This window comes from Ambystoma mexicanum, chromosome 11 (genome assembly GCF_040938575.1).
Source record: "Ambystoma mexicanum isolate Mex_15411 chromosome 11, UKY_AmexF1_1, whole genome shotgun sequence".
Taxonomy (NCBI): Eukaryota; Metazoa; Chordata; class Amphibia; order Caudata; family Ambystomatidae; genus Ambystoma; species Ambystoma mexicanum.
In genome coordinates, this window is record NC_090934.1 from 1,283,339,384 (window position 1) to 1,284,290,579 (window position 951,196).

At 47.6% G+C, this 951,196-nt stretch overlaps 3 protein-coding genes across 6 annotated transcripts in view; 1 reads left to right on the forward strand and 2 right to left on the reverse strand.

Moving 5' to 3' along the window:
* Positions 1-11,911, reverse strand: part of LRRC49 (leucine rich repeat containing 49) — a 1,414,487-nt gene extending 1,402,576 nt beyond the window's left edge. The window contains exon 1 of the mRNA XM_069624757.1: positions 11,740-11,911. Within this exon, the coding sequence (XP_069480858.1) occupies positions 11,740-11,787 (48 nt within the window). The 5' untranslated portion in view covers positions 11,788-11,911. The remainder of the gene's footprint in view (positions 1-11,739) is intronic.
* A 226,926-nt stretch (positions 11,912-238,837) lies between these two features.
* LARP6 (La ribonucleoprotein 6, translational regulator) lies at positions 238,838-315,829 on the forward strand. Its single transcript, XM_069624758.1, has 3 exons — positions 238,838-240,021; positions 297,642-297,852; positions 314,282-315,829. Exons 1-3 carry the CDS (start codon positions 238,856-238,858, stop codon positions 315,338-315,340), a joined length of 2,436 nt encoding a protein of 811 aa, XP_069480859.1. The 5' UTR covers positions 238,838-238,855; the 3' UTR covers positions 315,341-315,829.
* Positions 315,830-382,011: 66,182 nt separating this feature from the next.
* MAPDA (N6-Methyl-AMP deaminase) lies at positions 382,012-868,795 on the reverse strand. Of its 4 annotated transcripts, XM_069624759.1 has the most exons (10): positions 868,571-868,795; positions 790,273-790,403; positions 665,168-665,228; positions 604,633-604,720; positions 596,153-596,234; positions 481,735-481,861; positions 403,589-403,669; positions 402,900-403,038; positions 396,459-396,559; positions 382,012-382,438 (listed from the first exon to the last, which is right to left on the reverse strand). In XM_069624759.1, the coding sequence occupies exons 1-10, from the start codon at positions 868,613-868,615 to the stop codon at positions 382,232-382,234; spliced, it is 1,062 nt and encodes a 353-aa protein (XP_069480860.1). In that variant the 5' UTR covers positions 868,616-868,795; the 3' UTR covers positions 382,012-382,231. The 4 variants fall into 4 exon arrangements, with proteins under 4 accessions (XP_069480860.1, XP_069480861.1, XP_069480862.1 ...); XM_069624760.1 differs by lacking the exon at positions 790,273-790,403; XM_069624762.1 differs by lacking the exon at positions 396,459-396,559 and having other exon boundaries at positions 382,299-382,438.
* Positions 868,796-951,196: the final 82,401 nt, after the last annotated feature.

Consider the following 951,196-nt stretch of genomic DNA (forward strand, 5'->3'; position numbering starts at 1 on the left):
TTTTCTAATGGCAAAACACCATTGGCAAATGTTTTGTGAATTGGGCCCTTTCACTTGAACAGGCCCATAATCTGCCGGCAGCGCGATGCCGCCAGCCAGGATGCAGTCCTGGCCATACACGAACAGAGTGTCAAAGTAGAACAAAAACAAATGGTGGGGGTGGGGCTGTGTGAGCTGAGCTGTGTGCTAGTACTTTTTCCAAACTAAATTGCTCTACTCTGGCTCCTGCCTGGGGTCAGCCAGGTTGGTGGGGGCTGCCGACTGTCTGAGTGTCAGTAATAATGCATAGCCTACCCGAGCCTTGCTAAGTTCCTAATCATTGGCTGATCCTGAGTAAAGTGAAGGAGGAAAAAAGTGTACCGTCTCCTTCATTTCCACTTTCAATCACAAGATGAACGTCTAGGCAGGTAAGCAGATTTACTCCTTACTGTTTCCAACTTTCCATGCATGTTTTAAAGGGTTGGACCCTGTGAGCCCCACAAGTTAGCTTTGTAACTATGTTGAAATTGCACGTTAAGCCATCTTCTATTTCTAAAAGCGTGAATTCTATTTTTGTTATTTCCGCAAGCACTGAGCGAGGAGCGAGCATATTCTCAAGAGATTGGGTTAGATATTGCCAATACAAGCGGAATTGCCTCTAACCTCCGTGCACACTTGCCCATCACGGCGCATGCTTGCCAATGTGGGCAATGTGACATTCCGCGTCAGTGGGTTTACCTTTCGTGCATTGTGCACAGTTAAATGATTAAAAGGGATGACCTTTTAGGACCTTGTCCCTAAGAGAAACAACAACCGTCACAATAGTGATATGAGGTAACTCAGCATCGGCCAAATTAATACCATTGTCCATGGTGTAGAATGCGCTGCATGTGTGTGCTAGATATTCCAAAAGGTACTTCTTGTTGCTTTCTTCTCCATTGGATAGACTTATATTCTCTGAGTTCACAGCGCAAAGCTTGCAGAACGCCGGGGGATTGATTTGATTAGGCTGTTTGCCCAAGCACTTTTTATGCACAGTTCACTTCCCATTATTATCCCAACTGCTCTAATAGTTGAAACTACAAGCTAAGCTCCCAATGACGACTATTGGCTATTGATATGCAGCAGCAAACAGGTGGTTCTCTCGGCCAGATAGCTCAGTGGGTTAAAGTGCCTGCTGCAGAGAGGTCTGTCTTCTTCAGTCTGGTTTGAATACTTGTAGGACAGAGATCGCCTTTCATCATTATTATCCTGAAGAGTTAGTTCCATGGGGTTGTTGGAATTAATAAGCCCCTGATTTGGGTTGATGTCTCTGCTTTGAAATGTGCAATATTTCACTGCTGCCCTGATAATGCTGTACATCGCTACTAGATTGAAGTCCGAGCACTCTCTGCTGTCCTGTGTTGTCGTCATTCTTTCTTTTGTGGGTTTGGTTTCACCGTGTACCTTACCTGCGTGTAGCAGCCATTGTGCATTGCTTCAGATGTGCATGGGTGCTTTCCGTGCCTTAATTTCTCCTGTGTGCATGGTCCCTTTTTGGCCGGCTCTCACCCAAGAGCTGGCCTAACTACAGCCCTCTGCCAGTGAGACTGTTTGGACCGGTACAACTTGCTGGGATGTGGTCAATTAATGCTGCAGGCAGAATCTGCCTCTGGTCACCACCATCCTGGCCTTGGCTGTGAGCGAGTAGATATCACCAACACAGCTCCTCCAGGCTACATGTGTCAGACCTAAGACTCGTGTCTGCACATGTGTCACAGTACCTGTGTGAATTTAATGTCCATCGAATTGTGTGAGTGCGCTTCTTAATGGGTGGGTCTGCGAGTGTGCACGAACATGGAGGCAAGGATCTGGGGAAAAACAAGGCCCCATGTTAAGTCAGTAGTCTTTGCACCTCGGCATGACGCTTCCCTACTCTGATCCTGCAGTGTGATAATAATGGCCAACCGGCATCGGTGCTGCTTGCGGCAGGTGGCAGAGGCTTAAGATGAAAACGTAGTTGGGATTTGTGATGTGCCCTCATGTACTTCGATGAGGTGGCAGCGAAAGGCCCGTTTACTGCTCAATAGGAAAGAGCAGCCGAGCTCCTGGCTAAGGAGGGGGTTGAGGTTGCGGGGACTGAGAGCATCAGTTTGGAGGTGGGCTGGTGGTCCCGCATCTGAAGCCTCCTCCTGCTAAAGCTTATGCTCCACTGGGAAGGCTTCTTCGAGGCATCTCATTGCTCGCTCTCTCTCTCTGCTTTGTCTGAAGGACAAAAATGTCACTGTGTTAGATTGGACTGAGGTGGCCCTCGGCCACTGCAACATATCACCATTGTGACAGTTGTTGTTGCCCTTAGAGGTGAGTGCTGTATTTGTTTGCTGAAAGAGTGGGTCCCTGAGGTTTTGCAAGATTTCAAGAGCTGTTAAAACTGTAATTACAGGTGTGTGGTCCTTAGCCGCAATCGTGCATTCAACAAATTGCACATTAGTGAGTGATGAGGTTTATGGTAAAAACATATTCACAAGCTTGATGTTGCTGACACAAAAGCATCTATTGCTGCTTTGTAATCTATTTTTCCAAAAATGTCACTCTCATTGGAAAGTGTAATCTGCATGTTAACATATCCTGGCAAAAGTGATGCTAACTTAGACATGGGATTTCAACACTAGACGTGTCACGGGGGTGTTTGGACATATAATCGCCATACCTACAGTAGCAACAAAGAAAACATGTTTATTATACTCAAGCCAAAACTGTTGTCTTTGTTAGCACTTGTTTTCTAGCTTTGCACATTTATTTATGTATTTATTTATTTTGCATACAATCTTTTCTTCAGGCCACATAGAAAACCAAACAAAGGAAATAATGGCCTTAAGGATATTCCCCATAACCTTTAAACATTCAATTTTCTAACTCCTTGCCCCTTTGCTAAAACTTAAAGTGCAGCAAATTTACTGGGTAACAATATTGTTTTTCCCTGCATACTTACTTCCTTTTGCCATTTACTTCAGTCTTCCACCTCTGCCTACACAACCTCCTATTTCTACAGGAAATCTCTGGCCTTTTGATTAATCCAGAAAACAAAAAAAGCCCTTGTACTTTACCATCCGCCCCAACCCTTCATTTAGGTACGACAGTGCTGTGGAGCAATTATCACACTGCAGAGAGAGGATCATTTGGGAGATGAGCGCATTCCTAAACAAGCATTTGTAATGCCAACAGTTTTGGCTTTTGTGCAAGTATGCGAAAGGTCCTGTTGTAGTGGTATTAACTGGCCGTTGATGGTAGCAGCTGCAAAACGGTGCGACATGGGCATATAATAGCAGTGCCTGGCAAATGCCCTAACACATTATCATTTACCAGAGCCACATGCGGCCCCTACTGTGCATGTTTACATGTTTAGTTACTATGTGCGGCCTCGTTAAATCTCCTGCATGTGTACATGCATGTGAACAGCCACCTGTGGCTAATTTTGTGAGCACTAATTGTAGCACTCTCTCTCTTGCAGCATTTCATATATGATATGATAGGTTATTTATAACATGCTTAATGCCCAGACGTTTCTAAGCGCGGCCGCAGACCCGGGGATCGAACCTCTGTTGCTCCATGTCGTCTTGTTTCCAAGGCGAGCACGTTGCCGCTGAGCTATCCTCCCTAGACTGAAAAGCTACTACGACACATCCTGGCACAACTAAATGGCAGGAGACAACAAGTAATACTCTGGGTGACAATTAACCTAGGATAAGTGCTGCACTACCTCATGTGTGTTTATTATGCTGTTGTGCCTTTGTATACTGCGATAGTGATATTGTATGTGTGTGTGTGTAGAGTCAGAAGCAGGGACGTATGTTTGTATGAGTGCTGTGTAACAGCTCGCTAGAAGCGTGCGCAGCGCTCAAAACATTACCCTAACATCCCCACCCTATCCATAACCTCTCCCTAAACATCATTCTGGTTTCCCTACGTCCCCACTTCCTATCCAACCATCGTCACCCTAACCTTCCTTCCCTGCTGGGGTTGCAGAGCCCGGTATAAACATTGACTTGCAGGTCCCAAAATTTCAATGGAGGTGGTTGGTTCATGCCATTCCTGTACATCGGAGCTGTGGACCCTGTCACAGATCTGTATGTAAAGTTATGTTATTTTATGACTTGTGCTTCAATGTAATATTTGAGCATAAATACAACTGGATTCATACTTTCTGGTGTTATCATTTGGCTGTACTGCTTACTAAGTGCAACTCTATTTTCATTACTGGTGGCAACGAGTAGACATGCTTTGAGACTGGTTCTGCAAAATAAGTATTTAGCTATGTGATGATGTTTTTTAAAAGAAAAAGAACAAAAAGGAATGTTATCACTTTCTCGAGCATTTACACAAAACATAATATGCAACAAACACATTAGCCCTCCATAAGTAGCAATTTCTGTAAATTCGTGAATTGACGTGATTCACCGATGATGGTTTGAGGGACACTTTTTTTGAGGCGAGGGGTGGGCTACTTTTGTTTGGGTGTCTGGGCTATTTCTTGTCCCAGTCCGACCCTGTGTCCAAGCCTGCATTTCTTGGACCACCAACAACACGACTGAATTTTTCAAAATCTGCAAGGAACTTGCCAATCCTACTGCAGTCTCCTCTTCCCGCCTAGGCCCTCTGCACTGCACTGGCCTCCCACTTCACCAAAACTCGGGACATCCTGTCCTCTCTCTCTCTCGCCTCTTCTCTACTCTACTCTACTCTACTCTACTCTACTCCCCCAACCCCTCCTGCCTCCCTTGGCCCCCCTCTTACCCTCCCCCAAACTTTCCTCCTTCTCCCCCATTGTACCGGTTATGGTCTCTAGAGTGGTCTGCTCTATGAAAGTCTCCTCCAAACAGGTGCTCCTCTGCTCTTCCAGAACTATTAAGGACAGCATCTCCTTGCTTGCCCCTGCCTTAGCTGAATTCTATAACAATTTATTTGCTACTGGTTCTTTCCCACAAACCCTCAAGCCTGCTACATCCAACATGTGCACCCTCTCCTAAAAAGGCAGTCTGCTGACCCTTCCTGCCCGGCTAACTATCACCCCTTTCTTGGAGAACTCCTGGAGAAATTAGCCATCCCTCAACTGACCCTCCACACCAAATCGGTTGATTGTCTCCATGACCACCAGTCTGGCTTGAGAGCAGCCATGGAAACTGTTCTCGTGAACACCTGTGAAGACCTGCTCTACAATCTTGATTCCAACTCTGCCTCTGCTCCGATTCTCCCCAATCTTTCTTCTGCCTTTGACACAGTCAAGCATGCCCATCCTCATACATTTTCTCTGCAATACCCTTGGCATCACAGCCTGGGCTTTAGCCTGGCTGACCTCCTTCCTTTCAAACCGACCTTCCCAAGTGCAAAAGGGCCCTTTCCTCTCGTCCACCTCACGCCCTACTTGCAGCGTTACACAGGGATCTATGCTATCACCGTTGCTTTTCAACATTAACCTTGCCCCCCTTGCCCACTTGATTTCCACCTTCTCTCCTCACTTCCAGTGCTATGCTGATGACACACAGCTCTCCTTTAGGCTTCCCTCCTCGACCTCCTCTTCTTCCTCTCTCATGCCTAACTGCTATTCAGGCATGATGATCTGCTAATGATCTCTGCCTTAATGTCAGTAAGACTGAGATCCTTCAAATTGGGATGCCTGCTCCCCGTTTCCCCCCAACTCTGTGGCCACCCTCCTTGGGCCCCCTCCAGTCACCCATTTGTGAGGCAAAAAACCTTAGGGTCATTTTTGGCTCCTCTCTCTCCTTTTCCCCCTCACATCACATCACATCACAGGCCTGGCCAGGAAGTCCAACTTTCTGCTCCCACTCCACAAATGCGTTCTCCCTTTCCTCACCTTACCCAGGAAGCTCAATGACTCCAGAGCCCTGGTCCTCTCTAGGTTGGACTACTGTAATAGCCTCTTCCTCAATCTGCCCCTTTTCTCCCTTCACCCTCTTCAACGTACCCAGAATAGGGCCGCAAGACTTATCCTTGGCCTCAAACCCAGGGACCACATCTCTCCAGCTCTACAATCTCTCCACTGGCTCCCAGTGACTGCAAGGATCAAATTCAAGACCCTACGCATCATCCACAAGGTTTTCTGGGGACTGGGAGCCTGCTACATCCAACTGTCTCTCCCAAAATACCTCCCTGCTAGAGTCCTTCGGTCCTCTAGCTCCAGCTATCTGCAGATCAGACGTTTATCCAAGCAAAGAGTGGGGGTAGATCTCTATCTTTGGGAGCCTCCCTCTAGAACGGCCTTCTTGCCCCTCTCTGAATTTTGCCGGAACTCCGTAATTTCTGGAAACGTCTCAAAACTTTCCTTTTCACCTCCTCCATCCCTCTCCCCCCTCCCTAGCTAAACTGTTCCCCCTGCCGCGGCGACTGGTGTCTGGACCATTATGACCATTATGGCAGAGCTTTCCATATCCAAGGCGCTAAAGCCTGGAATGCGTTACCAGCTGCTCTGCGCAAGACCGGGGATCTTTTTATGTTTCGGAAACAATTGAAGACTCATCTCTTTTATTAGCACACTACCTTCTCACTGGTAGCCTGCCGTCTCTGTCTCTCGGCGCCTGGATGCCTATGGGCTTTGGCGCATTATAAGAAAAATAACATAACATAACATGTGCCTTACTGGGGCCAGGCCCTCTGCATCCAGTCTACCCCTTGCCAGCACTACCCTTCCCTGACTAGCATGAATCTGGTCCACCCCTTCCTCGCACCATTTTACCCTGACCCCTAGATCCCCCAGGCCCTGGCCCTTGGCCTCCTGGGCCCTACTCAGTTCTTGCACAGCCCTTGGTTCCCTACATTCCTGCACTTCTCCCTCGCCCTTCCCTCACCCCTGCCCTTCCACCCTGACCTTTCCCCTCCCACTTGCACTTAGTGTTGCTGCACTTGCAAGATTTGAATGTCACAAGGCCTAGTAGGACAGTTCCTTACTGTTATTTCTCCTCTGTCCCCACCCGCATTGTCTTGTGGCACCTGGAAACACTTGTGTATAGGCGCCATAGAAAATGGCCAATAAATGAATAAAATAAATAAAAAGAAACAGGTGTCAGAAGCAGTACTGGAATAGTAGTGGTTTATAACCAAGGTGATACAGAGAAAAGGTTGCTTATAATTAACATCTGCTTCAACCCGGTGCGCCTGAATGTGGATGAAGTGGTTGACGAAATTGAAAACATGAGTGAAGGTACTAACTAGCCTACTATATTAGGTGGCTATTTCAACTCCTCGTTTACGACTATGGTTGCTACATTTGAGTAATTGAATACAGACACAGTCCACATGGGAACATCGGGAAGAATAGGGTGTGCAAGGAGAAGGACGGTGAGGTATGGGCAAATTCCTGACCAGGTGGGGGTTTTGTCAGACAAATACAGTTTTGAAGCCAGGTGTACACCCAGAGCCCACCTAGTTTGTATTCTCGTCTTCCTCTGCGATTGATTACATCTACATGGCAAATGTGGAAATCTTGGACATAACAAATTTCGAGACAGTCAGTACCCGAAACAGCGATCATGTAATGCTGGTAGTTTCCTTGCTCATGTATCCTAGTACAGATTAAAGGCTCCAGTCTGAATGCAAGAATCTAATTTTAAATGTTTCTAAGAATAGAGTATCTCAATTTAGTAAAAACTCAAAGAAAGTAAATGATCATCTATCGAAGTGATGGGACTCAATTAGTGAAGAGGAAAACATTTCACACTGTTCTCCCTCTGAATTTCCCAACATATTACTAATGTTGAAAAGTTAAAATGAGTTGCTTTTAAAATTGGGAAAATAAGGTTTTTGTAGAAGATAGGGGTAAACAGTTTGCCAAAGTTATTAGGAAAAGAAAAAGTGAGGGCAATCGGAACGATGTTTAAATCTAACCAACTAGACTGGAGGGAAATAAAAGCTGCCAAACATCATATTTTGCAGAAATGTAAGAACTTGTTGAAACCTAAGATACAGAAATACATAGGTGAGAATTAGGAACTATTACGAAGATCATCAATAAGGATGTCTGAGCAATATGATGGAGGCTAAATCAGAAAAGCAGGGCACAGTTAATACATCAGCCTTTGTGTGTTGTAGAAGGCCTATAGGTGGACTATTTTACGAGAAATTTTAAGGATCACGTTAGTCATTTGACAGAAAATTATTTGGTTACTAGTACTACACTGACCAAATGGACATTTCTGTTTGATAGGCTGGCCCTTATGAACATCATAGGGAAACTGAAAAATTCACGAGCCTGTGGGACGGACGGTATCACCAATGTTTTGTTAAAGGATAACATTGAGCTCTGTGCAGAGATTTTATTACAACTATTTACGCAAGTAGCTGTCTCACATGTCCTACGTCGTGGGATATGGGGAGCGGTTAGGGCGGGTATCCACCAAAATGCAGCGATTTACAAATCAACTGCATTGCCTATGATGACAACCTCTTCCTTCAAGATTTTACTCCGGCAGGTCTACAGTGAACTCTGAACGGGGTAGAAGCCTACTTAAGTGAGAACAGATGGGGTATAAACCTGTCAAATTCCTACCAGTGGTGGTGAGCGTTAAAAGTAAAAGAAAGAGGTATGTGCGGGACATAAACAAGATCAAAGTTAATGAAGTGGTCTCAGTAAAATATTTGGGACTGGTGATCTCCTGGCAAAAGGTGTTATTAAATCATAAAAACCAGCTAGAGGAGACGATTAGATCATGTGTAATGTGAGAAACCTGAAGGTGTCTCAAGCGCTAGTCCCCGGAGATCTATCGTCCAGGTGGCCAAGACACAGCCATCGCTATTGGATCCAGTTCCTGGGAGTGGGCCAGTAAGGGAGGATCACCTGGATGAGGGGTCTTCAGGGATTGGAAGTGGGACACCGAAGGTTGAGACGCGGTACCCCCATCCTTGTAACACCTTTTCCCCATCCTACCCTGTGGAATATTTAGAAACTCTGCCCCCGCCCCTTTTCCAACACAAACACTTTCCTACACCGTAACACACAAACACCAGAGCCGTTAACCTGACATGTCCCAACAAGAGTCAGGCAATTGAAAATAATCACACACACCCGACGGCCCTTTAACTTTCCCACAGGGATAAAAGGTGGAGCACAAGAGCACACCATGAGCAAGGCCAAATGCACGATTAAACAGCGACACAAACCGGCTGTTCAAATGGAGTGGAAAGGCAGCGAGACTGGGAGGGACGACGGCAGGGTGGGGGGGGGGAATTACCATTGCCCCCTTCACTTCAGACACGCAAAGCCTCCGAAAAGGGATTTGCAAGATCGGGAAGAACAGCTGACATGTGTAGTAACAAATGTCAACAGTGCACGGGGGCCTCCCACATTGATAACACAGGCAAGAAGGCACACTGGCTACCGTGGTAGTGTCCTTGACTCAAGAAGCACGCCAAGCCAGAAGACCCGATCCAATCAGTGAGTCGGAGGAAGCTGATAGCGAACTGAATCGTATTGAGCCCAAGGTTGCAAGCAGCAACATTAGATGAACGCAAGAACTTGAGAATAAAGAACTTGTGTGTACTTCAACTTTTAGGGGAAGCCCAGAGAAGGGCCAGCTGCATAGTGGTCAGGCACCGCTGGAGTGTTCATTCGAAGGACTCTCGCTGGCCCTTTCCGCGTTGAAACTACAAGTACCAGAAGGCCATGGGAAAGTGCGGCATGAGGTGGCGGAGTGGTCCTACAAGGGTCACGTCAAATCCCTTGTACACTTGAAAGTCTCTGACCCACTGCCAAGAGAAAGCTAAAGGAGAGTGAATGCTGCATAAAGTGAACCGTGTATATGGCAAACGGGAACCCGGTTTGAGGGATGCCTGTGAGTTGGGGTGAAGAGTAGTACATCGGGAGCACTGTGTAGACAAGAGTGAACCCGGACGAGGATTGTCTGCAGTAGGAAGTTGCAAGCTGCATTTGAGAGGCCATAATGAACCAGATAGAGAAAGGCCCAAGTTGCAAGAAGGATCCGAGCTCAGCGGAGGGAGATCCAAAGGGCAAAGAGCCATCGCTCAAGAGCAAGACCACCAAAGGAACTTTTGTATGTTTGTTTGTTGTTTTTGAACCAGCAGACATTCTTAGGCAAGAAACTTTTCAGAAAAGAGACTTTACCCCTGAAGGTTCTGGTATCACTGAATGGAGGTGTGAACCTTGTGTTGGAGAGGCCCAGGAATGTGCAGTGCTCAGAAGTCCTGCCTTGTCCCATGCTTGAAATGTGGGGAAGGGAGACCCAGCCATAGTATCCTGACTTATCATTTTGTCAACATGTCTTTATATTCTGGTGAACAGTATACCACACTCTTTTTGTAACCTAGTGGTAAGGATTGGCAATAGTTTTTTTAGTATAGGCCCTTTTTATTTGACAAGACGCCACTAGGACTGCCTTATTATTATTATTTGATGGTTGTAGCTTACTCCCATCTTAGATTTAGATTAAGCGTTTATCTCACCCATTATAAAGTTCAATAAACACCCTTAAACTGTGCTCACGTGTGTCTGTCTTTACTGTTGCCACCGTGAGTTCCCTACAGTAACCTTAATGAAGGTAATAAAAAGTAGACTATGCGCCTTCTCCTTAGACCCCCTGATAGAGTTTGTTTTGCTTGATGTTTTCCACATGGTGCTGTATGGCATAGAGCAAGAAAGATCATGACGAATATGCACAACGCTCTTAATTGGGTAGTACTGTTGGTTTGTAGTTGATATATGTTAACATTTTTTTCTTTTTAGGAATTAATTGGTTATTTGAATATTGTCAAGCGAGGTTTTAAGTCTGTACTACAAAACAGAATCGTTTTGCACAATCGGGGTATGGACTATACAACGGTAAAGGAAGACGCGGCCGTATTGTGCAAATGTGTCTGCTTAGCACACATTGGTCAGTTTCCTCTGTTGTTATTCCTCTCGTTTATTGTTGCTTTGTGGTGTCTTCCTTGTGTTTTTTTATGTGTAAAGTACTTATATGCTAAACATTCTGTTCAATTAAAAACAAAATGTATCCTGTGCACGGAAAGGTTTGAAATTAACAAGTAACCTAAATACATAAACTCATTGACTTTCTCAAGTTTATTGCTATCTAAATACGCGACCAATTCTGATTTGTTGTGGACTATTGTAAAAGTCAAACATTTTGTTTCCCAGAGATTTGAAGAGCATTGGTGGAAGCGTACTGCTTCCTGGCATTCCAACTGCTCGTAGACTGAAAGGAGTGCAGTCAACTAAGACATATCATCCAGGAACATTTCTTAAAGACCCTTAACATATAGCCACGCGACATGTGGTGGGAGTATCTCAGCATTTGCTAAGAGTATGTTGGCATTTGTTAGGAACACCTTGCATGTAATGCTTGTATTGGAGCAGTACATAGTTGTCAATATACAAAGGTCAAACTATTAGCTTTGGCAATGCGTGTTTTCAGCATGTATGGTAGCTAGACCCACACATCCTCAATCACCGCCTTTTCTGTTTGTATTGCGCACGGCTTATAAATTATTTCCCTCGAACAGTTTTGGTACTGCAGGCAGTCATCATAAACGCTATGACATTAGTCAAACTGCAATACATGTTTTGTGTGTACAATATGGGCCTATACTGTGGACAGAACCGCCGTAAAGATGAGTAAACTGCAGCGTGAATGGATGTAAATTGATACAGAGACACACGTGCGTTCCCGGAATTTCCAATAAATATCAGTGAGTTGTGGCCTTGACCACGCCCCTATTCTCTAAGCAGTAGGAGGAGACAAAGGCCTGTGTACTCACCGCGGGGCTGCCTGCTGCCAATCGACCCCGATACCTGCTAGGCAGCATGTCCAACTCTGCGAGGCGGTTGGTGTCACAGTCCGGGCGTGGTGAGGGGGCAACCAGTCCTCGGGAGGCTGCTGTAACCCACTTCCACCGTGGCAAAGGAGCAGAGCTAGAATCTCAACTGAAGCACCGCCCCTTCACAGTCGCTTCTTTCGTTGCTCCTGGTAACAGCAGAGCAGCCGGAAGTTATTGAAGGACTTCCCGTGCCGTCCCTGCCTTTCGTGTTTCTGTAGGGTTGATACTGGTTCCCATCCGAGAAACCGACCATCGGTTGTTAGGGCCATTTGTCAGATGGGAAATAGCTGCTTCAGTGTGAGTGGGCTAGTTCCCAGTAGAGAAATGGACATGTTTTGCGCCCTAGTGGCCAAGTCCTGGATAATAATGGGAACTAGCCCACTCACATAGGGAAGGCTAGTTCCCATTAGAGAAAGTGCCCTTTTGCTCCCCTAGTGGCCAGGTCCTGAAGGCTAGTTCCCAATAGAGAAATTGCCCTTTTTGCCCCTAGTGGCCAAGCCCTGCATAATAATGGGAACTAGCCTACTCACACTGAGAAGGCTAGTTCCTATTAGAGAAATTGCCCTTTTTTGCCCCTAGTGGCCTAGTCCTGCATAATAATGAGAACTAGCCTACTCACAATGGGAAGGCTAGTTCCCATTAGAGAAATGGCCTTTTTCGCCCAAAGTGGCCAAGTTCTGCATAATAATGGGAACTAGCCCACCCACACTGAGAAGGCTAGTTCCCATTAGAGAAATGGCCTTTTTTGCCCAAAGTGGCCAAGTTCTGCATAATAATGGGAACTAGCCCACCCACACTGAGAAGGCTATTTCCCATTAGAGAAACGGCCCTCCGACCTGGAGAGGCAGAAAGGTCCTCTCGTCCAATGGGAACTAGTCCACTTGCACCGAAGCAGCTATTTCCCATTAGAGAAATGGCCCTCTGACCTGCAGAGGCAGAAAGGTCCTCTCGTCCAATGGGAACTAGCCCACTCACACTGAAGCAGCTATTTCCCAGTAGAGAAATGCCCTCCGACCTGGAGAAGCAGAAAGGCCCTCTTGTCTAATGGGAACTAGCCCACTCGCACTGAAGCAGCTATTTCCCATTAGAGAAATGTCCGTCCGACCTGCAGAGGCAGAAAAGCCCACTCGTCTAATGGGAACTAGCCCACTCACACTGAAGCAGCTATTTCCCATTAGAGAAACGGCCTCCGACCTGCAGAGACAGAAAGGTCCTCTCGTCTAATGGGAACTAGCCCACTCACACTGAAGCAGCTATTTCCCATTAGAGAAACGGCCCTCCGACCTCGAGAGGCCGAAAGGTCCTATTGTCTAATGGGAACTAGCCCACTCACACTGAAGCAGCTATTTCCCATTAGAGAAACGGCCCTCCGACCTGGAGAGGCAGAAGGTCCTCTCGTCTAATGGGACCTATCCCACTCACACTGAAGCAGCTATTTCCCATTAGAGAAACGGCTCTCCGACCTGCAGAGGCAGAAAGGTCCTCTCGTCTAATGGGAACTATCCCACTCACACTGAAGCAGCTATTTCCCATTAGAGAAACGGCCCTCCGACTTGCAGAGGCATAAAGGTCTTCTCGTCTCATGGGAACTAGCCCACTCACACTGAAGCAGCTCTTTCCCATTAGAGAAACAGCCCTCCGACATGCAGAGGCAGAAAGGTCCTCTCATCTAATGGGAACTATCCCACTCACACTGAAGCAGCTATTTCCCATTAGAGAAATGGCTCTTTTTGCTCCCCTAGTGGCCAAATCCTGCATAATAATGGGAACTAGCTGATGCCCTAGACACCCTGATCCGCTTGGTCTCTGAGTTACACGCAGACATAACAGCTGCAAACGAAGCCACGCACTGTTGCATTGATGTCCTACAGGCCTCGACACAACCCGCCAGAGCAGAGGCAGCCACTCCTCCGGTGGCCTCAGGATCTGGGCTTCCGTTACCTCAACAGGACTCTGTTCCTGTACTCATGTCAGCCCAATTCCCTCTGGCAGCCACAGAGAGGTTCCATGGGGACCCCATACAGTTCAGAACCTTCATCAATCAGTGTCGAATCCATGTTTTATGTCGTCCTGCCACTTACCCCGATTCCACCACCAAGGCAGCATTTGTCTTGTCATACCTAGGCGGGATGACCCCGGCTTGGGCAAATACTCTGCTAGAAAGTAACAGTTTCATGTTATACGATTGTGACGCCGTCATTACCGTCCTGGGCCGTGTGTTTAATACCTGCTATAAAACCCGGGTTACCAACCTAGAACTACTTGGTCTACACCAGGGGGACACTCTGTTACTCACCTACCTGGCTAAATTCAATCAGTTGGTGGCTGACACAGGATGGCCGGAGGATAAAAAGGCAGCTGTTTTTTATAAAGGTCTCTCCTTAAAAGACATTCTGGCCACCGTCCCGGTGGTGCCTATGGCGTTCCCGGAACTCCTGGATCTGGTACTCCAAATTGACGCCTGAAGGGCCGAGGTGACCCTTGACCCCGGTTCATTCGTCCTCTGAACCCTCGGGTAGCGGTGACTCCGAACCTATGCAGATTGGTGCAGTGCGTGGTCCCCTGTACCCCGTCAAAAGGGAAAAGCGAAGGAAGAATGACCTATGTTTTTACTGTTTTTACTGTAGTTCCCCGGGAACATTTCATACGATCATGTCCTAAAAGACCAATGAAAAAAGCGGGAAATGCCAAAACCTGACATTAGACGGGGTCACAATTTGGTGACCCTTTTCGTTCCCAACAGGGAGTCCCTGGACCACCTTGGCTATTATCGACTCTGGCGCCATGGGCAACTACATTGATATACAATATGCTCTTGAGACTGAGGTTCCAACTGTTCCTAAATCCAGGCCTGAGGTTGTCAATGTAGTGCATGGGACTACGTTGATTTCCGGGTTGGTGATTGAACGTACCTCAGACCCCAACATGACCACTGAGTGTGGGCACACAGAAATCATAGCATTCGATATGATTGCTGCCCTGCAGTTTAAAGTGATTCTTGGTCTCCCATGGCTTTCACTACACAACTCGGGCATAGATTGGCAAAGGCACGACGTCTGCTTCCTTTTGGATTTTTGTGTGTCTCACTGTTTTGATGCTGACAACCGTAAATCGGTTGGTCCATGTCGGCCGCTTCTTGATGCTGCTCTAGTTGTTGGCTCAGTCACCACCACAGCCGTACCTGTAGAATACGAGGCCTTCAAGGACGTGTTTGACAAGGGTAACGCGGATCAGTTGCCTCCATATAGACCATACGACTGCCCTATCAACTTGATCCCTGGAGCATGCGTGCCCAACGGACGTGTATATTTCCTCACTTAAAAGGAGAAAGTTGTTCTGAAAGATTATATTGAGAAGGCACTACTCACACGGTTTATTCGCCCATCTCAGTCTCCTGCAAGCCTTGCCTTTGTTCTTTGTTCCGAAAAAGGAGGGGGGCCTGAGACCCTGCATCGATTACAGGACCTTTAATGCTGCAACCATTTGAAAGCAGTACCCTCTACCCCTGATATCCATCTTATTGGATCAACTGGGTACCTTGGTCTTGTTTACTAAGCTGGATTTGCGTGGGGCCTACAACCTGGTGAGAATCAGTGAGGGCAACAAGTGGAAAATGGCATTTAAAACTCGGTATGGTTTGTTAGATTACTGTGTCATGCCGTTGGGGCTCTGCAATGCCCCGGCCACATATCAGAATTTCATGAATGACCTGTTCCGGGATATGTTGAACCAATATGTAGTGGTGTATTTGGATGATATATTGATCTACTCATCCTCTTACCAACAACATGTAGAGCACGTGACCTCTGTCCACCAGCGTCTGCAGGAGAATCATCTGTTTGCAAAGGCAGAAAAGTGTGTTTTTCATGCGACTGAGGTGGAATTCTTTGGTTATGACTTGACCAATGAACGAGTCAGAATGAATCAATTCAAAGTCAGAGCGGTCCTTGATTGGCTTAGTCCTGCTACCGTGAAAGAGTTATTGTCTTTTCTGGGTTTTGCCAATTTTTATAGGTGCTTCGTTCGGTCCTTTTCTGAGGTGGTGGCTCCCCTGACTGCCCTTACCAGCAGAAAACTGTTGTTCGTATGGTCCACCGAGGCGCAACACGCCTTTGACGCTCTCAAGGCCACACTCACCACGACACCCAGACTGCAACATCCTAACCCGGCCTTGCCTTTTCACGTATAGGCAGGCACGTCTGGCATCGCCATAGGTGCTATTCTGTCCCTACAATCTGCTGATACCGGAGTCCTCCATCCAGTCACCTATTTCTCGCGGAAACTCACTCTATATGAAAGGAATTACACCATTACGAAACGTGAGTTACTGGTGGTACGTGACACCTTCAAGGAATGGAGACACCACCTGTAAGGAGCATCCCATCCTGTCCAGGTGTACACGGACTATCAGATCCTCCTAGCTATGAAATCCGTCAGGTGTTCAACGACTCGGCATGCCCGATGGCATGAATTCTTCTCAGCATTCGATTTCACGATTTCATATCGCCCTGGACACCTACATTCTAAAGCGGATGTGCTCTCCTGCATGCACGGGATACCCCCTCCTGCCAAATCTGAGGGTACCCTTCTTCTGCCTCATCAGGCCATGTATGGGTGTACCCCACAGCCATCCTCAGAGCTACCCTCCAGGAATGGGTTTCGGGACGACCAGCAGAGATCTCCGATTTCAACCTGGATGTGGTTAACTCCCTGCCTTATGTTCAGGGTCTGATTTTCATGCCTGATTCTGTATACCATCATACAGCACTGCAATGGTGTCACGATTTGTTGTTCTCGGCACACCCTGGTAGGAGGAAGACTCTGGATCTCTTACGCAGGTGGTGCTGGTGGCCTTCTATGCAGCGGGATGTGACAGAGTACGTCTGCTCTTGTGCCACATGTGCCCAATGTAAGGCCAATCCGGCCAAACCTATGGGTCTTCTTCGACCACTGCCTGTACTCCATTGTCCCTGGACGATATTTTCAATGGACTTTATTGTGGAATTGCCTTTGGTACAGGAATACAACACTATTTGTGTCGTGGTTGACTTTTTCACCAGGATGGCCCTCTTCATTCCCTTTCGTGGTCTTGCCATGGCCCCAGTTCTTGCTGACCTATTTTTGAAGCACATCTTCCACTTTTTTGGCCTCCCATCTATCATTGTCTCTGATAGGGGTACGCAATTCACTTCCCACTTCTGGAAGGCACTTACGGCTTCTCTTGGTATCGACAACCGCTAGTCCAGTGCATACCACCCACAGACAGCCAGTCAGATGGAGAGGCTGAACGACTCCCTCGAGCAGTACTCCCACTGTCTCACACTCCAGCACCAGGAATCATGGTTATTGGTTTTAGTGGCAGCTGAATTTTCATACAACAACTCGATCCACACCATGACCGGTTCCTCAACTTTCTATAGGCTCTATGGCCAACATCCACGGGCACTGCCTCTGGACCCAGCATTTCCCCAGCACAATCCTGCTGCTCTCAACTGCGTCAGGGAACTGACGGATGTCCACAGGAATGATGAACATCGCCGGCGTAGGCACAGGTGAGTGCCAAATCCTTTGCGGACCTCCGTTGCTCACTGGCTCCGGATTACCTCCGATACCGGGTTGCAGATCGCTATTGCCTCGCTTCCTGAGCCCTTATGAGATCATCAAGCTAATTAATCCCCTGGTCATGAAATTGGCACTGCCTCCATCCTGGAAGGTGCATCCTCTCATTTCTCTCCTGAAACCATTTCACCCTGGTACTCGCCTTCCTGCTCGCCCTTCTCCCGTGTCTGTTCAGGCTTCCGATGAATATGAGGTGCATGCCATTCTGGATACTAGAGTCCATAGGGAAGTTCAGTATTTTCTGAACGATTGGAAGGGCTATGGTCCGGAGGACCGGACGTGGGAGCCTGCCGGTAACATCCATGCACCCGCCTTTTTGCTCGTAACCCTGCTTCTCGGGGGGTTGACGGATCTTTGGGGGAGTATACTGTCAGGAATCGGCTTACCCGGATTTATGGGGGTGCGCCTCTGCTTGTGGGGCTGTCACCCGGGCCATAAATCCACCCAAGCCCTTGGTATCCCGTTCCCGATCATTCAGGTTGTCGATACGAGATTTGCTGCGGAAAAGAACAGCATTCCTTGCATGCTTGCAGTTGCCGTGTCAACAGTGCAAGCCCTTTCTTGTACATCACCATGCCAGAAGGAAGCACACGTATCCCATTACATGACATGCAGACACGTGACACAAAGGAAATAAAGACCGCCCTCCGTGACAACCCGGCGCTTCTTATTGAAGTTGTTCTGGACTTCTGTGTTCTTGCCTGACTCTGTGTTTACCTGTGTTCATGATCCCTGCTATGTTCCTTTCTGGACTTGCTTTTGCCTGACCCTTCTGCTTAGTTCACCGTCGGACAAATGCCGCCCCTGCCTGTTTAACCGACTTCCTTGTTAGACGTTTCAGTCCTTGCTGCCCGCTCATTGCCAAACCCAGCCTAACAGACCCCTCTGCCCTACGATTTGGATTTCTCTTAGCATTTGCCAGCCTTGTTTGGTTAATGGCAAATACATTACCCTCATTGGAAAACTATGGTGTTACGCTCACCTGGTATCCACGGGGGTGCCACACGATACTGGATGGAGGTCTAAGCGCTATCCCGGACCCCTCTCTGCTTGGTTATGTGCCAGACCTTGGGTAGCACCAATAACAGGAGAATGGAGGGTTAAGATGCTGGTTCTATGAGAGGTGGACTCCCACCTCCCTCTGGTCCAAATCCTCTCCCTTGGGGTATTGCTCACCTTAGGTTTTTGTGCGTTGCACTCTCCGTCCTGCGTCTCTGTGCAGGGGCACGTGGTTGGTGCGGGCATTCCGTGGACCTAGTTGCTTCACTGGTCCGTGTGCCCTTATGTTGGGTCCAGACCGGCTGTGACTCTGACTCTGCTTGCTGTCTTCCTGGTGAGCTATAATGTCTTTTCTGTCTTTATTCAGTCTCTTTCTTTCCCTCCATTTTCTCTGTCTTCTCGGCGTCTTGCTCCACTATGCTGTTCCCTAACAATGTATCTTTTTGTTTTCACAGGGATGGTTGCGATCTCGGAGTTGCCGTGCCAATGGCGAAGACCACGGTGAGTTATTGATGCGCGGAGCGCTGCGCTGTTTATTGGTGTTAATTGCTAACCTGTGTTCTCTTCCCTTCTTTGTACAGGTTGCGGTGATGTTCCGGAGTGGTGACCGACTCAGATAAGTGCTTTGTAAATGCTGACCTTGTTCCTTCTCCCTTGCAGGTTGCGGTGACACCCAGAGATAGGCGAGGTAAGAGAAGCGCAGGGTGCTGCCAGGACTGTCTGCTTGACCAGGTAAAAATTGTTATTAATACTGTCCTTGTTTCTTTACCTTTGCAGGTTGCGGCGAACTTGGGAGATGCGCGAGGTAAGCGAAGCGCAGGATGGATTCAACACCGGTTACTTCACAGGTGAGTGTTCCTGTTCGCTAATGCTGTTCTTGTTCTTCCAGTTATTGGAATCCGGATCTAGGGCTTCAGGATCAGGCCGCTGGAGAACCAGATGAGCAGGAGCTGGACACGGTGAGCGTTATGCTGCAGGAGTGCAGAATAATGCAAAGCATTTTCTGCTGTTTTGGTGTGGTTTAAATAGCCCAGGTAAAGTAGTTCCAGGCCAAGTAGTTCCAGGCCCAGCCACACCCAAAACACTAGACCGCATGGCTTGGTGTAACGCTCGCCTGTTCTTTTCCACGGGGACGTCTCCAGACACACACCTGAGGGCTCTTCGGTACCCCTCGTCCGTCTAGGAACCCTGGATAAGCAGATTCAGCTCTAGAAGACAGGAAGGGCAGCTTAGATGATTTCCTACTAGCTCGCCCACCTCCCACGTTCCCGTGCAGGTTCCCTAAGGGTGACTCTCACCTTATTGATGTTAACGGTGCGCTCTCCATCCTGCCGCTCTGGGTAGGGGCGAGTCGATTTTGGGCCCGTTCCGCCGAGTTGCTTCACTGGTGAGGGCCAGAGTTCAGACCGGCTGCAACTCCTTCTTCAGGTAAGTCTTAGTGTCTTTATTGATGAGGGTAAGTCTTTATAGGTGAAAAATAGTCTTTGGTACATGAGCTAACTCTTGTCCTCTTTGCTGATGGTGGAGGTTGCGAAGAAAGCCGAAGACTGGTTCAAGTAGGTAAACTGAGTCGTGATGCGGCGCTGAAAGTGCCCTTGCAAATGACTAACTTGCCAACTTTTGTCTTGCAGACCTCGACGAACTGGAGTTGGAGGACCCTACCGAAGGAATGAAGAAATCGGGGGCAGCGCAAGTTGGGCGGCTTCGAAGAACAGATGAAGCAGCTAACGGGAGAGAGTTGAGATGATACCTGCTTTCTTCGGGTGGCTAAGAAGCCACAGGATGCTGCGAAGTGGTAAGTATGGCGATGGTCTTGCCTTGGTTACCCTGAGGTCGAAGGATGCTGCTGAATTGGTAAGTATGGCGATGGTCTTGCCTTGGGTACTTCCGAAGCCGAAGGGTGCTGCTGAGCTGGTAAGTAGGCGATGGTCTTGCCTTGGGTACTTCCGAAGCCTAAGGATGCTTCTGAGCTGGTAATTAAGCTGATGGTCTTGCCTTGGGTACTTCTGAAGCCTAAGGATGCTGCTGAGCTGGTAAGCGGGGCGTTGGACAGGCCCAGGAAGGCTCCGAAGACGATGGATGAAGCTGAGCAGGTAAGGATGCAGAGCAGGATGAGTGTCACGTTGCAAAGGCAGAATAACGCAAAGCGCGTGCTCTTGGTCGGGTGTGGTTTAAATAGCTAGGTAGTATCCCAGGTGCCTTTGGGGCGGGCTCCACCCTGGAAGCTAGACTGCAGCATACAGTTCTCCAGTATTCCGCATGGGGGCGGCCATGCTTATCCATTGGCCATAGGAAGCCTGTCCCAGTGAGCGTCTCCTATCGAGGCAGCGCCACGACTGGCTCCAGGGCATCCGAGGAGGCCCCAATATGGTTTGTAACGGCCCGTGTCCCCTTGAGGGAGATAAGGTCGTGACACTTGTTTCTAAAGAACTTAGCTGTGTAATAGGCCTCCATGTTCGATTAAGGTCCAAGACTGGTGTTGCTTTATTCCTGATAATGAGCCTGGCGCCAATGGCACCAGGACTGACTCTATGTATGTTTTTGGTGGAGTTTTAAGGCCCTTGGGGCCAGTGTGAAGGGCTTTAGCCCCACTGCTGCCAGGGGGCTGTTATACCTGAGGGGGTCAGGGGCATGGATCGTGACAGCACTCCCCGCTAAGGCCCTTTCAAGGTATTTCCTCTATCTGGCCCTGGTTCTGTCGGATGGTTCCGAGGAAATCGTCTTACCAGGCGTGGCGCATGGACATGCTCGCTAGGCTCCCATGTCCTGTCCTGAGGGCCGTATCCCTTCCAGTCCACTAAGTAATATAACTTGGACCTGGTGAGTTTAGAATCTAGGATGTACTTGACTTCAAATTCGGGTTCTCCTTTAACCAGTACCGGATTTGGTGGTGTTTTGACCCGAGTTCCAGGCTGAACAGGTTTTAAAAGTGACACGTGGAATACGGGATGGATCTGCATATTTGGTGGTAAAGCTATTTTTACTGCCACGGGATTTATAATAGCCTTGATGATATAGGGCCCTAGAAATCTGGGATGAAATGTTCGAGTTACTCTTATGGGCACGTGCTGAGTTGCCAACCAGATTTCATCTCTGTCTTGGTAGTCTGGAGGCTTTTCTTCGGTGTTGATCAGAGAATCTTTTCTGTCTTTCTTTGGCTTGGATCAAGTGTTCTGCTGCCTTTTTGAAGGCTTAAGTGATGGTTGTATGTAAAGTCTTCACCGCTGGCATTTCCAAGGCCATGGAGGTATCCAATTTGGAAGTAAGTGGGTGCCTTCCATAAATGGTATAGAATGGACTCTGTCCAGTACTGGTGTGTAGCGAGTTGTTGTAGGCATATTTGGCTATCCACAGCACATCCTTCCAGCTTTCTTTCACTTGATGTAACATGCACCGTAGGTATTGCTCTAGTGTCTGATTCGTCTGCTCTGTTTGGCCATCAGTTTGGGGATGATGACTAGTGGACAGACGAATATCGATTTGGGCAATTGCACAACTCTTCCTCCAGAAGTTAGACACAAACTGACTCCCTCGGTCAGAAATCAGGACGGAGGAGAAACCATGTAATCATTCGATTTGCTCTAAAAACACCTTTGCCAGACTGGATGCGTTTGGTAGACCCTTAAGTGGAATGAAATGGGCAATGTTAGAGAATAGGTCAACAACCACTAGGATAGTGTTGAACCCTTGACAGGGAGGTATTTCTGTGATGTAATCGAGGGAAAGTGTGTGCTACGGTGCAGGTGGAATTTCCAGGGGTTGAAGAAGGCTCTCAGGTCTTTGTTTCTGGGATTTATTCTGTGCACAAATGCCACATGACAGGATAAACTGTGTAATGTCCTTTCACCAGGTCGGCCACCAATAATTTCCTGGCTGACTTGTTTTTCGAGTCTGTTTTCACATTGTTTGGGCTCCCTTCTGTCCTTATCTCCGACCGGGGGTCGCAATTCACGTTTCGTTTTTGGAGAGCTTTGACTAAGCTGCTTGGCATCGATACCAGGTACTCCTCGGCCTATCACCCCGAGACTGATGGGCAGACTGAAAGAACGAACCAATCTATGGAGCAGTATCTCCGGTGTCTTATCTTGCAGCAGCAGTCCTCCTGGTTGAGTGTTGAGTGTTTTACGGCTTGCCGAGTTCGCCTACAAAAACGCGGCTCACTCTGCTACGGGTCTCTCTCCTTTCTATGCCCTCTATGGCCAACACCCCAAGGTCTTGCCCGTCCCTGACGCTTCAGTCTCTTTGAATCCTGCAGCCACGGCTTGTTTTAGGAATCTGTCTGCTGTTCATGCTCGTACTCTGGTCCACCTTACTGAAGCAAAGGCCTCCATGAAGTCCCGTGCTGATGGCAAGCGCTTGGCTGCTCCTCCCCTTGCGGTGGGTTCCCGGGTGTGGTTGTCTTCCCATCACCTTCGCCTGGTTGGTTGTTGGAAACTTCTGCCGTATGTGATCTCCCAGGTTGTGAATACAGTGGCTTTTCGTCTGGTTCTCCCGAGCTCTTAGCGAATCCATCCTGTTTTTCATGTCTCCCTTCTCAAGCCTTGCCCTGATTCCTCCCGTTTCCGTGCCCCTGTGGCCCCGGTTTCCCTGGCCTCCCCTGATGTCTTTGAAGTGTCAGCTATTCTGGGTTCCCGTTGGTTCAGGGGTGGGCTCCAGTATTTGGTGGACTGGACGGGCTATGGCCTGGAGGACCGCTCTTGGGTTTCCGCCCTGGACGTTAACGCTCCTCGGTTGGTGGCCCAGTTCCATCGGGATCACCCGTCCTGCCCACGGGGTCGTGGGCCGTTGGGGGCGCTATGTTAGACACTCCTCTGCACACCAGAACACTGCTAACACCTCCACAACATCTTCCCCGGATTCTCACACTACTCCCTCCAAGTTTCGAGACTCACGTGATGTGGTTGCCCCAAAGGACCGAAAGCTCCGTACCGGTTACTGTGTACGTGCCCGGTTGCAGCCCTTCCTGCATTGGCAGTTGCCATGGAGAGCATACAGCAGAAGGGGCAGCGGAACGCTTCCGCATCGATCAATCATCCGCTCACGTGATTCAGAGCGGCGTTTCCCACGTGACGATGGAAGGCGTCACATGACTCGGAAGCGCACAGCACATAACCCTTGATGCACGGAGCACTCACCGCTTCTCAGCTGTCTTTCGACTCTGTTTGGCACTAAGTTTGGACTTGCTCTATTGGTTTAGCTTGACATTTGATCACTCACCTGGACTCCCTCGGATTATCCTTTTGTACCTTTGCTTGGAACTGTTTACTCATTGATGAACCTCGGCCCGTCCCTCACCTGCCTTCGGATCATCCCTTGGAACTTTGTTGGACTTCTACGCCATTTCCCTTTGGGTCCTCAGATTCAGGTGGGCTGTCCTGTGTCCACGTGTGATTCCGGTCCCTGTTGTTCTGGGGACTGCCTCTCATTTGAGTCTCGAACCTCCCTCACTAGGTTTCCCGGGTTTTCCAACCACCAGATAGGTAAGCTTATTCAGATCCTGTGATTCTTGTATTCTATTGTAGTTGCCTGGTACTTAACCCCGTTCTTTCTTCAGCGGCATCAGTGTTCCAGAGGTTCCGTGGATCTGGGAAGCAACATCTCCCACCTGTGGCTCTAAGGGTCGCACAGCGGGGTTCTTTTGGTTCCCCTGTGCGGCACTTGGGGACTTAGGTCTCACCGGTCTACATGACACTCAAGTCAGAACAACAGCCCCATTGCCACGCTGGAGGCATCTGTTTCCACTACATATGGGAGATCTGGGCGAGGGTGTCGTAGCACCAGGGCTGCGGTAAATATTTCCTTGAGTTCCTGGAAGGCCTTTTCTGCCTCTTCTGTCCATTGGAACACTTTGTTGTTTTTTCGTAATAAAGAAGTGATCGGGTGTGTAAGTAATTTCAACCCGGCACTTCACCTAAGTCAATGCCTAGCGTGTGATGCACAGCTGAAACCCTTCATTATTTATTTGTGTCTATAAGTTCTTTTATTTCTGAACAATGTACCACCTATATCACGCCCCTCTCTTTTAATCCCCCGCCCCCGGTCACACTGATCCAGGAATCAGGCTGGTTTGCAAAGTTAAAAATATTTATTTATGTATAGCACAATATATATATATATATATATATATATATCACTATTTTAATGGGTATACAATGATCACCAATGGGGTGACGTCACACTAAACAATCTCTTTAATCACAAGGAGCAATGATGGGAAAAATAATGCAGCACAGAAATAATCCTTTTGTGTGTGTTCAATCAAATGGCAATGTGATTACTATTTCCCCCTGCACACCCCTCAATCGCCCCAATATGCAGTATGAAGAAAGAGAAGGAGAGAGAACAGGTTTCAAGAATGCAGAACTCAAGCAAATCTATCAATCCCAATTTCCCCCCAGCAAACACCACAGAAAAACAGAATTGATTGGCAAACTTGTCAAAATGGTTTTAAAGTTGGCTTGAATGAAATGATGAAAACACTGAAAATGGTCTAAATCACTAAAATTGTTGAAATTCTAATGGGAGCCGCTTTGTATGGTATCAGACAAACACTAGCAATGATTTAAGAGTGATAAGCAAGTTGAAAACTTAATTTGGAGGTCGGCTGCAATGAAAAGCTATTTCACACGTTATAGATTTTGGCCAAACGAAAAATTTGCGGCAAACTTTTCTGAAATGCGGATTGTTTTTTTTTTAGAAAGCTTAGGATGTTGACTTCAAGTAGACACTTGAATTCAGTTTCTAGCCTAAAGTATGAAGAAGTTATGAACATTTTCGTGGAGGTCTTTTTTTCAGAAAGAGGAAAAATGTAAAACAAGAATGCGCGTTTTAAAATACAAACAAGGTTTCTTTACACTAGGAATGGACTGGGAAGATACAAACTACATGACAGCACAGCCACCAGATCAGGACGTCGCCGATCAGGTTTTTGCCCGCCGAGACGCTTGCCTTTCTTCAGATGCAATATATCAGTGCAAAGATGATTTTAACAATATTATTACAGAAGAACTAAAGGATAAGAGAGAGAGTTCAGGTAAGACAAAAAGGATTTCTAGCAATACATTTCTGGATATGAGATAGATTTGATTTGGATAGGGATGACTATGGACAGTACATAAGCTAGTGACAATCCTACACTATGGATACTCACTACCAATGTTTTGAATGGAACTGTCTGGAATTCTGGTAAAAGATTTCGGGGACAGATTGCTGGGCACACCGGACTGGACCGGTCAGTGATCAGCAAGGCCCTCTGGACACCACACGACTGGACTGGACCAGATCTGCAATGGCTCTCTGGTCTGCACAGCACAGCACGGCACAAGACGGGGTTTAATCTGCCCTTCTGGTTATAAAAATGATTCTTTGGCAGGCAACCAGTTACAGCACAATTTGGCTGCTTCTTTTTGGTTTCCCCTTAAGTTGAGGGATGGGTCTGGAAGTTAGGCCCAGCTGAAAGTGGTTCAGCTATGCTCTGGAAATGGGCCTTTCTGCTTGCAAAGTTTTGGGAGTCTGGAACAAGGAGTAGTGATGGATCTCTTTCAAAGTGCTTCGCTGAAATCGGGATGGTGGGTGGATCAGTGTCTTTTTTTAGGTCCTCAGCTGTCTCTATTTATGTGTTTCATAAAGGGGTGGGTAAGCTGAATTATCCTAGGCGCACCCCCTAGGTAGTCCATTGGCTAAAGTCTGCTCTCTCCCTTGATTGGAGGGGAAAACAAAGTGTCATCATGATGATGCGGTTTATGAGGCAGGGAATACCTCCCCTTTGCCTTTTGCACGGAAAATCTATTTTTGATATAATACATCTTTACATGTGTACACTCGTTATACCAATAACATACATAGATCACATATTTTGTGGGGCAAATAGTCTTCCAAGCCCCGTAGCTGTGAGGTCTTGGGTCTGGATTTGACAATTTTTTGCACTTTTTATCCGGGACACAACATCTGATTTGTCCACAATTTTGTACATATGTGTGCATGATATCTGGGCATAATCATATGAAGTCTCGTGCTTCTGACATCAATACAATTGCTACAAAACCAGAATTATCACTATGCCTTCTCAGAACATTGCACAGAGTTCTAGGTCCTTTTAAAATGTGAACAAAAAATTCACATTAACATACTGTAATTTTACAATTTTTACAAATTTGCACAGTCCTTTGTCAGTCTTTTTAAAAAATATGCTTTCTGTCCATTGAGAATCAACAAAAATGTCTATCCCTGCCTCCAAAGGTTTCTTGTAGCTCAAGAGCAATCCCCGCCTTCTTCCTCTGGCAGAGGCCACTGTTGACACTTACAATATGCATATTTTTTCAGCCAAGGAAGGTTCATTGTCTCCTCCATGAGCGGCAGCCCAAATCTCCTCCCCTCTTAATCAACACCTGAATGTGAGTTCCTGACTTTTGGTGAGAAGCAGGAGAGAAGCCTTTTTTTGGGGAAAGCTGGGGAAAACTGGTTTGATGACTCTGAGTTTCAGCTAAATTCACTGTCAAATTATAACATTTTCTTAATTTAAAATAAAACTTGCAATTTTTAATCAAGCAGCTAGAACTCTGATTCCAGTCTCCAAATCATGGAGATTAAATAGTTACAACCTATGTTCCTCTTAATGACAGGACACTTAGATTTAAGACATTAAATCTTAATGGTGCAACTTTGCAGTTTAAATGCAGGCTTTTCAAACAGTCACAGGCGGCCGCTGGAACTGCGCCCATATTTTGACAGATTTCCACAGTGCAAGCACACTTTTTACTGTAGATATTTTGATGATAGATTCCACTTTTCCTGACATTGTAGGTTCATATTGATTCCTTAAATGAAGTGGCGGGTAACACCCAGGACCGATATTGGATGTTTTGTGGTGTTTTGATCCGGTATTCTGTATTTTCAGCAACCAAGAAAAAGGGATTTAAGAGCAATTTCTGGGTTTCTTGCAATAAAGCACTGCCTTTCATGCAGTTTCCATTTTTACTCGGTGGGCAGCCCAGTGACAGATTTCAGCAGTGTGGTCTCCGTTCCACCCCTGACATATGCAATGTAGATTTGGCAGCCAACCTTTCCGGTTTCAAAGTACAATTTTCATAGGTTTTGGCGCGCCCAGAGGTTTTGCGGCCATTTTGATGATTCTGGTACCACCAGCAACAGGGATGTTGCAGGGCAGAGCCTAGTGGGTTAAAACATCCCACAAAGCCTCCCGTCGGGATTTGCCTTTTGAACGCCCGTCAAGGGGAAGTTACGAGATTGGGATGTTCAGTTTGTTCTTTCTGGTCCAAATGGCAAAATTCATCTGCTTCTCCTATCAGTGGTGGATCGACAGGTTCTCCTCGCCGGTTCCGGATGAGAGTATGGAGCAATACCCCGGGCCCCTTGGGTTTTTCCTTCCGGTCCCCGAGTGGTCCTCCTTGATGCTCAGGATCCATGGTTTCAAATTCTAGGATGACAAAACAGAGCATAGTTGTAGACATTTCCCTACCACTATTCATGTAGTGGGGCAGACACATACATTTGACATCTACTGACAATCTTTTTTTTGTTTGCAATTACTCATTTTCAACAGGTGGAATAGTTTTATCGTTGGAATTCTAGGGGTCTGGAAGGTCCCCCTCTGGGATTCCAGATTAATCCTCTAGTTGCTGCAGAGTGTGCCTAGGATAGCAACACTTCAGTTGGTTGATGTGGACCCACTTATCTTCCCCCTCTGCCAAACTGCCTTTGGGGATACAGATTTTGTAGGCGACTGGTGAGATTTTGTCTACAATTTCAAAAGGACCACTCCAGCTAGGAAGAAATGTATGCTGTTTGGCCTGATTCCTTTGGAAATTGTATAAGTAGACCCGGTCTCCTACTTGGTATTCTTTTCTAGTAGTCTTCAAGTCATAGTGGGTCTTCATACTGTCTGCAGATCTTTCTAGATTTCGCTGAGCATAGGCAAAAGCATGTTGAAGGTGTTTTCTCAGATTCTCAACATACTCATGAGTTGTGGAGGCATTTATCAATGTCTGCCCTTGGGTTCTGTAAAGCAGATGCAGGGGAAGCACCATCCTTCGTCCAGTCATCAGCTCAAACGGTGACATGTTTGTTGTAGATGAAGGGGTAGATCGGATGGCCATCAGGACAAGAGGTAATTGAATGTCCCAACTTGGCCCAGAATCTGCCACAAACTTTTTTAATATGCTCAAATTTGTCTTGTTGTATCTCTCCACTGCACCACTAGATGCTAGCTGGTAGGCAATGTGTAGTTTCCTTTCGAACCCAAGCATCTCCAACATCTTTGTCATCACTTTTCTAGTGAAGTGGCTACCTCGGTCTGACTCGATCCTTTAGGGTACTCCAAAACGTGAGAAGATGTCGTTGAGCATCAGGGCAGCTGCTGTTTCTGCCTTGCAATTTGGGGGCGGGAAACATTCCACCCATTTAGTGAACAAGCATGTCACGGGCAACATGTACTTGTTCCCCCTAGAGGAGCGAATCACGGGCCCGATAAAATTGACTTGTACATCTGACCAAGGAAGTGTCATCCCCCTCTTTTGGAGAGGTGCACGGTGTGTGCGGGATGTTGGCTGAAATTGTGCACACACAAGACACCCCTTCAAGTATTGGTCGAGGTCCTGCCCCATGTGTGGCCAGTATGCCACCTCTCTTAAGATTTCAAGTGTTGTATGAAACCCCTATGACCAGCTGTGGCCCCATCATGGGTGTGACTTAGCATCAGGCTTCGGAATGAGGTGGGGACCACTCACTGATCATGGCCAGCTAGGGATCTCCTTACCAACAAACCTTCTTGGATTCGGAACATTTTTAGACATTTCATCAACACTCTGAGGTCCTCTTTCCCAATGTAATCGGTATCCGTCAGGGGAAAGTTCTCAGGGTCCTCAATGTGCTGATAAAATTTACAAATTATTGGATCCCCTTTTTGAGCCATAATCAAATCAGCATCTTGGGACTCCTTACTCCATTGTGCAGTTGAGAGTTCATCGTGAGCATTTGTCTGGGACCTAGTGATAGCAGTGACCTGGATTTCCCCCAACAGGGACCCGATCTCGAGTAGATCCCCTTGGATGGCTCTGGTTTTGGCCAGCTGATCAGCTAGGTCATTTCCAGTTTTGTCTGGTCCCTCTACTTTAGAATGACCCTTGATCTTTTTCCAATACATGGTCATCCCACTCGAGGTGACCAGATCATCAATGTTTTGAATTAATTCCCCATGTTTCAATGGCTTGGTATTAGCACATAGCATGCCTCTGGTTTTCCAGTTAACAAGGTGGAGTTGGTGTTGGACAGCAGTGAGGATGGCTTGATGCACAGCCATCAACTCTGCCACTTTACTACTTCGGGGACCTATTTTGTACCCAGCAGAGGGTTCTGGGGCATCATTCACCATGCATTCCCTACACCGGCCACACATTCTTTATCCCCGTTGTTGTCAACATGGTAGGAGCATCCATCCACATAGACAGTGGGCATTCCCTCACACTTGTCTTCTTCAAAGACTTTGTGTGGGGAATTAAGGTATGCCTCCATGTTGTCCTTGATTTTAAGACTTTCGTCCTCGAGACAATTTTCTCTGGCACAATCATGCAAGTCAGCCAGACCTTGCGCGAGGGGAGTCTTCTTGTTTTGGCCATAACTAACCCCCACAGGAAAGACTTGCATTGACAGAATCCAGGAAGTAATTTGGGAATTACTCACATTTCCGGGCCGGATTCTGTCACTTTGGAGATATTGCAGAGGCTGGTGTGGAGTCTCCACTATGATGTGTTCCCCCTGGATAAACGGGCGGTAATTCTTCAATACCCACACCGTTGCCAGGAGTGCCTTCTCACAATCGTTGAATTTTTCCTCCACAGAGGATAAAGTTTTACTCGCATAGGAGATTACTTTATTGCCCTTGTCATGCTTTTGGTATAATACTGCAGTCAAGCATGTATTTGAGAACCCTGTCTCCAAGAAGAACTCCTTGTTTTTGACAGGGTAAGCTAGGCAAGGCGCTTGTGAGAGGCTTCTCTTGAGTTGTCTTACTGCCTCAGCTTGTTCTGGACCCCACTCCTACTTGACCCCTCCCTTCAAAAGATGGATCGGGGTCTTGTGATCTCTGCGTAGTCCTCAATGAACTTTCTGCTGTAATTAGTTAGTCCAAGGAGGTTCCTTAGTTCCCGCAGAGTAATGGGGTCTTTTAATTTCTGGAGTGCTTCCACTTTCTTTTCCTGGGGACAGAGACCCTGAGGAGTAATCTGAAGCCCCAAGAAATTGACATGGGTTCTGCAGCACTGTGCCTTTTGAAAGGAGAGTTTTGCTCCGGCAGCCCTCAACTATGTCAGAACATGAAGGATCTCCGCTATTTGTTCCTCCACAGTTGAGCTTTTGACTAGAACATCATCTACCTAGGCCAGGTTACCCCTTTCACCAAGGTCGGGCATGGCCTTATGTAGAAAAAATTTAAATTCATTGCCGGAGTTGATGTATCCGAAGTGAGTCCGGGTCCATGTGTACTGCTGCCCCCGAAGGTAAAGGCCAGCTTGTATTAGTCCTCCCTACTGACAGGTACAGTCCAGTACCCATTGATCAAGTCTATTGCAGTGAATACCTGTGACCCCTGGATCTGGGCCAGCCCTTGGTCAATGTAGGGAAGAGGCCATCGGGAAGTATGGACCCGATTGTTGAGCTCCCTAAGGTCGGCGTAGAGTATCCACTGGCCGGTTGGCTTCAAAATCCCCAGCACCAGATGCTGTGGACTGGACGAATTATCCCATGGGACTCAAGGTTCTTAATTATTTCAGTAAGGGACTCCATTAATGTGAGAGGCAAGCGGTATTGCTTCACAAACACTGGAGTCATGCCAGGGTCCGTGGGAATTGTTGTTGTGTGCATGTCGGTGTGACCACAGTCATATGAGCCCACCACAAAGAGATCTTGAAAATCTAAGAAAACTTGTTTAAATTTTTGCCTTTGCTCCAGAGTCTCACAGGCATCAGCTAGGTTGACTCTCTCTTCAACCATCTGCCTGAAGCCTGGAAAGACTACCGGCTTTGCTATTTCAGTGGCCTCCTCCAGCTGGGTGGAGAAGTCCCTGGTTAAAGTGCTGATTTGGACTGGTGGCTTCAGGTGGGGAAGGCAGACCTCGAGGACTTGGAATATTACCTCATCCCTCCTGAAGTCACAGGTCACATCTTCCTTGCCATAAGGGCAGGAAGTGTACACCAGGAAATTCCCCCCATGCCGGGTGAAGATCCTGTATGGTGTTGTGTCATCATCGCTAGCACTATCAAGACAGTCCTTGGGGATGGCTCCTAATAGTTAATTTCCTAAATCTATGGAAAAATGTCGGTCATCAACCGCCATTCCAACAATGGTGCCTGCGGCTAGAGTGATACTCTTTAAGTCACTGTTATCCACCTCTATTGGAATGGTGTTCTTTTCTATATTGACTAGTGGTGTCGGGTTTACCCCCAACCCTTGCTGTTGGAAATAAGCATTAAGATGAACATAGGCGTTGGGGTTTTTCAGTTTCTGTCCTCTTTTAACTTTTACTTCCAGGGAGAATTGTCGGGTCCTTTCTGGGATGGTGACTTCCTCTCCAATATGAATTTCAACTGCATAAGGCAGCAGTTGAGCTGACCTAAATGCTTTCTCTGGGTCATCAAAGCCCATGGGATTACCCGCTAATCGGGACCAAGCTTTGAAGTTTATTAGGTCTAAACTAATGGCAAAGCGATTGAGAATGTCACTGCCTAAGTAAAATGCAGCAGGGACATCTCGCACAACCCAACAATTATGGTCTACGCTCTTGTTGCCTATGGAAATTGTGAGCATACACCTGCTAGGCAGGAGATGTTTGGAATTGGGTGTTTCCAGGTCCATTTCCCATTTGTCTATCAGTTTAAATGTGGGAATGGCTGGATCTTTTGGGAGTTTGCAGAACATTGCTTCACTGATGAAGCTCTTACCGTTGTTCACACACACTCGGGCGAGAACAGAGTCCTTCCCTTCATTTAACGCAATAGGGATGAACAACTGCTCTCCAATTTTCTGAATATCAGCCAGGCTTTGAGCTGATTCTTCATCTTTCTGAACTATAGGAGCGGGATTTTCTGATTGGGAATTTGTAAAGAATTTCAGAGTGTTTCCTTCGAGTGTGGAATGCCACCTTAGACTGGAAATCAGGTTGATTTTCAGAAATAGAGAGGACTCCCCATCACCAGTTTGTTGTCCTACTGCTATTACTGTCACGTCAGTGATTTGACTATTCTGGAAGTGAAATTCTATTTGGTCAGGTTTTTGTTCAACCATGTGGCATGTGCCGTTTAAACTAACATGGTTGACACTCTGTTTCATTTTTATTGGTCGGCTCGTCTGGGTCCAGAGGACCTTGTTTACACAATCAATGAGGGGTGACAACCTCCGCAGGATGTCATTCCCTAGTAAACAAGATGTGCCCTCTGGAGTCACAACTATGGCCGGGTGCTTCACCTTGTGTCACCCAATTTTAATGTCCAAATCCACAGTCCCCTCGACGGAAATTTCCTTCCCGTCGAAGTTCTGAAGTTGTCCAGGAAGAGGGGTGAGAGGAATTTGGTTTCCTCCCCCCTTCCCGAATTCAGTTGATCAAAGGCCCTTTTTGACAGAAGGGTAGCTTGGGATCCAGTGTCCACCAGTGCCAAAATTGTACACTGCCCCTGTATTTGTACCGGGGTATAGAATCTTCTCTCCTTTTCCTCGAGGGGGCACAGATAATGTACATTTTTGGACAACTGGTGGGTTAGTTATTTGGTTTTGGACACTGACAGGAAGGTGATTTGGGCAGAATTCTGTTTGGAGTCTTGGGAATATGAAAGAAAAAGGTGACAACTAGATATGGGGGAAACTTTGGGTTCCCCTGGTTCTGATTCTGCCCCCCCCCACTTTTTGGAGGCAGTCGCCAGGGTGGGTTTGAACCAGGAGATTTTCATGCTGATGATTCTGGGGTTGGATTATGGGTGGTGCTAACTCAGTTCTCACATCTACCCAGTCTGGATTTGGATCCTTTGGGACCCATTTTTCTTTGGGAGGAGTTCCCCCATCTCTGAAGGAGAAGATCCTTTCCCAGGATCCTCTGAGGATCCCTCTCCTTCAAACTGGAAGACTTGTACCTCCTCCACAAAATGGGTCTTTTTGGGCTCTTTATTTCTCCTACCCCCTCTCTGCTCCTTGGGTGGCAGACTTTCGGGGGCAGGAGGTTTTGGTTCCGGTTCCTGGGTTTCCAGGGGCTTTTTACAAGTGGGGAAGGAAGCTTCCTCCAAGGCTTTACATGCCCCTTCCCCTTGTGCCTCCTCCCTGGGAACTGGTGGGTTGTCAGGGTTCTTCCCCCGTCATTGCTCTGGAGCATCCGGTCCTGGATTTGAGGCATTCTGCGCCGCCATGCTCATCTGAGGGTTCTGTTGAGCCCTCAGCATGCGACCCAGATCCTGTGCCATGTTTTGGGCCTGGCGCTCTAGTTGGGACACCCGCTCTGGCTGGTACAGGGTCCTCATGTCTCCCCTGGGCTGATGCAGAGAAGGGTCGCTATCCCTTCTCACAAAGTACCCTGCGTTAGGGAAGTTTGGGTGCCCCTCCGCCCTTGGCCTCCCCTCTCCCGGATTGGGTTGTCTGGGCTCAGGAAAGTGGGGAAAGAAGGATGGATTGTTTTGGGGATTGAGGTTTTGCGGGTACCTTGGAAGGAAATTCTGTCCAGTATTTGGGGGATTACTGCCCTCCTGGGGGAAGTGAGGAGGGAAGTTCCCTGGGTTAGCTGCTGTCTGGTTGGATCCCCCCGCCTTGGGCTGGAGGAGTCCACACATAACCCAGGATGGGTCTATTGCCCTTGCAGCGTGGGCTGATGTAGTCAGGGGAGTTAGGGGTCCCATTGGTGGGACTACCTCCATGGCTCCCCGTTTGTGATTGGCCAGAGGACCTTCTGGGTTTGGGGTTGTTTTGATTCTGTGCAGGCAGGTTTTTAGGCCCCCCATCTCTAAATCTAAAATGGGGGCAACCTTCACCTCCCCCACTTTAGCAGCAGCAGGGGTGTTGGTTGTCTTGGGGCTTTTTGGATTATTTTTGTTTTCCACTGGCTTTTGCACTTCATAAATGCGTGTGGCTTGTTCAATGACCCAGTCTAGTGATCTTTTCTCGTGAAAGTCTCTCACTAGCTGGATCATGATGTACTTGGGGAGAGCATGGAAGAAAGTATTTACAAACTCTTTGCTGTCAGTGCGCACCCTTCTAGTGGTCTGCGCAAAGGCACGTTTTAATTCTTGAACAAATTCTTGTGGTGCCTGATCTTCCCCACATTGCAAGTCATAGGCTGCCTTGCGAGCCTCCTGAGGATTCCTGTGCACAGAAAAATGTTTCAAGATCGCTGCCCTATAGGTGGACCATATCGAATGATTCTGATCCTTCAGCCCTGCAAAGAAGCTGGAGTACTCAGGAGAGAAGGTCCACTTTACATATTGAATACAGCTTTGGCTGTCCTTCAAATGGAAAGTCTCAATTATTTGTTCAAAGAGCTCAAGGTGCTCCCAAACCGAATATTTTGCATTCTTATGATAGGGCGTGATGACGCTCCTAATGGCCTTTATTTGTTTTAGGGGATCCTTGAGCAAGGCCCTCTTGACCTTGTTGGCTTTCTTGGTTCGGGTGACCCAGGTCCACTCATCCTCTGACTCAGAGGCACTGCTACCAGAGGTGCCTGTATGGTCTTCTAGGCTCTCCCGGATTCTGCGAGCTTGGGAATAGCTGGCAGAATGTGGGGGCCTAGTTTCTTGAGTCCTGTGGTGCTCAGAGGAGTCTTATGATTCCTCCTTGCTCTCAGGAATTGCTGAGTACCCCTCCCCCCACTGTCCTAGCTGGGCAGAGGTTTTCAGGATGCCCTTAGTGGGCCTACTCTCATGGAGATCCCCACTAAATTTTACCATCTGGTCTCTGGGTAAAGGGTATTCTTGAGGATCCATTCTTCTGACCCTCCCCTCATTGGAGTCTCCCTGATCAGAGAATATGGCCGCCCATCCATTCCTGGGAGGTGCTGATCTATGAGCCCCACATTCCTCATTGGATTGAAGTCTGCCATCCCCGTGGACCTGGGCTCATGTGCGCCAGTGGACATGGGGGTGGCAGAGGCCATGGGGTTGAAGAGATGAAAGCCTCTGGTACTAGGGTTCCTGAGGTTATGCTCAGGTGTTTCCCTTTCCCAGCGGACCTCATCTCTCTCAGCCCCTGCTCCCTGTTGCCATGCAAGAACCTGACCTTTTCGTTCCTCTATCAAGGCCTTGCTAGTCTCTATCAATTGTTCTTGCATAGACACCTGTCTGTGGAGCCTGTAATTTTCTCACAGAGAGCCTCATTGTCTTTCTGTGCTTCCTGTGCCATTTTAGAGTACTGGGCCAATTTCTGCTGCAGGAGGCTTACCTCCTGAGCCATGTCCTTACTGGCCTGGTCACTCTTTGCTAGAGCATCTTCCATCTTCCTGGAGTGCTCTAACAGTTTTGTCTAATCTTTTTGGAGCTCACCCAGTCCCTGTAGGGCCAGGTGATTGTCTTCTATTTTGGTTTTTAGATAACTGACCGCCTGGCCTAAGGTGTCCCTTTCCTGAATAAGAGTACCCCTCTGTGCAGCCAGGTCATCTCTTTGTTTTTGGAGTGAACCAGCTTTCTGGCGCTCTTCATCAAATTCCGCCAGGGTGTCCAGGTCTTTGAGAATTAATTTATTATTCTCTTTTTTTTCTTGGTCTAGGCAGTTTTGCAGGGTGACTACCTGCTCTGTGCATGCTCTATTAAAATGTATTTGCTGTTCCAGCTTTTGCTGGCTCTGCAGTAGAGAGTCCAAACTTTCTTGGCACTCCTTCTGCAGGGCCAGTACTTTGGTATCCTGCTCTACATTCTCCTGCTGCAGGATATCCATAACTTATTTTATTTTTATCAGGTACTGCCTGGTTTGATTCATGGCTCTTTTGTAGCCTTTGCTCTGCGGAGTCCAGATCAGGGTGGGCTTTTTAATGATTGTAGTTGCTTGTTTGCCAGATCTAGGTTCTCGGGATATATTGGTCCTATATTGCTCCAATGTGGAAATAGAGATATGCCGCTATTTTGTCAATCTTACTTTGCTCTTCTTTTACCTTAGGGGCCATATACAGTTCACTCAGTGTCATATGTAATGGACCCTGATCTCGCCATATATTTAATCCTGTTGCAGTGGCCTATTCTTTGATTTCCTACAACCACACATTCTGATCCTACTCTGTCCATTCACCCCTGACAAATAGTTTAGCAGTAGGTGTTCTTTTGCCATATAGATTTCTACCAAGGGTGCCATTCCGGAAATATTTATTTCCTTTCTGACTTACAGGAGTTAAACCCCCCTTCCCCCCCGGTCACACTGAACCAGGAATCAGGCTGGTTTGCAAAGTTAAAAATATTTATTTATGTATTGCATATGTATATATATATATATATATATATATATATATATATATATATATATATATATATATATATTATATATCACTATTTTAATGTGTATACAATTCTTTAATCACAAGGAGCAATGATGGAAAAATAATGCAGCACAGAAATAATCCTTTTGTGCGTGTTCAATCAAATGGAAATGTGATTACTATTTCCCCCTGCACACCCCTCAATCCCCCCAATATGCAGTATGAAGAAAGAGAAGGAGAGAGAACATGTTTCAGGAATGCAGAACTCAAGCAAATATATCAATCCCAATTTCCCCCCAGCAAACACCAGAGAAAAACAGAATTGATTGGCAAACTTGTCAAAATGGTTTTTAAAGTTGGCTTGAATGAAATGGTGAAAACACTGAAAATGGTCTAACTCACTAAAACTGTTGAAATTCTAATGGGAGCCGCTTTGTATGGTATCAGACAAACACTAGCAATGATTTAAGAGTGATAAGCAAGTTTAAAACTTAATTTGGAGGTCGGGTGACCTTTCTGGTCAAAGATTTCGGGGGACAGACTGCTGGGCACACCGGACGGGTCAGTGATAAGCAAGGCCCTCTGGACACCGCACGACTGGACTGGACCGGATCTGCAATGGCTCCCTGGTCTGCACAGCACGGCACGAGACAGGGTTTAATCTTCCCTTCTGGTTATGAAAATTATTCTTTGGCAGGCTAACAGTTACAGCACAGTCTGGCTGCCTCTTTTTGGTTTCCCCTTAAGTTGAGGGATGGGTTCTGGAAGTTAGGCCCAGCTGAAAGTGGTTCAGCTATGTTTTGGAAATGGGCCTTTGTGCTTGCAAAGTTTTGGGAGTCTGGAACAAGGAGTATGGATGGATCTCCTTCAAAGTGCTTCGCTGAAATCGGGATGGTGGGTGGATCAGTGTCTTTTCTAGGTCCTTAGCTGTCTCTATGTGTTTCATAAAGGGGTGGGTAAGCTGAATTATCCTAGGAGCACCCCCTAGGTAGTCCATTGGCTAAAGTCTGCTCTCTCCCTTGATTGGAGGGGAAAACAGAGTGTCATCATGATGATGCGGTTTATGAGGCAGGGAATACCTCCCCTTTGCCTTTTGCACATAAAATCTATTTTTGATATAATACATCTTTACATATGTACAATCTTTATGCCAATAACATACATAGATCACATATTTTGTGGAGCAAATATTCTTCCAAGCCCCGTAGCTGTGAGGCCTTGGGTCTGGATTTGAACATTTTTATGCACTTTTTATCCGGGACACAACTTCTGGTTTGTCCACAATTTTGTACATATATGCGCGTGATATTTGGGCATAATCATATGAAGTTCCGTGCTTCTAACATGAATACAATGCTACAAAACCAGAATTTTTACAACATCGCACAGAGTTCTGGGTCCTTTTAAAATGTGCACAAAAAATTCACATTAACCATACTGTAATTTTACAATTATTACAAATTCGCACAGTCCTTTGTCAGTCTTTTTAGAAATATGCTTTCTATCCATTGCGAATCAACAAAAATGTCTATCCCTGCCTCCAAAGGTTTCTTGTAGCTCAAGAACAAACCCGCCTTCTTCCTCTGGCAGAGGCCACTGTTGACACTTACAATCTGCATATTCTTTCAGCCAAGGAAGGTTCATTGTTTCCTCCAGGAGCAGCAGTCCAAATCTCCTCCCCTCTTAATCAACACCTGAATATGAGTTCCTGAACTTTGGTGAGAAGCAGGAGAGATGCCTTTTGTTGGGGAAAGCTGGGGAAAACTGGTTTGATAACTCTGAGTTTCAGCTAAATTCACTGTCAAATTATAACATTTTCCTAATTTAAAATAAAAGTTGTAATTTTTAATCAAGCAGCTAGAACTCTGATTCCAGTCTCTAAATCATGGAGAGTAAATAGTTACCTATGTCCCTCTTAATGACATGTCACTTAGATTTAAGACATTAAATCTTAATGGTGCAACTTTGCAGTTTAAATGCAGGCTTTTGAAACAGTCACATGCAGACGCTGGTATTGCGCCCATATTTTAACAGATTTCCACAGGCAGGCACACTTTTTACTGTGGATATTTTGATGATAGATTCCACTTTTCCTGACATTGTGGGTTAATATTGATTCCTTAAATGAAGTGGCGGGTAACACCCATCAAAGATATTGGATGTTTTGTGGTGTTTTGATCCGGTATTCTGTATTTCAGCAACCAAGAAAAAGGGATTTAAGAGCAATTTCTGGGTTTCTTGCAATAAAGCACTACCTTTCATGCAGTTTCCATTTTTTACTTGGTGGGCAGCCCAGTGACAGGTTTCAGCAGTATGATCTCCGTTCCACCCCTGACACAGGCAATGTAGATTTGGCAGCCATCCTTTCCGGTTTCAAAGCGCAATTTTCATAGGTTTTGGCGCGCCCAGAGGTTTTGCAGCCATTTTGCTGATTCTGGTGCCACCAGCACACAGGGATGTTGCAGGGCAGAGACTAGTGGGTTAAAACATCCCACAGGTGCACAATCTGGGAGAAACCCAGGATGAATCGGTGATAAAAGTTCGCAAAGCCGAGCATACTTTGGACACCTTTGACTGAAGACGATGATGGCCAGCTAAGGATGGCATCTACTTTGTGCATATCCATCCTGACGCCTCTGGGAGTGAGGACAAAATCAAGGAACTCGACTTCGGTGACATGGAAGGAGCATTTTTCAAGTTTGGTGTATAACTGGTGCTGTCAGAGTTTTGCAAGGACGGAGCGAACGTGCCTGACATGGAACTGTTTAGAAGAGGAGTACACCAAGATGTTGTCGATGTAAACTAGGGCACATACGTCGATCAATTCCCATAGTAAATCGTTCATGAAGTACTGGAACGTGGCAGGAGCATTGCAAATCCCAAAGGCCATCACCTGATATTCGTACAGCCTATACTTAGTACGAAAGGCGGTCTTCCATTTGTCTCCTTTCTTTACATGCACGAGATGGTATGCCCCCCTGAGGTCCAATTTGGTGTAAATTTGGGCACCGTTGACATGGTCCAGCAGTTCTTGGATAAGGGGTAGAGGATAATGGTTTCAACTGTTACCTGGTTTAGTGCGCGGTAGTCAATGCACGTTCTCAAGTCCCCCTCCTTCTTGGGTACGAAGAATAGGGGGGAGGATGCCGGGGATTGGGACGGGCGGATAAAACCGTTTGCCAGGTATTGGTCCAGATATGATTTCAAGTGGAAATTTTCAGGGTCGGTGAGTGCATAAATTCGACTACACAGGATTTGGGCACCAGATACGAGGTCGATCTGACAGTCATATGGCCTGTGAGGGGGTAAGGTATTAGCCTGTTCTTTTTGGAAAACGTCTTGGAAATCGTGGTATTCGCTTGGTAGTGTACTTGTTAAACCTAGTACCAATGCCTCTTTATCTTGGACAGGTGTCTCTGGGTCAGACAATGGCATTTCCACTTGGTAGCACGCATGAGCACACTCATTGGAGAAGGCTAACTTTTTGGCTCGCCAGTTGATGTTAGGATTGCGAGCCACCAACCACGGCATCCCTAGAATCACCCGGAACTGAGGGGCCTGGATAAGGTTAAAAACAATGGCTTCCCGATGTCTGTCTTGGCACAGAAGTGTCAATTCTCCTGTGCGTTGAGTTACAGGACCAGAAGCTATCTCCGTGCCGTCGATAGTGGTGACCTTCTCAGTGTTCATTTTCTGACAGAGGGGAAGCCACATCCTTGTTGCCAGGCCTTGGTCTATGTAGTTACCAACGGCTCTGCTGTCTATGTATGCCTCCACAGCATGCATCCGAGACGGTTGTTGGTGACTGATCAAAATCACAGGCAGGGCAAGGTGTGATGTCTGTGGCTCTTTACCTTCGCTCGACAAACTGACCTCTACGCTTGCCAGGCCTGGAAGTTTTCCGACTCTTGTTCTCCTCCTTCTTTCTCTATAGCTCCAACTGTTCTCCTAGGGGGTTTCATGGGACATTCTCTGAGGAAGTGACCTGATTTCCCGCAATACAGGCATAATTGCTGTTGTCTCCTTTTGTCTCTTTCGGCCATGGTTAATGGGCTCCGTACCCCCCCAAATTTGCCTGGGTTCTGAAGTGTTTTCTGATGAACGCGGAATGTTCTCCTTTATGTGTACATACACAGTCCGATTCTCAGTTCTGGCTCGTTCTGTCCTTCGATCTTGCAGCCTGTGGTCTAGCTGCATGACTAGGTTGATGAACTCTGCACAGGCCTTTGGTGGGTTTACCACCTGGGCTAGGACGTCTTTCAATTCCCCCCGTAATCCTCGATGGAATAACGTTGTTCGTTTCTCCTCAGGCCACCCAGTTTCAACGACAAGTCTGTTAAAAGTGGCGATATATGTTAACAAATCTTGGCTGCCTTTGCGGAGGGACAGAAGTTCCTTATCCAGAGCTTGGCCCTGGGTATGTTGGGCGAACAGCTTCTCCATCTCCTGTTGAAACCCGCTGAAATCCTGCAAGAGTGGGTCATCCTGGCTTACTAATGGCATGGACCAATCTGCGGCACTGCCACTCAGATATGACAGAACGAAGGCAACCCCCGACTGATCGTTAGAAAAGGCTCCGGGTCTACAAAGAAAATGGAGGCAGCACTGGTTTGTGAATACTGCATATTTTCTTGGGTCCCCCGTAAAATGTTCCGGTTGGGCCAAAGGAACTGCCCCAGGGAGGACCACCTGCACTGGATTGACGGACGTGGCTGGAACTGACAGAATACTTCCTGGCAACAGAGCCTTCCCAGCCTGTGTTTGGAGCAATTGTCTGGCTAATTCATCGGTGCGGTCCTTGATGACAATCAACTCCCTTCTAAGGGCGTTGGTTTCTTGCCAGGCGGAGTGCACCTCGGCCCGTAATTCTCCCAGTAACTGGGCTAGTTGGTCAGTCTCTGATGTTTCCATGACACCCAGGTGGATGTTTTAATTGAGGCTTGATGTTCTGTCACGCTCACCTGGTATCCACGGGGGTGCCACACAATACTGGATGGAGGTCTAAGCGCTATCCCGGACCCCTCGCTGCTTGGTTATGTGCCAGACGTTGGGTAGCACCTATAACAGGATAATGGAGGGTTAAGATACTGGTTCTGTGATGGGTGAACTCCCTCTGGTCCAAATCCCCTCCCTTGGGGTTATTGCTCACCTTAGGTTTTTGTGCGTTGAACTCTCTGTCCTACGTCTCTGTGCAGGGGCGCATGGTTGGTGTAGGCGTTGCATGGACCTAGTTGCTTCACTGATCCGTATGCCCTTATGTCGGGTCCAGACCGGCTGTGACTCCGACTCTGTTTGCTGTCTTCCCGGTGAGCTATAATGTCTTTTCTGTCTTTATTCAGTCTCTTTCTTTCCCTCCATTTTCTCGGTCTTCTCGGTGTCTTGCTCCACTATGCTGTTCCCTAACAATGTCTCTTTTTGTTTTCACAGGGATGGTTGTGATTTCGGAGTTGCCACGCTTATGGCGAAGACCACAGTGAGTTATTGATGCGCGGAGCGCTGCGCTGTTTATTGGTGTTAATTGCTAACCTGTGTTCTCTTCCCTTCTTTGTACAGGTTGCAGTGATGTTCCGGAGTTGTGAGCGACCCAGGTAAGTGCTTTGTTAATGCTGACCTTGTTCCTTCTCCCTTGCAGGTTGCGGGGACACCTGGAGATGGGCGAGGTAAGAGAAGCGCAGGGTGCTGCCAGGACTCGCTGCTTGCCCAGGTAAGAATTGTTATTAATGCTGTCCTTGTTTCTTTACCTTTGCAGGTTGCGGCGAACTCCGGAGATGGGCGAGGTAAGCGAAGCGCAGGATGGATTCAAGACCGGTTACTTCACAGGTAAGTGTTCCTGCTCGCTAATGCTGTTATTGTTCTTCCAGGTATTGATGGAATCCGGATCTAGGGCTTTAGGATCAGGCCGCTGGAGAAGCAGATGAGCAGGAGCTGGACACGGTGAGCGTTACGCTGCAGGACTGCAGAATAACGCGAAGCGTGTTCTGCTGTTTTGGTGTGGTTTAAATAGCCCAGGTAAAGTAGTTCCAGGCCAAATAGTTCCAGGCCCAACCACACCCAAACCATTAGACTGCATGGCTTGGTTCTAAAGAACTGAGCTGTGTAATAGGCCTCCATGTTGGATTATGGTCCAAGACTGGTATTGCTTTATTCCTGATAATGAGCCAGGTGCCAAAGGAGCCAGGACTGACTCTGTGTATGTTTCTGGTGGAGTTTTAAGGCCCTTGGGGCCAGTGTGAAGGGGTTTAGCCCCACTGCTGCCAGGGGGCTGTTATACCTGAGGGGGTCAGGGGCATGAATCATGACAGCCGGTCTTCCCCGCCTTCCAACGGATCTGCTCCACATCTGTGATCATTACGTGCTGAGATCTGTCTCACGGCATCATTCCCCAATAAACCGTACTGCACACGGACTAGAGACGCTTGCTGCTTTGTGCAGTTTCCATCCAGGCATCTTTGTGCCGTCAGGGTAGGTCCTCTGTACTGGACTTGGATCCAATACTTCCTCTTGTTCAAAGGATTATCCAGGCGTCCTTGTGCCGTCGGGGTAGTTCTTGGTGCCCTGTTGGAATTCCAGGACTTCCTGCTGTCATATGAACAATAATCTGGTAAGAGCTGTTTTTCTTTCTTTTGCTTGACCCCAGTTGCCCTATTCAGTGTATCTTAGTGTGGGTTTTGTTGTTTCAGGAGCGTTCCATTCCATTGGAAGATATGCAGGGACACTGTATCACCTGATCCACTCTGCTACCAGTTATCTGTCAGGAACTTCCCACATATTGTGAGGTTGGTTCTATTTTCAGTCTGTGTTCTTTTGGGGGTTAACTTCCAAGCTGTACTTAATTGCTTCTTTTTGCTTCTACAGCCAGCCTGTCGTGGGTCTGTGTCCCATCTTCCGACTACTCAATCCCACTGCCTGTTAGATTTACACAGCAGAGGGCTACAATAGTAGGAAAAATTAATCAGCTACAAACGTGTCTTGTTCCTCTGGCCAGTGCTCCCTCCACTCTGCAAGGCAGTATTGGCGGCTAGTCCTAACAAGATCATTCAAGATGGATGACCTATAAACGGACCATTTGAAACACTTTTCCACCCACAGGAACCCACAAGATGCCTGTAAGGCTGCTTATTACTTGCAGTGTGGGGAAAATCAGGTGCCTAGAGAGTTTGTGCAGGAATTAAAACATGCATTTGCGCAGACTTCCAGGCGAGTGAATGTAAACAGTAGGGAATTTGTGACCACTTATTTCTATGTACTTTCCAAATACTTAATGACTCGATTGGTGCGTTGTTAGGCAGAATCCTGTACATTTCCCTTAGGGAACACTACAGAAGATTAAGACTACAAGTGATAGCAATAAATCCCCTTTGGCATCAGTCTGTACCACAAAGATTTAGTTTGTAGCTGTGGCTGAGCAGTCAGACTTATCTCAAGAGGGAGATGAGCAGTATTCAGGGTTTACACAATAGGCCTACAGTACTATGGCACAAGGAAACACTGACCAAAGCTTTGTATTAAAAAGTAGTTATATATTTATTTAATACACTTCTAATAAAACACATGTATCACAGTCATCAAGCAAGTTAAATTAAGTCAAAGGAAGAATATACACACTCCCAAGTTAAATTGTCGACCAAGTGAACCAGAGTGAAAACTGAGCAAAATGGCACAGTGAAAACCACACACAAGGGATACTCTAACAATTCCTTACAAGGGAGGGAAAGCCAAAGTTATATACAAGTAGTTTCCTACACACCCTAGCAACACTTCCCATAAGTTTGTGGACCAGTTTAAGGAAGACAGTGCATCAGTATAGGCAATACTTAAATGAAAACTGAGCAAAATGGCATTTCACAAGGTTTAAGAAAGGAAAGGGTAGTTGTAAGAAATAGGTGCACCACACAGTTCTAGATGAAAGTCATCAAGAAGGCAGGTCTAACACATGTAGCCAGAGTCAGTAGGCCTGTGCCAGAGTTAGTGGTACAGGGCAAGGGCCCAGGAGCAAAATGTTCTTGTAGCTGCAGTCAAGTCTTTGATTAACGATTTTGAAAAGGTGGATGCAGAAAGTGAAAAGACAATGTTAAGAGAGAGGGGCGGCCAACCCAACAGGTAGCTAAAGGATTTAAAACACCTTTAGTGCTACCAAGAAATAAGGGCGGCCTGGCGGAACAATGTACCTTTAAATGAAGAAGTGGCTCCTGCGGTGGCGGTTGTTCCTGGTAGTTCCTGCAGTTCTGGTGATCCAGCAGAGGAAGAGGGACTTTCGTCGTGGAGGGAGGTTCGAGTTACTGCACTACCCAGGGATGAAACCAGCCGCGCCGCTGCCCGACGAATAAAAGGTATGCTCCTTTAAATCGCAGTCTGGATGGACTGGTGCCTGGCTATCCGCCTCCGAGTACTGGGTACGGGGGATTCGACCAAGGCAGGTCCGGGAAGGCGATTGGCAAACTGGTTGGCCCCACCAGCTCAAGGGAAGAAGGCTCTTGCAGATGAAGATCTTCTCTCGTCGTGTGGAGAAAAGTGGTGAGACGCTGCAGCAGGGCTTCACCGGTGGTTCAGCCGTTGCAGATGTCTTTGGCGTCTCTCCTCTTCGGCTTCTTAGTTCCAGTGGCGACGTCTTGCTCTTCCAGTCGTCAGGATCCTGCTTTTATGCAAAAAGATCCCCATTCAAACAGCCTAGCTGTCACTCACACAGTGGAGTGGTCATCTTGGCGGGAGACCCTCCAGCCTATCAGGATAGAGTGCGACATGGGTTGCTCAGGCAACCCTGTCCAGGGGTCCTACTCCCCCTCCCACACAATGGACCCACCCCAGACTCAGTGGCGCCGAAAGGAGGGCTTCTCGGTAGAAGCCCGCCAAAAGGACGAACAAAGCATCCCCGACCTGGGATAGGAGTTTAGAGAAAGACACGAGAAAGAAGTTATATTAAAGTTCTGGCAAATACAACCTACCAGAGTCAAGTCAATATTAAAATGCACCGGTGGTATGTTAGAGGCTGTCAGAAAAAGTGGTAGCCTCGAACAATGGGAAAATCCCATACGGAAATATTCACGGTCGAATATTTACAGTAGTAACCACTGCCACCAGCCAGAAACATTTGAGAGAGGGACTGTACGGTACCCTCTCGAAAATGAACATAAGGGGAAAACTATTAACCCTTTCCAGTACCTCCATAGTAAGATGGTTTGTACTGGTTCAGTTCATAAAAATTGACAAGTTAAGTCAATTGGGACTTTACATGCCCTGGGAGACGGTAGTCAGTCCCAGGGTATGGAGTCTATGTTTGGGGGTCGCTACGTCACCCCTGTGTCATGCACTGAGGGTGCTGTGTAACACATGTGAGTAAAGATGGTTTCTATGGGGGTGAGAAAATCCCATAGACATTAACACAAAAATAGCCTAGAGCACACATAGCAAAAATGTCTAAGAGTGGGAAAAAGAGTCTCACTCTTAGCAGGAAAAAGAACAATCCCTTCTAATCCAGCAAAGCTGCTGGGGGATTATATAGGTAAGGGAAATTAGCCATAGAATGAGAATTCTCCCTAACATGCATGAATTCTGGATTGGGTCATAGAGCAAGCCACAAGGATTTATGAGATCCGGAAACCCACTGATAATAAGAGTAACCCCAAAACTACCAAACCATCTACCATACCTGCCGCTGCGAAGGTGGCAGAGGTGAAAACTACCCTTTCTTTAGACCTGAAAAGGGGGGCCCTAAAAACATCTGTCCTGCCAACAAGCAGAATGAAAGGCAGAGGGGACCCTCCACCCCGGTCCAATCGAATAGTAGTCAGACAGGACTTCAGAATAATGACCCCTCTAACTCTGACACCTATGTAAGTCCCCGGTACGAGAGTACTAGACCAATCGTGGGGTATGTGTACACTCCCCCGGCACAAAGGGGGAGGCAAAATCAGGTAAATACTGACTAGGAAACATCCTTCCAAATTTCCCATAGGAGAGAAGTAATACTCCACCTCCCAAACCTGGTACCATCCAAATCAGAATTTCCAAAATAATTCTCCTCCTTCCTCCTGATTCTATGACAGTAGATCCCTGAACCTGGGAGAAGGGAGAATTAGGACTGAAAATAATGGGGGAAATTTCCAATACCCGAGCTACTCCCATAGAAGGGACAGTTGCCCTTTTAGGGAGCAGCAGAGCTATGAACAGAGACCTTCCGACAATGTGCCAGAATAAGTTACACAGCTGCAATGACAGGTCCAGCAGTTGACTGATGATCTGGGGTGCATGCTGAGGGCTCAGTTGAACCCGGCTCCCCAGAACACCCTCACACCGGGGTTGATGCCTGGGCAGGGGGGAATGACTGAAGGAAATGTCTGACAAATCAAAGGTTCCTGAGGAGGGGGCCCTAGAGGAAGCTTCCTTTTTCACCCAAACAGAACCCCTTTAAACCTCTCAGCCTGAAAGTCTCTCTTCTACACCCAAAATATTAGAACCCAAAGAGCAAAGGGTAAGTAGGAGAGACCAAAGAAGAACCCATTTTGTGGAGGAACTCCGGAATATCCCCTTTGAAAGAGAAGAAACCCTGGAGGATTCTGGTAAGCATACCTTCTTGTTCAAAAATGAGGGGATCCCTCCCAAAGAAAAATGGGTCCCAAAAGACTCTGGGGTTGAATAGTTTCTGGTTCTGGGTCGGTCTCCATACTTACCCTGCCCCACTCAAACATGTGAGCCAGACAGAATTGAAACAGAGGGGGTGTCCTTTCTACAAATAGGTTCTGAGAACTGTCACCAGGTAAAGGTTTGACAGCCAAGGAGCCAGGGAGAAGGAGGAAAAAGTTGTAAAGTTTTCTTTGCAGATTCCCGAACTCTGACACAGAAAATTGCTCAAGATCAAACTGTCGGAGTTCAATATTGAGAAAATGACCACTGGGCTGTCAAATAACTCGCACTTTCTTTGCACTTTGGAGGAGAAAGAAGGCCGATTTTATGCACTGGTCAAGGCACAGGGTCAGTGTGAATTATCAGCTATGGTGCATACTGGATCCCAAGCCACCCTCCTGTCCAAAAGGGCCTTTGACCAACTAAACTCAGAACAGGGGAGGGCCACCAAATTCCCCTCATCCCACTTCCCGGACAGCTCCAAAATGTTGCCAGGAATGATCTTTCCGTCAAACGGACTGCAGATTTGGTAATACAAATTGGGCGACACCGGCTAGAGCCTCCAGTGATAGTTGTGACTCCGGAGGGCACACATTGTTTACTGGGGAATGATCTACTGAGGAGGTTATCATCTCTGATCAACTTTGTAAACAAGGTCCTATGGACTCAGGCTAACCGCTTTATAAAATTATAAATGAGTACCAATTATGTCACCTTGAATGGTACCTGTCATTTAATTTTAGGGGGCAACGTTTACCTGTTCAATTTCCAAATTAATCAGGCAAGGAGCGGAAATTCCTTCCATCTTGGCGTGGTACCTTTGAAATTGTAGATAAAATATCACCTGTTGCCTACAAGATCCACATCTCAAAAGGAGACCAGACAGAAGAAATATGGTTCCACATCAATCTGTTGAAAAGCTGTCATCCTAGACACTCTTTACTACCAATTGAGGAGCCAAAAGAAAGTCGAGCAGAGGAACTATCTAAAGAATGAAGAGGAAGGATGAAAAATTGGATGGAAACTAAGACAAATCTATATATACTAGGGAGTAATTTACTTGGTTCTCATTGTAAAAAGGAAGAAAATAAATAAAATGTGATTTTGTGAAATGGTGAAAAGGTATTTTTATACTTGTATACTGTTGTTGTTGTCAATTCTATGAAAATCTTCTGGAGACATATGTTTGTAAAAAGTACGGAACCTCTTTTTCTTTCTATTATTAGTGAACTAACCTCCTTAACCTCCAGCCTAGAGGAGAAAGGGGATGTCACGACTCGCCGGCCGTGGAGGCTATGGAGAAGATAGAGGAAGGACTAATTCCTCTGGAACGCTGTGCGCGTTCTAGTCATTCGGCCTTATAATCCCAGAAGTTGGTAACGCACTCGCGTTGCAACTTCCAGTGCTACGGAAGGTGATACCAGCGCTCCTGTGTGTTTTCTGCTTGACACGTTATGTCGGCATACCCTTCTCATTTCAGCTGTACTCTAGTGGCTTTCCCTCCTCGGTCCTGCCATTCTCAGGCGGCTGTTCCTCCTCACTCCTTCTACTGACTTTCCCTCCCTTGCTTTTCTCCTCTTCCCGTGCTCGCTTCCCGAACAACCGCTACTTTTCTGTAGCCACGCCCCTCCAGCTCCGTACTTACCAGCTTCTCTTTCTGTCCTATACGTGCCTTCAAGGATTTCTGTTTCACAACCTACTGGACCCTTACCTGGAAATCCTCTCTGGAGCCATTGAATCTTCTTAAACTGAAAAGGGCATTCTGGGATCAGTAGTCTCCATCCGGAACATCACAACCTGCCAGGGTTTTTCTTTTCTGCAAGGCTTTTCCCTGGTCTGGGGTGGGCTCCCTGGGGTCCCCACTGCCAGGCAAATTGCATCTCTGGCAAAGAGGCCTCCGGCAGAGCTCATACCCATCGCTCCAAACAGGGGCAAAGGACATACAGGAAACCCAGCGATACTTGGAGACAGAGAAGAAAGGAGATATCCTCGGACGACTCCTGGGACACCGATACAGAAGATACCGCTACCTTTCAAATGGACTTTTAAACACTTACACAAAAACAGCTTTGCATGTGTGTATGCAAGTTAAAACTGAAGGGTAATGTGAAAAAGGCCTTGCTGTCATTACCAAAGGAAAATCAGCATTTTAATCCACAAAGGAAGAATGAATTCAAGGGTCCCTTTCACATGAAAAACAGGATTTCTAAACACTGACACAAAAATGGCTTTGCATGTGTGTTTGCAAGTTAAAGCAGTTTAAATGTGAAAAATGTAAAATGTACCTCTGCTAAAATACAAATGTGAGGGAAAAAGGCATGGCACGTGTTGACAAAAAAGTTATGTATATTATGTTTTGCATGCAAAATACCAGAAAACATTTGAAAAGAAAAGCCCACTTTATTTCCATGAAAAAGTGATTGTATGCCTGCCAGAGGCAAACTATTTGTTTACTGTGGGACAAATGTCACAAATAACATCTCCCCAAAAAGTCTGGTTTACATCCTGCCAGCTATTTTACAACAATAAAATATTGCCTCTGAAAGGTGTGGAAACCAAGCGTCCTTTAGACTTGCTGTCTCTGCAGGACAATTCCGCCTGGCTGATGCGTGACCAGAATGTAAGCAGGGGATGTGATGGGATGCACTGCTGCATATTATGTCTCGTGAGGGAGGCAAAAGATTGAAATGGACATCCCATTTGAAAAACCTATTGATCAACCTGAAAGCGAGCGAGTTTTGGGAAAATCAACAGAGCCTGCGTGCTTCAAGCATGACTTGGCTTAAACATCGTCTTAAGCAAAGAGCATGGGACCATCTTTTGCTTGATGCCTTGAGACTAAAGCTGGGCTTGAAGTGCTTGGAGCATGAGCAGGAGTTCAGCCCTAAGGCTTTCTTAAATGTAATTACGCCAGCTCAGGAAAGATCGCGCTATGCAAGGTTTATACTAGGAATTTTACCCATCGCTGCTTTTACGCACAGATGGAAGGGCTCTGACTCTGACAAATGCCCAATGTCTTGTGCTGGCAAGAAGACAGTTTCACATTTTTTTCACCTCTGTAAGTCAACCCTGCGGCTAACACTGATGTATTTGAGACCTATCCTGCTGGAGGCTGGTATCTACTAACTTGGCCCTGCACTACTATTTCTAAGTCAATGTTTTAATCCTTCAGTAATGTGTGCTTTTGCCTGTTATTTGCATAGAGTATGGCTGCAGAGAAGGAAGATACTGGCAATGTGACGATGCCATATACCAACTCTGTACTAGTATTGTGACACCAAGAAGTGTTCTAGGCTGCGAACATAGCTCTCGTAGTATTTGTTTTTATATGATTTTTAAGCTCTTCTACCATTGCTTTTGATATATTAATGTGAGAAATGCAAGGACTCTCATGTTTTAATGCTTTATATCTTTTAATGCAGTATTATGTATTTTATGATGGTTGAACCTGATGACTTTTTGTCAGATAAAGGTTTTTCAATCAACCGTTGAATATCCCAAATGCCAGTAGATGCGATAAAACAGTTTGGAGGAGAGAACGCTGTATGTGAATAGGCTAAGGAATTTACCAGGATGGACAGGAGTTAGTATGCCAGATGCTGTGACAAAGACAAAGATTACAGCTGCACTCGGGCAGGGCAAGGGATTCACACAATTGCCCTTATTGGAGAAAAGGGGGGGCACCTGCCACAATATATTCCATGGCCACAGATGGACAGAAGCAATTGAATTTGTAAATTACCACCACTCACATTAGGGGTGGGCAAACAGATCGATGAATTATAGAGAATGACAGCTGGGATGACCTTAGCAGTAGGCGACATAAAGAGCCGACTTGCTGCCATATTAAGGGAATAATCAGATGAGATTTGAAGTGAGCGAGGTATCCTGGGATAACAGCACAAAATACTAACGTATTGAGAGCACTTGGGGTAAAGTACCCAGACTCGTCAGACATGAGCGCCATTATGACTTGCAAAATGAGAGCAGATGAGGACCCGGCTGCTTATATCCAGGATATTCAAGAAAAATGGTCGTTAGAAACTCAAGAACCATCGGTCAAAAACATAACACATTTTTATCACATTTTATGTCAGGGATTTCCCAAGGAAGTGCAAAGACAATTTAGAAAGATTGTGGGAATAGAAGCGAAGCCATGGGAGGAGATTCAATTGACAATTGTTCATCATTGTCGGTTGAGATAAGAGAAAGACCGAAAGAAAGTTGAGGACAGAAAGATGCAGGAAGCAAAACTAGTTCAGAAAAAAACAGTCGAAATGTTTAGTGGAAGTAGCAGTATAAACAAGTGGGGGAGAAAGTTGTAACACACAAGTGACACAGCAGGTACAATCAGCAGCGAACAGACATTTTGCATGAAGAGGAGACTATAACTATTTAACCCGGAGTGCGAGGGTTTGCACCCAGAGGCAGAGGGTTTGGATTTCAAGTTCCACAAGTAGGAGGATTTAATGGAGGGCAACCCAGATTCGGAGGACCCCCACAGCAGTGTTGGACATGTGGGAAGATGAGGCACATTTCGCATGCATGTTGGAGCAGGGGAGGGATGCAACAGACTGGCAAGCAGCAGTTTCAAGAGGGGAACAGCGTACCCCTCACCATATAGTGCAGAGCCACCCACATATTATACCCAAGATCACACACAGAATCAGGCACATGCACCACAAATATAGCAGATACAACAGGGGATGCCACCCCAAACACTGCAAGCAACAATGCAGACACAGCAAGCACAAATATAGACACAGCAAGCGCCAATACAGATGCAGGCACTAGCACAACAGAACGCAGTGACATCATGGAACACGAACATAGTGCCACAGGCACCTACACCTAGTATAGGGAGTGTGACAGTAGTGGGGGGGAACCCTTTCACCGGCACAGGACCGGACATGTATCCACAATAGGACAGCCTACAGAAAGACTTGATGTGTTCTATCCTATCGATTACACCAGACCCACGAGAGGAACAGAGGGTCGGGGTGAACATAAGTGATAAAACATTCTCATTCCTAGTAGATATGGGGGCGACATGATCCTGTGTTAGAGAAGAGAAGGTCCCAATGTCAGAAATTGCCATGAATGCACAAGGATTCTCTGGGGCAACAACCACTGATCCTTTTACAGACAAATTATCCATTAGCATAGGAGAACACAACATGCCTATGCCATTATAATATTGCCGCAAGACACCAGTTAACATAGTGGGGAGAGACTTAATGAGTAAATTAAACATGATGACATCATTTACTGACCAGGGAATATTATGTTCTACCCCAGGAATCCCTTATGTGAATGCACAAGAATTCCTAACAGCATTTTATGGCCATGAAGTACAAAGATGAATGCCACTAAACCTGGAAGTATTCCTTTATGGAGTACACATATTGCTAGCATGGCTTACAAGAATACAGAACAAACTATTGTGATTACCCACAGAATTATTGTTTTGACCAGAAGTACCCATGGACGTGGAGGAAGGGCAGATTATTACAGTTGAAGTGGAAACAGCAATAGTAAGGGAAGACAGAGTAATTTTGCATGGAGTTGATGGTGAAGGGTTTAACTGGAGAACAGTGATAGCTCTTGACGAAGGACATAGGCTGGCTGACTTAACAGATGAAAGCTTGTTTATAGATGATGACAAAGTAATGTTTAACATAAGTCTTACATATCAGTTAAAAATGTAGAAAATGGAGGTACCACATAGAATGTCACTAGTGAAGAAAGTACAGCACTTTCTCCAGGAAGATTTATAGCATGTGTCAAGCACATTGTTGACCAGTAGTCCATGATGTTGGTCTATTTAAAGGAGTGGCGATAGTTAAAATCAAACTGAAGCAGGGAGCTATTTTACCATGGATAAGACAACATCCCATGTCAAAGGAAGCTGATGAGGGTATCGATGAAAGTATTGCCGCCTTGATGCGACAAGGGATACTAGTGCCTTCAGAGAACCCATGCAACACAGCTGTGTACCCAATCAAAAAGGCAACAGGGGTTGTGGTGATTTATCCAGGACTTACGCCCCCTGAATAATATTGTTGAGGCAGAATTGCCATTGGTTCCAAATCCAGCCACACTATTATGTAATATCCCATCCAAAGCTAAATATTTTACAGTGATTGATTTAAGAATGCTATCTTTTCAATCCCCTTGTATGAAGAGTCACAGTGTTTCACAACGTTTACTTTCCGCTGAATTAAATTGAAGCATACTCGTTTACACAAGGGGTACTGGAATCACCCTTGGTCTTCAACCAAGTATTGCAGATGGACTTAGGGAATATGCAGCTTGACAATGCAGTCATCCAATATGTGGATGATATATTGGTTTGTAGTACCATCGAAGAAGAGTGCAGGAGAGACTCAGTAAAACTAATGACAGTACTGGCAGAGAAAGGGTACAAATTGGACAAAGAGAAAATCCAATATTGCCAGGACAAAGTCTTATATTTAGGCCAGCTAATATCGAGAGAAGGGAGGAAGGTGACACTAGAAAGAAGAGAAGCAATAATGAAAACATCCAGACCAGAGAGAGTAAAGGAATCACAGCAATATCTAGGCCTTTGCAATTACTGCAGGGCATGGATTTTGGATTACAGCATGTATGTCAGGCCACTTTAAAAGGATTTAAGGAAGCACACAAAGACACTAGTGACATAGCCTGGACCAGTGATATGATAGATGCCTTTGACAATTTGAAGCCAGCAATCAGCACAGCACCGGTATTAGGAATTCCCGATTGTAATGAAGAGTTCTCTTTATTTTCCCATTCAAACGGAGTAGTGATGACGGCTGTCCTTGCACAGAAAATTACCATGCGACGCAAACCATTAGCATTTTACAGTGGGATATTAGATCAAGTAATAAGAGGTCACTACCCATGCGATTGAGCATTGGTGGCAGCACCCTTTGCAACTGAGAAGTCTGTCAGCATAACTATGGGCTGCACAGTTACATTATATGTTCAACATGCTTTATTTGCCATCCTTGAAAGCTCAAAAGTACATTGACCACACAGAGCCTCCGGTTATGAAGTAATTATATCATCCCCATTCTTTAAGATTGTCAGGAGAGTATAACAGAACCAGTAAAGGAGGGAAACCATGTGTGTGATTGCACTAAATACGCTGAATATTATAATGAAATACCCCATGTTAAGGAAAATGTCCTAGGCGGGGGAATAATTCTCTTAATTGATGAGTAATCATTAATAGACCAGAGCAGTGGTGAATGGCACAGTGGGGCAGCAGTAATAAAGGCAGGGGAGAATGACAGCTTTGAAACAGTGACACGTGTGAGATTGCCAGTGTGAGAAACCAGAAGGTGTCTCACACGCGAGTCTCCCGGGATCTGTCATCCAGGTGGCCAGGACACCGCCATCGATTTTGGATCCAGTTCCTGGGGGTGGACCAGTGCTGGAGGATCACCTGGGTGAGGGGTCTTCGGGGAGTGGGAATGGGACACCGGATGGCAGACGGAGTATCCTTCCCAGTGTAACACCTTTTTCCCATCCTACCAGGTAGGAAACATGGGAACTCTAACCCCTCTTTCCATATACGAACACTTTCACACCCACAACCCGCTCTGGGAGAAAACAGACTAACGCCTGAGCAGTAAACCTGGCATGTCCCACTACAATGGTCAGGCGAGGTCAGGCAATTACAGGCACTTACTGACACCTGACTTCCATTAAACTTCCCGCCATGAATAAAAGGTGGAGCATGAAAGCACACTCTGAGCGAGGCAAAGCACATGAAGGAACATCAGTTTTGAATCGGCAGCTGAACGCGGGGAGAAAGATGGCAAACCATGCAGGGTTCGCAAGGAGGGAAATACCGTTTACCTTTTCGTCAAGAAATCGTTACTTTCAAGAAACTTTTGACAGTGAAAGCGTAAGACCAGGAAACCAGACTGAAGAATCCTGCATTGTGTGTCAGAGATATCGGAGGCACTCCCACGTAACTAATCATGGTGTGGAGGAGCACCAGCCATCATGGTATCGTCCTTGGATCCAAGACCAAATTAGAGCCAGAGAGCTCAACACAGCTGGTGAGCTGGGGAGACCGATGCAAGACCAGTCTCTGTTGAAGTCAAGGATGCAAGTGGCAACATTGTATAACGAGCGCAGGAATGAACATTGTTAAACACGTGTGATGAAAGACGTGAGTAAAGCTGAACTATTAATGAATGCTTGAACTTAAGAAGGAAAGATATGATACCGTTGACAGAGTGGTCCGGCACCACGAAGGTGCTCAATCGAAGGTCTCTGTAAGGTATCCCGCCTAGAAGTGGGAAACGAAAGTAGAAGATTGATACAAATCTTGTGTGAGTGAATCCAAGTGGTCCTGCAATGGTCTAAGCAAAACCCATAGCACACTTGAAAGTCTTTGATTTTGATATCAAGAGGAAAACATAGAAAGTTAAATTGTATGGTCCGAGCCTGAACGAGGGAGATCCATGGTCCGAGCCCGAACGAGGGAGACCAAGAGTAAACATTGTGGTAAAAAGGGGTCCAAGTCTAAAGGGAGTAGACCCATGATGAACATTAAAAGCAAGAACTTGTGCATGTGAAAATCCTGAGAAGAATGGAACTTTGATATTTGTTTGTTACGGGAGGCCCTCTGCAGTAAGAGACTGTTAATGTAAATGAGGCTTTAGTAGAAGGCTAAGCCCCGTATTTGGACTGTTTCCTCGTGGCCAAAAAAGCCAGAGTGTGTGAAGCTCAACGTGCCACCTTGTCCCGTGCAGAAAACGTGGGGAAGGGGAAGCCAACTGCTCAACTATCCTGACATATTATTTCTTGAACACTTTCCTTTTTGCATTCACAATTGTCCCACACCCTTTTTTATTTAGAAGTAAGCATTGGCAATAGGTTTTATAGTATAGGCCCCTTTATTTGACCAAAGAATCCACTAGGACTACGTTATTATTATTTGATGGTCATAGCTTGCTCCCATCCATAGATTTAGGTTTAGATAGGTGTTCTACCAACTCATTGAAGTTTAATAAACACCCTTGAACTGTGATCACTTGTGTCTGTCTTCACTGTTTGATACCATGCCTTCCTTAGGCCAGGCCATTTCTCAGCACAAGCGGCAGAATTGGTAACAATGTGACATCATCTGTACACGCAGGACTATCACGGTGGAAAAGGAGGGGCTTCCTGCAAACAGACGGCACACCAGCGTAGCATGCACCATTATTAGACAGACTCATAGACGCACTTCAACTCTCATCGGCCATTGCTGTGGTAAAGAGAGCGGAGCACACACCAGAGGTGCAATATATGACATTGCGACTGCACCAAACAAGTACACACGTGCACGCAACATGGTGATAAAGAAGTGTTTTAATACGCTACCTATAGCACAAATTAATGAATTGCAGGGAAGGGTGCCACCAGAAAAAAAAAAGTTATTGCAACGTAGAGGGTGCTCTTTGGCACCCACAGATGCAATGTGGAGGCAGGACATCACCAAGAAACAAGTCATACCCCTAGGGCTGCTTACAGTACCGCTAGACCAACTGCACTATCCAGCACACACATCAAGAGAGTGTCTTACAGTACTGATTCCGGCGGACTGGTTTGTCGCTAATTTTGTCATAAATTGTTTAACATGCTAGAAATGTAAGGCTGGGCATACTCTGCGAACAGTGAGAGGAGCAATACCCTGTCCTACTGGACCATTTCAGCATTTGCATATCAACTACGTTGATATTGTGAGACAGGCATGGTATCAAGAGAGACACAGACTCAAAAGTGTTAGTGTCAAAACCTTTATTTACTAAGGTTCCTGGGTTGGTGTAATGCCTGGCTGGCCAGAACTCTAAAGGGATGGTTCCCTTAATTGATGTTTCTAAAGGCAGTCAATGTCTAATAGTCCAAAATAAAAGTCTTTCTGTGTCTAAACCTATACTTGCCCTCACTTTTTACAAAAATGTGATAGGCAGTCTTTAAAGAGAAAAATAGTGGTTCAACAGAAAATAGGAAATCAAGGTTGGTTTTAGGTGGTCTTCTCACCAGGTGTAGTTTGGTCAATATCACAAAAAGAGTTCAATCAAAAAGGGCTGTTTGTAAGACCTTCTCCACAGAGCCGTGGCAATATTCTCAAATGCCTTCAGTGTCTCTGGTTTCCTTGGGGTTCCCTTCACCAAGTTTCAACTTGTTCAATTTCCAAACACCACAAAAGAAATATAACACAGTTCCTTTTCAAGCTCCTCAGGGTATCCTTCCCCAAGCTTCAATCCTTTCAACACTACAAAACCATACATTTCTAACTTGATTAGGCTTCTCAGGGTTCCCTTGCCCAACATTGGGCCCCTTTCAGTTTCCAACACAAATTCAGTTTTGTCAGCATGTACTTTGCTTTCTTCGGTAGGCCTCTTAGGGTTCCCTTCCCCAAGCTTAGGCCCCTTTTTGGTTTAAAATACAAGTTCAACTTGTTAGGCTGTACCTTTCCTTTTCAATACAGTTCTTTCACAGACATTTCACTTGTGGGGCACAACCACAGACTTTCAAAACCGCCTGGTTCTTTGCTACTCGTAGGTGTGACCACTCAGACCTGTCACCCCTCTCTTTATTCCTTACTCTTCTTTTTAAACATTTCACCCCTGCACCCCTTCTTGTTTTCTGTAGCTTCTTGGTTGTGCACACTTACATCTTCCCTTTGCTGTTCATTTTTTCCACTGTGCACTCTTGCACTTTCCTTTACTTTCTTATCATGCCTCGTGCGCACCTACCATCTTTTTTGTTTCACTGTGCATTCTTGCCCATTTCTTTCTCGTGCTTTTTCTTCTAAGCTGCTAGTGCCCCTTTTCTTCCTTCTATTTCTCTTCAACTGTTTAGTTCTTATGCCTTCTGTCTTTCATGCACTTTCAAACCTTTCTGCTCTGTGCGGCTTTAAAACTGTGTCTTTCGCCCTTGCTCTGCTTCAGTCAAACACACGCTCCTGTGTCTCTCTCTCTCTCTCTCTTACCGGGTAGTATCGCATTGACAAGCAGATCCTCTGGATGCACAGAGTTGAAGTCAGGGCCTTTCCACCTGCCCTTCATACACCTTTGGGACCGGCACACGTCCCAAGGCAACAAGAATTTTCCCAAACGCCACCAGCAGGATATAGGCTGCCATACTCTGGCTCCTTGGAGGCACAGCTCCCTTGCCACGCTGCAGCCCCTCACAAACACTTGTTGCAGAATAGGTAGGGGATTAGATTTTAGGGTCTCATAACATCCAATCGAATTGAGGTGGCATAACCCCATATCAATATAGTCTTGCCTGTCCATAATTACAACATTGCCACCTTTGTCTGCCTCCTTAATGATCAGTGCATCATTAGAGGCCAGGTTATACAAGGGTTCAATTTCTGAACGTGTAAGATTTGAGGTATAGTGCTTGTGATGTTTATTGTCTGCCAAAGTATGAATATCATTAGTTACTACTCGATGAAAGGTGTCAATAATATTATCTTCCGAAAAAATAGACATAAACTTAGATTGCTTTTGAAATTCTTTAATTTTTAAATTTTGTTGTTGGATATCTAAATTCTTCAAAGTGTCCATTATATTGTAATCCCTATCAAACATCGCATCATCTACGGACATAAGTATATGTGTGGTCATCATTGTCTGTAAAGATACTTCTGATGGTTCTGGAATCACTTGTGTGGCAAAATATTTTTTCAATTTCAGTTTTCTAATAAACTTGAAGAGATCAATTTGAATTTGTACTAAATCATGTGTGCCCAAGGGCGCAAATGAAAGTCTCTTGTTTAGGACTGAATGTTCATCTGGTGAGAGCTGATGCTGGCTCAGATTGTACACTAGATCTATTTGTTCTGATTTAGTTGAGCTTTCTGATAAGAAGCCCTGGTTACTCGAGATCCTGTTGGCACAGAGTTTCCTACGCCTGTGTTTGCCATCCCTTGTGCCCCTTAGTTTGCGCCAGGTGTTACAGTATTTGGTCCTGGTGGAAGTCGGAATCTGACCTGTTTGTGAATAGCTTCTTGTCGACTGCCTTTTTTGAAGCGGCTGATTTGTTCTAAGAAAAGGGGGCTTGAGGAGGGTCCCAGTATTGGTGGTTCACGGGAGGCCTCTTGTTCCACCTCACCTTCATTCATCTGCTCATTATTATTAGGTTCCAGGGATTCTTCTGTACTATTAGTGTTTGTTTTATCTGAATCACTCTCAATATCAGAGACAAATACTGATGTACATCTCAGAAATTATGAATTAAGAGGTAGTACGTACGCGCAAAAGTGGCAGGTAATGAGGTTTTTTTTGGACATCCAATAGGTTTGTAGATAAAAAATTATTTCGCACGTGTGCAAATTATGAGTGATTTTGATAAGGGATTTTTTGATTCACAGATATTGTGGAGCACTGAAGCTTTCATTCAGGAACATATGTGATGGTAAGTTACTATGCTACTAATCTAGTGGTGAATTAATAATAATTACCAAATGATACTTATAAGGTTGACCTATATCCAATTGATACTAATTGGCTTTATCTTTTATATTTTTTTCATAATAGGGGATTTAATAAAAGAAATCGGACTAGTGGAACTGGTAGTTATGCAATTTGGCTAATTTCTGTCATGATGTGACACACCGTAACACTGTGCATTGACTCAAATGAGATCTGCAATAGACTAATAAGTGTTTTTATTTAATTTTTCGGTTATTTCTCCGTCATCATTGCTTTACCATGATGGTATGTTTTCATGGTAACACATTTTATTTTGTTGCATGTACAATTGTAACATGAATGGATTTGTACCACCCCTTGATACTTGTTGTTTTGCGCAACCAAATTGGGTTGTCAATTATGTCTCGAACCAATTCTTATACTGTGAACACACAATTCATGGCTATATAAATTGCACATATGCCAGCATCAGAAGAAGAGACATTCTCGAAACACGTGTCAGGCTGACTCGACCTACTTTTAAACTTTGCATAACTATGCAATGAAATAATTTCTTTGTTTGGCGCAGTGTGATTGTATAAACTCTGTGTGATAGTACATTTGAACCGTGGTGTGTAGGGAAATACACCCACACCATACAAATCACCTGCAGCCGCATAACAAACAACTATTGAGACTGTGTGCTAGCGCTGGACGTCTCTGTCTTTACTTGCCCAATTATCTCTTCCAGTACTTTAGTAGTTTGAATGCACAATAGCCCAGAAAGGCTGGGGGATGGTTAGGTTGACTTTCACAGGGAAAAGGGGGATACCATGTCTCATCTGGGGTTACCCTGTTCCCAATCCCTAAGGACCCTCCACCCAGGTGATCCACCCTTGCTTTCCCACCCCCAAGGGTCGGGATCCAAGAGAGATGGTCTTTCCATGGCAACCTGAGCAGAGGAACCAGGGGGAGTAGGAGTGAGAATACTCTCAGGTTGCTCACACCACCCACAAGCAAACAGCATTTGTGAGCACTTCAACAGCCTCCTAAAGAAGCAAATTGCCAAACTAAAAGAGACATTGAAAAAAGGTTGGCTGCATTACCTACCTTTAGCTCTATTTGCATTACCCAATCAGCCCGGCTGTGAAGAATCCTACGGATCCCTCAATGAACCCCTGCCTAAAGTCTCCTCCCAGGCAGCCAAGGGAAGGCAGACACTTCTTGATCTCAACCCTTGGGGTAGTGTACTGCGGGAGGATCACCTGGGAGGAGACTGGGCCCAGGGTTGTGAGGAGATTCTGTGGGATGAGACACAGTATTTTTCTCTGATAGGAAGAAAACTTTATATTCAATATAAGGTTGTGAAACCCAAGGTTATAAAATCAGAGCAAACTATACTGAAAGAAAGACCCTTTTTGGTATCCCAGAATAAACACCTTTCTCAAACTCAAGGGTACAATGTAAAGAGTTATGGAAATGTTGTCTTCACTAACCCAGCTTTGTCTTTAAAAGCTAAATCGTATCAACCCTCTTTGTTCGGGTTTCCTCTGTAGGAAGATACAAAAGTCCATTCTTGTAGGGAAGGCCCCCCCCTGATTTCCAGATTGAGATTATGTACTTCCTGAGTATGGTGTGTAACCCATTCTAGTATATTTTGTTTCAGAGAAGGTTGAGCGGAACAACTACAAATCATGTTATGCGCCAATATCAGTGGTTTCTTTGTATCTACACTGTCAACATCAGAGTGCAGGTGTGATAGGGCATCCACTTTGGTATGGTCTCTGGAGGGCAGGCACGTAATGCGGAAATCAAAATGGGCAAAAAACGAATGCCATCGAGCTTGTCTTGCAGTAAGGCATTTCATTGTTTTGATGGCTTGTAAATTGCGGTGGTTGTCGTAAATCTCCCCCCGTCTCACCTGTGATCGGGATCTCCCTTGTTCGGCCGCATGACTCTTCCTGTGGATGGTCCGGGTCTTGAATAGGCTCGCCCAAGCCTCCTCAGGTTGCTGGACGCGTTCAGAGTTCCGGGAAGTTCGTGGTTCCAGGGTATCCAGGATTAGCGATGAACGAGTAAGTAGGGGGGGAAATCCAGGAACAGGATAAAAGGCAAGGAAGGAAGTAAGAGGATCAAAGGAAACCAATGTAGAGAGTAAGCACACGTCGGGCCACTACCGAAGATAGCGTTGAGATGCGTGGACCCGCAGGGACGTGACTAATTTATAGTACGTGCCACGACGTGAAAAGCTAGTGTATAGCACGGAGCTTGGTACGGCCATGTTGGGAGGAACAAGGAGTAGAAGCCCTTCGTGACAATGACCATGAGGTCCAGAAGGGGCAATTTCGCCGGGTCATGACAGCATGCCCCCTCCGAAGACTGGTTCCTCCAGGCTTGCCTGGGTGAATAAGATGGAATCTTCTGAGCAAACTAGGGGTCTTTAAATTAGAAACTGGTTGCCATGTTCTCTCGCTAGGGGGGTAGCCTTTCCACGCGACCAGATATTGTAGTCGACCCCTCCTATACCTGGAATCACATATCCTGGACACCTCATATTCCAACTGGTCATCCACAACAACAGGTGTGGGTTTGAAGAGTTTCGAGTAGAACGTAGGGTTTCAACAGGGAAGTATGGAAGACTGGATGTATCTTCTTCCAGAAATCCGGGAGCTTAAGTCGGAAGGAGACAGTATTGATGATCTCCTTTATAGAAAATGGACCATAATAGCGAGGAGCTAATTTGTTTGGTCGTAGATGTCGAGGTAACATTTTCGAGGCTAACCAGACTTGATCGCCAAATGAATAGGAAGGCGATGGTCTTCTCTTAGAGTCCGCATATCTTTTGGTTCGAGTCTGGGCCTGTTCTAACTGATCCTTTTCCTCTCTTTGTAAGTCGATCAGCGTCTGAATCCAAGAGTCAAGGGTAGGTACCGGAGTAGATTCTGGAAGAACTGATGGTAAAACAGACGGGTGATAACCTTGACTGCAATAGAAAGGGCTGATCTTAAGAGCTGAATGATCTGAGTTATTGTAAGAAAATTCGGCTAAAGGTATAAGGAGAGACCAATCGTCTTGAACCTTGGTAGCTGTAACGCTCACCTGATTCCCGCAGAGGCGCTGGTCTTGACTGGGTGAATGCCGTATCTTCAAAGGTGATGTGTAACACATGGTTGGCTCTTTGGGCTGGACCTCTGTGCACTGTATGTCTGACTCGAAGAGTAAGATGTCTGCAGATAGAAAATATGGGATTAATGAACTGGGGTTATTGGGTGCCTCTCTCCTCTTCCCCTTCTCTTCTCCTGTAGAACCCCAAAGGTTAACACCCTCACCTTAGGTAAGTGAACGCCGAGCTCTCCATCTGCCTTGGGGCAGGGTGCCGTAACCAGTTTCTTCACTGGATAAGGGTGCAGGCCTCTTGACCTCAGAGGACTGCTGTCCGTCGTTAACTGCACGAACGGTAAGTTCTGGGCACTTCAAATGTCTTAAAAGTCTTTTGTAATGATATCTCTTGTTTTGCAGGGTTCCGGCGATGGCGGATGGCGGGCTGATGAGAGTTGAGGATCGAACCCGCGTGAGGAATAGAAGCGCCTGGAAGCACGTAAGTAAGCGCTTGTAGCCTGCTTCACGATGCGCACTAACTGTCCCTTTTATCTTGCAGGTACAAGTTCGGAGCTTTAGAGAAGCTGAAGGGTGCTGGAATACCCACTGGATTCGGCGTGGGAAGGAGTAGTGGCACGTGAGTAATAAAGTTGCCCAATGTCTTTAAACGCACCTTCTTTTGTCTTTCAGATGCGGGATGCAGCGCCGAAGGCCTCCGGAGCGTGCGAAGAGCTGGTAAGCTTTTGTCTTTCAGATGCCGGAATGCAGTGCGAAGACCTCCGGAGCATGCGAAGAGTAGGTAAGCCTTTGTCTTTCAGATGCCGGAATGCAGCGCGAGGCGTTGGTGACAGCCGATGGACCAGGTAAGAGATGCGCTGCCACTGAAGACCGTAGTGCTAACCTGTTCTTTCTTTGTCTTTACAGGTGCTGCTGAAGACTGGATTCCAGGATGGTAAGCCTTTGTTCCCTTAGGCCCAGGATCAGAAGCAGAAGACACGATGAGCGTTCTGCTGCAGAGAATGCAGAATAACGCAAAGCAAGATTCATCCATCGGGTGTGGTTTAAATAGCCTCCTGTAGTGCTTAGGTGTCTCCTTCCACAGCCACGCCTAGGTAAGAAAAGAGTTCCTGCTTTCCAGAAGAGTTCCAGTGTTCTGAACCTAGGGAGTGGCTCCTGCCCCACCCAACAGGAAAAGTAGTCCCAAACTGAAGAGGATCAGGGGTTCAACTGGCAGGTAAGTAAGCAGCATGGTCTGCTGCAGGTAAGTCCACCCAAGCATTCTGAGCCCGGCGCTTCCAGCGCTGGGACTGGGCATCTTTATGAGCCTGGTGCCACTGGCGCCAGGACAGGGTCCAAAAGGTCCCAATTGGGACTGGCTGGCACTCGGAACCGGGGTTATGGGTCTGCTTCCAAGGGAGTCGGGCAAGTCCTGATCTTTTGGAAGCAGAGATCATGACAGCACCCCCCCCTCAATGCCCCTCCCAAACCGGGCTTCTCCGGGGGTTTGGGCTTCTTAGGAAATGTTCGATGAAATCTTTTGATTAGACGAGGCACGTGGACATATTCTGCAGGTTCCCAGGATCTTTCTTGGGGACCGTAGCCTTTCCAGTCAATCAGGTAAAATAGTTTAGATTTGGAGATCTTGGAATCCAGGATGCTTTTGACTTCAAACTCGAGTTCTCCATCAACTAGAATAGGTTTTGGAGATGTAGTTAGTCGGGTTTGAGGTTGCACGGGTTTTAATAGAGAGACGTGGAAGACCGGATGTATCTTCATGTGAGGGGGCAAGTCCAACTTGACCGCTACTGGATTTACTATGGTAGTGATGGAATAGGGACCAAGGTATCTTGGGTTGAATGTGCGTGGTCCTTTTAGAGATAGATATTTGGTGGATAACCAGACTTGATCTCCTACTTGATATAGGGGGGCTTCCTTCCGATGTTGGTCTGCTCCTTTCTTGTATTGTTCTTTAGCCCTTTGAAGGTGAGAAACGGCTTCCTTAAAGGCTTGGGTGATTGTAGAATGCAGGTGGTCTACTGCTGGTGTTCCAAGATCTTGGAGTGGATCCAACTCCGAGGTTCGAGGGTGACTACCGTATAAAAGAAAAAACGGGGTCTTCCCAGTTCCCGAGTGGACAGAGTTATTGTAGGCATATTCGGCTATCCAAAGGATATCTTTCCAAGTTTTTTCAGTTTGTTGTAGCATGCAGCGCAAATACTGTTCCAGAGTTTGATTGGTCCTCTCGGTTTGTCCGTCGGTTTGAGGGTGGTGGCTGGTTGAAAGTCTCACATCAATTTGAGCCGACCGACAGCAACTTCGCCAAAAATGAGAAATAAATTGACTACCTCGATCCGAAATTAGAACTGAAGGAAAACCGTGCAGTCGGACGATGTTTTCGAGAAATTCTCGGGCCAGAGTTGCTGCTGTTGGTAAGCCTTTTAGTGGAATGAAATGCGCCATCTTGGAGAATAGATCCACGATTACTAGGATCGTATTGTATCCGGAGCATGGAGGTAGATCGGTGATGAAGTCCATAGAAAGCGTATGCCAAGGGCGAGGCGGGATGTCAATAGGGCGTAAGAGGCCGGCTGGTTTTTCCTTTTGACTCTTGTTTTGGGCGCATACTCCACAGGACATTATAAAGTCTCTGATATCTTTTTTCCAAGAGGGCCACCAGAAGTAGCGCTTGATCTTTTCCGAGGTCTTGGTCATACCGGGATGTCCTTCCATTAAAGAATCGTGATAACAAGAGATTACCTTTTTCTGTAAATCTGTGCTGGGCAGGTATAACCGTTCTTGGAAATATAATAGGTTGTCCTTCACCGTAAAGTCCTTTCCCTGCAGATGCCAATTCTGCATGTCTGCTGGAGTTACCAGTAGCCTGGCTTTATCCTTAACTTCCTCTATGGATTGTGTGGCGATTACACCTAGAATTCTTTGTTCGGGAATGATAGGTACAGGTTTAGGATTGATCAAATGTTCTTCCACTCCCATCCGAGAAAGGGCATCATCTTTACCGTTTTTTGTACCAGGTCGATAGGTAATTATGAAGTCAAACTCGGCAAAGAATAGTGCCCAACGGAGTTGCCTAGAGGATTGAGCTTTTGCGGTTTTCAAATATTGCAGGTTTCGGTGATCTGTAATCACAGTAACGGTGTGTCGGGCCCCCAGAAGATAATGCCGCCAAGCCTTAAAGGCGGACTTGATAGCTAGAAGTTCCTTATCAGTAATAGTGTAATGGATTTCAGGAGGCGAGAATTTGCGGTACCAAAATGCCACGGGATGCAACTGATTGGTTACTGGGTCCTTTTGTGATAGAACTGCCCCCATGGCAAGGCTCGAAGCATCAGTTTCAACGATGTAGGGGAGTTCTGGGCGAGGATGTTTTAAGATCGGTGCAGAGATAAATCTAGTCTTCAAATTCTGGAAAGCTTGTTCCGCCTCGGTAGACCATTCAAAACGTTTGTTTTTCTTTAACAAGGCGGTGATGGGCTGGACTATTCGAGAGAATTCGGGGATAAACCTGCGGTAAAAGTTAGTGAAGCCTAACATGCTTTGAACACCTTTTACGGAGGATGGCGATGGCCATTTGAGAATTGCATCAACCTTCTTTGAATCCATACGCACTCCGCTAGGTGATAATATGAATCCCAAGAATTCAACTTCAGTCACGTTGAAAACACATTTTTCCAATTTAGCGAAAAGTTTGTGTTGACGCAATCTCTCGAGGACCATTTTCACGTGTTTCCGATGTTCAGTTTCCGATGAAGAATAAACGAGGATGTCGTCAATGTAAACAACAACACACACATCTATGAGCTCTCTGAGGACATCGTTCATAAAATATTGAAAGGCAGCCGGGGCATTGCAAAGTCCGAAGGGCATGACCTGATATTCAAATAGACCATACTTGGTGCGGAAGGCCGTCTTCCATTCATCGCCCTCTTTTACTCGTACCAAGTGGTAGGCTCCTCTAAGATCCAGCTTTGTATATATGCATGCTTTTCTGACTTGGTCCAGGAGTTCAGGGATCAAAGGTAACGGATATCTATTCTTAACGGTGATCTGGTTCAGGGCGCGATAATCTATACAAGTTCTAAGGTCCCCTTCTTTTTTTGGAACGAAGAACAAAGCTGAGGAAGCAGGGGACTTGGAAGAACGAATAAACCCATTCGCTAGGTATTGATCCAGGTATTGTCGGAGGTGAAGATTCTCAGGCTCGGCGAGGGCATAAATTCTACTACAAGGAGGAGTAGATCCAGGTATCAGGTCTATCTGGCAGTCATAAGACCTATGAGGAGGTAGAGAGTTAGCCTGATCCTTCCGGAAAACATCTTGGAATTCTAGGTATTCAGGAGGTAACTGAGGAGCCTCCGAGGAAATTGCTGCCAGTGCAACACCAGGTCGAGGGTGACAAGTAGAGACACATTCTGGAAACTGAACCGTTCTTGCTCGCCAATCGATCTGAGGATTGTGCTTCTCTAACAAAGGAATTCCTAGAATAATCTGGAACTGAGGGGCCTTGATCACAGCGAACACGATCTTCTCATGGTGTCCATCTTGACTTACTAGCGTCACTTCTTGGGTGGTATGCGTTACTGGTCCGGAGGCTATCTCCGTACCATCCACCGTAGTAATGACGTCCTTTACAGCCTTTGGACAAAGAGTCAGATTCATCCTCAAAACCATTTCATGATCCACATAATTGCCGATGGCACTGCTGTCGACGTAAGCTTCAATCGCATGTAATCGATCCGGATGGGCTAATGAGGACCATAGGTATCACGAAATGCGAGGTCACGGAACTGGTTTTAACGCTCGGCAAGAGGACCTCTATTCTTGTCGGGCGAGGTTGTTTCCCTGCTCAGAGTTTGTGACCCTGGTAACTGCAGCTCCTACTGCCTTCTTGGCTGGTTTCACCGGACAGTCTCGAAGAAAGTGCCCCGAGTTTCCGCAATAGAGGCATAATTGCAGCTGTTTTCTCCTTTCCCGCTCCTTTTGTGTTAGTGGTCCTTTCAGGCCCCCTATTTGCATGGGCTCCCCGGAGTCTACTCCTTTGGTAGGAGTTGGTGGTTTGGAAAATACTCGAGCATCAAACTTGGAACGATCGGCCTTCCTGTTCTGCAGTCTGTGGTCAATTTGAACGACTAAGTCAATATAGTCCGAACAGTCTTGCGGGGGATTCACTACTTGGGCTAACACATCTTTGAGCTCTCCACGTAGACCCCTATAAAACAGCGTAATCCTTTTGTCCTCAGGCCATCGAGTTTCCACTATCAGTCTGTTGAAAGACGCAATATAAGCCAAAAGGTCTTGATTACCCTGTCGCAATGAAAGGAGCTCATTGTCCAAGGCCTGCCCCTGTGAATGTCTTGCAAACAGTTTTTCCATACTGAGCTGAAAAGCTTGAAAATCATGGAGAACCGGATCATCTTGATTAACTAGAGGGATCGACGAGTCTGCCGCATTGCCACTAAGGTACGAAAGCACGAAAGCTACCTTAGCTTGATCAGTTGGAAAGGCTGCTGGCCGGCATAAGAAGTGCAACCGGCACTGATTAATAAATACTGCAAGCCTCTTTGGGTCACCAGAAAATCGTTCGGGCGGAGCCAGAGGTACATTCCCAGGTAGGTTGATCTGCACTGGGTTCGTAGAGGATGTTGAAGGAAGATTTGCCCCTGATGCGGGAGTTTGTCCGGCTTGTGACTGTAGCAATTGTCTAGCGAGATCGTCTGTTCGCTCCTTGGAAATAATCAGTTCCCTTCTTAGAGCATTCGTTTCCTGACAGGCTGCATGCACTTCTGCTCTTAGTTCCCCAAGTAACTGGGCTAGCTGGTCGGTATCCGAGGTTTCCATAGCGCCTGGGTGGGAGTTTTGCGATAGGCTTTGCGTTCTGTAAAGCTCACCTGATTCCCGCAGAGGCGCCGGTCTTGACTGGGTGAATGCCGTATCTTCAAAGGTGATGTGTAACACACGGTTGGCTCTTTGGGCTGGACCTCTGTGCACTGTATGTCTGACTCGAAGAGTAAGATGTCTGCAGATAGAAAATATGGGATTAATGAACTGGGGTTATTGGGTGCCTCTCTCCTCTTCCCTTTCTCTTCTCCTGTAGAACCCCAAAGGTTAATACCCTCACCTTAGGTAAGTGAACGCCGAGCTCTCCATCTGCCTCGGGGCAGGGTGCCGTAACCAGTTTCTTCACTGGATAAGGGTGCAGGCCTCTTGACCTCAGAGGACTGCTGTCCGTCATTAACTGCACGAACGGTAAGTTCTGGGCACTTCAAATGTCTTAAAAGTCTTTTGTAATGATATCTCTTGTTTTGCAGGGTTCTGGCGATGGCGGATGGCGGGCTGATGAGAGTTGAGGATCGAACCCGCGTGAGGAATAGAAGCGCCTGGAAGCACGTAAGTAAGCGCTTGTAGCCTGCTTCACGATGCGCACTAACTGTCCCTTTTATCTTGCAGGTACAAGTTCGGAGCTTTAGAGAAGCTGAAGGGTGCTGGAATACCCACTGGATTCGGCGTGGGAAGGAGTAGTGGCACGTGAGTAATAAAGTTGCCCAATGTCTTTAAACGCACCTTCTTTTGTCTTTCAGATGCGGGATGCAGCGCCGAAGGCCTCCGGAGCGTGCGAAGAGCTGGTAAGCTTTTGTCTTTCAGATGCCGGAATGCAGTGCGAAGACCTCCGGAGCATGCGAAGAGTAGGTAAGCCTTTGTCTTTCAGATGCCGGAATGCAGCGCGAGGCGTTGGTGACAGCCGATGGACCAGGTAAGAGATGCGCTGCCACTGAAGACCGTAGTGCTAACCTGTTCTTTCTTTGTCTTTACAGGTGCTGCTGAAGACTGGATTCCAGGATGGTAAGCCTTTGTTCCCTTAGGCCCAGGATCAGAAGCAGAAGACATGATGAGCGTTCTGCTGCAGAGAATGCAGAATAACGCAAAGCAAGATTCATCCATCGGGTGTGGTTTAAATAGCCTCCTGTAGTGCTTAGGTGTCTCCTTCCACAGCCACGCCTAGGTAAGAAAAGAGTTCCTGCTTTCCAGAAGAGTTCCAGTGTTCTGAACCTAGGGAGTGGCTCCTGCCCCACCCAACAGGAAAAGTAGTCCCAAACTGAAGAGGATCAGGGGTTCAACTGGCAGGTAAGTAAGCAGCATGGTCTGCTGCAGGTAAGTCCACCCAAGCATTCTGAGCCCGGCGCTTCCAGCGCTGGGACTGGGCATCTTTATGAGCCTGGTGCCACTGGCGCCAGGACAGGGTCCAAAAGGTCCCAATTGGGACTGGCTGGCACTCGGAACCGGGGTTATGGGTCTGCTTCCAAGGGAGTCGGGCAAGTCCTGATCTTTTGGAAGCAGAGATCATGACAGCACCCCCCCCTCAAGGCCCCTCCCAAACCGGGCTTCTCCGGGGGTTTGGGCTTCTTAGGAAATGTTCGATGAAATCTTTTGATTAGACGAGGCACGTGGACATATTCTGCAGGTTCCCAGGATCTTTCTTGGGGACCGTAGCCTTTCCAGTCAATCAGGTAAAATAGTTTAGATTTGGAGATCTTGGAATCCAGGATGCTTTTGACTTCAAACTCGAGTTCTCCATCAACTAGAATAGGTTTTGGAGATGTAGTTAGTCGGGTTTGAGGTTGCACGGGTTTTAATAGAGAGACGTGGAAGACCGGATGTATCTTCATGTGAGGGGGCAAGTCCAACTTGACCGCTACTGGATTTACTATGGTAGTGATGGAATAGGGACCAAGGTATCTTGGGTTGAATGTGCGTGGTCCTTTTAGAGATAGATATTTGGTGGATAACCAGACTTGATCTCCTACTTGATATAGGGGGGCTTCCTTCCGATGTTGGTCTGCTCCTTTCTTGTATTGTTCTTTAGCCCTTTGAAGGTGAGAAACGGCTTCCTTAAAGGCTTGGGTGATTGTAGAATGCAGGTGGTCTACTGCTGGTGTTCCAAGATCTTGGAGTGGATCCAACTCCGAGGTTCGAGGGTGACTACCGTATAAAAGAAAAAACGGGGTCTTCCCAGTTCCCGAGTGGACAGAGTTATTGTAGGCATATTCGGCTATCCAAAGGATATCTTTCCAAGTTTTTTCAGTTTGTTGTAGCATGCAGCGCAAATACTGTTCCAGAGTTTGATTGGTCCTCTCGGTTTGTCCATCGGTTTGAGGGTGGTGGCTGGTCGAAAGTCTCACATCAATTTGAGCCGACCAACAGCAACTTCGCCAAAAATGAGAAATAAATTGACTACCTCGATCCGAAATTAGAACTGAAGGAAAACCGTGCAGTCGGACGATGTTTTCGAGAAATTCTCGGGCCAGAGTTGCTGCTGTTGGTAAGCCTTTGAGTGGAATGAAATGCGCCATCTTGGAGAATAGATCCACGATTACTAGGATCGTATTGTATCCAGAGCATGGAGGTAGATCGGTGATGAAGTCCATAGAAAGCGTATGCCAAGGGCGAGGCGGGATGTCAATAGGGCGTAAGAGGCCGGCTGGTTTTTCCTTTTGACTCTTGTTTTGGGCGCATACTCCACAGGACATTATAAAGTCTCTGATATCTTTTTTCCAAGAGGGCCACCAGAAGTAGCGCTTGATCTTTTCCGAGGTCTTGGTCATACCGGGATGTCCTTCCATTAAAGAATCGTGATAACAAGAGATTACCTTTTTCTGTAAATCTGTGCTGGGCAGGTATAACCGTTCTTGGAAATATAATAGGTTGTCCTTCACCGTAAAGTCCTTTCCCTGCAGATGCCAATTCTGTATGTCTGCTGGAGTTACCAGTAGCCTGGCTTTATCCTTAACTTCCTCTATGGATTGTGTGGCGATTACACCTAGAATTCTTTGTTCGGGAATGATAGGTACAGGTTTAGGATTGATCAAATGTTCTTCCACTCCCATCCGAGAAAGGGCATCATCTTTACCGTTTTTTGTACCAGGTCGATAGGTAATTATGAAGTCAAACTCGGCAAAGAATAGTGCCCAACGGAGTTGCCTAGAGGATTGAGCTTTTGCGGTTTTCAAATATTGCAGGTTTCGGTGATCTGTAATCACAGTAACGGTGTGTCGGGCCCCCAGAAGATAATGCCGCCAAGCCTTAAAGGCGGACTTGATAGCTAGAAGTTCCTTATCAGTAATAGTGTAATGGATTTCAGGAGGCGAGAATTTGCGGTACCAAAATGCCACGGGATGCAACTGATTGGTTACTGGGTCCTTTTGTGATAGAACTGCCCCCATGGCAAGGCTCGAAGCATCAGTTTCAACGATGTAGGGGAGTTCTGGGCGAGGATGTTTTAAGATCGGTGCAGAGATAAATCTAGTCTTCAAATTCTGGAAAGCTTGTTCCGCCTCGGTAGACCATTCAAAACGTTTGTTTTTCTTTAACAAGGCGGTGATGGGCTGGACTATTCGAGAGAATTCGGGGATAAACCTGCGGTAAAAGTTAGCGAAGCCTAACATGCTTTGAACACCTTTTACGGAGGATGGCGATGGCCATTTGAGAATTGCATCGACCTTCTTTGAATCCATACGCACTCCGCTAGGTGATAATATGAATCCCAAGAATTCAACTTCAGTCACGTTGAAAACACATTTTTCCAACTTAGCGAAAAGTTTGTGTTGACGCAATATCTCGAGGACCATTTTCACGTGTTTCCGATGTTCAGTTTCCGATTGTCAGGATGCTCAGGTCCAAGGCGCAGGAGCGAAGCAGTACCAACCACCCCCTCAATGGTCTCAGTGTCTGCAAGTCAAGGCTTACACAGACTTCTGTAACCAGAGCGGGGAAGGAGGGTTAGGAGCTCGATGAGTGGATAGGTAGCGGGAATTTTAGGTTAACCGGATTGAGGGGTAGGAAGAGGTTATGGATGGGACCGGGGATTGTAGGGTAAACGATGACTGCACACTTTTCCTGAACTGGTTGCTGCAAGTGTGTTTAACACCTTTACATGTAAAGGTGTTTCCCTTCACACCACATTGCCCTTTAACATATCATGTACATTCTCCTCTAAACACGAAGTTTTAAACAAACATGGATTGATAAACAAGATGGGAGTCCTGTTACATTTTCATGAACAAAAGTCTCATGCACAAGCACACTTAGCTTATACTTCTGTCCTTAAGTCCTGTCCTGCAAAGGCTGTCGAGTCCTGTGCCACGTCCTTGCGGTCAGGTGATCAGATGCACACTAAAAGGAAAAAACAAAGGACAAGCATTAGCGTGTGCCTTCAGATTCTGTCAGTCTCTCACTCTCCCAATCACACTCTACACGCATTCAGCATTTCGTGCATTCAAACATTTCCAGGTTCCTTTGGGGTGCGCTGCCGCACGTGGCCTTCAACCCCCCAGGATCTATATTTTGCCAGTATTCGGTCTTCCTTCAGACGACTCCCTTTTGCACTGTAATGCGCTCCCGCCTCGTGCGCCTTTCCGGCTTATGTTCCACGAGACAAGCACGTGAAAACATCCACAAAATAGTATCGCCTTTCGCCTGCACACAATCACAGAGCAGAACTCTTTCCCCCAAAGCCCGCCCACTTAGCTCCTGAGTGCCGGCGCAGGGGGCTCTGGAGGGGTTGGGATATGCCCCCCTGCGCTTCCCCCGTAGGTCCCAGACACTCCGTGGGCTGAGCGGTACTTATCTTTATGAAGCGAGGGGCCGGATGGTTCCTCCGGAGGCTCTGGGCCCCTCGCGTGTGAATTCCGAGGAGCTGCTGGGCACACGTCCACTCTCCTCGATGTCTCGAGCACAAGCCCCGTGCCTTGGGGCTTGCGCATGCGCACTCGCGCGCCACACCCAGCGCGGCTTCCCATTGGCTCGCGAGTCCGCAGAGCATGCTGGGAAATGTAGTCCTGGCGTGCCAAATGCTGGGATTTGTAGTTTTGGGCGGCAATTCGTCTACAGAAAGGGCATAACAGCCTTTTTAAGTAAAGTAGCTTTCTGGGTCTAGGTTTCTTCATGGTCCCTGGCCCTACAGTTCCAACAGTACATGATCTATGGCTAGTCCTGCCCCTGACAGTACTCCCCCCCCCACGGAAGGCAGGGCCCCCGGGTTTATCAGGGTAGTTTCTATGAAAAGTGCGCAGTAATCGTGGTGCATGCATATGATGTGAGGGTTCCCAGGAGCGGTCTTCGGGCCCGTACCCCACCCAATCAATCAGATAATACAGTTGTCCATTCTTTGATATCTTGGAGTTCAAAATGGCTCGTACTTCGTACTCAGGTTCCCCCTGTACGAGTACGGGAGGTGGTTTTTGGGTACGTGTGCCACGGGAAGCTGGTTTTAACAGCGATGTATGGAAGACAGGATGGATTTTCATCTGGGATGGCAGAGTCAATCGAACCGCTACTGGGTTAATTACCTTTTCTATGCTAAACGGGCCCAAGTAACGGGGTTGTAACTTTTTGGGCCCCTCTAGTCGTAAATTGCGGGTGGATAACCACACTAGGTCGTTCTTATGATACATTGGGCTGACACGTCGGTGTTTATCTGCATAGATTTTATATGTCTTTTTAGCTCTTATGAGATTAGCCTGCACCTCCTTCCAAACCTGCTCTATTCCGATCCGTTGTCCTGCCAATGTAGGCAGTACTGCTTCTGCTGTTGGTACGGATAAAGGTAAGATCCGTGGATGTCTTCCATACAGGCAGAAGAACGGGGACCGTTTTGTGGAGGAGTGAACAGCATTGTTATATGCCAATTCTGCTAGCCAAGTGTGTTGAACCCATGTTGTCTCTCGTCCTGCGGCCAAGCAGCGTAAGAACTGTTCAAGCCCCTGGTTCACGCGTTCGGTCTGGCCATCTGTCTCAGGATGATAACCCGAGGACAGTCGGACTTCCATACCGATGATGTTACAAAACTCGCGTCAGAACCTGGAAGTAAACTGCGGACCCCTATCCGTTATCACACGGCATGGGAGGCCATGAAGGCGGACCACATTTTGTAGGAATAATTCAGCAATTTCCTTGGCTGTCGGGACCCCTTTACAAGGGATGAAATGAGCCATTTTTGAAAAGGCATCCACCACCACCAGTATTGATGTGTAGCCCTGCACTTGTGGGAATTCGACTATGAGGTCCATAGTGACTGTGTGCCATGGTACAGTAGGAGTCGGCAAGGGACGAAGAAGACCTGCGGGTTTCTGATGATCGGCCTTGTTTTGGGCGCAAATTGTACATTGTCGCACGTATTGTTGAACATCAAGTCGCCACTTTGGCCACCAGAAATGCCTTGCTACCAATTCTAATGTTTTTGTCTTACCAGGGTGACCAGCTAGGGATGAATCATGGCACCAGGACATAGCCTTTTCTTGTAGATGGGTTGTGGGCAAGTACAAGGATTGTCCATGATACGGAAGCCCATCTTTAATGGTATGCTTGGGGTCTTGTTTGCACCATTGATGCAAATCGTGCATGGAGAGGTCTTGTTGGATACTCTCGAAAAGGTTAGTGGTTAAGCCCACTATTCGCTCCAGAGGAACTATTGGCCGGGACACTACTTCTATTTCCTTAAGGACTTTTTCCGGATAGCGAGACAAGATGTCAGCTTTCCGATTGTTAGTTCCGGGTCTGTAAGTGATAATAAAATCAAACTCAGCAAAATATTGGGCCCAGCGCAGCTGACGCGGACTCAAGGTCTTGGCAGTCCTAATAAATTGAAGATTGCGGTGGTCGGTAATAACCGTCACGGTGTGACGTGCCCCCATTAAATAATGCCGCCACTCGCTAAACGCTGCCTTTTTTGGCCAATAGCTCCCTATCTGCTATGATGTAGTTAACCTCTGCGGGGAGCAGTTTCCTCGAGTAATAGGCCACAGGATGTAATAGGCCCGTCTGAGGATCTCGTTGGGACAATACAGCCCCCAGTGCATAGCTGGAGGCATCTGTTTCCACCACAAATGGCTGGGACAAGTCTGGATGTTTCAGTACCGGAGCATCAGTAAAGGCCTTCTTGAGTCGTTGAAATCCTTGTTCAGCCAAGGCGTCCCAAACAAACGGGCAGCCTTTACGTAGAAGTCTCGTGATTGGGGTAACCAGCTCAGAGAAATTCTTGACAAACCTTCTATAGAAGTTTGCAAATCCTAAGAAGGATTGCACGTCTTTTACATTGGCTGGTGGGGCCCAATCTAGAACGGCCTGTACTTTTTTGCGATCCATTTGCACGCCTGTCGGAGTTAGGTAATAACCCAAATTTTGTTCGAAAGGCGGTTTTCCATTCGTCACCTTCGCGCACCCGCACTAGATGGTATGCGCCACGAAGATCCAGCTTAGTATAGATGACCGCGTCCCTAACCTGATCTAGAAGGACTGGGATGAGTGGAAGTGGGTAACGGTTTTTGATGGTTATCCGATTCACCCCGCGGTAATCTATGCAAGTCCGAAGTTCCCCGGACTTCTTCGGTACGAAGAACAAAGGGGAGGATACCGGTGAGTTAGAGTGTCTAATAAAGCCGTTTTGCAAATTGGTTGTTATATACTCTCGGAGGTGCTCGTTTTCAGCCTCGGTCAAGGCATATATACGACTGCATGGCAACGTAGCCCCTGGTTCTAGGTCTATGCGGCAGTCGAATACCCGATGTGGGGGTAAGGTTTCAGCGGCCTTCTTGTTAAAGACGTCTATGTAATCGGAGTATTCTGCGGGCAGTTCCTCCGGGCGCACCTCGGGTTGACCACCCGTAATGCTTACAACTTGAGGGGTCGAGGATATTGGCCGCTTACAATGCTCCTGACAATAGGAAGAACTAAGTTCTACCAATCCGGCGGTCCATCGAATCTGAGGGTCATGTTTTCTCAGCCAAGGTAACCCTAAAATAAGGCCGAATTGCGGGGCAGCAATTAAGTCGAAGGCGATATGTTCCCAATGCCCATCTCCGCTACTTAGGGTCACTGAAATAGTGTTATGTGTAATAGGTCCGGAACAAAGAGGCGTACCATCAACAGCGCGCACGGGTTCAGGCTTTGCTTTTTGCCGCGTAGGGATACCCAGCTTGACTGCAAACTGGGTGTCTATGAAATTGCCTGTTGCACCCGAGTCTATCAACATGGTGACCTCTTTTAATAGTCCCTGAAACCCTAGACACCCCCTTAACAAGACATGTGGGGCGAAATTGGGACAACCTGTAATTGGGGCCCTGCTATTGGTCAGGCTCGGCCGGGTAACCCCCACTACCGGCGAGCCGAAGCGTTTCCCTGAGTTTTGGGCTTGGTGGGGCATTCGCGAACGAAATGTCCCGACTTCCCACAGTACATACAAACACCATCCTTTCTCCTCCGTTCTTTTTCTTCTTTGGATAGGGGACCTCGAACTGACCCAATTTGCATTGGCTCATCTCCGTCAGACTTGTCCATTGTCCCTCGTGTCCCTTTAGACTGATCAAACCTTGTTACTGAACGTGACTCCCCTTTTTTCCTATCCCCCCGTCGTTCCGCCTGACGGTGATCCAACCGCATGGCCAAATTGATCATATCCGAGCATTCTCGAGGTTGGGGGTCAACCTGAGCGATAAGGTCTTTAATGTCATCCTTTAGCCCCTGATAAAATAGGGACATACATTTGTCGCGCGGCCACTCGGCCTCGGCTACTAATCGATTAAACTGGGTGACATACGTCACCAGCTCCTTATTCCCCTGCCTCAAAGTCAGCAATTCCCGATCCTTACACAATGTGGAAGCCCTTCGGTTGAATATTTTCTCGAAGTCACTAAGAAACTCATCCCAATCATACAGGATTGTGTTATCTTTTTGTACCAAGGGATTTGCCCATGCTGCAGCATCTCCTGTAAGGTAGGAGATAACAAACGCAGTCCTAGATTGATTTGATCGGAATGCTGCCGGTTTCGTAAGGAAATGGAGGCGGCACTGCGTGATAAAAGTGGAAAATGTCTGGGGATCTCCACCATATCGCTCAGGTGGTGCTAGGGGAACTACAGGTTCCGGGGTGACTTGCACCTGTACTGGTGCATGACCTGGTAAGGGTGCGGTTTGGGCTGCCAAACTACGCACCTGCGCGGACAAGGTGGCATAGTCCTGTCTGGACGCAGCCAACTCACTCTGCAAATCTTGCAAGACCTTGGCAATCTCCTCCATGACGGTAACGGGGGTTGGCTACTCCGCTCGGGCGCCTGAATATTACGTGGGCTTGTGCTTCTGTCAGGATGCTCAGGTCCAAGGCGCAGGAGCGAAGCAGTACCAACCACCCCCTCAATGGTCTCAGTGTCTGCAAGTCAAGGCTTACACAGACCTCTGTAACCAGAGCGGGGAAGGAGGGTTAGGAGCTCGATGAGTGGATAGGTAGCGGGAATTTTAGGTTAACCGGATTGAGGGGTAGGAAGAGGTTATGGATGGGACCGGGGATTGTAGGGTAAACGATGACTGCACACTTTTCCTGAACTGGTTGCTGCAAGTGTGTTTAACACCTTTACATGTAAAGGTGTTTCCCTTCACACCACATTGCCCTTTAACATATCATGTACATTCTCCTCTAAACACGAAGTTTTAAACAAACATGGATTGATAAACAAGATGGGAGTCCTGTTACATTTTCATGAACAAAAGTCTCATGCACAAGCACACTTAGCTTATACTTCTGTCCTTAAGTCCTGTCCTGCAAAGGCTGTCGAGTCCTGTGCCACGTCCTTGCGGTCAGGTGATCAGATGCACACTAAAAGGAAAAAACAAAGGACAAGCATTAGCGTGTGCCTTCAGATTCTGTCAGTCTCTCACTCTCCCAATCACACTCTACACGCATTCAGCATTTCGTGCATTCAAACATTTCCAGGTTCCTTTGGGGTGCGCTGCCGCACGTGGCCTTCAACCCCCCAGGATCTATATTTTGCCAGTATTCGGTCTTCCTTCAGACGACTCCCTTTTGCACTGTAATGCGCTCCCGCCTCGTGCGCCTTTCCGGCTTATGTTCCACGAGACAAGCACGTGAAAACATCCACAAAATAGTATCGCCTTTCGCCTGCACACAATCACAGAGCAGAACTCTTTCCCCCAAAGCCCGCCCACTTAGCTCCTGAGTGCCGGCGCAGGGGGCTCTGGAGGGGTTGGGATATGCCCCCCTGCGCTTCCCCCGTAGGTCCCAGACACTCCGTGGGCTGAGCGGTACTTATCTTTATGAAGCGAGGGGCCGGATGGTTCCTCCGGAGGCTCTGGGCCCCTCGCGTGTGAATTCCGAGGAGCTGCTGGGCACACGTCCACTCTCCTCGATGTCTCGAGCACAAGCCCCGTGCCTTGGGGCTTGCGCATGCGCACTCGCGCGCCACACCCAGCGCGGCTTCCCATTGGCTCGCGAGTCCGCAGAGCATGCTGGGAAATGTAGTCCTGGCGTGCCAAATGCTGGGATTTGTAGTTTTGGGCGGCAATTCGTCTACAGAAAGGGCATAACAGCCTTTTTAAGTAAAGTAGCTTTCTGGGTCTAGGTTTCTTCATGGTCCCTGGCCCTACAGTTCCAACAGTACATGATCTATGGCTAGTCCTGCCCCTGACACCGATGAAGAATAAACGAGGATGTCGTCAATGTAAACAACAACACACACATCTATGAGCTCTCTGAGGACATCGTTCATAAAATATTGAAAGGCAGCCGGGGCATTGCAAAGTCCGAAGGGCATGACCTGATATTCAAATAGACCATACTTGGTGCGGAAGGCCGTCTTCCATTCATCGCCCTCTTTTACTCGTACCAAGTGGTAGGCTCCTCTAAGATCCAGCTTTGTATATATGCATGCTTTTCTGACTTGGTCCAGGAGTTCAGGGATCAAAGGTAACGGATATCTATTCTTAACGGTGATCTGGTTCAGGGCGCGATAATCTATACAAGTTCTAAGGTCCCCTTCTTTTTTTGGAACGAAGAACAAAGCTGAGGAAGCAGGGGACTTGGAAGAACGAATAAACCCATTCGCTAGGTATTGATCCAGGTATTGTCGGAGGTGAAGATTCTCAGGCTCGGTGAGGGCATAAATTCTACTACAAGGAGGAGTAGATCCAGGTATCAGGTCTATCTGGCAGTCATAAGACCTATGAGGAGGTAGAGAGTTAGCCTGATCCTTCCGGAAAACATCTTGGATTTCTAGGTATTCAGGAGGTAACTGAGGAGCCTCCGAGGAAATTGCTGCCAGTGCAACACCAGGTCGAGGGTGACAAGTAGAGACACATTCTGGAAACTGAACCGTTCTTGCTCGCCAATCGATCTGAGGATTGTGCTTCTCTAACAAAGGAATTCCTAGAATAATCTGGAACTGAGGGGCCTTGATCACAGCGAACACGATCTTCTCATGGTGTCCATCTTGACTTACTAGCGTCACTTCTTGGGTGGTATGCGTTACTGGTCCGGAGGCTATCTCTGTACCATCCACCGTAGTAATGACGTCCTTTACAGCCTTTGGACAAAGAGTCAGATTCATCCTCAAAACCATTTCATGATCCACATAATTGCCGATGGCACCGCTGTCGACGTAAGCTTCAATCGCATGTAATCGATCCGGATGGGCTAATGAGGACCATAGGTATCACGAAATGCGAGGTCACGGAACTGGTTTTAACGCTCGGCAAGAGGACCTCTATTCTTGTCGGGCGAGGTTGTTTCCCTGCTCAGAGTTTGTGACCCTGGTAACTGCAGCTCCTACTGCCTTCTTGGCTGGTTTCACCGGACAGTCTCGAAGAAAGTGCCCCGAGTTTCCGCAATAGAGGCATAATTGCAGCTGTTTTCTCCTTTCCCGCTCCTTTTGTGTTAGTGGTCCTTTCAGGCCCCCTATTTGCATGGGCTCCCCGGAGTCTACTCCTTTGGTAGGAGTTGGTGGTTTGGAAAATACTCGAGCATCAAACTTGGAACGATCGGCCTTCCTGTTCTGCAGTCTGTGGTCAATTTGAACGACTAAGTCAATATAGTCCGAACAGTCTTGCGGGGGATTCACTACTTGGGCTAACACATCTTTGAGCTCTCCACGTAGACCCCTATAAAACAGCGTAATCCTTTTGTCCTCAGGCCATCGAGTTTCCACTATCAGTCTGTTGAAAGACGCAATATAAGCCAAAAGGTCTTGATTACCCTGTCGCAATGAAAGGAGCTCATTGTCCAAGGCCTGCCCCTGTGAATGTCTTGCAAACAGTTTTTCCATACTGAGCTGAAAAGCTTGAAAATCATGGAGAACCGGATCATCTTGATTAACTAGAGGGATCGACGAGTCTGCCGCATTGCCACTAAGGTACGAAAGCACGAAAGCTACCTTAGCTTGATCAGTTGGAAAGGCTGCTGGCCGGCATAAGAAGTGCAACCGGCACTGATTAATAAATACTGCAAGCCTCTTTGGGTCACCAGAAAATCGTTCGGGCGGAGCCAGAGGTACATTCCCAGGTAGGTTGATCTGCACTGGGTTCGTAGAGGATGTTGAAGGAAGATTTGCCCCTGATGCGGGAGTTTGTCCGGCTTGTGACTGTAGCAATTGTCTAGCGAGATCGTCTGTTCGCTCCTTGGAAATAATCAGTTCCCTTCTTAGAGCATTCGTTTCCTGACAGGCTGCATGCACTTCTGCTCTTAGTTCCCCAAGTAACTGGGCTAGCTGGTCGGTATCCGAGGTTTCCATAGCGCCTGGGTGGGAGTTTTGCGATAGGCTTTGCGTTCTGTAAAGCTCACCTGATTCCCGCAGAGGCGCCGGTCTTGACTGGGTGAATGCCGTATCTTCAAAGGTGATGTGTAACACACGGTTGGCTCTTTGGGCTGGACCTCTGTGCACTGTATGTCTGACTCGAAGAGTAAGATGTCTGCAGATAGAAAATATGGGATTAATGAACTGGGGTTATTGGGTGCCTCTCTCCTCTTCCCTTTCTCTTCTCCTGTAGAACCCCAAAGGTTAATACCCTCACCTTAGGTAAGTGAACGCCAAGCTCTCCATCTGCCTCGGGGCAGGGTGCCGTAACCAGTTTCTTCACTGGATAAGGGTGCAGGCCTCTTGACCTCAGAGGACTGCTGTCCGTCGTTAACTGCACGAACGGTAAGTTCTGGGCACTTCAAATGTCTTAAAAGTCTTTTGTAATGATATCTCTTGTTTTGCAGGGTTCCGGCGATGGCGGATGGCGGGCTGATGAGAGTTGAGGATCGAACCCGCGTGAGGAATAGAAGCGCCTGGAAGCACGTAAGTAAGCGCTTGTAGCCTGCTTCACGATGCGCACTAACTGTCCCTTTTATCTTGCAGGTACAAGTTCGGAGCTTTAGAGAAGCTGAAGGGTGCTGGAATACCCACTGGATTCGGCGTGGGAAGGAGTAGTGGCACGTGAGTAATAAAGTTGCCCAATGTCTTTAAACGCACCTTCTTTTGTCTTTCAGATGCGGGATGCAGCGCCGAAGGCCTCCGGAGCGTGCGAAGAGCTGGTAAGCTTTTGTCTTTCAGATGCCGGAATGCAGTGCGAAGACCTCCGGAGCATGCGAAGAGTAGGTAAGCCTTTGTCTTTCAGATGCCGGAATGCAGCGCGAGGCGTTGGTGACAGCCGATGGACCAGGTAAGAGATGCGCTGCCACTGAAGACCGTAGTGCTAACCTGTTCTTTCTTTGTCTTTACAGGTGCTGCTGAAGACTGGATTCCAGGATGGTAAGCCTTTGTTCCCTTAGGCCCAGGATCAGAAGCAGAAGACACGATGAGCGTTCTGCTGCAGAGAATGCAGAATAACGCAAAGCAAGATTCATCCATCGGGTGTGGTTTAAATAGCCTCCTGTAGTGCTTAGGTGTCTCCTTCCACAGCCACGCCTAGGTAAGAAAAGAGTTCCTGCTTTCCAGAAGAGTTCCAGTGTTCTGAACCTAGGGAGTGGCTCCTGCCCCACCCAACAGGAAAAGTAGTCCCAAACTGAAGAGGATCAGGGGTTCAACTGGCAGGTAAGTAAGCAGCATGGTCTGCTGCAGGTAAGTCCACCCAAGCATTCTGAGCCCGGCGCTTCCAGCGCTGGGACTGGGCATCTTTATGAGCCTGGTGCCACTGGCGCCAGGACAGGGTCCAAAAGGTCCCAATTGGGACTGGCTGGCACTCGGAACCGGGGTTATGGGTCTGCTTCCAAGGGAGTCGGGCAAGTCCTGATCTTTTGGAAGCAGAGATCATGACAGCACCCCCCCTCAAGGCCCCTCCCAAACCGGGCTTCTCCGGGGGTTTGGGCTTCTTAGGAAATGTTCGATGAAATCTTTTGATTAGACGAGGCACGTGGACATATTCTGCAGGTTCCCAGGATCTTTCTTGGGGACCGTAGCCTTTCCAGTCAATCAGGTAAAATAGTTTAGATTTGGAGATCTTGGAATCCAGGATGCTTTTGACTTCAAACTCGAGTTCTCCATCAACTAGAATAGGTTTTGGAGATGTAGTTAGTCGGGTTTGAGGTTGCACGGGTTTTAATAGAGAGACGTGGAAGACCGGATGTATCTTCATGTGAGGGGGCAAGTCCAACTTGACCGCTACTGGATTTACTATGGTAGTGATGGAATAGGGACCAAGGTATCTTGGGTTGAATGTGCGTGGTCCTTTTAGAGATAGATATTTGGTGGATAACCAGACTTGATCTCCTACTTGATATAGGGGGGCTTCCTTCCGATGTTGGTCTGCTCCTTTCTTGTATTGTTCTTTAGCCCTTTGAAGGTGAGAAACGGCTTCCTTAAAGGCTTGGGTGATTGTAGAATGCAGGTGGTCTACTGCTGGTGTTCCAAGATCTTGGAGTGGATCCAACTCCGAGGTTCGAGGGTGACTACCGTATAAAAGAAAAAACGGGGTCTTCCCAGTTCCCGAGTGGACAGAGTTATTGTAGGCATATTCGGCTATCCAAAGGATATCTTTCCAAGTTTTTTCAGTTTGTTGTAGCATGCAGCGCAAATACTGTTCCAGAGTTTGATTGGTCCTCTCGGTTTGTCCGTCGGTTTGAGGGTGGTGGCTGGTCGAAAGTCTCACATCAATTTGAGCCGACCGACAGCAACTTCGCCAAAAATGAGAAATAAATTGACTACCTCGATCCGAAATTAGAACTGAAGGAAAACCGTGCAGTCGGACGATGTTTTCGAGAAATTCTCGGGCCAGAGTTGCTGCTGTTGGTAAGCCTTTGAGTGGAATGAAATGCGCCATCCTGGAGAATAGATCCACAATTACTAGGATCGTATTGTATCCGGAGCATGGAGGTAGATCGGTGATGAAGTCCATAGAAAGCGTATGCCAAGGGCGAGGCGGGATGTCAATAGGGCGTAAGAGGCCGGCTGGTTTTTCCTTTTGACTCTTGTTTTGGGCGCATACTCCACAGGACATTATAAAGTCTCTGATATCTTTTTTCCAAGAGGGCCACCAGAAGTAGCGCTTGATCTTTTCCGAGGTCTTGGTCATACCGGGATGTCCTTCCATTAAAGAATCGTGATAACAAGAGATTACCTTTTTCTGTAAATCTGTGCTGGGCAGGTATAACCGTTCTTGGAAATATAATAGGTTGTCCTTCACCGTAAAGTCCTTTCCCTGCAGATGCCAATTCTGTATGTCTGCTGGAGTTACCAGTAGCCTGGCTTTATCCTTAACTTCCTCTATGGATTGTGTGGCGATTACACCTAGAATTCTTTGTTTGGGAATGATAGGTACAGGTTTAGGATTGATCAAATGTTCTTCCACTCCCATCCGAGAAAGGGCATCATCTTTACCGTTTTTTGTACCAGGTCGATAGGTAATTATGAAGTCAAACTCGGCAAAGAATAGTGCCCAACGGAGTTGCCTAGAGGATTGAGCTTTTGCGGTTTTCAAATATTGCAGGTTTCGGTGATCTGTAATCACAGTAACGGTGTGTCGGGCCCCCAGAAGATAATGCCGCCAAGCCTTAAAGGCGGACTTGATAGCTAGAAGTTCCTTATCAGTAATAGTGTAATGGATTTCAGGAGGCGAGAATTTGCGGTACCAAAATGCCACGGGATGCAACTGATTGGTTACTGGGTCCTTTTGTGATAGAACTGCCCCCATGGCAAGGCTCGAAGCATCAGTTTCAACGATGTAGGGGAGTTCTGGGCGAGGATGTTTTAAGATCGGTGCAGAGATAAATCTAGTCTTCAAATTCTGGAAAGCTTGTTCCGCCTCGGTAGACCATTCAAAACGTTTGTTTTTCTTTAACAAGGCGGTGATGGGCTGGACTATTCGAGAGAATTCGGGGATAAACCTGCGGTAAAAGTTAGCGAAGCCTAACATGCTTTGAACACCTTTTACGGAGGATGGCGATGGCCATTTGAGAATTGCATCGACCTTCTTTGAATCCATACGCACTCCGCTAGGTGATAATATGAATCCCAAGAATTCAACTTCAGTCACGTTGAAAACACATTTTTCCAACTTAGCGAAAAGTTTGTGTTGATGCAATCTCTCGAGGACCATTTTCACGTGCTTCCGATGTTCAGTTTCCGATGAAGAATAAACGAGGATGTCGTCAATGTAAACAACAACACACACATCTATGAGCTCTCTGAGGACATCGTTCATAAAATATTGAAAGGCAGCCGGGGCATTGCAAAGTCCGAAGGGCATGACCTGATATTCAAATAGACCATACTTGGTGCGGAAGGCCGTCTTCCATTCATCGCCCTCTTTTACTCGTACCAAGTGGTAGGCTCCTCTAAGATCCAGCTTTGTATATATGCATGCTTTTCTGACTTGGTCCAGGAGTTCAGGGATCAAAGGTAACGGATATCTATTCTTAACGGTGATCTGGTTCAGGGCGCGATAATCTATACAAGTTCTAAGGTCCCCTTCTTTTTTTGGAACGAAGAACAAAGCTGAGGAAGCAGGGGACTTGGAAGAACGAATAAACCCATTCGCTAGGTATTGATCCAGGTATTGTCGGAGGTGAAGATTCTCAGGCTCGGTGAGGGCATAAATTCTACTACAAGGAGGAGTAGATCCAGGTATCAGGTCTATCTGGCAGTCATAAGACCTATGAGGAGGTAGAGAGTTAGCCTGATCCTTCCTGAAAACATCTTGGAATTCTAGGTATTCAGGAGGTAACTGAGGAGCCTCCGAGGAAATTGCTGCCAGTGCAACACCAGGTCGAGGGTGACAAGTAGAGACACATTCTGGAAACTGAACCGTTCTTGCTCGCCAATCGATCTGAGGATTGTGCTTCTCTAACAAAGGAATTCCTAGAATAATCTGGAACTGAGGGGCCTTGATCACAGCGAACACGATCTTCTCATGGTGTCCATCTTGACTTACTAGCGTCACTTCTTGGGTGGTATGCGTTACTGGTCCGGAGGCTATCTCCGTAACATCCACCGTAGTAATGACGTCCTTTACAGCCTTTGGACAAAGAGTCAGATTCATCCTCAAAACCATTTCATGATCCACATAATTGCCGATGGCACCGCTGTCGACGTAAGCTTCAATCGCATGTAATCGATCCGGATGGGCTAATGAGGACCATAGGTATCACGAAATGCGAGGTCACGGAACTGGTTTTAACGCTCGGCAAGAGGACCTCTATTCTTGTCGGGCGAGGTTGTTTCCCTGCTCAGAGTTTGTGACCCTGGTAACTGCAGCTCCTACTGCCTTCTTGGCTGGTTTCACCGGACAGTCTCGAAGAAAGTGCCCCGAGTTTCCGCAATAGAGGCATAATTGCAGCTGTTTTCTCCTTTCCCGCTCCTTTTGTGTTAGTGGTCCTTTCAGGCCCCCTATTTGCATGGGCTCCCCGGAATCTACTCCTTTGGTAGGAGTTGGTGGTTTGGAAAATACTCGAGCATCAAACTTGGAACGATCAGCCTTCCTGTTCTGCAGTCTGTGGTCAATTTGAACGACTAAGTCAACATAGTCCGAACAGTCTTGCGGGGGATTCACTACTTGGGCTAACACATCTTTGAGCTCTCCACGTAGACCCCTATAAAACAGCGTAATCCTTTTGTCCTCAGGCCATCGAGTTTCCACTATCAGTCTGTTGAAAGACGCAATATAAGCCAAAAGGTCTTGATTACCCTGTCGCAATGAAAGGAGCTCATTGTCCAAGGCCTGCCCCTGTGAATGTCTTGCAAACAGTTTTTCCATACTGAGCTGAAAAGCTTGAAAATCATGGAGAACCGGATCATCTTGATTAACTAGAGGGATCGACCAGTCTGCCGCATTGCCACTAAGGTACGAAAGCACGAAAGCTACCTTAGCTTGATCAGTTGGAAAGGCTGCTGGCCGGCATAAGAAGTGCAACCGGCACTGATTAATAAATACTGCAAGCCTCTTTGGGTCACCAGAAAATCGTTCGGGCGGAGCCAGAGGTACATTCCCAGGTAGGTTGATCTGCACTGGGTTCGTAGAGGATGTTGAAGGAAGATTTGCCCCTGATGCGGGAGTTTGTCCGGCTTGTGACTGTAGCAATTGTCTAGCGAGATCGTCTGTTCGCTCCTTGGAAATAATCAGTTCCCTTCTTAGAGCATTCGTTTCCTGACAGGCTGCATGCACTTCTGCTCTTAGTTCCCCAAGTAACTGGGCTAGCTGGTCGGTATCCGAGGTTTCCATAGCGCCTGGGTGGGAGTTTTGCGATAGGCTTTGCGTTCTGTAAAGCTCACCTGATTCCCGCAGAGGCGCCGGTCTTGACTGGGTGAATGCCGTATCTTCAAAGGTGATGTGTAACACACGGTTGGCTCTTTGGGCTGGACCTCTGTGCACTGTATGTCTGACTCGAAGAGTAAGATGTCTGCAGATAGAAAATATGGGATTAATGAACTGGGGTTATTGGGTGCCTCTCTCCTCTTCCCTTTCTCTTCTCCTGTAGAACCCCAAAGGTTAATACCCTCACCTTAGGTAAGTGAACGCCGAGCTCTCCATCTGCCTCGGGGCAGGGTTCCGTAACCAGTTTCTTCACTGGATAAGGGTGCAGGCCTCTTGACCTCAGAGGACTGCTGTCCGTCGTTAACTGCACGAACGGTAAGTTCTGGGCACTTCAAATGTCTTAAAAGTCTTTTGTAATGATATCTCTTGTTTTGCAGGGTTCCGGCGATGGCGGATGGCGGGCTGATGAGAGTTGAGGATCGAACCCGCGTGAGGAATAGAAGCGCCTGGAAGCACGTAAGTAAGCGCTTGTAGCCTGCTTCACGATGCGCACTAACTGTCCCTTTTATCTTGCAGGTACAAGTTCGGAGCTTTAGAGAAGCTGAAGGGTGCTGGAATACCCACTGGATTCGGCGTGGGAAGGAGTAGTGGCACGTGAGTAATAAAGTTGCCCAATGTCTTTAAACGCACCTTCTTTTGTCTTTCAGATGCGGGATGCAGCGCCGAAGGCCTCCGGAGCGTGCGAAGAGCTGGTAAGCTTTTGTCTTTCAGATGCCGGAATGCAGTGCGAAGACCTCCGGAGCATGCGAAGAGTAGGTAAGCCTTTGTCTTTCAGATGCCGGAATGCAGCGCGAGGCGTTGGTGACAGCCGATGGACCAGGTAAGAGATGCGCTGCCACTGAAGACCGTAGTGCTAACCTGTTCTTTCTTTGTCTTTACAGGTGCTGCTGAAGACTGGATTCCAGGATGGTAAGCCTTTGTTCCCTTAGGCCCAGGATCAGAAGCAGAAGACACAATGAGCGTTCTGCTGCAGAGAATGCAGAATAACGCAAAGCAAGATTCATCCATCGGGTGTGGTTTAAATAGCCTCCTGTAGTGCTTAGGTGTCTCCTTCCACAGCCACGCCTAGGTAAGAAAAGAGTTCCTGCTTTCCAGAAGAGTTCCAGTGTTCTGAACCTAGGGAGTGGCTCCTGCCCCACCCAACAGGAAAAGTAGTCCCAAACTGAAGAGGATCAGGGGTTCAACTGGCAGGTAAGTAAGCAGCATGGTCTGCTGCAGGTAAGTCCACCCAAGCATTCTGAGCCCGGCGCTTCCAGCGCTGGGACTGGGCATCTTTATGAGCCTGGTGCCACTGGCGCCAGGACAGGGTCCAAAAGGTCCCAATTGGGACTGGCTGGCACTCGGAACCGGGGTTATGGGTCTGCTTCCAAGGGAGTCGGGCAAGTCCTGATCTTTTGGAAGCAGAGATCATGACAGCACCCCCCCCTCAAGGCCCCTCCCAAACCGGGCTTCTCCGGGGGTTTGGGCTTCTTAGGAAATGTTCGATGAAATCTTTTGATTAGACGAGGCACGTGGACATATTCTGCAGGTTCCCAGGATCTTTCTTGGGGACCGTAGCCTTTCCAGTCAATCAGGTAAAATAGTTTAGATTTGGAGATCTTGGAATCCAGGATGCTTTTGACTTCAAACTCGAGTTCTCCATCAACTAGAATAGGTTTTGGAGATGTAGTTAGTCGGGTTTGAGGTTGCACGGGTTTTAATAGAGAGACGTGGAAGACCGGATGTATCTTCATGTGAGGGGGCAAGTCCAACTTGACCGCTACTGGATTTACTATGGTAGTGATGGAATAGGGACCAAGGTATCTTGGGTTGAATGTGCGTGGTCCTTTTAGAGATAGATATTTGGTGGATAACCAGACTTGATCTCCTACTTGATATAGGGGGGCTTCCTTCCGATGTTCGTCTGCTCCTTTCTTGTATTGTTCTTTAGCCCTTTGAAGGTGAGAAACGGCTTCCTTAAAGGCTTGGGTGATTGTAGAATGCAGGTGGTCTACTGCTGGTGTTCCAAGATCTTGGAGTGGATCCAACTCCGAGGTTCGAGGGTGACTACCGTATAAAAGAAAAAACGGGGTCTTCCCAGTTCCCGAGTGGACAGAGTTATTGTAGGCATATTCGGCTATCCAAAGGATATCTTTCCAAGTTTTTTCAGTTTGTTGTAGCATGCAGCGCAAATACTGTTCCAGAGTTTGATTGGTCCTCTCGGTTTGTCCGTCGGTTTGAGGGTGGTGGCTGGTCGAAAGTCTCACATCAATATGAGCGACCGACAGCAACTTCGCCAAAAATGAGAAATAAATTGACTACCTCGATCCGAAATTAGAACTGAAGGAAAACCGTGCAGTCGGACGATGTTTTCGAGAAATTCTCGGGCCAGAGTTGCTGCTGTTGGTAAGCCTTTGAGTGGAATGAAATGCGCCATCTTGGAGAATAGATCCACGATTACTAGGATCGTATTGTATCCGGAGCATGGAGGTAGATCGGTGATGAAGTCCATAGAAAGCGTATGCCAAGGGCGAGGCGGGATGTCAATAGGGCGTAAGAGGCCGGCTGGTTTTTCCTTTTGACTCTTGTTTTGGGCGCATACTCCACAGGACATTATAAAGTCTCTGATATCTTTTTTCCAAGAGGGCCACCAGAAGTAGCGCTTGATCTTTTCCGAGGTCTTGGTCATACCGGGATGTCCTTCCATTAAAGAATCGTGATAACAAGAGATTACCTTTTTCTGTAAATCTGTGCTGGGCAGGTATAACCGTTCTTGGAAATATAATAGGTTGTCCTTCACCGTAAAGTCCTTTCCCTGCAGATGCCAATTCTGTATGTCTGCTGGAGTTACCAGTAGCCTGGCTTTATCCTTAACTTCCTCTATGGATTGTGTGGCGATTACACCTAGAATTCTTTGTTCGGGAATGATAGGTACAGGTTTAGGATTGATCAAATGTTCTTCCACTCCCATCCGAGAAAGGGCATCATCTTTACCGTTTTTTGTACCAGGTCGATAGGTAATTATGAAGTCAAACTCGGCAAAGAATAGTGCCCAACGGAGTTGCCTAGAGGATTGAGCTTTTGCGGTTTTCAAATATTGCAGGTTTCGGTGATCTGTAATCACAGTAACGGTGTGTCGGGCCCCCAGAAGATAATGCCGCCAAGCCTTAAAGGCGGACTTGATAGCTAGAAGTTCCTTATCAGTAATAGTGTAATGGATTTCAGGAGGCGAGAATTTGCGGTACCAAAATGCCACGGGATGCAACGGATTGGTTACTGGGTCCTTTTGTGATAGAACTGCCCCCATGGCAAGGCTCGAAGCATCAGTTTCAACGATGTAGGGGAGTTCTGGGCGAGGATGTTTTAAGATCGGTGCAGAGATAAATCTAGTCTTCAAATTCTGGAAAGCTTGTTCCGCCTCGGTAGACCATTCAAAACGTTTGTTTTTCTTTAACAAGGCGGTGACGGGCTGGACTATTCGAGAGAATTCGGGGATAAACCTGCGGTAAAAGTTAGCGAAGCCTAACATGCTTTGAACACCTTTTACGGAGGATGGCGATGGCCATTTGAGAATTGCATCGACCTTCTTTGAATCCATACGCACTCCGCTAGGTGATAATATGAATCCCAAGAATTCAACTTCAGTCACGTTGAAAACACATTTTTCCAACTTAGCGAAAAGTTTGTGTTGACGCAATCTCTCGAGGACCATTTTCACGTGTTTCCGATGTTCAGTTTCCGATGAAGAATAAACGAGGATGTCGTCAATGTAAACAACAACACACACATCTATGAGCTCTCTGAGGACATCGTTCATAAAATATTGAAAGGCAGCCGGGGCATTGCAAAGTCCGAAGGGCATGACCTGATATTCAAATAGACCATACTTGGTGCGGAAGGCCGTCTTCCATTCATCGCCCTCTTTTACTCGTACCAAGTGGTAGGCTCCTCTAAGATCCAGCTTTGTATATATGCATGCTTTTCTGACTTGGTCCAGGAGTTCAGGGATCAAAGGTAACGGATATCTATTCTTAACGGTGATCTGGTTCAGGGCGCGATAATCTATACAAGTTCTAAGGTCCCCTTCTTTTTTTGGAACGAAGAACAAAGATGAGGAAGCAGGGGACTTGGAAGAACGAATAAACCCATTCGCTAGGTATTCATCCAGGTATTGTCGGAGGTGAAGATTCTCAGGCTCGGTGAGGGCATAAATTCTACTACAAGGAGGAGTAGATCCAGGTATCAGGTCTATCTGGCAGTCATAAGACCTATGAGGAGGTAGGGAGTTAGCCTGATCCTTCCGGAAAACATCTTGGAATTCTAGGTATTCAGGAGGTAACTGAGGAGCCTCAGAGGAAATTGCTGCCAGTGCAACACCAGGTCGAGGGTGACAAGTAGAGACACATTCTGGAAACTGAACCGTTCTTTCTCGCCAATCGATCCGAGGATTGTGCTTCTCTAACAAAGGAATTCCTAGAATAATCTGGAACTGAGGGGCCTTGATCACAGCGAACACGATCTTCTCATGGTGTCCATCTTGACTTACTAGCGTCACTTCTTGGGTGGTATGCGTTACTGGTCCGGAGGCTATCTCCGTACCATCCACCGTAGTAATGACATCCTTTACAGCCTTTGGACAAAGAGTCAGATTCATCCTCAAAACCATTTCATGATCCACATAATTGCCGATGGCACCGCTGTCGACGTAAGCTTCAATCGCATGTAATCGATCCGGATGGGCTAATGAGGACCATAGGTATCACGAAATGCGAGGTCACGGAACTGGTTTTAACGCTCGGCAAGAGGACCTCTATTCTTGTCGGGCGAGGTTGTTTCCCTGCTCAGAGTTTGTGACCCTGGTAACTGCAGCTCCTACTGCCTTCTTGGCTGGTTTCACCGGACAGTCTCGAAGAAAGTGCCCCGAGTTTCCGCAATAGAGGCATAATTGCAGCTGTTTTCTCCTTTCCCGCTCCTTTTGTGTTAGTGGTCCTTTCAGGCCCCCTATTTGCATGGGCTCCCCGGAGTCTACTCCTTTGGTAGGAGTTGGTGGTTTGGAAAATACTCGAGCATCAAACTTGGAACGATCGGCCTTCCTGTTCTGCAGTCTGTGGTCAATTTGAACGACTAAGTCAATATAGTCCGAACAGTCTTGCGGGGGATTCATTACTTGGGCTAACACATCTTTGAGCTCTCCATGTAGACCCCTATAAAACAGCGTAATCCTTTTGTCCTCAGGCCATCGAGTTTCCACTATCAGTCTGTTGAAAGACGCAATATAAGCCAAAAGGTCTTGATTACCCTGTCGCAATGAAAGGAGCTCATTGTCCAAGGCCTGCCCCTGTGAATGTCTTGCAAACAGTTTTTCCATACTGAGCTGAAAAGCTTGAAAATCATGGAGAACCGGATCATCTTGATTAACTAGAGGGATCGACCAGTCTGCCGCATTGCCACTAAGGTACGAAAGCACGAAAGCTACCTTAGCTTGATCAGTTGGAAAGGCTGCTGGCCGGCATAAGAAGTGCAACCGGCACTGATTAATAAATACTGCAAGCCTCTTTGGGTCACCAGAAAATCGTTCGGGCGGAGCCAGAGGTACATTCCCAGGTAGATTGATCTGCACTGGGTTCGTAGAGGATGTTGAAGGAAGATTTGCCCCTGATGCGGGAGTTTGTCCGGCTTGTGACTGTAGCAATTGTCTAGCGAGATCGTCTGTTCGCTCCTTGGAAATAATCAGTTCCCTTCTTAGAGCATTCGTTTCCTGACAGGCTGCATGCACTTCTGCTCTTAGTTCCCCAAGTAACTGGGCTAGCTGGTCGGTATCCGAGGTTTCCATAGCGCCTGGGTGGGAGTTTTGCGATAGGCTTTGCGTTCTGTAAAGCTCACCTGATTCCCGCAGAGGCGCCGGTCTTGACTGGGTGAATGCCGTATCTTCAAAGGTGATGTGTAACACACGGTTGGCTCTTTGGGCTGGACCTCTGTGCACTGTATGTCTGACTCGAAGAGTAAGATGTCTGCAGATAGAAAATATGGGATTAATGAACTGGGGTTATTGGGTGCCTCTCTCCTCTTCCCTTTCTCTTCTCCTGTAGAACCCCAAAGGTTAATACCCTCACCTTAGGTAAGTGAACGCCGAGCTCTCCATCTGCCTCGGGGCAGGGTGCCGTAACCAGTTTTTTCACTGGATAAGGGTGCAGGCCTCTTGACCTCAGAGGACTGCTGTCCGTCGTTAACTGCACGAACGGTAAGTTCTGGGCACTTCAAATGTCTTAAAAGTCTTTTGTAATGATATCTCTTGTTTTGTAGGGTTCCGGCGATGGCGGATGGCGGGCTGATGAGAGTTGAGGATCGAACCCGCATGAGGAATTGAAGCGCCTGGAAGCACGTAAGTAAGCGCTTGTAGCCTGCTTCACGATGCGCACTAACTGTCCCTTTTATCTTGCAGGTACAAGTTCGGAGCTTTAGAGAAGCTGAAGGGTGCTGGAATACCCACTGGATTCGGCATGGGAAGGAGTAATGGCACGTGAGTAATAAAGTTGCCCAATGTCTTTAAACGCACCTTCTTTTGTCTTTCAGATGCGGGATGCAGCGCCAAAGGCCTCCGGAGCGTGCGAAGAGCTGGTAAGCTTTTGTCTTTCAGATGCCGGAATGCGGCGCGAGGCGTTGGTGACAGCCGATGGACCAGGTAAGAGATGCGCTGCCACTGAAGACCGTAGTGCTAACCTGTTCTTTCTTTGTCTTTACAGGTGCTGCTGAAGACTGGATTCCAGGATGGTAAGCCTTTGTTCCCTTAGGCCCAGGATCAGAAGCAGAAGACACGATGAGCGTTCTGCTGCAGAGAATGCAGAATAACGCAAAGCAAGATTCATCCATCGGGTGTGGTTTAAATAGCCTCCTGTAGTGCTTAGGTGTCTCCTTCCACAGCCACGCCTAGGTAAGAAAAGAGTTCCTGCTTTCCAGAAGAGTTCCAGTGTTCTGAACCTAGGGAGTGGCTCCTGCCCCACCCAACAGGAAAAGTAGTCCCAAACAGAAGAGGATCAGGGGTTCAACTGGCAGGTAAGTAAGCAGCATGGTCTGCTGCAGGTAAGTCCACCCAAGCATTATGAGCCCGGCGCTTCCAGAGCTGGGACTGGGCATCTTTATGAGCCTGGTGCCACTGGCGCCAGGACAGGGTCCAAAAGGTCCCAATTGGGACTGGCTGGCACTCGGAACCGGGGTTATGGGTCTGCTTCCAAGGGAGTCGGGCAAGTCCTGATCTTTTGGAAGCAGAGATCATGACAGTAGCAAAACAACGAAGATACTGTTCCAGGGTTTGATTTACTCGTTCCGTTGCCCCATTGGTTTGTGGATGATGGCCTGAAGAAAGGGCACGTTGGGTTCCTAGAACACGACAGAGATGTTTCCAGAATTGTGAAATATACTGAGGTCCCTGATCCGAAATAATCTTTGAAGGAAGGCCATGAAGACGAAAAATATGTTCCAGGAAAATTCCAGCAAGTTCTGAGGAAGATGGTAGTTTATACAATGGTGTAAAATGAGCTAGATGAGTGAACAAGTCAATGGTTACCATGATGGTTGTATATCCTCGGGAAGGTGGTAATTCAACAATGAAGTCAGTGGCAATAACTTCCCAGGGTCTGGTTGGCAACGTAGGTTGTAGAAGCAGACCCGCCGGCCTCTGATTATCGTATTTGTTCTGACTACAAATAGCACAGGTCTTGATGTATTGAACTACACTGGACTTCATCCCTGGCCACCAGAACTGTCTTTGTATAAAACGGAAGGTGTTGGTTACTCCTCGATGGCCGGAGTGAATAGTATCATGGTATAGATTCATTACCTTCTGTTGAACTTCTTTTGTCGGAATGACCACTGAATTGTTCTTGAATAAATATCCTTCCTTGAATGTCAGACGCCAGGGACTTTTCTTCGATATGTACTTCCAGAGTTCAGATAATTGAGTCTGTGCTCTGATTTCTTCCAGGAGATTGATCGCTTGAGCTACAAAGATTGTGGGTGGAAACATTTTAGGATAGATCTTATCCTCCAAGGGAACGTAGTCGGGACGCTGAGAAAGGGCATCGACAATCAAGTTTTGCGATCCAGGAACATGTGAAATTTGAAATTGATATTGAGCAAAGAAGTAGGCCCATCGAGCTTGTCTACTGTTCCTGCACTCCATGGATTGTAGGACCTGAAGATTTTGGTGATCAATAGGGACTTGAACTGGAAATTTAGCACCCAGGAGTAAATGTCTCCATTCAGTGAAGGCATGCCGAATAGCCAATAACTCCTTCTCCAGAAGTGAGTAGTGAGGGCCTCATTACACGGATGGCGGTAGGGATTTACCGGTACCGGTAAAATACCGGTACCGGTAAATCCCTACCGCCTTACTACGAGGTCCCTTTGCGGGTTGGGGAATTTAATGCCTGCTTTTTGCAGGTGTTAAAATCCAACCCGCTAAGGGACCTCGGAGCTAATTACGGCACCGCAAAATTGCGGTGCCATAATTAGCGCCTTCCCCATTCCCATAGAGCCCTATGGGGCAGAAATGGGGAAGGGCAATGGTGGAAGGGGGATTTACCGCCCCTCCATCCTTGGAATGGGGCGGTAAATCCCCTTTCCGCCAAGGTGGTGCCGGTATTTTAGCGGCATGAGCCATGGCGCTAATAGCGCCATGGCTCACCGCCTACCGTGTAATGAGGCCCTGAGTCTCGCTGGTGGTCAGGGTCCGTGAGAGATAAGCAATGGGATGTTCCAACTTATCATCGGATTCTTGTTTTAAAACTGCTCCTATGGCGTAATTGGAGGCATCAGTTTCCACTAGAAAAGGACGATTTATGTCAGGTTGGGCCAGGATGGGGGCCTGAGTGAATTCTCCTTTCAAGCGTTGGAATGCCTTGTCTTGTGGTATATACCAGTTAAATGGAACGTCTTTCTTCAGGAGATTAACAATGGGTTGAACAATCTCGGAAAAGGTGGGAATACATTTACGGTAGAAGTTGGCAAGCCCCAGGAAGGATTGTATTTGCTTCACCTTTGAAGGGTCCATACTAATTCCTTCTGAACTGAGGACAAATCCCAGATAGTGAACTGATGTAACATGAAACACACATTTTTCTGGTTTGGCTAAGAGTTGATTTTCACGGAGACGTTGAAGTACTGCTTTTACATGTTCTTCATGTTTCAAGGAGTCCTTGGAGAAGATCAATATGTCATCCAAGTAGACGATAACATTGAGAAATAGCATGTCAGAGACCACCCTATCCATAAAACGCTGGAAGACTGCGGGAGCATTAGTCAGACCAAAGGGCATGACTAGGTATTCAAAGTGACCAAAGGGTGTTCTAAAGGCTTTTTTGCATTCGTCTCCTTCCCGGATACGGATCAAATGGTAAGCACCTCAGAGATCCAGTTTCGTGAATATCACTGCACCTCTCACAGCTTCAAGGATATCCGAGATCAGGGGTAGTGGGTATCTGTCTTTCAGGGTGTATTGATTTAGGCCCCGAAAGTCCAGGCAAGGTCTGAGCTCTTTGGTATCCTTTTTTGAAACGAAGAACAATGAAGCACCAGCTGGTGATTTTGATGGTTTTATGGTGCCGTTCTCAAGATTAGTGTCTAGGTATTCCCGGAGGGCTCTCTTTTCGGGTTCTGAAAGGATAAACATCCTGCCAAAGGGAATCACTGCTGAGGGTTCAGTATCTATGGCACAGTCTTCGGGTCTATGTGGAGGTAAGGCTTGAACAATGGCAGTAGAGAATACATCAGCATACCCTTGATATATCTCTGGAACTTGTACAATATTGGAAACCATGAGTGGTGTCTCTGGGCACCTTGGTAGACTTATAGGAGCTGTGACTGAGGTATCCAGGTTTAAACAATGGTTCATACAGAACTCCGAGCCCAGGAATAAGGATCCAGCCGTCCAGTTAATATATGGATTGTGCCTTTGTAACCAGGGCATGCCCAGAACCAAAGGGTAATGGGCTGATTTTATAATGTCAAACACAATCCTTTCTTGATGATGATTTATGGAAAGATGGATCTCCCTTGTTTGCAGACTTATGGGTCCTGAGGAAAGAGGTCTTCCTTCAATTGCTTCCACTGGCTGTGAAAACTTCTTGCTTCATATGGAATGTTATGATGTCTGACCCAATGAAGACTCCCATTGCTCTGCAATCCACCAAGGCCTGTATGGGGTAGACCTTGTCGTTGGATGGTGATAAAAAGGCCTGTAATATCACCAATTTGTTTTGTCCAGGAGAGTTCAAGGATGGAATTGATGTGGAGCAAACATCGCTCTCCCGAAACCTTGCTCCATTTAGGATCAGGAGCTGGCGTTTCCCGAGCGTCAGGGAGGAGCCAGAGGACACTCTTTAACTAGATGTTTATCTGAGGCACAATACATGCATAAGCCTGTGTGTATCCTTCTTAACCTTTCCTGTGGGGAAATTGGTCCACGAAAGGCTCCAAGTTGCATGGGTTCAGAATCAGTGCTCGGATTCTTGGCAGATTCGGCCCTTGTAGTATTCTCTGGGGAGTTTCTTTGAATTGAGACTTTATTCTTTTTCTTTTCGGCCTTTCTTTCTTGGATTCTGAAGTCTATTTGCATAGACAAGTCCAGGAGGGCCTGGAATGAACTAGGACGTGCCACTCTGGCTAATTCGTCCTTCATCTCTTCATTTAGACCGCTGCGAAAGAAGGTAAAACTGGCTTCCAGGGGCCAGTCCGCCTCTTCGGCTAGCTGTTTGAATCTGGTAACATAGGTCAACATGTCTTGGGATCCTTGTTGGAAGTCAAGTAACTTCTCTTGAGCACCGTGGACGAGCTCTGGACGTTCGAACATGGTCTTGAGTTCCGGGATGAACCCTTCATAATCATCCAGGAGAGCATCCCTTGGATTGAGTAAAGGAGTGACCCATGTAAAGGCATTACCAGAAAGATGCGATATTATGAAGCCCACCGTAGCATTAGGGGTTGAGAAATAGTAGGGCTTGAAGGTAAAATGTACCAAACAAGAATCCAGGAATCCACGTAAGGTCTTTGTTGAACCGTCGTATTTATCAACCACTCCTCCCAATAATATGCTGTCCTTGTTCGTGGAGTCACGTGACAAGGCAAGCTGTCTTAGCATCGTATTCTCTGCTTTTAAATTCTGCATCTCTGTGGAAATCTCCCCCCGTCTCACCTGTGATCGGGATCTCCCTTGTTCGGCCGCAGGACTCTTCCTGTGGATGGTTCGGGTCTTGAATAGGCTCGCCCGAGCCTCGTCAGGTTGCAGGACGCGTTCAGAGTTCCGGGAAGTTCGTGGTTCCAGGGTATCCAGGATTAGCGATGAACGAGTAAGTAGGGGGGGAAATCCAGGAACAGGATAAAAGGCAAGGAAGGAAGTAAGAGGATCAAAGGAAACCAATGTAGAGAGTAAGCACACGTCGGGTCACTACCGAAGATAGTGTTGAGACGCGCGGACCCGCAGGGGCGTGACCAATTTATAGTACGTGCCACGACGTGAAAAGCTAGTGCGTAGCACAGAGCTTGGTACGGCCATGTTGGGAGGAACAAGGAATATAAGCCCTTCGTGACAATGACCATGAGGTCCAGAAGGGGCAATTTCGCCGGGTCATGAAAGTGGTCTGAATATACTGACACTTGATGCTTTGCCCCAAGAAGATGATGCCGCCATGTCAGAAACGCATCCTTGATAGTCAATAATTCTTTCTCAGTTACAGTACAGTTCCTTTCATAAGGAGCCAATTTACGCGAATAAAATGCCACAGGATGTTCCACCCCAGTGTCAGTGCATTTTTGTGAAAGGATAGCGCCTATGGCCAAACTAGAAGCATCTGCCTCTACGATGTAAGGTAGATCAGGATCAGGGTGTTGTAGGACAGGAGCCGTAGTAAATGCTTTTTTGAGCAGATCAAATGCCACTTGATTTTCTCGTGTCCAATGAAATTGTTTTTTAAGACTTGTTAGTGCTGTGAGTGGTGCTAACACCTTAGAGAAAGAGTGGATAAACCGTCTATAAAAGTTTGCGAATCCAAGGAAGGATTGCAGGGATTTGATGAAGTCAGGCCTTGGCCAGTCTTGGATAGCTTTTACCTTAGAACGGCTCATCCTTACCCCGTGACTGGTGATGTCATAACCCAGGAATTCCACTTCTTGCGTGTGGAAAACACATTTTCTGCCTTCACAAAAAGACAGTTCTCTCTCAACCTTTGGAGTACTTTAGATACATGTATTACATGTTCTTCCATGGATGCTGAATAAATCAAAATGTCATCTAGGTAGATAACCATGAACTGATCAATATAGTGTCTAAAGTTGTCATTCATAAAATACTGAAAGGTTGCGTGGGCGTTACACAACCCGAAAGGCATGACGAGGTACTCATATAAACCATACCGGGTCTTAAGGGCGGTCTTCCACTTGTCACCCTCCCTAATGCGTACAACATTATACGCCCCCTTTAAGTCCAGTTTGGTAAATATGGCAGATGAACCCAAATGATCTAACAAGACATTTATCAAAGGTAGTGGGTATTGATTCTTGACTCTTACGGCATTGAGTGCCCTATAATCAATGCAGGGCCTAAGATCTCCTTCTTTTTTTGGAATGAAATATAGTGGGGATGCTGCCAGAGAGTGGGAAGGACGTATAAAGCCGGTCTTAAGTGCTTTATCGATATATTCTTTTAGGACTGCATCCTTCTGTTGAGTGAGTGAATAAACCCGACTGGTTGGGGTCTTAGCTCCAGCAACCAGTTCGATAGGGCAGTTGTATTGCCTATGGGGTGGCAATATATCCGCCATGCCCTTGTCAAATATATCTGCGTAATCACTGTATTCTTGAGGTACCGCCGGTTTAGTTGGCACAAGTGAACATATTTGCAGAATTCCATCGAGAAGAGCCAAAACTGGCGTGCCATGAATCCCTTCAGAATCCGGAAAACAATTATCATTGCAGTAATTTGAGGGATATTGAATATGACCAGTGACCCAATCTATAGCAGGATTGTGTAACTTAAGCCAAGTTAGACCCAGTATCAACGGTATTGAGGTGCCGAAATGACATCAAAGACCATGTTCTCAGTGTGACTGTTAGCTAATGACACTTTGAGTGGTACTGTTTCTTCCGTTACCAATCCAGAAGACAAAGCTGAACCATCAACCGTATTGACAGATTCAGGGATGGATTTGGTGACCATGGGAATGGCCGACTGTTTGGCAAAGGTGACGTCAACATAGCTATTGGTTGCCCCGGAGTCTACCATAGCCTTGGTCTTTATGGTGTTACCTTGACAACTTAATGTCACTGTTATTGCTATGGAGGCGGAGTCCTGTTTGGCACTCGACATAGGGACCCCCCCTATTGCAGAGCTTTGGTGTTTCTGCCTTCCTTGCTGGTTTCTTGGGACATGAAACCAGTAGATGGTCTGCAGAGCCACAGTACATGCACAGGTTGTTCTTGTATCTGTTTTCTCGCTCAGCGGCGGACAACTGACCGCGAATAGCACCTATTTGCATGGGCTCAGGATCGCTGGAGGTGGCCTGGGAAACTACAGGACGATTCGGGACAGACAAGGTGGATTTATTTTCACCCTTTCTAGCTGATCTTCGTGCATAGATTTGAAGAATGAGATCCAGCAGTTCTGAAAAACCAGACGGTACTACAGGAACCGTTGCCAATGCGTCTTTCAGTTCCTCAGACAGTCCCTTATAGAAGATGGCAGTCTTTTTGTCTTCCAGCCACTGGGTTTCCGCGGTCAGCTGATTGAACCGCGTGAGAGAGGTCAACAATGACTGGTTACCTTGTTGTAAATTCAACAATTCCAAATCTGTGGCCTGGGTTGCATATTGCATATCGAACACTTTACTCATAGCTAGCAACAACTCATCACAGTCATACAATAACGGACTGTTGGATTCTAACAATGGGTTCGCCCAAGCTGCCGCAGTGCTCCCTATGTGTGACAGTACAAAAGCTGCTTTGGTAGTCGGGTCCGGGAAGGAACTGGGCCTGCATAGAAAATGGAGACGACATTGATTCACAAATGTGCAATATGATTTAGGGTCTCCTGTGAATCTCTCCAGCGGAGCCAGAGGGAACTGTGTAGGCATCAGCACCTGGACCGACTCCCTTTGGGATGCAGTAATTCCTGAAGTTGAGGCAACGGGAGCATGGTTCACCACCCCTTGAGGGGATGCATGCATCGCGTCTTGCAACACATCCATGCGATGGCGCAAGATATCCTGTGCTGTAATCATCTCCTGTCTCAAATCAGCTACCAGCTGAGTGAGAGTTCATTAGAGGGTCGGTTCCCTCCATTCTTTAGGCTTCTAATTCTCTTATGTTTTGGATGCCAGTAAACACCAATAAAAGGATACATGTAGGTAACCAAAAAAGGATACACTCGAAGACGTGCTGAGATCTTTTGATCTAACGTGCCACAAAGTCGTCAAGTGATACCTTCCAACTAATGTCACTCTCTGACTTGTAAAATTAAACTGTCAAAGAGAGCTATTAGTGGAAAGGGCGTGTTTGGAACAATAAACACCAGGCTGTTGATACAAAGAAACTACTTAAGGATCTGAACTGCTATTAATGACATTAAGCGTCGTTCTAGTTTACACTAACCTGTTGATCAGGACAGACACTAGTAGATTCCAGGAAATCAGCAGGTAGTCCAAAGGTACAACGACAAGGAGGGAAGTTAGTAGAGGACTCTAACCCGAGCGGAACGAGGGCCACACTAGATTCGGATTGGTGCATATCAAGATAGCGTCCAATAGTCCAATGCACAACTCTTCATGGAAATCCCAGAAGATGGACTGATGTGGGTAATGTTCCAGGTAATTGAATAGAATGCCCTTATAAGAAATATTCAGTGGGCCTCATTCCGAGTAGGGCGGTAAGGGTTAATGGTCACCGGTAACGAGACCGGTGCCGTTAAACCCTTACCGCCCCACTACGAGTTCCCTTTGCCGGTCCCTTCCTTAACGCCTGCTTTTAGCAGGCGATAAGGACAGGAGCCGCGAAGGGACTTTAGTGCTAATAACGGTACCGTAATTTACGGAACCGTTATTAGCGCATTCCCATTCAGCCCTTTGGGGGCTCAAATGGGAATGGGGAAGGGCCCTGGTGAATGGGGAATTACCGGTCCTGCCAACCTTGGAATGGACTGGTGATTAGTCCATTCACCAGGGCGGAATCGGAACAAGTTTGGAGGCAGCTATCCCGCAAATAGCGGCATGGTTATGTCCAAACTCGGAATGAGGCCCAGTTTGTGAGAGGAAAATGCCCTAACAGTAAACGTGGGAACCTGCTACTATGTATTTTGGTTAACAGGTATCAGGAAATAGGTAAACTATCACAACAGTTGTCCCAACCTGACTGGAACTGAAGTAGGTGGTTCGCCACAGGAACAGCAGGGAAGCTGAAGCGGGGAGTCAGACGCTGCCTTGGGACACAAATGACGGCTCCTAAGTAGCTGTAGCTGGTAGTTAGGCTCTGTCTAGGAAAAAGCTTATGGCTCAGAGAAAAACTGAAGCGGAACTTGGATGCCGCCGTAGGAGACAGTTACCGACTCTGAAAGAAGCTGGAGAAGGCAGTCAGATGACGTCTAGTATTTTCTGCTGCGAAGGAGTGTGACGGCAAGAGGGAGCCGAATGAACAACAAGTGGCTCCGGGATAAGTCGCAGCAGGTAAATTAATGCTCCGCGATGGACCGCAGATAAAAAGCTGCTAGAGGTCCTGGAGCGGGAGAAATAACAACACTGTAGGAAGCAGGAAACTGAAGCCACAGAAAGGCAACTTCAAACTCTGCAACGCCAACGTAGAACGATCAGAAGCGCCGAACGCCCGGAACTGCCGTCTTAAATACATATCACATGACACACGCGTAAAACGTAACAAAAAGACAACAGTTACACATCACGTGATAAACACTGTGAGTGTATCACATATAAACAAAGCAGATACGCATGTATTCTAAGAATGTTGTCAGCATGCGTTTTTTCGGATGTGATATGCACTTTAATAATGGCGCTTCCCAGGCAGCCTTCCAAACAGTCTTCAGTGCGTGTAGAAAGGCCTGGCAGTTCTGAAGGCCGTGTGGCTTGGTAGTATGGAAGGTTTGGGAGTTCCTGATGTAGGCATAGGAGTGCCAGTAGTTGTGCCAGCTGTTGATGGACAGCCAGACACAGGCATGATACAAATACAGTACGCAAGCCTTGCCCGCAACTGAAGCCAGCTCCTAAGTAACATGCAGATTACTGAATGCGAGTAAAACTTGTTTGTGATACCTGAAGTCTTGTTCACAATGGTATTGTATCACTTGCGTATATTGTAGAAAGACGTGATACTCGCATCAGAGCTAAAGTCATTTAACTCAATTGTTGAACTTTTAAAACTGTTGCTGACTAACACAGTGGTTGCGTGTCCTTAATTATGAAGAAGGAACGCTTTGCAAGCTGTTATCGAATTCCAAACCATAACAATATACAAGTTCCAATTAACAAAGAGCGAATACTACTGCCATGCACACTCATCCATGGGGGCATTCAGAGACTCATCCACGGGGGCATTCAGGGACTCACATCAGGCCCCACGGCTCTCCCATGCTTACTCGCTCTATTCATAAACACTTACATCAGGGACCTGTTTATTCAGTTTGGGGTGGGCATAGAGAATACGGGAGAAGATACCAATGCTGGTCTGGTAAATGGAAACTTCGATGGCGCATGTACACGCGGGTAAGCAAAGGCGTTTCCCATGTGAATACAATGCAAAGAAAAGAGAAGGACCAAACAGGGAGCGCCGTCTCGAACTTTGACCACGCCTATTGACATGCCCCAGTGTTTACGCTTCCCTAGCAACAAACAATGGTGCCCGGCATCTGATACACGCAGCCAGATCATGTGACACGGTTCTCACCAAAACGCCTTAAATCAGCTGTGCTCCTGCTATTCTACGCTCCTCAGCTGATCTTTTCGGCGTTTGGCATTTGTGTTGCTCGATCTGATCTTTTTGTGTATTTGAATTACAGACCACACTCTTGGACTCCTTTTGCCTAATCCTTGATTACCTTGCTTACAGATTCAACCTTGGAACTTTCTACGGACTGCCTTGGGACTCTCCTTTTGTTATATACACTACGGATTTCTGACTCGCTCTCAAGTAATCACCAAGTTTTCAATGCTACGTGTTTGTCAACACAGGTGCTTCCGGTGGGACTGTTTAACATCCATTTCTGCCATTTGGGGCTTCAACTCCTCTCTGCTTACCCCACTGAGGGAACAGGTACCCACTCTGCTACTCACACTAGGTGACCTCCTGGTAGATCACATATTCCTACATCTCCTGGTAGGTGACCCCTTTATTACCACTGATATTGTACACTCAAACTGTATTGCATTCTACTAACAACCCATTCCATTTCGACAGCCATCCGGAGGACCTGTTGTTCCGGTCCTTGTTCCTGCACCTGTGTCCCTAATCCTCGAACAGCGAGTATATTATACATCGCTGTTGGTTGCTTGGGGACGGAGGTATTCATATTCTTCGCGACTCTCAAGCCTTGACAGAACGTGATAACTTCATCATAAGAAGGTTGCATGTGCCCAATTGTGTTTCCCAAAAGAAGCCAGAGTTTCATCCTTTATCATTATACGGGAATACAATTCTTCAATTAAATGTAAACCTTAAAATCTACTTGAAAGAGAGGTCTTGTGTGCCCAATTGTGTTTTTCTTAGAAGTAAAGAATCTGAACTATTGAAGAGAAAAACAAACAATACCCAAGACAAGAGGTACTCCCATTTCATAGTGAAACCAGTTTTTCCAAGAGTTAAAGAGTCATCCGCCTACACTGTGAAGTTGTTAATAGTAAAGTGGCCTAAGATGCAAGTGTGGCATTAGTACCTGAAGCTGAAAGAGTTGCAATATGGCTTCTGGGTAATTACTTGGGCAGGTAACTGGCAGAAAGGTGTGAGTAAAGCTGAGGAAGGGGAACTAAATGCTTGTGAGGAATATTAAAAGTACTGAACAGCGGTAGTAGTACTTGTGGCAGTCAGACAAACGGAAGAGGCCAAAGAGGCTGCCCCTTTTGAGAAAATAATTAAACGGAAGAGTGCCTTGCCTACCTGAAGAGGTCAAAGTGCCTTGTCAGAACCTGCTTAACAATTCAAAAATACTGAGCAGTGGTAGTAGTACTCAAAAACAGTTGACATTGTCCCAACAGTAGAAGCGTGGTTGTTGAAAGGCAAGCAGCAGCCCAAAGGAATCATCCTGACAAATATACCAATGCAGAAACTAAAGAAGTCTTAAAGAACTGTGTATTATTGACATTGGGGAATACTACATCTTCTTTTGAACTGTGACAAAATATCTTGAAGAAACAATTTACTATAACCTGAATTACCAGTGGGCCATTTATTTTCTGGAAGTTGGAAGGGAATCATTTAACCCAGGAACAAAGAGTGGTTACTGGTCGATTTTTGTTTGATGAACGTTTTCTTTGACTTGGAACTATTAAGAACTGGTTCAAGACTTTTCTTTTCCTTTGATTAATATTTTGATTTGACTTTGAAACCTGGGGAAGGGACCTTACCCAGGACACAAGAAGGTTATTCAGATATTGTGTTGTTTATTATATTGTGTTGGTTATTATATTGTGTTGCCATATATTTTCTTGTATGTTCAATTTATAGTGTGAGGGCCAGAGCCCCATGCTAGAGAATGTCCCTTTAGTTGTTGGACTAGGCAGGGAATTCTTCAATAGAATAGGGCAAGCAAGGCTTTGTTTTCATATATTTTAATTGATAAAAATGGCATATTATGAGAAATCAACAAGCAATTGTCCGCCTCGCATTACTGATCCCTCACACCGGCTCAGACCATCATCTGACTTCACATGAGCTGGTGATGAGACATTGGATGCACACGCCCTTTGCTCCTCCCACTCAAGCTCAAACGGATGCAGAGAATGCTGCGTCTGTGTTAGGAAAAGAAATGCACGATTATTTGACAGCTATGTTGGAATCCCTTAAATGTTTATCTCGACAGGTGCAAACACAGCAGGGGGCTCAAAGAAGACAGATGAAGCAAATGAACAAGCTGATCCAGACATTGTGAGGAGACCATTAGCATTATTTACTGGGGGCAAAGTCCTGTGCAGCTACTTTACACAACAGGAAACCTACCTTGTGGATGATGTCACTCAGTCTGCTGTGAAAGTCAAAGGCTGGCAAACCTGGCTGCACCTTAAGGACTTCAAGCAGTATCGAGGTGAGACCCCCTGTCCATCAATACTAAGCATGAAGGTGAAGAAGTGTTACGTTCACCTGGTCTCTGCGGAGGCGTTGGGGCACAGTTGCAGCCCTCCCTCGGGTGAGGTCGCTCGGGTCCGACTTCGCCCTCTGCGCGTATGTGGTGACTGGTGGTAATAGGTGATGCTGCTCAGGACTGCTCCTGCGTGGAGAATAGGGGGCGTGAGTATGCCAGCATGCGCGCCTGTTCCCCTTCCAGACCCCTTGTCCCAAACCTTGGTACCCGTGGAATGCGCTGTCCCTGGAAAGCTCACCTGTTGATTAGTTTTGGCGAGCACTCCGTCCTGCTGCTTCTGGCAGGGGCGCTTGCATTATCTGGACCGAGATCCTTCACTGGTCCCTTGCATGTGGTAGTCCAGTCCTGCTGCGACTAAGCCACTATACTACAAGTAAGTGTTCCTGTTTGCCTTTGTCTTTCCTCGTCTGTTTTTGTTGTATTGTAAAGTTTGTTGTCTTGTATTGCTGTCCGTTCCACTTTTGATGTTTGCTCTTTTGCTTTCTTCTTTTGCAGGTGATGTTGCCGGCCCGGCAGAAGCTGCGGAGCTCGAGGCAGCAGCCGGAGGGAATGAGGAACGAAGCTGCAGCGGTACAGTATGCGGCGCGGCCCTAGGACGGATGTTCTGACCTTGTGTCACAACGAACCTCTGCGATGCCTATGGGTACCTCAGTCCCCAAGCACCAGTGAAGAAGAGAATAATATACTCCCTCACCAGTTATTGAGGCCACAGGTGAAAAAGGGTCGGGAACACGGATAACAGGTGCTGCAAAGGAAAAGCAGGTGAGTGTGAGTACAAGGCAGTAACTTGGGAATGATCAATACTCAAGATAATGGAGTGGGACCTACCTAACAGGGAGGACAACCAGGACGGGAAGCCAGCCGGGGAAGTTGGGGTTCAGGACCCCCTCACTTAGGGGCTGGACGTGGTGCTGAGCCGAAGTCCAAACCAAACAACCTTGAGCCAGGGAGTTCCAGAAGCAGTTCCAAGAAATGTCCAAAGCCAAAGGGTCCAAGATCCGAGGAAGGTAATACTTGAAAGTTCCAAAAGCCAAGTCTGAAATCCGTAAGAAGCAAATCCAATGATGCAAGCCAGAGAGTCCCAAAATCTGCTAGACAATAGTTCAGGCAACCAAATCCAAGGAGCAGGCAAAACAGTCCAGAAATATCAGAAGCCAGGGTTCAAAAGCCGGAGGGTCAAGATCCAGGAAAACACAACGCCACTCGAATTGCTGAGAACAGCTGAGAAGCGCGGAAACTCAGCTTCAGTGTTCTTTTAAACCGGTGTTTGGGTCACGTGATCGCTTCTTCACTGGGTCACGTGAGTGGCGTCGCGTATCACGTGACCCTCGCAACCGGGAAGTGGCAACATGATTGGTTGAGCGGGCCGCTCCTACGGCAACACGTGGGCGTTGCCTACGTGACCAGGACGCCGGGGTGGTGAGGCTCAATCCACCCCAGTGCCATCGCGGCCACAGTCTCCATGCTGTCGTGCGCCGCCTCCCTCTTACGGGGAGCCCGGCACCATGGCCTCTGAAGGGGCGTGCCTGGTAAAGGCCACCGCCGCAGGTAAGGTGTCTCTGGGAGGTGGGCGGTGTTGCGCGGCTCTGGAGGTGGGCGGTGTTGCGCGGCGCTGGGAGGTGGGCGGTGTTGCGCGGCGCTGGGAGGTGGGCGGTGCTGCGCGACTCGTAACACCTTGTCCTTCTTCTTCACAGGGTCTGAGTTCGTAGATGCAGAGTGTAGTGCTGCGGTGTCGGGATCAAGATCACTGGATGTCTGGTGATGAGTCTGCAGATGAAGCGATGAAGCACCGGTTTCCTGTAGGTGAGTATGCAGGAGAACGCCTGGTTTCAAAGGTAAGTAAACTGGTCCAAGCGGCGGTGAACGTCACGTAGCACGCAAGTGCACAGTAACACGAAGCACCAGCCTTAAGGATGGAGCAGCTTATATAGCTGAGCTTCTGAAGCCACACCCACCAGGTTCAGCCTGCCTGCCACACCCTGCCACACCCGATGAGGCAGAACATGAAGACCAGGCATATGAGGATGTTCTCTGGTATAAAGGCTTTCAGCTCCTGGAAAGTTCTTGTAAAATAAAAGCACTCCTGCACTGAAATAAAGTAAAAGCACTGCTGCACTGAAATAAAGTGTTCCTGCTCACATCTCTATATGAGCCTGGCGCTAAAGGCACCAGGACTGAGTCCAGCCAGGGCCCCTGTGTTTATGGGTCCCCAAGGGACATAAGTGAGTCAAGTGACCCATTGCCCCCATCACTAGATGGTGTGGTTTTTGAGTTCTAGGGTCTGTGGCCATGACAAGAAGACATGAGAAGAGTCCAAACAAGGTTGATGACGAGGGCCAATATCTTGACAGGTGCAAAGACAGCAGGGGGCTTAAAGAAGACGGAGGAAGCAAATGAACAAGCTGATCCAGACATTGGGTCTCATTATGACATTGGTGGTAGCCGTGCCTGTAATACAGGCACGGCTGCTGCCAGTCTCATTTTTCTTCCGGCACCCGCGAATGGGCAATTACCGGGTCATTACGGCCCTGCTGGACCCAGTAATTGCCCATTTGCGGGCGCCAGAAAAAAAATACTCCCCATTCCCATTCGGCCCTATAGGGCCGAATGGGAATGGGGGAAGTCTGATGCACCAACACCTTTTATAACGGGGCCGGTGCATCCGGCATGCTGTGCTCGTGGGTGCGGGCAGAAAGGCACCCACAAGCACAACTCGTAGTTATCGGGTCTGGGAACTGCGGTACCGGCAAATTTTCTGGTACCGTAGTTCCCAGACTGGCAAACTTATAATGAGCCCCATTGTGTGGAGACCATTAGCATTATTTACTGGGGGCAAAGTCCTGTGCAGCGACTTCACACGACAGGTACCCTACCTTGTGGATGATGTCACTCAGTCTGACGTGAAAGTCAAAGGCCGGTACACCTGGCTGCACCTTAACGACTTCAAGCAGTATCAAGTTGAGACCCCCTGTCCATCAATACTGAGCAGGAAGGTGAAGAAGACATTAGAAGAGTCCAAACAAGGTTGATGACGAGGGCCAATTAGCAAAAAGAAGAATAAAAGAGACATTGGGCCTCATTACGAGTCTGGCAGTAGCCTTGCCGATAAAACCAGCAGGCTGCCGCTGGACTCGTGGGGATTTACCAGCGCTGAACTTGCCGGAATTACCAGGGCATTACAGCCCCAGTGGTCCGGTAATGCCGGCGGCGGCATTCCATTACTCCCCATTCCCGTGGAGTCTCATAGGACTCCACGGGAATGGGGACCCGGAAACACCGGCACCATGTGGTAATGGTTCAAGTGTTTCTGCGTCCGTCTGCGGCCGGTGGCGTTATACCCGCCAGGTCAGATCTGGCGGGTGTGACGCCACACGGCCACAGAACTCGTAGTTAGCTGGTCTAGAAAACAGTGCTGGTAAGGTTTTACCGGCACCGTTAAATCCGGACTGGCTAACACAGACAGTTGATCCAGCATCCTTTGCTGACTGTTGCCTATCATAAAGCGTGACTCTTCCAAATAAAGAGAAAAAGAACAGATGTTCCGTATCGCAATTCTATTTTTCCTAGCCTTGTCCTATTTCCGGAACACTTATCCTTCTTTACGAGCCTGATTGCAAGTCTTACATTGTTACTATTCAATTTAAAGACATATCATTTTAGAAAAATAATTTCTCTCAAACTAACAAGGTTTTTTCAGTGAATATGTGCTCTTTAAGGAAAACAAATTGAGACATTTCCCCTGGCTAAAAGAAGAGTTCTTTCAATAAGATAAGTTATAGTTTTTTAGCACCCCGAAAGCCTAATGTGCATACTTATTTGCAAACGACAGACCTTATACCCATGATGATAGCAGCAGCCTTTTCCACCCTTGTTTTTTTATATTTTCTTTACTGTTTTGCAGTACAACACTATAGCACCTATCGTCCGATGAGACCATTGTTTACTGTTCTCCATGATGTCAACACCAGTACAATATTTATGATCATGTCAAGTGAAACAGCCCCAGAAAAGAGCAAAAAGAAGTATGTTAGACGACTGACTGCAACTGAGTACATATATTGATGATTCTGCCCATGTTACCAACAACATGTGGTACAAGCACATGAGCAAAGTAGGGAGAGAGACCTCTGATGCGAGTTGTTTTGTGCATTCCCTCATCCCCTATGCCATGACTGCCTCCAGAATGTTTAAAGCCACAGAAGTACCCGTGAACACAGCACATTGCCTCACACACCTTGCACTATGTGCGACCCAAGGACAATTCCTGGGGCAGACAGCCTCCATAGAAAGAGTGACAAAAGCAAATTCTCCACAGGAGGATAATTTATAAAACAAAATAACACCATACTAAATGCTAAAACACAACACAAAGTAATGAAATAGGTGCCAGTAGATGTGAATGGGGAGGAATTAAAATAGAAGATCACAAAATGCTGCAGTGTAATGATGCACAAGAACTAGAGATAATTGGGTGTTGGACCAGATGTCAGTTACAAATAAAGGGACACATACTTACGGAAAAAGAATGGGTGAAGGATTAATAGGGTGCAAAGCATTAGCACTCCAAGAGCATGCTGAAGAAGTTGTGCAAAATTCTAATAAAGTATGCATTGAGAGCTTGCTCACCTGGGTAGAAGATGAAAGGGGACCAGTACCTATAATACCTTTGAAAGATGCCACCCTGTGCTTCAGAAATAATGGCACAGTGTGTGCTGGAACAAACCCAAAGTGCTGGCGTATCTATGATGTACCACTATTGGGCCCGTGGTTCAAAAGCCTACATGCAACTTCCTCCAAAATTGGGGAGGCCTGTGCTCCCTGGAAATAATAAGTGCACCAGCCTTGGTAGAACCCCAGAGTGAGATGCAAATTGGTGATTTCCCCAAAATGAGCACACACAGAAGACATCATTTATTTATTTATTTATGTTTCAATTTGTAAAGCACACACAAATCAGCAGGCATCTAGGCACTGTACCTCATTCCAAGGCTGGCATTAAGGGGTTAACAGCGCCGGTAAGCGTGCAGGTGCCGTTAACCCCTTACCACTGCATTACGAGGTCCTTTAGCGGATCCCGCTAAGGACGGCTCGTTTTACCAGGCGCCCTTAGTGGGAGCCGCTAAAGGACCAGGGAGCTAATAACGGGCCCGTTAATAACGACCCGTTGTTAGCTCCCTCCCCATTCCCATTGAGCTCTATTGGGGCTCAAATGGGAATGGGGATGGGTAAATTGAATGAGGAATTACCGGTTCCTCCAAGGTTGGAATGGCCCGGTAATTTCTCATTGAAGGAACCTGGACCGAGTTTGGAGGCAGCCATGCCGCAAATAGCGGCATGGCTGCCTCCAAACTCATAATGACCCCCACTGTTGCTTAAGTCACGTTACATGTTGCATAGCAGCAATTGGTGTCAGAATCAGTCTCCACAAAAAAAGGGTTTAGAGGTATCTGGCTGACACAGCATTGGGGCTTCAGTCAATTTGTTCTTCAGTAGGGTAAAAGAGAGTTCTTGTTCGGTGGACCAGTTAAATAGTGTATCTTTTTTGAGAAGATGAACGATTGGCTGAACAACAGCTGGGAATTATGGGATGAACTTCCTATAGATGTTGGCTAGCCCCAGAAATGATTGTACCTGTTTCATAGTAGATGGTTGGGGCCAGGAGGGTATGGGCGACACCTTGCGTCAAACAAATGGTTTTCCCTCAGAAGGGATAATACCTTGATGACATGTTTGCAGTGATCTTCAGCTCTGCGTCATTAAACTAATATATCATCAAGGTATATCAGCACAAAGTGAAAAAGCATGCCTGGAAAAACCTTGTCCATGAACTGCTGAAAAACAGCAGGGGCATTATTCAGACAAAAAGGCATTACAAGGTACTCATAATGCCAAAAGGGCATCCTAAAAGCTGTTTTCCACTCGTCCCCAGATCTTATTCGAACAAGGTGGTACGCCCCTCGGAGGTCCAGTTTGGAAAACACAACTGCACCTTGTAGGGCTTCTAAGATATTGGATATCAAGGGCAATGGGTATCTGTCATTTTGAGTGACCTGGTTGAGACCACAATAGTCCAGACAAGGGCTTAGTTCTGAGGTGTCCTTCTTGGGAAAAATGAAAAGTGAGGCTCCCGCTGGGGATTTGGAAGGTCAAATTAATCCGTTCTGAACATTGGTGTCTAGATAATGTTTTAAAGCAGCTTTTCCAAGTGTTAAGAATATAAACATCCTCCCAAAGGGAATCATGGCATCCTCTTATGTCTCTATGGTGCAATCCTCAGGACGATGAGGAGGAAGAGTTATTTCCAGTGAATCTGTCATCTGAGAAGTCATGATATTAAATAGGTACATGGTTGATGTTAGAGAGGGTCACTGTATTCTTGTCCGTCTCTTCTGGAGTGAAGTTCTTGGTCATTTCAGGTCTATTATTCAGGCAATGGTTGAGACAGAATTCTGACCCTAAAAATAGGGTTCCTATAGCCCAGTTGATGTAGGGGTTGTGCCTTTGCAAGCAAGGCATCCCCAGAACCGCAGGGTAGTAGGCAGCCTTAATGATGTCGAAGTGTAGGCATTCCCGATGGTTATTGATCGCTAACATCACTTGGATCTTTGCGTGATGGGTCCTGATGATAGTGGTCTTCCATCAATTCCCTCCACAGTCTGAACATGGTCCTTTTCCCCTCGAGGAATGTTGTGGAGTCCGGCCCACTCATCATCTAGGAACAAGCCCATGGCACCACAGTCCATCAAGGCATGGACCGTCAGAGTTGTTCTAGCGTCTGGCTGCAAAGTCACCTGCAGTACCACTAAGGCAGAACGTATGGGCATGTTAAGGGTTGTAGAAAGAAAGGAGCAAGGGACATCCTCCCATTTCCTAGCTCCATTCAGGAACGGGAGTTGGCATTTCCTGAATGCTGGGGAGGTACAATTGGACAATTTCGGACAACATGCTTGGCTGAGGCACAATACATGCACAGACTGAGTTCTTCTGTAGACAATGGACCCTGAAGTGCACCCGCCTGCATGGGTTCTTGTTCATTACAAGAGGCTGTGGAAGAACCCTGGGTAACAGGGAACAGCGAAGGAGACCTGGGCATAGGTTGTCAATGACGCCTCTTCTCCACTTTCCTTTCCTGCAGTCGAAAGTCTATCTGCATGGCTAGATCAAGGAGAGCCTGAAAGCTATTAGGCTTTGCAACCCTGGCTAGTTCATCCTTCATGTCCTCATTCAAACCCCTCCTAAAAGGGCAAAGCATGCATTTGGTGACCAATCAGCTTCTTTGGTTAGTTGTTTGAACTTATTGACCTAAGTTAACATATCCTAAGTGCCTTGCTGGTAATCAAGCAGCTTCTCTTGGGCAGTATACACTATGTCTGGACGATCAAACATGGCTTTGAAGGTAGCCAGGAAGGCGGCATAGTCATCCAACTGAGAATCCTCTGCAAATACCAAAGGGGTGGCCGAGGTGAGAGCATTGCCCGATAAGTGGATAGAAATCAGGTTTAAACATGAAATGCACCAAACAGGAATCCAAAAAGGAACGTAGCTTCCATCATACTTCTCAAGGGCAGTCCCTAATGAGGGCCCTTCCTGGGTGAGAACATCTCTGGACATAACCATTTGCCTAAGGGCAGCCTTCTCTACTTTTAGGACTTGCATCTCAGCTGAGAGTTCCTGCATTCCACGCAATAAGTCCTGTACGGGATCCATTGACACAGCTTCTAGTGTAGATGGGCATCTCAAACTGTCTGAATCACTGGTATGTCTCACCTGTGTTTTCTTCTGTGATGTCTTGCTGAGTTTCTTTTCTTGATGATTCTTTTGTTTAGACTGGGTCTCATGTAGATAGGGCAGAGCCTCCCCAGACGCCACCCTGCCTGTAAGGTGTTGCTCAGGCCAGGTAACCTCTGGAGAAACTGCCAAATTTTACAGGCGATAAAACCTTCCTGAGGGAAGTAAAAACCAGTGTGCAGGTTGTAGGTGTTGACTCCTGAAGATCTGCGATCCGGAAGCTAAACAAGAATGTCCTAGCAGCGTTGACGAATGGTGGGCGAGTGAACAAGCAGGAGGAAGATCGTAGGAAAGAAGGCAGAGTAGCAGTATGCCAGCACCAGGAAGGAGGAACAACAAGGTTAAGGTAGAGCTGGAGAAAAGAGGCAAGAACAAGAGAAACGCTGGACAAGGTAAAAAGGGCATTAACAAGCATTGAGATGTGAGTTTTCCATGTCGGCGTTTCAAATAAGTAAAGGTGAGCCAACATCTGCAGCCTACGTGTGTTTCACCGGTACACTAGAACGCTCTGATCACTTCCACATGTAGCAGCGGTGCGTCATGTTCGAGGGCAAAATGGCACCCGCGAATCTCGGTGACAGCTTCCAAGAAGACCACAATGACCATGGCCTGAAATTCATGACAATTGGCCAGAAAACAAACATAGATAGCAGTTGCAGTCAGAGTATATATAACATATGGGAAGTTACAGTCAGAGTTTACATAGCATAAGGATCCTAAGGGGAGAGCAGGTAACATACTCAGTGTAGCTGATAGGTTTACATGATTTAGGCAAACAACCAGGTTTTAAGGGCTCTACAGAAAGCCCAGTAGGATTCCTCTGCCCTGAGAGCATGTGGGAGAGAGTTCCATTGTTTTGCCACAATGACTGGGTAGCTTGACTCTCCCGCTTCGGTTCGTTTGAACTTGGGTTGCTCTAGTCTGTAGGTGTAATGCGTTCTGGTGAGTCTGGACAAGTGGGTCTGGACGAATGGGTCTTGGCATTTTGTTGGCCCAGGTAGGGGGTGGTACCTTTAGAGATGCACCTGTGTGTGATCGTGAGTGTTTTAAAGGTGATTCTCTCTCGATTGGGGAGCCAATTAATTGGTTTTCATACTGCCGAGATGTGTTTCGATCTATGAATATTCTGGGCTGCTTGTAAAGTGTTGATTTGGATGGTCTGAAGTTTTTGAATATTGTGTGCAGAAGTGGTGGCAAAAAGCACATTGCAGTAGTCTAGGCTAGCGCTGACTTCTGCGTGCACAATAGTTAGACAGCTATCTGTGGAGAGGAAGAGTTTTGTAGCGTTTATCAATTTAGTTGTGTATGCCACCGAAGAGGAGATGGCATTGACTTAGCAGAACAAGGAGAGGGTAGCATTGAGGTAGACCCCAAGAATTATTTTCTGCTGGTAAGACTGGAATCCTTGTTCCATCAATGTCAAAGGCTAGGTATTTAGGGTCAAGTTTTTTTTAGCACAGTTGATGTGCTGACAAGACGGAGCTTCGTCTTCTCATTGTTGAGAAAGAGGCCATGATTTGCCATCCAGGCGTGGATGGTTGCAAGGACTGCACTCAATGTAGCTGTGTCATTTGAGTAGTTGCCAGAGAGAGGCAGTAGAATTTGTGTGCCGTCAGCATAGTTAGTGTATGCTATGCCAAGTGCATCCAGGAGGGCAACTATAGGTTTTGTGAATATATTATAGCGTTGGTGAGACGCATGAGCCTTGAGGGACTCCACATCTGATCGTGGTGGGAGCGGCACTGGCATTATCAGAGAAGACTTTCATTGCTCTGCCTTCCAGAAAGGAGGCAATCCAAGATGTTGCTTCAGGTGAGAATGTGGCTGCGGAGTGAAGGTGGTTGCAGAGAGTGTTAAGGTCAACAAGGTCTAAGGCTGCAGAGAGGTCTAGTGGGAGAAGCAGGGAATCCCTAATCTCATCAATCTGATTTTTGAGGTCTAGGAGTGCTGACTCCATGCCATGGCCTTGTCAGAAGCCAGACTGGTGGACTCCTAATATGTTGTTTCCTTCCAGGGGGTGGTGAATTTGGACATAAGCAGTTTTAATAGTGGGAGGCTTGGGCTTATTTTAGTATGGATGTTGCTATGACAGCTATGAAGGAAGAGTTGATGAATACCTTAATGAATGGTGTCAATGTTTCGGCACATTCTTTGATGAGGGAGGCCGGGCAGACATCCGCTTTGCATCATGAGGGTTTCAGGCTCTGTAAGATGTGTAAGGTTTCTTGCTCAGTGATATTTTTAAAGTGAAACAGTGGTGGCCCTAGGGTATTAGCTGTATAGGTTTGGGGGGCTGCAAAGCCCAAGTTAGAGTGTTTCCGGGTAGACTGTTTGGCCAGAATTGTTTTCTGTAACATGTCAATTTTTTGCAACATGGCATTTTTAATGCTCAAGCACCATGCTGCATCTTTGGTAAGGGAAGAAGGTAGGGAAGAGGAAGCTTCCAATTCGCTAAGGATGGAGAATAGTTCCATGGTGTCAGATTTGGCGTTGGCTATTTTCCTGTTAAAGGTGGTAGCTTTGGCTTGGATGATGGCTTGTTTATACTGCTTGGAGAGACTTGAGAATGCCTGCTTTGAGGCGTCAGTGGGGGTTTTCTTTCAACTCGTTTGAGCAAGCCATTTCTGGGTTCGGAGTTCCAGGGGGTCGGGGTTGATCCAGGCGTTGATGTGCACTACTGGTTTGGCTTTTTTCTGAGCTAAGGGTGCAATGGTGTTAACCACGGAGGATAGAGTTCTTGCATAGAGATATGCAAGAGTCTTAGGGTCCTGCATATCAGGGTGTTCCTGTTTGAGGGCCTCAAGGAGGGCCAATATGCAATCTTTAATTAGTTTTGTGGAGCTGCGAGCCATAGAGGGTGGTAGCAGCACAATAGGGCGTTTAGTTTGCAGGTCGAGGGGGATGGTGAAGGCAATGATGTGGTGGGCAGGCCATGGCAAAGGGAGTTCGACCTAACAGTAATGTGGCAGTTAAGGTCAGATATCCGATCAAGTGTCCACCCTTTGGCATGAGTGGGAAGACTGACGCAATGACTGAAGCCACGAAAACAGTGTGAGTTGGTCAAGGAGGGTGCATGCAGGTCAGAAGGATCATTAAAGCCTAGGTTTAGGTCGCCTAGGAGGATCAGTTTCGAGGGTGGCTTGATGCTGTCTCCTAATTTGAGAAGAAGGTCTTCCTCAAAGGTCAGGATGGGGCCAGGTGGGTGTAGACAAGATGGGGCGTGATGGTGTTGGTATTCTGCCTGTCACTTCTAAAAATGCTGTAGCCTGACAGGATGGCAAGGGAAAAGGCTGGGCCTGAAGCTGCATGCAGCCAAGTTTCGGTAACCGCGAGGGTGTCCAGATTCCCTTATGTCAGGAGGTCATTCATGTCAAGCGCATGGGCGCTTAGAGAGTGGGCATCGAACAGGGCTAGTTTGAGAGAGGTTGATAGGGATTTGGGAGTGGTGATGTTGGGTCTGCAGGCCTCATCTGGGAGTTCTGGTGCACTTGTTTCAGTATTTTAGTTAGTTGGGCAGGTAGAGTGTATGTCGCCATTGATGGCGTTTTAAGGTACTGCCTAGTCAGTGGTGACAATTCTTTTGGGGGCTGCGCTACTGTCTGCATTGGCTAGGCTGTGAGTGTTGTTCACCTGGGAATAAGTATGAACAATAGCCTTTTTTTAGTAGTGTTGGCGCTAGGATCAATATTACTGCAGGTCTGGGCATAGCAGAATGAAGCAATGTTCTTCACATTACGGTGGGTATTTCTAGCAAGAACATTTCTAGCAGCAGTTTTATCACTGGTCTGGGCAATGTGAGGTAAGGTGGCATCATTAGCATGACAGTGGGTATCTCTAGCAACAACATTTCTAGCAGCAGTTTTATCACTGGTCTGGGTAATGTGAGGCAATAGTTCCCTCACACTTGCACGCATGAAGAGAAGCAATTATAACTCACTGAAGATGGAAGAGGCATATGGCGCCATACCAGATGAGCATAAATTGTTTGGCAGAACTGAGATGTTCTTTACATCCCTCTTTATGACCGGGTTGCAGACACGTGGTTGCAAATTACCAGAAGAGAGCTATTGCAGACTATAAATACGACTGTGAAAGGCTTTAATGCCATAAGGGAAGAGCTGAGGGCAATAAGACTCATGACTCTCCAAAACAGGTATGTTCAAGACCTGATAACAGTCATGGAGGAGGGCATGTGTACAAAAATCATCGGGGCTTCTTGCTACACATACTTACCGGCCCACCATGAGAAGAAGGGCACCTTGTGAGGATAGTGGGGTCTGTACAGATGCGGGCCCGCTTACGGGCACAGATGGGGAGCTGACAGTGCCTTCCTGCACGTCTCCGCCACTCTCGCCGAGCCCACGAAGAAGGGCTACGCCAGCCGCTGCGATTACAGCTGGGAGGGATACACTCACGTCATGGACGCAGCAACCAGCAGGGAGAGAGCCGCCCTCCCCCTCTGCTGGGGTCCGGCGGCAGACAAGAAACTTACATACCCCATACCCTGCCCGCCAGACTGGTAGCGGAGGGGGAGCAGTCCATCATCCCCTGAACGGAGCCCAAAGCCCCGGGCCCCTTACCTCATGTGCCGCACCTGTAGACACGGCCTACATGGCCTATATGGCCTTCCTGGAAGGGGCAGTGCCGGAGGCACGCCTGAGCTGGGAGGGGAAGGACTCACAGCAGCCCGCGGCACGCCAAGAACGTGGCAGGGAAAGGGGGGGAGCTGCAGAGACATCAGTACCCAGAGGAATACTGGGAAGGTTCCGTCCCTGACCTTGCTGTAGCTGGGGAGGAGGTGGGGACGGCAACTCCTTTTATCAGGATTGGCTCGTGTAAACAGCAGCCTATCAATAGGGGGGAGACATGGCCAAAGGTTGATTGGTGGGGACATAAGCCAATTGCAAAGTATAAAAGGAATAAGGTAGACTCTCCTGTGTTGTTGATTTCCAGAACCCCAGAGAGGAGAGAGGAAGTGAATGGTGGGCCTATCCAGGCTCGAGTGACTAGAAGGAGCCTCTTGAGAAACAGCCTATATCCAAGACTTTGAGGCTGTGAGGAAACTACCATCAACCTTATTATAGTTTGTTAAAGGAACAAGACATCCTGAACCTTAAAGGAAATAAAGTATTATTTGAAGCATCAATACCGTCTCCTGTCCTGATTATTACAAGTGGCATAGTCAGCAGGATATCGACAACGCAATGGAAACCCTCATAAAAACATTATCGGAGGGTCAGCAGCAATTTCAGCAACTGCTACAAATGCACGCACAACAAGCCGTCACCGACCGACAGGCCTTCCAACAGGCGATCCAGTTAAAAGGATCCCTGCAGACGGCCTCCCAGGACAAACAACATGAGACAATCCTTCGACTGACGGATGCGGTGGCGAGTTCCCGTAACCAACCACTGGTTCCCTCCGCTATCCTACAAAAGTTCAAAGAGGGAGAAGATCCTGCATTCTTCTTCACCGGATTTGAACAATAGCCCGGAACGCACAATGGCCAGTGGACCGATGGGGACAATATGTGGCTCCCTTATTATCAGGAATATTGCAAGGGGCCTACCAGGGCTTAAACCCCAATGGGAACACACCTTATGCGGAAATAAAGAAAGCTGTTTTGGATAGACTGGGCCTGGACGAAGAAGCCTACCGCATACAACTGAGAGACACAAAACTAAAGCCCGGAGAAAGCCACCGTCAGTTGTTTTACAGGGTCAAGGACCTTGTGGAAAAATGGCTTCAACCTCCTAACCCAGCCACACAAGACATACTGGATAAGGTTACTCTGGAACAGTTTGTGGAGGCCCTGCTGCCTCTATTCAGAGATGGTCCGCCAGCATCATAGACCCTCCCTAGCAGAAGCTGTGGACATCGCCTCCGCCTAGCAAAAGACTGGGGTGAACAGGCTGTTTGTAACAAACTCGCCAGCCAGAACCATGGTACCCCTCAACAATCCACAACCAAATAAAGGAGCTTGAGCCATAATACCTAGATGGAGAATCCCTGAGGAACGCATACACAGACCAGAGGAGGATAGAAGAACAGGGACCGAAGGGAAAACCACCATTACAACAACCAGATTCCGCCAGCCACAGTGCTATGATCGCCAGATTTTGCCCGAAGAGAAGAGGGACGGAACCCATGGAGACCGGGTACATGAAAGCAGACACAAGAGCTCCCTTTTCAGGGCCTTATACTATGGACATCTGGGTGGATGGGATTCCGGTTCGAGCAGTAATAGACAGCAGAAGCAAACAGACCGCCATTTCGCCAACTGTAAGTAAAAACCCTTACTTACCTAATATACGGGTACCTATTCGCTGTATACATGGGGATGTAAGATCATATCCTATGAAAAACATACAGGTGGAAATAGGCCATGATACAGCTAATCTGCGAGCTGCCGTCCTACCCTCCCTGCCAGCTCCAGTCCTTATAGGGACGGATCTATCCCTCTTCCATCAAACAATGAAGGCCATGGATCCCAATTGGTGGTCTGTAGCCCCTTTTTCCCAAGACCCGGTAGAAGCAGGTACAAAGGGCCCGAAGATATCCGTGAGCAAGAGAAGAGAGAACAGCCTAGCATACTGCGGTTCCATGTATGCCACACAAAGAGTTGAATGGAACCCGGAGGAGCACGAAGACTCCATTCGGGGAGAAACTTCGGTAGATCCCACCCTTAAGGTAGCCAAAGACAGGGCTTTACAGGAACCAAACCCTGACCTGAATTAGGGTCCTGGGTTTGTCTCCCGGGATGGTCTGCTATATAGGGCCTATAAAGCAGAAAACGGGATACAAAGGGAACAACTTCTTCTACCCAAGACCCATCGAATGGTTATCCTACAGTTGACACATAATCATCCATGTGGAGGCCATATGGCCTCGCTGAAAACGCAACAAAACATATTGAAAAGGTTTTATTGGCCAGGAATCTATGGAGATGTTGCTAAATTTTGGAAAGAATGTACGACTTGCCAGCTGACAAGTGGGGAATAACTTGCAAAGGCACCTCTGCAACGCATGCCTCTGATCACTATTCCTTTCCAAAGCATCGGTATGGACTTGGTGGGACCACTGGAACCAGCTAGCAGGGGGTATAAGTACCTGTTAGTCATCATGGACTATGCAACAAGATACCCGGAAGCCTTCCTGTTAAAAGGGACATCAGCTAGGCAGATATGTGACCAACTTATCCCATTCTTTGCTCGGGTAGGAATACCCACCGAGGTCCTCACGGACCAAGGAACTAATTTTATGTCAACTGTCATGCACCAGGTCTGTAACCGATTAGGAATAAAGCAATTCTGAACCTCAGTATACCACCCTCAAACCGATGGGTTGGTAGAGTGGTACGATAAAACCATCAAGAAAATGCTTAGGAGGGTCACAGGACCAGAAGGGAGGGACTGGGATCGGGTGATACCCCTAGCACTCATGGTACTGAGGGACACACCTCAATCTTCAACTGGGTTTGCCCCTTTTGGACTACTCTTCGGGAGACAACCCAGAACAGTTTTGGACATAGTGAAGGAAGACTGGGAAAACAACCAAGAAACTACTTTAACGGAGTACTCTGAAACCCTAAAAACTCACCTAACTGCCCTACGGGGCCCTAGCAGAAGCTAACCTAGGGCAAGCCCAAGCCAACCAAGAGCGAGCATACAACAAAGGAAGTCGTATGAGGAGCTTCCAACCAGGTGAACAAGTGCTAATATTATTACCCACTAGCACTAACAAGCTACTAGCCAGGTGGAGAGGACCATAGGAGGTAAAGGAGGCCCTAGGACCAGTTAACTACAAAATCCACCAACCGGACCAAACCCCCTCTACCAAGGTATACCACATCAACCTCCTTAAAAAATTGACAGAACCTACACCCATGGCTGTATTAGTCCCTGGTGGGGTAGAAGGTGAGGATTTTCATTCTGGGGATGAATCCCTGGGAGGGGTAAATTGGGGTGAGACCCTAACAACCCAGATGAAGAAAGAGATATCAGAAACCCTGAATGAACACAAGGAAACCTTCTCCTCCTTACCCAGGAGGACACAGTTGATGGAGCACTGCATCAAAACGACACCAGGACAGACGGTTCGCCTACGTCCATATAGAATCCCGGAAGCCCGAAGAAAAGTGATCAAAGAGGAGTTAAAGGAAATTTTACGTTTGGACATCATTGAACCTCCCACTAGCGCCTGGTGTTCCCCTATAGTCCTGGTACCAAAACCGGATGGATCGGTCCGGTTTTGCATGGACTACAGACAGCTGAATTCCATCTCACAATACGAGGCATACCCCATGCCTAGGATGGATGAACTTCTAGGGAGGCTGGGAGCAGCCCAATACCTCAGTACATTGGACCTGACCAAGGGATATTGGCAGATCCCATTAAGAATGGCGGATAGGGAGAAAACTGCCTTTTTAACGCACCAGGGTTTGTTCCACTTCAAAGTGTTACCTTTTGGGTTACACTGAGCACTGGCCACATTTCAGCGCTTGATGGATATACTTCTCGAACAGCACGAAAACCATGCAGCAACATACCTGGACAACATTGCGATATACAGTAGAGCATGGGAGGAACGCAAATTCCACTTAGAAACGGTGATCGGAAACCTTAAGACGCTCCGACCTGCACATCAATCCGAAGAAATACGTGATCGGTGCCCAAGAGACCAAGTACTTGGGTCACCTGGTTGGGAAGGGGACTATACGTCCTCAGGTCTCCAAGCTTGAAGCCATAAGGAACATCCTGACACCGACCACCAGGAAGCAGATAATAGCCTTCCTGGGCTTCGTCGGCTATTACCGTCGCTTCATCCCAGAATTCTCTACGCTAGCGGCCCCTTTAACTGATGCCTTGAGAGCCGGTGAATCGCCCGATCTATCCTCCAACGAGGCGGCCCTACTAGCGATCGACAGCCTCAAATGCTGCATTACGTCGTTCCCGGATGCCTCTGGACAGGGACTGGGTGCAGTCCTCTCACATGAATCAATGGGGGTCCTCCGCCCAATCTGTTTCCTTAGCCGCAAACTCCTGTCAGACAAGGTGGTTTATTCGACGATTGAGAAGGAATGCTTGGCAATCAAGTGGGCGGTGGATTACCTATGTTATTACCTATTGGGGAGGAAGTTCACGTTGTACACCGATCACGCGCCCTTGCAATGGCTGTCTAAGCACAAGGACTCCAATCAGAGGGTGCTACATTGGTTTTTGTCCTTACAACCCTTCAACTTTCTTACCCTTCACCATCCAGCTGGCTTCCAGTTGGTGGCTGACTACCTGCCCCTGTGCTTGACCCTGCCCGATCGGCCTGGGTCTGTGGTGGGGGTATGTGAGGATAGTAGGGTCTGTACAGATGCAAGCCCACTTAGGGGCACAGACGGGCAGCTGACAGGCCTCCCGGCACGTCTCTGTCACTCTCACCGAGCCTGCGGCGAACGGCTATGCCAGCCGAAGCAAATACAGCTGGGCGGGATACACCCATGCCATGGACGCAGCAACCAGCAGGGAGAGGGCCACCCTCCCACTCTGCTGGGGTCCGGTGGCAGACAAGAAACTTACATACCCCATACCCTGCCAACTGAACCGGCAGCGGAGGGGGAGCGGTCCATCATCCCCTGAACAGAGCCCAAAGCCCCGGGCCCCTTACCTCATGTGCTGCACCTGCAGACACGGCCTACATGGCTCTGGCGATGGGACTTCCTGGAAGGGGGTGGAGCCGGAGGCCCGCCGGAGCTGGAAGGGGAAGGACTCACATCAGCCCGTGGCACACCAAGAACGGGGCAGGGAAAGGGGGGGCTGCAGAGGCATCAGGACCCAGACGAATACTGAGAAGGTTCCGTCCCTGACCTTGCTGCAGCTGGGGAGGAGGTGGGGACTGCAACTACTTTTATCAGGATTGGCTCCTGTAAACAGCAGCCTATCAATAAGGGGGAGACGTGGCCAAAGGTTGATTGGTGGGGACATAAGCCAATTGCAAAGTATAAAAGGGGTAACGTAGACTCTCCTGTGTTGTTGATTTCCAGAACCTCGGAGAGGAGAGAGGAAGTGAATGGTGGGCCTATCTGACTCGAGTGACTAGAAGGAGCCTCTTGAGAAACAGCCTATCTCCAAGACTTTGAGGTAGTGAGGAAACTACCATCAACCTTATTATAGTTTGTTAAAGGAACAAGACATCCTGAACCTGAAAGGAAATAAAGTATTATTTGAAGCATCAATACTGTCTCCTGTCCTGATTATTACAGACCTTTACAGAGGCCATAGCCACCACGACAGAGCTGCACACAAGAATGCTGGATGAGGTGGAAGATGTTGCAGACGATGACTGGTCTAACTATATACTTACACTGTTGTACTTCGAAATTGAATCATTATTCTATTTGGTTATTTTACTTTTTTGCATTGAATGCTTCAATCAAACATCTCCTAGCCCAGTCATTTAAGTTTTTGAAAATGGTTTTGTTTTAGTGGTGCCTTTTGTACCAATGTCTTTTCTGCATTGTTTATTTAATGCCACTGTATATATTGCATATTTCATATTCATATGCTCATATAATTTTCAACATCACATGTGTTCCCCAGTCTTTATCAATTTTTTCTCAAACCAATGGAATCATCATTCACATGTTGCCATTTTACAATTATTCTAACATGAGCCCTAGGTGCAGTTTAGTACAGCCACCATCACCTCGTTATTTAAAGCCCACTAAACACCATAAAAACATAATTTTAGTTACAACCATGATTAACTGTGGGTTCTCATGGATACCCATCTGGTTGGCTATCACATTAAAAAAAACTAGTGGCTATACTGGTACTAGTACTATTGGGATTTTGCCTTCTAAGAATAGCAATAAGCCAATGCAAAAAGACTGCCAAAAAAGCAGTAGGAATGAAAATAGTAATAAATCTGGATAGTCGCGTACATGAGTATTGTGAGAAACCTGAGGGTATCCTCACTCCCAAACCCCCTTGATCCTCTTCTCAGGTGGCCATGCTTTTGGATCCTGACCCTGGGGTGAAGAAGCAAGGGAGGATCACTTGTGTGGAGGGTCCTCAGAGATTGGGAGTGGGGTATACACAGGCGAGACGTGGTATCTCCCTTTCCCTATTGATGACCAACCTAACTCTCCCCCTACCTTTATGGGCTACTGCAAGACCTCTCCCCCATTTCCCCACATTTTACCTTTGAAAGTACTGGGACGTGGAAGAGGAGACCGAGAGTAAAGAACACTACACATTCGTTTTATCATGGTTAGGCAAACTTAATGAAGGGTCCACGCATGCAACCTGTTAAGGGATTGCAGGTGTATACAGAGAGAGGCAGAGAACACCACAGGGAGAAAAAGGGAGACCTCTGGGGAGGAGACCAGCGGGGGACCCATTTTCGAAAGGAGGCAGACGTGGTGGGACCTGTGGAAGAGCCAGGATGCCAGCCACCAGCCCAGAAAGTCTGTGAAGCCCAAAGCAAGTTGGGCTGTTGGTCTTTTACATGAGTGGGAGCCTCTGTGTTGAGGAATCAGCAGCCGGAGCTGTGAAAGTGCAGGAGGGAGCAGGACGCCATCTGCGTCCACACAGAGGCAGCGGAGTAACCACTGTGGGCAAACAAGCCCCGGTGTGCGAGCGGGGCCCACCTGTGCTCATCAACTGACATACGAAGCAAGAAAGAAGCAGCTGGAGCCACCGAGGAACAATGATGAGGACCGGTGAGTGTCTGGGAGAGGCACGCGACAGCCAGGGCGTTCCTAGAGGGCTGCATATAGGTAATGAGTTATCGAACTGGAGGGAAACTTGAAATTAAGTATATTGGATGTATATTGAATACCAAACCGAATAGAAATTTGAAATTAAGCATATCGAATGCATATTGAATAGCGAACTGAATGGAAACTTGAAATTAAACATATCGAAAGCATATTGAATACTGAATTCAATAGAAACTTGAAATTGTGCATATTGACTGCATATTGAATACAGAGCTGAATGGAAACTTGAAATTAAGTATATTGAATATCTGTTGAATACCAAATTGAATGACACCTTGCAGTTATTTGAATATGGAATTGAGCGAAGTAAATAACAGAGGAGAGCCAAAGAGAAGGTGACCATATAAAAACAACATTGTGGAAAAGAGTGCAAGTGTGATAGAGTGCCATAGAAAGGTGCAACATGAGCAAGACCACCACAAAGTGACCTTTATGAGTAAATGCAGTGCGGCAAGGCCAACGACTGGCAAGAGATGTGTGACATGTTATGGCAGAGCCAAGAGGCTAAGCAGGAGAGCTAGAGTAGTATAAATATTGCACATAAAGCCATGAGGTCAATAAAGAGATACCAAGTAACGTGACTACAGGGACAAGTCTAGAAGAACCTGCGTGGGCTGAGGAGCCTATGGATCGTGGTTGCACAACCTGTGATGGGTGGACCGTGCGGTCTGACAACTGCGCCTAGACCAGAGAGCCCTGAACTATGAGAACCAAAGGCATTGTGAAATAACCCAGAGAGAAGCATTGCAAGTGAACTTGTGAAGCAATCCAAAAAGAGGATTAGGCTGACCTTGAGTTGTGTAGAACTTTTTGAAAGACAGAAACAAGTACAAGTGTTGGGGAGTGGAACCCTGAGACTTGAGGCACTGCAAGTATCGTTTTAAGAACAAAGCCTCAATACTTTCTTTTCTTTTGAGCTGTGTTGCTTGGAATTTGGGGAAGGGAACCGCGGGGAGTGTGTTGTATTGTATTACCTGGAACGTGAGACAGGTAATTATGAGACTTTTGTGGAATTTTCTTGAAGAGCTAGATGAAACTCTGAACTTTGTGTTGATCACCATTTCTTTGATTATTGACATCCCTACATACTGTTTAGCTTTAGTTGTGATGGCAAGTATAGGTTCTGGACACATACAGAATTTTAAGGTGAACTCTTTGGCTCAGACTTTCCTTATTTTTGTTCAGGTAGGGAAATTCTACCTTAGTATAGGGCAAGTTGGGCCTTCATCCATCCTGACATTTAAGTTAAATAAAACACTTTTGTTTTGAACTTTTGAATCTGTTGCCTGTGTCTTGCTTCATGATGACTGCGCATCTTTACAATAAAGTTTAGGTTAGTGTATCTAAATCTCATAGTGTGAACTACATTTTATTTTGTTGCAGAAGGTGCATCGTATTGACGAGTGAACACTTATGAAAATCTATATAATCACTAGGCCAAATGCTATTGATGGCAAATCAAGTTCTGTAGCCTGCTGGTTGCATACATCTGGGCAACTTGTGATCAACCAAAGAGCTCCTCCCATCCTCCCTGATATTCTATCTTATCACCCTGTTGCTTTATACCAGCTGCCCAGAAAGTGAGAGGGACATAAACTACAATATTCTACCTAGTTTGTCCAGTTCGCCGCGTGCAGCACCATCCACTCTGCTTACTCTCATACTTTCTTCCCTCTTGCATAATGAATACACAAAGCTAACTAGATGTTTAAGCAAAGTAGTGATCAATAATTTTATCCAGTATGTACATCTGCAGACCTACTGCACTTCCATACACTGTAGTTAGCCTCCAGATCCCGCTTATATAGGCACCAGCAAGAGAGAGCTGGCCAAACTGTTTTCAGAGGCTTTTTGTCATATCTATTTATTTGTTTGTGCCTTTTCATGCAGCTAATCATTTACATGTTACAGATACTCATACAGGGCTCACAAAGTCTTTTGACACACTTGCATAGTCGAGTAGATTTTATGAAATGCGAGTATTATTTGCTGTGGATTTTTCAAACCTCCATTTAATATTTACTTTGTTTGCATTAAATGTCAAATAAAGGTTTCACTCTGCATGGTTGTCCTTCGGATGGTGCAGTGTGACAAACATAAAGTGGGATTGCGGTGACATGCACCATTTTACAGAAAGTGCATTTAAATATGTTGTCATCTGTTGCCAAGGGTCGAGTGCATTTCGCTTAGGTCGAGTAGGTAAACTAAGTTACTCATCATGGAGATCGAGTGGAATTTTAAAGAATTTGCAAAGCTGGACTCATCTCACTAATTTCTTACTTCAGCAGTACATAAAACTGCTGAATTGTTGCTCATTTTATGTCGTGGGTACAAATGCATTCTTGAGACATTAAAAATATTAGTACAACATTGCTAATCAAATGGGTTTGTTTGCTAATCAAGAACATTTTAATTAGCAAACTCTGCTAATCAATTTTTGTAAACAAATGTATGCCTTGATAGGGATGGATACCATGATTGTACAATAAGACTTTGACATTGCCCCTAAAGTCAAGGTCTATGATGCCAGTCATGAGATCTAAGCCATGTTGCCAAGCTAAACCTGACTTGAAAGCCATCCGGATATAGGTACCTTTAGGTCGGGCCAGGACAAGAACTGTGGGTATCAATCGTCTCTCATTAGGAGGGATCAAGATTTCCTCAGTACTGTGGACATCAAATCCTATGGACTCTTCTGTGGCCACAGTCAGCTCTCTGGATTTTTGGCTTACTTTAGTGAACAATACGTGTCCCCAATTTCTTTCAGTTGGTTGACATTCCACTTCAGACACCATATGTGAAGGGTCAGAAGAAGACACACGGAAGACATGTTGCAGGTTTCTTTTAATAAAATTAATATGAAAGGCCTAACTGTCCCTATCCCCAGAAGGAATACCCTTCCTAAATAAGAAACTAATGGTACTCGTTCATCTTTGTCACGTGCAAAAGAATATTGTCCTCCATTCAAATGCCCTATCTAACCCTACCACTATTTGAAACTAACTTTAATTGACCAAGGGAAGTCTTATCTTTGCCTGGCCTCTCCAGTTCATTCAACAGGTAAGGTTTTTCTTTTCTGTGGCACAAACAATCTCTTTGCTCAGTTCCTGTAGCTCTTCAAGCAAACTTTTATCTCTCTTGCTTTCTGTGTTTCTCAGGTTATTGACTCCTCCACTGAAACCTTTCTTACACTCAGTTTCTCAATTATATTCTTTTCCCATGTCTTCTTTTTAGTAGTACTTGTCGGGGGTATTCTTTCTCCCTCTTCTAAGCTATATTCACCGCCAATTCTCAATCTTATAATGTCTCTCCCTTTACTGCTTAAATCCCAGAGATATGGGTTTAGCTCCTCTAATCGAGACTGTTCAGTTTGGATCTGACTTTGTATGTGATTTATGACCCAGTCTTTTGTCCTGGGACGAGGCTTCACCTTCATACAATAGTTCTCTTTCCCCCTGGGATCTTCATTATTTGCTTACAACACAGTTGTAGTGCAATTTTCGCATTCAAATGACTGGGATGTGTTTTTGCTGATTCATAATGAAATTCTGGGTGTCTGCCGGTTCCCCAGATACCTTTCTCTTGATAGGGTTGTTAGCTTGGCACTCGCCTGGGATGATTCTCTCTTGCTATTGCCTTCTCTTTTTCACTTCCTTGGGTCCACGTCAGGCACCTGCTCCGCTCTGTTATGGCGGCTCGTAAGCGACACGCTTCCAATACAGGCAGTCTCAGCGTTGTTCCTTGGGCGTCCTACCCACCACTACCACTTCGTGGTCACACCACCACTGGGTTGCTGATTGCTCTTTCAGTCCTGCCGATACTCCTTTTGTGTCTGCACAGGCTGACATTCCAGAGTCTCGCCCTTGCCTTCTCCAGCTTTCCACAAGTCACAGACTGTGCGATGGACCTCGGCTGCACCTCTCATCAGCGTAATGATGTCAGGGTGCTTCCCCTGCGTATCAGGTGCTCCTCTCCCTCCTCAGTGCAGTTACTAATGCATCTTGTATTAAAGAACTAGTTTCCATTTCTTGTGCACTTGACTTTATTCTTGCATTGCCTTCAGCCAAATATGACCGTGTCCTGTTCGTCTGCTTACCAGATAGTCCCATATAGGCAATTGTATTGGTTTGTTTAGGGAATTCCGCAAAGGAACGGGAGACCTTGTCCCCAAAGTGGGACCCTCTCCAGGTGTGGTCCCACTTGCCTCGACCCCTAAGGAAGCAGTTGAGGAGCGACTCAATGTCCTTGCCTCAAAGGCGTAGGCTCCTCCTTGGGGCAAATGCCTGTGATTCATCACAGGGCATATTGTATTGTTGCCTGGCTTGGTGAACAGTTTCATTTTCTTTGGTCACACAGGTCATCTCTTCTTCTCCATAGGTACAGAGGGTATGCACTGGAAATATTCCCCACAGGCATTTTGAATGAATGATTATAGTAGAGGGCTTACTCCATCATTGTTGTCATAACATCCCTCAATGACTGATTTAGCAAGATCCATTGAGAATTAAAAACCATTGAAACTCAGGTGTCATTGACCCAAAGTGTTACTTTGTAGATCATTATTGTACAGTTATATCTGTCTTGAGAGGCCGGTCATGGAAGTTGTGGAGCCGATGGAGAGCCACCATTGATTGTGCCATCATCCAGCGCAGTCTAGTCTTTTCGGTCCGGCTTCCTTATCTTCCTCCTGGCCACGCCCCACTGCACGTTAGAAAACTTTATTGTTCTCTAAATTACGCTCCTGCCTAGTTTGTCCTGCATTCTGAGCTACTTTTCTCCTCCGTAGTCTTTCCAGTGTCATCCTCTTCTGCCCTTCTCTGGTTGTCGTTTGTTTTTCCGCCTTTCATTTCCCTTGTTTGTATTACTTGTGTTTTGCCCTTTCGGCGTTCGCTGCCGCTTTTTTCTTTTCTTTTTCTTGCCTTTCTGTTATTTCGCCTCCACGGCGACTGTTTGCCCTTCTTTATTTCTGCTTTCTCTTTTCTGCCGTCTACGGCATTTAGCGTCCAGGCTCGGTAGGATCTGCCTACCCGCTTCATCTCGCCCAGTGCTTTTTCTATTTCTTTCCTTGCCGTCTCGCCTAATGTTTCTCTTTCCCTCTCCTCGGCTTCTGCAAGGGTTCTTCCCCACGGAGCTCCCTGTGTATTGCCATCTCTGCAGAGCCAGGAGCTTGTCTTTTCTCGTTTTTTCTCATCCTTTCTTTGGATTTCTCCCGAGTGTTCTGGCGCTACTGATACCCTCCAAGCTACTTACATTCTAAGCCGCTGGACACTTGTATGTTTTCTCTGGCATCTATTCACAGATTTTCCTGACTTTGGATTCTTACTTTTTCCTTCTGTTTGTTTCTTTCTCTTCTCACTGTTCCATTCCCTGCCCAACAGTACTGTAGATACTCATTGCTTTTCAGTCATCTCATCGGATTCTACTAAGCAATGTCCTGTTATACTTTCGAGGAAATTCTTCTATCTGACCAGTATTGAGAGCCTACAAGCTTCCTGTTTTTTTTGTGCCATTGGCTTATCCCCTAAACCTGGGCTGCGCAGGGGAGACGTCACTTTTGTCTTGGTGGTACTACAATAGACGAGAGTGGCGAATTCCCAGAACAGACCCTACCTCTTCAAGAAGAAGACGGGAACACCTGAGGCAACTTCAAATGAATCTTCCGCATCTGACGCCTCGGCCAGCGTAAGTGATGCAGAAAAGTAGGGGAGACCAGCCCATTCTGACACTATCCTTGTGGATTCGTCAGATGTATTGACTGCTGTTCTAGGATTGAGAGAGATCCCTAGTTGTTGGAGAATATTGTTTTCCTTAACAAATACCAATGAAGTAGGAAAGGTTTGTCCTTTTCTGATTTTCAATGCTAAGGTAAATTGTCTGCTGTTTCCAGCAGTGGTAACATCATCTTTTAACTGGACTTCAAATGCATAGGTTTGCAGTTGGGTTTATTGAAATTGGGTTTCTGGTGCAGAACCCTCTTTCACTGAGTTAGAACAGCTATATAACACAATTCCTGGAATTTCAGTAAGCGAGCTGTAAAATCCACAGGTAGAGTGCCATTATTTAATGGGTGACATGGTCAGGTACACAATTCTGATTATGAATTTCATTCTATTCTATGCATTAATTGTTCCAGTCAAAAGTCAATGAAATGGATAACATTTTCAAGCAGATGTACCAAACAAAGTTCACACCTACTACTGGCAAATTTCACATTTTAATGTTCACGTTCCTCTGCAATGTAAGTCTGATAGTAATATTTTGAAAGTATGAGATCAGCTCATTTTTGAATCATTACTTTTATTGAACACTCGTTTTAATTTAATATTATTGGTTTGTTCCAAACCCGATTCCAAGTGCATAGTTCATTTAAAACCCAATACTGTATGCTGTCACTTGCCATAAGCATTCTTTCCTTTCAATAAACTCTGCCAGAACAGTATGCGATGAAGTTAATCAACGCAAAGAGACATTTATTGTCTGCAGCAGCAGAGTGAACTTCTAACACTTCCGTAGTCCAATAGCGAGGCATAAATCAAGTAAATGGACAGCTCAGATCAGGCAAACAAGGTGGATACAAGAAGCCAATCACTATCGAAAACCTCACACTTGCTAAATCTGAACGACAGCATAAAAGAGCCAGTGGCATATCTTGCTGTATCATGGGCCACACTGCCGGCACAGCAGCATACGTGTAGATAAGGTGGAAACCCGGCCAAAGCCCTAGTGAAGATGCAATCATTCAAATATGCCATCCTCAGTTCTTACTCCTGGCATTAGCTTCTGGCTACACTAGGCATGCAGCAACATCCTGTACTGTACATTTCATGATGTCATTGAGGATAAAGCACTGCTGCCACTTGAGTGATGTCATTTTCTGTGATGTCACTTCTGTCTGCATGCCAACCTGCTGCATTCCATTTAGGAGAGGTTTATGAAGTGCCCTGTTTTTTCCTTTGCCTTCTGGGACATAAAGTGCTGGAATGAAAAAAAGATCTACAAGTACCAGAAATCAAAGAAATAAGATTTGGCAAAACCAGCAGTTTGGGCTTTTGTGTAAGCAACATAAATACATTTGTCAGGCATTAAGCATTTCAAAGCCATGGCCATTACGTGCCAAGGTTTCCTTACGGGTCAGGCACTGCCATTAGATGCAAAGGTACTCAGATCACTGCCTGATACTGCCATCAAATGTCCAGTTATAAAACAATACAGATAATTATCCCAAATGAGGCTTTTGCGAAATAGGAATTTATGAGACACACCGAGTGAGAAGAAAACGGAATTAGAATATTGGTTCATTCTCGGTGTCAAAACGAGATGGGACATTTAGGCTGCAAACTCTTTCACAGAAAAACCAATAGGAAAGCATGCTTTGAAGTCGACCTTGATGCATAGAGCTAGCAAATATTGAAGACACATGGGCATGGCATTAGTAATATGGATAACAACACAGGCATCATTAAACAACAGATATTTAAAATAGTGCTATATTGTCGAAGTCTTGAAACACTGATAACAGCAGCTCTTATAATTACCACAAAATGTTGATACTCATATGAGCAGAATGAGAAGAATGGAAGGCAGTATTGGCCTAGCGTGACGTGCTCTGCGGCTGGTGTACCGCCAGCAAGACTGTTGCATTTACAAGCAGTGGTGCTGAAGTTTTATAGCAAAGGGCATCTCTTTAAGGGCAACATAATCAACTTCCCAAGGGGGACAATTTTCTGCTTGAGCACTTAACCTATGCAGGGCATTTCTCACAATAAGTCAACAGAACTGAGATTCAAATTCTATTTTGCAACACACTATATGCATGCCAACTAATTGAAAATTCCCCCCCACTGACCTTAAGCATCACACTGCTACAACACTCAACCAACGTATATACCAAGGTCCGAGTCCCAACCAATGCATCCTCACACTATGAGCACACTCTTGAGACAGATACCCCAAGGGCTTTCAGCACGCACCACCTAGAAAGAGACCCTCATCCCGTGCCCGGGTACTTTCCAACTGCATTTCCCCACTTTCCCCACTAACTTAGCTGGCTCTCTTTCAGATCCACTAGGGCACCAAGACACCACATCAATGGCAGTGGATTGTAGCATAAAACTCTAACTCGATACAGCACACCACAGCATCTCTTCCTTTAATCAGTGACTTCAGAACCTGCAGGCGCAGTTTTCAGAGGCAGCAGATCCATCCACCAAGAGGGCCAGAGTGACCTCCAATGAAGCAGCTGCTTATGAAAGACCCCTCCGGGTGAGGGGCCTGTGTGGCCTGTGCTGCTGCTCCACACTGAATGGAGGTTGTTGGAGTTAAACAGCTGTGCCTAAACAGGGCCTGTAATTTGCAAATACCTGCTCATACTTCTGTCTGGCAGTTTCCCACAGAACAGCACTTTGGGAAGATAATTACACAATTGACAAAAATGATGTCATTCTCAACCAAGCGTGTAATATAATCTTTGAGGTGTCTAATAAACACCTTCACGTTGTGAATATTAGGTTGCAGTGTGAACACTTGCTGCGTTCACACCAATATCAGATTTCCGCGATTCCCTTGGTGACAGGTTGGGAACTGTTCAGCCGGATTTTATTTGAAAAAAAAAATTGCAGCTTTTTTCCCATTAGATATCAATCCTCCCCAATGCCGATTGAAGGTTAATGAGAGGGCACCACTTCAGGTGGCTTTGGACTCTTTGAACCTGCTGTGGGAGGGTTTATGGTCATTCCATCGAATTTTTACCATCAAATTACCATTCCATCTAAAAAAATGCATCGAAAAAAATTACCATCGTATGCATGTTTTTTCCTTTTTTTTAAATGGGGCCCCCCAACTCCCTGTTTTTTACCCTTTAAAACCCATTATAAATAACACTAAACCCTTTACCTTGAAAAAACATCCGATGCACATTTTTCTGATGCCATTTTGTCAATGGAATGGCATTTGATGGTAATATTTTAGATGAAATGACAAAATACCCTGTGGGAGTCATGGGTGACGAATGTGCTTGAGATGCCACCACGGTTCTGAGCAGCCCATAGTACACACACTATCACTGCCACAGACAGCTCCTAATGGGACGGGGGCGGGGGAGGGGTCTGAGCCCCGTCCAGAGATAGCAACCTATGGAACAGAGGAGTGCCCAGATGGAAATACTTCTCAAGCTAACTGTAATATGTCAGAGAAGAAGGTACAATGTCAGAGAAGAAGGTACAAGGCTGTCACGCACTCCAATCCAATCGTCCCTCTGGGGGTCCCATTCCTCATCCCAGTGCCCCAAAAACCCCTCGCCCTCTTGCCCGGTTCCGGGACTCACAGGTTCTCTCTTCGCCCCAGTTGCCACGGCGCCGATTGACACAAAGCTTGGGTCGGCATGCTGTTTGCCCGCGGAGACGTCTACCCCTTTGGCGTCTTCCGTGGCGGCTGCTAGACCGGCTTCTTCCGTGTCACATGACCGCCGCCTTCCGCTCACGTGTTTCTGGACTACACTCACGTGATGCGCTTGCGGGTCATGTGACCGGGAGGAAATAGCAGCGCCAGTATTTAAACGGCTGTGTTGCGGTGCTTCGGTGCTTCACAGCTGTTTCTTCGGATCCCTGTACGGCGCTACTTACCTTTTGTCTCACCTTTTTGGATCTTGACCTCGGATTTGTTTCACGGACTGGCAACGGATAACCCTTGGCTTTGGTATTTGCTTTCGGATCATTGTTACGACCACGGACTGCTTCACGGACTCCTACTACGTTCCGCCCTTCTTGTGCGGATTCTGGCATCAGGTGGGCCTGGCACTTGCAAAGTTGCTGGGATCGCTACATACTGAAAGAACAGCCTTGCTGGGTCTCGGAACCTTCCCCATAGGTACAACCGCTACTCCACAGACGCCTTTTGGTAAGACCGTTCCACTTAATTGTTGATTGGTTGTTGATTCTGTTTTGGCTTGACACTTAACCGGTGTTTCCTTTACAGTGGTTCGGGGTTCCACGAGTACCGCAGTTCCATAAGAACATCTCCCACCTGTGGCCTCAAAGGCTGTACAGAGAGTGACTTTGATTCTCTCTGTGCGGCACTTGTGGACAGAGGACTCTTCGGCTACACGACAGTCAAGACACAACAGACTGTGAAGCCATCCTGTCGTGTAGCTATGGAGGGAGCTGCGGATGACCCCTTGACCACTATGGTTCAGGCCATAACCGTGTTACGTGCGGACATGGCCGCAGCAAATACAGCCATTCACCAACGCTTGTATACCATCCAGAGTGCTAGACACCCTCTACCCTCAGATGCTGAATTTGGGAATACCCCACCAGGCCCCCCACCCATCCAACCTCCCGTTCCACCCATTCCTAACCCCATCCCCATAGTACTGCCCTCTCCTTTTCCTTTGGCCGCCCCTGAGAGGTATCATGGGGATCCCGGGAAATTCAGAACCTTCCTGAATCAATGCAAGTTGCATTTTTTGTGTAGACCCATGGCCTTTCCGGACTCCACCTCCAAGGCAGCCTTTACTCTTTCTCATTTAGCAGGCACTGCTGCTGCCTGGGCCAATCCACTCCTGGAAAACGACAACCCAGCCCTTTACGATTTTGATCTGTTGGTCACTGAGATGTCCCGAGTGTTCGATACGCGCCATAAAGTCCAGTCCCGAGACCTGGAACTCCTGGACCTGGGGCAGGGTAGGGGGTCTTTAATCGAATACATTACTAAGTTCAATCAGCTTGCAGCCGAGACTTTCTGCCCTGAAACCAAAAAAGCCGTTGTGTATTATCGCGGCTTAAACAACGCCATGAAGGATGCCCTTGCGGTTGTTCCCTCCTTACCGACCTCTTACCATGATCTAGTCGATTTAATTCTGCAATTGGACGCCAGACGTTCTGAACGTAGGGCTGAGGCCGGTTTCATGCACACCGCTGCCCCATCTTCTTCCACCTCGGCCCCCTCAAACACCAGTTCCGAACCCATGCAAACCGGGGGCATCAGGAGCCCGATCACACCCATAGAAAGGGAACGTAGGAGGGTGGACAATGCTTGCTATTATTGTGGTCTAACTGGCCATTACGTGAAGGAGTGTCCCCGTCGCCCCAATCTGAAACCATCGGGTTTTCGGAGTGCTCGACCCTAAACTCGGGGACCGGGTTGAGCGCTCCTTGTCATACCCCGAACCCTGTGTTTGCTTCCGGTCGCATCAGACCCATATATGTGCAGGCCATTCTACAACCCACACCTGACATCACACACCCGGTTACGATTATCATAGATTCCGGGGCTACAGGTAATTATATGGACATCACGCTAGCCCAAACCCTGAACCTACCTCTTCTAGCCAAAACCCGGCCGGAACCAGTACAGGCAGTGGATGGGACTGCTCTGGTTTCCGGACCGATCAAACAACAGACGGCCCGATGCTCTTGACCATACAAGCTATACACAGGGAGACCCTGAGTTTCGATCTCATCTCCATGCCCCAGTTCGGTGTAATATTGGGAATACCCTGGCTATGGGAGCACAACCCCTTAATCGACTGGAAAGAGGGTTCGGTGCATTTCGAATCCGATCTCTGTCAACTCTTCTGCCTAACAGCAGCCACCAGCATTGAGACACCCGCTCAAGCATTGGGGGTCATGGCTCAATTATCTCTAGAGGATCCTGTTGTCCCCTCCACAGAACACCACACGGTTGGACTGGTCTCCACACTCATTCCGGCCCAATACCAAGACTATCTGGAAGTGTTCGACCATGGTTCATCAGAAGTCCTACCGCCACATCGCCCGTACGACTGCCCGATAGATCTGGTTCCGGACAGCACTATCCCCACAGGTCGTATCTACTCCCTGTCTCCTACTGAGGATCTAGCCCTCAAGGAGTACATCCAAAAATGCCTCCGTCTGGGCCAGATACATCCTTCTACATCCCCGGCGGCGAGTCCCATTTTCTTCGTTCCTAAGAAGGAGGGTGACTTACGGCCTTGTGTGGACTACCACAGACTCAATGCCATCACCAAGAAAGACCGCTACCCCATTCCACTAATCACGCCCCTGTTGGACCGTCTCACACACGCCACTGTGTTTACCAAATTAGACCTCCGCGGTGCCTACAATCTGGTTCGTGTGTGTTCCGGGGACGAATGGAAGACCGCCTTTTGTACTCGCTATGGCTTGTATGAGTATACGGTCATGCCGTTCGGTTTGTGCAATGCTCCGGCCACGTTCCAGAGGTTCATAAACCACATCTTCTCTGACGTCCTGGACGTTTTTGTGGTGGTCTGCTTGGATGACATCCTGATATTTTCCCAGACCATGAAGGACCACGTACAGCACGTCAGGGAAGTGTTGTCTCGTCTACGGACGCACTCCTTGTTTGCCAAACCTGAGAAGTGCCAGTTCCATGCCGACTCCGTAGAGTTTCTTGGTTTTCACATCTCATCTGGAGGGCTATCCATGAACAATTCCAAGGTTCGTGTGGTGCTGGATTGGCCGGTCCCCGATTCTTTGAAGGCGCTCCAGTCTTTCCTTGGTTTCGCTAACTTTTACAGGCGATTTATCTCTGGGTTTTCTTCTTTGGTGGCTCCCCTCACTTCCCTGACTAGCCCTCGCACACCCTTTCTATGGACGGACACACATCAACAGGCCTTCGAGGCTTAAAAGACAGCATTCACTACTGCCCCCATCTTGCAGCACCCAGACCCAGAACTGCCATTCATAGTGGAGGCTGATACCTCATCCTTTGCCCTAGGTGCTGTATTGTCACAGACTTGCCCTACCTCTGGTCGTCTTCACCCTGTGGCCTTCAATTCCCGTAAATTCACAGATGCCGAATCCCACTATACCGTGACCGAAAAGGAACTACTGGCGGTCATGGACGCATTCCGCGTTTGGAGGCATCACCTCTTGGGTGCTAAGCACTGTGTCACGGTTTATTCCGATCACCAGAACTTACAAGACCTGGCATCTCTGAAGTATATCAACAGCAGGTAGGTCAGGTGGCATCTCTTCTTTGCGGCCTTCGACTTTGTGATCAAACATTGCCCGGGTAATACCCATGGCAAAGCCGATGCCTTATCGCGTTCCCCTGGGGGGTGGCCTTGCCGACGTTTCCAGACACCCTTCTAGATGTCGGCAAGGTGGTTTGTTTGTGTTCTCCAACCCTGCCCTTACTTGATGTGATACAGGATTGGGTTACCTCACATCCAGGTCAGTTTTCCGATTGGGATTTGGTGGTTCACGATGGACTCCCCTTTGTTTCTGATCGTTTATTCATGCCCACGGTAGACACCCGCAATATGGCCTTGGAATGGTCTCACGACGCCCCGGTTCATGGTCATCCTGGTCAGAAACACACTTTGGCGCTGCTGAGAAGGTGGTGCTGGTGGCCGTCTATGAGAAAGGATGTTGAATCTTACGTCAACGCATGTGCTGTTTGCGCACAGTGTAAGCACCGTAGGGGACGCCCTGTGGGTCTCTTGCTTCCTTTACCTGTCCCTCCCAAACCGTGGCACACCTTGACCATGGATTTCATCACTGACCTACCCCGGATCCGGGGCTTCGATACCTTGTGGGTGGTCATCGATTCTTTTCTAAGATGGCTCGTTTTATCCCTTGTAAGGGCATCCCCTCGGCGCCTACACTGGCCCGGTTGTTCTTCGAGAATGTCTTTTGTCTTTTCAGGCTTCCCTCGGTTCTCGTCTCGGACAGGGGTTCACAGCTCACCTTGCGTTTCTGGCGGACCTTGACTAGGCTGCTCAGGATGGACGTCTGCTTCTCCTCAGCATATCACCCCGAGACGGACGGCCAGAGCGAGCGACTGAACCAGACGCTGGAGCAGTACTTACGTTGTCTGACCCTACAGCTGCGGTCTTCTTGGTTGAGCGTGTTGCATCTTGCGGAATTCGCGTAGAACAACGCTGTCCATTCTTCCACTGGTTTCTCCCCGTTCTACGTACTTTATCGTCAGCATCCTCGTGTTCTGCCCTTCACGGACTTGCCTACTTCAGCCAATCCGGCTGCCCTTGCATGTGTTAGGGACCTGGCCTCCATCCATGCTCAGGTGTCGACTCATCTTGTCGAGGCCCAGGCGTCCATGAAGGCGCAGGCGGACAGGAAACGGGTGATGGCCCCGTTGTATACTGTGGGATCCCGCGTTTGGTTATCCACCCGACATCTGCACTTGGTGGGTTGTCGCAAGCTTCTACCTCGCTTTGTGGGTCCCTATACGGTTAATCGTGTTATCAACCCTGTGTCTTATCGACTTGCTCTCCCGGGTTCCTGGCGACTTCACCCTGTTTTCCACGTTTCTCTGCTCAAGCCCTGTCCCGCTCCCACACGGCTTCGCTCTCCTGTGGCCCCGGTGTCTCTGTCCACTCCGGATGTTTTTGAGGTCTCTGCCATTCTGGGTTCCCGTGTCTCTAGGGGGTGTCTCCAGTACCTTGTGGATTGGTCAGGGTATGGCCCCGAGGAGGGGTCCTGGGTCCCGGCTACTGATGTCCAGGCTCCCCGTTTGGTGGCACGGTTCCATAGGGACCATCCTTCGTGCCCACGGGGTTGTGGGCCTTTGGGGGGGGCTCTGTCACGCACTCCACTCGTCCCTCTGGGGGTCCCATTCCTCATCCCCGTGCCCCGAACACCCCTCGCCCTCTTACCCGTTTCCGGGACTCACAGGTTCTCTCTTCGCCCCAGTTGCCACGGTGCCGATTGCCACAAAGCTTGGGTCGGCATGCGGTTTGCCTGCGGAGACGTCTACCCCTTCGGCATCTTCCGTGGTGGCTGCTAGACCGGCTACTTCCACGTCACATGACTGCCGCCTTCCGCTCACGTGTTTCTGGACTACACTCACGTGATGCGCTCACGGGTCATGTGACCGGGAGGAAATAGCAGCGCCAGTATTTAAACGGCTGTGTTGCGGTGCTTCGGTGCTTCACAGCTGTTTCTTCGGATTCCTGTACGGCGCTACTTACCTTTTGTCTCACCTTTTTGGATCTTGACCTCGGATTTGTTTCACGGACTGGCAACGGATAACCCTTGGCTTTGGTACTTGCTTTCGGATCATTGTTACGACCACGGACTGCTTCAGGGACTCCTACTACGTTCCGCCCTTCTTGTGCGGATTCTGGCATCAGGTGGGCCTGGCACTTGCAACGTTGCTGGGATCGCTACATACTGAAAGAACAGCCTTGCTGGGTCTCGGAACCTTCCCCATAGGTACAACCGCTACTCCACAGACGCCTTTTGGTAAGACCGTTCCACTTACTTGTTGATTGGTTGTTGATTCTGTTTTGGCTTGACACTTAACCGATGTTTCCTTTACAGTGGTTCGGGGTTCCACGAGTACCGCAGTTCCGGAAGAACATCTCCCACATGTGGCCTCAAAGGCTCTACAGAGAGTGACTTTGATTCTCTCTGTGCGGCACTTGTGGACAGAGGACTCTTCGGCTACACGACAGTCAAGACACAACACAAGGCCTCCTTGCGCTGGGCAAGTTGTAATCTATGGTGTCGCAAACACCACAAGATGGATCCTTATCTGTCTCAAAAACCAAAGTAATGCCCCACAATACAATATCTTGGGTGTTGGCTCTACGCCAACCTATCAGGAATTTGCAGAATCATAAATATTTCCGTAAATGTATTAAACTCTTCTTTCAAAGCACATTTTAAGCAATACTCTTTTCACATCCAGAGAGAGATGCACGGGAAGCCGACAGTCAGCGAGTGAGAAGCCCGGAGAAGCTGGGAGTCAGTGAGAAGAGCAGCCCGTGGAAGAGGGGTAAGGAGCAAGACCATGGGGTTGGAAGAAACTATACAGAGAACTATGCTAATGAATGGGAAATTGGTCTACAAAGTAGAGGACAGTGCAAAAACCATATTGAGACCCTGAGGGATGAAGTTGAACCACATCGGGGCAGACGAGAGATCTCAGGGGTAAAACCCATTGTTGCAAACCATCAAGCTGAGTGTAAGAGACGTCATCTTCCTCATCCCAGTACAAGGAAGAAGTCAAGAGAAGTTTATGTGTCAAACAGTGCCTGGCAGGTTAGTGAACCGGGTCTAATTGAGAGACATTATATATCTCAGAGAGGGGTCTTGAACCGGAATGCTGACAAGGTTGAAAACTTGTATGTTTGAAACAGCACCTGGCAGGTTAGTGAACCCGGCCTGATTGAGACACATTATAAATCTAAGAGAGGGGTTTGGGACCCGAATGCTGAAAATATTACAGAATTATATTGGCAGAACAGTGCCTGGCAGGATAGTGATCCGGGCCTGGGTGAGAGACATTGTAAGTCTGCGAAATGGGCCTGGGACCCCCACAAGTGAAAGAGAAGACCAAGGGGAGACAAATACCCTTTTCAAGACAAGACAAGACTAGAAGAGGAAAAAGATATCCTCTGGCACAACCACAGACATCATTAGGAATATTAAAAGAGAGCCTGGGAAAAGACCTGGTGAAGGGAGACCTCACCCTTCATCTTTGTGAATCTGCTTTGGAAGGCCTAGTGACAGCCAGGGGAAGAAGATATCTCCAATAGGCATAAACTACATATGCCTGTCCAGGAGGAAGGAACCACCTTTCTGCAATCAGGATGAAGCTAGTATTATAGTTTTCTTTAGAAGAGTGAGGTATTGTGGCGAATCTAGCGATATCGTCACTGATTCTCTGGAGGGAAGCTTCTCTTATGTGGCCAGGGAAAGGCAGAAGTTACCCGACTCTGACCCTGGGGGTGCCTATCTGCGGGAGGAACACAGGGGAGGACAAACTCCAAAGGGGCAGGAAAATACTGAATTCAAATAAACCTTCAGATCTAATTATTAATGATACCCGTGTGCTTTTGCACAATGCCTGTGTGGCTTATTGTGACATTGATAAAGAATTCTCAAGTTTTCTTGATCAACAACCTTTTTTACCTCTAACCCCTTTTTTTTGGTACTGAGGGAGGATGAAGGATGTAACAATGAGGATGACCAGAAGCGGTAAGCTAATGTTGCATTATAGTCTTTGGAAAGAGTCCCGGGAACTTTAAAACACACACAGCTGAACAGAATACGAGTGACAGGCAGAGACTGCAGCGGAATGCAGCTTGTGCTGATGCTAGTTGGAATGCCAGAAGCAAGCACACTGTAGAAGGCAGCACAGAGGCTGGTGAGAATGGTGTGCAGAGAGACCGGACCAAGAGAAGCTCACTGATTTATTGCTATAGACAGCTGGAGCCACCAGAAGCATGGAAAGATAAAGCAGGACCCAAACAGCTAACGGGATGCACCCCCGGTAAGCAAACCGAAGGAGCAGAAGACGGAAGGATGCGAGGAACGGCAGAGATATGGAAGGACGCGACGAACGGCAGAGCTACCCGGTAAGCCCTGAGAGAGCGAGTGGGTTACCGAAGCGATTGGGGGCAAGTGTTGCATATCATTAACAGCGCAAGAAAGCCCAAATAAAGTTAAATGGAAGAACTGATACAAATACGGACAGTGTTAAGAAACGGTTACTGGGTGGCCACCAGGGGACGCATGGAGAGAAGCTGAACGCTCTGTGTGCTCCGAGCCTAATGGGAGGAAAGGGGTTCTGAGCCCCCCCTTTGCCCTCACAGGCAACAGAACGGGTAGAGCAGCCCCCGAGAGAGGAAAGAGTGGAGTGCACTCGCTCCAAGCTTAGAGAAAATTCAACCATGGGTGGCCGAGATAGCCGTGCCGACAGTGCAGCCGGGAGGAACAGAGGAGCCAGCACTGTGCGGTGAAGGAGAAATAGAAATAAGAGGCCCACTCCCTCAAGGCAAGTGATCGGGGGACCTCACAGGTCCATGGCAGCAGTGTAACCCACCCACCTGGACTTGTAAGGAGTGTGGGTGCCAGCAGGGGGGAAAAAAGTCAGAAGGCGAGTACGGCTCCACAACGGAAAGTGAGGAGTAAGGGGCACCCAGTCCCCGGACCGCAAACAAGACACGTGGCAGCTCTGGGAGCCCCAGACAAGGTGGCACAAACAACATCCTGAGGAGCGGCGAGGAAGGGTGGTGAGGCCCCCCGCAGACAGGCAGTGAGGGCCAGCAACAGACAGTGTTTCTGCCCCTTTCATTCCCCCACCTCCGGTGAGTGTCCAGAGACTCCGGAGAGGCGAGTAAGGGGACAGGGCACAACCACAGAGGAGCGGGGGTGTCCCTGAGGAGCAACATCACCCTTAAACAGCAGGCATCCAGCACACGGCAGAGGGAGGCCAGCTCCACATCATAAAGGAGCCACAGTTGAGGTGAGAAGGCCACCTATGGTCTGCGGTGAAGACCCGGGGAGGCCCCCACGAGCCAGTCCACCCCCCCAAGTCAATTTCCTGCGCCAAGGCCTACAGAAACATAGGAGGAGGAGCAACACTCTAGGCCCACCCGGAGGAACGCAGCCACTGGGGTCAGGAGGGTCCCCTTAGAGTCCGGGGGGGGCAATCCCCCCTGGGGGACCCGGACAGGAGACTCAGGGGGCCTGCTCGAGCAGAGGTGGGATCCCAAACCCACAGCAACAGTAACAAGGCAAAAAAGAGAGTTGGGCGAACTCCGAGCCTACCGGGGTCCCCAGGCTCTAGAGGTGGGCCCGGCCTGGTACCCAGAAGCAAGACCCAGTTGCGATCTTGGAACGCACCATTAGGCCTGGACCATTGGGTCATAACCCCCGGCCCATGAGCTGGAGAGACGCCCTACAGAAGTTCCAGTTCGAGAGGGAGGTCAGAGGGGGACTGTCCTGTCCGCCCCAGGGAATCAACATGGAGGAGGACCCGGCAGCCACAAAATCTGTTGTGGCAACCCTCATGGAGGAAATTAGGGGCATCAACTCGACTCTGGACCAGAGACTAGACAAAATGGACCAGAGAATCCTCTTAGTGGAAGACAGGATCCAGGGCCTGGAGGCAAATCAAACATCAGTGGATACCATGGAGTTCCAAACAGGGTGAGGTTGGCAGAACTGGAGAGGAGGGAGGCAGAATCCATGCTAAAACTGAACGATGTAGAGAACAGGGAGTGCTGTAACAACTTGTGCTTTTTTGGCTTCCCGGAAAAAGATGGAAAGATGGAGGGTGACATCAGCAAAGCCATCAGGGAAGTGATATGTACGATCTTCGGAGACAACGCCATGGATGAACCCACCATTGACTGGGCCCACAGAGTGGGGGGAGGCAGAAGGGGCCCGCGCTCGGTACTCGCCCACTTCCACTACTACGAACAAAGGATGAGGATCCTTGAGCATGCCAGGAGAGCAGGCCCCATCAACTATGGTGAGGCCCAAGTGAACATTTTCCAGGACGTGTCAGCGCTGACTCTTACAAGAAGAAGGATGTGCAACCTACTCACCAAATGGCTGTCAGATAAAGGAGTGAGAATCGCTGGGGCTTCCCTTTCTTCCTTATCTTTGAATTTGAAGGCCGAGCTATGGAAAGCGACATAAATAGAGTTTCAGAAGAACTCATGGGGGGCTCACGGTTCCAGGCGTTAGCCCCAGGAGAGACCGCAGATCAAGTGCTCAGCCCGTGGGAGCCAGAAATAGGGGGACATTACGACCCGGGCAGTAAGGGATTACCGGTACCGGTAAGGGTACCGGTACCGGTAATCCCTTACCGCCTAATTACGAGGTCCCTTTGCAGCCGTTAAGGAAGGGACCCGCAAAGGGACCTTGGAGGTAATTACGGTACCGCAATTTGCGGTACCGTAATTGCCGCCTTCCCCATTCCCATTGAGCCCGATGGGGCAAAAATGGGAATGGGGAATTACCGCCCCGCCAACCTTGGAATGGGGCGGTAATTCCGCCATTCACCATGGCGGAATCCGGCGTCAACCATGGCGCTATTAGCGCCATGGTTAACACCTGGGTCGTAATGACCCCCATAGACTAAAGATGGTGGGGGCACGCAAGTATAAAACGCTCAATACCCAACCTCTGGCCCATGATCCGGCCATATGAGGGGGAAGAGGCTGGTAAATGTCACTATGGACAGCGAGAGCTCACGGCGGGCTGACTATGTGGGAGATTATGAGTCGCTGTTAAAAGTGCAGGCTTACGATGGGCTATATTTGAGGGGATTGTGAGGGGGAGGCCTAGAGAGAGGAGTAAGACGGGTTAAAAGCATGCCCTGTCAACTCAGGGTGATAATTGTATTGGAACACTGCTGGGGGGGTCAGTGGGGCTTAGTAACAATAAGGTGTGGTTTGAGAGAGTCCTGTTGACTCGGGACCTTCTGGTGATCCTATCCTGACTCGTAGCGGTACGGGTGTTGGAGTCGGATGCTGAGGGGTCGGAGAGGGGCCAGGTGGGGAGTAGGCAGTTTGGGGTTCACCCAGAGGGAGCTTACATGGTTTGACGTCTTTTCAGTGGTTCAGGGGACAGTTCTATCACAAAGTGGTATGGTTTCTCAAGGGGAGGGATGGCACAAAAGGAAGGAATGGAACTGGCGATATGTCTGCAGATGATGAGCTGGTGATTGACCCCTTCAATGTCAGAAGGCTAAATTCGCAGAGCAATCGATCATTGACCCCACAGGAATTTAGACGGGCTAAACTGGGCATTCTCATGGTTCAGGAGACACACTGGCAGAGGGGCAAGGAAGCAAGACTTGGGGCAAAACAGTTGGGGGGGTGCTCATAGCTTCGGGTACAAAGAAAAATAGTGGAGTGGCGATCATTGTGTCAGCACACCTGGGACTGGTTGTGGATGGGACACAAAGGGACCCGGGCGGGCGCTATCTGTTCATCAAGGGAAGCCTGAAAGGTGAAAGGATTACCCTGTGCTCGATATACGCCCCAACACAGGGCAGGTAGACGTCTGTGAAGGGGTCAAGGCAGAACTGATGACGTTTGTGGAAGGCCGCCTGGTGGTGGGGGGAGATTTTAATATGGTCCTGGACCCAGCGAGGGACCGCAAGAGATTGGGAGTGGGTGCGGCTGATAACATGGGCAAGGCCGCCTTCAGGAGATTTCAGATCATTAACCGAGACCTGGGCCTTGTTGACTCACTACGAGAGGGGGAGGAGGGAGATCAGCCTTTCACATTTTTCTCAGTGGTTCACAACTCCTACTCCTGTATTGTTCTAATATGAGTAGATGTAGAATTGAAGGTCCATGTAAAGCGTTTGGTGGTATCCTTAGTCCAATGGTCGGACAACGACATGGTGGTGTGCACGGTGGGACACCCCACAGACTGAGGACCCTGGGTGGGTGGCGATGCAAATATTTTTTGCTAAAAGGTAGAGATGACTCCCAGTCCGTGTTAACTGAGATCACGGACTACTTCGATTGTAACGATAATGGGGAGTTAAGGGTGCAATCTCTTTGGGAGGGTTTTAATGCCACGATTCGGGGAGGTGCTTATTAGAAGAGGCTCTCAAAAAAAGAAGGAGAGGGAGAAAGAGACGGGGGAGTTGAGGCGTAAGATCTGAGACCTACAGCCAGGTGGACCTGGGAGGACGAGTCTCACGCCATCTAGTGCAGTGTAGCTGATGCTCCATAGGGCCAAGCTCAAGGCAATCCTAGTTCAGGACACGGAAAAGAGATTACTGTTCCTAAATCAAAAATACCACGAGAGAGGGTAGATAAAATACTTGCGTGGAGACTTAGGGAGGAAAGGAAAAAGAAGCAGATTTGGACTATAATAAGTGAGGCTGGGGTGGCTGTGCACAACCCTGAGGGAGCGGCGAAGGAATTTGCCAGGTTCTATGAAGGGCTCTATACATCAGAATTTGAAGGTCACTAGGGGCAAATAGCTACGTTTTTGGATGCCCTGGCCTTACCAGGGATATAAAGGGGGAAGCAACCCGCCTAGGTGAGCTCATCTTGGAAGAGGAGGCCATTCAGTCTTTCAAAGGACTGAAGTCGGGCACAGCCCCAAGGAGTGATGTCTTCTCAGTACAATTTTATACACGGTTTAGATCCATATATGGCTCGGGTATTTAACGCAGTGTTGGCGGGAGACCCCTTGCCGCACTCAATGCTGGAAGAAGTAATTGTAACGATACACAAAGAGGGAAGAGACACAGAAAAGTGTGCCTCTTACCGCCTGATTTCCAAACTAAATAGCGATGTGAAGATCCTGCCTAAAATCCTTGGTGCTAGGCTGGAGAGTTTCATGCCATCCCTGTTTTCATGTGCATTAAGTGGGTTTTATAAAGGGTAGACAGTACCCATCTGGAAAACAATTAATCTGCTGCACCAGGCACAGACCACGGGGAGAGACGCGTGCCTTGTCTTGGTGGACTCAGCATTCAACACGGTGGAATGGCCCTTTATGAAACTGGTATTGAAGATAATGGGCCTTGCGCAGAGATTTTTGAAATGGGCCAAGGTGATCTACACACAAGTGCCAGCGCGAGTGAGGGTGAATGGAATATTGTCTGTGGCATTCAGCCTGACGCATGGGACGAGACAAGGATGCCCCCTATTGCTGCTGCTATATGCCCTCTCGATGGAGCAATCGCGATCAGAACCAATCAGGGGTTCAGGGCTTCAGGGGTATTAGTTTCTGGAGGTAGAGTTTAAACTATCCCTCTTTGCAGATGATATCTTGGCCTATCTCACCGAGGTTGGCCCCTCGCTTTAAAGTTCTTGTAACAAATACAGAGCTATGGGCACCTTTCGGGCCTGAAAATCAACATAGTTAAATCCACCATTATGCCGGTGGGTCCAGGATGCCCAGTTTCAGGGAACTGTACCCAATACTCGGGGATGAGGATCAAACAAGCCCGTACCAAGTACTTGGGGGTAATACTGACAAGGGATCTCTCAGGCCTTGTGAAAGCAAATTTTGATCCGATATTACTTAAGATTAAAGAGGACCTCCAGAGATGGAGGCGCCTGACCCTATCGTGGTATGGGCAGATGGTGGCGGGGAAAACGAATATCCTCCCTAGATTACGCTATCTGTTTACCGCCCTTCCCTTGAGACTCCCAAAAGCCTTCTTTCTGCAAGGGTGGCATAGAGATATGCTGAAAATGTCAAGAATGTTCGCGGGCGCGTGACCCATGTGCCCCAGGGGCTTTGGTTTGGTGAGGTCTCTCGCTCATATGGGGTGGGAATGTCCCAGAATTTGCATCTTCTGGCAGGAGCTCCTTAGTTGGATAAAGGACCACAAAGGGGCCCAGCTGAGCCTCGAGCCGCTCCAGATACTACTAGGAATACTGACCAGGCACCAAGGAGAGTACCGGTTGCTTAGGGTGTGTGAGGTGATGTTAAGGGCTGGGCGGCTGGCAGTGGCCCAATATTGGATGGTGAGGAGATTGCCCATGAGGCGGGAATGTGAACTGTGTAACATGATTGAAATGGAAAGGTTGACGCCCATTATGAACGACTACAGGGAGACCTTCAGGGAGGAATGGAGGCTGTTGATGTCCATAATGGAGGGTGATAGAGTCTGATGGAGAAGCTGGGAAGGTGCCGAAGAGATCCGCTGGGTTGACACGATAGAGGGGAGCCCCTCAAATACACTCTAGACCATTTAATACAATGACTATCAATGTGTATCCATCCCTGAGAGGTTCTATTGTTGTTTAAATGTTTGTTCCATGAAAGCACTGATTGAGAGAAGGGGGAGAGGCAAGGGGAGGGGCGGAAGAGACTAACTTTATCAAACATGGGTGTAAGAAACACTGTGTTGTTATTGATTGTTGAAATGCAAATAAAAACCAAAGTTTAAAAAAAAAAGAAAAGGTTAGTGCCCAATACTTGGAGAGAGAGGTTGATACGAATGAAAAGGTTGGTGACCCAATGCTTAAAAAAGGACATTGACACGAATACGACCAGTGTTAAGAAAGGGTCAGTAACCCAATATTTGAAAGGAGGAGTTGATAACAATAAGAACTTTGCTGAAAAAGGATCAGTGACCCAATACTGAAAAAACATTATTTCTTGGATGAAAGAAAGAGTATGTGGTTCATTATGAGTTTGCCAGTCTGGAAATGAGGTGCCGGTAACAACGTGTAACGACGCCTTTCAGGACATGTTGAGAAAGGGTTGATGGCCCAATATTTGAAAGGAGGAGCTGATACCAATAAGAACTTTGCTGAAGAAGGGTCAGTGACGCAATACTGGAAAAACATTATTTCTTGGATGAAAGAAAGAGTAAGGGGCTTATTATGAATTTTCCGGTCTAGAAATTAGGTGCCGGTAACAATGTGGACATGCAAACTGTGATTGGGGCTGTGATCTACCGGCAGGTCTGACCTGCTGGTGGTTCAGGCCCCTACCTGCAGCCAATTGCTGCAATCACCAGCACCAGTATTACCAGTGCCAGTGATTGCGCCATCCCCATCCCACGGAGTCCTATGGGTCTCCATGGGGATTTACCAGCATCTCCGCAACCCGTAATATCCCAGTAATACCAGGATATTGGGCAGCAGAGACGGTACCATAGTACCCCAGGATCCCGCCGGAATTACCGGCGGGATACCGGGGGACTTGTAAGAAGCCCCTAAGTGGGCAACGGAAAAGCCCTGCCAGGATACTGAACCAGGCAAACAGTGAGTCTAGGACTCACACCCATGAAAGGATGTAAAGCCCTGGCAGGAGAGTAAATCAGGCACTGTGCGAGTCTGGGACCCACACCCAAGAAACAGAATTATGACATCCTGGCTGGAGAGTAAGCCAGGCATTGTGCGAATCTGGGACCCGCACCCAAGAAACAGAACTGTGATATCCTGGCAGGAGAGTAAACCAGGCATTGTGCGAATCTGGGACCCGCACCCAAGAAACAGAACTGTGATATCCTGGCAGGAGAGTAAACCAGGAGTAAGAGGAGAAGTAAACCTGAAACCATGGAACAGTGAGAACGAATACAAAAAGGGAAGACTCATACCCCTTTTAAGGATCAGTAATAAAGTCACAATACCTTGACAAGGCAGTACACCAGAGGTAAAAAGAGGAACAGTCAAAGGAAAAGGGAAGAACCATAACCCTTCAGAGTTACATAAACTGAAGATTGAAGAGCACTGTGTGTTTAAAAGAGACCCAAGGGAAGGCTGATCCCCCCTGGAATAGCCTTGTACCGTATTAATATATTGGATGGTGAAAAATGGAAGGAACAACGAGAATTAAAAATGAGAATTAAGAAAGTTTCCCAATACCTTGCCTGCCTGTACTATTGTGTCCACTTTCTATGTTTGTATTCTGATTAACATTGTGTGTGTATTTGTGTAACATTTGTACTGTAACTAATGCACCCAGATGCCTCTAGGCTTGGTGCGCTATATAAATAAATAAATACATTAAATAAATAAATAAACAAACAAAGGGAAATAGGTATTTTCCTTAAAACTGTGGACTATTGTATGAGAGAGATGCACAGGACGTACTTGATATGCTGAAGAAAACATGGGAAGAGAGAGAGGAGGCTATTGCACCTTTGTCCCACACAGCCCAACGGATTAAAGAGCATATGACGCTAGTGAGGGAAATTGTCTATTCCCATCTGTCTAAAGCACAGGATCAACAAAAAAAACATTATAATAAAAAAACAGTAGCACATTCCTTTTCTATCGGGCAGAAGGTTCTTGTATTGCTTCACACGGACAATAAAATCATATCTCACTGGCATGGCCCATACACAGTATTAGAACAAACAGGGCCATGTAACTACCGTATTGCCCAACATGCCCGTTGTGATGAATCTGATGATGGCATCACTCCTTTTTCTGGGGTAGCCTCTTCTCATGTGGCTAGGGGAGGGCAGCTGCTACCTGATCCTGACCCTGGGGGCAGCTACATGAGTGATGACCAGATGGGGGGGACAACAGTAAGGGGGATTTTAGCACACCATCAGAACCAGTAACACACCCTCTGTTCCCTTTTAGGGATGTTCCCTCTCTTCCTCATGCCCTGATGGCATATTGTGGGGTACTCTTCCTGAACCTCTAACTAAGCCTGCTTCAGTTATTCCACAATACCCCCTAAATACTAGGTTATTAACAACTAGGGTATTAACAACTGAGACGAGGAAGAAGCAGGGAGCAATGATGATTACTCCCAATGAAGTTCAATGTCACTTTCTCAACATCGCATCAGAAACAATACAACTGAGATGAGAAGGAGGCGAGGAACTCCCCACGAGGACCATGAGCAGTGGTTTAATCGCTGGGAAAGGACCATTGGCCCGACATGCTTTAAAACCATTCCGGGAAGAAGAGCATGGAGTTCTCCAGCTCACGGCAGAGCAAGGTACGGATGGCAGCACAGGATTCCAGACAGATGCGAGAGGACAGTCAGTGAACAACTCGCTTTGGAGAAGCTTGCAGGGCACGTAGCGGAGCGCGAGGAAGCAAGTTGTGCTTCCTGATGGCTGCAAAGGCTGGGGCGCCGTCCAGAGTGCAGACACTTGTAGAATAAGCCGTCAGCAGCAGGGAGTGCTGCAGTTGCTAGAGGAACACCTGACTTGGAGTCAGGAACACAGAGAAGCCATAAACAGAAAGCCAGTGAGCCCAAGGAAAGGGTTAGGACCCTGAAGCACTTTTGGGCTGTGTCACAAAGGTCCTAGTCAGAGGGACTGGGGTCTGGGACCCTCAATACAAACCTTGGGAAGACCAAGGAGGGAATCCGGAGAGAGACATTGGGCCTCATTAAGGGTCGGGCGAAAACCCTGACGGTGCTACTGGCGGGTTGCTGCCAGACCCTCAGGTCCCAGTACCATCGCGAGATTACAACCCAGGCTGCCCGGGATGTCAGGCGCAAGTAAAATGTAAGTCCCCCTTCCCATGGAGTCCGATGGGACTCTATGGGTGTGGGGACACGGAAGCACCGGCACCTTTGCCAACGGTCTGGGTGCTTCTGTGACTGGTCTGCCTACCGTGGCAGCTGCGCCCGGCAGGTTTAGACCTGTCGGGCACAGCGGCTCCGGCAGGCATCCTCAGAGTTTGCCGATCTGGAAACAAGGGTGCCGGTGAGCTTACTGGCACCCTTGTTTTCGGACAGGCAAACTCCTAATGAGGACTATTGTATGTTGAAACATGATGAAAAGGTCTACCGAATATTTGCAAAGCAAGCTGAATGAACAGATGAAAAGTACCTAAATACATTAATGATAGGCAGTAGTCATGTTAGATCTGCAGGTATTAATAATACTATTATATGATTGTAGATACGCTGGATCTGTCTTATGACTCGTGCAGCAAATCTTGATAGAAAGAAGGCATTAGCTATTAACTTTATGAAGTAAGCTTCTCTATTCATTGCTGCCCATTTTATGGGCCGCCTGCTAATATGTATATCATGGCCATGATCTTTCATGAGCAATAGAAGTATTAGTATTATCACCAAAAGAGATCAACAATATCATAAGATCGTGGTAACTCTCAGGACGTTGCTCTATTTTTAAACCCTGCAAGAACTGATAATCGAGCGCAGACACTATAAAATAGTAAATTGCACCTAGAGTTGCTAAATGTATAACGCCCCGGTTTATCTGTTGGTAATCTTCCATTTACAGACCGCGATCGGCTAAGTGCGCCAAAAGCATAGCTCCTGCTCTGTTTAATGGCCCATTGATCATGTTCGGCTGTGGTATGTTCAACGCAGTATCTACTTCTTTGGTTACATCCAATGTTGACAGACAACCACCGAGCCTTACATTGAAATCACCTCCTACAATTACAATGTGAGGCATTATAAAAGTTATAACAGTTAATAACAGATAGCACTCACTCCATACCCTTCACAAAACTGTTGACCCTTAACACTGAGTTGTAGAGAGATTCTGATCTACATTTCATTCCTGGACAAGCTTTAACATATGTAGCAAGACCTCCACTATTTCTCCTTTTGAACTCTTAGTAGCTGGAACATGGTGCCCATGGAAAGTTCCCAGGTCTCCTGAAAGAGTAGAACGTCAAAGTCAGATATATATTCGATAAATTCGGGATCCCTGAGCTTTCATTTTAAACCGGCTATATTCCAAGATAGCACTTTAAAGCCTCCTCCCGCCATGGCGTGCAATGTTAGACACCCCGCTGTCGCAAATGTCCGTAAGCTGTATTGTAGACTGGATCCTTGGCCTGGGCTGACAGTTCAGGTTTTGCTGAACTACATAATGCTCTCTCCAGCGCTGAGGAAACCATGCCCATCATTTCGGCTGTTCCTAAATGCCTATGCTCCATCTGCATATCAGTTCCGGTGATGCTTCCTTCTTTAATCGTTTGCGCAAGCGTGGATAGATACCAATGTTTGTGAAGATGGCATTGTTCAGCTCCATTATCGAGGAAGACCTCAATGCCAATCGATGATAAAGTTTTAAGCTTGTTCCAGAAGATATTACGAATGCTGGCATCTGCAAACGTCACTCCTACGCTACAGCCTCCGCAATACATACAATTTGACAACGTTTGTAACTGGGGTAGCATCTGGTTGGAGTTCCCAATAATACCCAGATGTTCCCTCAGTACTTTATCTATTCTTCTCCAATAAGTGTTTTTGTTGCCATGAAAAGCAGCCCTTGAAGGTACAGATTGCATTCTTCTTTCTCCAGCCATCCAGTTGGTCTACCTGGGTAGATATTCCAGGATTCTGCTTTCCTTGCACTGTAGCAACAAGGGTGGTCTCACTGTTACTGTAGCTGTTGTAATGGTTAGGTTCTGGGATGTTACTATCGATCTGGTGTTTTGCTCTACACTCAGGCTGATTTAATGCTGCCTTTTTGGGACTAAAACCCTGTGGCGCTCGCACAGCTTGTGGGTTTTGTTGTTCCCTACTTGGCACTTTATGAATCATTTTATTTGATTTCTCTGTTGGCACAACTTCTGGCGTGACCTGTTGTACCGGCAGTGAGGGGAGAATGCTGGCCCTCTTCGTGGCCACTTCCCCCAAGGCACTACGCATCCCCCTGTGCTTACACCATCGGCTACAACAGCGTTTTGGATATTGGTCAAACATGGAACACTGACAGATCCCCTTGCAAAGATGGTTTTGTCATACCTTGGGTTGCCTTGATTTAACATTGATAAGATCTAAGCTTTTCTCAAGTAGGATTTGATCTTGCATGTGTTCTTCTCTGATGGTTGTAGTATATCCTTGCCCATGGCCGCTAGCCCGGATTAACCCCCTCCAACATATTGGGCCTCATTACACGGATGGCGGTAAGGATTTACCAGTACCGGTAAAATACTGGTACCGGTAAATCCTTACCTCCTTACTACGCGGTCCCTTTGCGGGTTGGGGGATTTAACGCCTGCTATATGCAGGCGTTAAAATCCAACCCGCAAAGGGACCTCGGAGCTAATTACGGCACCGCAAAATTGCGGTGCCGTAATTAGCGCCTTCCCCATTCCCATAGAGCCCTATGGGGCAGAAATGGGAATGGCGAAGAGCAATGGTGGAAGGGGGATTTACCGCCCCTCCAACCTTGGAATGGGGCAGTAAACCCCTTTCCACCAAGGCGGTGCCGGTATTTTACCGGCATGAGCCATGGCGCTAATAGCGCCATGGCTCACCGCCTACCGTGTAATGAGGCCCATTGTCTAGATCTTTTTTAGTACTGTTCTGCATTGCCATTATGAGGGAGACCTGGTGATGCCAGTAGTATACTGCGTGTCAGGCCTATTTTCGTAGCAGAAACCAACAACTTGCTCAGATAATGTTCCAGTCGACCAGGTAATTTCTGCTCCTGGCTGTAAAGCAGGACCAATAGCACTTGGGCTGGCTTGGGTATTGCTTGTTCTTCTATGCCACTGCTCACGCTTAGAGTCTTGATTACAATTTTTGGCTTCTGTTAAACCAGGATTTTGGCACTTCCTTGCCGAGCTGTTAAAAGAAGAACCAGCCGCTGCTGCTTAGATTGACTCAGCTTGGCTTGTAGGCAGTGCCGCTGAAGAATCATTAGGGCCTGAGCCCATACTGTGTATGAATGAACTGGTACCCCCTTCTGGATAATCGAGTTTCCCAGTCGTTGTGAAAAGGAGATCAATAATTCATCAATTATTTGGCCTAACCTATCAACCATAGTATCTTGATGTGAAATGGACTTCGGCAAGCTGTAACAGGAAGTTGTTGAACAGCTATTGTTTTATTTGCCTATATTTATGGGTTTGGTTTTCAGCGGTCCTCTGCTAGGACAGCCCGAGGCTCTATTGGATCTGAGCCTTGAAGGGTCTAATACATTGGTGATAAATGGCAGGACGCGGTCCTTCATCAAGTGTCCTTACGGCAGATTCCAAACTGAACGGGCAACTAGTGCCAACAGGAATTGTCGAGACTGCCAGAGCGTCCAGTATGTTATGATCTTTTCCCTTCGCTGTAGAGCCTTTTTTCTGGATATCATTTTTTTCTCTAGCTAGTTTGCTGTCAACCACAGCCAGAAACTCCTCAAAAGAGCTAAAGGATTCGATAAGCTCTATGTACGAGCTAGCAAAAAGACTGCTAGAACCTTCTGATACAGGTGGAATGCCATGAGCTTGCTCGATTTCTATATTTGTATTTTCTGTTGAATGAGGATAAATCTTGCTCCTTGGTTCATGAACTATCGGAAACTGTACATCAGACCCAGGCAAGAATTGTTCTGCTTCATCATCCTCCAGACCCTCAGAATCCTCCATGATACGGGCCTCATTATAAGTTTGCCGGTCTGGTAACAACGGTACCAGTAAGCTTGCCGCTACTGTTGTTACCGGACCGGCAAACTACGAGTTCTGCTACGAGTTCTGGCAGGCGTATCGGCACCCTCAAACAGAACATGTTGGATGCACCGGCACCATTCTGAATTGTGTCGGTGCATCCGACCTCCCCATTCCCATTGATCCCAATGGGGAATATTTTTTTCTGGCGCCCGCGAATGGGCAATTACCGGGTCCGGTGGGGCCGTAATGACCCTGTAATTGCCCATTCGCGGGTGCCGGAATAAAAATAAAATCGCAATGTCGATATAGCTACGGTTGATATTGAAACCTGGATTGAAATTGGGGTCTGGAGCTGGAACTTGATGAGCTTCCTTTTGACTGTGAAGAACCCACAGCAAAATAGGGTCGGATGGATTTAAGGCAGCATTTTGTGCGTTGTTAAAGCACCCCTTGTTCTTCCCAATCGCAGGCTCCAAGTTCGGTTTTGTATTTGTTGTATTTGATTTTGATGTAAAGTCGGGTGAAAGGACAGGTATCCCTCGTGCACCTGCTTAGCTGCAGCACTAGGCCTTGCAAACTTTGTGTGCTTGGTCGTCCTCTCCCTTGCTGGTAGCAAACGCTTACCCATAGCTTTATCAGCCTTAATAGACTCTGAGCTACTGAGCTTTCTGAACTGCGGGCCTCGGGCCGTACTGGGCATTATGGGACGTGAAGACTGAGGGTGTAGCGAGGGCCTTTAACGAGGTATGAGGGACCATAATGCCTGGTACGGCCCGACCTGCAGGTTTATAAAGCTATTAGAACACCCTCAGTATTTAATTAAATTAGAAATAAGCCAAATGACTAATAAATGCTGCAGCTGATTTCACACAATAACGGAACACATTATAGATTTGCCAAACTTATTCACACTGAAATTGCATTGTCCTTAGTGTTGAGTGATGTGACCACTTCAGTACCCACTTGATTTACAAAATGTAAAATGTCATGTGTGAGTGTGTGTCCAAGTATACCCTCCGTCTTCTGCACACGTGGAATTAATTTCAGCCAGTGGCTTAAATTGATATTTATTTAACCAAACACTCGCAGCATACTTAGGCAGGTGGATGCTAATGTTCCATTGCTGTGTTTATTTAAAGGGATGGTCTAGTAAAAATTTTTATTTAAAAAATAGATAGGCAACATAAAAAAAAATACTAGCATTCTTCGTTTTAAAACTTCCTATGTAAAATTTTGAGCTATTCAAGCTCAAAATTCGCAAAAGCAAGAACATGGGCGCATCCATTTTGTGAAATGGAGGCCCTCCTGTGCTGGCTTTTGCTTTTGCCACACTAATGAAGGAAAAGCCAGCCAGCTATAGTAAACAAAGGCTACCGCTGGGTGGCTTTCCCTTCATTAGTGCTGTAGGCGGAGGACGGGGACCGGAGACCAGAGCAGGAAAGCTGCAGCTGAATCTCGGTAAGTGCTATTTTTTTTTTTAAATAAGCACTAGCTGCAGTTTTTTTTCTAAGTTTTCCAGGCTGGAGGAGCCCGGAAAACTTAGAAATAAAACCGCAGCTTTAAAAACGTTGTATTTATGTTTGCGGTCGCTTTTGAAGCAACCGCAAACATAAATACAACGTTATTGTGTTGGAAAACGCTGCAGTTTTTCTTTACAAGTTTCTCAGGCTCCTCCGGCTCACAAAATGGATGCGCCCATGTGCTTGCTTTTGCGAATTTTGAGCTTGAATAGCTCAAAATTTTACATAGGAAGTTTTAAAACGGAGAATGCTAGTATTTTTTTTTATGTTGCCTATCTATTTTTTAAATAAACATTTTTACTAGACCATCCCTTTACTCATATGTGCACGGAATATTTGCAAACCGTGCTGTGCAGGCGGAAGCTGAGCGATGAGACACAGAGCTGGGAACAGCCGCTGCACTGCCTGGATCATGCTCTAAAGCATTTATTTTTTGATACTCGGTGAAAGAAGTATAAATCAGATGATGTAATGTTCATTTCAACCCATACAACCTAATGTTTGGGGGCAGTCAGGTGACTTTAAATACACTACTCAGGTTACACGTTCTTTCCGTTCTTTCCCGTGTAATGTTTGTGATAAGGAAGCTTTCCTTCCTATCGCTTCAGTGAGGGGGCAGGGTCACATGATGGAAGCACGCACGGCAACGCGACAAGGTAACTCTTGCCAGTGCAGGTGCAAAATTGGATGTAGGCAGATTAGGGAAGCGGTTGCAATTACTTTGCGGGCCATAACGGGCGGCAGAGGTATGCAGCAATGCATGTTTCCGGGTCTATTCAATCTGCCGCTAGTCCCGTTCATATAGCCCGCAGATTACCAATCAGGTTTGTGGAAACACCATTACGGTGTTCTAATTGGGCCAGTTAGGCTCCTATTTGCATTGCGCAGTTCAATGCAATAATAGTGCTGGCGCAGAGCTGGGCGAGTGTTAGGGCAAGTTGATGGAGATGGAGTAAATGGGATAGGTATAGGAGTATATGAGTGCCCCCTCCCTGCAGTACATTGCAGGACAATGCAGGAGAATACAGGGCTGGAGTAGGGTACAGTAAAGTTAATTAAAGCAGGATACAGGGTGTGGTGCAGCACAGTCTTAAGTGAAGCCAAGCAGAATTAGGAGTCCCCGCCTGCGCTGCACTCCCAACTCACTCACTGGATTTCACTGTGTCTCGGGGTGGCAATTTCTGAGACAGTGGCTGATTGTTGGCGCAGCCCAAGGAACAGCAGTCCAGCGGATGGCTCCTGGTCCCGGAATTCCTCTAAATGCCTCGAAACTCTTGGGTCCAGGATGCCTTGAGTGGGGGCTCTGACCGCGTACCACCCGCTTATTGCAAAAGGCCAACTGCCAGCTGGTTCCAATGGGCTGACAGAACAGGAGTGGACTCCACACTCTGCTCCCCTTGGTGTCCCGTGGTGTCCCCTGACATTCAGTGTTTGGTGCCCGACAAGCTGCAGAAGAGCTCAGAAGCTCGAAAATAGCACCCACCATCATCAGTCAACGCACTGTGAATGCTTTCAAGCTGCACTGCTTAGTCGCTCGCAGCTGCTTCCGACGGCTACCCTCCCTGGTTAATGATGGGACAGGAGAGTATACCAGGCATAGTCCAGTATGTGTGATAAACTGATGTAGAAAGAAAGCCTAAGGAAGAATCATACGCGTGAGACTTTGAGCTGTTGTAAATTTGGATAGAACCTGGCAGGGGAATATACCTGGCTTTTCCTTTCGGAAAGCTGTGTAGTCTTCGCTGTGTCTAATGCGGGGAGGTAGTGAGTTCCACAAAGTTGGTGCCAGGGTTGCGTAGGTGGATCTTCTGATCCTGGCCAAATTGGAGGTGGGGCCCACTAGGAGAAGGACAGTGTTTGACCTTAGGGTGCGAGTTGGGTGGTAAGGCATAATCTTTTCTTGTAGGAATTCGGGGCCTGCTTTGTGCATCACACGATGGGTGATACATAGGAATCTGAAGGTTGCCCTGTGTCCAATTGGGAGCCAGTGTAGGGTGCAGAAAGCAGGTGAGATGTGGTCCCTTGCAAGAAGCAGTCTGGCAGCTGAGTTTTGTACTCTTTGGAGTTTGTTTAGCTGGTAGGCCATTGCACCCAAGTAGAGGGAGTTTGCATGATCAAATCTGGACATGACAATGGACATATTTGCAGCCAGTTTGTTGGGGTAGGTGGGTTAAGGGAAGATGTGCTTCAGGAACCTAAGGTGGAAATTACAGGATTTGGATGCATTGTTGATGTGGTAACATAGAGTTAGGTATGAGTCCATTGTGCAGCTGAGGTTTTTGACAGTGGTGGGGGTCGGGCGGGGGGAGGGCGAGTGAGGGTGGTGTGAGAAACCAGAGGGTGTCTCACCCGCTAGTACACAGGGATCTTTCTGTCAGGTGGCCAAGGCACGACAATCGCCTTTGGATCCAGAGCCTGGAGGTGGACCAGTGTGGGAGGATTATCTGGGTGAGTGGCTTCCGGGAGTGGGGATTAGGCTGCCGATGGTGAGACGCGTTATTCTCCCCTATTTTCTTTATTTAACCAATCCTATTTTTTAGGATACTCAGAGGTCCCAACTCCGCCCAGCACCTTTTTACACAAACAATGGGCCGAGGAAGAGGGTGACCGAGAGTAACAAGATTAACTTTCATACATCATACTGGACATGTCCTGCTAATCGGGTCAGGCAAAGTCAGGCACTTAACTTAAGTGCATACACCTGATACCAATTAGCTCTCCACACACGAAGAAAAGGCAGAACCTAAGGACACACTCTGAACAAGCTGGAACACGAGTACAAGCAGAACTTCTGGGACAAAGGCACACCTACTGGAGCAAAGCAACGGACCAAGGGATGAAAAAAGCGGGTCAAAAACTCCAAGAGTTCCCTACTGAATGTCGTTGCCTCCGACAGGCCGCGAAAGACATGTGGAGAAGGACAGATCTCACATTTTAAGGCTGCATTGTGTTTCAAGGACATCAGCGACCCTCCAGGGTGGATGACAGAGTTGGGGAGGCGAGGCCAAGCCTGTGGTACTAAACTTGACTCGTGAATTGGAAATCGTAAAACCAAAAAGGAAACGCACACAGCCGGTGAGTTGGCAAGCGACCTGTGAGACCAGTGTGTGCTAAAGTTTGAACTTGCAATGTTATATGTCAAGTGAAGGCTGCACGCGTGTGGATGAGAAGCGAAGAAAGGCAGACCTGTGAATGAACTTTGAAGTAAGGACAGCTGTGACAGCTGTGAAATCAGCGATACTAAGTAACAGAGTGGTCTGACGAAAGGAAGTAGCCCACTCGAAAGTCTCTGTGAAAGGTACGTTGTTTGAAGCGATAAAGCAAATGAACGGACAAAGTGTAGCGAAGGGGAGAGTGAAAGGTAAACTGTGAACCTTAAGTCGAAGTGGTCCTGCGGTCGTCTGTAAACAAAGCCCCGCACATTTGAACGTCTTTGACATCTGAAAGGGTTCTGAGCCCGAAAGAGGGAGACCCAAAGTTTAATAAGCTTGCAAGTTTGTGTTGAACTTTGTTGTGAGAGGCCTGAGCCCGACAGAGGGGGACCTGCATGAACTTTGTTGTGAAGGGTCTGAGCCCGAAAAAGGGGGACCTATGTTAACTGTTTGTTAAAGCATTATTTGGAAGTCAGGAAAAGAGACTTTAACATGGATGGCCAGGCGGGTCCCGACCCACGTACTGGAAAGGTTTATTGTGTTGAAAGCCGAGCCAGAGTGTGTCATCCTGCCTGCAGGCACAGCCTACCTCAGTGAGCTCTAATGTGAGGTCTAATGTGGGGAGGAGATCTAGTTCAACCACATTTATTCTTTTGAACACTGATTTTTCCTTTACATACATTTCTCCTCTATTCACTTTTTTGTCAAGAGATTGTCATGCCACTCACCGGGTCGGGGAGGCGGTGGTCATCGGCTCCGGCGCTTTGGACAGACTCGTCCGGTCCGGGTTCCCTTGGGCGCCGCCATGATCGTAGGTCTGCACATGCGCGGGCGTCCCTGCCTTAACGTCTGCACATGTGCAGTCCGCTTGGAAACCAAAGCTTAAGCCCCAATCCTCACTTTGGATCCCGGCGCATTTCTGAGTCCCGATGGCAGGGAATCACAGTGTCTCAATGCGGTCAGTCCCCTGATCATGTCCCTCGCTCCAGGCTAGTGTCAGAATCTGATTCCTCAGATTCCCAGCTCACCTCTTTGTTCTTTGACGTCCTTTTCTTTGTGATCACAGGTTTCTCATTTTTCTTGGAGGTGCGGGTCTCATGAAGGTAGTGGCAAGATTCCTCCGCCTCCACCCTGCATGTAGGTACCAGGCAGGCAGTGCCCTGAGCTCCTGCCCAGGGTCGAGACGTTCAGTCCGGGAACGTTCAGTATTCCATGGGGGATTCCAGGATGGATCAGAACATCAGGAAGGAAAACAGAAGTCCAGAGCGGCTCACGTAGAGTACCGCAAGGAAGAGGAGAATGCAAGGAACGGTGCGAGGCCGAACACACCAGGAAGGGATGCAAGAGTAAGAATAGGCCTCACAAGAACGCGAAGCCAGGAGGTAGCAGAACGCAGAACGAAGAAAAAGGGTCCAGGACAACAACATTTTGCAGAAGCGCTGAGCACGGACAAGCCAATCGTTGGGACTCGCCGAGCCACGGGGGCATGCCACTTTTCAAGGAAGCTGCAAGGAATACCAGGAAGCTAGACCGCAGGTTTCCCAACAGTGTCGGCCATGTTGAAGGTGAAAATGGATGCCGTAATACGGCGCCTGAGTAACCAGGTCGTCCAGAATGGGCAGAATCGGTGATTCATGACAGTATGCCCCCTCCTAGACTCTGATCCCCCTGGTTTGCCTGGATGGATCCGGTGGAATCGTTGCAATAGGCACGGGGCATTTAAGTTGGACACAGGCTCCCATGTGCATTCACTGGGTGGATAACCCTTTAATTCCACCAGATATTGAAGGCCTCCTCTTTTGTATCTCAACTCACAAATTCTGGAAACCTCAAATTCGACCTGATCATTAATAGGAAGAGGGGGAGGTCGAAGAGCTGTCCTGGTTGATTGGTGATAAGGTTTCAATAAGGATGAATGGAAAATTGGATGGATTCTTTTCCAAGATTCCAGTAGCCGAAGTCGAAAGGCCACAGGGTTGATGATTTCAGTCACTGTGAAAGGTCCATAAAAGCGTGGGGCAAGTTTATTGGACCTCAGATGCCTGGGCAATTGTCGGGAAGATAGCTAGACTTTATCTCCAATGGTATAAGAAGGGCCCGGTCGCCGTCTGACGTCTGCATATTTCTTTACATCCATCCTGGCCTTTACTAGGTGTTCTTTTACCTCCTTATGTATCAAGACAAGCTGTGATATCCAGGAATTGACTGATGGGACTGGACTGGGGTGAGGCAGTACAGATGGGTGGAAACCTTGATTGCAGAAGAAGGGACTGGTCTTGGTTGCAGAGTGATTGGAATTGTTGTAGGCAAATTTGGCTACTGGGATTAGCACTGACCAGTTGTCATGTATCTTTGCTGCGAAGCACCATAGATACTGTTCAAGGGTTTGATTTACCCTTTCGGTGATGCCATTAGTCTGAGGATGGTAACCTGAAGATAGGGGATGCTGTATTCCCAACAAATGGCATAGGTGCTTCCAGAATCTGAATACATATTGGGGTCCACGATCAGAGATGATTTTGTAGGGTAGGCCATGTAGCCGAAAGATGTGTGTCACGAAAATCCCAGCCATCTCTTGTGCCGAAGGTAGCTTGAGCAGAGGAGTGAAATGAGCCATGTGGGAAAAAAGGTCAATAGTAACCATGATAGCGGTGTGCCCTTTGGAAGGGGGAAGATCTACGATAAAGTCTGTGGCTATTGTCTCCCATGGTCGAGATGGCAGGTCCAGTTGGAAGAGGAAACCTGTCGGTTTCCTGTTGTTTGTCTTGTTCTGGTTGCAAACAGCACATGCCTGTATGTATGTTCGTACATCTTCGATCATCTTTGGCCACCAAAAGTTTCTTCGGATGGTATGAAGGGCTGCTTTGATCCCAAAATGCCCGGAATGAAATGTGTCATGGCAGAGGTTTAATATTTTAATCCTTGTGGTCATTGTAGGAATAACCAGATTCTGGTCCTTGAAGAGGTATCCATCCTTGGCAGACAGGGTCCAGCAATTGGTTTCGGTGTATTCCTTCCAAAGATCTGAAGTATGTTGTCCAAAACTGTATTGGCCTGGGCTATGAACACCATACCTGGAATCATCTTGGGAAAGGTACGAGCTTCTTCTGGTACATAATCTGGCTGTCTAGATAGAGCATCACCGATTGTGTTGGACGTACCCGGTACGTGCTGAATGCGGAACTGATATTGAGCAAAGAAGAAAGCCCAAGGGGCTACACGGCTATTTCTGCATTCCACTGATTGCAAGACCTGCAGGTTCTGATGATCGGTCCGTACCTGTACTAGGTGGCTGGCACCCAAGAGTAGATGGCGCCATTCCATGAAGGCATGTCGGATGGTGAGCAGTTCTTTCTCCAGGACCAAATAATGTGTCTCGCAAGGGTGCATTGTCTGGGACAAATATGCAGTTGGGTGTTCTTGGTTGTTTTCCGCCACTTGTTTCAACACTGCCCATATAGTGATGTCCGACGTGTCCATCTCCACCAGGAAGGGCTTGGTTGTGTCAGGTTGAGCCAGGATGGGTCTGTGAGTAAACTTATCTTTTAAGGTCTGAAAGGCGATCTCTTGTGCCGATGACCATCGAAAGGGCGTGTCTTTCTTTAGTAAACAAACTATGGGTTGATCTATGGATGGAAATGTTGGAATGAACTTCCTATAGAGGTTAGCAAGGGCCAAGAATGACTGTATTTGTTTAACCAAAGCTGGAGCAGGCCAGGAAACAATGGCATCAATCTTAGCTGGATCCATTGCCCCCCTGTATGGGCTCAACATGAATCCCAGGTATCATACCGTGGACACAAGAAAGATGCATTTCTTTGGTTTTGCCAGTAAATGATTGTCCCGTAATCGTTGCAGAACCAAGGTGACATGTTCTTGATGCAAGGTCGGGTTGTTGGAGTAAACCAGCATGTCGTCTAACTAGACGATCACGAAAAGGAACAACATATCAGAGAAGACTCGGTCCATAAAACATTGGAAAACAGCAGGGGCGTTTGCAAGACCAAATGGCATGACTAGGTATTCAAAAGGACCAAATGGTGTTCGGAAGGCGGTTTTCCATTCATCACCCTCTCTTATAGGGATCAAATGGTAGGTGCCCCGTAAATCCAGCTGGGTGAATATCACTGCACCTCGTAAGGCTTCCAAAATGTCTGATATGAGTGCCAAGGGATATCGGTCCTTTAGGGTACACTGGTTTAGACCCTGGTAATCCAAGCATGGTCGTAGTTCCTTGGTGTCTTTCTTGGGTACAAAAAACAGGGAGGCTCCAGCAGGGGACTTAGAAGAATGAATGGTTCCGTTGGATAGGTTGGTGTCCAAATATTCTCTTAGGGCTTTTTTCTCTGGCTCTGAAAGGATAAACATCCTTCCGAAAGGAATGACTGCGTCCTCTTTGGTGTCGATGCCACAATCCTCAGGTCGGTGAGGAGGTAAGGACTGTACAATAGCCGTAGAGAATACATCTGAGAATTGATGGTAAGCCTCAGGTACCTGAGTGATGCTGGAAACGGTAATAGGTTGTTATTCCAGGCTTCTACTATTGGTGGATGTGGTGTGTTGAATTTTCTGGGAAAGACAATGTGAAAGGTACAATGCAGAAGTATGGGTTATGTCTCTGTAGCCAGGGCATGCCTAGAACCACTGGATAATGAGTCGCTTTTATTATGTGAAATCGTAGTAACTCCTGGTGACTGAGCAGAAAGCAAGAGTTCAGTAGTTTGTTGGGTTATTGGTCCTGATGACAAGGGTTTCCCATCAATTTCTTCAACTGCCTGAATAACGTCCTTAGGTGCTCTTGGTATTTGGTGTCTTTGTGCCCATTCGTCGTCCATGAAGATGCTCATGGCCCCACAATCCACCAAGGCCAGGACGGGATAGGATCCTTTATTGCCCATAGTCAGAGATACCTGGAGGATCACCAAAGAGTTTCTTGAGGAAGAGCCCAAGGAGAAGGAAGAGTCGGAGCAGGAATCTGTCTACCGAAGCTGAACTCCGTTCAGGATCGGGAGCTGGCTTTTCCCGAACGTCTTGGGGTGGCTATCGGGCAGTTTCTTACCAAGTGTTTGTCAGATGCGCAATACATACACAGCCCACTGTCGATCCGATGAGTCCTTTCTTGTGAAATGAGAGGCCCCCGTAATGAACCCAATTGCATGGACTCAGGTTCTTTGAAGGATGATGCAGCTGGCTCTCTGGGAGTGGGGTACACTGGTGAGGGTTTATGTAGAGGACTTTGTGTCTTTCTTTTTTCTGCTTTTCTTTCTTGGATCCTGAAATCGATTTGTAAGGATAAGTCTAGAAGTGCCTGGAAGGATCCTGGACAGGCCACTCTAGCCAATTCGTCTTTGACTTCCTCGTTCAAGCCACGTGGAAACAGGGTAAAGCATGCTTCGGGGGTCCAGTCAGCATCTTTAGCCAATTGTTTGTAGCAGGTCACATATGACAACATGTCTTGATTTCCTTGTTGAAATTCTAGCAGTTTCTCTTGGGCGGAGTACACCTGTTCTGGGCGGTCAAACATGGCCCTAAAGGCAGCAATGAACCCATCATAGTTGTCTAGTAATGGGTCTCCTGCGGACACCAAGGGCGTAGTCCAAGCCAGGGCATTCCCGGAGAGGTGGGAAATTACGAAGCCCACCTTGGCCTTGAGAGTGGAGAAATAGTAGGGCTTAAACGTGAAGTGCACCAGACGTGAATCAAGAAAAGAGCACAATGCCTTAGGGGTGCCATCATATTTGACCTATAAGAGGCAATCAGCAACTATCTACTACCACAGTTGAAAATTACTTCAAAATACATAATCTTGGGTGATCTCAATCATTGGTTAGGATCAGCTTATGATCAGGTGGCCTCTGATTTGCAGCTGTCATTGAGTAACCTGGGTCTTATGCTGTCACCTACTGTCAATACTTGGCTCCTCTTCCCCTATCTCCTCCTCACCTGATTCTTCCCGTGTCTCCTCCAACTTTACTGGTTCCTTCGTTTTCTTTGTCCTTATGATTTCCACTGTCCTTTTCTCCTTTTTCTGACGTAAGTAAGGACGTGCTCCCTCGGTGGCCACCTTGATCTGGATGTTTTACAGATCTTGGGGATACCCAAAGAGCACGCCCTTCGTGCTGGGAAAAAGCCCAAAGGCAAAAAACCCTGATAGATGTTTGCAGTCCGTCTTCAGATGTGGTGAATGCTTGATAGTATCTCCCAATTGTCCTTGAGGTAGGATACCAGGAAAGTGTCCAAACATTCTTCTGATACTATACTGGAGGGCGGAGCTGTAGAAATCCAACTGGCTCTAGAAGTTCTAACAAAACAAGAAGGAACGGGAACACCGGTATAGGAAGAGGGAGGTAAGAATACGAATGGACAGAATGGAGAAAGAAAGAGAAAAAAGTAGAAAGACTCACGATACTCAGTAAGGCGGCAGTAATATAGAGTGGGAGAGGCTGAGAGGGGTAGCCAAGATAGACACTTAAATGGAAATAACGGCAGCCACAAAAGATGGTTAACGCTACGTGCATGAAAGAACAGCGAAACAGAACCAACCGTTACCTTACCTGTAAGCACCTAATGTGAGGAAATAAAGGAGAAATAAACGCAGAAAGGTGGGAAGGAAAGGATAAGCAGAGGAAATGCTCTGAACAGCGAGTCGCTCTGGGAAAGAGACTGGCAGCGAATGTAACAGAATTGATACAACGCGCCGAGCGCCAGAATGCATTGCTGTTTATAGGTTCCAGCGGCCATGTTGGATAAAAACTAGACCGTCAACCTTGAACTATCAGATCCATGTTAGTAGTATTTCCATCGGTGCAAGAACTTCCAGGGCTGTTGCATGAAACCTACCCATGTTCAGGGTCACACCTTGGACTGGCTCTGTATGCTAAATGTCTGTTGTAGTGAGGTGTGTACCAGCATATGTCCTTGGTCAGACCATTTCTTTGTCAATTTCTCTATAACGGTACCATTTGCAAGGAGAAAGAACCTCAAACCTCTAGGAAGTCTGTCCCGTAGTTCAAAGCAACTAACAGAAGCCAACATTGAGCCTCTGATTGGTAACTCTCTGGATTTCTCATCTGATAAAGGATTGTCGGTTCAAAATATGGCTGTAGCACTTACAAAAAATCTAACCAGTATATCTGATATACTAGCACCATTAAGGTTAAGAAAGATACACAAAGATGCTAACAACAAAAAGAGCCGGTTCTCTGAGGATTTGAGAAAGCTAAAATCTGTCTCGTCTAAAATCTTTCACATATGGAAATGTGAGCCTACACCAGATTCATTAGACAAATATAAGAAATCAGTAGGAGAGTATAGAAACGCCATTCTCTTGGCGAAAAGAAACTTTCACAAAACACGCATAAGCAACGCTGAATCTGATACTAAAGAATTGTTTAAAATTCTTAAGGAACAGGAAAATACTCTGGCTCCGTCCGGTTTAGCGGAAATAAATGACAAAGATTGGTGTCAAAGTATTCAAGACAGGCTCCAAAACAAGCTACTTAACATCCGGTCTGTAATGCTTGGAAAAAAGTCACAGAACTAGGATTGTCCGGACTCTGCTAACCTTAAGGTCTTTAATAGGAGCACAGGCATCCCCATTTTCAACTTTCAGCCAGTCAGTGAACCTGAATTAAAAAACGTCATTGAACAAGTGAAACTATTGCAGTGCAGAGGAGATGCATGTGCATCTATGATAATAAAGACTTGCTCCCCTTCCATAATTAGAGCAGTTTGTTTGTTTGTCAGCGCCTCACTATCAGAGGGTATAGTACCTAAAGAACTGAAACATAACATGGTTACCCCATTAATCAAGAAGCCAGGTCTGTCGAGGGGTAATCCCTTGAATTTCCGACCTATATCAAACACTCCTTTCCTTTTGAAAATATTGTATCGGGTAGCCTATCACCAAATTTCGGACCATCTGAATCAGTTTACCATCCTGCACTCTCATCAGTTGGGCTTTAGGACACTATATGGTACTGAGACCTCGCTCTTAGAGCTTAAATCCAGATCACAAATTGATAAAAGTAAGCTCTCGCTGATCATCTCATTGGATCAATCTGTGGCCTTTGATTTGATTGATCATACGATATTAAATACAAGGCTTAAGGAAGTAGCCAATTATTTTGAGTGGGCAGCGTCTTGGATTGCCTCTTTCCTTGAACAACAACTGAGCAGTGTGTGTTCGGATATCGCGGAAGCGTATCCAATCTCTGTTCTCTATGGAGTCCCACAGGGGGCCAGTACATCGCCATGCATTTATAATCTTTTCATGGCTTCCTTTTTCTTCTTGCTAGAGCAGGAGGGTGTTGTCTTTTCAAACCATGCTGATGACACCCAATGCGTAGTTCCATTGACAGGCAATCATGGACAGGATGAGCTAGAAGTAAATAGAATATTTAGCTTGATTGAAAAGTGGATGCTCGACAACTACCTTGCACTCAACAGGAATAAAACCGAACTAATGATCGTAGGCAGCCTGCATGCTTTGAAGGCATTAAAACCCTCCTACTGCTCCTTTAAGCTGGGGGACGACATCATTAATCCACTTCCCAAAACCAAAATACTGAGTTACGTTGGACCATTCTCTCAACATGAAAGTGCATGTATCCTCGGTCGTATCCTCAGCAGTTTACTATGTAAAACTGCTGTCACACCTGAGGCCACTCATCTCCCAAAAAGTGCTGAAACTATCGCGAGGGCGATAATAGGGCCCAAATTGGACTACTGTTGCAGCCTTTTATTAGGATCATGTAAGCGGGTCATACAGAGACTCCGAGTGGTCCAGAATTGGGCGGTTAGAGTGGTAGTTGGCCTCTCAAGGTGTGAGCATGTTACAGAGGCTAGGCGAGGGCTCCATTGGCTGCCTGTGGAATCTAGAATTAAATTCAGAACGTTGGTGATAACCTTTAAGTGTAGAATGCTGATGATGCCTCCTTACCTCCAATGTCATATCACTGACAAAGTATATATGAGATCCTTAAGGTGGGAATAAAAACATATTTTGGAGCAACCTAGATCTAGGACGTCTAAGGCAGAAAATGGTGCTTTTGCTTTTAAGGCGCCTAACTTGTGGAACAACCTGCAGGACTATTTGCGCAACCTTGGGTGTCTCGTAAAGTTCAAGAAGGATCTCAAAACCTTTCACTTTCTCTTTGTCTGAGATTAATCTGAGGGGGAGGTCTTACTAGGCATATTTCTTCGGAATATGTGGCTCTGCTGTCTAGGGCCTAGAGAGTTACAAGTAGATTCTAACCTTTTAGCTTAGGCTTCTCACTCGTTCAGTTGGTCTCTGCCTTCTTTTTCTGTTGTCCGCGCCTTCATGCCTGAAGATCCTGTTTCATTGTGGCCTGTGAGAGGAATATAAGGATGAGTTGTTGCACATCCCGCAACCTGATTCTCTCCAAGCGCCAGTGGACCAAGTACTACGCATCGACCATAGGCTGACAGAGAAGAGGTGAACGACGTAGAAATGAGAGGTACCATCTTGGCCCTTCAGTGGCACCTTGGGAACTGCCAGGTCCTACGGATCCAGGTCCAGAACCTATGCAGCTGGGGGAGGTTAGGGGTCCTTTGTCGGAGACCGAAAAGAAGCAGCGACAAACTCATCGTTTGCGCCTATACTGCGGAGCCGCAGGTCACTATTTGGTGTCCTGCCCATTATGTCCCCTGAGGAAGTCAGAAAACTGACAGGCCTTTCATGTATGGAGAAGGCAACTGCAGGCCCTTCTTCTGTTCCAGTCCTTCCACTGATGCAGTCCGTGGCTTAGTTGGTCTTGGAAATTACGATTGCATGGCAGAACAAGAGCGTTAACACGTTGGCTCTGTTGTATTGTGGTGCTTCTGGCAATTACATTGATGCAGCTTTTGTGGCCGGCATCAGCATTTCTCTCAGCCGCAAGGAACATGCTACAGTAGTGTAAGTCATTGATAGCACACAGCTCTGCTCCGGTCCCGTTTACCAGCATTTGGGGAGATTACGTTTATGGCTCAAGGAAAATCAAGAGCATATTTCCTTGGATGTCATAAAATTTCCCTCCTACGCAGTAGTGCTGGGTCTGTCTTGGCTGGTGTACCACAATCCTCTTATCAATTCGGAAACACAGACTTTGGTGTTTGCTTCCACGCGCTGTACTTGAGAGTGCTGTTCCCCAGGTGCTTCCCAGACAATCTCTGATGTTTTTCCATCATCTTCTCAAAACATGTCAGTTCATCTCTGTTCCATCCAGACAGTTCCTCAGGAGTATTCAGACTTTCTCAGAGTGGTTGCTGAACCTGGAGGCATCCCTCTACCGCCTCATAGTCATTTTGACTGTTCCATCAACCTGTTTCACAAGGCAGTCATCCCGCATGGGAAGATCTATTCACTGGCCCATCCGAGAAAGAGGTCCTGCAATGTTACATTGAGTATTGTCTCAAGAAGGGTTACATCATACCATCCAAATCCCCTGTGGGCTTTCCATTATTCTTTGTACAGAAGAAAGAAGGAACCCTGCATCCGTGTATTGACTATTGTCAGTTGAATGACATAACAGGCAAGGACAGGTACCCCTTATTGTTAATCTGTGACATCATCAAATCCCTGCATGCTGCTCAGGCTTTCACTAAGTTGGATATTAGTGGGTCTACCACTTAGTCTGGATCAAGGAAGGGGACAAGTGGAAGACGGCCTTCAAGACCTCATTTGGGCATTATGAGTATCAAGTCATGCCATTCAGCTTATGTAACGCGCCGGACGTCTTCAGTTTCATGCATGTTATCTTCTCCGACCTGATCGACATTACAGTGTGGGTGTACCTTGACGATATCCTCATCTTTTCCACCAGTCCAGAGGAACACATCGGTCTTGTCAAGGAAGCACTTTGTAGGCTGTCCCTCTGTATGCCAAAGCCAAAAAATGCCTTTTCCATCAGGAAAGCATGGAATTCCTGGGGTATGTGGTCAGCAGTACAGGAGTTCAGATGGATTCGGCCAAACTGCAAACTATGCAGGATTGGAAACAACCACACAATATGAAGTTGTTGCAGCGATTTCTAGGCTTTGCCAACTTCTTCAATTGGTTTGTACCTCACTTGTAACACCTGACGGCAATATTGTCTCACTTGACCAGTGACAAGATACCCTTCCTCCGGAATTCTCAGGCAAATGCAGCATTTCTGGAACTAAAGAAGGTCTTTATGTCGGCACCCATCCTTCGGCATCCCCACAATGAGAATCCATTCTTAGTCAAGGCCGACGCATCAAATGTTGCCATTGGAGCAGTGCTGCTACAACAAGACCAAAATACTGGAATCCAACACCCTGTAGCCTACTACTCTCGGAAGCTGTCCCCAAGTGAACAGAATTAGAGGTAACCGAGAAGGAACTCCTGGCCATAAAAGCTGCGTTTGAGGAATGGAGACATCATCTGCTAGGGGGAAGATTTCCTGTGGAGGCACGCACGGAGCACAGAAACCTATCGTACATACGCTTGCTGCAGTGTCGGACCTCCCGGCAGGCTTGTTGGGCCTTCTTCTTCTCTCATTATGATTTCGTGGTGACATATATACCCTGCACCCCAGAATCTGAAGGCGGATGCGCATTCACGTTCCTTGGAGAACAATGTCGAAATATCTGATGTTGTTATCCCTCTGATAGCCCGGAAGCATTTTTTGCTTTCCCTTGCACCACATCTACAGTACCGCTTAAGAGAAACCCAGCCGGACCCAGCCAGGCCAGGGCTAATGCGTCAACCTTGTTTATGTGAATGTGATGGATTATTGTTCTTTCGCGATCGTTTATACATCCCCACTGTCAGCCTACAGACGTTGATACTACAAGGCTTCCACAATTTCATCATCAGTGGCCATCGCAGAGTCAAAAGCCACTCAGGAGTTGATCGCTCAACAGTTTTGGTGGCTGGGATGGGCCAGTCAGGTAAAGCAATACATGGATTCCTGTTCTGTTTGCACTCAAGTCAAGACCAAACTCAAAAGACTGTTAGACCGTCTGCATCCTACCGAAACACCATTTTATCCGTGCCATACCATCGCCACTGACTTTATCGTCAAACTGCCTCCTTCTAAGGGGTACACCTGTATTATGGTGGTTGTGGAACATTTCAACAAAATGTCTCATTTCATTCCGTTACTGAAGATTCCCACTGCTCTCCAGATGGCCCACAGCTTCATTCACGGGGTGCACTGTCTTCATGGTCTCCCAGAGAAGATACTGTCGGACCGGGGTTCTCAATTCATCTCCTCATTTTGGAACTAGCTGTGTCACCATTTAGACATTCAACGGGTGCTGAGCTCATGGTATCACCCCCAGATCAATGGACAGACTGAACAAATGAACCAAACACTGGAGCAGTACTTGCTAATGCCGCACAAGACAACTGGCTAAACCATTTGGACACTGCTGAAGTGGCGTATAACAACTCTATCATTCAGCCACTGGTCTTAGTCCTTTTGTTTTCTCCTTTGGATTACATCCTAAGTAGCTGCCCTTTGGCCCGGTGTTACCGAGTGTTGTCCCGTCTGCCGATGAAATGGTGACCACCATCCACGACCAACACAGATTGGCAGCTGGTACTTTAGCGGAGACACAAGAGTGCATGAAAGCACAGGCTGACAAGAGGCGTACTGTAACGCTCACCTGGTATCCACAGGGACGTCACCCAGCCGGGTTACTCGCTGTTATGCTTCTCAGCTTTGCCCTGATGTGGTCGTTGGGGAAGGTTCTGCCTGAAAATACAGGAGGACTGTGTTCAAGACTGACCGACTGGGGGAAGTATCCTCCCTCCACCCCCGTATGATTTCAGTCCCTCTGGCGCCCTCTCCTCACCTTGTAGTAGAATTAGGCGTGCTCTCCATCCTGCCTTCTTTGCAGGGGCGCGTTGTCTTTCACGGGCAAGTGCGTTCCAGCTACTTCACTGACGCCGGCCCATTTGATATTGTTCAGGTAGGTCTTATTGCTGTTCTTTAGTTTTGTTGCTGTCCTGCATGCCTTTCTTTGTTTAAAATGTCTCTTTTTTTCTCCCTTAGGTATGCGGAGCTTCAGCGCGGCGAACTGGCTTGGTTGAGCCCCGCTGGTAAATGATGGTGCATTAAGAGCGCTATGATGCGGTAAGTAAGCGATATGCGCAGCGCTGCGAAGTCTTGCCTTTGCTAACATGTGTTTTCCTTCCTTGTAGGTCGCGGTGTTCTTCAGCGTGAGTGGAATGTCCGGAGTGGTGCCAGCCGAGAGTCGACCAGCCAGGTAAGCCTTTTGAGCAGTTCGTAATTTGTTAATGTCTCTACTGCTTTCTTTAAGGTTGCCTCTATCTTCCTCTCTCAGGTCGTTCTGTCCGGGAGGCGTGCAGATTCGAGGAAGCTATTCTCAGTAGCTGCGAGTGTTTAAAGATGAAGACTGCAGGTAATATGCTGCTGCTAATGATGTTCCTTTTGTCTCCTTTATTTGCACCTTGGCCCTACACTGGCAGTTACTGGGCTGTCTCCTGACTTTCAGTCTCTTATTATTGCCCTAGCTTGTACCTTGCTTGGTACCCTGCCTCCTGGAACCTGCAGACTCCTGTCTCTTGGAAATCTGCATTCTCATCTAGATTACAGCTGGATGTGTTGGGGCCTTCTCTGCCAGTGATTGCACTGTCCTGAGGCCACTCTAATCAGAGAAGTGCCGTCCGGTGGCGTTGGGAGCCGGTTCAACCCCATCCTGTTTGAGTCAACCAGGAGGGTGTTGATTTGGTACACCGCGTTGCTTGTCCTAGACCTCAAGTATACGTCGACAGACTGGCAGCTTCACCGCACGACTCACCAGGAAGAACAGGTACCCAGCGTTCATGAGATGCCTCGTTTAACAGAGATAGGGAAGGCATTACGATTTTGTTAGCATAGGCCATTTTTGATTTGACTGACTCCACTAGGACTGCTTTGTTTATTGTTTGATGGTCGAGACTACTCCCATCTTAGTTATAGGGCAAACTAGGAGTTTTTCCAGCCCCAACATTTCAATAAAGGTATTTTCAGGCAGAACCTTCCCCGCAGACCACATCAGGGCAAAGCTGAGAAGCATACCAGTAAGTAACCCGGCTCGGTGGCGTCCCTGTGGATACCAGGTGAGCGTAACAGAATGCGAAGCCTACCATAACAAATCCACCTGGGTGCCATGGAGACATCAGAAATGGACCAATTGGCAGAATTACTAGGAGAGTTTCGTGCTGAGGTTCATTCTGCCCGACAAGAGACTAATGCCCTCCGGAGAGACCATACCACCCACTCTGGTACAGATCACATTACCTGGAACAGTGCCCCTGGCACCACCAGAAAGGTTCTCAGGCGACCCACGGAAGTATGCGGCATTCATCAATCAGTGCCACCTTCATTTTCTTTGTAGGCCTGGAGCATTTCCAAACATCCAAGCTCGGGTAGCTTTTGTCTTATCATACCTGATTGGTAGTGCAGCAGATTGGTTGGTGCCGTTGGTAACCCATGACGATCCTCTATCATATGACTTTGGGGGGTTCCAGAGAGAAATGGAAAAACTTTTTGCACGCCATACCCAGGAACAAGCAGTAGACAATGAACTCTTGTCCTTCCGCCAGGGGAATCAGGACTTGTTAACGTACATTGATACCTTCAACAGACTGGTTGCCGAAGCTAGGTGGCCAGAAAACAAAAGAACCACGTTATTCCATCGAGGCTTCCGAGGCGAATTAAAGAACATCTTAGCCCAGGTGGTTGATCCACCCAGAGACTGTGCAGAATTCATAAATCTGGTCGTGCAGCTAGACCACTGGTTGCAGGGCCGAAAGGCAGACCGGTCTAGGATGGACCCTCGGACTGTGTATGTTCAACCAAGGGAAAACACACCCTGTGTACCTGAAAATGCTGTAGAACCCATGCAGATTGGAGGGATACGGCCTCCATTAACAGAACAAGAGCGGGACAAAAGAAGGCAAAAACAGCTTTGTTTGTATTGTGGGAAACCAGGACATTTCCTGAAGGACTGTCCAGTAAAACCCCAAGAAGAACAGTCGGGGCCACAGAGAAGGATGAAGCTAAGGAATCAGAAAACTACCAAGCTCGACAAATGTAGAGGTCAGTTTGTCAAGTGAGAAGAAAGAGTTGCTGACCTCGCACTTTGCAATACCAGTGATCTTAATTAACCGCCAACAGTTGTCAAGAATACATGCCGTTGAAGCATACATTGAAAGCAGAGCAGTTGGAAATTATATTGATCAAGAACTGGCAGCAGAGATGAGGCTTCCTTTGTTTTCTAAGCCAACTATGAACAAGGTAACCACAGAGGATGGGACAGAAATCGGGAGGCGTGCCGATTCGAGGAAGCTGTTCTCAGTAGCTGCAAGTGTTTAAAGATGAAGACTGCAGGTAAGATGCTGCTGCTAATGATGTTCCTTTTGTCTCCTTGCAGGTTCTGCTTCTCCGAGGTTCGAGGGAATAGCTGGACATGGTGAGCGTCACGTTGCAAGCTGCAAAGTAACGCGAAGCGTGTTGTCTTGCTCGGGTGTGGATTAAATAGCCCCAACAAAATAGTCCAGGTAAAGTAGTCCCTAGGCTACCACACCCAAAACACTAGACCGCATAGCTTGGTTCTTAGGAACCAAGCTTTGTGGATGCCTCCATGTTGGCTGACAATACAATAAAGTAGTTCTCAAGCACATTGTTTTTCATGATGTATGAGCCTGGCGCCATAGGCGACAGGACTGGCCCCATGAGGGCTTTTGAAGAGGATGCCCGGCTCTAGAGCCCCAAGTCCTGACTCCACCTGGCCAATGGGTTTGCCAGAGGGGGTTTTGGGCGAGGGTCGTGACAGCACTCCCCCCTAAGGCCCCTCCCATAGTGTTCCTTTTGTCTGGCCCAGTTTTGGTTGGGACGTTCTGATGGAATTTCCTGATTAGACGTGGTGTGTGGATATTCTCACTGGGCTCCCAGGATCTATCTTGTGGTCTAAATCCTTTCCAATCGACGAGATAATATAGCTTGGTCCTAGAGTATTTAGAGTCCAAGATATCTTTGACTTCAAATTCTGGTTCGACGTCAACAAGTATGGGCTTAGGTGGTATCCCAATCCGTGTGCCGGGTTGCATTGGTTTCAGGAGGGACACATGGAACACCAGGTGGATGTGCAGATTAGGTGGTAAATCCAGTTTCACTGCTGCTGAGTTGATAATTGCCTTAATGGTATAGGATCCTAAGAATCTGTGATGAAAGGTCCGGGTTCCCTTGATGGGTACGAATTTAACGGCTAACCAAACTTTGTCTCCTACTTGATAATCAGGAGCCTTTTTCCGGTGTTGGTCGGCGAATCTCTTTTGTTTTTCTTTGGCATGAATAAGGTGTTCCTTTGCCCTTTTGAAAGCGTGAGTATGGTTGTGTGTAGAGTCTTTACCGCTGGCATTTCCAAGCTGGCTGGAAGGTCTAGTTCAGAGGTACGTGGATATCTGCCATAAAGGGTATAGAATGGCGTTTGTCCCGTGCTTGAATGCAAAGAATTGGTATATGCATATTCGGCTATCCATTATAGGTCTTTCCAATTCCTTTGTTTGTGGTGCAGCATGCACCGTAAATATTGCTCGAGTGTCTGATTGGTTCTCTCGGTTTGGCCGTCCTTTTGGGGATGGTGACTGGTAGATAGCCGAACGTTGATCTGTGCCATTGCACAACGTTTTTTCCAGAAGTTTGAAACAAACTGGCTGCCTCGATCAGAGACCAGAACCGAAGGGAAGCCATGTAGCTTAACCACACCCTCCAGGAACACTTTTGCTAAAGTGGCTGCGTCTGGGAGGCCTTTGAGAGGAATAAAATGGGCCATCTTCGAGAATAAGTCCACAACTACAAGGATGGTGTTGAACCCTTGGCTTGGAGGTAGATCAGTGATGAAGTCAAGGAAAAGAATGTGCCATGGAACTGGAGGAATGTCCAATGGTTGTAGGCGACCAGATGGTTTTTGTTTTTGTGATTTATTTTGTGCGCCGACACCGTAGGACTGAACATACTGAATGATGTCCTTACGCCAGGTAGCAAATTAACAAGGGGGGTCCTGGGAGTCCCTCTGCCAGACATTAGTCCTGGTTACGAGAGACTTACCCAGAGTCTTTAGCTCACTATCTTTCACAGAGAAGAAATGTCCCAAACATATCAGTCTTTGTCCTGCCCTGGGGCAGTCCAGCACCGAAATTCTAGGCAATTCTCCTCTGAACAAGAGTACCAACGCCAGGTAGGCCACCAAAAGTTCTCTTTCACTTTAGCTAGGGTTTTGGCGATCCCAGGATGCCCTTCGATCAGTGAATCGTGATAGTTTGAAATAATATGCTGTTGTAATTCCTTCTTGGGTACATATAGGCGATCCTTAAAAAAGGGTAAATGGTCCTTGATGGTATATTGTTCTCCTTGAGTTTGCTATGCGAGGTAGGCATCAGGATTCATTGTCCGTTGGATTTCTTTTCGTAGTTCTGCTTGTGTTAAGGCTGTCCTGATACCCAAGAGTTTGTCTTCAGGTATAATAGGTACTGGGTCTGGAGTTGTATATACTATTTCATCTATGCCCATGCGAAATAAGGCATCCGCCTTTCTGTTTATGACTCCTGGTCAAAATGTGATTACATAATCATATTCGGTGAAGAACAGGGCCCACCGTAACTGGCGCGAGGACTGGGCTTTGGCTGTTTTGAGATATCACAGATTTCGGTGGTCTGTGATGACTGTAATGGTGTGTCTGGCCCCCAGAAGGTAGTGCCTCCAGGCTTTAAAGGCGGATTTGATAGGCAGGAGTTCCTTGTCCGTGATGGCATAATTAATCTCTAGAGGTGAGAACTTTTTCAACCAGAAGGCCACAGGATGTAGCTAGCCGGTTTCCGTGTCTCTCTGTGAAAGGACACCCCCCATTGCGAGACTGGACGCATCAGTTTCAACAACATAAGGGAGGTCTGGACAAGGATGTCGCAGGATTGGTGCGGAGGTAAACCTTCGTGTAAGTTCCAGAAAGGCTTCTTCTGCTTCTTCGGTCCAAGCAAACTTTTTATTGTTTTTTCGTAATAGTACTGTGGTGATTGGGTGCACAACCTGAGAGAAGTCTGGGATGAACCGGCGGTAGAAGTTCGCAAAGCCCAGCATGCTTTGTACCCCTTTCAGAGACGTCGGTGAAGGCCATTTCAGAATAGCATCTACCTTGTGCACGTCCATTCTGATGCCTCCTGGAGTAAGGATAAAACCAAGAAATTCTACTTCGGTGACGTGAAAAAAGCATTTTTCAAGCTTTGTAAACAAGCGATGTTGACGGAGCTTGGTGAGGACTGAACGAACGTGTCTGACATGATCTTGTTCCGAGGCTGAGTATACTAAGATGTCGTCTATGTACACTAAGTGTCACGAGTGCGACGCGGAATTGGTCTGTGTGGCGCCGTTGGCGGTATGTACAAGGGGTGCGAAGTTATCCTTCCAAAATGGCGCCCAGTCCTTCGTGCGCTGGTCCAGTCTTTCGATCAGATCAGGAGGGTGTGACTCCTCCCCGTCAGCACGGAAGAGTATTTCCCACATCAACACCGATGGACCAGCGCGTTGCTACGACTATCGTGAGCCACGCTCCGTGAGTAATTTAGGATTCATTTGGATATCCCAGACCGCTCTACGTAACCTCTTCTTTTCCTACTTTGCTTGCTTAATCCCTTTTTTCTTGTTCCGCTAGTTGCCTCCTCGCGGACCAATTCACAGGCCAGCCATTCCCGACACCCAACTCTTACTTAGTCATTTCGGCACTTGCCTCCCAGTAAGTAAGCTCATCGATTCTCACAACTCTCCCCTTCTCAGTTGAACCTGCAGTTAACCTTTTTTCTCTCCCACTCTGTATTAGCAAAGGCAGACACATTCCACCTCTTGAACTACAGTACCCAGACTCCTCCTCTTCCAAGGAAGTCACGACTTCTCACAGAAGGAATTATATGCTAGGGTAGGTACGCTACTTATCTCCCGCTCTCTTAGATCAGTCAAATAGTACTCGTTACTTATCTTTACCTTGTATATCTTCAGAACGAATTCCAGTAATCCCTTCTCAGACTGCCGAACGCCAGCCACCTTGTTACCAACACCTGAAACCTTTTAGAATTCCTCACAAGGTACGAGATTCCTTTCCTCCCCGCTTTTTGAGTATCTTTTACCATAAAAGACAGAACACTTACCTTTCTGGTTTGTATCAACAGTCAGAGGCAAAAACACGGACACCGACACCCTCGACTCCTTCGTACCTCCGGGGATTGTCTCCCGACGCTCACGAGCCGCGACAGTCCTCGTCGGGAACTCTCAACGATCCCCAGCTACAAGGGTTTTTCCCGACCAAGGGTTTCCCTGACGCCTCCACTCCACGCCTGTTTCCTTAGGCTGGGAGAGGGGGACTCAGGTATTTCCCTAATATCCACATTTAGTTTGAAGACAAGGTAAGAGAGTTTGCTGTTATTCTGATTGTCTACCTTTACCGAGATTACCTTTGCCTTAAAGTTAGAAAACCAACTTCTTTGATCGTTTGTTTGGGGCTAGAAAGATAACACTAAGGCGCACACATCAGTTAACTCCCTTAAGACGTCATTCATGAAATACTGGAATGCCGCAGGAGCGTTGCATAACCCGAAGGGCATGACTTGATATTCAAACAAGCCGTACTTAGTATGGAAGGCAGTTTTCCATTCATCTCTGTTTCTGACTCGGACCAGGTGGTACGCTCCTCGAAGGTCCAATTTGGTATAAATCTGGGCATCTTTAACTTGGTCTAGCATCTCAGGGATAAGTGGGAAGGGGTAGCGGTTCTTCACAGTGATCTGGTTCAATGCGCGGTAGTCAAAATAGGTTCTCAAGTCTCCTTCCTTTTTTCGGTACGAAGAACAAAGGACTGGCTGCGGGGGACTTCAAAGGACAGATAAATCCGTTTGCAAGTTACTGGTCTAAATAGGATTTCAAATGAAGGTTTTCTGCTTCTGTGAGAGCGTAGATCCTGCCGCAAGGGATTTGTGCACCAGGAACAAGGTCGATCTGACAGTCATAGGGCCTGTGCGGCGACAATGTATTGGCTTGGTCCTTTCGGAAAACATCCTGGAAATCATGGTATTCACTTGGCAAGATATTAGTTGCTCCCAGGGTTGATACTGTCGCTCCGGGAGTCATGGGGATACAGACGTCGGGTTTCTCCTCTTGGTAATAGCAGTCACCGGGGAAGGTTAATTTTCGTGCCCGCCAGTCTATCAAAGGGTGGTGAGCAACCAACCATGGCATCCCTAGTATTAGCCTGAACTGAGGTGCCTTGATGAGATCGAACAAAATAAACTCCCGATGTCTGTCCTTGCACAGCAAGGTTACCCTGGCTGTGCACTGGGTTACTGGTCCGGAAGCGATTTCTGTCCCATCCACGGTGCTTACCTTGTCCATAGTTGGCTTAGAACACAAAGGAAGCCCCATCTCTGCTGCCAGTTCTTGATCAATATAATTTCCAACTGCTCCGCTATCGATGTATGCTTCAAGGGCATGCATTCTTGACGACTGTTGGTGGTTAATTAAGATCACTGGTATTGCAAAGTGCGAGGTCAGCAACTCTCTCTTCTCACTCGACAAACTGACCTCTACGTTTGTCTAGCTTGGTAGTTTTCCAATTCCTTAGCTTCATCCTTCTCTGAGGCCCCGACTGTTCTTCTTGGGGGTTTTACTGGACAGTCCTTCAGGAAATGGCCTGGTTTCCCACAATACAAACAAAGCTGTTGTTGTCTTCTTTTGTCCCGCTCTTGTTTTGTAAATGGAGGCATATCCCTCCAATCTGCATGGGTTCTACAGCATTTTCAGGTACACGGGGTGTGTTTTCCCTTGGTCGAACATACACGGTGCGAGGATCCGTCTAAGACCGGTCTGCATTTCGGTCCTGCAACCGGTGGTCTAGCTGCACGACCAGATTTATGAATTCTGCACAGTCTCTCGGTGGATCAACAACCTGGGCTAAAACGTCTTTTAATTCGCCTCATAAGCCTCGATGGAATAACGTGGTTCTTTTGTTTTTTGGCCACCTACCTTCGGCCACCAGTCTGTTGAAGGTAGCAATGTACGTTAACAAGTCCTGATTCCACTGTCAGAGGGACAAGAGTTAATTGTCTACTGCTTGTTCCTGGGTATGGAGAGCAAAAAGTTTTCCCATTTCTCCCTGGAACCACCCAAAGTCATGTAAAAGAGGATCGTCATGGGTTACCAATGGCACCGACCAATCTGCTGCACTACCACTCAGGTATGATCAGACAAAAGCTACCCGAGCTTGGTCGTTTGGAAATGCTCCAGGTCTACAAAGAAAATGAAGGCGGCACTGATTGATGAATGCCGCATACTTCCGTGGGTTGCTTGAAAACCTTTCTGGTGGTGTCAGGGGCACTGTTCCAGGTAATGTGATCTGTACCGGAGTGGGTGCTATGGCGGGGTTTTGCATCGTTGGATTGCTTCCAGGTAGAGGCGTCTGTCCTGCCTGTTATTGCAAATATTGCCTGCTAATCTCTTCAGTGCGTTCTTTGGTCACTATTAGGTCTCTCCGGAGGGCATTAGTCTCCTGTCGGGCAGAATGAAGCTCAGCACGAAGCTCTCCTAGTAATTGGGCCAAATGGTCCATTTCTGATGTCTCCATGGTGCCCAGGTGGATTTGTTATGGTAGCCTCCGCGTTCTGTTACGCTCACCTGGTATCCACAGGGACGCCACCCAGCCGGGTTACTCGCTGGTATGCTTCTCAGCTTTGCCCTGATGTGGTCTGCGGGGAAGGTTCTGCCTGAAGATACAGGAGGACTGTGTTCAAGACAGACCGACTGGGGGAAGTATCCTCCCTCCACCCCCGTATGATTTCAGTCCCTCTGGCGCCCTCTCCTCACCTTGTGGTAGAATTAGGCGTGCTCTCATCCTGCCTTCTTTGCAGGGACCTGTTGTCTTTCATGGGAGAGTGCGGTTCAGCTACTTCACTGACGCTGGCCAATTTGATATTGTTCAGGTAGGTCTTATTGCTGTTCTTTAGTTTTGCTGCTATCCTGCATGCCTTTCTTTGTTTAAAATGTCTCTTTTTTCTCCCTTAGGTATGCGGAGCTTCAGCTCAGCGAACTGGCTTGGTTGAGCCCCGCTGGTAAATTATGGCGCATTAAGAGCGCTATGATGCGGTAAGTAAGCGATATGCGCAGCGCTGCAAAGTCTTGCCTTTGCTAACCTGTGTTTTCCTTCCTTGTAGGTCGCGGTGTTCTTCAGCGCGAGTGGAATGTCCATAGTGGTGCCAGCTGAGAGGTGACCAGCCAGGTAAGCCTTTGAGCAGTTCGTAATTTGTAAATGTCTCTACTGCTTTCTTTAATGTTGCCTCTATCTTCTTCTTTCGGGTCGTTCTGTCCAGGAAGCGTGCAGATTCGAGGAAGCTGTTCTCAGTAGCTGCGAGTATTTAAAGATGAAGACTGCAGGTAAGATGCTGCTGCTAATGATGTTCCTTTTGTCTCCTTGCAGGTTCTGCTTCTCCGAGGTTCGAGGGAATAGCTGGACACAGTGAGCGTCACATTGCAAACTGCAAAGTAACGCGAAGCGTGTTGTCTTGCTCGGGTGTGGTTTAAATAGCCCCAACAAAATAGTCCAGGTAAAGTAGTCCCTAGGCTACCACACCCAAAACACTAGACCGCATAGCTTGGTTCTTAGGAACCAAGCTTTGTGGATGCCTCCATGTTGGCTGACAATACAATAAAGTAGTTCCCAAGCACATTGTTTTTCATGATGTATGAGCCTGGCGCCAGGACTGGTCCCATGAGGGCATTTGAAGAGGATGCCAGGCTCTAGAGGCCCGAGTCCTGACTCCGCCTGGCCAATGGGTTTGCCAGAGGGGGTTTTGGGCATGGGTCGTGACACATAACCCCTGAACCCAAGCTCTAGTTTGGAGACATGGGGCCTCATTACAGGTCACAGGTCTGGCAGTAACCCTGCCGGTGCTACCGGTGGGTTGACAACAGACCCGTAAATATTTACTGGCACCTGACTTCCCGGTCGCCGGTAAAATGTAAGTCCCCATTCCCATAGGACTCTATGGGAGTGGGGACACAGAAGCACCAACACCGTTGATAACAGTGCTGGTGCTTCTGTGACGGGTCTGTCTACCGTGGCCACTGTGCCTGGCAGGTTCAGACCTGTCAGGTACAGCTGCTCTGCCAGGCAGACCTGTAATATGCCAGTCCGGAAACAACAGTGCTGGTGAGCTTACCAGCACCCTTGTTTCCGGATCAGCATGGTCGTAATGAGTCCCATGGTATGGTTATCCTCAAAGAACCTACAAGTATGCAGTTTGCCTACCAAATTGGCGCCCTGTTATTTTGGACCCGTTAAGATCACTAAACGCTTGCCTGCAGTGGCATGCCGCCTGCACTTGCTCCACTCTTGGCGCATCCACCCTGCGTTCCACATTTCACTCCTGAAATCCTGTGTGCATGTTGCCTATGGTCGCGCCCTGCCTCAATTAGCAAACAGGGGGTCCCAGAATTCGAAGTTCAGGAGATCTGCAATCCGCAGATCCGACATGGGGTACTCCAGTTTTTGGTTCATTGCAAGGGCTACCCGGGATGTGATGGCACCTGGGAGCCCCGCAATTTTGTGCATGCCTCACGTTTGATCCGTGAATTTTTCCTCTGGCATTCCTGGAAGCCCGGGGCTCCCGGCCTTCCTGGAAGGGGGTATGGTGTCATGCCACTCACTGGGTCTGGGAGGTGGGGTCCTCAGCTCCCGTGGGTCGCATCGTGGAGGCTTTACCCGCTATGGCGCTTTGGACAGACTTGTCCGGTCCGGTATCCCGGCTCCTTTGGTATCGCCATGATTGCGAGTCTGCGCATGCGCGGGCATCCGCGCCTAACCCTTTGCACATGCGCACTCCGCTTGGAAACCGAACCTTGCGCTGCAAGCCTCGATTTGGATCCTGGCCTCTATCCGGGTCCCGATGGCAGGGGATCACTGCGTTTCAATGAGGTCAGTCTCCTGATTGTGTCCCTTGCTCCAGGCTAGCCTTGCCTTGCTCCTTGCCTTGCCTTTATTGTTCCTTCCCTGGTTCTTATTCCTTGATGGTTGGTCCTTGTTCCTTGGGTCAGTCTGCTTTTCCTGGGTCTGGCTTGGGTTCCGGCACCTCCTATTTTTCTGGGTCTGGGTTGGGCCCCAGTCACTGGTTTGCCATCTTCTCTTGGGGAGTTCCCTGTTCCTCTTCCCAATTTCTGGATTCAGTTTATTTGCACCTTGGGGCTCCCCTGGCAGTCACTGGGCTGTCTCCTGACTTTCAGTCTCTTATTATTGCCCTAACTTGTACATTGCTTGGTACCCTGCCTCCTGGAACCTGCAGACTCCTGTATCTTGGAAATCTCCATTCTCATCTGGATTACAGCTGGATGTGTAGGGGCCTTCTCTGCCAGTGCTTGCACTGTCCTGACACAACTCTAATCAGAGAAGTGCCGTCCGGTGGCGTTGGGAGCCGGTTCAACCCCATCCTGTTTGAGCCAACCAGGAGGGTGTTGATTTGGTACACCGCGTTGCTTTTTCTAGACCTCAAGTATACGTTGACAGACTGGCAGTTTCACCACACCACTCACCAGGAAGAACAGGTACCCAGCATTCATGAGATGCCTCGTTTAACAGAGATAGGGAAGGCATTAGGATTTTGTTAGCATAGGCCATTTTTGATTTGACTGACCCCACTAGGACTGCTTTGTTTATTGTTTGATGGTCGGGACTACTCCCATCTTAGTTATAGGGCAAACTAGGAGTGTTTCCAGCCCCAACATTTCAATAAAGGTTTTACAAATTGTACCAATTGTGTCAGTGTCAAACTTGTGATACCATGCCTCCCCTACAGTGGCCAAGGAGTTGGTTGGGGAAATAGAGCAGTTTTGCCACATACCATGATCTCTGTTTTCCCTGGGTTCAGAAGATGAGTGGTCGTCATCCAGTGATCAATATCAGTGCCAGCGAACAATCATCGAGACATGCTTCTAGGTCAGGGCGAGTGTAGGCGGTGGTCGATTTAGGAATTCTCAAGATGATTTGTGTGTCATTCGCATCGTTATAGCAGGTGAGGTTGTGTGAGCGGATAGTCCTGGGCAGGGGGTTTATGTAAAGGTTGAAGAGAAGGGGAGAGAAGCAGGTGCCTTGGGATACTCCTGTGTTAATTTGGTGGTGTAGAGGAGTAAAACGGGTGAGATGGGTGATTTGCTGTCTATTAGTGATGACTGAGGCGATCCAGGTGAGCACTGAATCTCGTATTCCTAGGGAGTACAGTCTGTCAAGGAGGATCATGTGGTTAATGGTGTCAAACGCTGCCGAGATGTCAAAAAGAACATGGCCTGCGCATCCTCTTGAGTCTGCTGTGACTTTGAAGACATCCCAGATAGAGATCAGCATGGTTTCTGTTCCGAAGCACAGAGGGGAAACTTGATTGCACAGGGTGTAGGAGATTCCACAAATTCATTGAGCTATGAGTATGCAGTGCGGTTGATGAGTTTTGCCAGGAATCGGGTGTTGGAGATAGGCCTGTACTTGATTGGTAGGAGGTAGCTTTTTTAAGCAGATGTTTGACATATGCAGTTTTGAAGGATTCTGGGAAGTTGCCGGAGGTGAGAGAGTCGTTAAGAATGGACCTCGCCAATTTTCCTGAGCAAGTGGAGGTGAAGATTTCTTTGAGGAGAGAGGCGGGACAAGGGTCGAGAGGGGAGCCGGAAGGTCGGCTGTTAGATAGTAGTTTGAGGAACTCCTCGCTTGGTTAAAAGAGCAGAACTAAGGGTTCTCAGGAGGGGGAGGAGAGTTGGTTCTTGGGGAGCGGGTGTTTGGGCAGGTGGACTGGATGGATACCTTGACATTGAGGGTCGCCGTCCTGTCTAGGGCAGTTTTGTGCAAATGTTCAGAGAGGGAGTTGCAGAGAGTTTGTGATGAGGAAGTCGGGGATGCGGTGCAGGAAGGGTTTAAGAATTCAGTAATGATCCTGTGGAGCTCTTTGCTGCTGCTACAGCTACTCAAGTTCCTTTTATTTAATAGGATCTTTTCGCCTTTTGGATATCTGATTTGTAGTCAGTGATGGTGGCGAGTACGGATTTGCTTTGCAGGGTGCTGGAATCTTGCCATTTGCGCTCAAGGGAGCGGTTATGGTTTTTGACAGTGTTCAGGTGAGGGGTGAAACATTTGGGGATAGGTCCTATGTGGGAGGGAGTGGACTTGGAGGGGGCTAGGGGAAGAAATGTGTAATTTAGTCAGTGGTTGAAGAGCTCTATGGGTAAGGGTCTATCTGTGGCCAGGAGCGAGGGGAGGGTGTGTAGCAATTCCTTGGCCAGGTGAGGGAGTACCTTAACCGTGTTCCAGCACTTGAACTAAGATTTAGGGATAGCAGCGATCTTGTGGGGTAGCGGCTGTGTGTGGAGATAGAAAGGTATGGCAGAATGGCCAGTCCAGATGAAGGTTCTGGGGTGAACATGGAGATGAGGTTGAAGGAGCTGAAGATGGCACCAAGGGTGTGGTCAGTCGCGTGCGTGGGTCTTGTGATATGCTGGGTGAGGTTGAGTACCTCTAGGTTGTCAAGTAGGGGAAGGGTCATGGGGTTATTGATCATGTCAAATCAGATATTGAAGTCACCCAGTATGGTGAGTGCACGGTGGGTAATTCATGTGGCCATTAGTGAGTTCCAAAGGCTGTTGGTGAAATGTCTGATATATCCGGAGGGCCTGTAGATGAATAGGAAGCTGTGTGAGAGAGTAGGCAGGAGAGTTTGACTAAAAGGGATTTGGAATTAGCTGCGCTGGGTTGTGTTTCTTTGGAGGTGATAGAGATGTGAGGTTTGTGAAGGATGGCTAATCCCCCTCCTCTAGAGGGTCTGTTATGGGTGATGCGTAGTCGGTTGGGAATGCTTTGTGAGCTATTGGTTTGAGGTCATCCGAGAACCAGGTTTCCGTGATGAAGATGAAATTGGGATTTTCAGAGATTAGGAGAAAGTAGATGCTGTGTTTGTTTTTAGCCACTGAGCGGGCATTGAAAAGTAGGCATGTGACTGTGTGGGGAGTTTTGGGGGCAGTATCTTTCTAGGTGTATGGGACTGGCAGAGAAGGAATGGTCAGTGTGGCCAGTAGGAAGCTTTAACGAAGATTCAGGAAGAGTGGAAAAGGTCTTCATCATTACATCTGCACTCTGGCTGGAAAGTTTATTAATTTAAAACCATACAGGATTCCTGAAATTGGAAAGAAATATTAATTCAGGAGGTGGAAAAGATGCTGTCTTCAGATATCATCGAACCCTCTCAGAGTCCCTGGTCATCGCCAATAGTCCTGGTGGCTAAACTGGATCTATCCTGGAGATTCACATTGATTTTAGGGATCTCAGTTTGATAACTATCTCATGACAAGGATAGATGAGTTGATTGATCGACTGGGAAATGCAGTACATCTCTCCACCTGTTACCTGACCAGGTACCGTTACATGCAGCGGACCAAGAGAAGACAGCCTTTTCGATCCTTACAGGTCTATTTCATTTCCAAGTCCTCCCTTTTGGACTTCATGGGGCCCCATCCACTTTCCAGAGGCTCATGTACCAAATCCTTCACCCCTTCTCTGAATTTTGGGGCACCCACCTGGAAGATATTGTTATCCATGGTAGAACTTGGGGAGAGCATATCATCCACATATGTAAGGTGGTCCAGGCATTGAGACAGGCAGGTCTCACAGCAAACCCCAAAATGTGCCATCTCACACAAACTGCAGTGCATTATCTGGGGTTCTTTGTTGGAAATGACTTGGTAGAAGCACAAACCAAAAAGGTCCAGGCAGTCCAGGGAACTCCAGTAACGAAGTCAAATTGGGATTTAAGAGGCTTTTTAGGATTAGTGGGATATTACAGAAGATTTATCCCAAACTATTCCACCATTAATGCCTCTTTAATGGATAAATGAAAAGAACACCGAACCACAGAAACTAAAATGGCAAGAGGTAGATCAGACTTGCTTTAACACCGTAAAATTTATGTAACGGACCTGTGCTGAAAGTCCCCAATTTCAAAAAAGAATTCCTCCTACAGATGGAGGCCTCAAAAGTGGGTCTTACTTTCTGCAGGATTATTAGCAAGATCAATACCTGTCTCACTAGCCCCCTCCTCACCTGAGGTCTACGAGAGGTCTTCAGATGATGTGTCCTTTTTTTTTACTCTCCAGGCGCTGGTAATGTCCTTCTTTCCTTTCTTCTGGTAGAGGTAAGGTCGCGTAACCAGCCTGGCAGTGGGGACTCCAGGGAGCCCGCCCTAGACCAGGGAAAAGCTGAGGCTAGAAAACCCTGGTAATCCCAACAGCGATTGTTGTAGCTGTCTGGAAGTCCTTGAGGAGAGGTCTGATATTCCTTGAAGAAATGAGGTAACGTAGTCTTAAGCGGGAGATTCACTACAGGTCCCAGCATGCATTGGGGAATGCTGATTCCCGTAAGAGGGTCCAAAACAAAATTTAAGGTAAAGGAAAGGTATGGCAAACCAGCAGGAGTCCGGTAAAGCACTTGGGAACAAACTGCGAAAAGTCTGCAAAGAATGACGGACAAAGGAACATGAGCCGGTAACCCAAAACAGTACTAGGAAACAAAGGAGGATACCGCGCAGGATGCAGAGAAGCCAGGAAAGCAAAGGCAGGGAGCGGGGAAGAACAGGAACGCTCCAGAGGGCAATGAGGACAGGAGGAAAAGCAGGTAGCAGAGTAACACACACTAGCATCAACCTACCCACGCCGAGGGTTGCAACGCGCCGGCCTGTGTCCCCGGCTGATGTATATAAGCAATGGCGGCTGCCATGATGGGAGACTAGACCGCTGCCTCACGTTACAGGGCTGACATGATGGAACTATTAGTGTGCCCTCCAGCGATCCCATACCCGCCAGGGTTGGATCGTGACAGTGGGACTCAGAGCAGTATTTTCACAGGAATGCGAAGGTGTTGAGCATCCTGTACTGGACATTTCCCAAACACTTTTTCCTAGACAGTACAACTGCCATCGAGCTAGAGGCCTTAGCAATCAAGAGGGTGGTGGTATTCTTAAAATATTACCTTACAGGAACTTGATTTTGGTTGATCACAGATCTCACTTGGTTGAGCATCCGTAAAGACACAAGCCCCTGTGTGATGCGCTGGTTCCTCGATCTTCAACCCTTCTATTTCTCTGAGTAACACAAAAAAGGAAAACAGCAAGGAAATGTTGATTTCACATCTCAGTGGAACCCGCTGCTGACACACGGAGACTGCAGCGGGAAAGCAGTGAATCAGAGAGCAGGAGATGGTACCACTATAACTGTGAGGGACACAGGGCTGCAGAGCCGCAGCTCGACTTCCACCAGCAAAAGAAGCCCAGGGAAGTCGAGAGCCGGCGACAGAAGCCCAGGAAAGCCGAGAGCTGATGAGAGAAGCCTGGCAAGCTGAGAACCAGCGACAGAGACCCAGAGTTGTCGAGAGCCAGTGAGAGAAGCTTGGGGAAGTTGACGGCCAGCGAGAGAAGCCCGTAGAAGATGGCAATCAGAGAGAAGAGAGAGAAGAGCAGCCAGTGGAACAGGGGTAAGGAGTAAGCACCTGGGGTGGAAGAAACTATAAAGAGAACTATGCCTATTAATGTGAAAGTGCTCTACAAAGTAAGGGACAGTGCAGAAACCCTATTGAGACCCTGACGGGTGGTGTTGAACTTGGTCGGGGTAGAAGAGAGATCCCCAGGTTAAAATATTATTGAAAACCATCAGCTGAGTAAAAGAGACATCATCTTCCTGGTCCCAGTTGAAGGAAGAATTCAAGAGAACTTTATATGTCAAACAGTGCCTGCCAGGTTAGTGAACTGGGCCTAATTGAGAGAGATTATAAATCTGAGAGTAGTTCTGAACCCGAATGCTAAGAAGGTATAAAATGTGTATGTTCAAAACAGCGCCTAGCAAGTTAGTGAACCAGGACTGATTGAGAGACATTATAAATCTGAGAGAGGGGCCTGGGACCCGAATGCTGAAAGGTTTACGGAATTATATCGGTAAATCAGTGCCTGGCAGGATAGTGAACTGGGCCTGGGTAAACCTGAGAAAGTGGTCTGGGACCCCCACAAGTGGAAGAGAAGACCAAGGGGAGAGCAATACACTTTTGCAAAGGACAAGACAAGACTAGAAGAGGAGAGAGATATCCTGTGGCAAAACCACAGACATCATTAGGAATAGTAAACGAGAGACTGCGAAAAGACCTGGGGAAGGGAGACCTTTCCCTTCATATGTGTGAAACTACCTTGGAAGGCCTAGCTGCGACCAGGGGAAGAAGAAGATAGGAAACAACTACATATGCTTGTTCAGAAGGAAGGAACCACCTTTCTGGAATCAGGGTGAAGCTAGTTTTATAGTTTTCTTTTGAAGTGCGAGTGACGGAAATAGGTTTGGGACATAGGACAGTGGACTATTATTCTTTTGACTGACATTCTGACAATATCTTTAGTTTTGTTGAGGGAGGGATCCCCCTCTTAGTAATAGGGACAGATAGAAAACGGTATGACCAAAAAAATGCCACCTCTGTGAACCTGCGTCTACTTCGGCACCCTTGCGTACTCTACACTCTTCCCACACCTTCTTCTACAGTCATCCTCCTTTCACTCTCCCAGTCATCTTCCCATTCACTCTCATGCACTCCCTATTCTTTTTCTGATAGTCCCACTAACTCACCTTACACACACACTCAAACCCAAGTATGGCTTTCTCTCACCAATCAATACCTTACCTTACCCGCTCCTTCCCGAAATCTTCTACAGTCTCCTCTGCACTGTCCTTCCTCTGCTTGATCTTTTGGTCCTACTTCTCCTCCCTTGACCTCACATGAACAACTCACATTCCTGTTCCCCTTTCTGTCTCCGCAATTACCATTTGTTCTCTCCCTCACCTAGTTTCCATGGCCAACTGCTGCATTTTCTTTGTTTTCCACTGGGGAGGTATTACAGGTGAGCATAAAAGGGGTCTCAAGCCCCGCCCCTTTCTTATATTCAAGTCCACCTACATCTGGTAATATCGGCCCGCTGTAATCATCCTCAATGTTCCAGATCATATTAGGGTTCTCCTGCTTTTTGGTTGTGCTGGTTTGCCATGTGAACCGCTTTGTGACCCTCTGACAGCTAAGGTGATTGTCTCTGTCTGATTTGCCTGGTGCATAAATATTGCTGCAACACAATGGGTCCGCTTTGCATATTCACTGCAGCTGACATTATGCCCCTTGGCTGGGGGCGTGTTGCACAGCATGTTGAATTATTTGGTTGACTGTGTGGGTTGCTCTGAAGCATAGCAGTTCCCTGCTTTCTCTCTCCCGGTCAGACCCCTTGCTAGATCTTTCACCACAAGGCATGCTGGATCTTGAAGTCTAACGATACAAAAAAGGTACTGGCCAGCATTATGCAGTACAGGCAGGGGCAGAAAAAGGTGGAACTAGTTTCATGCAAGCAGGCACTAATGGAAAGTCAGGGACTGGGCACTTCCAACTACACACCCAGCCTCTGGAGCAGAACTGGGTCTGGTAAATCCCCTGGTAGGCCTCCCACCCCAAGTTGAGAAGGCTCTCCCTCCTCTCTTGACAGGGTCAGATGCCTAACCTTGTCACATCACAAAACATTCTCTTGTTTTATTTTGTCACTGATATGAACTTGCAGCTTCCATGGTCAAGTTGAGGTTTTTCTGGTGTTGTTTCTTTAATTATCCTAAGGTGAAGCACAGGCTTGTGTTCCCTGTGTATTAACACTCATTCAAATAAACAGACTTCTTAATTAAAATGCTTGCTTCACTTCTTCGAGTATGTCCTCTAGCATCCCCTTCACAGCAGGTTATGGGTGCCCCTCTGATATGGAGATGTTAACCTCCTGCACAGGCCCGCCAATGGCTTCGGTCCCTTGCAATGTGTTGGCACCTTTTGACATGGGCAATTTATGTTAACCAGGCTGAAACATTTCAATTGTGATTAAGGTGGTGTGGCTTCATTGCTGTACTTAACATGGTAACCCGCCTCCTGCTATTCTACCCAATATAAAGGGCACCATTCTGGAGAACAGTTTACACTTATTACTTGCAACTCATGAGCTACTGCACCTTCTTTGCCTGATACCTGTACATCTGCATTCGCCTGAGGCACGCCTCAGGAAGTAGCCTCGAAAGTGGCCTGTTGTGCCTGGAACTCTGTACCAGCTCCTGCTGCTGTTCGTCTATGTGCTTCAACTCTCCTGGAAATTGTTGACTTGACTTTAATACTTGGTGAATACTTGACTAAGACTACCTAATATACTGAAGGGTATATTCACATTCATGTATATTCATGTAGTAAACGCTTTCTTTATCTGTTAAATCACAGGCCACACCCACAATGACGTGCATCTTACTTATTCACAGGCCCGCGCACCTCAGGAAGTAGCATCAGGAAGTAGCCTCGAAAGTGGCCTGTTGTGCCTGTTTGGCCTGGAAGCATGGGGCGGGGCGGCAGTTCATGTTGAAATGAGGTTAAAAAAAAAAAAACAATTTCAGAAAAGTGTAACTAGTACACGTGGACACACGGTAGGTCATTCCTCTATTTAAAGATTGTGTTGGCGGCTCGATGCAGAAAGTTGTCCTGATGTACATGTTTAACATATAAAAGTCGCTGGGCAGTTGTAGGACCAGCCTGCTGTGGTCTGTAACTGAAACCCATTGGGCCTCATTACGACCCTGGCGGGACGGGTTAACGGGTGCCGGAAAAGGATGCAGACCCGTTAAACCTGTTCCGCCACATTACGAGGTCCCCTCGTGGGACCCGGTAAGCATGCCTGGTAAAATCAGGCGTGCTTTCCGGGTCCCGTGAGGGGAAGAGGGAGCAAACAACGGACCATTTGTAATCGCCCGTTGTTTGCTCCCTCTCCCATTCCCATTCAGCCTTATGGGGGCTGAAGTGGCAATGGGGAAGGTCCGGGTCCGGGTCTTTGGAGGGAGGAATTACCGGGCCCTCCGAACTCGGAATGGCCCGGTAATTCGTCATTCTGGGAACCCGGACGCGATTTCGGCGGCAGCCATGCCGCCAATAGCGGCATGGCTACCGCCGAGGTCGTAATGAGGCCCATTGTTTTCTCACTATTTGTATCATTACATGCGGGAATACTGCTCTGTGGACGTTGTGAACGGATACGGTGTTATCCATGTGTTTATCTGGGCACAGCTGTAGTAGCTATTCTGCATTTTGGGCACTGTGAAGGTGAATTTGTTTTGTGAGTGTTTGGTGTTCTGTGAATGAGGAAAAAGAAGAAAATGGGCCTCATTACGAGTCTGCCGGTCCGGAAACAAAGGTGGCGGTAAACCCGCCGACACTGTTGTTTCCGGACCAGCTGGTTACAAGTTCTGCAGGTGGGTGGTGCCACTCCCGCCAGGTCTGACCTGGCGGGAGTAACGCCACCCGCCTGCAGGCGGAAAGGGAAACACTGGCTCTGTCAGAGATGGAACCGGTGTTACCATGGTCCCCATTCCCATAGAATCCTATGGGACTCTATGGAAATGGGGAACAACACAGTTACCACCTCCGGAATTACCGGCATCCAGGGTTGTAATACCCTGGTGTTACCGGGTGGTCCAGAGGCGGTAACTGTTTACGGGTCCGGCAGCTACCTGCCGTTTTTTCCAGCACGGTTACCGCCGGACTTGTAATGAGGCCCAATGTCTCGCAAAAATAGTAAAGTGAAATCAAACATTGGTACAGAGCTTTCAACTGTTATGACCAGTCATACGAGCTTAGCGCAGGCGGCTACTATGCTGTTACCAGGTTCATCAGACACTGATGATGATTTAATTGAATGGGGGCGCAAATATGCTCCTTAGACAGGGCAAGTGCTTTGTCCCCTGACACTGAGTTATTAGAGACATCCCAATCATTATTTGGTGATAATGTCAAACAGTTAAAAGTTAGCAATAATAATGTAGTCACAATGGAAGAGCTGTATTCTAGTTATTCATTTGCTAACACACCCCTAATATTTAGTACAAGCGAAATTACCATGTTGGGTCTTTCTCAACACCTCGACCGAATACATGGTTACTCAAATGAATATGGAAATAATGCCAGTAATGTGAAAGTGAATGATACTGAAGATATTAGACACTTCGGTACGAATAACTTGATGCTTGTGGAATTAAAAAAGCATTCAAGACTGTTCAATGAAATTGTGATGGCTTTAACCTCCTTGCCCGAGCTGTGCAGGAAAAAGGCGGCAGAATTGAGGCTAGATTCTCAGGTGGTTGATAATATTACACCAATTCAAATTCCTCAAGGGATCGATCCAATAGGCCATCTCGATAAAACCTCAAATTCAATGGAGGTAGCTGTCATGGTTTATGAAAGTCTGTAAGGGCGAGATGTGTTGTGAATCTGACAGCTTAAAAAATACCAGGTCCCCTAAGGACAAGGCACCAAATAAGAATAAGAAGCCTGAGCCCTATGAGGTAAAAATATCCACAAAAAAAAGAAAAAAAATGAAGAAGAAAAAATATGAGTGTTGCAGTTCATGCGAGGCATGGATCTACGTGAAGACATAGAGGTCTATCAAAAGGATAAAGACGACAACCCAGAGATTGTAAACAGAGGGAAGCCTACTAAAGACCTGGACTCCCATATGGTTCAAGTGTTACAAGCCAGAAAGGATGTTGCTAACAACATGAAACAAGGTGTTTATTCAGTGGGTTCCATAAGACTAACAGATGCACTGAAACATAAAGAAACCACTGCAATAATTGATTGGAATGTCAAAATAATGGAACGTGGGGTTCTCGATATCTTTGATATAGTCAAGAACCCAGATGCACTATCTCGCTCCAATACCCCTACATTGGTTGGTCCTGAAGTCATTAAAACATTTTGTAACCCAAACGATAGAACTGTGATATGTCTGGATGATCTAAAACCCTGTGATGTGGTAAGTAATATTGTAAATACTCACGAGAGAGCAGTACAATCTATGAAATCTGGTCTCCCGATCGCAGATGTAAGTGATCTCAGCAATAGAGTAATAGATCCAAAGGATGCAAAGATGGCATCAGGGGCGGTTGATGGTAATGCAAATGGGTTATCAGAGACTTCTGTAAGCATTCTGATTGAAAATATTTTGAATAAAAAAAATCCAAGAGGCAAAACTCAATACGACACTGAATGAGGCCTCATATGCAGACTTGCTGAAAATGGTTGAAAATTCCATGTCAGCTAGTGTGAGGGCAGGTGCTACAGTCTTGAACATTGATAAGGCAAATGATTTACATGGGGAGGATACAGTGTGTAGAGAACAAAGTACTAAAGAAGGAAGTGTACCAAACTCATGGGCAGTGATTCATTCAAGTAATAAGAAAGGATTGGCTACTTGTTTGAGGGCACCGTTTTTTCCTAATGTTGAAAGCTTACTTCTATGTTACGTGTTTGAGGAAGGGGGCCCAAGGTCTCTTAACAGGCCATATATACTAAACATGTTTGCAGACATCAGAGAATTTAGCCTGATTACTTTGGCTGATATACAACTGGTGGACGTTATAGATAACTACAGGTATGATTATGTTAGGTTGGTAATCCCTTCCCCCTTGGTTAGTGCTTTAATTATGAAGGAGGCTGTATCTTTACAAAAAAGGGGGTTTGACTTAATTACATACCAATACAACATATGTAAGAAGTATGTAGGTAATGGGAATATGACCAGAGTGGCCAATATAAACAGTCATGATGTACTAATCCCCAAACAGGATGAGGGTTCAGCAATAGTTGCTGAAGCAAGGACGCATCTGAAAGACATGCAGGAATGGCGATGGCTGGCTCTATCATTGAGAGAATCGAATGAGCAGCTAAAATCTGTAAATAAATCTCTTTAGCACCGATAGCAGATATCGGCTGGCATGTTGGAACTCTAGGGGGTGCACGCAACTTGTATCAAACAGCAAACTATGCAAAGCTTTGGACCAGTTTGATGTGCTTCTCTTGCAAGAAACTTGGGCTATGGGCAGTTTGATGATGGATGGTAATAACTGTATTTGCTTACCAGCCAAAAAAGGGGCAAGGGGAAGACCGAGAGGAGGCTTGGCTCTGGCATATCGAAATATTACTTCCATTGTGTTAGAGAGTAAATCGATGATCATGGATTGTACTATCTCTGCCAGCTTTAAAATTAACACCAATGATTGCATAATATCCATTTTGATGTTTAATATATATTGGGATCCTGTCGAATTAACTGATGTGCACCTGACAAATTTGTTTGACAGTTTAAATTACGGATAAGCACTTGGCTTGATATAAATCCAACTGGGGATATATTGTTGGCTGGCGACTTAAATGCAGATTGTAATCTCTCAATGGATGATTTGCAGTTGACATTGGCTACCTCTCGGTCCTCTTCCCTGGCAGTAACTAATAAAAGGCATAGAGGGAGTCTATGGCTAGAATTTGGTGCGAGCTGGGGGTTGCACCCAATGTTTAATTTAATGCCCATTTGGCAAGCGAGAGGAGTAAGATCTACAATAGATTACATATTTGTGAGTGACTAGCTTGAGGAGGGAATATGTAATATGAAAGTAGAGAGTCTATTGGTAAGAGATCATGCGCTGCTGTCAATTTACTTTCCATGGGATAAGACTGTAAAGGATGGGGTTTGGTTTACTGGGAATGTAGAAGTGAATAGTTCTGGTACACAGATCAAATGGTCCCCTCGTAAACTTGAGCATTTAAATACAGTGATGATACATGATTTTAATTCTTCATTTCCTTGTGAAACTAAGTCAGAGGTCTACTCAGCAGAATCCTTTAATGGCTACCTAGATTCAGCTTTGCAACGATGCAGATTACTCAATTGTCCTCAAGTGGCGGAGAGGAAGAATCATAAGCATGCATTCGATGTAGAAACGAAAAATAGGAAGGTTAAACTTAGAAAAGATGTTCGCCGGATCTTGTATGGGCAAGATATTACAGTTGAAATAATCCATAAGGTTAAACAATGTAAACAATCTTACACAAACTTGGTTGTAGCTCATAGAGCTGCTTTTGCCCAAGAAGATGGTGAACAAATGCTTCGGGCGATGAAAGGGTCGAATTCACGTGAATACTGGTCTATCATAAATAGGAAGGAAATGAGTCAAACACAACTGACGATGAATCTAGTAGTATGGACAGACTACTTTGAGAGTATATACAAGAAGTCGCTTATTGGATTTGAAATAACCCAAGAAAATGTAGTGGTATGGTCTCTGGACACCTCTGTCTACAATGTTGTACGTTACATCAGAACATCTAAATACATTACTCCAGGTCCAAATCATTTGTCATTTGCAAACTTGAACAATAATGTATACATGTGGGCATGCCTCCTTCACATATTGTTTAACGAGATATGTAAAAATAGGAAGACACCAGTGTCGTGGAAGATATCCTACATGTTGCTTATATTTGTAAGGAAACGTAAAGGGATCCGGGATCTGAACCAGTCAGGAGCCCGGTGCCAAGTAGCAAGACCTGTTACACCTGCTGTTTCCACACATATCCGCCTTAACCATCAGGGAAATAGATCACCTCCCTACGATAGGCGTACCCGTACTCATAGAGTACGCTTTCAGTCATTCCGAAAGTACTGGGGGTTGCTATGGCAACGCGTACGCTCTGCGTTGTTGGGATCACGTGTCTTTTCACGTTGAGCCAAGTTGTGGCGGATCACGTGACCGGTGTTTGGAGTATTAGTGGACCGTTCAAACTTGGCGCTTCGCTCCTGAATTTGTATTCTATTGCCTTTGCTTTTGCGCTTCTGGATTTTTGTATTCTTGTGACCTCGGCTTGCTTACTGGATTCCTTTGGATTGCCCCTTTCTGTCTTCCGGCTTGTACCTATTTTGACCTCGGACCGCTCATCGACCTTCCTCTGCTTCGTGATTCTGTCATATGCTCATCTACTAGGTTTTGACCCACGACTACTCATCGACCTGCTGCTGCCTCTCCCTGGTTCCTTCCGTACCTGCATTGCGCTTACCGCGGACTTCGGTTCCTCCCGTTGTGCTGAACTAGAGACGCTTCGTGCTGCTGATTAGGCATCCTCGTGCCAGCGGTGGGTAGGTGGAGCAATGAACTCCTTTTTCACTGACACTGGAATTGTGAATAACAGGCGTCCTCGTGCCGTGGGATGTTAGGGTTTTACAGACTTACCTTAGATTTCCATTTTCCTTTTTCTTCATGACGCTGCAGGAAACATACAGATGGTAAGAGTGTTCCATGTTACGCTTCATTCAGTACGTTAGCCATATCCGTGACTAGTGACTAATTTGTTGGTGTTCTTTTAGGTTAGACGTCTCATGGCTCCTCTTACTGATTCTTGCTAGCTTTGCAGGTATTACCTTGTTATGACTTCCTGTATTGGGTTATTACTGTCAATTGGCTGTTTCTAATTGCTACTTCCTTTGCAGGCTGACAGTTCCTGTGGTGTCCATCCATCTTTTGGTTAATAGATCCTTCAGGGGGTATTTCTGAGTCCCTCTGAAGGGTATATTGGCAGAAAGAACTTGTCGGCTACACAACGGGTTAAACTGCCAAGATTGACCTCTGCTTATTTGGCAAGAATATCAAGCCTGTGCTGACAATATTTAAGAAGGGCAACCGACTGTGTCCAAAAAACTACCGTCCCATTACACTGATGAATGTGGAGTCTAAAATATTTGCATCAATTGTTTTGGAGAATTTGTCTTTATAGATTGATGAGAATTCCATCTTAGATTGCAGACAAATTGGTTTTTGGAGATCAATTGGGACGGATGTTGGGGGTTTGTTGGTAGCTCAAATGCAGAGTTTTGCCAAAAATCAATTAGCAGAGCCACTCTATATTGCCTCAATGGATCTAATGATGGCGTTTGATTCAGTTGATAGGCCCACATTACGGAAAACACTATGTGACTTAGGGATTCATAGAGGCTTGTTAGACATAATTATACATCTGTACTCGCATACAGTGATGAGGCTGAGGATGAATAATAAGGGTGTACTATCAAATGTTATTACAATACACAATGGCCTGAAGCAAGGGTGTAGACTTGCGGCCACACTTTTTAATCTATATGTCTCCCAAGCGGGCAATGTTTTGAATAAGAGTGGTTTAATTGCCCCTAAAATTGGTGGGTTGTCTGTAAAGTGGGTCGCCTATGCAGACAACTTTCTGTTATTTGATTGTACCAAGATTGACCTCCAAAGATTGATCGTGTAGTTTGAGAAATTTATCGAGGAAAGAAAATTGACTATAAATCCCGGTAAAACAGTAATATATTGTGCTAGTCCGAAAATCATCAGACCCTCTGCACACTTGTGGGGTTGAGGGGGCCTGAGAATCAAAAATCATGCTGTACTACATTACTTAGGATACGTATTTACAAGTTCGAAACCATTTGGTTTCATTCAAAATATCATTCTAATGAAAGCCAAAGAATAAGTAAACCAAATTAGGGCCATAGAAATGAAATATGGGAAATTTACATTGGCCCCCTGTATTCGATTTTATTGTTTAAAGGTTTTCCCCCGTTTATCTTATGGCTTAGAGTTATTAACCAATGCCCTGACGCCATTCTTGAAAACACTTGAGTCATCTATCTGGCGAAACATATTGTCCTTTATTCCAAAGTGTATTCCATTTGAAATGATTTTTTACGAATTAGGGCTGTTATCGCTGAAGTGCACAATGTATGTGGAAAAAGCTAGCCCTGCTTAGAAAATGTCTAGTGTCAGAAAAGGATTCAATGTATTACTATCTAAATGAAGATTGGAAAGGACATTTTGTAAGTTCACTGAAAATTGAGGGAGAGAAAATCTTATCTAATGTGGGCTTTCACTGAACACCCTTATCGAGAATCCTGGAAAGGTGAAAGAAATTGTGAAAGCCTATGATTGGATTGAAAACAATGCTGTTGTCCTGAATTCAAACGTATATTCTCAAGTTGTTTCATTCTGGAAGTGGGCTCCTAATCCAGAGAAGTACCTAGTGAGATATCCTTCACGTTCCTTTATAAATAGGACCATAGGCCTCATTAGGACCCTGGCGGTAGCCGTGCCCTTACTAAGGGCATGGCTGCCGCCGGTAATGATTTACCGGGGCCCTGAAAAGGGCAATAACCGGATCATGCCGACCTTGGCGGACCCAGTTATTGCCCTTTTCTGGGCTCCGGAAAAAAAATCCCCATTCCCATTGAGCCCCATAGGGCTCAATGGGAATGGGGAGGATGCTAACAACAGGCATGTCACTAACAGGCCCATTGTTAGCATCCTGGACTGCTAGTGGGACCCGCTAAGGATGCCTGGTCTGACCAGGCGTTCCTTAGCAGGTCCCGCAGCAGTCCTCGTAATAGGGCAGGCCGTAATGAGCGGTGCGGGTCCCGTACCGGCACCGTTCATTACGTGGCCGCCTGCCTCCTAATGAGGCCCCATGTGTTTTAGATTTAATGTGTTAAGTACTAATGAGATTCAGAATATACGTGCCAAGAGTGGGGAGATGATTAAACACTGTCTCATTTTTGTAAGATAGCAGGGACGATGGAGTCATTAATGCATCTTCTAATAAGATGTCCTAATCTGCTGCCACATAGAATTGAATACTTTGACCAGTTTGTCTCGAATACCTCGAATGTTGATAGAGATCAGCTTTGGTATGAAGTGATGCAGGGAAACTCGGTCATAATGAATATAAGGGTAAACGCATTTCTGAATAACATTTGTCATGTTGAATGAGTCAAAAATCAAGCTCCACTCATAGGAATCTCAAAGTATTTTTTGGCACATTATTGTGTTGTAATATGTTTAAATAATTGTCTGTAATTCGGGATTTCATGAGGGAGCTGTTACAATACAATACGTGAAATACACTTCTGAATAACATCTGTTATGACGATTGAGTAGTGAAGAGAATGAGGTTTAACAGCAAATAGCTTACTGAATGTAAGGTTTTAGCTAGGGGTGCCTAATGGAAAGTATAAATATTATCGGGATGACATTTTATTTATCTTAGTAATTTTAGGAATGTGTGATTGAATGCCATGAAGTGCATAATGTTGTAATTGTGTTTGTATTAATTGATTATTGTCAAAAATGATGTTGAATTGTTTTTGAAGCAATTGTCTTTGAATTAATTGTGTAATTTTAAACTGTAATTTTAGTTTTGTAAAGGTTTATTTAAACCAAAACAATAAAAAAAACATCTGCATTCCCTGCAATGCAAAGCAAGAGCCCATTGGTGCATAATAGCATCCTTCCAGAGTTCAGTTCCAAATTGAGGGAGCTTTATGGTGCTAGCTGTTGTATTATGGAATTCCAGTAATGGCGTGTCAGTCTTGGGATATTCCTTAATCAGTCTGGTATTTATGATATGATAGTTTATTTATATAGCGCCTATACACAATGGGCCTCATTATGAGTCCGCAGACCCGGACTTAAGGTCACTGCTAAAACCATACCAGCGCCGTTTCCGCGACCGTGCAATCACGACCCACGGACCCGGAAACACCACCACCACAAACCGCCGCCGCTTAGATAAGGGATCCGTAAAGATCGACGGCGGTGAAACCACCCACTTACCGGCAACACGAAACACCATGGCCATCACGAGTACTGTCGACATGGAAACACCGCCAAAAAAATGGCGGAAAAACCGTGGCCACGGAGGCGGTAACGGCGCTGCCACGAACATGATGTTAAACAGTACCAGGTGAGGCAAATCAGGCCACAGGTGCCCCAAATGTGGCTAGCTGGACCCAGCAGCTCAATGGGAGGCTACAAAAGGGACACACCCACACCCAGGCCAACTCCAAACACAACAATGCAGGCAGCAGCAGCAGCATTGGGACTGGGACTTATGAACCTACAGGCAGCAGTGCACATAGTGGCAGCAATGTTGCAGAGGAGGATGAGGCAGAGGCGGAGGAGGCGCAGGCGTCAGTTAGCAAACCCTGCACCCATGCCAAAACCAAATGCGCAGCCGGCACGGCCCCGCAGGCAGCCTGCAATACCCCACATCAGGGCCTCACCGTGGAACTTGACCCCAGGACAGATCCACACATTATACCGGCTGGACCGGCCAACAATCATGTACATCACCACTATGATTGAGAATGACATTAGCAGCCACATTGCCATTTCAACTGCAATTCCCCCCTCCTGAAGGTGGTGTCAGTACTGCACTTCCTAGGCACAGGAACCTATCAGCACACAGTTGGTGAGCTGCATGGGCTCTCACAACCCTGTTTCACAAAACTATTGCGACAGGTACTGGACGCTCTGCTGCGCCATGTGTCCGAACACATCACCCTAGCCCGTACACTTGCAGAGGTCATTGCAACCAGGTTGGCATTCCATGCCATTGCAGCCATGCCAAATTGCATAGGTGAATTAGACTGCACCCACATAGAGCTGACAGTACCACGTGCAATGGAGATGGTGTACCGCAACAGGAAACAGTACCACTCACTGAATGTACAGATGGTATGTGATGCCGGACTGCTGATTACACATTGCTGTGCACGTTTTCTGGGCTCAACACATGACTCAATGGTTCTGCAGAATTCAACATTGCCACGCTACATGGAACGCTACGTTGGACAAAGCACATGGCTTTTGGGTGAGTACTTCTGCCAATGCACATGTCCTATGGAAGTGTGTTGAATGTCTAGGCCAATGACCCGTGTAAGAGGGCTGCCACAACTGCACATGCATCAACCCCTTGCACATGTAATGGACGGTCAGCATAACCCACACATCTAAAATATAGACATGACAGGTTGCCACTGTACAACACCTGCCAAAGGAGACATACGACCAATGCTACCAACAGGCCATACAGGTGGATCCTCTCAATGCAGCCATCCACACCTAGTTCCACTTCACCCTAATACACATGTTGTCTGCTCATGTGACATCCTGCAAAAGCTTAATCATCACAGGCCATGGATTTAGTCCCCTATGTGTGCCTGGCATTGCACAGTGTTAGTCACCAACTACTATCGCGTATAAGGTCCACTTCATATACACAACAAGTAAGAGTGCCATGTCCAAATGACACCATCTACAACAATCACCGCTGGATGGTAATCACCTGCCCTTCAGACCATGGCAAGGCCCTTATGGTTTAATGTATGATGACACAGTATTGCATTGCATCGGATCGTGAGATGAACCACAAACACTGACATGTCCCACACATTTACTTCACATGTAGGTGATGCTGGATATGCACTCATGCCATGGCTGATGACACCTGTGCGGAGGCCAAGGAACAGGCAGGAGGAGGCATACAACAGGGCACACATCCGCACACATGGCATGATAGAGAGGACGTTTGGCCTACTGAAGGCCAGGTTCCGCTGCTTGAGCAGATCTGGAGGATCACTGCTGTACAACCCAGTTAAAACGGGTAAAATTGTGCTTGTGTGTGCCATGCTGCACAATCTGTGCTTGCGCAGGAACATTCCACTTCCCCCAGATGCAGAAGATGAAGATAGGGATGGCGATGGCGATGGGGAAGGGGATAGGGATGGGGATGGAGTGGCACCACAACCTCCCAGGGGTGCCCAAGATGGCCAACAAGCATGGGATGCACTCATTCGCATTTACTTTTGAGAGACTGCACATTGATATCAAAGCATGGATATGACGATGCCAATGATTAAATGATGTTTTTCTGCCAATGAAATGACAGATGTCCACTCATTAAAGCAGTATTGAAAGGTTTTGTATTATCATTTCAACAGGGTAGAAGGTGCATTGGGTCTAGGGAAGCTGTACACCCATGCCCATCCACCAACCAAACCACCCAAACGTTCCAACCCCCAAACAGGACCCTATCAACTAACCCCCTAATGACTAACCCCCACCACCCACTCCACCCAAACATTCCCACCCATCCAAAAACCATGGTGTCCACAAATGCCATGTTCACTGGCAAACCCACATGCCACTATTTGCGGGGATGCTTGTGTGCAGGTGTGTCCTTGCTTGTGGATCCAGTCAAGTGACTGGAACGCCTCCGTGGGCTGCAGTGGCAGAGCTGGATGGGGTGGCGCTGGCTGAGGTGACCGTTGATGTGATGATGGGCAAGCGTCCTTGAAACTCTTGACTGCACGCTGTTCCCTTCCCTGACATGGCATGCCAGAATGAGAATTGTGGCTGCAATCTGCCAATGGACCTGGTGAGCCAACGGACCGACGTGGCATTGCTTTCCCGCTGCAGCCTGGCCTCGTCACGCTGCAGCCTGGCCTCCTCACGCTGCTGCATGGCCTCCTCACGCTGGTGCCTGGCCTCCTCCAGCTGTCTTTCCACCAGCTGTGTCAGGGTGGCCTGCTGTTGTTCGATGTGCTGCAATCTTGCACATAGCTCGCCCATGGATGGTGTTGGGGAACGCATGGGGTTGTGCATTTCTTGGGGGCTGACCTCTAGCCCATGGATGGGTGACACGCCATCCATGTTTTCTCCATCACCCTGTTGCACTTGCTCGGCCTGCATGGCCGGACCACTCCCATCACTTGATGCTGCCTCCTCAGCTGTGAAGATGGGTTGTGATTCATCATCCGGGGCATGGGTGGCTGGCTGCATGTGGGTAGGGTCTTCTGCTGGTGTGCCTTGTTCTGCCAGTGTTCCTGATGTTGCCGGTGTGCCTGGTTCTGCTGGTGCCTGTGTGCCAGAGCAGCTTGCATCATTGTCCTGGACTTGAGTGCTGCGTTGTGCGCCTGCAGGTGGCTGCTGCGTCGCATCTTGTCCATCGTCGCTGTCACTTGTCACAACTATGGGGATACAGAGGACATGTGTTTAATTGTGTGGTTGTACATTATGTGTCCATCACATTCATCAGACATCACATTCCATATCCAATTGCATTACGACACTTGACTATTTATGCACACAGGTGTGTGTCTGTGCTTCCTGTCAGGCACGGACGGTATGAATGTTGAGGGGTCGTACCTTGGGGATGTGTCACTCATCATTTGGCCAGTCAGTGGGTCCATTGGGTCACTGCAGCCCTGTTGGGGGGGGGCATTGGAAGTGGGGCCATTGGGTCACTCCCATTCACACGTATGGCTTTGTAATATGTGCACTTACCAGCATCTGCAGGTGGGCTCACTCTTGCCTCTGCCTCTCCTATGCCGTGGATGCCTTCCAGGTGGATTACACTGCTGCAGCTCTCCTCCCACGATTGCAGCTTCAGAGGGGATGCAGGGCCTCCACCAGTTCCAGTGCTGTGTTTGCGATGTGCTGTGATGAGATTGCGCACCCGGAACCTGAGGTCATCCCACCTATGTGGAACTCCTTCACTGAACGTGTGGTCACGCCAACCGCTGTGCACTTGCGTGCTACCTCCGCCCACATCTCCTTGTGCCTTTGCTGAGTGGCACGCCACTGATCTGCACTGAAAAGCATTTCAGCATGCTCAACAATGTGCTCCACCAGTACTGTGAGCTCAGCCTCACTGAAGCACTGCTTTCTCTGCCTGTGTGCTGGTATCCTGGATGACATGATGGTGTTGGATGGTTTGTCAGTCTCAGGGAGGTGATCTGACCTGTGGTGTCTCAGGATGGCAGTGGATTGTGCTTTATATAATGGCCGCCTCTCTGTTTCCGGTCTTTTTCCCGCGATCATGGTATTTCCGCTTCCGGTGTTTCCGTGTCGGCGGTGGCGGACACAGTTGTAGCACCGTTTAATGTGCCGCTAGGTCCGCTCGCGTGGGTGTTTGCGTGACGGCGGTGACTCCGTTTCCGCCTCAGTGTGTTGCGCGCGACCCACATGCCGTAATCGGCCCATCTTTCTGCAACCTTCCGGAAGCGGAGTCACCGTCGACACGGAATCACTGCTTTCCAGCGCGGAGGATTCGTAATGAGGCCCAATGTGTTTCAAAGCGCTTCACGGCAAGGGGGGGAACAAGGGAAAAATACAATTACATTCTTACAGGCCATGAACAACAAGAATGTGAAATGAACTATCGTACTCGACCTGGCGACATTTCAGATAGAGCAAGAGCAAAGACACAGAAAGGAAGGAATGGGAAACAGACAGGTGACTACCGTACTAGGCCTGACAACATTTCTGGTAGAGCCAGAATTTTACAAGAGGAGAGGGAGAAGGGATGAGAAGGAGGTAGAGGAACAAAACAAGCGACTATCGTACTAGGCCTGATAACATTTCAGATAGTGCTGGAAGGGGGCGGGGGAGAACAAGTATGGGAGGGTGGGAGACACACATTGTTGCTATCATACTAGGTCATGGGCCAATTCTGATAGAATAATAAGTGCATAAAAAAGAAAGGGAGGGAGAAGGGAGAGGAGAGAACAGAATAAACAGTGAATAAGAGCAGAGAAGCAGAGGGGAGAGTGAATACAGTTGCAGAGGTCAGTAAAACATATAATGTTGCAGGGAACAGAGAATGTAGGCAAGGAATCAAGAAGGGCACAGCATGATTCAGAGCCACCCTGAGTGTGAGATCCCGGGGAAGTCCAGCATGAGAGTTGAGAAGGTGAAACACCAAGTCAATGTGTCCATAAGGTCAAATCCAAGTGTTGGCAACAGGTTGGTGATGGTGAGACAATAGTGAATCGAGACACCTCCTGTAGTGAAAGATGTGATAGGGGGGCAGAAAGGATAAGGGAGAAAGGAAGAGGGAAGAAGAGAGCTGGCAAACGGGGTGTCATAATGGGGGGCAAGAAAGGGGTGGAGGGAATTGGCGGGGGGCACAAGGACATCACAGGGGACAGGGGCATCAACAACATCACAGGGGACCAGGGAGAGGGAGGGCCATGGAGCACCTGTCCTCACCTCAGCACCGTAGAAGTTGATGTTGCTGTTACCTGATGATGATGGGGATGGCCTGTGGGGACAGAGGGAGTGAACACATGTTGGTGCATACTTACCTGCTGTCTGAGCAGGGGTTTGGGCCCTGGGTCCTCCTGGCCCGAGCAGGTCCAAACAGGAATTGCTCTTTTCTTCATCTGCCTGGGTCCAAACAGGAATTGCCCTTTTCTTCTTCTGCCCAGGTCCAAACAGGAATTGTCCTTTTCTTCATCTGCCCAGGTCCAAACAGGAATTGCCCTTTTCTTCTTCTGCCCAGGTCCAAACAGGAATTGCCCTTTTTCTTCTTCTGCCCTTCGATGCGGACGCCCGGACGAGAGACGCCCTTGATCTAAGAGTTAAGAGCAGAAAGGAAGAGGCAGGGCTAGGAAGGTGGGCGGGGCTTTAGGCCAGGTGACCTAGATCCACTTGCACCTGCTCCCCATCTGCAAAGGAAAAGGGGCTGGATGGCTCCTTAAGTAGGGAAAAAGAACGGCAACCAGAAAGGCACCAGGTGGGCGGGGCTTAGGCATCCTTAAGTGGGTAAAAAGATCGGCAACCAGGAAGGCACCAGGTGGGCGGGGTTTAGGCCAGGTGACCTAGATCCACTTGCACCATTATCACTCCAGTGGCAAAGCACATCCACAAAAGACAATAATCAACTATCAGCATGAGTAAGTGTTGTACAGCACCTGCAACTTCATCTCTGTCAGCTCATTTTTCTGGGTTTTACAGTTTTGTATAGGCCTAGCTATAGACTGTCCGTTATTTTCTGCACTGTTCAATACTTTCTAACTATAACCAACCTATTTAAGTGTGGAGATGCATTTATAATTCAAGAAGTAGTGGATATCTCTTGTAGAACTCTACATTACTGAATATGCATGACATTGATACAAAGTGCCCCACATTTGCTTCATTAAAGTACATGATAATCTTATGTTACAGTATTGTATACTACATAAAGTGACACAGCATGAAATGTAGGAGATGGGAGTGCCATTTATATGATTTTTTTTTTAACAATAAAGAAATGACCTACCTATTCCTATCTCTAAAGGGGCATACCTACAAACAAAAGGATACTCAGGTGCACGTCGTCAGAATGTCCAAAGTAATCCCCTTGTCCTCCGTCCAAGCTTCTACTCAAGCACGGTCACCAGTAAAAAGAAGGAAAGGAAAGACAGAGAAAAAAATAAAAGAATAATTAGGAGGATGACTCCCTCCTCCTCGTACACAATTGTAAAGGCGTTAAAAGTTCTTCCAGGACTGGGACTACTTCATGAGCCAGGAGAATGCCTCCCTTCTCCTGGTTTAGTGTCCATTTGCCAGTTCTTTCTTGAGGTTGGGCCAGGAGAATGCCTCCCTTGCCCTGGTTTCCTAGGATGGTGTCTTTCGACCAACAAAGTTCCTGACACAGTTCTCGTAAAGCTATTTCCTTTCCAGGCCCTCCATGCTGCCCATCTAACCTTGGTGTCAAAAGTCTGTCCTTCAGAACCCCCTTCCTCTCTGCAAGTGTCTATGTAACACAACACACAACTTTGTCCAGATCTGCGGACCTATCACTGTCACTAAATTGGAGAACCTTTCCTCTAATCTAGGTTTTGCTGAAGTCTAGTACAGTCTTCTGATTACTTCCACTGCAATGAGGTACTCTCCCTCTGTTGCACTCTTTAGTCTCTCTTGGTTTAGTGGTCTTATATCATCCACTGTGATGAGAACGTATTTCTCTGATGCATTCTTCACTTTCTCTTGGAGCAGCAGCCTTATGATTGCCCCTGCGACGAGGAAAACTTCCTCTGATGCACTCTTCACTCCGCTTTGTGTCAGTGGTCTTATGACTGCCACTGCGACGAGGACAACGTCTCTGATTCACTCTTCACTCTCTTCTGGTGATGATCCATTGCTTGATTTCCAGAACAGGATACCCAGACGATAAAGCTCCCTGAGTTTGGTGCTTATCTCCAGGCTGATGGGTTTAGGCTTCTCTGGGATCATGTCTTCAGGCTTTGGATTACAGTAGACATATGCAGGCAGAGTAGCAGGTACAGCAGGTGAAGTAGCTCACAAGTTGTAATGCACAATGAATAACGGAATACACGCAGAGTAGAAACAAGCCTTGTGTACAAAAGCATGGTACAATGTGATTGTCACATTATACAGTACTAAAACCACTTAGACCAACACCTTTTGGAATAGGTATTGTGACAAGGGAAGTAACCTGGCCTTGCCTTTTCAAGAGGGGACAGGAGCTCCTATGAGCCAGGGGTGGGTGGCCTACCAGGGAGCCATCCAGACCCAGTCCTACCCCTGATCTGTGGCAGCAGAGAGGTTCCCCCATCCTTTTGACAGAATGATTGAAGGCAGACCATTTTCTCCTACCATGACACTTGAACAAAACTGCACGCCATTGTTTCTCTTATTTCTTCAGATCTGAGGGTGGTAAGCCTGACCAACATAAGAGAACAGAAGCAGCAAGGAAGCTGAAAGCACCTACAGAAACCCTCCTGTGCTATCAGGTGACACAGACACGATGGAGAGACAGCGTAGAGCCACTCAGAGAATTGGGGAGAGAGAGAGCCGCAGGAGGAAGCCTATGGCATAAGTGGGAAATGGAGAGGTGGTGCGATCCAGCACAGAAGCACCGGTGGGAGGCTGTGCACACATAATCATTCACTAAACTACCTGGGACAATTTGAAAGACTTGAGATACCGACAGGGAGACAAGCTTCCAGAACACAAGCTGTTGCTATGAAGTCTGTATGCCACCTTTATGCAGCGAACACCTGAGGAACCAGTGGGGTGGGGCTTAAACACTTTTTCAAAACTTTACCATGCACATTCACATCCTGGGCGTGGAGAGCAGCAGATTGGTTAGGCAAAGGGAGCAATCCCTAAGAAGGGATGGACATTTAAAAAGGGAACAGGAAGTGTGCGGACCGGGTGAGGTCAGAAGTGGAGGACAACCAAAAGACCAGAAGGCGGAAGGAGGCAGCAGTGGATTGTAGAGAAGTGTTTTGGAGCAGGTGAGGCATTGGTGTAAGAATGATAGTGGTTCTGCAGTATGAGTGTGAGTGTGTGAGACAAATGTGTAGAAAGAGTAGTATAAGGTGTGAGAAAACTGGTACAGGCTGAAAGAAGGGTAGCTGAGTAGTAGTGTGAGAGGATTTTTTTGATAAACAGTTTTTATTCTTTTATCAACACCACAACAAACATTACAAACATTGAGGACATTGCATGTGCATTTTGCTTCGTTATGTTCACTCTTTGTGCATCGCTGTCCTCCCCCCTCCCACCCCAGAACCTCGAGCCCCTGTTCCAAAGCCTTTCGCTTTTTTATTTATATACTTGTCTTACTCGACAGCCCCCCTTGTGTCATCTTTGCTGGGATCCGCCTGGGGGGGTCCCACCATAGTGGCCACCAACTGCCTCCATGCTATCAAGGGTCCCGCTTCTTCCTCCCCTCCCTTACTGATTGCTTCATACCAGGCTGCCGTTTCTGCATCTGCCCACTTCAGGAGGTCCACCCACCACTTCTCTATTGTGGGCCGCTGGGCAGCCTTCCAACCCATTGCAATTCTTTGTTTGGCCAGGATGTAGGCCAGATCTTTCATTTTACTAATGTGCTTCAGGTTGCGTGGTCTAACAAACACCCCCAGCATGCATCCCCAGACTGACTCCACCTCCAGCACAATCCCCTTTTCTGCTAGGCGTTGCTTAACCTCTGCCCAGAATCTACCCACCTCCAGGGAAGTCCAAAACATGTGCATCAACCCCGAATCCACCTCCCCGCACCGCGGGCATCTTTGTACTGCTGAACCTTCAAACCTTGCGATCCTACTAGGGGTCATATACGCCCTATGGGTGACATACAGCTGTATCTGCTGAAGCCTTGCGTTACGGGACACCTTCTTATGTTACCTTTGTACTCTGTCCCATTGCCCATCCAGCATAGGTTCTCCCAACTCCTCCTCCCAGTCTCGCCTCAGTTGGAGCACCTCCCTACCCACCCTGGACATCAATAGATTGTATATGCGGGATATTTCGTGCCTGCCCTCCGAGACGTCATACATCGTCTCAGTGACCATGTCAGGTTGCTCCGCTAGCACTTCCGCAGGCCACCTTTCCCGCACCCGTTTGCTAACTATTGTGTAAGTAATATGTTGGCCTGAGTGCACCCCGGTATCTTCCATCAACATCTTGAAGTCCAGTGCCATACATCACCGAGGGTCACAAGGCCCATCGGTTCCCAGTATTTACGGATCCCTTTTATCAATTGCGTGTCTTCCCTGCATAACACCACCAACGGCACCTGCAGGGAGAATGGGGTCGGGTTTCCCACCATCTGCCAAGTTTTGTTCCATATTTCCCAGCCCAGCTTCAACAGTCCCGCCCTTCCTTGCACCTTGGATTTGGGCAACCAAACCACCTCTCTCAAAAAAAAGGGAGCAGTGTCCTTGTACAAAAGCCTAGTTTCAGCTGTCTCCACTCCGGACAACCATCTTGCCACATATCGAAGCTGCCCCGCCATGTAGTAAAGCTCAAAATTCTGTAGGTTTATACCCCCTCTATCACACGGGTTTTGTAGCTTCCACAGGGCCACTCTATTCCTGGAGTTGTGCCAAATAAAACCCCTGCATAAACTGTGGAGTCTTGTAAAAAACCGTTTGGGGAGCATATGGAATGTTTGTGAAAAAGTGCAACAGTCTCGGCAAGACCACCATCTTGATCAAGCCGCCCTGCCCAATATGGCCAGAGGTGGCCTGGACCAGAACCCCATGCTGTTCTTAATGCCTACCACCGCCCTCTCCGTATTATGCTTATATTCGTCCTCGGCCGAGTGGTATATGTCGATACCCAAGTATCAAAATGTCCTATCTGCCAGGGTATCTGCAGGACCGAGAGGTGCCCCTGCGGGGTCCTCCTGTATCTCCCCTGGGGGAACATGCTCGATTTCCCAGGATTTACCGCTATGCCAGAGAGGGTGGCGTATCGTTCCATCACCTCTAAGACATATTGCAAGTTATCCTCTGGGAAGCGGAGGTACAGCAGGATGTCATCCGCATACAGTGATGTGAGGTGCGTTAACCCTTTCGTGGGGATTCCAATCTCACCATACTATTGTCTGAGGCAGATGGCCAGGGGCACCAGGGCGAGAATGTACAGCATGGGCGACCAGGGGCAGCCCTGTCTCGTGCCCCTACTAAGTTGCCATTTATCTGATATTAATGCGCCAGTTTTAACCCTGGCGATTGGGGCGCTGTATATCATTCGGACCCACCTGAGGTGCCCCGGTCCCATTCCATATTCCTTCAGCGCCGCTAGCAACCACGGCCACCTGACAGAGTCGAAGCCTTGATGGCATCCAACGAGACTATCGCTATTTCGCCTGGGTCCCCCTCTGTCTGCTCAATTATGTGGTGGAGCCTTCTGTGATTATCTGTTATATTTCTACCAGGGATGTACCCTACCCTGTTTGATCGGGGTGTACTAGTTTACTGATAACGCGTTTGAGCCTATTTGCCAGCGTAGCGGTGAGGATTTTACTGTCTTGGTTGAGCATTGACAGGGGTGGGTATGATCCACAGTCTGTGTTCGGCTTACCTGGTTTTAAGAGCGGAATTATCACCGGTTCTCTCAGTGACTCCAGCAGCCTCCCTCTTTCAAACGCCTCATTTAGCATGGCAAGCAGCGGGAGGAGCAGCTCCTGCCTATACATCTTATAGAATTCACTCGGGAGCCCATCCGACCCCGGGGCCTTACACGTGGGTAGGTGCTGTATCACTGTCTCCAGTTCCTGTAATGTGATTGGGGCATCCAGGCCCTCCCTCTCCTGGTCATTCGGTTTAGGCAATTCTATGTCCTCCAGGGTCTCCAGAGTATCCTGCCCCATCTCCTCTCCCGTATCCTCATATATGCGTCTATAGAATCTAGGAAAAACCTCATTGGCTCCTTCTTGGGTATTCCAAGTCTGACCCTCTTCACCCTTCAACTCCCTGACCACTGGGCGTGGCGTATCTTTCTTATATAGCCATGCTAGCAACCTTCCCGGTTTATCTCCCCCCGCGTGTTGCCTCACGACGTATTGCTTGTAGTTTAACTTGCAGAGTCTGTCCCAGTGCTCACTGCTAGTTTGCTGCAGTAGGTTTGCCCTTATGGTATCCTCCTGTGAGGTGCTCCCCTTCCGTATTATTTCTTCCAGCTCTTTCTCTGTCTCCGTAGCTCTCGCTCTATACCCCCTTGGAGCCCACTGGACTTAGATATGGCTGCACCCCATACCACCACCTATAACGCCTCCCATACGGTTCCCTCTGACTGTACACTGCCTGTGTTAATGTCAAAATACTCAGTGATTGCCTCCCTTAAGTCTTCCCGGAATTCCGTGTCCTGTAGGGCTTCCACCCTAAGTTTCCACGTAGGGATTCTCGCCCTAGGCGGCTGATGCATCCACTCCACCACCAAGGGGGAGTGGTCTGAGAGTACTCTGGCCTTGTATTCCAAACCTATAATTTCCCCAGGCTATCTCTGAGGCCACGAACATATATTCCAGTCTCGTGTATAGATCATGAGGGGCCGAATAATGCAAGTACTGTCTGTCTCCCAGGTGCAACTGTCTCCAAACATCTTCCAGCCCGAAGTCCCGCAGTAGGGCCAATAATGCCTTCGCGGCTGGGGTGGGTTTGTCTAGTTTATTGTCGGACCTATCCAATTTCGGGTGTAATGTGCAATTAAAGTCCCCTCCCCAGATGGTAGCGCTAGCCACTAAGGGGCTTATTTTGCCGTATAGGGCCCTGAAGTAGGCTGCCGTGTCTTGGTTGGGGACGTATGAATTTATAATACTAACGTCCCTATTTTCCAGCATCCCCCGCACCACCGGTGTTCTTTCATCTGGGTCCGCCGTGGACTGTAGCAGCTGAAATGGTAGATGGGGTGCCACCCACGTGACCACCCCCCTAGCGTAAGCTGAATATGTGGCCCCCGTGGTGGTCCCCCTCCACTTTCTCTTAACTAACTCCAGTTTGTCTCTAGTAAGGTGGGTCTCCTGCAGTAAAGCTATGTCCACCTTTAGCCTTCTCAGGTACATCATCACTTTATTCCTTTTCAGGTAACTGTTGAGGCTTCGCACATTCCAAGTTACAATTCTGAGACTACCCATAGCCATGCATAACGTGTACCGCCTCCCCCCCTTCCGGGACTGCCGTTCCAGTCTAGTTTGGCATGAAATTGGGCTCGTACCCCTCCCTCTCCCAACTCAAACTCCCCAACTAACCCCCCCACCCTTGCCCCAAATATACCCCACTGCACACAACCCCTTCCCTCCCACCCACCTTCCCCTCCCCAACTGGTGCCCAGCTTCATCTCTGGATCTCAGGCTCCCCCACGTTTGGTCCCACCTCTGAATGCCGAGATCGGGAACCCGGCAGGGCGTCACCACTATCTTGGTGACCTAACTAATCTATACGTGGGGGTGTGAGGGCCAGGTCTGTGGGGCTCCTCTGTCGCTCGCCAAGTTGCCATGCTCAAGGATCGTGCAAATATAGCTCTGGTCGCTCTACTCAAGCAGGCATTGCCCCGCCCTATATTCTAGTCCCAATGTCCGAGGCCGCGACACCCCGGGTTCCATGGATTTCATACTACTTATCTGCACCTTCTTCCATCTGGATGCCCGATTCTTGGGGCAGCTCTGCATATCCAGCCATTCTGACGCATCTTCGGGGGTATCAAAAAACAGTGTTTGATTTTTGTGGAAAAACCTTCAGTCTGGTGGGGTAGATCAGCATATATTTGCAGCCCGCTTCCCGCATTCTCCTCTTCACTGCCCCAAAGTTCATGCGTCTGCGATGTACCTGCAGAGTGTAGTCCGGGTATGTCGTTTCATTTGCTGACCCCCTTTGTACCGTTCCTCCCTTTCGGAAGTACTCAAGGACCTTTTCCCGGTCTCGGTAGTTCAGGATCTTGGCAATCACCGGCCTGGGGGTGTCTCCGGAGGTGGTTTCCTCATCGGGGCCCTATGCGCCCGTTCCACTGCAAACCCCTGGGTCAGCACTCCCCCGGTTATCTCCAACAGCATCGATTCAACATACTCGGTGGGGTTGGGTCCCTCGGCCCCCACAGGCAGTCCTACAACGCGTATGTTGTTCTGCCGAGCACGTCCTTCCGCCTCCTCCGCTCTGCTTTCCAGGTTGCCCACACGTTGCTGTAGGGCATGAAGCTCGGATTTATGGGAAGCACAAGCTGCTGTGTTCGGGCCCATTTCTTTCTCCAGGTCACCTGTGCGTTCCGCCAAGATTCTGGCATCCTGTCGGAGGAGATTTACCTCCTCCTGTACAGCCCCGACTCTGAGCTCCAGTGCCGCTTTCAATTCCACCATGGCCAGTTCCAATTTGGTGTCCCAAGCCACCTTCAGGTCTGCTATCACTGCGAGGATCTCCTGATCTTTGCTCACCATGGCTGTGCTAGCGGTGGGGGTTCTCTCCTTACTTCTGGCCCCCATCGCCACCGGCGATGTTTTGGCATACTCATCGATCGTAGGTTGTTTACTCTTTATTCTGGGCTGTTTGTTGGCCATCCTGACGTGATCTAGGCGTGCAGGTAGTGGCTTAACGGCGTGTGTTATCAGGCCCGTGCATCCCTCCTTCCCGGCTGGCAGGGGGTCCGCGGTGTGTCACTCTAGGTTTCCACTGCGCTGCCCTGTCTGCACCTGGGGCAGATTGCGCCCTCCAACTTGCGTATGCGCTGGTGTGCCTTTAACCAGGGCTGTGTGCTCCTCCTTCTGCAAGTCCAGGACAGTGACCTCTTCTCCCAGCGTCTGGGATCGTCCTGGGTATCACTGCTGTCTCTGCACCCACCGACAGTGGGCTCCACCGAGTCCAAGGCTCCTCCTATACACTTGGGCAGTGTTCCCCAGCTCTCTCCACACAATACTCCACACTCCTGCCCTCCCCTGCCTCATGTGAGGGCCCAGGGGTGTCACCGTGCACCACCTCCTATGTCCTCCGCACCCAGCCCGCCCTGGTAGGGGGGGCGCACTTGCCAATATCCCAGTTTCATAAGCATTGTGGCAACAACTCAAATGCCCCAGGCATCCCGCGTGTCCGGGGCCCAGGATCTGTGCTTAAATTACAGTGTGCCTGCACCTCACTTGCCGTGTGTGCTGCGCCGAGGCTCCAACGTTAGTTTCTATAAGGGGTGCGCGGGCCTATTGTCCTCCTGAATGCCCGTTTGCCTTCTACTTCACCATCACGGGCTCCGCACGCGCACGGGTCACAATGTGGCAGAGTGTCCACGGCCACCCCGGACAGGGCGGACGCCTGTGTGTGTGGTGGCTGGCTCCCATGGCCACACCGCCCGAGGTGGCTCCTCTCTTGGCATGCTCCCCCGCACTGAGGGTCAAACCTGGGGGGGGGCGCATTTGGTCGCGCCGTCCCTCGCACTATGGGTGTCCCAGCACAAGCTCGCTCTGGGCACACTGGGCTACCCTGTGGGTGCGCCTTCTCCCAGGCAGCTTCACTGTGCTGTGCCATACCGCCGCTGGGGCTGTGCTCACTCGGGCCGGGCCTCCCAGTCGGCAACCCGGCCCCTGCAGCTCGCGTCCTGGGGCTGCCGAATATGCCAATGGGCCAGCCCTGAGGGTCGCACGAAGGGGCCTGCGCCCGCTCCGTGTCTGGTTCGAGTAACGCCACTCCGACCCCGGTCTCAACACCAACTGGCTCGTTCCCCCAGTGCAGGGGTGCCCACGCGGTGTCCTCCACTGTCAGGCAACCTCTCCACAGGCTCTTCAGTGTGTTGTGACTCACTCACTCGGCCGGCTAATTCCTTTGTTGGAGTCCCCAGGCCGCCATTTTGTGCCGTGACTCCAGGGTGCGCAATCCCGGCGCGGGTCACATCTCCAGCTCCCCGCCTCTCACGGGCTTCAAAGTTACAGTGCATCTGTACTCCATATTCATGGACTGCTAGAACAAGTTCCAGAGCACATGTGCCACTAGAAGTGCGTTTCTGGCGAGGATCAGTTGCCGGATCGCGGGAGCTCCTCCAGAGCACAGCCTCACACATGGCTCTCTTAGCCACGCCCCCTAGTGTGGGAGGATTTATAGCGTAGGAGTAGTAGTGTGGGCAGAGGAGTAATAGTGTGGGAGTAGTAGTAGTGTGGAAGGAGAAGGATTGGTGTGTGGAGAGGAACAGTAGTGTGATATGTGAGATCCAGAAGGTTTCTCACCAGCTAATCCCCAGGGATCTGTCATCCAGGTGGCCAGGACACGGCCATCGCTTTTGGATCCAGTTCCTGGGGGTAGACCTGTGCGGGAGGATCACCTGGATGATGGGACCTCGGGGCGATGGAGTGGGACACCAGATGGTGAGACGCGCTATCCCTTTCTTCCCTGTAACACCTTTATTTATCCCATCCTACCTGATGGGATATTTAGAAACTGAACCTCCCGTCCCCTTTTCCTGCACACACACTTTTACATGGACAGCCCGCTCTAGGCGAAACAGACTCGCACCTGAGCCGTGAACCTGGCATGTCCCAATACTATGGTCAGGCAAGGTCAGGCAATTATTGACAATCACTCACACCTGACTTCCATTACACTTTCCCACACGGATAAAAAGCGGAGCACGAGAGCAAAACACACGAAGGTTCAGCATTTTTGAGTTGGCAGCTGAACGAGGGGAGAAAGACAGCGAGGCACAAGAGGTTTGTGAGAGGGGTAACACTCTTGACCTTGTTGGCAGGAAGCTCTTACTGTAAAGAAACCTTCAAGGCAGAAAGCATAAGACCAGGAAACCAGGCTGAAGAATCCTGAATTGTGTGTCAGAGATACTGAGGGTCCTCCCGCGTTACCGACCAAGGTGGGTTACGGAGCAGCAGATGTTGTAGTATCCTGTCCTTGGCTCTAAGAACAAAGAAACGACAGAGAACAACACAGGCGGTGAGTTGGAGAGACAGATGCTAGAGACAGATGCCAGACCGGTTTGTGTTGAAGTCAAGGTTGCAAGCAGCAACATAGTAAAAAGAGCGCTGGAACCAACATTGTTAAACACGTGTGATGAAGACATGAGTGAAGCTAAATTACTAGTGTATATTTGAACATTAAAAGGAAAGATACAATACCGTTGACGGAGTGGTCGGGCACTGTGAATGTGCTCAGTCAGAGGTCTCTGTACTGTATCCTAACAAGAGAAATTAAAGTAGAAGATTGATGTGAAGTGTAAATTGTGTGGAGTGAATCAAAGTGGTCCTGCGAAGGTTTAAGCAAAACACATTGCACATTCGAAAGTCTTCGATTCTGGTATCAAACGGGATCTGAGCCCAGACGAGGGGGTTACCGTAACACTTACCTGTACTCCACGGGAGCGTAATGATCCCAGAGCCTGTTAATCTGCTAAAAACTTATGCTTTAAGAGTTTTTTCCTGTCATGAAAGAGAAAAAACAAGAACAGGGGTGCTGTAATTTATAAGGACTGAATACTACTAGGGCTCTATTCTGCCTTTCACCCAGAAACAACTTCCCTTTTATCTCTAAAACAATACTTTCCTCATCTGTGTTTTGTATTGAGGGAGCTCTCCATCCTGCTATCACACAAGGGCACGTAGGTGTTGTGGTTCTGAAGACATAAGATGCTGTAGAACTCTGGAAACCTCTGAAGGTAAGTGTCTTAAAATGAGTCTCTTGACAGAACCAAGGAGAAAAACTGATGTCTCTGGGGAATAAAAGTTTTCTAAGTTGGAGAGATCTCCCTTGCGGACTACTTAATTCTTTTTTCCTGTGTAGGTTCTCTAAGGAAAAGGCTTTGCTGGTGAGTTCGAAGTTGCAAGGAATAAATATGGAAAACTTTTCTTGAGGTAAATTGGCACGCTTTGCTATAGATGATGCGCGCAAAATATGTTGGGGTCGTCTGTATCCTGACATGGTGTTTTTACTGTGGTAAGTATGCAGGCGTAATCAGGAAGAGTTGAATGCTAAGTTCGCCTTGTCTGAAAACTACACCTTTCACTGTGAAGCACGGTTATCAACTGTGTAGAAAAACTCAAAGGGAGCTTCAGTTACATATGCGCGTAGGAAATTATCTTCACTTTTTATTCTGTAATGTTCTTTAACTAAGGTACCTTTGTATTGCATGTCTTCGGAGGCTGAGATAAACCTTGGAAGTTGCTTCTAAGGCTGATGACTGAAGAGGAACAGTGACGGAAGAAAAATTCTTCTACTGAGGACTGCAACTGCGGAAACTTTTGTCAGGTAATTCTTGTCTGTGATCGGTAGATAGTCTGTGAGATTTTCAAGTTATTAATGATACTGTTCTGTGATTTCGCTGGTTCTGTGAGCAGAACCGCTGGTAGCGTTACAACGCTGTCAGCAGACCTAACGCGAAGCGCGCGTTACTGCAGAGGCGGGGCTTAAGTAGCCCTCAATGTCCAATGCATAGTTCTTTGCTCAAACTTATCGATGACCCACAGGGCGGCCATTTTGGGGGTATTGGGATGCTATGAATCCCTATGGAAGTCTATGGTTACTTAATGCTCTGAATGGTGAGAATGATATGTGTGCCAGGCTAACACCGACCTAAAGCCTACTGATCTATATAAGGAATCCCACATGACCTGAACTTCTGGATCTTTGCTAGAAACCCTGTATGTGATCATGACAGTTCCAAGCCCGAACGAGGGACACCATGTTGCGAACATTGTAGAGAAGAGGATCTGAGCCCGGCCGAGGGGGATCCATGGTCCGAGCCAGAACGAGGGAGACCAAATTGTGAACATTGTAGAAAAGGAGTCTAAGCCCGGACGAGGGGGACCCGTGGTCCGAGCCTGAAGGAGGAAGACCAGTCTTGAATTTATGACAGTGAAAGCCCTGACAAAGGAAAGGAACTTTTGTGTTTTGTTTGTTACATCATGCCTTCTGCAATAAGAGACTGTCATTGTGAGAGAGACTTTGGTGGAAGGCCCTGCTGCCTATGGGTTAAACTGTTACCTTGTGGCCAAGAAGCCAAAGTGAGTGTGTAGCCTCCAGGTGCCACCTTGCCCCGTGCTGAAAACGTGGGGAAGGGAAGACAACTGATCAACTATTCTGACATATCATTTCTTGAACACTTTACTTTCACGTAAATTATTATCCCACACTATTTTGTATTTAGAAATAAGGATTGGCAAAAGGTGTATTAGTATAGGCCCTTTTATTTTGACAGACTCCACTAGGACTGCGTAATTATTATTTGATGGTCATAGCTTGCTCCCATCTTTAGATTTAGCTTTAGATAGGGGTTCTACCAACCCATTGACGTTTAATAAACACCCTTGAACTGTGATCACTTGTGTCTGTCTTCACTGTTTGATACCATGCCTTCCTTACAGATAGCAGCAGGAGTAGCATGGGCAGAGGAGCAGTGTGTGGAAGGAATAGTAGTAGTGTGTGAGTAGTAGCGTGGGAGGAGCAGGAAGCGGAGAGTAGTCCACATCAAAGAGTGGAGGCAGGACAACGGAGTGAAAGACCAGAGGGACAGATACTCGGTGGGAGGAATGAAGGGGGAAGAGTTAGGCAGAGAAGAATGGGTAAGGTGACAGCAAGCGTGATTGGCTTAGGTGAATCCAACAGAGTAAGAGCAAGGCACTCGTCCCAAACCCCGTTGGGACACTTGACTTGGGGCTAGTGTAGAGAGATTTAGGAAGTCCCTGACAGAGTCTTAGACTGATTTGGCCAAGTGCCTTACGTTTATCATTGATGCTCAGTTCTAGCTTTAGCATACTGAAGAGTAACAATCAGTAGCACTAACCCAGGGATAAGGTACATTATAGTAAATTAGTTTTCATACCTCCACTTCCACTCCAGGGCCCAGCGAGTATGGTATATTACACCTGTGCTGACTGTTTGCATGATCCTGCGACTGGAATGTAGTTAACTGCCAAACTGTCCTCTTGTTACCTTTTTTGCAGCAAATCATCTCTGATTTTACAAAGATGCCTAAAGTGAAGGATAGAAACTGGAAAGGTTAATGTAAGGTTCTGTATTATAATATTAACATGCTTTCGTCAAAAAAAATCTGGGACACACTGTAAGGACATTGCCAATAGTTATAGGGCCTCATTACACGGATGGCGGTAAGGATTTACCGGTACCGGTAAAATACCGGTACCGGTAAATCCTTACCGCCTTACTACGAGGTCCCTTTGCGGGTTGGGGGATTTAACGCCTGCTTTTTGCAGGCGTTAAAAACCAACCCGCAAGGGACCCAGGGAGCTAATTACGGTACCGCAATTTGCGGTACCGCAATTAGCGCCTTCCCCATTCCCATTATGCCCTATTGGGCAAAAAAGGGAATGGGGAAGGGCAATGGTGGAAGGGGGAATTACCGCCCCGCCAACCTTGGAATGGGCCGGTAATTCCCCTTCCCGCCAAGGCGGTGCCGGTATTTTACCGGCATGAACCATGGCGCTAATAGCGCCATGGTTCTCCGCCATCCGTGTAATGAGGCCCATTGACTTCTATAAGGGGTAGTCGCACATTATTTCACTTTATATGTATACATTAAGAGTTCTTTCACACAGTCCTAACTGCTGGCAGATACTTGTCTTAATGTTAATTATAATAATGCCTTGCACATAAAATATTACCAGTTTGGTTAATATGGCACAATCAAGCTGTACAAAACATCCTCGTCCTAATGCTCAATTGTTTTCTTCTGTGGGTGTGCTTTCCTACTGGTGTGGTAATAATTGGCAAACCGCATAATGGAAATCCAGAGTGATGGGAAATTGCTAGATGTCCATAATGGGATACTCAGCCAATAAAGCTCCCTGCGTTTGGTACTTATCCCCAGGCTGATGCATTAAGGCATCTCAGGGATCATGCCTTCAGGCTTTGTAGGAGCAATAGGGATATACAGGCAGAGTAGCAGGCAGTGGTCGAAGTGTACGAAAAGAAGTAGTGGAACTATGTTCCCTGCGGGCCGCTCCACAAACCCCATCGCCATGTCCCCTCCCACGCACCATACAAACCTCTAAATAAATGCGTCCTCTCTTTAAGGAAACATTCAGTGAGGTGCACTGAAGTGCAACATAGAGTGCAACTTCTCCATACATTTTTTTTTATTGAAACCATTCCAGAGCGGTTTCTTTTTTAAATAAAAGTATAGGAACAGTAAAACGTCATTAAAACAAGAAGGAGCACCATTCCCAGCCGCTCCCGCCTACTTCGACCACTGGAAGCAGGTACAGGTCATGAAGTAACTCACAAGTTGCAATGCACATTGAATAACAGTAAGGTCGTCTCCAGAACATGCATACTCACCACTCAGTACAACTTGTTCTCACCAACAAGAACCTCACCTTTGCTTTAATTGCCTTCACACTCCAATCCACCATCTTTCCTCTTGCTGGTCTCTTGGTCTGCCACTGCCTTACCTGACTTAACTGAACAACCCCCCTTTTCCTGTTTACCGACCAATCGTATCCGCCTTTCACCACCTGGGAGGTGTTGCAAACACTAGAAGATACAAATACTAGGTTAAGCTCCACCCCTTTTTGCAGTGCAAGGTTGCTGTGCTGCAACAAAGACAGCCCGTGGTGTAGAGCGTCCTAGTTTGTGTTAGGGGGTAGAAGTGTGGCAATCTCCAAGGTAAGTGGAAGTTTGCTGTGCAAACGCTGCTCCTTGCCAAATCTTCGATGAAATATGTTTTGAGCGGTAGCTCAGCTACAGTGTGTGCCAGTGCTAGTGCTACAGAGCAGTGCAGGGTTTGTCAGACTGCCACATAAGCTCTCAGTTTTCTTATCAACAAACAGGTCCGAAGCAGTCATTCAATTCAGTAATGCCTGGGCTACAAGCAAACTATAGAAAAATTCCTTCCATGCAAAAGCAGTGAAAATACAAAACAGTTTATAAAAACATTACAATATGATGAAAAACACAAATCGTTCAAATGAAACCCCTATCCCTATATACATAATCCATACGTCAATCATACCTAAAGAATCCTACAGGAACAAAAACCATACATAAACAAAGGATTGGACAATGTTGAACAAGGAAAATAACAGTGACTGTTCCTGTCTGGTCCTGGTGCAGGGCCAAGTAAAAGAACCAATAGAATGTATAAGTCTGTGGTGAATAGATCTACCCCTCAGCATATCAGTTCAAAAATGACAAGGTGTGTTTTGCTAGAGTAATCATTCAGTAACGGCCAACTTGAGTTTCGGTTGGGAGGTCAATGCATGTTCATGGAACCTCTGCCTTCATCAGGTCCAAGCAACACAACTTCTTGTAGCGGCACGGGTTCAAGACACTATAAACTGTCCAACTCTCTCTTGCGTCACAGTAGGTACTTTAAAGGACTCATGGTGGCAACAGTAAAGACAGACACAAGTGATCACAGTTCAAGGGTGTTTATTAAACTGTATATTCGGGGGGGGGGGGGAATACGCCTAACCTAAAGCTAAATCTGAGATGGGAGCAAGCTTCGATCATCAAATGAAAAATAAGGCAGTCCTTGTGGCGTCTTGTCAAAGTAAAGAGCCTATACTAAAAAAAATGAATGCCAAATTCTTACAACTAATTACAGAAAGAGTGTGGGATAGGGTGTATGATGTCTCGGAGGGCAGGCACGAAATATCTGGGATATATGAGTTACTGAGTACGAAGGCAGGGAAAGAGCTGCTTCAACTGAGGCATGACTGGGAGGAGGAGGTGGGTGAACCCATGACAGATGGACAATGGGATAGAGCCCAAAGGTACCATAAGAAGGTGTCCCGGAATGCGAGACTTCAGCAGATCCAATTATATGTCACCCACAGGGCATATTTGACCCCCGGTAGAATTGCTAGGTTCGGTGGCTCGGCTGTACATAAATGTTCCAGGTGCAGGGAGGAGCAGGCTGAGTTGCTGCATATGTTCTGGGCTTGCTCGGAAGTGAATAGATTCTGGATAGAACTGAAAACAAGATTGGCTAACAGTGGGGTGGTGCTTGATGTGGGGTCTGCTTGGGCATGCATGCTTGGGAGCTTTCCCAGGCCACGTAACCTAAAGCATATTAGCAAGATGAAGGACCTGGCTTATATCTTGACCAAGCGCAGAAATGCAATGCGCTGGAAAGCGGCCAACCGGCCTAGATTGGAGATGTGGTGGGCAGACCTCCTGAAATGGGCAGAGTGTCATGAATACACACACTTCACCCTCACAACAGACTCCAAGCAACGCCCATTCCGGTTCACATACCCAATGGCGGCGGCGGCGGCTCGCCAGAAGAGGTGTTTCCACAGCTGGCAGACCAGCTTCATTGCAGCCTTTCCTGCATTGGCAATTGCTGTGGCGCCTTTGCCATGGTCACCGGCATTGCATGGGCGCGCAATGTTGCCCGCGTCACGTGACCAGAAAGCAGACTCTGTCCACATCACCGGTCACATGACGCTCCAAGCACAGTTCCACGATCTGCATCATGTGACCTTGCTCTTACATTAAATAGAGAACAAGAACGCGGAAGAAACGCTTCACAGCTGATTCCGATGAAGTGCTGTTTGGCATTATTGTGTTTTTTGGATTTCAAGACCTTCAACCTCGGAACGTCTTTTCACGGACTGCTTTCTTTTCTCCTTTGGATACTTCCGCTCCATTCTGTCTATCGGAACTCGACCTCTAGCATTGTTACTTGGACTGAGATTGGATACCCTCGGTTCTAGCGTTCTTGTGGCTCTTGACCTTGCTTTGTTTACTGGACTGCCTTAAGGATCTGCCCACTGTTTTGTACCTTGACACAGGTGCCTCCCAGAGTATTATTACATCTGTTACAGCCTGCTGCTGCCGCCGCCCCATAAGAAGCTGTGCTTCTCTTTCCACTCAGACTGTCCTCCACCTATGCTAGGTAAGCCTTTAGTTATACTCTGAGTTGTCTTGTGCATTCTACTTAGTCAGTGTTTGTAACCTAATCCAATCCTTGCATTACAGTGGTTCAGGGGTTCTTCCGACGTTTCCAGTTTCTGGCTGACGACACTCTACACCTGTGGCCTCAAAGATTGCATGAGTAGTGGTTTTACTTCTACTCGTGTGGTACTTGGGGACGGAGGTTCCATATATCTGCACAACCATCAAGACACAACAGACTGTGAAGCCTCACTGGTCATCCAGAATGTGACCGCTTTAATGCAAGCAGTCGCAGCCCTTAGGACAGATATGGCCACTGCCACCACAACAATCCACCATCGCCTTGACACACTACAGAGTGCCCGCCATCCCTTACCTGCTGATTCCGAATTCAGGGATACCCCACTCCAGGACCCGGTTCCCACACCCACACCTACATCAGTCACACCTGTGGTTCTGCCGGCTCCATTTCCCCTTGCTGCTCCAGAAAGGTATCAGGGCGATCCTTGTAAATACTGCACGTTCCTTAACCAGTGCAACCTCCATTTTCTGTGCCGGCCCCAGGCATTCCCTGATTCTGTTTCCAAAGCGCCTTTTCTGCTTTCCCATTTGTCTGGTGTGGCAGCCACCTGGGCAAACCCTTTGCTCGAATGCGATCACCCTGCCCTCTATGATTTCGATCTTTTAGTAAACGAGATGGCCAAAGTGTTCGACACCAGGTACAATGCACAGTCTCGAGACTTAGAGCTATTAGACCTCATCCAGGGCAGGCAGACACTCATCGAATATATAACCCGATTCAACCAATTGTCCCCCGAGACTTCATGGCCCGAGAATAAAAAAGCTGTTGTGTTTTACAGAGGTCTGTGTAGCGCCCTGAAAGATGCCCTGTCAGTTGTACCTATTCTACCCTCAGTCTACCCCGATCTGGTTGATCTGGCTCTACAGGTAGATGCTCGGAGAACCGAGCATAAGGCTGAAATGGGTCATCAGGCCTCTTCTTCACCAGAGTCATCTAGTGAGCCCATGCAAATAGGGGGTATCCGCAGCCCGATCACTCAGGCCGAACGGGAACGGAGAAAAAGCGATAATGCCTGTTTCTACTGCGGTCTCAACGGCCATTATGTTAAGGAATGTCCTCTCCGTCCAAAGAACAGAAATCTGGGTTTTCAGAAGACTCGCCCTTGAGATCGGGGGTAGGGGCGAGTCCTTCTCAAAATCCCTCTGCGGTCGCTTTCGGTCCTATCAAACCTGTGGTGGTCCATGCTCTGCTGAAACCCACTGGAGATGTCGTACACCCAGTACACATAGTGATAGAGTCTGTGGCTATGGGTTGCTTCATAGACATCACACTCGCTAACACACTGAATCTACCTTTGATCAAGAAAAAATACCCGGAACCAGTCCAGGCCGTGGATGGCACTTTCCTCGCTTCTGGCCCAATCAAACAACAAACCGCCCCCTTGGAGGTGGTGATCCAGGGTAATCACAGGAAGACCCTGTCCTTTGATCTGATTTCCACACCTCGATTTGGGGTCATACTGGGCATTCCCTGGCTAAAGCAACACAACCCTTTAATCAATTGGGGTACAGTTCAAGTGTTCTTTGAGTCCGAGGTCTGTCAGCACTTTTGCCTGATAGAAACCGACATGTCATCCAATCCTGCACGGGCCCTCGGGGGTATAACAGCTCTAGCTATCGATAAGAACAAGTCTACATCTATCCTTCCTCATACGGTGGGAGCCGTCCTCGCAAGTATCCCCTCTGTATACCACGACTTTCAGAGTGTATTTGATAAGGCGTCAGCAGAAGGCCTCCCACCGCACCGAACTTATGACTGCCCCATTGATCTGGTCCCTGATGCCCCGATCCCAAAGGGTCGAATATATTCACTGACACAGTGGGAAGAACAGGCTCTAAAGGAATACATCCAACAGGCTCTACGGTTGGGCCATATCGTCCTTCTACATCACCAGCTGCGAGCCCTATCTTCTTCGTCCCGAAGAAGGAAGGGGATCTACGCCCATGTGTAGACTATAGACAACTAAATACCATCACCATTAAGAACCAGTACCCGATTCCACTCATTTCCACATTGTTAGCCAAACTAACGCATGCCTCTATTTACACCAAACTGGATCTCCGGGGGGTGTACAATTTGATCTGCAGGCGCAGTGGGGATGAGTGAAAACGGCTTTCTGTTCCCGACAGGGATTGTTTGAATATACAATAATGCCTTTTGGCCTCTGTAATACCCCAGCTACGTTCCAACGATTCATAAACGGCATTTTCAATGACATTATGGATGTCTTTGTAGTAGTGTACTTGGATGACATTTTGATATTTTCCCCATCCTTGGAGGAGCATATTGCCCATGTCAGAGAAGTATTGTCTCGCCTCAAAAAGAACGCACTGTTCGCAAAGCCGGAAAAATGCTTGTTCCACACTAAAGAAGTTGATTTTTTGGGTTTCACATATTGTCCAGACTTGCCACGAAGTGAAGAGTATTGAGCCTCTATCCACAAATCACCCACAGGGAGAGAAAGATAAACACTCCCTGTGCGAGCTTTGAGGCCACAGGTGGTTGTTGGTTTGTAGAATCAGGTGGCGCCGAGGATCCCAGAGGCTGTTGGAAGGAAGTCGGGGTTAATACAGGCAAAGACAGTGCTTTAGTTAAATGTGAATAAATGATACTCTCTTACCTATGTTCAGTGGAAGAGTGCCTGAGGTATTGGTGCAAGGGAGCGCCGATGATTGAACAGTCAAGTACCTGGAGGCAGGTACGGGCTGACCACCCGTAACCCTTTAGGTGAACGTAATGATTTCCAATAAAAAACGGAAGGAAGGTCGTAAACAATCCAAGGGTCAAAATCCAGGTCGTAGCAAGTGAGCAGATAGGGAAAATCCAAAGCAGTCCATTATGCGTAAGCCAAAGGTCCAAAGTACCAGTATCCGTGCAGAGTATCAGACAACCGTATCCAAGGAGCAAGAGTTAATCAAATCCGTGATGAGTAAGCCTGAGGTCGAAATCCGATGTGGTAAAAAAAAAAACAAGAGTCAAGAGCGCCGAACAGTGTTAGGAAACAGCTGTGAAGCAGCGAGTGATTCGAAGCTCCAGGCTTTTATGCGAGCCGCCTCCCGATCACGTGAGCGGGGCTCCGTGCACGTGATCGGGAAGTTGAAGTGAAACCAGGAAGCAATCGCGATCGGCTGTTCCAGCCCGATTGCAATCTCCATGGCAGTTGCCATTGGAGACGAGGAAACAAACAACACCGTCCTGTGCGTGTGACCCGAAACCATCTGTGATGGCGACTCTCCTGCACCCTAGGTGATGGGACAATTGGAGGGTTGGACTGTGACCCGCGGAGCCTGACAGTACTTTGTATCGGAGTGTTATGCGAGGTGTTGTATGGGTGTGTAACTGACCTATTGTGCATAACACATATCACCAGGGGGTTTGTCCATGAACCAATCAAAAATCCGTGCTATCACTGATTGGCCTGCCCCAGGGAATCTGAAACAAGTACAATCGTTTTTGGGCTTTGCGAACTTTTGCAGGCGATTCATCGCTGGTTTCTCCTCCATCGTTGCCCCGCTCACTGCCTTGACCAGTCCTCTGGTCCAGTTTCATTGGTCCATAGAGCAACAGACAGTCTTTGATACTCTGAAAACAATGTTCACCACAGCCCCAGTCCTCCAACACCCTGATCCTGAACTTCCATTTGTACCAGAAGCAGATGCTTCTTCCTTTGCATTGGGGGCTATGCTTTCCCAGCCCTGTCCAACAACCGGTCAATTACACCATGTAGCTTACCACTTGCGTAAATTCACATCAGCAGAAAAACATTATACGGTCACGGAGAAGGAGCTCCTAGCCATTAAAGATGCTCTAGAAACCTGGCGACACCACCTTCTGGGGGCTAAGCATCAGACCGTAGTCTATTCGGATCACAAGAATCTGCAAGACCACGCCACACTCAAATGCATGAACAGTCGGCAGGTACGATGGCATCTATTCTTTGCAGCATACGACTTTGTGGTCAAGCATAGGCCCGGGGTGGTTCATGGGAAGGCAGACGCCCTATCTCGCTCCCCAGGGGGGACCCCCTCCCTTCTTTTCCTGGCACATTGTTAGGGTAGGGTCATGTTGTCTGCATCTATACACCATCACAGACCATGTTGTCCGCCATACGCCACTGGGTTTTCCAACACCTGCACTCCTTGACGGAATGGGATCCGGTGTTCCAGGACGGATTGCCTTTTGTACAAGGAAAGCTCCTGCTGCCCTCAAGTGAGATACGAAACCAAGCTTTGGAGTGGTCCCACAACGCGCCCATCCACGGTCACCCAGGACAACATTGCACCTTAGACCTTCTTAAGCGTTGGTGCTGGTGGCCGTCGATGAAGGCCGTCGATGAAACGCGACATGGAGATCTACGTGAACACCTGCTCAGTATGTGCTCAGTGCAAATCACATAGGGGATGTCCATTGGGACTACTGCACCCATTGCCCATACCCCCTAGACCCTGGCACACGGTTTTGATGGACCTGATCACCGACCTACCTCATACGAAGGGTTTTGATACCATTTGGGTGGTGGTTGATTCCTATACAAAAATGGCTCGTTTCGTACCATGTACTGGTATACCCTCCGCTCCCACGTTGGCTAGGCTCTTCTTTAAATCAATATTCTGCCTCTTCGGTTTGCCACAATTTCTGATCTCGGATCGCGGTACACAGTTTACCTCCCGTTTCTGCCAGGCCTTTACCAAGTTGCTGGGCATTGATGCCCGGTTCTCCTCCGCATATCATCCAGAGACCAAAGGGCAGACGGAAATGATGAACCAGACCTTAGAGCAATATTTACGTTGTCTGTCCCTCCAATTTCAAGGTACGTGGCTCGATATGTTGCATCTCGCAGAATTTGCTTACAACAATACCCTACATACGTCCATTGGTTTTTCGCCCTTCTATTTCCTTTATGGGCAGCATCCCCGCACCCTTCCTTTCCCAGATTTTGCCTCCTCCGGCACCCCTGCTGCCACCGCTTGTGCCCGCGATCTGGTTGCGGTTCATGCCCAGACACTTGTCCATTTACGTGAAGCACAGGCTTCGATGAAGGTTGCCGCCGATATGAAGTGGACGGAGGCGCCTACTTATCAGGTGGGGGATCGGGTGTGGTTATCCTCGTGCCATTTGCACATTCCAGGTTGCTGTAAATTGCTTCCTCGCTTTGTGGGTCCCTATCGAGTAACCAAGGTATTGAACCCTGTGGCCCTGCATCTTGCGATTCCCTCATCTTGGCGAATCCATCCAGTGTTCCATACCTCTTTGATCAAGCTTTGCCCGATTCCCACTCGTATGGTTGTCCCTCCTGCTCCTGTTTCCGTATCTTCCCCTGAGGTGTATGAAATAAGCGCTATACTAGGTTCCCGCATCCATAGGGGGAGCTGCAGTACCTTGTGGACTGGTTGGGTTACGGTCCTGAGGACCGCTCTTGGGTTCTCTCCCGGGATGTCCAGGCTCCTCGATTTGTCGCCAGTTTTCATCTCGACCACCTGTCGAGCCCACGGAGCTGTGGGTCCTTAGGGGGGCTCTGTCATGAATACACACACAAAACCCTCACAACAGACTCCCAGCATCGCCCATTCCCAATGGCGGCGGCGGCTCGCCAGAAGAGGTGTTTCCACAGCTGGCAGACCAGCTTCATTGCGGCCTTTCCTGCATTTGCAATTGCTGTGGCGCCTTTCCCATGGCCACTGGCATTGCATGGGCGCGCGATGTTCCCCGCGTCACTTGACCAGGAAGCAGACTCTGTCCACATCACGGGTCACATGACGCTCCACGCACAGTTCCACGATCCGTGTCATGTGACCTTGCTCTTACATTAAATAGAGCACAAGAACGCGGAAGAAACGCTTCACAGCTGATTCCCACAGAGTGCTGTTTGGCGTTATTGTGTTTTTTGGATTTCAAGCCCTTCGACCTCAGAACGTATTTTCAGGGACTGCTTTGTTTTCTCCTTTGGATACTTCCGCACCATTCTGTCTACCGGAACTCGACCTCTAGCATTGTTACTTGGACTGAGATTGGATACCCTCGGTTCTAGCGTTCTTGTGGCTCTTGACCTTGCTTCTTTTACTGGAATGCCTTAAGAATCTGCCCGCTGTTTTGTACCTCGATACAGGTGCCTCCCAGAGTGTTATTACATCTGTCACAGCCTACTGCTGCCGCCGCCCCATAAGAAGCTGTGCTTCTCTTTCCACTCAGACTGTCCTCCACCTATGCTAGGTAAGCCTTTGGTTATACTCTGAGTTGTCTTGTGCATTCTACATAGTCAGTGTTTGTAACCTAATCCAATCCTAGCCTTACAGTGGTTCAGGGGTTCTTCCGGCATTCCCAGTTCCTGGCTGACGACACTCTACACCTGTGGCCTCAAAGATTGCATGAGTAGTGGTTTCACTTCTGCTCGTGTGGTACTTGGGGACAGAGGTTCCATATATCTGCACGACCATCAAGACACAACACAGAGGCAGAAACGGCGGCCTGATATGAAGCAGTCACAAGAGGTGGGTAGGAGGAGGTGGGTCCCCTGATAGCTTGGAGGCTATTGGTGACTTCAACGGTGAACCCCCACCAGGCCGACCACGAAGCAGATGACTTGGATGAGATGATGATAATAGAGACACCTGAAGATGCTCAGGTGGATGACACGGAAACAATGGCTCAAGTTAATGGGGAGGGAGAGGGGAGGACGGAAGAGAGCATTTTATAATTTAACGTTTTAATATTGATCACGAAAAAGAGTGTGGGTTAGGGTTTTCAATAAAGAAATAAGTGTTCACAAATAATAAGTCAGGATGTGATTGCCACGGGTCTCTCTTTCCCATGTTTTGAGCACAGGAAAAAAGTAGATCTCCCGAGCAAAGCACACGCTCAAGCTTTCCCAGCACAAGCCGACAGTTCCATACCAGCTATTAGGTTCTTCGATGGCAAAGTCTCTTTGCAATGAAAAGTCTCTTGCCTTTGAGGGCCTGATGTATTCAACAACAAACAAACAAACAAAGAGTTCCTTTCCAAATAGACTTTGGGTGATGGCTTTTCACCACTGGATCTCCCTTGGTCGGGCTCAGCCCCAAATGACAAGGGGGGACAATTCACTTCACCTGGTCTTACAATACTTCTTACTTTCGTGAATCTTAATGTCTTTTTAAACAGTTCCGCAGCCTCCCTCTTAAGGGTTCACTCTGGTCACCTTTTCCAAAACAGTTCACTGTGGACATCCCTAGGTAGGGTCCACTTCTGTCAACACACTGTTTATGGGAATTGAGGCTTTGCCTATTTTTGTTAGCATCCCTCCGCCTGGTTCACTTTTGCCAACCTTTGTAACACACTGTTCATGTGCTAATTTCACCGAGCAGGATTAATTTCCCTTTGATTCACAGTCATCTGTAGTTCAAAGACTTAAAATGGTACAGAGAATTTTACATGACCCCTGTATGACTATGTTGACCTCTTTTCACCTTTCCACAAGGCCTTCTGGTTATAGTAGTTTCTATCATCGGGTAATTGCCCAGAGTTTCCTGCGAGAGAACCCACGTGGTGCCGGACTCCTCTGTTGCTGGTTTTCCCCTTTTTTCATCAATAGATCTCTAAGTCTTTCACAGTTCATATTAGCCGTTTGCTACTTTTCATTCAAAACAGTTCACTTTCTTATTGATTCTTCTCTCGGCTCACTGGCTGTGATGAACCTCTTGGCTTTCTTTCTTTTTGGTGTCAAGGTTGGTCCCACAAAGACAAGCATTTCACCCTGGGTTGGTTATCAGCGTAGGGGGGTCTTGTGTACCGCTGACATCTGCTGCAACTCACTCTGGCTATTGTTTGCGGTCTTATGATTCCTTCTGCAGAGGTTTCACAGGCCTTGATCGGAAAGGGCAAGGTCACTTCTCTCTTTGTCACCCTCTTGGTATGCGCCGTCTTTCTCCTCCTCTTGAACTGCCGTGCTGAGTTAGCTCTCATGTTGTGCGGTCTGCTTTGCTCGTCATGTGCTCTTGTGCTCCACCTTTTATCCCTGTGCGGAAGGGAAAGTGCCATCAGGTGTGTGTGATTCTGGTCAATTGCCTGACTTTGCCTGACCTTTGTATTGGGACATGTCAAGGTAAACGCTTCTGGGTTAGTCTGTCGTCTTTTGTGTTGTGCAAAAGTGTTTGTGTTGGAAAAGGGGGGGGGGCAGTGTTTTGGAATATCCTATGTGGTAGAATGGGGAAAAGGTGTTGAAAGAAGGGGGATACCGCATCTCAACCGTTGGTGTCCCACCCCCACTCCCCAAGAAGCCCCCATCCTCACTGGTCCACCCCAAGGAACTGTATCCAATAGCGATGGCTGTGTCCTAGCCACCTGGATAACAGACCCCTGGGGACTAGCTAGGGAGACACCTTTAGGTTTCTCACAGTACCCACAACACCTTTGAAGAAACAAATGCCAAAAGTCTACCAGGACAATACAACCTGTCCAACTCGCTTTTACATCACTGTAGATAAGTGCTCTTGAGTCAGAACAGTAAATGTCAATGATCTACCTTAAGGGATGGAATTTTACAGATGCCGTAGCTTTTCTGGTACTATGTGTCTGTGTCAGGAACTAGATTCATGTTTCATCGTTGCTCTACCAGCAAAAGAGCGCGGGTCAGGATCACTTTTTTGTCTGGCTCGTGATTTGATGCATAGCCGGTCGCGGCTGTTCTGCAGCACTCCATATTGCTTCTGTGTTCAGGTTGCGCCTGTTTCTTTGTCTGCTGGCTCTCTCTGCTGGTTCGGGCCCCATGCAGTTGTAGGCAGATAGTGTGGGGCGCTGATGGGTTGATTTTTCCTGGGTGGTCTCGCCATACTGCTGTTGCATTGATTTTTGTTTTAGGAAAGAAAGAGAAAACTTTGCCAGCATCTTTCTTAAGAGGTCTGGGGTCATGCAAGTTGGTGCTGGACATATATAAATAGGCACTTCAAGAGGGAACAGGAATTGGGTCCACCACCCCCTCTGAGGTAGGATGGGCTCTAGCTTCCACCCTGGTAGGCCTACCACCCCAGGCTGAGAGTGGTTCCCATCCCTTCAAGACAAAATCAGATTGCTGACCCTGTCACAATTGGTAAAACCACCTTTGCCAATACCTTTTGGAATAGGTTTTTACAAAAACCAGCTGTGATTACTTTGATGTATTCAAACAATTGAATTAAAATACATGAAAACACTAATTTTTATTTTAAATATGTCTTCTCTTTTTGGGAGAGGATTTGGACAACACTACAAAATCTGTTCCATTTTACCGCTCAAATCAATCTTGACAATCTAATTGTTTTATCGCATGGTTACTCTGATTTAACGAATAGTGCCTCTTTCAGGTTATTCCACCTACTGGTCTATATTGGTTTCCATTTGATATCTTATAATTGGAAATGTGTTGATTGCTTATCCTATGTTACCTGGTGATTATATATGATATATACACAGATTGGAAAAAGGTTATGCCATTTCTCTGACTGATGTGCATAAATATAATCAAATGTGGAATCCGTTGATCAAATATCTTAATGCCTCCTCTGTGGACTCTTTTTAATTTGTTAGGTCAGTTTTAGTTTCGTCTCCTTGTGTGTCTTGTATTGTGCTGTCTGTTTATTTTTTATTTTGTGTTCTTGTGGTCCTTTTAAGTTCATATCTCATCTATTGCTCCAATTTATTCTGATGTTACAGCTTTACAAATGAATTTCTAATGACTTCATCAATTACATGTTCTCTTTCTTACACTTACTGAAACCTTGATACACTACTTTGTTGCCAATTGTTAACTCAATTTACGTATATATCTTGGATTGTTTGACTGGCAATGTGTATAATTGTTGTGCACTGCTGAATTCTGTATTCTGTATTTGTTCATTATAAACACTTAATACAAATTACTTAACAAAATAAAGATAGGAGCACTTTATTTAGGTCTATGCACACTTGCAGCAGCTTGTACAGTTGCAACAGAAGCACTGTACTGTTAGAAGTGCGGCACACATTTGAATAAAGAGACTGCAAATTGAATCATATGTATTTCTGTAGTTTTGTAAAAAAAAAAAAAAAAACACAAGGCCACACGCTCTCTGCTGGACCATACTAGGTGCATGTCTACATAAGCAACAACATACAATTCAATAAAATTCAATTAAATAAAAATGTGCAGTGGCCATATGAAAAGGGCACACAGAAATAGGTGGGACTTTGAACTAAAACACTGTGTTGGATGACAAGCGGATTGGAACCTGTACCTCCCCATTGTTGAAACACAGGGGAAACCAGCCTTCGCACTACCACACAAGACAGGTATTTTACAGCTCCAGTATGAATGAATAATACAACACCCACACACGTCACTGTGCACTCAAGTCTGGCAAACCCCAGCACATGGGCAGTTTTGGTTGCTGTCTACCCCCTCACTGTGGCAGAATGTAATCTGACTGGGTTTGAAAGTCTTGGCATTTGTATTTGTATTAAGATAAAAATGATGCAGGTAATTCTATTTCTGTAAGGGAGGCCTGCTAATTAGACCCCCTTTCATAAATGCTGCAAAACAAAATGATAGCACACATGTGCCCTTGATGTAACCAGTCCCCTGTCATCTACAGTACCATCTCTGCAGTGTGACAGAGAAGTTCAAAGGCCACATGTGCTTTCCTGACTGCTCCTGGAACACACATTACTTCCAGGCGGACGTGGCTTCTTAATCTTCTGCACCTCTGGCCTAAATTATGATCATTGTATGCCTTAGTCAGTCTTGTGGCATCTAACTCTTTAAATATAAGACATGCCTGGTTGTGGCATGGTGACTGCTAAGGATACACAATTATAGAGCCACACCAGTTTGATATCACACCGGTGTCAGTTTTGTGAGCAAGGCCAGCTATGGCAGGACTGGTGTATATTGGTCTCTAGTGTGAATGTCTTTGCAGCTGCTATATGGAACACTAGCCAGAATGTTGCCCCTGTGAGTCTCCTTCAAGGAGGGTACCACCTTGCCCCATGGCATATAAACTTCTCCTGGGAATGGTGCTTCAGAGGCAGTCCAGACATTAAAAAAAACAGCCTCCCACCAGGGGTCTGATCACTTGAGGCCCTTTGAAGGCAGCAGACATTGGAAGAGAGCAGAGTTAGAGTAAGCAGAGAGAGAAGGTAGGCCTTGCGAAGAGTCCCACCGTCTTGGTTTCTGTTAGGGTGGGAGCAAGCCTTATTTTCATATGGACTTTACCCTTCTGTAATGCCGTAGAAGGTAAAGAACAATGCTCTGGTCGATTGCCTTAAAAAATGCCAGAGGTTATGATTAATTCAAAACCTTCCAGCCATCAACCTTAGTTTTGCGAATGTCTCACCTGCCTGTAGCCCCTGGTATCTGCTCTCAAGTGTATCCTTAATAGTCCAGCCTTCTGGGTGTAGACATATGATTGGACCCTAACACTGTATCTCTTGTACAGCTCTCCCTTGCTTTACAGCTAGGCTTGCATTAAACGAAATTGAGCATGTGCAACCAGCAGAGGGGGTCACCCTCCATAGACTTATTTTCGACATCCCAACAAATGGCTTAATCACTCAAAACAAATCTGCAACTGTCTTAAACTCAGTAGGAAAACTCTGCATACATATCGAACGTGCCCCTATGTGGTGACAACAGGTACAAAGATGTGTGAACAGTAGTAAACGGCACTTCATTCCTCTTGTAACAGACTGTTTCGGGAGTACCCAAGAGAGAGTGTGTGAAACGTGTTGCAAATTGTGCATTTTAAAGAATATTTGTTCAGTAACACTGGTCCAAACTACTAGATGCACTGTGAGGTAACTAATCAACAGGTCAACTTCGGCCTAACAGCTTGCCTCTTTCCACCCAAAAAACTGGCCCAGATAAATATGTTGGGCCTACGCTTAGGGTATTACACTATAGGCCAGTGTGAGTATGATCACTTCGCAAAGGGCGGTAAAAAAAAGGGAGTGAGGAAAAGCCATTGACCACCCTGGACATGGAGAAAGGTGTGGTCGGCGGAAGCTGGTGTCCTGTGACATAATGAGGTCTGGCTGGGGTACAAAATAAGTACAATGGAAGGGTGGTCAGAGAGCTAGAGCTCTGCTGGTGGGGTCCCCAAATTCCCACTACAAACAGCATAAACATCACGATTGCCATTGAGGGGCAGCAACATATCACTTTGTATATGGCAGCAAAACAATTCAGCACACGCTGAAAGGGCGGGCACGTTCGGCGAGTTTCCTGCTGCATATAAAATAACGACTGTGCAATAACGGTCGGTCAGATAGCTAGAGTGCGCTACATGCCAGGGCCGGCCAGGCCCCCCATTCAGGTGTATGATTCCTAGCAAGGAGGGTGTGTGTAGCCCAATTAGTCATGTTTGGGGCCCCTCGGGCAGGCTATAAAACCCGGCGGGAGGGAGTGCGCGCGCCTCACCTCAGGATGTACGCCCTCGTCAGGCTGTTCGTGCGCTGCTGGCTCTGGCTGCTGCCGGAACAGGGCCGGCCTCCGCTGGGCTGGGAGCGGCTCCGGGAGACGCGGCCCAATGAGCGGCCTGCTGGGAGGTGGGCGAGCGTGGCCGCGGCCGCACGCGCCTCCCCCCGCCGTGGTTTATTGAGCGCCTCGGAGCTTGCCGCTGCCCCGCCGCAGCATGCCGCCCCTAGCTCCCTGAACCGCCGCCTCCGAAGGCTCCTGCAGGCCGGGGACTGGCGCCCGCCCGCGCCCTTGCTGCTGCATACCCTGCCGAAGAGCCTAGGCTGGCACCGGGCCTGCCCCCTGGCACACATGGCCGAGTTGGAGCAGCCGGGTAGGGCCGGGGTTGTCGCGACCACTGCGGGTTGCGCGGCGCAGAGCCTGGAGAGGGGCTTCATCATGGGCGAGAAGGATTTAGGGGTGCCTGGGGTGGAGGAAGAGGATTTTGCCGGCGTTCAGGAGGGGCCCGGTCACCCCCCGCAAACGGGGGAGCAGGAGTGCCACCCGGTTCAGGATGGGCACGGGTGCAACCTGATGGAGCAGGTGGGTGGTGGTACCGTGGGGCAGGAGGAGGGCGACTGTCGGGGGCTAGAGGGTTATCCACCAGAGCAAGAGGCAGAAAGCCGCCCCCTGGGGCAGGAGAGGTGCGTCCCCGAGGCGGAGACGCCCCCCGCGGGCTGCGCTTTAGAGAGTCCGGCGGTGGAGGAGGGCTGTCTCGGGGATTCGGGGCTGGGCCCTCCTCCGGCGCTGGAGGAGGAGGGCGGTGGGCGTTCAAGTAGACGGGAAAGGAGGCTGGATGCTGGGGGTAGCAGCGCGGGTAGCGAAAGCCTGGTCCCGCTCCGTGGTGTTGACACTCTAGACCCGGGGGTTGGGAGTGGCGTGGACCATCCTCAGGCTGGCAGTGAAGTAACTGGCGGCAGCAGCAGCAGCCTAGCAGCTGGCCTCGGTGGTGAGGCAGGCAGCGATGCCATGGACCCTGCCGTGAACAGCAGCGTCCCGGTGCCCGAGATGGGCACCCAGGTGCAGATCACGGTGGCTATTGAGGCGGTGGAGGACGAGGACAACGACTGCGCTTTCCTGGGCGCCCTGGAAGGAGGGGGCAGCTGCAGCGAGGACGACCGGCACGACAAGTACAGGTACGTATGGCGCCATGCCTGCAGATGCCAAGTGAACTGTGTGCCAAATAATATCAAATGACAGAAAACTCTCTTTTCGTGTTTTTATGTCAAATAAAGTCCCTTCAGGAGCCGAACCTTAACATTTGATGCACGGTACTTAAAAGCGTGGGCTCCGGCGCCGCGTAGACTGGATGAATAACTTCGCTTATTGCATCAGACCCCAAATGGGGGGGGGGGAGAGGGGAGGGTGCGTAGTGGATCACTTACTGAATGTGTTTGCAGCAGCAAAACAAACCGCCCCCGCGATTTCTGTCTGAGATTGGTCTACTCCACTCGCCGCAAACCCTGGAGCCGCCCCTTTCTCGCCGCCGGGCGGGAGGGCGCCCCTGTTTATAGTGGAGCAGAGGCCGCGTACAATCCCCCCCCCCCCCCCCCCGTCGCTACCTGTCGAGCCGAGGTCACGTGCAGGCAGCAGGTTACGCGCGAGCCATGGTTATCCCCTTTGCCTCCGTTTTGTGATGCGTTTATTGTAAAACTGGGCTTCAGCCGTCCCTAATGCAGCTGTGCGTATGCAGGGTCTGTTTCTCTACCCCGTGCACACTAGGTCAAACCACCCTTAAAGAGATACGAATTTGGGAGTAGCTGCCGCTTCCCGACCCCCCCTACTGTATGCCAAGGGAGTAGGGGCAACGTTCGGGAACTGGCAATGGCTTCTCGCAACGTGCCATTAATTGCAACTGGGGACCGCTGGGTTCCCAAGCGTGTGAACCTTGCGAATAGGATTGGTAGTATCTGGGCAGTTGGAAGGGCACCAGACTAGAAGGCGTGCGGTGTGGCAGAGTAGCCAATCGTTGGCAAGAACATTTTTTTTTTTTTTTGGTCTGACGGGGTTGTCACTGTCATTGGCTGTGTGGTTGGCAGACATTGATGGATTTGCCTGCAGCAATTCCCACTCAGATCTGCGTCCCGATCCATGATTCCGCGCGGGCGTTGGGTCTACCACCTCAAGCGTTTTAATTGATATACGTGACGCGTCCTGGGGAACAGGCTGTCTGCGCCGCCTCCCGCATTTCCGTGTATTATCTCTGCGCTCGGACTTAGGTGATTAACACGTCACAATCGCCTTTCCTTAACCTGGCTGTGTGAACAGGTGCTTCACGTGTCCTCGCTGTTAATATTATTCCACCATCTGTCACTAATCGCAATTTAAAATGTTGTCGTCCTGTGCAGAGTGCCAGAGCAACTGTCGAAACTCTGGTAGTATAGATGCGTATATATTTCGTAACCATGGCATCCTTAATTAAACCAACAGAACTATTTGTCCACATGATGTGGTATGGAATTGCTTACTGCGCCTCCAATGGAAGACTGGGGAGGGAAACCTACTCCCCTCTCCTCGCCAATACAGAATAAAGAACTTGGGATTCAAAGTCCCCAACCAGCCTGTTAAGGGTGTCATCTTGCCACTGACTTCTCAAAGAAATGCCCGCAGCTTGCTCTACTGGGACTCCCATGCCTTATTTGTAGTCTCATACCTGCATCTGCCCACTACCTTTACCTCCAGGCCTATGAATTACTGCCCTAATTTACCGACCTAATTATGCATTCCTGATGTGTTTGATCTAGAGAACGTATGTTAGTAGTGTTGGCGCATAGACTATGCTGGCACTTGGTAGTCCCTGAAATGCCATCCCAGTGTGATTGTCGCCATTCCAGCATGGGATAGGCATTGCTGGGGCTAGCATAACATGGTCAACCATACCATCCTGCTCAATCGCCTCCCAACAACCTTTGTATACTGATCAGGCCCAGGCATGGTTGACCTTTCTCACTGACGGACCCTCTCGGGTCCAACTGGGGTCTTTCCTCTCTTCTATCTCTATACAGGGGCCTAACCTTTCCTTGGCTCTTAACCACTACCTGGCACCTCTTGCCCACAGCATCGTTACTTTCTGCTCCAATTTTCAATGTTATGTGGATGACTCTGCTCTTTCAAGCTCCTCTCAGCCACCTCTGCTTCTCTCATGCAGACTGGCCACAATTCAGGAATGGTGTGCTGCATTGATCTGACTTCATTCCAGTAAGAATGAGATCCTCCTCATTGGGACACCTGCTCTGGGCCCGCTTCCTGTGAGGCAACAAACCTTGGTGTACTCTTCGACTCCACCCTCTCCTTCCTTAAACACATCTGACATCTCTAAAGCTGTACCTCCTCAGGTATTCCTTTTCTCACTTTCTCCCAGAATCTCACTGTCTCCAAAGCTCTGGTCCCCTCTATGGTGGAGTATTTAGCTAGCCTCTTTCTAAATCTTCCTGCCTCTACTCTTCGACCATTAACACTTATCCAGAAGAGGACTGTGATACTTGTTCTTGGCTTCAAGCCCAGGGACCATATGTCTATAGCTCTGAAATCTCTTCACGGTCTCCTGGTGGCTGCAAGGGTAAAGTTAAAGACCCTCTGCATCATCCACAAGGCTTTTTTGGGACCTTGGACCACTCTACCTCCAACCTTTTCTTCCAAAACGTCTTCCTTATCGTGTTTTCTGCTCATCCACCTCTGAGGATCAGGTGCTGCTCCAAGCAGAGAGTTGGTGGGTGGGGCAGATCTCTCCTCGGCTGGGGCCTCATTCTGTAACAGCCTTCCTGCCTCTCAACTTGAGCCGAACCATCTCCGATTCCAGAAGCAACTCAAGATCTTCCTTTTCGCTTCCTCTCCCCTGCTGATGCACCTGATTGCTCAGCACGCTGGTCTCCTTCTGAACTCTGGGCCCAGGCTCCTGCATGTCCAGTTGTCCTAACTTCCTCTGGGCTTCCCAGCACTTAAGGGTCTGTATCTGCAACCCTACAGTCCATTCTCTGCACTTATGAGCCATCTGTTAGCTGCACTTGTGAGTTAACTGACTTCTCCCCTTCCCTGCACTTGCGTGATTTGAATGACACAAGGCCTAGTAAGATCGTTATTTTGTCCCAAACGCTGTGTACAGGCGCATTATAAATGCCACATCATATCACCTAGAGGAGATGGCACTGGGCTTTGTTCTTGAGACTTGTGTCCAGAGTTTGTGCGCTGGTTAGGTTACTTGGTGCGCCATTATATCTGGTATGCATATGTTTTTTGGCTCTGGGTACAATGCTTGATTATTTATTTACTGGTTGTTTATAATGCACCTATACAGAAAATGGTGTTCAAGATGCCACAGGAGGGTGGGGGCAGGGATGAAGAATTAAAAAGTCCTAAGCCGCCATGTGTCATTTGACTTGTGCAAGTGCCGCAAGAAGTGCAGAGAAGAGGCATTACTGCTAAGTGAGAGGATTGGGCAAAGTAGGGGTGTAGGCCCTGCCAGGTGAGTACAGGAGGAGGGGGCCCAGTAGGGCAAATGCAGTTTTTTTTTTTCTGGGTGGTGCCTGGGTCAGTAGGGGGAGAGCCAAGTGCTGCAGTAGATTGGGTGAGGAGGGCATAGAAGGAACCAGGCAGCCAGTCAAAATGCAGCAGAGATGGATATTAGCAGGGGAGAGGGAAGGAAGAAAAGAGGGTCTTGAGAAGAAGCTTCCAGAACTTTGATATGGCTGAAGCCTGAAAGGGGCACAGAGGTAATTCCAGATTGAGGCTCTTGCGGAAGAGGGAGATTTTTCCCACTCTGCTTGGAAAAAGCATCTGATTTGCTGAGAGTTGGCGCTAGAAGACTGAAGGACTCTAGCAGGGAGGTATTTCGGGAGAGAGTTGGGAGGTAGTTGGGTCCCAGGCACCAGAGAGCCTTGTGGATGATGCAGAGGGTCTTCGACTTTATGCTTGCAACAACGAAGAGCCAGTAAAGATTTTAAGGCTGGAGAGATGTAGTCCCTGGGCTTTAGGCAAAGGATAAGTCTTGCAGTCCTATTCTGAATTACTTGAAGGGTATGAAGGGAGGATTTGGGCAGATTGATGAAGAAGAGGTTATTCCGGAAGTATATCTTACGGAGGGTGAGGGCTCTGGAGACCGAGTTTATGGGGGAAAGGCAGAATGCCTCTGGGATGCTGCTGGAAGGGGAACCTTCTTGGGAAGGTCTGTGATGTAAGTAGGGAAGTCGAAGATGACGCAAAGGTTATTTCTTTTTTGCCTAAAAGCAGAGTAAGTGGGCCGGAGCATAGGAGGGAAGATGGGAACAGGGGTCCCAATGAGAAGGATCTGTCTTGCTGGCATTAGGATGGAGAACTTTAGCAGCACACCATGCGTGATTAGCAGTCAGGAATGTGGGGGAGGAAGAAGAGGAAGTGAGGGAAGCTTGAAGGAAATCTGTGGCCCATCTGCATACTGGAAGTGCGTAGTGAAGGTGGTGATCAAATGGGTTAGGGGCAAGGTAGATGTTGAAGAGCCACGGAGAGAGGAGGATGGAGCTCTGAGGAAGCGACAGGTGGAGTGAGATGGGGAAGAGACAAGTTAATGTAGTTGGCATTCCTGGCTGTGGGACTGCGGCTGCGCTCATTTTTCTGGAGGCGATTTGATGCATATGACCCTGGACGTCCGTTGTGGATTTCTTGCTTTGCCATGGACTTTGTGCGGAGGTTAAGCCGTGGTTGGTTTATTACTGCAGTGGTTCTGCCATTCGGTGCAGTTCTCTTGGTTTGTTTGCCATTGCGTGCATACAGTAGCTGAGTGTGTGGCCCTTGCTTGCCCAGTAGTTGGGCCCTTTCATGTGCTTGTGGGTGCACAGGTTGTTCTACTGTGGGGGTTCCGAGTCGCATTACTGTTTTTTGCCAAACGGGTGTAGTTGTATGTTTTCACAGTAAACCTATCCGAACCGTGACACTCTTACGTCCCCGCCCGCCTGCTAGCACTGCGGGCTGCTGCGGAGAGGGCAGTAGGCGGTGACTCACCACATATCAACAAAGTGAGTGTCTAGCGTGCTGCAGTTTTCTGAAGCGCACAGCGCGCGAGCCGTGATTGAGTCTGCGAGCACCGTCACCGTGTGATTCCAGGCCCTATTCTAGGCAAGAGCCACCTGACGTGCACCTCCCCGCCTCCGGGTCTTATCCGGCCTTGCCCTTCCTCGTAGCCGTGACGCACTTTCTCCCCGGTGACGGCCGAGGCTCCGCCGCCTGAATACCAAAGACCAAGGCCTGGAGGCCGAGGCTAGGGCCGCGGCGCCCTGTCACCTGCGGGGTCCCGTGCACGCGTCCTCTTCCAGACGGGCACAATCCCTTATATGGCCATCGCCACCCCCTCGCTTAAGGGTGTGGAAAAGGGAAGTGACAGCATACAGAGAATACACGACCTATCTGGAACTGGTTAAACGCAGTGGACGATTATGTAATGTCTTTACTTTCAAGAACACGGGTTCGGTTCCCCTCGCAGCGTCTCGTGTGAAGAAAGCATACATTTCACCTTTTCCCTACAGGTTTAATTGAAGCACAGGTTTGTACCTGCTATTCGGCCTCGAAAGCTCTTAAGAGGTATAGCAGAGTTCATACCTTCCTTATTTTTGCAGACTAAACCTCTTTTCAGTGTTAGTGCTTCTGTGCACACGGTCTGCATCAGGAAGCCTACATGGCAGCACCACACAACAAACCTACAAATCAAACTCGAACACAGCCCCCCACATACCCCAGCGTCCTCATCAGACATGCGTGCACACACGATTTAAATGACAATTAGCACACATTCCCAGACATGCTCTTTCTCAGGGACCTGGCTGAAACCACACCACGCTCCTATTATTCCCGACATGCCCGTTCCCCACCCCAACTCAACCACCACAGAGATCGCCCAGCCAAAGCAGGTGGTGGCATTGCGATTTACAAAGACTCGATCACACTTGATAGCCCCACTCGCCCACATCCTTTGAAGCTCCCCTCATACCCTCATTTACAGTCCCAGCACACATCCCAAATTCCGCACTAAATACGGCTAGTTACTTCCATCAAGACGGCAACCTCATCCTGAGCGCTGTCTTCACTCCCCTCCCTATCTATGACCTCAGCCAACACATCACATACTCCACACATTGCTGGCAACGCACTTTACCACCATAAATCCTGCTTCAACAATTCCCACCTCTATCAAACGGGAACGGAGCACCATGAAAGAGCTTGGCAAAGTAACCCATGCCAAATCACCAGGATACCCCCTAAAACACGACTGAAATAAATACAAATCATACGCAACACCAAAGCAACAAGACGTTTCAACATAGTCACTCTCCAAACCACCATTCACACTTTCCATACCCCCATCCTCTGCAGCATACAGCTCCCTAATGGATCTTTCTATCCTGCAAATGTCAGACAAGCCCTCCCCTCTGAGGTCCATCTCCCATGCCCTACTCCCAAACCTTTAAACAAATGGGTTGCAGATGGTCCACCCCCTTGGCCAAGATACCTTCACGAAGTCACAAAACCTGCAGACTTAGCTGGACAATACTGGTGGTTCTGCACTGGGTCAACATGAACTCCTAATTCCATGGTACAATCCCCCTTCACACAAGAGAATGTAGCTGCCACCCCTCATGAAATCATCCCTCAACCCAAACTCCCTGAAAAGTACCACCCCATCATTATCCTATTAAAACCGCACCTGACCATCATGGAACGCTTTATCACAAGCGAACTGCAGTAACACATCCCTTCAAACCTCAACGCCTGCCAGGAAGACTTTTAGACCTGGCCACAGCACCAAGTCGTGGCACTTGATATCCTGGATGACCTCTGTGACATCACTGACTTAGGAAATGCTCTTTTTGGACGCCCCAAAAGCACTTTTCTTCCCTCTCGCCCACTACGTCATACAGAACGCAGCAAAACACATCCCAAGACTCGACACATCACCCCAGCTCCACTGCCCACCCACCCCCGAGAATTGCTTTCAAAGGACTTTGCATTGTATATACAGCCAACTGCCTCAAACCCCATCATATTCACAACAAACTGAAAACATCACCTATATCACAGACCAATACCAGACAAGCGAGCCAAATCCTCTCATGCATTCCACAAAAAGCTTGCATCAGATCCTGGAACACTCGACATCTGCCCCCCCCCCCTCCAACCTCTATAACCACTATCTGCAAAACCTTTCCCCACACCACCTCCCCAGTCATCCAATGTTTATCCTAATCTTAACCTAAAATGCTACTTCCCACATTTTGAACTTTAAAACTTAAGGCACTTGAGACCTTGGCATTCAAATACATTCCACCAGACCTGCTAAAAACCTGTGCCACATCCATTGCCATGAACCATCACTCGTCCTGCTCTAATCCTACCTTAATGGCGCTATAAAGGACACCTCTCTGTCCCCAATTATAGCGCTTTGTAAAACATACAAGCATGTGGCATAATACTGTAATGCATCTCTGTGAAAGCACACCGACAGTGTTGGCAATTTACAAATAAAAATGAGGCTTTGTTTGGTTGCACGTTATTCCCTAAGCTTCCCTGGTGCCATTTCATGCACGACTAGTCTGGATCGAAAGATGTTCTGGAGTACAACTAACATTAGCCCTAGCAAGCATAGTCCATGGAGAGAGCACATGGGAGTCCTAGTCCAAAACATCTGCAGAGCCGCAAGATGTAGACCCTTCGTCTAGCAAGGACAACGTTGCAATTTTCAGAGCGTAGCTCATCTGTATAGTGCCAGAGCACCAGGTAGGTATGTCAAACGCTGACTGGCTGTACTGCGCACACCCAAATGAGCTGCAGGGACAAACACAAGTGGTCTCAGAGGGACACTTGGAATGCGGTCAAACCTGAACTTTAAAGGGGCTCTTATTCATCCTTTCTTGTGGGGTGCTTTAATCATCAGTAGCTTCTTGGACAATTACAGCAGGAATGTGAAAGTTAAGTAGCATAACATAAATCCGTTTTTTAGCTTAGAGGCAATTTGCAATTCATCTTTGCCACTCCCTTTTTTAGTTTTAAAAACGATTAGGGCTGTCAAGTTTCACTAATAGACAAGCTAACGGAGACCTTTCTTCATTGGAGTAATGCAAGGTTGTGGGTTTTAAGAAGGCTGATTGTGATGTAGTATTATGTGAGTAGGTGGACTGCTGTATGTATGGTGTAACGGGGAGCTTGATGGTTAATGTTGGTGGTTGTGAAGGCTGGTTATTCTAGGATGTGTGTGGGTGCTCGCTTCCTTGAGTAGCGTAGCTTTTAGTAGACCCCGCCTCATTGTGGTTATGATGTGATCGTGTTGACCTAGTATTTTCTTGCTTGTCTACACGGGGAGATTGTTTTTTTTTTTCTGCTTTTACATAGGGCTATTTTGAGGAGTCTCATGTATTTAAGTCTTGTTTGAGTTTGCAGTCTGGGTTGTTGTATATAGTCATTCATAACGCGCCTGTACACAAGTGTTTCTAGGTACGACAAGGAAGGGTAGACTAGGGAGGACAAACTGTCTTACTAGGCCTTATCATTCAGATCCTGCAAGAGTGCAGGGGTAAGACACAGTAAGTGCTGCCAGTGTGGTGGCTCAAGTAAGTGCAGAGAGGCAGTGGACTGTAGGGTTGCAGATAGTCACCCAAGTGGGTGGGCCGGAGGCACTGCAAGGGGCTACTGGTCATGCAGAAGCCTGGTGCTGTGAGGTTCAGTGGGTGGCCAGGTAGCAGTTTATCTCAGCGATCTGTAAAGTATGGGATGAATAGGTTTACGTTCTGGTGGAGTTGCTGTGTTGTGGTTTGCCTGGTCAAGTAAGTATGTTGGCTTCTTTATTCCTCAATGCCTTAAGTGATTTTAGATTACCAGAGCTTCCTTTTGTTGGTTCACAGTAGATGGTACATTCATGTTACATTTTCTAGTTGATGGATGTTAACACAGTAGGGGTGTCACGGTATTAGTTTTATGACGGTATGATAACCTTCTTGCCAAATGACGGAATATCATGGTTATCGCGGTATAGCAGGTGATAACTAATCTTAACAAATATTTTCTAAAAGGTCATAAATTGTCAGATTTATCATCACAAACAAAATCAGGCACCCAGGGCCAGAATTGGGCTTTTCAACATAATTTCCACTGAAATGCCACCCCTTGCTTCCACCAAACACACGTGTGGAGAGGAGGGGGGGGAGCCCTGCTGCGACTAGCAAAGCAAACTGAATAGCTTTTCTTAAGTGGTAATTTAGGCTTTTAGCTCCCCCACTGGCTACTTGTGAAGATGAACATGTTGCCATCTTGATAACCTGCATGCCACAGCTCAATGGAGGCTGATGGTAGGATACACTTGTGCGCATACACACCCACACGCGCGCGCACACACATACACTCTCTTTACGTTACAGCCTTTAGTTTACTTGCGGGCCAAAAGGTGTTCAGTAATCACGGACATGTTACCCTTTGGTATGGCAGCAGGGAATACCCACAGAGATGAGTACATTTTACAGTGTAACTTATTATATGTAAATTCAATGATAGAACCAGGGAAATCCCCCATTGTCATACGTTTAGCAAACATTATCCATTATAAATATATAAACCCGTAAGCCGCCATCCCAAAGTAAACCCTTTTCCTTCTTAGCACTGTATTTATTCTTCCTATTGCTTACATATTGATTTTATGTCAGGCACGTGTGATTTATGGAATGGCATTAAAAACTGCTCCAACTGTAACTACTTGGCAGATGGCACATCCAACAGTGCAAGACCAAGACTGTGCAGCACTTGCTTACTGCAGCCTTTCCAAATCAGATTGAAAAGCACACTTAACGGTATAAACGGTATACCGGTATAAACAATGTGACAGTTATTATTATTCAATTAAGTGGTTCACGGTATCTTTAATGGTATACCCTTATACCGTTACATCCCTATAACACAGGCCTGCCCTGATGTGGTGTTGCTGGTCTGGTTGAGTAAGAACTAAGGGAGCATTTATAGTTGATTTTGTAGTGTAATATCTGGTTTCTGGCATATTGCCTTTTATGAACTGGACAAGCTCAGGGATGTTCTCCTTTGCTTTTTGTGGTTAGTTGACAGTTCAAATTAACTAGGCAGTACCAGGAGTATCTTGCTTGTTCTCCACCTTTGTAACTCTGGTTCCTGTTCCTACTGGTAAGTGATGGGCTGCCGCATTCATGCTTTTTTAAGTGCAGGGTTGTGGCTAAAATGTCCATGTTGAGATGTTATAATGCCTTATTGCAGGCTCATTTTAAATTGGTAGTGCCAACCGCATTTGTAACTGTATAGTCGCTAACTCCAGAAAGGATAAAATGGGACTGCTAGCACATGACAAGTTCCAATGTATAAGGCGTGGGATGTTCTTATAGGCATATCCACTTGCAGGAGTTAAGGTTAAGACTTTCTGGACACGGCAGGGACACCTTTCATATCCTGTAGAATGTCTGTGTAGGTTGAGCTATGTGATCTAGGATACATTCTGGCAGGGCTCAATTTGCACTTGCTCCTAACCATTGATTAGTGATATTTGAACCTTGACGAGTAAAATGATGTGCAATGTGTATATAGAGAATTGATGGTCTGTTTTTGTCTGTCTAGTATCTTGCAACTTATTGTGTTCCTGGATCAGTAGCTGCATGATTGTTGGGCTGATTTCCATCCATCGGGAAGGTGCAGGATATGGTCGACTTTTTTTCCTTTGTCTTTGAAAAGAGTGTTTTTCAGAAGTTTACGCAATTAAGGGAAAATGTGAATTAAGAGTGGGAATTTTTTATCGGTACACCATCCTTTCATCGTGGGATGAAACGATTTTTTCTCTTGCTATTTCAACAAGAAAAATCATCATTGTTTGTAGGGGGGTTAAAAAAAAATCTAGATGGGGTGTGGGCGTTCGGGATAATTAAACGGGATGGGGGGGTTAGGTGAGGGACCCCCCTAAAAAATGAAAAAAAAACCTTTGTTTTTGCGTTGAAATATCAACGGAGAAAAACCCATTGTTTCATCCCGCGATGAAATGAACCCTTTTAATCAGCATGGTGCTGAGAAGGTATTGGCCCTAACTGCACCTGAACCCCACCCCATTGCCTTTTCTTGTACAGACGGAGCCATCCTTAAGCTTCCTCTCTGGTTTATTATGTCTTTTCCGAGCCATGAGTGGGGGGAGAAGTAGGCCTCAAATTTGCATTCTCTTTTCCGAGCCATGAGTGGGGGGAGAAGTAGGCCTCAAATTTGCATTCTCTTTTGAGTGATGATTGATTCTTGGAGAGTGAGAAATGGTGTGTGCATGTGGAGAACTGTATTGTCGATCAACCCTACTGCTAAGGGATGTACCAGCCAGTTTTACTCCTATACAGATACTCCCAAGAAAAAGGAGGAACATTGCAACAAAAGTAGGAAACGGGCTCTGCATTCACCCATGCAGCTCTATGGATATGCTCAGAGGGATGCCACAGGAAGGAGCTCTATTACTTAATAATCAAGAGGAACTTCAATGAAACTATGCTCGATTTAAATGCCATCAACTGCATGGTGGTATTGCTTTGACCTGAAATATATTTCCACAAATTGGAATTAATTTTTGCTACTCCTAAAACGTTATTTTACTCGCCCTTTTTTAAAAAATGAGCAAAAACAAACTCTAACCTCTTATCTGGAGCACGGGGAAGAGTGACTTAGAGTCTTGCAACGTGAGGGATACATTTGGGGATCGGCCGATGTTAAGTTTATGGTAATCGTTTGATTTCAGTTATCTTGCATAGTCCAACCAGAGTGGATCAGTTTTCCGATAACAGTAATTCAGCGGGATGCATATTAGTTCCTGGTGCAGTTAATGGTTGTAGTTGTATAGCATCAAGTAGTTGGAAATCCTTGGTTTGTCACTTTTCTGAAGGTTAGCTAGTCTAATGTATTGAGATGTTTGATGCAGGAGTTTAATCGCTAAAAGGAAGGAACTGGACTAATGTTACCAGTGTAGTGAGATTGTCCAGGTGATTGTTTCCTGGCCTTTGCCTTAGGAGCGTGGCAGAGCAAGGCATAAATTAGTTTTCAAAAATTGATTGGCACAGTTTGCTAATTAAAATCTTCTTATTAGAAACGCACCCATTTGATTGTACTAATATTTTTAATTTGCGTCCACAACATAAAATTACAATCGACACAGCATTTTTGTGTACCGCTGAAGTAAGATATTGAGGCGAATCAAGCCTTGCAAATTCCACTAGACCTGCGTGTTAAGTAATTTGCCCACTCGACCTAAAAGAAATGCACTCTATCCATAGCAACGGGTGACAAAAAAATTTAAATGCGCCTTCTGTAAAATGGTGCATGTCACCGCAAACCCACTTTAGCACACAGCTAGCTATGCACAGTGAACGTATTTGACATTTACTGCAAAAAAGTACATACAAGATTCAAGCGCTCCCTACAAATCTTCTACTTCAGTGGGCGAGTGGACTTTGCGAGCGCTGGCTGAGTGTCTGTAAAATGTATGGTGAGCTGCACAAATGGGACACTTCTGAAAACAGGTTTCCCAGCTCGATCTCGCAGGTGCTAATATATATAATGTAATCCTATCTCAGAGCAGAGTGAGCTCTGGAGGCTAACTACAGTGTGTGGCCTTGCAGTAGATGTCGCTATACAGTCTGGAACGATTCATTCTTTTGCATATACATCTAGTTAGCTGTGTGTTCATAATGTAAGAGGAAAAAGTGGAGACTAAGCAGAGTAGATGGCATAGCAGGCAGAGAACTAGTCAAACTAGGTGGAATATTGTAGTTTGCTGCCATCTCGCTTTCAGAGTAACTGGTATAAAACAGCTCATGCGTTGAGCACCAGTTGCACAGATAAATGCAACCAGCAGGTCACAGAACTAGATTTTGTCATTAAAAGCAGTTGGCTGTATGATGAACAATTTTCGAAATTGTTCACTCATCAATGTGATGCATCTGCACCGCCAAACGAAAAAAATCTAGTTGACACTGAGATTTAGATACACTAACCAAAAACATTACTGTAAACCATGGAGACAATGTAGTAATTGTTAGGTATGGAATTGCATAACTGTTAAAAAGTTACACACACTGGTCTTTACCAAGAGGATATAGTTGGCTTAATAAAAGCTATCAATTGTTTAAAAATCTTGCCTAGGAGTCCCACACAGGCCTTTGTCCCTTACGGGTGAAGGAGATGATTACTATTACTCTCTCCATTAGCCCTTTTGAACTTGCAGTGAACAGAGAAGAGGGTGGCAAGAGCCTTGATAGCCAGAGAGGAATTCCGGGTGAGCAGTGCTTTTATTGAACAGGGCAATTTAAATAGCTACATTTGCTACACAAGTGTCAATTTAATTGGCAAACCTACAGAATTGCGTAGCAAATTGCTGTGTAACACTGCTTATTTTATGCCTTGCAGTGGATTCTTGTGTGGCAGCGTCAAGGCTTCATGCGATCCAGTGCTGTGTATTTCCTTAGTTTCAGGAGTAATCTTGCTGCCACGGTCAAGACTTTGGTGACTGAGTTAAAATGACGTTAAGCTAAGGTATATGGTGTTGGCATAATGAGTCTTGATGGTGCCAGCAATATCATTGCCATGGTAGTGTACGTTTAGATGGGGCATGATACGTTAAAAGAAGCAATGCCTTAGAATGGCTAGAAGCTGTGGTTTTAGTCGAGTTTGTATCACTGAGATTCTAAGGTTCCTTAGAGTAAGTGCCCATTTTGTCCAGCCATGCAATTGCTGTGGGGCTGGGTGCCACAGCACCAGATATTCTGCTTTGGGAGGTTTGAGCTTGGGTCTGAATTCATCAAGTGTTCATGAATGCAAGGCACTGGTTGAGGTCTGATGCGAGATGTTGGTGAGCTTGTAAACAATTGTCATCTGCAAAGTTGAAGCATTTGAGGCAGGGGTGTCCTTTTGATGTGGAAAAGGCGAGTGGCCGGAGCCTTGGAGTACTCTGCCTGTCGTTCTACTAGGTGTTCGTCTGAAAGGGGCCATTCATTTGATTTCTGTTCTCCTGTTTAGAAAGGTGATCAGCATAGGACCATTCCTTCACGTGGTTGACTAAACATTTTAGAAGTAACTCTTGACTGACTTCCTTAATGTTGCAGTGGTGTCCAGTAGGGTGATTGCACTGGCTGAGTAGTTTTTTCCTTGTTAAGAATGCCGCAAATGGAACAGTGTGTGGGGTCTGTCACTTGTTCTGATGTGATTCATGAAGGTTGAGCTGACGCTCTTGAAGCTGTTAGAAGAGCTGTTTTGAAGGTGAGTAGCACTGCCTCTGCTTGATGGATGAGTTTAAGGGAGAGGGGTGGCTCGTATATATATTCTGCCAACATCGTGAAACATTTTTTTAAACAAGATATTGGAAGGGGTCGTTGTGGTCTTATGGAGAGCCTATTTGTAGAACAAAGGGGTGCCTGGTCAACCCTGGTCATCCAGGCTAATGACAGTATCAAAACCAAACACAATGTACCAGTGGGATTTAGGGAATGTAATACATTATTTCCGTTATCTTTTTTAACAATTACCAATAAATGTCACCCATTAGATTCAAATTCATTTTTATTATCCTTAACATATAAAAACTACCAATTTCATAAATCACAAAATATTTTTCACATTAAATCGACTCAGTCATACCTACCATTCATTCCATCACCAATTATAAAAACATGCGCATCACAAACTATACTCATTGACCCCTTGGTGAACAGTTCATCTATTTTTATGTGCAAAGTCCTCCACTTCAATGGCAGATGGTTCTTTCTGTGTTTACACAATTACACAATATATAGTCTACACATGTTTCAGTTGACTCATCAGACATTTATAAATTCGTCCTTGTTGATGCAACCTTCTTCAGGACTGTGGAAAGGGATTTTTTATCGCTCCCTTTCAACCAAGTAGGGTGAGTATCAACACCAAACACTTTAGCTTTGGCAAAATGTGGGAAAAAGTCTGTATACCTGTACAAGTTTTTATGAATCTGCCAGAGCTCTTTGTGCAGCTTCTGGACATCATCTGTTTTTCGTCTTGAAACCATCCTGGAGGTCTCTTGTACACTGTGTAGCCTCGATGATGCCTTTTAGGTTCAGTGACCGTGTAGAAGCTGGGCCGCTTCTACACTGTTACTGAACCTAAAAGGCATCATATTTTGTGTAATTGTGTAAAACACAAAGAACCATCTGCCATTGAAGTGGAGGACTTTGCACATAACAAAAATAGAAACTGTTGGGGTCAATGAGTATAGTTGTGATTTGCACGTTTTTATAATTGGTGATGGAATGAATGGTAGGTATGACGGAGTGCCGATTTAATGTGAATAATTTGTGATTTCTGAATTTTATGAAATTGGTAATTTTTATGTTAAGGATAATAAAATGAATTTGAATCGAATGGGTGACCTTTATTGGTATTGGTTAAAAAGATAAAGGAAATCATATATTCCAATCCCTAGATCCCACTGGTCCATTGTGTTTGGTTTTGATACTTATGGAGAGCCTGCCAGGTTCCTGGAATTTGTGGAGAAAGTCATGGGTAGTGGTGGGGGGTGTAAGCAGTTGAGGGCTGGTAGAAACTCTTCTGTGGTTTTGCTGTCCCGATGGTTTTCCTGCTGAAGTGTGTGGGGGATGGAATTGTTCTTGCACGGATGGGTGTTCTAAAGGCTGCAGGGTTCTTTGTAAATGTCTGCCTTTGCTGATTTGATGCAACGTGAGTAGTGTAGTTTTTTTTTTCTATATAGTCTGCAATTACTGATGCTAGGATAGTGTATGTTGCAAATTGGCTTTTTCCAAATTTCCTCAAGCATTGATTATATTTAATGTTTTTTACCTTAGAAGTAAGCTATCTGCAAATGTAGTTCAGTCAGGATTTGAATGGGTTTTTGGTGGACAGACTGGGGAGGGGTTGTTTCAACCTTGTTAATGTTGTCTCTAAATGCTTCAAGCCTTGCCAGGAGGGGTATCCAGTGATATAGGGAATGAAAGTTGAACGGATCAAAAATACCGAATTTTTGTGTAAAAAAAAAAATAAAAAAAAAAAAAAAAAAAATGGGGTTGGTGGTGAGGGGTTTTAAACTGAGGGACTGGGAGACCCCCAAAAAGGAAAAATAATTGTGTAAAGCACCAGGAGGACGTTTGCTTGGATCTTTTTCGTTCTGTTAATGTTGGTGTGCCTTTTGAAGGGTTTTGTGAAGTTTATCGTTTTTGGTAATATTGGTGAATGGGATAGGAATGTAGCTGCCTGCTCTCACCAGTGCACTCCTAAAGGTAATGTGACTGGGAGGAAATTGTGGTGAAATTCTCATTGCAGAAAGCTCCATTCTGGGTGTCCGCCTTCATAGTTGGGTCCTTTAACCAATTGTTTGAAGTGAAGCCTGATTGTGGCGAGTGTGAAGCCGTGTTAGCCTCTATCAAATCAGATATGGTGATGTGTTGGTGGACTAGACAACCTGGAGACCACATCTCAAGGCATAAAATAAGCAGTGTTGCATAGTTTGCTAACTGACCCTGAAGTTACCCTGTTCATTGAAAGCACTGCTCACTCTGCATGCCTCTCGCCACCCTCTTCTCTTTACACTGCAAGTTCAAAGGGGCTAAGTGGGAATGCAATAGTAATCATCTCCTTCACACGTGCCAGAGCCATTTGCCTGTGTGGGAGTGCTAGGCGAGGTTTTTTTTCCTCATACAAACCATTGTAAACTCAAAGTAATGTGGTTGTTACTTATCCTCTCTGGCAAAGACTGGTATGTAACTGTCATGCAATTCCATTCCTTACGAGTTAAGTTGTCTCATAACTACAGTATTTCTTTTGTAAAACACTGCATTGTCTCCATGGTTTACAGTCAATTTTAGGTTGGTGTCAACTATTTTTTGTTGGAAGATGCATCGCATTGAGTGGAAATGTACAGAACACAACCAACTGCTTTTAATGGCAAATCTAGCTCTGTGACCTGCTGGTTGCATTTATCTGTGCAATTGGTGATCAACGCAGAAACGATTTTAGATTGGTTACCCTGAAAGTGAGATACCAACAAACTTACAATATTCCACCTAGTTTGATCAGGTCTGTGCCTGCTATGCCATCTACTGATTAGTCTCTTGCTAAGGCTAATTAGATGTTTACGCAAAATAATTAATAGTTCATCCAGACTGTACACTGACACATGTACTGCAATACCACACAGTAGTTGGCCTCCAGAGCTCACTTTGCTCTGCTTCCGATTGCATTATATAGTAGCACCTGCAGGAGAGAGCTGGCTGATATGTTTTCAGAGCCTTTTTATCATATGTTTGTAAAATATAAAAGGTTAGCTGCATGAATGGATACAGACACTTGGCCAGAGGTCCCAAAGTCCACTTGCCCACTCGCATAGTCAAGTAGATTTTATGAAGGCCCGAGTACCATTTGAAGGCTATGTTTGAAACTTTTATGTAACATTTACTCTTTTGCTCTAAATGTCTAGTTTCACTGTGCATAGCTGGCAGCAGTGTGCCACAGTGTTTGTATTGATATGCACCATATTACAGAAAGCTTATTTGCATCTTTTGTCACACGTTGCTATGGGACGAGTGCACTTCTTTTACATCTAGTAGGTAAAATAATTGACCTGCAGTTTTAGTGGACTTTTGCATGGCCTGATTCGTCTTACTTCAGTGGTACACAAATGCTATATTGATTTTGTTTTGGATGCAAATAACTTCTGGTGACATTACAAATATTAGAACAACCTTGCTAACTCTTTTTGAAAACTAATTTATGCCTTGACATCTGCCATATTGCCTGTAACGTGAGTTCTGGGAAGGTAGTTTGTATCTGAGCAGGAATAGTACAGATTATTGAGACGGAGCAGAGAAGTGATGCACCATCTGGGATATTGAAGGTTGGGGTTGTAACTTCTTCTCCTGGATGTCCTGTTAGTCTACCTGATGTAGCTTGGCAGAGTAGTTGTGTGCGACTTGTGTTTGAGTCCAGTTTCTCAGATCCAATTTGTCCTTGCACAGAGTATTGCGGATATCGGAGTGGTGAAGGAGCTGGTGTTCTACCAGGATATATCTGGTATCCACTGCCTGCATTACCTGCTTTTTGGGTAATGTTTGTTTATTTGTAATGCGCACCTAACCCGGAGGTAGCAGGGCGCAAGAGCAACAAGAGGATTGAATAGCTTAAGTTACATAAGGCACTGTGGATGGAGTCCAGCTACGGTTACAGTAGTGGACACATCACAACATTAAACACAGAATACAGTATGTCATATTTACATAAAATATACACGATTTACAAGTTTTATATTGTAGCTGAGCAAAGAGGATCAGTGGCAAATACATTGTCATGTTCCTTAATCCAGGAGATAAGATTAGATCTAAATTGTAGGTAAGGAAGGTCTTCCTTTAGGGAGGGCGGTAAGGAGTGCCAATGTTGTGCTGCTTTAACAGGAAAGTTACCCCCCCCGTCATACTACGTTTGAATCTTGGCACCAGTAGGTCTTTCTGGAGGGGCAGCAGGATGCTTGTTTAGTGAATCTCATTGGGTATTGAGGGGCAGATTGGTGGAGACTGATTTAAGGGAGATCTTGTCTTTCGTAGAGAGCCAGTTGACAGATCTTCTGGTATCTGAAATGTGGGCTTTCTTCAGGAGACGTAAGGCTGCTCTTAAGGCATTATTTTGTAAGATTTGAATCTTATTCTTAATGTATTTGTTACTGCCTACGTAGAGAGCATTACAATAGTCCAATTTGGACAGGATCAAGGCTCTAGCTAAGGTAATAAAGTTGTTAGAAGAGAGGAAAGGTTTGGCTGCTCTGATAAGTTTGCAGGTGTAGGAGGTAGCGGAGGCCATAGCGTTTACTTGTTTGTTTTTTGTATTATGTCAGTCATTAAAAATGCCACCTTGTTTCTAGGGGTGTCGCGGTATTAGTTTTATGACGGTACAATAACCTTCTTGCCAAATGACGGTATATCATGGTTATCGCGTTATAGCAGGTGGAGTTAACTAATCTTAACAAATATTTTCTAAAAGGTCATAAATTGTCAGATTTATCATCACAAACAAAATCATGCACCCAGGGCCAGAATTGGGCTTTTCAACATACTTTCCACTGAAATGCCACCCCTTGCTTGCACCAAACACAAACGCACGTGTGGAGAGGAGGGGGGGGGAGCCCTGCTGCGACTGGCAAAGCAAACTGAATAGCTTTTCTTAAGTGGTCATTTAGGCTTTTAGCTCCGCCACTGGCTACTGGTGAAGATGAACATGTTGCCATATTGATAATCTGCATGCCACAGATCAATGGAGTCTGATGGTAGTATACGCTTGTGCGCATACCCACGCACACACACGCACTCTCTCTTTACGTCACAGCCTTTAGTTTACTTCTGGGCCAAAAGGTGTTCAGTAATCACGGACATGTTACCTTTTGGTATGGCAGCAGGGAATACCGACAGATGATTAAATTTCGCAATGTGATTTATTATATGTAAATTCAATGATAGAACCAGGGAAATCCGCCATTGTCATATGTTTAGAAAAGATTATCCATTATAAATATATAAACCCCAAAGCCGCCAACCCAAAGTCCCGGGAGGATAGCTCAGCGGCAACGTTCATGCCTTGGAAGCAAGACGACACGAAGCAACACAGGTTCGATCCCTCGGTCCGCGCTTAGAAACCTGTGGGTGTTTAAGCGCGTTATAAATACGCAACTAAGACAAACAATTACGCAACTAAATAAACAAAACCAATTTCTTTAACAGTGCCTCGATGCCCTGGGGCTGGGTGAGCGCTTTAAAAAAAAATGTAAATAAAAAAAAAGTAAACCCCTTTCCTTGGCACTGTATTTATTCTTCCTATTGCTAACATGTTGATTTTGTGTCAGGCACGTGTGGTTTATGGAATGGCATTAAAAACTGCTCAAACTGAAACTACTTGGCAGACGGCACATCCAACAGTGCAAGACCAAGACTGCGCAGAACTTGCTTACTGCAGCCTTTCCAAATCAGATTGAAAAGCACACAATGGTATGAACGGTATACCGGTATAAACAATGTGACGGTTATTATTGTTCAATTAAGTGGTTCACGGTATCTTTAACGGTATACCGTAATACCGTTACATCCCTACTTGTTTCACATGCACACTGCTTTCTCACCAATAGTACTTTCCCACTAGCCAGTGGCGCCGGCATGTTTTTGGCCGTATAGTAGTTTAAATAAAACTTTTCTACCCAGTGTCTTTGAGCCCCTACGAAGTTCAAGGCAGGAAGTACACTTTAGGACAGAAAAGGAGGTGGTCTGGATTGTGGTGAAAGGGAGACGGTTTCAGGATTTTGTGGAAGCGGATGGAAAGTGTAGATGCGGGAAGGGAGGGCATTCAGGCTCTAAATGTCCATGGGGGGGGGGTGATTTTGTACAGCTTAGCTTGCAGAGGGCAATGTATGGACGAAGATGGCTTGTCTGCTGTTGGCAATGGGTTTCAGTTTGCTGTGAAGGTAGGATGGGGATTGCCCTTGTATATGATGCTGTCCCTGAATGATTCTGTGGGGCATGGGTAGCCGGTGGATGTGGAGGGAGCTGAGATGTTTTGGTAGGTGTAGAATAAGCCTCGCTGCTTTTGAGTGGCTTGTAGGTGACTGCAATGGAAGTCCAGTGAGGGATGTGAGCATTTTTGTTTAATTTTATCACGTTCAACCAACATGCCTCAAACTTCATGGTCTTTGAAACAGTTGGAGTGGTTTATGTGTGGCTTCGGGTTGATTATCCTTGCTCAAGTGAGGTATGGTGGGACTGATTTTCAGACAGAAGGCATGGTCAGCAGTGATTCGTGGCGTGACAAGGTTCTTGAAGTTGGACCACTTAGTTTAGATCTGGCAGTGGAGATGGGAGTAGGTTGATGTGAATTCTTCCTGTTACTTCGCCATGCATGGAGTTGCAGGAGTTGGTAGTTTGATATTGCCGTTTCGGGCGATATTTGGAGAGCAGGCTGTTGGGAAGGTCTTTTGTGAGAGGAAAGGGATGGATGCTTCTTGATTTCTGGGTGTAGCAAAAGGTGGACTTTTTTCAGTGTGCTGAGGGGCAGCATCAGGCCATGGTCTGAACAAGTTATGGGAGCCATAGCTCTAATGCTTCCATTAAGCTTAAAACTGAAAGCGTACAGTCACTTGCAAAACAAGTTTTGGCCTGGGCATCCGAGCTAGATCTTGGGGTGTGAGGATTACTGAAACTTCCTGGTAGAATTCTCAACCACTTCAAATAGCTCCTACAGCAATGAGACTTTCTAGGCAACCACACGTGTATGGCAGTCCAGATTATGGTGGCCTTGTTGATATGACATTTGCTTATTTCAGCATGGAACCCAAGACTGCAGGATGATGGAGCTCTGGGCATAGGTGGAGGATGACAATAGAACACCATGATCTAAACCAGCAAAATGCAAGCTCCAGCAGAGCAGCAACCTTCTTGTTCAAGGCCATCCTGGACCACCATCAACAATGATTGTCTTCAGTGGGGCATACTTGTCTCGTTTAGTTTTGGTAAATCTAACAAATCAAGGTATGGTACATGCCCGGTAAAGCCAACCTAGCAGAATTCGGTGCTGCTGCCTAGTTGTAGATGTTGGCACTAAGCTGAAGAAGTCCCACAATGAAACCAACCTAGAGCACTAGTCCAGCCCTGAGATGCTGGTTGCTGTTTGGGAGGTGGCAGTACAAGCCTTTACCAAGACGGTGCCTTACAAATGTAGGTATTTTAAACGAGATGGACCTTCCACTAAATGCAGCGTTAGTCATACCTACTTTGCTGCTATAGCCCACCACAAGGGTTGCCAACTAGGGATGCTCCTAGTCCTGCTTATGCAAAGTGGTGTGTTTGGGGCAGTTGAAGAACAGTGTCCTAATGGAAGACTGGTTGGTCTGGCTTTGACCTTCTCCTTGGAAACCTTAATACCCCCATGGGGTGGTGAGCTCAGGCTACTGCCAACTCGCTAGAACATTAACTGGTGTGTGAATGATGGCGCACTGTGCAGAAGTTGGAAGCTGTTCCCTTGACCACAGGAACTACAGCAGCCCGGTCTCAGTTAATTATCTTCATGATTGGTGATCTGCTGGTATTCTAGTGGCCTGTGCATGCCTAGTCATGGTCCTCCTACTCGGCCTGTCTGCTGGGGTTTAGACTTTTCAAGTTATACAATATTGACTTTTGTTCCTGGCCACGCTGTAGGCTTACTAGAATAGCAGCAAAACCAATTTGTGATCTACTAAATTCTGGTTTTGCACGTAGATCGATCCAGTCTGCAAAGCCAGTTCTGACTGCAGCGGTGTTAGACCAGTGAAAAACTCAATGTAACGGGAGAACTCAAGAAACGATGCTTGCCACAGACGGATTTGGACTGCAGTGAATAACCAAATAAAAATGAGACAGCAAGGTAGCTGCTTGTTCCCTCCACGTAAACCTCCAGGGATGTATTCATTCTTATATATGCAGGGATAAAATGATTCTTATATACGCAATCTCATCTGCCTTTAAGGCCTGCAATGTCCGAATGTCCTAGTCTGCATCTAGCAACTGGTCCCATCCATGTTATGCTGGGTTTTCCCAATGCATTACTTACACCCTTCTACATAGCCCTACAGATAGTATCGGGCACTTTTACTCCCTAAAAATGTGCTGTAAAAATATCGCCAACAAAAACGAAACTGGCACATAGATTCTTGTGCTCCTGTTTTCACTCGTGCAACTCCATAGATTTGTTTGCACGTACTACCACCGGAAAACTATTAATGTGCTTGAATAACTAGGTGCAAAATTACTAACATTTCAATTTTCCAGTTACCCGCTTCGCAAAAAAATATTGCTTTGGGAATTGGACATCATTTTTACTCCCATAAAAATTTACTCCAAACTTTAAAAATGGGGTAAAATGATCCCAGTTCCAATCTTATCTGAAGCACTGCTTCTACATGGAATGTGGGAGTAGAATAGGCCATGTGAATTAACAATCCATACATGCCAGCCACTGCCCACCTCCTAAACACTAAATTAAATGCACTTTAATGATAATCTGTTTATCAACATTAGTGGGCTGGAGTTGGCCTTTACTGGATTATAATCTGTAACTGCATTTTGTACAGATCCTAAAGCATGTGCATTGGCTATCTTGTCCATGATGGATCATGCCGACTAGACTTAATCTGGTTTTTAGAGATGCAATTATTCATTGCTACTTAGATTGCTCTCCAATACCAGGTTCGTGCAATAAGTCAACCGACGTAGTGGTATTTGAAATGCATGGATAGAAGGATTTTACAAGCAGGTGCTAGAAGCAGATCCTGGGTGTTATTAGAATGAGCAAGAACTTCAGTGAACAAGGAGCTTCTAGCATGTCACAAAACCTAGTTTTTATGAGATGCAAAACTTCGTTGACTACATATGACACATTATATTGTCTTCTACGTCAGTCCTAGTGTACCATTATACACATTCCTAAACAGTTGTCAAATTGGGTGTGTGTGAATGCCAGATGATCCAGGAGTCAAAGTAGCACCCGATAGCGGTTTGCGTCGGGCTCTACTCGGCTGTAACAGCACTGAATAGCTCCCAGCGACTTCAGACCCCGAAATGTTCTCCTTGCACTGTCATTTTGTGATGAGGTTTTGCAAGCTGCTTTTGTTCCAAGTGTAACTAGTGATTCTGGTGCAATGCCATGCAGTTACTTTGGTTGCAATTTTGAGGTTTTGAAGGTCATCGTGGTTGTTGCATTGAATGCATAACATTGTATTGTGCATTATTTAGCAATTGGTGATTTAGTAATTACCTGCAGAGGTGGTTGCTGGGGATAATGACCATTGTGCAGAAATTAAGGATAGTGAGCCTGAGATGGCAATTGTGCTACACCTCAAGCAACTTTGCACGGTGCAAACACATACTGGTCAGGACAACAGCAAACACTTGCCTCTTAAATTCCTACAATGAATAGCATACGTGGTCCTAGCATGGAACACATGCATAAACTTGCTGCTTGATTTTAGCGAAAGGCGATGAGCAGGAAATTGTAGCTTCCCTTCAAGCAGAGAAACTAAACTGCAATGGGTTATAACAAGGCCGAAAGATCTTTTTACACCGTTCAGATAAGCAGCTAAAAGACAAGAAGCACAACACCAAAATACACGCGCACAGTTAAGTGTGTGGAAGCAAGTGATGCGTTACCCCTTCAGAAGCCCACTTAATATAATGGAGTTTGATGTGTGCAAGCAATGGACACTCTTTACCTATTCACTGCCTGGAAGCCCAGTTACTATAGTGGGACAAACCGCAAACTGACAACTCCTGCCTTTGTTTGCACATAGGAATGTCGTGTGTTCAAGCAGGAACACCTTTCAGGTGGCGGAAATGAGAGACATGTTGGACAAACTATGTCCCATCTTGGATAAGCTGACCGGGGGGGGGGGGGGGGAGAGCTTTGCATAGCAGCCAGCAGGCTTAAATCGTGGGGCTGGGGAGATGGCCATTGCAGGTCCCAGAGCACAGGAAGCCGGGGTTTTAGTTGAGACTAGAGGTGTTTGGTATTTTTCACCACTCCATAGCATAGATCAACATAATATAAATCCCAGGTCACTCAAGCTGCTAAACTAAAATGATTACTTCATGTAAACCATGCTCTTCGCTTACATAATGGCTCTTACCATATGCATGGTAATGTTATAGTTGCTTCTATTATAGCATGTGCAGTGCAAATCGGAGTTTATAGAGGAGATGTGATATTAAATATATGAACCTATTACCCTCAGTGTCATGCATATTTCTGAGTAACACATGAAAATGGTGTCCTGAGTCCAAATTTCCTGGCTGTATTTTGTAAATTTATGCTAATGGAGGCAAACACTCAGGAAGGCTGTCCCAAGTGCTAGGTCAACTCTTGGGGTACCCATTATCATAAAACATGACTTCATGTCAGCTCTCCACAGCTTCAACTGTCGTGGAGGGAAGGGGGCAGAAATCGAGCTTGACCACGGGCAATCAAGTCAAAATGACTGGCTTCTCTCACACATGAGAAGATCCTCCTACTGTGGGTGAAGGTAGTTGGGCACTTTTAACTCTGTTTGCAGCACATGTTAAGCCACTAAAATTTGACATTGGTTTATGTATTATCCCCCTATAGACCAGTGTTTCAAGGTGCAACCAGGCAAGTGAGGGGAACAAAGGCAGGACAAGAAATGATCTGAACTAGGACTAGTGTCATTTAGATTGAAGTGCAGGGGAGAGGGTACCAGGAGAAGAGCACCCAGAGCAGCAGGGCCAAGTGCAAGGAAGGCTGGGAATACAGCGGGCAATCCCAGCCTGGCAGTGAAAGGCTAGCCAGGTGGCAGTGCAGTGGACTGGTCAGCGGAGGGGCCTGGTGTTCTGTACGACTGAGCAGCCAGTCAGCAGATGGACCAGGAGCAAGGGAGTTGGCAGGGGCGCAGAAAGGAGGAGGAGAAGAAGGTCTTGAGGAGTTCCGGAACTGACCTGGCCCAAGGTGGTTAGGCAGGGAGGCCATTCCAGAGCAAAGCACCTGCAGAGGAGAGATCTACCCCTACTCTCTGCTTGGAGAAGCAACTCACCTGCAGAGAATTGGAAGTAGATGAGCGGAGGGCTCTAGGAGGAAGGTACTTGGAAGAGAGTTGAGGGTAGTGAGGGTCACAGCCCCAGAAAGCCTTTTGGATGATCCAGCGGGTCTTAAACTTAATCTTTGCAGCCACCGGAAGCCAGTGGAGGGATTTTAGGGCCGGAGAGTTGCAGTCCCTGGGCTTGAGGCTAAGGATAAGTCTTGCTGTCATGTTCTGGATGAGCTGAAGAGGGCAAAGAGTAGAGTTGGGCAGATTGAGAGGCTGTTGCAGTAGTCCAGCCTAGAGCGAACCAGGGCTCTGGAGACACTGAGCTTCTGGGGAAGTTGAGAAGGGAGAATGCCTGAGGTGATGAAGCTGGAAATGGGCCTTCCTGGCAAGGTCTGTGAGTGGAGTCGAAGCTGACCTTTTTTTTGCCCCACAAGGGAGAGGGCAGAGGGCCCAAGTAGGGTGGGCAGAGAAGGAGCAGGGGTCCCAGTGAGAGGGATATCAGTCTTGCATGGTGGTTCGTTGTTAACCCAATTGTATTGGACAATTGAAAAACCCCTCCAATCGCATGTTCTTTTGAGTGCCTCATCAGTGTTGGTCTGCTGTTCGTACAGCAGCGTAATTTAGATTTTCCCTGCCACTGTTTGTGTTATTCATTACGCTATTAACCCACGTGTGATAGCAATTATGTATACTTGCAGTGATTTTCAACGAATTTGTCATGGACACAAATTTAACTGTTGTGCTGCATTGGCCAACTGGCCTGTCCATGTTGATGTACCACAAATTAGGCACCGATTTCTAAGATCCAGTACAGGCCGCATTTGTGTTGAGCTGTGGCAGGATGAACTCTGGCCTCCCTTTTTCAGAGATTGATTAATTGAGGAGTCCAACGTGAAGGTCTTGTTAGTTACAGCATTATCATGTAGAATTAGTTACTGAAGAGTTTTCGGATTCACTCTGCAAGCTCAGTGCACAATGTGGTAGTCCTTGTTAAAGGGGTACTGCAGAAGATTTTAAAGGATTCCATTGCATTGTGGGCAGAAGCACAATGGTTTAATACTGGAGTTGCGGGCGTAGACTGGATCGGCTGTGATTGGATGAAAAGTTGGCATTTTTGGGTTGGAATACTGTAGACCAGGGGTTTGCGACCTTAGGCTAGTCAGATGTTTTGGACTACAATTACCATGGTCCCTTACCATTGAATAATCTGGCTAAGGTTGATAGGAGTTGTAGTCAAGAACATCTGGAGAGCTAAAGGTTGCTGACCCCTGCTTAGACCATCTTCAGTGTTACTAACGCCCTCACACCCTCCAAATGCTAGTTCAATGTTTGAAGCCTTTTGGTCTAATTGAACAAATACACTGCCCACTCTGTTCATGTTCAACCATTGTATACAGTCTGAATTTGTTGATTGCAGTCTTTAGGTTGCTAACTGCAAAGGATAGCTCTGAGGCAAGGGTCTGGTGATGCAGATTACACTGAGCAGCATGGCTTCAGTAGCCAGTCCTGTACACTAATCTAAAACATTTTTAACCCCTCCAACTAGATGCTGTACAGGCTGTCTTGCTGTGTGCCGCACAGGTGTCAAACTTCTGGTGAAGAGGCCTGGAGATGAGGTGGCAGTGGGGCCAATACAGCTAAGTGGTGAAGGGAGTGGATTGGCGGGGGCATGCAGCAGAACATGGGCGGGGAGGCAGGGGTGGACTCCCCCAAAATGGGCTGGGTGGGTTGGGCAGAAAGCCAATGGGTCTTTTGCTTTGGGGTCAACAGACCTAGAGCTGCATATGTAGCCAGGACAATTGTATATTCAAGCAGTGGCTAGAAGCCAGTGAGCAATCCTTGCACGCACAGTTTAAGCATGTTTTTCAGCTAGTTACTTTCCCTTGCAACCTATCGAGGTGCTTCTGGGTCTAACCCACAATAGCTAAATCCCAAATGGCTGTTTGGATGGCGATTTTTGTCTGTCACATCGCTGGAAGTGATGCAGGTATGTGGTTGTGTTGGAATAGTAGGAAATAAGCCCAATACACGTGTTAATTGCTCGCCCAGTAATCATTTGGAGGATTGCTAACCATATAAGGGGTGGAGGGCTATGGAACAGCCAGGAGACAGTCCATGCCAGTCATCGACTGAACTGCAGGCCTTACACTAATTGGAGTTTTCAAAACTGCTTAAAGCTCAAGGTGAAGTTCCTGTCATTTTACTATCCGTTTGTACTGCACCAAATGACGACAGTATTAGTTTCAAAGCCCCGATCCTTGTATGTGGCACATTGTGCTCCCATCAGGGGAACCAGACTTTAGCTTGAGGCGGAGAGAGTGGTGGAATAAGAAGGGTGGGAGGGAAAGGAGGTTGCAGGTGGAGGGAATCGTGCGGGAGGAAATGCCTTGTAGCAGTGTAGAGGAGTTGGCCCACTGTAAATGGTATGTATTCTAGAGATGGGACACAGACGAGTGTTTTTGGGTAATCTACACATTGGGATGACTATAGGTTGGAGTAGTGTTGAGAGCATGAGTTCTTTGGAAAACCTGGCAGGTGGATGGGATTTAAATACCCCATGTGTAGTAGGGGGAGCGGAGGGGGGGGGTTCATTACTACGTTTTTAAATGGTAATTCTGATTTGCCAGCTTTTGGTTTGGTAGATGTTTGAATGGAACACATGTAGTGTGCGCACTGAATAGCCCACCTGATTTATTTTGCGCCTTGGGAAAATTAGCTGGACTTGTAGTCTTTCCCAGTGCGTTATAATGACTACCTGTAACAATTTTCGACACTGACATAGGACTGATGTTTACATTTTCTGTTTGTTTTTTAAGATGGAAGTACAATTTATTTTTATTGGAGTAAGAAGTATATTCCTAATAGGTTAATAAGCAGGAATGTTAGTTATTCATGTACATTAAGAGCTCGTTCCTGTTCTACATAGGTCTGTCAGTTTCTCTGGTTAACCCCATCTTATTTTCTGCACTACACATCTTGCTATTGAATGATCATGTATTTGTCTTACCTAGCCCACCTTTGTTGCTACACTAATCTTTCTCTTATCCGATCACCCACATTAAAGGTGACCTCTAAGAACGTATTTTAGTCAAGATGTCTAATTTTGATTGATTTATGAACTTAATCTATTCCCTCGGCTGATCATTACTTAGTTTCGTCTTCAATTTTTGTTAAGTCCTACTCTGCCTTCTGCTTCAAGGGATTGCTTTGTGCTGATCTGCTGCAGCATTAGCTGGCGGTTTTAGATTTTCTTCATTAACTTTTTCACCTGATTTGGTTGTGTTCATGCTAACTCCACTCTTATTTTCGCACTTGAGCCTGCCAAACATTCCCTTCTAACTGGGAAACCACCTCAACCATGGTTTTCTAGATCATTAATCGAAAAGTTCTACTTCAGAAAGCTGGACATTGATGCAAAAAGTATTATTCATTTTTGGCTTTCAAGGTTTACTTTTTGTTCAGGGCCCTTATTGTCCGGATGCTTCCAGACTCTTGTACACTACACATTAAATGAATGGATCGCCGCTGCTCTTTTGTCATCTGGTTTTAAATGCTTCTTGGTTGTAAGATTTTGCCTTATTTTGAAAAGGTGTTGGCCATTAGATTGTCCTTCAAGATTGTTTAAAAAGTTGCATCGTCCTTTTCTATGTTGGTCTAATCATTCCTGGTCTTCCTTTTCCCAAAATCTGGTATTATTCAATTTCTTGCTCCTTGTCCACTTGTGGCTCCTATCATTTGCCACCACCTTAAATCTTTTCCACCTTTTGTTTTTTTTTCTCTCCTTTTTTTTAACCTGGCTTTTCTTGACTGGCTATCATGCCACAGGCTTTAGTTTCCTCTTCTAAAAGTCTGATTTGGATTCATTTGACAATTGCCAGATATCCCATTTGCCTTATTACTTTGATCTACTTTAATACTGGTCCATGGACAAATCTTCACTTTAGTGTCTTCCATCCTGGTGACCACACTGACTGTTTTGCAGTCTCAAATTCCAAAGTGCCTGCTAATCATCATAAACTGTAGTCTATCCTTTTATTTGAATTCAGTGCCACTATTGATACTGTTAATCATGTTACCTTATCCTCTTCCTTGGGGCACTCTGGCTCTGTTCATTGGTTTTCCTCATGTCTTCATTAAGTGCCTTAGACAGATCAACGCGCTTGATTTTCACTTTAATTTGGGGGTCCTCAAGGCTTGGTTTTGGTCTCGTTCTTTTTACACTATATACAACCCCTACTTGGGTCTCTTTTTTCTGGACTTCAAATTTGATATTTTTTACGCAGATACTACTTAATCATTTACTTTCTTCATGTTTGCAGGTTATAGGCTATTAACACATGAATGTCATAGGTTTGGCTTTATTTGATTTAAAGCCTTAAAAGCTTTTGGTTTCTGGGCCTTATTTTTCTTCTACTTCTTTCTCTGCTTGTACCAATCATCTCGTAATGTTGGCATATTTTAAACACATTTCCCCTGCAAAGACAATGGGACTCATTACAAGGTTGCGGGTAAAAAAACTTTACCGGCATGCCGGTGCTACCATGTCCGTGTAGCACTGCTGCCGGAATCTACGTTGGATTCAGTCAGCGTGCACGCCCATTCCGGCATGCCGGAAACTGTAGTACCGGCATGCTGGTAACAACCCCTTAACCCCCGATAGCGGCATCCCTGCAGCTGACAACCAACTCGTGAGGCTGTAATCCCTGGTAATACCAGCACCGGAAGGAACATCATCATGCCGGAACGGGAAATCCACTGACTGCTGTCTTTAAAATCGGAATCCATTTCAATCCTCACCCTATAGGAGTGCAACTGAAATTCAAAGTGCACAGCTAGACTGAGGATTGTCAGCAACACAAGGAACCGTCTGTCGGCACAAACCCTGCTTTTAGTGAAGAACTCAATATACCTGCGGACACACTAGTAGAGCATGCAGATGTTGTGTTTGGAGGAGATCTGTGCCGCCCAGCACACATTATGAAGGTGATATGGGTGGAAGTGGCGGTGTCTGCAGTGGGGACAACACCCTGGACTGTGAGACTGCTGTAAGAGGCGGGACCACTTCCAGGTCTGAAACCACCTCGCAGCCAGGGGCAGGCCACAGGAGGCGGTGCACCATCCCCAATGACTCCAGCCATGGGAGGAAACATGTAGCAGTCATCCCCATGGAGAGTATCAAGGTGGTTGGAGATGCTGAGACTGGAGATGCTGAGACTGGAGCAGCGTCATCGGATGATGGTGAGTGCCCATAACTTTAATCCCTAATCACACAAACATATACCCAATGCCAATGTCCTAATGACAAGTCTGTGCCACCAGATCCCTGCTGCCTTGCCACAGACGGACTCATTGCACACAAGTATGTATCTGCCAGGAAGACTGGTAACAAACCCCACATGTCCCCTGTAATGCACACCAGTACCATCAACACGCACAGACCTGCATCACTGTCCAACAGCTGCCGTCAGTGCTGTGCCACCACATGGCCCAATCCACCTCAAGGGAAGATGCACACATCATTGACACCAGTAGCCCACCTGTCACTCCCACCATGTCGCTTACCACAGACTCCACATCAATGCAGCAACATACACAAGTTGACTACATCCTTATCACAATCAAACTGTACATGTCACAGCTACTGCCTCATGGCCACAGCACCCAAGCAACTACACACCAGTACCCCAGTCAACAGACACTGCACCATCCATGTGCACACTGCAAATATGATCCCCCAACTGCTTCCCCCACGAAAATGTTTGCGCCATGTCCTACACTGACCATGCACATGACTATGAATCTACTAGCTTTGATGTGTGTGAATCCATGACATACATCAATAATGGCCTCCTTCCCCCTCCACCCCCCACAGGCACATAAACTGAAAGCAAGGGTGAGCTAGCCCAACACCCACCTCCACTGCAGCACATGGCTGGCGCACAAAATCGACCACCACTAGCCAGGAGCCACGCACCACAAGACCAGAGCGTGCCTCTAAATCTATTGCTCATCCCAGCCACCACCATACACCTGCTGGCCATCAGTTTCAAGTCCACAACACCCATGGCCAAGCATCCTTGCAAAATGTCACCAGTGGCCAAGCCAGCACACCCGCTGAAAACGCTGGTTTCAAAGGCGGCACATTACCAGGAGGATACAGATCCACAATCCCCCTGTCTGGAGCCTGCCCGAACATCTGGATTCCATCCCACCCAGAAAGTCCAACGGATGACAGCAGCATGCAGCACCGTTGAGGCCACTGGTGCAAGCACACTGAGCTATGTAGCACAGGATGAAGAAGCTGTGTTCACTCACCTAGGCCCCCGTAGCCCACCTCCTTTGCCATTTCCTGGACTGTGCTACATTAGGGGCATTGAGGGCCGCCTCAGTCGAACACAGGAGCGTTGAGAGGCTCTGCATGCCCTGGTCAGCCGATACCTTATTGGGGTTGAGTTGATATGCCAGACAATGCAGGACACCTCCCGCAACACTGCACGTATGCGTGGCAGGCCAACCAAGGGCATATACCAACTGGCAAGGCGTGTGCGTGAGGGGAATGATATGTCAATGTCCACAAACAAGCTGGTGTCCAATTGCCGAGCAACGGCACATAACGCCACTTGGCCCATCCGCTAGCGTGACACCAAGCAGCTCACCCAGGGAAGCCCTGTGCCTCGCTCGCAGGGACTGAATCAGCCACAGGGGCCCTCAGACATCCACAAAAAAAGGGCCACAAATGGGCCATGTAACCAGTGCATTTGTGGATGGAGTCATTGGGAAAGGTATGTGGGTGGTGGTTGTGGGGAGGGTGTGTTGGGGCATTGGGTGTGGAGCTAGTGGGGGATTTGATATTTGGGGCCAGTGAGGGAGGTGGTGTTAGGGCATTGGGTGTGGGGCTAGTGGGGGAGGAAGTGTGGTTGAAATTCAGGGAGTAGAAGTGTAGGGTTCAACAAATATATCTGTACATAGTTCTTCATCTTTAACTACACCTGTTGTAGCAAATAATACCTGATTCTTGAGTGTATTAATGTTATTATGCTATGTCCAGCACCCAGTGTGATCACGCCCAGTTCCATGTCTTCCAGATTCCATCAGAAATAATTGTCAATTAATGCTTGCTGTGTGGCATGTAGTCATGGCCATGGTGGTGCTGAGGAATCCCAGCATCCTCCTCGGGTGGCATCTTGTCAATGTCAGCGGGACGTTGCACCAGATGCACATGTTGTGCAGCATCGCACATGCAGCACAATTTTGCCTACCTTCTCGGGACCGTAGATGAGCGCTCCCTCCGACATGCTCAGGGAGCGGAACAGGCCTTCAACAGGACAAATGTCTGTTCAATGGTCACGCAAGTGCGTGGTTATAGGCCTCCTCATGTCTGTTGTGTGGTTGCCTGATTGGGGGGTAGGGATGGTTGGGTCAAGAGCCAGCCCATCGGAGATACCTGGCATCACCTGCATGTGAGCAAGAGAAAGGGTACCTGGGATAATTTTGGTCATTCCATGTTACCACAGGCTGTACAGTGTTTACAAAAAAGCACAAACCCAGGATGACATGACAGTATATGGCAATTCGGCAATTTTCATTCTGTTGCCCGGAAAGTTTACGTAGGGCTGATTTGTGGGGGTAGGTGCAGTTGCTGCCACATGGCCCATTGAATGGGGAAACTGCACGTGCACAAATGAGACCACAGTGGTCTCACTTTTCAGGATTGTTACCATTGAGTGTGCATATACAGTGTCTACTCACATTTGCCTGCTCTCATCCCGTTATGTCCCGCGCCACACTGCCATATCTGGGTGTAGTGAAGAATAGTGCATTTCTATGTTTCTATACTCAAACCATTGTACTTGTGGGTGTGCTTTAAGGTTACAGGACTGGCATACTGATCTGCAATATACCAGTGTACTGAGTGCAGCCTCTGAATTTGTGACACTGATGGTTTTCTTCCTGGCGTGAATTCATTTCCAGACTTCCCATTTCATGCATTGTCAGTACAGGGTGGTACATGTGGTACAGGTTTTCAAATGTGCCTGATACATGTGCTGGTGTGGACTCCAGATCTGGTTTTTGCTTGTAGACACGGCTGTGAAGGCATTGCTTATCTGCATGCATCAGCTGTGCTTTGGAATCTTAGCATTTACAGAGATCATGCTTCGTAGAACGTGACTGTGTGGTCTTCAACTAAATCGATATGTGAGGGTTCTTGGTGTGTATTTTGGTAATGCTGAGGTTGCTTGGTCTATTTCCACATCTGAGTATTCCATTGGCCTACCCACTCTCTCTGCACTTCATTGCATTCCTGGTTATGTTAATGGGTTTTACCAGGTGTCACAATGCATTCATGCATGTAGTGTGAACTTGTGCTCCTCATTGATTCAATACTATATTATGTTCCTACGCCCCTCATGGCCCACCCAGCAGACGTGTTGCCTAACTCCCCCACCAGCTTCAACACCCCTCATGTCCCTGTGGTTAGACTTGCCCAACAGCCATGTATGAGGTCCAGCATGTTGTGCCATGTAGCTGGGCAGCATGGAGTTCCGCAGCACCATGGTGTCATGTGTGGTGCCAGGGAATCTTGCACAGCAATGCATTATGTTGCATGCATCACACACCATCTGTACATTCAGAGAATGGTACAGCTTCCTATTGTAGTACACTACCTCCACAGCATGCCGGACCACCAGCTCAACATGTGTGCAGTCGAGCACACATGACGTTCGGCATGCCTGCAATTGCATGGTATGCAACGTTAGTGGCATTCACCTCCTCTGCAGTCCGTGGCAGGCTTATGTGGTTGCATACATGGTTCAGAAGTGCATCTAGAACCACCTGGGTGAACACACTGGAGAAGCAGGGTTGATATTCCATGCAGATGCCCCACTTTGTGCTGATAGTGCCTGTGGCCAGGAAGTGTAGCACCTTCAGTATGGGGGGTGGCTGTCCAGATGTTTACGCTCACCAGGTTATGATGTCCACTATTGGGGAGCTGGTGTCCCTGTCCAGCCTGTACTGGATCTGGGCAGGGGTCAAGTTGAATGGGCTGGCAATTAGGTGGGGGATTGGTGGCTGCCTGCGGGGTACAACTGCTTGCACATTGGGTATGTGCTGGCCCATTCTCGCCCTCCTCCTGCACATACGCTGCATGCTTTGGCTCATTGCCTCCACATAGAGTAGCTGGTCATGCCTGTACACCTGCTCCAGCAAAGCTAGTGCTAATGGTAGCATTTTGGCTTTGGGAGCGGTGTGGTGTGTGGGTGTACTCCTTTTGTGCTGTTCCTGACCCCATTGCCTCCACCTGTGCTGATTGTGGCCACCTGTGGCAGGTTTCTGCACACCAGATTCCTGGTAACACCTGCACCGCAATGCCAACGGCATCGTTGTAGCCGTTCTTACCGGCATGGCCATGCCGGTAAGAGCAGGTCTGTGCACCTCTTAATGTGCACTTGCGGCATGCCGGTGTCACTTGGATGACTGCTGCGTGTCAACGCTGATACCGGCAAGGGGGAGGCGGGTCCCTGCCGTTCCAGCATTGCGGGTCATAATGCTCCAGTCAGGTAAACTATGAGTACGGTAACACTGGCATCGATTTTTACCACACCGGCAACCTTGTAATGAGGCCCAATGTTCTGAAGGTACATGCTTGTTTTTTTAATTAAATGTTTAACATTTGCATAATAAGCGTTAGCCTTTGTGTTGGGCTCTGTGCTCCATCCACCCAGCTAAATTGTGGCAGCTTTTTGAACCGAAAATAAAAGATTGAATTTGGCTAACTCTGACCGTAGTCTGGAGGTCAGATGTGGCCCATTGTTGGATCTACTGTGAACGGTGAATGTGGTTAAACATAAGGGTAGGACTAGCTATGAATCTGTGGACGCTTTGTGTTGTAAGCCTGCCACTCGCAGCGGGTGGGCTTTTCTTTCACGGGTACAAAATAAATGTCAAACTATTAGCCAGGCATAGTCCTAATACCTCTCCAAGCTCCGCAGTACAGAATTTCTTACTCGACTTCAACCACCAGCCATGTTGCCTGCTCTTGGAGTCCGTGTAGTCCTGTGGGGAGCTGCGTTGTTAAAGGATGGTTACCGTAAAGCTATGACGTGCTTTGTAGCTTAACATACGAAGGTCGCCTGCACAGGGCTGAGAAGTGAGTGACTCATTAAGGCTGAAAGCCAACATCCAGCGCACCTGAAAGATCAGCCAAAATGGAGAGAATGTGCTTGACATAAGTGAATGTGCTCCCAAATGGACTTGCATGCGAGAGAAAGTTAGATTTGGTTTGCTTGCATACCAGGAAGCACTTGAACCAATTGGGCGGATGGTTCTGTTGGGAGTGGTTCTGAAGTTGCCATTTTTGCCGGTCCCTGAAAAAAAAAATTAAAATGTTTCTCACTTTTTCCTATGCTGTGGCAAATAGCCACTGTTGTAGGCTGGGTGCACCTAGGTTTGTCTGAACAGCGTTAGTTTGTCCCTGCCAGGGTTTTCCAGACTATAGCAGCATTTGAGATTGCTGGGCGGTATTTGTTATGTTAAAGGTACTTGTATAGCGCACCGTCACCAATGGAATTTGTCCCCAGGCGCTCTGGCGGATTTGTAAACAGGAAGGACGAGTAGGGTTAGTCGGGAGGAGGGGAGCAGGAGAGTGGGAGAAAAGCTGTTGGCAGCTTCAATTCGGTATACACCCGAGTGCTGGGCTTTGGTGCTAGCATCGGATCAGGCGAGACCGAGTGGTAAAGTGCATGCAGATTGCTGGGAGAGATGGTTGTGTGGTTTAAGTATGCAGAAGATTGAGGGTTGGGTTAGTGGGTTCTGTATCCTGATTCAGGTACTTCTGATTCCGTTAGTTGTATGAGTTGGGTTGATGCTGGTTCCTCGTGGGCTGACTCGCTTTGTTGGTGCTGCGCTGACCCCGATGTATCATAGTGAGTGTTTGGATTGATAGGTGGGTCTGAACCTTTTGTTCAGGTGTGGGGACTGGGTTGGTAATATGTATTTATCTTGTCATCTAGTGCGACACTGGTGAGTTGAGTTTTGAGTGGTTGAGGGTCGGAGTGGTGGCTTCCGTCTTGGTGAGCCTGTGTATTATCTGTAACTGCTCCTGCTTCCAGCCTGGGAGTCTGGTTAGCTTAAATTCACCATCTACTAGGAGATGCTTAAGCTCCCAGGCTAACTCATGTTTAATAAACATGCTTACGACCTACCTTTTTAGTGTTTGAATATGTTCATAAAAAAGAATGAGGACCCATCTAGTACACATTAAATGTAACGATCATAACACAATGGGCAACAAAAGGGATTGATCCTTTGTGAAGTTTTGATGTGCTGTGTACTTGCTCCTGGTTCCCCAGCAGTAGCTCTTGCCTAGTGGGTAATGCTCAACACCCAGGAGCTAGTTTTAGCTCCTGCTCATCTAATCTTTTTTCAAACCCTGGGTAATGTAAGGGATGGGGCAGGAATGGGGGTTGGGCGTGAAGGACAAGAACTGGGGTAACGGCACAACAGGGGAGACCTAAACTGATAACTAAAATGGAGGGGGGGGACGTTTTAACTTTGAACATACCCATGGCTTTCTACAAGCAGCCTGGAAAGTGGACTACTGTAGGTGTGGGTGAATTTACAAGAGGGCAGGTTTTTTTTGAAAATCAATTTTATTAAGTTTCCTTGGTGCATAACGAGGTTACATTCTTGCATTGCATTTATTAATGTGAGTTAACATAAAGAGAAAACCAGACGATGCCCCCCCCCCTCCCTCTCCCTCCCCCCACCCCCCTTCAGTTCGCGCTTACATAGCCTTGATAAACACTTGCACAACGGGCTCTCTTAATGATGGAGGCGTCAATACAATATGCGTGTGGCACGCCAAAGTCATATGGGCCAAACGAGTTCAGTTCTCAGCCGGGTCCTTGGCCCATGGTCCCACATCCGTGGGGAGGAGGGGAATCCCTCAGCTCAGTCTTCAGGACCTAGACCACTCGGCCGTACTTATCAAAGAAGGGGAGCCAAATTTCCTCGATACTGGACTTAGACTCATCGAGCAGGTGTGTGAGGAACTCCATGTCGTAGATGGCCCTTACTTTGGTCACCCAGGTTTTTTCCCCTGGCATTCTCGGGTGTTTCCATTTCTGCGCTAGACAGCATCTAGCTGCTACCAGCATCACCTGGAGCATGTGATCATGAGTGTTACCCCGGTCCTCTTCGTTACTAATCCCGAAGAGGAAGAGCCACGGGCAGGATACTCGTTCTATCCCATCTACCCCTTTGATCCAGGTCCGCACCTTGTCCCAGTATTTCTGGACCACTGGGCATCCCCACCACATGTGGATATAGTCACCTCTCTCTGTCCTACATTTCCAACAGTGTGGGTCATATCCTGGACGCATTTTGGCTATTCTTTGCGGGGGGTAGTGCCATCTATGTAATATCTTGAGGGCCTGATGGCGATATTGGAGGGAGGATGTGGATCGATTGGCCCGTCTACACATCTCTGTCCATCTCTCGTCATCAATTTCCTCGCCCAGGTCCCTACCCCATTGTATGCGTGCTGGTGGCGGGTCTCGGGGGATGGAGAACAGAAAGAGCTTGTATAGGCGGGAGATTATCCCCTTGGAGCCCCTTGCGGTCAGAAGGAGTTTTTCAAAGTCTGTGAGTTCCCTCCTGAGGGTATCACCCCAAGATGGTTCCGTGAGGGCACCCTTAAGCTGAAGATATCGGAACGGGGAAAGCGTGCCTATTCCCAGGGCTTCCTCAAGGTCCTTCAAGGGGAGGAAGGAGCCCCCCACCCACAACTGGCCGGTCCTACTAAGGCCCGCCTCGAACCATGTCTGGTAGGCTGCTGGTTCCGCTATTTTGGCCAGGAAAGGAGGGGCCCAGATGCAGCTCAAGGGGGAGGGCCATGTCGTGAGCCATCTATAGTAACCTCCCTCTCTCCACAGGGACCACAGTACTCTTAGAATCGGGTGGTTCAAGACTGATCTGGGGATCGTTCTCCTTGGGACCCAGAGCCATTCCTCTAGTGTGACGGGCGCCAGGGGCCTATTGTCCATGGCTACCCACTGTTTTTTCGGTCCCGGTGAGAAGTGATCGACCAGGATCCTCAACTGGGAAGCCCTATAATACGTCTCGAGATCAGGGTAGCCCACCCCTCCATCTTCCTTGGTCCTAGTCAGAACCTCGTATGAAATCCTGTGTTTTTTGCCCTGCCAGAGGAATCTAAGGAGGATGCGTTTTGTCTCGTCAAAAAAGGCCTTGGGGACTTGGACCGGGAGCATTTGAAAGAGAAACAGAAATTTTGGGAGGATAACCATTTTTATAAGGTTAAGGCGTGCCATCCATGAGAGACCCGTTCCCGCCCACCTTTCTATGTCTCTCCTGATTGCTGACCAGAGGGGGGGGAAGTTGGCCCCATACAGGTCCTCAAGGTTACGTGTGATTTGGACTCCCAAGTAACGGAACCCCTCATCGCTCCGCTTGAAGGGGAGACCCTCCACAAAGGTCACCTCCGTGTCTGGCAGGTTCCCACCCATGAATGCGACCGATTTGTCCAAATTAACCTTATACCCCGATAGTTCTCCATATCTTGCGAGGCCCTGCAGAACCCGAGGGATTGTTTGGGACGGTCTGGTGACATAGAGCAGGGCGTCATCCGCAAAGAGGCAGATCTTGCAGTGCATATCCCCCATCTGTACACCACTGATGTCCGCATCATTGCGGATCGAGATTGCCCACGGTTCCATCACCAATGCGTAGATTAACGGAGACAGGGGGCATCCCTGCCTCGTGCCACGTTCAAGGGGGAATTCCCTAGACTCAATCCCGTTAGCCACCACTCTGGCCGAGGGGGAGGAGTAGAGCGCGGATATCCATCCCAACCACCTTGGACCCATCCCCACTGACAAGAGAACCTCCCTCATGAAAGCCCAGCTGACCCTGTCAAAGGCCTTCTCCGCGTCAAGAGCCAGTAGGAGAGCGCCTTCATTCCTGGCCTCGGTCGTGGCCAATACATGGAGGGTCTTCCTTAAATTATCGGAACCCTGTCTATTGAGGACGAATCCCGCCTGATCAGGATGTATCAGGCGTGGGAGGGAGTTTTCCAATCTGGAGGCCAGGATCCTAGCAAAGATCTTGGCATCTAAGTTGAGAAGTGAAATGGGTCTGTAAGACCCACAAGCTGCCCGGTCTTTACCAGGTTTAGGTATGACGGTGATGAGGGCCTGTAGGAAAGTCGGGGGGATCGTGTCGTTGCCTCTAATTTGGTTGAACAATTTGGTCAGGGGCTTCACTAAGGTGGACTGGGTCTGTTTATAGAAATCCGCTGTGTAGCCGTCAAGGCCAGGAGCCTTTCCGGCCTTCAGTCTCTTGATGGCTCCCTCCACCTCCTCTTCTGAAATTTCCCCCTCGAGGGCCTCCAAGTCCTGGTCGGTCAGTTTGGGGAGGGGGTGTTCTGCCAGGTAGGAGGCAATGTCCTCCCGAGATTCGCCCGCTTGCCTAGAATAGAGTTTGCTGTAGTACTCAGCAAAGCATTCCGTCACTTCATGCCGGTTCCCATGAACCCTGCCCTCTTCGTCGGTCAACCGGGTAATCCCTCTCTCCACTCTACACCCCCTCGACCTCTGAGCCAGCAGAGTGCCTACCCTGTCGCCCTGTTCGTAGTATCTCTGTTTGGTATATCGCATCCTCTTAACCACCTCCCCTATGAGAACCGTATGGAGCTCCTGTCTTTTGCCCTGCATCTCGTCCAATAGTGCCCTCCGGTCCACTCCCGGGACTCCCAGTCTGGCCCGCAAGATCTGCAGCTCCCCTCGGAGTCTGCTCTCGATCAGGCCCCTCTCTCTTTTACGCCTCGAGCCCTCCGCTATGAGGAGGCCTCTGAAGGTGGCCTTCCCCGCTTCCCATACCATGGACATGTCCGTCTCCCCCGTGTCATTTGTCTCGAAGTAGGCCAGCATTTCCTGCTTCATGAACTCACGGAATACTGGATCCCTAAGGAGCGTGTCGTTGCACCGCCATCGAGCCGATCTCGGGGCGATGGGCAGGGACCAGTTAGCTATAAGTAGTTCATGGTCCGACCACGTTATGGTCTCGACTTTTGGTTGGGTCATCGCCCCATCTCCCTCCTCTGAGGCCAACAGAAGGTCGATTCTGGTGTAGGTGCAGTGCGGGGGAGAAAAGAATGTGTAACCACCCTGGGCCGGGTACGCCTTGCGCCAAACATCTACCCAGTAGTGATCCCTCAAGAGGTTCTGCAAGGCCAGGTTATCCCTCGTGATCCCCTTGGGTACCCCACCTCTGGCGGACCACCAGTCCAGTTGGGGGTCGGCTATGAGATTAAAATCACCCCCGAGAATCATGGCCCCCTCGGCCCATTCATCCATGACACCAAAGATCCGTGTGAGGAACTCCACCTGGCCCGTGTTGGGCGCGTATACGGTGGCGAGAGTAACTCGCTGCCCCTCGCAAAGCCCCTTGACACCCAGAAATCGACCCCCAAACCCCCTCTTGGTTTCCACCCCCGTTAGTTGGAGAGCCCTTCCCAGGAGAATGCCCACCCCCTCCTTCTTCGAGGTCGGGTGTGAAGCCCAATAGTTGCTACCGATGTCTTTCCCCTTGATTCTGGATTCCCTCCCGCGCTTATAATGTGTTTCCTGTAGAAATAGGACCGTCAGGTGTTGTTTTCGGAACATGTTGCCCGTGAGGGATCTTTTATTTTGAGAGTTTAGACCCTTGACATTTAACGTGCCCACCTTCCCTTCAATCGTTGTCATCATACCGTGTGCGTATTCTGAACCCCTCGTGGTGATTGAATTTTAGTGCCCCTTGCCAAGCGTATTCTTGCGGTCTGAACTGAATTTCCCCCTGAGTCCCCCAAACTACCCCGTTATCCCCCCCATCCCCTCCCCCCTTGCAACTGACCCCCCTCCCCGTGTCTTCCCTCCCCCCTCCCCACCCTTGTACCTTGAGGCGTCCGTCCACTCTCCCCAACATGTGTTGGGGCCGGTCAACGAACCACCAAGGACTCCAACCCCAGCCCCGGGGTTTTCGTGTGTCTGGAGAGTCCCAGATCGCAAGTCCGATTCAGGTCGGCCCCTGCAGGCCTTCGGTGCACTTAACCGAGACAAAAACCAGAGACCCCGCCCGGGCCCTCAACCCACAACCAGAAACCCAAACGCGGGGCAACACAAATAAACAGTTAACTTTTTAACATAATGGTCTGCCGACCCAAGGTCCGGTGGGCCAAACGCGACACCGCCGCGGTGTCCGTTCAAGGCAGTTCGTGGGCCCGGGGCCTCCTGCGTCCGTACCCTGAATCGTCTCTCACCTCATGATTTTCTCTCCTTCCAATCGAACGTCATTTTCATGAGTCAGTGTGATTTTCCGGGTTCATCGACGGGTGTCTGGTTTTCCGAAACTTTCGGGCCCCCTTGACCTTAGATTTCCCACTGTGATTTCCTGGGCCGTCGGGACCCCTAGGGGGGTCCCGTGGTCCTCCCTCCTGGGCGCCCGAATGGCCCGCCTGGTCGTTCACCAGATCGTCCGTGGCTCTTCGTATGTCCTCCTCCGACACCAGGTGGTGTTTCTCACCTAGCCACTCAAACTCCAAATAGAAGGGGTGACCCCACCGATATCGGACTCCTTTTCCCTGCAACCATCTTGTGAGTGTGCCGCATTTCCTCCTCATTGACAGGGTTAGGGCCGAGAGGTCTTGGAAGATGGATACCTTTGAATCACCGTACTGTATGGTGCCAAGATGTCTCGCCTTTTCCAGGATTCTGATCTTGTCCCTGTAGTAGTGCAGCCGAACCAGAACCGAGCGTGGGCCTCTGCCTCCCCCCCCCGCTCGGTGCACCCTGTCGAAGTTGGTCGCCCCCACGTCTTCCGTTCCCAGGGCGATCCTCACGATATCGTGCACTTTGCCTTCAAGTCCTTGTACGGATTCGCCCTCAGATTCCATCAGGCCAAAGATTCGAAGGTTGTTCCTCCTCTCCCTATTTTCCATGTCGTCAACCTTGAACCGAAGCTCTTCCTCGCGCCTTTCCATGTCTCGGAGTCTCATGTCCATTTGGGTTTCGAGGAGTGTCGCCGAAAGTTGGTTATTCTCGACGCCCTCCACGCGGTCTTCTAGGGTGGCGACCTTGGTGGTGAGGTCGGCCAGTTTGGCCCCCATGTCTGTCCTCATACCTCGTATCTCCTCCAGAATCGTTTGGATGTTGTTCTGGATAGCCCCCAGATCCGGGGGTGGGACGGTGGGGCTACCGGCGGCCATGGTCCTTTCTTTGGGAACAAACTGATATTTCAGCAAGTTCTCTCTCCAGTTCATGAGGGGTTCGTGTCGGCCAGTTTACGACGGACGCCGCCTTTCTCCGGGTCAGGCCGGGCCTCGGGCACCAGAGGCGCCGGGCGTGCGTTCCCTGTGTGGGTGGACGGTTTTCTTCAAGTCGGAGGATGCCCAGGGGAGGAAGCGCCGCGGGCTCACCCTCTCGGGCCTATTCGTGGGCGGCGCGGCTCGTGCTGTCTCCTGCGCCACTCCGCGCCAGGTCGTGGGGGAGGGGCAGCCGATATCGCCTTGGTCCGTGTAACTCCGCACAGGAGCGTCGGATCGGAACCAAAGTTGGACCCAGGTGGGGGCCACAGGCTTCCACGTCTTTTGGGGGGGGTCGCGTAGTATATGGGACCCTCGTTTCGCCGATAAATCGTGATTCACCCGGGGCTGGGTGCGGAGCTCGACGTTCAGGCGTCCATCCTGCCCGCGCCCCCTGGTGGCCTCCAGAGGGCAGGTTTTCAATGAAATGCTACAACTTGTAGTGTATGGCTGCATGATGGTTTCATTGCCAGGGGGTACATTTGATTTCTCCCATTAGTTAGAAATACTATCAAGACTATTGGTCAAGAGTAGCCAAGTAAAGAATAGTATATGTGAAGGCTAAGTATGGCTGGCAACTCACAGGCTGGGCGAAGGGGGGGAAATCTGTCCTTTGGGACAGTGACTCTGGTACTCTGTTGTACAAAACGTTTCAAGATGGGGCTCGGCAGTGCTCCTTTTAAATTCCATAGTTTTTTTCAAATTCCTGCTGAAATGTGCCATGAAATAGTTCGACCTGGGGGATGGGTATGTCTCACTTCATTCACTAGCATGGGAATTTCTGCCCATATTGACATTTTGGAAAATGCTGACCTACGGGGTTGCTTTCTATGGAGGCATGCTTGCAGTGTTGCCATCTGCCTATCTCAATGCATGCTTTTGGTGGGTGTTGCCCGCATTGTAAGCAGCTCACCCACCCATGTCAATGCGCTTTCACCCATCCAAAACAAATATACATGCCAACATTTTGCAGCACCTGGGAGGGGGATTTTCTTGCACAAAGTGGGAGAATTACATTTTCCCTTTGGATTATATTTCTTTTAGGAGGGAGAAGGTTATGGGCGAGTTTCCTGCCTAAATCGGGAGGGTTGACATGTATGGTGTTCACCGGTCGTGTGGCCACAAAACATTTAAGAGCTATGCATCCATTAATACCTAGAATGGGGACCAGCTGAAAGCACATTACCACAAAAGCCCTTGGGCTGGACTGTGCAAAATCCGTGGACTCCATTGGTGGGACACCCACTTCCTTCCATCCTTTCAAATATTTCTTCCCCTTCAAGTCCCCAACATCTCCAACTTTATTCTTGGGCTCTACCCAAGCCACTGCCCATCCTTCTTCCCCATCTTGTAGCCCCTGGCTAGCCTGCCCGTTTAAACAAACAGGCTAATAAAATTTCGAGTTTATTCAATGTTATTCCAGTGAAGATGTTGCTATCAAAATCTAGAATCTTCCCGATCTCACTTAGCACTCCTAACCCAGAGGTAACTGGATGGGAATTATCACTGATTTTCTCCAGGACTTTGTTGCAAGAACATCTGACAATACTGGAATATCAGATTTTGGTATTGCATTGGTCAACCCATGGCCAGCAGCCCTGGATGTTGGTCTAATCTATTTTGTCAATGGGTAGTTCGCAGACTGGGATCTTTTCAACAGCTCTTCTGGATCTTTTCAAGTATGTTTGCTACCTTTTTTCAGGGATCACTATTTGCCATTGAGATAAACTTAAGGAATTTTGATGCATTGTGTTTACTGCCTGTAGCATAAATTCCCCATCCTTCTCTAATCGCATTTGTTTCTGTCCCTTAGACTAATTTTTATAGTACTTTTTCAGTTTATTGGTCGTACTGCTTTTTATATGCAATTATTTTAGAGTTACTGCTTGATTTTTCTCATTTTTTTTTTCCACCCAAGTTACTTCATCAAATGCACGATTCTAAATATTAACTTACCTGTGACTTTGACTGCCCACTAAACCGCTCTTCTATCCCCAGCAACCTAGTTGGGGGCATGGAGGGGCTATATGAAGCTGCCACCTGGCCCCACCCTCTGCTGCCCAAAACTGGCACTGACCTAAAAGGTGGCTTGCCCACTGCTCTCCTACTCTCCACAAGGCCTGTCCTCGCACCCGAAATGGAGTGCTGCAGCATTACCTGGCCACCATTGGGGGACCAACTAGCCCCACAGCCCCTCAACATGCCAAGGCTGAGCTCCAGCTACACCCAGCCAAATGCTACCCTTGCTCATACCGGCCTACATTTTAAAAAGAAAAACCCTGAGATTGATAATAAACGCCCCACCCACACCCACTTGCTAGACTGAGCCCACTTACCCCAACTACTTGCCAAATACTATGTTGAAAAATAAAGCCAAAACACAATTAAGGAAAACCATTAGTAGCCCAAGACTTATACAGGAAAAGTCAACCATATCTATACAAAATACTGTGATATAAAAGAAAATATGCAGAAATATCAACACTTGGACGGGTTTCACTGATTTATTTAGACTTGGAGCAACTCTGCAACTTCTGAACCCAGAACAATGTCTGGTTATGAGGAAACGCGGTTATGTGGCTTATTGCCAGTTTGTTGGTAGTGGTAAATATCAGGTTTTACCAGTCCGCAAAATTCAGTGTTTCAATCCTAACTCATTTGCCAGCTGCTTTTCCCTTGAGGGAAGTTTGTCCACCTCTGCCCCTATCTACTCTATCCCTTCCAGGACACTGAAACAGCATCCTTTGCACGAGGCGCACTACAAAATGTAGTTAAAATAACTATTGATGCATACACTGGGCCAGCGCTGTACCTGTCACGGTCACTCTGGTTCAGAGCAGGCTGATGCCAGAATGCAGGTCTCTCTGCATGTGCTGCATTTTCTGTTTCTCTTGAGTGCCTTGAAGTACCCTGAGGTCTGCAAAAGTGTTGTACAGGCACCTCATGGCATAATCATGCTGTGCCTGTCTCCGCCAACACCTTCATGCGATTGGACGCAAGTCTGTGGTCCATCACATGGAGGTGTGGAGTTGATGTGACTTTCGAAAATCCTGGAGACTCTACGCTCTTCCTGGAGACCTGGAGTTGAGCATGGAAACATGGAATCTCCGGGCTAAACCTCACAGAACACAACCAAAACGTCACCAGGCATTCCCTGTTCCCTTCCTCCGGGCCCATCGGGCCTGCTCTGTGCACCCCTCTGCCAACACCATGCTGCCACAGAAAGGGGGGCTGGTGAAGGGCCAGGCAACACGTTTGTTAGCATTTATAGAGCGCGCAACAGCCCTTGGGCATCTTGGCATTTAGAGGCAATACATGCTGGTTACACAAATGCATGACAGGGGATTTAAAGTTAAACAGGTTGTGCGTGAATGACAGGACTTGGTTACATGTTCCTTTTGCAATTCACAACGTGAGCATAAACCTATCTTAGTTACAGTGCAGGACATAGATGGGCTGAGGGAGGTGGCATGAGGGACACGCGAGAGAGCTAGTTGAACAGTGTGGTTTGAGTTTTAGCAAAAGGTGGAGAGTGGGTTCAGCTCAGAGGGCATTGGGTAGTGCGTTCCAGTTTGGAAGCAATGTGTGGGAAGCTAATGCCTCCTGCTTTCATTCTTTTGATGGGAGGGACAGTTGATTGGCTTGGTGACTTTTTGGGCGTGTGGCAGGGTCTCTGGTAATATCTGCCAAGTTAGATGGATCAGTGAGATTAATACATGTGTGCGTGGGGGGGGCACGTTTTGCATACATGCCAACACTCGAGCACCTGGTAGGAAGATTTTTACAACAAAGCAGGAGCCCGTAATTGACCAGGATTGCATTGGGGTTTTAATTATTTTAGGAAAGAGTAATGTTTATTTGAAAAATCCGGAGGGTCGTGCCTAAATCGCATACATGCCAACATTCAGACACAGCTGGGAGGAAGATATCCAAAGGGAAATCGGGAGACCAACATTTCGCGATAGGAATGCATTGGGGCTACAGCGATTTCAGGCGGGAGACAGTGAAAAATAGCACGATTTTTCGCTAAAAAATCGGGAGTCTCCCGCCTAAATAGGGAGGGTTGGCATGTATGAAATCGGGAGCCTTGCGTGTATGCGTTTGTCGGACCTTTGCACCTTTTTCATCACACGGCTTCGGCGGGAGGGTGTCTGACGCCTATGTGCAACGTCCACGGCGCGTTTGTTTATTTTGGTGGCTTGCATTGCGAAATCCAATCCTGACTTGTTGCTTTCCAGGATGTAGGAAGCGTTTCCGTTTCTGACTTTCCAGCGTGACTGTTACGCATAGTGCAAGGGAAGGCCACTTCTGAAGTACGTGACTCATCACGTGTCACTTTTCCTGGTAGTGACTAGCGCAGCACCTGGAGGCGGCTATAAATGGCACTGTTAATGGGGCCTGTAATTTCAGCTGGTCGGGTGGGGAGCAGCGTCATGGCGCTTCTAAAAACTTGCATTGGCGGCGACTTAGGAGAGGGAGGGGGGTTCCAGTCAGTCCACCTACTCCTCACATGTTAATACAAAACGCAAAGTTTATGTCGGAGTGTTTTGACTAAATCTGCACGTGACTGGTTTTTTAGATGTCGCCGTAAACCCTGAAAACTAAGGACATCCCACGTGCACACGAACAGGAAAACGTAGCTACCAAATTACAGGTTTAGAAAAACGTTTTCACGGTATCAGCAGATGAGGTCCTTTTGACCCGACGGGTTCTATCGACTCAGTTTGTTGCTCACTTGACCCAAGCGCCATAACCCAATCCAAGCCTTGACATCCCATCACTCCTTACATTGACAGGTGGGTGGGGCATGAGTACTGGCTCCAGGGATGCCATGGTCCAATGAGGCTTACCGTACAAACCAACCACACATTGATATTAGTTGCTTCTCAGGCTACATAAACTGTAAGCATGATTCAGTGCACTTATGACATCATGCCCCTGCTGTAGAAATGTAGTGGTGTCAAGTGTAAGGAATGTCACTGAAAACCAGAGCAGCCTGCGCAACAGGGAGGTGGGCATTGGAATAACCTTGGCAGGGATAACCTGCTGCATGCCTTGTGTGGCCCAGCTAAACGCCCCTCGAGGCCAAGAGGTGATGGCTGGAAGGTTTAGAATTAATCTTAACTTCTGGCATCGCTCTGGGCAGCCCTCCAGACCACCATTGCTTGTCAAGCCATTACAGAAAGGGGTAAGACCATTTGCAAATGTCACTGCAAAAGTCAGTCCAGCCCAAACTGCTAGCCCATCCATTCTGTATGAGACCAAAGCATCCCCAGACATGTTTTGGCCTCATTGGGTGGCATCCCTGAGGAGTAGCTTAGATCTATAGGCCCAGCAAGCATGGGATCGACGTCTGGGCATACCAGTCCGACTCTGGGTGACTAAAGCAAAACAAGAGGTGATTGCTGTAAGGTTTAGAATGACAATGGCATCACTCTGGGCAACCCTGCAAATGCTGTTCTTGGCCTGCCATTACAGAAAGGGAAAAGACCAGCCATCACCTATTTGTTTTGCTGTGTTTACCCTGTTTGGGACAGATATGCCCAGACGTGGGATCCGAATTGAGGGTGAACATGGCACACACCCTGAAGGGTTACCTCGGTCACTTAGTCTGCTGTTGGCCTACACTACCCAAGCTACTTCAGAGGGCCGTAGGCAGTAGCAGCGTTTGGATAGTATTTTTTGGAATCATTGTACGAAGTTTTATAAAAATGTGACCTTTTTTGAAACTGAAAATGCATACCACTAACAAGCGCACAGAATGGATCCTTTTGTTGTGAAAGAACACTCTAGGCCTTGAAGACCTGGGTAGACTGGTGTTCAGTACCTATGACGATTGTCTTTAGAAAAAATGTAGAGGGTGAGTCCTAGTTACTAGTGCCCTGAAAGCGGGCCCAGGACACAGGACCACTGCAGGTGGTTTTAATGTTGCCCAAAATGAAACCAGGCTTAATGGCACTTTGAGGCGGTAATGCAGTGTGGTTGCCGAGTTAGGAAAATAGGTCCAACACATGGTGTGGTTCACAAGTGGCAGTGGCACGTTTAATGAAGCTTTGAACAGGATGTTTGGTGTAGCGTACAAGCTGTTCGACGGGGCCAGAGCTAGCTGTTTCTTGACTGAAGGGTTGCTGACCGGACTTGTCCAGTGTCTCGGGACGAGGGTAGTGCATGTGTTACCATAGAGCACTGGCAAGAACTGCTAATTGCAGTTAGGCAGTAGGTATGGCCTTGGGCCATATAGCAGCTTAACTACAAATATGCACTTGCAGGGCTCCCAAAATCTACTAGCCCACTTGCATTGGCGATTTTTGTGCAGGGAGTACCATTTGAATGGTAGTCTACGTTAATGCGGGAGTATGAGATGTTTTGAAACTTACATTTACTGCGAACTTCGCAGTAATCAACAAATAAATTTCACTGTGCATGGCTGGCCTTTAGATGACAGCATTGTACCAAATATGAAATGTTTACGGTGAGATGCATGATTTTACAGAAAGCACAACTGTTTGCTCCATGGGGCGAGTGCATTTCTCTTCAGTAGAATGTGAACTAAAACTTTCCATGCATGTCTAGTGGGATTTTTAAGAATTGGCAGGGCTGCCCTTGGATGGTTGGGGACAAATCCTTCCCTCTTTCTTGGAAGTTTCTCTGCTTCTGGCAGAGTATCTTGGAGCAGGATGTACTGACAACTGGGTTCCATGTGAATTATCTTCAGAAATCCAAAGATGTATCCCCAGGGGATGGGGGGGGGGGGGGGAGTCACTGCCCCCTCGCCATATATAGGCAAAGGCAGGACATGGCTGCCCCTACTGTAACGCCTCCAATTGGGACTACCATGTCTAATGTCCTTTGTCCTGTGATTTCTGCTGGGAGTGGGAGGGTGGCAGTAAGTTTGAGAATTCCCCAGTGAATACCAAGCAGGTGGACCTCCCCCTCACCCCCCCCTTCACTCCACCCAGTGAACTGTAAGTCTGTCCAATGCAGTGTCCGGTCAAAGTTTCGATTCAAAAGGGTCGAATGACAAAAGGGTCGAGTCAATTCGACTGAAAACAAAAGGATCGAATTTTTTTTTTTAATTTATATTTTTTGGTTGTTGTTTCTGCTTTAGTATAGGAAAGTGTTTTTACACCAAAAACGGGGTTTTGGGTGGGGGGACCCCCCAAAAATTCTTTTATTTATTTATCCCCCCCCCCCAGTCGACTCGACCCTTTTGTCATTCGACCCTTTTGAGTTGAAACTTTGACCTATAACAGTCCAAGGCTATTCAAACTCCAGCCCTTCCTTCCAAGGACTGCAGTAATGAGCATCGTGAGTACATGTTGAATCCTGGCAGGCACGTCTTTTGAAAGCCTGCTCCCAGCACAACCACAGGAGGAATTTCTGTACTGGAGCAGGTGGCCCAAAGGGTAAGCTTCTTGGCCTTGAACCAGGTGGTTCCTGGTTGGGACACAGGCCAGGCACACCATCCACACATTGGTCATGGACGAGTCACTGGTCAACAAGTGGACCATTAGATTATGCTGTCCAACTGCTTATAGTAGTTTAATCTTGGGAGCCAACCTGTCAAGGGTATCCAGTAATATGGTCGCCGAAAAATGACTGTTTTTCTTTACAATAAATCGTGGCAAAAAGGCCATGGTGTCACCTGGTAATCTACCACACAAGGGAAGCGGGGGTGTCCCCTCCCTGGCTCCCTCGCCCCGGCTCTCCCTGTGCGGTATAATGGGTCCGTGGGTGTCCCCTGCATCCTTCACATGGATTGTGAGGGCCAAACCAAAGCCTTTTTGCTGCAATTTATTTAAAAAATATGCAATTGGCACGGCCTCTTAGTTAATATGGAACCCTGTCAAGCCAGTCAGGGTTTACGTGTCACCAAGCACTTCAGAGACTTGGTTGTAATTTGGGTAAAGGGGTGCTTTGGGCTACAGAGCAGACTCATGCCGGCTTGCAACTTTGGCCTCCAGCAGGCTGCATTCAGCAATACACATGCTGTCTTTGCAGTGACAGCAGAGCAGGATCAAAGTAGTTGCAGGGGCTGTCGGGAGACCTCTCCAGCAAAGTCACATGGGTTTATTTGGCTTTTGCTTACGGGTGCATTAAGGGCGTGGCGTGTGATTAGAAGTGTCCCCTCCAGACAATACAGTTCCCACATTTTATGAAATTAAAATCAAAAGCTCAGACTATACACACTTTCAGATGGGAATTCATTACCTTCTCTCCGTTTAGCAAAAAGGTAACTAGTTTCCATGGTCTGAACATCGGCCCATGCATCTGACGTGCATTATGTTATGCTGCTCGCACATCGCTCTTGGCTGGTGCTTGTGCAATCTTTGAAGGGTCTGGTTGGGGCACGTTAGTGGGGTGGCGAGGAGGAGTGGGCGGGTTCTCTGTTGGGGCCAAATGTGAAATAAACTGGTTTCTGCGTCAACTTTGAGGATCTCATTCATTTTCTAATTGAGAACCATTGCAGTATTTCAGAATAGCTTAGTATCCCAAAGTACTTTTTCATTTACAAATGCCTCTTCAACGGCCTTACTCACCAAGTGATTTAATGTATTCCCACACTGAGCTGTTAAGGATCCCCCACGACTGGTCTCTGCGGCTCTTTTTTTTTAAAAATTTTTTTAAAAATGTTTTTTATTTTTTTTTTTGACTGCAGCATCAACTTTTAATCTTTTATAGGAATTTACTGGCAAAGACTTGGCTGCTATGGAATTTGTATAGTGTCTGTTTTTGTGAGTTTTCTCTTGCGGTTATGTCTAATATTACTTTCCCATTATGTTGAAGCATTGATCCCAACTTCTCTTCTGTGGTGTAGCCAGACTGAAAGGATTGCAATTTAAACTGTCAGCCAGGCATCAAGTCACTTGTCCCCTCACTACTTCACTTGGGCAACTAAGCACACCATTTCTGAGTCCTTACACACATTTTGGGTTCTAATTAGTTTAAATTGGGCCACCACAGTTGCTGATTTGCATGCAGTAGATTTTACCCATTGCATGCCGATTCTCAGTTGTCTATCATATGTTGACCGTCCTGTACCACGGCTGCCTTCTATTTTTCCTATGCCTGGTAAATGCTCCTTGTGAGAGCATTGCAACTGTTCAAAGGGGGCATTTCATCGTACACAGACGAGTTGCTTCATATTAACCACGCTTGCTTCTCCTCCACAATGTGCAAGGCGAACTGTCTGAAAGGTGTACTGTTGGGTCTGAGGAGCAATGCAGTGAATGCACTGGGGTATTTTGACTGTTCAGCGAAGGGGTCTGCATATGGTCTCCTGCTGCCAGTCACCTTCTAATAGAAGGAGCTGTGATATTTTTGGATATTCTGCGGTCCTAGCTCTTCTTATGGATTTCTTCAGCCACCTCACACCCCGGACTGCCAAGTTTTCTGGTATAGAGTGGAATGATTAATCCACTCCAATACTCTTGGAAAGATGGCTTTCTTGAAGGGCCTCTCCATTTCCCTGCAAAAAGATCAATGTTTGACAGCCGCTATCATTGCCTTTCCCCTCTTCAAATTACTTGGTTCAGGACCTTGCGGAAATCACTTCCCACAAACATGTAAATTGAAATGCTTGCCGAGGAATGTTGAGTGCTTAAAGGAATGCCAGCGCGTATTTGCCTTTTGCTGTTAGTATGTACAGCTTTATAGCAGGGGTAGTCCGTCATTGCTGCTGTGTCCCATGTAGTCAAAGTTGACAAGTTGTGCAGCATTCATGTAGCAGACGGTTTTATGACTTGCCAAACTGGGAATTATGCAGTGTCCAAATGAAAAACCTATTCATTGGAATACGCCATTTACCAATGGTACATAGCCTTTTCTAATTCCATCTGTTGCTGCTTCAGTCACGTGTGCCCCCATTACTTACCTTGATGGTATTCAGACTGGAGTTTTGAGTCTGAGGCTGGGATTCGAGCCGTTATCCACTGGTCAAATCTCTGGCGTGAGTATTTGAGTTACATTGCAACATTCCATGTGGTTGCAGGTGTGGGGAATTCGTTACGCCCCAGTCGGTTCATGGGAAGTGAACTCTGGTTCCAACTAGTTCTTGCAGGCTGTTGGGGAGAATTCTAATTTATGGCTAATTTTCATCACCTAGTGAGTCCCTCAGCAGCTTTGCTGTATTTCAGGGGTTTATTTTTTTTCCACTTGGTAAGAGTGTGAGCCTTTTCTCCCCTCTTACATATGTTTTGCCTTGAGTATTTCTACTTTTTGTGTGATCTTGGACTCTGGAGCCACACCACTTCATGAGCCCTAGTTTGTGTCACGCCACCTTCAGTGCAGTGACACAGGGTTGTCTTTGAGATCAGGTACTGTGTCCGACCCCTTCTTACTCACCAAAGGCTTGCCCTTTTTTTTTTCCTTCCCTCTTATAACTTTTGCCTCCTTCTGACAATATCTGAGTACTCCTGGCAGTCTTGAATCGTGAACTGTTCTAACCGTGTGATCCTCGGCGACAGGATCCCTGTTCCACTTGACACTGGCGCAGGCCTATTGACTTTCATCTTGTTAGAAAGTGCCCTCTGATTCTCTCTGCCTTGACCTATTGCACACGATTTTTATCCCCAACTCTCTTGTTAATTCATGTGCTAAGTGTGTTTGACTACGGTTACATTTCTTCCCGCGGGTACGCTTATCTTTAAAACCTAACTGTCATTACTGTCAAAAAGTGATCGCATATGTACTCCCGGTAACGTCTTTGTTTCATAACACTGGTCTGTCAAATCCTAAGGTACTTTTTTTACCTGGAATTGTTTTGCACAAGAGGAATTGGTTGTGTGTAGTGTATTTTGAAGTGTGGGTTTATTTTATTAGAAGTGTGTTTTGTGAACAGATGGTTTAAAAGGGTGGGGTTCACCAGTCCACTTTGGTTCTGTAATCTGCAGAAGTGGTCCGCTGCCTCATTCTGCAGGCCATGTTAATCGTAATCCATATATGCAGTGGGGAAGCAGGAGGGCACGTGCTTGCAGGCTCCATACAATGCAAGCTGCCAGAGGCCCCCTGCAAGAGCTGCTTTTAATGCCTTTACTTTAATTTCAAGGGTTCCAAATTGCCCCTCAACCCAACATTTCTCCAGTATACTTTTTCATCGACTACACTTGAATCCACGTTTTTGCCGTTTGAAGCAGTCAACCAGTGTTAATGGAAATCCTGTTATGGTTTTGGGATGGTGGAGGGCAGAATTGTCACTACAAGTGCCTTGGGTACACGCATCCCTCTGTTTAAGAAAAAAATGCGAACTTTCATACTTTCTGGGGAGGAGGAATCGGAGTGCCTTCAAATTAAAATGTTCTGGTGCAGCTTTAGGTGCAGCTTTATATATGGTCTGATAATAGTTATTGCTTGTTTTTTAAAAAAAAAAACAAAAAAAACTTCTATAACCTTGGTCTTTCAAACTATTGTTGGGGTTTATTGGTTGGTTGCCTGCTTTTGGGATATATTACATCCCCTATTGATGGATGAACCAGTTATGGAGTGGAGGGGGGTCGCACTATGGGCGCCGCTATATTCTACATTTGTAATGCTCTCTGGCATCTTAGTCTTCAGGCTGGCTTGGAAATCTGGCTAGCCATGATAGTGAGTCACTATCCCCTTGCACATCTACCTTCCCTGCAACTGAAGCAAATTTATTGTGTACTCTAGACTATGCACCACGTGACCTAGTACAGCATTTACCTCCGTGATGGTGGATTTCAATACAGTACATGGTTAGCCAATACATTTGACATAAGACATGCAGCCTAGCATTTTGGGATGGACTGACCATTATGGGGGGTGGGGCCCAATTCTATTGGTCCAATCCCAAACCATTCCTTCCCCACCAGTTGTGACACACTGGCTGAAATGGTGGAAGGTTGTCCAGTGCAACTGGGAGTAATTGTTTTTTTTTTCTCCACAAGGCTACGTAGTCTTGCCTACTGAATTCATTCTAGATTTCATTTCTTATCTTAATGAAGTGATGCAGTCTGGAGGTCAAACGAATGTGGGTCTGCTTTAGTGACCTCTTGGTGGGCTGTCCACCCAGTGGAAGAATTACTAAGCTACTAGCCAGCATCAATGTCACCCTTAATGGATACATTTCCTGTAGTCACATTCCCACAGTTGCACACCCAATCTATTTGGATGACTGCATAAATGCTTCTCGCAGACTAAAACGTGTGAAAGTTTGGTCTGATATTTAGGAGGGACAGTTGAGCTGGAAATATTCGTGTTTACATTTTGAATAAAAGCATTGTATCAGTTTTTAATTTTCATTTTGTAGTTTCTTTGCTGAGTGCCTGTGGTACCATAACGTTGTGCTCCATTACAGACTACAAAAGTCAGTTCAAACCTTTCAGGCCAATGTGTTGAGCACTATATAATTTAGGTCTAGAACGTACTTGTAGCTATGCCATAGGCTTTATATAGTATAACTTATCAGGGTGGGCAGGAGGGTCATGAGGCTACAGTAATGGTGTATAACCAAGTGGTGGGCAGAAGGTTTTGAATAAACCTGAACCACTGGCACTGCTTTGGGCAAACTTCCACAGCCAGCAGCATGTGCCACTGCAGAAGGGGTCTAGCCATCAATCGGGTGCTGTCAGCAATGGGAGCAGCCCAGCCCGAACTGTTAGGCCAAGTCCCCTCTGCATGGATGCAGTAATGGGGTACAATGGTATGGCTACAATTAGAAAGATAGATTCAGGGCAGCGCTGGAAGTATGTGCTCTTCTGAACACACAGGAACTGCTTGCATCTCCCGACTCCAATTCGCTGTCCTCATTCTATTTGATCTTTCCTCTGCATTTTGTTATGGTCCACCACTCCATCCTCATAAACGGCTCCAGGATACCCTAGGTATATCGGAGCAGGCACTGGATTGGCTGACCTTCCTCTGTTAATGTCCATCCCAGGTCATTTTGGGCTCTTGCTCTTCCCCACCTTATCTCCAACATTTCTCACTGGCTCTTTAACCTTGCACGCCTCATTTTCCACCTTCTCACCAAACCTCCAGTGTTATGCAGACCACATACAACTCTTCAAACTTCCCTCTGATCCTCTTATTCAGTCCTGGTGTACTTCCAGTGATCTGTCTCAGCACAAGCAAGTCTGGGATTTTCCTAGTGGGACCCCTGCTCGCTCTTTCTCTCAATCTGGCCATCTTCTATAGGCTCTCCCCTTCTTCATTGGTCGCCAGAAACCTTGTCATGTTAAACTCTTCCTTTATCCCTGATTTTTGGGACCCTCATTTTTGGGACCTTGCCAAGAAGTCCCACTTTCCTTTCCTCACTTCCCTCCAGAAACGCGCGGTCTCTAGAGCTCTGGTTCTCTCTAGGCTAGACTGTTGCAATAGCATTTTTTCCTTAATCTATCTTCATCTCTACAACCCCTCCAGCTAATCCAGAATAAGACTGAGTTATCCTTGGCCTCAAGCCCAGGGATCACATCTCTCCAGCCCCAAGAACCCGCCACTGGCTCCCAGTTGCTCCAAGGATCACATTCAATTCCCTCAATCATCCACAAGTCTCTCTATGGACCACGCTTTCTACAATTTGCTCACTAAATGTTCTCCCTCCAGATCTCTACACTCCTCCGGCACCAACTTTGTGTGTTAAGCACTCCGCTAATCAGCAAGCTGGTGGCTGAGCTTTCCTCAGGGACCCTCCTATGGAACAGCCTCACTCTTCCTCTTGAGCCGGTTCTCCTCAATTCCAGAAGCTCTTCAAGACTTTCCTTTTCACCTCCTCCTTCCCTTCCTTCCTCAACTGCTGAACTCCCACAGTTGCCGAGATTGGTGAACAGGGCCCTTATGTGTCCTCCCTGGTCCTGGCCTCCCCATCGCCTACAGCCTTCACCCTTCCCAGCACTTTGCCTTGGCACCCACTGGCCTAGGTCACCACAGGCCGGCCCTTATTCGTTCTTGGAGACCCCCTTCACCCATGCTTTTACAGCTACTTGCTCCCAGCACCTTCCCCCGATACTACTAGCACTTACACCCCCCCGCCCCCAATCGCTCTCTTCACTAGCGCATACTGAATGTTCACAAGGCCTAGTAGGTCTGCCTCGTCCCCTTATTGTTTTATTAATTCCCATGGCCTCTCCATGTTGCCGCTTTGAAACACAATCTAAGGTTCCGTATGGTTTGCATCAGTAATTTACACTCTTGGCTTCTGCACGAAAGTATTCCCTATAACCTCCAACCCCTTTGGCTCCAATCATGAAGCCACACTTTCCCTGCCCCTTTTCTCTATGGCAATCCATTCCGATTATTTGCCAATAATTGGAGAATTAACACCAAATTGGTGCTCATTATACTGGAAGAGGGTGGCGACGGTGGCTACACTGCGTAAACAGGTGTACAGTGGGCTTGGAGTTCAGGTTTGACACCGTGGAAAGGCAGTTACAGGTCTGGATAAAGGAGGCGGGACGGTTGTCTATCTGAAGAGTCCGGGGGTAGCCTTGGTGTAGGACTGTCCCATGACACACGCCCTGTATAAGGACAAGATGCAGCAGCTTTGACACAGAGGTCAGTTTGTTGAAGGTTTGTCACCTGAACGTGGTGGTCTTTTCTCCCTACTTCAGCACCTAAAATGACCAGCGAGCGTGACCTCTGTGCTGCCAGTTTTGCTAGTAGAATCTCTACAGGTGGGACAGGAGACTGGCTCGTGAAAGGCTTTTTTCTCACTTGGTGGGTCACGGTCTGAAGATGCACAGCATTCCTATTTAGTAACGATGTATTTTTGTCGATCTCTGGTTGCAATAAATAGTTAAACTCGTAGGTCATGTCGAAAACCTAAAGTTCATGTTTCCGCATGGAATTGATCCTGCTTGCTTTATTTTCAGCGGAGCTGCCACGAGCGGAGGGGAGAATGATAATGATGAATTGGATCCAAACTGGAAACCCCCAGACTCGGAGCTGATCGAAAAGCTAATTGTGCAAATTGAATACTACCTCTCGGACGAGAACCTTGAAAAAGATGCATTCCTGTTAAAGCACGTCAGGCGAAATAAGATGGGCTACGTCAGTGTGAAACTGCTTACGTCTTTCAAAAAGGTATCTTGCTGTTACTTTGCTCTAAATTTGTGCACAGGTGGTAGCATTTTTTTATTTAGCGTGTTTTTTTAATGGCGGGAGTCATCCCTCCAAAGATGGGATTTTTACATGTTGAATGCCATGACACCTCTCCCTTGGGACCATGTTGGCGTTAACTAATGTAACCCACAGTTGACACCTTCTGGTACCTCAGCTGTTATATCGAGGATAGCACCTCTTTTGGTGACCTTGTATGCATAGTTAACCTATTCTGACATTAACAGGAGAAACTCCATGCAGCTTTATGTAGTTCATAGCTCACAATGTAGGTTAACTCTTACGTGCTGACCTGTAGGGTTCCTTCTGCAAGCCCTTATCTGCCATCTATCCACCCCCTGCAAAACTCTTTATTGCCACATTTTTGTGCAAGGTGGCACAATGGGCTACCTGGTAATACCATGCTGTGGCAGGTAGGGTTAATTAATGTACAGAGCAGGTGAATTACAATGACCAAATATTCGGGTTGTTAAACTAGTTGTGTGTGGGGATACTGCATCAATTTCTGCACAATAACCAAGGAATTGATTTTAACAGAATAGTTGTCCCTTAGACACTTAAATCTATTGGAACAAAACTGTAGGTGACGTGTCCTTTGTAAAAAAGCGACCTTCAGCTTTTCAGTCACACTATAAAAACCTGCCCATCGTGTTCTACTCATTGGGTAGAAGCTGTTGAAGGCACCCACTCATACACGTGTCCTCATAAAAATGCAAAAGTAAGGATAACGCGCCTCATCAGGGAATGAGACCAAGAGATGAGTTGCAAGGATGACAAAAGTTTATATCATAATGCCAGCAAAGAACTCTGTTGCCCAAGAGCACTTGCCAAAAATTACACGGGCAGCACATAAAATTTCATCATGGATTACATCGCTACATATGGTCAAAAAGCACCGTGCTGATTGGAGGGGCCGTATGGCGCAGCCTGCTTGCTCCAATTAGCCGCTGCTTCCCAGTCGATCTGGTGACACGTGGGTCAGCTGGGCTAATCTCCCTTGCAAGGTTAGGGTGAACAGGCGATACATAACTGTTTAAACAACCGGAACTGATAAAAGAATGTTGAAAATCGGATCCTGGCATGAATGGGGGTACTTCAAGAAAGTGGACTAATATATTGGCATTCCAACCTCTAGATTCAGGGCTTGGTGCATCATAATACAAACAGACTTGTGGTGTTTTGGGGAGAATATACGGCTGTGCAGGATTAGTTGTGGTTGGTGTCCTGGAATGGTCAAGGCAAGGGGGGGGTCAGATGTGTATCACCATGAAACGGATTGGGGGGGGCTTCTGGGCTGGTGGACCCTGGCCTGGGTTGAGGAGGCACTGGCAGTTTAGTGGCGATGGATGGGCACTTGTGCTGGGGCCTGCTTCGGTCTCACGCTCTCCAGAGCACATTCTGTGGAAAAGATACTTTACAATTGCAACAGTAAATGGCTGGACTTTAGTCAGAACAAGGCTGGCGCGGTCTGAGGTGGAGATGGCTTGGGCCTTCAGTGAGAGATGCTGGGGAAGGCTGTGAGCTGCAGGGATTATTTTTCAGATCTAGTAAAAAGATGGTATCTGCTCTAATGCAAAACACGGTCAGTTCTTGTGGGTATGAGCTATATTCCTATTTCGAATGGATTGTCCTCCCACGTATTCCTCTTGTGATATTGATTATCGGCAGCTTCGCTGCTTCAGAAATGTTTTCGGTAGAGGGCGCTGTGCTCGAGGTTGTGGTGTCGATTGTCCCTCGACGGACTGCGTTCCATGTCGACGTCACTGTTGGTATAAGTAGCTCGAGCCGCGCCCGTTGGCTTCTAGTCCTTTTTTCCGATTGCTTCGCTCTTGTGAACGGCGCGCTCCGAGATTTTTTTGTCAGAGAATGTCTTCATCAATCGCTTCTACACCCAAAACTGGGTAGAAGTGTATCGACTGCGTGTCGACTGTCTATCACCGATCCTCACTGTATCTGTCTTTGGTGTCTGGGTTAAGATCATTGGACTGGTGACTGTGGCTACTGTCAGTCGATGACTGAGAAGGCCCTCCGTGAGCGGAAAAGCAAGTTAGCGGTGGGGCGGGAGGCATCAAAGGCCACTTTGAAGACCTTGTCGAAAAAGCATAAATCTTCTGATTCAAAGGAATCAGAACGTCATAAAAACTGAGATCCTGATCTTAGTAGATCAAGACTATCTTCGTCTTCTAAAAAACTAAAAAGGAGACATAGATCTCCATTGTCATCTTCCGATACATCGACTGAATTGGTTCGATGTCCAACATCGGATTCCCCTTCAAAGTGGGAACATTTTAGAAGAAAAATGACGCAGGCCCTTGAGAATGCGGCCTCGTCCCCCCACACCCCCTCAAAGAAACCTCAGAAAAGCCAGACCCTGGTCGCTCCAAGGGACAACACAGGGAAGTCTAACTACGGTGGTAAAACCCAGTAGTACCCATAAAACCCGAGTCGCCAAATCGTCGAGGATCGAGTGTTTCTCCGATCCCTCAAAAAAGCAGAAGTTGTCGAAGTCGAGTACAACTTAGTCGATGCCATTGGTGCCGGCAGCTTCGACATCGAAGCCTATACTATCTTCGACACCCTTATCGAAGACTTTGAAGGGGTCGAAGGAACCTTTGACACTATGAAGAAAACACCTATGCCTTTGACAAAGTCAGGAGGAAGAGAAGGTTTACACCTTTACCCAAGTCAGTTTTTAATTTTTTTTATATTTTTTATTTTTTTTAGGTCCATGTCTTCAATTTTTGAAGAATCTGGCTCAGAGGATGAAGATGTCACTCATTTTGGAGTAAAATATGGCACTAGACAAGTTCCAGAGGAACTTCTAAACCCTGAATCTAAAATGAGACCTATGCGCAACTCGACATTCTGCTAGTGGTGTTGACACATAACCTAAATTAGAGTTCGCACCTGATTCTGCAGAACGTGCAAACTCTGGGTACAGGAATTTGATGAACACAGGGTGAAAGAATATATTGGTTGGAAGAGCCTCACATACTTTTGAGCAAGATGATATGACTAACATAATGGCCCAAGGACCCCAGAAAGATCCAGTTCTCCAGCATGGGGTCTGGCATGGATTCACATGCTCATGGATGTTACCCAACGTCAGACTGGGAATCCTCGGTAAAGAAAAAATCAGTTTCAGTTTAGTTTCTGAACTGTCGTTCTCCTAATAACCAATCACTGGACTCTGGGTCATGCTGCCCCCAGCCAATGACTGTCCTCTACCTAAGCCCCTCCTCTGGCAGCCATCTTCAGATTTTTACTGCACGTTGAAGTGTTGGGAGTCCTTGTGCCATAGCTCTCGAGCTTTTACTGCGTTTTGCGAATGTTCATTTTATTCCCCCCCCCCCCCCCCCAAGTTTAATCTAAATTTTTTTGGTCAATCGAGCCTCAAGCTCCACCGTTTCTACTTCCGGTCAACGGGGACCGTTTCAGAATTTTCTACGTCCCTCAAGGGTGAAGTTTTCGTAGAGTTCTGCTTCTTGGAGGATTCCAGAAAATCTGAGGCCTACCCCACGTGACCTAGCCCAGGACAAAGGGAGCATGATGCTCGGACCCAAGCTGTTCAGGAGCTGCTCTGGATGCGGATTGCAGCTTGTCCTCAAGGAGGACGAGCATTGTAGATGCCTCTACTGGCTTCACGAAGACAAAACGCACGTGGAGAAGGACTGTGCGTTTTGGAATAACATGTCGGAGCGGACCATGAAGGATCGGCGTATCCGCCTCACCAACTGGCTGGAGGGGAAGATCCCAGCAGCAGGTGAGAAGAGGTCCGAGCGGTCTTCTAAGACCTTTTAAGGGTGCTCTGGCGACAGGGCCCAACAAAAGGCAAAGCACCACGAGTCCGCGGGAGCACCGAACGGTTGGGCTCCTCGGCTGCCAGGCAGGGCGCACTTTCACTGACTCCATCAACCACGAGCCAACGCTCTGGCTCTGACGCGGGGGTGGGGGGGAAGGATGTCGGAGAACCTGGGTAAGCTTCGGGATAAGTCTCGGTCGATCCCGACCGACAGCTGAGGGGGAGCGAGGCGGCGTCCCTCCCCCCCCCAAGGTGAGTCCTCAAGCGCATCCAAAGTCGTGAAGGCCTTGATTCACCCGGCTAAGGCCTCTATCGAGAGGGTCGTGGTGGCCCTGGCAAAACCTCTGGAGGCTACCCCAGTGGAGGCTACCTCGGGGCCCAGAATTCCTGCCACTGCAGAGGGAATCCTCTTTTCAACCCATCGATAAGACCCCTGTGAGAACCCCAGTCAAAAAAGAGGGGTGGGGGGGGGGCGGTGGCCATCACGGACACGGATACAGCCTCTGAAGAGGAGCTGGCTGAAGTCGTAAAGATCCCAGACAAGAGTTTCGAGGAAGTCCAGTCCCGTGGGAAGGATCCTGATGAGGCAGATGAAGAAAGCGACGGTGGCGCCGACGAGGTTCCCATGGAGGCGGAGGATTCCACTCCCCAGCTTTCGCAGCCAGTACCTGGGCCACAGGTCAACTTGGCAATCTTGATCGTGATCCAGGCCTTGTGTATAGAGATGAGAACAAGGTTGCCTTTACCCCCAATGGACGACCCAGTGGAACCTGGGCCATCGGGAAGCCCTCCAAGCAAGCGGAGGAGAACTCATTCCCCCACTGCCTTTCCAGCCTTTGCGGCCCTCACAGCCTCATCTCCTTCCCCGGATCCGAGGGATGACACAGGAACAGACTGGCCACGACGGGGATGAATGACTACAGTGGCGACGGTATGGGCCTTCCATCACACCACCTCGGGCCTCTCCCCCGATGAAATTGGCTCCTTCCACACCATGATCGCCAGGGCATCCGCGCTCTTCCAGCTCTGCCCCTTAGAACAGAAGAAGGGTTTCCTCTATCAACGGTGTGAGGCCAAGAGGAAGACGGGTCCTCTCGGTCCTGTTGATGACATCTGCGACGAGGGGCTGGAGTTCCTGAAGAACCCGTCCAAGAACCCTGTAAAGAGACCGGTACAAGAAGAGGTACCAAGTCCCGGATTCCGCCCCCATGTGCCTTGGGGCGCAGCCGACCCCAGATTTGGTCGTCTCACCAGCGGCCAACAAAGCGGCGGGGGCCAAGGCTTCAACTTCGACCTCCCCGCAGGACGGCGAAGGGAAGAAATTGGACACCATGGGACGATGGGTCATGGCGACGACTATTGAAGTGGCGAACACCCTCGTGATTGTGGCCCGCTACGACAGGGAGCTATGGTTTAAGATCGCTCCTCTGCTGGACTTCCTCCGGGACAACAAGAGGGCTGAGGCCCTGGAAATCCTGCAGGAAGGCGAGGTGGCATCGGACCACACCATAACGGTGGCCACGGATATTGCTGACACTGGCTTCCGCCAGATGGGCAACAGTGTTTGCCTTCGCCGGCGTGGTTGGCTCAAGGCAACAGATGTCCGCCAGGATGTGCAAACCAGAGTTTTGGACATGCCTTTCGACGGAAACAACCTGTTTGGCAAGACAGTGGACGAGTTACTACACGCCATCAAGGCCAACAGGGAGACCACGTGGGCCTTGGAGTTTTTCAGCAACGACGGCTGCCCTTTCGGAACTCCGGAGGCAAGCAAGCTGCCTCCAAAGGATTCGGTGGCAGCACCTCAACGTACCGTCTGGCGGCCCGCTCCTCATCTAAGGAGGCATACAGAGGACGCAGTATGTCAGGAGGATCGCGTCGTCAAGGAGGCCGGGGCGGCAAGGCCACTACCAAGCAGGGCTGAACCAGCCGTAGAGTCGGGCCCCCACCTGAGCACCCTGGTGGGAGGCCTGCTGGCGAAGTTTGTCAGCGTGTGGGAGTCCATTTCCACCGACCAATGGGTGCTGGATGCCTTGGCCCGCGGGCACTATTGAGTTTCTAAAGTGCCCCCACATTCCACCCGTGGCCAGGAAGGAAAACCACGTCCCTCATCTGCTGCTGGAAGTAAGGGCGATGCTGAAGGAGCCATCGAGCTTGTCCCAGAGGCTCCGGTTTACTTGCGTTACTTCCTCGTAAGAAAAGACCGGCGGCTGGGGACCCATCCTGGACCTACATTGTTTAAACAAGTACTTCAAGTCCCAGAAGTTCTGGATGTTCACTCTCCAGCATGTGCTGGGGCAGCTGGAGGAGGGCGACTTCTTATCGTCGCTGGACTTGGAGGATACCACATCCCCATTTCTAAAAGGACATTTGAAAGTTTCTCAGATTCGTAGTCCAAGGACTGAACTACCAGATCAAGGCTCTCCCCTTCAGATTGAAATCAGCACCCAGGGTATTCATCAAGTGCCTAGCACTAGTGGCAGCACGGCTGCGCCTGCAGGGTTCAACGTCTACCCCTACCTCGATGATTGGCTCATCCGAGCAAGGACAAGAGAACTCTCCGAGCACACAGCGAAGACCGTCCAGCTGCTCGCGGATCTGGAATGTTCCATCAACTTCACAAAATCCCACTTGGTTCCGACCATGGACGTGGCCAGGTTGAGGTCCATCAAGTTCCTGCTCGGCGTGATGTCCTTGTGCACCTGTGCAGGGTGCGGATGCGTCCACTGCAAGAGTTGCTCGACGCCCGTTGGATGCAAGCGGCGGGCAGCTTCGAAGACAGGCTCTCGCTCAACGAGACCTTACGCCAAGCGATCCGGTGGTGGGGCACCCGTGCACATCTTGCGACCGGTATGACTGCCAGACCCCGACACATCAGGAGACTGTGACGGATGCCTCCCTGGAGGGATGGGGAGCGGACACAATCTCCACGCAAGAGGCCTTTGGCTCCCGGAGGAGAGGTCACTACACATCAATGTCCTGGAACTCCGAGCCGTGTTCTGGGCCCTCGGTTCGTTACCACCATCCCTCAAGGGCAAGGTGGTGAGGATCTTCACAGACAACACCACCATGATGTTCTACATCCGGAAGCAGGGAGGCACCAGATACCCAGCCCTAACCAAGGAGGCCCAGGATCTGTGGCACTGGGCTGTCGCTCAAGGGATGTTTCTGGTACCCTTCCACCTGGCAGGAATAAAGAACACCATCGCCGACTCACTCAGCAGGGAGCTGCGAAAGGATCAAGTGGATCTGCTATTCCAACGATGGGGCAATCCCCAGATCGACATATTTGCGACTGCAACGAACACCAGTGCCGAGGTTCGCCAGCAGGTTTCCCCAGCCGGGGAGCTTGGGCGATGCCTTCTCGTTCCCCTGGGACGGCCTGTTCCTCTATGCTTTTCTGCCATTGCGACTCATCAACCAACTGACGGTCCCGGTGCAGGATGATCCTCGTCGCACCAGCGTGGCCGAGACAGATCTGGTTCCCAACCTTCTGGACATGTCAGCCTCCCCTCCGCCCCCCCCCTGTCAAACTGCCGATGGACGCAGATCTCTTATCCAGAGAAGGAGGCGCCATCCTCTACCACGACCCTGGGTCGCTGAACTTGCAGGCCTGGCTCCTGCAGCACTAGAGTTTGGAGGGTACGATATCCCGGCGGACTGCAAGGCGGTGCTTGCAAAGGCCAGGACATCCTTATCTCTCGGGCTATGGACACAAATGGAAGAGGTTTTCTGTCTGGTGCTGGGCATAGATTAACACTCTGCGGATCACGGCCCCTCAAGTGCTGCCGTACTTGCTATCGCTGGCCAAGGCGGGGCTGGCCCATGCCTCCAAGATCCATCTGGCGGTTATTTCCTGCTACACCAGAACTCCGATGCTCATTCCTGTGGTCCCATCGCTTGGTGAAGGAGTTCATGGTGGGACTGTTCCGATTGTTCCCGCCGGTGAAGGCTCCGGCCCGGGAGCTCAACGTGGTGCTGACCAGGCTCATGGGGCCGCCATTCGATCCTCTGCATTCGGCACCGTTGGAAATTCCTGTCGTGGAAAACAGCGTTTTTTGTGGCAATTGCCTCCGCACGACGAGTGGGAGAGATCCAGGCCCTCTCCTGCAAGCCCCCATACCTGACTTTCCACGAGAAGAGGTTGGTGCTGAGGACGCACCCTTCCTTTATGCCCAAGGTGCCGTCGGACTTCCATCTCAACGAGCCCTTGGTGTTGCCTGTTTTCTTCCTGTCGCCTTCGTCGCCGGCCGAGAGGACTTTGCACTCGCTGGATGTAGCTAGAGCTCTGAAGTATTACGTGGACCGCACAGTGTTTTCGTAAGACTTCACAGCTGTTTGTGAACTTTGGACCTGTTAACCAAGGGAAGGCCCTCTCAAAGGCTTCCATTTCCGGATGGCTCTCCGGCTGCATCATGCTCTGTCACCAGTTGGCAAACCGACTGTTCCCCGGCCGTCTGAGAGCCCATTTGACCAGAGCGATCGCTGCTACCACGGCGTTCCTCTCTGGTGTGCCCCTGCTGGACATCTGCAGGGCTGCTACGTGGAGGTTGACCCTCACCTTCACGAGATTCCATGCGTTTGACCGGGATTCCAGGGAGAGTCCAGAGTCGGCCAGGCAGTGCTGTGCAGCCCGTTCGCCTGGAGGTGGGCCTGGTGAGGAGGTAAGAGATGCTTAATGTTGAGCCTTGCTACCTCCCGTGGTTGTGCATGTGTACTGCTATGTATTGTATTCATGAGCATGTGAGTCCATGCCAGACCCCATGCTGGAGAAGGAACAAGTTACTTACCTGTAACTGTTCAGCATCGGTCTGGCATGGATTCACATGCAAACCCTCCCTCCTACCCCTCTTCACTTGGTCCTACTGCCACTTTACGTGCTACAAAATCCAAAGATGGCTGCCCGGGGAGGGGCTTAGGTAGAGGGCAGTCATTGGCTGGGGGGCAGTATGACCCAGAGGCTATTGATTCTTTATTAGGAGAAAGACAGTTCAGAAACTAAACTGATTTTATTTCTTTACCGCGGATTCCCAGCCTGACGACGGAATATTCATGAGCATGTGAATCCATGCCAGACCCATGCTGGAGAACAGTTTCCTTCTCCCTTTTCATAGGGAGCTTCAAAGGACAGTTGAAAGGAACTGGGAAAGACCTGATAACATTAGAACTTCTACTTCTGATCCAAAGTACCTGAATAGACACCCTACTCCAGAAAGTCTGGTTATTCAGGCTACTATATTGACAGACCCCATACCCAACCATACCCCTGGATAGGGAGGGTAAGAAGGTTGATACTTGGGCTTGTAAAGTTTTTACTTCAGGTAGCATGGCCTTGAAATCAACCAATGTCACCTGTACCCTGGCCAGGTTCACACATACCCTGTGGGAATGCATTTCGGCGGCTGAACATATTCCGGAAGGTGAGGAAAGGGAAGGCTTCCTGAATATGGTCAAAGACTGGAAGGAGGCAATGGGGAATGTCTCCAGTCTGGACTGGATACTGCTGATGGTATTAGCAGATCCATGGCATCAAGCACCGCTATGCAGATTTGAGTGGTTGAGAAAGTCACGGTTTGCACCAGATGTGCAGACCAGACTTCCCAACATGCCCTTTGATGGCTTGAGGCTGTTTGGTAGTAAGGCTGAGAGCCTAGAAAAACTACAGACCTCAAAAGCGGAAGCTAAATCCCTTGGTGCCTCCATGCGACAGCCTCCAAAACCCTATTTGGGCTCATTTTCCTGGATGGGTCTTCCTTTTCGATACTACACTTCTGTTGGTAGAGGAAGAGGACAGGCTTTTGCAAAGGGGCAAAAAGAATGTCACTCGTGGTGGACGAGGAAAGACTACAAAGCCATCTTCAGGAACGGCATCTATTCCCTCAGCTGCTCCTGCAGCCGCCTCCAAATCACTGAGGTCTTATCATACAAAACACCAGCGGGAGGCAGAATCTCAACATCTGAAAGAATGGCGGGGCATTACTTCAGATGCTTGGGCACTGGAAACAGTAGCTCAAGGTTACTGCCTTCCCTTCCTAAAAAGACCTCCAGATCATCCACCGGGAGCCAGTGCTACCAAAATTCCAGACCCGCTCCTTTTGCAGGAAAATGTTAACCCTTTCTCAGATCCTTCAGGCTCTCCAACTCCAAGACTGGTAGATATCATTGGACCTTCAGCATGCTTAATTTCATGTGCCAATCCATCCCAAGCACAGAAAATACCTGAGGTTCGCAGTTGGCGGTTCTCGCTATCAATTTTGAGTTCTGCCTTTCGGGCTGACCTCCGCTCCGAGGGTTTTCACCAAGCTGATGGCAGTAGTGGCACAAGTCTCAGAGGGGATTCACGTCTACCCCTACCTGGGCGACTGGCTGATCAGAGCACGGTCTCCAGAACAAGCTCAGGAACATCTGTCGCTCACCTGCCACTTCCTCCACAACCTGGGCTTCTCCCTCAATTTCAAGAAGTCCCAAATGATACCATCCCAAGAACTGCAGTTTATCGGAGCAATTTTGCACACTTCCTCGGGCAAAGCCTTGCTGCCCGAGCTAAGAGCTCTCCACATCCAGCAGATGTCGTAATATTCCAGAAAGCCCAGCATCTGCCGGCCTTTGGGGTTTTTTTTAGGCTGCTAGATATGTATTAGTCGAGTTTGTGGAGTTTTATTGTAGGTGTTAGTGCTCTCTTGCACCGAGTGCCGTTTTTAATTGAACAAAAAATTGTTCATTTGGCAGGACGGGGTGTTTTAGTTGCCTAAAGTCCACCATCAAAGCAGTAGTGGGGCTAGTGCTTTGATGGAATTGAGGCAATTGTGGTACATGCAGGCGATAAGAGCAGGGTTGGAGACTAAAGTTGGATAGGTCTTCAGGGATTCTGTGAGTGTAGGGATGAGGCAGTCGGCGGTGAGATTGCGAGTGTTTCTTGTGTTGACTGGGGGGGGGTTGGGGATGCTCCTTGTGAGCTGTGAGTTTTAAGGATGTAATTTAGTGGTCCAACCAGTTGATTTCTGAAGGTTAGTGTACTGTCTAAGGTGAAAATTCAGTCCAACATTCTTCCCTTGGAATGAGTGGGTGAGTTGACCAGTTCAGTGAAGTGCATTTCGTGAGTGCTGAACAGAAAGCACTAGCTTTGATAGTTTGTCATTGTAACCTAGTATGATCAATTTTGTGTTGGATTTAGGGTCGGTGGAGAGTTTGAGGAGAAAGTTGTTGCCGTCTATGGGGTCTAGTGGGCAAACTGAATAGAAGGGAGGATTTATCTATTATAGCTACTCCACCTCCTGATTTTATCTTGGTGGTCAGCCCGGAGTATAGTCTCTGGGGGGTTGCCCAAGGATAGTAGGGCCTGAAGCTTGGTGGAGCCACATTTCCGTGATCACTAGAAAGTCTAGCTGCTGGTCTAGGATGAGGTCATGGGTGTCGATGGCATGGGCTCCTAATCTTACATTGAGGAAGGCACCTTTAAGACTTCTGGCTGGGGGGAGGAGGTGGAGGGAGCAATGAGGGTGGTGAGAGGGTTGAGATATTTGGGTTGTGCAATGACGTTGTATCGTGGCCGTCTTTGCAGTGGCTGGTTTGGTGCTTTGAGGCATTTGTTCTAGGGTGCAGTGTTCTTAGTGAACCCCTGATGGATTCTAGTACATGTAGTAAGTCTCGCTTGTCTTAGGTTGGGGTGAGAGGTGACCAAAGAGGCTTTAGTCGGTCTAGACACGACTTTTGCGTCGCAAGATTCCTGTTCATGGCGTAGTGAGCTTAGGTAGGGTTGTGTAGTCGGAGATCAAGGAAATCCTGAATGGCGGGGGTGGAGGTCTTGGTAATGGGTGTGGGGTCTGGGTTGGTTAGTTACTGGGGTGGGTGTCTGTGTTGCAAGGCTTGAAGTGGGAGCCTTGGGTAAGAAAGATGTAGGGCAGGGGAACGGGAAGTGTCTGACAAGGTCCTTATTGACGAGGACATATGCACCTGCTGTGCATAGTGGGGGGGGGGGATGTGTATTGAGGTAGGTGGTCCTTTTAATAGTCACTAGTTAAGTCGTAGTGCTGCTGTGTGGTGTAAAGGGGATGGGCTGTAGTAGATCTAGGTAAGAGGCCCTCTTGTCTTAACAATATGTGAATTAGTTGTGGACTATACCACTGTTAATTAGCAGCTGGTTGCGATTGGTAAAAGGCTCAAAAGGGGTCGGGAGCTAAATGTAGCTACATTAGTTTATGCTAGTGGGGTAGCAATAGCGCTAGTCAAGGAGGGCAGAATGGGGTCTCCTTGGGGCAGGGCCTACCATAAACTGAGCCCACTAGGGGTGGTGCATGCTGTGAGTTTAGAATCTAGTCAGCTTGGGGAAAGGAGCGAATGGTGGAGTTCGAATAGCAGAGACCTGGGATCGTCCTAAGGGGGGGGGGTGCAATGTTCTGGCACACGAGCGTATAGGAGCTAGGTATATGAGTGGCTTTGTGGTGTGGGATAAATGCTGTGAGGAGCCGCAGAAGGCTTTGCCATCCTGCTTGTGAGACTGGTACCGTGGGGAGGGGTACAATTACAAACCTACGCTTGGCAACATGAGTTGGGTAAGCGGCATACATGGTAGATGGGCAAGGGCTAGTGCAAGTGGGAACGAGGAGCTGCAGCAGGCTTTGTAATTCAGTTTGAGACTGGCACTATGAAACGAGGGGGTACAGTTCAAGATAATTAGTCGGCAATATTAGGCACGCAGCATTGGACAGTAGGCAGAACAATTTGCGCATACAATATGCAGCAAGTACAATTTCACATCTGACAGTTATTTAAAGGCACAGATGGAGGAAAGCAGCAAAACATGGATCCTGTGGGACATAGATCTAGGGCTATAGCTGGTTGGTTAATCGTTACATCCATGTTCCGCCGGGTTTGAAGTCATTGACGCCTTGGTCGTATAGGTGGCAGCAGAGTCCTAGGTGTTGAGGTAAGGGTGGCGGGATTTCTTGTGGCTCGTGGCAGCCAGTGGCTTGGCGGGTGAGGTGGTGGCTCCTTATCAAGGGATCAGCTGGGCAGGGATCGGGCAAGAGGCGAGCTCAGGGAAATGGGAGATTGGGCCAGGGGGGGTTGATGGATATGGTGAATACAGACACATGGTGGGTCTTACGGCAGTATTCGGAGGCAAGCGGGTAGGATCAGAGTAAAGGCGCTGCGCCCGGCTCGGACAGGAGCCTTGTTTGTTTGCCTTAGTTGGGTTTCTGTGGGCAAGGGGTGGTCGGAAGGAGCTTATAAATTTGTCCACACTCTGACATATCAACATCCTCATGTGATGCCATATCAGTTTGTCGGAAGGTGGGTTCGGGGTTCAAAATATTTAACTTAACCAGACAGATTTCATTTTTCTTAAAACCAATCCCCATTTGAGTATGGTGTCCCAAAAAGATTGGCACTTTTTTCTGTATATTCTGCCCCACCCACCAAGGTTTTTTGTGTAGGCATTAACTATGCCAACAATACCCAGCTGATCTTAGCAATTGGGGGCTTGATGGTGGCCGATCATGGGATGATGCAGAGCAAACTAAAGATGAAGCCAGCAAAAACATGTGGCTGCTGGCACCCAAATGCTCAATGGCTCTTAACATGTGGCCTGTTCCGCATGCCCCTGCCCACAACCTACCATCTGAGCTAAAATGTGTGGTTTAAAAAAATAAAATCACTCTGGTTTGGACTATTGAATCCCAATTTAGCCTTCCCTTAACTGCTGAGGATTTTTCCTTGCCTCGCCTAAAACGGTTAAAGTTAAAATTCACTTGGTATTGACACTCGGACATTATTAAAATTGCATCTATCTCGGCATCCGTAGTTTTCTGCTCAAATGGCTCCCAAGTTCAGAACGTGACTGCTCGTCTTCTCTTGAAGATCTGATGTCGCACATTATCTGAGCCCTTAGTGCTCTCTATGCACTCCCAGTGGCGAACAGACACCACGCCAGGTCTGCAGACATTGTTTGTCCTTGATCCCCTAGTTCTGTGGGAAAAGTTAAAAAGAAAATGTACCTCCTGCAGAATGCACCGTCCACCTTCGTTGTTCCCAGCACCAGACGTAAGAATTGAAACCGGGCTACGCCTTGAAAACCGGTGGTCTAAATCGCTGCTGGTCACCCTGAAGCTTTGAAACTAAGCCCTCAATTGCTTGCTTTGCATTTTCTTATGAGCATTCTAGCTTTGTGTCCAGCTATAGTGGTAGTAAGCCACGGTGGCTGTTACTGCGCTTTAAAACGCACACAACATATCTGATATGTTGGCTTATCACAGCCTAATTTCAACCAATAGATTACTGATTACAAAAATCAGCATTTTTGTGCAGAGCTCAACATGCGTAGAAGCCATGGCTAGAGTTGGACTCTTGGCGAGTAAGAAACGTTCTGTTTGTGCAGAACTGAGATGGATATTGGCTTTTTAGGACCAGCTAGAAGCTTGCAAATTGTTACCTCTGAGCATGGTGCCAAGAAATGTGGGTTATAGAAATTCGAAATGTGGAGAATTGATTGGCCTTTTCATATGCACAAGTCTCCTGTTTTGTTTTACGTACTATGTCAACTGCAGGAAAACTGCACTACAGTTTCAAGAGTGGCTATGAAAGCGAGATTTATAGTTCTACTATTTTGTGGGCAGTGATTGGTTTAACACTAATATGTTGTCTTCTGTCATGGCAAAGGGTCTTTCAGCTCAATCTCTGCCAGGGTTCGCAATTGAAGAGCTGGGAGCTATTTAGCTCTTGCATGTAGCCCAGAAGTGCCTTATTGGCTTGCTACCAGTAGCTACCTTTTGGCCCCTCAGACCAGCTGATGCTGAACATTCACTTATGTGAATTTAACTGAGTTTTGGACAATCTATAAATAAACAGGACACAGCTATACGACATTTAAAGCATAAGGGGTCCTAAATAATGAACTGAAGGATATGTTTGGAACATATGTGGAAGTTAGATTTGCGTAGCGCCAGGTGCTGGCACCTAATTAGTTCCCCAGTGGCATTCAATCTTCCAATCCCTGTCTGCTGTTCAATAGTGCATACTATCTGGTGTATCCTCTTTCCCGCAGCATAGCTAGTAACCTCAGTATAACATTTATTCTAAAACAGTAGCCATCTTTGAATGGTGGCCAGAATTACGAGTCTTCTCTAGCTTAGTGTATTGCATAGAGTATACATCCTCTAAACTTGCCAGAGTAACCGAATTGTGTTGGCTGGAACCACAATTTTAATTCAGTTGTAATAAATGGTTTTGTGTAGATATATTTCAGACCTCTTGTGAGATGACCAACCTGTCGGTTGGTTGCAAGTATGGCTCTATATATTCTTGAACTGCTGACTTTTGTAGTCTGATCCGGTGAATTCAGCAACTGCAAAGGGGCATTTAATTTGTTTTCAATCCTGTTCCCCATTCCTAGACTGGTTTTCTATTCTTATCCTTGTTTTGTATGTAGAATTCATGTTATTTTCTGTACATAAAATGGTATGTTAAAGACTAGGATTTTTCATTTAGCAATAATATGCATTAGTAGCCCATGCCTACCAGGCTAATGTACACATCATATTTGGTGGTTGTCTCCCAGTTTACGGGGCTTGATGGTGGCAGCTTTATCAAAAGGACAGAAGGGTTTTTTGGTTGCTGTATTAAAGTCCCTATGCAGTTGACAAATCCCCATTTTAATCCTGTGCCAGCCCAACCATTCTTCTTTCCAAGTTGTCGTTTTTGGCTATTCAAAACTTTAGTAGATCTTCAGTGCCTTGCAGTAGTTGGGCTGATGGACAAAAACTGAATCGTTTTACATTAAATAGTAAGAGGCAGGATACAGATTCCCATTTGACAGCACTTTAAATATTCCTACAATGTGACCCATAAAAGTATGCTTAATCAGGAAGCGGTATGCATGATGGGAATGCTGGAATTGTTTGTTGATTGGAGCATTTAAACAGCGGTCACACTTTGGGTTATTCTTGGCAACTGTACTGGTAATGGTTCAGTGGTACACCGCTCATGAAGGCACAGACTGAGTTGTCGCATGTCTTCAGTGCTTTAGTGTTTACTTGATAGAACACTTAGAACTGCATGGGCTCGTCTGGGGCACAACTGACTAAAGATGGTCCCAAGAAGTGCAACTGGTGGCTTAGTTTGCTAGATATTTATACTACTTTCTGATTCACTTGATAACTGATCGTTCTACTAGAACTGTCGCTTGGGTATTTATGTTGCTGCTCCTAATTGACTGCACAGAATTCTGGCTACCAAAATAAAATGCATAGTAATATGTGAACCTCCAAATCTAGACACTGGATGTAAGGTTCATTGCCAGTAGGTTGGCGGGGGCTGAGCATTTCAATGGCTTCTGCTAAACATCTTGGAATTGTGACCAGTCATGCAAGATCAATTGTTTGGAAAAACATCTTACTTTGCCAAAATCAAGTGGGACAAAATATTTCCACCATTTCGCACCATCCATAGAAGTTTTTTATGAATGGGCCCAGGAGCTTGATCTGATTTGGACCACCTGTAATTTGTGAGGTTTGGGAGGGAGATGTGGGAGTGCTGTTGAGTTTGAAGACTGTTGATATTTATATCAATGCTTACACTGTCTTATGTTTTTCTCAGGTAAAGCATCTTACTCGTGACTGGCGAACCACAGCCTATGCATTGAGGTTTTCTGATACACTAGAACTGAATGAGGACAGTCGGAAAATCAGAAGGAAGAGCCCAGTCCCCGTCTTTCCAAGTGAGAACCTCCCCAGTAAGATGCTCCTGGTTCATGACTTTCATCTCTTCCCTGAGCTTCAGTCTTTGAGCAAGGAGCAGGAAAATGGCGGCATGCAAGAAAAGATTATGGAGCAGCTACTCAAAGTCTTTGGCTTGTTTGGAGTAATTTCCTCTGTACGCATTCTCAAGCCTGGCCGGGATCTGCCACCGGATGTGAAGAGGTTTAGCAGTCGCTATTCCCAGGTTGGCACAAAAGAATGTGCAATAGTAGAGTATGAAGAGGTGGAAGCTGCAATAAAGGCCCATGAAGCAATGGGCACCATGAAGGAGAATGAAGGTGCTATGAAGGTTATCCTAATAGGTATGAAGCCTCCAAAGAAGAAAATCCCAAAAGACAAGAGCCGCGATGAAGACTCCAGCAAGAACCGGAAAGCAAAATCCTTAAACAAGAGGGTGGAAGAGCTGCAATATGTTGGCGAAGAGTCTCCGGTATACAGCTCCTCAGATCCAGATAGCAATCCCACCTCTCCGATGATGGAGCGGAAGTATAAAGTTGCAAATAAACTGAGCCCCATCACATATCAAAACAACCACCTGAGCCCCAATGCTTCACCCAGATCGAGCCCCTGGAACAGCCCTTCTGGACAGCGCAAAGTTGGGAAGCTGTCTCCACTTGTGGATGGAATGAGTCCTGAAATTCCTAGAAAGTGTACAGATTATTCATCTGACAGCAGCATTACGCCTTCAAGCAGTCCTTGGGTTCAACGGAGACGACAAGCTCAAACTGTAACGCAAGAGAAAAGCCCTGTTGGTAGCCCAATGTTGGGGCGAAAAATACAAAATGCAGATGGACTACCATTGGGAGTTTTGCGGTTGCCAAAAGGCCCAGATGGGACGAGGGGGTTCCACAATGGCAGTGAAAGAAATAAGCCTATGCAAAATCTAGAAACCACTTAAAGTGAAACGTGTGTTAATAGAACACCTTAATGCAATTTTATGCCTGGCAAAAACAATGACTGTATGTCTATTTAATATTAACATGTTTTGTATTGTTTATGTAGCTATCTTCATTTATGTATTTGTATCTGCGATGCACTTTTAAGTTGGTCTTATTTTGTTGGAAAGGTTTCTCTTGTGTTTGGCCGGGTATGTAAAGCTATGTACAGTAAGTGTCCCTTTACAAAGCAATGGATTTGTTTATGAAGGTGAATGCGCAAAAGGATGTCAGTGTTTATGTTGAGTGACCTGAACCGTCATTCGTTTTTCATTTTCCCTATGAATTGAGAGTATAAATGAATACTTCCATGTTTTAAGGGGGACGAAGGGTTTGGGGAATCCTTGCTTGCGGTCATTGACTTCCAGAGACGTTGCCGTCCTGCAAAGGGACCAAGCTGATGTAAATATTCTGTGATGTGAATTAAAAGTACAAAATGCTGAGCATTGAAACGCATCTAGGTTGAATTTGTCCAGTATGGAACTTGAAAGGCGGGAAGGTCTGGGATGGGAATCAATGGCGAAGAGATGAAATGTAATAACATGGTTAAAATTCACGACCAAGTATAGAACACCCAAACTATTGAGCAATGGAATGGCCAGAGTTTACTGTTTAATGCATTTTTGTGTTTTGTGTGAATGGGGAATCCCGCTCGACTGTTTCTATAATGTCCACATGGACACTGGTGCAGTGTCCCACACATGGCCAAATAAAATGGGCCAATACCGATATGTAGCTGAAGATGACTGAAGTGACATTGTAGAAATGAGCATTACATGCTCAACATCTGAACCAATTTGAATGGTGTCCTTTTGCAGCACCATGCATGCAAGGACTCTCTGAAAATCCCAAAAATCATGTTGGATTGTGCTTGCTACATTAGTAATGAGGGATCACCTCAGAGGGTTAATCATTCCGAATTTTAAATCTGACTTGTATGTGGCACTTTGAGTTGCCCAGATTGAAGTGTGGGATGGACTTGCAGGTTGCTTCTGATTAGCCTGCATGTAGGTAACAGGCACACAGGTGGATTCTGGAAAGGCAGCACGAAGAAACACCTGGCCTTTGAGCCTTTCATGACTGGTAGCAAAGGAAACGGTTTACTTTTTGGTGTGTAGGGTGTCTAATCTCTAACTGATGGGCCTGTAGCGGTACTGGTGGTGGTAAAGAGCCCCTTTTATAAAAGCCCCAATGACCGCACAGGGTTTGAAATTGGTTTGAAATGTCCTGCTTCTACCCTACGAGAGCCTGGTTAGCTTGCAACCAAGTTAACCAGAACTACTTTTGGGCCCCCCCAGGCCAACTCGTGCTCTACATATGTGGAATTAATTTAGTGTTTAGATTGAAATAAAGAATACGAGCATATCTATACACCATTTTAATGTAATGGATCCTATATAATCGGCAAAAGTTTGCATCTCATGTGGAAGTTGGGTTTGTGGTGCATTTTGTACGCACTCATTTCAACGGTAGCTCCTGCCTACTGGATCATGCTAGACACCCAGGTGCTGGTTTTAGCTCCCGCAGATCGAATCTGAATTTCGAACTCTGCCTGAGCAGAAGTGCTGATTTTTAAACCTCTGGCATGATCCTATTTTCATAGAGGAGACCTTGCCTGTTAACCTTAAACAAATACAAGACAATGATAAAACTGGTTTTAAAATTCAAGAAAGTATTTAGATCAATTAATACATCCATCAGGTCATGCTGCCTATAACTCACATTCATACAATGTTTAAAACGCCAAACATCAGTCTTTTCATAATAAAAAAAAAATCCTTCTCAGATGCAACCCATGGCAAATCCATCACTTTGACATTTTCATCAAGAGCAACTATGGCTATAACTAATGGTTCGGCCGGCCAATCATTAATTCCAGAAATCATTTTCCCTGTGGAGGTGCTGCAATAACACGGGCGTTTTGCATGGAGAGCAAAAGTCACTAAATGGTTCAGCTACTTGGATATCTGGGCATCCCACAAAAGCTACACTTATTGCCCAGAACTCCACTTAATTTTGTTTGTTGGGGGCAAATTTCACCTACATTTCAATAGCCTTCTTGCAAATCTGTTTGGGTATATTGTTTTATGGTCATTCCTAAAATGCACTGATTTGTAGCCATGAAATCTTTCAATAATCAGACCAGTCCCTAATTTAAGGACTCTTCTTCACCCACATTGGATTTATAATTGGGTTGTCCTACAACATCCCCAACTCACTCAACAGCGTTGTCCTAAAATATGCAAATCCGAGTATAAAAGTTCCATGGGCAAACATTTGAATACAATGAAATATTTCTCCAATTTGCTGTAGCTGTAAGAGTTGATGCCCAGTTCATATTGAATTACTGCCAATGGAACAGTTCTCCAATCCTAAAACTATTTGCCACATTAGTCCTTGTAATCTAGAACACATACAAATTGCATTTATATTCCATAGAGTAAATTCAGGATAATCCTGTCTTCAGCATAGGAAGTAGGCAATCCCCTCTTCTCACCCCTCAATCTCATCTGATTTGACAGTTCGCCCAAATTCTCATCTACAGCTTCTCTGGAGTCTGTTGAAACACACCATTGAAATTAGGTGAGATTATTTTCATAGTACACGATCTTCTTTTGTGAATCACCAGGGAATTGCATGTTAAACTTTTTTAAAAAGAAGTGATCATGAGTCATCCAGGTCACTGCGAAATTATTCAATTTAGGAGGCACAGACTTTGCAGGTTTCAAGTACTCTCCCATGCCTGGCATGTACAGGTTCAAGAGACGGAAAGCCAAAAAGAGCACCCATGTCTAAGACCTCAAGTTGGGTCTCTTGTTGACAGTGCTCCTTACTTATTCAATCCCACTTGTGCAAGAGAATGCTCATTGAGTCTCGCAATACAATCCATGCTGGATTCCCCATACCTGCAGCTTGGACCACAAAAGAACTGCGTCCAACTCAGCAGTGAGGTCTATAGTCGCAATAAACATTCTTATTCTTAGGACCACAGAAGTGACGTAATGCACTTCAAAACAAATCCATTCAGTGAGGTCGACCTATATTTCCTAGACCAGGTCTACCACTTAAAATGTACCCATTTAATTGGCCCAACTTTCCAAATTCTGCGACAAGAAATGAGGCAAGCACTTTGATATCCGTGTCTGATATGGTGATGGGTCTGTAGTTTTTTGGGCTCCGCTATCTCCCCCTTTATATATTGGGATAATATACGCTACTCTTCAGGACTTGGGGAAAGGAGTTAGTCGCTGACATGTCTCAGTAGAAAGGTTAGCACTAACTACAACATTTCTGGGTATCTTTGGACACAATGCACTTTTATTTTTCCCCCCCTCAAAATACCCTCAATCAACTCCTGGTGAATGCACAGATTGCAGAAAGTGTCATAATTTCTCACAGCCGGAGACCTAACTGATACGCCTATGGGCTTTTTGGAAAATAATCTCAATCGCTTGCCCATTCCAGCTCTGCAACTACATTAATCTGATCTACTGTGGAGATCACATTCTCATTAGTAATTTTCCAAAATTATTTTAAAAACATTTTCTATGCATCCCTCTGACGTCTTGAGCCAGGTATTCGCTTTCTTTCCATGCTTTAATCTGTGCTCTCATGAAACGTTCTTTTGTCAGGAAGGTGCTGGTCATGGATATGCACATGTTTGTTATATTTTCTGCCGTGGGACCCTTGCAGATTCAGTGAATAAAAGATCATCCACAAAGGGCTCAAACAAATCCACGCTAAAATGATCATGCTTTCGGGGAAAGGTTTGTCCCCGCCACCCCCAGACACCCTATTATGCACAATTGACCCATTTCATAGTGTGCGAGTTCCATTGGATATAGATCCTGCCTGAATTTACTATGAGCCACCAGACCCTCCTGATCACATATGCCCATTGTCAACCTAAATTCTGCATTGGCATACAGTAATCGCTTGGGTGTATGCTTGGCTTTATGCATAGATTGAAGAGCCACTCCAACAAATATGTACTCCAAGGTGGAGCCAATAGCGGGTATATCACCTCCTACAACCCCATTCAGCATCTTGAGCTCCTAGACAAGTGCTATCGAGAAAAGATGTTAATTTCGGACTTGGTGGAAGAGGTAGAGAAGTCTTAACTTTCACCTCGACGCATGCTCCATAAATCACCAGCTATGGACTGACCCCCTCTAATTCTACTACACAAATGATTTATGAATACCACCAAGAGTATATGGCCACCTTCAAGTCACAAATTCCTTTATGCCAGTACACATTGACAAGGAGCAGATTTGTCCACTTAGCTGCCCCCACCCCTTCCACCTTCACATGGATGGCTTAAATCACCCTACATATGTTGTGTACGCACTACTTCCAGACCAACATCGGACTTAATCAGTCACTAGCCCATCCGAAGGACGACCCAACATACCCTTCCACGTTGCCTGAATTAGTGAGACATACCCATCAAAAGGGGGACCATCTAGTAGCCATGTCTCCTGTAGCAATATAAAGTAGGATTTTAGAAAATCCTCCCAACTCTGGATTAGCAAGATTATATGGCTCCCTGGTTTTCCAAGAGATTAGTGTTGACTATTCATGCTACGAACTGCAAGCTGGCTACGTATTGTTGCTCGGTCCCTGGTGATGTAACGTGCTGGCAAACCATGGGCAGTCGATCACGTTTCAGGGACCCAATTCGGATCAACGCTTCCCCAGGCATGAAAATAAAAATAGAAGAACATACACATGAGAAGTTTGCAAACATTTAAAGCAACCGGAACATCGCATCAACCCTGCCTTCATTAAGTAATTTGTCAGTAACGCTTGGGCGAATCCTTTGATAAAAATCCCTTCATTGATCCGTTGTCAACCCCCACTATTTCCCTCCCCCATCTCCTCTAACCACAAACCCTCCCCCTTAAGGGAGACTACTCTAAAACTAGAGCCACCCAAAATGGTCCCTCCCACCCTTTCCAGATGGAAATGACTATTTCACACCCAAAACAAATTCAGAAATAGGACCCCAACCAGAGTCTACAGCCTGGAAAAACAAAAACGTTCATTGTAAACCAAGAGGCTTTGCTTTCAAAACTACATCTCAAGACCCTTTCAAAATACGAGCTTTCCACGGCAGGCTGGCCCCTATTGCCAGGAGGCTCCACTTCACAGGAAGCTATAACATCAAATGCAACATTCTTCTCTCGGAGTGTTCAGGTACCTACTTTTTCTGCTGCCCTGCCTCTCTGCGTTTGAGGCTGTGGGGTGTTGGAAAAAGCAGCTGGGCCCTTGGAGCCATGTCTTGGCACTCCTGTAGATGCTAACGCCGTAACACAATGTTCTGCGCCATGCTCAAAATTAAGAGAAAAGGGAAATTATAAGACTTCATTATGTTGAAGCCATTGTGTAAGAGGGTGACATTCACCGCATTTTGGCCAGTTAAGGTAGACCGGTCCTGATATATTTGAATCTTTGCTCCTTGTGCTTTTGGCTCTTTCTCTTACTACTTTGCCCAAAAGCAGACTACACTCGAAGAGCAAGACTTAACCAGCACTGAACATGGCCTTCCCAGGGTGCCCTCCCTCTATGGACCCTGTCGAACACAAAATCAAGGAGGGAAACGCCCCTCAAAGCAGCCAACAAGCAGATCCGACCTTTGCAGTGATTAAGCTAGATTTTCTTTCAACACCAAAATTCTTAGGTTGCATCGCCCTGCCCTATTCGCTAGTTCATCCAGCTTAGTCCCAAGTCCATCTCTCTGGTCTCCAGTCCTGTAGCCGGGCATCAATCGTCATATCTACTGGCTCAATAGAGAGCTGATTATTCTCAACTTTCCAACTCTCCCTTTCAGTTCGGAAACAGAAGCTTGGATCTCCCCTCATCCACTTCATTCAGTAAAAGCTGAATGCCTGCCTTTGTTGAACCCTTTTCAGACCCATCAGCCGACCATGTGTTGCCTCAATTTGCATGACCGGCCTTGCAAAAGCCTGAAGCGCAACCAATGTCGAGGGGTGTGGGATGCGCGTTGCCAGAATGAACTGTGCCAGGAACAAGACTGTTGCTTAATACTCCACTTCTCACATGCACAAGCTGCTGTTACAGGAGACCTCAAGACCACGAGCTTGGAGCACAGTCCTGAAGAAACCTTGTCCCATGATGCGTCTCACAACCAAGTATAAAGTGCAGGCCACTTCACTAGTCTGCATATTTTATAGTGTGGCTGGCTGTCCATATTTCAATGGATTGCTTTTCTACCGCAGATATCTATCATGAGGAATTTGCGGGAGAAGAATCCATAGAACGAACATCACAGTGAGTAATTTCCCCTTCTCAAAATTCACCCAGAAGCCCATCTTGCGCGCCACCTCTGTGTAAGTGATATCCTCACTCAGGCATATATGGTATCCCATTTCAACACTGCAAGAATGCTGCGCCGGCTTCCAGGACAGGGGGATGCCCACTTCTCAAGCCCATAATAGATCTCTGAGAACTGGGAGCGTGTTGCACTGTCTACAGTTAAGGGGGAGAAGCGCTCTGAATAAATCCACAGGCAACTCGCATACAGGCTGACGGCTCTCTGAATAACTTCCTCCGCTGGATTGCGGATTTCACTGTTTGCCCCTCAGTTCATGGCACCTCTCGTGGGGGGAAGTGGTCACACCAGGGTCCCAGTAAAAGTGCTGGCAGCTCGCCCTCGTCCTACAATGTCAGATGCCCCGCTCCACAGGCTGTCACACCTGGGAAGCTGCTAAATGCGACCATGGTTGCACCTAAATAGTAATATTGTAGTAATTGCCTGTAACAGGCGCTCTGGGTGGGTCAATTTTGCCACTTTCATCTGGCAGGTGGAGGAGATTGCAGGCCAGCCATGTCGTTGGCGCCCCCTGGTGGTCTCCCCTTAGTTTTTTGCATAGAGGTCCTTTGGGACCCATGCAGACACTTCCCGAGTCACGGGTCATAACGCTCCAATCTAGGCTGTGCTTAGTTCTACTTCCATGTAGTGCTTACTCGGGGCTTCTCGGGTGGATTCTTCATTGAGTCTGGTGACCATTAACCTTTTGCCCAAACCTCCTTATCTAGCGTCTGCTACATCACATCTTAAGTAAACTGTCCCCTGAACTGAGTGTGACTCTCCTTTCAAACTTTTTGCAATGCCAATTGACAGACGATACCTCCCCACCTCTTCCTCGGTTAGTGTCTCTTCGCGACCACTTCTGCCTTTTTGGCTGCTGCTATAACTAGTTTCATCCGTGAACGCAGATTTCTGAGAGGATTGGTTGAATTGATTTCCCCCCTTGGTTTATTTTCCTTTTTCTCCTCGCACCTTTTTTAGTTTTAGCCTCTGCTTTCCTGTAATTATGTTCTTTGCCGAATCCCTCACTTGTGAAGCTAAATCTGGCCCTCCATTCGCCTCCTGTCCAAGTTCTTTAACGAGATACTACTCTCCCAAATCTGCTTATTTCGAGTATCTCAAACGGATCCCCCAATGGGGATTCCAGGTTCTGATTTCCTGAAACCTTTTTGCTCTAGTTGCAATTATCACTCCTTCCTTATTTGGACCAGAGTAGTTCAGATTAGTATTTGTTCAGAAACAACACCCACATGATCAAAGGGACGTGTGAATCCTAGATTCCACTTTGAGTCCTTTATAAAGACTCACTAAAGCACATAGCACTTGGTTAATATCATGTAGTGGCCTCCCAAGCCAGGACCTCTTCCCTCCATTTGTCGACATGGCCGACTGTCATGAGCCGGGGTGGATGCATAAGGTGTTGCCTCATGACTCTCACTCATGCCCCAATTGCTCTTCAGTTCCAACACACTAAGCAGGGCTTCCTCGGATGTTTGTATTTTCCCAAGTAACCAAAGATTGCTCTGCGACCACCCCAGGAACAATGCCCCACCTTCTCTCTCCCCCCCCCCCCCTCTTCTTTTCCCGAGGGTGGAATCTGTGATTGTAGTTTTTTCCACCTGTTAAGGGTTGCTCAGATTGTCATCCAACAACCCGCCCATGTCCACTATACCAGAGGCCGTCTCCAGCTGATGAGGATTCAGGCAAGGGTAAGTCAATGCCATTTGAAAGGTGCCTGCCAACTCGTGTCGAGACTCCTGCATAATGTGTTATTTCTATCTGCTTCCCAAGTCATAAATGCAAAGGAGATACCCCCAAACTGACAAGAACACCTGGTCTCCTCTCGATTGCCTGTGGTTGTCCTGTAGGTTCCACTGGTCAGTGTTGGTATGGCCAAAGGCAAACTTTCCTGGCACTTCACACCGAACTGCTTCCACACACAACGCACCCCACCACTCTGCGATGTAAATGTATTTGGAGATCTCTGGTCCTCGGCCATGCCTAACACTGTAGACGGGCTCCAAAAAAAGCAGCGGGCGACTTGGCGTCTCCTGCCAAACTGCTTCCACATGCAATATTTTTAATAAAAACAGCTCGACAACATACTCTAAGGTTAAGTAGGACCTTTTGGAAGGAAGTTCTCACTTGAGGGGAATAGTGACTGCTCCTGGCTTCCTTTTTAATAGTGAGGAGCCTAAAGTAATTTTACAGACTGAGGATTGAATTACCTCATTTTGGATTTAACCAAAATGATTGTAGTACCTGATGGGAACACAGCTATTCTTCTTTTAGATTAGCCAGGTGTATTCTTTGTTTAGATTAGCCGGGTTTAGAGAATGGGAGGAGGCTTGTGGAATCGGCCACAACATTAAATGTCCGAGGCTGGCAGAAGTCGCACCTTGCCTGCACAAGAGATTAGGCAACAATGCTTGGGCATCATTGTGTGATGAGGTACACCATGCCATGCTTGTAACAACTGTAAGGGGGTTCCGAGGGTGATTTTATGGACACTTCATCTGGGGTTGATTGCCTCATGTGCAAGGAGCAGAGGGTGGCTTTCTCAGTTGCTGCTTCAAAAGCAATTGTGGTGCCAGAAGAGGGCTAGTGTCATTTGTGGGAGCGTGGGGGGTTAAGTCTATATCAATTAACGGGTAGATGAATCAGTGATCATAACTCATGCATAGTTAATGATTCATAACCAGTGTTTCTGCCTGAACAATATGCTGTCTGAAAGGTAATGGGTGCATTGGTGTTACTAAACCATCCCCTTATTAATCTGTTCCAGTGATAGAACTGGTTGTCCATATTGACAGTGTGCCTTTTTCAGACAATACTGCTTTGCAACATAAACGCTAACTATTTTTTTTAAAGTAAACCCCCAGATGCAGTGAAATGTGACACTTTAACACTTTAGTTGGACCATAGCCCTAGATAAGTTGGCAATGAGGTTTGGCTCCTGATTAGCAGCACATGGCCAAGGCTCTTGGACATGACATTTTAACCTTTTAGGCTTGTATTTGAGAACTGAAGCATTGCTACTGAAACAACCTTTTAGTTACTTGGCCTGGAAAGTGGCACACCTTCTAAACCCCAATAGGAAAGGGGGGCTATGCCACCCAAAGCTTCATTCTCAAACATCTTAAGTCTACCGGCTAATGTTATTTTGGTTGTACCACCTGATAGCATCAAATGTCAGCGTTGCATATTTTAAATGGAAGGCAACCTCATATGAAAATGGAGCACCCTTAACAAAATTGCGCCGACTTTTGGAAAGTTAACAAAGATGAATGGAATAATAAGATTACATGACTTAGTTTAGGTACAAACTGTCCATCTCAATAACATTTCAAGCTTGGTATTCAACATAATGTGTTCCTATTGACACTCCTATGAAGAGGGTATTGAGTGACTATTTCTGCAACCATCATTTAGAGCACCTTGTGAACAGTATTAATTAATGCCAAGGAACCTGGTATCCACCGCTCTCCCAGTGCACTGTTTAGATCATGGACCCATGCTAGTATCTATCTGTATTCAGTAGCTTGCTGGTCCCCACACGGAGCTAGCCTAGAATTGTCTGGAATTTTAATGTACAACTCTGGAGGGATCTTGCTGTTATAATAACACGCTGAATACCGAAGAGTTTCCTAAGCAAGGTCCTGGATTCAAACCTGTGTTGCTCTGCGTCGTCTTGCTTCCTAGATGGAGGCTTCTTCCCGGCCAGCAACGTACGTGTAAGTTCAGCAGTGGGGCATTTTGTACCAAGCTTTTTTTTTGCTCTTGTGCAAAGAACTCTGGCAAAGTGCAGTGCCATGCGTAAAGGCCCTGTACTTCGTCAGATTTCAGCGGTGCAGGCTTAAGTGGGCATGGCTGGTTGACAGTATGTACAAGTAAAGGTGCCTGGCGTATTATAATAGTTTGCACGACAGTTAATAAAAGGGTGACTGCACTTTTGAGACCAAATGTTCGAGGTTTGCAATTTGACAATGGCGACATCAAGAACAGGGCTGTAACATGAGAATTGCAGTGCAAGGACTACCAGTTGCACAAGCAGCAGTAAAGAACCTATCCTTTCATCAGTAAATGACCCGGGTCAGTATCTTGCTAATAGGAATTAAAGGCTTTTTTTTTATTTATACATGACCTGGTGGACCACGATGCAATGTTTTTCACCTGCTAACTTTCTGGTTGAGCTACCGTAGAAGTTTACGAACCTCCGACAGGATTTTCTTCTCCCAGAGACATTCCTATTATGGAAACCGTTCTGGGCGAAATGTTAAAGGTCTTGCATTCATGGGCCACAAACGGCAAAGCAGCTTGTTCCAGAACCAATGTGTGCACTAAAAGTTTAATGAAATCACAACTTTCCCAAAAAAACCAGGCTGGGGTTTTGGCACGAATTTTTGGCAGACAATCAAACCATTTATGTCCTGGATGTAGCATTGTGTGCTCTTCATATATTTGGTATTGCATCTGCTCGAGTACTCTCCTAACTTGCTGTTACCATTGACTGTCTGGTATTCCAATGCATTTAGATTAGCCCAGTTAGTCTTTATATGCAACAATACTACGTGGTTGGGGCTGTAGAGATTATTTTAGTCAGGGGTTTCCATGAGTGCCTCATTGGGGCCTCACTAGTTACCGGTTAGTGTTCCCCAGTTTAAAATGGGAGGCAGGATTTTACTTATTGCACCAGAAAAACCGGCCCCACTTGTTGCTCTAGATGGTGGTCTCTTCTACAGACTCACTGAGACCTGGGTGGTTACCCAGTAAGTCGCTCCCTTAGTAGGTAGGTTAATGACCAGTCTACTGATGCTTGTGCTCCCCTTGCAGAGTGCTTGAGTAGTCTTCTAATACTAGCATTTGTACCATTGATGACAGTTTTGAGAGTATTGGAGCACCATCGACAGCCAGCTGCCCAGAGGTGGGCTTTAATTATAGTTAATTAATGGTAGCCTTGACCCAGGGCTTCTGCAAATCTATGTATGTGATGAAGATACTTCCACCCTTCAGTCCATGCTAGATTACACGTTTGCTAAAGCTGACTGGCATAATTTCCATACCCTCTGTGTAGTGAGCCCCTCCACACATGCGGTTGTAAATCCTACAAGAATCAGTCTTTTACTTGCTCCACCTCATTATTTGTATGGAATCCTTAACATCACTGTCCTGTTCCCTATTTCCATGCATTATCTATACATAGTTAAGATGTTTGGGTACCCAATTGTAAAAGAATCACATTTTGAATCTGTATCACTCAGTTCTGGGGAACGCTCATTTACAACCCTGAATCTGACGGTGGGGAATGGGTTATACAAGATCCAGCAACAGTGACCCCGTGACCTGGTTCAGAGCTGACCATTATGTGCACCGGATCAACTCCTTTCCGCCACAATTTCTCTAATTCAACAAGGAAACTTGACTGGAATTATTCTCCAGCACTGGTCCGAAGAATAGCATATGGCTATGCTTGAAGATCCAGAGAACTGCTCCTTTTTTAAATTTTTTTTAAATTTGTTTTTATATGGCACTCAGCAAATGATTGGATGCTTTTTATCCATGTTGGTAACTTGTCAGCGCAATACCAGAAGCAAAACAGAGGGGGGTCTGGGAAACTCTACCAGCACGAACACAGCCCATTGACTTGTTCTTGGGTGGATGCCCCCTGTGAGTCTCCCAAGTCTTTAGCTCACTGTTCTTTTCACAGGGAAGAAATCTCCCCGCATATCAGTCTTTTTCCTGCCCAGGGGCAGTCCAGCACCGAAATGCTAGGCAATTCTCCTCTAACAGTACCACAGCAACCCCCTACGTGTTTCAGCCTAGTTGGGCATCATCAATGAGGTGAAGCTGTGCCTCTCTAAGAGCAGTGAGCAAGGGGTCCACGTCTGGATTCCCCTGGTAACTTAGGGTGAGACCCAAAGTTACTTGGTATGCAAAACAGAGGGGGTCTGGGAAACTCTCTAACACCAGAAGCCGTCTTTTCTGGCCTCTGCTTAACCACTGAACAGACCATAAAGCATACTTGTATTGTCTTTAGGAAACCATTGCCACTGTTCTGCCGGGAGTCTTGGAGAAGTGGTACCACTGATAGGGCGGGTCCAACAGTCTCGTAACCACTGATCACTTTGCCAGTGAACATACGAAGCAAAGGGGCCTTTACCTGAGTGTAAATCTAACTGTTCGAGGGGCATGTACCAAATCGGATTGTGACATGGCTGTGGATATCTGTCCACCCCCCTCCTGCCCACGACCGCTTTCCTACTTCACTTCCTATGAAGTGACAAAGCTCCAAGACATGAATGTAATGGGCAATGAAGCTTTGGTTGTGATTGCCTATATACCATGATCTACTCAATACCCAGGTCTGCAGTGTGCCCATGGGCTGGACATGGCCATTGGGTTGGACATTTCATACCTTCAGATGTTTTAAATTGTTGCTGGACTAATTTTCTTTGCTATTCTTCCTCTGCAGCCATCGGGTTGATGATCTACATTAAGGCTCATTGAGTCTGTTAATTGGGTGCTGCATATGCACCTTGTATTGAGGCTTTAAAATAACCTGTTTGCTCTGCGAATGAAATCGATCTCTGCCTTTTTTGCAACAAATTATGAAATGCAGGGCTGCACCAACAGGCTTGACCACACACACCCCCTGATTGTCGAAGCACCTATTGGTGACGCCAAGCCTGTGTTCCCAAACTCCATTGTATAGACCATCTAAACGGCTGTGCTTATTGCGAGGACATAGTTTACTTTGGCCTGTCACTAATATTTGAGCCCGCTTGACCCCAATCTACAGAAGCATGCCTGCTTAAAGATCGTCTCTGAATGCAGGAACTCTTCCCAGCTGATGCTCACGGTTGACTGTTTGGGCAGCTCCATGGGCACTAGAGTAGTGACCAGGAGAGCAGTGGATGCATCATTTTACCTGTTGAGGGATCCCTCTTTTTCACCAATGAGTGCCGTCTTAAAGGTGAAGCAGTTGCCAAGGCTACTGCTAAATCTTTTGGCTTATCGAATCCTGCACTTCAAATCCGAACTGTTTTGTTTAATATAGGGTGTTTGATTGAACTGTGCAGTCTTTTTAGTGTTGCATAGAAAAAGCTGCAACAGCCACATTTTCGGTTTGGGGAGGATACATGCTCAGTGTCACTCTTCCGGGGACCACATTGCCTTCAACTTGCACTATGAGAACTTTTCATGATGTAGATTTGGATTGGGGTAAAAACAGTGAATTGTTTTCTTCGAATGCCGTAAAATAAATGTTTTCTTTTAAACACATTTCACTGTAAATGTTAATGTGGGGTGTCCACCCACCTTAATTACCCTAACCCAACCCCCTTCTACATTGCCTTGAAATGCGTTTTAAAAAAAATCACGTTATGGTATTAGAATAAATGGGATTCAATGTTTTGGTAGGAAACCTAGAGTCTGTAGATTGCCCTCCATTTTTTTCTGGGGGAAAATTAGCCAACAGGAGTCAGCTGGTCCTGTATGCAAAAACAATTCCATCTGACAATGGGAACCACCCCTCGAACATCTTCTCCCTCAGAATCGTATACTGGTCCAAATAGAACTTCTTTGTAAAGGGGCCATGAAGAATTTGGTTTTGGAAAGAGCTGGTAATGAGTGTACTCATGTCGGAGGGGGATGGGAGGTAGGCCTAGCCTTCACCTTATTCAGCTGAACTAGTCCATTTTCAAGACTTGGGCCCAGATTCCCCAGTCAATTTTCGAACGTGATTACTGGTCCTCGGTTCTCAAGGATGCACAAACCTACATATCACACATGTGACCCAGGTGAGGAACCTGTAATCGGTAACTAGCTCCTCCATGTGTAAGGTTGATTTGTAAGCTGTTCCAATATCTAGTGTCCTCCTTGTACCTGTGGAAATGCAGTCTGTTTCCCGCTGCTAGGCTCCAGTTCCTGGAGGTTCGAGGGAAAGGCCTTCCCCCTAACCAGGCTGGGTGTCTGTATTCTAACTGGGCTTCTGTCTTGAGGGTTAGAGGTATTTGGTTTTTAGGTTACATGATCTGCAAAAAGGAGAAACTAGCTGTGGGCTCTGTAATGGACTGTGACGGTGCAATAGCTGTAGTTTGGGTATCCCTGTGCAGTAATCTATTTTATTCCATATGGCAATGGCTGCAGTGATTCCCTTGTAGAGGTGCATCTTTCTTTGAGGAGCCAATCTGAACTGTCAGTTGGGGGCGTGGGGGTTGCCATGCAGTATACAATCTTTTTGCTTTTACGAGTCTTCTGAAGAAGGTTGTTCAGCTTCAGGTAGACACTTGCCTCCATGATTGAACTCAGCAAGTGTGGTGTTGGCTTTCCTTCGGGCTTCTCATTGCTAGGAGGCCCATGTTGCTCTGATTGTGAATTTGGCAACAAAGTGTTATCTTCGGTGTGACATACCTTCTGGTGATACTGTCCTTGCAGACTTACTCGGGCTGTGGCATCGTATGGAAAGAAGTGGTGCCCAAGAGTTGACTGGCAGCCTTATTAACAATGGAGGGCCATATCCACCGGTCACTGTTCAGCTCCAAGCAGTAGCAAGTCTCCTCCGCAAGTTCAAAATCCCCTACGCAACCTTGATCAGAAGTGTTTAATCACTGGAGGTTTTAAGGGCAGCTTTTAATTTTTTTTGTTAATGTTGGGGCTTTAGTTTTATTTCGTCTACAAGCCATAAAAGCTAAAGTAGAAACATACAATGTGCTAAATGGCCAATACAAAGACGATGATGCATAACTATTCAATTAATAACATTTTTCTACTTCACAAAATGCACTTTTTAAAATATATTGCTTTATTAAAATAGCAGAAATCATTCATCCTAAAATCACAACAAAAATGTTTATGTAGTATATTGTAAATTTGGAGTGTCAATTAAGATTGTATTAAGGTTTTTTTCCAGAAATAATAAAATAATCGCAATTCATCCTTTATTTTTAAGTGAAGTGTGTAATTTGTGTTATTCATATTTAAAATGGGCTTAAGATCTAATTTTCTGGAGGAGCTATAATGTGGAAATAAAATAAAGAAAATGGTAGAGGTTCCTCTTTCCAGGTACCACATAATTCAGTTTTTCGGTGCATCCTTATTCCATTTAGCAACATATATATTCAGTGCTAGGGTACCAAAAATAATCTGAATGTTTTAGTTGCCTTTTGACCTGGCCAAGTACTTCTGGAAATGGAAACCACCCCTCGAAACCTTTTACTACAGATTTTTAGTGTGCTACATATTTACAGGGGTTTTAGGGCTGCTAGGCCCATCCTGTATAGAGTTCCCTTATACAGGCAAACTGCAGGAGTTGTGGAGTTCCTTGCAATGCAGGCACCTCGCAGAATACTTCCAGATATAGCTTTAATTTGGGAACATTACACAATTTAACAAGTACCAGACTGGTTTGTGTTTTACCACATATGTAATGCCATGGAAACCTAGCTCATGTTTTATGGCGACTGATTGTATTCCTTCTATAGTGGGGGTACATTGGGCCCCAAGGTCACTACCATAGGACGCAGCAGAAATTACTTACATTTTTTGTATCTCAATTGCGTGCAAAATAGTTTGCCCCTCATGTTTCAGAAAATTAGTCGCCACATTGCCCTTGTTGCTAAAGATCTATCTGGGCAACCCATTTGACAGTTTTGCATAGGGAAATTCCCAGGTAGACCTATCGGTCAACATCTTTGTCAATATTATTGATGGTGAAGTCCTTTGAAAGTATCTAGGACGATGTTTTTCAGATGGTGCCTTTGTTTTTGAGATGTTAATATTCAATCCCCTTCCTTTTCTTCATCTTGTGAGGCTATCAAGTAGCTGCTATAACCCATAGAGGTTTTGGATATTATGATTGCGTCCTCTGCCAAGTGCAATAATGGGTAGATTTTATTCCCGAATCTTAGAGTCCCTATGCACCTTACTTTTCGATTGTGATGTCGGTAAATGAGAACCTCACGGTGCCAGCACGACCCCTGCCTAACTCTTCTAGTGATATTGATTTTGCTCTGGGGATTCTCTGTGGGCTCACCATCATACATCTGCCAAGTTATTTGAGTAGAGCAAATGGATTGCGTCAATTATCCAACTAGAGACAGCTAGCTCTTTTAAAAATTGCCCAAAGTTGGTTTCTCTGCACCGTATCAAAGGGCATTTGGAAATCTATAATTATTTGTAAAGACATACTTACTAATGAGCATGATTAGTAAGGGCTTCTAAAATTTTGCCTGTGCAGTTTAAGGCTTACGATGTGGATACTGAAAGGCTGGGTAGCCAACGTGAAATACTCACTGAATAGCTTCTTGATGTGATGTAAATGGTCCACTAATGCAATTCATGTTTGTCGTTCTAAAGGCTTTTTCATGTGGTGATGTGCTAGGGGGTACTGGCATGTGATTTCCTACAGCCAATGCTACTTTAACAGTTCCATATTGCTTTCGAATTCACAATCTTGGTTCATGCTCTCTGCCCCAGCTTTCGTCTAAGCAAACTGTCTCACACAGGCCTGCAGCTGAAAACCATACAGATTACTTTTGCCTTAATTCAAACCTGTCACTTCTCTTATCAGTCTTGTTTGTGCCATCACTGGCCTACATAGGGTATGCACTTCACTTCCATTAATAATGCCAAACTGTATATGGAATTACATACACCCATGGCAGTCCCCCTACAAAGAGCAATTTAAAGATCAGACTGCATTCCAGCCCCCCTCTCCCCCCCCACAAGAATAACTTTGAGCAAGGCCAGAAACTAGGCAGAGAGGCGCTTGGTATTGGCAGTCTGTATTGCTTTTGTTTGCTTTCAGTTGGGCTCTGCTACTGGACGGAGTTGTAGCCAGAATTGTTCAATTACTGGGCCAGAAGCTAATTTAGTTGTGTTTATCGTCAGGGAGGGGGGGGGGGTGTTTCTTGATCTGTGCATTTTAATTGCACTATAGCTAAGATATTGGATCAAACTTAGTATCAATATTGTTTAATAAAAGGGAGTTGACAAAAATGTAGCTGCACAATCATATTCCCTTTAAACAAAGTTTAAAAATAATTAGATGGGAATCTTTTTAATTGGATAATTTCCTCTAACTGGAACTTCAAATCCTTTCTTTTCCTGGGTAAATAAAGCTTCCATTTTTGACATCCGTATTTCCTAACAAGGGTAGCATTAACTTTTAAATCAAACTTCCCAGAAAGATCTACCACCTACTATACTGTGGAAACCTGCTTCTAATTCGGCAGTACATGGTCTACATATTTGACCGAAGTTCTAGTGAAATCTCTACCAAACAACCTGGATGCTGTGGGCACTGGTATAAATACTGTATAGTTATGTGTTCTATTTGTAGTGGGATAGATAATACCTTGTGTGAAAGTTTACGTGTGACAAAATACTGACGCATTTTACAGAAACCTATCTTCTAACATATTCAATGTAATTAGTTTTCCATCAAACGGTCCCTTTCCTTTCAACATGTCCATGCCGTCTACGACCTTGCCCAAACTTACTGTAATGTATTTGTCCCTGCTACCTTGAACCCCGATGGCATGCAACCCTCTGAACACTTTCTTTCAATATCTACACAATCCTACGTGTCTATTTGCCCCCTTTTTCTTGCCTCTTTTCTGTTTCTATAGTTTCATCTTACATTTAGTCTATGGTGAATCAGAACCCTTTTCACTCTTGAGCTTCTAGTTTAGTAACCAGTTTTAAATACACCCAAAAACCATAACCAGGGTTTTCAAAGCCAGAGTAAATACTAGAGGAGAGCAATAGACACTTCTCAAGAGCCTTTTTTGCGCTGGTGCGCGTTCCTGTGGGGTCTTTCACAGCCTGCAGTGAATGTGAAATGCTGTCTAATCCGATGGACAGTTACTTGAACTTGGAATGTTGCTTGGAATGTCTTTGAACAGTGGCTCTTCCGCCTGTACATCAGTTGCCAAGTTTGCATTGGTTCCATTTCTTCTGCTCCTTTTGCAGTGTTGGTATAATTTCCATTTGTTCCTTGAGGTTCTTTGATAAATCACTGTTAGTAATTTTGCTACATTTTTTTACAACGTGTGTATTCCTTGGTTTTTCAACCAACGTGAATGGGCTGCCATTGTCTGAAAGAACCCCAGCAATTCCCTTCTGTCCCCTGGGCGGGGGTACTACTCGCCCCCCCCAGTCCCATTATAACTTGCATGCAGCTGTTTGTTGTTTCCATCCTCACTTTAAATAGCTTTATGCAACACTAAACCGTTGCCTCTGACCACTAAAAAGCAGGTAAGTTTTAATACCACAAACAGATGCTCTGCTACAGACAAGGTTTTTTTTTTGGCTTACTGCACAAAAACCCAGACTCATTTAAAAGTGGAAAAGGTCGTTTTTATGTGACAGGCCCAAGCTTACAATTAATGCTCACCTGGCTCCATGGCCTTACAGACTAACGAAATATTTAAACCAATTAACTAATTACACATTTTCATTTCCCCCAACAATTAAATCCATTTCCTCCCTAAATGTCCCTTGGACCCTACCATCTCCTTACCCCTTTCCCAGGCATCCTGCTTTCTCCATGGGGCCATGCCCCTCCAGGCTCAATACCTGTTCCCCTGGGGTGGCCCGCTTGTGCAAACAGCACCACCCCCTCCTTTCCCGTGTCATTCCCCCATTGTGCTTCCCTCCCCCCACATCAAAAGGGGCCATGCCCCCGACACCAGAAAAACCCTCCCCTGAGGTGTTTTTCTGCCCCACCCCCCAACCACTTTCCTTTATTTCCAACTCTTCACCCAATCTCCCAGCCAACAGCACAAGTCCGCCAAATAGTGATTGTTCCCATAAACCGACAAATGCACCCCATCCTCCCTAAAAATCAGAAAGCCCTCATACACTATTTCCTTATGATCCATCACCTGTACTGCCACCGAGGCACAAAATTTACCATCTCTCTGTTGATCCCCTTTCTAGCCCGCTCTATAGTACCCTCGCTCCTTGCTCTCCTCCATACTCTACGCGTCAACAACTTAGTCCACAACACCTCCGCTTGCGGCCACATTTCCCGCACCCAGACCAAATCCCTTTTCATTTTCCTCAGTAGGGCCACCCCAGTATCCCTCACCAAGTCATTCTCCCCAGCATGAATGATCAACACCTCCGGCGCCCCGTAGCGCTCCCGCAACCCTGCCAACATAGGCAGCAACTGGTCCCAGCGCAGGCCCCCTAACCCGTGCCATCTTACCACCACCTCCTTATAGCTACACCCCAGTTGCCTGCCCAGCACCCTTTTCTCCGCTTCTTTCCCAGCCCATTTAACAATTGAATGGCTGACAATCCACACTTGCGCCAACTTCCCCTCCCTTTCGCACAGCATCTGAAAAATAAATTACAAAATTACCACCACAATACATTACCCCAACCCCATGTTGTCGGCCCCGCTCAAACCCACCATCCTTCAACAATTTCCCTTCTGAAAATCCCTGCCGTACCCCTTGTATCTCCCAGACTTCCACCGCCCCAAACTTTTCACCTTATCCTCCGTGAAACCCAACCTCTTTCCCTCTGATGCCGCACCCATCCTGAATGAATGTGTCCCAAAATCCTCACCCTTTTCTCCCAACACCCGCAGAGCCTTACACAGTACCCCCAAAACTTGTGCCGCTGAAACCGCTGCCCCATCCTTGTGCTTGAACACCAAGCCCGTCTCCACCCCACACCGCTCCTTCCACAACCTGCCTGCCAGCACTGGGCGAAAATCCTTACTCCCCGCCCCAACAAAACCCAGGAACCCTGTCCCTTCTGGTCCGTTTTAGACCTATTAATCCTTATGTCCAAACCCAATTCTGTAATGTGTACATCCTCCCACTGCAGACCCCCCTCCCCCCCCCCCCCCCCCCACCAACTCCGAAACCCGAAAGGTCCCGAAAAATAGCCACGTAAAACATGTCGCAAACAACTCCCCCTCCCATACCGACCAGCAAATTCCCCCTACTTCCTTAACCAACCTTTGCAGCAATTCTGCCGATATCGGCCTCCTCCTGTCCTTGTCCCTCTTACTTTCCCTTTCCCATCCTTCCAACATCCTACTTGCCATTTCCCCCCCCCACTCGGCTGGAAACCCCAAAAGCACTTGTAAAAAGCAATTCCTGTTAACTTCCCCGCTATAGTCGCTCTTGACCAGCCCCTGTCCATACACCTCAGGAGGAATTTCACGACATCGTCCCTCATCTCTTCCGCATCCCATGTTCCTTTCCAACTACGCGCTCCCTTCCCCCCCAAATAAAATCCTCCCATGCCCTCCTGTACGCCTCCTTAGACGCCCCGGCCAATGAACCCTCCACCAAAGCCAGCGCTCTCATCTTCCTATCTTCCACAGCTCTTTGGGAATCTGCTGCCCCTCCTGATCCGCCTCTGGAGCCAATCCATGGAATCGCTGCCATTGAAAACGAGATAATGCATCAGCGATGCCATTATCCTTCCCCGGCACATGTGTTGCCTTAAACACTACATTCAGTTCCATGCATCTCAGCACAAACTCCCTCATGAGTCTTGCCACCCTCTGATCCTTTGCTGACTGCCTGTTTACCACGTGGACCACACATTCATTGTCCACATTAAAATTCACTTTCCTATCCCGCAAATCCTTCCCCCACAGCTCCAATGCCACCAATAGTGGGGAAAAACTCCAGGAATGCTATACTCCTTCCCTCCTTCAGCCACAGTTCCGGGCATTTCTCCGTACACCATTTTCCCCCCAAAACACTCCGAACCCTCCCGCTCCTGCCGTGTCCGAAAATATCTGTACCTCCCATGTCACCGGGTCCCCCTGCAACCACATTGACACCCCATTGAACTTCTCCAAAAAAACCGCAGCCAAATTCTGCAGTCCTCCCGCACTGACCCCGATACTCTAATCCGGTGATGTGGGCATTTTGCTCCCGCCATAGTCCTTGCCATGTTCCTACAAAACGTCCTCCTTGGGGCTACCACTTTACATGCAAAATTCAGATGCCCTACCAATCTCTGCATGTCAACCAGCATCATTTTCTTGGCCCCCACTGCCTTTTCCAGCAACACTACCAGTTTGCTCACCTTGTCGTGCGGCAAGCGTGAGGTCATAGCCACGGAGTACAGTTCAATTCCCAAAAATGTCAGCACCACTGCAGGCCCTTGTTTTGTCTTCTGCTAACGGCACCCCCAACTCCTCCATTAACTCCTGGAACAACTTTAACATCCCCTTGCACTCACCCTCTCTATCTGCCCCGCTAATGAACAGAAAATCGTCCAAATAGTGCAGCACACTCTCCCAACCCGATTTAAATGAGAAAACCCACTGCAGGAATGAGCTGAACGGTTCAAACAGTGCACAGGAAATTGCGCACCCCATTGGCAAGGCTTTGTCTATGTATATGCGATCCTCAAACTGCAAACCTAGCAACCAAAAATCCTCCAGGTGCACCGGCAGTAACCTGAACGCCGCTTTGATGTCACACTTGGCCATGAAGGCCCCCCGCCCTTCTTTCCTTATCAGCTCCACTGCCTGGTCAACACTTGCATATACAACCCCACATTCTTTTGGGGCAATGAAATCATTCACTGACATGCCCTCCGGCCAAGACAAGATTTGTATTAATCGAAACTCCCCCGGAGCTTTCTTGGGCACCACCCCCAGTGGGGATATAACTAAGTCACCTGGTAGGTCATCAAATGGCCCTACGATCCTTCCCGCCGCTATTTCCTTGCTCAATTTTTGCCTTACCACCAACATTTTCTCTGGCTGACTTCAGATTGCCAGCCCACCGACGCACCCTTGGGCCCTGGTACCCCAATTTGAAACCCTGACACAACCTCTCACTCAAAATTTTAGCCGCTTGCCTGTCCGGATAAAATTGCAACCATTTTTGCAGCACCCCCACTTTAATTGGCGTAAAAGCTTTTCCCCACAACCCCTCTACCTGCTCCTCTCCCCCTCCCCCTGTCTCCTTGTTGGAAACACTGGGTGAGAGGGTGTTTTCCTCCACACTTGCTACACTCGTGCCTGAACCTACACAGGGTCCTTGTGCACCCGTCCTTATTAAACGCCCAGCACGCTGCTGAGGACTGCCCTCTGCCTCCTCCCTCCACCCCCTCATGGGCGGGGCGACCAAGAAAGGGCCGGAAAGGCACGGGCAGCCCACTTCCCGTGTGCAATGTCGGGGCAGGCCTCGTTGGGGCCATCCATTGCAGCCAAAGATCCATATCTATCTCCCCCCAAACCACCTGACTATCCTCCGCCATTCTCGCTCTGAATTCCTCATCATACCTTACCCAGGCAAAGCCCCCAAAACTTGTGAAAGCCTTCCTGATTACATCCATATATTTTAAGCAGGGCCACGCAACGCTCTGGAAATTTTTCACAATAAACGCTGGCATAAATGATAAACGCCGACCAATTCTCAATGGTCACTGGAACCCTCGGACGCGAAGCCAGTTCCCTCTCTTCTTTAGACCCCCTCCTTTGCTCTCACTTCCCTATGGAGTAATTTAAAAACATCTACAAATTCCCCTGCCTGGATCTTTTCTTTGGTCGCTGCCATCAAGTGCGCCCCCAACGGTTTTGTTATCCCCATGTATGGCAACTTTTTCTCTTTTCCTTTCCCTTCGTCCTCCTTCTCTTTACCAACTTGCACCTCGAGCACCAATGGCTCCACCGCCTTGTCTGTTTGGACCTCCGCTGAGCACATGCTCTTCTCATCCCCCGAGGCTCCAATGGCCTGTACACCAACTTCTTTCCTTACCCCTTGCCGTCCCTCATCTTCGTTTACCGCCCCCCTTCTCGTGTCCCTTCTCTGCCATGCATATGACCAATCCCTTTCCCGCTCACCTCTTTCCACGCAGGCCGTATGCGGTCTGACGTCCACACCACTGCTCCTCGTCTCTTTTCTTAGAGGGCTCCTACTGCGGGGACAAGACATGTCAGAAAACTCACCCAGCCAATAGTCCCCCCCCCCCCCCCGACCGCCCTGCACCCGCCTATCAAGATCCCTCAAACTTCCTCTCTCCTCCCCCCCTTTCCCTTAAAGCCCTATAACCTTCTACCTCCCACTGCCCCACATAATCCTCCAATCCAACTCCATCACCCCTGAAATACCATTGTGGATGCTAGCTCCTGCCCGAGTTGAGTAGATCTTCCTCTTGCGAGCCCGGGGTGTCCGCCCCGCCACTCCTCTGATGTCTTCTCGGCGGGGCTGCGGAGACCCCTGCCTGGTCCTCTTCTCTCGAGCGAGGCGTTCCGTCCTCCACCCTGTAATCGTCATCGCTAGGGGCCGTGCTGCACCCTCTAGGCTCTCCTTGCGCTGACCGAGGGGCTGTACCAAAACCCTCTTCCTCCACCTGACCAGCGGGGGCTGCGCAGCGCCCCCCGCCCTCACTCAACCTACCCGGGGGGGGCCGTTCCGCGCCCCACTCTAACCTCCTCGATTGATGGGGACCTCTCCCTCCTCCTCCCGCCTGCACTCTTCTGCAGGTATTTACCCCTACTCCCCCTCTGCCCTGTCACCCCCTTCTGCAACCCCCCCCCCCGCTGGCTCCCCTCTGCTTCCCTTGAGCCACCTCCTTCTGAGCACTCCCAGCTTCCCTAGGGCTATCATTCCCTCCCTCCATGGCTGCCCACCCGATATCATTTCTCCCCCGGGACGCCCTCCTGTCTCCCTCCTCAACTTCCTGCCCCTGGATTCCCAAACCTCCCCTCTCCCTGCCGCGGGAGAGCAAGCCACCACTGCCGTGAGAGCCCCATCTGCCGCTGCTCTCCGCTGTGGCCTACCCTCCCTTATCCACCCCTCCCCTGTGGCCACAACACCGGTGACCTCCCCCTCTGCCCCCTCCAACTGGGCCCTAGATGCCCTACTAATTATTTCCAAGGCCTCCCTCAGAGCCTTAGCATCAACCAGCCCTCTCTTGCTGGCTCCCTGGCCAACCATTGTGCACTACGAAACTGGTTGTGCACTAAATAAATGTAGCCTGTGAAAACTTAACCTAGCAACGCCTAAGCCCCCGAGCCAAAACTACCATTGGACCTATACCCCCCAAAAGCCCAGCTAATAAACTGGGAAACGAGTCAACTAGGCGCTTGAGAACACTCTCAAAATTATAAATAATTAAAACGAATTTTTTTTTTATAGACCCCCCCCTAAATCCTGCTATAACCCTTAACACCCCTACCCTTTCAATTAACCGCCCCAGGCACAAGAAAAAGCCCCCAAAACCAGCAGCCCAACCAGCAATGAGGCAGAGGAGTGACCGTGTCACCCTGCCCCCTGGTGGATCACGAGATGCACCGCACTGTCCCTTTAATGGAACCACACCACCCCCTCTGGCCCCAGCCTGCTACCGTGCCCTGCGTAGACTCTAAATCCGTCTACTTCACAATAACGGGCGGCCGCCCACACACGAGGAGGGCCCTGAAAGACCGCTCCGGCGCTGCGTGCACAGTGCCCAGCACACCGCCTCTATCCACCAAAAGCACCCTGCCGGCAAGTGAACGTCGGCGGGATGCGCCCTGCCTCCTACGGCACCCCCGGTCCTTCAATTTCTCCCCCCCCCCCAACAACCTAGCCTCGACCCCGCCACTGGACCCACAGGTAAGCACACAAGGGGTGTCTTATCTACGGCACCCCTTCTACCTGACTATATAATATGTATATAAAATGTTTTTGTTTTTTTTTATATACTACCTACCCGCCCACTCCAACAATACTCCCTTGCCTACCTGCCCAACACGCACCTCCAGGCCCAGCTAATACCAGGGAAGGCTCGGGAGCAGGCGACAGGACTGACAATTGCCAAGTCCAACCGTCGCCTGCCTCCCGAACATTCCCTGCCCCCTTAAATACCCCAGAGGGGCGCTCTGCCCCCACGGCAACTCGCTGGCCGTGTGCAGGGCCAAAAACTTTCCTGGGGGGGAAACGCTTCGCGTTCCCCCTCCCCCGGGGCCCCCCTTTTACACATGAATTGCAGAAATGTGGACTCGGCTGTTATTTTTGCCACCTTTCTTAGTTTGCATTAGATTCCAATTCACGTTTGGTATCTGTTACACAGGTGTTTGAAAACCTACTTTTTTTTTTTTAAATTCCTCTGCGTTCTACAAACTTCTGAAACTGAGGTTGAACTGACCATACCTATGGGACCCATGCTTAAAGGCCTGTCTTGTCCATCTGACGTGCAAGCATTCTAAAATCAAGGTTGATCTGCATTTTTTGGCCAAAGACGAAGATGACTAGGGATATTTCTTACTGTGGCTGCAGTGGGAGGGGGGGGGGGGAATGAGAGGCAGTTGTGATCCATATGGTAACGGAGCCTTATATAGCCTGCATAAATATTCTCTTCATGCAGGTACCAAAATATGTGCTACAGCCAGGTTGTTCTCGATTTTCCTCTGTCCACGTTTTAGGTACATCCACACAGAATGCATTTGAATACTTCAAACTATGTTGGGGTTATTTACGTAGGTTGGGGGGGGGGAGGGATGTGTAGGGAGTGTGGCGAGAAGGGGTTTATCTCATAAACCTGTTCTTGTATGCAGACCTCCGAGATGGGGCCTGATTTTTGTGGGTAATGTATTGTGTTCAGAATCATTGTAGTGAGAGCATGGCGAGAGGCAGGGCCACTGTGAATGGAGCACTGCATACATAGTGCCCCCAATGTCTGTCCTTTATTAGCCTGCCGCTACACTCTCGACATGTTTCCGATCATTTACTGGCCAGTTGCTCAATTTGAAGGCTCCTTGTCTGAATTTCCTGAAGTGTATTTGGGCGGAACGCCTTGTACCCTCAAATACAAATGCCTCATCGGGCTCCTTTGCAAGGTATCAGGCCGGTTTTAACAATTACTGAGTAGAAGATGCGCTTGAAATAAAAAAAATCCTTTACTTGGTGTTGTGTGCATGCTTATAATGGTGTTGAAGTGAGGGTGTGGAGTGGTATGTGGGGCTCTGTTTTCATGTGTCGCTGGGCTCTGGAAGGAGTGTCCTTGTTGCAGGAATGCAGCACAGCCGTCATCCCTTCACCCTAGTACATGCTACAATTTGTAAAAGAGCTGGTGGTCGCGTTTACGTCATTGAACTGTTGGTCACCCTTGGCAGCATTGTACATTTGTTTCAGCTGAATTCTGAAAGGTGCTCTCCTCAACACCTAGGCGATCACGTTCCCGCCCCGTGCCACCTGACTCGCTAGGCACGGTCCACCTGCTACCCTGTACAGCTGTACCCCTCTGCCTACCGCCTGCTGTATGTTAGTTCTGTTACCTCTGAAAAGCGTTTTGTTATGCATCTGTACTGTTGCATACCTCTGTAAAGTGCTCAGTTGTTTCTGGAAGCTAGGTCGTGTTCAATAAATACTATAAGGTATCTCAATTGAAGATAATCATTTGAATCAATGTTGGGTAAGATAATTTCCCTTCAGCAGACTGGATCCATTATGAGTCTGCTTACTGTATTTCTTGATTGTAGAATGTGGACATACTTTCAGTCCATTGAAAGGTCCATGTTCTGATCACCTAAGCATTTTGCGAACGTTTCGAATTGCTGCGTCTAGACCCTTCAACATTTCTACGGAAACATGTAGGATACTTCTAAGTTGCTTTTGTAAATTCTGCAAAATCACTCTTAAACCTGTGTCCGAAGACTGGCTCACGTTCTGTTTACTACTCTTGACCTTCCCAAAGGGGACAGAAGTATTTTTTGGAACAGGGCCACCAGTTTGAATTGATGTGGTTCTGAGGTGTTTATGGATGCAGCCATGTCCCTGGCTGTAGTAGCACTATTTCAGTTCTGCACCTCTAATTTAACTGCACCAGCAAGTGTAACACAGCAAGAATGTTCCATATCTTTGACTTGTGGATCAGTTGGATGGCAGCTTGTACCAGGAAAATCGTTGTGTATATTACTAATGCACTAACACAAAATGTAAGCTGGTTACTTGAACCAACAGCCCTCCAGTACTCTCAGCTGGCAACTTAATACCCCCCACAGCAGTGTGATACAGTGGTTAACTTTTTGTGTACAGCTAGACTGTGGTCATACCCACAGGCTAATTGTGTCACGCAGCTGCTTCAATGCAGTTTGTTGTGATGAGAATAGTCTCCTTGTTATCAAGGAAAAGGACATAGATGGTGGTTGTGCAATGTGGTAATTGTTTTGCAACATTAAATTAAGGCAATGTGCACAACTGAACTGAGGACGGCAGTGTGCTCTTTGTGCGTATTTACACCCACTTTCAATTATATTTTCAATGCAAGTTGCCAAATTTGTGGCATACAGATTAGTACCTTGGGTGAACCCTACAATATCCATCACAAAGTTCACCATACATGTTATGTACTGAAGCACAAAGCTAGCACGTTAATTTTCGCTTTCCTCATGTGTTGCATCAACAATTGATGAGAAACTAGTGGCACTCTGAATCTGTATTTTTTTTTCTTTCTATGAACTACCATCACCCATAAAATTTAACCACTCATTCTGAACATCTGGCATGGTGTATTTACAATATCCTGGCTGCTGTGACACAATTGTCTTAGTCCCAATTTAAGTCTTGTGCAAAGTAATGTAATGTCAAAAGAAAATGACCCTTATTAACACGAGATGCATTAGTGGTGTTCTCAAGATCACTTCATTCAGCAGGTTTATTTAAACTTTCAAAGTGCCCTCAGAGGAAGATCCTGCTGTGCACAGATCTTGGCAATTTGCAGACCACGTTCAACTATGTGTGATTTCCTTTTCTTTATTTGGGCAAACATTGCATTCAGGGTGGCTTTCTAAATATGGTTTATTTAGGCATAGAAAAAGGCAGAGCCCATGTGGGTGATAATTGGAGCATGTTGCCTTTCATGTCTTCTGGGTGATTGGCATAGGTAAAGGCTGGCACTTTCCTGGAGATGCTCTCCTTTGGAGATTCTGGGGAGGTTTGCAAGCCTCTTGGCTAACAAGTCGAGGTATGAGGGGAAAATCACATATGCAGACACAGGAGTTTGATGGTAGGGTTTGGAAGATCAGGTCATGTGAAACTTGCAGGAATATAGCTTCAGTAGAGCACAGCTTTGTTCCCCACATACAGACTGAGCCAGACTATTCCCTGCCTAAACTGTATCCTCTGCTTGTAGTACTGTGTATTTAGCTTGTCCTTCCAATTGTTCCTTTAGTACTCTAGTCTTATAACTGTATCTAGATTATTGAATTTTGGCTGTAGCCTCTTGAACTTGGCTGTAAAATGGAGCACAGTGACCATATACAAAAACCAGCACATGGCGATAGATGAAATGCCATTTTACCTGCCAGTCATCCTGTTAGCCATCAGGAACAATAAATAGCAAGGCTCCACTTGGCCTGGTGTCTACCACAAACCACTTGAGGGTTCCCACAATGGTTGGTTTTACTGCTCCACTCTGTGGCTAGATTGATTTATTTATTCAGATTTGTAGAGCGCACGTCAGCCCGGGGCATCGTGGCGCTTGTTACAGACAATATCTTAGTTACATAGGATACAGTAATTACATACAATACAGAATTTACAGTAGACATGTATACATTAGCAATGCAGTATATTTACATGGATTCCTGAGAGTTTCCCAATTATTTTGCAAGGAATGAGGTTTTCAGTTTCCTGCGAAAAATGGGGAGTGCGTTTTCCGCTCTAATGTCTGCAGGGAGAGCGTTCCAGGTCTTGGCGGCAATGTAGGGGAAACTTAAACCTCCGGCTTTGGGTTTTTTGATGCGTGGGATGCAGATTAGGTTGGAGTATTGCGTCCTGGTGGGACGGGAGGAGGAAGGTTTGAGGGTGGTTTCTGATAGATAGGACGAGGCGGAGAGAGAGAGGCATTTGTGAGTGAGGGTGAGGATTTTGAGAGTGATCCGTTCTGAGACCGGGAGCCATTGGGCTGAGTGCCTGGCCTGGGTGATATGCTCTCTTCTTGGGATACTAAGAGCGGCCCGGAGAGCATTGTTCTGCGTGACTTGTAGTCTGTTTATGTTTTTGGCTGATGTGCCTTCTAGGAGTGCATTGCAGTAGTCCAGTTTGGCTCCAATGGTTGCCCTCGCTATAGAGAGGCAGTTGGGTTTAGAGAGGTAGGGCTTGATGGCGTTTATGAGTTTGGTGGTGTGTGCGGATGTGGAAGTGATTGCGCTGACTTGTCTAGTCATAGATAGTGAAGAGTCAAGGAATACTCCCAGTGTCTTTACGGCTGTGGATACGGGGATGATGGAGTTGTCAATGGAGAAGTTGGTGTACAGTTTGTCTAGGGGTGTTCTGTTGACCTAATATCATGATTTCAGTCTTGTCACCATTGAGGCAGAGGCCATTAACTGCCATCCATGCCTTGATGACGGAGTAGATTGTGTGAGTGCCTTGGCGTCTTTGTTGTATGATCCTGAAAGGGGTAGAAGTACTTGTGTGTCGTCCGCGTAGTTTGTTTATGTGATGCCGTATGAGTCAAGTTTGTCAAAGAGGGGCTTGGTGAACAAGTTATAGAGTGTGGGTGCAGTGCAAGATCCTTGAGGGACCCCGCAGTGGATTGTCGTGGGAGTGGAGTTGGTGATGTCCGAGAAGGCTTTCATGGCTCTTACCTCTAGGAAGGAAGTGATCCAGAGGGCTGCTTCTTTGTAGAAGTTGGCTGACTGTGTGAGGTGTGAAGTGAGAGTCTTGTGATCAACCAGATCAAAAGCGGCTGAGAGATCTAAAAGGAGCAGAAGAGCAGGCCTAAAATTGTTACTTTCTCGGGATACATCTAAAATGAGTGCCCTGTTAAGACTCAATCCTTTGAGGGAGACCAGAGTGTGCACAAACGTAGTTGCTTATCAAAGTTGCAGCACCAAAACCCACCAAACGACTCCTTAAGTCATGGCCATCACCATTTTCAGTCTGCGGTTGCTTGCCATCTCATAAGGTCACGCCTGGTTCAGCATGACACCGGAGAGCAATGGAGGCACTATCCGTTAATATACAAATAATTTATTTAAATGATAATGCATCTAGATTTTTGAATGTTTTGAAATTTGATTAGAAATTGCAAATCCTCTCTCAAATCATGATAGTTGAGGTGAAAGTTCACAGGACTTGCTAGGTATTAATATCTCCGAAAAATTATCAGTCTGAAGAGGGAAATTAATATGCATCTACTCCAGTGCGACCATTGAAAGTTTACTGTCTGCTCTTTTGTTGCAGTGTATTTTCTGTCATTTGGAACTCTTTGAAGAGGTGATCCGTATTAAAGGAAACCCCTGCGCAGACCTTATAAAATGTTTGGTTTGCCAAATAATTTCTCATTTTATCAGGTCACTTTATTAGATTTCGTCAATGGACCATCCAAGATTTTGATGCTACTAAATCATTTTTTCCTAAGTGTTTAGGCGTTGTATGTTCAGGAGTTTAATGTTTGCACAATGCAATTTCCCTCCCCCCCCCCACCCATACATCCCTTAAGGGCTTAATCTGTGTCTGTAAGGTGCATTTCGTGGAGCTAATGGCTTAATAAATGGCACTCTGCTTTGTCATTAGAGTACTCCAGGGAACAATTTTATAGCTGTCAGAGGGTACTAAGAGTCCCCCACACCAGGCTTTACACTGGCAATCACTAGTTGTGTTCTTCACGTTCTTTGAGATTTGGAAAGGACAGCCATCCCCAGACTGAACAGCCCCTAGCAGGTGTTTCCTCCAATATTTATTGCGTTATGCAGCTAGATATATCCCTTTATTATTTGATTACTTTAGATCTTAATCTAGACAATATGTAGCACAAATATACAGCTATGACTATCCTTGAGGCATTTTCTATTTAAATGCTGTCTTTCTCTAATGCAAAATGTTCTGCTTGGTTTCTTTCCATGAAAGGCTACCCTGTTTGAGTCCTCGCCACCTGGCTACTCAAATATTGCAGAGGTTGACGAACTTCTGAACTAAAACTTCCTGTGTGACTCAAGTGATGGTAGTTCCTCAATGCCCTCCCTATATGATGTCTGGGGTGCTTTCTCATGTCAATGGAATTTTACAGTGAATATCTTGGTAGTTTAGGAGATGGCTGTATTGATCTGGCCATGCTCCTGTGTATCACTGCAGCAGTTGTTCTGCGAGATGAGGAACACCAAGTTCATGGCGGTTGGCACAATAGGTGAAATGTGTTGCGTGGTAGGTGCAGTAGTTTATGCAGTTGGGGAATGTGGGACTGTGGTGCCTCTTTTGACCCCCTTATAACTTGGCCTTCTTATCTTACCGAATGAGTGCCTGGTCTATGACCTGCTCATGCTCTAGCCACCAAGCTGCCAATTTCTTTGTGCCTTCCGCTTCTCGAGACTGGAAGACAGAGATGCTGCCTACCCATTGTTGTGACCTGGAAGTGCAGCCGTGCTGTACCTATATTGATGGTGGTATCGGTCTGAACATAATTTGCCTTCTGGAACTGTTGGAGCATGTCCATTATCTCAGCTCCCCCCCCCCCCCCCCCCTCCCCTCTCTGGCTTGGTACCAATGATTTTTGTTCTAGACTGTGCCAAGTTTAAAGCGTAAGATAACACTATGCTGCATGTCTTTGACACACCTTATGCTATTTAAGAGCTTATCGGTTACATAAACCTTCATTACCATGCTTGGACTTCAGGGAGTTATGCAAAGCACACGCCTTTTACTACATTAAGCTGTCTGGGGGTAGTAACTCGAAGCTTGTATTGCATTACCCATTGCATCAAAATCATTTTGAGGCTTTGAGACACAAATGCTTTTATGTGCCACCTCTATGTTGGGGCCTTTTTCATTTTGTCTTTTAGCAGCGTTGATATTTATCCTTGTGGACCTAGTTTTTTTTCTCCTGCCCTTTCCTTTGTCATTATTTAAGTAGGTCATGTTTTGCATAAAGGTCTGTAGAGATTGCCTGTGTAACCTAGGCTCTTTTATAAACGTGAGATGCGAATATACACTTCTATAGCTGCTATTTTGTGTTGCATACTTTAGTGTGTTTTAATTATTTTTTTCAACTGGTTTTACTATGTGCCTAGTGGGCATTTTATTTCTTTGAATCTCTGGTTCTACACAGGAAATTTAGAATATGGAGGCTAGAGACTTGATGGCCAAAAGGAAAGCAGTTTATTCCCCACTTGAGAAGATTGCTTCAAAGAATAAGGCTTGAGGCTCTTTAGACCCTTTCGTAATAAAACAAAAAGCAGTGGGTAAATTGGATTCCCCTATCCGTGCTGCCGAATTGAACCTTTGCTTACCCTTGTAGGCAGAATATACTATAGCCAGTGCAGCCACCAGGAATGGAGCTTTACTGCTGGAGGTTGATTTGCCCAGTGGGTCTCAAGTCTGCCTCATTTGTGACCAAGAAATAGAATTCTTCCGAGGCCGGTGTTGGCAGCCTTTGGCTCTACTGATGTGTTGATTACAACTCCGAGCTAGGGTAGTTCATTGTAAGGGATCATGGGATTTGTAGTCTAGGACATCTGGTGAACCAAAGGTTTTTCCAACACCTGTTCTAAGATGACTAATTTGGGTAATCTTGTTTGGGTTTTCTTTTGTAGGGGGAGGGGGAGTGGCTGGATTTGGTTATGTAACTTAAGGCCAATCCCACCAGTCCTACGAAGATTACTAATGTATGATAATTGTATGTGTTAAACTAGCTGCTTCCATCAATTTTGGCAACTGCCCCTTCCAATCATATAATCAAGCTAATCCCTTTTAATTATTGTTGCCCTTCTCCCTCCAGGCTTAACCATAGTAGGCCAATTTGCTCAGCCCCAACTTCGTTTTACTGGTCCTGCAGTACCGCAGCTCCCTTCAGCTAACTGATTTTTGGTTTGATCATCACTTGAAGAGGCAAGTTCACTACAATATGGCTGCCACTCCAAATATCTCTCTTGGGAGTTAGTTCTGTCAATGGTTTTAACTCTGGCTCTAATGCTGCACAGAAGCCAAAGCCTTTTTTAAAAAAAACATTCTTTTATATAGCTATGGTCTATATTATCATGCAATATTGCAGGGATTGCTAACAAATTGAAATATGTTTTAATTTTTTTAAGTGCTGTTGTTGCATACTAATGTTTATTATATCGTCTTTAAATCAAAAACTTAAAATTAGCAATTTGGGTGGGTTGTGTATTGTGATTAGGTTAACAATTGATGCTTATAACCTGGGGGAACTCTTAGTTATGAAACTTGCCCTTTCTGCTTCTAGGATGTTCTCTGTGAAATGCTATAGGCCGGCAGTTCCAAGGAGAGACCTTTTTTGTTTTCTGAACTACATCCAGCATTGATGTCGCTTTTGGGCTGGAACATTGTGGTGCTCCTTTTTGTAATCCTCGGTGGCGCCTTAAAACGAAGATTGTGTTAATGATCCACCAGAGAATTTTTGACCCCAAAGATAACTTTGGGTGCTGGGGGTTTTATTCCCCACATATTGTTAGAGTTGATTAACAAGTGTTTTTGTTTTCATGAGTTACTGCCTGAATGGGGCATACCATCCCGTAAAGGTATGTTTCCCACTGATGCACCAGGAAAATACACATTAAGTAGGCACCAAGGTGCAGCTGAAACAGATTACAGATTATTTTTGTGATTGAGTAGCACACTAGAAGGTGGTTCAAGAAGTCGAAATAATTAGAATAGCTTGTGAGTATGCTGGTCTTTAACACACTATTGTTTTATCATGTGAGAATTTGATGGCTAGACCCCAACAGTATTAGAGGGATAATTGAATACTAATAGAAAGATTGGATGCAAACCATTGATCCCAGTGACTATCTCATCCTGTATTGCTTTGCTAGCGGACGCAAAGAGGTTTCTGAAGGAATTTCAGTACTTAATGGAGGGCATTGGCAAGTTACTCACAAGAGAGGTTAAACCCTCGACGTCGGGGGTGGGTGAATTTCATGCTGCTTCCAAGAGGAGAATCCGTCGCTTAGGGCTTTGAAATCTGGTGCAAGGGGTGTGGGGGTGCTTTAGCCATAAGAGAAGTATATAGAGACTGCTTGGCAGCGCAGAAAGCAAAATTGGGTAAGGCAGCCTCTGAGGATCTTGTGGATTCTGCAAGACCACCCGATTCGTGAGATTCTGGGACTTGTGGCACATGGTGCAAAGGTTAATGTTTTGGCAACTACAACTCTGCCGGAAGCTAGGTAAATAGTTTTTTGCTTTATTTGGTAATGTCATCTTTAGCGTTTTCTAATGAAGTCCAGATGAATTGCCAGAGGAGGATTATCAGGAGTTGTTACCATCAATTCTGCACTTTTACCGGTCACAGTCGAGACCACGTGCCCCCTTGCATAGACAAACCTAATCCAGAAGTGTGGCTACTGCAATTATGTAGTGTTCAGTGTACTGGTCAGTATTTACAGATTCCTGGAGCAGTGATATTTTTCTTGTATAGAAAGGGGTGTAGGAGGCCTCAAATTAGATTTCGTTTGAACCTGAATAGACTTCAGACGTGGTTGTGTGCCAGCTATATGCTTGCCCGCCCACACAATTGGGTTTTTGATGCATGATTTAAACCTATGTCCTGAGTGCATATTCACTCATTTGAAAGTGATGATTTTGCCCATGCTAATCCTGCATCATGAATAGTGTCCTTCAAACATCATGCTGCTTGCCAAATAGGACTAGCCTGTGTTATGTTTTTAAACTTTAAATAATAATGGCCAATGAGTGGCTACTGTTTAGGTAAGACATATTGGTATATAGTCTCACCTGTTTATGGGGAGTAATGAATGCTGCGTCATTAGTTTTGGTGTAAGTACCCATGTTTGATATAATGGCAATATAGTGTGTCCCGAAATAATACATGTGATTTCCATCTAAAAAGCAATATTAATGAATCTTGCCATAAATACTACATATACTATAACGTGTGACATGACTCAATCCTTGGTAATAATGGGTGGTACTCATCCTCTTCTTTTTTTTTTGGCTATATGTCCAGGTGTATTGCATACAGACTTATCATTGTGGTATGTGCTAGTGTTCTATTGTGTATAGGTAGCAACATTCTCGCCATATAATCCTGGAAACATTAAACAAAATAATGATATTCATCGATACACTGTCTACCTATGATGGAATTGAGTCCATTTTGAATGGTCTGCAAATAGGTTTCAACTCCCAATTGTCGCAACTTCAGTTCCTGGTTGCCTCCTGTTTTGCCAACATTTGCCTTTGTGTAGTACAATGAATGTAATCTGTTGCAATGTGATTTTTTTGCCAATGAGTGGCCAATGGGAATCTTTGATCCTGGCTGCCAAGTGTTGCTAGATGTTTTCAAATTCTTACTCTTCTCTAATTGTGCTTCCAACATATATTTTATCTTACACACATATAATAGCATACACTACAAACGTAGTGTGGCAGTTTATAAAATCTGTGTCTATTTTCATACCTGCATCATTCACAAATGTCTATTTTTTTATTGTTAATGAAATTGTTTGATTTTCAACTTCCAGCATACATCATATACAATTAAAAGAATGTATAGACAATAGGGAATAAAGAAAACAAGAACACATATTGTCATGGTACAACGTAGACTCCATGTGTTGCTTGAGTGGTGGTGGTGGTGGTGGTGGTGGTGGTGGTGGTGGTGGTGGTGGTGGTGTATGTTGCCATTATCCCCTGAAAAACCAGTGCTGGCAATTCCCCAATATCATCTATGTAAGCTAGTCCAACCGGGCCTAACCCGCCTTTGAGGATACTAGTCAGACAATTGCTGGAGTACGAGGATATGCCTGTAGAAGAGCATGAATCTATGGATGTGTAAGTCGGGGCTGTGAAGTAGTGGCTAGAGGGCCTGTAGGCCCAGGTCTACAGATGTTGTGGGTACTTGGACTCTATGGTGTGAAAATGTCACCTAGGGAGGCCGGGTTGGTATGGTGGGTGAGTCACCCCTTGGGGGCGGGGGGGGAGAGGATGGGTCTTGCGTATTACATTAGGCCTCCTATCCCTCCTTTACAAATGGCTCCAGCATCTGGCAGAACTTGTCTACCTGTGCAATATTGTTTGGGTTCTGCCTTTTTATATGCAGTTTGTTCCATAGTGCAAGCCTTGGTTAGTAGACCTGTCCACTGTGTCTTGGAGGATGGGGATGTTGATTTCCAGTGTATGACCAGGAGTTTGCGGGCAGTGAAAAGTATACATATGGTTTTGCAAGGGTTCCATGTCATTTTATCGTGGGATGTTTTTTGTGTGGGTTTTTACTGCTAATTTTTTAACGAAAAAACCATCAAATTTTTTAAAATTTATTTTGGGGGGGGGGGGGTCCCCTCCTACAACCCCATTCCCTTTCAGTTTTTATCTATTCCCAAATACCCACATCCCCCTGTATAATTTTCTAACCCCCCCTCCAAAATTGGATGGTTTATTTTTTGTTAAAAAAATTTGTGGTTAAAAAAAAAAAACACCCTGCAATGAAAGGACGTTGTACCCTTGCAAGTGAGTGTCGGGATGCCAATTCCTATAGTTGGCTCCCAGCAGCATGGAATTGAGGGACAGAAAAATGTCAGCATCTGGGGAAATGTGAGGTCACCTGACCATGTACTCGTCACCAGGATGTCTTCGGTCATATGCAGGACCATAGTAGGTGCCCTATGGTACCAGATCTGTGCACCTCTGCCAGCATCTGGGGGAGGAGTTCAATCCTATTCTAAACAATTTGGTTGGGGTTTAGTATATTTGAATTTCCCCATCTCTAATGTTTATGGCTGTAAAGCACTGGAAGGGGTACTGTACTCATGCTCTCTATATGGTAGAGGCACAGTGCACCCCAGCCAAGATCTTCTATTTTTGGTATTGTGTTCGAGCAACCAAGGCTTAAACTCTTGTGATGCGGGCTAGTTCTTAAGTACAGTGTAGTCCCCAAGCACCCACAAAGGAATGGCCACACACTGTTAATTAAAGCAGCCTTTATATAAATAAGGTTCACGTTATGTACATAATCACACACTTTGTACTCTGGCAATACTATAATGGCAAATGTATACAGGTCTACGTGGTACCACTCTTAACTATCGATTCCTTTGAAATGCATCAATTGCTAACTGTTCAAAATGGCATATAAATCAGATTATAAAATGAATCGATGAGACACAGAAAGAAAGCAAGTTAAATCTAGCCATGGCAGAACAGTCTCCCACTACCATGAGTCAGTTCTGTGCGAGGATACCCCCCCTCTCCCCAAACCCTGGGCAACCTGTAAATAAAGCTTATTTGACAAGCCCAGTCCAATTATGCTTGATGTAGTCTTGACTCCTTCTAAAAGGTTCTATGGCCCCAAAGTACCTGGTTTTGTAGAGTTATTTAGTGAGTGGTTGACGGGCCCTTGAGTGCACTCCCTTTAAGGCAGGAAACACAGGTCATCAAGAGTCGGTGAAGAAAAAGGATGAACACTGTCGTTGAGGCTGCAGCTTCGGTTCTTGCAGTGCTTGTTGACGATTGGTTGAAAACGTCCTGCAAGCTGAGGCGTGTGGTGCACCTTGATGATGAGTGTTTGTTGCCACAAAGAGTTGAGGAAGAACTTTGGCCCAGCAAGGGTGTCTGGTCCTCAGCGTCTCTGTGGTCTTTGGGTGGCGGGAAACCCAGCAGCGGGTTCTCCTTGGTCATCAGCGGCCTTGACTTTGTCTGGCAGGATGAAAGCGGTTGACCGTGATGAGCAAGGGAGTCCTTGGATCAAATGTCTTAGGCAAAGGAGCACTGCGGCTCTGGTCGGTGATGGACTTCAATGTCCAGGTGCTTCGCTTTGTGGTTCCGTGGCGGTCCCCTTCTCTAGTCGGCACCCTTTCAAGGGTCTGACGTCCAGGGAGCTTTAGCAAAGATCAACTGGTGCACGATGGTCCTTCGTAGCTTGGGAAGAGGTATCCTATCCAGGTGCTCCCTTGAATCAGTTCCTCGACAGTCACGCAGCTTTCAGATTAGCGAAGGACAGCAGCAGCAATTCTTCCTCCAGTGACCTTCAAGGTTAAGCATCAAGTATCAACTTCAGCTTCTGAATGATTTCCATCAGTGAGAGGTCCCCAGATATACTGTTGATCTCCCATTCACTCTTTTGGGTCATGCTTGGTCAACCAATCATTCAGAAGGGCATTCAGGCAGCCAGTCAGACTCGCAGTGCATTCTTCTCCGTCCAGACACTCGCAACAAGGAATGTGGATTCAGACAAGCACCCAGCCATTCAGCACTCCACACTGTATTCTTCCCAGTTTTGGGCAGGGCTGTCTTAGTCAGTGTGTCACACACCAGATACTAGACATCCATAACATGAAATGCGTATTTGTCACACGCGCCATTCACCCAGTTCCCACCCCACAGGCAACATCAGTGTTTGGGGAAGGCTCCAGCCAGTCTGGCCCAGACGTCCCCACAATACTGTATATGGCTCTTCCTCCCTACAGCCAGTCGGGGGGGAAGGGACAGAGTCCGGGCTTCCCGGGAATACAAGGTAACGGGCAATAGAAAGCAAATGTTCACAGGCTCCATCTTGTCTCCTATCAGGAATTAACTGATTCCAATGGCAGGGCCTGGGTATCCCCCAAATGGAGGATACTCCAAGCACCTGTCAAATTCAGCATGGAGCTGCTACCAGCCCATACCCTGCTCTGTGGGCCACCCACAGGTGCCCAAAAAAATACACTAGGAGTAGAGGGTTGTACTCCCATCCATGGGTGCCATAAGGGTATCCCAAGGGTCTGTGCACTACAAAAAGAGGAAGAGCCGCAGTGCCAGGAGTCCCACGTGAACTCCTGCGCAGAAAACCAGACAGAACATGCATGATAAAGCGATAAAGGAGCAAGATATGGAGGGCCTGTCCTGCCGATGCATTTCCAGCATATGAGAGAGATATATATATATATATATATATATATATATATATATATATATATATATACATACAATCTCCTGCGTCGACAGTTATGCCAAGGTCAGTGGACCAGGCCGTCAGCAAGGCACTATTCTTATTGACATTGTTTGGGATGCTCATCGCGTAAAAGGTGCAGAGGCGAGGGTGAGTGTCATGTTGTCTTTCCAGCTCACATGGAGTGGTGGGAGGGTTTGACGGGAGGCATCTGAGGTATGTTGTGATCTCACGGCGTAGAGTGTCCTGTACTGCAGCCAGTGTCCGGCCCTAAGTTCCAACAGTTGGTGACTTTCATGGTATGGTATTATTTGGGAGCCTCCGCATACGTCTAGAATCGTAGCCTGTCGCGGGTGGAGTCTGTGTTTGCCATTAATCGATAATGGTGTCCCCAGATTCACCCAGGTAGGAGCCATTTTGACATCAATTCCCTGTTGGGAGCATAGTTTGTGCCACTTTGCTAGTGTTGGGCCCAGTATGGGATGGGACTTTACATGGGAATGAAGCAGTCTGTGGGGTAGTCAGGATTTCTATGGGTGTTGCAGGGGCCATCCGGGTTAGTTCTTTCCCCCTCCAACTTACAGTAGCCTCCTTGTTAAGCAACCGTTTTGCCCAACAAATCTGTGCAGCCTGATAGCTCCTCCACGAACGAAGGAAGGACCAGACCCCCCATCCACTTTAGCGCAGGGGGGTGGGGAGGGAATAGATGATCAGACGTGTGCCTTTTTTTTCCCATGCCAAATAAACTTGGAGATAGCAACCTAGGTGTGGGGTTGCAAGGTTGCATCATTGCCAAGTAGATATGTTTAGGCATAGAGTTCATCTTCACTGTGTTTACCCTTCCTGTTGGGGACAGGAGTAATGATGCCCAGTTTTGCAGGTTGGCCCGGATTCGTTCTACTGTATGGGGGTAGTTAAGATCCTTGAGTTTTTTTTTTAAATGAGCGCTAATTTTTGGCCCCTAGGTACGTGATATGGTGTCTGTAATTGAAAGGGGGCCATCCTGCCCTGGTCCCAGTGGATATCTTGGTGTAGCTGGAGTATCTTGGATTTTGCCAAGTTGTCTTGGTATCCTGCCATCGGGCCGTAGTCCTGTAATGGACGTTACGCTTTTGCCAATATAGAGCAAGAGATTGTCCGTGTAGAGTGAGACCTGATGTTCCGCATTCCCCTGTAGCAGGTCCTACCAGTGGGAATATGTGCACAATTTGATTGCAACCGGTTCTATTGGTAGGGTGTAAAGTAGGGGTGAGAGTGTACCAGAGTGAAGGCAGAGTGGTGCTGATGTCATGCCATTTGTGGTCACCGCTGCTGCCATTCGTTTAGTATATAATAAACTGGATCAGATTGATCAGGGCTCGGGGGAAGCCGTATTCTGCCAGAGCCAGGAATATTAAGTCCCATTGTACCTTATTATTTTTTTTTATGCCTTCTCAGCATCAAACGCTAGGATCGTGTCTCCTTGTGCTGGCTTATCAGTGATAATGTGTAGTGGTCTCTGTAGGTTGTCACCAGAATATCTTGTGCGAATAAACCCAGTCTGATCCTCGTGTATCAGATGTGGGAAGACTGCCATTTTATTTTTGCACCAGGCATTTTGCTAGGAACTTTGTGTTGGAATTTGAGTGATATTGGCCAGTACGAGCCGCATTTGTCAGGGGGTGGGGGCGGGGGGGTGCTCTTTCTTATGAAACACCGTTATATTTGCAGCTAACACTGAGCCTGGTAGTCGGCCTCTGCGCGTGGCTCTTGCGAAGACGTCTTCTAGCCTGGGGCCAATGTCATCGGCCATGGCTCGACAGAAGGTCTAGTGGGATTTTGTCTGGCCTGGAGGCTTTACCTGGTGAGAGGGAGTGGATAGCATGGTCTATAGCTGCAGCCGAGACCGGGGTGTCTAGGGCATCCTGGTGGGCCCTGGTAAGCCTTTTGCCATGGGATATGTTCAGTGGCTGCATATAGATTGGTGTAATATTCAGCAAAACTGCTGGTGATGGTGCTATCCCCCACAAGGGGGTTCCCACACCTGTACTGGATTGTAGCAATCACCTGTGCGGCCTGTTGCTGTTTTAGAGCGAGTGCCATTAATTGTAGCGGTCTGTCATTTTCAAGGTAGTATTTTTGGGATCAGCTCGAATATAACTTTTGGGCTCTAGTAGTTGTAAGTTTAATTTCTAGTCCGGTGGTTCTTATACGTGACAGCATCTGCTTACTGGGTGTATGTTTTCTCAAGTGCAGAAAGATCTGCAGTGAGTTGTATCGCTTTCCACTGTTTCAATTTAAACGCCCATCTAGATAGGCATTGGCCTCTCCCAAAAGTTTTAAACGTGTCCCAGCAGGCGTATGAGGGGTTTGGATTTACCTACTAGAACCCGGTTATGTCGTTCTTGATGTGGTCTGTAAAGTCTTGGTATGACAGAGCCCTCCTGTTTAGACGCCAGGGGATAGTTTTGTGGTGGGGTATCAGGTAGGGTGACTGAGTCGCACAGGGGTAGGATCGGAGATGGTAATGGGCAGTCATCCGTCATGTGTAGGGCATTGGTTGGAATCAACCAATAGTGTAACCTTGAATAGCTGCGGTGACTGGGATAAGAAGGTATAGTCCCTTTGGGGCCCGTGTACCTGACTCCATGCATCCCTCAGGTCCGATAGCAGTGTAGTAAGGGTGGATTGCTTTTTCCTTTTTTATTGGATCATCTCTGCCTGTACTTGGGCGGTCTAATATGGGGTCAATAGTGATGTTGAGATCCCTGCCTACAAAGATAGGTCCCCTAGGAGGTGAGCACATGCTGCAAACGTGTGGGTGAAGAAGGCTGTGGTATCTGCTGTGGGGGTGTAGATGTTCAGGAAGGTGAAGGAGTGATGGTGTATTTGTCCCCTTACAGTGATATATCTGCCTTCCTTATCTGCGACACTTCCATAACTGGGTCCCCCCTCCAAATCCAGAGCAAAGTATGGACACTCCCCGTTTGCCGTGGTATGGAGCGTGCACAGCAGAGCTGTCCCAACGGTGTTCCAGCTTTTCTGACTCAATTTCGTGTAAGTGTGTTTCCTGCAAATAAATAACATCACCCTGGAGATCCCGATTCAGGCCCCATCTCCTTTTGATGGGGGGGGGTCCCAGTACATTAAGTGTCACCAATGTGAGCGTGGCCATTGATTTAGAAACACAGGTTCCAACATGGGAGTGGACTCCTCCGCCTGTGCCTAGAGTATGTTGGCCTTGCTCACCACTGCCGCCCCACCCCCGGTTAAGATTATAAAACATTGTATCCTCTTCTTGTAGTATCCCCCTCCCCTTCATAACCTGGGCTGAAGCTTGAACCATAATACAAACCAAAACTGGTGGGGGTGAACGTTCCCCTGCAACATTGGGATCACACTTGTCTCTCTAAATACATGGCAATATAGCCCATGCCTGGATATGCTGGGCACGGGTAGAGCAGTCTGCACCCAGTCCCATGCATTCCATACCCCCCCCCCCCTGCAACGAGGGGGCAGAACGTTGTAACAGTAGACCAGAGTGATTAACCAGTGTCGGTTACCTTCATGGACTACTGTTTGTAACCTGGGTATCGTTCTGATCAGAATCTGCGGCTGTGTAAGCCTCTATGTCAAAGTCAGTAACATTGTCGAGGGGGAGCCAATGTGGCTTTGGGAGCTGGAGCCATTGATGTATCTATGCCTTGGTGACTCTCCACAGGTCTGCATCTGTTGGGACAGGCTTAGGAGCTCTATGCTGGGTGGCGTTTGAGTGCGCGTCTAGGGCTGAGGTGTGGCCCCCTAGACTCTTAGGCTCCCCTTGCCATGGCCCAGCATCGTTCGTCTGCCAGTTAACTGGGGATAGCTTGGTCATTTCAATGACTCTTTCCAGAAGTGATCTGGGCCTCTTCCGGATCTATGCCGCCTGCCTTTGTTCTGGGGGTATCATTGATCGGTTTTGATGAGGATGGAGATGCCTGCGTCCCCTGTGCTTCTCCATGTGGGAAATCTGTTGTGACTAGATTTTGATGTTGCAGGAATTGCCAAGCGTCTTCTGGATCATCAAACGAGCCGTTGGCGGTTTCACTGTATTTACCATAGTGTGGGAAATTTAAGGTAGTGCCTTGTAAGCGATATTCAATCAACACTACAGCTAAGTCAATGCCTAGCCTGGGATGCTGAGGAAAACCCTTATTGATGTATTTTTATGTCCAGTTCAGTACTCTGGATGCCAACCCTTGTATAACACCCCCCTCTTAGAATCCCCCTGACCCCACTGAGCCAAGAAGTAGGTTTGTTTTGCAAATTAAAAGGTTTATTCGAGAATTTAAACAATAGATATATATCACACTTTATGATAAATTAATATCTGATAGTACACTTAGACATATGATGATAATCAACAATGGGTAATCTGGCACTAGCACACTTCTTTACAATCAATGAGGAGTTAGTATAGGATGGATAAAGTAGCAAAAATACTTTTATGGTTTCAAGGGAAAAGCAATGAGGAATAAAATACAGTACAGAAATACTTGATATGATTTTTAGCAAAAGATAAGAATCACTTTTTCTCTGGCAATTCACCCCCCCCCCCCCCATGCAATGTAAGAAATGGAAGGAGATGGAAAGAGGAGCACACAGTTCTCAGGAATGCAATACGAAATTCAGTTCCCCCCCACAGCAAGCTTAGAGGAAACAGGTAGGAGTTTGAAACACAGGCCCAAAATGCTTTTTACATGTGATGGCAATGGATGGGAAAATGTGCTAAAATTGCTTTTAATTCCCTCTAGAGATTCAGGGTGAGTGGGAGATGTGTGTTGGTATTAGTTCAGGCTCACTTTAGCAATGCTCTGAGTTATTACCAAGTTGCAACGGATTTTAACAAAAGAAAGAATGGAGCTGCTATTTTGACAAGTGGAGAAATTGAGCCAAAATCGCAAATCGCGGTAAATTTCGTGAGTGCGTAAATCGTGATTGCGGAAAAAGTATAAGGAGTAGGAAGTCGGTTCTAGGCTTGTTGGAAAGCTTACATTCTAAGCTTTCAGAGGAAAGAACCTAGCCCAAATGGTTCCAGAGATACGGACGATTAAATAAAGGTAGTTTTTCGGATTTAAAGTAAACTCAAAATGACAGGTGACAGCTTGCAGCTGCAGAATTGACAGGTGACAGTTGTGCAGCTTTAAAAATGACAGATGACATGATTTCTAGGAGGCAGTTCTACTTAGTTAAAATAATCTATTTTAACTAAGAGATTGGTTCTGCACAGTGGTACTCCCAATATAAATTTAAACTAGGCCTCGTCACGGATCTGGTCAACACGTCCGGCTGCGGTTCTGTCTGCTCGGCGGGTCAATCGGGCACTGGTTCTGCTCACAGCGATCTGGGTCAGCTCTGCTCTGCTGGTCTAGCCTCTGTGGATTCTGGATGTAACACTGCTTTCTGGGTACTGCTACAGGTTCTTGCAAAAATTCTCGGCAAAACTTCAAACAGCTCGCCCGGCTGTTGAATAGTTTGGTTAGTTTTGAAGCCTGCTGAAGAGGATTCAGCTGGTGGACTCAGGCCTCTCTGCTACAAATTCTGGAGTTAATTTCTGCTACAGGTTCTGGAGATTGATGGATTTGAAGTCTGGATCTCTGGATGTGAAGTCGTCGGTCAGCATGCTCCGCAGCAAATGGAATTGAATGTCTCTACCTGTCCCAGCAGTCTCTTTTTATGTGTTTTGGAAAGTGGGTGTGTGCGTTGGTCATAACTAAACCTGCCCCTCTCACTTATCATTGGCCAATTCCTCCTCTCTCCCTTGATTGGGGGAAGGAAATGTGAGTCAGAGTGATGCTGTAGGTTTTATGGTCAGAGGAACCTCCCCTTGTCAGATTGCACACAAATCTATTTCTGACCCAAATACATATTTATCTATGTACCATTTTTCTAATATTATAGGTCCAGTTAACATATTTTCTGTAGCACCAAACCATCCGATCCCTGTCTTTGTACGATGTTGTGTCCACTGATGACAGAATTCTCCCCTTTTCATCCAGATAACGACCTCTAAACCTTTCCAGATTTTACACAAATGTGCACCAGGGATATGGGTTACAGATGATAAAGTGTCAGATTTTTAACATGCATACATTTGGAGTGAGACCCCATTTTCCGCTAGCAACCCCCCAGAATACACCACAGGGTCCTAACACCTCTTAAAATGTGCACTGAAAAATCACAAGAATAATGGTATTACTTCTATAATTCTGACAAGTCTGTACTATGAATTATCCATCTTTCTTTAAAATGATGCCCTGGTCAAACAGAGGTGTGGCTTCCCACATCACATGGTGGAATAACTTGTTTATCCACTTCCCCCAAGCCAGCTTGTTCACAGAGGCACAGCTGCCCCCCAGTTTCTCCCAAGAGGAAGCTATTTTACGACGCCCCCAATATAACATTTGCCTGAGTCCTCCAGGACAGGCCTTTGTTCAACTCCCTGTAGTCCCCAGCTGCTCCACCCCTAATCTAATCAGGGAGGTGTTAACTCCTTTTGGCCAGGGGCAGAGTGGCTGAGCATCCAGTTTCAACTCCTGTCGGGGGTAGTTGTCAGGCAGAATTCAGTTTCATTAAGCCAGGTTTCAGCTAAATGTCACTTTTTGTTCCCAGTTTTCTACATTCAAATCAAACTGACAATTTTTACCTATACATTAAATAATTACTTCCTTCTAGTCATTTCAGAATATAGTTTTACATTGTATCCACCTCTTAGCAAGTCTTTCCTTGGTCTGGTTTTGTTTCATTTGTTCAGTTTTACACAAAAGTCTGGTGGTTTTAAAACGCCGGCTTTCTGATAGCGGTGAGTACTGGTAATGCAACCATTTTTGGGATTAAGAAAATGAATTCCTCACAGTTCTGGGTTGCTTTTGGCAAGCAGTATTGCCATTCCCAATGGTTTCAGGCTACTGTGTGTGTAGCCCAATGGTGGTTAGGCAGTGCCCTCCTGTGCTCACAACATAGGCAAAAATGGGCGGCAGCCTATTCTTCATGTTTTCCCTGTGCACTCTCTGGGGAGTTCTGGCCATCATGATGTTTTCCATGCCAGTACTGCACAGTTTTATTGTAGGGCTTGGGTAAAAACATCCCACAGCCTGTAGTCCTTTCCCTTGAGAGCGTAGAATCTAGGGTTGAAACTCTTCCGGCAGCTGAAAACTTCTGCTGAATAGCCATTAAACAGGTGTATTTGTACCTCCCCAATTTTCACTTTGCTGACCTGTATGCTTTTAGTATGGCCATTTTATTTTGAAAGTTCAGGAACCGGAGAGTAATCACTCTGGGGTGGTCCCCCGTCACTGGTTTGGGGATTGGTGCTCAGTGGATCCCCTCGATGGTGTAGTCTCAGGGGTTATCGATGCAGAGCACATCTTGTAGAAAGTTGTACATAAAGGTTTCAAGGTCTGGGCCCTGTGCATTTTCCGGGAGGTCCACCATTCTGAGATTGTTCTGGCTAGATGTTTCCTGATCCTCCAGCTTAGCGCCGAGATGTTGCACCTCTCGGATGACCCCATCTAGTTCATTAGTTGTGGTTTTGTGATCGTCCTCCAGTGAGCTAATGTGCTGCTCATTGTTGGTTGTCATTTCTGCCTACGCATTTAGTCTTGTCTGGACGTTATTGTAGATTGCATTTGATATCCTGGACCGTTGCATTGGTCTCCTGCGTCCTTTGACTAATGATCTTCCTCTCTGCCAGGATGGCCTGCAGTTGCACTGGGATATCCATCGTAGACTTATGCCTTGCAGAGCGGTGTCGTAGGGTGTCTGTGCTGGCTAGACTAGATTACTTTTATCACTGGAGAAGAGACAATGGGCCTCATCACGACTTGGGCGGTAGCTGTAACGCTATTAGCGCGGGCGGTATTAGCCCTACCGCCGAACTCCCTGGCGCTAATAGTGCGGGATCACGACTTTGGCGGACTTGGGAGTCCCCATTCCCCATTGAGCCCATTCGGGAATGCCCCATTCCCCATTGGGCTCAATGGGGAAAATTCGCGCTCTTACCGCCGGCGGTAATAGCGCGAATCTTCGGCGGATTTCCCCCCAGCTAAGGGCTGGGGGGAAATCCACCGAAGTCCTGCTTTGGCTGACCCTTAAATCCGGCGGTAATAGCGCTACCGCCAGATTTAAGGGTTACCGCCAAAGTCGTGATGAGGCCCAATAGGTGAGTGACTTCAAAACAACAGAATACAGAGGGAGAGTATTATCAGACCATGCTCCCTTAGTGGTTACATGGCAGTATTCCGCTCTGAGGGCACGCATCACAACCTGGAAACTTCGAAGTGAGCACCTAAGGGAGGGAGTGAAGGATTATTTTAGAAAAACCACTGGGGGTGTAAGTTCAGCAGGCACACTGTGGGAAGCCTTCAAAGCAGTAATTAGGGGGACGGCCAGATCCAAGGCCATAGGAGTGCAAGCCATGGTAGAAAGGGATTTAAGCAGAGCCAAAGCTAGGTTAGAGGCTCTCGAGGGCTCGGTAGACACCACAAAGGAGCAAGCCTGTGAAGTTGCCTGCCTGCAGCAGGAATGTTTGGGTCACTGGGAGAGACTAGGTAACCTGAGCTATAAGAAATACATAGAAAGACAGCATGTAGAAGGTGATAAACTGGGACGCTTGATGGCCTTGCTATACAAGAGTGAGTTTAAATGAGCGACGATGCAAGAGATTACTGGGGAAAGTGGTGAGGCCTGTGTGACGCAAGAAAGCATAAATAAACGCTTTTATGATTATTATAGGCAGCTGTATGCAGAGATGTCAGAAAAACAATCAATGAAACTCTGGCGCATATAGATCTCCCCAAATTAGAGGCAGCGGTAGGCCTGTGGCTCCCATAACTAGCGAGGAGCTAGAATCCACCATAAGAGGGCTGCTGACTGGTAAAGCCCCAGGTGCAGATGGATTGCCCAATGAATTCTACAAGGAATTCATAGCAGATGTCACGCCCCTGTTATTCGCAAAGCTGAACGAAGCCCTAGACACAGGCATACTACCAATGTGTCTGAGAGTCCATTATTGAAACCCAACAATCCTGTCACTGATTGTGGATCTTATAGGCCCCTATCAATGCTTAATCAAAATGGGAAGATACTTACGGCCCTAATGGCCAAGAGGCTCAAGCCGGAAATATCTAAACTTATACATCCAGACCAGCCGGGATATGTATCAAACCAGGAACATTATGTGCAACCTTAGGAGGCTGCATCATGTCATTGACCATACTCATGCCAGTGCACGCCAACATGCCATGGCCTCGCTAGATGTGGTAAAAGCATTTGACTCAGTCAGATGGCCACGGTTACTACCGGCCCTAAAAAGCTTTGGCATGGGGCCAACATACATACAGTGGGTATGATTGCTATATAGCAGCCCAATAGCAAGGGTCAAGGCAGGCACCTATGTCTCAGACCAATGGCTGTTGGAGAAAGGCACCAGACAGGGCTGTCCATGGTCTCCTATGTTATTTATACTGGCCGAGCCGTTAGCGGTGTATCTCAGGAAGGGATTCAAAGACGTGGGCATACAATTGACCATTTGTCAATCCCAGTATCACAAGCTGTAAAGACCCTGGGGGTCTACCTGGACTCTGACCTCTCTATGAACAGGCAGGTCAATGCCATTACATCGATCTTGGCCTATCGCGCTAAAATGATCAACGCAGCCAGACCCTATCTTTCTGAACAAAACTGTATTACCATTGCTAGAGCAAAACTAGAATCGAGATTAGACTAATGTAATGCCCTCTTTCTAGGGACATCCATCAAAAACCTTACTAAACGCCAGACAGTCCAGAAAAATGCCCTTAAGGTAGCCACTGGCATTTCCAAAAGGGAACACATATCTGAAACCAGGAAGCAAGTTCACTGGCTCCCCATTAAAGAGGGGATCGCCTTCAAAGCTCTCGCCCTAACACATAAATGTGTCCACAACCGGGCACCCCTGTACATGGCTCAAAGAGTTAAGCTGGTTCCCACCAGACCCACAAGAACGGCCTACGCCAATAGGATTTCCATTCCTAAAGCAAGGCGAGTGCGTGCAGGAGGATCTAGTTTCCCAGTTCTGGCAGCGACACATTGGAACGCCCTGCTACCCCCCAGGTCTGAAAGGTCAAATCTCACTTAGCAGTAAGGAAATTAATCAAAACCTTGTTGTTCACCTAATCACCTTTATCCTATGAATACTGTATCCTCTAATCTGACTATTTTTGTACCGCTCACTGGAACTGTGTCATGCTCACTGTAACCAAGAGCCAAGCACCTCTATGTAACTAAGATAACTTTGTGTAAATAAGACAATCTCATGCAACAGTGCCTCAATACCCGTGGGCTGCTAGTGCGCTTTACAAATAAATAAAATAGTTATACAAGTCAGTATTTAATTTTCCTATACACAGATAATATGCTTTTATATTTGCAGCATCCAGAAACTAACCGCCAATATATTCTAGATGTGTTGGAGCACTATGCAGACCTATTGGGCATCACATTAATGCCAATTACGTGGGAGGTGTCAACATTCAGATATCTGGGGATAAATATTTATCATGTCCCTAAAATGAAACACTTGCAGAAAACGGAGAGGGCGGTGGACAAAATGGAACAATCAATGGGCTTCTGGGCCAAACTCTGGCTCTCGCTGATGGGGAGGGCAGTGCTGTTGAAGATGGTGGTGATCCCGAGGCTCCACGACGTCTTCACCAATGTCCCATACAATATACCAAAAGCTTCTTTAGGAGACTAGACAATATGTTGTAATTTCTTGGGGCACAACTTGAGATGCTGGATGGCACTGAAGAAATTACAGAGGCCATTTGACCAAGGTGGTATTAAAGCACCTCACTTCGAGGCATATTATTTGGCGTGCCAACTGCAATTTGTGACAAATTGGCTGTCGGATGAGCAGACCAGGACACTGTTACTACAGCAGCTATGCACCCCGTTCTTATTGAAGGAGGTGATATGGTCTATGGTGCTCCATGTCCCCCCCCCACCCAGGTCCCATTGGCGACACTCAAAGGAGAAGACCCACAAATTAGATTAAATGTGAGGAAGTATTGGGAACCAATGGGGGTGGTGACGGTGGGATACCTGCTACGAGAGGGCAGACCGATGGTCTCAAGTACACTTAACTTGGAAATGTGCATATACGCAGGCCAGCACATTACATATGCGGCACTCCTTAAGGGAGTGCAGCGAAGATGGACGGGCACAGATGGGAAACTATAAGAGGATGAGATCATAGAAACACTATATGATATATCGGAGGGTGGACACAAGGTGTCGAGAATATATTAGTTTTTGATGGCAAGGCTGGGAGATATGCCTGGACAAACCAGGTGCAGCTGGGAAGAGGACTTGCGGGAGCAACTCACAGATACAGCCTGGTGTTGGGTATTAGTATATCACAAAAAGGTATCTAAAAACGCAAAGCTCCAGTTGATTCAATTGCATGCCACTCATAGGGCTTATTTAACCCCGAAGAAGATCGCCAAGTTTAGTGAGGCGATGGAACAGGCCTGCCCGAAATGCAGAGCAATTAACGCAGACGTGGTGTATATGTTCTGGGCTTGCATGACGATCTGACCTTATTGGGAAGGGTTGGCTCAGGTCTTGGCCAAAGTGGGCATAATAATAGACACAGGTTCTCCTGCAGCCTGTCTGCTCAGCATTTTCGTGTGCCCGAAACAGGCGAGACATGTTAGCAAGTTGAAAGATCTTGCGATGTAGAATAGCAATGGGTTGCAAAGCACACACAGGCCCAGGGGTATGCCTGTAGTGGAGTGACCTCCAAAAATGTATGCTATCTGAAACCAGTGTGGCAAGAAGCCGCTCGACACGGCCAAGGGGTACACAACATTGACTTGGACTCCTGGAATCATATGGTGCAGGAATTGATGGCTGTGGCATGGGACGGAGGCCGAGGAACCAGTGTCACAGTGTCACAATGAGCAGATTGATACTAAGGTGCATGCTTAAGACAGTGAGGTGTACAGTTGTAGAATAATGTATGTGGAACAGGCTGAGTTGTGGGTGGAAGAGTGGGGGTTACACAGACATAATCTGCTGTACATTGTTCTGTAATGTTACAAGCAGTGGAAGAAGTGTACTGAAACACGTAGTGCAACTGTGGTCTCGGCATGGTAGAGGGTAGGTGGAAGCAGAGTGCAATATGTGACGAGTGCTGCACCCGGGGCATTGCAATCGTTGAAGGGACTAGTAACTAAGGCTCCTAATACAACTTTACAATTTCACAAAGACATGAATAGACAAATCCTCTGTATAGAATGGTGAAGATGGTCGTAAAAAGTAGAGGAATGGTAAACAGAAAAAATAAAAATAGTGGAACACTGCTCCCGACCGTTCCCACTCACTTCGATTTCTGGTTACAAGTCTTTAAGTTACAATGTTATTAAAAATAAATCAATAAAAATGTTTTTTTTTAAATGAAAAAGATAGAATTGTAGAGTCTGAATAGTGTAGCATATGGACAGAGAGGTGAAGCACAGCCTTGTGCCGTGCTGAAACAAGATCACTGTAAGGAAGAAATTAATCTAAACCTTGAAAGACACCAAAATGAGTGTGTGTCTCTTCAGACAACAATACTAATAACCAACCCTACTAAAACCTCACCCGTCTTCATACACCGCTTAAACCCTAACTAAACACAACCATACCTCTTAAACCACAGCAACCTGCATGCACTTCACCGCATCAAAACACAAACCACACACAACCTTACACAACAGCACATGACGGAGACAGACCGGATACCACACCAAAAAAGCTCTGTGGACGGTGTTAACTGAACTGAAGCTGCCAACAGCACTTCACAGCTCTCTTGCTCTTTCTCCAAACTGGGTCCTACTAAAGTACCCAACCTACCCCCTTGCTTCCAGATTCACCAGAGGACCACTACAGTGGTGATGGTACACTGTATAACTATCCTTTAACATTATTATAGCTAGAATGGCCAAATCATGTTAAATAGAAGTGTATATATAGCCTTCATATCAAGGATCACTGGTAGGCACTCTGTATCCTTTCTTATATTCCTATTCCTCAGATTCTGTAACACTTGTGTGGAATCCCTTATTTATGATGGTAGTGCTATCACTTTCAGGCTGATAGCTGTATCTATATATTGCCCATCCAATTTCACTCATGATTGGTCTGACTTCAGGGGGTTTGTGTATCTTGGGCAAAGAATATATAGTTGGCATAATATGTTCTGACACAAACAAAAACTCTCTCTCAGTCTATCAATAATCTTTGTCTGTACCATCTGAGAATAAGATCCATCAAACACGATATGATGCCTTTGCTTGTATGGTACCTTAACTTTGGGAATCTGAAGAACCTATTGAAATAATACAGTGGTGATCTCCGAGAGCAGAAACGGTAGTCTCTTCAGTAGTCCATCTTCATTGAAGAAAATGTTTGCTGAATTAACTTCTGGCTTCAACAGAATTTAGTAACCCAAAAGGAAGGGGGACCAGAACACTAGTAGTTATGTTCCTGAGGAACCTATAGCTTTTTATTTTTGGTTTGTTGCAGAAACTGAGTGATCAATTTAAACATCTATAAAGTAATTTAGGTGCCTCCATAGCAGAATCACTATTCTTTCAACTATACACACTTAATGGGTAGTAGAATAATTTTAGACTCTCCTGCAATGGATAGGATTTTAAAAAGGTTTTGTTTTTTTATTTTAGTCACTGTCAATAGCATTTAAAATTTGAGTTGTCCAGTAGGGCTTTTATTTTACGGTTCCTTTTTAGAAAGGCATTTTGTACATTGTTTCCTAGGGACAGTAAGTTGTCTTGAAGAGTAGGGGTGTACCAGTGAAATTTGATATGCTGACTTTTTGTGACTTATATAGTCTCATTTTCTTTAATCAACAAGCTGTATTTTCGTTTTCACACAGGTTGGAGGCAGGAAGAAATTGCACTTATTCCTGCTATTGGAATTCCCCAGGGGAATTTGTGTTTATTCCTACTGTTGCACCCTTCCCCCACACCCCAGCCCATAAAGGGAAGACTACAGTGATCTAAATCAAGGGACTTCTCCAGCATGGGGTTTTGCATGGATTCACATGCTCATAAATATTCCCTGTTGACAGGCTGGGAATCCTCTGTAAATTTAAAGCAGTTTAGCTTTAAGCTGATAAACTGCTCATCTCCTCTATAGCGTATAGGTGTCACTGTGGGTCATACTGCCCCTGCCAATGACACACTTTCTCCTAAGCCCCACGACTGGTGGCTGTCTTCAGATTTTTACAGCAAGTTTCTTGTGTTGGGAATCCTCATGTTTCGCCCAGCACACCGACCAACTTCTGATTTTTCTTGGATTCTCAATAAACTATCCAAAGTCTTGCGTAGTGCTGTTGCAGAATGCACTGTTCTTGGGTGGCTGTCTCAGTCTCCTATCTGGCGACTCCCCCAGAAGAGAGGTTGCAGGCCATCCTAGGAAAGGTCCAACGGTTGTTGCCAGCTTGCCTGGCAACAGTCTGGTCCATCAAGTCCCTGCTGGGTATGATGTCTTCCTGTATCCATCTGGTCCCTTTCTGAAGGCTACATATGAGACCCCTTCAAGAATTTCTGGATGCTAGATGGCAACAAGTCACTGGCACATGTACTAACAAGATCGCCCTTAGTCTGGCATTAGGTTCACCCCTGCCACACCACTCACAGGGCACTCCCTTTCAGATCCCTCTGTATCAGGCTACTGTCACGGCCGATACCTCTCTTGAGGGTTGTGGAGCCCACACAGGACATTCTCACACCAGAGGAGTTGCACGGTTTATAGTGATAATTTTGAAAACAAACATTTCGAAAATCAAAATATCGAAAAAAAATATCGAAAAAAAGGTCGTTTTTTTTTAAATTAGGTTTTTTATTCGAAATGGGGGGGGGGGGTTCCCCCCCAAGCACCCTTTTTAATTTTTTTTTTGTTTTACCCATTTTTTTTAATTCCCGGACCCCAAAATAAATATATAATAATTAAAAAAAATGTCAATATTATTGTTTCGACATTATTGTCGTTCTAATTTTTTTTTCAAAATTATGACTGACCACCGGGTTACACATCAATATCCTGAACTGTCCACAGTCTTCTGGGCCCTCGTCTTTTTAGCCTCAGCTCCAGGGAAAGGTGGTGATCTTCCACAGACAACACCACCATGTTTTACATCACGAAACAGGGTAGGGCACGCTCTCCCTGGAAGCATGATCTCTATGGTGCTGGGCCATTCTTCACAGAATATTAGCGCAGACTTTCCGAGCAGGGAGGTGTGGTCTGGCCACGAATTTAAGATTCCACAAGTGCAAGTGTCACATCTCTTCAGTGAGTGGCTTCTCCCTCAGATCGACCTCTTCATGATGGTTGCCAACGGCAAGTGTCAGATGTTTGCCAGCAGATATCTGCAGCTGAGGAGACTAGTGGATGCCTTCTCGTTCCCCTGAGGAGTGCCTCTTCCTGTACGCTTTCCCTGCAATTCTGCTGTTGCTACAAGTAATCAACACACTCAGACGTTGCTGCTGCAAGATGATCCTCATTGCACCAGTGTGGCCTCCGGAAGATCTGGTACTTGTACCTTCTCCACCTGTTGGTGGCTCAGGCCATCAAGCTGCCTCCATTTTCTGACCACTGCAGAGAAGCAATACTGCACCACGAGCCAGCTTCATGACCTGGCTCCTGCAGCCTTAGAATGTTGTCACTGTTCTCTGCCCTTGGAATGCAAAAAGATCCTAGCAAAAGCCTTGGGCGCCTCCTCTACAATGACTTTTTTCAAGCACAAGTGGAAGCATTTTACAGTGTGGTGCCATCTATGTAAAATGTCACCGCTGCGTGTGACTGCTTTACAGCTTCTTCCATATCTACTCTAGCTGGCGTTGCCTGCGTCTGTCAAGGTCCACCTCGCTGCCATATCCCATTACTCATGGACCCCAGGCAAACTCTCCTTGTGGTCACATAGGCTTGTTAAGGAGTTCCTCAGGGGCATCTTCAGGACATCCCCTCCAGTGGAGGCTCCTATGCTGGTGTGGGAGCGAGCTCAAAGTGGTACTGTCTACCAATGCATCAAGCATCTTTTAAGTTTTTGTTGTGGAAGACCACCTTCCTGGTGGCCAACACATCAGCCAGGCAGGTCTCAGAAATACAGGCTCTCTCCTGTAAGCGTCTGTATTTGCCCTTCCATGCTGCTAAGGTAGTTCTACAAACTCATCCTTCCTTCATGCCTAAGGTTCTGTCAGACTTTCATCTCACGGTCTCAGGAGGATAGCTCAGGGGCAACGTGCTCGCCTTGGAAGCAACATGACACGGAGTAACACAGGTTTGATCCCCGGGCCTGCGCTTAGAAACCTGGGTATTAAGCGCGTCATAAATAACCAATCATATTATATCAACGAACCTCTGGTTCTGCCAGTTTTCCTCACAAATCCTTCTTTGCCTGCTGAGGCCGTTGCATTCGCTGGACGTTGCGTGTGCCCTGAAATTCTCTGTTGCACGCAAAAAGGGCTTTCAAAAGACGTCTAGACTTAAATTTGGACCTGTGGAACATGGGCAGGCTCTGTCTAAGGCTTCCATCTCCAGGTGGCTCTCTGGTTGTATCATGCATTGCCATTTTCTGGCCAACAGACTGCTTCCAGGCTGGCAGAGAGCCCATTCCAGCTAAAACAGAGTTTCTCTCTGGCGTTCCCCTGCTCGACATCTGCAAGGCTGCTACATAGAGGTTTACCCCCCCCCCCACCTTCAAAAGATTCTACTGCGTCGAGAGGGATTCCAGGGAGGAGTTTCGGGTGGGCCAGGCAGTACTCCGCAACCTGTTTGAGGCGAGTCTGCTCCAAGGGTTTAGCTTATTGCTTCTGTGAGCCTTGTCACCACCTGTGGTTGTGTATATGTACAGCTGTGTAATCGTATTCATGAGCATGTGAATCCATGTTGGAGAACAAGTTACAAGTAATTAACTTGTTCCATAACCAATATCAGTTTGTTAAATCTGGGAAAGAGCATTTTCCATCACTTAATTTGGGTAAGTCTTGGATCGATTTTACGCATAGGCCAGCTGGACAAACGCATCCTTTTTATTCAGTTCACATATGTTGGCACAGTCTCTACTTTGTCCATTGGGTGTTATTATTACCAGTAGTGGATTATTAAATACTTTCGATTGGACAAAGGATTCTAAAGGACTCCAAATTCTTTTATCTTTGCGAGCAATTCAATGGAGTTAAGAGACCACTGTCTAAGAAATACTGGCATTATATCTGTATCCATGGTTATAGTGAAGAATCTCTGGAAATCAAAGAATATCTGTCTTAATTGTTGCCTCTGAACATTGGTCTGGCTGATACCGGCAATACCAATCAGTTCTTTGAACACCTGAGCAAAACCTGTGAACACTATGGCATAAGAATTTCTGAAGTGTCCCTTTTGGGTAATTGGTGTTTATGTGGACTCCATGCAATATTTCTTAAAATACGGTCTTCATATCTAGGAATTTAAGGTGGTACTGCAGAATGTGTACACCCGAAAAAAAAAAAGAAAATCGCTCGGTGGTTGAGCATCGTTTCTGCTTTGATACTATTAGAGTAATACTGAAAATCTTCAGGTATTTGGCTAATAATTGGATTAGCCCGGTCCATTGAAATGTATTTCACATGAATAGCAGTGCAATTGTATTTTCTTGGTTTTAAATGAAACTTGACAACTAATTGTCCACTGTATTCACACTGATAAATGCATCTAAATCAAACATATTTTGTCCTTTGCTGTTTATAAAGTAAATTGCCTGGACACTCAAGGTTGGTAATTTCTAGCTGAACCTAAACTGCATTTGGCAGTAAACGAACAGACACACGTTTATTTTGTAGACAAGTCGATATTAATTAAGTACATTTTAATTGATGGTTTATGTACGTCGTCAACAGAAAAACCTAATACCAGTACATGAGGCAAAAGTAATACGAACTTTTCATGAAATCATTGCATGGAGGAAAATCTTGGCACAACTACAACTAAAATCAATTGTCATTCACCGGGGTATCGGTTGGTAAAACGTGCAAATGGCCAGAAAACGAGAAGCAAAAGTAAAAAAATTGGATGAAATGGCACAAAAGGAATAAAATAAAAAATGGGCTGAAATGTTATTCATCATTGGCAGTAATGAGAGTAAGCACTTATGGGAACTAGCAAACTATTTAAATCGCAACCACAGTTGTGAATTCACAAACCTTATAACAGAAAATGCATGGAAAAGGTATGTGGATCATATTACAGGGATATAGATAATGGCAGACACGCAACCTGGGATAATGCAAACTGGAGAGGAAGAGGCTGGTGAGGAAGATGCAAGTTTAAATAATATATATCTGAAATACGTGCTCCAGGCCCTGATTTATTTTGCTCAAATAGTTGTAAAGCTTAGCCCAGAGGAATTGACCCTGGTCCTGGAGGCTCTGTTAATAACCTTAACAAAAAGGGATTCTGTTAGAAACGCGGTAGCAATCAATTCCAGTACTTGTACGTAAACAAGGGAGATGTGATGACCCCAGGAATTATGGGGTAATGGATTTTCTTGAAAATGCAACCAATTCTCGCTTTTGCGGGCAAGGTAACTGAAGAAACGGAATACAGTTTGCTTATTTGTCAAACTAAGAACAAAAACAACCCTCCATTGTTCTTGGTGTTTGTTGTTCTTGGTGCTGCCTTTCATAAGGTGAAGCAATCTAGTTTGTAGGAAAAACTGACTTTGGGACCTTTATTTGGGTTTACTGTACTTACTTACCAAGCTATAGTCAAATAGGTGCGCACATGGCTTTTTGTCCAATCAAGTGAACATCGATAGAGGATTGAAACAAGGATTTGTTGGTGCCATGTCTGTTTAATCTTTGTATTGCAGACCTGGCCAAGGCACTTAAAGCAGCAAAACATGTAGCATGCCTAAATAAGTCGCCACTCCCCCATTCCCACTGGTTGTCCTATGTCGGAGCAAAATATATGAAACCCTTTCAAGCACCTCTTCTTCTTATGTGTCAGCTGTTGATTGCGAATAATTAATATTTTGCTGTTTTGACTATCATGAAGGAGAACTAAATGGGTAGTCTTTCTGGTAGAGAAGAATGCAGGGAGAGCAAGTATCGCTAATTTTAGCTGCTGGGAAATCTCTTGCAAAATGGACACATCCAAAAAAGTCTCTTTTGCTGCAGGCCCACACGATTCCCTAGCCCTGCTACCAGCCTCAGTATATGCTTAGTGTGAGCTTCTTTAATGTCATGGAGAGTCTCCTAAAGAAAAAGGCAAAATGGTTCCGTTTAAATGTTTAATTTCTCCCGAAAAGGTGCTCACATCTTCATACCTCCGACATGAACTGGCTATCTAAGTGGACAGTTTAAAATATTTCACATTTTCTTTTTTACTTAGGTTCTTTTAAGTCCTTTACCCAGTCTCCCCAGCCCCCCAATATAAAGCACAAGCTGGGCTAACTGGATTGACTGCATTTGCCATTAAACATGGTTAACCTTTGCCTTAGTTATTGGGCGATTGAAACACGTTAACCATTATCAACTACAAAATCATTGAATAATGCAGGAAGCAGAAACAATGTGTTATTTCTAGCTACATAAAAAAGAGATGGTTTTCATTATTAAAAAAAAACAGTGAATACCCATAAATCTGTGTAGTTGTAAAACAGTGGCAAGACATAAATATTACTGGATGACTATCGTCATTAATGACTTGGATGGTTATGGCCTCTGTACTGTTTATGGGTCAAATGCCAGGCTCATATTCTAAGAAAAAATGCGTTGATCTTTTCGTGAAAGAGGGGGGGGAGGAGGGGTGCAATGAGGGATGGGACTATCTTCTCAATGATGTGTAGTGTGGGAGCGGTAGTTGCAGTTTTCTAGGTTGTCAGGGGCAAGTGTTCGCTTATGTAGCAAGGGGGAAGTTGTGGTCGATATTCAGAACATCCTAGAAGAAGCCTTCAATGAGTGTGGTGTTAAGAGGATCAGGGAATGAGAGCGTTTTTCCTGTTATGTACTCCAAGGCGTAGGCTGGAATGACCTACATTCTAGGCAGCTTGTCAACATTACCCACCAGGGCTCCCAAAGCTCCCCTTTCTCTGTACTGCAGGGACAACGCCCCTTCTGGAACTATCCCTCTAGTCTGGAGGCAAGGTGTCAAACCTATGACTACATACTGATTTACATTTGTTGCTTATTTTGGACGTTCAGGGAGGTGGCAAGGGGCTATTAAGGTCCTTGTTGGCTTTGCACTTCATAAAAGCTTCTGCTGTGGTTGCTCTGTAGTGTTGATGTGGCTGTAGAGTTTAGGGACCTGTGAGCTCTAAGAGAGGGTTTTCAAGGTGTCGAGGTATTTCTGATGCTGGGGTTGCTGTCAGGTTTTTCATGCTTGATAGTGCAGGTGGCTTCGTTTTGTTAGTGTGTAATTTCAATATTGTGTATTAGGGTTGTTAATCAAAGTGCTGTTGAACAGAGCGTTTATATTAGACGGTGGGGTGCAAGTGGATAGCAGAGTTATGAGTCCTTCCAAAGCCTCAAATGGAGATGCTTTGGAAGGAATTAAAAGGGGAGAGATGCTTTGGAATTAGCTACTCTATATCCGCTGCCTATTATCTCTTGTCTTGGAGTTAGATAGATATGGCTGCCTTTTCGGTCCAGTCAGAATGTAGATGTAGCAAGCAAAAACCTAAACATGATGCAGTGAATAAAAGGTCCACAGCATTGCCTCAGGTGGGGGTCTGTGATCAGGCGTGTAATGGTGCTATATAGTAGCTTAAATATTGCTGTTTTCTTGTATTTTTGGATTCCTGGCAGACGTATCGAAAAAAAGATTTTGAGCAAGTGGTTGACAGCTGCTGTTGTGATGAGGAGGAAGGCATTGTTTCAGGTGGAAGTTGGCAGTCTGATGGTGGGAGTGTTATAAATGGCAATGAGGAAGAAGGAATCAAACAGTAGTTCTCTGGAGTGTGAGGTAACCAAAGGGCTGTGTTCAGGACTTACTATTTTTGTTTGTACGTGCATGGGGAAGAGTGAATGGCGGGTAGAAGAACTAGTTACTCTTACCTTGTAACGTTCTTTCGATGGGATGTTCCTCCGACGTATTCCTTATCTTAGATAGAAATCCTTCAGCTTTGCTGGCCTCGGAAAATTTTTTCGCCAGAGGGCGCTGCGCGTCGATGATCGCCGAGTCGATGACCCTCGACGGCCTCCGTGCCGACGTCGACGTCATCCTGCCTATAAAGGCCGCGCGCAGCGTCCGTTGCTCAGTTCCGTTTTGTAGTCCCCAGTAATGTTTTTGGATTAGACTAATCACCTTGAAGGAGCATAGGCTGCAAACCCACAGGAAGTCATACTGCGGGGATGGATGGGAGGGTCGATAAGGAATACGTCGGAGGAACATCCCATCGAAAGAACGTTACAAGGTAAGAGTAACTAGTTCTTCGAAGGGATTGTGTCCTCCGACGTATTCCTTATCTTAGATAGACTCCCATAGCAGTGGTATTGTGACTGGAGGCGGGAGTAATAAAAGTTATGTTACCCTTCCAGAATGGACAGAGTGTAACACAGCCTTGCCGAATCTAGTTTCTTGACTAGAGGAGGAATCCAGGCTATAGAATTTGGTAAATGTATGTGCGGACGACCATGTGGCAGCCGCACATATATCTCGAATTGGCACCCCTCTTTGAAGGGCTGAGGATGTTGCGATACCCCTGGTAGAATGAGCCCTTAGATTTTGAGGAGGCTCCTTTCCTGCCAATTTGTAGCACTCCAGAATGGCTAAAATAATCCATCTGGAGATGGTTTGTTTTGTTATTGGAAGGCCCAACTTATGTCCTGCATAACCTACAAAGAGTTGGTCTGCTTGTCTGATCTTAGCCAATCTGCTGATATAGAAGCTCAAGGCTCGCTTAGGGTCCAGCCTGTGCAGTCTCTCTTCCTCCTTCCCCGGATGAGGAGGAGGGTAGAAAGAAGGTAATATAATCTTCTGAGTGATGTGAAACTCCGAGACTACCTTCGGGAGGAAGTTAGGCTTCACCTGAAGAACAACTTTGTCCTTGTAAAAGATTGTATGTGGAGGTTTACACGATAAGGCTTGCAACTCGCTAACCCTTCTAGCAGATGTCAATGCTATTAGCAAAACAGTTTTGAGGGTGAGAAGCTTCAATGAACAAGAGTGTAGTGGTTCAAAAGGGGCACCCTTTAGGAAGTTTAAAATTAGGTTTAAATCCCATAAGGGAACTTGAAAAGGTTTCGGGGGATAAACATTAGTTAATCCTTTTAGGTATTGTATTACCAATGGAATTTTGAAGTATGAAGGCTCCTCTGCAGTGCGCTTAAAGATTGATAGCGCTGCGAGATAGCCCTTAATTGTGCCAACCTGTAGGCCTGAATTAGCCAGGTAAAGTAAGAATGACAACACCATAGGTGTACCACAAGAAAAGGGTTCAATATTCTTTTCTCTGCACCAGCTGCAAAATTTGTTCCAACGGCAGCGGTATAGAGTTTTAGTTGCCGGCCTTCTGGCCGAAAGCAACACCTCCATAACATCATCCGGAAGGTCCCAATCCTTGTACCTCAACCTTTCAGACACCAAGCGTGAAGGTTGAGGGTCTTGATGGCTGGATGGAGAACCTGACCTTCCTTCTGCGAGAGAAGATCCTCTCTGTATGGCAGTCGAATTGGAGGGCAGATGGACATGTCTAGAAGGTCCGGGTACCACGTTCTCCTGGCCCAATCCGGGGCAATTAGGATCATGGTCTTCCGAAACCTTCTCAACCTCCTGATCATTTGAGGAATGACAGGGACCGGAGGGAACGCGTACAGAAGTGGGAACTCCCAGTCCACTACGAACGCATCTCCTAGAGCTCCTCTCGGGGGAAATTCCCTTGAGCAAAATCTGTCGCACTTCCTGTTGATACTGGTGGCGAACAGATCCACTTGAGGGGTTCCCCAAAGGGCGAAGATCTCTTGAAGGACTTCCTGAGCTATCTCCCACTCGTGAGAGACTGTGCTCTGCCTGCTCAGAGCGTCCGCTGTCAAGTTCTTCTCTCCGGCTAGGTGAATTGCCGATAGAGAGATTCCTTCCTGAATTGCCCAAAACCAGAGCTGCATCGCCTCTCTGCACAGTGGTAGTGAGCCTACGCCTCCTCTTTTGTTGAGGTAGTGCATGGCCACTGTATTGTCCGTCATTATTAGGACGTTTCTTCCCCGTACAGACGGCAGAAAAGCCTTCAGCGCTAGTCTGATGGCTCTCAGCTCCAACAGGTTGATATGTAGTCTGGACTCCGATGGAGACCAACGACCGCTGATGGTCAAGTCGTTGGCGTGAGCTCCCCACCCCGTGAGTGAGGCATCCGTGACTACTGTTATCTCCGGCCATGGTTGCCAAAACATTTCTCCTTTCAGGATGTTCTCCCGACAGGCCCACCACTGAAGGTCTCGGGCTACTTTGACCGGGATCCGAAGGAGATCTGTCATCCTTCCTGAGAACTGTGACCACTGAGTTCTCAGTGCCCACTGGAGGGATCTCATTCTCAGGCGAGCCTCCGGCACGAGGAATATGCAGGATGCCATGAGGCCTAGCAACCTCAGAAAGTCGTAGGCTGGGAGATATTGGGCATTCTGAAATCTGATGACCATCTGCAGAATATCTCGAGCCCTCACCTCTGGTGGCAAGGCTTTTCCCAGGGAAGTGTCCAGGACTGCTCCAATGAATTGGAGTCTCTGTGATGGTATCATCTGTGACTTCTTTAAATTGAGGGAGAAGCCCAGCTTGTGAAGGAAGTGGCAAACATAATCTAGTTGTCTCTGAGCCTGTTCCGAAGATACAGCTCTGATCAACCAATCGTCTAGGTAAGGGTAGACATGAATCCCTTCCCTCCTTAGACTTGCAGCCACAACCGACATTAGCTTGGTAAAGACCCTCGGGGCGGAGGTTAGCCCAAATGGCAGAACTCGAAATTGATAATGAGAGCTGCCAATTGCGAACCTCAGGTATCTCCTGTGCCTGGGATGGATCGGCACATGGAAATAAGCGTCCTGGAGGTCTAGAGATACCAACCAGTCCTGAAGCTGGAGGGCCTGAAGGATCTGAGAGAGAGTCACCATCTTGAACTTGTCCTTTCGGAGGAATTTGTTCAATTCCCGTAAGTCTAAGATGGGTCTCAGTCCTCCGTCCTTCTTCGGTATTATGAAGTAGGGGGAGTACCAACCCTTGTTCCTTTCCGCTACAGGTACCAGTTCTATGGCACCTTTCTCTAGCAGGTCTAAAACCTCCTGCAAGAGGAGCGGATCTGGAAGCTTCAAAGGGTTGTTCCCCGGTGGATGACTCTGAGGGATATGTAGGAAGGGCAGGCAGTAACCTTGGGCCACTGTCTCCAGAGCCCAAGCATCTGACGTAATAGCCTGCCATTCCGTCAGATGGTGAGTTAACCTGCCCCCTACTGGTGTTCTGTGAGGGGAGACCTCAGAGTGGTTTTGAAGCGGCTGATGCAGTTGCCGAAGGTAAAGTGGCTCCTGCTCCTGCGGGTGCGGCTTTCTTTCCCCTACCCCGTCCACCACGGGTAAATCTTCCTTGGCCTCTTTGAGCCGGTCGTCCCCTGCCCCTTCCATATGAGGAATAGTAACGAAAGGACCGTCCTCTCCACGATGATCCCGAAGGACGAAAGGTATTCTGACGGATAGCAGCTCCCAATGACTTGGCTGCTGCCTTGGACGTTTGCAGTTTCTCCAAACTGTCATCCGCCTTCTTTCCAAAGAGGGTAGAACCGTCAAAGGGCATATTCAAAAGCCTGGTCTGCACGTCAGAGGCAAAACCAGACTTCCTCAACCACGCATGCCTGCGGATTGTGGTACTTGCCGCCATGGCCCTGCTGATACTGTCAGCAGAATCTAGGCCAGTTTGTAGGGTCTCGCACATCGCATCTTTACCATCCCTGATGATGTTTAAAAATGCGTCCCTTTCCTCTCCTTCTTGGAGGCAGTCAGCCGCTGATGAAGCGCACTCCCAAAGGGTGTGGCTGAACCTAGCGAGCGTACAGGTCGCGTTAATAGACTTTAACGCCATGCTACAGGCAGAAAAAACCTTCTTAGCCATGGCATCATACTTTTTGTCATCCCTATCCTGCGGAGCAGTGGGGTATGCAGATGTGCTGCCTGATGAGGTTGCAGCCTGTACAACCAAGCTCTCAGGAGTAGGGTGTTTTGACAAATATTCAGGGTCAGAACTAGCCACCCTGTATTTTGTTGACAGTTTTTTATTTACTGCCGGGATAATTTCTGGCGTTTCCCAGTTTGTCAAAATCCTTCTCTGTAGAGCAGAGTGAAATGGAACCACAGGATCCTCCTGTGGGCCCTTGTCCAGTATGTTCCAGTATGTCAGTGAGGTCATCCTGCTGAAAGGCAGGAGAAGGTGCAGACCAACCCATAAATTCTATGATTCTAGACATCAGAGCTCTATATGGAGTCTCCGCATGTTCTCCTGGGTCTGGTTTGATAAATTCTGCTTCAGGAGAAGTGCCCAAGCCACTAGCTTCCTGAAGTGCATCCTGAAGATTTTTTAATCTTCCTTCCTCAGAGGCGAAAGTCTCTGGCTCTGGTGATGTGGTCCTCTGTAAATCAATATCTTGGTCTGAATCCTCCCTTTCCTCAAAAATCGAGGTTAAAGGGGGATACATTGGTTTTTGGAATGGTATAAACCCCATTTCCAATGCAGAAGGAGCCATCATCACAGGCCTTGAAAACGTCGATGTCGTCGACACCGACGTGAAAGTACTCGAAGGCGCCGTGAAAAGCGTCGAGAAATGTGTACTAGGCCTCGAAGAACTCGAAAGGATCGGAGTCCTGCTCGAGAACGACGTCGACGTTCTCGGCGTCGAGTCGGAGGTCTTTTGTCTAACCGTTGGCTGTGGAGTAGCCGTGGTTCTTTCCTTCACCGGCGTCGATATCGGCGTCGACGTCGGCGTCGACTCGATCGACTGATGCGCCGATGAATCCTTCGACAACGGCGTCGATGGCGCCGACCTCTGTTTCGAAGGAGTTTTCGACGATGGCGTCGATGATGCTTTATCTCCCGATGGCTCGAGGCGCTTTCGGGTTGACTTTTCCGCCGGGTACTGCGACTCGCGGCGTTTAGATTTTTTGGGTTTTTTACCCGGGGTATCACCCTCAGCTGTCTTCGAGGGGGACGAGGCCGCTTTCTCGAAGACGCTTAGCATCTTTTTCCTGAATTCCTCCCACTCAGCTTGCGAGCTGCGTTTTGTGGGGCAATGAACTCTCTCAGGAGAACTCGACGAAGATGACGAAGGGGATCTCCTACGTCTCTTCTTCGAGTGTCTCGATGTCGACGAGTGGTGGGAGCCACTTCGTGATCTAGATCGAGAGTGTTTTTTATGGTGAGGAGACGAACGTCTCGACTCTACCGAAGAAGCTTTCGAGGAAGTTAAAGTTGACCTACCTCTCTCGAGCTTCCCCCTACGCTCCTTCAAGGCTTTCGCCGTCATGGAAAGGCATTCCTCACACTCCGAACTCTGGTGCGTGATTCCCAGACACCACAAACAGACCCTGTGAGGGTCCGTCAACGACATTTTCTTCCCGCAGTCTCGGCACTTTTTGAAACCGGACCGAGGGGTCGTCGGGTCGGAGGAGGATGCCATCGATATCGAGGTAAATAGTAGTTATTATATACGTTATCTTGACGAGAACTGAGCAACGGTGTTCCGAGGCACAACGAAGCGCGGAAAAACGGAACTGAGCAACGGACGCTGCGCGCGGCCTTTATAGGCAGGATGACGTCGACGTCGGCACGGAGGCCGTCGAGGGTCATCGACTCGGCGATCATCGACGCGCAGCGCCCTCTGGCGAAAAAATTTTCCGAGGCCAGCAAAGCTGAAGGATTTCTATCTAAGATAAGGAATACGTCGGAGGACACAATCCCTTCGAAATAGATATTTCTAAGGGGCGGCGGCAAGAGGTGAACTGCATTGTGATTGTAACTGGGAGGTGATTACATTGACGCTTCCGGTGGGGTAAGGTGCATCAGGGACCACAGTAAAGGGTGCCACCGCTAGCTATGTCTGGCCCAGGAAGATGGTATGAGAGCTGGGTGTTAGGGCTAAGACATTGCAATGCTTGTGATGTGTGACTGAGGCCAGTGTGGGCTCTTGTAGAGCAACCACGTGAAACAAACTGGCTCTTGCTTCTGTTATTTGTGCATTTTTTGCTTTCCACCTGATTTAACTTAATTCCTTTAGACACACACATATAACTGAAAAGCTCTACAACAGGTGCATACAGGCAGAAATCTAGTGCCACAATTATGGCTGAGCAATTGAGTTTCAAATAAACCCTCCCTTCAAAAATTGGACAGTGTGCTTTCTGGTCCATCCAAGCAAGGTACTGCTCCAGCTTGCTGACTTTATATTTTGTGTTACGTCAACAATTGCCAACATAAGTGCTTAACTATTTATTGATTTTATAATATCTCTATGGAACATCCGTTATAACAGGCAACTTAATTTTATTTAATAAGTAATCGAGTTACCATTAAAAAAAGATGCATGTTACTCCTAATCATCACCGGATTTCATTAGGTAGTGTCCGAATCATTATTTTGTGAGAAAGGTGAACTACTGTGTTAGTTACGAGAAGACTTCCGATTGCATCACTATTCAGTTCTCATTCATGTGAGAGAAAACTGCTGGCTTTAGTTCCGTCCATTTGTCTCGGAGGGTTGATTTCACAGTGTCTGGAGCAAAAATATAGTTGATGGAATCATACGAGAGGTCCCATATCTGCGCTGGACTCAAATCAAATGTACTGGCAGCCAACTGGTACTCCTGAGAAAGGTCTGTTGCAAAGACGCCTTTATCATCTGTCTGAAAAAGAAAACCAAAAACATTATCTTTACTTGTGCATTTTTTTCATACCAAAAGAATTTGAACCAAAAATCAGACTAAAATAAGACAAGAAATAAAACAATTTTTAAATGTAAAAAAACCTCCATTTAAAAAAATATGATCCCTACCCAGCCCACATTCCTTGCCATATTATACTCACCTATTCCAACCTTATAACAAGCAATGTGCCCTCCCACGCCACGGGAAAACTATCCTCTAGGCCTAGGGTCGGCAACCTTTCGCTATCCAGATGTTTCGGACTACAATTCCCATGATATCTGGCTATTGACTATACTAGTTAGGGATAATGGGAGTTGTACCCCAAAACATCTGGAGAACCAAAGGTTGCAGACCACTGTTTTAGGCCCCCAATCTTCTTCATCAAACCACACATTGTAAAAGGATAGCAAAGGGGGTGAATGTTTTTCTTCCAAATGAACTGCAAGCCCTCGCAAGAATTAAAACCTATGTTTTTATGCAGTCTTCACATCGGTAGAGTTATCGTTAAGTAAACACTGTGTCAGTACATATTTTCACTGAATACACAAGATTGCACCTAAGAAGCAAAGCGCTTATCACTGGCAGAAAGCGACAACAGGTTGGTGGTATGGTGTTAATAATAGCCCTTCATAGGCGGTCTACTCTAAATGATGACTCTTCTGTGGTAGAACTCCAGCCAAAACGCACGAGCAACTCATCACTAGTCTAAAGGGAGTTTCTAATGAACACCACAACATAAAACCAAACTTCTGTCCGAGGCTTTCCCACCCAGCAGAAAGGAGCAGTGACGGCTAGCACCAAAGTAGAAGGCTGTGTATTTAATGAATCATTAGAGGATCAGCTGGGTAGATTTTCTCGAGAGGTATGCACTAGTTATGACCACCATAAGCATTTGTGTATCCATTGTAATTCTGTTCTTCCGGTTTATCTATGGTAACGAATCAGTAAGGAAGCAGTAAAATACCCTTCCATTAGAGCCTCCACATTAATGAAAATGGGCCTGCACATGTGCCTTCAGAGATGGATTTCACAACAAAATAAAAAAAGAAATTAATGCAAATTGCAAAAAACCATATGAGGGGGGTAATTGATCAGCGAGGTAAGCGGTGACTTCATACATTTCTGTTCAACGTTCATGACGTATGTTTGATTCCTAACATGGTGACTCAGCCTTTTACGCTTCCTAGTTTTGAGTAGCATTTTTAATGTTTTCTAATAACTCTTATATTTCCAGCTGGGTGACTGGTGGATGTTTAGGCATGTGTTTCTGTGAAAGATCCAAAAAGGGATGTGTTGTCTGGTAGTTGACGGCTGCCCATGATCCTGAGCCAAAGGCAAGGGCCTCCAATGTGGGTGAAGGAACAAGTTACTTACCTGTAACTGTTGTTCTCCAGCATGGGTCTGGCATGGATTCACATGCTCATGAATATTCCCTGTCGTCAGGCTGGGAATCCTCGGTAAAGAAAAAATCAGTATCAGTTTCGTTTCTGATCTGTCTTTCCTAGTAGTAACCAATCACTGATCTCTGCGTCATACTGACCACAGCCAATGACTGCCCTCTACCTAAGCCCCGCCTCTGGCAGCCATCTTCAGATTTGGTAGCACGTAAAGTGGCAATATGACCAAGTGAAGAGCCGCAGAGGGGTAGGCGGGAGGGTTCGCATGTGAATCCATGCCAGACCCATGCTGGAGAACAACACTTACAGGTAAGTAACTTGTTCCTTCTCCAGCATGGGGTCTGGCATGGATTCACATGCTCATGAATATAAGATTAAATAGCAGTACACACATGCACAACCACGGGAGGTGGTAAAAGGCTCAACATTAAGCAATACAAAAAACTCAACATTAAGCATCTCTTACCTCCTCACCAGGCTCACCTTAAGCGAACAGGTTGCGCAGCACTGCTTGGCCGACCCTGGACTCCTCCCTGGAATCCCGATCGACGCAGTAGAATCTCGTGAAGGTGTGCGTCGACCTCCACGTAGCAGCCCTGCAGATGTCCAGCAGGGGCACACCAGATAAGAACGCCGTAGTAGCAGCGATCGCTCTGGTCGAATGGGCTCTCGGACGGCCTGGCAGCGGTCGGTTAGCCAACCGGTGACAGTGCATGATGCAGCCGGAGAGCCATCTGGAAATAGAAGACTTCGAGAGAGCCTTCCCTTGATTCACAGGTCCAAAGTTCACGAACAGCTGTGATGTCCTCCGGAAACTCTTTGTGCGGTCCACGTAGAACTTCAGCGCTCTAGCCACATCCAGCGAGTGCAAAGTCCTCTCGGCCGGCGACGAAGGAGACAGCAAGAAAACAGGTAACACCAAGGGCTCGTTAAGATGGAAGTCCGACGGCACCTTGGGCATAAAGGAGGGGTGCGCCCTAAGCACCACCCTCGAGGCATGGAAAGTCAAGTACGGTGCTTTGCAGGATAGGGCCTGGATCTCTCCCACTCGTCGTGCGGAGGTAATGGCCACCAGGAACGCAGTCTTCCACGACACAAACTTCATAGGTGCGGAGTGCATCGGCTCGAATGGGGGCCCCATGAGCCTGGTCAGCACCACGTTAAGTTCCCACGCCGGGGCCTTCACCGGCGGGAACGACCGGAACAGTCCTTTCATAAACTCTTTTACCAGTCGATGGGACCACAGGGACGTCCGTCCTGTGGTTCTGGTATATCTGGAGATCGCCGCCAGATGAATCTTAATGGAGGCATGGGCTAGCCCGGCCTTTGCCAGCGATAGAAGGTACGGCAGCACTTGAGGGGCCGTAATCCGTAGGGGGTTGATCTTCTGTGCACGGCACCAGATAGAGAACCTCTTCCACTTATGACCGTAGCATTTGAGAGTCGAGGACGCCCTGGCCTTTGCAAGAACCTCTCTGCAATCGGCCGGTATATCGTAGCCTCCAAACTCTAGCGCTGCAGGAGCCAAGCCTGCAGGTTCAGCGACGCCGGGTCGTGGTGGAAGATGGCGCCTCCTTCTCTGGAGAGAAGGTCCGCGTCCGCCGACAGCTTGATGGGAGGGGACGTTGACAAGTCCAGAAGGTCCGGGAACCAGATCTGCCTCGGCCACGCCGGTGCGACGAGGATCATCCTGCACCGGGACCTCTTGAGCTGGTTGATGAGTCGAAGCAGCAACGGCAACGGAGGGAACGCATACAGGTACAGACCGTCCCAGGGGAACGAGAACGCACCGCCCATGCTTCTCGGCTTGGGAAACCTGCTGGCGAACCTCTTGCACTTCGAGTTCGTCGCTGTTGCGAACAGGTCGATTTGGGGTTTGCCCCATCGTCGAAAGAGTTGATCCACCTGATCCTGGCGCAGTTCCCAATCGTGACACGCGCGCAGCTCCCTGCTGAGCAAGTCGGCGATGGTGTTGCTTTCTCCTGCCAGGTGGAAGGGAACCAGGAACATCCCCTGGGCGACCGCCCAGTGCCACAGATCCTGTGCCTCCTTGGATAGGGCTGGGGATCTGGTGCCTCCCTGCTTCCGTATGTAAAACATTGTCGTGGTGTTGTCCGTGAAGATCCGCACCACCTTGCCCTTGAGCGACGGGAGGAACGATTTGAGAGCCCAGAACACGGCTCGGAGTTCCAGGACGTTGATGTGCAGGGGCCCCTCCTCCGGGAGCCAGAGGCCTCTTGCGTGGAGATCTCCGGTGTGGGCGCCCCAACCTTCCAGGGAGGCGTCCGTCGTCACCGTCTCCTGGTACGCCGGCGTCTGAAAGTCCTTGCCCGCCGTGAGGTGCGCTTGAACGCCCCACCACTGAATCGCCCGCCGGAACACCTCGTTGAGGGGGACCCTGTCTTCGAAGGTGCCCGTCGTCTGTATCCAACGGGCGTCGAGAAATTCTTGAAGAGGGCGCATCCGTAGTCTCCAGAGGCGCACCAGGTAGATGCAAGAGGACATCATCCCCAGGAGGGACTTGATGGGCCTCACCCTGGCCACGTCCGTGGCTAGCAGGCGCTGCACTTTGCCTAGAATGGTCTTCGTCCGTTCTTCCGACGGGGCCGCCAGGCGCCTCACTGTATCGAGCTTCGCTCCCAGAAACAGGGCCACCTGCGATGGCACCAAGTGGCACTTCGGGTAGTTTATGGCGAATCCCAGGTTTGTGAGTAGCTGGACGGTCCTCGCAGTGTGTTCGACGGTGAGTTCCCTCGTCCTTGAGCGGATGAGCCAGTCGTCCAGGTAGGGGTAGACGTGAATCCCCTGTAGGCGCAGCCGCGCCGCCACTGGTGCTAGGCACTTGGTAAAGACCCTGGGGGCCGACTTCAATCCGAACGGCAGTGCTCTGAATTGGTAGTGGCGTCCCTGGACGACGAACCTGAGGAACTTTCGGTGACTTTTGAGGATGGGAATGTGGAAGTAAGCATCCTCCAGGTCCAACGACGATAGAAAGTCGCCCTCCTCCAGCTGTCTCAGTACGTGCTGGAGGGTGACCATCCTGAACTTTTGTGATCTGATGTATTTGTTCAAACGACGAAGGTCCAGGATGGGGCGCCAGCCGCCCGTCTTCTTCCTGACGAGGAAGTACCTTGAGTACACCCCGGAGCCTCTTCGGGACAAGCTCGATGGCGCCTTTCCTGAGCATCGCCCGTACTTCCAACAGCAGTTGCGGAACGTGATTTTCCTTCCTGGCCACAGGAGGAACGTGAGGGCACTTCCTCAGGAATTCGATAGAGTGTCCTCTTGCCAGGGTATCCAGCACCCAACGGTCGGTGTAGATAGACTTCCACACGCCGACGAAATTCGTCAGACGGCCTCCCACCGGGGTGCTTCGGTGGGGGCCAGAGACCATGGCTGGTTCAGTCCTGCTTGGAGGTGGAGGCCTTGCCGCTCCCTGCTTGCCGCGACCCCTATAGGCCTCCTGAGACGAGGAGCGTGCCGCCTGGCGGTAGGACGATGAGCCACCGCTGGATCCCTTGGAGGCACCCTGTCTGCCTCCGGAGCTCCGAAAGGGCTGTCGTTGCTGAAGGGCTCCTAGGGCGCGGGCCGTCTCCGTGTCCGTTTTTATGGATTGGAGGGACTCGTCCACTGCCTTCCCGAACAGGTTGCTGCCGTCGAGCGGCATGTCCAACACCCTGGTCTGGACGTCCTGACGGAAGTCGGTCGCCCGGAGCCAACCCCGTCGTCGTAGGCAAACACTGTTGCCCAGCTGGCGGAACCCGGTATCGGCAATATCGGTTGCCACCGTTATGGCGTGGTCCGACGCCACCTCGCCCTCTTGCAGTATTTCCAGGGCCTCGGACCTCTTGTCGTCCGGCAGGAAGTCCAATATGGGGGCCAGCTTAAACCAGAGCTCCCTGTCGTAATGGGCCACGATCGCCAGGGCATTGGCCGCTTTGATCGTCATCGTCGCCGCCGACGAAATGACCCGCCGCCCCATGGCGTCCAACTTCTTTCCCTCGCCGTCCGGCGGGGAATTCGACGTCGAGGCTCCTGACCCCACCGCTTTCTTCTTCGCCGCTGCCGAGACGACCGAGTCTGGCGTTGGCTGGGCCCTGAGGCACAGGGGAGCGGTTTCGCGGACCCCGGTACTTCTTCTCGTACCGGTCCCGTTTGGCTGGTGCCGTGGAGGGGTTTTTGAGGACCGACAGGCCCTCCTCCCAGATGTCATCGATTGGGGGCACCGCGATGACCGTCTTCCTCTTGGCCTCCCGGCGCTGATAGAGGAAACCTTCCTTTCTCTGCTCCTCCGGGCAGAGCTGGAACAATTCGGACGCCCTGGCGATCATGGCGTGGAATGAGCCAATCTCGTCGGGCGGCGAGGCCCGCACGACGGGAGACCCGTTCCGTCGTCGTCGCCCTCAGAACCCGTCGTCGAGCCCAACGCACCATCATCTCCCGACTCGTGGGAGGATGAGGAGGGAACTGTAGGCCTTACGGGGGCGAGCGGAGGAGAGGGTTGGGTCCTCCGTCGTTTGTTCTGAGGACTTCCCGACGGGCCAGGTTGCGGGTCCTCCGGCCTGGGCCGTGGGAATCTCATCCATATCTCAGAGCATAAGGACTGGATGGCAGACAAAATGGCCGCCGAGCCATCCTGAGGCCTAGGATCCGGCTGCGCCGGAAGGGAAGGCCGCTCTTCCTCACCATCGTCGTCTTCCTCGGTTATCTCCCGAGGATCTTCCTGATGGGATCGAACCTTCTCGAATTGGACTTCGAGGTTCCTCACGGCCTCGGTCAGTTCCTCCTCCGAGGCTGACTCTGAGCTCGAGGAGGGCACCGTGCCCCCCCTCGCTTCTTCCATCATGGCGGCCACGACGATGGGCTGAAAAGAGGATTCCCTCCTTGGCGGCAGGGAAACTCTAGTCCCGGAGGCAGTCTCCGCTGGCAGTGTCTCTGCTGGCTTGGCAAGAGTCACCGCGATAGCCTCGATAGAGGCCTTCGCCTGCTGGGTAGGGGCCCTCACCACCTTAGGTGCGTCCCGGGCCTTCTCCTTCGGGGGAGGGGCGACGCCTCGCTCCCCCTCTTCTGAGATCGGACGGGGCTTCTCCCGAAGCTTACCCGGGGTCTCGGACTTTCTCTTCCCCGAACCGGAGCGTTGGCTCGTGGTTGATGGTGCCGGGGAAGGTGCGCCCAGCCTGGCGACCGAAGAGCCCGACCTTTCGGCGCTCCCGGAGCCAGCGGACTCGCGGCGCTTGGCCTGGTGTTGGGCCCCCGTCGCCGGGACGCCCGCACAGGACTTAGAAGCCCGCTCGGACCCTTTCTTCTTCTTCTCACCCGTCGAGCCCTTCTCCAACCAGCTTGCGAGACGGGATCGACGGTCCCTCATGGTCCACTCCGACAAGTTCTTGCAGAACTGGCAGTCCTTCTCTACATGAGTCTTGTCCCCATGAAGACAGTAGAGGCATAGCGAATGCTCGTCTTCCTTAACCACATTCTGCAGCCCGCATCCAGGGCAGCTGCGAAACAGCTTGGGTCCGGGCGACGAACTCGCATCCTGGGCCATCTCGAAGTAGGCCGTGAATCTTCTGGAATCCTCCAAGAAGTTGATTCGACGAAATCTTCACCCTTGAGGGGCGTAGGAAAATCCCGCCACGGATAGCCGTTAACGGGAGTAGAAAGTAATTAACCGAAAAAATGTGAAAATTCACCTGAAAAAGCGCAAAACAAGCAGTAAAAGCTCGAGAGCTAAGCACGAGGACTCCCAACACTTGAACGTGCGGTAAAAATCTGAAGATGGCTGCCAGAGGCGGGGCTTAGGTAGAGGGCAGTCATTGGCTGTAGTCAGTATGACGCAGAGATCAGTGATTGGTTACTACTAGGAAAGACAGATCAGAAACGAAACTGATACTGATTTTTCCTTTACCGAGGATTCCCAGCCTGACGACGGGGAATATTCATGAGCATGTGAATCCATGCCAGACCCCATGCTGGAGAAGGTGGCCTATCACACAACAAAGCCTGATGGTAAGGGATTGTATGCTATTGGTGCTTATGTAGAGGGATAAAAGGGCAGCCTCACCTGGAGTTTCTTGATACTAAGCATGTTCAGGACTCCTTGACAGGTGCCCAAGCATGTATGCATCACAAAGGGAAGCCGATAAAGCAGAATTTACAAGCTTTATTCCAAGCTTCCTGACTGGTTATAGAGGTGGAAGCTGCAAGAAAAATAAATGACAAGCTTAGAATGTGGGCGTCTACTGTGGTTAGTGCCTGGATTGCATACTTGCACTGTCCGAGGCTAAGAAAACATGCTCTGATTTCCTTGGAGGCCCTAACCTTTGGATCTGTTCCACTAACTTGGGCTGATTTCACCTAACCGGCAACAGAGCCGCAGCAACGTATTTTCTTTGTGTTCACATAAACCTCTTTACAGTTACTGCATGGTAATGGTCTGGGGCCCACATTACATGCCTGAGCAAAACAAGGGTGTTAATGTTGGACCTAGCGCTATTAACGGCAAGTATTGCCCCCACCTAGTTTAATTATGTTAGATTTATGAGGGACCGTTTGTGAACACAGTCACTTCATCATCATGGTTATAACCAACAGAACCCTGACATGTTGTCAAGGGTGCAAATCGCTTTTTTAAAGTTGTGAAACGGGGCAGTGCCAAGTTGAATACAAAAGAAAATGCCTGCCTTAGGAAAAAAGAAGAGAACTACTCATAGTCACTCCTTCCATTTCCTGAAGGCCACTGTAGTAGAGTCTGGCAGCCAGTGAAAAGCCCAGTAAGTGGTGGTGAGAGAGTTGGGATAGCGGACTGTGGTGGTAGGTGAGGGAAGGTGGAGCATGGAAGAAAGCATGGCTAGGGAGGCTTGGAGCAGTAAAAGAGGAAGCAGCATGGGAGAAAAAATGCCGGCCACAGTGGTATCCAGCCAATATGGGGGCTGGAAAGGAGGACCAATACCATGACAGAAGGATCTCCTTTCGTGCCACCTGACTGATTGGGACAGTGTCTGATGTTAGACCCAGGGTGCTAATAGCCATTAAACAACAAAACATGAGATGGCCTGTATTATTGTGGGGAAAAAGGGTGCCAGACTAATCGGGACAGAGCCGGCAACTCAATTCATTGTGGCAGACTATCCTTGTAAGTTGCTAAGCTTAGTGTAATTGTTGGTAAACCTAGAGAGAGAAAGGCGCATGACTCATTCAGAAGCATTTTTAACTACAAGATTGGAAAACCTCATCAGACGGATGACAGAATCGATTAATTTTGTCCATCGGAATTTAGTGCATTTGGATCATTTGGTTATATTGGTCAATGTACAGGAACGCACATCTGCTACCTTGATTTGAAACTTCAGTACAATTGCATCCACTTATCCTGTATAGTAGTAATAATACACATCTTGATGCTGGGTAATAGGTGTTGCCATCACCCAACTTGGCAGTACTCAGTTTACCAAACTCACAAAAGGTTGAGTCAGCCCTGCTGCGATCCAAGCCTGACCGTGCAGGTTTTGCACAGATGTCAGAGGGAAGTGCTTAATTCAGTGTACTAATATTGGTTTGGTGATTGGGAATTCATACATGTTGATGATAACCGCAGAAAGGTTAAGATACCAGCCATCTAAAGCTACAGCAATTAAGCTATCAATATGAGGGCTGAATGAGGCAAGTTCCATCATATGGGTTGGATCTCTCTTTGGGTGTAGGGGTTTCTAAGAAAATCAAAATGAGTTCAAATCGCTCCCTCGAAAAAGGAGACTATGTTGTTGCTCCACTTTCTGTGCAGGGGGGGAGAGAGGAGAGTAGTGGGAGCTGAATTTTATACCGTACTTCATTGATCAAATCCTGCAGTAAACATCAAGTAGTAACCTCCTTCCAATAGCACACGCCCACAGTCAAACGGTGCACATATGATGCCCTTTATTGTCACTGGATCCAAGGTTTAATTAACCCCGGTCTGGAATTTACCAACCCCTTTCCTGCATCTCCCACACACGACAATAGCTCTACTCAGCTACTCTGGCTGCTTCACTAAATATTACAGGGTGACACAGCACCATTGCCAGCCTACAAAATGGATGCAAGATCAAAGACCAAGGCTGCTGCGCAAAGTTGTTGAAACTCAGAAATACACACTACACCAACATCGCTATCCATCGCAACTTTCTCACTTTCAGGATGTCTCTAATAGCGTTACTCTAAATCTAGTCCATCTACTTCATAACTGAGTTCAATCAAGAAGGCCAATGCTGCCAGTGCTCGCCAGGACCTCCTTACCCTTCAGGGAAGATTGATTTTAGAATCCAACACGGCTGTGATGTGCAGCTTTCCCATGGCAAATTCCAAAACGTAATCCACAGGACTCAAGCGGTCATCGATGTGGGATTAGTGCCTCAAACACCACCATTGCATGGGCAGCATGAAAGACTGCATGGATGCCTGCAGTAAAATGTCTTTTTTTTGTAAGCAATGAAGAGTAACAGGAAAGATTGGGGACTTGGGGGTGCACAGGGTAAGCAGCACTATTAATGTATAAATATATAAACGAGACCATGGGGTTGAGAACCCTTTGTAACCTGCAAGTGGTTGCACCACTACCCTTGTGAACAGGTCAATTATTGTGCTTACAGTTGGCACAGGTTACTGCTAGAGTGAGCCTGGGTAGTTGGTTGGGAGGGCATTCCTACACTATCAAAGGGCGTCATTGACTGCCTGAAACTATCTGTACAATTTACAAGTATATATGTCAAGGCAGGTGGGATGACCTTGGCTCCATGTTGTACACTTGGGTGCTAACCCGTGTAGCAACGGAGAATGCAACGGAGAAGAATCATCAGAAACTGCATTGCACAGCATTCAGTAGGACGAATGTAAAATATGCAACAACTGCATTGGGCACTGCAGAAGAAAATAAGCATTGGGGTAACCGTGAAGAGGTGGGTGATGACTCCGGGTTACTTTAACCATCATTCAATGCCTCACGCTGATTCTCAGATACGATGGAGTTCTTCTGTGAGAATCTGAAGAGGCAGATTGCCATTCCTTTGGGAAGCTGCAGACACAGCTAATGAATCTGCGTGTGCAAGTGCCATACTTAAACCCCAGCCAAGGAGAGACTAATCCTTTGAAGAATTGGGAGCTTGGGGAAGGCTCAATAGATTGTTAATGCAAAACTGCTAGACGATTTTAAGAACTTTGTCGTACAAACAATTTCGCTTTCAATGAGGCTGCAGAAAGTCCAGTAAGTGTTCATTATGGAGATTTGAAAAGCCACGTATTAAAGACAATTGTGCTTAGCTACTTACAACGGAGATCATTTTCTCCTAGGATTTGAAGGAGCAATTAGATCAGGCACAGAGAACGTCTTCTGCGCATGTTATCAGCAATGAGGGTCTGTGGACAAACGATGCACACATTCAGAGAATTTAAAGCTAATGTACAACTGGACTGAACTGCGGATTGTAGTTTGAAAAAAGTCAATGAAATCTACATTAGTTGATCTGGCTGCATATTTCCCCAGTGAAGAGTGGGAATTAGTTTGGCTAACATTTTCAATACGGTTCTTGCTAAAGTTCACTGTGACAGGAAAGCTTTGTAATAGAAGGTCTCTTAAAACCCAATCCATCACCAATTTTGCTGCAATGAATTCAGCAACAAAATAACAAAAGCCTTTTCTGAAGAGCTTGGCATCAACCACAAATATAGCAGAGCGTCCTGGATTTTCTCAGAACACTTATGTTGAGTGGTGGCTTGGTGTGCAATGTATTTATGGAAATAATGTAGGTGCCTAAGAGCTGCAGTGCTGGTTAACAGCAGATTACCACTTTATTTGCCATTACCAGAGGGACCAGCAATGATGTCCCATCCAAACTCATTTTCGATTTGTTTGAGACCCTGTGTATAAGGCAAAATAGCCTAATTTGACCCTTTATGCTTCAAGAAATGACCTTGAAAGGAAACCATGTTGCAGATCCTCTTTTACATAATCCTAAAAGATATGAAATAACTACGCCTAGAAGATTATTCATTATCAACTTCAGATCTTTATCTGGGTACAGTAGGAACAATTTAATGAAGCCTCCCCAAAAGGAAGATGTGATTATTTGAGTTGCTAGGAGACTTAGCCCCAAAATGCTTTCCTGGTACTTTGGGATTTAAAATAAAAAACACTCTTGCTCTCTGCCAAGCCAAGTTATGATCTTCTCTCAGTTACAGCATGTCTTGCCATCTTCATCAGAAACAACTTGATGAACGTTTTCGTTTTGTCCTTTCACATATGGCTGAAAATTGGCAAATGAAAATATAATTTGGTATTTGTCTGTTTTGGTTCACAGAGGAATCCAGTAAGCTCTATCAACTTTTGAGTAGGCTCTGCTCTCAGCTAGATCAACTTTGGTAAAACATCGGTCTTGCAGCAACAGTTGTAACCCTACTCTGCACACCATTAGTATCTTTGGTTTCTTTGTGAAAAATATGCTGCACCCGCATGTCTCATGTCCATCCCATATACTCTTTCTCACTGTTTTGCCGTTTGTTGGCTAGCAGTCTGTACTGTGCCATGTCCGCTGTGGTAGCAGATTGTCTCTACCTTTTAGGCTACAGCAGTATGTGCTATACTTGCTTATCTGTAATAGGTTGAGTGATACGTTTTCAGCTACAGAAGGTAGAGATGTGCTCAGAGCTATAGTAGGTTGCCCTCTGTTCTCTTGGTTATGCCAAGTTGTGGTGTTCTCCCATAGCTACATAACAATCTACTCTGCTATTCATCTGCAGCAGTCTGTACTGTCTTCACACAGCTACAACAATGTGCACTCTCACCTTTAAGAGGTTGTGCACTGCACTCGCACAAAACACAGACTGCTCTCACCTACAGCACCTTGGGTCTAATTTTCGCAACTTGCGATTCTGCCACTCCCTTCCTCACTGCCATACAAACACTCCCAGCATTGGTTCACATACTGTCACCCTTTCTCAACTCTCATGCTGGACTTCCTTTGCATCTTGTACTCATGCTGGCCCTGAATCATGCTGTTCCTGTCTTCATCTTGTATCCTGGCATGCAACATGATGTGTTACTACTGACTTCTGCAATTGTATTCGCTCTCCCCTCTTGCTTCTCCACTCTTTTTGACTGCTTACTCTCTGTTCTGCCCTCCTCCCTTCTCCTATCTCCTCCCCTTACTTTCTTCTATGCACTTACTCTATCATAATTGTCCCTGGAGCTAGTATGATAGCAACCTTGTCTGTCTCCTCCCACCTCCACTTACTGTGAACCCCACCCCCCTTCCAGCACTATCTGAAATGTTGTCAGGCCTAGTACGAAAGTCGCTTGTTTTGTTCCTCCCCTACCTTTCTGCACCCCTCTCCCTCACCTTTTGTTTTTCTCCGGCTCTACCAGAAATTTCGTCAGGCCTAGTACGGTAGTCGCCTGTCTGTTTCCATTTCCTTCCCACTCTCCCACCACCTTCCTTATCTATGTCTTTGCTCTTGCACTATCTGAAATGTCGTCAGGCCGAGTACGATAGTTTATTTCACATCCTTACTGTTCATGGCCTGTAAGAATGTCATTGTATTTTCTCTTGTTCGCTTCCCTTGCCTCGAAGCGCTTTGAAACACATTGTGTGTAGGTGCTATATAAATAAACTATCATATCATATCATTTGCGCTGACATGGATTTTCATGCCGCTGTAATGCTGTGGATCCCTATGTGTTCTCCCAGCTTTATGTGCCAGTAAAAAAAACAGGCGATTTCCCCATATGGATTCATTGTAAACACTGCCAGCAATGCATACATGGCTGACAGCGTTTACTCAATTTGAACGGTGGATTGCAAAAGTCGGAATACATGCTTGCATGCCACCTTTTGCCCTGCACTTTTGCAATCTGCCATGCAAATGACCAACATTCGGAGGCCGGGTCCCTGCCAGTGAATTATACCCCTTTCGCTCATGTTCTATTCTACAAGCTATAGTAGATTCTGCTCTCAGGTGCAGGAGGTTGTACTCTGATCCCTCGCTACCAAATATTGGGTTCTGCTCTCTAAGCTAAGGCAGGATGTGTTCTGCAGTCATCTACATCAGGTTGGGTTCTACTCCTTCAGACACTGCAGACTGTGTCAGACTTCAGGCACTGCAGACTGTGTTAACCGTAGAAACTCAAGTTTATTCTGTGCTCTTGGGATGCACCTTGCTCTCTGCTGAAGCAGGTTGGCTCCTGGTCTAGGCTATAGCAGGTTGTGCAACCACTCTTTTATAGCAGACTGTCCTATAATAACCTTCTGGCTACAAATAGTTTTATAAGCTGCCTTGAAAGTAAAGGTACCTTTAATAGAGAAACGGCAGTTTCAAGTCTAATCTGAGATGCACTTTAGGACGGTGCCGTTTCACGATTGAGTGGGGGATTTAGTCGAATGCGTGCAAAAAGAGGAAAGCATTTCAATTAAAGAAAACAGAAGAAAAGAACCAGCCACACGATTTGCTTAGTAGTGTGTTTTGGAAGACGCAATGGTTTTTGTTGTATTACTGAATCCTGCTACAGCCTTGGTTGGAGGAATGTTTCCTAATTGAAGGTTAAGTTTAAGGTGTATACATTTTTTTAAAGTACTTACGCATAGCACAGTTGGATGGCGCAGGCTATACCAGTATCCAAAATGATGCTTGTCGTAGGAGGGAACCGTGTTGCCTTTCACGTTTGATGTTAAACACATCTCTATGCATGAAAAGGAAATAATGTAAAAACACAGCATTACAACCACAACATAGAGGTGCTTTAAAATCATCAATACTGCCTTGCAGCACGATGATACTGCTTCTTTGATGATCATTTAGCATTGTGGACATTAAGGAACTGAGATGGTGAGCCTAACGCCTAAAATGCTGATTGCATGTACAGTCTGATGGCAGAAAGCAGATGGTACATCCACAGAGCCAATGGTGTATTGAATGCTGCGCAACAAACACTGACAACACCTCCTATTCTATTGGGGCTGATTAGTTGTAAATGCAAGCTATAATCAGACAATAAGGAAAACCTGTCAGGGCATTCTCTGTGAAGCATGGAACCTAGTGATTATGAAAAATAGACGATATGTCCTTTTTTCACAAATTGCACAGTGTACACTGAAGCTTATTTCTTTATTAGCATTTTTATAGCTTTTAAAAGTTTATCGTTTAAAGTTTGACTGCTAAATAGCTGTCAAAACCTGCACCTCTGCCAGAGATGTACGTCACATTTCTTAAAAAATGTAATAATAGCCAGACAGCCATAAAGTGTATTCGCTTGGTCGTGTGAGCTGAGCTCACAGGCTGGCACACATTGAAAAATTCAACTGAATTTACGAAACGCAAACAAATTGGGAATTTATTATCAAAATACTGACGTTGATTATTTTGAAAGAGGATGATCAGACAGAACTGGAAAATAAGATACAGTACAGTGAGCATTCAACATGACATGTTGAGCTCCCAGCTCCAATGACTTGTCAGCCAGCTATGGAACTACATGAATGCTCTTGCGCAGGGTCCCTACTGATCCCCCATGAAGTTCCTGAGGTACATTGTGGAAGAAATACTCAAAATAAACAGAAATTATTTTTGAGAGTTTTTTTTGTGCTGTGATGTCCGCAGACTATGGGCGCAGTTTGTAAAGCAACATGGCATCTGTTTCAATGCATTTTGCGCTCCTCATGTTGTTCAATTGATCAATCATCAGACGCGTACTTTGTTCGCAAACGTTACGCGGCTTCCTGATTGGTTAAAAGGCCTCCCCGGACAACGAATCGGGAATTGAGTCCACAGATCGGACGGAGATACACTAATTGTTTTTGCCTTACAATTTGAGCATTTTAAAATGTACTGAATAGATAGTGCACACAATTTACAAAAGTATGCTTTCAGTGCAAGCCGGCTGCTCCTCGTGCAAGTTTGGTGCAAATCCGTCCAGCGGTTTGTGCTGTAGCCACAAGCAAAAATGTTTCCATTCATGTCTATCCAGATTTCAAATGTTTTGGGACCCCCCTGTATAACTTAACCCCCCTCCCTTGACGAAACCGCACAAAACTTTGCAAGATTTGTGAGGATTCATCCCTTTCTGAAAGAGCTTGAAGACTGAGTAAAGTCCCCATCAGAAACTTCTTTCTTTACAGGAATGTGGTGTTTGATGCGCAGATTTCTGTTCTAGGTTGCAGTACACAACGATTCTTTGGCAGAGGAAGTTTCTTTAATAATAGTCCATTCAAAGCACTTGAAGCTGAACCAGCAGAATTGCTACTTTGCGAAGAATCTCTGCAACCTCCTGGATCAAAGTAGGATCCCATGGACAGGAAAGCTAGGGAGGGTGTACCTAGGACAGGAGGCAGTACCCAGCCATAATATCTTTGAGACCCACTGGTCTGAGGTTATCCACTCCCATGGAGGAAAAAATGTTACCCACAACTGATTTCTGAAGCTGAAAGTACACCCCTGCAAACAGGTTTTTGGGCGAATGACCTGAAGGAACTAATGTAACTGTGGCAAACAGGTGTGGCTAGAAATACTCCCATTGCCAGCATGACACTGCTGCGTTCAAGTATGAGGGATGGTAAGAGAGCAGCCTGTAGGGGCAAGGCTTCTTTGGTGTAGTAGTGGACTCTGGAAGTACTGAACTATTCAAGGAGTCATCAGCCCTTAAACTGATCAGATGTGCTCCATCAAAGGGCCATCAAAGGGCCTATCGATCAACCTATTGTACATTTCCTGGGAGGGGGGAACCCTTACACTAAAAAGAAAAAAACATCTTTTTTTGTTAGAAACAAGTTCCTTATGAAGGAAAAGTGACTTTTTGAAGTCCGGGGGCTACCCCCAACCCATAACATGGAAGCCTCTAGGCTAGAGGTCTCCATGTCATGGGGTAGGGGGAGCTCGACTTCAAAAAGAAATTATTTCCATTATGGTTCGGTCCTTAATGGAAATAATTTCTTTATGAAGTCGGAGTGACTTCAAAAAGAAACCATTTCTTTTTGAACTAATAGGACTGCCCTCAACCCCATGAAACGTGTGTGTATGGGGACAGGGTGCACATTTAAATGTATGTGTGGCTGTTTGTGCGTGTCGAGTGTATGGTGAAAGGGTGCACATTTAAATGCATGGGTGGCTGCCTGGGCGTGCCTGTATGGTGAATGGGTGCACACTTATATGTATGGGTGGCTGTCTGGGTGTGCCTGTATGTTAAAAGGGTACACACTTGAATGTATGGATGGCTGGGTGTGCCTGTGTGTGTGCGTGCTTGTGTTCAGGAGAGCAACACAAACTAAATTTCGGGGGGGGGGGGGTGCTAACCCTTCAAATGTTGGGGGAGGTGCTAACTTATTTGTGTGGGGCATCTTACTTCTTTATGCATTCTAATGAGACTATTCTAGTGCAGCTTCAATGTTACAAGCAGTTAACTCTCTCCTTTAAGTTTGAAAGCAACCACTTATGGACTGCTGTGAGAATAAGCGGTCTCCTGTCCCCTCCCTATCCATTCACTTCCCTGGCATGCAAGTACTAAACCCACTTCAAGATTCCAATTGCCTAAAGAATTATGTATTTGAATGCAGGTACTAACAGTGAAATGCTTTACGTTAGTAATTGATGGGCCTTTGTTAACAGCGAAACCCAGGTGCCGTTTATCATCTCTGTCCTGTTCTGTCCAGCAATGGCTCTGTAGGTCTGCCAGGTCGAGTCAACCTAGCCTAAATTTCAAGGGGGGAGAGGGTGGGGCTGAAGCCCAGTCAGCTCAATGGTGTTGCGCCACTACTTGTGTTTAATCCCTTGGTTACTTATTGGTAATCTTCATTACTCGTAGCCCCATTCTTCCTCATCCCAGTACTTGTGTATGAGGCACTTACACAAGTACTGGGATGAGGTAGAGGGACATGGAGGTAATGCCTGGCTTAGTTACGTGTAATATTCATTACTCCTAGCCCCACTCTTCCTCATCCCAATACTTACCCATGAGGCAAGAAGCCTCATACGTAAGCACTGGGACAAGGAAAAGAGATGTGGAGGTAATTCTGGGCCGAGAAGCTGATTTTCGGGGTCCCCTGGTGGGAGGGAGAAAGGGATGTGCATGGCGGTGGGGTCTGACAGGGATTGTGCAATACATTGTAATGGCCATCCATGTCCAGGCTAAGCAGGCTTGATATGTGGTATTAGTGGCTAGAGAGGCATTTTGGTGCAGCCAGTCTAGTCATTTCTTAGTTTGGCTTGACTTTTTTTTAACTGGGCATCTCTGATAAAGCAGTCCTGCGAAGTGCAATTACCTGGCTAGACTGGCATTTGGGTCCTGACAGTCTAGCCGTTTCTTACTGCAGCATTGTATATTTTTCTGAGCATCTGTGATAAAATAACCATGATAAGTGTTATTGTTTCGAATGGCATTTTGGTGCAACCAGTCTAGGTATGTCTAAATGTGGCCTGTCATGCTTTACTGTAATGTTATTAGGTGTATAGACTGGTCTACATTGTGCAGTCAGTTGGACATGTTTTCATTGTGGAATGGCATTTTTAATAGGAAAGCATTATTTTAATTAAAGCATTAATGTTCCTGTGCGCAGTTGGTGACTTACATGTATTGGATTGGTTTTACCCTACAAAACAATTGCAAACACTTTGGCCTTTTAGCCAATTATTCTCAAAGTGTGCTGTATAATGCATTAAAACACATGTATATCTTTCTCCTAGCGCAGTGTGCAGCGTACCCCTGAAGCAGCACGTTTGTGCGTATTGCACAAGCGTGGTAATCTAGGCTGGCCCAGAGTGTTGCGTGACCTGTGATCTGTTGCCGAGTTGGGGGCCGGGGGAGCCCTCAGCATGGCTCGCAGAGAGGGCCCCTAATGTTGTGTTACGCCACTGAGCACACAAACCACACGTGAGAATTGCCAAGCGTTTTCTAATGACTACACAGCTTCTCATGGCACTCCCCAAACTGTCAAGGCCAGACTTGAGTATGTGCTTGGCAGCATTCTTGACTTTGGATGCCGCCACAAAAAAGGCTTTTTTTAAAAACTCTTGAGGCGGTGTTCGTCAGCTTAACCATGTCCCACATGGTGTGAAAGTAATGGCCTAAGGTGCATGTAAACTCAAGCTTCCAGAGATGTGAAAACGAGAGAGAGCAGTCTCTTCAGAATCCCAAAATAGGGCGATGAGGACCACCTACTTGATATCTGACTCCAGGATGTCCATAAGCTTCTGGATAATTTCAGGAGCTACTGAAGGACGACACATAAGGAAGTCGGCCACTTAATGCATGGCCAATTTAATGAAACTTGTGCAAAGAAGGGGAATAGAAACAGGGAATCCAAATCTGGGCAAGTATCAACTGGTTGGCATTTCATTTTGAAGGCCTAAAGCCAAGTCCTCTATGGCCAGGGGTGTGGCTCATGAGTGCAAAAAGGCACAGCCAAGTCCTCCGCATTTCCTCAAAAAGTTAAGCAGGCTCAGACTATTCTCACCAAAGATCCGAGGACAATGGGATAAAACTTGATGCCCTAGAGTCCCTCACTGGGGGAATCTGTCCAGCACCTGGTGTCGGGAGGAGACCTGGTGCTGCATCAGTCAGAGTTGGATAGGCCTCAGAGGGTGCGCTTCTGTGGCTTTCCCAATCTCCCAGTGGTGCCAAATACAAAGCCTGTGGCAATGGCGGTCCAGAAACCAATTCTGGAAAAGTATCCTTTTCGGGTTGCGGCGGTGGGAGGTGCATATATCCATAACAACCTTCATGTTTTATCTGCAGGATGTCTTCAAGAGGAATGATGCCTTTTGGCTTTTCATTCAACCGGGTCCTCTTTCTTTCAGAGCCACGTGAGGGCCTGGAGACGCTCCCAAAGTGGTAGCGGTGTGTGCATAAATCAACATAGCATTAGTACAGGAATCCCTTCCACTTTAGTTGGAGCTCATGGACAAAATTAGGGGTTCTGCCTCAAACAGTCAGATGAGCAGTGTCAACTAGAAGATTCTTGATATGGCCATCTTGCGCTTCTTTTCTTTACCTGGCGTTGCAGAAGTGACTATTCACCCAAGAGCTAGGGACTGAAAATGATCCCTCCCTCCACTCCCACCACCTAGCTAAACCACCATTCAGATGCAGTTTGCCATGATCGTTAGGCACTGAAGTTGTGATGCACGGCTAAGCAGCACAGAGCCTGTGCATCTCGGACACAAACATCAGTCACGTGTAATCCTTCAGAGGCTTGAATATATACGTCTGTGGAGTAGACGGGACGGATTTTGAAAATACTGTCCACACAACAGCATCTGTGATGAAAAAAGAAACTGAAGCATGGAGAGTATATGTCTACGTAAGAACCATTGGCTATGCCCAAGAACAGTTTATGAAAGATAGCAGGGGGACTTAGTTCTACAATTTGCACTAATTGACTACACCCAGGACTTGGAATCCCTCAGGAGAGAGGAATGATGGCACTTATGAACGTAAGGAAGACTTAGCATGAGGTTAGCCTCTGATACATTTTGGGAAGTACTCATCCAAGCCTCGTTCAGACAAGAGCCCCTACATTTGTGTGGGCATCTATTCCATATGAACGCTCTTCTACACTGTGCTTCTAGTTTCCTGAAGAGCCTGCAAAAAGAACATTGTGTAAAGCCAAGGTAAATTCTTACTGATAAATGTTTACAACTAAAAACCCTTCCATTTATCAAACCTATCTTCCAAAAAGTGCTCCACAAAAGTCGCAATTGCATTTTTTTCAGAATGGTTTTAGTGCAAAAATACCTGCCCTGATGGAACTGTCTCTTTTGTCAATTCTTGAGCATGGCCAAACCGCTAATGAACCAAAGTGTGGCAGTGGCGCACCCTTGAAAGGCTGCCTGTGGAATCTGCACTGGCTGGTAACACGTCAATCAGGATTAGCAAAGTATGTCTATAGCTTCCGAACCAGACAAGTGAAAAACCTCCAAGTTTCAAACGTTCTTCTGTCACGCTCTACTTAACTGATTATTGGCTCTGTCCCTGTATTCTCTTTCAAGACAGGTTTGGCAACATTGAATCTGCGTGTGCTCTATGACCTTACCGAGAGGTATGCGGTGCCGTTTCACATACTCTTCCATGTCATGTGATCCTCCTGCAGCAGAACTCAGAAACGTGCCATGGCCAATCCTGTCTGGTGGGAGACTAAGGAGAAGTTCTGTCTCCTCCTTCTGGTTTGGAATCTGAAATGAGTTTCGGGAAATGGTGGCACCAGTGACTGTAAAACCATGGCCTAACACACACAAGCAGGCTAGCATGGCAACATGTAAATAAGACCTTTAACAGTTGTTACTGTTGTGAAACAGATATTTGAGCCTTTGCAACTGCATACTGTAAGGTGGTGATTAGGGTGCAAAATAAGTTAGCTGCGCTTCTGGAAATTAGGAAAGAAGGGGAATCAACATCAACTAAGAAAATAAGAGAGAATGGAAGAACGCCTAAAGAGGCTCACTCTTGATGCTACACTACACATAATTCACTCAGTGAGGGAGTCTCTAAACACACAGGCGTGCGCTACACATTTTGTACTGTCCTGATGAAGCCTTCATTCACTTGGTTGTAGGTGGAAGCCAGAAACTGATTTGCCCAGGGGACACCATGTGGGGTCACAATACAGGAAGTAAAGCTTAGAGCACAAACCAACCCACTCAACAGGCCCAACCAACCCTTCTTCCTTACACTGCCCACTCTAAATGAAGTCATACCTTTCATAAGAGAAACCTGTGTTGTTACCTCTGAAATGTGCAGGGCGAGCCGAAGACCACATCTTTGAGCTTCTCCAAGAATCTCCATATAGTCTCTGCCATGCCCGACCTTGGAAAAAGAGAAAGGATAATTAGTCTCAAGCCCCGTCATATCAAAATAAAAGACCAATACATTCTTCATATTACTTCTAATATCTATTGGGTATTCGGCGCGAGTGAATCCCCAACTACAGTAAACACAAAGTGTGTGGGTCTGCAGTGAAAACCCCAAGACACCATCGACACCCCTTTGGCATGTGCCGTGGAGGCAGCTTACTTTGTATGTGCTGCTCGATGCTCTGTATGACAAGGAGAAAGGGACCGACAGTTGGGTAAAGCGTGGGGAGGAAGTACCGTGCAGAGGGTACCGTACCACGGCATGCCCGTGCAGAACAACAATTCGATTACTCTGCTTAGCAACAAGCTCAAGTCCCGTCCCCCATTTCGGGGGACATCCCAAGAGTATGGAGGAAAGGAAACGGGGCGTGCAAGTACAAATGAGATAACAGGGAATAGTTAAAATGTACAGTTAGCGGGCGACACGTAAGAGTGACAAAACATCCTTTGTCCTTAGGTACTGAATGGAGATGATTAAAAGCAGTTTACAGTGCTCCATTTTCTTTTTGTTGCAACTGACATGTTGTAACTTTAGCACATTGCTGTGTGAAAGCCATGTGCATCCCAGAATTCATTTTACTTCATATTATCAACATTGCACACATCTGTCCCTCAGCAATATGTCAAGCACAACAGGAATCACCCTGAAGAAAAGCTTCACATAAATACCTGGATACCACATACCGAAAAATAAGCCTTTCAACTGTTAATCGCATTATTTAACAAAAAAAAGCATAAAGGTATGTGGCATATGGTTCTATGTGATATTTCTGCATACTGAAGGCCAAACAGAAAAAAGAGCGACCCGCCCCTCACCCGACTGATTTAGTGCAGCCCTCAATTGCGAAAATGTCATTTTTGGGGAAGAACCCCTCCACCCCGCTTCCAGCCAGCTGATCTCTCACACATTGGCAATATTTTATTTTTCACCTGACCCCCACTACCCCGAAACCCACTTGCCCCCCCCCCAATTCCCTTCCTTCCCCACCAAAAATATACCCCTCCAACACCCCCACACACACAGAGACACAAACACACTTATGAAAAATAACACATGAGTGGGCACAGCTCGTGTGTGTAACCAAAAGCGATAATTTCTTAAATCAAAATCCAACACTCAGGGGGTGAAAACCCTCCAGTAGTCCCTCCGGACAAGGCACTCAGTAACTAACTGAAGAAAGGCCCAAGGCGACAAGCCCTCGGTGAGGGCTGCACACCCTATACCTAACTAACTAGTTAGACAATGCTACAAAAGAGTTCATGATATGGTCCTGTCTGCATATAAAAAACGATATTACACAACTTCAAATTTACATGGTAATGGCAGATGCCAAAGGCCAATGCATTTCAGACCAGGTGGTCCTTCATCAGGGCAAAATCTAAAGTGTTCTATAACAACAAAGCAATGGAGCAATAATAGTGGTCCCAAGACGGGGCAGAAGTGTCACCAAAGGGGATAATAGATAAAATGGACACAAAAACCATATCAAATTTAGACATACAATGGTGATTGTAACTAAACAACGTAAGATGGTAGTTCAACAGTGCAAATAAATAATAAACATTAAAAGGGACAAAAATGAGAAAAAAACATGTCAATGTCATTCTTAGAAAAGGTTTGAAACGGTGCATTCAAAAACATCACTGCATGCTTACATTTACATTGGTATGTATGATGGCACACTTAGTGATGGCCATGTGGCAACTGTTCAGCAGAAGAAAAGGCCTACGTTCGTACCCACTTATAGTACTAACATGTTCAACATTAATATCGACCTTTTTAAATTCTATTTTCTTATGAAGTTAAGGGTCTTTCTTGCCAAACTTCCTCCTCGGGACAATCCCACTGAAACTGACTAGGGTTATACTAAGTTCAAACCAAAAATTACTTTAGTACCTCTGATAACCGTCCATTCAATAGAAATATTTCAGAACATACTACTTGCAGATCATAAGAAATGATGGTTTGGTAAACCAAGATATTCTAATCTTAAAAGGTGCATTTTTTCTCAGATTAAGTCCTTATACTCGGAGACCCTAATATTACCATCCACCCTGCATGCAAGGGAGGCTCATTGGTAATTATTACTACTGTGGCTTACGAGAAGAGTGTATGAAACAACTAGAGGATATCAATGTATACACATCGTTAGATCATGAACCCACTGCGAGCATCTGTAAAGACCTAGATGAGATTGCGAAATTGGCATTTGAGATGGATTGGATTTCAAATAAAACCGAGGCCTATTTTATCATATTACACCCAAGGGTTCCTACCTTTTACTTCCTCCTTAAAATCCATGAAAGTCTTGATAATCCTCCATGCAGACCCATTCTTGCAGCCACCGGCGGCATCCTTAACCCCTAGGTACATACACAGACCATTTTCTACAGCCACTCATACAGAATACCTGACCTCACAGATGACGACATCTTGTTCACTGTTATGTCAACAGTCTCTATACCAGTATACCACATGATATTAGACAAGACGCCATGGAGTGGATCCTGCTGCAGGCAGGCCCAATAGGAGCAGCAAAGGAGTTTATCATGATCTTGTTGAATTTTTTTTCATAAAACTCCTATTTCATATACAAGAATCAGCAGTTTTTTTTACAAGCATCAGGAACCTCTATGGGGGCCACAATGGGCCCAGTATACGGCAACCGTTTCATGCACAGATTGGAGACCACACACATTTTATAACTTCCGGTCTGGCATAAATAACTTATGGCATGGGTCAGGTATATTGATGACCTTTTTCGAGTTTGGCATGGTCCACTTAACACATTACACGACCATATCATGAACTTGTTTGTAACATTGTCTAATTAGTTAGGTATAGGGTGTGCAGCCCTTACCCCAGGCTCGTAGCCTTGGTCCTTTCTTCAATTACAAACACACTTACACCCACCTTCACTCCCTCTTCCTTCCTTTATACATACAATTATCCCTCCCGTGTTCCTTTATACATACAATTATCCCTCCCGTGCCCTCCACGCTATGCAAACACACAAACAAGACATACATACATTCATAAATGTGCACTTACCTCAGATGCCCGCGACTCCCTTGTTCCTTCCCGGCCGACACCTGTCAGCCCCTGTGCAGACTCGTGTGCACGAGGAGTGTGGCAGTTCGATTTAGATTAGAAAGCGGATTTGGATCTTTCTTTTGAAATTAGAACCCGTTTTTCACTCCACACCTCTAATATAGCATTGCTCTATAAGACTGGCATTGATCTCATATGGAGCACACATTCAAGCATGCCATTTAAGGGCTGCACACCCTTATTGCTTTGCTCTGTGCCTCTAAACTGCAGGTGAACTTGCATGGATGGCCAGTAGGTGGTGCTGTGGAACATGCGGCGTCCTCACGGAAATGATTCATTCTACTCCTGCATTACATGGTGGAAGGGATTTGTTTCTTGCATTTTCAGACCCAACATAACATTGGTTGAGAGCCTGCCCAAAGCTGCAGCAAATGAATGGTTTGATGTCTATGGAACTTTACAGCTGCACATCATTCTGAGAGATGGTCCTGCTGCTTTTATTATACTCGTGGCACAGTAATCCTGGTTATCACATTCTAATAAACTCCAATACACAGCATATGCAAACTAAAATGTATCCATTTGATGAGGCCACCTATAAAGTCCTGGCTACATGTTTACTCAAGCCTGTGGTGTCTAAAAGACATTAAAGACGATAGTAATTGATATGAGGAAGCCAAGGACAGAACACAACCCTTTCAGAGTAGCAAAGAATCATCTTGCCAGAGACCTGCCATTTAAATTTGGAAGGGCAGTACGAACCAGCCTAAAACACAGCAGCAGTGTGGTATTTAATTGAATGTGGCACTGCTGCTGCACCTATATTAATATTGCGTTAATGCTTTATTGCTTATTAAGGGAGGCACACCCTTATTTACTTTTTTGCTAGTGTGGTGGGTTTTCTACATGCGAAATCGAACAAGTTCAATTTGGTGGCCCATGGTGCCATGGCCCAAGCCCACAATGTAGTTGCCCCAAGTTCCAGCGAAAGCCAACTTAATACCTTTAATAATATGCGGACAGGATACAAGCTATATTTAGTTTTTTTTTGTGGTTTCTTATATACCCATGCCCCGCATACCCCCCACCCCCCCCAAGTGATACATAGTAAAACGAATTCACCAAGATAATATCATTTGGTGAAATGGGAAAGCTGGGATTTGAGGAGTCCTGGTGTCACAGTCAGCATTTTAACAGCAGGATACATCTCCTACCATCCAATCTCATCTTCAGTTTGTGAGGCGGTGGGGAAAGCTGTACAATTCATTGCTAGAGCGGGGCCAGAGTTGAGCCAGGGGGTGTGGCTTCATTCTAATACCCAAACATGAGCTGGTACAGCAAACAAAAACTCATACATGGCCTCCTGCCTCCCACTCAGCAACACAAAACCTATACGTGGAACCCTACCACCCACCTTCAAAACATAAGGTCCTCACTTGGCATCCCACCTTCCCACAAGACCCACACCTGCCATCCTCATGAAAATCACGGCTGGGTGCTCCTAATTTTGGCAGATAAGGAAAATTGTTTTAAAGTGATTTGCAAAGGATCACATTGTGTGTGAAGAGTAGAAGGTGGGGGTTTGAACCCGTTTCCTTGGAAAGCCAGCTTTGCACTTCAATTCAGCAATACAGAGGAAACTGCGAGGGGAGTTCAACTGGGAGCTAGTGATGGAGCAGGGGTAAGAGCGGCCTGTTACAAGGAAGATGGTGTGCGTTTGTTTGGGTCTGTGTGACTGTGGTTATGTGTTTGAGTGTATGTGTGGAATGATGGATCTGTGTTCCTGCGACTGTACATATATACATCTATATATGTGTCTATGTTAATTTGTATTTGCTTTTTGTTGTTCACATAACATCGTCCTAGACAATGGAAAACTAGTATAGACTCACTTTGTAGTCTACTAATATTTAATGCCGGAGTTGTACATCTTTCTGTGAATGTTTGTCAATTGTGCACGAAAGTCAGTACCACAAATATTCCAACAGCCTTCGCTATAACCAACATATAGTAATATCTATGGATGCTACTCAGGATGCAATAAACTCTTTTTGTAATTAATAAATCTGTGAACAGCAAATTGACCACAACAATGGGGAAGCATTCTTACAAGATGAAACCAATGAAAAACGTTAATGTTAATGGGTCTTGCGCACACTGTTGCCACTTGTAAGATCTCTGGCAGATCTGCAATGGAAGGGGGGAGTTGTAGGGAGTTTGTTAGTGGGATTGAGCGGGAGGAGAAGAGCAAGAGAGCTTAGATGTGCTTTCGGCAGCTTCAGGTCAGAGAAACTAGTCACTGAGCTTAGGTGGGTTTTAGGTTGGTAGCCGACATGTGGTGTTGAGGTATGATTGTGTGTGCTTTTGTTTCTTTCATGTTGGGGTGCATGTGTCTTGTGGTGCAGTAGAGGTATGGTTGTGTTTAGTTTAGAGTTTTAGGCGGAGTATACAGAATGTTAAGATTTTAGTACGGTTAGTTAGGAGCAACTTATTTCCTACCCCTATCAATCCATCCACGTGTGCTGCATTTCCTGCCCCCAACAATCCATCCAAGTGGGATACATTTCCTACCCGCAAAAAAAAGTTAATTGCAGCACATGTCCTGCCCCCAACAATCCATCTCAGAGAGCAGGATCAAACACAATATAGATGATACACAAAGCCCATCTCAGGGCGCAGCAGGGAGCATTTGGCTAACCTGTAAATTGGGCCAAATGTAAAACATGGCTAACCTGCATAAATAGGCTATGTGCCAACAATATGCCAACCCATGGAAATAGGCCAGATGCAGAAGACTGCCAGTTTACACAATTAGGCTAAATGCAGGTAAGTATATCATAGTAGGTAATACAAGTGTTTTTTTGATTTTTTTACCGGAGTACAGTAATGGCTGTATGGAATGGTGGAATGTCCCTGCGGGCCCAGAGCAAAAGAATGCCCTGGTCAGCTGCAACATAGAGGCGGCCGCGGGAGAATACAAGAATAAATAAAGACGGGCAAAAGGGGTGTGGGTGCGCCTTACTGTCCAGGGGAAGTGTCCCTGCAGACCTAGAGCAAAAACAGGCCTAGGTCAGCTGCAACACGGTGAGACTCTTTAAGCCCAGGGGCACAGACCCAATCAGGGCACACACTGGGTCTTATGGCAGGAGGCTGGAGAGGGACCCACAGCAGCAGAGGGAAAACACAAGAAGCAGAAAAAAATACAGGCAAAAGGGCAAGGGGGGGGGTGCTTCCATGCAGGTGGAGTGTCCCTGCAGGCCCAGAGCAAAAGAAGGCCTGGGTCAGTTGCAACATCAAGGCGGCAGAGGAAGAACACAAGAAGGAGAAGGAACAAGTTACTTACCTTTAACTGTTGTTCTCCAGCATGGGTCTGGCATGGATTCACATGCTCATGAATATTCCCCGTCGTCAGGCTGGGAATCCTCGGTAAAGAAAAAATCAGTATCAGTTTCGTTTCTGATCTGTCTTTCGTAGTAGTAACCAATCACTGATCTCTGCGTCATACTGACCACAGCCAATGACTGCCATCTCCCTAAGCCCCGCCTCTGGCAGCCATCTTCAGATTTGGTAGCACGTGAAGTGGCAGTATGACCAAGTGAAGAGCCGCAGAGGGGTAGGCGGGAGGGTTCGCATGTGAATCCATGCCAGACCCATGCTGGAGAACAACAGTTACATGTAAGGAACTTGTTCCTTCTCCAGCATGGGGTCTGGCATGGATTCACATGCTCATGAATATAAGAATACATAGCAGTACACACATGCACAACCACGGGAGGTGGCAAAGGCTCAACATTAAGCAATACAACAACTCAACATTAAGCATCTCTTACCTCGTCACCAGGCTCACCTTAAGCGAACAGGTTGCGCAGCACTGCTTGGCCGACCCTGGACTCCTCCCTGGAATCCCGATCGACGCAGTAGAATCTCGTGAAGGTGTGCGTCGACCTCCACGTAGCAGCCCTGCAGATGTCCAGCAGGGGCACACCAGATAGGAACGCCGTAGTAGCAGCGATCGCTCTGGTCGAATGGGCTCTCGGACGGCCTGGCAGCGGTCGGTTAGCCAACCGGTGGCAGTGCATGATGCAGCCGGAGAGCCATCTGGAAATAGAAGACTTCCAGAGAGCCTTCCCTTGATTCACAGGTCCAAAGTTCACAAACAGCTGTGATGTCCTCCGAAAACTCTTTGTGCGGTCCACGTAGAACTTCAGCGCTCTAGCCACATCCAGCGAGTGCAAAGTCCTCTCGGCCGGCGACGAAGGAGACGGGAAGAAAACAGGTAACACCAGGGGCTCGTTAAGATGGAAGTCCGACGGCACCTTGGGCATAAAGGAGGGGTGCGTCCTAAGCACCACCCTCGAGGCATGGAAAGGCAAGTACGGTGCTTTGCAGGATAGGGCCTGGATCTCTCCCACTCGTCGTGCGGAGGTAATGGCCACCAGGAATGCAGTCTTCCACGACACAAACTTCATCGGTGCAGAGTGCATCGGCTCGAATGGGGGCACCATGAGCCTAGTCAGCACCACGTTAAGTTCCCACGCCGGGGCAGGGGCCTTCACCGGCGGGAACGACCGGAACAGTCCTTTCATAAACTCTTTCACCAGTCGATGGGACCACAGGGACGTCCGTCCTGTGGTTCTGGTATATCTGGAGATCGCCGCCAGATGAATCTTAATGGAGGCATGGGCTAGCCCAGCCTTTGCCAGCGATAGCAGGTACGGCAGCGCCTGAGGGGCCGTAATCCGTAGGGGGTTGATCTTCTGTGCTCGGCACCAGATAGAGAACCTCTTCCACTTGTGACCATAGCATTTGAGAGTTGAGGACGCCCTGGCCTTTGCAAGAACCTCTCTGCAGTCGACCGGTATATCGTACCCTCCAAACTCTAGCGTTGCAGGAGCCAAGCCTGCAGGTTCAGCGACGCCGGGTCGTGGTGGAAGATGGCGCCTCCTTCTCTGGAGAGAAGATCCGCGTCTGCCGACAGCTTGATGGATGGGGACGTTGACAAGTCCAGAAGGTCCGGGAACCAGATCCGCCTCGGCCACGCCGGTGCGACGAGGATCATCCTGCACCGGGACCTCTTGAGCTGGTTGATGAGTCGAAGCAGCAACGGCAACGGAGGGAACACATACAGGTATAGGCCGTCCCAGGGGAACGAGAACGCATCGCCCATGCTACTCGGCTGGGGAAACCTGCTGGCGAACCTCTGGCACTTCCGAGTTCGTCGCTGTTGCAAACATGTCGATTTGGGGTTTGCCCCATCATCGGAAGAGTTGATCCACCTGATCCTGGCGCAGCTCCCACTCGTGACATGCGCGCAGCTCCCTGCTGAGCGAGTCGGCGATGGTGTTTCTTTCTCCTGCCAGGTGGAAGGGAACCAGGAACATCCCCTGGGCGACCGCCCAGTGCCACAGATCCTGTGCCTCCTTGGATAGGGCTGGGGATCTGGTACCTCCCTGCTGCCGTATGTAAAACATTGTCGTGGTGTTGTCCGTGAAGATCCGCACCACCTTGCCCTTGAGCGACGGGAGGAACGATTTGAGAGCCCAGAACACGGCTCGGAGTTCCAGGATGTTGATGTGCAGGAGCTTCTCCTCCGGGAGCCAGAGGCCTCTTGCGTGGAGATCTCCGGTGTGGGTGCCCCAACCTACCAGGGAAGCGTCCGTCGTCACAGTCTCCTGGTACGCCGGCGTCTGAAAATCCTTGCCCGCCGTGAGGTGCGCTCGAACGCCCCACCACTGAATCGCCCGCCGGAACCCCTCATTGAGGGGGACCCTGTCTTCGAAGGTGCCTGTCGCCTGCGTCCAACGGGCGTCGAGAAATTCTTGAAGAGGGCGCATCCGTAGACTGCATAGGCGCACCAGGTAGATTCAAGAGGACATCATCCCCAGGAGGGACTTGATGGACCTCACCCTGGCCACGTCCGTGGCTAGCAGGCGCTGCACTTTGCCCAGAATGGTCTTCGTCCGTTTTTCCGACGGTGCCGCCAGGCGCCTCACTGTATCGAGCTTCGCTCCCAGAAACAGGGCCACCTGCGACGGCACCAGGTGGGACTTTGGGTAATTTATGGCGAATCCCAGGTCTGTGTGTAGGTGGACGGTCCTCGCAGTGTGTTCGACGGCGAGTTCCCTCGTCCTTGAGCGGATGAGCCAGTCGTCCAGGTAGGGGTAGACGTGGATCCCCTGCAGGCGCAGCCGCGCCGCCACAGGTGCTAGGCACTTGGTAAAGACCCTGGGGGCCGACTTCAATCCGAACGGCAGTGCTCTGAATTGGTAGTGGCGTCCCTGGACGACGAACCTGAGGAACTTTCGGTGACTTCTGAGGATGGGAACGTGGAAGTATGCATCCTCCAGGTCCAGCGACGATAGAAAGTCGCCTCCCTCCAGCTGTCCCAGCACGTGCTGGAGGGTGACCATCCTGAACTTTTGTGACCTGATGTATTTGTTCAAACGACGAAGGTCCAGGATGGGGCGCCAGCCGCCCGTCTTCTTCCTGACGAGGAAGTACCTTGAGTACACCCCGGAGCCTCTTCGGGACGGGCTCGATGGCGCCTTTCCTGAGCATCGCCCGTACTTCCAACAGCAGTTGCGGGACGTGATTTTCCTTCCTGGCCACAGGTGGAATGTGAGGGCACTTCTTCAGGAATTCGATAGAGTGTCCTCTTGCCAGGGTATCCAGCTCCCAACGATCGGTGGAGATGGACTTCCACACGCCGACGAACTTCGTCAGCCGGCCTCCCACCGGGGTGCTTCAGTGGGGGCCCGAGGCCACGGCCGGTTCAGTCCTGCTTGGAGGTGGTGGCCTTGCCGCCCTGGCCACCTTGCCGACGGCGGCGAGGCGCTCCCTGCTTGCCGCAACCCCTGTAGGCCTCCTGAGACGAGGAGCGTGCCGCCTGGCGGTAGGACGACGAGCCACCGCTGGATCCCTTGGAGGCCCCCTGTCTGCGTCCGGAGCTCCGAAAGGGCCATCGTTGCTGAAGGGCTCCTAGGGCGCGGGCCGTCTCCGTGTCCGTCTTTATGGCTTGGAGGGATTCGTCCACCGCCTTCCCGAACAAGTTGCTGCCGTCGAACGGCATGTCCAACACCCTGGTCTGGACGTCCTGACGGAAGTCGGTCGCCCGGAGCCAACCCCGTCGTCGTAGGCAAACTCCTTTGCCCAGCTGGCGGAACCCGGTATCGGCAATATCTGTTGCCACCGTTATGGCGTGGTCCGACGCCACCTCGCCTTCTTGAAGTATTTCCAGGGCCTCGGACCTCTTGTCGTCCGGTAGGAAGTCCAATATGGGGGCCAGTTTAAACCAGAGCTCCCTGTCGTAACGGGCCACGATCGCCAGGGCGTTGGCTGCTTTGATCGTCGTCGCCGCCGACGACGAAATGACCCGTCGCCCCATGGCGTCCAACTTCTTTCCCTCGCCGTCCGGAGGGGAATTCGACGTTGAGGCTCCTGACCCCGCCGCTTTCTTCTTCGCCGCCGCCGAGACGACGGAGTCTGGCGTTGGCTGGGCCCTGAGGCACAGGGGAGCGGTCTCGGGGACCCGGTACTTCTTCTCGTACCGGTCCCGTTTGGCTGGTGCCATGGAGGGGTTCTTGAGTACCGACAGGCCCTCCTCCCAGATGTCATCGATTAGAGGCACCGCGATGACAGTCTTCCTCTTGGCCTCTCGGCGCTGATAGAGGAAACCTTCCTTTTTCTGCTCCTCCGGGCAGAGCTGGAACAATTCGGACGCCCTGGCGATCATGGCATGGAATGAGCCAATCTCGTCGGGCGGAGATGCCTGTGCGACGGGAGACCCGTTCTGTCGTCGTCGCCGTCGCCCTCAGAACCCGTCATCGAGCCCACTGCACCCTCATCTCCCGACTCGTGGGAGGATGAGGAGGGAACTGCAGGCCTTACGGGGGCAAGCGAAGGAGAGGGTTGGGTCCTCCGTCGTTTGTGTTGAGGACTTCCCGACGGGCCAGGTTGCGGGTCCTCCGGCCTGGGCCGTGGTAATCTCGTCCTTATCTCAGAGCATAAGGACTGGATCGCAAACAAAATGGCCGCCGAGCTATACTGAGGCCTAGGTTCCGGCTGCGCCGGAAGGGAAGGCTGCTCTTCCTCGCCATCTTCCTCGGTTATCGCCCGAGGATCTTCCTTGCGGGACGGAACCTTCTCGAAATGTACTTCGAGATTCCTCGCGACCTCGGTCAGTTCCCCCTCTGAGGCTGACTCCGAGCTCGAGGAGGCTACCGTGCCCCCCCCCCTTGTTCCATCATGGGGGCCATGACGATGGGCTGAAAAGAGGATTCCCTCCTTGGCGGCAGGGAAACTCTAGTCCCGGAGGCAGTCTCCGCTGGCAGGGTCTCTGCCGGCTTGGCCAGAGTCGCCGCGATCGCCTCGATAGAGGCCTTTGCCTGCTGGGTAGGCGCCTTCACCACCTTAGGTGCGTCCTGGGCCTTCTCCTTAGGGGGAGGGGCGACGTCTCGCTCCCCCTTTCTTGAGATCGGACGGGGCTTCTCCCGAAGCTTACCCGGGGTCTCAGACTTCCTCTTCCCCGAACCGGAGCGCTGGCTCGTGGTTGACGGTGCCGGGGAAGGTGCGACCTGCCTGGCGACCGAAGAGCCCGACCTTTCGGCGCTCCCGGAGCCAGCGGACTCGCGCCGCTTGGCCTGGTGTTGGGCCCCCGTCACTGGGGCGCCCGCACAGGACTTAGAAGCCCGCTCGGACCCTTTCTTCTTCTTCTCACCCGTCGAGCCCTTCTCCAACCAGCTGGCGAGACGAGATCGACGGTCCCTCATGGTCCGCTCCGACAAGTTCTTGCAGAACTGGCAGTCCTTCTCTACATGAGTCTTGTCCCAATGAAGACAGTACAGGCATCGCGAATGTTCGTCCTCCTTAAACACATTCTGCAGCCCGCATCCAGGGCAGCTGCGAAACAGCTTGGGTCCGGGTGACGAACTCGCGTCCTGGGCCATCTCGAAGTAGGCCGCAAATCTTCTGGAATCCTCCAAGAGGTTGATTCAACGAAATCTTCACCATTGAGGGGCGTAGGAAAATCCCGCAACGGGTACCCGTTAACGGGAGTAGAAACGGTGGAGCTTGAGGCTCGATTAACCGAAAAAAAGTGAAAATTCACCTGAAAAAGCACGAAACACGCAGTAAAAGCTCGAGAGCTAAGCACGAGGACTCCCAACTCTTGAACGTGCGGTAAAAATCTGAAGATGGCTGCCAGAGGCGGGGCTTAGGGAGATGGCAGTCATTGGCTGTGGTCAGTATGACGCAGAGATCAGTGATTGGTTACTACTACGAAAGACAGATCAGAAATGAAACTGATACTGATTTTTTCTTTACCGAGGATTCCCAGCCTGACGACGGGGAATATTCATGAGCATGTGAATCCATGCCAGACCCCATGCTGGAGAACAAAATAAATAAAGATGGGCCAAAGGGGGGGGGCTTAACATGCAGGTGTAGTGTCCCTGCAGGCCCAGAGCATAAGGCTCTTCTCACTCATGCACACACACTGTGGAGGCAAACGTGGGGGGGGGGGGGGGGGCAGCCATAGATATTTGCAGCATTGGTGAACACCAGTGCCTCATGCCATCTACAGAAGTGGGTTTTGCAGCACCTTGTTCCTTCCAGGCAGGCTGGACTATGAAGGATTTGCTCTTTTTCAACTGTATATTTTGCAAGTTGCAGCCTTTGCCCCCGGGAGCAACAGCAGCCCAGCCAGCCTGGGGGCAATTGCCCTCTTAATTGCCCCCTTGTCCTCCTTCCCAGCCCACCCCTGCTCAGGAATATTTTTAATTTCCATTCTGTAGCGCGATGCGACAGGATGGAAAACACTTTAGGTCATGGAAAGGGATGTTTGCAAAATCTAAAGGGAGTACCAGGCACTTGCACTTGCTGTGGGCTAGAGGTACCTCAATACATTGGCACCATTTTTCATGGAACTATTTTAGGCATTTACTGCATATGTATGTCCAGGAAACAGGTTATATGTCCAGTAGGGGATGACATTCCATCTAAGGTTATTTAGAAGTATATAAAAGTTAATTACCCCTGATGCACTATATGCCCTAGAATCAGCTGAGGGAAAGTTTATGAAAGATCTTGGAAAACTGGAAGCAAAATTATGGAAACCATTGTTGGGGCTACCAGGGTCCACTCCGATGGAGGCTATTAGGTGTGAATTAGGGCTAATTTCGCTTGAAACACTGTTGAAAAATTCAGTGCTGTAAATTGTTCATAAAGATAGTGATGTGGGAAGGGGAGGAAGAAAGCCTTATGAGTCTCATTTGGAAGAACATGAATGAGCTAGATAAATTGAACACCTTTATGACAAGTTTAAAAGATATAGCGCTTTCTCTTCTTGATGAATTAAGCATTAAATTTCCCACTGTGAAAGAGGAAGTTAATTTGATGTTTAAACGCCTCAATAAGAAAGCAGTTGTCTGAGATCTGTTTAAGAGTCAGGCATATCTTTACAGCAAGATACAATATAGTATGTATGCTCTACAAGGGCTGAAACCTGCAACACCAAGATGCTACCTATTAAAAACTGGTAACAAAAAGTTGGTGAGATTTATTATGTTCCTTCGTTTCAACATCTTACAGTACACGGGAGCTTGGACGGGAAAACCCTGGGAGGAGAGCTGGTCAGCTCTCCTGAAATCAGTTATCCTGGCGATATAATAACTCACTGCCCTCTTCGGGTCTAGGCGATGTAACCGTTCCTCCTGCTTACAAGGGTGAAGAGGAGGGTAGAAGACGGGAGGTTAATGGATTGCACAAGTGGAATTCTGAGACAACCTTGGGGAGGAAGCCAGGTGTTAAACGTAGTGAAACTTTCTCCTGGAAAAAACGCAGGAAGGGTGGCTTACAGCATAAGGTCTGTAATTCACTCACCCCCCCCCCCCCCCCCCAGCAAATATAATAGCCACCAAGAAGGCTGTTTTCAAAGAGAGAAGCCGTAAGGAGCAAGAGTGCATAGGCTCAAAGGGAGCTGCCATCAAAATGTCAGAACTAGATTAAGGTCCCAAACCGGGACAACAAAGGGAGTCGGCAGAAACTTATTTACAAGGCCTTTCAGGAATTGTGCCATTACCGGGATCATAAAAAATGAACCTTGATAGAGGGATCTTTTAAACACAGAAAAGGCCGCCAAATACCTTTGACTGTGGTGACCTGAAGGCCTGCAGAGGCCAGTGACAGAAGGAACTCCATCACTGAAGCAGTGGGGCAAGAGATGGGGCCAATCTCGCGTTCCCTGCACCATGCCTAAAATCTTCTCCATCTACACGCGTACAAAGATCTTGTAGATGCTCTTTGTGTAACCAGATACACCTCAAGTACTTCCTCAGAGAGGTTCCAGTCATCATATCTCATCCTCTCAAGAGCAACGCATGTAGATTGAGGGAGTCCGGACGTCGAGGCAACCGGTGAGGTTGACAGATGGACAGATCCAAGAGGTCGGAGTACCACGTTCTCGTAAGGGGCGATCAAGATCCTGTTAACTCGAAACCTCTTCAACCTCTGCTGAACCCATGGAGTGACGGGAACCGGGGGGGGGGGGGACGCGTAAAGGAGAGGGAAGGTCTAATCCACTAGAAACACATCCCCCAAATGCACCGTTCGCTGGAAATACCCCAGAGAGCGAAGACCACCTCTAGGACTTCCTGGCACACTTCCCACTTGTGCAAGACCGTGCTCTGCCTGCTCAGAGAATCCGCCAAGTTCTTCTCTGTGCCCGACAGATCAACTGCCGAGACTGAGATCCTGTTCTCCAGCAACCAGAACCAAAGCATCATCACCTCAGTGCAGAGGGGGGGCGGGAGTGCACACCACCTTGCTTGTTGAGATAGTGCATTGCCACTGTGTTGTCAGTCAGAACGAGGACATTGCCACTGTGTTGTCAGTCAGAACGAGGACATGTTTCCCCTGCAGAGATGGGGCAAATGCTTTCAGAGCTAGTCTGATTGCTCGCAACTCCAACCTGTTGTTGTGCCAGCTTCCGTCGTTGACCAGAGACAGGTCACCTGCAAATCTTTGCAGTGAGCGCCCCAACCCTTCAGAGACGCATCTGTGACCACTCAGGTCTGCGGCGCCAAGGAGACCAGAAGGGTTCCCCTGCCAAAAGACTGTTGCGGTCAGCCCACAAGGACAGGTCGTTGACGACTGATTCCGACACCCTGAGGAGATCTGAGAGAGAGCTGAGGTACTGAGACCACTGATCCCTCAGTAGCCATTGCTGGGATCTCATGCGCAACCTGGCCTCGGCACTAGAAAAATGCAGGAGGCCATGAGCCCTAGGAAACAGAGGAAATAAGCCGCTGGTAGAGTGGCATGGTTCCGGAACAAGTCAACCATCTTTGTCAAGCTGACTACTCTCTACTCGGGAGGGAAGGTCTTCCCCGCCTGGAAGTCTAAGACTGCTCCGATGAGCTGGAGCCGCTAGCCCTGAATTTAGAGGTATTATGAAGTTAGGGCTGGGACTACTGAAATTCGAGGTCTGGAGAGGTGACCGCTGGCGTCCTGGAGGCCTTGAGCCAGTTGCAACTAAAGCGGTTGGCAATACTGAGCGGTGCTCTTGGCTCAGAGGCCTTCTGCATGGGAGGGCCTAGCCATGCCGACTGCAGCATGCTTCTTGAACATTTAAAGCACTGAGGATTTGAAATCCTCCCACTCTTGGTAGGTGGTAGACCTCACTGATGGCATACCTTTATCTGTCGACGACTCGGGAGTCCAGGTGGTCGCAGTGAGGCTTTTTCTTCTTTAGGGACGAGGAAGAGTGGCTCTTTGAGTGGGACCGTTTCTTCTTCTTACGCCTGTGTTCTTTCTCTGGGGTGTGCCCCTCAGTTTTGGCCTCCGAAGACCGAACCGTCAACCGCACCAGTGGTTTTGAAGGCAGTCAACCCAGAGCGAGTTTTGCAGCGCGATTGTAAATGGATTTAGGTTGCTTTTTGGCGCACAACAGACACCCGTCAGTCCCGTGAACCGCACGAGGCACCAGAGACACAACTCGTGTGGGTCAGTGATGGACATCTTGGTGACACAATCGGAACACTGTTTGAAACCTGATACCCGAGTGACCAACATCTTGCGTCAAGGATTCTGAAAAAAGTACGTTTTCTGATGAAAACGTCAAGAGAGTCGAAGCTCTGTGTTCCCAAGCAGCGTGTTAGCACGTGGAAAAAAGGAACTGAGGTTGGGGTGTGGTGACGTGGTATTTATACGACGCCCGACGTCACGTCCAGAACCGACGACCAGACACCAAGCAAGATGGATTGACGGCCGGGTCGAGGTCCACTATGCCCCCTGTCAAAAATAAATTCTGAAGCAGCAGAGCTGGAGGGAATATCTATCAGCTGAGGAATCTGCGGAATCCTTTGAAATACATTTTTATGGGAATAGTTACCCTTTCTCACTTGGAATGTTATGTTATTGAAATTTGTACTGCACACCAAATGTAAAAAGCCGTATTGAGTGTGGAGAAAACATGAGGTTGTTAGCGGGTTATGTTCTTTGGGCGTTGTTCGCGAGAAACATTATTTTTTACGTGCTTGGATCTTTCTCATTGCTCTTGGTGACTGAGAACATTTTGGGAGAGGGCTCAGGTTCTTACCTTTGTTCTGGTTTTGGGTCATGTTTCAAAGAGTATTAGTTGGATTAGTTTAGGTTTAATTGGCTGTGCTTGAGTGGTGTGCTGGTCCACAGGTGTTTTGGATAGGTTCTGTTCAAGTATTCCTGCAGGTTTGTTCCTAATTGTTAATTTGTCGTTGTGTTCTTCCTGGTGAGATTTTCTTGTTGTGTAGGGGTTGAACTTGGTGGTGCTGCTAAATGGGTTGTCCCTGTAAAGCATGTTGTCCCAAAATGAGTAGAATTAACGGAGTAAGCACTTTTTCTTTTGCAGTTTTGTTCCTTGTTCTGCATTTTATTCCTTTTGTTCATTCTGGTAGGTCCTTTGCTGAGCGGGTCAGCTTGTCTCATGGCTGTGTGCTGTAATTCTTTGTTTCTCGCTTGGTTTTGAGTTGATCTTTATGCTAGTGTCTGTGGGATATATTAGCTCAAACATTTCAAGTGTTTCTTTTTGTTCATTAGTTCCATGCGTAATCCCGGGTCATCTGGTAGTGGTGGTGTACAAAGTGCTTCGCTTGTATGGCATGATGGCCCAATGCAAATGGGTTGTTGCGATTTTGTTTTTTATCAACTTGTTCCTTATTAACTATTTGGTGTCTATGGCGTTTGTGGGTGGGTGCTATCTTGTACAATGGTGGAAATATTGTGGTGGCATGTTGTGGTGTATTCGTCTTCTGATGGGTTGTGAGTGGTTTTCCATCCCAGTGTAAGTGCTCTTACACTGTCTGGATTTCTTTACGGACACATTTCCGCAATTTTGATGAGGGTGGAGAACACAAAGCCTACGTATTTTTTTTTCTCACCGTGTCTGGATTCAATATGTCCTTGCTAGATCCAAGGATCGTTTGTGGTTGGTAAAGAGTTATTTTTGATGAAAGGAAATCTGCTTTCTGAACATGCAGTGCTGTTTCTGTGTGGGATGAAGGGGCTTTAAATTGGATTATTTCTTTCACCAGCCATTGGAGGCTTTTCGGGCTGGGCTGATGTGTACCCTCCCGTTTAGTCTTGGTATAAGTCTTGTTATTGGATTTGTAGTAATTTCTTTGTGAGGTAATCTGGCATACCAAAGTACAGGTTGTTTGTGTAGTTGATTCCTGACAAGATCAGTGAAATTATAATGAGGGTCCAGTGTGGAAACCCGAGATATGACATGATACATCCGACTGTACATAGGTGGCAGAAGTATTCCTTATTATGGTGCGTGGACTTGTGGTTGTGGTGTGAGCCCAGTGTCCATGAGAATTCCAAGATGTCATCTTGAAAATTGTTTGGGTGTTATCTGCAAAACTGTAACTTGCCAGTTTGTGCTTTTTTATTTATTTCATAAGGGGGCCAGTTGACAAGTGCTGGGCAATATCCTCTGTATTTGCAGTTTTGTGACAATTGGTAACCGATACTATAACTGTTGCGGGAGGGAATTATGCTCTCTAATGTCTGACAAATACATACAAACACCTTAACACACGTTCGCACACTAATTTTATAATAATACAATACACAATGTAGCTACAAGTGTTACCCAAATGTCGTATTGCAATATTGTGATTCAGAGAAAACAACAAGATATTATTAACTTCGTACCACAATGTGATGCTAATTGCCACCATTTTGAAATATGCCCTTGTGGCAAAAACATAGACAAACTGGTAATATGTTATTTTTAGTTTGTTTCAAACAATGAAAAATGACTCTCAGGATGCATATATACACTAACAAAGTACTATATATAATACCTCTGAAAGATCCTGGATTATTTATTCTTTAGTGTAGTGGTTCAGAGGAACAGCATATTGCGATCATGTGATGGCAGGTATAATTTAGCACCCACCAAGTGACAATGCTCTCTAAACATCTCAGTTTTTACAATTATAAATACGGGATAAACGCTCACTAGTACCCATACCGATACTGCTGGAATCTGTTTATGGATTAAAACCGTTTGATGCACTTTAACTAAAGATATAATTAGTAAAATCAGCAGCGTGGAATCACGTGATTGGTATCACTTATATGTAAACAAGCCAAAATGGCCACCAGACGTGGATCGTGGATCTTTGAATGGGAACTGAACCCACTGAATTAAAGGTAAAGAGGGGAATTAGCCTTTACATCTCAGTTTAGAACAAGCAAGCATTCTCTAAAGGCATGGGGTACCCATGACCAACTGGATATTAATTCGGTCATGTTTCTTATAGGCCTGACAAATATCGGTATAGTTGTAAGGTGACTTTGCATAGCAGCAACTGGAATGCAGTGATACTGGATATACAAAACTGCTTCACAACCACCAGACAACACAAGAGGTACAGCTTACATTTAAAACGAGATTGTGGAGTTAGAATATTTAGCTTCTTCAATGCATATACATTTAGTGTATTGCTTACACAGTGATCATTTTATGACTTTCTCTAGGTCCAGCCCCAAGCTTATACAGGAAGGTGACGTGATATCACAATTAACGTTAATGAGAAGATAAATGAAAAAACGTGTTGAAAACCATCTGAATTTTGGGTACTCTCAACAAAGGTACATACGTTAATCTTAGGCGCAGTTCGCTAGCACCAATATGAATAATATAGTCCGAGTATCAAGCAACTTATTGGTTCATAATTCTATAGTTTACAGACCTTTATCCGCTGACTATGATTGAAGCATCAACAGGCTCAAATAAGGTCTTTATATAATATGGTTACTTTGCTAACACATGTTGCCGTTTCCCACAAGTGTGACAAGGCTTACTAATCTTTTTTGTTATTTCTCTCTTTTATGACTTACTTTCTCTTTTTTTCTCTTATGTTATGTCTCTTGTAAATCTTTATTTTATCCAATGAACAACTTTCCAACTGTTTGCAATTTGTGCAATGTCAATCGATGGCATGCAATTTGATCGACCCTTCTTTTACCCTACTCACCGCCTCCTAGTATGCTTAGTTAACAATTAAAAGAAGCAGTACTTAATTAAGTTCATTTTGAATACAAATACCTTAAAGGCCGGAGGGCGAAACTGATGACCATGCAGTTGGCAAAGTTCTTTGATTACAAATGTTCTCTTGATATTGAATATAGAACTGATGGGTATAATTTCGATCTCACTTTTACAAACTCACAAATGGACAAACTTGTATGCTGAGATGTATGGTTTTCAATACAACTTTGAAAATATTGATTATGTACTATTTTCATTTGGGAAGCGCTTGCAATCTAGGGATATTATCTTCAAATGCACTGCATTTGATGGTTTGCGTTCTTGAGTTGAAAGGAGGTAGAACCGCAACAACCAATCTATGAGGAAGGATCCCTATCAATTGAAATGCAGTGTTGTGAATGCCTGATTCTCGTAGACTCTTCATTAAGGTTGTGTGGCTGATGGTGTCGAAAGCTGCTGATATGTCCAGTAGAAGGAAGGCTTAAAATATGAATATTGTCAATGTTTATGTCGCCCCAGATGGATAGATATGCTAATTCTGTTCCTCGCAGGTTCTAAATCCTATCTGATGTTGGTCCATTTCCCTATTTGATTCCACTTGTTTAAGGATTTCTTTGTATGTGTAGTGCTCCAGGATTTTGGACGGGAAGTGCAAGTTGGATATGGGCATGTAGTTAGTTTGGTTGTCTGCGCTCTCTGCATTATTCCACAGGAGAGGTTTAACGCAGGTGGCTTGAAAAGCCTGTGGTACTATTCTGGTTTCCAGTGATAATTTAATCCGTTTTTGGAAACAGTAAGCCTGGGTTTGATTGCTTAGTATGTTTTTGAAAATGCCAGACGGGCAAGGGTCATTGGTTGATCCAGCCTTATTACTCTCTCACTAGTCTTAGAAAGTTTTCTGAGATAATTTGTCTGTTCTCTAGATTAAGGTTTTTACAGTTTCTTTTAGCTATGGTTTCAAGAGCAAAAAGGGTACAATTCTCCTGACATGTGATGCCAGTTTGGGGAAACCAAAATTGAATTTTGAAATTTTCATTAAATTGAATAGAATATTTTTGGAATTAAACCCTTTTAAAAGTCTTCCTGAATTGATTCAGTAGAAGGGAGTCCCTGGACACAAGGATTACTTTGTTGGAATTATAATTTCGAACTTTGTCACATTTTTGTTGAACTGGCAATAGATACATTTTTACCTTACACATTTTGGTTGTATATGCTAGTGTGAGGGTCAGATATATTTTGGACACAAGGTCAATTTTCTTTAGCTTTAGTTTGATGGGTAGGAACATTCGTGTTAGGATAGGGATAGATAGGTCTTCATCCCATTCCCTTAATAAACATGACAAATGTTGAGAACATTTGAGTGTCCATCTCTCATTTCTGACCCCTCACAGTGGTCTGTATATGGGCAGGAAAAATATGTTAATTTGGTGGCTAAATTTGAAGTAGAGAAGGGATTGGCAATCTTGGATGTCAGTTGATGGTTCCGATTAGATTAGGTGATTTTCTGGGCCACAGCAAAACCTCCCCATCGCCTCCATTCTCGGTTGGCTTGTATGAGTTTACAGTAATCTGGGAGATTTTCACGGGCGACTATTTTGTAGTCATTTGATAGCCATGTTACAGAGAGGAATAGTATGTTTGTGCCTTCTTTGCTCAGAAACTTGCAGATTTCGGTTTTGTGCTATGAATCAACCGTATATTAATTAAGATGCAGTGCATTGTGTTCTATTTTGAGGATCATGGTGTGATATTAGGGTGGGAGAGTTTGTGGTTCTGGTATCTGGAATTGCAGGATGTGCTGGGGCTCGTGGACGTCTGGTTTAATTGCTGAAGAGTTCCAACAGGGTGCCTGTGCTGTTTGTCTGACTTGTGTCATCATCTGTGTGGTCTATGGAGTGTTCTTTCCAGTCTATTTATAGGAAGGCTGCTGAGCGATTGGTGTGTGTTTGTTATTCTAGAACCTTCAACCACATTTATTTACCTGTTTTGTGCAACATGAACTTTTGTTGTAGGATGTAGTTGAAGCCTGTCATACATTCTGGGTGTGATACTGTGACATTTAATGGATGATTAGAAAAAGAAAAACGACATGACGCATTTAAAGTGACATTTTATATTATGAATGTCAAAACCCTGTTGCCTGTAAAGTTAAGAGTTTGAGAAGTCTAAAAGGTTGTCCTATGACTAAAATGGGATATTTATATTCTCCTACTAATGTATTTGTGTTATGTATTATCCGTGCAACTTTGCTGATTTATGTGGAGAATGTAATCTGGGATGGCTATACACTGGCAAAGAAAATTAAACTCTGCCATTTTGTAGTGTCAACCAACTCTCCTGTGTGGGGATTCGAAAATGGGAATTCTTGGTGGCGTTGTGTGCAGGGGTCATCTCTGGGTCCGCGAGGAGACGAATCCGAGATTAAATGATTTTGACAGGTTGCACCCCTGCCAGGAATGCAGATATGGTATGACCCTGTCAACAGAAAAGCCAACATGTTCTCTCTGAGGAGGGAAGGAAGGAAGGAAGGAAGGAAGGAAGGAAGGAAGGAAGGAAGGAAGGAAGGAAGGAAGGAAGGAAGGAAGGAAGGAAGGAAGGAAGGAAGGAAGGAAGGAAGGAAGGAAGGAAGGAAGGAACCCACCGCTCAGTAGGTTCAGTCAGCCCGGGCTCGTCAGGATTGTGGAGAGCTGTCACCGATTCTTTGGGGGTGCTGAGAGCGAGCGTCTGTGGTTTCCAGCAGTCGCATTTGAACTGGCTGCCTGGCATCCATCCGTGTATGAGAGTCTTCCGCAGCCGTGAATCCTAACAGGTCGGGAGATAAGGTAAAAGAGAGAAAGAAGCTGACCCATGGCAGATTTACTGCTCTAAACTCTCAGCTGTAGATGTTATCAGCCAGACCCAGTTAAAGGTAAGAGGTTTTCTGGCTCTCACTATTAAATCACACTTGCATGCAAAGGGAAACTCAAAGTGGCTGTTCCTGGAGCAGTGTTGGGCCAGTTTCACTGTTATTTCTGACAACGGATTACTGCGCACATAGCTAAATAAACACAGACTCCTCTGCCATTACTCACAGTGTATGATATTTATAGCGGGCCTATACACAAGTGTTTAAAGGCATGACGAGGCAAGGGGGGGACAAGACAACGATCTTACTAGGCCAAGTGACATTGAGACCGCACAAGTGCGCCGAGAGGGAAGGAGAAAAGTGCATGGGGAAGCGGAGGAGAAGTGCGAGACATAGGATCAAGACATAGGAAAACAGTGTGGCCAACAGGTGGTGGTGTAGGGGTTAAGTGCAGGAAACAGGTTTTAGATAAGTGCAATAGGGGGACTGTAGGGATTCAGAATACAGCTCCCAAGTGCAGGGTTGCCAGGAGGAAGTGCAAGTGTGCAACTGGGAGGGAGGGACATGGGTCCGGGATTCAGAGGGTAACCAGTGCATTTTCAAGCATGGGATCAGTAGGGGAGTGGAAGAAAGAAGGCAGAAGCAAAGAGAAAAGTCTTGAGCTGCTTCGGGAACCGGAGATGGTTCTGCTCAAGTTTCAGAGTGGCAGGGAGGCTGTTCCAGAGGGAGGCACCGGCCGAAGAGAGAGATTTGCCCCCAACTCGTTGCTTAGATAAGCGACTGACCCTCAGGGAGTTGGAGGAGGAAGAGCAAAGAGCACAGGAAGGAAGATACTTCTGAAGAGAAAGCTGGAGGTATTTTGGTCCCAGGCCCCAGAAGGTCTTGTGGACAATGCAAAGGGTCTTGAATTTTATCCTTGCAGCCGCTGTGAGCCAATGGAGAGATGTCAGTGCTGGAGAGATGCAATCCCTGGGCTTAAGACCAAGGAGAAGTCTTGCAGTCCTGTTCTGGATGGGTTGAAGTGGACAGAGAGTAGAGGAGGGTATATTTTAAAAGAGGCTGTTACAGTAGTCAAGCCTAGAAAGAACCAGAGCTCTGGAGACAGTGAGCTTCTGGGGAAGGAGGGAAAAGGAAGAATATCTCTGAGAAGGTGCAGTTGGTAGTTTGACTTCTTAGAGTCGTCAGAAATGTGAGGGGAGGAGGAGAGGTGGAATCAAAGATAACCATGAGGTTCTTTGCCTCACAGGTGGGAGCAGGAAGAGGGGCAAGGGAGGCTGGCCAGAGAATGGCGGGAAAAGTGGGTGTGTGTGTGCTGATGAGGAGGATCTCTGTCTTACTGGCATTTAGGCAGAGATTGTTGGCGGCACACCACTCCTGGATTGCAGACAGACAGAGATGGGAGAAGAGGAAGCAGAGGGGAGCCTGAAGGAGAGCTGGGTGTCAACCGCATAGCACTAAAAGTTGGAACAGAGAGCAGCAATGCGGTGGGCGAGAGGTGGCAGATATTGGTCGAACAACCAGGGAGAGAGGTTAGACCCCTGGGGAACCCCACAGTTGGAGAGCGAGATAGAGGAGAGGAAGGACCCAAGTTGGACCTGGGAGAGTCAGAGAGGAACGAAGTCAGCCAGGCCAGCGCCTGATCAGTGATACCCAGATTACCACAGAGCCGGTTGAGCAGGATGGCATGGTTGACCGTTTCAAAGGCAGAAGAGAGATCCAGTAGGATGAGAACAGAGGGGAGATTAGAATCAAGGTTGGAGAGCAGGTCTTCACGGATGTTCAGGAGAGCAGTTTCTTTGTTTCTGGCTGCTCTGAAATCAGACTGATGGTCATGAAGACAACCAACAGATTCAGTGTGAAGATTAAGCTGGGAGATGGCTAGCTTTTCCAGGAGTTTGCCCAGGAAAGGAGTGATAGAGATCGGGTGATAATTAGCCATTACGGAGGGGTCGGCTGAGGGTTTCTTGAGGAGAGGGTGCACAAGAGAGAAGAGGGGTGGAATGGCTGCAACAGGGCTAGATGAAGAGGAGAAAGTGGAAGGAGAAGCAGAGAGGTGGGTTGTAGAGGTAAAGTGAGAAGCCAGGGGAGTACAGAGGGCCGGGAAGGAACAGGAGAGGTAGGGACTGCAGAAGGACTGTCCAATTTCTTGCCGGTTTTAAAGAGGGGGAGAGAGAGAGAGAGAGAGAGAGAGAGAGAGGGAGAGGGAGAGGAGGAGGGGTAGAGGGAGAGGGAGAGAGAGAGAGATTGAGATTGCAAAAGATACCTGTGGCGGGACAGGCGGCATCCAGATGGATGTTGAAGATTCCAAGGAGGAATAGAGTGGTTGAGGCGAGGAGGGAGGCAGAGAGGTACGGCCACTCCGAGAGGAAAGAGGTGATCTGACCAGAGTGGCCAGGAGAGAGAGAAAGCTGACAGACAAGGCATTCAAAGGAGAAGTAGGCCTGTATAGGAATGATGGAGGCAGGGATCCACTCTGGAAAGATCAAGGCTACACCACCACCGGGGCGATTGGATGTGGGCGCCAAAAGGCTCTTGTAGCCATCAGGGAGGAGAGTGTCAAAGCTCATGACAGAGCTGGCCGTGAACCATGTCTTGGTGAGACCAAAGACATCAAGGTCCTGTTCTTCCAGGAGACGGAATATGTCAGAGGAGTATTTGACAGCTGAACGCGAGTTGAGAGTTGAAAGGTGGAGAAGATTGCCATCCTTGAAAGACTTCCGGGGAGGGTTACAAATTAGAGGTACTCCCTGCTGTGGCGAAGAAGGAGCCAGAGGGAGGGCGGAGGAGGTAGGAGGAGAGGGCAAGGTAGCAGAAGAGGAGGAGGAGGGCACCAGAGAGGTGGCAGAGGGTGGAGGCAAGGAAGTGGAAGAAGGGAGAGAGGGCACAGCAGGAGCGGAAAGGAAACGTCTGTCAAAGAGGAGGAAGTTGGTCTGAGGGCCTTGGACCAGAACGGTGCCATTAAGGTAAACATTAATGATGACCTTAGATGAGTGGAAGGAAGCCAGGAGGGCCTCCCACCCAGCGGGTGCCACCATTAATGGGAGAAGAGGGGAAACCAGAGAGCACAGAGACCATATGAAGAGTCCATAGGTCTGGAGAAGGAACGACAAAGAGGATGTCTGTGAGGGTCTGTCTGGAGGAAGCACTGGTGTAGGTATCAGTGATAGGGAGGCCAGGATTGGAGACCAGGATATCCTTTTTGAATTTCTTCCTACCAGACTTAGTGAGACGGGTGGGACAGTCGATGGTGAAACAGTTGGAGAATATAGGGGAAACAGAGAGAGCCATGGGTGATGTGGAGGAGGGGAAAGAGGAGAGTGAGCGGGGTAGTTGGGGAGTGAGAGAGGAGCAGAAGGGGGGTAGTGGAAACAATGGGGGAGAACAAGAGGGGGCGTGCAAGCAGAAGAGACAGAACAGGACAGGAACAGTAGGACAGAATGAGACAGAATGCAGCCACTGGGCACAGCTAAGTTTGAAAATTAATAGCGCAGGATAAACACAATGCATTGTGTGAGCATTGGGCACAGCCAAAATACAAATTGGCAGAACAAGGAGAAGAAAACAACTACGGGAAAGAGGTGAGGCAGACTCAGCAGTGGAGGAAGGGGGTCCAAGTATTTAGTTGAGAGAGCCAACCTTCAGAGAAATTCCAGTGTTGCAAGCATATGGAGTTCACCTCAGCTTCCATGTGCACTTGGTGGGGGGTGCAGGGAGACCCCCAGACCCGGCCAGGCAACAGACAGGGGACAGACAGGGCCTTAGGAAGTAGCCCTTTGGAGAGTGGCCAGCTAAAGCCTGCCGGTCCCCAATAGGCCAATTTGTAGGACTGCCAACCCAATCACAATGTACGCAGGAGGGAGAGGACTCTGGGGTCTATTTATCTTAGAATGCAAAAATGGCAGCCATCTTGGGGTAACCGCGACGACCACCCAGCAGAATGGGCCCTACTATGTAGCCTCACGATTGCCTAGGTGCAGGCCGCTCAGGGTGAAGGATGGGCAGCAATGTGGCTGCAGAAGAGGAAGCGAGCATTCAGGCGAGCGCTGATGCAAAAATAACACGCTTTTCCGTTATTAGCATTTTTAGGCAAGTTCTTCGTTTTGATTGTCGGCCTAGCTCGGCATGCAAATGGAATAGGTGGGAAAGTCTCTGGCATCAGGGGAAAGCGGGAGCGCCATCCATGTGAGTGGTTCCATGTAGGGGATGCAGGGAGTCACGTCCACGTGGCTCCAGGAAGGAAGAGGAAAGAAGGCTGGGACAGAGTTACAGGTCTGGGTGGAGGCCTTCAGGGAGGGGACTGGCTAAAACCTCCTGTCCCCAATAGGCCAATTTGTAGGACTGCCAACCCAATCATAATGCAGGCAGGAGGGAGAGGAGGACTCAGTGGTCTATTCATCTTTGAATGCAAACTGCCTGGGTCACCTTAGAATGAGAACTGCCTGGGTCATTAAGCTCCATTCCAAGGCCATAGTGCCCATGTAACTAGCTGCCAGTGGCCTCTGAGATCGCATCCCGTCAGGTTTTCCTCAGGCCAATAAAGTGAAAGCCAAAGACAGTAATAAATAATCATGAACTTAGGGGTTCACATTTCCTCGTTCCCCTCGGACTGGGTGTGAAGAGGAAAGTAAACAAGCATTTTTCCCAGCTTTAAAAGGGACTCTCTGGGCTCTGATAATATGCATTTGACTGTTCCTAGATGCACTGAAGAAAAAATAAAATAATACAAATAAATGGAGCTCTCTCTGCTCTACTATACCTCTGCCATCAAATGAAAGCAGTCAGGTTTGACAAACACAAACCCCTCAAGCATTCCAGGCCTACAGGCTGGTATTTCAGCACCTTGTAGTGGCCCCAAGTCCATTACGCTCCTGATCAGGAAGGACACGCATCTGCCAATCGCCATAACTACTGTCAAAAAGCCCAGTCCTAGGTTCAGGTGGCTAGGTGTTAGTTTACGTTGTTTTCTCTTCTGTTCCTAACCCATCAAAACCCTGTAACTATTTTTCTAGGATACAGTTTTCTTTTGATAGATTGCAGCTGCCCAGTACGTTTAGTATGTTTTTTTGGGTAGATTTAAGGGTGCAGAAGTAAGGCTCGGACACAATGATGGCATGTTTTTGGGTTTAAATATTTATTGAACAAGAAAAGGTTGGGAAAATGCCTCTCTATCCCTAAAGCTATGAGGGGTTTCCCTACATCAAAGCAAACTAGTACAATTGTCAGGAAGTCCGGAACTGTCCAAAAACATGCTTCTGTCCCTAACACTAATAGTCTAAAGCAACTGTGCAAGGATGATCTCCTCTTAAAGTAATGAGTGGTATTTGTGTTTTGAAGCAACAGAAAAGTTCCCAGTCTCTATGGTAATAAAAGGTGATGAAATAAACAATGTTCATAAATGCAAGATTCCCATGCTAGGGTTGTGATCCCTGCCCCTAGACTTCTTCTTTGGTTCCTTCCTTTTGGGCTCTTGAGCCCCTTTATCCTCTTAGTCAAATGTCACTGGCCAATTCACAGGGATATGTTGCTTAGCTTCACAATTCTTTATCTTGCCAACTTGATAAAGTTTGTTATAAAATGCAGGATTCCTTTTGAACAATTCCGGTGTCCTTGACCCTTTCAATCTCCCAGCTGGGTGCAGGTCCCAGACTCGCACTATAGCTTGGTTTACTCTCTTGCCAATCTAATATGCTCTCATGACTCAGTGGGTGCGTGTCACAGAGTCGCAATATAGCTCAGTTCACTGTCCTGCCAAGCTAGGGTCTATCTCATCACATGGGCGTAGGTTCTCTTCTGAGGCAACAGGTTAAGCCCTTACGCTTCTTTATTCAGTTACAAAGGTAATCCGGTTTAATCAGGACATCAGGTCCTTGAGATCAGGAGAAAAGATCTTAAGGGTAGCCCAATGGCTCCCACCACCCAGGCTACATAACTCCAACTGCCTGAAGTGGAACTCTCACACAAAAACAAACATTCCATGCACTCGCAACACATTCTCTTATGCCATCACACCACCCATACAGGAAGGGAGACAAGATATAACACACATCCCTTCCTTCTGTTTGATAGACTTCAGCTCTATCAGTAAGTAGATGGGGAGCTTTTAGAGTTGAAAAAGGGAGGAAAAGATTTGGTGAGTTACATAACTCAGTTTAAGGCCTTAGTTCTAGAAAGCAGATGCCCTGAAGAACAAGTCTCTTTGTTCTATAGGGACAGAGATGATTTGAAGGATTCTTTAGTCACTATTGCAGATAGACCCACAACATATGAGGCTTTGATTAATCTGGTTACGCAGGTAGATTATTGCTTGGGTGAACTTAAGGCAGAGCATAGAAGAGGGGTTGTTTTTAAGTAGAAGTGAGGGGGATAGAGAAAGGGTAAGAGGTGAATCTGTGTCTGGGATTTGGGACCAGGGAACCTAGAGAGATCAGGCAAGATAAGAGGTCCAATGTCCAAGGAAGAGAAGGAGCGGCATAGAGTGAATAACCTCTGTATGTCTTGTGGGAAGACAGGCATTTTATCGGGAAATGTCCATGGTGCCCTAAAACCTTTCAGTTATCAAGCTCAAGATCCCAACAAGTAGCCAACACAATTGAGGCAGCTGTTATTCGCATCACCCTTCATTTAGAGCAGTGGATGGATCGCAGTTAACTTCAGGTCTTATTTCCCATGAAACAGTAACTGTAGAAATGGAAATGCCAGGAGGTCATTGGTAGGAAATCGTTTTTGAACTAATCGACACTCAGCAGTTGAAGGTCATTTTAGGAATGCCCATGAAGAGCAGGACAATTCAAAGGGGTCCACCGAAGTGGTGATCGGTTTGATGGAACTGGGAGCCTCTGTACATACGATTAGAGCAGCTGTTGGAATCTTGCCAGAGTGCTATCAAGAATTTAGTGATGTTTTTAATGAGATTGAGGCCATGATCTACCACCTCATCAGGATTATGATTGTAAGATTGACCTAGAACCCGGAGTCCACATTCCATGGAGACGCATTTACGCTCTGACAGAAAAGCAGAATGAGCATTTAAACTAATACATTCAGGAAAATCTAGGTAAAGGATTGATCAGGAATTCCCAGTCTCCCGCAGCATCCCCATTGTTTTTTGTCCCTATGAAGAAAGGAACATTACAAACTTGTATTGATCACCAAGCATTGAATATGATTACCAACAAGAGCAGATACCCGTTACCACTAATCCCTGTAATGTTGGATCAAATTCAAGGAGCTACCAAGTTAGATTTCGAGGAGCTTATCACTTGGTTAGAGTACAACATAGGGATGAATGGAAGACAGCTTTTCATACAAAATGTGCTTTGTTTGAGCATCCAGTTATGCCGTTTGGCCTGTATAATGCGCCAGCGGCATTTCAATGTTTTTTCAATAAAGTGCAATGAGAGATTTAAAGAAAATTTTGTTGTAGTATACATAGATGACATTTTGATATTTTCCAGAGATCTTCAGCACCATAAGAAACATGTTTGACTGGTGTTGAAGAAATTGAGGGAGAATAAGATATTCCCCCAAGTGAGAAAAGAGTCAAGTCCACACTGTGGAAGTGGAGTTTTTGGGAGTTATAATTTCACCAAAAGGGTTGGAGATGGACTCTCAAGAGGTTAAGGCAGTTAAGGAGTGGCCATCAGTCACTTGTGTGAAGCTTCTTTGGCTTTGCAAACATTTACCATGAATTCATAAAAGACTTCTCACAAACAGTAACACCTAAAACTAAACTCCTTAAGAAGGGAGTCCAGTTTGGTTGGACGCAAGAGGCTGAAGAGGCCTTAAAGTTAAAAGGAAGTTTGATTTCAGGCCGACTTTTTTACATTCCTGATCCCTTGCAACCTTTTTTTTTGTGGAAGCTGATGCGTCTAACCTTGCCATTGGGGCTGTTCTTTCACAAAGACATCCTGAGACGGGACAACTGCATCCAGTAGGCCACCTGACAAAGAGGTTGGTTCCAGCTGAAACTAACTATACGATCACTGACCGAGTACTTCTAGCAATTAAGAAGGCTTTTCTGGAATGGAGGCATTGTTTGCTTGGGGCCAAATATACTGTGACGCTGTTAACGGATTATAGGAATTTACTTTTCTTGAAATCTGCTAGAACATTGTCTCCCAGACAATTGCGTTGGTCATTGTTCTTTCCAGATTATGATTTTGTGATTACCTTCAAACCAGGTAGTTTAAATGGGAAGTCAGATGCTTTGTCTTGGCAGTTCCCTGGCAGTGAAAAGGAGTTGGGCAGTAAGCTTGAACCAGTGATTGCGGAAGATTGATTGATTTATTTGAGTTGACACTCAGGAGAAGGTTCCACTTCTAAAAAGGATACTACAGGATATGCCTGAAGCAGAGATTCAAACATGGGTTAAGCAAGACCTAGAACGACGAAGTGAAAATGGTCTTCCATATAGGAATTCCAAATTGAATATACCTACAAAAAAGCTCCGGGAGGACATTTTGAGAGAATGTCATGAATCTAAGTAAGCTGGAGATCCAGGATTTCAAAATCCTCTGGAGTTGGCAGGTAGAAGTTCTGGTGGGAAGGTTTAAGGCAGGATACATTGAATCATGTAAAAAACTGTGAGGTGTGTGCCCGATCCAAGTCACGTGGGTGCTAACCTTTGGGTCGGTTTACTGCTTTGCCAATAGCCACCAGTCATTGGTATACAATCTCCATGAATTTCATTGTGGACCTTCCCAAGGAGCAGGGTTGTACAGCAGTGTTAGTGGACCTGTTGATGAAAGCTGGCCATTTCAGTCTTGGGAGGAAAGCTCAGCGGCAGCGTGCTCGTCTTGGCAGCAAGATGACACAGAGCAACACAGGTTCGATCCCCGGGTCTGCGCTTAGAAACCTCTGGGTATTAAGCGCGTTATAAATAACCTATCATATTATATATCATATCCCTATGAAAAGAGAAGTGACAGTGAGAAACATAGCTAAAAGCTTCTTGTGAGGGGTGGTTCGGCTACATGGTTTACCCACTCAGATAGTTTCGGATCAAGGGTCACAATTTAGCTCAAAATTTTGGAGAGCCTACTGTAGAGAATTGTGAATAGAGGTTCAAATGTCTTCAGAATATCACCCACAGACTAATGGGCAGACGGGACTGGTGAATCAGGAGCTTGAGAAGTACTTGAGGAGTTTTCTGCAGGTGTAGAGTGGGTGGATCTTCTGTGGTTGGCAGAATTTAGTTATAATAACTCAGTGAAAGCCTCAACTAATCTTTCACCTTTCTTTTGTAACTATGGGTTCAATCCACGCTTTTTGAAAGAGGTTGTTCCTGAGGAGAGTTCTAACCCAGATGTAGAGGACAGGCTAAATTGCATAAGAGAGAGTTTGGCGGAAGCTGAAATTGCACTTCGGAAGAATACGATTAAGTACACGCAATTTTGCTGATCAAAAGCGCCAGGTTAATCCAGAATACCAAGTGGGGCAAAGGGTTTGGTTGTCCACTAAATAAGTACACTTGAAAGGGAAAACAAAGTTTAGCCCATGATATCTTGGACCATATGAGGTGGAGGAGATCATTAACCCTGTTACAGTGAGGCTAAGGTTACCCTCTAGAATGAAGACATATCCAACTTTAGGAATGCCCTAGTTGACCGATCACAATCCTAGAATAGATTGGGGTAGAAGGGTGGTGGAGTTTTCTTCAGCTTTTTGCAAGGAATATTGTTTGAAAGAGAATGAAAAGCAGGAAAGTTCAAAGGGGTTCACCCAAGTGGTGATCGGTTTGATGGAACTGGGAGCCTCGGTACATACGATTGGAGCAGCTGTTAAAATCTTGCCAGAGTTATCAAAAATGTAGCGATGTTTTTAATGAGACTGATGCCAATGAACTACCACCTCATTAGGATTATGATTGTAAGATTGACCTAGAACCCAGAGCCGAGATTCCATGTAGTCGTTAAAGGAATACATTTAGGAAAATCTAGCTAAAGTATTCACCAGACATTCCCAGTCTTCCGCAGCATCCCCGTTGTTTTTTGTCACTAAGGAAGGAACATTACAAACTTATATTGATTTCAGAGCATTGAAAAAGATGACCATCAAGAACAGATACCCAGTACCACTAATCTCCATAATGTTGGATCAAATTCAAGGAGCTACAATATTCACCAAGTTAGATTTGTAAGGAGTTATCACTTGGTCACCACTTCCACTATGGAGGTTTTGTCACAGATGCAGGGCTAACTATCATTCCACTCGGCTTTGTGAGAGGGATCCTAATTATGCTCGCTAGCAGTTAGATGTGAAGCCCTCAAACCTACACCCGCAAGGGCAAGTCAGGGAAATGCTCAGGAGACTCTAGAGGAGAAGCTGCTAGAGACCAAACAACAGGAATAGGCTCCACAAAGGCTGAAACCGACAACCCGGCGGCGATACAGAACTCAGGGCTCGGGCAAGAAAAGCATAGATCATCTCCGTCAGGTCAAAGAGCTTTGCAACAACAGGAGTAAGCTGCCAGCAAACTGCACCATGCTGCACACTAGGTTGTACAAACCATTGCATCCCGGCTGGCCTCACTGGGCCCACCATGATGGTAATGGCCGATTTGGAAGGGCGGTTTACTAAAGCCTTACTGGACAGTGGATCCCAAGTCACGATAGTGTATGAACCCTGCTATCACTAGCACTTGACTCCTATACCGCTGGAACCCCTAGAAGGGTTAAACCTAATGGGAGTTGGAGATGCTGCCTGCAGGTATCTCTGGTATCTTTGTGTGAAAATACATCTGACACAGGAAGTTGCTCGTATGAGCACAATCTTGAACACTTTGGCATTAGTTTGCACCACAAAGAACAGTAAAACTGAGGTGCAGCTGGTCATAGGCACAAACTGAAATGTTTGGAACGTGTGCTAAGCTCTGCAGGAAAATGGCTGGCCCTCAGTTTGCCTGAAATCTGAGAATGCACCCTGCTTGTCAAAAGGCTTACCTTAAGAGAGGCATGGAGAATCATAGCCAACCTCAAGGGCCCGTGGAAGACATGACCACCACCAATCACGGTAAAGCTGACATACCACCTGGCAAGACTGTGATGGTACGAGATCACCTACAAAACCAAATTAACCTAAATAGAGACCAGAGGGAACATACTTGGGCTATCCCTCTTTTTTTTTAAACAATTTTATTGAATTTTCAACAATAAAACAAGGCAAATGGTAATCAATAAGGCATCACAATCATGGAATTAGAGCTTTACCTTCCCAGCCCCCACCCTTCCCTCCCACTCCCAAGACCACAGGCAGTTCATCAATGTCCTTCGTGTCAATTTACAAGCCAGGGCTATCACTTTCGTCTTAAGGTGCTGTCCGCCGCAGTGGGGTAAAGTAACAGTGTTGTTGGCGCCACCCAACGTTGTAGTTCTGCGCTGGAGTCTAGTCTCTGTTCCTGAATTGCTCTTTCCAATTCTCCGGTCTCAGCAATTATCCATCTTCTGGGGTCTCCCCACCATTGTGCCTCGCTAGGGCTCTTTGGGCTTTTCCATCCCATGGCTATGCATCTTTTCGCAGTGATGTATATCAGGTCTTTGAGTCTGTTGAGGTTTACTTTTGCTACTGCATTTATAGTTGCCCAAGATGCAAGCCACTGGCCTATGGGCTTCCACTTCGATGTCTGCCGTAGCAACCCTTTCTTTTACTTGCGTCCAGAAACCCTGTATGAGTGGACAGCCCCAGAACATATGCTTCATCCCAGCCTCCGGTTCGTTGCACTTGGGGCACACCTGTATTCCCGCACCTTTGAACTTTGATATGGCTTCTGGCATGAGGTAGGCCCTGTTGGTAATGTACAATTGAATGAGTTGTAAGCGGGCATTCTTTGAAGTTTTTTGTGGTAGTGGGTAATCTTTTCCCATTCTTTGTCCTCGAATTCGAGGCCCAGTTTGCACTCCCATTTCACCTTGCATTTGAGGTTGTTCCTAGTCGTACCTTGCAGCAAGGCATCGTATAGTCGTGAAGTTTCGTGGCCTCCCTCGGCGGTGTTCAACATGATTTCTATGTTCTCGAGTTCCGTTGCAGGATTAGCCGCCTCGGGCCATCTGACTTCCATGGCTCGGATTACCCTATCCCTATCAGCTATCCCTCTTATCTATACAACAACATTAAGAAGCCCCAAGATCTCAAGCAACCTCACAAGTGGCATCACTCTACATTATAATTATGAAGCCTGAACCAAAGGAAATGAAAATGTTATTTAACACAGCAAGAAAAATAGATTTTTTTGCTTTTTTTAAACATATTGCATTTCATTGCCGCTATAAAATACACCTTAAATATCGGTGTCAGACATTTTATTCAAATAGTTCTCTATATTAACAACGCCCATTTGTCTAATATATTCATTCATATCACGCACACTCATACACACTTATCGTCACTTGTACTACTCATACTCCAACATGTTTCTTACAAACACATAGGGCCTCATTATGAATCTGGCAGTAACCCTGGCGGTACTTCCAGCGGGTTGCTGCCGGACTCGTAACATTTAACCAGCACCTAGCTTCCCAGTGCCACCGGGACATTACAAGTCCGGGTGGACCGGGAAGCTGGGTGGCAGAAAATGTTAGTCCACATTCCTGTGGAGTCTCATAGGACTCCATGGGAATGGGTTCATGGAGGAATCGTCACTGCTACTAACGGTGCTGATGCTTCCGTGAGGAGTCTGCCTACCGGGGCCGCTGCGCCTGGCAGGGTCAGACCTGTCGGGCCCAGTGTCCCAGGCAGCTAAACCCGTAATGTGGCGGTCCGAAAACAAGGGTGCCAGTGAGTTTACCGGCACCCTTGTTTCCGGACCGCCACAATCAGAATAAGGCCCATATATTTTAAAATTGCTTACAGCAATGGAAATTCATCAGGGAATCCTTCTCTGACACCTTCTCAACCTTTACTAAATAAGGCATAAGTGTATGATTCTCAATACATTAACATTAAAGTATAGTAAACAGCAAAGTGATACATCTTCAGTACATAAATAGATTCACAATGTAACAGTACTCAAACAAGGAAAACTTGGTAATAGACAGCGATGTACAATCAATTTTCTGCTTGTGCTCTTATAATTAGCAGTAATGTGGAGGTGCTATAATTCATGAAATCTGTGAGGGTAATCAACAAAAATGTTGATTAGAGAGGATAAGAATTACACCTCTCTAACAGCCCATCAAATTACATATTTTAATGGCTGTGTTATAATTAACAATGAATATACTGTTTTCCCGGCAGTGACCTCTTCCCATGTGGTCAGGGGATGGCAGCCGCTACTGTTACGTGGTACATTTCTGATTCTGCACTTTCTTTTGGTTCGAGATACATCACATCTGAAGCAGGAACACTGGCCTAATGATTTGACATAAGGACTGGCCTAAACATCTAACAGCCATGAAAGCAGATGTCGCAGAGAACCACCAGAGCACAACCAGCCCAGCTAGCTGTGGAATGCCGCAGGCCTCGCAGAGACGGGCATGAACAGCCCTCCCTTCGAGAATGTACACAGTTCGGATGCTGCTGGCTCAAGTCCCAAGGTTGATAAGAGCCTGACTTGCGAAGACAATCTGAAGTTACGAAATGTACTTGATTAACTTTTCTTCGGCGAAATGAACTATTGTTATGAATACGTACGGCTAATGGGAGGAGATTAATATGTAGCTTTGCATTGTACATAAGTATGAGCCAGGCCTGGGAGGGGGCAGAGTCGATGCAGCCCTCCAGAGCCTGGTGTGTGTGTTAACATTACAGCACTTTTACAACCCCACTTCTGGCTTTGTGGGTTATTTGTGTCCGAGTGCCAAGTGCGTGGAATGCCTGAGACGGTGTGAGGGAGCTGGATTTGCACTAGTATCGGGGAGAGCAGGACGAACGATTGTAACATATGGTGCCGAAACCCGGGAGCTCTTCTGTTCATCAAGTGCACAGAGATAACAGCAATACAACGGGTAAGTGAAAACATTTTCGCGGACCCTGTTGCATGTTGCGGTAGTGGAATTTGGGGAATTTGGAGTCTTCAGGGACTCTAGGAATAATACAAAGATAGGGCAGAGCATTCTTAGGCACCTGTAATACAGTCAGAGCACCGGGGCGTGGAGAGTGGGTGTAGGGTCGATGCTGTAGAGGACACAGAGTGGGAGGTCTGTCTGAAGGTTGAGTAAAAGAGGAATAAAAAGAGGAATAAAAGAGATTAAAGAATACAGATTACAGAATACAGTTTCAGTGGCAACATGGCAGATGCCGGTCCACTGACAAGGCAAGAGGCGGGTGAAGATCTGTCATATAAATCGGGGGCAAGGGCTGTGCTGGAAAGGCTGAAGAGCATGTTGCACAATTGGGATGTGATCCCCCAGTCGGTACAAAGGAAGAAGGAGTTTGGGGCTGCCCACGAACATCAGTTACAAAGGGTGGTGAAGGGAATGGACAAGGGAGGAAGTGCTGAATCACAAGAAAAGGTACAGAGTGATCAGAGACGCTCAGATTTTGAAGTAATGCTTACACAAAAGTTCATGATCGGCACAAGATGGCAGCTGCTAGTAGAGATAAGGAGGGTGGTTGAAGGGAATGTGGAGGAAAGGTTAAGATCCGCCAAGGGGTGGGCAGACATTCTGAATGCAGCTGATGACGCATGGCTGAAAATGAAAAAAACAGTGTTAGTAAAGGAGGGGGAGGAGAGAGGACACACAGAGGGGCAGGAATGTGAGGTGCCAGCACCAGTGCCTTTGGGGGTTGGGGTGGATGACGCACAACGCTGTGGGGATGGCTCTATGTATTTCCGAGAAAGGGAAGGAAGTGGGGGAAGATACCGGAGGGAGGACATTTTGGAAGAGAGAGATGCAATCACTTATTTGGCAAACGGGGTCCTGACAAAATGGGGGAAGGCATGTCCAGACAAAGGGGCAATAAATAAACTGAATTTCAGAAGGACAGGTGACTGTGCAGTGTGCACCTTAGACAAGGAATTGAACAAGATGATAGTGAAAGGTGTAGTGTCAAGCGAATACATGCCAGAGAATGTCAAATCACAACAAGACGCTTTCAGGGCATGTCCACCAGAGAAGCACATTGACAGGCCCACATATGAAGTTGGTGGTCAGTGTCAGCGTCACTTAATAGTGTTTGGGGGGGAAAGAGCAAAGCATGGTGAAGCACAATCAGTGGTGCTGCATCTGGGAAGAAAGATGGTAACTGCATCTGAGCGAGAGTGGCCCGTGGCACCTGACAATGATCCACAGCCAGAGCTAATGGCATCCATAGAAGATAAGGAGTGTCATTTGATGGAGGGGCCACAGCTTGAAATGGTGGAGATTATCTTACAGAAGAGCAAGAAGCAGGATCAAAGGAAATGTGAGCGCCTCCTGGGTATTTGGAAAGCAGAGGATGAACTAATGATTCAGCTTCTCAATGCAGAGAAAGGGCAAGACAATGCATTTCAGTGCCCGACAGAGAGGGCCTGGGGGCCCACAGCAAAAGATGAGTGGCAGGAGCACATGGACATTTGTGTGGCTCAATGGAAGAACAAACAGAAAGAGGTGCCCAAGAAGGAGCAGTTCAAACAGATGGATGAGAAAGACACACAGTGGCAAGACTGGCTGTCATTTGTTCTCCATGGACTGCTGAGAGAGTTTTCAGCGACCAGGTATTCACCATGGAAGATGCTACTTGGGAAAAATATGACAAGCACTGACAAGTGGCTGCTGACACTGACTGCGGGTGCACCTAGGGAATGGGAGGTACTAGAGGGTTACTATCTATTGGAAAGTAAGGGAGAGTTTGACTTGGACAGTGCAAACAAACATGACAGGCACATGTATGTGGTGTTGCTGAATGTGAGAGTGACAGGGATGCTCAGAGCTGGAAAGGGCGGGACATGTAGTTATGTTTGTTTTAGATGCACTCTAGATTATGGCTGAGGTTAATAGGTGGCAGTGTTTATGCAATATAGTACAGTGAAGGGCTTTAGATGAGTAAAGACATAAATAAGCTGTCTTAGTTTGGTAATGTTTTTTGTTATTTTTCTGCTTCTTTATTGAGTAAGAATAGTTTTATTACAATGTGCTTATGTAGAAGTAGTGCAAGGGTTTTCGTTAGTGATTGATAGATAAAATAAGAAGAGATGAAAAAAAAGTGGGCACATGTTACGTGGTACATTTCTGATTCTGCACTTTCTTTTGGTTCGAGATACATCACATCTGAAGCAGGAACACTGGCCTAATGATTTGACATAAGGACTGGCCTAAACATCTAACAGCCATGAAAGCAGATGTCGCAGAGAACCACCAGAGCACAACCAGCCCAGCTAGCTGTGGAATGCCGCAGGCCTCGCAGAGACGGGCATGAACAGCCCTCCCTTCGAGAATGTACACAGTTCGGATGCTGCTGGCTCAAGTCCCAAGGTTGATAAGAGCCTGACTTGCGAAGACAATCTGAAGTTACGAAATGTACTTGATTAACTTTTCTTCGGCGAAATGAACTATTGTTATGAATACGTACGGCTAATGGGAGGAGATTAATATGTAGCTTTGCATTGTACATAAGTATGAGCCAGGCCTGGGAGGGGGCAGAGTCGATGCAGCCCTCCAGAGCCTGGTGTGTGTGTTAACATTACAGCACTTTTACAACCCCACTTCTGGCTTTGTGGGTTATTTGTGTCCGAGTGCCAAGTGCGTGGAATGCCTGAGACGGTGTGAGGGAGCTGGATTTGCACTAGTATCGGGGAGAGCAGGACGAACGATTGTAACAGCTACCTGATCCTAGCCCTAGAGATGGCTATATGAGGGAAGATCACATGGGGGGGGGAACAACCTCCGGGGAGATATGCTGGCTCCATCGGGTAATATGCTGTATCCCCTTTCCCGTTTCAGGATGAATCCCCCCATTTACGACAGTCTAATGGCACATTGAGATATGTTCCCTCTTTCACCCATGGAGAGTAGTGGAAAACTTTGGTCACATCCCAGAAGCCAACTCCCAACTAACTGGCTTTGTAAAATTATGAAAGACACTTCCCAGCTCCACATACTCTTCTTCCAAACATAGTTTGCCTTTAAAACCTATTTCAAACATTTATACAATATTCTCAGAATGGGACTAATATTCCCACAGTCCCTACAACACTGGGATGAAGAAGCAGAGAGGAGTAATGATGATCACTTCCCACTGTTATCAGTCTAGTCCTTCCTCAAATCCTATTGGCCAAAGCCGATATATAAAGGAGGAAAGACTCAGGGAGTGTAAGAGAGGTCCATCGAGGACCTGGCTTCAGGAATCCTGTGCTGGAGAAGGAAAGGCTGAAAACTGCTGTGCCAAGAGAAGAAAGGGCATCAGCAGAGTGCCCAGCCCAGAAGAGACTGCAGTATCCCTCAATGGTGGGGAGACCACGGAATGTTTGTCTTACCTAGCAGGGGTAAGATCCATGGAAGTTTATGGTAACAAGACTAAAGTTTGCTGGAGAGCGAGGGCTGGTCCTCTCTATTGCAGCTTCTGTTCAGGAGAAGACGTCTCATTTCCCTCGGAGGCATGTGAAAGCCGGAGGCACGAGTCTGTGTGGCAGAGCCAAGGGGCGCGCCAGAAGAGAAGGGAAGTAACGTTGCAAGAGCAAGTTGTGCCGTAGAGACGCCAGGAGCCGCCAGAGAATTCCTGGGCACTCGGCAGCTCGAAGAGGTGGCGTTATCCTTACCGGGACCTGAAGGAAAGCAGGTGTGCAGGAGCAGAGCCACGAGAGAGGCCAGAGAGACATCAGAGCAGACCAAAGTCGGAAGCAAGCAGCAAATCTACGCTGCGTGAAAGGGACTGAAGATGCTGCACAGAGCCGGTGAGTCAGCCCAAGCAAAGTGGGGACCATGGGCATTTCGGCGACTGTGCCAAAGGCCATTTGAATGTTAAGTTACAGAGACAGGAACCATAAGAACATTGTTTGCGAGTCAAAAGGACAGAGTACAAACACAAATCCCAAGAACATATGAGTGCATGGAATTCAGATATGGGGAAAGTATGAAACGAACATTGAAACAAATAGATATACCGAATCAAGGAAGGTATACGCAGTTTTGAAAATAAAGATGAACTATGATAACTGAGAAGTCCTGGCAGGTGAGTACACCGTCTAAATAAACAAATAAATAGGCAACCCCTCCCAACACGTTTATCAATAACCTGTGGCTATGTTTAGTGCTAAGGTTAACACAGTTTCATGCACATATATCAGATAAATGTTAAAAACAATTTATTGTAGTTTAATTCATAATACAATTCAAACATAAAAAATGTAGTTGATACACAAAACATGACATACCGCCACTTTGACTACAGGTGTAGCCCTCCCATAGACAAGTTTACACACACCTTATCAAAACGTGGGGTTAGTGTATAGTTGAACAAGTTACTCTCTTACCTGGTAACGTTCTTTCGATGGGATGGTCCAACGACGTATTCCATATCTATGACAGTAATCACCACAGCTGTGCTGCTTCGGAAAATCTTTCTGCGTCCTGCGTCAATGACGTCAATACGCCGCTCTCGAGGACCTCCTCCGACGTCACTGGATGTTATAAGTAGGACGCACGATGCCCGTAGCCTCAGTTGTAGTTTATTCCCAGAACGTGTGGCACCAGTCTTCTGCCAGTCTGACCACACAAAGCCTTGCGGAAACGTAAGATGCACTCGCATAAGAAATTCTGTAGCGGGGAAGGCAGGGAGGGAGCGATATGGAATACGTCGTCGGACCATCCCATCGAAAGAACATTACCAGGTAAGAGAGTAACTTGTTCTTCGAGGGGATTGGGTCCTCCGACGTATTCCATATCTATGACAGACTCCAAAAGCAGTACCAATGCAAGGAGGTGGGAAAAGAATTTAGAAAACAGAAATTTAGAATGCCCAATCAAATTGCAGAGTAAAGGACCGCATTGCCAAAGGCTAGATCCTGCCCCCGAATGGAATCGAGGGAGTGGTGACGTACAAAGGTATGTACCGAAGCACCGGTGGCTGCATCACAGATGTTACGAATAGGAACACTCCTAAGTAAGGCAGTAGAGGCAGCCATACCCCTGGTAGAATGGGCCCGTAACACTCAGAGATAGCCAAAATAATCCAGTGAGACAAAGTCTGTTTCGTCACAGCTTGTCCCAAACGCTTTCCAGCGTAACCAATGAAGAGTTGATCGTCAACTCTGACCCGGGACATGCGTGCAATATAAAAGCTTAACGCTCTCCTAGGATCAAGCCTATGGAGCCTCTCCTCTTCCTTACCAGGATGTGGAGGAGGATAAAACGGCGGAAGAACAACCTTCTGGCCTAAATGAAATTCCGACACCACCTTCGGAAGAAAGGAAGGACGAACTCTAAAGACAACCCTGTCCTTATGAAACACAGTGAAGGGTGGCTTAACTGAAAGTGCCTGTAACTCACTCACTCTGCGAGCGGAAGTGACTGCAACCAAAAATACTGTTTTAAGAGTTAACAGTCTCAAAGGGCATGAATGGAAAGGCTCAAATGGAGCACCCATCAGAAACTTGAGAACAAGGTTCAAATCCCAACCGGGCACCTGGAAAGGTGACGGAGGGAACACATTAGTGAGCCCTTTCAGAAACTGAGAAATTAAAGGAATTTTAAAATAGGAACACTCTTCAGACGAGCGCTTAAATATGGACAGCGCCACCAGGTAACCTTTAATGGTACCCATTTGAAGGCCTCTGTGGGCCAAAGAAAGCAAAACAGATAGAACCAAGGGAAGGTCACATGCAGAAGGATCCACATTCTTAACCCTGCACCAGTCACAGAACATACGCCAACGGCAACGATACAGGGACTTAGTTCCGGGCCGTCTGGCCGAAAGCAACACCTCCATCACGTCTTCAGGGAGGTTCCAATCCTTATACCTCAACCTTTCAGAAACCAAGCATGAAGGTTGAGGGATCTGACCTCTGGATGGAGAACCTAACCCCCCCTCCCATGAGAGCAGATTGTCTCGGTAGGGAAGATGACGTGGAGGACAGATGGACAAGTCGAGAAGGTCCGGGTCCCACGTCCTCCGGGCCCACGCCGGAGTAATGAGGATCATCCGGGAACCGAACCTCCGTAACCTCCGCAGTACTTGTGGGATGACAGGGACTGGAGGAAACGCGTACAGCAGTGGGAATGACCACTCCACTACGAACGCGTTCCCTAAGGCTCCTTTTGGAGGAAATTCCCGCGAGCAGAACCTCTCGCACTTCAGGTTGACACTGGAGGCGAAGAGATCCACTTGAGGGGTCCCCCAAAGGGCGAAGATCTCCAGGAGAATCTCCTGAGCCAACTCCCACTCGTGAGAGATCGTGCTCTGCCTGGTCAGAGCGTTCGCCGTCTCGTTTTCGTCTCCGGCCAGATGAACTGCAGAGATCGAAACTTCCTGCTGGATTGCCCAGAACCAGAGCTGCATCGCCTCCCTGCACAGAGGAAGTGACCCTGCCCCCCCTTTTTGTTGAGGTAGTGCATGGCCACCGTGTTGTCCGTCAGGATCAGGACATCTTTCCTCGCACAGTCGGCAGAAAAGCCTTCAGGGCTAGCCTGACGACCCTCAGATCCAACAGATTGATATGGAGTCTGGACTCCGACAGAGACCAACGACCGCTGACTGTCAACTCGTTGGCATGAGCACCCCATCCCATGAGGGATGCGTCCGTCACAATTGTCACCTCCGGCCAGGGCAGCCAAAATGGAGCCCCCCTCATCAGATTGCCTTTGTCGGCCCACCACAGAAGGTCCTGAGCGACCGAGGACGGCACCTGAACAGGGTCCGACCTCCTGCCGAAGGACTGAGACCACTGGAGCTTGAGTGCCCATTGCAAAGATCTCATCCGCAACCTGGCCTCTGGCACCAGAAGAATGCAGGATGCCATGAGGCCGAGCAGTATCAAGAACTCGAACGCTGGGAGACTCTGGGCATGTTGAAACTTGCGCACCATCTGCTGAATGTGATGAGCCCTCACCTGGGGAGGAAAACACTGCCCCAGAGACGTGTCGAGCACTGCTCCGATGTACTGGAGCCTCTGAGTTGGTGTCAAATGGGACTTCTTTAAGTTGAGGGAGAAGCCCAGCTTGAGGAGGGAGTGGCAGGTGACAGATAGATGATCCAGGACTTGCTCGGGAGAGCGTGCCCTGATCAACCAATCGTCCAGGTAGGGGTAGACGTGAATCCCCCCTTTCCTTAGATGCGCTGCCACCACTACCATGAGCTTGGTGAAGACCCTCGGGGCGGAGGTCAAGCCGAACGGCAGGACCCGAAACTGAAAGTGCGAGTCTCTAACCGCGAACCTCAGGTACTTCTTGTGCTTTGGATGGATCGGCACATGAAAATAAGCGTCCTTGGGGTCGAGAGACACTAAAAGTCCTGAAGTTGAAGGGCCTGGAGGACTTGAGAGAGAGTAACCATCTTGATCTTGTCCTTCCTGATGAGTTTGTTCAAACCGTGCAAGTCCATAATGGGTCTCAATCCCCCATCTTTCTTGGAATTCAAAAAATAAGGGGAATACCATCCCTTGTTCCTCTCCGCTATAGGCACCAGTTCTATGGCACCTTTCTCCAGCAGGAATTGAATTTCCTGCGCAAGGAGCGGATCCGGACTCTTCAAAGAGAGATTCCCCGGTGGATTGTTGTGAGGCCTCTGCCGGAAAGGAAGAGAATAGCCGTTGGCTATGATCTCCAGAACCCACACATCTGAAGTAATGGCACGCCACTCTACAAGATGTTGTGCCAGCCTTCCCCCAACCGGCGAACCATGGGACATGGCCTCATGACTGAGCTGAAGCGGCTGCGGCGTTGCCTGAGGGCAAGGAGGCAACAGCCCAAGCGGCCTTGGCACCTCGAGTACCTTGTTTTCCACCTCTGGCACTCCTACGGTGGCCCCTTTGACTGGCAGCTCCTCTCGCTTTACCAAAGGATGAGTAATAACGAAAGGAACCTCCCCTCCATTGCTGTCCCCTAGGACGAAAAGGCGGAGGTTCTCGAACTGCAGCGCCCAACGACTTTGCTGCAGCTTTTGAGGTCTGCAACCTCTCAAGGCTCTCGTCAGCCTTGCTACCAAAAAGATGTTCCCTGTCAAAGGGCAAGTTGAGGAGCCGGGCCTGCACATCAGGAGCAAACCCCGACTTCCGCAACCATGCAAACCTGCGTATCATGGTGCTTGCTGCCATGGACCAGCTGACGCAATCTGCCATGTCCAAACCCGACTGAACGGCCTCACACATGGCATCCTTGCCATCCTGAACCATGGCAAGGAAACCATCCGGTTCGCCCCCTTTGGGAATATGTTCAGCTGCTAAGGAAACACAGTTCCACATAGTGTGCGTGAAACGTGACAAGGCACATACGGAGTTGGCCGCCTGAAGCGCCATACCCCCTGAAGCTAACAATTTCTTCGCCCAGCCGTCAAAACGCTTGTCGTCCCTATCAGGAGGGATGGTAGGATACGATTCCTGCTTTGCCGGGGCCGTAGCCGCAGCCGCCTGCACCACCAAACTCTCCGGAGTGGGGTGCTTGGACAAGTGGCAGGGGTCGCTACTGGATGGGCGGTATTTTCGCGGCAAAGACTTGCCCACTGCCGGGAGACTCTCAGGAGCAGTCCAAGCCGCCGCCGCCGCCACCCTCCTCTGTAGAGCCATATGAAACGGCAGTACCGGGTCAGTTGGTGGACCAAGGTCGAGGATATCCGTAAGGTCATCTTGAAGAAACTCCCCTGGGGGAGCAGACCATCCCAAGTACTCGGTCACCCTAGACATAAGGCGCCGGTACGAGGAGTCGGCATGAGTGCCAGGCTCAGGCCTACAAAACTCCACCTCCGGAGAGGTGTCCAGCCCACTAACATCGTGCAGGGACTGCCTCAGGTCCTCAAATTGGCTATGGCCCGAGAGAATCTCGTCAGGCACCGTATCTGGAACCATGCCATTATCAGAGCCTTCATCCACCTCTGAAATAAACTCAAGATGGCGGTAAGAAGGCACAAAATGTGAACCAAAGCCATGCTTGACCTTGGCCAGAGCCTTTCTAGGGGATTCCACCGAGCCCTGGGGTACTCCCGTCGACACAGCCTCGAAAGGCGTCGAGTGAATCGGCGTTGACGTCGATCACCGCGCCAACAGCATCAATGGCATCGACACAGGCCTCGAAGCCGGAGCCCCGAGCGTGTCCTTCGACACAACTTCTTCGGAGGCGGGGCCTCAAAAGAGTCCGTTGACGACCTCGGCGCCACCGGCGTTGACGTCTTCCTCGAAGACAACACAGGTTCAAACGGTCTCGAGCGCGTCGAGGACCGGGACCTGGACCGGGCATGACAAGAACGATTCCCCTTGTCTGAGCGGGACCTCTCCCGCGAATCGTGCCGACCACCCGAGCCTGAAGGCGTGCGAGCGGTGTCTCAACCGATCACGACCGACCCCACTTGGAGGCGCGGATGGACCGGTGCCCTGCAATTCGAGAAACGCTAACATTTTCTTCCCGAAGGAAGCCCATTCCTCCGGCGTCGCCTGCTTGGTAGGGTAAGCGACCGCCGACGGGCAGGGTCCTCGGAAGAGGATGGGGAAGACGGCGCTTCCGGGAGTGCCTTGAAGAGGCAGAGGAGCGGCGGGACCGACTCCGGGACCGAGACCCACTGTACATCCGACGACGACGTGGAGAGTCGCCTCTCGAATCGTCCGTCGAAAGCCCCGCAGACCTCAACTTCCATGGCTTAGACACCTTACCTACCGATTACTTCTTCTTGCGCTCCCGCAAGGCTTTAGACGTGAGCGACTGGCAGTCGACACAGTCATCTGTGTCATGGGCCTCCCCGAGGCACCAGAGGCAGGCATCGTGTGAGTCTGTAACCGACATCTTGGACCCAAAGTCCCCGCACTTCTTAAATCCCGGACGCGGGGTGGAAGACGAGGTAGACATCCTTCACGAAGAACAAACTTCACAAAACGAACAGGTTCAAAGAACCGAGAAACAACAGAAACTCCAAAGAGTCGAGGCGCGCCAAGATTCCCGAAGCGAACATGTTCGCAGAAAAAACGGAACTGAGGCTACGGGCATCGTGCGCCCTACTTATAACATCCAGTGACTTCGGCCGTCGGAGGAGGTCCTCGAGGGCGGCGTATCGACATCATTGACGCAGGACGCAGACGCCGAAAGATTTTCCGAAGCAGCACAGCTGTGGCGATTACTTTCATAGATATGGAATACGTCGGAGGACCCAATCCCCTCGAAGTGACTATACACTAACCACACGTTTGATAGTTGTGACTAACAGGAAGGTTTTGAGGTTCTTCCTGAAGCAGTTGTAGAATGGTTTCAGTCGTAGATGGAGGGAGGGAGGAGGAGTGTGTTCCAGAGCTTGGATGCTCACCCTGGGAAACTTGGACACCCAGATTTTTTCTGGTGGAATCTTGAAGCAGGGAGGCGGTGGGCATAGGCTGATACAATAGACCTAGTCACAGAGTGCTTCTTGATTTTCTGAGACAGGTAGCGGGAACGTCATTAGTGAGTCCTCGATGGGTGATGGACAAAATCTGGAAATGAATTCTGTCCTTAACCGGGAGCCAAGATATGCTTGTGTCTGTCAATGTCAAGGGCTGCATGACTTGTAGTTTGTGTATGTTTTTTTCTGTGATACCGCAAAGGAGCGAGTTGCAGTAGTTGAGTTTGGATCCCATTAGGGCATGTGCTATTTCAAGACGGTTCTTGAGTGAAAGGGTTTGCGGGCATTAATAAGGAACAAGTTACTTACCTGTAATTATTGTTCTCCAGCATGGGTCTGACATGGATTCACATGCTCATGAATATTCTCCGTCGTCAGGCCGGGAATCCTCTGTAAAAGAAAAAACAGTTTCACTTTCAAACTGTATTTCTCCTCTAAACCAATCACTGAGCTCTGGGTCATGCTGCACCCAGCCAATGACTGCCCACTCCCCAAGCCCCTCCTCTGGCAGCCATCTTCAGATTTGGTAGCACGTAAAGTGGCAGTATGACCAAGAAGAGCCGCAGAGGGGCAGGAGAGAGGGTTTGCATGTGAATCCATGCCAGCCCCATGCTGGAGAACAATAGTTACAGGTAAGTGACTTGTTCCTTCTCCAGCATGGGGTCTGGCATGGAGCCACATGTTCATGAATAAAGAATACATAGCAGTACAACATTACACAACCACGGGAGGTGGCAAGCCTCACCAGAAGCAATTACTACTTTTACCTCCGGAACAGGCTCACCTTCAAGCGAACAGGTTGCGTAGCACTGCTTGGCCGACCCTGGACTCCTCTCTGGAATTCCTGTCGACGCAGTAGAATCTTGTGAAGGTGTGCGTGAACCTCCACGTAGCAGCCCTGCAGATGTCCAGCAGGGGCACACCAGACAGGAACGCTGTCATCGCAGCGAGGTGGAATGGGCTCTCGGATGGCCGGGCAGCTGTCGATTTGCCAACTGATGACAGTGTGTGATACAGTGGGAGAGTCACCTGGAGATGGAAGCCTTGGACAAGACCTTCCGATGGTTCACAAGACCAAAGTTCGTGAATAGTTGAGACGTCTTCTGCAAACTCTTTGTGCGTGCCACATAGAACTTCAGAGCACATCACATCCATCGAGTGCAAAGTCCTTTCGGCTGGCAACAAAGGATTAGGAAAGAACACAGGCAACACCAAAGGCTTGTTGAGGTGGAATTCCGATGGAACCTTTAGCATGAAGGAGGGGCGCGTCTGTAGCAGCAATCTTGTGTCATGAAAAGTCAGATAAGGCTGTTTGCAAGGCAGAGCTGGATCTCCCCTACCCTCCTGGCAGAGGTGATGGCCATGAGGAAAGCCGTTTTCCATAAGAGGAACTTGAGAGGGACCTGATGCATAGGCTCGAAGGGGGCCCCCATGAGCCTCGTCAGCACCCCTTTGAGTTCCCACGCTGGGGCAGGCACCTTCCCCGGTGGGAACGATCGAAACAGTCCTTAGAGGAACTCCTTGATGAGACGGTGGGACCAAAGAGAAGACCATCCTGGAGACTTGGTGTAGCGAGAGATAGGCGCCAGATGCACCTTAATAGAGGCGTGCATCAGCCCTGCCTTGGCCAAGGACAACAAGTACGTAAATATCTGCAGGGCCATAACCCCCAAGAGGGTTGATCTACTGTGCCCGGCAACAAGTATCGAAATGCTTCCACTTGTGCCCATAGCACTTGAGATTCAACGATGCTCTGGCAAGGATGTCCCTGCAGTCCACTGCTTACTGGTATCCTCCGAACTCTAAAGCTGCAGGAGCCAAGCCCTCAGGTCCACCGATCATGGGTCGTGATGCAGGAATGCGCCTCCTTCTCTGGTGAGCAGACCCGCGACCACCACCAGCAGCTTTACCGGGGGTGACGTTGACAGGCTCAGAAGGTCCGGGTACCAAATCTGCCTCTGCCACGCCGGGGCGACGAGGATCATCCTGCATTGGCACCGAGTTGATTGATGACTCGCAGCAGGAGCGGCAACGGAGGGACCGTGTACAGGAACAGGCCTTCCCACAGGAAGGAAAATGCGTCCCCCATGCTCCTCGGCTGGTGGAACCGGCTGGTGAATTTCTGGCATTGCCAATTCGTCGCTGTCGCAAACAGATTGATCTGGGGCTTGCCCAACTTGTGGAAGAGGCGGTCCACCTGATCCTGCCAAAGTTCCCATTGGTTGGCAGGAGCGCAGTTCCCTGCTGAGGGAGTCAGCAATGGTGTTCTTGACTCCTGCCAGGTGAAAAGGGGGGGGGGGGGGGGGGACATCTCTTGTGCAACAGCCCAGTGCCACAAGTCCTGCGCCTCTCTCGAGAGCGCAGGGGATCTGGTGCCCCCCTGCTTCCTGGTGTAGAACATTGTGGCTGTGTTGTCTGTGAAGACTCTCACCACTTTGCCCTTGAGGGCCAGCGGAACGACTTGAGTGCCCATAACACTGCCCGCAGCTCCAGGATTTTGATGTGGAGTTCCCTCTCCTCCGGCAGAAACAGGCCTCTGGCGTGGAGACGTCCGATGTGGGCTCCCCAGCCCTCCAGGGAAGCTTCCGTGGTGACCGTCTCCTGGTACGGGGCTCTGAAATACCATGTCTTTGCGACATTGGAGCGTACGCCCCACCACCTTATCGCTCGACAGAAGACCTCGTCGAGCGCAATCTTGCCTGCAAAGCTTCGGGACACTTGGGTCCAGCGAGTGTCCAGGAACTCCTGTAGGGGTCGCATACGCAACCTGCAGAGCCGCATCAGGTAGATGCACAATGACATCATGCCGAGTAGCGACTTGATGGTCCGCACTGTGCCGGTCTTCAGTGCCAACAGTTGTTGCACCTTGCCCAGCAGGGCCGCTATCCTCTCTTCCGAGGGAGCTGTCAGGCAGGAGACCGTGTTGAGCCTGCACCCCAGGAACAGTGCGTTCTGCGATGGAATGAAGCAGGACTTTGGATAATTGGCAGAGAACACCAGATCCGTCAGCAGCCGGTCATCGAGGTACAGGTACACGTGTAGCCCCTGTAGATGCAGATGGGCCGCCACTGGTGCCAGGCACTTTCGTAAACACGCTGGGCGCCAACTTCAGCACGAAGGGGAGGGCTTTGAATTGGTAGTGCCTTCCCTGTACCGTGAAGCACAGGAACTTCCAATACTTCTCGTGAATGGGGACGTGGAAGTATGCATCCTCCAAATCCAGCGACGTCAAGAAGTCTCCCTCCTCCAGTTGGCCGAGTACGTGCTGCAACATGACCATCCTGAATTTCTGGGACTTGAGGTATTTGTTAAGACGCTGCAGGTCTAGAATGGGCCTCCAGCCCCCGGTCGTCTTCTTTACCAAGAAGTATATGGAGTAGACTCCGGAGCTCCGGAGTCGCTTTGGAACCAGCTCTATCGCCCCTTTCCTTATAATGGCCCACACTTCGTGCAGGAGCTGAGGGATGTGCTGCTCCTGCCAGGCCACCATCGGTATACGTTGACACTTCTGCTGGAGCTCTAGAGTGTGTCCATGGGCGAGAGCGTCCAGCATCCATCAGTCGGGGAGATTTTTTTCTCGCTGACGAAGCCCGCCAGTCAGCCTCGCTCCGGGGTGCATGGGTGGGGGCCCATTGTCCTGGCCGGTTCAATCTTGCTTCAGGGCCTGTGTGCCGCCTTGGGTGTGACATCGGCCACCTCCACCGAAAGCCTTGGAAAGGCCTCTGTAGGCCTCCTGGGTCATGGACCGGGAGGGTTGAGGGTACGAAGAGGACTCTCTGCCGAAACCTTTCGACGATCTGCCAGACTTCCCACCGGAGGCACAAAAGGAAGGCGGTGCTGAAGAGTGCCCAAGGAACAGGCCATCTCAGTGTCAGTCTTAATGGCCTGCAAAGACCCGTCAACAGCCTTCTCAAAGAGGTTGTCCCTGTCGAAGGGCATGTCCAGTACCCTTGCCTGGAACTCCTGACAGAAGTTGGTGGCTTTCAACCAGCATGGAGGCAGACACCGTTCCTCAGCTGCCGGAACCCCATGTCTGCGAGGTTCAGGGCCACTGTGATGGCATGGTCCGATGCCACCTCCCCTTCCTGGAGGATGGAAAGTGCCTTGACCCGCTTGTCATCGAGTAGGAACTCCAGCAGCGGGGCCATCTTATACCACAGCTCCCTGTCGTACCTGGGCAGGATTGCAAGGGCGTTTGCCGCCTTGACTGTTGATGCTGCCGTATAGATACATATTCTTCCCATGGCATCTAACTTCTTCCCCTCACCATCCGGAGGGATGGATGACAAAGACGAGGGGTAAGATGACTTCCTCTCACTGCCACCGAGACCACAGAGTCCGGGAAAGGCTGTGAACGTTGGCACTTGGGTGGAGACTCTGGCACCCAGTATTTTTTTCTCCAGCCGGTCCCTTTTGGCCGGGGCTGGGTTTTTCCATCAAAGTTAGGCCTTCCTCCCAAACGTCGTCGAGGAGGGACACCGCCAAGATGGTCTTCCTCTTGGCCTTGCGTCGTTGATATAGGAAACCTTTCTTCCCGATTTCTTCTGGTGTCAACTGAAAGAATTCTAACGCTCTAGAGACCATGGCATGGAACTAGCCCACCTCCTCCGGGGGAGAAGCCCTTGGCTGTGGCAAACCACCCACTGTGGCCATGTCGTCCATGTCCATAGTCATCGTGTCAGTCTCTGTATCCTGGGGGGGGGGGGAAGGCACGTGTGGAGGTTGATTCTGTGCCCTGGAGTACGGTTGAGACCCCCTACCCCCTTTTTTTGCATCCCAAGAAGTCGAGTTCGGCTTCAACGATGGCATCCTCTTCTCCGGTGTCCTCTCCACCGGCTTGGCCGATGCCTCCCGTCTCAGGGGCAGGGATACCCAGGGCACTGGCGGGGCTTCCGTGAGTGAGTCAGCCCCCTTGGCCTTAGAGAATGCGGCCACCACCATCTCGATAGTCGATTACTACTTCACCTGGGCCTTCTGGGTAGGTCGGTCACCTTCTTCTGCGACTTTGTCTTCTCTGGTTTTTCCCGCAGCTTCGTCGGGTTAACCGATTTCCTCTTTGATGAGGAGCTGGAATGATGGCTGGCGACCCAGACGGTAACAGACTTGCAGCGCTTGGCCTTGTCTTGTGCCCACACGGATGGGGCGCCCTCAAAGGACTTAGAAGCCCGCTCTTCGGACCGGGCGGTCCTGGGTGAGGCATGTCCGTGCTTGCCGCATGGGGCAGAGGCCATGGCGCTGAGCCACGCTGCCAGCCTACTGCGACGATCCTTCATGGTTCATTTGGAGAACCTGAGGCAGATTTCACAATGGCACTGGAGGTGTTTGCCCTCTACAAACACATTCTGCAGTCCGCAGTTGGAGCAGAGCTTGAAAAGGGAGCTTCCCTCTTCCTCCGACATGGTCCAGATGCGGGGTAGGGCCGATAGGCTTCTGGAAACTTCGATGACACTTCAACGATTCTTGCCCTGGAGGGGCATGGAAATTTACAGACAAATGGATCTCTGCTTGTTAGTCGATGTAGAGAAAGAGCACACAGGCTGTGAAAAAAGAACAAAAAACGTATTTCAGCTCACAGAGCAAAACACGAGGACTCCCAACTCTTGAATGTGCTGTAAAAATCTGAAGATGGCTGCCAGAGGAGGTGCTTGGGGAGAGGGCAGTCATTGGCTGGGGGCAGTATGACCCAGAGCTCAGTGATTGGTTTAGAGGAGAAATACAGTTTGTAAGTGAAAGTGAAACTTTTTTCTTTTACTGAGGATTCCCGGCCTGACGACAGGGAATATTTATCAAGGCATAAATTAGTTTTCAAAAATTGATTAGCAGAATTTGCTAATTAAAATATTTTTAATTAGCAAATAAACCTATTTGATTAGCAATGTTGTACTCCTATTTCAAACATCACCAGAAGTTAGTTTTACCCCAAGACGTACAATTAGCAAGAATACAGCATTTCTATGTACCTCTGAAGTAATACATTCGTGCAATGAGTGTAAAATGTAAAGGTTCACTGCATGAATGGACTACATAAATAGATCTGATAAAAAAAAGCTCTGTAAACATTTTTCAGTTCAACGCTCTGTGCAGAGTGATGGGCTCAGACCAATCCAGTGACCTGACAGCTACATGACCTTGCCCTGCACACTGGCCGGGACAGGCCTTAGGTGAACCAACAGTGAAGGCAAGTGGCAGAGCGAGCCACCATCACACATCATCTGCATATCAGACTGAGGAGGGTATCAGTCTCCATGTTGTTCAGTTATTTATCTTGCACTGCAGGAATAAATATGTATTGCCCGGGCTGCTGCTACAGAGCAGTGACAAATGTGGCCTACCAGCTCTGTGTGATTACCTCCTGTGAAGGTAGGTAATTGGAGTTAACTTACGTTCAGAATTATACATTTTTAACATTTGAACATCTTTCCATCTTGTGCTGTTGGGTGGGATGTATATTTTAGAACGCTCCAGTGGTGCCAACAATGTATGTTTTGTATTTTCCTGTGATGGAATTGTTATGCAAAGCATTAGTTTTGAAACTTGAAAAATCCTACATCTTTTTGGCCACAAAATGTTGACAAGTATGCTGCAGGCCTAGCTGCTTGGAAATTGCCTGCTTGCAGAGGGCATTTTTTTTCAGTCTCATGATTAAAGCTTTAATCACGAGACTGAAAGAAAATTAAAAATGCCCTCTGCAAGCAGGCTACGTTATTACTGCAGGCCTGAGTGCTTAGAAAGTGGCTGGAAATAATAAATCTCCCGCCCGAACGGACGGGAGAAATATTATTTCTGCCACTTTCCAAGCACTCAGGCCTGCAGTAATAACGTAGCCTGCTTGCAGAGGGCATTTTTAATTTTCTTTCAGTCTCGTGATTAAAGCGCTTGTGGCACTTTTAAGCACTAGACTGAAAGAAAATTAAAAATGCCCTCTGCAAGCAAGCCACGTTATTACTGCAGGCCTGGGTGCTTGGAAAGTGGCAGAAGAACAAGTTACTTCTTAACTTGTAACGTTCTTTTGACGGGATGTTCCTCCGACGTATTCCTTATCTTTGATAATACGTTTCCAGCTTGCTGGCCTCGGAAATTTTTTCTGTAGAGGGCGCTGCACGCCGACGTCCGCCGAGTCGATGTCCCTGGACGGCCATCGTATCGGCGCCGACGTCATCATGCCCATAAATTGCCACGCGCTGCGTCCGTTGCTCAGTTCCGTTTTGTAGCATAAGAAAAGTCATGCCTGAATTGGTTATTGACCTTGAAGGAGCATAAGCTGCAACCACAAGGGAAGTATTACTGCGGGGATGGATGGGAGGGGCGATAAGGAATACGTTGGAGGAACATCCCGTCGAAAGAACGTTACAAGGTAAGAAGTAACTTGTTCTTCGAAGGGATTGTGTCCTCCGACGTATTCCTTATCTTTGATAGACTCCCATAGCAGTGGCATGTAATTGGAGGTGGGAGTGAGAATGTTATGTATCCCTTTAGGGATGGACCGAATGTAATACGGCCTTGCTAAATCTGGTCTCTTGAGTAGTGGAGGAATCCTGATTGTAAAATTTTGTGAATGTATGTGCGGACGACCATGTGGCAGCCGCACATATGTCTCGGACCGGTACCCTTCTTTGGAGAGCCGAAGAGGCTGCGATACCCCTGGTTGAATGAGACCTGAGATTTTGGGGTGGCTCTTTCCCTGCAAGTTTGTAACATTCCAGAATGGCCAAAATAATCCACCTGGAGATGGTTTGTTTTGTTATGGGTAGTCCCAACTTGTGACCTGAGTATCCTACAAGCAGTTGGTCTGCTTGCCTGATCCTAGCCATTCTGCTGATGTAAAAGCTGAGAGCTTGCCTTGGATCCAGCCTATGTAGACTTTCCTCCTCTTTCCCCGGATGGGGAGGAGGGTAGAATGAAGGTAAGGTAATTTTCTGAGTAATATGAAATTCAGAAACCACCTTTGGGTGGAAATTAGGCTTCACCTGTAGGACAACTTTGTCCTTGTGGAAGATTGTATGTGGGGGTTTACAGGAGAGAGCTTGCAGCTCGCTCACCCTCCTAGCAGATGTTAGTGCTATCAATAGGACAGTTTTAAGTGTAAGAAATATCAGCGCACAAGAGTGAAGTGGTTCGAATGGGGTGCCCATTAGGAAGTTTAAGACTAAATTTAAGTCCCATAAGGGAACCTGGAATGGTTTTGGAGGATAAACATTAGTTAATCCCTTGAGAAATTGTACCACTAGAGGAAGTTTGAAATACCATGGTTCCTCCGCAGTGCGCTTGAAGATAGAAAGCGCTGCGAGATAGCCTTTTACAGTGCCAACTTGAAGGCCTGAGTTTGCCAAGTAGAGTAGAAACGATAACACCGTTGGTGTACCACATGAAAAAGGGTTGATATTCTCTTCCCTACACCAGCTGCAAAATGTGTTCCAACGGCAGCGGTATAAAGACTTTGTTGCTGGCCTTCTGGCCGAAAGCAACACCTCCATGACGTCATCAGGGGTGATCCCAATCCTTGTACCTCACCCTTTCAGAAGCCAAGCGTGAAGGTTGAGGGTTCTGGTGTCTGGATGGAGAACCTGACCTCCCTTCTGCGAGAGAAGATTCTCTTTGAGTGGAAGACCGATTGGAGGACAGATGGACATGTCTAGAAGGTCTGGGTACCACGTTCTCCTGGCCCAATCTGGGGCAATTAGGATCATGGTTTTCCGGAATCTTCTCAACCTCCTAATCATTTGAGGAATAACAGGGACTGGTGGGAACGCGTAAAGGAGTGGAAACTCCCAGTCCACTACGAACGCGTCTCCTAGAACTCCTCTTGGGGGAAATTCCCTTGAACAGAACAGATCGCACTTCCTGTGGTGCTTGTGGCGAACAGATCCACCTGAGGGGTTCCCCAAAGGGCGAAGATCTCTTGAAGGACTTCCTGAGCTAGCTCCCACTCGTGGGAGACTGTGCTCTGCCTGCTCAGAGCGTCCGCTGTCAAGTTCTTCTCTCCGGCTAGGTGGACTGCCGATAGAGAGATTCCTTCTTGGACTGCCCAAAACCAGAGCTGCATCGCCTCTCTGCACAGTGGCAGTGATCCTACGCCTCCTCTTTTGTTGAGGTAGTGCACGGCCACCATGTTGTCCGTCATTATCAGGACATTTCTCCCCTGTACTGATGGCAGGAAAGCTTTCAGCGCTAGTCTGATCGCTCTCAGCTCCAATAGGTTGATGTGTAGTCTGGACTCCGATGGAGACCAACGACCGCTTATGGTCAAATCGTTGGCATGGGCTCCCCACCCCGTGAGTGAGGCGTCTGTGACTACGGTTATCTCCGGCCATGGTTGCCAAAACAGTTCTCCTTTCAAGATGTTCTCTGGATAGGCCCACCATTGAAGGTCGTGGGCTACCTTGTCCGGAATCCGGAGGAGATCTGTCATTCTCCCTGAGAATTGCGACCACTGACTTCTCAGTGCCCACTGAAGAGATCTCATTCTCAGGCGAGCCTCTGGCACAAGGAAGATGCAGGATGCCATGAGGCCTAGCAACCTCAAAAAGTCGAAGGCTGGGAGACGTTGGGCATTTTGGAACTTGGTGGCCATCTGTAGAATATCTTGAGCCCTCACCTCTGGTGGCGAGGCTTTTCCCAGGGAAGTGTCCAGGACCGCTCCAATGAACTGGAGTCTCTGTGATGGTATCATCTGTGACTTCTTTAAATTGAGGGAGAAGCCCAGTTTGTGAAGGACATGGCAGACATAATCTAGCAGGGCCTGGGCCTGTTTCGAAGATACAGCCCTGATCAGCCAATCGTCCAGGTAGGGGTAGACGTGGATCCCTTCCCTCCTTAGACTCGCTGCCACTACCGACATCAGCTTGGTGAAAACCCTCGGGCGGAGGTCAGCCCAAATGGCAGAACTCGAAATTGATAATGAGAGTCGCCAATTGCGAACCTCAGGTATTTCCTGTGTTTGGCACATGGAAATAAGCATCCTGAAGGTCCAGAGATACCAGCCAGTCCTGGAGCTGGAGGGCCTGAAGGATCTGAGAGAGAGTTACCATCTTGAATTTGTCCTTCCTGAGGAACTTGTTCAATTCTCGTAAGTACAGGATGGGTCTCAGTCCTCCGTCCTTCTTTGGTATGAGAAAGTAGGGGGAGTACCAGCCCTTGTTCCTGTCCGCTACAGGTACCGGTTCTATGGCACCTTTCTCTAGCAGGTCTATAATTTCCTGCAAGAGGAGCGGATCTGGAACTTTTAGAGAGCTGTTCCCCAGTGGATGACTCTGAGGGATGTGTAGAAAGGGTAGGCAGTAACCCTGGCCAACTGTCTCCAATGCCCAAGCATCTGACGTTATAGCCTGCCATTCCGTCAGATGGTGAGTTAACCTGCCCCCTACAGGTGCATTGTGTGGAAAGGCCTCAGAGTGGTTTGGGGGCAGCTGATGCAGATGCTGAGGGTAAAGAGGCACCTGCTGCTGCTGCGGCCTTAGTACTTTTGACCCGTCCACCTCGGGTGGATCTCCTTTGGCCTCTTTGAGCCGGCTGTCCTCTGCCTTTCCCGAATGTGGAATAATAGCGAAAGGACTTTCCTCTCCCAGAGGTTCCTGAGGGGCGAAAAGGAGTTTGGCGGATAGCAGCTCCTAAAGATTTTGCTGCTGCTTTAGAAGTCTGCAACTTTTCCAGACTGTCATCAGCCTTTTTCCCGAATAGTGAAAAGCCGACAAAGGGCATATTCAAAAGTCTGGCCTGTACATCTGGAGCAAAGCCAGACTTTCGCAACCACGCATGCCTGTGGATTGTTGTACTTGCCGCCATGGCCCTGCTGATACTGTCAGCGGAATCGATGCCAGTTTGAAGTGATTCGCACATGGCATCTTTGCCATCTTTAATAATGTTAAGGAAGGCTTCCTTTTCCTCTCCTTCGGGTATGCAGTCAGCTGCTGATGAAGCACACTCCCATAGTGTGTGACTGAACCTGGCGAGCGTACAGGTGGCGTTGATGGACTTCAACGCCATACTACAAGCAGAGAAGACTTTCTTCGCCATAGGATCGTACCTCTTGTCATCTCTATCCTGTGGGACAGTAGGGTAAGCGGCCCTACTGCTAGATGAAGTTGCCGCTTGAACCACCAGGCTCTCTGGAGTCGGGTGTTTTGATAAGTATTCAGGGTCAGCAGCCGCTACCCTATACTTGGCTGACAATCTTTTATTGACCGCAGGGATAACTTCAGGAGTTTCCCAATTAGATGTAATTTTCCTTTGTAAGGCTGCATGGAAGGGGACCACAGGGTCCTCCTGTGGACCTTTGTCTAATATGTCTGTTAGGTCATCCTGCTGAAAAACAGGTGAAGGCGCAGACCAACCCATAAATTCTATAATTCTTGCCATAAGGGTTCTATAGGGTGTTTCGGCATGTTCCCCTGGGTCTGGTTTAACAAATTCCACTTCTGGGGAAGTGTCCAGCCCACTTGCCTCATGTAGTGACTCATGTAGGTCCTTCAGCCTTCTTTCCTCAGAGGTGAAATCCTCTGAAATAGGCAGTGTAGTCCTCTGTAACCCAAATGTTTCCTGGTCAGAATCTTCCCCCTCTTCATAAATTGAAGATAGTCCAGGGTACTCTGACCTCTGAAATGGTGTAAAACCCATCTCTAAGGCAGAAGGAGCCAAACTCGTCATTATTGGGCGAGAAAACGTCGATGTCGTCGACGCCGATGTGACAGGCTTCGAAGGCGTCGAGAACGGCGTCCAAAAAACTGGAAGGGGTCTCGAAGAACTCGAGAGGATCGGGATCCTACTCGAGCACATCGACGACGGTCTCGGCGTCGTGCCGGAGGCCCTTGGAATCACCGTTGGCTGTGGAGTGGCCTTGGTCTTATCTTTCATCGGCGTCGATGTCGGCGTTGACTATGGCGTCGAGTCGATCGACCGATGCGTCGAGGAACCCTTCGACAACGGCGTCGATGGCGCTGATCCGTGCGTCGAAGGAATCTTCGACGAAGGCGTCGGAGATGGTGTCTTCTTACCCGATGGCTCGTGGCGCTCTCGGGTGGAATGTTTCGCCAGGTGCTGCGACTCGCGGCAAGACGCTTAACATTTTCTTTCTGAATTCCTCCCACTCACCTTGAGAGCTGTGTTTTGTGGGACAGGAGACCCTTTCTGGGGACACAGAAGACGAGGAAGGGGATCTTCGACGTCTCTTATTTGAGTGTCTTGATCTCAACGAATGGTGGGAGATACTTCAAGATCTAGAATGGGAATGTTTTCGACGGCGAGGAGACGAATGCCTCGACTCAGTCGAAGAAACCTTCGAGGAGGTTTTGACTGACTTACCTCTCTCGAGCTTCTCCTTGCGCTCCTTCAAGGCTTTCGCCGTCATGGACATGCAGTCCTCACACTCCGAACAATGGTGCTCGGATCCCAAGCACCACAAGCAGATCCTGTGTGGATCCGTTATCGACATTTTTTTACCGCAGTCTCGACATTTCTTGAAGCCGGATCGCGGCGTCGTCGGTTCCGATGAAGATGCCATCGATAACGAGTAGGTATTATTCGAGTAGATATAGAGTTATCCTGACTGAACTGAGCAACGACGTTCCGAGGCCCCACGAAGCGCGGAAAAACGGAACTGAGCAACGGACGCAGCGCGTGGCTATTTATGGGCATGATGACGTCGGCGCCGATACAGTGGCCGTCGAGGGACATCAACTCGGCGGACGTCGACGCGCACCACCCTCTACAGAAAAAATTCCGAGGCCAGCAAGCTGGAAACGTATTATCAAAGATAAGGAATACGTTGGAGGACACAATCCCTTCGAAATAATATTTCTCCCGTCCGTTCGGGGAGGAGAAATATTATTTCCAGCCACTTTATAAGCACCCAGGCCTGCAGTAATAACATAGCCTGCTTGTAGAGGGCATTTCAAATATTCCTTTCTTCTCGCGAATCTCGAGAAGGAAAGAATATTTGAAAGGCGATCTGCCAGCATGCCATTTTACTGTGGGGCTGGGTACTAGCAAGTGGCTGGAATTAATATTTCTCGTGGCCACTTGCTAACACCCAGCCCCGCAGACAAGGGGCTCCCCCTCCTCCACCCTCCCCTAAGCACCCCAGCATGACTCCTTACCTTGGATGGAAGCCGTGTCTGTGAGTGGAGCTGGGGTGCTCTTGCTAAAGTCTTCTCCACGTGACTTCGATGCCGCTCCGGGCTGGGCTCATACATTGATACAATGTATGCAGCCCAGCCCGGGAGCTGCTGCCTGCTGCCTGCACACTGTCAGTGCACCGAGCGCAGAGTTTAAATAAACAGGCTCAGTAATCTGTGCCTTTTAAACTCTGCGCTCGGTGCCATAAATCATATCGCAGTTTCTGCGACATGATATTAAATTTAAAACGCAAACCAGCGGTATCATATCGCAAATTGCGATGCGATACCGCTTATTTTATGCCTTGTTTATGAGCATGTGAATCCATGCCAGACCCAATGCTTGAGAAGCTTAGTGGCGTAACTTGATGATGCTGCAATGTGGTTGACTTGGTGGGTCATGGTTAGTGTGAAGTACAGGTAAACACCCAGAGTCGTGACAGCGGCGGCTACCGGGACAGTGTGACCATCAATGGTAAAGGCTTTGTAGGCTTGGTCCAGTTTTGAGAGGCGGGTCGATGAGGAGGTCAGTTTTCTCATCATTGAGACAAAGGCTGTGTTGCGGCCATCCAGGATTGAATAGTTGCCTAAACAGATTATATTGTGAGCGAGTCATAGGGGTGATCTCCTCTGAGAGGAATAAGGATTTGTGTGTCGTCAGCGTAGTTTGTATATGACTTGCCGAGGGAGTCCAGGTGGTGGAAAAATGGGCTGTTGTATATGTTGTAGAGTATGGAGAAGACACACAAGCCTTGGGGGACCCTGCAAAGAGTGGGTGTGGGGGAAGCGGTGGCGTCTCCAGCAAAAACACACACGTGCTTCTGTTAGCCAGGAAGGAAGCGATCCATTTGGCAGCTTGCGCTAAGAAATGTGCTGAGGAGGTGAGGGTCTGACACAGGATCTTGTGGTCAACTAGGTCAAACGCAGCTGAGAGGTCAAGCAGTAGTAGTAGGGAGATCTTGCCACGGTCGTTGGCTTCATTGAGCCAATTCTTGCGGTCCAGGAGGGCTGTTTCTGTAGCATGCTTAGGGCAGAAGCCAGATTGCTCTAGGCCTAGTATGCAGTGAAGCTCCAAGAATGCCTGGATTTGCAGGTAGGTGACTCTGTCCATAATCTTCAGGAGGAAAGGGACAGTTGTAAGGGGTCGATAGTTGGTTGGCACAGCAGGGTCAAGTGCAGGTTTCTTCAGATCCAGGATTCTTTCAAGGCGGAGGGGACGCTACACGTGGAAAAGGATGAGTTGATAATAGCAACGATGAGGGGGAGTAGTGTTTGTACAAACTCCTTCAAAAGTGAGGCCGGACATATGTCTCCTTTGCAGAGTGAAGTTTTGAGGCCAGCAATAGTCTTCGCAAGGGTGGAGGTGCACACAGGTTGGAAATGGAAGAGAGGGGCGTAGCTTTGGGTGTTGGGTGGAATGGCCTTGTGTGGTGTGTCTGATGTTCCGATATGCTTGGCCTTTATCTTAGATTGGAGCTGTATGATTTTCCCTGTGAAGGTAACTTGGATAGAGTTACACTAGGCGTTGTATTTTGTGTTGATGAAAGGCGGAGTGATTGGGGTTTCCAGTTCATGGAGAATCGAGAACCGCTTGCGTGAGCTTGAAGCAGCTTTTGAGATTCTCTCGTTATAAACAGCTGCTTTGGATTTTTGGATGGCAAGTTTGTAGAGATTTCAGAAAGGCAGGCCTTGTTAGCTTCAGAAGGATCTCTGTGCCAGGCAGCTTCAGCAGCTCTTTTGGAGATGCGGGTGAACTAAGAATTAAGATGTGATGGCTGCTTGATTCTCTCAATTTTGAGGGGGGCAAGGAGGTTGACAGTCTTGCCGAGCAGCGTGGTGTAGTGCTCAAACGAAAGGGTGGTGTCCTGGGTGGAAGGGAACGGGGTGCTAAGGAAGGGGATGACCTTGTTGCTGGTCAAGTTTTGAGTGCTGCGGGCCAGGGTAGTGGTCGGGCCAGTTGCAAGTTTGGCTGGTGCAATAGGGCTAGGGATGGAGAAGGTGATGGTATGATGATCGGAGCAGTGACATGGTGTGTTCGAGGTGATGGAGATTTTACTGTTGTGGTCGACTATCCAGTCAAGGGTTTCGGCCGAGCAAGTGTGTGGGTGAGGGGATGTGTTTGGTACATCCAAGTGTTGTCAGAAAAGTGGATAGGGTAGTGGCATCAGAATCCGTAGGGTCATTGAATCCAAGATTAAGGTCGCCCGGGAGAAGGAGCTGGGTGTTGTAAGGAACTCATGGTGGCAACCATAAAGACAGACAAGAGATCACAGTTCAAGGGGGTTTATTAAACTGTATGCGTAGGTTGGAAAAACGCCTAATCTAAACCTAAATCTAAGATGGGAGCAAGCTTCAACCAGCAAACAATAATAGGGCAGTCCGAGTGGCGTCTGTCATAAAAGCGCCTATACTAAAAAACGTATTGCCAATCTTTACGCTAAATACAAAAAGAAGTGTGGAATAATGTTCTTAAGAAAGAAGGAAGTGTTCACGAATAATAAGTCAGGATGCGGTAGTCGGGGTCCCACTGCCCCGCGTTTTCAGCACGGCACGAGGTAGGATTCTAGAGCACAGCACATGCTGAAGCTTTCCAAGCACGAGCCAACAGTACTGCTTTCAGCAATCAGGGCCTTCGGTGGTTAAGTCTCTTTTCTCCAAGGACCTGATTGGTTTTAAAATAAACAAAAGTTCCTTTCTGTTTGTGCTTTGGGTGATGCCGTTTCAGCTCTGGGGTCCCCCTCTTCCGGGTTCAGGCCCTTCTTGAATGCTAGCTTCCTTCCGTTGGGTTCACTACTGCTTTCAAAACAGTGTGCCTCATTATGAGTCCGGCGGTACGGCGGTAGCCGTGCCAGAAAAAACAGCACAGCAGCTGTGCCAGAAAAAACGTCATAGCAGCCGCCAGTTATTTTTTTTCCCAGCACACAGCAATGGGGACTTACCAGGGCATTTCGGCCCCGGCAGCCCCAGTAATTTCCCATTGCCGGGACCGGAAAATATTGCTCCCCATTCCCATTGGACTCAATGGGAATGGGGAGGACGGATGCACCAGCACCATTCATGAATGGTCCCGGTGCATCCGTCAAGGTCTGCGAGCGGGTGCCTTTCTACCTGCCAGGTCAGAAAAGGCACCCGCTCGCAGAACTAGTAGTTTGCCGGTCTGGAAACAACGGTACCGGCAAGCTTACCGGCGCTGTTATTTCCAGACTGGCAACCTTGTAATAACCCCCAATGTCTTCTGTATCATTCACAAATCGCAATGTCTTTTTAAACAGTTCACTGTGGACATCCCTCTGCTGGGTTCGACACACTGTATATCGGGACTTTACACTTCGCACCCCTGTTTATCTGCATCCCTCCTTCGGGATCACTCTTGCCAACTTTGTCAATCAATTCTCACGATGCAGGATTCAGTTCCCTAAGCTTCACAATCTTCTGTTGGTTAAAGACTTTCGACTGTACAGAGGATTTTACTGTACCCCTGTATGACCACTTTGACCCCCTTTGCACCTTTCCCAAGGCCTTCTGGTAATGGTGGTTTCAACAATTGGGTAATTGCCCAGGGTTTCCTGAGTGAGCACCCGCGTGGTACCGGACTACTCTGTTGCTGGTTTTCCCCCTTCTAGTATCAACAGTTCTTTGTATTCTTTCACAATTCAATTAGCCGTTTGCTACTTTCGCTCAGCACAGTTTGGTTTCTTATCGGCTCTCCCCTCGACTCACCGGCTTTGATGAACCGCTTGGCATTTCTTGTCTCTGGAGTCATGGTTGGTACCACATAGACAAGCATCTCTCTCCAGGTTGGTTATCAGCGGAAGAGGATCTTGTGTACCATTTATATATGTTGCAACACATGCTGGCTATTGTTTGCGGTCTTACAATTCCTTCTGCAGAGGTTTCACAGGTCTTGGTCGGAAAGGGCAAGGTTGCTTCTCTCCTTGGCACCCTCTCGAAAGAGCCGTCAGGTGTGTGCGGTTTTGGTCAATTGCCTGACCCTTGTGTTGGGACATGTCAAGTAAATGGCTTGGGTGTTAGTCCGTTGTCCTTCGTGATACGCGAAAGTGCTCGCGTCGGAAGGGGGGTAGTGTTTGAGTATCTTACAAGGTAGTTTGGGGAAAAGGTATTATAAGAAAGGGGATACTGCATCCCACCCGTCGGTGTCCCACTTCTACTCCCAGAGGACCCCCACATCCAGGGGATCCTCCCTCACTGGTCCACCCCCAGGAACTGCAACCAATAGCGATGGCCGTGTCCTGTCCACCTGGACGACAGACCCCCAGGGACTAGTCAGGGAGACACCTTCAGGTTTCTCACAGTGGTGAGCTTAATCTTTTTTATTTTTTTTAATTATTATTGTACATGGTTTACATAAGAAACCTTTACAATTGCATTTAATAAGAAGAGGAAGACAAAGAAAAAACAATAAATATATATATACATACATAAAAATAAATTGAATACAGCATAGCCCTAAGATCCTTTTTAAAAGTAGGAAACATAAACCAAACTGATAAAATCAGTGCATAGTTAAGACCAAATATAAGTTTCACCCTTCCGCTTGCATAACAAAAAATCACGAATGTCAAATTTGTATACATATACAGTACATTCATTAAGCAGATAACTAGGATAGATAGATAAAGATTCATTATACAAGAAGTTTCATCAGAAAGGTTCATATAGATCTAATGATTTAATGAAACCTGCAACCGCAAGTCCCTCTGTAGTATTGGAAATAGAGAGACAGCTTGACCAGATAAAAGTTTCTGCCCCCAGAAGTCCGAGAGTATTGAATCTGCCTAAATAGAGTGCCCTAAGTCCTTTCAGCGCTACACAATCTAAAAAAAGGTGGCGGGCAGATTCAGTAACCCCTGGATTATGACAGAAACGACAAAGATCCAAGTCGTTCATCACCTTCCTTCTATATAGAACCTCCTTAGTAGGCAAGATGTTCCATCTGAGTTTCAGGAGGAGTGAACGATAGTGGCGATTAGGGAATTGTGTCAAAATGAAGGACAGGGAACCTCTCTTCTTATGATCGAATTTTAAGTCACAGAGAGATGGGTAAGAATGAAGTTTCTCCAAGGTGTCATTCCAGTCACAACAATTGAGAAGTTCTTTCACTTTGTTCGGATTGGTCAGCAAAGTATCCCTATCTGTGGACAGATCTAATAAGGTCTTATCACAGAGATCTCTGAAATTTAAAAGAAATAAGTTTCGATCCAGGGATCCCTGTGAAGAGAGAATCTTACCCTCATCATCATAGAGTGTATCATATTTAGGACATAGCAGAGAAGAAAAGAGTGCCAGAACCCTCCAGAGGATTTTGGCTCGTAAAGACACTAAACCCAGTTTGAACCTTATAGCGACTATCGGGACACAGTTGGGAAGTTTCATGACTTTTCTCCAGTAAATACCCTCAAGGATATCCCAAAAGGTCAGGATATCCAAATAACGTAGTTCCATTCCATATATTAGTTTCAGAATTACCTTTCCCTTGAAAAAATCTGCCACTGGCTTAAAGGAAAACCTGCCATACTTTTTATCCAGCTTGATAGGCTGTGAGATGAGTGGGAGTGCTTTATATCTGAGTGAACGTCTTAGTTCAGCAGCCAAAGGTTGGGCCAAAATAAGGAATCTCAGATAAACAATTTTATGTGCTCTCATAATATTTTCACCACCAATTTTCCACACTTGTTTATTCCCTTTTTTCCCCTTGGAGAAGACCATTGTGCGGGTTTTACTCGGGTTGATTTTTAGCCCGTTTATTGTAGCATATCTTCAAACTTGCAAATGAGTCTTTGCAAGCCCACTTTGGTCTGATCAAAGAGAAGGAAATCATCAGCATATGCCAACCACGAGAGCCTGAGATCCCCCAATTTTGCGTTCACCAAACCTGCATCTCCAAGGAACTCCCCTACATCAGCCAGATAGAGAATGAAAAGGCATGGAGCCAATGGACAGCCCTGTCTGACCCCAATATGTGTCCTTATTCTTCTAGAGAGAGTCCCCTCTAAGTCAGTCCTTATATGAACCCCCAAATTCTTATACATTGCCATAATTACATTAAGAAGGCCTGCCGGGATCCCCCACCTTGATAATTTTGCCCAAAGCCGAGACCTGATAACCAAATCAAATGCATTTGACAAATCGATTAAGGCGACAGAGTACCACCAAATTTTCCCCATGTTGAGCTTTGTAAAGTGGTTAAAATAAAGCCATTTATATTAGTTGAATGGCCAGCCCTGAAGCCTGTTTGGTGTTTCGGAAGAATATGGTTCTCCTTGATCCAAACATTGAGATGAGAAAGAAGCATAGAAGCAAAAAGCTTAAAATCGGCATCAATAAGAGATCGGTCTGTAGTTCTTAACCAGAGTCTGCTGACCTCTCTTAAAGATGGGAACAGTATGGGCAGTCTGCCAGCTAGTAGGAACATTGCCAGTATTTACTATATCTTGAAATAGCATGCAGAGTAACTTTGTCCAAATTTCCGGTTCGGCTTTCAATGCATTGTTCATAAGGCCGATAGGGCCAGGAGCCCTGGATTTCTTAGCTTTGGCAATTAGCCCAACTATTGTCTCGTAGTCAATAGCGGGCTCCCACCTAATATTAAGGGCATCCTCCCCAGTTGCACATAGTTCTAACTCCTCTTCCCCTTTACGAAAGAGTTCGGTGTAATGATCTACCCATTGGACCTCTGGGATAGCATTCAGTTGATCAATAACCGCATCAGGATCTTGAGCTGAGAAAAGAGCCCAAAAAGCCCTAAGATCTCTTTTAACCAAAACTCTTAACATAAGCTCTGCATCATTTTGCAGCAGACTAGATTTTCTTGATTTGCAGTAGTTTTTGTATTTTTGACGTATAGATTTAAATTTAGCTTTTTTATTATCCAGGTCAATATCAAGCAGTTGGACTCCTCTAATAAGTTTGCGTACGTGGAGCTTTTCATTAGCCAGCTCCTGATCAAACCTATGGACATGAACTCTTTTGGAGTTACCCTTCTTGAGTGAATCATAGATACTATTTTGAAGAGCATTCAGGAAACTGTCAAAGTGTAGAGTGTTAAAAACCACTTGTTTCCACAGGAGCGAAGTGTAGTTGAGTGAAGAAATGAGTTGAGAATTGAGGAGATTAATATTAGCCGGAGACCAACGTACCCCGGTCCCTTGGCCCACAGTTTTTAAATGCTGTGGTCCCCCAGAGAACAGCTTCTTCATTGGAAGAGAGAAGGTAACAAACAGAGAACCATGATCACTCCAGGGGTTGAAAGAGACCTGCACCTCAGAGCAGAGAGAAGACAGGGAATGATCTATGAAGACATAGTTTATTGTAGAGGATGACAGACCTCTGTGCCAAGTAGGGCAAAGAGGCAGGGTAGAATCAAAGGAACCATTGAAACAAATTAGACACACCGATTCCATAGAAAGATTCCACAGTCTACCCCAAGCAAATGTCTGTCCCCTCCAATTATCATCCTCCAAATCCTGTCCCAGATCGCCATAATTGGCCTCAGATGATAAGGAGCAATCAGAATTGAGATCACCAGCCAGGATCACTTTCTCCCTGATATTATGAGATCTCCAAGCGAGAACCATATCAGTTAGATGTTTCAAACAAGGCTCAAGTGCAGCTAGGCCTTTATGCCAATAGATGTTAATCATAAGAATATTGAACAGGCCCTCTCTGGAAGCAGACTCCAGTGTAAAATCCCAAATGGCGTGTCCAAAAAAACCACACTCCTCAGGCCAAGAGAAACTCTTATACCAATAAGAAGAACCCCCAACGCTCTCCCTCCCAACCTAGGTTTAGCATTTTGAGAGTAGATTTCAAAGCCATCAATGAGAGGGGAGGAGAGCAGCCAGGTTTCCTGTAGATAGAAGCAGTCAGAACCATTAATCGTAGCCGCTGTGTCAGTATTAGTTAGGAGGTGTAGATTTCCCCTGGTATTCCAGGACAAAAGAGTATTTTATTAGGGGCCATATTATTTGTTACAGGGTCCAGGCTCATAGGGGAACGCTCATTTCCACAAGCCAGAGGTGACTTGGGCCCAGTTTCTGGCATCTGCATTGTTTCTGGCAGTAAATTGCCTCCGTTGAGGCTGCAAGGCCCTTTCCGGATGGTAGACCATAGTAAGATTTCCCCTATACTCCTCAGATCCTCCATGCTTACTGGAGAAGGGACTAGATTTCAGCAATGTTATTTCAAAGCCAAGCTGCATTAGGCCCTCTTTTTGTCCCATTATTAAGTCCAACAGCACTCTTGATTTCAAAACAATATTGCTGAGATCTGCACAATCCTTAAAAGGGAAAAAAAATTCTTTCGATATCATAACTAGAGATAAGAGAAAGAGGTGTCAGTTGATGATACACTTTCAGGATATTCCCTCGATTCAAATAGGCATATCCTGACCCCAAATACTAGTAAGTTGCAGAGTCTGTAACAGATCTTTATCCCCCAAAGATTGGGGAAGTGAATCTGCAATATACTTAGTGAATTGGGTTAGAGAGTCAGCTTCCAAGACAGGGCCCCTTGCACCCCTTAAAATGGTCCTTTTTTGGGTTACGTGAGGACCCAAAGGAAATCTTTCCTGACCACTAAAGGGGCCCCCATTTGATGGCTTTAATTGAGCGGAATTTAAAGTATTAGGAACATAGAGATCCCCCACTGTCCTAAATCCCATAGAACGATCCCCCAAAACCGGGTCTGTGGATACCACATGACCTTCAAGAGGGAGGGACAATTGGCAGTCTATGGCAGAAGAACATGTAGTAGCAACATTGACCTGGGCTAAACCTGAAGTCGGGTTAGCGTCCACCAAAGAGGGGGGCTTTGTTCTATAGAGATCCTGTAATAATTGTTTCGCCATATCAAGATTAACCAAGGTCGCAGATACGGGAGTTGTGGAAGACAAGGGATGAGTAGAATTTAAACAGGGTAACAAATTACCAGGGATAATAGGAGACACTGTGACAGGAGAAGAAGCCTCGGAATTACATTCTATCTGAACATTCAGGGTAGCTGGAGCAGTATTATTTATAGGCTCAGATAGCATTGGAATTTCTTTGGGGATACAGATAGCATGGGTGTCCTCAACCAAAACAGTATTCCCCATAGCCACAGGGACGTTACTGTTGCCTGGCACAGAAGTAATTGCCAGTAAATCTGTCTGAATGCCTACAGCTATATTAGCAGGCATTAATGTAGCCACAGTGGGGACGGGGGTAGCATTAGGAATAACAATGGGAGGTACTACTGCCTCCCCTGGAATGAGAACCCCCATAAAAGGGGTAGCAATGATTGCGGGTGGCAAAACAGTTGGCAAGACCAGATCTTTTTAAAAATTGATTAGTAAATGAGTTTAATTTTTTCAAATTTTTCTGGTTTTTAGTTTTCTTAATTTGTTGGGTAATTTTCTTTTTTTTACCTAGAGGAACAACGCCCTTTCAGGATATGGCTTGTTTAGTGAGATCAATGAAACCAGAAGATTTCTCCAAATTAGGCTGGGGTTTAGGGCCTAGAGTAAGGACACCATTAACTCCCTTGTGTCGTTTACCATTTTCTAATGTATTAGAGTCGCAGACAACCATGGCAAAAGAAGAACCAGGAGAACAGACAGACAGCCCATCTAAGATTTTTCCCGAGGGAGTAACCGATTGCGTAAGATCGATAATATCTATCACCTTTTCAGGGTTAGTTGGTGATTTTACACCTAAAGCTTGGCCCGGGAGGACTTCCTCATTCTGCAAGGAAGGAATAGGCAGAATTTGGGCATAAAGTCCCTTCTCTGGACAGAGTGAGGAGGTTGGGAAAGGTTTAGGGAAAGCCTAGTTATGGAAGGATCATCTTCTCTAATAATCTTCACCAACTGTTCAAACCTATCGAGTCCCTCTAGCCTGGCGTAGATTTCAGAGAGTAGAAGAGCGTTTGATCTAACATCTGCCCAGATATTGTCATAGAGACTAACAAAGGAGCTTAGCACCATATTCAAGGCGGAGGCGGAGACTGTAGGTTGAGTCAGTCTTATCCTTTCATCGGCCTCTTTAAGAGTATGGTGCAGTATAGAATCACTGGCTTGTTCCTTTTTCATATCTGGCAGTAGACCCCTTTCTCTCAGCCAGTTTTGCTTCTCTGTATATTCATCGATAAAATTAGTGAGTTCAGAGGGAAAACCCACGAAAGAAGCATCACGGGTTTGTTGGGCTACATTGTTAGTATCAATAGGATTGGGTTCTAACTCACTCTCAGCTATTGCTTTGTCTGCACATTCAATAATACTGATATCGTCAATATCATTGTGTGCAGGATCATTAGTCTCTAATTTCTTTACTACATCTGACAAGAGCAGATGATCCAAAGTAGCCACTGTCAGAGCTGAATGAGTAGGTTTAATAAGGGTACTAGTTGCTGTTCCTTTCCCAAAATAATTGGAGATTTTTTTCCCCTGAATTGGTTCACCTAATGTACCCATTTTAGATTTTATTTTGGGAGTATTAAACAGCGGTTTCATAAGAGGTGTTTTGAAAACTGTAGATTTCATAGTAGGAGTGACGGAGTTCCCAGCAGAAGAAACAGAGAGGTTCACATGGATAGAAGAGGTATGATTAACCACCCCACAGAAGAGGGCACCCTCCACAGATAGATTAGAGGGAGAAATAGTATGGTTAATGTTACCCTCTAATAAGGAAGATTGCGGGGCATTAACAACATTAGGGGCAACAAAAGGTTTTATAGAATTAGAACCAGATCCATCCATCTTACACCCAGACAGAAGCAGTTTTGAATGTGACGAAATGGGAGTCAAAGGATAGTATTCACCATATCGTTATTCGAATGATCGAAACAGGGCCTCGCCCTTAGCGAACTGCCACCATCATCCAAGTTCAAGGCTATAGTAGCTGCTAAACGTTCTTCCTGAGCATCAATGGAAATATCTTGGATTCCATTGAAGATACAGCTATTGTCATCTGAAATACGTGGAATAATGCCCATGATGTTAAATACCTCACTCCTATCTTGAGAGTGGATTTGAGCATGAACAATGCTTTTCGAAACAGTAGAGTCCAAAGAATCAGGCACTTGTATAATAGGTGGCTTACCCAGAGAGGAAGGAAAATGATTCAAGGGGAGGATAACTTCTTTGGAATCAGGTGAGTGCATGGAGTCCAGAGTGGCCTCCATAACTGACTGACTCCTGAGACCCCTACGTGTCATCCAAAAAGAGGACTATGCTAAGGACTCAAGGGCCAGAAAGAAAAGAGTACCAGCAGAGGAGACGACTCTCTAGGTAGCAGGGGAGAAATCTCACTGCTAGATAGATAATATCAGTATCACAGACAGTAGAATGCAGTTTGGGAAAAGGAAACTGGAAAGTTTAAAAATGCACTGAATAAACTGGTAACTAAATTGAGTCAATGGATAAAGTCAATATAAACTACCACTAAAATACATTAAAACACACAAATATGAATCTTACAATACAATCAGGAAATGCATAGGAAGAGCTGTATTGTTAATATCAGTAAGGTAGTGATATATAAAGCTTATGAAGGAGCAAGAGCCCCACACATCTGCAAGTGTTCGCGTAGGTCCAAAGTCACAGGGTAAGGAACGCCCGACAGCTTAAGGACCTGCCAGAGTCCGACTCTCCCCCCTCACCCTGATGACTAATGTAGCTTAAAGCGACCCGTAGGGCAGACTGGAAACCAGTCCTAGAATGCTCACAGATTCACAGTTAGTAAATGAACTGTCCACTGGACAAGGACACAGGTCACAGCCAAACAGCTAAACAGAGACGTCAGCCCTTACAACCTCCAGGGCTTAAAGCTGCAAGGGTGGTTGGGCCGGCAATTTGTGTCGGATTAATGTCACGTGATTCATCACGTGTCCAGGATAGGCTCCGCCCCCTCCAGGAAGCAGATTAGGCAGCAAGAGCTATGCTCGCAGTGCTGCTTTCAGGCAAATTAACACACACAGGAGCAAGCGTTCAGGAGACAGGACACTCCTTCAAGATACCAATAAACACGCCGCTCGGGCAGTTGGGCGGCAAATTGTGTCGGATTAATGTCACGTGATCCGTCACGTGTCCAGGATAGGCTCCACCCCCTCCAGGAAGCAGATTAGGCAGCAAGAGCTACGCTCGCAGTGCTGCTTTCAGACAAATTAATGCACACAGGAGCAAGCGTTCAGGAGACAGGATACTCCTTCAAGATACCAATAAACACGCTGCTCGGGCGGATGGGCCGGCAATTTGTGTCAGATTAATGTCACGTGATCCGTCACGTGTCCAGGACAGGCTCTGCCCCCTCCAGGAAGCAGATTACGCAGCAAGAGCTATGCTCGCAGTGCTGCTTTCAGGCAAATTTAAGCACACAGGAGCAAGCGTTCAGGAGACAGGACACTCCTTCAAGATACCAATAAACACGCCGCTCGGGCCGGCAATTTGTGTCGGATTAATGTCACGTGATCCGTCACGTGTCCAGAATAGGCTCCGCCCCCTCCGGGAAGCAGATTAGGCAGCAAGAGCTATGCTCGCAGTGCTGCTTTCGGGCAAATTAACGCACACAGGAGCAAGCGTTCAGGAGACAGGACACTCCTTCAAGATACCAATACACGCCGCTTGGCCGGTTGGGCCGGCAATTTGTGTTGGATTAATGTCACGTGATCAGTCACGTGTCCAGGATAGGCTCCGCCCCCTCCAGGAAGCAGATTAGGCAGCAAGAGCTACGCCTGCAGTGCTGCTTTCAGGCAAATTAACACACACAGGAGCAAGCGTTCAGGAGACAGGCCACTCCTTCAAGATACCAATAAACATTATGAGCTTAATGTTGGTGTATGAGATCAGTTTCAAATGCGTTGATGTGGCTTGGAGGTCGATAGACGAGGTGGATGGAGACAGTGGCATTATCAGATAGTTTGACCTTGGCTGAAACCAGCTTGCAGTTAGGGAGAGGGGTAGGGTTGGAGGGGTGCAAAGCGAGACAGTCCTTGTAAATACGGGCAATGCTGCCTCCATTCTGAGTATTCTGTCGCGGAGCAACATGGCATAGCCTGACGGGATGGATAGGGATAAAGCTGAGCCGGCTGTCTGATTTAGCCATGTTTCGGTAAGGGCAAGGATGTCAAGGTTATTTAATGTGATGAGGTTCAAGATATCATGGGCATGGGCTGTCAGCGACTTGGTGTTGAGGAGAGTGCAGTGAAGAGGTGTGATTTTGGCTTAGTGGAGGGCAAGGCTGTTGAGACTTGCAGGGCAGTGGCCCGGGTGGCTGCTTGTGGGCTTGTTGGTGATGAAAAGGGTGGCGTGGCATGGCGTAGTGCAGTATTGTGAACTTCTGTGGTGGGGGAGCGCAAATGGGGTGGGGGGTGTGGAACGAGATGCCAGATGAGCATTGTGTCATGGAGCTGCTGGTGGTATGTAGCGTGGTAAGGGCATGTTCTGGGTTTGCCTGTAAGGTTGGAAGCGGTAGAGTGCAGTAGGCAGCTCCGGGCCAGTGGCATGGTGACCCTTATTACGGTGTGGAGCACTATGTGGGTGGTAGGTGGTGTGCGACATTGGGATAGGCTGGCATGTGAGTGTAGGCAAAATGGAGGACATGGTTGTGGTAAGTGCATAAGAGGGTAGTTTGGCATGGGCAGTGAGCACATTGGAGGGCGTGGTGAGATCACCCTGTTTAGAAGATGGTGATTTGGCCAATGCAGCTATTGGCAGACATGTTTCGAGATATGGACTTACCACGCAGCTCTAGAAGTGAGGGTAAGTACGAGGTGAGCCAAAGGAGTGCTGGATGAGGAACGGTAAGCGTCCGGGCCATATTTGGGGACACGAGGGAACCAAGTGGTTCAAGGATGCAAGGTAGGAACAGGGTGGGTGGAAGAGGTGACGGGGGAGGAGCAGGCGGTACGTAGGCCGAATTCAGAGGCACAGGGGAGCGGCACAACTTCGGAAGTCCAAATGGAAGTTCAGTGGAAGGGGATTAGGGGCGGCAAGTGCACAGTCCTTTTGGGAGGCTGGCGGGTGAATCGTAGTAAGGGACAGCTCTGTTGTGGCAGTCGGGTTGCATATACCTAGAGGCATATGTGTAGGTGTGGCACTGGTATTGGCAAGCGGTGCAGCAGGCTGCAGGGGGAGTTGTCTCTGCATTCCAGGTTGGGATAATGGATTCAAGGGGCCAAGCCTGTGGAAGGGATACAGTAAGGAAAGCAGCGGGAAGAATGTAGTGGGTGGTGGCAAATATGCGCAGGCAAGGCTATAACTCGTTCTGGCAAGATACATGCATGGGTAAGCCTGAACGCACGTAGGATATAGCACAAAAGGCTTACCTCGTGTGTTGCGTGTGGATGGGAGGCATCGGACTGGAGCAGGATAACAGGCATCGGGTCGTGTTTCGATGCTTCACCGGCTGAGACTGGTGGCGACCACAGGCAATGGCCTTACTTGATGGCATTGTTTGCAGGCCGGCTACGCCACCCGGCTAGGCCCTGCGTGGATAGGGCTATCAATGCACGTGGATAGTGTTCAATGCACGGCGACGGCCATCTTCAGGTGGTCCAAGCTGACTGGACTTTGTTGTTGTGGGCATAATCTTGGCCTGGCTCCCTGGTGGAATGGGGGCCAGGTGCAGATGTCATCACCTTTGGGAGGATGCTCAAAGAACACCATTGGAGGCTCTTGAAAGTCTTGGATTGTCTTCGACACCCCGGTCTGAAGGTGTCACTGGAGAAATGCCAGTTCTGCAGAACCAGTGTGAAATATATTGGGACATATGGTATCTGCAGAGAGGAGTCAGTGTGGATCCTGCCAAAATTGACGCACTTCTTACCTGGCCGAAACCTCAGATCAGGAGTTTCCTAGGTTTCTGCAATTATTGTAGGTGGTTTGTGCCTGGGTTCGCCACCACAGCCCGGCCTCTGACCAACCTTGCCAAAGGTTATCCTGCCACACAGAAGAAAAGTTCCTCACTGAAGACTAACTGAGAAGCACTCTATCATCCACGGGAGCCGTTTCGGCAGCGTTGGAACATTGAGTGCGATAGAGCATTTGCGCTCTTGAAGAAGACACTCACTGAAGCCCCTGAACTAGCATATGCCACCATGCAGCTGCCCTTCATTCTACACATAGATGCTAGCCTCGACGGCTAAGGTGCAGTGCTGTACCAAGAAAGTTTAGGAGAGACCAGACCAGTTGCATTCGCTAGCTGGCAACTCAACCCATCAGAGGTAAACTACCCGGCGCACACGCTGGAATTCCTGGCACTTAAGTGGGAAGTGACAAAAAAACTCCATGACTAACGCTACGGGGCAAATTTCACAGTGTGGACAGATAACTATCCACTTATTTACATCCTGAAGTCTGCAAAACTAGACGCTACAGGCCATTGCTGTCAGCATACAACTTCCAGCTGGAGTACCGTCCAGGGGTCAACAATATTGATGCAGATGCTCTGCTCCCTAATGAGGGAGAAGTCTCAGAATACACGGAAGCTATCCCTGTGACCATGGTGAGGGCACTGTGTGTCACTGAAGAACACAGATATGCAGACCGGACTCATCTGATAGACTCTCTTAGGGGAGCAGGGGGGGACTGCTAATGGAGTTCCCTCCAGATACTGTCATGTTACTAGTTTGATCATGCCTGAGCTACCCCGCCTTTCAGGATATGAGTCGCGACAAGCACAGATATTCGACTCCACTATAGCAAAAGTCCTGAAGGCGAAAGAGAATGGGGCGGAAGGACCCCAACCCTGAGTGATCATGCAGCCCTGTCAGCTTACACCAAAGAATAGAAAACATTGGTGATTAATTGGGGCGTTCTGTACAAGGGAAGTCCAACAAAAAAGACCTGCGTCTTCATCGCCTGGTGATCCCTTGCCAACACCACCAAGCAGCACTCCATGACCAACATGGCCATCTGGGAAGTGAACACACTCTTGACCTGACAAGGAACAAATTCTATTGGCCCCACGTGGGCCCAGATGTGGACAACTATTGTATTACATGTGCCTGGTGCATCGCCAGAAAGTCGCCCATTCATCTGGCTGCAGCACTCCAACGTCTGCCGACCTCTGGGACGATGGATTTAGTCTCTGTTGACTTCTCGAGCCTAGAACCAGACAGTAGTGGGATTCAGAACGTCCTAGTCATAAAGGACCCTTTCACCAGATATGCGCAAGCATACCCACGAAAGACCAGAAAGTCCAGATTGATCAATGAACTTATGCAATTAATAGAAGTAAGAAAGACAAGAACTTCTCAATACAACCCTCAAGGGGGACGAACAAGCTGAGCGATTTAAATAGCACCCTTCTGAGCATGCTGGGTCCTTACCGCCCGAGAAAAATCCTGATGGAGTCAAAATGTTTCCACCACGGGCCATGCGCATAATTGTAAAAGAAAGGAGAGCACCGGATTTAGCAGCTATCAACTCATGTTCAGACGAGATGCCAGCTTACCCATAGAGCTGTGCTTTGGTGTATCATCATATGGGGCGGGTATGAAAATTGTAGCAAATATGTAAGAGAACTGCAGGAGCAACTAAATCAAGCTCATCAGTTAGCTTAAGCAGCTGCCGAGAGGAACGCTACTGGCAATAAAAGATATGACGCTAAAGTAAGGTGTCAGGACCGGTTTATGGTCATTGCATCGAAAATTAAAGCATCAAAAATAAAAGCATCGAAATTCTATGTTTTACATTCAAAGTACATATCCATCAAAACATTTCCATCAAATGGATATGCACTTTTAAATGTAAAAGATAGCATTTCGATGTGTTTATTTTCTGCATTAAAATGTTGCATGGATGTCCAGTGCTGAAATTTGCATGTAATCTACAAATGCAGAGGTCTTTGTTTAGGTCGCTGATTCCAGAAAACAAATCATGTCATTGTAGGGAATCTCAATTCCCTGCACCTCTTTGATGAAAGAGGCAGCCTTAGAATTACTTCTGTAATGATGAAGAACAGTGAGAGCTGCTTTGATGCTACATTAAAACAGTGATGTTTCAAGTACACTTGGTCCTCCTCCCTCTCACACGATCTCACCGCACATAGGATAACATACAGTGTGTCATCAGGCATGAGTTGGGATTGCTCTCAATTTATGCAATAAATAAGTGGAAAGTTTGTCAACTGTTCAGGAAATGCATAATGAAAGAGAACAGGAATGGTTTACTCTTCATGCTGTCTAATTATTTGCTATACTCTAATGATAAATTTCCAAGAGCTGGCGTACTTTAGTTTATAAAATTCTGAATTATGCTAATGTATCTTATGAATTATTAGTTGAGAACCCTGATAAAGCAAAATCCAAACTTTGGAAGAACGATTGGATTAAAACAAGAAAGGCTTGTTTGACATTGCAAAAATTCACCCAAAATCCATTTGATCATAAATGTCTCGGTCAAATTGAAAAATATTTGATTCAATCCCCGAGCCCGTGTCAGCGCTCGGATTTTTTGAGATTCAGGTTAAACATATGGCCTACGAAGGAAATAATGGTAAAATGGGGTAAAATCTCAAAGGAAAGTATCGAATGTCGCTTTTGTATGAAGGGTAATGAGACTTTGAAACATTTAGTAGTGGAACGTGAAGCCCTATTGCCTGTACGAATATTCTATTTTAAACATTTATTTGATATTAACCATACACTAGCTATGGATGAACTATGGATAAGATTGTTCGTGGGAAATTCTAAATCCCTAAGATATTCTATTGTAAAATATCTTAATTGATGCCTAAGCCAACTAGTAAACTTGGAGTAGATGAAATATCAAGGCCGCATCAAATATGAATTAATACCTTTTTATCTGCATATAATGAAATATTCAAAAATTATTCAAAAATTGTTGTGTATGTCATATGTTCATTATGTTTCAACTGTAAATAGAAATAACTTGAATGTGAAGAACGCATATGATATAGTTCAGTAAATATCTGGTATTTTTACTCCTGTAAATGTTTTAAACTAACCCTTTCTTCTTTTTGTATGTATATGTTGAAAGGTTAGATTAACCTCTGAACAAAACATTAATAAAAACAAAATAAAAGAAATAACATACAGTGGGATCTCCGCTGAGGTCCAATCCAAGGACAGTTCCATCAGAGGAAAGGAGGAATTCTTGAGCCAGCTTAACCGTGTCCTTTGCAAATTCAGGGCCAGCTCGTCTGTCCAGTGCTACTAGAAACCTGCAAGACATAATGACAGAATGCTTTAAGCAAACACGGGAGAAGAAAACAACTCATCTGTTTTGATAGCTGCTTTACTATGTGTACACTTTTTGAAAACATGTTATATTGTGCATCAGTTACATTTTAAAACTTTCACAAAAAGATTTAAAAAATTAATTTACAAAATAAAAAGAATCACTCACAATAATTCATCACAGAACATAAAGGTCCTCTGAACTCCAAGTTAAAAACCATCTAAGATTAAACTATTACTATAAAGCTATTCAAGGAGGGCGTGGCTAAGCAGCACACCATGGCGTTGTGCCTGCCGTGAGCTCTGCGTAAGGGCGCCTGATCTATGGATTTATTCTCGTGAATATGAGCCCGATCCTCAGTCACAAGGGCTCCAACGGTGCCTCAGAGTACGGGACATGAATTGAGGGTGAAACCGCAGGGCATGGAGCAGCAGATGCTGAGCCTCTCTACCAGCGTAAAACAACCCTGCAGTCACAGTGCACAAACTCCTCAACCGGAGATAAGGTAAGGATTAATTCATATAGTAAGTGGTATATAAGTGGTGTAGTCCCAAACTGACCTAGTGGAATAGGCAGTGAGTAAATGAACACTAATGCACTATAATGCATGCTCACAACCATGGTCTAACAACCTTACCACTCAGTGTCTGCAAGTAAACCAGCTCTCTAATAAGCCCCTCTTCAGGGACCACAGAGGCCAGTGCTTTAAACGGGCTTGCCCTACCCTGCCCTCAGTACCTGCATTTCTTATTTTTGTGCATTTGAATACATGCACTTTTCAACGCCTGTAAGAGAGGACCCGTGCTCAGCTATGTTGCAAGGTGAAAATGAAAGCTTTTCATTTCACATTATCACAACTTAAAAGACTAGCTTTTTTTTAAAAACTTTATTTTGAAGGTTTTCCAACTTATTACAAACAATCTCACCCACATTAGGGTGAATTAACTGTGCGCCATCCCCCCTCCCCCCACTCCCGCCTCCTTTCAGTTTCGCCTCCAGTCTGTTGACCACGTGGGTCAGCCGTTCCCTCCTCCGTGCCATTCATTTGAGGCGTGGGCTCCTGTGTTTGGGCGAGTTACATGTCCGTATCCTGAGTGCTTTGGGCCCCGGATGGGGAGGACGTGGTCTCAACGGCTTCGTTGATTAGGAATGACACCAATGGGCCCCAGATATCCGGTGGGCGTGCATGTTGGGGCAGTGTCTTGACGAAATCTGACTCTACGTCTTGGCAATAGAGGATATCCTTACCCCAATTAGCTACTGTTGGAGGGGGTCCACGACCCCATGACATGGCGACTCTTCTACGAGCGAGTGTCAATGGCACCCCTGCTAGTTTCCTTATGGCCGCTGAGAGTAGTTTTGTCAACCATAGTAGTGCTGCCGTCGGGATGGGTTGTATCTCTTCTCCTATCATTGCTGCTGTCATTTCCAGTGCCTGGTTCCAGAATGGGGTCAGCTTGGGGCAGTCGCATCTTTCACACCTTGATGATGATTCTGGTTGTTGTTTGCTCTTTTTCACGGGGTGAAATAAGTCTGATGTAGATAATTAAAATGGATTAGTTTGAGATGTGAGTTGAGGGCTATTTTCTGTGTTTGTCTCAGGATAAATGTCCATTCTTCCACTGGAATAGTTACTTGAAGGGACTTTTCCCATCTTGTTTTCACGCGGGTGTTGGTGGGAATTGTGTCGGTTATAATGGATTTGTAAATGGACGAAACTAGTCTGCCTTCCCCTTGTGCCTGGATCATGTTGTGTAGCAGTTGCCAGGTCAGAGGTTGCCGTGGGAAGGTGTGAAAGAGTGTTTGAAGGGTGTATCTGGTTCTGAAGTAGATGAATGTGTCGAGGGAGGTGTTACCTCCTCTTAGCTTTGCCTGCTGGGGAGTCAAGAAGGTGCTTTAGATGAATAGCTCGCCCAGGGTGTTTATTTGCAGTTTCTCCACCCATTGGTGGAAGACTTTCTCTGAAGTCAGCTGGATTCCTGGTACACATTTTACTGGAAGGAGATGTGAGTATCGTTTTTGAACCTCATATTTTTGTGCGATTCTCTTCCAGATCCCGTACATTGCACGTACTATGTTCATAGTGTTGTTGGGTACTGGAAGCTGACTAGTGATGACCGATCTCAGCAGATTGGGTGTCGCCAGGGCACGTTCTATTTGTACGTGTGGTCTGACAAAGCGCGTGGAATACCAAAAGCTGAGGAATTGTGCCTGCGCTAGCCGGAAGTAATTTTCTAGGTCTGGAAGAGCTAAGCCTCCATTTGACACTGGAAGGGTTGAATGTGCCACTCTGGCTGGTTTGCCTGCCCACAACAGCTCGAGGACCATGCTTTTCAGTCTCTTCAAGAAAGATTGCGGTATCAGAATGGGGATGTTCGTGAATAAATACAAAAGCTTCGGCAGGATCACCATCTTGACTAGAGAGGCTCTTCCCCACAGGGTCAGTGGTAGTGTCTTCCACCGGGCTACTTTTTCCTGCAACGATTTCGCCACTTCCTCATAGTTGTCTCGGAATACGTCGTGGTAGTTTAGTGACATCTGTATCCACAGGTAGCGAACTCGTGAAGTTTCCCATGCAAAGTGAAAGTCGTCGGCAAACGTCTTGGTGGCTGGGGTCAATGGAAATATGATAGATTTAGTCTGATACATTTTTAAGCCAGAAATTGCTCCGCATTTGATTACTTCCCTCATGACTGGGTTCAGGTTTTCGATGGGATCGCGTATGAATAGTGCCACATCATCCGCATACAGAGATATGATCAGCTTGTGTGGGCCGAAGTTGAGTCCCCTGAGGATTTGTTGTTCCCGAAGGTTGGAGGCTAGGGGTTCCATTATCAATGCAAATATTAATGCCAAGAGTGGGCACCCCTGTCCAGTGCCGCATTGCCGTTTGATGGGGGCAGACTTTGCAGAACCCACAATGATGTTGGCCTGGGGGTTGGTGTATAGTAAGGATATTAGCTTGATGAAGCGGGCACCCAGGACCATCTGGGTGAGCACTGCGAAAAGGAAGGGCCACTCTACCGAGTCAAAAGCTTTTTCGGCATCGAGCAGGACCGCGACAGCCTGGTGGGTGGGTTCAAGGGCCTCGATGATGCCAAATAGCCTCCTGATTCCGAAGGTCGTGTTGCGTCCGGGCATGAATCCTGCTTGGTCTGTGAGCACAAGACCGGGCATCAGTGGCAGTAGCCTGTTTGTGAGCACCTTCGGCAGGATCTTGTTGTCAAGGATGAGCAGGGAAATGGGTTGGTACGATGCACATTCCTCGGGGGGTTTGCCTGGTTTATGTAGAAGGACTATGTTGGCCTCACAGGTTGACTAAGGGAGGAATCTCTTTTCCAACGCCTCTTCATATACTTCCGCGAGGAGGGGAGCTAGGGTATTCGCAAATGCCTTGTAGAATTCTCCAGTCAGACCGTCAGGTCCCAGGGCTTTGGAGTATGGAAGGATTTTGATGGCTTCGATGATCTCTTCCGGTGTGATGGGTTTGTTGAGGGGTTCGCGCAGTTGCCCTTCCACCCAGTATAGTTCAGTGCCTTCTAGGTACTCACGCAGGGCGTCTGAGTTGTATTTTGAGGTATACAGTTCCTGGTAAAAGGTTCTGAATTCATCTGCGATTCCCTTGTCGGTATGTATCATCGTGCCTTGTTTGGAGCGTATTTCTTCGACTGTTGTTGGTTTCCTGTCTGCCTTTATCAAATTTGCGAGGAGGGCTCCTGGTTTTTGGCCTTCGCCTTATTGGCGGACTTGCCCGCTGTGATTCAGGAATTTTATTTCACGTTCTGCTGCGGTTCTGAACTTCTGCAATTCCTCTTTTAGAGCGGCTTGGGAGCCTGGGTTGTTCGCGTTCGCGCACTTGAGCTCGAGATGTTTTAGTTGCTCCTCGCAGGCGGTTAGTTCACGTTTGATTAGTTTAAGGATGCCGTTTTCTTTAGTCAAGCAGACTCCTCTCGTAAAACACTTTAGTGTTTCCCAGATCGTGCTCATCGTAGACACTGTGCCCATGTTGGTGTCTAGAAATGCAGAGATCTCATCACGTAGTTCGGTTGCGAATACCTGGTCTTGCATGGGACCTGCCTTGAAGCGCCAGCGTATCGGGGGGCTTGTAGCTGGATGGGGTGCAGATGAGGGTTACCGGGGAGTGGTCGGAGAAAGTCTTAGGTAGGATTTGGCAGGGTCCACATATCAGCGTGCTTCTTGCGGAGATGAATAGGTAGTCAATCCTGGAGCTGGTGTTGTGCACAGCCGAGTGGAAGGTGTAGTCTCGCTGCTCCAAGTTTTTGAGTCTCCATGCATCTATAAGATCGTAGGCTCTACAGATTTCTTGTACTTGATGGCTAGCTTTGGAGATAGGTTGTGGCGTGGTCCGCGACCAGTCTTTTTAGGGATCTAGGGCCGTGTTCAAATCGCCTCCCCATACTATGGTCGCCGGGCCTTGAGCTGAGAGGTGGGTCAGTACCCAGTCAAAGTTGTTAGCCCTGTCGACATTGGGGCTGTAGGAGTTGACAAAAATGATTTTTTGGCCCACCACAATTCCACTCACCAGAAGTGACCTGCCCTCAGAGTCTTTCTCTGTGTTTATCAGCCGGAAACTGATTCTCCTGCTGATTAGGATTGCCACCCCTCTGGCGTATGACGAATATGAGGAGAAGTACCTATGGCAGCCCCAGTTCCGAGCCCATTGGTGTTCTTTTCCGGGGAGCAGGTGCGTTTCTTGGATCATGGCCACATCTACCTCATGCCTTTTCATGTATTGTAGGATCTTCCTGGTTTTAGAGGGGAGGTTACCCCCTCTAATGTTCCATGTGGTGACTTTGAATTGCATGTTTGATTTGCAAGTTTAATTTGATATCGTTTGCTCTGTCTTGCGAGGTCGCAGAATATCGTGGACTAGACCTTCGGTTGACAGCTGGAGGATTCCCTGGCATTCGGAGGAGAAGCAGTAGTGGCAGGTGGTTTGGAGGGTCGACGGGGGCGTTGAACTGGAGGCGCATCTCCCTCCCCCATTTCCTGTTTCCTTCCTTTCACGGGCAACCCCCAACTCGCCCGTTTGTAACCTTGTACAGGAGGCGGACCTCTGCATGGCCAAGCCGTCGCCTGATTTCCCGCCCATTAACAAGGAACTCTTGGGCTAACTTTGCTGTGCGAGGGGCACTAGGGGCTTCCTAAGCAGCTTAACCCTGTAGTGCTAAACTCCAGTGTTTGCTTCGGTAAGGTTGCTGGTTTAGCGGATGCGTTTCTCGCCTCTGACCCTCTTTGGTTATGGCGGGTTCCTGTGATTTCTTTTCTCTGTGGACGAGCCTGGTTAGAATTCAGCTCGGGGCAACCCGCCCGATCTAGGAATGCGTTTGTTTCCTCTGGCGATTGGAAGAAGTGGACCCTCCCGCCATGTTGCACTCTGAGCTGTGCCGGAAAGAGCATTGAGTGGGCTATTTGGTTGTCTTTGAGCCTCTGCCTGATGTTCGCAAAAGATCTTCTCTGTGTTTGGACTGCAGGGGAAAAGTCTGGGTAAAAGTGGATTTTGTCTCCTTCGTGGAGTAATTCTCCTTTCTCCCTGGCTAGTCGGAGGATAGTGTCACGGTCTCTATAATTGAACAGTTTTGCAATTATTGGCCTGGGTGGAGCGCCTGGAACAGGTCTGGAGGATGGGATTCTGTGTGCTCTCTCTATAATGAACAGATGGGATAGGACTTCACGGCTGAAGAGGGATATGCACAGTGCCTCCACAAAGTCTTCCATTTTCATCTGTGACTGGTGTTCTCTCACTCAGATGATTCTAATATTATTTCTTCTTGAGCAACCCTCTAAGTCTTCACACCTGGCATTGGCAGCTTTCATTTGGGCTTCAAGTTGGGACACTTTGCTCGTCAGGGTTGCCGTGCCATCATCAAGGTTGGACACCCGTTGCTCTACTTCGTTTAGGCGTTCCGTGTGAGTGTCCATACGATGTTGTAAGAGATTGACCTTGGATGAGAGTCCATCCATTTTGTTGTCCAGATTGCCTATGCCTACCTTCAGATCGAGCAGGAGCCCCGTGATTTCAGAGGCGCAATTCTCTTCCTCCATTTGGTGGGAGCTTCCTGACGGGGACTCGGACTCTTCCTGTAACCTAGGGGCTTTAGGGGTTGCACCAGTCTCAAAAGTAAGCTTTCTTTGGGACCTGTCTGTTTTTCCCATTGCGCCTGTGGTGTTGGTGGTGGCTCTGGATTAAAATCAGTTTTTTCGTGTGGTTTGTGAACTTCACCGATTTCTTGACGAGGAGGGGCAGCTTGCACAGTTCCGTAGAGAGTGGCGGGCAAATTGTAGGGAGGGGAAGCCTCTCTGGGGGATGCAGCGATCGCCTTAGGCTTGTTAATTGTTTCCCCCGTGGTGTCTCGGCTCTCCGGATAGTGGTTGTGGCTGGGCCCAGAAAAGCTGCGGGCGTCCCCTCCTCCCTCCACGCTGGGGGGTGCAACCTTGGGAGGTTGTCGCTGCTGTCTGTTGGGTAAATTCGGGTATTTTGAAGCTTGCCGTGTAACATAGGGCAGTCGGAGCACATGGAGTGTGAGGCCCAGCAGGTGCGCCGATGGTTGATGCAGAGGGGGCCTCAGGGTTGTTTTTGTAGGGGTGCCTTCGACTGTAGATAGGAGGTGTGGATGGGCCCAGAAGGGCCGCGGGCGCCACCCCCAACCAGCCAGGGAGTGCAGCCTTGAGATATTATGGCTGCTATCTGAGAAAGTGCTGCCAGTAGGGTGAAGCGTGCTGCGTTGTGTTTGCCCCGTTTCTTTTCGGCTGACAGTCTATGTGTATGGGGTGGGGGGGAGTCCCAGTATCTGTACACTAGGTTAGTGACCCCACTCCCTCCACATGCGCCGTACCTTGTTCTGGTGCTAAGCTGTGGGGCACTCTTCTCAGGTCGCCAGCGGGTTCTGCAGATCCCTCCACGCTCCGCTGTAGTCTGGGGGTGAGGGTGGGCAGCGGCCCCCGGGACCCGGCTCCAGGCCTCGGATCTCTCTCTCCACGTGCCAAAAAGGATCAGCTGAGGGCCCCGGTGGCAAAGAGGGAGGGGATGCGCCCCGGCACCCAGGCCACCGCACCTCTCACTCCCCCGCCGCACGGGGCGTGTGTTGTTGCCTTGGGCGTGTGTGGCGGCTGCTTTCACCCGCGGCTGTGCTGCAGTTCCACCTGGCGTGGGATGGTCTCCTGCCTGGCTTCTGGCTTTGGCTGTATTGCTCCAGCGCTCCTCTTAGCCGTGGCTTCCGGGGCTAGATGCGGTGAAATGTTCTAATCCACCAGGGCCCAGCTCGCAGCAGAGACCGCCTCGTGTGATCCGGTGGCTCGCGGGGCCCTCTTGGTCTTCCCGGGCTCGGGGCTTGCAGAGCCATGTTTGGGGCCACCGGAGCGCAGATTTTCATCCAGATTTCGCAGGACAGTGGCGGAACGGGTGGGCTGCCAGGTGAGTGTCTGGTCAGGGCGGTTATTCGCCGAGAACGACAGGATTGGGAAGGATTAATACTGGGCTGTGTGGGAGCTCACACCGAAGCGGTTATCTTGGTTGGCCCTCTAGCGCCCTCTCAGGACTAGCCTTTACTGGGGAAAGCAGCACCAGTGCCGGCCCCAGGTCTGCCAGCGCCCTATGCAAGATTTTAAGGTGCGCGCACCCTCTCCCCCCGCCTTTATATATGAAGCAGCAGGGGTCTCTGTGCTGTTGTTCAGCTGACACTTGTTCTTGATAGAATTAGCCGAACAACAGAACGGAGCCCCCTGCTTTTTGTCCAAAGTGAGTTTAAGGGCACGGTTGTGATTCTTGAATAGGCACGCTGGGTCAGACAGATACTTAATTTTACAAGACACTGAGTTGGAGCCTCCAGCTCAGTGTCATGTAAAATGGAGGCAAGGTGCCCTTTATTTGCTGCGTTGGTGGGGCGCGCCCTTATGCAGCCACACTCCCTGAGCGCACCATTAGCCGCCCTGAGCATCGCCCTCCACCACCGGCAGTGCCCATAATGTCTTCTTCAGGGCCCACCCTGCAGAACAAAAGGAGACACAAACATGCATCTACTGTGTTCTCAGCACACTAGGTGCGGAATAAAACTGTTTCGCTAAGTGGGCTTCACCTGTTACTATTGGTGTCCTTTAATGGAGCAGGGATTGATTTGGGAGCCTGAGAAATTATTTTTTAAAGACATTTCTTTGTTATTAGAAGTTCAAGTGCCTATTCTAATATGTAAATGTTTAAGTGATTGGAGTTCTGATGGAACGTTTTCAACTGAAAACTCCCACAAAGCACCAGTTACCTACCAAATTTCTTATTACCCAATGAAAGCAAGAAATAATAAAACTCCCCTTCTAAAGCTTAATTTACAGCTATGATATCTGCTAGTTTGATGCGCAAAAAAGAAAGTCTAATTTAATATAGATATTCAAACTTTCTTAACACAATGCATAACAACAAACCTGAAGTTGGTGTTAAGGGATCTCAGATACACTGCTTTACCAAAGTGTGTGCTCCTTGGCACATACATCATTTAATCTCACTGGTTATTGCCTGCAAAACGGTGTGCTTAAAAGGGACCTGTGCCCAAGGTGCGGCACTGAAAGAACTGCATGGGAAATGTCCAGCTTCATAGCTTGGTGAGTAGCTGCACTTCTTTTTTTCATTCGAAGCACTGAGAACACCTGCCACAGGAGGCCCCCCTCTGCGGCCAAATTTGAAAAAGCATGTGCTCGCCTATGGATCACAAAAAAGGAATCTGAATACTTACTACCACCAACCCGGGTATACCCAAGTTCTATACTCTGCCGAAAGTCCACAAAACACTTGATAAACCTCCAGGCAGACCTATAGTCTCCCGTACAGGGTCCATACTAGAACTTCTTGCGAAATTTGCTGACCACTTTCTGAAGGGCTACATGGTAGAAATGCCTTCATATATACAAGATACCACAAGTGTAATACACTTAATAGAAGAATACCCTTTTAACAACCGAACCGACATACTGGTCGGTTTAGACATATTCTCATTATACACCAAGATTCCACAACAAGCCACCTTAAACATGGTGGAAGAGCTACTATTGAGCAGGAGAGAAGTAGGAATGACCCCCAATTCATTTATCATGTGGTGTACAGAAATGGCCCTGACAGAAAGTTATTTTCTGTTTAACAATACCTTCTGCCAACAAATCCACAGCACAGCCTTGGGGCCAGCGGTTGCTCCCACCCTAGCCAATCTATATGTAGAAAGTCTAGAGCGCAGCAACATTTTAACATCCGACAACCCTTTCACAAATCAGATGAAACTTTAGAAAAGGCATGTCGATTATGTGCTTTTGATATGGCACGGAGATGTAACAGGTTTATAAGCTTTCTTTGAATGGCTCAACAACTTGAATCCCTTCTTGAAATGTACCAATAATTACAGCACAGACAAAATCGATTTTTTAGACATTACCATCTATGTCGACAATGAATACAATGGGCCTCATAACAACTACGGCGGTGGCCGTGCCGGTTTGACTCACTAGCCTAACATAGTGTTAATTATCTGACTTCTAATCGTCTGCTTGCTGCGTGTACATGTCGGTGTTCGATCGTATAATATATAATACGTGATTTCTTCTATTATCTAGAAACAACCAACTCGCCAATGGCGTATGAAGTTGTTTGTTCCGACTTGTAAGACAGAAGAGCCCTTTTCCCTCTCCTGCCAGATGAACAAGTTACTTCTCACCTTGTAACGTTCTTTCGACGGGATGTTCCTCTGACGTATTCCTTATCTTAGATATGTCCTTCCAGCTCTGCTGGCCTCGGAAAACTTTTCTCTAGAGGGCGCTGCGCGTCGACATCCTCCGAGTCGATGTCCCTCGACAGCCGCCGTATCGACGTCGACGTCATCCTGCCTATAAAGGCCGCGCGCAGCGTCCGTTGCTCAGTTCTGTTTTGTAGCCCACAGTATTTCTGTCTGCACTAGACTAATCACCCTGAAGGAGCGTAAGCTGCAACAACAAGGGAAGTAGAACTGCAGGGATGGATGGGAGGGTCGATAAGGAATACGTCGGAGGAACATCCCGTCGAAAGAACGTTACAAGGTAAGAAGTAACTTGTTCTTCGAAGGGATTGTGTCCTCCGACGTATTCCTTATCTTAGATAGGCTCCCATAGCAGTATTCTATTATTGGAGGAGGGAGTACTGACTTCACGCTGTCTTCTATTGATGAATAGAGTGCAGTACAGCCCTTCCAAACCTAGTCTCTTGAATGGAGGAGGAATCCAAGTTGTAAAATCGTGTAAAGGTATGGACAGACGACCATGTAGCGGCCGCACAGATGTCTTTAACCTGCACACCTCTTTTGCGGGCCGATGAAGCTGCAATACCTCTGGTCGAATGAGCCCTAAGGTTTTGAGGGGGCTCTTTCCCTGCCAGTTTATAACATTCCAAAATGGCTAGAATGATCCATCTGGAAATGGTCTGCTTAGTTATTGGTAACCCCAGCTTGTGACCTGTCTAACCTACAAACAGCTGGTCTGCCTGTCTTATCCTGGCTAGTCTACTGATGTAAAAACTTAAAGCCCTTCTAGGGTCCAGCCTGTTTAACCTCTCTTCCTCTTTCCCCGGATGAGGAGGAGGACAGAAAGATGGTAGGGTAATCTTCTGAGTGATATGGAAATCAGAAACCACCTTTGGGAGGAAATTAGGCTTCACTTGCAGGACAACTTTGTCTTTGTGAAAGATTGTGTGAGGGGGTTTACAAGAAAGAGCTTGTAATTCGCTCACCCTTCTAGCAGATGTAAATGCTATTAATAAAACAGTTTTAAGGGTAAGGAATCTTAACGAAGAAGAATGGAGTGGTTCGAAAGGTGTGCCCATCAGGAAAGTTAGGACTAAGTTTAAATCCCATAGGGGAACTTGGAATGGTCTTGGGGGATAAACATTGGTTAACCCCTTTAGAAACTGTATTACCAAGGGTAACTTGAAATAGGATGGTTCTTCCGCAGTGCGCTTAAAGATGGATAGCGCTGCGAGATAGCCCTTAATGGTGCCAACTTGAAGGCCTGAATTCGCCAAATAGAGTAAGAAGGACAAAACCATTGGTGTACCACATGAAAAGGGGTCGATATTCTGTTCTCTACACCAGCTGCAAAATCTGTTCCAACGGCAGCGGTATAAAGACTTTGTTGCTGGCCTCCTTGCCGAAAGCAACACCTCCATAACATCATCAGGGAGGTCCCAATCCTTGTACCACAGCCTTTCAGAAGCCAAGCGTGAAGGTTGAGGGTTTTGATGTCTGGATGGAGAACCTGACCTCCCTTCTATGAGAGTAGGTTCTCTCTGAGTGGAAGTCGAATTGGAGGGCAGATGGACAAGACTAGAAGGTCCGGGTACCACGTTCTCCTGGCCCAATCCGGGGCAATTAGGATCATGGTTCTCCGGAATCTTCTCAACCTCCTGATCATTTGAGGAATGACAGGGACCGGTGGGAACGCGTACAGAAGTGGAAACTCCCAGTCCACCATGAACGCCTCTCCCAGAGCTCCTCTCGGGGGAAATTCCCTTGAGCAGAACAGATCGCATTTCCTGTTGACGCTGGTGGCGAACAGATCCACCTGAGGGGTTCCCCAAAGGGCGAAGATCTCTTGAAGGACTTCCTGAGCTAGTTCCCACTCGTGGGAGACTGTACTCTGCCTGCTCAGAGCGTCCGCTGTCAAGTTCTTCTCTCCGGCTAGGTGAACTGCCGATAGAGAGATTCCTTCTTGGATTGCCCAAAACCAGAGCTGCATCTCCTCTCTGCACAGGGGTAGTGATCCTACGCCTCCTCTTTTGTTGAGGTAATGCATGGCCACCGTGTTGTCCGTCATTATCAGGACATTTTTCCCTAGTACAGCTGGCAGGAACGCCTTCTGTCATTCTCCCTGAGAATTGTGACCACTGAGTCCTCAGTGTCCACTGGAGGGATCTCATTCTCAGGCGAGCCTCTGGCACTAGGAAAATGCAGGATGCCATGAGGCCTAGCAACCTCAAAAAGTCAAAGGCTGGGAGACGTTGGGCATCTTGGAACTTGGTAACCATCTGTAGAATATCTTGAGCCCTCACCTCTGGTGGCGAGGCTTTTCCCAGGGAAGTGTCCAGGATCGCTCCTATGAACTGGAGTCTCTGCGATGGTATCATTTGTGACTTCTTTAAATTGAGGGAGAAGCCAAGTCTGTGAAGGGAGTGGCAAACGTGATTTAGCTGGATCTGAGCTTGTTCCGAAGATACAGCCCTGATCAACCAATCGTCCAGGTAGGGGTAGACGTGAATCCCTTCCCTCCTTAGACTTGCCGTACCGACATTAACTTGGTGAAGACCCTCGGGGTGGAGGTCAGCCCAAATGGCAGCACTCGAAATTGATAATGAGAGTTGCCAATTGCAAACCTCAGGTATTTCCTGTATTTGAGATGGATAGGCACATGGAAATAAGCATCCTGAAGGTCCAGAGATACCAACCAGTCCTGGAACTGAAGGGCCTGAAGGATCTGAGAAAGAGTGACCATCTTGAATTTGTCTTTCCTGAGGAATTTGTTCAATTCTCGCAAGTCCAAGATGGGTCTCAGTCCTCCGTCTTTCTTTGGAATGAGAAAGTAAGGGGAGTACCAGCCCTTGTTCCTCTCCGCTACAGGTACCGGTTCTATGGCACCTTTCTCTAGCAGGTCCAAAATTTCCTGCAAGAGGAGCGGATCTGGAGCTTTCTGAGAGCTGATCCCCGGTGGATGACTCTGAGGTATGCGTAGGAAAGGCAGGCAGTAACCTTGGGCAACTGTTTCCAATGCCCAAGCATCTGACGTGATAACCTGCCATTCCGCCAGATGTTGAGTCAACCTGCCTCCTACAGGTGTCCTGTGAGGGAAGTCCTCAGAGTGGTTTTGGGGCGGCTGATGCAGATGCAGATGGTAAAGAGGCACCTGCTGTTGCTGCGGCTTTTGAATATCTACCCCGTCCACCTCGGGTAGTTCTTCTTTGTCCCCTTTGAGCCGGTCGTCCTCTACCTCTTCCGAATGCGGAGTAGAAGCGAAAGGACTTGCCCCCGCAGAGGTTCCTGTGGGACGAAAAGGTGTCTGACGGATTGCAGCGCCTAGGGATTTTGCTGCTGCTTTTGAAGTTTGCAGTTTCTCTAAACTGCCATCCGCCTTTTTCCCGAACAAAGAAGAGCCATCGAATGGCATGTTCAAGAGCCTGGCTTGCTAATCTGGGGCAAAACCAGACTTTCTCAACCAAGCAAATCTCCTGGTTGTTGTACTTGCCGCCATTGCTCTGCTGATACTGTCAGCCGAATCAATGCCCGTCTGGAGGGATTCGCACATAGCATCTTTACCGTCCTGTATGATATTCAGGAACGCCTTCCTTTCTTCTCCCTCCGGGATGCAGTCAGCCGCTGTAGAAGCACACTCCCAAAGTGTATGGCTGAATCTAGCAAGGGTGCAAGTAGCATTAACAGATTTTAACGCCATGCTACATGCCGAAAAAACTTTCTTTGCCATAGCATCATATTTTTTATCGTCCCTGTCCTGTGGGACGGTATGGTAAGCAGTCTTGACATTAGAAGATGCTGCCTGTACCACCAGACTTTCTGGGGATGGGTGTTCTGACAAAAACTCTGGGTCTGCAGAAGATACCCTGTATTTTGTAGACAGTTTTTTATTTACTGTCGGGACGACATCTGGGGTTTCCCAGTTCGTCATAATCTTCCTCTGAAGAGCTTTATGAAAGGGCACTACAGGATCCTCCTGTGGGCCTTTGTCAAGAATATCCGTGAGGTCATCTTGTTGGAAAGACTGTGAAGGTGCAGACCACCCCATAAACTCTGTGATCCTGGCCATTAAGGCTCTATAAGGGGTTTCAGCATGCTCCCCCGGGTCTGGCCTAGCAAACTCCACCTCAGGGGAAGTGTCTAACCCACTTGCCTCATGTAAGGAATCATGAAGATACTTTAACCTGCGTTCTTCAGAGGATAACTCTTCTCTAACTGGGGTTGCAGGTCCCTGCAACTCAAATGTGTCTTCCTGTTCAGACAATTCACCCTCTTCCATAATTGGGGACATAGTTCTCAATTGTTCTAAACTCATAAAGGGTGTAAACCCCTTCTCCAAGGCAGAGGGTGCCAAACTTGTAATAATCGGCCTCGAAAACGTCGATGTCGTCGACGTCGAAGGCTTCGGACGTGGCGTCGAAAACAAAGGCAGAGGCCTCGATGACCTCGACAGAATTGGGATTCTGCTCGAGGAAGTCGACAATCTCGACACCATCGTCATCGAGGACCTGGGGAAAGCCACTGGGTGTGTCGTAACCGTGACTTTTCTTGGCGTCGACGCCGGTGTCGAAGATGGCGTCGAGTCGACAGACCCGTGTGTCGAAGGTCCCTTTGACAACGGCGTCGAAGACACCGACCTCGGCGTCGACAGAACCTTCGTCGACGGCGTCGACGGAACCTTCGAAGAAGGTTTTGAGGTCATAGTCTTACTCGAGGGTTCGAGACGCGCTCGAGAAGTTTCCTTCGCTGGGTACTGCGACTCGCGGCGTTTTTGACCTTCGGGTCTTTCGACCAGAGCATCGCTCTCGGCAGTCTTCGAGGGGGTCGAGGCCGCTTTCTCGAAGACGCACATCATATTTTTGCGGAATTCTTCCCATTCAGTCCGGGAACTATGTTTTGTGGGGCAAGGGATTCTCTTTGGAGAAACAGAGGAAGAGGAAGACGGAAAAGGGGATCTTCGACGTCTCCTCTTCGAGTGCTTCGATCTCGAGGAGTGATGGGACCCACTCCGAGACCTGGAGTGCGAATGGTGACGAGGAGACGAATGTCTCGACTTCGCCGAGGAAGAAGAAGCTTTAAAAGTCTTACCTTTCTCCAGCTTCCCCCTACGCTCCTTCAGGGCCTTAGCTGTCATGGACATACAGTCCTCGCACTCCGAACAATGGTGTTCAGCTCCCAAACACCACAGACAAACTCTGTGAGGGTCAGTCAGCGACATCTTTTTCCCACAATCTCGGCATTTTTTGAAGCCGGACCGAGGAGTTGTCGGTTCCGACGAAGAAGCCATCGAGTACGGATCGAATAACTCAAGGTAAATAGGATTAACCTGACAAAACTGAGCAACGGTATTCCGAGGCACTGAGTAAGCGCGGAAAAACGGAACTGAGCAACGGACGCTGCGCGCGGCCTTTATAGGCAGGATGGCATCGACACAGCGGCTGTCGAGGGACATCGACTCTGAGGACATCGACGCGCAGCGCCCTATAGAGAAACATTTTCGGAGGCCAGCAGAGCTGGAAGGAGATATCTAAGATAAGGAATACGTCGGAGGACACAATCCCTTCGAAATTTACATTTACGCTACACATAGCAAGGAATACAAATAAGCAATCTCTTTTCCTCCTTGTTTGCTGTGGTGGTTGAACTTTTGAAGTCCTCCTGCCATTTAGATTACCAATCGTGTTTCTCATCATGTTATTAAGTAACAGAAGATAACACGTTAAATATTTATGGCCAATTTTGATCCCATTACAGAGAACTGTAATTCACTTCCATCCATCCTTGAGAAAACCCCTACGATCCGTTTTGAATAGATCATCTAATCTTAGACGAATTCATCAAAATGAATACTCTGAAGTACACCAGCCAAGTAAGCAGGGGAGTTGCTAGGTCTGGAAAAGATCCGGGGCTAAGCTGATGTCAGAACTGTCGGGACTGGGGGCTAGCTAGTCTTTTGGCTGTAGCTCCTGAGATTCTATCCGGGGCTACAACCAAAAGATCAGGGGCTATAGCCCCCTTAGCCCCCCCCCCCTAGCAACGCCCCTGCAAGTAAGTAAGTATTTAAGTCTGGCCAGATTGTGACCTGAAGTATTCTGGGGTCAATGACATTAAACCACAGCCGTTTCTATCTTTGTATCTTAACAGAAAGGGAAAATTAGATTCTTCATTACCCATTTTTGACAACCAATCAAGTCAATGTTTGAGTGTGAGCTTATAAGTAGTTGTAACACTTCATTAAGATGAACACCCCTTACTGTGAATCAGTAATTGTTTCACGCCACCATAATGAACTACCAATTGACATTTAATTTATATTTTTATGTACAGGTGACCTAACAAGTCTGAGAATTAGTTTTTGACAGGGCTTAGTGAAGCACTACTACCCTTACAACAGAAAAATAGCCTTTGAATGCTCCCCTGAAGAATTTCCTAGAACATCTGAGAATTTGAGCACAGGAATAAAACATGTTGGGATATTAGTAACAATATTGACCTGAATTTACTCTGTTAGGCTTCCTATAAATTCTTTTAACAATTTGTATTGTTTAGCACTGTTTCAGCACTTGATTTGTTTGATTTGTATTATCTTTGTGATTGTATATTCTGTTGACAAACTGTACACCTTTTGTTGTCACTTGTGTAGGCACTTTTTCTGTTTGACTAATTAATTTTTCACTTAGTCACTTAGGTGGTTGATTTTCTCCACCTGTGTTTTATAAATAGATGTATCATCTTTTACCTTAGTTGATCGATTTTTGCATATTAAAATTTATATACCTTGTTCTGAGATCAACTTTTAAAGTTTTTTGATTCACCATAATAAAACTGATATACAAAAATAATGATTGCATGGGAAATAATTGAATCCTTTCTTCCCCTCCTATAGTACAGATTGTTTGGTTTCCTGTATTAGATGTGCCATACACCCGGTCTTTATGCAAGTATTTTGTGCTTAAAAGGGATCTGTGCCCAAGATGCGGCACCGAAAGAACTGCACAGGAATGTCAGTCTTCATAGCTTGGTGAGTAGCTGCACTTCTTTTTTTCATTTAAAGCACTGACAGAGGCAGGCGATGTTAGGGAGAATTCTCATAAATGGTTGATTTCCCTTACCTAAAGAGTACCCCAGCAGCTTTGCTGGATTTCTATGGTTTATATTTTTCACCAGGTAAGAGTGTGAGCCTTTTTTCCCACTCTTACATGTGTTTTGCTATGTGTATTTCTACTTTCTGTGTGATCTTGGGCACTGGAGCCTCACCTACTCCATGTGCACCACTTTTTGTGTGTGTTAACACGGCACCTTCAGTGCAGTGACACAGGGTTGTCTTTGAGACTTCCCCCTGACTCAATTTTTCTGGGGCTGACTACTGTCCCCACAGAAACAGGTAAAGTTGCCATTAACTTTATATAGTCACTTTAAACCACAGACCCAGTACACTCCATCTTACATGGAGTATTGGAAAGGGTTAACTCTTATCCCTTTTTGTCTGTACCTCTTGGAGCCTTGTTTCGCTCCCTTAACATTAAGACTTGGCTGGTGGCAGTGGTATCTACCCTAACTTTTCTACCGCGATTATCTTATATAAACGTGGTAATGTTTTAGGCTATTATATTAGCCTCAAACATAAACCCGCTTGACCAAATACATTTTATTTTGGTTCTGGCTGGGTTTAGTTGCCATTTCTTTTTGTTAAAGTCTTTCTCGTGCTTTCTCAGGGATGACTCCTTTGTTCGCTGTCTTTTCGCGGGCTTCTGCACATAAGCCCTCCTTAAGGCGACTGATGTCTAGGTAGGCAGGATGTGAGGGAGGGATTTTCGGACCCCTGCCATGGGTTCCCTTGTTAACCCAAGTCGCACTCTTGTCTGATTGGCTAAGGGGACTGGCCTTCCCAGGCCAGCCACCCTGCTGTGTGATTGACAGCCATGCTGTATGAATGGGGGAAAACTGCATAAAAAGCAGGTCTGTGGGACTGGACGAGCAGAGTCGCCACTGGAACGAAAGAACCAACGAGGAACTGGAAGAAGAGGACCCCTACCACGACTGAACTGCCCGGTGACGCCCTGCTGCAGGACCGAATCGCCAGAATCCGACGACAAAGATCCTCCAGGAAACTTCTTTCCTTGAGCTGCTGGGACCAACTAGTTCGCCCAAACTACAAGCCAGAACCCCTCCTCTGGTCGAATTCGCTGTACAGAGCTACAGTTGGCCGGATAGCCAGGAAGGTCGGACCCTGCTTGGGTTTTAAGGAGCGCACATTTTATTCGCTGTTTTGCTCTGCTGCTGGCTTCTTCCCTGGGTGGCGCAGGACCCTCCAGTCTTCCAACTTCGTGTCAGTCCGACAGCTGCTTCAGGAACCGTGAGCCTGCAGGAACCACCAGGAACGTCCGCCTCAGCTACAGCTCCCTCTCCGTTTTAAGGTACTGTACAAATCCGGTTGTCCGTTTCGGTCAGCCGCGGTGAAAGTGTTTGAAATCTTTCTCCAATCCGAGGGATTGTCCTTCTCTTCTCTTTGAACTACCTTTTCTACCAACCAACCTCGTCTGGAATCTGTGCCACAAACTTTACCGCGAACTACCCTGAACTGTGTGATCTTGAGCAAAATATTTTTGACCCATAGACTTTGGCCCTAAGCCTTTTCTAGCTATCTCCTCACTGTAGTCTCTCTTGTTCAATTGCCCTGAGTACTTACCTGTTGGTGTTGCCTAATTTCTAATAACTTTGTCTTTGCCTCCCTTTTAAATTGCTGGAGAGCCATTTTGCTCTCTCTTCATTTTGTGAGCTTAACTTGTCTGGAATTTAAGGGAAGTGGTGTGGTGTGGTGTATTTATGATTGCGATTTTTGACCTGCTTAGAATGGTGAAATGTTATACAACTGTTGAGTAAATAAATATATATTCTTTTACTTAGAAACCGTGAGTCAGTGTTTGCCTGAATCATAGTAATTGCTGTCATTTGTGTAACTATTTGTAATGCTCACTTACTCTGGAGATAAGTCTGGCTGCTCCGCTACTGCTACCACTATAACTGTGTAGTACAGGCTTGTACAAAGGTGAAATTGTACCGTCACTTGTAGTCTTAATAGTGTGTAGTGTTCCCAAAGGGTACTGCATATAATTCTGCCTAACAGGCGAGAGAACAGCCGCCACAGGAGGGCCCCCCCCCTCTGCGGGCGATGGTATTCAGGCTTTCCTCTCCCGTCAGGCTGAAGTCCACTTCGTCACAGCCCGCACAATGAATTAGCCAGCTGCTTGCCCGAGGAAGGAAAATTAGGAAATGGAGGAGAATGAGGAAAGGACATCCAAGCGGCCTACAACGCTACAGCGTTTCCACGTCACACAGCAATACAACAACCGGTCATCAAGCCAACCACAGCACTGGCTGCTTCCGACAACCTTATTCTGCAACTATGTGTAAATAAAAAGGGGACTTCAGACAATTTCCCCACTTTTAGTAGTACATTAAGCCGTTTATTAGGATTGATTGCAGGAACAACAATTATTTAAAGAGTGGGATTTTTATTGAAAAGAGCAGATGTTTGGTAGAGTGAAGGTGCGAGAGCGGTCCAATCAAAATGGGAATGGACAAGGACAGCATAAGGATTTTGTTTACGGAAGGTTCTAGGCGAAATTAAAGCCGTTTGTTTGTTTACAAACTAGCATGTGCTTTGCAAAAGTAGATCAAAGATGCCCACCTTTATGTGCAAAGGGTATTGAGACTGGCCGGCAGTTCTCCTCCATGTAGAACGGATACTCAAACGACAAGATAGGTTTTAACAGTATTCAGAGAACTCATAAGCTGCCAGTGAGATGAAATGACAACTGCTTTGGAGGAGGCATGCTTAGTCTTCGGTTACACACTACTATTAAACCAGCAGTATCCCAATCAGTATGGTGAAATAGACACAGCCTGAATGCTATACCTTCTTTGCCATTTAAGCTAGCGCAAGCTTGGGGTGGGCTATACTCTCCAAGAGGGATGTGAGCTGGACCAGAAGCAAACACAACAGCAATAATACTGGGGTATCACAACAAGAGAAACGTCCAATCAAGGTTCTATAAAAATACTAAACTTTGATCAAACTAAAACTGCACACAACTTATAAGAAAACAAATACCCCACCCTTATAAGAGAGAGCACAGAGACTGCAGTCTTTGTCATGAAGGGGGCACTCTGGGTCTCAAAGTTAGGGGCAAAAAGGCAAGAAATTCAGCAGAAATATCAAATTTAAAAGCAGTCTTTAAAAAGGTAGCGAGTATGGTCTTCAATGACACAAGGGCCCTTTAAGGCAGGCTAGGGTTACCGAAACACAACAATTTTAATTCTTTGTTCTTAGTGCTCCAGCACATCAAACCAGGCTTGTCGATGTTTTTCCACATTCGAGACAAGTCGAGTCAGGCTTCCCCAGTAGTCGAGGCAAATCGAGACAATGGAGCTCATTACGAGTTGGGTGGTGACGACGGCGGTAATGCTGGTGGACGGAATTACTGTTACTGCCGTAATTATCACTGCATTACAAGGTGATGGGAGCGCGCACATTCCATCAGCAGTAATGGAATACTGCTGTAAATTAAGTGTGGACGGTAATTCCACCCTGAGATAGGCAGAAATACCATTACCGCTGGTCAACTCGGCACAAATTCCACTGGCGGAAATAGCTTTATTGCAGAAAAGGGAAGTATGGCGGAGCCCAACTTTAAAAATCCAATCCGCCCTGAGTCTCCCATTTCCTGTTGCCATCCGAAGACAGTAGTCCCAGGGAAGATGACACAGAAAAGAGGAAAATGTCAGGTGCCAGGCATGAGGCTGCCCAAGGTGAAGTTGAGCGAGGGTGAGCTTTAGGTGCATGTAGATGAGGCGGTGGCTCATGCTGATGAGCTCTATGGCACCAGACACCGGAGGTCCTCTGGACAGATGAAGGCTGCCATCTGAGCGAGAATCAGGGACATGTTAGCAGCAGTGGGTAGGGTCCCACAGGACAGCGAGGAGTGCGCAAACACTGGAATGCCCTAAAGGCTAGGATGTGGAACAGTCAAGCCCCTTGCCCTTTCCCCATGGGAGGAGAAAACCAGCAGCAGCATCCACATCGAAGGGATAAATGGTGTTGGAAGTGCAGATGTGGGAGCAAGCAGCCAAGGGGCTGCTGGAGAGTAGAACAAGTTACTTTCTTACCTGGTAACGTTCTTTCGATGGGATGGTCCGACGACATATTCCATATCTATGACAGGTAATCACCACAGCTGTGCTGCTTCGGAAACTTTTCCGGCGTCTGCGTCCTGCGTCGATGACGTCGATACGCCGACGTCGAGGACCTCCTCCGACGTCCAACGTCATCCGATGTGATAAGTAGGACGCACGACGCCTGAAGCCTCAGTTGTAGTTTTTTCCCCCAGAACGTGTGACATAAGTCAACTGCCAGTCAGACACAAAGCCTTGCGGAACGTAAGCTGCAATCGCAAAAGAAATTCTGCAGCGGGGAAGGCAGGGCGGGAGCGATATGGAATACGTCGTCGGACCATCCCATCGAAAGAACGTTACCAGGTAAGAAAGTAACTTGTTCTCCGAGGGGATTGGGTCCTCCGACGTATTCCATATCTATGACAGACTCCCAAAGCAGTACCCGAGCAAGGAGGAGGGAAAGAATTTATAAACAAATTTAGAATAGCCAATCAAATAGCAGAGCAAAGGACCGCCTTGCCAAAGGCCAGATCCTGCCCTCTGATGGAATCGAGGGAATAATGCCGTACAAATGTAAGTACTGAAGCCCAGGTGGCTGCATCACAGATGTTGCGAATAGGAACACCCCTCTGCAGGGCAGTAGATGCAGCCATGCCCCTGGTAGAATGGGCCCGCAAGCCAGCCGGTGGGTCCTTACCCGCCAAGCGGTAACACTCCGAGATGGCCAAAATAATCCAGCGGGACAAAGTCTGTTTCGTCACAGCTTGCCCCAAACGCTTACCAGCGTAACCAATAAAGAGTTGATCGTCCACTCTGACCCGGGACATGCGTGAAACATAAAAGCTTAAAGCTCTCCTAGGATCAAGCCTATGGAGCCTCTCCTCTTCCTTACCAGGATGCGGAGGAGGATAGAATGCCGGAAGAACAACCTTCTGGGCTAAATGAAATTCCGTCACTACCTTCGGAAGAAAAGAAGGACGAACACGAAGGACAACCCTGTCCTTGTGGAAAACAGTGAAGGGTGGCTTAACTGAAAGTGCCTGTAACTCACTCACTCTGCGAGCGGAAGTAACCGCAACTAAAAACACAGTTTTCAGAGTTAACAGCCTCAAAGGGCAAGAATGTAAAGGCTCAAACGGAGCACCCATAAGAAACCTAAGAACAAGGTTTAAATCCCAACCGGGCACCAGGAAAGGTGACGGAGGGAACACATTAGTGAGCCCTTTCAGAAACTGTGAAATTAAAGGGATCTTAAAGTAAGAACACTCATCAGACAAGCGCTTAAAGATGGACAGCGCTGCCAGGTAACCTTTAATGGTACCCACTTGCAAGCCCCTGTGGGCCAAAGAAAGCAAAAAGGACAGAACCAAGGGGATGTCACATGCAAAAGGATCCACATTCCGAACTCTGCACCAGTCGCAGAACTTACGCCAACGGCAACGGTACAGAGACTTAGTTGCTGGCCTTCGGGCCGAAAGCAACACCTCCATCACGTCTTCAGGGAGATCCCAATCCCTATACCTCAACCTTTCAGAAGCCAAGCGTGAAGGTTGAGGGATCTGACCTCTGGATGGAGAACCAGACCCCCCTCCCGTGAGAGCAGATCGTCTCGGTAGGGAAGACGACGTGGAGGGCAGATGGACAAGTCGAGAAGGTCCGGGTACCACGTCCTCCGAGCCCACGCCGGAGCAATGAGGATCATCCGGGAACCGAACTTCCGCAACCTCCGCAGCACTTGCGGGATGACGGGGACTGGAGGAAACGCGTACAGCAGCGGGAACGACCAATCCACCACGAACGCGTCTCCTAAGGCTCCTCTTGGAGGAAATTCCCGCGAGCAGAACCTCCCGCACTTCCGGTTGACACTGGAGGCGAAGAGATCCACTTGAGGGGTCCCCCAAAGGGCGAAGATCTCCAGGAGAATCTCCTGAGCCAACTCCCACTCGTGAGAGATTGCGCTCTGCCTGCTCAGAGCGTCCGCCGTCACGTTGTCGACTCCGGCCAGATGAACTGCCGAGACCGAAACTTCCTGCTGGATGGCCCAGAACTCGAGCTGCATCGCCTCCCTGCACAGAGGAAGTGACCCTGCCCCCCCCTTTTTGTTGAGGTAGTGCATGGCCACCGTGTTGTCCGTCAGGATCAGGACATTCCTTCCTCGCACAGTCGGCAGAAAAGCCTTCAGGGCTAGCCCGACGGCCCTCAGCTCCAACAGATTGATATGGAGTCTGGACTCCGACGGAGACCAACGACCGCTGACTGTCAGCTCGTTGGCATGAGCTCCCCATCCCGTGAGGGATGCATCCGTCACGATCGTCACCTCCGGCCAGGGAAGCCAAAATGGAGCCCCCATCATCAAGTTGCCTTCGACGGCCCACCACAGAAGGTCCTGGGCGACCGAGGGCGGCACCTGAATCGGGTCCGACATCCTGCCGGAGGACTGCGACCATTGCATCTTGAGTGCCCACTGCAAAGATCTCATGCGCAGGCGAGCCTCTGGCACCAGAAGAATGCAGGATGCCATGAGGCCGAGCAACCTCAAGAACTCGAACGCCGGGAGCGTCTGGGCATGCTGAAACTTGTGCACCATCTGCTGAATGTGAAGAGCCCTCACCTGGGGAGGAAAACACTGCCCCAGGGAAGTGTCGAGCACTGCTCCGATGTACTGGAGCCTCTGCGTTGGCGTCAAATGGGACTTCTTGAAATTGAGGGAGAAGCCCAGCCTGTGGAGGGAGTGGCAGGTGACGGACAGATGATCCAGGACTTGCTCGGGAGAGCTCCCCCTGATCAACCAATCGTCCAGGTAGGGGTAGACGTGAATCCCCCCTTGCCTGAGATGCGCTGCCACCACCACCATGAGCTTGGTGAAAACCCTCGGGGCGGAGGTCAATCCGAACGGCAGGACCCGAAACTGAAAGTGCGAGTCGCCAACCGCGAACCTCAGGTACTTCTTGTGCTTGGGATGGATCGGCACATGGAAGTAAGCATCCTTGAGGTCGAGTGACACCAACCAGTCCTGAAGCTGAAGGGCCTGGAGGACTTGAGAGAGAGTAACCATCTTGAACTTGTCCTTCCTGAGGAGTTTGTTCAAACCGCGCAAGTCCATGATGGGTCTCAATCCCCCGTCTTTCTTGGAAATCAAAAAATAAGGGGAATACCATCCCTTGTTCCTCTCCGCTACAGGCACCAGTTCTATAGCGCCTTTCTCCAGCAGGGCTTGAATTTCCTGCGCAAGGAGCGGATCCGGACACTTCAAAGAGAGGTTCCCCGGTGGATTGTCGCGAGGCCTGTGCCGAAAGGGAAGACAGTAGCCGTGGGCTATGATCTCCAGAACCCACACATCTGAAGTAATGGCTTGCCACTCTACAAGATGCTGCGCCAGCCTTCCCCCAACCGGCGAACCATGGGACATGGCCTCATGACTGAGTAGGAGCGGCTGCGGCGTTACCCGAGGGCAAAGAGGCAACTGCCCGAGCGGCCTTGGCACCACGGGTACCCTGTCGTCCACCTCTGGTACCCCTGCGTTGGCCTCTTTGACTGCCAGCTCCTCTCGCTCTACTGAAGGATGAGTAAAAGCGAAAGGAACCACCCCTCCACTGCTGTCCCCTAGGACGAAAAGGCGGAGGTTGGCGAACTGCAGCGCCCAACGACTTCGCTGCAGCTTTTGAGGTCTGCAACCTCTCAAGGCTCTCGTCAGCCTTGCTGCCAAAAAGGTGTTCTCCATCAAAGGGCATGTTGAGGAGCCGGGACTGCACATCAGGAGCAAACCCCGACTTCCGCAACCACGCAAACCTGCGTATCACGGTGCTCGCTGCCATGGACCTACTGACGCATTCAGCCAAGTCCAGACCCGACTGAACGGACTCACACATGGCATCCTTACCATCCTGGACCAAAGCAAGGAAACCCTCCCGTTCAACCCCTTCAGGAATATGTTCAGCCGCTAACGCAACACAGTTCCACAGAGTGTGCGTGAAACGTGACAAGGCACAAACGGAGTTGGCCGCCTGAAGCGCCATACCACCAGAAGAAAACACTTTCTTTGCCCAGCCATCAAAACGTTTGTCGTCCCTATCAGGAGGGATGGTAGGGTACGACGCCTGCTTTGCCGGGGCCGTGGCCGCCTGCACCACCAAACTCTCCGGAGTGGGGTGCCTGGTCAAGTAGCAGGGGTCGCTACTGGCTGGACGGTATTTACGCGACAAGGACCTGCCCACCGCCGGGAGACTCTCCGGAGCAGTCCAAGCCGCCGCCACCCTTCTCTGTAAAGCCATATGGAACGGCAGTACCGGGTCAGTTGGGGGACCAACATCAAGGATGTCCGTCAGATCATCCTGCACAAACTCCCCTGGGGGAGCAGACCATCCCAAATACTCAGACACCCTAGCCATAAGGCGCCGGTACGAGGAATCTGCATGGGAGCCAGGCTCAGGCCTACAAAAGTCCACCTCCGGGGAGGTGTCCAGTCCACTGGCATCATGCAGTGACTGCCTCAAATCGTCAAACTGACTATGGCCCGAGACAATTTCATCAGGCACCAGACTAGGAACCAGGCCATCAGAATCCTCATCCGCCTCCGAAATAAATTCCAGGTGGCGAAAAGGCACCCGAGAGTGCTTGCTCTTAACCAGAGCCTTCCTAGGGGGTACACCCGTGACACGGGGCACCTCCGACACGAAAGGCGTCGATGGCGCCGAGAAAACCGGCAACGGCGCCGAGAGGATCGACGTCGAGGAAATCGGCGTCGACGTCAAATGCAGCGCCTCCAGTATCGGCGGCGTCGACACAGCCCTCGAAGCCGGAGCTCCGAGCGTGTCCCTCGACGACCTGATCGTCGACGGCTTCGACGAGGCCCTCGAAGCCGGAGCCTCGAGAAAGCCTGTCGACGCCTCAGACGTCGATGTCTTCCTCGAAGACTTCACAGGAGCACACGGTCTCGAACGCTTCGAGGACCGGGACCTGGAACGGGTACGGCGAGAACGAGCCTCCTTGTCCGAACGGGACCGCTCCCGTGACTCGTGCCGACCACTCCTGCGAGCGGCGTCTCTCGACCTCACACGGCCGACCCCACTTGGGGGCGCGGACGGCAGAGTACCCTGCGACTCAAGAATCGCCAACATTTTCTTCCCGAAGGAAGCCCATTCTTCCGGCGTCGCACGGCTGGTGGGGTAACCGACGTGCCGTGCAGAATCTTCGGAAGAGGACCTGGAAGGCGACCGGTGACGGCGCTTCCGAGAACGCCTCGAAGAGGCCGAGGAGTGGCGAGACCCACTCCTAGAAGAAGACCGACGAGACTTCCGACGATGACGCGGAGAGTCACCCCTCGAAACATCCGCCGAAAGCCCCGCCGACTTCGACTTCCGGGGCTTGGACACCCGACCTACCGACAACTTCTTCTTACGTTCGCGTAAGGCTTTGGACGTGAGCGACAGGCAGTCAACACAGTCATCCGTGTCGTGGGCCTCTCCGAGGCACCAGAGGCAGGCGTCGTGCGAGTCAGTCACCGACATCTTGGACCCACACTCCCCGCACTTCTTAAAGCCCGGACGCGGGGTTGAAGACGAAGTGGAAGACATCGCCGAAATTCACAAACGAACAGGTTCGAAGAACCAGAAAGAACAGAACTCCAAAGAGCCGAGGCTTAGAACCGAGAAACACGAAGCAACACGTTCGCGGAAAAAACGGAACTGAGGCTACAGGCGTCGTGCGTCCTACTTATCACATCGGATGACGTCGGACGTCGGAGGAGGTCCTCGACGTCGGCGTATCGACGTCATCGACGCAGGACGCAGACGCCGGAAAAGTTTCCGAAGCAGCACAGCTGTGGTGATTACCTGTCATAGATATGGAATACGTCGGAGTACCCAATCCCCTCGAATGAATGTTTACTCTCCCATGAGAATGTACTGGACTTAAGGTCATAGCATGCATGTGTCACCCAGCATAGATGGGCCCAATGGACAGAGGAATGGCCAACCACATGGCAATGTGTACAAAGGAACTGCTGTCACATGCGTGTGCAAGGAAAGGTGGGATACTGTGCAAATACACATGCACTGTCGGGTGAATGTGCATGGGAGGCCATGCAACCAAGAGAAGAAAGCAACGGTGTGTGCTATGAACGTCCAAGTGGAAAAGTGTACTCCCTGCGCCACCACATGTACAAGCCCTATTGGCAGTCCAACAGGCAATGAGCCCATGCATGTGCTGTGTGCACCCTCAGCAGACACTACTCCCCACCTTGCATGAGCCATTCTCATTGATCTACAACCGACCCTGCCCATCAGACAATATGTGTGTACAATGACCATAATCATGCTGCATGAGTGTCTTACTAGCCCACGTACAAGTATGCATGATGACTGACAGCATGTCATTGTCTACCCAACAGGTGCACAGTTGGCTCTGGCTGATGAGGCAGGGGCCTTTCGTCCCAGGGGACCTCCAATGGTGGCAGCACATTAACCACCAACCCTGCACAGGCCAGCCATAGAAAAATCAGGCGGAAGGGTAAGAGCGAGGCACCAGGCCTGGAGCACAGCAGCAGCATGTCAGCTGTGCCAAGTGATATATGATATGATATTTATAATGCGCCTATACACATGTGTTTCAAGGTGCGATGAGGCAAGGGAGGGGGAACAGAGGGGAGACAGAGACAGCGATCCTACTAGGCCAGGTGTCATTCAGATCACGCAAGTGCATGGGAAGGAGGAGGGAAAAGTGCAGTACATGGGAAAAAGAATAAATAACAATAAGTAAAAATACGGCCCGCTAGTGGCAAGTGCAAGGTAAGTGCAGACATCAGGTGGTACTGGGACTGTTAGGGATACAGACAACAGTCCCCCAAGTGCAGGGTTTGCCATGGAAGCAGTGCACGGGTGCGACTGGCGGGGGGAGGAGACCTGGGCCCAAGATCAGAGGGTGGCCAGGTAACCAGTGCAGATTCAGTTTCAACCAGAAAGTCAGCAGGGGAGAGGAGGAGAAAAAAGCAGAAGCAAAAAGAAAGGTTTTGAGGTGCTTCCGGAAGCAGAGATGATTCTCCCCACGTTTCAGGGAGGCTGTTCCAGAGGGAGGCTCCAGCCGAAGAAAGAGATCTATCACCAACTCGTTATTTGGAGAAGTGACTGACCCTGAGGGCGTTGGAGGCAGATGGGCGCAGAGCTCGAGAAGGGAGATATTTAGGAAGTGAGAGTTGAAGGTATTGAGGCCCCAGAAGGCCTTATGGACAATGCAGAGGGTTTTGAACTTAATCCTCGCAGCCACTGGGAGTGAGTGCAGAGTTTTCAGTCCTGGAGAGATACGATCCCTGGACTTGAGGCCAAGGACAAGTCTTGCAGTCCTTTTCTGGATGAGTTGCAGAGAGAAGAAGCAGGCAGATTTAGAAAGAGGCTGTTGCAATAGTCCAGCCTAGAGAGAACCAGAGCTCTGGAAACAGTGAGCTTCTGGGGGAAGGAGAGGAAAGGAAGAATACATCGGAGGAGGTGCAGCTGGTAGTGTGAAGTCTTAGAGATGTGAGGAGAGAAGGAGAGTGTGTAGTCAAAGATGACCCCAAGGTTTGTTGCCTCACAGGTGGGAGTAGGAAGAGGGCAAGAGAGGCCGGCCAGAGAGTGACAGGAAAGGAGGGAGCGGGTGTGCCGATGAGCAGAATCTCAGTCTTGGCGGCACACCACTCCTGGTTGGCAGACAGACAGTCAGAGATGAGAGAGGGAGAAAAGGTGGCTGAAAGTAGCCTGAAAATGAGCCGAGTGTCATCCACATAGCACTGGAAGTTGGGGCAGAGCGCAGCAATGCGGTGGGTAAGAAGTGCCAGGTATTTGCTGAAGAGCCAGGGAGAGAGGTTAGACCCCTGGGGAACACCACAGGTAGAGATAGTGATTGAGGAGATGAAGGACCCAAGTTGAACCTGGGAGGCTCGCTCAGAGAGGAAAAAAGCCTGCCATGACAGGGACTGGCTGGTGATACCCAGGTTATCACGAAGAGGGTTGAGCAGGATGGCATGCTTGGCCGTGTCAAAGTCAGAAGAAAGATCAAGTAAAATGAGGACAATGGGGGTGTTGGAATCAAGGTTGGAGAGCAGGTCCTCACGGATGTTCAAGAGAGCAGTTTCCGTGCTTCTGGCAGCTCTGAAACCAGACTGATGATCATGGAGACAACCAACAGATTTAGTGTGAAGCTTGAGTTGGGAGATGGCTAGCTTTTCCAGGAGTTTTCCCAGGAAAGGAGTGATGGAGATTGGGCAGTAGTTAGGCAGGCAGGACGGGTCGGCAGAAGGTTTCTTAAGAAGAGGGTGCACAGGGTAGTGTTTCAGGGGGGAAGGGAAGGGTCCAGTGGCAAAGGAGTGGTTGCAGTAGTCGGTCAGAGCAGGGGCCAGGGAGTCAATGTGGTCTTTGATGGCTTTGGAGGAACAGGGATGGACCTGTTTTGATGAGCCTTTCATAGATCGGACTTGTCTAGAAACCTCATCTGGGGAGAACGGGAAAGGCAGAGAAGGGAGCAGAGGTGGCCGAAGAAGGGCCAGAGGAGGAGCAGGGAGTAGAGGGAGTAAGGGGAGAGGAGGCGAGAGAGGACAGGTTGTCCTGAGTTTTAGAGATGAAGAGAGAAGCCAGTGCCATGCAGAGGGCCTGGGAAGGGACAGGCGAGGTAGAGACTGCAGCAGGATTGGCCAGTTCCTTGCAGATTTTAAAGAGTTCAGCCGAGTTGTTAGATGCTGCAGAGACGCAGGCTTGGATGTGAGCTCTCTTCTTGGTGAGGACAGAGAGCCGGTATTGCCTTTGGAGCAGGTGGCACGCCAGTTTGTCCGACGATGTACCTGAAGTACGCTATTTCCGCTCAGCTACCCTGCAGTTGCGTTTGAGGGTGACAAGCTCTGAATCGTACTAGGAGTTGCACTTGGCTTTGGGCAGAACAAAGCGGTGAGACACTAATGTGCCCAGTGGCCCCTGCACCAGAAGTTCACATGGCACAGCACCTGATGAAAGCACACCACACCTGCAGGTGCAGCACCCCCAGCAGCTGCAAGCGCCTACCACAGCCGGCCCATGCAGCTCTCCTTGAGGAGCAACAACCAGCTGCTGGCCCAAATGACTCAATACATGCACCCACCTATCTGCTCTTTGACTCCCCCTCGTCAACTGAGGCAGACAGCCATTCTGATCGCCAGGTGATCTGGATACAGGGGGTGATGGCAGTGGAATACCTGATGCAGATGACATTGGGTTCAGGTCCTCCTGCTTCACTCCTGACTCTCTCCATAGGCCACAGAGTGTGCTCAGAATTCACTAGATGCCATCTGGAGGAGCCTGGAAACCATTAGCTCCGTCAGATGTACATTGAAAACATCACAGATGTGCAACATCTGCAGGCCATAAGGGACTCTGAGCAGTGCTCCTCACTGAGAATAGCCAGATCATTGGAACATCAGTGCCACCAATTATCAATGGCGGTTGATGCAAACACATCTGTGGCCCAGAGGATGAGGGAGCTCAGAGAGGACATTTTGGTGTTTGCCACATCTATGCACGCCAGCATGCTCCTCACCCTGCAACACCTCCGGGCTCAGGAGTCTGACCCTTCCACCTCCATCACACCGACAGAGGGGTCATTGGCTGGAAGCTGTTATGAATCTAGGGAATTTGTCCCTTCTTCCCCAGGGAGTGTGCCTCCCCTTTGAGGACAAGGACTCCCGTTCCTCTGAGGAACTCCCTAAGCCATTGCCTGTGATGGCATACTTGGGACGAACCGATGTGTAGAAAACAACCACCTTTAGAGGATTGGCTGAAGACGAGCATAAAGTATGCCAATATCATCAAGAGAAAGAATCTGTCAATTTAAGAAAAAACCTCCAATTGACTGCGACGAGGAGGCTGAAAATAGAGGCCATGCAGAACAAGGAGGAATGGGAGAGGCGCATACGCCAGCAGAGGAGGAAATGCAACATCTGATGGAGGTGGAGCCGAGCAGAGTCGCTGAGCCCGTGAAGTTCAAAACTGCTCTGCAGTAGAGAGAGGAATTCTGAAACACCAGCACATGCAGGAGGAGAGAAGCCGAGGGGAAGAGGACCCTGATTCCGGTAGTGTCGTGACCACAGATCCTTCATGGTGGGCTGACTGCCCCATCACCAGTGCAGATACCACCCAGCTGAGAGTGCAGTAAACTGTCTGGGTATCGGAAGCGATACCGGGATGCTGAGCAGAGCTAGCGAAGCATGCTCAGGAGGATAGCTCAGCGGCAACATGCTCGCCTTGGAAGCAAGACGACACGGAGCAACACAGATTCGATCCCCAGGTCCGCGCTTAGAAAGCTTTGGGTATTAAGCACGTTATAAATAACCCATTATATCATATCATGCTGCTGAGTTTGAGTTGGCAAAGAAGTGGGAGGAAAAAAAACGCAGGTACCAGAGACGTTTCCCTGTAAGGACAGAGGTTAACAGGGAGAACCGGAGGCTGCAAGGGATTTGTTATAATTTAAAAGGAATTAGCCCCAGTGAAATTGATGAAAGTTTGAATATAACATGGAAAGAAACTTGTCCCAGTGAAATTGATGAAACTCAAAACACAGAATTAAAGGACTTGAACTATAATAGTCTGTGAAAGAGAATCCTGAGTGGGCCTGAGAAAGAGGTTATTAAAGCTAGGATAAAGTTACCATGGGAAGAGGGGATGAGACCCGGTTATGCAGTCCGAGTATATCCCATCTCAGAGAAAATCTACGAAACAAAGGCAGGAGAAGCCTATGAGATCAAATAAATTGAACAGGTATATCACCTAGAAGAGAATATCATACCACAACACAGAAGGTCAAACAGCCTGGAGCCAAGAACAGACCAGAGTCCAAGAAAGGACACTACATCAAGGAAGAGGAAAAAACAAATACATTGTGAGAGAATTGCAAGACTTAGTATGGAAAGTGATCAGAGACCATTTAAAGATTGGATACTGAGAAGAACCCTGAAAGTCAAAGAAGGCATTACACTATCAGCAGGCCTCCAGATAAGGTGCGTACCAGGCCTTTTTACACATGAAAATCTTGTAAATACGACAGCTTTATTATTTTCCTGTGTACATTTACACACAGGTTTAGAGCATAGGGCAGTGCAAAGGTCAGGTTATTATTATTATCTTTATTGTTTTTGGTTTATACAAACCTTTACAAAATAAATTCTTTTCATAATACAATCGAATAGTAGAAAAAGTTTACAGAAAGATACATCATAAAAAAAAAATACAATACACTACACTTTTTAAAACACATTTGTCTAATACAATACCGAACCAGCAATTCATTAAACAGCTAAAAACGGACAATTCATATTAAAACACTTAGAGCCTAGTACTTCTCAATATACATAATAATTGTACCAGATAACTGAGACATTATTAGTAAACTATGACTTCAACTCATTGTTTCTTAAAAGCTTCCTGAGTATTTAGACACTTAAATAGTCTTCATGTTAATTCACAGATAATTCTCAAAAATTCATTAATACGTATTTTTAAAACCGTCGAGTTACCATGAAGCATTTCAAACCACAAGTTGCATCTATTTACATTCGATGTATCATGGACAAACATTGCAAAGTATTCTATTCTTTGTTTCAGTAAGGCAGGACAAACCAGCAACAAATGCATTAATGATTCATTAACCCTGGTGCCAGCACAATGTCTGCAGGATTTCTTTGCCTCATTCCTGCACCTTATATTCTGGATTTCATGAGTGCTTAAAACATTAAAACGAAATCTCATGAATTGGTTTCTGTATGCTCTGGATGGATATTTTTCTAGATATTTCTCAGGATAAGATTTCCATTTCCAGAGTGATATAGCTTGTGAATATATCGGGGAGTTTAAGATTATCACATTGTTCTCCAACCAGTCTGAGGCTTTTAATAATTCTTTCACTTTAAGAGGATTCCTTTTTAGATTTTCTAATGTAAGGCCTAAATCGCTTAGAATTTTCACACAGTCTTTTTTTAACTCACAGATGAAAACTCCAAGCAAGTCAACACCCATGAAGTAATACAGTGTGTTATCTTCAGACATCATGTACTTTCGTAGTAAAGATAATTTTTTCCAGTGTACTGTACACTTTAAAGAGGACAAACCTAGCTCATAACGTAGGAGTTCCATAGGCAAACATTTCGGTAGATATCTTAAGACCCTTCGCCATACTTGTGCTTCAACTGTTTTCAAATAAGCTACCAATTCTTCAGAGTAAAACTCAAGACCGTATGTCAATCGAGGAATGGCTTTTGACCGATAAATCAGAATACAAGGCATCATTGTGAACCTGCCATATCTTCTCTCCACAGCTGATATCTGGTTGGCAATAGCAGAGGCTTTTATGCCAAGATGTCTTTTTATAAACCCCAACGAATAAGGAGATGTGTATATATAACCCAGGTATTTTAGCATTGATTTGTTTTTTAATTTTAGACCACCACACATAATCGAAAAAGAGTCTTCTTTTATATTTTTCACACCAGTGTAAAATATTATTGGATTGGATAATCTTAGATTCTACATCTGTTAACATGATTGGCCGGTAATTCAGGGGACTTAGGCGGTTACCCTTTTTGTGTATCAATATAACATATGACAACTTCCAGGATTTAGGAATTTTCCTCTCATGTATAATGGATCTAAACATACAGTTCAATAAACCTGCCCATAGTGTTACATTGTTTTTCAGTGTAATGTAGGAAAGATTGTTAGGACCGGGGGTGCATGTAGACTTAACTTTATTTATGTGCCTGGAGATGTTATTTAATGATATGTTCAGCGACCACAACCGGTCATTAATATATTGGGTTAAGAGTTGGGTATCTGATTGTTGGTACAACCTCTCAAAATGGTCTACCCAAATATGCCCAGCAATTGGATTTGTTGTCAGTTGTTGCTGAGACACTTCAGTTCCATTGATTATAGACCATATATCCCTAGGGTTGCCATAATCTATGGCATTAATCATCGCTTCCCCATCCTTTTGTGCCATATTTGCTCTGTGAGACAGTAACCAGTTTTTATATTTCTGCTTGATCTGTTTTGTTTTGCAGATCAATTCTGTCTGATTTGGTGTTTCCTTTTTTACTATACGTAGTTCTTTTCTTAACAAAGCCTTCCTATTTCATACTTCAATATCAAATACATGTAGACATTTGTTATTGGGTATTTGTGAAGTTGATTTTATGATATTGCCTTTTGCCAGCATATGTGCTACATATGTTTTAAAACAATCTCCTGAATAAGTTGCAAGTTTCCACTCAATTGACGAAGATAAGTAGTCATGTAACATCAAGGTATTTAACTTGGTTATATTTTCAGGGGTCCATTTTACCTTAGTACCAGCAACATTAACTATGATGTTCCCCATATTTTGCACTAGATCTATATTTGCCTTCCTCCAGGGTAAAACTGTAGATAGCATTGCATGGTCACTTTCCAGCAGACAAGTCACCTTTAGTGAACAAGAGTAATTTTGAAAATTATTGCTTACAAAGATGTAGTCTAATATGGAACTAAGGCCCCATGCTTGCCATGTTGGAGTGGTATTAAACAGAGGCTGCATTCCCCAACTATACATGAAAACCACCCACATACTACCTCTGTACACTTTATTACGGGCCCCCAAAGCCTCCAAATCTGTGGATGCGAGAATCCAGGTTGCATCATCATATTCCATGCTGCAATCTGCATTCAGATCTCCTGCAAGCAACAAAGCACTACCCATGTTTGAATCCAACCAATCATGTAGTATTTGATTAAGCATTGCGAATAGCTTTAAGAGCTCTGTGTTTGTATGAGTGGCGGTGTTCCAGTATACATTTAACAACATTATGAAGACATTGCCATTATCTGTAGCTAATCTAAAAGTACCAACAATTGCACAATCCATAACCTGCTGTTCAGAAACCATCTTTATATTAGTCTCTGATCGATAACCCAATACAAGGCCACCACTAGGACGGCCATGCAGACCTTTAGATGCCTTCAAATTAATTGTACCATAGCCATCCCATAATAAATTGCCTGTAGCCCAGGTCTCTTGCAACAAGACAAAGTCATAACACTTTAACATTTCAAAAATTTTTGCATTAGCAGTCAGATGTGAGCATCCCCTAGTATTCCATGATGCAAGGTTAAATGCTGTATCTACGCTAAAGTGGATCCTTCATTGTTTTCAACTTATCTATGGATTCCCTGAGAGATAGGGCTAGCCATCTCCATTCTTGCATGTCAGATAGTTGGGATTTAACTTCCGTCATTACCGGCTTATCACCTTCTTTACCGGTGGAGCATCTAACCTCTTGTGTATAAGTGCCTTGATTAGAAGGATGTTTCATATAGCCATCATTTGAGCCCAAATTTCCGTCAATATTATATGACTCCTGAAATTCCATCACGTCAAATCCTCTTTTTTGAAGAGCACCCGCTTCTTTTAATATAAGTGTTCTGACCAGAGGAGAATTGATTATTAATCTAACATAGTCATATCTCTCTTCGTGGATAAAATCTACAAGTTGTATGTCTGAGGAGGTTATTAGGCGTAGTTCATCAATGTCATTAAATAAACTTAGAATGTACTGCCTATTTAGGGACCAAGGTCCCCCATCATCAAAGACATAATAAAGCACCAGACTTGGTTCATTTGGATACACAGGACGCCTTAGGTTGCGGGTCTCATTTCTCTTGTTACTATTGGCCATATGGTCAGATTCTTGAAATTGATAGCGTTCCTGTCTGCCTTGAAACGACCCTATACCTATGTTTTGACTTGATACTGCATCAGGCAACCAGTTGTTTCTGCTTACGCCACTTTCCATAGTGGGATTATCATGTTTACCTGCAGAAGGGCCCACTAAGCTTGGGAGGAGTTTTTTTGCTTCACTTAGCTTGTGATTCAGAATATCTTCAACAATGCTACTAACTGCTTCCCTAGATAAATTAAGGTATTCAATAGTGCCTGTAATCTGATTCACAGTTTTGTCCATTTTTGGTGTGATAGTTTCAACATTTTTTATTTGGGGAGACTCAAGAATTTTGTCTTTTACAATGAGATTGGGATACTTGTTCTCCTGCATGCCCTCTTTAAGATTACCACGTAAGGTGACCCCACCACCCCTATTGTCAATTTGTTGAGCCACTATAATTTCTTTAGCTTGTGCTACTGGGGATATGGAGCAAGCGGTGGAGGTATAATCCATGATTGTGGGAGTATTTGGTCTAGATAAGGCATTCGGGTTCTTAAAGATATCAAAAATGTCTTGAACCCCCCTTTCTAGGGCACGGAGATTGCTATCAATCCTTTCAGAAGTAACTTTATTTTTAAGTACCGCTGACAGCATAGAGGTGCCTTCTGTATACTCTGATTTGTCTGGGCTTAGTGTGGCGACCAATGGTAGGGCTGTCAATTTAACTAATGATACTGGAGGAGTTGGTTCTGCTGTATTATTATCAGCCACCACCTTGTTGATGTTATTGTTATCTTTCTTATCTAGCCAAGCCTCACGTATATCAAGAGTTCTCATAAATTTACGAGATGTGGTGAGGCTAGCCTTCGCCTGTTTTGCCTGTTTTTTTCTATTTTTTTTTCTCCTTTTTTTTCGAAATTTTTTCAATAAAAGCACCATTATCGTCATCACTTATAGTAGTTACACCTTCAATAACAGTGGCGGGATCATTTAGACCTGATTTTACAATGTTAGTCTCTATCACATCAGGAGCCAGTCCCTGCGGGGTCTTTAAGGGAATTGCATTTGTGGCCAACTCTTTTATCTTTGTAATACCACTATTGTCTAAGTGCTTTTTCATGCAGTTGGGCTCAATACCGTAATTTATGATCATTTGTGTAAGCATTTCAGGTAAAGCTGTAAAAGCCAACACCATCTCATTTAGCAGTCTAGAATGAGTCTTTAATTCAGATAGAACCAGTGCTTGAGTCTCTATACAACATGTCCCAAGGGCCAAGGCTGAATTTCCATTGTTTATTTCCAATACTGAGGTAGTGTCGTAGCTTGAATCCTGGACCAAATGTTGTGATACATCCAACATTGAGGTTACTCCTATGCTAAAGATTGGGGGAGTATCAGCATAATTTGGGCTCTCGTTCATTCTATTTTTTTTACTGTCAGGTTCAGTTTCCCTATTTACGTCAACATCAGTAATTGAGCCCTCCTCAGCAAATGGGGATTGCGAACTTTCTGAAAGGTGAACATCATTGATTAATGCCTTTGGGCTAATTGTAAGTTTTTGTTCCATAGAGCATGATTGCGTGCAATCCACCATCTCCCTTTCGGAATTAGTTAAATCAGAGGCAGATAGGGCCATTGCACGAGCAGTACTCATTCTGGTGGCCATGTAGGGCACAGACACGCTGGAAGAACAAAACTTTATTTTAGCAGATTTTTTTGGGCTCATGACTCATTATACTATATCTAAGATGAGACTCCGACCATATTTTCAGAAAAAAAGAAGGACTATAACAAATACCATAGGATAACAGGGCAGTGTAGGGTTACCAAGAAATGCAGAGAAATGGGCTATCACCCCGCGGCCTTACCAGACCAAACAGACACATCAAACCACTTCCAAGGCCACTTCGCAAAGCACCCTCTGTGGGAAATAAAGATTGTATACCTGTAATCATGCTATACACACATGCGCGCGGTTAGGATAGAGTAGTCAAAAGTGAGAGCAAAACATGTCAAAACAGCTGCACAGCACAGTGCCCAACAAACAGAGAGATGTCGAGTTCACCAAAATGTTAAATATGATAGAGCATATCGAGTCGTTTCCCTACAGTTTAAGATGTTCATCAGATTTTCACATGTAGGTTAAATAGACTTAGCTAAGTTAAACACTCACAGCACCAACTCACGTAACTCGATCTATCACGTCATGTTGGGAGACAGTAGAATTCACAAAAGCACTCACAACGCAGCTCGCTGCGAGCAGCGAACAGCCGAACAGCCACTTACAGAGCCACTTGCTCTGAGCGCGCGTGCATGAGCGCGCGGACACCACTTCTTATTGAATTCTGGGTAAAGTGGGAGGGGCCAATCTAAAAAATTAATAAAAAGATCAAATTAGACTCTATATTGCATATAAAGTCCTTATAATTATATTATGTAGTCCACAAGTCACAGTTCCTTTTGCAAAGCGGACGGCAAGCTCTGTAGCGTACCAGTAGAATCTTCGTATGCTTCACGAGTTGAGTGCCCAGTAGAATGCCCAGCCGAACAGCCACTTACAGAGCCACTTGCTCTGAGCGCGCGCGCATGAGCGCGCGGACACCACTTCTTATTGAATTCTGGGTAAAGTGGGAGAGGCCAATCTAAAAAATTAATAAAACGATCAAATTAGACTCTATATTGCATATAAAGTCCTTATAATTATATTATGTAGTCCACAAGTCACAGTTCCTTTTGCAAAGCGGACGGCAAGCTCTGTAGCGTACCAGTAGAATCTTCGTATGCTTCACGAGTTGAGTGCCCAGTAGAATGCCCAGCCGAACAGCCACTTACAGAGCCACTTGCTCTGAGCGCGCGCGCATGAGCACGCGGACACCACTTCTTATTGAATTCTGGGTAAAGTGGGAGGGGCCAATCTAAAAAATTAAATAAAAAGATCAAATTAGACTCTATATTGCATATAAAGTCCTTATAATTATATTATGTAGTCCACAAGTCACAGTTCCATTTGCAAAGCGGACGGCAAGCTGTGTAGCGTACCAGTAGAATCTTCGTATGCTTCACGAGTTGAGTGCCCAGTAGAATGCCCAGCCGAACAGCCACTTACAGAGCCACTTGCTCTGAGCGCGCGCGCATGAGCGCGCGGACACCACTTCTTATTGAATTCTGGGTAAAGTGGGAGGGGCCAATCAGTAGAATCTTCGTATGCTTCATGAGTTGAGTGCCCAGTAGAATGCCCAGCCGAACAGCCACTTACAGAGCCACTTGCTCTGAGCGCGCGCGCGCGCATGAGCGCGCGGACACCACTTCTTATTGAATTCTGGGTAAAGTGGGAGGGGCCAATCAGTAGAATCTTCGTATGCTTCACGAGTTGAGTGCCCAGTAGAATGCCCAGCCGAACAGCCACTTACAGAGCCACTTGCTCTGAGGTCAGGTTATTTGACAGAAACCAGAAGGCTTCTTTTGATTTTTATCTACATGGATGTAATTGCAAGCCACCTCTGAAACATAATGGATTTCTCTGAAGCCTTTCAAAAAAAGAAACTGCACACTGTGAGAAAAGGAAGGGATTCTTTCCATTCAGCTTCTGCTGTGTTGATGCTCATGAAGCAAACAGAAGTACTGTGCCTATTTATTTTCCTAGAATTTTAGGATTGTATAATTAATAAGATGGAAAACTAAGCTGCAATTGAGAATTCATATTTTCTAACAAATTATGTTTTTTTCCAGTGAAAGTAAACCAGTTTTGCACAATTGTATTTTTCAGCGTTCCGGTGCTGTGTGCATAATCATATGGAGGAACATCATTTTTAAACTCATGATTTAATGTAAACTCTAATTATAAAAACAGTGTGTAAAATGATGACTACGCACAGTCTAGTTTCCATCCATTCAACCTTGCTGTCAATGGGGTACATTACTATAAATGGTCAGTGGCAGCAGTCTTTGTTCAAGGGTGAGTGATTTTCATTACACCAACCACAGGTGTTCTAGCCTCTCAAATCTTCAAGATTACAATTAAAACATACAAAACCTGAATCTCCAGGAAGTGCAAGCAAAATTCAAAAACAAACAAATGAAAGTTACATTGGTAATTGAAATAGAAACTCAGCAAAACCTGTCCCTGTGATAATCCAGATAGGTATTTAACTTTATGTAGCGCTTCATAAATGGTTCGTCCAACATCTAGGTACTATGATTATTATACCTCAGTCAATACTTAGTTAACCGTCCTCTGAAGGATGTTAGCCAATAAGGTAGCTCAGCCGGTTGAGCACTTGCTGCTGCAATCTGTGCATGATCTGTAGGTTGCAGGTTCAAATCCCGGCAAGGCCAACTCAGCCTTTCATCCTTTCGAGGTCGATAAATGAGTACCGGCTTTGGTTTGGTGAACATTTTGATAAATATGTTCTATGTACAACGCTTTGCCAAATGTGCTATATGAATAACCATTTGACCATTAGATTATATGTAGAATTTAGCATGGAGTCCTTGCCTCTCTGCACTGTTGTATCATAACATTGGAATACCATTTAGGTAGTAATAGCTCCAGGAAATGAGGACAATTCTGCTATCGAAACTCAAAACACACAATACAATTCATGCTTGCTTTACTATGTAATTGGCTAGGTTTTTGCGGTTTCAACATTTAAGTATATACAGGAGAGAGATCAAATTGCCAGACTTTAGAGAAATAATGAAAGGTGTATTCTGTCACAATGCAGAAAGCTGCTGCATAGTAATGATTTGCATACAGTTTTTGCACACGTCGGCTGGATGTCACATACATTTTAGCCTCTGGCAAAGGAGAAAAGTCATTTTTTACTCTCTTAAAATCACATTTACACTCAAAGTTTAGAAATAGGGAGTAAAATACTCCCACCTTAAAATCTTATCTGGAGCACTGACTATCAGGAGAAGAGTCATTCTCCTGACCTTAGTTTATTAGATTATTGGTAGGGTCAGTTAGGGTTACAGTTTGGACAGTGGACTTTGTTATTTTGGACATCTCCCGATGACTGACAAGACCTTAGTTATTCATATAGGTAGGGAATGCCCACTAGTGTTAGAGACACATAGTCCTTATTCCTATTATTTAATAAACATTTATTGGAAATGTCAGCACAGTGTCTGTGCTCTTCTGATGCACCACAGAGCCCACAGCGCCACTATTTGCGCAATGTAGCATGTACACTGCCCGAGCAGGCTAGAAAGGGCAAGAGGCCCGAAAATGACTTATATAATCTTGGCACTATTTCACTGGGCACAAGGGAGATAGGTGGGTATTAGTGATGGGGGAGGTAAGTGGGTATTGGTGATGGGGGAGGTGGGTGGGTATGGGTGTTGTGGAGGTGGGTGGTTATGGATGTATGGTGTGGACGATGGATGTTTTATACAGTTCACAATAAAACACAAGTTAACTTGAACAAATGCAAGGACAATTTTTTTGTGTGAAGGTGGTATATTCAAAATGTTGCTATGTACAAAAGTGAGAGGCAGGTGAAAAGTAATGTTTCTAGAAATAATTGGCAATTAGTTCTTGCCACACCAGGCATCCATCCTTGCCCTCCGGAAAAAAGACACTCAGTGGTGCCTCGGTACTCTTAGTCCATAGCCCCCTTTCCTCCATACTCTTGGGATGTCCCACAGTATGGGGGACAGGTCAGAACATGTTGCTAGGCAGCATAAACTAATATTTATTTTGCACGTGCACGCTTAGGCATGCTATATGGTACCCCACGTGCCCTGCCAACCGTCTGTCTTTTTCTTTTAAGTCAGACTTAGAAGTTCTATTAGTAACAGGCATTGGAGGGAGGGTGCATTGAGGACTATGGACTAAGAGTACCAGTGTCACTACAGTGAGCAACTTTTCCAAACTCTTACACCCAGTCCCCTTTCCTCTATACTCTTGTGGGATTACAAAGCACCCTTAGTATAATGGAAGGTTGGAGCAAAGCGATTCCGGAAAACCGCTTGTCTAAAACCAGCATAATTATCCAGTGAGTAGTGCTTACAGAAAGAATGCATTCTTTACCAGGTCGCCCCTTTACAAATGTCCTGTATGGGCATCAGTCTCTGAAACGCCACCGACCCTGCAGTTTGTATGCCTCCGCTATGGTATTGACCATCAAATGCACTATAGAAGCCTTGGCTGCCACCGACCCTGGTACACCTCCTCCAAAGATGATAAAGAGTTGGCTCGCCTTGCGCATGTCACTTGTTCTGTCCAGGTAAAACTTGAGTGCTCTTGCTACATTGAGGGTATGTAGAGTCTTCTCAGCCTCGTACTCAGTGATGGAAAGATCACCAGTAGTAAGAGCACCTCATTAAGGTTAAACATGCTGACTACCTTAGAAAAGCCAGTTTAGGTCTAAGCACCACTTTATCCTGATGTAACGCTCCTCTATGCAGAGCGTTTGTAATTCTGATAGGCTCCTTGCTGATGTCATGGCTACCAGGAAGGCAATCATTTGTGTCACCCACTTCGGGTCTGTCAAGGTCATGGGTTCTAAAGGTGTATGCAGAAGCGCTATGAGGACCACATTAAGGGCCAATGGGCTGTGGCGTTTACTCACAGGAGGGTATAGCTTCATCAGTCCACTGAAGTGGCACTTGATGAAAGGGGCTGCTAAAGAGACGGCGGAGCCGTAGAACAGTAGTGGTAGAAGCATGTCCATTTATTGGTGTATTGTTTCTTGGTGCAGCCCTTCCTGTTGGCTTTGATGATTTCCAAGTTTTTGTCAGATAGACCAAGGTGACCATATATTAGCGCTTCAGGTACCAAGCTGCCAAGGACAGCAACTGGGGGTTGGAGTGAAGCACCTTTCAGGTAAATTCTCCCTCTTGTGCAATCCTATATTATTCCTATGAACTGCAATAGTTTCAGTGTCAGGCCCAACGCATATGCCTGTTGGATGACCAGCGAGACTGAAATAGTCCCCTGCGGAGGCTTCGAGACCCTAACCAGTCAGTCATCCAAATAAGGGTAGATGTGTACTCCTTGTAAGTGAAGGTGTGACAAAGGCGTCCATCATTTTTGTGAAGACCTGTGGTGGCGAGTTCACAACAAATAGTGTCCCTTGTAAGGACTTTCCGGTGCAGTCCCCAAACTTGTATGTGCATTATGTATCCTGAAGAACCAAGGTGTATAACCAGTCCCCCTCTAGCAACGTGGTCAGGATCTGTCCAGGAGTGACTATCTTGAACCTCTCTGTGGGAAGCTAATTGTTGAACTTCAAAGTCCAGAATGATTCTCGATCCCGCCTTGTCATGCTTTGGGAGAGCAAAAAAGGTGAACATTCTCTATGGCATCCAATTTCTTTAATTTCAGCAAACCTTCTAACAGGTTTGATGAAAATTATTGGGGGCGGGGAGGGAGGTGGTAGGGGATGAAGGGATTGGAAGGCAAAGGACTGAACACACTACTAACAAGGTCCATGGGTCTGAGGTTATGACCCTCCAGGCTGGTAAATCCTTGTTCGGGGGTGGGGGTTGCCCCGAGGCTTGGCCCCTTCTGCCCCCGCCCTGGTTTGCAGGAGAGGAATCCTCTAAAACCACTAGTAGTCTGTTGCGGTTTCTGCTGCTACACAAATGTACTGGTCTTCTGTGCGGGCCTGGAGATTGCCGACAGACTTTTTGCTGTGAGGCTATGAGCTTTTTCCTTCGCCAACTCTTCATCAGTGGTGGGATGGAAAAGGTTTATCCCATCGAAAGTCGAGGCCTGGACCTTTTCCTTGATGTCACTGAGTAGCTTTATGCTCTTCAGCTAGGCCCCTCTGCGCAAATCAATTCCCAGGCACATGCCTCTGGCAGCAGTGTCTACGTGGGCTGCTGTCAAACAAATGTAAAGACAATCCTTTTCGTATGAAGGCGATATATGCAAAACGTGGCTTTATACAAAAGTGAGAAGCTAAGCACTCCAATGCTTGGTTCTCTAAAGAACTAATGAACCTTCATTCCAAAAGAGGGCAACGTTTGCCACCTGGAAAAAAAAACCTAATGAGGCCTCCAAAGCAGCATTCAAGTCTATCTCCAAAGACTATAAAATGGCTATTACCCAGGCCAAAGCTGCATCATTTAACACTAGGATTAACAACGCCAATTCTGGGACTAAGAAAATCTTTGCTATCTTTAGAGAACTTGAGACTCCTTCACCCCCACCGTACACCCTCATAAAGGACGAGACCTGGTGCAACTAAATTCAAGCTGCCATGCTTGACAAACTGGACACCTTGCACACCAACAGTTTAACTCACCAAAAGGTGTTGTGCTCATTACTAGTCAATATTCCCACTGCACCCCCCGCAGCCACCTCTGCCAGGCAGGCTCCGCTGTTTGAATTCTCGGACATCCTCGCCCTCATCAAGTCCATCACGCCGTCTAATTGTAAATGTGATGCCTGCCCGGCCCACCTCATCAAAGACTGTGCCCCAGCCCTTGCCCCATTCCTCACAGCCTTCATTAATTTGTCCTTCCGGTCGGGCCATGTCCCGACTGCACTCAAGGAGGCGTGGGTCCGACCTTTCCTGAAAAACCCTTCCCTTGACCCACTGGTCCCAGGGAACTGTGGCCCATCACCACTGCCCCTTTTCTGCTAAAGATTTTGGACAAAGCAGCCTACCTGCAAGTCCAAAAAGTAATTGAAGACAATCACCTCCTTGGACTATGCCAGTCTGGCTTCCGCCCAAAACATGGCACTGAAACGGCACTACTTGACGTAAAAAATCAAATGGATGACCTCCGAGACGCATGCAAACCTGTGCTCCTCCTCCTCCTAGACCTTTCAGCAGCCTTTGATCTGGTAGATCGTAAAACCATATGCCATCATCTTTCCTCTGCAGCCAACTTCTCTCTGAAGGCCTGTGCGTGGATAACCTCTTTCCTAAAGGAAAGAGTGATGAAGGTTTTCTCTGAATCCTCCTGTGCCAACCCCAGTCCCATCAAATGTGGGGTCCCACAGGGATCATGCATAGCTCCCACCCTCTATAACCTCTTCATGAGGCCCCTGTTCAGAATCCTGGACGCCCTGGGCATCTCATACACTAACTATGCAGATGACACCCAGGTGCTCATCCCACTATCGGGTGACTATCCAACTGACATGAACACCCTCAACTCAATTTATTCCACAATACAATCCTCGATGGCAGAAAACTGGTTGTGTCTCAACAGCGAGAAAACCAAACTTCTGCTAATTGGCTCCCTTTCCACCTTGGGTAAATTGAACAAGCAGTACTGTTCATTCACTGTCGACAACATCCCCATCACAGTGTCACAAGTCATCAAGACACTGGGCGTGTATCTCGAACCAAGCCTTACCATGGATAGGCAGGTCAATGCTATCGCATCATTCGCAGCATATCACTCTAAACTGCTCAATGCAGTCAGGCCCTTCCTCTCCCAACAAAATTGCATCACCATCGCAAGGGCTATCATTGGTTCAAGGCTGGACTACTGCAATGCCCTCTTTGTTGGGACCTCCCAAAAGAATCTGTCAAAACTCCAACTAGCTCAGAACAATGCCTTGAGGGCCGCAACAGGCATCTTATGTAGGGACCACATCTCTGGGGTCAGGAGGCAGGTACACTGGCTACCCGTTAAGGAAAGGATTGTTTTCAAAACAATCGCCTTGACACATAAATGCCTTTAGAGCCTGGCCGCCCTGTACCTTGCACAAAGGATCATCCAGCAGACGTCAACTAGACCTTCCAGAATTGCTTACTCAAATCGCATCACTGTTCCTCCCACTGTTCCTCCTACACGCAGAGTGCGTGCAGGTGGCTCTAGCTTCCCTACCATGGCTGCAACCTTTTGGAATACCTTCCCAGCCCAGATCAGGATGTTAGACTCGCACCCAGCTCTCCGGAAGGCCATCAAGACTAGGCTATTTGTCTGAATGGGCCCTGCTCCCCCCCTATGTATCTGTATCCGTGCAACATATGCATCCATTTATCTGTATCCTTGCAACATCCATCTACTTATATTATGTATTGTAACAACTGAGTATCTAACTAAGCAAATTATACTAAGCATTTTCTGTTGGGCCGCACTCCGGTAACCCTCAAGCAAGCCCTCTTACATATCCTTATAGCGCCTCGATGCCAGTGGGCTGTAGTGCGCTCTACAAATCCAAAAATAAATAAATAAAGAAAGAAGCAGATGAAAAGTAATGTGTCTAGAAAATTATTGTCAATTATTCTTGCTGCACCCGACGTCCGTACCGCCCTTCCTCACGCTCACTGTGTGGCAGCGCATCATCTGTAGACAGTCCATAATTGTTCGCTAGGGGAGGCATGTCCTCATCAGAGGTCAGGGGGGACATTTCGCCTGAGGCAGATGTTGTGCAGCATGGCACAAGCAACACATATTTGACCAACCTTCTCTGGCCCGTACATCAGGGCCCCTCAGGTCCGGTGGAAACACCAGAAGAACAAGTTACTTACCAACTGGTAACGTTCTTTCGACTGGATGTTCCTCTAACGTATCCCACATCTTTGACATGTAATGTCCGCAGCTGTGTACTTTGTACATTTTTCGGCAGAGGGTGTCCTGCGCCGATGGCATCGGGTCGATGTCCCTCGAAGGCCTCCATCGAGGGCGACGTCACCGGATGTTATAAATAGGACACACGGCGCTCGTAACCTCAGTTTATGTTTTTTCCTCCATAACATGTGACATGCTCGTACATAATGCCAGCTTAACTGCACATAGCCTTAAGGGAACGTAAGCTGCAATAGCATAGGAAATTCTCCAGAGGGGCAGGCTGGGAGGGCGATGTGGAATACGTTGGAGGAACATCCAGTCGAAAGAACGTTACCAGTTGGTAAGTAACTTGTTCTTTGAACGGATTGTGTCCTCCAACGTATTCCACATCTTTGACAGACTCTCAAAGCAGTACCAGAAAATCGAGGAGGGAATAGAATTTAGAAAACTCAATCAGATGGCAGAATAAAGAACTGTCTTACCAAAGGCCATATCTTCACCGTATCCAGGGAGTAATGTTTGACAAAGGTGTGGATAGAAGCCCAGGTCGCTGAGTCACAAATATTCCTAATAGGAACTCCCCGCTGCAGGGCTGTGGAAGTAGCCACGGCCGTAGTGGAATGAGCCTGCAACCCTTCAGGACAGTCCTTGCCCGCTAATCTGTAACATTCAGTAATCGTAAGGGTAATCCTCCTGGACATGGTCAATCAGTGTCCAGCATACCCCACAAAATGAGTTGATCGTCCACTCTGACCCTAGACATCTTAGAAATATTAAAGCTCAGAGCTCTCCTAGGGTCCAACCTATGGAGTCCCTCCTCTTCCATACCAGGATGAGGAGGAGGATAGAAAGAAGGAAGTACCACTTTCTGGCTTAAATGAAACTCGGACACTACCTTAGGTAGAAAGGAAGGCCTTACCCTCAGTACAACCCTATCCTTGTGGAACAAAGTAAAGGGCGGCTTAGATGAAAGTGCCTGCAATTCACTCACTCTGTGAGCGGATGTAACCGCAACCAAGAACACCGTCTTCAAAGACAACAGTCTCAAAGGACAAGAGTGCAAAGGTTCAAATGGAGCACCTATCTGGAATTTAGAGACCAAATTCAGATACCAAACCGGCACCTGAAACGGGGACGGCGGGAACACATTAGTGAGCCCTTTTAGAAATTGGGAAATCAAAGGAATCTTAAAATAAGAACATTCTTCAGACGAGCGCTTGAAGATAGACAGCGCCACCAGGTAACCTTTAATGGTACCTACTTGAAGGCCCCTGTGAGCCAAAGAAAGCAATAAAGACAGAACCATGGGAATGCAACACTGAAAAGGATCAACATTTTGTCCTCTACACCAGTCGCAAAACTTACGGCAATGGTACAGGGATTTGATTGCCGGCCGCCTGGCCGAAAGCAACACCTCCATCTTATCTCAACCTTTCAGATACCATGCGTGAAGGTTGAGAGTCTTGACCTCTGGATGGTGAAACGACCCCTCTCGCGTGAGAGAAGATCCTCTCGGTAGGGAAGACGGCGTGGAGGGCAGATGGGCATTTCTAGAAGGTCTGGGTACCACGCTCTCCTGGCCTAATCCGGAGCATTGAGGATCATGTGGGATCCGAACCCCCGCAACCTCCTTAACACTTGAGGAATGACGGGGACTGGAGCAAACGCGTACAGAAGTGGGAATGACCAATCCATGACAAATGCATCTCCTAAGGCTCCTCTCGGAGGAAATTTGAGCAGAATCTCTCACACTTCCGGTTGGCACTGGTCGCAAAGAGATCCACTTGTGGGGTTCCCCAAAGGGCGAAGATCTCCAGAAGGACTTCCTGAGCCAACTCCCACTCGTGAGAGACCGTGCTCTGCCTGCTCAGAGCATCCGCCGCCGCATTCGCCTCCCCAGCCAGATGAACTGCTGAGTGATATTCCCTGCTTGATAGCGCAGAACCAGATCTCATCGCCTCTCTGCACAACGGGAGTGACCCTAGCCCCCTTGTTTGTTGAGGTAATGCATGGCCACTGTGTTGTCTGTCATGATCAGGACACTCTTCCCCCGCAGGGAAAGCCTTCAGGGCCAGCCTGATGGCCCTCAGCTCTAACAGGTTGATGTGGAGTTTGTACTCCGACGAAGACCAACGACAGCTGGCGGTCAAATCATTGGCATGAGCTCCCCATTCTGTGAGGGAAGCGTCCGTCACTACTGTCACCTCTGGCCACGGTTGCCAAAACGGCTCCCCCTTCATCAGGTTCCCCTCGTTGGCCCACCACAGAAGATCCTGTGAGACCTAGAGTAGAATCTGAATGGGATCCGACATCTTGCCTGAGAATTGTGACCATTGCATCTTGAGTACCCATTGCAGGGATCTCGTACTCAGCCCTCATACTCAGCCTGGCCTCTGGCACCAGAGAAATGCAGCATGCCATGAGGCCGAGCAATCTTAAGAATTTGAAAGCTGGGAGACTCTGGGCATGTTGAAATCTGTCCACCATCTGCACAATGTGATGTGCCCTCACCTTGGGAGGCGAGCACTTCACCAAGGACGTGTCCAACACAGCCCTGATGTACTGGAGCAGTTAGGAAGGTGTCTGATGCGACTTCTTGAAATTGAGGGAGAAGCCCAGCTTGTGGAGGGAGCGGCAGGTGAGACTGAGATAATCCATCGCTTGCTCAGGAGAACACGCACAGATCAGCCCATCGTCTAAGTAGGGGTAGACGTGAATCCCCCCTAGCCTGAGATACGCAGCCACCACCACCATTAGCTTGGTGAAGATCCTCGGGGCGGAGGTCAATTCGAATGGCAGGTCCCAAAACAAAGTGCGAGCTGCCAGCCACAAACCTCAGGTACTTTCTGTGCTTTGGAAGAATCGGCACATGAAAGTAAGCATCCTGTAGGGCCAGAGACACCAACCAATCCTGAAGTCGAAGGGCCTGGAGGACCTGAGAAAGAGTGACCATCTTGAACTTGTCCTTCCTGAGAAGTTTGTTCAACCAATGCAAGCCAAGATGGGTCTCAATCCCCCGTCTTTCTTTGGAATCAAGAATAAAAAAAATATGGGGAATACCATCCCTTGTTCCTCTCCTCTAGAGGAACCAGTTCTATAGCGCCTTTCTCCAGCAGGGTCAAGACTTCCTGCGCAAGGAGCGGATCTGGAAGCTTCAAAGAGACAATCCCCAGTGGATTGTCGTGAGGCCGCTTTAGGAAGGGAAGGCAGTAGCCGTGGGCTACTATATCCAGAACCCATGCATCCGAAGTAATAGCTCGCCATTCTTCGAGATGCTGAGACAGTCTGCACCCAACCAGCGAACAATGGAACATGGCCTCATGCTTGTTTGGGTGCGGCTGCTGCAGCGCCTGAAGGCAAAGAGGCAGCTGCCTGAGTGGCTTTGGCACCCCTATTTCCCTGACCACAACGGGTACTTTTATGCTGACCTCTTTGACTGGCGGCTCCTTTCGTCCTTCCATAAGAGGAGTAGTAACGAAAGGAACCTCCCCTCCACTGCTGTCCCCTAGGACAAAAAGGCAGAGGTTGATGCACAGCTGCGCTCAAAGATTTAGCTGCAGCCTTTGAGGTCTGCAACCTCTCAAGACTTGCTACCAAACAAATGCGCGCCATCAAAGGGCATGTTCAAAAGACGAGCTTGCACATCCAGAACAAAGCCAGACTTCCGCAACCACACAAATCTGCGTGTAACGGTGCTCGCAGCCATGGACCGGCTAACACTGTCGGCCGTGTCCAATACCGACTGAAGGGATTCACACATGGCATCCTTGCCATCTTGCACGAGAGCAAGAAACCCATCCCTTTCTTCCCCTTCGGGAATATGGTCAGCCGCTAGAGAAACACAATTCCACAGAACAGGCAAAGCTTCGACATCCGTATCTGACAGACACAGCGCCGGAGTCGACGCCAACTTCAAGCCCTTACCAGATTTCTGCGGTCTCGTCAGGGACGAAGACCGAGACCGGGAAGCTGCACGTCTCTGGCGATCAACCTGAACCTTGTCCGAATGGGACCTCGAAGGTTCCCGATGAGTATCATGCCGAGGACCCGAGCCCGAAGGTGTACGAGCCACGTACTGAGACCGTTCCCTAACGGCTCCTTGCGAAGGTGCGGACGGAACTGTGCCCTGGGATTGAAAAATCGCCAGCATCTGCTCCCTGAAGGCTGCCCATTCCTCTGGAGTCGAGGACTTAGTAGGACAAGCCACTTCCTTGCAGCTCCATCTTCAGAGGAGGACGGGGAAGGCGACCGGTAACATCGCTTTTGGGAATGCCGAGACGAGGAGAACGAATGGCGGGAACCACTCCGGGACCGAGATCCCCGGGACTCCTTCCGACGAGGAGAGTCGCCTCTCGAAACTTAGTGGGCATCCCCTTAGCAGCTTTACGGGACTTACTGGGTTTGGAACCGCTACCTACCTGTAACTTCCCCTTACACTCCCGCAAGGCCTTAGCAGTCAGCGACTGGCATTTGGAACAGTCGTCGGTGTCATGACTCTCGCCCAGACACCACAAACAAATGCGATGCAGGTCGGTAATCGAAATCTTAGATTTGCAGTCCCGGCAAGTCTTAAAGCCAGACCGCGGAGTCGGAGAGGTCGAAGAAGACATCTTCACGAGGAATACACGGGGCATGCCGAATCTCGGAAGCAAACACGTTTGTGAAACAAACAGAACTGAGGCTATAGGCGCTGTGCGTCCTTTTTATCACATCCGGTGACGTCGCCCTCAACGGAGGCCTTCGAGGGACATTGACCTGACGCCATCGACGCAGGACGCCCTCTGACGAAAAAGTTTTGAAGTACATAGCTGTGGACATTACAAAGATGTGGAATACGTTGGAGGACACAATCCATTTGAAATGTCCCTTTAGCAGGTCATAGGTCCATTCAATGCAAAGCATGGTCCTTACGTGTATCTCATTGTAGGCCACCTCCTGTGGCGTCAGTGGATTACGCACAGGTGTCATCAGCCATGGGATCTGGAGTAACTGGAGTCATCTGCAAGTACAAGGTTCACAGATGCCAATCACAGTGCATTGAGGATGCGTGGCATGTTACTTGGCATGTTGATGGACTCTCTTGAAGCAGTAATGGCGCATTGTTGTACAACATGGTTTTCCATCACAGAAATTGGATTAAGTGTATTATACTACTGGGGTACGTATGCATTGTCACTTTGAGATATACCGTACACACAGCTCATAGACACTAGTTGTGAGATACATGGCCTGTGATCGGATTTGCAATGTGCATGTTGTCTGTGTTGGGCCTGGGCGTTGTTATTATGCATATGCCCTGATGGATTGGTTGTTCTTGTGCATGTTTGTGGTTTCTGCATTCCTTCCGTTATGGCTTCACATACATGGTTTGCAGGTTACATGCCATCACGGTCAGCCAGTGTTGCACTGTCATTGTGCAGTATTGAACTGTGGCACTGGTTGTGTAGTTATGTTTCCTCTATGCATTGTGGTTCCTGTAGTCCTCTGTGTATTACTTACTTGTTGGGGCAATATGCATTACTGACATATTACTGCATTGTCCTGCAGGGCTTAGTCCTGTGGGTTACTGGATGTCATATGCGGGGTGAGGAGTGAGAAACCTCAGGGTATCTTCACACCTACTCCCCTTGGATCCTCTTCTCAGGTGGCCAGGGTAAGGCAATCGCTTTTGGATCCTGACCCTGGGGGTGGATTAGCGAGGGGGGATCACCTGGGGTGGAGGGTCTTTGGGGAGAGTGTATCCACAGTCGAGACATGGTATCCCCCTTTCCCTACTGAAGAACAGCCTAACCCTCCCCCGGACTTTATGGGCTATTGTAACACCGTTCTCCGCAGTTTCCATCATTTAACTGACTATGGTACTGGGACGAGGAAGAGGCGACTCAGAGTGATGAACACTGGTAGGTCATTTCACCACTCTAGTACTGTGATGAGGAAGAGGCGTGCAGAGTATGGGGAATATCAGGCAGGTACCTTTAATTATGGTCAAACAATTGTGGTCACTCAGTAAGCCCAAAAAGTAAAGAAGAACAAGTTCCTTACCAACTGTAACGTTCTTTCGACTGGATGTTCCTCCCACGTATTCCTCATCTTATTATATTCGTATCCTGACAGCTTCGCTGCTTCGGAAACAATTTTCTCGGCAGAGAGCGCTGTGCACGAGGTTGTGGCGTTGATATCCCTGGACGGGCTCCGTACCGTGTCGACATCACCATCAGTATAAATAGCTTGTGCTGCGCCAGTTAGCTTCAGTTCTGTTTTTGAGAGGAAATATTCGAGGAACACCCAGGCGTGCCTCAAGACTGATAGACTCTTCGTGGGAGGAAAGTGTAAGTAACGTAAACTGTACTGCGGGGTAGGATGGGAGGGGCGATGAGGAATACGTGGAAGGAACATCCAGTCGAAAGAACGTTACAGTTGGTAAGTAACTTGTTCTTCCAATAGATTGTGTCCTCCCACATATTCCTCATCTTATGATAGACTCCCATAGCAGTGATAATTTTGGAGGTGGGAGTACTAGTTATTCTTCTCATGGACGGAATGAAGTACTGCCCTGGCAAATAAACTTTCATTGGAAGAAGAGGCATCTAAGCAATAATGCTTGATGAAGGTATGCATTGATGCCCATGTTGCAGCTGAACAAATATCTGCTGCAGTGACTCCCCTCTTCAGAGTTGCAGAAGAAGCCATCCCCCTAGTGGAATGGGCTCGAAGCCCATCCGGTGGGTGCTTTCCCGCGAATCTGTAGCATTCAATTATAGCCAGAATGATCCAGCAGTATATAGTCTGTTTTGTCACAGCTAATCCCAATTTATGACCTGTATAACCTACAAAAAGTTGGTCATCTTGACGCAATTTTGACATTCTTGAAATGTAAAAACGGAGAGCCCTTTTAGGGTTCAGTCTATGCAGTCTCTCCTCTTCTTTAACCAAATGAGGAGGAGGATAGAATGTTGGTAATATATTTGTTTGTGACAAGTGGAAGTCAGAAACTCCTTTTGGTAAGAAAGAGGGTTTAAACTGTTAAGGCCACAAGAAGGACAGTCTTTAAGGTTAGAAGCCTCAAGGGGCAGGAGTGCAGAGGTTCAAAAGGTATACAAGTTAGAAACTTAAGTACTAGATTTTAATCCCAAATTGGGACATAAAAGGGGACTGGAGGCTACACATTAGTAAACCCTTTCAGGAATTGAATTATTAATGGAATTTTGAAGTAAGAAGCCTCTTCCGAGGAGCACTTGAAAATGGACAGCGCAGCTCGATAGCCTTTAATTGTTCCAATCTGGAGCCCCAGATTGGCTAGATGCAATAGGAAAGAGAGCACCATTGGGGTGCCACATTGAAAAGGGTCCACGTCCTTATCTTTGCACCAGTTACTGAACTTGTTCCAATGACACTGGTACAAAGATTTTGTTGCTGGCCTTCTGGCTGAAAGCAAAATCTCCATTACGTCATCCGGAAGATCCCAATCCTTGTATCTCAAACTCTCAGAAACCATGCGTGAAGGTTGAGTGATTTGACCTCTGGATGGAGAACCCGATCTTCCTCTTGCGAGAGAAGTTCCTATCTTTGCAGAAGACGTATTGGAGGGCAGATTGACATGTCCAGAAGGTCCGGGTACCACGTCGTCCTGGCCCAATCTGGGGCAATTAGGATCATGGTTTTCCTGAACTTTCTCAACCACCTGATTATTTGAGGAATCACAGGGACTGGAGGAAACGCGTACAGAAGTGGAAATTTCCAGTCCACCACAAACGCATCTCCTAGAGCTCCTCTCGGAGGAAATTCCCTTGAACAGTACTGTTCGCACTTCAGGTTGACCATGGTCGCGAACAGATCCACTTGAGGGGTTCCCCAAAGGGCAAAGATCTCCAGAAGGACTTCCTGAGCTAGCTCCCACTCGTGGGAGACTGTGCTCTGCCTGCTCAGAGCGTCTGCCGCCGTGTTCTGCCCTCCGGCTAGGTGAACTGCTGATAGAGAGATTCCTTCTCTTATTGCCCAGAACCAGAGCTGCATTGCCTCTCTGCACAGTGGTAGTGATCCTACGCCTCCTCTCTTGTGGAAATAGTACATGGCCACCGTGTTGTCCGTCATTATTAGGACGTTCTTTCCCTGTACAGAGGGCAGGAAGGCCTTCAGCGCTAGTCTGATTGCCCTAAACTCCAATAGGTTGATGTGTAGTTTGGACTCCGATGGAGACCAACGACCGCTGATTGTTAGATCGTTGGTGTGGGCTCCCCACCCCGTGAGTGAGGTGTCCGTTACTACTGTTATATCCGGCCAGGGTTGCCAAAAAGATTCTCCCTTGAGGATGTTGACGTTGCAAGCCCACCATAGCAACCTGACCAACTGTGCTCGGGACTTGCAGAAGATCTGACATACTGGCCGAGAATTGGGACCACTGAGTTCTGAGAGCCCATTGGAGAGATCTCATCCTCAGTCAAGCCTGTGGCACCAGGAAAATACAGGATGTCATGAGGCCGAGCAACCTCAGTAAATCGAAGGCTGGCAGATGCTGCAAATTCTGGAACTTTGTTACCATCTGCAGAATGTGGAGAGCTCTCACCTCGGGAGGCGAGCCTTTGCCCGAGGAAGTATCCAAAACAGCTCCGATAAACTGGAGCACTTGAGATGGTATCATGTGAGAGTTCTTGAAATTGAGGGAGAAGCCCAGTTTGTGAAGGAAGTGACAGGTGATCGACAGGTGTTCATGAGCTTGTTCGGGGGAACGCGCTCTGATCAACCAATCGTCCAGGTGGGGACAGACGTGAATCCCCCCTCTCCTGAGACTCGCTGCCACAACCGCCATCAGTTTGGTGAAAACCCTCGGGCGGAGGTCAGCCCGAATGGCAGAACTTGAAACTGAAAGTAAGAACCGCCAACCGCGAACCTCAGGTACTTTCTGTGCTTGGGATGGATTGGCACATGAAAGTAAGCATCCTGAAAGTCCAATAATACCAACCAGTCTTGGAGTTGGAGAGCCTGAAGGATCTGAGAAAGGGTTACCATCTTGAACTAGTCCTTCCTGGGGAACATGTTCAAGTTTCTTAAGTCCAAGATGGGTCTCAATCGTCTGTCCTTCTTTGGAATGAGAAAGTAAGGGGAGTACCAACCCTTGTTCCTTTCCGCTACAGGTACCTGTTCCATTGCACCTTTCTCTAGCAGGGTTAACATTTCCTGCAAACTGAGCGGATCTGGAATTTTGACAGAGTTGTTTCCCGGTGGATGGTCCTGAGGCCTTTTTAGGAAGGGAAGGCAGTAACCCTGAGCTACTGTCTCCAGTGCCCAAGCATCTGAAGTAATGCCCGCCATTCTTTCAGATGCTGAGAGATTCTGCCTCCCACCAGGGTTTTGTGTGATAAGGCCTCAGAGTGATTTGGAGGCGACTGCAGGAGCGGCTGAGGGCAAAGATGCCGTTCCTGAGGCTGGATTTCTTCGATGATTTGACGTCGACTTAAGTCTTTCTAGGTTCACCTTTACTACTGGATTTTTCCACAGTATTTTCTGACTTCCCTGTGCCGTCCAACGGAGTGACCGGGGTCTGGCTCTTTTGAGACTTCTTTGAGGGGGTTGAGGCCGCATTCTCAAAGACCTTCATCATCTTCCTTCTAAATTCATCCCATTTTCTTGGGGAATCCGACTTAGTCAGGCATCGTACCAATTCGGTAGATGTATCCCAGGAAGAAGAGGTAGATCTGTGTCTCCTCTTAACCTTTGCTGAAGAGGAAGATGAAGAGTGTCTCGACCTACTGCGCGATCGAGACCTCTTAAAATGTTTACGACGATCAGATTCTTTTGAATCGCTTGATTTCCTATGTCTTTTTGACGAGGCCTTCGAGGAGGCCTTGGAAGCTTTCCGCCCCATCGCCAGTTTACCTTTCCTCTCACAAAGGGATTTCTCAGTCATCGACTGACAGGAGCCACAGTCGCCAATTCGATGGTATGAACCTAGGCACCAAAGACAAACGCAGTGAGGATCTGTAAATCGACATCTTCGATCCGCAGTCGATACATTTTTTGAACCCCATCTTGGGAGTAGAAGGGGTGGAAGAAGACAACATTTTCTGAAGAAAATTTCGAAGCGCGCCTTTCTCGAGAGCAAAGCAATCAGAAAAACGGAACTGAAGCTAACGGGCGCGACACAGGCTATGTATACTGATGGTGACATCGACACGGTACGGAGCCCGTAGAGGGACATCAATGCCACGACCTCGTGCACAGCTCCCTCTGCCGAGAAATATTTTTCCAAAGCAGCAAAGCTGGCACGATACGAATATCATAAGATGAGGAATACGCGGGAGGACACAATCCATTCGAAATGTGGGCTTTGCAGATGGAGAGAGGTCACACATCAGGCAGGAGTGTGGAGCCGGCTGGAGCTGGAAGCTGGTGTGGTGGAGAGACAAGAGAGGGAGTTGCGAGTGTTGGAAGCCGTGTCGGGAGAAGACCAGAGACGCTGGGGAAGGCCCAGAGGAGGTTGGGAAGTCCAGTGCCCCCTTAGTGTCTGGAGCACCCAGAAGCTGCAAGGCGCCGAAATGCTCCGGTCGCCGCGGACCAGAGGGAGAGCCGGAGGTGCTCTACCTGCCCTCTGTGAGAGAAGAGCATAGACCATGGAGGAGGGAAAAGCCAAGCGAGGAAGAAAGCAAAGCCAACTGGAGCTACAGCCTGAAGCCGGTGAGTACGGAAGGGGAACACTCATACCGGGGCGCTCCGCAAACCGGCAATAAGCCTTTCACGAATGATGAACGTTGCAGAAACTCTTATAAACACTTTTGAATACTGAAGCAAGCGTTTGCAAACTTGAACAAACTGTAAGCATTACTAAACCTGTGAGTTTTGAATACCAAATGAACTGAAAACCTTACTGAATATTATACGGAATGAAAATAAGTTAACAAGGATGTTTGAAGAAGCAATTTTGAATTTCGCACAGAAAGAAAACAGATGATTAGAATATTTTGAAGGGAATAAAAGCAACGTGAGTGCCACAGAATTAACTGATTGAAATACAAGTATTGGCAAAGCAAGCAAAATCCCAAGAAGGGTACGAGAAGAGCATTGACACAAGTCAAGTGGTCAAAGAACTGCAGGTTAGAATGAGATCTGTATTGGCAGGAGCCAGAGAAGTATCAAGAGCACAACTAAGTGAATGGTGACCAAGCTAGCCACGATAGGGTTTTGGAAGAAAGTAAACGTGATGCAAGCATTAGTCTTCACTGTTAAGGGAAAGCAGTGAACCGTGGTTGATAAAGCAGCTGAAAAGGGGTGTTGGTTGCGTGACCTGTGATGGGTGGACCATGTGTTCTGTCAACTGCGCCAAGACTGAGTGCTCTAGATTGAAAAGTAGCTGAAAGGTGAAGGCAAGAGTGTTGATGTTAAGAGGAGCAAGTTAATGAAAATGTACTGAAAGAGAACTGTGTGATTACCAACGTGGATTGGCGAACTAGGGAAAGTAACCCTAGTAAGGAGGTTGGGAAGGATCCCAATGATTGGTGAACTGTTTTGTACTGTGGAACTGTCTTGAACTTGGGGAAGGGAACCCCAGGACTTTGTGGCACTGTGATGAACTTGGGGAAGGGAACCCAGAGAGACTTTGTGAAATGCTATTGAACTTGGGGAAGGGGAGCTGGAAAGAAAGACACGAGCTAGAAGAAGCTCAGAACTTTATTTGGAACACGATTACTTTTATTATTGCCATCCCTACACATTGTTTAGCTTTAGTTGTGAGGGCACGTATAGGTTTTGAGCACAGACAGACTTTTAAGTTGAAGTTCCTGCCTAGGGCAAGGTGGGCCTTCAACCATCCTGACATTTAAGTTAATAAAAACCTTTCTGTTTGAAGTTTGAATCTGTTGTCTGCATCGTGCTTCATGATACCTTCACAGTGGGCAGGGCCTGCATGTACAGTCCTTGGCAGGGCATGCATTGATCAGTAGTGGTAACGCCTCCCCCTTTACATTGCATTTCACTTTTGCTGCAAGACAATTTTGTGTGATGGCACTTGTTCTCACCCAGTATCCCTATCAGTTGCCCTCTGCGACTCTCCATGTACGCAGGCAGGGTGCTGTTCCAGAGGACCATGGCATTGTGGGTGGAACCAGGAAAGTGGGCACAGCAGTGTGTGACCATGAGGTCAGAATTGCAGGTGACTTTGATATTCATTGAGTGATACTGCTTCCTGTTCTGGTACGCCTCTTCAGGTTCCTGGGGCGCAACCACCGCCACATGGGTGCAGTCCAGAGCAGCAATTCTGTTGGGTAGGTGGGCTGCTGGGTAGAAATGTGCCTTTGTGGCATTTATCTGGGCAGGGGTAGTGGACAGGGAGATGTGCCAAATTGCATAGCACAGGATTGGGTCAAGCAACTACCCAAGCACAACTGAAAATGTGGGTTGAGACATGCCATGCAGCATGCCCAGTGTGAAGATGGATGCCAGTTGCAAGAAAATCAAGCACTGACACAAGCTGTGGCAGCAGGGGTAGGGCAGTTCTGGGGTTGATCTTGATGTGGATGTCGTCGTGGATCAGGGAGAGTAGATCTGCAATGGTCTCCCTGCTCAGCCGATACAGAGTTATCAGCTGGACATCAGTTAATACCCAGGGTAAGGGCCTGACCAAGGGAATGGCCACTGTCCTTGCTTGGTGTATCCTCCTCCTCTCTGCTCCTTGTGCTTTGTGGTGCTGTTCCTGCCTCTGCACCTCAGTATAGAGCAGGAGGTGTTGCATGTCCCAGTTCGCAACTGCTAGTTGTAGCATGGAAAGCGTGTTTGGTTCAGCTGTGGGCCGTATATACTCTTTCAGAGTGGATTGGGTGCACCTGTGATTTGATTTTCATCACATGTATGCATGTTTTTAATAATAATAATAATAATAATAATAATAATAATAATAATAATTAGGCTTTTATATAGCGCTACAAACCCTCAGGTATCTGAGCGCTGCTTATTATTACCCACGGTGTGTGGTGCTCATTTATCGACCTCGGAAGGATGAAAGGCTGAGTTTGGCCCCGCCGGGATTCGAACCTGCGTTAACAGGCTCTGCACGGGTGTCAAAGCGAGCGCTCTACTCGCTGTGCCACTTGACCGGCTATTACTGAATTAGCTGAATTACTGCCCATTTCCTGTAGTATTTCAGCAGTATTTCAAATTGGAATATGGCGCGAATACCATTTTGCATCTTTGCAGTATTTGCAGCCAAATCCGCCGGTGTTTAGCACCCACCCCTAAATCGGCAGTGTGGTAAAAGTGGCAGTAATTCCCTTACCACCACTTTTACCACATACCGTCGAACTCGCCTGAATTAGTTCCACTAGGCGAATTTGGTGTTTTGAGACCGGCCCAACAATGGGTCCCAAGGGTTTGAGTCGATGAGTGAGAAAATAGCTTACAATGGGTCGAGTCAGTTGTTCCCTCTCTATTGAGTCAGCAGTCTAGACAGATAAGATGACTAGCTTTAATAGATCCAGTCAGCGTTGAGAGCGCTCAAAGCAGGTAAAAGCAAATCGAAGTGAGTAGATTCCCAAAGGCATAAACGCTGGTCCTGTGGTGGGTCGAAGTGAGTTGAGCATGGTCAAACCGGCTCAATAAACATCTGCAGGCGGAAGACAGGGATTTCTGCTGTTTCTTGGCTTTTGGGTTGTTGTGAGACCCAGTCCAGAGTCCCCAGGGACAAGGCAAGCCCTTTGTTCTGCACATCCATGCCAGGAAGGTTGCCAACTAACACATACCGGCTCCATCACCTCCATTGAGCAGGGTCATAGTTCCAGTGTTCTGGGAGGAGATACTTTCAGGTCCACAACATTCATCCCAAATGGTCCCCTGTGATGATTGGGGGAAGAGCTTGGCTCCGTCAGGTAAAACCGGGTCTTCACATCTATGATAGAGGACCTCGGATCAGACTGTTCTCCCATACAGGTTCCAGGTGACTCCTCCACTGTCAGCAGTGCAAAGATAAATCAATTAAAGGTAACGTCATCCCCCCACCCCTTACATAGGCAAAATGCATCCGCGGATTGGACCATTCCAATGTTTCAGACAAGGGCCAATCCATACTGCTGATGTCATACACAGAGTCTGCAGGAAGTTTGGAACCCCTGGGAAATCCCAAGATGATGGTACCCCTCTCCCTCTGAAAAGTCCTCTCCTGAGCTAGTCTAACTCCAAACCCTTTCTTCTGGGAGCCTACATGAAAGGGTCTCCAGTAATCAGCACTATAGTGACAGCTGTCCATTATACTGGCAGGGCTGCCTTTAAAGTAGTGGTTCCGACTAACTGCCGATAAAGATTTCCAGTTCCCTAGAGAAAATGACAAGCCTTTTCAGTGAGGGTCAAATGGGGGGTTCCATGGGCTGTTTCATAGTAGGTTTGGGTAAACTCAGCCCAGACAACTGAATACACATAAGGCCCCGCCAAGCTGACAATAAAATCACACCAAATACTTTTGGCCTTTATGTTTGCATAGGCCCTGCTTTGGCCATGTCAAACCAGACATGGTTTATATTTAGACACTAATCGGCCACCAAACCCTAGGACCACAAAATCCTATATAATTTAGGTCAGGGGTGCCCACAGGTAAAGGCAGCCTCTTGTCCTTTGGAACTTTGGTTCAATCAGACTGTTTAAATATGTTCTCTATGCCTACCATGTCACTAAACTAAATGCCAGCTGTGGGGGTTGTCCGTAGACCGTTACAGCAGAAATACATCTGTGCACCTTTCCTTTTTTTAGCATTATTTTTAAGCACAGATCACTGACTGAAAGTGAGACTGTTCAGCAGATCTGACTTTCATGGCAGAATAGATTACTAAAGCGCCTAGAATTTTGGGAGATTCCCCCTAGCAGATAGAAATCTGTCACATTCAGGAGACCAACATCAATTATTAAAAGTGGCAGGATGATGGCTGCAAGCTTTGGGCATAACGTGAGCGAAGGACCATGGATGGTCTTAATCGGGATTCAAACAATTCCTGGTATTTCCCTCTTGCTCTGAAGAGTGTTCGTCAATGTGGTGGTCAATGTTCCAAAGGTTTATCCAAATGAAAAGTCCAGGGGCCCAGTTCCATTAAACGTTCCAAGATGCAAAAGTGTCTAAATGCACAAAAAATAGTTCTCATGTTTCCCACTTATTAATACAATGTTTTCCCTCCCTCTTTGGGGCCTGCAGGAAGAAGATTTTAGTCCTGTCTGTGACAAGACTTTAGAGAGAAAAAAACAAACATGGAGTGTAGAGGTGCACTCTTATTATTTGCAAACTGTGGCTGTTCAATGGTTGAATAAGGTAACCCTTAATGTTGTTACAATTTAGGTGCTCCTGTGTGAGTCTTGGCTAAGAGACCATATAATAGAACTAGAGAAAAGGTCCACCATTAACTTGGTGGGCAAATACAGGGCACACTTTTATCTGATGATCAGTAAATATTGTATAAATGTTTAAAGAAAATATATACAGTTTAATTTGATTTAAGTTGCTTTACTTCAAGACAACTATTTTTTCAAGATGGTTTGTTTCACAGGTACAAATTCCAACAAATAAATAAATAACTTGTGCGTTCCACAAGACAATGGTTTCAGCAATATGCAGTCATTATAGACAAACAAAATTTATAACATTGGTTTTTCCTTAATCACCACACATGAGATTACAGTTTTCACAAAACAGAGTGTACGACGCATTTCGGGACTAGCCCTTCCTCAGGTACAATTTTCAAGCTTTACTTTTGCTGTAAGTTGAAATAAAGATAAAAATATAGAACTTATATTTAATTTCATTAAAGCGTGTCTATTTAAGTTTTATAAAAGGTTGTGAAATAATCAAACGAAAACACAACTGACCTGTGTTCTTAAAGTGCCAATGGTAACTGAACCAAGATATATAGGATCAACTAGGCTGGTGAAATCTTCTAGGTGTTAGACACTGTTGACTAATAGAGAAATGCAAAAGAATTTTTCAAAAACTAATCGTGTTTTATGTGTACAAGAACCGTGAGTGGGACCAAGTCGCTCTACAAAAGCGCTGGGTCCCACTCCACGGTAATTTCATCTGTTTTTTTTAAAAAGCATCACAATATGCTCACCATGTTCGCATATGCTGGTGGATTGAGAGTGGAGATTTTCATGTGACACGGAGAATCCTTTACCGTTTTCATCTACATGATAATGATAGTATTGTCCACACTTGTCTTTAAATATAATCCACCTCGCCGTTCTGTAAATAGTAACAGAAAGTGCGGATTGTAATAATCTCAAAACTCTTGGACTAGACTATTTAAGGATAACTGGCCATGTAATTAGCACTATGTATGGTACTGCCGGCTTACTTGTTTTCCTTGAACGGACTGCTGCTTGTTGTGCTCGTCTTCGTGCCGCAATCATGATGTAGACATTCAAATGTCAACTCCAGCCTGGAGAAACAAAGTTCGCTGTTCGTTCCTGTCGGAGACTTTCTCATTAATTTCTTCGTCACGGATGAGGACGCGTGAGCGTTTTCACTTTCTACTAAAACGATGATGTTAACTTAGTGACCGGTAGGGACATTGGGTAATTTGAGTCTGGCCCAAAGTGTTTGCAATTGCAGAGCGCCATTTTGTAGTGTCTTGCCGCATCTCGAGTTTCGTTGTTTTGTATTAATTCTATTGTGGTGAAAGAAAGTTGTTAAACACGGGCGCACTGTATTTCAGAATGTACATTTCTGTAACATGGTAATCCATATTTGTAAATTGTCAGGCATAGTAATTATGCCATTTGAAAGTGTATTATTTCAATTGGTTTACAGATGACAGCTCATATTCCAATCAACGTTCATACCTTTCGGGTCTATCGATTCCAATTTGTCAATCCAATACAGTTCGCGTTGTAAAAGAGTTTTTGCCAGATTACCGCCTCTCCTTGATACAATTACCTGTTCCAAGATAATAAATTTGATTTGGGCAATTGAATGGGACTCTTTCAAGAAGTGTTGTGCTACCGGTGAGCGTTCATTTTTAAGTTAGACTTATGCTCAGACCAACAGGTTTTTGCTTTTCTTGTTGTCATCCCTACTTAAAATATTCCGCAGGGGCATTTGATGCCGTAAATGATATTTTTTGAATCGCATGTGGTTGTGTGCCGTAGCCAAATTTTGTATCCTTTGTGGGGATGATTCAAGAATTCACCCTTTATCAAATTAAGACTTTAGAGAGCTCACCTTGGATGAACAGGGTTACACCCCTTAGGTTTAGCCTCAACTACCAAAGGTTTGGTAGCAATGGCAGAGCAGCCAGGTTAGTCTAGGAGGGCTGTACTGAGGCACAGAGAGCTCAGAGCATACACTTAGCTCAAGCAAACTCTTACAGACTAGAAGAAATAGGCATTTATTTATATACACCAAGGCTTGTAGCATTCAAGTAAGGTAAGTACTATCACACAATAATATAATAGGAGAACAGTAGCAATATTCACAGAGTTAGATATGATATGGCATGTATAACGCGCCTGTACAAAAGTGTTTCTGGGTGCGGGTTAAACAAAGGGAGGACAAAACAACTATCTTACTAGGCGTTGTGTCATTCAGATAGCGCAAGAGCAGGGGGGCGGGGCGAGTGTAGGGGTGGATGGAGAAATGCGGAACAAAGGAAAAACAAGAGTGCAGCTAACGGGTGCCAGATAAGTGCAAGAGAGGGGATTGTAGGGTTGTAGATACTGACCACAAGTGCCGGGGCGCCAAGAAGCAGTGCAGGATTGCAACTGGACAGGCAGGGACCTGGGCCCAAATTCAGAGTGTGACCAGGTGACCAGTGCGTGGATCAGGCATGAGATCAGCAAGGGAGAGGAAGAGAAAAGGCAGAAGCAAAGAAAAAGGTCTTGTGTTGCTTCCAGAACCGGAGATGGTTCTGCTCAAGTTTCAGAGGTAGGTACCAGACGAATAAATATATCTACCCCCAACTATTTGCTTGGAAAAGGGACTGACCCTGGAGGTGGAGGAGTGGAGGGCTCGAGAAGGCACATATTTAGGAGCAGAGAGTTGGAGATCGTGTGGTCCCAGGCCCCACCAGAAAGCCTTGTGGACAATGCAGAGGGTCTTGAACTTGATCCTTGCCGCCACTGGAAGCCAGGGCAGAGATCTCAGAGCTGGAGAGATACAATCCCTGAGCTTGAGGCCAAGGACAAGTCTTGCATTCCTGTTCTGGAAGAGTTGTAGAGGACGGAAAGTAGTGGCAGGAAGATTTAGAAAGCGGCTGTTGCACTAGTCCAGCCTAGAAAGGACGAGAGCTCTGGAGACAGTGAGCTTCTGGGGGAAAGTGAGGAAGGGAAAGATACCTCTGAGGAGGTGCAGCTGGTAGTTTGACTTCTTAGAGATGTCAGAGATGTGCAGAGGGAAGGAAAGTGAGGAGTCGAAGATGACCCGAGGTTCTTAACCTCACAGGTACAGGAAGAGGGCCCCGGGTGGGCGGCCAGAGAGTGAGCAAAGGAGGGAGCTGGTGTTCCAATGCAGAGGGTCTGTGTCTTACTGACATTAAGGCAGGGATCATTAGCAGCACATCACTCCTGAATTGCGGAGAGACAGACAGGAATGAGAGAAGGAGTAGAGGTGTCTGAGGGGAGCCTGAAGGAGAGCAGCGTGTTATCTGCATAACACTGAAAGTTGGAACAGACAAGAGGTAGCAGGTATTGGTTGAACAGCCAGGGAGGAAGATTAGACCCCTGGGCAACAGCACAGGTAGAGAGAGAGATAGAAGAGAGCAAGGACCCCAGTTGGACCAGATACTTCAGAATAGCAATGGTAAGAAATCACATAATCAAATCTCCTGAAAAATACATGCAAACTTATAGAAACTTTTATAATTTTTTATAACTTTAACTTAGTCTATCTTAGAAAGTGCAGCCCTGTCTTATGTGAGTCTCACAAAGTCAGAGGGGAGGGGCCACTGCTACTTAACAATTGTCTAGACCTCAGACCTCCTCCTTGGGCAGCGGGATGTCCTCTCCCGCAGACCCACAGCTCTCAGGCAGACTGGAGTTTACATGGCCGGCCAGACCTCTTCTCCCTAGGTCTCTTCCCAGTGTTTCCCTCCGGGTGGCAGGACAGGAACCTTCTACCACCTAGGCGTGAGTGGGTGCTTGCCAGGTGGTTTGGTTTGCCCTGGTTGGGTTTGGTATAGAACTGTGGCCCTACCCCTACCTTTTACCCAATTTCTGCAGGGCATCCGTCCTCAAGCCCTCTACTGTCAATGCTACCCCGAAACTGCTTCCCTGCGCCACTACACAGTGTCACCACCTCAAACCTCTCTATACTCCCTTGGGCTAACGTGGGGAGTATAGAGAGGCATTAAATCTGCCCAAAATCTCCATGCAGTGCTATGGAATAAGTCCAGGACAGGTTTCACACACCTCGTCCTCGCCACAGACAGCAGGGGCTCAACTTAGCCCGACTTCGCCTGGGCTTTGTCCAGGCCGGATGTCATATGCCGGGTCACGGGATGGAAACGAGGCAGGGGGTGTGGCCTCTGGCATTACACAGCAACGCGGACGCTGATTGATCTCGACCGGAGGAGCGGGCGGGAACAACAATGCGAGAACTGCACTCTTAGGATCTTATGATCTATGCTGGTGTGCCCTCACAACCGACCAGATAACGCAGTCTGTAGATGCTTGCTCCTACGTCCATCTGCTACGGACGCCGCAGACAGCAGGGGCTCGACTTAGCCCATCTTCGCATGGGCTATACCCAGGCTGGATGTCATGTGCCGGGTCGCGGGTGTCGTGTACGCCTTACGTCCCGCCATGCGGTGACGTAAGGCGCTGTTAATAAAAGCCCTGCCTACGCGTGGGCAGTTCCGGGCGTAACACAGCACTAGCGTGTCCGCGTCCCTCCTTCTCCAGCTGACGCTGCGCAGCGAGGCCTTGGCGCCCAAGGCCTCACACTCTCTTCTTCCTGCCGATGCATCGGCCGGGGAATGGAATCTAACACTGGTGACGAGGAAACAGAATCGAAAGTTATATGTGACACCAAGTAAATTAAGCCCTCGGTACGGGCACATTTTTTTTTTGGAGACACGGTTGGGGGCCCATCCCCCACCAAGAATTTTTTTTTTTCTCTTCACTCTTTACATCTCGCCATCATCTGATATCAGGGGGCCTACCACGAACCGGCTGACATCCTGTTAAACCATCAGCCTGCCACAGGAAGACACATAGGGGTCTTGTGCTTCACCTCATAACACAACGTGGGAGCCAAGCAAGGACACTCACTGCCTACCAAGGTGAGGGGGAATGAGCACACGTGCGCACAAGCAGGCGCCAGGCTCACACACAATGGCAACATGCCTCTCCACTCCGAGGCCCAGCACACCTTCGAGAATGGCAGCCAACCTTTCACCATCTACGCCACACACGCGTTTGCAAGAGGGGACGTCGATGGCGCTCAGCCCTTTTGACCCATACACCGACCCCTCCTCGGTTGGTCCTCGGTGGCAGCTGTGGATCCGAAAATTCGAGATGGCCATGGATTGCAAAGACATCACCACGTCAAAGAAAATGAGGTTGCACCTCCTACTAAATGTCGGTGATGAGGTCCCACGCATATTCAACTCACTGGCAATAGCAGATGGCTCAGACGTCTACCAACAGACCAAAGACGCACCAACAGACCAAAGACGCTCTCACAGCCCATCTTATGCCCCAGCTAAACCCGGACTATGAAACATTCATTTTTTGTACCACCATCCAGTTAGAAGACGAGACACATGACGCCTATCACACCAGGCTTAGGAAACTTGCGATTTCATGCAAATTTGATAACGTTGAAAAAGAAATCCGACAGCAAATCATCAATGGAATACACTCGGAATAACTACGAAGGATGGTGTTAAGTGAGAAAGGTATCTCCCTGACCAGAATCCTAGAACTTGGGCGCCAGAGGGAGCTGTCGCATGCCAGAGCAGCGCACATGAGCACGACTCTGCAGAAACTTCAACCGGCACTAATGATAGCGACAGTAGCCCAAATCACAAACCGCCAACACACGAGGGACGAGGCCAGCGGCACCAACACCCTTCCCCGGTGGCAACCAAGAATCCCAGGACCCACCGAATGTGGGTGGTGCAGAGGATCTCGCCATGGAAGACGAAATTGCCCAGCGCAAGGCATCACGTGCGGGGCATATGGCCGGAAAGATCACTATGCAAGAGTGCGCAGATCATCTGGGCGACCCCAACACCCCCAAACGACTCGAGATAAAAGCACGGTGAAGAAGAAGAACCAAGCCAGCGCCTGCCGAGTTGAGACAACCAACTCCTCGACCGATGAGGAAGGGGACAACGATGGAGAATCTCAAAAGGATGCAGCAAACAGGCAATGGAAGAAAGGAAACAAGGTATGCCTAGTCTCAGCACTGGATTACGGAGGCACAACGCCCACGAAAAGACTGGGAAGACGTAAATGCCAAGTGGCCATTCAAGGCCAAGAGACGCAGATGACGATAGACACTAGAGCGTCCGTCAACATCATGCCAATGACCGTATTCAGAAAATCAGAAAACTAGGCCCGCCACCAGTCCTGAAGATGACTGACACACTGCTGTTCGCCTATGGGTGCAAGACTCCCCTCCCCATAATAGGACGATTTCGGACAACACCCAGCAGAGGTGACAAAACACTGCAATCCAAAATATACGTCGTGAACGCAGGAATTGAATGTCTACTGAGTGGAGACACGGCAGAAGACTTGGGACTCATAAGCTTCATCTGTGACGTGACGGATACGTCGGACATCAACAGCATCCTCGACAAATACCCGAACCTCCTGAAGGGCATTGGATGCCTAAAAGGGAAATCCATCAAACTTCAAATTGATGAATTCGTACAACCGCGAGCAGTGCGCCATTGAAGGACACCATTCCACATAAGAAATCAGGTTGAGAAAGAACTCCATGCACTCGAAAAAAGCAGGCATCATTGAAGAAGTAACCAGACCAACACCCTAGGTGTCACCCATGGTCGTGACCAAGAAACCCAAACAACCTGGAAAAGTGAGAATCTGCATTGACATGCGCTCCCCAATGCAGCAATCAAGTGGGAGCGAAACATCACCCCCACACTCGATGAGATTATAGCAGACCTCACAGGGTCAAGAATCTTCTCCAAAGTTGACCTCAATGCTGGATACCACCAACTGAAACTCCACCGGGACTCCAGGTATATCACAACATTCTCCACCCACCTAGGCCTTCACAGATACAAACGACTCTGTTTTGGAATCTCCTCTGCAGCCGAAGTGTTTCAGCACGCTATCCAGGAGGTGATACGTGGCATCCCGGGGGTACTCAATGTCAGCGATGACATTCTCATCCACGCCAGCGACAAGGAAGAGCACCTACGCCGACTCAACATGCTACTCAGCAGGCTAGAGAGTGCAGGCCTAACCATTCAAAAGGACAAGTGTGAATTGTTAAAGGAGGAGATTTCATTCTTTGGATATATTTTCAACAGCGCGTCTCAACTGACCCTCAAAAAGTAGCGGACATTCGTGCTGCCTCTCCCCCAACCACACCTACAGAGGTACGTAGTTTTCTGGGGATGGCAACATATTGCGGAAGATTCATCCCCAACCTGTCGACAACGTCTGAACCACTGAGGGAACTCACCAAGGCCAGCACAAAATGGGTCTGGATCTCCGCCTGCCAGGAAGCATTCAAACAAATCCAAGGGTCGCTCTCGGCCGACACCACCATGGCATTCTACGATCCCACAATGTCGACCGAACAATATGTCGATGCCAGCCCTGTTGGCCTTGGGGCAATCTTAATCCAGGTCTAAGTCCCACAGGACTCCATGGGAATGGGGACACAGGAGCACCGGCAACGTTAACAACGGTGCCAGTGCTCCCGTGAGAACTCTGCGAGAGGGTGCTGTCCCGCCTGGCAGGTCAGACCCTAGCGGGCGGGACGTCACCCGCCCACTGAGTTGTAATGTGCCGGTCCGGAAACAACAGTGCCGGTAGGCTTACCAGCACCATTGTTTGCGGACCGGGACAGTTGTACTAAGGCCCCCTTGTCTCACTGCTTGCTTCTGCTCCGTTCTTCCTCTGTTTTGTTTCCTCTCCAGTCTCATTTGCCTTCCGCCTCAGCACTGCACTTTGCAGGGTTGGGACACTTTTGCTCTATGGGTTTTTTCCCCAGCTATTTGGTTTTTCCCCGGACTATTATCTGTCCCTAGGTCCAGCCTCTCTCTCTCGCTGTCCAGTCAGGAGTTGTGGTGGCTGCCCGAAGGGACAGACCCTTCCTCTTCCCTGAGCAGACCCAGAAAAGACACAGGTAAGACATGCATTTGACAACTGCTTTAAAGTATAGCAGAGCATTTAACTGTAGACAGTTGCTCTAGGGATCGGTTGACTATTTGTAATACCCAGGCCCCCTCTTGCCCTGCAACCCATAGAAAACATCTGTATCCCAGGATAAATTCTGACCAGCTGTCATATAGTCAATGACACTGCAGTCTTCCCTGCGCCTGAGCAATATGTGCTGCATGATTTAAAATGTTTGAACCTAGTCATCTCTGCTGATCACTGAATTCTAATTGCTGTTCCCATACATTATTTTGCTCCTTTTATTTACATGTTTGCACAGACCACAGCACTTCAAAGCCATAACAATGGCAGTAGGTGCCATACAAATCTCAAATAACATAACATATATGCATCCTGGGATGGTGCGAGGAATGTTTCTAAGACTTCTGGGTGTGGGTATGACACTATCACTGCTGAGATGAGGAACGACTTGCTCAATGGGACATGCTTATAATTGTATTACTGTTTACCACCGTCCTGTGTGCAATCAGCCACCTCACTTGTTTGTAGGCGGCAGGTGTCATTCACATCCCTGTGCAGACACCACACCTGGCTCGGGGGGCTGCTGCATCCAGTGAATAGGTCACCAACATGTCTCCCCCATGCTTATGGATGCCTGGCATGAGATACACTAGACTGTTTCAGCATCTGTGGTAAAACACCCTCGGGTTCTTTAAAATACTCTTAGGTCCTAGAAGATGATGGCAACACGGGAGTGTACATTCTTCCTGCTCAACATGCACATTTGGTTGGGCTTCTGGGCCTGCCATGTGTCCTTGCTCGGCTTAGTGCCTCCTATTCCGGACCTTTGAACAATTGCCTGCACTGCCCTCTGCTCTAGCACCCTTCACATGCAAGTTGCTCATTCTCATTTTGCTCCTCCACAACCCCTGCATGCTTCTTCTCCCTTCTCCCCTGCATGCTCCCCTCCCTTCCCTCATACTACGCTTGGGATCCTCTCCATCATATTACCACTTGCAGTCTCATCAACTACCCCTCCAGCATCAGTTGGAGGAGAAGGCACATTCTGTGTGCCTTCTCATGCCAAACACGTCCTACAACTGTGCCTCCTCGCTCTTCAGAATTGAGGCAGGATGGCAACAGTGCCACCTCCGCCTCTTCATCGACATCGCTATACTCACTGGTAAACAGCACTGCATCCTCATCCCACCATGCCATTCTCTTCAGAAAAAAATCAAAACAAAATATTTCTCCTCACAAAACAAAACAAAATACCTCCCCTAATTAAGGATAATAAGCTTTACCTACAAAAACAAAGGTTTTACACAATCCTCCTCATTGGCAAGAAAACAAATTGATGTCTTATACCCCTCAAGATCTCTCCAACTCTCATTGTGGTGTGGATCTGCCCTGCCTCAACTTCCTGCAGCCAAACTGAACCCACAACGGAAACAGGAAACATCTGTATCCTTATATAGGTCCAAACTCATTGATCACCTAAAAACTCTCTCTTATCCACAGAGTACTGGCTCGCACAGGAACATCTCAATCTTGCACGCGTAAGGTTCCAGGCATTCTGATCACACCCGAAAGCTTTGGGCATTAGGATGCTGCCTTGGATTCACCTAAATCCAGCGGATGAGCTTGCAGGGATTTATTTGCAGCAGCAGTTTCAGGAGATTCGTTAATGCCCAGCCAATAATATGATATATGGATAGGGGTTTCTATGCTTTTTTCTATTGATGCCATGATTGTACAGCAGATGGCAGTCATGTCCCATCATACAGTGCTGGCTATGGATTATTTCACGAACGGACAAAACAAACATTCTTAATGAACCAAGACCAGCCGCTAGCATTATGCTTATGTATGATTGAGTGTACACAAGACGACTTTTAAAGCAGGATTGAATTGTAGGTAAAATACCTAAGTATATTAACAGTTTAGAGTTATACCTTTAAAGTAATGGCAAGTTATTTATTTTTTACTGAATCCCTTTCTACTGGCGGGCTCTCATGTTCACCAGCTCATCACGACTGCGTCGTGGATCGATTCGCAACCTCCCACAGACCGGCAACTTAGCCCACAAGAGAGGGCTGGTCTATTCAGAGATAGAACGCAATGGTTGTGGTGTCCCTCCTATGTGTATTGCCCTTTAAGATGGGTCATAACTGCATCATGACCGGAGCTGATAAAAGGAGCCCCTCCTGCACGTGCCTCAGAACCATTGCAGACTCCAACAATGGAACTACTGTCTCATTTCGGGCCTGCACTCAAAGTGTGATCACGGCCCTGCAGGTCCTGCTGATCTAGGCCCCCAGATCAGCATGGTGCCTGTTACCCGGGGCTCAACGGGTTAACGCTCATGAGCCCCCTCCGTTGGAAAGGCGGAGTTTGACTGGGCAAGGGAGTTATGGGGCACGTGCGCGGTAAGCGTCAGTCCTTGCTTGGTTGTACGAGAATAAAGAAGTTTCTCCTATCTCTCCGTGTGTGCGTCCTTCATTAGGCCTAGATCCCTAGGCAACATTTGGCGACGAGGATTTCTCCCGCACACTGGAGTCCTCCTCCTGCAGCAGTCCGCTGCTTTCCACTCCCGCGTGGTGGGCAACCCAGCGATCCTCCTCCTCCTGCTCCTCCTCCGCGCAACACGGCAGTCCGCCGGATCCGCCTCGCCGGACCTCCTCCTCCGAAGCTCCGCGGAAGCGATCCCGCCCGCGCCTCCATCCTATACCCTGCCCGTCGACGCCTGGCCTGAAAGGGGCCTGAATCGGCAGAAGCGGTGGACCCCCTTTGCCGGACGCCGGGTGCACGTGGGCTCGTTCTAGGCCCGACTACCTCGCCCCACGCGCCGCCTACACACGTGCAGGCCCAGTCTCCCAGGCGCCATGAGCACCCCACCCTCCAACCCTGGGTCCAGCCAGGGCTCTCCTCAACTACCGCGGGTGGCGAAGTCGATACAACTACGCCTGCCCCCGCCGTTCACCATGACTCCTCAAGCCACCAAAGGCCCCAGGTGGACCGACTGGATGGATGATTTTCGTCATTTCGTGAGAGGATCCGGCGACGGAGACTCCCCCAACATGAGAGACATTTTCCTCAACCTGGTAGGGGGGGAAATCAAAACGGTTGTGAAGGCTATTCCGGACACAGACCAAGACACGTTTCCCAAGTTGATTGGTGCTTTGGACAAACTGCTGATCATCGAGGTCAATCGGGACTACGAAAGATATTTGTTCAACCAGTGCACCCAACTCCCACAAGAGACTGTCGACGAATTCATCACACGCCTACGAGTGAAAGGGGCAAACTGCCAATTTGATGCGTTCTCGCTAGAGGAAGCCATTCGGCTGAGGGTGATCGAAGGTTGCCTCTCCCCCGCCCTCAAGAAACAGCTACTCAAAAAACCGCTCACCATGCCCGAGGTGAGCGAACTTGCCCGCATCCATGAGAGAGTGGATGCGCAGGCCTCAGCCATGGGACACTCCAACAACCCCAAATCAGACATGGGGGAACTTGTAGCCGCCATACAACCGCCCCGTCAAGGAGACAGGGGCCCTCAGCCATACAGATCGCCGGCAACCTTTTCGACGTCCACCCCGCGTCCACAAAGACAGTGCTACCGCTGCGGGATGTCCTTCCCTCATTCGGGGTCATGCCCAGCCCTGTCTCAGCGATGTACCAACTGCGGGAGAGAAGGACACTTTCACTCCGTTTGCAGGGAGGGCGTACCTTTTCCCCCGATGCGACCCCAGGCGGCCCCCAGAATGCTCTTCCGGCCGCAGCCCCTGCAGTACAGTCAGCCAAGACCATACCAACAGGGCCTCGGGCAGAGGCGCTACGTCAGAGCGATGGATGAATACCAAGCGGCAGGATATGCCCCACCGTACGATCAGGCCGAACAGCCTAGACACTTCACGGACGAATATGACAATCCTCCTGCGGACTACAAGCCCGAGACCCTCTACCAAGAGGACCAGGCGATGGCCTACTACGCACCGCAGGACCAATACGACCACGACGAGTTTGTGAACCTTATACTCGACAACAAAGAGGCCAGGGAGGCCCCGCAAATCCCGCTCAAGATGGGGAATTGCCAATTTCAATTTATGATTGATTCCGGGGCCACAGTGAACATCATGGGTGAACAAGACTATGGCCGCATACCATGCCCACCACAGCTCAATCCGTCCCGTTCCAGAATTTTCCAGTGGGGAGCCGCCACCCCGTTACAGACGGTGGGCCAATTCACCCAATGCCTTCTCCTGAATGGGCGGCAAGTGGAGGCGACCATTCACGTGATACGGTCCCTCGCCAGGAGTCGATGCCTCCTCAGCTATCACACGGCATCGCACCTGGGGCTGATCGAGATCCACGTGAATGTGGGAGACGCAATCACCGCCGCAGCAGCCAACCCCAGCCCGGGGAACGTAGTAGGGTCGATAGCCTCTCATCAGACTCAATCGCCCGTCTCACAAGACGACATCGCGAGTGCCTTCCCCAAACTTTGCGAGGGGCTAGGAAAGCTCCGGGGACCCCCCATCAAGCTCCACATCGACCCCAACGTACGGCCAGTGCCGCAGCACCCCAGAAGGGTTGGTTTCCACCTTCAGGAGACAGTATCGGAGGCACTCCAGCAACTGCTCCGCGACGGCATCATCGAACCGGCGACGGGGCAGACGCCGTGGGTGTCCCCCCTTGTGGTGGTACCCAAGGAAGGGGGAAAGATCCGGTTGTGTGTGGACATGAGGGTGGCCAACACGGCAATACAACGGGAGAGACACCCGGGACCATGTATCGAAGACATGATCGTGCTGCTGAACAGTGCCCAGATGTTCTCCAAACTGGACCTAAATCAGGGATACCATCAGCTGGAGCTCCATCCTGACTCCCGGCCCATCACCACGTTTGCGACTCACGATGGGCTCTTCAGATACCGGAGACTGAACTTTGGAATCTCATCGGCCGCTGAGATTTTCCAGGAGGCAATACGCCAGATCATCAGACCTGTAAAAGGGGCTCTAAATTACAGCGACGACATACTCGTTTTTGGACCGTCCAAGGAAGCCCATGACAGGGCACTACAAGACACGTGCGAAGCCCTTCAGAGAGCCGGCCTCACGCTTAACATCTCGAAGTGCCGGTTCAGTAAAACGAAACTCAAGTTCTTTGGACATATCTTCTCCAAGGATGGCATGATGCCCGACCCCGAGAAGGTCGACACGATCACCAACCTCAGCGAGCCCCGGCAGGTGGCGGACGTCCGCTCGTTCCTCGGCATGGCGGGATACTGTGCGAGGTACATCCCCCACTACGCCTCCATCACAGACCCGCTGAGGAAACTGTTGCAGAAGGAGTCGTCGTTCGAATGGACACCGGCCTGCCAACAGGCCTTCGCGGACATCAAGCAAGCCCTCGCGGAAGCTCACCGTCTCGCATACTTCAACCCACAGTGGCACACCGAGGTGGTAGTGGATGCCAGCCCTGTAGGCCTCGGTGCCATCCTGGCCCAAACCAGTGGCGTGGATGTTAATCCCAGACACGTGGTTGCATACGCGAGCCGAGCGCTGTCGACGCCTGAGCTGGCCTACTCCCAGGCCGAGAAGGAGAGCTTGGCGGCAGTCTGGGCGTGTGAGCATTTCCACAACTTCATCATCGGCAAAAGGTTCACGCTGATCACCGACCACCAGGCACTTCTATCACTGTTTGGGAACCCGCACACCAAGATGCCGCCGAGGATTGAGAGGTGGGGCATCCGCCTCCAGGAATACGATTATGACATTGTACACCGCCCGGGGGGCGACCTCAACCCCGCGGACTACCTCTCACGACACCCCGTAGGGGCCCCGCTCGCGCGGAAGGGTGACGTCGCCTATGTGCAATATGTGGCAGCCCAATCGCTGCCTCCGGCGTTGTCCCTTGAAAGAGTAGCCGCCGCATCAGCAGCCGATCCAACGACAGCCCTGGCGATCAGCCTCACGACGGCCAGCAAATGGAAAGACCACCACAGAGCCATCCTAGCGCACCCGGGGGTGAACAAACAAGAAATCGAGCGGCTAGCCCGAGTACATGGTGAACTTGCGGTGAAGGACAACAATATTCTGCTCAGAGGGTGCAGGATCGTCATCCCCGCCACACTCAGGAGCGAGGTGGTCAGCATAGCGCACGAAGGCCACAGAGGAGCCGAGAACACAAAAAAGCAGCTCAGGTGCCACGTGTGGTTCCCTCTCCTGGATGCAGCCGTTGACGAGTGGGTAAGGAACTGCCACGCCTGTCAGTGCACAGCCCCTGCCGAACGGCCGCCCCCACTCCAGTATACTCAAATACCTGATCACCCATGGGAACGAGTAGCCATGGATTTCTACGGGCCGACCGAAGCGGGTGACTACATCTTACTCTTCATAGATGAGCACTCAAGGTTCCCGATAGCCAAGGTGGTCAATTCCACGGCGTTCACTCAAGTGGCGGCGACGATAGAAGAGGTTTTTAGCGAGTGGGGGATCCCCAAATGGGTCAAGTCCGACAACGGACCACCATTCTGTGGACATGAGTTTGGGACACTGGCAGAGCACCTGGGGTTCAGGCACATGAAGATCACACCTCGCCACCCCCAGGCAAATGGAATGGCCGAGCGCTTCATGGCGTCGATCAAGAAGACTATACAGAGGGCACGGCTTGACGCAGTCGATACACACCAAGCGCTATGCCGTCTGTTAAGAGACTATAGGAACACTCCTCATGAGGTCACGAATAAGACGCCCGCCGAGCTCATGTTCCGATATGAGGTGCGAACCCGCATCCCGAGAAGTACGGCGCAGGCAGAGCCGGCTGACCATGATCTGCTCCAGAGAGACGCGGTGGCAAAAGAAAATGCGAGGCTCCGTACCGATGCACGGAGAGGAGCGGTGCCGCCGGAGTTCCAGGTAGGAGATGAAGTCCTGGTGCAACAACCGACGGCTAGAAAGACAGACCCGCGGTTTGCTCCAAGCCCCATGAGGATAGTTGCAGTGAAAGGGACGATGGTAACGGCTGAAGACCAGAACAGGGCCGTCACCAGAAACTGTCAGCAGTTCAGGCAATACGCAAGAAGAGAAAACACAGAAGGACCTCAGCGGGCACTCTCACCAGAACCAAGGATGCAGAGGGATGATGAATGGTTTCCCCCAGAAGGAGACCCCGGGGACATGAGCCAGAGTGGAGCGACTGAAGAGGAGCCAGATCCTGGGACTCGAGGTGAGAAGCCGAGACGACTCATAAGGAAGCCGATGAGACTTGTTGAAGGGTGTTGAGTTATTGTTTGGACACAGAGTGTCAAGTTGATGTTTGGACATATTGTTCGGGGGTAGTGTTACCCGGGGCTCAACGGGTTAACGCTCATGAGCCCCCTCCGTTGGAAAGGCGGAGTTTGACTGGGCAAGGGAGTTATGGGGCACGTGCGCGGTAAGCGTCAGTCCTTGCTTGGTTGTACGAGAATAAAGAAGTTCCTCCTATCTCTCCGTGTGTGCGTCCTTCATTAGGCCTAGATCCCTAGGCAACAGTGCCCTGGGTACGCCCAGGCCACGCTACATTTCGGATGCCCCCGGCATCCACAGTGCCCCCGGCACCCCAGGCACATGTCAGTAAGTCTGAGTGATCCTGGCAACCCACCAAGGTGCTGGGCCCCCGCAGCACTGGTGAAGCCAGCCGGGTGACCACCACTAGCCCACAACAATGGCAACGAAGATGGAGAAGAACCCTGCGATGCGTCACGTCCCACGGTGACTCCACCCCACCCCCCCCAAAAAGAGGAATAAAAAGTAAAGTCGGGGCTTGGCCGCCGCCACGGTGTTCCCCGGAAGAAGTAAGAATGCTCAACACCCTGCCATTTGCTTCATCCCAGCTGTGGCCCTCAGCCAAGAGGGTGCTTGTGCAGCCCGGGGTAGGCAAAAATGCAGCCCCTGTGGCATCTGCCACCAACTCGAGTCTGCTCCAATCGAGTGAGAAAATGGCCAGCTCCACGATCAGAGCTCCGAAACAAAATAAAGCCCTTGCAACATCTGCCGCCAAGCAATTTCGTTTGCTCCTATGTGGTGGAGAAAGTGCCTGCTCCACGAATGGAGCTCCAGTAAGAAGGTGCAGCCGGCCTACAACACAGCTGCCGTGAGTGAGGTGTCCCCGCCGGGAAAAGAGAAGCTCGACCTCTGCTGCGGCAGTGACAGTCTTCTGCATTGGTGAAGAGGGCGGTGGACTGCCTGTGCAATAAATGTCAACCGCCCAGTGAGGTGAGTGTGCGGCCCACCACCATTCCCCTGTCTGCAGCTTTTTGAGCCTGTGGCTCACAGCGGAGGCCCCGGAGCTATCCCAGCCCAAGGGCAGTGAAGCATTCCCTGGAATAGCAGCACGCCATGCTGGCGCAAGGAAACAAGATACAGATTGCCCTCTAATAATACTGGGGCCACCGAAGGTGACAATGAAGGTGCTCCGATATCGGAACTAAAATAAAAACCCCAGTGGAGTTCCCGGGCTAAGAGGCAGTGAATAATGAAGTGCTCCACGATGGAGCATGTACGATAAAATGCATATAAACATGGGCCCTCCCGCATGGGAGGCCCGAGGGCATAAGCTGGGAGGTGGGGTTGTTGTGGGTCCGGCCGGGGCAGCCCCTCCCAGGGGCTTGCCCCATTAGCATGCCTGTGATAGGGCGGGCCTCCAGGCCCCAGCCACAATGGGGACCCAGACGGTAGGGAGGTGGTAGGGCAAGTCACAACAGGTAGTCCCTGCCCCTGACACCCCATATCAAAGGCCCCCCCCTCCCATCCAAACGGATGAGGAGACAAAGGGCCTTTGTTACATCAAAGGGGGCTTGGCCTATAACTAGGGCGGGCAAGGTAGCCCCCAGTCATCTGTTCCCCTGTCCTGGCAGCAATCTGGAGCTGCAGGACAGTGATTAAAAAACCCTCCTTCCCTCCCGCTAGATAATGGTAATATCGACTTATAATCGGGGATCAAATAGGACAAGCACTAATAGTAAAATTGAAAAACCTTCAAGATAGAACAGGCACAAAAGGAAAGGACATAGGGTCACAGAAATAAGCAAAATAAAGAAGTTATCATAGAACTCAATAAATGTAAATAAATATCTAAATCAGATAACCTAAAAGGCAAACGCCTCATAAAGCAAATCAAGTAAATAACCAAAAAACAAAGGACAGGTTGCAAAACTTGAAGTAAGTTGATGAAAGGCGGTGCTCAAGAACCCACTCCCGATGAGAAACGATGCAATAACAATGCATGGGGGGTTCAAAGACAAGTGGATCATGAGCTAAGTGACCGCCAAAAGGCGGAAACGCCTTCAAAAATGGTCAGTATTAATACACAGGCTCAAAGAATCCACCCCGAGGAGAAACAATGCAATAATAAGGCATAGGGGGTTCAAACACAAGTGGATCGTGAGCTAAGTGAATGCCGAAAGGCTAAAACACGTTCAAAATGGTCAGTATTAATACACAGGCTCAAAGAACCCACCCCGAGGAGAAACAATGCAATAACAAGGCATAGAGGGTTCAAACACAAATGGTTCATGAGCTGAGAAAACACCAATTAAAACACCAAATTTGTATTCACAAAGGCTAAAACGCCTGCAAACAATGGTCAAATTATAATAATATACAAATTCAATGGCTCAAAGAACCCACGCCCGAGGAGAAAAAATGCAATAACAATGCATAGGGGGTTTCACACACAAGTTGAGCATGAGCCAAGAGAACGGCAATACTTCAGCATGTGATCATGGAAGGGCACAAGCCCCAAACCCAGATCATGTTGGCTGCAAGTAGAAACGCAAGAACCCACCGCTGAAGAATCGGGTTGGCTGCAGGTGGAAATACAAGAACCCACCGCTGAGGAATCGGGTTGGCTGCAGGTGAAAACACAAGAACCCACCTCTGAGGAATCAGGTTGGCTGCAGGTGGAAACACAAGAACCCACCTCTGAGGAATCAGGTTGGCTGCAGGTGGAAACACAAGAACTCACCGCTGAGGAATCATGTTGGCCGCAGGTGAAAACACAAGAACCCACCGCTGAGGAATCAGGCTGGACGCAGGTGGAAACACAAGAACCCACCTCTGAGGAATCAGGTTGGCTGCAGGTGGAAACACAAGAACTCACCGCTGAGGAATCATGTTGGCCGCAGGTGAAAACACAAGAACCCACCGCTGAGGAATCAGGTTGGACGCAGGTGGAAACACAAGAACCCACCGCTGAGGAATCAGGTTGGCTGCAGGTGGAAACACAAGAACCCACCGCTGAGGAATCAGGTTGGCTGCAGGTGGAAACACAAGAACCCACAGCTGAGGAATCAGGTTGGCTGCAGGTGGAAACACAAGAACCCACCTCTGAGGAATCAAGTTGGCTGCAGGTGGAAACACAAGAACTCACCTCATCTCAAGAACCCACCTCTGAGTCGGAAAAGTAATAGCGCCTCACCACAAAGAGACCAAGGGAAGGGCACTGCCCACAAACCGAAGAGTAGTGAGGGCAACCCAATGCTCCAGAATTCACTTCAGAGGTAAAAATATTGCTAAAAACCCATCAGGGGGCCACATCACAAGTGGGACACCAGAGCGATAAGCAGGTATGCACATGGCCCAAAGCGCACATACCTCTACCACAGACATGGAAAAGACAAAATGTATGAAGAGTAAAGTAAGTTGCAAAATCAAAAAGGAGACAACAGACACAGCTCACACGCTGGGTCCACCAAACGTCACAAACTTATTCATAAAGGGCGGCAGGGATCAGCCTCGAGTTGGCACTACGTGGGAGTAGGGTCCCTGCTCACCTGATCCCCTGTTCCCCAAAATATTTGTGTTAGTTTTTCTTATGATGTTTCTAGTTGGTTTTCTTTTGCCCCACAGCTATTGTTACAATAAAGCTTGTGGCCAAAGTTTTTCCACCTCACATCTCGTTTGACTTCCTCCTTGCTGACCTTGTCATTACTGTCATACTTGAGATCAATGTCACTGTTTCACCTGCATATCTCTTCCCCGCACTATAACACTTCCAGGCTTATGACCATCGGCAAATTCCAGGCCAGCTGGCAGTGAAGATATGTATGCTCCTGGCTGGAGCTTTCACAGAGAAAGTACGGCTGAGACTACCTTGACTGATTAAGCCCACAGTCAAACCAGGCCACCCAGCGGTGAAGTATAAAGTACTCCTGTCATTGGAGTTTGAAAAGGGAAAATGCAGTTTGAAGAGCGCTTCTTGCCAACCCAGTGCTGAAATCCTGCACGCAGCCTAGGGTCTCATATCTGCACAGCATGCTATGCCATTACACCTGATCAGTGGCACTGAAATGAAAGGCCTCTGCTGTTTGAGCACTGGAAGGTAAAGTGGCAGTACTGCACTGCACCCACACAGGCCTGCCAAGAAGAACTCATCTGGCACATGGGGGTTGCAGCTCAATAGGAGTGCGTGTGCCCCCTCTGTTGCTGGCAGTACCATGCCAATTACCCCTGCCTGGGGGAGGGAAATGTATGGCTTTCATATACCCTGCCACCAGTGCCCCCTGCCTGCCACCAGGGACTCGCTACCCCACATCTGCCACCAAGAGGCATGGGACTCCTGCCTGGAGGAGAGCAAGTGAACACCTCCTGTCTGGGGAAGGGAGGGGCTGAGGCCGGCCTCCTGCTGCCAGAGGGAGAGACTGGGGGGGCCTCCTGCTGCCTTGGGAAGGCCACCACGGGTATCTGCCCTGCCGACAAGTAGGCAGCCCCAGCCCCTCAAGTCACCTCAAGAGAGTGCTTGTGCAGCCAGGTCACAAAGATAACCGCAAGACCTCCTGCCTGGGGGAGCGTGGCGGACACCCTGCCAAATCAGTGTCTCACTGCCCCACCCCCCTGACGCTGCGAGGATGTGACTCCTGCTTGCAGTGTCCTATCTGAAGCCGCCTACCATTATGCTGGCACTGACCTTGGTGCAGCCCTCCACTGAGAGGGTGCTTGTGCAGCCAGGAAGAGGGGGTTAATAGCATGCGGTCACCCCATGCCCTGTCAACATCCAGAGGCATTCCCGCCTGGGGGAGCCTGAACGTGGCGCATCCTAGCCAAATATGTATAGGGGGTTTGATCTATTATATGTCTGTAACTACGCGAGTCCGAATGTATGTGGTTATTGTTTTCTCCCACAATTCCTGAGTATTGTCATTTTGTGATGGGGGAATCCATATATATTCAGTGATATTTGTCAAAAAAGGAGGAGTGTGGTGTCCCTCCTATGTGCATTGCTGTTTTAAAATGGGCCATGACTTTGTCTTGACCCGAGCTAATAAAAGGAGCTCCTGCTGCACGTGCCTCAAAACGGCTGCTGACTCCAACAATGGAGCTGCTGTCTCCGTCTCTCATTTCGTGCCTGCAGATCCTCTCAGTGCGACCACGGTCCTGCAGATCTGGGCCCCCCAGATCAGCATGGTGCCCTGGGTCCCCCCAGGCCACCCTACATGTCGGATGCTCCCGGCGTCCACAGTGCCGCTCAGCACCACATGCCCATGCCCGCCAGGGCCCTCAGGGTCTGTCCTGAAACATCAATGAGTCCGGGTGATCCCGGCAACCCACTAAGGTGTTGGGCCCCCAGCACTGTTGAGGCCGGCGTGTGACCACTGCTGGCCCCTGTGATGCTGGAAATGCATTGGAGGGACAGGGCCTCCATGTCCTTGTCCTGTACTCCCTTATCATGTGTGTTCTGTGTTGTTTTCTGCACAGGAGGCCATGTGGGACTCCTGGCAGAGCAGCCTTTCCTCTTTTTGGTTGTGGTGAACAGAGACCCTTGGGGTACCCTTCTGCACCCAGGGGTGGGGTACAACACTGTACCCCTATTGTATGTGTGTGGCCCACAGAGCAGGGTATGGGCTGGTGGCAACTCCATGCTGAATTTGACAGGTGCTCTGAGTATCCTCCATTTTGGGATACGCAGGACCTGCCATAAGAATCAGTGGATTCCTGATAGAAGGCAAGATGGCCCCTGTAGCCTCTTCGTTTCTATTTCCGGTTACCTTGTTTTCCCAAAGTCCTGGGATGCCCTGCCTCTGTCCCTTCCCCTGACTGGCTGTTGGGTGGAAGAACCATATATGGTATTGTGGGGAAGTCCATGCCAGACTGGCTGGAGCCTTGTCTCAGGTTCTGACGGCTTGGTATGTTCAACAGTACCTGTATTCCTAGCCCACTCCTCACCTGAGCCTGTGTTGAAGTCTGAGAGCACGTCTGATGAAGTCTCCACTCTTCTTTCGCTCCAGGCGGTGTTAGTCTTCTTTTTGACTGTCTTGCCCTTCTGCTTGAAGAGATAGGGGCAGGCTCTCCCGGAGGCCACTTTTCCAGTAAGGCTGTTTGCCCGGCAGCAGGGAAAAGCCTTGCCGAAAAACCCTGGGGAGTTCTTGTGAAGATCTTGAGGAAACGTTAGGCGGGTATCAATCCTTCTGTGTATCCGGTGTCTTGAAAGGACTTCCAGTTCCAGCTTGCATTAGGCTAACACCGGTGTGTATTCCGTGACAAATTCCAAATATCAATGGTAGCGCCACAGTACACAGAACAAGTAGGAAACAAAGGTTTATAGAACGGAAGCAAAGTCTGTTCGCCACTGGAGGAAGCAGCGAAACAAAGCCGCAAGACAGCAACACGGGAACGCTGTGAAGCACACAGCGAGGAAGGAGCTGTGCAAAGCTACTATGAGCACTCCAGGATATGGAAAGCTGAGGAGCTGCTACCACCTGAGAGCGACGAGGAAATGGGAACCGCCTGAGAGCAGCAAAAAAAGAAAAGGACAGGGAAGGAAGGACTGGGAGAAAATGAGTGAAGGCAACAGGGAGAGAGTAAAGGAGCGTTAGCACACAAACGTACATTCCTGTAGGAAGGAAAGTTGCAACGCAATGGTTATCACAGCTGTCGGATAATTGTAGTCCGCCGGGGAGAAAGACTAGAATGCACAAAGTGCTCCAAGTGAGTAAAGGGATACTAGCCCTTCTTCCATCTTGCCCATCTGTCCCGTAGCTTCCACGGCCGATTCATGACAGTATGACCCCTTCTCAATGGTCTTCCTCTCGGCTTCCCCAGGTGAAGACGATGAAACCTCTGGATGAGTCGAGGTGCAGAAATATTTTGTTCTGGTTCCCATGAACTTTCAGATCTTGGGTAACCTTTCCACAACACCAGGTACTGCAAAACACCCTTTTTGTACCTCGAACCCAGCAGTCTAGAAACTTCATATTCTTCTGTTAATCCTGTTCATCGACAGCTTAGTCTCTTTATCTTCCTAGTACGCAGGTCTGGCACATTTGTTTTCAATAATGAGGTGTGAAACAACAGATGAATCCTCTGATGTTTTGGTGGAAGAGCCAAACGAAAGGCAACAGGATTTATCTTGTTAGTGATCCTAAAAGGTCCAATGTATCGGGGCGAGAACTTCCCGGGATGGATCCATCTGGGTAAAAACTTGGTGGATAACGACACTCTGGTTCTAACCTCCCATGGTGGGTTATTCCTCCGTCTTCAGTCGGCCCATTTCTTACTGTCTCGTTGAGACGTCTCAAGATTGGATCTCGCTTCTTTGTGTAATTTCTGCAGCATGTCCAGTAGGTGGTCAACCATTGGTATATTTGTAGACACTTGGCCGAAGAGCGGGATGTGCCTGGGATTGAAACCATAAGTGCATAAAAAAAGGGCTAATACCTGTCGATTTGTGTCTTGTATTATTGTAAGAAAATTCCGCCATGGGTAGGAGATGATACCAATCACTCTGTTCATGATTGCAAAAGCACCTGATATACTGCTCCAATGTGGCATTGAGACGTTCCATCTGTCCATTGCTCTCCAGATGAAAGCTGGACAAAAGAGACCTATTGACTCCTAATGATTCACAAAGTATTAGTCCAGAACTTGGACGTGAATTGCAAGCCTCTATCCGGAACTATAGTGTGTGGAAGACCATGCAACCTAACCACATCTCTCAAAAACACCTCAGCGGTGGCGCTGGCGGTTGGTAATCCTTTTAGTGGTGAAAAATGAACCAACTTGCTGAAAGAGTCAACCGTGACCATTATAGACGAGTGTTCCTGTGAAGTGGGTAAGTCCACTATGAAATCGGTGGAGATGTGTTGCCATGGGCCAATTGGAGGTGGTTCCTGTTGTAATAAACCCAATGGTTTGCAGTAGGTATACTTGTTTTGGGCACAAACAGGACACGTGGCGACATACTCCTTTAAGTCTTTTGTCATGATCGGCCACCAAAAATGGCGAGATCTAAGTTCTAGGATGGCAGATTGACCCTTATGTCCAGCCGAAGGGATATCGTGGCACCAAGACATGGCTTGATCTTGTAAAGCTCAAGTGGGTAGGAACAAGGATCTGTCTCTGAAAAGAAGGCCTCCCATCCGTAATAACCGATGTTCCTGGTTTGCTTTTTCTGACGCCTGGGCGGCTTGCACTTGTTGGAGGAAAGTATGCACAGTGTTGATGAATCTTTTGCCTGCTAGTAAGACTTCATGACCTTGGTATCCTCCTGAGTCATCCCGTTGACTGCGTGATAGAGCATCTGCCAGCGAGTTGTCTTTTCCTGGTAGGTACGTGATTACGAAGTCAAATTGTGAAAAGAATAAGCCCATGTGGCATGTCTTGAGTTGCGACATTCCATCTTCTGAAGCACCTTAAGGTTCTGATGATCTGTGCAGACTTGGATTGCATAAACCGCTCCTTGGAGAAAGTGTCTCCACTCCTCACATGCCTGTTTTATGGCCAAGAGTTCTTTCTCCAGTACGAAGTAGTTTTGTTCACTAGGACTCAGAGTTCTGGAATAATAGGCAATGGGGTGTTCCAATCCGTCTTCCTTCTTTTGCAGCAGTGTAGCTCCAAAAGCACCACTGGAAGCATCCATCACCACAATAAACAGTAGGTATTGGTTCGGTTTTCTGAGGATAGGAGCTGTTACGAATGCCTCTTAATTGCTGGAATGCTTGCTCTGTCCTCTGATCCCAAAAAAACTTCACCCCTTTTTTTTAGGAGATTTGTGATTGGCAGGATGATGATGGAGAAATTGGAGATAAACTTTCGGTAGAAATTCAAAAGTCCCAAGAACCTTTGAATGTCCTTAACTAAAGTGGGCACTGACCATTGAGTAATGGCATCGGTCTTGACTGGATCCATCCGTACTCTGTCTGCTGAGAGGATAAGTCCCAGGTAAGACACTGGGCCTCATTACGACCCAGGGGGAGGACCATGGTGCTATTAGCACCATGGTCCATGCCGGTGTCCGCCATGGCGGAATGGGGAATTACCACCCCATTCCAAGGTTGGCGGGGCGGTAATTCCCCATGCCGCCATGGCCCTTCCCCATTCCCATTTTTGCCCCATAGGGCTCAATGGGAATGGGGAAGGAGCCAAGTACGGTGCCGCAAATTACGGCACCGTACTTAGCACCAAGGTTCCTTTGCGGGCCCCTACTTTAACGGCTGGTAAAACCAGCCGTTAAGGTCGGGTCCCACAAAGGAACCTTGTAATTAGGCGCTAATAAGTTAACGTTGCTGCAGCCTTTTACAGCGCTGTTAACCCATTAGCGCCTGGGTCGTAATGAGGCCCACTGTGGAGGCTTCGAAGACACATTTCTCTCCGGTTTGGCTAATAGACTGTTTTGTCATAGCCGGTGTAGGACTTCCTTGACATGTCTACGGTGTACTGATGTGGTGGCAGATAATATGAGTATGTTATCTAAATAAATGACTACTGATAAGAAAAGCAGGTCTGCAAAGATCTTGTCCATAAAACATTGAAACTGTGCAGGAGCGTTGACAAGTCCAAAGGGACTTGTATTCGTAATGACCCAAGGGCGTTCTAAATGCCGTCTTCCATTCATCTCCTTCGCGTATTCTTAGAAGATGATAGGCCCCTCTAAGGCCAAGTTTTGTGAAGACTTGAGCCCCCTGGACTGCCTCTATGATGTCTTTCATTAATGCCATGGGATACCTGTCACGCACCGTTAGACTGTTTAAACCTCTGTAGTCAATGCATGGCCTTAGTTCTGTTGTGCCTTTCTTAGATATGAAGAAGAGGGATGTTCCTGCTGAGGACGACGACTCCCTTATGAGGCCATTTTGTAAATTGATCGCCAGGTATTCTCCAAGTGCTTCCTTTTCTGGCAGTGAGAGCGGAAACATCCTTCCAAAGGGTACGACCGCATCAGGAGTCAAATCTATCTTGCAGTCCTACTTCCGATGAGGCGGAAGGTTTCGGGTTTGTGTGTCTACAAACACGTCAGAGTATTCTTGGTACTGAACCGGAATTGTGTTGACACTGAGGGAAGCGTTCTGAAGAGTAATATGTACCCTAGGAGTGGTTTCTGGTACCAGACAGTGTTGACCACAAAACTGAGATTGGAATTCTACAGCATTAAGGCTCCAGTCAATGCTCGGATTATGTTTCCTCAACCACGGTATACATAGTATGACTGGAAAATGATCAGTCTGGAAGAGGTCGAAAGACTAGTACTGCTGATGGGTAGCCATCTTAACTCTTACTTCCTGGGTTTCATGATGAATGGGTCCTGATGTCAATGGCGTGCCATTAACCCCTTCCACAGGAATAGGACGGATCTTTGGACGTCTGGGTACGTGATGATCCATGGCCCATCTGTCAGCCACAAAATTACCGGCTGCTCCACAATCCAACATAGCCAGACATTCCATGGGACTCTCTTGGTTCCAGTCTAGGAAAACCTTGATAACCATCAGACTACAACTGTTGATGACTGCAGGCTGTGTAACGCGACAGGGGTGACAGTGTTCACTGCTTCACTTTCCCTGTTTAAGGTTGGGGTCTTTCGTTTCCCTGTCTCCTGGGTGGAACCTCGTGACAATCACATAACAAATGCACATTGGACCCGCAGTGCATACACAAACCAAGGTCCTTGCGCCTCTTGTGTTTGGTGGCTGTGAGTGGTCCTCTTGCCGTTCCAATTTGCATAGGTTCTTCCGTCTGACCTTTTTCAGGTAATGAGGGTAGGCTAGCAAGGGGCACAAAAGATTGTGGTCTCTTCTTTTCCGCCCTTCTCTCAGACATGCAGAACGCTATCTGTAAAACCAAAGAGACGAGCTCCTGGAAGGAGGCAGGTCTGGCCACTGGCCAGTTCGTCCTTAATTTCACCATGAAGACCACGTCGGAATATGGCTTGCTGGGCTGTCTCAGGCCACCCGGCTTCCGTGGCAAGCTTCTGGAAACAGGTTCCATAGGTTTGCACATTGGATGATCCTTGGTGAATATCCAGGAGATTTTCAAATGTGGAATATAAGACCTCAAGTCTTTCAAATCTTTCCCTGAATCGTTGGACAAATGTGTCAGAGTTATTCAGGACAGGGCCTGCATTGGTCACAAGAGGGGTTGCCCATGCAAGGGCATTTCCGATCAAATTGGATATCAAGAATCCCACCTTCGCTCGGTCCAAATCATAAGTTTTTGGGCAAAAGGTATAGTGTACTGTGCAGGCATCCAGGAATTCCTTCATCTTCCTTGGATTACTGTCGAATTTGCCACAAGGCAGTGCGATAGGAGGTAAGTCTCTGGAGTCATCTCTCTGTTGGACTTATCGTCGCAGGGCAGCATTATCTGCTCTTAGTGACTGTACTTATGCTGTCAAGGCCTGAATAGCATTGACCATTTCCTGGTACTGTTCAAGACTGGCCATGTTTTCTGGACGTTGCAATCTCTCAGGTTCTGACGGCTTGGTATGTTCAACAGTATCCGTGTCCCAAGCCCACTCCTCACCTGAGTGTGTTGAAGTCTAAGGGCTCGTCTGATGAAGTCTCCACTCTTCTTTCTCTCCAGGCGGTGTTAGTCTTCTTTTTGACTGTCTTGCCCTTCTGCTTGAAGAGATAGGGACGGGCTGCCCCGGAGGCCACTTTGCCAGTAAGGCTGTATGCCCGGCAGCGGGGACTCTGGGGCGCCCACCCCAAACCAGGGAAAAGCCTTGCCGAAAAACCCTGGGAAGTTCTTGTGAAGATCGTGAGGAAACTGTAGGTGGGTATCAATCCTTCTGTGTATCCGGTGTCTTGAAAGGACTTCCAGTTCCAGCATTCATTATGCTAAGACCGTTGTGTATTGGGTGACAAAGTCCAAATATCAATGGTAGCGCCACACGACACAGAACAGGGGTTTGAAGAACGGAAGCAAAGTCTGTTTGCCACTGGAGGAAGCGATGCAACAAAGCCGCAAGACAGCAACACGGAACGCCGAGAAGCACAGCGACGGAGGAGCTTTGCAAAGCTGCAATGAGCACTGCGGGATATGGAAAGCCTAGGAGCGGCTACCGCCTGAGAGCGGCGAGGAAATAGGAACCGCCTGAGAGAGCAAACAAAGAAAAGGACAGGGAAGGAAGGACTGGGAGAAAACTTGTGAAGAGAATGGAGAGAGAGTAAAGGTAAGGAGCGTTGACACACAAATGTACGTTCCGCTAGGAAGGAAAGTTGCAATGCAATGGTGATCACAGCTGTCGGATAACTGTAATCTGCCGGGGAGAAAGACTAGAATGCACATAGCATTCCAAGTTAGTAAAGGGATACTAGTCCTTCTTCCATCGTGCCCATTTGTCCCATAGCTTCCACGGCCGATTCATGACACCTTCCCAGTGACTGCACGTGGCGGGTACACCCTTGGGGTGGGACCTGTGTGAATGGTCTGTGTGACCAATATGCATTCCATGTTATGGGTGACTGGTATCTCTGTGTGTGACACAAAGAATGAGACAGCCCTGCCTGAAACTGACATGAACACAGTGTGGTGTGCTGAAAGGCTGGGTGCTTGCCCCAATCCGCATTCCTTGTTATGGATGTCTGGGTGGAAGTGAATGGCCTGAATGCACTGTGAGCCTGATTGGCTGGCTGCCTGCCTGTATGAATGAATGCCCTTCTGACTGATTGGCTGACTGAACTTGGCTCAGCAGTGTGAATGAGGGACAGATGTGTATATCTGGGGACCTCTCACTTACCAATTTGTTCAGAAGTTGCAGTTGAAACTTGAAGCCCAGCTGGAAGAAGAAGAATTGCTACTGCTTTCCTTCGACCCAATCCGAAAGCTGTTGAGTCTGTCGAGGACTGATCCGAGAGAGGACCTGGCTAGGAGACCTCTCCCCGAGCTACGAGGGAACATCGTGCAGAGGCTGATCTTCATCGAGGCACCCTGCAAGCTAGTCCCGAAAGGCTGTTGACGAGAGACTCGGTCCGCCAAGAAATCTTGAAGTAAAGCGCCAGGACATCGAAGTCCATTGCCGTCGACCGGGATTCGGAGGGTTTCCGAGACCACTGGAAGTCAGTCGAGTCATGTTGCCCAAAAGCAGGGACAGCTCAACGGCGTGCTGCTCGACGACTGGAGCCACAACGCTCCACCTTTGCATAAGAACATTGAAAGAAGGGCTCCCTTGCCATCACTGTCGACCGATTTGTCCCGCCGGAGAAAATCGAGGTCGTCGACGACTAAGGAGAATCTGCCGGTGGGTTTCCCGCCACCCGAAGTCCACAAAGATGCCGACAAGTGAAGATCCGAAGTACAGCAGTAGTCGAGTCCTGATCGCTGATGCAGACGCCAACGCCGGCACTCGTGCATTGGTAGAGGTGGAATTGTGCCTCTACCAAGAATTGTGCGTTGGTAGAGGTGGAAAGCATTTTGCCATTGTTTAAACTAACTTGCCTTCCTTCCTATGTCATATTCTGATCCATATTACTGTTTGATTTGTATGTTATTAGAACTGTCAGCAGTTGATGCATTTTAAAGGAGTCAATAGCTAAGTGTGGTACCACATAGACATTGTATATATCTGCCATATTAGATTTGCCAAAGTACAAAGCGTGTTATTAATTGATGTATATATCTCAAACCGTATTTATATATAAAGAACTGTGTTAGCACATAACAGTGTGTGGACATTACTTTGTGGGGGGCTTGGGGACTACACTGTACTTAAGAACCAGCCCACATCACCACCTGAGAGCTTAAGCCTTGGTGCTCGTCCATTGCTACCCTATAGAGAACCTTTGCTGGGGTGCTCTGTGCTTCTATTCTGCTGTGTAGAGGGCAGGAGTACAGATACCCCATTCCAGTCTATACAGCCCCACAACAGGGGTGCCCAGTTACCAGGACTGAGACGCACCGCATTCACGGTTATTTTCAGACGCGCAAGCTAAGGCACGTGTCGGACAAGCAGAATAGTTTCCTTTAGCCGTGGAGTCAATTACAAAAGTGCCTTCATTTGAGCACATAGCTAGTACAGGCACAAGCAATCTACTGAATTTCATCTTGCGTATGCCTCGCCTGTTCTACGCTTGCAGCAGATACCATCCTACATGGAGTACTGTGGGGACACTGTGTCCCCTTTTGTTTGTCCTTAAATAATATTTTAGTTACTTGTCAGGCATCCATTGAACAGGCTGATGGCAGTCGTCACAGGTTTACCCTTTTTGCAGATGAACTATCATGTACTGCCTTTTTAACTGCGATAATGCACATAAGGGGACCATACTATCACATCGCACGGATGGAGTTTCTGGAGATGTTGGCAGCTGCCTTCCCGTTTGGTTCCATCACGTTCATGCTGATGCGTACCAGCGGTCTAGTGTTCAACCAAGATGGCCCCTGCACTATTTCTACACTGCAACGATGCGGCTCGGAGCATTGCAACCCCCACAGTTAGTTTGCCCGGGTCAGCCGTTGTTGGTGCTTTTTTCGCATTTATGCCTTCCCCCCTCCCTTTTATCATTTTGCCTTCGTTCTGCCACCTTTGATTCACTTCTCGCTATGCTTGTCTAAGGGTTTCCTCTGCATCGACTTTCCTGTTCTCTCTTCCTGTCCTTGTTCCGTATCCCTTCCTCCCATTCCTTCGGTGCTGGAATTGAATTTACTGGAGTCTTCATCCTACGGCTCAACACGGAACAGCGAGCAAGGACTCACAGATTTCTTTGTGCCATGAAAGGCTTTTTCCTCATCCGTGCTGTCTCCCTGGGATCCACGCTGCCAAGGTTTTATTCCAACCAAGTGCCGTGGCCTCCAAGGGAGATAGACCATATCTCTTCACTTAGAAGAAGACAATTAAGGAAACAAAGAAGAAGAAAATAAGAGAGCGATGTCTCAAGGACTCACCGGAATCATCAGGTGAAGAAGTAGCTCTCCAACACGAGAGCACACAGAGTGAGTGTGATCCTGCCAGGACTCGGAAATATGAACCTTCCAGTTCTGAGACATACACTCAAAATTGCCTCACAGTGTGTTTAATGTCCTGTTCAAGATTACCTGTTCTTTGTTTCTTGGCTGTCCTTGCCAGGTGAGAGGAGTGCCCCCTTTCTTCATGCAGTTTGGCAGGCTTCTTGCAAGAAGCCTACAAAGACTCTCCTGTGTGTGTGTGAACTTGCAGGAAATCGGAGGGTGGGGGGCGCTGTCTGCCCAAATACCACATTAATCCAGGTGCCTGGATGTTGCTGGGCAGATTCCGAGAGGCTGGCTATCTATTTTTGGACAGCCACTTCCAAGTTTGAATGTTGCAAGTGCCCTTATTGGAGGGTTGGGGTCGCTCCCAGCCCAAATTCTGGATGTAAGGAGATGAGCTGCACCCAGAAACCAAGTTGACCAGTTTAGCAGAAAAGACCCAGAGAAGATGGCGATGACCAAGAACATACCTGCCCAGGGTCATGCAAGTGGTGCATTCATGATGGTGTATCCTTCATTTTGGGACCGAATCTGGGTGTCCGCCCAACTCTCTGAGGTCTACACAGGAACTAGAGACAACTGGTGGTGATCGCCCTTGGATTCACAACCCAACACCCCTTCACAACAACAAGGGCAGCGAGGCATACTTTCCCAAGATAATTACTGTCACCTGGGAGCATTTTTAACTTTCATGTGGTTTGTGGGCCTAATATCACATATCTTCTGAACCACCCCTCCTCCCCATTAGGTGCAAGGTCTTGCTTAACCTAGTGCTATCTGGGGTTGGCCCAGCGTGGTGGTGCCTGGGTCAGCACTTCTGTGGGTCACCTACAACCTGGCTTAAGATTCTTAAGTCCCTATTTTGCTTCTTGTTGTAGATCGGCACTGTCTTCAGTACTTTACCTGCACTAGCTGAGCTGGCCCTCATGCACTACTAAATTCATCCCTCTGGAACCTTTGTGGGACTGTTAGGGAGAATTCTCTTATAAGGCTAATTTCCCAAACCTAGTGAGTCCCCCAGCAGCTTTGCTGGATTTTTGGGGTTTGTTTTTTTCTCCTAAGAGCTAGACTCTTTTACTCCCACTCTTAGGCATGATTTGAGGTATGTCTCTGACTATTTGTGTGATTTTGGGCTATGGGGTCTTTTACTCCATAGGGTATCATCTGTTTCTTGTGTATGTGTTACACAGCACCCTCAGTGCAGTAACACAGGTGTGTCATAGTGACCCCCAAACATAGACTCCATACCCTGGGACTGACTACTGTCTCCCAGGGCATGTAAAGTCACCAATGACTTTACTAGTCTTAAATTATGAACAGAACCAGTACAAACCATCATATTGTGGAAGTACTGAAAGGGGTTAATTATATTGCCCCTGGGTCTGTTTTCAAGGGGGCAATGTCCAGTCCCCCCTTGTCGAGTTTCTGACTGGTGGCAGTGGTTACCACGCAAAATATTCCACCGGAATATTCTCTATGGGATTTTCCCATTGATTTTAAAGGCACCACTTTTTGGTGCAAGGTTAAAGATACCGCTGGTTTATTTATTTAATATTAAATTCACGGTTGGGTCTTTTTGCCAGAACTCTTTTCTAAAATGGCGTTCGTGTCCATCTCTGTAACTCTGACCAAGATCGAGCCCTTTGTTCCACTTTTTGGCAGGCTTCTCCACAGAAGCCCTCCAAATGGCGCTATTCTGTCTGTGTTCCACAGGATGGGTGGGTAGGGGAATTGGCAGCCTGCACTGCGTTGCCTTAGCAACTCAAGTCACACTCTGTTCTGATTGGGCCAGTGGTGAGCCGCCCGGCTCACGACTTAGCATGTTTGAGTGACAGCTAGGTTGTTGAATGGGGGGTTTTCTGCATAAAAGCAGGGCCTTTGGGACTGGAACTTGAGAAGTCGCCACCGGACCTAAGAATCCGAAGAGGGAAGAAGCTGAGCCATCTGCAACGACGACACCACCGGTGGAGCCCTGCTGCAACAAACTCACCACTTTCCCAACGACAAGAGAAGATCTTCTGCTGGACGAGTCTTCTTCCTCTGAGCTGGCGGGACCAACCAGTTCGCCCTTTTTGCCTTCCAAAGACGTTTCTTGGTCGAATCGCCCATGCAAGCACCCCGGCGGCCAGATAGCCAAGCTTCACCACTTTGACCGCGTATAAAAGGAACGCACCTTTTATCGACGAACTCCGCGGCTGGTTTCATCCCTGTAGAGTGCAACGACTCCACGTTTCCTCCTCGACGAGATCGTCTCTTCTCCTGGTCGAAACAACAAACTGCAACCACTGCCAGGAACAACTGCCACCGCTGGAGCTTCCTCTCTCTTTAAGGTACTGTGTCCTGCCTGGCCTCCCTTTCTTCGGTTTGCCCAAGCTGACCCTTAAATCCTTGGCTTTCCAACTGGGTTGGCCCCGGACCTTCTAACTTTACCTTCTTGAGTAGCCCCAACCTCTTTTGAACATTCTGCAAAGACTTTTAGTGCATTTTAAACCATGTGATCCTTGGCACATTTCGCTTTGCTCCATTTAAAGTGGGCCTGGCCTATGAACGTTGGCTCTACAGTATATACTGCCTTTTATTCCTTTGCTGAGAATTCCTAAAAGTGTTGGGACCTGTTCTATTTCTATGCTCTGACTTTTTCTCTCCCTTTAACTGAACTATTGGAGTGCCGTCAGGTTATGCACTCACATCTGTTTAACAAATTGTGGTGTTTTAACTATGACTTGTGTAATAGTTATCAAGGGAGGTGTGTATACTTTACCCGACTGTGTTTTAACTTGCTTTTGATTTAGAGTGTTAGTATATTGCCTAAAGTGTGTTTTAAATAAATAATTATATACTTTTTATACAAAGCTCTGGTCAGTGTTTGTTTGCTCTACTGTGTTTTTAGCCCTATTGTGAATACTCTGTATACTGCCTAACTCTTCTTGAGAGAAGTCTGACTGCTCAGCCACAGTTAACAGATAAATCTGCGTGGTGCAGACTGCTACCAATTGGGTTTACTGCTTACTCCTGTAGTCTTAATCTTTTTGCAGTGTTCCCCAAGGGAACTGCACAGGATTCTGCCTAGCAGGGACACCTAAAAGACTTTAAGGGATGCTGCATAGGCTAGGATTGACTTCTGAAGATTTTGTATATGGTGCAGAGACCGTACAAATAAGAACGCTTATGTTTTTACTTGTATAGAACATGTTTTCTCCGTACTTTGGTGACTGCATGTATTGAGTGAATGACGACTTGTGTTACCAAACTATGAGCTGTATATATGTGCCTAGATATTTTTACTTTGAATATTTAAGGTGTGCCTTAATAAATAGTGTTATTGTTATACTTGTCTGTGTGGCTCTCTTTGTTTACTATTTCTACTAAGTCTACTACACAAAAGTGCCTCCTTAGTTCAGCCTTCCTGCTTGGTCAATGCTACTTAAGAGACTGGGTATGCTTATTTGGGATATGTTATCTTTATACTTACATGTGCAAGTCTCTTTACTTACTATTACTGTTAACTGTACTACACAACAGTGCCCCCTTCCTTCTTAGCCCAGCCTTGATGTTTAGTCAATGCTACTTAAGAGGGTGGCTTTGTGCAACTAGGGGTTCTAAATACATTTGCTAACTTTAGGTTGGCTTTTTTAAGTGCTGCCACAGGTAGAGAATTTAAAAAACCTCCCTAACAGGTTAGTAGCGAGATGTTTTTATATAGTGCTTTGGAGTAAAGCGCTATATAAAAACACACATCATGATCATGCTACCACTGATGCAATGTATCGTTACATAAAACCTTAAAAAAGAGCCCCAACAAGTCTTTGTGTTCATCCTGCTTGGCTCTGAGACACCATCCAATCAAAGAATCTCACTCAGTCAGATGGCCATTAAATTATGAATCGATAGTTTTAACCCAGTATTTCTTCTGCTCCCCATCCCACGCTTAGTAAAAAGCAAGGGAGTAATGCCACAAGCAACACAACCTAATGTTTCTCTCCATCCCGCATGTAGTCGTTTTTGTACCGACATTGCCATACCTGGCTCCTTCTCTCGCATTTAATCACTTTCTTTAATAGGTATACAGAGCCTAGTTGCATAGAAATGAGTTAGGTCTATACTAAGGACATTAAGAAGGTGCCATCTTGTCGACATTGGCACGCATTATGCTCTTAAAATCTATGACGATAACTATGCCCAAGTACATCAAAAATGACACTGGCTGAGGTACAGAAAACAATCCCTTTCAATGTGTCCGCTATAGAGCAACATAATATTAAATGTATTCGGGTTAACCTAGTAATCGGACTGATAGCCACACTACTACTGTTAAAGGCGTCCATGTCATCTGAAAATGTTCGCAGTCTGTACTCTTTGAGCCCACTTTAAAACTTAAAATCAACTAATCACTTTGAATATCCAACCACAAAGGCTGGCATGTGATGTTAACCAAATGCAGTGAAGTAAGGGAGCCCTGCTTAGGATCTGTTCGTAGACTAAATAACTCGCATAGAACTTGATTTAGCCTCAGAAAAAAAGGACTCAACTGAAATGGGCGCAATTATGGGAGTACAGAGAGAGGAGTTCGACAGGACAACGATGAACACATTCTGAGCAGCAGAGAGTTAAAACCAAACAGCAATTACTAAACAGCATACACATACAAAACAATGTGTACATTAATTCATAACCCAATGCCAATAGGCTAACAAAGAACCAAGAAAGAAGTGCACACAGTGCCCTCAGATCAAGACGATGTATAGGAATGAGTTCTGCTTTTTCCTCCCGCCAAGACAAACCATAGGTCCAGAACTGTCCCAGCAGTGCCCTCAGTAGGCACCTCAGAGGCCTCGCACGGCAGGTAGAGCACAGAGACAGGAACTGCCATCCAGACAGGATTTTATGCATGGTGGAGCAAAAGCAATGTTTAAAAATGTTCTGCACTGCTGTTCTGCCATGACAGGAACCCAAGAAAATAGGGTTGTAAAGAGATTAGCCGATAACAGGAGCTGCTAGGAGCTCAGAGGGCTGTTGGAGAAGGGATCATATGGTCTAAATAAAACTATTAACATACTGCTTTTTTGATTACATAATCAGGAAAAAGCAATTTAAATGCAATCATAATATAAATGAGCCAAAAGAGAGTCAACAAAATGCAACCAGCTCGCTTGCTTCAACATCTCAATGGAACTGGTTGGCAGGTGCATTGGGTGGGATTCAAAGTTAATGCCAGGAAAAGCAAGATACGTTTGAACTTAACATCTTATCCTGGAATACTAGAGGATTTAATCACTTATTCCAAGATTGCTCAAATTGGATTGTAGATTTAACTTTCATATGCCTCCAAGAAACGTGGATGGCCATTTGTCCCATTTCAGAAGAATTTGAGATTGCAATCAACCCTGCGATAATGAGAAAAAAGGGCCGCCCTTCGGCAGGGTTAATGACGATGATCAAAAGGAACTCGGGCTGGAAAATCATTTCATCAACCAACCATTCTCCCTTTATACAACATACAATTATAAAATCAATAGGAAATAAAACTAAAAAGGCAATGCAAATTGATATAATTAATGTATACTGGCACCACGTTCTTGCAGGCACAATTAAATTTATAACGACTATTTGTGAAATAATCGATGACATAAATAGTGAGCAAGATATGTCAAACATAATACTTTGTGGGGTCTTGAATTTGGAGTGTTTAAAAACAAACTCTGATCGGAACATTGCAAAGTTAGATTCGCGAAAACTAATAGCCAGATGGGAGAATGTCATGGATGATCGAAACCTGACAATTCTAAATGGTAACATCAAAGGAGACATTCCGGCTCATTCAACCTGGAGTGAAAGGATGTCCAATTCAACTATAGACTTCTTCTACGTTTCGAATGAACTCACAAAACAGGTGAAATCACTTGAAATTACAAATAGACAAACAAGTGATCACAGTCAATTGAAACTCACTTTGGTACATGATATGTCTACAAAGGTTGACTGCTGGAAACAGACGGTCTTGGTAGAATCAAACAGGATTCGACTAAAGATCCAACCAAATGAAGTAAAATCATTGGTGAATGCATATAATACCTATGCAAATAATCATCAATCAGCAGAAGTAGAATACTCTCACCTCTTGCAGCAATATACATACCAGAAAAATGGCTTAAAGAACGGAGCTTTTAAAGCGAGACATCAATACGATAGCGAACTTGTAAAGAGAAGGTCACAAATGCGTCAAGATCTGAGATCACTCAAAGCTCCTTTCAATAAAGAACGACAACTTGCCATGAAAAAATGTAAACAAAAATATAAGAACTGGTTAATTTCTCAGAGAGCACTCCTTCAACAACAAGACGCAGAAGCGAAGATGTGCAGTATGGAACAAGTTACTTACCTGTAACTGTTGTTCTCCAGCATGGGTCTGGCATGGATTCACATGCTCATGAATATTCCCCGTCGTCAGGCTGGGAATCCTCGGTAAAGAAAAAACCAGTATCAGTTTCGTTTCTGATCTGTCTTTCGTAGTAATAACCAATCACTGGTCTCTGCGTCATACTGACCACAGCCAATGACTGCCCTCTACCTAAGCACCGCCTCTGGCAGCCATCTTCAGATTTGGAAGCACGTGAAGTGGCAGTATGACCAAGTGAAGAGCCGCAGAGGGGTAGGCGGGAGGGTTCGCATGTGAATCCATGCCAGACCCATGCTGGAGAACAACAGTTACAGGTAAGTAACTTGTTCCTTCTCCAGCATGGGGTCTGGCATGGATTCACATGCTCATGAATAAAGAATACATAGCAGTACACACATGCACAACCACGGGAGGTGGCAAAGGCTCAACATTAAGCATCACATCAACTCAACATTAAGCATCTTACCTCCTCACCAGGCTCACCTCAGGCGAACAGGTTGCGCAGCACTGCTTGGCCGACCCTGGACTCCTCCCTGGAATCCCGGTCGACGCAGTAGAATTTCGTGAAGGTGTGCGTCGACCTCCACGTAGCAGCCCTGCATATGTCCAGCAGGGGCACACCAGATAGGAACGCCGTGGTAGCTGCGATCGCTCTGGTGGAATGGGCTCTCGGACGGCCAGGCAGCGGTCGGTTTGCCAACCGGTGACAGCACATGATACAGCCGGAGAGCCATCTGGAGATGGAAGCCTTCGAGAGAGCCTTCCCCTGATTGACAGGTCCAAAGTTCACAAAGAGTTGTGACGTCTTCCGAAAACCCTTCGTGCGGTCCACGTAGAACTTCAGCGCTCTAGCTACATCCAGCGAGTGCAAAGTCCTCTCAGCCGGCGACGAAGGCGACGCGAAGAACACAGGTAACACCAAGGGTTCGTTGAGATGGAAGTCCGACGGTACCTTGGGCATGAAGGAGGGGTGCGTCCTGAGCACTACCCTCGTGTCGTGGAAAGTCAAGTACGGGGCCTTGCAGGAAAGGGCCTGGATCTCTCCCACTCGTCGTGCGGAGGTGATGGCCACAAGAAAAGCTGTTTTCCACGATAGAAACTTCAACGGGGCCGAGTGCAGAGGCTCGAACGGAGGTCCCATGAGCTTGGTCAGTACCACGTTGAGCTCCCACGCCGGGGCCGGAGCCTTCACCGGCGGAAACGATCTGAACAGTCCCTTCATGAACTCTTTCACCAGACGATGAGACCACAAGGACGTCCGCCCCGTGGTTCTGGTGTATCGGGAGATCGCAGCAAGATGAATCTTGATGGACGCGTGTGCCAGACCAGCTTTGGCCAGCGTCAGCAGGTACGGCAGTACTTGGGGAGCCGTAATCCGTAGAGGGTTAATCTTCTGTGCGTGGCACCAGACAGAGAACCTCTTCCATTTGTGTCCGTAGCATTTAAGAGTCGAGGACGCCCTGGCCTTTGCAAGAACCTCTCTGCAATCGGCCGGTATGTCGTATCCTCCAAACTCTAGCGCTGCAGGAACCAGGCCTGCAAGTTCAGCGACTTCGGGTCGTGGTGGAGGATGGCGCCTCCTTCCCTGGAGAGTAGATCCGCGTCCGCCGGCAGCTTGATCGGCGGGGACGCTGACAAGTCCAGAAGGTCCGGGAACCATATCTGCCTCGGCCACGCAGGTGCGACGAGGATCATCCTGCACCGTGACCTCTTGAGCTGGTTGACGAGCCGGATTAGCAGAGGCAAGGGAGGGAACGCGTAGAGGAACAGGCCCTCCCAGGGGAACGAGAAAGCATCGCCCATGCTCCTCGTCTGGGGAAACCTGCTGGCGAACCTCCGGCACTTGGTGTTCGTCGCCGTCGCGAACAGGTCGATCTGGGGTGTGCCCCACCGTCGGAAGAGGCGATCCACCAGATCCTGCCGTAGTTCCCACTCGTGGCACGAGCGCAGCTCCCTGCTGAGTGAGTCGGCGATGGTGTTTTTTATCCCTGCCAGATGAAACGGCACCAGAAAAATCCCTTGGGCGACGGCCCAATGCCACAGGTCCTGCGCCTCCTTGGACAGCGCTGGGGACCTGGTTCCGCCCTGTTTCCTGATGTAAAACATGGTGGTGGTGTTGTCGGTGAAGATCCTCACCACCTTGCCCTTGAGGGACGGAAGGAAGGACCTGAGGGCCCAAAACACTGCACGGAGCGCCAGGACGTTGATATGCAGGGACTTCTCCGTCGGGAGCCAGAGTCCCCTTGCGTGCAGATTTTCGGTGTGCGCTCCCCACCCTTCCAGGGAGGTATCCGTGGTCACAGTCTCCTGGTGGGCTGGGGTCTGGAAGTCCATGCCCGCCGTCAGATGCGCGCGGGTGCCCCACCACCGTATCGCTCGTCGGAAACTCTCGTCGAGCTTGATCCTTTCCTCGAAGCTGCCCGTCGTCTGGATCCAGCGCGCATCCAGGAATTCTTGCAACGGGCGCATCCGGAGCCTGCACATGGGAATGAGGTAGATGCAGGAAGACATCATCCCGAGGAGGGACTTGATGGACCTCACTTTGGCCGCGTCGGCCACCAACATCCGTTGCACCTTGCCCAAGATGGTCCTGGTCCTCTCCTCCGACGGGGAGGCCAGAAGGGAACTGTGTCGAGCCTCGCTCCCAGAAACAGTGCGACTTGCGCGGGCAGCAGGTGGGATTTGGCGTAGTTCACGGAGAATCCCAGGTCCGTGAGGAGTTGGACGGTCCTTGCCGTGTGGACCACGGCGAGCTCCCTCGTCTTGGCGCGGATGAGCCAGTCGTCCAGGTAGGGGTAGACGTGAATCCCCTCGCGGCGCAGCTGCGCCGCCACCGGTGCGAGGCACTTGGTGAATACCCTAGGTGCCGACCGTAGTCCGAAGGGAAGGGCTTTGAACTGGTAATGACGCCCTTGGACCACGAATCTGAGGAATTTTCGGTGCCCCTTTAGGATGGGAATGTGGAAGTAGGCATCCTCCAAATCCAACGACGATAGGAAGTCTCCTTCCTCCAGCTGACCCAGGACGTGCTGGAGGGTGACCATCCGGAACTTCTGCGCCTTGATGAACTTGTTCAGACGTCGCAGGTCTAGGATGGGGCGCCATCCTCCCGTCTTCTTCTTCACGAGGTAGTATCTCGAGTAGACTCCGGAGCCCCGAAGCCTCTTTGGGACGAGTTCGATGGCGCCCTTTCTGAGCATCGCCTTTACCTCCAGGAGAAGGTGAGGGACGTGAAGTTCTTTCCTGGCCACGGGGGGGACGCGCGGGCACCTTCTTTGAAACTCGAGCGCGTGGCCCCGGGCCAGGGCGTCCAGCACCCAACGGTCGGTGGAGATGGACTCCCACACGCTGACGAAGCCCGCCAGCCGGCCTCCCACCGGGGTGCTTCGGTGGGGGCCCGACCCCACGGCCGGTTCAATCCTGCTTGGACGCGGCCTTGCCGCCTTGACCTCCTTGGCGACGACGGCGGGGTCCGCTAGACTTGCCTCGTCCTCTGTTGGCCTCTTGCGACGACGAGCGGGCCGCTTGACGGTAGGAAGCGAAACCGCCGCCGGAACCTTTGGAGGCGCCCTTGCCTCCGCCGCTCCGAAAGGGCGTCCGTCGTTGCTGCAGGACTCCAAGGGCCCGGGCCGTCTCAGTATCCGCCTTGATGGCCTGAAGGGAATCGTCCACTGTCTTCCCAAACAGGTTGTTCCCGTCGAAGGGCATGTCCAGGACTCTGGTCTGGACGTCCTGCCGGAAGTCCGTAGCTTTGAGCCATCCACGACGTCGAAGGCAAACGCCGTTGCCCAGCTGGCGGAACCCAGTGTCGGCGATGTCCGTCGCCACGGTGATGGCGTGGTCCGAGGCCACCTCACCTTCCTGCAGGATCTCAAGGGCCTCCGCCCTCTTGTCGTCCGGCAGAAAATCCAGCAGGGGAGCTATCTTGTACCAGAGCTCCCTGTCGTAGCGGGCCACGATAGCCAAGGCGTTGGCCGCTTTAATCGTCGTCGCTGCCGACGAGATGACTCTACGTCCCATAGCATCCAATTTCTTTCCCTCGCCGTCCGGCGGGGAAGTCGATGTGGAGGCCGCACCCCCCCCGCTTTCTTCCTGGCTGCCGCGGAGACGACGGAGTCCGGGGTAGGCTGCGCCCGGAGGCATAGGGGGGCCGTGTCCGGGACCCGGTACTTTTTCTCGTACCGGTCTCTTCTAGCTGGCGTCGTGGAAGGGTTCTTGAGGAGGGAAAGGCCCTCATCCCAAATGTCGTCCAACAGAGGCACTGCGAGGACCGTCTTCCTCTTGGCCTTGCGCCGCTGATAAAGGAAGCCTTCCTTTTTCTTCTCCTCAGGGCAGAGTTGGAAAAGCTCGGAAGCCCTGGACATCATGGAGTGGAAAGATCCGATCTCGTCGGGCGGAGAAGCCCTGGTGGGAGGCGACGACGGAAAATCCTCGTCGTATGCCTCGTCGTCCGTACCCGTCGCTGCCGTGTCAGTCCCCGTATCATCCCCTCGGGTGGACGGGGAGGAGGGCTGGACGGGGCGCGATGGTTGAAAAGGAGGTGGTGGTTGGATCCTTCTTTTCTTGGTAGGGGGAACACCAGAAGGTCCCGGTTCTGGATCCCCCGACGGGAGAGGTTCCTCCGTCGGTAACGGTAGCCTCGTCCTTATCTCGGAGCATAAGGACTGTATGGCCAACAAAATGGCCGCCGAGTTGTCTTGCGGCGCTGGCAGAGAGGAATCCGACGGGCGAGCAGGGGCCCCGTCGGTATCCTCGACGATGTCGTCGTCGTCACCTGCGTCGGGGTCCATTCCGACGGGCTGGCCGCCTTCCACGCCTAGGCCGTGGCTTAAGACCTCGATCAGCTCCTCTTCTGAGGTTGAGGCCGAATCTACGACGACGCCCTGCCCCCCCTTCTTCTTCCCCACGGAGGGTTTCACGGGGGTCCTATCGATGGGCACAAAGGAAGACTCCCTCCGAGGAGGCAGGGAGATTCTGGGCCCTGAGGTCGCCACCACTGGTGCAGCCACCACAGGCTGAGCCAGGGCCGCCGCGACCGTTTCGATAGAGGGCTTGGTCGGATGGATCAAGGCCTTCACCACCCTAGGTGCGCTCACCGCCTTATCCTTGAGGGAGGGGGCACTGCCACGCTCCTCCTCTGCCTTAGAGCTCGACCGGGGCCTCTCCAGGAGCTTCGCCGGGTGCTCGGCCTTCCTCTTACCCGACCCAGAGCGTTGGCTCGTGGTTGATGGTGCCGGGGAGGGTGCGCCCTGCCTGGCGCCCGTAGAGCCCGACTGTTCGGCGCTCCCGGTGCTTGGCCTTATGTTGGGCCCCCGTCGCCGGGGCGCCCTCAAAGGTCTTAGAAGACCGCTCGGATTTCTTCTTCTTCTCGCCAGACGGGCTCTTACCCTCCAGCCAGTTGGCGAGACGTTGATGGCGGTCCTTCATGGTCCGTTCCGACATGTTGCCGCAAAACGCACAGTCCTTCTCCACGTGCGTCTTGTCCTCATGAAGGCAGTAAAGGCAGAAAGAGTGTTCGTCCTCCTTGAAGACGTTCTGCAGCTGGCATCCAGGGCAGACCCTGAACAGCTTTCCGGGCGTCGAGCTTCCCTTCTCCTGGGCCATCTCCGAGACCGGGCCTGAGAAGCTTCTGGAGTCCTCCGAAGTGTAGCTCGACGAAATCTTCACCCTTGAGGGGCACAGATGAATCCGACACGGGTCCCCGTTGATCAGATGTAGGATCGGTGGAGCTTGAGGCTCTTTTGACCGAAAGAATCGAAGTTTTTTTGTGAAAAAGCGCGAAAAATAGCACTAACGCTCGAGAGCAATAGCACGAGGATCCAAACACATGAACGTGCGGTAAAAATCTGAAGATGGCTGCCAGAGGCGGTGCTTAGGTAGAGGGCAGTCATTGGCTGTGGTCAGTATGACGCAGAGACCAGTGATTGGTTATTACTACGAAAGACAGATCAGAAACGAAACTGATACTGGTTTTTTCTTTACCGAGGATTCCCAGCCTGACGACGGGGAATATTCATGAGCATGTGAATCCATGCCAGACCCCATGCTGGAGAAGACAAATAACTCCCAAGACATTTGGAAATTAATAAACCAAAGCAGTGGTGATCAACAGTCCATACAAACTTATATGGTAACTGAAGCTCAGTGGGTAATGCACTTCACTAAAGTATACGAGAAAAAGGAAATTACAAAAGATCTGGCCTTACCAAAACTTACCAACATTGGAACATCGAATTCGAGGAAGAGGATATTCGCTAAAGCATAATGCGCTAGAGTTCATCTCGAGCGCCAGGTCCAGATGGTCTAACAAATTACATCTTGAAACAGAACCCAAAGGAATGGGCGTCCTTGTGTCTTACCCTCTTTACAACAATAGCCAGTAAAAAACCATACCGGCTTCCTGGAAGAGCACGATCGCTGTCCCGATATTCAAAAAAGGAAATCGGGCAGATCCGAAGAACTATAGACCGATCACTCTCTTAGATGTCCTGGGCTAAATCTTTGCTGTTCAATTACAGAAACATCTCTCAAATTGGATAAAAACCAGTGGACACCTAGATTATCGCCAAACTGGATTTGTTAAAGGAGTTGGATGCTGCTTGAACTTGCTCACTCTTAATATTCTAAAAATGGAAGCCATTCGAACTGATCAAAATATTTATCTTGCATTCATAGACCTATCGCAAGCTTTTGATAGTATCGCTAGAGAACTATTATGGCAAAAGCTGGTTACGTGGAAATGTCCAGAAGGCCTACTCATGGAAATAAAAGAGCTGCACACTAACACGCATATAAGGGTGAGACTGACACAAGCGGGTCTTCTATCTAAGCCTATTCATACCAATCGAGGAGTGAAACAAGGCTGCCCTTTGGCATCAATAATATTCAATCTATTCATCTCGGACTTTGGTGAATCCTACATAGGAGCCAAAGTTTTTCCACCCAAAATTAACGGTAAGGAAGTTAATTGGCTCCTTTATGCAGATGATCTTGTACTGTTAGATTTAACACTGATTGGTCTACAGAGGAAATTAAACATTCTGCATCAGTACATTCAACAAAATGGTCTTTCCATAAATACAAACAAATCAGAAATATTAATATTAGAATTTACAGAAGATAAATCATCTATCAGCCTTAAAAAAATTCAGTTGGAAAATTGGAAAAGAGCCCATTAAAGTAGTAAAACAAACTATATAGTTAGGAATGTGCATTAGCTCTAGTATTAATGACACTCCATGGGCTCAGAAAACAAAGATAAGTGCAAGCAGCTTGCAATCCAAGCTTGTCTCATAAACAAAAAGTTTGGGAAATGTTCATTAACTCCTGCACTGAATTTCTATAAACAGAAGGCTGTGCCTGCCCTAATTCATGGTGCGGAGGCTGCTTTTGGGTGCAATTTCGAATTCTGGAATTCATTAGAACATGAATTCTGGACGAAAGTTCTGTGGTTACCTAAAGGTGTACCAACAGCTTGTTTGCGATATGAATTGGGCTTAATATCCATCAATGTGAGAATAGCATGGAATACCCTAAACGAATGTCGCAAAATGAAGATTCAACAGTCAGCACCCCAATACGCAATTCTGCAAGATCCAGACAATGGAAATCAATTGAATGTGCATACTATATGGCCAAAACGATGTAATAAAATTCTGACCGATATAAGTACAGACTTCATGATACTAGAAAGTATTCCAAACAAAGTTAAGACCATGTTATGGATTCAGGATTGGATCGATACGATTGATATTCGCAGTCAACACAGAGCCATGAATGTAGTACCTATGGAAGCGAAAAAATACAACTTGGCTGAACATTATTTGGAAAATTTCCTGAGAAATCTCGCAGATTGTTATTTCTAAAATTCTGCCTAAACCAGCTGCCAACTAGAGAAAAGATACATTTCTGATCTAGTGACAAAAATCTAGCAGCCTTATGCCGCTTAAGTGGAAGAACAAACGAAACTCTAAAACATCTGACGTTAGAATACTCGGCTATAACTCACGAAAGAACCCTTCATTTTGCAAAGCACGTAGCCTCAAGACCATCAGTAGGCATAGAAGATTGGTGGAAAGAACTACATAGTGACTCCGATCGAAAATTAACAATTGAACTAACATTTTTCTTGGAAAAGATAATAGAAAAACTAAAAAACATTACATGAATATGCAAAACGAATGTAATATGTACTAAGTATTGAGATAATTTTAGCAATGATGGTCGTTTAGTGTAATTGTAAATTGTGATGTTCTTTTAAATGCATGTTGCTTTTCTCTTTTTTTTTTAAAGGTTTGTAACAAACCAATAAAAAAAAAAATATATAATAATGATAACCTACTAACCTAAACACAGGGGACAGAGAAAATGGTGGGGTTGAAAGGTTTAGGAACTGGCAAGGGAAGCCTATGGCGGGTACAGCCGGCGTGACAAAGTCCCCTACCTCGTTCTGAGGACATGAAATGGGGGAACAGGATCTAGCAGATGATAGGCCCAAAGTATAGCACGGAAGCTGGTCACCCCCCTTTAGTTCCCTTCTCAGGGAAGGGGAAAGTCATATGAGGCCAACTAGTGACTGGGCCCCTTTTAGGGACCCAACACTTATAACTGGAGAGCAGAGAACACATGTAATAAGGGGAATTAGGCTCTCCCCTTTACAGTAGCGAGGAACGGTAGCCCAACAGAACTGCAGTGCCTGCCCACTTGGCTCCCCTCATAAGGTTTGAGGCATTCTATCTAAATCTATCGAGGAAAAGAGAGGATCAAAATCAGGGAGTGAGACTTGACAGTCAACCAGAGAGCCAGCCATCCACCCATCCATCCATTGCCCAAGCCCTCCACTCCCATACATATAACTAATAAGGTAAGGGATTCTATACCTTGGACCACCCGAGAGGAGGAACAAGCCTGCCAAGTCCAACATCCAAACTGAAAGCCATCCTCACTTGTGGCACCCACCCACCCAGCCAACCCCTACATCATCTGCTTGAGGAGACACATCCGAGTTCCCTTTCTCAAGAGTGAGGCTAAAAGGTAGGACCCAAGGTGTGTCAGGCAGAAAGAGGACCACCTAATGGCAGGGAAAAACAAATACAGAGTCCCCTATCAGAGCTGTGAGCCATCCCAAGCGGAGGAGTCCAAGAGCCAGTCCCCATCCCAGCTAACACACCTGAACCACCTTTCATCAGCGAGAGACTGAAAGGCAGGCACACAGACCCTGTCCGAAAGTGGGGTATTTGGGCTAGCAGCTAGAGACAGGAAAGTGGAGACGAGAGTTGTTTTGGAGAATGCTGGAGGAGACAATAGGAAGACCGTGAGTTGGAGCAGAGCCTAAGAGGCTGGATCCTGTGAGCTAGAGAAGGAGACCCAGAAGACCAAACTGCAGAGCCAAGAGAACTGGAGTTGCTTGTAAGGAGTGGTGGCCAAAGATGGTGGCACTAGTAAAAAGAGTCAAGCTGGGGATAGGGACAGCATTGGACAAAGGAAGTAAATGGGTTGGGGGGACGTCGTTACTAATAGTGGCCAAAGGAGTGAAGGAGGTGGGGATAGTGACAACAGTGCCAAAAAAGGTGAAGAAGTAGGGGACAGTAGAGTAGCACAAAAAGAGTGAGGAAGCTAGGAGTAGCAACAGTGCTCAAAGGGGCAAAAAAAGTATAGACTGATAACAATAGCTGGAGGGGTCAAGAAGGTGAGGACAGGACTAGTAGTGCCCATGGAAGGAGGTAGTCTTGGGCAAGAGGGACAAGAGTGTGAGAGAGGAGGGATGAGGAGTACATTAATAGTTACCGTAGTGACTAACGTAATCTTAGTCCATAGTCCCCTTTCCTCCATACTGCATGGGCGTCCCTCGCTAGGGACGGGAGACAGAACCTTTTTCACCAGAAAAACCCTTCTTCCCCTTTAAATTTAGAGGCGCAGCCCTGGTAGTATACGCTCCCCTGACTCCGCCCACCAGAGCCACTACTCAGTCCCCCTTGATGCGTCAACAATATTTAACATTGCCTAATGACACCAGTATTATTAGGGGGGAGGATGGTGGGACGGATGGAGGAAAGGGCCCTATGGACTAAGAGTAAGTTAGTCACTATGGTGAGTAACTATTAATTACTCTTACATTCCGTCCCCTTTCCTCCATACTGCATGGGCGATTACAACCGAATGTAGCCCCAGGATAGAGAGGTGACCCTCTTTAAGAAAACAGGTTCCTCAGAACAGCCTGTCCAAAAGCCGCGTCTGACTTGGAGCCGGCGTCCAAACAGTAGTGCTTATAGAAAGCCGGAGGGTTGGCCCGGGAGGTTGCCCTGTTGATGACCTGCCACGGCACCTGCCGCTGGAATGCGATGGACGTGGTCTTGGCACGGACAGCGTGGGCGTGCATATTGGCATGAATCGGTTTGTACTGCCCCTCATAGGCCTCCTTGATAGCCACAACCATTTCCCTTGCTATAGATGCCTTGGATGCCTGATAACCGGGCCTTGACCCCCGAAAGTGACAGACAGAGCGTCTGACTTGCGGAAGCCCTTGGTCCTGTCCAGATAGAATTTCAGAGCGCGTCGGAATGATCAGGAGTGGACCAGGGGTGTGGGAGGGAATGCATATGCTGTCATGCAGTTCCACTTTATCTGGAATGCGTTGCCCAGGGAGCCGGGGCTCTGCCCCTACCAGGCCACGAACTGCTGGCACTTCTTGTCCCAGGAGGCAAAGAGATCCACCTGAGGAAGCCCCCATCTGCTGAAGATCTCCAGCAGCACCTGATCGTTCAGTTGCCACTCGTAAATGTCCGCCCCCAGGTTGGACTCACCCGGTAGGTGAATGGCCGTCAGGTATATGCCGTTCTCCTGGGCCCATTCCCAAATGCTGATCGCTAGGCTGCACAGTGGAGGGGACCTGGTATCCCCCTGCTTTTTGACATAGTACATGCTGGTGGAGTTTTAGGTCTGGATGAGGATGACCTTGCCCCCAATGAGCAGAAGGAAAGCTTTGAGAGTTAGCCAGATGGCTTTCAGCTCCAGCCAGTTGATATGAGACTCCTGCTCCTGCCGGGACCGGACTCCATGGACACTGTAGTTGTCCAGAGTGGCCCCCCAGCCTTCCAGGGAGGAATCTGTGGTAAGGGTGACCTGCTGGGCCGGGTGCCGGAAAGCCTTGCCCGTCCGCAGGTTGCAGTCCCTGGACCACCATGTGTGGCCCGGGTGTAAAGAAGGAGGAATGCTGACCAGCTCCGCTTGGGAGCCCCGCTCCTGATTCCATGAGACTGAGAAGTGCAGCTGTAATCTCCTCATCTTGAGTCTTGTGTGGGGTACGGCCAGTAAAACCACTGCCATGACACCTAACATATGGTGGTACCACCAGACTGAGGTCACTTCTCGGGTGAGGAAGTGAGTAGCGGCCCTCTTGATGGCCGTGATCTTGTCCTCCAAGGGGAAAACTCTCTCGGAGCTTGTGTCCCAGATGAGGCCCAGAAAGGTAAGTCTCTGCGTAGGCTGCAGCAGAGACTTCCCGAAGTTCATCGAAAAGCCCAGCTCGTGGAATGTAATCATAAGGGCAGAGGCAGTGTGGATATCCTGCCCTGACGAGCCAGTTGTCCAGGTACGCGTAGACGTGGTGGCCCTGTGCCCTGAGAAGGGCTGTCACTGCATTCGTAAGCCTGGTAAATACCCTGGTGGCTGAATTGAGGCCAAAGGGTATCTCCTGGTATTGGAAATGGCAGCCCATGATCCTGAATCGTAGGAAGGAGCGATGCGCCTGACAAATCGGGACATGTAGATAAGCGTCCTTCAGATCCAGGGAGTACATTCAGTCTCCTCTGCACAATGGGCCTCATTAGGAGTTTGGAGGTAGCTATGCCGTTTTTAGCGGGCTCAGTAATTCCCATTCTCGGGACCCAGACCTGGTACATCCCCATTCTCATTTGAGCCCCCATAGGGCTCACTGGGAATGGAGAGGATGCTAACAACGGGCCCGTTAATGACGGGCCCGTTGTTAGCATCCTGGTCTGCTAGCGGGTCCCGCTCTGCACGTCTGGTCTGGCCAGGTGTCCAGAGCGGGACCCGCTGCACACCTCGTAATGTGGCGGCCCGGAATGAACGGTGCCGGTCCCTTACCGGCACCGTTCATTCCGTGGCCGCCTACCTCCTAATGAGTCCCAATGTCTCTGCAATCAGTGCTGGCGTAACCATCTTGAATTTTTGAAGATGGGAGGGAGAGGTTGAGGGTGGAGAGGTCCAACACAACTCTCAGGCCAGCCTGGTTCTTCTTTTGTATGGCGAAAATCCTGGAGTGGAAGCCCAATCGCTTGGAGGCTGGGACTTCTTCCACTGTCTGGCTCTCGACGAGCGACCAAATTTCTGGCAACAGAGTTTCTGTCTCAATCTGTGGGAGTGGAGGGGGGAGGGAGGGATCAGTAAGCGGTACCCCGTGGATACTACCGAGAGCATCCAGGGGTCAGCGAACTTCTGGCGCCAAAACTGAGCATGAAGGGCAAGCCTACCCCCCACCAGGGACACGTGGACCCGAAGGGACACGTCATGCCTTCTTTCCCTCTGAATCTGCTGTGGAGGAGGGAGACTGAAAAAAGTCCCTCCCCCCGCTCCCTTTTGTTGTTTGTGCCAGTGCTGACTCGGAGAACGGTCAGGCTGCCTGGACCTCTGCTCTTGGAAGCCTCAGAACCCTCCGAATGCCCGCCCCTTGTCGGAGCGTTGATGGGACTGGGTGTATGCCTTGGGCGTGGCCTTCGTAAGGATAAAGACTTTGCCATTTGCAAATTGTTTTTCTTTTTATCTAGCTCCTCAGTGGTGGAGTGAAAGAGGTCGCCACCCTCGAATGGAAGGTCCAATATGCGTTCCTGGACATCTGGGTTAAATTTAGTAGCTCGAAAGCCAGGCAGTCCTTCTCATGTCCGTGGCGGTGCATATGGCCCCGGCCAGAGGTATCAATGTGGGCCACAGTGGATTCCACGATGTCTTGCGCCACCATTTTAGCTTCTGCCAGACCCGTCTTGAAACGTGACTGGCTCTGCACCAGAAGTTCTGGAAGGAAGTCGGCTATTTCCCGCCAAAGCCTCTGGTTAACGGCTGCCAGCATGGCATCCGCGTTGAATTGATGAAGATGCAGCAAGGCATTTGAATAAAGGTTTTTCCGGTACCCCTCCAAGATCGTCTCCTCCTTGTCTAGCAACGCTGAGGACGAGGTGGCCGAGGACGACTGAAGCTTTCAGTAGAGTGACGCAGCAATCACTGAAGAGTGCAGTTGAGGGTGGGCTGGCAGCAAGAGTGGATCCCCCTCCATTTTGCCTATACTTGGCATCCAGGCACCGATTGACAGGCTGGGCCGAGAGGGGTCTGAGCCACCCCTTCTTGGCCAAGGCGACAACGTCCTTCTGCATCGAGATCCCCGTTCTAGCCGTGGGCCGTAGAGTGATGACCTCGGCAAGTACCCCCCCCTCCTCCGGTTCTTCGACTTCGGGCTGAGGAAGGCCCAAATACTCTACGAGTCATTCGTGGAAGGCCTTGGCTGATGATGGTGTATCAGGTTCTTCTTCCTCGTCTGTGTCCACCAAGGTGTCCATCTGGTGCAGAGCTGGTGGAGGAGTGCTGGGCGCAGAGGGTTGACGTGTGGAGACCGGAGCCGGAGGCTGCAGTGGAGGCTGGTACAGGACCGCGTAAACTGTGGGAGGCAGGGGAGCCAGAATCGAAGGAGCCGTCGTGGGCAGCAGAGGCTGCACAGGTGCCTGCGGCGCAGGAGCCATATAAGGAATGACTATAGGCGCAGGCAAAGGGTCATAGGGAACATGTCCCTGATCATATCCCTGAAGCTGACCCCCATCTGAGGAGATCTCATGAGAGTGAGGAACTTTTCAAAGAACTTGTCCTCGCAGGCCGATCGGGTGGCAGGTGATATTGACGGGGTAGCGGGCGGCTGCTGGGGCCAGTGCGTGCTCAGTCTAGTTGGTTGCGGGGTAAACCTGCCCTGCGATGCTGCTGGATAAGCAGTAGGCCACGTACTGGTTGACACCAGTCCCACCTTGTAACTCGTTCTGCCACCTCCGTTCGTCGCAGTGGTATCTGACGAGCTGCCATCTTGTCTGGTGCGGTGGCCATCTTGTCGAGCTGCATGCCACGTGTCGAAGTCATGGTACTTGGCTCACTGGACCCAGCCTCCTCTGGGAATCTTGGCGATGGAGCATGCGACCTACCCTGCACCTCAGACCGAGGCCTGGTAGACGTGTTGCCCTCAGCAGTATCGCCGGCAGTGCTGCGTGCAGACGCCCCCTCGAACATGTTGCCGGTACAAGGGCGTAGCCCCTCAGGTGTAGACCCAGTAAAAGAACCTTGCGGTCTCTCAGCACCATCTCCGGAAGGATCTAGAGACCCCCTTGGCCTGGCGGGCCGATAGCTGGACTAGCCTTGGTACCCATGCTCGTGTGAGAACCTGATAGGTTCCTCCCGCTACGGCATTTCCTTGGGAAGGCGACACCCTTCCGTGATGCTCTGGAAAAGAACGGCCCTCCCTTGGGCCTTGACTTATGTCTGACGAAGTCCTTCAAGTCCTCTGGAGGCGACTTCTCGAAGAGCTCCCTACACCCAGCTAGTCTATTCTTCAGAGCACACGATGAATGTGCGTTGCACGCGGTACAACCCTCCCAGCCATGGTCGGGACCAAAGCAGCGGAGGCAAAGAGCGTGGGGATCGGATGCAGGGAAGAGCCCCTCACGCAGACTGGAGACCTGCTGAAGCCCGCTGAAGTCGAGATGCGCCGGGGAGGAGCGTGGCGCCAGAGGACTGAGTACCTGATTGATAAAGCAGACAAAAAAAGACAGAAGAAAGTATCCAGGTAAGAGCACGTTGTATTACATGGCCAAAGCCAGTAGCGCTGGTGAAATCGGCCCGTTCCTGTCGATTCGGAAAAGGGGACTGAGGAGTGACGTCGGTGGGCGGAGTCAGGGGAGCGCATCCTCCCAGTGCTGCGCCCCGAACGCCTCTATAATTAAAGGGGAAGAGGGTTTTTTCTGGTGAAAAAGGTTCAGTCTCCCGTCCTCAGCGAGGGACGCCCATGCAGTATGTAAGAAAGGGGACAGAACATAAGAGTAGCAGGTGGAGGCGCCAGAGAGGGACGAGCTGATGGAAGACTGGAAAATAGTGGCTTAAAGAAAAAGGGAGGCCCGCTCACTGGGAATACATGATGGACTAGCTAGTCAATCAGTAAAGGCCATAGTAGTTGGCCACCATAATCTCCTCCTGACCTTGCCTGGCTCCCACCCCAGCCTATGGCAAACACTTTGTCCCATGCCTCTTGTACCACAGTTCCCCAGAGGCCTGTATGGCAGAGCAGCAACTGCCGAACCCAACCATGAGGACACAAGCAGAGCAAGGCCAAAGCCAAGACAGGAAGAAAGAAAAGGAGAAAGAAATACGAGATGTCTCTGTAAACCCAGCGTTGAAGAGTTGAAGACTGTCACTGATCCCAGAAAAAGGGGGAGGGGAACTAAAAGACTAGCTGCAAATGACTTTTTTTAAAAAGAAAACATTGTTTTCAAAGCATGACCTCTGGATACATGCAATTTGTCCAAGGGTCTGCAAGCTCGTCTCGCCAGATCTTTTGTGCTACCACTCCCATGCTCCCTTACCATTGAATATGCTGACTAGGGCTGTTGGGTGTGGCATTCCAAAACATCTGTAGTGCCACAAGTTACATACCCCTAATCTAGATGATAACTAGCCTATGGTCTCGACACGCCCAATCTTTCTTGATAAACATAGCGAGTCTGTATAAGTGCAACCATTTTTCCAAACTCAATAAAGATGAAACCCTCGCTATAGTTGGTGCATCCGACTTACAGAATAATCGGGATGGGCCAGAGATGGCTTAAATCCTCGATCACCACGAGGTCGTAAAGCCACTCATCGGAGAGATATGTATTCCCTTTTCACCTGAGCATATTACCCAATAGCTGCGGATGATTCAATCTTAACTAGGTTATCAACTTCCTACGGACAAAGTCCCCCACAGGGTTCCCTAAAGAGAGTAGAGTTTTGCTAAAACCAAGCAAAGACAATAAAGGAGATGCTATGTCAATTCCGGCATTATGAAATAACAAAAAGCTACACAAAAACACTTTTACTGTCACAATTTAAAGTAGGAGCAATAGTTGGATAATGGTAGTCTCCAAGTGCCACAACTAAAGTCAACCACACTTTTTTATTAGGTTATCAAAAAACAGGCGATTTTTCGAACAGTTGGCTAAGGGTTACAGTACAGCAGATAAATATCACTGTTTTTGTTTATTACCTGACATCAATGTCCAAACTCTCTTCTTTGGCCTGTTTAATGCCTTCAAGTATTGCCTCCACATACGTCCTTTTCGTCATACCTACAGTATCATCATACACAAATATGCATATTAAAATGACTTGGCGAAAAGGAGGCCTACAAACAAAAGCACCAATATATCTACATATGGTGTACTACATAGGCAATGGAAGATTTCAGAATAGAAAAAAATGCAATGGAAATGTATAAGCAATCTCCGCTAATGCATGTCTATTGCCATGCTTGCCCTTGGAAGCGGTACATCATTTCCTAGCATAACTGTGCCGCTGCAGTCTGGCCTGCGATGTTCTACTGGGCAAAAATATCCCTCTGCGAAGAATTACAAACCACTATGAAGCAAGCAGTTCCCTATGCATGTTCATGCCCTAGCCTTCGTGCCAGACTTCTCTCCTTTGTGCCATGCCCTTCTGCATTGTGCAGTACTCCTGTGCCATGACACCCACCCACCCTTTGATATAAAGTGCCCCTGTGCCATGCCCGATGACCCCTCTGTGTAGTGCCCTTGTGCTACACAGCGCACCAGAGGTTTGTCATGCCTGTGTGCCGTGTCCTCCTGGGGTGTGTAGTGCTCCTCTGCCATGCCCCCCTGTCTGCAGTAGCCGTGTGCTACGCTCAGGAAGATGCCCAGCACCGCCAAGTCATGCTCTCTTTAAGGGTGTAGTAAGCCTGTGCCATGCCCTCATGAGAGGTACAGTACTCCTGGACCACATAGCCACTACCCCCCTGCCCCCACCCAATGAGGCCAGTGCCTCTGTGCTATCCCCCCATTGTTGAGTGCATTGCCCCAGTGCAATTTCTCAACACCCACTAAGGTGGCATACAATTGTGATATACCTGTTGTGAACCCAGAGTGCAGTACCCCCTCTGTGAAGACTACTGTCTGTGTGCCACATACCCTACCCGCAGTGCAGTGAGATGTACCCCAGTGTCATACAACCGCATGGTGAGCACTGCCACAGTGGCAAGTTACTGTGCCAGTTATCTCCTTTTACTGGATCTACAGAGCCACCGGGCCACACCTTCCTGTCCTGCTTTCACAGGGGCAGGTCCTCCAAAGCAGAAGGCCTACATCCTTGAAATGGAATGCTACAGTGGTGTGGAAAACATACCCAAGTCACTGACGTTCTAGATGACAGATCCAACATCCCTCTCCCCCAACAGGCAACCATGTTAAATGTGACTTTTTAAAAAGGTTTTGAGAACTTTACAGAAACAGGGATTTCAAGAAAAAAGATTGGAATATTGGGTTTTCAAACAAGATGCACACAAATTCAGGAAATTCAAAGGTGAGATCAATGTGTAACGTGCATGAAATAAGTTGGCTCGCCCAGTTGCGAGCAGTCTACAGCAGTCCTAGCAACCTGCAGTCTGTCTACAGTCCTTGTTGCCGTGGAGGAGGAGCTGTTTAAACCCCTGACATAACGCGAAGCGGCACGCGGAGTATGTCGCCGAGTTGCGAGCAGTCTACAGCAGTCCTAGCAACCTGCAGTCTGTCTACAGTCCTTGTTGCCGTGGAGGAGGAGCTGTTTAAACCGCTGACACAACGTGAAGAGGCACGCGGAGTTGGCTCGCCGAGTTGCAAGCAGTCTACAGCAGTCCACGGCCGCCATGGCCAGCCTGGAGGTTTTGGAAATTCTCCTACTTCCAAGACAAAACGGTAACCCGGTTCAACTGGCCCAGCCTTCAACACCCCTTGGTCGCGTACTGAGAAGCCAGTACTCTCGTCTTGAGCGGCTGAATGAAAAAGGTAACCATCGATCTCATCAAACACTAAGAAAGGGAGAGATTACACCCTCATCCTCTCTCTCTGCCTCCAGCCCCTCAGACGTTCACTCGCCTGCAGGTCCTCTGACTAATCTTGGTGGAGATGGTGGGCGGTCTGGGTCCCCCCCGTCCATGACCCTGAGGAGGGCGCTCTGACTGACGAAGTCTTTGGCCAGGCCCCCCTCACCCCCTACTCCACGCTTCGAACTTACCACTAACGATACTGGGAGTGCTCTGGTGGGCTGCTTGGGGCCCGGCCTGAACTCGCTTCCAGAAATCCCATCTTCATGCATGAACCACCCTGTGACAAGTCCTACCGACCAGCCTGCCTCCGCCGCGGCGAGTGGGATCACAACCGACAGGGCCAAAGGACGCCGCCGGTTTGACCCCAGTGGCCAAATTGTCGTGAACCAACCACCTAGAGACAAAAATCACTTTGCGCTCAACGCACTGCTGCAAACATATGGACCTCAACACCAGACTATCACCAGTGCGAAACCTGCATCAAGCAAGTTGGCAAATAGCCATTCCAAGCACGGAAACTCAAAACACCACCCAAGTGGAACTGCACCCAAAGCCAAACCTCCCACAATTCGTTTTTTGTGGGGACGACACAGATGTGCCTTCTGCTCGATCCCTATATCCGTCTTCAGGAACTAAAGCAACTGAGACTCTGGCAGACCCCTCTACAGTCATACTCGAGGGGGAGCAGCCAGGCTATCCCACAGAAGCTGATACGCCACCCGACACCTCGAAAGGATTACCAAGTGAACCTTATGCTCGCCAAAGACAAACAGCTCTGGCCATACTCAAAAAGAAAGCTGTACAATAACAAAAAAATTACACGATCAAGGAGAGCACAAAGTGCCGCTTTCCACTCCCTAAACCTTTCATGTCCCATGCATTGAAAGACTTTTTCGCCAAGCAAATTAAGAGAAAACTAGAGTCAGAGTCGGATGTCTCTGATGCAGAACTACTGGACGCGGTGTCAGAAACGCCTTCTGCCCCTAAGCAAAGGAAAACATTAGAAATCAATTCCGTCAACCTACTTCTAGAGACCTCGCAGTCTCTCTCACCAAAGACTCCAGCTCCACCGTGCGAAGATCACCTTCGACGAAACAACCATCCAAATCAGCCCCCACGGGTAGTGACAGTAGCTTCATCACTAGTCTTTGTTGAAACAGATTCTACACAGCCATCAGGGAATAATGGTACGGAAAAAAATTCATGGGATCCGCCAGGTATTACCCAACCAGATGAAAAGACACAAAGAAACAAATCTTATCTAGTGCCAACCTGCTCCCCGTTGTTACCGGGGAGTCAAAAAACGAATATAACTGACCAGGACATACCGTCTTCATCAAAACAAAAAGACAATCCCAGAAAAACTTTTACCCCTGTAAGAAATAGAAGTCTCAGCGAATCTTCCACAAATCAAAACAAAGGCACCAGGAAAGAACCCTGACCTGTTAACAATCATGTCAGCAATTACGGTGGGATTGTCTCCTTTCGTAAAACTATACAAATCAATAAATGATTCTATGAAAGACTCGCTTGCGCTATCAGCAATGACAAACTCAAAGGTGACCTTTCTGGAAGGTTTTATTACTGCACTAGACCAAAAAAATACTGACCAAGAAAGACTATGGGAATTAAGAATTGCCCGCCTAGAATACCAAAGAAGACTACGACCTCTTACACAAGCCTGTCTGGCACACCAACCCAGTTCCTACTCAATAACTCACACAACGGCCAAGAAACCTGTCATTGAAAAAAATGATTGAAAAATACAAACTACTCCTGCACTTGAACCAGCCAAAGTGGTTTGCAATCTAAAAGGCTACGAGTCTAGTGGGAATTTGGCTCAACCAAGCAAAAAAAGTTTAACTTATACTACTAATGAGAAGAAAAAAAAAGAGAAAGACCCAACCAAAATTGCAACAATATTCAACCTTACCAAACCGGGTCCGACCACACAACCTAAACCAGCTGCACTCTTAGCAGCGACACTGAACGTGCGTAATAACGAACCACCGCAGATGGACCAAACAATAATTGAGTTGGACAACTCGCAGACACCTACTACAGATTTGTTGGTGAACTCATCTCTAATGGATCTAACGGTACATTTGGATCAGGAGGAAGTTACTGAACCTCCCCCATCTTGCATCGGACTCTGACTCCAATGTTAAACAAAGTTTCTTCATCTATCCCCTTAATCAAATCTACAAAATCGACATTGACCGTGTCAAAACCAGCTACTTCTGCCACAGATACTCCATTGGAGGAGCTCTCGACCGTGACACTGACCAACAAAGTGTCTGACAAAACACAAACTACAGGTGCAGAAAAGCAGGGCTCTTGTGAAAATAATCTCCTAACAACCGATAAGGAACGAATCCGGAAAACGACCCAGGCAAACCAGAAAGACCAAAAGCGACTGAATTTTCCATCTCCACATGACCAAAGACCAAGCCTTAATCGCATCTTTAAGATGGAACAACTAGCAGTATGAAAACATTTCCTGGTGCTAAAAAGAAAAACAGTTCTAAACATCCTGACAAAAGTACTTAGTTTGAACTATTTGTCTACCACAGATTTCGTGCTGATCGAGCCCTACCACAGAGAAAAGCATACTTACATGTGAAGAATTTACCACGACACGAGCCAAGTAAGGACGTACATGTGGCATTGAAGCAATTGGCCTTCGGCCTTTCAGAAATACAATCTCCGTTAGCTCCACCGGCAAATTCATCTCTACCAAACAAGACAGAAGCGTTAAGTGAACACTCTAAGCAAAAAACACTAGACCAATACAAAAACAAAAGACGAGGCAACTACACAGAAACGGGTGAGCAACATGCCCCCAACATACGCCAGGAAAGAGCATACTATCCAAGAACGGAAGATGGAAACAACTGGAAAATGGCGTCTCAGATCAGACAGAAATTACACAGATGATTCTCTTCCAAAACATAGAGAAATACAGGACCGAAGTCAGAAACGAGCCCCTGTAGGCCCATGGAGCTGGTTAAAAAAAGTCTTGAACCCTAACCCTCAAAATTAGCAGCGAAACAATAAGGACTTCCACTCTACAGACCACGTACTCCAACCGTCCGTTTTTAACACCTTCCAAGTTAACACAATGTGTTCGTGGAAAACGAGGGGACATGACCATTTGCTAAACTCCGACACTCAAGACCTAGCACAATTCGACATAATATGTCTCCAAGAGACTTGGTTGAGGGAAAAACCGGTGCTTGATGGTTACGACACTGAAATATCACCAGCGATGAAGTGTATTTTAGGTAGACCATAGTCAGGCCTTTTAACGGCAGTTCGCATTGGCTCTGGCATTTCCATAAAAACAAAGGTGGTAGAAACCTACGGCGTCTTGGCTCTCCAGCCGGAGTTGACCCACCCAAAGGAAACCGCAAAGGGCAGTCTGAAGTTAAACCTTGCTATCTTAAACGTTTATTGGAACCCCCAAAGAGTTAGCAACAAGGACTTCTGTGATTCAGTGACGAACTTATTAGACAAATTTACAACAGAATTGTGTACTGACCATATCATTATCTGTGGCGACTTTAACGCTGTCACTTACCTTCTCGCCCCGTACCTACTACAGCAGCTGTCGTAAGAGGAAAGCTATGATCAAACTTGATGGACGCCAGAAACTTCCACAACATGGCAACTGTGCGAGGCCAACTGCCTATCTTTCCTACTTGGGAGCGAGCACACGCATCAGCAACGCTGGATTACATCTTCATCTCCCACGCCCTATTATCATATGTGAGCTCCTTCGAGGTCTACAAAACGAAAGAAAGTGATCATAACCTGTTAGCCATGGTCTTCGAATCCACCAACGTCCACAAACCAACCTACACAACCAATATATAGAATTGTCAACTAACCAAACGCGAGTTCAGCTAACAGCAACAAACATAAAAGAATTAACTGATACGTATGAAAAAGAATTGAGAAGCATTCGCGACGGGCCTGCAAGGCCGAACTATCTCCCTCTCATCTTACCAGACAGGACAAAACAAAAGAATTACAGTACCTCAGTGAAAATCGGACACCACGAATATGACAAACTATTAGTCCAGAAAAGAAGGGAGCTGAGAAAGCTAAGGCGCATATGCAGATCAAACGACGATGACAACCACAAGTGTAAGCTGAGGTCTGCTACAAGAGAGTATAGATCTTGGCTAAGACATCGGAAGGCAGCAACCTACCAAAACGATGCAGAACAAATGCTGAAAACTTTAACTTCATAGAGCGCAAGAGAATTTTGGGTCTTAATAAAAAACAAAGAACAGCATACTGATAACCAACTGATAAACTCTATATCTGAATCAAATTGGATATCCTTTTTTTCCCACTTAATTCGCTTCAATTCCCTCTTCATCAAACACTGTCATCCTCCCCAACGAAACATCATGGGTAAATTTAGCATACCTGAAGACGTGCTGTTAGCAATCTCAAAACTGAAATCTTCCCGGGCACCTGGCCCGGATGGCCTAACCAACATAGACCTGAAGCAGTATCCGGTGGAATGGTCTTGCCTGATAACTAAAATCTTCGAACAATGCAAAACTACCAAACAAATTCTGTCAACATGGACCGAGGCGGTGATCGTTCCAATTTTTAAAAAAGGAAATAGAGATAACCCGGCAAATTACCGTCCAATAGCCTTGTGAGCCATCAAGGGCAACATTTTCGCAACTCTACTTCTTTCCAGATTTCAAAAATGGGCAAGAAATTCTCCATCTTTAGACCCCCTGCAAACGGGTTTCTTAAAGAACGCCGGCACCAGTATTAACATCATGATTTTGAACATCATAAAAGAAAATATAAAAAACGGTGCGCCGAAAGTCTTTCTAGCGTTCATTGATTTGTCACAGGCTTTCGACAAAATCAGTCGACAAAGACTATGGTCTAAACTAACCAACTGGAACTGTCCAATGGAAATTTTAGAGCCAATAATTGCACTCCACACAGATACGACTATCCGAGTTTGTCTAAACCGGCAAGGCATGCTATCCGACCAGTTTAAGTCAGAACGTGGAGTCAAACAAGGCTGCCCTCTGGCACGGGCCTTCTTCATCGCCTTCCTGGGGGACTTTCAGTACACTCAACCATTGATCAGAGCATTTCCACCTCAAGTAGGAAATACTTCAGTACCAAGATTGCTCTACGCGGTCGATGTGATCCTTATGGATCAAACACAAATAGGTCTCCAGCGCCATTTGACAAACTTGGCAAACTACTTAATGGCAAACGACCTGGAAATAAACACAGAGAAATTCAAAATCTTGATCCTGGACAACAAGCGCTCTAAAGGTAGAGTGAACGGCAATTGGTTCCTGAACAACACAAAGATCGAGACAGTGACAAATATAAAATACTTGGGTATAATGATTGACGAATCTAGGTCCGAGAAGTCAATGTAACTGGCCCTTTGGACCAAAGTAAAAACGTTGACCACACAAACAAGGTTAGTCGATCGCAAATATGGAAAATTCTCCCTTCTACCAGCGATCCAGTTTTACAAACAGAAGGTGGTTCCCTCGCTAACCTATGGAATGGACGGGGCTCTAAATATACAAGACTCAATATGGCCCAAACTAGAGGGCTATCTCTGGAAAGCGGTTCTGGGCCTGCCTAAAAACTTGGTCTGCTCTCACTGGCGGCCTCAGTGGAGCAAGGGCAAATGAGAACACTGAGGAAAATCTTAATGCCAGAAAACCTTCCTATCTACAAAATGATACAGGAGGAACTCCACCTTGGGCGCTGTAAAGCCCTGAACTCTTGGGAGCAGAAACTCACGTTGAAACTTAAAGATCTGGCTTGTACCCAAGAGGACCTAATACAAAATCCTGAAAAAGTCAAAGCCAAAGTGGCACAAGAAGATTGGATCAAAACGTGTCACATGGCAACAGCAAAAAAAATACTACATCATCTACCTCCAACTACTAACAAGTTGAAATTGCCGCTGAATTACTGTATAAAATTTCCAAACAAGAACTTTCAGAAATGTTTAATGAAAATAAGATTAAATCTGATTCCAACTCAAGAAATTCAGGCCATCCGCATCCAAACAGCTTTGAAAACCTATAGACTCTGTTCAAACACTGAAATGGTAGAAACGACAAGACATTTACTCCTGAACTGCCCTAAAACAGCCTACTTGCGCGAAGCCTTCTTCCTACCTCTATTCTACGACTCCGTACTGAGAGAAGAACATCTATGGTGATGCCGTTTGGTAGCACGAGAAAAGACGAAATGGACGCTGGTCACAGTCAAGATGCTCGATGCAGCTCTGAAAAAGTCCACAGAGACTGAAAATGTATCTATCGGCTAACTATTCAAGGCAGATCTCTTCAGTCACCACTATTATCTTTTACATATACATTTACTGTGCACTGTTTCTTGTAAAAATCAATTTATTTTATTGGTTATAATCAAGTAAATAATAAAAGAAAATAAGTGGCACGGTGATGATCAGAATTAAGGAATACATCATATTTTGGGAGGGTAGTAGTCGCACAGTTGGAAAACTCTACACCAGCCAAAGAGCATGCGACGATCCTGTGTTTTGCATGGTTGAAAATGATAAAAAAAACATTCTTTTAACAATCATTCGTTTTTCTGCCCTAGATGCTATGTACCTGTACTGGTTTCCTCTCTTGGAGTGCTCCTTAATTCAAGATACTTGACACCATCGTCAGCAAACTCTTTAATGACATCTTTAGTTATCTGAAATAGTAAAATAATGCAAATCAATCCTGTAGCTAGTGCCCAAAATAGTAGTGTATGCAGTTTCAAGAAAACACGTTTGAGGTATTAATGCCCTGGGAAAGGGGCATCCCCTAACTCAACGCTGCCGTTTAACCACATTTAGTGGTGGACATTTTACTGCAGTGTTTTTAAGGTGGGTAGAGGGAAGGGGTGGTAAAACGGGGAGCATAGGAGCTGGAGAATAAGGGTGGCGATTGAACACGGGGTTTGGAGGTTTGGCCGCCTATAAAAACGCAAGGGTAAAATATCCTGCACTATGGTTTGACACACATCTGGTGAAAGGGCTGTAGCAGGTGTTCGGCCAGGATGGACGCCAAGGCCGTATAATACATTTAAGGGACGATAACACCTATTACAGCCCGCACCCATGGGGCTGCAATACCATTGTAATACGGCAAAAAAGCGAAAACAGGTTGGCAATAGAAGAAAACACATGAAGGTTCAGAGAACATTGCAGGGAGACACTTAAACAATAAGTCCCTCGCAGGGGGTCATTACCGCTTCGTTAATGACCCCCCCCCCTGCGAGGGGCTTATTGCTATTAGTACTCTGGCCGCAAGATTGGAGTACTAATAGTCTTTTTTTTCAGTTGCGAGACGCCGTCAGCGTTTCGGAAATGAAAAAAAGAAAATAAATGGGTGCAACGGAACCCCTTTCCATGCTGGCCATTTTCTTTGTTTTTGATTATTTTTTTTTGATGGCTGCCATGGAAAGCAGAGAAGGGACTACACATACGGCAGCATCAGGTTTCAGCACATTGGGGATATGAAATCCTCCACTACCATCAATGCTGATCTACTGTGAACCAAGGTCAGTCAAAACCCTATAAAATCAAGGGAAGCTGCACAGTATATTAACCAGGGCACAGTTGTTAGCAAGAGACACACAAAATGTCTGGAGATGACACGCTGACCTTTCCACTCACACCAGCTCAAGCATTGCCCACCAGAATGCAGGGCAGCCTAATCACACAACTGCGTACGAATTTCGACCTCATAGAGTCCAGCAGCCGGGGTCCTCGCTGGAAGAGATGGATAAGGGACTTTGAGGTATGGGTGAAGGCAATAGGGCCCCTAGATGAAGAAAAGAAACACAGTCTGCTCACACTATGGGTTCAAATGTCCGAGATATTGTGGATGAGCTCCCCACCGACACCACAGATACGCGAGCCTCAAAGCTACGTTAACAGACTATTTCATCCCACACACAAACGTGGACTATGAGAGACACGTGTTCCACACAACTAAACAAGTGAAAGGGGAATCCATGGAGGCTTTTGTGATGCGATTGAGGTTGAAGATGAAGCACTGCAATTTCAATAATTACTCAAATGAGGAGGCACAGCACTCGAAGATCATAGTGGGATGCGAATGCGCAGACTTCAGGAAAAGACTATTGCAAAAACCATGCAACTTAGAGGAAATCCTGCAATTAGCTTGTTCGGAAGCAGCATTAGCATCCCAAGTTGAAGGTTGGGGCGAGATAAAGATCACACATGGAAAATGTGAAAGCGTCAACAAGCTGGAGAGCTCAACCACAGAATACCAGCTGCTATGGGATCATTGAAACACTCAACGCAGCACCACGGGGAAGACACCATCCAAAGTTGTGTTCGGAAGAAACATAAGAAAAAGAATACCCCACGTGGCCAGCCCCGAAGAAAGATACAAGGAGATGCTATTATGCGGGAACAGGACACCAGAAACAAAGAAAGCATGAAAAGACGGGCTGATGAAGACCACAGAGCAAGGCCCATCGACATAGAACCCGGAGACATTGTCATAGCAAGACAAACCCAAAGCAGAAAAAGCATGGCCGCGTTCTGCAAAGAGCCATTAACGGTGACTCAAGTGAAAGGGTCTCTCATCACGGCAGAGGGCGAAAGAAAAAGTATCACCAGAAATTCCTCACACTTCAGGCGAATGCCAGGCACCATAGAGTCCCATGACATGATCACTCATCAGACGCCGCAATCACTGTGAGGGACTCATCTGATGAAGGAGATGGAGAGGACTCACATGAAGAGCTGATCCCGTCATACCAAGAGGCCAGTGAAGAACAACGGGTCCTGAGATCTCAGAACTCGAAATAGGCCACGCAGACTAATTGAAGAAATGAACTAGAGGTGTCATCATTTTTAGTACCGGGGTGAGGGGTGATGTCATCACATGCACAAAACTCCCCCATCATGTGGAGGAGGACAGGGTGTCACGGGGCGGGAGGCGGGAAGGCGACGTCACTTATAGTTGAGAGTTGGAAGAATAAAGTTTGTTGAACCTTCCTCCCGGCTCTGCCTCTTATTGCACGTATGCATGTGGGAGGCCGTGTGGGCCTTGATTGAGAAAGTCCACAACAGACTTTACAGTAGCCCCTTCTACCTTTCCATGGCAGCCACTTGCGGAAGGAAACCGGGGCGTGGCGTTGAGTGGAGCCTTGTCGGCAGGGTAATGCCCTAGCGAGGGGCAATGAGTTTGGTTGTTACAAACTAATTGACCCCCGCCGAGTACTAATTATCATTAATCGGAATGTTGGGAGAAAAACAACAGGCTTTGTAACAGTGGTTAAGGCCATTTGCTGACTAAATATTTACAATGACTCATCAAAATGACAATGCATCGCTAGTGTAATGCGCCTTTACCCAGTGACAGGCTTGAGAGTTAGAAGTTGCTTGTCTCACCTTGTTCACGTTTCATCATTGTGAAAAATGAAAAAGTGATCAGATATGGATGCAAGAGATAAAAGTCTTAGAAAGCTATATAAGTAAGAAACAAAAATGCCTGCATAGTGGAGACAGGTGGAATGATTCTCAAATATTTGCACTGCAGCAAATATGGATATGCCAGTCAGCTGATGACATGCAAATGCAATTCACAGAGGGTGGTCGAGATGCTTCAGGTAACCTTCGAGAATGAGGTATAAGGTAGCAGGTGCAAATCTGAAAGTGCTGAATAGCAGAGTACCAGTAAACAGACCAGAAAGTCATGAAGCTTTGCAATACAGCATTTTTTATCTTTTTTTCGTGCACTCTGCCACCCGGCTAACTATCACAGCTCTCTTTTTGCAGCAGACTGGTACACATGCACATATTACCTACAGGTAATCCTAATTGCTTCAAGTCCTACTCTTCCTCGTTGCAGTACTTACCTCTGAGGCCCCACCTCTATTCCAGGAACCCCTGTTCAATTTCTATTCTTCAGAGGTGTAATACCGCCCACTTACCCATGAACACCAGTTAACAATATCCAAGCTGGAGCATGGGGCCCTCCATGCAGGGAGGCAGAGGAGGGTTGTCAAAACGGTGACAAGGAAGAGTAGGACTTGGAGTAGTGAAGATTACTGGTAAGTAATCTGAGCATTACCTCCACATCCCTCTTCCTCATCCCAGTACTTACCTCTGAGGTATACCAAAGCATAGCCAAAGGGAAGAGGTCCAAAAAAACAGAGAGACACAGAAATGCAGCAACACAAACCAAACTCCAACCCCAGAGAAGCATATGCCAACAGTCAAAACCCAGACAATCAAAGAGCGTGGTCACATGGGCAAATATTAGTACAGAAAGAATAAATGAACAGAAAAATTTGACTCTGGTGTGCATACAAAAGGGGATAGGCTCGGTCAGGCAAAAACTACATATTCATATTTTATTCGTCAATTACACACACTGATAAAAAAACCACAATAATCCATAATAGATCATAAAACTGCTAAACATTTTGTTATTGACACCTATACAGCCTGTGATTCTAAATTAGGCTTTTTTGCTATAGGAGTTGGAGATACTATGGCCCTATATGAATTTCGGGGTGCCTTAAGGAAGGTAGCATTTTATACTATGCCCATTTTCTAGCGTTAGGCCCTTTTCATGTTATGTGTTTACGTGGCCCACCGGCATTAAGCTATCATTCGAAATACAACGTGCATTACACACGTACATTCTAAGTAAGACAGCACCTGATATTACAATTTTGGGTCTCGACAATTGGTCCTTGATGTGCTAGTCTGGCTAAACTATTTTGATACAAACTCTCCTAACAGTTTGCACTTCTTTATTTTTCTACACTAGGCTACCATTCTTACATTGCCTACGATGGAGGGTTGACTTGGGCCCTTTTACACCGCACCGTCATCGAAACCGTACAGGGATACAAACCACCATTGGATGTGTTCTCCATTGAATTAATGGAGGTATGGAGAGTCTTCTTTTGGTCTTTTACCATGTGTCTTTGTCATTTAGGTTTACAACCTTAGTTGGGGAACTAGGGATTGCTCTAATTCCAGTCCCGTTGTGTTGTCTCTGCAGATTGACTACTGCAGTGTCAGCTTTATTCCCAGGGCGGTTGGATGGTGCATTTATTCTCCCAACCTCCAATGGATGCTATAAGGTGACTTGAATTGGCATCTAATATTTTGAACAGATGTTTAGTCTCAATGAATTATTATCATTGTTTATGAACTTCAGTTCTGCAACACAGGGTTGCTAGGCTTGGCCAGGTGTTTTAATAATGTTTTTTGTTTTCGTCATATTTTCTTTGAATGTTTTGGTGAACAAGTGGACTGAAAAATTATTCGAGATGAAGATTACCTCATCATTTGAAATGAGAAAGCCAAGATGCTAATCAAGTTTTGCACATGTTTCCCTACATTGACTATTAATAAATTAGTCTGTTTTGTCCAGGTCCTGATGAAGACGATTGTCAGTTCACTCCTCTCCTGCCTGATAGGCTTGAACTAGACAATTACATTAGTCGAAACTGTCATGAACCGCCTGCGTCCATTCTGGATTTCGTGGTCCCTGACCCATAGAGGACTGAATTCCGTGATCCTTCCAACATGGCCGATTGGTGCGGAACGCAGCTTGCCAGTCTTTACGCGCTACGTTCAACATTCTACAAAGCAGACACGCCCCCGCGGCTCTGCGTGTCTCAACGCTACCGCTCAGAGTAGTCTGACGTGTGTTGCCGGAGTTCGCTCGGGGCTTCCTTCCTAGTCCCGTCTCCCGATTCCTTGAATCAACTTCCTTTCCTTTCCTCGAACTTACCTTCGAGCTTCTTCCTGATCCTCACCTGCGCTTGGGTTACAGCCTTCCGTGTCTCCGAGCTCGGACATTGTTTCCTTCCTGATTCCCGGTCCTGGACATCTGAATGCATCCTGGTGTAGGACTGCTATCCTCACGCTGGAACCCGAAGACCAGCACACGGGTCTATACAAATCCCAGACCGTGCGAAAGAAATCACCCAAGAAGGTCGCAAGCAAGGAAAAACAGGTGAGAAGGGGAGAGACTTGTGACAGAAACTACATATTAATTGGATGCCTTGAGATACATATATATATAACAACATTATACAAGGTACTAGTAGTTGACATTTAGCATTCTGTGCTGTGTGTTTTCTATCATTAACAATCGCACCTTATGATGATTTGCACTATGAGATTCTTTTTATACTATTAATTTGTTTACAGTACAATATGACATATTGTTTTTTACTGTTGATATAGTATTTTATGATGAATTGTACCCAAAAAATTATTTTAGGTATGGTCCATCCTTGAATAGTACAATTGGAGAGTAATACACCTATTAACCCTGACTACAGCAGGGCATATGCAATTGGGCTCAGTTAGACATTTTCACTACCCTATTATGGTATTCTCTCTTCAAACAGATAATTTCAGCTCAAGGTAGTACTAAAGTTGGATGATTTTTATATGCATGTTTAGTAGTTTTATGATCTATTATGGATTATTGTGATTTTGTATCACTTTGTGTAATTGACGAATAAAATATGAATATGTAATTTTTGCCTGACCGAGCCCATCCCCTTTTGTATGCACACAGGAGTCGAATTTTTCTGTTCATTTATTCTTTCTATACCAGTATTTGCCCATGTGACCACGCTCTTTGATTATCTTGATTTCATATGCTCCCCAGGTCCACGTGGAAGGGGAAACCCATCCTTTGGTTTCTAACAGGCAAAACCCAACATCAAAGAAGCCAACCCAGGGGTGAGAAACAACCAGCAGGGAATGGGCGAGAATGAGCATCGGCCCGCCCAGGCAGCAGAATCATTCAACACGAGTATTAACAACGCTAACTCGGGGACAAAAGAAATCTTTGCAATATTCAGGGAAATGGAGTCTCCCTCAGCCCCACCATCCACCCTCATTAAGGACGAGGCATGGTGCAACCAAATTCAGGCTGCCATGCTCGACAAATTGGACACCTTGCACACCAAAATCTTAGCTCACCAAAAAGCTCTATCCTCTCTACTAGCCTCCTTTCCTACAGCACCCCCTGTTGCTACCGCCTCCAGGCTGGTACCAACGTTTGAATTCTCAGACATGAGCAAATCTGAAGTCATTGCCCTCATAAAGTCGATCAAGCCGTCCAATTGTAAAGGTGAGACCTGCCCGGCATCACCAAGGATTGTGCCCCGGCCCTCGCCCCATTCCTCACTGCCTTCGTCAATTCGTCCTTCCAGTTGTCCTATATACCGACTGCCCTCAGGGAAGCCTGGGTTTGACCACTCCTAAAAAAAACTTCTCTAGACCCAGTGGTCCCAGGGAACTACAGACCCATCACCACAGTCCCTGTCTTGCTAATGATTTTGGACAAAGCAGCCTATCTACAAGTTCAAAAATTCCTTGAGGACAACCACCTCCTTGGACTATGCCAGTCTGGCTTCCAGCCACGACATGGTACCGAAACGGCACTACTTGACCTAAAAAATGAAATTGATGACCTGAGAGACTCAGGCAAACCTGTGCTCCTCCTCCTCCTAGACCTCTCAGCGGCCTTTGATCTGGTAGATCATAAAACCCTTTGTCACCATCTCTCCTCCGCAGCCAACTTCTCCCCGAAGGCCTGTGGGTGGATAACCTCCTTCCTACAGGAAAGAGTGATGAAGGTTATCTCTGACTCCTATAGTGCCATCCCCAATCCAATCAAATGTGGGGTCCCACAGGGATCCTGCTTAGACCCTACTCTCAATAACCTCTTCACCAGGCCCCTGTTCAGAATCCTTGACACCTTGGGCATCTCATTTACCAACTATACAGATGACACCCAGGTGCTCATACCCCTCTCGGTTGACTATCCAACTGATATTAACACCCTCGACTCCATCTACTCCATAATTCAATCCTGGATGGCAGAAGACTGGCATTGCCTCAACAGTGAGAAAACAGAACTTCTGCTGGTTGGATCCCCCTCCACATTGGGTAAATTGGACAAGGAGATTTGTTAATTCTCCATTGACAACATTCCCATCACAGTATCTCAAGTAATCAAGACACTGGGCATGTATCTCAAACCTATCCTTACCATGGATTGGCAGGTCAATGCCATTGCATCCTCTACAGCCTATCATTCTAAACTGATCAATGCAGTTAGGCCATTTCTCTCCCAACAGAACTGCATCACCATCGCTAGGGCCATCATTGGCTCTAGGTTGGTCTACTGCAATGCCCTCTTTGTTGGGACGTCCTAAAAGAATCTGGCTAATCTCCATATATCTCAGAATAATGTCTTAAGGGCCGCAACAGGTATCTCACGCAGGGACCACATTTCTGGGTTCAGGAGGCAGGTACACTGGCTACCCGTTAAGAAAAGGATTGTCTTAAAAAAACTGGCCCTTACAGATAAATATCTTCACGGCCTGGCACCCCTGTACCTAGCACAAAAGATCACCAAAAAGACAGCATCCAGACCCTCTAGGTCTGCATATGCTAATCGTATTACTGTTCCTCACACACGCAGAGTGCGTGCTGGAGGTTCCAGTTTCCCAACCATGGCCGGGACCTTCTAGAACACCCTCCCAGCCCAGATGAGGATGATTCGACGCTCATGCAACCTTCCGCAAGGCCATAAAAACTAGGCTGTTTGTTTGAAAGGGCCCGTCCCACCGTGCTGTGTATTATATTTGTAACCATCCCTTCGCGCTGCTACTGTATTATGAATGGGCCTGTCCCACTACGCTATGCAATGTATATGTTACCATTAATTTGCCCATCCACTGTACTATGCAATGTAACCTCTGAGAATGTAACCAACCCAACTGTAACCAAGCAAATTGTATTAAGCATCTGTCCATGGGCCGCTCCCTGTAACCCTCAAGCAAGCACTCGTAAATATCCTTATAGCGCCTCGATGCCTGTGGGCTGTAGTGCACTCTACAAATCCAAAATAAATAAAATAAATAAATAAATACAAGCCAACAGCAGAGACACCCTAAGGGGATCCACCCAGGAACCTGCCACCCCCATGCGGAACGACGCCAGACAAGGCCAGGCACAGAATACTGGACCCCGGAGGAGAACCGCAAGACCACAGAAAGCACCCACAGAGGTCCCCAAAACGGCACAGGGACAAGAAGCAGCTAGACCCCAAAGGAAAGGACCCACTAAAGCATCCCCCACCATGTGGCCCACAGACCCCCCCAAACCACCTGTGGACTGAAACAGAGGCCCACCGGGAGTGAAGCATGGAACTAGCAGCAACACAGTTAACCCCACCAGGAGGAACGGAGAACAGGCGGGGAGGACAGCCGACCACCCACACCAAATCCAGAAAGAAAACACCCCAGTGGCTGACCAAGGATTGTAAGGTAGAAGGACGCCAAGCCCGGAGGAACACCACAGGACCAGAAAAACCCTGACAAATCAACCGATTGAAACAACAGGGCCTGGACAAACGGCACACAGACCCAGCTACACAAGCGATGAAGCACCACCAGAACCCACAACTCTGCTCAGAGTGGTACCACAGAAGCCAAACCAGGGCCAGAACACAGGAGGCCACGTGCCCCAGCAGATGAACAACAGGCGAGCTGGAACCACAGCTGCCGGAAAACCCTGACGAGGACAAAAAATGCCGGACCCATTCCAGAGGCAGAAGACCACCCCAATGAGGTGCAAAATGGTGTCCAAATGAAAACAGACCCCGGGAGTGAGAAAGGTGGGATACACACAGAAACCCACATCCCAGCTGACCAGATGTAGACGCGGCAGGACCATGCCAGGACAGACCCCCGCCAGGCTCTGAGACCAGCTGGCCTACCAGATAGTGGAAAAACACCATGCAGGAGGAGACGAGCCAACATGGGAGCCATCAAGGGAAAACACTAAAAGGGCCGAAAACACATCTCAAAGGGAGGACCAGTAACTGAAATGCCAAAATCCCAAAGCAAAAAGGAGAAGGGAACAGGGAAGGGAAGCAGCGCCACATGGGACCAATAGTCCCGGGAAAAAACCAAGAGAAGGACACAGGACACACCCACTCCTCTCGCAGAAGCACACAGGCAGCGCAAAACATGAGGGGAAGATTGACAGGGCGCAGCCCAGGGAACGAAAAAACTGAGCCCTGGCACAAACCCCTCAGAAACGGTGTGAATACTAAGCAGTGTGCTGGCAACAATATCAAACACCAACAGGGCCAGATCAAAACGTAAAAGACGATCATAAGAATGCCCACAATTTTAAATTCGAAACATGTCTTATAGTAAATCAGTAATAAACCCTTTTGAGCGAATAATGAAAGTTGGACTCTGCAGTTTTGATTGGTCACAATACTCACCCGGGCAAAAATATGTCTATAGATTACAGGACATATATACCAGTTTGGACAGCTGCAAGAGGCTTCTGTGTAGACTCGCTGCTCGCGAGAGGACTGACGATAGGGCCGTAATTCCGTAGTGTGCCACAAGGAGGCCTCTGGCACTTCGGAAAAGAGGCTGAGGGGATCATTTTTTCTCATTTTCTGAGAGAAACTGAAGTGCTGCAGTTACGGGAGGGGGAGAGTTGGCTGGCCACAGGGTTTGGGGGCTGGGTGGCAATGGCTTGGGTGCCTTAGGCCACGGCTCTCCCTGTGTGAAGCATCTGGCACACTGACGGCTGCTTTGGGAAGACATGGGGAAAGCATGGCAGAGGGAGTTCTGCTTGCTGCTGTGAAGTGACAGCAAGGGGAAGCTCAGTACAGAAGAGTACAGCGGAGGCGTGACAGACAAGCAGGCACAAAAGGAAGGTGGTGGAAAGAGTGGGAAAAAGGGGAAGCTCAGTACAGTAGAGTACAGTGGAGGCGTGACAGACAAGCAGGCACAAAAGGAAGGCGGTGGAAAGAGTGGGAAAAGAGGAACTAAAGGGGAATGTGGTACGGGGAGACTGCTGGTGGGAGAGGGTGGCAGAGGTAACACTTCAGTAGGTGTTCCAGTGGGAAGTAGTGTCAAGGGGTGAAGGAATGCAAGGGGCTGGTACTAATGAGTAGTCCTGCAGTAGGTCCACAGTGGATAGGAAGGTTGAGGAAGCTGGGAGGGCAGGTAATGGACAGCTAGGTGAGAAAGCAGATAGCAGGTGTGGGGAGAAGCCAATGGAGGGTGATTTGGAGTGGCGAGTGGTCATTAAGTCGGCTGAACCTGATAAAGACCTTGCTGGTGTTAGCATTTTTGTCATTTCTGAATGGGTAAAGGAAGGAATTGGTGAGGTGCAGTCTGTGCAGGTGATATGTGGAGGGAGATTGTTGGAAAAAGGTTCAAGTATGCAAACCAGGAATAAGGCTTTGGACTTAGCTAGCCTTGGGAAACACCCTATAACTGTAATGGTACAGTATGGGGTTACATGCAAGGGTGCGATATATGGAGTCCCTTTTAGTACGCATGATAAGGATATAGCAAGATCACTGCAAGGTATTGGGGTGTTGGAAGTGTGGCAGTTGGGGAAAAAAAGTTTTGATGGATGCACTAGCTCTATGACTGTTGCACTGCGGTTCAAGGGGAGCCTAGACCCAGAATGTGTGTATTTGGAGTATCAGCGCTTTAGGGTCAAGCAGTATGTCCCGGCACCTCTTTGATGTTATAAATGCCAAGAGTATGGCCATGTGGCACAAACATGTAGGAAGGATAAGCAGTGTAGTAAATGTGGTGGGCCCCATGATATTAAGGAATGTGTGACCGAAGATACACCAACGTGTTGTAATTGTCGTGGTGAACAGGTTGCTTCTTATGGGGGTTGCCGTAAGCATGTAGAGGCCTGGACAGTAAGGCAAACAAAAGTGAGCCAAAAATCACCTATGCTGCGGCAATTCAGAAAGTGAGAGAGAGAAAGGAAGTGGTGAGAAGTCCTTAGGTTCCTGAGGGACAGTTGGAGGTGAGGTGCAGCAGATCCATAGGAGTGGCGAGGTGCCTATACAGGGGTTTAATGTCAGAATGGAGGACTTGTTATGTTTTATCATTGCACCCATTAACATGATGCCTGAGTGTAAGTCGAAATCTGATAAATTGCAGGCGGTCGTGAGGGCCACAAAGATGTATCTGAAGATAGAAAATCTCACAGACTGGGATGTGCAGGTGATGCTACCCATGATAGTCCAGAGGTATGAAATGATGACAGTGGAATGGCAGGAGTTTATTGCCGAATGAACAGGAGCTGAAGAGAGAATTACTGAAAGAAGGTAATGTGGATATTGTGTGTATACAGGAGACGTGGTTGAAAGGCGGTCTCAACTTTCACTTTCCAGGGTATGTGTTGTATCGGAAACATAAGAGTTGTGAGTAGAGGGGGTGGTGTTGGTATTATGGTTAAGAGTGGTATTCAACGTTCAGTAGTTGAGTGTTAGGGGACATTGAACTCATAGGCATAAAAATACCAGTGGGTAATGGAACAATAGTTGTGCTCAACTTCTATTACCTGTGCAAACCCCTAGATATACGGGCGTTACAGCTCGCCCTGGGTCAAGGGGGAAGTTCATATTCTGTGGCGATTTCAATAGTCATAATACCTTATTGAACAGTCCTGTGACAGATATGAATGGGGAAATACTTGAGGCAATGGCAGAAGAGTGAGGGCTTGCACTGTTGAACTCTAAAGAATATACAAGGACAGACGTAACTATAGGCAAGGGGTCCTACCTTGATTTGACCTGGGTTTCAGCGAGTTTGGTGCCCAAGTGCATGTGGAAAGTGAGGACGGATGGGGAGATAGGGAGTGATCATGGATCTATTGTGCAGAGATAAATGTCATTATGGTAATAGCGACCAGTTCTACTCCCCAAGGTTATAACATAAAAAATGGACTGGGTGAAGTTTTGTGCGAGGTGCGTTGATTTGATGGTTGACAGTGAAGAAGGTGGAGGCCCGACTTTACACTTGCCCTCCACAATAGAAGAGTTGGATCAAGCATTAGTGCATGTGTTTTACCGGCAAGGCTACCGCCAAACTTTTAATGAGGCCCATTGTGTTGCGTATTAGACAGCAGCTGGGGAAATGCACAGTGGGTGGGACGGGAAATGAGTTGGTGGACAGAGCTGCATATGAGGCCATGACTAGGGAGGTAGTGGTTATAGAGATCCCCTTAAGTGTCTCTGAGATCCAGTTGGTGAAAGGCAGAGTTAAGGGAGAATGGCAATGTAGGTGGGATACGAGCAGGAAGCGGAGGCAGTTGTACGCGGTACAAAGCAAGGTTCATTGTAAAAGATGTGGGGGAATGCAGAGTTGGCACGCAGAGAGGAAACAATTCTGAATCGGCTAAGAGTGGGACATGCAGGTTTGAAAGGATGGAGGTTTAAGATGGGTAGAGTCACTTCTGCAAATTGTGAGGCGTGCGTATGCCCAGAAATGTTGGCTCACTATATGATAGGATGCGAAAAGTTCCGGTTGCAGAGGGAATTGCTAATAGCTAGGATGAGTAGCATCGGGGTGGCAGTGAAGAGTATAGTTGACGTGCTTCACCTCAAAATGGGGTCTGAGGATAAGCAGTGCAGATTCCTCCTTCAATATGTTAGGGACACTGGGAAGTGGCAGGAACTTCAGCAGAATTGCGTGACTGACAAGGGTGCCTAACGGCGAACATCATCTCTCCAAATGGAAAGCGCCGGCTTCTGCCCTTGAGGAGCCATCCCAAGAAGAAGAAGAAGAAGGCGGCTGCAACAAGTATGTGAGTGGCTGTTTCTGTATTAAGTCTCCACTGCTGAGTGAAACGTGGGTTGCTCATGCGGGCAATAAGTCGACTTCAGAACAGATCTCGCTGGGAGCGTCCCGGGCTAACCCCTGGGCCTGGGGACAGATCTGTTCTGAACTCGAGTTATCGCACAGACAAGAAACATGTGCTTTACCGAGCGTCTGAAAGAGGTCTGCTCGCTGCAGTCTTCTGAAAGCTGTTTGTCCGTTGAAGCGCAGGTTGATTGTGGGTACGATAACTCGGCTTCAGAAGAGATCTGTGAGTGTTGTGCGCAAGCCCCTGGGTCTGGGCACAGGCAGCGCTCCGGCAAGACAAGTTTTGCCAGTGCACGGCTCCGGCTCCGTCTTGTTCTGGCCCATTTCCTGCGCTTGTACAATTTGTTTTTACGACTATGGTGATGAAGCAATGAAACAGAAGGGAACTTAATACTGCTAGTTTACTGTTATGTACCACATACATAAATGTTAGTGTGCTGTAGGAAATTGTTTCTTTGATATGTACAAATATACATATGATTTTGAAGACTGTGTTTAAGGGATTCTACATTTGAGTAACAATGCAGGCATGTTTTTATAATTGTGCTATAGTGTCATGCATGCTTCTACAGTGCTCTGATGCTTGAATTTCACTACTTGGCACTAAAGTAAAAAGTAAGAAAGATGAACATAGCTTATTTTAATAATAATAATTTCGCATTTCTATAGCGCTACGAACCCTCAGGCACCTGAGCACTGCTTATTATTACCCACGGTGTGTGGTGCTCATTTATCGACCCCAGAAGGATGAAAGGCTGAGTTTGGCCTTGCCGGGATTCAAACCTGCATCAGCAGGCTCTGCACAGGTATCAAAGCGAGCGCTCAACTCGCTGTGCCACTTGACCGACTTTTAATGTGTTCTATGGCAATCAACATGCCCAAAAGGATGTCATAGCGGTGAACCGACTGAAGCTGAAGATGCAGTTTAGGAATTGCACAGGAAATACGGGAGAAAAGATGGTACAATTGCAATAATGAGAAAATACATCAAGCAATACATTACCTATAAGAATTTGCAGCAGATGGTATGGGGTAGCAAGGTAGCGCAGCGGAGTGTACTTTACATTGTGAGGTTAGTATTGAGGAAACACAAAGTAGTTGGGGTATGTGTAGATGGAAACTGTTGCATAGCCAAATCATAAGTGGGCAGCAGGCAGGGTGGTTTGTGATGGAGGTATAATAGAGCATTCATGTGGTAGCGAGAGCATTTATGGCCATGGAATTCACAGGTGCTACATGGAAAGGGGCGCACATCCCATGTTGAGCATTATATTGGCAACCCTGTATTTAATCAAAGTAAGGAAAAGCATAAGGCATAGATTGGGACATAGACCTAGTGGTGCTACTTTCCAGTTATGTGTGAATTTCATGTCTGATTAAGAAGGACATTTTTTAAGAAGATGGTTTTGAGCTCCATTTGGCACAAGACGAGAAGTGGGAAGGCACAACGTGGGTGGCACTAAATTCTAGGTACCCAAGGCACAACCAAAGAAGGCATGGCTGAGGGTCTGTTTTCTGGAACTTGGGATCTCTAGGCAAATATATTTCTTACAGTGCAGTGAGAGTTCCACCTTGTTGACAAGGGATTCTGATGCCCTGAGATAATAATGTGATAATAATAATCATAATAATAATTTTGCATTTATATAGCGCTACGAATCCTCAGGTATCTGAGCGCTGCTAATTATTACCCATGGTGTGTGGTGCTCATTTATCGACCTCGGAAGGATGAAAGGCTGAGTTTGGCCCTGCCGGGATTCGAACCTGCGTCAGCAGGCTCTGCACAGATGTCAAATCGAGTGCTCTACTCGTTGCACGGTACTTCATTGGGGACTACACTGTGAGAAATGAGAGCAAGGGTGTTTGGTCAGAGTGACATGTTGCAGTTAATGCACGGACAACAGTGCACTGAACTGCTTTCACTGGGGCTGGCCATGATTTAGCAGGGCCAGTCAGGAGGGCATTTACATAGTCTAATCTGAGCTTCACCAATGCTCCAACACTGTGTGCAGGTCAAACACCAGGATGAGTTCTTATATTTTAATCGTCTTTATTGAACTTTAAAATAAAACAGCTATATCAAAGCTTACAGGCACATGCTGCAATTAGCCTGTACAATAGTGTATCAGTCTTACTGAAGCATAGTAGCAGAGAACACAATACATTCCTTAAAGACTAAAAAGAAAAACACAATGCTAGCGCTCTGAGGACAATAATCAAGTCATATATGGCCCACAATTATTACAGGTCTATCTAGGAATTGTGAGAAACCTGAAGCTATTTTCACTTCTACTCCCCTTGGATCCTCTACGCAGGTGGCCAGATAAAGGCCATCGCTTTTGGATCCTGACCCTGGGGGTGGACAAGCGAGGGAGCATCACCTGGGTGGAGGGCCTTTGGGGACCGAGAATGGGGTGTCTTTAGGCGAGACATGGTTCCCCCTTAACCTAATGACAACCAACCTCTCCCGACCTTTATTAGTTATTGTAGGTCAGCTCCCCTTCTTTTCCCGCTTGAGACCCCTGACAGTTCTAAGACAAGGAAGAGACAGCTAGGGTAATGAACACCACACACGCTCGCCATTCTAGTATTGAGACAAGGAAAAATCAACTGAGAGTAATGAACACCATTCACTCACACCACTTAGTTACTGGGATGAAGAAGATGCCTGCAAGAGGTCAGGCATGTCCAGGTAATCAGAGTCAGGGAGAATTGAATGATGGAATACACTTACAGCCTGTTGAAGGACCACAGGTGTATTAAAGGAGAAGCTGTGTAGGAGAGAGGGAGACCTGGGAAACTTGGGCAGAGATCAGTGGAAAACCCCGGGCAACTGGAGGCAGCGTGGTGGGACCCAAGAAGAAGACTGCATGCCGGCCGACTTCCCCAAGCCAAGGGAAACCTCCTGTGTGTAGAGGGAAGCCTCCCGTGTGAAGTGGGAGCAAAAGGAGCTGCAGCGAGGCAAGAGCACAGAGGACACTGTGTCCGGCCTGGCAGAGACATTGAAGTTGCCTGGGCCCACCAAGGTCCTGTCCACATGCGAGCGGGGCTTGCAAGACCCGAAGCAAGAACCCGAAGGATGGAGAAAGGCAGAAAGGACCACTGGAGGAAGACACCAACAGCCGGTGAGTGCTAGGGAAGTTACCCAGAGACCGGGGCGCTCTGGGCGGGCTGCGAAAGTAATAAACAGCATCAGGAAAATGAATGCGTCAGTTGCAGATGCAGCTGTGAAGTTAACTGAATGAAAACAGCATACCTGCTAATATTGAATAACGAACTGAGTAAAAGCAGCACATCTGCCGTATTGAATAACAAACAAACTGAAAGCGGTAAATATGCCAACTTTGAATAATGAACTGAATGCCAGTAGTGAACCTGCTGGTGGGCTCTGTTGAGGCACAGATGAATGAGGACGTGAGCACTGGAAGCTCTGTCCGGGCCGCCATTATCCTGCGAAATACATCCTGGTTCCCGGTACAGAAGGTGGCGCACCTATGCAGCATATGACCCCTGAGTACACCAGCTCTCAGCCGCTGCACTCCTGGTCAAAATCGGGCCACGGGAACCGTTTTGTGCCGTCCCAAACCGGGATGCCATCTTGGGCCTACAGTGTGCTGCGCAGATGGCAGAAGCATGAAGGTGCCCTCCTCGCCCACCATCCTGCAGCAGGAGTCCAGACCGCATACCCGGAGACTGAGCCACCAGACACGGCTGCTGCGACCCCGTGGGCACCTGCGGCGAGGGGATGGCCGCACACTGGGGGGCAACGCGGCTGAGAGACAACCGCCGGCTATCATGGGTGAAAGCAGAGAAACCACTAGGGAGGCCATTGGAGGGAGCACACCAGTGGCAGAGGGGTGGGTTTGAGCATCAGACTGCTTCCCTGCATTAGTGGCCATTGGAGGGAGCACAGCATCAACAATGAGGCGGGCCTGAACAACGGGCCACACCACTGCACCATAAGACAACTTGGGGTGCCGGAGTTAGACACTAATAGTGCGCACACACGGATCTCCGGGCTGGAAGATTTGAGGCCAAATCCGGGACGGCCCCACTGGACACCGAACCAAGGCGCTGCAAGGACACCCACCCGGGCAGGAAGACCTCCCATGATAGCATTAAATCGGGTGAGCCTGGCGCAGTTACAGCGGGACAGTTGAGTGGGGGTAACGCTGGCTGGAGAGAGGCAGCAATGGAATAAGACCCACAGGGTGAAGGAGGGGTGTCCCTGCGAGCACAGGAGCCCATACTGCTGGTGTTAGCCACCCTGGTTGATGCACACAGGTGAAGTCAAGGATAAGCACAAGAAACCTGGGCAACAGAGCAAAATCGACCAATTCACAGTGGGGGCCATCCACCCACCCACGGTTCTGACACAGGAAACCGAGTATGGAGGAGGAAATGGGGGACCCCCAGCTTTCCCTCCGAGATGTCATGAAGGCCATAAGAGATTCTGGCGCTGCAACTGAAGTTAAACTGGACGGCCTCGCAGCAGAGGTGTCCTTCCTGCGCCGGGATCTATGGAACCTTGCAACAAGAGTAGGTGAAGCTGAACAGCATGTCTCTGACACTGAAGATGCAATTAAGCAACTGGAGAAGCAGCTAATGCCTGTCACCCAAAAGCTCACCCAGATGGAGAATAAGGTGGAAGACCGTGAAGGCAGGGCACAGCGTAACAACCTCCGCATTGTTGGTGTGCCCGAGAAGGAGGAGGGCCACAGCATGGAGCTTTTCCTGGAGGACTGACTGGCGGACCTGTTTGCACCAAAGAGACTTTCAAAATTGTTCTCCTTGGAGTAGGCGCACAGAATCCCAACAGGCCGGCACACTCTGGGGGCACCCCCACACACGATAATAGCAAGGCTATTGAACTATCGAGATAGGGATGCCCTACTGCAAATGGCAAGAGCTCCCATCACCTACAATGGCCATTGGGTGGGCTTTTTCCCCAGACTACACCAGGGAAGTTCAGAAGGCACAGCGATCATACGATTCTATCGAGAAAGCTGCATTCGCTGGGCATCAAATTCACCCTCTTTTCCCGGCCCAACTCAAGGTGCAGCACGGAGGCTCCATTCATCTCTTCTACAACCAGAAGGAGGCATGGGCTTGGCTTGAGACTCAGGTCTTATCGGGACCAGGATCCCAACTGACAATCGTGGAGCTGCAATGTGAACTGGCCCAGGAAGGACTGCTGGATGCAGTCAGTAATCAGACTCTGGAGCAACCGGCACAGAACGAGGCTGAGGCCAAAAAAGGGGGAAACGGCTGATGAGGCAACCACGAGAAGACTGGCTGCGAACTGAATGACAACGCAACGAGGTACCGGGCAAAAGCGGCCATGGAACTGGAGTGCGTGTCGTGGTGACTGATTTAGCGGCTTCCCCATAGATGCTTTTCAGTTTTCTGCACCTGTTGGTGCCATGTTGGGCGACAGGTGTTTCACGTTGGGAGGAAGAAGGGGGGTGGGGTACAGGGGGACTCTCAGGGCGAGTGTGGCAGGTTATCATTCTGTTGTTGGGGGTGGGGGGTTTATGCAAGGTACGGTTGGGTGATGGATATGTGCTGAGAGGCTTGGTTGTTCAGAAAGGGAATGTGGATGAGAGTGCGGACACGGAATAGGGCTGGGAGAAGACCCCCGGTCTGGTATGCCCAACTAGTATTCTGGCGGGATGATGGCTGAGGGGAAAGTCTCCTTGTTGACATGGAATGTCAATGGACTGGGCTCCAGCATCAAACGATGCCTGGTACTTCAATTTCTGAACAGACACAACCCAGACATAGGTCAATAGTCTGTGTTCTACATGAGCCTATGCACTTGGCTTCGCGTTTCTATTAGTAGCTACTAAATAAGTTATTATACATATTTTAGTTGTTCATAGTATCCTTAGTTTATTTATAATTCTAAATTGTAAATAAGTGTTCATATAAACATTACAATCATTAATTTTGATACAGCAGTGCCAACAAACTCCGCTAGGAGGCAAGTGCATGCGTTTTACCCCTGCTCTGGCTTTTTCAAGGCACAATTATTACAGTTCATTCAACAGTTACAGGTCATGTTCTAAACATTATTTCCTAAAGTCTGTCCATCTTATCTAAGTAGTATTGATTTTAGATATACATTCTTTTCATGTTTTTACAGTCTATGATACTGAGTGGATGAGTATCTTGTGGTTCTGTAGGGGGGTAAGGAGCAATGGGAAATGAGTGGATTGAAGTTAGTACTTATTGCCACATTGATAGGTGTACTGGTTAAAAGTTAGTCAAAGGATTAAGACAGAAATAGACGAATCGGAAACAACAAAAAAAACATGGATACCATTCTCAATCACCAGGATGAGATCAAATTAAGGAAAGCAAGGAAAACCTCTCGAGATGATAAAGACTACAGACAAGCTAGAGTGTACACTTATGAGCAAAAATATGATGACAAAAGGAAACCAGTATCAAGGACTAGCACACAAGGAACCTCACCAGCCAGCTCACATGCAAACAGCTAAAATTAAGCTACCAACAAGAACCAAACGGACAGCCTGGGACACACTATTTTTTTTTTAGAACAAATAAAACATTACCACCGTGGCAACAGATGAACAAATACAAAACAAGTGAGAGTCCTGCACCCATTGGTTTTAAACACCCCAATGGCAAAACCTATGCCAATGGTACGACCCACATCAGAGGATGTAGGGGAAGAGGAGGAAAGGGGAAGAGGAGGAAACAACCAGGAATAAGAACACGATCAGAACACAGGAAGGAAACAGTGGAACAAAGACTAACCTCGTACTGAACTAATCATCAAAAACACTAAATGAGATTGAAATTAGTGGTATCCTTCACACCATGTATAGATCCAAACTATATCAATCTACATATTGACGCTTTCAAGTTGTTATGAAAACTAAAATTGAAAAAATTCTTCCACAATCTAGACCCAATCAGGGAAGAAGAGAGATGTCAATATCCGAAGAGTAACTTATCTATAAAAAACCTAACCAACACCAAACTACTTCTATCACAAGAGGAAAACATGGAGATCCCTGAAAAAGACATGATCGACCACCTAGGAATACATAGTAGTGCACTTAGAGAAAGTAAACTAAAATCGAAATCCAAATTCATTCCCATAATACAACAGGAGAATTGCATTGATGCTTTTCATATAGCAGTAACTAAAGACTTTGAACAGGCAATTGCCAAACCCACTAATAAAAGAATGAAGAGCAATCTAAATGCAAAAGAAAAAAACACCCATATACAATCTCAAATCAGACAAAGCGATAAAAATAAAAGAGGCGGACAAAGGTGGGAACATTGTAATACTAGACAGAACTGAATACATCAGAATGGCAGATGACCACCTGGCCACCGCAGGCTGTTCACAATTGTACAGAAAATCTTTATATGAGACAATATTAAAGAATTACAGAGACTATTGAACAAATGGCATAGCAAACTGCTTATCAATGATGATGAAGTGTTTAATAAACCAAGAGTGCCGACAATATACTTTCTACGCAAAGTGCATAAGGAATATACTGAATTACCAGAAATAAGACCAGTTGTTAGCAGCATTGGGTGGGAAATGGATCATATATAATGTATCTAAATTAATTGACAAAATTATCAGACCTGATGTATACAAACTACACTCATACACCCGAGATACTATGTACGTATTGGAAAACTTAAATGAAGTAGAATGAAACAAGGAATACATGTTGGTTACCATGGATGTGAAAGCACTGTATACATGTATAGATCACAATTTGGCAATCAAAACCATTGATTTTACACATGAGGATATATCAGCTTCACATTACTTGTGCTGAAGAACAATGTATTTCTATTCAATGACACACTATACCAACAGTCTAAGGGCATAGTAATTGGCACCTGTTTTGCACCATCCATGGCAAATCTGTTTGTCTGGGAATTTGAATGTAAGCATGCATGCAAACACCCAAGCTTGTCACAGTAAATTATCAAATGTCAAGGTTATATTGATGACATTCTCATTATAATACAATTCCCGATTGAAATGAGCAAGACTTAGGTGACGTTCCCGGACTTCTATATATGTGGACAGTGACAAACTAGTGACAAACTAGAGACTAGGACCTATCGTAAAAAGACTGAAGCAAATGCCACCCTACAGGCCTAGAGGCCAATAGCTGTCACCTGAAAAGCACGATTCAAAATATCCCAACTGGGGAATTCACAAGGGCAAAAAGGAATTGCAGCCAGGAGAACACCTATGTCACTGAATGTAGATATATTCAGGAGAGATTTGGCTCATGAGGATACACCAAAGAGTGCATACAAAGGGCTAAAATGAAAGTGGACAGCAGACAACAGGGCGAATACTTTAAACCCAGGGATGACACAATAAGGATGATCACACAATGTACAAGGGACAACACAGCCATACGAAAAATCTTTCAAAGGAATTGGCATTTGCTAAAACTTGATCCAGACCTAGAGAACTACATATCAGACAAACCAAACATAATTTACACTAAGGCTCCTACTCTACGTACTGAATTAAGCCCAAGCTTTATGGACAGAAACAAACACCAAACGAACATTCTGACTGGTAAACCAATCAAGGGATTTTACAAATGTACAAATTGTAGCATGTGCAGATCTGCATTGAATAATATCCAAAGTTACAAAACTGCAAATGGAATGGATGCCAAAATCAAGGAATGCATTAATTGCAGAACGACATCTGTAATATATTTTATAATATGTGTATGTAACAAAACCTATGTAGGAAGTACTATATGGGAATTAAGAGTGAGAATCAGAAAGCATCTGGGCAACATCTCCACCCCAGGAAACATCTCTGCACTTTCAGAACACTGGACCAAACAAAATCAAAATGTTAAGAAAGAGGACATCAAATTCTTTGGAGCTAAACACCTAGACCTAGACAAAAGACTGAGTGACCGGAAAAAAATCTACGTCAACAAGAATGTAAATTAAACTGTAATTTGAGATCAATCACAGAGGGCCTTAACATGGACACTGAAATGCACCGCTTTCTCTTAATGAAGCAGATCTCGAAATGATGAATGGACGCAGTAGCCTGGGTATCTGGTACCAGATCTGATCCAATTTGGGAAAGCCACTAACAGTAAGAGCCCCAAACCATTTAATGAGATAAACACTTTTTACTCGAACATTGATGATGCTTGGTACCAATATTATTGTATAACATTGAAAAGAATAAATAACACCATCCAACTCCAACCAGTAATATCCTTAATCACTGACTTATTGATTGAGGGCATTACATTTTATAAATGGAGAGCATATTGTTTAAAGTAAGATGAAATGCCCAAAGTACTAGAATTCATCAACAAGGGATACTCCCCAAGAGGATGGTTGAACCTCTGACCACCATGTATTTAGAATACTTGAGGATGCAAATGCACCGATTTAATCAATGATTAAGAAACCGCATGTTAATAGACTTCCCACAAATAGGGACAGTAATATACTTTTCGAAGATGACACAATAAGCTTTAAGACTCTATCATTCTACGCCACACACAGCAATCAACTTAATTCAATCTAAAATAGATCCGAAATACAAATAAGATTGAGACTGCAAATGTAAACAGATCATGTAATCACGTCACTAGGATTCAGACGCACGGTACACTTTGATGACACAGCCGCAGAAACGTCATAAACGCTGGTTAACATTAAGTATGGCAGAGACGCTGTCACGCAGGAGGAACAGAACGCGCAGAAGGAACCCAACCCATAACCACAGAAATTATGAAATAACCAGGTAACTCGTAAAGGTATGACAGCAATGAATGCCGAAATCGCTATGTGATACTGAACCACCATGTTTTTTACAAGTCATGTCACGTTCTCACATCACACACTCCACAAGCACTTATGGAGAGATTGGATACGCCTGCAACCTATGGGATCGGGGGACCTAAGATAGTTAATTCTGAACAAAAGAACACCTCATGTAAAACCTACTAGCATTTCAATTTATCTTGACCCCTGGGTGACCACTTACGCACAGGATTACGTATGCACAGGAGTAATATGTGTCCAACCTATGTGACTGGGGAACATGAGTCTACGAAACAATAGATTTTCTAGGACTAATGGCACCACTGCCCCATGCTAAATATAAATGATCTCCGTCACCAACACAACATTGAAACTACATCTTAGCACTAAACGTAACATTAGGAGGGCCACCAGGAATCACTCACCATTTCATCAATGACGGGTAAAACTGCTCCATAAGATAAGAATGAACAGCGTGTGTCTCAAGCTAGTGACCAATAAACTTATGATGGGTACTAATCTGTAAACACGGCCATTTAATGTACGTGAAGTGACTAAAGATGGACGAGACTAGAGTGTAAGTCAGAAACTAATAGTCTGTACCAATCGGGGATACACAGAATTTACTCAAAGGTATATCACCTACTCACAACCACGGCTCACATACCACCTGAGCACCTAGAACCATGTCAATATGATTTCAATTGACTTCTGGGTAAACGTATGAAAACGTATTTAACCGAGATCTACTCTCTTACAGCCACTAGGACCAAGAAACTAATTAACAAACAACGGAAAGGGACCAATAATATAAACAATCGCGGTGGGTTCCATGTTTCAAGACACTCCGAAGGCAATAGGACAATGCCAGAACTATAATATTCGACTAATAGGGTCTTACCTTGCATCCAAAGGTAAGCAACGTCAAAATTGACTAACTTTTAACAGGTAAGCATATCAATGTGACAATAAGTACTAACTCCAATCCACTTATTTCCAATTTCTCCTTACCCTCTACAGAACCACAAGATACTCGTCCACTCAGCATCATAGGCTGTAAAACATGATAAGAATGTACATCTAAAATCAATGCTGCTTAGATAAAACGGACAAACTTTACAAATCATTTTAATAACATAACCTGTAACTGTTGAATTAACTGTAATAATTGTGCCTTGAAAAAGCCAGAGCAAGGGCAAAACGCATGTACGTGCCTCCTACCGTCCTCTTTGACTCCTCTCTCTCCTTCTCCCAACACATTTCCCTCACTTCTCGCACCTGTCGCTATCACCTCTTCAATATTCACAAAATCCGTCCCTCCCTCACGTTCCACGCTACCAAACTCTTAATCTCCTCCCTCATCTTCTCCCGCCTCTTCTATTGCTCTTCCCTACTCTTTGGACTACCTACATCTCATCTTGCCCCCCTTAAATCCATCTACCACTCTGCTGTTCGTACCCTTTGTCTCCTTACCTCCCTGACTCCATCTCCACCTCCCTATCCTGCCTTGGCTGGCTACCATTCCACGCTCAACTTAAATTTCACTTTCTATGCCTTGTCTTCAAATCCCTCCATGGTCTTGCTCCCCTTACCTCCCCTCCCTTCTCACTTTCTACTCCCCCTCCCTTCGATCCGCTGACCATTTCCTTCTCACTGTTCCTCCTTCCCCCTGCACCTCCTCCCGTTTCCGCTCCTTCCAACTCCTAACGCCTCTGCACTGGAACTCCCTTCCTCTCGAAATCCGCTCCACCCCTACCTTCTCCTCTTTTCACACTTCCCTTAAATCTCTCCTCCTCCATTCTCCTCCTTGAAACCCCTCCCCCCTCTCCATCCCCTCCTTCCTCACTCTTTCCCCTTGACTATCTCTCCCACCTCCCCTCTCTCTCTCCCTTCCCTTTCCCTCCTCCAACTCATCACCATTACTCCCCCCTTCTCCCCTCAGTTAATTGCTCTTTTCACTGTTTTGTTGAATGGTTCATATTGTAATTTTGCTTCTACCGTTATATTGTTTATGTTTTATGTGCTAAGTTGTTCCACTGTACAGTGCCTTGGTGTAAGGCGCTTTATAAATCAATAAATACAATACAAAATACAATACTGGCACTACTGTATCAACATTAATGATTGGAATGTTTATATGAACACTTATTTAGAAATATAAATAAACTAAGGATACTGTGAACTAAAATACATATAATAACTTATTTAGTAGATACTAATAATAGAAACACAAAGCCAAGCTCATAGGCTCACATAGAACACAAACTATTGAACCACACATTCACAGACTGGTTGGTGGATACCAGTCTCTATGAAGCCATGCAGCTAAGGCCCCCACCTAGTTGACCAAATAATAATCCATAACTGAATAAGATATGGAAAGAGCGCACTGACTAATTTATTCACCTTCTCGGACAACACCCCGGACATAGCACTCCTCACAGAGGCACACCTGGTGGAGAGTGAGTGCAAAATGCTTAAGGTGACAAATTATACCAACGCATATCATGCAAGCTTCTCAAGGGGAGCGAGAGGGGTGATGATATTAATTCACAAGAGGATTCCCTTCCACCTTACAGAAGTCAGATCGGATCCCTAGGTTAGATACATATCAATTAAAGGGATGTTGTGGTGTGCCGCATGGGGGGTGGTGGCCGTATATGCCCCAACTCCACTGATGCTTAACTGTTGAACAACCCCCAAGCCCAACTACTCCTAGACACAGCATGCACGTGGGTGATCCTGGGAGAATTTAATGAAGTCATGGACCTGAGGGCAGACTGCACACACCTAGGAAGTAGGAACCCAACCCTCACCACTAAATTACGATCATTTATCACAGCATTGGGCCTGGTGGATGCATGGCGACTGTTGAAGAGTCAGAGGCAGGGTATTCCTTTTACTCGAATGCACATAGCTCTATGTCACGCATCAATTAATTGTTTCTCCCCTATGGGGTCACACACAGGCTTATATCAGCTAAATATCTGACCAGAGGGATCTCAGACCATTCACCACTCCTCATGGAACTGAAGAATGGCCAGACCAGACCAGCAGCAATGTGGAGGGTAAACGCATACTACCTAGGGGTTCCGGAAGTGATTGTCCCAAAAAACCATGGAATACTTCCCTGAGAATGAGGGGTCTGTAGATAGCCCAGTCGTTCTTTGGGATGGTTTCAAGGCAGTTCTCCAGGGAAGGCAATATCACTGATACCAGCCGCGCAAAAGAAACACACACGTGAAGTAGAAGAGGCAGAAAAACGGGTTCTAAGGGCAGAGGAGGGGTTCATTGCCTCTGGCACTCGGGCTACACGGGACACTCTGGTCACGGCACAGGAGGCTATGAATAACGTGTCTCTCGACAATGCGAGACAGGCACACTGGGATATACGGAGCCAAGTCCACGAGTCTGGGGACAAGGCCGGGAAGATGCTGGCGTGACTGGAAAAAAAAGAGAGGGGGTAAAGGGACAGGCATAGGCGGTACAGGAGTCCAATGGTGCAGTACTGACAGGAGGATTGCAGGTGCATTTGCACCCTTCTACGAGGAGCTGTACAGCACCCCGAGGGATCAAACTGGGCCAACAGACCGAGGCTTCATTGGCCCTGCAGAACTCCCTTGCCTAACAGGGCATCAGAGGGCAAGGTTGGATGCGGGCATAACGGTAGATGGCGTAGCGATGGCACTCATGCAACTAAAATCAGGTAGGGCACCGGGTCCCAACAACTTCCCGGTCGAGATCTGGAAGCGGCTCGGAGACAAAGTCACAGGACCTCTGCACCGTCTTTTTCAGCGGTGTAAAGACGACAGAGTCTTCCACCCAAACCTGAGGAAAGCCTGCATAGTGGTCCTGCCGAAACCAGGGAAACCCCCAAAGCGATGCACCTCATATAGGCAGATATCGCTGATTAACGGCGAGGCCAAAGTGTTGGCGCGGCTGCTGGCCCATCGCCTCCTAGGAGTCATAGACTCTTTAATACACCCGGACCAGTGCGGGTTTATGCCCAAGAAATCCACACGAATTAACATCCGCAGAGTGCAACTGGCGATCGACCAGATGTCAGAGCTACAAACACCGGCAGTGCTCCTGGCAATTGACTTCGAGAAAGCTTTTCGCTCAGTAAGACGGAAGGCACTCTGGGAAATCATGGGACACATGGGGTTCAGGGAGGAGTTTCTTGCGTGGGTCCGCCTGCTGTACGTATCTCCTAAAGTTTTGGTCAAGGTCAACAGGGTTCTATTGGAGGGGTTCACCATTGACCGAAGGATGAGGCAGGGGTGTCCCCTGTCCCCCTGCTGTTCAATTTAGCCATTGACCCACTGGCGATTAAAATCAGGAATGACCCGGCCTGGTGGGCTTCCGCTGGCCCTGGGGAGGAGAGGACCAGGTTTCATAATACGTTGATAACCTTCTGATATATATGGGCGAACCAACAACCTCCTGTCCAGCAGTGATTAAGATACTGGGGAGCATCAGGCTTACTGCGGACTCAGGGTGAACTAGCAGAAGTGAGTATTTTTCCCACTGGTGGGGGGGCAGGGGCTATCCCCCCGGGTGGCCCCTTCCCCTCTCAGTCTCAGGGTTCAGTTACTTGGGCATAGAACTGGGTCCCAATCCTGAGGAGTACCTCCATACAATCTCACCCTGCTGATGGACCGGGTTCGCATTAGATGTGGCACACTGGCAAAGGCTCCCGTTGCTGCTGCGTAAAGCTGCACTTTTCAAAATGTTGACGCTACCAAGATTCCTATATGTGCTACTGAATTCTCCCAGGGAGATTCCTAAATCTACTTTTGGCATGATCGAGAACTCCTTAAGGGGGCTGCTGTGGGGAGGGAAGCAACCACGTATCGCTCTTAGGACGCTCCAGCACTCTGTGTGGGAGGGGGGGTCTGGGAATTCCCTGCCTGCAACAGTTTTACTGGGCGGAACAAATTGGTATGGTTAACGACTGGCTGCATGGGGACTCAGGGCTTCCACATGTGGGAATGGAGAGGGGACAGATGGAGGAGACCGTCCGAGCAGATACTGTACGGGGACGAGACCACGGGTGCGACCATCCCTCGTTTAGTTAGGCATACCAAGCAAGCTTGGGGTGAAGCACATCATGACATGGTGTGGTGGAGAGGCCCACATTGGAACAGCCTTTGTGGAACAACAGACTCCTCCCGGAGCTCAGGAAAATGGGACACTTCAAACAATAGGAGGAATTGGGGTTGAGGAACCACAGCGATGTGGTCCAAGACAGGGCACTCATCCCCTTCACGAAACTGCAAGACACATTCAGAGTGCCGGGGAGGTACTAGTATAAATACATGCAGTTAACCCATGCGAGGAGGTCTCAGTTCCCTGCTCTGGATGAGAGACCCACATGTTCACCCATAGAGGCAAACGTCTACCCCGAACTTATACCCACAGAGGTCACAACAACCCTATACTAGGTACTAACTGCCTTCGGATCTCCAGAACTATCCCGGCTCAGAGGCAGGTGGGAAAGGAGGTGGGGATACTAGATACGGAAGACTGGGTCGAAGCACTTATATTTCCGAGAGAAATAGGAATGGCTGCCAGGTTACACTTGTTTCAATATAAAATATTCCATAGGGTATATTACACGAGAACATCATTGGTGCAATGGGATGTGACAAACCTAGATAACTGTTTGAGGTGCCGGAGAAGTGGGGGTTCTTTTTCCCCACACACGGTGGGTATGTGAAAAAATACAGGTGCTTTGGGGGAAATGCATTCAAAGATTGTCAGCAACAATTGGGTCGGAGGCCCCTAAACTGGCTATACTTGAAATCTGGGGGAGGCTGGGTTCACGAGACATGAAAAGGTGTTTCTGTCCACTGTCCTAGGACTGTCAAAAAAAATCATTGCAACAATGTGGTGGTCTGCGAATCGCCCACGACTCAGCCAATGGACTGCTGAAATGGATAGATTTACGTCTCTCGAACAGCATATCTATAATGCCAGATGTTGCTCAAGGTGTGGGATGCATGGGCTGGTGAGGTTGACTAACAAGTGAGGGTTGGGGGTCCCACCCCAGGCCGGCCACTGTGGACTAAGCCTTTACGATGACCTTTTACAATGTTGCATATGATTCCCGCCTATACGTGATTGATGAACCAATGCAGACACTGCCAAGAGTTTCGTTTACTGTAATGTCAACTAAAAGTAATAAAAAGAGTATGAAAAAAATAAATATCTGTGAACCTGCTAATATTGAATTACGCATTGAGATACACCTGGAAAACTGAAACACAAAGGCCAGACACTGAGAAGCCTAAGTCTGAGCAGGAGAACTCTAAATGTTCCTGGTAAGGTTCCTGGTTGTGTGACCTGTGATGGGTGGACCATGTGTTCTGACAATTGCGCCAAGACCAGACAACCCTTATGTGTTGACAAGGAAATCTACTAGTGTGTCAAAAGAAAAACTACTATTGGTGCATATAAAGCTTGGGAAAGGAACACTGCGCTGTGAAGGATTGCTTGAACTTACCCTAAAGACGGCACCTCAAGATACTTATTTATTGTGAGAAATCTTACATTGAACTTGGGGAAGGGAAACCTGAGACTTGCTGCCATAAAAACGAATTGAACTTGGGGAAAGAAACTCTGAGACTTGCTGCCATGAAATTGTATTGAACTTGGGGAAGGGAATCCTGACAGTTAAAAAGGTGTGGAATGGTATTACTTTAAATCCAGAAGATGGTAACTTGAACATTGTGGTAAACTTGTTGGTAGTTGGGGAGAAGGATCTGAAGAATAAGCCTAAACTGGAAATAGCTCAGAACTTTACTTTTGGAACACCGTTTAGTTTATGGTTGACATTCTTACACATTGTTTTGGTATTAGTTGTGAGGGCTAGCATGGGTTTTGGTCACAGACAGACTTTTAAGTTCAACTTACTGACACAGACTACCCTTAGGGGGTAATTCATGGAATATTTGTGCCGAAAAAACAGGATTTGTGCGCCATTCTGCCCGCAAATCCCTGTTTAACAAATGGGGATTTGCGGGCAGAATGGCGCACAAATCCCGTTTTTTTCGGCGCAAATAATCCATGAATTACCCCCATAGTTTCTTGAGGTACGGAAATCCCACCTTAGCATAGGGCAAGTTAGGCCTTAAACCAACCTGATATTTAAGTTAATAAAAGTATTTTTGTTACATTAAATCTGTTGTCTGTGTCGCCCTCCATGTTGCCAACCTCACAGTAGGAGTCGGGCAAAAAAGTGAAAGCGTCCCGTTTCCATTCTTGTTACACTATTTATAATACTGTGCCCTATGCCAAGCTTAATTTCTTTACACAAACCTTATTCCTATAATAATAATATTATTAATAATGTACTATAGAGCAGGTAATATAATCTATGCTGAATAAATGAGCAAAGAACAAGTTACTTACCTTATCTGGTAACGTTCTTTCGTTGGGATGTTCCTCCAACGTATTCCACATCTATGACAGGTAATGACCACAGCTGTGCTGCTTCGGAAAATTTTCGGCAGAGGGCGTCCTGCGTCGATACGTTGTTCCTCAAGGGCCTGCGTCAAGGGTCGACGTCACCGGATGTTATATATAGGACGGACAGCGCCCGTAGCCTCAGTTGTAGTTTTTTCCCCAGAACGTGTGGCACCAATCTCCTGCCAGTATGACTTTATGACTGCAGAAAGCCTTGCGGAAACGTAAGCTGCAATCGCATAAGAAATTCTGTAGAGTGGTAGGCTGGAAGGGTGCAATGTGAAATACGCCAGAGGAACATCCCATTGAAAGAACGTTACCAGATTGTTCTTCGAGGGGGGTCCTCCAACGTATTCCACATCTATGACAGACTCCTAAAGCAATACCAACGTATGGAGGTGGGAAAAGAATTCACAATTTTAGAATTTTAGAATGCCCAATCAAATGGCTGAATAGAGGACTGCCTTACCAAAGGTCAAATCCTGCCCATGGATGGAGTCCAAGGAACAGTGTTTCACAAAAGTATGGACAGAGGCTCATGTGGCTGCTTCGCAAATATTGTGAATCGGAACACCCCTCTGTAGTGCAGTGGAGGCAGCCACACTCCTAGTAGAGTGAGCCCGTAAGCCTACTAGAGGGTACTTTCCCATCAAACGGTAACACTCAGAGATCGTCAAAATGATCCATCTAGACAAGGTCTGTTTGGGAACAGCCTGACCCAAGCACCTTCCAGCATAACCAACAAAGAGCTGATCGTCCACTCTGACCCGGGACATCTGTGATAGATAGAAACTCAAAGCTCTTCTAGGATCCAACCTATGGAGCCTCTCTTCTTCCTTACCAGGAGGTGGAGAAGGATAAAACGCCGGAAGAATCACCTTCTGGCTCAAATGGAATTCCGACACAATCTTCAGAAGAAAAGAAGGCCGCACCCGCAGGACAACCCTGTCCTTATGGAACACAGTAAAGGGTGCCTGCAACTCACTCACTCTGCGTGCGGAAGTAACTGCAACTAAAAATACAGTTTTAAAGGACAACGGTCACGACGGACAAGAATGTAAGGGCTCAAACGGAGCTCCCATTAGGAACTTTCAAACCAAATTCAAATCCCATCCCGGCACCTGGAAAGGCGACAGTGGAAACACATTAGTTAGCCATTTTAGAAACTGCAAAATCAAAGGGATTTTAAAATAAGAACATTCCTCAGACGAGCGCTTAAATATGGACAGCGCCGCCAGGTAACCCTTAATGGTACCCACTTGCAGGCTCTTGTGGTCTAAAGAAAACAAAAAAGACAAAACCAAAGGAATGGAACATTGGAAAGCATCCACATTCTGTACCCTGCACCAGTCACAGAACTTTCTCCAACGGCAATGGTACAGGGATTTTGTTGCAAGCCTTCTGGCCGAAAGCAACACCTGCAACACGTCTTCGGGGAGGTCCCATACCTTAAACCTCAACCTTTCAGATACCAAGCATGAAGGCTGAGAGACTTGACCTCTGGATGGAGAACCCGACCACCCTCCCGTGAGAACAGATCGTCTCGGTAGGGAAGACGGCGATGAGGGCAGATCAAGATGTCTAGAAGGTCCGGGTACCACACTCTCCTGGCCCATGCCGGAGCAATGGGGATGATCCGGGAACCGAACCTCCGTAACCTCCGCAACACTTGTGGGATGATGGGGACTGGAGGAAACACGTACAGCAGTGGGAAAGACCACTCCACTGCGAACGCGTCCCCTAAGGCTCCTCTTGGAGGAAATTCCCGCGAGCAGAATCCTTTGCGCTTCCGGTTGACACTGGTGGCGAAGAGATCCACTTGTGAGGTTCCCCAAAGGGTGAAGATCTCCAACAGAACTTCCTGATCCAGCTCCCACTCGTGAGAGACCGTGCTCTGCCTGCTCAAAGCGTCCGCCGCCGCGTTTTCGTCTCCGGTCAGATGAACTGCCGAGATCGAAATTTCCTACTGGATGGCCCAGAACCAGAGCTGCATCGCACCCTGCACAACGGGAGTACCCCTGGCCCCCCTTTTCTGTTGAGGTAGTGCAGGGCCACCATATTGTCCATCATAATCAGGGCATTCTTCGCCCATACAGCCGGCAGAAAAGCCTTCACGGCTAGCCTGACGGCCCGCAGCTCTAATAGATTGATGTGGAGTCTGGACTCTGATGGAGACCAACGGCCGCTGGCTGTCAACTCGTTGGCATGAGCTCCTCAACCTGTGAGGGATGTGTCCGTCACGATCGTCAACTCCGGCCAAGGTTGCCAAATTGGAGCTCTCTTCATCAGATTGCCTTTAACGGCCCACCACAGAAGATCCTGTGTGACTGAGGGCGGAATCTGAACCGATCCGACATCCCGTCGGAGAACTGCGACCACTGCATCTTGAGAGCCCACTGCAGAGATCTGCCATGAGGCCGAGCAACCTCAAGAACTCTAACGCCGGGAGACTCTGGGCACGTTGAAATTTGTCCATCTGCAGAATGTGATAAGCCCTCACCTGGGGAGGCGAACACTGCCCCAGGGATGTGTCGAGCACTGCTCCGATGTATTGGAGCCGCTGGGTAGGTTTCAAATGGCACTTCTTTAAATTAAAGGAGAAGCCCTGATCAACCAATCATCTATGTAGGGGTAGACATGAATCCCCCCTTTCCTGAGATACGCTACCACCACCACCATCAGCTTGGTGAAGACCCTCGGGGCGGAGGTCAATCCGAATGGCAGGACCTGAAACTGAAAATGTGAGTCGCCAAACTCGAACCTCAGGTACTTCCTGTGCTTGGGATCATTCGGCACATGAAAGTAAGCATCCTTGAGGTAGAGAGACCCCAACCAATCCTGAAGTTGAAGGGCCTGGAGGACTTGAGAAAGAGTTACCATCTTGAACTTGTCCTTCCTGAAGACCTTGTTCAGCCAACGCAAGTCCATGATGGGTCTCAACGCCCCGTCTTTTTTCGGGATAAAATAATAAAGGGAATACCATCCCTTGTTCCTCTCCGCTACAGGCAGCAGTTCTATGGCGCTTTTCTCCAGCAGGGACAGGATTTCCTGCGCAAGGAGCGGATCCAGACGCTTCAAAGAGATTCCCCGGTGGATTGTCGTGAGGCCTCTGCCGGAAGGGAAGACAGTAGCCGTGGGTTACAAACTCCAGAACCCACACATCTGAAGTAATGGCTCGCCATTCTCCAGCCTTGCTGCCAAATAGATGGACACCATCAAAGGGCATGTTGAGAAGCCGGGATTGCACATCAGGAGCAAACCCGACTTCCACAACCACGCAAACCTGTGTATCACAGTGCTCGCAGCCATGGACTGGCTGAAACAGTCTGTCGTGTCCAAACCCGACTGAACGAATTCACACATGGCATCCTTGCCGTCTTGCACGAGGGCTAGAAAACCATCCCGTTCTTCCCCTTTGGGAATATGCTCAGCCGCCAAAGATGCACAATTCCACAGAGTGTGAGTGAATCTCGCCAAGGCACAAACAGAGTTGGCTGCCTTCAAAGCCATACCCCAGATGAAAATACCTTCTTCGCCCAACCATCAAAGCGCTTATCGTCCCTATCAGGAGGGATGGTAGGGTACGCAGCCTGCTTCGCGGGGGCCGTAGCCGCCTGCACCACCAAACTCTCCGGAGCAGGGTGCGTCAATAAGTAGCAGGGGTCACTAGTGGCTGGGCGGTATTTTTTCAGAAGCGACTTATTCACTGCCGGGAGACTCTCCGGAGCAGTCCAAGCCGCTGCCACCCTTCTTTGCAAAGCCATGTGAAATGGCAACACCAGGTCAGTGGGTGGACCTTGGTCCAGGAAGTCCGTCAGATCATCCAGATCAAAATCAAGAGGTGGAGCAGACCACCCCAAGTATTCAGTCACCCTTGACATGAGATGCCTATAGGAGGATTTGGCATGTGTTCCAGGCTCAGGCCTGCCAAACTCCACCTCCGGAGAGGTGTCAAAACCACTGGCGTCATGTAAGGCCTGACGGAGTTCCTCTATCTGACTGTGCCCCGACAAAAGGTCATCAGGGACATCAGGAGGCACAACCATCTCATCATCAGACTCTTCCTCCACCTCTGAAATGTACTCCAAAGGTTGGAACAAATCCAATCTGGGAGGAGGAACAGAGTAGGGTTCAAAAACAGGCCTCACAGACTTACTGAGAGCCTTCCTCTGAGCTTTAACAGCCCTCTGGGGCACCTACGGCAAATCCTCCACAAACGGCGTTGAGGGAATTGGCGTTGACGTCGAACTAGCCGCCGATGGCGCCGACAACTTCTTCGAGGGCGGAGCCCCGAGAGCATACCTCGACGGTACGGCGCCGATGGCATCAACACCTTCCTCGAAGGCTTCAGAGGTTCTGACGGTCTCAATGGCGTCGAGTACCGGGACCTGCATCTGGCACGGCTATGGCGATCTCCCTTGTCCGAGCGGGACCTCGACGGCTCCCGATGATCGCGCCGACCGCCCGAGCCCGAAGGCATGCGAGTGGTGGACCGAGCCGGTTCCCTGCCAGCTTCTTACAAAGGCGCGGCCGGAACTGTGCCTTGCGATTCGAAAATCGCCATGATCTGCTGGCGGAATGCATCCCATTCGGCCTGCGAAAGACTTGGTGGGACAAGTCAACCGTCTGGCGGAGTCCTCCGACGAGGACGGCGACCAGTGACGGCGCTTCCTAGAATGCCTCGAAGAGGCAGAGGAATGGCGGGAACCACTCCGAGACTGAGAACCCCTGGATTTTCGCCGACGCGGAGAGTCGCCCCTTAAGTCATCGGTCAAAAAGCCCAGTGGACTTCGATTTATGGGGCTTAGACACCCTACCTACCTTTAATTTCTTCTTACATTCCCGCAAGGCCTTAGACGTCAGGGACTCGCAATCATCGCAGTCGTTGGTGGCGTGGCTTTCGCCAAGGCACCAGTGGCAGATGTCATGCGGGTCCGTGATGGACATCTTCGAACCGCAGTCCCGACATTTTTTTAAGCCCAACTTCGGGGTAGTAAAAGAAGAAGACATCGCTATCGAAGAGAAGAATCGAGCGCGCCGAGATTCCGAAGCAAACACGTTTGCGGAAAAACGGAACTGAGGCTACGGGTGCCGTGCGTCCTATATATAACTTCTGGTGATGTCGACCCTCGACGGAGGCCCTTGAGGAACATCATATCGACGTCATCGACGCAAGACGCCCTCTGGCGAAAATTTTCCAAAGCAGCACAGCTGTGGTCATTACCTGTCATAGATGTGGAATACGTCGGAGGACACAATCCCCTCAAAATTCTAATATAGACGACAAGTCTATTTTGACCAAATGACTCTTCCTAAAATAGTAAACTAGAACATGATAGCACTAATATGGCTTTCCCCCCGCTGTGGGGGGTGGACATTACTTTAACGGCTCGCCAGCCCGAACCAAGGCAGGGCCTTGGCATGGTCTGGGGGCTGTAAAGGCCATGTCCGCCCCCACAGCGGGGGTAAAAGCCATTCGCACCCTGTGCTTTATCTGGGGTGCAAATAGTTTCTTTTTTTCCTGAGGGAAAAAAAACAAGGTGACTACTGCCATAGATAACATGGATTATGTCCCTTTTCCATGTCTATGGTGGCCGGGAGAAGCGCCGAGACTGGAGCACTAAGCTCTGATCCAGCATTTAAGTAGGGAGGCGGTGGGGAAGGGGTTTGGTTGGTTTTGAGGGAGTGGGGAGACAGCACTCCCTGTTGCCTCCCCACATTTAAAAAAATAAAAAAAGGAAAAAGGATGATGCTACCTTTGAGAAGGGCCTCGGGTGGCTGGAACAGCGAGCAGAGGATGTGTATTCTCACCTGCTGTTACAGCCACCCGATTGGCTCAGCGCCCTTCCACGGGTGCGAATATAGCTTTAAAGACCTAGCCCAAGAGCTGTACCAGGAGTTATGGGTGCTGAAGAGCGAGTACGCTCAGTTAACAACGGTACGGCGGGAGGCTGAAATCTGTAAATTCATGTAAAAACATAATTTGTTCAAATTATATATTTTTTCGGGTACTTAAATATTCCATGTGACATCTTTATGTATGAAAAATAACATGACAAAAATGTACACAACATGCTTATAGTAAAATATTATTTTCACTACTTTAAAGTGAAAACAGAAAAAAGGACGATATCTGCAGGAAAATGTAATTTAAAATTAGACTGCTAGAGGGGGGTGAAGCACTTTCAGTGCACGGCTTTCTGAGAAAAAGAAAGCAAAGATCACATTTTCAGGCCATACAGAAACTCTGAGCCATACCGGTCCTTATATATGGCAAATTAACCAACGGGGAAGGGTTAGCCACCCGCCCAGAGTTCTAATTATGCACAAAAACAATAACATGGTGGAGAAAAGTAAGATTGAAAATCCCCTTCTTATTCATAAGGGTTGAGGGCTTTTATGCTGGTGCTTGGCGATGCTATCCAATTAGCAGGTCCAGAAACGGCCTCGCAAACTAGCAGAAAACCCAATGTGATTAAGGGGGTGTTTACTTGCAAAGAAAAGAATTGCTGAATTCTTGCCAAATGTATTTAATTTATTTATTGAGCATTTGATAGGCGTCTATTTAACCAAATGGTGTTTCCAGGCACCACAAGACAAAAGTGGGTAGGGAACAGGGGAGTACATTAAACAATAGCAAAAAGCAGTAAATAATCAAACAACCGTGGTCCTACTAGGCCATGTGACATTCAGATGTGCAATTGCAGTGACGAGAAGTACAGTGGCGAGGGAGGGGAGAGAAGGAAACAAGTATGGTCAAGTGCTAGTGTGAGCCCAGAAGGGGGAAGTGCCAGGGAAGGAAGATACTGGCTAAGTGTGAGGGTGGAGTTGTCCCAAGGGGGTTTGGGGCACAGTCGCCCAGCTGGGGGCCCAGAGGGAAGTGCTGAGGGGGGGTGCTGGATTCGAATGGGCAGAGGGCCTGGCAACCTGTTAGACTCATGAAAGACTAGACCGCCAGTATCAGCGGCAGTGGGAAAATTAGCAGGGGAGGGTGAGAGGAAAAGAGGTAGAGAAAAAAGAGTTTTGAGAAGTTTCCGGAATTTAAGGAGGACTGGCTCAGGTCTGAGAGTGGCAGGGAGGCTGTTCTAAAGTGAGGCACCAGCCGAAGAGAGGGACCTACCCTCCACTCTCTGCTTGCAGATGTGTTTGATCAGCAGAGAGTTTGAGCTAGAAGATAGGAGGGCTCCAGGTGGGAGATATTTAGGGAGAGAGAGTTGGAGATAGCGGGGTCCCAAGCCTTGTGGATGATGCAGATGGTCTTGTATTTGCTCTTCGTTGCCACCGGGAGCCAGTGTAGAGATTTTAGGGCTGGAGAGATGCGGTCCCTGAGCTTGAGGCCAAGGATGAATCTTGCAGCCCTATTCTGTATTCTGGGGCGAAGGGAGGAAAGGGGCAGATTGAGGAAGGAGATGTTGCAGTAGACCAGCCCTGATAGGACCAGAGCTCTGGAGACATTGGGCTTCTGGGGAAAGGGAGAATGCCTCTAAGGAGATGAAGCTGAAAGTGGGCCTTCTTGGCAAGGTCCAAAATGTGAGGGGTGAGGGAGTGAGAGGAGTCAAAGATTACTCTGAGATGTTGGCCTCACAGGATGGTGAGGGCCCAAGGAGGGCAGTCAGAGGGCAGGATGGCAACAGGGTGCAGGTGTCCCAATAAGAATGATTTCAGTCTTACTGGCATTAAGACAGAGATCATTAGCCCACACCATGCCTGAATAGCAGTCAGACAATCGGGAATGAGAGAGGAAGAAGAGACAGTAGTAGAGGGAAGTTGGAAGGAAAGCCTTATGTCATCAGCATAACACTGGAAGTGAGTAGAGAAGGAGGGGATCGGGTGGGCAAGAGGGGTGAGGTAGATATTGAAGAGTCACAGCGATAGGATAGAGCCCCAAAGAACACCACAGGTAGGGAGTGAGTTGGTGGAGGAGAAAGGACCTAGTTGCACATGGGAAGGGCCGTTAGTTAGGAAGGAGGTCAGCCAATCCAGTGTCCGGATGTGATGAGGAAAGCTGGAGTCAAGGTTAGCAAGCAGATCTTCACGGGTGTTCAGGAGAGCAGTTTCCGTGCCTCTGGATGTGTGGAATCCAGATTGATGGTTATGGAGGCAACCAGCAAGTTCAGTATGATGAATCAGTTGGGGGAAGACCAACTTTTCCAAGAGTTTGCCCAGGAAGGGGATGGTAGAGGTGGAGCGATAGTTAGCCATGCAGGAAGGGTGAGCAGAGAGCTTTTTTAGGAGAATGTACACAAGAGAGTGCTTGAGGGATAGAGGGAAAGAGCCAGTGGAAAAGGAGTTGTTACAGAGATCGGCTAGAGCCGGGGCGAGAAAAGAGATAATGTCCTTAATAGTTCTGGAAGAACAGGGGAGCACTGGTTTGGATGAGACCTTCATAGAGCAGACAACTTTAGAGACCTCAAATCAGGTGCTCTGGGCAAGAAGAATGAGAGTGAGCTGGGGGGGGTACCAAAGGGAGGCAAGAGAGCAGGAGAGGTGGTGGGGGAGAGTGAGGACAGGTTGTCCTGTGTTTTAGTTGTGAAATGGGAGGACAGTGCAGCGCAGAAAACCTGGGAAAGGAGGTGAGAGGTAGAGACTTTAGTTGGATTGGCAAGTTCCTTGCACATTTTGAAAATTTCATCTATGTTAGTGGCCCTAGAGCTACAGGCTTGAATGTGGGCCATCTTCTTGCAGTGGATGGAGAAACGATATTGCCTTTGGAGCAGGCGACAGGCCACTTTGTCAGCGGATGTACCCGAGGTCTGCTACTTCCGTTCAGCAACTCTGCACTTAGGTTTCAGCAAAGCAAGATCGGAGTCATACCAGCCATTACACTTGGAGGCAGGTTTCAGGCGGATCCTCATAACAACGGCAAGGATGTGAAGGGTATTAGAGATGGAGAGGTGACGGTTAGCAAGGACAGCTAACCTTGGTTGAGGTGGGAGGGGGGATGAAAGTGGAAGCAAAAGCAGCGACTGACACTCGCTTCATCAGTCGAATGACGGTGAAGGAGCCTGGCAGTGGGGGAGGCGGCTCAGACAGATGGGCGAGGGGCACTAGGTGGGAAGAGAGGAGAGACTGGTCAGACCAGGTGAGGGGGGTAATGAGTGGGTTAGAGATTGGGATGTCTACAAAGACAAAGGCATCCGGAGTGTGCCTGGCTTAGTGGGTCGGACCGGAAGGAAGAATTGTAAGGGAGGGGGAATCACAGAGGTCGTGCAACAGTGAAGTGCCGGATTCAGGAGATTCAAGGTGGATATTGAATTCTCCAAGGAGGAGGAGTTTAGAGGCAGAGGTCAAGAGAGAAGAGGTGAAGTTGGTCCATTCAGAAAGGAAAAGAGAGATAGGGCCTTGGGGCCTGTAGATGGTAGCAAGGGTATGTGAGAGAGTAGGAGAGACACCACGCCTACAGACAAAGCATTCAAAAGAGGAGCAGGATTGAGTAGGTATGATAGAAGAAGGGGCCTGGAAAGGAGCTTGTAGCCCTCAGGAAGTGTCATGAGCAGTGACAGAGCTGGTGTTAAACCATGTCTCAGTAACGGCAAGGATGTCATGGTCAAAGTCTTCAAGAAGGAGACAGATGTCAGAGGAGTGTTTAACAGCGGAACAAGCATTTAGAGTAGCTAAGTGAGCTGGTTACCACCTATGAAAGTTTTCCGAGGGGGGATACATGGGCGTGGTACACCAGTCTTTGGTGGTGAAGAGGTTAGAGTGAAAGAGGAGGTTGGAAGGGTAGAGGAAGGAGGGATAGCAGGAGAAGGGGGGAAGTTAATGAGAGACGGCAGGCCAGTTCAGAACGAGAAGATTAGGTTGAGAACCCTGGGCCATGACAGTGCCATTGTGAAACATTAATGAATGATGCACCTAGAAGATGAGAAGTGTGCCAAGAGTATTTCCCATATAGTGCCACCATTAATGGGTAAAGAGGAAAAAGGAGAGAGTGTTGAGACCAAATGGGGAGTCCATAGGTCCAAGGAGGGGAAAGTAAAGAGGCTGTAGGTAATAGTCTGCCTGGAGAAAAAATTGATGTAGGTGTCAGCAATAGATATGCCTGGATTAGAGGCCATGAGAGCTTTTTTTAAACTTGTTTCTGCCAGACTTCGTGAGTGAGATAGGCTAGGTGATAGAATAACACCATGATAGTAAGGGGGGGAGGGGTGAGAGAGATGGACAGAGGAACTGCACAGGCACAATTAAACTCACCAGGCGACATAGAAGCCGATAGACAGGCGGATGGATGTCCAAACTGAGCTCTTCAGGGCCAAGCGGCCAGTCAGCTCCTCCTTAGCAGGATAGATGAAGCGCAGGTGTAGTAGGTGAGGCTGAGGGACAGAATCAAAGGAAGAAGAAAAAAGGGTGGCGGGTGATCTTCACCGGTAAAGGGCCTCAAGGAGGAGGCAGTTCTTTCCAGGAGCCATCACATATGCTGCAATGGGCTTGTGAGGCCGCGGTGGCGCAGGTAGGTAAGCAGCGCCAGGGATTGAGAGGCGCAAGTTAACCAGGCGGCTTAGCAGCCGATAGACCGGCAGGTGGAATTCCAAGCCAAAGTCTTCAGGCCAAGGCCAGTCGGCCCCTCAAAGCACGGTGCGTGCAGCATAGATGACGTACAGCGGTCGGGAATAGAGTCAGCAGGAAGAAAAAGGGGGAGGAGGAACCTCACCGGAGAAGGGCTTTAAGGAGGAGACAAAGACCATGGCCGCAGCACGTGCCAACCCAGGGAGATGCAGGTTTCAGGCACCCCTTGCTTGGAAGTGGGGCGATAACTCATTCTTTGCAGAATGGATGACATAATGAGACTGGTTTCTAAGCAACAGTTCAGGCAACTAAGAAATAGTCATTTTAAATGCCCAGCAAAAAAACACCCAAATCACGCCTGAATTGCGGGTGCGTATGTATGCAAATCATGAAATCATAAGTGCATAAGAAACATTGGCCTGAAGGGAGTGAATACACTACTTTAGCACAACTTTAAGTATGTAACAGTTTCTGGGGGAGGAAGGGAGGCAATTATTCACTTATGGGTGTGAATTCCTGTCAAGGATGGCATGGTTTCCATACTAGTGCCACAGCATGTTCTCAAGCTCTTTTGCTGGATAGCAACCGCCAGATGAAGGAACACATGTATAAAAGACTGGATTTATGAAGATTCCCCTTCATAGGATGATCAGACCAGGTTTGCCAGCTAACCTATTTTGATCAGTGGTTCAGACTATGATGTTATCACACGTCGACAGATCGCCATCCTCTTGGTGCTGTCCCCAAATGTGCCCTGCACCCCATCAAACTTCTTTCATGCATCTGTTAATTTGGCGGTTTTCATACAAATACACTGGCTGCCATCTGAATCCAAATTAAAGGTGGCTATGTTGCCTTTAAACCTGTGGTTACAGCATCATTCTCAATTGGGCAAGAAGATTCAGCTAGCTAGCGGAACGTGGTTGACAAGGAGTCAGGCTGTTTATTGACTCAATATTCCTAAGGTTAGAAGGTCATACACTCATTCAAGCTTTTTCTCTAGCTCTTCAAAGATTATGAAACTATGTGCCTGTTCATCTAAGGATGTCCCTTTTCTACTTTTGTTTTACCATGAGCTACAAAACGCATTTCACAAATTTCTTGGTAGCTAGTATACAGTCCTGTCCCTTTAGGAGAGATGTTCTTAGTTTTTCTTTTTTGTGTTCTATGTTCTCCCAATTCCATCTAGTTCTACATTTATATAGTTTATCTTTTCATTTTTACTGTTGCAAATTTTATATGGCTAGCCTGGAATTTTAGTTGTAGGTTTGCCTCGGAAACCAGGAGTCACATGATTCAAGGCATAAGATAAGCAGTGTTGCATAAGAATGAGTTATGTCATTCCATGGGTTTTCTAATTAAATCGACAAGTGTAGCACATCTGGTGATTTAGATTACCCTGTTCAATGAAAACAGCTCACCCTGCATTCTTGCCCTCAGAGCTCTCCCGACCGGATGTACGTGATTATTCCGAACACAAACATTTCGAAGACAAAAATCTTGCATTATACATGTTCGTATTCAAAATAATCATCCCACAACTACATCGCCTTTCTATATGCCGCTCCTCCCAACCCCTTACTTACCTTTTGGCGGCACACTTCGCTGTGTTCTGACTAGTCCCTGCAGTGCCAGTTCCCTTCACTTCCGTGGATGCAGGGTACTTTTCTTTTTTTTTGTTTTTAAAAAAAATACGTTGTTTTGGATGCGGGGACACCCCTGCTTCCCTTGTTCGCTATAATGAAAATCGAATGGTTAAAATGTACGGAATTTTCAGCTGTATGTTATTATGGTACAGCCGAATTCCGAACATTTCAACCATTTGGTTTTTTATTTACGATATTTTCAGCTGTTACCCTCCAGACTCGCTTTTATTTTTTCTCTATAAGTTCAAATGGGCTAATGGAGAGAGAGTGTAGTAGTAATTATCTCCCCCACTCAAGTACCAAAGGACTGCGTGAGTTTGTTCGCCAAGAAAAAAAATCTTTCTTTTTCAAATAATTGCAAAAAGGAGTAATCAGGATGCTACTTTTATTAAGCTAACTATATTCAGTTTGGCAAAGACCAGTACATGTTGACAGTCATCCAATTCAAATCCTAAAAATGTAAGTTGTTGCATAATGCATAATTACAATATTTCCACTGTAAAACGTGTCATATTCACCATGTATTTTATTAAGGTTTAGGTTAGTGTCTAAAAATCTCAGTGTCAAATCAACTAGATTTCATTTTGAGGGTGCATTATACTGATTAGCATGAGTGAACACTTTTGAAAATGTGCATGATCACATGGCCAAATGCTTTCGATAGAAAACCTAGTTGTGTGACCTGCTGGTTACATATAGATGTGCTGCTGGTTCTCAACCCCTTAGCTGATCCCAAACTCCTTGACATTCTATCTTTATCATCCAGTTGCTTTACTGAAAGTGAGATGTCCACAAACTACAATATTCCACCTAGTTTGCGCAGTACTATGCATGCTATGCAATCCACTCTGCTTAATCTCTTACTTTCCATCCTCTTACATAATGAACACTCGGAGTCAGGGCAGAGTCTGAGGAGTCCGAGGAAGTCTGTGGAATTGGAGGATTGGACTGTGCGCGGACTTGCATCACCCTCCGCCCCTTGTTTTCCCTTTCCTTGCTTTCCCTGCATTGACGGCTCCGACCTGGGCCCCGCCTTCCCATCCTCTTTTCACAGTTGTCGCAGCTTAAGTCCCTCGCTGAACTGCTCGTTGAACTGCTGAGAAACACGTGACGGCCTGAAGGCTGTCTCCTTTTCAAAAACTCATGAGCAACGAAGGCTCGAAGCGGCTGTGTTTATGGATCAAGATCACGCCTGTGTCCGGGATCGGGAAATTGCTGCATGTTTTCCGCGGTGCTGCCTGCACCGTCTGTTTCTTCGCCTGTTGGCTTGACACCGCCATTATTGCAACAAGTAAGTGCCAGTGTGGAAGGAGTATTTCAGGCAAACAATGACTGCATTCTAAACAAAGCAAATGTTGATAACTGCCTGTTGGCGACGCTGCCCGCCGGCGTTGTGCTCCCAAACTATACGGATGCACACGCAGGTGCGGGTTGTGCGCCTCCCACGATTTCGGGTGGCGGGGGTGGGGGCGGAGTGATTGCGACTCTCGTGGCCGACGGATCAGCTGGCGCCTCGATTTGGCGCCTGTATTCAGCGGACAGTACCGGCTGCTGGTGTTATCTCCCCACTTTGCGACCTGATGGTGTGTGCGCGTGATGAAGGTGGCCACCCCGTGTTGGCAAGTGTTGGGGGGCGGCTTTCCAGTGATCCCGTTCTTGTCTTAGACGGAGACTCGCTGACGCCAAGTTGCTCTGGCTCGTGCCTTGAACAGTCAAAAAGTTTAAACCAGGAGTCACTGCGAAATTGTTTTTTAGTGCGCTTGACAATGTAGGCAATTTAAGTGCTATGTCACATTTCCCCTGTGAAGTTGCTTATATTAGCAGAGATGAGGTTGCAGTGTTTTGCCCCCAAGAAGAAAGAAGAATGTGTGGTACTGGGGGGAGGCAAAAGTCAAGGCTGCACACAGTCTTAACCCACTTTGAACTTACTCAACCTTGAAACTTCACATGGCCATGAGAGAAGAAATTCATTGGACGTGGTTAATAAACTGCTAACAGATCTTACTCGCCTTAACAAAGAAAGAACTTGTAAAAGTACAATAAATGGAGGATCTGCTGTGCTGGAGCCTGTGAAAGAGTCACCTGCTGTCGAAAGTCAGACCTCCTCAAAGCAGCAACAGGTTAAAGCTTCTAGGGCAAGATGCTTAATCAAACGAAGGAGACTTGACTCTAGCATCTCGCCCAGTATTAGTTGCTCCCAGAATAAAAAGGTCAAAATGGCTAATACATCTGCAAAAAACCCCTTGACCTCTCGGACTGTGCATTTACCACCGGATGGAGGTGTTGCGGATGCTCGCCTGTCGACAAGTGACTCCTCATCTGACCAAGACTCTCTGGATTCTTCACTAATGGAACGTCCATTTCTGAAGATTAGACGCCCGGTCAATCGGTGAAGGGGTGGCCCCAGTTATGGCGGCAAAGATGCAGATGCAATGGGAAACGCCCAATATGCAAAAGAGCTCCAAGCTACAATCATGTCTTCTATGACAATAACTATTTCTCCATTTATTAAAATCTATGAGCACCTTAACGAGAATATCAGAGATCTCTCATCTGTAGTTGCTGCTATGGACAACAAACTATTGACCATGGAAAACGGAAATATTTAATGTAAGAACGTCCTCCATGAGATGCACAAGAAGGTGGATTGGGCCTTTGAAGTCACGAATGAACGCGCCAAAAATGCAAACTTGGATAAAGAATTATTGGCAGAAGTTGGCAAAGAAGCCCTGAATCTTTTCCAACAAAAAAAAGAGCACAGCTGCTCAGCTGTTGAAGACAACTGTGCAAAGTGCCAACTTACAACTCTCACAGACAGGGTCCTGCCCGCTAATAGATCTATGGTGCCATCTACGACTAATTTAAATAAGAGAGAGGGACAAAACTGTACAGCGGCACAGTGGAGACTCTCAAAGACTCCGACCTAAGATCTGTGCAAACTGAGGCACTGCTCCAAGTCGAGAAGATCTATGTGTCTGGTGTGACACCTCCTGATTCCTGATGCAATTAATCACTGAGATCCTGTGTTGCTTTCTGAAAACACAGATAAGGATGGATGTTCCATCACTCAACCACATACAAACGTCACAACATGAGAGGTTAACCAGTCAAGAAGTTTGTTTACAGCTATCGTAAAAGAGAGTCAGGCTGCAACTAACTTATCTACTGAGTGAGGAACTTCTTGAGTGGGGATCTCATAAGGTGTACTCTCGCGACCCGTATGTTAGTGCTATTAAGGTTGGCAATGGTTTTCTTATTTTATTATTTTATTCTTGTGTCGCAAGGATGTAGGTCAACACGGAGACATAAGAGTCCCTCAGCTCCGTTTGTAAAGTAAGCAGTAGTTTGTTTGTGCCTACACCTCTTTGCGCCAAATTTCTGATGTAAATGAATAAAAGTACGTAGTCAAGTTTCTTCAAGTATATTTTCTTAATTTATTTGATATATGTTCTGCCCATATGGATGACACGTGTTTCGGCGTTTCATTGGCGCCTTTTTCAAATCCGGGCCTTATTGAATGTAATGCGAATCTCCCTTTCCTTATTTCCGGGAATTAATTTTTAGTTGAAGTGTATCACGGTAGTTCCAGGGTTAAATCCCACCTGCAAAATTCTCTTGCTGACACGTGTTTCGGCGTTTCATTGGCGCCTTTTTCAAATCCGGGCTGAATGTAAGCGTAACATGTAATAAAACAAAACACAAAATATAACATATGAAATAGCATTTTAGCATATTTTGTAACACATTTAGTAGTTAGAATAGTGACTTAGGCTGTGTAGTATATCCTTTTAGCATTCTCAAATTGCATGAACACCTTAAAGTGCAGCACCTCTTAGTTACCGCAACGTGCTCTACAGGCCAATGCAGTCACAGAAGCAGAGTGGGCTGAGTTTTATACAAACCTATTCGGTAAAGATGCATCAATTGTTGACTGGAAAGCCACAGTCGTGAACCAATGGGATCTCGTGTTCGAGAGAGAAGACATCCTGCAAGCAATTAAAAACGTGCATTACTCCAGATCTCCCGGGCCCAACAGACTAACGAACTATACGATCAAGCGTAATCCGGAATTATGGGCAGATTTCTGTGTAACTCTATTTGAGAGATTTGTTACGAGTCGTTCTACCTCAAAGTCATGGAAGAGCACTGTGGTGGTCCCAATCTTTAAAAAGGGGGACCGAACTAATCCAAAACACTATAGACCCATAGCCCTCCTCAACGTCTTAATAGCCCTCCTCAACGTCTTAGGAAAGAGTTATGCCACCCTCCTCCAACAAAAACTCTTACAATGGGCTAAAGAATGCAATCACGTAGACCCGAGACAAGCTGGCTTTGTAAGATGGGTTGGATGCAGTCTAAACTTGCTTCTACTCAACTTGTTAAAGATGGAAGCAATTAGAACAAATTCCAAGATCTACTTGGCACTAATAGACCTTTCACATGCTTTCGGCAGCATTAATAGAGAGATGTTGTGGAAAAAACTGACCATGTGGAATTGTCCTCCCAGCTTAGTGGATGCAATCCGTGAGTTACATTAGGATACTTCCATGAAGATCCGACCAGATGTGAAAGGCACGTTATCTGCATCAATTAGTACACACAAGGGTGTGAAACAAGGCTGCCCCTTGGCAGCCATTATTTTTAATCTGTTCATATCTGATGTAAATGAGGCATTTAATGGCACTGTCACGTTCCCTCCAAAAATCCATGGCTCTCCGAGTGATTACTTGGTCTACGCTGATGACCTTATCTTGATAGATTTGACACCTATAGGACTTCAGCGTAAACTGAACGTCCTTGACGCCTATATAACAACTAATGGGCTTCACATTAATAGACAGAAATGTGAAATTCTAATCTTTGAGAAACTATCAGGAACCAGCGGGAGAAGAAAGAAGTTCAACTGGTGCCTTGCTAAAGAACAACTTCAGATCATACAAAACACCACATATTTAGGCATGAGGATCAGCGCCAGTAGAAATGACGCCCCATAGGTTGAAGTCACCAAAAGTAAGTGTCGGCATTTGGTATGTCAAGCCTCACTGATTAATACAAAAATATGGGAAATTCTCATTAAAACCAGTCATGTTTTTCCAGCAAAAAGTCTTTCCGGCACTAATCTATGGTGGCGAAAATTCTTTTGGATGCACAAACGACCTGTGGAATTCACTCGAAAATATATTCTAGACTTGAGTGTTACAGCTTCCTAAGGGCACCTCAACTGCTTGTCTACGGTATGAACTGGGCCTTATTTCAATTCATGCAAGAGTATCATGGAACTTACTGAGCTTGTTTAGAAAAACGATGCTGAAGGTTCCAGTGGCTCAAGTTCAAATATTGCACAAGCCAGACACAAAGTGTACACCATCCTCTCCAAATGGAACCTCGTTTGCCAAGATGTACTAAAAGAGTATGATATTACTCTTTGGACGTTAATAGAAAATCCAGACCTGGCTAAGAGGAAGTTATGGAGATTAGATTGTATTAACACTTGCGATTCAAGACTCAATCGAAACTGATGGAGGAGGTCCGGGTGAAGCAAAAGCATATGGTCAGTGTCATACCTACTTAACTCGCCTCCCGGATCTGCATACAAGAGCTTTACATATGAACTTTAGGCTAAATATATTGGCAACCAAAGAACGTCTAGGCACTTGGACGAAGTACGCTGATCTGGACCCTACGTGCCGATTTTGCAGTACTGACAAAGAGACTCTAAAACATTTGACGTTGTTTTGCTCCGCATTTCAACAGCAAAGAGGAATTAACTTCGGTCCAGTGATCAAGGAACATCAAACCATGAGCGTCGAGGAGTGGTGGAAAGCACTGTTCGATGGGTCAAACAAAACAGTACTATTTGCGCTAACAAACTTTCTTCGAGTGCTAAAAGTCTGCTTAGACGCGGAGAAAGTAAATCTAGTGACCAATTAAAACTAGATAAACTTGTTTGCAGGAGACTGTTGGACCTATTGAGAACTGTGAGCTAACTGCGGAACTATGACCTGATCATGCAAATCGGAGGGATGGGAAAGGTTGTTTTGTTTTCTTTTTAAAGGTCTGAACAAACCAATAAAAAAAAAAATATATAAAAAAAAATGAATACCCAAAGCTAACTAGATGTTTACGCAAAGTAGTGATCAATAGTTCCAGCCAGTCTGTAAATCTACAGACCTACTGCACTACCATACACTGTAGTTAGCCTCCAGAGCTCACTTTGCTCTAAGATTATGATTGCACTGTATAGTAGCACCTGCGGGAGAGAGCTGGCCAATGAGGAGGCCGGGAATGTAAGCAGTATCCACAGTCACCCGCATTTCATGACGCCCGCTGCGCCTCTGCCCAGCCTTCACATTGTCCATAGAGACAGTGCTCCCTGCTGAGTCTCATCATCTTGTCCACCTGAAGTTCACAATTACCCTGCCTGCAGCTTCACCATTTCCCTTTATCTTTGCAAACCTTTTCATTCATGACATTTCTGAACTGAAAATAAAAGGGTTGGGAAAAGGCCTCTCGTATCCCGCTCTAAGAGGACTTTCCCTACCTAAACTGAAACCAAGGATCGGTCTGTATCAGAATGTCAAAATCAAACTGTCCTTGTGTCCAAAATTTCTATTCTAACCCTCACACTAAAACTAAATTTTAAAGGTGAAAAGGGAAATGTCCTTAACCTTTTGAAGTTCTGAAGAAAAAGTAGTTCCAACACAAAAGGTTCTTTATATCGGGAGAGCTTCCCCTGGATTTCTATTCCTCAAATACAACAGTTCCTTGTGTCTTATTTGGTTCACAATTGCACTGTCACAGACAAAGCCGTTGTAATTCTTTTGTCAGGACTAGGCTTATCTTTATATGCTTAACACAGTTCAGCGCTTCTTGTTCACAAACTTATGATTGCCTGTTTTTTTCGCTAGCCAGGGCTACTTGCAATCGCATAGGGTTTTTATCCATTTCCACAACTGTATAGTCACTTGATTGGATATTGCATCCTCTTGATATACATTTCGTTTTGGTGCTCCTATGTATTACATTCCATACAGTCACAAACTGATAAGGGTTTTACTTCTCTTCCTCTTTTTAGTTATTTTCTTTGTTTTCTCTTTCTGTGGTTCTTGTTCCTGTTACTGGTATTTTGCACGATTGCTGATACAACAAAGGGGGCCCCACTGCCCTTAAACTGACTCACCGGCTCCTGCTGACGTTCTCGGGCTCATTCGCAGTTGTTCAATGAAGGTACACCGCTGGTTTTTCACTCCGTTGCCATTTCCTGTTCGGCTTCTCCTCTCTCATGACGTCTCTTCCACATGCCTGCCTTCTCTTTGGCTCTGGTAAGCAAGGGGTTCCTTGCCGTGGTCGGCAAACGCCCAGGAGTCTTCCTCTTGCTCCTGGGGTCTCGGCAGCATGATCCGCTCTGTCAGCGTCACCCCTCTTCTATGCTGGTGAGCTTCCCGGCTCCTCCACGTTTGCTTCTGATTTTCTGTTCTCTGAACCCCGCGGACATGTGAAACATCTCGCCAACAGTAACCTCTTGCATCTTGTTTTCATACTTGAAATTTCCTAGGCACAGGCATTTGTGGGGAAGGAATAGAACGCTCACTGAGCTTCTGGTTTCTCCCGTTCTGCGTTACTCTGTCCCTCTTCTTCGTCCTAGTATTTGAGGAATTATGGGACAAGAAGACCATTATTGGTAATTGATTTCTAGAGCTTGAATAATCTTTTGCAATGGTTTTAAACGATAACGTATTGTTGGATGATTGAAAATTGGACCTGAAAAAGGTGGTCTTTTAATTTCTACAAGATAACTCATGGTTGGAGGTTTGGCTCATTTTATGTGGGAAAAGGTTTTTCCTACGCTTCAAAGGGGGAGGTGTAGATGAATGCCAATAAGCCATAAGAGCCTTGTGCATAGAAAGATTATCCTTACGGCAAATGGGGGATACCATGTCTCATCCAATGAAGCCATGTAATCTCCCCGGAGGTCGTCTCCTTCCATGTGATCTTATGATATGATATGATATGATATGATATGGTATTTGTAACGCGCCTATACACAAGTGTTTCAAGGCGCGACGAGGCAGGGAGGGGGGGAAACAAGGGGAAAACAGACAAACGATCCTACTAGGCCAGGTGTCATTCAGATCGCGCAAGTGCAGAGGTAAGGGGAAAAGGAGAAAGTGCAGGGGGAGGAGGTGAGGGGGGAAAGTGCAGTACAAGGTAAGTAGCGTAATAAAATAATAAATAATAATAAAAGGGCCAGCTGGTGCCAAGTGCGAGGTAAGTGCAGAGCAAGTGCTGGGAAGGGGGCTGTAGGGATGCAGTGACAGTCCCACAGTGCAGGGGGAGCCAGGGAGGCAGTGCAAGTGGAGAGTGGCTGGGCCCTGGACCGAGGTCACAGAGTGGCCCAGATGCAGGTTTAGTGCAAACTTCAGTGGGGAGTTTAGCAGGTTTAGCAGGGGAGAGGGAGAGAGAAGGCAGAAGCGAAGAGGAAGGTTTTGAGGTGCTTCCGGAACCGGAGATGGTTCTCCTCAAGTTTCAGGGAGGCAGGAAGGCTGTTCCAGAGGGAGGCCCCTGCTGCGGAGAGAGATCTACCCCCAGCTTGTTGCTTCGAGAAGCGGCTGACCATGAGGGAGTTGGAGACGGATGAGCGAAGGGCTCGTGAAGGCAGATATTTAGGAAGATCTTCCCTCATATAGCCACCCACAGGGTCAGGATCAGGTAGCAGCTGCCGTCCCCTGGCCACATGGGAGGAGGTAACTACCGGGGAACCAGTGATGACTCCATTGGATTCATCACACTATTCATGCAACTAACCTTTACATTTTACAAAAGCTCAGCTCACTAATGTCTTGTATCAAAGGTAAAAACATTTTTGTAGTGTTGCTCATTTTATGTCTTGGGTACAAATAACTCCCGGTGACATTTTTAATATGCAAATGCAACGCCCAAAATGTAAAGGGAAACACAGGCTGCGAGGATACCAAAAATGTGAAGGTTTCTGCCATTTTAATGTTGGTATTACTGCCATGTTGTTTTAGTGGCTCTCCACTTTTTTGATTAGGCATTGTTTCTGGCGCATCCAAGAGACATTTTTAAGTTGCCAAGTACGCGGCTGGGTAGCAAGGCAGTACAAATATTAATCATGTTAGTTATTGTTTGAAAGATGAGGTTCCTGTTATCCTTTCCCATGAAGCTTTTCACAGGCAATTTGAGCACATGGAATGATAACAATCCACCACACTGATGAGGCCCAATAAGGAACAAGTTACTTACCTGTAACTGTTGCTCTCCAGCATGGGTCTGGCATGGATTCACATGCTCATGAATATTCCCCGTCGTCAGGCTGGGAATCCTTGGTAAAGAAACAAATCCGTATCAGTTTTGTTTCTGATCTGTCTTTCGTAGTAGTAACCAATCACTGATCTCTGCGTCATACTGACCACAGCCAATGACTGCCATCTCCCTAAGCCCCGCCTCTGGCAGCCATCTTCAGATTTGGTAGCACGTGAAGTGGCAGTATGACCAAGTGTAGAGCCGCAGAGGGGTAGGCGGGAGGGTTCGCATGTGAATCCATGCCAGACCCATGCTGGAGAACAACAGTTACAGGTAAGTAACTTGTTCCTTCTCCAGCATGGGGTCTGGCATGGATTCACATGAATATAAGAATACATAGCAGTACACACATGCACAACCACGGGAGGTGGCAAAGGCTCAATATTAAGCAATACAACAACTCAACATTAAGCATCTCTTACCTCCTCACCAGGCTCACCTTATGCGAACAGGTTGCGCAGCACTGCTTGGCCGACCCTGGACTCCTCCCTGGAATCCCGATCGACGCAGTAGAATCTCGTGAAGGTGTGCGTCGACCTCCACATAGCAGCCCTGCAGATGTCCAGCAGGGGCACACCAGATAGGAACGCCGTAGTAGCAGCGATCGCTCTGGTCGAATGGGCTCTCGGAAGACCTGGCAGCGGTCGGTTAGCCAACCGGTGGCAGTGCATGATGCAGCCGGAGAGCCATCTGGAAATAGAAGACTTCGAGAGAGCCTTCCCTTGATTCACAGGTCCAAAGTTCACAAACAGCTGTGATGTCCTCCGGAAACTCTTTGTGCGGCCCACGTAGAACTTCAGCGCTCTAGCCACATCCAGCGAGTGCAAAGTCCTCTCGGCCGGCGACGAAGGAGACGGGAAGAAAACAGGTAACACCAGGGACTCGTTAAGATGGAAGTCCGACGGCACCTTGGGCATAAAGGAGGGGTGCGTCCTAAGCACCACCCTCGAGGCATGGAAAGTCAAGTATGGTGCTTTGCAGATAGGGCCTGGATCTCTCCCACTCGTCGTGCGGAGGTAATGGCCACCAGGAATGCAGTCTTCCACGACACAAACTTCATCGGTGCCGAGTGCATCGGCTCGAATGGGGGCCCCATGAGCCGGGGCCGGGGCCTTCACCGGCGGGAACGACCGGAACAGTCCTTTCATAAACTCTTTTACCAGTCGATGGGACCACAGGGACGTCCGTCCTGTGGTTGTGGCAACGGAGGGAACGCATACAGGTATAGGCTGTCTCAGGGGAATGAGAACGCATCGCCCATGCTTCTCGGCTGGGGAAACCTGCTGGCGAACCTCTGGCACTTCGAGTTCGTCGCTGTTGCGAACAGGTCGATTTGGGGTTTGCCCCATCGTCGGAAGAGTTGAACCACCTGATCCTGGCGCAGCTCCCACTCGTGACACGCGCGCAGCTCCCTGCTGAGCGAGTCGGCGATGGTGTTTCTTTCTCCTGCCAGGTGGACGGGGAACCAAGAACATCCCCTGGGCGACCGCCCAGTGCCACAGATCCTGTGCCTCCTTGGATAGGGCTGGGGATCTGGTACCTCCCTGCTTCCGTATGTAAAACATTGTCGTGGTGTTGTCCGTGAAGATCCGTACCACCTTGCCCTTGAGCGACGGGAGGAACGATTTGAGAGCCCAGAACACGGCTCGGAGTTCCAGGATGTTGATGTGCAGGAGCTTCTCCTCCGGGAGCCAGAGGCCTCTTGCGTGGAGATCTCCGGTGTGGGCGACCCAACCTTCCAGGGAAGCGTCCGTCGTCACCGTCTCCTGGTACGCCGGTGTCTGAAGCCCGCCGTGAGGTGTGCTCGAACGCCCCACCACTGAATCGCCCGCCGGAACACCTCGTTGAGGGGGACCCTGTCTTCGAAGGTGCCCGTCGCCTGCGTCCAACGGGCGTCGAGAAATTCTTGAAGAGGGTGCATCCGTAGTCTGCATAGGCACACCAGGTAGATGCAAGAGGACATCATCCCCAGGAGGGACTTGATGGACCTCACCCTGGCCAAGTCCGTAGCTAGCAGGCGCTGCACTTTGCCCAGAATGGTCTTCGTCTGTTCTTCCGACGGTGCCGCCAGGCACCTCACTGTATCGAGCTTCGTTCCCAGAAACAGGGCCACCTGTGACGGCACCAGGTGGGACTTTGGGTAATTTATGGCGAATCCCAGGTCTGTGAGTAGCTGGACGGTCCTTGCAGTGTGTTCGACAGCGAATTCCCTCGTCCTTGAGCAGATGAGCCAGTCGTCCAGGTAGGGGTAGACGTGGATCCCCTGCAGGCGCAGCCGCGCCGTCACAGGTGCTAGACACTTGGTAAAGACCCTGGGGGCCGACTTCAATCCGAACGGCAGTGCTCTGAATTGGTAGTGGCGTCCCTGGACGACGAACCTGAGGAACTTTCGGTGACTTCTGAGGATGGGAACGTGGAAGTATGCATCCTCCAGGTCCAGCGACGATAGAATGTCGCCTTCCTCCAGCTGTCCCAGCATGTGCTGGAGGGTGACCATCCTGAACTTTTGTAACCTGATGTATTTGTTCAAACGACGAAGGTCCAGGATGGGGCGCCAGCCGCCCGTCTTCTTCCTGACGAGGAAGTACCTTGAGTACACCCCGGATCCCCGGAGCCTCTTCGGGACGGGCTCGATGGCGCCTTTCCTGAGCATCGCCCATACTTCCAACAGCAGTTGCGGGACGTGATTTTCCTTCCTGGCCACAGGTGGAATGTGAGGGCACTTCTTCAGGAATTCGATAGAGTGTCCTCTTGCCAGGGTATCCAGCACCCAACGATCGGTGGAGATGGACTTCCACACGCCGACGAACTTTGTCAGCCGGCCTCCCACCGGAGTGCTTCGGTCGGGCCCGAGGCCACGGCCGGTTCAGTCCTTCTTGGAGGTGGTGGCCTTGCCGCCCTGGCCACCTTGCCGATGGCGCCAAGGCGCTCCCTGCTTGCCGCGACCCCTGTAGGCCTCCTGAGACGAGGAGCGTGCCGCCTGGCGGTAGGACGACGAGCCACCGCTGGATCCCTTGGAGGCCCCCTGTCTGCCTCCGGAGCTCCGAAAGGGCCGTCGTTGCTGAAGGGCTCCTAGGGCGCGGGCCGTCTCCGTGTCCGTCTTTATGGCTTGGAGGGATTCGTCCACCGCCTTCCCGACCAAGTTGCTGCCGTCGAACGGCATGTCCAACACCCTGGTCTGGAAGTCCTGACAGAAGTCGGTCGCCCGGAGCCAACCCCGTCGTCGTAGGCAAACTCCGTTGCCCAGCTGGCGGAACCCGGTATCGGCAATATCGGTTGCCACCGTTATGGCGGTCTGACGCCACCTCGCCTTCTTGAAGTATTTCCAGGGCCTCGGACCTCTTGTCGTCCGGTAGGAAGTCCAATATGGGGGCCAGCTTAAACCAGAGCTCTCTGTCGTAACGGGCCACGATCGCCAGGGCGTTGGTCGCTTTGATCGTCGCCGACGCCGACGAAATGACCCATCACCCCATGGCGTCCAACTTCTTTCCCTCGCCGTCTGGAGGGGAATTCGACGTTGAGGCTCCTGACCCCGCCGCTTTCTTCTTCGCCGCCGCCGAGACGACCGAGTCTGGTGTTGGCTGGGCCCTGAGGCACAGGGGAGCGGTCTCGGGGACCCGGTACTTCTTCTCGTACCGGTCCCGTTTGGCTGGTGCCGTGGGTGGAGGCCCTCCTCCCAGATGTCATCGATTAGAGGCACCGCAATGACAGTTTTCCTCTTGGCCTCCCGGCGCTGATAGAGGAAACCTTCCTTTTTCTTCTCCTCCGGGCAGAGCTGGAACAATTCGGACGCCCTGGCGATCATGGCGTGGAATGAGCCAATCTCGTCGGGCGGAGATGCCCGTGCGACGGGAGACCCGTTCCGTCGTCGTCGCCCTCAGAACCCGTCGTCGAGCCCACCGCACCCTCATCTGCCGACTCGTGGGAGGATGAGGAGGGAACTGCAGGCCTTACAGGGGCGAGCGGAGGAGAGGGTTGGATCCTCCGTCGTTTGTTCTGAGGACTTCCCGACGGGCCAGGTTGTGGGTCCTCCGGCCTGGGCCGTGGTAATCTCGTCCTTATCTCAGAGCATAAGGACTAGGTCGCAAACAAAATGGCCCCCGAGCTATCCTGAGGCCTAGGTTCCGGCTGCGCCGGAAGGGAAGGCTGCTCTTCCTCGCCATCATCGTCTTCCTCGGTTATCTCCTGAGGATCTTCCTTGCGGAACCGAACCTTCTCGAAATGTACTTCGAGATTCCTCGCGACCTAGGTCAGTTCCCCCTCCGAGGCTGACTCCGAGCTCGAGGAGGCTACCGGGCCCCCCCCCCTTGTTCCATCATGGGGGCCATGACGATGGGCTGAAAAGAGGATTCCCTCCTTGGCTTCAGGGAAACTCTAGTCCCGCAGTCTCCGCTGGCGGGGTCTCTGCCGGCTTGGCCAGAGTCGCCGCGATCGCCTCGATAGAGGCCTTTGCCTGCTGGGTAGGGGCCTTCATCACCTTCGGTGCGTCCTGGGCCTTCTCCTTAGGGGGAGGGGTGACACCTTGCTCCCCCTCTCCCGAGATCGGACGGGGCTTCTCCCGAAGCTTACCTGGGGTCTCGGACTTCCTCTTCCCCGAACCGGAGCGCTGGCTCGTGGTTGACGGTGCCGGGGAAGGTGCGCCCTGCCTGGCGACCGAAGAGCCCGACCTTTCGGCACTCCCGGAGCCAGCGGACTCGCGGCGCTTGGCCTGGTGTTGGGCCCCCGTCGCCGGGGCGCCCGCACAGGACTTAGAAGCCCACTCGAACCCTTTCTTCTTCTTCTCACCGTCGAGCCCTTCTCCAACCAGCTGGCGAGACGAGATCGACGGTCCCTCATGGTCCGCTCTGACAAGTTCTTGCAGAACTGGCAGTCCTTCTCTACATGAGTCTTGTCCCCATGAAGACAGTAGAGGCATCGCGAATGTTCGTCCTCCTTAACACATTCTGCAGCCCGCATCCAGGGCAGCTGCTAAACAGCTTGGGTCCGGGTGACAAACTCGCGTCCTGGGCCATCTCGAAGTCGGCCGCAAATCTTCTGGAATCCTCCAAGAGGTTGATTCGACGAAATCTTCACCCTTGAGGGGCGTAGGAAAATCCCGCAATGGGTACCCGTTAACGGGAGTAGAAACGGTGGAGCTTGAGGCTCGATTAACCAAAAAAATGTGAAAATTCACCTGAAAAAGCGCGAAACACGCAGTAAAAGTTCGAGAGCTAAGCACGAGGACTCCCAACACTTGAACGTGCGGTAAAAATCTGAAGATGGCTGCCAGAGGCGGGGCTTAGGGAGATGGCAGTCATTGGCTGTGGTCAGTATGACGCAGAGATCAGTGATTGGTTACTACTACGAAAGACAGATCAGAAACGAAACTGATACTGATTTTTTCTTTACCGAGGATTCCCAGCCTGACGACGGGGAATATTCATGTGCATGTGAATCCATGCCAGACCCCATGCTGGAGAAGGCTGAAACACTTGTATGGGGTTGCTGTTGGTACTCTTTTCAGAAGGGAATTGTCACAGCATTTCGGTGCTGGGCTGCCCATGTGGGCGGAACAAAGACTGATATGCAAATGGATATTTCCCATCTGTGAAAGGTACAGTTAGCTGAAGTGTGGCTGCGGAAGTGTGGCTGCGGAGTCTCGAGTGGGTACCTTCCCAAAGAACAGGTCAATGGGCCATGTTCGTTCTCGGAGAGGGGCACCTATGGACTATTTTTTGAATGTTTAAGGGACTTCGGTTTAGTCACCCTATGTATCCTAGGTTCATCCAGACGTGGACCCCTTGCTCACTCTGCTCAGAGAGGCACAGCTCCACCTCGCTGATATGAGGCCCAACAAGGCTGAAACACATGTATGGGGTTGCTGTTGGTACTCTTGTTCAGAAGGGAATTGCCATAGCATTTCGGTTCTGGACTGCCCATGTGGGCGGGACAAAGACTGATATGCAAATGGATATTTCCCATCTAAGGTACAGTGAGCTAAAGTGTGGCTTGGTACCTTCCCAAAGAACACATCAATGGGCCGTGTTCGTTCTCGCAGAGGGGCACCTATGTACTATTTTTAGATTGGATTAATAACAATTCATGTCTTTAGCATTAGTCAGACGGAAATACAATAATTACAAAATACATGTTCTGGTGTGGTCTAGGCCTACGGCTGAGGCACTGCCAAAAAACTGAATCAGACTTTGGATTTACTGCCCCCTAGTCAAGTCTTAGGACTGCTGAGCTTGTGGCGGAGTGGCTTGGTACCACATATCATGCAAGAAGTTACCTCTCAAAAGTAGGGCCTCTGTTACATGTTTTTCTATGAAGTTTTCTCTTTCCCAAGTAAGACGAACGTCCTGCAAACTAACAGTTTCTGTCATTGTCCTAGCTAGAGGAATATGTAAAGGGCACAGCAACATGTATCAAAGTGGTATTTGCAAAGATATGTTTCGCGGTGAGGCAGCAGCATAGGTCTGGGAACGGTGTAGGGTGCCAAGATGTCTAGTGTCATGGGAAAGGCTGTTAGTGCATCTACTACAGTGTGAGGTACCCATTTCACTTTTTTACTAATTGTCCTATTAGGGTTATCTGCAGGGGCATGGATTTGGACTATCACGTAACCTACTAACCAATAGAGAAGGGTAATATATGCCTATCTTTAGCTTTGTAAATGGCTAGCAGGAGAATAGGGATTTGCATTTACTTAATGTCTGGAATATATTGTAATTTTGTAGTTTTTGTCTATAAATACTGTAGCCAGATGTGGGCAGGTCGAGAGTTCTGGTCACTTGAGAATGACCAACTTCCCAGATGATAATTGCATTCATTAAAGAGCTGTCTTTCTGCAATTTGTGCACCTCATTATTGTATACTGGCTTTATTGGCATCAAACAACATTACAAACATTAGTATACAATTGCTAATCAAAAACGTTTCTTTGATAATCAAAATAACTAATCAGCAAACTCTGCTAATCAGTTCTTGAAAACTAGTTTATGCCTTGTGATTGCGATTACCAGTAGTTGATTTGTTGTATTTCATAGTCTCCTGGTACGAGATTTATTTTTTTAAAGAAGATGCTTTATCGTTCGGGGTTTTGTCTGCGTGAATTTTGTAATATTTCTGTGCATAAATGCGTTGTGGAATGTGTTTTTTAAACTGCACTCATTTACTTTTTGGAAAAGATGCCTGCTATAAAAATAAAAACTTTCTTTTTCACCTGCTCGATTTTTTTAATGTACATTTTTCCATAATATGCACATTTTAGGCAACCCTCCATTGCCTCGGGGGAAGGCTTGCACTTTATTACATGTTATGAATAAATACATGCAAATGTGCAGTGTGCTTACTGTAACATGACTTAAAAGGAAGGTTTTGAGCAAATGCTGGAATTTCATATTAGAAAGGCCTATCGTCAGTTTCTGAGAAGCACATTCCAGGGTTCAAGGACTGGAACAAAAGAGAGTCGGCGTCTCCTCTTAAAGGGCATGGCAAGAATAGTCCTCGAGAGGGTGTACCATTCAACCCTCTGCGCTAGATGTGAAGGGGCATTATCAGGAATGCACTTCCACAAAAAGAAAATACATTTAAACAGTAGCAAGTGCAGTGACCTGGCATGCTGAAGAGATGGAGTAAGATCTGTCCTAGTTTTTAGTTAAGCACACACCCGCCATTTGAGCTTTCCGAAATGGGACTTTTTGAGGGGCAGAAGTACGTTAAGGGCAGTGGCATTGTGAAACTAAAACATGACTACACATTGTCTCGGGGGCGCGCGCGCACACTCGCACGCACGCACGCACACACACACACGCACACACACACACGCGCGCGATTTAAAGGATCATCAGTTCCCAATGAGCGCATGAACCACTATTTGTCATGCAATGTCAGACTATGTTGCTGTGGAAGGCCACGGCAAAGATGGACATCCGGTAAACGCGCCGAAATAGGAGACTATACCAATGGAAGACCAGCACTGTACACATGCGATCTGATGGTCAAGTGATACTTTTTCATTGAGAAGAGCCTCAAACAGTATGTTGGCAGATATTGGCACACCCCTTCTTTGTCTTCATTAAAGCAACTGGTTAGAATGTCTCACTGGTTGGCAACCCAGTCAGTCATAACTGATCTGTGTCTTTAGAGTATGATTGAGAAATAAGCACCGTTCCACTGATTTAATCCAGACGTGCTTAAACATGAACGTGAAAGAAAGCATCGGGAAGAGAAGAAGACAGGGGGAAGAGAAGAAGGCAGGGGGAAGAGAAGAATCCTGTGGAACCCCACAGGTCAAACTGATGGCAGGGAGAGAAAGAAACCGACTCTGATGGAGCGCCTTCTCCACTCCTGCTGTTCTCCTGCGGTTCAAGTGGAAAACAATAAATTAGAGATGCAGAGGGCAATTATCTTGTGCAAGGCCTTAGTAGTGAATATTTGGCACATGTTCTTTTCTTCAAAATTCCAAGTGACTTGGAGATTTTTAACACATTCACTAGTCTCAATGAATCCATAATTGTATCCATTATAGATGACAAAATGTTGATCCTGCTATGTTTTGGTTAGAATCTAGGCTCTTAGATTATACATATGCTAAAATATGCATATAACAAAAAACAAGGTTTATTCTACAACTTTCAGCTAATTAACTGAAAAAGAATGATATTTAACCAACCAATAATATATCCTCGGGTGTGGTAGTAACCTGATGAATAATTCGAAACATCTGGAAACATCTGCAAGAAAAGATCCAATACATTGAGAATATTGGCATGTATGTAACAATTATACAGATATGCCTATCCTGCACATTACATAATAAGATTGGGGGCATGCACTTCGAATTATATTTCTATAGGTTATGTTAGGATATTTATATAGTACCTACTGCCATTGTTGTGGGCTCGAAGGATTGTGGGGTGAATGAACCTTCTGCAGACCGCAGTCCGAAAAAACATAAAAGTAAGAGCACCACATTGCATGCAAACAGTATTTAGAATGTAGGTGACAGCATTGTATGCCTTGTATAATGTCTTTAAACTAGTCATCTCAGCTAGTTAACGAACAGAGTACTCAGGCGAGAAAATTGCTATCTCAGTGACTGGATGACAGTTGGACCGAATTTTTCGTGGGGCTCAGCAGTATTCTGTGGGTTGCAGTGCTGTAGGGGCAACTGGCTATTATAAATTAGTAAAAACAACCTTTAAGGGCAACCACTGAGGGCTGTTCTATACTTTACATGCAGAACACAACCACACTGAATAACAGGCAATCACACACATATTTGTTAGATTTGTCGAGATAAACTCAGCGCATCTGTAACATCGAATGAATACAGCTGAAATATCTGTTACTGCATTTAGTGTTGCACTGTCGAACAGGTAGTGAAGTAGAAATATGTTTTATATTGGATACACATATAGCGTTGCACTGTTGAAAATAACGAAAACAAATCTTTAGTATTCGGAGTAATACATAACCATCCATAGAGAGAAAATGTAGCTCAAGCTACACCCGCAGGCTGAGTTCATTAGATTGTGTTTAAAAGAGAGGTGGATGCGGGACAAACAGGGTCGGTAGGGCGAGGAAGGCCAGATGTCTGTATGTCTGAGGGCAGTAACAGTCTGGCACCCTTCTGCTGTGGTATGCTACCATGCTTTCACTGTCCCCTCAATGCTGTGAGACGCTTTCCTGCTTGAACAGCAATGTATGCCAATAAGGCCATCTCACAGTGCTCAAGGCCAGGAAGGGAATCTTCCAGGTTGTTAGGCAACAACGTGACAGCCAGCGCACTCTGAGATCAGCACTAAGGGCTCAGCCAGCAAACCAGCCAAAGTGGATAGAATAGGCGTGCAAAAGAAGTGAACATGCTCCAAAAAAGGACTCACAGGCTAGAGAATCTGTGATCTGCGCAGCTTGTACACTTGGGAACCCTTCAATTGAAAACATGCGGGGAGGGCTGTAGATTAGAAATGTGTATTTGCTCTGTATTAGCAGACTTTTCCAGGTGTTGCCCCACCTTTAGAGTACAACGTTTTTACAATGAGCCAAAGCACGACTATCGTAGTAGTATCCAAGTGTTGGGTTTGTCTGTTTTTGCAAAATGTTTAACCACACTGAGCAGGGTTCTTGGTTCCGCAGTGGTCAGGCTTTCAAGCCTCACACAGTGCCAGAGTGCCGTTGTGAGGGTGGCATGGCATGTTGAAAACCATGCCTAATACAGCAGGGGGGCAAAGCTCCGATACCAGCACCCCTAGGCTCCCAAACGGCTAGTAACACTTTCATGGCCTAGCATGCCCCACCTTCTGCACTGCACCACCCCTCAGGTACCTGAGGTGCCACTTCTTTGTCATTTCTTCCTTGGCTCCACTGATCACCACCTCCCCAGCCCCTTGATCGAACTCCTCCTTAGGGACCTTTGTTTCATGTGCCAGAATGTCTTCCTACTAGACCCAGGGCTGGGGGAGCTCCCTAGCCTTCAATTATTCTCTTATTACACGCACCAGTCTCTAAGCAGGGAACTAAGATTCAAACCTGTGTCGCTCTGCGTTGTCTTGCTTCCAAGACAAACGTGTTGCCCCTGAGCTATCCTCCGATACTCTTTTAGTCTCCTTCCTCCTGCTTTTATCTCTAGCCATATTCAAATTAGCGCATCCTCCAAATAATCACATTTCCCTGTTCCATCAATTTCTTTGTTATCAAAGCCTTGCCCCACTGCAAGGGAGAGTTCGTTGGCTATTTGGCTATAGAATTCAAGTCTGCATGCTTAGTTTGCGGGATTTGGTGTCTCTCTGTGCGTGGGCAGTGCTTTTGCCATTTATTGGGCTCTGCCCTAGCCCCATCATACCTGGCGATCAAGCATTTTTAAATGATTCGCTTCCATATGGGACGGTGTGTGAGAGAGCGAGAGCTGCCACGCCAGAGGTGAACGATGGCAACCCACTCCTGCCCTCTCCGGAGTCCAGCCTGCATCTTACCTGCATATGTCAGCGAGGCATTGTGTGCCGTGGCTCGCATGCTCACGGGTTCCGTCTTTCCCCTTGTGTCCCCGTTTAACCCACAGGAATCACATGCACATGTTTCAGCTACTCTATGGGGTGCTATTTCTGGGGGGATTCCAAATGCCCACATTTATCCCACCTCACAGCCCATCTCTCTGTAACATGTTCTTAAAGTGACAGTGTCCCCTCCTCTTCCTCTCATTTAATGAGCCCCTGTCTGGTTTTAAAAGTGACGACGGAAGGACGAAGGAAATGGAGGAGACACCCCAATAACCTGTGTGAGGTCCTCCTCCTCCCTCCCCCACCCTCTCCCTGGGTAAGGGGGAGGGTGCCCGCCAAAGCGCGGCAAAACAGGCAAAAGCCCGCGAAGGGCAAACAAAGGAAAGGGGCGGGGGATGCCCCAGATAACGGGCGGCCGCTCGGCAGCATGGCCCTGCGAAGACCCAGACGACACCCACAACATCCGGGCTGAGCTACGCTGGAGTCCTAAATCCACCACCGAACCCGCCGCAAGCAACCACCTCAGCACAGGAAGAGGGAACAGCAAGCTCAACCGACTGGAAGACCATCATAGTGAAGATCGCAGCCTTTGTTGCAGAGCTGAATATAGACCCCACCATGACGATGGTGGCAGGGCTCGTCCTGAGCCTATTCGCGGGCGAAGGAAGAAAACAACATGGCATCTAAACCCAGCTGCGCCATCGTGATGTGGAATGCCAACAGTATTCAAAAGAAGACAGACAAACTCCTTCACCTGATGGAAACGAGAAAGGTGAGTGCTGCTTTGCTTTCAGAGACCCACCTGCAAGGAAACCAGAAGCTGAGCCTGGCGAACCACAGAGTGTACCGGACCGACAAAACCTGCAGGAGCCAAAGGAGGGGGGACCGCAGTGATAGTGAAGACGACGATCGACCACCATGAGATTGCACTCCCACCCCTCAGAAGAATTGAAGCCACTGGAGTACAAGTCAAGAATGCTACAGGACCACTCTGACTGATTGCAACTTACTGCCCCCCGAAAGCAAAGCTTGATCTCCGAGACCTGGATGCTTTGCTGGATTCAACGGTTCCGACACTCATCGGCGGAGACCTCAACGCCAAGCACCGATGCTGGAACTCCAGGACTGCCAACCAGAGGGGACGGACACTGCTGGCGTATTCCAGGAAGAACGACTGTGTGGTAGCAGGCCCGACTGAGCCCACGCACTACCCAGGTGTAGCAAGTCACAACGCAGATGTGCTGGACATCGTGCTACTGAAGAACCTGCAACACTCTGTGGAGCTGGAAACACTGGTGGAGCGGACCTCGGACCACAATCCAGTAGCAATCACTGTGGGAGATGAGATGGAACCCTACCAGCAGGCCGAGAAGTACAACTTCAGAAGAGCCGACTGGAGCCGCTTCAAAGAAGAGCTGAACAGAATGGTCACTCCAACCCCGCTGAGCACCATGGATGATATCAACAGGGCCGTGGAAGACTTCACGACAGCAGTCCAGGAGGCAATCAAGAGCAGTGTTCCGAAGCAGAAGACAACCAGATGTTCCATCTACGACCTACCGAGAGGCATCCAACAGTCAATCGCCGCCAAGAACCGCGCCCGACGCCAGTGGCAGAAGCTCCGCACACCTGATCTCCTGCAGAAGTACAACACGCTCGCAAGACTCCTGAGGGAACAGATCCGACAGCACCGTGGAGAGAAGTGGGAGTCTGCAACAGCCAAGCTGAAGGAGGCAGACAACTCGTGTGGAGAATGACTCGTCGCCTGACTGGGAAGAAGGAGCCAAGCCCACCAATCCAGGGACGAACCCACCTTGCATGCAGCAACAAGGACAAGGCAGAGGTCCTTGCCGAGACACTGGAGGCTTCGTTCACCCCGAACAAGGTAAGTAGGCTCTCAGACGGAGTGGAGGAAGCAGTTGAGAAGTACCTCGCAGATCACAGAACCGGGCTGGGAGCAGAAGACATCAAGGAGTGCACAAGCTCTGAGGTAGCAGGACTTGCAGAAAAACTGGCGAACGGCAAGGCACCGGGGAGCGACGGAATAACCACCCTGGCAATCAAGAACCTCCCACCAGCATCAATGGAACATCTCACAGAGATCTTCAATGCATGCATGAGGCTCCAGCACTTCCCGAGTTCCTGGAAAGAAGCAAGGGTCATCGTTTTTCCAAAGGCCGGCAAACCACTGAGGGATCCAGCAAACTACCGCCCCATCAGCCTGCTTTCTGGATTATCGAAGCTCCTGGAGAAGGTCCTCCTCGCTCGACTCAGCGACTTCACCTCCGAAAGAAATCTACTAGCAAAAGAACAGTTTGGATTTCGAAAGGAGCATGCAACGACTCATCAGCTACTGAGAGTGGTGGGCACCATAAGTCACAGATTCAACATCAAGAAGTCCACAGGAATCGTCTTCCTGGATGTCGCCAAAGCATTCGACCGAGTCTGGCACAAGGGACTGCTGCACAAGATGATTGGCCTGGGATTTCCGAACTACCTGGTGAAGACGATTGCAAGCTACCTGGGGGGCCGCACCTTCCATGTCGCCATGCGGTCTGAGATGTCCTCTTCACATCCCATCCGAGCAGGCGTGCCACAGGGATCGAACCTCGGACCCTTCCTGTTCAACCTCTTCACCAACGACATCCCGACAGATCTCCACAAGACGAACCTGGCGCTGTATGCAGACTATGTTGCAGTAATCTCCCAGTCTTTCAGCGAAAAGGAAGCGGCGAAGAACCTGCAAGCTTCATTGGATACCATCGCAAAGTGGTACAGCGACTGGCGGATAGAACTCAACACCAGCAAGACAACTTCAACGCTGTTCACCAGAAAGAAGATCAAGGAGCACCCACACATCAGCCTCAACGGGGAGACCATCAAATGGGAGAGCAGCAGCCACTACCTCGGTGTGACCCTGGACAGCAAACTCAACTGGGAAAGCCACATTGAGAATACTCAGCAGAAGGCAACAGGAAAGATGGCAGCACTGTACCCACCCCTGAAGAGCAAGTCCATGCCACTCCGGACAAAGATCAACGTCTACAAGGCGCTCATCAGACCAACCCTGACTTATGACTCCCCAGCATGGATGACCTGCCATGAGCGACACCGGAAGAGTCTTCAGATAGTCCAGAACAAGGCCCTGCGGATATCGTCCGGAGCACCAATCTTCACAAGGATAGCAGACCTTCACAGAGACCTGGACATCGAGATGTTGGATGAACATCTAGCGAAGCTGAGTAAGAACTTCTGCCAAGAACTGGATCAGAACCCGAACCCTCTGATCAGAAGACTCACTGCCACCACTGCAAACCCCTTCGACCGCTACCCGCGGCCCATCACTGCGAAGACCCTGTGAAACCAGCCCTACTGTGACAAGACCACACAGACCAAGAAGACTACAAACCCACGACTACACACTCAACCCGAGAAGATGGAGTAATGAGGCTCAAGCCTCGGTATCCAAAAAATCACCGCTGATGGATAAAAATATCAGCAAGAAGAACAACAAGCGCGCGAGCAGGCAGTTTCCAGCCCCTGCCAACGGACGCCTGCCGGACACAAAGGAAGGATTTTGTTTTCGTTTGCAGCTGAAGGACGCCGACCTGCCCCTCAACACGGAAGAGTTTCCTGCTCCTGAGTCGGGTTGCTGAGCCCAGGCGCGGAAGTGCCAGGTTCCAGTTGAGGTCGTCCTCACTATGGCCAGGCGAGGCGTTTCCAGTTCTCGTGGCGTTTCGTAGGAGGTTTGCGGTCCCATGTGGAAGGTGCGTCGGGTCGCGGAAAGGGAGTGAGAAGGTATGGCTAGAGGGAAAGTAACTAATCCGGCGTTGGTGGGACTGGGGAGTGGTGTCACAGGGCGCTGGCCATGTTTAAGTTCAGGAGTCCAGGGTCTTAGGCGGGGCTCGCGCTGGCGGTCAATGCAGGACAATATAATCAGGTTGCGCGGCAGGAGAAGGATCAAGCCTTGAAGGGAGTGTAAGGTGCAACACCGGCTAGTTGTGATTGCAAACAGGAAGCGGGCCAAGGGCCCCTAGGCTGGCAGCAGGTCAGGCACATGTCCGTTATCTGCTGGGTGGACCATCCCGCCCCAGAAATGTTGGAAATCATGTGGCCAAGGTTCTTCGGCAACAGGGGTAATTTACATGTGTTTCCCAGATGTGTTGGAACGGGAGTGAAAACGTTGCACATTGGTTGCTGTGCTTTCAACCAAGTCAACAGCGGCGCTGCTTTGTCTTAAAGCTAGAAATGCCAATCGGCAAGTGAGATAGCTCAGCACGTTATTGTGCCTGCTGGGTAGCGTCAGCGTTTTTGGGCAAAAGCGCCACGGCCCATGAAAACATGACCCAGGTTAAAAGGAATTATTGAATGTAGCGGTTGCCCTCTGTTGGATAGATTGGTGTTGTGGAAGAAAGGAAGCGGTTTATCGGGCGCATGTAACTTCCACCCTCAGCACTGGTTTTAAGATTGTGTCGGGGCACCGGGGTTGTCTGGTTGGTACGGATGGCACACAAGTGTTGGCAGGGGTTGCTCTTCAAGGAGGATTATGCATTGGGAGGCATGTATGGCATAGTTATGTTTTTATTGGTACTAGCACAATGAGGGGAATGAACATTATGCGTATTGTTGGGTTTGCGGAATGTTGGATGACAGTTAAAGAGGAACGAAGGTACGGGTGAAGTATGGACCCCGGCTCCCACGAATCCTTGCATTGGGAGCAGGCCTCTGCTAGGGAGTGCAATAGTGGTCTAACGTTGGGGGTAAATGCACGTGGAAGGACAGTCAACGATGGGGGCAGGCCTGGCACTGGGAAGAGTGTTTTGCGATAATAAATATTAATGTGCGTTCTACAAAGTTAATATGCGCCCAGCCAGTGGTATTTCTTTACTGGTGACCGGCAGGCCGGAAGGGAGTGCGCATATTTTTCTCAGGGCTGCTTTAACCCCGGGAGCGCAAACCGGTGTGACTTGAGCAGAATATGGTAATTGTCGAGCCATATAGCATAGGGTTTACGGAATGAAAAGCACCGTTTTCAAAATATTTTTGCACATGAAGATTAATGGGGCAGTTCACGCGGCGGAGATGCTTGGTTTTGAACTGTATTGGATGGTGAATTTAGTGGAAACTTTAGCTTGGCGGGCTGCTCTTCATTACTGCACAATGTGGCTAGCAGGCAGGCAGTGTGTGTGCCAGAAAGGCTCGACGGAGATGCCTGTGGGAATTGGCTGCTGAGATACAGGCCCGGGTATAGTAGAGAGACACTAGTGCATAGCTCTCAACCATTTGTGTCGCAAAGGCAGATGAATACACCCGATTTTAATTTTGGCGGGTGAGAGGCCCATTGAAACGAATGGGCGTGCAGGAGGCTTGGCGGGTGAGTCAGCTGTTTACGAGGCGGGTGACACCCGCCAAAAACGTGTGATTTGAGAGCTATGCTAGCGGAATTACGGGAGGGGAAGTTAACAAGGTTAGTCCATGTTCCGCCCCATCCCACGGACTTCAAACACCATAATGCAGTGGGCAAAACAGATCCAACCAATTGGACTGACAATAGCAGTGGATTCATGGTCATTCACTGGTAGATGGGGGTGCAACACGAGCATAAATAAATGGTTGGAACTTTAAAGGGATACAAGTATTGGCGGATTGTATGCATCATGGTAGGAATAATCAAGCAGCCTTGCGTCCAGGTAAACTGCACTAGAGCAAGAACAGGGGTAATAGCCGCTTCGGATAAATGCAACCTGGGATGATGCAGACATGCAGCACACAGGTGCTGTGGCGGATTAGCAATGCAACACACAGTCAGACTAAAACCAAAGCAGTGTGGGCATCAGGGGCAAAGCAGCCTACACGGAAGGAAGTTCTACCGAACGGGGAGTGTTGTTTTTCTGTTGGGAACCAGTTTTTGAATAGTGACAAGGGGTGAGTTGTTGGGATAATGTGATACGAATTGTGGCCAAGGTGAAGCTGGGGAGAGGAGTTGGAGGGCGGCCTCCAGCACTACTTGGTGTGGGGGGAAAGCGAGTTGCCCAGGCTTGCAAAGGACTAGTCATTTCTCTCTTGTGAACCCGTGAATATTAAAGAAGGGAGAGTTTTGCATATAACGGGACGCAAATTGTGGTTTAGGTGAGGCAGGGGTGAGAAGTTGGAGGGCAGCTCCCTGCACTATGGGATGTAGGGACAATGAAAGTTGGCCAGGTGTTGTACAGTCATCAGGGAGCAGGCTACTGCCGATTTCAATGGAGATGTAACTTGCAGATTTATTGCCGGGCATCCATTTGCACCTTTAGGCTCTTGGGGCGTGGCTGCATATGGGCACGTATGGTGCTCAGCTTCCTTCATCGCAAATCTGAGTGAGGCCCTCCCAGTTTAACCCAGGAGAAGACAGGAGTCAGAAACGTGTGCAGGATCTCCCCCCCCCCCACGGGGGGCACGAATGACACTGGCGGGCTGCATTACAAACTCTCATCCCATTCACCCACCTGCCAGTATGCAGGTCAGGGGGTTAGCGGTACAGCACTCTCACAAGCTACCGTTCTTAAGCGCCTAATTCACAAGAGTGTAAGTTCCCCAAAGTGATGGTGGTGAATGATGTCAGGGCTTGCAATGCCCGGGGCGATAAGCTTTCTGCATTACAATTGCAGTGCAGGGTCGGGTGCTTTCACGGGATGCCAGTACCTATATAGAACTGCAGTAAAGGAGTGAAGCTCGCTTTGACACCTGTGCAGAACCAGTTGACACAGGTTCGGATCCCGCCAGGACCAAACTCAGCCGTTCAGTATTAATAAGCAGCGCTCAGATATGTTTCGTAGCACGGGTTAGTAGCACTATACAAGTGCTGAATTATATCTCGCCTGGTGAGCAAGACGACACGAAGCAGACCAGGGTCGAGCATCGGGTCCGCTCAGAGAAACTTCAGGGTATTAAACATGTTATAAATAACTCATCATTTTATATACCAAGGGTATTTATTTAATGGGGGCAGTGTGTCGGCTTTCATGGACCCCCCCTGGGTTTATCTGATTTGGCCGCGGGGTAAAGGTTCATGAGGTGCCCAGGTCAGTTACTGATCTGTCGAGGTGGATCTGCAAGAGGGGATCCCCCACAAGGCAGTTTGGCCAGGTTTGAGACATGGTGGGGTACCGCATCACTGCAAGGTCTGGTAGTTGTAAGGGCCTTGAAGCAGGGGAGAGGGCCCGGGCTACCCATTGAGCTGCGGAAGGGAACAGGAAGGATATGAATACATGCTCAACTTGTTAAAGTTTGGGCACTGGGGCCGATCAGTTACAAACCCCAGGGGCGCCAGGCGTATTAACATAGCGCATGGGTACAAATGAGAGGGAGGAGATGTTTAGAGATGTATGGGGGCTTGGGCGGGAGCAGCTTAGCAGGAAAGAAAGGAAAGACAGAGCTAGAAAGGCACAGAAGCTCGCAATAGGCTGGGAAAAGTGGTCTGCAAGGTGGCCATCTGGTGATGTCACAGGGGTTAGCGACATCATCCACTGGGTGTTGGTCATTACCCGGCGGCCTCCAACCACTGTGTGTTAATTACAGAAGAGGTGCGGAAGCTAAAAGGATAGGATGGAAGGACTCTACCGGTTTGAAGAGGACCAACGTTTTTTGAGCAGAGGACTGCACCTGGCTGTTGGGTGGAAGTTCCATATATGGTATTGTGGGGGAGTCCAGAACAGGCCAGACTGGCTGGAGCCTTCCCAGTGATTGTATGTTGTGGGTACATGCTTGGGGTGGGACCTGGGTGAATGTAGTGTGTGACCAATATGCACTTCATGTTATGGGTGTCTGGTATCTGTGTATGTGACACAAAGAATGAGACGGCCCTGCCCGTAACTGACATGAATGCAGTGTGGTGTGCTGAAAGACCGGGTGCTTGTCCCAATCCACATTCCTTGTTGTGAGTGTCTGGAGGGAAGTGAATGGCCTGAATGTACTGTGAGCCTGATTGGCTGCCTGCCTGCATGAATGCTCTTCAGACTGATTGGCTACTGAGCTTGTCCCAGCAGTGTGAATGAGAGACAGAACAGTTTATCTGGGGACCTCTCACTTACTGGAATTGTTCAGAAGCTGAAATCGAAACTTGATGCTTAACCATGAAGCCCAGCTGGAAGAAGAAGACTTTGCTGCTGCTTTCCTTCGACGCAATCCGAAAGCTGGCATGTCTCCAAGAACTGATCCAAGAGAGGACCTGGCCAGGAGACCTCTTTCCAAGCTACGTAGGACCATCGTGCACCAGGTCATCTTCACCAAGTCTCCCTGGAAGTCAGAACCGAAAGGCTGGCGACCGGAGAAGGGTACCGCTGAGGAAACATTGAAGTAAGCGCCAGGATATCGAGGCCATCAATGACCATCACCGTCGATCGAGGTTGGGAGGGCCGCTGTAGCCTCGCCGACCGGAGCCGCAAGGAGGACTCCCTTGCTCATCACCGACATCCACTTTGTCCCACTGGAGGAAGTCAAGGTCGCAGACGAACCGAGGAGAATCCGTTGGTGGGTTTCCCGCCACCCGAAGTCCACAAAGACGTTGACGAAGAGCCGAGTGGGATCCGTCGACGACCCGTGGACAAACTCTGCTAAACCAGGTACATTGCTGTAGTAGAACATTTTGTAGCAGGAAACAAGACTATTTTAAACATATATGGACTGGGCTTGTTGATACACTTTATTTACAGGTTGCCCAGGTGGGGGGGATCCTCACACAGAACTGTGTCTGGGGTAGAGACAAAGTATTCTGCCATTTGTTTAACTTAACTTGTCTTCCTTCCTATGTCTATTGTTGATTCAAGTTACTATTTGATATGTATGCCATTGAGACTGTCATCAGTTGGTGCATTTTAATGGAGTCAAGAGTTAACTGTGATACCATATAGACATTGTACATATTAATCATATTAGTATTGCCAAAGCTGAAAGTGTGTTATTGATTGTGTAGATATTCTGAACCTTATTTATATAAAGAATTGTGTTATCACATAACATAGTGTGTGGACATTCCTTTGTGGGAAGTCGGGGACTACACTGTACTTATAAACCAGCCTGCATGACCTCCTGAGAGCTAAGACTTGATTGCTCGTCCATTGCTACAAACAATAGAGAATCTTGGCTGGGGTGCTCTGTGCTTTTACTCTGCCATATAGAGGGCGTGAGTACAGATAACCCCCCTCCAGCCTGTACACTGGTGTCAGCGGTGAGATGCTTATGGCTTTAAGAATCAGTGTGTAACCTTGGCACTTACAAAATATCCACACTTTGTGAATTTGAGGTTTAGTTGTGTACTAGATAACTACATTACAAGCAATGGAATCTATTGCAAATGGTAAACTGAGTAAGATGAGCTTAGAGGCTCTCCAGAGTGCTTGTGAAGCCAGGGAGGTAGATTCTGAAGATAAGTTAAGTCTGAGCTGATAGCTGCCCTGGTGGACTACAAGACTGATTGTGAAGCTCTTGATGAAGGGGGGGGACGCAACCATTGAGGACCCTACCCCTGGGGTTGTTACTGAATCTGTTTCTGGGAATGCCACCACTCCTGCTGCCTCTATTCCAAAACCCAACAATGTTTCTTCAGGGGATTCCTTGGAACTTGAATTATTGAGGATGAAATTGGCCTTTGAATATTAAAAGTTGGAAACTGAAGCTGAACTTAAGAAAGAGGAGGTGGTACAACAAGTGATACTCAAGAATAGGAATCTTGAACTCAAAGACAAGGACACTGAATGTCAGAGAATCCAGCTAGGGAAAGCGAGAGTGGAGACTTCAGCCAAACCAGTTGAAATGGCTTGTGGAATCCATGATGTTGATAAAAGAGATTGGTTTATTAAGTAGAGTGCCTCACACTGGTTATGACTGTATTCTGAAACTGAGTGTGGAAGAAAGGGGTCAGTATGAGTGCATGAAATCTGCTTTGATTGCCAAGTTTAGCAAGACACCTACCCAATGCCTTAAAGGTTCAGGGAATATAAGAAAAGAGAGAATGTGTCTTGGATTGACTGGGTGAGTGCTGCGCATATGAACATGGTGGGGTGGATTGATAGATAGATAAAACTTTTGTTGAATTTTCCCACCTTTTGTTTTTTGGGCATTTTTCTGAAGCCTGTTCACCAGAGCTGCGTCAGTATGTTGCTGACCAGAACATTTTAGATCCCTTTAAGCTGGCCATGCTGGCTAACAAGTGTGTCTCCCAACGGGAGTCCCCCGAGGAACCCAGTGGGCAGGACAAGGACAAAGAAAAGGGGACCTCTCAGAAGTCTGAGGAGTCCCAAAAGCAGTCACAGTCGAGTAAACCCAAACCTTCCTCTCCTAAGAACCAAAAATCTAATAGGGATGTGTCCTATGTGGGTGGGAGTAAGAGTAGTGGTCCTCCTGCTGTAAAGCAGGCTCCCAGGGGCTCCAGTAGCGTACCTCGCATTGCTGGCACTTGTTGGGACTGTGGGGCTCTGGACCACAAGAAGGGTGACCCCAAGTGTAAAGGTAAGGCACTCTGAGTCCAGGCTGTCAGCCTGACCCACCCTTACCTCATGCCTGACCTCACTGTCCTCCCCCTCCTCTACAGGAATCACATTTGGTGCTCCTGCAGAGATTTCCCTAGTGTCCCTTAAGACCTGTGACCAGTACGCAGAAGTACTAGCTACAATCCCACAAAACACCCGAAGATTTTTGAGAAGTGTCCTCCTGAATGGCCAGCCTTCTACTGGTTTGAGAGACACTGGGGCAAGCATGACAGTGGTGTACAGGACCCTGCTCATGCCAGAGGACTATATAGGGACTCCTCTGATAACTACCAGGATAGCTGGTGGGCCTCCCAAATTATCTCCTGTAGCCCTAGTCACCATCACGATTGCGGACAAGACAGCAAAGCTTCATGCCATGGTTCAGGAGAATGTACCTGCTAACATTTTGTTACGTAACAATCTGGTGGAGTTGGGGTTGATCTCTCTGATGGTCTACCCCTGACTGCTGCTGCAGTCACTAGGTCACAGGTAACACTGGGTCTGACTGCTAGTCAGGTACCCAAGCCAAAGGGGAGACCCAAGGCAAGATGGAAGAGCAAGAAGTCCACCTCTGTGAAGGGGGATACTTCTCTTCCTGCTGCTTAAGCAGCACCCACTGCGATGCGGGCTGGGTCCAGTGGCAACCCGAGACTTGACTCTTGAGGGAGAAGAGCCAGAAGACACTGCTGCAGGAGAGGTGCTCGACCCAGAGGATCACCACAACATTCAATGCCTGCTGGGTGAAAGGGGACCCTCTCGGGCAACTTCTGTAAGGGACAGAGAGAGTGCCACTCTCTCGAAGGTCTGAGAAAACAAGCCCAGGCAGAAGTGCCTAGGTCTTTCAAAATGTATTGGGAGGGTGAGCTCCTTTGTAGTGAACCCACTAACCATGAACCTGGTGCCCTCAAGGGGTTGGTGGTACCCAAGGTTTACAGGCCCTTCCTACTGAAGTTGGTGCATGAGGTGCCCTTAGCTGGTCATCTTGGTACCAAGAAAACTAAGCAGGGACTCTCTGCACATTTCTACTGGCCCTCGATGGGAGTAGAAGTGGAGTCCCACTGCAGGACCTGTCCTACTTGTCAGTTGTCTGGCAAGACTGGAGGCAGTGTCATTGCCCCACTGCAGCCGTTGCCAGTGGTTGGCACACCATTTGAGAGGGTTGGCATTGACATTGTCGGTCCCCTGGACCCTCCCACTTCAGGTGGACATCACTTCATCCTGGTCTTGGTTGATCATGCCACCAGGTACCCTGAGGCTATACCCCTTTGGATTGTTACTGCCAAGGTGGTTGCCAGGGCACTCCTGGGCATTTTTACCTGAGTTGGATTCCCTAAAGAGGTTGTCTCTGACAGAGGATCCAACTTCATGTCGAGTTACATGCAAGCAATGTGGAAAGAGTGCAGAGTAACCTACAAGTTCTCCACCTCCTACCATCCCCAGACCAATGCTCTGGTTGAGAGATTTAATAAAACTCTCAAGGGCATGCTGGGTGCTTTGAAAGAGCCCCTAGGGAGGAAATGGGATCTCCACCTGCCATGGCTGCTGTTCGCTTACAGAGAAGGGTGTTGGTTTCAGCCCCTTTGAGCTCTTCTTTGGAAATCCCCTTCCATTAATCAGAGAAGGTTTGGAAGCCACCCCTCCAGGTCCTGCCAAGCAAGTGGGGGACTATAATAATAATAATATTTATTGTGATTTAGTTTGCATTGAAACTTTACACATTAATATAGCTTTTGCATAAGAAGAAAAAGAAAACATATATAGAGTAAAAATTGTCATAAAAAGGGAATACATAACAATTTCGCTACAGAGTTATAGATAACGAGAAAAAAACCCATCAAATTCCCTAAACAATCAAACCATCATGTCTTCATCTCATTACTTTTTGAAAACAATAGTTTCGGTTTTAGCAAAAAAGCATACAATGCCTCATAATAGCAGCTTATCTTCAGGGCGAGCTTCCAACGTATAGTTAACATGGCACTAATGGTTTACCATTGTAATAGTTTTTGCTTAGATGCACACCCGTGATAAATGGCGGGGTCAATTAGGTTTAGACAGTAACTGTTCAGTAGTTCATCTTTGTGTTCTCCTATATGGTTATATTAAGGCGTGTTTCCACCTTCAGCCAAATATTATACAATGCCATCAGGAGTATCATACTGTTAGAATTAATGCAATTATACCAGAATAGTTCCTCTTTGATGTATCCATGATTATGCACAAAATTGCCCAAACCAAGGATTATGGCACTTAGCATCTGGTGGCTTTCAGTCAACAAATGTCTGGCCATCTCTGGCTAATTCATTTCCTTACATAAACGGCAAAGTCGTAGTTCAGGAGCAATCCTGTCTCTTCTCCCGGTGATCATTAATGTGGGTAGTTGTTCAAGCCTTAAAAGTAAGGTGAAGCGTCTAAGTGTCACATCAGGGCACAGATTGAGGTAGCTCTGAGGTTTTTTAAAGTTGTATAATCTATACTGGACAAACTGATAGCTTTTCAGTTTCCGGAGATGGGCATAGTTCTCGTGCCAGGCCCAGAGATCTATACATTTACCCAGGGCTCTCTGCAGTTTGGACATTTGCTCCTTCGCGGGACACGGGGGATTCTCCTTAGAGATCTCTTGGTGGACGGCCTTTAGCAGCCCGTTATTTGTTTCACCACTCATTCTCAAATAGAGTGGGGCTCTCTTTTTTAAGACTTGAGCATTCAGCGAGTTCAATCCCAGTTCTAATCTTATTATTGCCATGGGAATTCCTGGTGGTAGACCCAGGATAGAGCGCCAAAACTTTCCTTCTAACACCTGTAACCATTTCAAGTCAGTATTAAGGAGAGCTTCCAGACCATAAATGATCATAGGGGACAATACTTGAACATAAAGTTGATGTGTGCCCCAGATAGTGAAACCTCCCTGATTTACTGTGAATCTATGGAACAGGGCGGTTAATTGTGCCGCTTTTGAGATACGCTGTTTGCATGTTCCATAATCCCCGATGGTCTCAAATTCGACCCCTAAATAACGATAATAAGGAATGTAGGCAATGATATCGAGCCCCACTCTCAGCTGGACACGGGAGGTGTTCTTTTTGGTGAATCTCATGGCCTTAGTTTTTTCCAGGTTAATTTTAAGGCCGTTTCCCTCGGCATATTCCCACAGGGCAAGGGCCGGCCTACGCAGCCCACTGATGGTGTGGTCAAGTATTACTAGGTCGTCTGCGTAGGCAAGAACAGGGCAGATGGAATCTCCTATTTTCGGTGGGCAGTTGGTCGCAGCCCTAATAGCCACGGAGATGTCGTGTACGTATAGATTATATATTAAAGGAGCCGTAACACAATCTTGTTTGATCACTCTATTTTGGAGCACGCTTCTGGTGCTAGGACCTTCCTGGTCCAGTTTTAATTTTACAGAGGTATTCTGATGAAGATGTAATCTAAAGTACTGCAGGAGGTTCCATCAGACCAAGTATGGCTTCCTGGATAATCACTAATGGTTTTGCCATTGACCATTTCAAAGTAAATGTTCCCACCCTCGGCCTTCAGAATCACTATATTTAGTATGTTGCATGTAGCTATTAGATTTTAACTTAAGGTTATGGGACTTCCCTTTAATCCCGGTCATGTGGCAGTTAAAATCGCCAACCACTATTACCCCAGTGTTTCTGAGTTTTAGCAACCAGGTAGCCAAGCCAATAGGTCATGAAGAGCCTCCTGCAGTTGTTCTCTTAGTAATGCTCCAGGGGCGTTATAAAGGCTGACTAATAGGAAGTGATCCCTTCCTGCCTCATTGTCGTAGTAGACTTCAACCGCCAACATGTTACTAGCACATTGGGTTTCTACTAGTTTTGAACCAAAGGTGTTGGCTACCCCCGGGATAAGGCCGCCATAAGGTCTGCCCTTTACGACTTTTTTTGCTGCCATTTGGTAAGTGACAAAACCATCCAAATCAATGGATCCATCGCGCAGGTTTCTTGAAGGCAAAAGCAACTATGTTTATCCAGGATTTTGGTAGAGCCCTCTGTTGACAGCAAATGTGCAAAGCCCCTGCAGTTCCATGACAACATTGTAATATCTCATTGTTTTAGCAACAGTCGAGGTATAGAATCAGCCAGCCATTTTAATACTTGTTGGATGTCCGAAACTTCCACATTCTTCCCTTGAGGGAGGTTAGGACAGGCACTGGTCTCAACTGGTAGATCTACCTTTTTTGGCAGGTAATTTATGTCGACGTCATTCAAGTCAGCATCAACCTCCACATCAACAGCTTTCAATTCAATCTTATAGTTCCTTAGCAATTGTGCGGTTGATAGAAACTTGCAATGGAGCGCTGTGACCTGGAGATTTGGGCCTTTTAATGATTCCACGAATTGGAAGTCGTCTGACTTAAGGACCCTCAGTTGCGGTACATAGCTCAGTCTAGATAACAGTTCTGAGCGAGAGAGACATTTTGGCTCTTTACTTAAGTATAAGTTCTTTATCAAACATATTCGATTTCCTTCCTTGGCAGCTTTAGTTTCAGTCGGTAGAGTTATATTAGTTGTTGAAGCCAGTGGCTCAGATATTCTGTCGAGGCACTCCACCTCCGAAGCCTCATCCTCGTCACTCACGTTGTTTCCCTCCAGTTTACCATCCCCCTCATCAAGCTCATTCATTTTTTCCCTTGCAGGTATTAGCCAGCTAGTCAGGCTACCCTCTTCACAGTTCCTCCTTTTTCTTGCTCTGGCCGCTCTTTTTTGGCTTTCTTTGAGGGATGCCCAGTGGATTCCTTACCGGGCCTGGAAGGAGCCATTGCTTTGGCTCTTTTATTCTCAGCCGCCCTCCTCGCCATTCTTTGTTGCTTACGCGAGAAGAAAGGTTCATTGATTTCATTATCATCCTCTGGCCCCGAAATTTGTTGTTCCTCAGTTTGTTGTTCTTCAATTTCTTTCGACCAGTTGTATAGCTTCCGAAAGGTTTGGAATCTGCTGAACAGTCAATGTCAGCAATTCCATCAGCATTCTCCCTTTTGACCATATCTAGGGTTAAAGCATTGGAATTGTCCAGTATTCGCCCAGACATTTTCGGTAGGATTTTAAGGGCGAAGTGCAGGGATGCAACTGAAGACTGAATCTCTGCAATCTCAGCCGCCCCTGGATAGGTATTAGCTAAACACTCACTTTCGACTTCAGGGCTATCTTCCATAGAAGCCATCGCCAGGTTCGGAGATACTGATAATCTGCCCATTGATTCCACTGGGGTAGGAGTTGCATATGAAGTATTTCCTTGCTTATTTGCTTGGGTACTATCAATGATAATAGGCAGTGATCCGGGTACAGGTGTCATATTTCTTTGTATGTTTAGGCATAGTTCCAGTAACGAATTGTTATCTATGTCGTCATAATTTGAGGCACATAGAGAACCAGCATTATGAGGCACTGGAGCGATAGCCTCCTCGATAGTAGTGAAGTTGGTTTCAGGGAGAGGGTTTTGTGGGAAAAACTCAGTAATCATGCCCTGGTCAGCCGGTATAGCGTTCTTGGCTTTCTTCCTGGGTTTTGCCCGTTGTGTATCATCACTCAGAGGGCTCTTTACTTTCTCGGTTCCCTTAGGTCTTCTAACGTTATACTTAAGCTGTGTGGATCTCTTCGTTGGAGGCATTCGGGTTTTCACCAACTCTGTTCCTCCGCTCCTTGATTGTGTCACAGGTCAGTATCAATGGGATTAAGTTCCACAATCACCTGTCTATGGCAGGATGCGAGATCAAAAAGGAACAAATTCCCACCAGCTCCTCAATATGTCAGTGGTCAGGATCAAAGGGAACAAGTCCCAACAGTCTCCTGGCCCCAACTGCTCACTGCGTGTCCGCTCTTTATTAAGGGAAGGGATTTAGTTGACCGCTGCTCCAAGTGGCACCCTGCCACTTTATACAGTCAAATCACTACCTTCAGTAGTGCTCAAAAAGTGCATGAGCCCCCACATACATTCACTCACAACCAAACATAAAAAAGGGGGTCAAACAGCAGGATAGAAGGTAATGGGCGTCAATAGCACCTATTGGTACCCTATGCCCAACACAGAGGCGTTGTTTGATACCTCGCAATAATTGCCCACAGCAAGACAATCAGTGAAGTGCCCCCCAGCTCGGCTCCAGGGCCCTGCGGGCTGCTGTCAAGTTATTATTGATATCAGCAGCCCTGCAGTCCCGCTCAGCAGTTGCCGTTCAGCGCAGTTCAAGCACAGTTCGTGCACCGCTCTCTGGCAGCTACTCACGGCACACGCCTCCCAACTCGGCCCCCCCTCTCACCAACTGTGATCTGAGGATCTTGAGGCAGCAGCAGGCGGCGGCGGCGGGCATACTAGCACCATCAATCCACTCCGGGGCTATGTTAATGGTCAAGATGCCGGGTGGCGGCCGTCAATGCTCTTGGATTCCGAGGCTCCAGGTTTCAGTATAAACGGAGGGAAACCCTTTGTTTAGGAGCCGCGGACCGTAGGCTGCAAACTGCAGGCAGCGAGGGGCGGCAGCTCACCAAACGCCTGCTTCCAACGGAGCACCATAGTCGAAGCTCGAAGAGAAAAGCTGTGGGCGTGTCAAGCCGCACCTCCACCCACAATAGCAGCAACGTAACGCAGCTCAGCAACGCAGAGACACGCAAGGGGGAGGCTGCTTCCGACAAGTGGGGGACTATGTGTTAGGCCTCAGATGGAGGATGACACAGATGATGGGCCAGGCGAATGCGAACCTTAAGGCAAGCCAGAAATTGGACAAATACTGGCATGACCTTAAAGCATCATAAGTGGATTGGACTCCAGGACAGGAGATCCTGGTGATGGAGCCTACCAAACCTAGAGCTTTGGTGGAGAAGTAGACTGGACCCTTCAGGATAATCTCAAAGATGGGCGAATTCAATTATCTGGTTGACATGGGAGTCCCTGGGGTAGCCCCAGAGGTATTCCACGTCAACATGCTCAAGCCTTTCCATAGGCGAGCAGAAGTCTCATGTCTCTTGCTAGCTTCAGAGCAAGAAGAGGATGAGTGAGCCCCTTCCTGATTTGCTGCATAGCAACCCTCAGGATGGCTCAATGGAGGGAGTGCATCTCTCTCCAGATCTGACACCAGAGCAGCAGAGGACCTGCAGGGATTTGCTCCGGCAGTATGCCCCTCTGTTCTCACTGACATCAGGCCTCACCCCATGGTGCCAACACGCAATTGACACTGGTGACAGTGTGCCTGTCAAAAGCAGGTGCTACCGAATGTCAGACACGGTTAAGAACCACATCCAGGCTGAGGTTGCCAAGATGTTGGATCTGGCTTGTGGACACCACAGGTGCTGCCAAATTTGTGAGCACCTTTGACCTTACTTAAGGCTATTGGCAAATAGCTCTGGCGGACCATGCTAAGGAAAAGACTGCATTCTCAGCACCCGAGGGGCTCTACCAGTTTAGAGTTATGCCTTTTGGGTTGAAGAATGCACCTGCCACCTTTCAAAGATTAGATAACCATGCGCTCAGTGGGCTGGAGGCCTTTTGTGTGGCCTACTTAGACGACATTGCTGTCTACAGTTCCAACTGGGAAGAGCATTTGACTCATTTGGATAAGGTGTTGCAGGCCTTGAAAAGGGCTAACCTCACTATCAAGGCCATCAAGTGTGAGATAGCTCAGGGGAAAGTCACTTATCTTGGTCATGCGGTAGGAGGGGGTTGAATCCAACCTCTCCCCAGTAAAGTACAGGATGTACATGACTGGGGCACTCACATTACTCAAACCTCGGTAAGAGCCTTTTTGGGCCTCACGAGATATTACTGCAACTTCATGGCAGACTGTGGAACCATAGCTACCCCTCTGACAGCTCTGACTTCGCCCAAACATCCGAGGAAGGTTAATTGGACAGAAGACTGTCAGAGGGCCTTTATTAGCTTGAAGAAAAGTATGTGTAGTGCACCTGTGTTGTGTGTGCCTGACTACAGCAAACCCCTTATCGTTCAGACGAATGCCTGCCACACCGGAATTAGAGCTGGCTTGTCCCAGTTAGATGACAAAGGGGGGGGGACATCCTATCATATTCATCAGTAGACAAGTCAACGGTAGAGAACTTAGGTGGGCTACTGTTGAAAAGGAATGTTTTAGCATAGTTTGGAGCCTTAGGTGTTTTGGGCTCTACCTTATGGGGGTCTACCTGCAAGGTCAAAACAGACCATACGCCCTTAAAATGGCTCATGCAGATGAAGGGTGAATGAGCTGGACAGAGGTGGACAGTCTGAGCAGTCTGTCCCTGAGTCTTACTACTGCTGCTTTGACTGTGCAAGAGGCGGAGCTTATAACCATCCACTGCATCGCGGAGCGTTCACGGTGCGCAGCTGGGCAGAGGTGGACAGTCTGTCCCTGAGTCTTTCTGCTGCTTCTTTGACTGTGCAGGAGGCAGAGCTTCTAACCATCCACCGCAATGCAGAGCGTTCGCGGTGCAGTGCTGGGCAGAGGTGGACAGTCTGAGCAGTCTGTCCCAGAGTCTTTCTACTGCTGCTTTGACTGTGCAAGAGGCGGAGGCAGAGCTTATAACCATCCACCGCAACGTGGAGCGTTTGCTGTGCAGAGCTGGGCAGAGGTGGACAGTCTGAGCAGTCCGAGCAGCTGAGTGTGCGTTGGCATTGAATCTTTTGATTTTTTGATCTACAGACGCCATCTCACCAAAGCAACCCGATATTGGATACAGACATGACCTTGAGGAAACGGACACGGACGCCCTTGCCCCTTCTAACAAACGGCCTGCATCCTTGGATCAGCTGCTGGACGCGGACGAAGGTAGTGGGTCAGGCAACAGTGGCAAGAGACCGAAGGTTATGAGCTCGCTGGGCAGTTGCAAACTCAAATCTGCTTCAGGTACCCTTGAAGTTACCGAACTTGCAGAACACAGTTGCGATGAACATATTTGTTCACAACAACACTTCATGGCCGGTCCCTCAGTTTCAACTTCCCCCCTCCGTCCCCGCTCAATGTGGTAGTGGCTATTGCGGCATGTACAGAGATGTATATTAACACACTGCAGGCTGACCACTCGAGTAAGGAAAAGTGCAAAGACATTATGTGCAAAGACATTATGGTCCACACCGGGGTGACTAAGGACCACGTTGGTGGCACCTCCACTATGGATGGAGTAGAGGCAGAAGCTCAATCCCCCAACTTGAGAGTGCTAGTGGGGGAGGGGGAGACAGAGGTAGACCTCCTGGAAGACAGCCACACATCGGAAATTCCATCCCAGCCAACGGGGCAAGGTGACTAGGGGGGGCAACACTACGAACCCACCAACCCCACTTGTGACTGCACCCACCACTGGACTTGGACTTCATGGTAGCCCCCAGGGAAACAATTAATGTATCCAAATTGGCACCTATTTCAATGAAACCAAAGAATAATTTCACTGACGTCCAGCGACATCTGCCTACTAAAGCCTCAACACCTACGGTGATGAGAGACTTCTCTGTGGGAGGCCATGAGCGCCTACAAACCCCATTTCAACAGAAAAGAAAATATAACACACACAACATTGATAAATGTGGAGCAAAGATTCCACCCAAGCGGCCGAACATCTGTAAACCGATGGGTTTAAAACCCCAATGCACCTCATCCGGGAAAGTCTTCTCCTACCCAAACACTACTTGGGGAGACTCAGGAAGGTTGGAAACTTGGGAGCTATAGCAGCAACCAAGATTTTTTGGGAGGACCATTCACAACCTCGACTTGAATATTTCCGACCAACTCTTGTTGGAAACCTCGCTCGTAGTCGAGGAGAGGGGCGAACAGGACCAACATGACCAGACCTCTATAAGTGAAACCATCAAAACAAAGAAACCAAATTTAAAAATACTCCCCTTGAAAGGCAATGAAAAAGTGTACCACTCTACAGTTCTAGACCCAAACATTAATCCGCAAAATGAGGAATCAGAGGGTCCCACTGTGCATCCCAAAGACCGACAGACTCTATAAAAAGTCAATCAAGATCAACGAAACTCTAAAGAGACACAGTCAATACAAAGTCTGAAGGTTGCAAAGCAGGGTCTTTAGACAGCTCAGGAAAAGATCAGGACTTGTTTTTTGTGATCTCGACACTAACCACCATACTAGCTCCCTTTATGAAACTCTATGAACAAATGGGAGAACAGATTAAAGATCAATCTATGTCAAAGGTTTAGTTACAGGAATACAACAAGATTTGGACACCAATACAGCAAAGGTGTCCTCGCCACTGCACACAATATTGGACCCAATTATAAAAGAAAAAGAAGTGCGTCGACACTCTAGAGCATTTGACGCAGCAGATTTCAACCAACAAACGTTACCATCTCCCAAAGTTCTGTTTTCTATGGCATCACAAACTGATCCTATTGACCAGGGACAGATACATCTGGACTTTGGAGAGCCCGCGAACACCGAGAAATCAAACAGGCCCGGGTATGAATTACAACCCCGGCCAGGGTCAGTGAGTACAGCAACTCACTCCCCCCCCCTCCGGCAACGGGTGTAGATGAGGACTTGCAACGTCCTGCAAGGGAGTACCTTGCTACCAAAAAGGCTCTTAGGAAAAGACTAACAAAAAGTCAATTACCATCAGACAACTGCCTAGTTCCGGACTGGAGATACAAACTGAGAAAAACATGAAAGAACCGTAAAAGCAGATATGTGCCATTTTCTCAAAAACAACTTAGAAGAATAATGGGACCCCACCGTTACCATCAAATAATGAGAGAGGCAACAAAAACACACGGGCCCTCCAAAAGGTGCAGAGGTGAAACCAACCCAAGTAAAGAAGACTAAGAAATTACATCTACCTATTAGACAGAGACTTAATGCAACCAAAACCTTTATCAGAAACAACACACTCTCTAAACCAAATCAGCTCTCAAAGGCAGACAGGGACCCAACCCTGACGTCAAGGCCGATAAAACCAACAAGAGTCCTCCATCATGACCCAGGAGCCTGACAGGTTTTCACATTCAGAAGACACAACAAAGGCGGATCTGATAAACGTGTCAACATACACAATCACAGCATCGAACCACTCTGGCAACGCTTACTCGGAAAACGGGGAGTCCACCTGCGGCCCTGCAACTTCGGATAGCGAGGAAGACAACGGCGTGAACCGGAACCCTCGCTGGACGAAGCAACCAGTTGGACCATTTGCCCTAAACATATAAAGACCAACCGCCTAAGCATTTAGGTGCTAGATCGAAGGACACAGGAGGCGCAAAGGAGCCAATTTTTGAAATAAATCAACAGGGGTTCAGGGAAGAGCAGCCCCATGAAAAACTATAACTGAGGGTAACGACCATCACACAAGAACCCCAAGCGAACAGAGCTACCTCTAATACAAGGAGTAGCATCACCAAAACAAGATCACTGATCGACAGGTGCCTAGAGGATCGAAGTTCGGCCCCTCAAACGAATACAAACCAAATCACGAATCGGCCTCGGACGAATGGGCACGATCGCGGAGAGATTGCTAGTCCTCCGAAACACGACAGTTACGTGATATCACAATTGAGAATTGTGAGACAGAAAGAGGTGCCTACAATAAGAAAGCAGTCCTCTGATGTTCATCAGGAGAGGGTCCTAACTGGTAGATCGGAAGCTCAAGACAAGCCAGTCCTACTGGCCAGTTTGGATAGAGTGACTACATCAGACGATGGGCTAATTTTGAACCGAGGAAATGTAATCAGGTTGTTCCATCACTTCCCTGCCCTCAGATTGCTAACATCCAATGACTTGGTTACTATCGAATTCCCAGAAGAGGATAGAATGGAGAGAGTGATTATTCACCTATCCAGTTCACTCATCAATCACCTACTAATTGAAGAAGCCCGGAGATTGCGACCCATGGGCTTTGACCTAATTGACTATAAAAAAGTGGTGTTAAACATCTGTGAAGTAGCAAGACCGCAGCAGGACCCTATAAGATCACGTGGTGGGAGACAGAGCTCTGACCATAACAAAGAGCGAGTTCACTCCAGAGATAGAGCAGCTCATCCAAGAGGACATAGGGAGCTGCCTCAAGTTTGCTCCAAAAGGGTGACCAAATCAAATCCTGTAGAGGAGGGTCCCGAAGTTCATTGGAAATAGCTTGCAGGGCTATTAGCCACAAAAATGACCAAGCCATAGGGGAAACAATTATAAACTGATATCCCTCGAACTCTGGCAAGTTGGAACACACAGGGGTTTGCTCACCTGTTTCTTAGTGAAGAGTTATTAAATACGAAATACGACATCCTTTATCTTCAAGAGACTTGGTTGTGTGACCCGCCACTTATAGAGGGATACCCCGTCCACCTCAATCCAGCATTCAAAGGACCGAGAGGTAGACCCATGTCTGGACTACTAATAGCGATCAAGAATACTGCACACTTTGAAATCTTGGAAATCAGCAACCCTAACCACCATATTCAATCAGTGGCTGGTAGAATGACGGTAAGGACTGATATTGAGCCACTGATACTTGTCATCACAAATCTTTTTTGGAATCCCGCAAAGAAAGAACTAAGCGACCTACCAGATCAGGTCATGCAGTGGGTAAACACCCAGAGAGAAAAGCGGAAAGATCCCCACTTCATCCTCTGCGGAGACTGAAAGCTCACTGCTGGAACAACGAGGGCTACGACACTGACGAAGACCCCATCAAAACAACAACCGCAAGGAAAAGAGGTAAACTATGGAGAACAGCTGACACATCAAGAAATATACAAATCCTGACAGATACCAGCACGGAACTATGCCTGTATCTCTACCATGGAGAGGAAAGAAGAGGGGCCAGAGAATAGACTACATCTGTATATCCCAGAACATCATGAGGTACCGTACTACAATGACCAGGGAGGTGAAACCCTAAAGCGACCACAATCTCTTAAGCATGTGTTGGTCCTGTCGAAGACAGCTATCAGAACAGCACCATAGAGAAACCACGAGGTGGCGCCAGGACGTAAGAGACTGAGGATAAGATCTGCGCACATATTAGTACTAGCAGACAAGATCAAAGCACCTATACGAATAAAAGCCCAAAATAGAACATCAGGAACAACCGATTACAAGGTTCTCTTAAAAGCATTTGAAATTAAAAGTGGGGTTTGTTCATCGACACACCTTTGACCCGGCCACACAGGAACAAAAGAAAAGAATGGGCGTACAGATACGGGCATTAAAAAATGAAACCCAGCCACAAAGATCAATCCAAATTAACAAAATAAAGCAACAGTATAGAAACTGGCAAAAACATCATAAAATAATGATCCTTCGACAAGATGCAGAATCCATGCTACACAAAATCAGGCTGAAAAACACCTCTGAAATATGGTCCATTATTAACAACTTAGACGCACCTCAGGAGCTCCTGGTGTCCAATCCTATCTCAGCAGACCGTTGGATTTCCCACTTCTCTAAATTTTCCAACCTTGAGTCTCCGGAAGTAACATCATCAACAACTACGAAAAGCGACTGGAATAATCTAAACATCAACCATTGGACAATTAAAGATGCGATAGACAGGCTGAACAAGTCTAGAGTGATGGGGCCGGATGGTCTGATGAACATAATTTTGAAGGAAGACGCGGTTCAATGGTCTAGGGTTCTAAGGACCCTATTCACCCATATTAGAGACAAAAAAGAAGTTCCAGCTTCGTGGAAGACCGCAGTAATAATCCCGATCTTCAAAAAGGGCTTAATATCGAACCCAAGCAATTACCGGCTCATAGCACTGTTGGATATTGTGGGCAAGGTGTTTGCTTCTTTTGTTCTGAAATCACTGAGAAAGTGGAGCAGTGAAACCAACCATCGTGACACTTGGAAGAATGGGTTTGTTAAGGCAGTTGGAACCTCCCTAAACATCTTCTTGATCAACATCTTCAAGGCTCAAGCTGAGCGCAATAAATGGAAGAAAGTCTACACGGTTTTCATTGACCTCACCAAAGCCTTCGACATAGTAAACAGGCCCAGACTCTGGTTAAAAAGGAAGAAGTGGGCAGCCCAGCTTTTATTCTAGAGCCCATTCAAGATCTGTACTCGGGTACATCTATACAAATAAGAATGGACAGATCTGGTCTGCTGTCAGGGGAAATTAAAACAGACAAAGGGCTAAAGCAAGGTTGCCCCTTGGTACCTGACCAACTTAACCTGTTTATTTCGGACATCAAAACAGAAAATTCAACAATACCAGATGCTTTCCCCCAAACATCAGAGGTACCAAAATAGGTTGCTTGCTCTACGCGGACGACGTGATCCTACTGGATCAGACCCCAGTAGGACTGCAACTACAACTGGAGGAACTCCAAAATTATGTAGAGCTAAACGGCTTAAAAATGTATCGGCTGAAATCAAGGATTATGGTTTTCGGGGAAAAAGCAGGAGGAACTCGGAAAAAACCCTACACATGGCAACTTGGATGCAAAGAAATTACACAAGTATCGGCATTCACATACCTATGGGTATGTTTAAACACAAGTAAAATCGACAGACCGAGGCTAGACATTCTAAAATCTAAAACTATAAATCTACCCAAAGACAGCTGTTGATGAAAAGATACTGTAGCTTTACGCTGAAACCTCTTATCAATTTCTATCGGATGAAAGCACTCCCCATTTTAACATATGGCGCAGAAAGAGTATTCTGATTATGCTCAGAGAATTGGTCTGTCATTGAAGGGAAGTCCCACCAAGCACACCGATTGAAGCCCTCCGGATGGAGCTGGGTCTAACATTTTGGGATACCCAGGCCCTGCCATTGGAATCAGTTGATTCCTGATAGGAGACAAGATGGCCCCTGTGGCCTCTTGCTTTCTATTGCCTGTTACCTTGTTTTCCCAAAATCCTCGGAAGCCCTGACTCTGTCCCTTCCCCTGGCTGGCTGTTGGGTGGAAGTTCCATATATGGTATTGTGGGAAAGTCCAGGCCAGACTGGCAGGAGCCTTCCCAGTGACTGTATGCTGTGGGTTCACCCTTGGGGTGGGACCTGGGTGAATGGAGTGGTACAATATACACTTCATGTTATGGGGGTCTGGTACCTGTGCGAGTGACACTAAGAATGAGAGAGCCCTGCCAAAACGGACATGAATGCAGTGTCGTGTGCTGAAAGGCTGGGTGCTTGTCCCAATCCACATTCCTTGTTGTGATCATCTAGAGGGAAGTGAATGGCCTGAATGCACTGCAGAGGCATAGTCACGGTAGGGCCTGAGCGGGCAATACCCACCCAAGAAGTGTAAATGCCCGCTCAGCAACGCTGTGTGGGCATTGACAGATGTGAATGTCACTGCGGTGGGCCCAACTACATTAGCTTCAGGCCCCACATGTTCAAAAATTCTGACTACTCCTCTGATGCACTGTGAGTCTGATTGGCTGCCTGCCTGTACGAATGCCCTTCTGACGGATTGGCTGCTGAGCTTTGCCCAGCAGTGTGATTGCCTAAGACACTTTGAAATCAAGGACTCCCTGGCTCATCACCGTTGACCGATTTGTCCTGCCAGCGAAAGTCAAGGTCACTGACGAACCGAGGAGAATCCACTGGTGGGTTTCCGCCACCCAAAGTCCACAAAGACGCAGACAAAGATCCAAAAGATCCAAAAGCCAGCCGCGGTCGAATCCCGATCATCAATGCAAACACCGACGTTCTTCATTGAATCTACTTTGTGGCAACGTACTCTCGTCATCGAGGAGCACTGCACGCCTCGTCCACGACCGATTTTCGACGAGCACCACCAAGGCCGAAGCTGCTGTCTCAATTACATTGTTCACCTTTTCTTCAAGGAATCTCGACGAACCGTGGCTCCTGTTTTAAAGTGGGATCCGCCGACGACCCGTCGAAGAACTCTGCTAAACCAGGTACATTGGGGTAGTAGAACATTTTGTAGCAGGAAACAAGCCTATTTTAAACATATATGGACTTGGCTTGTTGATACACTTTATTTACAGGTTGCCCAGTTGGGGGGATCCTCACACAGAACTTCTGGGGTAGAGACAAAGTATTCTGCCATTTGTTTAACCTAACTTGTCTTCCTTCCTATGTCTATTGTTGATTCACGTTACTATTTGATTTGTATGGCATTGAGACTGTCAGCAGTTGGTGCATTTTAATGGAGTCAAGAGTTAACTGTGGTACCACATAGACATTGTACATATTGATCATATTAGTATTGCCAAAGCACAAAGTGTGTTATTGATTGTGTAGATATTCTGAACCTTATTTATATAAAGAACTGTGTTATCACATAATATAGTTTGTGGACATTCCTTTGTGGGGGTTTGGGGACTACACTGTACTTAAGAAAGAACCAGCCTGCATCACCCCCTGAGAGTTAAGCCTTGATTGCTCGTCCATTGCTACTAACAATAGAGAATTCTGTCTGGGGTGCTCTGTGCTTCTACTCTGCCATGTAGAGGGCAGGAGTACAGATAACCCACCTCCATTCTATACAGCCATTTCTGCCATTGACCCACTACGATGAGCGAAGGGCAACGTTACAGGAGCTGGGTAGCAGCATGGCTCAGTCTTGGCATCCCCAATAGGGATGAAATACATTTGACTAAAACCAACAACTGCAAGACAGCACACGATGAGGTCAGCAGGGCTAATTGTTCTAGTCCCCAGGAGGGCTTTGAAATACAAAACAAAAAGTATGATTAGTCATCCAGAGGGTTGAAGGGCGACAGAGGGGGATGCAAAGGCGAGCCGGGTCAATTTCTTCGCCTCAGTGCAAACTGGAAAGGTTGGGTTGTCAGCAAGGACACAAAGAATATATTTTTTTAAAAGCTACATATAGTACAAATAACCACAGGTATTTAAGAGCATGCTAAAAAGAGTTCAAATGGATTTCAGAGATAGCAGCTTACAATGTAGGAACAGAAAAGACTGACATCCCTCGGCAAACGGCACTGTTCACAAATGCAACGAGATTTCATGCAACAAGCATAACTCACACGTACTGGAAACACGGGGGAGTGAAACAGGATGTAATACATTGTCAACGAGCGAGTGGCAGTAGATGGCAATAAGCGTTTCACAACACAGCACACTCTGTAAAAAGAAGCAGCAGAATTATGCAACGCAAGGACGAGAGAAGATGCGTAGGTCACAGCACTGCACTTGCAGGGCAAGAGTCGACAGCATAGAGAGGAAAAGCAGCAGAAGGAAGCTGCAGAACAAACCAGGCTAATAAGCCCCAGGTGGTGGTCGGTTACCAGGAGTGGGGAATGCACAGCTAATCCGAACCAGCCAGGCATACTCCTACATTGGGACAGGGAAGGCAGTACAAGAAGTTGGGCGGCAGTGATGGTGAACAACATTTTTGACCAAAAACCATAGCAGAAGGCAGCTACAACATCCGCAGCAAGAGAACAAAAACACGTCAAAGGTTTTACCGGACTAATAGGGGAACAGAAATTGCAGAGAATGCCAGCCAGACAATGGAGGGCAAGTAAAGGGAGAACCCGAAAGAAGGGGCCTCCAAGTTCACGCAGCACACCAAACGGAAAATAGCCCTGAAAACGGGGTGACAACAGTGCACGTGTGTTTTTCACTAAAGGAGAACCCGATAGAAGGGGGACCCAGTTCACACAGCACTCCGTACGGAGCGCTACAAAGCTAGGCTGGGTACACAAGGATTCCGTAGGTACAACAGGGGCACCGGACGATGCAGCGGCAGTCTGACAAGGGAACACGGAACCCAGCGCAGCATCCGCCAGTCACAAGGCGGTTGCGAGCCGAGAGGGTAAGTAGCCTAGCACACCAAATAACACAGTGTTTCTTTACATCCCACTATCTATGGGTACGAGTCCAGGTGAGCATAGGAAGAGGGGAATTTTAGCTGCAGCAGGGGGCTAAAGCACATTTACAAAGGGCGGTCCCTGAGCATTGTTGGTAGAAGATCTCTTTGTTTCGGAAGACGTTTCGAGTTGGTGCTAGTTCGGCCATCTGCTTAATTGTTTCTATTGGTACTGCCGTTGGGGTCTCCAATTCTCGTAGTACTTTTTCCACAATTTGCAATGTGGCTGTTTGTGGAATGTTGGTATATAATGCTTCGATGTCTAGTGTCACTAAAAATTGAGTTGCTGGATCAAAAGGGAACTTGTGAAGCATGTTCAAGACGCTCGTATCTTTCAGGTAGGAGCGCATCTTTGGGATTTCGGGTCTTAGAAAGAAATCAACAAATTGTGATAAAGGTTCCAAGATGGATTCAATCCCTGCTACGATAGGTCTTCCCGGTGGGGGTGTTATGCCCTTGTTATTTGCCCCGTCCCTTGCTAATCTCTATGTGACAGAATTTGAAGAGCTAAACATCTAGACACCAACCAACCCCTATAGATCACAGGTATCCATGTGGACGAGATACATTTATGATATCCTGACGATCTTCACAGGGACGAAAGCCTCTTTCTTGGAATTCCTGGACTGGTTGAATTCTCAAAATCCTTTCTTGAAATTCACACACTGCATCTCGAAAGAAGTGAAGCTTAATGCCCTATTGGACTATACAAGCTTCCATCCAGAGCCTGCGTGAGAACTTACCTTTTGGCCAATTTTTGCGCTATAGGCACAACTGCTCGAGCTTACAAGAATACAACATCCAAGCACAGACTTTGGCAACCAAACTATCAGAACGGGGATACCCCAAAAAAACCATCAAAATGGCCAGAAAAAGAGCCAGAAACATCCCTAGAGCCATCACTTTACAGCAGAAAATACGCCCAATAGGTGAAAAAACAATAACGGCAGTGTTCAGTTATTCCAATAAGGTGAACCAAATCAAAAGAGAAATCGTGAAACTTTGGCCATTACTAAACATGGGCCCGGTGACCCTTTCTTTACCGCGTTTCGCCATTGAAAAGAGAAAACATTTAAGAGATACTCTCATACATTCCTATATGCCATCCCAGGCAGTTCCCAATCAAACCACCCTTTGGGAGACAACACCAGCATCTGGACACTCTCCATGCGGTCAATGCAATGTTTGCTCCCTCACAAAAAGATCTCAAACTTTGGACCTTGGTCTAATGACTCCATGGCGGCAACAGTCGTTGACCAATTTTGAACGTTATTTACATGATTAACTGCCCATGCAACAAAAAATACATAGGCATGACCACCAGACCTATAAAAAAAACGCATACAAGAGCATCAGTCATGTACAACAACAGAACGGGAAAAGGCTCCATTGGTGGAACACTTTAAAGTAAATAAACACAAAGCCAATGAAATCACATGGACAACAATAGAGAAAGTTACCTGTCCGAGGAGAGGTGGGAACATGGCCAATTTGCTCCTGAAAAGAGAGCAAAAATGGGTCTTCCGCCTGAAATCAGACCAATTAGGGCTGAATGAGACTATCCCCTGGCAAACTGTAGCTATGATTAGCTAAATCTCTGGGCATAGATGCAATACGTTCTCAATGTCCTCTAGATATGCCAGCAAATGACATGAACTCTGAATTATATGTACACATCACGTGCAAAACCATGCCCGCCACTTTCAATTTATATTGATATGTAAAATTGTGGAAGTTTATCCATAAAACATCTTGAGGTATGACGTTTACAAAAGAGTGACAACCTGCATTCGCAGGAACTGTATACCCAGAATGAAGCCATTGCACCTTTGGGCTACAAGAAGGCATATATAACAACATATGGGCAAGGAATGATATCTGCCTTGTACAAGCGAGAGTAATAGCTCACACTCGTTTTTAATTATCCAAAATGTCCCCGGCACAATAACATGGGCAGAGCGAGCCGAGACCGAAGTGGCCAGGCACCAGTGTCTGACTGAGAGAGGTGCCTGTCTTCCGGGTAACGCGCATTCGCGTCAGCCAATGAAATGTGACGTTTACCCTGGCAGCCATCACATGACCTGTGAGGGATTGCGAACGTATGCTCATGTCAAATAACATAACGCGATACGTTTGGCAGCCGTCACATGACCTGTGACGGACTGCACAGCAGAACGGACAGAAGGATGCTGCAGATATCCTTTCGTGAACGGACAAACTATAACACGTAGTACCTGAAGCAACCAGGTAATACCTATTATCCACGGGCTGGAAATAAATACATATGCAGAGTGTTCACGGCCAGGGAGCAAGTGAATTGCGTCACACACTTTTCGGCTCTGGGCTGTTCTACCATGTCTCTCCCTGTATTGTCTTACAATTCTGAGAGTAATGAGACCATGACATAGAGATAGGGTGCATACTAACCCCCTCTCCCTTCTACGAAGTCAGGACTCCCCCTCTGACCACCGAGGACACAATTCACTGCATGAATTTTACCCCATGACCCCAGATGAAAACACCATGTTCACTCAACCCTAACACTCAGGTTAGTGATCCCAAATGGTCTCCAATGAGATATGACGTATATTATAGATATTATATATACCAGGGTTCTGTTGAACAACACATTGCAAATGGCATGCATAACCTACAAAATAACACCAGTAGGTGAAAATATGCAAAATGGGGGTTTTCCTTCGGGAAAATAGTAAATGGATCATAGACTAACACCAGACTGAGAATTATGATAAAAGGCAAGAAACAACCATATCTTGTGTTGTTTATTCCCAGTTTGAATAGTACTAATAGAACTGTTCATTTGAAAGCCATTAATGGCAGTTATTAACCAAACGGTGACGTGTGTAGATTTTGTTTTCATTACACAGGGTCACCCGTCTGTCCCAGCCAAAAGACCCACTAAGGAGGTGGTAAAGTAACTCTCCAGCCTTCTTTATTTGCTTGAAATCCAACTATTGGTATGTACTAACTAGACCTACCTCCTAGTTGAAAACCATAAGACTGTCCTGAAGAAAGCAACCACATCACACATTCGGTCGCTGAAACCGGTAGACAGTAATTGCTACAGTCTATAGATACAAATGCAATTTTCTATACATGAGCAACTTTTTACCTCACTCCATCAGATGCAGCAAGAATAACACCTAGGGAAATGCAAAGTGAAGTGAGGACCGTCTCTATGTTGGTTTATAACACAATTTGTGAGTTTTTATAATTTGTGTTTGTGTCTCTTTTTAAACTTCAGTGTGGCTGGTTGTTACACAATCCCTGGGTCATTAAAGATTTTATAACCCAGTGGATGTGTACACACTCAACCACTACACTACCGAGTGTGAACCTGGCTATTTGTCTCTTCCAATACAGACACATAGTGGAAGAGAGTGGTTGAGGAGCATAACTTCAACAAGGCTGAATGTTATTAACAACAACTAGAAGTAAATAGTTTACCTTATTATTCTGTCTACTATTTGTAGGCGATACATCAGCGCTAAACAGGGATAGATTTGGGTAGGAAGAAGGTATATTCAGAAATTCAACTCCATCCCTTTCTGTCCTCTCTCACAGCCTTGTCTTTTCTGCGAGTGGGGCGATGGGATAAATCCACAGCAGTTCTCTGTTGTCTCCTCCAAAAACGAATTCTGCCCTCAACCACAGTAGGTTTATCCATAAAACAGGTGGCTTGCCTGTTTTTGGCTATCAGACGTGTTTGGTTTTAACCAAATTAGAATCACAGTTGGCATCTAATAGCAGTGCCTGGAAAATGCCTAATACCTATTCCTAACAGCACTTCAATGAGGGACATGCACAATGCTTATAAAATCGAGTGCTGAAGGCAGACCTGCTTAAAGCATGTACATTACACCAGTAGCACGCTTACAACTTGAATTAAGTCATCAACTCTCAGAAAACTGCTTTGAAAAAACACTCGCGGCACTTTGAGGGCAACGTTTAATGGTAAGGCTTGATTAAAGTGAGCTCAAAGAGTTCTCATGAGGCAGTGGTTAGGGCAGGTATTGGATGGCAATATCCATAGGTATTAGCATGGACATGGGCAATCAACGGGTGGGCAAATAACCAAACAACACCTACATGGTTTTGAGTCCCTCCTCATATCCCATTTCTCCCTATCTGTACACTAATGCAATAATTTCGGCTTATAGGTGGCACAAAAGCACCACCTAATAGCCCAAACTAAAAACGAAGTAAAATAATCTGAAGAATAGAGAACTACATCTGAAATCTAAAAAGAAAACGGAGTTGGTGTGATTCATTGTAAAATGCCTCTTTCTACATACAAATGGGAGGAGTTATTTTTTGGGATAATTAACATATTTGTAAAAATCTGTTTTCTCCGAGGTTAAGCTCTTGATTGCTGGAATGCTTTAATGCAATGGTTCATGGGTATACCAATTGGAGGTATTTTACTTCAATTTAAGCATTTTTACTTTACTAAAACAGGACCGTCTGTGTCTCTGCTTCGTAATGAGCCATACTGTTTGATCAGCTAATACTTCACCATTCATTTCAGGGATTTTGCTATGACATTTCATGGTAAATCATAATTATAAATATACAAGAAGCGAAGATGACAGCATTGGTTTCTGCGGGTACCACGTAGAAACACCAACAATTTAGCCCAAAGCTTTAAGACGACTGTAGATCATTCATATTTGTGGTACACAAAAGGTACATTGCTGCAGGCATGTACTGTGCGCCACTCAAATACAGCAAACAAAGCCAGCAACCTTTGCCTGTTAACTGTATTTAATTGAAATGAAGTGATACACAAAACAGATTTAAGATTTTTTTCAGAACCTAATCTGGTGAGGGGTTCTGCAGATTTTTTCAGAACCTAATCTGGTGAGGGGTTCTGCAAAGCCAACTTCCGTGGACAAAGACAAGGTTTACACAATAGTCTAACCAAACTCTCAAAAGTCAAGGCTCTGAAGGAGGTAGATATAGAATACAGTTAACAGGTAAAGAGGCAGGTAATAAACAGGCCCACACATGTAAGTACAAAAATACTCTATTCCCTGTTGCTGTCTGCTGCTACATGCTGTTACGTGCTACGCGAAAGGACTCGTGCGAAAAGACTTTGGCCCTTTAAGAAGAGTTCCGCCTCCACCTACGACCGGATTGGTCTTCCCAATATAACCAGTTTGCATGCGCACCCGCGCGCGCGCACTCGTGGCAAGTACTGGTTAAGTACTGCTTGGATGCGAGTTCCCCTGGTATTCCCTGTTGCCATCTGCTGCTACATGCTGTTACGTGCTACGCGAAAGGACTTGTGTGAAAAGACTTTGGCCCTTTAAGAAGGTGATGCCTTGCCTATATGCTCTTGCAACATAGACACTGTTCAACAGTATTCAACAGTTTTGATTGCTTCTACCCTTACTGCAGAGCTCTGCCTCCACCTACGACCGGATTGGTCTTCCCAATATAACCAGTACTGTCGCGCACCCGCGCGCGCACGCGCAATCTTGGCAAGTACTGGCTAAGTACTGATTGGCTGCTTAGCTGCGCAGCCAGCGGCCAGCGTTTCTGGCTGGGGCCCTTTAACGGTCCCCTTTCTCTTCACAGCATTTTTCTTTCAAGTGAAAATATTTTACATACTAATTCCTCTTGTTGTTACTTTGTTGCCTTTTGTGGACATCACAATGGTGAGACCATCATGTTGTACACTTTAAAAACGGGTATGCCCCAAACTACAAAAGTGTCTCGATTTCCTGTATCTAATGCTATAACAACTCCTCTAAACAGCGCTACATGCGCCTCTTATAAAACGATTACATTAACTCCTGTGTATTCTGCCTCTCTCAGACCTCACTATGCTTCATACCCCGCTTCCACGGCTATCACCCGCGTTGCCCGGACGTATGCCTCAACTAGATCATCAGTCCTCACCCTGTGATAAAGAGCCTGACCTTTCTATCTACGCAAGTCAATGTGAGTGTTCAACTTCAATATTTGTCCACTCACATCTTTCCCAAAACAATTCTATACGCTCAACTCCTGTAGCGAGATCCCCCTCAGTCTCTTTTGTCTACCCCACACCCCGAAGGCCACGTGCTCCTGCGGCGGTTATTCCTACCCATTCCCTTCCACCACCTCCCCCTATGCTTGATGCAGCCCTCACGGCGATGAACCTGACGCTGCAGAGCCTCTTCAAATTATTTGAGGGACTGGATGCAAATGTTCACAAACAAGCCGTTCAAATTGACCAAATCTTACTTTGGATAAAAACACAATCATCACGATCAAGCTCCGGTTTAAATATTGATATAACAGAGGGCCAGGCGCCTCTGGACAATGCCTCAATTATTACCATAGGCTCTCCAATACCTCAACAAGTGCCCAAGGTAGCGGTCCTACCCCAGTTTAAAGACATCATCACCACGCAAGTGGAGGGGGAGGTGATTTCCCATACCTCACCACCACATGACTCATGGATAAGTATCCCCAATATGCTGAATCCCCCTGAGACTGTTGCTTCCATCTCGTCTCCTCTTCCAGCGCCCATCAAAAAAGTGCCGACGATATCTTCTCTCCCGAGTGCCAAACCAAATCAAGGAGGGAAAGCAGCCGACCTCCTCTTAAAAAAAAAGAAAAAACAAGCAAATACGCAATACTGTAAATAATCTGTCAAGTCCTTTTTTCAACCTTCAAAACCGAATATACAAAAAGAAAAGACCCCCCAAAACTCGGCCCAAATAGCAACATCTAACAACACAACGGAGCCGCCAACTCCCTTAGCTGCCATTGACTCAGGGGAACTGCCCTTACCTCCCCGGGTGTCTTTGAGTGATATTGCAGTACCAGTTATTTTCCCTCCTGCATACCCACCCTTGGATGCCTTAATTTGGGAGCTTGATCGATCAGAAAGATGCCCTCTGTCAACACAGCCCAAGAAACAAAACCTACCCAATCAACAGCGCACCAAACCTGTAGCTCTCCCAGTCGCGATTGCAAACAAGGTTTTTGACACCACCCTTGATCAACTACGCAGAGCGGTTGACACATATTTATCACAACGGAGTCAACCAATTTCAGAACCTCCCCTGCCTGTTCCTTCTAAGGTTGACCCGCAGTTACATCAATGGCTTCTACCTAATGCAAATAAAATAAACTTGCCCATATTACAACACTCGCTACCCATTGATCGAATGGTTAGCTCCCTCATTTCCAACCATCCGACCCTTAATTTATCTTGCTTAAGACCAGATAATGTACCTTGTCTAAGACCGGATATTGTACATCCGAACTTTAATCCACATGATGTGCCTGCGGCTACTGTACAAGACCCCATCTCGAACAATTCCAACTGTCACTCGTTGATTCTGAAATGTCGAGAGGGTCCATTCAAAATGTACGACTTGAACAGGCGCAGTGTACTTAACATCTTTTCAGAGGTAGTGGAACTAGAAGACAGCTGCTCTCGAGATATTGAACAGATAGAATTTTTATCCAATACCACGTGTTCTGTGGTGAGGCTTTGGATTGCTTCAGGGGTAGTTTTAAACACAATCTGGAAAGCTAAAATTCAGCTCTTCAGTATGGGTTTTTTGGTGGCACAAGACCCAGCTCGTACGACTTCAAGAAATGAGCCAACACACATGGTCACAAATACCTGAAAGATCTGCAAATATGTTTTCAGCCAACTCAACAAAGCCTATAATATTATAACCATCATCAGAAACATATTCCTGCTCTTTCACCATTGCAAGCTGGAATACTCGTGGCCAATCACACCTCCAAACATCCATTAGTAACTTTTCGATCCAATATGATGTTATAGCCTTACAGGAAATGTGGCGGACATCAATAATTATGAAATTGCACTATTGCCAGCTCTTGCCGGAAACAAAGTTAGACCCTCATCAGCCCTCTTAGTGGGAGTAAACATGAACAAGGGTCTCTCAGTCTTGCAATGGGATTCCGTCATGACCTACATTCAGCTTGTCAAAATTACGTGTCAACCACATATCATTGCATTAATCAATCTTTATCGCAATCCCATTGGGATAACAGATGATGCGTTTTACTCAGGACTAACAAGGCATTTGGATCTTGTCATGATCACTCCTGACATTACAGACACCATATCATAGTGGGTGACCTCAAACTTGATTTTCTCCTGCCAAAGGGTAGACTCAACAATCTAAAAGTTAATCGTTGGTCCTCCTTCATGTCAGAAAGACATTTCCATATGGTTAATGGTTCCATCTAGGTGACATTCCAGCTCGGCATACATGGCAAGGGGAAACGGCGAGTAGTATAATTGACTACATGTACATTCATTCTAATTTGAGTGGCCGAATTCAATCATTTGAAGTCATCTCGCAATTATATAGTGATCATAATTTGCTAGCATTGACAATTGACTGGGTGCGTGCAGGTTTTAATAAATTCTACCAATCGCAAAATCTGATCTTCAATAATGCTAAAACCCGTTTCCGCTGGTCTGAAGTCAATTTAATGACATTAAGTAGAGTGGTTGGCAGGAATAGCAAAGCATCAACACCAACAAACTATGTAAATCTATTAACACCATTCAGAAATCCAACTCATTCTGTTAGTCGACCTCGGCCAGTGCACCTCCACACTTTTAATCCTGAAGTCAAAATGAGAAAAATACAATATCAACGAGAAAAAAAGGCCATCTTATTATCGAAGCATCCATCTAAGTTTGACAAGCTGAAAACAGCCAAATGTAGAACATCGAGCCCACATTCTACACATGTGAATACATGCTAAGATTAATAGCGAATAAATATTCTGCGGAGACCTGGGCTGTATTTAATCAATGTGCAAAAAAGTACCAACCCATTGTACAATCTCATAACGTTACTGAACCTCAGTGGATTCTTCACTATTCAAATTTGTATGCAGATGTGAATTTTCCACATTCTGTTCACTTGCTAGAAAATCATCAAAAGTGGACTTTAGAATGCTCACCCACAATCTTAGAAGAATACATTAAGAAACTCAGTGCGTCTAGAGCCATGGGCCCTGGTGGCCTCTCTAATTTTATATTTAAAAAGAATCCACTCGCATGGGCAACAATCTTAAATAGCCCTTTTCAGCAGATTATTGTTTTGCGCAAAATCCCAGCGTCCTGGAAAACCTCCATCATTGTGCCCATCCATAAAAAGGCGGACCGTATCCAACCGCACAATTACAGACCAATAGCACTTTTAGATGCTCCTGGTAAACTCTTTGCTAAATTGCTTCTTTGTGACTTCAATGCTTGGACAAAATCAACCAATAGAAGAGATCCTTTTCAGACGGGTTTTCTGGCTGGCATGGGCACCAACATAAACTTGCTCTGTGTTAATGCAATAAAAACTCAGATCTGTTTTGCTTATGTAGATCTGCATACCGCTTTTGATGCTGTCTCACGGTCCCTTTTGATCTCTAAACTCCAACGAGATAGCTGTCCCCATACACTACTGCACATCATCTATTTACTTCATTCGGAAACATCTATTCGGCGTTAGACTAACATTAGAGGATCTGTTGTCTGCAGCAATTCCAACTGCACGGGGCCTTAAGCAAGGTTGCCTACTCGCATCTGCAATCTTCAATTACTTTTTGCATGATGTTAGACAAACCTTTGAGGCATTGCCATCTGATTCCCCCAAATTGAATAATATCCCTATTCAAAGTCTAATATACGTGGGCGATTTAGTCCTCATCTCAAAGACTCTGTGTGGTCTACAGAAATTACTTGATGCATTTAACATCTATATAAAGAGTAATGAACTAAGCATAAATACCACCAAAACACAAATTATTGTTTATGCAGCTAAATCCACCAGAATGAATAAATGTGCTTGGACTATCAACCAAAATAAACTGACGATAGTCGCAAACTATACATATTTGGGTATGATTTTGGACGGCAATGCCTCAGCAAATAGCCACCTTGAGTCCGTGTCCCAAAAACTGGACACAGCCATCTCTCAAACCAAAATCGTTCTACATCGCTTTGGTATTTTCACTGTTAAACCTGCTGTAATTTACTGGAAGCAAAAAGCAATCCCATCCATTTGATATGGTTTGGAAGCCCATTTACCATGGTCTGCAAAGGTTCTAGACAAAATGGAGACAAAGTATTGGAAACGGTGCTTCACCTCCCCCAATATGTTCCGGGGCCATGGCTACGTTATGAGTTAGGCCTCATCTCCTTGCATGCACAATCCCATTGGAAGATATGTGCTTTATTTCGTAAATGCTTGTTGTCCACTTGTGATAATAACATTCTGAAATATTTATCAGACTATGGGCCTCATTACAGGTCGGTAAACCCGCCGCCACTGTTAATTCCGGACCGCCCGATCTCGACTCCTGCAGGCAGGAGGTGATGTTCCCGCCAGGTCTGACCTGGCGGTTTTAACACCGCCCGCCTGCAGGCAGACGTGGAAACACCAGCACCATCACGAGATGGTGCCAGTGTTTCCACTTCCCCATTCCCATTGAGTCCTATGGGACTCAATGGGAATGGGGATTTACCGAATTCCGCCTCCGGAATTCCCGGGACACCAGGGTCTTAATGCCCTGGTATTTCCGGGAGTCACGGAGGCGGAATGGTAATATGAGTCCGGCGGTTACCAGGTGGTTTTACCGCCTCGGTTAACGCCAGACTCGTAATGAGGCCCTATGTGTTTATGACCAACCATCACTTTGTCAAATGTTGGTTACGAGAAATCTATGCAATCTTGATACAAGCTGAAGTAACTATTGATGTCTTGGTCTCAAATCCTGACAGAGCAAAAACTCCGATCTATCGTAATGATTGGATTAACACTCGAACAGCATGTCTAAGATATAAAGATGCCTCGTTTGAAAGATTTAAACACAAGATGGCTGGTTCGATGGAACCACATCTGCTTAAATTTCGAAGTTTCGATTAGAGATATTGCAAATGCGTTTTAATTTGTGGCCGATGCGTGATATTCTGTTAAGGCGCAAATTAATAATCAGTGATTCAAATATTTGTGGATTTTGTGAAAATAAGGAGATCCCTGAAACGCTGGAGCACATATTGTCACTATGCCCAGCTTTGATTTGTAAACGGTTGAAGTTTTTGTGCCCATCATTGCACCCACTTGGGGATGTTCAACATTTCACAAAGATGGTCTACCCTTTTATTCACTTCTAATGTATCTCTACAAATAGCAATTGTAAACGGTCTACTTTAATTGAATTTAACCTTTTAAGATGTATATCGTTTAGTGATTTTATGTTCTTTATCACTCTTATTTCTATGTTTTGTATGAATACATGTTTGTTCATTCTTTATGTACTGATTATATATTGAAAAGTTGATTAAATTCAGCTACATCAATAAATAAAATAAAAAAATACTCTACTATTTCCTCCCTCTCAACTTCGCTACCCGCATTCTATATACTCTAACTAGTTCCTCTCCCACCTCAACCTAGCAAAAAGCTGGTTGGCTCTCCATGAACAACTGTTCACTTTTTAAGTTCCTTCCCCCAGTCTACAAAAATATCAATGGTCTTGCGTGTCAGCACTTGCCTGATTGCATCTCTGTCTGCTCACCATGATATTCACTCTGCACTCAACCTCACTGTCTCATGCCCCCTTGCCTCTTCTCGCTTTTACTCTTCCTCCCCATTTGCCCAACTCCTTTGGAACCTGCTGCCCATCACAATCAAAGCCAGTGCTTTTCTATCTTAGTTAGCAGTGGCAACAATGTCCAAGGGAAGTCAGACCAATTGAAAATACTTCTGTAGGAGTTCAAGGCAGTCTCCACCAGAAGTAAATAGGTTACCCTGATGGGAGACTTATCACACCTTAATACAAGAATACCACTCCCAGCAACCCAGGTACTGCAGCAAAAAGAGGAAACACCATTATATGGGGCCCCTCCGTGGAGACACAGATCACGCTCGCCCATACAAAGAACATCGTCACAACCAAGGAAGTTAAGATCTCCTCAACGGGAGAAGCACCGGACGGTTACAAACCACACACCACTGAGATCCCAACAGAGTCACCAGAGCACCGCCTAGAAAAAATAATCAAGAGGAATTACCACAAACTGTTCCCGAGGATGAACCTTGAGACACAACATCTACCACCTCATCATCTTCATTGAGGGGCGACAACTGGGATATGATGGCTCACCCACCAAGGGGTGCCAAGAGTTTTGTCTCACGCCAACAGAGGAAAAGAAGGATTGTTTCCTGTAGGCCAACATTGTTAGGGCAAAAAGTCATTTTCTGTCCCTTGAGTGTAACGCTCACCTGGTATCCACGGGTACGTTACTCAGCCTGTTCTGACCTCTTACGACCTTGAACCCTTCCCTGGAGTCTACTCGACTGGAGACTGGGCCTGAAACACAGGATTTGTAGAGTTTAACTCCCTATTGTCTCTGTGTGCTTGAACCCCTTCTTCCCCGGGGTCCAACCCTTCCCTTCCCTTTGATCCACAGCTCACCTTGTTTTCTTGGAAAGTGTGCTCTCCGTCCTGCTTTCAGCGCAAGGGCGCGTTGATTGATGCGGGCTCGTTGCTGCCTAGTTACTTCACTGGCAAGAGTCGACAGGTAAGTATAATGAGTCTTTTAAACAGTTCTCTAACTTTGTTCCTTTCCTTCTTTAGATGATGGCCGGCGTCAGGGGATGGCGACGTGCTGCTGAGATGAGTAGCGCTGAAGGTGAGTGAGAGCGCGATGCGACCCTTTCGTATTTGTATTGAACTGAGTTATTTTTCTGTGTCTTTTAGGTGCTGCGACGTTTTCAGCGTGGATGCCGGTTATGAAGAAGAAATGCGGTGAGTAAGCGCGGTATGCGGCGCCTCTAGATGTTTCCATGCTAACCTGGAGTGTCTTTTCCCTCTTGCAGATGGATGAGAGGTTCCCGAGACAGAGTTCCCCCAGAGCGGCTGGGATTCAGGTAAGCGTTTGAAGATCGTAAAGTTTTTAAAAAATAAGCTAAGATTTGCTGAATGCTTACTAATGCCTTTTTTCTGTTCTTTTCCCTTTTTCTTAGGAAGCGGCGTGCCAGGATGGGAATGACACCGCCGAAGATGCCCGCAGAACAGAAGAAGGGATGAATGATGGGTAGATGGCTGTTCCAAACGGTGTTCTTGTTCTTGCAGCGCAGAAGAAAGATGCAGGCCTACTGGAGACCGATCCGAACACGTTGAGTGTCACGCTGCAGGTGCAGAAAACGCAAAGCATGTTTCTCAGCCTGAGTGTGGCTTAAATAGTCTCTGGGTATCCCAGGTGCCTCTGGGCTGAACCACACCAAAAAGACTAGACTGCACATGCAGTTCTGGGAACCGAAATATGTGGGGGCATCCATCTTGTCCCCATCAATGCACTACAAGTCCAATCCCCAATGTTATCCTATGGGAGTGAGTGAGTCTGGTGACACAAGCGCCAAGTCTGACTCCAAGTGGGTCTTTGGAGGGATGGAGAGGCCCTTGAGAGCCATGTAGGTGATCGTGGCCTGGCTCCAGCCTGACATCTTGGAAGGCTGGGGACATGAGGGGCAGGAATCATGACAGCACTCCCCCCCCCAAGGCTCCTCTCAAGGTGGCTCTTCTGTCTGGTCCTGGTTTGTTTGGATGGCTTTGATGAAATCATCTAAGCAAGCGAGGTGCATGGATGTACTCACAAGGCTCCAATGTCCTGTCTTGTGGACCATACCCCTTCCAGTCTACTAAGTAGTATAATTTGGATCTAACGTACTTTGAATCCAGAATGTCCTTGACTTCGAATTCTGGCTCCCCAGCGACTACTACTGGCTGCGGTGGCATTGCTACCCGGGTCCCAGGTTGAACAGGTTTAAGGAGAGACACGTGGAACACAGGATGAATCTGCATGTTTGACGGCAAAGCTAGTCTGACTGCCACAGGATTTATCATGGAGGTGACGGTGAATGGACGCAGGTATCTTGGACGGAAAGTTCGGGTTCCTTTAATGGACACGTGTTTAGACGCCAGGCAGACTTTGTCTCCCACTTGGTAGTTGGGGGCCTATGCTCGGTGTTGATCTGCAAACTTCTTTTGGCGATTCTTAGCTTGAAGTAGGTGTTCAACTGCCCTTTTAAAAGGTTTGAGAAATGGTTGTGTGCAAGGTTTTGACTGCTGGCATTTCCAGGGTTGTAGGAACGTCCAACTCAGAAGTACGTGGGTGCCTGCCATACATGGTATAAAAGGGTGTCTGCCCAGTGCTGGTGTGTAGGGAATTATTATAAGCATATTCAGCTATCCATAATAGGTCGAACCAGCTTCCTTCAGCTTGGTGTAACATGCAACGCAGATACTGCTCGAACGTCTGATTTGTCCTCTCAGTTTGACCATCCATTTGGGGATGGTGACTGGTGGATAGCCGGATGTCGATCTAGGCCATAGAGCAGCATTTTCTCCAGAAGTTAGATACGAATTGAGTACCTCGGTCTGAGACCAAAACTGAAGGAAACCAATGGAGCCGTACGATGCCTTCAAGAAATACCTTTGCCAGAGTGGAAGCATTTGGGAGCCCCTTAACAGGAATGAAATGTGCCATTTTTGAAAATAGGTCCACGACCACAAGAATAGTGTTAAACCCTTGAGTGGGTGGTAAGTCAGTAATAAAATCGAGGGACAACGTGTGCCAGGGTGCTGGTGGTATTTCCAATGGTTGTAATAGCCCAGCCAGTTTCTGCTTGGATGACTTGTTTTGAGCACACACTCCACAAGATAGGATGAATTGGATAATGTATTTATGCCACATGGGCCACCAATAATTTAGTTTTACCTTGGCTAGGGTTTTAGCGATTCTGGGGTAGCCCTCGATCAAGGAATCATGATAACTGGACATGACTTGTTCTCGTAGTTCTTGGTTTGGTAAGAATAAACAATTCCTGAAGTAGGGCAACTGATCTTTTATCATGTAATGTTCTCCTTGTGCACTCCACGCTTGTAATTGCTCTGGACTCATCAGGTTTTGGATTTCTTCATGTAATTCTTTCTGAATTATGGTTGCTGTGATTCCTAGGAGCTTGTCACTCGAGATGATTGCTATTGGGTCAGGAGTCTGATACCGTTGCTCTTCCACCCCCATACGGGAAAGGCCATCGGCCTTCCCGTTTTTCACCCGTGGTCAAAATGTAATCACGTAGTCATATTCAGCAAAAAAAAAGAGCCCAACGTAGTTGTCGTGAGGATTGGACCTTTGCCGTTTTTAGGTACTGGAGGTTCCGGTGGTCAGTTATTATGGTGATTGTGTGTCTGGCGCCCAAGAGGTAGTGCCGCCATGCCTTAAAGGCTGACTTAATGGCCAGGAGTTCTTTGTCTGTGATAGCGTAATTGAGTTCAGGAGGTGTGAATTTACGCGACCAGAAGGCAACAGGGTGTAACTGGCCCGTTTCGGGGTCCTTTTGTGAGAGGACGGCTCCCATAGCCATGCTTGAGGTGTCCGTTTCCACCAGGTATGGGAGATCAGGGCGAAGGTGGCGTAAGATTGGGGCAGATGTAAATCTTGCTTTGAGTTCCTGGAAAGCTTCCTCGGCTTCTGTTGTCCACTGGAACTTTTGTTGCTTTTCCTTAGCAATGACGTGATGGATGCACGATTTGCAAAAATCCTGGGATGAACCGGTGTTAGGCAGAAACCTGTGCAGTTCCCTTAGGGACCACTGCAAAAAGTTTAAGACTACAGGTGATGGCAGTAAACCCAAATGGTAGCAGCCTGTACCACCCAGAGTCACCTGGTAGCTGTGGCTGAGCAGTCAGACTTCTCTCAAGAAGAGTTAGGCAATATATAGAGTATACACATTAGGTCCAAAAATACAGTAGCACAAGCAAACACTGACCAGAGCTTTGGTATCAAAGTATATAATTATTTATTTAAAAACACACTTGTAAAAATACACTGGCACTAATATGTCAAGCAAGTTCAAACACAGTCACTAGAAATATATACACCTCCCTGATTAATTATTCGATAAGTCTTAGGAAAAGAACACCACTTATTATCCACACACACAGAGGTGAGCGCTTAACCAAGAAGGCACTTCAATAATTATTTAAAAAGGGAGAGAAAAGGCAGAAATAGTAAAGCACACAATAACAACACTTTTAAAAGAACCACAGCAAGTCAAGAAAGGCAGGGTCTACTGTAGTGCAAAAAGTTCATAGACCAGGCCCACTCTTGGAGAGAGCAAGGCGGAATGTGCCCAAGATCACACAGTTGAAGTACACTTTAAAAGTCTTTGCAGATAGTTCAAAAAGGAGTTGGATCAGTTCAGAAAAGTTAGTTAACAGGTCCCAGGTCACCCCAGGATAGAGAGTCGAGGATTTAAGGGACAACTTGAACAGTCTGTTGCAAGGGAGACCAGGCAGGACACAGTACCTGAAATGGTGAGAAAGCTCCACCGGGGGCAGTTGTTCCTGGCAGCGGGTGCAAGTCGGTGCTTCGTCCAGGGGAAGAGAAGATCTCGATGTGGAGGAAAGCTGGAGGTCGTTGCCCTGCCAGGGAAGAAACCAGCCGCAAAGTTTCCCGGTTAAAAGGTACTACCCTTTTATTCGCGGTAGTGGTGAAGCGTGGCTATCCAGCCGCCGGGGTGCTTGGCACGGGCGATTCGACCATGAGACGATCCAGGAATGCGAAAAGAGGGCAAACTGGTTAACCCCACCAGTTCAAAGGAAGAAGACTCTCCAGGAAGAAGATCTTCTTTGTCGTTGGGAAGTGGTGAGTTGGTTCAGCAGGGCTCCACCGGTGGTGTCGTCGTTGCAGGTCGGCTCAGCTTCTCCATCTTCGGATTCTTTAGGTCCTGTGGCGACTTCTGAAGTTCCAGTCCCCAAAGCCCTGCTTTTATGCAGAAAACCCCCATTCATCAGTCCTAGCTGTCACTCAAACATGCTAAGTGGCGAGCCGGGCAGCTCACCACTGGGCCAATCACACAAGAGTGTGACTTGAGTTGCCGAGGCAACTCAGTCCAGGGTGCCTATTCCCCCCTCCTACACATCCTGTAGACCCAGACAGAGGGGCACCACTTTTGGAGGCTTCTGTGTAGAAGCCCGCCAAAGGTGGAACAAGGGGCTCGACTTGGGTTGGAGTTACAGAGGCGAACACAAACGCCATTTTAAAACCGTGTCCTGGCAAAAAGACCCAACCAGGGAATAAATATTAAATAAATAACCTGGCGGTATCTTTAACATTGCACCAAAAAAGTAGTGCGTTTAAAATGAATGGGAAAATCCCATAGGAAATATTCCGGTGGAATATTTTGTGTGGTAACCACTGCCACCAGCCAGAAACTCGACGAGGGGGGACTGCACAGTGCCCCCTAAAAAAAACAGACCCAGGGGCAATCTAATTACCCCTACCAGTACTTCCACAATATGATGGTTTGTACTGGTTCTGTTCACAATTTAAGACTAGTAAAGTCAAAGGTGACTTTACATGCCCTGGGAAACAGTAGTCAGTCACAGGGTATGGAGTCTATGTTTGGGGGTCACTATGACACCCCTGTGTTACTGCACTGAGGGTGCTGTGTAACACACTTACCAAAAACACATGAAACCCTATGGAGTAAAAGACCCCATAGCCCATAAAACACATTGCAAAGTCAAAGGACATTCTCAAATCATGCCTAAGAGTGGGAGAAAAAGAGCCTCACTCTTAGCAGGAGAAAAAAATAAACCCCACAAATCCAGCAAAGCTGCTGGGGGACTCACTAGGTTTAGGAAATTAGCCTATACAGAGAATTCTCCCTAACAACCGGCGGTAGAAGTTTGCAAAACCCAGCATACTTTGAACCCCCTTGAATGAATTTGGGGATGGCCAGTTCAGGATAGCATCTACCTTGTGTGCATCCATTCGGATTCCATTCGGGCTGAGAATAAAGCCCAGGAATTCCACCTCAGAGATGTGGAATGAGCACTTTTCGAGCTTGGCGTAGAGCTGGTGTTGACGGAGTTTCTCCAATATGGATCGGACGTGTTTAACATGGTCATGCTTTGATGCAGAATATACTAGAATATCGTCCATGTACACTAGAGCACAGACATCAATCAATTCCCGTAGGACATCGTTCATGAAGTATTGAAATGCTGCAGACGCGTTGCAAAAGCCAAAGGGCATTACTTGATATTCGCACAAGCCGTATTTTGGTGCGAAAAGCGGTTTTCCATTCGTCCCCCTGTTTTACGCGAACAAGGTGATATGCCCCCCTCAGGTCTAGTTTTGTGTAGATTTGGGCATCTTTGACTTGATCAAGCAATTCAGGGATCAGTGGCAGGGGGTAGCGGTTTTTTACGGTAATCTGGTTCAGTGCGCGATAGTCGATGCACGTTCTCAAGTCCCCCTCCTTTTTTGGTACAAAGAATAGAGGACTGGCTGCTGGAGACTTCGAGGGACGGATGAACCCGTTGGCCAGGTATTGGTCAAGATAGGTCTTCAGGTGCTTGTTTTCTGGTTCCGTGAGTGCGTAAATTCGCCCACAAGGTATTGTGCGCCAGGTATCAGGTCGATTTGGCAATCGTATGGTCTATGCGGTGGCAGGGTATTAGCCTGTTCTTTCTGAAAGACATCTTGAAAGTCCTGGTATTCACTTGGTAGGGTGCCGATTGCCACAGTCGCAAACGTGGAGGTTCTGGTGTCTATTGGTTGTTTCTCTTGGCGATAACATGTGTGGGCGCAGGTCTCGGGAAAGGACAATTCATTTGCTCACCAATCGATTTGAGGATTGTGAGCTACCAACCATGGCATTCCCAAAATCAACCGGAACTGTGGTGCCTTAATGAGGTCGAAAACGTTAGATTCTTGGTGTCCATCCTGGCACAGAAGGGTTAAAGCTGCAGTGCATTGGGATACTGGACCAGATGTTATTTCCGTGCCGTCGACAGTGGTAACAGTGTCGGTGGTTGATTTAGGGCGTAACGGAAGCCCCATCTTTGCCGCAAGATCCTGGTCGATGTAATTCCCAACGGCTCCACTGTTAATATACGCTGTTACTGCATGCATCCGAGATGGTTGTTGGTGATTGATCAAGACCACAGATAGTGCAAAATGGGAGGTCTGTAGTTCACTTTCTACACTCGACAAATGGACCCCTACACTTGCCGGGCTGGGGAGTTTTACGATTCCTTGATGGTATCTTCCTTGTCCGTAGCCCCTACCGTCCTTCTCGGTGGCTTCACAGGGCACTCTTTAAGGAAATGGCCTGACCTTCCACAGTACAGACATAACTGCTGCTGTCTCCTTTTATCCCTTTCCGCTTTAGTCAAGGGGGATATGACCCCCCCCCCCCGATTTGCATTAGTTCTCCTGAACCTTCCGTTGTGCAAGCAATATTGTCCTTTGAACGCACATACATAGGGTGAGGGTCCAGTCTGGTTCGATCTGCTCTTCGGTCCTGCAACCTATGATCCTGTTGAACACCAAGGTCAATGAATTCTGATCAGTCTTTCGGGGGGTTCACTACTTGTGCGAGAACATCCTTGAGCTCCCCCCGCAATCCCTGATGAAATAACGTGGTTCTCTTCTCCACTGGCCATTCTGCTTCAACTACAAGTCTATTGAACGTGGCTATGTATGTTAATAGGTCTTGATTCCCTTGGCGTAGGGACAGAACTTCGTTGTCTAATGCCTGCCCATGAGTAGGACGGGCGAACAGCTTTTCCATCTACTGCTGAAAGCCCCTGAAGTCATGCAGCAAAGGATTGTCTTGGGCCACAAAGGGTACAGACCAGTCTGCGGCGCTACCACTCAGCTAGGATAGCACAAAAGCGACCCATGATTGGTCATTCGGAAAGGCCCCTGGTCTACGAAGGAAGTGCAGGCGGCACTGGTTCATGAATGCTGCAAACCTCTTGGGATCCCCCGTAAATCGTTCGGGCAGGGCCAAGGGAACTGCCCCAGGAAGGGTTATCTGAACGGGATTGGCTGATGGTGCTGGCATCGAGGGCACGCTTCCCGGCAATGGTGCATGCCCTGCTTGTGACTGGAGAAGTTGCCGGCTTAAATCATCAGTGCGTTCTTTGGCTACTATCAGCTCTCTCCTCAGGGTGTTGGTCTCCTGCCTGGCTGCATGTACTTCAGAACGTAGCTGCCCCAACATGAGGGCTAACTGTCTGGTTTCTGACAGTTTCCATGACGCCCAGGTGGATTTTGATGTGAGGCTTTGTGTTCTGTAACACTCACCTGGGATCCACGGGGACGTCACTCAGCCTGTTCTGACCTCTTACGACCTTGAACCCTTCCCTGGAGTCTACTCGACTGGAGACTGGGCCTGAAACACAGGATTGGTAGAGTTTAACTCCCTATTGTCTCTGTGTGCTTGAACCCCTTCTTCCCCGGGGTCCAACCCTTCCCTTTGATCCATAGCTCACCTTGTTTTCTTGGAAAGTGTGCTCTCCGTCCTGCTTTCAGCGCAAGGGCGCGTTGATTGATGCAGGCTCGTTGCTGCCTAGGTACTTCACTGGCAAGAGCCCGACAAGTAAGTATAATGAGTCTTTTAAACAGTTCTCCAACTTTGTTCCTTTCCTTCCTTAGATGATGGCCGGCGTCCAGGGATGGCGACGTGGTGCTGAGATGAGTAGCACTGAAGGTGAGTGAGAGCGCGATGCGCCCCATTTGTATTTGTATTGAACTGAGTTCTTTTTCTGTGTCTTTTAGGTGCCGCGACGTTTTCAGCGTGAATGCTGGTTATGAAAAAGAAATGCGGTAAACGCGGTATGCGGCGCCTGTAGATGTTTCCACGCTAACCTGGAGTGTCTTTTCCCTCTTGCAGATGGATGAGAGGTTCCGGAGACAGAGTTCCCCCAGAGCGGCTGGGATTCAGGTAAGCGTTTGAAGCTCGACAGTCTTTAAAAAATAAGCAAAGATTTGCTGAATGCTTACTTATGCCTTTTTTCTGTTCTTTTCCCTTTTCCTTATGAAGCGGCGTGCCGGGATGGGAATGATACCGCCGAAGATGCCCGCAGAACAGTAGAAGCGATGAATGATGGGTAGAAGCGCTGCAAGGTAAGGCTGTTCCTAACGGTGTTCTTGTTCTTGCACGGTGTCACACTGCAAGTGCAGAAAACACAAAGCATGTTTCTCAGCCTGGGCGTGGCTTAAATAGTCATTGGGTATCCCAGGTGTCTCTGGGTTGAACCACACCAAAAGACTAGACTGCACATGCAGTTCTGGGAACCGAAATATGTGGGGGCATCCATCTTGTCCCCATCAATGCACTACAAGTCAAATCCCTAATGTTATCCTATTGGAGTGAGTGAGTCTGGTGCCACAAGCGCCAAGTCTGACTCCAAGTGGGTCTTTGGAGGGATGGAGAGGTCCTTGAGGGCCATGTAGGTGATCGTGGCCTGGCTCCAGCCTGACATCTTGGAGGGCTGGGGACATGAGGGGCAGGAATCATGACACTGAGTGGTCTCCCGTCATGTTTCCCCATTTTCTAAACTTGGTGTGGGAACCCATCTCTACCAGACTTCTCACGAAGTTGGGGGTAAAGCTGGAGACTCAATTGGGCCACTGCTGGTGATTTCGTTTTTGGAATCCTAACTATTTCTAACCCCAATGAGACTAAATCCACAGTCTCACTGGGGACCCAAACTCCCATGTATGATATATGATAATTTATTTGTATCGCGCTCATACACACGTGTTTCAGAGCGTGAAATAATGTAATATATACATATAATTTCAAATGTGATTGCACGTCTAAGGTATGCCATTGAGGAGCCCCCAAGGAACCCAAGGGTGGGGCCACCATTAGGTGCCCCATATGTATCGCAGGGCGACCTTCCTGGTAGGTAAAAGTAAAAAGGGAAGGTGGCAGATGAGTTTCTTTAACCTTTAACTTGGGTGTTTGCGAACACCTTGAAAGGGCCAAAATGGTGTTTTGTCCCCTTCCTGTTTCTCCTCGAAGTCCTGAGGGACTTCCACCTCCCCCATGGCATGCTTGCCCCGGAGAGAGGATTTGGTCATATATGGTTTGGAAGGGCACAATAACACATGGCCGCATGCACTGGTATGTGTATTCAGGGCTGACCACACATCCAGGCTGTCTGAGGGGAGGGGGGGTGAAAGGGCGGAGGGGTTAGCCTGCAAATGCTAGAATGTGGGATGGTTTTCACTGATTAGAAAGCAGTCCCAGACACTATGGGTGCATGGTGTGCGATTGGAGGTCAGGGAGAGCTCTCTCTGCTCCCGTGTGGGTCTGAATGTGTATACAAATGCAGACACCACATCATTACCTTGTGAAACAGTCTAGATTTCATCCTGCTACTGCAAGGAGGCATCCCGAGAATTCCTGGAAGCTCTGCATACTCAAGGGATCTCCAGTTCTTCTTTGACCAGAGGGAACCTGCAAAGGTGCTCCCTTCCTCGCCTGGCAGGGGCAGCTAGGCACCTCATCCTCTTCACTGCTCCCTGCTGCAGACATCCCTGGAGGGGGTGCTGGGAAGACGATCCTATATCTGTTTGGTGGTGCAGATTTTCCTTTCTTGTGGGTGAGACGTGCTTGGAAGCTATCTGCTATCGGCTGCTAATGTTCTTCCTGGAGGGCTGATTGCTTGGAGCCCACAACATGACTCCCTGTTGCTGTGTGCCGGTCTCCTTCCCAGGCGACATATTGAGCTGCTGGGCAGACAAAAAGTCCTCCTCTAGGTGCTCTGCTTTGTTGTGCTGATCTTAGCACTGCAGGGTCTGCCTGTGGAGTGCAGTCCCCCTTCCAGTCCGAAGATTAGGGCTATTGGGAAATCTCTCAGCCAGTGCCTTGCTGCTCCACTGGTGGGGGCTATCTTGACCTGCCTGGAGATCTCCCCTGGACCTCTTCGGAAGGCTGTTAACTGCCATTCATCATCAATCAACGTTTATTCGGATAAAAAACATAAACCGCAACACAAGCAATGCAACAGTACATGATACCTGTGGCGTTGGCCCTTTAAGGGCTCGCACGCGACGGGGTGACGTGACATCAGATGCACCGGGCAGCCCACACGAGCAAGATCGCTGTCTCCGTGTCTCTGTATCACAGGGATGGGGGGCTCACGGACGGCGGAGTCCGGACACCGCTAACAGTGACGACGAGTGCCGGGATCACTTCCTGGAACAGGCAGAGACATTCGCTCGTAACTTAGATGAACCTACGTGAGCGCTTCAGCGAATTCTGACCGCGGAGAGGGGAGAGACGCAAGCGGCCGGCGGCCATTTTGATGAATTGGCCTCAGATACTCACGGCTTCATAACGAAGCGCCGGTGAGCCATCCGGACATAATTTTTGGACATGCCAGCGGTGGACAGCCACTGGAAACAGCACGTGTCAATTTTAAAATGAATCATTGACATTTTCACTGTTTTTCACCGAGTAGAGGGGTGAGACTCCATTGGAGGCCTGCTGAATGCACTCGGGGTCTCTTCCCCCTGCTCAAGCGGTACATCCACGAGGGGCGCATCTGGAGAGAGGCAGAATTTAGAACGTATCAGGAGGCTGCTTGCTGGTGGTGAGTTGCGGCCCCGTTAATCATATCATCTGGGTTGCCTGTGCGCTATCCACCATGAGTCACGCTGCTGCTGCTGCTGCTCAGCCTCCGCCCGCCCTCCCGCTGAAACCACCTCGGTCCCTACAACCAATGCCTGAGTTTGATACCTCGGGCACTCCATCAAGCCTGGGACAGAGGTGGAAGATGTGGATGGATAGACTCGAGATGTATTTCAGGGCCACGATGGAGTCGAGCGACGACAGTAAGCTGGCCACTCTCCTGTACTCTTCTGGCCCTGCAGTGCATGAGATCTTTCTGTCCCTGCAGCCAGCGGATGGGTAGTTTGCGGCGGCAAAGGATGCACTCCATAATCATTTTCTGCCAGTGGCCAATGCAGATTATGAACGTTTTCTCATGGGGACGGCTCGACAGAAGGATGACGAGACTCTAGATGTGTTCTACAGGCGGCTGCGGAGACTGGCGGCGCCATGTGCGTGGAACGACCCTGAAGTCATGATTCGCAACCAACTCATTCAGGGGTGCACCTCTGGGAAACTGCGGCGCCAGATATTGCGTGAGCCAGGTATCATCCTTCCCCGCATCTTAGAACTGGGAAGATTCCACGAAGTGTCTGAACTGCGGGCGACCAGAATGGAAGCGAGTGCCAGCCCAGGCAAGGTGGAGGAAGTCTGCGCGGTCAGAAGAGGCCGTGGGGCGAGGCGCCCCATGAACGCTCAGGGCCCGCGCCCGCCTGGGACAACCTCCTCGTGCCCCAAGTGTGGGTACGACCTCCCGCACCCGGCTGAATGCCCTGCGACTGGGGTGAAGTGTGGGAGGTGCGGAGGCACGGACCATTTCGCCAGGATGTGCCGATCGGCGGCCCCTAAGGTAGTGCCCAGGGGGCCTGTTCGAGCTGGTTTCTTCCGACTCCAAAGGGCGTCCAACGTTGCTCAAGTGGACCAGGGTGACGAAGGGACCCCTCAGGAGGGGGAGGAGGAGGGAGAGGATGATGAAAACATTTTCTTTGTGTCCAGTGTGAGCATGCTGAAATCCCGCTCCAAGAGGCAGCCCAGATGCAATGTGCTGGTCAATGGGGACTCTATACCAATAATAGTAGACACCGGTGCGTCCGTGAATGTGATGGCCAGACAGCACTATGATACCATGCAGACCCCGCCCACGCTGACCGCGCAAACACACTGCTGTGCTGTGCTGCGGCCGAAGCTCTGGGAATTGTAACATTCGCCTATTCAGTGTACCTGGACGACATTCAGGTGCTCCTGGCCAAACACAGCTCCCTGTTCGAAGGCATTGGACAGTTGGTGGGTGAGCCGGTCCGGTTCCACATCGATGAGTCGATCCAACCAGTGGCGCTGAAGCACCGGCGAGTTCCTTTTCATCTCAGGGATCTGGTGGATCGAGAGCTGGACAATCTCGTAGGGCTGGACATTATTGAAAAGGTTGAAGGCCCCACCCCATGGGTGTCTCCCATTGTCATCGCACGCAAGCCAAACAGCCCGACGCGGTGAGGATCTGCGTGGACATGCGACTCCCCAATAAGGCCATAAAGAGGGAACCCACTTGACCCCTACCATCAATGATATTATAGCGGAACTGCAAGGGGCGAGGTTCTTTTCCAAACTGGATCTGAGAGCAGGCTATCACCAGGTGGTCCTGCACCCCGAGTCCCGCTACATCACAAAGTTTACCACTCATCGAGGTCTTTACCGATACAAGAGGTTGAGTTTTGGGGTGTCTTCCGCGGCGGAGGTGTTCCAAAACATCATAAGAGGAGCACTGGCTGATCTGGATGGAGTCCTCAACATCAGCGACGACATCCTGGTGTATGCCAGGTCAGAGACGGAGCATCTGGCACGCCTGGCCAAGACCTTTCAGCGCCTTTGCTTGCTGGGACTCACCCTACACAAGGACAAGTGCGAGTTCCTGAAAACAACAATCGAGTTTTTTGGATTCGTATTTAGGGCTGATGGGGTGTCGCCGGATCCCCGCAAAGTGAGGGACATAAAGGAGGCGCGTCCGCCGGAAAATGTTGCGGAGGTGAGGAGCTTTTTGGGCATGGTCTCTTACTGTGGCCGTTTCATCAGGAATCTGGCGTCCCGTTCAGAGCCGCTGAGATCTCTGACAAAGAAGGATACCGTCTAGCAGTGGGGGCCCCTTGAGCAGGCGGCATTCAATGATATCAGGAGTGTCTTGGCGGCGGACGACACCATGGTGTTCTTCGATCCGAGCCTGCAGACAGAGATCGTAGTGGATGCCAGGCCCTATGGCCTGGGGGCAGTGCTTACCCAAGCGGGGAGTGACCAGGAGATTCGACCCATAGCATACGCCAGCAAGGCGCTCTCAGACACCGAGCAAAGATACTCCCAGATTGAGAGGGAAGCCCTGGCGGTGCTGTGGGGTTGCAGATATTTTCACCTCTACATCCTGGGGCACCCCGTGACGGTGGCCACGGACCACAAACCACTGTTGCCGATCATGGCGGGCTCATCATCCCGTCCACCAGTGAGAATAGAGCGCTGGATGCTTGCCCTGCTCGAGTATGGAGTGTCGTTGACATATCGCCCAGGGGCTAACAACGCGGCGGACTATCTCTCTCGACACCCAAGAGGGGACTCGCAGGAGTCTACGTCGGCTAAAGAGGCCGACGACATGTCCGCCTGGTGTTGGAAACGGCCACCCCTAACTCCATGCAGGTGGAGGAGCTAGAGCTTGCGTCAAAGAGCGACGAGTGTTTCACCATCCTGAGGGAAGCAATGCAGCGGGGTGCCTGGAAGACGGTGCTGGAAGGGGTGGCACGCAGGACATGTGAAGCCAGAGTGGCTCTCAAGCAGTTATGGAGTCTGAGAGAAGAACTGACATTCTCGGAGTCGGGGCTGTTGCTGAGGGGTGAGAGGATCGTGGTGCCCCAGGCCAAAGTTGCACAGGTCATCGCCCTGGCGCACCAGGGCCACCAAGGGGCGCCCAATACAAAAGCTCGCCTCCGCCAAAAGGTGTGGTTCCCAGAGCTCGAGCGGAAGGTGGAGGCATTTGTGGCATCTTGCGTATGGTGCCAGGCTGTGGCACCAGCCCAGCGGGAACCGTCCATTGAAACGATGCCGAGAGGGACTAGGCCATGGGAAGTGGTGCACGCAGACTCCGGGTCCACGTCGAGAGGCACTCACTTCCTAGTTGTGGTGGACGAGTGGTCTCGATACCCGGAGGTCGAGTTCATAGAGTCCGTCGCATTTGAGAACGTGGTGGTGGCGCTGGAGAAGATTTTCGCCACCCATGGCCTGCCCTCCGTGCTGTGCTCCGACAACGGGGCGCCATTCCAAGGCGAGAGTTTTACGGAGCTCATGAAGGAGTATGTTATTCAGCACCGGCGGGTAACCCCACTGTGGCCCCGGGCCAACGGGGAAGCAGAGCGCATGATGCGCACCCTTAACAAAGTCTTCAGGATTGCCCACGAAAAAGGCGAGTGCTTGCAGAGGGCCCTGTATGTCTTCCTGCGGGGATATCGGACCACACCCCACTCCTCAACGGGTGTAGCACCGGCGGAGGCTCTCTTCCAAAGATGCCCGAGAGACGTCATACCGGAGGTGGGGGACAGGGACCCCGCCGTCATTGACAATGAACAGGTTGAGGAGGACAGACGAACAAGGACGCAGATGGAAAATATCCGGAGAGGCCTGAGACCCCCACACATCGCACTGGGGGATGAGGTGCTGGTGAGGAATCGCCACCCACAAGGCAAATTATCCCTCACGTATGAACCCGCCGCCCTGGATGTCGTGGCGGTGAAGGGCTCTATGGTGACAGCCTCTGATGGGACATCATCCGTGACTAGGAATGCTTCCTTCTTCAGGAGAATCGGCGACCCGAGAGTGGACAGCCCGGACAACCGAGAGGGTGAGGATGCTTTGGATGAAGGTGGGGGTGAGAGCCCCGCCGTGGACTCTCCTGCTCAGGGCAGACCAGGTCAAGAGACACCGGCCAGAGATGTTGGCAGGAGGTACCCCCTGAGAACAGGGCGTGGGAAACCTGCCCGTCTCACAGACTATGTACGGACTGAGCTGGAGAGGCTGACCTGGGGACAATGGTCAGGCCGTGACAGGCACCCTGGGATGATCCAGGGTGGCTGTTAATAAATGGGGGTTTTTGGTGTGTGCATAGTTGCGTGCTTTATAAATGTGTGATAGTTAGTCCCTCCTGTTTCCAATTTGTTGTTATGGAAAAGGAGGAGTGTGGCGTTGGCCCTTTAAGGGCTCGCACGCGACGGGGTGACGTTCACTCCATCGCGTGCGCAGTTAAATAAATGGGGCGTGCCCGGTGACATCAGAAGCACCGGGGAGCCCACACAAGCAAGATCGCTGTCTCCGTGTCTCTGTATCACAGGGGGCAGAGGGGGGTCACGGACGGCGGAGTCTGGACACCGCTAACAATACCCAGACAAAATATATAAAATCAAGGTAAAATTACAAAGCGACACTAATAAATTGTTCAGTGGCGGCAGGCCTGCGCAACCAGACACCTCCTTGGGACACTGCATCCTCGGCTGCGGCTTGTCCTGGCGCTTGTCCTGTTGGTGTTTGTCCTCAGAGGATCAAGTGGACCCAGCAAGGTCTGTTTTTGGTTGCTGGAGCTCCTGCACTTCGTGTGCATGCCCATTCACTTCAAGGCCTCTTCGCAGTAAACACTGCACTAAAACTGACTTGCTTGTTCTCCTACGATGGAACCTTTTGCAAAACTCTGCTGCATCTAAGGGACATGGCATCCTGCACTGGACTGGTCATTTGGACTCACAAACTGTAAAAATCCTAACCAGGAACACCTCATGTTAGCCTATGGGCCATGGACTGACTTACTTGTATTGGAGGTAACTATATTAGTGTCGACTTCGTATACTGAAATTAGTATTTTTATTCATTTTAAAAGCTTTTTGGGTCTCATGGTCTCCTGAACCACTGCGTCTATTTTTGTGGGAGTCTACACTACGTTTTTCTTCCTAGGCTCCTAGGTGCACTGGCAATGTGCTATACAAGGGTGACAGTGGACATACCTGGTGACTTACTGGGAATTGTTAAAGTACATTACTTAGGCAATAAGCCCAGAGCCTGAGGGCCATTACCGCATAAGGTAATGCCCCCTGGGGCCCATAGTTACAGGCCAGAGTGTAGCAAGGGCCTCAACAAGGCCCGTTAGACCGGGGTACTAAATGCATTTTTTTTCTGTTCCCGAAACGAAGGCCCCAGGGGCATTATGCAGTAATGGCCCGCAGGCAAGGGGCTTATTGCCATCTACGGCACCAGTGAAGCCTAAAATGGCTGCCCCGGTTGCCGTGACGACCCCCGAGAACATGCTTCCTAATTCTCTCACTGCCGCAGGCCCACGGTCCCATTTGCTGCCCTGCCAGCCCCCCTCCCCCGCCTTAAAGGGAGAGGGGGTGGGCCGACAGGCAAAGCCGAGAGGAGAAGGCCGAAGGACAAGGCCTGCGGTGTTCTTTGCAGCTCTGCTGCAAGCACACCATCCACAGGATCAGCTGCGGCAAAGGAGAATAGCTGAGATCGTCAGCTTCGGAACTTCGCAACGTTCCATTCCCTGCAGCACAGCCGCGCATGATGCGCGGCATCTACGGCACCAGCAAAGCCTAAAATGGCTGCCCCGGTTGCCGTGACGACCCCCAACAACATGCCTCCTAATTCTCTCACGCTGCAGGCCCGCGGCCCCATTTGCTGCCCTGCCCTGCCAGCCCATCCCTCCCCGCCATAAAGGGAGAGGGAGTGGGCCGACAGGCGAAGCCGAGAGGAGAGGGCCGAGGGACAAGGCCCCCAGTGCTCTTTACAGCTCTGCTGCAAGCACACCATCCACAGGATCAGCTGCGGCAAAGGAGAACAGCTGAGATCATCAGCTTCGGAACTTCTCAATGTTCCATTGCTTCCAGCACAGCCGCTGCATGGTGTGCAGTATCTACGGCACCAGCGAAGCCTAAATGGCTAACCGGAAACACCTCATGTTAGCCTATGGTCCATGGACTAACATTGGGACATTAACCCTAAACTTCTATTTTAGGAACGGTTAGGTTTACTTACTTGTATTGGCGGTAACTATATTAGTGGTGACTTCATATACTGAAATTAGTATTTTAATTAATTTTAAAAGCTTTTTGGGTCTCAGGGTCTCCTGAACCACTGGGTCTATTTTTGTGTAAGTCTACACTGCGTTTTTCTTCCTAGGCACCTAAGTGCACTGGTACTGTGCTATATAAGCCACTGGCTACCCGTTAAAGAAATAATTATCTTTAAAACTCTTGCCCTGACCCACAAGTGCCTCAACAACTTGGCTCCCCCTTACCTTGCCAATAGGTTCTCCAAACCTTCTGCTGCCAGACCATCCAGATCTGCATACTCCAACACGTTAATTGTACCCAGGACACAGAGAGTATGCGCTGGTGGTTCTAGCTTCCCTGTCGTGGCTGCCACCACCTGGAACGCCCTTCCACCACACATCAGGCAAATTGACTCCCATGCTCCCTTCCGCAAAGCCATAAAAACCTGCCTGTTCGTGTAACTTGCCTGTAGCTTTAGTCACTCTTTTGTGTGGCCAAGTATCTATCTGTGTAATCATGCACCGTAGCTATGATTGTGTCCTTGGCCGGCTTCACTGTAATCCTTTAACTAAGCCCTTGTATTCTCCAAGTTCTCAGCGCTTCGATGCCCGTGGGCTGCAGTGCGCTTTACAAATACAAATAAAATAAATAAATAGTTAAAGTACATTACTTAGGCAATAAGCCCCGAGCCTGCGGGCCATTACCGCATAAGGTAATGCCCCCGTGGCCCATAGTTACAGGCCAGAGTGTAGCAAGGGCCTCAACAAGGCTCGTTAGACCAGGGTACTAAAGGCATTTTTTTTCCTGTTCCGAAACGAGGGCCCCAGGGGCATTATGCGGTAATGGCCTGCAGGCAAGGGGCTTATTGCCATATACGGCACCAGCGAAGCCTAAACTGGCTGCTCCAGTTGCCGTGATGACCCCCGACAACATACCTCCTACTTCTCTCACTGCCGCAGTCCCATTTGCTGCCCTGCCCTGCCAGCCCCTCCCTCCCCACCTTAAAGGGAGAGCGAGTGGGCCGAGAGGAGAAGGCCAAGGAACAAGGCCTCCAGTGCTCTTTGCAGCTCTTATCTGCTCGCCAGCTGCCGCTTGCCTGTCTTCATCCCTAGATCAACAAGGTAAGCGGACCGCTGCACCCCAAAGTCACCCGTCTGTGATCCTAGCCACTGGGCTTACGCGGCTAGGCTCGCATATCCATACGGCCCCACCTGCCTCTCACCCGCCTCCTACACACCTCAGAAATGGGCGACTGCAGGCTAGGTTCCTAGACCCAGCCAATACATGTTGCACACAACGACCCATGCACGCTAGGTGTATATCCAAATCTGCAACATTCAGACCAACACCGGTGGCCCGCGCACATGTTAAATCAGCTCCCCACTGTCCACACCCAGAGGCCACACCTTTCCCCAGCCTACCTGAAAGTCCACCCCATAAACTGGCATTAAGTGCATCCACAGCAACGACGGACCACGAAAGAATCCCCAGGTATCCTCCTACTCCAATCACCATGCACGAGACAGTCACGCCGGCAAAGGTCACACCATACCCCAAACCGAACTCTGCCCACTCCCATTCGCATATCGCTAAGGTATTTGTTGCTGTTTCTGTTACGGATGTTGTCAACACCTTGCTGTCACACCCATCTACTGTCAGTTCTGCTGACACTGAACGACTATAAATGTTGCTATAAACACCAATCCCACTGCAGTTACAAATGCCATGTGGGCACATTTAACTACCGCCAGCTCTGCCCGCAGTGAATGTAATACCATTGTAAATGATGCCCATACTTCATTGCAATTGCTACTGTTACAAATGCCATGTTGGCACATTTAACTACCGCCAATTCTGCCCGCAGTGAATGTAATACCATTGTAAATGATGTCCATAATTCTGAAAATGCCATTGTAACTGCTGTTACAAATGCCATGTTGTCACATTTAACTACCGCCAATTCTGCCCGCAGTTAATGTAATACCACTGTAAATGATGCCCATACTTCTGAAAATGCCATTGCAACTGCTACTGTTACAAATGCCATGCTGCCACATTCAACTACCGCCAGTTTTACCTGTAGTGAATTGAATACCACTGGCAATGATGCCAATAGGACACAAAAGGCTACTCCCAATGCTGATGATGCTAAAACCACCCAAGACTCCACAACAAACTGCAATCCCTCCAGCCTATCTAGGCCACCACCCCCAGCCACCTCCCCCACCATGAGCCACACCTCAGTTGTGCACTGGTCAATGCCCGATCCATCAATGCCCACGCACTATATATTCACAATCTCATCACCTCCACAACCTGGATCTCCTTATGGTAACAGAAACCTGGCTGCATAATGCCTCAGGTCCTGCACTATCCCTTGCCCTCCCCACAGGCTATTCCATCATCAGGCAAGACCGCCCATCTAAAGTTGGAGGTGTAGCTCTTATAGCTAAAGACTCCCTCTCCATCAGGAAGGTTGACAAAGACATGACCAACAACAGCGACAACCTCCAACTGAAACTCAACATCTCTCATCATTGCACTATTGCCTTACATCTCGTTTACCGCCCACCGGGACCCATAGGTGACTTCCAGGTAGCCTTCACCCACCTCCTTTCAGATAACTTTAAAAAACATACCAAAGTCATCTTACTGGGTGACCTCAATGATGCCAAGGATCCAGCTGCCAAGTCACTTAACTCAGCCCTTGTGACCCTAGGGTTCAGCAACTCCATCACCGACCCCACTGATACACAAGGACGAACACTGGACTAGATAGCCCAACACAACTGTCCTCTCCTCATCACTGGGAACGCTCCCAACCCGTGGTCAGACCACCACATTTATCCTGTTCGGCATCCCTACTACAAGGTCAAACACACTCCCCTCACCACGCCTACTCCCAGCTCTATGTAGAAATCTCCCGCCAGCTCACAAAAGAAAGGATTCTACCTTAGCTACAGGTACCAGCCTTCAGGCCTCCATTCTCCACCGAACCAGAGGCCCTCGCTCAGTCCTACGATAATGCCATCAAGTCGGCAGTCAACGCCATTGCCCCTCTCAAGCCTGCAAAGCTAAACCCACCAGCCACACTACCGCCTGGTTCACCTCAGACCTCCTTGAACTCAGCACAAAAAAACTGACAGCCTTATCCCACTGGCAAACCACCCACTCCGATGCAGATAAACAGGATTTCCATAATCGCTCAAAAGAGTACAAAAAAGCAATCATTCACACCAAAGCCAACTCCTTCAAAACCAGGATCTCTAATGCTAAGTCCAACACTAAAGAGATCTTCTCTATCTCCACAGAAGTATAGTCACCCACCCCCCCAGAACCTCACTAAAGACAAGGCATTGTGTGACGAAATACAAACAGCCACGTGCAACAAACTTAACACTCTCCAAACAAAAATCCAAACACCCAATAATCACTAACACTCCCATTCACAACAACGCGCCATCCCCAGACACCTCCCCTCATTCTCATTCAAGGCTATTCAGGAACAAGACATGATCAACCTCATGAAAATATTAAAGCCAGCTAATTGTAAAGGTGACATATGCCCTGCCGCAATCATCAAGGACTGTGCCAATGCCCTCTCTCCATTCCTGACAGCCTTTGTCAATGCCTCCTTTGCCACAGGCAAGGTCCCTTCCTGCCTCAAGGAAACTTGGGTCCGCCCTCTCTTAAAAAAAAAAAAAAAACACACTCTCGACCCAACATCACCAAACAACTACAAGCCCATTACCACCGTCCCATTTGTATTGAAAATACTGGACAAAGAAGCTTATCTGTAGGTGCAACAATTAATTGAGGAGAACAAACTCCTACGGCTGCGCCAATCGGGTTTCCGTCCTGGGCATGGGATGGAAAGCGCCATACTGAACCTTAAAAACCACATGGACGATGCCAGAGACCTAGGTAAACCTGCCCTACTCCTGCTACCCAACCTCTCTGCAGCATTTGACATCATTGACCATAATGTCCTATGCCACCACCTCACCTCTACAGCCAAATTCTCCCCCAACGCTACTGCCTGGATTACCTCCTTCTTACAAGGAAGGACCATGCAAGTATTCTCTGACTTAGCATCCATCTCACCAACCATCATGCTATGTGGAGTGCCTCAAGGCTCCTGCCTCTCGCCCACACTCTACAACATATTCACACTGCCCCTCTTCTTCATCCTTGACGCCCTCTGTATCTCCTACACCAATTACACTGACTATATTCAGATCCTCCTCACGCTCACAGGTGACTATGACACAGACTCTAGAACCCTCAACAACATCTACCTCACAATCGTGACTTGGATGGCAGCCAACATACTGTGCCTGAACTCAGACAAGACTGAACTTCTCCTGGTAGGATCCACCGACACACTCAAAAATACTGACACTCAATTCAGCCACTTCACCATCGACTCCATTAGAATCCCAGTATCGGAATCAGTGAAAACACTGTCAGTCTACCTGGACTCCCAACTTATCCATGACTAGGCAAGTGAATGCAATCACCTCCTCAGCAGCATACCTTGCCAAGTACCTGAATGCAGCTAGACCATTCCTCTCCAAGGAGAACTGCACCAACATAGCAAGAGCCATAACTGGCTCAAGGCTAGACTACTGGAATGTTTTCTTCTTAGGAACATCTGCTAAAAACCTAGAAAAGCTGCAAGTCATCCAGAACAGCGCACTACGTGCAGCGATGGGCAACCCCAAAAGGCAACATATCACAGCCGCCAGGAAACAAGCCCACTGGCTCCCAATAAAAGAACGGGTAATATTCAAAACACTGGCACTGACCTACAAGTGCATCCACCACATCGCATCTGTCTACCGATCGCAAAGGATTCACCCCTCCACCTCCTTAAGACCGACCAGAATGCCATACTCAAATTTGCTCACCGTGCCCCTGGTAAAAAGAGTTAGAGCAGGTGGCGCTAGCTTCCCGTACTTAGCATCCCTACAATGGAATGCCCTACCTCCACCACTACATGCAGAAGAATCTCACATGGCATTCCGAAAGGCTATGAAAACCCTGCTCTTTCCCTGATCAACCCCTTTACTAACCACATATGATAGAAACACAGAACCTGCAAATGTATATTTTTTTTTTGTTTGTTTATTTGTTCATGGTTTGTCATAAACCTTTACAAAATATACACAAAATGGAAAGATTAAAACACAAAAAGAAAAATGAACCATTAAAATTTCACACAATCACAGCATATAGACAATGAAACAGATATCCAAAAACAGAGAATGTCTAACTTAAATCACATACTGTTTTTAAAAAGTAAATTACACGAATAAACAACGTCAGTGAATATCCATTTCTAATTCTATACCATATATAATTAGGATCATTGCTAAAACTATTGTCAAATAAGTCTGCAAAATATTCAGTTGTTTGTTTGACCAAATCAGGACATTTCAGCATAATATGTTCTAGAGTCTCGTCTGTTTCACACACCTTACAGAAACGACACCATTTCTTTCTCTCCAACGGATTCCTTATATTTAAAATACAATTGGTATGCATGACATTAAGTCTAAATCTCATATAGGAGTTTCTAAAACTCCTAGATGGGTATTTTGTCAAGTAGAATTCCAAAGTCGGAAAAAGTTTCCAAAAAGAATGGACTTGATTGTACAATTTGGAAGCTAACACTTTACTATTTGTCAGAGACCAATCCATGCCCCTTATAATCTGTTTGCATTTGATGGGTTTGTTCATAACAGTACATTTAGCAATACCAAAGTCTTCTAGCATCAGCTCAATTTCATTGTTTAGAGCAACCATAAAGGGGCAAGGCAAGACACATCAGCCCCTGCTTCCGCATAAAAGTTGGTGACTCCCAATAATTGGCATTTTATCCATAACATAAGACTTTTAGTTGTGACTAACCAGTGGAGGGATTGTAAACCCAATTCGTATCTCAATACTTGGATGGGGATACAATTTGGTAAAAAGAACAAAAGCCCCCTCCAAACAATACCTTCCAATGTTTTCAGAAAATCATCAATATCAACTGAAAAGATTTCTAGGCCATAAGTGATCCGCGGGACCACTTTACTTAGATAAAATTCTCTCATTGGTTTCATCGTAAAACCTCCATATTTTCTTTCCAGCATTCGCATCTGTTTTAAAGCCACTTCTGCTTTTGATTTAAATTGGTTTTTAAACAGCGTGACCGATTCAGTGCCCATAAAGCAACAACCTAGATATTTGAATGCTTTTTGGGGCTTAATTTGTTTGCCTTCACAGAACCATGAGAGAGAGTTCTGCTTCTTATTGGCCTGTCCCATTCGAATTATAATCGCTTTGGAGGGATTAATTTTTAGGTATAGATTACTCAAACAATTCAAAAATCTTAATTAAGCGCTGTTAACCCACTTTGGTATTGTCCAAGAGGAGAAAATCATCAGCATAAGCCAACCATGAAATTCCTCTTCTATTCAGTTTGGGTGAAACCAGACCCATGTTCATAAAGGCAAATTGAGCTCCACTGACATATAGGTTAAAAATTGTTGGTGCCAGCATGCATCCTTGTCTTAAGCCATTGTTGATTAAAATTTGGGAGGAGAGATCCCCAACCGTGTTCATTCTTACAACTAGCCTAGTGTCTGTGTAAAGTTCAACAATAATGTTCAATAGATGCATTGGCATTTTTAGAGATTTTAGATTATGCCATAGCATTGGCCTGTCAACAAGGTCAAATGCCTTGCTAAGGTCCATTGATACCACAAAAGTTTGACTCTTCCCCTTAGCCCACGCTTTGCTTTGGATACATCGCAAGACTAACCCACCACAATCCGTACCGCAGTTTTTCTTGAAACCCACTTGGTTCATGCTAAGTATATGATTATCATGCATCCACCTCTGAACATCAATCAATACCAATGATGCGAATATTTTAGAGTCTGAGTCCGCTATAGCTATGGGTCTGTAGTTACTGGGCTTCAATCGAGAACCCTTTTTAAACACCGGGATGACAACAGACACCCTCCAAGATTGCGGAATGATTTTAAGTGTACATACGTCTTTAAAAAGTATACATAAGATTCTTGCCCATAAGAGAGGGTCAGCTTTTAGCACCTTATTACTGAGATTGTTTAACCCAGGGGCTCCTGTATTTTTAGATTTTATTATAAGATTCTTTATTATACCTACCTCACATCTCAATGTCCAAGGTGAAGGACTCACTCTATGAGGTGAGTAACATTGGTCATTGGTCTTATACAATTTAGAAAAATGGCCTGCCCAGATGGCTTCAGGGATTGGATTTATCATTATTTTGACTTGAGTCGGGTCCACATTATTCATTAGTTGCCAAAAGTTATGCGAGTTCATCCCTCTCATTGCTCCTAACATCCGTTCACCATCCCGTTGAGCAATGATACATCTATGGCTCCTCAGCCAGTTTTTGTATGATTGCTTTACTCGTTTGATAGAAACCCAATGATCCGAACCGGCTATATTCAGTTTACGCAGTCTGTGGAGCTCCTTATTAAGTTTTCTTTTTCTTTTGTGAACATCTATATCCATTGCATGTTTGTGTTGATATGTCCGAACAGATCTGCGAGGCTTATGTTGAAAAAAATCCTTAATTTTGGATCTAATGGTGCCGTCGAATTCTTTTACAGAGAACATATGCAAACGTTGTTCCAAAGTTCTGTTTTCATATTCAGCGATGAGCGTAGAGGTAAATTTGTGTGTGGAATTAAAGGACCATTTAATCCTATTATTTGCGGTGTTAAGCAAAAGATCCTCCTTATAGCATTGTTTAGCCCTTTTGCAGATTAAAAGTTCAAACTCCATCACAAGCATACAGTGGTCACTTGTCGAGACTTGCTTCACTTCAAAACTTAACAATGAAAAACACAATTTGGCAGTTAGAAAAATATGATCAATAGTGGACTTACAGCCTCTTGCATTCCATGTACATTGGTCATTAGAAATTCGCTTTAATCCCCACAATTCGGTGTATTTATGCCATAGGAATCCTCTGAGTTTCTGGCTACCAATTGCACAGGTTGTCATCTTGAGGTGTAAGAATTCTCCCATCAAACTGTCCACATCACAGTCAGCGTTTAAATCGCCTGCGATTATTATTTGACCACAAGTGTTGTTGGTAGACCACTGATCTATTTGTTTACCTAAATCAATTAAGTTGATTTCCAGCTGCTGATCGGATAAGACATTCGCGTTCCAATACACGTTAATTATCAGTAGTGAGAAGAGATTCAAACCATCTCCCACCGAATAATCAGTTAAGAGAAACGATTGACCTTGTTTCCAAGTGTTCATTTTTTGCAGACCTGGGGACTCCTTTGAGGCCGTGAGTATACCCCCCTTAAGTCTGCCTCTCGCACCTTTTGTGGCACATAAGTCCTCCACTACAAAATCTTCCCAGCCCACATGAGAGGTCAGCCAGGTTTCTTGTAACAAAATCAGATCAAAGCCATGTAAATCTAACATGAGGGATTCGTTGTTAAAAAGATTGAAATTGCCACGAGAATTCCAGCATAGCAATTTCAAAGCATGATTAGTAACTATGCAGGTTTACCCAATTCCTTTAGATTGGAGATTGCGTCTCGCAAAGAAAGAGCAAACCATCTCCAATCCTGTTTATCTGATACATCATCAGTTTTTTGATTGGTGTGATAGAAACTTCGTTCCTCACTTTCTTGCCTTGTTATCCCACCTCTATCAGGGATTTGTGTTGGAATAGACTGGTCCTTAAATGGGAAGATGTCAAAACCCATACGATGAAGAGCTTCTGCCTCCTTCAGTATCATTGACCGAACCAAGGGGGATGGGATCACCAATCTGACAAAATCCCATCTTCCCTTATCGGTAAAATCGACCATATGAATATCTGCAGAGGTGATAAGTTTGAGTTCAGATATCTCCGCAAATAACGAGAGAATGTAGGGTCTATTTAGCAATTGCATTCTATCATCTTTAAATAAGGAGCATAAAATCAGATTCGGCATATGTGGAAGTGCCACAGGTCTGAGCTCCTGCAGATATTTAATATCGTTAGATGTTTTATCATTATGCCACCTACCATCCCCCTTACATATGAGCGATAGTCCTGTTCATTCCTCTCTTCTTCTGATAAACCCTCATCTTTTTTTTGACAGTTTAACAGAGTATCTTTATTTCTAAGCCTCTTATTTTCTTCTACAATGTTATTCACATTTTTTAGGAGTTCACCAATTTGATCATGTTCATTGGACTTCCGATTTATACTAGTATCTGTGATCATTGTCTGTATGGTATCATATTGTGTACGCCCTGCATTCTGCATCTCAGTAGAAGTGCAGTTTCCTTCTCATTTGTACGCAAACTCTTATTCGTGTGTTCCATTACTCTTTCTCGTTCTTTCAATCTTTTATTTTCATTCATCAAATCCTGGACATTTCTGAGTATTTCCTCCACATTTGGCTCAATATCTATGGGCGCAAGGTGAGGGTTAAGTGCTGCATCTGCACCTTGCAGGACTGATCTCTCATCCTGTTTACTACAAGGGTCTACCATTGTTGTATTTGTAAAAGGTAGTGTATTGATATTCGTAGTGTCTTTATGGTATAATCCTGTGTTTAATGATTGTACAATTGGTCTTATTCGTCGCTTCACTACCTCCCCAGAGACCAAGAGTGTATGATTGTTTTTAACCTGTTCTATACCACTCATGTTTTTACCAGATCTAATAGGCTCCTTTATACTTAGGCAGTCAGCTTCCTTATTCGACGTTCTTATTGGACCTTTAAAGATTTTAAAAATATCATTCAAACCATTTTCCAGTTTACTCGTGTTATCCGTAAGGGAAGCTCTTTTTTTTTCTTCATAACCTCATACATTCCCTCCACTCCTTCTTCATATTCACTCTGAGTTGCCTGATCAGCGGATGTTTTCACAGTTGCAGCTGCATTCATCTGTGTGGTTCCACAATTCGATATCACACAGACAACTGCATCCGAAGCATCCTCATCAATCATGTGTTTCATATCAAGGTCTCTCATAAATTTTCTAGATGATTTGTTTCTTTGTTCTGTTTTTTTTACTTTGTTATTATTTTTTTCGCTTGTTTTTTTCTGCTCTAGAAGGCATAGTATTCCTAATAAGACCTTCAGTTAAGTCGTTGCCCTTAGGAATAATTTTGGGCGTGACAGTGTCCTTTTTCGCAGAGTTGGCCACAATTTCCGAAAATTTAGGGGCCACCATATTATTTCGAGATGTTTTATTTTTAAGCGGAGAGGGCACATCAGACTGACCATTCCCAATTTCCACCCCATTTGTGTGGCGTATAGATTTCAGATCAGCATTCCATGTTACCATTGTTTCCTTCACTATGGGGACTAACATGTCAGCTAATCCTATAGGCAAAGTCTCTATACATTTAACAATAGGTATGAGTAAACTCGGTAGGACTTTGGGAAAATTGTCAATAGCTGTTACCATAGAAGTCAACAACTCATTATGTTTTCTAAGTTCAACCAGAATAGCTCGGTTGAAAATACCTACCATCGTCGTCATGTCATCAGCTGGTGGAAAATCATTTATGCCCTCCGAGAGTATATTGTATATAGGATCAGACATATTGTCATCAGTAATAAAGATAGCCGGGGTGTCAGAGTCAAGAGCGTCATTTCCAGCAACCTTATCCCACTGATGTGGATCATTGAGTACCCCTTCTATCTCATAGTCACCAAACATTGGTTGGGAAGAGTCCATGACTACCTCCTGATTCCTAATTTCAACTGAACAATCCTGCGCACATTGTAACAATTCCTCTTCATCTGCACACGGTGTGGGCAAAGGAAGTGCCGCCGCACGAGCCAGGCTAGCCCTGCGGGTACTTACTGCAGTAAAGAAGTCCGCCCTATGGTCTTTACGTAGGGCGACTAATTTTACTTTACCCATGTTGTAATTAGTTAAGATTACTCAATACTTCCGGCAAAGGACTAAGGTATTGATATATACAACACCCAACTTCAGCGGTTATGAGATGTATTTGGATTGCACCAAAAATTTAAATACCTTTTAAAGAAGCGTATTTCTGGTACTTGCTTTATCTTATGTTGCCCTCGCATCCAAAGCACATAATCGACGGGTCAGTTCCCCCTGCGCACACAAGATAGATTGGTGGTTAACCGCACCCGAACACCCGCAACACGAAGCACGAACAGCAAACAGCGTGCTTTCGAGTGCTTCCGTGTGCGCGCGCGGGTGCGCTACACACACTGCTTTTGGGCTTTAGGTGGGCGGGCACAAGAGTGAGCTTAGCGTTGCAAGCCCAATCAGAAAACAGCTAGAAGTGAGTAAAAAAGAAAGATTTAGGTCAAGAAAGATTAGGAGGGATAGCAGTGTGTCCTAAACTTGCAATGTCAATGTCAATTGAGAGTGTATATTTACTTTCCGCCCAGATAGGTCAGGCAGCTTCCTGTGTGCCTGTAAAGGACGTCCGCTTCACCATGGATTCAGCGCTCAGCAAGCGGCGTCCAGTCTGGCAGAATGGGAGAAAAAAAAACGTCCGTGTCAGCATACAGTTCCAAAAAGACAAGTCCTTCCGAGCAAACAGCGTGCTTTCGAGTGCTTCCGTGTGCGCGCGCGGGTGCGCTACACACACTGCTTTCGGGCTTTAGGTGGGCGGGCACAAGAGTGAGCTTAGCGTTGCGAGCCCAATCAGAAAACAGCTAGGAGTGAGTAAAAAAGAAAGATTTAGGTCAAGAAAGATTAGGAGGGATAGCAGTGTGTCCTAAACTTGCAATGTCAATTGAGAGTGTATATTTACTTTCCGCCCAGATAGGTCAGGCAGCTTCCTGTGTGCCTGTAAAGGACGTCCGCTTCACCGTGGATTCAGCGCTCAGCAAGCGGCGTCCAGTCTGGCAGAATGGGAGAAAAAAAAACGTCCGTGTCAGCATACAGTTCCAAAAAGACAAGTCCTTCCGAGCAAACAGCGTGCTTTCGAGTGCTTCCGTGTGCGCGCTAGGGTGCGCTACACACACTGCTTTCGGGCTTTAGGTGGGCGGGCACAAGAGTGAGCTTAGCGTTACGAGCCGAATCAGAAAACAGTTTCCGCCCAGATAGGTCAGGCAGCTTCCTGTGTGACTGTAAAGGACGTCCGCTTCACCGTGGATTCAGCGCTCAGCAAGCGGCGTCCAGTCTGTCCTGTACGTTGCTCCGTACGTGCACACCTGAGAGGTTCGTGCCCGCGCGCTGTCCGCTGATGGTGTATAATGTATATATAACCTGGGCTTAAACTGTATAAATGTACAACATGTAAATGTATATCTAACCTGTACTTTCCCTTGTAACTAAGTGCCCCACAAGTACAGTGCCGCGATGCCCAAGGCTGCTTGTGCGCTATACGAAAGTAAAAAATAAAATGAATACCCCCGGCCTGTTGGACCGGGGTACTGAATGCATTATTTTCTGTTCTTAAACACTCTGAGGTTTCAGAACAGAAACAAAATATGAAAAAAATGCCTGCCGCGGAAGGGAAACAAAGTCTGTTTTCTCTTTCCATGGCGGCCATTGAAAATAAGTGAAAAAAGTAAACAGGGAAATCCCCCCCAAATGGTAGGTGGGTGAACGAAAAACATCAAGAGTACTCCACAACCACATGGAAATTTACCATGCCTCAACATCGCTGAAACACAAGAAGAAACTTCTGAAACAAGGGACCAAAGAGGGAAAACATCGGGAGCAACATCTGATCATAGAGAGGAAAGAACCTTCATACTCGAGCAGAATCAGGGAGAGTGCTTCAAATCTAACTCGACCCCCACAAAGCAACACAAAAAAGGGGCAAAAATCAGTAAGGACGACTCAATATTAGAACCCAGTATACCCTTCATTTTTCCAGCCCAGGCTAACTGTTGAAAAGCCCCTCCACAGAAAGCGCCGCAAAACACACAAACCTCGCCTCAGCCCCCTCCAAGGACCCTGTTGAGAACAAAAGACTAAGTGAGATCCCAGGCGAAGGAAGGAGAGAAACCCCCAACAAAAAGACGGATCTCTTCTCAATAATATCCACGCTAACCATAGCCCTGGCGCCCTTCACTAAACTGTACAAAGCCCTAAACGACACCTTGAAAGATCATTTAACTATGGTAGCCCTCTCACACACAAAATTGACATTTCTAGAAGGCTACGTAACTTGAATGGAACAGAAAAGGGCTAATACAAAGGAGAAAGATACTCAAACTCAGGACCCAGGCCATGCGCAGCAGAAGTCTGTGTATACACAAACGGAGATAACGGAAGTCAAAAACATTTCACTGTTGGGCAGCAAGCAGCAGTGCCTACACAATCCTGGTGGGTCAGAAGTTACAGAACTTACTGCCACTTTCCAGGGAATCCGAACCCCCGGAACTCTGCCATAAAAAGTCAAAGACAAGAAATCTATTAAGCTGGGACTCCTCGCCACCAAAACCACACTGAAGAGTCCTGCCCCACTTCAAGCCTCAAAAATCAACTCTACAAATAAGTTCAACTATAGAACGCCCAGACAAAATGGCTGCACGGTCCACAGGAGTCATAATCTACTCCAAATCACTAAAAAACGACCAAAGGCGGACCAAGAGCAGCCACCAATAAATGAGAAAGTTAAACTAGGTCAACAAAAACCCGTCTCACTACAGACTGGCAACAAAACTGCCGCGCCCAAACCGACTGCTATAAAAGAGAACAATCGGAAAGGGCATCAGGATAATACCGCCATCGGTAACGTGTCCTAAACCAGACTTGCCCGTAACTCCTAAGAACACAATCTCGCCAACAGAAAGCGATCTCATGGACGGCATACTGGACCTCACTTAATATTCAATGGAGGACTCAAAGTGAAATAGGGGGGAAACACCAAGTCAAAAGAAAAGCAGAGTCTCCTTTGCAAAACTCAATACATGGGTAACCTGAAAAGAATTTCATAATACTTGACCCAGAATCACCTGTATTCCTCACCTTAGAGGAAAAAAAAGACATGACTCTGGCTAAGCAGGTGGAAAAACGCAATTCACAAAAGACAAAGGAAGATAAAAAGAAATCAATAAGCTGACCCAATAAAGAACGGAAAAACACGCTCGAAGCTACCAACGATAAGGCAGACAAAGACAAATTGAGCACAAGCTAAAAGGAAAGGGATCGCTCTATGAAATGGAAATCAAAAGTACACACAAAACAAGAGCGAAACCAGTCACCTACTGGATCCAGAGACCACAACAAACGGACATTGTTGGATTTCCAAACAGACAGAGAAGCTAAAAGAGCCCGCCTTTCAAGAGCTATTAGATGACCGAAGACGTGCTCTTTCATTCTAGAACGCATACAGAATTAAGTGGATCGTATTATTTTGACCCGAAACTCAATAATGACCCTACTTCATCATATTCCGACCTTGAGGTCACTTGGCTCCGACGACATAGACATTATAGAATTCGTCCAGGAGAACTCCTTGGATAGTGTCTATCTGCACATTTTCTCCCCAACAGTTAAAAAAATGCATAGGAAGCGGAAAACAAATTGAGATCACTAGGTTATGATCTAAGAGAAATCAACAACCGTGATTCCGACACAGAGAGAGGGAGAATGAGAACCAACTTGAATAGGACATCCCATCAGCGTCACTCAAGCACTTGCCAACGGGCCGCATCGATTCTTGAGAAAAGAAGAGAATCTCACAATAACCGTTTGAGGTCGGCCGAGGTACCACGTTTACAATGCAAGATAAACCAGGGCAATATAGCCTGTAAAAGACCGCAAGACAACGCCCCAAGGAGATGCCCAACCCCAAATAAAGCCAACCAGCAGGGGCCAAGCAGCTCTAGATACAGGAAGAATGAACAAAAAAGAGCGAATAGGTACAAATCTTCCCGTCTTCAAAGAAAAGACAAAGGAATTTGTAAGCTTGTATTCTCTGACTATTGAAAAGACTACTTGGAGACTGTAAGTAGGGTATTCTGTTTCAAGTAAAACCAGTGTCTTTTATTAACTTTAAACGTTAACTTTTCTTTCTCTATAGGAAAAAGGATACGTCTTGAATTTTCACTCAGCTGCCTTGATAAGAAAGTAACTTCAGGTAAGTCTCTCAGGTATTGTTTAATACTAAAGTTCTTTTCTCATAGTCCAAACTATCTCAAGACTTCTTATACTCGGACTCCTCCGGACTGCCCCTCTTCTAACTTCTTCTCTTTACTGTCTTTGGGTTCTCAGCTGGTTTCCCTCAGCAATTTGTTATATCTTTGTCTCTTTTGTTCTTTTTGCAGTGTATAAGACTTCCCACTCAATATCAGTACTTTCTTATTTCTATCTTGAATCACCTCTCTTCTTTGTGATGTCTAATTTGACTTCCCCTTCACCTTCACAGGCTTATATTCACTTGGCTCACCTCTTTAATGTATATCCTTTAACTTGCCTAGGAGATTCACACACCCCTTGATGTCAAATGTCAATGTTCTGTGGAAAATAAACAAGTCCCTTGCTAGTATTACTCTGCTTCGCCGGTTAGATTACAGCACATTCAGTGCCTCTTGTCAACATATAGTTCTTTCGCCCTCTTCCCCCTTTCGTATGAAACTCTTTTCATACCTTTACACAGCTGCTCTCTGTGAGTTGCTTCCGTCGTCAAAATCCCTCTGCCTCGGTCTGTTTTCGGATGACCGTTGAGTCCCTCCGTCCCTTCTCCTCAGCTGACTTCTTCACCCGGCGATGCCGAGACGGGTTCTCGTCGAGTCTCTCCGCCCCCTCTTCTCATCTGATTGCTTCACCTGACGACGCCGGGACTCGTTCGCGTTGAGGCTTCCCTGCCGACCGATCCCCGGGACTTGGGAATTTACATAGGCATTTCAGCTGCCTCCGTACCTTCGTCGGACGTTGTTCTCCTCTTCTCGGATCGGTGTCTCCTGTCCTCCCTCACACAGGGGTGGCAGTCTCACAATCTTCGCCACCAATAACGATAACGAAGCGCAACGGGGCTTCGCCTTCTTCAATACTTAAATATAATAAAATAACCTTGTTTTCGTTATGCCACAGCCGGGCTTCTTAATACACCCATTCATAACCGTCACCTTCCAGTTCACACTCCCCCGTCTCCTAGCAACCAGAAAAGAAAAAAAGAGAAAAACACAACACTTGAGCTTTGTCGGTGATTGGTCACAAAAGCTGTCACTCCATCCACCCGGGTTGACATGGATTTCTTAACCCCTTGTTGCACTGTTTAGCTTACTCCAGCTAGTTTCACCAGAGCCGGTGCCCGATTGGTGTTTTGTGACGTTCTGAATGGATTCCTCACAGAGTCACATCAACTACTTGTCCCCTAAACGAGGACTTCGAGACCTCCTTTGATTCAGAATGAGTTCCGCATGGCCGCCTTGCCGAACTGGACAATCACCATAGATCAAGACTTACCAAGGAGAAGACATCAGGAGGCAAACAACGCATCACCCCAAAGCCTAAAAGAAAAAGAGCAAAGGAGTTGGGCGTGGCTACCGGAATCATTGGCAGTGCATCACAGCTCTTAGCCATCAAAATTTTTACCAAGTCTTACAAATGATCCAAGAGGAAAACTAAACAACGAAGCACCAAACCAGGTGATCATGGGTTCGTGGAACATGCGAGGCTTCAGTCATTTAATGACCACATCCGACGTCGATCTTGGATCCTTTGACCTGTTGTGTTTTCAGGAGACATAGCTTACAATACAAAAAAAACTCTGATGGCTTTGACATTGCCTTTTCACCAGCACTACAAGGCCCACTGGGACGACCCTGTGCGGACTTGCTCTTAGCTATTCGCTCAGGCAGTGGCCTTTACTTGGAAAAAACTTTACTGAACAAAGCCTTCATAGTAGCATCTCCGATTTCGTGGAAACCAAGCGTTTCCTATAAGGACATAACTAAATGTAAGCCCTATTTAGTGATCAATGCATACTGGAATCCGAAAGCCCTAACTGACAAACTCTTCATGACCAAGATTGAAAGATTAATTGACGACACCACGGAAGCAAACAAAATTGATTACATCATCATTTGCGGTGACCTAAATGCCACAGTACCAAAACTAGAGCAGAGAAAGCTTGCTAGCCAGGGAATCATCAACAACAAGACTGGTGGTTCGGGATGGACTTCTAACCCCAAATTGAGAGGGAAACTGTGGGCATTTTACATGGTCGGAAGAGACTTGCACAATCCGAATGTCCTAAAGCCCTCAAATACACCCAATATTCCAACTTGGGAACAAGAAAGTCGCGAAGCCACCCTGGACCATATATATATATATATCGAGAAATCTACTGGCCAAGGTCACAACATTCAAGGTGACCAGAACAACAAATAGCGACCATAATCTTCTGACGGCCGTCTGAGCACTCCCAGAAAATTAGAAATTACTAATAGAGACACGCGTTTGAGACTCAACTCTGACTCTATAAGGGAAATCACAAAACAATATCTAAAAGCAAAATCAGAGGACATGACGAGTTCAAGAATGGCCAAAACAGACCACTGCCCTTTGCTGGTCCTTTATCAGCACTTGAGGCACAACTCTAAATCCAACAAGAACCATTGTCATACTAAAAATCGGCTTCTGACTGTAAAAAGGAAAGAAATACGGAAGGAAATAAGGAGAACCAAAAAATCACCCTGTTTGAAAAACAAAGAGGCAGCCAGAAAACCCACAGCGAAATATAAAAATTGGTTAAAGATCATACAAAATCACGCTCTATCAAGAGGACTCTGAAAAAATGCTGGCACCCTTTGCAGAAAACAAGCAAAAGCATTCTGGTCATTAATAGCTTTGAGTGGAAGGTCACAGAGGATGCCTTGCTAAATAGCGTAGGGGAGAAACAATGGTCATCCTACTTCTCCAACCTGTTTGGACCACCCACACAACTCTGAGCTCCCCAACCACGCCAGCACGATGGGATGTGAGGCAGGATAAAGCAGGATAAAACCTCAATACGCCAAAAAATCCCCAAGCTAAAAAACTCCTGAACCCTGGGGCCGGATGTGATTTCTAATTTGGACCTAAAGAACAACTCCGAACCGTGGGCAAACTTGATTGTAGAAATATTCAGTACCTGTGCCACCTCCTACACAATTCCCAATCATGGAAAACAGCCAATGTGGTCCCCATTTACAAAAAGAGGGACAAATGAGAGCCAAACAACTGCCGCCCAATTGCCCTTTTGGACACCATTGGAAAACTTTTTGGATCCTTTCTCTTAGACAAATTAAAAACGTGGGCGGCCCCATCTGAAGGATACAATCCTTTCCAAACAGGATTCACTAAGAACATGAGAACGACGGCAACATAATGCTGTTGAGCATACTGAAAGCCAAAGTTATGAAGGGAAGTCCCAGAATATTTCTGGCCTTCATCGACCTTTCACAGGCGTATGAGATGGTTAACTGGGAGCAATTATGGACCATGCTAAATAACTGGAAATGTCCTTCCGCAATTCTTAATCCCATTCAGGAGCTGTATACCAGCACATCCATGAGAATGCGCCTGAGTGGCGATGGCCAACTCGCTGAAGAAATAGCCACATTCAGAGGACTTAAACAAGGATGTCCTCTGGCTCCTGCCCTACACAACGCATATATAGGAGACTACCAGCTCTCGGCAAAAACAATTAGAGCCTTCCCGCCAAGTGTGGGGAAAGATAAAATAAGCAGAATGTTGTACGCGGACGACATCATCTTGATCGACCAAACTGCAGTAGGCCTTCAACGAAAACTGGATGGTCTCCTTGCCTACTTGCAATCGAACGATCTGGAGATCAATTCCACCAAAACCAAAGTGATGACTCTTGAGAAAAATCCTAGGAGAATGAAAGGGGCCCCTAGGGTCCCTAACGTCTATGGAACCAAGGCGAGTCACCACACACAATAGATACGCCAGACACGAGGTTGTATTCCCAAAGCTAGGGTTTATTGCAAAGCAAAAGTCTCAGTTGGCCAACTCTGTCTCACGCCCCGTGACGTGTATCTCTAGACCTCGAGGGACGCAAGAGAGTGAATTACGTACATCAGTTGCATATATACAAAATGCATATCAAACAATCAGCTATGACATGTTTAACACCCCCCTTTTATTGGGTTTCTTTGAACTTGGTGTGATGATGGACATCTCCGACAACTATGACACCTTCAAACATCTATTCTAGTAACAATTTGTGAGTGCGGAGGCATCTTTCAGTTGTTGAATAGAACACCGCGCATCTGTTCTTGGAAGCGAGCTACATACGGGGGGGGAAGAGTTGCATTCCAAACCTTGCTATCTATTAGGTGCTATTCGTGTCCTGGGAGCCGACACGCTCTAGCGGGCTCAGCAAAGGGGGGCCGTAAGAAAAGCATAATTCAAGCCTTTAGCTGTATTATTCTAACATATTCTACCATATAACGAGACTAGATGGCAGCTGCGAAATGATTAAATGCCCTGCAGCTGTGCTTCAAGGCTACATTCAGGAGGGAGCCGGGCGGTCTTCCTGGCGCTGCCTACATTTGTGTTTCAACAAACTCTTGTTATCCTCACGGCCCTGCGGCCTTGTCCTTTTTACGTACAGACAACAATGTTTTACAGTCGAGCAGTGTAAGCGGAAAATATACTGCAAAGCAATAGCAACAGAAAGCAATGAGCAATGGTTAGAAAAAAAAATGGCGATTCTTGTTACATTAACATGGCCGTTCATTGGCAAACTCGAAAACCTATATTCTGTAATATCGTGCATGAGACGGTTGGCCCACGGCCACCAAAATACGTTTGCGGTCACAAAGTAGAGGTATCCGTTTTTCTAGACTGACAAGAAAAGAAAAAAAATCCCATGGCAAATAGCAGGGGAACGCCGAGAAAAAGTCAAGTCCTTTAGATACCTGCGGGTAACAATCAACGCAAGCCAACAAGAGTTCCTGATGCAAGAAACCCTCTTCACTAAAATCAAAAGACTGACAATACAGACGCGGACTCTTGACAAAAAATGTGGCCGCTTCTCGCTAAAAGCAGCACTCAACTTCTATAAGGCCAAGGTGGTACCAGCAATTGTCTATCAGGCCGAAGCGATGCCAACAATCCCGATAGACATCTGGCATAAACTTGAAGGTCACTTTTGGAGGAAAATACTAATGCTGCCCCCCTCCACACCAGTGGCCTCAATCCGGAGGGAATTCAGCCTGACGTCCCTAAAAGAAACAGTGGACCTCAACGGACTGATGCTATTCAGAAATATCTGAGTGTCAAAACAGAAAATACACAAGATAATTCTCGATGAAAAGAATAGAGGGACTAACAAAATGCTGTCCACATGGGCATCTAAAAATCACTCACTCATAGAAGAAATAGGAAGCTGAGTGACTGAACTCAAAAACAATCCAACCAAAACAGCAAAAAAACGGAAAGATTCTGATTGGAGTAAAACTCTTGAAACGGTGGCGAAGAACAAACTAACCACCCCTCTACCGATTAACACCCAAAAAATAAACGAACCTACGGAATACCTGATCAAATTTCCAAACAAGAAACTGAGATCAACCTTTCTGAGAGGGACGGGTTAATTTACTAAAAACCAACAAAGTCCTGACAATACGAGGCAGCTCCAGTCAAAACACCTGTCGGATTTCTGACCAGCGTAGCACAGTGGAGACACTAAGACATCTGCACCTAAATTGCCCGTGACTAGTAACAAAAAGAAGAACGCACATGGGCCACCTGTTTAGGAATTCACAGTGCCTAAAAGAAGAACACTGGTGGAACTATCTGATGAGTGGACTAGGCACGAAATCAGTAATTGCAGTAGGGCATATTTGCAGAGCTTTGACTTAGACACGGGACAAATTCTGGCATCTTAACAAAGGGAAATGCAGAAGAATGACTCTGGGTTCTGACAACCCGATCATGGTCAGATGAATGACAATAGAAACTAGATTGCAGCAATGACTGGTAAAAACTGGTAAAACACAGTTAAACCAAGTATAATAAAAAGTAAACAAACAAAATGGCCGCCATGGACAGGGAGAAGGGACTACACATAGTGCCTTCTCCCTTTTCATGGCGGCCATGCAAAAAACAGGGAAAAAAAATAAGCCAAAAAATGGCCGCCATGGAAAAACCACATGTAGTCCCTTCTTCATTTCCATGACAGTCTGTCACAGATCGGGAGCGGACGCACACGAGACAGACGTGTTCCCAGCGCATCTGCTATTGAAATGGACAGAAAAGAAGGTAAGTGCGGGTGGAAGTGCAGGGAGGGAATTCTGTGGATGGAGGGGCGGGAAAGACTTACCTGATTACCCGGCGAGGGGAGATGGCGGCCACCAGCCCTGAGGAGGCTCAGGGTGGCGGTATTACCATGTGGTAACGCCTGCATTCTGAGCCACACCGCCCTCGCCGGGTACTAATTAATTGTAACTACTACTGCAGGGTCTGATAATAGTAGGAAAAAGGTGAATATATTATGCAACTGCTGTTTCTATCCTCTTCTCCTCTTTCATTGGTAACCTGTGTTTAGACCCTTATAACAAGGGAATTACTCACTGATGTAGGACGACTTGTGGAACACAAACACATCATTTGTAGCCTTTGCCTTACTGTCTTGTTGGGACTTCGTACAAAGTAACAAGCAACTCAACACAGTGGGCGTCATTACATTTTGGCTGGTCCAGAAACAAGGGTGCCAGTAAGCTCACCGGCACCCTTGTTTCCGGCCCGGCAAACTAGGAGTCTGCCTGCCGGAGCCGCTGTGCCCCACAGATCTGAACCTGCTGGGCGCAACAGGCACAGTAGGCAGACCAGTCACAGAAGCGTCGGCACCGTTAACAACGATGCCGGCGCTTCCGAGTCCCCACTCGCATAGAGTCCTATTGGACTTACATTTTACTGCGCCTGACTTCCCGGTCCACCGGAGTTGTAATCTCCCGGTGGCACGGGAAGTCAGGTGCCGGTAACATTTTACGAGTCTGGCGGCAACCTGCTGGTAGCACCGGCATGGTTACCGCCCGACTTGTAATGAGGCCCAGTGTCTTTTTAAAGTGTCACTATATCCTTTGATGAATTATTCTCAGGCCTAGTGCCTTACAATATTCCATCTGGGTATTACCCTAAGAAAGGTATGTTCTACATGCTGCTTACATGTATATAGGTTCCTTCTCTCTTCTGCGTGAACCCTGCTTTAATGTTATGTGCTAGTGTTTTGGCGAAGGAATCATACTGTATCAAAACATGTAGATCCTGTTAACCTGTACAGCAAGGTCATGGCTCCTAACTGAAACACAAAATATAAGACCTTTTATTCCTTTAAACTGAAACCGCTCCATGTAACCCTTTATGAATATACCCCATTGGGGATGGAGGGGTGAGGGGGTTTAAAGCAAAGAGATCCTGACCGAATGAAGGCAGACCAATCAGTATCCCGCTTTGCAGATCCCATCAACATAGGAGGATCTAAAAACGGAAAACAACCATAGGACACACATAGCTGGAGGAGTTTAGGCCTTGTATGTCTCAGAAAAACTCAAAGGACAGCCATGCCTTCAGAATACAAACCTGCAGGACGAGGTCCATCTTAAAAGAAAATAGAATCAAAATGGCTCATAGATTAGTAGGGGCTTGTAGGGAAAGATTACTTAAAAGGACATCAGCAATACAAATAGAAAAAAATAGTAATTAAAAGGGAACTGGGTGATTGATCAGTGCCCAGAGCAAGGGCCATATGTCATCGGGCAGTGTTCAAGGTGAAACCTATGAACCACCGACATTTGCAAACATTCTATTGCTAATAACGTTTGACTTGGACGCATGTTATGTCACAGGTGGCCTTAATTATAAAATTCATGCCAACAAGTTGACAGTTCAAGTTAAGTTATTATTCTTAAACCAGTTGAGATATGAAGATTGTTTAGTCCGAAAATCAATGTATTGAGTCTTAAATATAACACACAGGGCTGCAAAAGGGTGCTGGGGGAGAGATTGACTATTGGGCTTCCCTCTCCTGGGGGCTTTGACCTTCCTAACCCAGCCATCCCTGAATTCCAGGTTCCCCACTAGCGATCAATAACACCTACTAATAGTACCTCAGATGAGGGCCTGCTCGGTCTATCTCCCTCTTGGGATCTTGTAAGTATACCTATCCATGAATGTGTTAAACAGAAGTAATGGTTTATTTGTGCCAATTGGAGAACCAGAGCGAAAGTCCTGGTCCTTTCCTACAATTTTTTAGACATTACGATCATGTCTAATCCCATTGATAATCAGCTTAGTGTGAGGCCATTTCATAAAAATACAGATAGGAATTCCCTATTACATTACGAGAGTTTTCACCCTCGTCATGTTCGGGATAACTTACCTCTGGGACAGTTTTTACGCCTGAAACGTAATAGTACTAAAACACAGGATTTTAAGAATGAAGCTGAGACCCTGAGTACCAAACTGCTCGAGAGGGGGTACCCCAAAAAAGTAACTCTCTCTGCGAAGAAACGTGCCCAGAACAACAATAGACAGGCCCTTCTGGAGTATTCAACTGACTCTAAGAAGGATGGAGATGATAACCTTGTATTCGTCAACACCTTTAGCCATTTGTCTAATAAAATCAAAACTATGCTGCTTAAAAATTGGAATATTCTGCAACAAGGCCCCAAACCACTACCTAAACCGATTGTTGCCTTTAAAAGGAGCCGCAACTTGAAAGAATTGATCTCACGAAATGACGTGAGTTTAAGACCCAACAGACAGACCACACTCCCCGAAAGATGGGGTATTCCAAAACTAACTGGCCATTCGGCGTGTGGACACTGTTCTTGTTGTAACTCCACTTTTAGGAGCACAGAATTGAACCTGGGCCTCCCGACACCATGGCGCCAGCAACACTTCAGTAATTGTAACTCTAATATGCTTATTTACGCGATTTGGTGCCCGTGCAATCGTATGTATGTTGGCAAAACCGAACGTAAGATTAAAATCAGGATTGGGGAACATAAAAGTTGTATTCGGAATAGGACTCCGAATGCCCCCTTAGTCGATCATTGGATTGAATACATTCACAAAGTGGAAGATCTACAATGGAGCGTGATTTTGAGAATCAATCCTACTGGTGATGGCAATGGAGATAAAATTAAGCTACTCCAAAAGGAACAACATCTGATATTCCTGACCCGCAGCGCTGAGATTGGGCTTAATGAAAAAATAGAGTGGGATGTGTGAACATGTGATGCCACTCCAGCCTTGTTTTGACCAACTTTATGACGAATTGAGTGAGGCAAATTTCTTACTCATGTATAGCAATAAATGTCAAGATGGTTGTACCTTTAGGCACCCGTCTATGCTTTAGTTACAATATTTTATTGTAAGAGGACAGCTACACATTTCGCGATTCTGTTCTCTGTGGACTAGTTTTGTCCTTGCCCGGATATCGTCGTTCGTTAGGGACGCATTTTTTTTATTTTTTTCTGCGCATTCTTTTCAGCGTTTGCCTTGGCCATTAGCCTACTGGTGGAGTTGTTGAGCCAGGGACTCCATCTACCAGCAGGCCTAGCAGCAAAATTACATACCCACAAAGCAGTAACTGGCCAGGGTCCCACTCATCAGCAGGCTTAGTGGCAAAACTTTACACCTTTCGATTCTCTATTGTTACAATATTTTATTGTAAGAGGACAGTTATACATTTTGTGATTCTGTTCTTTGTAGACTAGCTTTGCCTTTGTTCGGAAACCGCCGTTCGTTATGGCCATCTCTCTCTTTTTTTGTGCTGGCCCATGGCCATCAGCCCATTGGTGGATCTGGCGAGCCAGGGACTCCATCTACCAGCAGGCCTAGTGACAACATTACACACCTGCTAAGCGTTAACTCGCCAGGGATCCCATTCACTAGTAGGCCTAGCAGCAAAACTTTACACCTGCAAAGTATTAACCCGCCCTCGACCTTGATAGGCGAGTGCGCACACACCCATGCTGCCGATTGGTCAGGATTTATTTAAAAAGCACCTTTTCCGGGAAGCTCTTTAGAGGACATCCTGCTTCCTTCAGGATTCGAGTGCCGATACGTACCGAGAGCCACAGCGCAATGAGGGGAGTATAATGATCTCGTCCCGAGGACGTTCGGCCACATGAGATTTCAAACTCTCAATAACAGGTAATTGCTGGACGGGGTTGCGGCTTGAGGAGAGCCGTCGTTCTTTTGATATTGTACAACAGCATTGTAATCTATTTACATATTCCTTATTGATCTTGTGCCTTACTGGGTTGATGAAGTACGAGGTTCTGATTTAGACCTTTTGCCTTTTTGTCTTTGCTCTATATAGGACCCGTTGCTTCGACCTTAATTATGATCTGCTTTTGGGATTGTGTACCGTCATTAAATGCCGGGCGGATGTTTAAGTGACTCGATCTAATCCAGCATAACTTTGGGTGCAACCCCCCCCCCCTTTTTTGACTGACCTATTTAACATTGCACAGGTATTATTTTAAACGACTTTAAACTACTTTGTGCACACTATACTGCTATGGGTAGGTTACTGACGTCTATGATGTTTTTGTATTTCTGTCTTTTTTAGACCTGATCAACAGTCCTTCTTAATTGTGTGGGAACAGTCCTGATAGGCCTGTCTACACCCAACAATGAGATATTCGTTGAAATGAGTTCAATTGAGATCTAACCCAATTTTAAGAAGGTAGGCACTCGCGTAGGAGTCTGGTTTGCTCCTGGTCGGAGGGGGTCTCTGTTGACATCGGGAGACTGTAGTATTCTCCCCTGACCATAGGAGTGGGTGCTGCAAGATTTATTATCAAGATTTTATTACCATGATGCTTTCCAATACCCCGCAAGCATGATGTTGTAGGAACCTTAGATACAGCATTGCCCCTTGTGGGCCGTTGGGTTTTGTTATCATACCTCAAGCTAGAAGGTATAAGTGTATGTGGGGGGTGAGTTAGATTAAGAGAGCGGTGAAGGTTTCGTATATAAAACCAATTCTAATTCGAATAATGTGGATTAGTACCTGTTCCTCCTTTTCTTCGTTTTCCCCCCCCCCACACCCCCCCCACCCCTTACTTGTCTCTATGGTGGTTCCTCTTTGTCTTGTTGTATTTTTTACAACTATGGGTAGAAGACTTTTATGTATTAGATTCAGCTATGACAATGGCATTAGGCTCACGATGTGTTTAGGGACTGGAGTTCTTTCAATGAAGTTAAGTATACTCCACAGAATCATAGTTGTTAAAGATTCTGGTGGGACTGAAGTCCATACGTTGAGACTTCGATTTACCCACACCCTATTTTTTGATTGTTTTCAGGTGGCAAGCATCCTCTTTTGGCCTGTTCAGTAAGTGAGGAGCTGGTGACAAGAACAATTTTACTGCATCCATCAACCCAGCTCGGCCCTGCACCGTAGCAGCACAATCACAGTGCATATCGGCGACCAGCCTTGGACTATGTCAGAAGGCTTTGCCTAGCCTTTTCTTCATAAATACAACGGCCGTTGAGCCGTCTTGCTTTAACTTTTTACCTATATACATTATTGTTCTCTTGTGAATAGTGTTTGTCCTTGAATATGAGCCCCTGATGAATTTCCCTTGAATTTAGTAGATGAATGTGAATATGTATGAGGAATGAAACATGTCGGGTTGATTGTGTATGATGCAGTGTGAGTACTTTGGTGCAATTTAGCGTGGAGCACAGTGTGGGCGAATTAGCTGACCCTAGACTGTTCAGCTTATTTAATCTAATATTTTCTTATAACTATAGATTCCTTTTTGTATTCTGTAGGGTGGAACCCGAACAATATTGGTTCCTTTTTTATGCCACTGTAACTCATATAGTATCTGTTTGAGGTTGTGTGATGCATTGTTTACATGTTTTTATTGTATTGTGTTTATGAATGATGAATTGTATTTGAGAACAATTCTTTTCTTTTATCTATTGATAAATTATTGAATAAAAACTGTTTTATACTATGACATGATTTTTTTCTCTCTGTAAGTCTACAGAGTAGTACTAACCAGGCTATATGTTTCGATATTCCGTTGTGGAGAATAAAATTCCCTTGATGCGTGGTGCACGATACCTGATTTGGTTTTCGACAGATGCAACACCTGAACAACACACTGCTCACCAAACTTTTTGTATGTTTGTAAAGGGTTGTTTCCCTAGTTTGGAGGAATGTTTGGTGTAGCAGTATAAATATCCTCCTACCTCTCCTTTTTGTGTCAGCCTTTCCTACACTCACCTCGTCCTTTCGCTCTGGTTTTCCTTGATTTTACGGATCTATGTGAACATTTTGTCAAAAAACAAAAAACCTGCTACCCCCCGGAACCCCACTATCCTGCTCCTGCGCTTCAACACTCCCATACTTCGATGCTCCCATCTCCCTGCAGCAGAGGTTTCTCAACCCTAAAGTGGGTCGGGACTTCGGCCGCAGGGTCCCTTTTTTTTCTAACGGCGCTGCACTCCTTGTGTCTGAAGCTGGGGACACCGATGCAGCCCCCTTATCCCACTATACTGAACATGGGGAGCGGGTGAAACCGCAGCCTCGTTCAGTATAACAGGATTCAGCATTTTTGTACATGCCAAATGCGCACAAAATGCACATTCAGCATGTTTTATTCAATATTTTGCGGCAGTACCAATCTTACTATTCCTGTTCCTTCCCTCTTCTGCGCTACTTCACCCCCTCCTTTCCTTTCACTACTCTCCATTGGAATATGGTTATTTACCACTACAAGTGGAATATGATATAGCAATAAACACACACAAATCAGTGAAAAAACTCTAGTTAAGGGACAGTTAAGATTAAACAATTCAAAGCATCAAAACACGTGGAATTCAGCAGATATTGGCTGTTACGACAATCTTAACTATGCGTTCCATGTTGCTAAATCCATGATTTTGTAAATCCAGAAAAATATTCCGAAAATACCAGCTAGGAAGCCAGAATTCCTTAGATCGCACATGGTGTGAAGCATGACTTCAAGTTGTGGAGCCACACAAATATTTTGAAAAATGCAGAGTAAATATTTGGACACCTCCAAGTCCCTCCCATAAACTTACATTTGGATTATACAAATGAAATTGGATACTCCTCTGGCCGTTTTGTTCTCAAAATAGAAAAGTAGGGTTCAAGATCCTGACCTACTGACTTCCATTTGTTTTGCCTAGGACACCGTTTGTTCTTAAACCCTTAAGCAGGTGAGCATGTTGACTTCCAAAGAAAAATTGAATGCCTTAGACATTTTCTAGGCAAATTTTGTATGAATTCCTCTTCTAAACAAAATATGAAGCTTTTCTCACACTCATAAGATAAGGAATGTGAATACCCTTAAAAGATGAGGACTGTAAAGAGGAAGGCTGATGAAGTGAAAATGCAGAATTCTAAACTGACCCCATAAATATAAGAATAGGTTAGGAAAGAAGCAGCATGGGAAGCTTGAATCAGAGGTTGGGTGAAGGATTTGTTAACATGTACATATAAATTATAAACTTGAAACAATTTTACAATGAAACTATAAGTTCTCCCCACCCCGTCTGGAAGTTATTACGGATGTACGTTAAAAAAAAAACGTATCCCAAATGATCGAATTACAAAATCACAGAGCCCATTTTGTCATTTGATCTTTTGGGATTTCGCCTGTTTGTTCCCCGCACTGCCTTTAATGTATGCGGGGGACACCCCTGAAACCCCTGCAGCCCATAATACCGAACAGGGGGAGCCGGGAACCCCCCTTCAACCCCTGCTCGGTATTATGGGCAAAAGATCTAATCTACTATGCTGACTGCACACTGAACGTGCATTCCGCATTTTAGATTCAATCTTTTCGTTCATTACTACTATTACATATATGAACATGGTCATTTTAAAGTGTGACAGTGTTGCAGCTCTCTGTCCGCTCAAATGCTAAAGGAGGAATTGTCATCAGACCTCAGAGTTTTGGAGAACCGAGAAGGCCATTGCGATAGGGAGTGGTGACTTGTGTGTATGAGCAACCGAACAGGCTGTGCACATATAGTAAGCCAAACGCTGTAGGAGAAACAAAAGTGCTCACCAGCCTGTTTAAGACGTCGACCTGCGGATCACAGAACAATCAAGTCACTAGAGAACACGGAGATGCACAACATTTCAGACAGTGAGACGAGAGGAAAACACCTGGAGGGGAGAAGGAACAAGGGAGTGCTGCCAAATCATATGACCAGTGGATAATGGGACAATGGCACAGACTATCACTAACCTAATTGGGGTAATCAGAAATCCCAAGACAGTAGAAAAAGTGGCAAAAGGAATCACATTTTGATTGAATTAAGACAGTATTCCAGAGAGATGGTGATTCGGTGAAGGGAAATGCTGCATTTAGATGAGGAGGTGGGAGGTTTGTTTTATAGTTTGTGACTTTGTAAGGATGGAGCCATGCCCAGAGCATGTTTGGGGCTAGAGCCAAAGATCCTGATGGAAGCCAAAGGCCACCAAATCTGAAAAAGTGTTTGTCAGCCTGCTAGTGACTACCTACCAAGAGCCTGTGGAAAACCCAAAACCATTGTGAGAGAAACCTAGAGCCTGTGGTGGGCTTGCATCTGCAGTAGAGAAACCAAGAGCTTGTAGTGGCCTCACATTGGTAGAAAAGCAATGAAGCCTGTAGTGGGCTCAAGACCAGAGTGACTCTTAGCTGGCTGGTGAAAGTAACTTCAGTCTGAAATGCACCCACGCAAAGGGTTCATAAGTTATAGCTGATAGGCGTGTGCTAAATATATTGCTACAAAATCCAGGAGGGTAACCAAAGACTGAGGTAGAACTAAACCTGCAATCATCAGCCAACAAATAAGCATGGAGAGGCACTTTAAATGCCCTGAGAGTGTACATGAACTGAAGGAAAACCAGAGGGTGTGGCAGCCCAGTATGCTTGTGGTTTAAAATAGTAACACAAACTTGGGCTGCAAAAATAGGTCCTCTTAGCACAGAATTGTAATCCTCCACCCGGATTCTGTGGCGTTTTAGATACTTTTCCCATAGACCCTGTTGGAGTTCCTCTACCCAAGATCCCATATCTCTGAATCCCACAACCTGGGGTTGAGGTTAACTCGTAGAAAAGATATGTTCACCCTCATTTCGATGAAAATTGTATCGTAGCAATCTGATTGAGTTATTATATACGATTGTATCAAGATTCGCATTGTTTCTTCTTTTTGTTGGTTTAGTAGGTACTCAATTTGTCACAAGGATCGTCGCAAAACTGGTTTTAAAATCTTTTCATTTCTTTATTATAAGGCCAACGCCTCACCCCACCATAATTCTTTACTGAATTTGTTTAAATTAGCTTAGCCTTAATAAAAGTCGAAAAGGTTCGCAGAGTGCAATTTTTCCTAGTCATAAGGGCCTGCTGCTCAAGGGTGCCTGTGGTAATTTCATTGAACTTGGTTATAATTTTCTAAGACCATATCATTCGATTTTTGCCCCAGGTAACTTGATAATCATTATTAGTGGCTTTCTCTCTGGTTTGTCCCAAAATGGCAAATTCTGAGATCACCCAGGCATGGTCACTTGACGAACCATCTGCTATCTTGAACTCTACCAAATGATTCAATAGGCGTTCCGTTATTATAAAGTCAATCCTCGAAGCAGACTGAAAACCATGCCATGTACACAATTTCTCCTCAGGAAGATCATTATAATCATGAGTTATGAATAGGTGACAATCTTTAAAAAACTTTGCCCAACAACGTCCCGGCTCTGGACATTTTTTCTGTAAGCCTCTGGCAGGATTCCCTGCAGGGCACAATCTTTCCAATTTACCGGCACGAGAATTTCTGCCAATTTATCCTGCATCTCATCCTGGAAGACATCCAAATAAAAAGACCTTGAAAATCATTATTATCCAGAAATAGATTTAACTGCTATTAAAAGACCACTGTTGGGTCTACCATAATCGCCTTTTATGGCTTTCTGAAGGAAGATATAATCCGGGTCCACACGACATCTTCCATTAGGAAGGTGTCCTGTAAAGAAAAAAACAAAGTTATTTTCCCTTAAAATACCATAAATGTCCACATTGTCCATTAAATGTTGAAAACCACTTGAGTTCCACGAACAAATGTTACAAACCGGCCTAATTACACTCCCTTTCGCCCCAGTTTTTACCAGGCCACCTGGTAACCAGACCCAATCATCAGTTGGCAATGGATATGACACCAACCTTGGAACATTTGGCCCTGCAGGACACAAGATAGTCAACACACACAAAGCACATGAATTATTTTTAACTGGCAGCACATTCGAATCATTAAGAGAATGCAAGTCAAAAACTCAAAGTCTCAAATGATCTGTTGCAGTGAAGATCACCTTTCGTACCAGCCTTGATAGAACAGATATGGCCACAATATCCACCGCTGTAATGCCACTTGAGATTATAGGACTCAATTTGTTGATTTCTTGGAAGATTAGTAATATTGATCTCCTGTTCAGAAGAGATATTGGGGATCCTTGCTGTCATGTAATGACAGAACAGTACAAAGGCCCAGAGCCTGCCTGAAGCTATGATTGGGTTAATTGATTTTCGGAGCACACACCAAATGCTCGCAACTTTCAGTTCTTTTGCTTTTCGCAAGCAATGCTCGTGTGAACAGGTAGGCATTTGCACCAGGCTGAGAATGACCTGGATTGCTGAGAAGAACCGCATTCCAGTGGCGCTTCCCAGCCTTGTCCAAAGAGAGGGGGAGGAGTGAGTTAGACGCCCTACCTACCGGTATTTTTCCCTAGATAATAAGTTGCTGAAACTTCCAGAAGTGTTGCGTAACATTTGGTGGACAAGCACACTCCATAAAACCATGGCACCCACATGAGGTAGGGGAGACAAATCCAGTGAGCTAGCATTGTGCATGTGTGCAGTGTCCTGGAACCGAAAGGCCTCTAAGCGGCTGTTCCTGTTTGCTCTGTCTCGCTGGGCACTGGCTTGAGGGGGTGGCAGAGCAGAGTATCCAATCCAGTCCGGTGCCCAGAAGAAAGGGGGTCCCTATCACAGCCTAATTCCTAAGGAACGTAAACTGTGCTCATTATAACTTGCATTTACCTACTGAGCGTAATTCCCGGTGCAGTTTGCAGTGATTATTTGCCCTGTTTATCTACTTATTGCAAAATAAATGCAAAGTATAAAGTATTTCCTTTCTTTCTGAGTGGTTTCAAGCAAATACAAACCTGCAGTTGTGTGCTTGTTCTTAGACTGGTCCCAGTGCAAACACGCACACCCATATAGAACGATTGGCATAGTCTTCAGGATTTGTAGTAACAATGTCATTTTGGAAAGGAAAAGAGAAATCGGGGCATCGTTTAGATGAAGGGGAGGAGATCAGTCACATCCCCAGCTGGCCAATCTGCAGCCCTTAGTCAGACGTGGCCGAGTTTTTGAATTGGTTCGCTGTACCCAGGGGTGAACTGGCCTATAGGAAACTCTGGAGATTTCCCGGTGGGCCTCTGCACCCTGGGCCTCTTTTGTGTGGTTTCCAAATTTTCTCATAGGAAAAGCATTGGGCTTGCTGAAAATGTGTCATATGGGGCCACTTTGTACTTTATTTCCAGGGCCTCTTTTGGTCCCCAGTAATTATTTCCAGGGCCTCTTTTAGTTCCCAGTCCACCCCTGGCTGTACCCATTGCATCGATGTCTTAGAGGCAGATATTTCACCCAGCGATGATTAACAAGTGCTTAGCAGGGTTATCACTGGGGAACGGTGACAAGAAGCGCAGAGCAGCTGGAAAAATGGGATGGTCGTTTCTAGCTGCGCTCAGAAAAGTATATGAGAATGTGTTGGTTATAAAAGCAGAAATTAGAAAATTAGCCAAGGAGATTTACCTGCTAAAAGAACAACAGTTAATCATGAAAGAAACTCTAGAATCATCTGTCAAGCGAGCTGACGACATTGGAAGACAAATGTGCCACACAAAAGCGCAGACAGGGAGAAGCCGCACTCCTTCAAAGATTCAAGTAAGAACGCTAATTAGGCAAGATACTTGGAATCCAAATTCTTGGTCTGAGAAAGTTGAGTGATAGTGACCCCGAGACCTTTGACTGGGATGGGCCATTAGAAGTGCAGCTTCTGAGGGAGAAAAGTGATGTTTCACAGAGAGGATGTGTTTAACAAGCGCTTGTTAACAACAGATAAGTCTAAAGGGCAGGCTGGCGGAGGAAATGTGCAAAACAGCCCTCCCCCTCCCCACCCCCCATATTGAACACTTGCCAGTGCAGGTTACGTTGCGGATGGAAAACTAGGAAACCGCTCACTTATTTCTGTCTAATCTCCCTATTTATAACGGTCTGCAGTGCAGGTCATTCTCAATTGTTGTACACATGCTTGTTCTCAATCCTGCCTTTACTGCATATAAAACCTGTTGAACCCCATTCCTCAGGTGTGATGAGTGTTCAATTCCATCCATGACACCTAAGGGGACAAAATTTGGAAATGAAGAAGAGCCAAGAGTGCTGTTTACAACTGCAGAGTTGATTGCATTAGATGACAACACACGTGTTGCTTTTACGTTCGAAGCCAGGTCAATAACGGAAAACAAAGGGCCAGATGGGTTTTCATAATATCCTGCATGAATTGCAGTTGAGCTCTGCTGTCGGAAGCGGCTGACTCAGTGCGTTGCGTAAGGTCCTTTCCACTGGGACTCAGCAGTCAGAAAGCAGAGAATAGAAAGCAGCAGTAGCCGTACCAGCTGTAAGCTTTTAGCTGGTACGGAGCAGGATACACACGGCCAAGGCTTCCTCCAGGCTTCCCCTGGCTACCAACGGGATTGTCCGGACTCTCTGGGCCACTACGCCCACGTCCCCCGTGCTCGACGTGTTCGACGGTGGTGACAAGAGGCAAGCGGGCCGGAGCGGGAAAGTGCAAGGGTGCAGTGGGCTATCAGCAGTACCTCTGGCAGTGCCTCAGACCCCTAGTTGTGATGGGAAAATGTGCTTCATGTGCTCTTATGTGCTTTATCCGCTTTTAGTGTGATTAAGCTGTGAGGAAAAAAATGTTAAATGGGTGAAAAAGCTATCCGGAGTGAGGCTGAGAGTGAGCTGCAGCTACATCTACAGTCTTTGCAGTCCATGTGGCACGGCGGTATGGTGTCATAGTGAACTCTAGAAAACGCTTCACCTGAGAAAATGTTTGTATAAGGCTTATATGAGTCAAAACAAATCCTTGTTTATGTGTGTGTTACTATAAACTATTCCCCGTGCCCGGCAGCAAATACTGGTTTCATATCCATTATCGTTACAATCGAACTTGCAACCGAGCGGGGACTGAGGGCTAAAAGCCCCTGACCCGCCTGCTACGTTTAATCTGAAAAAGAACAGAAACTTTAGGTTGGCGTAAGTGAGTCTTGAAAGTTTGTCTTTCAGCCAGGGACTGCAGGCGTTACTGCCCTTGACCTGTGAGGCGCTGCGCCAAAACCTCCTCTTCCCTTCTCTGAATAGAATTGCTGACGGTGAGGGAATCAAGGTCTGTGACACCAGGTATGAAGGAAAATATCCAGTATCTCTTTTTACTTTGAACTAGTTTCTATTCCAAAGCTACACACGTGGAAAAACAGAGACCTAAAATGACAAAGTTGTATAATCTGCGTAGCACGGCCTCAGGAGAGGATTTAAAAACTGTTGCTGATGATCGACCCAGAAGGGAAGAAAATCCAAATTCGGAGGAAAGGTCTACTTTCAGACCTTACCAACCAGGGTGTGGCAGGTTTTGACCTCGCCCCCGCCCCCCCTCCCCAAAGCCCCAAAGTATCTTTCCAAAAGACAGCCAAAAACCCACTGGTTCAGGTATGTGGTGTACCCCAAATAACAAACCAAAGGAAAGGGGGGAGTCAACACCAGCCCATCATCTTATAAGAAATAGCTTAACATCAAACCTGAGTTATACATTAACTGCTACCACAATAAAGAACACAACTGTGGACTACTTTCCAACGAAAGTAGCAGATCAAGTGGAAGAAACTGCATTGGGTCAATCAAGCAATGACCAAGTGCTACCTAGAAGGGGGGGGGGGTGATGAGAAAGAATATGAAGGCAATAGCATCGACCCGCTGGATGAAGAAATGCCAAATGCAGATATATTGTGCCCACTGAGTCATCATTCAAACTTAATGTGATTCCAGCCCTAACAGAGGACTCCAGCCTTATTAAGATTGTGCGAGATACAACCTCACAGAGAGACACCATATTACCAATAGATCCTATAACATCTGAACCAAAACGATCCCAAGAACTAGGATCCCCAACAATAGTAGCTTTAAATTTTGTCCTGAGCTCCTTGGTGAACGTTTTTGAGAGACAGAGGTGCAACACCACTCGGGAATCTTACTAGAAATTTCCAAAGAAATGTAAATTAATGAACCTAATATGGTGGCACTTAAATCAGCGGTAAATGATTCAGTGGGTAAAACACCAGATGAATTCCACTCAATATCCAAGACTCAGTTTGGCGCAGCTGACCTCAGCGTTGCTGTTCCTCGCGTTGTTTCGAGCAGGCGAGGCTCTTGACCTTGAAGCAAGCACTAAGTCAATAACAGTTGGACGAATTTTGCAGTGGGGAAGCACGTGTGCCTTGGTTCGCTAGATGCTTAGTGAAGTGTGCCACTACAGCACTACAGCAGTACAGTTCGTGCACCAGGAGGAAGCACTGGTGAAGCACCACTTTTCACCGGACCCCCTGCCCGTTGGAATCATTGAACTTGTGTTGACTTTATTCTCGTTGCTGCTGCTTTAAGTGTGAAGCCCTGCCCCCCCCCCCCCCCGGCGACGCTAAAAAACAAGGAAGCCGTGCGCACCAGGAGGAAGCACCGGTGAAGCACTGCTTTGCAGTGGACCCCCTATCCGTTGTAATCATTGGACTTGTGTTGACTTTATTCTCGTTGCTGGTATATGGACACATAAGCTACCTCTGAGCATATGGACTTTAAATAATATACATAGTGTTTATTTTGTATTTATACACACTTTATATATACTTTTCAGCTTCTTTAAGTGTGAAGTCCCGCCTCCCCTCTGGCAACGCTACAAAACAAGGAAGCTGCGCGCACCAGCAGGAAGCACCGGTGAAGCACCGCTTTGCCGCTTCACTGTGGCGTTGTGCGGCGCTCCTCCGGTGCGTGTCATTTGCCTTTGCTAGTTCCCTGACTGCACTTTGGAGGGACAAGAACTGCCGAGGCGGCGGGTCGATACTTGGGAAGCTCTTAAGCTCTCGAGCGAGCTCTGTCTTTTTCCAAACACGAAACCTCCCCATTATACACCAAGAATGGGAATGTCCTTACAACGCTCAGGTCCCGATGTGTGTGCAGGGATTGAAAAGAAACGTACAACTTCTTTTAAAAGCTTCTTTGAGACAAAAAATTGCTCCACCCCGAAAGGATCTCAGGCCTTAGGACACAATGGTGTCCCCAAAACCACAAAGGGGCCAGGACTCGTAAACATACTCGATTTTTTCCAGTAAACACTGAAAGAGTGGCTGAAACCCTCCCGCCACTGCGTGCTCTGTGAATTTGTTGCCCGCCGTTAATGGGGCAACGGGGGCGGACCAGATAATGAACAAACCGGTATATCATTGCTCCCTCACAGACAGTATGGTGGTACGAGGGGCCACGGTTCCTACGGTTGACTCTACAGTCAGCAGGAGTTTTGTGATAGCGTCAGAGGATGTAGCAGTCATTGATTTAGATTTGATGCATACTGATTATTCGGCCCACACTATATCAGAAAAGTTATCCTTTTCTCCGAACATGTTTCCGGATGTCAGCCCTCTCAGGTCCAACATATCCTCGTCCTTCTTAATCCCTACACCGAGGCAGATTACGCACAGAGAAGATGGGTCATCATCGCCCAGAGAAACTAGAGTGGTGAATCGGGCATTTAAAGCCATGAACACCACCATGAATACCTTAGTGAAAGTATTTGATTCACTAAATGACAAAATTTCGGCTCAGAGCCTGCAAATAGCTAACATCATAGCCTGGCAAGCATTGCCCAGATCTACGGGGGAAAAGGCGAGTGGTGGGCAACAGACAATAGCATTATCTCCGATAAGAGTGATTTATACTGACGGAGCATCCTCTCCTATAACTGAGAACTATCTTAGGCAACCTCAATGGTTATGTCCTATTGTAGAAGAGGTCCCTGCTGTTCCACTCTTCCCAAATGTCATCATTGACCCCCTGGCCACATGTATTGATGAGGCTGTAACTCCTACCCAGTCTTGTGATCAAATGGAAAGACAAATTTATACCATATTTGCTAAGCCCGCCAAATGAGTCCCCTATCAGCACAATAAAATGAACCCGAGGGCGGACAATGTTTGCAGCGTTACAGGTGTTGCTTCGAAGCAAAAACCCAAGAATCTAAAAGCCAAGAAAAACATGACCTCTGGGACTACCAAACATTTTATTAAGGCTCTGAAAACGCCAACTAAAAGCTCCTCCGTAGCTTCGGCAGCTATTGTGAAGAAAAAATATGAGGAGTTAAACCAATTAAAAAAGATGAAGTTGGGGTTATTAAATAAACATGTCTCGGAGCTGTATGCCCCTCTGGACAATCTAGTGGAGGCCATGAAGGACCATTACAAACCCTCCTCTTCCGTACATCCAGCTTTGAATGACGGGCCCACAGCCCCCCCGACATCCAATTCCAACACAACTCCCTTGGGGGTGAAAAACAGGCGGGAAGAAATTAGAAAGGAGGTGGATGCGTACATGGCTAGATTTGCCCAGCTTCCCTTAATAGGTGCACCCAACATAATCTCCAAAGTGGTGTCATTTTGTGACAAAGGCCCGAGCGTGGGAGTACAAAAAAGTAATGAGAAATGTCTAAATGAGGTTGAGTTTGCCCAAATCAGCGTTGAAACAGAGTCACCTTGTAATGGCAGCAAACAAGGGTTGTTTTGACTGCCCTCCGGCTGTGGTCTTAGGTTCCTCTGCACCATGGAAATCTAGGTTAGATTCTTTTGAGGGGAGGGGGGATGAGAATGCTCAGTTATTACAGGCCCTTCTCCCAAAACACCAACCGAAAATTACAGCGTCCGCTGAGTCAGATCTACAGCGGCACAAACAACCACCCAAAAAATCATTGGCGGATGTGAAACAAGACGAATATGCAAACACTGTAATTTTAGGGAGTCGCCCAGCACCACATCCTAAATATTTACTAAATATACACAACGTGCTTGAATTTTTTTCTGATGTTAAACAACTTGAGTGTGATGCTGGAAATGCATCTGAAGGACAGGGCCTCTGAATCCTTGTCCTTTTTCTGTTTTTACCGTGTGTTCTGTTATGTTTTCTGCCCCGGAGTCCATGTGGGACTCCTGGCAGTGCAGCTCTCTCTTTTGGTTTGGTGAACAGACCCATGGGATACCCTTATGGCACCCCTGGGTAGGGGTACAACCCTGTGCCCCTAGTGTATGTTTTTGGGCACCTGTGAGTGACCCCAGAGCAGGGTATGGGCTGGTGGCAGCTCCGTGCTGAATTTGACAGGTGCTCCGGGTGTCCTCCATTTTGGGATACCCCGGCCCTGCCATTGGGATCTGTTGATTCCTGATAGGAAACAAGATGGCCCCTGTGGCCTCTTGCTTTCTATTGCCTGTTATCTTGTTTTCCCAAAGTCCTGGGAAGCCCTGTCTCTGTCCCTTCCCCCTGACTGGCTGTTGGGTGGAAGTTCCATGTATGGTATTGTTGTGAAGGCCCAGCTAGACTGACTGGAGCCTTCCCAGTGACTGTATGTTGTGGGTACCTCCTGTGGGTGGGACCTGGGTGAATGGAGTGTGTGACCAATATACACTTCTTGTTGTGGTTGTCTGGTTTCTGGCATGAGAGACAAAGGGCCTCATTAGGACCCAGGCGGAGTGGGTTTCCGCCAGCGCTAATCGCGGCGGACCCGTCCGCCGTACTACGAGTTCCCTTAGCGCCATGGAGGTTTTCTCCGCCTGGTTTTACCAGGCGGAGAAAACCATGGCGCTACGGGACCTCGTTGTTAATTACGCCACCGTATTTTACGGTGGCGTAATTAACTCCTTCCCCACTCCCATTATACCCTATGGGGCAAGAATGGGAATGGGGAAGGGCAGAATGGGGATTGGGGATTTACCGCTCCGCCGAGGTCGGAATGGGGCGGTAAATCCGCCAACCCCCATGGCGCTATCGACGGCTTTCCGCCGTGCTTCGCGGTGCATTTAGCACCGCGAAATCCGCCTGGGTCCTAATGAGGCCCAAAGACTGAGACAGCCCCGCCCGAAACTGGCCTGAATGCAGTGTGTAGTGTTGAATGGCTGGGTACTTGTCCCAATCCACATTTCTTGTTGTGAGTGTCTAGAAGGGAGGAGTGTGGCCTGAATGCACTGTGTGCCTGATTGGCTGACTGACTGCATGAATGCCCTGCAGTATGATTGGCTGCTGAGTGTATGCCAGCAGCGTGGATGAGAGAGAGGATAGTATATCTGGGGACCTCTCACCACTGGAAAAGGGTTCAGAAGGGACCTTTGGTTGAGAAGCGACCATTGTGCTCCTAAAGCAGCCAGGGAGCTGAGTCTCCACTCTACGAGTAACTGGAACTGCTGATCCTCGACGTCCAGCTGGAAGAAGAAGACTTGCTGTGGCATTTGCTTCGACCGATCTGAAGGCTGACGAGATCGTCGAGGGCTGACCCGAGAGAGGACCTGGTAAGGCGCCCTCTTCCCGTGCTCCGAGGGACCATCGAGCACCGCTCCATCTTCGCCGAAGCGCCCTGGAAGGCAGACCCTCGAAAGGCTGTCGACCCGAGACGGGACCGCTGAGGAGATCGAAGTGAAGCACCCGGACATCGACGCCGTCAAAGTCCATTGCCGTCGACCAGGGTGCGCAGGTTTGTGTAACCACTGGAGGCCCGTCGAAGTTGTGTTGCCCAGCCGTGGGAACCACTTGACGCCGTGCCGCCGACACTGGAGCCGTCCGCTCCTTTGCCTAAGAACATTCAATCGAAGGACTCTCTCGACCGCATCGTCGACCGCTTATCCTGCCGGAGAAAGTCGAGGCCGACCAACGCGCCGAGGAGAAACCTGCCGGTGGGTTTCCCGCCACCCGGCGACCTCAAAGCCTCGGACGACTCGACGCCCTTGCTGGGCTTCCGTCTCTACAATCTTTGCGGTCCAGAACTATTGTCATCGAGGTGCCCCGCACACCTCCGCCTTGCAGGACGCCGACGCCCGACGCCGACGAGCACCGCTCGGACGAAGCTGCCGCCTCTTCGACATCGTTCTACCTCGTTTGTCGACGGACGTTCAACGCCCCGTGCCTCCCGCTTGAAAGGGAAGGCATTCAAGAAGGGCCGTCGATTCCCCGTCGCCGAACAGCGAGTCCCTCGACGTTTGTCGACGCCTTCGAGGAGCTCGACTCCACCAGGTACATTGGGGGGGTAAAAACACTATAGGAGAGAATAAGACTTGCAGAGCAATATATGGACTGGGCTTGTGCTATATCTTTCTTTACAGGTTGCCCAGGTGGGGGGATCTCCACACAGAACTGTGCCCAGTGGTAGGGGCCAGTATTCTGCCTATTGCTCAACCCTCTTGTTTTCTCTCCTCCCTCTATTGCTTGTTTCACTCTATTGGTCTGTGTGACATTGTACAGTATTGTTCATGCACTTCAATGAGATCTAGGGTGGTACCACTTTAGGATTGTAAATATTTGTCATTGTAGATTTTGCCAGAGTACAAAGTGAGTTACCATGATAAATGTACATAACCTTAACTTTTGATTATATAAAGACTGTGTTCTAACCAATACAGAGTGTGGATATTTCTTTGTGGGGGCTTGGGGGATACACTGTACTTAAGAACCAGCCTGCATCACCTCCTGAGAAGCTAGGCCTTGATTGCTCGACCATTGCTACTGAATAGAGAATCTTGGCTGGGGTCTCCTGTGCCTCTCCTCCACCATATAGGGAGCGGAAGTACAGACACCCCCCACCGGTCGTTGAGGCCCGTCTCTCACACTGGTGGCAAGCGGTGGGATGCTTATGGTTTTAAGAATCAGTGTATAACCGTGCCACTTACAAAGGATATTTGCCCTTTATTGAATTAAGGTTTAGTTGTGTACAAGGTAACTGCATTACAAACAATGGAGTCTATTGCGAATGGCAAATTAACTCGGATGAGCTTGGAGGCTCTCCAGAGTGCTTGTGAAGCTAGGGAGTTAGACTTTGTGGATAAGTCTAGGGCTGAGCTGATAGCTGCCCTGGTGGACTACCAGACTGATAGTGAAACTCTTGATGAGGGGGGGAATGCAACCAATGAGGACTCTGCCCCGGGGGTTTCTGCTGAATCTGTTTCTGGGAATGCCGCCATTCCTGCTACCTCTATTCCAAACTCCAGCAATTCCTTAGAGCTTGAGTTATTAAGGATGAAATTGGCCTTTGAATACCGCAAGCTGGAAATAGATGCTGATCTTAAGAAAGAGGAGTTGGCTCAACAAGTGGAGCTCAAGAATAGGGATCTTGAACTCAAAAATAAGGACCTTGAACTCAAGAGCCAGGACACTGAATGTCAGAGGATCCAGCTAGAGAAAGCTAGAGTGGAGACTTCAGCTAGAACCAGTGAGAGTGTCAGGTCCCCAGCCACCAAGTTTATGAAGGATTTGGTTGGTGTATTTGTGGAGGGTTCGGATATCCTCCAATGGATTGAAGCGTTTGAAATGGCTTGTGAGATTCATGATGTGGATAAAAGAGATTGGGCGAAGTGTTTGTTAAGCAGAGTGCCTCAAACCGGGGATGACTGTATTCTGAAGCTGAGTGTGGAAGAAAAGGGTCAGTATGAGTGTATGAAGTCTGCTTTGATTGCCAAGTTCGGCAAGACACCTACCCAATATCTTAGAAGGTTCAGGGATTTTAAGAAAAAGGAGAATATGTCTTGGGTTGACTGGGTGAGTGCTGCGCACATGAACATGATGGGGTGGATCGATGGATACAAGGTTAAGACTTTTGTTGAATTGTCCCACCTCTTGTTTTTTGAGCATTTCTCTGAAGCCTGTTCACAAAAGCTGCGTCAGTATGTGGCTGACCAGAACATTTTGGACCCCTTTAAGCTGGCTAGGATGGCTGACAAGTGGGTCTCCCACCGGGTGTCCCCTAAGGACTCCAGTGGGAAGGACAAGGACAAAGAGAAGGGGGCCTCTCAGAAAGCTGAGGAGTCCCCCAAGCAATCACAGTCGGGTAAACCAAAACCTTCCTCTCCTAAGACCCAAAAATCTGGTGGGGATAAATCATCTGGGGGTGGGAATAAGAGTAGTGTTCCACCTGCTGCAAAGCAGGCTCCCAGTGGTTCCAGTACCGTACCCCGCACTCCTGGCGCTTGTTGGGACTGTGGGGCTCTGGATCACAAAAGGGGTGACCCCAAGTGTAAAGGTAAGGCACTTGGAGTACAGGCTGTCAGCCTGACCTACCCTTACCCCGTGTCTGAGGTGGAGGCCACTGTCCTCCCCTCCTCTGCCGGTATCACATTTGGTGCTCTGGTAGAGATTTCCTTAGTGTCCCTTGGGGCCTGGGACCAGTACGCGGAAGTACTGGCGACTATCCCACAGAACACCCGTAGGTTTTTGAGAAGTGTCCTCTTGAATGGCCAGCCTTCTACTGGTTTGAGAGACACTGGGGCGAGCATGACAGTGGTGGACAGGACCCTGCTCAGGCCAGAGGACTATGAAGGTGCTCCTCTGCAAACCACCAGATTAGCTGGTGGGCCTCCCAAATTATCCCCCGTAGCCTTAGTCACACTCATGATTGGAGACAAGACAGCGAAGCTTCCTGTCCTGGTTCAGGACAATGTCCCTGCTAACATTTTGTTAGGGAATGATCTAGTAGAGTTGGGGTTGATCTCGGATGATCTTCCCATGACTGCTGCTGCCGTCACTAGATCACAGGTGACACCGGGTCTGGCTGTGGGTCAGGTACCCGAGCCAAAGGCGAGGCCTAAGGCAAGAAGAAGGAAGACCAAGAAGGCCACCTCTGTGGAGGGAGCACCTTCTCTTCCTGCTGTTCCGACAGCACCCATTGGGATCCATGCTCCGGACGGGCTGGGTCCAGTGGAAAACCCAAACTCAACTCCTTTGGGAGAAGAGGCAGAAGACTCTCCTGTGGGAGAGGTTCTCAACCCGGAGGATCATCCCGACCTTCAATACTTGTTAGCTGAAGGGGGACCCTCTCGGGCGGACTTCTGTAAGGGACAGAGAGAGTGCCACTCTCTCGAGGGACTGAGGAAACAGGCCCTGGCCCAGACACAAGGAGAGGTGCCTAGGAATTTCCGGATTTATTGGGAGGGTGAGCTCCTTGTTAGGGAGCCCACTAAGCCTGAACCTGGTGCCCGCAAGAGGTTGGTGGTACCCCAGGTTTACAGGCCCTTCCTACTGCAGTTGGCGCATGAGGTGCCCTTGGCTGGTCATCTTGGGACCAAGAAGACTAAGCAGAGGCTCTCTGCCCATTTCTACTGGCCACGGATGGGAGTAGAGGTGGAGTCCCACTGCAGGACCTGCCCAACTTGTCAGTTGTCTGGCAAGACTGGAGGCAGTGTCATTGCCCCACTGCAGCCGTTGCCAGTGGTCGGCACCCCATTTGAGAGGGTGGGCATCGACATCGTCGGTCCCCTTGACCCTCCCACTTCAGGTGGACATCGGTTCATCCTGGTCTTGGTAGATCATGCCACCAGGTACCCTGAGGCGATACCCCTTCAGACGGTTACAGCCAAGGTGGTTGCCAGGGCTCTCCTGGGCATTTTCACCCGTGTTGGATTCCCCAAGGAGGTTGTCTCTGACAGAGGATCCAACTTCATGTCGAGTTACATGAAAACCATGTGGAAAGAGTGCGGGGTAACCTACAAGTTCTCCACCTCTTACCACCCCCAGACCAATGGTCTGGTTGAGAGATTTAATAAAACTCTCAAGGGCATGCTAGGGGCTTTGGAAGAACCCCTAAGGAGGAAATGGGATCTCCTCCTGCCATGCCTGCTGTTTGCTTACAGGGAGGTACCTCAAGAGGGTGTTGGTTTCAGCCCCTTTGAGTTACTCTTTGGACATCCCGTGAGGGGGCCCCTCGCCTTGATCAGGGAAGGCCTGGAAGCCACCCCTCCGGGTCCCGCCAAGCAAGTGGGGGACTATGTGTTAGGCCTCAGACGGAGGATGACACAGATGATGGGTCAGGCAACAGCAAATCTCAAGGCAAGCCAGGAATTGAATAAGTACTGGCATGACCTTAAAGCCTCGCAAGTGGATTGGACTCCGGGACAGGAAATCCTTGTGATGGAGCCTACCAAGCCTAGGGCTTTGGCAGACAAGTGGACTGGACCCTTCAGGATCATTGTCATGATCTCTGCTTCCAAAAGGTCAGGGTTTTCCCAACTCCCTTGGAAGCAGATCCATAACCCAGGTTCCGAGTGCCAACCAGTCCCAATTGGGACCTTTTGGACCCAGTCCTGGCGCCAGTGGCACCAGGCTCATAAATATGCCCAGTCCCAGCGCTGGAAGCGCCGGGCTCATAATGCTTGGGTGGACTTACCTGCAGCAGACCATGCTGCTTACTTGCCTGCCAGTTGAGTCTCTGATCCTCTTCTGTTTGGAACTACTTTTCCTGTTGGGTGGGGCAGGAGCCACTCCCTAGATTCAGAACACTGGAACTCTTCTGGAAAGCAGGAACTCTTTTCTTAGGCGTGGCTGTGGAAGGAGACACCTAAGCACTACAGGAGGCTATTTAAACCACACCCGATGGATGAATCTTGCTTTGCGTTATTCTGCATCCTCAGCAGCAGAACGCTCATCGTGTCTTCTGCATCTGATCCTGGGCCTAAGGAAAAAGGCTTACCATTCTGAATCCAGTCTTCAGCAACACCTATAAAGACAAGAAAGAACAGGTTAGCATTACGGTCTTCAGTGACAGCTCTTCACTTACCTGGTCCATCGGCTGTCACCAACGCCTCGCGCTGCATTCCGGCATCTGAAAGACAAAGGCTTACCTACTCTTCGTGCGCTCCGGAGGTCTTCACACTGCATTCCGGCATCTGAAAGACAAAAGCTTACCAACTCTTTGCACGCTCCGGAGGCCTTCGGCGCTGCATCCCGCATCTGAAAGACAAAACAAGGTGCGTTTAAAGACATTGGGGAACTTTAATACTCACGTGCCATTACTCCTTTCCACATCTAACCCAGTGGGTATTCCGGCACCCTGCAGCCGCCCCGAACTTGTACCTGCAAAATAAAAAGACAGTTAGAGTGCATCGTGAAGCAGGCAACAAGCGCTTACTTACGTGCTTCCAGGCGCTTCTATTCATCACACGGGCTCCATCTTCAACTCACTTCAGCCCGCCATCCGCCATCGCCGGAACCCTGCAAAACAAGAGACATCATTACTAAAGACTTTAAAGACATTAGAATTACTCGAAACTTACCGTTCGTGCAGTAAACGACGGACAGCAGTCCTCTGAAGTCAAGAGGCCTGCTCCCCTTATCCAGTGAAGAAACTGGTTACAGCACCCTGCCTCGAGGCAGATGGAGAGCACGGCGTTCACTTACCTAAGACATCTTACCCTTCGAGCCAGGCATACAGTGCACAGAGGTCCAGCCCAAAGAGCCAGCCGTGTGTTACAGATCACCTTTGAAGATACGGTATACGCCCAGTCAAGACCGGCGCCTCTACGGGAATCAGGTGAGCGTTACAATCATCTCCAAGATGGGCGAAGTCAATTATCTGGTTGACATGGGAGCCCCTGGGGTAGCCCCTCAGCTATTCCATGTCAACAGGCTCAAGCCTTTCCACAGGCGAGCGGAAGTCTCATGTCTCTTGCTAGCTTCTGGGCAAGAAGAGGATGAGAGTGAGCCCCTTCCTGATTTGCTGCATAGCAACCCTCAGGATGGCTCAGTGGAGGGAGTACATCTCTCTCCAGATTTGACAACAGAGCAACAGAGGGCCTGTAGGGCTTTGCTCCAACAGTACGCCTCTCTGTTTTCACTGAAGCCAGGCCTTACACCGTGGTGTAAGCACGAAATTGACACTGGTGACAGTGTGCCTGTCAAAAGCAGGTGCTACCATATGTCGGATACCGTCAAGAACCACATCCAGGCTGAGGTCGCCAAGATGTTGGATCTGGGTGTTATTGAACCCTCAACCAGTCCCTGGTCCAGTCCGGTGGTCCTTGTCCCCAAGGCAAGTTCCCAGGCGGGTACCAAGGATTGGAGGTTCTGTGTGGACTACCGAGGAGTCAATGCCGTCACCAAAACTGACGCGCACCCATTGCCCCGGGCTGATGAGCTCGTGGACACCATCGGTGCTGCCAAGTTTGTGAGCACCTTTGACCTTACTTCAGGCTATTGGCAAATAGCTCTGACGGACCATGCCAAGGAAAAGACGGCCTTCTCAACACCTGAGGGACTCTACCAGTTTAGGGTCATGCCTTTTGGGTTGAAGAATGCCCCTGCCACCTTCCAGAGATTGGTCAACCATGCGCTCAGTGGGCTGGAAGCCTTTTGTGTGGCTTACTTAGACGACATTGCCGTCTACAGGTCCACCTGGGAAGAGCATTTGACACATCTGGATCGGGTGTTGCAGGCCTTGAAAAGGGCTAACCTCACTATCAAGGCCACCAAGTGCCAAATAGCTCAGGGGAACGTTACCTATCTTGGTCATGAGGTAGGAGGGGGTCAAATCCAACCTCTCTCCAGTAAAGTACAGGATGTACAGAACTGGGAGACTCCCACTACTCAAACCCAGGTGAGAGCCTTTTTGGGCCTCACTGGGTACTATCGCAATTTCATGGCAGACTATGGGACCATAGCTGCCCCCCTGACAGCTCTAACGTCACCCAAGCAGCCTAGGAAGGTTAATTGGACCGAAGACTGTCAGAGGGCCTTTGATGGCTTGAAAGAAAGTCTGTGCAGGGCACCTGTGTTGAGTGCGCCTGACTACAGCCGACCCTTTATCGTCCAGACGGATGCCTGCGACACCGGAATTGGAGCTGTCTTGTCCCAGTTAGATGACAAAGGGAGAGAACACCCTATCATATTCATCAGTAGACAACTCAAGGGTAGAGAACTTAGGTGGGCTACTGTTGAAAAGGAGTGTTTTAGTATAGTTTGGAGCCTTAGGCGTTTTAGGCCCTACCTTACGGGGTCTACCTTCAAGGTCCAAACGGATCATAAGCCCCTGAAGTGGCTTATGCAGATGAAGGGTGAGAACCCGAAATTGCTCAGGTGGTCCATTAGCCTGCAAGGGCTAGACTTGACCATAGAGCACAGACCAGGGAAGAGTCACGATAATGCAGATGGCCTTTCCAGAAGGTATGTTGACCGTCTGGATGAGGGTGTCTATCCCGTGGGAGATTAGACACCCTCCACCTCAGTCTGGGGGGGGCGACTGTGATGCTGGAAATGCATCTGAAGGACAGGGCCTCTGAATCCTTGTCCTTTTTCTGTTTTTACCGTGTGTTCTGTTATGTTTTCTGCCCCGGAGTCCATGTGGGACTCCTGGCAGTGCAGCCCTCTCTTTTGGTTTGGTGAACAGACCCATGGGATACCCTTATGGCACCCCTGGGTAGGGGTACAACCCTGTGCCCCTAGTGTATGTTTTTGGGCACCTGTGGGTGACCCCAGAGCAGGGTATGGGCTGGTGGCAGCTCCGTGCTGAATTTGACAGGTGCTCCGGGTGTCCTCCATTTTGGGATACCCCGGCCCTGCCATTGGGATCTGTTGATTCCTGATAGGAAACAAGATGGCCCCTGTGGCCTCTTGCTTTCTATTGCCTGTTATCTTGTTTTCCCAAAGTCCTGGGAAGCCCTGTCTCTGTCCCTTCCCCCTGACTGGCTGTTGGGTGGAAGTTCCATGTATGGTATTGTTGTGAAGGCCCAGCTAAACTGACTGGAGCCTTCCCAGTGACTGTATGTTGTGGGTACCTCCTGTGGGTGGGACCTGGGTGAATGGAGTGTGTGACCAATATACACTTCTTGTTGTGGTTGTCTGGTTTCTGGCATGAGAGACAAAGACTGAGACAGCCCCGCCCGAAACTGGCCTGAATGCAGTGTGTACTGTTGAATGGCTGGGTACTTGTCCCAATCCACATTTCTTGTTGTGAGTGTCTGGAAGGGAGGAGTGTGGCCTGAATGCACTGTGTGCCTGATTGGCTGACTGACTGCATGAATGCCCTGCACTATGATTGGCTGCTGAGTGTGTGCCAGCAGCGTGGATGAGAGAGAGGATAGTATATCTGGGGACCTCTCACCACTGGAAAAGGGTTCAGAAGGGACCTTTGGTTGAGAAGCGACCATTGTGCTCCTAAAGCAGCCAGGGAGCTGAGTCTCCACTCTACGAGTAACTGGAACTGCTGATCCTCGACGTCCAGCTGGAAGAAGAAGACTTGCTGTGGCATTTGCTTTGACCGATCTGAAGGCTGACGAGATCGTCGAGGGCTGACCCGAGAGAGGACCTGGTAAGGCGCCCTCTTCCCGTGCTCCGAGGGACCATCGAGCACCGCTCCATCTTCGCCGAAGCGCCCTGGAAGACAGACCCTCGAAAGGCTGTCGACCCGAGACGGGACCGCTGAGGAGATCGAAGTGAAGCACCCGGACATCGACGCCGTCGAAGTCCATTGACGTCGACCAGGGTGCGCAGGTTTGTGTAACCACTGGAGGCCCGTCGAAGTTGTGTTGCCCAGCCGTGGGAACCACTTGACGCCGTGCCGCCGACGACTGGAGCCGTCCGCTCCTTTGCCTAAGAACATTCAATCGAAGGACTCTCTCGACCGCATCGTCGACCGCTTATCCTGCCGGAGAAAGTCGAGGCCGACCAACGCGCCGAGGAGAAACCTACCGGTGGGTTTCCCGCCACCCGACGACCTCAAAGACTCGGACGACTCGACGCCCTTGCTGGGCTTCCGTCTCTACAATCTTTGCGGTCCAGAACTATTGTCATCGAGGTGCCCCGCACACCTCCGCCTTGCAGGACGCCGACGCCCCGACGCCGACGAGCACCGCTCGGACGAAGCTGCCGCCTCTTCGACATCGTTCTACCTCGTTTGTCGACGGACGTTCGACGCCCCGTGCCTCCCGCTTGAAAGGGAAGGCATTCAAGAAGGGCCGTCGATTCCCCGTCGCCGAACAGCGAGTCCCTCGACGTTTGTCGACGCCTTCGAGGAGCTCGACTCCACCAGGTACATTGGGGGGGTAAAAACACTACAGGAGAGAATAAGACTTGCAGAGCAATATATGGACTGGGCTTGTGCTATATCTTTCTTTACAGGTTGCCCAGGTGGGGGGATCTCCACACAGAACTGTGCCCAGTGGTAGGGGCCAGTATTCTGCCTATTGCTCAACCCTCTTGTTTTCTCTCCTCCCTCTATTGCTGGTTTCACTCTATTGGTCTGTGTGACATTGTACAGTATTGTTCATGCACTTCAATGAGATCTAGGGTGGTACCACTTTAGGATTGTAAATATTTGTCATTGTAGATTTTTTTCCAGAGTACAAAGTGAGTTACCATGATAAATGTACATAACCTTAACTTTTGATTATATAAAGACTGTGTTCTAACCAATACAGAGTGTGGATATTCCTTTGTGGGGGTTTGGGGGATACACTGTACTTAAGAACCAGCCTGCATCACCTCCTGAGAAGCTAGGCCTTGATTGCTCGACCATTGCTACCGAATAGAGAATCTTGGCTGGGGTCTCCTGTGCCTCTCCTCCACCATATAGGGAGCGGAAGTACAGACACCCCCCACCGGTCGTTGAGGCCCGTCTCTCACATTGAGGACATAGGAACAGCAGACATTGAGCAAGTTGAATTTATGAATGACAAAGTGCTAACCACGATATGCTTGAAGCTACGTTCGAGGTTGGTGCGCAACATAATTTGGTCTGCCAAGAATTAATTATTTGAAATGGGTTTTGTTTTATTGTTGGGCGCTGCCCGTGGTGAAGAGTCCCACAAAGGTACCTCCCCTAAGATAATTCTAAGTAATGCTGCTCCTTGTGAACAACCAAAGTCTGTTAAATGTGTCTGTAATTTTGAGACAAATAGTTAACTAGCGCATCAGTGTGGGCATGAGTTACTAAAACTTGCCTCGTGGAATACTTGAGGGCACTCTCATCTGTTTAATAATCAAAACTCTACTCTAAACAATTTTGATATTATAATTTTGCACGAAACGTGGCTCACCACTTCTCCAATCTGGTATAACCACATCATGCACTGTACACCTGCGATGCAAGGTGTCAAGGGGCGTCCCACGGCGGGTTTGATTACGAGTATTAAAACTAGTGCTGACCTCAAATTGATCACTTCACTCTCGCCAAACCCATTTATGCAATTGACGATAATATCTGACCGTGCCGCACTGTATGCGTTGGCTAACATTTACTGGAACTAGGAGGGGATTGATGATACAAAATATTTTAATGACCTAGCGAGTTTGCTACATTATGTTGTCATGTTACCAGGCATTGTTCACATGGTTGTGGCAGGGGACCTTAACTTTCAATTCTTTTCACCTAGTAGAGCTTGTGAAAGCGTTAGGCAAACACAATGGAAACACAATGTCTTCGCGTGGCTTAGTCGTGCTTAATGGATCTTGTATAGACAACAACCTGGCAAAAGTCACCTGGCACCGAGGGCAGGCGAGTGACATCATTGATTACATGTATGTTGACCCGAAACTGTTGTCACAAATAAAAGGCTTTCACATAGTTCTCACTGCGGACAGTGATCACCAGATATTATCGTGTTCGTGGAACATTCCACGAAAAGTGGCTTCTAATGTTCCACCTAAGTATTCTGGGACTGTGAAGGTAAATACTCAGGGAAATCGGATAAGGTGGTCCGAAGAAAGTCTAAATCAATTTTCAAACTCGCTCACAACGGCGTTTGCGCACTCATTACTAGCTGGTATGATGGAGAATGTGTGCTATTATGATCTCATGCAGAGACATTCAGTTACTAACAGGACCATCAAAAAACCCTTTGAAATGAGAAGGCACGTTTATGATGCCCAAGTTAAAAATAAAAAAACCGGAATACCGTGCACTGAGACGTAAAGTGGCTCTGCTTCCAGCTGAGCTTAAACCAGCCGCTTTAACCAAAGCAAAGACAGATTAAAAAAATTGGTTGCGAATACATTGAGCAACACTTTGGCAAAAAGACCGTGAACACATGTTGAAACTATTGGGTAATCAGAACACCGCACAAATGTGGGCTACGCTCAATGAAGTTGTCACCACCCCCCCAAACGTTAATACAGATTCATAATGTACCTAAGCGCGCATGGATTGAATATTTTACTAACATGTATGCCTTGCCAGTGTCTGTAGCTCCAGTACAGGAGGATGTGTGTTTGCCTGTGTTTCATCTTTACATTTTAAGAGCTGACATACTTCACTATATTTCCTCAATAAGTCAATCCAGAGTCCCTGGCCCAGATGGGTTATCGAATAAGACCTTTAAATTTAACCCCGAGCTGTGGTACGAGATTTTGTTCCTAATTTTCCAGTACATTAATGTTACGCAAACCATTCCAAAATCGTGGAAACATTCTATCGTTATTCCACTGTTTAAAAAAAGGTGATTGTACTAAACCCCAAAATTATCGCCCAATTGCCATGCTGGACGCCCCGGGTAAATTATATAGTCGTATCACATTGCAAGGGCTGAATGACTGGACTAGACTTAAAGGAAAAATAGATTCTTTCCAGTCGGGATTTGTCTCAGGTTTGGGCACCTCCCCTAACATGCTCCTCCTTAATCTGATCAAGAGTATGTATGCTGGCCGAAAAAAAAACCTATATGTAACCTTTGTCGACTTTAGCAACGCATTTGACTCAGTCGATCGCAAGCTACTATTTAAGAAACTCGAACAATATGGCTGTCCTGTCTCAATACTTACTCTAATTAAAATACTGCACTCAAACACCTCTATGCAAGTTAGATTGGCTTTGGATGGCTCGTTATTTGCTTCCATTCCAACAAATCGTGGACTTAAACAGGGGTGCATCCTGGCGTCAGCAATATTTAACTTGTTTTTGCTAGACATAGGCTTGAAATTCGAAAATACTATCGCAGATGCTCCTAAATTGGGCCCACAGAAAATTATCTGTCTTCTATACGCGGATGACCTTGTACTTCTATCATGTTCCCCGTGCGGATTGCAAAATTTGTTGGACAAACTTCAAGAGTATGTGTTTGAGAATCATCTGACCATCAATCTAGCCAAAACACAAATTGTAACCTGTTTGAATATTGCTAACAAAAAGTCTGCTAGATATAAATGGACCCTTCAAAATCAAGAGGTGGTGCGAGTTCTACAATATAAATACCTGGGTCTTCCATTTACAGAATTGCAAAATGACCACATCTATACAGCAACTTTGGACGCAAAATTGCGTTCTTTATCATCGCAAGCTAGAATTTTGCTGTATAAATATGGAAAATTCATGGTAAATCATATAATGAGCTTTTATCAACAAAAAGTGGTACCTATCATTACTTATGGAGCTGAAACAGGATTCCCTAAATTAAGATCATACTGGGACCACTATGAAGCCTCTTTTTGGAAAAACGTATTAAAGCTTCCTAAATCTACACCTTTACCTCTACTCCGGCATGAATTAGGTAGCATCTCCATGCATATCTAAGTGATGTGGACATTTTGCTCCCTGTATAGAAAATGCATACTAGGTGCCACATCGTTGAATGTATTGGGTATTCTTAAAAATCATATCTTTACATCATGTCTTGATTTTCCAAAAAAATGGACTGAATATGTGTAAGAGCCATTAATTGATGCTGACATTTCTCTTGAACTTTTAATATTGAATCCAACTAAAGCAAAATTTAAATTGTATCGAGTTGACTGGATTCAGACCCGCAATCAATGTACGGTCTATGTGGACGGTGGCACCACGCTGTTAAAGCATAAAAGAATGCGCACTATGGAACCTTATTTAGTGAAATGTTCATCTAGCTACTTAAGATCCCAAATGTTGCGCATTCGGTTAAATTTATGCGCCACAAGGCAGATCCTAGGAAGGAGACGTCTCGTTTCTAAAGATGTGACATACTGTCGATACTGTAAGGAGCCTGCCCAAATTGAATTATTGTGCCACTTGATAGTTGACTGCCCTGCTTTGAGTCTGATTCGGCACAAATTGTTTGATAAATGCAGTCATACTTTATTACCTCGCTCCAGTGAGGAAATTTGGGCATATCTCTTATCTAACTCTAAAACATCGATACAGATTGCACTGGTCCAATTTGTTAATGCGGTAATAAATGCAGTAATACCAGCGTAATTAATGTAAGAATTATATGAGTGATCTCTGGAATTGATACCTGATGGGATTATGATTGTGGGGGAAGGGAGAGGTCAATTATCCCTTGATGGAAATTATAAGGGTTTTTAACTTTCTGCCTATTATGTTCTTTTTTCCTATCTTTATTTTGTGTTTTTTCTATTGTGTATATGTTTTGAGAATTTTGTTTCGTTTGTTTAACATTGTCTAAGATTGATTTTTGTAAAGATGAAATTGTTATTATCTTTTACTGGTATTTGATAACATGATGTAATTTTGAAAGGTTGATTTTTCAGCCAACCAAAATAATAAAACATTTTTTTTAAAAAAAGATGGTCTCTTTAACCGAACAGTGGATGGGAGCAAAAGAGGGGTTAAATATTTTGAATGCAAACTAGGTGAAGGTGTGAATGGTATTTTGCAAGGGAGATGTCCCTGTAGCTTACAATTGCCGCCATCGGATCCTAAGGTCACGAACATGGATGATACTGCCCTGTCGGCTTCAGTATTGAAAGAGTTTGTCCGGTTGGCACAATTGGCAGATCAGGAAGACCATATTACACCTATAAATGAGGAACTGGGAGAGAACGCTACCCCGACACCAAAGTAAGCAGGGGATAGCCAATGTAAAAAACCAAATGGAAGGACGAAGGAGAGATGGAAAAAAATCAAAAGGGAAAACTCAATGTTTAACCGGAAGGAGGCTAGAGGGATTGAAGGTCCTAAACAAAAGAAGAAAAATTGAAGTACTGATACTAATCGCTTTATTAAAAACCTAAAAGGACTAAACTCAGAGGAACAACAAAGAAATAAAAAGATGGGAACTAAGTCTGAGTTGGGGAAAAAAACTCCAACTAACGAGCCTGAAGTAACAAAGGTTACGGGGGGAATTCAAACAGAGATAGATCAACCTCCCCAGAAGATCGCTCCGATCTTCCTGAATGCTAAACAAAAAGCAGCAATGAAGAGCTTCGCTGAAGTTATAGAATGTAAAAAAGAGAAAAATTTGCAAAATGGGCTCGAATAATCCGTCTGGATTGGTACAGAAGGGCATAATAGGCCAAGACAGACTGCCTTCAGCTTAAGAGATGCATAAGGGGGAAGACAACAGACCTTGAAAAAACTAATTAGGAGTTTCGTCAATGCTAAATTCTAAAGAATATATACCAACGCACACAATGGGTAAAGTTCAGGGATTTAAGGTGTTCCTGTCAAGAGTGACTAAGGATAACAATACAAAATCGCCATTAAATCGAACAAGAATACTCTCGAAGATGAAATTTATCTCTGACTTAAAATACTTTTCATCATCTGACATTGATCGTGTTAGTTTTCCACATATCCCAAAAACCAGTATCGCAGAACTTAGCCTGAAGTCAAGACTAGACTAGACTAAGAAACAATTTTAGATGCTGAAGGTGAATGGGCAAAGAGGGGCATTTTAATAGCAAGAGATCTTCAAGAAATAGCTAAAATGCCCCCTCAAAATGATCACATAAGGAAGCAAGAAATGCTCAACGAAATCCTGTGAAGATTGCCCACCTATCTCCCAATGTTTGGGACATGGTACCGGAGATCGTATCTCAAATATTTCTTAAGCTGGGCATTGCAGAACAGAAACTCTAGCTAGTGAACCGAGCTGCACTCTATCTTGAAATACTAGGGGACCTAATTCTTTTTGTGAGGAGACTATGGGCCTCATTACAACGAGGGCGGCGCGGAATGAACGGTGCCGGTAAGGGATCCGCACGGTTCATTCCGGGCCGCCACATTACGAGGTCTGCAGCGGGTCCCGCTCTGGAAGCCTGGCCAGACCAGACGTGCAGAGCGGGACCTGCTAGCAGTCCAGGATGCTGGCCCGTTGTTAGCATCCTCCCCATTCCCATTGAGCCCTACGGGGGCTCAAATAGGAATAGGGATAGGGATGTACCGGGTCCCGAGAATGGGAATTACTGGGCCTGAAAAAGTCGGCATGGCCCAGTAATTCCCTATTTTTGGGACCCGGACCTGTAACCCGGTTTGGAGGTAGCCATGCTGCTAAAAACGGCACGGCTACCGCCAAACTCCTAATGAGGCCCTATGAAATGTTACATTTTTGAAAAATTCGACCAAATTCTTTTTCCAGGAAACATGGTTAAAATCTTCTTTTGGATTAGATGGCTTTTCCGTTTATCTCCAATTTGCAGTGGGCTCAAGTATGGGTCGTCCTGCGGGGGGATTGTGTATTGCATGTAGACATGAAGTGTTCCCAGGCTCCAGATTACTTTCGGATGATACCCCTGGTATGTTGGAGGTTAGAGCGGAGAGGAGGGGAAACAAGACCAATTTGGATTGGATAATAATAAACATATTTTGGAATCCTATGCTAATCCCACTACTGAATTTCGGATATACTGATTGATTACACCTCACAATTCCCGTCAGATGAAATCCTAATAATGGGAGACTTCAATTCAGTGTCTTAAACTAGTTCCACTGACTTAAAGAAATGCAAATTTAAAACAAGTAGAACAAGTTACTTTCTTACCTGGTAACGTTCTTTCGATGGGATGTTCCTCTGACGTATTCCACATCTCTGACAGTAATGTCCACAGCTCTGCTGCTTCGGAAAAGTTTTCACCGTCAGTGTCCTACGTCGATGATGTCGATACGCTGTCCCTCGAGGGCCTCCGTCAAGAGCCGACATCAGCGGATGTTATGTGTAGGACGCACTTTGCCCGTAGCCTCAAATGTAGTTTTTTCCCAGAACATGTGGCACCAATCTACTACCAGTATGACTACAGAAAGCCTTGCGGAAACATAAGCTGCTATCACATAAGAAATTCTGTAGAGGGGCAGGCTGGGAAGGTTCGATGTGGAATACGTCGGAGGAACATCCCATTGAAAGAACGTTACCAGGTAAGAAAGTAACTTGTTCTTCGAGGGGATTGTGTCCTCCGACGTATTCCACATCTCTGACAGACTCCCAAAGCAGTACCAACGTATGGAGGTGGGAAAATAATTTAGAATTTTAGAATGCCCAATGAAATAGCAGAATAGAGGACCGCCTTACCAAAGACCAAATCTTGCCCATGGATAGAGTCCAGGGAATAGTGCTTTACAAAAATATGGACAGAGACCCATGTGGTAGCTTCACAAATATTTTCAACGGGAACACCCCTCTGCAGAGCAGTAGAGGCAGCCACACCCCTAGTAGAATGGGCCCGTAAGCCTACCGGAGGGTCCTTACCCGCCAAACGGTAACATTCAGAGATCGTCAAAATGATCCATCTGGACAAGTTCTGCTTGGTAACAGCTTGACCTAAACACCTTCCAGCGTATCCTACAAATAGCGGATCGTCCACTCTGACCTGGGACATCTCTGAGAGATAGAAGCTCAAAGCTCTCCTCGGATCCAACCTACGGAGCCTCTCCTCTTCTTTACCAGGATGCGGAGGAGGATAGAATGCCAGAAGAATTACCTTCTGGCTCAAATGAAATTCCGACACAACCTTCGGAAGAAAAGAAGGACGAACCCTAAGGACAACCCTGTCCTTATGGAACACCGTGAAAGGTGGCTTGGTGGGCAGTGCCTGCAACTCACTCGCTCTGTGAGCGGAAGTAACTGCAACTAAAAATACAGTCTTAAAGGTCAACAGTCTCAAAGGACAAGAATGTAAGGGCTCCAACGGAGCTCCCATTAGGAATTTTAGAACCAAATTCAAATCCCATCCTGGCACCTGGAAAGGTGATGGTGGAAACACATTAGTTAGCCCTTTTAGAAACTGAGAAATCAAAGGAATCCTAAAATAAAAACACTCCTCAGACAAACGCTTAAATATGAACAGCGCCGCCAGGTAACCCTTAATGGTATCCACTTGCAGGCCCTTGTGAGCTAAAGAAAGCAAAAAAGACAGAACCACAGGAATTGAACATTGAAAAGGATCCACATTCTGTACCACGCACCAGTCGCAGAACTTTCTCCAACGGCAACAGTACAGGGATTTTGTTGCAAGCCTTCTGTCCGAAAGCAACACCTCCATCACGTCTTCGGGGAGGTCCCAATCTTTATACCTCAACCTTTCAGATACCAAGCATGAAGGCTGAGGGACTTGACCTCGGGATGGAGAACCCGACCCCCCTCCCATGAGAGCAGATCGTCTCAGTAAGGAAGACGGCGTGGAGAGCAGATGGACATGTCTAGAAGGTCGGGGTACCACACTCTACTGGCCCATGGAGGAGCAATGAGGATCTTTCGGGAACCGAAACTCCGTAACCTCTGCAACACTTGCGGAATGACGGGGACTGGAGGAAACGCGTACAGTAGTGTGAAGGACCACTCCACTATGAACGCGTCCCCTAAGGCTCCTCTTGGAGGAATTTCCCGTGAGCAGAATCTTTCGCATTTCTGGTTGACACTGGTGGCGAAGAGATCCACTTGTGGGGTCCCCCAAAGGGCAAAGATCTCCAAAAGAACTTCCTGAGCCAGCTCCCACTCGTGAGAGACCGTGCTCTGCCTGCTCAGAGCATCCGCTGCTGCGTTTTCGTCTCCGGCCAGATGAACTGCCGAGATCGAAAATTTCCTGCTGGATGGCCCAGAACCAGAGCAGCATCGCCTCTCTGCACAGTGGGAGTGACCCTGCCCCCCCCTTTTTGTTGAGGTAGTACAATGCCACTGTATTGTCCTTCCTCATCAGGACATTTTTCCCCCGCACAGATGGCAGAAAAGCCTTCAAGGCTAGCCTGACAGCCCGCAGCTTGATGTGGAGTCAGGACTCCGACAGAGACCAACGACCGCTGACTGTCAACTCGTTGGCATGAGCTCCCCATCCCGTGAGGGATGCATCCATCATGATCGTCACCTCCAGCCAGGGTAGCCAAAATGGCCCTCCCTTCATCAGATTGCCTACGTCGGCCCACCACAGAAGATCCTGGGCAACCGATGGCAGGACCCAAACGGGATCCGACATCCTGCCGGAGACTGCGACCACTGCATCTTGAGAGCCCACTGCAGAGATATCATCGGCAGCCTGGCCTCTGGCACCAGTAGAATGCAGGATGCCATGAGGCCGAGCAACCTCAAGAACTCGAACGCTGGGAGACTCTGGGTACTTTGAAACTTGTCCACCATCTACAGAATGTGATGAGCCCTCACCTGGGGAGGCGAACACTGTCCCAGGGATGTGTCAAGCACCGCTCCGATGTACTGGAGCCGTGGGGTAGGTGTCAAGTGGGACTTCTTTAAGTTGAGGGAGAAGCCCAGCTTGTGAAGGGAGTGGCAGGTGATGGACAGTTGATCCAGGACTTGCTCGGGAGAACGCGCCCTGATCAACCAATCGTCCAGGTCGGGGTAGACGTGAATCCCCCCTTTCCTGAGATACGCTGCCACCACCACCATTAGCTTGGTGAAGACCCTCGGGTACTTCCTGTGCTTGGGATGAATCGGCACATGAAAGTAAGCATTTTTGACGTCGAGAGACACCAACCAGTCCTGAAGTTGAAGGGCCTGGAGGACTTGAGAAAGAGTAACCATCTTGAACTTGTCCTTCCTGAGGAGCTTTTTTCAAACCACGCAATTCCGTGATGGGTCTCAATACCCAGTCTTTTTTCGGAATCAATAAATATGGGGAATACCATCCCTTGTTCCTCTCCGCTACAGGCACCAGTTCTATGGCGCCTTTCTCCAGCAGGGATAGGATTTCCTGCGCAAGGAGCGGATCTGGACGCTTCAAAGAGAGCTTCCCCAGTGGATTGTTGTGAGGCCTCTGCTGGAAAGGAAGACAGCAGCCGTGGGCTATGATCTCCAGAACCCACACATCTGAAGTAATGGCACGCCATTCTACAAGATGCTGCGCCAGCCTTCCCCCAACCGGCAAACCATGGGGCATGGCCTCATGACTGAGCGGAAGCGGCTGCGGCAGTGCCTGAGGGCAAAGAGGCAACTGCCCGAGCGGCTTTGGCACCTCGAGTACCTTGTTTTCCACATCTGGTACCCCTATGTTGGCCCCTTTGACTGGCAGCTCCCCTCGATCTACCAAAGGAAGAGTAGTATTGAAAGGAACCTCCCCTCCATTGCTGTCCCCTAGGACGAAAAGGCGGAGGTTGACGTACTGCAGCGCTCAACGACTTTGCTGCAGCTTTGGAAGTCTGCAACCTTTCAAGGCTCTCGTCAGCCTTGCAGCCAAAAAGATGGACACCATCAAAGGGCATGTTGGGAAGACGGGACTGTACATCAGGAGCAAACCCCGACTTCCGCAACCACGCAAACCTGCGCATCACTGTGCTCGCCGCCATGGATCGGCTGACACAGTCTGCCATGTCCAGACCCGACTGAATGGATTCACACATGGTATCCTTGCCATCCTGAACGAGGGCAAGAAAACCATCCTGTTCCTCCCCTTCGGGAATATGTTCAGCCGCCAAAGACAGACAATTCCACAGAGTGTGAGTGAATCTTGCCAAGGCACAAACGGAGTTGGCTACCTTCAAAGCCAAACCCCCAGATGAAAATACTTTCTTCGCCCAACCATCAAAGCGTTTGTCGTCCCTATCCGGAGGGATGGTAGGGTACGCAGCCTGCTTCGCTGGGGCCGTAGCCGCCTGCACCACCAAACTCTCCGGAGTGGGGTGCGTAGACAAGTAGCAAGGGTCGCCACTGGCTGGACGGTATTTTTTCGGTATCGGCTTATTCACTGCCCGGAGACTCTCCGGAGCAGTCCAAGCCGCCGCCACGCTTCTTTGTAAAGCCTTATGAAATGGCAGCACTGGGTCAGTGGGTGGACCTTGGTCCAATATAACTGTCAGGTCATCCTGCAGAAAATCCACAGGTGGAGCAGACCACCCCAAGTACTCAGTCACCCTCGACATGAGACGCCTGTATGAGGACTCAACATGTGTACCAGGCTCAGGCCTGCCAAACTCAACCTCCGGAGAGGTGTCCAGACCACTGACCTCATGTAAGGACTGACACAGGTCTTCCATCTGGCTGTGACCAGACAACAGGTCATCAGGTCAGGAAGTACAAACCCCTCCTCATCTGACCCTTCTTCCACCTCTGAGATGTAATCCAAAGGCTGGAACATATCCCTGGATGAGGGTACAGAAAAAGGCTCAAACACAGGCCTCACTGATTTACTGAGGACCTTCCTCGGAGGTTCCACAGCCCTCCGGGGCACCTGCGGTAAGGCCTCCACAAAAGTCAACGAGGGCACCGATGGAATCGGCGTCGACTTCGATCGAGGCGCAGATGAGCCGGAGCCTCGGGAGAGTCCCTCGACAGACATGGCGCTGATGGCATTGATGCCTTCTTAGAAGGCCTCACAGCCTGCGACAGATCGAGGGCGTCGAGGACCGGGACCTGGAACGGCTATGGTGATCAACCTTGTCCAATGGGGACCTTGACGGCTCCCGATGATCGCGTCGACCGCCCAAGCCCGAAGGCGTGCGAGCGGTGGCCCTAGCTCGTTCCTTGCTGGTTTCTCTCGAAAGCGCGGACTGAACGCTACCCTGCGATTCAAAAACCGCCATCATCTCCTTGCGGAATGCGTCCCAAATCCGCCGGCGATGAATGCTTGTTGGGACAAGCTATCCGCCGTCTGGTGAAGTCCTCGGACGAGGAAAGCAGCCGGTGATGGCACTTCCGAGAGTGCCTAAAAGAGGCAGAGGAATGGCGGGACCCACTCCGAGAACGAGACCCCCCTGGACTTACGCCGACGCAGAGAGTCGCCCCTCGAATCGTCGGTCGAAAGCCCAGCAGATTTCTACTTACAGGGTTTGGAAACCCTACCTACAGACAACTTCTTCTTCCGATCCCGCAAGGGCTTCGATGTCAAGAACTGGCATTCATCGCAGTAGTCAGTGGCGTGGCTCTCGCCGAGGCACCAGAGGCAGACTTTGCGCGGATCAGTAACAGGCATTTTGGAACCGCAGTCCTGACACTTCTTGAAGCCTGACCTCGGGGTAGAAGAAGACAAAGACATATTCTCAATATATCCGAGTTAGAAGAACCGATTCAACAGGAGAAGAACCGAGGTGCGCAGAGATTCCTAAGCAAACACGTTCATGGAAAAAACTGAACTGAGGCTACGGGCGTCATGCGTTCTACATATAACATCCAGTGACGTCGGCTCTCGACAGAGGCCCTCGAGGGACAGCGTATCGACGTCATCGATGTAGGACACCGATGCCGAAAGGTTTACCGAAGTAGCACAGCTGTGGACATTACGGTCAGAGATGTGGAATACGTCGGAGGACATAATCCCCTCGAAATGGTTATTTATGGTGTCATTTCATGATGGAATGGGATTTACAGATGCTGAATGGGAATGTGGAGGGAGACATCGCCCCTGGCCCTACTTGGACGCGAGGCTTGTGTTACTCAACCATCGACTATATTTTTGTATCCCAAAATATTTTTGATAGTTGTCTACAGTTTAATTCGATTTGTGGAAATTATAGTAATCACGCTATGTTGGAAACTTCCTTTAGCCTAGATTGCCAAGAGTCAAAGCCTTGCTATAGTCAAGAATTGGCTGTAAATACTGATGGAAACAAAGTAGGCAGATTTAACAGGGGGGGGGCTTACTCTTACTAATAAATTGTTCAGTATTACAGAAGACCTGACAGACCAGCAACTTTCGAAATTCTGTGATCCCAGCCGTTTTATTGAATTTCTGTGGGATCTTGATCCCTCAGATGATAAGACCCCAACAATGCGAGTTCCCTATAATCATTCTTTTGACATACAAATCCAAGAGAAGAAAAGAAATAGAAGACATCAAAAGACAATACTAAAAAAACAATAAAAGACCCAAAAGAGCATGAGAAAGGATTTAGATCAATAAATAATAGTTACAGAAAATGGATTAGGTCCCATAGGTTCATGAGGTTGCAAAGGGAGGGGGAAGAAATGCTGCTGAAAGCAATTTGCATAGAAAATTCTCGCAGTTTCTGGTCAATCATAGACTCGATGGAAAAACCTATTAATTATTCACAAAATACTATTAGACAGGAACAGGCCTGGGCGGATCACTTTTCCAAGGTCTACGGGCCTTCTGATGTCCCAGAATAAAAAATTATAATATCTACTGATTGGGATCTTACGTGCATCACAAGCTTCTGGTCCTAATGTGATTCTAAAGATTAATCCGATCCTTTGGGCGAAGGTCCTGAAACTTCTGTTTGACAACATAATTGAGACAAAAAAAAATCCTGATTCTTGGAGAAACTCCATCATCATCCCAATTTATAAGAAAGAAGACCAATTGGCTGCATCAAATAATTGACCAATCTCACTCCCAGATGCTGTTGGAAAAATATTTGCAGGACTAATCTTGAAGGACCTGGAAAAGTGGGCAAAAATTAAGGGGATAATACCAAAACAGCAGACAGGATTTAGGAGGGGATTATCAACCTCTTTGAATTGCCTTGTTCTTACCTGTGTCAGCTCAGGGTTTTTTTCATAAAGGGAGGCACACTCCTATTCAGAGCCTGGGTAGATTTATCCCAGGCTTTCGAAACCATTAATAGATTATGGAGGAAATTGAGGAGTTGGGGGGCTACCTGACAACCTATTAGCCATTCTAATAGAACTGCATCATAACTCAACTTTACAAGTGAGAAAGAACAGGCAGGATAACTTGTCTTGTGTAATTGACATCGAAAGAGGAGTTCGACAAGGTTGCTTGATCGCCCCGATCCCTTTCATCTTGTACCTCTCAGATTTGCCCCAATGGTTGGAAGAGATAGGCTTGGTTAGTCCAAAACTCAGCATTGTGAAAATAAATTGGTTAGCATATGCTGACGATATTGTTGCATTAGACCATAGACAAATTGGACTACAACGATTACTGAAAGTCCTTTCCGAATATGCATTATGTAACGATCTGAAAATAAACCCAAACAAATTTAAAATTGTCATATTTAAGAACCCCCTTAGGACCATGAAAGCATTTACTTGGCACATGGATAACCAATTAATTCCAGTCACAAACAAGGTAATCCTATATGGGATCACAGATTAGACCTTTCCCGACCAAAACCCATTAACTCTCAACCCTTGGCCTAAAGATCTTAAAAATGAGATCGCAAATGAAGAAAATGTATGCTAATTACTGCACATTTTCCATTCTTCCTGTGGTAAAATTCTACATTGGAAAAGTTGTGCCTGTGCTTTAGATACAAATTTCCAAGCCTTTGATATCGATTGGGACAAAACTGAAGCAAAGCTATGGAAAATAACTCTTGGCCTCCCTATTTCTGTCCCAAACGTTTGTATAAGATACGAACTTGGTCTTACTTCACTCTTGGCTTGGTTAGAATGGAAATTAGTCTCTATATACAGAATGATTCTTGATCCTCCAGAATCCTCCCTTTATGAGGATGTTGCAAACATTGATGGATAAAGCAGATAATCTATTTCTGAATAAATGAAGGTCAAAGTGTAATGAAATACTAACGCATTCAGATAGTACGATAGAAACCCTGATCCAAAACCCTTTAAGAACGAAAGAATCTATGAAGAAAATGGATTGGATAAGAACAACAGAGAAGATGAGACTAGCAAAAATATCATCTTCCTTCACTCCAACAGACAAACCTTTCTGCCCTCCTATCTAAAGAAATCGCCAGCACCAGGCTATAGAAAAGACTTCCTTAGACTTAGACTTAATATTTTGCCTACCTTGGACATTTTATATATCAGAGATAAAGTAAACGTCTCTACCGATATATGTGAAAAATGTGAAGATATGGAAAAGCAATCTATCCAACATCTTCTATCAAAATGTTCAGGTACATGGGACCTTAGAGTCCACAGATTACAAAGATTTGTGCATAATGTTGGGTAATTGGCTACAAATACATTCTGGGAAAGATTTATTTTTGGTCTTAAGACTTCTCTTTCTGAATTCTTGTTCTCTTGCTCCTTCTGTTTTTTTTTTGCTCTTTCATTTTTCTCTTCTCCTTGGTAACTGGTTTTAGATGTATTTAAATGTTATTGTTTTAAGATAATATGTGTTGAATTATTTCTCTTTTTATTTCTACTTTTTGTACGATGTAATGACACTATGTATTGTTAGAATATCTGTTTTGAAATTTTGTATGACTTTCTGTGTAAAAAGTCAAATAAATAAAAAAAATTAAAAAAAAGGAAAGCAAATCCTTAGGTCTTTCCTTTTTAAGTATAGAATTAAATCCTTTTGCTGGGCCCCTTTCACTTAAAAATTCTGTTTAATTATGCTACTGTCTTATATTAAGATGCTCCCTCATAGCAGGGCTCTTGGCTATTAGTTACTAGTGGATCAAATGCAGTCGAGGCACATGTTATGGTAAAAATGACTGAACATCTCCATGCATTTTGTGGTTGGCACTGAACATAAAAGGACAAGTTGGCTCATTTATTGTAGTTTTCATTCTTAGTCTCCTGCAAAACTGTACTTTGTAAATATTGAACTTGGTAACTGATATGGTATCGAAATGTGTTGGTAATTAGATATTTTTTCTTTTGCTTTGCCACAGAAAGCACATTTCTACTGTGACGAAGAATACATTGATCACTCATCAACCATTCAAGAGGTTTCAGAAAGACTGTACATGAATAAACATTGAATTCCTACCTACTTGTAATGGAAGTATACCAACCATTCATATCAGGAAGCCACCTTTTAACATGTACTCACTCTTCTAAAGTCCTTTTTTCGCCCTTGTCAATCATGGTCATTCCGCCTTGGAGATGGAGGTGTGGTTTCTTAGCCATCAGCTTCTTCATTGTAGCAGAACTGATTGAGCCATTCAGATGGGCATGAAGCTCCTGAATTATGAGCAAAATCAAGATTAGGTTACCTTTGGCACCTAATGTTACAATAAATGCAAGGTTTCATTGTCAGTATGTTTACAATATGCAAAATGACAAATTTATAAGGGACAACCTAATATTTACTAAGTCCTAAATACAGGAATGGTTATGATCCATCATATAAAGCCAGGTGATTTGCAAAGGTCACCTTAAGTGTCCTTTATAATTCCAAAGTACTTTGTCATTTTGCTGGAACATTATTGTATCTACCATCACAAACAACAGATGGCACTGGATTCATGAATGTGTCTTTTAACATTATTTACATTCTGTTTAACACAGCCTTGGGAAGGTTCAATATTCTGTAATATGCTGTGCAGTGGTTTATTTTGCTGTTCTTCTAATGTATATAAAGGGATCACAGCATCTCCTCACTCACTCGTATAGTCAAGAAGTATTCTTGAAGGCCGAATGCCATTTGCATGGTACTCAACCTTCCTGACGAGCAACAGAGATTTTGAAACTTTTATTTGCTGCAAACAAGATTTGACTGCAGTAAATAGCAAATAATAATTTCACAATGCATGGCTGGCCTCTGGGAGTAAGCATTGTGCCAAATATGGTGAAATGCTCCATTTAACAGAAAGCACTGGTATTTATTGGGGGATTGTATTTCTTTCAGGTTGAGGTCAACTAAATAACTTGGCCTGCAGATATTTCTAAGAATTTGCGAGGGCTGATATAACTTTTGTGTGAACTTTAAAGGAACTACATTTCAAAGGTCAAACAGCGTGTTCAGTGCTTGAACCTTTTATAGTCATGTATTTATAAAGTATAGTGGTGAAAGATCTGTGCGGGGGGATTGCTGTTTGTTTTACTGAGGCGTTATTCTGCCATAAGTGACTGCCACCCATGTTTGTGGTCTTGGGCAGAAGGCAAGGGCACCTAAAGCGAAGCCCGCGCAGGCAAAGGGCGCAGTGTTGTCTGCCGCAGGTGCGCAGGGCGACCTTCCATTGGACCTTCCTGATCGACCGCTACGTGCTACGTAAAGCAACACTCACTAGATCAGACATCACCTGTATAAATTCTTCACACCGAACCAAAGCCCACAGCGGCGAAGCCTGCGCAGGCAATGGGCGCGGTGTTGTGCGCCACAGGACGCTGGCCGACCTTGCGTTGGGCCTCCCTGATAGACCGATACGTGCTATGTAAGTAACGCAATGCTCACTAGATCCGACATCACTTGTATAAAATCTTCACACCGAAGCCCGTGCAGGCAAAGGGACCAGTGTTGTGCACTACAGGTGCGCAGGACGCTGGCCGACCTTCGGTTGGGTCTCCCTGATTGAACAATACATGTTAACGCTCACTAGATCCGACAACAACTGCATGAATTCTTCACACCGAAGCCTGCGGCAGTGAAGCCTGTACAGGCAAAGGGCGCAGAGTTGCGCGCCGTAGGTGTTAGGTGACAATGGTGTGGCGCCCCCAGAACTCCTCGCCTGGACACAGAAGACCTCACTGCTTCACAATGTTACCCCAAACTCAACCTGCCCACATGCAATTTGAGGTCTCAGGACTTACTTCAAGACCAGGGCTGCCACTTGGAGCCCACCTGGACTGGCAAAGCCAACCACCCTACCAGTCACTAAGGTATGCAGCCCCAACTGCATCTGCTTACTCTGTATATCTCCCTTAAGCCAATCCCCTTTCCGAACAACTGCAATGGTTTGGCCTTTTATGCCTGAAGACCTTACTCCCTACTCAGGGCTTCTGCCCTGGAATGTTCAACCATAACAACTGAGCAACCTGAGGGTGTCATCACTTCTTTTCCACTGGTATCCCCTTCTCAGGTGGCCATGGAAAGATCGCTTTTGGATACCAACTCTGGGGGTGGATATTGCAAGAGAGGATAACCTGGGAGGAGAAGACTTGGGGAGTGGGGAAGAGTATATCCTTAGGTGAGACATGGTATTGTGAGAAACCTGACGGTGTATCACCCACTAGTCTATGGGGATCTCTCTTCCAGGTGGCCAGCACATGGCCATCGCTTTTGGATCCGGTTCTTCAGGGTATACCAGTGCGGGAGGATCACCGAATGGTGAGACGTGGTATCCCCTTCTCTGTAACACCTTTACCCCATCCTACCAGGTAGGATACTTAGGAACTCAACCCCCACCCCCTTTCCCGACACAAACACTTTCTCACGGACAGCTCACTATAAGAGAAAACAGACCAACACCCGAGCCGTATACCTGACATGTCCCAATACAATGGTCAGACAGGGCCAGGCAATTACTGACCATTACACACACCTGACTTCCATCACACTTCCCCACACAGATAAAAGGCAGAAAACGAGAGCACACTCTGAGCAAGGCAAAGCACACAAGAAAACAGCAGTTGCAAGATGGCAGTTAAATTCAAGGCGAAAGACAGCAAAATCGAAGAGGATCGCAAGGGGGGGAAGGTCCCTTGACCTTTTCAACGAGAGACCGTTACTTTCATGAACCTTTGAGAATAAAAAACGTAAGACCAGGAAACAAGGCTGAAGAATCCTGCATTGTGTGTCAGAGGTACCCGGGGCTCTCCCGCAACGATAGTGAAGGTGGGGAGAATCGTTTACCACTCTGGTACTGTCCTTGGCTCCTACAACAAAACATCGCCAGTGACATTAACAAAGCCGGTGAGTTGGAGAAACTGATACCAGACCGGTCTGTGCTGAGGCCAAAGTTGCAAGTGGCAACATTGTATAGTGAACGCTGAAGCGAACAGTGTATGAAGCATATGTGATAATCAATGCGAGCAAAATTGAACAACAGATGAGTGATTGAACTTTGAAGCCAAGATACGATACCTTAGACACAGTGGTCTGGCACTGTGTGCATGCTCATTCAAAAGTCTCTGTAAAGGTATCCAACTGAAAGATAGCAAAAGCGAAAGAGTGACATAAATTGTGAAATCGAAGTGGTCCTGCAAAGGCGTCAAGCAAAATCGTGTGTACATTTGAAAGTCTTCAATGTTAATAGCGTAAAGAAAGTTGATGACGAAGTAGATGAAGTTGGTCCGAGCCTAGCGGAGGGGAGATCAACAGAGAGCTTTTGGTTAAAGCAAGTTTGTGTTAAAAGGTTTAATTAAAATTGGTCTGAGTCTGGCGGAGGGACACTAATTGAACATTGTGTTAAAGAGGATTTGCGCCCGGCTGAGGGGATCCGGGATGGACCGTGAATCACCTGAGAAATTGGATGCATGAATATCCTACGAGCATTGCGTTGAGAGGACCCGAGACCAGTTGAGGGGGGTCCAAGGTGAATGGTGAATCACCTGACAAATTGAGTACTTGTGAAATCTTGAAGGAAAAAAGGAAAATAACGTATTGTTTGTTTGTCGCATCAGGCCCTCGGAAAGAAGAGACTTTGAAAGGCAAAGAGACTTGGGCACGGAAGGTCCTGAGACTAATAACTGAACTGTATCCTAGTGCTCGAAAAGCCAGAGACTGTGCTAATGTCAAATGTACCGCCTTGTCTCGTGCTGAAAATGTGGGGAAGGGAGACCAACAGCCTGAATATCCTGATATATCATTTTGTGAAGACTTCTTTCTTTTTCGCAACACTGTTTCCCACACTATTTTTATTTAAAGGTAAAGATTGGCAATAGGTTTATTAGTAAAGGCCCTTTTATTTTGACAAGACACCACTACGACTGCGTTATTATTTGATGGCCGTAGCCTCCTCTCATCTGTAGATTTAGGATTACATAGGTGTTTTTTAAACCCTTTTTGAAGTTCAGTAAACACCCTTGAGCTGTGGTCACTTGTGTGTCTTACTGTTAATACCATGCCTTCCTTACAAGATCACCCATTTCCCTTTCACCATGAACCCTCCATCCCTCAAACCTTCATAGGCTTTTGTCAACCATTTTCCTGTGGTTACCCTAAAGTATTCCCCAAATTGCATCAGTATGTTACTGGGACGAAGAAGAGGACAACTAAACCAACAGATCCTCATTTTGTGAAAGCAAACAATTATCAGCCCCAGCCAACTACTGGGACGAGGAGGAGAACGACAAGAGCAAAGCAGGACTACCGCTTTGCTGGTGAGCAGTCTAGTGCTTTTAATAATTAAATGGAGGCGGGAGCTTTAAAAGCTGGAACCCCAAGCCAAATGGGGTGAGCTGTGGGAGCAGAATCAGCTGTGAACACAGTCAGCTGTGTGCAGGGAGACCTCTCCGCTGTGGCGGCATGGCAGGAGGAGCGCTGAGACACGTGAAGCAGTGCAGAGTGTATGCAGCAGGAAGCAAAGACATACAGAGTTGGAGGCTGGTGGCAAGCCGTGTGAAGGAGTCCAGCTGGACTGAGGGAAAAGGTTGTATGTATCCAGCTTTGCAGAGGAAGCACTGCTGGGTGTGTGCGAACCACAAGAAGACTGCCGGGTGAAGACGTGAGCGACCAGACAGAGTAACAGGAACCTGCGGTGATGGAAAACCTTGCAAGTAGTTGAAGGACTGACGGATTCAGTGCAACCAGTTAAGAGGGAACACCGGGCTGAATGGCGGTGATAAAAATAAAGCAAAACAAGACATTTTGAATACCGAATGCAATGACAGAAAGATAAAGCAGATGAAAAGTATTTTGAATACCAAACAAAATGAAAACAAGGTATTTTGAATATCAAATTAAATTTAAAAAAGTTGGGAACACTCTGACATCTTGAGAGGAGTGAAAGCGAGATTGTGAACTATACTGAGAGGAAAGTTTTGAACTGCATTGAATTAATGAACTGCATTAACTGAAACCAGTGCTAGCAAAGCTAAGAGGGCACAAAGAGTTGTATACAGGATATGAGAAATCCAACCTTTAATACAACCAAGGAAGTGCAAAGAACTGTATATCATAAAGGAAATAAGCATTGGCAAGAGCCAAGTAAACATAAGAAGGTGTAACAAGCGCAAGGTGGTTAAGCAAGCCGCGATAGTGTCAGGAGTGTGACTGAGTCAAACCTCACTGCTGAGGAGAAGCAGTGCACTGGTTTTAAAGGAAAAGCAGTCAAGGAAGGGTACCGGTTGCGTGACTTGAAATGGGTGGACTGTGTGGTCCAACAGCTGCGCCTGGACAGGGTGGCCCTGAATGGAAAAGCCATTCAGGGCCACCCTGCTAAAAGGAAGCTTGTGTTGTGCAAAGACCTTGTTATGACATAAAGGCCAAGTGTTTGTTTAAAAGTTGGAAGATTTGAACTCTTTGTTGAAAGCTGGAAGATTTGCACTCTTGGGGAAGGGAATTTGGTGAAATACTTTCAACTTGGGGAAGGGGAGCTGATTATAAGCCAAAGAGATAGAAGAAGACCCGATCTTTACTTTGGACAATATTCCTTTTGATGCGGTCATCCCTACACATTGTATGCAGTTAGTTGTGAGGGCAAGTATAGGTTTTGGATAAAGACAGATGCTTAACTTTGTACTTCCTGACGCAGACTATCCTTAGTTTTCTTTAGTTAGGGAAATCCCACCTTAGCATTGGGCAATTTAGGCATTACACCACCCCACATTTTCAGTTAAATAAAACTTTGTTGAGAAAACCTGAACTAGTTGTCTGTGTCTGGCTCATCATGCCTTCACATGACCCACCTTTATCCCTAGAGTGTCAGAGCCGTTAGCGCTCTAGTGACACTACACCTTGCCAAACTTAAACACCTTTGCCTCGTACTGCCGAGGTAGCCCCCAGCCCCACTGGGTGCGGTTTTGCTGGCTTGCGCTTGCAAGCCACTGCAACTTGTTCCCATATTTGCTACTGTGATCCTGCATGCCCATCATGCTTTAATATGGGCCTAGTAAGCAGGGCATGCCTCGATAGAATTCTTGACTTAAATCGCTCTGTCGTACCTCCCTTTAACCATCTTGTAACTGCGCAACTTGCAATACTTGTGTAAATGTGCAAATGGTCTCTGTCTGTACGCAATCGAAACCTGTGTGTAAATGTGCAACTTGTCTCTGTCTGTATCCACGTAACTCGCAACCTGTGGGTAAATATGCAACTTGTCTCCGTCTGTATCCACGTAACTCGCAACCTGTGGGTAAATGTGCAACTTGTCTCCGTCTCTACCCACATAACTCACAACTTGTGGGTAAACGTGCAACTTATTTCCGCTTGTAACCACGTAACTCGCAAACCTACGTGTAAATGTGTATCTTTGCTCCACCTGTAACCACATAAATCGCAACCTGTAGGTAAACGTGTAACTTATTTCTGCTTGTAACCACGTAACTCACAAACCTTCGTGTAAACCTGCCTGTAAATATCCTACATGTCTCTTTCTGTAACTATGTACTGCGCTACCTGTGCTTAAATGTGTAACTTAACATCATCTTGTAACTGAACTCATCTTGTCACTGTAACTAGGGCATTGATGCCTCAGGGTTAAGTGCGCTGCTACATATGTAAAAATAAATAAACAGGGCGAAAACCACCTAGCACACAACTGAGTGCAATGGTGAGAGTTCTAACACTATTCAAACTTGGGCAAAAGGAAAAAAGGAACTTTCACCTGGTGCTTCCTGTGATGGAGCCTGACCAGATCTCCTTGCCAAGTGCCCAGTGTGTGAGAAACCTGAAGGTGTCTGCCTAGCTAGTACTCGGGGATCTAATTATAACAAGGAAGTCCCTACTGCTGTAAACTCAAGTTGCTTATAAGTAGTTATGGTTTAAAGAATGTACCGAAACTGGTATCACACAATTTTTAGGAGTTTCTCTGGAAACAAAGAGGGCAAGTATGTAAAAGAAATTTATGATGTTTATTTTTCAGAAAGAAATTTGAATAGACTGTAAGTCAATGTTTTATCAACAATAACATAAAAAAACATGGTACAAAAAGCAACAAACAAATAGCTGCAAACATGAGTGGTTTGAAAGTTTGGAAAAAGGACACAAGAGTGCAATTATTGATGATTCATCTTGGTTATAAAGCTAGAACAAACAGAAAATTGTCAGTTTTAATTGCAAACGAAAAGGGGAATACTCGTGGAAACTAGATACATGGACTGCAAATAGTGAAAGAAATGAAAAAAATGGCCTTGTTGTAAGCCAACCAATTAAGTTTTTAGAAATTTCCTTTTTTCTGAAAGCAGTCAAGTCCAAATTTGCTCTGTTTCCTGTATTCCATTGACAGGTCTGCCTACGTGTAAGTGTCAAAAGAATATAATGGATTGAAAAAGATCAAAGATCAAATTGACATCATCAAAACAACGTTTCGGCAAAAGTGCCACCTGTCTGGCCATGAATTCATAACATAGTTGAAAGTTGCCTTCCTCAGGGCGATATACCTCACAACAATTTGACCCTGTGGGGAAGCAGACATGAAAAGAATAATTAAAACTTGATAGGGACAGTCCCCAAATCACGAAATAATAAATTGCCCTTCTTGCTTAAAAGAGAAAGAGGGAAGCGAATTACCTAGTTTGTAGGCTGTGGGTAAATTGGAAGAGAAACAGGCGTGTGGGGGGGCTCGAGAGCCCAGAAATGGGCGCCTGAAAGGTGGAACCGGGGTAATCCTCAGGGAAGCTGCATCGAGTTTTAGGGTCACATTGGAGAAAAAACTCACTGGAAATGAAAAAGGATGGGGTTAGTGTGAAGAAAAAACTTAATGGGGAGAAGCGTAGTGATAGCGTTGTCTTTGTAAAGAGAGTACTGAAATTCGAGTCTCCAGAATAGATGATCCTGCACAATGGCGTGCGGAGTTGTCAGGGAAGTCCGTGATATACCATCAAATGGATGCCTGGGGGCTAAACAGCCCAATAATCGCTTTGAAACTACAGGTAGGTGAAAGCCGCTGTATAGTCACCTCACATTTACATAGGGAATTTGCTGTCGCTGAGGAAAAAACAGTAGAGGCAGAAGGATGTTGCTAAATGCATTCACGGGCTGGCGTATTTACAATTTTTGTAAAAGAACATGCTAACATGCTGAGATGTACTGCCCGTGACTCGCGGCGTCTTACCTGATTGATGGCTGTAAGAGCGAAAGCCCAGCAGCTCCTGATTCACTGCTGCTGCGGGGCTCGAATGGGGCGTCTAAAGATATGTGCTGGTGCGTCATTGGTGACGGCAGGGGGCGTGTGTCTGAGTGGCCTCATGCCATTGGGATTTGTTCAGAAGAGCGCACGGATTGGCTGAGGATAGCCATGCCTCGGTGTCACTCACAAGAGTGAAAGTAAAATACCTTTGTGGCGGCTGCTTCTGTAACTCTAAGTTACAAAGCAGGTCGCACGAAGGAGCAGGACACCGTGCCTGTGCTCGAATCATGTGGTTGGGTTCGAAAATGACTATGCGTCGGTTGCTGCTGTGCCGCTGAATCAGTATACGAACCGCTGGAGAGAAAGGAGGAGGGAGAAACGTGAGCGGGCATGGCTCGCGCTGGAGGGCGGCTGCAGCGATGGCGCTAAGTCAGGTTGCAAGCCGCCGGGAAGAAAAAACAAAAAACAGAAAAGCGTGGCGAGCATGACTCGCGCTGAGGGGTCAAATGGTGAGTAAAGCGGGAACGTCACGATCGTGGCTGATACACGAAAAAATTATTATGTTGAATGTGATCGAGGGAACAAATGAATATAAATCAAGGTTCCCGGACTATGAATGTGTGGAGCACAAACCAGAAAGGAGAATGAGAGGGAAGCAACAGTAATCTAGATTGGACTCAAATCTTCATTAAGTCCACTTGTGTGTGTAGATAGGCGATAGATCCAACGTGCCTCCTTCTGAAGGAGATATTGAGAGACATTCGGGGTACTCTTAACCACATCCAAGATCCACCAGAATATGTCATTGGCGGAATGTTGAAATTCAAGGTAGTGACTTACTAAAGGTGCAGATATTGTTCTGCACCTAATTCTGGAGCAAGGTTCCGATATTCTAGTGTGAACAGGTCGAGAAGTTTGACCGACATAGCAGAGTCCGCAAGGACATTGGATGCAGTACACCGCCTGTTTTGTTTTGCAGTTTGTCATAGTGTAGAGAGTCCAGGTTTTTTGCCCAATTTTGAAATCTTTTAGTCTCTTGGTAAATTGGCATACAGAACAGGATCCACAAGGGAAATGTCCTACAGTGGTCCTAAGGTCCCAAAGTCCCATTCTGGGTGAGTTTTTTTTTAAAGTGGAGTGGACAAGTTTGTTGCGGATGTTGCTCGCCCGAAGGCAAAATGTGGTAGGGGCACTTCAGGCAGAATGATTTTAACAATTGGCCAATATTTCGAGATACGTTTTTTGATCTCAAAGGTTTGGGGCCCATGGGTTAATACACATGTCATTTGTGAATTATTGATGTCGGATTTTGAGTTTTGTTTGGGATCTGCCATCCAGGTGGCCAGGGCACGGCCATCGCTATTGGATCCAGTTCCTGGAGATGGACTAGTGAGGGAGGATTACCTGGATGGGGGGTCCTTGGGGAGTGGGAGACCGACGAGCGAGACGCCGTATCCCCTTCCTTCAATACCTCTTCCCCCATCCTACCATGTAGGACATTCGAAAACACTGCCCCACTCCCTTTCCTAACACAAACACTTTACGCACAATGGACTAACACCAGAGCCGTTTACCGGACATGTCCCAATACAAGGGTCAGGCAAAGTCAGGCAATTGACGAGAATCACGCACACTTGGCGGCTCTTTCTCTTCGCCCACAGGGATAAAAGGTGGAGCAAGAGAGCACAGTACGAGCAAGGCAGACTGCACAATGAGACAGTTATCCAGACCCAGCAGTTCAAAAGGAGGATAAAGATGGCAAATATCGAGAGGCTGATGAGGAGAGACACAACCTTACCCTTTTCGACAAAACCCTGCCAACCCATCTGCTGAAAGAAACATAAAACGGAGGACAATAGACCAAGTGTGTTGCAGCAGATGTCCACGGTACACAGAGCGTATTGACGCCGATAAGCCAGAGCAAGGGAGACTCCTGCTTCCGTGGTACCAGCCTTGACTCCAGTAAAGAGGAACGGCAAGTGGTTCATCACAGCCGGTAAGTGGAGGAGAGAGCCGATAAGAACCGGGCTGTGGTGAATGAAAGTCACAAAGTGAAAGAAGTTTAAAAGAACTGTAACATTCTGAAGGGGAGACCAGCTGAAAAAGAGGACCAGTACCACGTGGGTGCTGCTCTGAGAATCCCTGGTCAATCCCAGTCTGAGTGAAACTACAGATACGAGAAGGCCGTAGGAGAGCCGCCAAGATAGGTCAAAGTGGTCATGCAGGAGGTCAAGCAAAATTCCAATACAGTCGAAAGCCTTTGACCAAAAAACTATAAAGAAAGTAAAGGAAGTGAATCCCGTGAACATTGAAAGTTTAAGTGAAGTTGCCAAGAGTGAGCCTGGAAAGGGATGCTGACGAGAAGAGGGCAAGTCTAAAGTCCCAAGAAAAAGTGTGTTGACAACACTGAACCCGGCCGAGGGATGTCCACTGGTACCGTTTAAAAAGAAATTAAGATTTGTGAAGGAAGGAAAAGCTATAGTGAACCCGGAAAAGGGAGGCTGAAAGCAGAAAACAGTCTGCACCTGGAAGAGGGGGATCTAGGGGTGAATCCATCACACAAGAAAAGTCATAGTGAACCTATTGGATGGAGGCTAAGAGTAAAGAGGGGACTGCGCCCGAAGAGGGGGACCCACGGGTGAAGCCATCACCCAAGCGATATATAGACCAGAACTTTATGTCTCTTAGTTATTTTAGGAACCAATCAGGCCCTCGGAAACAGGAGACAACCACTGAAGGCCTTAATATCGATAAGGACTGTTTTGGGATCTAAGCCCGAAAGAGGGAGATCCAAGGGGTGGAAAACGATCAACCAACAACACGAGGAACAAGGGTCAGTGCCCGGAAGAGGGGGAGCCAGGGGTGAACAACACTCAGCCTAAGAAAAAACAGGAAACAAACTTTAATTTTGTTGAAGGAACTTTTTTGTTGTTATTTGAACACATCAAGTCCTCGAAGGCAAGAGACTTTCAAGAGAAATGAGACTTGGCCATTGGGGCTCCTGATAAACTGGAAAAGAACTGTCAACTCGTGCTGAGGAAGCTCGTGCATGTGCTGTGCCCCAAGATCCCACCTTACCCCGTACTCAAAATGTGGGGAAGGGAAACCCAGGCTACTGCATCCTCACATATTATTTGGAAACCCTTCTTTCTTTTCTTGAGAACTATCCCACACCTTTTTGTATTAGTTGTAAGATTTGGCAATAGGTTTCTTTGTATAGGCCCTTTTTGCTTTGACACAACGCCACTAGGACTGCCTTAGTTTCATTTGATGGTCGACGCTTGCTCCAATCTTAGATTTAGGCTAGGCATGTTTCTACCCTGCAAACATTGTTTAATAAACATCCTTGAACTGTGATCACGTGTGTCTGTCTTTACTGTTGCCACCATGAGTTCCTTACAGTATCCATCCCAAAGTGAGGTTTAAAATGCAGCCTTTCACATGCATTTAGATCCTCCATTCCAAACCTGCTGATTGGCCAGGTAGATGGAAGCAATGAGTACAACAAAGGAGAACCCTAGAAGGCAGAATATTATTAAGATGATGTTAACCAACAGGGTGGCCCCACCCAGTTGTTTAAAAGGCCCTCTACCCAAATTAAGGGCCCACCTTGAAAGCTAATATCACCCTTAGAAACAGCAATAAAGTACTGTTCCGTCTGTGACAATGCTATGCTCAAAATAAGTCTGTTCCTTGTGTTGATGGCAGCGACATAAATCATGGAAAATGACTCAGTCTAACAAGAGTGTTGCACTGAAATAAATAGGTTTTTAAAAAAATGGTTAAACCCAATATCCTAGACACAACAATTTGAGTCCGCAGGAGCTGGGTCTGATAAAAAACCGTTATGGCGATAAATGTTTGACAATCCGCCCTGCAGAAAAGGGGGGAGCTCTCGTCAAAATGAACACTGCAGATTATGATTAAGAATGTGACAGCTTAGTGATACTAATGTTTACGCCTGACTAGCGTCGGATCCCACTGTTATGATTATGAGCAATCTGGCGGAGATCCTTGCAAAGGCAGAGGACCTGGGATGGATTAACCAGAACACCAAGACATTTCTTCAGACAACTCACCCTAGAATAGCTCATTTTTCACACACTCCCTAAGATTCACATACACCCCACAAATCCACCAGGGAGACCAATTGTTGCAGGGATGAATAGCATACTCCAAACACTTGGGCAATACATTGATTTCTTCCCACCAGCCTGTTGTTCAAATGACCAGTACATATATCCGTGCTACAACTCATTTTTGAGTCAGGTAACATATTCGCAGGGATATATCTTGTTCACCATCAATGTGAAAAGTTTGTACACATCGATCCCGCCTGATCTAGGCATGAAAGCTATAGAATGGTTCTTTCTCAATGAACGGGACATTAAGACTTCCAAAGAATTTATGATCATTCTCTTGCAATTTATTTCTGAGAACTCTTATTTTCAGTTGAAAGACTGCTTCTACCTGCAGGTATCAGGCATGTCGATGGGGGCCACTATGGCCCCCACATGTGCCAATTGCTTTATGCACAAATTCGAGAGGGATAACATACTGGATCATGCTGTGTGGCACAACTACTTGACATTGTGGGTGCGCTACATAGATGATATCTTTGGAGTATGGAGGGGTACCTGTGAGAACTTAGAGGGATTCCCAACATACCTTAATACCATCGATCCCTGTGTACAATTTACGAGTGAGATCTCTGAATAGTGCATTCACTTTCTGGATGCAGAAATCAGGCTACATGAGGGTAACTACACAACTAACATTTTCCGTAAAGAGCCCAATAGGAATATTCTGATGCGCAGGCTAGGTTTTCATCAACCAAGCCTAATCAAGAACCTACCCTTCAGCCAGATGCCTAGTGTAAGGAGAATTGTCAGTGACTCTGAAGATTACACTAATGAAATTAAGAAAATGGGAGACAGAATTTAGGCCCCAGCTTACAAGCCCGAGGAGGTCAATGCGGCTACGGAACGGCTGGCCACTGTCAAACAAGCTGATCTACTCACTGAAACACGTATCGTGAAGAAACCAGCATTCGTGTATGTATCAAAATACTCCATCCAAAGTGGACAAATTAAATCTGTGATCAGAAGGAACTGGAGGACATTGAGCTGTGATACAAGGGCGGAACATCTATTTCAAGAATTGCCCACATTTGCTTACAAAAGGAATACTCCTCTTCGAGACCAGTTGGTTAAGGCTAAACCCGTGAAAAAGGAACTAATGACAAAACGGACCGGCACTGTTCCGTGCCTGCATTGTACAAACTGTGGGTTTGTAACAAAGGGCAATACAGTAAACCATCTAAAATCTGGTGTGAAAATAAAAATGTGCAGCTTTGCAACATGCGATACCAGCAACATCATCTACACCATTAAAGCCCCTGTGGGGTATACTATGTTGGGCAGTCTAAAAGGCAATGTAAACAACAATGGAACGAGCATCAATCCTACATCAGGACAAAGAACCTGAATTTGGCAGTGGCCTGACATTGGTTGGACAAAAGACATGCTATCTCACAAATCCTCTTTCAGGTGGTGAAGGTGGCTGTCAGAAGAGACCCCCACAAGGATTTGGCCAAAAGAAAGGATCAAAGAGAAACTTTTTGGATCGAAAGTTTGGATGCCACGGCTCCTGGGGGAATAAATGGAGAGGTTAACTATATGTTTCCTGTGAAGGAATCATCACTATTGGTCAATATGTCTGTTTAAGCAATAATGAATTGGTGTGATGTTTTGTGAGTGTTCTCTCTGAACATGCGTTATACAATGCACAATTAGAAGGTGCTCAGATTACACCACCAGAAAGGAGTTTTCTTACTCCCTTTTTAAAAAAAAAAATTTGCAGCAGGTGCATTCTGTTAAATTGTGCAATTTTAATTTTGTGATTTTAAAGGAAAGCTAATAGTGATAAGACTGTGGGAGTTTTTTGTATCACTAATGTGCAATGAGGAGATTCACACCCGCAGTAAGTGGGGTTGGCATAAGAAAAAAATATTTCTTTATGTACTTACCAAGAACATATTTGCATTAAAGGACATACGACGTGTAAGGGATTGCTACTGTTATGGGCCCCCTGCAGTTCAATGAAGTGCTCATAAGCATAATTACGTCACTATTCATGCCACATTTCCCTTGCAGACTGTTTACTTGTCTGCACAGGGCGCGAGACAATTTGTGACATCACGTGTCAGCATGTGTTATGTCACTACGCCCGTGACATCCATTTACACAGGTAGGTTGAAGCCGTGCAGATAGCACGATTCTGCAGCTCCTAGTTCTGCCACTTGTTTAGAACAAGACACACAAATGCAGGAAAGCCTTTCCTCGACGTGGATCCACAGTTCCATTAAGGAATAAATATGTATTATGAAACTAACCATATATTATGCTTGTGCTCGTTTCCCTATCTGGGCGCTCGCATCTACAGAACAGAATGTGCCCATTGATCTAAATGCAGGTCGCTCAAACCACTTACGTACTACACTTTTTGGCCACAATTTAAATAGACTATGAATAATGCATTTAGCAAACAAGCATGAATACATTCATTTATTATTTGTGGGGGGTTTTTCAGTCACAAACACTTTTTAGACATATGCAGGTGAATGCCTTTTTTATTTACACACTTGGCAAGAAGAATTGTTGACATTGTAGTATGTAACTGACTACCTTGTGTTTTATCTTTTCTTTCTTGTGGTTTGTTTTTTGTTTGTTTGTGTGCATTAACCATCATGTTGGCATTTGGTATACATTTATTTTTTGGTATTCATTATTGATGGCTCACGATACATAAGTGTTTAGCCCTGAAGACGTACATGCGTCCCGAAATGCATTGCCTTTAGGACACTTATTGGACAATCACTGCGTTTTATGATGAAATAAAAGAACCGATTGACTAAATAGTGAAATGCAGAACATGATTTTGGAAGATGAATTAAGGACTTGAATAACTTTATTAAAATAATCGAAACTGGTAATGAACTTTGATTCAATTAGGGAGTAACGAGAGCACATGGTTGGTCCAGGGGCAACCCTGAACCTTTTCTTATTTAAACCAAGCCTTCAGCCACATGTCCCTCTATTGTGGGATGCCAAGGGTTAAGATGAATTCCAAACCTTCCAGCCATCACCTCTTTTGTTTTGTCTGGTCACCCCGAGTAGGACGGATATTCCCAGACAGGGGTCCTGCGCCTGATGGGCCTAGAGACCAAAGCTACACCTACACTGATGACGCCGAAACATGTCTGTTGTTGCTTGTGGTCTTGTGCAGAAGGGATGTGACCAAGCAGTTCGGACTGAACTTCCCCTTTTGGCGTGCAACCAGACACAATGGTTTTGCCCTTTTGTAAGGGCATGGCAGGCAAAGAAAGATGGTTTGAAGTGTAACCCGGAGCAATGCCAGAGGTTAATATTAATTCTAAACCTTCCAGCCATCACCTCTTTGGTTTTCTCTATTGTAGGTGATGGCAAGGCACATGGGGTTAAGGGTGCAGGCCATGTGTAATCCAGTAGTGCAGATTGAGCTTGTCCTTGTGAATACAGCGCGTACTCCAAGATTCCTGATTGCCCAGAGGCCCCACCCAAATTGCTTTTGGTGGTTAGATCCTGCATTCTACCCTTTGTGATTTTTTTAAAGAGAAGAAAACATGCTCTTATGTAGGTTATCAACCAACAGAACATTAGTACGTGCTCAGATGCATGCTGTGCAAAGTAAACAAGCAGTGATTACTTTTCCATTGAATCAATGTTTCTCCCTCTGCTTGCATTTTGCTTTTGCGTTATTTAAAATGACGAATCAAATGAAGTCCTCTTGTTAATCCATGTTGGAAAAAAAAGAATGAACAGCTTGAACTGATATGAGTTTAACATAAAAACGTAAGTGCTCATAATTAACACACGCTTTAAAAATACAATAACATTGCTTTCAGAAACCGCATAAGTATACTTTGCCCAAGATGTATTAGAACATGTATGTTTAGGCAACATGATATGATGCCCTCAAGAGGAATTGATCTTCCTTTTTACTGTTGCCATTTTTGGAAAGGGAGAGATCAAAGTAAGTGGGAACTATTTGGCTCCTGGTTGTGGATTAGAAGAGCCTGGTTCGCTAAACACACATAACTACAAGAGCGACTTTTGACTACTTGTCAGCTAGTGCCATATAAATATATGCAATCAACATTACTCGTATGTTAGTAATTTGGTATTCAATTATGCAGTATGATTTAACAAGTACTCTTGTGTGCTTCTTGGAATTTACAGTTTGTCAGATGTTCATGGCATTGAGCAGGTACTCATTGTGATACCTCGTTTTAAAGTCCATACTTTAAAAAACTGGATTAGAAGCTTTTCTGTTCATTTCTACATTTCTGTGTTTGGAGAGTTCCAGAATGTACCCAAAGACTCATATTGAAGTTACTGGTAAAACATATGTACAGATAGATCATTGCCCTTCACAAGGGGCCCCTGTTCAATGGGTGATTACCTATATTAGGAGCTACTTTCAGCTCCTGCATTTTAATCTATTTTGTTCAGTGCCTAAACCGGCACAGTTGAGAGAACACAAACTAGGTGTATATGAATTACTTGCAATTATTACATCTGCAGAAATATGCCTGACGTCTTAGGGTACTGTGACAAAAACGGAGATGAATCAACAAATATAGACGTCAAGGATGGTTCTGGTTAAAGTACAGGGTTTGACACTGCTGGGAGCTGGGCACTAATTAGATCCTCCTTCTAGTGCAGGTGAACCAGGTTAGCATGAAGCCAACAGCTAGCCAGAGCTACTTTGTATATGTATATGTGGCATTAACTTTGAGTATTTAACAATGTTAATAAAGAAGGATGATAATGCATCTAGTACACATTTAAACATAATGGATCATACATAATGGCAAAAAGTTAAAGTGTGCAACTCATGTGGAAGTTAGATTTGCAATCTATTCGATTTTCACAAATAGGGTTTTTCCCAGTTTAGGTGCAGTTGTCAGACCTCCCGGTCCACCCATCACAGATCACGCAACCAGGAGCCCTGTGCTTCCCCCTTCACATGCAATCACTGTGAACTTCACAGTGGGGAACTCCCAGGTCTAGGCACAGTTGTCAGACCATATAGACCACCCAGCACAGGTCGCACAACCATAAACACCCCCTTTGGCATTGTGTAACTACTTCACAGCCTCTTCTGCTTTAGGTTTCTGAATTCACACTTCTATTTTCCTTAATTGCTGCAACACTCTTGGGTGTCAATTTCTTGCTTTGCTCATAAACTTATTAGATTGGTTTCTCAACCTCTTCTATTTCCCAATGTTCGTTGGAAATGCACCAAAAAGTCAACCTCTCAACTGCGACTATGCAGTTATGGTGACTTTGGTTAATTTCCTTTTACTGACTCCCATTACTGCGCCCAAGCAGAACGGGGGTTTGCAGGGGTGTCCCCCGCTCTCCTTGGGTGCAGTAATGGGAGTAAGGGGTTGAGAGGGTGTCCCCCACTTACCCTTACGGTAATAGGGGGACAAGAAAGTACAAAAATAAAATTTTTTAAAAAACACCCTGTGGCTTCAGCTCTGACCCACGTAAGTGGTAGGAATCGATGCCGCAGGGATAGCGGGGAGTCAGGGGCGCACACAAAAGTGTGCCGCCGTAAAGGTAAGTGGGGTGTTGGGATCGGGTAGGGGAATGTGGGCCAGAGGACGTGGGTAAAGTGATCTATTTGATCACTGTGCTGCTCCGTAATTGGCATAGACATTTTCATCGGCGCAGTTATGGGTGGTGCAGTGATCACATAGATTCATATTTGTTCAGTCATTCACATATCTTAGTTTAGATTAAAAAAATACTTTTCATTTTATTTGGTATTCAATATTATGAAAGTTCCTTCAAACAGCAGCTCGGTACTCAATGTTGCAAAATGTTATTCATACAGCACTTTCCGTTCGGTACGTCATTCACTATAGTTCAGCTTTATTAATTTGTATTTGTACGAACCACGCGGTTCGCAGGGGAGTGCTTGTGTTTCTCTGTCCTCTGACCCTCACCAGCTCTTCGCGTCCCTCCCTCTGCGGTCCCTGCTGCTCCCGTTCACCTTCTTGACAGCGGGGATGCAGACCAATTCGTCTCTGCTTCTCTGCAGGGAACCTTTCCTGCATGCCGACCTCCGGAACGGCTGCAGCTTGCTGTCGTTCTGGCTTTCCGCTTCTTCACAGCTACAACTGTCTGTTTTCAATTTCACTGTCTCCCGTCCTTCACCCACCACACGACTCGCCCATTGCGGGTCCAACAGGTTCTCTGGGATCCACGCCAGTCTCCAGACACCCTGGTCTCGTTCCGCCAAAGCTGCTCTCTTCTCCCCCACCGAGTTGGGCTCCACTTAATGCACCTGAACCTGGTAAAGGGGCTGTAGGTGTGTTTTGGTGGCTGGTATTGCCCGACCTTCACTAAAACAATAACTGGGACATGCCTGACTTTTAGTAGTAGATGCCTGCATGTCCCTCTTCTTCGTCACCGGACCTAGAGTGGTGTTTCACATAGGAAGTGTGCATTACTCCTAGTCTCCTCATTTTCGTCTCAGTACTAGGTAGGGGTGAATGTGGAGGTATGGGTTGGGATTGTGTGTAACCCATAAATGCTGAGGGAGGGTAAGGTAGGTCAGTATTGGGAAATGGGGGATACCATGACTCACCCTCAGGTACTCTCTCCCCAGTCCCCAGGGACCCTCCACCCAGGTGATCCTAACTTGCTTGTCTACCACCAGGGTCAAGATCCAAAAGCGATTGCCCTTTCCTGGCCACCTGAATACAAGATCCCCGGGGAGTAAATGTGAGAGTACCTTCAAGTTTCTCACAGGGATCACCAAGCTTAAGGCCCAAGATCTTAAACTGGCTTGAGGCAGTTAGCAGGGATGAAGGGAAGTTCTTCGCACACTAGCCTAGTACAATGTTGTACTTCCTAATGTCAAACTACCCCTACTGGCAACTACCCTTACACCTCTGCTACAATCGTGGGAATCCTCCTCCTCTTTCTTCATCTCCTGAATGGTTAGATTGAGTCTCCCGCTGAACTCCAGTTACTTCCTTGTCACAATCTCATCCCGCCTTCCATCCACTACTCTGATCCACTAGGTGAATAGCGCACCTGCGGTGCGTTCCATCTCTGTCTCAGCCATCCCAGAATATTCCTACCACCTCTTGCACCAATGTCCCTTTCACTCCCTGGTCTGCTACTACTTCCACCTGGTGAGGCCTCTCCTTCCTCCTTATCTTTGACTCTCGCCACCTTCTGCTATTGCTGTGTCGCCACCTACTCCTGGCAACTCGAAGTCCTCCTGATATTTAACCACATCCTCTTGATATTTCTCAAAACCTCCTCTGGTTCTCCCACCGCCTCCCCAATATCTCTTCTCATGACTTTCTTAACGTTTCAACACGTCCTGTTGATGCATCATCACCTCATCCACTTTGTCTTCACCTGCACCAGTTTCCTACCTCCTCCAAGTCACCTTGTCTTCTCTGTCTCCCTGTCACCTCCTCTCCTCCAAGTCACCTCTCCTCTTTTCAACTGCAGTTTCTTCCAAACCAGCCTCCACCTATCGTTTTCTCCCTTCCTTTCGCAAAACCTATTCTCTGCACCTCTGCTCTCTCACACTCTTCTGCCAACACCTGCCCTCTTTTATGAGAGGCCTTCCCCCACCAACCCGCTTCATTGTCACTCAGGGTGCACGAAGGAAAAGTGGTCGGTAATTGTATTTAATCAATTTAAAGTCATAGGTGGTCCTGTGATTGCATTATAATCCCAAGGCTTTCAAGCTCTGGATATGTGGGGCCTGTACCATCTTGAAGTTGCTTTTAGTACATGCACACTGTCAAACTCGCAGAACAAAGGCAGCTGGTTTGTGAGTTTTCCTGATTTGCAAGTCCTTGTGATTGCGAGGTTTTCCTGTGCATGGGGATCCCGAACTACAGGTCAGTAAGACTTTATTTACCGTGTGTTTCTCCATATGAGGTATGCTGCCCTATGGAGGTGAGGCTCTCATTTTCCACCCTCTACATATTGAATCTGTTTAGCGTGAAGCCCCTTAAAGGGCTTAGAGCTGCATGAGGTGTCCAGTGACTGATCCCTGCCATGTGCCTACCAAATAGTGTGATATACCATGGGGTACTCCCTATAGCTCACCCAGGTCATGCATCACTTAGCGGTACCCGGCCTCCCTAGACACCCCATCCCAATGGTCAGAACCAGGCTGGGATCTTCATAATAGTATGCATGTTCTTTTATTATCCACAATATGTCTTATTGACCATTTTGGGCGCTGGGATGTCGGAGTGATACTAGAAGACTCCTGGGCATTTTCTTAATTGTAAAATTAGCTGCAGGCAGTTTTAAAGCTGTGGACGATTCCTCTAAATGCTGTCATTTCGGAAAACAGCTGCAGCCTAAAGAGCATCATCTATACTGATCCACCACTCCTAGGCATTGGTTTGGGTTCTATGTCTTTATCTCGAATATTAAAGGCAGCACCAAAAAAGGCAATTGTTTTCGGTCGATTTTGGGTGGGCAGCGTGGGCTTTAATATTCGAAACACTTTAATACCTCTCCCACATCCGCCCCTTGAAATCGGGGGTTTCACCCGATCCCCCCACACCACCAAAACCTACTTGCAACCTCTCCCCCACCCCAACCCCGCCCCATACTCAAACACAACTTTTCCCCAGCACACCTTTACATACCAAAACACTCAAACACACACAGGCAGACACACTCCTTCCCCCAGCCCCCTCTCACTTCATACACACACACACTAACCTATAACCCATCTTCTGCTGCCCATCTTGGTCCGCCTGTCAGCCCCTGTGCGCATTCATGTACAGCAGAGGCATGACAGTTCCGATATAGAAAGACCGCTCTGAGCGTTTTCAGAGTTTTAATTCATAGTTTTTTAAAAAAAGGTCTTTTGACCTAGAACGATTGGTTCGTGCTTACAAATGCAACTGCCTCCCACTCTGAAGCTTCGACCACATCCCTCCAAGTCCAGAGGATCCATTCCAGACACTTCTCAAAACCAAATTAAGGCTCTATAGTTCATCTTTGAAGTACTTAGAACCTGTATCAGCACTTATTCTAGGCGTTTATGATACATTTCTGGGTTAACCCCACCCAACCGAGCGCTGGGAAGCAGGGTCTCACCATAACTAGCCGGATAGCCGTCTTCTGCATTGGAGGTTGTGTTAATCTCCATGGCGTTTTCATTGGAGGCTGGTGTGGCATATGCATGGAATTACATCACGTTCTGCCATTCACCCATGCCCATGCCCATGCCCCATTATTTTTTAGTTCAGCTAAGCTTTTGATCCTGTATAACCACAACCAGGAATCTGTTTCTGTCCCCATGTTAACCTCTCATATTTTGTCTGCATTTGCAAGTAAGAGGTACGATTTATATATCTGTATGTTTGCAATGTCTGAGTAAGGTTTTTATGGGTAAAGGTCATTTGTTAACTAAATACACTTAATAATAATACAAAAAAAGTAAAATGTAAGAGAAATCGATCAGCATAGCTGGGGCTCACTAAAGTTGTCATGAATACAGTACTGATGGCATACAGTGAGCATTTTGGAACACATTTAGAATGTTTTTAATTGCGTTCTAGATAATTAGCTCCTAACGAAGAAATGTATTGTCCCAAAACATGAAGGCACAAACTACATATGGAATATCTCGTATATGGACAGAGCTTAAAATGGTTGCTTCTGGAGAAAAAAACATAATGTACTTCTTGTATTAAATTATTTAAATAAAAACCTCTGAATATAAATTGGAAGGACTGCAGTTATTCAGCAATAGACGCGTTGCCTGTTCTCTGAGAAACTACACTGGAGTGCCCATTATAAGGGCAACCTTCGCTTCCCTGTCCTCCAGGACTGAAGTATTGCCATCCAATGAAATGTTTGAAATCTACTATCTTCACTTTTAAACAAATATGCACAGAAGGCTGCTCCTTTATATATGCACAGCCTGTCAGCTCTTCACGTGTTATTCTGTTTAAAATAATAGGTGGAGAATAATTCTATAGGTGAACATGAGTCATGAGCAGGTGTCACAGAAAGTAAATGTTCCGGAGGGCAACAGAATCGAACTTTTGAAATTTATTAGGAAAACACACAACCGTCAAAAAAAAAAAAAAATGTGAAAAACGTCTCGTTTAGTTACTGCTGGTTTGGCTCTTTGTTTGCCTCCCACTTCTTATTTGGCTGCTGTCTCAAGTGCTGAGAAAGCCATTTCTTAGTAGTAGTAGCAGAGAGAGAGAGAGAGAGAGAGATAGAGATAGAGATAGAGAGAGAATGAATATATATATGAAATTGGCAGACAACGAAGGTAATTCATCCGGTTGATGATGCTGGTGTGGCAATTTATTGAATTGCTTAAAGAGGGCAACATATGAGGTTGAGAGCTTGCTCTTCTGATAAATATTTAAAGATGTATTTATTGGATAATTATAACAAGGTTTTTAGTGATTGTTTTTTGTGTTTTTATGTATATGTGCGTAATTGTTAATATGCCGAATAAAAGCTAATAAATGAATGAATATCGCCCCTCATGATCGATTTATGGGACTTATTGAGTGAATAATACCTTACATGTTCTCTTAGCGTGGAAGTATTATCCAACCTTCAAAAACAACCAAAACTGTTTTTTCCTGGAACATTAACATAAGCATAATCTTACATAGACATATGGGCCCCATTACGAGTGTGGCTGTCTGGAAATAAGGGTGCCAGTAGCAATGAACCGGCACCCTTTCCGGACCGCCACATTACAAGTCTGCCTGCAGGGGCTGTTGCGTGGGCGCAACGTCCCAGTAGGCAGACTTGTCACAGAAGCACCAGCCCCGTTAGCAACAGTGCTGGTGCTTCCGTCTCCCCACTCCCATGGTGTCCTATGGGGTTACATGTGAATGGGGAACAACATTTTCCGGCACCCGACTTCCCAATCCACCGGGACTTGTAATGTTGCGTTGGCACCGGGAAGTCAGGCAACAGTAAAGTGTTACGAGTCGTAATGAGGCCCTAAAGTTGGAAAAATTATATGAATGTTTCAGGGCGTCTGGGTGATACAACGCCATAAGTAGTTGTGTTTTCATCTGTCCGCTTGGAGGACAGTAAGAAAATTAACTATCTTTCATTTGCACACGTGTCCAAGACATTTGTTTTTTCTTTAGCAATAGGTTCCATAAACCTAATAGACATGTCTGAATGAGCCAACTGATAAACGTATGCAACACATTGGGAAATCATATGCTTTCATAAAGCTTTCTTGGAAAGCAACACACAATCTGGTGCAAGGTTAGCACCCATTGATGGGCCGAATTTATTCAGACAGAATGGTCTGAAATAATGACTCTTAAGCAGAATCCCTACATTCAGAAATTCATGATGTCCACAATGAATACTTGAAAGCCTAAAGTATAAGACTGTATATACTAAACAGCACTGGGACCGCAGATATGGGTCAGGCCGGGTTAGCGAAGGGATGCTGCACTTTTTCTTATGGCGGTACCTCTGCCATGCGAGCCACCTCTCTGCTGGCTCTGCCAGGTACCAGTGAGGCAACACAACACTGCTGTATTTGCTAGAGCTCATTTATCTTGTTAATGATTACGAGAGATTTCTCCATCAGGAGAGATACCTCGACCAATAGCGTCTAACCTGCCTTCTCAGGCCACATGTATCATAACCCCAAACTACCAGGCCTACGAACTTTCGTCTAGCATCTCAGGAGTAACCTTAGTCTGGATGCGGCTCCATACATCCAGAGGTGGACTGCCATATAGGGCACTCTGGAGTTGGCCGGTGGGCCTCTGCTGTGGGTACCCTCCTTTTAGGCTCCTCTTAATCTCCCCCATGCACCCGGCCCCCTTATTTGTCCCACTCCTAGTCCCTTACATCCAGGAAATGTTTCTAAAATCTCATTTACCGATTCTCACTCTTAACAAATGCTATAGGCCAATCTTTTGCTATGCTTAGCTACTTTTAAATCTCTATATAAAAACAAATGTGCTTTATAATTTACTGATTTTTCCCAAATGTTCTTGTGGGAGAAGAGGGTGTGGGCTTGCTTGCACAGTGTAATATGTGGCCACTTTGAAAACCTTTCCATGCCTCCATCCACCTGGGACTCATTGTCTGCTCCCTTGGTGTGCTTTACAAGAGGCTCGTGCTGCTCGGCCCACATCTCCTAGTGGGGGCCACAAGTTGACACAGGCAAGCCCAGTTGATGTAGATGGGCAGAGCTCAGATTGCAGGAATTAGCCTCATCAGCCCAGCGTTAACTTCACAGATCAAAGCAGTAGGACACAGGAACGAGTTGTTCTGGCCCTGCCCTACGACCTCTGTTGGCGAAACCAATATTCAACTGAACTCTTTTTCCAGACACATAGATAGATTGCATGTGGCATAGCAAGGCCACCATCTTCAATGTTATTAATACATCACAAATAACTAACTTCTGCCGAGAAAAAAAATCCCTCATGATTTTTCATAGGGACAGATTTTGGCAGACCACATAAATTTACAAGGTTTTTGTTTCGTTCAAGGGGGCCCGTGTATTATTTTTTCATTTTGTGCAACAAAATAACTTCCTAAATAACAAATCTCTTCTTCAGAGGGGATATTGGAAGTTATGCTTTAGGAAGGAGGTTGTGGCATTTCGCACTAGATGAAACCGCATGCATTTTAGGAGAGCATTTTGCATTGTGCAAGGCTCAGCATGCTATTCAGCTTATTGGTTATGTGAGACAGGCATGGTGACGAGAGACACAGACTCAGAAAGTAAGATTTCAAAACCTTTCTTTAAAGTTTCAGGGTTGGTGTAATACCTAACTAGCCCCAACTCTAAAGGGATTTTTCCCTGAAATTATGCTTTTAAGGGCCATTGATGTCTGAAAATCCAAATAAAAAGCCACTCTGTGTCTAAATCTAGGCTTGCCCTCACTCTATAGAAGAACAGCAGGGTCCACAACTAGCTACCCTACTTCCACACCTCTAAGGTGGTCAGTGACCTCATAACCATGTATCGAGCAAAGGGCGGTCAGTAAATATATACAAAGCCATTCACCAGATTCAATAGAAAAATATACATATTTTAATTGATATACATTTTCACATAGAGTTTAAAAATAATTAAAAAAATTAAACGGATACGTGCAACAGGAATTGTTACACAGCGTTGTTGAAGAGGCCATATATGATATGGCTTTAAGGTGTTAAATAGTGATGTTAGTAGTAAAAAGTGACTGAATTATAATCAATATCCATGTCTAGAACATTTCACATGGAGCATCGACATATATTTGTGTTATTAGGTATTAAAGAGAACACCAGTATTGATTAAATCTTTTGTCAGTGTGTCTTCAGAACCCGTCTTCAGGACACTTAACACAGTTGGTGTCAAAACACATTCATTTTTTTGCTTCGTGCACAAGGCCCTATGCACCAAACCACTAAACCAAAAAAACAGTCTATAATTGAACACTTGGTGGGACCAGTTGGCGAATAAGGACATAACATAATTTGTGAACATGGGTGGAAGTCACCCAAAAGCTAACCTTTCTTTTCTTTTGATTTCTTGAGTGAGGGGAGTTTTTCTTGAGTTTTATTGATCAAGAGGATTCCTGTGGAGGTGCACCATTAAAAAAAAATTGTTTTATTTACTTGTATTAAATCATTTTGATTTTTACAAGATCCGAAGGAAAAAAACAGAAGAAAAAACTTTGTGAAGATGTTTGAAAATTAACAAAGTTGGAAGATGACGAGAAGGTTCTTTCCAGTTTACTATTTCTGGCGAGCGTCAAACTTCTCGATCGCATGTTTCAAAATCTTGGCTGCGGCTATGGTCCATCTAGTCTTTACTCCTGACATCAGATGGGCCTACCAGGTCTCTTCTTCGCACATTTTTGGGTGCCCAAGCAACGGACAGTGGGGGAACCACGCAATCCGAACGCGCCAGTGGCAACCTCCACCCCCGAATTGGTAGTTCCAATTTTCTATTTAAGTTCACACACTCTTACTCCGATTGAATCCAGCTTATTGAGTAAAGGTTTATCATGTGTTCCAACTATTAAGGCTAATGAATTCAAAACAGAACTAGAGCTGAAAAGCTTTTTTCAAATATTAAGGCTAAGATATTTCTTTCGCAATAACAGCAATGCGACCTCCACAAATACCAGTACATCAGCCTTAAAACCCCTGTCTTTCTTCACCCCCACCTCGAATTTGGTAACACCAGAGATATTGGCCTTCGAGAATAAGATATTACTAGAAGTCAAATATCTATTTAAAACAAGAAACCACCAGAAAGATAATCTAACAAAAGCCGAATGAATGCTGTTAAAACAGCTAGAGCCAATTCCTCTTTTGTAATCAAACCATCTGATAAAGGGTGAGGAATAGTCCTTTGGAACACCATATAATACAACACAGAGATTAACAAACAATTGGGCGATAAACAATTCTATAAAAAACTTGCTCGAAATCAGACTGCTGCTTTGACTGAAGAAATATCTAGCCTTATGCAACACACTTTTGACCAAGGGTGGATCGATCAAGAGGAAAAAAAAATGTTATGAAACAAAACCCAATAACCCTAGCATTTTATGTTCTACCCAAAATACATAAAAATGCACAGACACCCCTGGGCAGACCTATAGTAGCGGCTGTTGGATCGTTACTTGAGCTAGTATCCATCTATGCAGACTTTAAGACCGTTCGTATTTAAAATGCGATCGTACATACAAGACACTACCGCTATGATCAACATTCTGGACCATTTACATATGGTCCTGAAGATTTCTTAGTGACATAAGATGTCAATCCCTTTATACCAATATAGCGCATTTCACATGCATTGACATCATGCACCAATATCTGGAAAAAAGAGATGACCGATCAGCCCAGTCCAACTTTATTGTCAAGTGCATTAGGTTAGCTCTCATTAAGAAAGTTTTCTTGTCTGATGACACCTATTATCAACAGCTCCACGGGACAAGTATGGGGGCTCTGGAGGATGTTAGCCAGTAAGATAGCTCAGCTTGTAGAGCGCTAGCTGTTGCGATCTGTGCATGATTTGCAGTTTTTAGGTTTGAATCACAGCAAGGCAAGCTCAGCCTTTCATCCTTCCGAGGTTGATAAATGAGTACCAACTTCGGTTGGGTGATAATTGTATGTAAATATGTTCTATGTTCCGAGCTTTGTCAAAAGTGCAATATAAGTAACAGATTAACTTTGTCCAGCCAAAATGTGACCATGAGATTAGGTATAGAATTAAGCATTGCGTCCTTACATATCTCATAACATTGGCATACCATCAGGTAGTACTAGTTCCAGGAAATGCAGACTTTCATTAAAGATTAAAAGACAATTCTATCGAACCCCAAAACACACAATAAAAATCATGTTTGCTTTACTGTGTAATTGGCTAGGTTTTTGGGTTTACATTTTTTTTAATATATACAGAAGATCAAATGGTCAGACCTTAGAGAAATAATGAGGCGTATTGAGTGACTGTCACCCTGTATTAGATTTAACATCCCCTTCTACAGCATGTTTTAGGAAGTGAAGCAGCTGTAGAGTGACTGGCAATTGGTACATAAATAACTTGTTTTTTTTAAGGCTCAATTCCTTCTAATTATGGATTACTGAATTCCTACAATGCAAAGCTTTTCCGGTTTGAGTTAGCCTGCATATTGTGACAACTTGCTATCTATCAATGTTATATTAGATCGATCTTTGAGGATCTTGCACTGCTGAGGCAATTAACTGTTCCTGCTCTATGTGGGTGGTTCTCCCACATGCTTGGGCATGTTCTTTGTGACAGTGATTTGGACTGCTGAGGCCCATGATGTTCCAGTTAGGAGTGTAGCTTGCACTGCTGTGGTGAGGCTCATAATTTACCTATTCAGTGTGGTGGTGCTTGCACTGCTCCATCCATTGCAGTTCTTTCTCTATGCAAGTGGAACCTCTACTGTTATGTTCCATAACATATCTGTTACATGTTTGGTAATCTTGCATTGTTGAGACTCACAATGTTCCTATTCTATGTCAAGAAAGCATGATATACTGAGATCCATGCAATACAGAATGAGCGCAACCAGGGCTATGTTACACCTGTTGTATATGAGAGGAGCTTCTACTGCGTGGCACATTCCTGATTGGTACTTTGTGTGGGAATCTTCTACCCCTGCTTTACACCTTGCACCGATTTCCACCTGTTCTACATGATAAAAGCTTGCATTCGGGTTGCCCTGATTCACCTTTTCTGTTTGTGTAGGAGGAGCCTGCACGGTTTTTACTCAAGCTGTCCTGCTCTGTGTGAGCAAAGAGTTAAAAACCCTTTATATGCAATGGAAACTCAGTGTTAATGATCATCTGTTCCATTTGTGAGAGGGCGTTTGTGCCGCTGCACCTTGTGCTTTATCTGTCCGTTGTGAGAGAAACCTGCTTTTCTGTCATGATGCAGAAAGCTACCGCATGGTAATGATTTCCATACAGTTTTTGCACACGTCAGCTGGCGGTCACTTGCATTTTACTCGTTTGCAAAGAAGAAAACTCCTTTTTACTCTCTTGAAATCCCATTTAGTCTCAAAGTTTAAAAACAGGGAGTATTTACTCCCACCTCAAAATCTTGAGCACGAGTAAGATAATTACAATTTAGAAGCACCCATACAGAATAGCATGTAAGCTAGAACACGGTTTGGTTAAAATAGCATTTTCATGGCATTATAATATATTTTTATTAGTTGATTAATGTAAGTTCTCGAAGCATAAGGCATGACAGCTCTAGAGGGCTTTTTATTTCTAATATAGATTTGCTGTTGTGGTATCAATTCTGACGCAGTCTAGATTCTTGGGGTTTTTCTTTCTTGTTCTCTTCTTTCAAAGTCTTGCATCACTTTATGACATGATAAAATGGCATGAGGGTTAATATGAATCGATCGCTAACTCAAAAGATAAGCTGTCCATTGTCTCATGAAATCTACATGTCATTAAGGGCCTGATTCATGGAATGTTTTCCTATGCGATTGCGCCATTATAAAACACTTCCATGAATCAGGCCTTAAATGTCTTATAAAAAAAAAAAAAGGATGTTCTCAAATTTGAAAAACCTACAGGCAGATATAGTGCATCTACAGGAGACTAGTTTGAAGGACTCAGAAAATCTGTAAAGGTTGGGTAGGCCAAGTAACTGTTTCCTCCTGTTCTTCCAAATCAAGAGAAGTGATGATTTTAATCAGGAAGGTCATGCCTGGGGGAGTTGTCTCGTCTATTAAGGATAAGGAAGGAAGACCGGTGTCTGCAGTAATGAGATTCCAACAAACTGTTTTAGTGATATGCAATATCTATGCCCCCACAAGTAGTAAAAGTGCATTTATTGCTGAAGTGACTCAACACTTGCAAAACATTGGAGTTAAGGACATTTTATTAGGTGGTGATTAGACCTTCCTTTACACAGACATAATAAAGAGGTCCGAGGGGAAAGGAAGGTGAGCCATGAGGCACTAAAATCACTGATGAACAAATTAAATTTAATATATTTCTGGAGACTAGAACATCGAACCCCCTGGCAATATAGTGTCCACTCGGAAGCACATGAGGTCTATTCATGGATCGACAATACATTAACAACTGGGAAGATCACTCAAAACCTACTAAAAATCAGATTGAAAGCACATTCTCATTTATGACCAAGCTCCAGTCAGGATGGATGTGTTCCTTGACTACTCGACTCAGAGAGCTAACTCCTAGAAAAGGAACACATTCATTCTGGAAGATGAGTGAGTGATAGACATTAGTACAGCAAGAAGATGAATACTTTGTAAATACTAATATGAATTGGGAAGTCAGTGAAAATATAATCTGGGAAACATTTACAGGCCAATTCATGGAATTAATGTGCGCCGAAAAAAAGGCGCACGCGTGCGAAAACGTGCGATTTGCAGTGAAATAGCGAAAATTGCAGTGCAAGTGCGATTATCGCACAGAAAACATTGCACATCAATTCATGGAATTCCGTGCACGCGCAAAATGTGGGATGTGTGCTGAAAAAGTGCGCGGCGCACGCTGGCGCACAGGTCATCGAACGCCGTGCGATAAGGCCACAGCGAATTCGCACATAGCGCGACGCACATAACAAAAGTAGGCGTAACACGGGGCGTCACACGCAGAATGGGGAACAACTCGTGAAAACGTGGGCGTCACGGGGGGGAAGTACAGGAGGCAAGTGCGCAGAACGCCCACACGCTCGCCTACAACACGTATTCATGGAATCGAATAGGGAAAAACAGCGCACGGCCAAAGACACGCACAGGCCCATACATGTCCGCCACACGTAAGCAGGCGGTAGCGTCCCTGCGCAGGAAAAAAATGTGCGCCAAAGTCCTACACACGCGAGAAGGCCCACGCGCGATCGGGCCTGGGGGAGCGTGTGCGTGTATCTCAGAGGTACGTGAGAAGTTTCACACGCGATCGGGCCTGGGGGAGCGTGTGCGTGTATTACATAGGTGCGTGAGAAATTTCACACGCAATCGGGCCTGGGGGAGCGTGTGCGTGTATTTCAGAGGTGCGCAAGAAGTTTCACCTGCGATCGGGCATGGGGGAGCGTGTGCGTGTATTTCAGAGGTGCGCGAGAAGTTTCACACGCGATCGGGCCTGGGGGAGCGTGTGCGTGTATTCCAGAGGTGCGCGAGAAGTTTCTCACACGCGATTGGCCTAGGCGCGTGTATTTCAGGGGTGCGCGAGAAGTTCCACACGCGATTGGCCTGGGCGCGTGTATTTCAGGGGTGCGCGAGAAGTTCCACACGCGATTGGCCTGGGCGCGTGTATTTCAGAGGTGCGCAAGAAGTTCCACACGCGATTGGCCTGGGCGCGTATATTCCAGAGGTGCGCGAGAAGTTTCACACGCGATTGGCCTGTGCGTGTGTATTTCAGGGGTGCGCGAGAAGTTCCACACGCGATCGGGCCTGGGGGAGCGTGTGCGTGCATTTCAGAGGTGCGGGAGAAGTTCCACACGCGATTGGCCTGGGCGCGTGTATTTCAGAGGTGCGCGAGAAGTTCCACACGCGATTGGCCTGGGCGCGTGTATTTAAGGGGTGCGCGAGAAGTTTCTCACACGCGATTGGCCTGGGCGCGTGTATTTCAGGGGTGCGCGAGAAGTTCCACATGCGATTGGCCTGGGCGCGTGTATTTCAGGGGTGCGCGAGAAGTTCCACACGCGATTGGCCTGGGCGAGTGTATTTCAGAGGTGCGCGAGAAGTTCCACACGCGATTGGCCTGGGCGCATGTATTCCAGAGGTGAGTGAGAAGTTTCACACGCGATTGGCCTGGGCGCGTGTATTTCAGGGGCTCGCGGGTGTTTTCACACGCGATCGGGCCTGGGGGAGCGGGGTATGTGTATTTCAGGGGCTCGCGGGTGTTTTTACACACGATCGGGCCTGGGGGAGCGGGGTACGTGTATTTCAGGGGCTCGCGGATGTTTTTACACGCGATCGGGCCTGGGGGAGCGGGGTACGTGTATTTCAGGGGCTCGTGGGTGGTTTTACACGCGATCGGGCCTGGGGGAGCAGGGTACCACTCACTGTCTGCCTTGCGTGTAGAAGAACGCATAGCCAACACCCACCCGCTGTGAAGTAATAGCGTGTGAACCCCAATGCCTGCAAAACACACGCACCGCACCCCACGAAAAGCAACGCCCGTGCGCGATACTTCACAGACACGCATACGCGCTAAGGGCCTTTGGTCCAATGGAATCGAGTATGTGTGCTGAGGCGCTTACGCGCTAAGGGCCTTTCCTCGATTCACACGCTGACATGCAGAATTTTCACGTGCCAAATCACTCCATATCAAGCTGGCCACGCGTAAGCACACGGAAGACCACGCTCCTGCCCAAAAGGCCGAATTACTGCCCCCCAGAGCCCCGAGCAGCCTCCCACGAGCCATCTGCTGCTGCCTGCCTGCCTGCCTGCTGCCACCGTGCCCTGCCATTTGGTGCCTGCACATCAGCCATCTGCAGGGGTCCAGTTGCTGTGTCCACCCCTGCTGGAACAGAACACTCCCGACTGGGATACCATCGCTCCACAGCCCAGCCCCAGGACCCAGTTGCCCACCCACGCCTGCCTCGGGGGTCGCCATGTCGGGGCAAACACCATCCGAGACCACTGGCGACCCCCAGCCAGAGGGGCAGAGGGCCACCAGCTTCAGTCAGAAGGAAGTTGGTGTCCTGGTGGAGCTTGTCCTGGGGCATTATGATGCCCTCTTCGGATCACCACGCGCAGACAAGGAAGGACGGGACAGGATCCGGGACGACTTTGTGGTTGCCATCAACGCGGAGGGGGTGGCAACCCGCAACATCAAGCAAGTCAAGAAGCGCTGGGAGGACTTCAGGTCCAGGACCCTCATAAAGGCCCGGCGCCTCGTGGAGGGGGGCCCGGGCAGCATGAGTACCATCCAGCTGAGGGTCCTGGAATGCGTACGCCCAGCGCTCCATGCCCAGATCCTTGAGAGGCAGACCCGTCTGGAGTCGAGCGGTAAGTGGCCAAGCATTGCTGTGTGAGACAGGGCATGTTGCAGCGTGCTGGTTGTCTGATACTTGCCTGTATGTGTGACATAGGCCATGTACGCATGTGTGTGTGCAGGGACATCATGGTCATGCATGTGAGACCAGTAATGTGTGAAGCACACGGTTGGTGTATGTGTTTAAATGTAACATGGGGAGCCCTATGCGGAATGGACACATGAGAGCATGCCAATCTCTGTTCCTGGACATGGGTGTGGGTGAGGGATGGGTGCTGATGCCATGTACATGTATGGTGTCCATGTCTGTTTTTCTGACCTGCGTGCCTGTGACTTGTGGATGCCATGGATGCATGACACAGGTCTGTGACAATGTTCAGATTCACTGATGCAGCCTTGTTATCCTTGCATCCACTGTGTTTGGGGTGTATGAGTCCTGATGGATGAAAGTACGTTGAAGTGTGTGCATGTGATAGGCATGACCCATGATGCATGCAAGTCCAAAAACAACATTGTATGCTTCAAGAGTCCCTTGGACATGTTTGCTTATGTCCATAGCATGCGCCATGCCTGTTACTGCATGTGTTTTGCCTGCACTGACCCATGTGTTGTGGAGGGACATGATGGAAGTGATCTTTGACAGTGCCACTCATCTGCTATTGCTTCCTGTCTAGGGGACCATTGTACAGTACCCTGATGCTTGTGTTCTATGTCTCCCTCTACACAGCGCAAAGTGAAGAAGAGGGCGGAGACGGCGCTGTGGAGCTAAGCGGCGGGGATGCCCCCACAGCTGCAGCGGAAGGGGTGGGTGAGCCCCCACAGGGGCTTGCAACGGCGGAAGACGGTGTGGAGCCATCCAGGTTGGTGGTTTCCACAGAGGAGGAGGAGGCCGCTACTGAGCCGCACATGGGGCCTGGTGGGGGCATCCCTGCTGGTGCAAGTGCTGCAGTCCAGGGGCAGGGGCAGGAGGCAGCACAGGTCGCCGTGGAGGTGCCTGTGCATGTCACTGTCCCTGACACTGTGACTGCACCACCATGCACCAGCAGGGATGCCCCATCCCAGGCCCGTCTGCAGGTAGGGGGGGATGTCCATTTCATCTGACTCTCCTCCACCTGCGGACGAGGGGACCCCTGGCCGTATGGAGAAGGTCCTGATTGGTGTCGCGTTACGCACGGCTGTCATTCGTGATGAGGTACGTGCTTCCCGGGGGGAGCACGCACGTCATCACGAAGAGCACCGTGCCAACGTGGCCCAGTTGGGAGCGTTCATGGTCGGGGGTCTCGTACATGTGTCGGGCACTCTGGCGACCCTCTCCTCCTCTGTGGAGGCTATGCGCCAGTCGTACTCCATGCCGTCTTCCGGCCCAGATGCCACCAGGGCCCCCTGGGGACCTGCCCCGACCAATGCAGCCACCTCGGTGGGGATCCCATCCCTGCCACAGTCGGGAGTCGGAGGTCCAGCAGGGGTGGACACACCAGCAACTGGACCCCAGCAGATGGAGGATGTGACGGCATCATCGGGCAGGGCACGTGGACGACGGCGTTGGTGGTTTCCATCAGCCTGGATGCCGTTGTGCTGGCACAGGCAGTTGGTCGGAGGCAGCGGCAGGCTCGACGTGGGAGGCATCATGGCTCGGGGCCATCAACATCAGGGGTGCAGGCATCGGCCGGAGGGCAGGAGAACCCTGGAATGGGAGTGGCTTCCGTGTGGGAGCGGTTGGGCCAGCAGATAGGTGCGGAGCGGCAGCGGGCAGAGGAGGAACGGCTCACAATGGTCATGGCGGAGAACTCCAGGCGGAGGGCGCTGAGGCGGGCTGAGTGCCTCGAGGGTCTTCGCAGGGAGTTGGAGCTGGACACTGCATTATCCCTGCGGGACCTCGGGGCCAGGGAACATGCCCGCCTCCAAGCCATTGAACAGGAGTTCGATGATGCCCTGGCCCATGACAACAACCAGTGAGCCGTCGGACTAGCCCGCTGCCCTTGTAAATAGTTATGTAGTTAGTATTAGGTTTCCTTTGGTTTTTTATTTATTTTGGACCTTTTGGACAATGGGCCACATTTTTGTATATAGTTTTATTTTATTAGGTAGTATTTTTATGTAGGTTTCATTTCTTCATTTGGGATCATGGACCCTGGTTTGTTTATCTGTATATAGTTGACTGTTGGATTTTTTAATTTTACCTTGGATTTACTTTCTTGAACTGTGACTTTGGACACCTTTCCTTTGGATTATGATTTGTCGTTTTTCATTATTTTACGGACATGCTGCTTTTGGTTTTTGATTCCCATTGTCATATGTTTATGTTTAATTTCATTTATGCTGTTTTTAATACATTTTTTTCATCAAACTTCAATGTGTAGTATCATCTCATTGGTATCATGCATATCATGATATGGGTTTTGAGATTCACTGACACCCATTGGGTGTATGTGAGGGCCATGTGTTCATTTCCAAACTTGCTATTGGGGTTCTATCATGTCATTGCCATTTCTAAGTGTGTGGATGCAATACTCGAGTGGGTGTTTTGCATTTGGAGGCTGACCATAAGGGCCAGGGATCTGGATTGTGATGACATGTTGGCTGGGGGACATGTGTGGGGGCCTGCTGGCAGGTGCCCCGCAATGCTGGGGGGTGGGGGTGCAGACATGAGTGGGACATGAGTGGGGGCCTGCTGGCAGGTGCCCCGCAATGCTGGGGGGTGGGGGTGCAGGGGGACATGAGTGGGACATGAGTGGGGGCCTGCTGGCAGGTGCCCCGCAATGCTGGGGGGTGGGGGTGCAGGGGGACCTGAGTGGGACATGAGTGGGGGCCTGCTGGCAGGTGCCCCGCAATGCTGGGGAGTGGGGGTGCAGGGGGACATGAGTGGGACATGAGTGGGGGCCTGCTGGCAGGTGTCCCGCAATGCTGGGGGGTGGGGGTGCAGGGGGACATGAGTGGGACATGAGTGGGGGCCTGCTGGCAGGTGCCCCGCAATGCTGGGGGTGGGGGTGCAAGGGGACATGAGTTGGTGATCAGTAGTGCAAGGAGACATGTGCCTTTGCTGGGGGGCATGCCCATGTTGGGTGGGCTGCGTGCGGGACATGACCAGGGATGCAGGGTAGTCCCCTGTGGTGTGGGCTGCCTGCAGGGGCCGTGGAGGGTGTACAGGGGACACCTGGGAGGACCCACACTGCCAAATCACATGTAGGACTCCCCAGCACCCCTGAAATACACATACCCTGCTGAAATCGCGTGTGAAAATTCTCGCGCACCCCTGAAATACATGTACCCTGCTGAAATCGCGTGTGAAAATTCTCGCGCACCCCTGAAATACACGTACCCTGCTGAAATTGCATGTGAAAATTCTCGCGCACCCCTGAAATACACGTACCCTGCTCAAATCGCGTGTGGAAATTCTCGCGCACCCCTGAAATACACGTACCCTGCTCAAATCGCGTGTGAAAATTCTCGCGCACCTCTGAAATACACGTGCCCAGGCCAATCGCGTGTGGAACTTCTCGCGCACCTCTGAAATACACGCGCCCAGGCCAATCGCGTGTGGAACTTCTCGCGCACCCCTGAAATACACGCGCCCAGGCCAATGGCGTGTGAAACTTCTCGCTCACCTCTGATATACACGCACACGCTCCCCCAGGCCAGATCGCGTGTGGAACTTCTCGCGCACCACTGAAATACACGCACACGCTCCCCCAGGCCAATCGCGTGTGGAACTTCTCGCGCACCTCTGAAATACACGCGCCCAGGCCAATCGCGTGTGGAACTTCTCGCGCACCCCTGAGATACACGCGCCCAGGCCAATCGCGTGTGGAACTTCTTGCGCACCCCATGGAGAGCCAACTCAGGCTCCAGCCTATACCCGCCACTGCTGCCCTGCACCCCGGCGGGCCTCTGTTTGCACAGGACTGCATGTGCCCCTCCTCAAGAGGGCCTTGATCCACGCTTGGACATTGGATATAGAGGCTGCCCTCTCCCTGCACTACACTGCCGGCCGACTAGCCATAACTGTTCTGGTTCGGCCCTGGTTGGGCCCTGCAATTTCACTGAACATTGCCTCTACTTCCCTGCACACCAGTGCCCACGTACTCGCTACCTGTCCCTCTTGCTGCGCCTACTCGGATGCTGGCCCAGATACTGGCCTTCCATCAGAGTGACAGGATCGTGCGGTCATTGCGGCTGCTCCGCACCTTCCTGAAGCTGCGAACCCTGCCGCCTTCACCCGCGTCCCATATGCGCAATTATGGCCTGGCGATCTGTCTTACTGATCCGCGCTTCCCCGATTGCGGGGCTTGAGGCGCGCCTTCTCAACACGCTCGCCCTGGTCCCCACTCTGAGCACTCAACGTCCTAATATCATCCGCTACGATGTCCAACAGATCTAGGAACACTAATAAAGCCGGGGCCATGGACAAATTCGCCAAACTCACCCGAGGTCCGACTCGGCCCACACGTCAGACGACCAGGTGATCGATATGCTCCCTGCTGAGGCACCCACCACAGACCTCACCTCAATCATGGAATCCATGGCTAGAAACTTTGCGGTATTTCATGAAAAGTTTGATGACATCAATGCCAATGTAGCATCGCTCAGAGCCAAATTGGACCAACAGGGGACGAGAATCATGGAGGCGGAGAACAGGATTGGAACCAACAAAGACAACATAGACACGCTCCAGGGCACTGTGTCCACCCTGGTTGCGGACATGAAGGCGGTCAGGGCCAAATGTGATGACCTCGAATCCAGGTTGCGCAGAAATAATATACGCATCATTGGTGTCCCGGAGACTGCGCTGAGGGGCAGGCTTGAACCGGCAGTCGAAAATCTTTTGAAGGAACTGCTGGGCAATCCAGACATGTCGCCCTTCTTCACCATTGAAAGGGCACACAGGGCGCTCTCACCGCAGCCCAAGCCTGGCGACTTCCCGAGGCCCATCATTGCGAAAGTTTTGAGCTTCAAGGACAGCGACCTAATTCTCCGCCTCGCTCGGGAAAAGGGCGAGCTACGTATGGACTTGCAGGTGATCAGAATTTTCCCCGACTTTTCTACCAGAGTCCAACAGGAGCGCCGCCAGTTCCTTGGAGTGAAGAAACTCCTTAGAGAAAGAAACGTTCCATATGCCATACTTTTCCCGGCACGCTTGAAGTTCACATTCAATAACAAGTTATATTTCTTCACTGTGCCGTCCGAAGCGGTAAAATTCATTGAGGCACATGTTCCCCTGCAACCTCCTGGGGATGGCTCTGTGAACAATGACTGAACTCCATGTTGATCTGTGCTGTTTCTCCGCTATGACCATATACTGTCTGATCTATACCACTGCTTGCTCGCATCCATGGTCGGTTGTGCTTTGTATCCACTCCGGTATAACGCTCCTCTATGCATGTTTAATTTTTGCCTCGCTCACACTCTTGCCATGGACCAAATGCTTTTCGCGCTGCTTAATTGATTGCATTCACTCTGGCTGCCTTCTAAACCTTTTTATGGTCACTCCTGGTTGCCAGGCTGCTGAACCACTATGTTCCTTCTGTTGACCCCCGCACTCGACTGAGCAAAACAGGGACATTCACAATATGACCGCTAACACTGTTTGCTTTGTAACGGAACCACCTGGTTCCTAGCGTGCTACTACACGGCAATAGCGCACCCCATTGCGATTGCACTGCTCTTGGTTATGCCCTTGTTGTGGGCCAGCCCCGGTTGGGCTTCTGGACAGACTGGGCCATGTTGGGGTCGGCCCAGCTCTGCACTGTTGAGGGTGGGTTTTGTTCACACTGCTGAGTTTGGGTTGGTGGTGAGGGTGGAGTGTGGGAATGGGGTGTTACATAAAAAAGGCAATCGAGGTCCCTCGGCACGCACGGAGGCAAACCATGTGTGCACTCCCGTCTTCGACCCTGGGAACACACACCACTGCTGTACCTGGGATATTCGCGGACATGTGCATTGTGAGTTTATGTATCTGCTATTGAAATGTCCACCGTCATAATGTCTTGGAACGTCCGCGGATTGAGCAATCACACTAAGGCTCGTAAGATCATGGCCTTCACAAGCAGGCAAAGCTGCAAGGTACTACTCCTACAGGAGACACACTCCAACGCCCATATCCCGGGCACCATGGCCCCGTCATGGGGCCCCGCTAGATTCTTCACTTCTTATTCCTCCCAATCCAGGGGCATCCTCACAATGGTACATAAATCGATCAAATTTATACTGCATAAGAGCTACATAGACCCCGAGGGCCGCTACGTCATACTTCACTGCTCCCTGGTGAACAAAGAATACTTACTTGTCAATACATATTGCCCCAATGTCGACTCTCCCGAGTTCTTTGATGTGGTGACCAATATACTGCTGGGCTATGTAGGAATCCAGACTATATGGGGGGGGGACATGAACCTCATTCTGGACACTGTCCTGGACAGAACTAGCACGGCCTCCCGCACCCTATCCAGTGCTGCACGTAGGCTCCACTGCCACATGCGGACACTTGATATTCGCGATGCTTTGAGGACACTACACCCTCAGAGCCGGGAGTACACTTATTATTCGTCTGTACATGACAGCTCGTCCAGAATAGACCTGTTTTTCGTGTCCACTGAAACCATGGGCAGGGTGGAGGGGTCCCAGATTCTCCCCCGCACATTATCAGACCACGCTCCAGTCACTCCCTCGGTGAAGCTAGGCATGCCCGTCGCAACACTTAGCACCTGGCGATTCAAATCAGAGGCCCTCGGGGATATTGTGTTCAGAGCCGAAATTCTGGCTGACATTGAATCCTTCTTTGAGCGCAACTCTCTTCAGGGCACTTCGGCTGCGGTTCGGTGGGATGCCTTTAAGGTGTATATCAGGGGAATGTCCATCTCACGGGAGGCTGGGTTACTAAAAACAATTTGCGCGGCCCTCGGTCGCTCCGAAGCCAAATTGAAGCAACTGGAGCAGCAATGCTCCACAGGGGCTGACCCTGCCATACTGGCCCAAATCAGCGAGGAATTGCAAGCATTTAACGCACTCGCCACCCGTGAAATCCAATACTTCAGCCGGCCACAGGCCGCCAGGAAATACGGCGAAGGGGATAGGCCAGGGAAAACACTGGCAGCGTTGGTGAGAGTGGAATTCGGCCGAACTCAGATCACCTCCATCAAGGATCGTTTCGACAACGTACAATGGGCGGATCAACAGATCTTGGGTGTATTTACCGAGTTCTATAGGTCCCTGTACTCCCAACCTGCCGAACACACCGAACAACACATACGAGACTTGCTTGCCCAGATTCCCACTACTGAAATATCCTCTGCCACCCGCGACCAGTTGGATTCCCCGATCATACTTGACGAGATAGTGATGGCTATCTCAAATCTGCCCAAGGGCAAGGCGCCGGGGCCCGACGGCCTCACTGCCGAGTTCTATCAAGAGCACGTGGCCATATTGGCCCCCAGACTACTCGAGGTCTGGGACGAAGCACTCCGGGTCTCCATCCTTCCTCCCTCCATGCGTGAAGCTGTCATCACGGTCCTGCTCAAGTCTGGCAAACCGGAAGACGAGTGCAGATCCTATAGACCTCTTTCCCTTATGAACCTCGACACCAAAATCTTTGCAAAGATCATAGCGAACTGCTTTCTGCCTATCATGCCATACTTAGTCCATGAGGATCAGGCAGGCTTTGTCCCCGGCAGGTCCACCTCCCATAACATCAGGAGACTGTTCAATGTTTTGTCCCGTATAGATCAAGATGCCCAGGCAGTGGCGGTCACCTTGGATGCTCAGAAGGCCTTTGACATGGTCTCGTGGAGCTACATGTGGTTAGTGCTGGAGACAATGGGCGTTAGCCCAAACATGATCGGGTTTATCAAATTACTATACGCCTCCCCTGTAGCATGAGTAAGGACCAATTCTTTGACATCTGACCCCTTCACGCTTTTTAGAGGCACCCGGCAGGGTTGCCCCTTCTCCCGGATTCTCTTTGCACTCGCAATAGAGCCAATGGCGGACTATGTGCGTGCAAGTCACGCCCGCAGGGGAATAAGGCTGAAAGATGACCCCGAAATAATTTCCTTATATGCGGACGATGTGCTATTGTACATCAGAGAGCCCACGACCCACATGGATCCCATACTAAGGGATATCACGCGCATCGGCACATACTCTGGTTTCACGATCAATTATTCAAAGTCTGAGATCTTCCCGCTTACCAAATCTACCTACCAACCCACCACCGAGTACCCCCTCCGCTGGTCCCCGAACGGCATCAGATATCTAGGGTTGCAGATATCCTTGACTAAACCCACGCTACTGGCCGACAATTATGTGGCCGTAGCACAGTCAGCTGAGGCCAAAATGTTGAGGTGGCGCTCTCTCTCATTGTCCATGGTGGGTCGGCTCTCTCTCATCAAAATGATTTTGCTCCCCAAGCTTCTTTACACTTTTGGTAACGTCCCTATATGGCCTGGGAAGGGATACTTCACCAAACTACACACACTATGCGCGCAGTTCCTATGGCACTCCGGCGCAGTACGCAAGAAGTGGTCGGACATGGCGCTCCCATATAAGCAGGGGGGGTCTCACGGCTCCAGAATTGATTCTCTACTGGACCGCGGCCCAGGCCCAACATGCCACCCACTGGTACCCTGGCTCCCCGACACGGCCGCATGTCAAGTTGGAGCGACTCGCGGCTATCGACATCAACATGATGTCCCTCATACTACATCGTCATTGCACACCTGACTCTCCTACTGACCCTGTTGGTGCGACTATTAGGGCCTGGAAACGTCTGCTGTATCCAACATCCGAATCCTCCCCTTACTATAAATGGCTCCCAGTGTGGGATTTCCCCGGCCTAGAACCCACACGTGACACTGCATTAGCCCAACACTGGGGGGCCTTGGGATACCAGGCACTGTCCGACTTTTACCCCGAAGGCAGATTTATCGACCCCCAAACATGGAAACATGGCCACACCAGATCCACATTAGAGACTCTCCAATACTATAGACTACGGGCAGCGTTCCGCACCGCATGGCACTCAATCGCAGATGAACCCCCGGATAACCCGGCAATTGCTTACATTGCCAACTCTGGCGGCGCCTGCGGCGTCGTCTCCTCACTATATAAGATCCTACAGGAGAATGCCTCTATCCCAGTTCTCCGAGCGCGGGTTGATTGGGCAGACGAACAGGGCCTAGAGATATCCGATGCTGCCTGGGGTGAAATGTGTCTACACACCAAAAAGGTCTCCCTCAACTTCCGCTTCCGCGCCATGCAGTACAAACTCCTCAACAGGCTTTACTACACCCCACGTAGAACCACGAGGTTCATCCGCACCGCGGCTGCCTTGTGCCCCCGGTGTGGTGCGGAGGAAGCTGACCATTTGCATATGTTTTGGGCCTGCGGGGAGCTGTGTGGGTTTTGGGATAGCAAATAGCAAACGCTTTCCGCAATAACTGACACCGTGGTTGACCCTGACCCCCTGGCGGTTCTGTTCGGGGCCTGGAAAACCGATGGCTCCAGACGTCTGGCCAAATTTCTAAACATAAGTTGTATGATCGCCAAAAAGTGTATACTCCAGAGTTGGAAATGTCCTTCTCCCCCAACCTATCACAAGTGGCTCCGCTTACTCACCTGGGCACGGAATTGTGAGGAGGACTATCTGACTACACTCCCCACCCAATCTCGCCCCAAGAATATTTGAGGTGAATTTAACACCTACCTTAACAACCTAAGCGAGGACACCCCCGTGTCCGGTCTGTCCCCTGCCCCGCCGGGCTCTGACCCCACTGGATGAACCCCCTCTGTTGCTCCTCCTCAGGTATTGCTATGCTGTACATGCTGTGATTGCTGTATCGTATTTGTTGTGCTGCTCTACGATGTAACTGCTGTATACATTTGTTGCCCTTTGTGGGTGCCTTTTGTACCTCTGCCGGCAAAAATAAAAACTTTTTTAAAAAAAAGGAAATAATTATTTAAGGACTCGGAACGGCATTAGCAACAGTAACATTCGATGTAATTGACATTGTCTTTGGTAGAGCGTGCTTATACTTCTTAGGCAGTGCTGGGTGGTTGCAGTAGACCGTCTTTAAAGGTGTCCTTCATATTTAATCAGATCAAGGAGGAGAGTATGCGAGGATGGGCAAGGGGGTAGACGGTCTAGAGAGATGAAGGAATTTGGTACCGGAAGCAATTTTCAGGGCGGGGATGAAGCGGGCAGGCTGGAAGGACTAACTCGGCTTTTAAGCATTTTACAAAGCAGCAAAAGTTATGTTTTATCTTCAGTACTGAGGGCGTACATTTAGCAATTTAGGGCCTTTTTGAGTGATCACCCTCCCTCCCTCACGATCAGATTTCCTTTGGCTAAGAGGACTTAATCATGCCTAAAGTTCACTAACCTAAGTTTCTCAAAGAGCTTATGGCAAGATGAGGTCAGACAGATATCGGTTTGTGATCGCCCAGTGTGTGATGCAGTCTTGAAGCGCAATGTTTATCAGGAAGCCACTGTAGAGATTTGTCATGTTGGCATAACTTGATCAAATGTATTCAGGTTCATCCCCTAGGCCTAGACGGTCCTGTTCTGGATTACCTGAAGTTGATTTATTGCACTTATGGATAGGTCGAAAGAGGTTTCTGCAGCAGTCCAAGCAGGAGAGCAGCAGGGCTTCCATCACCTCAATATTGTCTGTCGCAAATGAAGCTGGGGCAGTATCTTCCTTTAGATGTGTAAATAGTGGAAAGCTCTGGTCACTTCATCTATTTGATGGGTGAAAGTTTGCATGGGCCAATGATGGCATTTGGGTGTTTAGCTTTCTAAATAAGTGCTGTGACAGGGTAGCCAAGTGGGATGTACAAAGAGACTTGACACGAGGCGAAGTAGCAGTTGTGACAAAGTCGCAGCGGTTCCATTTCATTTCATCGCAGGGTTTTTTGCCGCGATTTTTTTGACAAAAAAAACCCGTCCATTTTTTTTTTTACATTATTTTTGTGGGGGGGGGATACGATCCCAACCGCCCTCATTTTCTAAAAAATTCTATGTGAATCAACATCTCTCGATGAAAGGACATCGTACCGTCGCAGCACCGACGTCACATCTAGCCACTGGTCCACCTGAAAGTAGTACTGACAGGACCAGCCCTGAAATATGTCTGAGCCCCCAGAGAGCAACTAGTTAGGAAGTACTGGGTCCCAAAGAACCAAGGTATTCAGGACTGCCTCTCCCACGATGCACCAGGTTTAGAAATCAAAACCCTGGAGAAGATTCTGGAAAGTCTTATGAGATTTAGAAAAGGATATGTTATGGGAAAACACTAGCACATCCAGAGAGACTCCTTAGTCAACAGGTGTGGATCCTCAAAGGAAAAAAACGAACTTATCCCAACCCTCCACACCCTCTCCCAGCAGCAGAACCCATGAAGGAAAGTGGTTTTCTCCCTCCCCTGCAACATTTAAGGAGAGAAATAGTTCCTTCCGCTACCCCCAAAGGAAAACGGATGTTACACAAGAGGGCACTTACTGGAGCTTTTCCTGTCCCTTGTGATGGCCTTTCAACACCTGAAAACCACAAAACGAAATTCTGTTCAGGACGACAGCCAAGAGGCAAGACCGGAGCAGAGCAGCAGCGCAATACCAGCTCCTACACTGGAAATAAATCCCAAATGGCTAGATGCTATTTAAAGACTTCTTTGCCCTAGCTTGCTATAGAAAGCCAACTATTCAATTAATTTTGAAAGTTTGGCTCAGTCAATGGGGGGACGTCTGTGAGCTGGGAGCTGAAGAGAGAAGTTTGTTGAGAAAGCTGAAGAGTGCCAGACAAGGGGAATCCTTTGAGTCCAGAAGAGGGGTGGGTCCCCTGAGACTCCAGAAAAGGATTGTACTCCTGTGAGGGAGAGAAAAGTCCCCTTGAATACCAGAAGGGGGGTGTCCACCAGTCAGGGGTAGGGGATCCCCTTGCGACCAGAACAAAGAGACCCAAGAGAAGAGGGGTGAGAAGTTGAAGGAGAGAGTGACTGATGCCCAGAAGAGAGGATGTTTAACAGAAGAACAATGTCAGTTGAGCTCCAGAAAAGGGGTGTGCTCCAGTGAGGAGGAGGAGAGCCCCTTAAGCCCAGAAGTGGGGTGTGCTACAGTGAAGAGAGAATAGAGAGTGACTTTGATCCCACAGAGAGGGGCTAACATGTAACAGGGGGAGGAGACATAATCTAATGATGCTGGCTGACGCTCCTGGCATTTCCGATGCATGCTTAAGCACTAGTGCCATAACTCAGTTGCTGCTGTATATGCCACAAAGGTCCATCCCCCACTGGGCCCTGTGTTGATGGTCACTTCTGAATACTTGTTCGATGTTGCCAGCCCAAAGTGACATGTTGCATGATTGTCTGTACCATCCACTGACTCCATTAAAGAATTCCAGGTAGGGTCCAGCATGGTGTCAAAACTCAGAAGGTCTGGCGGCACAGTAACTTCACAGGCACATGGGCACAGGAGAGTGAAACGAAACATCAACAAGCTCCACCCTTAAATCAAAGTCCTTCCCCACCGTGCATTCCAAATCAATGATCTTCTTACACTCCCATGCAACTGCTGACAAAATGCGGACGCATCTTTGGGCAGAGGAGCACTGCATCTGTGAGACCTACAAAGCCTTTGGCAGCCGGCCGTATCTTTTTAAAGTTTGTGAGTTTGCAGTACATTTTTATGGTACTCCATCTAGCCAAAAAATAGAGTAGACAATACTGAATGACTATAGTTACTCATTATGTGTTCCTCCAGATGTTTTTAACCATAGGCAGTTGTGAAGGATCAAGAAGGTTTACGTCCAAAACATCTGAAGGGCAACGTAATGAGTAACCATGCACTAAAGGGAATCACAAAAGGCAAACTGCAAAAGTTCTGATTAAGGATGGCAATCGGTGTGATAAACCAGTTCCCCTAGCAGGAGTCTGCAACCTTTGGCTCTCTGGATGTGTTGAACTATAAAAGCAGTTACTGTACGTGGAGTCTGCTCAATGATATGAAGTAAACTTCTTCGGCTCACCACTTACCAAAATAAACATAGAAGAGCACTGGTTGGTCAGAGTGTACCAAACTTGGTAAACAATGAATTTGGGCTTTTGTTCATCTCCTACAGGCTGAGAGTAGTTACTATTACTCGACTAAACAGAACTGTATTAATCATTTTTACTTTGAAAACACTGATTGTACCTACAGCAGCTATCACCCCTCATTTGGGGGCGGATAAGAGGGATAAAGGCCTCTCAGCCTGGGCCCAATGAAGGCCTGAGCGAGGCAAGCGTCTTCAGTCGGGCTCTAGGCTTTACAGCACTGAACGCAGGGATAACAGCTATTGTATCAAGTGATAGTATTGTTAGAAAAAACATTGTTGGCGAACAATATTTCTTTACTCACGCTATGCAGCACTTTCCCCACAATTTCTAGGACTGAAGTTTGTTTATATAATTGTACCAGTCCTAGAAAACGCTGGGAAAGGCGTTTAGTGGGTGAAAGAAATATTGTTTACCCGTGATAATATCACATACAACTGATAGCTATTAACACCACAACGCCAAAACTATTGTCATTTAAATAAGAACTTAAACATAAGAGCTTGAAATAGGGGTTTTCAATGTAGCTTTGTAATGTTTTTCAATGCAGATGATATATGAGGATGGATTTATGTAGCTATGTGTCACACCCTTTTAACGCCCATTCCTAAGTGAGATCTATAGAAATTTCCTCCCATTTTCCCTCCAACCACACCTCTGTTTGCACTCTTTAGCTGAATTTGTATAGTGTGGTGAAATTGCCAGCCATTTTAACTTCCAAAGTGGCGGGCCCGGGCCTTTTAATGTTATTTAAAAGTTGTTTGACTTGATTGATGCTTTAAAATATATTTTTTTCCTGCAGCTTTCAAGTTATGTTACACATTTTACAGTATTTGTTATTAAAAATAAACAAGGTACTGTGGTAATTTCGTTTTGATGTAAAATATCTCTGAAAATGTACATCTAGTGGCTTGTGGGGGATTAGTCTAATGTTTTTGAATAAGTGCGAGTGTTATTCGACAGTGCGTGCAGTGTTTTTTTTACTTCACAACAAGGAGTTAGAGGTTGTTTCCCGAAGGCTGATGGCTTGGGGGATCCCAAAAGCTGGAGGTGGGGTGTCTGCTGCGAGACCACCGCCTCTGTCGTGGCCTTGTAAGTTAATGCAGGTCTGGGGAGATATGGAATTTAAGCAAGACAAAGATGCGATTTAGGGAACAGCGGCTACTGCCGCCACTTCAAATTCGTGAGGGGAGAGTAAACAGGACAGGCAGAGAGCAGCTCCTCTGCGCGCTGACAGGCAGCACCCACTCTCTCTGTCCACTCCCCATCCCTGCGCCTTCGGTTCGCTGTAAATGAAGTCCTAGCTGACTGATGTGACTGCGCGCAGGAGACCCTTCACCCAGCGCAGGTAGGAGCGGCTCACGCTGGTTTTTGTTTATTATTCATGACCGGTGATATGTCGTGAGGGCGCGATGTCACCACCTCTCACATCCTCCTGTGGTCCAGGCCCCAGATATTCGCTGTCATTTCTGGGGATTCGAGTCTGGCGCTGAGCTTGACAGATATCTGATGCACGACCACCACTGTCGCTTTTTTGTTGACCACAGAGGTTTGTGAGAGTCTTTCTGATGTGCAGCTGTGGCAGTTGCCAAACCTGTCCCCTACCCATTTTTATGTAACCATTTTAAGCGCTCCTCATTTGATTAACTAGGACACAGGGAGAGAACGTGATTTGCACAAGAACACACAGTGTGGTTATGATGGAAAGCCATAATTAAAAGTCAGACATCCTGGTTTCACCTGACAATGTGCCTACTAAACTATGTCACCCTTTTGAACTCGTCATGTAGGCGTGATCCAAAATATGGGTGATGGGAGAGTGGTGTGGGATTGTTAGTACTTAGTATGTAAGGACATGAACAATTTAATTTATGCTGTCTCGATAATAACAGAAAAAGATGCCTTGCCAGTCAGTGCAATTAAGCGCCAACAAGCAACTCAGTAATACTCACTTGTTTTAACACCCACTCACTCTCCCAGATTCTTGTTTCTTTCAATCGTTCTCTCACCCTTATATATATATATATATATACACACACACACACGATTTTTTATACAATTGCCCTCTTGTTTCATCACTCACTCTGTAGCCTCTTCAGCCGATACGCACATTTCCATTTAAGAGGCTGCTACATTTAGGATAGTGGTACTGGCACAGCAGGGCTCCCGCAAGGCAGTAGCGAATGTGGCCCTGCCACACCATGCCCTGGGGCATCAACTTCAAATACAAGTAATTTCTTTCTGAAGTCAGAGTGCACTCTGAAGCCCCACTCTCTCTATCCCCACCCACCCTATCCCCACCTGCACTACCCCTACTCTCTCTACATAACACTCTACCCACCCGTCACTCTACCCACCCTACCCTCACCTTCCCACTACCCCCCACCAACCCAAACTATTCCCACTCACCCACACTACCCCACTCTCTCGACCCACACTTTTACTCCCATCCACCCCCACTTTCGATGCATACAACCTCTACTCCCACCCACCCTACTCCCACCCACCCTATTCCCACCCTCTCTTCCCCAATCTCTCTCTACCCTTCATGCAACCAACCCCCACTCTCTATCCTACCTACCCTCCTCACCAGCCTAACCGACACCCACCCACCCACCCCTCTCCGATATCTCTCCCTCTCTCTCTACCCATCCTATCTACCCGCTTTCTCTCACCCCGCTCTATTTACCCCCCCATGCAGCCCACCTCCCTCTCTCTTGACACACTGACCCTACAGCCTGTATTCCAAACCCACCTTACCTTTGTATTTCCCCCAACCACCTTACCCCCTCTCCCTATTCCTGCGCAGCCTTCCTCTCACAATCTCGCTTTATTTCTTACCTTCTCACTCTCACCCCTTCTCCCTCATATTTTCTCTTGCTCATCATCGATAGCACCCTCTATCAATGGCCTCATCCCTTGCTCTACTCCCCTTCTCATTCTCTTGCACAACTGCACCCCTTATTGCATCCTATCTTGAAACTTTTCACTCTCCTCCTTGCACCCTTAAGGCAAAATGCAAAGAAAAGCAGTAAACACAAAAACTACTGGCAGTGCCAATGCTTGTTTAAAGGGAAATTGCGAAAGACGTAGGCGCATGCCCAATTTCCCTTTAAGAAAAACTTACAGATGAAGGTGGCAACCAAAGAAAATAATAAAAGTCCCTTTACTACTTGCACAGCGTGTCCAGAAGCATGCTGGATATCCAGGAGGTGGCTTTCGTTCCGAAGGGAATACTGACAAGTGGAGGGGTCGCTTTGTTGGACTAGAGCAGTGTTAGGTGGGCTAAACACCTGGGGCACTGGCTGAGACAAAATCAGATGGCAAACAGGGGAACAGGCATAGGAGGCTGGAAGAGGCCACAGGCGGTTACTGGCCGAGATCTCCCATGTTTATGGCCTTCTAATTGGCCGGCGCCTCTCCCCTGGGTGCGAATATTAGTTAACTCCTGTTAGAGTCAGACTAAAGAAAAAAGGAGGGCCTCAATGAGGCGGCTCAAAGTCAGCGCTTATGGATGCTTGTGTTCAGTGGTGTATCCTCGACAAGGCATAAAACAAGCAGTGTTGCATAGCAATTTGCTATGCAATTCTGTAAGTTTGCTAATCAAATGGACACTTGTGTAGCAAAGATAGCTATTTAAGTTGCCCTCTTCAATGAAAGCACAGCTCGCCCTGCATTCCTTTCTTGCCCTCTGTGTTCTCTCAGCCCTCTTTTATTCTGTTCACTTCAAGTGCTAATGCAGAGAAAGTGCAGCAGTAATCATCTCCTTTACTCCCAAGTGCCAAAGGCATGTGTGGGAGTGCTAGGCAAACCGGAAGTAATCAGGATGATTTTTATTAAGCTTTCTATATCCTGTCTGGCAAAGACAGGCATGTGTCAACTTAAAATATTTTTAAAAAGACAGTAATGCAATTCCAATCCTAAAATGCAAGTTGTTACATAATGCACCTTTACATTATTGATACTGTAAAACGCTGCATTATCTCCATGTGTTACAGTAAAGTTTAGGTTAGTGGAACTAAATTTCATAGTCTCAACTAGTCTCAACTATATTTCATTTTGTTCGAGACGATGCATCATATATTGAGGGTTTTCTGTGATTTTATAGCTGAAATTACAGTGACGTACAATTACAAAGTGCAATAAATAGTGCGAGAAAAAATATCCACATGCCTTTACACATTGCCCATTGCAAAAATACCTTTTTTCGGGGGGCCTCCCCTAGCCCCACCCTTACCTCTCCTTGTCTCTGTTACCTTTATCCCAATTTTAACCTAAATCTGTTTTCTTGTTGTATTTTTTACACCTAAAACTCAACCCTATCATTACACTTTCTTGCCTTTATTTCGATATTTTTTTCTGCTGGTCGGTATTTTTTACCCACTATTAAGTCTAGAAATATTTTTTCATCTTTGTAAATTCAGTCGTTAATATTTCCTGCAATATTATCACTGGGTATCCATTCTGACGAGTGAACACTTTCAAAAGTGTCCATGATCACGTGAACAAATGCTTTTGATTGCAAACCTAGTTCTGTAACCTGCAGGTTTCATACATCTTGCAACTAATGCTCAACCCATGAGCGAACCCATATTCCTTGACATTCTATATTATCACTGTGTTTCTTTATACCTGGCACCCTGAAAGTGGGATGATCACAAACTACAATATTCTACCTAGTTTGCCGAGTTCTCTGCCTGCTATGCAATCCACTCTGCTTAGTCTCTTTCTTTCCTCTTACACAATGAGTACACAAAGCGAACTAGATGCTTACGCAAAGTAGTGATCAATAGTCCCATCCAGTCTGTCCATCTACTGCAATACCAAACACTCTAGTTAGCCTCCAGAGCTCCCTTTGCTTTAGGATTATATTTGCATTATATATTCCCACCTGCAGTATACAGCTGGCCAAACTGTTTTCAGAGCCTTTTTATCACCTCTATGTTTTTGTGTCCATTCATGCAGCTAACCTTTTACATTTTACAAACACTCATCTATGGCTTGTCTTTATGAAGGGCGAGTAATATTTGCAAGATATGTTTGCAACTTTTATTTAACATTTACTTTGTGTGCAGTGACTGTCAAATAAAAGTTTAACTGTGCATGGCCGGCCTCTGGCTGGTAGCAGGGTGCCAAACATAAATCGGGTTTGTAGCGACATGCACCATTTTACAAAATCGAATTTGAAATTTGTTGTCCTCCGTTGCTATGGATCGAGTGCATTTCTCTTAGGTTGAATAGGTAAACTACATTACCCTACCTAAATGTTAAAGAATTTGCAAGGACCAACTCCTCTCAATGTCTTATTTCAGCGGTACGCAAAACTGCTGTAGTATTGTTCATTTCATTTCTTGGGTACAAATACATTTTGGTGACATTAACAATATTAGTACAAAATTGCTAATCAAAGGGGTCTGTTTGCTAATGAAAAACATTAATTAGCAAACTCTGGTAGTCAATTTTTTAAAACTAATTTATGCCTTGCTCTAACCCACCAACCTTCTTTTATTAACACGCACGCTTGTGTATAAGGCCCCTGTGTGCATTGTGGGCCGAAATTCAGGCGCAAGAGGCTCTGTTCAACGACAAAGAGACACCCACCTGCAAAAAACACAGTGGAGTCTCATGACATTTTTGCACAATAGAGTTAGCCTATGTTTCAATGATATCGCATTTCTGCCATGACTACATAATACAATGCCCATATGTGCCTCTCAAGTATAACAGATCAGATGGCACCTGCAAATTCCATAAAAGAACCTTTCAAAACTCTAATCTCAAAAGCTAGCAAAAATAGCACAATGTGAAAAATAGAAATTAATTTCTCTTTAGCATATTGATGCAAAAGTGTTTGCTAACATACCAGCGTTGAGACTGAGCAAGGTAAACACATTTAAATCTAAACGTGGTTGTATGGATGGCAAACATGATAGCAGGATGTTCGTGAATTTAATTATCATTTATACACATGGCCCAGCATTGAACGTTGCTATTTGTGTTGACGCACTGGAGATGTTGTCCTATGTTGGTTGGACCCAAATAGTTTTTATTAGGGAAATTCAATCTGCGAGAAAGATAATCTGAGGTTTCAAAATTGTTTATGATGGAGATATCTATGCCTCTAACCTAGCTACCCATTAGAAAAAGGCAGTCCCCAGGGCTGTCCTAAATCCCCATAGTATTTGGGCCTGCTCTAGTACCACTGACAGTAGCAATATACCACGAGTGGTTGATTTTTGACTTGACGGTTGTTGATCAAGACTAAAAGTTTCCTTTCCATGTAGATACGTTGAACCTGGTAGAGGATCCTAGGAAATGTGAGTAACTCTTTGACACAGGGGTGCATTTTGTATAAACATAAGCCTGATATGAAAGAAATAATCATACCCACAAAAATGATAACCTGATGTCATGGAAATGGATAAGACAGCTTTGTGAAGGTTAAGAAACATATTGTAATTTGCTAATCATCCCATTTCTTGTTTTCATGGACGCAGGAACATATTACGCTTTTCACTTGGGCTTTGCAGAGATCAAAAGTATAGATCCCAGTGCTAATGGCCCAAACCCTTTTAAATCACTGCTGTGTCTACTTCTGTCTTCTGCTAGGAAAGAAATGTTCAAAACCAAGGAAGCTAGAGTGAAACATAGAAGTGCTGGTGTGCCAGAGCAAAGGCTTGCTGTGGTTACAGTTCTGGTCCCCAGAATGATGCCAATGGCACCATATAGATCTAGCCCCACACAAGACTTATCCGGTGGTGGCCCCAAAACCTCTTGCCCGCATAGTTGGCACGTATGACCACAATTACCTATGTAGACACCTAAAACAATGTCTTTTGGGGACCTCTCATGGGCCAAACATGTGCAAAAGTAAATTACAAATGCACATTTGTTTCCACAAAGGTGCCACCATTCTGCTGTGCTATTCTTTGCCTCTTTGCAACAGTCACACATTGGGCCCTATGTCTTATCCTCCTACATGCCATCTGATTTTGCTAAGGTGATTACGACTGACTATTTACATTATGCACACAAGAACATGCACAGTGAACTGCTGTGGTGGGGACATGAGCACAGACCACTTAACACACTGCCCTACTGTGCATCAGACACTTCATGACAGCTCAGGCATTGTGCTATTGTAAATGGCATGCTGTCTATCCACGAGGCATCTGCAGGGTCCATTTAAAGTGGGTGACAGCAAATTCACACATTAATGAAATGCAAACCTGTAGGTTTGCGTGCACACACATTGTATACAAAATTATATATGTGTTACTGGGATTCATACCATGCACTGTTTCCATATACATGGTCTCTTGGCTCTTGGGTGGATCTGAAAATAGGAGGAGGTTGGATTAGGTTAGTGGGCAGCGAGGGATATGCAAGATACCTTTACGGCTTAGTTGATGTGTGTGGTTCAGAAGTACCCAGGTACTGTATGCCAGTCTGTTTTAAGTGGCCCGTCTCAAGTGAATAGAGGCATTTCTGCCCAGTTGGGAGGGCACGGTTGTGGGTATTTGTGTAATACATATTCAATGGAAAACCCGTTTGTCAGAGTTAAGGCTACCCATTTTATTGCAACAAAACCCAGTAAATTTAGCTGGTGTAGGACGTGACAGCCACCATAGCTCTGTCACCACTCTCCCCCGGAGATGCCTCCCATGGCGTCATTTTTAAAATCATTTTTCATCCCTATTGCGGTCTCATATGTGCACATGGGCCGTGCAACAGAATGGGGGGATTCCGACTTAAGATCAATGAAACTTCCCACATCCACAGAATTTCAAGGGTTTTCTTGCAATGGATTGGATAATTCTAACTGTTTCACTTAAGTTACATTCTCAAGCTACCCACAAGGTCATCTTTTCCACTCCCCATCTCTGCCCTAATTTGAAACCACCCCATTGTGTCCTCCAAATTTCGTTTTGAGCCCTTTTCTTTTTTGGCTTCCAGTGTGACCATGGGAAACGCTAGTATCGAGCAAAAAAGAAAAAGCTTGCTTTTAATTTCTGAAAACCTTTAGTGCTGTAATGCACCATGGTAGAAAAGTGTTTTGGACATGGGGCACCCCTTTCTCCTTCAACTTTTTAAATAAAAACTGATGGACGCATTTACACCAAAAAACAACCAACAGGGACAGACCAATCTACACAGCATTCAGTAATTACACAGACTTAGCACACTCATAACCCATATACTGGACCGGGACAGCTGATCGCAAAGAGGGACTGAACAAAAAGGGCCAGAACACACCTGTATCTGTACTTACACCCCCGCCCCTGATCCTAGGAGACAGTGGTGCGCCGCTTATCTATGAAAGGATAGAATAACGAGATAAACTGTCTTCGTTGTCAATGAGGTCAGAGAGTTGTTAACATGTCCTGGTCCATAGAGCAAGAGGTCAAACATTACTAAAATTCCAGGTGTCGTAATCTATAACCACCTTGGCCTTAGTGTAGGGGACAGAGAACAAATGGATTTTTTTTTTTAAAAGTGGAAAAACCACGCGTGTGAATGTCTCAGGGCTGGTATTCAACAATTGTATTCCCCCTGGATCATACCACACTATTTATTAAAGTCATTTGGCAACAAATGTGTATTAGATCCAAGACCAGTGTCCACGTGGGGTACCAAATTTCGCGGCAGAGTCCGGTTGGAAACAGCCCCATCCAGCAGCACTCAGGCGGGGCTGTTCTACAGCTGTGATAATTTGCTACCCCGCATGGACACAGGTCCTAGCAGCAGTTGCCCACTGTGCAGCTAAAGCACTTCGCCCTGTCCATTGTAATGAAGACGGCAGCATGCAAGTACCCTGTTATTGAGTTAATATGATTGGACTGGACTCTAGCGATACAATAACACTAGCAGCCTATAAGACTGTCCTGATCAAGATTCCCATTATGTTGATAGGCCATTGAAACCTGTCGACTCGTACAGACTGCGGAACCAGTTCTTAAACAATATAAACTAGACTGTCTTTTTGGAGAGAAAGTGATCTCTCCTCCTTTTTTGTCTTCATGAGAGATTGTGCCTTTGATCTAAACACATTGGTTGGCACATGACTTTTAATAAATAGTGTGGCTTGATCTAGAGGGAATACAATTGTTGAATACCAGCCCAGAGACATTCACACACGTGGCGTTTCCAATTTTTAACATTTTTCTGTTTGTCCTATGTCCCCTACTATAAGGACAAGGTGGCTATAGATTACGACATCCTGAATTTTAGAAATGTGTGACCTCTTGCTATATGGACCAGGACGTGTTAACAACTCTCTGTGACCTCACTGACAACAAATAACGCTTACCTCCATATTCTATCCTTTAATAGATAAGCTGTGCACCACCGTTTCATAGGATAAGGGACAGGGGGTGTAGGGACAGATATAGGTGTGTCCTGTCCCTTTTTCTGTGCCTATTTGGGATCGGCTGTCCTGGTCCAGTATATGAGTTATGAGTGTACAAAGTATGTAATTACTGAACGTTGTGTAGATTGGTCTGTACCTATTGGTTGTTATATGATGTACATTTGACAGATTCGACAGTAGGTGGAATTAGGTCCTCCAAAGTATTCCTTGCAGATTAACACCAAAACAAAAAAGGAATATTTGAAACTTTGCGCCCAACTTGTTGCTTATTTTGTGCAAATTCGTCCAGTGGATTTTGCAATATAAATATAGGATTAGAAGCACCCTTTTCTCTATAACTATAACTTGTTTTATTAGAGTGCTTACAATAAAGAGGAATGGGGGGGCGTGGCCTGGAGTGCCAGCAATGAGGCAGCTCCTTCAACGGCCTCTGCATGGGGACTGCGGCAATCGCAGAAAACCTCTGGTTCCAGATATTGCTCAACCTCCTAATGGCTTCATTTGAGTGGCGGAGGGCGGGATGCCCCACTGGAAGTAACTCCAGCTCGAAACGCGAGCGGAAACCTAATTAACGCAGCGAAGCAAAACCAAGATGACGGATGCGCCGTGTCGGCCCCACTCTGGCAGCCACTCACCAGCTCCCGTTGGCCTGGAGACCTCGCCTGGGTGCCTCTGACCCCTGGGGTCCTCCCTTGCCCTCCAGCGGAGCCTGACCGCACCGACCCGCTCTACGCAGGCTGCACTTTGAAGACAGCTCTTCATCCCAGCGTTCCTGGTCCACCCCTGCTCCCCAGGGCTTCACCAGTGGGGCGATTGATCTCTTCCTGGATTTGGAGGGGAGGTGATCTTGCCCCCTGGAAGGGACCCCCCCCTCTCGACCACCAGCTGCACCTCGCGGGTGTATGGAGACTTTCACAGACGGCGGCAAGCCCCAACCCAGCTCACCCCCCCCCCCGCATGCTTGGGGAACTGCGGGGGGCATTTTTTTTTCTCGGCCTCTGTTAACCTGTTGGGGGCCCTGTGGCATCCGCTCCGGCTCCCCCACTAGTGCTGCATCTCTAATGCGGCATCCACTACCACGACTCATCCCATACCAACCCTTAAGGGTCTTGCCCCAGTACGCCCTGACACTCTCCTGGTGGAGCGGCCACCTCCAGCACAGCATCCTCCAGATACTTCGGGGCTCCGCTTGGCCACATCTCATCTCTGAGGACCCCACCACCAAGTGACGTGTTTCACCTTGGCATCCTGGACTTCCCCAAAACAACCACGGCAGCTCGGGCTGCCTTCGACTCCTCGTACAGCTTCCTGGGGCGCCCAGGCCCACCCCCTACACCTCAGGAGCCGGCAGTGAGTTGGGCCCCAACCGCCATTATAGCTTTGGAGACCCTTGGACCATCCTCCCCAAGCGCTAACCACTACCCGCACGGCAGCAAAGGACCCACAATCGTCTACTGGACTGGCCAATTCCTGGGGCGCCCCTGCCCACTTCACTTCACTTCTCCATTGCCGCCAGAGTAGGACAGTGTGACCCACGGATGGTATCCTGGGACCTTCTACTGGTCTATTAGTGGCGCGCCCGCGACCCAGCAACCGCAACTTGGCGCAATCTCGGGGGGAACTGTCTCCCGCCTTGGAACCATGGCTAAATCCCTGAAAGCCCCCAAATCCGCAGGTATTTCCACCATGCTCATAGCAGCGGATGTCATGATGCCTATCCCCGGGCATCCGGACCAAGCCCATCAGCCCCGGGAGCAGGCATCCAGATATTTATTAAAACCCCAGCAGCCCCGGCTAGGGGCTGTCTGGGTTCAGTCCTGGCGCCTTAGGCACCAGGCTCATAATAGAAATCAGTCCTGGCGCCACGCTCATAGACATTACTTACCCTCATGCAGACCATGCTGCAACTGAATCCAAGCCAACATGAGGCTTGGATGGGACTATTTTGTTACAGGGACTATTTGTTTACTCGGGTGCGGTTCTGGGGAACTTCTTACCTGGAACTAATTTGGAGGCCATTTAAACCACGCCCGATCAGCAACACGCGCTTTGCATTATTCTGCATCCAGCAGCGTAACGCTCACCGTGCCTGCAGTCAGCATCCAGTCTTCAGCCACGCCCGTCTCGAATCCAGAGCTCCTAGCAAAGAGGAAAGAAGAAGGAAAGGTTAGAACTCCGACATTATTTCAAGTCAAGTCAAGTCAAACAAGTTTATTCGGATTTTCAAAGAAATCCATCAAACACAAAAAAAATAAAAATGCAGAAACATCACAGATAAACAATTACAATCACTGCTCCCAAATGGAAACAATACCTCCACAGTTCATTAAATCCCTGATTCTGTCCCAGAATGACCCTTTATGGTGGCCTCTCCACCAAGGTACTTGACCGATCACGGCCTAACGGGGTAAGGTTAGCGCCAGACAATGGGGATGACCTCACAATTGGCCACCAGGTGCATCCGGACCCTGTTTCCGGATATGGACTAATTGAAATCACACTCCTGGACATCCTGCCAGCTCCCTCACGTTGTCCTAGGACTTCGTTTGCCACACTCCGGTCCCTAAAGGCCAATTCCACAGTATCGCAGAGCTGATTCCCCCCACTAAGTACTCTGACACAACCCACCAAGGATTCCCTATGCACTGAAGCACAACCTTTAGTGGACCGTAGCCAGTGTAAGGTTTTATTTAACAGGGCATCCTTTGATTCATACACATCCCTCGCCAGTTTGGGGACCCCATGAAGGAACACCCTAGCGTGTTTGGATTGACAATGAGGTAGGGGCTGGGAGGAAGCCCCACTACCCCGTAGGCCATATGCACTCTTTTTCCCTGGGAAGGTACATTGTGGGCCCTCTCGTTGAGGAACATAGACCCGCAAGGGGGTAGGCTTTGCCTTAGATTCGGACGTCCTACCAGGTTCTTTAAATTTCACTCTACTTGCACTGAGGTTGGTGGCAATTGCTGGTCCCGCGTTACCCAGCCCCAAGCTAAGGGAGGTAATTGTAGGAGCTACAGTTACAGGGCTCATGGTGGCCTGTTCCCCCTGAGATACCCACGGAGGATCAGGGGGACCCTTGCCCATGTTTGAAGTGATCAGTGGCACCCCATCCCTCATAGCCCACCCCTTAGTTTCTAAGAGGGATGAGAGCAAAGATCTGATGGCTGCTAGCTCCACCAGCACTTGATTGCATTTACAGCCGGCCCCCCTAGGTATAAAGACACCCCCAACTGGGGTGTCAGTACCTATTCCAGTGTCAATGCTAGTACTACAACCCAGTCGATCAGTGGTCCTAAGTGCGGAGAGATGGAGATAAGAGCTGGCTACTGAACAGGATGAAGACCCTTGCTCATTACACGGGCTGCGAGAGCGGAGGGGTTGGTTATGCATGGGGCCGTCGCTGGATTGACCCTCCTCTGTGGGAACGGGGGCAGGAGAGGAACTGGACAAACCCACAACCATTCCAGAGCCAAAGTTACGATCGCAAACCTCTGCAACATCCAAAGCAAGTGCAAGTTCAGAACATAACGCACCCGATGAGGTACCGGGGGAGGTGCCAAGGGAGAGGCTAGATGGTTGACAGCCCCTGCTAAACTCTGTATGCCGAACCAGTTCCCCCTCCGTCCCCGGGCATGGTTCATCAAAGGCAGGAGGCGGAAATAATGGGCGAGATGTCATAGTGGGGGCCCGGAACTCCCCTGCAGCGGGGGTTGGACAAACTGACATACCGCCCTTGTTTGGGGCTATGTCTGCGGAGTCTCCCAAACTCAGCCGACCATCCGTAGTAACTTCTATGGTTGAAGATGACTCCATGGTTACCACCTTTGTTGCTATACCCCCTCCTCCTCCCCAGAGAAGGTGAGACAGACCCGCCTGACCACCGTCCTCTCTATCACCGCCAACACAAAGACCTTCCAGATCAGTTTTACTGTCCCTTATGACTTGGAGATTGTTCAGGACTTCTTTTTCAGACGAGAGAGAAGTGAGGTGGCTAGAAGAAGTCACTTCCCCAACAACGAGGGCAGTGTCAATGAGTGAAGAGACCGCAGTAAGAGCCTTAACTCCAGTTGTTCCTCCTTGGTGGCTCAGTCTCTTAATAACCACAATTTTACGTGATGGTGACTGCTCAATGCTGATGGGGGCAGGCTCAGAGCAACACGGGAGTGAGGAGAGAGGCAAGGTGGGAGAGGGTTTCTTAAGTACAGCGTGGCCCTTGTAGGACCTTAATGACTTTAACAGACGCATAGCAGATCCCCTCGAGCCAAAACCTCAAGCACAAAACAGTTCCTGGCTTTTACTCCTTTACTCCCTTACTCCTTCGGGCAGTCACAAAAAGTAAGCACTCCCCTGCACTTACTTGCTTCCCAGCCGCACCCGGAAAGGGCCTCCCACCACGAACGCCGAACACCTGCGGCGCCAAACACCGCGCCCTTGCCCCGCCGCGGGCTTCACCGCTGCGGGGCCGTGGAAAAGAGTTTATGTGCCTGGGGGCGTGGCCTGGGACCAGGAAGCAGCTGGAGGTCCTGCGGCGCCAAACACTGCGCCCTTGCCCCGCCGCGGGCTTCACCGCTGCGGGGCCGTGGAAAAGAGTTTATGTGCCTGGGGGCGTGGCCTGGGACCAGGAAGCAGCTGGAGGTCCTGCGGCGCCAAACACCGCGCCCTTGCCCCGCCGCGGGCTTCACCGCTGCGGGGCCGTGGAAAAGAGTTTATGTGCCTGGGGGCGTGGCCTGGGACCAGGAAGCAGCTGGAGGTCCTGCGGCGCCAAACACCGCGCCCTTGCCCCGCCGCGGGCTTCACCGCTGCGGGGCCGTGGAAAAGAGTTTATGTGCCTGGGGGCGTGGCCTGGGACCAGGAAGCAGCTGGAGGTCCTGCGGCGCCAAACACCGCGCCCTTGCCCCGCCGCATTATTTCAATCCTTACCTGATTTCAGATCCATCACGTCTTCGAACTTGAAAAGGACTTTATTTCTGCACGCGTTGCATCGCTAGCTGCAGTGCCGCGCCATACTCACCAGTTCTCACAGCATTTTTCGATCCTGCGCTGCCTCCATCATTTTCTTCGCCAAACTCCAGCACCTGGGGGGAAAACATAAGAAACAACAAGGTGAGCCAAGAGAGCCGACAAATACAATCTCTTACCACCATAGGCTTACCTGATTTACCACCGGAGGCATTACCCTTTAATACGCCTCATCTTCAATGCCGCACGTATAAAGGGAGAAAACAACAAGTTAAGCTCATGCAACTTTTACCGGACAATATTGGGTAATACAGACTCTTACCTGAACGCCATCAGCTGCCTCCAAGCAATATTCTTTTGAACCAGCTGCAATTCAACAAGGGAATGGAATAAGAGTGAACATCGGACATATTGAACTCTTTGAATTCTGTAAAACCCGGAGTCAATATTCCTCCGGAACTCCTCCAGCACCTTCAAACCAGTGAAGTAACTGGTATCTACGCGCCCCTGCATGCCATGCAGGATGGAGAGCTCATCATTTAAAAACATAAGGTGAGGTTACTAACAGGGGATATCGGAGGTGACAAGAGGGGAGAACGAGAACAGTCGGAGGGGGCCATCACTGAAATCCACGGGTGGCTAAATCCCTTTCTCCACTTGCAGGTGAATATGTCTATGGATCAAGCAGACGAGGTTAGGCGGGCCAGTCCAGACAGTCATCTCGGCACTACGCATCACGTTGGTGGAGACCGCAGCTGTCCGGGTCCGATCGACGCCCCTGTGGGAACCAGGTGAGCGTAACATCGGAGAAAGAGAAGAAAGCAGACCCTCCTAAACTCACGCCACAAAAGACACACAATGATAAAGGGACCCTCGCTACCAAAGAAGACCTCTAAGCTTTCATGTCCGATATCAAAACGGAGTTCAGATCTTGCATGAGGGAACTGACTGCAAAGCTTTACCAAACTGACCAAAGGGTCAGTAACCTCGAGCACAGGATGGGGGAATCCGAAGACCTAACCCAAGAACATTCCAACTCTCTGGTGGAAGTGCAACGCACAATCCAGACCCTAATGGACAGAACCGAGATCCTAGAATACAAGGAGGAAGACCTGGAAAATCACGCCCACCTCAATAACCTGCGTATTTGTGGGGTTCCCTCCTCAATCTCTGACAGGGAATTACCCGAATTGCTGCTACCAAACTTGGACGAAGCCCAGCTTCTACTTGACCACACCCACAGGCTACACCTGCGTCAAGGAACGGATTCGGATTCCCCCCCTGCTGTCATTACAAGAGTCCACTTCTACACCACCAAAGAAGCCATCTCGGCAATAGGTCGCTCCCGCAATGAATTATCATTCCAGGGCTCCCCACTTAAACGTTTTCAGGACCTCTCCCCCCTGACCTTGCAGAAACGGAGTCCTGCGCCCCCTTACGCTCTTCCTCCGAGACCAACAGATTTGTTACCGGTGGCTGTTCCCAATGGAACCTCACGTACCATCAGACATCTCGACGATGTAGCATCAATCCTACGCCCTGGCTCCCCGGGGGACACAGAACCCTCCTCCTCCACCCGGAAGACTTCTGAGCCAGGCACTGCTTCCCCCAAGCCAAGGCGCGCACCCTGGACAATAGTGCCGTAAACCCAAAAGATGATCAGCGGAAGGTTCAAAGAATTCCTTCCATTGGTACCCATCTTAATCAATCCTGCTGTGGTCCCCACACGGCCCGTGCCCAACTCCACGGTGTATGTCACTGCTTCACCCTTGGAGTGAAATTCAGCTTTTTTGGCTTCTGACAGTTTGGCTGACTGGGGATTTCCCCGATAAGTTACCATCGGTCCCCCAGTTCAGGGTTCTGGCCCCCCGTTGGAGGCCATTGTTAGTAGTTCGTTCCTCCTTTTGGAGGCTCTTTGAAAAACCTCAGCCTCAGGAGAACCTAAACCAGCGCGCCCCTTGCAACCATGGCTGACCCCAACCTCTCCCAATCCCCGCACTCCCCCACGTGGCAAGGGAGCCCAGGGAGCCAGCCCTCACATCTAAAACTAAAATTCACTACCCTAAATGTCAGAGGCCTAAACTCCCCTCCGAAAAGGAAATCCATTCTTCAGAGGCTACAGGAGCTTTCCTACAAGAGACTCACCTAAAGCCGGCGGATTTCTCCCACCTCCGCTGTAGGTTTTTCCCCCTGCAACTAGTGGCCTCCAATGGCACCAAGAAGGGAGGCACCGCCATCCTCTTTGCAAAAGAACTGAAACTGCAAATCCTAGACACTCTACGATGCCAGGAAGGCCGCTTCATCGCAATCAAATGCATTATTTTTGACCAGCTCTACACCCTTATCTCAGCTTACGCTCCTAATGAACACCAGGAAGGGTTTTACTAAGACCTAGAGGAAGCCCTACACCCAGTCACTGAGGGATAAATCATCATTGGGGAAGACTTTAATGGAGCCCCGGACCCACTCAAAGACAGATCGCACCCCCCCTCATCCAGAGACCTGAAATTGGCAAAAGGCTTGCTTCAGCTCTTCCGGACCCTGGATGTCGTTGACACCTGGAGGGTATTATCGCCAGAGGAAGAAAACTACATGTTCTACTCATTTGTACATCGTACCTTCTTTCGAATTGACCTGGTGCTAGCCTCTCCTCAGATCCTGACCTTCACGGACAATGTCATCATTGTCTCTCAGATCGTCTCCGACCACGCCCCAGTCTCATTAATCTTGCGAGCATGCAACCTCGACCCTCCCCCGCCCCCGCCGCCAATGGTCCCTATATGACCCTATCCTAAACAATATGGCGATGAGGGACTCCATAGCCAGGGCAATAAATAATGTCTTTACGGAAAACCACGATGAAGATACCTCCCCAGTTAACACCTGGGATGCTATGAAGACGGTGCTCAGAGGGGAATTGATTGTGCTGCCTTTCATAAGTGTAAATAGGAGGCCCGCGCCGTCCTGGAAGCCAAAGTCCAGGAAGCGGAGACCACCCACAAGCAGAAAGGTTTTTGGTCTCCGAAATCCCACAGAACTCTACAGGTAGCAAGAAAGAAGCTGGAGGCGCATTACGCCAAAGCTACGGCACATCTACTAGCCAAGACTAAACAATGGTACTATGTCAACAACAACAAAGCAAATAAGCTGCTGGTAAATAAACTGGCCAAATCAAAGAGAAGAAACACTATCCTGGGCCTCCGAGACCCACACGGCATGATACAATTTGCAGAACGCGAGAAGCTGCGTCTGGCAGTGGTCCACCAAGCGGAGATAATGACCGCAGTCCCAGGGACCAAAGCGAACAACAGTCCTATATATGGGAAGCAGCTTTTCCACTTCTCACTCCCTCGGCGAAGGAAGGACTTGAAGCGCCCATCACCAGCGAGGAAGTTGAGGAGGCCATAAGAGCCTAAAATCTACAGCCCCTGGCTCAGATGGGTTTTCCACCCGATTCTATAAACTCTTCCGCCCCCAACTGGCTGCCCCTCTAACCCAGCTCTTCAACTCCTTCGCAGCCACCGGTAGTATCACCCCTACCATGCAGGAAGACCATAAGGACAACAATTTGTATAGACCCATCTCGTTGTTAAACCTAGGTGCCAGCATATACTCTAATATCCTGGCCACTCGCCTGGCACCCATCCTTCCTAGCATTATAAACCCGGACCAGACTTGATTCATTACCCACAGGTCAACGAGAGACAATATCGCAGAGCCCTAACCCTGATAGAAGTTGCCAACCAGGACGCACAACAACTTGCCCTGCTGGCCCTGGACGCAACCAAAGCCTTTGACAAGGTGGATTGGACTTTGCTACGCCTCGTCCTCAAGGCTTTCAGCTTTGGCCCGACTTTCCAGAAGATGATCCTAGCTAATTATCAATCTCCCAATGCCTGGCTGAGAGTCAACGGCCTCCTATCGGATCCGATCCCTCTTACATGTGGTACAAGGCAAGGATGCCCTCTGTCCCTACTACTCTTTGCCTTGGCCCTGGAGCCCTTGGCCCAACACATCTGCCGTAACCCCCAGATCAAAGGCCCCTGGTAGGCCCAGCCCAACATAAGATCACTCTCAACGCCGACGATGTGTTGCTGACCATCACTAATATTGAGGTTTCCATGAAGGCAGCCTTGGCCAAAATCCGAGGATTTAGGAGAGAGTCAGGCTTCGCCATCAATTTTAGGAAATCGGTGGCTCTGGGGGTGGGACTGAACCCAGGCGAAAGGGAAACCTTAGAGAAACAAAGCCCACTCCAGTGGAGTGTTAAATCTATCCCTTACCTGGGGGTCCGGATCCCGGCCCACCCAGCAAAAGTATATCAGATAAACTTTCCCCCGCTCTTTGAAGAGATGGAAAAGGACCTCAACTGCTGGCTATCGCAAGAGATCTCCCTCTTGGGCCGCATTAGGGCCTGCAAAATGAACCTCCTCCCACGGTTCCTATAAGCCTGCTCCTCCTTACCCACCTCAATCCCACTCCCCCTTACAACACTTGCAAAGGAAAATGATCAAATTTATTTGGAGGGGCAAGAAACCGCACATCCCCCGGAGGACTATGATGGGCAACGCGAAACTGGGGTTCCTGACTTTCAGAAATACCAAACTGCAGCACAGCTGGCCCACTTCCAGGGACCGGGAATCGCCTTAGAGTGCCCAAAATGGGTGGAGATCGAACAGTCCCGTCTGGCTCTCCCTCTCTGCTTTCTCCCATTCATCCCCACCGCACTGCGCCGAACTTGGCCAAACATGTTGTCCTCCACTAAACACTCGATGAGGGCCTGGGCCTGGGCCCGCAGACACAAAGGCATCCCGAGGGATCTGAGCAACTTTTTGCCAATCTTTCTTAACCCGGCCTTCTCCCCGGGCCTTTGCCCAACGAACTTCCAGAAGTGGGTGGCGGGAGGCCTGGAGTCGCTGGGGCAGCCCTTTGAACAATGCAAAAGAACCTTCCAGTTAGTGGAAACAGACAGGTTTACTTATGTCCAACTGCGACATGGGTGCTCCCACCCTCGGACGCGAACTGCAGCGACATGAGCCCCGCCCATTGGAGCTCACCGTGAATGACTTGCCATCCCAAGGGAAGATCTCGGCCCTCTACAAACTTTTGCAGGAGGACCCCTTCCTCACCAAGCCCTCCCATAGGTCCCAATGGGAGGCGGACCTGGGTCATGCAATAGAGGACCATACTTGGATCGACATCTGGTCAAGAAAACGCACGGCCTCCCCCTGCATCACCAACCGGGAATGCGCCCACAAACTGCTCCTATGCTGGTACTACCCCCCGCTCCGCCTTCACCACTTTCAGCAGACTTTGGACCTGTGCTGTTGCTGCCTTTGTGGCCTCTCAGGATCCTTCTTCCATATGTGGTAGACGTGCCCCAAGGTAAGAGAATTCTGGACTCAGTGCCTCGCCACAATAAAAGACATCACTCAAGTGACAATCCCACTAGCCCCCAAAAATATCCTCTTGGGGACCCCAGTCCCAGGCGCCTACCCAAGAACAGGAAGGAAGGCAGCCCTGATAACTCAGCTTTTGCTGGTGGCCAACTGTGGCGCGCACCTGGAAATGCGTGGAAGGCCCTCTGATGACCCTTTGGTGGGTAAAACTTTGGGACATCTTGATAGCCGAAAAGGTCACGGCGGCCAAAGCGGGCTTCCTTCATCGCTTCATGAACACCTGGGCGCCGCTGCTGGACTATGACCAGAACTATCCGGCCCTAACCTATAAACCACACCTTATCGCGAATGCCTTGTACTCAACCAGCGAACATCTATCGCCTGACCCGACCGGGGGTTGACGGGGGGAGGGATAAAGGAAATGTCAATTTATATGTTTCACAAGGGGCAGTAAGTAAGTAAATGTTAATGTATTGTTCTCCTGTGTGCTGATATATAAAACAATTTAAAAAAAGAGGAATGTGTCATCGAACATTTCATAAAAAGGTGGCGATATGTTAATGTCAAGATATTTTGAATTTAAAAATAACTGGAGGTGACAGGAGAGGGAGCTTGGTAGAGAGATATAGAATAAGAAATGTTTATTTCTAACATCCCAGTTGATCAAAGGAGATAAGGCCTCATTGCGGGTTTGGTCGTAATGTGGCAGTAAATCCACTGAACTACTGCCAAACTTGATTAAAGTTACTGCCACTTGGCCCTGTGGGTTTACCACGGATTTACAAACTGCAGTAATTACCCATTTCCATGGGAGTTTTGGTGGATTTACTTTGTAGTAAATCTGCCAATTTGTGGAGGAAAAGTGGCTGATTCTTTACCTCCAAAGTTATAATTCTGTAGTGCGGGAAAACCAACGGTACTTTCCTTACCACTAAAAATAAATGTAGAAACACAGTTATGACCACTTTGTTTCTGAACTGTGTAAGGGAGGAATGCTATCATAAGTATGACACTGACAAGAGGTACAATTTCAAAACCTTTATTCAATTTTCGGGGTTTGGAAAAACTCCTGCTTTGCCCTATAACTATGATGGGAGTAGTCTCTACCATCAAATAATAAAGAAACCCCAGTCCTAGTCAGTCGCTGTCAAGTTAAAATGGCCTTTATTAACAAAATCTAATGCCTGTCCTATCTCTTTTACCAAAAGTGTGTAAAGGGGAATATGTATGCAAAGGAAAATCAGTGTTATTACATAAAGGATCAGGATGGCAGAGTCAGCTTTCCTCTCCACGTTGGACAGCACACAGTAAGGCTGCTCCGTAGACAGGATGGCAGACTGGCTCAGGTTCTCAAAACACAGGCAGTTCAAAACGTGGATCAAGGCCCGCCAGGCCTTCCACATTAAAGTCACTAATGTCAGCTTTCAAAAGTTATTTCACAGTTCACCAGCAGTTCATGCAGGTCTCTCTCGATCGGGCTCGGACCTCTCAAAGCAAACGTTTACGAAGGTCTCCCTCAGTCGGAGTCAGACCTTTCAGTCACAAAATTTGCAGGGGTTCACACCCCCAAGCTTAATTCACATTAGTTAGGGGTTCCCTTCTCCTAACTTATCACACTTCCGGTCTCCGTCAGTTGGGCTCGGACCTTTCACGCCTGTCGAAGACTTTCAAGCATGCAAGGCTTTTACTATAGACCTCTGCAGGACCACTTTGACTTTCTCTTCAGCTAACACTCTTGCTATCCGCCCCAGAGCCTCTTGGTCTCAATAGTTCAGTACCATAGGTTGAAAAAGAAATCTTTCTCTGCAAGCATTCACCTTTTCACATTTCGCTGAGACTTTTGAGAGGGCTACTTCCTTTCGCCAGACCACTCCACTACTCTGTATCACTGCCTTCACCGTTAGCAGTCACTTAAAAGTTCATCACTGGCTAGCTTTCTTCCGCATCTTGCAAGCATGTGCAACACCTTCACTTGTGAGATACACTGTTGCGGCTTCAATCTTTGGCACAAACCAGCCTTACATATTTTTCACTAACTCACCGGTTTTGCGCGTTCCTCTCGTCATTGTGGCTTTGATCAACAAGTCAACGTTAATACCACAGGCTTGGCCTCGCCTCCCCAACTCTGTGGCTCACCTGGGAGGGTAGCTGGCATCCTTGAAACACAAAGCAGGTTTCTTCTTGTGTGCAATTTGGCTTTCTCTGCGTCTCCTTCACGGATTTCCGGAGGCAACAACCTCCTGCAGGGAACTTCGGGGTTTCTTTACCCTTTGCTCTAGTCCAGTAGGTTCGCCTTCGCCCTGAAAGTTCTGCACCTTCTCGTGTTACACCTTGCTCAGAGTGTGTCTCTATATGTGTCCGCCTTTTACCCATGTGGGGAGAGCTAATGAGTATCTGATGTGCGTAATTAAAGTCAAGTGTCTGACTTTGCCTGACCCGAATAACGGGACATTTCCAAAGTGATACATAAGGGTTAGATTCTTTACTCTTATTCGCCTTCTTCCTCAGCGCAGTGTTTTTGCAGAAGGGTTTGGGGGTAGTTGGAACATTGGCGAATCCTATAAAATAGGATGGGTCATAGGTAAGGGAAGGGAGGAATACTGCGTCTCACCATCGGCTGTCTCCTCCCTCCCCCCAACTCCCAAAAACCCCCTCACCCAGGAGATCCTCCCACACTGGTCCACCCCCAGGGTCTGGATCCAAAGGCGATGGCCGTGCCCTGGCCACCTGAGAGAAAGATCCCTGGGGACTAATAGGTGAAACACCCTTTGGTTTCTCACAACTGACAAACTTGTAATGAGGACCATAATGCAGTCAGAAAGAATAACAGCTATTTAAACACCTCTGACCTGGGGCCAGCTTTCTCTTTTCCTGTTCAAGTCCCAGCAGGACTGACTCAGCCCATCAAACTTCGGTGGTTGATAGATTAAGGACCATTAAATGTGGCATTAATGACCCCCTGCTGTTACAAAACTTAGAAGTGGGAGGAATCGGGCATGTAGTGTTATAAAATCCACCCTACTGATGAGGTCCAACCAGACCGAAACACGTGTCTGGGGTTTCTGTTGGTACTCTTGTTCAGAGGAGAATTGCCTCGCATTTCGGTGCTGGACTGCCCCAGGGCAGGACAAAGACTGATATGTTTGGGATATTTCTTCTCTGTGAAAAGATAGTGAGCTAAAGACTCTGGGTAAGTCTCTCGTAACCAGGACTAATGTCTGGCAGAGAGACTCCCAGGACCCCCCTTGTTAAATCTGCATATTTAAGTAACTTTGGGTCTCACCCTAAGTTACTAGGGGAATCCAGACGTGGACCCCTTGCTCACTATTCTTAGAGAGGCACAGATCCACCCTACTGATGAGGTCCAACCAGACCGAAACACGTGTCTGGGGTTTCTGTTGGTACTCTTGTTCAGAGGAGAATTGCCTCGCATTTCGGTGCTGGACTGCCCCAGGGCAGGACAAAGACTGATATGTTTGGGATATTTCTTCTCTGTGAAAAGATAGTGAGCTAAAGACTCTGGGTAAGTCTCTCGTAACCAGGACTAATGTCTGGCAGAGAGACTCCCAGGACCCCCCTTGTTAAATCTGCATATTTAAGTAACTTTGGGTCTCACCCTAAGTTACTAGGGGAATCCAGACGTGGACCCCTTGCTCACTATTCTTAGAGAGGCACAGATCCACCCTACTGATGAGGTCCAACCAGACCGAAACACGTGTCTGGGGTTTCTGTTGGTACTCTTGTTCAGAGGAGAATTGCCTCGCATTTCGGTGCTGAACTGCCCCAGGGCAGGACAAAGACTGATATGTTTGGGATATTTCTTCTCTGTGAAAAGATAGTGAGCTAAAGACTCTGGGTAAGTCTCTCGTAACCAGGACTAATGTCTGGCAGAGAGACTCCCAGGACCCCCCTTGTTAAATCTGCATATTTAAGTAACTTTGGGTCTCACCCTAAGTTACTAGGGGAATCCAGACGTGGACCCCTTGCTCACTATTCTTAGAGAGGCACAGATCCACCCTACTGATGAGGTCCAACCAGACCGAAACACGTGTCTGGGGTTTCTGTTGGTACTCTTGTTCAGAGGAGAATTGCCTCGCATTTCGGTGCTGGACTGCCCCAGGGCAGGACAAAGACTGATATGTTTGGGATATTTCTTCTCTGTGAAAAGATAGTGAGCTAAAGACTCTGGGTAAGTCTCTCGTAACCAGGACTAATGTCTGGCAGAGAGACTCCCAGGACCCCCCTTGTTAAATCTGCATATTTAAGTAACTTTGGGTCTCACCCTAAGTTACTAGGGGAATCCAGACGTGGACCCCTTGCTCACTATTCTTAGAGAGGCACAGATCCACCCTACTGATGAGGTCCAACCAGACCGAAACACGTGTCTGGGGTTTCTGTTGGTACTCTTGTTCAGAGCAGAATTGCCTCGCATTTCGGTGCTGGACTGCCCCAGGGCAGGACAAAGACTGATATGTTTGGGATATTTCTTCTCTGTGAAAAGATAGTGAGCTAAAGACTCTGGGTAAGTCTCTCGTAACCAGGACTAATGTCTGGCAGAGAGACTCCCAGGACCCCCCTTGTTAAATCTGCATATTTAAGTAACTTTGGGTCTCACCCTAAGTTACTAGGGGAATCCAGACGTGGACCCCTTGCTCACTATTCTTAGAGAGGCACAGATCCACCCTACTGATGAGGTCCAACCAGACCGAAACACGTGTCTGGGGTTTCTGTTGGTACTCTTGTTCAGAGGAGAATTGCCTCGCATTTCGGTGCTGGACTGCCCCAGGGCAGGACAAAGACTGATATGTTTGGGATATTTCTTCTCTGTGAAAAGATAGTGAGCTAAAGACTCTGGGTAAGTCTCTCGTAACCAGGACTAATGTCTGGCAGAGAGACTCCCAGGACCCCCCTTGTTAAATCTGCATATTTAAGTAACTTTGGGTCTCACCCTAAGTTACTAGGGGAATCCAGACGTGGACCCCTTGCTCACTATTCTTAGAGAGGCACAGATCCACCCTACTGATGAGGTCCAACCAGACCGAAACACGTGTCTGGGGTTTCTGTTGGTACTCTTGTTCAGAGGAGAATTGCCTCGCATTTCGGTGCTGGACTGCCCCAGGGCAGGACAAAGACTGATATGTTTGGGATATTTCTTCTCTGTGAAAAGATAGTGAGCTAAAGACTCTGGGTAAGTCTCTCGTAACCAGGACTAATGTCTGGCAGAGAGACTCCCAGGACCCCCCTTGTTAAATCTGCATATTTAAGTAACTTTGGGTCTCACCCTAAGTTACTAGGGGAATCCAGACGTGGACCCCTTGCTCACTATTCTTAGAGAGGCACAGATCCACCCTACTGATGAGGTCCAACCAGACCGAAACACGTGTCTGGGGTTTCTGTTGGTACTCTTGTTCAGAGGAGAATTGCCTCGCATTTCGGTGCTGGACTGCCCCAGGGCAGGACAAAGACTGATATGTTTGGGATATTTCTTCTCTGTGAAAAGATAGTGAGCTAAAGACTCTGGGTAAGTCTCTCGTAACCAGGACTAATGTCTGGCAGAGAGACTCCCAGGACCCCCCTTGTTAAATCTGCATATTTAAGTAACTTTGGGTCTCACCCTAAGTTACTAGGGGAATCCAGACGTGGACCCCTTGCTCACTATTCTTAGAGAGGCACAGATCCACCCTACTGATGAGGTCCAACCAGACCGAAACACGTGTCTGGGGTTTCTGTTGGTACTCTTGTTCAGAGGAGAATTGCCTCGCATTTCGGTGCTGGACTGCCCCAGGGCAGGACAAAGACTGATATGTTTGGGATATTTCTTCTCTGTGAAAAGATAGTGAGCTAAAGACTCTGGGTAAGTCTCTCGTAACCAGGACTAATGTCTGGCAGAGAGACTCCCAGGACCCCCCTTGTTAAATCTGCATATTTAAGTAACTTTGGGTCTCACCCTAAGTTACTAGGGGAATCCAGACGTGGACCCCTTGCTCACTATTCTTAGAGAGGCACAGATCCACCCTACTGATGAGGTCCAACCAGACCGAAACACGTGTCTGGGGTTTCTGTTGGTACTCTTGTTCAGAGGAGAATTGCCTCGCATTTCGGTGCTGGACTGCCCCAGGGCAGGACAAAGACTGATATGTTTGGGATATTTCTTCTCTGTGAAAAGATAGTGAGCTAAAGACTCTGGGTAAGTCTCTCGTAACCAGGACTAATGTCTGGCAGAGAGACTCCCAGGACCCCCCTTGTTAAATCGTGTTATAAAATGTGACATTAAATCAAGTATTCTAGCTAGATACATGGAAACCTAGCCACAGTAACATGAAAACATGAAATATGTTGCCATACACAAACTCATAGAAGAGAGAAACCTAAAAAAATCATTTAATCTGTAGATTAGAAGTTCTTGTGTGGTGCATCTAATATGCCTGTTCATCAGCTACACTACGCACCCTACTCTCTAGTTTTTAAAGCAAATACAAAACACAGGTAAAAAATGAAGATGGTCTGTGTCCGAGTTAATCGTGGTGGAAATGTCCCACTGCAGCACACATTTATTTCCATGTGTACACATTTCGACTGCTTAAGGGTGTTCATGAAATAAAAAGTGCTTCTTCTGGCAGTTTCTTCATGTTGCTGCTGCTCACTTAAGCCCCCTCCCCTTACTAGCCTCCTCCTACAGACGCCACAAGTATCCATAGTGGTAATTTGCACACACATTTGGAGGATCTAACCTAACGTCAACCTTTAACCACAATAATAAATAAGGAGATCATTTTCTATTTTGATTCACAAAAACATTAATTCTTATTTGTGTTATGGTTTAAGAAAACCTTACACACATTTAATTCAAAAATACATATAAGAATACAATCAATCCAAAAAACCAAGCACAGAATTATACAAGAACACTCAACTATATGCAATATCTAATTCCACATAAATAAGTTAAAATCCATGTCATCAGGATATCCTAGCTAAATGTCTTCAATGCATCTGATTGGCACCAGTCAGTGCAATCAATCTCCAATTCAAAATAAATTCCCCAAAAACATTAGTCTATATTGTCTCACATGCAAATAGAAATGTTTACAACTCATTGGCCTAGATTGCGTACAATGTAATAAAAGATGCTCAATAGTTTCAATTGAATCCAGGGCATTATAAAGCCTACACTGTATTAACGATCTTTCAAGGCCATTTCTTGCCCCCACAATTTCCAGTGTAGGTAGCAAGTTCAAGTGAAAACGCATTAACTTGCTTCTCCAACTAGGACTTGGAAATCTTTTGAGATACCCTTCAGGGCATGAGTGAGGCTTTTCAGTTTGCCACCTTACGAAACACAATATATGGTCCTACTGCCTAATATGTTCTTATCCAGTCCCTTTCTGACACAGCCTTTTTTGCCTTTTGTGGATCACAGCCGAAAGACTCCTAGCACTTCTTCAGTGGCTCTCCCATGAGCCTGGACTTCCCAGCACGTACCCCTCAATCCCCCTTCCTTGTCCCTCTCCCACGTCCCCCTTTGCCCTTAAATATTGTGAATCTATCTGTAGTTCCTTCTCTTGCTCCCTCCCTGCTCTGTGGGAGTTTTGAAACAGTATTTTCTTATTGTTTAAGCGCCTAACAAGCAAATAAATAAAATAAATGATCTATCCAGATCCAATCAAATATTCTCCTTCAGTTTCACCCAACCTTTGAAATGTATCGAAGAGAATTCCTGAGAGGATAAGGAATTTTGTTCTGCCCATCCGATATTTCTAAGGAGAGGCGCTTCCATTTGAAACAGGATTCCACTGATTGCAAACCCAACTCATGCAGTATAATAGAAGCCGGGACACCCTTAGGCAAACCTAAGACAGAACCCCAAACAGTTCCCTCCAACAGGGACCAATTCAGCACCCCTTCTACAAACATTAGAGAAGGTAACACCTTGGACCTCTAGTACGTTATTGTAGGCTTTAAAGAAAATGTCCCCACTTTCTAGATGATTCTTTTCAGGTGCACACTAAACCTATTGATTTTTTCCTCATGGCCTCCAATCTTTTTTATAAGAACTGGCCTGTATGGTAAATCCCAGGTAGAGGTAACTTCCTACGCATTCAATAGGCGAGTTCTTAATTTTCCAAACAAACTGCCCTTTTCTCTTCCTATTCCCACATTTGTTTGTTTGTTTGTTTGTTTACATTTATAAAGTGCTCACACAGCCCGCAGGCATCGAGGCGCTGTTACAGGAATTGTTTTTTTTTTTTTGTTGCGTAATTGTGTTTTTTTTTTGTTTTAGTTACGTATTTATAACGCGCTTAAACACCCAGAGGTTTTTAAGCGCGGACCCGGGGATCGAACCTGTTGTTGCTTCGTGTCGTCTTGCTTCCAAGACGCGCACGCTGCCACTGAGCTATCCACCCAGGACATTAATTCGGTGAAAGGCAGTACAAGAATTTCAAAACCTACAGACCCTCACGACCGCTTAAAATCTATGCAGTCATACCTCATGGCATTACTAGTGGGAACTTAAGGATCAGCTTTACCTCTGAGATAAGTGTCGCGAGACAGTCATTTAATTGACATGAAAATCGAGTCGAGACAATATTCATTTTAATTCTACCGGTATATTGTACCATTGAAACAGTATAACAGTTTAATGAACCTGAAAAGAGTAGCTGAATGTAGAAAGTCAATGATTCAGGGGATTGTTTTGCACTCACATCTATGAGACATAGGGTTAAATTGTGAAACTGGCATGGCTGTATCTTAAGGAGACCGAAGAGGTTTGAGAGGGTCAGTGGAGCAACGATCATTGGGCAGACCAAGCTTTACCCCACCACAATTTTGGGGACCTGGCTGCCCTACAGAGCCATGGAAGGACAGAACAGGACACAGGGAATAAGCAGTTAAGAAAGGCACCACAAATAATGCAAAGCATTTCATTGTTAGCACCTGTATTCATATGCATACATTTTTAGGCAACTGAAATTGTGATGGGGTGTTAGTACTTGCATGACAGGGGAGTGATTAGTGTATGCAGTGTGGTGTGTGTGGCCCTTTTAACTGTGGGCCCAATGTCCCTTTAAGAAAGAGTGTCATGACCTCATCATGACACTTCTCAATAAAAATGGTTCTGCTGGCACGTAAGGGGCAGTGCAGCAGAGCCCCAGGAAGTGGCAACTCGTGTCTTTGTTTCTTTGGGTCTTTGTATGCCGTGTGACCACGGCCTACTGTAGCCGCCCCGGCCTGGGTGCCCCCAGCCACAGTACTAGCATCCGGTAATCCGGAGCCTGCAGGGTGCCGCTGCCCTATGATTACTGCGAGCTCGCAGGACGAACTGGTGAGCCGGGTGATCCCGGTATATGGTGCGGCCCACCCTGGTGGCGGGCCGCTAACATTGGGGACGAGGTGGTCTGGGGCCCACGCACATCGTTGCAGCGGTGACGCTTGTGAGGACGCGGCGGCGGTGGAACAAAGGAGCCGCGTGGTGAGGTGGCGTGTGTCAGAAGATACCCGGGCCTGCAGCGAGGAAGGTGTGGTGTTGCTGCGGCCCAGCTGAGGTCTCCGGGAAAGCAGGAGAAGGCACCGCGTATGAACGTGAGCCCGGAGGAGAAATAGAGAACAGCTGAGGACCTGACAAGAAGCGGCGTCTGCCGCGTGCGAGGGGGGAGCAGCAGTTGCTGCACAAAGGATGTGGGCGGAGCTGACTTCAGTCTGGGCCCGCAGCGGTGACAGTGCGGTGCGCAGAGGACTGCTGGTATCTCCCTGTGAGTTTGCAGGGAGGAGCAGCTGGTCCTAGCGCGCCCACAGGGGCAGGACCTGGGCTGAGGCCGCATGGAAAGTGGTGGGCGTGGCCGACGAACATCGGGCCGCGGCGGTGAACAGAGAAAGAGCAGTTCAGCCGCAACAAAGGAGGGTGGGCGAAGCCCACCAACGGGCCTGCGGCGGCTCGAAAGAAGGAAAGCCAATGATTTTCCTTTTCTGTGCCTGAACAAAGGAAGGGGAGGAACAGCACTGTGAGGCTGTGGGGGCGTGCCCACCCCCAGGACAATCAAGCTGGTGCTCGGAGTGCTGTATTCCCCACCAAATCAAAAGGGGGAGCAGACAGACCTCGCCTGTGGCCATAGGAAAGTGAAGGACAGGGGAGAAGCCTCCACAAATTGCTTGGCCACAGCGTGAACAGTGCCACAGCGCTGACCAGGCAGCATACACAGCATACCTGTGTACCCCATCTGCCCTGAGGGCTGAGCCATTGGGGACACCAGAACAGCTCCTGAGGGCCCATCAATCTATAGCCGCAGCAGCTCCTCTACTTTCACAAAGGAACCGGAAGGGTAGCGGCTCCATAAGGAGTGCTTGTGCGCCCTTGGGGACCCTCAACCTACTGAACCACGCCAGGTGCCCATCCACAGTGGGGACAGAGTGCAACACATCAAGAAACCATCATGGAGGATGAAGAAAATGAAGGGGCATATCGCCAGAATGTGCATCTTGCGCCCTTGAATTCGTTTGATGTGGTGGGGGCTCCGGCCAGTCTAGGACCCCGATGGGCAGGGTGGGTGTAAAACCTTGAGCTGTATTTCGAGGCTGTCGAGATCAAGGACAGGGCGAAATGCCCAACCATCCTGTACTCAGCCAGCCCAGTTGCCCAGAGGCTGTTTAAGACCATGCGGCCCATAGAGCAGTCATATGGCACAGTCATTGCAGCACTGAACGAGTACTTCATGTCCATGGTCAACAGGGATTATGAACGGATCAGGATGAGTGCGCGAGGCAGGAGGAAGGTGAGAGTCTCGATGCTTTTCATGGCAAGCTGCATGGCATTGCGCTGTCCTGTGCTCTGGGTCACTTCGAGGACGACGAGATCAGGGCTCAGATCATCTATGGCTGTAGCTTTGCTAAGCTGCGGAAACAGGTCCTCAGAGAGTCAGGCCTGGGTCTCGACCAGATACTGGAGCTGGGCCGTGTTCAAGAACTGGCGGAGGTGCGTGCCACGGCTATGGACCTCTCCAGGCAGCAGCTCAAGCTGGAAGCCCCCATGCAACGGGTGAAGTTGGAGGAGGTGTCAGCTGTAGGGAAATGGCAAGGAGGTAGGCCAACGAGGAGATTGGCCAAGGAGAGAGTCAGATGCCACAATATGCCATCAGTGTGGCTGGGACCACCCGCATGCGCGGGAGTGCCCGGCCAAAAGACACGCGTGTGGGAGGTGCAGAAAGGTGTATCACTTTGCAAAGGTGAGCCCAGCCCAAACGCCGGCCAGCATGGTCGGGCCATTAGGAGGAGGTGCGTCAAAGTTGGTTGCAGGGCGGAAGCCCCCCAAAGTAGCAGCGGTCCAGGTGACAAAGGAGCAAACAAGGGGACTGTACGACTATGCTGAGTACAGGGACTGTACGACTATGCGGAGGAGGAAGAGGAGGAGAATATGTTCTTCTTGTCCTGCAGCAGCGCGGGCGGTCAGTTTGATCCAGGCATTTTCTGATCCCGATGCCAGCCACTGGGCCTTGCCCTGGGTGCGCAGACTGGAATGCACCATAGTTCGCAGTGATTGAGTGTTTATGTTCATAGGAGTGGTGCGCGGACTGGATTGCACCACAGTAGTGGACCCCTGTATAGGATTGTCATTTTATGTGTGCTGTGAGTTTTCTTTTGTTATAATAAATTAGGGACATGGTTGTGGCCCATTTAACTGTTGGCCCTTTGTCACTTTAAGAAAGAGTGTCATGACCTCGTCATGACAATACTCAATAAAAGGGACTCTGCTGGCACGTGAGGGACAGTACAGCAGTGCCCCAGGAAGTGGCAACTTGTGTCTGTGTGTTTCTTTGCGTCTTTGTCTGCCGTGTGGCCACGGCCTGCTGTAGCAGCACCGGCCTGGGTGTCCCTTAGTCAAGGCTGCATTCTGCTGGGTGCCCCCAGCCACAGTACTAGCAACCGGTAAACCGGAGCCTGCAGGGTGCCCCTGCCATATGGTTACTTCGAGCACGCAGGACGAACTGGTGAGCCGGGTGATCCGGCATATGGTGCGGCCCGTCATGCGTGACAGAAGACAGCTCATTCTCACAGCAGTTCTTAGGTGTGTGGTTCCAACATGAAGAAGAGATAATAGCTTGTAACACTGAAGTTGCACTAGAATAGTCTCATTAGAATGTGCAAAGACGTTAGATGCACCCACACAAGTAAGTTTGCCCCTACGCCAAGGTTCTCACAACATTTGAAGGGTTAGCTCCCGCACCCCCCACCTCCAAAAAACGCTAGCTCTGTTGCACAGCTGGGGCAAGTAATCAGTAGAAATAAAGTAAAGTGGGAAACACGTTTGTCTTGGAAGCTAGACAATGCAGAGCAACACAGGTTCAAATCCACCCAGCTAGGGATTGGTCTCCGATATTAAGCATGTAGTGAACGATTAATTATAACTGGGTAATTCATTGGTGGGGGTGAGTTATTAATGTATGATGCTTCTCAACTGAACGCTATGGAGACAGGCAGTAAGGCTAAAAATGCCTGTAAAAGATATGTGGAACACACACGCTCCAATTGAATGTTAACTGAAAAGCGAGCTGGAGCAAGTACGGAATGTATCAAACATACATACATGCCAACCCTCCCAATTTTTAGGTAAAAATATAGCTATTTTTAACAGTCTCCTGCCTAAAATAACTGTAGCCCCAATGCATTCCTATGGTGAAATATGCGTCTCACGATTTGCCTGTGGAAATCTCCCTCCCAGGTGCATCTGAATGATGGCATGTATGAACATATGCTGTGCAGCTGATGCTTTGCTGCTGGTTCAGAAGGTGCAGTCTCACCACTTTGGGCAGGTCGCTGTAGAATTGCAGCCCTGCCTTCTCCATGTTTAACGGAGAGGAGGAGCAGCGGCGGCAACACGGATCCAATCAGGCCAACTCTGACTCAGACGCCATCCGCCTGGAAGGATTATCAACAGCACTGAAAAAGGTTACGTGAACAGCACAAGAAAGATGTACGCATGTATTTCCCCTGGATGATCGTGTATTACTGTTGTTGTAGAGGAACGGACGTAATAACGCGTATTACTCACGTGACTTGTAGCTTAGGTTCCATACAACTTACGTCCTACTAAAGACGTTGAAAGAAAAACGACTAGAGGGCTACGCGTCTGTCAATGAATATTTCAGAAAGTGACGGCATGCTGGTGCACTAAAAGGCACTAAAAGGCTTAGCATCCCCCGCCTTACTGACGTGCTGTTTTGCACGGACTTTATACAATATGGGAGAACAAAGCAGACATGAGGTTTTATTTTTCCGTCCAGTTGTGCGCATCGGTGTTTTCTAGCAATATTCACGTCTTGTTGAACCCCCGACCCGTTGTGCAGATTGGTGTTTTCCGGTATTCACGTATTGTTTCATAATGTACCATTCTTGAGAATGTTTTAAAGTTATAATGCCGCTGATATTGTTAGTTCTGTAAATTGCATGCATGTACATAATAGGCTGTAGAAATTGATAACAAGCATTGGCAGTGCCAACAGTTTTGGCTTTTGTCCTGGCCTTGGAATGGCATTTTCCAGACACTGCCGTAGTGGTAAATACTGACCATTGATGATAGCAGCTGCAAAATGGTGAGTGTTCCAGTGCATATAATTGCAGTGGCCCGCAAATGCCTAATACTTTTACACAAGCCAAAACTGTTGTCTTTGGCAATGTTTGTTTTTAACTGGATGTGAGTGAAGGACATGCATAGTTCTTATAAATCAATTGTTTGAAGACTGACCTGGCTAAGATAATTAAGTCATTAACTCTAAGAAGCCTACTATGGTGGCTGTTATGTTGCTAGTCCCGCCCGAAGCGTCAGCGGGTACTAGCGGGTTGTAGGCCCACGTGGGTGGGCTTTGCTACGCAGCTCGCGCTGGAGAAACAGAAACACGGCCACTGCTCGGTGGTTAGCCTGACCCGGAACTGCCGTGTGCAGCGCGGGGGCGGGGCTTTTATTGAGCGCCTTGCGTCACCGCGTAGCGGGACGCAAGGCGGATATAACATTCCTCCTTTATTATAAATGAACAAACAATAACTGTGCATCTATCAGCCAACGGGCTGACCTTTTTTGCTTTAAGTCTCTCATGGTGATTCTGTACCACTTAGTCTCTGAGTCTGTTTGGAGGCCGGGTGGCGGTTCTTAACCCATATCTTCCACCCCTGGGTATGGCCCCCTGCGTTACCCCGGGTAGCTCACCTTCATTGTCCTGCTCACCCGGTTCTGGCGCCTCCCCTGGTTCCTCCGCTTCTTCGTCCATTCCTTCTCCGTCAGGCAGGCTTAGCTGTGCATCGTCCACTGTCGGGTCGGCAATCGACCGATTGTCTCCTTCTTCTTCTGGAAGTCACTCGCCGTCGGTCCACAGGTCCCGGGGCACTGCTTTGAACCAGGACGCATTTCTCGTCACTTGTCTTTGCCCCCTTTTTGCAGTTATCATGGTGCCCTGCCGTCTGCTGATAGTCGATGGGGCTGCATCATAGCGAGTGTTCAATTTGGATTTGGAGGGGTTCTTCACCATGACCACTTGATCACCAACTCGGTGATCAGACCGCTTTGCATGTCTTTTGTTGCTTATGTGGGCATTCGCCCCTATCCTCCTTGATTCGGTGCGCTCATGGTCGAAACTGTCTGGGCTCCTGCTCGGGTGATGTGGTATGGAGGAGTTGATGAGTGTGCCATACATTAGGTCTGCTGGCGGTATCCCTGTTGTGCTGTGGGGTGTGACCTTGTAGTTGCGCAGGAATCGGCACAGGTCCACCTGCCATGGGCTGGCATTGACGCATGACAGGCACAGTACCATGTTAATTGTCCGCATGAAGCGTTCCACATTGCCGTTTGCTTGGGGCCATCTCGGCATGATGTGATCGTACCGTATGTTGAGTTCCTTCAGGTATTTCTTTAATTCTTCCCCTGTGAAAGGTGGACCATTGTCTCTCCTGATTCTTCTCGGTAAACCATGCGTCGCAAACATTTTCTCGATCGTGGGTATGACGACCTCTGCCGCCGTGGATTTAACGATCTCGACCTCCGGATACCTGGAGTGGTCGTCAATTGCCACCAGTAGGTGCGTGCCTTCCTTTATTTTGCAAAAGTCTATGCTAATGGCGTCCCATCGGGTGGACCCTCGCACAGCCGTCTGGATGGGTTCTGGATTCGGCAGAGGCCCTGTTATTTGGCATGGGAGACATGTGTTGACCAGCCTTTCGACTTTCCCGTCTATTTGGGGGAACCACACTCTGTGCCTAACCCGGGCTTTGGTCCGTACCATCCCTTGGTGGCCTTCATGTGCCAGAGCTACGATCTTGTCCTGTAGGCTCAGCGGGATTATGATGCGAGTTCCTCTTAAGATAAGTCCTTCTTCCGTGATGGAGAGGTCCTGTCGGACCGCGAAGATCCCTGTGAGGAACTCTTTGGCCTCTGCTGTTTTGTTGTGAATGTTCTGCAGGAATGACCTCCATTCCCCTGAGATGATCGTGTCCTTTATTTTATCGCAGCACGGATCTGTTTGCGTGGCCTCTCTTATGTCTTCCAGGCTGACTGCCCGAGGCATCATCGTGTGTACCACGTGGCAGATGTGCTCCTCTGTCTCTTCTGCAACGTGGATCTCCTTCGGTGTTGCTGCTGCCTGGCTGGTAGGCCAGCTCGAAATCATATTGCTGGAGGTGCAGTAACTACTTGACAATCCGGGCCGGGGGGTGTGATGACGTGCCCGTGAAGATGGAGAGCAACAGTTTATGATCTGCGTATGTCTTGAATTTCCGACCGTACAGATATAGGTGGAAGTGGCGGCAGCCCCATAGTACGGCTATAGCCTCTTTTCCGATATGAGAATACCGCTGTTCGGTCGGTGTTAGTGCCCTGGAGGCGTAAGCAATCGGTTTATGCTCTCCAGTGTTCGTCACCTGTATGAGAATGGCCCTTAAGCCCACAGGGCTAGCGTCCACGTACAGTTCAGTGGGTAGTGCTGAGTCATAATAGGCCATTGTGGTGTCCGCAGACAGTGATGCTTTTATGTGTTCAAATGCCTCTTGGCAGGCAGGCCCCCACTCCCACTTTGTGTTGGCCTTCGTAGGTTCTCGCAGAAGTTCCGAAAGCGTGGCCAGATCCGGGATGAACCTCCCACAGTATGTGGCCATGCCTAGAAAACTGTGCATCTCCTTGGGTGTGGTGGGAGGTGTGGCAGCTTGTATGTCCGCCACACTTTCTGGGGGTCTGCTGAGATGCCTGTGCTATTGAACGTGTACCCAAAAAATGAGATTTCATTCTTGAGGAATTCACATTTTTCCTTGTGTATGGTCAGGCCTGCGGTTTCCAGCCTGTTGAGTAGCATGTGCAGCCTTCTCATGTGATGATCTTTGTTGCTGGCATGTATCAGAATGTCGTTACTGACATTTAAGACTCTGGGTATGCCGCGGATCACTTCCTGTATCGTTTGTTGGAAGACCTCGGCGGCTGGGGAGATTCCAAAACTCAGGCGCTTGTACCTTCGTAGGCCGATATGAGTTGAAAATGTCGTTATATACCGGGAATCCTGGTGCAGCTTCAGCTGGTGATAGCCGGCATTCAGCTCCACTTTGGAGAATATCTTGGACCCGGTGAGGTCGGCCACTATCTTGTCCAGGGTCGGTGTGATGTGGCGCTCCCTCTTGATAGCTTAGTTGGGTAGGCGCATGTCTATGCATATTCTGACCTTGCCAGATTGTTTAGGCTTTTTGGTGACGACCATGGGAGAGACCCATGGCGTGGGCCCCGTCACCTCCTCGATGATGCCTGCTTTCTCCAGTGCCCTTAACTCCTTTTCCACTTGGTTGCGGGTGTGGAAAGGGGTCCTTCTGTGCGTTACAGCTCTTGGTTGGACTGACTCGTCGATATGTAATTTGATCGATTTTTCTTTAAGGCACCGTATGCCCTTGAGTAGGTTAGGGTACTTTTCCAACACCTTCTCAACTTCGTGCAACTCATTCACTTTGCATATGAAGCTTACCAAACCCAAGTCCTCCTCTGTGTCTCCACTCAGGAGGCATTCAATGCCCGCATTCACCACGTATATCTTTGATTGGAGTGAGATTTCACCATGGCTGATGGTGGTTCGGAACCTGCCTACTGTGGGCAGGGGGGTCTTGCACCCATATGCAAATAGTAGAGTGTCTGTTGCCTTCAAGTCTGGTGTGGGCATTAGTGTCTTAAATGTGGTTAGTGGCATTACGTTTACGGAAGCTCCGGTGTATATGGTCATCAGTATGCTTTGGCCCTGGATCACTATCTGGCATTTCTGTCTTCTCAGTTTTCTCTTTGGTGTGACGTCTCCGTGATCGAGGGCGGACACCAGATAGATCTTACTCCCTTTCTTCCACTGCTCCTTCGAGGGGTCCTGTTGGAGGTGTGCTGCGTCAGCTCCTTCCTCCTCAGTGGAGGAGTTTGCGGTTTCAACCCGCCGAGCGTGCACCTGTTTTTTTTTTTTCTTACCCCTGCTCCTGTCCTGGGGTGCTTGCGTCACCGGTGGCTGCACACCTGACGACCTGCATACCTTGGCATAATGGTCTTTCCTGCTGCATGCACCGCATGTCGTTCCCTGAGCTGGGCAGTTGCGTCTTCCGTGGCGAGGCCCTCCGCACCACCCACATTCTGTGAGCCCTGGTGTTCGGGGTTGCCATCTGGGGTGTGTGTAGTTTCCACCAGTTTCATCCCTCGTGAGTTGGCGATTGGTGATCTGCGCCACGGTGGCGATGTCAGGGCTGGCTGTAGCTTCTGGAGGGTCGTGCCCATGTGTGCAGCCCTGGCGTGTGCTAGTTCCCTCTGGCGGGCCAGTTCGAGGATTCGGGGCAGGGAAATGCCCTTCTCGCTGAGTACCATCCTTCTCAGTTTCTCTGACTGTATGCCGTTTATGAGTTGCCGACGGATTTCTTTTTCCGTGTCTGAATTCACACGATATTGCCAGTTTTCGGAGTCTGGTGTGGTATGCATCTAGCGTCTCCTCTTCCGCCTGTATTGTAGTGCAGAATAGGAATGTCTCATAATCCGGGTTGAGTTGGGTGAGGAAATGGGCTGTTAGTGCCTCCCTTGTCTGCTGGTACACGTCAAGACTCTCGCCGATGGTCAGCGAGTTGAAAATGCGTAACACTTCATCCCCCACATTAAGCAGTAGGTGCGACTTCATCTTCCCTGCAGTGGTAATGTCTTTACATTCCATGGCCATCTCAAACTTTTGTAGCCACAGTTGCCATCTTGGGCCTACCGAAGATGGATCAGTGTATGGGTCGAAGGGATAGATGGGCACTGAAGAGCCACCATGTGGGCGGGTTTGAGGCATGGACATCGATAAATTTGCAGCCATTCAGGATGGCGTACCGGCCCTGGAGGGTGGACGTGCCTGTCGCCATGTTGTAGGTTCACTTTTCCCCACGTGGGGATTGTTGTCTCACCTGGCGTGCCCCTGTATGAGTCCTTGTCCTTCGCCGTGTGATCTCCCTTCGCTGGGTGTGATTCAGTGTTCCTTCTCCTTCCAACTGCCTGTAGCTTGGGCGCGGCAATGTGGCGTGGACTGACCAGCGTTGTCAGTGTGCTGGTGTAGAGAAGATGATTGCAGAATGGAGGAGGAGAAGAGACATTTTTTTTTTTGTGGGTGGGTGGGGGTTTGTGTGCCCCCCCACAGTGTGTCCAAAAATTTGGCCGATGAACGAGTCCTTGATCATCTGCATTTATGCCGTAGCACGCGTGCCTTGGTGCTCGTGTCCCTCGTCGCCAGTGTTATGTTGCTAGTCCCGCCCAAAGCGTCGGCGGGGACTAGCGGGATGTAGGCCCGCGTGGGTGGGCCTTGCTACTCAGCTCGCGCTGGAGAAACAGACACACAGACACTGCTCGGTGGTTAGCCTGACCCGGAACTGCCGTGTGCAGCGCAGGGGCAGGGCTTTTATTGAGCGCCTTGCGTCACCGCGTAGCGGGACGCAAAGCGGATTTAACAGTGGCCTCAATGAAGACAGGACACAGACTATGATTAACAGTGGTGTTTATTTGACACCAGAGGTTCGTTATTTAAATTGGGAGGATAGAGTCCAGGGGCATAACTGTACTCACAGGAAGACAGTCTCATTCAGGTAGCTGCTTCCCTGCTTCTGGTGCATGTCATTCACTGACACACACACAACACTCCAGAGCACCCAGGTGGCTGCCGTCAGCCATGGCATTACCCTCTGTTGTGTGTGTAGCACTTGATGTCAGGGCCCGGAGGCCTACAAGCTCCCTGCTTCAGGAGGAGCGCTGGGGTAGTGCTTTCGCTGCGCTCTCTGCCCACTTCTCTCTTTACACGTGTTCCCTCGCGCTTCTTGCATTGACTTCTCGCGAGATCGCCTTACCGCGATCTCGCGATGGGAAGTCCCCACACCTACTTTAACAAATCACTTGCTGGAACTTGGAGTGCAAAGTTTGATGTTAAGGCTTGATAAGCCTAGCTCAAAAAGATCCCAGGAAGATGCATTTTGGGTGGGTGGGCACAGGAAGTGGGTAGGAATGGCCATGGGGATTAAAATGACCAGTCATTGTGTGGATAAATAACCAACTAACATCTTCTAGCTTTGTATGCCTCATATGCCATTTCACACAGCTGTACTCTAATGCAATAGTTTTGAAGTTTAAGTCATTCCAATATGCTGCACTGAAGGATCTTGCTCCACTTATCAGGGAGATGAAGCTGACGTTTGAGAGCCCCTTCTGCTTGCACAGCTTAAACTGCAAAGACAAGGTAGGTAGTCCTAAAGGCCACCCAATAAATATAAAGGCAGACATTACAAAGAGATTCAGGGCCAGGGCCATTACCTAAGAGAAGGCTTTCCAAATAGTTGGGACAAAAAAAAAAGAGTACCTAGGGTCTCCTAAATTGACAGCAACTTCTCTGTTGATGCCTAAAAGGCCATGGCATGTTTATGAAACAAAGCGCATCTCTCACATCCCTGCAAAGACTAGCAGCCATGCACATATAGTTTACTTGCTTAGCGTGACATGAGGGGGGGTCTGTCACCCAAAGCGCCGACACTGGAGGTCGCATTCTTGACAATGCACAGATGAAGTAATTGACAGGAAACTGTTGAAAAGGACGGAAATAAACTACTACTGAGACCGTGATGGTGTGAGAAATGTTATTACTACCAGAGTTGTCCCTGGAGGATAGCTCAGTGGCAACGTGCACGCCTTGGAAACAAGACACAAAGCAACACAGGTTCGATCCCCGGGTATTAAGCGTGTTATAAATACGCAACTAAGACATATTCCTGTAACAGCGCCTTGATGCCTCCGGGCTGTGTGAGCACTTTAAAAATGCAAATAAATAGAGTGACAGTGTCCCATCTATTAAAATATAGACGTAGATAGAGTGAATATTTAAAGCTCATGGTCTGAAAGGGCGATGCTCACACTGCCCCAGGGAGGTGAGACTGATGGAGTGTTGGCACCCTTTTACCGAAGTGTACATGCACTCGCTGTCACTACGCCATCCAGCATCCCCCTGAAGGATATTTCGAGCGCATTCTTTAATCCGCGAGCTACTTGAAACCAATGAGCAAACCTAATGTTGCAGCCCCACTCTTGCCACAACTGCATGTGTACACATGCTTTTCTTATACGTGCGTCCTAATTGCGCTGTAGATGAATGAATGACCGGCATCTCCCTGGCCCATATCTACCAACCCCAAAGAATTCCAAGCAGAGTGTGGGTCTGCATGCTCGCGCCCTCGGCCCTCCTCATTTTGGCAGAGTTGGAGGCTGTGAGGGACTCACCATGCCTCCCCCAAAACACGGAAGCCCGCCGCCTATAAGTGCAATTTAACTTTTTTCCAGAGCTGCAAAATTCCCATAAAGACAGTTTGTAAGTTTAACCCACACAATTAAACAACTACCAAAAAGCCGATAATAATAAAAGAAGTTGAACAGAGAAAGCAAACCACCCTACCTCTCCCTTCCAAAACAAACCCAAAGTCGCACATAATAAGCAGACCTGGCAACACTGGACACCGGCCACAAGCTCTAAAGCAGACTCTCAGTGCTGGGGTGGGCGTGAGGGTAGGGAACATGGCTACCTTGCTGAAAAAAATCACATACTGCAAAAAAATCGCAGCCTACTAACATACAGCATATCCAATCAGGAACCAACAGCAGAAAACACTATAGACACCCACAAGCAAGTAGTGGGAATTTCCGAACAAAACTGAATTATTACAATAACTTGTTTATTTTAAATACAAAATACATTCAAATGTGTAACATACATTTAAATGTGTAGTAAATATTTTTAACCCCTAAACTGCCCGGCTATTATGCAAGTCTATGCAAAAAGGATGAGCATACTTGTTAGAAGTAAACATGGCTGACAACCTCACCATACAGTAGAAAATCAGGCAAAGAGTGCAAGAAGGGGTGTGTTTTGCCCACAGATGGGTGGACATGGGAGGAAAATCCTATTGATTTAACTTAGTGATGGGCGTAAATGGGTGGGATGCATAGGTCAAACACCACATATCCATCCTCATATGCCAACCTGCATTGAAAAGCATTACAACAAACCTGCATCTAAAGCCCCTATTTCAAGATCTCATGTTAAAGCTCTTATTTTAATGACCATAGTTTCGGCATTATAGGTAGCACTTTCAGCGCAACCTAATAGCCAAAAATAAAATGAATGTACGTTTTATGTTATATTCTCCCACTTTGCTGGGCAGAACGTTTACAAATTAGAAGTGATAGGCAACTGGGGCACAGTGGGACGGGTGGACCTGTAATGTTATTTGTAGTGAAATTGTGTTTATAACCACAGCTGTACGTGGTCTCAGCGTTCTGCAGTGAAGTACCAGTGATTCCCAAACAAGGTGAAACTGGCACATCCAGGTAGGTATGCCTCCTTTGCCTCTTTTGGTAGCACAAGTGTGGGTGGGCTATGATCTTCATTAGGAGTGTGAACTGACACAAGTTGGAACACAAACAGCAATAGTATTGTGGTACCAAAATAAATGAATGTCCAACCAATATGCTACAAGAAACACAAAGAATGTAGATTTTCAGAATAAAAGGCAATCTGGGTTGATAGTCAGGGGTGCTCCGGCAAGAGATTTCAGGAGTAATGTCACTATTAAAGGTTATGTTTTTAAAAAGGCAGGAAGATGGGCTTAAAAGTCACTTTGGACACGCAGGACGGGCCTCTACAAATAGATTCATTTATTTGTCTTTGGTGCTCTACAGTGTCAAAATGGGCATGGGCTTCATTCAAGATGTTGTTGAGACGGTTGAGTCACGTTGCTCCATTGGCAGGGATTGAAATTAACATTGAATGAGCAGGTGCCAAACATAGTACCACAACAACAATGCATATATAAAAACAGTAAAATAAGATAAAACAGCCTATAAGCATAATGCATTAAAATTAGCAACACGTGGAACATTTTGTTTACAGTACTTGGCAACGCAACGAAAACTGACTTTCAATAAAGGCGTAAACATTGCTGTGAACAAGTCTGTCACTGATAAAAGAAGCCTAAAGGATAATTGACCGTGTCTCACTTCCCACGCCCTCAATATTGGGAAGAGGAATTTCTTCCTCAAAATCACAAAAATATTGCAGAAAAATAGAAAGTGTTGCAAGTTGTGCGCGTTGTGCCAGGAACATACACAGTTCCGCCCAGTGGTACTATTGTTCGGCGGAAAGGTTACTGTATCGTTTGTGAAAAGTAGGTTTGTTCTGAAATGAAGAATAATTGCCCTTTTCCGTGGGTTTGTATACCACTGTGCGTAATCTCTATTAGCAACTACGGCAGGGATGGTTTTATGATAAAAATGCACACTTTGTTTTTGCAGTTTGTTTCCCCTCTTGGCATTTTCTCTATAAGAAATAAAGCGCTCCACAAACTCCCTTTTTCCGACATTACCAACCGGTGGCTCCTCACTCAAGAAACGCATGCAGCCAAGCTTGCGGAGATATGTCTTAGTGTAATTTAGTTAGGGAGAAGAGCCACTGACATTCAAGGTCATTACATCTCTCACCAAAGTTATAGTTAGTGACAGATGAGTTTCCCCATAGGCGTAGCCAACAGGTTAAAGGTTGTAATGGTATAAGATCTTCTATATGGACCAGGTTGAGGTCTTCGTGTAGCAAGTATGCTAGGAAACCTTGAGTCATGCCCATGATTTTCCTCAGGAATTGATTTTCACTGACCTGGGCTGCCTTCGCAAGGTGGTAACCACACACAGCTTGATGTGTGGGGACCATCTCAGGTCACAGGAAATCATAATGCCTAACTAACGAAAGATAGTGACCCAGTCCAATTTCTTACCTTCTATGGATATTGAATTTCCCCAAGGTTTACTACTACCCACATATATGGCCTTTGATTTCCCCACGTTTATTTTCAAGTCTTTCTGCCCCATATACGTTTTAGACCCATTGACCAATGTTTGCAGAGCCTGCTTTGTTCTGGCTATCAAGACTGCGTCATCAACATACAAAAGTACACACGTCTTTTGGCCGGAAGGCATCCTGAAGACATTGCTCGTCAAGTCAAGTAACGCATTCGGCAGTGGGTTTATATAGAGATTAAAGAGTAGCAGGGCTATTACACACCCCTGCCTCACTCCGAGTGATTCGGTATGCCTGGGTTGTTTTACCTCTGGTCCCCACCCTCACTCTTGTCGATAAGTATGAATGCATTTGAACTAAGACTTGCAACATCGCCTCTGGCATACCTAGTGCACAAAGTACTTCCCAGAGCTTACCATGGTTAATGCAATCAAATGCAGTTGAAATGCCATGAAACCCAGATAGATCATTCCTTTATAACCACAGATGTACTTATCCATGACCAGGCTCAATTTCAGTATTTGATTGACTGTGCCGATGCCCTCATGAAAGCCATACTGTTACTCTGAAAGGATTCAATTTTCTATGACCCAATCCATGACCCTTCTATGCAGCACCCGTCAAAACCATTTTGCTGAGGTGTCAATTAGAGAGATTGGATCACATTTGTCACCCATCTTAAAGATCGGTACTATGATTGCCTCCCTCCAAAAGTCCGGTATGGCCTTCAGATGTAGTATCACGTTAAAGATCAAAGTAACTACTAACATTCACCCACCCACCATCTTATTTTTAAAAAAACTCAATCGGGATTGAGTCCAGTTCTGCTGATTTGCCATTGGCCATCCCTGCAAGAACTTTGGCGACTTCACTCATCGACACCACCAGACTGGAACCAGTGGTCTGGCAAGTATTACAAGCAACAGGGCGTTGGTCAGCCAAGTACTCTCGCCCCTCCCAACACATGAATTATCATATAATGTCCAGAAATGTTTTATGCCTTTGACCTCCCCCACCAAGCGTATGTGATCGTTCGGGGGTTTATCATTTGAGAGTAATCTGTCAGAGATGGTGCTCCAGTACTCCCTTAGGTTGTCTGACATTGCAGCACTCTCTAGTTTTAACTATTCTTGCTCCGCAAGTTCCTGTATCCTATTTTTAGGGTCTTCTTATGAAGTGGCCTGGCTTTGGCCATTTCCTCTTGATCTCTCCTTCGCTGCCTAAGTGCAGATAAGAGGATTTGTTTTGACAACCTACATTTTGCATTAAACCACTTTTCACTCCCTTGGTCAGTTTTTGACACAGTAGGGATTTTCCTAAATGCCTGACTGATGATTGGTATTATATCACCCCAGGCCAGCCATTTGGCCTGGTCAATGACACCAGGTTGTAGACATTTCTCCAGATTATTTATAATTGCATGCATTACCATAGAAACCCTGAGTCCATGTTCCCCCAGCGCAGCATTTTATACATGCCCACTTTGACCCCATTATTCCCCAGTAAGGGTGGATCAGCCTCAGTCTATACTGTCAAGACAAGGGGGTCGTGATCGCTTTCAGCCCGATCGACCACCTCAAAATCTTTAATCCAGGGCCAATTTTCAACACCCAGTATAAAGTAGTCGATTATTCAACAGTATCTGGTACTTACAAAGGTATGATTGCCTGGAACATCGGATGGAAATCTTCCATTTACTGCCCTAATCCCCAATACAATCAGTATTCATACATTTCCTGCCCCTGCTATTGTTGGGAAGGAAATGAACCTTTCCCACTCCCCTAGGCGCTTTAGAGTGAGGCGAGTCCCATAGATACACTTGCGATATACCAGGGGGGAGAGGGCCGTGCTAAGAAACACTGCACAAACACAATATTGCATGAAATACAGATGTATAGACTTAGTGTGCATATAAAGAGATGCAATTTTTGTAGTTATGGTAGATCCATTCAGTCCTGCATGGCCGCGCTGTAATCACAGGTCCAATGAAGAATCCCAAGCAGGCCCAAGCACTGATGGTGGAAGGACCTGTGCTGCTAATTCCCATAGAAATGGCCCCTTGTTCCTTAAACTGTTGCAAATAATTGTAATCACACAAAGGAATGCACCCTGCAAGGCCGCGAGAGAGCACCAGGCACCTCACTGAACACATTCATCACAGCCTGGCCAAAAGCAGACCTCCAACCCCCACCCAGCCCACCAGGAGGTATGACACCCACAACTGGCCCAGTCCAAGACCACTGAATTCCGCTATAGTAGGTGACCTCAGACCACCAACCATAATCTCAGTGGCCATAAAAGATCTGAAAGAACAGAACCATTTTACCTTATTTCATAATGACACTATGTAATACGATACGAGGTACAGAGTAGAATACTTTATAGCCCAAAGTGAGGATGGAAACCTTGGGTGGAGAGAGTGCGATATGAACTGAGTGAATAATGTGTGGGTCATCATTACCTTGAGCGTTTCCCTGTGCCAGTCCCAGAGTTTCCCAGGTGCTGTAACACTCACCTGATTCCCGTAGAGGCGCCGGTCTTGACTGGGGGTATACCATATCTTCAAAGGTGATGTGTAACACACGGCTGGCTCTTTGGGCTGGACCTCTGTGCACTGTATGTCTGACTCGAAGGGTAAGATGTCTGCAGATAGAAAATATGGGATTAAGGAACTGGGTTATTGAATGTCTCTCTCTTCTTCCCTTTCTCTTCTCCTGCAGAACCCCAAAGGTTAACACTCTCACCTTAGGTAAGTGAACGCCGTGCTCTCCATCTGCCTCGGGGCAGGGTGCTGTAACCAGTTTCTTCACTGGATAAGGGGAGCAGGCCTCTTGACTTCAGAGGACTGCTGTCCGTCGTTTACTGCACGAACGGTAAGTTTCGAGTAATTCTAATGTCTTTAAAGTCTTTAGTAATGATGTTTCTTGTTTTGCAGGGTTCCGGCGATGGCGGATGACGGGCTGAAGTGAGTTGAAGATGGAGCCCGTGTGATGAATAGAAGCGCCTGGAAGCACGTAAGTAAGCGCTTGTTGCCTGCTTCACGATGCGCTCTAACTGTCTTTTTATTTTGCAGGTACAAGTTCGGAGCGGCTGCAGGGTGCCGGAATACCCACTGGGTTAGATGTGGAAAGGAGTAATGGCACGTGAGTATTAAAGTTCCCCAATGTCTTTAAACGCACCTTGTTTTGTCTTTCAGATGCAGGATGCAGCGCCAAAGGCCTCCGGAGCGTGCGAAGAGTTGGTAAGCTTTTGTCTTTCAGATGCCGGAATGCAGTGTGAAGACCTCCGGAGCGCACGAAGAGTAGGTAAGCCTTTGTCTTTCAGATGCCGGAATGCAGCGCGAGGCGTTGGTGACAGCCGATGGACCAGGTAAGTGAAGAGCTGTCACTGAAGACCGTAATGCTAACCTGTTCTTTCTTGTCTTTATAGGTGTTGCTGAAGACTGGATTCAGGATGGTAAGACTTTTTCCTTAGGCCCAGGATCAGATGCAGAAGACACGATGAGCGTTCTGCTGCAGAGGATGCAGAATAACGCAAAGCAAGATTCATCCATCGGGTGTGGTTTAAATAGCCTCCTGTAGTGCTTAGGTGTCTCCTTCCACAGCCACGCCTAGGTAAGAAAAGAGTTCCTGCTTTCCAGAAGAGTTCCAGTGTTCTGAATCTAGGGAGTGGCTCCTACCCCACCCAACAGGAAAAGTAGTTCCAAACAGAAGAGGATCAGAGGCTCAACTGGCAGGCAAGTAAGCAGCATGGTCTGCTGCAGGTAAGTCCACCCAAGCATTATGAGCCCGGCGCTTCCAGCGCTGGGACTGGGCATATTTATGAGCCTGGTGCCACTGGCGCCAGGACTGGGTCCAAAAGGTCCCAATTGGGACTGGTTGGCACTCGGAACCTGGGTTATGGATCTGCTTCCAAGGGAGTTGGGAAAACCCTGACCTTTTGGAAGCAGAGATCATGACAGGTGCACACCATAATGATAGAGAAGAATTGTCTTACAATAGTAACTAACGAGGAACGCAAGCTTCAGTCGCTGGAGAGAAGAACCCAGCTGACACCACATGATGGAAGACAGACGGATGGGGCTGGGGCCAATCGCAGCCTGGCATCCCTTATGGAGCAAGCCCATGTATAGGGTCTCACCAACCAGCCAAGCGGGTTTTTACTGTATGTATGACGTAGTAATGATTATGTGCTGCCTTATAACCTTCTGCTTGTACTAATTTTCGGCAGAACATTCTCATGCAGCAGAGTTCTTTGCTGGCTTACCTATTTTTGTGTGATCAAAAAACATGTTAGCCTTGTAAGAAAACTCTTGGCCTTTTTTCTGGCATGAGTGTACAGTGTCGTGTCTTCATTATCCACACTAGAATCTGTCAGAGCTGGTGGATACATGCCAAATGACATGTCCTCTTCTGTGGGGTAAATTTACCAGCCCCACAGAAATTCCCTACAACAAAAACTGCATTTTAGCAGTTACAAATAAAATTGCTGTTCTTTTGGTCTGCTGAACACATATGGGGCGAGAGTCGAACATGGCCACCCCAAGGATAGTTGCATTTTGTTTTCATGCATGTGAATCCCGAGAAAACAAATCAAATTCAGAATGGCTGTGCAATGCTGTTTTGTCATTTAAACATCGAAGGCTGCACAAGAAAATGACCTGCATTTCAAACGGCATCGCACTGGTGCCTACTTTCATGTCAAACATCACACAGTTTTGTTCTATTAAAACACAGCCCTGGCCATACATTTCATTTTGAACACCATCAGATAAGGCCATCCTTCCCAGAACGGCATTGTTTCATCAGTAAAGCCCATGAAAAGCAAAAGAATTCTGCTTCAAGTTCGCACAGCATGGGTTTACCTTTTTTGAAATAAACTAGCACACGCAAAGTACTTCAAAGGAAAGATGCTCTCTTGTTTGTGTCAATTACCAATAAACCATTTTAAACATATCTCTGTTTCTAGAAACTGACCAGATCTATAAAAAAAGGCCTTTTAGAAAGTAAATGCAAAGGAAAGCTGTGTACGGGAAGAAATGTATATTTTGAAGTGAACATGAGAAAAAAAAATGAACACGTGTAAATCTGTTGTTGTGAAGCAGAAAATGACCTTGGGAAAGCTAAATGTGAAATTTATATTGTAGCTCACACAGAAACATAATTGTACATTGGGGAGAGGGGCTGCAGATATGTGTATATTGTGTTTCCCCTCCCAAAAAGGGCTTGAACAAGCCTGGCTGGGGCCCAGGCATTCCTGTCAAACCAGTTTGGTTTAAAGGCTAATTTCGCACCTACTAGTGACTAAGGCTGCAAGGGCATGTGCCCTGTTCTCATGACACTGGCCGCGTGATAATTACAGGTTCTCCCAGACTGCCAGGCAGAACTGCTCCCAAGAAAAAAGGATGGGGGGAAGCCCTGAGCTTTGCCTCGTAGGTGTGATTTCCTCTGCATTCAATCCCAGTATCCAATGGAGGGGGTCGTGGCAACCCTTGTGCCAGCTGACCCAGGGAAGACATTTTGGCTGGGGGGTTGGAAAGACCGCCCACATTTGGAGACAAATCCAGGTCATTTGATTTAAAGACATTTTCATATTAAGAAATCTTTCTCCGCAATCTGAATAAGCAGTAATATGATATCATGACAGTTTTAATGTGATTTCTGGACAAGCATAATAAGACTATGTGCACCTCTCTGGCACATGGGGAAACTAAATGGTAGGGAAAATGCATTTCTGGGGGAACCATAAATGGCAGAGGTATTAAATTTGGGGAAAATATGCAAAATTATATTATGGTTATGTGCAGCCATTTGCAGAATTTTGGGCAATATCTTTTTCCTGAAAACAGTGAAATTGAGCCCAAGGGCGAGGCAACATCGCACAGAATTGGCAGTCGAACCGGCATATTCCTTGTAAAATATGGGATCTGCCTATCTGATTTTTATGATGGTGACTATTGTAAATATGAGGTTTTTGTTCCATAACTTATTTTAGTAAAAAGTAACTGTGGTGAGACTGATATCACTTCCTTAGACCAATCAGTCTGGAGGGAGGAGGGGACCTCAATAGCCCATATTGTTAAATTCTATGATGTCACTCTTCCTATATAAGAGGTAGACATGAAGGCACAGGATCTTCAACATTAAAAATTCACCCTGCAAGATTCCAAGACTCCAGAACCAGGTCCAGGCAGAACCACCTGTGCAGAACCACATTCATCCCAATAATTCAGGGAGAAAGCCAGAAAGGCTGCTGATCCCGTTAGGAGAATCCAGTAACCAGATCATTTTGCCCAACTGACCCATCCCGCTGTCCACAGTGACCAGACTTTGCCCAGCTGTTCCCAACAAGGAGAGCCCAGTGGACCCAGTACCCAGATCTCTTGACTCCGTTGCCCGTGACCAGATCCTTGGCCCTGCCACCTAGAGACCCTGCTGGCTGACCCAATTACCAAAGCCAGGCCTGCCTTGTAAGTATCCCATCACCCAGTACCCAAAAACTCCATATCCCGCTATTTTACCTTGCATCCTGTTCAAACCCCATTAAAATCCCATAGAAACCCTAGTCATTTCCCAAATTGCCAGTATCCATTGTTCACCCTTTTCACTAGAAGAATCTGTGTATGTCCATATCTGTTAGCATATTTGTTCTTTATTTCCTACAGTTACTCGTGTAAGTCCCTAGTATCATTTGGAATAACTCAAATTAATTCCCCTATAAAGACATTCATGGTTATTTGGTTGTAATTCGAACTCAACCTCTTCATGATAAGTGCCTTTCTTTAACAATTATAGTCTTTAAAATATAGTCTCAGTGGAACTAATCATTGTGTTAACAAAACCGATTTTGCCTGTGTAGTTACTTTCCTTTTAAAATCTGATTTGCTTTTCCCCATAAAAAACCTATATCCTCCTCCCATAAGAATCATCCCTTCCCCTCAGTATCCTATCTGTTCTGTACCTTTGTTTCCCATCCCAAAAACCAATTTCCGATTTTGCCTGATAAGCCCATTGTCTTAGCGGTTTCCCAATTTAAAGCCAGTGTGAAATAAGAAATTGCAATTTTGCCACGTGTGAGATTTGCATTCTGGGGAGGTGGGTCTAATTTTAAAACCATTTTTTCCCTCTTCTTGCTGACTCCTTGCCACTGTTTTCCATCGGGATACACCAAATTGTTTGTTTACAATTGTTCGAATTTAATATCCAGCGGGGGACCTTCACGGTTTCTTGCAACATGCATTACATCCAACAACCCCGCCAAAGGCCCACTACTGTCATCATTACAGGGTTTGTTATAAAAATTGGCTCTACGCCACAAAGTGCCATCAGCCAGTTCTACATCTATGATCAACAATGTCGGTGAGGTAGAGAATAGGTGAGTCGTCTTGATGTGATGAGAACTCAACAAATATGTGGCAAGACCTCCACGGGTACTACTCCTTAAAGTTGGAGATGCCTTCACGCTAAAAACGTCCTTTTGTCAATTATTTATGATCTCTTATGCTTTAAATATTGTATATATGTGTCCTAATGTTTATTTATCGAGTGTCCCAAATACACAAAAATATCATTCACATAGGTGTGTTTGTTTGGCATTGTTTGGCTTGGGAGCCAAACGTAGCTGTTGGTGTCAAGCTAACCAAACTCTTTTTGGCTGTAAGAAGGAGCTAAATAACCACCAGCTCGCCTCAATTCCAAACACTGCAATTTGTTTATTGGGTATTTATAATGCACCTAAACAGCAAAGGTGTTTCAAGGTGCAACAAGAAAAGGGGGGGGGGTGGGAACAGGGAAGAAGAATAGCAAACGGTCTATCTAGGGCTTGTGTCATTCGGGTCGTGCAGGGGAGTGGGGAGGAAGTGCTGGTCAGAGCGGAATGCGCTAATTCTAAGGAGGGAAAGGAAGTGCAGGTTAGAGTGGAGACCATGCAAGTGCCGGGGGGTGGTAAGGCCCCTGGGCTAGGGGAGTGCTAAGGGGAGGCCAGGTGGACAAGTGCCAGGGGAATGCAGAGAGTGCAGGGGAACGAAGGGCCACATGGCTGGGGCTGGATGGGGTCAATAGGCGTACAGACCCAGCCAGGGTTGTGCAGAGGGAGGGAGCCTGGAAGGGCAAAAGCAGGTTGGGGGGAGGGGGAAGGGTGAGTCGGCTTCAAGACGTGGCTCTCTGGATTGAGTTGGCGCTCCAGACGGTTCGAGTCAATTTTCCCAATAGCTTGAGACAACGTTGAAATGTTAAGTCAGTTGTGTCGAGTCAGCGCTTGAGACAGGTGAGTCGATGTCTTCCAGCAGGCTGAAAAGGATGATTCTGTTGGGTCGAGTTGGCACTCAACATGCAGCGAGTCAGGTGCTTCCGCAGTGGCGTGCTGGCAGTTAAGTCGTGGCAGCAACCCACGTCGCTAGGTTAAGTTGGCATCAACAAAGCCTTAAGAAGCGGGTAAGCAGTCAGAAATCCTTAGAGTTCCAAAAGCAGCACCATGGGTCCATTATCGGCTTGAAGGTAGTCAAAACCCTTATGAGCAGTCTCAAGATGGTAAACTGTGTTCCACGCTGCTTCTGGACTTTTATTTTGCTGGTAGATCAAATAAAGGATCTCCGGTAACAAGGCGAGTCCTTGGTTTCCCCACTTCGACTCCAGGAAGCGTGTCTGGCATCTGCAGGGAGCGCTAAACCTCAAGGCAAGCATTATCATGGTTCCAATGGACAGGAAGCAGAGGCCCTGTTGCACAGCAGTGTCACCTCCCACCCCAAGGTTCCCTGATAATGGTAAGGAGGCATTACTTTCCATTGCCTCAGATTTCCTTGTCTTCACCTGTATTACACAGGACCTTTGGATAAGACTGTATTCCCAACAGAGTTTCAGTCAGTCATTTTTCTTCTGTTAAAAAAAGTCCAAAAATAAGTAAACAAAGAGTACAGTTTCCTTTTCTTATATAGATAAAGTCATACAGCGGATTGGTCCAAAGCAAGCCTATTGTCAGTGGTCCAATCCAGGCTGCTGCAACAAGTGTCCTCTGCCATCATACCCAAAGTGCTTTGTCTGCAGGAAGTGGAAGGCATCGGGAAGGGTAGAGATCCCTAGCAGAATCCAGGATGATGTAACCCCTCTCTTGCTGTACACTTCCCCTTTGCTACTTTAACTCAATGTCTTCCCACATCATCCTACTTCAAAAAGACTCCAGGGGTCAGCACCCTGGCGTGGGAGTGGCTTTGGTATGTCAAGACTGCCTTCCAAGCAATGGTTTCCAGGGGACCTCCCGGGGAGGGATCCTGCGTCATCAGCAAAAGGTGTTACCTTCCTCTAGGGGATCAAAGAGACAGAATCCTGGGCAATGGTTGCACATGGCTGTTGTGGAGATACCCAAGCAAGATACCTAAAACACAGCATCCCTGCCATGGCTGAAGCACTGCTCACCAAGCTGACTCTAATATGATATCCACATGTTTTGGATGTATAATTGTGTTATCCTAGTAGCCACCATGTCATAACTACATGTGGTTTATCTTTACAGTTTAACATGCCATTAGGCTGAATAGGGTACACATTCGTTAAGTTTTCAATCAGATGAGCAGATGATTAAAATCCACCACTGCCTGTTGGAACTTTGAGTGGCAGGAATCCACATGTGACCTTTGAAACTGACCTGCTGCAGACCGTCTCAGATAAGGAACCTGTGTTCTCCAGAATTTTGACATGAAGCATTATGAAAGGGGTGTCCGATTAGCTGACCATTTCAGAAAAGAAATTACCCACATCATTTAAATAAAAATCTAAAACGCTCAGGCTATCATGCCTTTACCATATGGTCTTCTGTCACAAAACTAAGACCTTTTTAGCTTTTGACAAATTCTAATGTGGGGGAGTCCGTGCCAGTCTGTGGGCCAGGGCTTGCTGTGAGAAGGAAACTAGCCCAAAGCAACTTGAGTGGCATGATGCATACAGACTACCATCTAAAAGAGGGAATGTTCAGAGGTATGGCTCCTGTAATTCTCAGCTGGTTGAGGGGGTTGAATCTCTGATGGGGGCACAAAGCCACCAATTGGCCTCATACCATGGCTGACAACTTCAGCCAGTTTTGGTTTTGAACATTGCATGCTGGGAAGAGTGATTTCATATATCCTAACTGAAAATATTAGTCTAAGTTCCAGCCTGCAGTGTACAAAATGAGGACTAGGGGAAGGCATAACTACTGAAATGGTGTAACCAGGAAGCTCTGAAGACAAGTGTCAGAGCTGGGCCCACCAGCATCTGGATACTCTCAATAGCATATTTCACAGCATTCCATTTTAGGAGGGTAACACCATTGCAAGTCTCCACATCACCCCTTAGGCATGCATGATGTTCAAGACTGCCACCATCACCTATGCAGCAGTCGCAACTGAAACACTACTCTACTTGGTTGAGAAAATCACTAAGAGGGAAAAGAAAGTCCAAAAAAGGCCTTTTCATACTCCTGTCACTGGAAAAAGCTATCAACACATAAAACTGCCCCGCTCAATCCCACAACTTGGTATTCTCAAATGTAAACACACAACAGTGCACAATATTGTATACTCTGCTTGGATGTTGTGATGAATCTGATGTCTGAGGTAACCTCTACTCATGTGGTTAGGGCACGGCTGCCGCTACCTGATCCTGACCCTGAGGGTGGCTATTTGAGAGGGGGATCACAAGATGCGAGGCGACCCTCAGGGGGCAGAGCCTGTCATCATCAGATGAGACATGGTATCCCTCTTTCCCATTTAGGGATATCCCTTTCATTCCCCATGCCTTAATGGCATATTATGATCACCCCTTCAACAACCCTTAAAGCCTTCTCATAGTATCAATCAATATTCTGTAACCAACAGAATAATAAAGACTGAGATGAGCAAGTGGGACTGAGTAATGCAGGATACTCAAAAGAATCAGAATGAGCAGTCTAGTGTTTGGAAGAAGCCGATTGGCACCAAGCCACACCCTTCCTGAAAGCGGAAGTTTAAAGTTGGAACAGCTTAAGGTAAAACAGAGATGCAACCAGCTAGGTACTGTTGTGGAATCCAAACTGAAAAGCTCATAAGCAAGCGGGAAGATGGCCAGAGAACGGCTGCAGGAGCTGGTTTGCCGCACAGGAATCGCAGCAGGAAAAGAGAAGGACCCTTACAGAAGGACAATGCCATGCTGTATTCATTACAAGGCTGTTTTCTGCCTTCACGGCAAACACATTCAACATTGCGGGACAGAGTGGGTCCGATTCTGGATGTACTCTTGTCGGTTGAGCTCTGGGAGCAGCAACCAGTCTTGCTGCCCTCTGAGCCTGCATCTATTGACTCTCGTGTTGCAGCTTCGACCGCTCCTCTTCGAAATTGACCTGAGGTGCAATAATCTCAGCAGGTTTCAATTCAATTGCCACTAACACCACAGAATTAACAGCATGTTTTTTTTGTTAATAGAAGGAACAAGTTACTTACCTGTAACTGTTGTTCTCCAGCATAGGTCTGGCATGGATTCACATGCTCATGAATATTCCCCGTCGTCAGGCTGTGAATCCTCGGTAAAGAAAAAACCAGTATCAGTTTCGTTTCTGATCTGTCTTTCGTAGTAATAACCAATCACTGGTCTCTGCGTCATACTGACCACAGCCAATGACTGCCCTCTACCTAAGCACCGCCTCTGGCAGCCATCTTCAGATTTGGAAGCACGTGAAGTGGCAGTATGACCAAGTGAAGGGCCGCAGAGGGGTAGGCGGGAGGGTTCGCATGTGAATCCATGCCAGACCCATGCTGGAGAACAACAGTTACAGGTAAGTAACTTGTTCCTTCTCCAGCATGGGGTCTGGCATGGATTCACATGCTCATGAATAAAGAATACCTAGCAGTACACACATGCACAACCACGGGAGGTAGCAAAGGCTCAACATTAAGCATTACATCAAACTCAACATCAAGCAATCTTACCTCCTCACCATGCTCACCTCAGGCGAACAGGTTGCGCAGCACTGCTTGGCCGACCCTGGACTCCTCCCTGGAATCCTGATCGACGCAGTAGAATTTCGTGAAGGTGTGCGTCGACCTCCACGTAGCAGCCCTGCATATGTCCAGCAGAGGCACACCAGAAAGGAACGCCGTGGTAGCTGCGATCGCTCTGGTGGAATGGGCTCTCGGACGGCCAGGCAGCGGTCGGTTTGCCAACCGATGACAGTACATGATACAGCCGGAGAGCCATCTGGAAATGGAAGCCTTCGAGAGAGCCTTCCCCCGATTGACAGGTCCAAAGTTCACAAAGAGTTGTGACGTCTTCCGAAAACACTTCGTGCGGTCCACGTAGAACTTCAGCGCTCTAGCCACATCCAGCGAGTGCAAAGTCCTCTCAGCCGGCGACGAAGGCGACGGGAAGAACACAGGCAACACCAAGGGTTCGTTGAGATGGAAGTCCGACGGTACCTTGGGCATGAAAGAGGGGTGCGTCCTGAGCACTACCCTCGTGTCGTGAAAAGTCAAGTACGGGGCCTTGCAGGAAAGGGCCTGGATCTCTCCCACCCGTCGTGCAGAGGTGATGGCCACAAGAAACGCTGTTTTCCACGACAGAAACTTCAACGGGGCCGAGTGCAGAGGCTCGAACGGAGGTCCCATGAGCTTGGTCAGCACCACGTTGAGCTCCCACGCCGGGGCCGGCGCCTTCACCGGCGGGAACGATCTGAACAGTCCTTTCATGAACTCTTTCACCAGACGATGAGACCACAAGGACGTCCGGCCCGTGGTTCTGGTGTATCGGGAGATCGCAGCAAGATGAATCTTGATGGACGCGTGTGCCAGTCCAGCTTTGGCCAGCGTCAGCAGGTACGGCAGTACCTGGGGAGCCGTAATCCGTAGAGGGTTAATCTTCTGTGCGTGGCACCAGACAGAGAACCTCTTCCATTTGTGTCCGTAGCATTTAAGAGTCGAGGACGCCCTGGCCTTTGCAAGAACCTCTCTGCAGTCGGCCGGTATGTCGTATCCTCCAAACTCTAGCGCTGCAGGAGCCAGGCCTGCAAGTTCAGCGATTTCGGGTCGTGGTGGAGGATGGCGCCTCCTTCCCTGGAGAGTAGATCCGCGTCCACCGGCAGCTTGATTGGCGGGGACGCTGACAAGTCCAGAAGGTCCGGGAACCATATCTGCCTCGGCCACGCAGGTGCGACGAGGATCATCCTGCACCGTGACCTCTTGAGCTGGTTGACGAGCCGGATTAGCAGTGGCAAAGGAGGGAACGCGTAGAGGAACAGGCCCTCCCAGGGAAACGAGAAGGCATCGCCCATGCTCCTCGCCTGGGGAAACCTGCTGGCGAACCTCCGGCACTTGGAGTTCGTCGCCGTCGCGAACAGGTCGATCTGGGGTGTGCCCCACCGTCGGAAGAGGCGATCCATTAGATCCTGCCGTAGTTCCCACTCGTGGCACGAGCGCAGCTCCCTGCTGAGTGAGTCGGCGATGGTGTTTTTTATCCCTGCCAGATGAAACGGCACCAGAAACATCCTTTGGGCGACGGCCCAATGCCACAGGTCCTGCGCCTCCTTGGACAGCGCTGGAGACCTGGTTCCGCCCTGTTTCCTGATTTAAAACATGGTGGTGGTGTTGTCGGTGAAGATCCTCACCACCTTGCCCTTGAGGGACGGAAGGAAGGACCTGAGGGCCCAGAACACTGCACGGAGCTCCAGGACGTTGATATGGAGGCACTTCTCCGTCAGGAGCCAAAGGCCTCTCGCGTGCAGTTTTTCGGTGTGCGCTCCCCACCCTTCCAGGGAGGCATCCGTGGTCACTGTCTCCTGGTGGTCTGGGGTCTGGAAGTCCATGCCCGCCGTCAGATGCGCGCGGTTGCCCCACCACCGGACCGCTCGGCGGAAACTCTCGTCGAGTGTGATCCTCTCCTCGAAGCCGCCCGTCGTTTGGATCCAGCGCGCGTCCAGGAACTCCTGCAACGGGCGCATCCGGAGCCTGCACATGGGAATGAGGTAGATGCAAGAAGACATCATTCCGAGGAGGGACTTGATGGACCTCACCTTGGCCGCGTCGGAAACCAACATCCGCTGTACCTTGCCCAGGATGGACCTGGTCCTTTCCTCCGACGGGGAGGCCAGAAGGGACACTGTGTCGAGCTTCGCTCCCAGAAACAGTGCGTTTTGCGCGGGTACCAGGTGGGACTTGGCGTAGTTCACGGAGAATCCCAGGTCCGAGAGAAGTTGGACGGTCCTTGCTGTGTGCTCCACGGCGAGCTCCCTCGTCTTGGCTCGGATGAGCCAGTCGTCCAGGTAGGGGTAGACGTGGATCCCCTCACGGCGCAGCTGCGCCGCCACCGGTGCAAGGCACTTGGTGAATACCCTGGGTGCCGACCGTAGTCCGAAGGGGAGGGCTTTGAACTGGTAGTGACGCCCTTGGACCACAAACCTGAGGAATTTTCGGTGCCCCTTTAGGATGGGAATATGGAAGTAGGCATCCTCCAAATCCAACGACGACAGGAAGTCTCCTTCCTCCAGCTGCCCCAGGACGTGCTGGAGGGTGACCATCCGGAACTTCTGTGCCTTGATGAACTTGTTCAGCCGTCGCAGATCTAGGATGGGGCGCCATCCTCCCGTCTTCTTCTTCACGAGGAAGTATCTCGAGTAAACTCCGGAGCCCCGAAGCCTCTTTGGGACGAGTTCGATGACGCCCTTCCTGAGCATCGCCTTTACCTCCAGGAGAAGCTGAGGGACGTGAAGCTCTTTCCTGGCCACGGGGGGGACGCGCGGGCACCTTCTTTGAAACTCGAGCGCGTGGCCCCGGGCTAAGGCGTCCAGCACCCAACGGTCGGTGGAGATGGACTCCCACACGCTGACGAAGCTCGCCAGCCGGCCTCCCACCGGGGTGCTTCGGTGGGGGCCCGACCCCACGGCCGGTTCAATCCTGTTTCGACGAGGCTTTGCCGCCTTGACCTCCTTGGCGACGACGGCGGGGTCCGCCAGACTTGCCTCGTCCTCTGTAGGCCTCCTGAGACGACGAGCGGGCCGCTTGGCAGTAGGTGGAGAAATCGCCGCTGGAACCTTTGGAGGCGCCCTTGCCTCCGCTGCTCCGAAAGGGCGTCCGTCGTTGCAGAACCCCAAGGGCCCGGGCCGTCTCAGTGTCCGCTTTAATGGCCTGGAGGGAATCGTCCACTGTTTTCCCAAACAGGTTGTTCCCATCGAACGGCATGTCCAGGACTCTGGTCTGTACGTCTTGACGGAAGTCCGTAGCCTTGAGCCATCCACGCCGCCTAAGGCACACGCCGTTGCCCAACTGGCGAAACCCAGTGTCGGCGATGTCTGTCGCAATAGTGATGGCGTGGTCCGACGCCACCTCGCCTTCCTGTAGGATCTCCAGGGCATCCGCCCTCTTGTCGTCCGGTAGGAAGTCCAGCAGGGGAGCCAGTTTGTACCATAACTCCCTGTCGTAGCGGGCCACGATAGCCAAGGCGTTGGCCGCTTTAATCGTCGTCGCTGCCGACGAGATGACCCTGCGTCCCATAGTGTCCAATTTCTTTCCCTCGCCGTCCGGTGGGGAAGTCGATGTGGAGGCCGCACCCCCCCGCTTTCTTCCTGGCCGCCGCGGAGATGACAGAGTCCGGGGTAGGCTGCGCCCGGAGGCACAGGGGGGCCGCGTCCGGGACCCGGTACTTCTTCTCGTACCGGTCTCTTCTAGCTGGCGTCGTGGAAGGGTTCTTGAGGAGGGCGAGGCCCTCATCCCAAATGTCATCCAGTAGAGGCACCGCGAGGACCGTCTTCCTCTTGGCCTCGCGCCGTTGATAAAGGAATCCTTCCTTTTTCTTCTCAGGGCAGAGTTGGAAAAGCTCGGATGCCCTGGCGATCATGGAGTGGAACGATCCAATCTCGTCGGGCTGAGAAGCCCTGGTGGGAGGTGACGACGGTAGATCCTCGTCGTACACCTCGTCGTCCGTACCCGTCGCTGCCATGTCAGTCCCCGTATCATCCCCTCGGGTGGACGGGGAGGAGGGCTGGACGGGGCGCGACAGCTGAAAAGGAGGTGGAGGGTGAATCCTTCTTTTCTTGGGTGGGGGAGCACCAGAAGGTCCCGGTTCAGGATCCCCCGACGGGAGAGGTTCCTCCGTCGGCAACGGTAGTCTCGTCCTTATCTCTGAACATAAGGACTGTATAGCCAACAAAATGGCCGCCGAGTTGTCTTGCGGCACTGGCAGAGGGGAATCCGACGGGCGATCAGGGGCCCCGTCGGCACCCTCGACGATGTCGTCGTCGCCTGCGTCGGGATCCATCCCGACGGGCCAGTCTTCTTCCACGCCAAGGCCGTGGCTTAAGACCTCAATCAGCTCTTCCTCTGAGGTTGAGGCCGAATCTACGACGACGCCCTGCCCCCCCCCTTTTTCTTCCCTGCCGGGGGTTTCACGGGGGTCCTATCGATGGGCACAAAAGAGGACTCCCTCCGAGGTGGCAGGGAGACTCTGAGCCCCGAGGTCGCCACCACTGGTGTAGCCTCCACAGGCTGAGCCAGGGCCGCCGCGACAGTATCGATAGAGGGCTTGGCCGGATGGATTAAGGCCTTCACCACCTTAGGTGCGCTCACCGCCTTATCCTTGAGGGGGGGGACACTGCCTCGCTCCCCCTCCGATGGGGCCTTCGAGCTCGACCGGGGCCTCTCCAGGAGCTTCGCCGGGTGCTCGCCCTTCCTCTTACCCGACCCAGAGCGTTGGCTCGTGGCTGAAGGTGCCGGGGAGGGTGCGCCCTGCCTGGCGCCCGTAGAGCCCGACCGTTCGGCGCTCCCGGTGCCAGCGGACTCGCGGTGCTTGGCCTTGTGTTGGACCCCCGTCGCCGGGGCGTCCTCAAAGGTCTTAGAAGACCGCTCGGATTTCTTCCTCTTCTTCTCGCCTGACGGGCTCTTCCCTTCCAGCCAGTTGGCGAGACGTTGATGGCGGTCCTTCATGGTCCGCTCCGACATGTTGCCGCAAAACGCACAGTCCTTCTCCACGTGCGTCTTGTCCTCATGTAAGCAGTAGAGACAAAAGGAGTGTTCGTCCTCCTTAAAGACGTTCTGCAGCTGGCATCCAGGGCAGATCCTGAACAGCTTTCCGGGCGTCGAGCTTCCCTTCTCCTGGGCCATGTCCGGGCCTGAGAAACTTCTGGAGTCCTCCAAAAGCGTAGCTCGACGAAATCTTCACCCTTGAGGGGCGCAGACGAATCCGACACGGGTCCCCGTTGATCGGATGGAGAGTCGGTGGAGCTTGAGGCTCTTTTGACCGAAAAAAACGAAGTTTTTGAGAAAAAACGTGAAAAAATAGCACTAACGCTCGAGAGCAATAGCACGAGGATCCCAACACATGAACGTGCGGTAAAAATCTGAAGATGGCTGCCAGAGGCGGTGCTTAGGTAGAGGGCAGTCATTGGCTGTGGTCAGTATGACGCAGAGACCAGTGATTGGTTATTACTACGAAAGACAGATCAGAAACGAAACTGATACTGGTTTTTTCTTTACCGAGGATTCCCAGCCTGACGACGGGGAATATTCATGAGCATGTGAATCCATGCCAGACCCCATGCTGGAGAAGGTGTTTTACATGACGATTAACCCTTTCTCCGGGAGCAGCAATCGGTTTGCTGGTCTCCGAGACTGATTTGGTCGACACAATTTTTACGGATTGTGACTGCACTTTTGGGACAGGCACAACATGCCATGTTTGTAGCGTGTGTTCAGCTCACTAACTCATTAGTGAATTGATAGTACAACGTTTGGGCATGAACTGTGGCCACAGACAGGCTCACTTGACATTGTGTCAACAAATTCAAACGCCTGTGACTTACCATCACTACTTAGCAAACAGTATGACGAGGACGCCTGGCAGTGTTGGAGTATATTTTTGTAAATGGACAATTTTTCAAGTACATTCAAACCTGTTCATTTCTCAACAGATCTTATGGGGGTGATTTTTTGGCCTATCTGCCAATAGCCAAGGAGCCAAGTACCTTGCGGTCATTTTCCACCAAATCGGTTGAATATGGCGTTGTCCTGTGTCCCATGGCTTAGATCTTGATTCAAAAGGTAATTAAATCAGTGGTATTCCTCTGAAAATTGTAATGGCTAAGTGAATAGCATTTCTCAGCATGTTAATTATCTGTTTCAAATATAATAGAGACACACATGTGAGCAAGTAAGCATGCAGAGCAGAAGCACGTACATCACAGTATAGTGGTGGGTTCCACTGCTGCAGAGAAACTGTGAGTCCATGTCCCATTTCGGGTGACAAACATTTTCCAATGGAATATGGATGTGTCAAATGCATAGGTAGGGTTAGTTTTCCCCTTCTTTTGCAAATTTACTGTTGCACACCAGAGCATTTTCTCAGTTTAGTTCTTAGGCCTCTGCCCACAGAGTAAAACACCTTTCTCCATGTCAATGTTGCTTCTTTCAAGGTTTTCTTTCGCCCTTTTCTCTCATGGTGGTGGTGTTGTCGGTGAAGATCCTCACCACCTTGCCCTTGAGGGACGGAAGGAAGGACCTGAGGGCCCAGAACACTGCACGGAGCTCCAGGACGTTGATATGGAGGCACTTCTCCGTCAGGAGCCAAAGGCCTCTCGCGTGCAGTTTTTCGGTGTGCGCTCCCCACCCTTCCAGGGAGGCATCCGTGGTCACTGTCTCCTGGTGGTCTGGGGTCTGGAAGTCCATGCCCGCCGTCAGATGCGCGCGGTTGCCCCACCACCGGACCGCTCGGCGGAAACTCTCGTCGAGTGTGATCCTCTCCTCGAAGCCGCCCGTCGTTTGGATCCAGCGCGCGTCCAGGAACTCCTGCAACGGGCGCATCCGGAGCCTGCACATGGGAATGAGGTAGATGCAAGAAGACATCATTCCGAGGAGGGACTTGATGGACCTCACCTTGGCCGCGTCGGAAACCAACATCCGCTGTACCTTGCCCAGGATGGACCTGGTCCTTTCCTCCGACGGGGAGGCCAGAAGGGACACTGTGTCGAGCTTCGCTCCCAGAAACAGTGCGTTTTGCGCGGGTACCAGGTGGGACTTGGCGTAGTTCACGGAGAATCCCAGGTCCGAGAGAAGTTGGACGGTCCTTGCTGTGTGCTCCACGGCGAGCTCCCTCGTCTTGGCTCGGATGAGCCAGTCGTCCAGGTAGGGGTAGACGTGGATCCCCTCACGGCGCAGCTGCGCCGCCACCGGTGCAAGGCACTTGGTGAATACCCTGGGTGCCGACCGTAGTCCGAAGGGGAGGGCTTTGAACTGGTAGTGACGCCCTTGGACCACAAACCTGAGGCTGGAGCATTGTCTGCTGTGGGGGCGGGGGTTCTTCCAGTGAGGGTGGTTAGTTTTATAACACTCTAGAAAGATTAAGTTTGTTTTTATTTAATTTTGGAGTGACACATGAAAGATCCATAATATAGACAGGCTGATTCATCGTCAGGTGTACTTTAATTGAAGGATAGTCTATGAGGATTATTTTTTAACTCTTGAAATTAATTTTCACAGATGTATCGAGTTAACAATGTTTAAATAATTTTGTTGTTCTAGAGACTGATTTAGATTTTAAAAAAAATCTTTTAGGGTCTCTCTTCAGACAATTACTTGGCTCAATCAAATTGAATACACACCTATGTGATCAAAAACAAAGACTGTTCTTATGTCCTGATGAGGGTGTTGGGTGGAATACTTCACTTTCAACCAGCCCCAAAACTCGAGTCAACACGAATATAATTCTAGCTCCTCTTTTGGATTTCGACTGTTTTTTGGTCTATATAAATCTATATGGTGAATTGTACATATTAGAATAATTTGATAATATGTGCCAATATGGTATTAAACTATTGATGCAATGTTAGATGACAAATACGAATATGCACCAAAGGTCTAATAGATAGTCCTTATGTGCTCTGAAACAAAGGTTTACAATAGCGTTGTTTGCACAGTATGATTGGGGTATTTTGAATAAGGATGAATGTGATTGAGTTGGATGAATAGGTATGTGTGATGATATAGTGGAATTGCATTAGTTGATTTTTTTACTGTGTTTTGTAGTAAGGTTTTTTGAAAGATTGTTTAGCAATGATTGTCACCTTTTGTACGCTGTTTCTATATATATATATATATATATATATGAAGATGATGATGTTCAGAAAAGAAAAAAGAAAATATGAATAAAATAATAAATTGAATCTAAAAAAACATTTTAATGAGTTTTGAAATTAGTCTCTCTAGAAGGGATTAGTGCTGAAAAATTGAGAAGTAATAGGAATGCAAAGAATGTCTGTACACGTCCTTTGGCATTTGTACCTTTTGTGATGCTGTACTTTTTAGAGGAGTTTGGAAAGATTCTCCACCGCAAGGTGGCATCCCTTATACGGGACTGAGAACTGTTAATGTTGCGTCTAGGCAGAAAGGACCTGGTGACCTAGGTCACCACTTTGAACCGTTTGGTGGTAGAAGCGAAGTGGCCACATGAGAAAAGGTTAGCCCTATTTTAGCAAGGGCTCAGAGAAGACCTGAAGGACCTAATGGCGCAGGTGGATCCAGAACCAGACACATGTATGGCTATGATAGACTTAGCTCTGCGCTTGGACAATAAACACAGTGAGAGGAGCCAGTATAAGCGGGGGTGGAACGGCAAACAGAACCCAGCATGATTGGACTATCAGTACCAAAGGTCTACCACCAAGAGTGAGAAAACTACTGAAGGCTAGCCAATGCAGATCTGGTCTGTCCAAGGCTCACTCTCCAAGAGAAATAGAAAACGTGACGAGAGAAGGTGTGACTTTACTGCGGCAAATCGGACCATTTTGTGAAGGAGTGGGGATGAAGGTGAAGGGGGCCACCACGGGGGAAACTCCGGTGCTCGCCAGTGATCGGGTGGAACTGCCAAGCCCATTCCTAGTCAACACCCCCAACCTATTGTTTAGCCAATGTCACACACCCAACAAAGCCTCACATCACTGTCGCATGGTGGCTACGGTCATGCCAGAGGTACACACCTGTAACGCGAATGTTGGATTCCGGAGCTACGGGAAACTTCATGGACAATGAATAGGTGCAAGCTTTAGGTCTTCCCGTGTGCGCCAAAGAAAGTGAGGAAGCGCCTGGTCCGTGGATGGATCACCATTGACCTAGGAACCCATAACGCAGCACACCAAGGAGGTTTTACTGAAAGTACAAGGGCACAAGGAGATTATATGATTTGTTGTCATAGCAGCTCCCCAATTCGTGCTTATTTTGGAGCTCCCTTGGCTTACATTACACAACCCAACAATTGACAGGGCCTGAGGCACGGTGCATTTTAAACTGGGATACCTAGTAATGCTGGGTGCAACACAGTTAGCGGATACCGAAGCCCCTAGGACAACCACAGACCCAAGCAAGGAGACCATAGCAGTCCTGCCCCCAGAAAATGAAGAATACCGGGATGTCTTCAGCGAGGTCGAAGCGGAATCCCTGCCCCCTCATTGGTCTTTAAACTGCAGAATCGATCTAGAACCCAGGGCTACCCTGCCCTGTAGCAGGTTATACGCACTAACGGAAGCAGAGAAGAAGCATTTGAAGAAGTATATCAACGCCAACCTCCAGAACAGGTTCATATGGCATTCCACGTCACTGGTGTCGTCGCCCCTGTTTTTTGTGCCCCAGAAGACCCGAGACCTCTGGACTTGCATTGGTTACCGGGCAGTAAACCACATTATAGTGAAGAACCGCTGCACGTTGCCGCCTATACAAGTCCTTTTGGATCAGGTATGAGGTGCTACCATCTACACCAAGTTGGACCTGTGGGGGCTTACCATCTGGTGCGGGTGCATGAAGGAAACAAATAGAAGACCGCATTTAGAATGAAGTTTGGACTGTATGAATATCAGGTCATGCTATCCAGTCTCTGCAATGCACCGACAGTCTTTGAACACTTCTTGGACAAAGTTCTCTGTGGGTATCTGGACGTTTTCGCTCTGGTTTATATCGATGATAACCTGATATATTCCCAATCCAAGGAAGAACACACCCAAAACTTCAAATCGGTTCTACAATGCCTGCGGGAACATAAATTAAACGCCAAATTGGAAAAGTGGGACTTGCACTGCAACACATTGTTCTTGGGGTTTAGCCTATCTCCAGAAGGGGTACAGATGGATACACGCAAAGTACAGGCAATTCTGGATTGGCCTACCCCTAAGAATGTTAAAGACGTCCAAGCAGTCTTGGGTTTTGCAAATTCCTACAGATGATTCATCCAGGATTTCGCTAAGAAAGTTCTCTCCATCACACAGCTCCTCAAAAAGGGAACACCATTCATATCCCTTCATATTAACTCCCGTCCTTTTGCATCCGGATCTGTCACAACGATTCATAATAGAAACAGACGCCTCCAGCTATGCATTAGATGCTATATTATCTCAATGAGATCAGACACCCAGTGGCATATTACTCCGGCGGATCAGAATTACACCAGAGCGGATCGCAAACTGCTCGGTATCAATGCAGCATTTACTGAGTGGAGGCACTATTTACTTAGGACTCGGCATACAGTAATGGTGTTAACTGATCACTGCAATTTACAGTTCCTAAAGTCAGCAAGATCCCCCAACAGTAGCGATGGGCTATGTACTTCGCCGACTTTGACTTCGTAGTCACCTACTGCCCTGCGCGAGAAAACAAGAAAGCAGACATACTATCTCGGTATCCGGAGACCCAAGCACAGGGAATCCTCAAAGAAACACTGAGGCACAACACTGAGGCACATCGTCCCACAGGCCAAAATCAACTGCGGCACCACCAATGAGCTATTTCAGCAGATAGGGAAGGCGATGTCAGCACAGGCGTTACACCAATGGGAAAACCCCATGAAAAAACACTATCTCAAAGATGGGCTGACTTTCCATGATACAGCATTATACCTGCCTACCACAGCCCTACAAATGCAAGTGTTAGAATGGTGTCATGACTCACCTCTGGCAGGGCATCCTGGAATTGGCAAGACGCAGGATTTAGTCCATCAGCATTACAAGTGGCCTGGCTTAAACAACAACATTCAACAATATATGCAATACGATGTGTGCACACGCAATAAAGTAGACCATAAAAAACCCATGGGTCTCCTACGCCCACTGCCTACAACAGAACAGCCTTGGCACACCAAGTCAATGGACTTTATAGTAGAGTTACCATCAGACCAAGGATACACCACCATTCTGGTAGTCGATTCACTCACAAAGCTCGCTCATTTTATGCCCTGTAAGGGAATCCCTTCGGTGAATGGTCTAGTCGACTTGTTCCTGCAACATGTAGTTTGCTTGCACGGAGTGCCGCAACATATCTCTGATCGTGGAACGCAATTCACCTCTAGGTTCTGGTGCCTATTTTGCAAGCAAATTGGAATAGTTATGCAGTTGTCAACCAGCTACCATCCAGAGACCGATGGCCAGACGGAACGCCTGAACCAGACATTGGAACGAGATCTACGTTGTTTTACACACAGCACAGAAGGAGCTTGGTTTGAGGTCCTCTGCCTAGCAGAACTGGCCTAAAACAATTCTCAACACGCTACTACTAAATATTCCCCTTATTACTCTAATTATTGGTATCTTTTACACTCACCTGGTATCCACAGGGACGCCACCCAGCCGGGTTACTCGCTGGTATGCTTCTCAGCTTTGCCCAGATGTGGTTTGCGGGAAGGTTCTGCCTGAAAATACAGGAGGACTGTGTTTAAGACTGACCGACCGGGGTAAGTATCCTCCCTCCACCCCCGTATGATTTCTGCCCCTCTGGGGCCCTCTCCTCACCTTGTGGTAGAGTTAGGCGTGCTCTCTGTCCTGCCTTCTTTGCAGGGGCGCGTTGTCTTTCATGGGCGTGTGCGGTCCAGTTACTTCACGGACGCCGGCCCATTGATATTGTTCAGGTAGGTCTTATTGCTGTTCTTTAGTTTTGTTACTATCCTGCATGCCTTTCTTTGTTTAAAATGTCTCTTTTTTTCTCCCTTAGGTATGCGGAGCTTCAGCACGGCGAACTGGCTTGGTTGAGCCCCGCTGGTAAATGATGGCGCATTAAGAGCGCTATGATGCGGTAAGTAACCGCTATGCGCAGTGCTGTGAAGTCTTGCCTTTGCTAACCTGTGTTTTCCTCCCTTGTAGGTCGCGGTGTTCTTCAGCCTGTCTGGAATGTCCGGAAGGGGTGCCAGCCGTGAGTCGACCAGCCAGGTAAGCCTTTTGAGCAATTCGTAATTTACAAATGTTTCTACTGCTTTCTTTAATGTTGCCTCCATCTTCCTCTTTCAGTTCATTCTGTCCGGGAGGCGTGTAGATTCGAGGAAGCTGTCTCAGTAGCTGCAAGTGGTTAAAGATGAAGACTGCAAGTATGATGCTGCTGCTAATGATGTTCCTTTTGTCTCCTTGCAGGTTCTGCTTCTCCGAGGTTTGAGGGAATAGCTGCAAGCTGCAAAGTAAAGCGAAGCGTGTTGTCTTGCTCGGGTGTGGTTTAAATAGCCCCAACAAAATAGTCCAGTTAAAGTAGTCCCTAGGCTGCCACACCCAAAACACTAGACCGCATAGCTTGGTTCTTGGGAACCAAGCTATGTGGATGCCTCCATGTTGGCTGACAACGCAATAAGTAGTTCCCAAGCACATGTTTCTCATGGTGTATGAGCCTGGTGCCATAGGCGCCAGGAGTGGCCCCAAGAGGGTTTTGGAAAAGGATGCCAGGCTCTATAGGCCCGAGTCCTGACTCCACCTGGCCAATGGGTTTGCCAGAGGGGGTTTTGGGTGAGGGTTGTGACAGTATCATCCACATGTACACCCTTCAGTCACCCTGGCACCTGAAACACTCCAGTCTGTGCAAGCACGCACCGAGCTCCTGCCACAAGCGTGGACAAAGGCACATCAAAACGTGGACTCACCTAAAAATACATACGAGCAGTATGCAGACAGGAAACACTGAGCTAGTCCTAAGTACAAGGTGGGGGACAAAGCATGGCTGTCGAACCGACATCTAAAGCTTCCTGTGTCACGAAAATTGAAAGGCTGATTTATCGGCCCTTTTGCCATTTCGGCTATCATCAACCCAGTTGCTGTTCGGTTACAGCTCTCAAGTTACATGAAAATACATCCCATATTCCATGTTGCATTTTTAAAGCCAGCTGCCCAACACATACGCATGGTGCTTCCTCCCCCATCTTTGTTGACGGGTATCCTGAATATGATGTACGGGCAATCCTTAGTTCACGCATGAGAGGGGGCCAGTTGTACTACCTCCTAGACTGGCTGGGTTTTGGCCTGGAAGACTGATCCTGGGAGCCAGCTACCAATATTTCATGCTACTCGGCTCTTACACCTTTTCCATCGCAATTTCCCAGGTAAACCAGGCCCTTCTTCAGGGAGGGGATGTACTGTCATGAAGCAAACCAAAACACAGGGGAGTACGCATGGTGGGGGGCCAAACCATGGTAGATGACACATTTGCCACTCTTGCAGGTGCACGAGGAAAAGGCAGCCAGCACACACCAGCAGGAGCACAGAAAAGACCCAAACAGGGGAAGAACCACAATCCCCAGCAGCCTTTGCGTTTTCAGGCAAAGCACACAGAGCCTGCAAACTCCTGCCCAGGCCCACAACTGCACGTGCCCTCGCAGTCCCCACTGACAGACAGATAAGTGCTGGGATTGGAGCACTTTTGAGTGGCAGTGTGAAACAAATCCTAACAGCACGAAACTAGGATCGTCCACTATGGGGGAACCACTAATCCGCATGTCATTGTGTTGGAAGGCGCATACCCGTTACGTAGCATGTGCCAATGTGACTATAGTGCAGTAGGCTGTGTACATGTGAAAGGTGCGTACTAACTGCACCCTCTTTGACAGACCGCAGGCGCCGCAGCTACCATGCCGTTTGAACAGCTTCTGAGACAGTGGTCCAGCTGAGACTGCCTCCGGACTAAGCGCATTAACGAAGCAAAGTGTTTTTACTTAATGACACTAAAGCAACGTGTTCAAACTTTGTTAAGCCTAATATTCATGATTAAGCAATATGTTACATTATGATCTGGCAATGTTATAGGCAGCAAGGTTCTAGCTTCAGGCAGTCACTGAATCTGTGTCTTCATGTTGGGTTTGCTAGTCACTGAACTGAATCTGTGTCACTGGGTACAGCATATATATATATATATGAAAATATAAGAGTGAGCGAGAAAGAGAGGGAGAGAAAGAGGGGGAGAAAAAGAGAAAGAGAGGCGCAGAGAGAGAGAGAGACAGAGAGAGAGAGAGAGAGAGAGAGATCTGCCCCTCCCACCCCTAGAAAACTACCTATCCATTACCACTCCCTAACCTTCTTTCCGGTCATACCCTCTTACCTAGCCAACCCATGGACACTAACACTCTTTCCCAGTGGGGGTTGCAGTGGCCTGTGTTTCTGCTACTGCATGCGCCAAGACCCACAAGGGGAGGAAGGTGTTTGTGCTGCCTCTGCACTGGACCAAGCCTCGCTCTGACATGAACCAAATGAAGGACTGCATTCCCAAAGCTTCCATCCTGACTTATGGTGGATTCAAGGCAGTAATGCTCTGTAAAAGTGTCAATTGTAGACCAAGTGGCTGCATCACAAATGTTTTTTATTAGAACACCTCTTTGCCCTTAGTGGAATGGGCTCTCAAGTCTTCTGGGGCATCTTTCACGGCCAGCCTATAGCATTCAGTGACAGCTCAAATAATCCATCTGGACAAGGTCTGTTTGATTACAGACTGTCCCAGCCTATAAACAATGTATCCAATAAACAGCTGCTCATCCAGACGAAACCTTGACATCCTTGAAATGTAGAAACTCAGAGCTTATCATGGGTCTAGTCTGTGTAGCCTCTCCTCTTCCTTGCCAGGACGAGGTTGAGGGTAGAAAGTAGGCAATACTATCTTTTGTCCAAAGTGAAACTCCGATATGACCTTAGGTAGCAATGAAGGTTTCATCCAAGAATAATCATGTCCTTATGAAAGATCGTAAAAGGTGACTTAGAAGATAGTGTCTGCAACTCATGATGCTAGCGCTACCAACAGGATGGTTCTGAAGGTTAGTAGTCTTAAGGGACATGAATGGAGCGGTTCAAATAGTGCACACATGAGAAACTTTAAAACCAGATTAAGGTCCGAGACTGGAACATGAAGTTTCCTCAGACAAGCGCTTGAAGATGGAAAGCGCTGCCAAATAACCTTTAATGGTGCTTACCTGTAGCCCCAGATTGGGCAAGTACAGCAGAAAAGATAACAACTCTGGTGTTTTGCATAGCAAAGGATCCACATTCTTATCCCTGCACCAGCTGCATAATTTCTTCCAATGGCAGCAGTACAAAGAATGTGTTGCTGGCCTTCTGGCCAAAAGCAAAATCTCTATTACGTCACCCTGGAGGTCCCAATCCTTATACCTCAGCCTCTCAGAATCTATGCGTGAAGGCCGAGTGTCTTGACCTCTGGATGGAGAACCGGAATCTTCTCTCGCAAGAGAAGTTCCTCTCTTTGTGGAAGATGAATTGGAGGGCAGATGGACATATCCAGAAGGTCCGGGTAACATGTCTTCCTGGCCCAATACGAGGCAAATAGGATCATGGATTTCCCGAACTTTCTCAACCTCCTTATCATGTGACGAATGACGAGGACTGGAGGAAACACATACAGTAGTGGACATTCCCAGTCTACTATGAACGCGTCCCCCAGACTCCTCTTGGGGGAAATTCTCTGGAGCAGTACAGTTCACACCTCCGGTTGACACTGGTCATGAACAGATCCATCTGAGGGGTTCCCCAAAGGGCAAGGATCTCTTGAAGGACTTTCTGAACTAGTTCCCACTCGTGGGAGACTGCGCTCTGCCTGCTCAGAGTGTCCGCCGCCATGTTATCCTCTCTGGCAAGGTGAACTGCTGATACGGGGGTTCCTTCTTGAATTGCCCAGAACCAGAGCTGCATTGCCTTTCTGCACAGTGGTAGTGACTCTACACCATCTCTCTTGTTGAGGTAGTACATGGCCACTGTGTTGTCAGTCATTATCAGGGCGTTCTTTCTGCTTAGAGAGGGCTAAGAAAATCCTTCAGCGCAAGTCTGATTGCTCTCAGCTACAAAACATTGATGTGTAGTTTGGACTCCGATGGAGACCAATGACCGCGCTGATTCGATCGTTAGCGTGGGCTCCCAAGCCCGTGAGTGAGGCATCCGTAACTACTGTTATCTCAGGTCGTGGTTGCCAAAAAGGTTCTCCCTTAAGAATGTTGTCCTTGCAGGCCCACCACAGGAGATCCTGTGCAACACAGTTTGGAACCTGAATTAGGTCCGACATGTTGCCCGAGAATTGAGACCATTGTGTCCTAAGAGTCCATTGAAGGGATCTCCTTCTCAAACGAGCCTCTGGCACCAGGAAAATGCAGAACGTCCTGAGCCCTCACCTCGGGTGATAGGATATGATAGATTATTTATAACACGCTTAACACCCAGAGGTTTCTAAGCGTGGACCCGGGGATCGAACCTGTGGTGCTCTGTGTAGTCTTGCTTCCAAAGTGAGCACATTGCCCCTGAGCTATCCTCCCGAGTCAAGACCTCCTGAGTGGCGAGGTCTTTCCCAAGGATGTATCCAGTACCGCCCCGATGAACTGGAGCTTTTGCGATGGTATCATGTGGAACTTCTTGTAATTGAGGGAGAAGCCCAGTCTCTGGAGAGTGCGGCAGGTCACGCTGGGATAATCCAGGACTTGTTTGGGAGAATGCGCTCTGATCAGCCAATCATCCAGGTAGACATAAACGTGAATCCCCTCTCTCTTGAGACTTGCTGCCACCACCGCCATCAGTTTGGTGAAAACCCTTGGGGCGGTGGTCAGCCCCCGAACGTCAGAACTCGAAACTGATAATGAGAACCACCAACGTCGAACCTCAGTTACTTCCTGTGCTTGAGATGGATTGACACATAAAAATAAGTATTCTGAAGGTCCAATGACACCATTCAATCCTGGAGCAGCAAGGCCTGAAGGATCTGAGAAAGTGTGACCATCTTGAACTTGTCCTCCCCGAGGAACTTGTTCAAGTATCTTAAGTCCAAGATGGGTCTCAGTCCTCCGTCCTTGTTGGGGGACCAGGAAATATGGATAATACTATCCTTTGTTCCTCTCCCTTACAGGTACTGGCTCTATTTTATTTTTTGTATTGCATTTGGTTTAATTGAACCTTTACAAGTTCATGAATAAAAACATACATCAGTAAAACAAATACAATGCGAACACAAAAAAAAAAGAAAATCAGCAACTAATAACAATTGATAATTTAAAAACAAAGTTCTAACGCTTGAGAAAAAAAAAGTTAAACTACATTTACATTCGCATCACATATTTCATAAAAGTCAGATGTGCACTCAATGACCAGATATTTCATGGGGTCCAAATTTACAAATGCAGGTTTTTAATGAAGCCCAAAAGGGCCAGCCCCTCATGAATGTTGTGCATAGAAAGGCAGTGCTTTCATACCAAATCTTCATCATAAATGATTGAATTTACATCCATGGGCCTCAAATACTTTGCCCTTAGGCTCTGAAGGGGAACACACTTGAGGACCAAGTGCTTTAGAGTCTCAAATTTTCCCATGCAGAACCTACAGCAGGCTGCCTCCACCAAAATCAGGGATCTCCTTAAATGAATTTCCCTGGTAGGTAACAAATTCCACCCTACTCTTAATAGAATACCTCTATGGAAACGATTTGGAAATTGGAGCAGGATCTTCATTAAGGATCCTCTGCATCTATGCTCATGCTTAAAGTGACTCAATGAAGGATAAGAGTGGAACGCATTAGTGGTCTGGGTCCAAACAAAGTCAAATAAGGATCGCTTAGCCTTCAAAGTATTCAAAATCAGGGTTTCCAGAAGTCACCCCAATCTCCTTAAGGACTTGCTCTGATTTTGCCTCAAGGGAAATTAATACCCAAGAGTGAATCAGATTTCTTCCCATTAAGTAATACAAGGTATTAGGAATAGGAGCCTTAATTTTCGAGTATAAAGACAGGCAACCCCATTGTACCCACCCCCAAAGGAAGACTATCCCCAGTTCAAAGCATATAGCTGGCAGAGGTACCGTGTTGGGTATTCCTAGGATCCTCCTCCAGATTATGCCCTCGATCCATTGAGGGTTTCACCCACTTTATCCCCTTTTAATTTGAGACCATAGATCAATTTCGGAACTATTTTGCCTTAAAAAAAACACCATTGCCGGTTTAAGGGAAAATGTTCTAAAAATTTCGATCTATCTTAATGATCTGGGCTTCAAGGAGTTTTGCCCTGTGCAACAAGGCATCATTAACAATGTTTAAGCCTTTGTAGGCAGAGAAAATGAAACCCACATATCTAATAGACTCTGAAAGCTTCAGGGGCAAAGCTTCTAGGAAGACAACAGGCCCGGTAGTCTTTGCCCTCGTTTTTCTAAAGGAGAGGATCTTAGTTCTTTTAGGGTTGATAACCAACCCAATATCTTTGGCATAGCTCTCAAAGTTATTTATGGACCTTTGCAGCCGAACCTTAGTGAGATCAAATATCAAAAGGTTGTCAGCACAGGCAAGTCAAATAATTTTGTTCTTTTCCTACCCTAGGGGCGGCCATCCCTTCATTCCCAAATGAAAGCGCAACATTGGACAAATATTGATTAAAGAGCTTGGGTGCCAGAACACAGCCTTGTCTGCCCCCCCCCCCCCAGGTTCGAATTCTCCTCAAGATTTCTCTTTTTTGACTGAGGCAAACCTGGATTCCACAATCATCATAAACCCCACTGATCAATCTCAATAGCCCACCTGGCATTCCCCACTTTGCCATTTTAGCCCATAATCTGCCACGGTCAACACAGTTGAATACGGCAATTAGGTCTATCAAGGCCATGTAGGTGCATCCCCTAGTTGACAGTCAAGCCTCCTCTTGTATGCATTTTAGTACGAGGCCATTAATGTTAGTATAGTGGCCCCTCCTAAATCCAGTCTGGAATTGGTCCAACGGATGAACAGTACTAGCCCAATCCTCCAAATCTGAGAGCAGGAACACCGAAAAGTTCTTACAATCTGCGTCAATGAGCGAGACAGGACGATAGTTAGTTGGGTCCGTCCTGCTCCCACATTTGAAGATAGGCACATGGCCGTATTCCAGGAGATGGGTGTGATACCTGTAGATATAATATCCTTGAATTCCAGATGCAGAAGATACACCCATATGTTTTGTTAATCTTTAAAGGTGTTGTTCATACGGCCATTAGGCCTGGGAGCTCGAGATTGCTTACTTTACTGATCAGGTGATGGATGGTTTGAATATCTAGTTGGAGATCCCAAACATCAGCTCCAATCAGGTCAGTGCCCATCAGGCTAACAGTCTGGGGCAACCCAAACCTATCCTCAGAACTGCACCCATTCCTGCTCTGGGATTGAATTACGCTTGGAGATGACATAGTTAGGATCTTGCCCATTCACCAAGTACCAGAAGGCACTGACCTCAGCATTGATCAGAATCCCCAACATCATTTCTGCATCGCTTGTAGCAGACCAGGTTTCCGAAGTTTACAAAAGTTCTTGCAGGACTGCTTAGCCTTTCTAATCAACTCTGTGCAGACACCCTGGTCTGGGTTAGTGCATTGGATGAATGTCACCTCCCTCCTCAAAGATTGTTTTGCTTCAGCCAACTCTGCATTGTAGCAGTGAATATCTCTAATGCACCTCATCTCCCTGCTACCAGTCCCTACATCAAGCCTAGAGCCTAGTGTGCCGACGAATATCTGAAATTCATTAGAGTTAAAGTTATGGAGTTTTCAATCAAAGGTGGATAAATTGAGTGCTTCTTTTACTTTCGAGTTCAAATGCCCAATATTGATATCCGTCCATCTCACTGCATTACCCGGCATATTGGTAGTAACTCGAGGCTGTAGCAAGAATTGTCTGGAGCACAGCATCCAATCAAAGGAAGCTGTTAAGATGGAATGGTCGCTCCAGTCATTTCTCAATACATCAAATGACAGGCAAAGATTCATTAAGAACGGGTGAACATAGATGTAATCAAGTAGGGAGGAACTGCCACCTCTGTGCCACTTATGCCAGTCGCGATCAGAGTGGCCGTTAACCTGATATCCCAACGAGATTCCAGGGGGAACACTGTACATCACATTCTGCGTTCAAATCTCCCACCACAATAATTCTCCCATTCAGGAATCTCCCAGACCACTCCTCGACAGCCTCTACTTAGGCATACTGTAAGAACAGCATACTATAAAAACTCTCAAACCAAGGGTGCGAGACAGATTAACGTATGCACTAGGTACTCTCTGTCTGGGTACTTTAAAAAAAATACAAGTTTTTGATAAATGTACACGTGTCATTTCATTTTGCACATTCAATACACTTATTAGTTTTACTTTTATTTATGTTATATGTCATATTTTTGATTGTTTTCAAATACTCATGTTTAAGTCGTATTGTTCTGTTTAGAACATTGAGTTTTTTCACGTGTATTTCAAAAAAAGAAAAATAATTTATTTTTGTATGCAAGTGTTTGTTTCAATACAATTCACATATATTTATAACCTCTTGTGTGTATGTGGGTTTTCTTCCTGGACACCTATGGGTAATTTACTTTGGAATATATTCCATTGGTAAAATTGGTGAGTGCTCCCTGATAAAACAAACATGTCTTGCTTTATTCAATGACAATATCAAGATGAGTCCTCATTAGTAGCAGTACTACTTTCTCTGTACTTGTTTACTTCTTGCTCGAGTATGCTACTTCTCACCACGGGCATACCAAGTATATATCTGCACTCCTCCACGGCATGACACACCTTTTCCACAAAGGCATCCACTTGAGCGATGTCCTTGTGCCAATAGCTGTTCATAATCATTCCATCAACAGAGCAGAGATCCACCCCTAGGGCACATGCAGATTTTCTATTTTTGACCCACTTAAGCCAAGTGAGTTTTCAATAGCAATTATGAGTCAACCTGAGGGCCTACCCCACCACTGTCTTTGGCTAGTTGCTCAAAGACACAATAACCATCCAAAATAAGTTTAGAGGTAAGCCAGGTCTCTTGTAAGCATACGCAGTTTGCAAGTCTCAGGTTGTTCATACAGGGCAGATTCGAAAAGAGATGAAAATGTCCCAGAGTGTTCCAGGCCGGTCCCCACACCGGTACCCTTTTCACAGGACCCATTTTTGCCACAGAGAGGAGATTATGGTAGCCCAATCCATATCCTTCACAGTACCTTTAGCATTTCTCTGATCCATTTTTGTAGTATCAAACAATTTTGGCACAATGGTTGGCTCTTGACCATTGGAAGTAGTACCCCCCCTTTACCCCTTCCAGCAATTGAACTTCATCGCTTACATTACAGAGTACTGTCTCTATAGCAACTTTCTCTAGCAGGGTCAAAATTTCTTGCACAAGGAACGAATCTGGAACCTTTAACTAATGGCCCGCGGTGGATAATTCTGAGGTCTCTGAATGAAGAAGAGACAGTAACCTTGTGCTATGTATTGTAATGCCCAAGCATCTGAAGTAATACCCCACCATTCTTTCAGATGCTGAGACAGTCTGCCTCCCAATGGGGTGTCCCAAGTCAAGACCTTTGAGAGGATTTGAGGCAGCTGAAGCAGTGGCTGATGGTAAAGATGCTGCTGCTGGGGCGGGCTTTGAACCTCTCCCTCGTCCACCACGAGGGAATCTTCTTTGGCCTCTTTAACCAGCCATTGCTCTCGCTCTTCCAACTGAAGATTAGTAGTGAAAGGATCTACCCCTCCAAGACGGTCCACTGGGGTGAAAGGGGCTGAGGCTGCCTAAAAGCGGCACCTAGAGACTTGGCTGCAGCCTTCGAGGTCTGCAGCTTCTCAAGGCTTTCGTCAGCCTTGCTGCCAAAAAGATGAGACCCGTCAAACGGCATATTAAGGCATCTAGACTGCATGTCCAGTGCAAATCCAGACTTCTTTAACCACGCAAACCTGCCTAACATGGTCACCCGACTGAAGAGACTCACAAATGGCATCTTTGCAATCTTTTACAATGGCCAAGAAACCACATCTTTCCTCCCCTTCGGGAATATGTTCAGCCACCAATGATATACAGTCCCATTGCGTCTAGGTAAATTTCGCAAGGATACATGTAGAGTTGGCTGATTTGAGAGCCATGTTTCCAGCAGAAAAAAAACTCCTTCACCAGGCGTCTATACGTTTATCATTCCAATCCGATGGAATGGTCGGATAGGCAGCCTGCTTGGAGGTAGCAGTTGCTGCTTGCACCACCAGACTTTCTGGGGTAAGATGTTTTGACAAGTAGCTGGGGTCACTACTTGACAGCCTATACTTTGTCACATTTTTATTGATGGCTGGACTTGATTCTGGTGCTTCCCATATTTGCATTTACTCTTTTATAGAGCGAAATGAAAGGGTAGGATAGGATCCCTTTGAGGACCTTTGTCCAGGATATCCAGGAGGTCATCCTGTTCGAATGGGAGGGCAGGCCTGCTCCATCCCAGATAATCAACTACCAAGGTCATTAATTGTCTTTAAGAGGCATCTGCATGCTCATCTGGTTCAGGTTTACCAAAATCCAACTCTGGTGAAGGGTCCACTCCACTGGCCATCTGTACATTTTCATGCAGGTCCCATAACCTAGATTTTTCTGATATGAAGCAATCGGGGACATTTGGAGTGCTATACTGCAATCCAAAGGCTGAATCATTGTCATCAGATGGTTTCAAGCCAGATGCTGATGGAGTTGTCAATGTCTTTGATGAAGACGTCTTGGAAGTTGATGGCACCGGTGGCATTGATGGCACTGGTCGTGTTGACAGCTCAGCCAGGCGTCGATGACTTAGACATCGACTTGTCCTTGGACTTTGTCCGTGATGGAGTTCGATGGCTTGATGAATTCCTCGATTCATTTTTATCGTGTTGGGGACTCAATGGGAATCTAGCCTTTGTCCCGGGCTCAAGGGCACGCAGGATTTGGCTGGAGCCCTTTCTTTACTGGCTTCAGAGTTGGACGAGGAAGACGCAGTAGGCGATTTGTCATGCCTTTTTTTCGATTTCATCAACGAGGTGGTGTGGTGGGAGCCACTCCGTGACCAGGACCTTTTAGTCTTCTTCCATCAAGGGTAGTCGTCTCTCACTTCACCGGAAGAAAGTTTTTTCGACAGGGTCTTCGAAGTTGTTTTTTTTGGGTAGTCTACCTATCGCCATTTCCCTTTATGCTCCTTCACAGGTTTCCCAGTCATTGACTGACACTTCTGACAGGCCAAGGTCTTGTGCTCTACACCGAGACACCACAAGTATACTCAATGTGGGTCCGTCAGCAACATCTTGGCATCGCAGTCTTGGCATTTTTTAAACCCAGTCTTTGGGGTTGTTGGAGCCGTAGACGAAGATATTTTTGGATAATACTCGAAGAAATATCTGAAGCGCGCCATAGTTCACAAAGCAAAAGCTTACTGAGAAAAACAGAACTGAAGCCAACAGGCGCTGCATGTGCTATATATATCTTTGATGACATCATCCTGGAGACGGAGGCCCTCGAGGGACATTGAGTTGCATTGCCAAATTTGTTTTCCGAAATAGCTAAAGCTGGATATAGGAGATATCAAAAGATGAGGAATGCGTGGGAGGACACAATCCATTTGAATGTGAGGGCTACAATAGGATTTCGGGCACAGGACATTTTTGCTTTGGACATCTCGACACAGGACAGACCCTTAGTTTTGGTCGAGGTAGGGAAATACCTCCTAGATTAGGGGCAGTGAGGCATTTTCCAACCCCTTTATTGTTTAATAAAAGTCTTGAGATCTCAAGCATAAGCGCATTGCACTGCTCCATATTGTGCTTTAGTCTGTGTGTTACAGAAATAAGCATATTGCGTTTCTCCAGACTGTCTGTCTTATATCAAAGTGTGTTTTATGACTGGTTGTTCTCAGACACAAGCGCATTGCAACGTGCTATACTGCATTCCCTGCATGGGTGTTCTCAAACGTCTGTGCACTGCACTACCCAAGCACGGTATCCAGTCATTTTTGTGAAAAAAAAAGTTTCTACATACCAAAGTTTCGAATACAAAATTTTGAATAATTTTTTCGAATGCATTGTTTTTTTATTTGAAAGGGTTTAGTTTTGTTTGTTAAAAAAAAGTGTTTTAAAAAAAAAAACCGGGGGGTTGTAAGGGAAACCCCCCATTAAAAAAAAAAAAATGCATTCGAATTTTTTTTTTCCAGATGCTTTGTTGTCGAAACTTCGGTATTTAGAAACTAGAACTGTCGAAAAACTCACTATAAAATCACAAGCACATCAAACTGACTCCTCTTGCAAACAACGTACAAAGAACTTAACCTAGTTACAGCCTCATGTTTCATCCACCCTCACTCAAAACAAAATCCTCAACCCATACCCATACATTTACAACTTTACACCTATCTAATCAAAAGACAAACCTGTCTCACTGGACAAAATAACTAGATCCACTCCAGACCGCTCAGGTCTCACATCTGGAAACAAAATGCTCCAGGAGTATAAATCACACCCACACAGATGCCAGTTGCCCTTGCTTCTACAAGCATGAACAGTTAAGCACAACACCTGAGGGGTCATTACGAGTTTGGTAGTATCCAGCCAATATAGCCAGCGGGACACCACCAAGCGGTAATACTTTTACTTCCACTTGGTCTGCTGGAATTACCGGCAGATTACAAGTGGCAGCAAGGGTAGGTTAATCCCTATTACATGGAGTCCCATAGGACTCTGAGGGGATTGCCAGTATTACCGGCACCACTAATGCTGGTGCAGGTAATCCCAGGTATTTTCTGCCAGTGGGGTGGGAGAATTACCTCCAACCAATGACTGGAGGTAATTCCAGCTACCCCACCGGAAAACTTGTAGTTTGCTAGTTCAGAAATGTGCAGGTAAACATAATTCCAGACCGGCATGATCCCCCTTGTTTTTTCCTTCTACTCCCCGTACTACCTCCCTCTTTTCCATTTCGGAGCCAGATGAGCACCTGAAGACCATGGAAATGGCAGTCATGCATGGTACAAATCCCATTAACATAACCCAAGGAAGGACCCGAAGACCCTACTCATCTAAGAATACCTCACCAATCTCCACTCAAACCTATTTCTCCCCTGCTCCACCTACCAATCCCTGCTCCTCTGCTACCCCTGCACCCTACTTGTAACCCCCTGGGTGTGTCCACTTTGTATGGCACTCTGCTACTTCCAAGTTAATTTTACGCCTTATGAATTCCATATATACATACACGTGAGGGGGTACTTTTAATGTTCTATTCTATGTGACGTCTTCAAGGAGGCTCTCCTCCCCACCACCCGGTACAGCTGTAGCCTTCCTCTGTGGTCCTCTGTACTCTAACCCCCACTGTATATTTGTTCTGTTACCTCTGATAATCACTCCGTTATGGATCTGTACTGTTGTATACATCTGTAAAGCGCTCCATTGCTTCCCAAAGCTAGGTCCTCGCGCAATAAATACCATCATAATAATAGTATGTGCATAGGTATCAGAATATGGCTTTCTGGGAGTAATGTCTGGATATAGCTTTGCTTAGGTGAGGTCTGAATAGGGCTTTGTAGAGGGGTTTATGGATGAGACTTTAAATCAGTCTAGATTGACCTTTGTAGGTGAGCCAGTATTGGTGCAAGGATCAGGGATGGGTGTGTCTTCATTGGACCTATGCAATGTGTTAATTGAGGCTTTGTGGCAACTCTTTGGAAAGGGTTTGTGGACGAGGCCTATACTGGCCATTGTCTAGATGGTCTAAATGGGTCTGTCCATACGTGTCTAAATGTGGGTTGGCAGTTGGAGGAGGCATTCAGTCTATGGAGAGTGCAGCTTGTTGAGGGAGGGCTGTGCATAAGGAGGGTTCAGACTTTCTAAATGATTGACAAATTAACTAATTTGTGACATTTTCCTCCATCTACAAAGGACTGTCCCTTATATTGAGAGGAGTCACTTCCCAGTTGTGGTCAGCTCTTTGATAAATTCAAAAATTGACTATTGTAATTTTTTATATAAAGGCATAACGCAGGCTATCCGTTGAAACTGATGCAAAAGGTAAAGAATTGCTTGATGTTTCTACTTTCTCCAACAGAAACCCATCACTAGTTTTCGGCAATCCCTGCATTGGCTTGCGGTGAGATGCCATTTAAATTAAAAAAAAAACATTTTGACTAACGTTTAAATGTCTTAATGGAGTGGTTCCTTTTTATCTTAAAAATTAAATTTATCCTTGTAGCCCGATTAGATAACTTTGCTCAAAGATAACATCTCGCTCATGCTTCCTAAGACTCAACTGACATACATAAGTCATTGTTGATTTTCAATTGCCGCTTGTAGATTATGGAACTCCCTGCTACAAGAAGATCAGTTGGATATATAATTCCCTTCCGTTTCGTAATACAATAACATTTTCACTTTTCTGATTAATATTTCTTCATAAGGGGTCGATCATCAGTACACTGCACCTTGAGGCAGTTTATTCTGTCTGGGAAGCCTTACAAATCACAAATTACCAACATTCATCAGTTCACAGGGGATTCTCTAGAATTGATAATATTGGTATCTTCAACCTGGAATGCCAAGTTTTCCTCGATAGCGATTGGTCAAAGAAATATTTCTGATCACTCGCACGTCACTCTCGCTCTTCAAGTGCTTACCAAACCAACTGGATCAAGAGCCCCTTAGAAACTAAATTAAATAATTTTAAGAGACCCTGTTACTCGCATACACATCTCAGATACTTTGACCCACTACTTAAAAGAAAATTACTCCCTGTATCTGGAATACTATCTGTGGTGCAGGTAAAGCAGTGGTCAGGAGAAATCATTAGATTTCAGCCTTTATTAAGCCAAACAATGTAACACGCAAAAAGCAAGAATAGAAAGTTACCATCTGTAGTGATACACAAAATTGCAAATTTGCCAATCAGGGCTTTAGATGACAGCATTAGCCGCTGAAAGCCAATAGTTTATTCAAAGTATGTGCCAAAAATGCTGACAGTAGTCTGTTGTAGCACTTCCATTACGCAGTAGTGAGTGAGCTACAAGGAATATGCAGGCCTGGTAGGGGTGGTAGGTCACATTATGCATTGTAGATAGACAGGCAGGGCGGAGGCCCCAGTTCTGTAGCTAATAGACATTATTGGAGTGTTTGGAACATTATGGCACCTAGTTAACCACTCTTAAGCGCTATGAACACTAAGCTATGAGTGCATGTCTTTTAGAGCTTGCTCACATAGGGTTAATTCATCTCGACTTCTCTTAGAATATTCTGCCTTTCTAACTGTAGCCCCGCATGGCTTCGTAAACAAATCCTCTTTCTCTGGGAAGGCACTGATAAGACATTCCTGAACTTTCGCACAGATGGGCTCCAAGCAGGGAGGGGCACAGAAAAGGAGCACAGTGGAAATTCAGAGTTGGGTTTTTCCATGAGCAAGCCTATATTTTGCACAGGGAAAGTTCTGGAACTGTGCGTTATAGACTGACAGCACGAGATTATAAAAATGCATGCCCACATGACTCAGGTGGCAGATCGATCTGTGGACTTGGTTCGAGCAAAATAGAGTGTCCGGAACCTGCTGCTCTGTCGGCACCCTGCAGTGCTGTCCTCTGAGCGGGGCTTGCAACAGCTAGCTTATGAGGGCCAGGGTCTCCCAGTGCTGATTGAAGGGGCGTAAGACTGTGTTTCTCTAAGTTCTATGTTTCTCTATATTTTGTATTTCTCTAAGTTTTGTTTTGTAATCTTCTCTAACTTGAATCCCAAGATGTTGCTGAAATTCACTGTTTAGAATAAATGCTAAAACTTTTTGAAGGTGTCATTTGTCACAAGCATGAGTTCACTGCTCTGCACAATAGAACCTGTATTTTGGGCTGAATTGGGTAATTTTGTCTCTCAAGGGCTGGTCCCGAGGAAGATTTTCCCCATTTCAAGACACCATCGCTCAACAACATTACAAACACACTAGTTTGTTGAAGCATTGCAAGCCCTAAGAATAGCGAAGCCCAACTAGAAGCACATTTAGCTAAACGTACAGCACGCTCCATGCTTAAAATGAAACAATCATGGGGGGGCGCTATCCGAACAAGATGGCCATCGGCTGACAGAGCTCCTGCAATCGATGGGGCTAAATAGCTGATGAAAGCGTCCAATATGAACTGACCACTACAAAATTGGAGGTACATGCAGCCCGCAACTCTCGGGATCACAAGAGTGTTTGAATCACAAAATTGGTGCGGTGAAACCTATGATAACAGTGGCGGCCGCTGACAGAGCCTACGCATAATGCAAAGCACGGCCCGCCACTACTGCTGATCCCAAAGGACAGGCCGCCATGACGCTGGTGCCGGACCATACGGCCGCATCACGGCCAGGAGAGCGGCACGTGGGAACCCATAACCACCGCCAAGGGGAGCTAGCCAGAGACCTCCCCGGCACAGATACGAGATGTACCGAAGAGCACAAGGTGCCTCCACCCGCAAAGGTGCCGGGTGGCTGGCACTGCAAAAAAGCCACACTCAATCCTGACGGCAGCCCGGCCCAGTGGGCCACGGGGCGACACCGACCCATTAGCCAGGGGACCCTATGGAGGGTGCAGAAAAACACTGTTGCAGTGACAGAACTGGTGCGGGAGCGCCAACCCCCACCCGGCGACCAGGTGACTCCAAGGAGGGCCCGATCCGGGCCGAAGCCAACCGCAAATAAGTGCAGAGGGGAGTGGGGGTTCCTTGGGACCCAACGGGGAGGGGCATTAAGGCTGAGCAACACCAGTGGGGCGGTTGTGTATGCAGGCACCCCGCTGACCCGACACAGCCACCTCATCGTCTCCTGCCCCCTTCACCCCTGCCCTGCAGACCAGGGCAACTCACCCAGGAGCGGCAAGGGGCGAGGGATAGCGGGTACCGAGGTGCGCTTTTCAGACGTGCACCTCACGTAAAATGCACCTCGACACGCCCCCAAGAACTACGAGGGACATCTCCCATTAGCAGAGCAGGTGAGGCACGGCACCACTGGGCCAAAGCAAATTCCACGGCGGATGCAATAAAAAAAATTAATAAATGCTAAAAAATAAAAAGAAGTACACAGTCTTGCAGCAGAGACGGCACCAATGGCCAGAGGGACTGCTGAATGAACAGTACGAACATCACGGCAGTGTAATCCCCAGGAACAAATCCCTGGTTGGGCAAATGCAGGGGGGGGCCTACATCCACGACAAAGCTGCGCCCTCATACGGCAACACATCAGGATGACACGCTGATCGGAGATACCACCAAGTAGCAACTTGCAGCACCCCAACCCCGAGTGAGGGGACACGCTCCCCGTCAGCAACGACCATCCCCGGTTGACAAAGGGGTGCTCAAGAACCTGCATCAAACGGAAGAGTTTACACTACCAGGCGCATCAAACAAGACGGGAAGCAGGAGCCCCAGAGTATAACCTCAGCAGCACGGCAACACACAGGGCCAGGCTGGAGGGCAAATGAAACCAGCGGCTGTCCCACAACTATTTAAATCGGCAGGCATACCCAGACACCTCTGTGCTCCTTAAAACTCGCAGCAGGGACAGACGCTACACAGAGCATATCTTACATGGTGCAAGGAGTGGCAGTATCTGCGCCCGAGGGAGCCTTGGTCCAATCGGGCCCCAGGGTGAAAACAATGTCTGTCGCAGAAACCCAGTTGGATTGTGCAAAGCGGACAAGGGTGCCACACTCCCAGGCTGAACATAAGCGCAGAGCACCCTACCCTTTCAATGAATAGGGAGCTTCAGCAGTGATAAGGAAGAGCCGTCTGGAAGGGCATGCCCCAAGATGATCAGACCCCTGCCCTGGAGGACCCATCCAAATCTGTGCAAGTAAAACTGCCAAGGAGATCCAACCAAAATAAAACAGAGATGATGTCCAATCACAGCTGCAGACAATACTAGCAGAAAGTCAGATCATAGGGCAGCAGACAAGAGAAAAACAGCACATGTTTTGGACATTAAGCAAGACCTGCAGGACCCACCTAGCCGCCCAGGCAGAGAGAATCACAGACAACGAGCAACAAATCAGCGCAATTGAAGACAACCAAATGATAACGGCGACGTACCTGGATGGGGCCATCAGGGAAGTGCAAAGAATGGGGGGAGAAAATCGATGATCAAGAGAATCGCTCCCAACTTAACAACCTACGGATGGTTGTCCTATCTGAACATGTCGAGGGGGGGGTTGCACCTTGAAACATACATCTACAACTTCCTACGCGATACTCTGCAGATAGAAAATGCGCTAGAACTCACCATTGAGAGGGTGCACCAGGCGCCGATACTGAAACCGCTGACGAATGAGCACCCGAGGATCATAATGCGCATCCTCAACTTCCAGCACAAGATGTCCATTTTAAAACCGTACAGAGCGGCGGGCCCCATCCGAGTTGAAAACGCAGAAGTGAGGATTTATAATTACTATTCATTGGAAGTTTCCATGAGATGCAAAAGCTTTAATCTGATCTTTGAAGCGCTCAAGGCATCGGACCACAGACATCACTTAAAATTTCCTGCAACATGGTGCATACAACTGGAGAAACAATGGCACACCTTCGACAACCCGGAAATGGCATGGCCGAGTGGGGTGCGGCGGGAGGGGGCGGGTTTCAACACACATCTAGGCATCCCTAGCCCTCCTGTCTGGGCATATTTGCCATGTGTTGGGATTTAGGTGGCTTAACAACAGCTAAGACCAGAGCTGAACAGGCTGAGTGCAAAAATCAGACAAGTAACCACAGACAGGGCCCAGAAGTCTATACAAGCTGGTGGCAAGCATACTATCTAGGGAGCGACAAGCTGACGGCCCTGGCCCTAAAGCAGAGACAGGCTGTGCAAACAATCGTTTCAATTAGGGAGAAGGCCGTCAATCTACTGGTGGGCAATGACCAAATAAATGCCAAGTTCGCTGAATTTTCAGGACTTGTATACAGCATCAGACGCATGTAAAGCTCAGGACAAAGAGACCTTCCTAGACTCCATAGTGATATCAATGATCCCACCGGATCACAGCAGAAGAAATCGAGAGCGTGATCACGGCACTGTCCGCCAGCAAGACCTCGGGCCCCGACAGGATCCCCATAGATTTATACAAAAGCATGGGGGGGAGGGGCGGTGAAGAGCTGGCACCCAGACTAGTGGAGGTTTTCAACGAGGCAGTCTCCCAGGGCTACCTCCCGCAATCAATACTTGGAGCAAATATAATAGTGTTTCATAAAGGCGGGAGGGACCCTGAACTTTGCGGGTCATAGAGGCCTCTCTCTTTGATAAATACAGATGCCAAAATATTGGTGAAGTGTCTGGCTAGGTGCATCGAAAACAGTCTCCCACTCATACACAAGGACCAAACAGGATGTATCCGCAACAGACACTCAAGCTATAACATCAGACAATTACTGCACCTGATCGCTGGGGACAGGGACCCAGAGGATGTCCTACTAACTGTTGACGCCGAAAAGGCGTTCAACAAGGTGCAATGGGAATTTATATTCCGGGTCCTGCCCAGATATGGCCCCCCCCCACCTTGTCCAACTGATTAAATTGCTATATATAGGCTCGACCGCAGCAGTAGTCACGAATGGCATTACCTCCCTTGCTTTTGATCTACAATCAGGCATTCGTCAGGGATGCCCATTGTCGCCCCTGTTCTACGCCCTCTCCATAGAGCCAATAGCGATTAAACTCAGAGCTGACAAGGAATGGGCGGGCATACAGCAGGGTGGGGAGGAGCATTGTGTGTCCCTCTATGCAGACGACATGCTGCTCAACATAAGTAATGGCCCCAACTCCCTCCCGCACATAAGAACAATATTACAAAAAATAGGCCCGGTGGCTGGATACAAGATCAACTGGAGTAAGTGTGAGATGATGCCTCTTCGACAAGACATCCCCATGAAGGTGGGCGTTGGCACCATTTTACACTCCAAACGTGACACATCAAATACCTAGGCATAAATAGTGCCTCATTGATGACCTCTGGACAGACCGTGAAGAACATCGGCCATGATCTGAGCAGATGGGACACTTTAGCCCTCTTGATAGGGAGGATAAACGCACTTAAAATGAACTTGTTCCCCAAATTAATCTACATCGCAATGATGATCCCAGTTAGTCACCCATATCATTGAAGGACCTGGACAAAGCAATCGCAAAGTTTATTTGGAAAGGGAGAATGGCGCAAGTCCGCCTCTCGGTATTACAGGTGGCCAAAGCAAATGGCGGACTTACGGCTCCATCTCTGAAAACCTATCATCAGGCGGCCCAGGTCTGCTGGATGAAACGCTGGCTGGACAAAACAGACAAAACTAGCTGGAGGGCTATGGAAGTTGCACTCCTGAAACCACTAACCCCAATCGAAACCATGGCCATACCCCCGAATAAGCTCCCATCAAAAGGCACCCGAATATCTCCCAATGGCACAAACTAAGGGCCGTACAGGGGGTGACAACCCAGAGTGCCCCGCTCTGGTCCAGCCGGCAGGCTCTTCTATTTTACGGAACACGAAAAGTACACAGCTGTAACGCTCACCTGATTCCCACGGAGGCGCTGGTCTCGGCAGGAAGGTGTCTGCGACTCGAAAAGTGATGTGCAGGACTCGATTGGCTTCTGGGGTCGAACCTCTTCTCACTGTGTGTCGAACTCGAAGGGTGAGATTTCTTAGATAGGTGAATGCTGGACTCTCCATCTGCGTCTGGTGCAGGGTGCCGTTGCCAGTTCCTTCACTGGTGAAACATAGGCCTCTTGAACTCAGAGGATCGTTACCGTCGTTAACTGCATGAGCGGTGAGTTTCCGGACACCTTTTTAGTCTTTATAGTCTTTAGGTGCGTGGCACGTTAATATTGAACAGGACTCTGTATAATGCTTTTCCCTTGTTGTCTTGCAGGACTCTGGAGATGGAAGATGGAGTGAAGCGCCTGGAAATGAGTAAGTAAATGCAAGCGCTCAAACTGTCTTTTTCCCTTGCTGCTTAGTTCGTGCTGAAGAGACGCCGGAGTATTTGCAGGCGTTCTATTGTGACGAGCGCGATGGGCGTAAGTAAATACCTGTCTAATGTCTCTTCTTTTGTCTTCACAGGCGGCGATGCAGCGTGAAGAAATCCGGAATTCGCGGAGTGCCGGTAAGTAAAAACAATGCTTTTGTCTTCACAGGCGGAGGTGCAGCGTGAGGAAATGGCCGCAGCCGATGGATCAGGTGAGTAAGCACTGCGAGTAAAGGTTGCCTTGCTAACCTGTTTCTTGTCTTTGCAGGTGCTGTTGTTGACTGGATACAGGAATGGTAAGTATAATTCTTGCAGGTTCAGGATCGAAAGAAGAAAGGCTGGAACAGACTCGGTGAGCGTTCTGCTGCAGATGCAGAATAACGCGAAACACGTTTCATCTATCGGGTGTGGTTTAAATAGCCTTGGAGTGATGAGGCGTCTTCCTCCACGGCCCCGCCTAGGTAAGAAAAGAGTTCCAGTTCCAGAAGAGTTCCAGTGCTGTATCCAGGGAGTGGAGCTTGCCCCACCCAGGTAAGAAAGTAGTTCCTGTTCACAGAGGACTTCTAAGAGGCTGGTAAGTAAGCAGCATGGTCTGCTGCAGGTAAGTCCACCCAAGCATCTTCATACATAATATGAGCCCGGCGCTTCCAGTGCCGGGACCGATGACTTTGATGAGCCTGGTGCCACCGGCGCCAGGACAAGGTTCAAAAGGTCCCAGTGGGGACCGGCTGGTGCCTAAGATAACGGTTAGGGGCCTGCTTCCAGGGATGTTGGGCTGTTCCTGACTCCTTGGAAGCAGTGATCATGACAACCGCAAACAAGATCAAGAATGAGCAAATATTCGGCTACTAGATATTAGCTAGGAAGAGTCGCTTTTGCACTCCCAAGCCGCACGCACAAAGTTGGGACTAGAGCAAGGGGACTGGATCACATACCAAGCGATACAGGAGACTATACACGCCCACACATCCCAAACTCCCGCCTCTTAACCTCTACTCTGTGCAAGAGGGAAATGGAACAACATCTGGAGTCTTTCCCACATATCCGCACCTTCTACCAGATGGCGATCCCCAGCAATCTCAGCAGAAATCACACACTAGCGATGGCATGGTCTGAGGACCTAGGGGTCCAAATTAGCATACCCGATATCCTTGAATACTACACCGCTAACCTCCGTAAACCTCAAAAATAGGGAGATCCAATATAAAATCCTGCAACAACTATACTCCAACCAAACTTCAAAAAATGGGGATTGCCCAGTCCAACGCATGCTGGGGGGCTGCAGTGATTTGGGGATGATGGGACACGTGGCAATGACCTATTATTACCCCCTTCTGGCAGGAAGTGCACAAGCAGGTAACTGACATTAGGGGGGTGGACGTGGCCTTCACACCAGAGGCTATGCTACTAGTCGTCGACTTGGTCGATTGGCACACAGACACATTAGTCCGCAAGCTCATTAGTCTTATCCTGTTCATGGCAAGGAAACTACTGGTCATCCACTGGAAGGCTAAGGCCCCACCCTCAGTTCACAAACGGGCCTCACTTCTCTTTAAGACATGCCAATTGGAAGGAGTGGCACTCATGCGACAATCGAAGCATAACCCTATCAGAGCAATTAGATTTCGGGAAATAATTGGCCCATATACATAAAGGAGATAGGAAATAGGAAGGGGGAGGACCACACACAGGGAAGGTCATTGCGCCCAAATACGGAGGGGCGCAAAGTACACTAATGGAATCACTAAGCACACTATGCACCAGTCCACAGAGACTTCGATATCAAAGCATCACACACACAATTAAAGGAAGAGGGCAAGAGGGCAGTTGAATAGGGGTTTAGATTTGGGGGTTAGTTGGGGGATGGGTGTAATGCGACTTCAGAATGCATTGAAACGAACGGCAGGTCAGATTTGCGATGCTAGTGTGATTTGATGTATGCAAATTCCAAACACCTGTATTGTGTTCTAAAATCAATAAAAAGAGGTTTTAAAAAAAACTGAAACAAATATATTATACCAAAAGAAATAAAGAAACAGTTTCCTCACTGCTAAACTACGGAAAGAGAGGTTATGAAAGTGCATACCAAAATTGGCTGATCAGTCGAGTGTAGATAGATTTGGTAAAAGGGGAAACACTGAGTTGATAGAGTTCTTTTATAAAACAGTTATGATAAGGAAACTCCTGGACCACAAGAACCAAGACTATTGTTTAACTGCTCTAGATCTGCCAAACCTCTCCCGAATGGAAGGAGAAGCTATGGAAAGACTTTTATCCTGGGAAGAGATAGAATTAGCAATAGAATCACATCCAGGAAACAAAACTCTAGGCCCAGATGGCTTCACTCATTTATACTACAAATATATATATTATTTATTAACATGGTTATTTTAAACCGGTTGCACAAGTGGAAATAGTACACGCATACATGACATACAATTTGACCTGAAATGACTGCTAATTAAGACAGATCATAGTCCGGGTTCCCAAATACCCCCCTTCCCTATCCCCCCCACCCTCCTTTCAGACCTCCCCCTGGCCCAGTGGAACAGGATGGTCTGTGATTAGTTCTGTGCCCGGCTGTAGGGCCAATCTGGCTGGGCGAGGTTTGTGGGTCAGCGCCAGGAAGTTCCTGTTATATTCCATAAGTTGAGCCCAAATGTCTGTAAACCAGTGTAAGAGACCGGTCTTGGCTGCCGTAACTTTTTCTGCCACCAAGATGTCCCAGAGTTTGATCCACCATAGTACCATAGAGGGGCCCCCGGTGGTCTTACAGGTACGGGTGATTGTGATTCTCCCCGCCAGAAGGAGTTGTGTAAGAAGGTTGGCCCTTCTCCCTGATTTGGGGTAGGCCTCTGGTGCTGGTGCACCTAGTAAGATAATTTCCGGCTCCCTAGGGATTATCACTTGAGTGATTTCTTCTATTGCAGGGATACACTGGTCCCAGAAGGTTTGTATGGTGTGGCAGGTCCACCACATATTGAAATATGAGCCGGGCTGTCCACATTTGCGCCGCAACACTGGGGGTCAAGGGATTGGTTGAAATGATGAAGTCGGGTTGGCGGATAGTACCATCGCAGGAGCAGTTTGTGGGCGCATTCCTGATTAGTGATGCAAAAGGAAGAAGAATTGGTTCTAGACCATATGTGCACCCAATTGTCTTCCAGAGGGTGTCCCAAATCTGCCTACCACTGCGCCATATTGGGGGTGGGGGTGATGGGGTGATGGTAAGCATATCCTCCTCCAGAAGTTTGTAGAGTGGAGATATTTCCCTTTAGCAGCAATCCCTGCAAGCTAAGTTCAAAAGGGCAGTGGGCTTGTGTAGCTTCTTGTCGAGTCTGGGGATGAGAACACCAATGTCAGAGTTGCGAGTAAGAGAACCTATCTGCTTCAGTTAGTTGAAAGGTCGATTTGCATTGTTCGAAGGAGCGGAGTTGGCCATTCTCAGAAAGTTGTCCCAGGGATTCAAGCCTCCCCCCTCCCCCAGTTCTTGAAGTTTGAAAAGTGGGACCCAGGAGAAAAGGCCAGGTTGTGGAAGATTGGGGAAAGAGGACCAAGCCACGTGGGATACCCTTATGTTTTAATGCCCAATCGCATACTTGAAGAGTGCCTTTGGCAGAGGCCAAGATCCCCGCCCAGGTCTTCCATAGCAGGGGTGGGATATGTGGGAGAAAGCGGAGGGGAAGCATGAGGTGGGACTGCTCAAGCTCCACCCATTTTGGGGGCCCAGTGATCATGTCCCAAGCTTGAACACGCACCAACTGTGACGCTACTTGGTATTTACGTAGATTGGAGACCCCCAAGCCTACCAACCGGAAACGGTCATTGCCTTCTGAGATATTCTTGCCTTCCTACCTCTCCATATAAACCAAAGCATTTTCCTCTGTATACGTCGAAAGGGGGGGGCAGTGGGATCGCAACTGGAAGGGAAGAACAGGCATAGAGAAATCGTGGAAGGAGACTCATCTTGCATGCAGTAATCTACCCAATAAGAGAGATCTCCTATGAGGTCCACCATTCAAGTTCCCTCTCCAACTCTTTAAAGAGCAGGGAGATGTTCAGTAAATATACACCTTTAGGACAAGCCGGGATCTGGACTCCCAGGTAGGGAATAGATTTCTCACACCATTGGATCAGGCATAGGGGTCTCGGGGCCTGCCACTCCCCGGGCTCCAATCCTATCCCTAGGGCTGTTGATGGCAAACCCTGAGAGCCTCCCAAATCTGCGGAGCTCCTGGAGAGCTGATATAAAGGAGGGACGGACATCTGTTATGGATAGCAGTACGTCATCAGCATAGAGTGAGATCTTATGCTGGGAGGTACACAGAGGAAGACTTTTGATGCAGGAGTCTATTCGAACCCGCTGGGCGAGAGGCTCCATTACCAGGGCAAACCGGAGAGGGGACAAGGGGCATCCCTGTCTGGTCCTGCAAGTTAAGGGGATCATATCTGATAAATTGTGATTAACCCGGAGTAGAGTTTTTGGGGACTGGTAGTTTACCAGGACCATTTTGCGGAAACTTGGGCCAAAGTGAAAGCTTCTAGGGTTAGCTGTAGAAAGGTCCAGTATACTTTATCGAAGGCCTTTGAGGCGTCCAAGGCCAACAAGTCCAGTTTGTGCGAGTCTTGGGTTGCTATGTCCACTAGGTTTAATGTTCTTCGGATGTTGTCTGTTACGCTCACCTGACTCCCACGGAAGCGCTGGCCTGGTTCGCGCTGCTGTGACCTCTTCTAAGGTGATGTGCAGGGTTCGGAAGACGGACTGGACCGGGCCCCGCAAATCTGGCTTGTCTGGCTCGCAGAAGTATCCTTCTGTAGGCGAAAATAGGGGATTAACTGTCTGCGGGGTAATGCAATCGGCCTCCCACTTTCCCGTCTCACCCTCCTTGAAACCCTTCTGTGATTTCTCGTAGCGTCTCACCTTAGGGTCTGGAAGGACGAGCTCTCCATCCTGCTTCTGATGCAGGGGCGCGTTGGTATCCAGTTACTTCACTGGATTTTCGGATTGGTTAGAACCAAACTTGCTTGACTTCCAGGTAAGTTTTTTTGATAAGAGGTTCCCCTTGTGTCCATGCATTAATGTACTAATGTTAGTGTCTTTTTCCCCATAGGGGCCGGGGTACGGAATGCCGGGGAACAGGCACCGACCCGAGATGAGAGGTGAAATCCTTGTAGAAATCAGGTAAGTCTTTAATGAGCGTTTTTTGGTAATGTCTTTTCATTCGCTCATTAACGCTGATGTCTCTTTTTCCCCTTAGGGGCCGGGGTCCGGAAATGGCAGGATGTGGCGCGGACCCGAAATGAAGAGGGAATGAATCAACAGGTAAGTCTTAACATGGAGATTTAGCTTTCCTTATTCCCTTCTCTCTCTCTCATCTTTTGTTCTGGTGTTTTTCTCCCTAGGCGCTGGGGCGTGACTGCGAATCCGGATGATCGCTGCTGAACATGGAGGCGCCCTGTAAAGGTGAGTGGAATGCGGCGCTGCAGCGATCGACACGATGAGCTTTTAAATTAAAGTCTTCCTTTTCAGGATTGTTGGCGAGATGTCTCCGGGATGCGGATTTAGCAGGTAAGGACTTTTCCTTCTTCTGTTCTCTTCTTCTCTTCCTTTGCAGGTGATCCAGGATGCTGGCAGGCGTGGCAGAAGTCAGGATGCAGGAGCAGACACGGTGAGCGTCCAGCTGCTAGATGCAGAACAGCGCGAAGCACGTGTGGCTGTTCGGGTGGGGTTTAAATAGCCTTGGAAGAAGTTCCAGGTATGTATCCTTCCCCGACCACACCCGGATGGTAAATTAGTCCCACAGGTAAAGTAGTTCCTTTCAGGCCTCAAGGAGGCCGGGATCCTGCAGCATGGTCTGCATCAGGTAAGTGCACCCAAGCATTCCCATAATGAGCCTGGCGCCTATAGCGCCAGGACTGATGTCTTTTATGAGCCTGGCGCCACAGGCGCCAGGACACTGTCCAAAGGGCCCCTATATGGGGTTGCTGGGTCCTTCCTGGATGTTCGCTTTCGGGGACGCCGGGCTTGAACCGGCTCCCCGGGAGTGGGCATCATGACAGTCTCCGTTTGATGTATGCATAATGAACACAGTTGGATCAGAGTTGATCAAGGTGGGTAGGACAGCAGGCAGGCGATTCGCCAGAACTTTCGAATAGATGCTGACGTCAATGTTCAGTAGAGAGATGGGCCTGTATGAGCTATTTTCCCTGGGGTCTTTGTCGGGTTTAAGCAAGAACACGGTTATTGATTCTTGAATAGAGATGGGGTGATAGAACCAGAGACACCAAATGAGTTAAAGAGGGCCATTAGAAGGGCTACCAGTTGGGGGGCGAAACAGTTTGTAAAACTTTGTCGTGAACCCATCTGGGCCTGGGGCTCTAGGCTTTAGAGACTTAATTGCTTCCTCCACCCCCTCACCTGTGATTGGGCGTCCAGTCTCTCTCTGTCAGGCTCTTCAAGTTGTGGAAGGGTGGCACCCTTCAGGTACTTGAACTGTTTTACCTTGTCTCGAGGCGATGCCGACATCGTTTCGGAGAGATGGGTCATTGCCAGTTGTATTTTGTCACCATCAGCATATTGGACCCGGCCCTGGGGTCGTCGAGGCCCACTATGGTGTTCTTCCACTTTGTCTTAGCCAATTTCACAACTAGAAGTTTGTTCACTTTATTGTTCTTGGCGTAGTAGCCTTGCTTGAACTTGGCCAGTAAATGCACCGTCTCTTCTGCGTAATGGGCCACCAACTTCTTTCGGGCTGTCTGAGGGGCGCGTTGGGTCTTCGGGGACCAGCCCTTCCTTTTGTGATGGGCTTCGGCCCTTTGGACCTCCTCATCTAGTTCCATGCGGGTTTGTTGTTTGCGTTTATGGTAATCAGCCCCATGTGCGATCAATTCTCAATTCATGGCATCCCAGGTATTGGCTGGGGGTGCATCTTCCACCGGGTTTTCCCGAAAGAAGTTCCGGAACACTTTGGCAATAGAATCACTCAGTGGCATCTCATTTAGGATGGGGTCATATAAGTTCCAGCGGCTTCGGTGAGGTGGTTCAGGGTCGAGTACCTTCTTTCCCATAGCCACTTCATCTACAAAGGCGAGGATTTGTGGGGAGGTCAGCATAAGGTCTATTCGGGAGGATGTCCTAGGTACATGTGAGAAGAAAGAGAAATCTTACTCGCCCGGATGAAGCACCCAAGTTACGCTCACCTGGTATCCACGGGGGCGCCACACGATACTGGATGGAGGTCTAAGCGCTATCCCAGACCCCTCTCTGCTTGGTTATGTGCCAGACGTTGGGTAGCGCCTATAACAGGAGAATGGAGGGTTAAGATACTGGTTCTATGATGGGTGGACTCCCACCTCCCTCTGGTCAAAATCCCCTCCTTTGGGGTTATTGCGCACCTTAGGTTTTTATGCGTTTAATTCTCCGTCCTACATCTCTGTGCAGGGGCGCGTGGTTAGTGCGGCCGTTCCGTGGACCTAGTTGCTTCACTGGTCCGTGTGGCCCTTATGTCGGGTCCAGACGGCTGTGACTCCAACTCTGCTTGCTCTCTTCCAGGTGAGTTATAATGTCTTTTCCGTCTTTATTATGTCTCTTTCCTACCCTCAGTTTTCTCCGTCTTCTCGGCGACTTGCTCAACTACGCTGTTCCCTAACAATGTCTTTGTTTTCACAGGGATGGTTGCGATCTCAGAGTTGCCGCGCCGATTGCGACGACCACAGTGAGTTATTGATGCGCAGAGCATTGCGCTGTTTATTGGTGTTAATTGCTAACCTGTGTTCTCTTCTCTTCTTTGTACAGGTTGCGATGCTGTTCCGAAGTGATGAGCGATCGAAGCGCTGCTTGCCCAGGTAAGTGCTTTGTTAATGCTGACCTTGTTCCTTCTCCCTTGCAGGTTGCGGTGAAACCCGGAGATGGGCGAGGTAAGAGAAGCGCACGGTGCTGCCAGGACACACTGCTTGCCCAGGTAAGAATTGTTATTAACGCTGTCCTCGTTTCTTTACCTTTGCAGGTTGCGGCGAACTCCGGAGATGAGCGAGGTAAGCAAAGCGCAGGATGGATTCAAGACTGGTTACTTCACAGGTAAGTGTTCTTGCTTGCTAATGCTGTTCTTGTTCTTCCAGGTTATTAATGCAATCCGGATCTAGGGCTTCAGGATCGGGCCACCGGAGAAGCAGGAGCTGAACACGGTGAGCATTAACGCTGCAGGAGTGCAGAATAACGCGAAGCGTGTTCTGCTGTTTGGGTGTGGTTTAAATAGCCCAGGCCAAGTAGTTCCAGGCCAAGTAGTTCCAGGCCAAGTAGTTTCAGGCCCAGCCACACCCAAAACACTAGACCGAATGGCTTGGTTCTAAAGTACTGAGCTGTGTAATAGGCCTCCATGTTGGAATAAGGTCCAAAACTGGTATTGCTTTATTCCTGATAAGGAGCATGGCGCCAAAGGCGCCAGGACTGACTCCATGTATGTTTCTGATGGAGTTTTAAGGCCCTTGGGGCTAGTGTGAAGGGTTTTAGCCCCACTGGTGCCAGGGGGCTGTTACACCTGAGGGGGGCAGGGGCATGGACAGTGACACCCCTCAGAAGTCTACCACCTTTAGTGTCTGGAATAGGTGGAGATGTTTTGTGGCGAGCTTAAAGGATCTGGGGGCTGGAGGATGCGATCTATACCATAGGGGGCCCGGGACCCTATTGAAGTCTCCTCCTATGATTATTTGGCCTTCAACGAAGGGGAGGAGGGAGTTACCCAGTGCCTCATAGAATGCTCCCTGACCTTCATTGGGGCATAGACTGAGATAAAAGAGTAAAGCTGTCCATATACAAAGCCCTTGACTGCTTTGTATCGGCCCTCTGGGCGGTCATGTCTCTAGCTAGGGCCTTGAACTGCCCACCTCTGGCAAAATGGATAGCTGTAGCTCCTTTTTTGGTCCCATTAGGCAAGGTACTGGAGTTGAAAGTGCCTATTTCAGAGGCGTGTGAAATCCAGCGGCAGCAAGTGAGTTTCTTGTAAGAAGACCACTGACCATTCCATATCTTGTAGCCGTTTCAGCGCCGATTTCCGTTTGAAGGGGGAGTTCAGGCGCTTTATAGTTAGCAAAATGAAGTTAAATTTTTGATGTGGTGGGGGGTTCCTCTGGGGCATTTACATTCCATGGGTGCGGGGCATGGGCTGGGTGTAAATCAGTCGCCAATGAGGTCTTTCATTTTCATGCATCCACAGTGAAGCCAGGGTTTGAACCTGCGCTTCCAACGTGAAGCCTTAACAGTAAACTTATAGGAAGCTGGCCTTTCCTTTGTCGGCATCTTCCTTAACCTACTGTAACAAAATGGTCTGTGATCACTCCAAAGGTGTTCCGATGGCATCCCCCTGGAGTCAGGTTTGAGCCGTGTGAAGCCCGCTAAAGATATCTAGTCCTTTTGTGTTTCTTAGCATTTTGGTGTCAACTGGACCAATTGGTCACAAGACTGGAAAAGAGCCGGTCGTCAAGGCAATAGCGGCCCATCGCCTTTCAGCCCGCTGGATCTTGGTGGGAGATTACCTTGCATTTCGACCCCTCTGGACCTTCGTCCAGGTCGGGCGCTTTGGTTTAGGGGGAAGTTTCTCAGAGCCACCATCTGGAGAGTCAGGGGAGGCGCCATCTTTTTTTCCAGGCGAGTTGGGATGCAGGATTGACTCTTTGGGAAACCTCTTTGTAAGAGAATTGAAGCGCAGTTGGGATTATCTGATGTGTTGGTCCAGAAGGAATAATGTCAAGGGTCTCCGAGCCCTCTGCTTCTGTATTGTCGCCACAGCCAGGTCTTGGAATATCTGAAGGGGGCGGGGGGGGGGCCTGGAAAGTTAATTTGTATCGGGAGCGACCTATTGCCATAACAGCCTCCTTGGTTGTATAGAAATGGACCCAGATGATTACATCCAGGGATGGGGGTGGTCAGTTTCCACCCCTAGACGGGGACGGAGTCTATGGGTGCGGTCCAACATGAGTTGAGGTTTATCCAGTAGTGGCAGCAAGGATTGAAAAAGGTCCCCTAAATATTCTGCAAGGTTTTGGTCCAAGATTGAGGAGGGGACACACCCCCCGAATACATAGGTTATTCTGTCAGGCCCTGTTCTCCAGATCCGCTTGTTTATATTCTAGGATCTCGTTTGTTGATTAGGGTCTTGATAGTGCATTGAACCTCCAGCAGTGTCGCCGAGTGTTCTTGGGTTAGGTCCTCTACTTCCCCCACTCTGTTCTAGCTTAGTGGTGAGCTCCGCCATACAGGATTGGAATTCAGCTTTAATGTCCAACAAAGACTTATATGTCTCCTTTGTTCGCCAGTTGACCATCGCCTTCAGAGGAAGCTTGAGGCGGAGATTTCGGCTTTTTCTCTCTTCCAGCCGGGAGCAACGTAGTGGTGATATCAGCACTTCTAGAGGTTTTAAGATGTTTAGACATTTTTGTAGGGTCCCAGTAGATTTTGACGTGTTCCCTTCAAGGTGTTGGAAATAGGAGCAGCTGAGGGCATCTTCAGGGTAAGCGGGTAGTCTCTTCTAGCCCTTGTGGTGTGGGCTCCCGGAGGCACAGGCAAAGCAAGGCGGGTGTTAATGTGCGCTTCAGCCTTGAGTCACCCTCGCCCAAGGGGAATATGGCTTCCTTTGTTACAATGGGGCCTCAGGGGGGTAAGGAGTGAGCCTCCCTGCCGTATAGTTCTCAGTGCTATATCAGATGGCGTTCTACTGGGGATTCAATATCCCTCCCTCTGGATGTCAGGGGGGAGAAATGAGGAAAGTCACCTGAGCTCCGGATTCCCGGTTCAGTTTGCCTCAGTTAAGCAGTGGAACCTATTTTCTTCAAGACCCAGTGTCGTCACCCAGAAAGGTTACCTTGCTTATTTCAGGTCTGGTTGATCTAGTCACCAGATCGGTGCGGTGGCCATCTCCGACCTGCTAGTGGCTGTCCTCAGATAATGAAGACAGGCAGAGGATCTCAGAATGGTTAAGCCCTTCTTGTTCGCTCGGGTCAACTGGTTCAGTGAGGTGCTGGGTCTCTGAGGTGATTAAGTGAAGTTGAGCCTTGCTGCTTATCACGCCTAGGAGCAGGGTCTGCAACTCCATATGGCGCGGAATGTTGGGAGACTCCTCTTGTACAAGTGCCAATGAGTGAGGACAGCCGTAATATGGCCGCTGCAAGCGATCCGGGGCGAGGTCTGTGTGGTTTGTTGAAGCAGGAGGCGCCCATGCAGAAAAGAGCTGCTCACTGGAGCGATGGGCCTAGAGGCGCTCAGGAGTTGGCCCCGGCCACCCATTGCATATGGGGACTGGGGCCCATCTCTCCATGTGGCGCAGGACATCGGGAGATCACTGCCTGTGCCCATGTCATCTGACAAACCTTAGGTTGAGCTGCGGTTGCAGTGGGTGATCCGCCATGAGAGACGTGAGGCTTGTTACGGCCGGTGGCGCTGCCGTCTGGATCCGCTGCTCAATGAAGGGCAGGAGTCCCGAAGCATTCCAGTGGTCCCAGCCCCGGCTTTATGTTGCGTCTGGGAGCCAGGGTCTGCGTTCTCATGTGGCGCTGGGCAATAAGAGACCTTCACCTGCGCATATGCTGCCAGATGAGGTCTCGATCTTCCCACAGCTGTTGCAGGCAGCCGGTTATGTAGTGATCCGTTGATAAAGCGCGATTGACACTGGGGTCCTCTCTGGGCCGGTTCAGCTGTGCTTGGAGTCGACACGTCTCTTCCTCTTCATCTCACGAAGTCCGCCTGCCATTTTAGAATGCTCTGATGGTGGGTGCTCTGGATACCGGCGGCAGTCGGGTGAAAGAGTGAGCGTTAGGAGCTCAGTTTGCTACCAGCAGTGCCCGAGGCATTCCAGTCACCGTAGGTTCTTCTATCTGCCAGATACCTAAACGGGAACTGCATCTTTCAGATTACAAAAGTAGGCCTCACAAGGCCATTAGAGGAGCAGCCTCATTCTTGGCGCTCCAGGTCACGCCCCCACCATACTACACATTTTAAGGTTATCCCTTATTCCCGCACTTACCAAACTATTAAACGCTATTATGATATCAGATGCAACATCACAATCTGTGGCTGAATCGTTCCACTATTAAAACTGAATAAAGATCCCTTAGATTGTGCCTACTATCATCAGATCTCCCTTCTTAATAACAATGCAAAAATATTTACTAACATTTTGGCCACTAGGCTAATGCAAGTACTCCCCCAACTTAATAAAAAGAGATCAATCAGTATTTACAATAATTCGAGAAGCACATGTTAATGTATGCAGAGTGACAAATCAGACCAATGGGGAAAAACGCACAGGACAGAAATTTGCTCTCCTGGCAGAACGATTTAGGTTACATGAATTGGACACATATCAAATTTCTTTTGGAAACCTTTGGTTTGGGACAGTTGTTACTAAATATATTGTTGCAACATTGTGTATACCACGCTCTAATATTAAAGTGAATAGTGTTCTGAATGTCTCAGTTCCCATTCCTAAAAGGACATAACAGGGCTCTCTACTTTCCTGCCCCGATTATTGCCATTGCGATGGTGTTATTAGCCCAAAGCATAAGCAGCCAACCTAAAATTCAAAGAGATTGTGGAAGTTCTCAACACAAGGCAACATTATACATAGGTGATATTCTTTTCTTAAAAGAAACCTCTACCAACTACTATGGAAACATTTGAAAGGTTCTGCCTAGCCTGCACATACAGAATCGACTATTACAAATGCAAAGATCTATATATCTCAGAATCGCAACCAACAATCATTAACTTGATTATCCCAGGTTTTAGAAGGACACTTTACCCAGGGTTTAGGGCTGCAAAAATATTGAACAAAGCTTCAGTTATCAAGTCTCCCTTTGCTATTTGCTAAAATGTGCATCACCTACACTAGATAATCCTGACTATTCACCCAGGATAGCACTAAAGAGCTGTGCTGCTTGGGAATTCCAGAAGCCAATAAACTATGAGACCGTTTATGAGTTCCATTTGGAGGAAGTGCAACCATTTCGATATGATCAGATACTACACTGGATTTTCCCAACCTATAATAGCAAATGGGAAAGAGAACCTAAACAGACAAAAATAGTGTCTGAAGGTATTTCTAGGAGGTAGGGTTTTCGATGTGTATCAAAGGTAGTGGAACCTTCTTCTATGATTCAACCATTACCATAGACAGGCACTTGGGAAAACCAGCTAGGAGTGCCAATCTCACAGGGATCTTGGTCATGGATTTGGGAAAGCCTGCACAAATCATCCAACTATAAGCCTATAAAGGAATACTCGGATAAGATCAGTCTTAATTGGTATATGAACCCACAAAGGCCCCATCAACAGAACACCGAAAGATCACCGATTGTTGGAGGACTTGTGGAGGAACTGGGGATATCGGTTATATGTGGTGGGCTTGACGGATATCTCAAAATTATTGGAAAGGGATCTTGAGCTACAATAAGAGTGTTAAAGGCCTTGGTCTCCCATTGAGCCACTCTTGCTTGTGCTTGGGTGACAAAAGCTCAGAAACGAATCATCCCAGATCAGGAGAGATGACTGCTTTAACAGCAAGCTGTTAACTTCAGCTAGACAGACATTAGGACAGTTTTGGAAATCAGAGTCAGGCTCTGTTATCGAACGTTTGTGGTTTAAGATTAGGGTCAATTTGGCTATGGAAAAAGTAACAGTCCTTGTTTATTATAGATTTCCAACATAACCTTCAAAATTTGATCTCCCTTTTTGTAATATCTGAAGGATAGAGAGCAAACATTTTATAGTCTGAAATTTCACAAATAAGCTCTGTGAAGGCATCATAAAGAAGGACACAACAGATTAAAAATTCAAACGATTTTATTAATTTAAAATGTCAGGATGGAAAAAGGCCCAACTTACCCTATGCTACGGTGGGATTTCCCGGCAACCATCGAAAAAAAATCAGAAAAAATGGCCCTACCTAAATAAAACTAAGGAATGTCTGCGTCAGAGTTCAATTTAGGAATCTGTGTCCAAAACCTATGCTTGCCCTCACAACTAATCTATACAATGTGTAGGGACATCAGCAATCAAAGTTACAGTGTTAAAAAATAAAGTCTTGTGTTTCTTCAAGCTCCAGATGATCTTGGCATTCTTTTCCCCCAGATTAAACCAATGAAAGTATTGAGTTATCTTTCTTTACGTTCAATCTCGTTCCACAACAATGGTCTCAGGGTTTCCTTCCCCAAGTTCAATATAGTTCTGCACAATGGTCTTAGGGCTCCCTTGCCCAAGACTCTGATGCATCAAGTTATATTTGACAGTTTCAAAATGTTTAATCCAATTCCAGGTCCACTTGTAACTCCGTTTGGATTTTTATTTCACCAAGTCTTTAGTTATTTCAAATGAACTCAAATACGATAATCCATCAGTTCGAAATAACTTTGAGTGTGTCAAAACCCTTCCTTTCAGGACAAATGTTTCACTTGCGTTGTCTCTTTCACTTAAATTCCTTGAAAACAATTGTAGAATATAGGATTGCTGCTTTGTAGCAGGGTGCAGTAGTTTCAACCCAAATCAATAGTGTATGATACTTTTCATTAAATGTTGATTTGAAAGCCTGCTGGGAGCCGCGGAGCTTGTCGCTGAGGTTGGAGCAGTCTGTGCAGGAAGCTCTCCACCTAGCGTTTTCTGGCTCCATTTTGCATCCAGTCTGCTTTCTACTGCCTTGCTACAGAGACCATAAAGACTGCTGGGAGCGGCGGCAGAGCTTGTCACTGAGGTTGGAGCAGTCTGTGCAGGAAGCTCTCCACCTAGCGTTTTCTGGCTCCATTTTGCATCCAGTCTGCTTTCTACTGCCTTGCTACAGAGACCATAAAGACTGCTGGGAGCCGCAGAGCGGCTGCAGAGCTTGTCGCTGAGGTTGGAGCAGTCTGTGCAGTGCGTGCCAGACCGGACAGCCTAGACATGCTACAACCTGCGACTCCAAACAACTCCCAAGCCACAACGACAACAACGGAACACCAACAAATGGAAGGAGAGACGGACATACGTTGTCTGAGAAGCTCGAAGGCATCTCTGTCCGCTCTCCCAGGGTAGGGCAAGCTAGTTGAGAAAAAACGACTTTTATCAGCACCTTTAAGTCTTTCTGCCACAGGTCATCAACGCAAGGGGGGAACTGTCGCCCCCGGGACTTTCAAAAACAACATCTCTCATCACGGCACAGATAAATGGTGTAAGACTAGAGGCCCCGGAACAAAGTGAAACTATCGCGCGACGGCAACAACATGCGAGGAAAGTGACCGCAGATTCCGAGCGCCCATCGGAGCAGTCGGCAGTTAGATCCTCCCCGTCGGCGGCCGGAGGGGCGACGGCGGGTAGTGATCCCGCGGCTGGGACGCCTGGGGCCCCTGAAATCTCTGATGACAAAGGTCCTGGGCGAAACAGTGCCCCCACAAAGATGCCAGTGTCATCATCAACAGACGCCGTCCCCACAGAAGAACAAGTGGAAAACAGCACGGGGTCCAGTGAAAAGAAGGCACTCCAACCCACCCCTCAGGCGATCCCAATTGCTGATGCGGGGGCCCACTTGTCTCTTCTGCCGTGCACTAGCGGAGGGCCGCCGGAGCTGGGGGGTGAGCGAGGCTCCGCTGCTCTGGGCCCGGAGGGAAGAGCCGGGGAGGGCGGAGCAGGGCCCCCATCGACAAGGAATGGGTGTGTTGCTGCTCCAGACTCGAGGGTTCTGTGTGACAGCGAGTCGGAGGACGGCACAGGAGATACTCTGGACAACAGCGCCGGTTCCCAGGGCTCGAGCATGAAGGAAGGGGCTGCGAGCATAGATCGTTTGAAGGATAAATGTAACCCCGCCAAGAAAGCCGCAGCGCCCGCAAAAACAATTCAGGCAGAAAAACAAGAAGGACCAAAGACAAATCTCCGCTCAAACTTGCAGGTGGGGCAGAGGGTAACCAAATTAGAACTACGAATGGCAACACAGTGAATAAACCACAAAAAATGGGAGTGATGGCTAAGTCAATGCAAACGGAACACACAAAGCAAAAAAACGCATTGAGTGAGGATCAAAACGGCAACAATTTCAGCATTTTTAACTCACACAGCAATAAGGAGGGAGGAAAAGTCAATCTACTGGTGGTCTTCTTCTTTAATGCAACTTCGCTAACGAAAAAAAAGAAGGGCCAAACTCGCCGAGAACCCAGAAGGCCAGAAAAACCGACCCTAAGGTCCAGACGAATGAGGTAGAAACGAAAAAAACAGGGGCAGAGGGACAAAGAAAAAGAAAAAAAAAAATCAGACACAACCAAAAAAGAAGTACTATTGAAACTAACCAAAAGGGTAGAGTCCAGTCCCGGAGGAGCAGCAAATTCCACTACAAAGACAACGGAAATAGTGGAGAAAGAAAGGGAAACCAAGAATGGAAGGTCATTTTGCACCGTGGGTAAGAAGAGCAAGGATTACGAACCAAGCTCACGCACTCTTGCTGACAATTCGCCCAAAACAATAAACAACTTTTTAGCGGACGAGTCTGCCATGATCTGTCGCTATACGAAGATAGCGACGAAGAAGAAAGTCAAAGAGGAGCTCAGAAGGAGAAAGACTTAAAGAGAAACTATGTGGAAGAGAGAAAGTGCAGAGTACCTTCAAGTGAAAAACATCGCAAGGACCTAGGCTCTGCAAAAAGCATCAACAGTATTACAGTAAAGGTAAATGGCAATGGGAAAGAATATGCAAATAGTAGATCAAAAGTAGCAGACAGGGTGGCATACGAGCCTCAAGTAAGAACCGACAAACAACGAGAGGTTGAAAGGAGGGAGAAAGTAGACACCCGAAGGAGACATCCATCGAAGGAAAGAGGGAGACCTTCCAACCACAACAGAAAAGAAAAACCCCAAAGCCTTGTAATCTTGAAATTAGAACAATCTAGCAAAAATAGGGAAAATATGGTCCTAAACAGGAGGACGTTAAGAAACATCTGCAGCTCGACCACGTTACTAAACATCTTGAGGGCAGAAGATTACGTAAGGGTAGAACCTTATCATAGAGGAGAAACGGCAAAGGCATATATCCATATAAAGGCCAGGACCATGCCCCTGTCAATCAGCCAGGCTATTACAGAACTCTCCAAAAACGGCTTCCTCCTATCAATATGGGATGACTCAGAAATCAACTTAGCGAGCGAGGCGGAGGATCCAAAGCTCTCAAGTAGAACTAGATCACCTCGATACAAATCGAAAACAGAGGAGCTTTATAATTCCTGCAGGCTACCAAGGCATATGATAAAGCTGCGAGCACACACCGCCAAAGTAGTGCCTAATCCAGAAGAGCCAAATAGGCAAGGTGCCAAAGAGAGAAGAAACAGTTCTGACCCACCTCAAGATCTCACAACCCCAAAAACAGGCAGGGGATCTGACAATAGAGAAGAAAGAACTCCGATAACAGTAAAAACTGCCAAGGCACGAGACAGCCAGTGAACACCTAATATCATGAATCAGCAAACATTGAAAACAGGAACAGCTGTCCCTCAGATGAAGCAGTTATGGGCGTGGCTACCAAAAACCATATCGGCATATGCCAGGAAATAGCAGCCAGTCACCCTCGGTGAGGACCCTCGAGCGACGTGTACGCAAAAGAAGCAATTATCTTATACACTGACCATGGGATCATGGAACACACGAGGCCATCAACATCTACTAGAAAAAGGCGATGTAAATTTGGGCAATTTCGACATCTTAGCCTTACAAGAAACATGGCTGTTGGAAAAACCACATTTCGATGGCTTCTCGATTGAATTCTCCCCGTAAAGAAAAGTGAAGGGGGTCGCCCGTCCTCAGGGATTCTCCTAGCGGTGAGATCAGGTAGCGGCGTCAGCATTAAAAACACGCTTGCATCATCAATACACCACTTAGCAATATTAACAAAATGGACGATCTCGAACCAACATACCGAGTGTACCGTAGAACTACTAGTAGCAATAATCGCTGTATACTGGAACCCAAAGAGCATCTCAGATGAGGATTTTTTGACGAGCATAAGAGACATTTTGGACCAATTACTAATAGAACTAAAAGTAACGCATATTATATTATGCGGAGACTTAAATGCAAGATGCTCCTCAAAAGGGGCCACTGGACACCAACCAACAACTCCAGCAGAAAAAAGGGGCGAGAAATGGCTCGATTTAATGACCTCACGAGGATGCCATGACTTTGACAAGGTCTTCCCGAAGCAAGATCTGGTCCAGTCATGGGAAAGAGACACCTCCAGTGCACCCATTGATTTTATCTTTGCTACAGACAACATTTTGAGCCTTGCCTCAACATTCGATATTGTGAAAACAAAAGCGAGCGACCACAACCTACTCAAAGCCACATGGGAAATGGGGAAAAGAGCAACTCCTCTGTGAATCCCATCTTGAATCAAATGGTCAAGGGAACCGACTTAAATTGACAGCGGAGCGGATAAAATCACTGAATCAAATTTATCGCAAAGAAGGACAATGTAAAGATACATCGACAGTCTCCTCTTCCTTGTCATACTACTGTAGTAGGTAGAATGGGGCAAACTGAGGGGAGTTGGCATATAACAGCCCATGAAGATGGGTGGGTGTGGGGAGGTTTTGATTGGTCTCTAACAGGAAAAGGGGATACCATGTCTCAGCCAAGGGCTCCCCACTCCCAGTCCCCGAGGACCCTCCGCCCAAGTGTTATTGCCTCGCTTCTCTGCCCCAAGGGTCATGATCCAAAAGTGTTGGCCTTTCCCTGGCCACCTGCCCAGATCCGGGGGAAGTAAATATGAGAACCTCCTCAGGTTTCTAACAGCTCCATAATCTAATAGTCCCCAGCTCTTAATCAGTTTGACCATTCAAAGTGCACATAAATAAATTCATGTAAGTGTGAGTTTTGAATATTGAGCCAGAGTTGGATCCCATCAGGACTTAACCTGTAGTTATATATTTTTAGACTATTCACTTTTGTTTTATTTATTTTTCGGCTATACAGTAGGTTACATGCCATGTTATGTTATGGAAACTTAGTAAAGCGCACGCATACCCAAAGGCATCTTGGTGCTGGCTACTGGGAGGAGAACAAATGGCAAAACCAACACCAGAAAAAAGCCAACTAAAAAAATAGTAGTTTTCAACAGCTTGCAGAAGGTGAGGTGATCTTCAGTGCAGTAGGAAGATCATTCCAGGCTCTGGCAGCAACTACAGAGAAGGCACAACCTCCCTTGCGCGACAGAAGATAGCGGGGAACTACGAAAAGAGACGCATACTGAGATCTCAGCAGACGAATAGCAGCGTAATGAACACACTTGGCTAGAAGGTACTCGGCGCCCATGCCATAAAAGGCACGGTGCACAAAACACAAGGATTTAAACAGGATCTGGCTGGCCACAGGAAGCCAGTGCAATTTCTTTAGCAGGGGGGAAAGGTGAGATCCAAAGGGAGGGCGAAGTATGGAGCGAGCGGCCGCATTCTGCAGCAATTGAAGCCAATTGATCAGATAGAGTGGTTGGGCCAAATAAAGGGAGTTACAGTAATCAAGGGCGCCGAGAACCAGAGCTGGCACTACCGGTGCTTGACATTCAACGGGAATGAAGGGCAGGACTTTCCACAGAATGCAAAGTTTGAAATGTCTGGCACTGCATACGCTGGCCACCTGGTCATCCATGGCCAGAGAGGCAGAGATTTTTACACCCAGGTTCCAGACCGATAGGACCAGAAGAGGAAGAAGGCCAAGACTTGATGGCCAGAATTGGGAGGTCCAAAATAGTTGGGGAGATGAAGTGCCCGCAACCAGGACCTCGGTCTTACTGCCATTAAGCTTTAGCCAGTTGCTCATCATCCAGCGCCTCAGATCCTCCAGGCAGCTCCCGAGACACGCTGCAGTCTCGGCTTGAGTAAGGTCAAGGCGAATGAGGATCTGTACATCGTCCGCATAAGAATAGTAGCGAAACCTGTGCACCTGGATGAGAAGCAAAATAGATCTGATATAAATGTTAAATAGAATAGGGGACAGTGCGGAACCCTAAGGAAAACCACAAAGAAGTGTAACCAAGTCTGAACGGAAAGGAAAAAGAGAGATGGACTGGGAACGATCAGACAGGAAAGAAGTTAACCAGTCTGGGACCCGGCCGGAGAGGCCAGCGTATGAGAGACGAGAGAGCAGGATGGAGTGATCAACAATGTCGAAAGCAGCCGACAAGTCTAAGAGCAGGACCGATCCGACACCACCCTTGTCCACCAGACACACCAGATCATCGAGTACAGAGTTCAGGACAGATTTGGTGCCCCTAACAGGCCGGAAACCAAACTGAAATGGGTCAACGAAGTGGGAAGATTCGAGAAAATTGGACAGAAGGGGGGGGGCACCTGTGCTTCCATCAGCTTCATGAGGAAGGGGAGGAGTGAAATAGGGCGGTAATTAGATAGTACATCAGGGTCAAGAGAGGGCTTCTTAAGACAAGGGACTACCAGGGCGTGCTTAAGAGACGAGGGAATGAGCCCACTAGAAAAGGAGATATTAACAGCAGTGGTAATATGCTTGATCAGATCAACAGATACCTCCTTTAGGCGAACAAGGGGTATAGGATCATTAGGAGACGCGGATTTCAGTTTCGAGATAGCCAGCAGTACATCAGAATTGGAGAACTGCAGGAACGAGGACCAGGAGACGTTAGAAAGGGGACAGACAGTATCAATTGTAGGGGCTGTGAGCAGTGGCAGGCCATCCGTTATGATCAGAGCCAATCAGCCAATTTTCATATTTAATTTTCTTTTCAATCATTTTTCCACCAAGATGTGATATGTAACAATCTTAATGGGGATTATTTTTTTTTTAAATACAATTCCTATAAAACAATACAGCAAGCTTTTTGGAAAAGGTATTCGTCCAACTTCGCCAGATTTCTTTTCCTCAACTGTTGTAGCCAGTTCTTTGGATTCAAAGTTTAATAACAAATATTTCAGCTGTTGGACCTGTACACGGTCTATTGCTCAACCATTACAGATCGTTGCTGCAACAACTCGTAAAAAAGGGATCACCAGTTTGGACTGGTAGACCCTTCAAACAGGTTGACCTGCCCAACTGACAAAGCATTTAGTGACAAGCAGGGACACCAACTTAAATTGTGAGGAGGCTAGGGTGGGAGAGGGTGGAGGTATGCATGATGAGGGTACGACTCAAGATAAGTAGGATGTTGGGGTGGGGAAATGCATGGCAGTTTATTATTGTCAGGTGGAGGCGCTAGAGTGGAGGGGTGGGGGTATGCTAATAATGTTGAGGGGTACGGCATGGCAGGGATGGAAGTGCCATGGGGAGGTGCAGGGGGGCAATTCATTCATTCACCTATGCTGGAGAACAACAGTTACAGGTAAGTAACTTGCTCCTTCTCCAGCATGGGGTCTGGCATGGATTCATATGCTCATGAATACAAGAATACATAGCAGTACACACATGCACAACCATGGGAGGTGGCAAGGCTCAACATGAAGCATCGCTTACCTCCTCAGCAGGCTCAACTTCAAGCAAACAAGTTGCACAGCACTGCTTGGCCGACTCTGGACTCCTCCCTGGAATCCGGGTCGGCGCAGTAGAATCTCGTGAAGGTGTGCGTCGACCTCCACGTAGCAGCCCTGCAGATGTGCAGCAGGGGCACACCAGACAGGAACGCCGTAGTAGCAGTGATCGCTCTGGTCGAATGGGCTCTCAGACGGCCAGGCAATGGTCGGATTGTCAACCGGTGACAGTGCATGATGCAGCCGGAGAGCGATCTGGAAATGGAAGCCTTGGAGAGGGCCTTCCCTTGGTTCACAGGGCCAAAGTTCACAAACAGCTTTGATGTCTTCCGAAAACTCTTTGTGCGGTCCACGTAGAACTTCAGCGCTCTAGCCACATCCAGCGAGTGCAAAGTCCTCTCGGCTGGCGACAAAGATGGGAAGAAAACAGGCAACACCAAGGGCTTGTTGAGATGGAAGTCTGATGGCACCTTGGGCATGAAGGAGGGGTGCCTCCTCAGCACTACCCTTGTCTCGTGGAATGTCAGGTATGGGTGCTTCGCACGACGAGTGGGAGAGGGCCTGCATCTCTCCCACTCGTCGTGCGGAGGTGATGGCCACAAGAAACGCTGTCTTCCACAATAGAAATTTCAGCAGTGCCAAATGCGAAGGCTCGAATGGTGGACCCATGGGCCTGGTCAGCACCACGTTGATCTCCCACGCCGGAGCCTTCACCGGCGGGAACAAGCGGAACAGTCCTTTCATGAACTCCTTCACCAAGCGGTGGGACCACTGCAATGACCGCCCCAGAGTTCTGGTGTAGCGGGAGATAGCCGTCAGATGAATTTTTATGGAGGCATGCGCCAGCCCCGCTTGGCCAGCGACAGCAAATAGGGCAGCACTTGAGGGGCCGTAATCCGTAGAGGGTTGATGATCTGCGCACGGCACCAGACAGAGAACCTCTTCCATGTATGTCCTTAGCACATGAGAGTCGAGGAAGCCCTGGCCTTGGCAAGTACCTCCTTGCAGTCCACCGGGATATCGTAGCCTCTGAACTCTAGTGCTGCAGGATCCAGGCCTACAGGTTCACCGATCCTGGGTCGTGATGCAGGATCGCGCCACCTTCCCTGGCGAGAAGATCTGCGTCCGTCAACTGTTTGACTGGAGGGGACGCTGACATATCCAGAAGGACCACGTCAGTGCGACGAGGATCATCCTGCACCTGGACCGTCTGAGTTGACTGATGAGTCGCAGAAGCAACAGCAATGGTGGGAATGCATAGAGGAACAGGCCGTCCAAGGGGAAGGAGAATGCATCTCCCATGCTCCCCGGCTGGGGAAACCTGCTGGCGAACTTCCGACACTTGGTGTTCGTCGCCGTCGCAAACAGATTGATCTGGGAATTGCCCCATCGTCGAAACAGTAGGTCCACTTTATCCTGCCGAAGTTCCCACTCGTGGCAAGAGCGCAGCTCCCTGCTGAATGAGTCGGCGACTGTGTTCTTCACTCCCACCAGGTGAAAGGGTACCAGGAACATCCCTTGGCCGACGGCCCAGTGCCACAGATCTTGTGCTTCCTTGGAGAGAACCGGGGACCTGGTGCCCCACTGCTTCCAGATGTAGAACATTGTGGTGGTGTTGTCGGTGAAGACCCGTACCACCTTGCTTTGAGGGACGGAAGGAAGGACCTGAGAGCTCCAGGACATTGATGTGCAGCTCCCTCTCCCCGGGAGCCAAAGGCCTGTTGCGTGGAGATCTCCGGTGTGGTGCCCCACCCCTCCTGGGAGGCGTCTGTTGTCAGTTTCCTGATGCGCTGGGGTCTGGAAGTCCATGCCCGCCGCGAGATGCGCGCGGGTGCCCCACCACCGGATCGCTCGTCGGAAAGTCTCGTTGAGGGTGATGTCCTCGAAGCTTCCCGCCACTTGTATTCAAAGGGCGTTGAAGAACTCCTGCAGCGGCCACATCCGCAACCTGCACAGCCGTACGAGGTATATGCATGACATCATGCCGAGCAGGGACTCGATAGACCTCACCCTGGCAATTTCCATGGTCAACAGCCGTTGTCCCTTGCCCAGGACGGCCTTTATCCTCTCCTCCGTTGGTGAGGCCAGCCAGGCACTGTGTTGAGTCTGGCTCCCAGGAACAGGGCGTCCTGCGATGGCACCAAGAAGGACTTTGCATAGTTTATCGAGAACCCCAGTTCTGTGAGCAGGCGGACGGTCCTCGCTGTGTGGTCGACGGCGAGTTCCCTTGACTTCGCTCGGATGAGCCAATCGTCCAGATAGGGGTAGACGTGGATCCCCTGCAGGCACAGCCGCACCGCCACCAGTGCCAGGCACTTGGTGAAGGCCCTTGGCGCCGACTTCAAACCGGGGGACCATGAAGCAGACATTTTCAATGTCCCTTGCATATGGGGATGTGGAAGTGTGCATCCTCCAGGTCCAGTGGGATTTTATGTATATGTAGATGCGGCGGAGATCTAGGATGGGCCGCTAGCCGCCGGTCTTATTTCGGACGAGGAAGTACTGCGAGTATACTCCGGATGCCAGAGCCTCTTCAGACAAGCTCTATCGCACCCTTTTCCAGCATTGCTCATAACTCCAGAAGAAGCTGTGGAATGTGGTTTTCTTTCCTGGCCACCGGTGGAAAATGGGGACACTTACTTTGGAACTACAGAGTGTGTCCGTGGGCCAGGGCACCCAACAGTCGGTGGAGATGGATGTCCACACGCCGATGAAGTTTGTCAGCCAGCCTCCCGCCGGGGTGCTCGGGTGGGGGCCCCGACGTCCTGGCCGGTTCAGTCCTGCTTCGCCGAGGCCTTGCCACCTTGGGCCCCTTGGCGACGACGACGATGTCCATCAGCCTTGCTGCGGCCCCTGTAGGCTTCCTGTGACGAAGAACAAGCCGCCTGACGGTATGACGAAGAGCTGCTGCCGAATCCTTTGGAGGCAACTTGAGACTTGCCTCCAGAGGTCGAAAGGACAGGCGTCACTGATGGAACGTGCCCAAGGCACGGGCCGTCTTGGTGTCCACCTTGATGGCCTGCAGTGACTCGTCCACTGCCTTGCCGAACAGGTTGTTCCCGTTGAACGGCATGTCCAGTAACCTGGTCTGTACATCCTGACGGAACTCGGTGGCGCTGAGCCAACCGCGCCGGCGAAGGCAAATGCCGTTGCCCATCTGGCAAAAACCGGTGTCAGCGATGTCTGTGGCTTCCGTGATGGCGTGGTCAGAAGCCACCTCGCCCTCCTGCAGGATTTCGAGGGTCTCCGCTCTTGTCGTCCGGGAGGAAGTCCAGGAGGGGGGCGATTTTAAACCACAGCTCCCTATCGTAGTGGGCCACAATAGCGAGAGCATTGGCCGTCTTAATGGTCGTCGCTGCCGACGAGATGACCCGACGTCCCATGGCGTCCAGCTTCTTCCCCTCGCTGTGCATCTGGGAAGTGGAAGTCGATGCCGTTGCCCCTGTATATTTCTTCTTGGCCGCTGCGGAGACTACTGATTCCGAGGCACATAGGAGTGGAATCTGGGACCCGGTAGTACTTCTTGTACCAGTCTCTCTTTGCAGGGGCTGTGGACGGGTCCTTCAGAAGGGACAGTCCCTTGTTCCAAGATGCCGTCCAACAGCGGTACTGAGAGTACGGTCTTCCTCTTGGCCTCTCGTCGTTGATAAAGGAATCCCTCTTTCTGCTCTTCGGGGCCTAGTTGGAAGAGTTCCAAGGCCCTAGCGATCATAGCGTGAAACGAGACAATTTCGTCGGGAGGGGAAGCCTGGGGAGGGGGCAATGGGAGATCTGTTCCGTCGTCGCCACTGTCGTCCGTCCCCGTCGTTGCCGTCTCAGTCTCTGTCTCATCCCTCGGTGGAGGGGATGGAGGTGAAGGATGCAAGGGTGGGGGCGGATGGACTTGCCTCCGCTTGTTCGGAGTGCTCTCAGATGGCTCAGGCGCCGCTGGATCGTCCGCCGGAGGTAAGGGCAACCTTGTCCTTATCTCTGTGCACACGGTGTGCAGCGCCATCAAGATGTCTTCTGACCTGTCTGGTGGTGGTGGCGGCATCGGTTGCAACGGGAGCGTCAGCAGAGGCATGGTGTCCTCCGGTTCCTCTTCAACCTGCCGTTCTTCGTCGGCTCCACCCTCGCTCTCCACGTCCGCCTCGTCAGGATCCTTCCCGCAGGCCCCGACCTCTTCGAACCTTTTGTCCAGGACTGACTTGATGACAGACCACTCTCCTCAGAGGAGGTATCCGAGTCCGCTAGGACTACCACGACACCCCCCCCCCCTTCACAGCCCGGGGCTTCACGGGGGTCTTTTCGATCGGCTGGAAAGAGGATTTCATGGTCCGGACGGACATGTTCTTGCAGAACGCATAGTACTCCTCCACGTGCAACTTGTCGGAGTGCAGACAGTAGAGGCACCTGGAGTGCTCATCCTCCTTGAAGATGTTCTGAAGTCCACTTCCTGGGCAGATCCTAAACAGCTTGGATCCAACGGGCGTCGAGTCTCTTTTGTCCTGAGCCATGTCCATGCAGGGTAGGCCTCAAAGATCTTCCGGAATCCTCCAAGAAGTGACATTCGACGAAAATCGCCCTTGAGGGGTGTAGAAAAATTCTGCAACGGGTCCCTGTTTCAAAAAACGCAACACGCAGTAAAAGCTCGAGAGCTATAGCACGAGGACTCCCAACACTTGAACATGCGGTTAAAATCTGAAGAGGGCTGCCAGAGGAGGGGCTTAGGTAGAGGGCAGTATGGCCCAGAGACCAGTGATTGGTAACTAGGAGAAAGACAGTTCAGAAACGAAACTGAAAATGATTTTTTTTTTTACCGAGGATTCCCAGCCTGACGACGGGGAATAGTCATGAGCATGTGAATCCATGCCAGACCCCATGCTGGAGAAGGTGAGGTTTAGGGATTAGTTTAAGTGAAATGGGCTCAGCAGTTGCATATGTCGACCACATGGAGTTACCCAAAAAGCAAATGCTCACAGGTAGTATTAGGGGGTAAGCAGATGGGAAGGGGAGAGCAGTTGTCTCCGACCAGTAGTAAGGTCGCCAACTTAGTTGTCTATAAATAGATATAGAAAGTCAAATAGTTGCACACCCTTAAGTTTGTCTCATTTTGGGTTTGAACCATCAAACATTGTTCAGTTCAATTGTTTACACTGTGTGCAGATGCGGGGATGGTGGTAGGAATACCAAAATCTTGGGTTCACAGTCATACAAGGCTGTGTGTCTTGCAAGATTCTAGTTAGTTGCAACTGCTCTATCAAGGTGAACCCCATGCTAAAATATATATATTTTTTTTTAAAGTTGCCATGGTAACAGACATACACCCAAATGTGCGCTTGCTTACTGATGTACCTGAAATAGCCAGCATGACAATTCACTACTCGCTCTGCTTCTGTTGCTCACGACTGGTCTCTGGACTCTCTGGCTTCCCCGTGACTGGCCCAGTTGATGGTTGCTGGAAGCTTGAGGGTGATAGGGCATCCGGATTTGAACCTTAACACTCTTGATGGTCCGTGAAAGAAAAACAATGACTCACATGCCTGTGCCAGGTAGACATCTGATTGAATGCATCTGAACATTACCAGCATAAACATGGGATACATTTCAGTGGGCCTACAGGCGAGATGCAGGGCCTTCTA

Excerpts from the sequence above, each read along its gene's own strand:
- LARP6 (XM_069624758.1), top strand. The coding sequence starts at position 238,856 with ATGTACGCCCTCGTCAGGCTGTTCGTGCGCTGCTGGCTCTGGCTGCTG. Across the intron at positions 240,022-297,641 it reads GACCGGCACGACAAGTACAG|CGGAGCTGCCACGAGCGGAG; the intron begins GTACGTATGGCG and ends CTTTATTTTCAG. Across the intron at positions 297,853-314,281 it reads TGCTTACGTCTTTCAAAAAG|GTAAAGCATCTTACTCGTGA; the intron begins GTATCTTGCTGT and ends TGTTTTTCTCAG.
- MAPDA (XM_069624759.1), bottom strand. The coding sequence starts at position 868,615 with ATGGAGAAGGCAGGGCTGCAATTCTACAGCGACCTGCCCAAAGTG. Across the intron at positions 596,235-604,632 it reads AAGAGAGGAAACCAGTACAG|GTATGACGAAAAGGACGTAT; the intron begins GTACATAGCATC and ends ATGATACTGTAG. Across the intron at positions 403,670-481,734 it reads ACCTCAGCGGAGATCCCACT|GTCGGGCATGGCAGAGACTA; the intron begins GTATGTTATTTC and ends TCTTTTTCCAAG.